At 45.4% G+C, this 937515-nt stretch overlaps 18 protein-coding genes, 2 non-coding genes and 4 pseudogenes across 57 annotated transcripts; 11 read left to right on the top strand and 13 right to left on the bottom strand.

The window, feature by feature from the left end:
* The first annotated feature begins 3169 nt into the window (after positions 1-3169).
* CLUH (clustered mitochondria homolog) lies at positions 3170-24121 on the top strand. Of its 4 annotated transcripts, none has more exons than XM_047707531.1 (26): positions 3170-3384; positions 10519-10721; positions 10875-11046; positions 12661-12804; positions 12986-13110; positions 13218-13372; positions 13453-13578; positions 13901-14048; positions 14255-14347; positions 15288-15982; positions 16746-16969; positions 17121-17222; positions 17357-17457; positions 18314-18466; positions 18559-18621; positions 18706-18950; positions 19179-19263; positions 19438-19591; positions 19672-19811; positions 20589-20669; positions 20745-20870; positions 20960-21081; positions 21384-21477; positions 21579-21713; positions 21786-21859; positions 22572-24121. In XM_047707531.1, exons 1-26 carry the CDS (start codon positions 3285-3287, stop codon positions 22756-22758), a joined length of 4047 nt encoding a protein of 1348 aa, XP_047563487.1. In that variant the 5' UTR covers positions 3170-3284; the 3' UTR covers positions 22759-24121. The 4 variants fall into 4 exon arrangements, with proteins under 4 accessions (XP_047563487.1, XP_047563486.1, XP_047563485.1 ...); XM_047707530.1 differs by having other exon boundaries at positions 17118-17222; XM_047707529.1 differs by lacking the exon at positions 3170-3384 and adding an exon at positions 6942-7563.
* A 4071-nt stretch (positions 24122-28192) lies between these two features.
* PAFAH1B1 (platelet activating factor acetylhydrolase 1b regulatory subunit 1) lies at positions 28193-126807 on the bottom strand. The gene is given in 15 exon segments (XM_047706834.1): positions 28193-32139; position 32525; positions 33004-33083; positions 33086-33158; positions 37732-37833; positions 41280-41508; positions 42497-42599; positions 44438-44467; positions 44470-44605; positions 51804-52010; positions 52797-52832; positions 52834-52872; positions 53127-53211; positions 83027-83247; positions 126679-126807. Coding segments are annotated over 14 exon segments (1227 nt in total). The 5' UTR covers positions 83059-83247; positions 126679-126807; the 3' UTR covers positions 28193-32065.
* A 32260-nt stretch (positions 126808-159067) lies between these two features.
* Positions 159068-160081, bottom strand: LOC125087342 (U6 snRNA-associated Sm-like protein LSm4). The gene has a single exon (XM_047707572.1). The coding sequence runs from the start codon at positions 160045-160047 to the stop codon at positions 159634-159636; it is 414 nt and encodes a 137-aa protein (XP_047563528.1). The 5' UTR covers positions 160048-160081; the 3' UTR covers positions 159068-159633.
* Positions 160082-204667: 44586 nt separating this feature from the next.
* LOC125087303 (ATP synthase subunit d, mitochondrial-like) lies at positions 204668-205255 on the top strand (annotated as a pseudogene).
* A 12103-nt stretch (positions 205256-217358) lies between these two features.
* METTL16 (methyltransferase 16, N6-methyladenosine) lies at positions 217359-318267 on the top strand. 5 transcript variants are annotated; one of them, XR_007123522.1, is made up of 12 exons: positions 217359-217493; positions 222749-222876; positions 249438-249637; positions 254973-255113; positions 257433-257548; positions 260877-261019; positions 285056-285125; positions 286392-286481; positions 298908-299081; positions 299215-300428; positions 305996-305999; positions 318255-318267. XR_007123522.1 is itself a non-coding variant. In XM_047708513.1 (11 exons), exons 3-11 carry the CDS (start codon positions 222749-222751, stop codon positions 299839-299841), a joined length of 1689 nt encoding a protein of 562 aa, XP_047564469.1. In that variant the 5' UTR covers positions 217359-217493; positions 218395-218484; the 3' UTR covers positions 299842-300638. The 5 variants fall into 5 exon arrangements, 4 of the variants coding, with proteins under 4 accessions (XP_047564469.1, XP_047564468.1, XP_047564471.1 ...); XM_047708513.1 differs by lacking the exons at positions 305996-305999; positions 318255-318267 and adding an exon at positions 218395-218484 and having other exon boundaries at positions 299215-300638; XM_047708512.1 differs by lacking the exons at positions 305996-305999; positions 318255-318267 and having other exon boundaries at positions 299215-300638.
* On the top strand, positions 314757-331124 carry MNT (MAX network transcriptional repressor). Of its 2 annotated transcripts, XM_047708510.1 has the most exons (7): positions 314757-315628; positions 318735-318813; positions 320876-321453; positions 322052-322093; positions 322241-322352; positions 327273-327465; positions 327604-331124. In XM_047708510.1, the coding sequence occupies exons 1-7, from the start codon at positions 315597-315599 to the stop codon at positions 328359-328361; spliced, it is 1794 nt and encodes a 597-aa protein (XP_047564466.1). In that variant the 5' UTR covers positions 314757-315596; the 3' UTR covers positions 328362-331124. The 2 variants fall into 2 exon arrangements, with proteins under 2 accessions (XP_047564466.1, XP_047564467.1); XM_047708511.1 differs by lacking the exon at positions 318735-318813 and having other exon boundaries at positions 314762-315628; positions 320874-321453.
* A 1418-nt stretch (positions 331125-332542) lies between these two features.
* SGSM2 (small G protein signaling modulator 2) lies at positions 332543-369350 on the bottom strand. Of its 7 annotated transcripts, none has more exons than XM_047708500.1 (24): positions 368541-369348; positions 364610-364685; positions 349828-350020; positions 349383-349544; positions 349027-349094; positions 348780-348925; positions 348303-348437; positions 347651-347775; positions 347218-347285; positions 346853-347013; positions 346581-346707; positions 344870-345004; positions 340948-341098; positions 340098-340162; positions 339864-340009; positions 339234-339362; positions 338828-339010; positions 336716-337102; positions 336343-336467; positions 335835-335917; positions 335512-335621; positions 334984-335080; positions 334312-334479; positions 332543-334122 (listed from the first exon to the last, which is right to left on the bottom strand). In XM_047708500.1, the coding sequence occupies exons 1-24, from the start codon at positions 368595-368597 to the stop codon at positions 334034-334036; spliced, it is 3186 nt and encodes a 1061-aa protein (XP_047564456.1). In that variant the 5' UTR covers positions 368598-369348; the 3' UTR covers positions 332543-334033. The 7 variants fall into 7 exon arrangements, with proteins under 7 accessions (XP_047564456.1, XP_047564457.1, XP_047564461.1 ...); XM_047708501.1 differs by having other exon boundaries at positions 349828-349990; positions 368541-369347; XM_047708505.1 differs by lacking the exon at positions 368541-369348 and adding an exon at positions 351670-351866 and having other exon boundaries at positions 349828-349990; positions 364610-364687.
* Positions 369351-369801: 451 nt separating this feature from the next.
* TSR1 (TSR1 ribosome maturation factor) lies at positions 369802-381683 on the top strand. Its single transcript, XM_047708507.1, has 15 exons — positions 369802-369955; positions 370139-370242; positions 370532-370751; positions 370870-371004; positions 371365-371789; positions 372532-372691; positions 373386-373540; positions 374431-374627; positions 376137-376299; positions 376647-376757; positions 377664-377796; positions 379335-379451; positions 379802-379942; positions 380047-380121; positions 380250-381683. The coding sequence occupies exons 1-15, from the start codon at positions 369859-369861 to the stop codon at positions 380426-380428; spliced, it is 2412 nt and encodes an 803-aa protein (XP_047564463.1). The 5' UTR covers positions 369802-369858; the 3' UTR covers positions 380429-381683.
* On the top strand, positions 376906-376997 carry LOC125088262 (small nucleolar RNA SNORD91 family). The gene has a single exon (XR_007123658.1). It is a non-coding gene; the product is annotated as a small nucleolar RNA SNORD91 family (small nucleolar RNA).
* On the top strand, positions 377931-378025 carry LOC125088261 (small nucleolar RNA SNORD91 family). Its single transcript, XR_007123657.1, has one exon. It is a non-coding gene; the product is annotated as a small nucleolar RNA SNORD91 family (small nucleolar RNA).
* Positions 380772-399374, bottom strand: SRR (serine racemase). Of its 8 annotated transcripts, none has more exons than XM_047708525.1 (9): positions 399258-399374; positions 392740-392853; positions 386558-386729; positions 384667-384793; positions 384369-384472; positions 382635-382754; positions 382436-382510; positions 381338-381547; positions 380772-380987 (listed from the first exon to the last, which is right to left on the bottom strand). In XM_047708525.1, exons 2-9 carry the CDS (start codon positions 392766-392768, stop codon positions 380772-380774), a joined length of 1053 nt encoding a protein of 350 aa, XP_047564481.1. In that variant the 5' UTR covers positions 392769-392853; positions 399258-399374. The 8 variants fall into 8 exon arrangements, with proteins under 8 accessions (XP_047564481.1, XP_047564480.1, XP_047564477.1 ...); XM_047708524.1 differs by having other exon boundaries at positions 392740-392967; positions 399258-399326; XM_047708521.1 differs by having other exon boundaries at positions 392740-392967; positions 398954-399295.
* Positions 399375-399414: 40 nt separating this feature from the next.
* SMG6 (SMG6 nonsense mediated mRNA decay factor) lies at positions 399415-643204 on the top strand. Of its 5 annotated transcripts, none has more exons than XM_047708496.1 (19): positions 399415-399621; positions 401795-403535; positions 404077-404269; positions 404770-404880; positions 408050-408156; positions 408412-408490; positions 415264-415374; positions 415771-415983; positions 450647-450708; positions 457756-457901; positions 507381-507497; positions 509061-509229; positions 521085-521286; positions 620312-620488; positions 624244-624390; positions 634343-634496; positions 637474-637685; positions 637975-638056; positions 641392-643204. In XM_047708496.1, exons 1-19 carry the CDS (start codon positions 399534-399536, stop codon positions 641520-641522), a joined length of 4242 nt encoding a protein of 1413 aa, XP_047564452.1. In that variant the 5' UTR covers positions 399415-399533; the 3' UTR covers positions 641523-643204. The 5 variants fall into 5 exon arrangements, with proteins under 5 accessions (XP_047564452.1, XP_047564451.1, XP_047564453.1 ...); XM_047708495.1 differs by lacking the exon at positions 399415-399621 and adding an exon at positions 399902-400505; XM_047708497.1 differs by lacking the exon at positions 399415-399621 and adding an exon at positions 401069-401157.
* LOC125087828 (ubiquitin-60S ribosomal protein L40-like) lies at positions 443379-443770 on the bottom strand (annotated as a pseudogene).
* On the bottom strand, positions 583260-583358 carry LOC125088227 (uncharacterized; annotated as a pseudogene).
* Positions 643205-643344: 140 nt separating the features above from the next.
* Positions 643345-648147, bottom strand: HIC1 (HIC ZBTB transcriptional repressor 1). 2 transcript variants are annotated; one of them, XM_047708509.1, is made up of 2 exons: positions 647821-648147; positions 643345-646363 (listed from the first exon to the last, which is right to left on the bottom strand). In XM_047708509.1, the coding sequence occupies exon 2, from the start codon at positions 646341-646343 to the stop codon at positions 644202-644204; it is 2142 nt and encodes a 713-aa protein (XP_047564465.1). In that variant the 5' UTR covers positions 646344-646363; positions 647821-648147; the 3' UTR covers positions 643345-644201. The 2 variants fall into 2 exon arrangements, with proteins under 2 accessions (XP_047564465.1, XP_047564464.1); XM_047708508.1 differs by lacking the exon at positions 647821-648147 and adding an exon at positions 646703-647255.
* An 8582-nt stretch (positions 648148-656729) lies between these two features.
* On the bottom strand, positions 656730-658236 carry OVCA2 (OVCA2 serine hydrolase domain containing). The gene is made up of 2 exons (XM_047708529.1): positions 657903-658236; positions 656730-657573 (listed from the first exon to the last, which is right to left on the bottom strand). The coding sequence occupies exons 1-2, from the start codon at positions 658084-658086 to the stop codon at positions 657074-657076; spliced, it is 684 nt and encodes a 227-aa protein (XP_047564485.1). The 5' UTR covers positions 658087-658236; the 3' UTR covers positions 656730-657073.
* DPH1 (diphthamide biosynthesis 1) lies at positions 657437-666927 on the bottom strand. Its single transcript, XM_047708520.1, has 13 exons — positions 666785-666927; positions 664697-664849; positions 664511-664574; positions 662741-662862; positions 662156-662313; positions 661906-662027; positions 660327-660395; positions 659769-659925; positions 659535-659635; positions 658938-659016; positions 658526-658667; positions 658248-658348; positions 657437-657573 (listed from the first exon to the last, which is right to left on the bottom strand). Exons 1-12 carry the CDS (start codon positions 666843-666845, stop codon positions 658266-658268), a joined length of 1311 nt encoding a protein of 436 aa, XP_047564476.1. The 5' UTR covers positions 666846-666927; the 3' UTR covers positions 657437-657573; positions 658248-658265.
* Positions 666919-740710, top strand: RTN4RL1 (reticulon 4 receptor like 1). Of its 3 annotated transcripts, none has more exons than XM_047708518.1 (2): positions 666919-666973; positions 737292-740710. In XM_047708518.1, exons 1-2 carry the CDS (start codon positions 666934-666936, stop codon positions 738614-738616), a joined length of 1365 nt encoding a protein of 454 aa, XP_047564474.1. In that variant the 5' UTR covers positions 666919-666933; the 3' UTR covers positions 738617-740710. The 3 variants fall into 3 exon arrangements, with proteins under 3 accessions (XP_047564474.1, XP_047564475.1, XP_047564473.1); XM_047708519.1 differs by lacking the exon at positions 666919-666973 and adding an exon at positions 670399-670902; XM_047708517.1 differs by lacking the exon at positions 666919-666973 and adding an exon at positions 731877-732276.
* Positions 740711-766515: 25805 nt separating this feature from the next.
* Positions 766516-843094, bottom strand: RPA1 (replication protein A1). The gene is made up of 17 exons (XM_047707842.1): positions 842944-843094; positions 827593-827643; positions 826495-826573; positions 825735-825843; positions 811699-811787; positions 790727-790819; positions 787695-787827; positions 786443-786545; positions 783800-783868; positions 783465-783657; positions 783167-783306; positions 782628-782776; positions 779927-780059; positions 776737-776913; positions 773465-773572; positions 770332-770418; positions 766516-768877 (listed from the first exon to the last, which is right to left on the bottom strand). The coding sequence occupies exons 1-17, from the start codon at positions 842974-842976 to the stop codon at positions 768773-768775; spliced, it is 1851 nt and encodes a 616-aa protein (XP_047563798.1). The 5' UTR covers positions 842977-843094; the 3' UTR covers positions 766516-768772.
* LOC125087476 (28S ribosomal protein S17, mitochondrial-like) lies at positions 801897-802745 on the top strand (annotated as a pseudogene).
* A 134-nt stretch (positions 843095-843228) lies between the features above and the next one.
* Positions 843229-892624, top strand: SMYD4 (SET and MYND domain containing 4). 4 transcript variants are annotated; one of them, XM_047707479.1, is made up of 11 exons: positions 843229-843499; positions 844427-844574; positions 862339-862483; positions 868624-868713; positions 870235-871372; positions 886880-887062; positions 887461-887624; positions 889595-889727; positions 890536-890652; positions 890863-890986; positions 892080-892624. In XM_047707479.1, the coding sequence occupies exons 2-11, from the start codon at positions 844441-844443 to the stop codon at positions 892213-892215; spliced, it is 2364 nt and encodes a 787-aa protein (XP_047563435.1). In that variant the 5' UTR covers positions 843229-843499; positions 844427-844440; the 3' UTR covers positions 892216-892624. The 4 variants fall into 4 exon arrangements, with proteins under 4 accessions (XP_047563435.1, XP_047563436.1, XP_047563433.1 ...); XM_047707477.1 differs by having other exon boundaries at positions 843230-843499; positions 886871-887062; XM_047707478.1 differs by lacking the exon at positions 843229-843499 and adding an exon at positions 843541-843560 and having other exon boundaries at positions 886871-887062.
* Positions 892625-894411: 1787 nt separating this feature from the next.
* SERPINF1 (serpin family F member 1) lies at positions 894412-906416 on the bottom strand. 4 transcript variants are annotated; one of them, XM_047707484.1, is made up of 10 exons: positions 906267-906330; positions 903660-903757; positions 903353-903432; positions 902188-902277; positions 899755-899953; positions 898984-899139; positions 898151-898354; positions 896875-897017; positions 895263-895473; positions 894412-894799 (listed from the first exon to the last, which is right to left on the bottom strand). In XM_047707484.1, exons 4-10 carry the CDS (start codon positions 902269-902271, stop codon positions 894540-894542), a joined length of 1257 nt encoding a protein of 418 aa, XP_047563440.1. In that variant the 5' UTR covers positions 902272-902277; positions 903353-903432; positions 903660-903757; positions 906267-906330; the 3' UTR covers positions 894412-894539. The 4 variants fall into 4 exon arrangements, with proteins under 4 accessions (XP_047563440.1, XP_047563437.1, XP_047563438.1 ...); XM_047707481.1 differs by lacking the exon at positions 903660-903757 and having other exon boundaries at positions 906267-906378; XM_047707482.1 differs by lacking the exons at positions 903353-903432; positions 903660-903757 and having other exon boundaries at positions 902188-902279; positions 906267-906416.
* Positions 906417-913376: 6960 nt separating this feature from the next.
* SERPINF2 (serpin family F member 2) lies at positions 913377-921086 on the bottom strand. Of its 3 annotated transcripts, XM_047707278.1 has the most exons (11): positions 920581-921086; positions 920054-920261; positions 919390-919456; positions 919207-919245; positions 919023-919085; positions 918523-918724; positions 917923-918066; positions 917572-917775; positions 916927-917069; positions 915134-915338; positions 913377-914504 (listed from the first exon to the last, which is right to left on the bottom strand). In XM_047707278.1, the coding sequence occupies exons 3-11, from the start codon at positions 919450-919452 to the stop codon at positions 914092-914094; spliced, it is 1476 nt and encodes a 491-aa protein (XP_047563234.1). In that variant the 5' UTR covers positions 919453-919456; positions 920054-920261; positions 920581-921086; the 3' UTR covers positions 913377-914091. The 3 variants fall into 3 exon arrangements, with proteins under 3 accessions (XP_047563234.1, XP_047563232.1, XP_047563233.1); XM_047707276.1 differs by lacking the exon at positions 920054-920261 and having other exon boundaries at positions 920581-921085; XM_047707277.1 differs by lacking the exon at positions 920054-920261 and having other exon boundaries at positions 920628-921085.
* Positions 921087-921501: 415 nt separating this feature from the next.
* On the bottom strand, positions 921502-936575 carry WDR81 (WD repeat domain 81). 2 transcript variants are annotated; one of them, XM_047707274.1, is made up of 10 exons: positions 932624-936575; positions 927868-927975; positions 927420-927610; positions 927111-927301; positions 926655-926820; positions 926399-926564; positions 925047-925733; positions 924266-924411; positions 923807-923986; positions 921502-922746 (listed from the first exon to the last, which is right to left on the bottom strand). In XM_047707274.1, the coding sequence occupies exons 1-10, from the start codon at positions 936300-936302 to the stop codon at positions 922426-922428; spliced, it is 5835 nt and encodes a 1944-aa protein (XP_047563230.1). In that variant the 5' UTR covers positions 936303-936575; the 3' UTR covers positions 921502-922425. The 2 variants fall into 2 exon arrangements, with proteins under 2 accessions (XP_047563230.1, XP_047563231.1); XM_047707275.1 differs by lacking the exons at positions 921502-922746; positions 923807-923986; positions 924266-924411 and having other exon boundaries at positions 925274-925733; positions 926454-926564; positions 932624-936573.
* Between the last annotated feature and the right edge of the window lie 940 nt (positions 936576-937515).

The raw sequence follows: 937515 nt of genomic DNA, 5'->3' as shown, positions 1-937515 counted from the left end.
TTTATACCAGTTATCCCAATGACATTATTAATAGTGTCCACTTTCACTCTCAAAAGTGTCCTGCTTTGGCGGACATAGTCATCTAACCATGGCACAAGGTATAGGCACTGGTGGGAAGAGTTGTGGAAATTGGTGGTTGTAGCTGCTCTTAAGACCATAATGAAGAAAAAAAAAGGCCATAATGAAGAGGGGCGCCTGGGCTCAGGTCATGATCCTGGGGTCCTGGGATAAAGCCCTGCGTCAGCCCTGCATTAGGCTCCCTGTTCAGTGGGGAGCCTGCTTCTCCCTCTCCCCTTGTCCCTCTGCTCCTCCTCCCCTACTCCTTCCCTTCCTTACTCCTCCCCCGCTCCCTCCTCCAAACAAATAGAATCTTTTTTTTTTTTAAAGACCATGATGAAGAGACATTGGCGGAGGCAGCTTGAAAGCAAAAAACTGTCTGCTTAATATGTTACTGGAGGTCAGCCATCAGACAGAGAAAGTGGCCAGAGGAGGACGCTTTTTGTGTATGTTTCCCTATTACCAGGCTTGCTGCTCCTAGTGTTAAAATTCACCTACATTTCTGGTTATGAGTAACGTTACCAACATGGATGGGCCTTCTACCTTCAGCTACATTGGACTAGGCACAATTGAGTTTCATGGATACAAAGTACCCATCAGTTGGGAGACTAGTTAAAAGAATTATGGCACCAGGGGTGCCTGGGTGGCTCAGTGGGTTAAGCCGCTGCCTTCGGCTCGGGTCATGATCTCAGTGTCCTGGGATCGAGCCCCGCATCGCATTGGGCTCTCTGCTCAGCAGGGAACCTGCTTCCTCCTCTCTCTCTGCCTGCCTCTCTGCCTGCTTGTGATCTCTGTCAAATAAATAAATAAAATCTTAAAAAAAAAAAAAAAAAGAATTATGGCACCATACTGGAATATAATCCAGCCATAAAACAGAATGAGAAAGCTCTTTGTGTACTGATACAGAACGATCTCCAGAATGTACTGTCAAGTAAAATAATCAGGGGAGTGGCCTGAGGATCCAGCCCAACATCACATCAGGCTCCTTGCTCAGCAGGGAGCCTGCTTGCTTCTCCATCTCCCTCTGCCTGCCACAGGGAAACTGCCACACCCCTTGCTTGTCCTCACTTTCAAATAAATAAATGACATCTTAAAAAAAAAAATCAGGGTAATCAAAAAAATCAGGAAACTGCCACACCCCTTGCTTGTCCTCACTTTCAAATAAATAAATAACATCTTTAAAAAAAAATCAGGGTAAAGAATAGCAGGTACAGTGTGTTAACATTTGTGTAATGAAAGGGGAAAAATATCTATACACACTCTTATATGCAAAGAATATAAAAGAACAGGTAACTCTGGTGATCTGGGGAGGGAACCTAGGTGGCAGGTGGTGGGGGCAGGTGAGAGATTTCAACGTATACCCTTTTGTACTTTTTGAAGTTTGAACCACGTGCATGTGTTACCTAAAATTCTAAGTAAAATTAAAATATTAAAAAAATAAATCACTGAGTGAATAAATTCCCAGAGTCCTTCCTTCTGTGTCTGCCTGCATAATTCCTCTGACTTGCTCGATAAAATCCTTCTTACCCTTTGAAGCTCAGTTCAGAGCTGCCTCTTTCCAGAAGCCCTCCCTGACTGCCTCCCGTGCACACTTAAAACAGCCATCCTTAAAGGCTTTTCCTCTGTAGCTCATGGACATAAGGTTGCTGTGTGCATTTCACTTCATCCACCAGATTGAAACTTCTCCTGGCAGGGACTCGGTCTGGTATCTCTGATCTTCCGGCAGCACTGAGCTTTTTGCAAGCTGTGCTGGAAAGACACAGTGAATCATCCAGAGTTTCACACTATCTAAAATACTTTGATGACCACCATCTCCTCACAACAGCTAGTGAGAGGCTAGACAGATGGGCGTATTTGATGAAGCTCCTGAGATTTGGTGGAATAGAAGTGCCTCGCTCCAAGTTACGAAGAGAGAGACAAGGTAGAGGTTGTAGGATGCAGATTTCCAATCTAATCAAGTATTAGATTTATACCCCGTCCTGCCTGCCTGCCTTATACACCCAGTAGCCAGGTCTTTCTTTTATCTCCAGGCTTCTTGTGCAATGGTCCACCCTCCTCTGCCCCTCATCTCGTTCAGCGTCCTTTTATCCCCCACACAGCTCTCAGAGCATTTCTCATCTCCCTTCCTCCGGTTTAAATGCTGCAAAGACTTTCACTAGTTCCTCTTCCCAGTACCTGTACTCCAGGACAAAGTCCGCTTTTCTTCAGAATTTTCACAAGGCTCCAGGGCCCAGCCCACCTCTGCAGTTCCAGCTTCCCAATTCCCATCAAATCCTGGCAAATGTCAGGAACAGGCCTTAAATGATTCCCAAGCCTCCCTCCTCTCTCCCTGGAGAATGTCAGCTCACTGGCAAGACCTGGCAAAAATGCTACCTGGGCAGCATTCTCTGACCTCACTTCTCAGTCCCCACCAAAACCCAGACTCCTAAAATAACGAACGACTGTTAAGTGTCCAGGTTGTGCACTTAGCTTGACTCAGCTCTTGTTCTCGCTGTCTGCGTGACCTTGGTCTCAGCTTCTTTCACTGAAAAATGGGAATAATGTGCCAACCTGGAAGTAAGGACTCATCTGGTGGGGGCTGTTGAGGCCGCTGGTAGGGAGGAGCACGTTGTAGCTCACAGCAAAGTTTGGTGGCTCCATTTCTGACACGGCATCCCCTTTAACTGCCCTGCACCCCTTCCTCAAGAAACTAGACACACCCCAGCTCCACCCTTTCAAGCCTTGTGAGGAGGGTGCCGTGGATCACACTGACACCGCAGATTAGAGACCGCGTGGTCATTTGGCAGATTTGCAATAGGAAACAGAGGGCCATTGGGGGAGGGGACGGTGAGCAACGGCTGTCCCAGATGAGTCTCCACCCAAGGTCAGGGCGCCCGCGGGACGTCTAAGAACGGCAAGGACGTCTCTCCGCAGCCCCGCCCCTCAAGGGGACCAGAAGCCTCTCTGTACTCGGAGTCACAGTGCGTTCCCTTTAAGGCGTTCGGGAACGTCACCGCCTTTGCTCGGCGGCCAACGAGCACGAGGCGTTTTGTCCCTCGCGCGCTTCCGTGGGCCGGTCCGGGCGCGAGGGCGGGGCAGGGGAGCGGCGGTGGGGTCAAAGGTTACAGCGCGCACCACGTGGGCCGGTGACTCCGTCCTTCCCGCAGCGGCCGCGGCGCGCAGGGCACTTGGGTTAGTGGCGCGGCGGGCGGCGCGGACAGCCGAGCAGGACGCCCGCTCCCGCCGCCATGGTCATCAAAACGGACGAGTTGCCGGCGGCTGCCCCGGCCGACGGCGCCCGGGAGCCCAGCTCGCAGGCCGGTGGCAAGGGGCGGCCGGGCGCGGCCGGTGAGCGGGGCTGGGGCCAGCGGTCAGCAGGGCGGGGAGGCTGGACCGGGCCGAGTGAGCGGGTGGATTCGGGGTTTGCAGGAACCGCCGTGCCGGATTGCATCTTACCGGGCCGTGCCGGATTGCATCTTACCGGGCCGCCCCCGCCCTGAAGGTCACCTTCACTGTCGCCCCCGGCTGCGGCCTGGGTTTCGCACGTGGGGTCCCAGGTAGACAGCCGTAGGGGGGACACGTGCGCGCGCACGCGGTTTCGGGGTGCGCCGCCGCCGCAGACGGATAGAATCGGAGGCCCCACCCCCTGAGCGCGCGGGCTTGGGTAACCCTCCCGGCTGGGGTCGCTGACACTTGCTCGGTGTGGCACCCTTCCCGTCAGGATCTAAAGCGTTGCGTGCCTACAGGACTGCAGCCCTGCGAGTAAAGCTCAACCTGGGACTTCCCACCATGGTCTGTGGAGAAGAGTGCGAGCTGGGGGTGGGTGTGTGTTGTGAGGGGGCTTGTCTGGTTCATTCCCAGAGGCAGTGCTTTAACCCTAGGTGTTCAGGCTCTGATCTCTTCCATGTTAGGTGTTGGCTTGATCTGCAGACTTAGAGGGTCTGCCTGCGTGTGGGGGTAGAGCCAAACTCCTTGGCAGAAGTAGGTGTTTGTGCCAGAACTTGATCATTAACCCGCCTTATTGCGAAAAGTGGATCAGCTCAGGGTTGCTGTTTTTAAGGCAAAGGTCATCCGTATGGAGTGGAGCTCCCAGCTCTCCCCCGTGGGGTCTATGTGGCATTGGCTTTGGGAGTGGCTGCAGCTTTTCTCTGGTGGGGCCTGCTTCATCTGTTTCTCCTGGACTTTCTCTGTTCCTTACATCATGTCTTAGATTCCAGCCTTGGTTGTCACCTCCAAATCATCCTTCAGGGCCCCAGTCCTGGGCTGTGGTCCCTCTCTGCTCTGGTTAGTGGTGGGATGCAGAACTACCCCTGTCTTCCACTCCCCCCCCCCCCCCCCCCCCCCCCGCTCCCCAGCGCTTCTCAGCAGGGACTTGTCATCTTCATCTCCGTTCCCAGCTTTGGTGGGTCAGGATGGGAACAATATTTAGGAGGCTTTCTGACGGTGTCACAGCAGAGTTACCTTGTGCTGGGGATAGGTACAGTGGCAGCTTTGCTGATTGCCTAGATAAGGCCAGGGTTTGGGCAGAACAACAGATGCTGATGACTCCAGCCTGCCAGGCTTTTTACCCTGATGGGGCTCTGAATCAGTGGGGCAGGCTAGATAAGAGGAGGTTGGGTCTGGCGGATTTCCCTTCTAGCAAAGAGACCTGAAGAGATAAAGTGACTTGTCCAAGGTCACACAGCATTGTAGCTGCGGGGGGCATTTGGATTTCTAGCTTGTGGCCAGCATGCCAAGGCTTCCCCTACATGTCCCAGAGGAAGCCAGGACAGGCATATTGGTTGGGTTTATGTTGAGAACATGGGGACTGAGGAGGGGAGAGTCTGTTGGAGGGTTTCCCTGCAGGCTTGAGTAAAGCCCTGTCTCTGCTGTGTGCTGAGAGGCTCTGTCTGGGGCAACCTGGGTCAGGGGAAGGGCACAGCTGTTCATTTTTGGGAAACTGGTAGTGCTTGGGGTGGGGTTGGGGGGGGGACATTGGCCCCTTATGTCTCTGGGAAGCAAGATAGATAGTTAGGCTTTGAATTACAGCTGTCCTGAATCTATTCAAAGAAGGATCATGCCCTTAATGGTGATCCCTGAGTAGGTTCTCATCTAGGCTCCTGACCCTTAGGACTCAACTCTGGAAGGTTCTCCAGTCCCTTTGAGGAGGTAATCCAGGCCTTTTGGGGTTGGGGGCAAGGGTCAGTTACCTTGTTGGGAATAAAGCTGCTTTTAGGGGTTAAGAGAACAGGCAGGTTTTTCAAGTTCACAGTGGTGTGTCAAGTTCCTCCTGCCTAGGGGAGGGCTCCTTGGAGTTGAGGCCCAGAGCGAAAAGGGGGCTGGTAGACTGGGGAGGAGCTTGAGGGCTTAAGGGAGCTCTCTAACAGAATCCTAAAGCTCTAAATGTGGGGAGGTCTGAGTAGACCAGCTTGAAGATCACAGGACTGTCTCCAGACCTTGCAGACCTGTCTCTGGCCAGAGGGGACGGGAAGGAGACAGATGCCCATATCACGGGGGTCTTCCATAGGCTGCCTGCCTGGCCCTACCCTTTTCTTTTGAAGCCCTGCCTTCCTGGGAGGGGTGATGTGTCTTTTGGGGCCTTACTTCCTGCTGGAGCCCCACCTGTTGAGGCCTTGACTGGGGCAGGGCTTGGCCCTGGCACAGTCTAGTGAGGGAGGCCATGCCAGGCTGGAGAAGACATAGGCCACTTGGGATATTCTAAGTTTCTTTTCTAACTCTCCTTTCTGCAGCCCATGGGGGCTCTGTGCTCCCAGTCCAGGTGTACGCTTTTATGTCCTCATTCGGGTCCAGCCAGTGAAGACTGGGCGGGGGGGTGTGCAGTGTGCAATTTGGGCAACCCCTTCCCATTCTGCAGAGGACCACCTTTTCCCCTTCTCTAAAGCCCAGATCCTAGGGGTGCCCCCTGGGATATGAGAAGAGGGGGTGCTGGCCCAGGGTTGTAGAGGGTTGGGAGAGTGCTATGGTTGGAGACAGATCTGCCTACTGGCCTGAAGCCTGAGTTCTGGAGGAGGAAGACATGCTGTGTACCTGGTGGGTGCTGCAGCCTGGGGAAGTGGCACTCCGAGGCATGGATTTGGACACCTGATAGACCTAGTTCTTTCTGGACGTGGCTTGGCCACCTGTCGCCTCTGGGTCCTGGGGCAGTTTGCTTACTGGCCTCTGGGGCCTCAGTTTCCTCAAGTGAGATGGGCCTATTGAGCTGATTGAGGGACTTGCTGTGGGATGGGCCAAGCATGAGCACAGGCTTTCTGGGAACCAGAATGGAGATGGTCAATGCTGCTACTCAGAGGTCATTGCCAGGGTGCCTGCCCCACCCCCTTTTCCAGAGGGTTTGGGTGTGTTTGAGAAGAGGGCAGGATAAGAGGAGCTCTGCCTGAGTCTGGCCCTTCCTACCATCTGGTCAGCATGTGTGGACGGGAGCCCCCCCTTGGTGGGGGCTGTGGAGATGCTGAGGGCCTGCCTGGGACAGGACTGGAGGGGAGCGGTCCCGGAGGGAGCCTGTTTCCCCGCCCCCACGCTGGTTTGCATGGATGCCAGAGCAGTGCTGGCTGGGCCCTGGCAACAAGTCAGAGGCCCTGGGAAGGTGCCCTGGCGAGGCTGGGCATGTTCCTTCTTCACAGCCCAGCGGCCTTCGGCCTCTTGCTGCCAGCTCTGTTTTCCCCCAGAGAGAGACTTGGTTTTCTCCTGGCAGCGCAGGGGCTGCTGGGAAGGGAAGATAGAGCCTGCCAGCTTCTTGGTGGAGCTGGAGGCCTGGGGCCCCTGGTGCAGTTGTCCTCTGGGAGACTGAGGGCCCTTCCCCCTTCCCACCAGAACCAGTGACTGTCAGGAGAAGGAGAGCTGCCAGGTCACCTGCAGGGGGCAGCAGGAGCCAGAGGACTCAGCCAGCTACTTGACCCAGGAGGCAGGCAGGGTGCACAGCGTCTGCGACTGGTGGACGGGGTAGATGGGGTAGCCGTCTCATGGCTTGGGCCCGGGTCTGCGCCAGCTGTTGCTGGCAGCTAGCTGAAGCCGTCCTGCCCACTCGCACTGGGGTTGGGGTTGAGGAGAGGACCCCCTTACTGGGCCCTGCCCCTGCCAGCCAGTCCCCAGGGCCCTCGATCCCGAGGGACCCAGGTACCCCAAATGCTGGGTTCTCCTTCCCCCCTCATGGCTTCACCAGTAGTGACCCCCCTCTTGGTGGGTACAGGGAGCTGGACCTGAGCACTGGTAGCAGCTCCCCATGGGGTCCTGGAGCCACTGGGGCCTCCTGGCCCACAGCCGTCCTTCTGGCCGACCTTGAGCAGGATGCGAGGCAGGGGGAGTGTGCCCTTCCCAGGGCTGCCCCAGCAGGCCTGGCCCCACTGAAACCCGAAGCCAGCCTGAGCTCCAGCCCTGGGCTGACCGGCTGCATGGGGGCGAGGGTAGTGGCAGAGGCCGGGACAGGGGACTCAGGCAGTGCTGAGCCCGAGCGGGAGAGCTGTCTGCTTCGCTGCGGTGGCGGTTCTGAGACTCCAGAGTCCAGGAGAGGGCAGCCTCCAACTGCACCAGGTGGGCTGTGGGGGCGGGGAGCCAGCCTCTTGTGGGGAGATCACGGCCTTAATCCAGCGGTAGGGAGATCTTCAGGGTTCCTTAGAGGAAGGAGGAGAGGCAGAGCCAGCATTCTGGGGCCTTGGAGGCCCCTGGGAACCAGTCACATTCCTTTGAAATCTGATAGGGGATTGGGTACCTCCCTGGGGCATAACATGGTGCTGAGGTACCTTCTGGGCAGGCTCCCCAGCCTGGGGAAGAGGGGTGGGAGCTGCGGCTACCCTTGTCTTGTCTTCCCTGCCCTCCTTCCTATCCTTCCTGACCCAGACTCCGGGAGCACAGGCTACCTGTCTGGGGTTTGGTTTCTGACTTCTCACTTGTGGGGGTCTTAGACCTCAGCGCTGCTATACCGTATTGGGGGGAGGGGGCTCCTTCCAACAGCAAAGCCTTTTTCAGGGACCCAGTTAGGGGAAGTGCCACCTCATATCTGCCATTCCTCTTGCTGCTTTTGGAAGCTGACCAAGCACCGCCCTTCTCCCCACCCTCCTGCCTGCTTGGTCATAGAGTCAGCCAAGTTCTCCCTTTGGGGTGGCTGCTCACTTTAGGGGCTTGGGGTCGTACTGCTGGGGCTGCGGGCTCATTAGAGAGAGGTCCTCGAGTGTCCTTGTTCTCAGGAGTTCCACCTCAGGTTTGGAGAGGTGTGCTGGGACAAGATGGGTGTAATAACAGTCCTTGGAGGTCCATAGTGGATAAGATTGAGGGCGGTGTGACGGCATGGTGGTGTGGGCTCTTGATGGGGAATCTAGGGTCTGCTCTTGACCTTGGACAAGGCTCTGAACTTTTCTGGGCCAGATGTCCTTATTTGGAGAGAGGTGGAGGGAGCTATGTCTTAGCTCCTGGTGGTCCTGTTGATCACTGAGCTGAAGGGACACAGGGAAGAGGGAGTTGCTTCTCCGCACACCCCCCTGGTGTGCTCTTCTGTGCTAGGCTTATCTCCTTTTCTGAGGCCTCTGGCTCCACGTTTCTGGTGGGTCTGGGTAAGGCTCACAAAAGTCTGGGGAAAATACCAGTAAGAAGAGGAGGTGGGGGGGCGCCTGGGTGGCTCAGTGGGTTAAAGCCTCTGCCTTCGGCTCGGGTCATGATCCCGGGGTCCTGGGATCGAGCCCCGCATCGGGCTCTCTGCTCTGTGGGGAGCCTGCTTCCTCCTCTCTCTCTCTCTGCCTGCCTGTCTGCCTACTTGTGATCTCTGTCAAATAAATAAAATCTTTAAAAAAAAAAAAAAAAGAAGAGGAGGTGGGGTATGGACCCGGGGCTGGCTGAGCTGAGCTGAGCTGTCTGGACCCCTCAGACAAGCAAGGGGCCAGTTTGGCTGCCAGGCAGACCATGGGCAGAAATCCCCGTGGGCCAAATGGGCAGGCCTGTGTCTTCCTGGCATGATTGTAAGGCAGTCCTTGCTCCCCAGGGCAAGGAGGGGGCTCTCCTTTATTCCCCTTAGTGGCTGGGTAGAAAGGGTAGGTTTTGTCACCTGCTTTCTTCTCTTTCCCCACAGCGTGTGAATTGGGTGCTGTTCCCAACTATGGGACTTTTAACTCCACGTTTGCAGTAATTAACTCATTAATTCGGTACTTTTCTGTTGAGTGCAGGAAAGACAGAAGGAAGAAGATACAGCTGCTAGTGTGCACAGCCCCCCCCCCCCCCCCGGCCCCAAATGATAGAACAGTGCTCTGGGGGGTGGTCACCATGTCTCTGGGGGCAATAAGGAGGCAGTGATTCTGTTGTCAGGGCCCATTTGGGCAGGCTTTAGAGAAGGGGATTTAGGGGAGCCTGGGTGGCTCAGGCGGTTAAGCGTCCGAGTCTTGATACCGGTTCAGGTCATGGTCTCAGGGTCATGAGATTCCAGCCCTGTGTCGGGCTCCAAGCGCTGAGCATAGAATCTGCTTGAGAGTCTCTCTTCCTCTCCCTCTCCCCCTCCCCAACTTGTGCTCTAAATAAATAGAGAAGGGGATTTATTTCACCTGGCCCTTGACAGATGAGTAGGAGTTTGCCCAGTGCAGTGGGCAGCATGAGCTGCACAAGAGCACAGAGGTGGAAGGGAAGATGTGGAGCTTGTTCTCAGGCTTCCTAGTACTTGGGTGTATCTGAGACGTTGACTGGGAGAGCTGGCTGGAGTTGAGATGTACTTTGGGCTGGTGCCTCAGAGTGTTGGCCTAAGAAACTTGGATCTTGTGAGCAGTGGATTCCAAGTGGTGCTCTTGAAATAGGGAAAATGGTCTGTCCAGGGCCGTGGCTGCAGAGGTTGGGTTCCTTGACCATTGCAGATTAGGCTGGGTGACTGGGGTTCAGGGGGCATTTACAGAGCAGAGGCCACCTTACTGAGGAAGGTGAATTCCATGTGAACAAGATGAGACTCTGATCATGCCGATGGGATGGCTACATCTTGAAAAGTTTGAGCAAGGCCTAGGTGAGCAGGTTAGCTGCATGGTGGGAGGGCATTTGAAGTCATGGAAGATCAGGAGAGGCTGGGGCCTTGGGACACCCTCAGCTTGGGCTGCTGGGGGTGGTGGAGCTAGAAAGCAAGGAACAGGGAACAAGGGATCAGTGGCTATAGGGAAGGGGAGGAGAGGGTGAGCAGTGGCGGGTGTTGCAGAAAAGTTACGCACAGAGAAGACAGTTGGGTTTGGCCCTTGGAGTGCCTCTGGGGAGAGGGATTTGGGTGGTGTGCTCGGATGGAAGCCAGACTGGAAGACTGAGGACCAGATGGGAAGGGAGGGTGCAGGATGTGGAGGGGAGAAAGCAGGGGTCTCCAGGTGGCCAGGGTTGAGGGAAGTTGTGTGCCCAGTGTAAGTGGGACTGTGGGGTCTCTGGTAGAGCCGAGTCTCAGGAGGAGATGCAGATGCCATTCTTTGGTGCCCGTGTCCACCCAGGTGGGTAGGCAGGTGGCCCCGCTTGTCTCAGCTCCTTTCTTGTTACCTGCAGAGCTGCCGTCCGTCATGCTGCTGAATGGGGACTGCCCAGAGAGCCTAAAGAAGGAAGAAAGAGCCGCTGAGCTGCCCCGGGAAAATGGTCTAGATGAGGCTGAGCCAGGAGAGGAGGCAACTGGACAGGAAGTCATTGTCATTCAGGACACAGGCTTTTCTGTGAAGATCCTGGCACCCGGGATTGAGCCCTTTTCCTTACAGGTGAGATGGAAGAAGGGTGCTGGGGACCAGAGCACAAGCCCATTAGGGAGGACAAGGCTGGAAGCCCATGCCTGGCTATCACTTGTCCTAGTTTTACACTGTAGGGAAAGTAGTATGTTCTCACCAGGGTGTTTTTGACCTTTCCCTTGGTAGGTGTCCCCCCAGGAGATGGTACAGGAGATCCACCAGGTACTCATGGACCGCGAAGACACATGCCACCGCACCTGCTTCTCACTGCACCTGGACGGCAACATGCTAGACCATTTCTCAGAGCTGCGCAGCGTCGAGGGCCTACAGGAGGGTTCGGTGCTACGTGTGGTGGAAGGTTTGTCCAGAAGTCGGGCAGCCTGCCAAGGGAGGGCACATGGAGATGGGGCCAGGTCGCACTCCACCCACCCTGGCTGGTATCTCAGTGTCACAGATGAGTGTGTGGAGGCTCAGAACAGTACTGAACTTGTGAAGGCAGGATTGGAGCCTGGATCTGCTCCCCAGGCCTTCACACGTGTACCTTCCAACATTGTAGGTTAAATATCAAAGTCATGGCTTTTTAAAAAAAGAAAAAACAGTGCCAGCTGGGTTTCCTGGGTGGCTCAGTTGGTTAAGCGTTTGTCTTTGGCTTAGGTCGGCTCAGGTCATGATCCCAGGGTCCTGGGATCAAGCGCCAAGTCAGGCTCTCTGCTCAGCAGGGCATCTGCTTCTCCCTCTGCCTGCTGCTCCGCCTGCTAGTGTATGTGCACATGCATTCTCTCTGTCAAATAAATAAAGTCTTAAAAAACAAACAGTACCAAGGGCTTGAAATTAGCCCAAATTCTATAGAGAGAAAAGTTAATGGGGCGCCTGGGTGGCTCAGTGGATTAAGCCTTTCCCTTCAGCTCAGGTCATGATCTCAGCGTCCTGGGATTGAGCCCTGCATTGGGCTCCCTGCTCAGCAGGGAGCCTGCTTCCCCCTCTCTCTCTTCCTGCCTCTTTGTCTACTTGTGATCTCGTCTGCCAAATAAATAAAAAAAATCTTAAAAAAAAAAAAAAGTTAAATCTTGGAGCACCTGGGTGGCTCAGTGCGTTAAGCATCTGCCTTCAGCTCAGGTCATGATCTCAGGATCCTGGGATCGAGTCCACATCAGGCTCCCTGCTCAGCCAGAAGCATGCTTCTCCCTCTGCCCCTCCCTCTGCTTTTTTTTCTCTCTCAAATAAATAAAATCTTTAAAAAAAATTGATTACAGTTTAGAATTTAAAAGAAGAAAGCAACATTAAATTTAAGGAAACTGAAGGTTTCACTTCTCTCATAGAGCAGTTGGGCCCCATGTACAGCAGTTGACAGATGTGGCGAGGCTGGTTTGCTTGTAAAATAAAAGTTCCTGTGACCTTGGGTCCCCAGGGGAGAGGGAACTCAGAGTTTCCAGCCAGTGTGAGCTTGTTAAAAGCAAATGTGGAAAGTGTAATGCAAGTGTGCCCAAACTTACTTGATGATGAAGTCTCCTCCCTAAGAAGAGCCCCCATTAAAATTCACAAAGCATATATTAGGGGGCAGTGTTGTAGTTACGGGGAAGTCCTCAGGTCACCCAAGCAAGGGCTGCCCTAGGAGAGTAGCACTGAGGCTGTGGTGTAGGGGCCCCACAGCTCCTTGGGCCTATCCACCTGGGACACCTGTGAAAGAGCAGGAGATTTTTATGAGCTCCCTGAGGCCTGTGTGCTTTGGAGGCATGTTTTTTGTGCCCTTTGGCAGTGGATTCTTTGCAAACAAGCATCCCTGCCTAACAGAAAGGCGGGGGGTGTTGAGTCCAGCACTCCAGCTTATGTGCTCATAGTGGAATTTATAAGTGGAGGCCAAAAATGAAAATCAAGACCATCGTGGTAGCCCCATGGCCGACATCTGTGCTGGGGATGTTGGTGCAGCAGGGGATGTGCCCTGCTTACGCACTGCCCCTCGCCTTCCCACCAGAGCCGTACACAGTCCGTGAGGCCCGCATCCATGTGCGCCACGTCCGAGACCTGCTCAAGAGCCTGGACCCATCTGATGCCTTCAACGGGGTTGACTGCAACTCCTTGTCCTTCCTGAGCGTCTTTACTGACGGCGACCTGGGAGGTGCAGGAGGCATTGGGGCTGGGGGTTGGGCAGAGGGTCCAGGGGCAAATTGGCCAGGGGTCAGTGAAGGGGCTGGGGGCCAGGCCTTGCCACCAGAAGGGGGCAGGGCTGGAGGCATCCGTGCTGTGGCCAGTTTGCCCCTGGGTGGCCCTGTGCTGACCATCAGCCTCGGGTCCCTCAGACAGCGGGAAGCGGAAGAAGGGCTTGGAGATGGACCCCATTGACTGCACGCCCCCTGAGTACATCCTTCCAGGGAGCCGGGAGCGGCCTTTGTGTCCCCTGCAGCCCCAGAACCGTGACTGGAAGGTAGTACTCCCGGAACAGAGCTGGGGAGTAGGCCCTGGGCAGGGCACTGGGGGGACAGCACTGCACCCAGAGGCCTGGCCCCCACTCATGCTTGGCCATTCTTGCAGCCCCTTCAGTGCCTGAAAGTGCTCACCATGAGTGGCTGGAATCCACCCCCTGGGAACCGCAAGATGCACGGGGACCTCATGTACCTATTTGTGATCACAGCCGAGGACCGGCAAGTCAGCATCACGGCGTCCACGCGGGGCTTTTACCTGAATCAGTGAGTCCCTGTGTGAGCCCATCTGGGGCTTCAGGCAGCTCTCTGCGGGGCCCTGTGCGGTGACCATCCTCTTCCCACAGGTCTACAGCTTATCATTTCAACCCTAAGCCTGCCAGCCCCCGCTTCCTCAGCCATTCCCTGGTGGAGCTGCTCAACCAGATCAGCCCGACTTTCAAAAAAAACTTCGCCGTGCTGCAGAAAAAGAGGTAGCGCCTTGGCCCGGTCTCTGCCCCTTGTCTCATCCCCCATGAGGGGGCGGGGCCAGCCTGCCGGCCTGAGCTTCAGCATGGCTGCCCTCAGAAGCCCTATGCCCTCAGCCCCTGGGACCCCAGAGCCTCCCTTAAGGAGCAGCGATACCCCAACACAGCAGTCCCAGAAGAGGTCCTCATTTATTTCTTCCACTAGACTGGGAGGGGGGCATTATCTCTGGGCCAGGAGGCATGAGAGCTGGGGGAGCTTCAGAAAAGGTCAGTGGACCTGGGCTCTGAGCTTGGCCGTCTTCCCCATCTTACCCCCTCGGTGCCGCAGGGTCCAGCGCCACCCCTTCGAGAGGATTGCCACCCCATTCCAGGTGTACAGTTGGACGGCCCCCCAGGCTGAGCACGCCATGGACTGTGTGCGTGCAGAGGATGCCTACACCTCCAGGCTGGGCTATGAGGAGCACATTCCTGGACAGGTGCCTGCAGCCTGGCCCCGCCCTCCCTGGGCCCCTCTCTCCCCCTCCCTGGGTGGGTGCCAGGCTGGGTTCTGTGCACCTCTGCTTGTGTCTTGTTCTCTCGGGAGCTTCTGAGACTGTCCACAGGCAGGTAGAGGGAGGGGCTGTGCCAAGCAGGTCTTGGGGCCTGGGCTGAGTCGGCATCTCCCTCCCTGGTCCCTTTGCAGACCCGGGATTGGAACGAGGAGCTGCAGACGACGAGGGAACTGCCCCGCAAGAACCTGCCTGAGCGGCTTCTTCGAGAAAGAGCTATATTCAAGGTGCCTACAGCTCCCTCTGCCTGACTGGCTGTCTCAGGCCAGCTTGTCACCTGCCAAGAGGGCTGGTAGGGTACCCTGCAGGGCACTGGCTGACTTCTCTCTGGGCAGATTGTCTCAGCTCTGTTCTGTGACCTCTTCGAGACTTGGAGTCCATGGGCTGGGCAGAGGGTAGGGGGACCTCCTCCACTGTGGGCTGTGTGACAGGTTTCTTCCGGCTTCCCACCCTCCGCTTTCTGCCACTGGGACCTTTTACTGCCTAGAGATGATGGTAATGATAATGGTAAACATGAGCTCTCACTGTGTTGAGTACAAACTTTGCCAGGGGCTGTGTCCGATGTTTTATGGGCATTGCCTCCTGTCATCTTTGGGACACTTTGTAAAGATCACTGTTTGTTTGCTTTTGTTGTTGTTGTTTTGTTTTTTTAAAGATTTTATTTATTTATTTGACAGACAGAGATCACAAGTAGGCAGAGAGGCAGGCAGAGAGAGAGGGGAAAACAGGCTCCCTGCTAAGCAGAGAGCCAGATATAGGACTGGGTCCCAGGACCCTGGGATCATGACCTGAGCCAAAGGTAGAGGCTTTAACCCACTGAGCCACCCAGGTGCCCCAAGATCACTGTTATATAGATAGGGGACACAGGTCTGAGCGTTGACCTGGCCAAGTTCACCTGACACATAATGGGTGGATCTGAGACCTGCTCCTTTCCTAACCCTCCTAGTGAATCCCTAAGCTCTGCCGTCTCTCTGAGCATAAATTACTTTTTCTCAGAAGAGGGTTTCTTCCCCTTTTACAAGTGGGAGGAAGCTGAGGTTAGACTTCCATGACCCCCAGGGCCTTCCACCTGCCCCCACTGTCTGGGCGAGCTTGACCAGGTGGGCTGAAACAGGCGGCTCTTGGGGGTGGGGCTTCTCTCACCCTCCTGGTCTTGGCCCCTCCCAGGTGCACAGCGACTTCACGGCCGCGGCCACGCGGGGCGCCATGGCGGTCATTGATGGCAACGTGATGGCCATCAACCCCAGCGAGGAGACCAAGATGCAGATGTTCATCTGGAACAACATCTTCTTTAGCCTGGGCTTTGATGTGCGTGATCACTACAAGGACTTCGGTGGGGACGTGGCGGCGTATGTGGCACCCACCAATGACCTGAACGGGGTGCGCACGTACAATGCAGTGGACGTGGAGGGGCTGTACACGCTGGGCACGGTGGTGGTGGACTACCGTGGCTACCGCGTCACGGCCCAGTCCATCATCCCGGGCATCCTGGAGCGGGACCAGGAGCAGAGTGTCATCTATGGCTCCATTGACTTTGGCAAGACAGTGATGTCGCACCCTCGATACCTGGAGCTGCTGGAACGCACCAGCCGGCCTCTCAAGATCCTGAGGCACCGGGTGCTCAACGACCGGGATGAGGAGGTGGAGCTCTGCTCCTCTGTGGAGTGCAAGGGCATCATCGGCAATGACGGTCGCCACTACATCCTCGACCTGCTGCGCACCTTCCCCCCTGACCTCAACTTCCTGCCTGTGCCCGGCGAGGCGCTGCCCGAGGAGTGCACCCGCGCCGGCTTCCCCCGCGCCCACCGGCACAAGCTATGCTGCCTGCGCCAGGAGCTCGTGGATGCCTTTGTGGAGCACAGGTGAGGGCCCAGGCTTCGGAGGACGCCCCGCCAGCAGACAGTGCCAGGGCCTTATCCTTGCTGGGAGAGGCTTTGGCCACTGTCATTACACCCGCGGTGTCCCCCAGGTGACCTCCGGCTCTGCAGCGAGGGTATTGGAGCTTTATGTTGGAGAAGCAACAGCGAGAGCAGGGGCTTCCCGTGGAGGTGGCGGTCTTCCTTCAAGGGGGCATAGGAAATCTGCTAGAGGTGTTTTGTTTTGTTTTGAAGATTTTATATTTATTCATTTGAGAGAGTGAGCGAGAGCACAGTAGTGAGGAGGAGCTGAGAGGGGGAGCCCGACGCAGGGATGCGGGGCTCAATCCCAGGACCCCGGGATCATGACCCGAGCCGAAGGCAGATGGTTAACCAACTGGGCCACCCAACCACCCCTGCTAAAGTGTTTTAAATGTTCCAGTGCCAGGAGGTGTCACCGCTGTTGGCATTCAGTGCTTAGGAGTCAGCCACATCAAATGTCCCCCATCACAAACCAGTCTTCTCAAAATGCCAGTGAGGTTGCCGTCCATCTCCCTTGAGAGCCTAGCATGCACGGAACCCCTGGCCCCTGCCCCACTCACACTCTGTCTGCCGCCTTCCGGTTGGGAAGAGCTCAGTTTTTGCAATGACCTGTGGTGGCTGGCTGGAGTTGCTGGGGTGCGGTGCGTCCCCACGCTCTTATGGGCCAGGAGTCTGGGGCATGTCGCAGGTCGCTGCAGCCAGCTTTGCCTGCCCTGCTGTGCCCTAGGTACCTCCTGTTCATGAAGCTGGCTGCCCTGCAGCTCATGCAGCAGAAGGCTGGCAGGATGGAGAGCCCCAGCACGCTGGAGAACGGGGACTCCCTGTCCTCGGAGTCAAAGCCTGAAGATCCCCCGGGACCTGAGGCCGGAAGTGAGGAGGAAGGGGGTGGCGCTAGTGGCCTGGCCAAGGTGAAGGAGCTGGCAGAGACCATCGCCTCAGACGACGGGACAGGTGGGGCCGCCGTGGATGTCGGGAGGGCCAAGCCCGCATCTGTCCTGGCAGTTGTTTCTGTGTGGATCTGGGGCAAGGCCCGGGGGCGCGTGGCACCTCCCACCGCTGGGGGAGGGGCGCTGCCTCCCAGCCGGCCATGTCTTCACAGCAGACCCTCGGAGCCGGGAGGTGATCCGCAACGCCTGCAAGGCAGTTGGCTCCATTAGCAGCACAGCCTTTGACGTTCGCTTCAACCCTGACATCTTCTCACCAGGCAAGCTCTGCATTAGGCTGGACAGAATCCTTTGGGGGTCATTATGGGGCCCTGGGTGCTGGTGGGTGCTGCTCTCTGTCTCCCCCACCTGCCTCCTCTCTGCCTGACTCAGGCCTCTGTTTTCCTTCCCCCAGGGGTGCGCTTCCCAGAGTCCTGCCAGGAGGAAGTTCGGGACCAGAAGCAGCTGCTGAAAGACGCCGCTGCCTTCCTGCTGTCCTGCCAGATCCCCGGCTTGGTGAGGGAGGTGCCACTGGTGTGAGGGGCTGCGCAGGGCCTGCTGTGAAAGGCCCTGGTGCCTCATCCATCCACTTCTGGAAACTTGTAGAACCTTTCCAGGAGTAACTTCCTTAGACCTGCTGGTCTGTGAGACAGACGGGGCAGAGTGCATTTGTCACCGTCATAGAGATGGGGCCGCTGACCCAGAGAGGCATCAGGCACAGAGTCTGCTCTGTTGTGCCTTCCAGAGCAGCTGGCAGCTGGGGGTTTGGTCCTCTGAGCCCATGTGTGACAGGACAAGCGGGCAGCTGTAAAAAAGGTGGGGAGGATCCTGTCCTCTGAGCCTCAACATGCTTTGTATGTAGGCTCTTTGGATGATGGGGCACTTGTTTCCTAGTAAGGTAGCCCTGTGGTTGGGTGGCACACTTCTCTCAGATCTTTGAGCCAAGTGTTCCGTGCCCTGGCCCCCTGCCTGATCTCTCTGAGGCTTGGCACAAACTTTCAAGACTTGGCAGTGCTGGGGACCCCAAGTGGCCACCTCTGCTCTGTCCTGTGTGCCCAGAGGGGCGCCCTCATTCTGTTGGGCTCTGTCAGTGGGGCTCTCTCATCCCTGCTTCCCTCTTGGGTAGGCTGGTTGTCACAGGGTGACTGCTGTCTCCCATTTTCCTGTTGCTTGTGCAGAAGACTGGGGGACACATTTCTCATGTCTCGACTGCTGATTTGTCTTCTTCACTCTTCCCAGCTGTGAGCCCAAGTCTCAGTCCCCTCCTTCCCTCAGGACCTCAGGATAGCATGAGCTCCCCCACCAGGAAGACCTGGGGCGGGCTTAGGTGGAGGGCCCAGGCTGGGGGAGCCTGACGTGCTGCTGCCTGCAGGTGAAGGACTGCATCGAGCACGCGGTGCTGCCCATGGACGGGGCCACGCTAGCTGAGGTGATGCGCCAGCGGGGCATTAACATGCGCTACCTGGGCAAGGTGCTCGACCTGGTCTTGCGGAGCCCGGCCCGAGAGCAGCTGGACCACATCTATGTGCGTGACGCCTGGGCTGCTGGGCTGTGCCATGGCGGGGGCTGGGTGGAGGTCTGGGCCGGACCCAGACTCCCTTCTCTGAACCCTTGCAGAAAATCGGCATCGGAGAGCTCATCACCCGCTCCGCCAAGCACATCTTCAAGACGTACTTACAGGTAATGCCAGTACCCTTACCCCCACCATGGCGGGGCAGGGCGGTGGGGGGGCCCGTATGACTCGAGTCCCAAATTCCCTTGCAGGGAGTGGAGCTCTCGGGCCTCTCGGCTGCCATCAGCCACTTTCTCAACTGCTTCCTGAGCTCCTACCCCAACCCTGTGGCCCATCTGCCTGCTGACGAGCTCATCTCCAAGAAGAGGAACAGGAGGAGGAAAAACCGGCCTCCAGGGGCGGCAGATAACACGGCCTGGGCTGTCATGACACCCCAGGAGCTCTGGAAGAATATCTGCCAGGAGGCCAAGAACTACTTTGACTTCAGCCTTGAGTGGTGAGTGAGCAGCGCGGTGGGGGCGGGGCCTCAGTCTGTGGTTGCAGGGTGTGGGCTGGGAGAGGAGGAAGGGAGCAGGGGAGGGCTGCCTGCTCAGGGAGTGGGGATGGGGCTTGTTGGTGTGGGTCCTGACTGGTGAGTACTTGATACTCAGGTGGGGAGGCAGGGGTGGAAGAGGGAGCCAAGAGGGGCTGGGCTGCTTGGGCCCACATGCCGCCTCTCCCTTAGCGAGACCGTGGACCAGGCTGTGGAGACCTATGGCCTGCAGAAGATCACGCTGCTTCGGGAAATCTCCCTGAAAACCGGAATCCAGGTGGGGTGGCTCAGGGCCCCTCCCCTCCCCTCCCTCCCTCCTGTGGCGTCTATGGGACCATCAGGGTGGTGGGGGAGTGTGGCTTTCTGACGATCTGGGACGGTAGGTTGGGAGGTGCTGGCCACGTGAGCCTGGGGTTGAGGCCACCCACGGGTGTTGGGCTGTGTTCCCCAGATCCTGCTGAAGGAGTACAGTTTTGACAGCCGCCACAAACCTGCATTCACCGAGGAGGACGTGCTCAATATCTTCCCCGTGGTCAAGCATGTCAACCCGAAGGCCTCGGACGCCTTCCACTTCTTCCAGAGTGGGCAGGCCAAAGTACAGCAGGGTGCGTGACCAGGTGTGGCCGGGGGGAGGGGGGTCCCCTGGCCCGGCCCTGACCTTGCCACCCTTGGGGGTGCCCTGCAGGCTTCCTGAAGGAGGGCTGTGAGCTCATCAATGAGGCCCTGAACCTGTTTAACAACGTGTACGGAGCCATGCACGTGGAGATCTGCGCCTGCTTGCGCCTCCTTGCTCGTCTCCACTACATTATGGGCGACTACGCCGAGGTGGGCCTGGAGCACCCTCTGGGCTGTGTCAGCGGAGGCCTTGGCGCCTAGCCTGGCACTGGGGGCTGGCGAGTGAGGGAGCCGGGGCTGTGTTCTCACCCCATTTTGCAGGAAACGGAGGTCCAGGCCTGGGGAACTGTGCCCTATCTGTGGGGCCAAGAGTGCTTCTCTCCTTGGGAGCCCCCCCGGGAGGAGCAGAGACCAGGGGACCCTGGGGAGTGGCTTGTTTGGCCTGGGCTTGCTTCCCCTGCTCTGTAGCTCCATAGTTAGGTTGTTGGGAGAGCCGCCATGCTTGTGGACGGAGTGGGTGACGACGGAGCCTCCCTTCCTAAGGAGAGTGGGAAGGATGGCTTCTTGGTCACAGGGCCTGGGACCTTGTGAGAGCTGCGTGGGGTGTCTCTAAGCGTTCCTGGGCCTGCTGGGCTTCACCTGCCTTGTTGGCCCGGGGCTTCAAGAGGCTGCTTCCTGGGGCAGGTGCCCTGTAGGCCTCCACGCCTCAACCCTAGAGTCTGTCTGTTGTTTGCGTGTGCCTCTTTTTATTACTGCTTTATCTTTAGCCTCATTTTTGATTTGTATAGATGTTTGCACAGATTTTGTTAAGGGGCAAAAGGCTTAGGACAAGCTATTTTAAAAGGTCTCAAAGTGGGGCATGACCTTCTGTGCTCAGAACTGAGTTTTGAACACCTCTCTGCTGAGGAGGCTGAGCCACCCAGGGGCCAGGCAGACTCAATGTGGGGAGCTCCCCACCCTGGGATGACAATTCCCCACCTCTCCCAGGCCCTGAGTAACCAACAGAAGGCTGTGCTGATGAGCGAGCGTGTGATGGGCATTGAGCACCCCAACACCATCCAGGAATATGTGAGCAGCTGGTGGGGGTGGTCGGGGTGGGGGGGGCATCCATGAGCCCTGGGCCTGACACGGCTGCCCCCACAGATGCACCTGGCCCTGTACTGCTTTGCCAGCAGCCAGCTGTCCACAGCCCTGAGCCTGCTGTACCGTGCCCGCTACCTCACCCTGCTCGTGTTCGGGGAGGATCACCCTGAGATGGCACTGCTGGATGTGAGTGCCGGTGGGGGTGGGAGGCCAGGTAGGCGCGAGCCTCAGTCCTGGGGCAGCGGGACTGACCTAGGCCCTCCCGCTGCCCTCAGAACAACATCGGGCTGGTGCTGCATGGAGTAATGGAGTATGACTTGTCGCTGCGCTTCCTGGAGAACGCGCTGGCTGTCAGCACCAAGTACCACGGGCCCAAGTCCCTCAAGGTGGCCCTCAGGTGAGGCCATGCTGGGTTAGGGGCGGAGGGGGAGGGTATTGGGTATGTGCCCAGGGCCACAGTGACAAGGTCCCGGTGGGGGGGCGTCACTCAGAAGGAGGGTGGACAGGGGAGCCAGCGTCCTATCTTCCGGCTGGCTCCTAAGGAAATTTTATCTCAGCCTGGTCTCTCCCCCAAGCCCTGGGCCAGCTTGCTCCCCTTGGCGGGGATTCCAGAGCGGAATCTAGCCGAGTCCGCGTGCGTGCGCCCGCCACGCCCCCACCCATTCGTGTCCCTTCTGTGCTGTGCCCGCGTCCTTGCAGCCACCACCTGGTCGCCCGGGTCTACGAGAGCAAAGCCGAGTTCCGGTCGGCCCTGCAGCACGAGAAGGAAGGCTACACCATCTATAAGACCCAGGTGGGCTATGGTGGGGACTGAGGTGGCAGTGGCAGGGCTGAGGCCGTGTGGGGTGGCTATGGGCTCGCTGATGGCCTCCTGCCTATCGGTCTGCCCCATAGCTGGGCGAGGACCACGAGAAGACCAAGGAGAGCTCCGAGTACCTCAAGTGCCTGACCCAGCAGGCCGTGGCCCTGCAGCGTACCATGAACGAGATCTACCGCAACGGCTCCAGCGCCAACATCCCGCCCCTCAAGGTGGGTGTCCCCTCACCCCCGCCCCCCGACACCCCGCGCCGCTCAGGGCTCATCTTCCCTGCTGCCCTGCAGTTCACAGCCCCCAGCATGGCCAGCGTCCTGGAACAGCTCAACGTCATCAACGGCATCCTCTTCATTCCTCTCAGGTGAGTCCTGCGTGCTCCTGCGGGGAAGCTGGTTTTCGTGTTGCGCTTTTCCAAATAAATCATTCACTGTCATGGCTCGGGTTTGAGAAGGACAGCCCGTGGTGGATTGTTCAGGGAACATTCTGCCTAGTTGAGAGAACACCTGGATTTTTTTTTTCCTGTTTTCCCATTTTTTTATTTGCACACAGTCATAGCAGAGCAGGGACAGAGCTGTATTTCCCCCCTGACTTGCTGTGTGTCAGCAATCTCCCCTTGCGCGTGCACAAAGAGCGGCCTCCCACTGCCTCCGTGGGTGCACGCCCCACAGCCAGACCCCCGGGCTCCGCTGTGCCCCGATGGCCCAGACGGCCCTGCCCACCGCTAGGGGCCGCGGTGTGGTCAGCCACGGCCTACCTGCTGTGTGCCTGCCTTCGCCCGTCTCGCGCCCTGTGTGCCAGCTGCTGTGGGAGAGGACCCGAGGGGCCACGTGTTCGAGCTGGAGGTGAAGGCTGAGCGGGAGCCAGGCCTTCACGGGAGGGGGTGGCCAGCAGCTGGAGCGCTTAATTGTTTTAGCACTTAGAAGCCTTCTGACTTTGCGGAGAGAAGCGCTTGTTCTACACGTGTCTTGCCAAAGAAAGGAGACTGACTTTGCGCCAGGCTTAGGTTTAAGCAGGGCCAGTGAGGGTCCAGGCCTGCTCTGACACCTGCCCTTTATCCCTGGCCTTTTATTCAGCCAAAAAGACTTGGAGAATCTGAAAGCTGAGGTGGCGCGGCGGCAGCAGCTCCAGGAGGCCAACAGAAACAGGGAGAAGGCTGAGGAACCCATGGTCACCGAGCCTGAGCCAGCAGGGGCCCCAGAGGATTCAGCCTCCCAGCCCCAGGCTGCCAAGGACCCTTCTTCCCCGAGCTTGCAGGGATAGAAAGGGACAGACGGACTCTCAGCCAGCTGCCCCATTACCCAGTGATCTAGACTCCAGGAGAAGGGGGCGTGCCCTACAGGTCGGGAAAGGAAACGAGTCCCTCTTCCTCCATGTTTCCAACCCCAACCCCACCCCCAAGCATCCTCCTGGGACCCTGGCCTGGCCTTCCTGCCCCCTCACCCCAGAGGTGTTTTTGCACTGGTTCAATGAATATACGATCCAGAGGCCTCATTGAAGACACGTGAATGGAGTGTGTGGGCAACAGTTCCCAGTTGGGGGGCAGGTGCCCCCTTGGGGCCCCCCATCCTTAAGCAGGTGTGTGCGAGTGTGTCCATGCCCATGAGTGTCTCGATCCGTCCTTCCTAACTTGTACATAGCCCCACGTTGGTTTCGAGTGGGTGACGTGAAGATGAGATTTCTCAGGTCATTTGTATGTTTGACATTATGGCTGCTGCTTTTGCTGCCACTGCCCCTGGGTCCGACTTGGCTTAAAGTCCAGGTTTGAAGCCAAATAGAGGGGAGCTTTCCTGTGGTCTAGGATGGGGACTCAAAGCTCTGTGGCAGGGCTGGAGGGTAGGGGTGCACTTTAGCTTCGTGGCAAGGTGAGAGCAGGGGCTTTCCTAGTTGTGACTGGGCCTGGCCTTGCTGTGCTCAGACTCAGGGGGAAGGGTGGGCAGTGGTGGTTCCCTAGACAGACACCCTGTTCCCAGCCCTGGCCTGTCCACCCTTGGGCCCCAACAGGAGGCAGTGCTTCCCCACTCCCTGTGTCCCAGCTGGGGCTAACTAACCCTAGGGGCTACAGTCTGAATGTATCCTCCCCCTTTTAACCTGAGCGGTCTGACGCGCAGTGGGGCTGGGGTAAGCGTAGGGGCCTAGGGGGGAATCAGGGCTGAGTCGTGGATCCTGACGGGGAATTGACTAGATACAGGAGTGATTGCCACTTGTTGGTAGAGCCCAGCTCCCTACCTGCTCCTTGTCACACAAGCACCTCCTACAGAGAGGAGAGGAGCTCGGGGGCGGGTTGGGGGGTGTCCCTGGAAGGTGGTGGGTCCCACGAGCCCCAGCTACTCCCTCTCCTGGCCACCTGTGCCGCTTCTCTGTGCCTGCTGTTGGAGCCCTGATGGGTCCAGGGGAGATGGCCACCCTGGGGAGCTTGAGGGAGTGGTTCCCGGGCTGGGGCCTCTGCCTGGGGGCTTTGTGGGGAGCTGCTTCTGGATATGGTCCGTCCAGATACCTTGTTTCAAAGGCAGTGGGTGTGAGCTAGCAAGCGAAGCCTCCCCACTGCTGAGCAAGAACTTTTTCTTGTTTTTAAACCATCACGTCTTCATTTCACATTGGAATAAAGTGAGTTTTTGAAACCTGCTGCCCTGGTCTCTCCTGTGTGTTCTGTACCAATCTCGTTCAACTGGGAGGGCTATTGCCAAAAATATTACTGGTGGGAGAGTTTATAAAGCAAATAAATAGTGTGTAAATTAGGTCAAATTAAAGGTTACCCCTAAAATGTATTTTAAGGGGGTAGTGTCACAGGCACCCAGCTAGGGTTTACCGGACTGCCAGTCACTAGACCCATGAGAAGAACACAACAGATAAAGGTCACCTGTTGGTCACAGAAGAGAGGCTGATACTCCTTCATAGAGCTTCGTGTGGTATAGGTTTGAGTGAAGATCAGTTGGAGTGAGGGGTTCTGAGGGGTGGGGGCCCAGGACCCGGGCTTGCTGGCCCTAAGGTTGCTGACCACCTAATTTGGGTCATCTGCCCTTGTCCCTTTGAGTCAGGAGAACTGGGCAGCAACCCCCAGAAGACCAGGAGTGCTGGAAGGCGGGCTGTCAAGTTTGCCGTTCCTAGGGTAAATTTTGGGCGACCTAGGCTCTTGTGGAGATCTAGTGAGATAGGGGAAGGGGGAACGACCTAGGTGAGCTTGAGGGGCAGGGCCTGTGAAGTGGTGGGAGGGTGCCTGTGGGGGCCTGTCTCTAAACTGGCAGCTGCTACTTGGCCATCTTGAGCAGGTAGGTCTCAGCAACATGCATACTTGAATACCTTTTTGAGTACTTGGAGAAGTTTTTTTGTGTTCTTAGCAAATTCTCTGAAAAGAAAAAAAAAAAAAAAAGCAACACTCCAACGCAGATATTTGTTACTTTTTCTGAGCCGAATGGAAAGAAGATGTTCTTCACCTTGGAAGTTTTCTTTTAAATATTTTACTCATTTGTTAGAGCACAAGCAGGGGAGGGAGAAGCAGACTCCCCATTAAGCACAGAGCCTAGTGTGGGGCTCGACCCCAGGACCCTGGGATCATGACCTGAGCCAAAGTCAGACACTTATCTGACTGATCCAGCCAGGCGTCCGTGGATTTCTTTTTAACACCCATGTTACTTTTATACTTGAGTATCTTTTTGAAAAGCTAATATAGCCAAATTAAGTTTTTAAGATTATATCATGGGGGAGTGAGGGAGATTGTATCAACTGTCTCCACTCCCTACTCTTGAAACGCCCATTGTGAAATGGGTATTGAGAGGACTGTTGGACCCCAGGAGGAACCTGTACTCTGAGGCAGAGAAGCAGGTATCCTGCTGCGGCCCAAGTACTTCCACTGCCAGAGCCCAAGCTATCAAATCCAGGGACACCTGTAGCTCAGCTGGTTGAGCCTCTGCCTTGGGCTCAGGTCATGATCCCAGTACACTGGGATTGAGTTTGCACTGGGTTCCCCAGTCAGCAGGCAGTCTGCTGCTTCTCACTCTCCCTTTGCCCCTCCCACCCGCTTGTGCTCACTCGTTCTCTCAAATAAATCTTAAAAATTTTTAAAAATCCAGCAAGGCATGCACATCAGGACACCTACAGAGGATAGGTGGCTCTCCTCCAATGCAAACTGAAATACCCCTATTAGGCAAATCCATTGATTAAAAAAAAAGACACTGGGATACAGACCACGTAGGACCCAGTATCCTGAGAACAAACATTTCAGATATAATGATTTAGGAGCTTTCCTAAATTCCAAGTGTAGGCAACATAATAATCCTTGACCCATTTGCCCTGTTCCCAGTGGTCCTCTCCCAGGGAGTTGGCAGTGGTACAATGTGATAGTGGGCCTCAGGGATGGGGGGGGGGCGGTCATTCCTACTTTGCTAAAGGTTAAAATACAAAGTGGCCAGAAGGTCCTCCTTACACTTAGCTAACAATATGCTTAACATAGGCAGAAACAGGTAAGGGGAAGAGCATGTACATTTGAGTTGGGTTCCAGCTCACCCTCTAGATTAGCTTCATACCCTTGGCACAAGACCTCACCTCGTGAGCCTGTGTTCTCGTCCATAAAAATGTACTAACATCCACCAGCAAGGACTGTTGAGGATAAATGTGTGTGGAGAATAAGGATGTGGGCACCTAAAAAGCATTCAAAGTGTTAGGTATTTTCTCTCCCCTAGTCCCTCCACCTCCATTTTTATTTTAGAAAATCTTAACTACACCCAGCATGGGGCTTGAACTCACAACCCTGAGATCAAGAACCACATTCTCCTCTGAGTCAAGCACCCTCCACTTTTACTAAGAGGGCTGGTGATCAACTGGGTATGATGACCATACAGAATATTCACACAGGTTCTATATACAAAAGTGACGGTGGTAAAGAGGACTGATCTGAGCTCAAACCCTGGCTCTGGGGCCCTGGGACCAGTGACTTCTGTCCACGTCTTCTTCAACAAGAAGCTAGTTGAATTAATTAGGATCAGTGGTTTTTAAGTTTGAGCCTACACTAGAATCATCTGGATGGCTTGTTAAAATTGATTTTTTCATAGATGTTTTAGAAACAGTAGGTCTGAGCTCAAGAGCTTGCATTTCTGAGTTCCCAAGTGCTGCTGCTGCTGGCCTGCTGGGAATAACTTTTTTTCCTTCTTTTTGGAAGATTTTATCTGACAGAGATCACAAGTAGGTAGAGAGGCAGGCAGAAAGTTAGTTGGGAAGCAGGCTCCCCGCTGAGCAGAGAGCCCAATGCGGGTCTTGATCCCAGGACCCTGAGATCATGACCCAAGCAAACCAAAGGCAGAGGCTCAACCCACTGAGCCACCCAGGCACCCCTGGGAATCACTTACTTATAGAATTCTGGTAGACCTCTCAGCATGCAAGTCAAGTTTTACCAAAGCCCAAACAGGGACAGAGCTGCCACATCTACCGTTTCCCTACCAAGTCTCCCATTTTCCTATCCCTCGTCCTATGTTAGGGACACCCAATGAACGTTGGAAAAAAGCTTGAAGGGATATACCAGGGAGTGCATTCTGAATAGCAAACTGCATTTCGGGATGGTGATGCCAAAGCTAGAACTCTCTACTGCTAAGGAAAGTGGTCAGGCTCACCAGCTGCGTCTCAAGCTAGGGGAAAAGAGGAGCCCTGCAGGGAAATGGAAAAGCTGCAAAACTCAGATGACTAGAATTTCATGCAAATTATTTTGGTGTTCTGAGGATTCCTGTTTTGGGATGGGGGAGGCAAGAAGACAACTGGGCTGTAATTAAAGTGCTGTATCATTCAGCTTTGTCTTTTATACATGAAAAAGGCTGGAGACTTGCTGGGTGCTCTGGACACTACAGGCGCTGGCTGAGCAGTAGTAGGGATGGGAGGTAGGACATAGCCAACATGTGCAAAGCAGAGGGAAAGCCATGTGGCTTCTGGGGCAAGAGTGGAAGATTTTGGTACATTTCAACCAAAATTGAAAGCAATATTAAGAATCCTCAAGAATCCGGGCCAGCTGGGTAGCTCAGTGGTTTAAGCCTCTGTCTTCGGCTCAGGTCATGGTCTCAAGAGTCCTGGGATGGGAACCCTCTTCAGGCTCTCCAGTCAGTGGGGAGCCTACTCCCCCCCCCCCGCCCCCTGGCGCGCTCTCTGCCTGCCTCTCTGCCTACTTGTGATCTCTGTCAAATAAATAAATAAATAAATCTTAAAAAAAAAAATCCTCAAGAATCCAAGACCACTGGACAGAACGAGAGTCTCATTCATTAACAGAACAAAGGGGGCATGATCCTTCTCTCTGGACCCTGACCATTACAAGAGGGAGTCTTTGTTGGGGTGTGTAGGGACACAAGAGCACTTACAATAGGTCATTCCTGGCATCAGCTCTCCGGTGCCTAGGCCAATGAGGCGGTCACTGTCGGAACAGGCTGCTGGAGGGAGGGTGGTGCTTTATAGAAGTCTGGTTTGGGCAAGCCCACCTAGCGCCCAGCACCATAGCAAGAGCCCCTGCAGCCTAGTTACTGACCTCCTAATAAGGTGAAGGACGGAAAGAGCAAAGGCAGTGCCAGCACCGCCCTGGAGAAAAGCCTTCCATTGAGGCCCTGCTACCAATCTGCAGCTTACTCTATGACTGGTGTTGAACACAGTCCCATCTCCTACTAGGAATCAATTTAAAGGCTTTAAATCTCTGCTCCAGGACACCAAAAAATAAAAATAAATCACATCTAGTTTTATAGGCATTTAATAGTTTACCAATTGGTACAATAGGATTTTTTAATATGCAGAAAACATGAATAAATTTTGTTTTACACAGTCTGAGAGCAACAAATCTTACTGTAAAACACAAGAGCAATATTATATACATTCCTTTACTGATTTTTTTAAAATTGTGTCAATATCTTCAGTTAACTCTTACAATCTGGGAACTGTTTTCTCCAATCACCACCACCTCTGCAACATTCATATGAAATCAACGCTTGCCTTCATGTCAGTGTCAGGATCAACTTCTAACCCGAAGATTTGTGTTTGTTTCTATCATCTTCAGTGAGCTTTAGGATGCCTGAAGGATAGGCAGGACAAGAAAGCAGCTACTTACATGATATAGTGGAAAGATAAAAAGGCCAGTTCAGTCCAGTTGTGACTTGTAAATCCAGCTTGCCCTCCCCCCACCCTACTGAAAAAAAAACAAAAAACAAAAAAACAAAACCCAAAACCTTTTTCACTGATTTTGTACAGGTCGCTTCTCTACTGGGAGATTCTTCTTTGCATCATCTAGATTAATTAACACATTGGACTTATATACAGCTGGACAGAAAGAGTAACCATTTTAAGTGCCTTTTCCTTCAACAATTTTAATTTCAGTTGCTTACGGATTATCAAGCCACCAATGTCAACAAAATATCCTTTAATTTTAAATAGTTTTTCTTCAAATAAATTTAAAAGAAAACTATTTAGTGAGTGATTTTACCTGGAAGTTCACAGAGAAACAGGAAGAGGCAAACAGGAGAGCAGGGCACTGACAGTAAGGAGACTGCGCTTGGTGATCTAGAGCCAAAGCTTCCAAAGACGACAGCGAGCGCTCCACAGCCTGGACGACTTGCTAACACTAGTGATTTTTAGAGCAGTGCGCGAGGGCACACCATTGGTCACACCACACATAGACAAAACAGGACGGTCTTAATCTCCTAAAGTGCAAGATGCCAAGTCAAAAAGCAACTATTCTCCGGGCAATGTCTACACCACAGCTTCCATGGCTTGCACTTTCTAGAGTGCAGCTAGGACTTCTTGGGCACATTAAGGGTGGCACTGGAATGTCCGTTTTCACACACACAAAGTCAAATAATCATCTGAGGATGCAATTCTACCAGCTTTTTATTTCTTAAATAAGTGGCCAATTTGATTGAGAAAGTGACAAAGCAGCAGTGAACCTCTAAACCAATTCATAAATTCCTCCACTTACAATCCAAACCAGTAACCTCATCATTGTACTTATCCCAGGCAAGGCACAGGGTTAGACAGCAGACAGAGAAAACGGAGGCAACAGGAAGAAAGGGCATCAACAGGGCAGTGTCAACAGTGCAGGAAACCGCGCACCTCTGATTCCAGACTGTGGATGGATCGCTCTTCCCCACCCCCTTCATTATTCAAACAGGGCTCGTTACATTTGGATCCAGTTGAGGACCATCCCTGAGATTCAGTGTTTGCTGCTTCTTAAATGGAGGATGTCTGGTAGCTCAACTAAGCAGCAGGCTGTGGCAATCTCCCAAGTAAGGATAACTTTGTTTACAGAGTAATGTTGTTTCTCCTCCTTTGTCAACGAAAGTCACTGTATGCTGCAGGGGGGGGAAACCCAGCGGACAGCAGCTTTGTTTCCTCCTAAATCGGTACCATTTTTTCCCTTTATTGTTCATATCTATGAGTGATTTCTAGATGTTGTGGCTTACCCTTAAACAATTCATGTTGCTACATGCTAAAAATGAATTAAAATACAAGACATTTATACATGTACAAACAAATGTTAAGATGCACCATTTCTATGTTTTTATATTTCTTAAAATAGGACAGGAAATAGCAGCAAACGAGAACAAAGATATTTTCCATAGCTTTTGTAGAAAACTCCAGTCAGAACAGCTAAAGGGAAACAAACAAAAAAGACTTGTGAACATGAGAAGGGTTGTGAGGCAATATTGTCCTGAAAGTTATTCTACTGTATTTAAGGAATTAGCTTAAGTTGTAATTTTTGTCTTCAAAAATAGCCGTTAGTTCTCAGAACACTTTTCCTTCCAGAGACGTCGCTCAGGAATTATTAAACACAAAGCAAACAAACAAAAAGACACAAGTTGGACATAAAGCTGCTTCTAGTAAACATAAGGCCTAGTCTCTGTGTTTGTGTACCTAGAGGACACTAACTCTAACCCTTTGTCTTTTTCAGGAACCAAATTTCCATTAAATACTAAAAGGGACATCTAAAAAAAAAAAAATCACATATTATGCAAATGAATAAAATGCAATTCAGAGTAAGTTTCTTTGTTAAACTGTCTTTGTTATTTCTTTGTTCTGTTAACTTTTCAAAAGACCTTAAAAAAAAAAAAGGCTGTTGGTTAGCTAAGCAATGGAATTATTTATTTAATAATCTGCAATGAAATATTGTTTCCAAAGTCATGGATAAAAATTCTCTTAGACTTACTTGTAGTAACTTTGGATCACAATATACAATATAGCAGGATGTAAAATGCTGAACAGCCAAACTCTGGGGTGTGTGTGCGTGTGTGATTTTCCTCTTAACTGGGAAAAATTCCCACAGAGTCAGACCTAGTTTTCAGAAGCATTAGGATCAAAAAGGGCTTGTTCTAAAGCATGGTATTCCACAGCAAAATTTATTCTACTTGTATGTTTTAGCACTTCTTCAAAAACCCAGGACCCAAAGACATGGAGGTTGTATGTGTGTGATATACATATATAGACTTATCCACTTACAGATAGGCCCATATAAACGTTTATATATAAACAAAAGGTGAAAACACAGTACATTTTTATGCATGCTCCATTAAACCCTGTCTTTTTTTTAACTTGTAAGTTAAATACAGTTCAAATCAATAACAGATTCATGTTGAAAAAACAAACTGCTGTATTTCTCCCACTTCTTTAAAATGGGCAAACATAACCTTTTCAATATTTGTCATTATGTAATGCACATTGCACATCCCTAAAAAACATCAAAACAAATAGTGATTTGTACCATGACACACTCAATGGGTAGATTAAATTCTACTTGGAAGTCACATCACTATACAGTCTAATAGTATGGAGAATACAACTAGAAGTGTGTCTAGTGTGAAAAATAGAAACTTAAGGAGTATTACAGTGTTTTGTTAACCTGTTTACAAAGCATTAAGACCCAAATGAAATAAATGATTTGCTATTAGCTGCTGAGATTTTTCTTATTGAGATTTACAGTCATTTTCTTACATAAATATACCACTAGCCTCTGCTTCATAGGCTGCCAAAACATATGTATCCTATTGATTTGGCAAATGTGTCATGACAAAAATTCCAATGTGTAATCCCCATTAATTACATAGATGGTTCAGAAAATTTTGAATTGTAGCCTTATCATCTAACATCCTTAAAGAAGATTTATTAAGCACACTTAAGTGATGTTACATAGATACACATTTCAGAAAAAGCCCTAATAATCACCACTTTTCCCCAAATGAGGCCATCAAGTCAGGCACCAACAGATAGCAGAAAGAAAAACAGGAATTAATAATCCAACATAAAATGACACTGTCACTATTCAGTTTAGTGCCCTAGTTCAATTTATTCAACTTCTGCCTTCTTAGGCCTGGTGTGACCAATGCCAGCCCAGGTTTTTAAACCCTATGGTACTTCTAGACAACGTATGTAAATTTACAGTATACAATTTGGATTCACCATGCATGAATACTTTGTGTGTAACATTTAATAAGCTCAATCTACATCCAGAATAATTTACATGAAAGGACAATATTTATTTAAACAGAGCTCAATGGGGTAACCATGGTATCATCAGAGTGCATCCAGAGGAAAATGGGAGGAGGGGCCAAATGAGACTCAATCAACGGCACTCCCACACCTTTACTGTTTGATCTACACTGCCAGTAACCACGTATGGTGCCGTCTTATGGAAATCTGAAAGAAAAAGAAAAGCTTATTTTAAATCTAGATAAAATTTTCAACAAGTCACAAAATAAGCAAGTCCAAGTGCCAGGGATACTCATTTTTTTTTTTCCTATATACACCCACACAGCCACCCCCGGTTTAGGGAAGGTGAGATGTGATGATTAAGTCCTATGTTAATACTTCGATAAAAATACCTCCCCCATTAAACCCCCCCTCCCAACTAAGCTGAAAACACTCAAATCTGACAATAATAAGGGCACCCTCAATGTATCTATTAACTATGTTCCCTATTAGTACTAAAGCTTGGTACTAATGCTTTATATTCATGCTTAATTCTTGTAACAATCCTACGAGGTGGGCATTAGCTTTATTTTTATCATTAGATCCATCAAACCCTAGGTGTATTTTATTTCACTGTATTCACTACTTTAAATTCTAGATTCAGATCCAGATAACACTGAGGATATTTATTAACATAAATACGATTCGAGTTCCCAGTACATGGTAGTATACACCGGTCAGAGGAAAAAAGGTGGAGTAAAATTTACTTTGAGAACTTACAACTATTAGGGGAGGAAAATTACCCATCAGAGTGGTTAGTAAGCATCCTCTTCACAATCCTAGTTCCAAAACCAATGTTGTGCATGGAGAAAGTAATTTTTTTTATTATAAGGCTGATGATGGAGAGAGGAGTTAAGGAAAGAGACTTTAAAACAAATGGTAGGAATCCACAAAGTTTTTAAACTGTCTTCTCTAGTCTGTCCTGAAAGCACAGTCCATTTCTTACCTGGAAAATTCACATGATTACATAAAACTGTTTACATCTGGCACTCCAAAATCTAATTGCTTAGAAACCTCATTACTCATACATACCAAGGAGGTACCAAAGTGTTCATGCGCATTGAGGGTCTTCATGCATCGCTTGTTCTTGTAATCCCACACACGTAGGGTCTGTCATCAGCACAACTCAAAATAAACTTCCCCCCAGAATGGAACAGAACTCCACGTACCCAGTTATCATGACCCACCTTAAAAACAAAAAGGTATTGATTTAATAAAGGATAAAGTATTTAAATAGCATCTAGAAAAATAGTAAGTCATACTCAAAGCACAATAAAAAGTGTCAATGCCAAAAAAGAGCACTGGGAGACTGGAGAAACTGAATGATGTCAAATCTCTGTCTCTTTTTTTTAATTTTTTTTTTTTTTTTTTTTGGACTGTAAATCCTTTATTTCCAAACTATAAATAGACCTGTACTGAGAAAAGACACACCCCAGACCTGAGGGGAGATGCCAGGCTACAGCCTTGGCATCTCCCCTTCCCAACTGCTCCGCAGTCTAAACCCGGCCCCTTAGAAACCCGCTCTGCCCCTGGAAATCACCACCTGGGCTGTCAGCGCCCAGCAGCCGCGGAGACCAGCCCACTCCCTTGGCCAGCAGGGCACTCTGGGCCCTGCTGTGGCCTGACGATCCCCCTCTGTTGCACCAGCGACCTGCGGCAGCCCCGCCGTGGGGTCACGTGCTCCCGAGGCCCAGCCTGGGAGAGTCCCAGGCCCCTGCTCCCCAGGCTGCATCTTTTTTTTAATCATTTTTTAAAGGAATCTCTACGCCCAATGTAGGGCTTGAACTCACGACCCTGAGATCAAGAATCAGATGCTCTACGGACTGAGTTAGCAGGCGCCCCAATGTAAGTTTCTTGAGTATGATCATGTTATTGTGGTTATACCGATACCTTTATTTTTAGAGATACACTGTCAAGGATCTACAAGTAACTCTCAATTGTTCAGCAAAATGTACACACACACACAAACAAAGAAAGGAAACGTTGGCACTGGTGGCTCTAGATGAAGGATACACAGGTATTTACTGCATATCCATTCATCCATTCATCTACCTACATCTCCTACCCCAGGAGTTCCAGTTCTTGCTATTTACCCCTAAGAAATAATTAAGAATGGCCCAGAGATTATTCAACAAAGAGGTTCATCAAAACACTGTATGTAATCAGTGATAAATATCTAACACATGAGCAGAGTCACATGCCTCCTAAGTTAAAGGTTTGACACAATATGTACAATATGAATTATCAATTTTACATATAAAAGCTCCACCATATTCATCTACACAAGAATTAAAGAAAACAGCTTAGAACCGCACAGTCCAACAGGGTAGCCATTTAGTCACACGTAGCTTTTCAAATATAAACTAACACCAGGGCGCCTGGGTGGCTCAGTGGGTTATCTATCTGCCCTCAGCTCAGGTCATGATCCCAAGGTCCTGGGATCGAGCCCCACATTAGGCTCTTCGCTCAGCAGCTCTGCCTACTTGTGTTCTTTTCTCTCCCTGTCAAATAAATGAAACCTTAAAAAAATAAATAAACTAATGAACATTAACACTATCAGCAATTCAGTCCTTCCATCTCACTAGCCACATTTCAAGAGCTCAATAGCTGCATGTGGCCGGTAGCCACAAATCTGGGTATTAGAGATACAGAACATCATCACAGAAAGTTTTACTGGACAGCCCTAGACTAGAAAATACACTTCATAGGTATTATAAGTGATATAAGGGAGATATTTATTTTCTTTTTTTAGCTTTTCTGTATATTTCTAATCTTTCTACAACATAAATAACCATATTGCTTTTGTAAAAGAACCAAAAAAAGGGGAGTTAACAAAATAAAAAAAAAAAAGATGAGCAAGGTGATATACCCTTTGTTCTAGGGGTGCCTGGGTGGCTCAGTTGGTTAAGCAGGTGTCTTTGGCTCAGGTCATGATCTCAGGGTCCTGGGATCAAGCCCTGACTTGGGCTCCCTGCTGAGGGGGAATCTGCTTATCCCTCCCCATTTGCCCTCCCACCCCTGGCTCATGTGTGTACTCCCTCTCTCAAATAAATAAAATCTTTAAAAAAATACCTTTTTCTATTAATGTGACCTATAAAAGTCACCAATCACTAGACATAGAAACCTCAACAAAAGTTAGAATCACATTTCCGTGGCTACACCAAAATAAACTAGTAAGAAGTACCCTCCATCAGGGACTCCTGGGTGGCTCAGTGGGTTAAGCCTCTGCCTTCAGCTCAGGTCATCTCAGGGTCCTGGGATTGAGTCCCCCATCGGGCTCTCTGCTCAGCAGGGGGCATGCTTCCCTACCCCACCCCACCCCCGTCTGCCTCTGCTTACTTGTGATCTGTGTCAAATAAATAAATAAAATCTTAAAAAAAAAAAGTATCCTCCTTCAGCTGAAAAAATAGAAGCCAGAAACCTTTGGGGAAATTAAGGTGACCTATTATTACAGGAGAGCACAGCACATGCTTTTTTTTTTTCCTTCTTAAAGATTTATTTATTTGACAGAGAGAGAGAGATAAGTAGAGATAGAGGCAGGCAGGGAGCAGGGGAAGCAGGCTCCCTGCCAAGGAGAAGGCCCGATGTAGGGCTTGATCCCAGGACCCTGGGATCATGACCTGAGCCGAAGGCAGAGGCTTAACACACGGAGCCACCCAGGAGGCCCTTTTTCTTTCTTTTTAAAAAGATTTTCTTTTCAAGCAATCTTTATATCCGATATGGGGCCCAAACTCACAACCCTGAGATCAAGAGCCTCCACATTCCACTGACTGAGCCAGTCAGGTGTCCCATACACACATTCTGATTTTAAAGCAGATGATCTTTTTATTTTTTTATTATTTTATTATTATTTATTTATTTATTGGACAGAGAGAGAGAGAGAGAGAGAGAGAGATCACAAATAGGCAGAGAGGAAGGCAGAGAGAGAGGAGGAAGCAGGCTCTCTGCTCAGCGGGAGCTGAGCAGAGAGCCCGATGTGGGGCTCGATCCCAGCACCCTGGGATCACGACCTGAGCCGAAGGCAGAGGCTTAACCCACTGAGCCACCCAGGCGCCCCGCAGATGATCTTTTTAAATAGTGATATAGCATATCTGAGCTCAGAATACTACTACAGGAGAGTTTAACTTTCTAACCTTTTTCTTTTTTTTTTTTTGGAGCCCACTGTGGGGCTTGAACTCACAACTGGGAAATCAAGACCTGAGCTGAGATCAAGAGTCAGACACTTAACCAACTAAGCCATCCAAGTGCTCCTCTGATCAATTCTTGATGATAATTCCAAAGTGTCTATTGTATCCTACAGAGAGACAATCACTTCAACATATGGTTAGCACCTAAAGAAATCTCTAAAACAAACATGGATGCCCAATTACAAAAGCTGCTACTGAATTAATGCCCATAGATTCCCTTAGAACTTCCTTAGGCAAAGAAGAATCTTCACAATGCTTACTATCATTTATATATACTTTTTTAAAAACGGATTGTATTTATTTGAGAGAGAGAGCATGAGCAAGGGGAAGGGGTAGAGTGAGAGAGAGAAGCAGACTCCCCACTAAGCAGGGAATCCACTATGGGACTCGATCCCAGGACTCTGGCATCATGACATGAGCAGGAGGTAGGCACTAAACCGACTGAGCCACCCCGGTGTCCTCATTTATGTATCCTAATACCAAATTCTAGGTGCTCCTAAAAAGCATTTCCAAGTCATAAAGCTAGGTAACAACAGTAACATCAGAATGGTAAAATAGGGGCACCTGGGTGGCTCAGTGGGTAAAAAGCCTCTGCCTTCATCTCGGGTCAAGATCCCAGGACCCGGGATCGAGCCCCGCATCGGGCTCTCTGCTCATCAGGAAGCCTGCTTCCTCCTCTCTCTCTCTCTGCCTGCCTCTCTACTTGTGATCTGTCAAACAAATAAATAAAATCTTAAAAAAAAAAAAAAAAAAGGTAAAATAAACCAAATAAATTGGACCATGTGAACAAAAAGATAATAGTTAAGTGGATTCATATTAAAATTAAATACCATGAAATATAGAAACATTAAAAAAAAATGAATGAATCTAGGGGTATCATGGTTAAGTGCCTGCCTTCAGCTCAGGTCATGATCTTGGGGTCCTAGGATCCAGCCCCATGTTAAGGCTCCCTGCTCAGCAGGAAGTCTACTTCTCCCTCCCTCTCTCCCCCTCCTCCAAATTATGCTTGCTCTCTCTCTCAAAAAAATAAGAAAAGAGTGTATTATAATCTCCTATAGGAAATACATAATTTTAAAGATTCAGTGAGCTAGGCTCTCCCTCCTGGCATTAATTGGCTTTGTAGATTCCTTAATATAAACATGACATTTTACAGGAATAATTTTCCTATCACTGTAACAACAGAATTATAAAAGTTTAAGAAAAATAGTGTTTGGGGCATCTGGGTGGGTCAGTGGGTTAAGCCTCTGCCTTTGGCTCAGGTCATGATCCCAGGGTCCTGGGATCGAGCCCCACGTCAGGCTCTCTGCTCAGCGGAGAACCTGCTTCCTCCTCCTCCTCTCTCTCTCTCTCTCTCTCTCTCTCTCTCTGCCTGCTTCTCTGCCTACTTGTGACTTCTGTCTGTCAAATAAATGAATAAAATCTTAAAAAAAAAAAAAAAAATAGTGTTTATAAGGAAGTTCTTTTAAAGCTTGTAATAATTCAGGTTATTTAATAAGATAGCACAAGGCATCTAACCGAAAATATATAAATATAGTTAAGATACAAAAGAAGCAGTAAGATTATGCAAACTTACTAGGGTCATAAGGCACATGCCAGTACTGACGTCCCACATCTTAATAGTCTTGTCTCTGGATCCAGACAGTAAGAATGGCCCAGGCTTGCCACTTTTTTTAGTCTATAGAAAACATACAAAAATAAGTTTCCCACCTAAGACGTTGAGTGAGGACTTTAAATGATCTACATTTCCAGTTTTTATAAAAATGCAATTTTGGGGGACAAGTATTGTGTATGTTTATTACACACAGTCTGATGTTCTGAGATATATATAAATTGTAAAATGACCATCATAATCAGGTTAATTAATATATCCATCACCTTGTATAAACATTCCCACCCCCTTTTAGGCAGTGAGAACACATTTTTCTTTAAGGTGAGAATACTTAAGATTTACCCTCTTAGCAAATTTCAAGTATATGCCACGGTATTATTAACTGTAGTCACCATGCTGTATTTTAGATCTCTAGGACTTATTCTTCATATTTTTCTGTATTGAAATACACAGGTCTTTTGACATACATAGGCTATTACACAGAAAAGACCCAGATAATATGAAAACAGAATATCTCTACTAAGATTACGATTCAGTTTCTATAATACTAATGGGATGATCAATTTACTGTTCAAGACTTCTGTAATCAAGAAAAAATTTAAAGCTACTTAATTCAGTCTATACAAAGTCCAGCCAGAATCAAATTTATGACATGGTAAGTAGCCACCACCAGAGGGCAGTAAAAAGAATCTGAAAATGCAACCAGTCAGCCAAAATACAATACAAAATACAAAGTTACTATAGAAAACTCATTTTGTAAAAATAATTTTTGGGGATGGGGAGGTGGGGAGATGGGGGCTGAGGAGGAAGATTCTCCTCCTTCATTTATTAGAACGTAATTTAAAAATATCCACAACAGAGGGAAACAAGCCATAAGTGACTCAGGGATAGAGAACAAATAGGGTTAATGAGAGGGAGGGAGGTGGGGGATGGGCCAGATGGGTGATGGGAATTAAGGAGAGCACTTATTGTGAGGAGCACTGGGTACTGTGCTTTTGATAACAAAAGCAAAACTCCCCAATAGGGCTGTATCTATATAAAAGACGTGGTCAATTCTGGCTCTGCAATTTATTCAAAGAAATAATATTCTATAACTTATTTTTAAGATATTAATCATAAAGACTGAAATAATGAAAAGTACTAATTAAGAACCATGAAGAAATATAATGAAACTACATACTAGAAAACCCAAAAGACTCCAAAAAATTGCTAGAATTAATAAGCAAATCAGTAAAGTCTCAGGATACAAAGCCAACATACATAAATCTGTTGCATTCAATAATGAAGCAACAGAAGGGGAAATTAAGAAAACAATCCCATTTATAAAGGCACCAAAAATAGTAAGATACCTAAAAATAAACCTATCCAAAGAAGTGGAAGATCTATACTCTGAAAACTATAAAACACTGATGAAAGAAATGTAGACAACACACAAAGAAATGGAAAGACATTCCACGCTCATAGATTGGAAGAACAAATACTGGTAAAATGCCTATACTACCCAAAGCAATCTACACATTTAATGCAATCCCTATCAAAATACCAATAGCATTTTTCACAGAACTAGAACAAACAATCCTAAAATCTGTATGGAACCACAATAGACCCCAAATAGCCAAAGCAATCTTGAAAAAGAAAAGCAAAGCTGGAAGCATCACAATTCCAGACTTCAAGTTACATTACAAAGCTGTAGTAATCAGAAACAGTACAGTACTGACACAAAGGTAGACACATAGATCAATGGAACTGAATAGAAAATCCAGAAATAAAACCACAGTTATATGGTCAACTAATCTTTGATAAAGCAGGGAAGAATATCCAATGGGAAAGACAGTCTTTTCCACAAATGGTGTTGGGCAAACTGGACAGCAACATGCAAAAGAATGAAACTGGACTACTTTCTTACACCACACACACACTTAGACTAAAGACCTAAGTGTGAGACCTGAAACCATAAAAATCTTAGAAGAGAGCACTGGCAGTAATTTCTCTGCCATTGGCTCTATCAACTTTTCTCTAGATAGGTTCCCTGAGGTAAGGAAACAAAAGCAAAAATAAACTACTGAGACTACATACATCAAAGTAAAAACCTCCTGCACAGCAAAGAAAACAATCAAAACAAAGAGGCACCCCATAGAATGGGAGAAGGTATTTGTAAATGACATATCTGATAGTATTAAAAATATATAAAGAACTTCCATAACTCAACATCCAAAAAAAAATCCAATTAAAAAATGGGCAGAAAACATGAAAAGACATTTTTCCAAAGAAGACATTCACATGGCCAAGAAACACATGATGCTCAACATTACTCATTATGAGGGAAATGCAAATCAAAACTACAATGAGATATCGCCTCACACCTGTCAGAATGGCTAAAATTAATTAATACAAGAAACAACAGGTGTTCATAAGGATGTGGAGAAAGGGGAACCCTCCTGCACTGTTGGTGGGAAGGCAAACTGGTGCAGCCACTCTGGAAAACAGTATGGAGCTTCCTCAAAAAGTTAAAAATAGAACTACCCTACGACCCAGCAATTGTACTACTGGGTATTTATTGCAAGAATTAAAAAACCCCACTAACTCAAAAGGATACATGCACCCTTTTATTTATAGTGGCATTATTTAGAACAACCAAGATATGGAAGCAATCCAAGTGTCCATCAACTGATGAATGGCTAAAGATGTAATGCTCACACACACACAATGGAATATTATTCATCCCTAAAAAATGGGGGGGGGGGATGAAATCTTGCCATTTGCAATGATATGGATGGAGCTAGAAAGAATAATGAAATAAGTCAGAATGTAAGTCAGAACACTATAAGGAAATAAGTCAGAGAAAGACAAATACCATATGATTTAAGAAACAAAACAAACAAGCAACGGTGGGGGGGAGAGAAAGCAACAAACCAAGAAACAGACTCTTAACTCTAGAGAACAAACCGATGGTTACCAGAGGGGAGGAAGGTGGGAGGACAGGTGAAATAGGTAATGGGTATTAAGGAATGCACTTGTGATGAGCACAAGGTGATTAAAAAAAAAAACTCCAGACTCAGTTAGTGCTTCTATTGATTAAGAGTATCAAGAGGCCTTCATATGAAATATTCTTTAAAATTAGTATTTAAGGACTGAACTGCATTCCACCATAAATTTATAAATAAAATAATTATGTTCATTAAAGGCTATTCTTCTAAAAGATAACTTTAACCTCTCCCGTAAGTTTTACTTTGCATTGGTATACTAACAATGGCATTTCTGATAAATTTAATGACCACTTTTACAGGAGAATCTATCATCCCCAGCACAAGTCAAGGGTCAGCTGACAACAATTAACACTGGTTAAAAATATAAGTAACTTCCACATGTCCGAAAGAGTAAAGACTTTCAAGATACAGAATTCTGGGATGCATATCTGTCAATGCATTAACTGCCCTGTATCTGAGAATCAAAAAAGTATATAAGATTCAGATATCAGCAATAAATAATGAAATGACATATAAATCACATACCTCAGATCCTGTTGCTTCAGAGATGGAAGAGTATGAGCTTTCTGGAGCCCAGGAAATACATTCTACCACATGCTCATGTTCTCGAAGCTCAGCCTTGCATTCCTTTGTTGCTACGACCCATACGCGCACTGTCTGATCATTGGAACAGCTGGCTATCAGAGTGCCGTCCTGATTTGGCCGCACCATACGTACCCATTCTCTGTGTCCCGTGAATGTCTTCACACAGTAGCTGTCAAAATAAGTAATAATTTACATCATGAATGGCAATTACTGGGACACTTTCCAGAAGCAATATAAAACTAGCCATGCACCGGAATGAAGAGGTTGGCACCAAGTTAAGGAGTAACCACAGGCAAGTCAAGAGAATAAATGTACATTCACGGTTAATAAAAGATGGGGACAGGCCAGAAAATCAAATTATCAATTAAAATGTGCTGATTGGAGTATTATCAAGGAGGTAATCAATCAACACATTATAGAAGAAGCTACAACACATTACAGAGAAAAATAAAATCTTCTAAAACGAAACACACACAAGAAACCTAACAAAAATATTTATAGCCTTGTTGGGAAAAAGACACTCTCTACTAATCTGGGTAAAACTAGTAGTACGTTAAGGTTTTATGGTAACAATCATGTGTCATTCTAAGCACAACCAAATTCAGCCTAATATGGGAATACCTGCACAAATGTTATTATGTTTTATTTCAACCCACAGAGAAATCACCTAAAAAAAGACCACAGAGAAATAAGCCACTGAGGGCACCTGGGTGGTTCAGCTGGTTAAGCGTCTGCCTTCGGCTCATGTCATGATCCCAGGGTCCTGGGATGGATCCTTGTGTCTTGTCTGGCTACCTGCTCAGTGAGGAGCCTGCTTCTCCCTCTCCTTCTATGCTCTGTCCCCCCCACCCCCATGCTTGTTTTCTCACACTCTGCACTCTCAAATAAATAAATAAAACCTTAAAAAAAAAAAGAAAGAAAGAAAGAAATAAGCCATTGCATAGAAAATGGGTCTCAAGGACATGGAAGTTTCTTTTATAATTTTCCTGTTCCTTTATCGGAAACATTTAAGAGATTAAAACCTCATATTAAAGTATATAAACACAACCAGCACCATGATCATTTGGGGTTAAAGTCAAATAATTGGTTCAGAAACACATTTTGGCTATTTGTTTTATATCTCTTCAGCTGACACCTTTTCAACCAAACCTACTCACCCAGTTTGCACTTCCCACATTTTTATAGTTTTATCTCTTGAGGCAGACACTATATGATCTCCATTGGGCATGATGGCTACTGAAGAAACATTGTGGTCATGGCCTAAAACACATAACACAGCAACGTATTAAGAATACATCACCAAGAGCAATTAAACCTCAGTTTACCGTGAGATTTCACGTGGGATTTCAAATATCGCAGCAACTTTAAATACACTGGGCTTTATATAAATTTGATAAGAAAGCTGGATTTACATACATAAGTCAAGTAATTAGCAAATTAATAAAATAATCATAATGAATTAAGTAGCTAGCTCAATTTATGATTAAATTTCAACCTGTACAACTGTTTTAACACTACAAGGAATCAGTATCATCAGCATTTGAATATACTAATATGCTATATGTTTATATAAAAACACTAGATACACACAAAAATTTCCATGGTTGATATCCTAAGATATATGTTAGAAATAAGACTTACAAAACTAAAAAGAAAAGAAGAAGAAAAATGGAGATTTGGTTCCATATTTAAAACAGTGGTTGAAATTTCCTTTTTTGTTGCTGATGTCCCTGGGGATAAAAATGCATTATCCTATATGCATTATTCACATTCCTAATCAGCTATCCTTTGTGGAAAAAATTCTAGAGAATCCTCATAAATATCATTACTTAAGGAATATACAATGATTGGAAAAAACTCCTTTATAAAAAATATTTTAAACTTAAGTATAGTTGACACACGTACATTAGTTTTCAGTTGTACAAACACAGTGATTTGACAGTTTATACACAATGCTACTATGTTCACTGCAAGTGTACCTGCCATTTGCCACCATACACCAGTATAATATCATTAACTCTATCCTTATGCTGTGCCTTTTATTCCCTTGACTTCCTCATTCCATAACTGGAAGCCTATATCCCTCCCACTCCCCTTCTTCTTTTTCATTAAAGTCACAGCAAAAAAAAAAAAAAAGTCATAGCAACACAAGATTCAGACTACTCAAAGAAACAAACACTAGATTTTTACCTAAAGGATTCCATTCTTTTATGAAAGAATTCCTTTAACTGGTAAGCTTCCCACTTAATTTGGGAGAAAAACACCCTTCAAATTATACTCTCTATGTAATCACATCACAATTATCTATTTTTTAAAAAAAACTCTTTTATTACCAACATAGCATGTGTTCTTTATGTAAAATCCAAATATTCAAATTTTATCATATTTAAAGAAACAAAAATCCTTAGTGGGCACCTTCTATGTGCCAGGTACTAAACCAAGATGATTCATATATATGATTTCATTTTATCCTCACAACAATCCTATGACAGGTATTATTATCTCTGTCTTGCAGATGAAAGAAGTTGAAATTTTCCAATGTCACAAGTAAACAAGTAGGAATTTGAACCCAGATATCTGATTCCAAAGCCCATGTTCTTTCCACAAGGCCAAACGGCCTCAGAGAATAGTCTCTAGGACAAGACTCAGGAAAACAACCTAACATTGAGACTATCGTGTATGTGGAACATTAGAGAGTGAGCAAGAAATACCAGGTTCCAGCTTTTACTATACTTATTTGCTCTGGACTTCAGTTCCTCAAGTGAGAAAAATGAAAAACAAAACAAAACAAAAAAACCCCCAATAACTTCATTCTCTTTCTTTCTTGAAGACAGAGGTCCCAGGAGTTTTTCTTATCCAAAAATATTCCTGAAAACGAATTAAGTATTTTATATAACCAGTACTAGAGATACTTAAACCTCATAACTGAAACAAACTCAACTACTGAGACTTCTCCATGGGTTATTTACATCATACACTCTTCCACTGATACCATAAGACTTAAATGTAGGGGACCTGCACGCTATTAGAAAACAAAATTCTTTTCTCTGGAATGTCACGTACAAATCAATATCAAAATACTATCCACTACCCCTTACCGTGCATGGTTCTGATGCATTCAAAGCCTGAAAATCCCATAGTTTAATGGTCATATCTGCAGAACAGGAAGCCAGAAGCTTGCCACTGTGGTCAAATGAAATATCCTGTACAGAGTCTGTATGTCCCTTAAGAGTTCGCTCAAAATCTCCAGTCTCATAATCCCACACCTGTCAAGTGACCAGAAACTTAGTTAACATCAACCCATCCCTTCTTTCTCATTTTACATTAGTCACTCAGCAGACCAGTACGAGCAAATGAGAGACTTAGAAACAGCACATCTTCAAGTACAGACTGGTCTTTTCTCTAGAGAAAACTGAAGTTATAATTATTAAAACAGACTTCTAGTACCATATTATCTACCATACACTTTATGCTAGTGAGTAGGCATATGAAGCCAAAAGACAAAGTCTCTTCCCAGTCTGACAGGAGACAACACACACGTAAACAAATAAATTTAAAGACAAAAGTTTTGGGGGTAGTTGATAGGCATCTATAGGCAGAGTATTAGGGCACGATAAAGAGTGCTCAATCCTAATAGACAAGCAGAGCTCAGACATCTAAGAGGAAGGAAAGACTTCACAAGAGGCTACTGTCCATGAGTAGATTAACAAAAGCATATATCATTCTGATGCAAAAATGGGAAGTCACTAACACATTTTTTAAAGATAATTCTCCTAAGATAACAGACATAATAATCTATTAAGAATAAATATTAGGGGTGCCTGGGTGGCTCAGCTGGTTAAGCATCCGATTCTTGATTTCGCTCAGGTCGTGATATCAGGGTCACGGAATTGAGCCCCCACTGGGGAGTCTGCTTGTCTCTCTCCTCTGCTCTTCCCTCAATCGTGCTCTCTCTCATTCTCTCTCTCTCTCTCTTTCAATAAATAAATAAATAGGCAAATAAAATCTTTATTTAAAAAGAATAAATATTAGAAACAGACCTCAAGACATACTAAACTTTCACTCTGGTGGTCAAATGCTAGTCTGAAGTTCAGTCTTTACCCGACACCAATTACATTCTCTAAAATCAGATTGATTCCATTCTTCCTATAGTAGGTTCAAATTTACTTGTAGGAGGGTATATATCAACCAATTTAAAGAAACTTAGAAAATGCATTTTGAAAACTTGGAAACAATCTAAACATCCAACATTAGGGGAATGGCTAAGTAGATATAAAACCTGGGATTATAAAGAACTTGTGAGTAATGAAATAATGTTAAGTTAAAAGAACACAAAAGTACACGTGATCACAACTACATAAAAACTTCAGCTAAGAAAATAAACTATCTTCTAAAAAACTTTTTAAAATTTTTTATTTTTTTATTTATTTGACAGGCAGAGATCACAAATAGGCAGGGAGAGAGAGAGAGATGAGAGCGAGAGAGAGAGAGAGAGAGAGAGAGAGAGGAAAGAAGCAGGCTCCCTGCTGAGCAGAGAGCCCGATGCGGGGCTTGATCCAGGCCCCCGGGATCATGACCTGAGCCGAAGGCAGAGGCTTTCACCCACTGAGCCACCCAGGCACCCCTAAAAAACTTTCTTTTTAAAGAAAACGTACATACCCTTCTCAATATGAACAAGATTTTTTTTTTTTTAAACCATATATTCAACTACTTCTACATAAAGTGATTTCTAATTTTGCACATATTCTGTTAGAGTTATCTTATCCTTAAGTATTCTGGGGTTTTTTTATGCTACTCTTTGGCATTTTAAAATCTCAATTTTCAAATTATTCATTGCTACTTTATAGAAATACAATGACCCTTTGTATAGTAACCCTGTATCCAGAGATTCTGTTAAATTCAGCCACAGTTCTAGTAGCTTTTTGTAGATTCTCTGGGTTTTCTACATAGATGACCATGTTGTCTACAAGTAAAGACAGTTTCATTTCTTCCTTTCCATCTGTATGCCTTTAACTTCTTTTTCTGCCTTACTGCACTGATAAGGCACTCTTCTGCAAACATGAAATGTAAGTAGTTGAGACTGAACACCACGTCTTTGGTTTCTGATCTCAGGAGGAAAGCATTGTTTTCCACCATTATTATGCTCAGACACCTTTTAAACTTTTATCAACTTAATGAAGCTCCCTTCCTAGCTTTTTGAGAGCTATTATCATGAATGACTGTTGGAATTTTTGTCAGATGCTTTTTTCGGAACCCATTATGTTTTTTATTGATGCGGTGTATCACACCGATTGTGGAACCAATCTTGCATTCTGGGATAAATCCCACTTGGGTCGTATTAATTAACCTTTTCATAAATTTGCTGGATTTAATTTGCTTACAATTTGTTAAGGATGTTGCATATGTGTTCATGAATAATACTGGTCAGTAGTTTTCCTTTTTGTAAGATTTTTGTCCCATTTAGTATCTTTTTTTTTTTTTTTAAAGGGTTCTTTTTTTTTTTTTAACCTTTTATTTATTTATTTTGAGAGAGAGACAGTGAGAGAGAGCATGAGCGAGGAGAAGGTCAGAGGGAGAAGCAGACTCCCCACGGAGCTGGGAGCCTGATGCGGGACTCGATCCCGGGACTCCAGGATCATGACCTGAGCCGAAGGCAGTCGCTTAACCAACTGAGCCACCCAGGCGCCCTCCCATTTAGTATCTAATGATACCAAGAGTTCAGATGAATATTTTACATATTACAATAAGGTATCATCTTGCAGTTCAGTTCCAGTTAACTTTCCATGCATTATCAAAGAACACTATAGCATTTTCTCTAAAATACACCCAGAAAATAAACTGTCTCTTCATAAATGGTGAACAAAGCATTTTAATGTCTAAGTATCAAGAACAAGAATAAATTTTATTATTCTTTTGATATTTACCTTTTGTATGATTATAAAATAAATCATTTTTCTTTGCTTTTCACCACAAGTATTTTTCCATGCCATTCGAGATTTGGCAAACTTTTTTTTTTTTTTTTTAAAGATTTTTATTTTTAAGTAATCTCTACACCCAATGGGGGGCTCAAATATTGTATGCTGCACCCACTGAGCCAACAATGTGCTGCGCACCCCACCCCCCTGCCTTTTTAGGGTAAACATCTTTTTTTTTAAGGAATTCCTACTGTTAGCTAATTTTTTGGCAGAGAGCAGAAGGGCAGAAGTGAGATGATAATCTTAAGCAGGCTCCATGCCTCGCACAGAGCCCAAGAGGGGCCTCAATCTTACAACCCTGAGATCATGATTATCTTAGCCAAAAATCAAAAGTCAGACAACTTGACGGAGCCACCCAGGTACTTCTAAAATTTTTCATTATTATAGAAACATTATATAAATGAAAATCTTTGAATATTAAAAATATCTCTTCTCATTTTGCAATATTAGGTCAGATAGTGAAAATCATTTTGGGTCAAAAATACAGACTTTAAGCCCTTTTTTTTTTTTTAAAGATTTTTTTTTTTTAAGATTTTATTTATTTATTTGACAGAGAGAAATCACAAGTAGGCAGAGGGCAGGCAGAGAGAGAGGAGGAAGCAGGCTCCCTGCCGAGCAGAAAGCCCGATGTGGGGCTTGAACCCAGGACCTGGGATCATGACCTGAGCCGAAGGCAGTGGCTTAACCCACTGAGCCACCCAGGCGCCCCGACTTTAAGCCCTTTATATATTCTGCTGAATTGTTTTCTCATAAGATTTTATGAAATGTAATGAGAATGCCTGCTTCATTAATTCTTATCACCACTGGGAATTCACATCTAAAAAGTAAAATATACTGACAGATTTGAGATATATTGTCATATTAATATGCATTTTTCTACTATTAGTAGCAATCCCAAAACTTCTGCTCCTTTGGTTAGCCATTTTTTTCTTCTCCTATGAATTGTCTGTTCATGTCCCACAGCTCAATTTTCTACTGACATGATTACAGTTTTTCATATTTGTTTTGAACTCTTATAAAAAGTTGGCAGTCCTGAGGTGCCTGGGTGGCTCAGTCAGTTAAGTGTTTGCCTTTAGCTTAAGTCACATTCTTCAAGTCATTCTCCCTGCTCAGTGAGGAGCCTGCTTCCCCCTCTCCCACTCCATTCCCCCTGCTTCTGCTCTCTTTTCTCGGTCAAATAAATAATCTTGAAAAAAATTTTTTTAAGGGCGCCTGGGTGGGCTCAGTGGGTTAAAGCCTCTGCCTTCGCTTAGGTCATGATCCCATGGTCCTGGATCGAGCCCCGCATCGGGCTCTCTGCTCAGGCAGGGGGCCTGCTTCCTCCTCTCTCTCTGCCTTGCCTCTGCCCTTGTGATCTCTGTCAAATAAATAAATCTTTAAAAAAAAATTTTTTTTTAAAAGGTTGGCACTCCTTCATCTGCTTCATTAGCTGAATTTATTTTCAGTTTTATTTCCTGTCATTTTTTAAAATACTTAAGAATAGTACTACATGACAATCAGGAATAACATTTCAAGGGATGCCTGGCTGGCTAAGTTGGTGGAATGTGTGACTCTGATCTTGGGTTATGGGTTGGAGACTACTTAAAAATAAATCTTAAATTCTTTAAGGAAAAAAAAGGGAAATTTTTCAAAAATTTAAATGATGCACAATTCAAAATACTGTTATGAACCATTTCACAGAGCTATCCTATATTTTCCCTAAATTATTAATTAAAGTTTACAGGCTGATGATATAAATGAATTACTCTATCTGTTGTATTTATCAGATGCACAAGGGAAATAATAAAAATTTCTGTTATCAATAATTGTAACATTAACTACATTTTACTGAGCCCTTACAATTTACCTAAATCTGCCAGGCACTATACTGCTATATGTTGTATATAATTTTAAGCCAAAGAACTGTCTTCCCAACAAATGAGAAAACTGAGCCTTAAACATATCAAGCACTTTGTCCAAGACAGTCAAAAAATTACAAAAAATTCTGTTTATATTAATCCTTTGAGTTTTTGGAAAAGTAGCTCTATCACAATCCTCATTTAGTCATCACCTAGGTTTTACTGAAACTGAACAATAAAAGTATGGAAGGAGAGTAGAAAACCATTCTTCTCATTCTAAAAAATATACACAGAAGTAATTTAATGAGAAACAAAGCTTTATGTGTAAGACTAAACAGAACATTATTTATGATAGTAGATGACTGGAAATGGTATAAAAAGTCCAAAGGGGGGCGCCAGGGTGGCTCAGTGGGTTAAAGCCTCTGATTTCGGCTCAGGTCATGATCTCAGGGTCCTGGGATCAAGCCCTGCATCAGGCTCTCTGCTCAGCCGGGAGCCTGCTTCCTCCTCTCTCTGTCTCTGCCTGCCTCTCTGCCTACTTGTGATCTCTGTCAAATAAATAAATAAAATCTAAAAAAAAAAAAAAGAAGTCCAAAGAAGAAAAAAATTTGTTCACCATACTGAAACACTGCTGGCACCAAGTAAGTACTCCTTTAGTATCTGGCCAGTACTGTTTTAAGTAGTTTCCTCATATTAACTCATTTAATCCTACCAAAAGCCCTAAGAGGTTAGTATTAATTATCTTCATTTTACATCTGAGGAAAGAGAAAAACAAAAAGTTAATCTGCCCATGATCACATTAATTTTGAGTGATGGGGGTCAGGACTTGAACCAAGAGCATTAACTATCCTATAAATCCTCTACATGTACACTAAACAACTGGCTTAAAATCATTAAAAATGATTAATCAGAAACAAAGGAACCTATTTCTAAAATAATTTAATTAAAAAAGAATAAAAACTAAACACAAATGTTTTTCATTAATGAAACAACCACATGAACACATATTAAATAAAGAGTAAATGGAAGGGAGAACTATTAAGTAGTTGCTGAGATATATGGCATGATCATTATACACAGAAATTTTAAAACTTCTAATTGTAACCTTTTATTTTATTTTTTTAATAATTGAAGCCCCAACATGGGGCTTGAATTCACCACCCTGAGATCAAGAGTTGCATGCTCTACCAAGTAAGCCAGCCAAGGTGCCCCGATTTGTAATATTTTAAAGTTTACTCAGTAAGTATAGTTTAAGATGGCACATTGATAGTTTTGTTTATGCTTTTATATCACTGCTGCAAAATCAATAATTAAGACCAGGTTTTTAACCTATTCATCCTTACGCCTCATGATACCAGTACAGTTTCACAGTACACAAGACTATCATAAAATCAGTAATTTATTTTTTTTTAAAGATTTTATTTATTTATTTGACAAAGAGAGATCACAAGCAGGCAGAGAGGCAGGCAGAGAGACAGAAGGAAGCAGGCTCCCCGCTGAGCAGAGAGCCCGATGCGGGACTCGATCCCAGGACTCCGAGATCACGACCCGAGCCGAAGGCAGCGGCTCAACCCACTGAGCCACCCAGGCGCCCCAAAATCAGTAATTTAAATACATGTCTCCATATTCTTGAAAAACAGCAACAGTTAATGTATTAGGTATGTAATCATTTCAGACTACATGGTACACATGATTTAAGACTCTCTTCCAATAACTCTGCTGCCCACCCCATGGATGACCAGTCCATAGTCCATGGGATATAAGGAAGCCACTGGTTTAGAAACTAAAGAAAGAAACCATGTACGGAACATATAAAACAATGTTTAATTTGAACAAATTACTTTAAGTAGAGTCACAATTAAGTCATTATGGTATTTTACACTGGACTGCTGCTAGATGATATATACAATCTTAACAATCTACTTATGTTTTCTTAATTACACCTCTATAAATGAAACTTAAAAATCTAGAACTTAATCTGGAAAAAGCCTTAGAGGAGAAAAACCTACCTAAACCTTTTAATTATATTTTACTTATCTTTCTGCAGGTAGTTTATACAACTGTTACTGTAGTATGTCTGGATCAAAGGGCATTATAAAAATAACTTTTTTTCTGGATTAAAAGATGAAACATCAAAATGTGTATACTTATTGTAAAAAATATAAAAATGAGAGAAATACATAACTTATAAAGTGAAAACCTTTTGTATCACCACAACCCCGGAGAGAACTACTGTTTGGAATCAAAGGCAGTATTTAAAATACATTAAGGAGAGTCCAATTCAAGTTAAGTCCCCTACTGAATTCTTTTGCAAAATATATTCACCCCCTGAAGTATGAATATTGTAATCTTATATTTTCATCTATCATCTCTGCTTAAAAGCAAGGTACACTCATGTTTTCATTCCAAGAACAAAATGTTATTCAAGTACTACATGACCTATGGCTCAACACTAAATCAGTGACACCCAATTTTCTCAAACTCATCAGTAAACTTATCCGGCAGCTTGCCTCTCAGGAACTCCAAGCTCCTGTCTTTCCTGTCTTACACAGGTCTTCATTTTCAGGATCTCTTTACCTCTTTTACTCAATTAACTTTAATCTGCTTTTAATAGTTACCTTATGGTACATCTTTAATTTTGAAAAAATTACCTTAATTGTAGCATCCTCTGAAGCAGAGACCATAACACTGAACACAGGATGGAAAATTACTCGAGTGACTGGACTCCTATGACCACTCAATGCGTACTTTTCTGGTGGACGGGGAATCCATTCTTTTGGGTCTCGTTTCTGACCAAGGGGTCCACCCGACGTAAATTCTTCTTTTGCTTCATTTAGTTTTGATTCTAATTCCATAACCTTGAGAAGGAACAGTTATATACAGATAGATTCCAATAAAAATGATATTATTTGATGTTTTTAAAAATTGCCTTTAGTTTGTATCTGTTAATGCAGGATACTTGAAAAAATTTCAATAATTTACAAAGCATTCATCAAATTTAATTGAAAATGATCTACATACTCCTCAAAATTTCATTACTGTGACAAAATCGAAACTTACTTAACTAAAAATAAAATTTCAATTTTTATCTACCAATTAGAGGGAAAGCAGTGAAGTAAAAGCTGACATTTATTGAGCATGTACGTGCTAGGTAACTTTTCTAAGAGCTTTTTATGGATTAACTCATGTTATGAGAACATTATTTATTTATACTAACTTTGCCTACTGAAAGTATAAATTTTAGGACCAGAGTATTATTTGCTGCCTTCACTTTACAGATAAAAGTAAAACTTCAGAGATGAAAATGACTTCTCTAAGTACACACTTTAGTGCTTCTTCCCCATCATACTGGCTACATGCTTTCTTCCAATTTAAATGCACAAATGAGTTCTTTCAGTATCAATTCTTTCAAGTCAGGGTTATGTAGATTCACTGGAGCCAACACCTGGGTTGTGTAAGTGAGCATGTATCAGCAAAGACCTATCTAGGTCAAAGTTTTTTTTAATGCATGAAAATGATTTTTACTTGCCTTTCAAGAGTAAATATAATTATTAATTAATGCAGAGTAACTGATGTTAATATTTTCAGAAAGTTTATATAAGAACACTGAATACAAGTGACTTTAAAGAAAGAGATATAGATACCTTCTTTTGTAATCTAATAACGGATGTCCATTTTTTTTTCCAAAAGACCAGCATATTTCTTATCTAATTCTTCATTCTAGAGAAAAAAATGAAAATCTTTTAAAGATTGCTCAACTACATTTTTCAAGGCATACAGACCATTCTCCTTAGCCCAAATGTTACTAAATATCTGATTATACAAAAAAAGGGGAGATGAAAATCTAGGGCCAAAGTGAACCATGTAACAAGTGGTAACATTTGTGAATAAATGACATGATTGTTCCACACTGATACTTGAGTAAAATCCATTTATTAACTATATCATGAATAATTGTAAAAAGGGAAACATACCATATCTAATTCAGCTTCCTTTTTAAAAACTGAATATGCCTCTTCGTAGCCATTTGAACGAAGATAATCTGCTATAGCTCGATTTCTGAAAGAAAACAAATTCAAATGACTTCTAACAAAACCTGATTTTTTTTTTTAAGATTTTATTTATTTATTTGACAGACAGAGATCACAAGTAGGGAGAGAGGCAGATGGAGGCGGGGGTGGGGGCGGGGAAGCAGGCTCCCTGCTGAGTGGAGGGCCAATGTGGGGCTCCATCCCAGGACCCTGGAATCATGACCTGAGCCGAAGGCAGAGGTTTTAACCCACTGAGCCACCCAGGCACCCCCAAACCTGATTTTTAAGTAAGATTTATTCATTCATTTTTTTAAAAAAGATTTTTATTTATTTATTTGACAGAGAGAGATCACAAGTAGGCAGAGAGGCAGGCAGAGAGGGGTGGGGAAGCAGGCTCCTGCTGAGCAGAAAGCCTGACATGGGGCTCGATCCCAGGACCCCCGGATCATGACCCGAGCCGAAAGCAGAGGCTTTAACCCACTGAGCCACCCACGCGCCCCTATTTATTCATTTATTTAAGAGAGAGAGCAAGCATGTGCAAGCAGGTGGAGAGGTAGAGGGGAAAGGAGAGGGACAAGCAGACTTGCGCAGAGTGGGCATGCAGCTCTACGTGGGGCTAGATTCTGCAACCCTGAGATCATGACATGAGGAAAATCAAGAGTCGGATGCTCAACCGACTGAGCTACCCAGGCGCCCCACAAAATCTGATTTCTATGTTAAATATTTTATTTAAAAATCTCATAAATCTTAAGACACTCTTAAAAGTATTCCCTTCCAAATCATACAAGTATTTCACAAAAAAGGAACAAAAGCCTCTAACACATTTCATTCTGTCACAGTACATCCAAAATATTAAAACATTATTCTTGAGCTTTTAGTTATAAGTTTCTAATGTATTGCTTGCAAGATGCAGAGACTCCTGAGTCAAGATATAGCTTATAGGGACGCCTGGTTGGCTCAGTTGGTTAAGCAGCTGTCTTCGGCTCAGGTCATGATCCCAGCATCCTGGGATCGAGTCCCACATCGGGCTCCTTGTTCTGTGGGGAGCCTGCTTCTCCCTCTGCCTCTGCCTGCCGCTCTGTCTGCCTGTGCTCGCTTGCTCTCTTTCTGACAAACAAATAAATAAAATCTTTAAAAAAAAAAAAAGATACAGCTTATAGAACAGCTATCAATATGTGACAGTAATCATCAATTTTGTTCATGTTTACATTCAGCCTTCCTTTACTAACTGTTATGCTAGCAGATGCTCAAGGATTAGCAACTGAAATTTAGTTTTGCATAGAAAATTGTTCTGATAAGTTTTAATTAATAAGTATTTAATATTAGAGAAAATTTTAACCATTAAAATGGGTGAATAAAAGGGCACAAGCTCTAAACTTAGTATATCACAGAATCACAGAATGAGACATTCATTTAGAATTAGAAAATCTGGGGCGCCTGGGTCGCTCAGTCGTTAAGCATCTGCCTTTGGCTCAGGTCATGGTCCCAGGGTCCTAGGATCGAGCCCCGCATCGGGCTCTCTGCTCGACAGGGAGTCTGTTTCCCCAGCTCTCTTTGCCTGCTTCTCTGCCTACTTGTGATCTTTGTCTAAATAAAATCTTAAAAAAAAAAAACCCACACTGTAATTTAAATAATTTTAAAGTTAACATATATGCAAGGTTAAACAAAATTTAAATATATAAATATACAATAAAATATCCTTTTTACTTCTGACCCCAATATTCTGTTCCTGGGGTAACCACTTAATGAGTGTTTTGTATATTCAGAGACAATCTATACACACACATTCCTGCATAGTCTTCTAGAGATAATCAATATTTGTTTCTTACACAGTCACATAAACTCAATCTTAGCCATCATTCTTTACCAGCAGACATAAATCTGCCTTTAAAAAAACAATTCGGGGCGCCTGGGTGGCTCAGTGGGTTAAGCCGCTGCCTTCGGCTCAGGTCATGATCTCAGGGTCCTGGGAGATCGAGCCCCGCATCGGGCTCTCTGCTCGGCAGGGAGCCTGCTTCCTCCTCTCTCTCTGCCTGCCTCTCTGCCTGCTTGTGATCTCTCTGTCAAATAAATAAATAAAATCTTTAAAAAAAAAAAAAAATAAAAAAAAATAAAAAAACAATTCTATTCCATTACAGACATATGCTTTTTACTACCACAGACAATTTTCCTATGACCACCATATCAAAGCCACTGCCCACCTAACGCTTTAGGAAATAAAAACACTCTAATTGTATTGTAGAATTGGTGGAATCAAGTTTTAATTTAATGGCATGTTAAAAGTAAAACAGTGGAGAAAGATAATAGGAAATTACAAACACTTCATATTCCAGGTAATTATTAGCAGACCAAAGATTAAAGCATAATAACTAGCAGAAGACAGGGTCAAGCACATCACATTCAAGAACATGGGGGCTGAGGAAAGATAAATTCTTACTATTATTGAGTCTGTGTGCTGCTCATATTACACAGCCTGTACCTTTTGGCCTGTTCTACTAATAACTTGCTTCATAAGAAGTATCTTCTGTACATGGAGCTGAAATCTACTTTGTCTTAATTTCCAAGTAGTTCTACTTGGGTCTTCCAAAACAATACAAAATAGGAAGGCAATGGATCTCTTAAAATAGTTGATCAAATACTGTGTTGTCAAAACCTGTGTTACACACCTTCAACAAAAGTAAATTTCCCTTGGTTAGAATATCCCAAAATAATAAGGGAAATAAAGACGTTAAAAAACATATCTATTTCTTAGCTTTATTTTGTTCTTTAAAAATGTCAAGGGTAAACAAATCATATATAGTACTTGTAAATATTTAAAGTTCCTACCTAGCTCCATTCTCACCTCAGGGTCAAGCCATAATGCCTGAAACTTTGTCTGAAGACACAGCACACAGCTTGCAACTCTGAAGCTCACATAATAAATAATACACACATATATATGTAATATGTGTGCAAGTTATAAAAATTATGATCTTAATGGACTTATTTTTTGTAGAGATTAATAAATGATGGTACTTTTCCAGGAAAGAATAGTAAAAGGGGAAAATGGAAACCAACTATTCCTTTTCCTTATTTAAAAAAAAAAAAAGTCCCAACATTTTCAGATTATCACTGCCAACCCTTCAGTCTGGTTATCTCATACCATGTTCTTTGCCAATAAATTCACATTACTGTGGATGCATTATGTATAGCTCATTAAAAAAAAAAAAAGACTTTATTTATTTATTTGAGAGACAGAGAGAGACAGAGCATAAGAAGGGGGAGGGACAGAAGGAGAGGAAGAACCGGACTTCCCGCTGGAGAGCAAGGAACCTGGGGCTCAGTCCCAGGACCACTGGGATTATGACCTGAGCCACGGACAACTGCCCAACCAACTGAGACACCCAGGAACCTTCCCGTATGGCTTTTAATCAAGTAACTTAATCTGTCAGTCTTGTTCACCATGTCATGAAACTCTTCCCTTGTCAGTAAATATTAATCTACAACATTATAGTTATTAATATTTCAAACACAATATTCTATGACATAGATGTACCAAATTTTATTTAAGCAATTACCTACTGTTGGACTTATAGGTTGTTTCTAATTTTAAATAATGTTGCAAATAAACATTCAATATGAAGTCTTTCTCACATCTTTACATTAGAGTCAAAAGGTGCTACAGATTGAATGTTTATGTGTGTCATCCTCCTCTCCCTACCAATTCTTACCCTGAAATCTAATATAATAGTATCTGGAGAAGGGGCCTTCGGAGGTGCTTATTAGGTCTTAAGGGCAGAGCCCTCACGAATGGGATTAATGCACTTAAAAAAAGAGACTGTGAACTAGGAGGTAAGCACCACCAGACACTGAATCTGTTAGTGCTTTGATCTTGGACTCCCAGCCTCTAGAACCCTAAGAAATAAATCTCTGTGGTTTATAAGCCACCCAGTTTACAGTATTTTATTATGGAAGTCTGAACAAAGGCAAAAATTATATACATTTTTAGGACATTTTGATAGCTACTGAAAAAGTGCTGCCCAGAGTTGTACCAGTTTATATTCCTATCAATAGTTATGAATGTTATCTCTTTACCATCTTTACTTTTCAAACACTGGATTAGCATTTACTGACTTAAAAAAAAAACCAACCTGTTTTTATCCTTTGATTCTGCTTATGTAACTTTTATAAAATGTGGACTAGAAGTTATTATTATTATTTTTTTAGATTTTATTTATTTGACAGAGAGAGACAGCAAGAGAGGGAACACAAGCAGGGGGAGTAGGAGGCTTCCCACTGAGCAGGGAGCCTGATGTTGGGCTTGATGCCAGTGCCTGGGATCATGACCTAAGCCAAAGGCAAATGCTTCATGACTGAGACACCCAGGCACCCCTAGATGTTAAATTTTTAAAACATCTGCAATATTTCTATATCCTATGTAACTTAACCCAACATCTGCATTTTATGTTATTTTTTTTTTTTTAAGATTTATTTACTTTTGGGGCACCTGGGTGGCTCAGTGGGTTAAAGCCTCTGCCTTCAGCTCAGGTCATAATCCCAGTGTCCTGGGATCAAGCCCCGAATCAGGCTCTCTACTCAGCGGGGAGTCTGCTTCCTCCTCTCTCTCTCTCTGCCTGCCTCTCTGCCTACTTGTGATCTCTGTCTGTCAAGTAAATAAATAAAATCTTAAAAAAAAAAAAAAGATTTATTTACTTTTTTGAGACAGAGCATACATGAGCAGAGGGAGGAGCAGAGGGCAAGAACCTCAAGCAGACTCATGCTGAGTGTGAAGCCCAACACAGGTCTCAATCTCATGACCCACAGACTCATAACCTGAGTTGAAATAAAGGGACAGATGCTCAACAGATTGAGCTACCCAGGCGCTCCTCGACATCTGCAATTTAAAAAGATGTTGTGTGGCAAAAGCAATGAATAGATGAAAGAAAGAAAGAAAGATGTAGCTGATTACAAATGTGCATAAAGCAGCACCTCATTATAGTTGTATGTCACATTTATACTTTTTATAAAATGTTAAATCCAATTTATTTTTTTTAAAAAGATTTTATTTATTTATTTGACAGAGAGAAATCACAAGTAGGCAGAGAGGCAGGCAGAGAGAGAGGAGGAAGCAGGCTCCCTGCTGAGCAGAAAGCCCAATGCGGGGCTCGAACCCAGGACCTGGGATCATGACCTGAGCCGAAGGCAGCAGCTTAACCCACTGAGCCACCCAGGCGCCCCTGTTAAATCCAATTTAAAAAAACAACATTCACTGTCTCTTTTGATCCTAAAACAATCCTGCTAAAGTAGGTAAAAAAGTATATTACCCCCACATTATATATTGGCAGACTAATTCATTGAGGCAATAAAACTAGTAAGTAGTGAAATAATCTATGGTAATAATTCCAAAAAACATTTACTGAGTGGATGGGGAAGAAACTGGCTAAAAAGGTGGAACTCTGCACCTCCATTTAATCAGAGGAGATCCATTTTTATATATTCCCATATACTGCATTTTCTTCATATATGCTTTAAAAATGGACTTATAATGGGGCGCCTGGGTGGCACTGTCAGTTAAGCGTCCAACTCTTGGTTTCAGCTCAGGTTGTGATTTCAGGGTCATGAGATCAAGCCCTGCATTAGACTCTGTGCTCAGTGTGGAGTCTGCTTAAGACTCTCTCCCTTTCCCTCTGCATCCCCAGCTCCTGTGCACACACGCTCTCTAAAATACGTAAGTAACTCTTTAAAAAAAAAAAAGAAGAAATAGAAAAAGGACTTACACTGCTCTTTAAAAAGCCCTACACCTACACCAAAATCCTTAAAGCCAAAAATGATTCACACTTTTAACCACTAGACTTTTGTTTTAGTAACTGACTAGATGTAAGAGATGGGACAACACAGTTAATTCCCAAGTTTCTAGTGAGTTTAGTACCATTCACTTGGATAGAAAACACAGGGAAAAAAGAGGAAGAAGAAAGAGAGGTAGAATACAGTAAGTTCAGTTTTAAACCTTCTGACTTTAAGTAGCTATAAGATATTTAAGTAAAGATACATGATAGGGGCGCCTGGGTGGCTCAGTGGATTAAGCCTCTGCCTTCAGCTCAGGTCATGATCCCAGAGTCCTGGGATCTAGCCCTGCATCGGGCTCTCTGCTCAGCAGGGAGCCTGCTTCCTCCTCTCTCTCTCTCTGCCTACCTCTCTGCCTACCTGTGATCTCTGTCAAATAAATAAAATCTTAAAAAAAAAAAAAGATACACGATGTAAGTGGTAATTAGATATACAGGTCATGGCTTGAGAGAGAGACTTGACGTAAGAAAAGCATTTGGGAAAATTAGCAATCAGGGAGTAGTGATTCAAACCACATAAGTGATGAAAGGCAATTCAGAAGAAGGTATATAATGAGGGCAAAAAAAAAAGGAGACCAGAACGTAACTGATGGAACCTTGACAGATACCAATATTTAAGAACTAAGTCAGGGGCGCCTGGGTGGCTCAGTCAGTTAAGTGTCCAACTCCCAGGCTTCAGCTCAGGTCATGAGCTCAGAGTCCTGAGATCAAGCCCACATCAGGCTCTCTGCCCTCAACAGGTAGTCTGCTGGAGATTCTCTCTCGTTTTCTGTCTCCCTCTACCACTCTCCGCACTCATGCACATGCAATCTCTCTAAATAAATCTTAAAAAGTAAAAATAAAAAGAATACAATCAAGAGAGAGGTCAGCAAGGCAATGGAGATGGACAGCAGTGACAACACAAAAGAGAGGTCAAAGTAAGTCTAAAAAGTGCCCAAGCAACCTGGCACTAAGAGATACCTGTCGACTTTAGCAAGCACAGTTTCAGAACCTCAAGTGGCCTCGGTATTCCATTCCACAGTAAGATTTCAAGTGAGCACTGTAAATCACTGGGGTTGGGGAACAGCAACGAGTTCTCAGAGTATCAGGGATGTATTCTCTTTTTTTAGATGAGGATATATGCTTGGTAAACACTATGATATATGACAGTTTTTTTTTTTTTAAAGATTTTTATTTTATTTATTTATTTGAGAGAGAGAGATCACAAGTAGACAGAAAGGCAGGCAGAGAGAGAGAGAGAGAGAGAGAGAGGGAAGCAGGCTCCCTGCTGAGCAGAGAGCCCGATGCGGGACTCGATCCCAGGACCCTGAGATCATGACCTGAGCCGAAGGCAGCGGCTCAACCCACTGAGCCACACAGGCGCCCGATATATGACAGTTTTAAAAGAGATACCACGGGGCGCCTGGGTGGCTCAGTGGGTTAAAGCCTCTGCCTTCGGCTCCGGTGATGATCCCACGGTCCTGGGATCGAGCCCCGCATCGGGCTCTCTGTTCAGCAGAGAGCCTGCTTCCCCCTCTCTCTCTGCCTGCCTCTCTTCCTTCTTGTGTTCTCTGTCTGCCAAACAAGTTTAAAAATAAATAAATAAATAAATAAATAAGATACCACATGGCATTAATAATATCATAACACAGAACAACCAAAGAGCAAGATACATATACAAAAATACAGAAAACAAATTAGAACTTAAGTTTTTAAATGAGTCTAATGCCATTAAGGATAACTGAGTCCAGTGATGTGGAACCTCTACCAAGGGAAGGTGTACCACTATCAAAGTAAGAATACGTTAAGACTGAAGAATCTCTTGGATCTAAGAGTCTAACAGTGCTTCTAGAGTTAGCTACTAATTTCAGTTGTTAACCTAGAGTTAATTTTCATCAGTTTTTTTTTTTAAGATTTTATTTATTTATTTGACAGACAGATAACATAAGTAGGCAGAGAGGCAGGCAGAGAGAGGTAGCAGAGGGGAAGCAGGCTCCCCACTGAGCAGAGGGCCCAATGCGGGGCTCGATCCCAGGACCATGAGATCATGACCTGAGCTGAAGGCAGAGGCTTAACCCACTGAGCCACCCAGGCACCCCAATTTTCATCAGTTTTATTAAGAATGGAAGACTTAATCTCTTCTGAAGCAAGTGGACATCTAGGCACAAGTTTATAATCATCTCTCCAAGAAACTTCACACATATGATTTAAATTAATCTATTAAGTCTCAGGAGATGAAAAAAAGCAACCAATTACTGGAATCAAAGCAAAATTCCTACATAAGTGTAACAGATCATGCTGAGTAGAACCAAACTAGTAACCCTATATACAAAGCAAAGAAAATGGTTAGAATAAAAAGAACTGAGATGAAGGACTTTTACCCATGAACAAAAAGAATTGGCTACATAGAGCTTAGGCTTACATACGGAAATACTGTTATCCTTTGAAACTATCAACAGTAAGATCTGTGTCTGCCTTCTAAACGACTCCATTTATTCAAATGCCAGGGTTAGATTTTTAAGCATTTTAGCTGACTTCCTACATTCTCTTCATTGTTCATTTATCCCTCAGGATAATTTTTGTAGCTGTAATGTCATTTCTAACACCCCACTACTACGCCAACCCTTATAAAGGAGGTAAGAGTTTTAAAAGTTACTCCAAATGTGGGGTGCCTGGGTGGCTCAGTCTGCGAGTCGGTTAAGCATCTGCCTTCAGCTCAGGTCATGATCCAGGATCAGCTCCCTGTTCAGTGGGGAGTCTGCTTCTCCCTCTTCCTCTACTCTTCCTCCCTGCTTGTGTTCTCTTTCTCTCTCTCTTTCAAATAAATAAAAATTTTAAAACAAAAAAAAAAAAAGTTACTCCAAATGCTGTGAACTGCTAAATAGTATCAATTCTAGAAAGACTGGATAGCACCAACAATAAAAGGAAAATACTTCAGGGTCCCCAGTATCTCCTAAAAATTTAAATCAGAGCAGAGGGAATTCCAGAGCATGCATTAGAAGAGACTGAGATGGAAGCTGTTTTTCACAGATAAAGAAAAAGAGGCTCAGTGAATTTAACTGGCCTTCTGGCTAGCAAGCAATGAAGCTAGGAATCAAACTTGAGTCTTATGAAGCCAATGTGACAGTAACAGTGTTTTTCAAACCCTGTACTCTAGCATTCTATGGATGAAAAAAAATGTTCCATGAATTCTATAAGTATTTTACTGTAAATTCATTGTTTCTATAAGGAGAAACAAGGGTAAATCAAAAGCTGACAAAATGAGTAAGATGTTTCTTACCAAGCCCATCAAAACAGACACACTGAAAAGGCTGAGTTCACATATTCAGGAATTAGGAAAGCAATGGAGTTAATGCTCTTTGTTCTAAAAGGTTGCAGGGGCCCAATAAATCTGGGATGTCTACAGGGTTATGAGGCACACTGTTAAGATAATAGAGACGACCAGTCAGGATCAAGAATGCCAGTTCACAGCACCACGAGGAAACTGTCACCTTTAGTGTCCTGCACCAAATGACCCTCACCATTATAGACAAATATCAAGATGAACTACAAAGTCCTAGGGGAAGATATGAATAAAGTTCATTTCAAGCAAAGACACTACTGAGGGTCTTTCCATAAGCTGCTGCCATAAGACATCAACTAAGACAGGTAACATGACTTTTTTTTTTTTTTAGGATTTTATTTATCTATTTGACAGACAGAGATCATAAGTAGGCAGAGGCAGGCAGAGAGAGAGAGGAGGGAGCAGGTTCCCTGCTGAGCAGAGAGCCCAATGCAGGGCTCAATCCCAGGACCCTGAGATCATGACCTGAGCCAAAGGCAGAGGCTTAACCCACTGAGCCACCCAGGTGCCCCATAACATGACTTCTTAAATATGCTACATTGCCCACTGGTCATAAGTCTTATACCTCTCCAACCACATGCGCACCAATAAAGAGTTACAATGATCATCCTTCACTACCACACTTGAAAAAATGTACCTACTTTGTAAAGTAGATCAGGATTCAACAACTACCAATCTTGGGACAAGTACGAGCACAGCAAGAGGTCACAATGAGACCTTATCTTGGCCGTGATGAAGTAAAAGAAAATGCAATGTGGGTGAGTCACTATGAGTGAACCCTCATTTTTACCATTAAGCAGAAGAACATTTATCTGGTATACTGGCCTTTTAGTTACCATTTCTCTTCAGTAGAGCTCTGGGTCTGAGGTAACATCCACTCCTCTTTCTCCAAACCACAGGACCAACAAAATTATCTACCAAATAAGTACACCATGTTGGATTTTTTTTTTTTTTAAGATTTTCTTTATTTATTCGACAGAGATCACAAGTAGGCAAAGAGTCAGGCAGAGAGAGAGAGGGAAGCAGGCTCCCCGCTGTGCAGAGAGCCTGATGCGGGACTCGACCCCAGGACCTGAGATCATGACCCAACCCGAAGGCAGAGGCTTAACCCAACTGAGCCACCTAGGCGCCTGGATTTTTTTTTTTAAAAAGGGAAAAAAAAAAACCCACAAAAATATACATAACTGTTCATGCTCATATTTAGATAGTAATGTTTGAGTTATGGAACCACAAAGCAGAAATCACTACTGAACAGATCAGTTTTGATCTTCTCCCTTATGTTTTCTTCTTTATACTCTTTTAACCTGTTAAGAAAAAGAACCTTACTGAAAACTAAGGTAAATGAAGGTATGATTATGATATGACTTCACACTAACTAGGCTATACTTCTGATTATGCTGTTTAATGATACATATATTACCGACTGACATTTGAAAAGCTGCTATAATCACTACTATAATCAAAAGTCAGTGATGTCAGGGCGCCTGGGTGGGTCAGTGGGTTAAGCCTCTGCCTTTGGCTCGGGTCATGGTCTCCAGGTCCTGGGATCGAGACCCTCATGGGGCTCCCTGCTCAGCGGGGAGCCTACTTCTGCCCCCTACCTGCCTGCCTCTCTGCCTACTTGTGATCTCTCTTTGTCAAATAAATAAATAAAATCTTAAAAAAAAAAAAAAAAAGTCAGTGATGTCAACAAAAGATGGAGATTTTGCCTCAATTCCTCAATACAACTTTCAAGACATTTTCTCGGGGCACCTGGGTGGCTCAGTGGGTTAATGCCTCTGCTTTCGGCTCAGGTCCTGATCTCAGGGTCCTGGGATCGAGCCCCGCATCAGGCTTTCTGCTCAGCAGGGAGCCTGCTTCCTCCCCTCTCTCTGCCTGCCTCTCTGCCTACTTGTGATCTCTGTCAAATAAATAAATAAAAGCTTAAAAAAAAAAAGACATTTTCTCCACTTTTTTCTGGCTTTAATATAAAGTTTACAGTAATTTTTAAAGATATTTATTTTACTTAACTATGAGATGCACTTAGAATGTATTTCTGTGAGAAATTACTTTGCATACTTAAGAAACCCATAAAGAAAGTCAGGTTCTGCAACAGGGACAGACAATATAGCTGTCATATATTGGGAAATTTGAAACATTTACATTTGTAAAATATAAAGCAAATTTTCACTACAGAACAAGGAAGAAAAATAAAAAAGGGAAGAGATGGGGAAAGGATGATGAGTGTCTGTTATATTCCCAGCTTCATACTACAGAATATAAAGGGAGGATTAGGTTATGGTGCCTTGTCTTCCAGGAATTTAGAAATCTAAGGAACAAAACCAAAGTTACCGAAATATGTGAAACCTAGTTAAAAAAAGAAATAAACAAGAGTAAATGAAGAATTTTTTATAAAGGTAAGATGTGAGCTGAGACTTTAAGGAAAAAGATAAAGCACCCATTATAAGGAGGAGAATCCAGGGGGAAAAGGAATGAGAATGGTTAAAAATGAAGATCTCAATGTATATTTAATCAAATCATTCAACATTCTTGATTTTTATTTATCTATTTATTTTTAAAATATTTATTTGACAGAGATCACAAGTAGGCAGAGAGGCAGGCAGAGAGAGGAAGGGAAGCAGGCTCCCTACTGAGCAGAGAGCCCGATGTGGGGCTCTATCCCAGGACCCTGGAATCATGACCTGAGCTGAAGGCAGAGGCTTTAACCCGCTGAGCCACCCAAGCGCCCCAACATTCTTGATTTTTAAGAAAAAAGACTGATTTACTTATTTGAGAGAGAGTGAGTGAGTGAGTGCAGGGGGGCCAGGCATAGGGAGAAGAGAGAAATCTTAGCAAACTCTGTGCTGAGGGGGGAGCTGGACATGGGGCTTGATCCTACAACACCAAGGTCATGGTCCCCAGCCAAAAGCAAGACTCTGGCACTTACCTTCTGTGCTACCTAGGCACCCCTCAACATTCTTGACTTTAAAACATTCCTTAACAATGGAAAGGTCTTCATAATATTGAACAAAGATATCTCATTATTATTATTTTTTAAAGATTTTATTTATTTATTTGACAGACAGAGATCACAAGTAGGCAGAGAGACCCACAGAGAGAGAGAGTAAGGGAAGCAGGATCCCTGATGCGGGGCTCGATCCCAGGACCCTGAGATCATGACCTGAGCTAAAGGTAGAGGCTTTAACCCACTGAGCCACTCAGGCGCCCCTCATTATTATTTTTTAGAAGAAATCTCTCAGGGGTGCCCGGGTGGCTCAGTCAGTTAAGCCTCTGACTCCTATTTCAGCTCAGGTCAGGATCTCAGGGATCGAGGCCTGCCTGCCATCACGCTTCACACAAGGGTGTGGAGCCTGCTTAAGACTCACTCTCTCGGGGCACCTGGGTGGCTCAGTGCATTAAAAGCCTCTGCCTTCAGCTCAGGTCATGATCCCAGGGTCCTGGGATCGAGCCCCACATCAGGCTCTCTGCTCAGCGGGAAGCCTGCTTCCTTCTTTCTCTCTGCCTACTTGTGATATCTCTCTCTGTGTCAAAAAAATAAATAAAATCTTTAAAAAAAAAAAAACCTCACTCTCTCCCTCTCCCTCCCTCCCTAAATAAAAAAATAAATGAGGGACGCCTGGGTGGCTCAGTTGGTTGGACGACTGCCTTCGGCTCAGGTCATGATCCTGGAGTCCCGGGATCGAGTCCCGCATCGGGCTCCCGGCTCCGCGGGGAGTCTGCTTCTCTCTCTGACCTTCTACTCGCTCATGCTCTCTCTCACTGTCTCTCTCTCAAATAAATAAATAAAATCTTAAAAAAAAAAAAATAAATGAATGAAAGAAATCTCAAGCCTTCAACCAGTAAATAGAATACTTAATGGCAAAACACTACAAATATTTGCACTGAAGTAAAAAACAAGGACAAGGATGCTTATAATCACTATTATTATTTTAAACAGTTCAAAAGTAATCCATCTAATAGCTATAAATACTGAAATGAGATTAAGATAATGAGAGAAATGGCTGAAAAGACAGGACAGAAGAAAATTATTAAGGACATGCAAGGCAAGAAAAGCCAGTTTAATGAAAGTGATATTTTAAAAAGACCTATTTATCAGAAGTATAGTGGAGGATTTAGATGGGAGTGCAACCAAAGGAAGATCATCATATAATAAGTCAAGCCCTAAAGAATAAGTGAAGATCCTTTAAAATCAGGTAATCATACACTGCATCATCATAAGCATCTCCAGAATTACCTTGCTAAATACAGGTTTCATTTGTTGATGGATCATAGTTTTTACCCTGCATCAAACAGGAAGACTGTCAATAATCTACAATACTGCTAATAATGGACTTAAATTTTTAGAGTCAGAATGGGTCAAGTCCTGGGGCGCCTGAGTGGCTCAGTCCTTACAAAGCGTCTGCTTTCGGCCCAGGTCATGACCCCAGAGTCCTGGGACTGAGCTCTGCATCAGCTCCCTGTTCAGCGGAAAGCTTGCTTTTCCTGCTCCCACTCCCCCTGCTTATGTTCCCTCTCTATCAAAGAAATTTTAAAAATCTTAAAAAAAAAAAAATGGATCAAGTCCTAATACATGGCTGTCATTCCACCGCTGCCTGATCATTTACTTGTCCCTTGTCCCCTTGCCTCATTTCCCAATTATCTAATTGTATTCCTTGGGTTGACCTCCAACCTCATACAAGAAATAGGAGCTACTCAGTATATAACTTCCTCAACTTACTTATTTGTGGCACTGCCTTTCTCTCCTACAATGTTTCTTTTTCTAATACACAGAATAAGACCAACAAATCTTTCAGTGAAATAAAATGTGATATATAAGCACAATAAAAGGACTTTGTATGAGTTCTAAGGAAATTCAACAATTTTAGTCTCGATGACTGTATCTTTTTTTTTTCAAGATTTTATTTATTTATTTGAGAGAGAGAAAGAGAGAAAGAGAGAGTGACCAGGAGGGAGAGGTAGAGAGAATCTGAAGCAGACTCTGTGCTGAGCAGAGAGCCCAACATGGAGCTTGATCCTACAATCATGAGACCCTGACCCGACCTGAGCCAAAACCAGAGTCAGATGCCTAACTGACTGAGCCACCCTGGTGCCCCTTGCTTATCTTTAGGGTTGCTCACACTTCATTTTTGTTAACAAATGTTGGAATATATTTTTTGAAACAATCAACAATTTCATAATTTTTGTTTAAATTCACAAATGAAGTATATGTTTTAGTTTATTGGCTTACTGTTTTGACAAATCTAACATGAACAAAAGGGAAAAAATACCAGTATTCCTACATTATAGGGTGGCAATACTTCTTATTGGAATGATCAGAATATGATGCATTCTACCAAATGAAATATTTCAATTAAAAATCAATTTTCGGGGTGCCTGGGTGGCTCAGTTGGAAAAGTGACTGCCTTCTGCTCAGGTCATGATCCTGGAGTCCAGGACCAAGTCCCGCATCAGGCTCCCTGCTCAGCAGGAAGTCTCCTTCTCCCCCTCCCCATGCTCTCTCTCTCAAATAAATAAATAAATAAATAAAATCCTTAACAAAAAATAAAATAAAAATCAATTTTCAAAAAATAAAAGGACTGGGACACTTGGGTAACTCAGTTTATTACGAGTCCAACTCCTAAGAGTCCAACTCCTAATTCTGACTCAGGTCATGGTTTCAGAGTGGTGGGATTGAACCCTGTAGGGGTAGTGTCCTTGTCCCTCTCCCTCCCCCTGCTTGTACTCTCTCTGTTTCAAATCAATCAATCAATCAATCAAATCTTTAAAAAAAAAAAAAACCTATTCAAAAAATTAGGAGATTAGGGGGTGCCTAGATGGCTCAGTTGGTTAGCGTCTACCTTTGGCTCAGGTCATGATCTCCTCCTTGGGCCTTGGGATGAAGCCCCACATGGGGCTCCAAGCTCAGCAGGGAGTCTAGTCTGCTTCTCCCTCTCCCCCTGTGTTTCCCCGTTTGTGCTCTCTCTGCTTCTTTCTAATGAATAAAATCTTTAAAAAAATAAAGTAATAAAAATACTAAACATAATACAAACAGAATACTTAAATTTCCCTTTGAAGACTCAGAAGCTTATAATATTTTACAGCAAGGCAATAATTAGAATCTTTAGTGATCATTTTATAGGATGTGATAACACAGGCAATATGGTTATAAGCTCCACGATTATCAACTTTTTGAAGTTTAAAAAGCAGCAGATTCTCAAAGCATAAGCAGGTAAAAGCAATAGTTTACTGTTAAAACTAAAGTTAAAACATTAACTAGTTTATGTTTAAATATACAGCTGACCCTCTAAACAAGGGATTTTGAATTGTGTAAATTTACATATATTGTGGGATTTTTTTCCCCCAATATATACAGTACAGTCCTGTAAATATATTTTCTCTTCCTTGTGATTTTTTTTCCTTCCCTCCCTCCCTCCCTTCCTTCCTTTTCTTTCTTTCAGAAAGAGAGAAAGAACTCACAAGCAGGGAAGGGGGAGAGAGGGAACCCAATCAGCCTTCCACCCAGCAGACTCCGACTTAGGGCTCAATTTCACAACCCTGAGATCAAGAGTCAGACACCCAAATGACTGAGCCACCCAGGTGCCCCTCCTTACGAATTTCTTAGTAACATTCTCCTCTAAGTTTACTTTATTGTAAGATACAGTATTTAATACACGCAACATACAAAGTACGTGTTAACCAACTGTTATCAGTAAGGCTGCTGTTTAACAGCAGTTAGGTTTTGGGAGGAGTCAAAGGTTACATGTTGATTTTCAACTAAGCAAAGGGTCAGAACCCCAACCGTCACATTGTTCAAGGGTCAACTGTATTTACTTTAAAGTTGATGAAAATATATAGCTATTTTTACAAATATAAAGACCTGAAATTGAGAGGATATGAATTACAGTCACAGTCTTATTTCAGTCCCAGCATTCATTATTTTGCTTTTGTTGCCTAGTATGAAGAAAATTCTAATTCACAAAGATTAAGTAGTACAAACTGGATTTAAAGAAGTTAAATGCAGTCTCAGAGTATTCTTCAATTAAACTGAACCAAAAGATTTTATTTTTTAATATTTTATTTATTTATTTGACAGAGAGAGATCACAAATAGGCAGAGAGGCAGGCAGAGAAGAGTGGGGGAAGCAGGCTCCCCACTGAGCAGAGAACCCGATGTGGGGCTCCATCCAAGGACCCTAGGATCATGACCTGAGCCAAAGGCAGAGGCTTTAATCCACTGAACCACCCAGGCACCCCTGAACCAAAAGATTTTAAAAGGAATGGGAAATAACTTTGAAAACTGAACCACTAACAAGATCTAAACATTGCTCTCATTCCTATCATAGATCCTAAAGCCAGACAAGAAGTGCTCAAAACTTTAAACCCTAAAACTACCAGTAATAGGGGGCGCCTGGGTGGCTCAGTGGGTTAAGCCGCTGCCTTCAGCTCAGGTCATGATCTCAGGGTCCTGGGATCGAGTCCCACATCGGGCTCTCTGCTCAGCGGGAAGCCTGCTTCCCTCTCTCTCTCTCTCTCTGCCTTCCTCTCCGTCTACTTGTGATCTCTCTCTGTCAAATAAATAAATAAAATCTTTAAAAAAAAAAAAAAAAACTACCAGTAATAGGATACTGCCATGATGCAAACTGTTGTGCCTACACTTGTCTTCACAACTATTTCCAACATGATGACAATGTGCACCTGTGCCAGAGCCTTGTCTGGCATCTAACTCAATTCCATGAACATGTGTAGCTGTAGTGTATTTTTTTTAAGATTTTTATTTATTTATTTATTTGACAGACATAGATCACAAGTAGGCAGAGAGGCAGGCAGAGAGAGAGAGGAGGAAGCAGGCTCTCTGCTGAGGAGAGAGCCCAATGCGGGACTCGATCCCAGGACCCTGAGATCATGACCTGAGCCGCAGGCAGCAGCTTAACCCACTGAGCGACCCAGGCACCCCGCTGTAGTGTATTCTCATGTACAATTTTATATGTACAGGTAAGGGTGTATCTTTACTTTTTTTAAGGACCAGGGCAGAACAACATTCAAATATAAATATAAATATAAATAACATTCAAATATATGCACAGGAGAAAATTGAACACCTCAATTAACAGCAGAGGTTACTTTTTAAAAGCAAAATACAGCTTAAAAATACATTATAGACATGAAAGGACAGGGAGGAACCTCAGATGCATCACCAAATCAAAGTCATTCTGAAAAGGCTATATACGGGGCGCCTGGGTGGCTCAGTGGGTGAAAAGGCTATATACGAGTCCAACTTTATGGAGATGGCAAATTATGTAGACAGTAAAAAGATTAGTTGTTGCCAAGGGATGGACAAATAGGTGAAGCATTGGGGTTTTTAGGGCTGTGAAGCTATATATAGGTAAAGTAGAACTGAAGAGAAGGGTAAAGAATTAGTTTTAATGTGTTGGCCAAAATTAACTAACAGAGATAAACACAATAAATTATCTAAAAAGGGTTTCAGGGGCACCTGGGCGGCTCAGTGGTTTAAAGCCTCTGCCTTCAGCTCAGGTCATGATCGTGGGGTCCTGGGATCTAGTCCCACATTGGGCTCTCTGCTCTGCTGGGAGCCTGCTTCCTACGCGCACGGTCTCTCTCTCTCTCTCTCTGCCTGCCTCTCTGCCACTTGTGATCGCTGTGAAATAAATAAAATCTTTTAAAAAAAATTAAAAAGGAGACTTATTTATAAATAAATAAATAAAAATAAAAAGGGTTTTCACATCACTTTAGGAAGGTTGCCAGCTCAGCTGAAGAGGATCTGGAAAGTTGAGAGGCAACATGCCCCAGGGCATGGGACTGTAATAATATGATAGAAAGGTGTTCTAAGACAACACATTTAGTTTCAAGCTATCCCAGCTCATTCTTTCCAACAAACAGAACTATCCTCAAAGATGACTAAAAAGAAGGAAGGATGCAACACAGAACTCATGAATATTTTCTTAAGAGAAGGGGGAAAAGTATGTGTGGCTGACTTGGTAGAGCACGCAACAACTGATCTCAAGGTTGTAAATTCAAGCCCCATACTGGGTGTAGAGATTACTTAAAATCTTAAAAAAAAAAAAAAAAAAAAAAAGTGAGAGAGAGAGAAGGGGAAAAGTAATAAAGCAAATAAACCAGAGGAAAGAATGCTTCAGAGAGGAAGAAAAATCCCAGGAAGAAATGGAAAATTAAATAACTCCATACTCTCAAAAAAACGAAATCTATGGTAACATAAAACTAAAAACAAAAAAGATATGATACGATATAATCAAATAGAGTAAAACATTTCTTTTTTTTTTTTTAAGATTTTATATATTTATTTGGCAGAGAGCACAAGTAGGCAGAGAGGCAGGCGGGGGGGGGGGGGGGGAGCAGGCTCCCTGCTGAGCAGAGAGCCCGATTCGGGGCTCGATCCCAGGACTCTGAGATCATGACCTGAGCCCAAAGCAGAGGCTTAACCCACTGAGCCACCCAGGTGCCCCAAGAAAACATTTCTAAAATAAAAAATAAAATTAAGCTTGGTGAATATGAAGATAGGTGGGAAAAAACCACTTTGGATACATAGGCAGAAAAGTAAAGAGGAATATCAAGCTGACCTAAAACATGACCGCAACTTGTTATCTGTACTTCCTTTGTTTAAAAGAAAATTCACTAAAATTTTACTTTTTCCTTTTTTTAAGATTTTTTTTATTTATTTGACAGAGATCACAAGTAGGCAGAGAAGCAGACAGTGGGGGAGGGGGAAGCAGGCCCCAGCCAAACGGAGAGCCTGATGTGGGGCTTGATCCCAAGACCCTGAGATCATCATGACCTGAGCCGAAGACAGAGGCTTAACCCACTGAGCCATCCAGGCACCCCTAAAATATTATTCTTATTACACAAAAAATAATAAGTATTGCCTTATAAAATATTCAAACAATACTGTCACAAATCTTTGTTCCACTCTATCCAAATCTTATTCTTCTCTTCACCGGCAACCACTGTTAACAGATATAAAGGCACAGAAGAAACATACAGTTGGGTGTGCGTATTTGAGGGGGTGTTCAATATAAATGTATCAGAGTATGTTATTTAGCAAGCTATTTCACTCGACAATAGATTTTAAAGCTCTCTGCTTATAAACATTAATATACTACATTCCTAAACTGCTATAAGGTATCCCACAGATTGGAAGTACTATACACACACCCACACACACACATTTATTTATTTTAAAATTTCATTTATTCACCTGAGAGAGAGCAAGAGTGAGAGAAATCACATAGGGAGAGGAAGTGGTAGAAGGAGACTCCCTGCTGAGTGTGGAGCTCAACACAGGGCTCAATCCCAGAACCCCAAGATCACGACCTGAGCCTAAGACAGACGTCTAACTGACTGAGCCACCCAGGCGCCTGAATGCACCGTATTTAACATACTCTGACAGATCAACATTTTAGGTTGTTAACAGTTTCTTAGGACAAACAACAATGCAACAAACCTCCTTTTACATAGCTATCGCCTAGAAAAATACTTGCACATGTGCTAAAAAAGCTCCTTATAAATAAAACCTTAAATCAAAGGACATCTTTAAAAGATATTGTTAAAATGACCTTTAAAGAAATTATAACAATGTATACATTCCCACCACCAGTGTCTGAAAGAACCCAGTTCCCCACATCCTTGCGGGCGAAAGCTGTCTATGATCAGAATTTTTTCATTTCGTTCAACTGCCTGAAGAACAAACTGTCGTTTTGTTTACACATCTTAAACATTAGTTCACATGTTTACCGGCCAATTTTAAATGTTTTGTTTGTTAATGGCCTTAGTATTATCTTTATCTCATTTTTCTACTGGCTGTGATGATTTTTTATCAATTTTTATGATTTCTTTATATATTCTAGATGCTATTTCATTGTTACATATGTTGCAACAAGTATTCTCAGCTGGATCACTTTATTATTATTATTTATTATTTTAAGTCTTTTTTCATATGAAAATTTTATATTCTGATATAGTCACACGTATCCATTTTTCTTTTAGTTTCCATATTTGGAATCTGTACAAAGTCCTTTCCTATCAAAGGCTGTATTTTTTCCTACTACTTTGACATTGTTACTTTGTATGTGCTTAACATTTGGGCTTTTACTTCATTTGAATTCAAATTTATTTTATTTAGTGCAAACTATGGTAGTGATACTATTTGCTGAACACTACATCTTTTTCTTATTGCTCTATCTTTCAGCATTTTCTTCTTCCAGAAGAATTTCAGAATTAAGCTGGTCAAATTCATGCAAAATTCTGTTTGGATTTTAATTGGGACTGTATTTAATTTTATTAATAATTTGGGAGCTCTGACAATTTTCCATTATTAACTTCCTTTTTCTACCAGAAACAGGGCAAAGAAATCTTTTTTACAACATTATCCAGTAACAAAAACAATTCACTTTTGTATGCCATCTTATTTCTGGACAATATACTAAACCCAGTAATTTTAACTATTGATTCTCTTTCTTTTCTTCTTTTAAATTTTTTAAATGATTTTATTTATTTACTTGATTGAGAGAGAGATCACCAAGTAGGCAGAGAGGCAGGCAGAAAGAGAGGGGGAAGCAAGCTCCCAGCTGAGCAGAGAGCCAGATGTGGGGTTGAGCCGAAAGCAGAGGCTTAACCTACTGAGCCACCCAGGTGCCCCTTTCTCTTCTTTTTTAAGATTTTATTTATTTAGGGGCACCTGGGTGGCTCAGTGGGTTAAGGCCTCTGCCTTCCGCTCAGGTCATGATCCCAGGGTCCTGGAATCGAGCCCCGAGTAGGGCTCTCTGCTCGGTGGGGAGCCTGCTTCCTCCTCTCTCTCTCTGCCTGCCTCTCTGCCTACTTGTGGTCTGTCAAATAAATAAATAAAAATCTTAAAAAAAAAAAAGATTTTATTTATTGATTTGAGAGAGAGAGCACCACGGCGGGGGGCAGAAGGAGAGGGAAAAGCAGACTCCCACTGAGCAGGGAGTCTGACACAGGGACTGATCCTGGGACCGGGGATCATGACCTGAGCTGAAGGGCAGACTCTTAACCAACTGAGACACTTAAGTGCCCCTCCACCGCTTTGATTTTCTATATAGATGTTAGCACCTACAAATAAGTTTGCTTTCTTCCTTTCCAATAGTTCTATCTAGTTCTTTCTATTGCCTTACTGCATTGGTTAGAATGTAAAATCTAATGGCAGCAGAAACATGGGAACTCTGAACCTGTTTTTATTCCTTGGGAATGTACTTACTACCTCCAACATTTGTTGTAAATTTCAGGCAGAGTGCCTCAATCAAATTAAGAAAATATACCCTTTCTCATTTTCCAAGAAAAAACAGTATTTTAAAAATATTTTAAGTAATCTCTATACGAAATGTGGGGCCTGAGCTTACAACCCTGAAATCAAGAGTCACTTGCTCTACTGAGCCAGTCAAGCAGCCCTTTAAGAAATTTTTAACAATCTTGGGGCACTTAGCTCAGTCTGTTAAGAGTCTCTTTTTTTTTTTTTTAAGATTTTATTTATTTATATGACAGAGAGAGAGAGATCAAAAGTAGGCAGAGAGGCAGGCAGAGAGAGGGAAGCAGGCTCCCCGTCAAGCAGAGACCCCGATGCGGGGCTCGATCCCAGGACCCTGGGATCATGACCTGAGCTGAAGGCAGAGGCCTTAACCCACGGAGCCACCCAGGCGCCCTAAGAGTCTGACTCTTGATCTCAGCTCAAGTCTTGATCTCAGGGCTGCTTCACACTCAATGTGGAGCCTACATAAACAGAACCAAAAAAAATTAACAATTAAAAGTGGGTATTAAAATTATTTCTGGGGGTTGGGTGAGCCCGGTGGTGGTTATTGAGGAGGACACGTTATTGCATGGAGCACTGGGTGTTCTATGTAAAAAATGAATTTTGGCTGGGGCGCCTGGGTGGCTCAGTGGGTTAAAGCCTCTGCCTTTGGCTTAGGTCATGATCCCAGGGTCCTGGCATGGAGCCCAGCACTGGGCTCTCTCCTCAGCGGGGAGCCTGACCCCCCCCCCACTCTCTGCCTGCCTCTCTGCCTACTTGTGATCTCTGTCCGTCAAATGAATAAATAAAATTTTTTTTAAAAGATTTTATTTATTTATTTGACAGAGAGATCACAAGCAGGCAGAGAGGCAGGCAGAGAGAGAGGAGGAAGCAGGCTCCCCGCTGAGCAGAGAGCCCGACGCGGGGCTCGATCCCAGGACTCTGAGATCATGACCTGAGCCGAAGGCAGTGGCTTAACCCACTGAGCCACCCAGGCGCCCCATAAAATCTTAAAAAAAAAAAAAAACAAAAAAAAAACCCAACAATGAATTTTGGAATACTACACCAAAAATTAATGATGTATGGTGACTAACACAACACAGTAAAATTAAAAAAAAGTTTCTGTATCTTTAGGACTGATATGAGTTTTCTATTATTAATATATTAATTACATTAATAAGTATCTTAATGTTGGAAACTTGTGTTCTTGGGATATATCATACTTGGCCATATGAACTTTTTCATATGCTACTAAATTCAATGGTCATTTAGTATCTTTTATTATCTGAGTTCATGTAAAAAATTAACCTGTAATGTTTATTTTTTTCCCCTTGCCTAGTGCTACTAAAGGGGCTATTCTAGCCTCAGAAAATGAGCTCTTAAGTTTTCCATCTTTTGGAGTACCTGGGTGGCTCAGACATTAGGCGTCTGCCTTCAGCTCAGGTCATGACCCCAGGGTCCTGCATCTGGCTCCCTGCTCAGCAGGAAGCCTGCTTCTTCCTCTCCCACTCCCCCTGCTTGTATTCCCTCTCTTACTCTGTTTCTCCCTGTCAAATAAAAAAATAAAATCTTTAAAAAAAAAAGTTTTCCCCCTTTTTCTATGTTGTGGAACGCAATATAATCTGGAAAGTTACTGGTCCTTAAAGACTCAACAGAATTAAGAGTCTAGGCTTAGAAACCATCTGGACTTGATGTCTCTAACTATATTTAAAATTTCCTCTACAGGGGCTCCTGGGTGGCTCAGTTGGTTAAGCAACTTCCTTCTGCTCAGATCATGATCCTGGAGTCTGGGATCAAGTCTCACATGAGGCTCTCTGATCAACAGAGAGTGTTTCTCCCACTGTCCTCTCTCCTCTCATACTCTCTCATTCTCTCTCTCAAATAAGTAAAATAAAATAAAAAATTTCCTCTATAGTAACCTATTCAAGTTATTTACTTTCTGAACCAATTTTATCACATATATATTCCTAGAAAATCACCTGGTTATTCAGATTTTCTAATTTAATAGGCTAGAACATTTTCATAATTTTGAAAATCACCTCTAGTTCATTTTATGTCTCCTTTCTCATTACTGTATTATTCATCTGTGTCTATTCTCTTTATTCATCAGTTTTTTTAATGGTCTTTCTTAAAAGCTAGTTTTTAATTTTGCTAATAATCAAGTTTACCAGGTTATATTTTCTATTTTATTAATTTCTGCTTTTTAAAAAATTCTTTCTCTTTGTTTTCTTTGGGCTTATTTAATTGTTCTTATTTTTTTTAAAGATTTTTTAAAATTTATTTATTTGACAGAAATCACAAGTAGGCAGAGAGGCAGACAGAGAGAGAGGAGGAAGCAGGCTCCCCGCTGAGCAGAAAGCCTGATTCGGGGCTCGAACCCAGGACCTGGGATCATGACCTGAGCTGAAGGCAGCGGCTTAACCCACTGAGCCACCCAGGCGCCCCCTGAGCCACCCAGGCGCCCCTAATTGTTCTTATTATTTTTTTAAAAAGATTTATTTGTCTTAGAGAGAGAGCAAGCACAAGTGGGGGGAGGGGCAGAAGGAGAAAGAGAATTCCCAGCAGACTGGTCACTGAAAGCAGAGCCCAAAGAAGTGGGGGTTCAATCTCACAAACCTCTGATCATGAGCCAAACTCAAAAGTTGGTCACTTAACCAACTGAGCCACCTAGGCACCCCTGTTGTTCTTATTCTTGAATTGAATGTATAGCTCATTTCTTTTTTTTTTTTTTTAAGATTTTATTTATTTATTTGACAGAGAGAAATCACAAGTAGGCAGAGAGGCAGGCAGAGAGAGAGGAGGAAGCAGGCTCCCTGCTGAGCAGAAAGCCCGATGCGGGGCTCGAACCCAGGACCTGGGATCATGACCTGAGCCGAAGGCAGCGGCTTAACCCACTGAGCCACCCAGGCGCCCCTGTATAGCTCATTTCTGACCTTTGTTTTTTTATTTATTTATTTCAGAGATTTTATTTATTTATTTGACAGACAGAGATCACAAGTAGGTAGAGAGGCAGGCAGAGAGAGGGGGGGAAACAGGCTCCCTGTGGAGCAGAGAACCTGATGGGAGGCTCGATGCCAGGACCCTGGGATCATGACCTGAGCCAAAGGCAGAGGCTTTAACCCACTGAGCCACCCAGGTACCACCTGACCTTTGGGTTTTGTTTGTTTTTTTTTTTAAGATTTTATTTATTTATTTGACAGAGAGAGATCACAAGCAGACAGAGAGGCAGGCAGAGGGAGAGGGGGAAGCAGGCTCCCTGCTGAGCAGAGAGCCGGATTCGGGGCTTGATCCCAGGACCCTGAGATCATAACCAGAGTTGAAGGCAGAGGCTCAACCCACTGAGCCACCCAGGCGCCACCCCCGACCCCAACCTTTGGTTTTTCTTTTTGTTTTAAAGATTTTATTTATTTATTTGACAGAGAGAGACACAGTGAGAGAGGGAACACAGGCAAGGGGAGTGGGAGAAGGAGAAGCAGGCTCCCCGTAGGGCAGGGAGCCCGATGTGGGGCTGGATCCCAGGACCCTGGGATTATGACCTGACCGAAGGCAGATGCTTAACGACTGAGCCACCCAGGTGCCCCCCGACCTTTGGATTTTTAAAAGACTCATTAGACAATCTAACTTTATGTACACTGGTTTTTATCCTAAGTAACCTCATTATTATTTATTTCGTTTCCTAAGTTTCATTTTGTTTTCTTAACTCCAAAACATTTAGAAGTACATTTTTATTTTTTACTGTATTTTGAAGATTTTATTTATTTGAAAGGGAGGGAGGGGGAGAGAAAGAGAACAGGCAGGGGAGGGGCAGAGGGAGAGGGAGAAGCAGATTCCCCATTGAGCAGGGAACCCAATCTGGGTCTCAATCCCAGGACCCTGAGATCATGATCTGAGGCAAAGGTCGACACTTAACTGAGTGACCCAGGCACCTCTAGAAGTACATTTTTATTTTATTTTTTTTTAAGATTTTATTTATTTGACAGACAGATCACAAGTAGGCAGAGAGGCAGGCAGAGAGAGACTGAGAAGCAGGCTCCCCGCTGAGCAGAGAGCCCGATGCGGGACTCGATCCTAGGACCCTGGGATCATGACCTGAGCCGAAGGCAGCGGCTTTCACCCACTGAGCCACCCAGGCGCCCCAGAAGTACATTTTTAAATGTTGACATGGATAGGTTTCTCTTAGCTCTCCTTTTGCCATATTAATTTTTATATTAATTTTATATTAATTTTGGTAATAGAATTGTAATAAATTTAATGAACAGTGAACTTAAAATTGGGAAACTCGTCCTGCCTCTATTACTAGTCATGAAATTGGTCATCTTAATTTTTCCCATCCTCAATTTATCTGTAAAATAAAGATATCAGTCATATTCACATAAATGAATTTGTTATTACTCAATATTTGTATGCCACAGCAAAGTAAAAACAAAGAAGGCAGGCAATATACATTTGCTGAGCTGAATCATACTTAGTAGTACTGCTCAAATGATGGGTGTCCAGTATGTCAAAATTCATTGCATTTCAACCCCAAAACACCTCAAAGTATTTTACAAGCTAAATATTTTAAGTATTTTAAAAGCTTACTTAAAGCTTACTTTTTATTTTAAAGCTTAAATATTTTAAGTATTTTAAAAACTAAATATCCAACATTCTAGAAATGCTAAAATGTTGCAAAGGCAAGATTAAGTGCCAAAATGTATCTTACTTGTAAGAGGTACATAAACATTTGTTTCTTCCTCTCAGTAAATACATATTCATATTATTTTCAAAAATGGGAGAAAAAGCAAAAAACATCATTTTATCTCCTTACTAAAAACTCCCAAGATTTTTTTTTAAAGATTTATTTATTTATTTGACAGAGAGAGAGAGAGAGAGAAAGAAAAAGAGAGAGAGATAACACAAGTAGGCAGAGAGGCAGGCGGGGGGGGGGGGCAGGGGAGCAGGCTCCCCACTGAGCAGAGAGGCCGATAAGGGGCTTGATCCCAGGACCCTGAGATCTTGACCTGAGCTGAAGGCAGAGGCTTAAGCCACTGAGCCACCCAGGTGCCCAAATATCTTTTTTTTTTTAAAGATTTTATTTATTTATTCATGAGAGAGAGAGAGAAAGGTAGAGGCAGAGAGAGAAGCAGGCTCACCAAGGAGCAGGGAACCTCTGCTCAGCGGGGAGCCTGCTTTTCCCCCCCTCCCCCCACCTGCCTCTCTGCCCACTTGTGATCTTTCTCTGTCAAATAAATAAATAAAATCTTTAAAAAAATAAAATAAAATAAGTACCTGTAAATGTGTATGTGTATTAGTGGGCCTCAACTCAGGGAGATTTTGTACATGCCCCATCCCAAGGAGAGCCAGCAATATCTGGAGACATTTTTTATTGTGGTATCTAGTGAGTAGAGGCCAGGGATGTTGCTAAACAACTGGCAGTGTATAGGACAGATCCCACAGTAAAGAATTATTTAGCCCAAGATGTCAATAATGCCAAGACTGAGATAACCTTAGTATACATATGTACCAGAGCATCTGTAATGTTTATACGTACACATTTCTTGTTTCTGTCTACTTTAAGAGCCCAGAAGCAGACACCCCACAGCAATAAATACATTTAGTACCCATATCTTGATGTCTAATGCCATTCCCCACTAAAAGGCACCACGGCTTATTGCAGCAATGACTGATTCTAGGATTAAGGCAGGATGGGTACACATAAGCATGGACCACCTTGTTATGCTAGAAAGTAAGAAAGTGTCCACAAATAAGGCCATAAGTAAGAGCCAACTGAAGAGGCTCCCATGGGCCAGTCTGGAATAGTCAAACACCAAAAGTATAAGAAAAGTAATGAATGATAAAAACTATTGAAAATATGAGAACTTAGGAGTTCATACCAATAATGGAAAAAAAACAACTAAGAAGAAATGCAGAAAAGTCCCTTGATTACAGCAAAAGGCTGAGTGATAACTAGTAATATGGATTGAGTGGTTGTGTATGAAAATCACCACTCTGCAACCACTATAGTAAAGAATGGTTCAGGCAAGAATTATCAATGGATGTTAAACTTAGTGTGAAAATTTGATGGAAATAATGTTTTGCATAGGGGCACTTGGGTGGCTCAGTCAGTTAAGCAGCTATCTCTTTTTTTTTTTTTTAAGATTTTATTTATTTATTTCAGAGAGAGAGAGAGATCACAAGTAGGCAGGCAGAGGGAGGGGGAGGAAGCAGGCTCCCTGCTGAGCAGAGAGCGCCCTGCGGGGCTCAATTCCAGGACTCTGAGATCATGACCTGAGCAGAAGGCAGAGGCCCAACCCACTGAGCCACCCAGGCACCCCAAGTGGCTATCTCCTGATTTCAGCTCCCGTCATGATCTCAGGGTTGTGGGACTAAGCCCCACAACAGGCTCTGAGCTCAGTGAAGAGTCTGCTTGAGGTATTCTCCCTCTACCCACCACACTTGCTTGATTTCTCTCAAATAAATAAATACACCTTAAAAAAAATGTTTTGCATGGTCCTAAAATGTCTTTTTATGTGTTGAAAAGAAAATTAATGTAACTAGACAGTGGAGAAATCAGGCATCTTGACTTAGGGATCAAAATTAGCATCACCACTGAGAGGTAGATAAACATTATGTGTCTCTAGACATGATATCCTGCTAAGAATACAAATTGCTTACATAGTATTCTGGTCAAGAATACATAATCTGAATCTAATCATGAAGAAACATTTGACAGCTACAAAATGAGGAAGATACTATTAAATAAAACCCAAACCAACGACTATTCCTCAAAAATATTACTGTCCTAGGCATGCCTGGGTGGTACAAGGCTGACATACAACTTTTGGTTTTGGGTCAGGTTGTGATCTCAGAGTCCTGAGATGGAGCCCCATGTCAGGCTCTGCACAGAATCTGCTTTAAATTCTTCCTCCTCCCTCTTCCCCTCTCACTTGTGCTCTCTCTGTCCAAAATAGTAAACCCCCCGGGGCACCTGGGTGGCTCAGTGGGCTAAGTCTCTGCCTTGGGCTCAGGTCATGATCCCAGGGTCATGGGATCGAGCCCCACATCAGGCTCTCTACTCAGCAGGGAGCCTCCTTCCCCCCCTCTCTCTGCCTGCCTCTCTGCCTACTTGAGATCTCTGTCAAATAAATAAATAAAATCTTAAAAAAAAAAAAAAAAGTAAAGCCCCCATCGGGCAACATGCTCAGTGGGGAGTCTGCTGGAGATTCTCTCTCTCTCTCCCTCTCTGAAATAAAGAAATAAATCTTTATTTTATATTATTTATATTATATTTTATATATATATATAATATTTATATTATTATTATTATTTATTTTATATTATTTATTATATTATTATATTATATATTATTATATTATATTATATATTATTTTATTTATAACAAAGACTAAAGAGAAATGACAACTAAATACATTACGTAATCTTGTATGGACAGTGTACTAGAAAGGAGAGAGAGAGAGGAAAAAAAACCGAACAAACCAAGAACCCTGCAATGAAGGACATTATCAGGTCAACTGAAAAAATTGGAATATGTAAAGTAGATTCAATGTTAAATTTGCTGAACTGCCAACTGTCCTATGGTTTTATAGAAGAATATCCTTAAGATCTTTTGTATATGCAACTTATTCTGAAATGGTTCAGGAAAAAATACTGCAGGTACACACACACACACACACATACAGGTACAGAGTACAAATGATAAAGAAAATGGTACAAAGTGGTATAAAAATGTTACAAAACAGGTGAAGTGCATAAAATGTATATTAAGTATTCTTTGTACCAATCTTACAACTTACCTATAAATTTGAAACTATTCCCAAATAGTTTTGTAAAAAGCCACAGAAAATTTAAAAATCTAGAACATGAAGCTAAATTATTCCTCGTATTCCTTACCTACAAAAACAGAATGCTATAATATATGGGATGCTACAAGATACTATAAAATATCAGTGGTCAAATCATTTTATGCCTCTGTCATTAATGCATTTACATTAACTATTACGTTATCCACCTCATAAATTTCAAATCCTCTATCAGCCCCTGGATGATAAAGATAAAAAAATACAATAAGGCAAAGGAAAGGAATTAACAATAACAACATAAAGGCCTTCATTTTTCTAATACACACATTTTACACAAAAAAATTTAGAAGAACTCTGAATGATCTATTTTCCTACTGAACGTAATATATTTAAGACAAGCTCAGAGTAAAACTTATCCCAACTAACTTATTTGTTCTGCTTTAAATTTGTATACAATAAAGTCACAAGGATATAACACTATTTCAAAGATCCAGTTTTAAAATCAGACTAAACTGCCCAAAACAATATCTGAACACTTACAGTAATAGTTTTAATCTAAGAACAGCTCTCCCAAAGCTGTATTTTAATTTACTACTTTGTCTTTTATGAGAAGATTTTTTAAAAACCACACAAAACGGAGAAACTTACAGTTCATCTCGTTGTCTCTGGGACAGCACCATTTTGGCTGTAATATCAAGCTTCTTTGATATAGTGGTATGTCCCTCCTTTGGGAAATCAAAAAGCTTTGTGATCCCTGGATTGATAATTAAATATGCCACTAAGTGGCGTCCACAAAGGGGAAGACGATTCTTTTACAAGTGAATCCAACCAGTAATCAGGAGATAGTCAACAAATAAGGTTCATTCCACCTAAGGGAGGAGAGAGAGAGAGAGAAGGTAATTTCTATTACTTGCAGTATACTCTTTCAAAGAGGAGGATTACTTAATGCTAACATGAATTTAATATGTTTTCTGTTATAATCAATGCAATAATATTAGTATTTTTTAAACTACCTTATAGTTTTACTGAACCAAACAAAACAGTACTATTTTTAAATTTACCCATGCCCAACCATGTCACCTGCCAGAAAATATTGGTATCAATTTTATTAAATTTCAAATACTAACATATAATTTCTCTAGATTATAACTCTCCCTCAAAGTAAAAAAAGGAGGCAGGGCACCTGGCTAGTTCAGTTGGTGGTGGGTGCAACTCTTGATCTCAGGGTTGTGGGTTCAAGCCCAATGGTGGGTATAGAGATTACTTATAACTGAAATCTTTAAAATAAAGAAACACAGAAAAACCATAAATGAAGTAATTTTTTTTTTTTAAGATTTTATACATTTACTTGACAGAGAGACAGACAGTGAGAGAGGGAACACAAGCAGGAGGAGTGGGAAAGGGAGAAGCAGGCTTCCTGCTGGACAGGGATCCCGATGTGGGGCTGGATCCCAGGACCTGGACTGGGATCATGACTGAGCCGAAGGCAGAAGCTTAATGACTGAGCCACCCCGGTGCCCATGATATAATCTTCAAGACTGAATATAAGTGAGTAACAACCTCAGAATAGTTGATATTATGCAGATAAACTATTCACCAAACACTTAACCAATACATTTAATCAAGAAACAATTTCATGTTCTTTGAATTTATTTTGTGTTCTTTAGAAGCACTTGCTACCCTAGAGTCTATGTGTTCATACAGTAATCCAATCCTCTAAACCCGTTTTGGATAATATCATCCAGTATTTCAGAGCCCTTTCTTTATATTTTAACCCTGTAAAATCAATTTCTGTATAACATCTTAAAAGTACTGTCATCAGTCAATCAGAGTAAATTTAAGTAGAAGAAAAATAAAAAACTGGGGCACCTGGGTGGCTCAGTGGGTTGGGCCGCTGCCTTCGGCTCAGGTCATGATCTCAGGGTCCTGGGATCGAGTCCCACATCGGGCTCTCTGCTCAGCAGGGAGCCTGCTTCTCTCTCTCTGCCTGCCTCTCTGTCTACTTGTGATCTCTGTCTGTCAAATAAATAAATAAATAAATCTTTTAAAAAAATAAAAATAAAAATAAAAAACTATTTCTTAAAGAATTATTCTTCAAATCTCCTATTTTACAAAAAAATAAGTTTAGTTTGTCTTACCACACTGTACAAAACTAGCTAGATAGAATTTCCACTGTGTTTAGAAAATATATCTGAGATAGTCTTGCTTAAAATACAGACTACTGGTACATACAAAATTTTGTGGGCAGGGACACTTGAAAGAAACAGGAAATCATCCTCTAAATAAAATGAAATTAACGTCTAATGAAGGGCCTGTGGGGTCACCTATTAAGAGACACATCAGGGATAGAAGAGACAAAGACTATTGAATCACTTTTTGTGCTATGCCAGTCACACTGTTGTATGCACAGGGGACACAGTGGTGAATAAGCCAGTCAAAGAGTAAAAGAAAAAAAAAAATGAGAGCAAACTCTTGATTTAAATATGATCCAGAAGTCAAAAAGTAAGTGCTCAGATGTTCCTGATGGTAGCTATCGACTCTGATGAAGATCCTTCTGTTTAGCAATTCTAGCAAATACAAATGGATTTGTTTTATGATCTTTAATGATTCTTCCAATCTAGAGACCATCTGGCTCGAAATGACAGCTGAAAAGCACCACATCTCTTTAAATTCAGAAAAATATGACTAAATGTCAGTAATAAAAAGAGGAATGAGAACCAAACATAATGGACAACCCAGAAAACCATCTCTCTTTGGTATTTAACAACTTCTATTATTTAAGATTCACTTTTCAAAGTCTTCTTTATTTTTTTAAGACTTATTCATTTGAGAGAGAGAACGCATGTGTGAATGTGGGAGGTGGGGCAGAGGGGAAGGGAGAGAGTCTCAAGCAGACTTGTACTGAGTGTGGAGCCCAACGTGGGATTTGATCTCATGGTCCAAGATCATGACCTGAGCCGCAACCAAGAGTCAGGCGCTTAACTGATTGTGCCACCCAGGCACCCCTCACTTTTCTAAGTCTTAACTGCCACCAAGCAAAAGCATCTAGGGACTCCTACACTCTGATAAAGGTCACATTAGGGTAAGGCTTATCTGATGACGGTGACTATCTGAACTGTCTTCTATTTATTATCTGGGACAATGGTAATCCACAGCGTCCAGTTTAATTATGGAGAGACTACCTCTAGCTAAAAAACTAAATCAGTGTACAAGAGTGATAGCAGTACTAGAATAGTAGGATGATTGGGGCGCCTGGGTGGCTCAGTGGGTTAGGCCGCTGCCTTCGGCTCGGGTCGTGATCTCAGAGTCCTGGGATCGAGCCCCGCGTCGGGCTCTCTGCTCGGCGGGGAGCCTGCTTCCTCCTCTCTCTCTGCCTGCCTCTCATCTCTCTGTCAAATAAATGAATAAAATCTTTAAAAAAAAAATAGTAGGATGATCTAATAACAATAAAACCAAGACATAAACAAATTACTGAATATGTAACTGTGTCCTACAGAATTTATTAATTCATCAAGCATTTACAAAACACTTATTATGTACCAGGCACCAGGTCTAATGAAGGAAAATACTTGGTCTTTATGCTTGAGAAGTTTACAGTCTACTGAAACAGTCAGTTAAAACAGTGCAAAAAGAGGCATCCGGGTGGCTCAGTTGACTAAGCATCTGACTTGATTTTGGCTTAGGTCATCTCAAGGTCATGAGATCAAGCCCCACCATCAGGCTCTGTGCTCGGTGTGGAGTCTGCTTGAGATTCTCCCCCCTCTGCCCCTCCCCCTGCTCTCTCTCAAATAAATTAAATCTAAAAAAACCCAACCAACCAAACAAAAAACAACCATCAGTGCAAAAGCAGGACAAGTATTACACAGGAGGCGATGACTCAAGAAAGAAGATCATAAAACAATCTCAGGTCTTTACATTTATCCTAGGGGCAAGGGGGATCCATTAGATAGGTTTTTCAGAAAAATCACTCTTACTCATATACCAAAAAATGGACCAGAAAGAAAAGGAAAAGACCAGACAGGAGGCTCACAATAATGAAGGTAACAGATGATGGGGATTCACACTAGCATATAGCAACAGTGAATGAAGAGAATTAGTTGAATTTAAATTATTTACCAGGTAAGTCTTACATGATTGGTGACTACATGTAGGCAGCAAGGTGAGAAAGGTCAAGCAAGAAGTCAAGGATAACTTCCAAAGATTTCTGGCTTAAAACTATGTTGAATAGGAAACTCCTATGTGTGAGGGGATGAGGAAAGTATGATTCGTTCCATTTCAGGTATGTTGATTCCAAGGCCTGTGAGATTTTTAGTACGAAATAGTACAAACAACTCAGCTCTGAAGAGAACCAACCTATCAAAAAACCCCAAAAATCAAAAAACAAAAAATGGTTTGGCACTTATCAGTTTAGAGATGGTGTTAACTGAAGCCATGAGAATGGAGGACCCATGGAGAATGAGCAGAGCTAGATAAGCAGAGGGTCTAGAGCCAGGAAGAACAAACCAACACCTTAAAAAAAAAAAAAAGTCTACAACTGAGGTTGAGAGAAAGCAGTTAAAGAAGTTGAAGTACAAACAGGAGAGAGTACATCACAGAAGCAAAGGGAATATTTCAAGAAGCAGCAGCAATCAACAGTATCCAAAATTACCCAACTACTAAGCAAAACAAGGTCTGAAATGGGTCTGCTCCATTCCATGTAGAGCGCACTGATAACCCTGATGAGAATGGCTTCAGTAAAATGATAAGGATGTGATTTAACATGCAGAAACCATATATAAATGGGCTGATAAGTGCAGAAAGATGAAGTAAAGACAGTACCATAAATAAGTATCTTAGAAATAGTTGGAAATGTTGAAATGTTTTTTTCAACCAAAGACACAGAAGAAATGAAGAAAGGAATAAAGACTTTTAATATCACCATTTTTACCCCCAATCAACCAAAGGCAACCAGACATGACAGAGTAACACTGCACCATCTATAAAATATTCTTGCCACAAAATCAAGTTTGAATCTGTTTAAGTCTCTGGCTCCAACTATCTATTTCCAAGAAGTACAAAGGGCAGAGGAGTATGTTAAAGACACCATGGGGATATACCCAGCAATATCCAGACTGTGAAAAGCCTTATAAAATAAATGACCCAGTTTCTTCAAATAAATTTCAAGGAAAAGAAGAAGAGCCAGAAAGGGAAACCTACAGATTGAAAGACACAAGTGACATTCAACAACTGCAGTTTATGGACCTTATTTAGATCTGGATTTTAAAAAATTGTTTGAAAAATAAACTGCAAAATAAATCAATGACCAAATATTTGGGGAAAATGAACACTGGATGGAGGTCTGATGATATTAAAGAATAACTGAATTTTTCAAAAATCATAATGGTATTGTGGTTATTTATTTATTTATTTTTAGAGAGCAAGCAAGCGCATGTGCGTGGGGGTGGGGGTGGGGTGGGGGACAGAGGCTCCATGCCCAGATGGACATGGGGCTGTATCTCACAACCCTGAGATCATGACCTGAGCTGAAATCAAGAGTCAGGCACTTACCCAACTGAACCACGCAGGTGCCCCAATACTGTGGTTATTTTTAAGACTTTTAGAAATTTAAAAAAAAATTTATCAGTAAAATGGTATGTCTGGGATATGTGTCAAAAATATTTGTGTAATGGGGCGCCTAGCTTGCTCAGTTGGTGGACCAATGTAGCTCTTATCTTGGGGTTGTGAGTTCAAACTCCATGTTGAGTGTAAAGTTTACTTAAAAATAAAATCTTGGGGCTAAGAAATCTAAGAATATAATGTACAGTATTTCTCAGATTTACCTTTTAGGTTGGTTAATATTTTAACATAAAACTGTAAAATATCACATGGCACAAAAATAAATGGTTCTCCAACAGAGCAAAAGAGATAGTTTAGAATATTTTGCAACGAACAATCTATATTTATAACCAACTACAAATAAACCAGGCAATGTTTTCAAACCACTTGGTGAAGGAGTTCTTAATCTTTTTTGGGGGGGTCACTGGATTCCTCTGAAAAATAATGAAAATCAAGATCTCTTCCCTCAAAGAAGCACATATAAACAAAATACTATACACATTTCGGGGGGGTTAACAAACTCTTCCAAAGTCAACATAATGAATGAGAAGACTTAATATTTCTGAAATTTATTTTGGCAGCACTGCAATAATCCCTCCTAAGCTACTTGTATATATTACAAACATATTTCAAAGAAGAGTCTCATTTATTCATTTGCATGTCAATATCCAGACGTTCTCAGAGATCAGATCTGTGTTGCCTAAGCACTAGAAACAGAAGCTTCAGTATTCTTTGGAATGCAGAATTCTTAACCATTCTACATTCTAATACTATATCTGTTTATCTGCTACAAAAATGCAGCAGCTCTCCTAAGCAGCTCTCCTAAACAACGTTTACTGCTTGGATAAGCACCTCACCACAGAAAAAGAAAGGGGAAAAGTAAAAAAGAAAATATAAATAACAAAGCATTAAAAAAATCTTACAAAACTAGATGGTGAGTGAATTATTAATTTAATTCTTTTCATTTCCAGTTTCCATGTGTTATTGTAGGTTTCACACTTACTGAACGACCTTTATAACATATTTCATTAATAATTTATTTTGTACATTGGTTCCTGCTAACCATGAGTTTATGAAATAGGAAATATACAGAAAATAAAGAACGTGTGGTAAGGGGGAAAACAAACAACTAATTTATGGTAACAGCAGATATTAACAAATATAAAATGGAAATAATCAGATTTGTTAATAGATGCAGACCTAAGAGTTTAGGAGAGACACCAAAGACCTATTCTATAGTAACTGGATATTACCAATGACTCCTGCTCTCATGAAACGGTCACTTGACAATGCTTTATTTAAATAGTCAGCAATGAACAGACATTTCTGCAAAGAAGATATCCAAATGGCCAAAAGACACATGAAAAACTACTTAACGTTACTTGGCATCAGGGAAATACAAATCAAAACCTCAATGAGATACCACCTCACACCAGTCAGAATGGCTAAAATTAACAAATCAGAAAATGACAGATGTTGATGAGGCTGCAGAGAAAGGGGAGCCCTCCTACACTGTTGGTGGGAATGTACGTTGGTGTAGCCACTCTGGAAAAGAGTAAGGAGGTTCCTCAAAAAGTTGAAAACAGGGGCGCCTGGGTGGCTCAATGGGTTAAAGCCTAAAGCCTTCGGCTCAGGTCATGATCCCAGGGTACTGGGATGGAGCCCCACATCGGGGCTCTCTGCTCAGCGGGGAGCCTGCTTCCCTTCCTCTCTCTCTCTCTCTGCCTGCCTCTCTGCCTGCTTGTGATCTCTGTCAAATAAATAAATAAAATCTTAAAAAAAAAAAGTTGAAAACAGAGCTACCCTACGACCCAGCAATTGTCCTACTGGGTATTTACCCCAAAGATAACAAATGTAGTGATCCAAAGGGGCACATGCACCTGAATGTTTATAGCAGCAATGTCCACAACAGCCAAACTATGAAAAGAGCCTAGATGTTCATCAATGAATGGATAAAGATGATGTGGTATACATACACGATGAAATATTATGTAGCCAACAAAAAAAAAGAAATCTTGCCATTTGCAATGACGTGGATGGAACTAGAGGGTATGACGCTAAGCGAAATAAGTCAATCAGAGAAAGACAATTATGAGCTCATTGATATTGAGGAATTTGCAAAACAAGACAGAGGATAATAGGGAAAGGGAGGGGAGAATGAAACAAGATGAAACCAGAGAGGGAGACAAACTATAAAAGACTCTTTTTTTTTTTAAGACTTTATTTGTCAGAGAGAGAGAGAGCGAGCACAGGCAGACAGAGTGGCAGGCAGAGGCAGAGGGAAAAGCAGGCTCCCCACAGAACAAGGAGCCTGATGTGGGACTCGATCCCAGGACGCTGGGATCATGACCTGAGCCGAAGGCAGCTGCTTAACCAACTGAGCCACCCAGGCGTCCCTAAAAGACTCTTATCTCAGGAAACAAACCGAGGGTTGCTGGAGTGGAGGGGGATGGGACGGATGGGGTAGCTGGGTGATGGACATTGGGGAGGGTATGTGCTATGGTGAGTGCTGTGAATTGTGTTAAGACTGATGATCACAGGGGCGCCTGGATGGCTCAGTGGGTTAAGGCCTCTGCCTTCGGTTCAGGTCATGGTCCCGGGGTCCTGGGATCGAGCCCCGCATCGGGCTCTCTGCTCGGCGGGGAGCCTGCTTCCTCCTCTCTCTCTGTCTGCTTGTGATCTCTGTCAAATAAATAAATAAAATCTTTAAAAAAAAAAAAAAAAGACTGATGATCACAGACCTGTACCCCTGAAATAAATAATACATTGTATGTTAATAAAAAACAATAATAATAATAATAATAATAATAATAATAATAATAATAATAATAGGGTCAGCAGAGGGATGCCTGGGTGGCTCAGTTGTTAAGCGTCTGCCTTTGGCTCCAGTCATGATCCCAGGGCTTTGGGATGGAGCTCTGCATTGGGCTCCCTGCTCAGCAGGGAGTCTGCTTCTCTCTCTGCCCCTCTTCCCCATTCTCTCTTTCACCTCCTCTCTCAAATAAATAAAATCTTACCAAAAAAAAGAGGATCAGCAGATTATCTACCTTGCTTAAAGAGCACATATATTATAGCTCACAATCCTAATCCAATATCTTCCAGATATAGCAATGAGGCAAGGCAAAAACTAAGGCTAATCAAGATTTACGGAGTACCTTTGCACACTAATTTTCAGAAGTTAAAACCTGTTGTTTCCCCATTAACTGCATGTTTCATGGTACTTTGCAAATGATAACATTTTTAGCACAGTTGCAAAAAACAGAATTTTTCTCGAAGTCACTAACAGGATGTAAGCTATTTTATTAATCTGCATGACTATTCATATTACAGATATACCCCTCCTGGTGCTTCCAACTATTTTACCTATTATCCTTACACAGATTTTATACATAATAATTCAATAAAGAAAAATAAAGCTGATCTTTTTAAAAAAGATTTTTATTTATTTATCTGAGAGAGTGAGAGAGCAAGAGCACAACTGGGGGGAGGGGCAGAGAGAAAGGTGAGAAGCAGACTCCCCACTAAGGAGTCAGGATTCTGGGATGAAGACCTGAGCCAATGGCAGACACAACTGGCTGAGCCCCTCAGGTGCCCCTAACCTTTATTCTTTTCACAAGGTGGTAAAAAAGGATGAAAAAATACTTGTGTATAATTTAATGCATTAAGATCTTAAACTGACTTAAACAACTAAAAGCTACTTTCTTAGTTATGCTGGCCATACATTTTGTTTCAAAAGAATCAGATCAAGGGGTGCCTGGGTGGCTCCCTCAGTTTATGCCTCCAACTCTTGATTTTGGCTCAGGTCATAATCTCAGGATTGTGAGACAGAACCCAAAGAGGGCTCAGGGCTCAAGGTGGGTGTGGAGTGTGAAGCCTGCTTAAGATTCTTCATCTCCCTCTGCCCTTCCCTGCTGGCTTTCTCTTAAAAAAGAATCAGACCAGGGCGCCTGGGTGGCTCAGCTCTGCCCTCAGCTCAGGTCATGGTCCCAGGGTCCTGGGATGGAGCCCCACATTGAGCTCTCTGGCTGGGCAGGGTGCCTGCTTCCCCCTCTCTCTCTGCCTGCCTCTCTGCCTACTTGTGATCTCTGTCTTGTCAAATAAATAAATAAATCTTTAAAAAAAAAAAAAAATCAGACCAAGGTTTTTTAAAGAACACAGACAACCAGCATCCAATAAAAAAAGAGACATAAGACTACCTATTCATGTTACATGTCATAATGTTCTTACTTATTAACTGTTTTTAGATAATCAAATTACCATATTTATATTATATAAATACTAATAAAGTTCTAAGCTTCTCTCAACTATGAAATGGACTTAAATGTGAAATATACCTCAGGATTTTGTGAGGATTAACCAGGATAATAATATAAACAAATTCTGTAATACCATACATGTTACCTCTGCCATCAGTTTTGAACTTTAAATGTATATATTCTTAAGATTTTATTTATTTATTTGACAGAGATCACAGGAGGCCTAAGAGGCAGGCTGTGGAGGGCCGGGTGGAAGCAGGCTCCCTGCTGAGCAGAAAGCCCAATGTGGGGCTCGATCCCATGACCCTGAGATCATGACCTGAGCCGAAGGCAGAGGCTTACCAGGCGCCCTTTAAATGTATTTTAAAAATCTCAGCTTACATACAATGAACACCTGCAGTGAACCTTGGACATGATTTCTTACCAATGCTCTTGTTCACTTAATTTTTGACATTTTTTTTTTTAATTTGACAAAGATCACAAGTGGGCAGAGAGGCAAGCAGAGAATGGGGGGAAGCAGGCTTCCCGCTGAGCAGAGAGCCTGACACGGGGCTCGATCCCAGGACCCTGAGACCATGACCCGAGCTGAAGGCAGAGGCTTAACCCACTAAGCCACCCAGGCGCCCCGATTTTTGATACTTTTTTCATAAGGCATAACAAAGAATGTGTATGAACTAGGTAGTGTCACATGACTGATATTCTATAAATTTTGAGAAATGAAAACAGAAGCAATCATCTCCCAAAACATGGTCTTACCCCCGGAAATGTTTTTTCCACTTGTGCCATCATCTTTCCCCCTTGCTTTCTTTTAATTGTCTGCACCATCCAAATCATTCTCATCTTTGTACAACTAACCTATCAGAGCATACATATGTGGGGCAACTGGGTGGCTCAATTGATTAAGCATCTGCCTTTGGCTCAGGTCATGATCTCAGGGTCCTGGAATGGAGCCCCACATCAGCAAGGAGTGTGCTTCTTCTTCCCTCTTCCCCTCCCCCCAGCTCATACGCACACTCCCCCATCAAATGAAGAAAATCTTAAAACACACACACACACACACACAATTTTTGATTTACAGAGTCCCCATCGTATGGAACATCTCTCCTTTAAATAATTAGTGGTGGGCAGGAGTGTGTGGGTGGCTCAGTCGGTTAAGCAGCTGCCTTCAGCTCAGATCATGATCCTCCTGGGATGGAGCCCTGTGTGAGGCTCCCTGATGGGTGGAGAGACTGCTTGAGACTGCTTCTCCCTCTCCCTCTACCTGCAGCTTTGCCTACTTGTTCTCTCTGTCAAATAAATAAATAAAATCTTTTAAAAAAGAAAAAGAAATTAGTGGTGGGTATTTTGAGTGTTCCTGCAAATTCTTGATCACTTTATTTAGATGATGTTCCTTAACATGACATCAGACCTAATAGCAGGCTATAGGTTTCTCTGAGCTCTCATATTTGACTCTGAGTATTAATCTAGGTAAAAATATTTAAAACTGCATCATTAATGCTATGCTGCAATGCAGTCAAATAAAAAAAAAAATACGTAAAGTTACCTATGAAGTCAATGAACTGAATATTCTGAAAAATACCCCCGTATACAGTTTAAATCCTTGAGATTACCTAGGACAACAAAGTACTACCTCACAGTAACTTCATTTCCTGAATTCAATCTTTATGATTTCCTCAATTTTCCATCTACAGATAGAAGTTTCTAGAGTTCTGAAGTCACTTTCTAATAAAAATAAAGATAGCAAATTACCCAAACTATTAATTTTCCTTTGCAGTATCTTGTGTTCTGTGTGAATGATTAAGTATGAGAAATGTTTTCTCCCATGCCCACAATTTGAAAATGTTAGATCACTTTAAGTTTTTAATCAAATACCCAGGCTTTAATGTATACTTGCTCTTACTCTCCTCCAGCTTGGAGGTCCATGACTCACTGGGACTTGCTGTTGGTAGGCAGTAACAAGACCAAAAAAGACTAGATTGATCCATCATTGAGAGACAGACTAAGCTCAGGCACAGTTCCCTGAAAAAGTAAAATTCTTCCAACAGCTACACCATTTCCTCACTTCCTATTAGTTATAGCCAACATCTCATTTTGCAAGATTTAAGTCACTCATCAAATCAATATTTGGGTACATATAAAAATATTTTTGCATTTTTCAATGAACTTTGGGCCAAGGATTAAGATATCATTTTTTCAGAGAACTATTCTTAACCAATCTCAAGTCTAATAACTCTAATATTAAAGGCAAGTGTTGTGGGGTGCCTGGGTGGCTCAGTGGGTTAAAGCCTCTGCGTTTGGCTCAGGTCATGATCCCAGGGTCATAGGATCGAGCCCTGTGTCGGGCTCTCTGCTCAGTGGGGAGTCTGCTTCCTCCTCTCTCTCTGACTCTCTGTCTGCTTGTGATCTCTGTCAAATAAATAAATAAAATATTTTAAAAATAAATAAATAAAGGCAAGTGTTGTAAATAGATGCTCCTTAGCTAGATTATGAATCTGAAGAAACAAAGCAGAAAGTTTTTGGGCTTTGAAACTGAACAGACATAAGATTCCAAGTAACACAATAGAAATATCTAGATGTCTACTTTTTCTTTTAGAATCAATCTTTTTTGCTTTGTCTTCTGCCTATCACTGGAACCATGCTATGAGATGGTTTCTATTATACCTCCAGTGATGGTTAATTCATGTGTCAACCAAGCTAGGACACAGTAGCCAGATATTTTGTCAAACACTTGTTTAGATGTTGCTATGAAGATATTTTTTAGATGAGGTTAACATTTAACTCAGTTGACAGTGAGTAAAGCAGATTACCCCCAGCCCCATACCCCAAAATGTAGATGGGTTTCAGGCAATCAACTGACGGACATGAAAGAAAAGACTTACACAAACCCTGAGGAAGAGGGAATCTTTGACAGCCGCATGCCTTTGGACTCCAACTGCAACTCAACTCTTCCCTGGATCTCCATCCAGGCAGCCTACCCTGTAAATTCTGGACTTGCCAACTTTACAATGATGTGAATCAATTACTTAAAATCTAACCCACGCACCCCTAAGTGACAGAGAGAGAGACTGTACTTTCTAAAAATATATACATTACATTCTATTGGTTCTGTTTCTCTGGAGAACCCTAATATACCCCATACCTTCAGTTCTATATAATAATATAGCAGCCTTTATTATTATAGTCTTAGCATTTCAATAAACTCTACCGGAATACTCTTCACGCCTCATAGCGCTTAAAAGGCTACTCCCTGGATAACCTCCAGGCAAATTAATGCCTTCAAGGGTTATCAAATATAAAAAAACTGCTTCCGGGGCACCTGCGTGGCTCAGTCGTTGGGCAGGGTCGTGATCTCAGGGTCCTGGGATCAAGCCCCGTGTCAGGCTCACTGCTCTGCGGGGAGCCTGCTTCTCTCTCTCCCACTCCCTCTGCTGTGTTCCCTCTCTCACTTTGTCTCTCTCTGTCAAATAAAATAAAATCTTAAAACACACACACACACACACACACACACACACACACACACACACACACACACAAAACTGCTTCCAACCTACAACAAGAAAGAGACCCTCAACAAGGGCTACTAACATGCGAAACAGGTAACAAAGAACTCACCCTACCCACTCTGTTTTCACCACTCTCTCCACGAAGTTTCTGATATTCACTACTATTACAATTTATAAGCACCATCTCATTACTACTGATCTTTCCTCTCTTTTCCTATTTTTTTCTCCTTGTTTCTTGGCCTGCCTACCTCATCATTTCTTGGCTCTCCCTTTACACAGACATTAATCAGCGTGCATCCACACAATCCCATGGCACACCCATCAAGCATGTTAGATATAACTGTCATCCCAGCAGTGTTTACTTGTTGACGGGTGCTCAAATACTGCTTCATTGATTAAAAAATAAAGTTTCCTCCTCTTCTTTGACTTAAGGCATGAGCCATTTTAGCATTTTATTTATTTTTTGAGAGAGAGACAGCGAGAGAGGAAACACAAGCAGGGGGGAGTAGGAGAGGGAGAAGCAGGCTCCCTGCTGATCAGGAACCAATGTGGGGCTTAATGCCAGGACCCTGAGATCATGACCCCAGGTGAAGGCAGATGCTTAACCGACTCAGCCACCCAGACACCCCAAACATTTCTTATGAGGGCACCTGGGTGGCTCAGTTGGTTAAGCAACTGCCTTTCGCTCAGGTAATGATCCCAGGGTCCTGGGGTCGGGCCCTGTGTCAGGCTCCTTACTCAGCGGGGAGCCTGCTTCTCCCTCTCCCTCTGCCTGCTACTCTGCCTGCTTGTGCTCTCTCTGTCAAATAAATAAATAAAATAAAATAAAAACTAGCCAGTATGATTTTAGAGATTGTGGGTCATTTCTCTTCTTGTAAATTTACTTCAGTGTCAAAACACAGTAAAATGAAAACAAAAGGCAAAGATCTATTTTATGATAATTTTACATATAACCTGATAAGAACACTGACAAAACAAAATGGTTCCAAATATAAACTATTCCTTCTAAAAACGTCATTTCCTGTAAGTTGTGTTTTACTTTATCAAATCCATTATTTCCAGATTCTCTGGGATTCCATGATGCCAAATAAATATAAAAATGAAGAATATTAGGGGCGCCTGGGTGGCTCAGTGGGTTAAGCCGCTGCCTTCGGCTCAGGTCATGATCCCAGGTCCTGGGTTCGAGCCCCGCATCGGGCTTTCTGCTCAGCAGGGAGCCTGCTTCCTCCTCTCTCTCTGCCTGCCTCTCTGCCTACTTGTGATTTCTCTCTGTCAAATAAATAAATAAAAAAATCTTTTTAAAAAAAATGAAGAATATTAAATTATACTACTTGCTCTCTAATTTAACTTTCAATTTAGACTCTATCATACTATTGACACCAAAAGAAAATGAATTCAACAATTGATGTCACTGACCTCTGCAAGTTTAAATCCATTTAGACAAGGATTCGTTAGGTTGAAAAACACCTATGAGAAACAGAACAGTGAATGCAACACATGTATTTTTGTCAAATCGGATTCATTAAAATAGCTGGAGAAAGAAGTAACCAGGTGTACCTTAGAACCACCTGAGGAACTTCTGAAGAAGGGCCTTATCCTCAGAGATTCTGAGGAGGCATCTGAATTTTAGTCTCCAAGTGATTGTGATGCACATCCTCAGGAGAAAACCATACCCTCAACAGTATAAACTACAGCCAGTCCTGAAGGGTCAAAAGCAAAATTACAACTATTTCATTAGGAAACCATGAGTGTCAGAAAATGGTATCTGGGCTTCCAGGTCAAAAAATCAAATTACAGGGGCGCCTGGGTGGCTCAGTGGGTTAAGCTGCTGCCTTCGGCTCAGGTCATGATCCCGGGTCCTGGGTTCGAGCCCCACATCGGGCTTTCTGCTCAGCAGGGAGCCTGCTTCCTCCTCTCTCTCTGCCTGCCTCTCTGCTTACTTGTGATTTCTGTCAAATTAAAAAAAAAAAATCTTTAAATAAAAAAAAATAAAATAAATCAAATTACAAGGCCAAGTTACTCAGATTTCAATGGTAATTCCAACTGCCACTCAAATTCAAAAATATACTTACAAGACTCCTCAGATATACCTTGAAGAGATACTAACAGGAAAAAAAGGCCAACCCAATATTTTGAAATACGTAGTTTTCATTACAGTTAAGCTTTTATTAAGATTTTTAAAAAAGATTTTATTCATTTTGAGAGTGTGTGTGTGCACATGTGTGCAAACACACAAGCAGAGGGAAGGGCAGAGGGAGAGAGAAAATCCCAAGCAGACTCCATGCCTAGTGCAGAGGTGGAGAGACATGGGGGTTGATCTCACAACCCTGAGATCATGACCTGAGTGGAAACAAGGAGTCAGAGGCTTAACCAGTTAAAGCAACCCTGACGGCCCCTATTAATTTTTTTTAAAAGATTTTATTTATTTATTTGACAGACAGAGATCACAAGTCAGCAGAGAGGCAGGCTGAGAGAGAGGGGGAAGCAGGCTCCCTGCTGAACAGAGAGCTCGATATGGGGCTTGATCCCAGGACCCCGAGATCATGACCTGAGCTGAAGGCAGAGGCTTAACCCACTGAGCCACCCAGGTGCCCCCCCATTAAATATTTTTTAAAAAGTACTTCAAGAAGGGGCTCCTGGGTGGCTCAGTCTGTTAAACACATGCCTTCGGGTAATGATCTCGGGGTTTGGGGATCGGGCCCCTCATCTGGCCCCTGACTCAGCGGGGGAGTCTGCTTCTTCCTCTGCCCCTCCCTTTGCTCGTTCGCTCTTTTGCTTACTCCATCTCTCAAATAAATAAATAAAATCTTTAAAAAAATACTTCAAGATGAAAATATAGCTGGCTTCTTCATTATATAACTAAGTCTTCCTGGTATATTGTAATAGACAACATTCTTTTGCATCTATATTAACTTTGTTACCTTTTATTCTGATTGTGTCTTGTCCCCTATTTATCTAGATCAGGGGTGAGCAAACTTTATGTAAAGAGCCAGAAAGTATTTTAGGTTTTGCCAACCTCACAGTTTCTATAGCAAGAAAACAATAAATAGTATGTAAAGCTATTTGCAATGATGTGAATGGAGCTAGAGATGCTATCTGTCTTTCTCTGACTTACTTTGCTTATCATAATACTCTCTAAGCGAAGTAAGTCAGAAAAAGACAAGTACCATGATTTCATGTATATGTGGAATTTAAGAAGCAAAACAAACAAGTTAAGAAGGAAAAAAACGGGGGGGGGGGGACCAAGAAGCGGACTCTTAACTACAGAGAACAGAACACTGAAGGACAGTGTGTGGGGGGATGCGTTATATAGGTGATGGGGATTAAGGAGTATACTTGTGATGAGATAGGGTGATGTATGTAAGTGATGAATCCCTATACTGTACACCTGAAACTAATATTACACTGCATATTAACCAGAATTTAAATAAAAACTTAAAAAAAGATGAGGGGCACCTGGGTGGCCTAATGAGTTAAGCATCTGACTCTTTTTTTTTTTTTTAAAGATTTTATTTATTTATTTGACAGAGAGAAATCACAAGTAGGCAGAGAGGCAGGCAGAGAGAGAGGAGGAAGCAGGCTCCCTGCTGAGCAGAAAGCCCGATGTGGGGCTCGAACCCAGGACCTGGGATCATGACCTGAGCTGAAGGCAGCGGCTTAACCCACTGAGCCACCCAGGCGCCCAGCATCTGACTCTTGATTTTGGCTCAGGTCATGATCTCAGGGAAGTGAGATTGAGCCCCACATCAGGCTCTAAGCTCAGTGTGGAAGCCTGCTTGGGAGTCTCTTTCCCTATCCCTCTGTCCCAACCCCCTCTTTTCCCTCCTCCTCTGCCCACCACCTTGTGCTCTCACTGTCTCTCAAAACAAAACAAAACAAAAACAAAACAAAACAAAAAACAGTACGTAAAGGAACAGGTGTATCTCTGTTTCAATTAAACTTTATGGACACTGAACTTTGAAATTCATGCAATCATTTTTTTAAACAAATTGGTAATTTATAAAATTAACAATTTTTTTTTATAAAATAAAAGTATATCATTTTGCTTTTTTCAACCACTAAAAATTGTAAAAATATGCTTAGCTCACAGGCTATACAAAAACAAGTAGCAGGCAAGATCTGGTTTGCCAGCCATAATTTTGAAATCCCCTTAATCAAATAAATGAAGTTAACTGATACAGGCCACTTTTACTAATAGGACTAATTTACTAATAGAACTGTCAGACAGATTAAATGAGTTGATTACATATAAAGTGCTTACAACAGTGCCCGGTACACTAGAAACGCTGTATGATTTTATATATATCTATACTTTATCTTCTCTACTTTGTTTAATATCCCCTCCCTATTAGCCTATCGCACTGAAATGTTTTGTCTAAAATCTGTTTTAAAAGGGAAAATCCTTCACTGTTGAGGGAAAGTCTTCAATGATTCACTAGTTTTTCCTTGAAACTGACTTTCTAGCTCTCCTTCCCAAAAATCTAAAGTAAATATCTACCTGCAATTTATCAATAGCAGTAGCCCCATTAAGCAAAACAAAGCCCCAAAAAGCAAAGCAAAACAAAACATCTTACCTACCTACTAAGACGTCAGAGGAGGACATAAAGATTCCTAATTTCCAACATACTAATGTAATTGTATTTAGGAAGGACTTGCCTGTCAACGCACCATTACATGATAACTAAGGCATAGCTTACAAATTAAGGTTTAGAGTACTTTTTTCCTTTAGTTAATCAATTTAATTAGCCAAAGAAAGTTAGTGATTCTTATCCTGGCCTGGTCCAGACTAATACTAAAAATGTGAGTCAAAGAATGTAAGGAAAAACTACCTAGAACACAGGAGAGGCCATTATCTCCAGAAAGGTATAATAAGGCAGCATTCCATATGTCCAAGTCTTCATTATTAAAATGTTTTATCTTGGGTATACTCCCCTTACCATGTTTTGCAATTTTCCTTTCCCCTTCAAGATTCAGCCTGAAAGCAGTCTATCACTACCTCTGTGAAGCCCACCCTGGCTAGGCTACTCCCCTTGGCAGAGGTAGGTTCCCTCTTTTTAGTCTCACTGTTATCATGTACATATAATCCTAATAACCATTTACTGCCATTACATGCTAGGCTTCTTTTTTTTTTTTTTAACACACACATTTTTAAAAGATTTTTTTTTAAAGATTTTATTTATTTATTTGACAGACAGATCACAAGTAGGCAGAGAGGCAGGCAGAGAGAGAAAGGGGAAAGCAGGCTCCCCACCGAGCAGAGAGCCCGATGCGGGGCTCGATCCCACGACCCTGGGATCATGACCTGAGCCAAAGGCACACTGAGCCATCCAGGCAGCCCTAAAAGATTTTTTTTATTCATTTTATTCATTTTTAAACACACACACATTTTTTAAAACACATTTTTGATAGAGATACAGTGAGAGAGAGAACACAAGCAGGGGAAGTGGGAGAGTGAAAACAGGCTTCCCAGGATCAGGAAGCCCGATTTGGGGCATGATCCCAGAGTCCTGGGATCTGAGCTGAAGACAGGCGCTCAACAACTGAGCACCTAAGCGCCCCTATGCTTGGCTTCTTTAATGCAATGTTTAATTCTCACAACACCCAGCAAAGAAATGAATATTCTCATTTAACAGATGAAGAGTCAAGGTCAAACAGCTGGATACTGGCAGCGCCAGGATTCAAACCAGGTTTGCTTTCAACTCCCACACCAATGGTTTCAAATAGCAGGAATATGAACAGAGAGGAGGCCAAGCAGGCAAGACTCTCTTTTTATCCACTTACATATCAAGTTTCTGTATATGAGATTTTCAGGAAAATTTTCCACTCTTAAGATAAATTTGAGGAGCACCTGAGTGGCTCAGTCTGACTCTTGATTTCAGTTCAGGTCATGACCTCGGGGTCCTGGGATTGAGCCCTGCATCCAGCTCCATGCTCAGCAGGGAGTCGGCTGTTCTCCCTTTCTCTCTGCCCCCTCCACACTGCCTTCACATGTGTCCTCTCTCTCAAATAAATAAATCTTCAAAAAAAATAGAGATAAATTTTAAAAATCACTAATACTACCTTGTGCTGCACATTCTTTGCAAGTAACTATATACATGCCATCTCTAGTACCACACTGACCTCCTTAGGGGCAAACACTGAACTGAATTTCTTTGCTTCTAGAACCAGGCATAGGGTCTTGGCACTCAACAAATGTTTGTAGGGAATCAAGCTTTCATAGCAAAACTCTCCAAATTAATTAACTATACTCCCAAAGTTACAATTATAATTTATAATTGCATGGCAATTTATACTCAATGAAATTCTTTCGTGTCTATGTGTGTGTGTGTATATAGATATATAATCTTAAAAAGAGAAACCAAACTGAACTTTTTAAAATGTTTCCCAAGAGCTCCTGGGTGGCTAAGTTGGTTAAGCAACTGCCTTTGGCTCAGGTTATGATCCCGGATTCCCAGGATCAAGTCCCCAATTGGGCTCTCAGCTCCAAGGGGAGTCTGTTTCTCCCTCTGGCCTTCTCCCCTCTCGTGCTCTCTCTCTCTCTCTTAAATAAATAAATAAAATCTTTTTTTAAAAATTTAAAAATTAAAAAAATTTTTTTTAAAAATAAAATGTTTTTAAAAATGGCACATTTATTCAATATTCAAGGCTTTATTTTAATAAAACATCAATTATCTGCCAACTGCCAAACAATATTGGCAAAAGTTACCGTATTTTATTTTCATTGCCATACCAAAATACTATTGGGGTTAAACCATATTAAACTGCCAATATTGGCAATTACACAGGTTCAACCTAATACTTTTCAATGCTATTTAAAGAGCACTAGAAAAATTCTCAGCAGCTAGCACAAACACCAGAACTTGAGGGATTTACAGTTTTAACAAAAAAATTAGGCAGAGTAACTCCCTCCTCTGTGATTTCATAGCTGTTTGTATATACGTACACAATTTAACAATTCTCACAATACGCTGTAATTATCTGCCTTGATATTTCAACAACACCCCTCCAAAGCCTCCAACCTTGACATATTCCTTCTTCTACCTCCATCAAATATCACGGTAATTCTTTTAAAAAAGAAAAAAATCATGGTAATTAACACAAAATTGGTACTTAGTTAAGTGCTTCTAAATGACCTCTACAGGCATCATAGTAAAACTGAGATAAAAATCCACTATGTCCTCAGAACTAAAGATGCACTGTATCACTTTACTCTCATCCCTTTTAAAATTCCAAAAAAATTCAAATTCTGAAATGTAGGCAAAAATCAAAGCCCAGCTCCCTGGGGCTGGTTTTGATATAATTTTTTTTTCTTTTTTTTTTTTTTTAAGATTTTATTTATTTGTCAGAGAGAGAGGAGAGCGAGCGAGCACAGGCAGACAGAATGGCAGGCAGAGGCAGAAGCAGGCTCCCCACCAAGCAAGGAGCCCGATGAGGGACTCGATCCCAGGACGCTGGGATCATGACCTGAGCCGAAGGCAGCTGCTTAACCAACTGAGCCACCCAGGCGTCCCGATATAATTTTCTTTTATTAAGATTTTTATTTGACAGACAGAGACCACAAGAAGGCAGAGAGGCAGGCAGAGAGAGGAAGGGAAGCAGGCTCCCTGCCAAGCAGAGAGCCTGATGTGGGGCTCAATCCCAGGGCCCTGGGATCATGATCCGAGCCAAAGGCAGAGAGGCTTTAACCCACTGAGCCACCCAGGCGCCTCTATAATTTTTTTATTTTTAAAGGCTGAACACTGATTATACTACAAACTTAAAATTGAAGACCTTTTTACATTCTAACATGCATATTACTTTTCTGGTTTCTGCTTACAAATATTACATTTTGGGGTGACAGTTAGACAAACATAGCTGTAACAGCCCTCTAAGCCTGATGTTTTAAGTTAAAACTAAGTCACACACACAAAAATCCAATGCCATAACCAAGAAAAAGTTTCCTAACGCTTTCCAATCACACAAATAATATAATACTATTCTTTCTTTTCTTTTTTTAAGATTTTGTTTATTTGAGAGAGAGAGCAAGAGTAGAGGAGAGGGAGAAGCAGAGAAGCCCGATGTGGGACTCCATCCATGGACCCTGGGATCATGACCCCAACCAAAGGCAGACACTTTTTTAACCAACTGAGCCACCCAAGTGCCCGGAATATACACTGTTCTATGTACCTTTTTTTTTTTTTAAGCTAAGGTTTGGTGAATACAAATGAAGATAGCCCATTATGACAATGCAGGTATCACTACAATTCTTTTTTTTTAAGATTTTATTTATTTGCCAGAGAGAGAGAGAGAGAGAGAGTACACACAAGCAGGCGGAGAGGCAGGCAAAGGCAGCGAGAGAAGCAGGCTCCCTGCTGAACAAGGAGCCCGATGCAGGACTCGATCCCAGGACTCTGGGATCATGACCCGAGCGAAGGCAGCAGCTTAACCAACTGAGCCACCCAGGCGTCCCTATCACTACAATTCTTAAGCAACGGAGTAATGTTCTAAAGTTGGTATTTCATGGTGACTGTTTTGGAGAAAATACATAGGAGATATTAAAACAAGGGAAATTTGGAAGTAGAAGATGACTGAGATGGCGCAAAGGGAATGATTTGAAAAAGGAGCTTTTATGGTCAAACTGCAATTAAGCAAAAGTGGATTTTTTTTTTTTTCCTTTGGACACAGACCACTACTGCTGTTGGTCTTGAGGATGACATTCTCTAGTCCTAAATACAGATCCCCTGTTTACATCCAAGGACAACTGCCCAGGTATTATGACAACACAACTGGAAAACCTGCAGTGTCTCTCAACTGAACTGATTTCTTCTAGTTTACTATTATCCATAGCAGTGTTTGCCTCCACTAAAACAGATAATTGAGAACTATATTCTTGGTGTTTCTTACTGAGGATCTTCCAGGTACCCAGTATTAAAACCCAAAAATACAGACCTGTGTCCCATGTAGCTCAACGCATAGGAAAGCTACCTATGACATAAAAGCAATGTTAAGAAATAGTTCCTGGGACGCCTGGGTGGCTCAGTTGGTTGAGCGGCTGCCTTCGGCTCAGGTCATGATCCCAGCGTCCTGGGATCGAGTCCCACATCGGGCTCCTTGCTCAGCGGGGAGCCTGCTTCTCCCTCTGCCTCTGCCTACCACTCTGTCTGCCTGTGCTCATGCTCGCTCCCTCTCTCTCTCTAACAAATAAATAAATAAAATCTTAAAAAAAAAAAAAAAGAAAGAAATAGTTCCTGCCCATAAAAAACTTATATATGTTGAATATAACTGGAAGATGTGAGCTATACATATCCTTTCATTCATTCATTGATTATTATGCTAGGCTCTGTGCTACAGGTTTTAAAATTAAAGATGATTAAAATGCAATCAAACCCTAAATTAAAGTACAATCTAGTTTAAAACTAAGGTGGGAAGCAGGGGACAGGAAAGAAGGTAATGGGACTATAAAGTGAGCTGAGGACTAAGCTTTACAAACTAAAAGATTAAAAAAAACTGAAGTGATTGGAAAATTTTTGAGGAAGGTTTTGGAAGAAGGGAAAATCTTATGTTGAATAAAACATGACAATAAAGTTTCCAAATTCAAAATTCTTTGAAGCAGTTGGAAAATACAATATTGCTAAGAAGTTGAGGCTGGGGCGCCTGGGTGGCTCAGTGGGTTAAAGCCTCTGCCTTCGGCTCAGGTCATGATCCCAGGCTCCTGGGATCGAGCCCCGCATCGGGCTCTCTGCTTGGCAGGGAGCCTGCTTCCTCCTCTCTCTCTCTGCCTGCCTCTCTGCTTACTTGTAATCTCTGTCTGTCAAATAAATAAATAAAATCTTTAAAAAATATATATATTTAAATCCTACATATAAATGGTCTGTATTTCATGTGCAGAACATCTGCACTTTAGATACTTGCCAAAGAAATTAGTATCAGGGGTGCCTGGTGGCTCAGTGGGTTAGGCCTCTGGCCTTCGGCTCAGGTCGTGATCTCAGGGTCCTGGGATCAAGCCCCGCATCAGGCTCTCTGCTCAGCAGGGAGCCTGCTTCCCCCCGCTCTCTTTTCACCTACCTCTCTGCCTACTTCTGATCTCTCTGCATCAAATAAATAAATAAAATCTTAAAAAAAAAAAGAGAGAGATCAATATCAATATGTATGAAAAATTGGGTTGAGAGAAATTAGATCTCTTGGTCAGACAACAAAGGACAATCTACATACTTTTTCAGACTGCCTCTCCCATGACATGGTTGATCTTTCCATATTAAGTGTTATTAAATACTAGACATCCATCTAACTTAGAGATGTTGATGAGGGTAATGACAATAGTACATAATCCCAGTTATGAAGACCTCCATGAAAAATTCTACTCTGATAGTGGTTACTTATCTTTCTGAATTAACTAGTTTACTTTTATCATAAGAACATTGTGAAAATAATGTAACAGGCTTTTTATTCTGTTAGCTCATAAAAAGCTAAGACTTAAATTTGTACTCCGCCTGTAGCAAGTACATTGTGATATACCTTTTTGGCCTAGATTCTGATTACATTTTATCCTTACCCTTTATTTGTTTCTTCTTTCTCTTCACTTTTTTTTTTTTGATTTGCCAAATTTGCTCCTTAAGGTAGCCACTCATAGATTTGAACATAAACATACAGCACTTTGCTGAAATAAGTATCCTTTTAAATTTACATTCTATTTATTCATTTGAGAGAGAGAGAGAGAGAGCATGAGCAGTGGGAGAAGGAGAAGAAGCAGACTCCCTGCTGAGCCGGGGGCCCGATGTGGGACTCAAACCTAGGACCCTGGGATCACAACCTGAGTTAAAGGCAGATGCTTAACCATCTGAGCTACCCAGGTACCTGAAATGAGTATATTCTAAGTACATTTTTTCGTAGGTTGATTTCTGGTCTGCTTGAAGCATTCCATTCCAAGACAAGAGAAATCTTTCTCTTCACTTTTTGAAGATTTTATTTATTTTTTTTTTAAAGATTTATTTATTTGACGGAGATGACAAGTAGGCAGAGAGGCAGGCAGAGAGAGAGGAGGAAGCAGGCTTCCTGCTGAGCAGAGAGCCTGATGCGGGGCTCGATCCCAGGAGCCTGGGATCATGACCTGAGCCGAAGGCAGAGGCTTTAACCCACTGAGCCACCCAGGCGCCCCTGAAGATTTTATTTATTGATTTGACAAAGAAAAAGAGAGAGCCAGAGAGCCAAGCAGGAGGAATGGCAGAGGGAGAGGGAGAAGCAGACTCGCTGCTGAGTGGGGCAGCGGGGGTATGGGGTGTGCCTTCCATCCCAGGCCACTGGGATCAGGACCTGAGCCAAAGGCAGATGCTCAACCCATTGAGCCACCAAGGCACCCGTTTCTCTTCACTTTTAATCTATAGTATTTTATAGTGTGTGCATCTTTATAAACTGCCTTAAATAAAGGGTTACAAATCAAATTTAGAGACTAGAGAGGTAAAACTGTGAATCACCAAGAAAAGAGACAACAGTGATAGAACTGGTTTTTTTTTTGTTTTTTAAGATTTTATTTATTTATTTGACAGAGATCACAAGTAGGCAGAGAGGCAGGCAGAGAGAGAGAGGGTGAAGCAGGCTGGGCAGAGAGCCTGATGTGGGGCTCAATCCCAGGACCCTGAGATCATGACCTGAGCCGAAGGCAGAGGCTTTAACCCACTGAGCCACCCAGGCGCCCTGTTTTGTTTTGTTTTTTTAATAAAAAGATTTTAGAGTCAGACACTCAGCAAGCTAAGCCAACCAGGCACCCCTAGAATGTGGTTTTTAATATAAGTTCAATTAAAAATAAAATGATCACAAAAACCACAACTGCAAGTTAAACCCTGAACTACCTGGGGCACCCGGGGGACTCCGTCAGTGGCGAATGCTGGAGTGTGCAACACAATCTCAGGGTTGTGGGTTCGATCCCTGTGCTGGGTGCAGAGATAACTTAAAAAACAGGGCGCCTGGGTGGCTCAGTGGGTTAAAGCCTCTGCCTTCAGCTCCGGTCATGGTCCCAGGATCCTGGGATCAAGCCCCGCATGGGGCTCTTTGCTCAGCGGCAGCCTGCTTCCCCCTCCTCTCTCTGCGTGCCTCTCTGCCTACTTGTGATCTCTGTCTGACAAATAAATAAATAAAATCTTAAAAAAAAAAAAAAGAAAAAGAAAACCCTGGACCATCCACCCATTTGCAGTCTCTGGATAAGGTACTTAATAGATACACAGTGCTTGCTAAAAGGTGGGATGGTTAAGGAGATTATACCAGTTTTCAACCCCTCTGCTTATAACCTTTCTAGAACAAGGGTATATGTAAAGCTTTAAAAAAAAAAAAAGGTGGGGTGCCTGGGTGGCTCAGTGGGTTGGGCCTCTGCCTTCCGGCTGGGGTCGGGTCATGATCTCAGGGTCCTGGGATGGAGCACCACATCGGGCTTTCTGCTCAGGAGGGAGCCTGCTTCCCTCCCTCTCTCTGCCTGCCTCTCTCCCTACTTGTGATGTCTGTCAAATGAATAGATAAATCTTAAAAAAAAAAAAAAAAGATGAATATCTTGCATCACAAACTTCATGAATTACAAACTGTCTTAGTATCTTTTTGATCTTCAACTGCACTGTGTCCTCACAACTACTTACACAAAAATGCAGAGATCACACACACAGAGAACAATGCAGGTAATATAAATGAGCAAAGCAGGCAAGGTTGTAATCTTTCCATACTAGACTCATTTTCTTTGTGTATTAATTATACAATATTCTTCACTTCCAGAGAAATATACTCTGTTCCACTTTTGCTAACTACTGCAGTCACCCAACTATACTTTTTTTCCATTTCTTACAGAAACATCAACAAAGAAGTATTTCTTCACTATAAAAAAACAGTGCAAGGGCAATAATAAATAGTAATGAAGTGGTAGGAACTTGTTTCACTGGTGAGCTTATCCCCATCTATAGGAGGGCAGCTGCAACTCCATTTGGGCCAACTGTTGCCATGGGAACATGTGAGCCTCACAGTTCTAAGAGCTCCTAATTTTTCAGGATAATCCAAAAATGGAGACTTTATGCAAAACAGCTAATTTTTAAATGTTGACTAAAAAGAATTCTTTTAACAATGCAATGCAAAAAGAAATGCAATTATAGATTTGGTTCTGCCTAAAGGCTGCCTACCAGTGTGTAAACCCTAGCACAGTACTGGATTAATATGGGTTTTTGTGGGGGGTTTTTTTTATTGTTTTTTAAAGATTTTTTAAATTTATTTGACAGAGAGAGAGAGATCACAAGCAAGCAGAGAGGCAGGCAGAGAGAGAGGGGGAAGCAGGCTCCCCACTGAGCAGAGAGCCTGATAGGGAGCTCAATCCCAGGACCCTGGGATCATGACCTGAGCCGAAGGCAGAAGCTTAACCCACTGAGTCACCCAGGTGCCCTTAATACGGGTTTCTGAATAGTTGAAGAGACTGAAGAAAGAAAAACAGGATTTAAGAACTTATGGTCTAAAACAGTATGATCTGATTTATTTATTCAATTAACAACATAAGAATTACTAAATAATAAATATTTAATTAACCTTAGGATAAATTCTGCAATGCAAAAGCAAAAAATAATTTTTTTAAGATTTTATTTATTTGACAGAGATCACAAGTAGGCAGAGAGAGAGCAAGGGAAGCAGGTTCCCTGCTGAGCAGAGAGCCCAATGTAGGGCTCGATCCCAGGACCCTGGGACCATGACCTGAGCTAACCACAGAGGCTTTAACCCACTAAGCCACCCAGGCGCCCCCGCAAAAAATAATTTTATCATGTTATCTACAGAAAGCTTCATGTTTACTGAAGTACTATCTGTAAGGAAAATTTAGAAACAACCTAAATGTCTACTTTTGTAGTACAGGTATAAAAAAACTACAGAAGGGGTGCCTCAGTGGCTCAGAGGGTTAAGCCTCTGCCTTCAGCTCAGGTTGTAATCTCAGGGTCCTGGGATCGAGCCCCGCATCAGGCTCTCTGCTTGGAGGGGAGCCTATTTCACCCCCAACCCTGCCTCTCTCCCTACTGTAATCTGTCAAATAAATAAATAAAATCTTTAAAAAAAAACTACAGTATAATCATATATGATAAACTATACAACAAAATAAACTAGATCTATATATATTAGCAATACATCTAGAAAACATCTTTTTAGGTTAAAAAAAACAATTGGTAGAGGGACACCTGGGTGGCTCAGTGGGTTAAAGCCTCTGCCTTCGGCTCAGGTCATGATCCTGGAGTCCTGGGATTGAGCCCTGCATCTGGGCTCTCTACTCAGCAGGGAGCCTGCTTCCTCCTCTGCCTGCCTGCCTACCTCTCTGCCTACTTGTGATCTCTGTCTGTCAAATAAATAAATAAAATCTTTAAAAAAAAAATAGAGTAACATAGAGTGTAACATTCATATAAATTGCAAGCATTATTTTTTTTTAAGTTTTTTTTTTTTTTGACACAGAGAGATCACAATTAGACAGAAAGGTGGGGAGTGGGGGTGGGGGTGGGGAAAGCAGCCTCCGTACTGAGCAGAGGACCCATAATCCCAGGATCATGACCTGAGCCGAAGGCAGAGGCTTAACCCACTGAGCCATCCAGGCGCCTTATAAGCATTTTTTTTTAAAGATTCCATTCATCTATTTGAGATAAAAAGAGAGAGAAAGACAAGCAGACTCCCCGCTGACTGGGAGCCTAACGTGGGGGCTTGATCCCAGGACACCAAGATCACAACCCCAGCCAAAGTCTGACGCTTAACTGACTGAGCCACCCAGGTGTCCTTCAAGCATTATTTTTTGTTTTCTTTTGTTTAAAGACTTTATTTACTTGAGAGAAAGAACAGAGGAGGGGGAGGGACAAAGGGAGAGGGAGAAGCAGGTTCCCTGCTGAGCAGGGAGCCCCATGAGGGGTTGGATCCCAGGAGACGCTTAACCTTAACGAAATGAGCCACCCAGGTGCCCCCACTTTAAGCATTCTTACACACAGTTTATAATTATATAAACTATGTATGTATGTATTATACATATATACTTTACTGTTGTAGTATAAAAACAACAAAAGGATATATACAAACTTTAAGAGGAATTTTACTTTCCCAGTGAGGGGAAAGGGATTAGAGGTATAAAAGGGACATCAACTATAATAACGGGTTATTTCTTGAACTAAAGCAAATATAACAAAATGTTAACACCTGTCAATTCTGGTAATAGTTTACATGGATTTTTTTTTTCATTACTCAAAGTACTTTTCCTGCATGTTTTTAAGCACGTTCCATACTTAAATAGTAAGTTAAACTGGAAATATGTAAAATTTTAAAAAAGCTTTCTTCTGAGTATAGGTCCCATCATAGGGCCTCCAACAGCAAGCTGATTATGTAAATGATATGAAAGCACTGAAGGAATAAATCCTTTACTTTTGAGGTCCTGTAGAATTTTGGAGTCAAATAGTGGAGATTCAAATACCAACCTAGCCAATTACAAACTGTGTGACCTTGGGCAAATTTTCCAATTTCCTAAGCCTATTTGCCCATTTATAAAGGGAGCTCTACCACCCACCTCAAATAGTTGTGGTGAAACTTAGTGAGATAATCAGTGTTAAGGGCCTGTCTGCCATTTTACTTCCCTTAACAGAGCTCAGGAATAATGAAGGGATAATAATTTCAATTGAAAAATGGCAATATGGCATAGTACCTTTTGCACTTTTACAATATAAGCAAAGTAAAAGAGAAGCTGTTCTCCTGGTGTCCAAAGTCAAGAACAAATCAGTTTTGCCATTCCAAGATGGCAGAAAGTAAGGTGGACTGCCCTATCACCATCATCAACTCATCTTAATCATCTCCATCATCATCATAATTACTATGACACACATTTACTGAATGTTTAGTGAGTGCCAGGTACTGTTCTAGGCTCTTCAAATGCATCAACTCATTTGATACATAACATAAAATCTGATGTAAGCTAGAACAGAGAAAAAGTAACAGATACCATAAGATTATGAACTGAAAGGAGAAGAGAATCTCTTTCAGGTGAAAAAAATTAGGAAAGTTGCCTGGAAAAGGAAAATCTGGTATGCAGATTTAAAGCCTCACAGGTCAGGGTACACACAGAGGAAAAGAGAAGGGAGTGGTACAGTGAAAACACCTTAAGGAACAGGAAGTATCTTCATAAGGCTGAATTACAGGATACATGGCAGGAAGTAAGAAAAAGGATGAAAAGATGAGCCAGGACACAAGAAAAGTCCTTGAGTGCCTAATTAGGATTAAGCTGGCATCTATTAAATAGCATGTTTCCAGCAATGTACCATTTGCATTTTCGTGTATTGCTCATTAAAGACAGTAAAAAGCTGATTTTTGACAAAGTGACTTCAGAACTGTGGTTCAGGAAAATTAATCTGGCTGCTTTATGTAATATCTGACATAATTCCTCTTATTCTCTCCTATGGCTAACACCCAGTTTCCCAATTTTACCCAGACACCTAAGCTACAAATCTTGAGATGTCTTCTAATACTTCCCTCTCCCCAACACACTACTCATTCACAAGTCTACCTCCTAAAACTTTCTCTCATCAGCAACCTTCGTTGTTATGATCTTATTTCAAGCACTAATCATTCTCTCCTGAAAAAGTCTCCAGACCTTCAAACTATATCCCTCACTGCCTCCCATTTAAACTATCTAACATACACATCTGATCATAATGCTCATCTTTGTTTGGAACTGTTTGTTGACTTCCAAATTGCCTACCATATATACATATATATATAGAGAGAGAGAGAGACCATAATTTACAAAGTCTATCAGTCTGGCTCATTTGTACCTTTACAGTCTCACAGTCATACATACCCTACAAATCCCCTCTGCTGAACTACTTTCCAGCATACACATTAATAGTTTTTCATGTTTTTGTAGCTGTGTATGTTGCTGTTCCCTCTACTTAAAATAACCTTCCCCCATGTCCACTCCAATTATTCATTTAAGAGCCTGTTTAAGTAACATCCTTCTCAACTGTCTTTAGTGGGGGAGATCTGGTGGCCCTGCAATAGCCTAGGTGACAGATATCATACACAATGTACACCACTACAATCCAGGACCCAGATTTTAAATAATACATAAGGAAGGAAGGAAAAAAAAAAAAAAAACCCACAAACTATATAAGGACACTGAATTGAATTTCCTATCCATTTAATTATATCACTAAGAATTCAGAGAAAATTCAAATCCAAAAGTTCTTTTTTCAGTCAAGTTCCCCCCGCTTTTAATAAAACCATTTGAATGGTAAAACAAGAAAAAAGAAAATTCGTAAAATCTGACAAATCCTTACACTTGAAACTAATATCACACTGCACGTTAACAATACTGGAATTAATAATAAAAATAATAATAATAATAAAATAGCCCCCGCCAATCTAACAAATCTAGAAATAGTGAGGGAAGCAGGGAACTGAGATTTACCTAAAAAATGAATAAGTGATTAAAAATTCTGGCTATTAAAGTTTATGGCCATATTTTCATAAACAATTGGACATAACAGAATTAACAAATTTTAATGTTTTTAATGACTGAATAGTCACTTCAAAATTTTTAAATATTACACCATGGTGCTAGTTATTATATTTATAATCACAAATATCAACATGAAGATATAACATAAAAAACACATAACAAAATTATTATTCAAGCTTTCTGGCTCTTTAGAATTGAACTAAATAAGAGTATTCTTTCTGCCTAACGGTATAACCTTAAAGAGAAATTTCTCTTTAACTAGAAAAAAAACAACAGCCTATTATTTTAGAGAAATTTAAAAGTATCTTAGGTCATTAGTTCTCTTTTTTTTTTTTTAAAGATTTTATTTATTTATTTGAGAGAGAATGAGTGAGAGAGAGTATGAGAGAGGAGAAGGTCAAAGGGAGAAGCAGACTCCCCAAAGAGCTGGGAGCCTGATGCGGGACTCGATCCTGGAAGTCCGGGATCATGACCTGAGCCGAAGGCAGTCGCCCAACCAACTGAGCCACCCAGGCGCCCATTAGTTCTCATTTTTATGGAAGCATCACAATATACCCCAAAACTTCAAATACCACTAGCACAGAGAGTATCTAAAATCCAAAGTACTTTAAAAAGTATTGCTTTAGAAAAAGTAGAAATAAAACTTCATGTGGGAGTCAACCTTGACTCTTTATTCCTCTATAACCAATTATTTTGATTTACAAAGTTTACCTCATTAACATTTGTTTGATTATTCTCCTTTTGTCTATCCTTACCACCATTATTTCTCACTTGGACTAATTTCAACAGGTCTGCCAAAATCCATTCTTGCCTGTTAACATTTATCCTCTACACAGCTTGCAGAGCCACCTATTTAATATACAATCTGGACCATATCACTATTCTCCTTAAAAAACAAAACCTTCGGGGCGCCTGGGTGGCTCAGTGGGTTAAGCCTCTGCCTTCCGCTCAGGTCATGATCCCAGGGTCCTGGGATCAGGCCCCGCATCGGGCTCTCTGCTCAGCAGGGAGCCTGCTTCCCCCTCTCTCTCTGCCTGCCTCTCTGCCTACTTGTGATCTCTGTCAAAAAAATAAATAAAATCTTTTAAATAAATAAATAAAAAGAAAAACCTTCATCCGCTCCCTATTTTTTATTTACTTAATATTTATATAACACTTACTATATGCTAGTCACTGCTTTAGGTGTTTTACAAGTGTTCATTTACTCCTCACAATGGCTTATGAGAACTTAAGTAACTAGTCTTTATAGTGTGCACGTGTGTGTATACACACACGTGTGTAAAATATAGATAACACAGTTATGTAAGCAGCAGAGCTAAAAGCTGAACCCAGCACCTGGGCTCCATAGTTGGGGCTCTTAATCATTCAACCATGCTGCCTCCCTACTTCCTAAAGTCTACCTGCTTTAAAATAGTTCATATGGCCCTTGATGAGTATCTGGTGGTCCCTGCCCACATTTCAAGTTTCATTTCTAATCAAGTTCCACTTTGCTCACACTCCAGTAACACTGAGCATCATGTAATGTAGTGTCAAGTCTTCCTTCTCCCCACTTTGTGACCTTTATGATTCTACTTCTGCTGTTTCCAGTTTGGAGCACCTTCTAGTACTTCAGCATGGTTCCTACAACAGACTGCACTGAATACATCCCAATGACAGAATCAATTTTTTAATGCTTCATAAGGTTAGTGAACAATAAAAAACAAAAATTTCCTATTTTAATTACACTGGCAGACATATGAAACACAAAAACACCTAATGTTTCAGGACTCAAGTCTCCAGTACACCTAACTGGTTATCCAGTTAAAACACACACAAACAGGGTGCCTGGCTGGCTCAGTTGGTTAAGCAACTGCCTGCAGCTCAGGTCGTGATCCTGGAGTCCCAGGATCGAGTCCCACATCAGGCTCCCAGCTCCACCAGGAGTCTGCTTCTCCCTCTGACCTTCTCCCCTCTCATGCACTCCTCTCAAAAAATAAAATCTTAAAAAACACGCACACACACACACAACAACAATAACCAAAAAACCTTCCCCAACCTTGGTCCTCCTTCAACTCTTTCTTAAGTCTATGACGGAGCCTGGAAATTTAAATTTTTAACAGATAAAAACCTATATCTGATGAGGATGGTCCATTAACACCCTGCTTTAAAGGCCAGATCAAGGTCATCAGACCAGATCAGCTCCTCTATACTAACTCATGACGCCAGCCATACTGAACTACTTGGAACTTTCCTCACCAAACAAGGTGTACTCATGAGACTGGGAACTAATCATTTTCTCTGCCTGGAACCCCAAACAATATTAAAGGATTTCTTTTAAAATGTTCAGCACCTTTGTGAAGACTTCTTTGAACAGTATGGGCCCTCATCACATGAAGTACATACTTTGATTACAGCAGTGTTATGCTACCTTTGCATATTATGCTACCTTTGCATATTAAGTTATCCAAAGGTAGCATACCTTCAAGGGCAGACATGACAATCATGTCTGTATACTCTGTACTTGGGATATAAATTAGTTAAAAAATGTTTGCTGGAAACTTTGATGAAAATTTATTTTTTTAAAAGATTTGTTTTTAGAGAGAAAAAGTAAGAGTGCAAGGGGAGAGGGAGAGAAAGAATCCCAAACAGACTGCCACTGAGCATGGAGCCGCAGGGCTCCATCCCACGACCCTGAGATCATGACCTGGGGCCAAAATCAAGAGTCAAAGACACTTAACTGACTGAGCCACCCAGGCACCCCTAAAAACAAAACAAAACAAAACAAAAAACTGATGAATATTTAGAAGAGAAATACATGTAATGGTGAATGTTTTTTTTAATTTTTATTTATTTTTAATTTTTTTTTTTTAAATAGGCTCCATGCCCAACATGGAGCCCAATGCGTGGCTTGAACTCATAACCCTGACATCAAGACCTGAGCTGAGATCAAGAGCCTGAGCCACCCAGGCACCCCAGGAGCTTTTTGGTGTTTTTTTTGTTTTGTTTTTTGTTTTTTAAGTAGAAACCTAATGCAAATCTCTTAAAAGTGTTGCAATGTAAGGGCAAGATATAAAAAGAACTGTAGTAAATGCAATTCTCAAAAATAATCCTACTCTCAAATTATAAATTCTCCTTAATGTAAAATAAATCTTTCAAGACATAGATCTACCAGTTCTGTTTTGAAATAAGAGTTTAATCAGTCAAAATGTTTTGTTTTCTGCTGTACTATTTAAAACTCATTATTTGGTGTATTCAAATACTAGTAAAGAATCAATGACTAAGATACCCTATTTGCTTTGCTTCTCAGATCACAGCAGTCTCCTCTAAACAAGCCCCAAAATGGGGAAATGGGAGAGCTCTTCCCTAAAATCCCAACACTGAACTTTACTCTTAGAATAATTTCTAAAGGTCCTCCTCTCTCTCTGCCTGCCTCTCTGCCTGCTTGTGATCTCTGTCTGTCAAATAAATAAATAAATAAAATCTTTAATTAAAAAAAAAAAGGGGGGGGGCGCCTGGGTGGCTCAGTGGGTTAAGCCGCTGCCTTCGGCTCAGGTCATGATCTCAGGGTCCTGGGATCGAGCCCCGCATCGGGCTCTCTGCTCAGCAGGGAGCCTGCTTCCTCCTCTCTCTCTGCCTGCTTGTGATCTCTGTCAAATAAATAAATAAATAAAATCTTAAAAAAAAAAAAAAGAATAATTTCTAAAGGGATATATAATTCACTTAAATACATTTCTTCAAAAGCTTTCCTTGATCTTAGGTTTCCAAATTATAGTCACAACATAAGGATCTTAAATATCCTAAACAAAATTTTTCTGATAGTCAAAAATGTAAATTGTTTTAATAAATGGGGAAGAGATGCATCTGTTTTACAGAAAAACTCCAATTAACATGTGTAAACACTGCCCCCCTCCCCAAACACTGAACTCGACTAGCTTCCAAAGGATAAAGTAGGGGAAAGAAAAAACAGTAACTTTAGGGTATAGAGAAAACTGGAACATACTATGTAAACTAAATGATGAAGGTTAACACCACCAATGATATTTTGTGTGTATCATATAGCCCTAGATGATAGGATGAGAAGTGCACTTCACCTCTGTGATATTTCTTCCCAAAACCCTTCACCCCAGTCTACTGAAAAAACCACCACACAAACTAGTTTGGGAGACATTTTACTGGATACCTGATGAGTACTACTCAAGACTCTCAGGGTAGGGGGTGGCTCAGTCGTTAAGCCTCTGCCTTCAGCTCAGGTCATGTTCCCAGGGTCCTGGGATGGAGCCCCACATTGGGCTCCCTGCTCAGTGGGGATACTGCTTCTCCCTCTCCCACTCCCCCTGCTTGTGTTCCTTCTCTCGCTGTGTCTCTCTCTAATAAATAAAATCTAAAAAGAACAAAAAAAAAAAAAAGACTGTCAGGGTAATGAAAAACAAGGAACCAACAAGAAACTGTCACAAACCAGAGAAGACTACAGAGGTATAACCAAATGTATTATGGTACCCTGGGATGGATCTAGAACAGAAAGAGGACATTAATGGAAAAACTAGTCAAATACAGATAATGTCTGGAGTACAGCTAACAGTAAATACCAAGACAGACAAATGTATCTCAAAAATATAAGATGTTAACAATGGGAAAAATTGGGTTCAGGGTGTATGTACTCCGAACTATATTTACAACTTGTCTGTAAATTGAAATGATTCCAAAATAAAAACTTCTTTAAAAAAAAAAAAGGAAAATGTGGAATTATTTAAATTAGTAATATTTAAAAGTATAAAAATGTTCTGATTGTTAAAATAAAGATGTAAACCATACATTACAGTTTAAATAAAATACTTATTTGCGGGGCGCCTGGGTGGCTCAGTTGGTTGGGCAACTGCCTTCAGCTCAGGTCATGATCCTGGAGTCCCAGGATCGAGTCTCACATCAGGCTCCCAGCTCCACGGGGAGTCTGCTTCTCCCTCTGACCTTCTCCCCTCTCATGCTCTCTCTCTCACTCTTTCTCTCTCAAATAAATAAAATTTTTTAAAAAATGCTTATTTGCAACATACTTTTACATTAAAACAATGAATTATTCCATTTGGCACTGATTTACATCTTTGCCTATTAAGAAAATTTGAGGGGCGCCTGGGTGGCTCAGTTGAGCGTGGGACTCTTGATTTCAGCTCAGGTCATGATCTCAGGGTAGTGAGTTCAAGCCTGCCTGCATCAGGCTCCGAACTCCGTGTGGAGTCAGCTTCAGATTCTCTCTCCCTCTCCCTCTGCACATGCCTCTCTAAATAAATAAATAAATAAAGTCTTTAACAAAACAACAACAACAACAACAAAACCTCTGAAGAGATCACTGGTTTCAGATACACATAATGGATTGGGGGGGGGCATGGGGAGGATTCCTAATTTTTTTTTTTTAAGATTTTATTTATTTGACAACGACACAGCAAGAGAGGGGACACAATAAGGGGGAGTGGGAGAGGGAAAAGCAGGTTTCCCTGCAAGCAAGTGCCCCCTTAATACTAATTCTTAAAAAATACACTTAAGGGGTACCTAGGGTGGGCTCAGTCAGTTAAGTGTCTTTTTGGCTCAGATCATGATCTCAGGGACCTGGGATCAACCCTGGCATCAGGCTCTCTGCTCAGTGGGAGTCTGCTTGGGATTCTCTCTTCTCCCTCTGTCCCTTCCCCCCGCCGCCGCCCCACTCACACCCCTCTCTCTCTAAAATAACTAAATCTTAAAAAAAAAAGAAAAGAAAAGAAATACACTTAAAAATTTAAAAAGCTACTCTATTAAGGGGCACCTGGATGGCTCAGTTGGTTAAGCATGACTTTGGCTCAGGTCATGAAATCAGGGCCCTGGGATCAACCCCGTATCCAGCTCCCTGCACAGCAGGGAGTCTGCTTGTCCCTCTGCCCCTCCCCCCACTCCATGCGGGGGGGCATGATGTACATGCAAGCTCTCTCTCTCTCAAATCAATAAAATCTTTTTTAAAAAACCACTGTTAAGGGGCGCCTGGGTGGCTCAGTGGGTTAAGCCGCTGCCTTCGGCTCAGGTCATGATCCCAGGTCCTGGGTTCGAGCCCCACATCGGGCTTTCTGCTCAGCGGGGAGCCTGCTTCCTCCTCTCTCTCTGCCTGCCTCTCTGCCTACTTGTGATTTCTGTCAAATAAATAAATAAAATCTTAAAAAAAAAACCACTGTTAATATAGTAATGATTATTTGATTAAACTGTACGTTAAATTCTCCTTTAAAAAATCTTTAACAGGGGGCGCCTGGGTGGCTCAGTGGGTTAAGCCGCTGCCTTCGGCTCGGGTCATGATCTCGGTCCTGGGATCGAGTTCCGCATCGGGCTCTCTGCTCGGCAAGAAGCCTGCTTCCCTCTCTCCCTCTCTCTGCCTGCCTCTCCGTCTACTTGTGATCTCTCTCTGTCAAATAAATAAATAAATAATCTTTTTTTTTTAAGATTTTATTTATTTATTTGTTAGAGAGAGAGAGGGAGCGAGCATGAGCACAGGCAGACAGAGTGGTAGGCAGAGGCAGAGGGAGAAGCAGGCTCCCCGCTGAGCAAGGAGCCCGATGCGGGACTCGATCCCAGGACGCTGGGATCATGACCTGAGCCGAAGGCAGCCGCTTAACCAACTGAGCCACCCAGGCGTCCCAATAAATAAAAAATCTTAAAAAAAAAAAAAAATCTTTAACAGGGCACCTGGGTGGCTCAGTGGGTTAAGCCTCTGCCTTCAGCTCAGGTCATGATCCCAGGGTCCTGGGATGGAGCCCTGAGCCCCGCATCGGGCTCTCTGCTCAGCAGGGAGCCTGCTTCCCCCCTCTCTCTCTGCCTGCCTCTCTGCCTACTTGAGATCTCTGTCTGTCAAATAAGTAAATAAAATCTTTTACAAAAAGAAATCATTTACTGAAGGATTTACAGGACATTCATCATTCAGTAGTAGCCATTATTCTCTGAATTAGATACTACCAACATTATCCATTTACAGATAAGGAAGCTGAAGCTTCTGCTCAAAGAACATAGTGGGCAAATTGTGGAATTAGGACTACTAAAGTAATCATATATGGTTTTAGTCAATAGCTTAATTTGTTTTCTGTGATAATGCTGAATGTGTAACTCCCCTGCTTAAAAAATAAAAATTAGCAACAAAAAAACCAAATAAAATAAAACTGACTCATCTTCACCTTCCTTTCTTTGGCAGTCAACATATTTTTTCTTCAAATTTTTATTTTATTTATTCATTTAAGTAATCTCTACAACCCAATGTGGGGCTCAAACTCATGACACCAAAATAAAGATTCACACACTCTTCTAACTGAGCCAGCCAGGCTCCTGCAGTCAGCATATTTTTGATAAAATAAAAACAAATCCAAAATGATGAATAAAATATGCCTTAAGCATACAGAGCACTAATATCACAAAACATATCTATCTTTGCCGAAGACATAAAGTAGATTAATCAATATGCAAAATCTTAATAAACTTGAAATTCTGTATGCCTTTAAAAAATTGAAGACCTTGAAAATTTCCCAGATTCTTAATTTCACTGTTACCAAAAGACAGTCTCTCTGAAATTTTTTAAGTTTTTAAAAAATTTTTATTTATTTAGGGGCGCCTGGGTGGCTCAGTGGGTTAAAGCCTCTGCCTTTGGCTCAGGTCATAACCGAGAGTCCTGGGATTGAGCCCCACATCGGGATATCTGCTCAGCAGGAAGCCTGCTTCTTCCTCTCTCTCTGTCTTTCTGCCTACTTGTGATCTCTTTAAGTCAAATAAATAAATAAAATCTTTTTAAAAATTTTTATTTATTTATTTGACAGGGAGAGAGAGAAATCACAAGTAGGCAAAGCAGCAGGCGGCGGGGGGGCGTGGGTGGGGGAGCAGGCTCCCTGCTGAGCAGAGAGCCCAAAGCACTCAACCTCAGACCCTGAGATCATGACCTGAGCCAAGGACAGAGGCTTAACCCACTGAGCCACCCAAAGGCCCCTCTCTGAAAATTTGTTAACAGCCTTAGTTAAATGTCAATAATTCTTGACAACACGTCAAGAGCTCAAAGAACAGATAATCACAATGAAAAATAAAACAAATAATTACAAGATGCAAATGTAATGCATCCAGGTGGATTAATTCACTTATGGATGAGAATTTAGTGAATTTAGTGGCCCTGATGCCAAGTATTTCAGCAGTGTGACCCTATTCCCTCAAACAACATAAAATCTCTCTATTTTTTTTTTTAAGATTTTGTTTATTTGACAGACAGAGATCACAAGTAGGCAGAGAGGCAGGCAAAGAGAGAGTGGGGGGTGGGGGGGAAGCAGGCTCCCTGTGGAGCAGAGAGCCCGATGCGGTGCTCGATCCCAGGATCCTGGGATCACGACCTGAGCCGAAGGCAGAGGCTTTAACCCACTGAACCACCCAGGCGCCCCCAACATAAAATCTCTTTAAAGGAAGTATGAACACTTCTTCCCCCTTCACCTCAATTCCTGAAAGATGACTGGAAGTCAGCTATTACAAAGAACTATAGCATAGCACATTTCCTTTCACATAACCCTGGATTCAATCTATTACAACAAGTATTTATTTACTTACCAATACTACTTATGCAGATTTACTTAAATATTAATATTTAATATTAATCTGTTAACACTTGCTTATTAATACTACCAGCATGTACGCAACAAGTATTTATTTACTTATTAATACTACTGTAAAGCAGTATTAGGAACTCTCTGGGAGTCCCTACTCAAATGCCTAACACCTTAATCAAGCAAAACAGCTAACAATACAGGACTGTATGTTAATAAATGCCAATTTAAATGATGTAGGCAATAAATGCTCATGGATTTTCACCATTTTAGAAAAGAAATTCACAAACACAAGAAAAGTCAAAAAAAGGGTCTGTTTTGTCAAAAGAATGAGGAATCATGCAAGGCAATACCTAAGTGGTTTAACACCTGTATTTACTTCAATCTAGCTGCTACTCCAACATATGACCTCAGGGAAAGATAATCTCTAAATTTTAGTTTTGTAACCCATAAAAATACCAATCTGCCCCAAAAAGTAGCAGAACAAATGAAAATGAATACCAAGTTCAATATATTTACAAAGTTCCAGGGAAATGTTTATGACAATGTTAAAGGACAGTAACTTTAGAGGGTATCTTTCCAGAAGTATCCTTAATGCATTACCAATCCTACCTACGAATATAACAACCAAAAGCCACCATCTTTTAAAGAGAAAACAATAAATCAAAATAATAAGCACTTATGATGTCTGCATCCACTGAGTATAAGCATTTCACAAATACCAATTAAATCTAACTGCCATGGCAAGGTTAAAAATTACACAATAGTAGTTCAGACACACACACCAAGATTCTATTTAAATAACTACCTGAAAATGTCATGCCAAACTAGCAACAAAGCTAACACAATCCAAAAAGCCTTAATTTAAGCAGTTGATTATTAGGCTCATATTAAAGCATCTTTTTTCAATAAGTACAGATTTCTCAAAACACTTGGCCTTTAGCAACTAGGATTCACTCTACAGCTAAACATCTTCAGGAGAACAGGTTTTCACCTTTTTTTTTTCCTTCATCTTTTCAGAACTCATTGCATTCCATTAGTTTTATTTTAAATAGAGCAACATTTTAAGTAAAAACAAAACAATTACAGTCCTACTGTAGAAGACTTAAGAACAGTGACAAAGAATTTCCACTTCACTTTTAACTATTTCTCTCTTTCCAACATATATGAAAACAGGTTACCTGTCACAATGAAGTATTTTCAAAACAGAGACTTCAAAGCAAATTAAAAAATCTCTTTTAGGACCACAGCAGACATGGCCAGCTCAGTTTAAAACCAACTGAGCCTTATGTCCCTTTGGCAAAAGAGTATGTGACTCACTACTGTAGTACTCAACGGAAAGAATTGGAAAATTCATTCTGGTTCCCCTAAGATTTTCCTTTGAGTTTGTTTTTTAAAGACACCTCCATACTAACATTGTCAACTTCCATAGTTTCTATGGCTTGTTTATAAAGATGATAAGTTGTGAGTAAGATGAGCCATATGAAAACAAAAAGTAAGGTCCTATTTTTTTCTTGAGTACCTAAAATACGAGCCACAAGGTGTATATATGCAAATATGTGTAATACACATTGGCATTCATATTATTTAATACATAAAAGAGAAACATTTACATTGAAAAAATAAAATAGAGACAATGAAACATGGATGTTCTAGCTAGAGAGAAAAGTTATGATACTGATTTTTTCCTTCCAGAAACATCTCCAAATTTCCAATATACTAAAATTATTTTAATTGGAAAAATGGATACCAAATAATTCTACTAAAAAGATGAAACCTATGCCAATCTCATTAAAAATTTTATAAATAGGGGTGCCTGGGTGGCTCAGTGGGTTAAAGCCTCTGCCTTCAGCTCAGGTCATGATCCCAGGGTCCTGGGATCACCCTGCATGGGGCTCTTTGCATAGAGAGTAGCCTGCTTCCCTTCCTCTCTCTCTCTGCCTGCCTCTGCCTACTTCTGATCTCTGTAAAAAAAAAAACATTTATAAATACAGGATTATGAAGAATTTTAAAAACTGATCTCCAAACTAAGCAAAAGATCCTGTCACGTGTATCAGAAACATCCACATATACATATTTGGAACTAAAGCTCTCTTAAACCAAATTGTTTTACGCTCCTGATCAATGAAGAGTCTACTGAAAAAATCACCACTCTTACTGCACTTTTATACCTTAAAATAGTAAGATGGAAATATGTGACATAACATAATGAATTACCATTCCCTAACTCACTCATTCCTCAACATATGAACCCTTCTTCCTTCTAATCACATTAAAATAACAAAAGTGTGAAAATATATCATTCATTGACAAACAGTCTTAAATCTCATCAAAATCACATTTACCACGTGAATCTGACATTCTTTTGAAGATATCTATTTATATGAATGCTTGATGCAAGACACTAAAGTGACCTACCCTCTCTATGGTAGAACCTTAGAAAAGGTCCCTTTCAAGGAACACCACAAGAAGAAAACCTTTATAAATAGCCTTTAACACAAATTATCTTATCCTTTTTACTCATCTTTGATATTATTAAAAAATAAGATTTACTGTTTCAATCCAAACTAAAGTAAAAGAAAACAACTATAGTATTCTCATTTAGATTTTTGCCATATTTTCAGTTACTATTTCTTGCCAAATATTTCTGGCATTCATTAACTTACACTTACTTGACTAAAACAATTAAAAAAACATTAACACAGGTTGTATATACATGTATGTATGTATACACAAATACAGAAAGACAATAAGTGTCTGCTTTAGGGCAGGGACATTGCTTTTTACCCCAATCATTCAATACCCACCTTGCAAAAATGGTGGAAACTAAAAACATCAGATTTTAAAATTTACTACAGAGAAATGCCTTTGTTGTAGCACCAATTAGCATCAAATAACCTTACAAAACATAAGCAGAAGAAAAATGCTATGAAAGGGCAATCTAGCATTTCACAGCTTCTGCTCTCTTACTCCACCCAGTCTCCTCAGCTCAATGGCTGTTCACAGCATCCACAAATATTAGCCCATTTTTAAAAGGGGAGGGAGTAGGTACCAAAATAGGGTTATCTCTATCAAAATCAATACATACAGAAATATCTCATAAAAAATTGGGTTTCTTTCTCGGATTTATAAAACAAATTTAAAAATAACAGCTTCAAATTTGTTTTAAGAGATCCTCCCCTTCTGAACAATCCAAACAATGATCATTTATAATAAGACATGAAAGAATAAATCACCCTAAATACAGATTACTTATGCTTTAATAAAAACTGCAATTTGCAATTGCCAGTTATTTTGCAAAACTGTGTCTTGAAAGACACCCATGAGAGATTAAAAGCTAGCTGATGTCTTAGAAGCAAATCAGAATTTTTAAGTAAAAGCTTTTTATATATTCAATATTCTGTCACTGCCGACATATCCAGGCAGGAAATTTTCCTGATTAAGAAACCTTGCAGCAATCAAGCCCTGCTGCAGAGGAAAAAAAAAAAAAAAAAAACCAACAAAAACAAACAAAAAAAAATTTTTTTTTTAAAAGCAAATACTACTGTGGTAAAAGAGGAGGGATGACATTACTGGTATGAAAGGCCCAAGCTCTCTCCTCCGCCCTAGTCTCAAGATGAAATTCACACAAAACAACCCACTTCCCAATAAAAACAGAATTACCAAAAATGGCATATATTTTTTGTTTAGCCTTTAAAACGTTATGAATCTCGAGGACTACGTGCTGAAATAGAGGTCGGGATAACAGTAATATCTTTATTCTCTCCCAATTGCCTTTAAGGAAGGGGGGTGGGGGGACCTTGGCATGACATCGCCCACTGAGAATGAAACCACAAATCTGGTTCTTCTCTTCAAAAGCACAAATTCTTAACCAAAGGGTTGATGTAATTTGGACCCAAACCCCAACCCCAAAAGAAAATTTCCTGCCTCCTCCCGGGGAGTTTCTTGCTAAGTCACTGAAGAAAGGCAGAAAAACAAATAAAGCCAAGGCACCTTGCTTGCTCTCTTATCTATAATACTGAAAACCTACTCCACTTCTCTACTGCTTAGAGAGACAGAGAATTTGCCCACCAGCTCAAAGACATTTTCTATTTTTTCACCTGGGAGACTAAAGAAGGCACTGCGTTTCCTAAAGGAGTGGGGAGATAAGATGAAGGGGAATGGCTGAGGGCCTCGAAGCTGTCTTACAACGTCAAAAGGCAACTCCCGTCTCAGGAGCCAGTGGCAGAAAAGAAAAACCTGCCAGAATCGGTGGGTGGATGCTGCGGATGGTTCGGTGGGTCGGCCGCTCCTCTGGAGAGGGTGTAGAACCTGGACCACCGCACAGAGGGACCAGGGAAGGGCTGGGCCATCCTCCTCAGGTCAAACCCATCCTAAGGACAGGTGGGGGACGGAACGCCTGAAGGCCTGTGGGTGCCGAGGCCGCGCGGAGCTGAGCGCAGTCCCCGAGCCGCCAACTCCGGGTGGGGTGGGGACTGCGGAGCTCGCCTTCCGCGGCCAGGGAGAAGAGGGCCAAACCCTTTCCCCAAGATCAGAGAGCGACCTGCTCTCCACGCCCTTCCTACCCAAGAATACTTTTCTTGCTAAGTCACTGAGGGAGGAGGGCGATCTCTTCCCGGGGAGGGCCGCGGGTGGAGTCGCGGCGGCTCCAGCACCCCCGAACCCAGGCCGGGGAGGAGGGGAGCAAGGGCAGCGCCCTCCCCGGCCTATCCCCCCTCCTCCCGTGTCTCTCACTCAACGGCCGTCGCGGCCGCCATTTTGAGAGCGAGGAGAGAAGAAGAAGGAGGAGGAGGCGGCGGCAGGGGGAGGGGAGAATGGGAGGGAGGGGACCGGCGTAGCCACCTCGTCAGGCCGCCGGGCCCGGCCCGCAGCCGCCCGAGCGCTGTGGAGAAGACAGAGAGGAGGGCGCAGACCCTCGCCGCCTTACCGGAGCGCTGCACCGCCGCCTCCGCAGGGCCTCTTCCGTCCTTCACTCCCATCCACCGGCGGGGGAGGGGGAGAGGGAGAGGGAAGGGAGGAAGGAGGGAGGGAGGGAAGGAGGGAGGGGGAGGATGGCGCGCTGGGCCCGGTCCCGGGAAGGGGGAGGGGAGGGGAGCGGGCGAGCTCCTCAGCCGTTCCGGGGCTCGAGCCCAAGCTTGGCGCTCGCGGTTTCTCTCGCTCGCGCCCGAGCTCTCCTCCTTCTCTTTCTCGCTCCTTGGGCCCCGGGATCGCTGCTCGTTCGCTCGCTCACTCGCTATCTCAGTCGCCGGACTCCGCCGCCGCCCCGCCGCTCCAGCTCCGTCTGTCACAGGAGCTGCCCCAACGCCCTGACGTCACCGCGCCGCCGCTGCTGCCGCTGCCGCCGCCGCCGCCGCCGCCGCCGCCCCAAACCCGCGGGGATGAGAGAGGGGAGGGGGGCCGGGAGCGGAGAGGGCTGCGGCGCATGCGCCGGCCTGGGCCTGGCCCTAAACCGCGCTGCTTTCCGCTTAGCGGGCGGGCTTGCGATGCGGTTTGGCGGTACCGAGTGGCGGGCGGTCGAGTTTGCGCAGGAGGTGCGCTTTCTCGCGTTCCGCTCGCCTCTGTAACCTTGGGTTCCTTTTTCCTAGACCCGCGTCTGACGGTTCAGGGACCCCATGAATTCCGGCTCTGTTCACCTCCCCGCCCTGCTTTTGCCCACAAACAGAGCTGTCCCCGTTTCTCCCGGCCAACAGCGGGGACCCGTGGGGACCCATGGATTGCGGGCCCCGATAGGCTTCAGAATAAAGTGGAGCTCGGGCCAAGCTACGTCCGGCCTTCGGCTTTATTTCCCAGTTTGGTGGGGGCGAAGAGGAGGGAAGTGTATTGGATTGATTTGGAGAGAGGAGCTGTTGAGGGTAAAAGGCTGATGGAAAGCCCAATTGTTTCATTTTTTATTACAGATTTTTAATTTGGAGGATTCGCTTTTAGACATGATTCAGCTATTCTTTTCCTTAGTCACACACACGTTTGAGACACCTGAAGTCTCAAAACTGACCCCCAAAGAAAGACCTGGAACTTTAATCTCAGAAGGTGCTCACACCTTCGTGTGTGTGTGTGTGTGTGTGTGTGTGTGTGTGGTAAATTATAGGTTTATATACTAATGACAAAGAAGTCTTGCGGATTTGCAGTCTATTTATTCCACACAGAGCTATTTGATTTAAAACAGGCCAGATTTATGTTGCACTGTATGTTAACTAAAGTTGAAAATAAAATAAAATGGGCTTAATTTGAAGTTCTGAACCTTTCAATATGAAACAGTCCCTTAATAAAAGGTATCTAGTGTGATTATCTATTAAGTTTATATTGTCCAAGGAAACTCGTTTCCTAAAACGTAGGTTTAGGCTTATGTTTATTGATTTTATTAATTCCCTTTATGTAGGTAAATGCATAAACTGACTTTGAGAAGCAGCTGGGTTAATGAAAGAGAGAACCTGGGCATGAATCCTGGATCAGCCATTTACCGGAAGTGCAACCTTGGCTAAATTACTCTCTGGCCTAGGTTTCTCTATAAAACAGACCTAATAGCTAGCTTACAAGGCTTCTGTGAGAAATGGAGAGATGATGCTGCATTTGTGATATATAGTACCTTAGGGGGGAATCCTAGGTAATCATGTAACCATTTCTGCTGCCTGATACCAAAGCAAGTTTCCTTTTCCAGAGAAAGATTGTCTCTATCCCTGAAGGTGTTCAGGAGGAGCATGAGTGAGGGATGGTTGTCTGGAGGGCTTGGGTTTTTCTTCATGAAGGCAGGGAAGGAAATCAAAAGGTCTCTGGAAGGTCTTTTTCAGGTTTATAGCTTTGGAATTCTTAAGTTAGACAAAGACAACAAGAGGAGGCGCAGAGGTTTGGTCTGTGCTATGTTTATGTCCCGTAACAGTCAGGAAACATGAAATAAATTAACCTCTCTCGTTCTAAGAATCTACCTTTGGTTCATTTTTACCTTTTAAAATATTTATTGTTGTGTGATATCACACTCCCTGGTATTTAATCAGCTGAGTAAATCAGTTATTTTTAAAACAAATGTTCCAAAAGCCAACAGAATTACCCAGAAAGAAATCAGAATCACATTGATAAACACTGATTTAAGACAAATAGGTAGTAGTGATTGCTGTAAACCTTGAGCTCATAGACTCATGTATTTAGAATCTTTAAAATCTGTTTTTATGTGATTACACACTAAATTGAGATCAGCTTTTATTTCTGTAGCACTCCTTTAAAGTACAAACCCCCTTGGGAGGAATGTATAAAAACTTTCTTTGGATTATAATTTTTCCAAATGGAAATGAAACTGTGTTATATGCCTAACTTGATGTGGAGTGATGTGTTATGGTTCTGTGCACTTCTTTTCAGTTGCTCAAATGATAGATCCATCTTAATAAACACTTGTCTTTTAAGAATAGAGAATCAGGACATCTATGCCATCCATCATAATTCATAAGGACTTACTAGAATCTACTACATCTATCCAGGAAACATTTAATAATGAATATTGTGGATGATGTTTCTTGAGAAAAGAGTAAGTATAAACATCCATTTGACTTACCACAATTTAACAATCTCCCCATTCATTTGAATTGCAGATCTTTATTTTTTCAGCAGACATTTTCAAAATGGAAACATTTGTTTCAATTGCTGCAGTAAAATTAGTGTTAGTTTAAACAATTCTGCAAATAAGCTGACTGGAAGAAACACTCCAAAAATACTATCGGGGAGAGGACAAAATGTCTTCTAAAATCTGTTTACAATGAGCACAAATTTTTTTCTTTTTTTAAATTATTACTTGTATTATTACTTTTTAATTCCACTATGGTTAACATAGAGTGTTATATTGGTTTCAGTTATAACAATGAGCACAAGTGTTAAAACTTTATTTTGAGAATTAAACTGCCCTTTGTTTATAGGCAAAGACACATTGTTGTATGTTCATATCTGACAGAAAGCAATTAGCAAATGGTGAGAAGATAGCTTTCAGGTATACAATTTATGTGAATCAAAGTCCCATCAGAAAACCATGACCCAACTAGCAAGAGACTCACTGTAGGAGATTTTAGCTAATTGATTTGTGTACCTGCATTTCTCCAAAGCATGGGCATGTCAGTGAAGGCAGGTCCAACTAAACCAGTCATTCTTCATCTCAGCATCATGACATCCTCATGTGTTACAAACATTGGGAAGCCGTAGAAACAAAGACTATAAGGTGAAACTCTCAACCCAGACATAGAAAAACTGGTTACAAGCTGCACTTTGTAATCTGAAAACTTTTAAAATATATAGAGAAAAATAATTTGTAAAATGCTAACATAAAGAAACAATACAAAAGGACATGTCAAATTCATTCTAGATGTCACCACCATAGACTGTGAGGAAAGTAAAACAAGCTTCTTCCTTTTATGTCTGTGTGTACACCTAGTAGAGTAAAAGATTCTGAGAGGACTCAAAAAGGCTTTATGAGGGAGGTGATTTAAAGCAGACCTTAAAAAAATGGCTAGAATTTTAATTCACTCATTCACCAAATATTTATTGAGTGCCTTCTATGTACCAGACACAATGAACAGAACAAATAGAATCCCTGAGGTCATGGAGTTTGTATTCTGGTAGAAGCCACAGGAAAAAAGGTGACAAAACTATGATGACAATAAACAATATTGAAGTGAAAAAATATGAAAGACTGCACTAGTGAGGGTAGTAAGAGAAAACATTTTTGAATGAAGGACATTTAAGCTAAGACTGGAGTAACCAAGGGATTGCAGTTTAAGGGACAAGTACAAAGGCCCTGAGACAGGAAATGCTTGCTGTGTCCCAGGAAATGAAAGAAGGTCTGGCAGGTAGAATGAAATGATGGTGAGGAAGGAGGCTTCTTGACTACATTGGTCCAGGGGACACCATTCACATTTTATTCTCTAATAGCCCATCAAAGGAAAGAAGTAGGAGACAAAATCAGAAAGACAAGTAGGAATCAGATCATGCAGGGCCTTGAGAACACAGTATAGAATTTGGATTTCATTTTTTAAATTATCATTTATTTATTTTTCTTTTTTGAGAGAGAGAGCATGCAAGAACATGAGTTGGGGAGGGCCAAAGGGAGAGAGAGAATCTCAAGTAGGCTCCTTACAGCACGGAGCCCAATGCAGGGCTCAGTCTCAGAACCCTGAGATGATTTTGACCTGAGTCAAAATCACTCAACAGACTGAGCCACACTGACACCCCTGGATTTCATTTTATAGCTGTGGATAAAGATAAAGACAAAAACCAAACAAACATATTTTGACCCTGCCTTTTGATCTCAAGGACTTAAAAATAATTATGTTATTGGGAAGTCTGGGAAGCTCAGTCGGTTGAGTGTCAGACTCTTAGTTTCAGCTCAGGTCGTGATCTCAGGGTTGTGAGATGGAGCCATGCATGGGGCTCCAAGCTCAACAAAGAGTCTGCTTAAAAAGGAAAAGACTCTCTCTCCCTCTCCTTCTGTCCTTCCCCTCCCCGCGCACTCTGTCAGATAAATCTTTTTAAAAATTATGTTATTATTTTACCTTTTTTTTTTTCATTCATTTATTTGACAGAGAGAGACACAGTGGGAGACAGAACACAAGCAGGAGGAGTGGGAGATGAAGAAGTAGGCTTCCCGTGGAGCTGGGAGCCCTATGTGGGCCTCGATCATAGGACTCTGGGATCATGACCTAAGCCAAAGGCAGACACCTAACGACTGAGCCACCCAGGCACCCCTATTTTACCTTTTTATATGTAAAATTTCAAATGTATACAAAAGTAGACAGAATGTTATAATGAACCCTCATATGCCCATCAGCAGATTTGACAATTATAAATTCATGGCTAACCTTATTTCATATACTCCCGTTCATTTCCCTCTCCATATTATTATTATTTTTATTAAGTAAGCTCTATGCTCAGTGTGGGGCCTGAACTCATAATCCTGAGATCAAAAGTTGCACACTCCGCGATCTGAGCCAACCAGGCTCCCACCATATTATTTTGAAGCACATTCTAGATACATTATTTCACTCATTAATAGTTTAGTATGTCTAAAAAAACCTTTTATAAAACATAATCATGATACCATTATTACACTTAAAAGAATAACAATAATTCCTTAAGGATATTCTGACCCTCTCCTTTGATCTTTGTCTCATCAAAGGCATGGAGTGATCAGAAGTTATAGAGAAATCAGACAAGGAATACAGTTAAGAGATCTTGGGCAAAAGAACTACCCTGGATTACTTAAGGTCCGCCCACAACTTTTCAGGCATAAATTTTTTTTTTTTAAAGATTTTATTTATTTATTTGTCAGAGAGAGAGAGGGAGAGAGAGCGAGCACAGGCAGACAGAATGGCAGGCAGAGGCAGAGGGAGAAGCAGGCTCCCCGCCGAGCAAGGAGCCCGATGTGGGACTCGATCCCAGGACGCTGGGATCATGACCTGAGCTGAAGGCAGCTGCTTAACCAACTGAGCCACCCAGGTGTCCCCAGGCATAAATTTTAAAATTTGATATAAACAACTGGTCTTTTACCCAATTACTGTGAATATTACTATTAGAAATGGCTAAAACAGTACATAATAGGAGCACCTGGACAACTCAGCTGTTGAGTGGCAAATTCTTGGTTTTGGCTCAGGTCATGATCTCAGGCTCATGATCTTAAGGTCATGAGATTGAACTCTGATTCAAGCTCCCTGCTCAGTGCAGAGTCTGCTGGAGATTCTCTCTCTCCCTCTCCTTCTATCCTTCCCCTGCTCATGGTAGCACTCATGTGCTCACACTCTCTCTCTCCCTCTCTCAAATAAACAAATAGATCTTTAAAAAAACAAAATGGCACACAATAAATTTTTTACCTATAACATTTGACCCAGGAAAATTGCATATGATCAAAATCATGACCACAAAGGATACTCACAGTAATAGAAGACATGAAAAAGAGAAAAAACACATTAAATAAAGAAACTATAAGAAATTCTGATAAGTCAAATTTCCTTTAAAAAATTATTAGAAGAAAGAACTGATGCCAACGAAAATAATTTCACTAAAATAAAAAGTGAAAATAGAAAAATCAGAAGTGGTTTAACTCTGCTAAACAGAGAATTGATCAAATAATTAAATCGGGGGGCGCCTGGGTGGCTCAGTGGGTTGAGCCGCTGCCTTCGGCTCAGGTCATGATCCCAGGTCCGGGGTTCGAGCCCCACATCGGGCTTTCTGCTCAGCAGGGAGCCTGCTTCCTCCTCTCTCTCTGCCTGCCTCTCTCCTTACTTGTGATTTCTCTCTGTCAAATAAATAAATAAAATCTTTAAAAAAAAATAATAATAATTAAATCGGTTAATAGAGATTGTTCTGATAAGTTCATTTTCCCTAAAAATGCACTGAAGTTGCTATAATTATGATTAAAGCACTTGGATTTGCAAATGTTGAGGTATCATGTCCTTAAGGTCAATATATAAGTGTCAAAACTTCCTGGCTCTGAGGCATATATTATAGACATATAATACAAAACATACATGTAGTGGTAAATTTTGTGGCAGTTACATTTTCAAAAGTAAAAAGAGATGGAATTAGTTTTTTTTTTCATGCTTTTTGAAATCTGGTGTTTATTTTATATCTATAGTATATCTCATTCCACACTAGCCACATTTCAAGTTCTTAATATCCCATGTGGCTAGCAGCTACCATACTGGGGAAAGGAAATCTAGGTGGAAAGAATGGCTTGAGCAAAGATATGGAGATATAAATGTGAAAGGCAAGTTCTGGAAACAAGAAATGGTACGAGGCGCCTGGGTGGCTCAGTGGGTTAAAGCCTCTGCCTTCGGTGAGGCGCCTGGGTGGCTCAGTGGGTTAAAGCCTCTGCCTTTGGCTCAGGTCACGATCCCAGAGTCCTGGGATCGAGCCCCACGTCCAGCTCTCTGCTTGGCGGGGAGCCTGCTTTCCCCTCTCTCTCTGCCTGCTTGTGATCTCTGTCTGTCAAGTAAATAAATAAATATGTTAAAAAGAAAGAAAGAAATGGCTCCAAGGTAGCTGAAAAGGAAAGTTTGTGTATATGAGAGAGGAGCAGAAGGTAGATGGAGGGCTGGAGAGGGAAGAAGAGAGAAATATTCGGGCCGTAAGACTGGAAAGATAATCTGGACTGGAAGGTTTTAATATCTTGAGAGCTAGACTGTCCTATTGGTTATGGAGTTGCTTTCATTGTCTTTGTGTAAGACCATAAACCAGGAGCCTTCATCTTCCAAAGAGAACGTTCCTGACTCCCTTAAGAGTACACTTTTTCTCTCTCAGTTGCTATTTCTACTGTTTCTCTCTCCCCTATTGACTGTACAGAGAAAGGAAGGACTGAATTTTGGGTCTCCAAATGATGGTCCAGAAAAACCACTAATGCTAAGTTACATCGAGACATACCCTAAATCATGGTTTTTGTATTTTCTTTTTCTCCAAAGTTTATTTTTTTTCGAACAAAATATTACACAGAATGTCTACATGTATATATATATATATATATATATATATATATATTTTTTTTTTTTTTTTAACCCCAGAGCTTCTCTATTCTGTTTGAAGTAAGGTCTGGGGACACAAACTGACACCCCCTCCATCATCCTACGCCAACAGAAGAAAGTTTCTATCATCTCGCTGTCCATCCTCAACAGCATTCACAACTCACACCACATTCATTTCTTCATTAAAAAAAATTAATGCACTAACTCAATCCTTTTTTAAAGGTAAGTTGATATGGCTGCATGTCCAGAATTTATGGTTTCCTTCTGTACTCCAGTATACAGTACTTACAATATTCTTTTCCTTATAATCACTTTTGACACTTCTATATTTAAAAGCATGTAGTGTTTTGAAGCACCTGGCTGGCCCAGTCAGTAGAGCATACCATTCTTGATCTCGGAATTGTAAGTTCGAGCCCCATATTGGGTACAGAGATAACTTTAAAATAAAATCTTATAATATATACAAAATAAAAGCATGGAAAATTTTGTTCCAAACTTCTTCCTTGTAAAATTGGAGGGGGTTTTTTTTGTTGTTTTTTTTTAGTGTCTCTCACAGGACCACTATTGGCGTTTTAGATGGGACAGTTCTTTATTATCTTTATATTTTTAATTAAATTTTTTATTTTAAGGGGCACCTGGGTGGCTCAGTTAAACATCTGCCTTGGCACAGGTCATGATCCCAGGGCCTTGGAATTGAGTCCCATGTCGGGCTCCCTGTTCAGTGGGGAGTCTGCTTCTCCCTCTTCCTCTGCCCTAAACCCCCACTCATGCTCTTGCTCTCTCTCTCTCTCTCTCTCTCTCATTCTCTCTCAAAGAAAAAATAAAATCTTTTTTAAAATTTTTATTTCTTGGGCCGCCTGGGTGGCTCAGTGGGTTAAAGCCTCTGCCTTCGGCTCGGGTCATGATCCCAGGTCCTGGGATCGAGCCCCACATCGGGCTCTCTGCTCTGCGGGGAGCCTGGTTCCTCCTTTCTTTCTGCCTGCCTCTCTGCCTACTTGTGATCTCTGTCTGTCAAGTAAATAAATAAAATCTTAAAAAATTTTTTTTTATTTCTTTATTTGTCAGAGAGAGAGCACAAGCAGAGGGAGCGGCAGGCAGCAGGAGAAACAGACTTCCCACTGAGCAAGCAGCCCAATATGGTACTCAATACCAGGACCCTGGGATCATGACCTGAGCTGACGCTTAACTGACTGAGACATCCAGGCATCCCAAATAAACTAAATCTTAAAAAAAAAAAAAAAAGCCAGCTTTTTATTTTAAGACAATTATGGGTGGGTACACAGCTGTAAAAAATAATACAGATCCTTTAGATACTACCCCAACAGTAACATCTTGCAAAACTATAGTACAATATCACAAGTAGTAATATTGACATTGGTACAATCAAGATACAGAACATTCCCATCTGTAGAAGGATCCCTCCTATTGCCCTTTTAGAGCCAAACCTAGTTCCCTCCCTCCTTACCCCTTTCATAACCCCTGACAACCACTAATCCATTCTTTATTTCTAGAATTTTATTAACTTAAGAATGTTTTATAAATGGAATCAAACAGTATGTAAGCCAGTTTTTTTGAGACTGGCTTTTGTTTCACTCAGCATAATTCTCTGGAGCTGGATCTCGACTGCTGTGCATGTTCACTAGTTCATGCCTTTTTATGTTGAGTATTACGCCACAGTACGGATGTAACACAGTTTAACAACTCACTTGTTAAAGAGCATCTGGTTGTTTCCAGTCTGATGCCATTATGAGTTAAAGAGCTCTGAAATTTGTGTGTTTCTGTGTGAACATTTTCATTTCTCTTAATATTCATTAAGTTTTCATTTCTTTGGGATAAACATACAGGACTGCAATTGCTGGATAACGTGATAGTTGCATGTTTAGTTTAAAAAAAAAACGGAGGGGTGCCTGGGTGGCTCAGTGGGTTAAAGGCTCTGCCTTCGGCTCAGGTCGTGATCTCAGGGTCCTGGGATCGAGCCATGTCGGTCTCTCTGCTCAGCAGGGAGCCTGCTTCCCCCCTCTCTGTCTGCCTACTTGTGATCTCTATCTGTCAGATAAATAAATAAAATCTTTAAAAAAAAGAAACAAAACCGGGGTGCCTGGGTGGCTCAGTGGGTTGAGCCTCTGCCTTTGGCTCCGGTCATGATCTCAGGGTCCTGGGATCCAGCCCCACATCGGGCTCTCTGCTCAGCGGTGAGCCTGCTTCCCCCTCTCTCTGCCTACTTGTGATCTCTCTCTCTCTCTCTGTCAAATAAATAAATAAAATCTTAAAAAAAAAAAAACCTGCCAGACTATTTTCCTACTATTTTATATTCCCACTAGTAATATATGAGTAATCCTGTTTCTCCAAATCCTTGCCAACATTTGGTGTTGTCACTAATTTTTATTTTGGCCAATTTAATAAATTTGTAGTGATATCTCACTGTGATTTTAATTTACGATTACCTGATGGCTAATGATACTGAACATCTTTTCTTGTGCTTCGTTGCCATTTGTATATTCTCTTCAGTAAATTGGTTCTTCGTGTCTTTGGGTCCCTTTCTAATTGGTTTGTCTCTTACTGTTAAATTTAAGACTTCTTTATATACTCTAGATACTAGTCCTTTGTTGGATATGTGGTTTCCAAACACTTTCTCAGAGTTGGTAAGCTTGACTTTTCATGCTCTTAACAGGGTCTTTCACAGCAAGATTTTAATTTTGATAAAGCCCAGTTTATCACTTTTCCCTTTCATAAACTGTGTCATCTGGTGTCAGTCTTAAGACCTCTGCCTAGCCCTAGATTGCAAAGATTTCTTCTTATTTTTTTCTGATATTACTATAGTTTTATATTTAAGTCTGTGATCCACTTCAGGTTATTTTTTATATAAGGTGTGAAAATTAGGGTGATGCTTTTTTTTTTTTTTTTTTTACTATGTATGTCCTCCAGCTCCATTTATTGGAAAGACTATCTTTCCTCTACTGAATTGTTTCCTACACCTTTGTCAAAAATCCGTTAGGCTTATTTGTGTAGGTCTCTATCTGAAGTTTTTATTCTGTCCCATTGATCTGTGTATCTACCTCTTCATTTGTCCGTCAATACTACACAGTCTTGGTTACTATAGCTACGTGATAAAACTTAACATTGACACAAGTGATTCCTCCTACTTTATTCTACTTTTTCAAGATTGTTTTAGCTCTTCAAGTTCCTTTGTCTCACCGTATACATTGTAGAAAAATCTTGTCTGTATCTAAAAAAAAACCTAGGTGGGATTTTAACAGTAATTTCATTAAACCTATATATAAATTGGGAGAGAATTGACATCTTTACTGTGTTGAGTCTTCCAATTCATGAATACCATATGCCTCTCTTTTTCTTTATGTCCTTTTCCCATCAGCAGTTTACATATTTCAGTATGTAAGTCCTATACACATTTTGTTAGATTTGCACCTAAGTAATTCACATTTTTTCAGTGATTATAAATGCATTGTATTTTTAATTTGGGTGGCTACTGTTCATTGCTAGTATACATAAATGCAACTGATTTTTGTATGTTTATCTTTTATCTTCAAACTTTGCTAAAGTCACTGATGAGTTTGGATGTTTTCTTTGGAGATTCCGTGGGATTTTTTTTTTTTTAAGATTTTATTTATTTATTAGACAGACAGAGATCACAAGTAGGCAGAGAGGCAGGCAGAGAGAGAGGAGGAAGCAGGCTTCTGGCTGAGCAGAGGGCCCGATGCGGGGCTCGATCCCAGGATCCTGGGATCATGACCTGAGCCGAAGGCAGAGGCCTTAACCCACTGAGCCACCCAGGCGCCCCGTCCATGGGATTTTCTATGAAAACAATTATGTTATATGAAATAGGGACATATTTTTTCTTCCTTTATAAGTATATGTCTTCTATTTCATTCTTGTGCCTATTGCATTTGAAGAATGAGGTTGATTAAGAGTGGTAAGAGCGGGTATCATTGATCTGTTCCCAATCTTTGGAAGAAAGCATTCATGATTTCTGAAGATGTTCTTTTTTTTTTTTTCTTAAGATTTTATTTATTTATTTGACAGGGAGAGACACAGTAAGAGAGGGGACACAGCAGGGGGAGTGGGAGAGGGAGAAGCAGGTTTCCCATGGAGCAGGGAGCCCAATGCGGGGCTCTATCCCAGGACCTGGGATCATGATCTGAGCCAAAGGCAGACGCTTAATGACTGAATCACCCAGGCGCCACTCTGCAGATGTTCTTTATGAAATTGAGGAAGTTCTCCTCCATTCCTATATTTGTGATTTTTTATCATGAGAGAGTATTGGATTTTTTCCAAATGATTTTTCTGCAGCTCTTGTTATGACGATGTGATTGTTTCTTCTTTAACCTGGTAATAAAGTAGATTATATTAATTTCACATATTGAGATAGCCTTGCATCCCTGGAATAAATTCCACTTGGTCATGATGCATAATTATCTTTATATGTTCCTGAAATCTATTGGGTAGTATTTTGTTCAATATTTTTGTGTATGTACTCATGAGGGATATTGGTCTATAGTTTTATTATCTTTTTTTAGGCTCTCTTTTCTGGTTCAGAGACCAGGATAATACCAGGAGGGAGGTGTTCCCTTGTCTTCTATTTCCTGGAAGAGATTATGTAAGATTGGTGTTAATTTTTTCTTTAAATGTCTGATTTCTATCTCTTGGAGGTTTTAAAATTCTAACAAAGTGAGAAGACACAATTTACCAATATCAGGAATGAAAAAGGGGATATAATTATAGACTCTGCAGACACCAAAGAGATAACAAGGGAATATTATGAAAGACTCTACACACAGAAATTTGACAGCTTGGATGAAATGGACCAATTCCTCTAAAAGCAGAACTATTCCAATTCACACAATATGAAATAAACAATTCACACAGCCCTATTAAGGATATTGAATTTATATTTTACAGACTTCCAATTCTAAGTGGCCTCTGATCTATTTTGAGTTGATTTTTGTAGATGGTGTAAGGTAAGGGTCCAATTTAATTCTTTTGCACATGGATATCCAATTTTCCCAGCACCATTTGTTGAAAAGACTGTCCTTTCCACATTGCAGGATCTTGGCACCCACACTGAAGAGCAACTGACCATACATGCAAAGGTTTATTTCTGGGTTCTTTCTTCTGTTTCACTGATCCATGTGTCTGTCCTTATGCCAGTTCTATGAGGTTTTGATTACTGTGACTTTGTATTAAGTTTTGACATTATGATGTAAGTCCTCTAACTTTGCTCTTCTTTTTTGGCTGCTTGGGATTCCTTAAGATACCACATGAATTTTAGAAAGGGTTTTTCTATTTCTGCAAAAATAGTAAAGAAGCATATGAAAAGATAGTCAACATAACTAATCATCAGAGAAATGCAAATCAAAACCCAATGAGATATCATCTCATATTTATGATGGCTGATATAAAAAAATAGGAAAAAATAAGTGTTGCCAAGAATGTAGAGAAATGGGAAACTGGAACCATATACCCTATTGGTGAGGGGTTGTAAAATGGTGCAACCACTGTAGAAAACAGTGAGGTGACTCTTTAAGAAATTAAAAATAAGAGTGCGTGGTTGGCTCAGTCCATTAAATGTCTGCCCTCAGCTGGGGTCATGACCCAGGGTCCTGGGATTGAGCCCCGCATCGGGCTCCCTGCTGAGCAGGGGAGTCTGCTTCTCCCTCTCCCTCTGTCTTTGCTCCTCCCCCAACTCGTCCTCTCTCTTCTTGAGAAAGAGAGAGAGAGAGCACAAAAGTGGGGTGAGAGACAGAGGGAGAAGCAGACTCCCTGCTGAGCAGGGAGCCTGATGCAGGGCTCAATCCCAGGACACTGGGATCACGACCTGAGCAGAAGGCAACCACTTAACTGAGACAAAACCACTCAGGTGCCTCATTAAATAAAATCTTTAAAAAAATTAAAAATAGGCCTTCTGTGTGACCCAGTAATCCTTCTTTTGGGTATCCAAAAGAATTGAAAGTATGGTCTTGAAGAGATATTTGCTATGTTCATAGCAGCACTATTCACAATAGCCAAGAGGTGGAAGCAACCCAAATGCCCATGGATGGATGGATGAATAAAGAGAATGTGATACAGACATACAATGACATATTATTCAGGCTTTAAAAAGGAAGTACATCCTGTCACATACTACAACATGGATGAAACTTAAGGCCATTGTGCTAAGTAAAATAAACCAATCCCAAGAACACAAATACTGTATGATTCCACTTATATGAGCTATCTAAAGTAGCCACATTTGTAAAAATAGAAAGTAGAATGACGGTTACCAGGGACGGGGGAGAAGGAGAAAAAGCAGAATAGTTCTTTAAAGGGTATATCAGTTTTGTAAGATGAAAAAGTTCTGGAGATCTATTTTTTTTTAAGATTTTATTTATTTATTTGAGAGAGGGGGAGAGAGCATGAGAAGGGAGAAGCAGATCCTCAAAGAGCTGGGAGCCTGATGTGGGACTCGATCCCAGAACTCCAGCATCATGACCTGAGCTGAAGGCAGTGGCTTAACCAACTGAGCCACCCAGGCATCCCCTGGAGATCTATTTTAGAACAACACTTCTGATATATACTTAACACTTCTGAATTATATACTTGAAAATGGTTATGTTATGTGTTTTTTTGCCACAATAAAAATATTAGCATATCAAATGTTTTAAGTACATTAAAATAATAACACTATGACCAAGAATGATTTATTCAAGGAACTATAGGATTGTTTGACATTTGAAAATGTATTAATATAATTCATAATACTATTTTTTTAAAGGTTTTATTTATTTATTTGACAGGGAGAGAGACAGTGAGAGAGGGAATACAAGCAGGGACAGAGGGAGAGAGAGAAGCAGACTCCCCACTGAGCAGGGAGCTTGATGTGGGGCTGGATCCCCAGACCCTGGGATCATGACCGGAGCCGAAGGCAGACGCTTAACAACTGAGCCACCCAGGCACCCCCATAATATTATTTAAACTAAGGAGAATATCTATATGATCAACCTAGTGGATGAACAAAAAAGTCTTTAATAAAATTCAACAAACTAAGCCGATAAAATCTCCTACTTAAATAAGAGTAACAGGGTACTTCTTTTTTTTTTTTTTAAGATTTTATTTATTTGACAGAGAGAGATCACAAGTAGGCAGAGAGGCAGGCAGAGAGAGAGGGGGAAGCAGGGTCCCTGCTGAGCAGAGAGCCCGACGTGGGGCTTGATCCCAGGACCCTGAGACCATGACCGGAGCTGAAGGCAGAGGCTTTAACCCACTGAGCCACCCAGGCGCCCCTATACATGCATTTTTAAAATAAAATTGGGATCATAGTATATTATTATCCCGCAACATGTTTTCTAAACTTAGCAAAATAGCATAGACTGAGTTCATGGCTGCTATTAGCCATCGACCTTATCCTTTTCAATGGCTGCACAGTATTTCATAGTATAAATGTGCCATAATTTACCTAACTATATCCTACTGATGAATTTTAAGTTGTTTTAATTTTTTTACCATTAAAAAGTGCTTCAATGAATACCTTTATATATACATCTTAGTTCACTTGTGAAAGATAGTCTTTTAGAATTGAAATTGCAGGGACGCCTGGGTGGCTCCGTGGGTTGAGGCTCTGCCTTCAGCTCAGGTCATGATCCCAGCTTCCTGGGATCAAGCCCACATTGGGCTCCCTGCTCAGTGGGGAGCCTGCTTCTCCCTCTCTCTCTGCCTGCTGCTCTGCCTACTTGTGCTCTCTCTCTTTCTGTCAAATAAAGAAATAAAATCTAAAAAAAAGGGGGGGAATTGCAATTGCTAGGTCAAAAGATAGCAATTTAAGATTTTTTCAAATACTCAAATTATTCTTCGAAAGTATGTACCAGTTTATAGAGTTTTAGAGCATCCATCTATGCATATTCTCACCAACAAATATATATTATGAAATCTTGGAACTTTTGCCCATCTGGTAGATAAAAGAAAAAAGTCATGGATGTGAAAGTGATCTGGCTGAGACATCTGTCACTCCATTGATCATCAGGGTTGGTTCAGCTGATCTGGAGGCTAGGTTCCCCTCTGCCCTCACCGTACCATGTGTGCCACTCCCGAGGCTGTGAGCTTACCTGATAGAGGAGGACCATTCTTCGGTCTGGGGTATAAGAGCAGCTGCAGTCCTCTGCTAGTACCTCTAAACAAGCTCTCAGAAGTCGATTTATGGGAGAATCTAGGGTGGTCAAAGCTTCCAAGACTCCCGACATATCCAAATGGAGCGCCGCATGTAGCAGTCAGGCTTTGTTTAAAAAAAAAAAAAAAAAAAGTCATTATTTGTAGATTATATGATCATTTACCTGGAAAAAAAATTAACTAAGTAAAACTTGGGTTTTTAAAAAAATTTTTTTAGGGGTGCCTGCCTGGGTGGCTCAGTCATTAAGCTCTTGTCTTTGGCTCAGGTCATGATCCCAGGATCCTGGGATCAAGCCCCAATTTGGGTTCCCTTCCTCAGTGGGAAGCCTGCTTCTCCCTCTCCCACTCCTCCTACTTGTGTTCCCTCTCTTGCTGTGTCTCTCTCTGTCAAATAAATAATAAAATCTTTAAAAAAAAATTTTAAGTTTTATTTATTTAAATAATCACAACAGCTAACATGGGACTGGAACTCACAACCCCTGAGGTCAAGAGTCCCATGCTCTTCCAAATGAGCCAATGAGGCGCCCCTTAATTAAGTAAAGTTTAGACTGGAGAGCTGGATGTGTGTGAAGGAAAACACTTTCATACCCAGAGGATGTATACATTGTATTCTGGAAGGAATTTTTCAGCATGAGTCAACCATAAAAATACACATCACTTCTGACCCAGCAATCAAAATCCAGGATTTCTTTCCAATGGAAATAAGGAAAGATGCAAAGTTTTAGTTATAATAATTTTTACTGAAGCATGGTTTATAGCTATGAGAAATTGAAAACAATCTAAATGTCCAAGAAGGGACTAGTTAAATAAATGATGGTTCATTCATACAGTCACACACAACATATCCATTAGTAGTTGTATTGTAGATTAAAGTTTGTTGACAATTTCATATTTTTGTATTAGACTGCTCAATGAATATCACAAAACAGCATATCAGTATAATACCAATACAGATATGTATGGATTCTTCTGAATTACCCATCAAATTAATTTTGATCAAATTTAGTCTGTGTAAAGATAAATTATTTGTGAAGTCCAAGTCAAATCCAATCAATCCAAATGTAAGCTTAACACTTGACATCTTGGTTAAGTTACCAGGAGTGGATGCAGAATACAAAACTCAGAGAAAATCCTGACATAATAATAAATACCAGTTCTGGGATCTTACGACGAGACTTCTTAATGAATTAAAGGTGATTTGAATAACTTCTGTTTGTTTACAAAGATCACCAGCTCTGTCAGGGTATCTCAGGATTGTTTTAAGTGCCCCTGGGGACCCTGGGAACCCATGGGAACCCCATATTGTGCCGGTCATTTAGATGCTTGTCCACTGGTTGGAAGAATCCAAACAAGATGCTTTCAGCCAAACATTGCAATGTCCTCAGCAAAAAGGAGGGCCACTGTTTGCTCTGTGACGATTCACTGTTTGCCCAAACCATGAATCAGCCCAATTGTCCCACCCGCTCCTTTTCATCATTCATTTTGTTCATCAAAGTTAATGGCAAAGGCAGGAACATGGCAAAACAAAACAAAACAAAACAAAACAAAACAACCCTGAAACTCTGGGAAAGGAGGAAAACACAAGGCCACAGTATTTAATTCTGCTTGTAAAAAAAGAGTCATTTCACAAAGGCTGCTTCAGAAAAATGGCTGGAAATGTGTCAGAAAGCGAATTTCACAGAGAACATCTAATTTACAAAATAATACTTGGCAACTGATTAGCATCTTTCATCCCAAGGTAAAGGGGTTTCCAAATGTAAATGAATACAGATTTCCTGGGCACTACATCATGTCACACTTTGTTTTTCCTTCCTCTGCTGGCTTCCCTCCCACCCTCCTTTTTTTTCTTGCTCCTTCTCCCTGCTCTTTCCCAGTTGGAAACAAATGATAGTTCAACCTGGATAATACTCTCCATTGTCTCATTGTACAAGCTGATGTTCACTTAGTGGCCCAAACCTTTCACGCAATTTAGTTTAGAAAAAAGGGGGAGGAAATTTTGTCTCCCAGTTACAGCACCATTGCCCCAAAAGTCAGCCCTATTTTTAAATCCCCATAAACCAGTTCAAGGTCATTGTCTTTCTACCCGATGATAACTCAATTTACCTCTATGGTACTAGTTAGGACTCTTTGGTACTAGTTAGGACTCTTTGATTATAAGTAGCTCAAGAAAAAGGGACAACTTTTAAAGGATGGAGAGGTGCTTTCACAGAGCCAAAGACAAATAGGCCATTGAAATGGTCTGAAACCAGAAACAGAAATCAATCATGATTCCCTACTTCTCTCTCCCTACTTCCTTCTTTTTCTCTCTGTGTATCTGTTTCTCTCTGCCTATCTGCTTTTATTTCTCCTCCAATTCACCTGATGGGCAGAATATGGCTGCTGTGCATCTCCCAGTTCATGGGTTAAAATTCCAGCCAACTACAGACTCAGTTCAGTCCTACATTCCCCAAAGAAACAATGTAATCATCACCCTGAGTGATGTGTCCACCTCTGGCTGGGGAGTCAGGTCAGGTGGTAGCAAAATGGCTCCAAAGAGCCATTGTCAATGATGTGACATATGACTGTGCTTCCCAAAGAAAGGGGGATATCTAATGGGCTGAAGAAATGAACAAAACCATAAACCAAATCAGTTTGTTGCTTTGATATTTGGACTATTTGGTAACTGATTTTTTTCTTGCTGAAGCTCAGTAATATTCTAAAGAAAAGATTTCTGATTACATTTTTATAGAATAAAGTTTGCATGACTATGGCCAGTTCACATAGCAGGGTTGAGATATGTGACCTCTTCTTTTTTTTTTTTTAAAGGGGAGGCGGGTAAGAGAATTTTCTATATATTGAGATTTGGGTTTTTTTTTTTTTTTTAAAGATTTTATTTATTTATTTGTCAGAGAGAGAGAGGGAGAGAGAGTGAGCACAGGCAGACAGAGTGGCAGGCAGAGGCAGAGGGAGAAGCAGGCTCCCTGCTGAGCAAGGAGCCCGATGTGGGACTCGATCCCAGGACGCCGGGATCATGACCTGAGCCGAAGGCAGCTGCTTAACCAACTGAGCCACCCAGGCGTCCCGTGACCTCTTCTTATAGGCAACCCAAATAACCATCCTTGCACCAAATCTCTTAGCCTTTCCAGTTTCCAAGGACTGATAAACTCAAAATTAAGCAGTGAGCATTGACTTTTGCTTCCAGGGCTCCTGAGTCAGGGCAGATTATGGGAATGCCTTACATCTTGGGAAAGGCAGCTCAGTGTTCATTGGTTGTTAATAATGTATTGAACATTGCACCAAAAGCTTTGTCATCTTGGCCACACACTCAGCTCCTCTGGGTCTCTTCACTGTAAATAGAAGGAACAGTATTATTATTTCTACCTCGTGGGGTTGTTTGTGGGTCAAAATGAGATTACATAAACAGAAGTACTTCATAAACTATAAAGAATAATACAACTGTGGGATGCCTGGGTGGCTCAGTCAGTTAAGCCGCTGCCTATGTCTCAGGTCATAATCCCAGAGACTTGGAATCGAGTCCCAAATCGGGCTCCTTGCTCACCAGGGAGCCTGCTTCTCTCTCTGCCTCTGCCTGCCACTCTGCCTGCTTGTGTGCGCGCTCTCTCTCTCTCTGACAAATAAATAGATAAATAAAATCTTTTTTAAAAAAGAATAATACAAGTGTATCACCTCTATATCCCCAAGCCTCACCAGACTTTAATATAAATGAGTACGAGAGCTTTTATATATAATGTAATATGAAAGTTAAGAATAGGTTGATTTCGGGGTGCCTGAGTGGCTCAGGTGGTTCAGCATCTGCCTTCGGCTCGGCCCATGATCCCAGGAATCCTGGGATCGAGCCCCGCATGGGCTCGCTGCTTGGTGGGGAGTCTGCTTCTCCCTCTGCTGCTCCCCCTGCTCCTACTCTCCCTCTCTTTCTCTTAAAAAAAAAAAAAAAAGAATAGGTTAGTTTCAACAAATGGTACTGGAACAATTGGACATCATTATGCCAAAAAAAAAAAAAGAAAGAAAGAAAGAAAGAAACTTGATACTTACATTATACCATATACAAAAATGAACTTGAAATTAATCACAGACAAGGGTGTCTGGGTGGCTCAGTTGGTTAAGCATCTGCCTTCAGCTCAGGTCATGATCCAGTTTCCTGGAATTGAGCCTACGTCTGGCTCCCTGCTCAATGAAGAGTCTGCTTCTCCCTCTGCTCCTCACCCCCCACCCCCTGCTCGTGCACTCTCTCTCAAATAAATAAAATCTTAAAAAACAAGCAAACAAACAAAAAACACAACAACAACAACAAAAAAAACCCTACATGTTAAAAAAAAAAAGAAAGAAAGAAGGAAGGAAGAAAGAAAGAAAGAAAGAAGTCATAGACCTGAATGTAAGCCTAAAACTACAAGCCTTCTGGAATAAAAGAGAGGACAAAATATTTGTGATTTAAGGTTAGGCAAAATTTTGTAGATAAAAAACAAAATGTGGAGTACCTGGGAGTCGATTAAAAACCAACTCTTGGTTTTGGCTCAGGTCATGATCTCACGGTCCTTAGGATTGAGCCCCACATTGGGCTCCGTGCTCAGTGTAGAGTCTGTTTGTCCCTCTCCCTCTGCTCCTTCCCTGTCCCCACTCTCTCTCTCTCTTTATGGAATAAATAAATAAAATCTTTTTTTTATAAAGATTTTATTTATTTATTTGAGAGAGAGACAGTGAGAGAGAGCATGAGTGAGGAGAAGGTCAGAGAGAGAAGCAGACTCCCCGTGGAGCTGGGAGCCGGATGCGGGACTCGATCCCAGGACTCCAGGATTATGACCTGAGCCGAAGGCAGTCGTCCAACCAACTGAGCCACCCAGGCGTCCCTAAATAAATAAAATCTTAAAACAAAATCTTGAACTATAAAAGAAAAAAGTTGATAAATAGATTCATTAAAATGAAAACTTCTACTCTGGAAGAGACACTTAAGAAAAATGAAAAGACAAAGGGCACCTGGGTGGCTCAGTTGGTTGAGCATCTATCTGCCTTTGGCTCAGGTCATGATCCCAGCGTCCTAGGATCAAGACCAGAGTTGGGCTCCCTCTTCAGCAGGCAGTCTGCTTCTCCTTCTGCTCTTTGCCCTCACTAGTGCTCACTCACTCTCTTACTCTCTCAAAATAATAAATAAAATCTTAAAAAAAAAAAACTGAAAAGAAAAGACACAGAATGGAAGAAAATATTTGCAAAACACACATCTGATAAAAGGTATATATCCAGGGACACCTGGGTGGCTCAATCGGTTACAAGTCTGCCTTTGGCTCAGGTCATGATCTCAGGGTCTTAGGATCGAGTCCCACATCGGGCTTCCTGCTTAGCAGGAAGTCTGCTTCTTTCTCTGCCTTCTGTTCCCCCTGCTTGTGCTCACTCCCTCTCTGTCTCTCTCAATCATTATAAAAAAATAAATAAAATCTTAAAAAAAAAAGATATGTATGCAGAGTATATAAAGAACTCCAGTACTCAATAATATGAAAACAACCCCAAAACAGACAAAAATTTGAATAGACACTTCACCAAGTAAGATGGTAAGTGAGCAAATAGAAAAAATTTCAACATCATTAGCCTTTAGGGATATGAAAAATGAAAACTATAATGAAATACTACATCACATACCTATTAAATGGCTAAAATAAAAATAAACAAATTGACAATACCAAATGTTATAAAGGGTACTGAACACGCTGGTGGGAATGCAAAACTGGTAGTTTCTTACAAAACAGATAGGCCATTTAAAGTAGTTAAGCGGGGGGCGCCTGGGTGGCTCAGTGGGTTAAAGCCTGCCTTCGGCTCGGGTCATGATCTCAGAGTCCTGGGATCGAGCCCCACATCGGGCTCTCTGCTCAGCAGGGAGCCTGCTTCCTCCTCTCTCTCTGCCTACCTCTCTGCCTGCTTGTGATCTCTGTCTGTCAAATAAATAAATAAAATCTTAAAAAAAATAAAATAAAATAAAGTAGTTAAGCGGGGCGCCTGGGTGGCTCAGTTGTTAAGCATCTGCCTTAGGCTCAGGTTATGATTCCAGGGTCCTGGGATCGATCCCCGCATCGGGCTCCCTGCTCTCTGGAAAGCCTGCTTCTCCCTCTCCCACTCCCCACCTTGTGTTCCCTTTCTCGCTGTCTCTCTCTCTCTGTCAAATAAATAAATAAATCTTTTAAAAATAAATAAATAAATAAAGTAGTTAAGCATACATTACCATCCAACCCAGAAATCCCACTGTGAAGTATTTATTTGGAGATATTAAAGCACATGTGTGCAAAGAGATCTGTATGCAAATGTCTATAGCATTCATAATTGCCAAAACCTGAAAACAAACAAAATGTTCATCTATCAATGAATGAATAAAAACATGTGGTATATCCATACAATGGAATACTATTCACCTATTAAAAAGAGCAAATTGGGGCGCCTGGGTGGCTCAGTGGGTTGGGCCGCTGCCTTCGGCTCAGGTCATGATCTCAGGGTCCTGGGATCGAGTCCCGCATCGGGCTCTCTCCTCAGCAGGGAGCCTGCTTCCCTCTTTCTCTCTCTCTGCCTGCCTCTCTACTTGTGATCTCTCTCTGTCAAATAAATAAATAAAATATTAAAAAAAAAAAAAAGAGCAAATTATTGGGCGCCTGGGTGGCTCAGTTGGTTAAGTGACTGTCTTCAGCTCAGGTCATGATCCCAGAGTCCTGGGATCAAGTCCCACATCAGGCTTCCTGCTCCATGGAGAGTCTGCTTCTCCCTCTAACTTTCTCCCCTCTCATGCTCTCTCTCACTGTCTCTCTTTCAAATAAATAAATAAAATCCTTTTTAAAAAAAAGAGCAAATTATTAATACCTTGAAATAGATGAATCACCAATAAACTGTGCTGAGTGAAAGAAGCCAGATTCCAGTGATTGCATTTGTATGACATTCTGGAATAGTCAAAAGTATAGGGATAGAAATCAGATCAGCAATTGCCAGGTGTGTGAGTTTGGGATGAACTACAAAGGATTCTTTTTGGGGTAATGGAACTGTTCTATATCTTGATTGTGGTGGTAGTTACATGATCCATGTTTTGGAAAAAACTCATAAAACTGTATGCCTAAAAAATTTTACTGAATGTAAATTGAATTTACATTCAGTAAAATTTACATTACTGAATTTTACTGAATGTAAATTACTCCTTAATAAACCTGACTTCCAGAAAAGAACAAGTATGGCAGTTTCTCAAAAAGTCAAACACAGGGTGTCCGGGTGGCTCAATTGCTCAAGCATCTGACTCTTGGTTTCAGCTGAGATCATGATCTCAGGTTCATGGGATCAAGTCCTGCATGGGGCTCTGAGCTTGGCAGGGAATCTGCTTCTCTCTCTCTGCCCCTCCCCTTGCTCATGTACTCTCTCTCTCACAGATAAAAATAAATAACTTTTTTAAAAAAGTTAAACATACAATTAGCATATGATCTAGTAGTTCCACTTGTGGGTATATGCCCCCAAAAAATCAAAGCAGGGACTCAAACAGACATAGCAGCATACTCATAGTAGCTAATAGATGGAAACAACCCAATGTCCATCAATAGATGAATGGATTAACAAAATGTGTTATATATGTACAATGGCATATCACTCAACTGTAAAAAGGAAGGAAATTCTGATATAGGCTACAACATGTTTCAGCCTTGAAAACATGCAAGCAAAGTTAGCTACACACAAAAGGACAAATACTTCAGGATTCCATTTACATGAGGTATCTAGAATAGGCAAATTGATAGAGACAGGAAGTAGAATAGAGGTCACCAGAGGCCAAGGGAGAGAGGAACGAGGAGCTATTGTTTAATGGGTACATGGTTTCTGTTTGGAATGATGAAAAAGTTCTGGAAACAGACAGTAGTGATAGTTACACAACTCTGTGAATATACGTAATGCTACTGAATTGTCCACTTAAAAAGGGTCTAAATGGTAAATTTCATGTTATCTCTATTTTACCACAACTTTTTTTTTTTCTTTTTGAGAGAGAGAGAGAGAGTGTACACAAGTAGTTGGGGGGCAGAGGGAGAGAAAGAATCTTAAGCATGCTCCATGCCCAGTGTGGAGCCCAACACATGGCTCTATCTCATGACTTAGATCATGTCTGAGGTGAAATCCAGAATCAGATGCCTAAATGACTGAGCCAGCCAGGCGTCCCTATTTTACCACAACTTCTAAAGAAGAATGCAGGTGAAGCTGGGTTTGAATTCTAGCTTTGCCATATAGCTGTGTGATTCCTTGGATAAGCTAAGCAGGCCCACTTGGATATTAGAGCAGACAGGTTGTGCTATACTTAAAACAAAGCGACGAAGCAAAAGACCAATATCTTGGTAGCACAACAAAGATTTAGTTATTTACAGTGTATATCTAATATGCAATATGGGTGGTTGGGAATATGGGGGGCTCCGCTCTCAAAGTACCAGGTTGATGGAGGTTCTTACCACCCTGTACATTAACCCCTTCTGGACACCGCCCTTCGGACACCATGCAGGGAAGAAGAGTGAGCGAGTCAGCCACAGGCTTTACTTTGCCACCACTCCTGTCTCCACTCAACTGCAAGGGGCTGGGAAATGTGGGAGAGCGGGTAGAACTTTGGATGAGCCACTCTGTCTCTGCCATACTTCTTGGTGCTTCAGTTTCTTCATCTATAAAACAAGCATAGGAATTTTTAAAATTGAGGTATAATTGGGGCGCCTGGGTGGCTCAGTGGGTTAAGCCTCTGTCTTTGGCTCAGGTCATGATCCCAGGGTCCTGGGATCGAGCCCCACATCGGGCTCTCTGCTCAGCAGGGTGCCTGCTTCCTCCTCTCTCTGCCTGCCTCTCTGCCTACTTGTGATCTCTGTGAGTCAAATAAATAAATAATTTTTTTTTAAATTGAGGTATAGGGGCACCTGGGTGGCTCAGTGGCTTAAGGCCTCTGCCTTCGGCTCGGATCATGGTCCCAGGGTCCTGGGATCGAGCCCCACATCGGGCTCTCTACTCAGCAGGATGCCTGCTTCCTCCTCTCTTTCTCTGCTTGCCTCTCTGCCTACTTGTGATCTCTATCTGTCAAGTAAGTAAATAGAATCTTTAAAAAAAAATTGAGGTATAATTGACACATAACATTATATTAGTTTCAGGTAAACAACAACACAATGATTCAATATTTGTATAACCACAGGAAACTTTCCATCTCAGGTTGTCATGAGGATAAAATGATATATTTAAAGCACTTAGAACATGGAGTGAACATTCATTAATATGTTATGTTTAAAAAAAACTAGATATAAAACTACCAGGGCTCCGGGGTGGTTCAGTCGGTCAAGCATCCGACTTTTGATCTCAGCTCAAGTCTTGATCTCAGGGTCGTGAGTTCAGGCCCCATGTTGGGCTCCACACTGGGCATGGAGCCTACTTTAAAAAAAGAAAAAAAGAAATAGAACTACCATACAACCCAGGATTCCCATTTCTGGGTATATATCTAAAGGAAATGAAAACAGGTATTCAAAACGATATCTGCACACCCATGTTCATTGCAGCATTATTCTCAATAGCCAAGATTTGCAAACAACTTGAGTATCCATCTACAGATGAATGGATAAAGATGTGGTATGTATTTATACAATGACATACCACTGAGCCATGAAAAAAAAAAAAGAAATCCTGATAAACTAGCAACGACATGGAGAAAGCTTAAGAATATTATACCGGGGACATCTGGGTGGCTCAGTCAGTTAAGTATTTGCCTTTGGCTCAGGTCATGATCCCAGGATCCTGGGATCAAGTTGGGCTCCTGGCTCAACAGGGAGCCTGCTTCTCCCTCTGCCTGCCCCTCCCCCTGCTTGCGTGCACACTCGCGCACGGCTCTCTCTCTCACTCTGACAAATAAATAAATAAATAAATAATCTTTAAAAAAAAAAAAAGAACAGGGGAACCTGATTGACTCAGTAGATTAAGCGTCTGCCTTCGGCTCAGGGCATGATCTCTGGGTGCTGGGATCAAGACCCTCAAGGGGCTTCCTGCTCAGCAGGGAGTCTGCTTCTATCTCTCTCTCCCTCAGCCCTCCCCACTGCTCATTCTGTCTCTTTCCCTCAAATAAATAAATAAAATCTTAAAAAAAAAAAGAACATTATGCCAAGTGAGATAAGACAAACAAAGACACGTACTGCATTATATCCTTTACTTGTGGAAATATAAACAACAAAAGCCCTCAAAAAAAAAAACAAAAAAAAACTCCAAAACAAAAACAAAACCCAGAGTGGAATGGTGATTACCAAAGACGGGAGTAGCAAAAAGAGAGAGATGTTGTTCGAGGGTACATACTTGCAATTAGTAGATAAATAAATCCCAGAGATCTAATATACAGTAAAATACACAAAACTGTATTATCAATGGTAAATTTGCTAAGATCCTAGATCTTAATGTCTCCACCTTTAGAGGAAACAATAATTACACACAATAGAGGTGTTAGCTGATGATGGCAATCATTGCATTATAAATATATGAAAATAAGTATGTTGTGTACCTTAAACTTACGCAATGTTATAGGTAAATTATATCTCAATTTAAAAAATGTAATGTTCCGGGGGGTCCTGGGTGGCTCAGTGTATTAAGCTGCTCCCTTAGGCTCAGGTCATGATCTCAGGGTCCCGGGATCGAGCCCCACATCTGCCTCAGCATCCCTGCTGAGCAGAGAGCCTGCTTCCCCCTCTCTCTCTGCGTGCCTCTCTGCCTACTTGTGATCTCTGTCTGTCAAATAAATAAATAAAATCTTTAAAAAAAAAATAGGGGCACCTGGGTGGCTCAGTGGGTTAAGCCTCTACCTTCGGCTCGGGTCATGATCTCAGGGTCTTGGGATCGAGCCCCACGTCGGGCTCCCTGCTTGGCGGGGAGCCCGCGTCCCTCTCTCTCTCTGCCTGCCTCTCTGCCTACTTGTGATCTTTGTCTGTCAAATAAATAAAATCTTTTTAAAAAATAAATAAAAATAAAAATAAAATAAAAAATTAAAAATGTAATGTTCCATCCAGCTTCATAGTTTTATCCTGAGGCTCAAGAGCAAGGTGTGGAATTACTGGATCTGCTTGATAAAAGTGTCTGCTATTGGCCTCCACAAGTTTGTAGGCAACCATTTCCTTCTCTCACCAGTGTTGTGCTCTAGTCAGAGCTCTTTGGGTTTTAAGAAAAAGAAACCTGATGGAAATAGATAGCTCAAGTAAAATGAAGGCTAGTATAAAGTTAAAGAAATCAGAGAAAAGCAAAAACGAACTAGAAGCCTCATGGAGGGCTGGAGCTCATCATTCTGGAACCAACCACCCTCTCAATCTCTGTGTTCTGGTTTACCTGCTTAGCTTTTCTCTAACTCCCTCCCCACTGTCATCCTCTGGGTCTTCTTTCTCCCTGACTCTAGTTTGCGCACGCTCACAAACTTGCTACCCCATCCTTGATACTTCATGGCGTTTCCGTTCATTTGGCTTCTTTGGACTGACTTCCCTCTATGTTATTTCCTGAGAGAGGAAGATGTGAGGTCAAACTCACCTTTTCCAACTTGATCATGAAAACCACAAATAGTTAACCTGATGGTGAATTGGCTCCCTTTAGATAAGGTCTCTATCTCTTGACAAATCAACTTTGGTTCTTCCCATTTCCTGGTTCTGTCAGGTGGCTTGCTGATCAAAGACTGATGATGGGGGAAGGCTATCTGTAAACAGGAGGTGAGTGGGACAGGCATCCAAAAATATGCTTAGTAAAATGTGAATATTATCAGGGCCCCCAGGTGGCTCAGCTGGTTGGGCAACCAACTCTTGATTTCAGCTGGGGTCCTGATCTCATGGTGAAGGAATGGAGCCTGGTGTAGGGCTCTGCACTCAGCAGGGAATGGGCTTGAAGTTCTTTCCCTCTGTCTCTGGGCACCGCCCCCCTGTTTGTGCCTGCACGTGCATTCTCTCTCTCTGGTGAATAAATAAATCTTTTTTTAAAAAGTGAATATTATCATAAAAATCTATCATGCTAATTTAATACATGAAAAATGGTATTCCATTTTAATTTGCATTCTTTATTAGGGAAGCTGAACATTTCCCCCTTTATTTGTAATCTCTTTTCCGTTTATTTGTCTATGTTCTTGGTGCATTTTTCTACTGCTGTTTCTACCTTTTCTTTGTTTAAAAAAAAATTTTTTTTTAAGATTTATTTATCTTAAACCAAGAGAGCATGTGTGTGGGCAAACAAGGGAAAGGGCAGAGGGAGAAGGAGACAGAAAGAATCTCAAGCAGACACACCGCTGGGTGTAGAGATTCCTGGGGCGGGGCTCGATCTCAGGACACTGAGATCATGACCTGAGCTGAAATCAAGAGCGGGATGTTTAACCAAATGAGCCACCCAGGCACCCCTCTACCTTTTCCTTGTCTATTAGTAAAAGGCTGTTAACCATTTGTCTATTGCATCTATTACAAATATTTCCCCCAGTTCGTCATTTATGTATTAACTTTGTATGTGGTAGGAGTTGGCATAAAGAAGTTTTATGTTTTGGGTTTTGGTTTTATCTTTTGTTTTTTTTGTAAAGAGCTGTTATCTTTTCCTTCATCCTTTCTACCCTTAGGGTCTTATTTAGAAAGTCTTCCTGGTGCGCCTGGATGGCGCAGTGAGTTGACCATCTGACTCTTTGCTTGGTCTCAGGTCGTGACCTCAAGGTTGGGAGATGGAGGGGCGCCTGGGTGGCTCAGTGGGTTAAGCCTCTGCCTTCAGCTCAGGTCATGATCCCAGAGTCCTAGGATCGAGCCCCGCATCGGGCTCTCTGCTCAGCAGGGAACCTGCTTCCTTTCCTCTCTCTGCCTACCTCTCTGCCTACTTGTGATCTCTGTCTGTCAAATAAATAAATAAAATCTTTAAAAAAAAAAAAAAAAGGTTGGGAGATGGAGCCCTAAGACAGGGTTCACACTTAGCTTGGAGCCTGATTAAAACTGACTCCCTCTCCCTCTGTTCCTTTCCCCGCACTCTTTCTCTCTCTTCCTCTCTCTCTAGAATAAATAAATAAGTCTTGAAAAAATAAGTCTTCCTGCTCCCTAAGATAATAATAGTACTCATTTATTTTCTTTCTGGAACGTTTATGGTTTCATTTTGTACATTACTCTACATGTAGTAAAATAATAATAGCTAACATTTATGAGGCACATTTTGTGTGATAAAAACCATTTTTTAAATTTTATTTATTTTTATTTTATTTATTTATTTATTTATTTATTTATTTATTTATTTATTTTTAGAGAGAGGGAGACAGAGCATGTGCAAACAAAGTGGGGTGGACAGAGGAAAAGGGAGAGAGAGAGACACTCGCTGTTGAGCACAGAGCCTGACATGGGGCTCAACCCCACGACCCTGAGATCATGACCTGAGCCAAAATTAAGAGCTGGATGCTGAACTGACCCCAGGTGCTCCTCTTATTTTATTATTTTATTTTTTTAGAAAGAATATTTTTTACCACCTGCAACCTATTTTTTAAAGATTTTATTTATTTATTTACTTTATTTACTTATTTATTTAGTTGAGACAGAGATCACAAGTAGGCAGAGAGGGAGGGGGAAGCAGGCTCCCCACTGAGCAGAGAGCCGGATGAGGGCCTCCATCCCAGGACCCCGGGATCATGACCTGAGCCGAAGGCAGAGGCTTTAACCCACTGAGCTACCCAGGCACCCCCCCCCCCACTACCTATTTTTTTAAAGATTTTATTTATTTATTTGAGAGAGAGAGAGAGAGTGTGTGTGAGCATGAGCAGGGGACAGGGCCAGAGGGAGAGGGAGAAGCAGTTTCCCCACTGAGCAAGGAGCCCAATGCAGGATTCAATCCCAGGACTCTGGGAACACGACCTGAGCTTAAGGCAGATGCTCAACTAACTGAGCCACCCAGGCACCCCACCCATTACCTTTTTCAGTCCTCACAATCACATGGTCATTTTTATTACCTTGTTTTTAAATATGGGAGGAATGAAGCTTAGGGAGGTTAAGTATCTTGTCTGCAATTACACAGCTAAACAGTGGCAAAACTGACATTTTTTTTTAAAGATTTATTTATTTATTTGACAGAGATCACAAGTACGCAGAGAGAGAGAGAGAGGAGGAGGAGGAAGCAGGCTCCCTGTCAAGCAGAGAGCCCAATGTGGGGCTCTATCCCAGGACCCTGGGATCATGACCCAAGCCGAAGGCAGTGGCTTAACCCACTAAGCCACCCAGGCACCCCCAAAACTGACATTTAGAAATCATAAGTCCAGCTCTTAATTATTGCTGTATGCATTTTCTAACTTCCCCCAAAAATCCTTAGTCAATTTCTCGAATATATTTTGTTGTAAAATTCAGTATTTCCCTCACTGATGGGAAGTAGTTCTTGCTCAGTTCTTGGGGCCATTTCTTCCCTTTATTTTTTGTTCTATTGATTCTTCCTTCTATCCCTGTGCCAGTAACCTACTGTTCAAGTGACTGATGCATTGTTCATACCTTCTCCTATCTGGTAGGCCAAGTCATCACTAGATGCTCTTCTTTTTCAAAGTTTTCTGATCTTTTCTTCACTATTAATCCTTCCAGAAAAATTTTAGAATTATGTGGTTAAGTCCCCAAGAAATTCCACTGAGATTTTTGCTGACAATATTGGGGGCTAGAGATGCCTGGCATGCTGAAAGTAGAGTTCATCAGACTCCTCAATTCCTGTGTAAGGGCTTCTGCATGTTTTAGCCCTCCCTTCTTCTTCTTTTTTTTTTTTTTTAAAGATCTTATTTATTTATTTGACAGACAGTGATCACAAGCAGGCAGAGAGGCAGGCAGAGAGAGAGGAAGGGAAGCAGGCTCCCTGCTGAGCAGAGAGCCCGATGCGGGGCTCGATCCCAGGACCCCGAGATCATGACCGGAGCCGAAGGCAGTGGCCTTACCCACTGAGCCACCCAGGCGCCCCCTACACTGTCATTTTTATGTGTTCTTTTTTTTTTAGATATTATCTACTGACCCCCCCCTTACTGCAGAAATAACATTTTACTCTCTTTTATAGCTGGCAGAGACATACAGAAACACACTCATATACACATCTTCCATCTTCCCAATATAGTATTATTACCATTTTTTAAAAAAGGACACTCAGGCAGCAACAGGGTGGTGTAGTTGTTTAAGCATCCAACTTTTAGTTTCAGCTCAGGTCATGACCTCAGGGTTGTGAACTGAGTCTTGTGTCCAGCTCCACACCCTGCACAGAGTCTGCTTGAGATTCTCTCCCTCCTCCTCTGCCCTCCCCCCACCATGCATATGTGCTTTCTCATAAATAAATAAAGAAATAAAGAAAATCTTTTAACAAAATTGACACTTCATGCTTTTCTTGTTATAACCATGTAAGATTATTCACAGCTGAACCATATAGTAGGCTATGTCCTTTCTTTGACAATTTTCTACTTTCCCTGGCATTAAAAATGACATTGCATTGGGGCACCTGGATGGTTCAGATGATTAAACATCTGCCTTCGGCTCAGGTCATGATCCGGGGATCCTGGGATCGAGCCCTGCATTGGGCTCCCTGCTCCATGGGAAGCCTGCTTTTCCCTTTCCCACTCCCCCAGCTTGTGTTCCCTCTTTTGCTGTGTCTCTCTTTGTCAAATAAATAAAATCTTTTAAAAAAATGACATTGGGTTGTTTTTCTATGTACCCATCTCATACTCCAAGTCTGCAGAATACCTCTAAGACTGCTCTCAATCTCGTCAAACACAGCTGTCTTCGTAACTCTGCCTCTGAAGCTTTCTATCCTCCTGCTCCAGCATAAGCCCATTACTCCTAAGACCTGCGGAAGCACTAGTATCCCAGACTTCCTCACGTGTCCACCCTTGGTCCCTAATGTAGGCTGGAGCTCCTGTTTCATTGACGTCTAATGTCTTCATTGTGGTGGAAATTGTACTGCTGGGGCTTACTGAGAAATGTATTTGCAAGGGAGATAAATTTTTGGAGACCATACGTGTTCAAATATGTATTCACTAACCTTTCAAATTTGAATTATAGTTTGACTAGATTTTTAGGTTGGAAATAAGTTTTTCCTCTGAATTTGGAGGCATTTCTCCATTGTCTACTAGCTGCCAGTATATATTTATAAGTTTTCATTTTGTGCTTATATAGATTTTATTTACTTATTTATTTAAAGTATAATTGGTATGGAACAGGTTTCAGGTGAACAGTATAATGATTTGATGTTTGTATATTAACTACCAATATTTATGATGAGAAATCCAATGTCATTCTGATTCTTGATTCTTTATATGTGACCTGTTTTTTTTAAAGATTTTATTTATTTATTTGACAGAGATCACAAGTAGACAGAGAGACAGGCAGAGAGAGTGGGGAAGCAGGCTCCCCACTGAGCAGAGAGCCCGATGTGGGGCTTGATCCCAGGACCCTGGGATCATGACCTGAGCTGAAGGCAGAGGCTTTAACCCACTGAGCCACCCAGGCACCCCTTTAGTTCTCTCTTTCTTATTCTACATCTTAGGAGATTTCTTCAACCTTATCAACCTTATCTTCCTATCTTCCAACTTTCTCTTTTTATTCTTTTATATCAAACGAGTACTTCTTCCTTGTTGAATTTTTTTTTTAAATCGACCTGTGTTATTTCATAAATATGACACCTCTCAGAGTGCTCTGGGAATTTTTATTTATTTATTTATTTGTTTGTTTTGTTTTGTTTTGTAGTTGTATGTGTTTTTATTTTTGTAACACAAACAGGGAGAGAGGAGGCAAAGGGGCAGGGCCCAGCAATGTCCCCAGAACAGCTTCTGTGGCATACGTTCATATGTGTTTGTTTTCAAAAGGCAATCCTGAGGTCCCTGTTTCAAGGAACTCCCAAGGCTGTCAATCTCAGTGCAAAGAGCTTAAAATAAAAACCTCCGGTCTGCTCACCACACAAGGATCCAACTCAAAATGCAAAACAAGCCTGCCTGGAAAGTGCCCGCCCTTAAAACAAGAGCGAGGGCTTTAAAGACACATTAAACACAGAATCTTCCAGGAATCAAGTCAGCTGCGGCTTCAGAAAAACCAAATACACCAAACATATCCAACTGCAGAACTGCTGGCTTAAAAAAAAAGGTGGGGGATACTCAAGTAAAAAGGATCACAGAATGACAGGCGGAGAGGGGGGCTCTTCCTCAACACCTGCTTCTTTTTGTTCTGAACACACTTGTGAACCAGAGAGTAGAAACACAGCCTTGGCGAGCAGTGTGGCAGCTCAGTCTCTGGAGAACGGAGGGCGGCTCACTGTTTGCCCGCCTGCCTGCCTGGCTTCTTTTCCCGCTGACCTCTACCTGGGATCCCACAGCGGCCCCGGCCACCAAACACACCTCGCCCAGCGCCCCCCATGCCTCGGCCCTTCTGCTGCTTCTGCTGCTGCAGGCCACCACGGCCGCGGCCCTTGGCCACCACCCCCTCCTTGACCATGTCAATGATCTCGTCGGGGATGCGCAGGTACTTGATGGTGCTGCCGCGGATATAGCACTCTGGCATCCGCCAAAACTTGTCCCCGTCCCTGGATGTGCAGATCACCTCTCGAAGGTTAATGTTCATCCAGTTATCACAGCTCACCAGGTGGCCGTTGTATGTCTCCCCATTTTTTAGTTCCACCAACATGGGATGATTCTGAGCCGTCTTCAGCAGCGACAAGGAAAGCATGTTGTCGGCGGGGAGCGGGCTCACCGACCGCTTCCTTGCTCTGGGAATATTAATCACAGTTGGGTTTTTTTTTTTAATATTCTCTTGTCTGCATTGTCTAAATTTCACCTGAGCACCATCAAATGTCTGTTCCTCATCTGTCCATTTATTTTTAAGAGCAAGGTACAGAAAAGATAATTGGAAACTCTGCATGGTGAGGCTCATTATCTGTAGTCTCACTGTCGGTGAGTGACTCTGTCATTTAGTTGAATGACCCACACACACTAGTATCTGTAGACCTTTTCATGAATGTGGTCAGTTTCTCCACAGAGAATCCTCTGATTCCAGACTGGAGATTAGTAAGAAGCAATAATCATCCTGGTGGTCAGTGTTCCTGAATCCAAGAGAGGGAAGGAGGTGGGTCTTGAGTGACCGGACCTCTGTGTTCTCTTCCTCCTTTTGGTCAAGTAACAAAATATAGCTATGCCTGGTTTGCCTGGTCCAGAGCCTCTTCATTCTTTCCAGGTAATGAACCTCCCATCTCCTACTTGGAGAAATTACCTGCTTTTTCAGGCTTGGAGAGAGAACTACTTCTTACACAAACTTTCAGCTAATGCTCCTGTGTTTTGCACATTAGTTTCACTCCCACCCTGAGGGGTACTCAATCTTTCAACTACTGTAGCTTTCTATAGCCATTCTTCAAAGTGAGTGTACTGTGTCTTCCTTCTTGGGGCCTTATTTCTCCAGAAGACTTAGTAGAAAAGAAACAGCTGAAACCAAAATCAGTAATCATTAATCCATCTGCTTTCCATCTTTCAAAATGGGGTTGACATCATTTATATGTTTTTCCTCCTATTGTTCCCTTTGATCTGTGGGCTTATCATATTTGTAGTCTTTGACTCTGACGCTAACAGGGTAACAGGAGAGACCAAACACACATTTAGATACAGTTGGCATGATTAATCAAATAGTTGTGACTGAGATTTTTACTCTATTTTTAAAAATGTGGTAAAATATACATAAAACTTATCATTTTTACCATTTTAACTGTGTAATTCAGTGGCATTGAGTATATTTACAATGTTGTTCAACCATCACCACTATTCACTTCCAGAACTTTTATCACTCCAAACAGAAACTTTGTACCCATTAAACAACAACTTTCCATGTCTGCTTCCACCTCCTGATCTCCATAACCTCTATTTTATCTTCTGTTTCTGTGAAATTGCCTATTCTAGGCAGTTAATATAAGTGGAATCATACAATATTTGTCTTTTTTGTGTCTGGCTTATTTCACTTTGCATTACTGTTTTCAGGGTTCATTCATGTTGTAGCATGTGTCAGAATTTCACTCTTTTTCAAGGCTAAATATTAGCCCATTCTATGTGTACAACACATTTTGTTTAACTCTACATCTCTCTATTATTACCGAGTTCCATATGTTGATCTTCTATCTGGCCCTATTGCTAAATTCTATTTATCTCTAGAAACTTGCTAAATCTGTGGGGTTTACCTGTAGATACTTATACCATCAATAAATAATGATAATTTTGTCTCTTCCCTTCTGTATTAATTTCCTATTGCTGCTGTAACAAAGTACTACAGATTAAGTGTTCAGAGCAATACAAACTTATTACCTTATTACAACTGCTCAGAAATCCATGGGGTGCCTGCATGGCTGAGTCGTTAGGCATCTGCCTTTGGCTCAGGGTCCTGGGATCGAGCCCCACACTGGGCTCCCTGTTCAGCGGGAAGCCTGCTTCTCCCTCTCCCACTCCTCCTTCTTGTGTCCCCTCTCTTATTGTCTCCCTCTGTCAAATAAATAAATAAATAATCTTTTTAAAAAAAGGGGTGCCTGGGTGGCTCAGTGGGTTAAGCCTCTGGCTTTGGCTCAGGTCATGATCTCGGGGTCCTGGGATCAAGTCCTACATTGGGCTCTCTGCTCAGCAGGGAGCCTGCTTCCCCCTCTCTCTCTGCCTGCCTCTCTGCCTACTTGTGATCTCTCTTTGTGTCAAATAAATAAGTAAAAATACTTTTTTTAAATCTTAAAAAAAAAAGAAATCCAAAATTATTCTCACTGGGCTAAAGTCAAAGTGCTGGCAAACCTACATTCTTTTCTAGGGTCTCTAAGAGAGAACCCATTTCCTTGCCTTTTAAGCTTTCTAGTGGCTGCCTGCATTCCTCAGCTGGTGGTCGCTTTCATCTCCAAAATCAACAAGCCTTTCTCACATACCATCACTCTGACCGCCCCCCTTTCTTTGACTTGTAAGTACTCTTGTAATTACAAAATAATCCAGGATAGTTTCATCTCAAAATCCTCAGGTAATCACGTCTGCGAAGTCCCCTTTGGCATGAAAGGTAACCGTCAGGAATTCTGGGGATTAGTGCATGGACATCTTTTGGGGCTATAATTCTGTCTACCACATCTTCAAATCCTTAACTACTTCTCCTTCTTCTTCTTCTTCTTCTTCTTCTTCTTCTTCTTCTTCTTCTTCTTCAGAGAGAGGGGGTGGGGAGGAGCAGAGGGAGGAGAGAAGGATTCTTAAGCAGACTTCATGCATACCCTGGAACCTGATGGGGACCTTGATCTCATGACCCTGAGATCATGACCTGAGCCAAAAATCAAGAGTTGGACACCCAGGGCACCTGGGTGACTGACTGAGTCAGGCGGGGAGCCTGCTTTTCCCTCTCTCTCTCTCTGCCTGCTGCTCTGCCTACTTGTGTTCTCTATTTCTCTGTCGAATAAATAAATAAATAAATAAATAAATAAATAAATAAATAAAATCTTAAAAAAAAGAGTTGGATGCCCAACTGACTGAGCCACCCAGGTGCCCCCTACACTTCTAATTTTTAAATTTGCCCTGTTTTGTTGGTGATGACATAAATGTTGAACAACAATAACATTAGTAGTTATCCTTGTTTTATTCCTGATCTTAAAGGGAATGTTACCTAAAGTTTCTCTGTTAAATATTATGTTTATACATAATAGATGTTTGATGGATAATCAAATTTACAGAAGTTCTGTTCTATATTCTCTGGGAATTCTTCTGATAAATAGGTACTGAAGTTTATCAAATTATTTTCTGCATTACTTAGATAATCCCATGTTTTATTTTCTTTAGTTTGTTAATGAATTACCTTGCTAGATTTTCTGATGTCAAATCATCTTTACTGACATTCCTATTTGATCATGATGTATTATTACTTTATATATAATTGGATTCAATTAGTTAATATTTTATCTAAGAGTTTCACATCTATGTTCGTAAGTGACATAAATAAGGGTTTTTTGTTTGTTTTTGCTTTTGTTTTATTGTCATCATCTGGGCTTAGTGTGGACACCTGGCTGGCTCAGTCAGTGGAACATGCAACTCTTGATCTCAGGGTCATGAGTTTGAGCCCCACATTGAGTGTAGAGTTTACTTAAAAAAACAAACAAATAAAAAACCCATACCCACATAGTGATATTTAACTCTAAAAGGAGGTAAGAAGCTTTCAGTCTGTTTTCTAATTTCTGGAACAACCTGTTTCTAGGATTTTATCCTATTTTTTTTTTGAAGATTTTATTTATTTATTTGACAGAGAAAAACACAGTGAGAGAGGGAACACAAGCAGGGGAAGTGGGAGAGGGAGAATCAGGCTTCACGCCAAGCAGGGAGCCCGATGCAAGACTCCATCCCAGGACCCTAGGATCATGACCTGAGCCAAAGGCAGAGGCTCAATGACTGTATATTTTGATGTATATTGTTTTTTTTAATTCCAGATCCAAAGATCTTTTTCATTTTAGATCATTTCATTCTAGATCCAAAGATCTATCCACTTGCATTGCATTGAAGTATTTCATAAATATGCATTATAATTTCCCTTTGACCCAAGAGGTATTTAGTAGCATAAATTTTAGTTTTCAGACATGAGCACCTTTTATGGTATCTTTTTGCTGATTTTCATTTTATTGCATTCTAGCCAGAAAGCCTAGTATATGTAATATCGAAGTTTTCTTAGAGACATGATACACGATTAATGTATTCAATGTTCCTAATGTGCTTAAAAACAATATATACTGGGTGGCTCAGTTGGTTGAGACTCCAACTCTCGATTTTTAGCTCAGATCATGATCTTGTGGGTGTGAGACTGAACCCGAAGCCGGGCTCTGCATGCAGCAGAATCTCCTTGAGATTCTCTCTCTCCCCCCCCCTCGGCCCCTCCCCACTACTCTTGAAATAAATAAATAAATAAATAAATAAAAAATATTTTAAAACAACAATGTATACTTTTGGGGGGTTATTTTGGGAAGAGGCTGTGCATTAATGCACACATTACCACACTTATTTATTCATTTAACCCATGTAGTAGTTTAAGTTGATTAATTATGTTATTCAAATCATTTGTATCTTTGCTTATTCTTGTCTTTTGAGTTAAAAGTTTCTAAGTGGTGATGTATTTATTTGTGATTGTAGTTCTGCCAGTTATTACTTTATAGAATTTGAGACTATATAATTAGGCATGTGTATGTTAGTAGTTATTGTACCTTCTGGATCCCTTCCTGTTCTTCTTTGCCTCTTATGATCATTTTTTCCCTCGAACTCTGTTTTGTCTATTCTAATGTTAAAATTGTTACCATGGCTTCCCTTTGGTTCATATTTCCATGGTTAACTTTTCCTAATCCTCTATTTTTAATTTTATTCTATCATTTTTGTTTTTTCAAAAAAAAAGTCCTTTGTAGATAACATTTGCTTGATTTGTTTTTCAATACAGCTAGAGTCTCTTTTGATAGATAAGTCCAATACATTTATATTTATTGTAATTATTCCTGCCTCTTAATTTGTGTTTTCTTCTTATCATATTTCTTTCTTTCTTCTTTTTTCATGTCTTATGTTGGATAGATTAAATTCTCTATTGTTGATTTGAAAGCTACATCTTTTTTTATTTTCCTTGTGTTACTCTTAAAGAGCACAGTGCTGGCAAATATTTTCCAGTTGGTTCTCTGGGGGAGAAAATGGCCTTTCTTGTAGTATTTTCTAATATGCATGGTGTAAATACTCCTATCAAGGCCAATTTTAGGCTTCCAACGTGACATCACTGAACATGGAGTTGGGAAGACAGGTGCAACAACACACCATTACATATTTAATCTATAATTAACAGTGTAATCATTATTACATTATATACCACAAGCTGGACAAGCCAGTTCCAGCACACCAGTGCCCCAAATTGGAAAAATCCAAGCTTACACTTATTTCCCATTTTGATAGTTTTATTGAGGTGTAAATGGCTTCATAAGATGCACATATGTAAAGTATACAGTTTTTGTAAGTTTTGACCTCTGTGTCTGAAAATATGACCACCATCAAGCCTATCAAACTTTGAGCTGGAAAGAAAATCAGAATGTCTACTACTCTTTGATTCAGAATTTTCATCTCTAAGAATTTTTCCTACTGAAAACATCCATTTGCTTATAAGAAGAAATTGAAGAGTCTGGACAGCAAAACCAAGATGTAGCCATTAAGGGTAAAGTAGGAAGAGAAACTGTATGAAGGAACCATCCTTATAAAATCACTTGCAGGGCGCCTGGGTGGCTCAGTTGGTTGGGCGACTGCCTTTGGCTCAGGTCATGATCCCGGACTTCCAGGATTGAGTCCCGCATCAGGCTCCCAGCTTTTTGGGGAGTGTGCTTCTCCCTCTGACCTTCTCCTCTCTCATGCTTTCTCTCACTAAATAAATAAATAAATAAATAAATAAATAAATAAAATCACTTGCATGTCAGTTATCTGTCGCTGCATTGTAAACCACCCCTAAACTTACCTGCTTGTTCATGATTCTGCGGGTCAGTATTTTGGGCTAGTGACATCTGGGCATTTCTTCTGCTGGTCTTATCTGGACTCATTCCTCTGTCTGTAATCATCTGGGGTCTTTTTTTTTTTAAAGATTTTATTTATTTATTTGTCATAGAGAGAGAAGCGAGAGTGAGCACAGGCAGACAGAGTGGCAGGCAGAGGCAGAGGGAGAAGCAGGCTCCCTGCCAAGCAAGGAGCCCGATGTGGGACTCGATCCCAGGACGACGGGATCATGACCTGAGCCGAAGGCAACTGCTTAACCAACTGAGCCACCCAGGCGTCCCTCATCTGGGGTCTTATATGGGGCTGGATGGTCTAAGGTGGCCTCATTCACGTGCCTGGCAGTTGGCCAGTTATATACAGGCAGGCTGCCCGCTGGGCATCCTCAGTTCCCTTGCATAGGGCCTCTCTATTGAATTAGCCCAGGTTTGTTCATATGTCAGTCTCAGGAGTACAGCCACAGCCAAAAAGGGGCCAGTCCTTTTGTGCAAGCACCTTTCAAGCCTCTGCTTGCATCCCATTTGTGAAAGTCCCACTGGCTGAGCCCAGCTTCAAGGAATGAGGGATTATTCCCCACCCCTTGATGGGAAGTGCAAAGAATGGGAAAAATTATCACAGCCATCTTCTCAAACAAAATGACCACTCCCATGACCTATTTGATATATTTTTATTTAGTAAATATCATATGCCATGAGCTAGACCCTAGGTTTAGCGAGGAAACAGCACACTTTCTGTCCTCACAGAAGTTTGAACACATAGACAGCTAAGCCAGCGGCACAGTGCAGTGCACCTCAATGTTTAGAGGATACTGTGGAAGCAGGTGGGAGGGTACGTGATTTACACTGTGTGAGGAACAGAGGAAGAGCTGCCTGGAGGAAGTGGCCTCTGAGGAGTCTGGAGACCCTCTCTATTTTGCCTTCTCAATGGGTAGGAAGGGAGGGAGAGGAAGAAGGGAATGCTGGGAAATGAAGTCAAAGATCTAACCACTTGTATCAGCCTTCAATCTCCAATCAGCTTCCTTTCACACATTAAATATGGAATCACAAAATGAAGATGGAAGCCTCAAGTCAAGCAGAACAAAAGTAATATGCCAAGACCATTTTTTCCAGAGGCTCCCCAGTCTCTCAAAATCTCATCAGATTACATTCCTCATAAAAGATCCTTTGTTGAAGTGACTTTCCTAGATGGAGATTGTGGACACACTGCCTACATGCTTTATGTTTAGACACAGTCTTTTTCACTCGTTCTCAGCAATGCCACCTGTCACATGTTTCTGGAAGAAGGCTATGATGTGCATCACAAGACAAAATGCCCTAAAAGACACCAGAGGAATGGCGTTGAAAATGTAACAGTGATTGGGGCGCCTGGGTGGCTCAGTGGGTTAAGCCGCTGCCTTCGGCTCAGGTCATGATCCCAGGTCCTGGGTTCGAGCCCCACATCGGGCTTTCTGCTCAGCAGGGAGCCTGCTTCCTCCTCTCTCTCTGCCTACCTCTCTGCCTACTTGTGATTTCTCTCTGTCAAATAAATAAATAAAATCTTAAAAAAAAAAAAAGAAAATGTAACAGTGATAACATGGTCGGTTCTCAGTGAATGATTCAAATTTATAAAAAATGTTTAGAAGAGGGACGCCTGGGTGGCTCAGTGGTTTACAGCCTCTGCCATCAGCTCAGGTCATGATCCCAGGATCCTGGGATCAAGCTCTCCATTGGGCTCTCTGCTCAGCAGGGAGCCTGCTTCTCCATCCCTCTCTGCCTGCCTCTCTGCTTACTTGTGATCTCTGTCTGTCAAATAAATAAATAAAACCTTTATTTAAAAAAATGTTTAGAAGAAAAGACATACACCTCATAGTAATTTGTGTTTATCTCTGGTCTAGTCATTGAAATTTAATTGGAGAAGGAATTCTCATTTCCTATATTTACTTCCATATTGTTTGAATGTTTTAAAATCAGCAGATAGGGGCACCTGGGTGGCTCAGTGGGTTAAGCCTCTACCTTCGGCTCAGGTCATGATCTCAGGGGCCTGGGATCGAGCCCCACGTCAGGCTCTCTGCTCAGCGGGGAGCCTGCTTCCCCCTCTCTCTCTGCCTGCTTCTCTGCCTGCTTCTGATCTCTCTCTGTCAAATTAAAAAAAAAAAAAAATCTTAAAAAAAAAAATAAAATCAGCAGATAGTACTGCTAGTACCATAAGTTTAAAAACTTTGAAAAAGGGGCGCCTGGGTGGCTCAGTGGGTTAAGACGCTGCCTTCGGCTCAGGACATGATCCCAGGTCCTGGGTTCGAGCCCCGCATCGGGCTTTCTGCTCAGCAGGGAGCCTGCTTCCTCCTCTCTCTCTGCCTGCCTCTCTGCTTACTTGTGATTTCTCTCTGTCAAATAAATAAATAAAATCTTTAAAAAAAAAAAGTTTGAAAAAAGAGCTAAAGGTCTGAAACATTTCTGTCTGATTCTACTATTATTACCAATAATAAAAACTTTCAGTGAATACTTGGTATGTGCTAAGCATTTTATAAGCATTTAACGTATAACTCTATGATTAGGTACAATCATTTTTCTTGTTTTATAGATTAGGAAACTGAAACTCAGCCAGGTTATAGAACTCACCCAAGATGACACAGCTAAGAATTGTCACAGTGAGAGTTTGACTCCAGGTTTTTTGGCTTGAGAGGTTTATGTATAATCGTTACATTATGCCAAAATACCACTATCAGAAGGGAAAGGGAAAAATATTCCTAGAAACCTGAGAGTCAGATCCAAAGCAGCAAGTATAATGTCACAAAAGCTTTATATTTTACCCTTGAACTTGGTAAGATACTCTCTGTCTCATAATACACGTACAGTTGTTTAAAAATGGAAGCAAGCAAATTATTTTCCATTGAGTCAAATGAATGCTCCAGAAGGATGCCCATGTCTGTCCTGGGGCTTTGTGTGTCCTGGCCACGTCACTACGCATGTTGAGACAACTGTTTCTCAAACAAAATCAGTTCTTCATGTTCTACCATTCTCCAGTAAATCAACTAGGTCACAATGTTTTCTTAAGTTCCTGAAAGAGACCAAACATCAGTTAACTTCAGTTTGTCCACTGGTTCCAGTTCGGAAGATAAATTCTTCCTATCAAATAAAGCATCCCAAATGATCTGTCTGGTGACAGCTGACAGATCAGCAGGCCTGCTGGCCCAGGGCGTGACATTCCTCAGGCTGGCCCCAGCTGTCTCTGACATGGTCATCTCCATACAGCCCACAGCCCACTTTCTAGGAATTCATACACAATGACTGCTCAATGATGCAGTTCAAGCCAACACACAGTTGTTCAATGATTACTAAGTGCAAAAGTTCATCCACAAAAGAAATCGGAAATAGCGGTAATGGTTGCACAACACTGTGGACATAAGTAAGCCACTGAACTGCACACTTAGAAATAGTTAAAATGAGGGGCACCTGGGTGACTCAGCTGTTTAAGCGACTGCCTTCTGCTCAGGTCATGATCCCAGAGTCCCGGGATTGAGTCCCTCATCAGGCTTCCGACTCCACGGGGAGTCTGCTTCTCCTCTGACCTCTCCCCTCTCACTCTCTCTCTCAAATAAATAAATAAAATCTTTTTAAAAAGTAGTTAAAATGGCAAATTTTATTTTCTATATTTTACTACAGCAATAAAATATTAAAAATAATATTCACAGAGAAACAATACTGGGTCCTGGTCTCAAGGATATTCTGGGATTGGGGGATGGTAACGATGTTCCTGGTGGATGAAACCATTAGCCATGAGAAGAATAAGTCTTAGTCAGCTCATGCTGCTATCACAAAATACCATAGGCTGGGAACATTAACAGACAGTTACTTCTCACAGTTCTGGAGCTGAGAAGTCCAAGATCAGGGTGCCTGCAGATTCAGCATCTGGTGAGAGCTCACTTCCTGGTTCACAGACGGCCATTTTTACACTATAACCTCATTGTGGAAGGGGCAAGGGATATTTCTTTTTTTTTTATAAGGAATCTCTCTGGAATCTTTTATAAGAGCACTAACCTCATTCATTAGGGCTAATAACCCTCAAGACCTAATCACTTCTTATGGCCCCACCTCTTAATACCCTATTGCCTTGGGGGTTAGTATTCAATAGATTTTCAGTCAATAGACTTTCAAAAGGACACAAACATTCAGACCATAGCAGGGGCCTTGGTGCCATTTGGGGAGACCTAAAAGTTACAGTACCTCCTGGATAGAGTTAACAAAAACAAATGACACTTACTGAGTACCCACTATGTTCTAGACATTGTCACCTAATCCTTAGGACTGCTCTAGAAGGGAGGTTTTGGTGTTATCCATTTGTTTAGAGGAGGAAGCCAAGGTTTAAAGAGGTTAATGTCTTGTTCAAGGTCACATTGCTGGGAAAAAGCAGAATGAGGACTTGAACCAGGCTCTGGCCCTGAAAGCTGGTGCTGTTAGCCATCACCCAAGCCTGTGTCAAGAGTAGGCTGCAAAGTGGAAAACTCTAGGTCCCCTACGCCTCCTGCATACCAGTCCCAGGCTAGCTCAGCATCCCTCAGTGCAGCCTTGACACCTCAGACGACCTCCGTCTAATTCAACCCACAGTCTTTCGTTATAACTAAATCACTCCCAGAAAAACTCGGAGAGGAAAGGGGAAATAAAATTAGTGCTCAGGGGCGCCTGGGTGGCTCAGTGGGTTAAGCCGCTGCCTTCGGCTCAGGTCATGATCCCAGGTCCTGGGTTCGAGCCCCACATCGGGCTTTCTGCTCAGCAGGGAGCCTGCTTCCTCCTCTCTCTCTGCCTGCCTCTCTGCCTGCTTGTGATCTCTCTGTCAAATAAATAAATAAAATCTAAAAAAAAAAAAAAATTAGTGCTCATACCTAGCAGGATGGCTATTTTTTTTTTAAGATTTTATTTATTTATTTGACAGAGAAATAGAGAGCACAAGTAAGCAGAACAGCAGGCAGAGGGAGAGAGAGAGAAGCAGGCTCTCCTCTGAGCAGGGAGCCCAAAGCGGGTCTCCATCGCAGGACCCTGGAATCATGACCTGAGCCGAAGGCCGGTACTTAACCAACTGAGCCACCCAGACACCCCAGGTTGGCTATTTTTACATTTATTTATTTATTTATTTATTTATTTGACAGAGATCACAAGCAGGCAGAGAGGCAGGCAGAGAGAGAGGGAGAAGCAGGCTTCCCGCCCAGCAGAGAGCCGGATGCAGGGCTTGTTCCCAGGACCCTGAGCTTGACCCTTGAGACCATGACCTGAGCCGAAGGCAGAGGCTTTAACCCACTGAGCCACCCAGGAACCCCAGGATGGCTATTTTTAAAACAAAACAAAGCAAACCCCCCAAAAAGAAACAGGTGTTGGCAAGGATGTGGAGAAATTGGGACATATGTGCATTGCTGGTGGGGACGTAAAAGGATGTACCCGCTCTGAAAGACAATATGGCATTTCTTCAAAAATTAAACACAGATTTACTATATGACCCAGCAATTCCACTTCCAGGTAAATACTCAAAAGAAGTGAAAGCAGGACTGGAACAGATACACCCACGTTTATAGCAGCATTATTCACAAGAGTATTCACAAGTAACTCAAGTATCTATTGATTGATGAAACAAGGGGCGCCTGGGTGGCTTAGTCAGTTAAGCGTCCGCCTTCGGCTCAGGTCATGATCCTGGGGTCCTGGGGTCGAGCCCCACATTGGGCTCCCTAATGGTCTGAGAATCTGCTTGTCCTTCCCCTCTTCCCTGCTCATGCTCTCTGTCTGTCTCTCTCAAATAAATACAATCTTAAAAAAAAAAAAAATGAGGGGTGCCTGGGTGGCTCAGTGGGTTAAAGCCTCTGCCTTCGGCTCAGGACATGATCCCAGGGTCCTGGGATCGAACCCCACATCAGGCTCTCTGCTCTGCAGGGAGCCTGCTTCCTCCTCTCTCTCTCTGCCTGCCTCTCTGCTTACTTGTGATCTCTGTCTGTCAAATAAATAAATAAAATCTTTTAAAAAAAATGAAGCAAAACATGGTATTGATATATAATAGGATATAATAGGATATATCTTGAAAAGGAAGGAAATTCCAACACACACTGCACCATGAACGAACTCCAAAGAGATTCTGCCAAGTGAAATACGCCAGCTACAAGACGACAAATACAGTATGACTCCACGTAGATGAGGTTCCTGGAGTAGTTAAATTCACAGAAACAGAAAGTGAAATGCTGTTTGCCAGGCGTTGGGGGAAGGGACGAATGGGGAGTTATTGTTTAATGGATACGGAGTTTCAGTTGGGGAAGATGAAAAGTTCTGGAGGTGGAAGGTGGTGATGTCGCATAACAGTGTGGATGTAATTAGTGCCACAGAACTGTACACTTAAAAATGATTAAAGTCATACATTTCATGTTATTTACATTCTGTGACAAACAAAAAATTAGTGTTTTCCAGTGGGACTCCCAGGGTGGGCTTCTAGGGGTGGACAAAGGGGAGAGAAGCAGGAAGAAGAGAATTGCTCAGGTACCTCGTCCTGTCTTCCTTGGGCGGTCTGCCTCCAATGAGGCTGGGTGGAGAGAAGGACCGAGTTCACCTAGGGAGGATTTTGTGAATTTGTTCTGGTCTCTGGACTCTTTAGCAGGGGCGGGGACAGGGGGCGTTGTGTGGGGTGCAGAGCAAACACTAGACCCTTTCTGTATCCCTGGGCCTCTCCCACCTCCAGCTGTACTTGGTGCTGTGCTGGGCCCCAGTGAGCTGTGCAGGGTCAGGATAATTAACTGACAGAACTATACCCTGGGCTCCTTCTCTCCTCTCCATTCCTGGAGCTGTCCTCTGGCCTTTGGGTTCCTCCCAAGGATGACTGTCCCGCTGCTATGGAAACCCTAGCATTTCAATTTAGAAACATCCTCGGCAATGTGGCCGCCTAAGCAAGACGATTTTGTCAGGACCCAAGGGATGTGTGCCGGGAAGTCCTTTCCCGCCCTTTTAGTCATTGAGCCTGGCCCATCCTGGGCCACCATCCCTGACAAAAATGTGGCCCAACCAGGACTAGAGCAGGAAGCAGGGATCCATTTGACATCCCCAGGAGAAGAAAAAGCCAAGGTAGTGCCAGACCGTTTTCTGGTCATTGAAGGGGATTTTGAAAAATTCCATTAATGATTTTACCTTTTTAACATAAGGGCAGAGAACTAAAAAGCTAAAAAGCAAAATAGGAGAAAAAGACTTAAAGGGGAAACAGAGATCCTCTGCTCTCCCACTCCTACCTCAAGTCTAATTCCTCAGATCCAACCACTCCTTATTGGTGGTTTCTTCTGGACTTACACACTTCTAGCAACATGCTTATATGGGTGGCATTTCTGAAAATTTCACTTGCAGGATGGGCTTCCTGTTAAAGACACTTTGTGTCCTCCTGACAATGAGGGTAAATATGCATGAGGGCAGACTCAAGTACATTTCTCTTTTGTTTTCTCTGGACTTAATGCTCTCTTTTTGTCACGTGCTCAGCTTTGTTTGAATCTGTGAGTCTTCTAAGACCCTCCAAGAACTCTGTAAACCCCTCTCAGGCCAATTTTCCACATAAACTTGTCGGATAAGCCCTCAATTTCATCCACCGTACCCCACTCCCCATGAGTCCCTCTTATAGCCCTTCCCCACCTTGCAAAACTCCCTTCCTGACACTTTCCTTTGCTGACCTCAAATTCTGCAGAGTATTGTGTTATCACAATTTTATATGATTTCCAAAGGCCTACTTGCTTATTGTAGAAAAATGTAAAAGGCACAAGAAAGAAAATAAAGGTGATATATAATTCTTCTACCCAAACATGACTGTTAACACTTTGATATCTATCTTTCCAATCTTTTTTGTGCATATCAATATATATCAAAGAGAGGAAAATACAATTCAGAAAACAAAGCCGGGACAGCCACGCTTCTGCCCTTGGGAGAGTAGCATGACTCCCATTTGAGTGGCGAATCTTTTATGGGGGAAAACAGCTTGTAGGTCCCCATGAATGGATGAATATCAAACGTCACCCTGCCCTCTACCCAGTCCCTGCAGCTGCTGGTTTAAAAGACAAGGACGGAAAATGTGCCTGAGAAAAACAGAGCAGGGACGCCTGGGTAGCTCAGTCTGTTAAATGTCAGACTCCTGATTTGGGCTCAGGTCATGTTCTCAGGGTCATGGACTCAAGCCCCATGTAAGCTCCCCACTTAGCAGGGAGTCTGCGAGAGATACTCTTTCTCTCTCCCTCCCACTTTGTCCCTCTCTGTCTCCCTCTGCCCTTCCCCCTGCTCAAGATCTCTCTCTCCCTAAAATAAATAAACAAATCTAAAAGAAAGAAAGAAAGAAAGAAAGAAAGAAAGAAAGAAAGAAAGAAAGAAAGAAAGAAAGAAAGACAATAAAATGTTCTGCCAGGTCAAAGGAATTTAAACATTGAAAAATTAAAAAAAATTTTTTTAAAGATTTTATTTATTTATTTGACAGAGAGAGATTACAAGTAGACGGAGAGGCAGGCAGAGAGAGAGAGAGAGAGGGAAGCAGGCTTCTTGCTGAGCAGAGAGCCCGATGTGGGACTCGATCCCAGGACCCCGAGATCATGACCCGAGCCGAAGGCAGCAGCTCAACCCACTGAGCCACCCAGGCGCCCGAAAAATTAAAATTTTTAAAGATTTATTTATTTGGGGCGCCTGGGTGGCTCAGTGGGTTAAAGCCTCTGCCTTCGGCTCAGGTCATGATCCCAGGGTCCTGGGATCACGCCCCGCATCGGGCTCTCTGCTCCATGGGGAGCCTGCTTCCTCCTCTCTCTCTGCCTGCCTCTCTGCCTAATTGTGATCTCTGTCTGTCAAGTAAATAAATAAAATCTTTAAAAAAAAAAGATTTATTTATTTATCTTGGAGGGAGGGACAAAGGGAGGGAAACTTAAGCTGACTCCGTGCTGAGCATGGAGTTGGATGTGGGGCTCAATCTCACGACCCTAAGATCATGACCTGAGCCAAAACCAGTCAGTTCAACTGACTAGCCACCCAGATGTCCTGAAAAATTAAATCTAAAAATTTGGGGAATGACAAAAATGACAGTTTGAGAGAGAAAGGTCTAGTGCCACACTGTCCAATATGGCAGGCAGCCCATATGAGGCCATTTATACTAACATTCAAAAATTCATTTCCTCAGTTGTACCAGCTACATTTCAAATACTCAGCAGACACATGTGGCTGGGGCTACCATACTGGACAAACAGACCAGAACATTCCATCATTGCAGAAGACTCTGTTGGATTGCACTGGCTCTAACAAAGCTCAAAAACTTGCAAAGCATGGGCCAAATTTAGGTCGTAGTGGCAAAGCATGATGATTAAGAGGTAGTCCCTACAGCCAGATGCCTAAGTTCAGACCCTGCTCTGCCACTTGTTATCCATATGACTTTGGGCAATTTAATCTCTGTGTCTCAGTTTGTTGTTTTTTTTTTTTTTTTTTTTTTTTTTAATATCTCTAATGCACAGATAATGATAGTAACAACCTTCCAGGTTGTTATAAAGACCAAATAATTAACACCTATAATGTGCTTAGGAAAGTACCTGACATATAGTAAGTACTTAATAAATACTTTGATTTGCTCATTAGTTTCATTTGTACAAATGAAGTTGAGGATTTTAAAATAAAAACCTAGGTTTCGGGGTGCCTGGGTGGCTCCGTCGGTTAAGCATATGCCTTTGGCTCAGGTCATCATTCCAGGGTCCTGGGATCGAGCCCCACATCGGACTTCCTGCTCAGCGGGGAACCTGTTTCACCCTCTCCCTCTGCCCCTCCCCTGGTTCAAGGTCTCTCTCAAATAAATAAATAAAATCTTTGGAAAAGCAAAAACAGAAACCTAGGTTTCTGGCTTTTTAAAAAATCTGCAAGGCCTGGCAACCTTAGTTTGCATTTCTACAATGCTACAGTTGGCCAGAGTGGAGTAGCAGCTACCCAGGTAAGATGGAGCCTAAACCCTCCAGTAGCCCACGTATTCTTGCCCACACAGGTTCTTTCTGGACAGGTGTTACATCAGCTCCACTCAGACTCCACCCATGTCTTTTTCTAACTGGCACAAAGGCACGACGTAGGCTAGTGGGCAGGCCTGGAGAAAGTGACAAACATACGGACATAAAGAAATAAATGCCTTCAGGAGGGAGAATGGCAGGTGGCTCTCTAGGGCGCTAATATCCAAGGCTCCATTCTGAGCTGGAACCCACACTGCAAAATGTTGTGATTCTTACCTCAAATCTTCAGGAAGTCTGTAGCACACGGAGTTTTTGGTGTGCTGTGGTTTTGGTGAAATGAAGGTGTCCAGCAAGGAACAAAAATGGTGGTAAAAACAGAGTGAAAATTGAGAATTTTGCCATGTCCAGGAGAAGAATGAGCCTCTTGGAAAAATCTTAAGAGCTTTAGTGAAGGTGGGCACCAGAGTGTGTGGGATGCATGCAGTCATTCTATCTGAATAATGAGGAAAGCATGACTCTGAGGCTGGGGACATTGGCAATGTCCTGAGGCAGACATCTGGATTATAGGCTCATGTACACTGAGAAAGGGGAGCAGAGAATCAGATTATTTGTACTTTCATGATTGCCTTCTAGCTCATCATGTCTCATGAACATCCTTCCATGTCATTATTCTTTTACATCAAATTCTCAAAGAGGGGAGAGGCCACATCAAAATCAAGCCACACAGGTGTATCAGTCAGGAATCAGGTGAGGAAATAAATCAGTTCCTATGTTTATTTATTTTTTTTAAAGATTTTATTTATTTATTTGAGAGAGAGACAGTGAGAGAGAGCATGAGCAAGGAGAAGGTCAGAGAGAGAAGCGGACTCCCCGCGGAGCCGGGAGCCCGATGCGGGACTCGATCCCGGAACTCCAGGATCACGACCTGAGCCGAAGGCAGTCGTCCAACCAACTGAGCCACCCAGGCGTCCCAGTTCCTATGTTTAAAAACAGAATGGATTCAGCACAAAGATTAGGGGATGACCAAATCCCTGGAAGGGGGAGGAGTGAGCTCAAGGCTTGCTCACCTGAATGACTCCCAGAGCACTCTTGGGGGAGGCTTCCCTTCCATCACCCTCATTTAGGTTGAGTTCTAGGACTTACTACGCAAGGTACAATCCAGGTATCAGAGAACTGGGACCAGGGGGCTATTGCCATCACCCCAACCTGGACACTGGGATGTGAAATTCTGCCCCAGCTGTCTCCACAATTTCCTCTCATCTGTGCACCTGGAGATGGGACATTGGCATCTCATAGCTTTGCTGGCTAGAAGCAAACAGCAGAAAGCAGCAAGAATGTGGCCCAATCCCACCTCACTTCTATTTTTCAAATCTCACAGAAATGGATCTAAGTGGCAGGACCTAATATGCACCCAGAATCCTAGATGTATGCAATCTGGGAAGTGTAGCTTTATCTTTTCGGCCTCTGTAGCACAGAAAGGGGCACTGGAGTAGAGCTGACAGTTCATCAACCATACCCTGCACAGAGATTCTAGTACGTCATCTCTAGGAAATCATCATTCTCTTAATTGTGGGCAGAGCTATTTTTGTTCTCCCTGCTATCCATGTCCCCTTCTTCTAATAGTGGTCCCCCAGTTTTCCTTCGGAGACCCACCTCTCCTACTTGCAATCTGTGTGGTTGGGTGAGGCTTATCCCAGATCCCAGTCCCAGGGAAAGGCACAAGTCCTAGACCAGGGCAACCAGCGCCCTCCATCTCCTATTCTTGCTCAGAATGTAATCGCTCAGAGAATATGTAAAAGGATGTGATATCATCTTTCTGGAGACATCAAGAAAAGAAGGGACAGCCATTCATCTTGGACTGTCGAGACATTTCCCAATCTAGAAGCTGGGACAGGGTATTGATTCATTGTTGCTTTCTGCCCTAAGATTTGGCAGTTGTCCGGCCTGGATGATATGGACAAACAAATCATTGACAGATATCTTCAGAATTCCAAACTATCTACAAAGAAGACAATCCTGACTTCAAATATTCTGCCCTTTAATTAAATGAAGGCTTAGGCCACAGTCTCAATAGTCAATTTGGAAAATGTGGTCCCCATAACACCTTCAAACTTTCCCCCTAACACATATGTGTGCATACACACACACACACACACACACACACACACACACACACACACACACACTTCTTTCTATCTCTCATTTTCTCTTACTCACTTGTTCCTAGGTAAGATGTCCATTTTTTTTTAAAGATTTTTTTTTTTTAAGATTTTATTTATTTATTTGACAGAGAGAAATCACAAGTAAGCAGAGAGGCAGGCAGAGAGAGAGGAGGAAGCAGGCTCCCTGCTGAGCAGAAAGCCCGATGTGGGGCTTGAACCCAGGACCCGGGATCATGACCTGAGCCAAAGGCAGCGGCTTAACCCACTGAGCCACCCAGGCGCCCCTTTTTTAAAGATTTTATTTATTTGACAGAGAGAGAGAGATCACAGGTAGGCAGAGAGGCAGGCAGAGAGAAGGGGAAGCAGGCTCACTGCTGAGCAGAGAGCCCGATGCGGGGCTCGATCACAGGACCGTGAGATCATGACCTGAGCCGAAGGCAGAGGCTTAACCCACTGAGCCACCCAGGCGCCCCAGATGTCCATTTATTTACAACAACATCCACAGATGCTGGGTCACTAATTTTTCTGGGAACTGAGCTCAAGAACACCCAGTTAAAGGAAAGATGAGGGATGCCTGTGTGGCTCAGTCGGTTAAGTGTCTGTCTTTGGCTCAGGTCATGATCCCAGGGTCCTGGAATCGAGCCCTACATCCAGCTCCCTGTTCAGCAGAGAACCTGCCTCTCCCCTCTCCCTCTGTCTACTGCTCTGCCTACTTGTACTCTTTATCTCTGTGTCAAATAAATAAAACCTTAAAAAAGAAAAGAGAAAGATAAAAGAGGGGCAGAGAAAAGTTATCTGCTACAGGAGTCCCTGGTGATTCTGTCTACCTGGAGACATGGCACTGCTGTCTACGGTGCTCAGTCTTCTTTGGCCGAGAATCTCGACAGTTGGCAATGGAAACAGCTGTGAATGAGACCAGAGAGCTGGCTCTGAACCTGGACAGCCAAGAGACCCTGGGTAATCTCTCTGGGCCTCAGTTTCTCATTTGTAAAATAGGTTAAATCCATTTGTTTTCTAGTTTTGATGGCTTACAGCCAGATACAGGGTCAGTGTTGATTTCAGAATAAAATGACACAAGGTGTAAGACAGCTGGCTTTAGAAATTCCCCATTTGTGAAGAAGACAAACGGAATTATATTAGAGCAAGAGTTCTGAGCTAGGAGTCAGGAAACAAGGACTCTGTACTTGCTGCATCATAAACTAAGTATCACTGGGCAGGTCCCCGGATTCTCTGTGCTATAAAGGGAGAGGCTTAGGGATGACGCCTGATGGGTTTTCCAGCTCTGAGGTTCTATAGGAGCACATGATCCAAAATCACCAAGAAGATGTCAGCCCTAATATTTTGCTGGGGAAGCAAATCAGAAAGAAAATTGAATGCCCTTGGTGGCCGAAGGGGTGGCATCTGAGATGTTTGATCCCCTCCAGTATTTGTAGGAGGCTTCCCTCCTGGTTGTTCCACCGTCATTCCCAGTGTCCAGGTTGAAGGGCAGGAGCCAGCACATCTGAGGCCCAAAGGCAGCTGAATAAGGAGAACCTTGAGTTCTGCTGAGTCCTCTCATGGCTAGAGTCCAAGGGTTGAAGACCAAACTTTCCTAGCAGCTTATCAGGGCCCATTATTGGCCCAGCCCAGGTGACTACTTGGCAGTGGACTTTGGTTATTTCCCCTCCTCCCAAAAAGTGCCACTTTGGCTGGTACACTGGTCCATGCCAGGCCCCACATCACAGGGGACTTGGGACCTCCAAGTCTGAATGCAGAGAAGGTCAGTAAAGGGCAAACCCCCTTGGAGATTTTCCAAGCTGAGCCACTTCAGAGAGGTGTCAGAAGGGGGCAAAGCCCACTTTTGGAAAGAATGTGCACTAGGGGGGCGCTTGGGTGGCTCAGTGGGTTAAAGCCTCTGCCTTCGGCTCAGGTCATGGTCCCAGGGTCCAGGGATCGAGCCCCGCGTGGGGCTCTCTGCTCGGCGGGGAGCCTGCTTCCTCCTCTCTCTCTGCCTGCCTCTCTGCCTACTTGATCTCTATTTGTCAAATAAATAAATAAAATCTTAAAAAAAAAAATGTGCACTACGATGGCTGGTGGGGATAGAAAAGGGACTCCTGCCTGGGAGAGCGCAGAGACAATGAAGGGCAGGGGACAAGAAGAGAGAACTCTGGAGTTACCTCAAAAGAAAAATCAGGGCTGGGGCGCCTGGGTGGCGCAGTTGATTGAGTCTGACTTTGGTTTCACCTCAGGTCATGATCTTGGGGTCATGGGATCGAGCCCCTGATAGGGCTCCCTACTCAGGGAAGTATCCGTTGAAGATTCTCTCTGTCTCTCCCACTGACCCAGCCCCCGCCCCCCAAAATGAATAAATAAATCTGGGGGAAAAAAAATGAAGAGGGACACATGGGTGGCTCAGCCGTTTAAGCAGCTACCTTCAGCTCAGTTCATGATCTCAGGGTCCTGGGATCGAGCCCCACATCAGGCTCCTTGCTCAGCGGTGAGACTGCTTCTCCCTCTCTCTGCTGCTCCCCCTGCTTGTGCTCTCTCTCTCTCTGACAAATGAATAAAATCTTTTTAAAAACTTTAAAAAAAAATAAAAAAAGAAGGAGAAGAAGAGCAGGACTTGAGCTATGTAATGTGAAAAGAGTCACAGAGTTCAAGAAATCTATTTCAGTGCTGGTAGAACTTTACATGAGTAACATATTAGAATGTATAAAATAATATATTTCAAGTAGCCTAACCACATATACTACCTTTCAGCGTCTTTCCCCACCCCAGACTTAAAAAGTAATGTGCAAAAAATATGGAAAAGAGTAACCGAGAAAAGAGAAATCAGCACTATCATACCACTTACTGATGAATCACAATATGTTGGTGTGTTTCCTTCTGGTCTTTTATTTTATGCATATGTACTGTATGTAATTTTCTAATTTTTTCTAATCTGTTCTTTTCACTGAGCATTATATCATGAGTATTTTTTTTTCTCAGCCAATATTGATTCTTGTAATCATTTTTAATGATGGCATGTTATTTGATCATATGGCTATGTAATTCATTTTTTAAAATTTTTTAAAGATTTATTTATTTATTTGACAGACAGATCACAAGTAGGCAGAGAGAGAGGGGGAAGCAGGCTCCCTGCTAAGCAGAGAGCCCAATGTGGGGCTCCATCCCAGGATCCCGGGACCATGACCTGAGCTGAAAGCAGAGGCTTTAACCTACTGAGCCACCCAGGTGCCCCTGTAATCATTTTTTTTTAGGTTTTTTTTTTTTTTTAAGATTTTATTTATTTGTCAGAGAGAGAGAGAGTACACACAAGCAGGCAGAGAGGCAGGCAGAGAGAGAGGAGGAAGCAGGCTCCCCGCTGAGCAAGGAGCCCGATGCGGGACTCGATCCCAGGACCCCAGGATCATGACCTGAGCCGAAGGCAGTGGCTTAACCCACTGAGCCACCCAGGTGTCCCCCCTGTAATCATTTTTAATGATGGCACGTTGTTTGATCATATGGCTATGCTATTTATTTATTTAATTTAAAAATATTTTTTAAGATTTATTAGTTTATTTGACAGATCACAAGTAGGCAGAGAGGCAGGCAGAGAGAGAGGAGGAAGCAGGCTCCCTGCTGAGCAGAGAGCCCAATATGGGGATCGATACTAGGACCCTGGAATCATGACCCAAGCCGAAGGTAGAGGCTTTAAACCACTGAGCCACCCAGGAGCCCCTGGCTATGCTATTTTTATGCACCATCGTTTATTACTAGATATTTAAACAATGTCTATTTTAAACTATTATAAACATGCTTCTTTGAACATCCTAGCACATATATCCTTCCTTCAGATAAATTCCCAAAAGTGGAGGTGCTAGGTCAAAGTGTGGTCAATCGGAGGAGAGACGGAGGAGAGACTCATGCTCCTAGGACAGTGCCGCAGTTGTTCAAAGGGTGGACCCCCATCCACAGTCTCAACCCTCCAGAACCTCCCCTACCTTCCTCAGAGACATGAGGTCTCCGTTCATCCACAGTTGTCTGCCCCACCCTGTCTGCCAAAGGTCACTGGTGACATATGCCTAAGTATTTTTTTTTTTTTAAAGATTTTATTTATTTGACAGAGAGAGATCACAAGTGGGCAGAGAGGCAAGCAGAGAGAGAGAGAGAGAGAGAGAGAGGAGGAAGCAGGCTCCCTGCAGAGCAGAGATCCCAGACATGGGACTCGATCCCAAGACCCTGAGATCATGACCTGAGCTGAAGGTAGAGGCTTAACCACTGAGCCACCCAGGTGCCCCCATGCCTAAGTATTTTCACAGCACTTTCATGAGACATAATAATCTGAGATGATAATTAGTGTTTTCTTTCCGTTTCCCCAAATTCTTCTTAAATCCAAGCCTACCATCCTTCCTTTTAGATTGTAAGGCTTGAAGCCATCTAAAGAATTTGCCCGTGCAGAACCCCAGAAGACATTCAAGAACAGCTCAGCCTTTAAACTCATCAGCCGAGTGTCGTAAGTGTGAGACCAAGCGCTATAGGAAGAGACCTGTCAAAACATGTCCACACCCCACCTCCACTCCAGCAAAGATAAGACTTCGTGAGAGAGGAAGACAGGGACAGGTGGAGGGTTTGAAGCAGGAATGAAACAGTAGGTGCTGTGCACCTGGCTGCTTCTGAAGTTTGAAGACCCACTTTCATCAGGGATGGAAAAGACCTTGATTCCTGGGCAAGGACTTGGCAGGCAACAAGCTTTCTCGGCAAATCTCCCAGCACTGCCGCATAAGAGTCTACGGGATGGAAATGAGAGCTTGGCATGAAGAGGCCTGAGACCAGGAATAGAATCTCCCGGATTCCACTTGTGGGCAGGAGTGGGGAAGGGGCTCCTGGATGGGTTAGGAGGATGCCACGTGGACAGGTGAGGATGTGGTTACACAGAGCGGATGGTCAGCGCAGAGGGCAACCCTTCCCACTCCCACACCACCACCATTGCAGCCTGTCTACGAGTGGGATACGGGTGGCTCGCCTGCCACGTTGAAATAGGAGGCCACCACTGGACAAAGCGGATGAAGCTCAAGAAGAGGTTGTCCCCTCCCCACTTACTTCTTGGTGACATTTCCAGATGTCTCCCAGCAACAGAGAGGTGAAGAGCTGGGAAGAGCAGAAAGATTCTGAGTATGACTGAGTTTACCTGAAAGTGATGTAATTATATTTTTTGTTTCTACAGACTTGAGGTTTAAGAAGGAAATTTAGGGGGTGCCTGGGTGGCTCAGTGGGTTAAAGCCTCTGCCTTCGGCTCAGGTCATGATCCCAGGGTCCTGGGATCCAGCCCTGCATCGGGCTCTCTGCTCAGTGGGGAGCCTGCTTCCCTCCTCTCTCTCCCCCTGCCTCTTTGCCTGCTTGTGATCTCTGTCAAATAAATAAATAAAACCTTAAAAAAAAAAAGAAGGAAATTTAGTTCACTTATAAGAAACCAAAGCTATATTTTTCCTCACCTGATTTCATGTAGCTGTGAAGTTTGAACCTCCCTTTACAATAGTGAAAAATTAGGAAAACTGGAGCATTAAGAAGAGGGGAACATAAAAGAATTACACAATCATTGACTGTTTACAAATACTAATACAGTAACATAAAAACGTTTATGATATGTTAAGTGAAAAAGCAGGATACAAAAATGTATGTCCTTTTTGCTTACAACAATGTATAAAAGAAGATACTCAAAATATACAGTGAGATAAAATTCAAAAAGTAAATATACAAAAATATTAAGTGATTGTCTTTGGGTGGGAAAACTGCAGGGAATTTTTTTCTTCTTTCCATTTTTTAAAAATTCTCCTCCATGAACACATTTTTCTTTTTTCTTTCTTTCTTTTTTAAATTTTTTTTATATATTTGAAGGGGGCTGAAGAGAGGATGAGTGGAGAGGGAAATGGGAAGCCGACTCCCCACTGAGCAAGCAGCCAGATGCAGGTCAATCCTAGCATCCTGAGGTCATGACCTGAGCCAAAATCAGGCACTCAACTGACTGAGCCACCCAAGGCACCCCAGCACATTTTTCTTTATAATGAAATTTATATATTTAAATGTGTGTGTGTGTGTGTATTAGTTTAAACATGGCTTGATCTATGGCCTAGAACTTTTTTGAAATTGAAATATAGTTGACTTATTTTTTTTACTTATTATCGTATTAGTTTGTTTATTTATTTATTTATTTATTTATTTTAGTACAATGGCCTAGAGCTTTGAAAGGGGGAAGAAGGTAAAAGGAATTTTCTGGGCCCTGTTTAACTGTCCTGCTGAGTGACTAAGTTGGTCATCAGTTGTCTCCTTTTTCTTGCCTGGTAAGTCAATGATGGGTGATGTCACAGACAGAATGAGCCAAGAAATGACGGGTTATGATGAATGGGAGCCTCTGTTCACAGGAGATGCAGGAAAGCCCATAGAGTTGAAATCTGAAGTCAGTGATTCTCAAAGTGTGATCCTTAGATCAGCAGAGTTAGCAGAGCTTCTTAGAAATGCAACATCACTGGCCCCACCCCAGAGCTAGTGAATCACTACTCAGGGAGTGGGCCTATCAAAGAGGTGCGTTTTAACAAGCACTCGAGGATTCTGATGCCTGCTAAAGTTTGAGAACCACTTTCTTTTTTCTTTCTTTTTTTAAAAATATTTTTTAGGGCACCTGGGTGGCTCAGTGGGTTAAGCCGCTGCCTTTGGCTCGGGTCATGATCTCGGGGTCCTGGGATCGAGCCCCGCATCAGGCTCTCTGCTCAGCGGGGAGCCTGATTCCCTTCCTCTCTCTCTGCCTGCCTCTCTGCCTACTTGTGATCTCTCTCTGTCAAATAAATAAATAAAATCTTAAAAAAATAAATAAATAAAAATAAAAATATTTTTTAAATATTTTAAATATTTTAATATTTTTAAATATTTTTATTTTTAAAAAATATTTTAAATAATTTTTTAAATTTTTATTCTTAATATTTTAATATTTTTTAAAAATTTGAGTAGGTTTTTTTTTTAAGATTTATTTATTTATGTATGTATTTGAGAGAGAGAGCGAGCACAGGCGAAGTGAAGGGCAGAAGTAGAAGCAGATTCCCCGCTGAGTGGGGAGCCTGACATGGGGCTTGATCCCAGGACCCTGAGATCATGACCTGAGCCCAAAGCAGAGGCTTAACCTACTGAGCCACCCAGGCACCCCAAGTAGTTTTAGTTTTAGAGAAAAATTGCAAAGATAGTACAGAGAGCTCCATAAACCGCCCCCCAGTGCCCAGTTTCCCCTAATATCAACATCTTACATTAATATGACCTATGTGGAGAACCACTTTTCTCATGAATAATCACTGAAGAGCTTTTTAGATTAGTCACTGGGGTAGGTATCGGTCCTGAGCCTGGAAGGAGCTAAGAGAGGTGCTTATCATCACCATCACCACTATTCACATTTGAGTAGTAAGACTTTAAGATGGGTCATTTCATTGGATTCTCAATAGAAGCCTTTGAAATCAGCCAAGGAAGTTATCCCCACTCTGCAGATAAAAAATCCAGGGATCAGGGGCGCCTGGGTGGCTCAGTGGGTTAAAGCCTCTGCCTTTGGCTCAGGTCATGATCCCAGGGTCCTGGGATCGAGCCCCCCATCGGGCTCTCTGCTCAGCAGGGAGCCTGCTTCCTCCTCTCTCTCTGCCTGTCTCTCTGCCTCCTTGTGATTTCTGTCTGTCAAATAAATAAATAAATCTTAAAAAAGAAAATCCAGGGATCAAAAAGATTAAATGACTTGCCCATGATCACATGACTAATAAAAATTGAAAAAAAATTGATATTTATTGAGCTTTTCCAATGGACTAAGTTTTATTGATAATATATCAATAATATAATCAACAGCTAATATATATCACCTCATTTAAACCTCACACAAATCTTCTAAGGTAAGTCCTATCTTCATTTAATAGACAAAAAAAACGGAGGTACAGGAAGACTAAGTAACTTACTCTCGGACACAAGGCTTGAGATAAAGGAGCTGTGATTCAAACCTAGAAAGTCTGATACCTTTGAAAGGTATCAGCTTGGCTAGGCTGAATTACATTTCCCAGAATTCCCTTTTCAGTATGTTTCCAATTAGCATGAGCCACAAGAGATTCTTGCTGGAGAGTCAGAGGGCAGAAGTGAAGCAGCAGCCATCTTGTAGCTGACACCTGTTGCCAGTTATCTGCTGTGTCATCTCATTAGTGTGGGGCAGTGGGCATGGGTGTAACTGCTCTGCCTTCCCCTGGATCTTCCTTCAGCTTCTCCGATCCTGGGCCAGGTGCGGGTGATTAGCTCCATGCACAGAGCCCTGGCTTTTGCAGGACACCCACCCCATCAACATTAGAGGCAACAAGAACTGACAGGGGGTTCTGTTAGTCCACGTGGGCCTCAGCTCTCGCTTGTGAGTTCCAGCTTATTCTTCCTCATATCCACTCTAAATCCATTGTCCATGCCCAAATGCCTGCCCTGTAGATTTCAAGCTCCAGCATCAGATGTGAAGAGAACAGCCTTTTGGAAGCTGCTTTACCAGCTAACAATTAGAGGTCAAATCTCTGTAATGAATATATACGGGCAGTCTTTGTTTTGCATGGTACTGTGGGACTGTAAGAAATGACGGTGTGAGCTGAAACCATTCAAAGCCATTCGAATAGTCAGTGAGAAGTATGATTGTTCCGTGATCTTTAAATATTTTGGTCAAAACATTAAAAACTCTCTAATGTTATAAGCGTATAGAGAAATGAAAAAAGAAAAGTTAATATTTATTTAATCCACTGTTATTTAAAACATTAAAACACTGAAAAATTAAAATGTTTTATTTCCTTATTAAAAAAAATCAACAATGCTTCCCTTATCACATAACTTACAGAGTAAGCATCATTTTCTTAAAAACTTTTTTTTTAAGATTTTTATTTATTTATTTGACAGAGAGAGAGAAAGCACACAAGCAGGGGGAGCTGCAGGCAGAGGGAGAGGGAGAAGCAGGCTTCCTGCTGAGCAGGGGGACCCCCCCCCCCCGCAAAGCAGGGCTTGATCCCAAGACCCCAGGATCATGACCTGAGCCGAATGCAGACACTTAACCGACTGAGTCACCCAGGTGCCCCGAAAGCATCATTTTCTACGGCTCGGTGAACTATCATATTCCTTTCTAAATTTGGGTCTGCTTCCAGCATTTTATCCTTCGAGCTTTCAATGTCATGAAATATCTGAGAGTTCCTTTAACGTTAAATCTTCTTTACCGGCATCATTTCCTCTAGGGCATCTTCATGTTTTTGCATCTGCCTTCGAATGAGGACGCAAATGTCACAGCAGTGCCCTCAGTGACTAGTAGTCCCACCAGTTTAGCTTAATATTAATAAATTCAGGGGTTCCTGGGTGGTTCAGTGGGTTAACCCTCTGCCTTCGGCTCAGGTCATGATCGCAGGGTCCTGGGATAGAGCCCTGGGTCAGGCTCTCCACTCCACAGGGAGTCTGCTTCTCTCCCTCTGGCCCTTCCTCAGCTCATGCATGCCCTCACGCACTTTCTCTCAAATAAATAAAAATTTAAAAAATATTAATTCCGGGCACCTGGGTGGCTCAGTCAGTTAAGTGTCTGCCTTCGGCTCAGGTCAGGATTCCAGGGTCTGGGGATCAAGTCCCATGTCTGGCTCCCTGCTCAGCGGGGAGGCTGCTTCTACCTCTGTTCCCCTCCCGTGCTACCCCCCACACTGTCTCTCCCTGGGTCTCTCTCTCTCAAATCAATAAACAAAATCTTTAAAAAAAAATTAATCGGGGTGCCTGGGTGGCTCAGTTGGTTAAAGCCTCTGCCTTTTTTTTTTTTTTTAAAGATTTTATTTATTGGGGCACCTGGGTGGCTCCATGGGTTAAAGCCTCTGCCTTTGGCTCAGGTCATGATCTCAGGGTCCTGGGATCGAGCCCCACGTCGGGCTCTCTGCTCAGCTGGAGCCTGCTTCCTCCTCTCTCTCTCTGCCTGCCTCTCTGCCTACTTGTGATCTCTGTCAAATAAATAAATAAAATCTTTAAAAAAAAAAAGATTTTATTTATTTATTTGACAGAGAGAGAGATCACAAGCAGGCAGAGAGTCAGGCAGAGAGAGAGGGGGAAACAGGCTCCCCGCCGAGCAGAGAGCCCGATGTGGGGCTCAATCCCAGGACCCTGAGATCATGACCTGAGCCGAAGGCAGAGGCTTAACCCACTGAGCCACCCAGGCGCCCTAAAGCCTCTGCCTTTGGCTCAGGTCATGATCCCAGGGTGGTGGGATCGAGCCCCGCATCAGGCTCTCTGCTCAGTGGGGAGCCTGCTTCCCCCACTCTCTGACTGCTTGTGATCTCTCTCTCTGTCAAATAGATAAATAAAATCTTAAAAAAGAAATTTTAAAAAAATTAATCAATTCGTGCTGATTTCTGAAATGGTAAAACCATCCATTATAGCAGCAAAAGGGTTTTCTTCTGTCTCTTTACAATGATCGTTTTCTTCCCATGTGGCTATTAAGTTCAATGCTCTGGCCTGAACGTTAGCCAAACTGATTTTTTAAAAAAAGTTATTATGTTCTTCAGTTGGAAATGCAAGTAAACACTCCACTTCATCCATAAGTGGCTTTCTGTTTCTTGTTCAATTTACATGAAAAGCTTTTGGAGTGACTTCTCCTTGTTTTTTTTCATATTCCACAAACTTTTTCTTTTCTTTTTTTTTTTAAGATTTTATTTATTTATTTGACAGACAGAGATCACAAGTAGGCAGAGCAGCAGGCAGAGAGAGAGGGGGAAGCAGGCTCCCCGCTGAGCAGAGAGCCCGACGTGGGGCTCAATCCCATGACCCTGGGATCATGACCCGAGCTGAAGGCAGAGGCTTAATCCACTGAGCCACCCAGGCGCCCCTCCACAAACTTTTTCAATATGATTCATAGGATAGCTTCACATGGGTCTCGGTCTCTTCTTATCTTTTTTTTTTTTTATTTTTATTTTTTCTTCCTAAAAATGTTAACTATGAGACAAGACAATTATTTGGAGAAACTGGAAGAAAATTCCTTCTTCCCCCTAGTTTGCTATCTACTAGCATATCTCATTTTATTTATTTATTTATTTACTTATTTATTTATTTATCTTTAAAGATTTTAAAGATCCTGGGATCGAGTCCCGCATCGGGCTCTCTGCTCGGCAGGGACCCTGCTTCCCTCCCTCTCTCTGCCTGCCTCTCTGTCTACTTGTGATCTCTCTCTGTCAAATAAATAAATAAAATCTTAAAAAAAAATTAGCATATATTAGCCAGGTGAAACACTTACCAAAATGAGTGAAGAGACAATATTTTTGAGTATGAACAAATTTTTAAGCATTTAAATCATATGGAGTGTTTTCACTGACCACAGTGTAATAAAACACAAAATGAGTAACAGAGGGGAGCCTGGGTGGCTCAGTCAGTTAGGCATCTGACTCTTCATTTCAGCTCAGGTCTAGAACTCAGGTTTGTGAGTTCAAGCCCGGCATTGGGCTCCATGCTGTTCATGGAGCCTGCTTTAAAAAAAATTAGTAACAGTAAGATCAACTAGGAAATGCATAAAAGTTTTAAAATATATTTCGAAATAATCTGTAGGTCAAAGAAGAACTCCCAGTGGAAATGGGGAAATAACTTCAATTAAATGCTAATATAACTATGACATACCCAAGCTTGTGGGATGTAACTGTGGTAACAGAAAGTTTATAGCCTTAAATACATATATTAGAGGGGGAGAGAGACTATGAATCAATGTTTGAAGCAGCCATGTCAAGAAGCATTTTTACTTTTATTTTCTTAAGATTTTATTTATTTATTTGACAGAGAGAGAGAAACACAGTGAGAGAGGGAACACAAGCAGGAGAAGTGGGGAGGGAGAAGCAGGTTCCCCGCTGAGCAGGGAGCCTGATGCAGGCCTAGATCCCAGGACTCCGGGATCATGACCTGAGCTGAAGGCCAACGCTTAACGACTGATCCATGCAGGTGCCCCAAAGGTCTTTTAAAAGACCGATTAGGGGCGCCTGGGTGGCTCAGTGGGTTAAAGCCTCTGCCTTTGGCTCAGGTCATGATCTTAGAGTCCTGGGATCGAGCCCCACATCGGGCTCTCTGCTCAGCAGGGAGCCTGCTTCCTCCTCTCTCTCTGCCTGCCTCTCTGCCTACTTGTAATCTCTGTCTGTCAAATAAATAAATAAAATCTTAAAAAAAAATAAAAGACAGATTAGACCCCCCCAAAAAAATAGCAAAAGAAATTATTAAGAGCAGAACTGAATGAAGTAGAAGGCAGACATAAAACAGAGAATATTAATAAAGACAAATATTTGTATTTTGAAAGGACTAATGGCTAAACCCTGGCAGAAATGATCAAGAACAAGAAGAGAAAATGTTTAAATAACCATTATTGGGGGACACCTCAGGGGCCCTATCAGATAAGCGATCAATTCTTGATTTCTGCTTAGGTCATGATCTCAGGGTCCTGGGATCAAGCCCCACGTTGGGCTCTGCACTCTACATGGGATTCTCTCTGACCCTCTCCTGCTGTACCTGCTCACACACTCTCTCTCTGTCTCTCAAATAAAGAATAAATCTTAAAAAGAAAAATAACCACTATTGGGAATAAAAAAACCCATGTGTCATTATAGAGTCTATAAATATTTTACATGATATTATGGACAACTTTATTCTAGTAATTCTGACTTTTATTAAAATGGGCAAATATGAGAAAAAATAAAAGTTACAAAACAGACACCAGAAGAAATGGAAAATATGTATAGTTCTATACTTATGACTGAAATGGAATCAGTACTTAAAAACATCACCACAAGTCACTCCAGGCCCAGATGGTTTTATCATTTGAATTCTACTGAAATAATTAAGAAAGAAACAATGCTAATTTTACACTAACTTCATCATTGGACCTTAGTTTCCTCGTCTGTAAAAGGCAGGTGTCTTCCAGTGTCAGCCCTTAATAACTCTCTTGGTGCCCCTTCTGGCTGGCCCTGGTCCAGAGGGAAGTTAAAAGATACTTGGATTTGGTGGGAAAAGATTTCAGAATTCTGAGGTGTAGAACCTGCTGATACCACTGGATGAATGGGAGTCATCTGAGCTCTGTTCTCCTTGCTCTGTAATTCACTGTTGGTGTTGCTACTGGAACTGAGACTGGTTTTCCTCCAGTGGTTCTATTATCTCCACATGCCCTTGGGCGCCTGGGTGGCTCAGTGGGTAAAAGCGTCTCCCTTCAGCTTGGGTCATGATCTTGGGGTCCTGGGATCGAGCCCCACATCGGGCTCTTTGCTCGGCGGGGAGCCTGCTTCCCCCTCTCTCTCTGCCTGCCTCTCTGCCTACTTGTGATCTCTCTCTCAAATAAATAAATAAATAAATAAAATTTAAAAAAAAAAAAAAAAAGAAGAAGACTCTCCACATGCCCTTTACTCCCAGGGGAGCCTGTTTTAATTATCTGCTTAGATATCATGCTAAATATTTTACGTCCTTTTTCCTTACATCCCTCTTCCTAAGTCTAGGTTAACAAGCATCCATTATTTAGTTTTTTCTGCAGAATATAAGATCATAGAGATGAATATTGGTCATTGCAATCTCAGAGAAGGAATCAAGGAAGTTAAAGTACATATAGTTACTTACTTCTATACCAACTAAGTCCAATTTTCTAGGATTTTTGAATTCTTGTCTCCCTTATTATTTTTTTTAAAGATTGTATTTATTTCTTTGACAGAGAGATAGTGAGAGAGCACAGGCAGGGGGAATGGCAGAGAGAGAGGGAGAAGCAGGCTCCCAGCTCAGCAGGAAGACCAATGTGGGGCTTGATCCCATGTCCCTGAGACCATGATCCCAGCTAAAGGCAGGCACTTAACCATCTGAGCCACCAAGGCACCCAGATAATAAGTCTTGTTCTACTAGTCTCAGGGACAGTTTGTGGCTCTTAGTGAAGAATCAGGGATTGAGAAGAGATGGGTTTCTTCTGATGATGGGAAAAAATTATATCTTTATTTTCACTAATATGTATCTGAAACATAGTATTTCTTTCAATGAAATACGTAACAACAAACCACTGTTGTACTAACAGTATCTGTGCATTTGGCATCTATAGAAATGGCGCTTTTCATATCTTATTACAGTTGCTGGAATATGTTGAAATATTGTTTACATTTATCACTATTTCAAAAGTATAAAGGTATTATATTCATCACTAGATCTTGGTATTTAATGTGCTTTTAAAAAAATCCATACGTTAGTATATCGGAGGTCTGTTTTTAAAATATTTTGGGAGGCACCTGAGTTGCTCAGTCAGTTAAGCTTCCGACTCTTGATTTCAGCTCAGGTCATGATTTCAGGGTCATGGGATCACGCCCTAGTGTCGGGCTCTGAGTTCAGCATGGAGTCTGCTTGAGATTCTTTCTCTCCCTCTCCTCTGCCCCTCCTCTGGGCTCACTCCCTCTCTCAAAATAAATAAAATCTTTTTTAAAATAATGAAATATTTTGACAATCCTATATCAATATTTCCCCTGAGGCTGATGGAAGGAAAGAAAGAGCGAGCAGAGGGTTGTGAGACTGTGAGTTCCCCGGAGGACGTGGCAGCTCACTGCATCCATGGACAGAGTCCCATGTCACCAAGTTGGGAGTGGAAACAGTTGACAGAGCCACTGTGACCTGTGGGGACCACTGCCTGATGGGGCCCCCAATAAAAAGGTCTCCCAAAACAGTACATAACTCATGGGTACTGAGGATCCCACCCCCCCAGCTCTATTTCTTGTACAACTGAGTTTGAGGCTTGAAGTTTTGGCAGTTACAAAGGCACAGAAAGGCATGGCTCTACCCTCGTCACAGAAAGGCATGGCTTCAGTTATAGGACTTCTGTCCATTGTAGACATACAGCATGGAAAAGGTTAAATACCTGTGTTTAGGGGCGCCTGGGTGGCTCAGTCGTTAAACGTCTGCCTTCGGCTCAGGTCATGATCCCGGGGTCCTGGGATAGAGCCCCAGGACGGACTCCCTGCTCAGCAGGAAGCCTGCTTCTCCCTCTCCCTCTGTCCCTGCTTTTGTTCCCTCTCTTGCTGCGTCTCTCTCTGTCAAATAAATAAATAAAATCTTAAATGCATACCTACAAACATACATACATACATACATACCTGTGTACAGATTGTAAGATCCGGCCCAGATTTGCTATACTATATTGCAATGTTAAATGAAAAAAAAAAAAAAAACTCCCCTTTGTATTATAGTCATGCAGTCTTATAAAATTAAATAATTTTTTTAGGGGCTCCTGGGTGGCTCAGTCGGTGAAGTGTCTGCCTTCAGCTCAGGTCATGATCCCGGGGTCCTGGGATTGACTCCTGCATCGGGCTCCCTGCTCGGTGGGGAGCCTGCTCCTCCCTCAGCCCCTCCACCCCCACGCACCACTTGCACTCTCTCTCTCTCTCAAATGAATAAATAAAAATCTTAAAAAATAATAATAAAAAGTCTAAGTGGGTTGCTCAGGGACCTTTGATGGAATTCCTGAATAGTGGCCATGTTTCAGATGGGGGCTGAAGGGTTGAAGTATGACAGTCTGTGTGCAGGTCAGGGTTGTGAGAGGTCATATGTAGTCCTGGCCTCTCCATTTGCTGCCTCACAGTTCAGGGGACCAAACTGGGAGCCCAGACTTCTTTGCACTGAGTGAGGCTCCACTGCCTTCATTAGGATCTCCACTGACAGCCTTACAGAACAGCTCAGCTCTCTGCCTCATTTTCTCCTATTTCTCTGTATCATATATAAACTCTCAACTCATGAGCTGAAAGAAGGGCCAACCCAAAAGCTTCTTCCTCCTCCTTTCTTCCTTGTCTATAAATTCCCTCCCACAAAGAGAAGACCTCTTTGATGATAAGCCAGAGGACTAGCCCTGCCCCCCTTCAACTCGGGTAGAGAGCTGCCACCCCGTTTCCCCTCCTCCGGCCTCTCCTCCCTTCACAGGGAGACGTAGGGGTAGTGCCCAACCTTTCTATTATTCTCTCACTCTGACCTTTCCTCTTCACAGCTAGGCCTAACGTGGGAAGAAGAGCCTAACGTGGGAAGAAGAATCTCAGGCCTCAGCTTGCCAGATTATGCAATTATGCTGATAGGTGAGGCAGGCTCCTTCCACCCCCGGATAGGGTCAGCCTCATCAGCAATTTCAAAAGAAACTTCTTCTAAGAATTGAGTGTGTTGGCCTTGGATGGAGCTGGGACAGAACTAAGTATGTCCTCCTCCCTCACCTCTATGCCTCAGCAAGCAACAGGGAGGCAAGGTAATGGAAAGACAGGAAACCTGGGTTCTACTCTAATACCTGCCATTAAATCATTCCTGGCCCATCCAGGCCTCCTGCCCATCCTAGCTTTAGTTTTTCCATCTTCAGTATAGTGAGTTGGAGGAGTATATAACTCTTAATCTCGGGATCATGAGTTCAAACCCCACATGGAATATAGGGATTACTCAAATAAAACTTTTTAAAAAGTGGGTTTAAACTGGGGGTGCCGGGGTGGCTCAGTCGTTAAGCGTCTGCCTTCAATCAGGTCGTGGTCCCAGCATCCTGGGATCGAGCCCCACATCAGGCTGCTGGCTCCGCGGGAGGCCAGTTTCTCCCTCTCTCGCTCCCCCTGCTTGTGTTCCTTCTCTCGCTGTGTCTGTCTCTCTGACAAATAAATAAATAAAATCTTTAAAAAAAAGAAAAGTGGGTTAAACTGGATGAACTTTAAGTTCTTTTCTATCTCGTAATGGTCCTTGCACATTATCACCATCCCAAAAGACAATATGTTCCATCTCTTAGGCAAACCACAGGCTCTGTGGGAATGAGGGGCCCATCCTAAGTCATACAGTCAGACAGGGGCTATAGGGGATCAGAACTCACCTATTTAGAACCCTAATCCATTCAGCTGCATTGGTCAAGCCAAAACCTCACCTCAGAAGATCTGTCCCTAATTCCAAAGGTCTTGGAATTAGGAAACATGGTAGAGGGAGAATCTTCAAGGCCCCGGACAGCCCTAGGCCTGCTGCTGAGCTCAGAGGGAGTAAGGAAGGCGCCAAAGAAGTACATCACCAGAGACGGGAAAGGAAGTGAGCCAGATGTGAGACTGGTCAATAGAAAAGATCGGGTCCTAGGGATGCGTTAGGATAAGAAAAAGCAACCACAGGGGCACCTGGGTAGCTCAGTGGGTTAAAGCCTCTGCCTTCGGCTCAGGTCACGATCTCAGGGTTCTGGGATTGAGTCCACATCAGGCTCTCTGCTCCACAAGGAGTCTGCTTCCTCCTCTCTCTGCCTACCTCTCTGCCTACTTGTGTTCTCTGTCTGTCAAATAAATAAAATCTTAAAAAAAAAAAAGAAAAAGAAAAAGCAACCACAAAGACAGCTTGCTTGTTGGGAAAACAATGTCCCTAGCACAGTGTTGTCATAGAAAAATGCCATCTTAGCTAACCATGCAATCAGAGGCCATCACTTAGTGACAGGTAGTCTATGAGACACAGACTAGGAAGCGGGCAGAATACGTGCTTGCCCCAGTCTCTGAATGGTCAGATGGAGGTGGATTTTTACAAGCTTCTGTTGGCCTGTTCAGGCTTGACAGCTTACTTCCTGGTCCATAGTGTCTATTGGAAAGATGGGGTGTGTGCAGAGAATGGTAATATTGAGACACTGCAACTGCAGCCAGGGGATTTCAATTTTCTTTCTATTTCTTTATATTTTGAAATACTTGATATACCCAAAAGAATTTGTTATGTAGGGGCGCCTGGGTGGCTCAGTGGGTTAAAGCCTCTGCCTTCGGCTTGAGTCATGATCTCAGGATCCTGGGATAGAGTCCCCGATCAGGCTCCCTGCTCAGCAGGGAGCCTGCTTCCTCCTTTCTCTCTGCCTGCCTCTCTGCCTACTTGTGATCTGTCTGTCAAATAAATAAATAAATAAACAATTTGTTATGTATATACATTCATACGCATAATAATAAAATAAATGCCCGTGAGCCCACCACCCAGTTAAGAACTGGAACACTGGGGCGCCTGGGTGGCTCAGTCGTTAAGCATCTGCCTTCAGCTCAGGTCATGATCCCAGGGTCCTGGGATGGAGCCCCACATCGGGCTCCCTGCTCTGTGGAAAGCCTGCTTCTCCCTCTCCCACTCCCCCACCTTGTGTTCCCTCTCTCACTCTTTCTGTCAAATAAATAAATAAATCTTAAAAAACAAAAGAACTGGAACATGTCTGTGTTCAAATGTTTCATCCCCTGCCTGACCCAAAGGTGACCACTATTCTGAATTTGTCCCACAATATTTTGCTTTTCTTTCTACTTTTTCATATATAAATCTCCATCCAGTATAAGGTTTAGGGTTTTTGTTTTTTTTTTATAAAAGATTTTATTTATTTATTTGAGAGAGAATGAGTGAGAGAGAGCATGAGAGAGGAGAAGGTCAGAGGGAGAAGCAGACTCCCCAAGGAGCTGGGAGCCCGATGCGGGACACGATCCTGGAAGTCCGGGATCATGACCTGAGCCGAAGGCAGTCGCTCAACCAACTGAGCCACCCAGGCGCCCATAAGGTTTAGTTTTATTTTTAAACTTAACAAGAATAAGGGCGCATGGGTGGCTCAGTAGGTTAAAACCCCTGCATTCGGCTCAGGTCATGATCCCAGGGTCTTGGGATCGAGCCCCGCATTGGGCTCTCTGCTCAGTGGGGAACCGGCTTCCTCCTCTCTCTCTCTGCCTGCCTCTCTGTGTACTTGTGATCTCTCTCTCTGTCAAATAAATAAATAAAATCTTTTAAAAAAGTAAATATTAAAAAAAATAAATTGAACAAGAATGTATTTATTTTATGAATTTTTTCGCTTATTATTGTTTCTAAGATTCTTCCATGCTGATGTGTAAATGGTTCATTCGTTTGTACTGTATATAGTTTGTCATTGTGTGAATACATTACAATGAATTTATACATGTTTTTATCTAAGGGCTTTTGGATTTCTAGTTCTTTGCTGTTTTCAACAATGCTGCTAAGAACATCCTGGATGTTTATGTTTCCTGCAACCCATGTATAAGAGTTTCTCTGGGGTATATATCCTGGAGTGGAATTATTGAATCAAATTGTTTTTCAGAGTGGTCGGACCAATCTATATTCACTTATGAGAGTCCTTGTTGCACATATCCTCTCCAAGACTTGGTATTTTTCTTTCTCTTTCTTCCTTCCTTCCTTTCAAGATTTTATTTATTTGAGAGAGAAAGACAGGGAGAGCACAAGCAGGAAAAAGAGGGAGAAGCAAGGGGCGCCTGGGTGGCTCAGTGGGTTAGGGCCTCAGCCTTCGGCTCAGGTCATGGTCCTGGGGTCCTGGGATCGAGCCCCGCGTCGGGCTCTCTGCTCGGCGGGGAGCCTGCTTCCTCCTCCCTCTCTGCCTGTCTCTCTACCTGCTTGTGATCTCTCTCTGTCAAATGAATAAATAAAAACAATCTTAAAAAAAAAAAAAAAAGAGGGAGAAGCACTCCCTGCCAAGCAGGGAGCCCAATGTGGGGCTCGATCGCAGGATCCTGGCATCATGACTTGAACCAAAGCAGACACCCAATCGACTAATCCACCCAGGCACTACTGTCCTCCCACTTTCTAGCAGCATCCCTAACTTTGGCTACCTCTGCTGATGACCTAGGATGGCTCCCACCTTTTCCAGCCAGAGCCTGGGGGGGAATGCACTGAGATGTTTCTATGTACCCCTGTATTCCTAACTGAATAACACTAACCACAGGGAAGGGAGGAAATGTAAGCTCAGGGATAGACTGGGAGACTTGAGGTCTGTCTATATGACTATCAGAATCCCTGGATCCTTTTGGAGAACAAAGGCCAGCGGGTAAGTCTGTGGGTTCTGACCTAACCCTAAGCACACTGAAGCCTGGTCTCTTGCGGGTGACCAAAGATGCTTAATTCATTTTCCTCCTTATCAGCCCCCATAGCCTCTCCTGTTTCTTCTTCTTCTTCTTCTTCTTTTTTTTTTTTTAAGATTTTATTTATTTGTTTGAGAGATATAGAGAGTGAGAGAGAGCAGAAGTGTAGAGGAGAGAGAGAAGCAGGTTCCCCACTGAGCACGAAGCCTGATGCAGGGGTCCATCCCAGGACCCTGAGATCACAACCTGAGCCAAAGGCAGTCGCCCAACCGACTGAGCCACCCAGGCGCTCCCGCCTCTCCTCTTTCTTAATGAGTACTCTCTTTTTTTTTTTAAATTATTTATTTATTTATTTGACAGAGAGAGAGAGATCACAAGTAGGCAGAGAGGCAGGCAGAGGTGGGGGGGGAGCAGGCTCCCCGCTGAGCAGAGAGCCCGACGTGGGGCTCGATCCCAGGACCCTGGGATCATGACCCGAGCCGAAGGCAGAGGCTTTAACCCACTGAGCCACCCAGGCACCCCTCTTAGATGAGTACTCTTACCCTCCCCCAACATCCTCCTTCACTCTGTGTCAGTTTTCTCCCAAGTGTGCCCCAGTAGCCATCTCCAGAATCAGCTGGGGTGCTTGTAAAAAAAACAGATTCTCAGAAACCTTTTCAGATGGAATCAGACTCTCTGAGGTGTGGCTTAGGAACCTGCTCTTTAACAGGTTCCTCAGATGATCCATGTGCACCTCGAGGTTTGAGAGCCGCTGCTCTAAGCCCTACCGTTAGGAAGGTCAGGCAAAGGGCCTCTCTGAAGGTTCAGACACTCTCCCAACAGCTCCTCCAGGAGCCAAGTTGAATCTCATCCTTCCATGACCCTTCCCCTACCTCCACTGTCCCTCAGGGCAGAAAGGATAAGGAGATGACTTTAATCGAAGCCATCAATGGAATGCTATGCGACTATTTAAGTGAATTCATGTTGCTAATATTGCCTTTGCACTTCCAGCAAATCTTTAAAAAGTGTGTTAAATTTTACAGTTTCTGGTATTTGAGTTTTCTACATAAGCATGCATTATTCTTTTATTTCTTTAAGATTTTATTTATTTGTTTGACACAGAGAAAGATCACAAGTAGGCAGAGAGGCAGGCAGAGAGAGGGGGGAAGCAGGTTCCACACGGAGCAGAGAAACTGATGTGGGGCTCGATCCCAGGACCCCAAGATCATGACCCGAACTGAAGAGAGAGGCTCAACCCACTGAGCCACCCAGGTGCCCCTGCATTATTCTTTTAATCAGAAAAACACAATAAAATACAAAACAGAGAAACATCCAGAAGCTTTTGCTGGATATTTATAAAGGAGTGGGTTTAGATTATTCTACAAGCACTGAAAACAAAAATCTCTTTGAAATGTCAAAGGAGGGGCGCCTGAGTGGCTCAGTGGGTTAAAGCCTCTGCCTTCGGCTCAGGTCATGGTCTCAGGGTCCTGGGATCGAGCCCTGAGTCAGGCTCTCTGCTCGGCAGGGAGCCTGCTTCCCCCTTTCTCTCTCTTCCTGCCTCTCTGCCTACTTGTGATCTCTGTCTGTCAAATAAATAAATAAAATCTTAAAAAAAAAAAGAAAGAAATGTCAAAGGAAGGGGTGCCTGGGTGGCTCAGTAGTTAAGCCTCCACCTTTGGCTCAGGTCATGATTACAGGGTCCTGGGATCAAGCCCCACATCAGGCTCCCTGCTCAACAGGGAGCCTGTTTCTCTCTCTCCCTCTGCCTGCCGCTCTGCTTACTTCTACTCTCTCTATCTCTCTGTCAAATAAATAAAAAATCTTTAAAAAAAAAAATCAAAGGAAATAGGAAATCTCTATCTCTCTGTCAAATAAATAAAAAAATCTTTAAAAAAAAATCAAAGGGGGGCACCTGGGTGGCTCAGTGGGTTAAGCCGCTGCCTTCGGCTCAGGTCATGATCCCAGGTCCTGGGTTCGAGCCCCACATCGGGCTTTCTGCTCAGCAGGGAGCCTGCTTCCTCCTCTCTCTCTGCCTGCCTCTCTGCTTACTTGTGATTTCTCTCTGTCAAATAAATAAATAAAATCTTTTAAAAAAAATCAAAGGAAATATCAAAAAAAATATCAAATTGAAAGAGTTCAACTAAAGGCTAGCACAACAAACTGTTGTTTAATGATTTTGTTTTTGTCTTTTAAGATTTTATTTATTTATTTGAGAAAGAGAGATAAAGAATGAGCGCGAATGGGGAGAGAGGCAGAGAAAGATAGAGAAATCTCCAGCAGTCTCTGCACTAAGCATGGAGTCCAGCTCTGGGCTTGATCATGACCTGACCCGAAATCAAGAGTCAGACACTTAACCGACTGAGTCACCCAGGTGCCCCTAATGATTTTGTTTAATGATGCAGGTATTTGTCCTCACCTCGGATGAACTTTCATTACTTAGTTTTTAGTACTTATTATTTTATTATTAAACTTTTTTTTCAGAATACCAAGAATGAAGAGATCCTAAAAGCTTCCAAAGAGAAAAAAGGAAAAACAGGTCAAAGACAAAGCATCAAGAATCAGAGTAGCATTTGGGTTCCTAACAGAGGTAATGGATATTAGAAGACCGTGAAGCTTTGCTTTCCAAAGAATGGGGCACTTGGCTCAGTCAGTAGTTCATGAGACTCTTGATCTTGTGTTGTGAGTTCAAGCCCAACCTTGAGCATAGATAGAGATTATTTAAAAGAAAGAAAGAAAGGGACGCCTGGGTGGCTCAGTGGGTTAAGCCTCTGCTTTGGCTCAGGTCATGATCTCAGGGTCCTAGAATCAAGCCCCGAATCGGGTTCTCTGCTCAGCAGGGAGCCTGCTTCCCTTCCTCTCTCTCTGCCTGCCTCTCTGCCTACTTGTGATCTCCATCTGTCAAATAAATAAATAAGATCTTTAAACATAAATAAATAAAAGAAGGGAAGGAAGGAAAGGAGGAAGGAGGGAAGGGAGGGGAAGGGAAGGGAAAGAAGGAAGGGGAAAATAATTAGGAAAAATTATTTCTATATCTATCCTAAACTGACTACCATGTGTAATGGTAGAATAAAGGTGTCCTGAGACAAATACAAGAGCTCCAATATTTAATTTCCCAAACAATCTTAGAATAGGCCTGGAGGATGCATTTTAGCAAAATGAGGATGTACAATGTGAAAGAGAAAGCTATGGACCCTGGAAACTGGAGAGCCAACCCAGGACACTGGTGAGGGTAGGGCAAGCAGGGCCCAGCTGTGTACAGGCCCTAAGAGGGTGCAGTTAGTCCAAATCGGGGCAAGAGGAAGGGGCTGTGGGATAGATGCCTCCAGATTTAAAAATGCAAATGGAACCAGCCCAGGCTTCAAAATGTGTCTGAGTGTATGGGGAAATTATTGACAGTCATGTGACAGATTTTTTGGAGTATTGGGGGAAAAGTCATGAAATAGAAATAGTCATATAGAAAACTAAGCAAATGAAAATATGAAAGCTGATAATTTCAGGAAAACCAAAAAATTGTAGAAGAAAGAAAATATAGAGTATTGTCAGTCACTACAATGCTTAAAATTGATAAACTATGAAACTATAACATGTGCATATTATTTTAAAATACAGAGAAAAACAAGGGGAGAAATAGTTAAAAGAGTTGGAAGTGTTTGCCTCTTGGGTATGAGACAGCTTGGGTAAATACTGCTGTATTTTGCCACAAATCTTGTAGCACTATTTTTTTTTTTAAACTACACTCATTCTCTCTCTCTCTTTTTAAAGATTTTATTTATTTATTTGAGATAGAAAGAGCACGAGAGAGAGAGAGAGAGAATGAGCTGGGATCAGAGGGAGAGGGAGAAGCAGGCTCCCTCGCTGAGCTAGGACCCCGACATGAGGCTTGATCCCAGGACCCTGGGATCACAACCTGAGCAGAAGGCAGACCCTTAACCAGCTGAACTACCAGGTGCCCCTACACCATTATTTTCATAATAAAAGTTGGAACATTCATACACTGCTGACTGAATACAAAATGATGCAGCCATTAACTTTAAAAAGTTAAACACAGGGACACCTGGGTGGCTCTGGTGGTTGAGCAACTGCCTTCGGCTCAGGTCATGATCCCGGAGTGTGGGGATCGAGTCCCGCATCAGGTTCCCAGCTCCACGAAGAGTCTGCTTCTCCCTCTGACCTTCTCCCCTCTCACGCTCTCTCTCACTCTCTCTCTCTCAAATAAATAAATAAATAATTTTTTAAAAAAGGTTAAACATAGAGTCACTGCATGAACCAACATTTCCACTCCTAGGAATATACTCAAGGGAATGGAAAACAGGTATTCAAACAAAAACTTGTACAGGACTAGTTCAACATCATTTATTCCAACAACCAAAAAAATGGTAAATGTCCATGAACTAATGAACAGATAAGAAAAGTGTGGCTTAAAGGGCACCTGGGTGTCTTAAACGACTGTCTTCGGCTCAGGTCGAGATCCTGGAATCCCGGGATTGAGTCCCACATCAGGCTCCCTGCTTGGCAAGGAATCTGCTTCTCCTTCTGACCCTCCCCCTTCTCATGTTCTCTCTCTCTCTTTCATTATCTCTCTCAAATTAAAAAAAAAAAAATGTGGCATATCCACATGGAATATGATTCAACCATAAAAAAAAAAATGAACTATTGATACAGGCTACCACATGGATGACCCTTGAAAACATTACCCTAAGTGAAAGAAACCAGCCACAAAATGTCACATATTACATAATTCCATTTTTATGAAATGTTCAGGATAGGTAAATCCCTAGAAACAGAAACTAGATTGGTGGTTCCTTGGGACAGGGGAGATAAGGACGGATTGCTTAATGGATATGGAGTTTCTTTTGGGGTGATGAAATGTTCTGCTGATGCTTTCACATTGTGACTACATGAAAAACCACCAAATTATACACTTTAAAAGATCAAATGGTGAATTTCATTTTAAGTAAGTTTTGTCTTAATAAGCATACTATGGGTTATAGCAGAACACCCAATTCAAGCTGCCTTAAACAATAAAAGAATGTATTTGGGAATGCCTGGGTGGCTCAGTTGGTTAACAGTTTGGATCCTGGGCTCCCTGCTGAGCGGGAAGTCTGCTTCTCCTTCTCCTCCCTGCTTCTGCTCTCTGTCTCTTTCTCTGTCTCTCTGTCAAATAAATAAAATCTTTAAAATAAAATAAAATTATAAGAGATACCCTTTGTATAAACCCCAGGCGCCTAGCCCATAGCAAACTCTCAGATCTGTTATCTGGGGATAAAGTTCTGCTCCCAGAAGGAGCAGTCACGTTAAGCATCATGGAGCAGAGCAGGTTGGAGGAGAGGATTTCAGGAAAAAGCAATACTATCCAGTATTTATTGAGTGCTACTTGGTGGCAGACCCTGTTCCTCCGCCTTTCTGCGCATCCGCTCGCCTCACTAGGGCACTAGGGAGCGGTGCCTGTGGGGCCTGGGCTTCGAGCTGCCGCTACCGCGCCCCAGCAACGCAAAGGAGGCGGGCGCCTGGGCAACAGGCCCGGCGACAGGGCCGTGCCGGCTACCCGCGCGCTCCTGCAGCCTCAGCACTGCCCACACTCGGGGGCCGGGTCCAAGCAGCCACCCTCCCCGAGCGAGGCGCCGCGGGCGGGGAAGGCCTGCGCCGACTTCGGTGCTGGCCGCCTGCGGGAGGACCCCAGGGACGGGGGGATGGAAGATCCGGGCCCGGAGTGCGGCCCCGGGCGGCACCCAGGCCGGAGAAGGCGGGAATCTGGGGATCTGAGGGCCGTGGGGCGCGGCGGCCAAAGGCTGCTGAGACCTGGTGGTGCACGGGGCGCGGGGGGCCAGTGGAAGCCCGGCCTGGAGGAACCCGGAGCGCTGCAGGCATCGCAGGAATCCAAGAGGCGTCGAAAAACCCAGGACAGCGCCGCCCCGAAGTCGCCCCTGACCGCGCCCTGCCTGCCCCCTCGGCTTAGAGGGCGCACTGTGGGTGGGTTTGGCGCTGACCCTCTTTTCCCCGGGCTCGTTTACTCACTTGACTCCGAGACTCTGAGATTGTTCGCGCAAGTGCTTTGTCTTCATTTTAAACAGAGGACAAAAGATGCAAACGGTGTCCCTCCCTTGGGCTCCGGTCGGCCTCCGGGGTCCTTGAAGGCAGAGCTGGTCCTTCACCACTATGTCCCCACAGCGTGGCCCATGATAGGCTTCCAATGGAGCGTGATGAGATACACAAGAAATGGTTGTGTGAGAGAACGGGTTCCCTTGAGACACAGATCTCGCTCTTGGAACTCGAAGCAGAGGTGGAGGGCTGTGGTCGGCAGCCTGACACGGAAGCGCTAATAGCTACTGGAAGCCCCATGTGTCTATCGGTGGACAGTGTGAAAGCACACTCACTGCTCTTCTCTTTTCTGGGCCTCACAATCCTTGGAAAGAAGTGGCTACTGGGGTTACTCTCCTTTGACAGACAGGAGACCAAGATTCAGAGAAGTAGCCCAGCTAGCTATATGTTATGCAAAATCCAGTCTTGCCTGCTTTGTGCAGCCAGGCTTCCTGGAGTTCCCGCACCAGGCTTGTAGCTCTGGATGCCCATAGAGCTGACATTTCTCCTGTATTTCCGGTGCCCACTGAAGTATTCAGGCTGTAGGGTACAAAGGGGGGGGGGGGGCTTTGTTGAAACCTATTGTGCTAATGCAAAATTGTTGATTGTGGACCAATAAGAGAAGAATACAAATAACTACAGAGAACATTGGGGTGGGCACCTTAATAAAGAGACACAGTTTTGGTGGGGGGAGGCTAGGGAGTTTCAAGTCATGTCTGGATGGAGGAATCAGGAAGTATTAGGGTGATGTGGCGTTTGTGATGGGACATAAAGTCTGTGCAGGATGTGGACCAGTAGAAATCGTGAGAAGGAGGGGGTCGGTGAAGGATCTCAAGATGGCTGGGCGAAAACTTGCTCTAAAAACCATTGATTGGGTAGCTTTTGGGGAGATCATACCCCGAAACCAGAAGGCCATTGCTAACTCCCTGAAATCTTGGAATGAGACGCTTACCTCCAAGTTGGCTACTCTCCCTGAGAAACCCCCTGCTATCGACTGGGCTTACTATAAGGCCAATGTGGCGAAGGCTGGCTTGGTAGATGACTTTGAGAAGAAGTTCAATGCCCTGAAGATTCCTGTGCCAGAGGATAAATACACTGTTTAGGTGGACGCTGAAGAAAAAGAAGATGTGAAAAGTTGTGCTGAGTTTTTGTCTCTCTCAAAGGCCAGGATTGTGGAATACGAAAAACAGCTGGAGAAGCTAAGGAACATAATTCCGTTTGATCAGATGACCATTGAGGACCTGAATGAAGCCTTCCCAGAAACCAAATTAGACAAGAAGAAGTATCCCTACTGGCCTCACAAGCCAATCGAAAACTTATAAACTTGAGGTGGGGAGAGCGCTCTGGCCCTCGTATTATAAACGCTGGACATTAAAAATAATGGATATGGAAAAAAAAAAAAAAGAAATCGTGAGAAGGAGAGGAGGACATTTCAGGATTGAAAGACCAATCAGAGAAAGGGAAGAGAGACAGAAAAGAACATGAAGGACGTTTGGACACCAGATTATTAGGGAGTTGGCCTGGAAGGAGACTGAATATGGTTGGGAAGGAAGGGTGGGACATGGCTATAAATCGTCTTGTATGCTAGGATGAGTTTAGCTATTATTAAGTACAAATGAAGAGTCAATATTGTGGAGATGCTGACCTTCTCAAACTTGGTCTGTACATTTAATGTAATAACAATGTAAAAAAATCCCCAAAGGATTTTTGTAGAATACTTCACAAAATGGTTCTAGAGTTTATTTGGAAGTGTAAATATGTAAGAGAAGAGTTAGACAAGGGGCGCCTGGGTGGCTCAGTGGGTTAAGCCGCTGCCTTCGGCTGGGGTCATGATCTCAGGGTCCTGGGATCGAGTCCCACATCGGGCTCTCTGCTCAGCAAGAAGCCTGCTTCCCTCTCTCTCTCTCTCTCTCTCTGCCTTCCTCTCCGTCTACTTGTGATCTCTCTCTGTCAAATAAATAAATAAAATCTTTAAAAAAAAAAAAGAGTTAGACAATAGAAAGCTACAATAATTAAACCACATGTGTACATGTATGGAAATAGGTAGACTGGTCAGGGAAACAAGTGTGGAAATGAACCCAAGCCTTTGTGAGAACTAATGAATTACCAAGAGAAAAGTCCAAATCAATGGGTTCAAATGGTATTCAAGGGAGAGAAGCCAGTCACAAAAAGACAAATACTGTATGGCTCCACTTGTATAAGCTATGTAAAATAGTCAAATTCACGGAAACAGAAGGTAGAATGGTTGTTCCCTGGGGGAACACCTGGGGGAAGGAGGAAATGGGGAGTTGATGTTTAATGGATATAGGGTTTTCGTTTTGTAAATTGAGAAAGCTCCAGATCTGTTTCACAATAATGTTCAAGGTTAACACTACTTAACTGAATATACTTAAAAATGGTGGGGCAACTGGGTGACTTAGTCATTAGGCAGCTGTCTTCAGCTTAAAGTCGTGATCCCAGGATTCTGGGATCAAGCCCTGCATTGGGATCCCTGCTCCTTGGGAAGCCTGCTTCGCCCTCTCTCACTCCCCTTGCTTGTGTTTCCTCTCTCTCGCTGTATCTCTCTCTGTCAAATAAATAAATAAAATCTCCCCCCCCAAAAATGGTTATTATGAGGGGCACCTAGGTGGCTCAGTTTGCCTTCAGCTCAGGTCATGATCTCTGGGTCCTGGGATGAAGCCTTGTGTTGGGCTCCCTTCTCACAGGGAGCCTGTTTCTCCCTTTCCTCCTTGCTCATGCTTTCCCTTGCTATCTCTCTCTTTCCCTCAAATAAATAAATAAAATCTTTTTTTTAAAAATGGTTATGGGGCGCCTGGGTGGCTCAGTGGCTTAAAGCCTCTGCCTTCGGCTCGGGTCGTGATCCCAGGGTCCTGGGATCGAACCCCGCATCGGGCTCTCTACTCCACGGGGAGTCTGCTTCCTCCTCTCTCTCTGCCTGCCTCTCTGCCTGCTTGTGATCTCTCTCTGTCAAATAAATAAATAAAATCTTAAAAAAAAATGGTTATAATGGCAAATTTTATGTTATGTGTATTTGACAACAATAGACACAATTTTATTATTTTTATTTTTTTTAAAGATTTTATTTATTTATTTGACAGAGAGAGATCACAAGCAGGCAGAGAGGCAGGCAGAGAGGAGGAAGCAGGCTCCCCGCTGAGCAGAGAGCCCGATGCGGGGCTCGATCCCAGGACCCTGAGATCATGACCCGAGCCGAAGGCAGTGGCTTAACCCACTGAGCCACCCAGGCGCCCCAACAATAGACACAATTTTAAAAAAGATATTCAAACATCCAGCTAGCTATTTGGGAAAGGTCCATACTTCATTGGATTTCCAGTAGTTTTAATACAATGGTGAATATTTAAAGAATTAACACTGGGCTGCCTGGCTGGCACAGTTGGAGAAACATGTGACTCTTGATCTTGGGATTGTGAGTTCAAACCCCACACTGGTTATAAAGATCACTTGAAAATAAAATCTTGGGGCACCTGGGTGGCTCAGTGGGTTGAGCCTCTGCCTTCGGCTTGGGTCATGATTTCAGGGTCCTGGGATCGAGCCCCACATCAGGCTCTCTGCTCAGCAGGGAGCCTGCTTCCCCCTCTCTCTCTGCCTGCTTCTCTGCCTACTTATGATCTCTCTCTGTGTGTCAAATAAATAAATAAAGTCTTAAAAAAAAAAGAAAATCTTTTTAAAAATTTTAAAAATTAAAAAAATAATAAGAATTAGCACAAATCTTTTTTAAGCTCTTCCAAAACATCAAAGAAGAGGAAGCACTTCCAAACTCATTTTGTGCAACCAACAATAACCTGACAGCAAAACCAGACAAAGATAGGGGCACCTGGGTGGCACAGTCATTAAGCATCTGCCTTCGACTCAGGTCAAAATCCCAGAATCCTGGGTTCGAGTCCCACATCAGGCTCCCAGCTCCACATGGAACCTGCTTCTCCCTCCCCTCCCTGTTCACTCTCTCTCTCTCACCACCTCTGTCTCTCTTTCAAATAAATAAATAAAATGATAAAAAGAAAAACAAACAAACAAACAAAAAACCCAAAGACATTACCAAAAAAGGAAACTACAGATCAATGTCTCTTATAAACACTGATGCAAAAACAACAGATACTTAACAAAACACTAGCGAGCTGAATTCAACAGCATATTAAAATGATTATACAAGTATATTATACCAAGTAGGTCTACTCTCTTGGAATGTAAGAATAGTTTACCATATGAAACTCAATTAATATATCACATCAATAGAATAAATGGAAAAAAACACATCATGTCAACTGACACAGGAAAAGTACTTAGCTAAGTTTGGCACCCTTTTAAAATTTTTTCTAATTATTTTTATTAACATATAATGTAGTATTTGCCCCAGGGTTACAGGTCTGTGAATCATCAGGCTTACACGTTTCATAGCACTCACCATAGCACATACCCTCCCCAATGTCCATCACCCAACCACCCTATCCCAACTCCCCCACCCCCACCAACCCTCAGTTTGTTTTGTGAGATTCAGAGTGTCTTACGGTTTGTCTTCCTCCAGATCCCATTTTGTTTCATTTTTTCCTTCCCTACCCCCTATAACCTCCCCACTGTCTCCCAAATTCCTCATATCAGAGAGATCATATGATAATTGTCTTTCTGATTGACTTATTTTGCTTAGCGTAATACCCTCTAGTTCCATCCATGTTGTTGCAAATGGCAAGATTTCATTTCTTTTTATGGTTGCATAGTATTCCATTGTATATATATACCACATCTTATTTATCCATTAATCTGTTGATGGACATCTAGGTTCTTTCCATAGTTTGGCTATTGTAGACATTGCTGCTATAAACATTCGGGTGCACATTCCCCTTCGGATCACTACATTTGTATTTTTGGGGTAAATACCCAGTAGTGGGATTGCTGGGTCATAGGGTAGCTCTATTTTTAACTTTTTTGAGAAACCTCCATACTGTTTTCCAGAGTGGCTGCACCAGCGTGCATTCCCACCAAGAGCTGGCACTCTTTCTGGACAAAAACACTCTACAAACCAGAAATAGAAGGAAAATATCAACTTACAAAAAGCCCATAGCTAATGTCATACTCAGTGGTGAAAGACCAAATGCTTTTCTTAAGGATTAACAAGACAAAAATGCCTGCTTTTGCCACTTCTGTTCAACGTAGTCTAGAAGTTCTAGCCAGAACAATTAAGCAAGATTAAGAAATAAAAGGCATTCAAATTGGAAAGAAAGAAGTAAAATGAGTTATATTGACCGATAACATGATATTTTATATAGAAACCCTAAAGATCCACCAAAGGACTGTTAGAATGAATTTAAAATTTGGCAAAGTTTCAGGATGCAAAATTAACATACAAAAATCAGTTGCATTTGTATACACTAAAAATGAGCAAAAGAAAACTAAGAAAACAATTACATTTACAATGGGAACAAAAAGAATAAAATACTTAATAATAAATGTAACCAAGTAGGCTGCATTCGTTTGTTAGGGCTGCTATAACAACAAAACAACAACAACAACAAAAAAAAAAACACACACTGGGTAGCTTAAACGACAAAGACTTATTTTCTCACAATATAGGAGGCTAGAAGTCCAAGATCAAAGTGCTGGGAGATTCTGTTTCTTCTGAGGCCTCTTTCTTTGGCTCATAGATGGCTCCCTTTATGTCCTCATATGGTTGTTCCTCTGTCTGCATTGTGTGTGACCTTAATCTCTTCTCCTTATAAGGATACCAGTCATACTGGACTAGACTTCACACTAATAACTTGACTTGGCACAGACCTTTTAGAATTCATTCAGTTTGGTAACTGTGAACTCTTCTAATTTCAAGACATATCATTCTCTGCTTTAGGAAATTTTCTTCCGTTATTCCTTTTTTTCCTCCATTATTCTTTTCTGTGTTTTTACCTTCCAGAACTCCTACTAAACAGAGTTGGAGCTTCTGGATATATCTTCTAAATCTCTTTTATCCCATATTACCCAACATTGTTTTCTCCTCCAAGCTGTCGTTTGGTTCTTTTTTTTTTTAAGACTTTCATTTATTGATTTGACAGGGAGAGAGAGAGCCCACAAGCAGGTAGAGCAGCAAGCAGAGGGAGAGGGAGAAGCAGGCTCCCCGCGGAGCAGAGAGCCCGATGTGGTACTTGATCCCAGGACACTGGGACCATGACTGAGCAGAAGGCAGACACTTAACAGACTGAGCCACCCACGCACCCCCACCCACGCACCCCCAAGCTGTCATTTCTTACGTGAGTTTCAAGCTGTGGGGGTTTTGTTTTTTGTTGTTGTTTTTTTTTAAGATTTTATTTTATGGGGGCACCTGCGTAGCTCAGTTGTTGAGCGTCTGCCTTCAGCTCGGGTCATGATCCCGGCTGGGGTCCTGGGATCAAGCCTGGCATCAGGCTCCCTGCTCAGCAAGAAGCCTGCTTGTCCCTCTCCTATTTTTTTTTTAAGATATATATTTATTTATTTGACATACAGAGATCACAAGTAGGCAGAGAAGCAGGCAGAGAGAGAGAAGGAAGCAGGCTCCCTGCTGAGCAGAGAGCCTGATGCAGGGCTCAATCCCAGGACCCCGGGATCACGACCCGAGCTGAAGGTAGAGGCTTTAACCCACTGAGCCACTCAGGCGCCCCTGTCCCTCTCCTATTACCCCTGCTTGTGTTCCCTCTCTCACTGTGTTTCTCTCTCTGTCAAATAAATAAATAAATCTTTTTTAAGAAAGATTTTATTTTATTTTATTTTATTTTATTTTATTTGAGAGAGAGCACAAACATGAGCAAGGAAGGGGCAAATGGAGAGGGACAAGTAGGCTCCCAAGGAGCCTGATGCAGGGCTTGATCCCAGGACATTAGGATCATGACAGGAGCCAAATGTAGAGGCTTAACCAACTGATCCACCCAGGTGCCCCAAAGTTATGGGGTCTTTCTGACAAACCTGATTTTGTCTTCTTTTCTTTTCCTTTTCATTATTTTTAGATCTACTTTTAAGTTATACAAATATATCTTGTCATTGTAAAATACTTAAATGATGCAGAAAAAACATTTAAGGGCACCTGGGTGGCTCAGTGGGTTAAGCCTCTGCGTTCCTCTCGGCTAGGGTCATGATCCCAGGGTCCTGGAATCGAGTCCTACATTGGGCTCCCTGCTCAGTGGGGAGCCTGCTTCCCCTTCTCTCCCTCTGCCTGCCTCTCTCTGCCTGCTTGTGATCTGTCAAATAAATAAACAAAATCTTAAAAAAAAAAAAAAAAAAGGAACATAAACCAAGTCTTCTTCTAGTCCTGTCTCCCAGTCATTAGTGCTTCACTCCAGAACCCATCATTGACATCAGTTTCTTCCTTTCACAGGTATCCAGGAGGATTGGATGTTTTGGAATTTAAAATGTATATTGCCAAACGAGCCTTGAAAAGGCAATTACACTAGCTATGATAAATTGCAATTGGCCATAGATTCTTTGCTATTCTTTCAGCCCAGAGGTGAATTCTGCTTCCCCACTCCTTGCATTTAGTTTGGCCTAGGCCTTAAGCACTATTTGTAACTTATTCTCTCACTCTCTTGGAATGTTGTTACCATGTAAATAAACCCAGTCCATGCTACTGGATTGGGACAAACTGTGAAGCAGAGATAAGCACTCCCAGCTTGGGTTTCCTAGACCAGGGGTTAGCGGACTTTTTCAGTAAAGGGCCACATGGTAAGTTTCAGCTTTGTGGGTTGTGTGGCCTCTGTTGCAACAACTCAACTCTGCTGTTGTGTTGTGAAAACAGCCATAAACAATTTGTAAATAAATAGGTGTGGCCAGATTTGGCCCAGTGGGAGTAGTTAGCTGACCCCGACACTAGATCAGCCAGCCTGCCAGCTGCCAAGCATATGAATAAGGTCATCCTGGACCACCCAACCCCCAGCTTAACCTCTGAAAACATGCAGAGATCAGTGAACCAGAATAACTGCCCAGCTGATGTACAGAATTGTGAGTGATAATTAATGTCATTGTTTTAAGCCACTAAGCTTTAGGGAGGCTTGTTACACAGCAAAAGCTAACCAACACATTAACCTTTGCCATGATTGGACATTATCAAGATATTTTAAAAATATTTCATTTACTTATTTGTCAGAGAGAGAGGAAAAGAGAGCACAGGTGGGAGGAGCAGCAGGTAGAGAGAGAAGCAGGCTAGCCTCTGAACAGGGAGCCAGATGCAGGCCTCATTCCCAGGACCCGGGGCTCATGACCGGAGCTGAAGGCAGACACTCAACCAACTGTGCCATTCAGGTATCCTTATCAATATTTTTTATTTTTATTAATATGATACATTACAAACAATAGTTATAGTTATTTAACTATGTCTTTCTATGATTACTTACGTACTTGAGCATTTTTCATATATATTTATTGATTTACTATATATACTCTTTTGTGAATTTCTTTTTCATATCCATTGTTCATTTTAACATTGGATTATTGCTGATTTGACACTGTTTGAGAATGTATTTTGGATATTAATTCTTTGTTACATATATTGCAAATATTTTCTTCCTGTTTCTTATCAATTATCTGTAGTATCTTTTATTATGTTGAATTTTTTTTTAAGATTTTTTTTTTATTTATCTGACAGACAAAGATTGCAAGTAGGCAGAGAGGCAGGGAGAGGGAGTGGAGGAAGCAGGCTCCCTACTGAGCAGAGAGCCCGATGCGGGACTTGATCCCAGGACCCTGGGATCATGACCTGAGCCGAAGGCAGAGGCTTAACCCACTGAGCTACCCAGGCACCCCTCCCTTATGGTTTTTGAGTTTTGTGTCTTTAGGAGACCCTCCCTATTCTTTTTGTAAAAAACTTTGTTCTACATTCTTCTAACCCTTCTATAGTTGATTATATTTTTATAATCGCTTTGTTTACTATCCATATGGGATTTATTTTATGTGTGGTATAATTTTTTTCCAACTGGAAAAATTAGCTATTCTTGCACATTTTGTTTTCCAGATATATTTGAAAATCATCTATAGTTCCCTATAAAAATCTCGTGGCATTTCAGCTTTTATTCCTATTTGTGTCCTGTTTTTTCAGAGTATCCTCAAAATTTCTGGCCTGTCAATGCTGTTATTTCTGAAATAATTTGGAATTTACTGTTTTTGAAATTACTATATTCTGGTCATGGGACTTGGAACAGGAAGGAGAGTAGTCAGATGTACATTTAGATCCAGTTCTTCCACCAGCTATTAATTTTTGAAGTTTACTTTTCAAGTCTTGAAAGCATTCAGCATTATTATTATTATTATTTAAATATTTATTTATTTACTCAAAAGAGAGACAGAACGTGTGCACAGTACAGGGTGGGAACAGAGAGAGAGAGGGAGAGAAACTTTAGCAGACTTCTGCACTGAGTGCAGAACCCAGCACGGGGCTCGATCCCAGGACCCTACTATCACAACCTGAGCTGAAAGCAAGAATTCAATGTTTAACCACTTTTACCACCCAGGCCCACCACTATTACTTTTTTAAAAGATTTATTTATTAGGGTTCCTGGGTGGCTCAGTCAGTTAAGCATCCAATTATTTCATTTACTTTAGAGAGAAAGAGTGCATGTGTGGCATAGGCGCATAGGGAGTCTAGGCAGAGAGAGGGAAAGAGAGACTCTCAAGTCTTACCTGCTGAGTGTGGAGCCCAATGCAGGTCTCAATCCCACCATCTCAGGACCATAACCCCAACCAAAATCAAGCGTCAGATACTCAACCAACTGAGGCACCCAGGCATCCTACAGCATTATTTATAAAAATGAAAAATAGGGGCGCCTTGGTGGCTCAGTGGGTTAAGGACCCGCCTTCGGCTTAGGTCATGATCTCAGGGACCTGGGATCGAGCCCCACATCGGGCTCTCTGCCCAGCCTGTTTCCCCCTCTCTCTCTCTGCCTGCCTCTCTGCCTACTTGTGACCTGTCTCTCTCTCTATCAAATAAATAAATAATAATAATAATAAAGAAAAATATAAAGCATCATGTGAATAGCTTTCTCGTTGATGTAAATGTAGGCTGAAAAACAGTCAGTGTATTGGGATTTGAGTACCTTTTGTGACTTAATTAAGATGCCCATTTGATCTCTGACATATTAATTTGGTCCCTAAGAAGGAATGGAATACATTTACATTAGTAAGTCATGATCTTCTGGGGTATAAGGAATTGGTACTCAATCATTACTCTCTAAGACAGGAAGTTAGACCTGTGGATGATGTCTGGCAGGCCATGGCCAAAGGAAGCGGCAGCATAGAGTAACAAGTTCTTTGAAATCACTAACTTCAGTGAAGTGGGAGTTCAAGATGAATGCCCTCAAGGTTGACTGCAGCCTAGGAGATGGCTGATGCTGAAAGCAGTTCTGGTAGCAACCATGCAACATTTCAGAATTAGCAGCATTACTCACCAAATGCACAGAATCAGTTTCCTACTACAAAGCAGCAGCAAAAACCAACGGATGTAATTGAACTACTATACTATTATTGATGGGGTGTTGAAGTTTGACAGAACTTTTTTTTTTTTCTTAAGATTTTATTTATTTACTTGACAGACAGAGATCACGAGTAGGCAGAGGCAGGCAGAGGGAGAGAGGGGGAAGCAGGCTCCCCGCTGACCAGAGAGGCCTATGCAGGACTCCATCCCAGGACCCTGGGATCACGACCTGAGCGGAAGGCAGAGGCTTTAATCCACTGAGCCACCCAGGCGCCCATTGACAGACTTTTCTTACAAGATTAAATTCTTTGGGATTTGAAGGTAAGTCAGAGAGATAAGCCCTAAGAGGCAGATGTTGAATATGTTATTAATATATTTTGTGGAGTCTCTAGACAATATTCATTTAATGTAAAAAATTTTTTTGAGTGAGATGTACTTATCATTGTACCATAATTTCAGGAACAAGCTAATATATGCCCACCTATAGGGAAATTAGTTTTAAAAATGTGGCACATCCAGGGGCGCCTGGGTGGCTCAGTGGGTTAAAGCCTCTGCCTTCGGCTCAGGTCATGATCTCAGGATCCTGGGATCGAGCCCCGCATCGGGCTCTCTGTTCCGCAGGGAGCCTGCTTCCTCCTCTCTCTCTCTGCCTGCCTCTCTGCCTGCTTGTGGTCTCTGTCTGTCAAGTAAATAAATAAAATCTTAAAAAAAAAAAATGTGGCACATCCATACAATGGAATACTATGCACCCATCACAAAGGATGGTATAGAAATATATTCATTGAGGTAGGACAACGTCTAAGACTTATATCTGAGAAAAAATATATAATGTTATTTCTATAAAAAAGTTCAGTTATAGATCCATACATATACCCATATATATATTTTGTTTGTTTTGTTTTGTTTTCATATAGAGGTCTGGAAGTAAGGTTAACAAATTTTGGTAATTAGCTCTAGGTAGTGAGATTTGAGATAATTTTTGCTTTCTTTCTTATAGTCTCCTGTATTATTTAAAATTTTTATAAATTTTCTATAATGAATATGTTTTATCATTATGAAATAATTGCTTATTTATTTTTATTTTTTTTAAAGATTTTGTTTATTTATTTGACAGAGAGAGAGATCACAAGTAGGCAGAGAGGCAGGCAGAGAAAGAGGAGAAAGCAGGGAGAGCCCAATGCAGGTCTCGATCCCAGGACCCTGAGATCGTGACCTAAACCGAAGGCAGCCACTTAACCCACTGAGCCACGCAGGTGCCCCATGAAATAATTTTTAAAAATGGAAACTGACCAAAGGAATTGTAAGGAATAATAATAGTAATAATACTAATTATAGCTGACTATGTGCCAGAAACTGTGCTGTTTTATACGTATTACCTGATTTACAACAACCTATGAGATTACAACAACCCTATGAGATTACTAACCTGTTTGGCAATATTGAACAAACCCAGACTTAAATAGTTTAAGTAAATTGTTCATCATCACAGGGTTAGTATTGTGGTTGGGGGCAAGACTAAAGCCAAGATTCCCTGGCTACAGAGCTAGGATCTCTTCGGTTTGACCCACATGGGAGTTGGATCTCTGTTTGGAGCTAATAAATTCACTGGCATCTAAAATATAATCCACTTACAACCCTACAGTCATACCTCCAGTGCCGTTTTCTCTTTTACATTTCCAGAAGCAAACACTAAATACTATAAAAATAACAAGTACCAAAGTCACTATCAACCAAAGACAAAAAACTTTCTGTGGTGTTCTGTTCATTGGTAGATCCAGTGAACCACGGCTTGCAGTATTGTAGTATATCATGGCATAGTGCCCTCCTCTTGAACCTGGACTGGCCCTTTGAGTTGCTTTAACAAATATAACTGAGTGAATAATGAAAGCACCAGTTCTGGGCCTAAGCCTTAAGAAAGCCTAGCAGCTTACACTTTTGCCCTTTTGGGAACCCTGAAGTAACACATAAACAGTCTGGCTACTCTGCTGGAGAAATTATATGGAAAGATCACAGGAAGAGGGAGAGAATTTAAGACTACAGGGAGAGGGGGGCCCAGCCACTCAAGCTGAACCAGCCACCAGCTGATGCTACCATCAGCAGCAAGTACAGAACAAGAATGGTTGGGCTAATTCCAACCCAGACTGCAGAACAGTGAGCAAATAAAACAGCTGTTGTTTTAAGCTATTCATTTTAGAGTGGTTTGTTACACAATAGATAATGAGAACACCTCCTTGCTTTCCTTGGGTGACTAATGGTACACTTTGTTGTACATAAAACTTAAATCTTCATTTTTTACACTTTATCTCTCAAGTTTATGGCTATGCTTTGCCAGAAGCTTTCGCATTAATTACTAGCACACAGGCAAGCTTTGATGGAGTTACTAGGTGGGGGTCCAGAGGCTGACTTTAGTTCCAGCGCCTTAGCTGTATGCCTTTTGAAAGTGACTTACCTTTTTGTCTCAATCGTGAAATGAGACTAATGCTTACTCTACTTACTAGAGAGTAAAAATTAGTATAACCGAGTTGAAAAGAAAAATGCAAAGCATTCGATAGAGATTGCAGCTCAAGAGGCAGGTGAGGAAACACAAAGAACATGGATTTGATGTCATCTGGGTATAAAATCTTGAACAAATGACTTAATATTTCTGATCCCCAGTTTTTCCCGCAGTAAATGAGATCATTCCTTCTCATATCTGTAATGATTAAATGACACAATACATGAAGCAAGAGACCTGTTGCAGAATAAACGCTAACTGCCCGCCAGTCATCAAATCCTAAAGCTCCCCGCCTCCTCCTTCCGCCATCCTCATAGTCCCGCCTAAACGCAGTGTGATTTAGTAAGTCTAAAGTGGGACCCAGAAAGCTACATTTTCTTTTTAAAAAATCTACATTACAAAACAAATTCCCAAACAGATTGTAATGCAGGTAGCCCTCACGCAAAAGACCCCACTTGCTACCACGCCCCTTCCTTGTGTAAAAAGAAGCAAACTCCAGGTCTCGCGATGGTTTTTCTTTCTTAAGATTCTGCTACAGGTCGCGCGAGAGTGGTTCGTCCAATCACGACGCTGGGTGCTTGCCCAACATGGCGGCGCGCTAGGAGCGTAACATCTGCGTTTCTAGGTGCTTCGCTCTGCGGGTGGTTTAAGACTCTGAAGTTGTAGAGGCCTACTTCAGATCGGTCTTTCGGAAGAAACTTTTGAGTTCAGATGTGAGTCATTCAGTATCTCTCGGGCGGGTTGAGAGGTCATTTAACATATATGGCCCAAGTTCCTTATTCTTGGGTTCGGGGCTGGTGAGTGGCTGATTTGGGGCCTAGGGAGGCATACCTGATGGGTGGGTGGTTTTGTTTCTGTGCATGTGCGTGCATGTTGCGCGCGCGGGTTCTGGACCGGTGAGGTGCTGATTTGGGGTCTAGGGAGAGAGACCACATGAGTGAGTGAATAAGTTGGGGTGGGTGGGTGTGTGTGCGCGATTGCGCACGTGGAGGAGGTTAATGGTGGTGGGATGGATGGGAGGAGTTGGCGCCTATAATGGAGACTAGGATTGAAGTACAAAAGACCCTAGAGGCTGAGGAGGTTTAGAGAGATGTGAAACTGAGGCAGGAAGACTGAGTCGGTAAAATGAGCGTATGAAAGGAGTGGAGGAGATGGGGAAATGGCAGTGGCTGAACTAGAGGAAAAAGTCGGATTTATGAAGGAAGGCGACGAGAAAAAACGGAGACTGGAGTTGAACTGGGAGAGATCGATACAGAAGAAAATCGAAGTTAGAATTGGAAATTAGAATTCGAAGAGGAATTTAGATTCTTTTGAGTGTTCAGGTAAATGGTAGTTGAAGAGTGGGAGAAACCAAGGAAACAGTAGCATGGAGATGGCAAAGATCAAAGAAAGCCGAGGCGTCAGCTTCAAGGGTGTACTGCTTTGGCTTTCCTAATCGACACGGGTAACCCAGAAGAAAAAGGTCTAGCTCTGAGTAGGGCTGCCTTTTTGAGTGCCAAGATGAGGACTGTTTACAAAAAAATGAGCGTGCTGTGTTTCAGTGGCTTGGGACAGTGAAAAGAGTTCCATCATGTTTTCAGTCAACAAATAACTTATGAGTGCTTACTCTCCCAGGCCCTGATTTAGGCACTGGGATATCGCAGTGAACAAGACAGACAAAATACTTTCCCTCATGAAGCTTATTGGCAGGGGAGATTTTAAAGAGTAAGTAAATGCTGTATGTGAAATGTCAGATGGGTAAGTTCTGTGTTGAAGACTGAAAGTATTAAGGGGAGAGGAGTGTGTTCACTCACTCACTGCACATTTAAGTGTTCACTCATTACACTAAGAAAAGGTATTAGGGTCACCTGACTGGCTCGGTCCATACAGCATACTATTCTTGATCTCGGGGTAGAGAGTTCAAACCCCACCTTAGATGTGGAGCCCACTTAAAAAAAAAAAAAGAAAGAAAGAGAAGGGAAAGGCAGTGAGAAGGTGAGGTTTTATCAAAGGCCTGAACAAGGCAATGGTACCTAGTATATATGTATTTCTGGGGGAAGAGCAGTCCATTCAGACCAACCCAAAAATCCAAGGAGACTAATATGGCTACATAAGAATGAGCCAGGAAGAGAAAAGTAGATTAGGCTAGAGAGAAGGGGGAGTGACAGGGTTAATGCCAGGTAAGAGTTTGGCACTCGATTAAATTCTGAGAAACAGGATAGATTTGGCTATGGTTCCATTGCCTTCATTTGGAGGTTAGCAAAAAAGTGGCTTTATTGACTCTTTATCCGTTCTGACCAGAAAGATTGATTAATGTAAGATATAAATTAAATCTGCCATATCTATAATTTAATTTGTTCCACATATGTTCAAAGTGTCATGTATGTACACTGATGTTAACTATGCAGTCTTCAGAATCTTAATGTGTTGCAGAGCCCTAACATACCAGTGTCTTTTGAAATTACTGTTGGAATACTTTTTTCTGTTGCTTGCCAGAATCACAAGAAAGGAAAACATTTTTCTTTTAAACTTTTTTTCTTTTCTTCTCTCTCTCTCTCTCTTTAAGATTCTTTAATCTCTAAGCCCCAACGTGGGGCTTAAACTTAAAACCCTGAAATCAAGAGTTGCCTGCTCCATTGACTGAGCAGCCAGGCACACCTTTTTCATCTTTTTAATGGGGACTGATTCTTGTCCTAATTTTATGCTCCCCTCTTTTTTGAGTCTGTAAAGGATATGTTAGGAAATTACAACTTGTACATAGTGAGTTTCTGTGATAACATTAAGGCAAACGGTGGTGGTTTAGTATGCTGAAAAACTTCTAGGTGACTATTATTTCCCCTAAATTCTGAATTATTCACTCAACAAATATTTCTTGTATGTCAGTTGCTGGAGGAATACAGTGAAGAATAAGATGGATGTGATTGCAGCCTGGGTGGTGGGGTGGAGGTCAGAACAGACAAATGTAAGGAGTTTTGAGGGAAAGTGTAGAATGCTTTGAAAGTATATAGAGTGGGTGTCTGATTGGATATGTGGTGTCATAGAAAGCCTACCTGAGAAAATGATGCTTAGAGTATGATTTGAAGGACTAGTGCTCCTTCACAAGGAGAAAGGATGTTAGGCGGGTGAAGGGGGGATTAGGGAAGGAGAACTTTCCTGAAGAAGAAAGGATGAGTAGGAATTCATTAGGTGAAGAGGAGGAGGAAAGAACATTAGAGACAACGGAAATAAACTGTAAGGACCTGCTTGCCAGAGTGGAGGGACAGAAAGACAACATGAGGTGTGACTTAGCCTGATGGTGAAAATATAGGTAAGGCCACATCATGCTGGGCTTTATATGTATGCTGAAGTAATGGTTTTTTTTTTTTTTTTAAATTTTTTTATTTTTTTTTATTTTTTTTAAGATTTTATTTATTTATTTGACAGAGATCACAAGTAGGCAGAGAGGCAGGCAGAGAGAGAGGAGGAAGCAGTCTCCCTGCTGAGCAGAGAGCCCAGTGCTGGGCGTGATCCCAGGATCCTGGGATCATGACCCGAGCCGAAGGCAGAGGCTTTAACCCACTGAGCCACCCAGGCGCCCCTGTTTTTTTTTTTTTTTTTTAAAGATTTTTATTTGTTTATTTGACAGAGATCACAAGTAGGCAGCAAGGCAGGCAGAGAGAGAGGCGGGGGGAGCAGGCTCCTTGCCCTGAGCACAGAGCCCAAAGCGGGGCTGGATCCCAGGACCCCGGGATCATGACTTGAGCGAAGGCAGAGGCTTAACCCACTGAGCCACCCAGCCGCCCCATGTTTTTTTTGTTGTTGTTGTTTGTACTCCATGGTTTTTGTTTTTAATCCTAAATAAAGTTTGGAGCAGGTGGGCACAGGAGAAGGAAGACATAGTGAGATTTATGTTTAGGAGATGATCTCTGCAAGGTGGAAAAAGGAAATATGAGAGAGGAAGAGTGGATTCAGGGCAACCAAGCAGGAGAGTGTTCTAAATCTAGGTGACTTTTATTGGGCTGATATTGGTGGAGATAGGGAAAAATACGTGGATTTGAGAGGTATTTAGCAGGTAAATTCCATATGACTGTTGATTTCTTGGGCTATGAAAGGGGTATAGAACTATCAGGTGATGCCTAGGATTCTGGTTTACATAACACTCTTTAGATGAATGCACCTCATGAAAAACAGTGGGAAATACAGAATGATATAACAAAGAAAATACAAATCACTTAGTACCCAGAGATATGCACTAAAATAATTTTTAAGATTACCAACTGCATAACTTACTAAGCCATGACAATCAGGGCGCCTGGGTGGCTCTGTTGGTTGGGTGTCTGCCTTCGGCTTGGGTGGTGATCTTGGGAGTCCCTGGATGGAACCCTGCATCAGGCTCACTGCTCAGCGGAGAGCCTGCTTCTCTCTCTGCCCTTCACCCAGCTCATGGTTTCTCTCACGCTCTCGCGCTTTCTATCGCAAATGGATAAATCTTAAAACACTACAATCAATGGTTTTTCTTCCATTTCATATCTTGCTATAAATGTGTTAATTTTTTTCTTTTTTAATCTGGAAGAAGACAAAATTGTTTGTTTTCATTTGGTTTTAACTACCTCGGAATGAAAGACTACCTCGGAATGAAAGACTGAAATTTATAAAATAGGAGATATATTTTGAAACATTAATGATTTAATGATGTGCTACCAAATATTCAGTCCATATGAGATCCTTGTAAAAACTAACCTCTGATTGTTCTTGGCTATAAATTATACTGCCTTCTGCCCTTCGGTACTTTCAAAAGAAAGGTTTGCAGTTTCCATGGTTTAAAAAAAAATGGTGTGTATACTTTTGAAACTGTGATAAAACATACAGAACATAAAATTTACCATTTTAAGCATTTTTTAAATTTTTTAAGATTTTATTAATTTATTTTAAAAAAGATTTTATTTATTTATTTGACAGACAGAAATCACAAGTAGGCAGAGAGGCAGGCAGAGAGAGAGGGGGAAGCAGGCTCCTTGCTGAGCAGAGAGCCTGATGCGGGGCTCGATCCCAGACCCTGAGATCATGACCTGAACCGAAGGCAGAGGCTTTAACCCACTGAGCCACCCAGGTGCCCTCATTTTAAGCATTTTTAAGTACTGTTTCCTGGCATTATATACGTTCACAAGGTTGTATAACCATCATCACTCTCCATTTCTAGAAGTTTTTCATCATCCTAAGCAGAAACCCATTAAATAATAACTCAACATTCTTACCTCTTCCCCAAACCTTGTTAACCTCTATTCTACTCTCTATGAATTTGCCTATTCTTGGTATCTCATCATGAGTGGGATAATACATTTGTCCTTTTGAATGTAGCTTATCTTTCTTAGCATAGTATTTTTAAGATTTATTCATGTTGTAGGGTGTATCAGAATTTTAATCCTTTTTATGCCTAAAGGACATTGGATTGTAAGTGTATATGTACCACATTTTCTTTATCCATTTATGGACACTTGGGGTTGTTTCTACTTTTTGGCTGTTGTGAATAATCCTGCTGTGAACATTGATGTGCAAATATCTGTTTGAATCCCTGCTTTCTGTTCTCTTGGGCATATACCTAGAAGTAAAATTGCTGGATCATATAATGGTAATTCTATGTTTAACTTTTTAAGAACTGCTGAACTGTTTCCACAGCCATTGTATATTTTCCCACATGCAATGCTCCGATTTCCTAACATCCTCACCAGCACTTCTTAACTTTTTTTTTTCCTCTTTTAATAATAACCATCCTGCTGGGTATGAAGTGATACTGTGGTTTTGATTTGCATTTCCCTAATGACTCATGGTGATGTTAAGCCTAATTTCTTGTGCTTATTTGTTGTGTACATTTAAAAAATATAACTTCTACTTTCCCAGTTGATTGGCAAAAATATGTTGGCTATAACTGTTGACTTGGCAACCACCACTTTTCCCCATTAATGTATTATTTGACTAAATACGCTTTTTTCCTTTTTTTTCTTTTTTAAAGATGGCTCTGAGTAAATCAATGCATGCAAGAAATAGATACAAGGACAAACCTCCTGACTTTGCATATCTGGCAACCAAATACCCAGATTTTAAGCAGCATGTTCAGATAAATCTGAATGGAAGAGTAAGGTAGGTAACATGAAGAATTCTTTTTTTTTTTTTAAAGATTGTATTTATTTATTTGACAGGCAGAGATCACTGGTAGGCAGAGAGGCAGGCAGAGAGAGAGAGAGAGGGAGGGAGGGAGGGAGGGAAGCAGGCTCCCTGCTGAGCAGAGAGCCTGTTGCAAGGCTTGATCCCAGGACCCTGAGGTCATGACCTGAGCTGAAGGCAGAGGCTTAACCTACTGAGCCATCCAGGCACACCAACATGAAGAATTCTTAATACTGTATTCTAGTATAATCTGAATGGACACAGGGTAGTGGAAAGCATACTGGACTGATAATACACCTGAATGCTAATCGTAGACATTTCCTGAAATTTCTCATCTGATTTTGGACAAATCACTTAACCTGTCTGGGTTTCCTTTTTGTTTGTTTTTGGGGGGGGTGTAAGGAGGGGGGAAGGAGAGGGAGAGAAAGAATTTTGAGCAGTCTCCATTGCTCTGCCAGGAACCCTACTTGGGGCTTGATCTCACAACTCTCAGATTGTGACCTGAGCCGAAATTAAGAGTTGGATAATTGACTGACTGAGCCACCCAGGCACTCCTGGGTTTCATCTTTTTAAATTATAAAATGAGAAGATTGGACCAAATACTTTTCACTTTCTTTCTGACTTTACGAAACCTTGATGTCCAAATTATTGCTTACCCAGTAGGGATCCCAGAGTTAAGTGCAGAAACCTTGGGATTGTGCTCCAAAACATGGTGCTGGGGTGCTTGGGTAGCTCAGTTGGTTAAGCATCTGCCTTTCTCTTAAGTCATGAACCCAGGGTCTAGGGATTGAGCCCCATGTTGGGCTCCCTGCTCAGTAGGAAGCCTGCTTTTCCCTCTCCCATGCCTCCTGCTTGTGTTCCCTCCCTTGCTCTCTCTCTCTCTCTCTCTTTCTCTCTCTCTTTTAAATAAATAAATCTAAAAAATCTATAAAAAAAAAAAAACATGATGCTGATATGGGCCTAGAGTTCTTATTTCATTTACTTATTTTTTAGTGAGGATTCTTTATTTTTAATTTTTTTTAAAGACTTTATTTATTTATTTGACAGACAGCGATCACAAGTAGGCAGAGAGGCAGGCAGAGAGAGAGGGGGAAGCAGGCTCCCTGCTGAGCAAAGAGCCCGATGTGGGGCTCGATCCCAGGACCCTGGGATTATGACCCGAGCCGAAGGCAGAGGCTTTAACCCACTGAGCCACCCAGGTGCCCCTTATTTTTAATTTTTATTTATTTTTTATTTAAAGTAGAGTCCTTATTTTAAGTGTGTTTTTACTTTAATGTAGGTAGGAAAATAATAACCAGACATCAAAACTGATTTCACGGATACTATTACTTTGATGTTGATAAATTTATTTAAAAAAATTTTCTTTTTTTATTGGAGAGAGAATGAGAGCACAAGCAGGGATAGAGGGGGCATGTGGGGAGGAGCAGAGGCAGAGGGAAAAGCAGACTCCCCCCACTGAGTAAGGAGTCCAGTGTGGGTTCCTTCCATCCCAGAACTCCGGGATCATGACCTGAGCCGAAGGCAGCTGGTTAAGTGTCTGACTCTTGATTTTTTCTCAAGTTACGATCTTGGTGTTTTAAAATCAAGCCCCACATCAGGCTCTGTCCTCAGTATGGAGTCAGCTTGTCTCTCTCCCTCCGCTCCTCCTGTGCTCACACACTCTTTCTGTCTCTCTCTCTTTCAAATAAATAAGTAAAACCTTTTTTTAAAAAAAGTTAAATTTAGGGGCATCTGGGTGGCTCAGTGGTTTAAGCCTCTGCCTTCGGCTCAGGTCATGATCCCGGGGTTCTGGGATCAAGCCCGGCATTGGGCTCTCTGCTCAGCAGGGAGCCTGTTTCCCTTCCTCTCTCTCTGCCTGCCTCTCTGCCTGCTTGTGATCTCTCTCTGTCAAATAAATAAATAAAAATCTTAAAAAAATAAAACAATAAAAAAAAATAAAAAGTTAAATTTAGTTAAAAAGTTGATTTTTAAAAATTAAGAAAATACTGTGTGCTGTGGGAAATGGCAAACATGATAATGGTGTGGGAATAACTGATATGTATGTTATACTGTTGAGAAGGAAATCTTTAACTGCATTCCTAAATTCTGTGGGAGTTAGAGGCTGGACATTCCAAGCCTTTCTGGGGAAAGTTGTGATTTAAGTATGAGGGGCAGGAGGAGCAGGATTGTGGAGAAAAGGGAAGGTAAGGAATAATAATAGTATCACAGGACTTGAGGCATTTTGATGACCTCTTCCTACTAGCAGTCTCCTTATGACTTTGGAAATGGAGGTCCTAGGGCAGGATTTAACCTGAGGAGCAAGATAGCCTAGAAAGAATATTAAAGTTTAAAAATGTGTATTTAGGGTACCTGGATAGCTTGGTTGGTTAAGTGTCTGCCTTCTGCTCAGGTCATGATCCTGGGGTCCTGGGATCAAGTCCCGCATTGGGCTCCCTGCTCAGTGGGGAGCCTGCTTCTCCCTCTTCTACTCCCTCGGCTTGTGCACACGTGCGCTCTCTCTCTTTGTCAAATAAATAAAATCTTTAAAAAATACGTATATTTATGCTCATATTTCTGGGAGATAATCCTTAGTTTTCATCAGATTCTGAAAGCGATTTGGGTCCCTTTCCTCCCCTAGTACATAAGGTTAAGATCAAATGCCCTAGACTATGGTTTCAAAGTTTTTTGTCTACTCAGTTACAAGTTGAGAATAGTTCATATCAATGTTTGTACAGCTGACCATATTCCTATATTAAGCACATTAGAAAACAATTCAAACTAAAAATTAAACATCTTTAAATAAGTTATAGTATTTTCTTTGCATACTCTTAAGAATTATTTTCAGCACCTCACTTTGGCGAAAACCTTAGAGAGATTGAGTTGGTATTTCTCTTTGTTTAAATCCCTACCATTGTTCTTTTTTTTTTAAAAGATTTTATTTATTTATTTGACAGACAGAGATCACAAGTAGACAGAGAGGCAGGCGGGGGGTGGGGGGAAGCAGGCTCCCTGCTGAGCAAAGAGCCCCACAAGGGGCTCGATCCCAGGACCCTGAGATCATGACCCGAGCCAAAGGCAGAGGCTGTTAACCCACTGAGCCACCCAGGCGCCACCCTACCATTGTTCTTAAATCTTTGTTCCATAATTATATATATGAATGTTTTATTTAGTCCATGTAGTGTAGGACAGGTACAGTTTTGTTATTCTTTGTTTTCTCTGTATACCTATCATTGTACTTAATTACTTAACAAATTCCTATTGATTAACCATTCTGTGCAAAGTTTTAGGAAAGCCATAATAAACAAGAAACACAGTGACTGCTGCATTTGGAGTTCACACATTAGTGGGGGAAGTGGACACATAAATAAGAAGTCAAGCTTTTGGTGTGGCAGAATCTGTGGAGTCACACAGAAGGGAGACCTCATTGTGACTTTGGAATGTAGAGAAAGATTTAAAGCAGAAGTGGTGTCTCGATTGTGCTGAAGAATTGAATAGGAGTTAGCCAGATAGAATGTTACAGACAGAGGGGGCAGTATGTGCAGAGCACTGAGTAGTAGAGGAACTGGAAAAGCTCAGTATGTCTAAGATGTTGTGGACAAATGACAGGAGATGAGGTTGGGGAGGATTATGCTTGCAGTATTATAAGGTCCACTTAGGAATTTGGAATTTTTAATTTTTATTCTTTTTTTTTTTTTAAGATTTTGTTTATTTGAGAGAGAGTAAGCGAGAAAGAGAGATGAGTTGGGGGAAGAGCAGAGAGAGAGGGAGAAGCAGACTCCCTATGTGGGGCTCGATCCTGGGACTATGGGATCATGACCTGAGCCAAAGGCAGACGTTTAACCAACCAAGCCACCCAGGTGCCCGAATTTATTCTTTTTGAGAGAGAGAGAGCTTGCTCCCACATGGGGGCAAGGGGCAGAGGGAGGGGGAGACTTAAGCAGGCTCAACACCTAGCACTGAGCAGAGCTCAATCTCATGACCTGAGCTGAAATCAAGAAAGAGTTGGATGCTTAACCAACTGAGCCACCCAGGTGCCCTAGGAGTTTGGAATTTAATTTTAAGGACATGGTATAAAGGGTTCTTGTATCTTCAGAGTTACCCATCCCTGTCCTAATCCACTAAAGTTTAAAGGCAGAGTAATAACATGTTCAGAGTTGTGTTTTAAAGAGAAGTATTTTTAGAGCGTGGACGAAGATGGGTTGCAGGGGAAATTAAGATTGGAGGTATAGGGAAATGAGTAGGAAATGGTTTCCGTGATCCAGATTAAACACTGGTGGCCTAACTAGATAGAGGCAGGAGGGATAAGAAATCACTGATGAGGGGCGCCTGGGTGGCTCAGTGGGTTAGGCCGCTGCCTTTGGCTCAGGTCATGATCTCAGAGTCCTGGGATCGAGCCCCGCGTCGGGCTCTCTGCTCAGCGGGGAGCCTGCTTCCTCCTCTCTCTCTCTGCCTGCCTCTCTACCTGCTTGTGATCTCTCTCTGTCAAATAAATAAATAAAATCTTAAAAAAAAAAAAGAAATCACTGATGAATTTGAGTGAAATTCATGAATAGAATTAGCAGGACATAGTGGAAATTAAGGAATCTGAGCCAGATAAGGTGCTTGTGATTTTAATTTAGCAAGAGGATGGGTGGTAATACCTAGTTTATTGAGTTAGGGAACAAGGAGGAATGAGCTCATTTGTGGGGAGATGAGATTTTAAGTTTGGGGCATATAGTACCTGAGAAGGTTGTGGGATATTCAAGTAGGGTTATTTTGTTGGCAATCAAAAATGAAATTTGGGAGAGCGGGACAAAGCAGTGATGTGGAGGTGGTGTTAGTGAAGGTCATGGGTCTTTGAGTTGAATCCTGAAGAATGAATAGAAGGGGGAAAGAATTCAGAGAATAGATTTTTGTGTAAGGTGTGTTTAAGTTTGGAAAGCTGTGTCTAGATGGGGCTGAACTGAATATAGGATAGCGGGCTCAAAATAACAAGATGAGACTGAAGGGAAAAGAACAGGTCACAAAGAGCCTCTCATAGCATGCAAGTTCACTTGATTGCTCAGACACTGGAGGAATCGGAGGGTTTTTAAGATGGTTTAAGATTAACATTTTTTAAAATATGGCTCAGAGAAAACCAAAGAGATCTGTTATTATAGTGTATCCAAATGGATTAAAGGTATCTGGCAAGTAATAGACATTCAGTAAATTTTTTTAAACTCTCGAGAATAGGGATGCCTGGGTGGCTCAGTTGGTTGCGCGTCTGCCTTGGGCTCTGGTCATGATCTCAGGGTCCTGGGATTGAGTTCCGCATCTGAATCCTTGCTCAGCAGGGAGCCTGCTTCTCCCTCTGCCTGCTGCTCCCCCAGCTTGTGCGCAGTCTCTCTCTCTCTGGCAAATAAATAAATAAAATCTAAAAAAAAAAAAAAACAAATAAACAGCCCTGCATCTACCACATGACCCAGCAATTATAATCTGGGACATTTACCCTAAAAAAAAAAAATATTCTCGGGGCGCCTGGGTGGCTCAGTGGGTTGAAGCCTCTGCCTTCGGCTCGGGTCGTGGTCCCAGGGTCCTGGGATCGAGCCCCACATCGGGCTCTCTGCTCAGCGGGGAACCTGCCTCCTCCTCTCTCTCTGCCTGCATCTCTGCCTACTTGTGATCTCTGTCAAATAAATAAATCTTTAAAAAAAAAATTCTGTAAAATCTAACTCTGTGCCATTTACCAGTGGCATACTTATTTTTTTTCCTCCAAGTTTTTATTTAAATTCTGTCTAATTAACATACAGTATTAGTGTAAAATTTAGTGATTCATCACTTACAGATGCCTGCTGTGTATCACAAGTGCCTGTCACTTATTTAATCCACCCCCACCCCACCCACCTCACAAATGGTTTACTTAATTACAGATAAATGAAAAATAAAGGGATGGGCAAAAATATACTGGGCAAATGAGAGTTCCCCCAAATTAGAAAAAGTAAAATAGAAGGCAAAAAATCATCAAATTAGAAAAAGAGGACATGGGGCACCTGGATGGCTCAGTGGGTTAAAGCCTCTGCTTTCGGCTCAGGTCATGATCCCAGGGTCCTGGGATCGAGCCCCACGTTGGGCTCTCTGCTGGGCAGGAGGCCTGCTTCTCTTCCTCTCTCTCTCTCTGCCTGCCTCTCTGCCTACTTGTGATCTCTGTCTGTCAAATAAATGAATAAAATCTTAAAAAAAAAAAAAAGAAAAAGAGGACTAGTTTCTTTTCTTTTCTTTTTTTTTTTAAAGATTTTATTCATTTATGGGGCGCCTGGGTGGCTCAGTGGGTTAAGCCGCTGCCTTCGGCTCGGGTCATGATCTCAGAGTCCTGGGATCGAGCCCCGCGTCGGGCTCTCTGCTCAGCGGGGAGCCTGCTTCCTCCTCTCTCTCTGCCTGCCTCTCTGCCTGCTTGTGATCTCTCTCTGTCAAATAAATAAATAAAATCTTTAAAAAAAAAAAAAGATTTTATTCATTTATTTGACAGAGAGAAATCACAAGCAGGCAGAGAGGCAGGCAGAGAGAGAGGAGGAAGCAGGCTCCCTGCTGAGCAGAAAGCCCGATATGGGGCTCGAACCCAGGACCTGGGATCATGACCCGAGCCGAAGACAGTGGCCCAACCCACTGAGCCACCCAGGCGCCCCACTAGTTTACATTAATAAAAGCAATAATTTTAGGGTACCTGGGTGGCTCAGTGGGTTAAGCAGCTGCCTTCGGCTCAGGTCATGACCCTGAGCCCTGCATTGGGCTCCCTGCTCAGTGGGAGACTGCTTCTCTCTGCCTGCCACTCCACCAGTTTGTGCGCTCTCTGTCAAATAAATAAATCTTTTTAAAACAATTTTCATTGAAAGTTTAAAAAAATTTTAGCATTTTAGAAAATATAACAAATATTTTTTATTAAGTGTTTAATATAACTTGGAGATGTTTTTCCTTATATTTCTAACTAAGTAGACATAAATAGAGCAATGGCCTTAGGGACTTTGAAAGGATTCAGGAATGCTTCAGAAACAATTAGATAAAGATACTTGTGTTGGGGCCATGTCTGATGGCTCAGTTCTAGACTCTTGATCTCAGGGTCATGAGATGAAGCCCCATGTTGAGTGTAGAGCTTACCTACAAAAAAATACTTGTGTATGTTTTTTTCTTGAGGAGATAGGGTTCAGAGCTCTAACCTATAATTTAGAACTTCACTTTTCAAAAGGGTCATTGACCCAAGAAACATTAAGTACTGCTGATAGGGGTCTAAATAATATAATCAATAAATTTGATTCAGTGATATGTTTTGAACATTTAACTTAAAAACATGAATGCACATTCTCTCTCTTTTTTTTCCTCTCTTTTTTTTTAAGATTTATTAATTTTAAAGACAGCTCGAGAACGGGGGGAGAGGGAGAGGGTAAAGTACAGAATCTCAAGCAGACTCCCTTCTAAGTGTGGAGCCGGGTGTGGGGCTTGATCTCAGGATCCTGAGATCATGACCTCGGCTGAAATCAGGAGTTCAACACTTAACTGACTGAGCTACCCAGGTGCCCCACTTTTTAAAAAAGTTTGATTTATTTAAGTAATCACCCCATGTGGGGCTCAAACTCATGACCCCAAGATGAAGAGTTGCATGCTCTACCAACTGAGCCAGCCTGGCACCCCATGAATGCACATTCTTTTAAAATAATTTCCCCTGGGGCGCCTGGGTGGCTCAGTGGGTTAAAGCCGCTGCCTTCGGCTCAGGTCATGATCCCAGGTCCTGGGTTCGAGCCCCACATCGGGCTTTCTGCTCAGCAGGGAGCCTGCTTCCTCCTCTCTCTCTGCCTGCCTCTCTGCTTACTTGTGATTTCTCTCTGTCAAATAAATAAATAAAATCTTTAAAAAAAATAAAATCATTTGCCCAGGCTTATAACAGTAAGAAAGGACTGAGCTGGGGGTGCCTGGGTAGCTCAGTTGGTTAAGTGTCTGGCTTTGGCTCAGGTCATGATCCCATAGTCCTGGGATCAACTCCCGAGTTGGGTTCCCTGCTCAGGAGGAGAGTCTGCTTCTCCCTCTGCCTGCTGCCCCTGTCCCTGCTTGTGTGCTCGCTCTCTCCAATAAATAAATAAAGTCTTAAAAAATTTGTGTGTGTATATACACATATATGTATATGCACATACATGTATATGTATACACATATATGTATATGTATACACACATATATAGTTATATATAACTACATATGTATATAGTTAAAATGTTGTTGCTTCCCCCAGTCAAAATCCCTGTTTTGCGGAGAAAGATTGGTCTGTGTCCAAAATTCAAAGAAAAGATGCTCAAAGCAATAAAAGAGTAATGGGTGGTAGCAAGGTGTGTGTGAACTTTAACTTCACAATATATTTTAATATCTATCTGGATATTTAAGATATTTAACATCTAGATCTTTAGGTTCGAGCAATTAAAATATTAGTACAGTATTGGAGCAAGAATGGGCATTCCAAAACACAGTGTGGCATTCCAGAACACACCTAAGTCTAAACAGCAGAACAGCTGCATGTGCATGTTAAGTGGTGGGATGATTCCTATCATTTGACTCAATACAGTACCTCCCAGAGGGAGTGCAAAGTGAACAGGGTGAATCTTCTTTTATTTTTAAAGATTTTATTTATTTATTTGACAGACAGAGATCACAAGTAGGCAGAGAGGCAGGCAGAGAGAGAGGAGGAAGCAGGATCCCCGCTGAGCAGAGAGCCTGATGTGGGGCTCAATCCCAGGACCCCGAGATCATGACCCAAGCTAAAGGCAGAGGCTTTAACCCACTGAGCCACCCAGGTGCCCTGAATCTTCTTTCTTTTTTTTTTTTTTTTCTTCGACAGAGACCACAAGTAGGCAGAGAGGCAGGTGGGGGGGGAAGCAGGCTCCCCGCCGAGCAGAGAGCCCGATGCGAGGCTTGATCCCAGGACTCTGGGATCATGACATGAGCCAAAGGCAGAGGCCTAACCCACTGAGCCACCCAGGCGCCCCCGAATCTTCTTTCTTAATCAGTCTTGACTCCTGTGTATTTCTCATTATGTGAATATCATACCGTGCTATAAATGGTTAAAGAGATTTTTCCAATCTAAAATTTTTGACCATACTGGATTTTTACTTTATGTGCTTACTTTAGAACCTGTCAAGTAAGTCTATAGTGTAGAATAGGGAAGCATTTCAGTTCGTATGGGGTGAGGCAGATAATAATGAATTTTTTTTAGTAATGGATTTTTTTTTTTTTTTTTTTTGGAGCCAGAGGGCTGAGCATGTATTAGTGGGTGAAGGGGCAAAGGGGGGCGAGAGAGAGAGAGAGAGAGAATCCCAGGCAGGTTCCATACCCAATGTGCAGAGCCCAATGTGCAGAGCCCAATGTGGGGCTTTTTCCCAGGACCTGAAGATCATAACTTGAGCCTAAACCAAGAGTTGGACACTCAGCTGACACCAATCTAGGCGCCCCCAGTAATGGATTTTTTAAAAAATATTTTATTTGTTTTACAGACAGAGATCACAAGTAGGCAGAGAGAGAGGAAGAAGCAGGCTCCCTGCTGAGCACAGAGCCCGATGTGGGGCTCAATCCCGGGACCCTGGGATCATGACCTGAGCTGAAGGCAGAGGCTTTAACCCACTGAGCCACCCAGGTGCCCCAGTAATGGATTTTTAATAGATGCAGTTGGGACAACTATGGGGAGGGTGCATTTAGATTTCCTTTCCTATATGTTATGCAAAATATATTCCTGATAACTGAATGATTTCAATATATTTTTTTAAGTACTAGAAAAAAATATAGGTGAATATCTTTTTTTTTTTTTTTAAGATTTTATTTATTTATTTGACAGACAGAAATCACAAGTAGGCAGAGAGGCAGGCAGAGAGAGAGAGGAGGAAGCAAGCTCCCCGCCGAGCAGAGAGCCCGATGCGGGGCTCGATCCCAGGACCCTGGGATCATGACCTGAGCCGAAGGCAGAGGCTTTAACCACTGAGCCACCCAGGCGCCCCTATAGGTGAATATCTTAACTTTGGGTATAGAAATGGGCTTTCTAAGCATACTCCAAAGGTAGAATTCATAAAAGAAAAGATGGCTGGATTCAACTACATGAGATGTAAACAATTTTACATGTCAGGGAATACTAAAAGTAAAAGATGACAGAACACTACAAATATTTACAGCATATGGCAGAGAATTAGCCTTCTCAATATAAAGAATTCTTATAAGACAATAAGAAAAAGTAAGAAACCTTTATAGACAAAGGTAAAGTTAAAAATGGGCAGTTCACAAGAGGAAAGACAGTAGACCTAATTAGCAAAGATAAAGTATTAAAATATCTGTTGGGGGGCGCCTGGGTGGCTCAGTGGGTTAAGCCGCTGCCTTCCGCTCAGGTCATGATCCCAGGTCCTGGGTTCGAGCCCCACATCGGGCTTTCTGCTCAGCAGGGAGCCTGCTTCCTCCTCTCTCTCTGCCTGGCTCTCTGCTTACTTGTGATTTCTCTCTGTCAAATAAATAAATAAAATCTTTAAAAAAAAAAAAATATCTGTTGGGACACTTGGGTGGCTCAGTCGGTTGAGCATCTGACTTGATTTCAGCTCAGGTCCTGATCTCAGGGTCATGGGATTCAGCCCTATGTTGGGCATCATGCTTAGTGTGGAGTCTGCTTGTCCCTCTCTCTCTGTTCCTCCCCCTGCTCACTCACTGACTCTGTCTCAAATAAATGAATAAGTAAAACATTTATTAAAGGAAGAAAATATCCGTTAATGGCAAAAATGTAGTCAAATGGGGCCACCTGGATGGCTCAGTGGGTTAATGCCTCTGCCTTCGGCTCAGGTCATGATGCCAGGGTCTTGGGATCAAGCCCCGAGTTGGGCTCTTTGGTTAGCGGGGAGCTTGCTTTCCCTTCTCTCTCTCTGCCTGCCTCTCTGCCTGCTTGTGATTACTGTCTGTCAAATAAATAAAATCTTAAAAAAAAAAAAAGATGTAGTCAAATGGTATAGAGAAAATGCTGGGTAAAATTGCAACTTTGAAGATAATGTTTGTTTAAGGATGTTTATCCTCAAGCTGTTTATAACAAGAAAAATTGGAAGTAATGTAAGTATCTAGTACATAGGTTCTTTTTTTTTTTTTTTTTTAAAGATTTTATTTATTTATCTGACAGAGAGAAATCACAAGTAGGCAGAGAGGCAGGCAGAGAGAGAGGAGGAAGCAGGCTCCCCGCTGAGCAGAGAGCCCGACGCGGGGCTCGATCCCAGGACCCTGAGATCATGACCTGAGCCGAAGGCAGCGGCTTAACCCACTGAGCCACCCAGGCGCCCCATCTAGTACATAGGTTCTTAACAGTGTGGTTCCATGGAATATCGTGGAACTTGTAGAATGGATGTTGCAGGTGATCAAATGTGGTAATTTTGTTTCAGGCTAAAACCATAGAAAGGGACTAAAACGTTGTGAGTTGTGATCAAACACATTGATGTTCTTTTTAGAATAGGCAAAAGTTATTTTTTTTTTAAAGATTTTATTTTTTTTTTAAGATTTTATTTATTTATTTGACAGAGATCACAAGTAGGCTGAGAGACAGGCAGAGAGAGAGGAGGAAGCAGGCTCCCCGCTGAGCAGAGAGCCCGATGCAGGGCTCCATCCCAGGACCCTGGGATCATGACCTGAGTCGAAAGCAGAGGCTTTAACCCACTGAGCCACCCAGGCGCCCCAAGATTTTATTTCTTTATTTGAGAGAGAGAAAGAGTATACAGTAGGGTGGAGGGATAGAGTGAGAAACAGACTCCCTGCTGCGTGGAGAGCCTGTTGCTGGACTCGTCCCAGGACCCCAAGATCATGACCCAAGCCGAAGTCAGACGCTCAACCAGCTGAGCCACCCAGACACCCCTAGGCAAAAGTAATTTTTAAGTTTTTTGCAGGATAGGGATGCCTGGGTGACTCAGTTGGTTACCTGTCTGCCTTCAGCTTAGGTCATGATCCCAGGGTCCTGGGATGAGTCCTGCATCAGGCTCCTTGCACAGTGGGGAGCCTGCTTCTCCCTCTGCCTCCTCCTCTCCCTGCTTTTCTCTGTGTGTGTGTGTGTGTGTGTGTGTATGCGCGCGCGTGCGCACTCTCTCTCTGACAAATAAATAAAATCTTTAAATTTTTGCAGGATAAAACAGACTAGTCTAGGGGGCCTGGGTGGCTCAGTGGGTTAAGGCCTCTGCCTTCGGCTCGGGTCATGATCCCAGGGTCCTGGGATGGAGTCCCACATCAGGCTCTGCTCAGCGGGGAGCCTGCTTCTCCATCTCTCTCTGCCTTCTTGTGATCTCTGTCTGTCAAATAAATAAATAAAATCTTAAAAAAAAAAAAAAAGGCTAGTCTGTGAAAGAATAGGAAGAGGATGAGGCAAACTTGAGGAGAGCCTCATTTGTTTCCTTTTTTAAAATAGTTTTTTCAAGATTTTATTTGAGAGAGAGTGAGCAAGAGAGCGATCATAAGTTGGGGAGGGGCAGAGGGAGGTGGACAGGGAGGCTCCCCACTGAGGGGGCTTCTTCTGTTCTTTAAAGATGGAAGCAATATGAGCTTATTAAAAGGTGGCAAGGTAGCATATTTAGGAGGACTCCCCCTTCTTGCTTACTTAGTTAAGAGTTCTTGATGATTGTCTACATTGATATTTTTATTTTATTTATTTTTAGCATGGCTTTTTATTTTTATAATGACTTTTTATTTATTTCCATGGGATGTATGAGAAAGAATGTCAAAATATAAACCCAGCTAATTATGAAAAAGGAGTATCAGACAAAAGGGTAGACTTGATCAAAGTGTCATTTATTTACTCAACTCTTAAGCAGAGTGTTTTATGGAGAGAGGGGATTCATTTCTCAGTCAGTCATCCTAAGGACCAGTCTTAAGGGTGCCACATAGCAGTTCTAGAGGTTTTGATAGAAACCAGGAGCAGGGGGAGTGGCAGGCAAAGGGGGAGGGAGAAACAGACTTCCTGCTGAGCAGGGAGCCCAGTGACCTTGATCCCAGGATCTGAGGATCATGACCCCAGCCAAAGGCAGACACTTAACCCACTGAACCACCTAGTCACCCCTTTACATAATTTTCTTAACTTTACTGATACTGAATTTCCTCATCTAAAGAAGAGGGATAAAAGGACATGCTTTGGATTTTTGTCATAAAGGTTAGTGATAATGCATGTAAGGTGACGGCATTATAGACACTTTGAAAATGATAGGTTGTTATGCCTGGTGTAATCGATAAGGTGACTGGGATTGCTAGTGTGATGTCTCTCTCTGTTTTTCTTTCCTGCACCCATCACTGCTTTGTTGTAATCATATCTGACCATTGTAACTAGATTTTAGTTCATATGTTTTTCACAGTAACCAGCCCCATGGAGATATCCTGCAGTTTGAGCCCTACCAGTTGAGTTTGGATGAAGTGTAACACTTAACTGATTTATTTGTTTTTATTTTTATTTTTATTTTTTTGAAAGATTTTATTTATTTATTTATTTTTTAAAAGATTTTATTTATTTATTTGACAGAGAGATCACAAGCAGGCAGAGAGGCAGGCAGAGAGAGAGGAGGAAGCAGGCTCCCTGCTGAGCAGAAAGCCCGATGTGGGGCTCGAACCCAGGACCTGGGATCATGACCTGAGCCGAAGGCAGCGGCTTAACCCACTGAGCCACCCAGGCGCCCTGAAAGATTTTATTTATTTATTTGACAGAGAGCTCACAAGTAGGCAGAGCAGCAGGCAGAGAGACGGGGGAGCAGGCTCCCCACTGAGCAGAGAGCCTGATGCGGGGCCAGGACCCTGAGATCATGACCTGAGCTGAAGGCAGAAGCTTAACCCACTGAGCCACCCAGGCACCCCAACTGATTTGTTTTTAAACCAAAGACCCAGCTCTTGAAGGGTTTTTTTTTCATATGTTATGCCTGTATATTTTTAACCCCTCAGTGAAGATCTAATAGAAACCAGTATTGGAAAATTTGTTGGTAGGATTTATCCCTTATTGTTGTTACATGAGGTTCAGTGGTCTCTGTAGTGTTAGAATGATTGTTATTTTAACCATGGATCACAGAATGTATCCTTCCAAACTCTATAATGGTAACACTACATTCACCAGTAGCAGAGCAGGAGTCATTCTGGGGAAATCAGACATGAGCCTGTTGACAATAGGCTATTTTGTGAAGTTGGATGTGTTAAACAATAAAGACTTGATGGAATAAATTGCTAATTTCCACGTGAGAGCTAATTTTAGTTCCGGTGATCTCAGAAATGAGAATGAGAAAAGATCTTGCCTGTATTCAAGATTTTTTAATATCCCAGGGTGCTACAGTGACCTAGATATTTAACTAGTAAAGCCGGATGACTAGACTTTGTCCTACAAAAGGATTTCCAACCCTTAGATTGGTGTCTGTGTTTTCTTAGAAGTAAGAAAATGAACGCTTGCCTTGCTAATAACAAAGTCTAAGAATCAGCTCTTCATAGATATTTTTCAGTTTCTTTATTTGACTAGCCTCTGTTTGATGTCTTGTATGTTTTGGTAATAGGATGTTCCTGTTGGGACACCAAGTGTCCAACTCTTGATCTCAGCTCAGGTCATGATCTCAGGGTTGTGAGTTCAAGCCCCATATTGAGCTCCATACTGGGCATGGAGCCTACTAAGGAAAAAAAAAAAAGATGTATTTCCTTATTAATAAATTGTATGCTGTAGTCCATCAAGGTGAACATATATATATTTTTAAATAACAAGAATTGTTTATATAAACAATAACTTTCTTTGAAGCCACTAAGAAAACATTAATTATTATGCTGTTTCTCTTGCTCCAAATGTTTCACGAGGCTGTGTAATTAATGCTTAAGCTGCAATACTCTCTTTGGTGATTGTTGTCACCATGGGAAATATCCTGGTTTGGTTTCCAACAGAAATGTCCCTCTTTCATGGAAAAGTATCCTGGAACCGTGGGCCTGTTTTCCTATTTTGGAAAGGGGATTTTTGTTATCATACAGATATTATAGAACACTTAATGGGAAAATTATAGAAATTTATCCTTCCTAACTACATTTATAATGGTAATGTTGCATACATTAAAAATTTGGGGGCGCCTGGGTGGCTCAGTGGGTTAAGCCGCTGCCTTCGGCTCAGGTTATGATCTCAGGGTCCTGGGATCGAGTTCCGCATCGGGCTCTCTGCTCATCGGGGAGCCTGCTTCCCTCTCTCTCTGCCTGCCTCTCCATCTACTTGTGATCTCTCTCTCTGTCAAATAAATAAATAAATAAAATCTTTTAAAAAAAAAGAAAGAAAGAAAGAAAGAAAGAAAGAAAAATGTCACCATTCTTCCATCCCCAGAAGATCAAATTGCTTTGTGTTCCTTTCTAAGTCTTTGTCCTTACGCATATATAGTATTTTTTGTGATTGTAATTTTTTTTTTTTAAGTTTTATTTATTTGACAGACAGAGATCACAAGTAGATGGAGAGGCAGGCAGAGAGAGAGAGAGGGAAGCAGGCTCCCTGCTGAGCAGAGAGCCCGATGCGGGACTCGATCCCAGGACCCTGAGATCACGACCCGAGCCGAAGGCAGAGGCTTAACCCACTGAGCCACCCAGGCGCCCCCCTTGTGATTGTAATTTTGGTATAGATATAATAATAGGACTTGTTTTTAACCCCCCTCGGTTGGCATTATAAACATTTTCCATATAGTTATAAAACAGTTATGAAGGTGATAACTATGTAAAATGTATTCAGGTAAAACAAAAATAGGAGGGAATGGAAGTGTCTGCCCCACTCACCCACCCAGCTGTTTGCATATCCAGAAGTGGCCCTTAACCCTTCCAGACTCTTTTTTTACCATATACACATGGGATCCTTTTTGTTTGGTTTTGGGGTTTGTTTTTTTGTACAACAGTGTGGTCACAATGTATATATGCTTTCTTTTTCTTTTTTTTTTTTTTTAAGATTTATTTATTTATTTGACAGACAGAAATCACAAGGAGGCAGAGAGGCAGGCAGAGAGAGAGGAGGAAGCATGCTCCCCACCGAGCAGAGAGCCCGATGCAGGGCTCAATCCCAGGACCCTGGGATCATGACCCGAGCCAAAGGCAGAGGCCTTAACCCACTGAGCCACCCAGGTGCCCCCGCTTTCTTTTTTTTAAGGTTTTATTTATTTATTTGTCAGAGAGAGAGACAGAGCACAAGCAGGCAGAGTGGCAGGCAGAGAGAGAGAGAAAGAGAGAGAGGGAAACAGGTTCCCCGCTGAGCAAGGAGCCTCATGTGGGACTCGATCCCAGGACTCTGGGATCATGACCTGAGCCGAAGGCAGTGGCTTAACCGACTGAGCCACCCAGGTGTCCCTATATATATGCTTTTATTCAAAGGTGATTGTGTGTGTGTGTGTGTGTATCAAGAAATATTCTTCATGCAATAATATCTGGACCAGCCCAGTCTTACTCCTATTTATTTATTTGAGAGAGAGTGAGAGAGAGAGAGAGAGAAGAGTGCACACACACAAGCAGGGGTCGAGGAGGGGGATGGGGAGAGGGAGTCTGACATGGAGCTCAATTCCAGGTTCCTGCAGTCGCATCCGGAGCCAGAGGCAGATGCTTAACCAACTGAGCCACCCAGGCAGCTCCTCAGTCTTAGTCCTTTTAATGACTGCAGACTAATCTCCTTATTGATTACTGTTAGATTGTTCCTAAAATTTCTATATATGAAACTTAAATTTTTTTTTTTAAGATTTTATTTATTTATTTGACAGTCAGAGATCACAAGTAGGCAGAGAGGCAGGCAGAGAGGGAAGCAGGCTCCCGCTGAGCACAGAGCCCGATGCGGGGCTCAATCCCAGGACCCTAAGATCATGACCTGAGCCGAAGGCAGAGGCTTTAACCCACTGAGCCACCCAGGCTCCCCTGAAACTTAAATTTTTTAAAGATTCTTTTACTACTGAACTTTTAAAAAGTTTTTTTGTTTTTTTTTTTAAAGATTTTATTTATTAGAGAGAGAGAAGGAAAGAGCACAAACGGGGAGCGGCAGGCAGAGGGAGAGTGAGAAGTGGGCTCTGAGTAGAGAGCCTGATTTGGTGCTCGAGCCCAGGTTATGACCTAAGCCAAAGGCGGATGCTTAACTGACTGAGCCACCCAGATGTCCCCCATATTTTTTTTAAAGATTATTTATTTGAGAGAGAGAGCAAGGTGGGGGTGGGCAGAAGGAGAGGGAGCATACTCCCCTCTGAGTGTGGAGCCAGATGGGGGCTCTGTGGGGTTTGATCCCAGACTCTGAGATCTTGACCTGAGCCAAAATCTAGAGTCAGCAGCTTAACTGACTAAGCTACGCAGGCACCCCAAAAGTGTGTTTTTTTCCACATAGTCACCCCAGAAGTGTGTGTTTTTTTTCTTAAGTGTTTTGTTTTTGTGTTTTTTTCTTAAGTGAATTTAGGGTAAGTCGCTGGGCTTTGCTAGAAAAGTTGTAGTACTCTTACCTATACGTGGAAGGCCAAAAGTTGTAGTACTCTTACCTGTACGTGGAAGGCCAAAGAGGTGTTTGGATGGCTAGGTTTTTATTTTGTTACCTGCTTTTTAGCTAGCACAGGGATCTGCATTTATGAGATTAGTTTGATCACAGTTTCTTGTCATTTGGCAAGTAAGATTTTGGGTTGTTTAGTCTGAGATTGTTAATAGTCACTTGCACTGTTCCAGAATCTTTTTTTTTTTTTTTTTTTTTTGCATGATATTACTATCTCATTGCTTATTTGACCCATGGGATGTAAAAGTTAAAAAAAATTTTTAGGGGGCTGCCTTGGTGGCTCAGTTGTTTAAGTATCCAGCTGTTGATTTTGGTTCAGGTTGTGAGATTGAGCCCCATGTTTGGGTCTGTCTGCTTAAGATTCTCTTTCTCTTCCCACTTTTCTCCTCTTTCTTCACCCCTCCCCCCACCAAAAGAAAAATCAGTCATGGATAAGTATGAGTTGGTGGAAGACACAACAAAAGACCATGGGTCTGCTTTTGGTTTTGTTCAACAAATTGTTATTCATAATTCTCACTATTACTATATTCTAATCAGATCTGTCATGTGGAACCCATAACTCTCCTCTCATCTCAGGAACCTTAGTCCTAATTTTCTTTCTCCTAATTTAATCTCTCTCCATCAATTGGCTTCTCTTTGACTTTTTATAAAATTGAGATAGAATTCACATACTATAAAATCATTTTATTTCACCTTTTAAAGACTTATTTATTTGAGAGCGAGAAAGAGAGAAAGCACATGTGTACCGCTGGGAGGGGCCGAGGGAGAGAAAAACTGAAGCAAACTGTGCTTGGCGCAGAGTCCTCCACGCGGCTCCATCCCACAACCCGGACATCACGACTTGAGCTGAAACCCGAGTCAGATGTTCAGCTGACTGTGCCATGCAAGTGGCTCTAAAATCATCATTTTAATATGTACAATTCAGTTCTTAATATGTCGCAGGGTTGGGGCGCCTGGGTGGCTCAGTGGGTTAAGCCTCTGCCTTCAGCTCAGGTCATGATCTCGGAGTCCTGGGATCGAGCCCCGCATCGGGCTCTCTGCTCTCTCGGGGAGCCTGCTTCCTCCTCTCTCTCTGCCTGCCTCTCTGCCTGCTTGTGATCTCTCTGTCAAATAAAAAAAAAAAAAAATGTCGCAGGGTTACACAAGCATCACCACTAATTCTAGAACATTTTCGTCACTCCCCAAAAGAAACCTATTCAGCAGTCACTCCCAACTCTGTCCTCTCTCTCTTTAGCTCCTGGCAACCACTAATCTTAATTTTGCTATATATTTGCATGTTTTGGATATTTTGTATAAATAGAATCATAATATGTGGTCTTTGTGACTTTCCATTGACTTTTTTTTTTCTTTTAAAGATTTTATTTATTTATTTGATAGAGACAGGGCAAGAGAGGGAACAAAGGGAGGGGGAGTGGGAGAGAGAGAAGCAGACTTCTGTTGAACCAGGAGCCCAATGCAGAGCTCCATACCAGGACTCTGGGATAACGACCTGAGCCGAAGGCAGATGCTTAACGACTGAGCTACCCACCCACTGACTTTAAAACATGTTTGAGTCTTCAATTAAAAAATTACTAATAAAATCTCCATCAATACCACCAATTATGCTGCCCCATCTCTCTTCTCCCTTGCACAAGAACTTCTTGAAGAATTGTTTATTTTTACTGTCTTCATTCTTCCCATACCATACTTAATCTTCAGCTCATTCCAGGGTGGTTTCTAATTCCACCTCTACCAAAGCAGCTCTTGGAAAAGGTCTCCAGTGGTCTTGTGTCACTAAATGCAATTTTGGTTTTCAGTTGACTTTTGAGAGGCAGGTTACTTTGCCAACACTGATCTTCATGGGCACCCTCTTCCCTTGGCTTCCTTGGCACCACACTTACTTTCACCCTTTCTGTCTCCTTGTGTAGCTTCCTTTGTAATGATTGTATGCACAGCCATTAAAGAAAGGAGTCTTTAAGGCTTAGTGCAGAGCTTTCTTCTTCTAATCTTGTATTTTCCCTTTAAGCATTCTCATCACTCTGGGGCCTCACTCCTTTGTTTGCAAATCGCTCCTACATTTGTTTCTTCAGACCAGTTTTCTGGGCTCTCTACCTGGAGGTCACTGCTTCCTCAGTATCCCTACTTGGATATCTCAGATTTATGATATTTATCCTAAAAAATGGTTCTCTGTTAGAGTTCCCAATTTTAGTGAATGGCACGGTTTATCCTGTTGAACAGGCTAGAACCCTAGGGAACATCTATGAATACATCCTTTCTCACCTCACATACAAGTCCACTAGCAAATTTGGTAAATTTTCCTTCCTGAATATCTCTTAATTCTTCTCACTTTCCCCTGGCTTTGCCACCACCACCTTTATCCAGCCTCTTAACTCATGTTAATGCAGTATTCCCTCCCCCCAAGTTTTTTCTTTGTTAATTTTTATTCTGCTCTCAGTAACTAGCTAAGTTACCTTTTCTGTCTTGTTCTAAGGTAATTCCACTCATTATTTAGGTTTCATAGCATCTTGTACCTATCTTTTACAGCATTCATCATAGTGACAATTTTAAATGTATTTGAGTGATTCTTGGATGAATACCTAACCTCTGTCAGACTGTCACTGTCGCGAAGGGAGAGATCGTGTCTGTATTTGCATACTGCGGCATCTCTAGCACTTTGCCCAATGTCTAGCAATAGTTGATACATGGTAAATGGGGGATGAATAAAGGCATAAATGCCCACTGTCACAACTTCTTCTTCTTTTTTTTTTATTTATTATTATTATTTTTTAAATATTTTATTTATTTATTTGACAGAGATCACAAGTAAGCAGAGAGGCAGGCAGAGAGAGAGGAGGAAGCAGACTCCCCGCAGAGCAGAGAGCCTGATGCGGGGCTCGATCCCAGACCCTGGGATCATGACCTGAGCCAAAGGCAGAGGCTTTAACTCACTGAGCCACCCAGGCGCCCCTGTCACAACTTCTTGAAAATTCTATTTTATTCTGTATAACTCAGTTGAACAAAGTGAAGTAATCTCTGCACCCAGCGTGGGGCTCAAACTCACAACCCTGAGATTAAGTCAGCCATGCACCCTGGGATAGAAACATTTTTATACTTCATCTTTGAAAGTACAGGGGAGTCAAGTACCCCAGCTTTTTTTTTTTTTTTTTTTAATCCACTGTTTGCAATACAGGTTACAGCCTGTCGGCCTGTGAATTGTTTAAGGCTTGCAGTTGTTTATTGCCCACACAGATTTTAAGAATCAGGGAAATTTCATATAAAATTATGGTTAGTTGGTTTCCTTTAGAAATTTTAAAGATCTGGCAAAATGGCTGGTAAACTCACTTGACATTAATTACCTGGAACTGGGTGGTGATCATACTCTTTGAAATGGCTATTTGTGTCATCTGGCATAATGCTACTAAAAGTGTGGCTTGTCCACAAACTGTTACTGTCTACAGAGATAAGGATCTTGTGCTACATGTTTAAGTTCAACAGACATTTCTTTGGTCAAATGACTTTCTTTAGTGTTCTAATTTACAGACCAGCACAAGCTCTCTATCTTGTTAGGGACTGGCATTTTGAATAGCACCATGTAAATATTTGAGTTTGTATTCCCTGATTTTCATAATTTTATTCAAAATGCCAGTGCAAAGTCACATTCAGAAGTTGTGGGAAAGTAATTATGTCATGTCAGGTGTCCTGCTGTTGCTGTTATACTGTTTAAGGTAATACTGTTCAAGCTTATTTTATAAGGTATCTAGGCTATTAAGTTTCTTTGATAGAAAAATTATGACTTTCAGATTTTCAGACTTTCAGATTTTAAGGCTTTGAACATAGACACTATTGGGACATAATTCATTTGTGTGTTTAGCCATGAAGCTTAATAGAGTAGGCTACTTTTACAAAATAAAGGATGTGAATTCATTCAAATGCCCTAGTGTGGTACTGAGAGTGAACTTTACATATGTAAAAATTCGATTTTTATTTCTTTGTCATTGAAGGAAATGAAGTCCCATCTTTTTCACAGATTTCACAGGAGTCAAATGCAGTATTCTTTTTTTAAGAAGATTTTATTTATTTATTTTTAAGATTTTTATTTATTTATTTGACACAGAGAAAGATCACACGTAGGCAGAGAGAGAGGGGGACGCAGGCTCCCCGCTGAGCAGAGAGCCCAATGTGGGGCTTGATCCCAGGACCCTGAGATCATGACCTGAGCCAAAGGCAGAGGCCCAACCCACTGAGCCACCCAGGTGCCCCAAGATTTTATTTATTTGACAGAGACACAGTGAGAGAGGCAACAGAAGCAGGGGGAGTGGGAGAGGGAGAAGCAGGCTTCCTGTGGAGCAGGGACCCCAGTACAGGGCTTGGACCCAGGACTCTGGGATCATGACCTGAGCTGAAGGCAGAGGCTTTAACCCGCTGAGCCATCCAGGCACCCCTAGAATGAAAAGTTTTTATAGATTTAATACCCCCCTTTTTAAGCTACATTTATCTTGTTGAACCTGAGATTGTACTGCTTTTAATTGATAAAGAAATCCAAAGGTAATAGAAGTCCTTTTTTTTTTTTTTTAATTGATTGGGGCAGTTGCTGTGCGATTGAGTGAAGCAGAAATGTGTTCGTGGTTGCTTGCTCATGGACTAATTCTCTTTTATTAGCCCCACAAATGACAAAATTAATATATATCTACTTAGATGTCTAGGAGTAGACTTAATTTTCCTTTAAATAGTCTTAATATATTTTAAAGAGAATTTTTATTGCTAGCATATATTGATACAATAAACTTCTACTTGTACTGTTTCGTAGAAACTGGTCTTTAAAAGCTCATTAGTCCCCACCTAAATGTAAGGGGGTTATCGCTTTTGAAATTACTGTCCTCCCTGGGGTGCCTGGCTGGCTTGGTCGCTAGAGCATGTGATTGTTGATCTTGGGGTCATGAGTTAAGCCCCATGTTGGGGTAAAGTTTACTTTAAAAAGTGGGGGAGAGGGGCGCCTGGGTGGCTCAGTGGGTTAAGCCGCTCGGGTCATGATCTCAGGGTCCTGGGATCGAGCCCCGCATCGGGCTCTCTGCTCGGCGGGGAGCCTGCTTCCTCCTCTCTCTCTGCCTGCCTCTCTGCCTGCTTGTGATCTCTCTCTGTCAAATAAATGAATTAAAAAAAAAAAAAAGTTAAAAAGTGGGGGAGAGTTCCTCTCTTCCAAATTTTGCTCTGGCATTTTGTATTTCTGCCTGTTCCTGCATATTTGCTTTTTCATCTCATTGAATGCTTTTTATCCCCACTCAAAAATTGATGGTTATTTGGTGAAAGGTAATGCCTGCTGGGTGTGGGGGCAGAGGGAGAAGCAGGCTCCCACTGAGCAAAGAGCCCAGTATGGAGCATGATCCGGGGACCCTGGGATCATGACCTGAGCCAAAAACAGACACTTAACTGACTGAGCCACCCAAGTGCCCTTCCCTGAAGCATTCTTTTTTTTTTTTTTTAAAGATTTTATTTATTTATTTGACGGAAAGAGATCACAAGTAGGCAGAGAGGCAGGCAGAGAGAGAGAGAGAAAAGTAGGCTATCTGCTGAGCAAAGAGCCCGATGTGGGGTTTGATCCCAGGACCCTGAGATCATGACCTGAGCCAATGGCGGAGGCGTAACCCACTGAGCCACCCAGGCGTTCCCCCTGAAGCATTCTTTTTTGTTTGTTTGTTTGTTTTTTTTTTTTTTAAAGATTTTATTTATTTATTTGTCAGGGACAGAGGGAGAGAGAGCAAGCGAGCACAGGCAGACAGAGAGGCAGGCAGAGGCAGAGGGAGAAGCAGGTTCCCTGCCCAGCAAGGAGCTCGATGTGGGACTCGATCCCAGGACCCTGGGATCATGACCTGAGCCGAAGGCAGCCGCTTAACCAACTGAGCCACCCAGGCGTCCCCCCCTGAAGCATTCTTAAAGGTCGTAAGAAACGATATATTCAAGTATACAGTGCAATTTTTGTATAGATAACAAATTTTGTGTACATTCCTGAAATCTAATCCTGTTCATCATAACTCTTCACAAATTGTTTTATTGTTAAAACTGTGTTTTTCTGAACAGTTTTTTAGAAGAGTAGATCATGTCTCTCGGGTGTGAGATTGAGCCCTGCGTTGGCTCTGCACTGGGAGTGTAGGCTGCTTAAGATCCTCTTTCTCCCGGGGCGCCTGGGTGGCTCAGTGGGTTAAGCCACTGCCTTCGGCTCAGGTCATGGTCTCGGGGTCCTGGGATAGAGCCCCGCATCAGGCTCTCTGCTCCGCAGGGAGCCTGCTTCCCCCCCTCTCTCTGCCTGCTGCTCTGCCTACTTGTGATCTCTCTCTCTCTCTGTGTCAAATAAATAAATAAAATATTTTTAAAAAAAAAGATCCTCTTTCTCCCTTCTGCAGCCCCCCCTTCAAAAAAATAAAGAATAAATCATGTCATCTACAAACATTGATTGTATATTCCTTAATATGTGTTAATAGTGTTATTAAATGCTTACTATCATAAAGCAGAAGGATAATGTTAGATATCAGACTAGGGGATAATGGAAATGTTTAATGATGTTTGGTTATTCATAACTATTCTATTCAGTAACTTTTTTTTTTTTTTTAAGATTTTATTTATTTATTTGCCAGACAGAGATCACAAGTAGGCAGAGAGGCAGGCAGAGAGAGAGAGGAAGGGAAGCAGGCTCCCTGCTGAGCAGAGAGCCCGATGCGGGGCTCGATCCCAGGACCCTGGGACCATGACCTGAGCCGAAGGCAGAGGCTCTAACCCACTGAGCCACTCAGGCGCCCCTCTATTCAGTAACTTTATTGATTGTTCCATGTCACTATAATTTGCTCTACAAATATTTAAGTGAGTACCATCTTACTAATTCATAGTATGCATCATAAACTCTTAAAATTTTACCAGGAAGGACCCTTGGATTTTTGTTTTGTTTAATCCCTTAGTTTTATAGATGGAGAAACCGAGACCTAAGAATTGAAGTGACCTTCAGTCCATGGCTAGTTGATTGCAGAATCGAGATCGGACTCCAGATTTCTGAACTCCCATACCCTAGGATGTTTTGCTGTGGGTGATGGTGGAGCTTGGGTCCCTGGTATCTACCTGAAGTTTCCATGGTAGCCAGGTGGATAAAGCACTCTTCCTTCTGTCTGGGCATTGAGTTTTTCAAATGATTGGTCACTTTATCGCTAAGATGGGAACATAAAACTTAGGCCAGAATTTAGAGCAGTTTAAAGCTCCTTTTCTTAGTTCAGTCCCATCTACTGGCTTTCTGCTCCCTTTTCATTGCCCCATTTATAAATAAGATCTTTGGTTTTGTTTAAACGTTTCAACTTTAGTAGCATTTTAACATTAAAATAATTAAATTTGGGGCGCCTGAGTGGCTCAGTGGGTTAAGCCGCTGCCTTCGGCTCAGGTCATGATCTCGGGGTCCTGGGATCGAGCCCCGCATCGGGCTCTCTGCTCAGCGGGGAGCCTGCTTCCTCCTCTCTCTCTGCCTGCCTCTCTGCCTGCTTGTGATCTCTCTCTGTCAAATAAATAAATAAAATCTTAAAAAAAATAAAATAAAATAAAATAATTAAATTGGTACAAGTTTCTTAAAAAGTTAAATAAAAGTATTGTATCGGATGAAGACTTGCATGTGGCTGTTTAAAACACCATTGTTCATGAGAGCCAAAAAGCGAAAGAATCCAAATGTTCATTAAGTGGTGAGTGGATAAACAAACCACTAATGCAGTTATTCCTGCAGTGGAATATTATTTGCTACAGTATTGGTGAACCTCACAAACGTTGTGGCAAGTGAAAGAATCCAGACATGAAGACCACATATTTTATGATTTGATTTAGATGAAATGTCCACAAGAAGGAAATCTGTGGAGACAAAAAGAATGTTAATGTTTGCCTAGAGCTGACAGTGGAAATAAGGAGTGGCTTGCAAATGGCCGTGAGGTGTCTTTTTTGGGATGATGGAAGTGTTCTAAAATTGGATTGTTGTGATGGTTGCCCAACTCTTACTATAATAAAAACTGTTGAATTGTATACTTACGAATTTTATGCAAATTATACCTCAGTAAAGCTGCTAAAAATAGTTGTATTTAAAAATTATTATTTGTGGGGCGCCTGGGTGGCTCAGTGGGTTAAGCCGCTGCCTTCGGCTCAGGTCATGATCTCAGGGTCCTGGGATCGAGTCCCGCATCGGGCTCTCTGCTCAGCAGGGAGCCTGCTTCCCTCTCTCTCTCTCTCTCTGCCTGCCTCTCTGTCAACTTGTGATCTCTCTCTGTCAAATAAATAAAATCTTTAAAAAAAAATTGTTATTTGTAATATCTAATATCTTTTTTTTTTTTTAAGATTTTATTTATTTATTTGACAGAGATCACAAGCAGGCAGAGAGGCAGGCAGAGAGAGAGGAGGAAGCAGGCTCCCTGCTGAGCAGAGAGCCCGATGCGGCTCGATCCCAGGACCCTGAGATCATGACCTGAGCCGAAGGCAGCGGCTTAACCCACTGAGCCACCCAGGCGCCCCTGTAATATCTAATATCTTAACCTATTTTCATTATTAAGCGTTTTATACTGCTTTCCACTTTTAAATGTGATTTTTAACAAGTGCTGAAGTCAAATGATGTTAATGATAATAGTAAAAATAGCCAGCGTTTGTATAATAGTTACTATGTACTAGGCATTATATATATATAATACATATATATATAACTTTTCTCAGATATTTCATAGCAATACTATGATAGAGGTATTATTATTCCCATTTTACAGCTGAGGAAACAGTCTCATGGAGGTTAAAAAACTTGTCCAAAGTCCTATAACTAAGTAAGGAGATGATTGGGCAGGAATTGGAACAGAGGCACTCCTGTCCTCCATGTTCTTATGTGAAAATGCAGTGTTGTCAGTGGAAACTTACACTGTCTTTCATACATTATGTCTGTGTAAACACCCATATGTGTTTTTCATTGTCCTGAACGTTCTATATAGCCATTTATATATGGTCTCCTAGAAAATTCACACAGGTGTTGGTATTGTCTGGCTGCCATAGTTTGTGTAGCATAGTGAATCTTACTAATCAGTGTTCTTTTTCTCCACTCCTCAGTCTTAATTTTAAAGACCCTGAAGCAGTCAGAGCTCTGACCTGTACTCTCCTAAAGGAAGATTTTGGACTTTCTATTGATATTCCACTGGAAAGACTGATTCCTACAGTTCCCTTGAGACTCAACTACATTCATTGGGTAGAAGATCTTATTGGTCACCAGGACTCTGACAAAAGTACTCTCCGAAGAGGAATTGACATAGGTATATATGGTTTTAAATTCTATATAGTTTTAATATCTTTTTTTTTTAAAGATTTTATTTATTTATTTATATGAGAGAGAGATATCACAAGTAGGCAGAGAGCAAGCAGAGGAAGAGGTGGAAGCAGGCTCCCCACTGAGCAGAGAGCCTGATGTGGGGCTTGATTGCAGGACCCTGAGATCATGACCAGAGCTGAAAGCAGAGGCTTAATCTACAGAGCCACCCAGGCGCCCCAATTCTTTTTTTTTTTTTTAAGATTTTATTTATTTATTTGTCAGAGAGAGAGCGAGCAAGAGCAGGGGGGAGGGGCAGAGGGAGGCACAGACTCCCTACTGAGCAGGCAGGGAGCCTCAATCCCAGGACCCTGAGATCATGATCTGCCCCAAAGGCACATGCTTAACCAGCTGAGCCACCCAGGCATCCTTTAAATTCTTTTTTAGCTAAACATAAGTTTCACTAATTTTGCAAAGTCAGTTTCTTTGTAAACTTCTCTTCTGGATATTTGTGTGAAAGAAGCGGACTACAGATACTACTGTTCTTATTTGCTACACTTGGGCTTTTCTGCCATTCATTTCTCTTAAGAAGGGATTTTTAGCACCAAACAGGGAGCAAGGGTGTAACGGTGCAGAACGCAAATGAGACTCTTGTTTTCTTAGCTTTTCAGATTACTGTATTGATGTCTGTATCTTTTGGACATTATTTTTACTCTGAATTATTTGGTGTTAGTATAGTAGTCCGCATATTGAGATATTATAATGATGACCATTTGATAAAAGATTATGTGGGCTGAATACTTCCAGGAATCTCTTGGATGATTATTAATCATTTAATTGGCATTTAATCTAAAATTAAAGATAGGAAAAAAGTCATTAATTTTAAGATGTTCTCTTAATTGCAAACTTTTACCAAAAAAAGGCTGTCTGGCTTATTCATTTGAGAGATTAAATGGAAATACAGAAGCAAATGAAGCTAGGGTATGTTTTGTAATTATAAATAGGTAGTGTGTTAATTTGATAGGGTTAAGAAAAATTTTTAATCCTTTGGCCTTTACTAATCCTTTATGGGAAAAAAGCTATGTGGCTCTATTTCTAATCATAATAGAGTTAATTTATAGGAAAGATACTTTCTAGATAGTAGTAAATTTTTTTTTTTAAGATTTTATTTATTTATTTGACAGACAGAGATCGCAAGTAGGCAAAGAAGCAGGCAGAGAGAGAGGAGGAAGCAGGCTCCCCGCTGAGCAGAGAGCCCAATGAGGGACTCGATCCCATGACCCTGGGAAAATGACCTGAGCTGAAGGCAGAGGCTTTAACCCACTGAGCCACCCAGGTGCCCCGATAGTAGTAAATGTTTAATTTTTGATATTTGCATGCATTTTTAGTAAGCATTTTTCAGTCCCCCTCATAAATGGCCTGTTCAGGTCATTTATTGCCTCCTCTGTGGACTTTTTCTGGTTTTCTCTTCTCTGTTCTAGTCACTCTTCTCCCCTTTGAGCTTACTTTCCTGTACATGGCCATTAGATGTTGGGAAGGCTGGCCTTTAGCCCTTTTCTTTTGTTTTCTTTTTCTTTCTTTCTTTTTATTTTTTTTTAAGATTTTATTTATTTATTTGACAAACAGAGATCACAAGTAGGCAGAGAGGCAGCCAGAGACAGAGAGAGAGGGAAGCAGGCTCCCCACAGAGCAGAGACCCTGATGTGTGGGGCTACATCCCAGGACCGTGGGATCGTGACCTGAGCTGAAGGCAGAGCTTTAACCCACTGAGCCACCCAGGTGCCCTCTTCCCCGCCCCCCAAGATTTTATTTATTTATTTGAGAGACAGAGCCAGAGAGCATTAAGTGCCCTCAGGTGCCTGTCTTTAGCCCTTTTCTTAGCATCCTAACTCTAGGCAATTTCATCCACATTTATGACTATTTTCCACCTCCATGCAAATAACCCACAAATTTATGTATTCTGCCTACTAGTCCCCAGTGTCAGAAATACCCCTATCTCAAGAACATTTCAGACTTTGCCATGTCCAAGACCAGACTCAAATTCTTTTCTTTTTGATCTTGGTCCTCTTTCTTCGTTCCTTATTTCAGTGAATCCACCACAGTTCACCTGTCATCCTTGATACACCTCCCCAGTCTCACTGAGAATGTCTGTCATCATTTCCTTTTGGTTGGTCTCTTAAATATTTCTTGGGGCACCTGGGTGGCTCAGTTGGTTAAGCATCTGCCTTTGGCTCAGATCATGATCCCAGGGTCCTGTGATCAAGTCCCGTGTCAGGCTCCTTATTCAGCAGGGAGCCTGCTTCTACCTCTGCCTGCTGCTCCCCCTGCTTGTGCCTTCTGTGTGTGTGTGTGTGTGTGTGTGTCTGTCTGACAAATCTATAAATCTTTAAAAAATATATTTTTAAAATCATACACTTCTCTCCATCTCTAGTGTCACCATCTCAGTCCTAGTCACAGTCATCTCTCATGGTCTGCAGAATTAGTTTTTTTTTTTTTTTTTAAGATTTTATTTATTTGTCAGAGAGAGTGAGGGCACAAGCAGGGGAATACAGCAGGCAGAGGTAGAAGCAGGCTCCCTGCTGAATAAGGAGCCTGACACGGGACTCGATCACAGGACCCTGGGATCATGATCTGAGCTGAAGGCAGTTTGCTTAACCAACTGAGCCACCCAGGCTCCCCCCCCCACCTCCAGCAGAGTTTCTGGCATATAGTAGGTGTTCAGTAAATAATTTGTTGAATATTCATGGATAAATACATCATTCTTTCAGCATTCAAAATTCTGAACACCCTGTATGAGCTAAGTCCTATATAAAAATGAGGGGTTTAGCAGAGGTTCTGCACTTTTATGTTCACAGCAAAGATTGGCTGATGGGTTATAGAAAGCTTAAAAAGTGTAAGAGCATACTTGTTACTAATTTATTTTAATTATGCCCCAAACTGTCTAAAATAACACTTGGGGATATAGGAGGTTAATGGATTTTAGCTCTTCACAAGGGGCACCCTTGCTGAAATCACATTCATTCTAATTAGGGTTTTATATAAATTCTTCCCCAGACTCCATCATTTTGCTCTAATTCTATGATTATACACTTTCCATTTTTATTTATCATTACAGGGATTATTATCCATTTTAAAATGTCATTCAGCTTTCTGAGGGGACTAGGATGTTAGAATTCAAGTCTTCTTGGTCTTAAGAATTGAGAAATTTGATTTTTTGTGGCGGCGGGGGTAGAGGACAGGTCATTTACCTGTATTTATTACCCTGGAGGTACCTGATCTGTGGGCAGTGGAAGGAAAGTATTTTTTCTTTTTTGCTCTTTGCTTTTAAATGAATTGAAGTATGAAAAGAAAGGCAGTTGTGTGAGAATCAAGGGCCTGGTATCTGGTCCAGATATTTTTTCCTACAGAGCTTCTTCCTTACTCTGAATGACTTTGGCTTACCAGAATGGCAAGCAGGGACTAAATAATTGTGGCCTCTGAGAGGTGCTTGAGTTCCCTTTACCACCCGTTCCTTCACTGCCTCATATATCCCCAAGGAGGTGTTTGCCCAGTAGCCTCAGAGCCAGGATGCTATAAGTAAACATGATGGGAAGTATAACAATCACAGTGACTGTCAGAGGGCTGTCACTGCCCTGTCTCTTACCAGCCTGTTCAGAATTCTTAATGAAGAAGCAGTATGATAACCCCCAGTTTCCTTTGGGTGAGGAGTATGTATCTCTAGCCCTCATCTCTTCTTGCCAAATCCTTAGGAGACTAGAGTGGCACCAAGATGTGGTATGGGAAGGCAGGCCTGGAGTGGTTGGTAGGTGCTGACTACCACAGGCCTTTAGGAGAATCACTGGCTTTTCTTCTCTCAAATATGTGCTTTGGATCTTAATTGGCCAAGATTAGTCAGTGGTCATAAAAGTAGTTATTTGTGGTTAGTATATAGTCCAGTCCATGGTTGGGGGATCTACATACAAATAGGACCAAACTCTAGTTGTCAAAGAGTGATTTTTGCCTGGAACATTTGCCTTCGAATGTCTCCCTTGAAACTATGGTGGGGCAAGCCAGTGATTGATGTTTTGGATTTGGAGCAGATGTCTTTCCATGTCATCACATCTAAGAAATGATCCTCTCTTTAGTTGTTTTTGTTGTTGTTGTTGTTTTTAGTTTAGTTTAGTTTTGTTTTGAACTTCTGATTTCCTTCAAGTAACAGCTTATAGATATGTGGGGATATGTGGGCGAGTTGGTCATTTAAATAATCCTAACAATTTTGGGGCGCCTGGGTGGCTCAGTGGGTTAAGCCGCTGCCTTCGGCTCGGGTCATGATCTCAGGGTCCTGGGATCGAGTCCCGAGTCGGGCTCTCTGCTCAGCGGGAAGCCTGCTTCCCTCTCTCTCTCTCTCTGCCTGCCTCTCCGTCTACTTGTGATCTCTCTCTGTCAAATAAATAAATAAATAATCTTAAAAAATAAATAAATAAATAATCCTAACAATTTTATACCCTCTATTTTTTTCTGCTTTTGGGGAATGGGGTATACATTGACCTATTTTAAGCTTTGATTTCAATTTAAGAAGATTGAGTTTTGGGGCGCCTGGGTGGCTCAGTGGGTTAGGCCACTGCCTTCGGCTCGGGTCATGATCTCAGGGTCCTGGGATCGAGCCCCGCATCCGGCTCTCTGCTCAGCGGGGAGCCTGCTTCCTCCTCTCTCTCTGCCTGCCTCTCTGCCTGCTTGTGATCTCTCTCTGTCAAATAAATAAATAAAAATCTTAAAAAAAAAAAAGAAGAAGATTGAGTTTTGTGTGAGATTTTAAAATGAAAATTTTTCTTTTCTTCTTTTTTTTTTTTTTTAAGATTTTATTTATTTATTTGACAGAGATCACAAGTAGGCAGAGAGGCAGGCAGGGAGAGAGGGAAGCAGGCTCCCCGCTGAGCAGAGCCTGATGTGGGGCTCGATCCCAGGACCCTGAGACCACGACACGAGCAGAAGGCGGAGGCTTAACCCACTGAGCCACCCAGGCGCCCCTAAAATGAAAAATTTTCTGAAATAAATTAACTTGTTTTGATAATTTTTGGTTAATTAGTCCTGTAGTCCTTAATCACCAGGTAGTTATGCACACTTCATTTTACATACAAAAGAAGAAGATAGCAAAGTTTTTGTCCTCTAAGAAATTTGAACCCAGTTAGGAGGTAAGACTGCCATACCTGAAATGATTAGAGAACCCAGCAGCTGTAGTATGTATGTAATCAGGTACCAGCTGAGGTTTAAAGAATTCTAAGAAGGAAGAATGGTGTTTTGGCTTGTTCTTCTCAGGTCTTCCTCTGGTGTGGGTAACATGTTTTATATTTTTGTTTTACTAGGTACTGGGGCATCCTGCATCTATCCTTTACTTGGAACAACCTTAAATGGCTGGTATTTCCTTGCAACAGAAGTAGATGACATGTGCTTCAACTATGCAAAGAAAAATGTGGAACAGAATAATTTATCTGATCTTATAAAAGGTTAGCTTTACAGAATAAATATCCCTTTCAAGCAGTGTTTATTAACCTGTCGTTATAATTGAATACATTTCCTTTTTTGCTTTAATATACAGACTTTGGTAATTTAAAAAATATGGCACATTGTGGAAGGAAAAATAAAATAATATAAAACAGGAGGAGGCAAACCATAAGAGACTCCTCTAACAATATAAAACAAACTGAGAGTTGCTGGAGGGGAGTTTGGTGGGGGATGGGCTAAATGGGTGATGGGGATTAAGGAGGGCACTGGATATTATGAGCACTGGGTGTTACATGTAAGTGTGATGAATCACTAAATTCTACTCCTGAAACTAATACTACATTTACATGTTAGTTCTAACTTGAATTTAAGTAAAATCTTGGAAGAAAGAAAATAAATCAAACAAGTAGAACAAAAAAAATAAGCTACACTCTGGGGTTTGTAGCTTAACTCAGAAGGAAATATGGTTAGTAAATACAGACACTCCTCATAATTTGTGAATTCTGTATTTGTGAATTTGCCTGCTTGGGGTTATGTTTAACCCCAAAATCAATACTTGAGGTACTTTTATGGTCATTTATAGGCATGTACAGAGTGGCAAAAAATTTGAATCCTCCAACACACATGTTCCCAGCTGTTAAATTGAACAAGGTGATGCTCCTCTGCCCTTTTGTTTTAGCTCTCTATTGTAAACAAGTGTCCTTGTCATAGTCTATTTAATGTCACTTTTTTTTTTTTTAAGATTTTATTTATTTATTCGACAGACAGAGATCACAAGTAGGCAGAGAGGCAGGAAGAGAGAGAGGAAGGGAAGGAGTCTCCCCGCTGAGCAGAGAGCCCGATGTGGGGCTTGATCCCAGAACCCTGGGATCATGACCTGAGCCGAAGGCAGAGGCTTTAACGCCACCCAGGCGCCCCAAATGTCACTTTATTTTTGCATTTTTGTGCTTTTTCTTGATGATTTTGCTGTTTAAAATGGCCCCTACACATAGTGTTTAAGTGCTATCTAGTAGGTGTTCCTTCAAAATATGAAGAATGTGACGAACCTTACAGGGAAAATACCTGTGTTAGATAAGCTTCATTCAGACATGATCTAGTGTTTGGGCCATCATTTCAGTATTAATGAATCAGCGGTGTATATTAAATGAAGTGTCATAAATAAATAAATAGAAATACACCTAAAGTAAAATTATATATTGATCAGTTGTGGAGAATGTTTGACCAGAGGCTGACAGTTACCTAACCTTACCATTTCTCTTAGGAGCCATTGGTTCCAATTCAGTGTTCATGGTGACTTTATAGAACATAACTACCACAAATCATGGAAATCAACTGTATATGAAGTAACCTAGTCACCAAGATTTTATTTTTTGTAATTTTAGAGAGAGAGAGAGAGCATGAGTGGAGGGAGGGGCAGAGGGAGAGGGAGAGAAGCTGACTCCCCGCTGAGTGGGGAACTAGTGTGGGGCTCATTCTCCCTACCCTGGAATCATGACCTGAGCTGAAACCGAGTCGGATGCCACCCAGGTGCTCTGTCACCAAGATTTTAAAAGGGAAACCCTGCTGTTGATTAAAGTATACCATCTTTTTTATTTCAGTACATGGAACTATGCCACAATCAAGTCCCCTTAGTGACTAGTTACTTTTAATTTTGTGCTTACTGTATATTTGAAGAGCTGTTCATTTTTTCTTTTTTTTAATTAAAGAGAATTGATGTCTCTTTATGGAAGAACTAGGCTTCTCTTACTAGTGTTAAGCATATCATTATAAGGGGAGATGCTAACATTGTTAATGTGTTTTTCAGTTGTCCATTTCTGTGTTAAAAATTACTCCAAAATCTAGCAACTTTAAACAAGTAATTATCTCATAGATTGTGTGGGCTGATAGATAGCCTACTTGGGTGGTTCTGGTTCAGTTTGATGATTCTGCAGTCTTCTGAGGGATTGACTGGAGATAGAGATTTGCTTCCAGAATGGTTCATATAACTTGGCCATTGGTCAGAAGCTTGAGTCATTCACATGGATCTCTCCTCTAGGCTACTTGAGCAACCTTACAGTGTGTCAGCTGGCTTCTCTTAGTGCAAGTAATTAATGAAATAGGGTAAAGAAGAAGCCACTCTTCTTTTATGACCTAGGTCAGAAGAGACATCCTTTCACTTCATATTCTGTCTGTTTAGTAAAAGTGAGTCACTGAGTACAGCCTGTATTCGAGAGGGAAATTAAACTCCAACTATTGAATAATTAGTGTCACAGAATCTGTGGTCATACTTGAAAACTACCACAGCATTAATAGTAGTTAACAGTTCCTGTTTTTTCTCCTAGTGGTAAAAGTACCACAGAAGACACTCTTGATGGATGCTCTTAAAGAAGAATCTGAGATAATCTATGATTTTTGCATGTGCAACCCTCCCTTTTTTGCCAATCAGTTGGAAGCCAAGGTAAAGTACCTTCTGCTTTAAGACAAATGACTGTTTATAGGGGCGCCTGGGGCCTAGTCCGTTAAACCTCTGTCTTCGGCTTAGGTCATGATCCCAGGGTCCTGGGATCGAGCCGCACATCAGGCTCCCTGCTCAGCGAGGAACCTGTTTCTCCTTCTCCCTCTGCTGCTCCCCCTGCATATTCTCTTTCTTAAGTAAATAAACAAAATCTTTTAAAAAAAAAAGAGAGATAATTGACTATTTAAGTTGTTGATGTTTGCAAAGATAAGAGCAAAGAATAACCTTTATTTTGGAAGCTACATCAGGATGCTTCTGGTATCAAGCACCTGAGGACTCAGTTCAGATTGACTTAATAAAGGAAGTTTATAGGCTTAAATATCTGAGAAATCCAGCAGCAGTGTAGATTATGTATATATGAAGATACATACATAAAAGTACCCGTGCCATAAGTGTAAATTGGATTTAACAAAGTGAGCCCTCCTGTGGAACCAGAATCCAGATGAAGAAATACATTCCTTTTTGTTTCAGTTTTATTGAGATATAAGTCACATGCCGTACAATTCACCCACTTAAAGGGTAGAATTTAATTATTCTTAGTATATTCACAGAGTTGTGCAACTATCATCACAGTCCATTTTAGAACATTTTCATGGCTCCCCTTCCCGACCCGCATCCCCATTAGCAGTTACTCTGTTTCCCACAGCTCCTAAAGTCCTAGGTAAGCGCCAGTCTACTTTCTGTCTTTATGGATTTGCCTGTTTGGACATTTCATGTAAATGGAATCATACAATATGTGGTCTTTTTTTACTAAGGTTCATCCATGTTGTAGCATGTATCAGTACTTAGTTTCTTTTTATTGCCAGATAATATGCCATTGTATGGAAATACCACATTTTCTTATCCATTCATTCATTGATGGATGTTTGGGTTACTTAACTTTTTGGCTATTATGAATAATGCTAATGAGAGCATTTATATATAGATGTTTGTGTAGACATGCCTCCCTGGTATATACCTAGGAGTGGAATTACTGGGTCAAATGGTCACTCTGTTTAGTTGTTTGAGGAACTCCCAGACTGTTTTCCAAAGTGGGTGCACCATTTTTCATTCCACTGGCAGCAATGTGTGAGAGTTCCAGTTTCCAGTTTCTCCACATGCTTGTCAACACTTGTTATTATATGTTGTCTTGATTATAGCCATCCTAGTGGGTCTGAAGTGGTATCTCATCTTGGTTTTTATGTTTATTTTTCTTTTTTTTTTTTTTTAATATTTTATTTATTTATTTGACAGAGAGAGATCACAAGTAGACGGAGAGGCAGGCAGAGAGAGAGAGAGGGAAGCAGGCTCCCTGCTGAGCAGAGAGCCTGATGCGGGCCTCAATCCCAGGACCCTGAGATCATGACCTGAGCCGAAGGCAGCGGCTTAACCCACTGAGCGACCCAGGCGCCCTGATGTTTATTTTTCTGATGGTTAATTATATTGGACATCTTTTTATGTGCTTACTGGCAATTTTTATATCTTCTTTCGAGAAATCCTTTACCCATTTAAAAATTGGATTATTTTTCTCTTCATTATTGTTGTAAGAATTCTTTATGTATTCTAGACACAAGTCCCTTATTAGATTTATTATTTGCAAATATTTTCTCCTGTAGGTTGTCTTTTCACCTTTTTTTTTTTTTTTTTTTTTTTTTTTTTTTTTTTGCGAGAGTGTGAGAGCGAGAGCACAAGCATGGGGGGTTCTGTGGGGGGGGCATCGGTTAGAAGGAGAGGGAGAAGAGGGAGAAGGCGGCTCCCTTCTGAATAGGAAGCCTGACTCAGGGCTCAATCCCAGGATCCTGGGATTGTGACCTTGTCTGAAGGCAGGTGCTTAACCCACTGACTCACCCAGACATCTCATCTTTTCACTTTCTTGCTGTCCTTCGCAGCCTAAAAAATTTCAAGGAGTACAATTTCTCTAAGAAACCATTGCCTAGGGCGCCCGGGTGGCTCAGTGGGTTAAGCCTCTGCCTTCGGCTCAGGTCATGATCTCAGGGTCCTGGGATCCAGGCCCGCATCGGGCTCTCTGTTCACCGGGGAGCCTGCTTTCTCCTCTCTTTCTCTATGCCTGCCTGTCTGCATACTTGTGATCTCTCTCTCTCTCTCTGTTTCAAATAAGTAAAAATAAAATCTTTAAAAAAAAAAAAAAAGAAAAAGAAACCATTGCCTAGGGGCGCCTGGGTGGCTCAGTGGGTTAAAGCCTCTGCCTTCAGCTTAGGTCATGATCCCAGAGTTCTGGGATCGAGCCCCGCATCGGTCTCTCTGCTCAATAGGGAGCCTGCTTCTGCCTCTCTGCCTACTTGTGGTCTCTCTCTCTGTCAAATAAATAAATAAAATCTTAAAAAAGAAAAAGAAGAAACCATTGCCTAATTCAAGGTCATAAAGATTTACTCCTGTGTTTTTGAAAATTTTATGATTTTAGCTTTTTTTTTTTTTAAGATTTTTTTTTTTTTTTAAGATTTTATTTATTTATTTGACAGAGAGAGATCACAAGTAGACGGAGAGGCAGGCAGAGAGAGAGAGGGAAGCAGGCCTCTTGCTGAGCAGAGAGCCCGATGTGGGACTCGATCCCAGGACCCTGAGATCATGACCTGAGCCGAAGGCAGCGGCCTAACCCACTGAGCCACCCAGGCGCCCTTTTTTTAAGATTTTTATTTATTTGACAGACAGAGATCACAAGTAGGCAGAGAGGCAGGCAGAGAGAGAGGGGGAAGCAGGCTCCCTGCTGAGCAGAGAGCCCGATGCGGGGCTCGATCCCAGGACCCTGGGGTCATGACCTCAGCTGAAGGCAGAGGCTTTAACCTACTGAGCCACCCAGGCGCCCCTGATTTTAGCTTTTTTATCTAGATCTTTGCTCTATTTTAGTTAATTTTTTAATATGATTTGAGGTAGGAGGGGATTAAGTATTTAATTTTAAAAAGTGAAACCTTAAGAGTACTAGAAGAAAACATAAGTAAATATTTATATAATCTTCGGGTACAATATTTTCTGTGCATAATACCAAGACAAAACATTAAAAAATGACATATTAGGTTACATAAAAAAGGTAAAGTTTTTATATGTTAAATCACAAAGATGGAAGGTGAAAAGGATCTTGGGGAAGAATGTTAGTAGGAATGCAGTTGCTTAAAATGTAATATTGCAATGGCTATATGATTTTTAAATCCTAGATTTAGCATAATATTTGGAAACTAAATTACATCTAAGCATTCTTACTTAGAACTAGATTACAGTCAAAGCCTTGGTCTTATAGTGTACAAATTTTTCACCAAATGTCGTTGTTTTTGTGCAGGGAGTAAACTCTCGAAATCCCCGGAGACCTCCACCTAGTTCCGTAAATACAGGAGGTATCACAGAAATCATGGCAGAAGGAGGTGAATTAGAGTTTGTTAAAAGGATCATCCATGACAGTTTACAACTTAAAAAAAGATTAAGGTAAGTTAGTTATTACAACACGGGACTGTTTTCTCCCTGTGTAATTCTAAAAGAAACCATGTCACTTAGAGGAAATGTAATCATAGTAGTCTGAAGAATAAACAGATAAAAATGGAAAAGGTTGCAGATTCCACAGGCTGTAAAGACCCTGTTTCTGAGGATGCTCTTACGCTTTTAATTGATTTGTGTTTCTTGTACTCCTGGACAGAAAGGAGGAAAATACTGTATGATTGTATTGCTCCCATTGGCATGGTACCATGGTGGAACAAAACTGATTCAAATATGGTTTTTGATTAGAAAACAGATGGCTTCAGATCTGTCCCATCGACCAGAATAAATTTGTTACCTAGTCCTTGATGCAATTTATGTTCTTGGAATTAGTTTCCCAAACAATGACAGATGTGAGGACATTGAGCTGTCAAGAACTTAATGAAGGGAAACTGAGATCACTAACCAGTTCCAGAGGAGAGTTAAGGCTGTTCCTTTTTAAAAGCTAATTATTTCGGACAACACACCTGTCATTAAGCAGCATTAGGTACTTGAAAAGTGCTATTTGTCATGCTTGACTTCTCACCCTGCCAAGTGTTGTTGAAATGATGGATAATGTGATAGTTGAAAGGTAAAAGGGTTTTTAACCCTAGGATTGTTTTGGGACATAGAGAAGATTTTTTAAAACTGTAATAAAATAACGTGAAATTTATAGTTTTCTCATAAAATTATACATTTTATTTATTTATTTTTAAAGATTTTATTTATTTATTTGACAGAGATCACAAGTAGACGGAGAGGCAGGCAGAGAGAGAGAGAGAGGGGGAAGCAGGCTCCCCCCCGCTGAGCAAAGAGCCCGGTGCGAGACTCGATCCCAGGACCCTGAGATCATGACCCGAGCCGAAGGCAGCAGCCCAACCCACTAAGCCACCCAGTCGCCCCCAAATTATACATTTTAAAGTATACAGTTTATTAGTGTTAAGTACATTAGTATTGTTAGGCACCTAATCTCCAGAACTCTTCCTTATAAAACTTAAACTCTACACATTAAACAGCAATCCCTCATTCCTCCCTTTCACCCCAACGTCTGGCAAAAACCATTCTGTGTGTCTCTGAATTTGATTATTCTAGGGATTTTTTATAGTGTTTGACCTTTGTGACTGGGTTCTTTCAGTTAGCATAGTGTCCTCGGTGTTCATCCTTGTTATAGCATGCATCACAATTTCCTTCCTTTCTAAGGTTGAATAATAATATTCCATTGTATCTGTATACCACATTGTGTTTATTCATCTATCTATTGATGGATATTTGGGTTGCCTTCCCTTTTTGTCTGTTGTGAATAATGTTGCTGTGAACCCAGGTGTGTAAATATATCAGATGAGACCCTAAATTTCTGTTCTTTCATGTATAAACCCAGTGAAATTGCCAGATAAAGAAGACTTCTTTTCTTTTGAATTTTTATGTGTTTAAAGCTGCTTATTTTACTTAAAGGCCAATTCCAAGGCAGTGAATATCCTAATTTGTTAAATGTCAGTTTGTACATTTGTGGAAAGCAGCTGGATTATTGGGTAGTCTGCCTTTCAGAAGATTTACACATTGTTGAAGCCAAAGGTTAATAAATTTCTGCTTTATATTGATTTCTTTAAAGACTTATGAGGGTATGAAGAAGAAAGTGACTTAAGTTACACTGAGCATCAAGAAGAGTTTGAATAATTAAAAAAGCTTAAAGGAGGTAACAAAGCACTGAAACTGAAAAGAGGTAACCAGGGCCGTGTGGCTACTTCAGAATCTGCTGTTGGCTTTTGAGGGTACTGGACCCGACCAGGAAAATAGGGAATGTTGCTTTCAGGAGGCTTTTAACCAGTAAATTTCTTTTCTTTTTTTTTTTTTAAGATTTTAATTATTTATTTGTCAGAGAGAGAGAGTTGCTTTCAGGAGGCTTTTAACCAGTAAATTTCTTTCCTTTTCTTTTCTTTTCTTTTTTTTTTAAGATTTTATTTATTTATTTGTCAGAGAGAGAGAGAGCGAGCACAGGTAGACAGAGTGGCAGGCTGAGGCAGAGGGAGAAGCAGGCTCCCTGCCGAGCAGAGAATCCGATGTGGGACTCAATCCCAGGATGCTGGGATCATGACTTGAGCTGAAGGCAGCCGCTTAACCAACTGAGCCACCCAGGTGACCCTTTTCTTTTTTTTTTTGAGATTTTATTTGTGTGTTTGATAGAGATTTCAAGTAGGCAGGAGAGGTAGGTGGGGTCGAAGGTGGGAAGTAGTGTCCCTGCTGACCAGAGAGCCCGATATGGGGCTAGATCCCAGGATTCTGGGATCATGTCCTGAGCCGAAGGGAGGCTTTAACACACTGAGCCACCCAGGTGCCTCTAACCAGTAAATTTCTGTTATTTCTGAAGTCCCATTCAAACTACAAACGGATGTTTTATTTTTATTTTTTTAGGGAGGGGTTGTGGGGCAGGAGAGGGAGAGAGAGAATCTTAAGCAGGCTCCACACCCAGCATGGATCCCTGATGCAGGGCTTAGTCTCACAACCCTGAGATCATGACCTGAGCAGAAATCAAGAGTCAGTCATGGGGCACCTGGGTGGCTCAGTGGGTTAGAGCCTCTGCCTTCGGCTCAGGTCATGATCTCAGGGTCCTGGGATCGAACCCCGAGTCGGGCTCTCTGCTCAGCAGGAAGCCTGCTTCCCCTTCTTTTTCCGCCTGCCTCTCTGCCTACTTGTGATCTCTCTCTCTGTCAAATAAATAAAACCTTTAAGGGGCGCCTGGGTGGCTCAGTGGGTTAAAGCCTCTGCCTTCGGCTCAGGTCATGATCCCAGGGTCCTGGGATCGAGCCCCATATCGGGCTCTCTGCTTTCCTCTCTCTCTCTGCCTTGCCTCTCTGCCTACTTGTGATCTCTGTCAAATTTAAAAAAAAAAAAACCTAAAAAAAAATTAAATCTTAAAAAAAAAGAGTCAGATGCTTAACCCACTGAGCCACCTATGCATCCCAGGAACACTATTCTGAAGGAGAGAAATTGATCTGTATGTTCCAAGTCTGCCTATACTTAGCTCAGTGGCAGCCGCCAAATTGAATGAAAGGTACATATTTGCTAGGAAGGATAAATTGCTAGGGCCCATCATATGACTGGAGAGTTGAGCATTTTGAGCTTGGTATTGTAGATGGAAAACACTGTCCATTTATGATTTATTTAAAAATAGGGTTCAGCAGTCTTGTCTGTGCTGTTAGGACTCAGGCAGATTGAGAGAGAGAAGAAGGAAGATAAGAGGAAGAGAAGAAATTAACTTACTTTTATTGAAAAGAGAATAAAGCAATGTTTTTTTGAGAGTATTTCTTACATTGTTTACAGTTTCACATTTGTTCCATGTTGATTTTCATTAGTACATAGTACCAGTTCATGTCCTCTTATATATTTTTATAGTTGATACAATGTTTATATAAACTTGCAACTCTCAAATTTTAGAATGCTGTGAAGATGCTTGCAGCGGTACTTTGGAGATAATGTGGGTTTAGTTCTAGACCACAGCAATGAAGTGAATATTGCAATATGAAGCAAATCAGATGAATTGCTTGGTTTCCCGGTGCATATATTATATGCGCATTCATTTATATCCTAGTCTAGTACTTGTGCAGTAGCATTATATCTTAAAAAATATACATACCTTTATTTAAAAACACTGTATTGCTAAAAAATGCTGACTCTCATCTGAGCTTTCAATGAGTTGTAAGCTCTCTGCTGGTGGCGGAATCTTGTCTCAGTGTTGATGGCTGCTCATTGGTGGTACCTGAAGATTGGAGTTGCTATGGCGGTTTCTTTAAGTAAGATGACAGTGAAGATTGCTGCGTTGACTTTTCACGCCATTTCTCTGTATCATGTCATGGTGTTTGATAACATTCCACTCACAGCAGAACTTCTTTCAAAATTGGAGTCAATTCTCTGAAACCCAGCTGCTCCTTCTATACGAAGTTTATGTAATATTCTAAATCCTTTCTCATTATTTCAACAGTCTTCATAGCATTTTCACCAGAAATAGATTCTAGCTCAAGAAACCACTTTCTTTGCTCATCCACAAGAGGCATCTCCTCATCCATTCAGGTTTTATCACGAGATTGTAGCAACTGAGTCACGTCTTCACGTTCTACTTCTAATTCTGGTTCTCTTGCTATTTCCACCACATCTGTGGTTTCTTCCTCCATTAACGTCTTAAATCCCCAAAAGTCATACATGCAGGATGGAATCAGCTTTATTTCTAAACTTTTGTTAATGTTGTTATTTTGACTTCTTCCTGTGAATCCCAGACGTTCTTAATGGCACTAGAATGCTGAATCCTTTCTAGAAGGTATTCAGATAGTATACTTTGTCCAAATCCATGAGAAGAATCACTGTCTGTGGCGGCTAGAGCGTTATGAAAGGTGTTTCTTTTTTTTTTTTTTTTTTAATTTATTTTTTTTTAAATTTTTTTTAAGATTTTATTTATTTATTTGACAGAGAGATCACAAGTAGGCAGAGAGGCAGACAGAGAGAGAGGAAGGGAAGCAGGCTCCCTGCCGTGCAGACAGCCCAATGTGAGCAGAGAGCCCGATGTGGGGCTCGATCCCAGGACCCTGGGATCATGACCTGAGCCGAAGGCAGCGGCTCAACCCACTGAGCCACCCAGGCGCCCCTGAAAGGTGTTTCTTAAATACAAGATTTGAAAGTCAAAATTACTGCTTGACCCATGCGTTGCAGAGTCGATGTTGTGTTAGCAGGCATGAAAACAACATTTATCTCATCGGGGTCTCCATCAGGGCTTTTGGGTGATAAGGTGCATTGTCACTGAGTAGTAATATTTTGGAAGGAATCTTTTTCTGAGCACTAGATCTCAGCTTTAGGCTTAAAATATTCAGTAAACTATGTTGTAAACATTGTGTTGTCGTCCAGGCTTTGTTCCATTTATGGAGCTCAAGCAGGGTAAATTTAGCATAATTCTTTTTTTTTTTTTTAAGATTTTATTTATTTATTTGATAGATCACAAGTAGGCAGAGAGGCAGGCAGAGAGAGAGAGAGAGAGGAGGAAGCAGGCTCCCCGTTGAGCAGAGAGCCTGACTTGGAGCTCAATCCCAGGACCCTGGGATCATGACCCGATCCGAAGGCAGTTGCTTTAACCCACTGAGCCACCCAGGTGCCCCAAATTTAGCATAATTCTTACGGGCCCTATGATTTTTCTGACTTTTCAGAACAGTGAGCACTGGCTTCCGTTTAAATCACCAGCTGCGTTGGCCCCTAACAAGAGAATCATCCTATCCTTTGAAGCTCTCTAGCTATGAAAGCCCTAGATGACAGCTTGTTTCAGTATAAGATTGTTTCATCTACATGAAAAATCTGTTGTTTAATGGAGTCACCTTCCTTAGTGATCTGAGCTAGATCTTCAGGAGAACTTGCTGCGGCTTCTGCATCAGCACTTGCTTTTTTATGTTATAAAGATAGCTTTTCTCCTTATTTTTTTTTTAAGAATTTATTTATTTGACAGACAGAGATCACAAGTAGGCAGAGAGGCAGGCAGAGAGAGGAGGAAGCAGGCTCTCTGCTCTGCGGGAAGCCTGCTTCCTCCTCTCTCTCTCTCTGCCTGCCTCTCTGCCTACTTGTAATCTTTGTCTGTCAAATAAATAAAATCTTAAAAAAAAAACAAAAAACCAAAAACCTTGTGAATGAACCTCTGCTAGCTTCAAGCTTTTCTTCTGCAGCTTCCTCACCTTTCTCAACTTTGAATAGAATTGAAGAGAAATGGGGCCTAGCTCTGGATTAGCCTTGGTTTAAGAGAATGTTGCAGCTGGTGTTACCGTCTATCCAAACCACTAAAACTTTCTCTATATCAGCAATAAAACCATTTTCCTTTCTTATAATTCCTGTGTCCACTGGGGTAGCACTTCTAATTTCCTTCACAAACTTTCTTTGTATTCATAAGTTGGCTAACAGTCACAAGAGGCCTAAGTTTTGGCCTGTCTTGGCAAGTGAGAGACGTGAACCCTCCTTTCACTTGAACACTTAGAGGCCATTGTAGGGTTGTTAATTGCCCTAATTTCAATACAGTAGTGTCTCAGGGAATAAGGAAGAGAGGGAAAGAAACGTGGGAACAGCTGGTTGGTAGGGCAGTCAGAATACACACAGCAGGGGTGCCTCGGTGGTGGTTCAGTCTGTTGGGCGTCTGCCTTCAGATTGGGCTACGATATCAGGGTCCTGGGATCAAGCCTCAAATGGGGTTCCCTGCTTAGTAAGGAGCCTGCTTCTCCTTCCCCTCCCCCTGCTTGTGCTCTCTCTTGCTCTCTCTCTCTCTCAAAAAAACAAATAAAATCTTTTTTTTTAAATTTTTTTATTTATTTGACAGACAGAGATCACAAGTAGGCAGAGAGGCAGACAGAGAGAGGGGGGGAAGCAGGCTCCCCGCTGAGCAGAGAGCCCGATGCGGGGCTGGATCCCAGGACCCTGGGATCATGACCTGAGCCGAAGGCAGAGGCTTTAACCCACTGAGCCACCCAGGTGCCCCAAACAAATAAAATCTTAAAAAACATACACACACATAACATTCATTGATCAAGTTCATCATCTTACATAGGTGTGATTCATGACACCCAAAATAATTATAATAGTACCTTTACAGGTCATCATAACAAATACTATAGTAATGAAAAAGTTTGAAATACTGGGAGAATTACCAAAATGTGACGCAGAGACACAAAGTGAGCAACGGCTATTGGAAAAATGGTGTCAGTAGAGTTGCTCGTAGCAGGATTGCCACAAATTTCAGTAAGTTAAAAAAAAAATCTGTAAAGTGCAATAAAAGAAGGCAAAATAAAATGAGGTATGCTTATATTTTGAAGCTCCGAATAAGAGACTAAAAACAAGTATTTTAACCCTACCATCTGTTGCTTATCCCTCTAGATTTTTTTTCTTATTATTACTGAAAAAGTGTAAGTACTAAGCAGAATTTGTAATATGGGGTGAAATCAGTTAAATTTGTTGGACTGATCTCAGTGATGGCACTTGGGATGCCTTATCTCCCATCTAAGTGACACTTAACAGCACCTGCAGTATTTTTTTTTTTTTAAGATTTTATTTATTTATTTATTTGTCAGAGAGAGAGAGAGAGAGAGAGAGGGCACAACAAGGCAGAGTGGCAGGCAGGGATGTTTGTCATCCTGCCATTCAAGTTTTGTGCCTGTGACTTGAGCTTACTTCATAGCGTTTTCTTATTTATTTATTTATTTCTTACTTGACAGAGAGAGATAGGGCACAAGTAGGCAGAACAGCAGGCAGAAGGAGAGGAAGAAACAGACTTCCCACTGAGCAGAGAGCCTGATGCGGGGCTCAATCCCAGGACCCCAGGACCATGACCTGAGCCGAAGGCAGATGCTCAACTGACTGAGCCACCCAGGCGCCCCAGCATTTTCTTTTTTAGAGACTCATTCACCGAAGCTTCTAAATAGATCAGCAGATGGGGCACCCTGGTGGCTCCATGGGTTAAAGCCTCTGCCTTTGGCTCGGTTCGTGATCCTGGGGTCCTGGGATTGAGCCCCGAGTCGGGCTCTCTGCTCAGTGGGGAGCCTGCTTCCTCCTCTTTCTCTCTCTCTCTCTGCCTGCCTCTCTGCCTGCTTGTGATCTCTCTCTCTGTCAAATAAATAAATAAAATATTAAAAAAAAATAGATTAGCAGTCTTGGTCATATTCCTCATGGTCTGAATTCCAGTCTTGTCATTGGTTACTAGGTCTGTAGCTGATGTCCTTTATTACAGTTATTTTATGATTTTTCCAGGAACCAGAGATCCGTATCTGGCAAAGTTCTAACTTAATACAGATTTCACCATTATTCCTCTTTTTGCTTTTTCCTTTCTGATCCCTACTCCTCTACCAGATGGTAGATATTACTTGGGTTTGTATATACTGTACATATTTGGTGATGGGCAATAAATTGAATAATCTGTGCCTTTTGAATGTGATTCTTGGACTTAAATTTTGTTTTCTTATCAGTAAAATGGGATAATAATAGCTACTTCATAATAGTTACCTCACACCTCATCGGGTGGTAGGAATTCAGTAGATTTACATGCTGTGGTCCATGTGTTGAAAGGATGTTAGAAGTACTTTGTTATTTTAATAAAGAGCTCCCTTTCTCCTCCTGTTCATTTTTTTATTTTTAAGATTTTATTTATTTATTTGAGGGAGAGGACTAGCATGGGTTGAGGGAGAGGGAGAAGCAGGCTCCCTGCTGAGCAGGGAACCCACTGCAGGGCTCAATGCCAGGATCCCAGGTTCATGACCTGAGCCAAAGGCGAACACTTAACCAACTGAGCCACCCAAGCATCCCTCCCCTTTTCTTTTTTTAAAGTAGGTGCTAGTAGAGTTATGGGGTACTATAAGTAGTACTTTCAGGGAATAATTATAGATTTTATAACTGAGCTTTTAATCATTTCTTCAGTGGAAAGGCTCCATTTTACTATAAACTTTGACTTGTCTTTATAAAAGCATAAGCCACTTGATTTTTCTTGTCTATGAGGTTGGGATAATACCTCTTACAGTTGTTCAGAAATGAAGAGAAATTACATAATTTTTCTTTCCTTCTTTTAAAAAAGATTGATTAGTCAGGTCGCATGGGTGGCTCAGTGGGTTGAGCCTCTGCCTTTGGCTTAGGTCATGATCTCAGGATCCTGGGATCGAGTTCCACATTGGGCTCTCTGCTCGGCGGGGAGACTGCTTGCCCCCTTCTCTCTCTCTGCCTTCTTCTCTGCCAACTTGTGATCTGTGTCGAATAAATTAAAAAAAAAATCTTTTAAAAAAAAAGATTGGTTGGTTGATTGATTTTAGAGAGTGTGCACGAGTAGTGGGAGGGACGAAGGGAGAGAGACAATCTCTCAAGCAGACTCTCTGCTGAATATGGAGCCTGACATGGGGCTCAGTCTCACAACCCCAAGATCATGACCTGAGCCGAAACCAAGAGTTGGACACTCAGTTGACTGAGCCACCGAGAGGCCTCTATAATTTTAATCTCTTAAAATAATCACACTTAAAGAAAATTAGAAAACGGAGAAAACATTGGTCTTAGCACATTGACACAACTGTTAGCTTATTTTGGGTGCATTTCCTGCCAGTTTCTCCTTTTTTCATTCGTACGGTTGTAATCATGAATAGCAGTAGTTTTGTGTTCTGCTTTTGTTTTTTTGTTTTTTTGTTTTTATTTTTTATTTTTTTTTTAAAGATTTTATTTATTTATTCGACAGAGAGAGAGATCACAAGTAGAGAGGCAGGCAGAGAGAGAGAGAGAGAGAGAGAGAGAGGAGGAAGCAGGCTCCCTGCTGAGCAGAGAGCCCAATGCGGGGCTCAATCCCAGGACTCTGAGATCATGACCTGAGCCGAAGGCAGCGGCTTAATCCACTGAGCCACCCAGGCGCCCCTGTTTTTTTGTTTTTAAAGATTTTATTTATTTATTTGACAGAGATCACAGGTAGGCAGAGAGCCAGGCAGAGAGAGGAAGGGAAGCAGGCTCCCCACTGAGCAGAGAGCCCGACGCGGGGCTCGATCCCAGGACCCTGGGATCACGACCCAAGCCGAAGGCAGAGGCCTTAACCCACTGAGCCACCCAGGCGCCCCTGCTTTTGTTTTTAATTTCACTTTTTTAATTCCTTTGTTTCCTTGTGGTTAATGGTATGTTTATAGCAGTAATTTTAAAGATTTTTATTTATTTATTTGACAGACAGATCACAAGTAGTCAGAGAGGCAGGCAGAGAGAGAGAGGAGGAAGCAGGCTTCCCACTGAGCAGAGAGCCCAATGTAGGGCTCGATCCCAGGACCCTGAGACCATGACCCGAGCCTAAGGCAGAGGCTTTAACCCACTGAGCCATCCAGGTGCCCCCATAGCAGTAATTTTAAACAGCTTGGCAACAGTCCATAATTAAGTAATTCCTTATTATTGGGCATTACATTCTTTTTTTTTTTTTTTCATTGTCTCGTTTGTTACTAAACTGCCACAGATAAATCTAATGAGGCTATTGTTGTGGATGGCTGTCTTTGACCTCTGCTTTCATCTTTGATTGGGACCAACCCAGGGTTGCAAATCAATAAAAGTGTTTTTTGGTTGTCATTAGAAAGAAATGCACCCCTTGCTCCAGTGAACCAGCTCACCACACAGATATAGAAGGTAGAAATGTATTGGGGAATAGATAGTATACGAGCCTCTTCTCCAGGTAGAAGAGCTTTTTTCTTTTTTTTTTTTTTTAAGATTTTATTTATTTATTTGTCAGAGAGAGAGAGGGAGAGCGAGCGAGCACAGGCAGACAGAATGGCAGGCAGAGGCAGAGGGAGAAGCAGGCTCCCTGACGAGCAAGGAGCCCGATGCGGGACTCGATCCCAGGACGCTGGGATCATGACCTGAGCCGAAGGCAGCCGCTCAACCAACTGAGCCACCCAGGCGTCCCAGAAGAGCTTTTTTCTCAATTTAAACCTAAAAGAGTATTTCTTTCTTTTTCTTTAAAAGATTTTTATTTATTTATTTATTTATTTATTTATTTGACAGAGATCATAAGTAGGCAGAGAGGCAGGCAGAGAGAGAGGAGGAAGCAGGCTCCCTGCTGAGCAGAGAGCCTGATGCGGGGCTCAATCCCAGGACCCTGGGATCATGACCTGAGCCGAAGGCAGAGGCTTTAACCCACTGAGCCACCCAAGTGCCCCTAAAAGAGTATTTTTTTTTAAAGATTTTATTTATTTATTTGACAGAGAGAGATCACAAGTAGATGGAGAGGCAGGCAGAGAGAGAGAGGGAAGCAGGCTCCCTGCTGAGCAGAGAGCCCGATGTGGGCCTCGATCCCAGGACCCTGAGATCATGACCTGAGCCGAAGGCAGCAGCTTAACCCACTGAGCCACCCAGGCGCCCCCTAAAAGAGTATTTCTTAATTGTGAGGTGCACAGGAGGCAGATGGTGGTTTTGATTGTTTTCTTCCCACTAAAGTAGGATGATGAAAATGAGTAGCTTGAAGGATGAGGGGCTACCTTAGTGGTTTTTTTTTTTTTTTTTAAGTAATTAGGTTATGTACTTTTCATCACCTTAATTTAGGTATTATAGTTTAATTCCCTTTCAAGTTTGAAGTGGCAGAGCATCATTGATTCGTGACTGCTATGAAGTCTTATGAAGAAAAGGTTGAATCTGGTTGCTTATGCCATGACAAGCTATCTGTATCAGTTTTTATGGCATATCCACCTATAGTAGGTAGTCACTGGTTATTTCTACTTTAAATGGTCAAAGAAGAGAGTTGTTACAATAAAAAGGACATGTATTTTTAGTTCATCAGGCAATTACAAAAAAGAATACCCAGGGGCGCCTGTGTGGCTCAGTTGGGTAAGTATCTACCTTTGACTCAGGTCATGGTCTCAGCATCCTGGCATCAACCCCACATTAAGCCCTGTGTTGGGCTCCATGCTCGGTGGGGAGTCTGCTTCTCCCTATCCCTCTGCCCATCCCCACGCTCATGCACTCCCTCAAATAAATAAAATGTTTAAAAATTTTTAAATAAAAAGGAATGCCAAAGAATGAAAAGTGTTGGCCCCACTGCCTTGAAGAATCTTCTTACAGTGTTTATTGTAAAAATGTGTGAATAATTAAAAGTACTTTTTAAGACAAAGATAGAGGCATACCTGGGTGGCTCAGTCATTAAGCATCTGCTTTTGGCTCAAGTCATGATCCCAGGTCCTGGTATTGAGCCCCATAGGCCCCTTGCTCAGCAGGGAGCCTGCTTCTCCCTTTGCCTGCTGCTCTCCCTGCTTGTGCTCATACTCATTCTCTCTTTCTGACAAATAAAAATCTTAAAAAAAAAAAAAAAGAAAAACATAGGATAAACTTTTTTTTTTTAGCTGCATAGATTTGTAATTTATGGTAGTTTAAATACTAAATTTTGAGATTGGGTGGACATTAGGGCTGCTCTGCTGCATGTCTAGGGGTATTTATTCTGATAAATTGGTAGAGGCAGCAAAATGTTAGGTTCTACAGGTAGAGAAGTTTTAATACTATGCTCATAGCCACTTAAATGGCAAACCTCTGCTTTTCTTTATTTTTCTATATTACACTTCAGTTTAAGGTTTGGTGTTTTAAAATAACCAATCCTGGGGTGCGTGCTTGGCTCAGTTGGTTAAACATCTGCCTTCAACTCAAGTCATGATCTCAGGGTCCTAGGATCAGCCCTGCATCAGGCTTTTTGCTCAGTGGGGAGTCTACTTCTCTCTCTGCCCCTCCCCACTGCTCATGCCCACATGCACACACATGCGCGCGCTCGCTCTCTCTCTCTCAAATAAATACATAGTCTTTTTAAAAAATAAAATAACCGGGGTGCCTGAGTGGCTGAGTGGGTTAAAGCCTCTGCCTTCGGCTCAGGTCATGATCTCAGGGTCCTGGGATTGAGCCCCGCATTGGGCTCTCTGCTCAGCAGGGAGCCTGCTCCCCGCCACCCCCCCAGCTGTCTCTCTCTCTGCCAGCCTCTTTGCCTACTTGTGATCTCTGTCTGTCAAATAAATAAGTAAAATCTTAAAAAAAAATAAAATAACCAATCCCCACTCAAAAGAACTAGGCCCCTTGGAGAAATGGGTGATTCCAGTGCTGGGTACGGATAAGCTTAAGAGCCTGGAATGTCTTACAAGACCAAAAGATAAGCAAGTGCTCAAAATATGACATCAAAAGGATATAGGAGCCAGCTCCAGCCAAATCTGGGACAATATGATTTCATAATAAATAATGGCAATAATGTTTTTTTTTTTTTTTTTAAGATTTTATTTATTTATTTGACAGAGAGAAATCACAAGTAGGCAGAGAGGCAGGCAGAGAGAGAGGAGGAAGCAGGCTCCTGCTGAGCAGAAAGCCCGATGTGGGGCTCGAACCCAGGACCTGGGATCATGACCTGAGTCGAAGGCAGCAGCTTAACCCACTGAGCCACCCAGGCGCCCCGCAATAATGGGTTTTAAGCCTTTAAGTAAAATAAGCAAAGGGGAGAGAGGAAAAGTTCTTTGTTACAATAGAATGCTAACTAATGCATGTAGAAAAACTAATAAGTTAGAAAAATCACCATTTTGTCATCATTATTATAATAACTGATTCATGAAAGATCAATAGTGGAAAATTTGAGGAGGAACAGGATGTTAATAGTTTCAGAGTATCTCCCCACGGATGACTTACAATCACAAAGAAATAGGGTAACATTACAGTAGAGAAGTCTGGAGGATCCCACCTCAAGCAGGTGATCACTTTCTGATACACAGCACCCGGAAGGACACCGTAGCCCTCTTCTTCTTCTTCTTTTTTTTTTTTTAAATATTATTTATTTATTTATTTGACAGACAGAGATCACAAGTAGGCAGAGAGGCAGGCAGAGAGAGAGAGAGGAGGAAGCAGGCTCCCTGCTGTGCAGAGAGCCCGATGCGGGGCTCGATCCCAGGACCCTGGGATCATGACCTGAGCCAAAGGCAGAGGCTTTAACCCACTGAGCCACCCAGGCGCCCAGCCCTCTCTTCTTTATGCCCAGCGTGTATAGTTTCACCGTAACTCTGAGGAAACTTAAGACAAACCAACTTGGAGGGGTTTTGTAAACTATTTCTTCAGAAATATAAAGGTCATGAAAGTTAAATAAAAAAAAAAAAAAAAGCTTAGCGAGAAACTGTTCCAGATTGAAGGAGACTAAAGAGATTTGACACATAAATGAAATGGAAGATCTTAGATTGGATCTTGCATCAGGGGAGAAAATTGCCGTGAAGGACATTATTGGAGTAATTGGTGAAATTTGAAAATGGACTGTATTCTCGATAATAAATGGTACTCTGTGAGTGTTACATTTTCTCTATTTGGTAATTGTTCTGTGGTTATGAAGGAGAATGTCCTTGTTTTTAAAATGTACATGCCAAAATATTTAGGGTGAAAGGGGCATGCATGATGTCTGTAGCTAAGTCTCACATGGTTTTAAAAAAAACTCAGTTGGGGGCGCCTGGGTGGCTCAGTGGGTTAAGCCGCTGCCTTCGGCTCGGGTCATGATCCCAGGTCCTGGGTTCCAGCCCCACATCGGGCTTTCTGCTCAGCAGGGAGCCTGCTTCCTCCTCTCTGCCTGCCTCTCTGCCTGCTTGTGATTTCTCTCTGTCAAATAAATAAATAAAATCTTAAAAAAAAAAAAAAAACTCAGTGGGCCACCTTGGTGGCTCAGTTGTTGAGCATCTGCCTTTGGCTCAGGTCATGATCCCAGAGTCCTGGGATCGAGAGCCCCATATCGGGCTCTCTGCTCCTCGGGGAGCCTGCTTCTCCCTCTCCCCCCACCTGCCACTCCCCTGCTTGTGCTCTATCAAATAAATCTTAAAAAAAAACAAAACGGGGCGCCTGGGTGGCTCAGTGGGTTAAGCCGCTGCCTTCGGCTCAGGTCATGATCTCAGGGTTCTGGGATCGAGTCCCGCATCGGGCTCTCTGCTCGGCAGGAAGCTTGCTTCCTCCTCTCTCTCTCTCTCTCTCTCTCTCTCTGCCTGCCTCTCTACTTGTGATCTCTCTCTGTCAAATAAATAAATAAAAATAAAATCTTAAAAAAAAATAAAAAACAAAACAAAACACAGAGCAAACAAATGGAGGAAACTGTTGATTGATGAATCTGGGTGAAGAGTATACTGGAATCATTTGTACTAATCTTGTAACTCTTCTGTACACTTGAAATTATTTCAAAATAATTTTTCTTGAAAGCTGCTGTCTCAGAGGAATTACTAAATGCTGTAATGAGTAGAGTGCTACTTTCATCATTAAAATAGTATAATGGGTTCAGAGTCTCCCGGGTAACTAGATCTTCCTTTTGTTCATTTTTTTTCTACTTGCATTTTTTTTTTTTTAAGATTTTATTTATTTATTTGACACAGAGAGATCACAAGTAGACAGAGAGGCAGGCAGAGAGAGAGACAGAGACAGAGAGGGAAGCAGGCTCCCCGCTGAGCAGAGAGCCCGATGCGGGACTCGATCCCAGGACCCCGAGATCATGACCTGAGCCGAAGGCAGCGGCTTAACCCACTGAGCCACCCAGGCGCCCCTCTACTTGCATTTTGATTAGTTGTCACAAGATGCCTGTTGAGAGTAGCTTGGACCTAATGGGTAGGCATTTTTTGAAGTGAAGTCAACTCAATTTTAATACACCCTGTTACTTCTGCTTTTCCTGTAAGAAATATAAATGCTGCAGAAAAGTTACTGATGAGATTAAATCTTAAAAGATTCACAATGCAGTATTCAGCTTACAACAAGGGTTAAAAGAAATGTGAACTTTCCCAAGCCATTATTAACTACCAAGCACATACTTAACTGTTAGAAAACTTACTTATATAAATACTTTCTTTCATCTCCTGAGGAAATGTATACTATCTTTCTTTTGTCTCTGTTTTGGGCTATTTCTTGGTTTCTAGTGATTCTGATCTAGTCTGTTCAGGAATGCTGACTTTATTTTTTTTAAAGATTTTTTATTTTATTTTGTCAGAGAGAGAAAGAGAGAGAGCGAGAGCACACAGTCAGAATGGCAGGCAGAGGCAGAGAGAGAGGCAGGCTTCCCGCCAAGCAAGGAGCCCGATGTGGGACTCGATCCCAGGACATTGAGATCATGACCTGAGCCGAAGGCAGCTGCTCAACCAACTGAGCCACCCAGGCGTCCCAGGAATGCTGATTTTAAAGGAGAGGTGTTAACCTGTTTTATACTGTTACTGTGTGAACACTAATTGCTCTTAATTTCTTCTTTCTTCCTTGTTCCTAATATACCAAAGGCTTTGAATTCCTGGTTAATGATTTCTCTGTTAATATACTCTCGTCTTAAAGGGAGCGTATTGTTTTTTTCCCAGGCATTTTTAAAACCACCAAGTGAAATTGATTATGCTCTAAGTAAAATTACCCAAGGTTGTTTAAAGTAGTTTAGATAAAACAGTTATTTGTGACTAAACAAAAATAGGGGCAGTCACCTGCTTGAATCCACAAACAATGAAAACAAATATTGGTTAGTGCAAACTATTTCTGTAGCAATATGCTAGTATTTCTCATACTTGTATAAACAATAAGATTTTTATTTATATTACTTAATGTGTTAAGTTGGAACCATATGAAACTGCCAGTGTATTTACAGTACAAAACCAGACACAAAAATGTTCTGTTTGAGTGCATTTATGTAAGTCTGGAACAGGCAAAACTGTTAAGACAGAATGACCAGTGGTCACTAGAGGCCGGGGTAGGGGAAGGAAAGTGCTGCAGGGCACTGGGAAAATTTTTAGGGTGTTGTAAATGTTCTCTATCTTGATTGTGGAAGTGGTAATGTACACATTTGTCAAAACTCAATGCATTATATACTTAAAATTAGAGAATTTTACTATATATGCTATATCTTGATAAAACTGGTGTAAATATAAAAATTCATGTTCCTTGTATCTTTGCTGTCATTCATTTATACATATATATTTAATATATAAGCATACATAATCAAATACATTGTTGGTATTGTTATCTTTAACAAACTGTTAACTGTTAATTAAGAATTTTTAAAGTTTTGAAAAAATATTTTTGAAAAATAATGAAAAAAAAAAAGTGTTTTGGGGCTCCTGGGTGGCCCAGCCAGTTTAGTGTCTGCCTTAGCTCAGGTCATAATCGTAAGATTCTGGGATCAAGCCCCGCTCAGCAGAGACTCTGCTTCTACCCCTGCCCCTCTCCCTCATGCTCATGTGTGCTCTCTTTCTTGCTCTCTCAAGTAAATAAATAAATTAAATACATAGTTTTTTAAAAATCTTTTTTTGAAAAAATAAAAAGTTTTTTTTTTCTTTTTACCTTCACTTATTTCTTCTCCCTTGTTCTTCATTTTTTTTTAATTAACATATAATGTATTATTTGTTTTAGGGGTACAGATCTGTGATTCATCAGTCTTACACATTTCACAGCACTCACCATAGCACATACCCTCCCTACTGTCCTTCACCCAGCCACCCCATCCCTCCACCCCCCACTCCATTCCAGCAATCCTCAGTTTGTTTCCTGAGATTGAGTCTCTTATGGTTTATCTCCCTCTATGGGTTCATCTTTTGTTTTTTTCCTCCCTTCCCCTATGATCCTTTGTCTTGTTTCTCAAATTTCCTCATATTAGTGAGATCATATAATTGTCTTTCTCTGATTGACTTATTTCGCTTAGCATAATACCCTCTCGTTCCATCCATGTTGTTGCAAATGGCAAGATTTCGTTTTTCTTTTCTTTTCTTTTCTTTCTTTCTTTCTTTTTTTTTTTTTTTTTTTTTTTTGGTAAAGGTCTAAGTTTCTGACCCGATACCACTTTCCTTCTTGTAAGGTCTTGTAAATATCAAGAGAAGTTCTCTAGAGAAGGAACTGGCAGCAAATTACTTCAGTTTCTGTTTGAGGAAGTCTTATTTTGCCTTGAAGTACAGTTTTGCAGGGTATAGAATTCTAGGTTGGTTGGTTTTTTTTCCCTCTTAACATTTTAAACATTTCACTCCACTCTATTCTTACTTGCTTTTTTTTTTTTTTTTTTTTTTTTAGATTTTATTTATTTGTCAGACAGAGAGAATGAACAAGCAGGGAGAGCAGCAGGCAGAGGAAGAAGCAGACTCCCCACTGAGCAAGGAGCTGATGTGGGACTTGATCCTGGGAGCCTGGGATCATGACCTGAGCCAAAGGCAGATGCTTAACTGATTGAGCCACCCAGGAGCCCCATGGTTTCTTTCTTTTCTTTTCTTTTCTTTTTTTTTTAAAGATTTTATTTATTTATTTGACAGAGAGAGATCACAAGTAGACAGAGAAGCAGGCAGAGAGAGAGGAGGAAGCAGGCTCCCCGCCGAGCAGAGAGCCCGATGCGGGGCTCGATCCCAGGACCCTGGGATCATGACCCGAGCCGAAGGCAGAGGCCTTAACCCACTGAGCCACCCAGGTGCCCCAAGCCCCATGGTTTCTTAAGAGAAATTTGATGTAATTCTTTCCTTTGTTCCTCTATAAATAATGTAGCTTTTCCCCTCTGACTTCTTTAGGATTGTTTATCTTTGATTTTTCCATATTTTGAAAATCGTGTGCCTTAGGTTTTTTTGTTTTTTTTTTTTTGCCTGCTCAGTGATCTCTTAGCTTCCTGAATTTGTGATTTGGTGACTGACATTAATTTGAGGGAAATTCTCAGTCATTATTGTTTCAGATATTTTTTCTTTGCCTTTCTTTTCCTTTTGGTATTCTAATCACACATATTTTACACCTTTTGTAGTTGTCCCACAGTTCCTGGATATTGTATTCCGTTTTTTTTTTTTTTTTTTTTAAAGATTTTATTTATTTATTTGACAGAGAGAGATCACAAGTAGACAGAGAGGCAGGCAGAGAGAGAGAGAGAGGGAAGCAGGCTCCCTGCTGAGCAGAGAGCCCGATGCGGAACTCGATCCCAGGACCCTGAGATCATGACCTGAGCCGAAGGCAGCGGCTTAACCCACTGAGCCACCCAGTCGCCCTATTCCGGTTTTTTTGTTGCTGTTTTTTATTTTCCTGTGCCTTTTTTCTTTGCATTTCACTTTTGGCAGTTTCTATTGATATATCCTCAGTCTCAGAGATTCTTTGTTCAGCTGTGTCCAGACTCCTGAATGAGCCCATCAAAAGCATTATTTCTTGGGGCGCCTGGGTGGCTCAGTGGGTTAAAGCCTCTGCCTTTGGCTCAGGTCATGATCCCAGGGTCCTGGGATCGAGCCCCACATCGGGTTGTCTGCTCTGCAGGGAGCCTGCTTCCTCCTCTCTCTCTCTGCCTGCCTCTCTGCCTACTTGTGATCTCTGTCTGACAAATAAATAAAAATCTTTAAAAAAAAAAAAGGCATTATTTCTTTCTGTTACAGTGTTTTTAACCTCTAGCATTTCTTCTTAGAATTTCCATCTCTCTGCTTAAATTGCCCATCTGTTTTTGCATGCTTTCTGCTTTATCCATTAGAGCCCTTTAGCATGTTTAAAAAAAAAAGATTTTATTTATTTGTCCGAGAGAGAGCTCGCACACAAGCAGGGGGATGTGGCAGGCAGAGGGAGAAGCAGGCTCCCTGCTGAGCAAGGAGCCTGATGTAGGACTTGAACCCAGGACCCTGGGACTAAGGCAGACACTTAACCAACTGAACCACTCATGTGTCCCCAGCCCTAAGCATCTTAATCATAATTGTTTTAAATTCCTAGTCTGATAACTCCAGCATTCTTGCCATGTATGGTTCTAATGCTAGCTCTGTGTCTTCAGAGTGTTTTTTTGACTTTTAGTATGTTTTGTAATTTTTTCTTAATAGAAGGACATAATATACTGGGTAAAAGAACTGCTGTAAATATAAATAGGCCTTTGTAATCTGGTGGTGACGTGTGGGGAGAGGGAAACATGTCCTATGAGTAGGTCTCGGTCTTTTAGTGAGCCTATACCTCTGGATTGTGAACTCCACACATACCTCCTCCCCCCTCCCTTGTTGGGACAGGATTGTTAGAGTGAGCTGGAGTTGAATGATGCCATTCTTCTAGGTCAGTTAGGTTCTCATAATACCCCAAGAGGCTAGAATCTGGTTAAGTAGTTTCTGTTGAGCTCAGGCCTTGTTAACAGGATGCTCTAACCTATTTCAGAATTACCTCTTTTTCCCTTTCTGTGCTGGAAGCACAGAGATGTTTTTTCTCCCATATTCATTGTGAGAACCTGGTCAAGCTCCTGGAGGTACTATTCACAGAAGTGTGGGGTCCTAATGATGGGGTCTTCCTCGGGTTTTTATTCTTCCAACTTGTCATTGCTGAGTCTCCAGCAATTTGTCAGTTAGAATTCGGGTTTCCCTAGCTTAGCACTGATTCCCATGACGGTTTTGCTCCTGGATTTCTGCTCTAGTGAGTTGTGGTTCTTTGTATTGACTTGTTGGTCTCTCTAATTTTAGAGGCAGTTCTTTCCCCTTTGAGTTGCTTCTGTTAATGATCTAGGAAGAGTTGTTAGCTTTTCAGATGGCTAGGCTTTTTACTTAAACAGTGTAGTGACTTCCAACTTCTTATATGTTGGACTAGAAACTAGAAGTCTCCCTATATATCTCTTTCTATTTGTTTATTAAGGAGTTCCTTATATATATTGGATACAAGCCCTTTATCAGATGTGTTTTGCAAGTATTTCTTCCCAGTCTGTGGTTTGCCTTTTTATTTTTATAACAGTGTCTTTTGAAAAGTAAGCTTTGGGTACCTTGGTTTAAAATCAGCTGATCATATAAGTGAGTCTATTTCTGGACTAAATTCCGTTCTCTTAATCTGTATGTCTATATTTATGCCATTACCATACTGTCTTGATATCAGAGCTTTATAGTAAGTCTTGAATTCAGTAGCGTAGTTCCTCCGATTTTATTGTTCTTTTTCAAAAAATTGTTTTGGCCCGGGTGGCTCAGTTGATTAAACAGCTGTCTTTGGCTCAGGTCGTGATCCTAGGGTACTGGGATCAAGCCCCGCATCAGGCTCCCTGCTCAGCAGAGGCTGCTTCTCCCTCACCCTCTGCCTGCTGCTCTGCCTACTTCTGCATGTGCACGCGCGTGCTCTCTCTCTCTCAAGTAAAGAAATAAAATCTTCAAAAAAAAAGAAAAAAATTGATTCGGCTATTTAAAATCTTTTATTTCTATATAACTTTTAGAATTGGTTTCTATGAAAAAGCCTACTGGGATTTTGGTTGGGACTTTATTGATTTTATAGATCAAATTGGAAAGAACTGATAGCTTAACAACGTTAAATCTTACATCCCAACATGGTGTAGCTCTTTATGTAGATCTTAGAATTCTTTCAGCAGTGTTTGATGGTTTTATTGCACATACTTTGTTAATTTTATTCCTAAGTATTTCATATATTTTAAAGCTATTGTAAATTGAATTTTTAAATTTTAATTTCTAGTTTACAGAAATACAGTTGATTTTATATTGAGCTTTTATTCTGTGACCTTTCTGAATTCATTTATTCTAGTAGTTTTTCCCTAAATTTCAAAGAATTTCTTACGTAGATGATCATGTCTTCTGTTTAAAGAGACTGTTTTCTTTCTTGTCAGTCCACATGCATTTTGTCACTTTATTGTATCGACTAGAATCTCTAGTATAATTTTGAATAGAAGTGGAGGGTGGACATCATTCCTGTTGTCATCATATTTTTAAACATTTTATGTAAGATTTAAATGTTTAAGAAAACTATGATTCTCTTGTTACTGTTTTTTAGTTAATTATTATTATATCCCTTTTCTGAAATACCACTTAATGTGTGTTGCTTTATAGTGTCCCACAGGTCACATGTGCTGTGGTTTTGTTTTGTTTTCCCCCCAATCTTTTTTTCCCCCAGTGTGCTTTATTTTAGATAGTTTCTATTGCTGTGTCTTCACAGGTCTTTTCTTTTGCAGAATCTAATATGTTGTTAATCCTATCCAGTGAATTTTTCATTTCAGGTATCATAACTTTCATGTCTAGAAGTTCCATTTGGTTGGTTTTTATATCTTCTCTCATGGTCCTCACCATGTCTTTGTTTTGTTATGGAACATATTTCTAAGAGTGGTTTTAATGTCCATCATCTGCTAATTTCATCATCTCTTATTTTTTTTATCTGTTTCTAATGATTGATTTTTTTTTATCCTGGTTGTAGGTAATTTTCCTGCCTCTTTTACAAACATCTGGTCATTTTTTATTGGATGCTAGACATTGCAAATCTTACATTTTGGGGTATTGTATTTCATTGTGTTCCTTTAAAGAATGTCACATTTTGATGCTTACTTAAGTTACTGGTGATCTTTGATCCTTTTGAGTTTTACTTTTAAGCTTCATTAGGGTAAATATAGAATAGCCTCTATACTCATTCTAGGACTCCACTAGATAGATCCCCCTTTTATTAACAAGCACTTTCTGCTCTGGCCAATAGAACTGCAAACTAGTCTGGTTATGTCTGGACTCCAGTTGTTCAGCTTATTATTTTCTGGGAATTTTTTTTAAAGATGTATTTATTTATTTTAGAGTTGGAGCAGGGAGAGGGAGAGAGAATCCTTAAGCAGACTCCCTGTTGAGTGTGGAGTCCATATTAGGGCTTGGTCCCAGGACCCTGACATGACAAGAGCAGAAATCTAGAGTTGGACACTTAACCAACTAAGACAATCAGGCGCTCCTCTGGGAATTCTTTCCCTAGTCTGAAGTTCCACCTCACAGGTGCAAATCTTTATTCTGCAGAATATCCCAAGGAGGGGCACTGGGTTGCTCTGTAGGTTAAGCGTCTGTCTTCCGCTCAAGTCATGATCCCAGGGTCCTAGGATCGAGCCCGGCATCCGGCTCCCTGCTCCTCAGAAGGCCTGCTTCTCACTCTCTCTGTCCCACTGCTTGTGTTCCCTCCCTCGCTCTGTCTCTCTCTGTCAAATAAATAAAATCTTAAAAAAATATATTCCAGGAAATTTTTCTGCAGATGCCCAGAATTCTCTCTCTGTGCAAGTCCTTCCTCTCTTATGTTTTGCTCTTCAGGTCGTTTCTGCCTGGGCCTTTGAAATCCAGTCTTTTGCTCACCAGTTCAAGATTATTGGGCTCTATTTGAGATTCCTTTCCAGGCATTGCCCCTTGGAAATTTCCTTCAGGCAGTATGCTCTGACAGTTATGGGACTCACCTGGTTTGTTTCTCTCCCAGAGGTTATAGGTCTTCCCTGCAGTTGTCCAGTGTCTGAAAAACAATTATTATATATATTTTGGTAAGTTTCCTGGTTAATTATGATAGAAAACATAGTAGTTAATCTTTCATAGACTAAATTCTATGTTTTTGTTTTTGTTTTTAAGATTTTTTATTTATTTGAAAGAGACACAGTGAGAGAGGGAACATAAGCAGGGGGAGTGGGAGAAGGAGAAGCAGGCTTCCCGCCGAGCAAGGAGCCAGATGCCCGGCTTGATCCCAGGACACTGGGATCATGACCCAAGCTGAAGGCAGCTACTCAATGCCTGAGTCACCCAGGCAGCCCTAAATTCTATGTCTTTTTGACTAGACACTCCGTTTAACTAGTTCACTCCCATCTTTTACCTTTTAACTAGTTCACTCCCATCTTCTCCCCATTCCCACTTCTAGATTTATGTTTACTAATAAAAGAAATTGATTTCATATTCTTTTGAAATAATACATATCCTTAAATCCTTTGCAGGTGAGGTCATCTCAAAACTATAGGTCCATGTCAGATTTTACATTTTTTTTTAAAGATTTTATTTATTTATTTGACAGACAGAGATCACAAGTAGGCAGAGAGGCCAGCAGAGAGAGAGGAGGAAGCAGGCTCCCTGCTGAGCAGAAAGCCTGATGCGGGGCTCGATCCCAGAACCCTGGGATCATGGCCCCGGGCTGAAAGCAGAGGCCCCAACCCACTGAGGCACCCAGGTGCCCCTAGATTTTACAATTTTTATTAAGATGGTATAGGGGATTGTTTATACTTATTTTAGTTGAGGTATAATTTGACATACAACATTGTAGTACTTTCAGGTATACATGTTTTTACTGTTATTAAATAATTTCTGTCCTAGAGCTAAATGGCCTTTATTCTGAGTGTCACGGGGGAGAGCTCTCTCTTTTTCACTCTTTTTTCCCAAACATGTACATTCCTGAATCCTTGGAGAGGCTTAGTGGGTTTTTGTTTTTTTAAGTTGCTTTGGGTTTGTTTTCCCTTTTTTAATTTTTATTTTTTTTACGATTTTATTTATTTATGTGAGAGAGAACACGAGCAGCGGGGAGGGCAGAGGGAGAAGCAAACTCCCCACTGAGCAGGGAGCCCTCCTAATACATGGGACTTGATCCCAGGACCCCAGGATCATGACATGACCTGAGCTGAAGGCAAATGCTCAACTGACTGAGCTACCCAGGTGCCTTTGTTTTCCTTTGCTAGGTTTGCTCTTTGTCTAAATATAATTTTTGTTATTGTTACTTGTAACTTAACTCAAAATTTTTTGCTGTTCTCATTTTGTTCATGTGAAAAATGCTTAATTAGAAAATGTAACCACATAAATGGTGTTTTACTTCTCTGATTTTTTTTCTTCCTAGGTGGTACAGCTGTATGCTGGGGAAAAAATGCAGCCTGGCTCCTCTGAAGGAAGAACTTCGCATACAAGGGGTCAGTCTTTGTCGTTATTATTCCGGGGTATATCTACTTTTGATGGTAATTAGAGTATGGGAATTTCCTTTATACCTTAAACCCTAAATGTGTTTTTTGTTTTCTTTTTTAATTTTGTAAAAGAGGTTTTTTGTAAATTATTTTTATTTATTTATTTATTTAAAAAAGATTTTATTTATTTGACAGACAGAGATCACAAGTAGGCAGAGAGGCAGGCAGAGAGAGAGAGAAAGGGAAGCAGGCTCCCTGCTGAGCAGAGAGCCCGATGTGGGGCTCGATCCCAGGACCCTGAGACCATAACCTGACCAGAAGGCAGAGGCTTAACCCACTGAGCCACCCAGGCGCCCCTATAAATTATTTTTAAATGGTCTACTTTGGCAATCATAACAGAGAAAAGATGGGGGAAAACAGGATGAGTACAATGTCAGAGATGTATTAGAAATCAAAAAACCTGGTTCTACCTGCCACTCATTCTACATCTGATTCCTTTATGATTGCAGAAACTGAAGGTTACATAAGTTAAAGGGGCTTGTTCTGGGTCACATACCTAGTTATCAAAGATCAGCTAGAACTAGAATGATAATCATTCAAGTGTGCTTCTCTTTATGGTGCAGTCCACATGGATTCAGCCCCTTGCTTCTCTATTGAAAAGCAGGTGGCAAATTAACACTGCCCCTGACACCTCTCCCAGTTTATATTGTTTGGGCACAGGTAAGCTTGAGCCAGGCGGCTTTTCAGAAAAGGGGGTCAAATGTGTGGTCAGTGGTAGAAACCAAGTTTCTGATTTCTGGTTTCTTTCAGACATTTTCCCTGTCACACCTTTTCTTTGTTAAAATTCTAACAGCCACAAAGTACTTTCATTTTCCCCCTAAAATCTGATAGACAAAAGATCGACTACACAGCTTTATCTAGCTCAGCTTTGGTGGCTCTTTTTCCAAAAAGAAAAGAAAAGGGGGGATAAAAGAACATTTGAACCATTTACCAGTGGTTCTTTGAAGAGCTATGTTATTTTGGGTGTTTTGAATATTTGGACCTTCAAACCAGAACTCTAAATTCTAATATTTTGGGAGAGGAAAAAAACCCACATCTTTGTTGAAAGAGAATTTATTAATTGATTATTAGACAGCTATGCATAACTGTTTTGGGATAGTAGTGTTCTGTTAACTGATAAAAAGGAAAACGAACAAATAATTAGCATGAGGCAGCAACGCAGACCATTGCTGGAATTACTTCAGTTTAATGAGATGCCATGTTTGTTGGTTTCAGGTTCCTAAAGTCACCTACACCGAATTCTGTCAAGGTCGGACAATGAGATGGGCTTTAGCTTGGAGTTTTTATGATGATGTTACAGTACCAGTAAGTAGAGACTTTGCTTTAGCTTCTCCGAATGCCAGCACATGGTGGGCTATATAGTAGGTCAGAAATAAACTAAATCTGTACTGCCTCGGTTTCCCTGAAGTTTGTCCCAAATGCTTATTTCGGAATGGGAAGTGGTTGTGAAACAAGACACAGTCCTAGAAGGCTGACTGTGGTGACCGTGGAGCCTTTCTTTGGGTTTGTGCAACACAGTGATTCTTTCTCAGCAGATATAAGTGAATTAGAAATGTGTCTTTAAGGAATTAAAAATTCTGGTAATATAATCTATAGAAACACCTTGCGGGTATAATTATTCTGTTGGATATTCCTTAAGAATTGAAATTGAAACCTGTTTATTTTCCTTTACTATTGATGCTTTCATAGAGTAGCTATCTCTAGGGTTATTGGTGAATACAGAAATTGCTATTTGGGGTTGTAGGCTTTTGATGCCTACAACCCCAGATACGGGTTGATTTAGGGATCATTCCAGTAAGAGGTTCTGTGTTAGCTTTAAAATTACCACTAGAATATTGGTGAGTTTTGAAGCTGGGTGGTAGATCATTTTTCTAGTCTCTCTATTTTGCATATGCTTAAGCTTGAACATTTTTGGGAATAGAATGTTTTTGTTTTTATTTATTTATTTATTTGACCGAGAGAGAGAGAGAGAGAGAGAGAGAGAGAAATCAAGATCACAAGTAGGCAGAGAGGCAGGCGGGGTCGGGGGAAGCAGGCTCCCTGCTGAGCAGAGAGCCCAATGTGGGGCTCAATCCCAGGACCCTGAGATCATGACCTGATCTGAAGGCAGAGGCTTAACCCACTGAGCCACCCAGGTGCTCCGGTGCCCTGAATGTTTTTGTTTTTCAAAATTTTATTTATTTTGAGAGGGAAGAAGAGAGGGAGCACAAACAGGAGGGGAGGGGCAGACAGAGAGGGAGAAGCAGATTCCCTGCTGAGCAGGGAGCTCGATGTGGGGCTCTATCCCAGGGTCCTAGAATCATGACAGGAGCCAAAGGCAGAGATGCTTAACTAGTGAGCCACCCAGGCATCCCTGGAATAGATTGTTGTAAAAAAATAATTTGTTCCACAAACTTCTCTTTGTCCTCTGTGTTATCATATGTAAAGGAAAAATACTTCTGAACTGGTTAGACCGAATAATTTTACTGGCCTGTACTAAGAGGTGGTAATAGGATAGCATCTGTTTGTTCTCATAGTTCATTCACTGGATGATGGACCTTGTTGCCTGGAGCCTCCCATCTTAAGTTTATGCAAACATTGCTCAGCACTCTCCCTCTTCCCATAGTATTTGTGGAGACCTGGTGCCTGGTACCTGGTCCCTCAGGTTTCTGATCCCCTGTACGTACAGTATGCTTGTTGTTGGGTGCTCAACTCCCAAAGGCTTCGATGCACTTGGTCTTTCAGGTCATCCTAAATGTTGCAGTGTCTGTGAGCCTCTAACCCTTCCTTCACTGCAGAGGAATAGGGACATGTGCAGAACTACAAGGAGACAATTTGCAGGTATTTCTGAATACATGGGCTCACATTTAAATTTTTTTATTTTTATTTATTTATTTTTAAAATTTATTTGACAGAGATCACAAGTAGGCAGAGAGGCAGGCAGAGAGAGAGGAAGGAAAGCAGGCTCCCTGCCGAGCAGAGAGCCCGATGTGGGGCTCTATCCCAGGACCCTGGGATCATGACCTGAGCCGAAAGTAGAGGCTTTAACCCACTGAGCCACCCAGGCGCCCCTTTGGGCTCACATTTAAAACAGCCTGTCCTTTCTGGATTCTGCTATTAGGTGTGCTGCTGGTTGAAATAAGTCTCCCAGGGCACCTGGGTGGCTCAGGTCATAATCTCAGGGTCCTGGGATCAAACTCTGCATCAGGCTCCTTGCTCATCAGGGAGTCTGCTTCTCCCTCTGTCTGCTGCTCCTCCAGCTTGTGCTCGCTCACTCGCTCTTTGACAAATAAATAAAGTTTAAAAAAGAGAGAGAGAGGGAGAGAGAGAAATCTCCCAGTCAAGTTTGAATGACGTATCATGTGGAAGTCTAGACCCACCTCTGAACAATGCAGTAGGAAACTAGAGGTTAGTGTTTTGAAATGTTTACTGTTTAAAAAGATGGTTCTAATTTTTTTTTATCTCTCTATAGGATCATCCTTTCTGTCATTTTCTAGAATATTGGGGCTTTCACACCAAATTGTTAAAATCATTAGTAATGGTTTAGGTTATCCCTGTGTAAACACTGGGTTATCCCTGTGCAGATATTAACAGCTGCAGGAAAGTGAAACTGTGCCTGTTTCCAAATGCTTTCTGTTTAACCTGCTTCCCACATTTGTTGGCACCACAGGTAGAAGAGCTTATAATGGGCTCTGGCACTTTCCATGTCATCTCAGGGTCCAGAGTCACCTTTGCCCTTTTGCATAAGTAGCTGTTTCAGATCAAAATATCAAAAGGCACTATGTTTCTGTTTTAGCAGAATCAGTTTATTTTGAAAATGAATCTTCTCCCTCCTTGTCTTTTAGGCCATCCTTGAGCCCTATTTGTAGTTTCAGCCATCAAAGAATGCCTCTTGCAAAGGGCAACAGGTTTCTGCCATGCCAGAGTACTCCCTCCCCACTGCTGCCATCAACCCAAAACTGTTAATAATGCGTTCCCAAGTGTTCCATTAGGTGCACTCAAACTGCTACAGGGAAAATGGCAATTTCTGATTTGCAGTAACCCAGCAACAGTTTCTTAGCACTGGTTCCCTTGATCAGCAGCTGCTTTCCCAAGGGTAGTCCCAGGGCGCTCCTGAGGTTTTCAGTGGGCTGTCCTCTTGGTTCTCCTTCCTTCCACCAGGACCACTCCCCACCCCTTGCTTTTTGAAATGCTCACCTGACTTCCCCCAGCCCTTGCTCCCTTTAGGGATGGGGAGATAAGAGGACGCTGCTTTCAGTGGGAGGAAGCCAAGGACTAGAGCTAGTTAAGTAGAAATATTGACCTACTTCCCCACCCCACCCCCACTCCTGCCTTTTTAGGGTAAATGTGCAAGTTACTATGGCAACTTCTGTTTTCACTTATCTCAAGCCCACTGACTCTGTTCTGTTAATGCTGAATGCTAAAAAAAATTCTGATTCAAGTGCCTACAGTAAGTCCATTGCTCATGTCTGGATTTATTTTAGCAACAAAAAGATGAGTCCTAGTGTTGGTAGAATTTTTGTACAATCAATCCTGACTAATGATGAGTATAAGGAAGTGTATTGTGAGGACTGTTCTTTACAAATTTAACATGCCACTGAGAATGCCTCTTTGTCCCAGCTTCTCCTCTGATTGCTCAGGGTGTTATTTTAGCTTTGCTTTGCTTTCAGAAGTTTAATGCTTGTCAAACTAAGAGCGAAAAATAGTGTGGCTCCAGTAAGTTGTGCACTCTTGTTTTGAGCATTGCCCTGGAACTCCTGATTTTAAAAAAAATTATCGCCCTGTGTTCAAGACATATTCTTTTAAGCCTGGAGACTTTTCTGTCTAGGGAGTAAAACAAGAGGGCTTTTGGAAATCAGGTGGAGGGAAGGGGTCATATTAATCAGGTAACCTTGTTAGTGTCAGAGCTGGGGTCTCCTGGCAATATTTTCCTTACTACTGCATAGGTGTATTCACACTGGTTCTAGATAGATTAGGGATTCTGTATTGGATGCCACAGGGGGTTGGCAGCTGGGGGCAGATGTCAGGTTGGTAATTCAGGCCTTTCCCTCCTTTTAATCAGAGCTGATCTGCTTGCATTGATATTATGTATTGAAAGGATTCTGTTGTTAAATGGTTTGAAAACCCGTACCATACCAGGCTATACCGTAGGCTGTAAAACAGAAGCAATATATCTTTTTTTTTTTTTAAGATTATTTATTTATTTGACAGAGAGAAAGATCACAAATAGAGAGGCAGGCAGAGAGAGAGAAGGGGAAGCAGGCTCCCCGCTGAGCAAAGAGCCTGACTCAGGGCTTGATTTCAGGACCCTGAGATCATGACTTGAGCCAAAGTCAGAGGCTTAACCCACTGAGCCACCCAGGCGCCCCAGGTGCAGTGTGTCTTATTAAGGATAACCTTCATTGTGATAATACCAAAGAAAGAAGACACCATTTTCTGTCCTTAACAATGACAAGTTTTATGGATGAGAAACACACACAAGCATTGCTCCGGAATTGCGTCTTAACAAATGCTGAAATGAATGGTTGGGAGTTAGGGAGTTCCCAAAACAAAAGCAGTTCTTCCTGGACTAGTTAGAGCTGACTTCATGGAGGAGGTGTCAATATCTGATGGGCGCTCAGTAAGTTTTCTTCGAATGCCAAAGGAAATGGTGTAGGATTTGTACTAAGGTGCAGCATTGTGAACAATCAAGTAAAGGTAGATGGTATTATCCCCACTTTCTAGATGAGGAAATAGGGGGCTCTAAGAAGTCAGGCTGGTCCTGCTCCATGTGTCATTATAATTTATCCTTCTGTTGTATGTGTGTGTCTTTTAACATAGGAACTATATATGTACGGTTCAGACCACCACGACTGGCTGGCTCAGTCAGAAGAGCATGCAACTCTTGATCAAGGGGTCATGAGTTTGAGCCCCGCAGTGGGTGTGGTGATTACTTTGAAAGGAAAGAGAAAGTATTTACTCATTTATGTATCTATCTATCTATCTGGGGGTGGGTGAGGAGGGTAGAGGAACAGAGGGAGAGAATCTTTTTTTTTTTTTTTAAGATTTTATTTATTTATTTGACAGATCACAAGTAGGCAGAGAGGCAGGCAGGCCAGGGGGCGGGGAAGCAGGCTCCCTGCTGAGCAGAGAGCCCGATGTGGGGCTCAATCCCAGGACCCTGGGATTATGACCTGAGCCGAAGGCAAAGGCTTTAAACCACTGAGCCACCCAGGTGCCCCTGAGAGAGAAAATCTTAAGCAGGCTCCACACCCAGTGCAGAGCCTGACCCAGGACCTGATCCCACAACTCTGAGATCATGACCTGAGCCAAAATCAAGAGTCAGTTGCTAAACCAACTAAGCCACTTAGGTGGCCCCCCCAAAAATCTTAAAAACAATAAATAAACCGCCCCTTTGTAGATAGCATTCTACATAGACTTTTCTCTCCCTTCCTTTTTTTTTTTTTTTAATTGACATATAATGTATTATTTGTTTCAGGGGTACAGGTCTATGATTCATCAGTCTTAACATTTCATAGCACTTACCACAGCACATAGCCTCCCCAGTGTCTATCAAACAGTTACCCCATCCCTCCCACCCGCCACCCCTCCAGCAACCCTCAGTTTTTTTTCTGGAGATTAAGAGTCTCTTATGGATTGGCTCCCTCCCTGGTCCCATCTTATTTCATTTTTTTCACTTCCTCCCCCCATGACCCCCCGCCCTTCTCAAATTCCTCATATCGGAGAGATCATATGATAATTGTCTTTCTCTGACTGACTTATTTCACTTAACATAATACCCTCTAGTTCCATCCATGTCATTGCAAATGGCAAGATTTTGGGTTTTTTGATGGCTGCATAGTATTCCATTTTTTGTATATAATTTATTTATATATGATTTATATTTTAATATATTAATATTATATAATATATACTATAACATATATATTATATATACATATACAATACACATATACATATATACACACATACATATATACATATATACACACACATATATATATATATATCAAGAGGCACAAGCTCTTTGGGGTGCTTAGCTGGCTCAGTAGAGCATGTGACTCTTGATCTCAGGGTTGTGAGTTCGAGCCCCACATTGGGTTTAGAGATTACTTAAAATCATTTTTTAAAAAGTCCCAGCATGCCTGAGTGGCTTAGTCGGTTAAGTAATCGGCCTTCAGCTCAGGTCACGATCCCCGGGTCCTGGGATCAAGTCCTTCTTCAGGCTCCTTGCTCAGAGGGGAGCCTGCTTCTCCCTCTGCCTCCCTCTCCCCCTGCTTGTGCTTGATCACTCCGTGACAAATAAATAAAATCTTTTTAAAAAATGATTTTAGGGGCGCCTGGGTGGCTCAGTGGGTGAAGCCGCTGCCTTCGGCTCAGGTCATGATCCCAGGTCCTGGGTTCGAGCCCCGCATCTGGCTTTCTGCTCAGCAGGGAGCCTGCTTCCTCCTCTCTCTCTGCCTGCCTCTCTGCCTACTTGTGATTTCTCTCTGTCAAATAAATAAATAAAATCTTAAAAAAAAAATGATTTTAAAAAAAGTCATGGGGTGCCTGGATGGCTCAGTCAGCCTTGGGCTCAGGTCGTGATCCCAGTGTCCTGGGATCAAGCACCAGTCAGACTCCCTGCTAGGCATTGAGCCTGCTTCCCCCTCTCCCTCTGCTCCTCCCCCTGCTCTCTCTCTCAATAAATAAAATTTTCAAAAAGTAGTATCAAAAAGGAGTCACATGCTCTATTAACTCAGCCAGCCAGCCAGGTGCTCCGATTTCAGGACATTTTAAAAAGGAACCTGTCAGATTAAGATAGCAATAGATAAACCCACTGAACTATTTGTTAATAAGGAAGTTACACCCTTAGACAACAGGATATTCAATCCACTTCATGGCAGCAAAGCTGATAACACATTCAAATAAGGCATAGTTGGTAGGGTATGCTGGCTGTCTTTCCTGGCACACTCCCCGTCTATATTCTAGTCAGGTGTCACTGTTGGCCCTTGGCTCTCTTTCTCCAAATAGTTAGAGCCTGTGCAGAATCACAGCTCCCAGGCATTGCGGCTTGTTTCCAGGGGCGGGGGAATCAGCCTTTCAGAGTACAGCAGAACGGCAGGACTCCATTCCTGTGGCCAAGAGTAAGAGCACTCCTTTCCCCTCAAGACCATCCTGGAGGTTGGTGTATCAAAATAAGGAGGCTATGGCCACATGCTCCGCAGATTCTAGTGAATGACACCCTTCCTTTCCTGCAGAGCCTAGGGAGAACTTAATGATTTCATGTATCTTGTGGATTCTTTGGGAGGTTTTGCCTTAGCTGTAGTTAACAACAGAAGCAAAACAGGCGGTACATGGATCTGTGTCAAGTAATACCTCATTTGGAAGTCTCTTGATTGATTGCACCACTGAGATCTAGAAATTAAAGTAAGAGCAGGATTTAAGAGATTTATAGACAGCCCTGCTAGGTAGAGCCTGTTTTAAAATTTAAGAACTGTTTTTGTTCACTTATGGTTTTAATCTACTGTTTTGTTTTGTTTTGTTTTGTTTTTGTTTTTAAAGATTTTATTTATTTGACAGACAGAGATCACAAGGAGGCAGAGAGGCAGGCAGAGAGAGTGGGGAAGCAGGCTCCCCACGGAGCAGAGAGCCTGATGGGGGACTTGATCCCAGGACTCTGGGATCATGACCTGAGCTGAAGGCAGAGGCTTTAACCCACTGAGCCACCCAGGTGCCCTAATCTACTGTATTTTTAACGATGCAACAAAATAACACTTGAGGCCCATCTCCATGTAATTCAAAAGTTACAAAGCCAGTATCCCCTATGGCTTTAGAGTTCCTCACCAAACTTCTTTCACATTGTCCTTTCAGCTGAGGAATACAGTAGAACATCTTCTAATCCAAAATCAGTTCTAAGTTCACCTTACAATTCTTCACATTAAACTAGACTACCCCTTGTAAATAAGTGATTTTTGTTTTACACTTTAAAATGTTGAATTATTGGGGTGCCTGGGTGGCTTAGTCATTAAACATCTGCCTTCTGCTCAGGTCATGATCCCAGGGTCCTGGGATTGAGTCCCACATCAGGTTCTTTGTTCAGTAGAAAGCCTGTTCCTCCCTGTCCCTGTATTCCTCTCTCGCTCTCTCTCGCTCTCTCTCTCTCTGTGTCAAATAAAATACTTTAAAAGAAAAAAAATAAAATGTTGAATTTTTTATCTTATCTTGCCTGCTTAAAGTACCTTATGATAGTTTGAGTATAGTATAGCACTCTTCGTTTAAAATATTTGTGGTTCTGGGCGTCTGGGTGGCTCAGTCAGTTAAGCATCTGCCTTTGCTTGGGTCTTGCTCCTAGAGTCCCAGGATCAAGTCCCATATTGGGGGGGTGGTCCCTCCTCAGCAGGGAGTCTGCTTCTCCCTCTGCCCTTCACCCTGCTCATGTTCTCTCTCTCTCTCTCTCCCTCTCTCAAATAAGTAAATAAAATATTTTTTAAAAAATACTTGTGGTTTGAGATCATAAGCATATTTGCAAAGTTCATCTCAATTTGAAGAAAACAGCTTCTGTACTAGTGTTGTGGCAGGGTATAAAATTACCTGCTTCTAGAGACCTGTGGGGTTGAATTTAAATATTAATTTCTCAAGGCCTGCTCCTGTATTTTACTCTGGCCCTGCCTACTAAGAAATTTCGGTACAAACACAAGGGGGAAAGGGATGATTGCTGTAAGCCAAGCTTATGTTAAACTTCAGTCATTTAAAAACTTTGAGAATTTGGGGACCCTCATGGGTGGCTCAGTCAGTTAAGCGTTTGACTCATGATTTCGGCTCAAGTCATGATCTCAGGGTTATGGGATCAAACCCCATGTTGGGGCTTCACACTCAGCAGGGAGTCTGCTTCTCCCTCTTCTTCCTTTCCTTCTGCCTCTCCCCCTGCTCATGGTTGCATTCTCTCTCTCAAATACATGGGTAAATCTTTTTAAAAATATTTGAAAAACTGAGAATCCCAGGACGCCTGGGAGGTTTAGTCGTTTAAGCGTCAGTCTTCAGCTCAGGTCATGATCCAGCGTCCTTGGATTGAGTCCTGCATCAGGCTCCCTGCCTCTGCCTGCTGTTCCCCCTGCTTGTGCATTCTCTCCTTTCTCACTCTCTCTGACAAATAAATAAAATCTTTTTTAAAAAACATACAGTTAAAATACAGTGAAAAATAAAAACAATTTCTAGAGTATGAATTATCTGTCTCTTAAGTGCCTAGTTTCTATAATAGAATAAAACTAAAACAGTCCTGTGACTGTGTATATGTACATGTATATTAAAGCAGTTCACTAAAGGGGCTCCTGAGTGGCTCAGTCAGTTGAATGTCCGACTCTTGATTTTGGCTCATGATCATGGGATGGAGCCTGACTGACTATGTGCTCAGCAGGGAGTCTTCTTGAGATTCTCTCCCTCTGCCCCTCTCCCTGTGTCAGCATGCATGTGCTCTCCATCTCCCTCTCAAATATATATATGTAAATTTTTAAAGCAATTCACTAGAAGTATTCGGAAGTACCAGATTTATTTGTTGGCCATTATATATGAAAAAGTGGGGCCACAATGCCAGGTAAAGGACCTGTTTTTGAGATAGAGAAGTTTTCATTTTCACCCTGGGGTCATAGGGTAATAAGTTGTCTATTTTGTTATTTCTGACTCCCTCAGAAGTTGGAAAGTGGATCCCTAATAGAGCTCTTATTAGGTTCAGTGAGGATGCATTTCTCTCCTGTAAGTTCTAGAAATGATGAGTCCTTTTTTTCTTTTGGAGAAAGACTGTTGGAGGCCACAGAGATTGAGGAACAGCAGCATCTTCACTTTGTTCATTGGAATTTAAGCACAGTGATTATCATCTCTGTCAGAAGAGATATGAGGCACTATTCTTTCAGCCTTATTTCTTGGTGACCTTTGGTGTGCCGAGTGGGCTGTCCGGGATGATGCTGGTACGGTGATCTGTCCATAGTAACATTTTTGGATATTGGAAGTGTGGTGGGGAATCTGGTTCTCATTCCCCAGCCCCTCCTACACACCACTCACTTCCTCCCCAGCTTAATAATCACATCTTAAGCTTCTTAGTGAAAAGTGTTAGACTCTAAGTAGACTGTAGAAATTATCTTACGCTAGGTGATTGAGTGATAACAGTACTTCTGTGTTAATATCAATATGAATTTGTCTCATCTTGTCTGAAACATTATTTGAACAAGTTCAGACTCGGAGCTTGGAGTCCATGATTTATTTTTCTTTTTTTTTTTTTTTTTTTAAAGATTTTATTTATTTATTTGACAGACAGAGATCACAAGCAGGCAGAGAGGCAGGCAGAGAGAGAGAGAGGAGGAAGCAGGCTCCCCGCGGAGCAGAGAGCCCGATGTGGGGCTCGATCCCAGGACCCTGGGATCATGACCTGAGCCGAAGGCAGAGGCCCTAACCCACTGAGCCACCCAGGCGCCCCCCATGATTTATTTTTCAAGAGCAGGTTCTTAGTCATATATAAACCCTTTGTTTTTGGACTGCTTGCTTGCTTGCTTGCTTGCTTTCCTTCTTTCTCTCTTTTAAAGATTCTATTTATTTCTTTGATAGGGAAGAGCTTGCGTGAAAGCACACAAGTAGAGGGGAGGGGCAGAGTCAGAGGGAGAGGAAGAAGCAGACTCACTGCTGAACAGCAATGAGGGGCTGGATCCCAGGAAGCTGGGATCATGACCTAAGCCAAAGGCAGACGCTTAACCAACTGAGCCACCCAGGCACCCTGCCTTTTCTTCTAAGCTTGTTTTCTAGTGTTCTTTAATTTCCTTTTTTAATTTTTATTTTATTTAGTTATTTTTAAGATTTCATTTATTTATTTGATAGAGTGAGAGGATAAGCAGGGGGAGTGGCAGGCAGAGAGAGAAGAAGCAGGGTACCTGCTAAGCAAGGAGCCTGATCTCAGGACCCTGGGATCATGACCTGAGCCAAAGGCAGGCGCTTAGCCAACCGAGCCACCCAGGTGTCCCTGTTTTTATTTTTTTAGTTGATAGCTGGTATAAAGGAAAAATATAGATTATTTCATAGAAATACGATCTAGAAGTTTTCTAGCATAGAAAAAACTGGCTGTTTTGTTGTGTATTTATATGATGTGGAGTTGCTGGTTAAGTCTGTACAAGGCCTCCCCCAGTAAGTGGACGTGACTCTGTGTGCCTACGCATTTATTCGGTTAGTGTTTCTAGGTGGATTTGCAGTGACATCACCACTGTGGGGCTGCTTTTTGCAGGAAAAGGTCTTTGTAGCTGACTAAGGTGTTCCCTCTTTATGAGCCTTCTCCTTATAATCCTTACCTGCTCATTTTGACCCTAACCATTAGAATTATCTTGATTTTTTTAAAGTTTTAACCTACTGAATCACCCAGGTGCCCCAATTTTTTAAAGTTTTGATAAATTTTTGCCAACAGCTACAGATCTGTCTCTTAAAGTGTTCATGATATATCTGTTCTTAGCTAAGAGTCACTAAAAATTCGATGAACTTTTACTTTAGAGAAATTATTTTTAAATACAGCAATGTCATTTAGTTTTTAAAATGGAACTTGAGTCCCTCTAGTGGGTTGAGTATAGTTCACTTCCTAAGCTTGAAATCGAAAGATGGCAGTCTTTTTTTTTTTTTTTTTCTTTTTCTTTTTTTTAATTTGACAGAGATCCCAAGTAGGCAGAGAGGCAGGCAGAGAGAGGAGGAAGCAGGCTCCCTGCCAAGCAGAGAGCCCGATGTGGGGCTCGATCCCAGGACCCTGGGATCATGACCTGAGCCGAAGGCAGAGGCTTTAACCCACTGAGCCACCCAGGTGCCCATGAAAGATGACAGTCTTGAATTATGTGGAACTAGTTTTAAAATCCACTCTTCTTTTCACTACTGGTATCTCCTCTTCCAGCAGAGAGGCAGTGCTCAGCTAGCTGTTGGTTTGGTCCTAACGTTAACCAAGGTGCAGCAGGCCTCCTGCTCTGCCCATTTGATCCTACTGGCCCTGGACTTTCCTCACATATGATCTCACAGGCTGTGGCTAACCAGCTGCTTTCCTTCAATCCTCAATAAGGATCAACTTAGACTACACATAGGCGATTTTAAACCATGCAGTTCTTTTTCTTTCTTTTCTTTTTTAAAAAGATTTTTATTTATTTGAGAGAGAGAGAGCATGACAGGAGGAGGGGCAGAGGGAGAGGGAGAAGCAGACTCCCCGCTGAGCAGGGATCCCAACTTGGGGCTCAATCCCAGGACCCCTGGGTTACGACCTAAGCAGAAGGCAGATGCTCAATGGCCTGAGCCACCCAGGTGCCTCTAAACCATGTAGTTCTTTAGAGAAGAGAACACAGTGCCCCCAGGGCCTTTGAGTTGCCATGAAATAAATAATTGTACAGGCATGTGTTGGGCACAACATGTAGATTAAAAACATTTAGTAATTGGGGGGTATTATATACAGATAGCCTATGGCAAAGAACCTGGGTTTGGGATTCAGTTCTAACTTTCCAAATTACTAGCTGTGTGACCTTGAGCTGGTTATATATCTTTGTATCTTAGTTTTCCTTTCTATAAAATGAAGAGGTGATAAATCTATTTGGCATAGTTGTTTTAGTATTGAAATTAAACATGCAAAGGCCTTTCTTTGTGTTTTTAGTGCTCTGTGTTTTGTAGTAGAAGTCATGGAAATGTTCCTAGTCGAGTTAATTATAATGCATAGGATTTGATTATTTGGATAACTTTTCCTTCTTCCCCTATCCCTTCTTTTTCTTTCAGTCTCCACCCAGTAAGCGAAGAAAATTAGAGAAGTCAAGGAAACCCATTACGTTCATAGTGTTGGAGTCTGTGATGAAAGAATTGTCCCTCAAAGCATCATCTCTGGGCTCAGAGGCAGTGGAAGGCATAGTAGTGGTGACAGCATGGATTGAAAAAATCCTCACCGACCTGAAGGTACCTGGTTAAGCACATTGAAGAATCTTACAACAATCTCTTTTTTCCTTCCTCCTCTTTTTTGTTTTTTTTTTTTTTAAAGGAGTTAAGACAAAAGTGATTTCCTCTAAAATTCTGTTTTTCCTCCAAATAGGTCCAGCATAAACGAGTTCCCTGTGGAAAGGAAGAAGTTAGCCTTTTCCTAACAGCAATAGAAAACTCCTGGATTCATTTAAGGAGAAAGAAAAGAGAACGAGTGAGACAATTGAGAGAAGTTCCCCGAGCTCCTGAAGATGTCATCCAAGCCTTGGAGGAGAAAAAGTCCACCACCCCCAAAGAGTCGGGCAGTAGCCAAGATTTGGCCCAGGGCCCCCAGGAGAGTGTCCCATGTGAGCCCACCACACAGGAAGGCGAGTCTGCCACTGTTGAGGGCCATTGCTCAAACCAGGATCCACTTCCCCAAGAAGAAAACCCAGAATACATGGAGGATGAAAGGAGTGAGGAGAAGGGAGGGATGGAGGTTTTGGAGAGTTGTAAAGGCTCTAGCAATGGAGCCCAGGACCGAGAGGCTTTTGAGCAGTTCAGCAGTCCAGTGTCTGAAAAAGGGAGCCAGCTCCAAGGAGTGGCTGGACATTACCTATTCAAGTGTTTGATAAATGTGAAGAAGGAAGTGGATGATGCTTTAGTTGAAATGCATTGGGTTGAGGGCCAGAACAGGGATTTGATGAACCAGCTTTGTACCTACATCCGTAACCAAATTTTCAGACTTGTTGCTAGCTAACTGCTTGCACAGTTGGGTAAGTTTCTATAAAGTAGCCTGCTTCGGGGTGGCAAGAGGCATTCATTCCACCATAGGCCCACTGATAACATTATGTGCAATTATCTTAAAAAAAAAAAGTAAATAAATTCATCTATTTTAAAACACTCCCACCCACCCCCCTTTTTAAAGTTATTGGGCATTAGTAGCCTAGTTCATGAGGAAAAATTGTTACCAGCATCAACAAAAAGTGATCAGTAAACTCAGGAGGGATTTAAACCTGACTTAAGCTGACCACCTTAGCTTTAGGCTGAGGCTGAAAGGACTATTTTTGGAGTCTGGTCTGGGTCCGAACTACAGAGTGTCTTGCTGTGTCAGCCCTAGTTGCTTCGTGAGGAGGGTTGGCTTTCTCTTTCTCTTAATGGAGGCAGTATACCAGACAGATGGACCCTGTGCCCTCTTCTAGAGTCACCCGCAAGACCCCTGGGTACATAAGATTGAGTACCCCTGCATCAGTCCTAAGGAAGGACCTGGCCTAATGGTAGGTGGTGGACAGTCAGGGAGAGAAAGCTTAGTAATGCCAGGAAGAAGGGCTGACCTGGAGGGCGCCTGTTTTAAGATGCTTATTTCAGAAACAGAATTAAGTGAGCAAAACTCCTGCTGTTGTGACTGAGACACAATGGAGTGAAGCCATACCCCTACCTCCAACCTGTTTGAAAGTACTGTTCTGTAGCGGTTTTACTGATGTATGATTTTTTTTCTTTTGACATTTGAAGTGGAGTTTTGTTTTATTTTTAATATAAAAGTATTCAGAATTGAAATCTGTCAGGCTCTTTGAATCCTGGGATTGAGGGGTGTATTTTCATAGCTTGAACGGATAAATGACTGATGGTAGAAATAAGAAATGGAGCAAGATAGTTATGAGCAGTAGGTTGCTTAAAAAGGTCTCATCTATTGGCAGAGAAGTTGCAGCTGATCAGCTATTGCTTTTTGTGGGTTCCCTTGTAATCTCTTCGGTGCTTACCTGTTGGTACTGGAGAATTCTGAGGCCAGGGTGACCATGTTCTTAAAACATGTTTCTCATTGGAATGTCTCAGGGCTCAGCAGGAATGCTTCTGGAAAGGGGGTCTCATTTTTTGTTCTCTTGGTGTCTCAGTTACCCTCTGCTGTGCTTAACTTTCAAACCTTGAGTGTGATTTTATACCCGTGGTCTAAGGCTCTGTCTAGACTGAACTCTCTGAGTACAGTGCCAGAGCTCCTTCCTGTCCACAGAGAGGACGGGGGCTGAGTAGTTAACCCATGCTTTTGAAAGGTGGCTGTTGGTTAGGGCAGAAAACTGATGAACTTGGCCTGTCTTGGCAGCCCCTAGACCTGGCCCTCAGCAGAGATAAAAGAACTAAAAATAGGACTGTATTATACTTCCCTCTGTCAGCAAAGACAGAGCTGCCCAATAGAACATATTAACTAGCGTTCTTCACTAGAAGTCCAAGGACCTCAAAAGAATCCATAAACCTCCTGCATTATTTCTGAGAGCTCTGTGAACACCCTCAGCCCCAGCCCTTCAGAAGAATCGCTGACAGGATGAGAAAACCAATACCCAGGGTCACAAAGAGTAGCACGTGCTCTTTAAAGATGTGGAAAATGAGAGTAGAAAACAGGGTCACTCCTCGTCACAGTCTCATGACCGTTACTGGTATTTCAGGATTTCCTTCTGGTCTCTCTTTCCATAGATAATGTGGGTGTGCAAGGATGTGCATTTGTGTACTCACATGTGTATTTGATTTTATATTACACTTCATTTAATATCTTCTATTTTTCTCTGTTAAAACAATAGCGTATTTACAGACATTCTCTGCCTGTTCAAAATGTATCTCAGACCTGGGGGTGTATAGCTCAGGGGTAGAGCATTTGACTGCAAAATGTATCTCAGGCACAGTAGTAACATTCGTTTAATGCTGGTACTGAGGGCTGCCTGGGAAGTGCTTTGTGTGACTAGAGGCACAGAAGATGGGTCTTGCATTCCTGTGTGTTTCAGTGGCCCAGGTTTAAGGCTCCTTGTCCTGGAGGAAGTTTTATAGGTGGTAAGCTCACGCTCACTGGGCAAAAACTGGGTGACAAGGCACGCTTCCAACTAGAGCTGTGAGTGCTTCTTTGCACTGGGATGTCTTCATGTTCTTCTCTAAGAAAAATAGTTTTTTCTGTTTAACAAGAAAGCATAGAAGACATTTTTAAAAGACATCCAGAAATTATTTTAATTATGCATATATTGCATAACTGTGTGATGTGTGGTGGCATATACCTCTGGTATAAGGGAAAAGGGATTTTTTTTTCTTTTTCTTTTTTTAAAATATTTTGTTTATTTGCCACAGAGAGAGCACAAGCAGTGGGAGCAGCGGTGGGGGGAAGCAGGAGCTCCTGATGAGGGGTTCAATCTCAGGACCCTGAGATCATGACCTGAGCCAAAAGCAGCCACCCAACCTCCCTGGAATTCTTTTTTCTTTAAAGAAATAGGTTATTGACCAATGTATCATAAGGTTGAATGATGCTTGTCCTAAGTTCCTAGAGGTCAAGTTCATGTTAATGGATTTTATGGACTTAAATCTTTGTGGTATTATCTTAAATTCTATTCTGGTCCTGGCATTGGCTTCTGATCTCTTGGTAACTAAAGTAGAAACAGAAGCTGAACTTGTTTTCCAAGGTGGACCAAAGCTGCTTTTGTTCTTTGGAATCTGCTTTGCTTTTGGCAATTTGGTTCCTTCACCCCACATCCTTGCCCTGCTGTTGACACACCAGAGTACTGCTGCGTGTCCTAGAAGGGTTGGTGTTGCTGTGGTGGAATTTCAGCTGATCTGAAGGGTTCATGTTGGTCACTTAAAATTTTTGTATGTATTTTTTGAAATAACGAAACCTCTCTTCTCTTGATGGAAATGATGTGAGCACACCAACGGGTAATAAAACTGCAAGATGTGAAAAGGATGCAAAAGCCTGTGGAAAATCCAAGGCCTCTTTAAAAGAAGGGAGTAATAGTAGCCCTTCATCTTACCTAAACCACAGCATTTTCCTCTCTAGCCACACGGGGGCATCTTTGGCCCTTTGATCAAGCACCTTAACTTCACTGCAGGAATGGATAAAATGTGTCCTTGGTATTTTCTTGAAATGTCCATTTGCAGATAATATTTTTTATGCAAACAAGTACATTTTCACATAAGTCAAATTTGCAAAATGAAAGTAGAAAGACTGGAAAACCCACCACCCCATGGTCTTTATCTGGGCATAATATTTCAGTCCTTTTCTGTTTCTTGGTGGTCTCAGCTGACAGTATTTTCTTTTATTTCCATATGTCCTGCTACTCTAGAAGATATCCAGGTTGGGTCAGTCTTTTGGATTAACTTTTACATAGTTAATAGGGGTACGGGAGGGTGGGCTATTTGGTTATCTTAAACAGTAGTTTTCCAGAAGTCGTAGGTTCCAGGAAGAGTTAATAGAGTTCTAAGAAACTGTTTTCGCTGTTCTGTCTTTAAATTCTTGTTTTGGTTTATCTGAGTGGTTGACTGGCATATATGTTGTTTACTTCAGAAGTTGGCACAGTTGGCTCTCTGTTGTGTACATGATGTAGGTGAGCTCGGCCTTGTTTCCCACAAGGGATGTTTCTCTGTAAAACATTGATATTACTAACTCCGTGGTCTGTGTAGGTTCAGGGAAAATGTCCATCTACCCTTATTGTTATGGCACAGAGTGAGACATGATGGGGGGCCACCCAGCAGATCTTTCTGTACATTAGGAGGGAGAAGGTCCGGTTTGGAAAACTAAGGAGGCTCTTGGAGAAGGAAGGTCTCAAAGGTGCAGCAGATTTGCAGCCACCCAAGAGGTGCCCCTAGAAGAGGGATGGGACATACCTTGTTTAGAGAAGTTGGTGCCCAGGAGACTGGGTTTGCTGAATGGGCACTAACCCCCAGTAAAATGCAGAAGAGGTTTACCCCTGAGACTGAATTGGCTTTTGCCTCCTGGAGCAGAGTGTGGATTGTCTTGAGCCTCCCTGAATGCTGCCCAGGACTGAGTGTTGGTGCCAGTGCCAGCACAGTACTTGAAAGCCCTCTGGGGGGCTCACTCCGCAGGCATCAGGGCCTCACACACGTACCCAAGAGCTCCTGCTCTGCTCTGTGAAGACATTCAGATCCTCTGCTGTGACTCACCCAAATGACTAAAACAGCAGTTTATTTTTTTAATTACTGGTTGGAACAGCTAATGCTGCCTTCTGGAGGTTGTGCTTTTACTGCAGGGGACTGTGTTGTGACTGAGTGAGGGCCTTGCATCTCTGAACGCCCTTTGAGGTGTGGCCTATCTGCCTCTCAGTCCAAGCAAAAACATAAGGGATTTTAGGCTCTCCCCCGAGAAGTGGAGGGTCACGGGTGCTTGTGGTGAGCCAAGAAACTGAGATAAGAAGGCATGGACCAGAAACTGCTGCTGGACTTGGCAGAATTGGCTTGTATGTGATGTTCCCAAGAGGGCAGAGGATATTTGATCCCAGATGCTTCTCCAGCACCCTAGGAGAATGAAAAGCAGAAAAGAGACTTTGCATCATCAGACCTGGCTTTGTGTTCCGGTTCTACTCGCAGGGTAAGTCGGTTTCACTAAGCCTTGGTTGGCTTCCTTGCACAAAAGATAAGGGATTCTTGCTTCGCAGAGGTGTAGCGGCAGTTAAGTGAGAGAAGTGCTAAGACGCCTGGAGGAGTGCATGAGCAGAGTGGTTTTCTCAACTTGCTCATCTCTTTGTACTCTTCTTTGAGTTTTTCATTTGTGGTCAGAACACCTACCAATAAACTCATGTCAGAAAGCCAAGAACTCAGTTGTGGAACTGCAGGTGTAGGGTCCCACTTCTTGGCCAAGAACAAAACCCACGCTTCCATGTACTGGAGTGACGAACAGGGAACCAAGTTGATTGCCTCCTGGAACAGAGCGTGGGATGTGGGTTTCCCACATCCCTTGTGGGAAACAAGTTGATTGGCCATCTTCTACATAAATTGTCTCATTTAGTAATCCACCACAGTAGTGGGGTGTCCCTCTGTGTGAGAGCTTTAAAAAATGGAAGCTCAGCTTAAGTGACTTGCTCTAAGGTTATCCACAGAGCTAAGTCAGAGATGGGGTTTGAACTCGGGTCCAGAAATCTGAGACGGGCCTTGTACCAAATCTCAAGATTTGTAGCTATTGCTACACTTAAATGGAAATGGACTTTCAGGCTCATTTGACCTACCTCTAGGGAGGGAGACTTCCATTATATGGCACAAGGAAGAGAGAAAAAGTGTCTCAACCAGCTTCACTTCATTTAGCACTTTAAGGTAGTATTTTCAAGCCTGTGATCAATGAGCAAGATTTGATAAATGAAATTGGTTATAATTAGTTCTTAATTTGTGCTACCAAATCTTCATAGAATTTTGTATTTGGCAGCAGTGCAGATAATTAAGTAGTTAGTGAAACCACATAATGAAATGTCTAGTGCAAGCACATGTTGGATCAGAATCAATGTAAAATAACTGATAATTAGGTAATGACTCTTTGACAATACATAATTGTATAATAATGGGAGAAGGGTTTTACTTTTTTAATATTTTAATAGGCAGCTCGAAATATTTCACTTACAGAATTGATGAGCTTTTTGATCTTGCCTAGAGAAAGTCGCAGTTGTCAGAAAAACAGCAAGTCATCTTTCGCAGGTAGGGTGAACTCCTGTAAGTCTAGAGAAAAGAAGAGGCTGCCTGCCATCTGGTGGACCCATTCAGGGAGTGTGGCCCAAGATTCTAGAAACTAGAGCCAGGAAATTCCCAGCTAGGGGACTTGGCTGGCTTCAGCAGCCAGTCAGCCCCCAGGGAAATGGCAGCTTGTGCTACTGCTGTCCAAAAGGAGAAGGCTCTGCAGAGAGCACTGTGGAGCCAGACGGCTCCTGGAACAGTGGAAGAGGCATGGGCCCACTCCCGTAGATTCTGTGATTCAAGAGATTGGATGTCTCTTGCTGGGAAAGGGGTTTCCCAGTCAGCCCTAGTATAGGATCCTTAACTCAGGTGTGTTTGTCCCAGGTTTCCTGCCTTTTGTTGGCACATGTGGGGCTTTCTGAACAAAACTCTAGCCTGTATTTCTCTGAAGTCTAGATGAGCACTAATAAGGACTTGATTCATTCACAGAGGGAAGTATTTCCTCATGCTCTGTATAGCAGGAGCCAGGCAAGAAGGGATGGAGCTCATGTTCTGACTAAAAGGGAGTAGCTTTTATTCAATTCCCGTTGGTTGTTGCCATGCAAAAATAGTGTTTCTTGGGTCTTCTGAATTTTTGCAAGAAGCAGAAATCCAGATTTATGAGAAATTTATTTAATTGTAAATCCCAACGGCTAATTCAGTAGTCTGTAAAAACCTGGTAGACCATCAGTTTTGTGACCTCTTCACCTCCAGGTGGTAGAACTGTCTAAATACTTGCTACCTCCATTTCCCTAAAACTCTCATTTACCTCTTCTACTCAAGTTGGCTTGCTCTGTGCTTGCCTGCCTGACTTTTTTATAGAGTCCTTCTCACCTCTTAGGAGAGAATCCCGAAGATTCCATCCAGGGTCCTTGTTTACTTTTTGCTCCTCACACTTCTGGCTAATCACGTCCATTCCCATGACTTCAGCTACTGTTTACCCTTAGATTCATTGTTCCCAAATATGGACCTTTCCTGAACATTCAACATCCGCATACCTAACCACCTACTGGACATCTGCCCCAGGACCATGGCAGTGTCAAACTCAACTTACTGTCTAAACCTACTTCTCTCCCATATTCTTGTTCACCATCCATCAAGCGGTCCAGATTAGGAATCTCTGTTCCTCTCTCTCCTTTACCACCAGGGACTAAAATCTGTCATGTTAGAAATATCTCCCCAGTTCAGCCCAGCATTTCCATCCAGACTGCCACTACCTTAGTGCTCTTCCTCATCTCTCACCTGGACTGGAAGGGTCACCTAAACCATTTCTAGGGGACTTCACAGCTGAGTAGCAGAAAGAGATTTAGATACGTTTGGTGGCAGGGAGGGAGATGAAGAAACCCATGTTGGGGGGTGAAGCAGGAGCACTTTCAGAAGAAGGACTGGGGTGGGAAGTAGATTCATAGCAACTTGTCACATTGGTCGGTATCAAGAGATAAAAGGCGCTTCCTGAGAAAAGCACAGAACTTTTTTTCCCCTTTAACTTGTTTCATAGTTACAAAGGTAATGCTTTCTCATTATAAGAATTTAGAAAATAATGAATAAAAATGTATAATTCCATTACGCAAATGGAGTTTTTATATTCTGTTAGTATTTTTATATGCATATATATTTTTAAATAGCAAGTATGGGATCATATTGTATATGACTTTTTATAATCTTTTTCATGTAGCAGTATGTTGTGATAACCTTCTTATTATAAAACTAATCTCTGTGTCAGAAAACCTGTAAAAATAAAAGTTACCAGTAATCACAGGGCCCAGAGACAACCACCACTAATATTTTGGTTTACTAATAACCTATTTTCTTTACATGCGGTATTGTGTTACTTCAGGAAACCACTTGTTCCTTGCTGGAAATTTTAGTTTTCTGGTTTTCACTATTATAAGTAATGCTTTAGTGAGTATCTTTGTATAAAAATCTTTATGTGTGTGGGGGGCCCCTGGCTGACTCAGTAGAGCATGTGACTCTTGATCTCCAGGTTGTGAGTTCAAGCCCCATGTTAGGGATAGAGTTTACTTAAAAGGAAAATCATACTGTTTTCTTACTGCTTTAGGATAAACTCAAAGAATTACTGAAGCTGAGGAACATTCTTAAAGGTTCTTTGTGTATATTTGCCAGTTTGGTCACTAAAAAGGTTATGCTAGTTTACATTTCCATTAAGTGCCAGTTTGTTTGTTTGTTTAAGATTTTATTTATTTATTTTTTTATTTGACAGAGATCACAAGTAGGCAGAGAGTCAGTCAGAAAGGAGGGGAAGCAGGCTCCCTGCTGAGCAGAGAGCCCGATGAGAGGCTTGATTCCCAAACCCTGTGATCGTGGCTTGAGCGGAAGGCAGAGGCTTTAACCCACTGAGCCACCCAGGCTCCACCCAGACGCCCCTAAGTGCCAGTTTTTTACCACACCTTTGTTAGCACTACAAGGCTAGTTTTGGTGTCTTTTTCTTTTTCTTTTTTTTAAAGGTTTTTGTTTGTTTGTTTATTTTAGAGAGCATGTACAAGCGAGGGGAGGGGCAAAGGGAAAGGGAGAGAGAATCTCAAGCAAGCATATGCTAAGCGCTGAGTCTGACACAGTGCTTGATCTGCGCACAACCATGATGAGATCATGGCCTGAGCCTAAATCAAGAGTCGGATGTTCAACCCTGGTGCCCCAAGGCTGATTTTTTAAAAAATCCTCTATTGGGGTGCCTGGCTGGCTGGTAGAGCATGCGACCCTTGATCTCAGCATTGTAGGTTCAAGCTCTACATTGAGTGTAGAGGTTACTTAGAAATAAAATGTTAAGGTTGCCTGGGTGGCTCAGTAGGTTTAGCGTCTGCCTTTGGCTGACGTCATGATCCCTGGTTCCTGGGATTGAGCCCCGAATCAGGCTCGTTGCTCAGCAGGGGAACCTGCTTCTCCTTCTCCTGCTCCCCCTGCTTGTGCGTTCGCTCTCTGAGACAAAGAAATAAAACCTTTAAAATAAGTCTTTTATCAATTGATAGACAAGAATATTCCCACTGTTTTAATTTTATTATGGTTTTAGCAAGGTCATTTTCATATATTTATACATAAATTTATGTTACATATGTTTCATATATTTTATAAAATTTAAATTCTATTCTGTGTTCATTTTTCTACACAGGTGTTCTTTTTGTTATTGAACTGCAAGAGCACATTTGCCAATATTACCGTCCATTCTGTCATTTACCTTCCCCTTTTATTTATGGTGATTTTGTTTTGTTTTTACAATTAGGAGCCTGTAGAGGTGTTTTGTTTTGTTTTTGTTTTTGTTTTAAGATTTTATATATTTGACAGAGAGTGAGCACAAGCAAGGGGAGCGGCAGGGAGAGGGAGGACAGGCTCCCCGCTGAGCAAGGAGCCCCATGAGGGGCTTGATCCCAAGACCCTGGGATCATGACCTGAGCTGAAGGCAGCTGCTTAACCGACTGAGCCACCCATGCGTCCCAGGAGCTTGTAGAGGGTTTATGTAATTAAATCTGTCATGTCTCTGCTTTTATAGTTTCTTTCTTTCTTTTTTTTTTTTTTTTTTTTACATTATTTATTTATTTATTTTCTTTTTTGAGAGAGAATGCATGAGGTAGGGTGGGTGGGTAATGGAAGGTGGGGGGTGCCTGGGTGGCTCAGTGGGTTAAGCTTCTGCCTTCAGCTCAGGTCATGATCTCAGGGTCCTGGGATCAAGCCCCTCATCGGGCTCTCTGCTCAGCAGGGAGCCTGCTCCTCCTCTCTCTCTGCCTGCCTCTCTGCCTTCTTGTGATCTCTGTCTGTCAAATAAATAAATAAAATCCTTAAAAAAAAAAAAAAAAAGGAAGAGGAGGGGAGAGAGAAGCCGACTGCCAGCCTGACCAAGGGCTTCATCTCAAGACCCTGAGATCATGACCTGAGCCAAAAATCAAGAGTTGGACATTTAACCGACCAAGCCACCCAGGCGCCCCATCTGCCTTTATATTTTCTTTGTTTGCCTTCATAGGCAGAACTCTTAACTGCTCTTGCAGCAGAAAAAAATGTTTCCTTATATTTTCTTATGACTCTTTTTGGCATTATTTTTTACATGTAACATTTGAATTTATGTTGGTATATGATGTGACATTTAAGAACCTGTGTTTAACAAATGGTTACTAGTCCTCACAGAGTAACTTTCAGAGAGATGACTGGTGAGCTCCAGCACTGCAATCTGAGGTATCTGTGATGGGAAAGGTACTCCCGCAGGCTGGGGCATGGGGGGTGGGGTCATGGACTATAGCAGCCCCCAGCCTAGAAGTGGCAGGAGAGGCATAGGCTGGTATGTGGCTCCTGGAGTGTCCTGGGTTGTCCGCAGCACTGTCCAGTAGACTTTCCCAATGGGCCCTGGGTCTTTAGAAAGATGTCCAGTTGTAGGTGTGGAGCTGAGCCTTGGATTTAGGCAGTCTGGTCATTGACTGGCCACTGCTCAGGGCCTTACATACTATTCTGAGAGGGCATCAGTTATGATGAACCACAGGTAGTTCATCTCTTGGGTTTTAAAGACTTGACTGTGCAGCCTGCCTTTTGGGTGAGCTTGGATTGCTGGGACAATCCAGTTCAGTCCTTTCCATGGGGTGTTACAGTCTAGCTGCTGTGCCCTGGGAGGCCTCCCCTGTCATGGAAACACCCCACCCCCTCTTGACTCACATTACAAAACCGCACCTTGCTCTGCTCATACCTTGCCCCGTCTCACTGCCAATGACCTGAATTCATTTTCTCTCATAAAGCCTCCTTTTTTTTTTTTTCCCCCCCCCAGAGGAATAACTGAAGTTCTTATCCTTTCCCTCTTGCCTTTCCGCTTTGATCAGCTTCTTCCTACCAAGTCTCTAGCTCCCCCATCTCTAGCTACAGTGTTCAGTTAGCCTCTTTGGTTTCTCAGAAAAGCTCAAAGTGCATGGCTCCTCCCTTTTTGCTTCGGAACTGCATTTCTTTCCTTATTACTCAGTGTCCACACCCAGGGCGGTTGTCTGGATAAAAATCTGCCCCTTTCCCCCAGTCACCTTTTCAGGCCAGACATAGGCACCAGTGAGGAATGGCTGTCTGCCCAGGCCCAGTTAGAAGCTCTTATTTCCTCAGTGGCCTGAGTCTCAGATTGTCTGGGCCTCTGGATCCTAAGTCTAGTTCTCTTTCCTTGCCTTGTCACTCCTCTGCTAAGTTTATTTATTGGGCACCACTAAGCAAAGTTGATGACTATTCCTGTTTTTAGCCAGAAGGGGAGAAGTTATCTCCCTATCACCCATTTCTGTGAGGTTTTCTAGGACTCTGGACCTACTTCCCAGGTTTGGCTATCCAATGCAGTCAGGGGAGAACCAGGCCATTCTTCTCATCCCAGCTGACGCTAAGCGGCTTTGTGACGTTGGATAAGACATCTTCTCTTGGGAGGATAGACTAGATTATCTCAGCTCTTCCAGTTGTGAGATCATATGAGGCAAGGGAGAGGGGAAAGTAAGTGACTTGATTGTACCTGTTTTGTAGGTTCAGGAGAAGTCCTTTACTCAGTGGGAGTGGAGGAAGGTAGCTGGGGACTTTGGTGGAAACTGCTGGCTCTGAGGGGCCCACCTCACTGATGGCTGGATGAATACCATATGGGATACACCTCTATCAGAGCCATTCACAAACCTGCTCATCATTCAGACTGGGCTTGTCAGGAATCATGTATGGGCCACTTAATTTCTTCTTATCCCTTCTTAGGAAATACGATGCTCTGGGAACCTAAACTAAATGAGTACATTAGCATGCTTATGGGTCTTTGTGTGGTTGTAGGATCTCTATGCTGTGTCCATTGTGGTGGTGGTAGAGAGCAAAGCTAACCTTTTCCAGGTATTACTGTGGAGTGGAGTCCTGCTTTGTGACCTCTTACCCCACCCTGGCTTACCAAAGGTCACCTCGCCTTGGCTACAAGGCTACCTAGCACATGTGGGGCTGGGGCACACAATAAATATTTGTTAAATGAACGTCGTGCTGTGGCCCTGGGTTTACTACTAGTTTTCTGTCCCTTCTTCGTCCTGGCTGGCTTTCTTTCTCCCTTTTTGGTCTTGTCTTAATTATGATACGTGAAAAGCTCCTTAAAACCACTTGCAGAATTTGAGAAGTTGGTCCTGAACAGTTAGGACATCTTCTGGGATCTAATGCAAATACCTGTACTTTGGCTTTACTTCCTTTCTGCCATCTCATTATGTATGCATCTTAGGGGTCAGGAAACTGAGCTTCATACGTCTTGGAGTTGCATTTGTATGTATGTATGTATGTATGTATGTATGCAATGCTTTGTTTGAGGGAGTGGGGTGGGGTGGGGAGTGGAAGACAGCCTCATTAAGAGAATATCTCTAGCTTGGCATATTAAAAAATTTGAGGGATTTGAACTGGGCATTGGAATGCACAGACTTGAGGAGGAAGACTAAAAATAGAAATCCTTTATGAGAAAGTACACAGTGATGGGTGGCCTAGGTGTCCCCCTGCCCTAAAGGTACTAAGCACCTAGAAGCCATAATAGAACTTTAGGAACAACTTTTTGGAGATGGCTGGGCTTTGGATCATTCCCCAAGTGCACCTTTATGCTGAAACATCAGAAGGCTTCTTTTCACTTTGCTTTGAATGAATACAGTTGCCAGCTTCTACCCCAGTTCCATCCCTTTGGGACAGGGAGCTGGGGCTAAAATGTTAAACGGCTCTCCTATTCATTCCCCTCTCCTTTTATACCCCCCTTGTAGGTATCTCGTACCCCAACTGTGTCCCTTCCCCAGCTGGGGAAACCCTGGCTGATATATTCTGTTTAGCCATTTTCAGGCTCCTGTAGGCAACAACGGCTTAGAAAAAAAGCCTCCTTTCTAAACCCTTGCTTTTGCCTAACATCCCCTGGCTGCTGTCCCCACATGACCCAAATAAACAGATGATCATGTGAAGCCAGTAAGGCTGTTTGTTTTAAATAGCAAGCATCTTCACTAAGCTCTGGAGCAGATGGGGTATTGGGGGCAAGGGAGAGACTGGCATTTGACTCTGTTCACCCCACCTTTATCTCATGCTTACCCACCCGTGAAGGAAAAGGTGTCTTCAGAATCCTCCTTTTCAGAGGGGTGCCTACTTAATGGAATAGAGCTGGTACCCGGCAAGAAGTCAAAAATTGGCCTTGGGACTTACAAAAGACTTCAGGACTATATGAGTGCTATGACCACTTGAGGACGGCAGAAGATAGAGCTGAATGGAGCTCTCTGAGCATCTTGGGCCACTGGACAGAATAGTACAGTGCTGACCCCAAACAAAATGAAAATTTGGTCAACGTTGTTGCAGGTCACTGTTATGTATATACAGTTTAGTGCCCCACCCCAGCATACACACCTGTGTATTGCCTTCAAACTTCTCATTTTCTTTGGTTGTGCAGTGGGCCAGGCCAGCCATGCTAGTAGCAGGTGGCAGATATCTAAAAGGAAGCAATGTAAAGACCAGCACAGATCTTGCCCTCCCAGGAGAAGGGCATTCATCCCAGGGCACCTGGGCTCCGTTGTTCCCACCCTCTCCCCCACCTTCCTTTCCAGCTCCATCATAAGCCAAGCTAGTGGCACCTGGACGTGTGTAATGGCCTCTGCTCAGTTACAGATGTTGGGGCATCAAATGTGTAAAGATCAGATCCTTCCGTAGACTCCTGCTGGCAAACAGTCCCCTTCCTTCTGTTCACTAGGTTCTTGATTTCCAAGATCCGTGCAGATTTTCTTTCCTTGGTATGCGTTATGCCCTCAAAGGAAGGGAGCAAAGCCAGCAGGCATGCATTTGTACTAGCTTTCTCTGCCTCTAAGCTAGACCCCAAAATAGGAACATAGCCCTCCAAGGGCACAGTGGGGATGGGATGGGATCGGATCGGAAGAGATGGGTTGGCAGGGTGGTCTGCCACTCAGCTGTCCTCATTAAGTTTTGCTTTGTAGCTTTGATGGTGAAGCCCAGGCTGCAGGATTCTGAACCCAGCTGGCATTGTCCCATTGTGAACTGGTAGCAAAAAAGGAATTTGAGGCTAGGACGCAGGGGCCAAAGGACTGCTGGCATTGGGCCCGCAGAGCTGTACATGTGTTAGGGTGCTACCAAAGTGCCTTCAGCCGGCCTTTGTGTCACTACCAACTCTACCAGTGGGGCTTGTGTGACCTGTGCCAAAGAAGCAGAACAGCAGAGTTTCAGGTGAAGATTTTGGAGACCCAGACTACAGTATATTAAGTGGGCAGACAACTTCCAGTGCAGGCAGTTTGATATTCCTCCATGATTTTTTTCGAATTGGGTGCCCTGCCCTGCCCTGCCCCGCCCCAGAACTGCCTTCAGAAGAATCGTCGATGGGGTCAAGGATAAATACTCCTTCCTCGAGGGCATGCAACAGTTGGAATACCGACTGACTTCAGACAAGTCCTCTCTCGTGTCTGGGCCTCAGTTTCCTTATCTGCAAAATGAGACTACTTGGGTACGCTGACAAAGGTCTAACTTTATGATCGTACCGCAGGCAGCCCCAAACACTAGCGCAAGTATCGGCGGCAGCGAGCGCCAGCCCGGGGTCCCGCCCTCTTGGCGAGCGCGGTGGAGACCAGGCAGAGCGTTCCGACCCCGCGCCCCGCCCGCGGCCTCAGTCGCCCAGCGGCTGGCGGGGCCAGGCTTCCGCCCTCCACGTTGTTGTTCCCGATTTGGGCCCCGCCCCCTTGGTCTTGGCCGCGGACGCCCTGCGTTAACTGCCCCCGTTCCGGCCCCGTAGCAAAGGGTGGCCTGTGGGGCATCCACATTAGACAGGCGTGGACAAAGACAAGAATTTGGCGGTAGAAAAGAGAGAGACTTGGTTTGGGAGGAAGGGTGTTGAAAAGTAAAGGGTAGGCCACGGCACAACTGCAGAATTTTCCTCTCGGCGTCCCACCCTCCGCTCTTAGAGTGGACCCATCCGCACCCAAGAATGTGACCGTGTTAGACACTGGCCCTTTAAACAGAAGGCTGGCGGCGCGGGGTGTCCATGTGGAGCTGCTCCATGCCGTGTTGTCCTGCCCGCCCATTGGCCCGTGGCCCGGTGACGTCGTCTAATAGGATGCGAACGCACTGCGGGGGGAGGAACGGAGGCAAAACGCGGCACCGGATTAACACTCCGCTCCCTCCGCTGGTCTCGGGCAGCCTCCTGCCGTCAGCTCCGCCCACGGGCGGATCCCAGGGGAATTGCGACAGCCGGGGTGGTTGCAGGAATTAGGTCACGTGTGGGTAGGTAGCGGAGACCCAGGGGTCAGGCCAGTCTCTACCATCCTAAGGTTTCCCTGACCTGGAATATCCTTATTTGAGTTAACTTAAGTCTTAAATTTTCCACCCCTCTTTTCCTCCAGCAGGACACACTTCGTTGTGAATGACCGCAACGCGCAGTCCTTGCTCAATTTGCGGCTTGCCATCGGGGCGGGGCGAGGCGAGAAAGCGGAAATGCAGGGCGCGAGCGGGGCGGGATATTCTCCTACCCCCACCCAGGCCACGTGTGCGCGCGCCGTCTATAGTAGGCGGGGCCAGCCCGCTCGGGACCCCGCCCCTCCCTTCCTGAGACGCCGCGGCCCTGCGGGCGGGGGCTCCGGTCCGGGCTTTGGCTGCGGCCCCGGTGTAGTAGCGGGGGCGGCGGCCGGGGGCAGCGCGGCTCCTTCCCTTGTTGTGTGTGTCGGTGCCTCCTCGCCATCTTGTTGCAAAGCCTTTTCTTGTCGGCGGGACTCCCGGGGGCCGCGGGGCGGGAGGCATCAGAGGGGGAAAAAGAGAGGGAGGGGAAGGAGGGAGGCAGTGCCGTCTTTTGTTTTTTTGCACCAAAATTTTTTAAATTTGCAAATTATATTTTGCAAATATTTTGGGAAACATTAATTTTTTCTCTCCGTGCTCTCCCGTTCTTCTTTGCGGAGTGCGCTGCGCCGCCCAGCCCTGTCGCCCCCCGGAGGTGATCCCTCCCTCCTGCCTGCCCGCCAGCCTGACCTGTGCCCGGCTCGCGGGCCGCAGTCTCGGCCCCGGCGCGCCCCCGGCAGCTCTCGGCGCGATGAGCATAGAGACGCTACTGGAGGCGGCCCGCTTCCTGGAATGGCAAGCGCAGCAACAACAGAGAGCACGTGGTGAGCGGCCGGGCTGGGCCCCTGGGGCACCGGGGAAGGGGAGACGAGCGACCCTGATCTCCGAACCCACGCGAAACCGCGCGCAGAACGCCTTCCTGGGCGGCCCACGAAGCCGGGCAGCTCAAGGTTCCGCACAAGAGCCGCCGCCTGGGGAGAAGTGTTGGGGGCAGTAAAATTAATGAATTCATTAACATGCAGTGAGGGACTCGGCTCCTGTGGGCGCCACCTCAGCTGCCTGCCACCCCGTGTGCACCTTTCGTGTGGGCCAGCGGCGCCCTCGGTAGCGCTGAGGATGTGTGAGTCGGTGGGGGGTGGGGTGCGGAATGGTGTTGCGTGGGGGTGGCAGACCCGCGTGTGCGTGCGTGTGTGCACGGGGGATGTGTGATGCGAGCCTCGAGGAAAGCGGATGAACGGACGTGTACACGGGCGAGTGTATAGTGCACACGAGTGGGCGTGTGTGTAACAGAGTGGGGGGTGGGAATTACTCTACGCGGAGCAGCTCCCCGGCTTCCCTGGCCCTGTGGGTAGGGTGAGGGGGGCGCTCCCGGCCGATCTACGCGCCGCTTGGGGCGGAGGCGGCCTTTGCAGAATGAAATGACATCGCGTGTCTTATGATCCTGGCCAGCCCCGCCTGACCCCGCCTCCCAAGGCTGGGCTGGGTCGCGCTTCAGGGGTTTGGGTGAGAGCTGGGCGGATTGGGTGTCTGCGAAACGGCCCGCAGGTCGCTGGGGGCAGTCCCCGGGCCCCCCTTGCTGCGCCCCACTTTAGCCGGTGTGGAATGTGGCGTGTCTGCGCGTTCCAAACCCGCTCTCGGCTGGAATGTTGCGTGTGCCTGCGTTCCAAGCCCGTTGGTTACACCGGGCGGTGACGTGGACTGGCTCCGCCTCCGACCACGTGCACGGGGGACACTCCCGCTGGGGACTGTGCGGCCCGGCCCCTCCCAGCTGCCTCGCGCTCGGCCGGGGGCGGGGCCAGGGCGGGGCTGGCGAGTGGCCTTGCGCGGGGTTGGGCCCTGGCTCGGGCCGCCGGGCACCTCCCGGGGAGAGCCTGTGTACTGGGAGGAGGAGCCGCCGAGCTCACCTGTCGGTTCTCGCCTCAACCTCCCTGTTTTTGATCCTGGGGCGAGGGAAGCCCTCTGAATCGCAGGGTGACAGGACATTTAGAGCTCACATACTCCCATTGACGTTTGGAGGAACATTCTCACCAGAACCTCCTGGCAGTACCCCTAGCCACATTGTGGAATGAGCCAGGAGGAGAAGGGGCAAACTTTGGCGTTCCCTCGTTAGGAAAGGAGGATTTCGGATGCTTCCAGTCCCACCCGCCCTGTCGGTGGTCCCCAGCTTAATGGTGTTGCAGGATTAGGGGTTGGAGGGAAAGACCTCCGTTTTTCGACCATTGTGAGGCCCTCGGCCCTGGATCGGTGTGTGTACGATATCCGGGGACTCCTGTCCCTTCCAGCCTCCCCTCCCCTTCTCCTGACGGGTTCGTTGTGGTGAAGAGAGTGCTTCGCCCTCCTTTCCTTTCTCTCTGCCTATTGTTGCTTCAATGATGAGTCATGCAGGAGGTAGTAGTGTGTGTTGTGTGCGCGCGCGCCCTGCAGCTTTTGCCGCGGCGGCGGAGGGGGTTGGGTGCGGGGAGCGGCAGCGGGCCAGGGGCGGGGGAGCGGCGGGTCCGCCCTGCCTAGTAGGTCGACCGGCCTCTCAAGGTCAGGAGTCACTCGAGATCTGTGAGAGTGAGATGCTTGGATTTTGCGAGATTGATGGGCCGAGAACTCGGCCCGCGTGCCCCTCCTCCTTATCTCCGGGGTCCCCAGCAGGGTCAGGCCCTGGGCAGTGCTGGTTGTGACCGAGAATGTCCCGTTTGCGGACCCAGCGAATGCGCGAGGGGAGGGGGGTGCGTGGACAAGAACTGGAGAGACTTGAGTCACCTGCTGCCACCATCAACACAGTGCATTTGAGGGGTACCTATTGTGTCCTCTCAGGCACTGTGCTAGAGGTGAACAGGATTGACCCTGCTTTTTCCCCAAGGGAGCACTCACTTCACCTTCAATTTGCCCTCAGGCTGATTGGTTTTATGGGGAAGGGGAGAAGCCCGCCCCGCCCCCACTGCCATCTCCCCCACCCTTTCCAAAATACTAAGTCCAGAGCTGGCAGTAAGAAGGACAGGGATGATGTGTGCAACACTGTGAAGGAGCCTGGGAATGGTTCCCTCCTAAGAAGTTGCAGAGCCCTGCCCCTCCCCCAGGTGGTGAGAACTGGGGGGCAGGGAGCTGAGTAGAGGCCCTGTTTAACTGACTGGTCACAGTTCCTTCTTGTTGGGGCCAGGAGTTCTTAGGGAATGGGTGGTGCAAAGCCAGGTGGAGTTCAAAAGCACACATGGCTAGACCTAGCCACAGCCCCTAAATCTCAAATTCATTTCTTACCCCTCCTTGAGATTCTGTCCTCTGACCTGGGGTGGGGATGGTGGGAGAGAAGAGGTCGTGTGTGGACCTGCTAACCTGATGAGCAGCTCTGAACTGGGATTCTCTTGTCCATGCCCCATTTCAATTTCAAGGGTGGATGTGTGGGAGGATGTGTGCACACGTGCATGTGGGAGAGGGAAGAAGTGGTCAGCAGCATTGAAGAAGAAGTCATTTCCAGCATTCATGGAGGTGGCTTAAATGGGACCGACCCTCTTCTACCTGACCTAGTCACATGGCAGGCAGCGGGTGAGGGACTGCCGTATCCACAAGTTCCCTGTTGGCCTGAAGAAGGGGAGAACTCCCCCTGAATACTGGAGGCTACCTAGTGTTGATTGTGGCCCCTGAATCACCCCAGATGTGTCATGCTGAATTCTCTGGGGCCCCCTGTGTGCATGTTTGGGAATGGGAGAGGGAGTGCACCCCTGGGTGCAGCACAGTGTTATTTCACAGAGACTGAATCTGTTTTGTTCCTGAGGGAGTCCCTGAGTGACTGCCAGTTTGCTTCCCCCCTTTTGTTTCCCCCTCCCCAGGGCATAGGAAGAGGGTCGCTGCTGGGTGGGGAGGAGGCAGGAAGCTTTGATGGGCTGAATCTGGCCCAGGACACCCCCTCTTCACCACCAGTCAAGACTTTCCATGCTGATCCAGGTGTGATACAGCTTGGCCATTCACCTGGGTCCCTCCTGGCACCCGAGAGGCATACCTGCCTGACACTGGAAGAGAGAGGGTAGGTGAGAAGGAGGTTGCCATCTCCTGGATGAACTGTGGAGTTGCTTTAAAATATGGGGAATACTTTCAGTCTAGGTTACCAGGGCACCTGTCTTTGGGGCTTGGGGCCCTCTCTGTCGCACTGCTAATGGGAGAATGGAACCCTGGTCCCAAAGCCAATGAAGGAATTTGGGTCGTGGCCCAAAGGAATGAAGGTGGGCTGTGTTGGGCCCTGGAGCTCAGAGGAAGGGGATGGGGTGGGGGGAGGTGGGGAGCAGTGTGGGGGACGGACTAGGTAGCTAGTAGGTGGAACTCTCCACAGACTTCTCTGCTAGTGTGGTCTCTGGGAAGCTGGAATGCAGAGAGCTGGTTTTCTCTGGAGCTGTAACAGAAGCCAGTGCCAGCCAGAAAGGCCTGGGAGAGCCCTCATTGGAGCAGGCCTGGCAGCTCCCCTTTCTGAAGGGCAGGGGAGCTACGGAAGAGGCCTGTGCTGCTGGGAGACGCTGAGTGCTTCCCCTCTCTCAACCCTGCTCTACTTCCTCCTCAGGCCTCTTCTCCCTTGCTGGAGGGAGGAGCTTGGAGCAGGCCTGGCTTGTGCCCACTTTGTTGGTTGGCCTGAGGGCCCTCAGCCCCAGAGACCATAGGAGGGGTTGATGCCCTCCTCTGTAGGGGGCTCTTAGCTTACCTGGTCCTCCAGCCCCACCCCTTGTGGCGTGGTATGTTTGGGGCGTGTCTTCCTGCTCCTGCTGTCAGCCCATTTAGTCTGCAGTGTGGCCAGTCCCCAACCGCAGAAGGGCTGGTTGATCAGCCTGCACCCTGGCCTGGGGGGCTACTGCTGCTCCCCAGGGACCCTGCCCAGCCCTGTAGCCAGGGAACCGGATTGGTGGGGCCTGGCCAGCCCCGGGCAGGGTGGAGGTGGGGAGGTACTTGTGGCTCAGGAAGGTCCCTCCCCTTCCCCTGGTGGCAGCCAGCCCCTTGAGCAGGCCTCACCTTGAAGCAGGGCTGGCATGGGGATGCTGAAGGGACCTGTGTGGGGCTGCTTTCTTTTCCTTTCTGCCTGCCTCTTCCCTTTCCCTTTCTTCCCTTTCTGCTGCTGGTGGTGGGAACGGCCAGGGGGAGGGATTTGGGACCCATGAGTTCTAGCACCACAAAAGGCAGAGAAGGACTGAATGGGTTTTGTGTGGTCTCTGAGGAAACCAGACACTGGGACCTGGCCTGGGACTCCTGGGCCTGATGTCCTCATATGTGAACTGAAGGTGATGTCCCTGCCCTGCCTGTGGCATGGACTTCCATGAGGATTCAGACGTGGGTGTGTGTGTGTGTGTGTGTGTGTGTGTGTGTGTGTGTGTGTGTGTGTGTGTGTGTACACAGACATCTAGTGAGCATGTGCTAACACAGCAGGGCATCCGCCAGGTGTCAGAATTCCTGGCTGGGTCTGGTTCCAGTTTACCTGTTACTTGCTCCGTGACCCTCAACAAATCACTTTTAACTTCTCTGAGCTCATTTATTTCATCTTGAAATGAAGATGCTGCCTGACTTCTGGAAGGTGCTTGGTAAATACTGTTGAAAATCTTCCCCAAAAGCTGTGCTCTTTTGGCCTCTCCTACATTCTCTTGTGGTGGCTCGTGAGGTCTTTCGCTGACTGGCCTCTCTCTGCCCACCATACCTATCACCTCAGCCTTGTTGTTCCTGAATTACCCTGCCCCACTAACTCCTTAACCTTCAGGTGGCCAGGCCTCCGGCATCCCATCTGACAGCTCCTGCTCTGTCCTTCTACCACTCTTCTCCTCTCCTAGCATGGATTATTCTGTTACTTGTCCTTCCTTTCATCCCCTAGGTCTTGGGCTCCCCAAAGGCAGAGACCAGGCCTCTTTTCACTGTTCACTGCCATGCCCCCAGCACTTAGCCCCCGTGCCTGGCTGGGTGTGGATGGGCATTTGTGGTGTCTCAGGCTGAGCATCATGTCCCTGAGCACTGACTGGGACAGGGTCAGAGGATGCTTTGTGGTTGGAAGACTTCAGAAGCCAAAGCCCAGGACTGTTGACCTACTGAGAAACCCCTTGTGTTCTCTCTGCGTAGAGGAGCAGGAGCGGCTTCGCTTGGAGCGGGAGAGGGAGCAGGAGCAGAAGAAGGCCAGCAGCCTGGCCAGGCTGGCCCATGCCCTGCCGGTGGAGGAGCCCCGCATTGAAGCACCACCCCTACCTCTGTCCCCCCCAGCACCCCCTCCAGCACCCCCACCCCCACTTGCCACCCCCACCCCACTGACTGTCATTCCTATTCCAGTAGTGACCAACTCTCCTCAGCCCCTGCCCCCACCCCCACCACTGCCACCTGCAGCCCAGCCTTTACCTCTGGCACCTCGCCAGCCAGCCCTGGTTAGCACCCCTGGACTCAGCATTAAGGAGTCTGCTCCCTTGCCCACTAGGCCACAGGTGCCCAATCCCACTCCCCTGCTGCCAGACTCCAAGACCACCCTTGCGCCCACTGGCAGCCCCAAGCCTTTGCAGCCCCTCCCCACACCCATCCTGACCATAGCACCTCACCCTGGAGTTCAGCCCCAGCTGGCCCCCCAGCAGCCACCCCCACCCACTCTTGGGACCCTGAAGTTGGCACCAGCGGAAGAAGTCAAATCCAGCGAACAGAAGAAGAGGCCTGGGGGGTGAGTGAGGTGTAGCCGAGACGGGACTGGTGGGATGGAGAATTGCCCACATTCTGGGCAGTGTGTGCAGAAGATATCCCCCCCTCCTAAACTCATCCTTCAAAGCGTTATCCTACCTCCCCAGCTGAGAAGTACCCTGCTGTATTTGGACAGTTCTCACTGTGCCTGTGTCTATCCCCACCCAGGGAGTGGGGAATGGTCATGGGCCTCTGTTTTCAGGCTTCTTTGTTCCCTGACACCCTCAAGGATGGGCCGATGGCATTGCCAGGCCTTTTGACAGAGTATTGGATTGGAGATCTCTTGGGTGAGGGCTGGGGCCTATTGGCTATTTCTGTGAGCCCCAGGAGACCCTCTTGTCTCCTCACAGGTGGACAAGAGCAGGATGGAGGGTTAAAGGGATTGTGAATTATGAGCATACATGTGCCCTCCAGGGGGTATATCCGCCTCAGTGCAGGGTGAACGTCTCCCATGGCAACTTTGTACGGAGAATCTGGGAAGAAAACCACCTGTGGCATTTGGGGAGTGGGGGCAGGGGGCAGGAAGGCCACCGAATTGGGTCCTCCTCCCTGAACCTTCTTCCTGTCTGTCTGGGTTTCAGGATCGGAACCAGAGAAGTACACAACAAATTGGAGAAGAACAGGTGTGTGTGCTTGCGTGTGTATCTCTGGGCCCGACCCGCCCCCTGTGGGGACTGCTCCCACCCTTGGTCCCCTAAGCGCTCCTGGGGCCTTCCTTTCCACCCCCATCCCCCAGGTGCTGGCTAACCAGCGCCACTCCCTCTCCCCAGGAGGGCCCATCTGAAGGAATGCTTTGAGACCCTAAAGCGCAACATCCCCAACGTGGACGACAAGAAGACGTCGAATCTGAGTGTGCTGCGGACCGCGCTGCGGTACATCCAGGTATGGGGGAGGGAAGCACCGCCGAGAGGAGGGCGGGCTGTGGCCGCGGCGCCAGCTTCCTCCCCACTCCCGCCCTCCCTCTTCCCCTAGCCCCTCCCTCTTCCCCTAGCCGCGGCCCCGCCCCGCCCTCGCTCCCTCTGCAGCTCCCCCGCCCGCCTCCACGCGGGCGCTGAGCACATGGCTCGGCTGACGTCAGCGGGGCTCCCCGCCCGCAAGGGGGCGGGGGAACCGGCGCGCGTGCGCGGGGGAGCGCGGCCGCGGCGTTCCCCTCTCCCCCTACCCCTGCGGGGCCTCCCCACGGACCCCCACCATCTGCACCACCCCCGCAGCTCAGTTTTGAGACCAGGCGCTGGGGTCCGCGTTAGCGTCCGGCGCGGTTAGTGTGCCCCGGTGAGAAGGGCGTGGAGCGGCCCCGGCGCTTCCACCCCGCCCGCAGTGCCTGGGCGGGAACCCGGTCTCGGCCCGGGAGTTTGTCGCTCGTGGAGGGGTGGAGGGTCCCCTGGGCGTGGCTGCTTGCGGACGGTGGCGCGCCGCTGAGCCCCCCCCACCCCGACTCTGACCCCAGAATGATTACGATCCTTCAGTGAGAGCGTTGAGGTGCTACGACTGGATTTGGGGGGTTAAACCTGGAGGCTGGGGAAATGTGGTGGTCTGGGTGACCAAAGCAGTCCTAGGGTCACCGAACCTTTAAAAAATTACGCTCTCCTTCTGTTTGGGTTTTTAAAAGCCTCTTTTCAGGGGGCCCTCCTGGCCGTGTGCCCCAATCCCCTTTGGGCACTGGCTTCCCTCCGCTGTACGGGGCGGGGCGGGGGGCTCCCGCCAGATAAGACCGTTGCCATGAGGGCCCGTGTTTCGGTTTCCTTGGAAACTGGCCGAGGGTTCCTCGTGCCGGGAAGGAGGCTGTGGGGGTGGGGCGGGTAGCCACGCTCGGCTGCCGCGGAGAAGGAGTCGGAGAAGGAGTCGGAACCGAGCCGTTGGGGAGTGGGAGGGACTTAGAGCTCCCTGCCTGCGCGGGGTGGGGGCAGGGGCAGGTTGGGGTCCCCCTGCCGGCGCACTCGGTCACCTGGGGGCGGGGGTGAGGGGGAGCCGGGCAGCGTCAAAGGTCCCGTAGTTAGGGGTCCGACCGAACTATGAGCCAGAGGCGTGGCCCCAACCCCCCCGCCCCCCCGCCAAGACTGCGGGGTCACAGCCCTGAGGTAACCGGAGCCTGACTCGTTCGGGGGGGGGGGGGGCGGAGGCGCTATTACGCCACTGCTCCCAGCCGGCGGCTCCCTCCCGGCCTCCCGCGAACGCACGCCCTTCCGCCCGCCCTGCAGGCGAGGGGGCGTGGCTGGCGCGCCTCCAGACCGCTTCCCGGCACCCGAGAGGGGTGGAGCCGGGCTCGGGGATTGGCAGGGCCGGGTGGGGGCGGAGCTTCCGCGCGCCGTCGGTGGGGTGCCGCGGGCCCAGAGTGACGCTGCAAAGCCGAGTCCGCGTGGGTGCGCGCGTGCTCCGAGAGGGGCGGGGCCTCGATTTCGGCAGGTCTGGCCTCGGAGGAGGAGGGGCCCGAGGATCGGGGATTGGAGGGTCCCCAGGAGGCCTGCTTCCGACATGTCTTTGTAGCATTTAGTCTTGAGAATATTATGGGTTCTTCAGTCATTCACAGTCACATGACCTAGGAGCAAATCCTTGTCCAAATGCTGTGACGTTTTCTGTGAATATCAGTTTCTTCTGTACTGCCATTTTGCTAAATAAGAAAAAAAATAGTATCTTCCTTTTGGGGATGTTAGGATTCGCGCTCTAAGTACCAACTTAATCGCAATTACTAAGACATGGGAAGGATGGAATAGCACATTCCACTTTATAGACAGGTAGCAGACATGGGCCTAGGCTGAGTAGGCAGCGAGGTGTACCCAGGCTGTTCTTAAGAGATACTTGTACCGGGGCTGGCAACGGAGGCAGAAATAGAAAACTTACAAGGCCTTCTAAATCCTTAACCTCACTCATTTGTTTATTCATTTAGGTGCTTTGGACAGCTCTGATTCTGAGAATAAAGCAGGGAGCAAAGAAAAAAGTGTGGGTCTTTGTCTTCATACGTTAGTCACATGTTTGGTGTTGGTGGCAGAATAGAAACAAAGGACTGTGCCATGAGGATGTAATAGGGACAGGGGTCACAATCTGTTCTAGGGAGTGAGGGAAGTTGTAGCTGAGGAAGGGGCATTCAAGCTGGGACCTGAAGGTTTCAGGATGACCTAGGCAAAGCAGAGGGCAGAAAGCCCAATGCCTTCTCCAAAGTTTCTCCAGCACTGGGGAGCAGAATGCAGTTTTGGAAGTTAAAGGTGGTCACCAGGGTTGCCATGGAGAGATGGGGACAGCAGGGCACTAGCTGGGAGTGAAATAGTAGAGAGACCACATTAGCTGTGTAGACTCAAGGCTCTGGGTGTGTGCTGAAGTGGGCAGGCTATCACCCCTGGCCAACTCAGGGTGGCTTGGAGGTGCTTATGGGATTTGAAGCAAGCCACTGTGAAGTAGGAGTAGGCAGGTACCAAACTATGCATCCAGGCAGTCTTAGGAAATGTGTTTAAAATGAAGCAGTGTGGACAAAGCTAGAATCTGGGGAAACTTTCCAGGGGCCTCTAGGCTTGTGGAAAACTGGGCTAGTTAAGAAAAAGAGGTCTTGATATCTGAGTTACTCCCAGAGCCAGAAATCTGCTCTCCCTTTGTAAAGTTTAGGACAGCCACTTCCAGCCCCCAGCAGCCAGGTTCAGGTGAGAGCTGACTCACCACAGGCCCCATCATTGGTATGGCCTCATCTGATGTCATGTCCAGCACAGGCCTCTCAGGGTAGGGCCAGGTGAGAAGCCAGTTGTGTGTGTTTCTGTGTGTGTGTGTGTGTGTGTGTGTGTGTGTGTGTGTGTGTGTAAGGGAGGGACTTGCCGGCAGAACTGTGGAGAGAAGCAGGTTAAATTTCAAAAGCCAGGATGCAGAGGAGGCTGTGTGTGGCCCAGGACTGCTGGCAAACTGTAAAGCTACCAGGTTTCAGGCCAGAACAGAGTAAGGTTCTGTCTGGGTCATGTGCTGCATGCAGCAGGAGTGGTTGGAGGCGTCTTTGAGTGGCGAGGTCAGAAATACAAAGAGTTTAGAGTTACTGGAGGGAGTGGGTGAAGTCGAGGATCTTGCCATACCCAGGAGGGGCAACTGAACAGCCTGGAAGGCTGCTCCGCTCGTAGTAAATGGAGTCAAGGGAAACTCGGTGTGATGGGTGACTGATTCTCCTGTGATAAAGGAGAGGGACAGGATAGAAGTGGGAATCCACAGGCTCACATCCTCACAGATCCTTTCCCTGGGGCTAAGATATGCATAGTTCTGTCCTGGCTGCTGGTAGGGTCAAGGAAGAAAAGCTAATTATGGAGTAGTCTTGGCTTTTACTCACAGTGGAGGACAGGGACAGTGTGTATTGAGGTGGAAAGACAAAACAGAAAGTTTTTAGGGATGATTTTAGTGTGTGATTAAGTACTGATCGTCTTATTAAGTGCTCAGGTGTGGGCTTGGAGTGCAAGCAGATAAGAGGCAGAGAGGTGAGAAAGGGTCTGTGTGTGTGAGAGGGTTCAGAGAGGAAAACCGAGACTAGCTGGATAGTTTGGTGTGTGCAGGGTCAGTGGGTTCGGCACCTGTGTGGCCGGCAAGCCTTGGAAGCCAGGAGCTCAGGAGCAGCGTGGGTTCCCAGATTTCGGGATGCTGTAGGGCAAGAGTGGCCGTGTTTGGTGGCCCCGGCACTCCTGGCATGCCTGGGCCAAGGAGAAGCTGGCATTGGGGAGGCCTGTGAGACTTCGAGGTGTCCGTTTAATAAAGCGTCAGAGTCAGGAGGTCACAGAGGACGGGAGCTGAGGCAGAAGACACAGGCTGGCCTTTTGGAGCTGCAGAGAAGTCTCTCATGTGAGGGGAAACTGGGGATCCTTCTGATAGGGGAGGCATGGCCTGTGTGAGGGGCCCCAGCTGCCTGTGCGCCTGGAGGGGCTGAAGCAGCTAGGGGTCCCGTGGCCAAGGGCGTTCCCTACTGATGTTCTTAGTGAGGTGGGTGCCTCCGGGTCATGGGACAGGGCCATCCCGGACCCTGTGGTGGAGGTGGTGGCAGTGCTCACTGTGAGAGGTGCTGTGGAGCCATTGTTCATTGGTCAGTGCAACTCAGCTACAGGTGTGGAAGGAGGGGGGCACATTCCAGGGTTTGGGGGTCGGTCAGCAGCCTGGAGAGGAGCCCAGAGGGTTGCGGGCTTGAAACCACGTTGTTGAGAGACAGCCCAGGGAGACACCATTGTGGGCCGGGGGAGGGGGCAGAGCCAGCAGCTGCCCGGGATGAAGGAAATGGAGGCAGGTCGGGAAGAAATGCAGGGGGTCCATTGCAGGGGGGAGGGGTCGGTGTGCCACAAAGTCTCAGGGGCATGCTCAGGGACACTGAAGTGGAGGAGACTAGGGGATGATGCTGTGAAGAGAAGGGCACGATCGTGTGGGGTTCTTTGAGGAATGAGTTCCAAGGAGGGTAGCTTGTGGCTCGGTGACCAACAGCGTGGTATGAATGGTGCCTTGAGCAGCACCGAGAAGTCTGTTTCCCCTTCTGTCCCCCACAGGCCGGAGGGAGGAGGCTGCGGGGAGGGTGGAGGGGAGGGCGTTTATCCTGGGGTGGGGGGAGCTGACCTGCATCTGTGCTTTCTGTCCATGGTGCCTGCTAGAGCGTCTGCAGTCCACAGGACATGCCCCCCACCCACCCCGGGCCTGGCCACGAAGCAGGGGCGGCTGTGGTCTCCAGCACCCCCCTCCCTGCAGGCCTTCCACTGGGGGCTGAGGGACCTTGAGAGCAGGGTGCCCCAAGGGAGTGGTCGGCAGTACTGGGGGCCTTAGAACTCCTGCTCAGGGTATGCTTCGGGCCCTTGCCTTGTTCTCCAGTCTCTGAAGAGGAAGGAAAAGGAATACGAGCATGAGATGGAGCGGCTGGCGAGGGAGAAGATTGCTACCCAGCAGCGGCTGACAGAGCTCAAGCATGAGCTGAGCCAGTGGATGGACGTGCTGGAGATCGACCGTGTGCTCCGGCAGACTGGCCAGCCCGAGGACGACCAGGCCTCCACCTCCACGGCCTCTGGTGAGCACCCTCCTGCCCCTCCCTAGCCAGGCCCTTGCCTCCCAGCTCCCTGTCCCCGGACGCTGGGGGCATTTACTACTCCAACCTCTTGTTTCCCAACTCTTTCTAACCTGTCCCTGTCCCTGTGTCCCCCCACAGAGGGTGAGGACAACATAGACGAGGATATGGAGGAGGACCAGGCTGGCCTGGGCCCACCTAAACTGAGTCATCGCCCCCACCCGGAGCTGCCGAAGCCCCCGCCCAGTGCTGCCCCCACACCTCTGCCTCCCCATCCACACCCCCACCCCCAGCCTGTGGCCCTGTCTCCCGTCCACCTGCCTGGGCAGCAGCCACCGCCACCACAGAAGACACCGCTGCCAGCCCCTCCTCCCCCAGCGGCTGCCCCTGCCCAGACGCTGGTGCCGGCTCCAGCCCATCTAGTGGCGGCAGCTGGCGGGGGCTCCACGGTCATCGCCCACACGGCCACCACCCACGCCTCAGTCATCCAGACTGTGAACCACGTTCTCCAGGGGCCAGGTGGCAAGCACATCGCCCACATCGCCCCCTCGGCCCCCAGCCCTGCTGTGCAGCTGGCCCCCGCCACACCCCCCATCGGCCACATCACCGTGCACCCTGCCACCCTCAACCACGTGGCCCACCTTGGCTCCCAGCTGCCCCTGTATCCGCAGCCTGTGGCGGTGAGCCAGCCTGTGGCGGTGAGCCACATAGCCCACACCCTCTCACACCAGCAAGTGAATGGCACAGCTGGGCTGGGGCCCCCAGCCACTGTCATGGCGAAGCCAGCTGTGGGGGCTCAGGTGGTGCACCACCCCCAGCTGGTGGGCCAGACAGTGCTCAACCCTGTGACCATGGTCACCATGCCCTCCTTCCCAGTCAGCACGCTCAAGCTGGCTTGAGGAGGAGGCCACTCAGAGGCCCCCAGTGGGGGCAGGGAGGGGGACCCGTCCCCCGCTCTCCCACCCACCAGCTCCACACATTCCAGCCAGCCCAGGCCCGACCCCCCCCCACACCCACCCCCAGGCCTCCTAGGGGAAGGGGGTGTAGAGACTGAGCCAGGGGAGGGAGGGTCACCCCAGGGAGCTGGGCACAGGGCAGGGGGTTACCCCCACTGCACTAGGACTTGATCAAGTGATGAGACACTCTGGTGAATGTGCCACTCTGTCTGGCCTGGTGCCAGCTCCAGTGCCGTTCCTGCCTCCCCACCTTGTGCCCTGCAACCCCGTGCGATGTGGCTGTTGTGTTCTCCTGACTTCCCCGCCCTGCCTGCCTTCCTGTGCTGCTGATGCTGCTACTGCTCTGGCTGATGAGGTGGCCCAGCTCTCCGCCCTCTGTCCTGAGCCTCAGCTTTCTCTTCCCAGGCCCTCAGAGGGGAAGGGGGGAGGGAGCAGGACTGAAGCAACTTGGTCCAGGGAGCTGGGGAGCTGGGTGCCTGGGGGGCTCTGCTCTGAGTACAGGTGACAGATCCTAGGACACAGCTGCTGTGTGGTCCCATACGGACAGCTGGGCACCCCAGCCTGGGGCTCTCCAACCCAGTCATAGTCACTGATCTGTTACCACAGAAACTAGTTAAGAGTAGACTCTACCAGCAACTCATCCCATGCTGTTGCTGAGCTCCCTGAGCCCCCCACCCCCAGTCCTTGCCACTGGGCTCCTGACCTCAGGAGGGTAGGCTGAGGGTGGGGGGGTGGGAAGGAAGGGCTTGGCCATCCTGCCCCCACACCCACCCCACTGCTGGCCTGGGGCTGGACTGAGGAGAGAGCTGCTCTGGATCTGTCCCCAGCCCTGGGCCTGGCTCTTGGCTTCCCAAAAGCAGAGGGGCTGGAGCGCGGTCACTGCTGCTGCTCCAGTTCCCTGGCCTCTGCTCAGAGCCGTGCGCGCCCCTGAGGGGTGGGTATGCTGGAGTGCCTCCTGCAGCCTCTGGTCTGGGTCTTAGGAAGTCCAAATCCAGGGCCTGGGCCAAATCCCCCGCATCACCCCCGCCCCCGTGCGTCCCTGATGCCCTGGGGGGACCTGTAGAGCAGGGAGGAGGACTGCTGCTTGTGCCCCAGCTAATTTGTCTTTGGCATCATCTCTTTCCCATGAACATCAGCTTTTCTCCAGTGGGCTCTTCTGAGTGTGCCACAGCCTTCCTCTGAGGAAGGTCCTTAAGTTGGATCTAGGGCAAGGCTGAGCTTGGGGTGGGTAGTAAGGGGGCCTTTGTGCAGGGCCTACTTCTTTCCCTGCCTTTGCCTCTGCCCACTGCTTTGGCTTCTCTTTTTATGTGGGTATTTATTACAAGTGGCCTTGTGTTAGACACACAGTTGTACACACGTGCACACTCGCCTCCCCACCTGGACGCACATGGTGGCCTTTCAGCATGGGGAAAGGAAGCTAGTGTCCATAGGTGTGAAGTTTGCTTTGATGAGCAGGGGGAGCAACCTACAGGATACTGAGGAGGCTGGCAGAGGTCCCTTTCAGTTCTTTGCTAGTCTTGGAGACCTCCCAGGGGCCTGTTCTCCTTTGTCTTGCCTGGAGTGGGGAAAGGGAAGGCCTCTGGTCATCCTAGAGGCCCCCAATAGGGAGCTTCACACCCCACAAGCTCCCTGCCTTCCTGCCCCTGCACCCACCTCCTGCCAACCCTGGTTCTTGGGGAACTGGTCTCCGCTTTTTCCTGAGTGATACCAACTGAAAGAGCAGAGGGAGCTGGACGGGCCTGGTGCCCAGGGAATAGTCAGAGAAGCATTGGGGAGTCTGCCCTTTCAAGCTCTGTTCACCTCCCTGCATTCTGAGGCCATTCCAGAGTTGAAAGTGTGTCAACCAGTGGCCTCTCGGGCCTGCACAGATACCTCATCCGCCCGCTCACCACCCCTGCCCCTCCCCACCCCAGCAGTGGGGGCCTTCGAATCTAGTGCCGAATGACTATGTCCAGATTGGTGACGATGGGTGTTGTTGCTATTGTTTTTGTTGTTGTTTGTGAATGCTGTGATGCTGTGTGCCCGAGAGGGCAGCTGCCGCCCAGCCCTTCCATGGGCATCTCCCTTCTGAGAGCTGTCAGGACCACATCTGTCCTCACCCTGTGGGACCGCCTGCCCCTCCCCCTCCCCAGCCCTTCCAGCCTGGGGGACGCGTGCGTACACACACACACACACACACACACACACACACACCTTACCTCTCATGCGTGTTTTACTTTTTGATGTTAAGAGTGGCTCACTGGCTGGGAGCATTTACCTCGGGGAGAGGGGGAGGTTGGTTCCTTGGGGGCCAAAGAAGGGCAGGGAGTGCCTGGAGGGGAATTGGGGGGTCACTATAACCCCTGCTCTCCAGGATCAGCTTCTCCCCCATCCCAGGGTTCCATCCCCATCCCCCAAAGAGGTGGCCCTTGTTTACAGTGAGGACTCGGTCACTGTGTCTCCGTTTCCTGAAATATAAACTGTAGCGACCCCAGACTGTAGAGATTTTTATGTGTTTGGATACATCTGCTGTGTGGGAAAAAAAAAAAAAAAAAAACCTACAAAAAAACCCTAATTTTGTACATATTGTATTTTTACTATTGAACTGTATTCTAGTGGCTGTTCATGCTCCAAGACTTTAGGTATTGAGACATGAATACTATCCATGTAATAAGCACTTGCCTGGAATAAAATATAAAACTGAAATAAACCTGCACTGAAACCAGAGACGGAGCCGCCAGGCTGCAGCATCCGGGTCACTCTGTTGCCACAGGAGGCCACGACCGCTTCGGAAGGACCTCCAGCAAGAATCATTGGGGGTCTCACCCTGTCGGCGACCCTCAAACGGGTCCTCCAGCAGCTTCCGTGCTGGTCGGGTTTCGAAGATATGGCCTTCCAGTTCTGACACCAACGTTCAGTCCTCAGCAAGCCTTGAGAACTGCAGTGCTGGTCTTCCTCATGCTTTTGTAATACTTTCTACTTCCTCAAACCATTCCTACAAACGCTATCTTGTTTCATCTCTTCACAGCACGGTGGAGTACATAAGCCAAGAACTAGCCCTGTTCTGGCAGGTAAGGAAAAAGGTTAGAGGTGGCTGGGTGACGTGTTGTGGTCACACAGCTAGCCTGGGAGCTTGGGGAGTCAGAGCTCTGGGCAGGGTTCCCCAGCGTGTGCCACTCTGCCTTGGGGCCTGCCAAACAGCTAGGGATCCCCAACTGGAGAAAGTTCCAATAGGAAAGGTGGAGGACCCCCGGGGGGTTGGGGATTGGGGATGGGTGCAAGGAAAGGGGAGAGGCTTCCTGAGAAGGGAGGTGCTTCTGAGGTGCTAAGTCAGGCCAGGTCATCTGGGGAGTCCATAAGGGAAAGGAACAAGAAGTTGGAAGTCAGAACTCAGAAAACCGTGTTCTAAGATGGGTCTGAAAGACCCTTGTCCTTAAAACTGCATCTGTCCCAAGTTAGGGGAACCCAGCCCTTTGGCAGGCTGTCTCAGGAAGCAGGGAGGTGAGGAAGCGGCTTAGCTATAGACAGGCCGCCCTGTCCAGCTCCCCAACTACAGCTTCCCCACTCCCAGTCCCAGCCAGAGGAATGAAGTTAGCTTCTCTTCCTGGGAGGGGTTATCCTTAGGGAAGGACGGGGTGGCCACAAATGTCTTGAGGTCCCCTTCTCTGAGGAAATGCTAACCTCGAGAAAGGCAGACCCGGTGCCCCTCCTTGGCCCAACACTGCCGCCAGCCCCTTAGCTTGTGAGATCCTGGCTCCCTCTGCTGGTAGCTACAGGAAGAGAGGCGTCCCTTGACTTTAGGGAAAGCCTATAGTTAGGGTTAGTGTCCCACTGTCTGGCACTGAGGACAAAGATGAAGCCTCAGCCTCTGGCAGTGCTGACCCAGTGTCATCTGAGGGCTATCTCTGGATCTTAAGGACAGGCTGAAACTCCCCCAGCTGGAGCCTGCCAGGGGCCTGAGTAGGAATCCAGGTGCCTCCATTTAGCAGCTCTGTGTGGGGAGGCCTTCCAGGGTTAGAGGGCCAGCAGACCTATGGCTGTGGATGTAGAATTCCCTCTGGTCCCAGAAGCCCAGCCCCGGGGGATAGGGAGTGCTGACACTCACGGTCTAGCGCCAGCCCCCAAGCAGCCCACAGAGGCTCAGGCATTGCCAAATGCTATGTTTATTGGTCTGTTAACACTGAAGAGTATAGTTTCCAAGGAAAAACAAAAACATAAACACTCTGCTTCTCACAAAACCACTGAGTCACTAAGGCAGGCACACAAGGGCCACCATGCTTGGTGGCAGCCAAGGACTCACAGACAACAGGGGTAGGCAGTGGGGCAGCTGATCCCCAGATGGGCTATGCAGTGCCCAGGACAGGGATGGGCTGGGGAGACTGTGCTGGAGGCAGAAGGACCACAGGGCCCTTTCCCTGTTCCTCAGATGCAGGAAGTCTCCAGACTGAAGTGACTGCAGGACAGGCCCTCACCCCTGTGACAGAGTGGCCTCCTGGCCCCAGGGCAAAGCCTTAGCCTCACATGTTTAGGGGTGGAGGAGAAGTGGGGATGGCAGAGCAAGCAGTGTGCCAAGGAGCCAGGCCCTTCCTAGCACCCCTGCGAGTGAGGCTCCTCCAAGGGGGTTCCTGGGTCTCTAGGCCTCTCTACACCCTGAGAAGCATTGGGGCAGGCAGAGCTGGCCTTGCTTCTCACCAGGGACAAACGGGAGATCCAGGCACCCTCCCCTTCCCCCAGACCCAGGGACTCATGCCTGAGATTGGCGATGGACTGCCCCGAAGCTCCAGGGCCTGTTCCTGAGAGGAGGCTATGAGAGGATTTCCTCCCTCAAGAGTTACCCTGGAATTCCTCTCGAGAGGGAAGTGCTCCCCCTGCATTCTAGATCATCCGGCTGGCAAAAGTGTCACTTACACTGTTGTCAGGGAAGGAACTAATGTATAAAGCAAGAGCCAGGGGGTGAGAGTGAAACCGTGCAGGTGCACGCAGGCACCCCGTGGGGCTGGGGCAGGACATGGGGTCACCTCGGACGGCCAGAGGTGGTGGCAGTGCAGCTGTGGAGGACTGCTCCCACCCAGGGCCCACATCTTTGGACTCCTGCACCCGGGACCCAGGCCCGAGCTGGCAGCCTGCATTGGGGCTGAGGTGGGCACATGCACATCGCCTGCCAAGGGACTCGAAGAAGAGATCCAGCACAGAATCCGTTTGCCCATACGACCCATGCAGGGCTGGGTGAGGGCGGGGAGGCAGGCAGCTACAGCCCTGTTAACTCTACAGGGCCTCAGGCTGAGCTAGGAGAGGCTGTGAGAGCAGTCCAGGCTGAGGCTGCAGGTGACGGGGGGGCTATTCCCAGGTGTCTGAGAGGAGAGCAGCGTAGATGTCTCCCAAGGCAGTCACTCCCTGAGGCCAACCGGTCCCCTTCCCTTCCAGCCCGAGGCATCCAGCCCCCTGACTCGCGACCCCGCAAGGCTAGCGCTGCCCAGAGTCGGATCCCAGGCTCACAAGCACTTTGTTAGGAAAGCGAGTGGGCAGGCGGGGCTGGCTGGGGGTCTGGCAGTCTCAGTGCCGCTGCCCCACTCCCCGCCCTGTGCTTGGGCCCGGAGCCCGGGCTCTAGTCGGCCGCCGCTTCCCGGCTGCAGCCATTACTTGTTCTCTATGAGCATCTGCACCTTGTGGACGAGCTCCCGGGCAATCTGCAGGATCTCCTGGGCGTTGTGATGCTCGGCCCGTTCTGGGGGACACACACAAAGCTGTAGGGTTGCCGGGGCAGGGACAGGCGTCTGGGAGGAGCCCTGTGGCCACCCACCCTGCTGTTCCACCTGCTTCCAGGGACAGGAGCCCTTTCAGCCCTGCCCAGGCCGGGAGTGGGGGCCCCAATGCTCCCACTGGGGGCATCCAGGATGGCTGGGGCAGCTCCTACCATTGAAGAACCTGATGACATCGGTGAAGTCCATGTTGTTGTCGCGGACGATCTCGCGGTAGGCTTCCACCAGGGCCAGGGCGATGAACAGGACAAAGTGCTCTGATGAGATGTGCCGGGCTGCCCAGATCACCTCCCACACAGCGAACACGTCCTCGTAGAGCAGCTCTAGGGATAGTCGGAGGCTAAGGCTGAGCCTGGCTCCCCAAGGGCCCAAATGGAGCCAAAGGTAAGAGACAGAGCTCCAGAGACCCAAGTCCTGGGAGTCTCCCCACTACACAGAACCTAGTCCAAGAGGAGGGTTCCAGGCCCAAGGTCATGCCCTGGCCCTTCTCCTCAGGGATGGACTTCTTGGACACTTGTCACCCAGAGCAGCTCTACTGGGACGGGCCTTGCTGCTTGAGAAGACTTGGCTGAAAACAGTGCCCAGAACCGCCGGCTGAGGGGACTGTTGGCAGCACTTTGGAATCACCGCAGGAGCTTTTAAAACTGTGGGCGTCCAAGCAGCCAGGCTTCCTCAGGCTGGGGCCAGGGGAGGCCGAGGCGCTGGCATCTCCAAACAGCTCCCCAGGTGGTTCTCAAGTGCAAGGAGGGTTAGCAGCCACTGACTCTGGGGGAGAGTGTCTCCCACCGCCCTGAGCCCAGCCCCACCATCCCACCCACACCTCTTACCTCTCTTAAAATCCAGCAAGAACCAGCGGTAACAGAAGTAAAAGTGGGTGTAGTCTCCATTCTGGTGCATCAGCTCAAATAGCTCTGAGTCCAGGATCTTGCAGAAGTAAAGAAAAGGGAGCAGGACTGAGCCCCCACCGCCTCTCTGGGGGCGGCCACCGCCCACCCACCAGACCCCTCCACCTGCCACCAGCAGCGCGCTGCCTGGGGAGAGCCCCTCCAGTCTCCTGAGGTGGAGGCTGCACTGTGCTGCCCCAGCCAGCTCTCAGGGAGGTGCTCCATGTGGAACTGTACCACTTTCTGGGTGTTCAATTCACTGTCAACCACATTGCTCACAACTTTCAGGAGCGCCATATTCACATGCTGACATTGCCCCTCAATTTGTAATGTTGAAACAATGGTTCTCGAATGAAAGATACTGAGCTTATGTGGAAAGGGCATGTTGGGAACGCTCTCTGGCCTCCCTGTGGGTGACAGATGAGCCCAGTGGTGCCTGGTACCCAGCCCAACGGCAGCTGCTGACCTCACCTGGATGAGGGAGCGCATGTTGGCAAAGTGGGTGTCCATGGCACCCCCATTGGGGAAGTTCTGGCTCATCCGCTTCATGTGGTGGCTGAAACAGCTATAGGCCAGCTGATCTGAGGGGAGATGGGAATGAGGCTGGCAAGGCAGAGGACCCCCATGCCTCACTTCACAGGGGGTGTCCTGTGGCCCAGAGGACAGGGCTGGCTTACACCCCCGCCCTTCCAGACCTAGCGGTCTTCTTTTCCTCTCTCTGGCTGGCATCAGCCCAATCCCAACCGCACTGGGAATGTGCTCTACCTGCCCCCGACCCCAGCTCGGTCCCTCACCGTTGTCCAGGACGACCAGGAGCGGTGCAAGCAGGTCACACATTCCCTGCACATAGCCCACGTCCAGGTGCTCCCACACGTAGCTGAAAAGCCGGGGGTATGGTCACCGTGGGGGTGTGCTGTCCTCTACCCTGTGGGGATCCCTGGGGAGCTGGTCCCTAGAGCAGCCTGCTACCCAGAAGTCGGTCTTTCCACGCCCCTGAAACACTGGGACGACCATGGTCAAGAGCCCACGGTTTCTGTCCTTGAGGCCCTCGGGGGCTCAGGCGAAGAGATGGTGAACTGGCTGGGGCAGTTAGGGGGCAATCAGCTTGGTTTCCTGGAGGAGTCTGGCTGAAGCTGTGAATTGACAGACCTCAGACAAAGAAAGGGGTGGAGCAGGGAGCACCGCAGGGAACGCGTTCCAGGCAGAGAGCACCAAGTATGATTCAGCGCAAGGGAGAGGAGGAGGGCACCTGCCAGACCTAGCCTTCTTCCCCTCCCCACCTTGACCTCCCCGCTGTAGCACCTGCACATGACGTCTCTGAGCCTCTCCAGGTTGGGGGGCGTGAAGTACCAGTAATTGCGGTCACAGCGCTGCACATCCTTGTCAATGCGGTGCAGATTTAAGGCCATAGTATCCAGTAATTCTATCTGAAAGAGCGGGGGCCCCTCAGGAGTGAGTGGGGGCTGGCAGGGACCCCTAGATAGCGGAATGCAGAAACCCCAGGACTCTGAGGACAGAGCCCTCCAGGGATGTCAAGGGATGGGCTTAGTGCCCCCTATGTGGCGGTCAGGGTGCCCCCACCTGCCACCCACCAGCCCCTGTCCCCAAGCCTCAGGGTCAGGGTCAGGAGGGCCTCGGGCTGGCTGCGAGCAGTGCCCGGGGAACGTCCACATACAGTGTAGGCAGTAGCACACACGGCTGCCAGCTCCTCCCCTGCCTCCGGCTCGCTAGCCCGCGAGGCCTTCTGCTGGCTGGGATCTGGGGGCTCCGAGAAAGCACCGGCTGCTGGGCCCAGCCTGCTGGAGTCTTCTTCCCCACCGCCATCCTCCTCTTCAAAGCCCACGCTCTGCGTCTCGTCTATGCTCGACTGGATGCCCGAGGCCACGGAGTAATTGCGAGAGGATGGCAGTCCTGAGTCCGGAGAGTCAAACTCCACGGACTGCTGCTGTCCCACCACGGCGGTGCCCGGGGGCCCTGCTCCTAGCTCCTGCGCGGGCTCCGGTCTGCAATCTTCAGTGCCTGGAGGCTGTGGGGGCTCCAGGTCATCCACAGAGAGAAATACCTGGTGGTGGTGAAGAGATGGTGGGGCTCATACCCCTACTCCAGCCCCTTCCCTCAGTCTCCTTCCTGAGGTCTGAACCGGGCCTCGTCCTGGCCTCCACAATGCACCTCCACCCGGCTTGCCGAGCCTCCCCTTCTGACCCAGGCAACAGCTGGAGAGCGATCAGGCTCCAGGCAAGCGGAAAGACACCATATTTACCCCTATCTAGTTCCCCTCCTGGGCCTCTCTCTGGGGCCTGAGAAAAGGCGGGAAGCATGCCAGAACTTCCTGTAGTGGCCACAGGGAAGGGGAACTGAAGGCTCAGACACTGGATGGCCAACGTGAGCCACATGTAGATCTTCAAACACCGAAGTCACAAGGCAGCCTCAGGTCAGGAGAGCTGCGCACAAATGAAGGCTGCCCCCAGCCTTGGGGTGGCTGCTGGGGCAGCCCAGAGGGCGGCAGGCTGGAGGTGTGAGGAAAACAGGTTCTTCCAATGTTCAGAATCAGACATTTAGCAGAACAAGACAGGAATCTTCTCTAGCCTAATCAGTTACAGGAGCTTCACACAGGCTTAGGAGGGGGGCTTTAAGAAGTGAAAGATAACCTATTCTAGATTTGTAACAGTCTGCCACTGTGGACAAGTCCTATGAAAAAGAAAAGAGACATATACAGACAGTATATGTATACAGATTTTCTATTTGGACTATGTAGGCAAAGGGACGCTAAAAGGAGTTTTCACTCTGGCAACAAGCATAAGGCATTGGGTTAGAATCAGGAAAGGCAGCACAGAGCCCCGCGTCAGTGCCAGCAAGGAAAGCTATTGCTGCTCGTGGGCTAAGCAGCGGGGGCACCAGTACAGACCCGGGACAGCACAGAACCCAAAGGCGGAGAGAGAGAGCGCGCTTACGAACAGGGGAATAAAAATAAGGCACATAGAAAGGAGTGCAAAGAATTCTCTTGGTGGTTATATTTCTTTAAGTCTTGTTCCAGCTTCAGTTCTCTGTTAGTGCAAGGATTTAGTAAAGTAACAAGAATAGACATTATCTAGAGAGACAATTTAAAGGGAAAAAGCATAAGTTAGTCAAAGAATAGGAACTTCTTATCGTTTCTGGTTTGGCCCAGCAGCCGTAGTGTGGAACTCGCTGTTCATCTAAAGGCCAGGGTGAGGCCAGGAGAACTACGTAAGCTCTGAACTAGTTTGCACCGTCAGTTCTATAGGGAACAGAGGACACCATGGTGGGTGGTGGGATTGGGGGGGTAGTCTTGCCATTAGATGCCGATGGGAGCCCTCTGTCCTGGTGTCTGATCGACAGCTCTTGGTGAAACCTCCACGGTCAGAGGACAGCAGAGCTAAGAGGCGGACAACAAGCCCCAGAGAAAAGGAGCTGCTCATCTCACTGGCCATGGACCTGGGTCTTCAACCTGGGCTGCCTGTTTCTAGCTTTGAAAGATCTCTCTACAAGGAAGGAGGACTTCCCTAAATCCTGACCCAAGCTTCTTTCCCCGTTTGTCCATTAAAACAGAACACAGTGCACTATCTCATTTTATTCCTGTGATACTCAGAGAAGTGGGTAGCAGGGGGACCGTCAGCTGGCTTTTCAGCAGAAGAAAATGAGACACAGACACATTAAGCCATTCTCCCAGTGACTCCTAGAGTTCAGGCTGGTGCTCAAGATTCTGCCTTAATCCTATAGAACGCCAGTGGCCCCTGCCCCCAGCTCCCCCAGGTCCCATCAGGCTCACGTCATTGCTGATGGTGGAATCTCGGTGGACGAGGCGCTGAACGTGGCTGTCAATGCTGCTGCCTGAGGAGAACTTGGTGAGCATGGCTGGCTGGGCCTCCCGCTCCCGCTGCCTCACCGCCGCCTCGCAGGCCTTCCACTCGGCTAGCACCCTCTTGTACCTTGCTGCCACAGCTGAGTCCACCTGTCCAAGAGCACACCGTGACCACAGAGGTGGGGGAGCGCCCCAGGACAGCTGGAGACCAGGATTGGGCCTAGCGGTGAAGACAGCGGGGCTGCTCTGCTAACACCTTCCTCTGCCATATTTCTTTCCAGCTGGGAAGGGGCCAAGGCTTGAGAGGCCCCTCCCTGGGGCCCCTTGGCCCAGCTCCCCATCTCTCTACCCCATGGGAGTGGGGTCCCCTTACCTGCTCCATCTCTTTCTTGCTCATGCCAAACTTGTAGTGGCCAAGCAGAAAGGGCCAGACGTCCTTACGGATTTCGTGCTCCACGCCCCCGTAGTAAACCTGCCGGAGCAGCTCCAACTCCTTGTAGTTCTGAGGGACCCGGGAAGGAAAGACCGTAGAGCCCCCGTGGTCACTACAGCCCCACGGGGTGACCCTGCCTCCATTCTTCCCATGGGGGGCTGGGGACAGTGATTCTGTCAGGCCACTGAAGCCCAGGCCAGCCCTGCTTTGGGGTGGGCATGTCCTCCCTGCCCCAGATCACAGCTGGATGAGATCCAGTTCAACCTCCTTTCCCTCCAGGACAGGCAACAGAGATTTGCCCGAGGTTTCAGAATAATGTGGAAGCAGACTAGGACCCGTCCATCCCCCTTCCCACAGAAGCCCACAGACTCAGCTGTCTGAGATTCCACCATGACCTGGGCCACCCCAAGGCTCTCAGTCCCAACCTCTATTACATTTTACTTGAATTCACATCTGGTCAATGAGAGCTACTCCCAGGGCAGCCTGCCCCATACTCGCTGCTGCTTTTGCCTGCCCCCCACCCCCCGCCCCTTGACCCAGCCTCTGGCCCTGGCTCCTCAGAGTGTGCACCTTTTCGTCCTTCTGATATTTGCTCCACACATCCTTGGTGAGGCCCCCTGAGGCCCCCTGGGGCCGGGTGGGAGGGATGATGTTGTGATGCACCAGCGCTGACAGATGGGTCCGTACCGTGGACAGGTGGCGGCAGTAGGCCAGCCCTGTGGGGGGCAGGGGTAGCCAGGACCCATGACAATGGTGCCTCCCCCAGCTCTCCCTGCTCTTGGCCCCACCTCACCCTACACTCACAGCCATAGAAGGCCCGGGACACGATCTGCCTCTTCATGCTCTCACACAGCAGCCTGAGGGGCAACCTGTGGAAATAACCTGGCTCAGAGGGGAGGGGATCAGCCCCTCTGGTGGGAGGAGGTTGAAAGAGGACATTCTGGCCTAGGGGCAGGTAAGGTCATCGGGTGGTATGAGGAGTAGGACCAGCTGCCCAGTAGCACATCTGTGGCCTCCCTGGGTCTGTCAGTCACCCTAGATGGAGCTGCTGGGGACCTAGCCTGGCCCCCAACCACCCAAGAGATTTTGGGCAACTAACTTCACTTCATGTTAGTGAATCTTGGTTTCCTCAAGTGAAAATAGAGAACCATCTCAGGGTCACAAGGAGTCACAGGCAAAAAATGAAGTTAACAGGTAGAAGAGAACAGCCTATGAAAGCATCAGGGGCTCGCATGTGGCCCTCACACAAATGCCATCCATATACCCGGCACCTGGAAGTGCCCAGATATCTGGTGTGCGCCCTCAGATGCACAGCCTGATGGCAGAGTCCCTGTCCACACTGGGAAGGAGAGTGCCTGCATGCTGAGTACCTACTATGTGTGAGGCACGGCTCTGGGCACTGAGTCACACACCTCATTTGGTCCTCACAAGTACCTTAGAAAGGAGGTCCTATTATTCCCATTTTACAGATGAGGAAACAGAGGCTCAGAGACGTAGAGGCTCACAGGGACTCAGTAACATGTCAAAGCCACATAGGTAGCAGAAGGGAAATTGAACCCAAGTCTGTCCAGCCTGAGGCCACCCTGTCAGACAAGTGACACTGCCACTAAGGGCAGAATGCACGCAGGCAGACCCAGCCACAGGGCCCACTCACCGGTCGGGGACACAGCTGCAGTGGCTGGGAGTGGCATATGGGGAGCTGCGGGTGGAGCAGAAGAGACAGGAGCCCTGGCTGCACAGGGACTCCAGGTGCCAGGCTGGCAGGCTGGGCCCGAAGCCCTGCATTTCGATCATGTCGCCAGCATCTGAGGACAGGAAGGGGGCCATTGTCAGGGCCTGGCGGGCCTCCCTCCCCACTAACACCCTATAGCATGCCCACCTCTGGGCCCAGAGCTGCAGCATGAAGTCACCCATTGGTAGAAAACCACCAAGGTGGCGCCTGCCTGGTCCAGAGCCTGGAGATGGAAATGGTGGAGAGAGAGGGCGCCTGATGCTTCCCACCCTCTGCCTAGTCTTTCTGCGTGTGATAAAATACTTGGTCTGAGTTGTGGATACTTGTGTCTGTTCTCGCCATCTTGCTATTGGCGATGGAAAAAACACTTGTTTTTCTAGAGGGAGGAGCAGAAAAAAAAAAAAAAAGGAGCAAAAGCCTAAGCTCTTTAAAACGCCGCCAGCTGGCTTTGCCCTCAACGATTCAGCCTGGTCGTCCTGGACAAACTCTGAGCTGGGCAGGAAGGTGCCAGGAACGCGGCAAGCGTTGGAACCTCTCCACATCAGGAGTCTCCACTGATCAGAGCTCCTGAGGATCCCAGAGCCACTCGTCCCGGTCCCCAGACCTTACCCCTCTGAGGGTTCTAGAACCTGTCACAGGTTAAGGAGGAGCAGTGCTCCCCCCACCCAGCTAGGTGCCCTTGCTGCCAACTCACACAGGTTCTCCCCGAGTTCTCCAGCCTCGCCCAGCCAGACTGCACTGAGCATGGCGGCCTCCTCCACGCACACAGGTGAGCTGGCAGGAAGGGCAAAAGTCCCAGCACTGTCAGGCCATTGTGGGGCGGTGGCTGGGCACCTAGTTCCACCACCTAGAAGAACGTGCCCAGTGCAGCCTCAGAAGATGGCTCCCTGGACACATCTATGCCACCAGCGGATGGAGCCTTTCAGCCAGCCCAGCTGGTCTGAGTCAGAACTCAAGACCCTTGAGGGCCCAAGTGGGGCAGAACACTGCCCACAGGGGTCTCTGTGAGTCACAAAGATGAAGCAAAGTGAGGGTAGAAAGCGTAAGGACGAGGAGATGATGCCAGGAGAGAATGGGAGAGCACAGAAGAGGGAAGAAGAAGGAAAGACAGCTGTACGTCAAAGTACAAAGAAACTTTTTTCAAGCAGCACTTTTTCATATGAATCAAAGCCTGGGCCCTGGCCTGCTAGGAGTCTAGAGCAGACCTAGGCCCGATTTTTGTCAGAGTGAGCCTCGGTGGGGAGGGCGGAGCCAAGCCCCCTCCAATCCCCTCAGGAGATGCCCTGTCTTGGCCTGAGGCTCTCTTCTCAGACCCACAGGTGGGATTTTTGTAGCTGGATTTTTGACCTGGCCCTTCAGCTCCACCAGGAGGCAAATTAAGGGAACATACTCAGTGTGGAAAGGGCTGCGGCTCTGGGAGTGAGGAGTTGCAAGCCATGCCCAGAACTGGGAAGAAGAGGGAGGGGACAAATGCAGGTTCAGTGGGGCAGGAGCCCAGCTCCTGCCCTTGCAACAGGCAAGAGAAAGGCCGGGTCATGAGAGGGAGGGTGGGAACAGGCCCAGCCAGGCAGGCAGCAGGCAACAGGCGGGCAAGCGGGGGTGGGGGGGGGCGCGACAGGTGCAGAGGATGAACGGTGGGCACATAGGGAAACAAGCTCATGCCCAAAAAGTAGGGCCCAACCAAGGCAAGACTCCTGGGTCAATGCTCTTCACCTTAATTCTCCAGGAAGGAGCTGAACCAGCCAGCATTGAACACTGCATCTCTGAATTAACCCAGTGCAGACAGCTGGAGCTCTGGAGTGACTGGGTGAGGGGCAGCAGGCTGGACACGGGGGGGGGGGGGGGGGGGGGGATTGGGGAATCTGCTGGGCCAGCTTTGACTCTGACTCTCTCCTCTGAGCATGAGGAAAGTCTGAAGCAAAAACGATCAGGATGGTTGAACCCCACAGCCCCTAAGACTCCGAGTGAAAGGTGCCTGGCCTGGAGCAGAATTAGAGTGAACAGCATCTCTGCTCTGTGGGGAGGTAGCAGGAGGAGGAGGAGAGGTAGGGGGAGGGGGAGGAGAGTCTGGACACCCGCCCCTTGATTCACATGCACAAGTCAAGCATGTGGCAGGCCTGAAAAGCAACGGCTAGTAGAACGGACTCGACAGTGTTGTCATTACGGACTGGGGCGGGGGTAGGGGCTCCCATCACAACCCCAACCACCTGCCAATTCTCCTCTCCTGCCTCCTCTCCTCTCCCCAAGTACCGGGGGCCCAGGGCCTGCATACTGGGTTGATCTGATTCCCGAGTTCCCCCAAGAGGAAGCCCAGATGAGGCCTGAGGCCTCTGGGCTCCATAGGCACGGGGGCTTCTCTGACCCTGGAAGCCTCGGCCCTAAGACTGGTCAGGGTTGGGCTTCCTAGCGCCAAGTCTGCCAAGACAGGGGCTCTGTGGGACACCCCCCCCAAGCCTCCAGCCTGATATCCGCTCACACTGTAGGAAAAGGATCCTTGTCCTTCCTGACTCAGCCTTCCTACACTGCTCCGAATACCTTAGCCTGTAAATAAGCAGCCCCGAGCCCAGGTTTGCAAGGAACCAGATGGCGAGCTGTGTGCAGACAATATCAGAAGTGAGGCTCCCTTGCACTCCTACCCAGGGGACCTGTCCAGGAGGGCTACAAGGGAGGCAAGGCACAAGGGCAGGCATGTGGCAGAGAGGGGGCAGCTGCTAGGGCTGTGCTGAGGGTGCTCTAGGTGGGTGCTAGGCCACAGACTTAGTTTCCCAGGGAGTGGAGGTGGGGGGGGCTCATTGCTGATTTGGTGTCTGGGCTAAGGAACTGGGCTGTTTGGCAGAAGTTTGTGGAAGCATAAAGGGCATGTCACATATTCTTAGATACCCTCTGTAGGGTCAGGAAAAGGGGAGAAGAAATTAATTCTATGGCACGGGAATGGGTGGGGATGGAGAAGTTCCCTTAAACTCCAAGAAAGCAGGCCCCAGCCCTTTCATAACCGGTTTTCCCTTGAGCATCCTGCCCTCGACTTCCCAGGTTACCTGGCCAAGTCACTCTGTAAAGAGTGGGTTTCTCCTTCTCTACCGACCTATCTGTGTGCTAAGAAGGATGGGTGGTGAAGAGAGGAACCAACGCCGAGGAGCTCTGGGCACTGTGCTGGGTCGTTTACAATGAAGGGACCTCCTCTGTGATCAGTGGCTCTGAGGTCTGGGAGGGTGGGAAACACCTGTCTTAGATCTCTGGTGCGTTTATTTCTAGAATGCATGCTGAGGCAGCAGGTAGTATCTGCGGAAGCCATCAGCCTTGCTGGGTAAACCCAGCCCTGGGTCCCCTTCCACTGTGGCTCCAACCCCTCGCCTGAGCCAGGGACTCATTCAGGTGAGCTGTCGAGCCCTCACCCCTGCCGGGGAGGGGCCTGTACCTCTATCCTGTTTCTGTTAAGTCACAAGTCAGAGGTACAGGGCCAGGAGGCCAGTCTTCCCAGCCAGCAAGGGAGAAAGAGAGAGACACTGCCTCAGGTTTGCCAGCATGACCCCCAGGTACAGCGCTTGGAAAGACATTCGGGGTTCCTGAGAGGCAACCAGATGGTCTGATCTTCCTACCAGAGGATCCTCCCTCTGGGGCATGAAGCCCTCTCCCTTACAGACTCGATGAGGAGCCCCAAGCCCCCTGCTCTTTGTACCATCCCCTCTTCTTGCCAGCGCCTCTTTCCACCCTCTCTGACCTGCCTCCTGATGGGGGACCACCCCAGTCCCATAACGCCAACACTGCCGGTCGAGCCCCTGCAGAGGGTGGCAGGTGGGCCAGGGGGCGGGGCAGGGTGGGGCGGGGGCGGGGCAGGGATAAAAACCTTTCATCGGATTGGGAGCTGTGAGGTTCCGCGAGCAGATCATTGAGAGCATCGCGTGCAGTTTATCCTCCTCTTCCTCATCATCGTCCACCGAGGCCGCGCGGCTGGCCGCTAGGTGGTGGTAGTTAATAGTGACTGCTCAAAGAGAACAGCGAGAGAGGCAGAGGCATGAGCACCTGGTCCTGGTGGGAGGCACCAGACTCCCTCCTTGCAGGCAGGGGGCCAGAGAGTCTGGGTCGCCTTGAACCTGCTGGCGCTGAGAACGGGCTGGGGTACCGAGAGCTCTCTGAATGATTTACTGGGGACAGTGTGGAAGAGAGTGAGGGCAAGGAGGCAGCTCCAGAGCTCCGTGGGTGGAGACCCTGTCTACGAAGAACAGAAGATGGAGAACTGACCGGGGAGCAAGGGGAGTGAAAGACAGGGACCAGTGGGGACAGGCAGGCAGCTCAGGAGTTCCCCAGCCCTGGCCAGAGCTGGCACAACTGCTGGCAGACGGATCCTGATCGTTCTCCAGCTCACGTCATGGTCAGGCTGAACCAAATCTGCAGATTACCCCAAATCCCCCTCCTGAGACTGTAAATCCAAACTTCGTCAAGGTTTGCCCAGAGCTGCATACAAGGAGCCCGAGTGACTCCATTGGGTTTCAGTTCCTGGGTGCCCTGGCTTGCCCTCTGGGGACACAGTCCTTAAAGCAAAGTGACCAGAACTAGGAGATGCCAAGGCTTAAAGAGGGGACGTGGGTCATCTCAGCTGAGCAGCAGCCCAAGATTAAATGGCAGGTTTGCAAACACGTTCTGACATAAGGCATGGCTCCTAGTTAAACACCTCTGGGAGGGGGGTCCAATGGCCCCCCGTGGCTCATGTCCATCAGGCCTGTTGGGGCTATCTGGGCTACGGCTATGTTTGCTGTCTGGGTCATCTGTCTGCTAATGCAGAAACAACTTGCTGACAGCTTATTGGCCCAAGTTAGGAAATTTAGGGACCAGGTGGCCCAGTTGGCAAAAAATGCTCTGTGCTCATAAATTTCCGGAGCTTATCCCAAGACTGGGGAGTCTGGCCCAGAGAAACCTACAGAGAGCAGCAGCACTCATACCAGAAAGGGAACGCTGATGTTGGCAGATACGTAGACAGGCCCCGTGGGCCCAGCGGTGTGTGTCCAGGTGGGGCAGGACCCACGAGTGCCAAGCCATCTCTCGGACCCCAGTCACCAAGGATCCCTGACCAGCTCCAAGTTTCACCTTCAGGTGCAACCCTACTCCAACTAAAGCTCCTCTGATCAGTAGCTGGTCCGAGGAGGGCTCTGGCTCTGGGGAATCAGAAACAACTTGCGCCATCTAAAAGGAAGCACTGATCCTACACCCAGGCTGCTTTGTGGCAGGCGGGCCTTGGGCTCTGGAGGAATGGAGTTCTCCACCTTCCCTTTCTAGTCTTACCACTTCTTTTTTTTTTCCCCCTCAGGCCAGGGCAGGAAAGGCTAAGAGAAAACTGTACAGTACTGGCTGAGGCAAATACTTGGGGTGACAAGGTGGGGGAAGACAGCCAGGTAGAAGAGAGGCAGCTTCTCAGAGGGTTGATCTGCAGGGGAAGGTCTGGCGAGAGGCCTGGTCGGTGAGTGGACTCTGCCTGCCACCCCTCCTGGGTGACACGGCACTCCCCCACCTCCCTGAGCGTCTTTCTCTCTTCCTCCACGGATGAAGGTTGAGACACTCACTGTGCTCATGCCTGTGGCCGGGGTAAATGATACGGAACACGTAGTCTGTGGCCCGCCCGGTGCCCATCTCCTCCACATCCATGGTCCGCATGCTGTTGCGTTTCCGTAGCTTGGGGAACACTTTCCCCTGTGGAGGGAAGGGTGGGGGGGTTGGCCTGTGCAGAGCAGCGTCTGATCCCTGGTCCTGCCCTAGGGAGCCGCTAAGAACTCCAGTGCGGAAAGGAAGGTAGTGAGCAGAGAGCCCCCCTCACACATCCCGAGCCCTGAGGTACCTTCCCCTGCTGGGTCCAGAGCGGGGGCTCTAGCTGTCCTCGGGGCAGCAGCCCATTCTCCAGGCAGGACAGAAAGGAAAGCAGGTGGCCTCCCTGTGGGAAGTGCAGCGGGGGCCTCTGGATGCCATCCTGGCTCACCAGCACGAGCGTGCCACCGCTCTCTGTGGGGTGTACGCGCACAGGTGAGGCTGGGCCTCTGAGACCCCATGGTCACCACCACAACCCAGTCAGCCAGGCCTCCCAACCGGACGCATGGGCATGACGGGAGGAGGCCAGGACACCCAATGGGCCCTGTAAAGCATGTGGCCGGGAAGGGGCTGTCTCTCTCTGTCCTCAACCCTGTGCCCAGGACAAGGGAGGCTCACTTTGCTGGTGGCAGTGGATGCAGACGATCTGACTGAAGGGAACAACCAGGGCATAGTCCCAGTAAACGCTGGAAAGCAACCAGATCGATGTCACTGTGTCGCGAGACCCGTCATCCCACTTTCTTCATTTCCCACCGCCAAAACCTGTGAAATGACCCTGAAGACAGGAGGACTGTGGCCGAGAAGTGACCTCGCCCAGGCGTGTCCATCTGGGCCTGTGCTGTCATGGCACAGAGCCTGGCAGTCTCAGCTGCCTCGAGCTTGGCTCAGGCCAACCTCTTCATGCCCAGGCCTGGCTTGATCTTAGAGAGCTTGGGATTCTCTCTGGGCAGCCTATTCCTGCAATTCTTGGCATCAGGATAAGGAGTGACGCCTGCCTCCTGGAGCAAGCGGAGTCTGTGCACCCCCCTGCCTGGAGTCCCAGAGCCCCCACCTTTTCTCCAGCTCGGAGTCCCCCAGAGTCCCGTTCATGAGTTGGTTGGGGGTCCACTTCAGAGTTAGGCTCTCTGCAGCCTGGTGCAGGGAGAGGTAGCCAGGGACGGCCTCCATGTCCTCCTTCTGTGGGGAGGAAACACAGCAGAAAGCAGAGGTAACAAGGTGCTAAGACTCCCAGGAGAGGCCTCTGAGCTCCAGGCGGGAGCTGGGGAGCCCGAGCTAGCACAGTCCCAGGACCCCGGAATGGAGGCCAGGAGGAGGGAGGGGAGAACATGAGCTGCATGCAGATGGGGGTCCCTCCTCTCCCTGGCTGACCTGGGGCTACTGGCTCTGTTCTCTGTTCTGTCAGCCTCCTGGATACCAGGTATGTCCTGGGCCAGCCATACCCAAGCCAGGAGTTCACCCTGCCATCCGGCTGCCATTCCCACCTTCGGACAGCCTGCTTCTCAGTTAGCAGTGCAGATTCTAACAGAGTGGGTGGCTGCCAGCTCCATGCTGGACACGGGGCATATGAGGGCGAAGTAAGGGGGAGCGGGAGGTACCGCTTGCTTCTCTATAGTCAAGCCCCTGAGGAAGGGGACACATGTGACTGGAAAGTTCCAGTCCTGGGCCTTTCTGAAGAGGGAGAAGAGGGCATTCAGTTTTCTTACCGGCTGCACCAGCACGTTGTTCTTGCCGTAGAGAAGCCGTGTCCTTGAATTCTGGTGCAGGGACTCCACGTACTCACGGGCACAGGCAGCCAGCCTGTCCTCTGCCGCGCTGCCACTCGAATGCCGCTTCCGGATCTAAACAGGAAGGCACAGCTCAGCCCGCAGCCCTAGGATATCTGCCTCAGACAACACGAGGCTTCCACACAGACCCTCTCTAGCTGACCCAGGGGTCCATTCTCTCCCAGGTCTGCTCTCGGCCACCCTCCGCCCTCCAGCCACGAGCCACTGGTGTGCTCCTGGCGTTTATGTGAGTGCCAGCAGGGATAAAAGGCTCTCCTCTCCTGCGGTAGCCATGACCTTGATGCATCTCTAAGGTCGAGCCTGTGTCTGCAAGAACACAGAGGCCAAGCCGCCCTTTCCTACAGGGCCATGGACATAGCCTGGATAAGTATAAGGGGTGGGGAGAGGGATACCTACTCCGAGGGCTGGGCGCTTTGCAGGGGAGTCCTGGCGATTAGGGGGACCCCGGATACGGTGCCTCTGGACCAGCTCATCCGCGGAGGGGTCAGTCCAGTAGTGATCAGCCGTCTTGAGCTTGGTATACTCCAAGGCACAGGGTCCCACTGTGGAGACAGGGACAGTTAGCTCTGATGGGGCCCCTTCAGCATCTGCCCCTCAGTCCCCACCGGCCGGCCCAGACAGGCTTCTCTGCTCTCAGGCTCACCTAGAAGAGAGGCCAAGATGGGGCCAAACACAGGATCTGACAGTAACGCCTCCTTCTCGTAGTACTTGCTGCCAGGGGGAGAGACAGACAGGGCGCTCATTCCAGGACAGTCAAGCCGACCAAGTATGGACATCCACACAAAGACCCTTTCATGGGAGTCACTAATAAGAAATGAATCCACAAGGACTGAGCTCTGTGGGGAGCGCAGTGTGGTCTATGCTTTCCGGATGAGAGAGGGGAAGATGGGGCATGCCTAGACACTGCTGGGGACAATCACGCATGCTGAAGGATGGGGCTGAAGGACTGCTCAGGAGGTGGGCCCCAGGGAGGGGCTGCTTGGGGGATGGGGCAGTCACCTGCAGTTCTCTACCAGGTACTGCATGACCCTGTCCAGCACTTTCTCGATGAGTGCTGTGCGCACCCATATGTGCTTTAAGGCCTGCAGGCTGAGTGCTGGGGCCTTCCCACCGGCAGAGCCCTGTCTCCGCAGGGCATCCTGGTTGCCTGCTGAGGGTTTCCTGCAAAGAGATAGTGGGCTTCAGAAATGGAGGGTCTGGGGGGGAAGCCCCAGACAGGCAGCGCTAGGAGCAGAGTTTGGTGCCACAAGGACCCAGAGGAGTGACGAAGATGAGGGGTTGACATGGGGGCTTGTGTCCAAAAGAAGCCAACCCCCACCCTGAGACTGGTCTCTCACCCCAGGGACCCTGCAAAAAATGAGCCCAGGAATCCAGCCTGGGAAGCAGCAAATGCCAAGTGCAAGGAGCAGAGGGGCATGATGGGAGGAGCCAGCCCAGGGCTCACCTGCTCTCTACTTGTTGCTGTAGCTCCTGTACCTTGTGGCAAATCTCCCCAGCCACTGGGCACGTCTTCCCCACCTTGGTGAACAGGGCGGCCATCTTGTCACTGCGCAGGAAGCCGGCAGCACGCCGTCTCAGCTGATGTAGGAGGCAAGCCTCCACTGCACCTGAGCCGCAGAGAAAACCAGCACCTGAGCCTGGGTGCAAGGGGGAAAGGGAGAGTGGAGTACGGAGTACAGGCAGGCCCTGACCCATGCTGGGATGAGGGAGAGGGGCAGGCCAGGACCATATGCCCCAACCTCCTTCCGAAATTCCCCTCCCTGTCTCTCCGACCCTGCCCAGGGTGGACCTTCAGGGGCTGACATGCCATAACATCCCTCTCCCTGTCGTTGCCTGGTGTGTACATGCCTCCTGTGTGCAGCACTCCCGCAGGACTGTGAGGACCAAAGCTGCCAGTTCCAGTGGCTCCTCCCCCGCCCACAAGGTCAAGCATGGACAGTCCCAACAGGACAGGGGCTGCAGGGAGTACACAGCCGGCAGCCCTCCCGGAAAGCATGGACGATGTGGTTGCTAAGGAACAGGGCTCTGGGAAGGAGGTGAAATATTGATGAGGCCGCGGCAGAGATCAGACCCAACAACGGCTCCTGAATTATTGATGAGCCCTGCAGCCGAGAGCGAGAGATTTCTATTTCCCATGCTGGCAGGATTTCCCTTTACTCATTCATGTTTTTAGGGGCTAGTTTATTTCCCCCATCTGGATCCTGCAGGAAGGAAAGAACGACTTGGGGGGAAAGAGTGGGAAGTTGCCCCAGGCATGTGCAGAGTCTAAAAATATTAGTATGAATGGGGGGTGCTCACCCATTATGAGGAGGGAAAGGCCCAGAAAGAGGAAGGGAGTTGATCATAGTCATGCAGTGGCAGAGCCAGAACCACGATCCAGGATCTTAAACCCTGGCCCAGGCCCTTTCACTTCTTCCAGGTGTGTTGGGGGGGCCCCATAGGTGGAAGAAAGAGGGGTCCCCTCGTGTCACACAGGTGTTCTTTCTATACGGACTGACAACAGTGCTATGACGGAGGTGGGAGTCAGAACAGGGTCTGGAGCTTAGCACATGACCAGGGAAATGTGGGGGAAAACACTGAGCCTGTTTTCACCTACGAAATGGGGCTGCTACTTAGGACTGGCATGAAACGTCACACAGGATGAACTGAGTAAAGTCCTTGCATGAGTCTGGCACGCAGGAGGTACTCCGTCCTTGTCGGGTGCCTGAGTCCTCAACCCTTTTTAGCGAGATCCTGTTCCACGGTTAACCTGCAAGGGCTGGGTTTTTGCAAGACTCTTCCGGGCAGGAAGAGGAGAGAGGGAATCACAGGCTGCCCAGAGGTAGGTGGAGATGCTGTTCTCTCAAGAAGAGGGGAATTAAGGCCCCATCAGCTTGACTGTGCCTAGGGTCATTAGAATATGAAGCCTGGCCTTGGGAAATAACCACTGATCCCAGGCTCTCATCTGGTTTTTGTTCTCATTTTCAGTACTGACAGGCAGTCACTGCTGTCCTATGAGTTGTGTCTGACCCTCTCTTGTATTGAAGTCAAGAGGTTGGAAAGAGTCCTGGGGACCAACCTGTAGGTCGGACCCAGGGGAAATAAGGCAGGACCCTCCCTCTCCTAGGAGCTTCCTACTGGGCTCTTCACTGCTCAGGTCTCAGAGGACTTTATTTTACAAGGCACAGCCTTTCCCTCCCAGCATGTGCACACACGTGTGTGCACATGTGTATACAGACGGATATACCTACACATATCATGTGTGTATGGTGCATGTGGGAGAATCTCTCCTTAAGTGTCCATATACTCTACTCCATGGCTGTCCCCTTGGTCCCTGGAGGTCCTGTGTGGCCCTGTGCAAAGGTGAGTGAGACCCGGTCTCTTGATCCTGAGGTTGCAGCACCGATAGGAAAGTGGTGACCATTCCCTGGGATTGCACTCCCCGTTTCGGGGGAAGAGAAGCAGCATTGAACGTGACCAGAGTGGCAGCAGGTGGCACCAGTCCTAGAGGGAATCATGTGCCTCAGTAATGTGACTAACTGCTGGCATAATGAGTCATTAGCCTTCCCACCTTCCCCAGGAGATTGCAAATGCAGCCAGGCTGGGGAGCCGGGACTGGCAGGTAGTAGTGTTTCTACCCGCTGGGCCGCACCCACACTCTCAGGAAACCTCTGGGCACAGGTGTTAGGGTTCTCCGGGGTGAGCAGAGGCAAATACTGCAAGTAGAGAATATCAAGAGAAACCCAGACATCATGCCCAGTACCCTCCTGCTCATGGCATAGCCCCTAAGTTCCTTCTACGGAATGCAGGCAAGGTGCCAGGAAATGTCTGGGGAAGAAGAAATCCCTCGCAACTCTCTACCTTCCAAGCAACGTAAATGACCCTCTATGCCAGGTATTCTTTTTTTTTTTTTTTAAAGATTTTATTTATTTATTTGACAGAGAGAGATCACAAGTAGGCAGAGAGGCAGGCAGAGAGAGAGGAAGGGAAGCAGGCTTCTTGCTGAGCAGAGAGCCCGATGCGGGACTCGATCCCAAGACCCTGAGGTCACGACCTGAGCCGAAGGCAGTGGCTTAACCCACTGAGCCACCCAGGTGCCCCTATGCCAGGTATTCTTAACCCAGCCATGCGCTCCTTGGCCACTGACTGTTCAAACTGCACTTGTCCTTCCCCATCCCCACAGGGCTTTCGGCCCACCCTCCACCGATGTCAGCACATGCAATGAAAATTATTGCGTGCAGCATGTAGGCACAATAGTAGTAACAATAACTCTAATGATAACTGAGAACTACTATCCTAAGAGGGTTTGTAGGTGAGCTTCTGTGCCTTCCAAAGACCCCCAAATATTGCATACAAAATCACTGGTGTGTTCCAGCATGCTTATGTGAGTATTTTTCCAGATAAATTATCCATGATTTTTAGCTTCTAAAAGGGGTACTTGACCCCCAAAAGCTTTAGAATCCCTGCTCTAATACTTTTGGGTTGAGCGGAACCACAGACAGTTCCACGGGTCGAAACTCAGAGGTACAAGTACAAAGACTCTCCCTGCCCCACAGTGTACAGTGAACACCACTCAGAACTCAGTTGCAGAACCATCAGCAATGAAGTCCAATTCTCCTGCTGCCCTTACTGCCCAGGGAGGGCCTCTCACAGACTATCAAGCACCCTTTTCCTGGGAGAAGCCATCCAGACGTCCATGCTTTGCCTTTCCTGACTGAAGGCCCAGAGCACCAAGCAGAACTCCAGCACTTGGGCGCCTGGGTGGCTCAGTGGGTTAAGCCGCTGCCTTCGGCTCAGGTCATGATCTCAGGGTCCTGGGATCGAGTCCCGCATCGGGCTCTCTGCTCAGCAGGGAGCCTGCTTCCCTCTCTCTCTCTCTCTCTCTGCCTGCCTCTCCATCTACTTGTGATCTCTCTGTCAAATAAATAAATAAAATCTTTAAAAAAAAAAAAAAAAAGAACTCCAGCACTTAATTCCACTTTCTGCCTCATGCTGCCACCATGACCCCTCCCCAGGGTGGAAGGCTGTGGCAGGAGATGCCTATCGTGGCTTAAGCACCAAGTCAGACCAACCCATTCTCCTTCTAAGTGAAGGATCGAGACCCCCAGTTCCACTGGGTCCTGGTACTACCTATAGCCACTCTGGGTCCACCAGAAGAGGGATGAGACATCCCTGACATCATCTAGCTTGTGTCATATGGGACTAATATATACTAAGTAACACAAATCAATACTATTTTTGGTCATTGGTTGGAGTGGAAAGGTTTGGGTGAATAAATCAAAACACACAAACAGATGTGGTTCCATAAGCACAACCCTCTCTCTCCTCACCTTGGTCTTCCAGTAGAACTTTGGAGCCATGGTGCCAGCTGAGCCCACGGAACCCTCTCTGCTCTATTATTCCATCCCACTGACAAGCAGCCTCGGGGAACGACAAGAACTACAAGCCTTGCTGTGGACATCTCTCCCAAAAGGTCTGGCATCATCTTCACAGGGAAAAGCTGGGAATTACAGGCCATGACTAGCCCTGGAACTTTCCCTCACCAGCCTCTGATGTTCCAATAACGTCTACTAAGTTATGGGGCTTAACCAATGCTAAATGGGCTGAAGACCAGAAGTGCTAAGAGACTCCTCTAGGACTCCCTCCCACAAATCCTTATATACTGATTTAACCATTCCAAGGAATCCAATTTAGAAGAGGAGACATTGGTATACAGAGATGGAAGGGACCCAGGAAGTTACTGAATCTTCTCAGACCTTGCTGTGTAGAGGGCTGACTTTCCCTTCTCTGCTCCTCTGCAGGCAGTGTGGCACTCTCTCTCAGTAGTGCAAATAACCTCGGACCTGGTAACCCCTCTTCTGAGAATATAGTCTACAGATATCACTGCAAGATTACTTAGTTACAACAGCAAGAGACTGGAAACTATCCTCGTGTCCATCAACGGGAACGGGTTAAGTAAATATGGTATATTCACACAACAGATTATTCTACAACTCTGAAAATGAGTGAGGGTGTTTTCTAGGAACTAACAATGAAATGTCCCCTAAAGCAAGAAGTATGACTACATACCTTTTTGTTACAAAAAGGGTGTGTGTATGGGAAACAAAGAATATAATTTCCATTACTAGGATAAAAAATTCTGGAAGGATGCATAAGAAACAAAAAGTGGTAGCGGTTACCTGTGTGCACATGGGTGAGTGGAGGGAAAGTGGGTGAACGGAGCCAAGTAAAGGAGTAAACTTTACACTGTACACTTTTTGTACACTTTTGATTTTTGAACCAGGTAACATAGTACCCCATCAGAATACTAATTATAATAATTAAACAGGTGACCATTCCAACCCAGATCCCGTGATTCTATAATGAGATGACGCGAGATACTTTCTCTAGCCTGGAAGTGAACCAAAACTCACAAAACCCAAAAAGGCTGGGTCTGTCCATGGGCACCCAGTCCTTCACCAGCTCCCTCAGTAATCCCTCCCAACTGGTTTGGTTCCCCACCCTCCCAAGAGCACATGGGCTCTACTGAGCTTAGCCACAGACCAGAGAAACCATTCAACGGGGGAGACAAGCTGAGGTAGCTCAAGGGGCCATAAGAATGGCCTAAAACTATGGCTGCCCAGGACAGGAGCAGTGGTTAAGAAGGATCCTCAATCAGCCCAGGGAACCTCAGCAACAACCCTGGCTCTCACACACATAGCTATGTTTAAAACTGTCCTCAGCAGCCAAGGGGCCTGGTAATTGGGGGATCCACTGAATGTCCTTCAGAGAACCAGGCCAGTTGGTTAAGATGTAGGGACACTGCATCCAGAGCTAGCACAGTCTGACGTGAAGGCTAAGCCCAAGGCTCTGAGCCACAAAGGGCTGGTAATGGGAAGAGCAGGTGTGGCAAGTAATTTCTGCTCCCCCACCTCTGCTGGCTGCCATCTGTGCAATGGGGGCGTTTGGTTGTAGTCTCCATAGAGAACCCAAGTGAGAATGGTACTGAGTGGAGCAGTCAGCCACAGGTTTGGATCCTGGATCCTGGAATTTTTGAGGATACTACTTAGAACAGAATTTTGTTTTTAAAATTTTATTAGTAAATTTTTTTAAATATTTTATTTATTTGAGAGAGAGAGAGCACGCACATGAGCATGAGCAGGGGTTAGGGACAGACTCCCTGATGAGTAGGGAGCTGGACACGGGACTCGATCCCAGGATCCTGGGATCATGACCCAAGCTGAAGGTAGATACTTGACCGACTGAGCCACCCAGGTGCCCCTTAAAAAATATTTTATATATTTATTTAAAGATTTTATTTAGGGGCGCCTGGGTGGCTCAGTGGGTTGAGCCACTGCCTTCGGCTCGGGTCATGATCTCAAGGGTCCTGGGATCGAGTCCTGCATCGGGCTCTCTGCTCGGCGGGGAGCCTGCTTCCCTCTCACTCTCTCTGCCTGCCTCTCTGCCTGCTTGTGATCTCTGTCAAGTAAATAAATAAAATCTTAAAAAAAAAAAAGATTTTATTTATTTTGACAGAGAGAGAGAGACCACAAGTAGGCAGAGAGGCATGCAGAGAGAGAGAGGGGGAAACAGGCTCCCTGCTGAGCAGAGAACCCAATGCGGGGCTCGATCCCAAGACCCTGAGATGGTGACCTGAGCCGAAGGCAGAGGCTTAACTCATTGAGCTACCCAGACACCTCTAAAAAATATTTTTAAAGTAAGCTCTATGCTGCACATGGGGCTCAAACTCATGACCCCGAGATCAAGAGACTCACACTCCACTGAGACAGCCAGGTGCCCCTAGAGCAGAATATTTAAAAGCTGAATGGCAAAATAAATAAGTAAATAAATAAATAAATAATAAAAGCTAAAAGGCTTGGATGGTGGAATCAAGACTGCCAGGAAAACAGCACCCTCCCTGGAGATAAAGGAACGGGCGGGATGGGCAGCCTTTTTTTAAGTAAGAACTTCCTCCAACTGCCAAGGGGAGAAATCAGCATTTTGAATGTAGCAGATGAAGTGGGAAGGGCAAAGGGGAGAGGGCAGGCATTATCTATCTCTCTCCTCCCCACTTCCCCAGCTGGCTATTTCCACCCATGGATCTGTAACAGCTACTTCCACCCGGAACGAGCATTTCTATGGTAACTAGAGTATATTTTCTCTCAGCCGGCACTAGTGACGCTGACTGCTTCAGCTTTCTGGGGCACTCGGCCCTGTTCAGTGCCCTAAGACAAGAAAGCAACGCTCCCATTCAGGCTTTCAGTGTGAGGAGAAAGCACGGCCCTGATAGTCCAGAACCTGGCAGGTGAGGAAAATGAAATTCCTATCACATATACCTATCTTATTTGCCCTGATGGAGACGTAGGGCAGAATCTGTGAGTACAGCACTCACAGTGGCTTTGCAGGGAAGCAGGCCAGAGCTGGCCTCGCTCAGCTCAGCAAGGGATCCACTGTCTCCCAGAGTATCCCTGAATACCCCGAGTCCACTGCTTGGTGACATGAACCAGCCATGTCTCCACAGGGGCCAACTGCAACTCAATGCCCCAACCTCAAGGCTCTCTCCTAGGTAGGCCACACGAGCAGACACATCCCTGGGTCGCACGGGCTTTGGAGCAAGAGGGATAGGGATTCCTACTAGCTATTTGACTTTGTGCAAACCGCTAAATCTCTCTGAGCTTCAGCTGCAATGAGGGAAGAGAACAGGTCCCATCTCAGTAGGTTTTGAGTGACTACAAGCAACAGGCTATGCAGAGGTACAAAAGTCTCCTTTATTACTTCTCAAGTACCCTGAAGGTATCATTCACATTGGTGCCTTTCTTCCCCACACCTCAGGCCCAACCCCTGCCTTCTCTCCTGTCCCTACAGATGGTCTGGCTGTGCTGTTCTCTACAGTACTCTGTCTACCAACATACTGGGTTTCAGCCCCTTTCACCTCTCAAGGACATGATTCCAGCAAACATCGCTTCCCTTCCCTGTATCTTTAATGTTTCCCTATTAGGTTCTCCCCATTTGCACATAAATATTCTGTAGCTTCTCCAACTCAAGAAACAAAAAACAACAAAAAAAAAAAAACAAAAACCACCACCCTTGGTCCTATATCCCCATTCAGGTATTGAGCCATTTAGCTGCTCCCCTTTATGAAAAATTTCTCAGGAGAGTTGTCGTTACTCACTATATCTCTTCCTCCTCCTTTTATTTATTTTAATTTTTTAAAGGATTTTATTTATTTATTTGACAGAGACACAGCGAGAGAGGGAACACAAGCAAGAGTGGGAGAGGGAGAGAAGAGGCAGGATTCCCGGCGAGCGGCAAACCCGAAGTGGGGCTGGATCCCAGGACCCTGGGATCACAACCCGAGCAGAAGGCAGACACTTAATGACTGATCCACCCAGGTGCCCCTCACTTTCTGTTTTTAATTCCAATGTAATTAATGTGCAGTGTTACATTAGTTTCAGATGTACACCCTAACAATTCAATAGTTCCATTAGTAAATGCTCATCACCACGGTTAGTGTGATTTTTTTTTTTTAAGATTTTTATTTATTTATTTCAGAGAGAGAGAGAGACACAGCGAGAGAGGGAATACAAGCAGGAGGAATGGGAGAGAGAGAAGCAGGCTTCCCGCAGAGCAGGGAGCCCGATGTGAGGCTCAATCCCAGGACTCTGGGATCATGACCTGAGCCGAAGGCAGACGCTTAACGACTGGGCCACCCAGGCACCCTGATTAGTGTGATCTTAATCCCCTTCACCTATTTCATCCATCCCCCCACCCTGTAGGATCATTTTGAGGAATAAAGTAGAAAGTTGCTGCTGGTGGTGGTGATGATGATAATAAGAGCAACATTTATTGAGCACCTAATGCATACCTGACTCCATGCTGTGTGTTTTACCTGTGTCACTCTGTTAGTGCTCCCATCAGCCTCCTGGGGTGGGTTCAGAGCTGCTGAGTAACTGGCCATGGTCACCCTTGTGTCTGGGCTACAGACCACCAGCACCACAGGCCCTCAGCCTCATCCCAAGGAAGGGGAGAGGAATCCCTTCCCAGGGGGCATTCCTTCCTACTTGATTTTTTGCAGATGGAAGGCAGAAGTCAGACACCCTGAGAGTGAGCTGTTCATTCAGTCTGGGTGGGAAGAAGAGAGAAGGAATCCCTTTCACAGACTAAAAACGGCCTGGAGTCTGAATCTCAGCGTGTGCTGAAATAGCTCTGGCTGTGGCGTCTCAGGTGAGAGGCAATCCCGCCACAGCACCTGCTTCTCTCCCAGCTCGTTAGCATCGCCATTCCCCAGAGGAGTTCACCACAGCCGGCCGACCTTCCAGGCTAATGAAAGCTGCTTAGCAACGGGGAGCGGGGAGCCGGAGCGGGTTGTTAAGAAAGCCCTGGTGCCGCTCCCGGCTCCACAGACTCCACCCCGTCTCCCATTAGGCTCATCTTCAGCCTGAAGCACCAATCCTCACACTAAGATCTGTGCCGGGAGAGCTGGGACCCTGGTCACGGAGGGGCAAAGCTGAGGTGGGCCTAGGCCCTGCCCCCAATGCCTTCTTTTTTTTTTTTTTTTTTTTTTTTAAGCATTTTACATATTTATTTATTTGACTGTGAGCCGGAGCATAAGCAGGGGGAGCAGCAGAGGGAGAAGGAGGCTCTCTGCTGAGCAGGGAGCCCCAATGTGAAGGCTTGATCCCAGGACTCTAGGATCACTTTCTGAGCTGAAGGCAGATGCCCAAAGACTGAGCCACCAGGGCACCCCCCACCCCAAATGCCTTCTGTGCTGAGGAGACATTAAGAGTCTGAGAACCTGCTGTGCCAGGCCAGCAGAAACCTGTTCTACCCAGCAAAGGTTAAAATCCAAACTCGGTGGCCAATCAGAACAGAGCACACAGAAATACTGTGGAGGCAGCCACACCCAGCCGGGAGCCTGAGGAAGGGCAGTTTCAGAGAAATGGTGGCTTCTCCCGTGCTCAAGTGTTGATGCCTAAATTCCCTCAGATCCCTGACAGGGACAGTAAACATGTCCTCTTTAAGCATGTATATTATTATTACAAATGCAGAGTTCAAAAGCAAAATCTGGGACAGTTTAGTGCTTAACCCTAACCTTGAGGTGCCCCAAAGCGAAAGCTGAAAGCACCCGGGGCACCTGGCTGGCTCAAGAGGAGACTCTTGATCTTGGGGTTGTGCATTTGAGCCCTACATGGGGTACTTATCAAATAAAAGTTAAAAGAGGTTGAAAGCCCCTTGCCCTCAGGGGCAGGCAGTGGCAGGAGACATCAGCTTACACCTGGGGATTTAAGAAACCACAGAGAAATCAAGGTGCAGGAGGACCTGGGTGGCTCAGTGGGTTAGGCCTCTGCCTTTGGTTCAGGTCATGATCTCAGGGTCCTGGGATGGAGACCCACATCAGGTTCTCTGCTCAGCAGGGAGCCTGCTTCCCCTCTCCCTCTGCCTGCATGTGATCTCTGCCTCCTTGTGATCTCTCTTTCTCTGCCAAATAAATAAATGAAATCTTTAAAAAAAGGAAAAAAAAGAAATCAAGGTGCATTAATTTGATTCAATAGTATGTCTTTATATTAAATGTTTCAAGGACCAGATTATGAAATGAAATGCAAACTTGACAAGGCTTTTTAAGATAAAAAAGTGATATCAGAGAACCCTTTCCTACCATGGTAGCTTTGGGCTTACTCCCCAAGACCCAGCCTCTGCCTGCAGGAGGGAGAAGCCCTCCCCACTGTTAGCCATAGCTTGCCAGCAAAGCTTCCTCACAAGGTTTCTACCTACAGGGCCTGACCAGCTTCTGGACAAACAGGTTTAGGAACAACCACACTTCTCCTTCTCCTGTAACAGGAACAGGGTCTGGCACAACTCCCCTAGGTTCGCCCAGGGTCAGGGCTCAACTCCGGGATTCTTCAGTTCCATTTCCAAGGCTTTCCGAGAAAAAATTCTGTTTCCAGTTCAAATATCTCTACTTTAAGGAAGCTGAGAGCAGCTCATCTTGCCCAGGCCCTGCTCTCCTCTGCCAAGAACAGGGGGCCCAGACAGAGCAGAGGGGCCCGGCCCCAGGGCTCTCCAAGGCCCTAGGGAATGTGGCCACTCCATGGTTAATACAACCTTCACAGCCTTTGCTCTGCTCGGATCTCTTAGTATCCTCTCCACACTCTGATTCCTTCCAGAACAAAGCTGAATTCTGGATGTGGTTGGGACAACAGCAGGAGCCAGTATAAGACTGGATCTACTTCAGACTAGAAATGCATTTCTGAGCATTTGTCCAGCGGTGAAGGAGACTGGCATATCAAGTCTTCAAAAAGCCAGAGGGGGTGCTTGGGTGGCTCAGTTGTTAAGTGTCTGCCTTGGGCTCAGGTCATGATCCCCAGTGTCCTGGGACTGAGCTCCACATCAGGCTCCCCGCTCAGCGGAAGCCTGCTTGTCCCTCTCCCACTCCCCGTGCTTGTGTTCGTTCCCTCTCTGGCTGGGTCTCTCTCTGTCAAATAAATAAATAAAATCTTAAAAAAAAAAAAAAAAAAAAAAAAGCCAGAGGAGTGGAGTTTTCCATTAATACATACCAATTCTTTCCTCTATCTTCTCCCAAGAATCCCTGGTTATGATTCTATTGCACGATGGGTATAAATGGTTTGCAGACAGGAAACAAGTTTGATCATCATTGCTTTAACCTTATTTTAAGCTCAAACTGGGATTTATTTCACCACTGAATACCAATTTTGACAAAGCCCAAGGATTCCTCTTTCTATGGGATTGAGTTAGCTTTATACCGTTGGCAACACCTCCTGCTAACATTCCTCTCAGTGACAGCACTGAGCCCAAGGCAGGGGCAGCAAATTGGCAGAGGCTTGGAGATGCCTTTTGTTTGGCCTACACATTTTTAAAATATGGGAATTATGGGGGCACCTGGGTGGTTCAGTCATTAAGCGTCTGCCTTCGGCTCAGGTCATGATCCCAGGGTCCTAGGATCGAGCCCTGCATCGGGCTCCCTGCTCAGTGGGAAGCCTGCTTCTCCCTCTCCCACTCCCCTTGCTTGTGTTCTCTCTCACTGTGTCTCTCTCTGCTAAATAAATAAATAAAATCTTTTTAAAAAAATATGGGAACTATGGGGTGTCTGTGTGACTCAGTCCTTTAAGCGTCCAACTCTTTTTTTTTTTTTTTAAAGATTTTATTTATTTATTTGACAGACAGATCACAAGTAGGCAGAGAGGCAGGCAGAGAGAGAGAGAGAGAAGATGAAGCAGGCTCCCTGCGGAGCAGACAGCCCGATGTGGGGCTTGATCCCAGGACGCTGGGATCATGACCTGGGCCGAAGGCAGAGGCTTTAACCCACTGAGCCACCGAGGCGCCCCAAAGCGTCCAACTCTTGATCATGAGTTCAAGCCCTGTGTTGCGCTCCACGCTGGGCATGATGCCTACTTAAAACAAATACACAGTGGGAATCAGTTATCAATCTTTAAAAATTAGGAAATTTCAGGGGCGCCTGGGTGGCTCAGTGGGTTAAAGCCTCTGCCTTCGGCTCAGGTCATGATCCCAGGGTCCTGGGATCGAGCCCCACATCGGGCTCTCTGCTCAGCGGGGAGCCTGCTTCCTCCTCTGTCTCTGCCTGCTTCTCTGCCTACTTGTGATCTCTGTCTGTCAAATAAATAAATTTTAAAAAATAAATCAATAAAACAAAGGCCATGGCAAGCCTGGGCTGGCATTCTTGCAGGAGCTGAATGAGGGCAAGCAATATTCAGTTTACCCTAGTCCCCAACACCACTGCCTGCAGTCTCACACCTGGATAGCTTCTTGTGTGGACCATTTTTTTTTTTAGATTTTATTTATTTATTTGACAGACAGAGATCACAATTAGGCAGAGAGGCAGGCAGAGAAGAGTGGGGGAAGCAGGCTCCCCACTAAGCAGAGAGCCCGATGTAGGGCTCGATCCCAGGACCCTGGGATCATGACCTGAGCCGAAGGCAGAGGCTTTAACCCACTGAGCCACCCAGGTGCCCTGGGTGGACCATTGTCTGATTTTGGATATTTAAGTTCGTACTGGCAGATCTAAGGCACCTCCTGAGATCCAGTAGAACCTTGGAGACTTGGGTCTATTTCAGAGACCCCTGTTCTGTTTCAGCATCTAAACTTGGCTGAAAGTAGAAGCATTCTTTTTGAGGGTACTATCTCTGCCTGTTAGAACCCTGGGCTTCCAGGCAGGAGACAAAAATGAAAGCTCCACTGCTTCCTAGGGGCCCTGTACTGATCAGAGGAGAGCTGACAGTTGCTGCTCATCCTAATTGGCCTGAATGTGGGATACCCACAACTCTTCTCCCTGCCTCTCTTTCCCCTAGTCCCCCTTGGCCACCCACGTGTGGCACCCATGCACAAGCTGTTTGCGCTATTTTATTCTGTTGTCTGTATTTGTTGTATGTGGTCTGGATAAGGAATCAAGTCATGCATAATTGGCCACCAGCAGAGCCCTTATGGTGAAAATGAAAGAAAGTGGCTGATGTCAGGGGCACACAACACAGGTGGAAAGGAGTAGAGTTCAAATATTCTTCAAAGCCACTTACTGCAAGACTATCATGCTTCTCCCCTAACATAGGTTTTGTCTGAGAAAAGGTGAGATTAGATTGCTCCTCATAAACCTGGGAATCATAACGTCATCTCGAAGAACTGGGAAACTTACCCAAAGGGAAGATGGTGGGAACTCAAATCCTCCAAACCCAGTTTCAGCCTCAACATCCAAAAGAGAAGGAAAGACAGACATTTCCTGAGCTCTTACCACGCTAGAAACGCTCACATGCATCGTCTCAACCCCCATAAAAATTCCTTGAGATGGGAATCATCATCCTGTTTTTAGGGGAGTCAACTAAGGGTGACAGAAGTTAAGAAACTTGTCCAAGATGACATAAGTAAGCAGAGCACCAGGATTCACGTGATTCCTCAGTCTATCACTCAGGCTCTGCTCACAGGCCATCTCTTCCCAGCTGCTCTCCCTCACCTCTCTGCTTTATTTTTCTTCATACCTTTATTACAGGATATATTTATGTGTGCATTTGGTTTTCTCTCTCCCCACAAAATGTAAGCCCTTGGGGGCAGAGACTCTGTCGACCTCGTTACTGTTGTTTCCCCATCTGGAGAACAGGATCTGGCTCCTGGCAGACCCTCAGATTTGTTGCTAGACTGATGGTGGGCAGCTCTATCTGCCTTACCACAGTACTATCAAACAGTTTTCCTTCCCTTACTTGGTCCTTCCACTCCTTTCTCTCAGAAATACACAACCTCCCTTCCACAAATCCCAAACACCAATCTCAGAGGCCAACGAAAACAACACAGAGATGGCAAGCTGTCCCCTCAGAAAGAGAGCTGAAAGGAAGCCTGAATTCCTGGAAATCCAAGAAAACTCTAGTGTATGCAGAAAGGCTTGCCCTGCAAAGGCAGGAGTCTTCACAGCAAGGGATGGTTCACTACAGACTTTTCCCCTTGTGAGGCAGGAGGGCTTTTGGCTTTCCCTCCTATCGTAGCTCATGTTGTTGTGCACCCAATCCAGTGCTTAGAGAGCTGGGATGCCAGAGCAACACAGGTGGGGTTAATTAGAATGTAGATGTGCACAGAAAGCACCCCAAAACACAAACCCTTCCTACAAAGTTAAAGTAAAAATAAACCAGAGCTGGAGCACCTGGGTGGTTCAGTGGGTTAAGCCTCTGCCTTCGGCCTCAGGTCATGATCTCAGGGTCCTGGGATCGAGCCCAACATGGGGGTGGGGGTGGGGAGGGTCTCTGCTCAGCAGGGAGCCTGCTTCCCCACCCTCTCTCTGCCTAATTGTGATCTCTCTGCCAAATAAATAAATAAAATCTTAAAAACAAACTAACAAACCAGAGCAGTGGTTCCAAACCAGAATTTTCTAGGTCAGTGGTTTTCAAGGTGTGGTCCGTGGACCAACAGCAACAGAACCCTCTGTCAGAAACGCAGATTCTCAGGCCCAGCCCAGACCTACCAGAATCAGAAATTCCAGGGTTGGGATTCAGGAATCCGTGTTTTAACAAGCTCTTTGGATGACTCTGATGCGCACAAAAAAATCAAAGGAACTAGATATATGTAGATCCTTGGGCCGTAGAGATCCTGATTCAGTAGGTCAGAGACCAGGCCCAGGGAGATCTCAAATGCTTCAGAGTTCGATTCTAATTTGCAGCCCTATCTGAAAACTACTAAACCTGAGAACTGTTCTTTCCTTGGCCTGGAACAGTGTCTGCAGTTCTCAATCCACTTCCCATCAGCCCCCAGTCACTCACCACACAGAGCAATGATGTGGCTGCTGTCCTCATGCACAAACTTCCTGGTGACAGCCTCCTCCATGATTTGCTTCACCTGTGGACAAATGGGCAGCATCTTATTTATTTTTCCAATCCAAGACCTGTGGGCAAGTAAATAGCTCGGCCCTGCTCTCTTGGTTTGGGTTCGGATACTTGCAGGGTGGAGAATAAGTAGGGATGGAAGAGGTGTGGAAGCAAAGTGTCTTCCTGGAAAGGCAACCAGGAAGAGATGTCATAAGTCCACCAAGCAATTAGTGCAGATGTGCAGTTCAGGAGGAAGTGTCCCACTGTGGAGGACAGGATGCTGTTTGCTCATCTGTACTTAGCTGGAGAAGGGCTTCTGGGCAGACACACTTTCCTTTCGGGACAAGCTAGCCCACTACAGGGTGTAGATAAGCAACCTGCCCCTCATTTACTTCCTCTGCTCCAAGGTTAGGGGGAGGTTCATCCAGGCCTCAGAGACACTCTCCACATGCTGGCAAGCCCAGCCTTCTTTCTGTCTCAATAAAACTCTGATGTTTTGGGTTCCTACCTGGATATAAAATCTTCCAGTTACCTTCTAAGATGAGCAGTCACATCTTTCTTTAAGAATGCACTTTTAAAAAAAACCATACACATACAGCCTTTTTATTGACGGATAGTAAAACTACAGAAAAAAGTATGTATCATGATTATATAGCTTGATGAATTTTCACAAGCTGAACACACCTGTCAAACCAATATACAGATGCAGAAACAGAACATGTGACCAGCACCCCCAAGCACCCACCAATTTAATACTTCCTTCCAGTCACTACTCTCAAGGATATCTACTTATCCTGACTTCTTACATCATACAACCCTTTTGTGGGTTTTTTATACTTTTTATAGATGAAATCAGTGTGTAGTGTTTTGTGACTGGGTTTCTCCTGCTCTCTGGTGTGACTGTAAGATGTGTTCATGTTGTATATATGTATGTTGTATGTATTCATTCTCTATTGTGTTAACACACTGCAATTGACTGACATGTGGGTAGTTTTAAATTTGGGGCTGCCGTGGGGCGCCTGGGTGGCTCAGTGGGTTAAGCCGCTGCCTTCGGCTCAGGTCATGATCCCAGAGTCCTTGGATCGAGCCCCGCATCGGGCTCTCTGCTCGGCGGGGAGCCTGCTTCCTCCTCTCTCTCTGCCTGCCTCTCTGGCTACTTGTGATCTCTCTGTGAAATAAATAAATAAAAAATCTTTAAAAAAAAAAAAAAATTTGGGGCTGCCATGAACAGCGCTACCATGAACATTACAGATATGTCTGTTATTGAACATAGGTGCTCATTTCTTTGGATTTATATTTCTAGACAAGGCATTTGATACCTATATTCCACTTTGCTAGATTTTGCTAAACAGTTCTCCAAAGTAGTTATACAAATTTACACTCCCATCAGCAATGTATGAGGTTTTAGTTGCTCCCAACACTTAAGCACTTTTTTTTTTAAGATTTTATTTATTTTATTTGACAGACAGAGATCACAAGTAGGCAGAGAGGCAGGCAGAGAGATAGAGAGAGGAAGAAGCAGGCTTGCCGCTGAGCAGAGAGCCCGATGTAGGGCTCGATCCCAGGACCCTGGGATCATGACCTGAGCTGAAGGCAGAGGCTTTAACCCACTGAGCCACCCAGGCACCCCTAAGTCAAGCACTTTTGATGTCCTGGCGGAACCTGCCAAGAGACAGTTACTAATACAGGAGATTAGAGGGATGAATTACCTCAATCCTAGTATAAAATCTTACAGATCAAGTAAACTCTGGGCAGTGTGTGTCTTTGCCATTCTTTGGACAAGGCATGCAGTGTTCGATGCTGCCTTCATTCCCAAGGCCCTCACCTAGGACTGTATAGTTTGGAGAATGGTAAAGCTTCTAAAGCCTGGGGAGGAGGGAGGAAGGACCTGGAGGCTTCTCTCTACTGGAAACTGCTAATGATTAGCAGTGAGGTAGAGGGAAATCAGATTGATCCTGCACTCTAAACTGCTAAAAGTTTCCTAGATTTCTTCCCAAGGAGTGTTTGTATTAAACAGAGCATAAAGTCACAGCTCAAACACCTGCAGGCATCTGAAACAGGAGGGTAGGGGAGATTTTGGGGTTTGAAGAACCTCAGATTACTCAAGAATTACACCAGAGGTTTTGTGTTGAGAGACCAGCCTTGCCTAAAATTTTCCCCACTGTTTCTACTCACAGAAGAGGAAAGGATAGGTTTTCCTCTAAATCAGGTGCTGAAGGCAGAAAGGAACTAAGAATTGAGAGAAGGTTAAACTTTGTCAGGTAATACACATAGCTGTGACATATTTTGGGTATTTCTCACATTTGTTTAAGGATCATTCTTGGAGTAGCATAAAGAGCCTTCTAAGTATTGAAAGAAGAATCACGGTCTTCTCGGAAATCTTTCCTACATCACTGATCAACTCTAAATTTGGATCACACCAACAATCCTAGCACATATGTCTGTAGTTTGGGTAAGGTTACTTTTTTGTTCTTGTTTATATTGTTCATATGAGTATCTGTCACTAGGTTGCTTGTTTCCTAAGGATAACCTGAGAATTGGGATTTCCCTTTTCCTTGGGGAGACCAGGGCTGGGGTTTAAATGCTGATCTGATAATACTCCTGGCCTAAAATACTTTCTTGGCCACTTCACAGGGAAGTCACGAGGGAGCTTCTCACACAGAGCTGGAAAAGGTGATGGCTTCAACTATTCCTCTTCAAACAAGAGAGAGGGGAACAAATAAATGTTAGGGCACAGTAGACAGGCCATAGTTAATGAAGGAGAACCATCCAGAGCCTTCCAGAAGTTTGAGAACCCAGAGTCTTCTCTAATCCTGAAACTCTAGGAAAGGGTAAAGGAGCCAATATGGTAAACTTTTAGATATGAAGTACATATCCTTCTTTCAGACATGAAGAAATTAAAACTCAAAGAGGTTAGGTAACTTATTCAATCACACAGAGCTAGGTTTGGAGTATTCCAAGGTTATGAATGCCCACCATCTTGCAGTCTCCAAGATATTTACCAAATACTCATTGAAGGCCTACTGTGTGCCAGGTCCTGGACACAGAACAGGACAAAACAGACGGGTTCCCTGCCCTCATGGAGACTGCACATCTGGTAGAAGACAGCCACAAAGGTAGGTGGGGAGTTCATGGTTCCAGAGGCCTAATCCATTCTAATTCACGCTGCAGGTTTGAGCTCTCCAGCTCTGAGACTCGGTGAGTCATTCATATGGGTACCACCCCACACACAATGAAATTGAAATGGGCTTTAGGGCAGGGCCAACGTAAAGGACAGTAGTAGAGGGGAGGACTTCCTTCTTCCTGACATTTGGTGTCGGGTGGGGGTCCTCAAGCGGGGATAAAATCTGAGCCATAAAAACCATTCACAACCCGCCTCCCCCCGTGGTCTCTGGGTAGGGAGGTGGGCGTGGAGTGAGAAGCAGTGAGGTGTGCGACGAACCCTCCCGAAGCCGCGACTCACTTCCCAGAGGGATCCCTGAATTGGGTTTGGGCAAACCGGAGCTAAGCCCCCAAATCACTGGTTTCGCGTTCTCCGGGGCCCCCGCGGGGCCCCGCCCCCTCCCCAGGCGGCACCAGCAATGAATGGTCAGTACCACCTCTCCAAGAAATCGCCGCCGCCCCTCCCCCGACCTTGGTCTCCCAGGGCTGTTGCCGTCACAGGGCGGGGAACTGCGGGATCGCCGAGCAAACAAGCGCCGGAGCGCCTCCCCGGCCCCGCGGACCGAGGCGGGAGCCGCAGCCAGTCCAGGACCCCACCCCCGCCGGGCACCAGGCCGTGAGCGCTCGCGCCCGGGAGGGGGAAGCGAGAACCTTCTCGAGGCCCCCCAGTCCCGGGCCCGCGGGCAGGGACGCGAGCCCCAAGGGGTCCTTGCCCCGACTTTACCTCCTTTTTCACGTTCCACAGCAGTTTCTCTTTGACTGCGTCCTCCGCGCTGCCCATGGTGCGGCGGGTGGCGGGGAGGCGACGCCAAGCTGCCCCCCCAAGCCCCCCGCGCGCCCTCGTCGCCTCCGCGCCTCTCCGCTCAGCGCCCCACGCGCTAGGCGGAGCCCCCGCCTGCCGCGCTCCCAGCCCGCCGCCGCCGCAGCAGCCACTGCCCGGTGCTGGGCTCCGCAGCCATCTTCCGAACCCCGCACAGACGTCAGGCGGCTGGCCCAGCCCCTTCCCACAGCCGGGGGCGGGGGGTGCGCTCTGCAACCAGGAGTGGGGGGGTCGGGGCGGGGGGGAGGCCGCGCGCGCCTGGGGGTGGCTGGGCCCCGGGCGCGCGCCTCGCGTGCCGCTGTCATGGCAACGCGCTGGCGCCAGCCCCGAAGGTGCGAACTCGCATTGTGAGCGCCTGCAGCCAGTTCCGCGCAGCGCTTCACTGAGTGGTTGGCGCGTCCCGGACCCCACCGCTGCGGGAAAGTTGCTCACATCGGAGCTGGCCTCAACCCAGCTAGAAGCGCCTGGATTTCTACTCCCTCGTCTTCCTGACGGGGAGGACCGGGGTCCCTCGCGCCTCGAGTATGGCTACGGGGAAGCCAGCGTTATTCTCCTGGCTGAAAAGCCAGAGCTCCCTCTTTCCTCTAAATCCCCCGGAGGACTCGAGTGTCAAGGCCAACTCTCCCTCTCTGTCCCGTCCTTCCTGAAGCTATGTGAAAGGTGGGGACGCAGATTGGAATAACTGAGATCAGCGGGAACTTGTATGGAGCCCGTGAAGGTGAGAGAAGTGCCTGCCACGCGATTTGCCTTATAGCCTTGAGTCCCCCAAGAGAAAGAAAGGGTGGCTCAAAATTATAACACCTGCTGCTGCTGCTGCTGCAAACTGAGGAGCTACGTGCAAAAATCTAGGTGAGAGGAGGGTCTTAGCCCTCTTTCGCACGAATGGAGAAACTTCAACAGCTTCCTAAGTGATACAACTTGATAACGCAAAAAATGAAAATACATGTAGCAAAAAAATCCCTCCAGGACCTAGAGCCCCAACCTCGAATCTACATGCGATTTTTCAAGGTCCCCAGCCGCAAACCACGGTCCGGGAAAAGTTTACTCATCGGTTTTGCACAAACGCTAGCGTCTCACACTCTGAGCCTGGTTGGGAAAACTCTCGCGAGAGGAAATGGTGAGCCCCGCCCCGCCCCGCCACGGGGAGGACGGCCCAGAAGGGGACCGGAAGCGCTTGGTCCGGCCCGGAATTAGTGCTGACTGGGTACACGTGAGTGGCGGCATGGCGGCTCACCGGTCTGGGCCGCTGAAGCAGCAGAATAAAGCTCATAAGGGGGGGCGCCATCGGGGTCGGGGATCCGCGCAGCGGGATGGCAAGGGTGAGAAGATAGGTTTGGAGGAAGAAGGGCTGTTTAGTCTATATTAACTGCTTTGCTTTATGTCCAGACTGCGCCCCTACGTGCGGCCTGAACCCCGCGCCGAGGCCCTAAAGTTGGCGGAGAGGATCCTCTTTCTTGACCCTCTGGTACCTTGCACAAGATCACTTACTGATCTTATTCTAGGTCGTCTAGCGCTGAAAACCCTAAGCAAGAAGGTGAGAAAAGAGCTCAGCAGAGTAGACCAGAGGCATCGCGCGAGCCAACTCCGAAAGCAGAAGAAGGAGGCGGTGAGAGGAGCAAGGATTGGGGAGTGGTGTGGCTTCACAAGTGTTCTAGGCGGATAATGCCTCGAACTAAAAAATGTGACCCTAGGAGGGGGCTGGGGATATCACGTGTCAGGCGTGCAGATCTATGCGCACGCTAAGGCATTTTTTGCCTTGGTCCGAGTTCCGGCCCACTCTCCAGGCATACGTGCTTTTTTACAAGGAAAATGCGGTGGGTTGGGAGTGGGGAGTCTGGGGTGAGGAAGGGGCATCCATACTGTGGGAATGGCAATACATCGATTGGTTCTATTAGGTTCTGGCTGAGAAGAGACAGCTGGGCTGCAAGGATGGTCCTCCTCATCAGGTACTGGTGGTGCCCCTGCATGACAGGATTTCCCTGCCAGAGGCCTTTCGGTTGCTTCAGGATAAAGACACCGGAACAGTACACTTGAATGAATGGGGAAGCACTCATAGCTTTATGCTGTTATGCCCCCGCTTGAAACATCGGTGGTTTTTCACATCTGCAAGGCCAGGTTAGAGCATACAAACTGTATTTTCTCTTGTTTTGTTTTGAGTAATGCTAATATTCTTAATAGTATAATGTGCTGGTGTCAAACACTGCTTCCCACCAACTTTGTTTTATATGTCTAGGAGATCTGCACACTGTTTTAGACATGGCCAAAGTCGCGGATACCATCCTTTTCCTCCTTGATCCACTAGAAGGCTGGGACAGCACTGGGGATTACTGCCTTTCCTGCCTCTTTGCTCAGGGCCTTCCCACGTATAGTAAGTGAGGTGGGAGTATTAGAGGCAAAGGAGGGAAGTGAATTGGCATTTCTTATGCACCTATAATTTGCCAGGCATTATGTCCAATACGATATAATAGTATAGCTGGTGGGTTGTATTTGGCTGATGGTGGGTTGTACACGTATGGCCTAAATTTGGTCCATCCCTTAGAAATTATCTATCAAGGTCCCTTTTTGTTTCTGGACTGCCTTTTGTTTCACTATAAAAACTTTTTAGGATAGTTGAGTGTTGGGTTTCTCAGTGATCTCTGGGCTCACAACTGAACTGTTTGTGAATTACCGGGGGGATTTACATGTAGTAAAACAACAGGTAACAAAGCCCTTTCTCTCTTGTTCACAGCACTAGCTGTCCAGGGTGTTTCTGGCCTCCCACCAAGGAAACAAATAGATGCCAGAAGGAAGCTAACCAAAACAGTAGAGAAGCGTTTTCCTGATGACAAACTTCTCCTGTTAGACACTCAACAGGAGGCAGATATGCTGCTCCGGCAGTTGGCTAACCAAAAGCAACGGCATCTTGCCTTTCGAGATAGACGGGCATACCTGTTTGCTCATGCTGCTGACTTTGTGCCGAGTGAAGAAAATAACTTGGTGGGCACTTTGAAAATCTCAGGCTATGTTCGTGGGCAGGCTCTGAATGTAAATAGCTTGTTGCATATCATTGGACAGGGTGATTTCCAGATGAAACAGATAGATGCCCCTATGGACCCTTTCCCTTTAAATCCTAGAATGATGAAATCCCAAAAGGACCCAAGCATGGCAATGGAGGTAAGACTGATGTTTTTAAAGATTTTGTATTGTAGATTCATGTGTAACCTGGTGTACGATGTGAACTAATGTCAGAGAACTGTACTGGTCTCTGGAGGTGACTGCTATTATGAAATAAGGCAGTTGTCAACTATGAACATGTTGACATAATCACGTATTCATCCAGCACTTATAGGTGCCTTGCACAGCATTTGCCTTTGAGTTTATACAAGACATACAAGATGTGGTCTTTCTCCTTGGACCACTTAATTATATAGAAAAGAAAGGCAAACAACTGTGAAATAAAGATTGAAAAAGTGTGGTTAAGCTATAAACCTGCTGTGGAAGTTGAGAAAGTAGACTAGCAAGCTTCATAGAAGAAATCAGACTTGAGCCAGGTGTTGAGAGGGATGACTGGGATTTGTGAGTTGAACAGAGATGAAACAGTATCGAAGAAGATCGAAACAACATGAACCTAGGCACAGACAGATCACAGTGAAGAATCAGCTTGAAGGGGGTAAGGTATGTAATAAATAGATAGGAGTGAGACCAAATTGTGAAAGGCCTCAAAAGCAAGCAGAATAGACCTAAAATGCTAGGAAATTGAATGTTTGAAACATTTGACAAATTTTGGCTTTCCGTTTCAGTCTGTTTCATTTTTTTACTTGAGAACTATGTTATTTTTGGGTCTTTCTGGTTACTCTGTTAGATTTGGTAGGTTTTTGGGTAATGTCTGATTGGAGTCAACTATTTTCATTTTTAGATTTGCACTCCAGATGCTATAGCTGATATGGAGGAAGACCCTAAGGTCCTAATGAAGGCAGACCCTGATAAACAAGAGTCTTTGCAAACAGAGGTTATCCTAGATCCAATGGAGGGGGAGCAGACCTGGCCCACAGAGGAGGAGCTGAGTGAGGCAAATGGTTGGTATTGGCAAACTTGTTTGTAATTCATCTTGCCTGGAATTGCGGATTTTCTCTAGCTGCTCACAGTTAGGGTAGAGTGGGATGAGGATTTATTTGGAGGTCAGTTTTTCTCTTTTTAGCTCTAAAGGCTGTATGTTTGCACCAAGCAAACATTGGACACAGCGTTGCTCTGTTTTTCAAAATTACTTGTATTACTGTTTTTCTTTTTTTTTTTTTTAAGATTTTATTCATGTATTTAACACAGAGAGAGAGAGACAGTGAGAGAGGGAACACAGGCGGGGGGGGGGGGGGAGGGAGAAGCAGGCTTCCTGCCGAACAGAGCCCAATATGGGGCTCAATCCCAGGACCCCAGGACCATGACCTGAGCTGAAGGCAGATGCTTAACGACTGAGCCACCCAGGCACCCCTTGTATTATTGTTTCTTAGCAAACAGATAAACAACTAATTTGTTGCAGTTATTTAGCTGTGTAGTATTGCTAGTTCTCTCTCTCTCTTTTTTCTTTTCTCCTTTTTTTTTCAAGTATTGCTAGTCTGAGTCAGCCAAATTAAATTTGGAACTAGTCTGTTCTATTCATAGAGTCTGTTGGAATTTCTGGTGTTGGTAGCAGTATCTAGTATCTTGCTTAGGTGAGAATACCCTAGTAGCAGAAAGAGGCGTATAATTTAGCTTAACTCATTTGGGCTTTTACAGACTTCTTGAAGAAAAGTCCCAGGTTGGTAAAGAAAGTTCCCAAAGGGACATCCAGTTACCAAGCTGAATGGATTTTGGATGAGGATGGTGAAAGTAGTGGGGAAGATGAATCTGATGATATGGAACATGAGGATTTTATTGAAGAGGAATCTCAGGTAAAGAAATGGACCCTTGGACCACTTCTGTGTAGAGCCCCATATGCAAGGCAAAGTGCAGTCCTGACCTTGGGAGGTGTGTGTGTGATTAGTTTCCTAGGAATGACTTGTAACTGCCAGAAATGAGAATTTATTTTTTAATCTCTGTTAGAATTGATGTTGGTTTGGACTGGGTGTCTAGTAAAAATTATTTTACTTTTACTTTTTCTTTTTCTTTTCTTTTTTTTTTTTTTTTTTTTTTAGATTTTTACATATTTGAGGTGCCTGGATGGCTCACTTGAGTTAAGCCTCTGCCTTCGGCTCAGGTCATGATCTCAGGGTCCTGGGATTTAGCCCCCGCATTGGGCTCTCCGCTCAGCAGGGAGCCTGCTTCCCCCTCCGCTGCCTCTCTGCCTACTTGTGATCTCTCTCTGTCAAATAAATAACTAAAATCTTTTTTTTTTTTTTTTAAGATTTTATTTATTTATTTGACAGAGAGAAATCACAAGTAGGCAGAGAGGCAGGCAGAGAGAGAGGAGGAAGCAGGCTCCCCGCTGAGCATAAAGCCCGATGCGGGGCCCGAACCCAGGACCTGGGATCATGACCTGAGCCGAAGGCAGCGGCTTAACCCACTGAGCCACCCAGGCGCCCCCTAAAATCTTTTTTAAAAAAAGAAAAGATTTTATATAATTATTAGAGCATGAGTGGGGTGAGGGGCAGAGGGAGAAGCAGACTGTCCACTGAGCAGGGAACCCAATGAGGAGCTCCATGTGGGGCCTCCAGGATCACGACCTGAGCTGAAGGCAGACACTTAACTGACTGAGCCACCCAGGTGCCCCAAAATTATTTTATTTCTAGTTCAGTGCCTATAAGGTAGAGACAGGTATGAAACTGTAATCTTTATTCTACAGGATGAGGGCAGTGAAAAGGAAGAGGAGGAGGAATATGAAACTATGACTGTGGGAGAGTCGGTGCGTGATGATCTGTATGATGAGAATGTGGATGATGAGGCTGAGGAAAAAATGTTGGAGAAGTATAAACAAGAAAGACTGCAAGAGATGTTTCCAGATGAAGTAGATACTCCCCGTGATGTGGCTGCAAGAATTCGGTTAGTCAAGAAGTCTAAAATCAGTATGTTTGAAATTTATTTGAAATTTATGTGGCTCAGAAAACTATGTCATTGTGATGCAAAAGAAAAAAAACACATTGTCCCTGCTCCTGAAGGGTGAGAGTAAGATGCACATACAAGAAACAGTAATATATAATCAAGTTCTAGATTGTGTGGTACAGACTAACAATGTTACAGTGCTTTAATGAAAGAGAAATACTAAGGTGAATCAGCAAATGCTTCCCTATAGGAGCTAAGACTAAAAGTATAAAATATCTGCAGATGTGGGGGAGTTTGGGCAGGCTTAAAAGCATTGATCATTGTCTGTTCTGGAGGTGAGTGACTAAACCCAGAGAGTTTTTAGTGGGTATTCGGGAGGTAAGACTTTTATCAAGGATCTTGTTTGCCAGATTAAAGAGCTGCTCCCTGAAAGAGCCACTGAAATGACTTTGTCAGTGAGGAACTGGGGCTTGGTTCTGATATATTTGTTAGAAGCTATTTTTTTGTTTTGTTCTCTTTAAAGATTTTATTTTTTTTATTTTTTAATTTTTAAAAAAGATTTTATTTGACAGATCACAAGTAGGCAGAGAGAGAGAGAGGAAGAAGCAGGCTTCCCACTAAGCAGAGAGCCTGATGCGTGGTTCCATCCCAGGACTCTGGGATCAGGACCTGAGCCGAAGGCAGAGACTTCAACCCACCGAGCCACCCAGGCGCCCCTCTTTTAAGATTTGATTTATTTATTTGAGAGAGAGATCATATGGATAGGAGGGCCAGAAGGAAAGAGAGAATCCCAGTCAACTCCATGCTAAACGTGCAGCCTGATATGGGGCTCGATGCCAGGATCCTGTGATTCTGACCCAAACCAAAACCAAGTGTTGGACCCTTAACTGACTGCCACCCAGGCACCCTTGTTAAGAAGCTGTTTTGAAATGTGATTTTAGGGGCGACTGGGTGGCTCAGTGGTTGAGTCTGCCTTTGGCTCAGGTCATGATCTCAGGATCCTGGGATTGAGCCCTGCATTGGGTTTCCTGCCCAGCAGGAAGCCTACTTCTCCCTCTCCCACTCCCCCTGCTTGTGTTCCCTCCCTGGCTGTGTGTCTCTCTGTCAAATAAATAAATAAAATATTTTTTAAAAATGAAATGTAGTTTTAGGTTATTAGGTTATCTTGAGAGACAGCGATAAAGGTTTTTTGTGTTTTTTTTTTTTTAAGATTTTTATTTATTTATTTGACAGAGAGCACAAGTAGGCAGAGAGAGGAGGAAGCAGGCTCCCTGCTGAGCAGAGAGCCTGGTGCAGGGCTCGATCCCAGGACCCTGGTATCATGACCTGAGCTGAAGGCAGAGGCTTAACCCACTGAGTCACCCAGGCACCCAAGGTTTTTTGTGTGGTTTTTTGTTTTGTTTTGTTTTGTTTTTTAACTAAAACCTTAGCTATTTTAGAAGTGACTTGAGTGAAAAAGTAAGTAGTACCATATAAATTTGACTATTCTTTAAAATCTCCTATATCTAGATTTCAGAAATACAGAGGCCTCAAGAGCTTCCGGACATCTCCATGGGATCCCAAGGAAAACCTTCCTCAAGATTATGCTCGGATCTTTCAGTTTCAGAATTTCACTAATACTAGGAAACGCATTTTTAAAGAAATTGAGGAAAAAGAGGTTGAAGGAGCTGAGGTATCTGCCTTCCTTTGCCCATCCCTATAATGTGCTTTTTTTTGCCGGGGTGCCCCATCCTTTATTCCTCTTGGCGTGAGTACCTTAGATTTGTGCTGCCCACAGTTGAATGAAAGGAGCCACTGAGTCACTGGTAAGAGTAACATTGAGAACAAAGAGGTTTCAGATGGTAACTGTGAAAAAGTTTATTAATCTGGGTGGTTGAGGCATCTGTGAAAGGCAATTTTGAAGGGTGAGGATAGGCTTTAAAGTAGACTAAATGACTTTTAACATATTTGGAGAAATGCTTCATCATTATTGAGACCTTAAGGGTAACTGCATGATTATTTTCTGCTTTCTTCTGGCAGGTTGGCTGGTATGTCACACTTCATGTCTCTAAAGTCCCTGTCTCAGTGTATGAGTACTTTAAGCGAGGAGCACCCTTGATTGCATTTTCTTTACTACCTCATGAACAGAAGGTGAGTTAGTGTCTTGTGGGAAATGAGGAGTTATGAAACTTTCCAACCAGCTTTGTATTGTATGACAGTCTAAAATTTTATGTGACTGACATTTTGCTCATTGGGATGTGAAAAATCTGCTTTAGGATTAGAAATCAAGAGAATATGATAGAGAAGTCAATGATGGTGTTACCCAACATGTCTGAACCTGTCTGAAGCATCTCAGTGATGCAGTCTCTGTGTTCTGAGACTTCTCTAAGTATGCTCATCAGATCAGATTTTAACCAAGGGTTGGCAGCCTTAACGGGGGTGGGGGTGATGCCACGGCGTAGATCTCTTTTATCTTGGTGGCCAGTAGCCATGTGTGTTGGCGTGGATGTGAGAGCTCTTGGCCCTTGGTCAGTCTGAGAGTTGAGGGAAGGGTCTTGAGTGAGTATGGTTTTAAGGCATGTGGTGAGTGAGTGACTTGATCTGATTTTGTGGCAGATGTTGAGCTTTTGTAGTTGGACACCGGAAGGTTAGCTCGTATGGAAGGATACGAGAAAGGCTCTAAAAACCAGCTTGTGTTTGACTTGAATACCAGTTGCTGGTAAACGTAAAAGGTGAACCACGTTTTGTCAGCTATACTTTTCCATAAATAAGTATTAAAGGGAATCTGAACCTGCTAGTTTGGTTCACCTTCTTTCAATTAAGGCTGCTCTATTTTAAAGTTTTTACTTATTTATTTGAGAGAGAGAGCATGAGAGAGGAGAAGGAGAGGGAGATGCAGACTCCCCATGGAGTTGGGAGCCCGATTCGGGACTAGATCCCGGGATTCCGGGATCATGACCTGAGCCGAAGGCAGTTGCTTAACCACCTGAGCCACCCAGCCACCCAAGACTTCTCTATTTTAGATATGAAGGTCTGTTTTTCTTATGCGGTTCCCAGATGTCAGTACTGAATATGGTGGTGAGCCGGCACTCTGGCCACACTGAACCTGTGAAAGCCAAAGAGGAGCTGATCTTCCACTGTGGGTTCAGGCGCTTCCGAGCCTCACCTTTATTCTCTCAGCACACTGCAGGTAAGGCAGTGGGGAAGCTTCTGGGTTTTTGTCCATCTTAATGTCTTCTGGGGGACTACGATTTGTAGTGGGGGCATGCAGAATGCAGTTTCAAACTCTAGGTTTCTGGGTTAGGGATATTTTCAGTACTCTGGTCTAGGAGCCAATGATGTTTTAATTCACAATGTCTGAACCTGTCTGAAGCATCCCAGTGATGCAACCTCTGTGTGGTGCTGAGGCTTCTCTGCCATGAGTATTTGTTGCACAGTGGTTTTAAATGGGAGTCAGTGGCTCTATAAAATGGTGTGTCAAAGTGTAGAACCCTTGGCATCTGATGGTCTGTGGCAGTATGGGTGAAGGCTGAAGATGGCCCACAGTTGGGTAAAAGAGGCATGTGGCTGGCATCTGAGATGTTGAGACTAGATGTTGAAGAGTGGTGACCAGGGGCATTTTTAGAGTAAAGTGATTATACTCCTACGCATTAGGAGTGGGAATATACTTTGCACTAACTTGGAGGCTTCTGAACATCACCTACACACATTCAGCTCTCAGCAATGGCTGGAGGAAGATGATGAAGGCAATATTAATGGGTGCTCTGGATAATTTTTGTTTTTCCTAGCCATGCTAACTAAATGAGGGCTAGACTTCTCTTTCCCTTAAAATATTTTATTTCCCTATAACTTCAGTACTAAGAAGCGGGGAGGGTTTCAGTGAAGGTAAAAGCAGAAACTTAGGTAGGTCTCAGAATCAGAGATTAGCAAAGTATGGCCCTTAGGCCAAATCTGCCCCACCTCTTGTTTTTGTTAAATAAAATTTTGTTGGAACATAGTTGTGGGTTTTGGGGTTTTTTTTACCCTTTTTTTTCTTAAGTATTGTCTGTGGCTATTTTTCTGCTATAGTGGCACTGTTGAACAGTAGTTGGAACAGAAACTGTATGGCCATAAGCCTGAAATATTTACTATTATCTGGCCCTTTATAGAAAATATTAGCCAATCCTTGCCCAAAACTAAAAGCTGTTGATTTAGTGGAGATATTTTCTGTAAAGCATTGTTTCTCAAATGAGGTAGGGGTGATAAATATCAATCACCTGGAGAACTTTTTCAAACCCCAAATATAGTCCAAGCTCCAAGATTCTGCATCCAGTTGAAAAATCACTCTGAACAACCGAATTGTATCTTTCAGTTGTATTGAGGTAGGAAAATATTGTGAGAACTAGCCCGGTAAAGAAACATAAGTTGCCTTAGGTTTAAGAGTTGCAGTGATACAGGGGCGCCTGGGTGGCTCAGTGGGTTAAGCCACTGCCTTCGGCTCAGGTCATGATCCCAGGTCCTGGGTTCAAGCCCCGCATCGGGCTTTCTGCTCGGCAGGGAGCCTGCTTCCTCCTCTCTCTCTGCCTGCCTCTCTGCCTACTTGTGATTTCTCTCTGTCAAATAAATAAATAAAATCTTTAAAAAAAAAAAAAAAAGAGTTGCAGTGATACAGCTTTTCACAGGTTTCTGGATTACCAATGGTTTCTCAAAATGTTTTGGGTTTTTCTTTTTTAACCCCTATGATGGTAGCGGATAAACATAAATTTCAGAGATTCCTGACTGCTGATGTGGCCTTGGTGGTGACAGTATATGGCCCAATCACGTTTCCTCCTGCATCTGTGCTGCTTTTCAAACAGAATAGCAATGGTAAGTTAAGTTCACTGAGGTGAACAGGCCTGTAGGTCCTTTGTAGGTTTAAAACTATTTTCTGTATTTAGATTTAAGAGCCATTCGGTATGAAGAAAGTAATGATAGTTTTTGAAATATCCCAATCTCACCCTCACAGTGGTCTGTGGCAAGGATGACAAATAGGGTTTTATCTTGCTAACAAAGAATAACTAATAGGTAGATGCTGCTCAGACTGTTAAATTTAGGATAGGTTCTGGGGAACCCTAGTGGAAGGTTTCTCTAAGAGTTTGTTTAGGTCTTTAAATGGACTGGAGCAGTAAATGAAGGCTTTGGCTTGTAGACTCCTGCTGTCTGCTTTTGCTCATTAGGAATGCACAGCCTCATTGCCACAGGCTATCTATTGTCAGTGGATCCGGACAGAATGGTCATCAAGAGAGTTGTTTTGAGTGGTCATCCTTTCAAAATTTTTACTAAGATGGCAGTAGTGCGTTACATGTTCTTCAACAGAGGTAGGTGTGAAGGATGGGATCAGATTGCCTTTGTGGAGTAAGGGTTGAGTTTACATTTTGTGGGTATATGTTTCATCTTGGTCTTCTGTGTGTTTCATTCTAAGAGGATGTGTTATGGTTTAAACCAGTGGAACTGAGAACAAAGTGGGGCCGCAGGGGACACATCAAGGAACCTTTGGGTAAGAAAATGTGGGATTTGGTGCCTTGCCCAGGTTTTCCCAGTGCTACTAAATGACTATTGGGTTAGAAGACTACCGCTTTAAAATTTTCTATTTTAATGTGACCAACTTGGCTGTTTCCTTTCTAGGTACTCATGGCCACATGAAGTGCAGTTTTGATGGGAAGCTAAAATCTCAAGACACAGTACTGATGAACCTCTATAAACGAGTTTTCCCCAAGTGGACTTATGATCCATATGTACCAGAACCAGTACCGTGGTTGAAAAAGGAGATTTCTTTAGCAGTGCCTGAAATGGACATGGAGTAATGGATTCATTGGGATTCTGTCTCATTGTTACTAGTGAACACTCTAGGAATGGGAACCTACAGGCTGTAATTAGGCAAAGTTTGTGTTTTCTACTTTAGCCTAGAGGTCTACTGCCTTTTTGCAAAAGGCTTTTCTTGGCCTTGACAAGGTGTCTCAGTAAACTATGGATATTTAACTCTTGCTACTTAGTTAAAAAAAAAGAAAGAAACAACTGTTACTGAAACATCCACTCTCCATTAGGAACTTGAAAGTTGTTTAAGAGAGGAATATAGGAAGATAGAGTAACCAGGAAACAAAATTTCCAAGTGACTAGAGATACTGAATCCCATCTCTTTTGCATAAACTAAACAGAAACAGATTGATAAGGAGCTGGCCTTTCAGCCTGCTTCACCCAAGTTAGGGAGGTTAGGTCTACATTTCCACCACTGAGCACAATACAAATGTTCTTTACTTCTGGGGAAACTGTTTGAAAATGCTGAGACAGGACAGCGGCCACTGCAACACCAGCTGTAGGTTCAATAAGCAGTTTCATCCTCTCCCACACCAGCTGGGTTGCATACTGTTGGTATGGAAGGGAGTAAGAATTAGTGAAATGGGAAAAGGGGAAAGAGCCTAGTTGGTTGACCTTTATAATTAAAGGTCAGATGGGGTTATATGCCCAGTCTAAATTTTCCTTCTTGACCGTATATATATATATGCTCACCAATGAAGGACAGGACTTTTTTCCCATCCTAACTCTGTTTCTACTGTTGAGCAGGTTTTCTTAATACATCTGGGGCACCCTCCCATGTCATGAAGTCATCTAGTCAAGTCCCCAGGGAGTAAGTTGCTACTCAAAACAGGAGAAGACTCTATTGCCTAAGATTTTGCTCCATTCTTTCGTATTTTCCTTTCCTATCAGAGCCTCACCTTAATTTCATCCTCTGTGACTGTGAAGACATCATCAACAAGGTCCCTTATAATAGGCCAGGTGTTTAAGCCAATGCTGGATTTGACACCATCTGCTATGGTTTCTGGAGCATAGGGATTGGGAGTCAGTTCCCCTTTCAGCTTGGACTGGTAGCAGTCATCTGCATTCAAGGGTTCAGCAGCATATACCTTCACACTAGGTCTCAGAGCCTAGGAAAAGGAATATTAGACATCTTAAAACTAGCCACAGCATTTTGCTTGCAAATCTGTAGTAAAGTAGGCAATACAGGTAACTCATTTCTGTTCAAGAGCCTTTCCTTTGATTGATGTAATAAAAATAGACCTTGAGGGGCGCCTGGGTGGCTCAGTGGGTTGAGCCGCTGCCTTCGGCTCGGGTCATGATCTCAGGGTCCTGGGATCGAGTCCCACATCGGGCTCTCTGCTCAGCAAGAAGCCTGCTTCCCTCTCTCTCTCTCTCTCTGCCTTCCTCTCCGTCTACTTGTGATCTCTCTCTGTCAAAAAAAAAAAAAAAAAAAAAAAAAGACCTTGAAGGGGCGCCTGGGTGGATCAGTGGGTTAAAGCCTCTGCCTTCAGCTCAGGTCATGATCCCAGGGTCCTGGGATCGAGCCCTGCATCGGGCTCTCTGCTCATCAGGGAGCCTGTTTCCCCCTCTCTCTCTGCCTGCCTCTCTGCCTACTTGTGATCTCTCTCTGTCAAATAAATAAAATCTTAAAAAAAAAAATACTTTCAAGCATTTTAAGTTGTATGCCTAATAGCCTTTAGTTGCTTAAATCACATCTAGTTCTCCTGGTAACTAGGGAAAAGAGTAGCCCTTGACTTGGATAGTGGGTTGTTGAAATGGAATTCAGGGAAAGGACTGTGAGGATGCCACTCATGACTGCTTTTGCCTTGTGAAGTTGTAACCAATTAAGAACAGGGTAGTGAGGCAGAGAAGAGCCTTCCATTTCAAGTGCAAGGGTTGGTGGGAAAGAACAGCAATTTGGAGGAATGTTAAGCCAAGTATCCACAGTGTACTACAATGTAAAATAAAATTATCTATGCCTGAAGCAGGGAGTCCTCCAGAAGCTATTTTCTTACCTTAACTGTAATTGCTATTCCAGCAACCATTCCTCCTCCTCCTACAGGTACCACCAGTGCATCTACCAAGGGTACCTTTAGTGAAAAGAGTATAAAGTATAAATAGGTCTATTAATAACCAGTTTTATATGTGTATAAAATAATTATACAGCCAAACATTAGCTTTATCGGTGGCTAAACAAGAATTAACAGCTCTTACCTGGTTTAGTACTTCCATGGCAATAGTCCCTTGCCCAGCTATCACTGCAGGCTCCTGGTTGGGATGTACCATGATGCCTTCTGTTTCTTCCATAATTCTTCTGGTAACATTTTCTCTGGACTGAAAGAGTACATTAAATTAATGTATTTGATTTGTATTTAAAAGTTCCCAACAAGGGTGCCTGGGTGGCTCAGTGGGTTAAAGCCTCTGCCTTCGGCTTGGGTCACGTTCCCAGGATCCTGGTTCCTCCCCTCTCTCTCTGCCTACTTGTGATCCTTCTCTCTCTCTGTCAAATAAATAAAATCTTTAAAAATAAATAAATAAAGGTTCCAAACAAGTTTGATTCAGTCATTTAACACTATTGGCCATCCTTTTTTCAGACTTACTGGGGACTGGGGATATAACTGAACAAACTAGTGGAATTATGTTCTAATATGCAGAGGGGTGGCATATAAGTAATATGTCTAAATGCTGTGGAGAATAGTCTGTTTTATAGGGGGTGCTTAGGAAGGGTCTTGAGTAATGTGATATTTTAATAGGATTGAACAAGTGCTGTAGATCTCCAGAATATTCTAGAGGGAGAATAATAGCAAATGCAAAGACCACAAAGTAGTAGTGCTTGGCTTTTCTGAGAAAAGGCTAAGTTAGTATGGTTGGTGTGAAATGTTTGGTGGGACAGTAATAGTGGGAAAGACTGAAATGGGCCAGTTCATCCAGGCCTTAAGTGATTGCAAGAATTTTGGTTACCAGTGTGTATAAGATGGGAAACGATTGGAGGGTTTTCAGATAACAAAACAAGTTTTAACATATTAAATGGATAGTGCAAGGGTGGAAGGAGGGGGCTACTGTACCTAGGTGAAAACATGTTCATTTGAATCAGGGCGTTGATGGTAAAGCCTGTTAGAAGTAGTTGGATAACAGAAATTATTTTTTTTAAAGTTTATTTAAAGTTTATCTATGTCCAATATGGGGCCTGAACTCAAAACCCTGAGATTGAGTTGCATACTCTTCCAGCTGAGCCAGCTAGGTTCCCTGGGTAATGGAAATGATTTGAAAGTAGGACCAAGATTTGGATGTAGGGTGTGGGAGAATTCTCAAAGGTGACTTCATTTATTTTGAGCAACTAGAAGGATAAAAGTTGCCATTTACCAAGATGGAGAAGACTGGAAGAGGAGCAGCAGTGGGGAGGAAGATCAGGAGTTTGGTTTTAGACATGATAAGTTTAAGTTGCCTTTTAAGACTTTCCAAGTGGGAATATCATCAGGGAATCATTGGAGATACAAGTCCGGGTTAAGGGCAAAGGTCAGGACTGGAGTTAGAATACAGACTTTTTTTTTTCCAGATATTTTTAAAAGTTTTGTTTTTGTTTTTGTGTTTTTTGAGAGATAACAAGAGCGGAGGGAGGGCCAGAGGGAGAGAGAGAGAGAAGCAGACTCCCTCCCAAGTACAGAGCCCCACACAGGGCTCAATCCCACGACCTTAAGACCATGACCTGAGCCAAAACCAAGAGTTGGTCACCCAACTGACAGAGCCACGCAGGCACCCCAGAGAATAGGTGATAGGTTAAACTATGAGATTAATGATCTCATCAGAGTGAGCATAGATAAAGGGTTGAGCATGCTAACATTGGAAGGTGAAGAGGAAACACAGAAGAAACAGCCAGTAGGCTAGAAAGAAGTTTCATTTGATGGTGAAAGTTGGTAAGCTGACACTGAACACTGCTTTCTTCCTTACCTCATCACTCTGTTCACTGTACACTATGGAGGCTCCGTAGGCTTGTATTGCCAATTTTTTACAATTGGGAGCTGTTTCGGGCACCACAATATAAGCAGGAATTCCTGGGAGAAAGAAACATGTTTAGTTAGTACAAATCAGGAGAATTTAGAATAGAAACTTATGTTTAATTTTCTTATAATGAGATAGGAACCTGGAAATAACCTTCCTACAGTAGTCACCAATCTCACTGAATAAGAATACTTTTCCACTCTTCTCGGATGATCGTACACAGTACCCTGAAAAGTTAGTCAAGTACCTTCCAATTTAGCAGCATAGGCAAGAGCCTGGCCATGGTTTCCACTGCTGTGAGTAACCACGGCTTTGGGCTTCTCTTCCGAGGTGGCAGGAGTCAAGCCTTTGACTGCATTAAGGGCACCACGAATCTGGAAAAGGGATGGTGAAACCATGTATTTGATTTGATTTTAAAAAGTTTCTTTTCAAACCACCAAAGAACTTTCCTAGATATTCTCTTCCTAACACCGCACATCCATTCGATCACAAAATCTTGTTGATTGTACCTCTGAAATATCTCCTGTGTTTTTGCCACTACCTTGGTGAAGCCTCATTTCTCAACTTGCATGTTATCAAACCTCAACTAATCCTGCCCAGGGATCATTCTCTAATATTTCCACTAGATTATGGAAGTGACCTTTTAAAAATGTTCTCTTTTTACTGACTACCTATTTTGTAAACACAAATTCCTTACAAATTGCAGTCTTTCTAAAACATACTTACTGCTTCTGTCACTGTTGTAGCCATCCTAAATTACTTCCAGTTTCCCCTCCTACAGGTTAGCTCACACCCCTGTATCTCCCAGCATGCTGGTACCCCTACATATAGTTCTTTTCCTTCACTCCCTGATCTGGCTAAAAGTACTCATCCTATAAAATTTGGATGAAACATCATTGGTTCAACTTCTTTGATCTCCCATGCAAAATTAGGCATTTCATTCCATGGTATTTTATTTGTATCTCTCAAGTTACTTGTCATTAACCTGTTTGTTGACTGGCCTGTCTTGCAAGTGTAACTAATAGTACAAGACCGTGTGTGTGTGTGTGTGTGTGTGTGTGTGTGTGTGTGTGTGTGTGTGTGTGTGTGTGTGTATGCCTAGTATAGTTAGTTAAAATAAGTATGTGATGAGTGATGAATGAAAAATAAACCATGGCAGAAGCAAAGGGCAAAAGAGAATGGAGAGTTTAATATAAAAGTTCTCATTAGGGATGCCTGGGTGGCTCAGTCAGTTAAGCGTCTGCCTTCAGCTAAGTCATGATCTCAGGGTCCTGGGATCTAGCCCTGCATTAGGCTCCTTGCTCAGTGGGGAGCCTAGCCTGCTTCTCCCTCTGCCTGCAGCTCCCCCACCTGTGCTCCCTCTCTCTCTCTCTCCCTCTGACAAATAAATAAATAAAACTTAAAAAAAAAAAAGTTCTCATTAATGGGTGAGGAAATGTAGTCCTAAAACTACCACTTAACAGGCACTAGTACCTATCAGGCATAGTTCTAAATGCAACATTCAGATTTATACCTGAAAGCATCTTAAAACTCAACTAACAGAAATTAACTCCACTGAATCAACACAGAAGTCTTTCACCTTTTAAAGTATCTATGTAAGTAATCTCTACACCCAATGTGGGGCTCAAACCTCAAAATCAAGAGTTGCATGCTTTTCTTACAGCAAGCCAGGTGCCCCTAGAAGTCTATCTTTATGCAAAGGAAAGGCTCTGACATATTTCCTAGAATAAGGGATTAGCTAGATCTAGATCTTTTACATTCATAAGGTATCAATGAATAGCAAGTTGACACAACTTGGTTGTATACAGGGTGATCACTCTTGCCCGTGTTGCCTTGCAATAATTAAGGTTAATGTCTATTGTCTGAGTTTAATCACAGGTGCCCCTTTCATTCTCAACCATGTCCTAGTTTGGACAGTAAATTACATCATCACCCCAATTATAAGAAATTCTGAGATTATGTAAAAGTGGGTTATCAACACCATAATGCTAAGTAACCAGTACTTTATCGAAGGAAAACTTCTACAACACTTTATTCAGCTATAAAAATAGTTTACCTACCTCACTGGGTGGTCAGGAGGATCAAATAAATGTGTATGGGAAAGGGATTTGAAAAGATACATGAAAAGGCATTATTACCTTAAAAGATCCAGTTTTCTGGAAGAGTTCACATTTGAAGAAAAGATTGCGCCCTGTTACTTGATTGAAAATGAAACTTGTTAGCACTGGTGTGAGGTGAATAAAATCTTGAATGTTGACATGAGCTTTTTCAACATCAGCAAAAGAGATGCAGTACTGAGCACACATGGTTCTGAAACCCAGGAATAAAAAAAGGGGGTCAAAGCAAAGCCCAAAACAATATGTTTAATGAAAAGATTTTGAAAATGGCTAACAGACCCACAGAATGTACAAGAGTGAACCATAATATAAAACATGGACTTTGCTAATGATACATAATGCAGGTTCAATTGTAACAATCCCATTCTGATAGGGAATGTTGATAATGGGGGAGGCTCTGTTTCTGGGGGGGGGTGTGTGAGATATATGGGAAGTCTCTTCAACTACCCATCAATCTTGCTGTGATTTTTTTTTCTTTTAAAGATTTTATTTATTTATTTGACAGATGAGATCACAAGTAGGCAGAGAGGCAGGCAGAGAGAGGAGGAAGCAGGCTCCCCCACTGAGCAGAGAGCCCGATGCAGGGCTTTAACCCACTGAGCCACCCAGGCGCCCCTCTTGCTGTGAATCTTAAATTGCTCTAAAAAATATTTTTTAAAGAGGGGGTGGGGGAGGGCCCCTGGGTGGCTCAGTGGGTTAAAGCCTCTACCTTTGGCTCGGGTCATGATCCCAGGGTCCTGGGATCATGCTCTCTGCTCAGTGGGGACCCTGCTTCCTCCTCTCTCTCTCTCTGCCTGCCTCTCTGCCTACTTGTGATCTCTATCAAAGAAATAAAATCTTAAAAACAAAAAGGGGGTGGGGGAGGAAAATGTACAACACAGGAAAATACACTTGGGGTCTGTGGTGGTAATGGAATGGTCTCTGGTACTGGGGATCCAGAATCTCTGAATAGAAGGGAACGTATCTTGAAGCTGCATTTCTTAGTAAATTTTTTTTTTTCAGGGCACCTGGGTGGCTCAGTGGGTTAAGCCTCTGACTTCCGCTCGGGTCATGATCTCGGGGTTCTGGAATCGAGCTCTGCATCAGGCTCTCTGCTCAGCGGGGGGCCTGCTTCCCCCTCTCTCTCTCTGCCTGCCTCTCTGCCTATTTGTGATCTCTGTCTGTCAAATAAATAAATAAAATCTTTTAAAAAAAGTTTTTTCCCGGGGCGCCTGGGTGGCTCAGTGGGTTAAGCCGCTGCCTTCGGCTCGGGTCATGATCTCAGGGTCCTGGGATCGGCCCCGCATCGGGCTCTCTGCTCAGCGGGGAGCCTGCTTCCTCCTCTCTCTCTGCCTGCCTCTCTGCCTGCTTGTGATCTCTCTGTCAAATAAATAAATAAAATCTTTAAAAAAAAAAAAAAGTTTTTTCCCCCCCTGGTGAATCTTTATAGGAAAGGCTTAAAGCTTACCCCTCATTCATACCATCCCTTACCATCCAAGCACTGTTACTGGTCTCTACTTCTTCATCATTTTTGCGAAGCTTGAATGAACTGGGTTCAAAATCTATTAAAATTTTTTTTTAAAGAGCCACCCAGGTACCCGCAAATACATAAAATCTTAAAAAAAAATTATTTAGGGGCGCCTGGGTGGCTCAGTGGGTTAAAGCCTCTGCCTTCGGCTCAGGTCATGATCTCAGGGTCCTGGGATTGAGCCCCGCATCGGGCTCTCTGCTCAGTGGGAGCCTGCTTCCCCCTCTCTCTCTGCTTGCTGCTCTGCCTACTTGTGATTTCTGTCTGTCAAATAAATAAAATAAGATCTTAAAAAAAATTATTTAGCAAGGGAGAAAATTGCTTATAACCCTGTCATCTTAATCAGTTATGTTCATTTTCGGGGCACCTGGGTGGCTCAGTGGGTTAAAGCCTCTGCCTTCAGCTCAGGTCATGATCCCAGGGTCCTGGGATCGAGCCCCGAATTGGGCTCTCTGCTCACCAGGGAGCCTGCTTCCTCCTCTCTCTCTGCCTGCTTCTCTGCCTACTTGTGATCTCTGTCAAATAAAAAAACAAAATCTTTGAAAAAAAATTATGTTCAGGGGCGCCTGGGTGGCTCAGTGGGTTAAGCCGCTGCTTTCGGCTCAGGTCGTGATCTCAGGGTCCTGGGATCGAGTCCTGCATTGGGCTCTCTGCAAAGCAGGGAGCCTGCTTCCCTCTCTCTCTCTGCCTGCCTCTCTGCCTATTTGTGATCTCTCTCTGTCAAATAAATAAATAAAATCTTAAAAAAATATATTATGTTCATTTTCTGTCTCGTTTCTTCAGTATACATACGTCACATGACAGTTAAAATCAGCACCTTCACAGGTACTTGGATGGTGAAAGTGAGGGTAAAAAAATAATCAATATACTTTCTGGAAAAACAAATCTCATTTAAAAATGGGCAAAGGGGGGTGCCTGGGTGGCTCAGTGGGTTAAAGCCTCTGCTTTCGGCTCAGGTCATGATCCCAGGGTCCTGGGATCGAGCCCCGCATCGGGCTCTCTGCTCGGCAGGGATCCTGCTTCCTCCTCTCTCTGCCTGCCTCTCTGCCTACTTGTAATCTCTGTCTGTCAAATAAAATAAATAAAATATTTTTTAAAAAATGGGCAAAGGACTTGAATGGACGTTTCTCTGAAGAAGATATACAAATGGACACAAGCACATGAAACGATGCTCAACATCACTAATCACTAGGGAAATTCAAATGAAAACCACAATGAGATACCCCCTTACACCTATTAGGATGACTACTATTAAGCAAGCAAGTGTTGGCCAGGATGTGGAGACACTGGACTTTTTGTGTGCTGTTGGTGGAAATATAAAATGGTACAGCAGCTATGAACAGTATGATAGTTCCTCAAATAATTAAACATAGAATTCCTCATGATCCAACAATTCCACTTTCAGCACCCTTAAGCCCCACATTATTCAGGGGTCAACTGTACTTTGAAGTATAGTTTCAGTGCTTCATATGGTAAGACAGACAAAATTTCTGTAGCAGCCTATACTAGGGAAGCCCCCACACAGCCTGAACTTCTTTAATTTTTTTTAATTTTAATTTTTATTTATTTATTTTTAAAGATTTTATTTATTCATTTGACAGATAGAGATCACAAGTAGGCAGAGAGGCAGGCAGAGAGAGGGGTGGAAGCAGGCTCCCCGCTGAGCAGAGAGCCTGATGCAGGGCTCGATCCCAGGACCCTGAGATCATGACCTGAGCTGAAGGCAGAGACTTAACCCACTGAGCCACCAGGCACCCCTATTTTCTTATTTTTTAAAGATTTTATTTATTTATTTGTCAGAGAGAGCGAGCACACACAGGCAGGGGGAGGGGCAGAGGGAGAAGCAGGTTACCTGCTGAGCAAGGAGCCTGATGCAGGACTGTGATGCAAGGCTGGATTCCAAGATTCTGGGATCATGACCTGAACTGAAGGCAGCCGTCCAATGGACTGAGTCACCCAGGCGTCCCAAGATAAGTTTTTTTTTTTTTTTTTTTTTTTTAAGATTTTATTTATTTGACAGACAGAGATCACAAGTAGGCAGAGAGGCAGGCAGAGAGAGGTGGGGGTAAGCAGGCTCCCTGCTTCGGGGCTTGATCCCAGGACCCTGGGATCATGACCTGAGCCGAAGGCAGAGGCTTTAACCCACTGAGCCACCCAGGTGCCCCAAGATAAGTTTTTTTTTTTTTTTTTTTAAGATTTTATTTATTTATTTATTTGAGAGAGAATGAGTGAGAGCGAGCATGAGAGAGGAGAAGGTCAGAGGAAGAAGCGGACTCCCCAAGGAGCTGGGAGCCCGATGCGGGATGAGATCCTGGAAGTCCGGGATCATGACCTGAGCCGAAGGCAGTCGCTCAACCAACTGAGCTACACAGGCGCCCAAGATAAGGTATTTTTAACTAAGTATTTAAATTGCTTACTGATGATATATATGAAAAGTAATATTTTTTGTATATTTAGCATGTAATAGGATACGTAAGTAGATTACCTTGTTAGATCTAATAGTTTTATAGTTCACTCTCCAAAGAATCACACTATCTGCAAATAAAGATGATTTGTTGGGGGCACTTGGGTGGCTCAGTTGCCAAGCATCTGTCTTTGGCTTGGGTCATGATGCCAGGGTCCTGGAATTGAGCCCCACGTTGGGCTCCCTGCTTGGCGGGAAGCTCCCTCTCCCACTCCCCCTGCTTATATTCCCTCTCTTTCTGTGTCTCTGTCAAATTAAAAAAAAAAAAAAGATGATTTGTCTTTACCTTATAAGTATACCTCTGGTAACTTTTTCAATGACTTCACAGCTAATTGGTTTATCTGGATTTGCTACTTCCTTCTGCATTAATTTTGGTAATTTATATTTAACTTTTTGGGGAAATCATCTAATTTAAAATCTCAAATGTATTAGTATTAAGTTGAACACATTAATATTTTTAAGCTTTCTTCCTATCTTCGGTATTTTTATTTATTCAATCAACAAGTTTTGAACACCTCTCTGTGTCAGATATTATTTGACCCTGGGATATAGTGTTAGAAAAATAGAGTTGTCCCTGCTCTTAAAGCTTATGATCTAGTGGAGAGATGTGTTATAAATAATCCAAAAATAATTATATATTTACAAATATTGATAGGTGATATCAGGGAAGTACGTTAGGATACTATAATGGGAGGGTATTTAGATCAAGGAAGGAGGCTAAGGAAAGCCCTCTATAGAGAAGTGAAATTTATGACCCATCAGGTGAATAGGCAGAGTAGATGGAAAAGTGTTTCAGCTGGAGGGAATATGCATGAATGCTTTACAGAGGAAAGGAACATGGCATATTCCAGAAACTAAAAGAAAGCCAAAATAGTGATCAGCGAGAAAGAGCAAAATTGGCAGGATCTACATCATAATGGACCATGAGTCATGGATTTTTTTTCTGAAGAGCAATGGAATACCATTGAACAATTCTGAGCAGGTAAGTGACATGTTAGAATTTGCATTTTAAGAAAATCACTGTGGCTACATTGTTCTGAATGAAAAGGAAAGAAATAACATTGGAATCAGGGAGTCCATTTAAGAAGTATTATCTACATGAAGACGCACAGGTGCTTGGATGGTGAAAGTGAGGGTAAAAAAAAATAATCAATATACTTTTTGGAAAAACAAATCTCATTTAAAAATGGGCAAAGGACTTGAATGGACGTTTCTCTGAAGAAGATATACAAATGGACACAAGCACATGAAACGATGCTCAACATCACTAATCACTAAGGAAATTCAAATGAAAATCACAATGAGATACCCCCTTACACCTATTAGGATGACTACTATTAAGCAAGCAAGTGTTGGCCAGGATGTGGAGACACTGGACTTTTTGTGTGCTGTTGGTGGAAATATAAAATGGTGCAGCAACTATGAACAGTATGGTAGTTCCTCAAATAATTAAACATAGAATTCCTCATGATCCAACAATTCCACTTCTGGGTATATACCCAAAAGAATTCAAAAAGTGTTTCAAAGATGTATTTGTACACCTATGTTAATAGCAGCATTATTCATAATAGCCAAAAGGTGGGAGCAACCCAAGTATCTATCAACAGATGAATGGGTAAACAAAATGTGGTATATACATACAATGGAATGTCATTCAGCTTAAAAAGGAAGGAAATTCTGACAGACCACATGGATGAATCTTGGGGATATTAGGCTAAGTGAAATAAGCCAGTCACAAAGAAACAACTACTGTATGATTACACTTATGTGAGGTACCTGGAGTAGTCAGATTCATAGACAGAAACTAAAATGGTGGTTGCCAGAAGCTGGGGGCAGGGAGGATGGGAAGTTGTATAGTTTCAGTTTCCAAGATAAAAGGAGTTCGGGAGATTGCTTGTACAACCAATGTCAATGCACTTAACACTACTGAACTGCATACTTAAAAAATGGTTACAATGGTATATTTCATGTTATATGGACTTTACCACAATTAAGAAAAAAAATCACACACACGCACACACGAGATACATTTTGGAGATTATAATTAGGCCTCTTGGTTGCAAGTCATAGAATTCCAATATGAACTGGCTTAGGCACAAAATGGAGGTAATAAGATTTACTGGTTCATGGAATCCAAGAGTTGAACCACGGGAAGGGCAGGAATATGAAATCTCAGGAACAACTGGAACCAGAGACTTGATATTTTTCCAGGACTTTCTCATTGTTTCTCACCTCTGCTGTTTTTTGCATGTTGGCTTCATTCTTTTTCATTGCAGACCAGCTGGTTCCACATGGCAGGACATTTGGCTGCTGACAGCTCCTGTTTTACATTTTATGGCTTCCACACAGGAAAGGGACTTTTTTTTTCTTAGTTTCAGTTCAAAAATTCTGGATAAGGATTCTGATTGGCACATCTTGGCCCAGGACCAGTGGCCAAGGGTGTGAGGTCATTTGACAATACTATGCAACAGTCACAAGTATTTACAGAAACATGAAAAAGAAACAGGATGATTTTTATAACACAGTATCAATTACATACATTTAAAACACATACATAAAATGATACAATATATTATTCAAAGATACATATATATCCAATGACATATATTAAACACAATTAGAATGGCTACCTAAGAAGGGAGGGAAGGAACACGAATAACTTAAAGAATAAAAGCTAAAACGAGAAAGGACTTGTTGATGAAAGGGTGAACCAGATATGATTGCCTCAAATCTCTGTACCTGAGGGAAAAATAGCAAACAAAAGTGAGAAGAAGAAAAAAATGAAAGAAAAAGAAAAGATACTTCTGAGTGAGAATGGGATGGGGTGGGGGACAGTTTTCAAGAGAAAAGATGAGAATGTTGAGATAATACCATAGCTGTCCACTACAGAGAGAGAAAGCACATATTCTGATATTGGATTAAATGTGGGGAGTGAGGGAGGTGGAGGTTAAGGGTAACTCCTGAGTTTTAAACTTAGATGATGGCATAATTAATTGAGATACGACTAGTGAAGAAACAAGTATTTCAAGGGAAAATCAGAGATTTCATGAAATAAGTTTGAATTACTTATGAGACATCTAAGAGGATTTCCTTTTTTTTTCTTTGCCAGAAATGTGTCTATTTTAACATTATATTTCTGAAAAAATGAGCTCTTTATCAATTTTTAATTAATTTTATTTATTAATTTTTTATTTTATCTTTATTCTATTTTCTCTTGTTTAATAATTCTTATTAACATTCATTTAAAAAAAAAAGATTTTAGGGCGCCTGGGTGGCTCAGTGGGTTAAGCCGCTGCCTTCGGCTCAGGTCATGATCTCAGGGTCCTGGGATCGAGTCCCACATCGGGCTCTCTGCTCGGCAAGAAGCCTGCTTCCCTCTCTCTCTCTCTCTCTGCCTTCCTCTCCGTCTACTTATGATCTCTGTCAAAATAAATAAATAAAAATCTTAAAAAAAAAAAAGATTTTATTTATTTATTTGACAGACTGAGATCACAAGTAGGCAGAGAGGCAGGCAGAGAGAGAGGAGGAAGCAGGCTCCCTGATGAGCAGAGAGCCCGACGTGGGGCTTGATCCCAGGACCCTGGGATCATGACCTGAGCCAAAGGCAGAGGCTTTAACCCACTGAGCCACCCAGGCGCTCCTAACTTTTATTTTTTAAAAAAGATTTAAGTATTTTTAAAAAAGATTTATAGAGAGAGTGTGCAGTCGGGGAAGGGGCAGAGGGAGAGGTAGAAAGAATCTGAAGCAGACCCTGCACTGATAGCAGAGAGCCTGATGTGGGGCTCAATCCCACCATAGTGAGATCATGACCCTAGCCCAAACCAAGAGTTGGATTTTTTTTTTTAAGATTTTATTTATTTATTTGACAGAGAGAGAGAGAGAGAGCGATCACAAGTAGGCAGAGAGGCAGGCAGCGGGGTGGGGGAAGCAGGCTCCCTGCTGAGCAGAGAGCCTGATGCGGAGCTTGATCCCAGGACCCCAAGATCACGAACTGAGCTGAAGGCAGAGGCCCCACCCACTGAGCCACCCAGGCGCCCTCAAGAGTTGGATGTTTAACTGACTGAGCCACCCAGATGTCCCATTATTAATTTTCATTCTTTAAAACTTTTAAGTTTTTTTTTAATTTTAAATTTTTATTTTTTAATTGTTTTTAAATTATAATTCCAGTATAGTTAACATACAGTGTTCTATTAGTTTCAAGCATACAATATAGTGACTCAACAATTCTATACATTGCTCAGTGCTCATCAGGGTAAGCGTACTCTTTAATCCCCTTCACCTATTTCACTCATCCCCCTACCAACTTCCCCTCTGGTAACCATCAGTCTCTATAGTTAAGAGTCTTTTTCTTGGTTCGTCTTTTTCCTTCATTTGTCCCGATCCCAGGACCCTGGGATCATGACCTGAGCTGAAGGCAGAGGCTTAACCCACTGAGCCACCCAGGCGCCCCTCTATCACATCTTCTGTATCCATTCATCTGTTGTAGGACACTTGGGCTGCTCCCGTAATTTGGCTATTAAAGTTATTTATTATTCGTGCAATAAACACAGAGGTACATGTACCCCTTTTGAATTACTGTTTTTGTATTTTGGGGGTAAATACCCAGAAGTGCCATTTATTACTGGATCGCTTTCTTTTACAATTAATAATAAAAGCACGCAGGCTATTAATTTTCCTCTGAGTATATCTTTAATGATATACCCACAGGATGGGTGCCTGGGTGGCTCAGTTGGTTGAGCATCTGCCTTTGGCTTGGGTCATGATCCCAGGGTGCTGGGATCGAGTCCTGCATCGGGCTCTCTGCTCGAGGAGGGGCCTGCTTCTCCCTCTCCCACTCCCCATGCTTGTGTTCCCTCTCTTGCTGTCTCTTTCTCTGTCAAAAAAAAAAAAAAAAAAGATATACTATAGGTTTTGCTATGCAGTATTTTCATTAATTTTATTATTCTTTTAAGCTTTTATTTATTTGAGAGAGAGAGAGTGAGAGAGAGACACCATGAGAGGGGGGAGGGTCAGAGAGAGAAGCAGACTCCCCACTGAGCAGGGAGCCTCATCTGGGGCTTGATCCCAGGACTCTGGGATCATGGCCCAACCCAAAGGCAGACGCCCAACTGACTGAGCCACCCATGTGCCCCAGTTTTAATTTTTAAAGAATCCAGTCTTAGCTTTGTTTACTTTTTTGACCTATGAGTTATTTATGTGTGATGAAGGAAAAAGGCACCTGGGTGGCTCAGTTGGTTGGGCGACTGCCTTCAGCTCAAGTCATGATCCTGGAGTCTTGGGATGGAGTCCGGATAGGGTTCCCTGCTCAGCAGGAAGTCCTCTTCTCCTTCTGATCCTCTCCCCTATTGTGTTCTCTCTCTCAAATAAATAAATAAAATCTTTAAAAATTTTTTTGTTTAAAAAATTTCCAAGTTGGGGAGCCTGGGTGGCTCAGTGGGTTAAACCTCTGCCTTCGGCCCAGGTTATGATCTCAGGGTCCTGGAATGGAGCCCTGCATCGGGTTCTCGGCTCAGTGGGGAGTCTGCTTCCCCCTCTCTCTCTGCCTGGCTCTGTGCCTACTTGTGATCTCTCTCTCTTTGTCAAATAAAACAACAACAAAAACAACAACAAAAAACAACAACAAAAAAACCACTTGCTTAGAAAAAAAAATTTCCAAGTAGCTACGTTTTGCTTAATTTGTGATTATTCATTTCTTTTTTTTTTTTAAAGATTTTATTTATTTATTTGACAGAGAGAGATCACAGTAGACAGAGGCAGGCAGAGAGAGAGAGAGAGAGGGAAGCAGGCTCCCTGCTGAGCAGAGAGCCCGATGCGGGACTCGATCCCAGGACCCTGGGATCATGACCTGAGCCGAAGGCAGTGGCTTAACCCACTGAGCCACCCAGGTGCCCCTGATTATTCATTTCTAATTTTACTACTCTGTGCTCAGCAAACATGACCTGTACAATTTTTGTTTTTAGAAACTGAATTCCTCCCAGGTCACCTGGGTGGCCAGCTGGTTGAGCATCTGCTTGGGCTTGGGTCATGATCCCAGGGTCCTGGGGTGGAGCCCTGCATCAGGCTTCCGGCTCAATGGAGAGTCTGCTTTTCCCTCTCCCGCCCCAATTTCCTCTTGTGTTCTCACTTTCTCCAATGAATAAACAAAATCTTTAAAAAAAATTTCAATTCCTCCCTTCTCCACTATCCAAACTTGTTATTTTTTGGATTACCCATATGTGACCAAATTCCTACTGTAAGAATTTAAAACATTACAGAAAAATAAAGAACCTTCACTCTCTAATCCTTAAATCTATTCTCTTCTACAAAGATAACCACTTTAAAATGTTTAGTATGTCTTTTTGCATACCTTTTTTGGATGTATTTATATAGAAACTTACATATACAATAAATGGTTTTTTGCTGTACTCAAATAGAACCATACTCTACATATTGTTCTGCAACTGGCTTTATTTATTTTTTTTTAAAGATTTTATTTATTTATTTGTCATAGAGAGAGAAGTGAGAGTGAGCACAGGCAGACAGAGTGGCAGGCAGAGGCAGAGGGAGAAGCAGGCTCCCTGCCAAGCAAGGAGCCCGATGTGGGACTCGATCCCAGGACGTCGGGATCATGACCCGAGCCGAAGGCAGCTGCTTAACCAACTGAGCCACCCAGGCGTCCCTGCAACTGGCTTTAAAACATTTTTTTTAAAATTATATATCTTGACTGTTTCATGTCAAACACATTTTAATTCTTTTTTTTTTTTTAAGATTTTATTTATTTGAGAGAGAGACAGTGAGAGAAAGCATGAGAGTGGAGAAGGTCAGATGGAGAACCAGACTGTCCCTGGAGCTGGGAGCCAGACGTGGGACTCGATCCCAAGACTCCAGGATCATGACCCAAGCACAACGCAGCTGCCCAACCAACTGAGGTACCCAGGCGCCCCACATTTTAATTCTTTAAACTCAGAAGCTTTCACTGTAATACAGGCTTTAATATGATTGTTCATTTATTTTTACCTTGTTATTTCATGAACCTTTAGATCTGAAGGCTAATTTAAGTCTTAAATTTAAATTTTCCCATCAACTTAGTAAATTTTCTTCTATTATTTCTTTGATTCCTGTTTCTCCTCAGTCAGTTCTCTTATCACCTTCTGGAACTTGTATTTTATTACTAGTTTTCTGGATCCATTCTCCATGTCTTCTATTCTTGTCTCTCATAGTTTTATACTTTCCCCTCTGAGTTCTGGTAAATTCTCTTGAACTGGTTAAACTTTTGACATATCTCATTGGCAGTACAGAGACTGTTGCATTAATTTGGCAATCACGTTTTTCCTAAGAATTTTGTTCAGATTATTTTTCCATCTTTTGAAAAAAAATTATCCAATGTCTTAATTTCAATGTTAAAACATGTTCGTTTTGGGGTGCCTGAGTGGGTCAGTTGGTTGACCATCTGCCTTTGGCTCAGGACATGATCCCAAGGTCCTGCCATCCAGTCACTTATCTGGCTCCCTGCTCAGGGGGGAGTCTGCTTTTCCCTCTGCCCCTCCCCCACTCCTGCTCTATCTCTCTCTCTCAAAAAACAAAAAAAGGGGCACCTGGGTGGCTCAGTGGGTTAAGCCTCTGCCTTCCGCTCAGGTCATGATCCCCAGAGTCCTGGGATCGAGCCCTGCATCAGGCTCTCTGCCCAGCGGGGAGCCTGCTTCCCCCTCTCTCTCTGTCTGCCTCTCTGCCTACTTGTGATCTCTGTCTGTCAAATAAATTAAAAAAAAAAATTAAAAAAAATTTTTTTAAACAAAAAAAAAGAATTATAGTTTTTAATATTTCTCCATATTTTGTTCATGTTTTAAATATTGCCACTTGCTCTGACTACTCAAATTAATCTCCTTCTTTGAAACACTGAATCTTTTCACATATCTATTGACTTTCTCCATCTGCTTAGCCTTCTGGTGGTGAAACCTGTGTCACATAATAGGGATTTAATGAGTTATGTCAGAGACTGATCAAATCTTTTAGACCCACTCAAAGGAAAATTACTGGTAACTATTTGATGGTGTAGGTCCAATAGACTGTATGGGATCGGTAAAGAGGAACAGGTGGAGAGAAGCAGTCTTGGGGGAGGGAGTTTCCCCACGGTTCTGAACATGGGCTCAGGAACAGGAAGTTAAAATACGAGTCTTCTGATGCGGTTACATTTCAAAGATGGAAAAAACAAAACCACCAACACAGATCCAAGGAAGTCAAGTAATTTTTCCAAGAATCCACAATGATACAGAACTTCCCAAATCAACTTACAATACCTCCTGATTTACTTCCACACAACCTTCCCTCAGCAAGAGCCAACCATACTTTTTTTTGTTGTTGTTGTTGTTTTTTGTTTTTTAAGAAAGGTCGGGGAGTGGGGAAGTCAGGCCGTTTTGGGGATGTAGTCCGCCATTAAAGAAAAAGACTGATATACTCTGATACTTACCCACTGTGTCACCCTGGGCAATTTGCTACGCTTCTCTAGGATTCAGTTTCCTCATCTAAAAAAAGGGTGGGGTGCTCGTAGAAGACCTTTAAGGTCCTCAAGTAACAGCCTGGGACGCTAGTCCGGGCCTGTGGAGGCAGACCCTGGCCTAAAGATGACGGGAGGAGGCCGGATTGTGGGGTGTCTCCGTCAGCCCGAGCCCCAGACCAGCACCAGTGTCCACGATGGCCACCACAGCAGCAACAGCAGCCAACGCCACTAACGCCCGCGAAGCCTGGCCCGGCTCCACCCGGTCTCTTCTCACCTCACAGGCGCGGCGTTCCCAACTCCAGCCTCAGCTCACCTTCCCGACCACACCTTTGCGCACGCGCAGTGCCCACCTCCCCAGCTCTCTGGAGCCGCGGAACTTGCGTTCAGAGCTTTTCCTCCCAGTGCGGCCACCGTCGTTAGGGGAGGAAGGCCGGAGGGGGCGGGGACACGGGTGGGAGGTGGGTAAGCGCGCGCGCCGGCCGTCCGTCGTGGTTTCCTGGCTGCGCGCGGCGGTGGCGGAGTGGTTGCAGCTGTAGCAGCAGCTGCGAAGATGGCGGAGGGTTTGGAGCGTGTCCGGATCTCCGCGTCGGAGCTGCGAGGGATCCTGGCAGCTCTGGCTCCGCAGGCCGGGAGCAGAGGTGAGTCGCGCCGCCCAGCTCCTGGGTTGGGCCTGCCCGCCCCGCCTCCCTCCCCTCCTCTGCCTCCTCCCCCCTCAGTCCGCGGCGCTCTTGAGCCCCCGCCCCTTCCCCCAGCATTGGGGGCGGGGGGCGAGGGCGGTCCCCTGGCCGCCCCACCAGCCCGAGGGCCAGTGTAAGATCGAGCTCTGCCAGCCCCGGCGCCCTCCGGGAGAGCCGGATCCGAGTTCCTGCCTCCGCCCCCTTTCTTACCGCGAAGGTGACTGTTCCCTATTGCCCCAACCTTCTCAGACCAGTTTGTGGATTCCCACTCATCAGGAGACGAGACAGGGAGTGGGTGCTGGGGACTGGGGGAGGCCCTGGGATGTGTCGTTCCCAGAGGAATCCTCCTCATGCCTTCCTTGTCATCTGTTTAGAGTTGGGGAGAAGGAACTGTGGAAATTGAGGAGAAAGATTGAACAGCTTGAGACTCCCTTGCCGAACTTTTCCCCCCAAGGCAGGGTTCTGAAGGCTGCGCCACCGGAGGGATCCAGGACCTCCGGTAGAGAGCTCACTCTACTCTGGTTTGCCCTCGGCATGTGTGGGAGCAGTTTTTATCAGAGAGACTGTTCATCTTGCAAATTAAAGTCTCCATCTACGCCAGGAAAGCTCCAAGGAAGATTCTAGTATATTATCTCTCCTTTGTGGGGTGGTGGAGTTGTGTAGAATGGTAGTTGTGCTTCTGCAGGCTTGTGGCCAAAGTCTGTGAAATTGACTTTCGTTGGTTGTTTGAATGGGATTATTCAGAGTGTTTTCTCCCTCTGCTCTGAATAGTAGTAGCTTTTCTCTTCCTCCTCCCCACCTCTCACCTAAGTTACAAAGGCTCCTGAGGGTCAGTTATTCTGGAGGTAAGCTGCTTTACTTTTATTCATAATTGATGAAGTAGTCTTTTAAGCTTTTGAAAACACTGAAGCAGTATCTTAAACTTCAGGGTTTTTTGTGTTTTTGCTTTCTGTTTTGTTACCCCTATGAGTTAAATGCTGGAGGATATTATTTATTTCTGTAATGGGCTTGTTTGTATTGTTGTTTATAGAACAATACTAGGATTTTATAAAGCATTCTGTTTTGAGTACTCTAATCTCACTAATTCCTGTCAGTTTCCTTTTGTCAAGTTTCATGGCTATTTGTAGTAGTCTCTTCCCTTAATAGGCAAAGGTAACAAATACAAAAAATAGATACTTGCTTATTTGTCATTCAGTAAGTTTAGGGAGCCTGGAAGAGTAGTTTCAAAAGTCCTGTACCCTTATTTTTAAATACTGCAGTCCTTGGTATTTTGGGAGCATGTCACAATTCTTCCATCATCCTCCAGAGAAAGCTCCTTTATGGAACTTTTTCCTTCTCATATTCCACATCATAGTAGCAGTTAGTCGCAGTATTCTAATGATGATAGTCTGAGCAGTATTTCCTTGGAATGACTATTGGTTGCTGTTAGAGAGTTGATGAGCATGAGTGGAGTTGAAGAATGTGAAAGGAACTGCTTCCTGTTTGCTTCAACAAGAGGTATGTGTTTGGGCAGTTGGTGTCCTAAAAGAGGAGGATTGTCCTGGCCAAGTTCAGGGACTGGAGTTGCACATTTTTTTCTCCCAGATATGTCCAGAACTATGGATTCTTGTGCATACCCCTCTTTTTATCCTTTACCCGCAACTACTACTATGTAGCCCATTTTGGCTTTGCCACCCTTCAAAAAAGTTAGAAGCACTAGAAGAAAAGACTAAAATGGATCCAAGGACTCCATAGCAGAGAGAAGTCTGATGCCCAAATAGTTAGACATCTTTTATTCTGGCGATGATAAGGTATTTGGGGTCTTGGATACCTGGATATGACTTGGGTAACACAAGAGAGTATTTAGTTGTTGTTGTTGTTGTTTTTCGTATTTCCCTAATCCAAGTGTAGATAGCGATAACATAATGAAGTCCTTAGCCTTGCTAGTTGGTAAACAAATACTGTAAACCTACTAGAATTTCTGCTTCTTCAAAAATTTCCTCCCATGTTCGCCAATATTAGCATTTCGATGTGTTATTCTTGCTTGGCTTTTCTGTTACTTAAGCAGAATGACAGGTTTTTTTTTTTTTCTTTCCCTCCCCTTTTATTCTTTTCTTCTACCTATTCCTTCCCAACACTCTCTCTAACATCATAGAAAACATGAAGGAGCCCAGGCAGCGCAGAGATAACCGGCGCCCAGATCTGGAAATCTATAAGCCTGGTCTTTCCCGACTGAGGAACAAACCTAAAATTAAGGAACCTTCTGGGAGTGATGAATTTAAGGATGAAATTGTTAATGACAGAGATTCCTCTGCTGTTGGAAATGGTACCCAGCTCATTAAAGACGTCTGCAGGGAACTGGATAACCAACATCAAAATGGTCCTGTAGACCCCGAAACTATTGGGACACAGGAGTCCTTTCCTAGAACTTCTGGACAAGAGGACCGAAGTCTAAGAATTATCAAAAGAACAAAGAAACCTGACATGCAGATCTACCAGCCTGGAAGGCGTTTGCAGGCTCTTTCCAAAGAAACGACTAACCGGGTGGGTGAGGAAGAAATCCTCAACCAGGTGGAGCAACTGAGAGTAGAAGAAGATGAGTATAGGGGAAATGTGAAAGAGGAGGTTGTGAATAAACCGGACAAAGATGAGGCAGAGAAGAGCCTAAATGGTGACAGAGTAAGGGCTGCAAAGGGAGAAAAAGGAAAGAGGATTGAGAAGGGGGAGGGGATAAAGAAAGTAACTGATGACCTGGCACAGGGGAAGCCAGGTTCTGCAAAACGCTACTCCCGCTCAGACAAACGAAGGAACCGCTACCGCACTTGTAGTACCAGCTCTGCGGGCAGCAACAACAGTGCTGAGGGGGCTGGCCCGATTGATAGTGGATGTCGTCGCCGCCGACAGGATCGGGCCAAGGAGAGGCCACGCCTGAAGAAGCAAGTATCTATGTCTTCAACTGATTCTTTAGATGAGGACAGAATTGATGAGCCTGATGGACCCAGGAGGAGCTCGGAAAGGAAGAAACATTTAGAAAGAAGCTGGTCTGGCCTTGGGGAGGGAGAGCAGAAAAGCAATGGGAAAGAAAATCGAGGCACTCTCCGTGTTACCTTTGATGCAGAAACCATAAACAAAGATTCCCCCGTGGTGAGATCATCCAGGGAGGATGTGGATAGGATAAAGCCTGACAGAGGCTTAAGCAGTGGGGGCAAAGGCTCTGAGAAGCAGGAATCCAAAAACCTAAAACAAGAACTTCGAGGCCGTGGACGTGGCATTCTGATTCTGCCCGCCCATACCACCCTATCTGTCAGTTCAGCCGGTTCTCCAGAATCTGCACCTTTGGGACCTCGGCTTTTATTTGGATCTGGTAGTAAGGGATCTCGGAGTTGGGGCCGAGGAGGCACCACTCGACGATTATGGGACCCAAACAATCCTGATCAGAAACCTGCTCTAAAGAGCCAGACACCCCAGCTACATTTCTTAGACACTGATGATGAAGTCAGCCCTACCTCTTGGGGTGATTCCCGCCAGGCCCAAGCATCTTACTATAAGTTTCAAAACTCTGACAACCCCTATTATTACCCGCGGACACAAGGCCCTGCCTCTCAGTATCCTTATACCGGCTACAGCCCTCTGCAGTACCCCGTGGGCCCTACGAATGGTGTGTACCCTGGGCCTTACTACCCAGGCTATCCAACTGCATCAGGACAGTACGTCTGTGGCCCTCTCCCTGCCAGCACCATGAGTCCCGAGGAGATGGAACAGCACATGAGGAACATGCAGCAGCAGGAGCTCCATAGGCTTCTCCGGGTGGCTGACAACCAGGAACTGCAGCTCAGCAACCTGCTCTCCAGGGACCGGATCAGTCCTGAGGGCCTGGAGAAGATGGCTCAGCTCAGGTACGCTGTGTCCCATCCTGGCTAGAGGGAAGGGGGATAAGCTGGAGGTGTGTAGGTTCCTGTGGCTGAGGAACGTAGAAACTTCTTTGGGAAGGCACTGGGTATTAAATCCCTTTCACATTGATTTTTGTAAGGAAGGGGCTTGGAAAAAGAACAGAAAATTTTATTTCTAGTCTTAGAAATGATTATGCTTCCCACTCTTTAAGAAAAAAAATTTTTAAGAGAACATGGAATCTGGAAATGGAAAAGGAATGACTTTCCAGAATGCCAAGAAGTGAACAACATATAACTTGTGGTGAAGATCTTATTTCAGCTGTTAAATTTAGGTAGAGACATATGGGGAAAAACTACTTTCCTAGACATAACCGTCTTTAGAATGACATTTCTGCTATGCAGAATGAAAAGTCACATGAGTACTATACCTGGTGACATTTTGGATTTCCTGCCAAGGAAGGTGTTTAATTTGCAAGAAGCTCAGATCTTGGGTCTAGCCTTTCTTGTGGTGTATTTGGAGCTAGAAGTTGCATGTATTTTATTCCAGAGCTGAACTGCTGCAGCTATATGAGCGCTGTATCCTATTAGATATTGAGTTCTCTGATAATCAGAATGTGGATCAGATCCTGTGGAAGAATGCTTTCTATCAGGTGATTGAGAAGTTCAGACAGCTTCTCAAGGATCCGAATGTTGAGAACCCTGAGCAGATTCGGAACAGACTTTTGGAGCTCTTGGATGAGGTAAACCATCATCTTTTTGTCCTCAGGATAAAGGCTTTAGCTATGATGGGTTTTTATCACCTGAAATAATGATGATGTATAGCAGAACATTGACAAAAAACTATGCTCTTTTCTTGGATTTGGGCCTAACCTGCCCTGTTGCTTCCTTGCGACCATAACTTATTGGCAATTGGAGTTAGTTCTGAGCTTGGAAATTTTTTGAATGTCTTGTTTAGGGGTGGGTGGCTGGGGGGAGAGAAAGTGTGTATGGTGTGTGTGGGTGTGTGTGGGTGTGTGTGCATGTACATGCACGCATGCATATTTTTAAAACCATGGAGGGGTTTATGCTATGAATTTGTTTTGTGTTTAGTTGGTGACCACTAAATACTGTGTATGCCTTTCTTTAGATGGGATGGCTGAACATTAGCAGAACTGTGGACAGGTTATTTGCTCTAGTTTCTGGTGGGTAAATTGGATCAGAACAGTCTGATTCAGCTTTTTCTTATTTTTTGTCTCTATAGGGTAGTGACTTCTTTGATAGTTTGCTTCAGAAGCTGCAGGTTACTTACAAGTTCAAACTGGAGGACTACATGGATGGTCTTGCCATTCGCAGCAAGCCATTACGCAAGACAGTAAGCCCCCTTCTTTATCTTTAATCATCCATTTTGTAAGCATTTGTCTAGTGTTATGGGCTAGGTACTACGCTAGGTGTTGAGGATACAGAACGAAAGACACAGTCCAGTGGGGGTACAGACCAGTTAAACCAGCAATTATCATGTATTAAGTACTATGGTAATGTTATATATACAGCGTGGAAGGGGCATAGAGTGAAGTGACCCTGATTCAGACTGGTGGAGTCAAGGGAGACTTCTGAGAGACTGTCGAGTCTTGAAACCTGACGAGGAGTAGAAGGGGTAGTACAGGGCACAGCAAGAGAGAATCAGGCCTTGTTGGAAAGTGTAAGAAGTTCAGTATGCTGGTTTTTGTAATGTGGAGTTGGCCTGTTGTAGGAGGTAAAGCTAATGAAGTAGAAAGGGTTAGATCTTTTGTATGCCATACTGAAGAGTTTGGACTTTATTCTGAAAGCAGTGAGGAGCCATAGCTTGATGTTCACTAAATGGATAGCATAGATTTCTTCTTAAAACCAGTCACTGGCAAATGAATGAATTTGGGCAAGAGTGGAGGTAGGAGAGTCAGGTTGCGGGCCTGAACTAGGGTAGAGGTAGTGGAGGTGGAAAAGAGACAAATTGAAAAGATATAAGGGAAATAGAATTGAGTTGCTGGCTGATTTGTGTGAATGGTGAGATAGGAGGCATAAGGAGTCTAGATCACCTCTCAGTTTGTAGCCTAAGAGAGTGGCTGGGAGGAAGAGGTTAGTTCAGTTTTGGCTCTGCGTAAATGTATGAATTTGAAAATGAATGGATGAATATCCTGGTCTTTTTGAAGCTTAGGGGAAAGAGCTAACCTGGTTCTATAGATTCAGAAGTCATCAGTGTATAAGTGATAGTTGAAGCAGAAGTTTGGATATTGGGATACTGGCCAGGCCCTATCCTGTCAGCCAGAGATTGGGGCTGGGGGAATGAAATTTCAAGGTAGTGGTGGGTAGAATTGTCAAGTGCCGTAGAATCTTTGAATGCTGAGATTACTGAAAGTGTCCATTGGATTGGATGAGTTTATCACAATTTCAGTTGGAGAGAATAGAAGACAGATTGCAGAGAATGAAATGTGGGACGGTAGATACAATGAAGGGAGTAATATAGACTATTCTTTTAAGAATCTTGGCTGTGAAGGCAAGGAGGGAAGATAGTTAAGTACATAGTGTCAAGAGGAGTTTGTGTTTAAGCTGGAAGAGGCTTAAGCATATTTATACATTAAGAGGAAAGGGTCAGGGGAAAGGGAGAGGTTAAAGATTCATAAGAGAAAGGCATGTGATTTATGAAGCAGAGACTTCCTCTTGTCTTTCTACTCCTGATGGTTGCTGTGCACAAACTCTGTTACTAATCAACAGGTATTTATTAAGACCTTCCTACGTGCCATGTGTCTTTCTAGGACACATAATTTATTGTGGAACAAGAAAGCCATGATCCCAGCTCTTGGAGTTTAGAGTTTGCTTAGGGGTGAGTACAGATGGTGGATTAGTAATTGCAGATGCAGTGACTTCTGCAAAGGATGTCATGATGGGGGTATGAGGTAAAGGGGTTTAGAGAATCATTGGAAGACTGAGGAAGTCACAGTTAAGCTGGGGCTGAAGACCTGAGCTGTTAGCCAGGTGAAGGTGTATGGGAAGATGCTAGAATATTCTATGGAGAGGAAGTAGTATATGTGCAGGTCCTGAAGTGGGAAAGAGCGTGGTGTGTTAGGGAGACCGAGAAAAGTCTAGTCTAACTGAGGTTCAGAGAAAGAGGGGGGAAGTGGTGCTGCAGAGGTGACCAGAAGCTAGATCATCTGGGACTTCATCCGAAGGATAGTGGAGAGCCTTTGATGGAATTTGGCTCCCCCACTCCCCTCCATTGAGATAGCAGAGTGCTGTAGGATGGAAACATAATCTGTTTTCTTGGTTCCTTTATCAGCTAATTGCAAGTGTTCTTGGTGTTCATTCAGAGAATGTGTGGAATAGTTGGGACTCTGAAGGTTTATGGCTTGTAGTGGTATAGAACTTTGCTGAGGCACACGTTTGTTATGTATTAGGAGGTTGATGTGCAGTGGCTATTTAGCTAGTAGATGAGCCTTCCTCAGGGACAGTATCTACTTCTCCCTGAAGCTTTGTTCTTTATTCAGTGATGTGTTAATTTCTTGTGTGGAGTGGAATTGCATGTTATGAGGTGATGTTCTCTAGGTTTTTTTTTTTTTTTTTTTTTTTGGATACATGTCTTGGGATTGTTAAGGGTCTACTCTGTTGTTTTCTCATGGAGGGACAGATGCCAAGCCCATTATTGAGAAAACAGAAGTATATAGAGAGGGAGAGAGAACTACTCAGGGACTGGCAGTCTTGTAGGTATTTGGTAAAGGGTAACTGTGTTACCGTTTTAGGTAATAGTTACTGTTTTGCAAAGTGAACGTAGGGCAGTAACACAGTGCAGGATACTAATAGTTTGAGGAGAGAGAGACTATAATGAGACGGGAAAATAACAGAATCAACAGTTGTTTTAGTATTTGTATATCACTTTATAATTTGTAAAGTATTTAGCACTTACTCTCTTCACTTACCCTATGGAGTATGCATTTTTATATTCAGATGAAGAAACTTGAGTCCCAAAAACAGTTCCAAAGACCCACAGAAGATCACACAACTTTTACATAGAGAGTTAGGTTTCCTGGTTTCCAGGTTTCAGAATGTTTTCTTCTGTTTACCTGGGACTTGAAATAAGAATGACCTCCTCTTTTCTGCCTTCTTTCTCATTAAAATTTGCATCACATCGTTGGCTGTTTTTCGCTAGGCAAGTTTAGACCGAAAACTTTTTACTTTGTTGAGGATGACTAGTGCCTTATTATTATAATTTTTTTAAAGATTTTATTTATTTATTTGACAGACCGAGATAACAAGTAGGTAGAGAGGCAGGCAGAGAGAGAGAGGGGGAAGCAGGCTCCCTGCTGAGCAGAGAGCCTGATGCAGGGCTCGATCCCAGGACCCTGAGATCATGAACTGAGCCGAAGGTAGAGGCTTAACCCACTGAGCCACCCAGGCGCCCCGTTGACTAGTGCCTTATTAATGCTGTTCTGTCACCTTGATCCTATCCTTGTCCTTTGGGGTTGACGTTAGAGTTTCTTGGGTACACTACTAACTGATCATTTTTCCTGAAGGTAAAATATGCTTTGATCAGTGCCCAGCGATGTATGATTTGCCAAGGAGATATCGCTAGGTATCGGGAACAAGCCAATGACACAGCAAACTACGGGAAAGCACGCAGGTACTTTTGCCTCTTATTCATTGCTTCTCTTTCCTTGTGGGTTAAGCTGAGCCCTATTAAGAGCTTTGGGCCACCGAGCGGCCTTTCAGGTGGAAGGTCCTACAGGTGTCCCTATTGGGCTTTGTAATCAGGCTTTACCACTCCAGCGTTACATCTAACACTTCAGCTTATGTCTTAAGCAGTTAGGGCTATGAGGTAATGAAATGGGAAAGCGTTGATGTGAAGCTAGCATTTTTTACTGTTTTTCTATTCCAGTTGGTACCTAAAGGCCCAGCATATTGCTCCTAAGAATGGGCGCCCCTATAACCAGTTGGCTCTGCTGGCAGTGTATACGGTAAGCAATCCTATGGACAGGGGAAGTATTTTGCAGGCAGTATCTTAGAAAGAATGTACTTTGATAGTGTCAGCTCCTGGAGCTCGAATTCTCTGAACAACTAAACTTAAAAAATACCCTTTCCTGCCATCCTCACATTCCTGTTACTTTCAGAAGTGAGTTGTCAGTGATTCCTTACTCTGGTTGAACCTGTGCTTCATCCCGTTTCATTGCACTGAAGTTCCTAAGAATACTCATGCTCCAGCCAAACACCACTCTTTGTTTTTGACCACGGCTTCTGCTCTGAATCTTGTCTTGCTTCCCTTCCCTATCCTGTTGAATGAGGTTACTCATTTCCAGAAGGAAAATAAGGCTCTCTTAACCACTTTTCCTTAAAGTCCTAACGGACCCTAACCAGTGAGATCCTTACTTCTTTTCCCCAGATCATCCCCTTAAGTTTTCACTTAAGGAGCCTTCTTAGCAGAAGCACTTAGTGCCAAATAATATCTTCCTAGATCTTATCAAACTCCACTAAATATGCCTGTAACAGAGAACCTTGGGAGCTGATAACAGCCCCTCATAAGGAAGCCGAATTGAAGAGGGGGAAGGTCAGTGGTAGATATTAAAGATTGATGCATAAAGCAGCTAATCTGCTCATTTAGCAGGCAGAGTTTTCATAGTGCTATAAAATTTCATTGCCCAGATAAACAATGTTTGAATTAAATTTTTTTTTTAAAGATTTTATTTAGGGACGCCTGGGTGGCTCAGTTGGTTAAGCAGCTGCCTTCGGCTCAGGTCATGATCCTAGCGTCCTGGGATCGAGTCCCACATCGGGCTCCTTGCTCGGCAGGGAGCCTGCTTCTCCCTCTGCCTCTGCCTGCCACTCTATCTGCCTGTGCTCACTCTTGTTCTCTCTCTCTGACAAATAAATAAATAAAATCTTTTATATAAAATAAATAAATAAATATTTTATTTATTTATTTGACAGAGAGAGATCACAAATAGGCAGAGAGGCAGGCAGAGAGAGGGGGAAACAGGCTCCCTGCCGAGCAGAGAGCCCAATGTGGGACTTGATTCCAGGACCCTGAGATCATGACCTGAGCTGAAGGCAGAGGCTTTATTTTAATTTAATTTAATTTTATTTTATTTTAAGATTTTAAAAATTTATTTGACAGACAGAGATCACAAGTAGGCAGAGAGGCAGACAGACAGAGAGAGAGAGAGAGGAAGAAGCAGGCTCCCCACTGAGCAGAGAGCCCGATGTGGGGCTCGATCCCAGGACCTGGAATCATGACCTGAGCCGAAGGCAGAGGCTTTAACCCACTGAGCCACCCAGGCGTCCCAATGTTGTTTGTTTTTTTATTGCTGAGTTTTAAGAGTATATTTTGAATACCAGTCCTTTATTAGATATGTAAATTTTGTGAATATTTTCTCTGTATGTGGCTTATCTTTTCATTTATTTAGCACAGAACAGAAGTTTTTAATTTTAATGAAATCCAACTTACCAACTTTTTCTTTTGTGGATTTTGCTTTTAGTGTGATATCTAAGAACTCCTCACCAAACCCACAGTTTTCTAGATTTTCTCCTGTGTTACCTTCTAGGAGTAGTATAGTTTTACATTTTACATTTAGGTATGTGATCCATTTTGAGTTAATTGTTGTGAAAGATGTGAGGTCTGTGGCATTGATTCCTTATTTTGCACGTGAATGTCCAGTTGTTTCAACACCATTTGTTGAAAAGATTATCTTTTCTCCATTGAATTGCCTTTCCTCCTTTGTCAAAGATCAGCTGGCTGTATTTGTGTGCGTCTATTTCTGGGCTCTCTATTCCATTCCACTGATCTGTTTGTCTCTTTGGCCAGTACCACATTTTCTTGTTTACAGTAGCTTTATGGTAAGTCAGGAAGTTGGGTAGTTCGGTCTTCCGACCATGTTCTTCTTTGTCAGTATTGTGTAAGCTATTCTGGATCTTTTGCCTTTCCATATAAACTTTAGAATCGGGGCGCCTGGGTGGCTCAGTGGGTTAAAGCCTCTGCCTTTGGCTCAGGTCATGATCTCAGGGTCCTGGGATCGAGCCCCACGTAGGGCTTTCTGCTCAGCAGGGAGCCTGCTTCCTCTTCTCTCTCTCTCTGCCTGCATCTCTGCCTACTTGTGATCTCTATCTGTCAAGTAAATAAATAAAATCTTAAAAAAAAAAAAACAACTTTAGGGCGCCTGGGTGGCTTAGTGGGTTAAACCGCTGCCTTTGGCTCGGGTCATGATCTTAGGGTCCTGGGATCGAGTCCCACATCGGGTTCTCTGCTCGGCAGAGATCCTGCTTCCCTCTCTCTCTCTCTGCCTGCCTCTCCATCTACTTGTGATCTCTCTCTGTCAAATAAATAAAAAAAAAACAACTTTAGAATCATTTTGTGGTTATCTATAAATCTATTGACTTTGAAGTAGTATCTCATGGTAGTTTTGATTTGCATTTCCCTAATAACTAATAATGTTGAGCTGTACTTACAGGCCATTTGGAGAAATGTCTATTTAAATCCTTTGCCCATTTTTTTCTTAAATTAAAGTAAAAAAAAATTGTAAAATATACATAAGATGAAATTTACCATCTTACCCATTTTACATTCACATTATTGTGCAACTAATCTCCAGAACTCTCTTCATCTTGCAAAACTAAAACTTTATACCCATTAATTAAGCCAACTCCTCATTTTCCCCTCCCTCCAGCCACTGACAACCACCCTTCTACTTTCTGTCTCTGAATTTGTCTACTTTAGGTACTTAATATAAGTGGAATCATACAGTATTTGTCTTTTTGTGACTGGCTTATTTCACTTAGCATTATATCCTCAAGGTCCATCCATGTTGCAGCTTGTGTCAGAATTTTCTCTTTAAGGCTGAAGAGCACTCAGTTGTATGTATATGCCATATATATATTTTTAAAGATTTAATTTATTTATTTGACAGAGATCACGAGTAGGCAGAGAGGCAGGTGGGGAGGGTGGGGAGGGGGAAGCAGGCTCCCTGCTGAGCAGAGAAATTCGGGCCTTGATCCCAGGACCCTGAGATCAGGACCAGAGCTGAAGGCAGAGGCTCAACCCACTGAGCCACCCAGGCGCCCCGTATATACCATATTTTGTTTATCACTTTGTCTCAGTGCCATTGTGAATAATGCTGCCATGAATGTGAGTGTACAAAAATCTCTAAAAAAAAAGATCCTGCTTTCAGGGGCACCTGGGTGGCTCAGTGGGTTAGAGCCTCTGCCTTCGGCTCAGGTCATGATCTCAGGGTCCTGGGATCAAGCCCTGCATCGGCTTGAGTCCCAGGGTCCTGTGATTGAGTCCCACGTTGGGCTCCTTGCTCAGCGGGGAGCCTGCTTCTCCCTCTGCCTGCAGCAGCTCCCCCTGCTTGTGCTCGCATTCTCTCTCTCTCCGTCTCTGACAAATAAATAAATAAAATATTTTTTTTTTTAAGATTTTATTTATTTATTTGTCAGAGACGGAGAGAGAGTGAGCGAGCACAGGCAGACAGAGAGGCAGGCAGAGGCAGAGGGAGAAGCAGGCTCCCTGCCGAGCAAGGAGCCCGATGTGGGACTCGATCCTAGGACGCTGGGATCATGACCCGAGCCGAAGGCAGCTGCTTAACCAACTGAGCCACCCAGGTGTCCCATAAATAAATAAAATCTTAAAAAAATATTTATTTATTTATTAGAGGGTGCATGCATGCATGTGTTGGGGGAGGGGCCAAGGGAGAGAATTTTTTTTTTTTTAAGGATTTTATTTATTTATTTGACAAAGAGATAGAGAGCACAAGTAAGCAGTGTGGCAGGCAGAGGGAGAGGGAGAAGCAGACTCTCCGCCGAGCAGAGAGCCGGATGCAGGGCTCGATCCCAGGACCCTGGGATCATCACCTGAGCCAAAGGCAGACGCCTAATTGACTGAGCCACCCAGGTGCCTTAAGAGGGAGCGAATCTTCAAGCCAACTCCCCGCTGAACGCAGAGCCTGATGCAGGGCTCGATCTCATGACCCATGAGATCATGACCTGAGCAGAAACCAAGAATTGGACATTTAAGTGACTTAGCTACCCAGGTGCCCCTCTTCTAAGAGTTTTTATAGTTTTTATATTTAGATCTTTGATTCATTTTTCATTTATTTTTGCATATGGTATAAAATAGGGGTCCAGCTTCGTTCTTTTGCATGTGGATATCCAGTTCTCCTAGTGCCGTTTGTTGCAGAGGTTGTTCTTTCCCCATTGAATAGTCTTGGGATCCTTGTTGAAAATCAGTTGGTGCCTGGGTCGGTTTCTGGACTCTCAGTTCTCTTGCATGGATCTGTATGTCTATCCTTATCCCAGCACCACATTGTTTTAATTACTGTAGCTTTGTGGTAAATTTTGAAATCAGGATATATGAGTTCTCCACCTTTGTTCTTTTTCAAGATGAGTTTGGCTCTTTGGGGTTTCTTGTAATTCTGTATGGATTTTAAGATCAGCTTTTTCATTTCTGCAAAAAGAGTCATTGGGATTTTCATAGGAATTACATTGACTGTGTAGTTGCTGTGCGGAGTATTTACACAGATGTTTTTGATTTATTTAGGTCTTCTTTAATTTCTTTCAGACGTGCTTTATAATTTTTAGTGTATAAGTTTTACACTTCCTTGGTTAAACTTATTCCTAAGTATGTTATTCTTTTTGAGGCTATTGTAAATAGAATTGTTTTCTTAATTTCTTTTAAAGATTGTTTATTACTGATATATAGAAATATAACTGATTTTTGAGCATTGATCATAATGTCTTAAAACTTCATTGATTCCTTCAGTGGCTTTTTGCGATTCTGATTAAACTGGTATATTTTTCTTTCACAGACCTCTGACCTAAATTGGTGGTCCTTTCAAGCTCTTTTCCTCTGTCCCTCTTTTTCTGTTTCCCTTTTATCCTAGTTGTCTTTTAACATCACTGTCTCGGTTTTCTGTCTCCTCTAATCAGTCATTCAGTGAATTTCAAGAATTTGGTGAGAAACTGTGCACGGTGCTTTGCTAGGTGCTATGATTGATGAATGTGTGGTATGGTTTCTGTTCTGAAAAATGTGTTGAGAACACAAGGTGTGTTGTAGACAGTGATACAAATTAGACTTCATGAAAAGTGATGTAATTGATTAGATGTGCCATTATTTTCTGGACACTAAAAAAGAATATGTGAATTATAAATAGACATAATGGTAGATATTGATTGTAAGTTCTGTTTTGATTTCAGAAATGTTAGAATATGAAAAAATCATTGTAGAATGGACAAAACACAATCTAAAATCAAGTGAGTGGTATAGGCTGAGATCGGTACAGATTGGGATAATATTAAAAATAGCCCCCATTAGGGTTGCCTGTCTGGCTCAGTTAGTAGAGCATGTTACTGTTAATCTCGGGGTTGTGAGTTTGAGCTGCACGTTGGGTGTAGTAGAGATTACTTAAAAATAAAACCTTAAAAAATAAGAAACAAAAAAATAGCCCCCATTTAACTGACTGTAACAGTATATCAGTCATACAGTAAGTATGAATCTTACTCATTTTAGGAGCCATAGGTGTGTAAATATCTTCTAATAAATATCTACCAATAAATGGCAGGACCTAATTTGAACTCAGGCAGTTGACCTTAGAATGTGTACCTTTAACCATGCTAGCTGAATAGAAGATGTGAGGGTTTTTAAAAATTTTTATTTATTTATTTTTAAAAGATTTTATTTACTTATTTGACAGACAGATCACAAGTAGGCAGAGAGGCAGGCAGAGAGAGAGAGGGGGAAGCAGGCTCCCTGTTGAGTGGAGAACCCGATGTGGGGCTCGATCCCAGGACCCTGAGATCATGACCTGAGCTGAAAGCAGAGGCTTTAACCCACTGAGCCACCCAGGCACCCTGCGAGGTTTTTTTGTTGTTGTTTTTTTTTTAAGATGCAAGTTTTGAGGAATGAGTTACTGGGGTGAGAAAGAAGTTAGTGTTCTAAATGCATTTTGAGACAGAAAAAAAGGGAAAAATGTATATGAAGTTGGAGAAAATGTCTTTTCGACATTCTTTCCCCCTTTGTTTCAGTGTTTTTTTCCTCCTTTCTGAACTTCTCCCTTTCTTTTACTTCTTTTCCTTATTAATTGGTTGTAAAACAGACTTGAAGTATTTATTTGCTGAATTCATTGGATAATAGTTTATATTTCCCTTTCTCTGCAGAGTCAGTGTGGTATAGTACAAACCTGAACTCAGGAGCCAGACAGACATAGGTTCATATACCGGCATACCAGGATTTGGCTTGGAGGCCTTGTTGGACAAGTTATGTTGTTGGACAACAATCTGCCTGGGCACCCATTTCCTCATCTTTAAAATGGGACTAATAATGCCTATAGGGCGATGTTCTTAGGTTTAGAGGTAAAATCTATGAAGTGATAGTCGCTTGTCTCACTATGCTTAAATCAGTGATGTTGCCGTTGTTATAATGTTTTTAGCTAACAACTAGTGAGTTGAACATTTTCTTTCTCTAAAAACAAAATGTAATTGGATTTTATATTTGATGAGGCTTTTTATTCTTTTTCCCTCTTGTGAGTGCTTGGCTCTTAGAGTACCTCTGCATGTAAGACAGAGTCCTGTGCCAGGAGAGATCCCTGACGTAATCGCCGTGGTTCCTCCCATGGATAGCATTCTGATGTTCTTATTGGAATTCCTTACAGCCTGGGAGAGATAGTAAGGTGTTCTAGGTCAGCTGACTCAGGCTGGAGTCAGGAAAAGGATTGGTTGACTTGATGTCTCTGGCCTCTTTTTGCAGAGGAGGAAGCTTGATGCTGTCTATTACTATATGCGCAGTTTAGCTGCCAGCAACCCTATCCTGACTGCCAAGGAGAGTCTCATGAGCTTGTTTGAGGAGACCAAACGAAAGGTGAGTGGGGATGCAGGCAGACTCATTCCTTCCTAAAAGAACATGCTTCTCTTAGTGCTTCTGTGTCCTCAGGGGAATGCCTTATAATGTCCTCAGGGGGTCCCATTGGGCTGTGCTGATGGAGTCAGTCAGCCCCTATGCAGAACCAAACTCATCTTCAGGAGAGTTCTCCAGGGCCCTTTGTTGTGTATCTAGATTATGGAATTAATAATGTCTGTGAGACAAAGCAGATAATACTTTGCTACTTAGGGACTATAGCAAAGTCTTTACTTTTTATAGCCCCTGGGCAACAACAACAAAAAAAAACAACAACTCACCAACAAAATGAGGTGAGTGCCTCTTTTTATTAGCTGAATCACAGGAGAGTCTGAGCGTATGTGTTTGTATATCGTACAGGCAGAACAGATGGAAAAAAAGCAACACGAGGAATTGGAACTGAGCCCTGACCAGTGGCGGAAAGGAAAGAAGTCTACTTTCCGGCATGTTGGAGATGACACCACTCGCTTAGAGATTTGGATCCATCCATCACATCCCCGGTCCTCCCAGGGCACTGAATCTGGGAAGGATTCTGAGCAGGAGAATGGGCTGGGGAGCCTGAGCCCAAGTGATGTAAGTTCCTGAGAGTGATATGATGAGCAAGACTAAGTAAAAGTGGATGTCCCAGTACATGCAACTGGGAGGCACTGCACAGACATTTCCCATGAATCCCAGGGACGGTAAATCACTTCAGGCTTTCCGCCATCCTCTCTCAGCTACATACACTTCATCTTTATTATGTGCTTCCCTCTCTCACCACTATGTGGCACTACCGAATTTAGTAAAACTCGTTTTTCTGAAGGAAGAGCTACTTAGTATAGGAGGAGAATTTTTTGCTGCTTTGTGTTTGGAGTCACCAGTATGATACTTAAAGATTCTGTTGGGATTCTGTGAAGCTAGTCAGAGAGAGAGCATAGTAGGAAAACTGCATTGTGCCTTGAGAGTAAAATTCTTAGTGGAGTGGATGGTGGGATGAGGTGGGACCACATCTTGAAGGGTTATGTAGTAAATAATTTGACCTTTATCCTGAAGGTAGTAGGAAACTATTGAATGCTTTAAATAAGGAAGTAACTTGTCAGATAACACATTTTAGAATATAACTCCGGCTGCTTTGTGAAAAATTTGGAGAAGGGTAAGACTAGAAATAACAAGAGAAGGAGGGGTGCTGCAATAATCCGAGTATGATGTGGAGAGGACCTGAACCAGGAAATGGGTCTGGAGATGAGGAGAAGGGAGCAAATATGAGGCATATTAATGAGGTAGAATCCAAAGGACTTGATTGGACAGGGGGAGCTGAAGGACAAGAGGAAGTCAAAAGTAACATCTACCTAGGTATTTCTGGGTTGGAAACTGGGTGAAGGCTGGTCTATTCCTTGAGATAGGGAATAGAGGTAGAATTGGTTTTAGGAGAAAATGAAGAGTTTAGTTTTAGACATTTTGAAATTTCTATAGGACATTGAAGAGAGATTTAAAGGCTATCGTATCTGAAGTTGGGGAGAGCATCCTGGGTTAGAGATGAAGGTATTTGAAGGCAGCCTCTTATAGATGGAATTGAAGTTATGAGAGTTGTTACAGTCACTTGAGAAAGAAACGATAAGTAAATTGACAATCTAAGAGAGAAAGGAGATGGATGGCAGGGAGAGGTCCTTGCAGAGGGTTGGAAGGGAGAGAAATCTGGAGCACAAGTGCAGGAATTAGCCTGAATGAGGGGGAGAGATCCCTCTTTCTTATATTTGAGGGAAAGGAGGAACAGGTAATAGGGGGTCAGGACAGTTTGTGAGTGTTGTGGGAGGAAGATGAGGGAGGGCCTTGTTGATGTTTTCTTTTTTCTATTTGAAGTTGGAGACATGATTGTCTGCAACCAAGAATGAATCAAAAGTTGGTGGATTAGGAGTACTTCTTTGGGGTTTAATTTAAAATCGCCATTTCTCTGGGGTACCTAGGTGGCTCATTCAGTTGATTGTCCAACTCTTGGTTTCGGCTCAGGTCATGATCTTGGGGTTGTGGGATCAAACCCTGCATCAGGCTCTGTGCTCACCATGGAATCTACTTGTCCCTCTTCCTGTGCTCGTCTCCTGACCCTCTCTCTAAAATAAATAAATAAAATCTTAAAAAAAAATAAAATTTCCACTTCTTTTCCTTTAGCTTTCTTAGTCTTTAGCTGTTTTCTGCATGACTTGGAAAGTAGTCATTACTTACAAATGAAACTTCCAGTTTGCCATGTGCCATGGTTTGCATGGGCTGCTTCAAAGGAGTTGCAGCTCTGGTAGACTCTCTCACTGCTGTCCTCTTCTAGTTTGGATATTGCAGCCCCAAATGGGAAGCCTGTTTGAGTAAGAGAGAAATTGTTCTATTGTGTTAGCTCCACTGTCTGTCTCTAAAATGAAAGCAACAGGGTTGCCTGGGTGTCTCAGTCCGTTGAGCGTGGATTCTTGGTTTTGGCTCAGGTCATGATCTCAGGGCCCATACCAGGCTTCATGATCAGCGGGGAGTCTGATTCTTTCCCTCTGCTCCTCCTTCTGTGCTCTCCCATCTTTCTCAGATAAATAAATCTTTTAAGTAAATAAATAAAATGCAAGTAACAACAATTTGAGAAAGCATTTTGTGGCTTTCTTTGACCTTTACCTCAAGGTTGGGGAGTATTCCTCGTAAGAGTTAAGGTTATAACTAATATCCCATAGATCTCTCTTTTCCATTAGGTATTTCACTGATTTTTAAGGAATGTGTTTATGAGTCTGTGTTTTTATTCTTTTTTTTTCTTTAAAGATTTTATTTATTAGGGAGAGAGTATGTGAGTGAGCACAAGTAGGGTAGGGGAGCAGAGGGGCAGAGGGAGAAGTAGGCTCCTCGCTGAGCAGGGTGCCCAATGCAGGGCTGGATCCCAGGACCCTGGGATCATGACCTGAGCCGAAGGCAGAGGCTTTAACCCACTGAGCCACCCAGGCGCCCCTGTAGTTTGCTTTTTTAACTTACGAATTGGATATACAGTCCTGTTATAATGTTATAACACACACAGCCCTAAAAATCACTGTGCTGTGTAAAATCGCACAGAAGAAAAGCCACAGAGCTCATGGACAAGATGTGGTTAGGGGCACGACACTGAAAAACATCCTCAGTAACTTATTAAAAAAAAAAAGAGATATGAACCTAATAAGACAGTTATGCAATTTTATACAGGTCCATTGGTTAAGAAATGTATAAATACTATTTTGGAAAAGAAAAGAACTCTAGAAGTGGACTTCAAAAGGATTGCAGCTTTAGTGTTATTGTGAAGTGGTGGAAGGAGAGTTATTTGAAATTGGATGTAAGACCAGATATGGATTGGCGTGGCCTAGAATGAGTTCACTTGGTGAACTATGGTAGCTGGTAGATATCTGGAGAGTGTGTATATTTTCTATTTCTCTGTAGTTCGGTTCAGCTGAGTGTAATTTTCTGTGCTCACACAGTGTTTCTCATGAACAAAATCACGCATAAGGAGATGCAAAATTTGTGCTATGCTCAAATTGTTCCCCAGTGTATTTATCACAGTGGAACAAATGGATATTTTCAAAACAAGGATTATAGCAGAACTGACTGTATTTCTACCTAAGAATATCTTTTTTTGGTATGTTCTTAGTATGACTGAATGATATTTCGTTATACAGGTATAGGTCATTTGTTTACCTTATCTGTGTAATTTATGTATTTTCATTTTAATAAAATGTTCATTTTAGTTGTCTTTTTTGGGTGATTAGCCTTACTAGGAATTGCTTCCTTAGCAATTCCTAGAGAGTTTCTAGCCCAAACTACTAAAATTCACATCCATGAATAAGAAGCAGAAAGTTTGGCTTCAGGTGGTTGTTATTAATGATAGTAGAGTCCCAGCTAGTTTGTTTTCTCTCTACCAGGCACAGGCTTTGGATCTCTCTCTGAATGGCTACAGGAGGTTAGCTTGTGGGTTGTTGGTTTTCAGCCTTGAGATGTGGTTTGGGTTGAACACGCTAACTGGGGAGGGACTGCCAACCTCAACTGTAAGTGGCATCCTTTTAAACTAATTGAGATTCATATTTAAACTCTACCCCTGCCAGCTAGGCTACTCAAATTCAATGTCACCAGGGTTGCAAACCTTCTTTATTTAGTGGATGTGCCTTCTGCTATACTGCAGCTCCCGTTGGAGATCAGAAAAGGGTTGCTGCTTAGTAAATGAGTTTTTGCAGGTAGTGAGTTAATTAAGGAGATTATAGCATCAGAAACAGTTTTCACACTGAGAGGCCAGGGTCTCTGATGAAACTGCTCTCTTCATATCTTGAAAGAATGTAACTTGAATCTGTCTACTGGGGAAGAATGAACAAATGAGAATAGAAGCCATTGATAGATGTTTGTCTCTGAAACCTTAGTGAGTTCTCATGTGTTGGCATGATTTCATTTATCATTTCCCAGCATTCTCCCAAACTGACTGTGGTTATTGTTTGGTGCTATGTGTGGAAAATGTCTTTAGGTAATGAAATGTCATTGTGTATTTGGCCAACCTCTTGACAAATCTTTCTTCTCCCTCACCCTTCTCAGTGTGTTTTGGCGTTCAGACTGGACCATACCTCAGTAGGCCCTAATAACCTATTGTTCAGCCTTTCCTTATTTGAATCTCTCTTATTGCACCCACCCAGTGGTTTTTAAACCGCACCAATATTTATTTTATTCCCTTTTCTTTCTTTCTCTTTTTTTTAAGATTTTACTTATTTATTTGACAGAGAGATCACAAGTAGGCAGAGCAGCAGGCGGGGGTGGGGGAGAAGGAGGCTCCCCACTGAGCAGAGAGCCCGATGTGGGGCTCAATCCCAGGACCCTGAGATCATGAGCCGAAGGCAGAGGCTCAACCCACTGAGCCACCCAGGTGCCCCTATTTTATTTCTTTCGATTGTATTTTTTTTTTTTTTTCAGGACTTGTTTACACCCAGAATTTACTGCAGTTTATCTTGAGGGTTTTTTTTTTTTAAATATTTTATTTATTTATTTGACAGGCAAAGATCACAAGTAGGCAGAGAGGCAGGCAGAGAGAGAGATTGGAGGAATCAGGCTCCCTGCTGAGCAGGGAGCCCAATGCAGGGCTCAATCCCAGGACCCCGGGATCATGACCCGAGCCGAAGGCACAGGCTTTAACCCACTGAGCCACCCAGGCGCCCCTTGAGTTTTTATTTTTATTTTTATTATTTTTTAAGGATTTATTTATTTATTTATTTATTTCACAGACAGAGATCACAAGTAGGCAGAGAGGCAGGCAGAGAGAGAGAGGAGGAAGCAGGCTCCCTGATAAGCAGAGAGCCTGACTCGGGATTCAATCTGAGGACTCTGGGATCATGACCTGAGCAGAAGGCAGAGGCTTTAACCCACTGAGCCATCCAGGCACCCTTATCTTGAGTTTTTAGAGTAGAGGGCTGCTTCTGGGTCCCGTGCTTAACCAGACTAAAGTCTAACCTGTCCTTTTGTGCCAGCTTTGTGCTAGGGTTGTAAAGATGAATAGGACATTATTATTACCTCAGAGAGCTTAGAGTCTAGTGCATGGGTCAGGAAGCTTTTTCTGAAAAAGGCCAGGTAGTCAATATCTGAGGCTTTGCAGGCCATATGGTCTCTGTTACAGCTACTTGCCCAGCTTTTGGGGTGCTAAAATAGCCGTGGACAGTGCATAAATGAATGAGCACGGCTGGGTTCCAGTAAAACTTCATTTACAAAGACTGGCGGCAGGCAGCCTGCCTCTGGCCTGTGGGCCTGGTTTGCCAGACTCTGATCTGGTGGAAGTAATGGCCGCAAAAACAGAATGTTTGGGTATACAGTTGGTTATTGTCTTTTGTGGTAGTTATATCCTAGAAAGTCACCACAGACACTGAATTAGTGAATACTGAACCACTGCTTCTTCCTTTTTTTTTTTTTTAAGATTATTTATTTATTTAATAGGGAGAGAGAGAGAGGGCATAAGTAGGCAGAGCAGCAGGCAGAGGCAGAGGGAGAAGCAGGCTTCCTGCCGAGCAAGGAGCCCAATGCGGGGCTCGATCCCAGGACCTTGGGATCATGACTTGAGTCGAAAGCAGATGTTTAACAGAACTGAGCCACCCAGGCGCCCCTGAGCCATTGCTTCTAAGGGAAATACAGGCTTAGATTTCTGTGAGCCTCTGGTTATAAGAATTTCATCAAGTAATCATTACATACCTTTTTCGTTTGTTTGGTTTTTATTTTTTTTATTTTATTTATTTATTTATTTTTTTTAAAGATTTTATTTATTTATTTGTCAGAGAGAGAGAGAGGGAGCGAGCACAGGCAGACAGAGTGGCAGGCAGAGGCAGAGGGAGAAGCAGGCTCCCTGCTGAGCAAGGAGCCCGATGTGGGACTCGATCCCAGGACGCTGGGATCATGACCTGAGCCGAAGGCAGCTGCTTAACCAACTGAGCCACCCAGGCGTCCCGTTTGTTTGGTTTTTAGAGAGAGAGAGTGGGGAGAAGAGGCAAGGGCTGAGGCACAGAGAATCCTAAGCAGGTTCTATGCTCATCGTGGAGCTCAAAGCGAGGCTTGATCTCACAACCCTGAAATCATGACCTGAGCCAAAATCAAGAATTGGATGCTCAACCGACTTAGACACCAAGGTGCCCCATAACCTTGTTTTATGTAGGTTTCTGTTTATAGTCACTTTATTTAATATATATTACTGATTCATTAACATTGAACTCATGACTGACACCACAATAACTTGTGCCTCAGCAGACACACATTTTCTCTGTAAGGCACATCACAGCCTTGGAGGCCATTTTAAACAGTGAAATCACCAACAAAAAGCATGAAAAACATGGCTCTAAATAGACCATGAAAAGGGCACTTGCTTAAAATATGAGAACTTGGACAAGAAGTCAGAGAGTCATCTTGCTGAACCTCAGCTGGGAACATGTGTATCAGGCAACTTGAATTTTCTGCCATTTTGGGTATGTCCATGAATGACTGCAAAAGCACCATGGGTATTGATTTTGGTGGTTTTTGGTTTTTTTTTTTTTTAAAGATTTTATTTATTTATTTGACAGACACAGTGAGAGAGGAGCAGGAGAGGGAAAAGCAGGCTTCCCGCCAAGCAGGGAGCCCGATGTGGGGCTTGATCCCAGGACCTTGGGATCATGACCTGAGCTGAAGGCAGACGCTTAACAACTGAGCCACCCAGGTGCCCCTGATTTTGGTGTTATTAATGAGTTTTAGCAAGTAGCTGAATTCACACATACAAAATCCACAAATAATTATGGCCAAATATATTGTGGTAAGTGGCGTGAGGGAGATATACATTGAGTACCATGGAAGCACAGAGAAGAACACTTGGTTTAGTCCTGGCGGAAGTATGGGTTGTAGTGAGGAAAAGGAGAATGACTTTGGAAGGCTTCCTGAAAGTTAACTAGGCCGAGTGAGAAGAGAGTCTTCCAAGTAGAAGGAACAGCATGGGCAAAAGACAGAGGAGGTGTGACACAGCAGAGGGGTTGCAGGGTGTCTAAATCTATGATAATTTGAGGGATCATATGAGAAAGTTGGAGTGGGAGAGAGACTAAGCCTTCTGCAGGAACACTTTCTAGTTTGGTGCTGTCGTATATATGGGTAGTGGTCAGTGGGCTGGGCCCAAATAATGTACTTCGGGATTCTGGAAGCAGTTGTTTCTGGATTTTCTCATTTTCTCATTGTTTACTTCTCGTGTCTGCATACTACAACAAAAGCAGTACTGTTTCATTCATTAAATTAGGTAGGGTGGAAATTGCTGAATTTTTTGCCCCACAATTTGTTGATTAAAATTTGAAGGCTATTCTTTTAGATGGTGCTTTAGGCATTCCAAACTTAAATATGCAGAAGATACTAGTGTTTCTTTGTGTCTTTGTTGTTGGAGGAATTTGCCAATGGGTTCAATTAAGTAGGGCAAATCTTCTTTTCATTTTGATATTTTTATTGCCTTTAAAAATTTACCAAGCTGGGGTGCCTAGGTAGGGTTAAGGTTCCGACTCTTGGTTTCAGTCCAGGTCCTGATCTTAGGGTTGTGAGATCGAGCCCCATGTGGGGCTCTGTGCTCAGCATAGGGTCTGGTCGTGATTCTCTCTCCCTCTCCCTCTGCTCCCTGACCCCACAAAAATAAATAAATCTTTTTTTTTTAGACTTTATTTATTTATTTGGCACAGAGAGATCACAAGTAGGCGGAAACGCAGGCAGAGAGAGAGGGGGAAGCAGGCTCCCTGCTGAGCAGAGACCCCCCAATGCGGGGCTTGATCTCAGGACCCTGAGATCATGACCTGAGCTGAGGGCAGAGGCTTTAACCCACTGAGCCACCCAGACGCCCCAAAGAGAAACTTCTTAAGCCACACGAACAAGGAAGAAGAATTTCAAGAAAGATTAGACATCTAATAGGACTGATTATTGTTTTGAAAGATTAGTCTGAAAGGGTCTGTTTTGTGGGGAAGCATCTAAAACTAGTGATAAATTGGGGGCATGAGGGATTAATTTGAGGCCCGCTGAGTGTGGAAGCTTCATGACTTTGTTTAAAAAACTGGGTTCTAGTTGGAAAAGTGTCTAGGCTGCAGTTTTGGGGTTGACTTCTAGGTTGATAGGAATAGAGATTGAGAGATCTAGCAGAGGAGTGATTGCCTTTTTAAATATGTTATTTAAAGAAATATTTTTGAATAGGTAAAAGATTGTGTGTGTGTGTGTGTGTGTGTGTGTGTGTGGTTTTCTCTCATCTTTTACGCTTAGTATCATACACAGTTACTCATTTTTGTTTCTTTCCCCCCTCATTTTACTGTTGGATTTGGGAGATCTTTCCATGAGTGCTTGCCTATAGGTGTGTTGTATCTCTCTTAGAGTCTGGCAGCTTGTCCAGCTTTTGCTATATCAGAGGGAGGATAGTGCAGAGTTTAACAGCTTGGCTTTGGGAAGTTCTAAGTTCAAGTTTTAGTTTTATCAGTTATCAGCAGGGAGGCTTCAAGCATGCACTTCAGTTTCTTCATCTGTCAGATGGCGATACTGATAGACTAAATGAAGTAACGCACGTGAAGAACGATGAGTGGCATATTATAATTTCTCATGTATTGGTGGTAGTAGTTATGTACATACTTACTTTTTTTTTTTTTTTTAAAGATTATTTATTTATTTGTCAGAGAGAGAGGGAGAGAGAGCAAGCACAGGCAGACAGAATGGCAGGCAGAGGCAGAGGGAGAAGCAGGCTCCCTGATGAGCAAGGAGCCCGATGTGGGACTCGATCCCAGGACGCTGGGATCATGACCTGAGCCGAAGGCAGCTGCCTAACCAACTGAGCCACCCAGGCATCCCCATACTTACGTTTTTGTTATAATCTCTTAAGGTGTTAAGTTTATTTTTTGCCTTTTTTCCTGTTTCTAACCAAAGTGAACAATGAGGCTTGATAAATTTACATACTGGGAGCCCACTGTTTAAATGCAGACCTGTTTTGTTTGACATGAAGAGTTTTATTTAATAATGACAAATTTCAAACACACATAGGAGAAAATAATAAAATTAACCTTCATATAACCTGTAACTCATATTCAATAGTTATCAATATTTTTCCATCTTTGTCTTAGCTTTCCCTCCTGTATTGTTCCCCCCCGCCCAGGTTGAAGTATTTTATTTTATTTTTATATTTATTTATTTATTTATTTATTTATTTAAAGATTTTATTTATTTATTTGACAGAGAGAGATCACAAGTAGAGAGAGAGGCAGGCGGAGGGAGAGGAGGGAGCAGGCTCCCTGCTGAGCAGAGAGCCCGATGCGGGACTCGATCCCAGGACCCTGAGATCATGACCTGAGCCGAAGGCAGCGGCTTAAACCACTGAGCCACCCAGGCGCCCATTATTTATTTATTTTAAAGTAGGCTACATGCCCAGCATGGAGCCCAGTGTGGGGCTTGAATTCACAACCATGAGATCAAGACCTTAGCTGAGATTAAGAGTCTGATGTTTAGGGGCGCCTGGGTGGCTCAGTGGGTTTAAAGCACTCTGCCTTCGGCTCAGGTCATGATCCCAGGGTCCTGGGATCAAGCCCCGCATCGGGCTCTCTGCTCAGTGGGAAGCCTGCTTCCTCCTCTCTCTGCCTGCCTCTCTGCCTACTTGTGATCTCTGTCTGTCAAATAGATAAATAAAATCTTTAAAAAAAAAAAAAAAAGAGTCTGATGTTTAACCGAATGAGCTATGCTGGTACCCCGGTTGCAGTATTTTATTTATTTTTATTTTTTTAAAGATTTATCCATTTGAGAGAGAGAGAGAATGAGCAGTGGAGGGTGGGGGGGTCAGAGGGAGACGGGGAGAGAGAATCCTTAGGCAGACTGCCTGCTGAGCACAGAGCAGCCTGGCACTGGGCTTGCTCCCATGACCCATGAGATATGACCTGAGCCGAAACCAAGAGTCGGGTGCTTGACTGACTGATCCACCCAGACGCCCTTGGTTGAAGTATTTTATTTTATTTTTAAGATTTTATTTATTTTTTTTGACAGAGATCACAAGTAATACACACACGGAGATTATTAGGAACGAGGCCATTGTTCCTGATTCAGTGTTCTCAGGCAGCACAATCTTTTTTTTTTTTTTTTTTAAAGATTTTATTTATTTATTTGACAGACAGAGATCACAAGTAGGCAGAGAGGCAGGCAGAGAGAGAGGAGGAAGCAGGCTTCCCGCTGAGCAGAGAGCCCGATGCGGGGCTCAATCCCAGGACCTTGAGACCATGACCTGAGCTGAAGACAGAGGCTTTAACCCACTGAGCCACCCAGGCGTCCCAACCCTATACATTTCACTTCTATACACACCTTTTAAAAAATAGTGGACTTTTTCTTAAATACCACAGTGCTATTGCCATGTCTGTCCGTGGCATCATTTGGTATCTGATCCATAACTTCACTTCCCACATTATTTTACAAATGAGGTCTTAGAGTTGGTCTGTTCAAATGAAGACCTACACGTTATATTGGATTGTTTTATCTTCTAAGTTTCTTTTAGTCAAGAAAATTCTGCCTTCCCATTTAAAAACGTTCTTCATGTCATAAGGTTTTTAAGCTGGTTAGTTGTCCTGTAGAATTCCCACATTCTGGATTTGTCTTTGTTTGCCTTGTGGTATCATTTAACCTTTCCTTCTGTCCCTCATATTCCTGTAAATGAGAGTTAGCTCTGGAAACTTTTTTAGATTCGGGTTCAGCCTTTTTGGCAAGAGTACTTCTCAGGTGGGGCTGTGTGCCTCATTTTGCCCTGCATTAGCAGGTGTCTGATTGTCTCACTTTTAGTGATGCTAAGACTAATCATATGGTTCAGGTGCCCCAAATAGTAGATTTTTGCTTGTTTTGTTTTTAAGGTTTAATCAGTTGCCAGCTAATTTACGAAAAAAATCAAGATCTGGCAACAGTTTGCCAGAGCCAAGTAGCAGCTACCCCCTTTTAATCAGGCTTGTGTTCTCCAGTTTACCCCTCCTCCCCCCTCCTGTACTTGCATACTGCTCACTTTCATCACCTACCTTGTTCTGTAGGCATTTGATTTTGGGATCAGTGCTTTCAAAGTGCTGTCAAAATGGGTTATTGCAATCTAGGCTTTTAAGTTGTTTCTCAGAGATCGTTTAGGATTGGCAAGTCCCTCCAATCAGTCCTCATTTTGGTCGTGGTTTGGAAATGTCTTAATCATTGGACCATAAGTGTTGTTTTGGTTTTTCTTTTTCTTTTTTTTTCTTGGGTGCGGGGGGCATAAGTGTTTTGCTTGGCTTCACGTGGTATTGTCATTGGTGCTGATCCAGAAACTAGTTAGCAGTATGTCCTGCTACCAGGCCGGTTCCCTCTTTGTCCGCAGTCTAATAGTGAGCCTAAGGAATCTGAAGGTATTGCTTCTGTTTCCTGATGAAATTAGTACCTCTGGGAATGGAGGCCTCCACACACAGCTTTGGGACAGCTTCTTTTCTCAACATCCTGTTGCAGCCGAACTTGGTGAAAAATGAGAAGTTACTCTGCCTAAGTGTGTGAACTGAAAAGCATCAGGCTGTGATCTAGAAAAGTCTGAATGCCACCCACCAAACCAGTTGACTAGAAATAAACTCTTTGCACACCTGGGTGGCTCAGTTGGTTAGGCATCTGCCTTCGGCTCAGGTCGTGATCCCGGGGTCCTGGAGTAGAGTCTCGTATTGGCTCCCTGCTCCACGGGGAGCCAGCTTCTCCCTCTGCCTTCGTGCCCCCCCGCCCCCGTGTGTCTCTCATGAATAAATAAATAAAATGTTTTTTTAAAAAAGGAAATTTTTCTTGGGCACCTGGGTGGCTCAGTCAGTTAAGCACCCGCCTTTGGCTCAGGGCATGATCCCAGAATTCTGGGATTGAGTCCTGCCTTGGGCTCCCTGCTCAGTGGGGAGCCTGCTTCTATCTCTCCCTCTGCCTCTTCCCCTGCTTGTGTGTCTGCTCACTTTCTCTCAAAGTCTTAAAAAAATGCAAATAAAAATAGTAAGAAAACATTTAAAAAAAAGAAACTTTTCTTATCTTTTGTAGTTTTCTCTAACCCCAGGCTTTTTAGTTGTTACCTGAAATCTCTGGTAGCGTGAGAACCTTGTTTCTCTAGGCTTGGAAATCATAGTTTCTGTCTGAAACTTTGCATGCTGCCCCTGCCTAAATTTCATGTGTCCCATGTTTCCATGGTGGGTTTTTTTTTTTTTTTTTCTCCTTAGAGGGCGCTATTAAAAGTTGAGAATGATGGGGTGCCTGGGTGGCTCAGTGGGTTAAAGCCTCTGCCTTCGGCTCAGGTCTTGATCCCAGGGTCCTGGGATCGAGCCCCGCATCAGGCTCTCTGCTCTGTGGGGAGCCTGCTTCCTCCTCTCTCTCTGCCTACTTGTGATCTCTGTCTGTCAAATAAATAAATAAAATCTTAAAAAAAAAAAAAGTTGAGAATGATGATTTTTCTTTTTTTTTTTTAAGATTTTTTTATTTAAAGATTTTTATTTATTTATTCGACAGACAGAGATCACAAGTAGGTAGAGAGACAGGCAGAGAGAGAGAGAGAGGAGGAAGCAGGCTCCCTGCAGCAGAGAGCCCGATGTGGGGCTCGATCCCAGGACCCTGGGATCACGACCTGAGCCGAAGGCAGAGGCCCCAACCCACTGAGCCACCTAGGCGCCCCTAAAGATTTTACTTATTTATTTGACAGACAGAGATCACAAGTAGGCAGAGAGGCAGGCAGAGAGAGAGGAGGAAGCAGGCTCCCCGCGGAGCAGAGAGCCTGACTCGGGGCTCGATCCCAGGACCCTAGGATCATGACCCGAGCCGAAGGCAGAGGCTTTAACCCACTGAGCCACCCAGGCGCCCCATGATTTTTCTTTCTGACTGAAGGCATGGCTCTGTGAGGCTGGGTAGTACACAAGTGTATTTTTTCTTGCATTTAATCAAGAGTCCAGCAAAGTAAACATTGGCCAACAAAGGAGCACAGCTTCACTGTGAGAAACCCAGGTCAGGCAGCCTGTAACACGGAGCTTTCACATACTCAACCTGTTAGATTTGTTTGCAGGCTTTTTTATTTTTCAAGTGTGTTTTGCAGGTGGCATTTTCTTCAGACTAGTTGTCTTGTTTTTCGGTGCCCCTTGCTTCGTTTGTGCACCTGAGCTGCCGCTGCTTGCCGCTGCCGCCACCACTGCCACCACCGTGCTGGAAAGAAAGCTGTGATGTGTGGGTGGTACACATCTAATACCTCCACCCTCCCCTCACCCCCACTGCCCTGGGAGCACAACTAGAGCTCAGAGCACGGTTTTAGAAGGCCTGCTTTCTTTCTTTCTTTTTTTTTTTTTTTTAAAGATTTTATTTATTTATTTGACAGAGAGAAATCACAAGTAAGCAGAGAGGCAGGCAGAGAGAGAGGAGGAAGCAGGCTCCCTGCTGAGCAGAAAGCCCGATGTGGGGCTCGAACCCAGGACCTGGGATCATGACCCGAGCCGAAGGCAGCGGCTTAACCCACTGAGCCACCCAGGCGCCCCAGAAGGCCTGCTTTCTTAAGCAAGGTGAATCTTGGAGTGAGTTTTAGGTCCCAGTGTGGTATTGTAAACCTTTAGATTGGCACTTTTCAGAGTTAGTGCCATTAGGTACAGCTCAAAACTCTTGGCCTGATTTTTTTCTGAATGACATAAGTATTGATCTTACAGCTTATATATAACTTATATATAACTCTTAGAGCGAGGGAAGAGTTGAGTCTATGTGCTAATTGATAATGTTTGTATCTGTGGTAACTTGATTATTTCATTGCCCCATCATTATCAAAGCAGAAAAAGTTAGCTTAATTTCTTGGCCTTGTAAAGATAACCTGTCTGTAGGCTGGGTACCATACAGTTTTGCAGGGTTGCTGTGTGAATTACATGAACATCATGTCATTTATAAAGCCCTTTACTTTTGTGAAGTAGTTTATAGGATGTGCCTTATGTCATACTCCTCCACCCCGAAAGCTGTTTGAAAGTATTCTGTGACCTGAGACTTGGCAACCTAGGATGACAGGAGTTCATAAAGCCTCTTTCTGTAGGAAGAGAAGGCTACAGGTTGGCTCTCTTTTTCTTAGGCCTTAAGAAACAGAACTTGGTGAGATGGCTTCAAAGGTAGAACCAGGACTGGGTTTTTCAGATATTGATAATGTGTTCTGTGAGAAAGAGCCCCTAACAGGCAAGGACTGGGGCTACTTGCCTGGATCGTTGCTGGACTCTCGGGCTGATGTCTGTCTTTGTCTCTTTGTGGTTGGCAGTGAGTGGAAGTTTCTCAAAGTACTTGGGCCCTACCTACAAACCCTTAACGCCCCATATGACCTCGGTCACCAAACCACTTCAGGGCTTTATTTTTATCCTAGCCGTTTCGTTTCAAGATGTGAGGTTGGTTTCTTTCCTCTAGCAGAGCAAAGTTCTCTGGGGGGAAGAAACAGAGTGCCAGGGTGCAGTTGAGGCTGGTTAAACACCAAAACCACACTCTTCATCTTTCTGGGCTTGAGACGTGACATAAGCCATGCTGCAAGCACCAGCTTCCACACTGTGAAGAGACCTTGTCAGATACTAACTTCATTTATTTTGTTTGTGTGTGTTGTTCACCTTTTTAGACAAGTAAAATGTGGGGGAAAAGAGGTGTATCTGCGCCTTCTGCTCTAGCCTGAAATTCTAAGAATGGACACTGTTAAAATCCAGTATTTCCGAGCTTAAGGTTTTTCATCTTCCCCAACAGTGTTGATGAGAACTCTCACAACTCACCAGGTCTCAGGAAACCGGATTACCAACATATCCTGTTCGCGTGCATGTGTGTATTCTGTGTTACCCACAGGCCACTTTCCACCCCACGTGACCTTTAGTTACCATCCGGAAAGTCAGGACCCAGATACCAGTCAGAATTTCCAGGCTTTGGTTTGGTTTAGACATTTTAGAAAATGTTAACAGTAGTAATTTTAGAGAGACTTTCTGAGTGGCATACATAGTGAATAGGAAGTAACACGTCCTGAGAAGAGGGGGAAAGGCAGTACCAGTATTCTTCGAGAAACGTGTTTAAAAAGGAACATTTGGGTGAAAACCTGAAACGAAAATGCCCAGGGGAGGAGGAGAGGACAGGAGAGAAATTATTTAATTAATTAGAAGTAAGTAATACCCCAGTTTTTAGGTTCTGAGGCTAAATTCTGAAGCTCTTATTACATTCATTAAAATTAAAACATAAAAATATTATTAAAGTTGTTTATTGCACACTTCATCACATTTTATTTTAATCAGCATCTCTCAGTGTGAACAGATTATCATGAGTCAGGTAATGGTCTAGAACAGGGGTAGATAAAAGACTGCCAAAGACCTGCAAGCTAGGAGTGGTTTGTAACATACTTACATAAGGACTTGTTTAAAGGAAGAACATATGACAGAGATGTATGTGGCCCGCAAGGCCTAAGCAATTTACTGTCCGACCCTTTACAGAAAGAGTTTGCCCACCTCTGCTCTAGAATGGGAAGGGTGAAGGCAGTTACTACAGTGGCGGTCCTTCACTTAGAACATTGTTAATAAGGCTATTACTGCCTTCTCGGGGGCACAGTTCCTCATTTTGTGGGACTGTCACTGCAGGATGTTTAGCATGCCTGCTGGATACCAGTAGTGGCCTCCACACATTTCCAAGCACTCCCTGGAAGGAGTGCTACTGTTCTGGTTGAGAATCACCGATACAGGAGCTTGATGAAAATCAAAAACACCTTGTTAAGGTTTCTTCTCTCATTTCTTCTCAGTCAGAGGAACAGATTTGGGATTTGGCTCTTCGTGGCATAAGGACCATAGTGAGAGAGAATATGAGTAACTCATGGAAAATGGAGGGTGCTCAGTAGGGTAGAAAAAAAGGTTTTAAGGAGGCCATTTAATGAGTATGTTTCATGTTCCCCCTTAAAGAATTATTGAGATTGATGTTTAATTTATGAAAACTTTGTTTTGATGTTGCATGTGCTTTGTAAAGCATATTCTTCTCTATGTGAGAAGAAGAGTGGCCATCTTTGACCTTAATGTCCAGATGATCTGAGATCTGTGGGAATCTGTATGGTATACTTGAGAGACTTCTTCATAGCTGATATAAGGACGTAGTTTTGGCATCTTGTGAACAACCTGATATCCAGACTTAAGCCAGAACTCTGGGGTTGGAGAATTTTCCAGCCTGGGAGAGTTGACTGAGAAAAGTCCTCCTTTGGCTTCTTACCAAGTTAGACAAGAGAGCAATCAGCTGCTGAGTTCTAGCCAACTGGAATGTACGTGAGGGTGTACTATAAATCGTCCCGTAGGGTCGGTCCAGCTCCTAGTCTGTGAAGAGCCTCCCAAAGAAGAATGAGACCCTTACACGGGATCCTTGTCACTCTGCAGCTGCTTTAGGAAGGAATAGAGTGGTGATTTGATGTTACTGTGGGAGCAGCTCACTTTATATAGTAACATACTGCCCGTTGTGTGGGGCAAGAGATTCCACTGACCTTTTCGTTTTCCCCCTGTTGCCTTTCTCACGAATTTCCTATATCGTTTTTTATTTCTGACCATACTCTTGGGGAGATGTATCTGCAGTCCTATCATTCTGTAATCCCTCTCTACTCGTAAAGGTTCCAGAATTTCATCTGTCTACTCTGTTTTCACTGTCTTGGATGTAATGTTTGGGCTTACATAGAGAATATGAAAAAGTTGTTTTCTTGGCTGACGATCTTCTCCCAATCGGCAGATTATTTGTTAGGCTTCGGGGGAAACTCCAGGTTTCCCCCCTTCTTGGAAGCCTTTCACTTTACTCATAAATATTTAATATTGGAGTTACTGCTCAGTTTTATTTTTCCAAGTGTTACAGTATAGACATTAGACCAGAATAACTTTAAAATACTGTGGAGACTCTTTCTGATGCTTGAGTCTTTATAAAATGTATTTACCACACATTTTTTAAAATTTAAAAAAATTTTTTAAATTTTTAAAATTTATTTATTTAACACAGAGAGAGAGAGAGAGAGAGATCACAAGAAGGCAGAGAGGCAGGCAGGGAGAGAGGAGGAGAAAGCAGGCTCCCTGCTGAGCAGAGAGCCCGATGCGGGGCTCGATCTCAGGACCCTGAGATCACTACCTGAGCCAAAGGCAGAGGGTTAACCTGCTGAGCCACCCAGGTGCCCCTTACCACACATTTTTATTTTTGAGCGCTTCAGTGGTTTTTCCAGTTGTCTGTCTTCCATCTGTCCACTGATCAAGAACTTTATTGAGCATCTGTTATGGAAATCACTAGGCATCTCCTACTGTTGTTCTTCCATGTCATTTATGCCTAGAACCGCCAGAGAACTGTATACATGGGTAACGTATTGGTCCCCAGTAGTATTGCTTTGACCGAATTGTACTTTGGTGTAAGGTCATTGGCCTGTATTCAAACAAATAATATAAAGAGGTCTAGGGAATCATTGCTATTTTGTATCACGTGGTATCTTCTTTCTGGAAACCCATGGGAGAAATTTCTGCTTTTAGTATCAGAGATAGTCGTTCCATGTGGGTTTTCTTGTTTAATTTAACTTCATGCACATTTATGAATTTGTTTTTAATAATATTTCTGTCTTGGGGCATCTGGGTGGCTCAGTGTGTTAAAGCCTCTGCCTTCGGCTCAGGTCATGATCCCAGGGTCCTGGGATCGAGCCCCGCATCGGGCTCTTTGCTCAGCGGGGAGACTGCTTCCCTTCCTCTTTCTTTGTCTGCCTCTCTGCCAACTTGTGATCTCTCTCTGTCAATCAATAAATAAAATCTTTAAAAAAAAAAAAAGAGTATTTCTGTCTTAATTGTCCCAGAGGTTAGTGTCAAACTTGTAACTTCCTTTCATAAATGTGAAGGACTTTCTGACATGTAGTTTGTGTCATGACCTTACTACTAGTGACCTCTGATTTTTTTTCTCTTTTGTTCCTCTTTCTTGTTTTCAATTTATTCTATGCTGCAGTATAGTATATACCTTCATACACTGCCTGAAATAACAGTTTTTGTTTTTTTTTTAAGATTTTATTTATTTATTTGACAGAGATCACAAGTAGGCAGAGAGGCAGGCAGAGGGAGGGATTGGGAAGCAGGCTCCCCACTGAACAGAGAGCCCCATGCGGGGCTTGATCCCAGGACCCTGGGATCATGATCTGAGCTGAAGGCAGAGGCTTTAAACCACCGAGCCACCCAGGCGTCCCCAAAATAACAGTTTTTTTATGGACATTTTACTCTTTTTCTCTTGCTTATTCAGTTGTAGAACCTCTTAGGTCAGCTGGTCCTCTCTGAGGGGATCAAGGTTTTCCCTGTCCCCGTTGAGGTCCTTTTCGTAAATATAGTGAGCACCTTTATGTGTTAATCATTGTTCTAGGCACTGCACACAAAAAAGGTGAATGATATTGATCTTTTCTCTCAAAGATACAGTCTAGTGGGAAAAGCGGATATGTAAGTAAATACTTGCAGTAAAGTGTTACAGATGCGATAGTAGAAATATGTACACTATATGTATAGGGATAATACAGAGGAGAAAGAATTAATTCATGATAAATCGGGGAAACTACCTAGAAAGGTGATCTGTCCTTACTTTTGAAGGATGGAAGAGGTTCTTTAGGTAGATGGGAGAAGCCAGCTTTTCTGGCAGAAGGAATAACATAGATAAAAATACAGTGTGGTTAGAAACTACAAGTGGTTGCTCCTAGGATTCCTACCCAAGAGTCTGTAACTAGAATATCTTAGGCCATGGTACAGATGTCCAAATTGATGCTGTTTAATCAGTCAGCTGGAGCTGAGGATTCATCACAAAGTAGATACTTTGGGCTTTTGATTTGGCCCAAGCTTAGACGTAGATCCTTCAGATAGTTCTTCTCTGCTTTATTTTATGCATTAGCAAAAGTTGAGTCATCCTAAAGTCATGCCTTCCATCATTCTGGGAAGCTTTCTGAGCCAAGGGCAGTTTGGCTTAGGAGTAAGTTATGCTTTGTGTTGTAACCATTGGCAATAAGTCCTCTTCTTGCCCTGTACTCTCACAGTAGGACTGCAGCTACTGAAGCACATGGGAAGGAGGAGCTGGGATGATACCCTCAGTGGATTTATGTTTTTCTGGGATGTTTCTTGGTGAGGATGCTAAAACTTTACTCTGTCTAATAAGATTCTGAGCTGACTTATGCCACAGATCTCTGAGATACTGGGTCCTGATTTGTAAAGCAAACTGTGTAAATCAGTTGACATTCTCACTGAGGAATTTTTTTTGGCAGATTTTCCTTTGGACTTCTGGACAGATCTGTAAAACAGTATGACTTTTTAAAATACTTCAACGTGGCACATATCAAGTGGTTGAATAAGGCACTAATAGATGCCCTTGGTGTTTCCAATAAGCTGTCCCTTGTGGCTGATGGAGAATAGGACTTACATCTTCTGGAATACATTCCTAAATTGTTTTTTTTATTTCCATGGACGCATTTCTTAATCTCTTTCCTTGTTTCTACATCTGTAAAATAGGGCTATAGTCTACCCCATCAACAGATCTGGCATTTGACATTCTGCACTAAGATGGAGTCCCAAAGATTATTGGCTATGGAATAAAGGCTTTTGGTGGAACAGCAGAAAAGATTGTGGTGATTAAAAAAAAAACCCTTTTATTAAAAAATAATATATGTACAGAAAAGCGTACATATCGGGACGCCTGGGTGGCTCAGTTGGTTAAGCAGCTGCCTTCGGCTCAGGTCATGATCCCAGTGTCCTGGGATCGAGTCCCACATCGGGCTCCTTGCTTGGCGGGGAGCCTGCTTCTCCCTCTGCCTCTGCCTGCCATTCTGTCCGCCTGTGCTTGCTCGCTCTCCTCTCTCTCTGACAAATAAATAAAAAATCTTAAAAAAAAAAAAAAAAAAAAAAGAAAAGCGTACATATCAAAGCCATACAGTTTGATAAGTTGTCACAAACTATAAGCATTCGTGTGGAACCAGCAGAGTTTAATTGGGTTTTGACTCATGTTACTCTTGTTCTTCTTTTTTAACTCTGAAGTCCAATTTTCCCTATATGTTTCATAGTTATAATGACGGGGATAGAGCATTGTAAATAAATTAGGAAGAAGTTAATGTTCATGTTTTCCCTTGTTAATACTCTTTGGTATGCCTAAGATTGATTTCTCATTGTTGAGAGAAGAAAGGAGAATTGGATCAAAGATGAGAGATTTATTTTTTTTTATTTTTATTTTTATTTTTTTAAAGATTTTATTTATTTATTTGACAGAGAGAAATCACAAGCAGGCAGAGAGGCAGGCAGAGAGAGAGGAGGAAGCAGGCTCCCCGCTGAGCAGAAAGCCTGATGCGGGGCTTGAACCCAGGACCTGGGATCATGACCTGAGCCGAAGGCAGCGGCTTAACCCACTGAGCCACCCAGGCGCCCCAAAGATGAGAGATTTAAAGGTGTTTGCCCTGTCTTTTGAACTAGATATTTTGGGTCTGGGAACAAGTACAGAAAAGACACGACTGACAAAAAACTAGATGGAAGCAGGCCTTGCCTTCAGTCACAGCAAAACTGAGTCTCTCACCAAAAGTGCTGTGGTTTTTGGCCTTAATGTTGAACTATCTGTCTATGTCTGGCTGTGGGGGACTGGGGGGTATGTGACATCATGGCCCACTAGCTTCTGGAGACACTTGGAGTCAGCTGGGATGTGGAATCCCAGAAGTTCTGCGCTGGCGTGTTTATAGTCTTGTCTTTGGTGTCCAGGTAAACGCCATGCTGTACCAGGTCATGTTGTCTGTGTGTAACCCATTTTTATTCTCACAGTTTTCTTCTCTTTTTGCTGCCAGCTGCCAGTGAGGGAGAGGTGTCTCTGTTGATAAAGAACAGATACAGAAGTTTGCATCCAAACCTGAATAACCATTTTTAACTTGAAACACTTTTCCTAGGAGTTGATGCACCAGAATCCTTCCCTTATTTGGTGCCCTGCTTAAATCTGAAGTTTGCATGAGGTTGCCAGAGCTCTCTGTATGCTGATTATTTGCTTTTTGGTACCCACAGCACAGTGGTTTGTGAAACCTTCTTTGTGACCACATCTTTCTTAAACTGAAGCTTTGTTCTCCTTTGGGTTCTTAGATTAGTTCTTGCTCCTCCCTTTCCTGAGAGATTCAGGGGTTTTCCTGTATTGTGGTAGGTGGGTAGGCAGGAGGGTATGTTTTCAAGTATTTTTTTCTGGATTATACACAGTCCTTGATGATGGTGTGAATGTACATATACTCTTTGACTCTTGAAGAACTCTTTTGCTATTAACCAGGCAGTTTGTGGATTTAGAAAAAATGTTAGTGTTTATTTTACTGGTTCTATTACTGCTATTTCACTTACGGAAAGCAAGGTTTTACTCACTTTTCTATCTTCCTATTGGCATTATCCTAGGGTACATTTGTTAAGTACTTCCACTGATTTGCAAGATATGATATGAATTAGAAGTATCTACTTCTCTTAATCTGTGAGACTTCTCAGTTGGTTTGAACTAGTGGTCTCTCAGTGAATGATAACTGGAACCATTGGCCGGTTTTTGCTTGGGGTTGCTTTAGCTTTTGGCCTTTATAAACATCCTTGGTGGCTGTCTTGGTTCTGCCAAAAAGATTCCCTTCTTTAAAGGTGAAAGATTAAGAGCTCAGACTCTGGAGCCAGGCTGCCTGGGTTAACCTTGGACAGGTCACTTAAGCTCTCTGTTGCTCCATTTTTTTCATCTGTAATATAGAAATTATAGTATTACTGAACTCACAGGATTGTTGTAAGGTTAAATGAGTTAATAGACAAGGTGCTTTGAATAGTGCCTTACACACAGGTTTCTCTAGAAGTTTGGACTTTTATTATTAAGTTGCTGGGGTGTGTCATACTTGTTTTGTTCAGGTGGAAAAACTTGAATTCTTATTATCTGAATTGTGTTTGAGTAGCCTGGGGTACTTTTAACTCCTAAAGCACAGAGCCAGTTTGGTAAATTCAGCCCGTCCTCAGTGGGGGGCTGTCCCCAAGCTTCCAAAAGGTACAACTCAGTAAGGTGTTAGGTCACGCTCCCCCACACTGTGTAGATTTTTAAGTTGGGTAGAAGAGTAGAATACTGGATAAGTTCTCCAGTTCTTTGTTCTCATCGGCTGAGCCTTGTTTGTGTTTCAGAGTATGTCCTTTGCTCCTACCGTATGTCAAGCCAGAAATTGTAAACATATGGGTATTATAATCTTCAGAGCCGACTTTCTTCCATCCATCCATCCCTCCATCTACCACTCTATCACTGTTGATGATTCCGGTGTGCTGGGTTATAGAAATGAAACATTAACTAAAGTATATCACAGTCTAGAGCTGTGGTGACTGGTGTGGTGACCATATTGGCTACATTAATTAAAATGAAATACAATTAAAAATTTAGTTTCTCAGTCACACTGGCCACCTTTCAAATACTTATTACCCACATGTGGCTGGTGGCTGCTTTATTGGTCTGTGAAGATAAGGAACATTTCTGTCACCATGGGTAAAGTTCTAGGGACAGAGCTAGTCTAAAGACAGATGTATGTAAGACGCACTATGATAACACAGTATCAGAAAGGTATATGAAGTATTCTCTAAGCCTGCTGGATACGGTATCAGGCTCAGCCTGGGGGTAGAGAGGGTTGGGAAAGCAAGGAAAAGTAGGACTTTATTAGATTTAGAAAGGCATGGCAGCAGAAGGAACATGGTGAATTTCAGGCACCACGAGTAATTCTTTGTTACTGAAGTATATAGGCCATATCAGCAAGGGTGGAGAAAGGAGGAGCAGCCGAAGGCTAGACTAGAAAGGCCATTTGCTCACCAAGTATTTATTGGTTACCTCCTATGAGCCTACTGTTGTGAACAAAATATAACAAGGTCCTTGCTGTCATGGTGTGTGTATATGTGTTTGTGTAAAAATTGGTGATAAATGCTATCAAAATAGGGTAAACTGGAGCAGTGGTTCTCAAACTTGTGTCCAGAAACCTGGGGAGCTTTTAAAAATCCCAGTGCTCAGGTCTCACCCCCAGGTGTCACACCCTGCAGATTAAATCAGTGTTTGGGGATGGAGGCCAGGCATCTGTATTTTCAAAAGATTTGTATACCATTCCATTGTGCTATAAAGTTTAGGAACCCTTGGACTGGAACATAAAACTGGGAGGATGCTTGGCACATTCAAGGGATAGGAGGCTACAGGGGTAGAGAGTGAGTATTGGATAGGCCTTTTGTAGGTTACTGTAAGGACTTTGGCTCCCCCCCCCCTTTTTTTTAAGGTTTTATTTATTTATTTTTAAAGAGTTTATTTATTTATTTGACAGAGAGATCACAAATAGGCAGAGAGGCAGGCAGAGACAGAGAGGGGGAAGCAGGCTCCCCGCTCCCCACTGACCAGAGACCCCGATGTGGGGCTCAATCCCAGGACACTGGGATCATGACCTGAGCCGAAGGCAGAGGCTTTAACCCACTGAGCCACCCAGGCACCCCTAAAGGTTTTACTTTTATGTAATTTCTATACCTATCCAACTTGGTTTTTGAACTCAGACCCCTGAGATCGAGAGTTATATGCTCCACCAATCGAGCCAGCCCGGCGCCCTGGATTTTATCTTTTGTTTTGATGTTAACTGTGGTCTCTTTTTGTCCAGTCTCTTGGGCCAGAATGTAGCAGTGGGAACTGCTATTACTCAGGATCAGAGTGCTTAATTCCTGATAGAACTCTGTCTTTCTTTGAATACCTTTGGGTTTTGTCAAATTATCCTCCAAAAAGAAATAGATTTAAATTCTCATAAATAGTGATGAGTATGTTACTTCCTACAGATTACTATTAATACTGCACTGTTTTTCTTGAGGGTTTTGTGTGTAGCACCTGGATATTCTATTTAATCACTATAAAATCTGTGTGTTCTATATGTTCTTCAGTCACTTATCATATATGTACTAAGTACCAACCATCATGTTAGGTAGGACATTTAAAATTATTGAAAGGAAATAAGAATATCCAAAGTATCTCTAAAAATGAAATCACTGTTTCATTTGGTTTGGGACTTTTTCTAAAGACTCATACTTGGTTCCGGGTCACTGCTGGTCTCTGTAGATGGAGTTATTTAGAACTAGAACCTCTGGGAATTAGGGACAGGGATCATGATTGTCTGAGTGTAGAATGACTGTATCTTCCCTCTCTTCTCTGTCTTCATTGCCTTGGGTGATTACAGTAGCTGCTGCTGCTTCTTTTTTAAGATTTTATCTATTTATTTGACATAGAGAAATCACAAGTAGGCAGAGAGGCAGGCAGAGAGAGAGGGGAACGCAGGCTTCCTCCCGAGCAGAGAGCCCCATGTGGGGCATGATCCCAGGACCCTGAGATCATGACCTGAGCCAAAGGGAGAGGCTTAACCCACTGAGCCACCCAGCAGCCCCATACAGTAGCTTCTTAATTGGTCTCTTGGCCTCCACACATTTTTTTTTTTAAGATTTTATTTATTTATTTGACAGACAGAGATCACAAGTAGGCAGAGAGGCAGGCAGAGAGAGAGGAGGAAGCAGGCTCCCGGCTGAGCAGAGAGCCTGACGCGGGGCTCGATCCCAGGACCCTGGGATCATGACCTGAGCCGAAGGCAGAGGCTTTAACCCACTGAGCCACCCAGGCGCCCCGGCCTCCACACATTTGACCCTGACCAATCCCCTCTCCCCCAAAACAACTCTTTAATTTCTAAACAGTAGCTAGAATGTCCTTTCAAAAATGGAGGTTTGGGGGCACCTGGGTGGCTCAGTGGGTTAAGCCGCTGCCTTCGGCTCAGGTCATGATCTCAGGGTCCTGGAATCGAGTCCCGCGTCGGGCTCTCTGCTCAGCAGGGAGCCTGCTTCCCCCTCTCTCTCTGCCTGCCTCTCTGCCTGCTTGTGATCTGTCCCTGTCAGGTAAATAAATAAAATCTTAAAAAAAAAAAAATGGAGGTTTGCTCATGTCACTTCCCTGTTCAGCATTTCTCAGTAGTTTGACTAAGATCAGACTTTTAAACTAAAGAGTATACCTTGACTCGCCTGTTTCTCCGGCTTCCCTCTTGGAGAATCACTCACCTGCTTGTGCCAGTCTACCACATACCACTCTTGGGACGACCACACATGCTGTTCATTTGCTTGTGACACATAGGCAATACCCTCTGCCTGATCCAAACCCAACTATTTACTCAGCCTTCAAGTTTCAACTCAAGGATCTCTTCCTCTGAGATCCTCTAATGCCTCTGCTGTGCAAATATAGAGCATCCTGTATGTCTTTAATTACGGTACTTTATTATGACGTCACCCATAGAGCAAGGATTATCTCTGCCTATGTTCTTAGTTCACTCAGTGTCCTGTACGTAGAAGGTGGACAGTTAGTTTTTGCTGAGTGAACAAATGACTTCAGCACCCTCACACTCCGTTGACCCGCTCATTTATAGGATGGGTTTGAGCTTGTGTATGTGCTTTTGGAGAACTGTTTTTCTGGTTACCCACCTGATCACCAAGTGGGAGCTTCAGCCGTTTCCTCTTCTCTCTCACTTTGTGCAGTGCAGACACAGGGTGTCCCAGCTCACCTACTTTTCAGGTGGATGGGCATGAGAGTTCCCAGGCGCTGTGAGAGATGAGTCAGAAGGAAGAGTCATTCAGAAAGTAGCCCAGTCAGAGCAACAGTGCTGCCCTTTGGCTGAACTTTCTCTCTTTCTCTGTATACCTTGAGATGTTAGGCTGGTGGCACTTTTGAGCTGGTTGTTACAGATTGTTAGACCACAGCATAGGGATTCATAAACCTTAATCTGGCACTTTTCCTCGATTACAGATGTTTTGGGAAGTGTCCAGGGGCCCTCTGGCCTAAGTAAAAACTTTATTGGTTTTGGGTATGTTCTGTTTCCACTTGGTCACTTAGCCCCATAATGGCATTGAAGGTGGAAACCTGGAGAGCCCCATTTATATTTCTTTGTAGCCTTCGGGGCTTTTGAGTTCAAAAGCTTTGAGAACAGCACTCTTTCGGCATTTGCTGGGTTTTTTTTGTTTTATTTTGTTTTGTTTTTTGGTGCTATCATAGAACAGGATGGTGCTTACTCAAAAGCTGACAAGAAAAGTTAGCTTTAGTTAGAATCACACTTTTGTAGGCTTTTTAGAATTGGAAAGAACGCTGTAGATGGGTGATTCCCCTCCTCCTCATTACCCTTTTTTTATTTTAAGATTTTATTTATTTGACAGACATCACAAGTAGGCAGAGAGGCAGGCAGAGAGAGAGGGGGAAGCAGGCTCCCTGCTGAGCAGAGAGCCCGATGTGGGGCATGATCCCAGGACCCTGAGATCATGACCTGAGCTGAAGGCAGAGGCTTAACCCACTGAGCCACCCAGGCACCCCTACCATTCTTTACCTGTCAGCTTGTGAGAGTCATTGCTGTTTCCATAGATGTGTGTGGTAGCCCCCAAATGTTGTGCAGGTAGAAAAATTTTTTAGACCCTAGTGTTATAAATCTAGCCAAGAGCTCAGCAAACTTTTTGTGTAAAGGGCCAGAGAGTAAATATTTTAGGCTTTTGGGACACACACTCTACTGAGGCTACTTACCTTGCTTTTGTAGGGGTAGCCACAAACAAGATGTAAAGAAATGAGGGTGGCTGTGTCTCAATAGAATTTTATTTGTGGATGCTGGAATTTACATTCCATATAATTTTTCTGTGTCATGAAATATTCTTTTGAGTTTTTTCCAGCCATTAAAACAATGTAAAAAAACAGGGGTGCCTGTGTGGCTCAGTGGGTTAAGTGTTTGGCCTTTGGCTCAGGTCATGATCTCAGGGTCCTGGGATCAAGTCCCGCATTGGGCTCCCTGCTCAGCGGAGAGTCTGCTTCTCCTCCTCCTTCCCACTTGTGCTCTCTCTCACTATCTCTGTCTCTCTCAAATAAATAAATAAAATATTAATAAAAACAAACATTCTTATCTCCTGGGCCATATAGGAACAGGTGGCATGCTACCTGTTGACCCTTGGGCTGTAGTTTGCTGACCCCTGATCTAGCCCAGTGGTTCCTAAATCTGATTGCCTTTCAGAATTACCTGGAGACCTTTTGAAAATGCTGATTTGCGGTCACCTTCCCCTCCCTGAAGATTCTGGTCCTGTAGGACCGGGGAACCTATTTTTTTTACAGAAGGTCTTATTGTGATGCATACACACTCAGGGTTATAGAATTACCAATATTGATCTCACTCACCCTTCTCATTTATAGTTGAAGAAATAGCTTTAGAAAGTCGATGTGACTTCTGATAGTGATATAGTAAATAAATGACCCAACCAGAATTTGAACCCAGGTCTTTAATTCTAAGACCAGTAGTCTCTGTTCATATCATTCTGTACTCATCCCTTTGCCCAGTAAACAACAAGCAATAAATGCAGAATAATCACAAACTCAGGGTTCCTTCTTTTCCTTTTTTTTTTTTTTTAAATGAAAAGGAAAGTTTATTGAGCCCCTGGGGCCTTGAGGCTCTGGCAGGAGGCCTCCGTGTGGGCAAAGGAGGGGTCTTATTTGACCTTCTTGGGGCACTGGTTGTTGGTGAGGCCACATTTCTTACTGCAGGTGACAACACGAGGGTGCAAGTGAGCAGAACACTCACAGCAGATGATCTTGTCACAGTTGAGTTTCTGGGCCAGCTGGCGGGAGGGAAGGCTGGGTGATGCCAGCTCGAAGGTGATGCACCAAGTGCAGCGTGCACAATATCTCTGGATATTGTGGTCTGAGAGTGTGGCCATTGTCCAGCTGTATGTCTGCAAAAATGAGATGCTGCTGGTCATGCGTGATGCCCTTCTCGTCTTGGATTTTGGCTTGGATTTTTGACATTTTCAGTGTTGCCACTGGGCTTGGCCTCGAGGGTGATGGTCTTTGCCACTAGGGTTTTCGCAAAGATCTGCATCTCTGAGTCTGTCACAAGACCGCTGCCACCAAACCGCTCCGCCACCTCATTGAAGAGATAGAGCAGGGTTCCTTCTTTTCCTGAGACCTAGTGCTAGTTTCCCTCCTGAGAGCCAGCTGGGTACTCTAAGTTCTGCTGTCCCTCTGCTTGTTGGCTGGGTTTTCAGGACCTGACTGCTGATTGACATTTAGCCTAATTTCCCTCCGGGCTGTTGACTTTAAAGAGAGATAAGAAAGTAATAGCATGTAAGTGGCTTTAATGTAAAACTTTGTTGAGGCAGCACTAAGCTGCAGTGTGAAGATGAGCCGTTGTTTCAAGGGGTGCATTTCTTGGAAGAGGTGGTTTTAAGAGGCACGTTTTACACTTGAGTTCACATGGCTCAGATCCAGCTCTCTAAGTAGGACATCTCTACATGGAACTTGGGCTTAATTAGAACTAATTGAGCTGTCATTTTGCCCAGAACGGCTCAGGGGTGGAGAAACTAAAGGTGAGAAGTAATCATTATCCCTACTCTACCTCAACCTTGGTTTGGTCCAAGTAAGAAATGGAAGGATTGATTTTGATTTGCTCTGTCTTCCTATGAGGCATTTGAGTCATACTACTTGGCTTGCCTATACTTTTTTCTTTCAAAGATTTTATTTATTTATTTGACAGAGATCACAAGTAGACAGAGAGGCAGACAGAGAGGAAGGGGAAACAAGCTCCCTGCTGAGCAGAGAGCCGGATGTGGGGCTCAATCCTAGGACCCTGAGATCATGACCTGAGTGAAGGCAGAGGCTTTAACCCACTGAGCCACCCAGGCGCCCGTGTACTTCTTTCTTTATGTGTATCCTGGAAGGAGGAATACTGAAAGTCTAATGAATAATTTTATTGATTGATTGATTGATTGATTGATTGATTTGAGACAGAGAGAGAGCACACACATACAAGCAGGGGTGGGGAGAGGCAGAGGGAGAGGGAGAAGCTGACTCCTTGCTGTGGCTAGAGCCTGATGCGGGGCTGGATCCCAGAACCCCAAGATCAGGACTTGAGCCAAAGACAGACTAACCGACTGAGCTACCCAGGCGCCTCCAACCATGAATAATTTTTACCTTTACTAGATGATTGTTCCATTACTAACTTACTGATGGGTTTCCACATTTGTGTACCAGGACTCCCTTCTTCACTTTCTTTATAATCTCCTTAGATCTTGCATTCTCCAAAGACTTCCCTTGTTGAGGGATAGTAACAATAAGGGAAATAGAGTGCCCCCTGACACATTCCTATGCCCCCTGACACATTCCTAGTCAACAGGCCTTGTCTTAGGATTTGGAGCATAAATGGGGAGTTGGTAAGTTGGGATATTATTTGTCTGTTGTTCTTGGAATGCAAGTTCTTTAGCAGTGGGGACCCTGTCTTGTCGGTTTGTTCTTGATTGTGCCTGGGATGGGAGGAGCACAAGGATGAAAGTGGACAGCATCACCTCTGTGCTTACATTTGCCTGCACCCTGTGAGCTCAGTGCTTTAGGGAGATGGCAAATGGGCTTTAATTGGATGCTCTAAAAGTCCTGAACATTTGCTAACAGATACCATTGGAATTTGGGTTTCCACCTATGTTGGCTCCTATATAAGAGGATAGAGCCCCCCTTTTAAAATATTACGAGGTTTTGGGGCATCTGGAAGGCTCAGTTGGTTAAGTGCCTGCCTTCGGCTCAGGTCATGATCCCAGGGTTCTGGGATTGAGCCTCGCATTGTCAGGCTCCCTGCTCAGCAGAGAACCTGCTTCTCCCTCTCCCTCTGCCTGCTGCTCTGCCTACTTGTGGTCTCTCTCCATCTCTCTAATAAATAAGTAAAATCTTAAAAAAAAATTACATAGTTTTTTTTGTTATTGTTGTTTTGTTTTGTTTTAAATACTTGGCATATCTATAGAGGTGCTCCAGATGGATAAATTAAGAGAATGATAATTTATGCTGTCCACAATACTGTAAAAATCCACACTGAAATTTCTTTTATTTATTTATTTTAAAGATTTTATTTATTTATTTGACAGAGATCACAAGCAGGGAGAGAGGCAGGCAGAGAGAGGGGGGACCCGCTGAGCAGAGAGCCCAGTAGAGGGCTCGATCCCAGGATCCTGAGATCATGACCTGAGCCGAAGGCAGAGGCTTAATCCACTGAGCCACCCAGGCGCCCCTGAAATTTCTTTTAATAATGAGTACTCTTACTGTCTTTAAAATGATTCACTTCTCAGAAATTCAGTTTTCCATACAGCTATTCAAAAGGAAGAACAACTATTTAGGAATTGAAATTGGGTATATTTTCAGAATTCTTACCTCCTGTATTGTATTGCTGCCTCTGAACAGCTTCTCTCTCCTTCCTTGCTCCATAGTTCACAAAGCATTTAGGCAGTCCTGAGTGACAGTTACCAGGGCTTCCATAAAACCTTTATTCCTCAAAATGTTCTAATTTGTATTATTTCATTTTATTCTTTCAGCTCTGAGGTAGGTGGTGTCAATGGTGGAAATTCTCTTTTATAGTTGAGGAATAGCCCAAACCATTTCATTCATAATTCTGAAGTTAATGGCAGGACAGACTTTATTGTGAGGGTCCAGAGACCTACCCACCCGGCCACTGCCATTAATGTCTCTTTGGGTCATTGCTTTTAGATGGTTTATAAAAGACTCAGGAGTCCATAGTGAATTGGTTTTGGACTTGAACTAAAGAGACAAAAGCCCCTTAATAATTCTAATGTTGCCTGTCAGGGTATACCCAAGAAGCATTTTTATTTTATTTTTTTTATTTTATTTATTTTTTTTTTAAGATTTTATTTATTTATTTGACAGAGAGAAATCACAAGTAAGCAGAGAGGCAGGCAGAGAGAGAGGAGGAAGCAGGCTCCCTGCCGAGCAGAAAGCCCGATGTGGGGCTCGAACCCAGGACCTGGGATCACGACCTGAGCCGAAGGCAGCGGCTTAACCCACTGAGCCACCCAGGCGCCCTCCAAGAAGCATTTTTAAATGTTTTTGGTGAACAGTGTGTAAATATGTGAGGAAGATCCGGAGGCAGATAGTCTCACATTCAAAGAGTAACATTTCCTTCTGTACTTGAGTGAGACCATCTGAGTGTATTGTTGTTGTTGTTTTTTTAAAGATTTTATTTATTTATTTGACAGCGAGAGAGAGATCACAAGTAGGCAGAGGCAGGCACAGAGAGAGGGGGAAGCAGGCTCCCTGTTGAGCGGAGAGCCCAACTGAGTGTATTGTTAAGAACCAAAAAATCGCCAAAACAAGGTGATGTGTTGGAGAGGGAGGAGGTTCAGACTAAGATTTTCGTACTGTGGACTTGGTATCTAAAGTTTTGTTTTCCAAAAATTAGAGTGGAGTATTACACACAGTGTTGCTTAGGCCTGTTTGATCAATGTGTAACAAATCTGTTTCCTCAATATAACATGCCTTACCTCTCTCTATAATGCATCTGCATTTTTAGCTTTTTTCTGACTTGAGTATTGACGATAAAGAGAAACTATATTTAGGGTGACAGAGACTTTCAGACTAAAAATAAAACAGTGGTTCTCATTAACCAAGGTCAGGGAGAATGTGTGTACAGTTTGAAAAAGTTCCCTAAGATTCCCTTCACTCTCACTAGTTGAAAAACAATGCACTGAAATCTACTTTCTGCTAAATACAGTTGAAGTATGATAATGACAAGTATTAACTGAGGTAGTTCCATGGGCTTCATCTACCATCCCAAGGGAAGGGTGTTTGGGAAGTATAGGTAGAACCACAGTATTTTTTTTTAAAGATTTTTAAAAAATTTATTTATTTGACAGAGATCACAAGTAGGCAGAGAGGCAGGCAGAGAGAGAGGAGGAAGCAGGCTTCCTGCTGAGCAGAGCCTGATGCAGGGCTCGATCCCAGGACCTTGGCATCATGACCCAAGCTGAAGGCAGAGGCTTTAATCCACTGAGCCACCCAGGCGCCCCACCACAGTAATTTTTAAAAAGATTTTATTTATTTATATATTTAGAGAAGAGAGAGAGAGCTTGAGTGGGGTAATGGGGTGTGGGGGGACAGAGGAAGAGGGAGAGAAAGAATCTCCAGCTGACTCCATGCTGAGCACAGAGCCTGATGCAGGACTCGATCCCACGACCCTGAGATCATGCATGACCTGAGCTGAAATCAAGAGTCTGACACCCAGCCAGCTGAGCCACCCAGGCACCTGGATAGAACCACAGTATTAAAAAAGCTTCTTGTCCCACATCGGGCTCTCTGCTCAGCAGGGAGCCTGCTTCCCTCCCTCTCTCTACCTGCCTCTCTGTCTACTTGTGATATCTCTCTGTCAAATAAATAAATAAAATCTTAAAAAAAAATAAAAAAATAAAATAAAAATAAAAAATAAAAAAGCTTCTTGGTGCTCTTAATCCAGGAGGTATTGTAGGTCATAACAGTATGAGTTTCCTACCTCATGGGAAAACTTAAAAGTAAAACTGAAGTGCTTTTTAGTTATTCTTATTTCCTCATCATCCCTTCCTTTATGAATAATCTCATCAGTTATCTCCCTGTGATACTTCCCGTACAAAGGAAGAAACACTTTTTTGCAACCTTAAGACCTGAGTTCAGGGTCTAACGCTGCCATTTGCTGATTTAAGTTGCTTAAATTTCTGAGCTGCCTTAAGGCTTGGGGAATGTTAATTGGCTTGAATGAAGTGAGTTGGTATCATTCTGTGCCTACCTGTTATATATATGTAACCAGCATTCCTCCTGGTTATGGGTGAGTTAACTAGTTCATGATTGATAGCTGTGGGAAAGGGATAATTAAGCTAAAATAGGAATAGAGAGAGAATATATATATTTTTACCTTTTTAAAAAATTTTTACTTTTTACATTTTTACCTTTTTATTTTGAAATAATTTTATATCTGTAGAAAAGTAAGAATAATCCAAGGAATTCTGTATATCCTTTACTCAGATTCTTCAGTTAACATTTTATCACTTGCTTTATCATTCATTGGGAGAGAATGTTCAGCTAACAGCCGAGTGTTTACAACATGTAAGCATGTTTTTACTTGCCTTATGCCATGCACCAGTCCATTAACATATAGGTACTGTTATCTCCATTGTGTAGAACGAAAACCTAGGAAGGTTAGATCAGTTGCCTGAGATCCCACGGTAGGTAAGTTGCAGAGGTTTGATAGGAAAGTCCATGTTTTTCACCACCTTCCTCTACTAGTGGATCTGGAGACTTGCATTCTAGCCCACGTTTTGCCACTAACAGTGATATGGTCACTGGCAGTTTATTTCACAGCAGTTCCTTTGTTTTCTAGCAGTTTCCCTTCTTTTCATGGAACCCAGTGTTCTGGCCCTGACTTGCCTCACTGTAGAGACAGGTTACCATCAATGAAGTATCTTGAGCTTTTTAGGTATATAAATCAATGCTTGATCTAGTATTGCTGATTAAATATAATTTGTTTAAGCAAAAATAAAAACTAAAGTTTGTATGCAGAGTTTGTTGTTGAAGTTATGGTGAGATGTGAGTACACTCCTTTACCCACACTTAGCTTCCATGTGAAATAGATGGAACTGCTGTGATTTGATCGGTGTTCTCTTTTGCAAGAGCATAAACCAGCAGAGTTTTTCTTACTGGGCAAAGGATCCAAAGGTGCTGGACTATTCCTTGCTCTGAGCACCCTCCTGAGATGAAGATTCTTTACCCTTCTTTCCGTTTGACTACTGGGCCCTGAGCATTTTGATTCTAGGAGACCGGGCAAGATGACAACAGGTTTGGTCTTTAGATTATCTCCACTTTCTCTGAGTTGAATCCACCCCCACCCCCAACCCTTGGTTTGATCAGTCATCTTTCCCCTCGGTGTTGATAGAAGTAGATTTTGTGGAACCTTGAACTGAAAATTGTAAATTTGGTAGCTTGTGGGCCAAATGTGGCTGGCAAATGTGTGTTTTTGGCTTGCCTAAAGTCTTAACTTTTCCCATTGGTAGCCAACATTTTAAAAAGCTAGAGGCTTTCATATAAAAACCTAGCTTTTAGCTTTTCTTTAAAAGGGGGAAAAATGAGGGGCACCTGGGTGGCTCAGTGGGTTAAAGCCTCTGCCTTCGGCTCAGGTCATGATCTCAGGGTCCTGGGACCAAGCCCTGCATCAGGCTCTCTGCTCTGCAGGGAGCCTGCTTCCTCCTCTCTCTCTGCCTGCCTCTCTGCCTGCTTGTGATCTCTGTCTGTTAAATAAATAAATAAAATCTTTAAAAAAAAAAGGGGGGGGGGTGAAAGAAAATAGATGATGATCCTGGGCCTACAAAGAACAGAACTGGAGTGGAACAGCCGTCAAGCGCTACTGTCCCCAGTAACCTATTTTGTACCTGGCCCCTGTAGACACTGAATTTTCAGCTTTAGACCTAGAACTTGAATTTTTGTTTTAAAAGCTGGAGAAGTACAATTTGATGGCTTAGTGTTGAGTTACCCTATCCATCGTTACAGAGTCCTGCTTTCTTGGGTAGGTAGAAAAATAGCTTATAAATAAGATTAGGGACTTACAGAATCAGAGTATTTTCCCTATCCTTGTCATTGTTTCATTTCCATCTTTGTGGGGCAGAATGACTCCTAGATCTGAGAGCACCAGAGATCAACACTGTATTCCCTGCACACGGGCACCACTGCCAGCAGAGGGTGCTATCCACTCACCGAGCCTGCTGTCATGTTGGCTCCGCTGATCAGCAGCTGTTGGGCATGTGCCCTGGGTCTGTGTGAGGCTTTGGGCATGTTCATTTGGTTCCCATCCCTAGTGCCCACCCCTTAGACCCTGGCCAGGTTATTGTGTCACTAGGGACTCTGTTCAGTAACAGGAAACTGGGGAAAGTTTAATTGTTTTCTCCTCTCTCTTTTTCCCATGCAGCTGAACAAAAGGTTCATCCTCAGTTTTCTCCATGCCCATGGGAAGCTGTTTACCCGGATTGGGTAAGTGTGCAGGATGTTTATTTTATTTTCCTACATTACAAGTCATTTTGGAATTTAATATTGTTAGCAACTAGACTGTGTTTGTAACTGAGGGCACAGGGTGTGAATTCTTAGAGGCCTCCACCTTCTCTTCACTCATTCTGCTCATGAAGTTTGGGAAATATTATTCTGCATCCATCTGTCTCTTCTTTCTCTATCTTCATTGAAGCCCCCTATTAAACATCAAACCCCCACCTCTAATCCCACTGATTTCTCTTTCCTCTGCCTTACAGCTCAGCCTCTAGTGAGCTCCTTAAGGAAGTCATACTCGATCCCTGGGTACAGCTACCAGGGGTCCTCCTTGGGGAGAATGCTGTCCATTAATTTTCCCTTCAAAGAGAAGAGTAACATTTTCATTCCTCTCACATTTTCTCATCCTTCTGAACCATACCCCTTTCTTCTCTGCTCAGGTTCCTGCACCATATTGCTGATCTCTGTAAATGCTAAGACTTCTCTTTGGTTTCCCCATCCACCATGGATTTACATAAAAATCTCAGGGAGGATGGTGTGTGCAAAACCCTGTTACTTCATCCATTAAATCCCTGGAAAGAGATCATGTCTTGAGTATTCCTTTCGTGGATCAGAGATTTTCCTCACTGTATAAAACCAGTGATCCTAAAGCCTGATGACTATACCGGGCTAGAGGTGTGCTGAATGTCTCCATAGTCTAGGAGATGAGTAAGTGGCAGCATGCTCTTTCATGGGTCTTCATCTGCGTCTTCATATTTTCTGAGTTGGAGGTTTTATTATGAAATACCCTTTGAGTTATATCTTTTGGATTATAGATCCCCTGTTATTGTTAGTGTTTCCTTCACTTTCTGCTATAGCCTTCTGAGTTTATCTGTAATGCTCTAGAAGTTTTCCTTAGTGTGAGAAGCAGAAAGGCTTTGTCTTGCTTCAGGAAACACTTAAAAAAAAAAATCATGGTGAACTAGAAAGTGTGCTTGTTACATACTCATTTGTCATCAGCCTGGACAAGAGTGACAGTGATGGCTGGCACAAGGATAGTCTTGATTTTGAAATCACTTGGGAAACTTGGAGTGGTGCCAACAGATGCATCTCTAAGTGTAAAGTAATTCACTTGGGAAAAGGAAATCAGGAGTGTCAGTAGTTCCTCTCCTCCCCCATCCCCTCACCCCACAGGCTCTACCCTGGCAGGAGTTTTTGCTCAACACTGTTGTATCCCCAGTGCCTAGCATATAGTAGGTACTCAGTAAATATTTGCTGTATGAATAAATAAGTCATTATAAGAAATGGACAGATTGTAAAAGACTAGAGAGAAGGATCTAGTATTGTAGTAGGTTGTAGTAGACCCAGGCCAATCACTGGTGAGTCATGTAAAGCTCTAGCTACAAGGTGGGCAAAATGTTATTATCAAGGTCATTTTATAAAATAATGCATCACAGCAGGAAATACTACTAGGCTGCACTTAAAATAGGAACTGTGGCTCATCTTCTCTTTATTATCTTTTTTCTCATTTTAAAAATCTTTCTTACTACCTTACTACCTTTCCACTCTGTATTTCTCTACTTTTTTCCCCCTTTCCTGTGTTCTTTAAATTTTCATGTACCGTGGTGTTCCGAGTCAATATTTCTCAACTTTTGTACCGTTGATATTTTGAGCCTTATAATTCTTTATTGTTGGAGGCTGTCCTGTGCATTGTAGGTTTAACAGTATCACAGGATTCTCCCCACTACGTGCCAGTGCTATCTCTGCCTCTCCCCACCAGTCATGACAATTACAGATGTCACCAGACAATGCCAAGTGTTCCCTGGGGAACGGAATTGCTCCTGGCTGGGACCACTGTTCTGTTAGAGATGTAGAGAGCTAAAGAAGTTCTAAATCTAGAATGTAGTTCTAAGTCTAGAATGTAGGAATATTTAAGATATATTTTTGTTAGGTCTAAGTGTTAGGTAGAATCTTAATTTTGTTCCCTCTAAAAAATCCTCATAGTTACAAATATTTTGGAGGAACTTTGCAAAAGAACCACAATAATGATTAAAAAGCTAGAAAATTATTTCTGAGAGAAAAATTTAATCTCAACAAAATTGAAGTTAGAGGCACCTGGCTGGCTTAGTTGGTGGAGCGTGTGACTCTTCATCTCTGGGTTGTGGGTTCTAGCCCCACGTTGGGTGTAGAGATTGCTTAAAAATAAAATCTTTAAAAAAAAAGCACACACAGAAAGTTAAGGTAAAAAAAAAAAAAGTCTGTTTAGAGATAGCTGTGGGGTAACCTGTGTTTAAATACAAAAGAGTCATAACCAGATAGTTTTGATTTCTGTGGGATGACAGTAAGAGAAAAATAGGCTTATGTTGCTGCTGAAGAGATTTGGGTTAGGTGTAAGAAAATTTCACAGAGGGAAGATGTTTGGGAATTTTCTTCTCTGGAAGTCTTTGAAAAAGAATAGATTATCTCATTTGTCAGAGGTGGTTTGCTGTGGTCCAGATTATTTTTCAGGATGTCTTCCATTCCTGCATACAACATATTCTGTTGGCAAAAAAATAAGGCTAGTCTACTTTCACCTTCATAAGAAATGAGTTACAGTTGTGTTCATATGAGGAAAATATATGTAAATTCTAGGCACTCCAGCCCCTTGATGAGTATTCTTCTTGTGCTCTCCTGGAAGTAAAAGAATTGAGCCCCATGTTTATTCTGGAAGGCAGAAACAGCAGTAACTTCTGTTGGGGGGGAAAAAAAGCATAGTAGTCTGTAAGACTAGAAAAGGAGTGAGCCCAAGCCACACACAACATGGACTGTTGCCTAATTACCAAGAAGATGTGAAATGTGGGAGGCGTTGAAAACGAATTAAGAGTGAGGAGATTGTAATGGGGAGCAGCTGAAGACACATCCACTGTCCCGCCTGCCTTTTGAGAAAAGCCCCGGGTTACTTTTACTCTCTGGGCCTGTGTCTTTTCTGTGCCAGGTGTTCCAAATCGCATCTGTATCTGCTTGAATGCCTACTGTGTGCAACACAAGTCTCCCTCCTCTGTGTGGAGGGAGAAAGATGTTCAGAGCATTAGATGGAATCAGGTGCTGAAAAGTTTTGTTTTCACCACTGACTAATTACAAGACCTCGAGAAGGAACAAGTCAAAGCCTTAGTTTCCTTATCAGCAGTTTAAGTAGATGATGTCCAAGGTCCATTCTAGTCCTTATGTTGTGTAGCACCATGGTTTTTTTTCTCTCATCTCTATCCTGTCACATGGTTTAGTTTTGTTTGTTTTTGTTTTGCTACTGGATTGCTCCTGTCTTGTTCAGTTTTCCTAAAAAATAAGAAGTTGAAAAAAGTTAGGAAGCCTGATTCTTTTCTGCAGAGAATGTCATCTAGCCCAGCTGTGTTCCTCAGCATCTGAGAGGTTGGGTGCTGTCCCTCCCGTTAGTCACTGTCTGAGTCACTCCCCGTGTAGGTCCCAGTGTTGTCTGAAAGACCGATTTCTTGAAACTGCCATTCAAATGAGACAAGGTGTCTCTAGAGATCACTTCGGAAAGTAGTCACTTAAGTCTGCAAAATGCTTATCCTGAAAATGATTGTATTTTCTGCAGTTTTTAAGGATAGGGACCGAATCCTCTCAGGTCTCAGGCTCAGGAAGAGGATTCAGGCAGGGAACCCGTATGGCTCCTGACAGACACTTTCTTTCCTGGTGAGAGGCCGATCAGACCTGCACCCAGACTCCACTGAGAGAGGTTGGGAAGTCGGCAGCCTAGAGACTTTTGATTTGTGACAAATAGCATAATTTTGCTTCCCATTATTGCCTTGGTTAAAGTTACCGCTTTAGTTTTTACTTGCTTGCTTAGTCACGCTATTTGCACAGCTTCAAGGTCTCTTGGAATTCAAAGACTGATGTATTTATCTTGGTCTTTGAATTGTGAAAAATGCAATGTTTATGTCTTGATTTATTTTTAAAATTATAAATGTTTTATATACAAAAGCCAGACATATTTGTTGTAGGGAAAAATCTATTTACTGCATATAGTGCTCATTGTAAAATATTAAGAAAACCAGTAAAGAAGAAATAAAAAACTGCCCATCTTCTCACTGTCCAGAGATAACTCTCCACCCTTAATAATTGGTGTATATTTTTATCTTTTTTATCTATACATATCACACACTAATTTTTTTACAAATATGCATAACAAGGGATATTAAACTATTTTAAAAGTGTTTTCATTCAATGTATATTGAACTTCCCCCACATGATTAAAAATCTAATACAACTTTTAAAAAATGGAATTTGAACACTGGGTGTTCTGTGTTGTGATCTAACTGATGAATCACTAAATTCTACCTCTGAATCTAATAATATGCTATATGTTAAGTTGAATTTAAATAAAAATAAAAAAGAAATAGAATTCAATTATATGGATGTGCTGTCTTAATGATCTGCTATTGTTAGGCATTTTAGGCTGTTTCCAATTTTTTGCTGTTATAAATTACCATCTTTTTATGCTTTCTCTCCTCTGCTGCTACTGCTATTGCTGTGTTGTGTTTTTTTTTTTAATAATTTTATAAAACTCTAAACATAAGCTGTGCATTGTATTTATCTCCATTTCAGTATAATTTTTATCCTGTAATATTGGGTGGAGCAGAGAGAAGGATGTAAAAATACTTACAGGTAGTTTGAGGCTCAAATCAGCATTTTAGTAACAAAACTGGGAAGCAGAAACCCCATTATTGAGCCTTGAGGAAGGATCTTTCATCTCCATGTCCCTCATTTATTGCCTAACAAAGCTACTTTAGTCTGAGTGGATTCATCTTCCCTCATATCTCAGAATTGAAGTTATTCTAACCTAAATCCTTAAGTATTTGATTTTTTCTTTTGTTATAGTCATGTTGAACTAGTTGAAAGGCAAAGGGAAGATTTTTTTTTTTTTTTCTTAACTCAAAAAAGTGTGAATATTTGACCTGGTCCTCATTTGAGACTTCAGTCTGACCTAGGGAGTTAATGGATCTGTTTCAATTCCCATCCCAGGGAAGAGGCTTCCTCAGACACAGCTTCGAAGCAGGACTGTCCCACATGACACCTCTATCATGTCGTTCTGTGCTGGCTCTCTGCTGCCTTTCAACACGGAGACACATGGCTCTGAAACTTGCCCATTGTGGCTGCTTTTCAAGCAGAGTGAACACTGCTATTCTCGTAATGAGAAGTGCTAGTCCCCCTCCCCACCTCCAACCAGAAAGAGTGCTGCACAGTGTCAAGATTTAAAATGAAACCTTTGTTATAGCCCATGGGGAAAAATGGATCCATTCCAGCCCCAAACATATCACTCTCTGCCATTCCAAACTTACCAAGAGTTTTAATGGTTCTAAAACTTTTGGAAGGAAAAATAAGGTTCTTTTTTTTTTCCCCTTGTTTTTTGGAAGGGGGGGGCACTTGAAATGGCACGCTGGGGAAAAAAGCAAATACATGGCATGTTTTATGCCAATGAAAATGAGGACAGCTCAGCAGAGGAGGGAGTTGGGAGTATAAACTGTAATTGACCCATAGCTGTGGCATGACTCCTGGGTACTAGAAGGTCAATAATAGGAGTTGCCATCCAGGGGCAAGGAATGAAGATTGCTAAGATGCCAGAAAGCTCTGGAGTTTTTTTCCTAATATGAGGATGGTACTACTCAGTGGTAAATGGGCCAAGGTTCAGGTGAAACCAGAAGCACCTTTCTCTAGGACTTGAAACTGTTTTGTATCTTTTGAGGAGGATTCCCTTCCTTGTGGCTTTCCAGAAGCTATTTATTAATCCAGCCTGGAGCTGTTCCTCACCTCACCCCCTACCCCCCAGTGTACCACAAGGAGTTTGTTTGTTTGTGGGGAGGGGGGTAGAGGATGGATAAAAGATACTTTGCTGACCACGAATTCTTCCGTGTGGCTCTAAGGCCCATGTGCCTGGTTTCTCTCTCTAGCACCAAGTTTGAATTTGCTTTTTATTTTCTGAGGACTAGAGCTGTGGTTTGTTCATGTTGCCAAAGGAGCTCCAGGCATGCACCACTGTTTGGGATTCAGTGGCCACATTTGGCAAGCAGTGGTTTGAATGACCTCTCTTTAGGAGCCCTAGGTCACTGGCTGGATTTCTACCTCCCTACATTATAGGCTCTTCCTGTATTGGGAGTGGCAGTTGGCCAGGGCGTTAGATTTCCACTGGCCTGAAAACATACAGACCCTGATGAGCAGAGGCTTGTGAGACGGAGGAGGACAGCAACACAGGAAAGACTGAAACAGATCATTTCGGGGGGGGTGGCGCTTGGTCTAGGGTTTCTTCGAGGGGAAGTCTGGGATCCCTAGGTGGAGCAATTAGTGCGATAGTAACCAAAAGACAGCAGCAGAACTAGGTCTGGTTTCCTGAAGCAAAGTCTTGAGTGAAGATTCTCTAGATTCATGAACCTCTTTTCTTTTTTTTTTTTTTTTTAAGATTTTATTTATTTGACAGACAGAGATCACAAGTAGACAAAGAGGCAGGCAGAGAGAGAGGGAAGCAGGCTTCCTGCTGAGCAGAGAGCCCAATGCGGGGCCCAGTCCCAGGACCCTGAGATTATGACCTGAGCCGAAGGCAGCGGCTTAACCCACTGAGCCACCCAGGCGCCCCTCATGAACCTCTTTTTATGGAACACAGTTTTCATACCAGAGAGTTTGGGGGATATGTAAGTTGTAGAACTTTAAGGAAATTTGTTCACTGTTCACAAAAATTGAGTGTTTCAGAGAGAAACTTTGATTTCAGCTTGAATCCAGTGGTTGCCAGAGGTTAGGAAACAGCATACCAAAGCCTCATAACTCATAACAACGTATCCAGAGGTTGAGTTGTTTCCATCTCTGATCCCTGATCAGTTGTTTCTCTTAAACATGGTCACAACCTTAGAATACCAGGAAGGTTTGTGAAAGAAAACATCCTAGACATTAGTGGTCTGCTTTCAGAGAGACACGGGGGGGGGGGCGGGGGTGAGAGTTTGTGTGCATACATGCATGTGCACCCTAACTGCTCTTGGGCACATGCCTCCCTGAATGAGCTGGCTCTATTTGCAGGATGGAGACATTCCCTGTGGTGGCTGAGAAGGTCCTCAAGGAGTTCCAGGTGCTGCTGCAGCACAGCCCCCCTCCTATTGGAAGTACCCGGATGCTGCAGCTTATGACCATCAACATGTTTGCTGTACACAACTCTCAGCTGAAAGGTAAGGAATGACTAGCGTCTTTGGCTACACAGATAAGTCTGAATCTAGCTTCTTTCATATGCTACCACACATTCCCCCTGATATGCGCGCACACACACACACTTCCCTATCATTGCCTCTCAGATTTTTAATTTACTCTCTGAAATCTGTATGACTCTCTAGTGCTTGGGTGGGATGAAAGGAGGGAATCATGGGTATAGAGCTTAATTTGCAAACCCAGAGATGCTGTTGCACATCTGGCCATGCTAAAGGCAGCAGCAAGGCCTCTTGGAGGCTACAGACCCAGAGCCTCTCCCAGGGGAGAGGCATTGCTGAAATGTTTCATTGCAGAGACCATACGCTTGGCAGGGATTGGGAATAGCTGTTTCTGGACTCATGTACCCTGTTTGTTCACTATGGAAAAGTCTAGTTCCCTATGGGCTATCCCTTGTGGGAGCCTGCCAGGGAGTATGAACAGTGAATTGATGAGCTTTGGTGACTCAAGCTGGAAGCACAAAAATCACCAGGCCTAGAATTTGGCCATTATACTGGTGTGCATTCTGAAATGCTTTTCTTAACACTGGGGTTTTTTGACGTGGGGGGTAGGGAAGGAGGGGCTGATTGGCAAGATTTTCAAATGTTCTGATGACCAGGTCACTGTTGCAGGATGTTACCAGGATCCCTTCCCTCCCCCACCACCCCACTTAGGTAAGGATGATGTGGTTTGACTTGATGGAAATATGGGGGTGACATTGTTTTCCATGTTTATTTGGTCCACGTTGCCAAAGAATCGTTTCAGAGCATTGACAGAGAGTGTTTGGTCTCAGGGCTGGAAGGTTATCATCTGAAATGCTAAGAAGTGGAAATTGTCCTGTGCAGATTCTATTGTAAAACAGACCTTGTCTTTCTGAACAGAGTGTCGCTAATTCTCTTGTTGCATCTTTTCTTAGTGCTTTCTCACTCTGAAGTTGATTTACTTCCCTTCCCATTTGTATGGGATTATGCATTATGTATTATGTATGTATGGGGGTTATGCCTCAGCTTGCTGGTGTTGGGGGTGGTGGGTTTCTCCCTTGATGAGTGTATATGCCACACTTTCCCTTGAAAACTTGCGCCTGGGGCGCTTGAGTGGCCCAGATGGTTAGGTGTCTGCCTTTGGCTCAGAGCCCCACATTGGGCTCCCTGCTCAGTGGGTAGTTTGCTTTTCCCTCTGCCTCTGTGCGCTATTTCTCTCTCTCTCTCTCTCTCTCTCTCTCTCAAATAAAATCTTTAAAAAAAAAAAAAAAAACAAGAAGAAGAAAAGAAAACTTGGCTCTGCCTGGGACTTTCTCTGCAAGTCCTCTGCTCGTCCACCTGGGTTTTCAGTCATATCTGATTTTCTTCTCTGTGCTGCCTCCTACAGCACTTAGAATTCCCAGCAGAAGTTGAGATGCGGAAGCTTAGGTGCCTTTTTGAGCTTGGCTAATTATTCCTGAGAACACCTCTGAGGAAACATGCCATCTTGAGAGGCAGTGGTGGCTTCCAGGAAGGAGGAAATAAAGTTTGTGAAGTGCTGACATGGAGGGCCATGAAGTCCTAAGGGGAGGGAGATTGATCCCTTCACCATTACCCTGCTGGTTCTCCTACCAGGTGGGAAGCTCACCCGACTCGGGAGATGGGGCCTCCTGCGCTGACCTCCTATTTATTTTCCTGCCTACCTCTAATAGCAACACGGAGTTCAGTGAGTTGCCCGTCACAGAACTGCAGCCTCTGCCGAGGTATCATTCCAGCCTCAAGTGACCTGTGGTCGCAGAAGGTGTGAATGTAGAGGACCTGTGGCTCTTGCCTGCGAAGCATCTGTAGTCAGCAGCTTCGGCTCCATGGAAAGGAATATCTGGGCCTTTTCATAGGCCACCAGTGAGTGCTTTTCTTGTAGCTGCTGTTAAGTAAAGGTTAAGAAAATATGGGTGAAAGGAAGGTGAGGTGGTGAGAGCAGAGAAAGAAGAAAATAGGTGGTTCTCCCATTTGAGGCCAAGGTTCTTTTTCTGGGAGTCTTCTCCATCATGGTTGGTTATAATGAAGACCCGCTCGCCAAGGACGACGTGTCAGAGCCTGGGCTTGAGATTGCTCATTTCTGGCCTTGTCCTGACGCTCACCTCCGGGAGGCAGCTGGGGCCAAGGGGAGTCTGAGCTGAGGTGGTCAGAAGCTCCAAGGGTGTTTCAGGGAAAAACAGCCTGGGCCACAGGATATAACACTCAAGTAGGACAGAGAGCTCTGCGGACGTGCTGCCAAGTACCCGGTGTGCAGTTGAGGCGGCCGTCCAGACCCCACTGTGTGGGCTGCCATTGGGAGAGGGGTGAGCAGAGCACTCAGCGGGGCTGGTTGGTGGGAAGATGCACTTTTCCATTTCCCAGCACATGAGTCATCTTCTCTGGGCCCCTGCGCTGTGCTTGCACGGACAGTGGCAAGAAGGGGGTGTTGTGGCTGAGTAGCAGCATCTGTGCCGGGGGTGGAGAGAGAAGGGGGTTGGGGAGAGGGTAAAGATTTAAATCCTTCACTAATCAGCAGCAGTTTGAATCACATTTTTATGAGTAAGGAAGTGATAAATCAGCCCTGAGTGTTCAGCCCCCAAGTCCTGTCAGCTGGTGCCCTTCTGAAGACTTCTCTCCAGGCCAGTCTGCTTGCTGTCAGAGTCGCCACCCAGCCACAGAACCCTGGCTGGCTGAAACCGGGAAGCGAGGGCCTGATGCTGCCTGGCCCTCCCAGGTGCTTGGGGTCTTGGTGATTTGGCAGTCACTACAAGTTACAGAACATCTGGACCATCATTTTTCTTTCCATTCTTTCTTGGACATGTCCTTCTGGGTGGGTGTTTGCATATGTCAGTTCCAGGACTCTGTGGAGAAGGAACATTCCAGCCTGAAGCAGAGGTGATCTGTGGCCCCCAAGGCAGTTGGGATCCTTTCAGTCTGTGCCTGGGCCTTCCTTGTAGACGTGGTACCTAAGGAGTATGATTTGAAGAGCAACAGGGACGTCCTTACTAAAAAGTATGTTGTTTGTTGATGCCTCTGATTCATTTTTTGTTTGTGTTCAGTGCTACCCTTGTATAACTGTCCTCTTTTCAAAATATCAGTCGTTCAGGAATAGAAATGATACTAACACTTTAGCTTGATTTTTAAATGTGCTTTCCTTATGGTAAAGAGAGATGTAGAACTGTTTAAAAGCTACATCTCACAAGTAAAAATGGAGGAAAAAACCTCAGCTAGCGGTGAGTAAAAGGCATCTTTTCCCTTTTCCCAGGTTATAGCTTTCCCTGGAGCTCAGGAAGACAGAGGATGGGGCAGATTTCCCCCTTCACACAGGGGGAAATAAATGGAGTTCTCCTACATCATTTAACCAACTAAACTTTCAGATCTCTGCAGTGATCTCAAAATCTATGAATTGAGGACTGTTCGTGGGAGAGACTTCTATCTATCTCCTCCTCTCATGGGCCCTTTGCAAAAATTCTACTTCAGTGGAACTGCAGAGCCTAGAATCCTGCACTGAAGTCGTTGGGGACGGATACATTTGAGAGATGTTTGGAGGGGTGCTTAGCAATAGGTCTGTATTGAATGCATGGATGAAGGAGGCCACAGTTCCAGGCAAGCCAGCCCTCATTGAACAGTGTGTTCCTTACCTGGCCCGTGTCCAAAATTGTCCTTTGGCGACTGATGGGTGGTGGTGAGATAGGTGGTTCCCAGAGTGATGTCATAATTGGTAATCTCTCTGCAGCATTCCTGAGCCGGAAGGGAGAAATGGGGCCTTCTCCACGTGCCTAAGCATTTAACACTTCAGTGGCCGTCTGATTGGCTGACATGATGTTGGAGGGTGAACTGTTGATCTAAACCACAAACACTCCCAAGAATTTTAATTTTTTGAAAATTCTGTAATTTAAGGAAATAGACTCTAGTTTCTTGAAGAGGAATAATTGAAGCAACATTTGTGGAAGGGCATCACTGAAACCCATTGCATCCCCCATCTGTGCCCAATTTGCTCCAATCTGGCCTCCCCTTGCCCCCCCTTCTCTCTCCCTCTTGCTCTCTCTCTTTTTAAAAAAATATGTTTTATAATTCCTGGAATCAAAACCATCTCAGGCACACACTGTTTTATTTTACTGTATTATTGGATTATACTTCCTATAAATCATTGGATGTTATTCATTGGCCACCACTGGAATAACTTCCCTTTTCTGTGCCCTGGCCCCCTCTTTTTACTCCTCCTTTTCCTCCTCTACCAGTTCATAGGCTAGGCTTCCATTTTAGCCTTGCAAGAAAAGCCCAGGTGGCAGCAAGAGGGCACCCAAGAGACACTTGTCTTGTGTGCCGTTTGTGCTCCCTGCCTTTAGGGAACATTTCAGGGCTGGGATTGAGGTCGGGCTGGACTGGCATTCCTTCCATTATCAGTTACTCTTGCTCTTAGGGTTTGTTAGTAACCCTGAATTGCAGGAGGCAGAGGGAGTGCCACATGTGTGTCTCCAGAGGGATTAGGGGATCACAGCTGTCTACATGGGACCGGTAGTGGTTAACCCAGATGCTGGGATGCTTGAGATGGAGACCTCACACCTTCACACTGCTGTTGTGTATGCTGGTTGACTCTGGTTGAGAAGTCTGATTCACAACCAGAGTTCTTTGTTTTCCATCTACAACCACCTCACAGACCTTGAGTATAGCAATCTGCTTCTCTGTGGCATTTCACTTCTGTCTAAGTCTCTTACCAAAGCAGAATGTATGGAGTGCCTAATCCTCTGCTTGTCAGAACAGTTGTACAGGAAATCCACCTTTCATAAGGGGTTAGGCTTGAGTTGAGCTGTATAAACTGTCCCTCTCATTCCTCCTTCTCTCTATCTAGTGGCAGAAGCCCTTGGGCTTTTCTCCTAAAGAATCCACGCGCGGGTAGATTTCTCCAGATAATCAGCACTTCCTGACCTTCATTTTCAGAACGACTCACTTTAGAGTAAATTAGCAAAGAAAGAGCCAGCTTGGCCAAAAAGTTTTGTGAGAAATGGATTCAAAGGTCAGAAGAGTCTAGGCTTTAGAAGGCAGGCCAGAGGAGGACGCATCCTTTAGCTATGCCCTCTATCCCTCTGGGGGAGATATAACTATCAGCAGGTTGCTTAGCACAGACTTCTTCCCTCAGAAGTCCCTGGAAAAGAAGAAAAAGTTAAAGAAGCGAGTGTGTCAGGGGGACCTCCCTATTTTTCCTGACTCTGATTTCCAGGGTTCTTGTTTTTAGAATGTATCTGTTACTTGAGGTTGGGGCAGGAGAAATGGTAAACTGAGAAGCTAACGAAATGAGAAAATTCAGTCATATCAATAAAATGAAGCCTCTTACCGTGTCAGCTGAAGGAATGGTTTCTGTGTTTGCCCCAAGGTGGCTGTGTGGTTTGGGGTCCTTGGTGCTTTGGTTTGGAGTGCTGAATGAAGAGCAGTGTCCCGTCATTGCCCAGGAGTTCATATGGGCCGGATATCTCCTCTCTCTTGCCATTCTATAGCTTCCCACTTTGGTTTTTTTTTGCTCCAGGAAGGACTTACTCTGTAAGGAAGACATTATTGGCAGGAATGTTGGCAGCAGGGCTCTCAGCTGCCTTTCCAGAGTTCTCTGTAAGCTTTTCCTGAGGAGAAAAATTCACCATGTGTAGCTTACCAGGGGCTCAGGCCAGAAATGTACTATGTGTTGAATACACAGGGGCAGGGGGTATGTTCTGGGGATGGGCTGAGAGGGCATAAGTTGTACTTTGTATCCTACCCAACTAAATGGAGGTCTGAGGAAGAACTGTAGCTTTCAGAGGTAGTGGCTGAAAATAACTATAGCAAAACAACACTGTGGTGATGCCTGATGACATTTTTATAGTTGCTGCATGTGTTTTCATTTGATTTCTCCTATCAGCTGTCAGAGACAGGTGGGACAGATATTTTGTGTCCTATTTTATAGATGACCAGGAACATACCAGAAAGGTTTAATAATTGAAGCAAGGTTGCACAGCTAGCAGATTACACCCATATCTTAAGTGTCCAGCCTTCTGTATCAGAAGACACAAAAACTTCTCTGGACTTAATCGAGACAGTTAATTATGCAAGCATCTTGCTCCCCCTTTTCCCCAAAACTGAGCAGCTGCTGTTTTTTGATGTAAAAAGTGATCCTTGATTCTGATTTGGGACTGAAGAGGAACGGTGATAGAGATGAGGGAGTTAAGCGGGGGGTCAGAATTCTCCCAGGCCGCTTGCACCTCTGGTGGAGCCAAGGTAGTAAGCTGGCAGAAGGCTGTGGTTTGAGGGAATCAAAGTTTTTGGTGTTCCATGCTTACCATCCTCATGGTTAAAGGGGACTCTCCCTCTTAGAGCAGATAACATTGTTCATGACCAGTTGGGAAAAAAAATATTCATCTTTGTCTTACTTTGGGAAATGTAGTCTCCTTTTCTCTCTCTCTCCCTTTCTTTCTTAAAGGACTTTTTAGGAACATTTTTTCTTATTTTCATGATCTTTTCTATTATCTTTCTTGCTTTTGCTTTTAAGAAAGAGGCTTTTCTCATGCCATTCTTAGAGGATACTGTGATTCTTATTTTTGGCCGGGGGAAGGTAGATACATCATTCATGCAGAAATGAGGATGAGAGTATAAAACATTTGAAAAGATGAAAAAGTGAATATATATGGAACCCCTCTCTGGGTTAGGAAATAGAGTATTGTTAGCACCTCAGAAGCTCCCTGTTGTGTTTTGTGCCCCTGGTAGTTCTCCCTCACCCTTACAGGAACTTGTCATCCTGACCTGTGCAGTTCATTCCCTTGCTGTTCTTTATAGCGTTGCTATAAGCATGTACTCTTAAACAAAACATAGTTTGGTTTTGCTTGCCTATAAATGGAATCATGCTTAATCATACTATTTACATTCTTTTCTCTCTGGCTTATTTTGTTCCATGTAATGTTTGTGAGTTCTGTCCATGTTGATGTGTGTGGTTGTAGTTTATTCATTTTCATTGCTATAGTACTACATTTTATTCATATATCACAGTTTACGTATTCTTTTTTTAAGGATATTTGAGACAGTGGAGTTGTTTTCTCTTTGGGGCTGTTATGAATATTGAATCCATTGACAGTTGTAATTATTGGAGTGTTTGGATTTATACTTATTATAGTATTTTTTAAAAATCAGTTTTATCAAGGTAAATTTATACACAGTAAAATGAACCCATTTTAAGAGTGCATCACGGGGCGCCTGGGTGGCTCAGTGGGTTGGGCCGCTGCCTTCGGCTCAGGTCATGATCTCAGGGTCCTGGGATCGAGTCCCACATCGGGCTCTCTGCTCAGCAGGAAGCCTGCTTCCCTCTCTCTCTCTGCCTGCCTTTCCGTCTACTTGTGATCTCTCTCTGTCAAATAAATAAATAAAATCTTAAAAAAAAAAAATTAAAAAAAAATTAAAAAAAAAAAAAGAGTGCATCTCAGTGAGTTTGACCAATTTATATACCAGTTTATATACCCGGATAACTAATCATCACAGTCAAGGTACAGAATGTTCCATCATCCACAAAATTTTCTTTATGCCCATTCCAGTTGACCTCCATTCCTACCCCTGGTCTCAGGTAAACCACTGATCTGACTTCTGTCACCGTACATTGGATATGTCTTTTCTAGTGTTTCATATAAATGAATCATATAGTGTGTACTCTTGTTTCTGGTTTCTTTTGCTCAGCTTAATGTGTCTAAGATTTACTCATGTTGTTTATATGGATCAGTATTTCATTCCTTTGTATTACTGAATAGTATCCTACTGTAAGGATATACTAAGTTTTGTTTGTCTAGTTACCTGTTGATGAATATTTCGGTTGTGTCTACTTTTGGGTTCTTATGAATAAAATTGCCATGAACCTCTGCATGAAAGTCTTTTGCGAACATGTATTTTAATCTCTTGGGCAAATACCCAGGAGTAGATGTCCTGGGTCATACAGTAAGTATATATTTAACTTCATAAGAAACTGCTCAGCTGTTTTCTGAAGTAGTTGAGTCATTTTACATTCCTTACAGCAAGGCGTAAGAGTTCTAGTTCCTTTGCATCCTTGCCAACATTTGGTATTGCCAGTCTTTTTTACTTTAGCAATTTTGGTGTGTATGCGGTACCATTTCCTTTTGGTTTTAATTTCATTCTGTGTTTCCCCTCAGTGACTGAGGATGAGGAGTGACTTTTCATGTGCTTATTTGCCATTTGTGTATCATCTTTGCTGTGTGTGTAAGTCTTTTGCTCATTTGAAAAATCAAGTTGTTTGCCTTTATTATGAAAAATTTTAAAGGTTTTTATTTATTTATTTATTTGACAGAGACACAGCGAGAAAGGGAACACAAGCAGGGGGAGCCGGAGTGGGAGAAGCAGGCTTCTACAATCTGGATATAAGCCCCTTGTCAAATATATGTGCTGGTTTTTGGTTTTTTTTTTTTAAGACTGTATTTATTTGAGAGAGAGGGGTGAGGAGCAGAGGGAGAAACAGACTCTGCTGAGCAGGGATCCTGACGCAGAACTCCATTCCCAAACTCCGGAATCGTGACCTGAGCTGAAGGCAGGTGCTTAACCAACTGAGCCACCCAGGCTGTATGTTTTGTAGATATTTTCTCCCAGTGTTTTCCCATTATCTGTTCTGTTTCCTTTTTTCTTCTTTCTTACTTTCTTTCAGATTTACTTTTCTACTCTTTCCCCACTTTTCCCTACTAGTCTCCTTTCTTTTATTAGTGGTTACCCCAGGAACTAAAAGCATGTGTACTTACCTTGCCAAAAGTCAAGTTATTCATTATTTTCACTCTCCTCCCGGGTAATACAGGGACTATGGAATACTTAAATGCCCACCATTTTCTTCTCACTATGTCTAATTTATATGCTGCCATTGTCATGTATTTTCATTCTTTTTTTTCCTTTCAAACCCTCCAGGACAAATTGTTGTTGTTGTTTATTTTGTTGATAAATGTTTGTTTAGACCCACCCATATATTTACTACTATCTTTTCATTCCTTTTTTGCATTTCAGACCCTCCACCTTGGGATCATTTTCCTTTTGTCTGAAGTATATTCTTTAGAACTATTTAGTGAAGTTTGTTTATTTGAAAGAGAGCGAGCCCCCACATGAGCCCATGAGGTGGGGGGGCAGGGAGGGACAGAGGGAGAGGGACAAGCAGAGTCCACGCTGGGTGCAAAGCAGGGCTCAATTCCATGACCCCAAGATCATTACCTGAGTCAGACGTCCCAACTGACAGAGCCACCCCGATGCCCCTAGTGAAGTTCTTTTGATGACATATTTTTTTCAGTTTTTATTTGTCTGAAAAGGCTTTATTTTCTTTATCCCTGAAAGACCTATGTTCACTGATAATAGAACTCTAGGTTAACAGTTATTTTTCCTTAAGCCCCCATTTCAGATAATTCATTGTCTCTGGGCTTTCACCATTGCTGATTAAAAGCCAAGCATCAGTCAAATTGTTTCTCTTTTAAAAGTAATCTCTTCTCTTTGGATGTTTTCCTAATGTACAGTTTTAATGATTGGTTTAAGCTTGGGTTTATTATTTATTTTTCTTGCTAGGGATTTGTTGGGCTTCATCTATCTGTGAGTTGGTTTCAGCAGTTTGGGAGAACTGTTAGCTTCTTTTTAAAATATTATATCTGCCATGCTTTCTCTTCTTCTGTGACTCTGCTTAGTCAAAGTTTAGACCTTACTCTGTCTTTAATGTTTCTTAAATCTGTGTTTCATTTTTAGGACTTTGTGTGTTTGTGTGCACTGTATTGCAGATGACTCTTTCAGTTCACTGAGCCTTTCCTTAGCTATATCTAATGTGATAAATATGCCCCAATGAGTTTTTTACTTCAATTACATATTTTTATTACCAGATATATTTTTTCAAATCTGCTTTTTTAAAATTTTATTTATTTATTTATTTTTAAGATTTTATTTATTTATTTGACAGAGAGAGATCACAAGTAGGCAGAGAGGCAGGCAGAGAGAGAGAGAGGGAAGCAGGCTCCCTGCTGAGCAGAGAGCCAGATGTGGGCCTTGATCCCAGGACCCTGAGATCATGACCTGAGCCAAAGGCAGAGGCTTTAACCCACTGAGCCACCCAGGCACCCGTCTTTTATTTCTTTAAAATATATTAAACATGATTATTTTAGAGACTCTCTATAGAAGGGATCCTTTTAGGTGAGTTTCTGCTAATCTCTTATTTCTGCTGTGCCTTGTTTCCTGTGTAATTAAATTTTTTTTTTCTGTAATCTTATTTTCTGTGAAATCTCATTAGTGGGAATTCTTGGAAATCTGGGATGAATATGGGAAAAGGACTTGGGTGTTCTTCTGTCCACAGCCTGGTGATGGGCGATCTAAAATAATCATTCTAGGGACACCTGGGTGGCTCACTTGGTTGGACGACTGCTTTCAGCTCAGGTCATGATTCCAGAGTGCCGGGATCGAGTTCCGCATGGGGCTCCCAGCTCCATGGGGAGTCTGCTTCTCCCTCTGACCTTCTCCTCATTCATGCTCTCTCTCACTGCCTCTCTTTCAAATAAATAAATAAAATCTTAAAAAAAAATAAAAATAAAATAATCATTCTAAATTCAGATATTTGCTTGAGGTTTTACAGACCACTCAGGTAATATGAATTCAGGCTGCACACTCCTGTGAAGGCTTGTGCATGGTCCATATTTTCAGTGCAGTATTTTTTCTCTTCTAGTCAGCCCCAGGGTTTGACATAGTCATTTTGCCAGCTGTCTTTTCAAGGGGCTTTATTGCTGTCTTTACTTCTGACTCACCTTCATACCTTGGATGTAGCTCTGTGGGATGCCAGCTTAATGACAGAGATCTTGGGCACCCTCTTAGGTTAGCTGTACCCACGAAGTCTTGGAAACCAAAGCTCAAGTTCATCAGGTGGCACGTTCTTAGGGTAAAGTCTGGCTATATCCCACTTTAAATCTCTAGTTTCCCATCTTTACTCCATCTCTGACCAGAAGATTCCTTTTTAATTTCCTTCCTCATGTATGCTTTCTGAGAAGATTTTTAAAATACTTTTTCCAGGATAAGTAGTTGTTTCCTTGGGAGAGGAGATCAAGGTACTAGTCTGTCTGACATGTTATTAGAGGAAATGCTGTGACTCCTTTTTTCTTTTTACCACCAGGCATGAGCGTTTGTGTAGCTCTGTGTGAATAATGTGACTGGGGCACCTGTATCCAGGGTGGCGAGAGCATGTGTAGGCTGCTTTTCAAAGAGTGGCTCTTTTTCCATCTCCTCCAGTCGAGTTTTATGGCACGTGGTGTTACTGGGCTCACATTTTAAAATTTTTCCGAGAAGTGTTCAAGGTATAGACTACTTAGAAGGCTCACTGGGTGGAGAAGAAAGGTAAAGGGAGGGGAGAGGGAGGCCTGCAGCTGAAATGGCAGAAACCAGTTATTACCAAGAGGGTCTGAGCTAGAGATCTGGAAAAGAGAGTGCTCTCTAGTTTCAGCCACATTATACTACATATCTGGTGAACCCTGTTGGCCCATAAAATCCTTTCCATTAGTCAGGGTACTCTGTGCTTTTGTTCTTGACTTCTGTTGTTCTTAGAGCTGTTTGGTTTGCTTGTGTGTGTCCGTTTCCTTTTTAGAAGGCAGATTGTCACGTATTTAGAAATTTATTTTACTGTAATTGCCGTTTTCTGGCTTCTTTAGACCCCTTTTCAGATATAGGACTCCCATCTTGAAGCTTATTTCAGAAAATGCCCATGTGATCCCTTGCCCCAAGTGCCAACAGCAGATGCAGCAGTTGACACGCTGTAGGGAATTTCCAACTGCTGGGCAGGTTCTGAAATCCAGACACGTGCTGTTCACACTTTGGCTTCTGAAGCAAGGATCAGCAGTTGAAGAGGGGAGGGGCTGGCAGGGGACTGGAGGGAGAAAGATCTTACAGTGCCTGCCCTAGGCTTATGGCTGTGTCAGCTTGCTTCATCCCTTCTCCAGCTGGCGTTGGCAGGGTAGAGTAAATCACTGTAGAGTGGTTATGAGCCAAACTCACTGGGGGCTTCATTGAGGCACACCTGTGACATCATCCTGTTATCACTGCTTGTTCTGCATAACCTCTTTTCACCTCTCCCCTGAGAAAGGGTGATGCCCAGAACTCATGTCAGGGCAATGAGCATAGAGAAATGTTTGGTAATCATTATTTTGAGATGCCTGCTAAGGACACAATTGCAGGCTGTTGACACATTCTTCAAGATTTCACATTGGAAGAGAAAATTGTCCTTGCAAACATGGCCTTCATACCCCATAAACTTCTTTTTAAACTCTAAGAGAAAGACAATCCAGAAAGACTTGAAACTCCTAAGTGGTCTCTCTTGATCCTCCCATCTCTCCCTCTGAACACACACACACACACACACACACACACACACACAGCTCTCTATACAGCAGTGATTCTTTTAAAAACATCAGATCATGTCACTCTGTTTAGAATCCTCCACTGGCTTCCCATTTCAGTCAGAGTAAAAGCCATAGTCTTTACAAGAGAACTCCCCCTCCTCCCCGCCCTCTTACGTCACCTCTCTCTGACCTCATTTGCTGCTACTGTTCTCCCCCTGTCTTAGTGTGCTTCAGCCACGCTGGCCTTCTTGCAGGTCCTCTGATGAGCAGGGATTCTCCCACCGTTGAACCTTTGAGTTAGCGGTTTTCTCTGCTTGGAATGCTCTGCTTCAAGCTTTTGGCATGGCAAATACCTCATCTCCTATAAGTCTACTGAAATAATACTGCCATGATGCCTACCCTGATCATCCTATTAACACTGCAGCACTCCCATCCTGAACTCCTTGATTGCCTCTATCATGCTCAGTTTTCTTTTTTTTGACAACTTGTATTCTAAATACTAATTTATTTTTTTTTTAAGATTTTTATTTATTTGACAGATTGAGAGAGCAGGAGAGCACGAGCAGTGGGAAGGGCAGAGGGAGAGGGAGAAGCAGGCCCCCCGCCAAGCGGGGAGCCTGATGCAGGACTCCATCCTAGGACCCTAGGACTCCATCCTGACCTGAGCCAAAGGCAGTCACTTAACCAACTGAGCCACCCAGGTGCCCCAGTAACTTATTTTTTGTGCATATGTTGATTACTCATTTTCTCCTACTGCTCCTCTGTTAGAATGTAAACTTCCTGCAATTAGGGATCATTGACCTGTTTTATTCATTGATGTTTTATGAGCCTCTAGAATAGTGTCCAGTGTGCTGTAAGTTCTCAATAACTGTTCAACAAGTCAGGCTGGGCAATGCAGATTGAATGATAAGGCCAGGGGTATCTGTTATCTGGGGTCATCACTCATAATCTCATGATCTTTCCCCTTTTTTTGGTATGGTGACATTTTAGAAAATATAATTTCCAAATACAAATTTTATATCCTGACATTAAAATACATTAAATGTGGGGCGCCTGGGTGGCTCAGTGGTTAAAGCCTCTGCCTTCGGCTCAGGTCGTGGTCCCAGGGTCCTGGGATCGAGCCCCGCATTGGGCTCTCTGCTCAGCGGGGAGCTTGCTTCCTCCTCTCTCTCTCTGCCTGCCTCTCCACCTACATGTGATTTCTGTCAAATAAATAAAATAAAATAAATAAAATAAAATACATTAAATGTGTTTTTGTATATACTGCTAATCCTGGAGTCAATGTCTTTGGGGCTCTGCAAAGCAAAATTTCTTGGAGAACTGCATAAGTTCTGTCCTTTTTCATCCCCTAAATCTTCCATCATTTATTCTCTGTTCTTTCTTCCTGCACATAATAGTTTTATTTCTTCTTCCTTACTCATTTACCATATTTTTACTCTCACTTTACTGGAGCAATTCTGTCCTGTTTACTTAAACTAAGTAATATTTTTAAAAGATCTAACATTTTGGGTTTTGTTGAGAGTACCAAAACAAATAGGAAAAAAAGCTGGAAACCACCTGTAAACTAACTTCCCAGCAATGACATTCATTCCTATGTGTATGTGTGAATTCAAGTTCTTTTTTTTTTTTTTTAAGATTATTTATTTATTTATTTGACAGACAGAGATCACAAGTAGGCAGAGAGGCAGGCAGAGAGAGGAGGAAGCAGGCTCCCCTGCTGAGCAGAGAGCCCGATGAGGGGCTCAATCCCAGGACCCTGGGATCATGACCTGAGCCGAAGGTAGAGGCTTAACCCACTGAACCACCCAGGTGCCCCTCAAGTTCTTTTTTAACACAGTTGAAAAAACACTGAGTATAAAATGTTTGACTCTACTGTTTTCACTTAGAGGTATTCAGTTATAAAATTCTTTATAATTGTGTTTAATAGCTAAATAACGTTCTCATATGAATATGTTAACATTCACTTAATCTTTACCCTATTTTCAGACATTTTTTCCCACTTTTCTAGTATTGTGAATTATGCTGTAATATCTTTGTACATAAAACCTTTGTCAGCATTTCATATTATTTAGAAGCTCAGTTGTTGGGTTAAAGGGTTTGAAGTCTTCTAATGCTTTTGATACGTAATGCTGGATTACTTTCTTGAGAAGTCATGCCAGCTTACACTCTTAACGGCAGTGTTTGAGAATGCCCAGCTACCACCTCTTGCTGGCATTAAAATGGTTTTAATGTTTTATAGTCCTTGGCACAATGTAGACATTAGTATATTTGTTGGATAAATGATAGAAGAAAACCCATCTTTTTTTTTTTAAATAGACTTTCTTTTTTAGAGAAGTTTTATGTTCATAGCAAAATTGATTAGAAAAAGCAGAGAGTTCCCCTATATCGCCTGCCCCCAAACATGTACGATCTCCCGCATGTCAACATTGGGAACCAGAGTGGTACGTTTGTTATAGTTGATGAACCTATATGGGCATGTCATTGTTACCTACAGTCCATAGTTTACATTAACGGTTACTGTTGGTCTTGTACATTCTGTGGGTATTGACAAATGTATAATTAGATGTATCCACCATTATAGTGTAGTATAGAAGAATTTAACTGCCCTTAAACTCCTCTGTGATCTACCTGTTCATCTCTCCCTCTCCCTAACTTCTGGTAATGACTGATTTTTGTACTGTCTCCATAGTTTTGCCTTTTCTAGAATGTCATATAGTTGGAATCATAAAGTATGTAGTCTTTTCAGATTGGCTTCTTTCATTTAGTGATAAACATTTAAGGTTCCTCCGCATCTTTTCATGGCTTGATAGCTCATTTCTTTTTAGCAGTGAATGATGTGCTGTTGTCTGAATATACCACGGTTTATTTATCATTTAACCTATTGAAGAACATCTTGGTTACTTCTGAGTTTTGGCAATTGTGAATAAAGCTGCTATAAACATCTGTATGCAGGTTTTTTTTTTTTAATATTTTATTTATTTATTTGACAGACAGAGATCACAAGTAGGCAGAGAGGCAGGCAGAGAGAGAGGAGGAAGCAGGCTCCCTGCAGAGCAGAGAGCCCGATGCGGGGCTCGATCCCAGAACCCCGGGATCACGACCTGAGCCGAAGGCAGAGGCTTTAACCCACTGAGCCACCCAGGCGCCCCATGTATGCAGGTTTTTTTTTTTTTTTAATAATTTTTTTTTTAAGATTTTTATTTAGTTATTTGACAGACAGAGATCACAAGTAGGCAGAGAGGCAGGCAGAGAGAGAGAGGAAGGGAAGCAGGCTCTCCACTGAGCAGAGAGCCCGACGTGGGGCTCGATCCTAGGACCCTGAGACCATGACCTGAGCCGAAGGCAGAGGCTTAACCCACTGTACCACCCAGGCGCCCCTGTATGCAGGTTTTTATGTGGACATAGATTTTGACTCATTTGGGTAAATCCCAAGGAATGAGATTACTAGATCGTTTGGTAAGACAATGTTTAGTTTTGTAAGAAACTGCTAAACTCTTTTCCAACTTACCTTGTTTTAAATTACACATCTTTCAGGGTGCCTGGGTAGCTCATTTGGTGTAGCTTCCAACTCTTGATTTCAGCTCAGGTCATGATCTCGGGGTTGTGAGATTGAGTGATTGAGCCCTGCATCAGGTTCTGAGCTGGGCGTGGAACTGCTTAATATTCTCTCTCCCCTGAACCATGAGAATCTGTGGACTCTGAGAAACAAACTGAGGGATTTTTTGCGGGGGGCGATGGGTGAGCCTGGTGGTGGGTATTAAGGAGGGCACGTATTGCATGGAGCACTGGGTGTTGTACATAAACAATGTATCTTGGAACACTGCATCAAACACTAATGATGTATTTTATGGTGACTAACATAACACAATTAAAAAAAAAAAAAAAAGGATTTGGGACGCCTGGGTGGCTCAGTTGGTTAAGCAGCTGCCTTCGGCTCAGGTCATGATCCCAGCGTCCTGGGATCGAGTCCCACATCGGGCTCCTTGCTCGTCAGGGAACCTGCTTCTCCCTCTGCCTCTGCCTGCCATTCTGTCTGCCTGTGCTCGCTCTTGCTCTCTGACAAATAAATAAATAAAATCTTTAAAAAAAAAAAAGGATTCTCTCTCTCCCTCTTCCTCTGTCCCACCTCCTCCCTGGTCGCTTGCTCGCTCTCTCTCTCTCTCTCTCTCTCTCTCTCAAATAAATAAATGCATTTCTTTGATTATTGGTGAGAATGGACATTTTCTTTCCTTTTCTTAAAAACTGTTTATAGTTCTGTGTAGCCTTATTCTTTGCTCATTTTCCCATTCCAACCTAGTATCTTTTGTATCAATTTATATAAGCTTTACAGATGGTAAATATAGCAAGTCCCTTCTATGTTCACTGGCAATTTTATTATTTGTGTTTGGTTTTTAAATATGTTTATTATTTTTTTACTGTATAAAAATTTTAAATATTTATTTATTTTTAAAAGATTTTATTTATTTATTTGACAGATCACAAGCAGGCAGAGAAGCAGGCAGAGAGAGAGGAAGGGAAGCAGGCTCCCTGCCGAGCAGAGAGCCCAATGACGTGGGGCTCGATCCCAGGATGCTGAGATCATGACCCTAGCCCAAGGCAGAGGCCTTAACCCACCGAGCCACCCAGGCGCCCCTTAAATTTTCATTTAGTTAGAAATGTCATTCTTTATCATTTGTAATTTATTCCATTGCTCTTAAGCTTTATAAGGTCTTTCCACTGGGGAAGTTGTTTTTTTAAATTATTTTTATTAACATATAATGTATTATTTGCCCCAGGGGTACAGGTCTGTGAATCATAGGGCTTACACATTTCACAGCACTCACCATAGCACATACTCTCCCCAACGTCCATCACTCAACCACCCTATCCCTATCCCTCCACCCCACAGGAACCCTTGTTTCCTGAGAATAAGAGTCTCTTATGATTTGTCTCCCTCCTGATCCCATCTTGTTTCATTTTTTTCCTTCCCTACTCCCCACAATCCCTGCCCTGCCTCTCAAATTCCTCATATCAGAGTTATCTTTCTCTGATTGACTTATTTCGTTCAGCATAATACCCTCTGGTTCCATCCACGTTGTTAAATGGCAAGATTTCATTTCTTTTGATGGCTGCATGATATTCCATTTTATATATACACCACATCTTCTTTATCCATCCATCTGTTGATGGACATCTAGGTTCTTTCCATATCTTGGCTATTGTGGACATTGCTGCTATAAACATTAGGGTGCATGTGCCCCTTCGTATCACTACATTTGTGTCTTCAGGATAAATATCCAGTAGTGTGATCGCTGGGTCGTAGGGTAGCTCTATTTTCAACTTTTTGAGGAACTCCACTGGAGAAGTTTTTAACTAGCTCTGCAAATACATTTTCATTTCCATCAGCTGGAGGGAATTCTAGCACTATTTGTTAGGTAATTTCATTCAGTTGGAAAGAAATGTAAGGAACCCTGTATTCTTAATAATGTGACAACAACACTGTGAGAGTGGGGGTTCGAATCCGTGACCCTGAAATCAAGAGTCAGAGGCTTAACCGATTGAGCCACTCAGGCACACCTGTGAGAGTAGATCTTTTGCATCAGATATAAAAGTTCCTAACTAGCATGGGGCGCCTGGGTGGCTCAGTGGGTTAAGCCTCTGCCTTCGGCTCAGGTCATGATCTCAGGGTCATGGGATCAAGCCCCACATGGGGCTCTCTGCTCAGCGGGGAGCCTGCTTCCCTCTCTCTCTCTGCCTGCCTCCCTGTCTACTTGTGATCTCTCTCCGTCAAATAAATAAATAAAATCTTAAAAAAAATAAATTAATTAATTAAAAATAAAAAGTTCCTAACTAGCAGATTAGCCTGGTGTATATATTACTTTGAGTGAGGTAAGGTTGGAGTCGTCATGAACTGCATTGTCAGGGTCAGACCTTGTACTTCACCTCACCTCATCTGGGTGGAAACTTGCCAGCTGGGAATAGTTTAAGCTCGGAAAGTTAGCATGGGTAAGTCAGTGAATAGTCGTTTTGTCCTGCCATTTCAGGCAGGAAAGACTACGGTTGCTTTTTGTGGCTCTCCTACTTTTCACTAACTAATGAATCATCTGTGCACTTATAGACTATTACTACTGAGGAAGTAACGTCTTCGAAGGACATCTTTCTTTTGGAGTATAAAATACTTGGGAATAAACCATCTTTTTTTTTTTAATATATTTATTAATTTAATAGAGATCACACGTAGGCAAGAGAGGCAGGCAGAGAGCAGGGGGAAGCAGGCACCCTGCTGAGCAGAGAGCCCGATGCAGGGCTCGATTCCAGGACCCTGGGATTATGACCCGAGCCGAAGGCAGAGGCTTTAACCCACTGAGCCACCCAGGTGCCCTGGGAGTAAACCATCTTTTAAGCTGAGTACCAAGGGAGTAAGGCTGTGCCAGTAGGGGCCTTTGATCCACCAGTGCATGGGGACCGTACTCAGCCGGAGACATTTACATACAGGTGTTTCCCATATCTCTGATGGCCCTTTTCGTTGGTTAGTTTTGGCTTTGGCGGTTCTATGGAAGGTGTATTGAGAGTAGCATTTCTGCTGAGTGAGTCAGTGTACCTGACTGTCCTAGGCTTAGGGATATACAGAAGAGTAGAGGATAATGAGATATTTTTAAAATTTCTTCAGTTTTAAGGAACTCAGAGAGAGGAATAGGGAGGGATAGGCATGTTGGGCTGTATGGAGTTAGGTCGTGACATTTCTCTTTCTTGGGTGATTGATCTTGGGGGTGTGGTCATCTGCTAAAAATGTGATCTCTCTTTTCTCTGAAAGTCATGTGGTATTGTGGTTATGAACTTTGTAATTAATCACATTTGTGTAACATTATACATACATTTATTTAAAAAGACTGATGGATGTACTTCACAACTTAATTATGATTCTATAGGGTGGTGGAATTTAAATTTTTCTTTTGTTTTTTCTTTTTTGTTTTTCCAAGTTTTCTGTAATTACAATATTTTTGTAAGAAATATATTTTTAGAAATTGTAATGACAAAAAAATATTTGAAGTTAGATAAAACTGGGTTCTAATTCTGATTGTGTTATTTGCTGTAACATACAGATTACTTAACCACTTCTCAGTCTGTTTCTACTTCTAGTCCCTTGTGCATAGAAGACATTTAAGGAGTAGTAAATGAGTTAAGCCTTCTTATGTGATCTGTACACACACACACACACACACAGGAATATTACTCAGCCATCAAAAAGAATGAAATCTTGCCATTTGCAGCAATGTGTTTGGAGCTAAAGTATATTATGCTAAGCAAAATAAGTTAATCAGAGAAAGATACACCATATGATTTCATTCATATGTGGAATTTAAGAAAAAAAACTAATGAACAGACAGGAGGGGGGAAAAAAAGAGAGATGGGAACAAACCATAAGAGACTTGTAATGATGGAGAACAAACAGGGTTGATGGAGGGATATGGGAGGGGCTAGATAGGGTTAGATAGAGGGGGATGGGCTAGGTGGGTGATGGGTATTAAGGAGGGCACTAGTTATGATGAGCATTGGGTTTTGGATGTAAATGATGAACGACTGAATTCTACTCCTGAAACCAATATTGCACTCTCTGCTAACTAATTAGAATTCAAGTAAAAATTTGGAAAAAAAAAAAAGAATTTAAACCTTTTTGCTATGCTATGTTTGCCACAGATTTGTCAGTATTTCTCATGTTCCCTTAAGGGAAGGTGGTTTTCTCTTTTGAAGTTTGAATTTCAAACAAAGCAACTTGGTTTTGAGGGTTTACCAACTGTCCTTTCTTTTGACATTGCTAATTCTTTGAATTTTCTTCTTTCACTCCAGAGGAACCAACAACTTGATAGGTCAAATAGAAAATATTCAGCTATTCTAGAAAATGCAATTATTTTGTCTTCATAAAATGCTAGATCTCTCAACTAGAGTATGTACTCCATGAGGTCAAAAGATTGTATGTTATTTTATCAAATCCCTAACAGTGGTAGATTTCAAAATTAGGTACTTAATAGATAATGGTTGATTGGTTAACTAACTAAGGGTCTGGGATTGTAAAAATGAGTTTAGACGTATAAGAAATTATATTTAAATTATACTTATGTGAGAAATTATATTTACATTCTTTTAAACTGCCTTATGCAAGCTCCATGATGATAAAGCCATCAGAGAACTCTCTGAGATGGTAATGCTACAGGAGACTGCTTTTCTAGCCCCAAACTATGGGGGTTCTTCCTTTGAAGACATTAGAAAGCCAAATTTATAAAGAAATTCCTCTTAATTAACTAATGTTCTTTAGCCACTGATGTTCCTTCAAAAGGGAGACTGGAACAGCTTATTCAGCCACTATGGTACCTGCTGTCGGAGTTCTGCCCTTACTTTGAGGCCCTTAAAGGCAAAGAGAGTCCTGTTAGGAAGTGGTAGAAATGCCTCCACATATGTGTGCTATTTCTTTAAAAGAAAGTCTAACGGAAGTGATGCTGTAGGGAACATCTGCACTTGGGGCTGAGTGGAGAGAGCGAGATGCGCTGCAGCTGGTGGAAGGGCCTGGCAGGCTGAGGCGCTGCTGTCTATTGGGGTTTACTTCTGTCTACATTGAAACATGGCTTGGGAGGGGGTTGGTGGCCTGCCGCCAGCCTCAGTTAGCCTGCCCTTCTCTTTCCTCTTTCCTCCTCTCTACACCCCCCGCCCCAACTCCCCTCCCTCATGCTTTAAAGTCACATTTCCAGGCCAGACGTAGAATTAATCTCTGGGCACTTCACATTGCTGGCAGCTGAAAGCAGGATGTGGGATCTTTTTTTTTTTCTCTTTCTCTCTCTCTGCGTCTTGGCTGACTTTTTTACCTCTCGAAGAATTTGGAAGGCCGTGAGATCCCCCCCCCCCAAGTACTGTGGAGTTTTTCAGCACGCTGATCACCCTGCTGCGGCTTCACCCTAATAGACTTCATATGTTGATGCAGTTGACATCAGTATCAAACTATTTTACATGTGATCTGGTGTATTTCCTGAGGAAATCTGCAAGATATTTATTAAGAACTAATAAAATAAACCTCTCCATGAGTTTTTAGGTAGTTTTCAATTTTTCATGTCTCTCTCGTTTCCTCTTATCAATGAGCTGCTATTTTCTCTAGACTCTGACCATCACAAAAGGAAACAAAAATAAATGTTTTAAACTGTTCCTGAAGGGACAGAGAGAGAATAGTTCTGCCATGATGTATCAGCCGGGGCTGTATTTTTAGTGCAGCATTGTAGAAACTAAAAATATCCTGTTAGAGTGGATCCTTTTTATAGGTCTGTATGTGTGTGTGTGTGTTTATAATGTTGTATGCACAAGTGCCTTTGTGCATCGGCAGCCGCTCTTCACATTACAGCTGGACTCCATTAGTCCTTGAAAATTAATGTAATCCCAGTTAAGAAAAAAATTAATTACTCTACCAGAGCTGTGTTTTATCCAGAGCTAGTGTTAGCTCCCTAGCTGGCAGCTTAGTTTGAGAGGCTCCAGGGGCCTATGGAGTTGTGGCTTTGGTATCACAGCATTTGCTGCTGTGTTTTTCCTTTTGAGAGCATTCCTCAGTTCTTTAGGGTGAGACATGTGGCACACAGAGAATGACTGCAGACCCCTCCACCTCAGTGAAAGACCATGTTCCATTCTGGTCATCCCTCAAAGGACTGTCTGCTACAGGTTTAACTCACCTGCCAGAGCAGGTTTTCTTATCAGGATTCTTTTAAAAAGAGATTCTTTGGCAGTGGTTGATTTTTTTTTTTTTTTTAAGTGTTCTCTGGAGGAGAAATACCATTTGTCAAAGTCCAAGAGATGCATGGGATTTGCCTAGGAGGGGTCTTCGTGGACAATTAAGAATGAAAGTTACATTTTGTCCTTACTTTTTGTCTGAAGTTGGACTAGTCTGCTTAATACACACCTCTTATTATAAATGAGGATGTCAGAGTTGACTGCTGGCTTCCAGTCAGACTTCTCAGCACCAGCCTGGATGAGGGGCTGCCTGGCTCTGTGTGTGAGTAACGTCTCCAGCTTTGTAATCAGTGTTCCGGGATGAGGTGCAGGGCATAGCCCAGAAGTTGTTGTTGTCCGCCTTGCCTTCATGGTACAGCTCATGTGCAATTAGTTGCCTGCATTTTGTTGTTGTTGTTGTTTGTTTTTCCTCCTTGGAGTCTAGACTGGTGTGGAAGGGTAGAGTGGGATAGGTAGGAAAGATGGTTGTTTGTTTCCTTACTGGTCAGACTCTCCAGGCTTTCCCCTGAGAGTCCGGCCAGGGTCCATCTGTGTTGGACTGCAGTTCTCTTTTTGTACTGAGCTGGGGCGTGGGCAGCATAGGCCTGTGTAACTTGTGACAGGCCTCCCCAAATCCCATGATGGCATGCATCCTCCCAGTGCTTTTCGGAACAGGGTTAGTGCCCTTTTGTTTCTTTTTGGACATGGGCTCTGCGGCTTGTCCGTGGACCTCATGTTCTCCTCTGCTGGTGACTCCAGGTCCTCCCCTCATCCCCTCCCCATCATCCCCTAGCTGACAACTAGTTGAGCCCTTGGCTTCCTGTACTTGATCCCCAGGCAGTGTAGTTCAGTAAAAGTAGTAATTAGGCCTTTTACAAATTTATTTTATTAGTGAAGAGAGTTGGTAGGTAATGGGCTGTAACTCTAACACAGCCAGTTTAGAGATTAATAAAAAATTTAAAAAGAGCAGTTTTTACCAGAGGCAGTGGGCCTGTTATTTTGAGTTCTCAGCTGAGCCGAAATCAGAGCGGCGTGGGACCCATGGCGGCCTGGCTGCTGGGAGATGCAGAGCCACGTTCCTTGTTGTTACAGTCTGTGCAGTGCCCGTCCTTGAGGGTGTTTTACGCTGGCATTGGAAAAAAGGAAACCTTGTTTTCCAAGAACTCTGCTCTCTCTCAGCTTGATAAGCATTTAAAAATAAAAGCTGCACAATTGAAATTGGCAGTGCATCCTCATTCTTTTGTCTCTCTGTTTATTTTTTTCCCTCATCCCTCAACATGTGTGCTACAGCCCATGGTTATTACACCCTCAAGAATGATGGCCTGGAACTCAGCAAACTTGCACCAGGGTCTGCCCGCCCTCCACTAGGCTGTTTGAAGCTGGCTGAGACACCAGGACCTAGCACTGAGAGGTCTGGTGGATCAGCCTCAACAGCTCCATCTGTGGCACATTTCCCTTTTCCCCTGAAGCTGCTGCCTGGAATTTTTAGCTTCTCCAGAATCCTGATTGTCAGCTCAATCTTTCTTGTTAGTTTTTGCAGTTAACTTAATTGATTTGTTTACCTCTCCATTGGAGGAGCTCGAAAAGAAAGTGCTTTGGCACTAACCAGGAGCAGTCCTGGCTTTTTCCAAAGATTTTTGTGAGCAAAAATTTTAGAATACCAACCCAGGGAGGAAAAAAGCTCCTATGGCTTAGGCTTAGGGTGATGGTAAGTCCCGGTTTGCCCAGAGATAGACCCTGTTTATGAATTATTAATAGCACACCTTTTCGGTCTCACAAATAGCCCAGTTTGGGAGATAAACTTTACCATCGCCCTAGCTTAGATGAATTTAGCAAAAACAAACAAAATAACTCACTCACTACAAACTGTTAATACTTTGTCCAGAAATGTAATGGCTTGTAAGCCCATGCCAAACCCTGCCCTGAGCATTGCATGCAGATTCCACTGGAGTCATGCACATGTGACCTCAGAGAGAATTGCCATATCTCTGGCTCTGTGAGTGAAGACTGGCCTTCCTGTTTGAGTAGGGCCTGGTGAAGCCAACTTTGAAACACCGTGTCACTTGTTCTAGCATTTCTGATGATCACTGCCTAGTTGGTTGAGTCAGAACCTGGAGTGAGTTTTTGGTGGGGTGTGGCTTCAGGTTTGCAGACTTCCCAGTTGATGCCTGTGAAGGGTTGGTGCCTGATGTAACTAAATAGGGTGTTACTTCAGGTTAGTAGACCTTGTTTTTGCTTGGCTGGTTGGGCTGAACCTGGTATTACTGTTTCCCAAAGAATATTTTTGGTTTGAAAACTGAAGGTCAGCAGTTCGCAAGTGCCGCACTGAAAGCCAACTCTGTGGTTTGTCTTGTGCCACTGGGCCAGCAGCACTGCAGCCCTGATCGATTGATCTGCAACAGTCTGAGACCACGAACAGCAACTGCCAGACAAAACTCTATCTCACCCCATTTCCCTATCCAACCTGTCTCCCTGCCCAGATCCCCTTTCTTTTTCCTTGTATGTCTGTCTCACTCTTGGTTATGTATTTCACTTTTTTGAGTCTATCTTTTTCCATCTCCCTGTCTCTTTCCATAACAGTTTTTAATAATGTTTTAGTTAGTTCCAGCCTTTTCCCTGAATGGATCCCATTGGAAAATGCATTTGAAAGGAAACAGTTATATACTTCCCTTCCTTTGAAAGTCTGTTGGCACCTTTTCCAGTGCAGTAAACCATACAACATGTATTTTCAAAGTTTCCAAACACAGACATGCTGGCGTTAAATTTATGAAAAAATATTTTATTCAGCTGTATGGTAACTGTGACTTTCAGAGATGCTGATCAGATTTGAAATTGGTGCTGACTTGGGACTCCAACAGGTTTATAGATCTCTGCAGGAAATACAGCCGCGACTCCCGGGGAGTCCACGATGCTTTGTGCCATGGCCTTTGACTACAGGTTGGGCAGGAGGAGTCCGGGCAAGAGACGTAGATGTGGGGATCCCCCAGCCGCACCCAGAGAAAAACAGAGAAAGTCAGTGAGTCACTGATGAATATTGCATGGCTTTGTTGTGCACTGAAGCAGAAGGTAAATTCCTTCTGTTCATAAAAGGTAAATCTTTCTTTTTATTACTTGAGCCAAGGACTGGAGGTCAAATAACACCTGTTTGTGTAGTATGTTTTTTACTTTAGAATGCCATGGCTAGGAGGACTGTGTTTATTTGTATTCAAAGTAGTGATGATGTTGCTAGTGTCTGTAAGTGATGATGACATCACTCCTCCCTTTTTACACCCATAGGCCAGTGCCCTCCCACTCCAAAAAAGTTAGAATCAGTTCTGTGTATTTAAACATCTGTGGGTTTGACTGAGGTTTGAATTTGGTCCATAAGGACAAGTTATCCTTCTCAAGGATCCTGGCTGTTTATTCAAGAGATCCCTGGGAATGTTCTTGATAGAAGCCTTTCAGAAGGGGGTTTCTTCCAAATTGCTCTAGCAGCTCAACTCTGTATTGGCTCACTTAGGATTATGTGGCTAAGGTTTATTATATACCATTTCAACTTTCCTTTGCTTGCTAGCCTAACACTGGTCTGCTGCAGGTCATTCAGACAGATTCTATGCCTACTGCCATAGGACAGAAGCTGCCCAAGACAACCCACCAAAAACCTGAGAATCCTGCGGGCTCAGTTCAGTTAACAAGGGTTTGTTGGGGGGCACCTGGGAGACTTATTGGGTTAGGTGTCTGCCTTCGGCTCAGGTCGAAGATCTGAGATCCCACATTCCTGGGATCCAGCTCCTCTTAAGTAGTAAGGCTCTCTGCTTAGAGGGGAGCCTACTTCTCCTCTCCCTCTGCCTGCACTCTGCCTAGTTCCACTCTATCAAATAAATAAAATCTTTAAAAAACAAAACCAAGGGTTTGTTAAGCATCCATTCCGTGTCTCATTCTTCTTAGGTTTTGGGGTAGCATTAGCCTTTGTTGACTGCAGACTTTCCAGTAATGCTTTCAGTGATCATAACTCTGTATTCTTTCTGTTCTCCCCTTCCTCTTCACCTGTTCCTTTGGTCTTCCCTTTCTCAGCCAATGTCCTAAATATCAGCACTGAAGAAAGATACCATCTTGGCCTTCATCTCTCCAGTCTTTTCCCTATTGCTATATTGTAAAATCTCAGGGTTTTACCTGTCACCTCTCAGTGGATTGCTCCCAAATCTCTTTCCTGCCCAGATCTTCTTCCTGAGCGTTAGCTCACATTTCTACCCTCTTGGGCATTATCACCTGGATTCTTAGGCTTATTAAAAATTTATGCATCCTGCTTGTCATGTGTTGCAAGTCAGGTTTCCCAGGAAGCAAACTCTTGAGATTTGCATCCCTGGAAGCTGGTTGGGGAATGTTCTCGAGGTCAGTACCTTGAGGGTGCATGGAAGAAGCAGGGTAGGCCACAGGGAGAAGTTGAATTGCACTGCAGCTCTAACAGAGGCTTTAGCCAGTCCTCTATGGAGTTCCTTGGAGTAGTCCCAGTTGGACCAAAGAGGCTGGATCTTTCTTTCCTTTTATACTTCTTCCATCAACCAGCAAATAGAAAGGAGTTACCCCTGGGAAGGGGGAGTGACATTGGGGAACTGCTTTTCTTCAGCTGAGAGCAAGCTGGGGAGAGGGATCAGCTGAGATCTGCTGCCAACACTCCTGGTAGTTGGGAGAATGAGTGTTTCAATCCTGGGCATTGCACCAAATCACCTCCTGCCCCACCAGAACGGTTCCTCCCATGTTACAATATTTCTCTTATCGGTAACAGATATAATACAGATATATTACATCCTCCATATATTCAGGCTCTCTCTGCCTCACTGTTTCTATTTTTAAGTTGAGGTATAATTCACATAGAAAAATAATGCACAGGGGCTCCTGGGTGGCCCAGTTGTTAAGCATCTCTACCTTCGGGCTCCCTGCTTGGCGGGAGGCCTGCTTCTCCCTCTCTCACTCCCCCTGCTTGTGTTCCCTCTCTCGCTGTGTCTCCCTCTATCAAATAAATAAATAAAATCTTTAAAAAAAAGATGCACAGATTTTAATTTCAGTTTCATGAATTTTGACAAATGCCAACCCCACTCTTTATTCTTTTTTTCTTCTTTACCCTGTATGTTAGGAGTGTTTGAAAATAACAAGAACCAGGGCACCTGGGTGGCTCAATGGGTTAAAGCCTCTGCCTTTGGCTCAGGTCATGATCCCAGGGTCCTGGGATCGTGCCCTGCCATTGGGCTCTCTGCTCAGTAGGGAGCCTGCTTCCCCCCTCCCCCTCCTGCCTTTCTGCCTACTTGTGATCTCTGTCTGTCAAATAAATAAATAAAATCTTAAAAAAAAAAAAAAGAAGAAAATAACAAGAATCCTCTTGAATAGCTTAAATAAGAAATGTATTGCAAGGAGCTTGAGGACAAGGATATAGCCAGGCCTACAGAAGGGATTGGAACCAGGAAATCCATTTTCTTCTCCTCTGCTTTCTTCTGCATATTTCTTGCTGTTCTACTTTCTCCTCTCCCTGGCAAATTAATTATTATTTAATTTTTGTGTAATACATCTTTTTAAAAAAAAATTTTTTTTTTAAAAATTTGACAGACAGAGATCACAAGTAGGCAGAGAGGCAGGCAGAGAGAGAGGAAGGAAAGCAGGCTCCCTGCTGAGCAGAGAGCCTGATGTGGGGCTCGATCCCAGGACCCTGGGATCATGACCTGAGCCGAAAGCAGAGGCTTTAACCCACTGAGCCACCCAGGCGCCCCTGTGTAATACATCTTTACTGATAGATTTATCTCACCCTTTTTAGTGGTTCTCTCTTCCATTATATGTATGTCCTATAATTTAAGAAATTCTCGGGGGCGCCTGGGTGGCTCAGTGGGTTTAGCCTCTGCCTTTGGCTTGGATCATGATCTTAGGGTCCTGGGATCAAGCCCAGCATTGGGGGGGGTAGTGTCTCTGCTCAGCAGGGAGCCTGCTTCCCCCTCTCTGTTTGCCTGCCTCTCTGCCTACTTGTGAGCTTCTGTCAAATAAATGAATAAAATCTTTAATAAAATAATAATTTAATTCTCTATTCATGGATATTTAGGTGGTTTGCAGGCTCTTCTGTCCAAATTATGTAGCGGTGAATTTCCTCATTCATATCATTTCATACATTATCTTTACGTCTTAAGATATTTTTCACTTTTCTCTTTTGATTTAGAGTTAACTACATATGTGAATCCTATTAGAATTCAGCTCTTTGGGGGTCCAGTTCACGTTTGAGTCATCTCTGAAAGCAAAATGCCTAACACAGGGCCTTGCATATTGTAGCCACTTAGTAAAGGCTGACTGTGTGAACAAGGAAATGGATTAATCCAGGACTTATTGGCATAATAAGTAGAACAGATTATCTCTGATGATTAGCCCCTGTGGTAAGTGCTTGGGAGTTACTGGAGTCCATACTGTAGATCCTGCCTTAGTGGGATTTCCAGCCTAGTGAGGATGCTTGATGGATTTTGTGCACCCTGTGGTGGGACAGCTCTGAGCCATGCGCCTGGTGTATGTTGCAGATAGAAGTAGTTTATCAGGCAGCACAGTACAGGTTTCTTTTTGGGGGGGTGGGGAGAAGGAGGACAGTTGCATCTTGCCTTTATTCTTTTGGAAAGCTTTATAAGAAACACCAGAATGCATAACTGGCTCCAGGATCCCTTTATTGGAAGCTAATTCAGAGACAGACTGCATGTTCTCTGACCCTGAGAACCAACTGAATTGTGTTTCTCTAGATTCCTGACTTGGCCTAAAGGAGGGATGAGTGGAGTGAAGAGAGAATTTGGTGACAATATGAGAGGAAACAGAGATGGCAGGGGAGATGCTGGTGGTAGGAGGGGTGACAAGGAAAGACTAGAAGGATGCTTATTGAGGGCCTGTGTCCTCTGGGTGGAAATCTTCTGGATGGTCAGGGCAGGTCAGGAATCATCTGCACACTCTGAGGACAGATGGAAATGGTTTGGGGGTTGGTTCCATGGCTCTGGCTGGTGCAGTGGTTTCCATACCTGTAAATTAGCCCTGACCTTCAGAACACCCAAGTGACAACTCGTTGAAGATGAACTGCTCTGTGCTCTCCTTCTGCTGGTTTTCGGTCTTCAGAATCTCAGCTGGGTTCTGAAGGAGACTCTCTTGTTTGCATAGTTTGATTCTTAGTTCCAGAATTTCCCTTTAATGGAATTTCCCATTTAGTTCCTAATCTTTGGGACTTGTGGGACTGAGAAGGCAGGTTGATATTTGGGACAGAACCCGTGAAGGATGCTGTCTCTTACCTTGTCCCTAGGCAGCACAAGGCTGTGAGCACAGCAAGGCTGAGCAAGGTATTGCAGGGAGAGGGAGGAGGAGTGGTAACAAAAAACATCTGGAGAGAAGATGGAGGAGGCTGGGAGGGAGAAAGAACTTGAAGAAAGGACTTAAATAACAGGGAGGAGAGAAGTGGGCTTTGGACAGTAAGGGTAGGAGAATTGGCCATTTAGGGCCACAGAAGCAGATTTGCCGTTTCATTTCTTCTTGGCTCCTTTCATTCATGGTCTTTTGGTGTATCCCTCCCTTTGTAATTTTTCCTAGTTTTATTGAGAAATAATTGACATACATCACTGCATTAGTTTAAAACATACAGCATGATGGTCTGATTTACAGGCATTGTGAAATGATCGCCACAATAAGTTCAGCAAACATCATCTCTTCTCATAAGAAAAAAAGAATAAAAGAAAAATAAATGTATCCTTGTGATGAGAACGTTAAGATTTATTCTCTTAACAACTTTCCTATAAATCATACAGCAGTGTTAGTTATAGTCACCAGGTTGTGTGTAACATCCCTAGTACTTATTTATCTTTTTTTTTTTTAAAGATTTTATTTATTTGACAGACAGAGATCACAAGTAGGCAGAGAGGCGGGCAGAGAGAGAGAGAGGGGAGGAAGCAGGCTCCCTGCTGAGCAGAGAGCCTGATGTGGGGCTCGATCCCAGGACCCTGAGATCATGACCTGAGCTGAAGGCAGAGGCTTTAACCCACTGAGCCACCCAGTCGCCCCTAGTACTTATTTATCTTACAACTGAAAGTTTTCACCTTTTGACTACCTTCTCCACCCGCCTGGCCTGCTCCCCAGCGCCTTACCTCTGGTAACTGCAAGTCTCATCTTTTTCTCTATGAGTTTGTTGTTTTTTGTTGTTGTTTCTTTTTTGTATTTTATTTATTTATTTATTTTTTTAGATTCCACATATAAGTGAAATTGTACAGTATTTGTCTTTCACTGATCCATTTATCATAATGTCTTTCTGGGTCCCTCTATGTTGCAAATGGTAGGATTTCCTATTTCCAATTTCTTATGCTGAATGATATTCCATTTTATACACATAAACACTGCAACTTTTTTTTTCATCCATTGATGGACACTTAGGTTGTTTCCATGTCTTGACTATTGTAAATAATGCTGCTATGAACATGGGGATCCAGGTTTTTTTTTTTTTAAAGATTTTATTTATTTATTTATTCGACAGAGAGAGATCACAAGTAGACGGAGAGGCAGGCAGAGAGAGAGAGAGGGAAGCAGGCTCCCTGCTGAGCAGAGAGCCCGATGTGGGGCTCGATCCCAGGACCCTGAGATCATGACCTGAGCCGAAGGCAGCGGCTTAACCCATTGAGCCACCCAGGCGCCCCATTTTTTTAAAATTTTTTAAAAATTTATTTATTTATTTGAGAGGGAGAGAGAGAGAGAGAGAACATGAGAGAGGTCAGTGGTAGAAGCAGAGTCCCTGCCAAGCAGGGAGCCTGATATGGGACTCGATCCCAGGACTCCAGGATCATGACCTGAGCCAAAGGCAGTTGCTTAACCCACTGAGCCACCCAGGCACCGTCCAGGTATCTTTTTGAGTTGGTATTTTCATTACCCATGGATATACAATATTCCCAGAAGTGGAATTGCTGGATCATATGGTAGTTCTACTTCAAATTTTTTTTAAAGATTTTATTTGTTTATTTGACAGACAGAGATCACAAATAGGCAGAGAGGAAGGCAGAGGGCAGGGCTCCCTCTCTGCCAAGCAGAGAGCCCGATGTGGGGCTCAATCCCAGGACCCTGGGATCATTTCCTGAGCTGAAGTCAGAGGCTTTAACCCACTGAGCCACCCAGGTGCCCTTCTACTTCAAATTTTTTGAGGATCTTCCAGTCTTATTTCCACAATATTTGCACCAATTTATAATCCCACCCAACAGTGCATAAGGGTTCTCTTTTCTCCACATCCACATCTGCATTTGTTACAACTGGTCTTTTTGATATTGGCCATTCTGACAAGCATTAGGTAATAACTCATTGTGGGTTTTTTTTTTTTTTAATTTTATTTATTTATTTGACAGAGATGCAGCGAGGGAAGGAACACAAGCAGGGGGAGTGGGAGAGGGAGAAGCAGCCTTCCCTTGAAGCAGGGAGCCCAATGTGGGGCTTGATCCCAGGATCCTGGGATCATGACCTGAGCTGAAGAAGGTAGACGATTAGCAACTGAACCACACAGGCGCCCCTCATTGTAGCTTTAATTTGCATTTGCCTACTGACTAGTAATATAGAGCATCTTTTCATGTGCCTATTGGCCTTTCATATATATTCTTAGGAGAAATATCTATTTAGGGCCTTTGTCCATTAATTATTATTATTTTTTTTTTGGCTGTTGGGAGGTATGAGTTTTTAATTTTTTTAAGTTTTACTCATTTATTTCTGTATGAATTTTTTCTATGTTTTGGGTATTAATCCTTTATCAGATATATGGTCTGCAAATTTAATTTTTCATTCCATGGGTTATCTTTTCACTTTGTGAATGATTTCTTTTGCAGTGCAGAAGCTTTTTAATTTTATGTAATTGTTTATTTTTGCTTTTGTTGCTGTGCTTTAGGTGTCATATCCAAAAAATTATTACCAAGCCCCACATCAAGGAGCTTTTTTCCCGTGTTTTCTTCCAGGAGTTTCATGGTATCAGGGCTTACATTTAAGTCTTTAATCCATTTTTTGGAGTCTTTAATCCATTTTGAGACACTTTTACTTTAATCCAAAGAGTGACACTTTTACTTCTTCCTTTCCAATTCTGATACTTTTAATTTCTTTTTCTTGCATAATTGTTCTAGGTGGGATTTTCAGTACTGAGTTGAGTAGGAGGGTGAGAGGGGGGCACCATTGTCTTATTCTTTTTATTTATTTATTTGTTTTTTAAGATTTTATTTATTTATTTGACACACAGAGATCACAAGTAGGCAGAGAGGCAGGCAGAGAGAGGGAAGGAAGCAGGCTCCCTGCTGAGCAGAGAGCCCACTGGATCTCCCCCAGGACCCTGGGATCATGACCTGAGCTGAAGGCAGAGGCTTTAACCCACTGAGCCACCCAGGTGCCCCTAAGAAAATCTCTAAAACTAAGTTAAAGTAATAACTAAGTTAGGAGATGATGATTCTTACTTCAAAAGGATCCATAAGGGTTTCTTTAAGCAAGAGACTCCTCATGTTCAATGCATTTGTTTGCCCAGCATTTAGTCTGTGACAGAAAGACTGTGAGAGTAAGAGAAACCTGAGTGCAAGTGCTATATGCAGTTGATGACTAAAGACTGAAGTATTCTAAATTCTTTTTTTTTTTAATTTTTTATTTATTTTATTTAACAGAGAGAGAGAGAGAGAGATCACAAGTAGGCAGAGAGGCATGCAGAGAGAGAGAAAGGGAAGCAGGCTCCTCTCTGATCAGAGAGCCCGATGTGGGGCTCAATCCCAGGACCCCGAGATCATGACCTGAGTCGAAGGCAGAGACTTTAACCCACTGAGCCACCCAGGCGCCCCTGAAGTATTCTAAATTCTTTTTTTTTTTTTTTTAAAGATTTTATTTATTTATTTGACAGAGAGAAATCACAAGTAGGCAGAGAGGCAGGCAGAGAGAGAGGAGGAAGCAGGCTGCCCGCTGAGCAGAAAGCCCGATGTGGGGCTCGAACCCAGGACCTGGGATCATGACCTGAGCCGAAGGCAGCGGCCCAACCCACTGAGCCACCCAGGCGCCCCATGAAGTATTCTAAATTCTTAAAGAAAAACCCTAGATGAGTGAGAAAGTGACATATGCTATCATATGCTATAAGAGATTCTTGTTTTAAAGGACCAAATGACAATTCAAAATATATGTATATATAAAAATAAATGTATATATAACATAAATAATATCATAATTTATAATACAGATATATAATTACATATATGTATATATTATATATGTATATACATATATACTTATGTGTATATGTGTATATACATGTATATAACATAGATGTATAGATACTAATGGGAAATTGTCTTATCTGTAAAATTTAATTTCTGTACATTATGGGGATATTTCTAAAACAAAAAGTTCAGCAACAAGCTATGAAGCAGAGATTTAAAAGCCAAATTTAATATTTGAACACTGGTACAGAGAATAAAGCTTTATAATTCTGGGATTAGCATTCCCTGCCAAACAGTTTTTAAGCACCAATTCAACTTCATTTTCTTGTGAGGTTTCCTACGTTTGGAGGACAGAATTGACCTGCTGGTTGAAAAGACCTAACAGATTTATTTATAGAGCACTGCTTTACTTCTTAAAAAGGCCCTACTAAAGATTAGAGGAGAAATAAGTGAAATAGAGAATAGAAAAACAAATGAAAGGATTGACCAAACTAAGAGTTGTTTCACTGGAAAGATAAACAAAATGGAAAAACCATTAGCAGCCTAACCCAAGAAAAAATATAAAGGACCCAAATCAAAAAAATCATAAATGAAAAAGAGACATGACATTGATACCACAGAAATTCAAAGGATTTTAAGAGGTTATCTGCTAACAAACTAGACATCCTAGAAGAAATGGAAAAATTCTTAGAAACATACAACTTACCGAGACCAAATCAGAAAGAGATAGAAAATCTGAATAGACTAATTACTAGCAAGGATACTGAATCAGTAATCAAAATCTCCCAGCAAAGATAAGTCCAGGAGCACATTACTTCACTGGTGAATTTTACCAAACGTTTTACAGAAATTAACACCAATTCTTGGAACAGTTTAAAAAAAAAACCAAAAAACAAAGAGAAGGGAACACTTCCAAACCCATTTTACAAGGCCAGCATTATCCTGACACCAAAACCAGAAAAGAAAACTACAGGCCAATATCCCTAATGAATACAAATGCAAAAATTCTCAATAAAATACTAGCGAACCGAATTCAACAGCATACTAAGAGGATTATTCACCACGGTCAAGTGGGATTTATTCTTGGGATGCAAGGATGGTTCAATATAGGCAAATCAATCAATGTGATACATCACATTATTAGAATGAAAGAAAAGAATCATACGATTATCTCAATAGATGCAGAAAAAGCATCCAAAAAATTCAATATTTAGTCATGATAAAATTCTTAATAAATTAGGTATAGAATTCTGCAACATACTTCAACATAATAAAAGCCCTATAATGACAATCCTAGCACTCAAGACTAAAAGGATGAAAGCTTTTCCTCTCAGATCAAGAACAAGACAATGAGGGGGGTGCCTGGGTGGCTCAGTGGGTTAGAGCCTCTGCCTTTATGAATATGAAATGAATATGAAGTAAATAAATATTCATTTCATCATGAAATATGAAATGAATAAAATCTTCAAAAAAATATTTTCTTAAAGCACTGTATACCTAACCTGTCAGTATATAAAATACTACTATATCTGTGTTTTTGGAAAAACATTGTTAGATTGTGATACTTACATATTTTGTCTCACCATACAAATAGCTTCCGGATAATTTTTCTTGGGTATCTTTGAATAGTAGGTAGTATAAAGCCGCATGCTGTAAAGACCTTTCAAGAGTTTTTTTTTTTTTTAAGATTTTATTTATTTATTTGACAGACAGAGATCACAAGTAGGCAGAGAGGCAGGCAGAGAGAGAGGAGGAAGCAGGCTCCCCGCTGAGCAGAGAGCTTGATGCGGGGCTTGATCCCAGGACCCTGGAATCATGACCTGAGCTGAAGGCAGGGGCTTTAACCCACTGAGCCACCTAGGCGCCCCTTTCAAGAGTATTTTTAATTTTTTTCACACAGTATCCCTTGCAAAGAGTCCATGTTAAAAAAATGATTTGAGAACTCAGTGCTGAGAAAAGATTTGCTTTTCCTGAGTAACTGATAAATATATTCTTTCCCAATAACGACAACTGTATATTTATAGTTATTTATTTATTATTTAGATATATTTATTCTAATTATTTATTCTAATTCTAGTTCTAATTCTAGATATAATTTATATATATTTATTCTAAATATTTATTCTAATTCTTATTATTTAGATATATTTATTCTTTCCCAATAATGACAACTGTTGGTGTTTCCATTTTTGCTTTGGCTGCCAGGAAATTCAGAGGTAAATTTTAAGTTTATTCATGGCACCTGATTGACTTATTTGTATTTTACTTCTTCTTTCTCCTGATTTTCTACATCTACTTTAACATTACTTAATTATAGGTGATTTTGCCCTAAGTTTTCACAAGTCTTTTGTGGGATGAGGTATAAAGGAATAAATATAAACAAAATAATTAAATTTAGTTGAAAATAATGTTTATACGTTTCAGTTTATATTGTTGACAAATTAACCAGTTAGCCAACTGATGACAAATTTGGAATGGCTGTTACTAAATGGGATGTCTTTTCTAGAGCTTCTAAGTCAGAGGACTAGCTGATGCCTCATTGGGTTTCTAGTCACCTTCATCAAGCGCTACCTTTCCTTGGCATAACTGCTTTATTTAGCTATTATTCTGCTGACCCCTTTTCTACTTTAAAACTATATGATCCAGGGGTGCCTGGGTGGCTCAGTGGGTTAAGCCGCTGCCTTCGGCTCAGGTCATGATCTCAGGGTCCTGGGATCGAGCCCCGAATCGGGCTCTCTGCTCAGCAGGGAGCCTGCTTCCTCCTCTCTCTCTCTGCCTGCGTCTCTGCCTGCTTGTGATCTCTCTCTGTCAAATAAATAAATAAAATCTTAAAAAAAAAAAAAAGAAAACCTATATGATCCATAGGGGAGGAGGTTGGACGAAGTCATTGCTTGCTCAATCTATTTTGGGCATTGATCTTGAATTATAAAGCTTTGAGGAACTTCTTAGAGTGAGCTACTAGAGTAGAGTGTGATGAATGTGCAGATTTGGATATTCACAAGTAATCCACCCAAGAATTATGTCTTCTCATTGGCCTCATTTTTTAGTACTGAGTCCTCAAGATTTGTTTGATGGCCCGAATCTTTGGGTTCTGGAAGCTTCTCAGAAGGAGTCCAAGAGATCCTTCCTATCCTGGGTACCTCTGTGCCCTACCTGTCTCAGAATTGTCTTATTTTGGCATTGTTTGCAAATTCTGTCATACTCTTTTTTTTTTTTTTAAATTTTATTTTTTTATTTGACAGGCAGAGATCACAAGTAGGCAGAGAGGGAGGCAGAGAGAGAGGAAGGAAAGCAGGCTCCCTGCTGAGCAGAGAACCTGATTCGGGGCTCGATCCCAGGACCCTGAGATCATGACCTGAGCCGAAGGCAGAGGCTTACTTAACCCACTGCGCCACCCAGGTGCCCCTGTCATACTCTTTAAAAATGCTTCAGGAAGCCATAAAACAAAAAAAAATTGAGTTAATCTGTTAAAATGGAAGCTGAGCATTTCCCCGCCTTCTGCCTGCCGTATTAAAGGAGCTTTCTCTGAATCAGGTTGTCTGCAGGCGTTATCTCTCATTAACTTTTACATTAGTCCCCAAGTGCTCCTGAAGCTTCATACCAACAAAAATGGGTTTCAAGCTGTTTTTCTAAATCAGCTGCCAAACCTGTCTACTCCGTCAGAAGGGTTGTGGAGTTATTAATTCCTTCTCACTGCTACAGCAAAAGTTTCCTTCTAGATTGGCTCATGGGTATGACATTTTAGGAAGCCTACTTCACTTCTCTTCTCCTCCAGAACCCTAAATAATTTCTGACACAAGATACCCCAGTTCTCTTAATAGAATTCCACAGGGACACTTACCTGCCTAATGTAATTAAGAAGCTGCTAATCTTTTTCACTCCTGCTTTGCTTCCCCCAAATATTCTGAGAGAAGCAAGCCTTGCAAAACCTCTGGTAAGCAGTGTAGACGCAGAAACTCTGTCCTTCAAGATTTACTTGTAAATCTTCCAGATGAGATGCTGGAATGGCAGACACTCTTCTCCCGGGCCCCATCCTTGAGGGACTTAGCTGGTGCCAGCATGCCATTCCTCTTGCAGCAGCTCTTCTTGCCCAAAAGGGGACGTGTATTTGAATAACCCTGGATCAGGCAGGAAATCCAGAGTGACAAAAATATCAATCCAGAGACACAACTAAAGTGGAAATGGCCAGAGTGTGTTTTGACTGGTTGCCTGCCCACCCTTCCTCCTCCTCCTTTCTCTCTCTTTCTTTCCACTCCCCACTACCTCTATCTCTTTCTCTCTCCCCCTCCACCCCACCGCCCTCCCTCCTTGCCTGCCTACCTGCCTGCCTTCCTTTTCCAGGAAATCTATAGAGTACCATTTATAAAATGGGTATTCTCTGGAAAAAAATGAAAGCACTCCTTTAGCACTCCTTTAGGAGTGCTTTCATTTTTCCTTGTAGAGAGCAGAAATGGTTTGTTGTCTGTCTTGCCAAGATGTTTTGATAGAGTCCCCAGGACACTTCTTGGCCATAGAGCGTCATATAAAGGAGGAGGGTAAGCCAGGCTATCGTCTGGAGAAGGCTTAGCACTTGTGGAGATCATTTTGTCACTTTCAGAAGGTAGCAGTTGTGTTGTAATGGTATAATAAGCTTTAGAATCAACCACATCACATGTTTGAATTCTTTTCCCAGCTATTTATCAGCTGTGTGACCTTGATGAAGAAAGTTAACTTACCCTCTCTGAGGCTTAGTTTCCTTGTCTGTAAACTGCAGATATCGGTGCCAGTTCGCAACGTTTTCCTGAGTGTCAAATTGTGTATTAGGCACTCAGTACATGTCCAGCTTTATCAAATCAGCCTCTAAGTTATGATTTCTTAAAATCTTAAATGATGAGTCAGACTAATGGCCTTTTAATCGCACTCTGTTATTTAAAAAAAAATCTTTTAACAGTTTTATTGAGATCTGATTGATGTACATCAGACTATACATATGTAGACTATACAGTTTGATGAATTTGACATATGTATACATTTGTGAAACCATCAACACAGTCAAGATAGTGAACATACCCTTCACTCAGAAAAGTTTACTTGTGCCTCTTGGTAATCCATTCTTCCCTAACTTTACTTCCCAATCCCCAGGCAACCACTGATCTGCTTTCTGTCACTATAAAAGAGTTTGTATTTTCTAGAATTTGACAGTATTTCCTTTCTCTCTCTCTCTCTGTCTTTTGGCCTGTCTTCTTTATTCCACAGTAATGATTTATACTTGTTGTTGAATGATTCATTTGTTCCTTTTTGTTGCTGAGTAGTCTTCCATTGTATGGATATACCACAATTTGTTTATCCATTCTCTTGTTGATGGATGTTTGAGTATTTTCAAGGTTGCGCTATTTTGGAATAAAACTGCTGCAAACATTCAAGTGTAACTCTTTTTGTGGACATATGCTTTCACTGCTTTTACGCAAATTCCTAGGAGTGGTATAGCCAGGTCACTTGGTAAATGAGTGTTTTAACTTTGGTTTTAAGAAACTTCCCACTTGCTTTTCAAAGTGGCTGTATCATTTTACATTCCCAAAGCAGTGTGTGAGAGTTCCCCATACTCCATGTGCTCAGCAACACTTGTTCTCTTTTTGAGTACAGCCATCCTAGTGGGTATGGAGTTGTATTTGTGGTTTTGATTTCCCTAAGGATTGATAATGTTGAGCATTTTATAAGAAGTGCATGTTGAGCACGCATTTATTTGCCATCCATATATCTTCTTTGCTCATTTTTTTGTTTTATTAAGTTGAAAGAGTTCTTAGAGATGAGTCCTTAGTCAGATAGGTATTTTGCAAATATTTTCTCCCAGGAAGAAAATTTTCTCTGTGGCTTCTCTTTTCATTTCTGTCTTTTGGAGACAAGTATATGTGTGTGTGTGTGTGTGTGTGTGTGTGCGCGCACGCACGCTTATTTGTTTGAGTGAAGGGTTTTTTTTTTTTGAACTTTGGTTTACAGATTTATTGACAAAGATAGTTTCACATGGTATTGAGGCTAATACTGCCAATTAAAAGAAAACTTCTTAATATCCATCTAATTAATGCTCCAAAGCATTGCACGCTGAAAATGCATAAGCAGTTTCACTTACAAAGAAAACAGCACTAAGCAACATGTTTTAAGTAACTTTTTTCCCCCAACTGTCCTTGTTGGTGGATTACACATACCACTGATTTGAGATTTATACCTTTCCTTATTTTTTGAGCAGCAAGAACATGTTTAAACAGCTCACTTAGCTTCTGCAATTTGTTCTTCTTGTCATCTTTCTTCACTTTCTCATCACCTCCAGTCTGCTGCTTGACACGGATTTTACTGATCCGATGATGAAGTTCTCTTGCTTTACTCCTTATTCTGTAGATAGAAGTTCTGTCTTCAGTGAACTTTCCCGTCTTTTTTCTTATTTTCCTTTTGGTTGCCCCTGGCAGTTTCTTGCTCAATCCAGATAAAGAGCCACAGTAGCCTCCAGCAGCTCAGGCCGGACAGCACAAGATGCAAATGAGGGGCCCTATACAGCGTCTGTGCAGAGTAATCTGCTGATTGGGAAAATGTCCCCCAAATGTCTAAGAAGCCCTGTTCTTTGTAAAAGAAAAATGTTTCTGGAATCTTAGATCTTTTGGGGGGTCTGCTTAGTGGTTTTATACTTTATATTTTGAAATAATTATAGATTCACAGGACATTGTAAAAAAAATGTAGAGAGAGGTCCTGTGTCCCCTTCATCCCTCCTTCCCTAATTGTTAGCATCTTTGACTTTAGCGCAATATCGATCCCATGAAATTGACGTTGGTACAGTCCACAGACCTTACTCATTTCACCAGTTACACATTCATACAGGTATATATTTGCCAGTTGCACATGTGTATATATAGTTCTGTACAATTTTATCACACAGGTAGCTTCCTGTAACTGCACACGGTCAAGGTGCAGAATTGTCCCAACACTGCAGCGCTCCCTATGGCTACCTCTTTAGAAATACCCCATCCCCTTCTCTCCCCAAATCTTAACCCCTGTGCTCTGTCTCTATAATCACTTTGTTTCAAGAATATTCTATAAATGGGATCATATAGTATGTAACCTCTTAAAATTGGCTTTTTTGGCTCCACTTAATTTCCTGATGGTTTATCGAGGTTATTGTACATATCACTTTTCTTTTTATGGCTGAGCAGTATTCTGTGCTGTGATGTTCACTGTCTGTTTAACTGTTCATCAGTTGAAGGACATTTGGGTTGTTTCCAGTTTAGGCTGTTATGAATAAAGCTGCCATGAACATTTGTGTACAGATTTTTGTGCAGACATAGGTTTTCATTTCATGCGATAAATGCCCAAGATAATTGCTGAATCATATCGTAAGTACATTTTTAGGTTTAGAAGATACCGCCAAACTATTTTCCAGAATGTCTGTGCCATTTTTACCTTCCAGTCAGCTCAGGTTGTGTAATCCCATTCCTCTGCATCCTCACCAGCTTGCTGGTATCATTACTATTCGATATTTTAGCCATTCTGGTAGATATGTAGTGATACCTCATTGTACTTTTAGGTGTTACTTTCCTGGTGACTAACGATATTGGACATCTTTTCATGTGCTTACATTTCATCTGTATATCCTTTTTTGGTGAAATGTTTGCTTGTGTCTTTTGTCCATTTTCTAATTAGATTGTTTTCTCACCGTTGAGTTTTGAGAGTTTTTTATATCATCTAGATGCCTGTCCTTTGTAGTTTATAGATATATTGTCCCTGTCTGTAATTTGCCTTTTCATCCTCTTACTGTTTTTTGCAGAACAAAAGTGTTCAATTTTTATGAGGTTCAGTATCTCAATTTAACTTTTTGTAGATTGTGCTTTTGGCAGTAAGTCCAAATATTCTCTTGGTCCTAGGTCCTGAGGATTTTCTTCATTTTTTTCCTAAAAATTTTATGGTCCTATGTTTTTACATCTAAGTCTTTGATCCATTGTCACTTAATTTTTGCATAAGATGTGAGACTTAGGTCAGGATTCGCTTTTTGGCCTGTGGATATCTAATTGTTCTAGCACCATTCATTGAAAAGGCTCTCCTTTCTTTGACTTAATTAACATGGGGAAGAACAATTTCCTCCTACTTTGTTCTTTTTCAGAGTGGTTTTAACCATCCTAGGCCTTTTGCCTTTCCATGTAAATTTTAGAATAAGTTTGTCTGTATCTACAAGAAACTTGGCTGAGATTTTAATGGTATTTGCATTGAATGTATAGATCTGTGTGGTTGAGAATTGACATCTCTGTAATGTTGAGTCTTCCAGCATACAAGCAGGGTAAATCTCTCCAGTTATTTAGGTCTTCTTTGATTTCCTTCATCAGTATTTTGTAATTTTCAACATAGAGATGCTGTACATATTTTGTTAGATTGAATATTAAAAATAGCTAATATTTTATATGTAAGTATTTTGTTTTCTTTGGTGTTATTATAAGTGGTATGGTGTTTTTATTATTTATTATTTTATTTATTTTATTTCTTGAGAGAGAGAGTGTGTGCTCATAAGCGGGAGGGTTGGCATGCGGGAGGGGCAGAGGGTGAAGGAGAAGCAGACTCCCAGATAAGCAGGGAGCCCGACATTGGGCTCCATCCCAGGATCCTGGGATTATGACCTGAGCCAAAGGCAGACTTTTAACCGACCAAGCCATCCAAGCACCCTAAAATGGCATATTGTTTTTATTTTAGATTCCACATAGTTGTTACCTTAGAGCTTTTTGTGCAGAACTACGGAGATTCTAAGGTTCTTATATTCACAGAAAAGAGAGGAAGATTTGGGGCTTGCAGCTTGAATCACAGGCATGTGACAATCAAGTATGGAAACAGTGTAGGTACAAGAGCAGACAGACTTGAATTCAAATCCCAGTGCTGACACTTGCTGGCGTTGTAACCTTGGGCAAGTCATTTAACTTCTCTGGCTCTGTTTCCTCAACTGTCAGAGAGGGAAAATAATACCTCTTATGCAAATCTTATGTGAAGTTTTGAGATTTTACACACAACACACACACACACTCTCTCACACACACACACACACACACACACACACACACACACACACACACACACAGTATGCCTAACACAGGTCTCAATGTATCTTAGTTATTATTTCAGGCCACAGTGGAATCATGTCATTTATGGTTAGGATTCACAAATGAGAGGCATAGTGTACCTACTATTGTGAACAGCACACATGTCCTGAACCCTGTCAAGGTGCTAATTTTCAAGGATGTGAAGTCTTGACATAGCTCTTGTCCTCAAGGGGCTTATAGTTTTGTTGGGGAAGCATGCTGTATGTATAAAAATTCCAGGACAAGCTGTCACTTGTTAAGTTCTAAATGTATGGGGCAGACAGTGGGTACACCAGAGAACTTTGTCTTCCTGGGTTTTGTTTGCTCTTTTGTACCCTGATCAGTGAGGTGGCTTTGGGATGTTGTTGATGAGAGAATATGTGGGGGTGGAAAGGAGTGTGTACAGATTTAGGGGAAGGATTCATGTGGGAATATGTAATTAATTTTTATACTTTCCCCAGTAAACCATCGACCCTTTTTATGATGTCATGAGGGATTCCTTAATTTTGCAGCTGCTTCCTGATTACGTCAGAGAGGAGCCTCTCACCCCACAGCCTGGAGCTGCACTCATACAAGAATTGGAAACAAATGAAGTGCTGAATATCTAATGGCTTCCACAGGGAGAGCCAGTTCAGACTTCCCCAGGCCTCCTTATGCAAGGTCTTCCTCAAGTATTTCTGACCCCCTGAAGTGTCTTTGTTCTGGAAAGACAGGTCTGGCTCAGAGCCAAGTGGGTGGGAGCCTGGGGACTCCTTGATGCATACCTCCCTCCCTCCAGGTGTTCTGCAATCCCAAACTTATGCCCCTTTCCTGGACCTCCTTTGGTAGGTGTTATCCTTTTTGAGGTCTTAGGATCCTCTGGAACCTGCCGAGATTATTAGTAAGAGTTCTTGGCCCCTTCCAGTGAATCCCTTCCCTCCCACACATCATTTCCATCGTTCTTGATTTTCCTTCGGCAGCATTTCTCACACCATACACTCCTGTCTGTTCCCTCTTCTAGCTCCTATAAGAAAGATGTTACATTTACTTGGCATTATAAAGTTTACAAAGTACACTACACATAATTTCTCTCAGTTCAAACAACTTTGAACTTGGCTTCCCAACAAGTCTCTGCTCCTTTTATATTATTCCAGCTACCCTAATGTATCCTTAATGTTTTGGCTAGATTAATCGTCATAAAACACTCACCTCTGCTTCATTTGGAAACCTCGAGCAGGTGCCCTCCTCACCCCGTGCCAACTTAGGTCTGCGTTCCTTGCTCTGGCCTTGCAGGCCCGGTGCTTTGTGGTCCCCGTGTGGTGGCACTCTTGAGTCCCTCGCTTGACATGTGGGAGGGTGCCTGGTGTGCCCTGACCTTCGTGCCTCCTTAGCAACACGCACTCTCCTTCGTCCTGCCTGTTCCAGTTTTGTTCTTTTTTTGCCGCCTTGCTCAGAAGTGGTTTCTTTCGTGCAACCTTCTCGGCTATCCCCTAGCTGGAGATGATTTTCTTTCCCTCTGGTGAAAGAAAGCATCTTACTTCCATCTTCCTTGAATTACAGTTATTTGAGTCTGTGTATTCTTCCTGTCTTCCTCATTAGATTATCATCTTCTTATGGATGGATCTTATTTTCCTTCATATCCTCCACCACTAGGCTGAATAAATAACTTTGTAACTAATGGGAGAGGTCATTATTTTAAAAAGTTATTTATTTATTTATTTACTTGTCAGAGAGAGAGAGAGAGAGCACAGGCAGGAAGAGGCAGAGGGAGAAGCAGGCTCCCCACTGAGCAAGGAGCCAGATGTGGGACTTGATCCCAGGACCCTGTGATCATGACCTAAGACAAAGGCAGATACTTAACTGACTGAGCCACCCAGGTGCCCAGGCAGCCACTTAACCGACTGAGCCACCCAGATGTCCCAGGAGAAGTCATTTTGTTAGGTTGCGATTTTCTTTGCCCTCACATCTGCCCACCAAAAAAAGTCAGTTTTATAATCGTACAAAAAGGAATAGCAGGCATGACAGTAGGGGCCCTTGGGGAGGAGATGCTACCTTCCGTGTTCCTTGGTTTTGTTGTGACTGTACCATTTGGGGATGCGTTGTTCATGGCCAGCCTTGGATCAACCTGTGTTCTGCCATTATGCATGAATAATTTGCTTGGTCTGTTGGTGCCTGGTTTTCCTCACTCATTCATTTTACTTCTCGGGGAATAAAACGATGCCCCAATGGCCTGGAGCTCTGCTTTTGCTCTGGGCTTTTATCTGGTTTCTGTACAATGACTGCCTCTTCCATCCCTCCTTCAGTCAGCAACTGCCACAAGGAACTCTGTAGCCCAAACAGCAGCAGTCGAAAGATGCTCTCACTGCCCACTTCCTGCAGACAAGGAGGTTTTGGTGGGCTGCTCAGGAACTGTGCCAGCCCTGTGTCTGACTGGTGACTGACTCATGAGAAAAGCAGCCCTATGTCTGAAAGATAAGAGCCAACAAATCGCCTCCAGGTGGTGTTAGTTTGGAGGTGACTGACCATTCATTTCCTGTCTTTGGGAGGAGCCGGTGGGGAGGGAGTCAGTGAATAAAGTGGTCTTGCCTGCATTTTTCTCCAGCTATTAGTGAAGCAGCTGAGCAAATAGTTGGTTCTCTCTCCTGGAATGGCTAGTGGACCCCAGTGGCTTCTGAATCCCTCTGCTCCGGTCAGGGTACCAGACCTCTGTGTCATCTGTCCTGTGTCTCCCCTTCGGCACTCTTGCCATCCCCTTGCCAGGAAGTTGGCTGTGTGCATCAGGGAAGCTCTACTTATTTCCTTGCTGCCAGATTTTTCTGTGACCAGCCAAACGTCATCCTTACGGGCACTGGTGTGCTTCGGCAGCACATATACTTAACGGGTACTGGTTGCCTCCAGTGCCCTCCCTGACCCAGGAGCTGATCAGAAGAGCTGAACTGCTGTCCCTTGGCTGGGCACAGAGGGTCCAGGCAGGTGGGCCTGCCCCCCCTCCCCTTCCCTCTCCCCTTCCTTCTGCCTCATTCCCATTTCCTGCAGGAGGATGCTTTGCCATCCTGGAGCCGTCAAGCACAGCTTTGCTTTGGCAGCACCGTCGCGCACACACGGGTGGGAGAGGGGACGTGTTTATCACTTTTCCTGGAGATTATCTGTTTAAGCACTTCTCTGACAGTTACAATAACAAGGGCAGTGTGTTGTGTTTCCCAGCAGAAGGACACTTGCTGTTGAAAGATGTATAGCACTAATTAGAAATACATAACATCCGGCCACATGGCAGCCTTCTCCCGGCCGCTCCATTTCCTGATTTCATACAACTTTGACGACAGTTGGTTTATGTTTTCCATGAGTATGTTCTCAGAAAAATGAGAGAGTCTCCCTGTTACATGGGAATGAGAAGACTATTTCTGCCTGTGCAGGTATTTGGGCACAGGAATAGTGGGAGCTCTGGTCATCTGCCCATCTGAGAACATGTGGGAAAGGACAGAATCAAGTTCAGACCTCAGGTGACTTTCTTGGTAAGAAATATTTCCGTCTGACTTGCTTAGCCAAAACCGTCCCCCTAAACCCTTGAGCGAGCCTGCTTTTGGAAAGAAGGGGAAAGGCTATTTCACAGTGTTAATGAGTTCCTCAGCTCATGTCACGCTCCTGCTACCTGACACAAAGGCAGAGGAACCCAGGCAAATACCAAGGCAAACAATGCTTTTTCCTTCCCCACCCCACATCACTTGTTGGTCTGACCCAGCCCAACTCTAGGGATATATATGGGCATTTGTCAGACTAGGGCCAGTTTCCTAGCTCTACCCCCAAAGTGGGTGGACTCTGGGAATCTGGATGCTGTTTTCCTCCTCACTTGTATGAGAATGAATACCTCCCAAGGAGTGGCATCTTATGGCTGCTAGCCTACAGAAGCCTGCTCAAGGTGAAGAGTATCTCCGAAGGTGCCATAGCACTTAAATATAGTTCTCACTGGAGGCTCTGGATCTGAGTTGCAATGGTTACTTGGGTAAATAGCAGTTTTTTTTCACCCAGTTGTTAAGGTCCTGAGGTTGCAGGGACTCTGTTTTATTTGTAGCTGTGTTCTCCATAATACCAGCACAGGGTGAAGCATACTGTAGGTGCTCAGTACGTGCTTGTGTACCACTGAACCATGGCGGGGGTGGGCAGCCCTTGCAGAAAGTATTCTCTGCGACATGGTCAGAAGGCTCACTGAGACCCAGGCACTCTGACCCCATATAGCAGTGATATCACCATCAGAGCAGAATAGCTTAGTGGTTTGTCCCTCCCGCAGACCACTTCAGGGAAGTACTGTCAGGCCCTTTATGGAGAGGCGGGAAGAGGTGAATGAAGATTTGAGGCTCTGTGGCTAACACTAGAGCATTCATGAAGCTGCCTTTTCAGCTGCTGCTCTGAGAAGTAGTTGAGCTCTTCCACACTTACAGCAAAGAGACTGTTGTTTCTACCTTCCTGATCTCCAGACCTTATTGCGGGAGGCTTAAAAAAGAAGCCACACTGCGGAGGGCCTGGATAGTGCAGTTGGTTAAGCATCTGACTCTTGGTTTGGGCTCAGGTCATGATCTCAGGGTCGTGGGATCAAACCCTGTATCAGGGTCCATGCTCAGTGTGGAGTCTGCTTGGGACTCCCTCTCCCTCTGCCCTTCCCTGCCCTCCCTCTCTTTGTCTCACTCACTCTCTAATAAATAAAATCTTAATTTTTATTTATTTTTAAAAATATTTTATTTACTTATTTGTCAGAGAGAGAGAGAGAGGTAGGCAGAGGGTAAAGCAGGCTCCCTGCTGAGCAAGAAGCCCGATGCAGGACTCGATCCCAGGACCCTGGGATCATGACTTGAGCCAAAGGCAGATGCTTAACCCACTGAGCTACCCAGTTGCCCCTAAAATTTTAATTTTTAAAAAAGATTTTATTTATTTCTTAGCGCAAGCAGGGGGAGCTTCAGTGGGGAGAAGTAGGCTCCCCACTGAGCAGGGAGCCCAACTTGGTGCCTGAGGCAGACATGAGCTGAAAAACAGACACTTACCCAATTGAGCCACCGAGATGCCCAAATAAATTCTTAGAAAGAAAGTCAACTTTGACTCCCCAGAGGCCAAATGTATCATTGTTTTTAAGCAGTTCATTCTCCCCCTTGAGCCCTAGTCACAACTTTGCCCTCCAAGAATTAGCCTGGCCTTCGATTGCCATTTGTCATAAAAATAGAAATGGGCTTGGTGAAAGTAATCTCCCTTTGTCCCATCTTATCCTTATCCAGGTTAATGAGAGTATCTTATTGTAGCCTTGGGCTTCTCAAAATGCCAGTCTCTTTGAGCTAAGACATCCCCTTCTGTGCCTTTTCGGGGCCTTCTATGTGCAGGCAACTTATGCCTAGGATGCCCAGTTGTTAAGGGGTCACTAATGTCAACTCCCAGGATGTGGCCTCTCCTTATACTACTCTAGCTTCCTCTGTTCTGGACTTACGCCCCCATTCTGGGCTGGCCTTGTTGCTAATTAGAGGCAGCCTGCTGGCAGTGTTTGGCAGGGGCCTGGGCTGAGCTGGGGCAGTACAGACCGTGATCCTGCCCAAAGTAAGAGATAGAGGGGAGAGAAGCTGCCATTTTTCTTAGGATGGCATACACATCTTTCCCTTGCCTGCTTTCTACCCTTTCCCCTCTTGATTCTTGGATGCTGGTGTCTTGGTTTCTCTAGCAGAGGTTTAGGGGGTCTTACCAGAAGAAGAATGAGAGTGGTGACCTATTCTAATCACATGGATTGTTACCACTTCCTTACTGCCTGCTGCAGTTGAGTTGGAAAGTTAGAGGATGACATTTGGGACCAGTGGGCATCTGGAAGGATGGCAGGAAAGCCACAACAGACGAATACTTTGCTACACTGATGCTATTCATATGTTCGACCTTCTGAGCAGCAGCCTGTTCCTTCTCACTCCCAGGGCTCTCTAAAGTGGTTTGGGGCTGGCTCTGAATACTCCCAGTCATGTTTGCTCCTGTGGCCAAGGCGGTTAGGAATAACTGTGGTTGTGTAGCATCTCCTGGAGTAAAGACTTCAGTTAGGCCCCATTGACGAGACTAGTGTCAATGAGGAGAGAGGCAAGAGGGCTTCCCTCTGGCTGTTGAGGTTAACATGCAGGCAGGCACAGAGATCAAACATGTGGTGGCTAATTATCCTTTTAACACTTGGGGTTGCTGAGCGTTCTCCTGTGTTACAGAGGGAATTAACAGATTAGCTGATGCCAGAGCAAGTGAGTGGGTGCCTCATTCCATCTCCTGTGCGTATTGGGTGTCTCCGCCTCTGAGGCTGCAGTTGGATGGCTGCCTTCTGTTTGTCACCCATTCCTCTCAAGTCTGGATTAAGTGGCCATCAGGGCAAGCCACTGACAAGGAGTAGGTACAGATAGCATTTTGAGAGTGTACGTAGTAGCTCCTGCCCAAGAATAGCTCTGGCCACCACCAAGGTGGCTCCTTTCGCTAACCCGCAGCCAGAAGGAAGTCAGCCAGGCTGAGAAAGTGAGGGGGAGAGGGTGCTGGTATTGGGAGCCAGATTTTTTTTTCAGCCCTGGGGGAAAGAATTTGTGAAATTAAAAAGTACCACTGGTTAAGTGCTTATCGTATGCCCATTTTCCCATGTAAAATTAACTCATTCAGCGAAAACAGGTTGTTTGTAAGTGGAGGAGTGATGGAAGGTAAGGATGGAACCAAAGGTTAGTGATTCAAGAAGATAACTTAAATTTGTATTTTTTGTGATCTTAATTGATATTTGTACTCCTAGTGCTTGTGAGAGGAACTGAGTGAATTAAATATGACTTGTTACTATAGCTTCACATTATTAGTAGCCAACTAAATACAGAGAGTCTGTAGCTCTGGCCCAAATTGTCCACCTTGGGGTACCTGGTCCTGGGGAAGCAATGCCGAATTTACACAGGGGATTCCTGTCATAATGTTATCAAGTGCTTACCCATAGACCAGCCATTGTGGTAAATGCTTCATGTGCACTATTTTACTTAGCCTATGGCGACGCTTTGAGAGAGGAAATGCTACTACCACCAGTCTTAGATGAGGAAAAGGAGCTCAGTGACAAGACCAAGGAAGTGCACCTAGTAAGCTGGAGAAGAGTAGCCCTTGACCCCCCAGGGCACTGATGAAGTTTCATTTGTCTCTCCTCAGACTGCTTCTCGGAGGAGTGTCGCTCTGTGATCCAGGAGCAAGCCGCAGCGTTGGGCTTGGCCATGTTTTCTCTCCTGGTGCGGCGCTGCACCTACTTGCTCAAGGAGTCTGCCAAAGGTAAGCAGAGGAGGGACCCCCTGACTGATGGCCTTTCTCCTGCCTGGGCCCTGTGCAGACCAGCTCAGGATGCCACCCTGCCTTCTCAGCATCTCCTCCCTCTACTTGATACTCTTGCTCAAGTAACCCCTCTTCCTTCTGCCTACCTAACTAGCCCCACCTCCTTTTGCTTTCCCTTTACCTCTGTAGCCCTCTGTCCTTGGGGGAACTATCCCCCCACTGTTCTCTAGTAGTTAAGATTTTTCACTGTACCTACGAGCTGCTGCGGGTTCCTGCAACATTAGAAAACCAGCAAAGAGCTTTTCCGTTTTTGTTCATAATTGATGTTTTGGTTTCCCTGCTCTATCTCTGTGTCCTTCTTTGTCTGGTACTGGTGGGTGTTGTAACCACTGTGGACCAGCCACCTTGGACGACTCACTGAACCAGAACACAGGCTGTTTTTAACCCTTGAGTTGATCAGTGTCCCCATATGCATGAAGGTTGCCCTTAGAAATCTAGGACTGCCTGCTGAGCCATGTAAGGTAGGGCTGAAGATTGCCCCTTTCTCTCAGCTCCTGGATCAGTATTGGTGAGTATTGAGGCCTCTCTCCTGTCCCCCTGCCACTTCAATTTTGTGAATGCCTCCAGACTCTGGAGCTGCCTTTTTTGGGAGGAGGGTCGAGGTAACTTTTTTTATTTTGAAGCAATTTCGAATTTATAGAAAAGTTGCAAGAATTATACAAAGAACTCTTACATACCCTTCACCCAGAGTCCCCATTTGTTAACATTTTACCATAGTTGCTTTAAGTTCTCTCTCTTTTTATATACACACACGGATGCTTTTGTTCTGAACTATTTGATTGTAAGGTGTAGATGTGGTAGCCCTTTACCCCCATATGGTTGACTGAGCATTTCCGAATAACAAGGACGTTCCCTTACATGACAGTGTAGTTATCAAAATCAGGAAGCCGACACTGATACAATACTGTTGTTAAATCTGCAGACCTTATTGAGTTTGTACCAGTTGTCCTGAAAAAAAGTCATTTTCTGGTCCAGGACCCACCCCAGGTTTACACATTGCAATTTAGATGCCGTGTCCCTTTAGTTTCCTGCAGTCTGGCATTGAATGGTTTTCTGAAGTCTTTCTGTGTCTTTCATGACCTTGACATTTTTGAAGCGTACAGGCCACTTATTTTGTCAAATATCCCCGAGTCTGGGTTTCTCGGATATTTTCTCATGGTCAGACTCAGGGTATGCAGTTTTGGCAGGAACTCTGGTGCCATCTCAGTGCTGTGCTGAAGGAAAGCTAAATGGGGGGCTAGAGGCCGGAGTGGCGACTTCAGCAGGCCACAGGTGGAGCAGAAACAGCTGTCTGCAGGGGCAGACTCAGTGCACTGGTTCTCTTTTTGTCCTGCTTTTCAGAATCCTCTTAGGTGATGCTGGCACTTGTCCTCCGCTTCTGGGCCCAGCTTTCCTGTGGACTTGGTCTCCCTTCCCTAAGAGCTTGCTGCCGTCCCAGCGCCCCAGGCCTCATTCGTGGGCCACAGCAGACCTAGGCCCAGTTTTCACCCTTTGCCTCTGCAGCTCAGTTGTCCTCTCCTGAGGATGAGGATGACCAAGATGACATCAAGGTGTCTTCCTTCGTCCCGGACCTGAAGGAACTGCTCCCCAGTGTGAAAGTCTGGTCAGACTGGATGCTCGGCTACCCAGACACCTGGAATCCTCCACCCACGTCCCTGGACCTTCCCTCACAGTGAGTCAGCCTGCTCATTCCTTTGGCCCTGCTGGCCTTGGCCCACGTGTGCTCCCACTGCTACCCTCCTGGTCCTCTGTTTCTTTCCACCCACCGCCTGCTTATTCTTCTCTTCCTTCCTCACTTGAACTTTGCTTTTTCACTTCCTTGAACACCTTCCTTGTCCCTGATACTTTAGGCTGTTTTTCCCTGTTATCCTGTCTGTTCCTCCTCTTCTCAGTCTGTCCTTCTCTCTCTCTAGCTTGCTTTGTTTTGATCTTTGTCCTTGCTCTTGCTCTCACTTCATGCTGTTCATGTCTACGGTCTCTGCAGCTGCCTCTATGGGTGTGTGTCGAGTGTGGGCATGTGTCCGTGTAAAGGCGAGGCCTTGTCTTTTACTCTCCCTTTTAGTTTCTTTCCACATGTCCTTCAGGCTGTGTCCTGCTGCTTCCTGTGCTGCCTTCCACACTCTGCTTGGGCCTTCCTCTCACATGTTGTAGTGGTATGAATGTGCACACCTCTGTCTTCCATTCATTTCGTTTCCCATCTCCTTGTCTCTGTGTGTCCATGTGCTATCTGTCACAGCATTTGAGGTGTGGGGTGTGTTGGTCAGGGGAGTATGTGTGTCTGCCTGGGTGTGTTTATGTAGATTTCTTTGTATGTTTGTGTGACTTTTTTCTTTTCTTTTAGTAAACTGTGGTAAAAATATATATGTAACAAAATTTGTCATCTTAACCATTTTTAAGTATACGATTTAGTGGCATATTATATTTATATAGTTGTGTAACCGTGTGGCTATTTTTTTTCTTTCTTTTTTTTTTTTAGATTTATTTATTTGACAGAGAGAGTGTGAGTGGGGGGAGGGGCAGAGAGGGAAGAGACAAGCAGACTCCCTTCTGAGTGGGGAACCCAACTCGGAGCTCAATCCTAGGACCCTGAGTCAAAACAAGGAGTCAGACGCTCAACTGCCTGAGCCACCCAAGCACCCAATATGCATAGCTGTTCCTTACATCCGTATCTGTGCGTGGGTTCTATCTCTGTGTGTGCCTCTTTGTCTCTGGTTGTCTGTGTATGTCCGGGTGTCTATCTGTGTCTGAGTGTGAATGTCTGTATGTATCTAAGGGTCTTCTGGTGTACCCGTACATGTCTGTCCATGTATATGTGTCCACATAGTTCTGTGTGCTGTGTCTCTTCTAGCCTTGGGTGTAGGGGTCTCTTTGAGGGATTCATGTATCTCCATGAAGAGTCTGTTCCAGTGTGTCTGTTTATGGCTCTCTCTGATTCTGGGTACATGTCAGTCCATGTGTGCTTTGGTCCTGTCCATGTCTCCATGTACGGGAGTGTGTGTATATGTTCCTGAGTATCTGTGTCTAAGACTGCCTATGTCCATGTCCATGTTTGTCTGTGTCTCTGTGTGTCACTTAACATCTGTGTGTTGGAAGGGGAATTTTTGTGAATGTGGGTCTCCCTGAATCTACCTGCCTCTGCCTGCCTTGTCTGGGTCTCCCTGCTGGAGTCACCTGTAGCCTGCCTGTCTCTGCCTGTCTTGGCGTGTACCTGCCTGCCTGCCTCTATTTATCTGCCTCTCGTGTGTGTCTATCTGTATTAGGGGTCAGCAAACTGTGGCCCAGGAGCTAAGAATGGTTTACATTTTTAAACAGCTGAAAAAAAAATCCAAAGAATAATATTTTATGACTTGTGAAAATTATTAGGAAAGTCAAATTTCAGCGTCCATGAAGTCATATTGGAGTATTGGAGCACAGCCATGCTTATTTGTTTACACTTTGTCTGTGGCTGCTTTTGCACTGCAGCAGTGGAGCTGAGTAGTTACAATAGAGACGTTATGGTCTGCAAAGCTTAACATGTTTACCGTCTAGCCCTTTGCAGAAAGTTGGCTGACTCCTGGTCTCTATGTGTCCTGTTCTTTTCTTGTGTTAGTGTTACTGTGTGTTCATATTTGCACAATCGTTTCTTGATGTGTGTGCGCATTGGTGCTACCCAATCTCTGGTCAACTCTGTTGATGGTCTATCTCTCTCCCTCCCTCCATCTTCTCTTTCTTCCTGGCTCTGTCTCTCTCTTTCTCCTTTTCCTTTCTCCCTGCCCCCCCCACCCCCCGCCCTGTGCTCTGTTTTGCGGTGCAGTGTACTCAGCTCCTTTAGGCTCTGTGCTGGGTGTGTGTGTGTGAGAGAGAGAGAGAAAGAGAGAGAGTGCGCGAGTATCCATGCCCAGCATTTCATTCTTCTTCTTCATTGCTCTGCTCTGGGAGGGGAACATACTGGAGGACAGAGTGAGGAGACCTAGGCTGTTATGCGATGGTACTTCTCTGGGCTGGGGGCTGCCCATGTGAGTCTCTCCACTTATGGGTGACCTACAGAGGGAAGGCTGCAGGAGAGATTTCCAGCTAGTAGTTTCTTGACCTTTCTGTGTGGACTGTGTGCTACTTTCTACCCTTTTCTTCCTCAAACTTCTTCCCTGTTCCTCATGCCAAGAAGCTCCCCTGGACTGTCCAGTTTTTTCTCTCCCCCTTCTCTCCCAGCCCTAGCTCGGTAACTGTGTGGCTAATGTTCACAGCACCCTCCCGTGAACCCTCCTAGGTTCCCAAATGTGCCCCAGGCTGAAGCCTTAGGAGCCAGGGTTGAGCCGTCTGCTAGGCGGCTGGGGTCACACAAAGGAATGGACTCAACTGCTGGCTAGGGGCAGCCATTTCCCGGCAGTGTTCTCTAAAGAGTTAACATGTACAGCCTCAAACATTTCGGGCTGTTAATCTATAATGCCGACTAGGCAATTTGCAGTTTTGGAAAGAAACTGACAAGGAAGGTCTCAGCTCTCCAAGTATCTGAAGCCACTGCTTCTGAGCCTGCACAGGGGTCACAGAGTGTTCCTCCCTTCCTCTCAAGGGGTGGGGAGGCAGACCATCTGTCCTTGGAGCTTGGGCTTTCCCTGGGTCACCTCACCTCGCAACCACAGGTCCCTTAGATATGGTCCACCCAACCCCTGTTTATCCATATCCCGGCCATCAGTCCTGTTAACTCTCTTCTGTGACCCGTCTCTCTTTATCCCTCCTCCCTCTCCCACTCCCTTTGGCTTTTGTTTGGCTGAGGAAATGGAAAGCTCACACAGGAAGTGCTGGGCCTCATTTGCTTGAGGTGCTGAGTCTGTTTTCTCTTTGGATGCTGTAGCAAATGGCCCGTTGCCGGCATATGCAAGCTGCTGCCCATCTTTGGGCAAGGGCTCAATCTGCAGCTGGGCACGTGGTCCAAGCTACAGCCGTCCCCAGCTAGGCTTCCCCTCCAAGGCTACACACAGGCCGAGGGGGTTGGAACACTTGAACAAATTTGCTTTTTCTTTTCAGACTCTTTGCAGTATATTGAATCTGATTGCCTAGTAAACAAGTTCCTGTATAGCTGTGGGCACCACTGATGAATCCAGTCTAGGCTAGAGCATTCAGCATGGTAGAGAATGGAGTCTCCTTTTGCGCTTTCTCTGCAATCGGGATCAGCAACTGGTCATTCCTGGAATGCAGGTTTAAGCATAAAGGAGGAACTTTGCTGTCCTAGGGACTGACCACAAGACATGGTGGTTTGAGGGCTGGGGCCTCTGTTGGACAGAGCAAACCTGGCCTGACCACCACTGAGGGTAGTCCCACCTCACAGATGTCAGATCCAAGTGCTGGAAAAGTGGAATGAGAATTTACCTTCCTCACTTCCACTTTCTCATATAGCTGCCTAACACTCACTGAGTAAATAACTATGGTTGAGAGATTGGCAGGGTATGGTGGTTCTGTGGATTTCAAAGTGGCCTCTTATGCTCATTGATCTTTCATACTCTGGAGCCTTTTCTTTTGAGGCCACTGGGAATAACACACTCTAGATAGTTCTGTGGATGTCAGAATAGTAATCCCTGTGACACTCCCAAGGTCCTTGTGCTGATCTCCATTTTGGAGGGTTTAGGAATGCTCTCAAGAGAATAGGAAGGAAATGGCTTCTACTTAATATCTCTCCTTTGGAGGTTTTCACTGTTTTTTGCAAGCATTTGTTCTCTGCAAAGACAGATCCATCATTGATCCGAACGTAAGGTGATCAGATAGCTTACCTTTCAGTTTGCTTCTCCTCCAGAAACCCTCATTCCCAAATTGTCTCCCTCACACACTTGGACCCTTATTCATCTATCCCCCTTCATTCCCTCCCTTTTATTTCATTACCTTCTTTCTCTGTACAGTTAGAGAATCATTCCAAAGCTTTCTTAGGGAAATTCCAGAGCTCAGCATTGTCTCCTTGGTTCTCTCCTTTTTTGCCCATATTTCTCTTCTTTCCAGTCCAATATATATTTCCTAGGCAGTAGCCACTTAGGCACGTGTGGCACACATAGGACGATGACGACAGGACATCACCAACACCGCACAGTGATAAGGGCAGGATTTCAGGGGCTCTTGTGCCTTCCACACAGGGGCACTCATAGGTATGTGTGTTGGAGTCAGCAAGTAAGTAGATGGACTTTCCCATTTGTACTTGTAATAGGATGGGTTTATATCCCCGGAGATTTTGGTACAGGGGATTACAGCAGGGTGTGGAAAGTTGCCTTGAGCTGCTGTGAAAGACAGTGTAGAGTGCTTTGGTCTGTTTAAAACAGACTTGTGGGGTTTGGGGGAGGAGAAGTGGGGAACACGGTTTCTACACTAGGTCTCTTGTTAGGAGGGAGAGGTAGCTGCTCCCCACTTAACCATGTGAGCATGAAGTAAGCTGTGAATGTCAGGTGATGGAGAGGAGCAGAGCAACAGGCTTTCACGAGCCTAAACATAATGACCCCTCACATCCTAGGACCTTTGGCAGGCTAGGGCAGTGGGACAGCCTACCTCATTTCATATTCTCTGCTGACGCCAAATCTTCCCTCATCTTGATCTCTAGTTCTCAGTAAGTGAAAGAGTCAGGGGACTTTGAGAACATCCAAACCTAGCCCAGCTGTGGCAGTTGGTTTATTGCTTTCAGCTGGTACTTGAACCCAGGTCCTGGTCTTGGAGGCTTTCCCAGGTTTAATCCCCAGAGCTTTCTCTGCAGCTGTATGACACTGCGCTGACCCCGAATGAGGATAGGAAAATAGAACCAGTGCCAAGCCAGAGTCTCTTTTTCATTTGGAGTCTGGCTGTCTGCCCATGACCAGGGTTACATAATGGGAAACATAGCTGGGGCTCTGGAGAGCCCGCGTTTCACCAGGCTGCCCAGACCTTCGCATTCTGATGCTATATATCTTCCTAATTGTAGCTCGGATGCATTTATCACACTGTTGGATTGGAGTACTGTTAAAAAAAAAAAGAAGAAGAAGAAGAAGAAGAAGAAGAAGAAGAAGAAAAAACTCCAGAAATTCCTGGACTTGCTACTTTTCCATGGCTTGTCTTGTATAGTCTACAGAGCATGCTGGAAAAGGCTTGTAGGGAGCTCTCTGAGTGCTGTCACATAGGGAGACTTAGGGATATGTAGGGAGTATGCAGTAAGCTGATTTCCTCAGGGAGCCTACATGTGTTGACCCTGTAGATGAGATAGAAATTCTTGAGTTAAAAAACAGCTAGTTCACTCACCCTCATGGGGCAGCTCTGAAAATAAGAACTAATCCCAAGTCTAATCGGCACCCCTTCAAGGACGCTTAATACATCTTCCCAAAAGGGCATTTTAGGAGGTCACTAAGTAATAGTCCATCAGCACTTCCCTGAAGGAAGTGGTGGTGACTGTGGGAAGCCCCTTTGCTACCCTGGCTCCCCACCCAGTCTCCCTGGCTCCGGGTTGGGGCGTCAGCACTACAGCCTGGCACCAGGGGGTTCCTCTTCCTCCAAGTGCTGAGTGTGAGACACACGTGATCTCTCCCACGGCAGGAGCCTCTGTCCCCTCCCAGCTCCTCTCACAGGGCTTGTGAGAGGAAGGGGTGTTGGCCTAAGGCTCCAGTCTGACCCCAACAGGGTACAGCAGCTGACCCCAGGGAGCGTACTTTCCAGCTCTGGGCTGAGGTTATTTGGGTCCAGTGTGTGCTAAACTAAGAAGACGTGTTGGAGTGGTTACAGCTAAAAATTTAGAGAGGCAGGAACCGTGAGAATCCGCACCAGGGAGGCCGCCGAGGGCTCCACTCATGCCGTGGAGATGTTGAGGTCCCCTGGGGGCTGCTCTTTCCCAAACACACAGTGTTGATGGGTTTAACACACCATAGTGATGCAACAGAGGCCATACATGTTGAGCGTAGCTTGGGAAAACTGCAGTCACGTAAGGCACTGACCTAGATGGAGGCTGAGGGAGGCACAGTAGAGGTACTTGAGACATCCTGGAATGAGGTTACCGTGACCTCTTGTTGGCCAAAGGGTTCCAGCTGCGCTCCTTAGAACATGCAGAAGTTTATGTTCCTGGAGTAGTGCAGGGTGACTGGGCTTCAGAATTCGATTTGCCCTATTGGGCAGAATTAATTTAAGTTGGACACTTTCCCAAGGGCCCCAGTTGACTTGTTTGTATAAATCAGAAAGGCAAAAGGGATTATCTTTTAACAACTCTTAGGTTCTTATATTCACCTAATAAACAGCTGTTATTCTTGGAGGATGATATATCTTGCTGCCCATGTCTTAACTCCTAAAACAGTGATCTCTGACACCCATGTCTCCTCTTTATATCATGACAGCATCTGGAAAATACACTATAGTTCCTTAATCTCTGAGGGAGCTGCAGAGATTCCTACCACCCTCATCTCTACCCCATTCCAGAGCCCGTTGAGGTACTTGGCATTGTCACCAGACCAAATCCTTAGCCCACTGAAAACAGAGTTGGCATGACATCTCAGCTTAACAAAGGAGCTTCCTAAGGGGTTCATTCAGGTCCTTTCTACCTATTAGCTGCTCACCACCTGCAGTTGAGTGTGAAGTCCTCAGGGCTGCAATGGTCTTATGTTGGCCATGGAACCCCATGTTGGGAGTTGTGGGCTGGGGTATAGTGGTCCTTAGGCAGACAAGTTTTTAAAAGAGCATACTGCATATCTTAAGAGCGTTTCTCTTGTTGTGGCCTTCTGTCTTTCCCCTTTGTGTGTATAGTCCATGGGCTTTCTCTTTTCCAGCTTCCTCATGTCTAGTTTCTGTGCCATCTTGGCTATATTTCCAGAACTCCTCATTCCAGGAACTGAAAGACCCAACTTGTTTCCCATCTGTACTACAACTCTGATCTTCCATAGCTCTGAAACACAATGCAGGGCTTCTTCTCACTCACCTCTTTCCGGGTTTGTTCTGCAGCTGTGGAGTTTGAGTGTTAGTGTTTAAACAAGCTGGTATTACACAGGAAATGGCCACCTCCACAGGCCCCTGCAGGCTTGTAACATGGGGTCATTGTACTTGATATTAATCACCAGTCAGCCTGTTCCCCCAGTAAAAATATGAAGGGGTGTGTGAGGGCTCAGTCCTCCTTAGACTTGCCAGAAGGATGGCCTGAGACCTGGTTGGACCTTAGCACTCCACTCTCTGAACTCTCTATGGGCCCTACCCCGATGGAGCCTTTAGAAAAGTTCCTACCTGACCTCTTCCCTATAAAGCTGGCAGATCTGCCTTTCATTCTGAGTTCTAGAAAGGAGATCTGTTGTAGTATAACTTGCCTCACCTGTCTCACACCTTACTTAACCTTTTGGAGCATTTTGTGGGATAACACCTTGTGTGAGAAAACTCTAGAGTGCAGGAACACAGAAGCCTGTTAGTCTACCTGACACCAGGGTTTCTCAGTTCCTTGGACTGAAGCTGCTTTTCCAGGGGTGTATGCAGAAATAACCCCAGCCTGAAGGGTTAATCTGATTCCCCAAGTCAATATCCCCCAAACAACCAGCCAAGAGTGTGTGTTGGTTCATTTCTGTGAAATGTGTTTCCCCAGTCACCTGGGCTGGCCTGGGCTGCATTGTATCGGCCAGCAGCTGCACTGCACTCAAACTGACAGCTACATTAAACCTTGGAATTCTGAGGCAATAAAAAGTAAATTAACTCTTATTTTTTTCTTTTCCTGGTGGAGTGAGTGAATGCATGTCTGTAGGGAAGTGAGTAAGCCTCGGTCCTGAGTACATACCTCTAACTAGCCACTGCTGGTCTGTCCCAAGCTAGGATCTCGTGTTCAGACTCCAGCCAGGGGTCTGCTTTCCTGGTGTGTGGTGTTTCTGTGGGGTTGGGCCACTGGGTCACCCAGCAACTGCTGATCCTTGCTTACTAATCACATTACAGCTGCTTGAGAGGTTCCCTTGCCACCATTCTGAGAGCCGTAAACGAACTCGCTGGACGCAGTTTCATATTCTCTGGCTGCTTTGTGTCTGCTTGGTAAAGAATGCATCCTAACTGTAGAGGGATTTTGTGGGTTCTGGGATCTTCCCCAAAATACGACTTGGGACCAGAATAAGCCAAAGGCACTCGCCCAGGCTCATAGCACTGTTTAGAACCAAAATTGTTTGAGATTGTCTGAAAACCTTTTGATTTTTCAAGTGTTTCTAGAAGATTGGAAAAAATCTCATAGCCTCCAGAATTTGACTTTGGGCTCCTTGGCCCAGGCTAACTTCGAACCTTCAGAACTCAAGGGCTGCTGAGGGTTGAAGTTTGGGAGGCCCTCCTACCTGGGATAAGGAGCTAGAGCAGGAAAAAGCTAAGCCTTTCCCCTTCCATGCAGATAGGAAACCCTGTGTTCACCCACAGAGCTGACCTCTCAGCCCAGAGGCCTGGTTGGGGGTAAGCTGAGGTGATGATGCCCAAGTACCAGGAATTACCTCATCCTTAGCTTTTGAGGTCAGGCATCTCACCTAGGTTTTTTGGTTTTTTGGTTTTGTGTTTTTTTGGTGTGTGTGTGTGTGTGTTTTAAGTAAATGTATTTATTTGAAATAGCATGAGTACATGCAAGGGTGGCCGGGGGGCAAAGGGAGAGAATCTCCAGCAGACTGCCCGCTGAGTGCAGAGCTGATGTGGGGCTTGATCTCATGACCCTGAGATCATGACCTGAGCCAAAATCCAAGAGTTGGATACTTAACCGACTGAGCCACCCAGGCGCCCCTCACCTAGTTTAAGTACCTCTTCCTTTTAGTACTAGTTTCCTGACACTCCTCTTCCCTTCCCTCTGTGGAGAGTCACAGTATGGTGCATGGGTGCCTAATTAGTGTGTTTGTGTCCATGGTGCTCATTGGGAGAGGAGGTAATTGATGAAGTGATCTTGGGCAGTCGCACTATGACACCAGAAGAAAGAAGCTACTTGGAATCAGAGTTCAATCACAAGACCAGTCTGAATGGATCAGGGTAGAAGTGACCTTTCACTGAAGCATTTTGTGTATTCCCTTGGTTCTGGTTAGTCTAGCATGGCCCTCAGGCCCCTTTATATTCCTCATTTGGGAACTCGGGACACTTCCTATGTCTTTTGGCACCAGCCTGCTATCTTACAAACCAACCCTGGGGTAGGAACTCTCATCCGCTTCATTTTTGCAGTGAGTCTTAAGATTTTGGCACAAGGTGGGTGGTAATGGGCAAAAGGCAGCTGTGGGCAGGGGTCCCTAGTGGTGGCCAGCAGTCTCTGGGAGGAGTCAGTTTTGGTTTATCTGAGCCTTAGGGGACAGGGGAGCATGGTAATGAGAACCACATGGTACCACATATTTCTTCGTCTTGGATCCAAGATGGTAGGGGTGGGAGGATGAGAGAGGGATGTGGGGCCTCCCACTGTGGCAGCCGTGGGTAATTTTCTGCTGCCTCTCCCTGACTGGGGATGCTGCTGCCCACATCTCCCTACCCCCCACTACGTCCTGAAGCGATCAGGTCCTTGACCTGCACAACACCAACCAAGGCCCCTAAGCCAAGAATTCAGTTGGGAGACTTTTCACCTTCTTCCTTCTCACTGTCGTCTTTCCTGTTTATTTTCCAAATTGCTGCTCTGCAGCCGAGCAGTGTCTGTTGGCCAGAGCTCACCAGCGCTGTGGGATTGGACTCAGGCAGTGGGCTCAAGTGGCCAGCAGGGCACTGGGGGAGGAAGTGGGGAGCTGGAAGAGCCTCCCTGTGCGTCTCCCATGGGCAGCGCTAACCTCGGAGGCGGCCCTGAGCAGCCCTATCACATCCGGTGCTTGTCTCTGCAGCCGGGACCGGAGGATAAACTATCAGAGCTGTGGGGCAGTGCATCATTCCTCTTATTATTTTCTTCTCTGCAGATGGGGTCGTGGAAAGTTCAGTTCCTTTTAACCCTCGAAGTTCTGTTTATTCTACAGCTGGTAGCCTGAATGCTGCGTTTCCCATTACATCACAAAGGGGCTCAGGCAGATCTCTGCACAGAAACGTGTTGCAACTGTTTATTTTTTTCCATATTTAAACATTTCTGACAGCCAAACTCAGCTGAGCCAAAAGATGGAGCTTTGTGAATGAGTCTGGTTGTTGGTGTCTGTGCAGAGAGAAGGCTATAGAAAACTCTCGTCCCTCCGGTGATTCTTCCCAAACATGTTCTTTTTCCTGGGCAAAGCCTGTGAAGCAAGTTACTTCTGCAGTACACGTGTGTTGATTATGTGCTGTTGTGTGATTAATGGGGCTGTGTTCCGCCTGGTTCCCAGGACACTCTTGAAAACAAGATGTTTCATTTCATTGCCTTTTCCTAGTGTAGTGATTACAGTAAATAAACCAGTGCAGGCTCCTTCCACCTGGAGTCAGTCAGGGAGTCCCCACACCCCTACTCCACTTTCTCTCCCAGCATCACCTTCAGTGGCATGTCCCTTGAATGCCCTTTTTTCTGCCATCTCCCAAAGGCTCCTAGACTGCGGGAGAAACAAATTGCTTAAGGCTGAAACCCCTCCCTAGCAGATTTGGCTCATGCGCAGTAACTCCTCTGGGAAGATTCCAGGATGTAGCTCATTCGTAGCTCTCTTTGCCTCTTGCCACTCCACCTCTTGACCCTAATTGTAAAGCTTTTTTTTTTTTTTTTTTTTTTTTTTTTTGGTAATTCTGTGCAACTCATTCCTTTTGAAGTACAACTTAGCATCAATAGGTACAAAAACTGGGACAGTCCCAGGCAAGGCAGAGTGGTTGGTCAACCTGTATCTAACCTTCTACAAATGAGAAAAAGGAGAGGGAGTGGGCTGGCCAAGACAGCACTGGGACTGGTTCATCTGCTGAGATGCATGGGAAGCTTTAGTGTCCTGGGATGATCTCAGCAGGCCAAGAATGAGGTTTTTTATTGGGTGGGTGGGTGGGGTAGGAGGGGATGTTTAATTCCAGTACAATTAACATACAGTATTATATTAGTTTCAGGTGTACAGTATAGTGCTTCAACAATTCTGTACCTTACTTGGTACTCATCAGAACAGATGTACTCTTAATCCCATTCTCCTATTTGTATTTGTTTGTTTTCCTGTTTATATGTAGGAGAAGATTTCTAAAGCATCATAAGGGGGAAAAAAAACCCATGTGACTCTCTTCATGGTGTGACTGGCCCCTCTGGCTGCATGGGAGGAGGGGAGATTGGCGTTCTGTTGCTATCTTGTGGCATATACTTGGCTGGAGAGGAGTGGGGGAATTCTGGGAGCTGCCTCAGGCACTGGGTGTCTAGAATGTTTAAGTAAGTGTCTCAGGCACACTGTCTGGAAAGGTGACAGGACCTGCATTAGGCAGCTGATTCTCTAAATTCCTTTTCCTCTCTGGTTAGGACTTTAAAAACTCCCCCTAATCAATTTCAATTTTGCCTAGATGGACACTCGTCCACCAGATTGCTGCCATGGATGCAATTTTGTACCCTAGCTTTTTGGGTAAGAGTTTCTGGAAGTTGCCAGCCATAGGCAACATTTGCCACCAGTACCTCCCTTCTCACAAGTGCTTAAAATACTTTAACTGGTCCCTCTTTAGAGCTGTTCTTTCTGCCCTTATTTCTCACAGGGTTGCTATGGATGTGTGGTCGATGCTGGCTGATTTCTGTAACATATTGACTGCGGTGAATCAGTCTGAGGTGCCACTGTACAAGGACCCGGACGATGACCTCACCCTTCTTATCCTGGAAGAGGATCGGCTTCTCTCCGGCTTTGTCCCCTTGCTAGCTGCCCCTCAGGACCCCTGCTACGTGGAGAAAACCTCGGATAAGGTCAGCCCCAGGCCAAACATCCCTCCCCATTCACCCCTCCTCTTAATTCTCCAGACTTTTTTATTCTTGGGAAGTTTTCTGTGCAAACGGAACATGATTAAGTCATTGAGAAGGGTGTTAAGGGAAAATATCGACCTTTTAGCCGCTGACATCCAGCTCTGTGTCCTGAAAAAAAAAAAAAAAAACCCTCTCGACTTCCTTTGGTGTGTGTGTGTGTGTGCTCGCTGGCATGTTGTATATACGATCATTTCCTCACTTGTTTAAATAGTGCAGCTTGTGTTGGCAGTGCTCTCACTCAGCTCCAAATGGTTTGCATCATGCTTAAAGCACCCTCCTTCCTCCCCCCTCTCCTCCTTCCCCCCAGCCACAAAACTCTGCACTAGGAAAACAGCCAGGGCTTTTTCTCTTCTCTAAGGAGGGGAGTGATAAATAGGTGACTAGAGAGAAGCAGACACCATGTGTTAACTTACAAAAAAAGCTTTTAGGAATATGAAGCATTCCCCGCTGCCTAGTTTCTATTTTTCTTCCTCTAAGGACTGTGTTTTAACCTGAACTTTTTTCTGGTCTGTTTATAGAAAACAAAGCTCGTTGCCTGTTGCCCCGGTGGGGACTGTGGAACTCTTAGTCTCTGCTTAACAGTTGGGTCTTTGGCCAGGTGTGGAGGGTAGGGCAAGCTGCTTTGCTTCACATTCCCATGTAGCAATTGCTTGGGTGGGGAAGGGGCACCCACACACCCCGGGAACAAAGTCTCCTATGCTGAGCTGGGGAACCCTGTGTCTGACCTCTTTGCAGAGTTGTTAACATCATATCCCCTGGGGAGGCCTTTGGGGAAGAGGCCACAAATGGCTTCTTGGGTGGAAGCCTTTTGGCCTACATGAAGTATATAGAGAGAGACATAGGTGCATGGCTTTTTTTTTTTTTTTTAAGATTTATTTATATGTTTTAGGGAGAGAGAGAGAGCATGTGCTAGCGGTGGGGAAGGGGCAGAGACAGAGGGAGAGGGAGAGAGAATTCTCAAGCAGACTCCCACTGAGCACAGAGCCCAATACAGGGTTTGATCCCAGGACTCTGAGATCATGACCAGAACAAAAATCAAGAGCCAGCTCTGTAACCGACTGCGCCATCCAGGCACCCCAGATAGATGTTTTTTAAAAAAAATACCAAATAGTAAAAACTAAATCCCAGCCATAAACTACAAATATGAAAGAGATTATATTGAATAAAAAATATTGCTATATTGAAGATTTAAAATGTTTAAACTTTTTCTTAGTAGGAAAGAGTTATATGTTCATTATAGACAAGTAAAAAAAAAGAAAGAAAAATTTATCCACAGTCCTTTTACCTAGTGGTAACATCTGTGTTATTTTTGCTAATCATAATCATATTTAACTACTAGCATACACACTTTTTTTCTTTTTTTTAAAAATTTATATAGGTATCTTTGCTTATTTGTTTTTTTGTTTTGTTTTGTTTATTTATTATTTTTTTAATAAACATATAATGTATTTTTATCCCTAGGGGTACAGATCTGTGAATCGCCAGGTTTACACACTTCACAGCACTCACCATAGCACATACCTTCCCCAATGACACTTTTTTAAATATAAAACTAAGAATTGTTATACAGACTATAATCTGATTTTTTTCACCAAATCTTTTTTTAGTGTATTCTTATATGAAATCATTTTTTAAAAAGATATTTATTTATTATTTGTTTATTTATTTTAGAGGGAGAGAGAGAGGAGAACAAGTGGGTGGGGCAGAGGGAGAGGAAGATAGAATCTCAAGGAGACTCTGTGCCAAGCGTGGAGCCCAACATGGAGCTCGATCTCAGGACCCCAAGGTCTTGACCTGAACCATAATCAAGAGTTGGATGCTTAACCAACTGAGTGCCCTATATGGAATCATTTTTGATTATCACTTTGTATTCTTCTGTATGCCAAGATTTCTTTAACTAGTCTTTGCTCTATTGAGCCAAGGGACTATTCTCAATTTTTGTACTGCTGTAAACAGTGACATGATCCTTATAGCATAATTTTTGCATATATTCCCCTTGGTTAAACCTATTGACTTAAAAAAAACCTCTTCCTCTTTGGATGTGTTTAATGACTAATATCTTGGGAATGTTAGACTCTCTCTCTCCTAAGAGGAATACTCATTTTATGCTTTTCCAATGAAAAGTTGGGAGTGAAATCCTGCTCTTCTAGTGTCAGAAGGGGATAATAATGGGGAATTGTAGTATGTGAGGCTGAGGATAACTAACACCGTGTTTATATGTTGTGGGAGAAGGTCAGTTAGAAGAGAAACTGGGTAAGCATGGCTTGGGCCAGGAGATCTTAGTACTCTTCTTCTGTGATCACACGGTGAGTTTGACTCTGGAGGGTACTTCTGGGAATCAGCTACTGGCTTAGCTGCCTTTTGGTGCAGAACAAGGAAGGAGGCCTAACCAGCTTCAGACTTGCTGACCCCTAACTCCTCATCAACTCTCCCAGCAGTAGTGTCAGTATGATACGTGTACGTGATACAGCATATGGTACAATGCAGCATATGATGAGTGTATGATGTGGCCAGAGAAGAACACAGAGCCAGCAGCCCATGCCCTCAGCCTGTAGCAGTGGTTCACAGGCTGCCCCAGGGCAGTTGCAGCTCGTGGAGGTTGAGACTAAGGTAGGTCTCCGCCTCAAGGACTGTGAAATAGGTATGTCAAACATAACATCTCCAGATCCATACTCTCCCATAAACCTGGTTGTCTGTCTTCTCCCCATCTTGGTAAATAACAGCTTTGACTTTGGGTAGATTATGTCAAAATTCTTGGGGTTATTCTTGGCTACTCTCTTTTTCTCACATCTCCATATCTAATTTATCAGCTGTTCATGTCTTCTTTACCTTCAAAATAAATGCAGATACAACTCTTTCTTACCACCCCACCCTAGATCAGCTCTTTGCAATGCCTTCTGACTGGTTTCTCTAGTTCCTCCTTCCTCCTACTTCCCAGTCTGTTTTCAGCACAAGTGGAATGATCTTTTTATTTGTTTATTTATTTTTTTTTTTAAAGATTTTATTTATTCATTTGACAGACAGAGATCACAAGTAGGCAGAGAAGCAGGCAGAGAAGCGGGCTCCCTGCTGAGCAGAGAGCCTGATGTGGGGCTCGATCCCAGGACCCTGGGATCATGACCCAAGCCGAAGGCAGAGGCTTTAACCCACTGAGCCACCCAGGTGCCCCGGAATGATCTTTTTAAAACATCAATAAGATCATGTTACTTCTTTGTTCAAAACTTTCTGATAGCTGCTTCTCTCACTTAGAGCAAAAGCCAGAGTTTTGGTGGTGGTGGTGGTGGTGTTTTTTTTTTTTTTTTTTTTTAAAGATTTTTATTTACTTGAGAGAGAGAAGGCATGAGAAGGGGGAGAGTCAGAGGGAGAAGCAGACTCCCTGTTGAATAGGGAGCCCGTTGCGGGACTCAATCCTGGGACTCCAGGATCGTGACCTGAGCCGAAGGCAGTTGCTCAATGAACTGAACCCAGGCACCCCAAAAGCCAGAGTTTTAACAGCATCCTGCAATGCTCTCAGTGATATGACACCACCTCTACCCGCCCTTAACTCTGATGTCAGCTCCTACTGCTCTCCTCCTACCCGATATGCTCTAGTCACATTGGAGTCCTTGCTGTTCTTCACACAAGCCAAGCACTCATGTCTAAGGGTCTTTGCACTTGCTTTCCTCTTAACCTAGAACACTGTGTTCCCAGAGAGCTGTGTGGCTCTCTCACTCCCTTCTAAATGTCACCTTGTTAGAACGGTCTTCCCTAGCTACTCTGTATAACATGTTTCTTTCCTTTTCTTTTTATTCTACTTTATTCTCCATTGCAGAGGAAAATAATGTCTCTATATCTAGCATGTATTGGTCCCAGGATTAGGTACTTCTATATAGTATCTCGTTAAGTTCTCCCGATAAGCCTGCCAAGTAGGTATTAGTACCTTTGTGTTGTTTGTTCTGTTGTGATGGTGGTGGTGGTGGTGGTTTTTCAAAGAGGTGACTGAGGTTCAAGAGAAGAGTGAAAAATGTTGATAAATCGTATGGGTCATCTGCATAGCTGACCTAGAATCTTTAGGTCAGCTATGGAGGGAATCTGTAGGAACCTCAGCCTTTTAGAAATCTGAAAGAGATCAATATTTTCTCCAGCTTTTAGTGTTCAGTACCAAGAAATGTAAAATATGTCAAGGACTTGTCAGTAGCAGCAACATGTGCAATTTCAGTGCTGTCCAGATAGGTCCCATGTTTGGTCCCACCTTGATGCCCATTCAACAGGTATTTACTGAACATGTCTGTATTATACTGTCTTACACCCAGAACAAGAGAGATCTAGACTTGTAAAGCAAACATCCTAGTTTGGGAAGCAGTTGGTGGCATGTACAAACGTGAGAAGCAACATAAGTTAATTTGAATCTGTAATTAAGGAGGAACTCTTGAAATTTTGTTGAGCTGGTAGTATTCCAAAGAAGGCATTGCTTAAGGAACACTGATTTGGCATTAATGTATCATTGTATTTCCTAAGCATATTCTGTGGAACTCTAGTTTTATAGGTTCTTAATTGTTAGATGAAAGTAAAAGACTTTCATGATCATACAAGTTATGGTAAAGTAATGTTAAGCAGGGATGCCTTGGTGGCTCCGTCAGCTAGGCATCCAACTCTTGATTTCGGCTCAGGTTATGATCTCAGGATTGTGAGATTGAGTCCCAAGTCGTCGAGCTCCCTGCTCAGTGGGGAGTCTGCTTCTCACTCTTCCCCTCTCCTTCCGCCCCTCTCCCCACTTATGCTGTCTCTCTCTCTCTCTCTCTCTAAAAACAATAATTTTTAAAAAGTAACAACATTAAACAGAACCCAATACTGTAAGACTTATTGGAGCTTTAACATAGTGTACTATGAGAATAGACTTTGCAACCTTTCCCAAACTTGATTTACCTGTGATCTTTTTTTTAATTTAACATCTTGCAGGTCTAGTATTTAGCTTAAAAAAAAAAAAAAAAAGTTAAAAAAAAAAAAAAACCTGGGTGTGGGATGAGCAAGAGGTAAAAAAACAGGTTGCTATTGGAATCATCCAGAAGAAAAATAAGATGAGGGTAAAAGCCGAGTGGAGCTAGTTACATTCTGAGACAAACATCACAGATGTTGAAACAGAGCCAGCTAGGGCAAAGAAAGTGACCTTAGGTTCATTGTGTGGCTGCTGGACATCTAAATTCAGAAGGGTAAGTAATTTACTTACCCAAGGTCATGTAGTTAGTAAGGAAGTATAGGCTTAGAATCCTTCCTTTTCTGTAGTACTTTAAAACTTCATGTTCTGATACTCCTGGCTGGCTCAGTCTGTATAGCATGGATTCATTCTTTCTTTCCTTCCTTCCAGAGAGGGAAGCGGGGAGTGGCAGAGGGAGAGGGAGAGAGAGAGAATATCAAGCTGACTCCCCGCTGACCATGGAGCCTGACGCAGGGATCAGCACAGGGATTGAACTCATGACCCTGAGATCATGACCTGAGCCAAAATCAAGAGTTGGACGCTTAACCAACTGAGCCACCCAGGCACTCCAGGTGTGAAACTCTTGATTTCCAGTTCATAAATTTGAGCCCAGTGTTTGGCATAGGTTTACTTAAGAAAAATTTTTAAAAAATTTTTTTTCTTAAATCCTCATGTTCTAATGATTTGGTGTCTAGGATTTGGTTCAAAATAATTTATGGATAGAAGCATGAATGAAAAAAAAGACCAAATATTGATCATTATTACATCTGAATAATGGATGGATTGATTTCATTATAGTGTTCTACTTTTGTGTATGTATGAAATTTTCTATAATAACTTGTGGATAAAAACAGTAATATATAGCCATCCTGAAAGGAGGCAAAACAAAATTCTATGTCTTTTCTGCCACATTATGTGCATAAATGATTGAAGAAGTAATCGAACTGTAATAATAATGAAGTTAAGCTCTTGCAGGCACTAATCGCCTTCCAGGCACTGCGCCAAACTCTTTTTACATGCATTTTCTCATTGAAACCCCGACAACCTTATATGCAGATAGGAGAAATGATGAAAAGGAAACTGTTCTAGGAGAAAGATGTTCAGCTCATGTTGTGCCTTAGTCAGTGTAAAAAAAAAAAAAAAGCTTAATTGTCTTCTTCAAAATCTATGTATGTGACTGGCGATACTAACCAAGGATCTATAGTCTTTCTATAGGATATATAGTCTCTTCTTAGGCTCTAAAGAACTTTCCTGAAGCTCTAGTTATTTAATGGTACTGATGCATTTATGCATGCAGAGGTGTAAGCAGTGCTTATTCTGTCATCCCTATAGTGGTTTTATCTTCCTCCCCATATTGTCTGACCAAGAACTAAGTGAAGAACTTTTCAGTAAGCTCATGCTGGGGCCACTCTTTGGGTTGATTGGGGGAATAAATTATTATAAGTCACATTATTATAAGTCGGTGTTTTGAGTCTCCTACCACATCCCATTCATTCTTATAGTCATTTTTGCTTTTTTTCTGGATGTAGGATCCTAGGAAACTTCGTCATACTTAAATATGTTGTTGAGGTTAAAGATGGGGCTTAAATTGTCCAAGTTTTGGAACTCCTGGCTTGTCTGCTTATTTATTTGTTAAATGACATTTTTGGAGTGTTGTTTGTTGTATACATAATTACCCCAAAATGTTTTAAATGGAAAATATAGAAAAGCACAAAAAATAAAAATCGCCTGCAAACTACCACCTAAAATTAATCAGTGTTAATAGCACAGTTTAAGTCCTTCCAGTCTTCCCCATGCTTAAATGTGTATACTTATTTTCTTTTCATAAAATTAGACTGTGCAGTATATGCTTTGTTCTTGTTTTATGTCCTTTATATATTTATATATACTATACATATTTTTTTAAGTTTTTTAAATTTATTTGACAGAGATCACAAGTAGGCAGAGAGGCAGGCAGAGAGAAAAGAAGGGAAGCAGGCTCCCTGCTGAGCAGAGAGCCCGATGTAGGACTGGATCCCAGGACCCTGGGTTCATGACATGAGCCGAAGGCAGAGGCTTTAACCCACTGAGCCACCCAGGTGCCCCGAGATATACTATATGTATTATATATACATATATATACATATATATACATATATATACATATATATGTATATATATGTATATATATATATATACATACTTGTACACGTGCACACATACGTGTGTGTGTATGTGTGTGTAGTTTTGGGCAATATATTGCCTTTGTTGTTTGGTGGTCTAGAAAATATTCAAGTGCTACCAGTGACTAATTTATTTAAAAACATACTTGATCCTCTATTCTCAAAGTATCAACATCAAGAATAGAAAAAAAGCCAGAACTATTGACTCATATATTTAAGATACGGAAATTAGGGCTGCTTACAAATATGTATTTTCTTTTTCACACAATTCCATGTTGTTTCTAAATTTACAGTAGTTATTTAGAATTAATTTTATATTAAGTGTTTTCAGTGCTCACCATCAGGTCTTTTACTCTATGGCTTTCCCCCTCTTTTTTTTTTTTTTAAGATTTTTATTTGTCAGAGAGAGAGAGAGAGTGCCCAAGCTGGGGAGCCACAGGCCAAGAGAGAAGCAGGCTCCCTGCTGAGCAAGGAGCCCAATGCAGGACTCAATCCCAGGACACTCTGAAACCATGGCCTGAACCAAAGGCAGATGCTTAACCGACTAAGCCACCCAGGCGTCGTGGCTTTCCCATTTTTATTATGTCCTTTGACTCATCTGCTATTCAGTAGTAATATACATACTTATGCAAAAGAATCAAATAATTCACAAAAATATATACAGTCAAAAACCACCTGCCAGGAGTAACTGCTGCTAACAATTTTGATATTTACCTTTTTAGACTACTTATATACTGACTAAAACATATTTATACATGTATATACCTAAATGATCAAAATGATAGTGTGGTGTGCATTCTTTTCCTTACTTTGCTCTTTTTATTGAGTGATCCGTCAAGGACATTCTTCATGACTACTTTTGAACACTTGCATTTTGAAATAGTTTTTATTTTGCCCTTGCACATTAATGGCAGCTTAGCTTAAGTCAGCTTTTTCCCCCCTTAAAACTATAGGTATTATCCCATTGCATTAATGGTTAGGAAAAATTGGAGAAAAGTCTGACTTTCCTTCCTTTGAAGTCAAACTCTTTCTTTGGTCCAAAGGGGGTAACTTACAGCCTTTTATAATCTTGAATTTCAAATTGTACAAGGATTTATTTAGATGTTGGGCTTTGTACTTTAATTTTTTATGGACACCTAATGAGCTTTTTAATAAGCAGATCCACTTCTATCTTTGGACCAGAAAAGTTTTCATGTCCTTGATTGCTAATGTTCTGTTTATTCTATTCTTTTCTTCACTGTCTTCTACATCTCTTTTTCTGTCATCATTTTCATCTCTTTTTGCTTTGCCTCTGCATTGTCAGAGAGCTTCGCAAGTTTATATTCTCTGGAATTGATTGAGATTTTTAGAATGCTGATTCTACTTTTTACTCCTTCTAATTCAGTTTTTAAGTCTGCTAATGTATTATATGTTTCCTCATATTACTTCCCTGTTTTATCCTGGAATCTTTATATTTTTGCCCACCTTTTATCCAAGTCTGTTTAATCTGTCTTTGTTTTGTCATTTTTCTTTTATCATACTTCACAGAGTCTATGATTTTAAAAATTCAGTTTTAAGAATATCTTCTTCATTTAACATTCCCCACACTCCCTGCAAATATGCTTTGTTTCTCTATCTTTTTGTGTGCTATGTTCTCCACTTTTAATGTTGCAGACCCTTTTCATAAGCCCCAACTTGGATTTCTATAATCTGATTCTGGCCAGTTACATTTCTTTGAACAAAGAAAGGTTTCCTCAGGTCTGATAATCTGCTTCAAAATAGGTTATGTAGATTCTCATGGGATTTCTCCTTTGTCTACAAATACTATTTAAAATATTGTCAAGTCTATAGCTGGTTGTTACAAGTTTTGTAAGTATTACCAAGTCATAACCCTGAAGGGAGTGGGGAGGAGGCCAGGTGGTATCCAATCTTATTAAATGAATTTATTTTCTACATTTGCTACTCTGTATATAGTGGAGCTGCTATACCAGAGCTAGTTTCCTGTGTCTGATCTCTATTTCACATAAATGATATGGCAATTTCCGACCACCTTACTGGAGCTGTGGCCATGTCAAGAGGAAATTCTACTCTCTGGCCACTCTATTTATTTAAAGATTTATTTATTTATTTTGGGAGAGAGAGATAGCCAGAGGAGGGCCCAAGGAAGAGGGAGAGAGAATCCCCAGCAGACTGTGCACTGAGCTCAGAACCCGAAACAGCGCTCTGTCTTACAACCCTGAGATCATGACCTGAGCTGAAACCAAGAGTTGGACACTTAACCAGATCTGCCACGTAGGCACCCCTGGCCACTTCCCATTTAGTATGGTAGTTTACCCCTGAAATGCTGATTGTGAGTGTTACTGATTTGTAGCTGTGAAAAAGCTTCCAAGTGGTGTTCTGCATCTACCCTATGCCCTCACACTTTGCAGTAGACAGAATAATGGCCCCACAGAATAATATCCCATTGAAGATGGTCCACATCTTAATTCCTGAGACCTGTTGAATGTTACCTTACAAGGCAAAGGTGCCTTTGCAGATGTGATTAAGTTAAGTAAGGATCTTGAGATGGGAAGATGATCCTAGATTGCTCACGTGTGATTAATGTAATCACAAGGGTCCTTATAAGAAGGCAGGAATGTCAAGAGTCAGAAAAAGATGTGATGATGGAACTAAAGGTCCCAGTGAGAGAGATTTGGAGATAGTATGCTGCTGGCCTTGAAGATAAGGGGAGGGACTATGAGCCAAAGAATGCAGGTGGCCTCTAGATGCTAAAAAAGACAAGGAAGCACCAAGAACTCCCAAGAACACCAAGGGTCCGAGAACACGTCAACACCTTGTTAACTGACAAAACTGACAACACCCTGTGAACACCTTGATTTTAGAATTTCTGACCTTTAGAAGTGTAAAGTAATAAATTGTATCATTTTAAGCCATTAAATTTGTAGTAATTTGTTACAGCACCAATAGGTGACTAATACACCCTTCCAAACTGGAGAATTTTGCAGGCTTTTCATTGTTTACTTCTCTTGGTGCTTTCTTTTTCTCTTTTTAAACCTTTTAAATTACAAAATGTGCATATGGAAATGCATTAAACAAAAAGACTTGGCACAAAATGAGGAACTTGACCAAGCAGGTCAAGAAATAGAACAACACAGGGATGGTAATTGCCAGTTCTATTCAGTTTATGTAGGAGGTCCTAGCCAGTACAGTAAGACAAGAAAAAGAAATAAAGTATTAAAAATATGATTGGAGGGGCACCTGGGTGGCTCATTTGGTTAGGCAACTGCCTTCATCTCAAGTCATGATCCCAGGGTTCTGCGATCGAGTTCAGCTTCGAGCTCCCTGCTCAGTGGGGAGTCTGCTTGTTCCTCTCCCTCTGCCCCTCCTCTGGCTTGTGCTCATGCATGCTCTCTCTCTCTCTCTCAAATAAACTCTTATTTTATTTTATTTTACTTTTATAAAGATTTTATTCATTTATTTGACAGGCAGAGATCACAAGTAGGCAGAGAGGCAGGCAGAGAGAGAGGTGGAAGCAGGCTCCCTGCTGAGCAGAGAGCCCGACTTGGGGCTTGATCCCAGGACCCTGGAATCATGACCTGAGCTGAAGGCAGAGGCTTTAACCCACTGAGCCACCCAGGTGCCCCTAAACTCTTATTTTAAAAAAGATGTTTTGGTAATACATTATATGTTAATAAAGATAATTGAAAAAAAAAAAAGATTTGGAAGGGGGAAAATCAAGCTAAAGGTGTCTTTGTTGGCAAATGTGATACGTAGAAAATCTCAAAAAAAAAAAAAAGGAAAATTAATAGGATAAGTCAGTTTAACAGAGTTGCTTCATATAAAGTCTTTATACAAAAATCAGTTCCTTATCCCCATACTAACATGTAACCAAATAAGATTTTTTTTAAGTTGACTTCTTAAAAAAATAAAATGTAAGTGGATTTCTTAGGAGTGCAAGCTGTTAATTGGCTCTTATTGATCTGTTCCATCTGTCCTCTATCCATCTGGTAGTAATTCTTTATGATTTATGGCGGATGGATGGCATTTTCCTGTTTAAGAGCTATTGACTGCTGTGCATCAGGTACTATTCTGATACCACAGCCATGGCAGTGAACACAGTAGACAGTGGGCAGATCCCAGGGCATGGGAATATATTCTGTGTATCCAGTTTGGTCACTTCATTTGGGATATTGGAAGTAGAATTATTTAATTCAGAGGTCTGTGCTTTTTTTTTTTTTTTAAGATTTTATTTATTTATTTGAGAGAGAGAGAGTGAGAGAGAGAGAGAGAGCATAGGAGGAGAGAGGTCAGTGAGAGAAGCAGACTCCCAGATGAGCCAGGAGCCCGACGAGGGACTCGATCCCGGGAGTCCAGGATCATGACCTGAGCCGAGGGCAGCCGCCCAACCAGCTGAGCCACCCAGGTGCCCAGGTCTGTGCTTTTTAAGGAGCTTTTTTGTTTGTTTTTTACAAAAATAACCTTTCTGGGGTGCCTGGGTGGCTCAGTTGGTTAAGTGTCTGCCTTCAGTCAGCTTAGGTCATGATCCCAGGGTCCTAGGATCCAGCCCCGTGTTGGGGCTCCTTGCTTGATGGGGAGCCTGCTCCTCCCTCTCCCTCTGCTGCTTCCCCTACTTGTGCTCCCTCACTCTTTCTCTGTCAAATGGATAAATAAAATCCTAAAAACAAACAAACAAACAAAACCTTTCTTTGTATTATGAAATAGATGCTCATTTTAGAAATACTAGGAAAATCAAGATTTATGAGTAAGGAGAAGAAAAGTTTCTGTGATCCTTCTTTCCTGGTTGGGTAGATGGATAGATAGACGTGTGAAATTTTTTTGCTTTTTGACAGAAATAGAATCAAATCATATATACTGTTTTGTAATCTACTTTGTTCACTTAACAGTAAATATATCCTGCATATATTTCCATGTTCACCTAACATGAATTTTAGTGGCTGCCTTATATTCATTTGTGTGGACGTACCATAATATTTGCAGAGTCCTCAACTATTAGGCATTTTAGGAAGTTACTTACTTTTCATTTATTTAAATGATGCCCTCTCGGGCAGAAATCTTTACATACATCTTTTGTTAGTTAATTTTTGAATTGCAATTACTAGGTCAAAGAGTATATGTATATTTTTAAGACTTTTGATAGGTAGTGCCAAATTGCCCTCCAAATAAAGGGTATAAGCCATTTAAACTACAGAGTTAAGCGTATTTGTTTTCTAGCATCCTTACCGACATGGAATGGTTTAATTTTTCCTAACTTTTCCAGAGATGGGCAAAAAGCAGTATTTCATTGTTTTGATTTTCATTTTTGATTACCAGTAGGGTTGATTTGATTACCAAAACTTCTGTGCTTATTGGCATTACATTTCTTATAAACTGCCTGTGTTCCTTGCCCATTTTACTATTAGAATGCTCATCCATTTTTTTTCTTAATGATTTGTGATGGCTGTTTTTTTAATTTTTTGAAGATTAATTTAGAGAGAGAGTGAGTGCATGAGTGGGGGAGGGGCAGAGGGAAAGGGAGAAAGAATTTCAAGCAACTCCCCACTGAGCATGGAGCCTGATGCAGAATTTGATCCAAGAACCATGAGATCATGACTTGAGCCAAAATCAGGAGTCAGATGCTTAACTCATTGAGCCACCCAGGTGCCCCTGTGATGGCTGTTTATGAATAACTTTTGAACTTTCTTTTTTTTTTAAGATTTTATTTATTTGACAGAGAGAGAGAGAGGTCACAAGTAGGCAGAGCAGCAGGCCTCTCTGCAGCCGAGCAGAAAGCCTGATATGGGGCTTGACCCCAGGACCCTGAGATCATGACCCAGCTGAAGGCAGAGGCCTAAACCCAGTGAGCCACTCACGTGCCCCACTTTTGAACTTTCTTTAGTTGCCTTTGTATTAGAAGTGTTTTATTTTTATATTAAATGAGATGAGAACTTTCGGAAACTTGGGAAGGATGCAACATTCTATGCTTTAGGTAGTAAGAACATGGATGTTCCTTTGTCACTGCGCTAGATAAGATCTTTTGTTTGTTTTCACCCTTTGAGTCTGTTTCTCCTCTTCATTCTTCCCTATCAGTCCCTAGATATCTAAAGAAAAACCATGTCCAGCCAGACATTTAGAAATGAACTATGAACTGTATCTATTTCCTTTTCTATTTTGCCTGTTTAGTGGAAGAAGTTCTTGATAAGAATATAAACTTAGTAAAAGTTATGAAGCATTTTGAGAAGGCCTCTGGTTTCTATATAGCAAGTGTTATAAAAAAATTTTCCCCTTCTCACTTGAAGTGCAGTAAATACCTTGATGGGCTGCTTTGTTTGATGATTCATTTCACCAGTGGCCCTTTGGCGCTAATCATTTGTATTGTGTGTATCTCTCTGCCTACCTCATTATGGCTCTCCCTCACCTTCTCTGTGCTCTCTCTTACCTCTTTACTAATTGTTGATCAATTTGTAGAATTACTGTTTACTACTTCTGTTTACTCCAGTACTTTCAGATTTATCAGTTATTGCCCGATTTATAAACCTAATTCCCCAAGTGGGCCCTATTGAATTCCATTATCTTTATGCTTATGCTATGGATAGGTCAATGACTAGGTATTCTTTTTGTTCTTGGATAGTAATTCTCATACTTTAGCATTCTTCAGAATCACCTGGAGGCTTTGTTAAACCACCCAATTCCTGGGCCCAGCCTCCAGTGGTTTATGATTATTTGGGAGGAAGAGACAGAAAAAATTGCATTTCTAACAAGTTCCCAGGTGATGCTGATGGTTTGAGAACAGCTGGTTTTCGGTGGCTGCCAGGGTTGTAATCATCTGGCAAAGATTTTGGCCCAGGTAAAAATAGTAAAGATTTCTGGCATAAATAGTCTTCCTCATTTTGTCTTTAACTTTGGAATGTAGGACATATTACCTAAGAGTTCATATACTTTGCCCTCACGGTTGCCAGACAGGTTTCTGAGTTCTTCAAAAAGTTATATTCAGGGGACGCCTGGGTGGCTCAGTTGGTTGGACGACTGCCTTCGGCTCAGGTCATGATCCTGGAGTCCTGGGATCGAGTCCCGCATCGGGCTCCCAGCTCCACGGGGAGTCTGCTTCTCTCTCTGACCTTCTCCTAGCTCATGCTCTCTCTCACTGTCTCTCTCTCAAATAAATAAATAAAATCTTTGAAAAAAAAAAAAGTTATATTCAGAATGCTATAAATATGTTTTTCCAGAGTATATATGAAGAGTCACATGTCTGGATCTCTTTTCCCAAGAGGACTCTGAGCAAAACATCTGACTTTTAATGAGTGTTTATCATGAGCTAGGTATTATTTTAATGCTTTACATTATCTCATTTAAATGTCACAGAAGCCCCATGGGAATTTGAACTTTATGAAAGAACTTGCCCAGGATGAACACAGGTAAGAATGAACCAAATCCAAGCAATCCAAGTTGAGAGCACGTACTCTTATTTGGATATAAATACAGTAGTAGAGTGGTTGAACAATTATTTCTTAGTATACCTCTAGTTTTCTTCTTAACTTTGACAGTTCTTTTCTTTTTTTTTTTTTAAGATTTTATTTATTTATTTGACAGAGATCACAAGTAGGCAGAGAGGCAGGCAGAGAGAGAGAGAGAGGGAAGCAGGCTCCCTGCTGAGCAGAGAGCCCAATGCGGGGCTCAATCCCAGGACCCCGAGATCATGACCTGAGCCGCAGGCAGAGGCTTTAACCCACTGAGCCACCCAGGCGCCCCTCAGTTCTTTTATTTTCACTGGGAGCTTGACTTTCCACCAGGAGCTTGGGAATTCTTTTTTTTTTTTTAAGATTTTATTTTTTTTTATTTTATCAGAGAGAGAGCACAAGCAGTGGAGGAGGGCAGGCAGAGAAAGCAGAGAGAGGAGTAGGGACACCCCCCCCCCACTTCCGGGACTTGATCCCAGGGAGTGACGCTCAACTGACTGAGCCACCCAGGTGTCCCGAGCTTGGGAATTCTTCACCTGGTTTGGGGAGATTATCTGATCTCGCATGATAGTTCTTGAGAATGAACAAAGAAATAAAAGTTCATGTGAGGGGAATGGATGCTCAGATTGAATTTATCTGCTGCTTTCTCTCTGGGTTGGATGTTCTTCACATCTTAGAATGAATGCCCTGCCGCCCAAAGACACCTGAGTGTCTAGAATATGAGTCTTTGGAGAGAGAACTTAATTTACTTTTGGGAAACCCTTGAGAGTGCTCTAAGAGGATGAATTTATGCACAGGGTGATCTACATCATTTTAGAGGTGTGCCCAAGAGCAAAAAAATCTTAAGAGTAGTGGCAGTGTAACGTATAAGAACCAAAAAAATCAGGACAATGCCTTGGGCTCCAGACTTTGCAGGCAGGATCGCTTAGAGATAAACAAGCACTCTTGGAGTTGGTTGATGGGGGTAACTGATACATAAAAACCTGAAGGTGAGTGATGGATGGAAGTTTGCCTGCCTATCCACAGATATACATACAAACCATCTTTGGTTCAAGACTAAATAAATATGAGCCATAATTAAAAAAAAAAAAGTTGAGGTGGCTCAGTCGGTTAAGTGTTTGGCTCAGGTCATGATCCTGGAGTCTGGGGATCAACCACCACATCAGGTTCCCCACTCAGCAGGGAGTCTGCTTCTCCCTCTGACCGTCTCCCCTCTTGTCCTCTCTCTCTCTCTTTTTCTTTCTGTCTCACAAATAAATAAATAAAATAAAGTTGCAGTGGGTGAGAGGATGAAGTATGTTACGTAGATTGAGGATTTAACTGTTGACACAAATGTCTGCCTCTGTACTTCCTGTCCCACTCTTTATTTTCTTTAATGTAATACTCATCTATGTAAAAGAATATTATGTTTTTACTTTATAATTTTAGATATCTGAAAATCATCTTTATTAAAGTTAATACTTTCCTTTTATTAATCAACTTGTTGGCATATAATTTACATATAATAAAATCTTACATTTGAATGTATTGATAGTGTATATATACCTATATATATACCTGAGTAATGACCGCCCCAATCAAGATAGAGAGTGTTACCTTCCCCCAAAATGTTCCTAAATGCCTCTTTGCAGTTATTCTCCCCAGTCTCACTACCCATCTTCGGTAGCCACTAATCTAATTTTTTTTTAAGACTTTATTTATTTAGGGACATCTGATTGGCTCAGTCAATTAAGTGTCTGCTTTCAGCTCAGGTCATGATCCCAGGGTCCTGGGATTGAGTCCTGCATCAGGCTCCTTGCTGAGTGGGGAACCTGATGTGGTGGTTGATCTCCCTCTGCCTGCTGTTCCCCTGTTTGTGCTCTCTCTGTCTCTCTGACAAACAAATAAAATCTTTTTTAAAAAAAGATTTTATCTATTTATTCTAAAGAGAGCATCGGCAGGGCAGGCGGGGGGTGGTTTATGCAGAGAGAGGAAGAAGCAGACTCCCTGCTGAGCAGGGAGCCCAACGTGGGGCTCATCCTCAGGATCATGACCTGAGCCAAAGACAGATGCTGAAGCAACTGAGCCACCCAAGTGCCCCTGATTATTCTTACTATAGATTAGTATTACCTATTTTGGAATTTCCTGTAAGTGGAATCCTACAGTGTATTCTTTGACTCAGCATGGTATCTGTGAGATTGATGCATGTTGTGTTTTTCTAGTGGTTTGTTCCTTTCACTAATGAGTAGTATTTGTCAGTTTATCCATTCACTTTGAGTTTGGACATTTGGGTTTTTATTCTTTGGCTGCTATGAATAAAGATGCTGTGAACATTAATGTGCAAGTCTTTTTGTGGACATATGTTTTCATTTCTCTGGGAGTAAATAGCTGGAAGTAGAATTGCTCAGTTATATGATAAGTGTATTGCTAACTTTATAGAAACTCTTTTCCAAAGTGATTGAACCATGTTATATTCCCACTAGCAACGCTTGAGAATTCTAGTTGTTTCACATCCTTGCCCAACATTTGGTATTTCCAGTCTTTAGCATTTTAGCCATTTAGTAAAGTGTGAAGTGATCTCATTTTAGTCTTAATGGCATTTGTGTAATTAATGATGAGCATTTTTTTCTTGTGTTTATTAGCAATTTATAGGTCCTCATTTGTGAAATGTCCAAATCCGCAGCCCATTTTCAAAATTTGGGATATGGATGTTTTCTTACAGAGTTGTGTAAGTTCTTTATATATTCTGGACAGAAATCCTTGTCAGATACGTGTCCTGTGAGTATTTTCTCACCCTGTATGGCTAGCTTTTTAAAATTTTTTTTAAGGGGCGCCTGGGTGGCTCAGCGGGTTAAGCCTCTGCCTTTGGCTCAGGTCATGATCCCAAGATCCTGAGATTGAGCCAAGCCCCGCATCGGGCTCTCTTCTTGGCAGGGAGCCTGCTTCCCCCTCTCTCTCTGCCTGCCTCTCTGCCTACTGTGATCTGTGTCTGTTAAATAAATAAATAAAAATCTTAAAAAAAAATTTTTTTTTAAGACAGAAACTTGAAAAGCAAATGTTTTTAATCTGATGAAATTTGGGTTTTTAAAATTTTCTTTGTGATCAGTGTGTTTTGTTTTAAGAAAATCTTTGTTTTTGCCTTCTTAATTATACCCTTAAAATTTTTTAGTTGTTCTAGGGCTAATGATTTGCATCCTTACCTTTTCAGAATATATTTTAAGGTCAGTATTGTAACTTTTTACACTTCACATCTGTGCTTCCTGCTTCATGGTTTACAAATGTAATCATTGCAAAATAGTATAATTTCATTCATCCATTCCCTCTTGTTCAGTGCATTTATTTTCCTTCTTTTTTTTTTTTTAAGATTTTATTTTTTTATTTGAGAGAGAGAGCATGAGAGAGGAGAAGCAGACTCCCCGTAGAGCTGGGAGCCCCATGCGGGACTCAATCCTGGTACTCCGGGATTATGACCTGAGCCAAAGGCAGTTGCTTACCCGACTGAGCCACCCAGCCACCCAGGCACCCAGTGCATTCATCTTCTCTTTGACTTTTCATACGGTATAAACCCTACTATATCATTATTATTTCTACTTTGTTATCTTTTAAGTAAATTACAAGCAAAAAGAAAATACAAACTTTTATATTTATCTACTTATTTACTGGTGCTTTTCATTCTTTAGAGTTAAGTTTCCAGATGATAATCATTTCTCTTGAGCCTAAAGGACACAGTGGGTGGCAGGTGACAAATTCCTGTAGCTTTTGTTTATCTAAAAATGTCTTTTTCTCCACACCCCCTTTTATCTTTGATTTTAAAGGATTTTTTTTAAAACCAGATATAGAATTCTGGATTGAAGTTTTTTTTTTTCTTTCAGCATCTTCAAAATGTGTTTCTCTTATTATCTGGCACCCATTGTTTTCTTAGGAGAAATCAGCATTCATATGCCTCTCTGTATAATGTATCTTTAGGGGGGAGTCTGCTTTGAATATTATTTTTTTATCTGTGGTTTTCAGAAGTTTGATTGGGATGTGCGTTAAGTGTAGTTCTTACATTAATTCTGCTTGATGTTCACTGACCTTTTTGGATTGGTGTTTTCATCAAATTTGGAGTATTCTTCAGAGATTATTCTTTTTTTTCTACCCTATTTAGCCTCTTTTCTCTTTCGGGGAATTTCAATTATGTATATGCTAGACATTTTTATTTTTTTTATTTTTTATTTTTATTTTTTTTAAAGATTTTATTTATTTATTTGTCAGAGAGAGAGAGGGAGAGAGAGCGAGCACAGGCAGACAGAATGGCAGGCAGAAGCAGAGGGAGAAGCAGGCTCCCTGCCGAGCAAGGAGCCCGATGTGGGACTCGATCCCAGGACGCTGGGATCATGACCTGAGCCGAAGGCAGCTGCTTAACCAACTGAGCCACCCAGGCGTCCCTATGCTAGACATTTTTAAATAATCCCACACGTATGTGAGGCTCTGTTGATCTTTAGTGTGTTTTTCTCTCTAGTCTTCAGATTACTTAGTTTCTTTTTTTTTTTTTTAAGATTTATTTATTTTAGAGAGAAGGGGAGAGAGAGAGAACACGTGAGTGGGGAGAGAATCCTAAGCAGACTCCCTGTGTGTGCATCCCCCCCCCCACCCCCGCACCACCCTGGTATGGAACTCATGCAGGGCTCCATCCTAGGACCCATGAGATCATGGTCTGAGCTAAAACCAAGAGTCAGATGCTCAACCAACTGAGCCACCCAGTGCCTCCGGATTACTTAGTTTCTATTAATCTGTCTTTATATTCATGGGCTCTTTTTTTTTTTGCCATTTTCAATATAATGTTTATCCATTGAATTTTTTTATTTCACTCTTTTGCTTTTCAGTTTAAGAATTTCTACTTGGCGGTGGTGGGGTGGGGGAGGGTTGTGGTGCGCCTGGGTGGCTTACTCACTTGAGCCCTGGACTCTTGGTTTCAGCTCCAGTTGTGATCTCAGGGTTGTGGGATTGAGCCCACGCTCAGCAGAGTCTGCTTGAGATTCTCTCCCTCTCCCTCCCCACTCTGGCCCTTCCTACACAGGCTCTCTCAATCTCTCTAAAATAAATAATATCATTAAAATAATCTCTCTAAAATAAATAAAATCTTATAAAAAAGAATTTCAACTTGATTCTTTTTTATAATTTACTTTTCTCTGCTGATATTGTTATTTGGGCTATATATTTCCCTTTAATTCTTTGAACATCTTTCTTCCTAATATTTTGGACATATTTATAATAGCTGCCTTTAAAGTCTTTGCCTGCCAGTCCCAACATGTGGGCCATCTCACATTTGATTTCTGTTGAATGTAGATTGCATTTTCCTCTTTTTTTTGTGTCTCATGATTTTTGTTTATGGTCAGTGGACACTGGATAATTTGCTAGAGATCTTGTTACCTTCCCCTGGAGAATACCTTTTTGTTTGTTTTTTTAATAGTAATTTTTTTTTAGATTGTATTCATTTGACAGACAGAGATCACAAGTAGGCAGAGAGGCAGGCAGAGAGAGGGGGGAAGCAGGCTCCGCACTGAGCAGAGAGCCCGATGCGGGGTCAATCCCAGGACCCTGGGACCATGACCTGAGCTGAAGGCAGAGGCTTTAACCCACTGAGCCACCCAGGCGCCCCTTGTTTGTTTTTTTAAATCGGCACTTAAATTTCTGCTTGATCATCTTGAACTTCTTGATCATGTTGAACTTGTTTTTATGTATTATTAGGGCAGTTACCTAGGAACCTCGGATATTTCCCAAGCCCCAGTAACATGTCAACCTCCAAGCTCTGTCTCCTCTGCAGACTTTGTTTCAGGCTGCTTTTTAGGATGTATGAATGCAGATTTAGATTAGCTCTCACTCTAGAGTGTGGCTCCTCTGGAGTCTCAGGTGGTTGCTAAGGGGTGTTAACAAGGTGTTAAAATCTTCCCTCGGGCAGTGTTGGAACTCCCAACTCCCCCATCCCAAGGCAGTGCTTTTCTTGCACCACTGCTGGATCTTTAGTATCTCTTTCTGTTCCACTGTCAGCCTCTGGTGATCTTGGCTACATATGTACAGTCCAGCCTTTATTCCCTTAGCCACTGAAGATGTACTTTATGCCCTCTGTAAACTTCTTCCTGTCCATTTCCCTGCTTGCTGATTCCATCCCCTTCAGCTACCTCAAATTCTGCCTCTGCCTCTTCAGCTCAGCAGGACCACCAGAATTTCCCTGGGACCCAGCTTTCAGTATCATGGTTGGAAAACTATCCCCAAGCAGAGGACTGAGGGATCATGGGTTCATTTTATGAATTTCTCTTCTATCAGATAGCACAGTCTTTTTTTCTCTCATGAAAGGGGAACAAACTAATCATAAAAAAATATTTCTAGTGTTTTTCCCCAGTTGTATTGAGAAATAATTGACATATATCATTGTATATGTTTGGTGTACATATATGGTGTACAAAATGATGGTTTGATTTACATGGTTTTTTTTTAAGATTTTATTTATTTATTTGACAGACAGAGATCACAAGTAGGCAGAGAGTCAGGCAGAGAAGCAGACTCCCCGCTGAGCAGAGAGCCCGATGCGGGGCTCGATCCCAGGACTCTGGGACCCTGACCTGAGCTGAAGGCAGAGGCTTCAACCCACTGAGCCACCCAGGCACCCCGACTTACATGTATTTTAAAATGATTGCCACAATGAGATTAGTTAGCATCCATCATCTCATACAGATGCAATGAAAAGCAAAGAAAAATTTCTCCTTGTGATGGATCATACAGCAGTGTTCACTGTAGTCATATCATGTTGTATATTACATCCCTAGTACTTGTCTTACAACAGGAAGTTGGCACCTTTTGACCACCTTCCTCTAGTTTGCCCTCTCCCTATGCCCACCGCTGGTAACCACAAATCTGAACTCTCTCAAGGAGTTTGGTGTTTTAGGGATCACAGTCTCACACTGCCTCCTGTCCACTGCCGATAGACAGTTGCCTCAGGTATTTTATAACTGTGTATGGTGAAAGGACTAGTCCAGTACTGCCTACTCCATCATGCTAAGAAACAGAAGGTAGGCTGTCTTTACTTGTAAATTACAGAAGTAATCCATGCTATCAGAAATACTAAAATCGGGGCACCTGGGTGGCTCAGTGGGTTAAAGCCTCTGCCTTCGACTCAGGTCATGATCCCAGGGTCCTGGGATCGAGCCCCGCATCGGGCTTTCCGCTCAGCAGGGAGCCTGCTTCCTCCTCTCTCTCTACCTGCTTCTCTGTAATCTCCGTCTGTCAAATAAATAAATAAAATCTTTAAAAAAAAAAAAGAAAAAAGTAAAATTGCATAGAACTGTAGAGTCTAAGAGTACCAGCCCCTCCTCCCAAGTTTGTGTCTACTTTCTAATAAAGTCTGCAGCTGACCTTGAAAAGCAAAACAGGCAAAAACTGCTAATTACAGTCTGATAACCATTCTTGCAGACATACATATACAGAATATTAACCTTTCTGAGGTGCCTGGGTGGCTCATTGGGGTAAAGCCTCTGCCTTGGGCTCAGGTCATGATCTCAGGGTCCTGGGATCAAGCCCTACATCGGGCTCTCTGCTCCACAGGGAGCCTGCTTCCTCCTCTCTCTCTCTCTCTGCCTGCCTCTCTGTCTACTTGTAATCTCTGTCTGTCAAATAAGTTAAAAAAAAAAAAAGAATATTTAACCTTTCTAATAAAAATGCATGTTGTATATACATTACTCTTATTTTAGCTTAGTATATATATGTTGCAACGGTTTCTGAATCAGTATGTATAAATCATAGTTACAGATGTAATTTACCCATCTTTTTTTATTGAGGTATAATTGACACATAGTGTCCTCTTAGTTTCAGGTGTACATCATAGTGATTTGGTATTTTTATGCATTATGAAATCCCCATGATAAGTGTAGTTCATCTGTCACCATACAAAGTTATTACAATATTATTGACTATATTCCCTATGCTGTACTTTTCAATCACTATGACTTACTTATTTAATCACTGGAAGTTTGTACTTCTTAATCCCCTTTACATGTTTCACCCACCTTCCCCCAATCCCCTCATCACTCTGGTAACCAACAGTTTGTTTCCTGTGAGTTTGTTTTTGTTTTGTTGTTCATTTGTTTTATTTTTTTTTAGATTCCACATATAAGTAAAATCATGCAATAATTTGTCTTTCTCTGACTCATTTCACTATGGCAAGATTTCATCATACATGGCTGGATGATAATGCATTGTATACATCTATCACATCTTCTTTATCCATCTATCTTTTTTTTTTTAAGATTTTATTTATTTATCTGATGGAGAGAGAGATCACAAGTAGACAGAGGGGCAGGCAGAGAGAGAGGGGGAAGCTGGCTTCCCGCTGAGCAGAGAGCCCGATGTGGGGCTTGATCCCAGGACCCTGGGATCATGACCTGAGCCGAAGGCAGAGGCTTTAACCCACTGAGCCTCCCAGGCGCCCCCCCAAAAATGCATCTCACTTTAACTGGAATTTGCTTAGTAGTGGAATAAAGGGTCTTTATGTATATTTACTGTTTATGTTTCTTTGATTCTGACTTGCAAATTTATGGCCCTGCTTATTTTTTAAATATTTTATTTATTTATTAGAGAGAGAGAGATCACAAGTAGTCAGAGAGGCAGGCAGAGATGGGGGGGAGCAGGCTCCCTGCCAAGCAGAGAACCCGACTTGGGGCTTAATCCCAGGACCCTGAGATCATGACCCGAGCCGAAGGCAGAGGCCCAACCCACTGAGCCACCCAGGCGCCCCGGCCCTGCTTATTTTTATATTGTTATATATTATTGATATGTAGGAGTTCGTAAACACAGTAGGTATTTTTATTTTATATGTTGCAAATATTGTCTCCTGGTTTCTAGCTAGTATTATAATCTTTATATTTTTTATTGGGTACAACTTAAAATTTTTATGAAGTCAAATCTGCCTGTCTTTTCCTGCATGACCTTTGGGTTTTCTTGTCATGCTTTCCTCATCTTTGTATACACCTATTATTGTTCTTGTTGATTCTTTAACTAGATTTCTCAAAAAGGAAAGGTTTGTGATTAATAAGACACACTGTGATTTACCCAGGCTTCCATTGGAATTTTGGCGGCAAAGCAGGGACTGCTACTTTAAGTACTCCAAATATTTCAGAATAGCAACCATTTGGAACAAAGGCTTTTGAAGGTTCAATGTTTTTGTGGACAATTTTTTGTGATATCGTTATTGTCAGTTACAGGAAAAATGAACCTTTAGCTGCCTGAGAGTAAATCCAAATGTTTCTTAACTACAAGTAAACTCAGAAATAACCAGATGAAATAATGTAAAACCTCATTTTAGTGAATGCTTATCTAGCAGTGGATTTTTTTTCCCCTCATGCACATAGCCCCCCTAAAGTGAAGAAGAGAAAAATGAGAAACTGTTCCTAATTCTAGAGTGCAGTGGAAAACGTGGTTTGCACATGTGCAGCAAGAAGCTTTGGAGGGCTGGAATTGCACAATGCCTGTAGGTTGAGCAATTGCTTAATAAGGCATCCACATTGGGGGGTGTCCTTTGCTCTTGTGCAATTAGGGAACTCCAGAGCTGCCTGAATAGGGGATTTCCTTTTATTTCTTACATGCTATTTTAAAAATTCACTTTTTCCCTTCTTTTCAATGTTCATTCTTTTTTTTTCCCCCAGTTCTTTTGAATTCTTACTTATTTGTAGTTTTCTTCATCTTCTTCCTTTTTTTTTTTTTAAAGGGAAGACATTAATTAACCACATGGTCACATGTCCCTACCTCTGTGATTAGAAATGAGCCTGGGCCGGGTCCTACCGACAGTGGGAGGATGGTTGCTGACGCTGTAAAGATTTCTGGTTCAGCTTCTTCTCACAGCTGTGATACTCGGCTGGTTCAGAGTGTTTGAAACATGGGTTACTGATCAGCCTGTATTCTGCTTTCTTAGTACTGGAATTTTGCAGGCTTTGTAATGAGTTTGCTGAGGTTTTTGCCTGTTTTGCTTTTAATGGCGACCGACACCTCCTGATGAAGATCAGCTGCAGACTTTACTAGAAAGTAAAGCCAAACTTTAAGCAGAAAGCATAGGAGCCAACCAGTGAGAGCCAGAGCTTTATAGTACTTGTTTCTCTCTTGCCAAAAGAAACATCCTCGTTTTCTCCCTTCCTCCCTTTAGCTGTCTCAGTCATACTCATGTTAGATAGGACTTAGTAAGCATGCATCTGATTCTGATTCTCTTCCCCTTACCTTTGTGCTGGGGATACTAGAATCTCTTTTCTCTCAGCTTTGCTGTGTTCCAGAGGAGCAGCAGAGGTGGTTGGGTCAGAGTGCCAGAAAAGCAGAAGTTAAGTATGTGGATTTCATAGCCGCATGTATGAGTGTTTGTGGGGCAGGGAACTTCTAATGGAAAACATTTGTGTTGCATCGAAAACAGAGCGAGGCCTGGTTAGAGTCTGTCTGCTCTGTCTGTCAGTCTGTTCCCCACCAGCACTAGTCATTGTTCTCCTGGGAGTCTCAGGCGTATTGTGGTTTCTTCTGCTCTTGCTATCCTCTAATCTTGCCAGAGTTTTTGTGTCACGGGTGGCCCGGTTCGCAGTTTGGAGTGAGGCTGCAAGAGTGGTGACTAATGGCTTTGAAGGCACTCAAGCCCACATACTGGCTTGGAGACCCTTTTTAGGGTGAACCTGAGGAGAAGGAAGGGTCTCCAGCACAGACAGTGGGAGAAGCATGCTTGGACTCATTCAGATGGTGTATCAGTCCTTGCTTTTACTGCTAGCAAAGCACAAACCAGAAGAACAGAGAGCAGAGGCAAAGGCTTGCTGTTTGGGCTTGCCATTTCATTTGTAAATGCTCATAAGGGATGCACCTGGATGCCCAAGCTTGTTTCTGATGGGCTGATATCAATCAGATTGTGTGGCTGGATCCCCGTCGGGAAATAGAGAAGAGAAAGTGCTAATTTCCCTGAGGATAGTGTCACTCCAAGATATGAGGGACCTGTAACTTGAGCTGTTTCTTTATTTTTCCCCCTCCAGACCCTCTGAAATTCACATTTATTCATCATTTTAAAAGAAAGAAAACAATAAAAAAGCGGCAGCTCAGAGTTTTCTGGGTCCCCAAGAAGGCACTTCACCAATGTGGTTTTCACATTTTCAGGTTTTTGGCTGGTGAAAAAGATTGAGCAGAAACGCTCCTTCCCCTGATAACAATACATTCAGATGCAGGATCAGGAGCGTGTGGATTAAAACCAGACGGTGGATGATTAATATTTTTGCTTATAGAGGTAGACATGGCAGCTTCCTCCATTTAAATGAAAACGCTCTTTCCCTGCATTTGTATGTGTGCAGATCCGTACATGCTTGGGCTCTTCGAAGGTGGGAGCTCAGAGTTTCTGGTTTAGTTAGAGTTTCCAAGTACCATTTCCTTCCTCTAGCTTGAGGCACCCAAGAAGTACTAGAAGGAGTGAGCTGTGAAGCAGAGGTGTGAAGATAAGCTACTAAAATGAGAGTGGGAATATGCTCTCTTTTCTAAGCTGACTGCTTTCACAGCGCACCAGGTACTGATGGAACACACACACGTCTTTAGCCACTCGACCTTCTTGCTCCCTATGGACCTGTGACCACATTATAAGAGGTATAATTTTTCTTTCAAAATATTGCCCCTTCGGAGATGCCCATCCCCATTATTTCACTATTAGATAGTGATGACATTAAAAGAAATTTCACTGTTACAAGTATATTTTGTTTTTTGACCTCACTCACTGACAGCATGGCAGATTTCTTAGAAAATCCTTTTAATTAGAGTTTGGCAGGTGTTCATTATTTTTTAAAAAAATGTTTCAGGATGTACTTTTAGTAGGTTCTCTGCACATTAACCCATTCAGACTAAGGGGTCTCCAGTTAGCCTAAGTCTTGGATTTTCCCTCATGATTTTTAAACTTGCATATACTTTGCCCACTGTAGAAACAGAGATTTCTGCCCAAATGAAACAGGAAATGAAGGGGGAGAAGGAAAACCGGGCCGAGGCTTGGTATCTTTTTATCTGCATAAAGAAGATTGCATTGTCTCTGCAACAATGAAAAGTTTGGGGGACAAAGTATAAAGTTACTCTTACTCCAACAGAAATCTGGGTCTGTTTTAATGTTGTCTCTAATTTTGGGGTGAAAACAGGCTCTGTGTCAGCCCTGTCACATTTTAGCCGTATACGTTCCCAGATAGCCCCGAACACAGAGTGCAGCGATGTTGTCTTTAGTTCGTTGCCTTCCTGAGAGACCCAGATTTGTTTTTAACACACATTAAAATCCACTCTTTGTTATACAGGTCTGCCAAACATACAGTCATATAACCATCACCACAACTAAGATACAGAGCATTTCCATCTTCAAAAAAAACTCCCTCATGCAGCCAACCCCTTCTCTCTACCCCTAGTCACCTCTGATCTTTTTTCTGTCATAAGGATGATATTGCCTTTTCCAGACTGTCGTATCAATCAAACCACATAGCAGTTAGCTTTTTGAGGCTTTGTTACAGCATAACGTGTTTGAGAGTCATCGATGTTGTTTGCCTGTATCAGTAATCCGTGCTTTTTTGTCGCACAGTAGTATTCCATTGTAGGAAAGACCACGATTTGCTTATCCATTCACCAGTTGAACATTTGCGTTGTTTGCAGTTTGGGGGATTATGGATAGAACTACTACAAACATTCATGTATAGGTTTTTATGTGAACTTAAGTTTTCATTTCTCTTGGGTAAATATCTAGGTATGACTGTATGGGTCATTTGATAACTATATGTTTAATTTTGTTAGAAACTGCCAAATATCTCCCATGTGGCTATAACCATTTTGCATTCCCACAGCAGTGTATGAGAATTACAGTTTGTCCACATCCTTGCCAGCACTTGATTCCACATTTTTTTTTAAAGATTTTATTTATTTATTTGACAGAGAGAGATCACAAGTAGACAGAGAGACGGAGGGAAGCAGGCTCCCTGCTGAGCAGAGAGCCCGATGTGGGACTCGATCCCAGGACCCTGAGATCATGACCTGAGCCGAAGGCAGCGGCTTAAACCACTGAGCCACCCAGGCACCCTTGATTCCACATTTTGGTGGTGGTGTTGTTTTAAAGTCATTCTAACAGGTACTTCGTTGCAGTTTTAATTTGCATTTCTCTAATGGCTAATGATGTTGAGCTTCTCTTCATGTGTTTGCCATTTGTATATCTTTAGTAGTGTCTTCAGATCTTTTGCCTATTTTTAAATTCTTTGTTTTCTTACTAAGTTTTGAGAAGTCTTTGTATAATCTGGACACAAGTCCTTTGTCAGCTATATATGTGTCACAAATATTTTCTCTTGATCTAGCTTGTCCTTTTACTTCAGAGACTAGGTTTTGACTGATTAAATGCTGAGAGCTAGAGGTTTCAGGCTCTCTTGGTAGAGGAAAGTAAGGAAATCAAGACCTTAGTCAGCAGAAAAATGTGAGGACCACCCCTTTTGAAGCTGTTTATTTAAAATAAAAGAAGGGGGAGAAGGGTGGGCCAAGATAGAATTGTGCAGACAGATGTCTGAGGCTTTTTTAAATTCCTTCTCTCTCTCCTGTCCCCACCTACGATGTGGATTTGGGGCTCTTACCTTCAACTGGGTTCTTCAGTTTCTGCCACCACTCCATATCCACTGAGGCCTCTCCAGCTCTGCAAACTCCAGTGGAACACCCAACAGGGCAAGCCAGCTTCTTTCCCAGAATATATTCCAGTCTGAAGGCGTTTTTGATAAGTAATCATTCCCAAGCCCTAAAGTGATAGCCTCCAAGGAGTCACCCTCTTTGAAGAGCTTCTTTCCTCTCTAGCTGGACTCTTTTCCAAACAAGCATCAGCAGAGCCTAGTCAGGCCTCTGCCACACAGGGTTCTGCCATGAGAAGCAAATTGGCAGCAACAGGCAGCCCCCTGAGGCAGTGGAATTCAGTTCTCAGAGCATGCATTAAATGTGGATGAGGTATTTATTTATCATGGGACTCTTTCATGTGGCATGGGATTTTTTTTTCCACAAGGCAGCCCATTTAGGTGCACTGCACAAAATAGATCCTGCCCCATTGGACAAAAGACAAGGAAAGGTAGTATGTGGAATCTTGTCACTTTTTAAGAAAATATACCTATATTTTTATACTGGGGAGAGGAAGTAGATAAGAAAGTCCCTATACTGGGTCTTACTCAGTGGCAGCTTCTTGTTCCATCGGGTTAAGGAAGACTTTGAGGAAATAAAGTTATTTGGAAAGATCCAGGTGTAGTTGCTTTGCATGTTGTGATGGGTGGGGGTGGAGGATGAAATGTGGAGGCTCCTCCCACCCTCCCATTATGCCTCAGACTCTGTCCTGGAACCCTGGGGCAGAGAAAAGGCCACTTTCGTTCCTATTTCTTGGGATTGTTGACAGCCACGTAGTGATCAGAGAGCAGCAAGCAGGAAGAGCAACACGCCCAGCGTGTTGGCAAAGATGGTGAGCTGCACTTCTGTGATCCTCCTAATCAGCTGGGCTTGTTTCCGGATTCTGGTCCTTTTTTTTTTTTTTTTTTTTTTTTAAAATATTTTATTTATTTATTTGACGGAGATCACAAGCAGGCAGAGAGGCAGGCAGAGAGAGGAAGGGAAGCAGGCTCCCCGCTGAGCAGAGAGCCCGACGCAGGACTCGATCCCAGGACCCCGAGATCATGACCCAAGCCGAAGGCAGCGGCTTAACCCACTGAGCCACCCAGGTGCCCCAGGATTCTGGTCCTTTTTAATTGCGGACACTCTTAAGGTATTTTTCTTAAATAATATTTGCCACTGACTAGATGCTAGCAGAGTTTCTTTGTGCACATGACCTGGATCACTAACACTGTATGTGATGGTCAGAGAAGGCCTGCTTTAGTCCCAGAGGTCTGTCCACTTCTCCAGGATAATGTAGTCTGGTCAAGGCTTTCTGGCTTTTGACCCCAGTAGGAATGATGTATACAGAGAAGAATTTCTGACCCTTCACTAATCTCAGTTATTTGAATGCCTTTTCATAAATAAAACATCTTTTAGGCAGGCTTAAAACTGTTTCTGCTCATGTAGGTACAAATTTCTCCCTTTACCCAGGACAAATAAATTCAATTAAAGATAAAATTGTAATGTGGAGTAATAGTTCAGGCTTTAACAACAAAGGGAGGGGTTAAAAACAAGTTCTGCAGTAAATCTGCAAGTGTGGAATCTAAGGGAAATGATCCCATCTGGAAAACTCTACCAGTGGTGCCGAGGCTGGTTTGTAGAGCAGTGCGGATCGCAGAGTGAAAAAAGACCCTGCAGTCTTGAAAGATGACAGGTTCCTTAATTGATGTCCATTTCAGCTGGTGCTGTGCCAGCTTATGTTGGCCCTAGTCCAGCGTTCCTGTAATTTGGGAGCCAGGTGTGAAGCATTTTTGTTCCATCTTGTTCCCTAGCATCTACAGAAGCCTCACGCATCTCACTTGCGGCAGCAGCACTCTGTAGGAAACAGATGTACAGGTAGAGGTTGAAGGAAGTGTCACAGCTGGGTTATGGATATTTAAAAAAAAAACAAAAAACAAAAAACAAAAAACCCTCCTCTACATTCAAGTGAGATCTGGGCTTGCAAGCTGGCGGAAGAGTATTTCATCCCCTTAGTATGAGGTGTAACTACCATGTACCCTAATTACTCTGATACTCATTTGTGTTTTTTTTTTAAACCTGTCTTATTACTTTCAAGTTAACATTTCATATAGGCAGAGATGTACAGTGATTTGCCCTCTGTGTATGGAAACAGCATATAAAGAATATCAGACCAAGGCATCTGGGTGACTCAGTGGGTTGAGCCTCTGCCTTCAGCTCGGGTCATGGTCTCAGGGTCCTGGGATCGAGCCCCACATTGGGCTCTCTGCTCGGCAGGGAACGTGCTTCCCCCTCTCTTTCTGCCAGCTGCTCTGCCTACTTGTGATCTCCCTCTGACAAATAAATAAATAAAATCTTTAAAAAACAAACAAAAGGGACGCCTGGGTGGCTCAGTTGGTTGAGCAGCTGCCTTCGGCTCAGGTCATGATCCCAGCCTCCTGGGATCGAGTCCCACATTGGGCTCCTTGCTCGGCAGGGAGCCTGCTTCTCCCTCTGCCTCTGCCTGCCACTCTGTCTGCCTGTGCTCACTCTCTCTGTCAAATAAATAAATAAAATCTTAAAAAATAAAAAATAAAAAAAATAAAAAAACAAACAAAAAAGAATATCAGACCTGGGTCTGATCCCTTCCATAGCATCCAGGAGTCAAGGGAGCAAAACCTGCTGGGAGATTAGCTACTCCTGATTAGGTGGGGACATAGCTGTGTTCTTTTGGGGGATCACGATGAACACAATAGAAAACAAAACATCACCTGTCCAGTGCACTGATACTAGGCCCTTGATGCTCAGGAGTATGGATGCAGTTGGCCCCCCAAGAACACCTTCTTCCCATAATTCAGTCTGCATTTCCTCTAGCCCTCAGGTTTAACTGAACATTAAAGAGCAGGCAGTTCTGCCTTTCAGGATTACAAAACATGAACGGGATCCTCCCTGTGAGAGCACTGAAGTCTTGTGGACGTGGAACTTAAATGTTAGAATTAGTGTTTTGCCACTGGCTTACATTGGATAGAAGGTAGGTTTTAGCCTAGACTAAGAGTTAACTCTGTTTCCTTGGGCGGTGGGGGGGGCAACCTATAAGCAGATGACTAAAGAGAGGCTTTGGTGTTCCTTCCTTTAACTCAGAATCTCACGCAAGGAGTCAAAGATAGTTTTTGGTCTTGAGAATCAGACCATGAAGTTAGAGAGTAACTACAGGCCTGCATAGGTTGTCTTTTGCTCCAAAACGTGCCAGAGTCAGTGGCAGCTGTTGGTTCACCGATAGCTTTAATCTGTTCTTCCTTATGTTGTCAACGTATCAGAAGGTGGAGATGGCTATGTTTCAAAGAGGGTGAGGGGCTAGGAAGGGAGGTTTTCTTCCCCTCCCTCCTTTATTTTTAAAAGATCTTATTTATTTATTTGACAGAGAGATCACAAGTAGGCAGAGCAGCAGGCGGGGGCGGGAGGGCAGATGCAGGCTCTCTGCTGAGCAGAGAGCCCGATGTGGGGCTCGATCCCAGGACCCTGAGACCATGACTTAAGCCAAAGGCAGAGGCTTAACCCCCTGAGCCACCCAAACGTCCAGAATTTTCCATTTTTAAGTGTGCAGTTCTGTGGCATTAAATACATTCACTTTGTTTTGCAACCATCACCACCATCTATCTCCAAGACTTTTTCATTTTCCCCCAACTGAAACTGTACCCATTAAACACTAAGTCCCCATTTCCTCCCTCTTCCAGCCTCTGGCAACCATCATTTCACTTTCTTTCTCTGAATTTGACAACACACCTCATATAAGTGAAATCATTCAATATCTGTCTTTTTGTGACTGGCTTATTTTACTTAGCATAACATCTTCAAGGTTCACCCTGTTGTGGTACGTGTCAAAAATTTCCTTCCTTTTTAAGGCTGAATAATACTCCATTGTCTATATATACCACATTTTGTTTGTTTATCTATTCAGCCATAGGATGGACAGTCGGGTCGCTTCCACCTTTTGGCAATTGTGAATAATACTGCTATGAACATGGGCAGTGTACAGACATCCGTTCAAGTCTGTCCAAGTGAGATGTTTAACCAGCTGAGCCACCCCAGTGCCCCTGAAGTTTTTAATTTTGATGAAATCTATATTTTTTTCTTTAGTTAGCTGTACTTTGGTGTTACAAAGTCATTTTTAAACAATATGAACTGGGAAAGTTTATCAACCAAAATACCCTTAAAAAAGGAAGTTCTTTCTATCTGAAATAGGTGCTTTAGAAAACTATCCCAGACTCAAAAAGGGATGGTTTGCATGATAGTAATTATCAAATTGGATCGAATTAATTACAAAAGAGTCATGAAATAGAAAACATCATGATCAGTCTTCTATCTAATTAAGAAGTAATCTTTCCTATCCTCATCACCTCTGCTTCAGGTACTTCCCACCGTTTAATATATCATGAGTTAGCTGCTGTTAAAAAGTTCTTTCCCCGGATGCCTAAGTGGCTCAGTTGGTTAAGCGGCTGCCTTCAGTTCGGGTGGTGATCCCAGGGTCCTGGGACTGAGCCCCGCATTGGGCTTCCTGCTCAGCGGGGAGCCTGCTTCTCCCTCAGCCTCTGCCTGCCACTCCCCTGCTTTTGTGCTCGTGCTCGCTCTCTCTGACAAATAAATAAATAAAATCTTAAAAAAAAAAGTTATTTCCCGAACTGAACATAGTCTACCTTTCTGTGATTTCCACTTACTGGTTTTAGAGAGATTCTCTTAGAGTCTGTGTTTTTATTTTTATTTTTTTTTTTTAAGATTTTATTTATTTATTTGACAGAGAGATCACAAGTAGGCAGAAAGGCAGGCAGAGAGAGAGAGGAGGAAGCAGGCTCCCTGCCGAGCAGAGAGCCCGATGCGGGGCTCGATCCCAGGACTCTGAGATCATGACCCGAGCCGAAGGCAGCGGCTTAACCCACTGAGCCACCCAGGGGCCCCAAGAGTCTGTGTTTTTAATACCTGACACATCTTAGTGTATATGAAATTCTCCTTAAGTTTTCTTTTCTCTAGGCTAAATATTCACCAGCAAAATCAAATAGATTTTTTTAAGGTTATTTTTTGTAAGTAATCTCTATGCCCAAAGTGGGGCTTGAACCCACGACTCTGAGATCAAGAGCTGCATGCTCCATCAACTGAGCCAGGCTCATGCCCCAAAATCAAATAGATTCTTTTTCTTTTTTTTTTTTTTTTAAGATTTTATTTATCCATTCGACAGACAGAGATCACAAGCAGACAGAGAGGCAGGCAGAGAGAGAGAGAGGGAAGCAGGCTCCCCGCTGAGCAGAGAGCCCGATGCGGGACTCGATCCCAGGACCCTGAGATCATGACCTGAGCTGAAGGCAGTGGCCCAACCCACTGAGCCACCCAGGCACCCCAATCAAATAGATTCTTGACAGCACTATCATATAAAACTTCCTGTGATAATGGAAATGATCTGTTTCTACATTATCCTATATGGTAACCACTAGACACATGTGATTCTTGAGATGTCACTAGTGCAGCTGAGAAACAGAAATTTTTAAAGATTTTTAAAGATTTATTTAGAAATGTTAATTAAATAGAAATATCCACATGTGGCTATTGGCTACTGAATGAGACACTCTAATTCTCAGTTATTCTCCGGGCCAGATTCCTCTATACCGCTGGTTCTCAAATTGAGGTACTAGGACCAGCAGCATGAGATTCACCTGAGAACATGTTAGGTATGTAATGTTTTAGGCCCTTTTCCAGACCCATAAATCAGAAACTCTAAGGATGTGAGCCCAGTAGTCATTTTTAACAAGCTCTTCTGGTGATTCCAGTGCACTAACATTTGAAAGCCAATTCTAGATCTTCAAGGTTCCTATTGAAAGCAGTGTTGAGACATGGTCTGATGTGCATGGATTTCATCTGAAGAATGTCTTGTGGCTTAAAAAAAAAAAACAACTTTGGGGCACCTCGGTGGCTCAGCAGGTTAAAGCCTCTGCCTGCAGCTCGGGTCATGATTCCAGGGTCCTGGGATCGAGCCCCGCATCATGCTCTCTGCTCAGCAGGGAGCCTGCTTCTCCATCCTCTCTCTCTGCCTGCCTCTCTGCCTACTTGTGTATGGCAGAGTATGATCTCTGTCAAATAAATAAATAAAATCTTAAAAAAAAAAAAACAACTTTGAATACTATTACTTAGCACATTGACTGGTATGTTGTAAAATAAACAAAACATGGTTATGAAGAAAAAAATTTTTTTTTAATATTTCATCCATTTATTTGACAGAGAGAGAGAGAGAGAGATCACAAGTAGGCAGAGAGGCAGGCAGAGAGAGAGGGGGGAAGCAGGCTCCCTGCTGAGCAGAGAGCCCCACGCAGGGCTTGATCCCAGGACCCTGAGATCATGACCTGAGCCGAAGGCAGAGGCTTAACCCACTGAGCCACCCAGGCGCCCCTGAAGAAAATTTTTAAAATAAATACCAGTTGGGGTGCCTGGGTGGCTCAGTGGGTTAAACCTCTGCCTTTGGCTCAGGTCATGATCTCGGGGTCCTGGGGTTGAGCCCCGCATCGGGCTCTCTGCTCAGCAGGGAGCCTGCTTGCCCCCGACCCGGCCCCCCGCCCCACCTGCCTCTCTGCCCTGGATGGAGCCCTACGTCGGGCTCTCTGCTCAGCAGGGAGCCTGCTTCCCCTCTCCCTCTGCCTGCCTCTCTGCCTACTTGTGATCTCTCTCTCTCTCAAATAAATAAAGTCTTTTTTAAAAAATGATAAATAAAATAAATACCAGCTGCAATTCCAAAAGAAGAGTAGTTAAGGAGAACTTTACCCCCCGTCTCATGCACAGTCTTATAAGTGCTGGTATTAGAACCCAGAGCATCTCATTCTCAGCCTAGTATGCTTTCCATTTATCAGGCTGTTTCATGAAATAGGCCCCACCTCTGGTTTGGTTTGGTGTCTCCCAGAAGAGAAAAATCTGGTTCCTCTCAGCATGTATTTCACTCTTCCCCCCTTTGGGGGGCGTTCCTGCCTGCTCTTATACCACTGCCCCTTCACTAGGGTGCCTCTGTAGTCACAACTGAGGCCTTGGGAACATCTCCCCTCTTCAGGGTTTAACATACTTCACCTATATAGTTCTCTTCTTTTAACATGATTTTTGTCCTTTTACGCTTAAAACCTAGAAGAGGAGCTGGCTTGTTCTGTTGCTGGCCGTGAGCCAGATGTCATAACTTCAGGCAGTGCCACGCTACATATCTCCAGCAGTTTGAAATGGAGAGCGGAGTTAGAGATAAGATCAGCAGCTTTAGGTAATGGCATTGTTTCAAATAAACCATGCATGACCCAAAGCTTCCACTTCAAATGGGGAATGAAATTGCTTCATCCTTTGACAGTTTGCTCCATGAAAGAAATTTATCTTCACTTAATTGCTTTAGATCCCAAGAGGCTACATACAGTAATTTCTAGGAGATAATTATATCAGATTTTTAAAATATGCGACTGTGAACGTGAATGTGCAACTGCAGTGGAAGACCAAATCCTGGTGAACTTGCTGGTGGGTTTCTGTTCTCATTCTTGGAGTTCCCTGGGGTCCTAGACCACCAACTCTCTGAATCTGCTGATTGAGATTCGGAGTCCTTGGTATAGCCCTGTGCTGCTAGGGTTAAACGGTCTTGCCTGCTACTACTACTGCTATCCTGCTGCTGGATAGCATTTTGCTCAAACTCCTCTCAAAGCTGGGAGGGGTCGGGCTGGCTGGCTGACTTCCGGCTACATGTGTTCATCTAGTCCGGCTGGGCACAGTCTGTCTGCACTGTGGGCCAGAGCCACTGGGGGTTCCGGTCAGTGGCAGCTGAAAACCAGCAAACTTGTTGATTTTAAAACATGACTATTTAGATGTTAGGGATAAACTTCCTGTAGATGGGGACAGGCTCCTTAATCTAGGCATGTTTCAATTTCCAGGCCTCCTTTCCCTGGCCTTTATGTTTGAGAGTCTAAAGCTTCCACTCTGTCATTTTCATTAATCCTAAATACTACCTGCCTTTACTCCATACTTTTTTTCTCTCATTTCTGAAATTCCAGGGTTTTTTTTCCCCCCTCCACCCCCTACTAAATAACTATATTTTCATGTTGTGGTGTAACAACTCCTAGAAAGATCAGGGTCATTTTTCTGAGTGTGGACACAGTTCTTCTGAGAGCATCTCTCACCCCTTTCTGCCTGCATCTGCCTTTAAGACTACACACTGAACTTTAAATTGTCAGCTCCTTGAAACTGCTGTCCCATAGCCATCCCAAGTGTCTAGTCTGGTGCTGCAGATTTCATGAGGGCTTGATAAATATTTTCTGTGTAAGTAAGAGCCAGTGGGGCATAGCTGGATGCCATGGTTTATAGGCACTGCTGCCCTAAAGACAAGGGAGAGCTGACTTAGAAGTCCGGGGGACTTTTGGATTCTGTACTAAGATCAGTGAATATCTGAGCCAACATAGGAGGGAAAGGGGCTGCCAAAAATCAAAGTGGTCCCACTCAAGAATCTACAGAGCCAGAGATTTCCATTTCCCATCGAGTTCTGACCCAGCCAGTCCGATGGAGCTTTCTCACAGGGTCATTCTCCAGGTGTCCTTTGTCCCTCCTTCTCACTTTGTCAGGGTCAGCCATACTCTCCAGATCAGAGCATAGCGTTGCCTTTTCTTCCCCCAAGAAACATGACAGCTATAATGAGTAAGCCAATTTGCATTTGAAAAAGGTCAGAGTGGTATGCCTCCCAGGGAAATCTGCAGCAAGTACTGTCACATCATTTCTTGGATTCACATCAAGGAGTTTTTGAAGGAATTACACTTTTGCTCACATCTAAAACATGAGCACCTGAGTAGCAGCCTGGAGGGGTCATCAGGGTCAGGGTATTTGTTCTAGTAGGTGTTTTTGAAGCTAGAAAAACAGTTGTCTGTATTTTCACCACCTCTGGGACCCTTTTCTGGAGCTTCTTTTCTGTCTTCCCTGTCAGACTAATAGTAGACACCTAAGAGAATTTTCCCAGTCAATCTGAACTGAAATATGTCAATCTTAGAAATTGTCCAGTTGTCCAGACAATTGGAGCGGGCCAGTAAATTGTTGAGTTTTACTCCACAAGACTGAGTTAGCATTGTTGAGAGGTCAGTCCTTCAAGAGAAGTTAAATTACCTGCAGTATTATTTTAACCAACCTCCCATCCCCCATCATGAAGATACTAAATCCTCAACTTGACAGATTGCTTTTTGTTTTTAAGATTTTATTTGAAAGAGCACGAGTTGGGGGGCAGGGTGCCCCAGGTAGGCAGAAGCAGAGGGAGTGGGGGAAGCAGGCTCCCCTCTGAGCAGAGCAGCGTGCCCAGCTTGGGGCTCAGTCCCAGGACCCTGAGATCATGACCTAAGCCAAGCAGATGCTTAACCCACTGAGCTACCCAGGCACCTGGACAGATTGCTTATTTTGACAGCTTTATTTACTATACCAAGCCTTTTTTGGTCAGTAACGTTGCTTCAGGCCATTTCTTTGAGTTTGATCTCCTAGGAGCTGAACTTGTCTGTTTCTCAACCTGTTTTATTTAATTAGAAGAACATAGTAGTCTTATATTGGTTATATAAGGACTTATCAAGAAGGATAATTGAGGGGGGCCTGGGTGGCTCAGTGGGTTAAAGCCTCTGCCTTCGGCTCAGGTCATGATCCCAGGGTCCTGGGATCGAGCCCCGCATCGGGCTCTCTGCTCAGCGGGAAGCCTGCTTCTCCCTCTCTCTCTCTGCCTGCCTCTCTGCCTACTTGTGATTTCTGTCTGTCAAATAAATAAATAAAATCTTTAAAAAAAAAAAAAAGGATAATTGAACTTCTGATGTCTTTTTTTTTTTTTTAAGTTTTTATTTGAGAGTAAGAAAGAGAAAGCATGAATAGGGGGAGGGAGAAACAGGCTCCCTACTGAGCAGGGAGCCTGATGTGGGGCTTGATCTAGCTGAAGGCAGATGCTTAACTGAGTGCCCAAACTTCTGATGTCTTTAGACCAAAAAGCCAAAAAAGAGTCTATCCTTTTCAGTAAAGTAATCATCTTTTGTGCACTTTTTGGTGGATTCACTGAATCCAGTCATTCTGGTGTGTTCGATAAAGCTTTGCCCGAAGGATTTTATCTCAGAATTTTGTGTGTGTGTGTGTGTGTGTGTGTGTGTGTGTGTGTGTGTTTGTTTTGCACTTGATCTTAGCCAAAAGGCTGAGAAGTGGTGTGTGTGTGTGTGTGTGTGTGTGTGTGTGTGTGTTTTAAACAAATCTACTTATTCCTTTGAAAAGAAGACAATAATTACCCAAATCCCAAGTAGGGAAATGGGTACTCTCCAAGATCAATCAAGAATAGGCTAAGAGAAAGCATTTTGATGTAGGTATTGTGAAGAAATGAGATTAAATAGGAATGAGGAAATGACAATTTCTTCCTCTTTCCTAGAGCTCACTCTATAGGCTACACTGTCCAGAAGCAGCAGCCAATAGCTAAGTGAGTCTATTTAAATATAAGTCACTTAAAATTAAATAAAGTTCAGAATTCAGTCTCAGTCACACTAGCCACATTTCAAGTGGTTAATAACGACCTGTGAGTAGTTCTACCATATTGTTAAGAATAGGTATAGGGGGCGCCTGGGTGGCTCAGTGGGTTGAAGCCTCTGCCTTCCGCTCGGGTCATGATCCCAGGGTCCTGGGATCAAGCCCTGCATCGGGCTGTCTGCTCAGCAGGGAGCCTGCTTCCTCCTCTCTCTGCCTGCTTCTCTGCCTACTTGTGAACTCTCTCTGTCAAATAAATAAATAAAATCTTAAAAAAAAAAAAGAATAGGTATAGAAAATTTCTGTCATTGCTAGAAGGTTTGTTAGACAGCTCTGCTTTGCGGTAAACTCAAGAAGTATGGCTTGATTATTAAGATTGGGGTTATTATTGATTATTAAGATTGGGGTAATGACAGGAAGAATATAGAAAGGGAGACACTGGAATTTGAAGGGCAAAATTCATCTAATTAGGCATGAATCAGGATCAGAGATAGTAGACTCCAAAGAATGGGACATAATGAGATTCCTATGGAGATAATTTAGTAATGTATTTTATAGGATTTAGGATACAGGGTATTTATTATCTCTCTTAAGTGATCAGCTCTCCTTCTGTAAGAACTTTTCACAGTCCTATAAGTACAATGTCTATTCCTAGACTTTTTCTAATCCTTCTCTAAGTCTGTATCTTTGTGTTTCCCACCTGTCATTATCACACCTGTGTTTTCTGAGTGTCTCTTGTTTCCATAACAGTTACATCATCATTTTACATACTGCTTTTATAATTATTTCACTTGATTCCCACAACTCTATGAGGTATTATTCACATTTTATAGGTAAGAAAGATTTAAAGACTAGTGTATCTGTAATTGTATAATAATAATAGGTCAGAACCCAGATACATCATTAAGTTCAAGTGAATGTGAACCCCAGCTACAGAGTCCTGCACACATAAAGCTTTATTGTCTCACATCGCAGTTGAGAAATAGTCCAATGCTCATGTGAGGGCTTTCCAAGTTGGCAGATGCTGAGGCCTCTTCTGGCTCACTGTTCCAATATCCCAGGATGTAGCCCCATTCCAGCTTGCTCTCTTGGACATCAGTGTGCAGCATCATGGAGGAGGAGGATGGAAAGGATCCCCCTCAGACTTTCAAAAAGATTTTTTTGAGGTTTTACATAAAACTACTACTGATGTCTCAGGCACATGGCTACCCTAGGTGCAGAGAAGCTAGGAAATATAGTCATCTAGTCAGACAGAAATGTGCCCAACTAAAAATCAAAGTTCTTTTACTGAAGACAAGGAAACTGGGTATTGGAAGGTAACTGGCAGTTTCTGCCCCAACAGGCATTTTGAGTTTTGGTCTGCTGCTTTCCCAGTGTTTTGTGTTGTCTCTGTTTCATTAGCTCATGATGTAGTCATCCAAGTCTCCAGAATAAGCAGAATAAGTTTTTTTCCAAAGAATTAAGCATTTATTGAAGGCTTGCTGTGTCTTAGGTATTATTCTAAGAGCTCTACATGTATGAAAACATTTAATCCTCACAAGCCTGTTCAGTAGGTACCATTATTAGCCTCCATTTTGTGTTTAAGAAACTGAGGTACCATTAATTGACTTGCCCAAGGTTACACAGGTAGTAAATGGCAGAGTCAGAATTCAAGCCCAAGAAGTCTAATCCCAGAGCCCATTTGAACCACTGTTACTCTATAGGGCCTCTTCAGGAAGTGCCGTAATTACCTAAAGGTGAATGGTAGCCTTCACCGCAGCCCAGAGGAGGAGCCTTTCCAGATACCTCCTATAGGCGTGCATTCTCCTCCTCAGGATTACTCAGAAACTGTGTGAAAAGCAATACATTTGATGTAACTTCTTGTTTTTCCATTCCCTGTTCTCTTTCTTCTTCTGTTCTTTTCCTAAATCTGAACCTGGAAAAGGGGATTAAGTGATATGCTTTTTTTTTTAAATTTTTTAAATTTATTTTCAGCATAACAGTATTCATTGTTTTTGCACCACACCCAGTGCTCCATGCAATCCGTGCCCTCTCCAATACCCACCACCTGGTTCCCCCAACCTCCCACCCCCCGCAGTGATATGCTTTATTTAGGTTTTTAGAAAGTTCACATCCCTGAACTCATGTTGGAACTCATATGAGATGATTGTGCTGAGTAATAGGTATCTGTAGATAATCCAGAGGTTTGAAATTTCTATATCTTGTTAATAGAAACTTTGTTTCCAAATATAATTTTGTATTTTTTCTTCACCCCACTCCCCCTGCTTCAGTGTTCTAGCCGTAGCTGTGGCTGGTTTCTTCCACATGGATGCCTCACAGAGATTGGTACTTGAATTTACAGCAGGAAGTAGCCTGCCTGGGCTTCTCTGTAAGAGTTAGAGATCTTCCCTTAATTTACTCTGGTAGGCTTGACTCCTAATATTCATTTATCATTAGATATATATTGACCACTCACTGTTTTCCAGGCACTATTCACGTACTAGGAATTCTGTGGTAAATGAGACAGATACTATCTCCTACCTCCTGGAACTTACACTCTAGTTAAAGGGAGATGGAGAGTAATCAAGTAAAGAAATAAGCTAAATAGGGGCTCCTGGGTGGCTCAGTTGGTTGAGTGTCTGACTCTTGGTTTCAACTGGGTCATGATCCTCGGGGTCATGAGATGAAGCCCTGAGTCCCAATCCATGTTCAGCGGGGAGTCTGCTTGGGATTCTGTCTCCCTCTCCCTCTGCCCCTTCCCCCGCTTGTGTGCTGGCTCTCTCAAATAAATAAATAAATATTTTAAAAACCCAAAAATAAGCTAAATAAATCTAGCTCGTGTCAAATACCAAGAAGGAAATAAAGTGGCGCAATTTGACTGAGCATGGAAGTGGATAGAATCCATCATATAACCTGTTCTAGCACCTTCCACTTGGAGCTTTAGTTTTACCACCCTTAAAGTAGAACTAACGGTGAATGGTGTCACAAGCAGAGGCTGATCTCCACCCTTCTGCAACACAGAACTATCTTGGTAACTTATCCTGATCTCTGCCCACTTGTTTGAGGGATTTTTTGTTTTTTAAGAAATCCTTACATAAAGAAAAATAGAATAGTCAATAAACACCTGGGTACATTCCACTTATTTTCAAAAGAAATAATACAGGGGCTCCTGGGTGGCTCAGTTGAGCACCCCACTCTTGTTTTCAACACAGGTCATGATCCTGACCTGAATGAGATTGAGCCCTGGCATGGAGTCTCCTTGTCCCTCTCCCTCTGCTCCTCCTCCTGCTCTCTTTCTCAAATGAATGAATAAATAAAAACAAAATGAATAAAAGAAATAATACATTACAGATACGGTTGAAACTCCTTCTGCATCTCTCTTGGATTCCATTTCTCTTTCTCCTTCCCTAAAGGTAACTACTATCCTGAATTCATTGTATCTGTGTATCTTTATATATAGATATATACATAGATAGATAATATACATATATATGTATATACATATATGTGCGTGTATATAAATACATACATATGCATATATAATATACATAATATACATATGTAATAGATAACTACTATCCTGAATCCTGAATATATATAGATACACAGATACAATGAATTCAGGATAGTAGTTACCTATTATATATATATATTATATATATAAATATATATACTGGCAAAATATATCCATAAACAATATTATTTTTTTAAAGATTTTATTTATTTGACAGAGATTACAAGTAGGCAGAGAGGCAGGCAGAGAGAGAGGAGGAAGCAGGCTCTCCAAGGAGCAGGGAGCCCGATGTGGGGCTCGATCCCAGGACCCTGGGATCATGACCTGAGCAGAAGGCAGAGGCTTTAACCCACTGAGCCACCCAGGCGCCCCATAAACAATATTATTTTGCAGGTTTAGATTTTATGTACATGACATAATGTGATTGTCATCTACTTTGCTTTTCTTACTATATATTATAGCTTCTAGATTTATCCATGTTAATGTGTGTAGTTCTGCTTCTTTAATTTTAATTGATGTATAATAGTCCATTATATGAATATACCACAATTTATTGATCTCTGTCTTAAAGATGCACATTTTTTACCACTACCAACAATACTGTGCTTTCTTTGTACTAATACAGGATTTTTTTTCTAAGAAAATATATCTAGGAGCAGAATTGCTGCATTGTAAGGTATGTTTACCATCACCTCTACTAGCTATTGCCAAATGGCTTTTCAAAGTGATCATACCAGTTTACACTACCTATAAAAGTATATGAGTTCCTACTTTTCTACATTCTCATCTACACCAGACGTTTCTAAACTTTGTGTTTTTGCCAATTTGATGGGTTTTAAATATTATCTTGTTTTATTTTTCATTTTTCTTAGTAAAGGGGTTAAACATTTCTTCATTTATTATTAGCCATTTGAATTTCCTCTTTGAATTCCATGTTCATATTCTCTGCCCATTTTCTCTCCTTATTTCTTCTGATTGCTTCTTATTTATTTGCAGGTTTGGATATGAATCCTTTGTCAGCTATGTGCACTGCAAATCTTCCAATCTGTAATTTATCTTCTAAATTCACTTATAGTGTTTGCATTTGAATAGAAATTCTTTTTCTGACATTTATCGATTAGTTCCTTCATGCCTTATATCTTATTTAAGAAATTCCTCCTTGGACGCCTGGGTGGCTCAGTTGGTTGGACGACTGCCTTCGGCTCAGGTCATGATCCCGGAGTCCCGGGATCGAGTCCCACATCGGGCTCCCAGCTCCATGGTGAGTCTGTTTCTCCCTCTGACCTTCTCCTCGCTCATGCTCTCTCTCACTGTCTCTCTCTCAAATAAATAAATAAAATCTTTAAAAAAAAAAAAAAAAAAAGAAATTCCTCCTAGGGTGCCTGGGTGGCTCAGTTGTTAGGCATCTGCCTTTGCCTCGGGTCATGATCCCAGGGTCCTGAGATCGAGTCCTGCGGGGGTTCCCTGCTCAGCGGGAAGCCTGCTTCTCCCTCTCCCTCTCCCACTCCCCCTGCTTATGTTTCCTCTCTTGCTGTCACTCTCTGTCAAATAAATAAAACCTTTTAAAAAAAAATTCTTCCTAGGTATGCATATAATACGGGTCATGTGTTGAAACTGGGTGGGTGGTAGTCAGATTTACTTATAATAGTCTCTACTTTTGTGTATGTTTGAAATATTCCAAAATTTAAAAATTTTAAGTAAGTCCACTGGAATACATTTAATAGCAAATGTGCTTTAAGTTTTATTATATAGAAAAGTCAATTGCCCTAATAATAGGCCAAGACTTGTAATTTGTTAGGGTAAAGGGTTACTTTCATCTCTGTATAAAATTTGTCATTTGATCTTTTTTTTTTTTTAAAACCACTTTGTTGTTAGGTTATCTGTCAACAAGAAGAATTGCAATTCTACGGGGTAGGGGGTGAAGGGGTGGGAAGAGAGCCTTATCTACCCTGAGGTCACAAGGAATATATACCTACATTTTTTTCTTCTTAAAGTTTTATTTTACTTTATACATTTACATCTTTGATCTGTCTGGAATTTATTTTTATAAATCAGGTTTCCCTATATGTGAGTCAGTTTCATGGTTCTCTGTTCTATTTCATTAATCCATTGGTCCAGTCAGTACCACCATTATGGTTTATAAATCTTTAAAACTAGGAGGGTAAATCTCGACCTTTTTCTTGTTTTATAGAAATATCTCGACTCTTCTAGTCCTTTTTCCGGGTGAGATCAGCTTTTCCAAATCCACTAGAACCACTGTAGGGATTTTATTTGTAATTGCATTGCATTCAAAGATGAATTTGGGGAGAATTGCCATATTTATTTATTTATTGCCATATTTATTTACAATATTAAGTCTTTCCATCCATGAACATGATATGCTAATTTAATTCAGGTCTTCTTTTATGCTGTTTTAGGGTATTTTATAATCTTTTCCATAAAAACACTTACACAGCTGGGGCACCTGGATGGCTCAGTCAGTGGAGCATTCAACTTGATTTTGGCTCAGGTCATAATCTCAGAGTCATGGGATCAAGCCCCATGTCCAGCTCTGTGCTGAGTGCAAAGCCTGCTTGAGATTTTTGCTCTCCAGACCCGTCCCCGTGCCACACTCATGTACTTTTTTTCTCAAATAAATAAAAAAAATTTTAAGATTTTATTTATTTATTTATTTGACAGAGAGAGACACAACGAGAGAAGGAAGACAAGCAAGGGGAGTGGGAAGGGAGAAGCAGGCTACCCACTGAGCAGGGATCCAGATGCAGGGCTCAATCCCAGGACTCTGGGATCTTGACCTGAGCTGAAGGCAGACACTAAGGACTGAGCCATCCAGGCGCCCCTAAATAAAATTAAAAAAACAAAACAAAACAAAACAAAACAAAACAAAAAACAGTTGAACAGCTTATATTTTCCAGTTGACTATTAATGGTATGACTCTGAGTGCTGTTTTTTCTGTTGATCTTCTACCAATTCTACTATTTGTTCTGATCATAGTTGCCATAATAAGAGAAAACTTTACTGTTTTTTTTTAAGATTTTATTTATTTATTTGACAGAGATCACAAGCAGGCAGAGAGGCAGGCAGAGAGAGAGGAGGAAGCAGGCTCCCCCCTAAGCAGGGAGCCCGATGTAGGGCTCGATCCCAGACCCAGTATCATGACCTGAGCTGAAGGCAGAGGCTTTAACCCACTGAGCCACCCAGGTGCCCCTTTACTCTGTTTCTGACTTTAATAGCAATGCTTCTAAAGTCGTGTCATTAAATCTGCTCTTTGCCATAGATTCTGATAATCTTTTATTAGGTTAAGGCTATTCCCTTAAAAAAAAAAAAGATTTGGGGCGCCTGGGTGGCTCAGTTGGTTAAGTGACTGCCTTTGGCTCAGGTCATGATTACAGAGTCTCAGGATCGAGTCCCACATCAGGCTCCCACCTCCACGGGGAGTCTGCTTCTCCCTCTGACCTTCTCTCTCATGCTCTTTCTTATGCTCTTACTCTCTAATGGATAAATAAAATCTTTAAAAAAATAAAACTAAATTAAAAATTTTAAGAAAGATTTTATTTATTTGAGAGGGAGAGAGAATATGAACAGGGGCAGAGGGAAAGGGAAAAGCAGACTCTGGTGAATGGGAGCTAAATTTTATTAAATATTTTTTCTTCATCTGGTGATGATCATGTGGTCTTCCTTTTTTGACCTATTAATATGGGGAGTGGAGGTGCCTGGATGAATTGGTCAGTTGAGTGTTTGACTCTTAATTTCAGCTCAGGTCATGATCTCGGGGGGTCGTGGGATCGAGCCTCACATCGGGCTCCACACTCAACACAGAGTCTGCTTGTCCCTCTCTCTCTGCTCCCCCCTCCCACTTGCTCTTTCTCTCTCTCTCTCAAATTAAAAAAACCTAAACTAAAAAATGGGGATATACATTAATAATTTTTTTTTAAATATTTATTTGACAGGGAGAGAGTCAATGAGAGAGGAAATACAAGCAGGGGGAATGGCAGAGGGAGAAGCAGTCTTCCCACTGAGTAAGGAGCCAGATGCGGGACTCAATCCCAGGACCCCGGGATCATGACCCAAGCCAAAGGCAGACTGTCAATGTCTGAGCCACCCAGGCGCCCCCATTAATAAATTTCTAATGTAGAACTATCATTTCCTTCCTAAAATAGCTGTGTGTTCTTAAACTTACTCTTACATCCCCAAAAAGAACATATTCTTGACCTTACTTACTTTTTTCATGGAAGATATATCTTGTTTTTCATTCATTATCTGAAGTGTTTTTATTCTGCCTGCATGCCATTTATTCTTTCTGTGCATATTATTTGAGTGACAGCTACATGCTTTATACCATTCATTGTGTTAAGGGAATACAAATATGAGTGTGCTGCACTAAAAGGAAAACCTTACCTTAGTGAGGATTTATTGGAAATCAGTTTTAAAAGTATTAAAAAATACTTTATACTTAAAAAATGTTTTTATATGAGAATAAAATGTTGGGGAAGGGAATAGCATAACAGAATTGGAGATACAAAGGATAATCTGGTGGCAACGTTTAGGAGGGGAGGAAAAGTACAAGCAAGAGGCCAGTTCTTAGTGTAATGTCTAAGATTATACTAAAGACAATCTAGTTCAGACTAGGATCCATAGTAACAAAAGGGAAAGGGTGGATATGAGGGCACTGTTATAGTCTGACTTGGTTGGTTGTTTAAAAATAACTGGGTTAGGGGTGCCTGGGTGGCTCAGTGGGTTAAAGCCTCTGCTTTCGGCTCGGGTCATGATCTCAGGGTCCTGGGATCAAGCCCCGCATCGGGCTCTCTGCTCAGCAGGGAGCTTGCTTCCCTTCCTCTCTCTCTGCCTGCCTCTCTGCCTATTTGTGATCTCTGTCAAATAAATAAATAAAATCTTTTTAAAAATTTTAAAAAAAACTGGGTTAAAGGAGGAGAGAATTGAATATTTTGGCAAAATTTTGAGGTTAAATAACTAAAAAATTTGAGCTACTGATGATTAAAATGGGGGAAGTTGGAAAAGGAAGCCTTTGGGGATACATGTTTGAGGTTGGACACCCCTAAGGAGTGAAGACCAGCCTCTCCGATATTATCATATGCAGCTGAGTGGATGCTTTTTGGTGATGTCTGTGTGATGAAAATGACAGATCTCTTGGAGAGGCAGTGTGATGTAGAGGTGGAAAGAAAATAATTCAGTTAAGCATCTGCATTTTGCTCAGGTCATGATCCCGGGGTCCTGGGATCGAGCTCCGAGTTAGGCTCCCTGCTTAGTGGGGAAGCCTGCTTCTCCCTCTCCCACTGGTCCTGCTTTGTTCCCTCTCTCACTGTCTGTCTTTGTCAAATAAATAAAATCTAAAAAAACAAAAAAACAAAACACAATTCAAAACCAAGAGTTTACATCCCAACCCCATTTATAAAACTACGGACCTTATGGGGCACCTGAGTTGCTCAGTCATTAAGCGTCTGCCTTCAGCTCAGGTTATGATCCCGGGGTCCCTGCTTAGTGAGGAAGCCTGCTTCTCCCTCTCCCACTCCCCCTGCTTGTGTTTCCTCTCTCGCTGTCTCTCTCTCCGTCATATAAATTTTAAAAATTAAAAAAAAAAAACACAAAAAGTATGGACCTTAGTTTTTTTTTGTTTGTTTGTTTGTTTTTTTTTTTTTTTATTTGACAGAGATCACAAGTAGGCAGAGAGGCAGGCAGAGAAAGAGAGGAAGAGAAGCAGGCCTCCTGCTGATCAGAGAGCCCGATGTGGGGCTCGATTCCAGAACCCTGGGATCATGACCTGAGCCGAAAGCAGTGGCTTTTACCCACTGAGCCACCCAGGCGCCCTGGACCTTAGTTTTTACACCTAAGAAAAAGGAATACTACCACCAGCCCCCTCAATTGTTTTGAATAGTAAAGGAAATGGCACTTGTGAAGTAATATTGTAAACTTTCAAATTGATAATATTAAGGTAGTTTACAGTGGTTAGAGAGACTATTAGGTGAGTGTATGGAAGGAGGGATAAAGCAGCTAGAGGCAGCACATAGGGCAGTGCTACTTTAAATAGGATCAGCAAGTCTTTAATGTAGTTCTAGAGCAGCACTGTCCCACAGGCCTTTCTGCAGTGATGGAAATACTCTACTCTGCATTTGTCCAGTATGGTAGCCACCAAGCACATGTAGGTATTGAACACTTGAAATGTGGCCAGTGCAATCTGAGGAGATGACTTAAAGCATTTTTTAACTGTGGTACAATATACATAACATGCAATTTAACATTTTAACCATTTTTAAAAAAAAATTTTTTTAAAGATTTTATTTATTTACTTGACAGAGACAGGGAGAGAGGGAACACAAGCAGGGGCAGTGGGAGCGGAAGAAGCAGGCTTCCCGGTGAGCAGGGGGCCTGATGCAGGGCTTGATCCCAGGACCCTGGGATCATGACCTGAGCCGAAGGCAGATGCTTAACTATTAAGCCACCCAGGCGCCCCACATTTTAACCATTTTTAAATGTAAAATTTAGTGTACCACCAAACTACTTTCCACAGCAGCTGCATCATTTTACATTTCCACTAGTAATGCACAGGGCTTCTAATTTCTCTGTATCTTCCCCAAAACAGTATTTTCTGGTTTTCTTCCTAACAGGCACCCTAATGGGTGTGAAATTATATCTCATTGTGTTTGGGTTTGCCTTTCCCTAATAACTAATGATGTTGAACATCTTTTTACATGCTTTGCCATTTGCCTGTTTGGAGAAAAGTCTTTTCTAGTCATTTGCCTATTTTTGAATCAAGTTATTTGTTGTTTTGTTGTTTAGTTGTAGGAGTTCTTTATATATTTTGGGCATCACTCCCTTAGCAGACACATGGTTTGCAAATATTTTCTCCCATTCAGTGGATTGTCTTTTCACTCTGTTGAGAGTGTCCTTTGATATGCAGATGTTTTTAATTAAAACCTTTTTCTTTTATTTTTTATTGAAGTATAGTTGACACATAATGTTACATTAGTTTCAGGTGTACAACATAGTGATTCAACAGCTCTGACAGCTCTGTATGCTGTGCTCATTACAAGTTTAGCTATCCTCTGTCACCATACAAAACTATTATAGTATCATTGACTACATTCCTCATATTGTACCTTTCATCCTCGTGACTTATTTATTCCATAACTGGAAAGAAGCCTGTACCTTCCATTCCCTTTCACCCTTTTTTGGCCCATCCTCCAGCCCCTTCCCTCTGGCAACCACCAGTTTATTTTTGTATTTATGAGTCTGTTTCTGCTTTTATAATTTATTTTTTTGTTTGCTTTGTTTTTAGATTGCACGTGTAAGTGAAATCATATGGTATTTGTCTTTGTCTTGACTTATTTCACTTGGCATAATATCCTCAGTCCATCCATGTTGTCTCATATGGCAAGATCCCATTCTTTTTAATGGCTGAGTAATATTCCATTGTGTATGTGTAGCATATCTTCTTTATCCATTCATTTGTCAGTGGATACTTACATTGCTTCCATACCTTGGCTGTTGGAAATAATGCTGAAATAAACATAGGGGTGCATATATCTTTTCAAATTAGTGTTTTGTTTTCTTTGGGTAAGTGCCCAGTAGTAGAATTACTGGATCATATGATATTTCTGTTTTTAATTTTTTGAGGAACTGCCACACTGTTTTCCACAGTGGCTGCACCAATTTACATTCCTACTAGCAGTGCATAAGGGTTCCTTTTTCTCCACATCCTCTCCAACACTTGTTATTTCTTATGTTTTTGATATTTGCCATTCTGCCAGGTGTAGCGTGATACCTCATTGTGGTTTTGATATGCATTTTCCTGATGATGAGTGATGTTGAGCATCTTTTCATCTATTTGCTATCTGTATGTCTTCTGTGGAAAATGTCTATTCAGGGCCTCTGTTCATCTTTTAATCAGATTATTTGGGTGGGGTTTTTTTTGGTGTTGTGTACATTCTTTATATATTTGGGATATTAACCCGTTTTTGGATGTATCATTTGCAAATATCTTCTGCCATTTAGTAGGTTGCCTTTTCATTTTGCTGTTGGTTTTCTTCACTGTGCAAAAACTTTTTATTTTGGTGTAGTTCCAGTAATTGATAGTTTCCAGTAATTTATTTTTGCTTTTGTTTCCCTTACCTGAAGAGGATAAGTCCATTTCATTTATTTTTTATTTTGTTGGCTATGCTTTTGGTGTCAAATCCAAGAAATCATTGCCAAATCCAGGGTCATGAAAATTTCCCCCTGTACTTTCTTTTAAGAATATTCTGGTTTGGGGCACCTGAGTGGCTCAGTGGGTTAAGCCTCTGCCTTTGGCTCAGGTCATGATCTCAGGGTCCTGGGATCAAGACCTGCATCAGGCTCTCTGCTCAGCAGGGAGCCTGCTTCCTCCCTCTCTCTCTGCCTGCCTCGCTGCCTACTTGTGATCTCTCTCTCTGTCAAATAAATAAAATCTTAAAAAAAAAAAAGAATATTTTGGTTTTAGCTGTTACATTTAGGTCTTTGATCCATTTCGAGTTCATTTTTAATATGGTATTAAGGTAGGGGTCCAACTTCATTTTTTTGCATAGGAATATCCAGCTTTACAGCACCATTTGTTGACAGCTCTCCTTTCCCCATTGAATGGTCTTGGCACCTTTGTCAAAAATCAATTGATCATGTAAGTGAAAGTTTATTTCTGGGTTCTCTATTATGTTCTACTAGTCTGTATGTCTATAAAAATACCACACTGTTTTGATTACTGTAGTTTTGTATTCTTTCTAAAACATTAAACTACAGTAATATCTACAGAAACTTTGTTGGTCTCCCGATAACTACACCATATGGAAAGCATGGTTAGAGACACTGTACATAGGATAGTTTAGGTTCCTCCAGGTGATCGTGTCTCCTTTTCTGTTTTCCTTTTGGAAATGCCCGCCTTCCCCTGGAACCAAAGAGAACCTATTGCTTTCAAAAAATTAGCAGAAAAACAAACTCTGCCTCTGGCCGAAATGGAACTTCTGCCTTTTCCTATTTCCATAATAGCAGAGATGATGGTACCCTAAATGGGGTACATATTTTAAAAGAAATTCCCTCTCTAAATGAAGATGATGATTATATTAAAGCACCTATACTTTATTCATCACTTTGTTCTTATGAGAACAACAAAAATGCCTTTAGGCATTTTCGTACATCCAATTCCATTTTCAAACAGTGAACATTTAGGTTGTCATACTAGGAAACTCCTTACCCTCTCCATTTCTTTTTCCTGACAGGTAAGAAATAATAATAAGATACAAAAGCGGTAGGGCCTTAGTATTCTTCCTAACAGTCTCCCTGACACCCCGTTCCCTATCATCTCTCTAAAGACTCCCTAGGAGTTCTGTAAATTTTCTTGGAGTAAACAGGAAAACTCAGTAAATAAAATTGGGAGTCTTAAAACCAAAAGGCTGTCAGACACAGTTTTCTAGGAAGAAGATGCCTTTGGCCTTGGACAGTCAGGAGCAGTAGGTTTGTGGTGTTTTGTATAAGCATTCTGTTATGACTCTCCTGCAGAGGAGTCCTCCAGTCAACCTTAGACCAAAAATGGAGCTTGTATATCCTGGCCTGCCCATAATCACTCTGCATCAGCTTCTCCTTAGAAGAGGCTGGAACATCCCTGTGTATTCAGAATTCGACTAGCTCAGCAGCTACCCAGTTCTCTAAAAATGATTCCTCCACCTTATTGCCCTATAGTCTACACCCCACCCTTGTTCTCACCCCTCTTCTTGTACAGAGATAAATTATTTATTACAGAATTTGGGTTTTCCCACACTGGAATTGACCTATCACCAGTCTACCAAAATGCCTGTACTAACCACTTGGGTGTTCTGGTATCAGAACTTAGAAGTGTCCCAACTGTCCCACCCATCCTCCTCAGCTCTCTTCTCCCTCCTGGATTATTATGCTGGAATGATATTCCTCTTGGATTTCAGTGTGTGCAGTCTTATTTGGGTGGAGCCTTGAGCTGCTCACAGGAGTGCTGGTAATGTCTGGCCTTCAGTGCTGCCAAAGGCAAAAAGCTGGCCTTGTCTCTGTTTAAAGCACATAGTTGAATTGCTGGGCCAGTGTTAGATGGAGGGTGGGGTGAGCAAATACCACTCTCTTCCTACTGTGTTTTCAGGAAATGATTATAAAGCAGCTATAAGTGCGAATGAAGTCAAAAGAATGGCTTGGCACCCTTCCCCCGCCCCCCAGAAAAACCAGATGAACGAAAACACACACACACACACACACACACATGCAGTCGTACCCTCTTTAAGTTCCATCCCAGATCCACACCCTTATTATTCTGCAGGATTTAGCTTTGCTACTATTTCAGAGCAAAAAGCCTTTGTTAAACTATCTCCTTTCTCTTCTCTGGAAGAGACTCAGCCATAGTCTGCTGAACGAGAGCTGAACTTCCCTTTAGGCAAACTGTGGGTTCCACTTCCCTGTCGTCTCCCCTCCCAAGAGGAGTGTGGGCAGAAGCATATAGATGGGAGGAATAACCAAGGCCAAGATTTAATCTCTTTGTTAGGCAGTGGAGTTTTCAGAACTAGTAGTAAAATTGTTTGCAGAGACCATTGCCGGTAAAAGGAATCTGTATCCCGTCAACATACTTCCATTCCTTTCTTCCAGCCACCTCTTTCCCTTTCACCTGGTACCTTTGTGGGGTTTCAGCCATATGGCTCTTAATGAATCTTGTCTGAAAGTGGCAGGTTGTGCTGTGCAGGTCTGCCTCTCCCCTCTCAGCAGCTGTTTGCCACTGACCAAGGTGGTGACTGAGCCTGTGTGTGTGGCCGGAGTCAGTGATGAGACTCCCACCCAAGCCTGGGGAAGCCCTCAGCCAGTGTGGTTCCTGTGGCAGCAGCCAAATATGCCAGAGCTCCTCATACCTTCAGGGCTATGGTGTAACAGCCAGCTTTATGTGGTGGCATCGTTTAGTGTTGGTTGACTTGACTTCTCTGTCCCCACCCTCTTTGTTTAAGGGAATCTGGCTGTGGCTCAGTAGAAAAGAAGCTGGCATTTGCAGAGTGGCTTCCTGCTGCCTCTCTTGTAGTAGGAGCCAGGACCACCTTCCATTTCTGCCTCCCTACCCGTGTGGCAATGGTAAGGGACCCCTCTGTGTTCAGCCTCCCGTTGTGGGGTTTCAAGTTGCCTAAGATCAGGACGCGGCTATCTGCCAGGTTATCTGCCCAGATAAACATTTATTGTTTACAGGGACGTGTTTCAGCTGCTCTGGCTGATCCCACTGGTGAGATCTTCTAGTTTCTTGAGGTTTTTAAGCCAGTATGTGGGGCTGACATCCAGACACAGAACTAACTGTTGGAGCTGCAAAGACTCTAAGTGACCAGCCACTTCTAGCTTAACTTAGCCATTGCCTCCCCTCCACCCAGTGCTAGAGCCAAATTTATCTCTCAATTCCCAGTCCTGCCTCTGGGTATTGAAACTGCCTTGCATTTTGAACATTTCTGGCCTTTCAAATTTGGGGGTTTATATAAGACCCAATGTTATGACAGAAGCAGCTGAAGACTTGTTTTAGGTGGCAAAACCAGCATTCTGACACTTACATGTTTTCCTTAATAGCTAGTGAGGCAACTATTTAGGGAAGGCAACAGGAATAAAGAGATTTTCTTTAATCCAAACAACCCTGTCCACTGCATCCAAAGGTACATAGTCTTTTTATTTTTTAGTGATATAACTGATTTCCAACCTTTTTTTATACTACAAATTGAAAGAATTTTACAGTGAACTCACTTATCCTAGCATCTAGATTCTGTCATTCTCCTTTTATTATACTTCCTTTATCATGTATCTGTACATCTCCCTGTACATCCATCATCAATTTGTTGCGGGTGTTTTTTTTTCAATTTTTTAAAATAATCTCTACACCCAACATGGAACTCAAACTCAGAATCCTGAGATCAAGAGTTGCATGCTCTACTGACCAAGCCAAGCTGGTGCCCTTTTCATCAATTTCTTTTTGATTTATGTCATCAATACATTTTCACTAAATCCTTCAGCAGGCTACGTGTCATTAACTAGAGTTCAGTGTTTGTTTATGGCTTTTCTTTTGAAAAGCCATGATCCTGAGATCATGACCTGAGCCGAAGGCAGATACTTAACCATCTGAACCACCCAGGTACCCCAGGTCATTTCTTTTTATTCCTGAATAATATTCCATTGTATGGATGTACCACAGTTTGTTTATCCATTCACCTCTTGAAGGACATCTTGATTGCAACCAGGTTTTGGAAGTTATGGATGAAGCCACTCCAAATTATAAATAAAGCTACTCTTATTGTGTGTGGAATTTTGTGTAAATATGTTTTCACGTCTGGGTAAATACCTAATTTTACCAAAATCTGGCAATTGCTAGATCATATGATAAAACCATGTTTAGCTTTGTAGAAACTGCTAGACTGCCTCCAGAGTAGCTATACCATTTTGCACCCTACCTGCAAGGAATGAAAGTTCCTGTTGCTCCACATCCTTTCTAGCATTTGGTGGTGTCTGAGTTTCGGATTTTAACCATTCTCATAGCCATGTAGTGGTATCTTGTTTTTGTTTCAATTTGCAGTTCCTTAATGGCTCATGATACTGAACATCTTTTCATGTGCTTATTTGCCATCTGTATATCTTGTTCAGTGAGGTGTCTTTTCAGATCTTTTGCCCATTTAATTGGGTTGATTGTTTTCCCATTAATAAGTTTTAAGAGTCACTGATGGATTTTTATTTATTTTTAATAGAAGCAGTCAACCTTATTTCTTTAAAAGATTTTATTTATTTATTTGTTAGATCACAAGCGGGGGCGGGGGGGGGAGCATCAGGCAGAGGGAGAAGCAGGCTCCCTGCTGAGCAAGGAGCCAGATATGGGACAGATATGGGACTCGGTTCCAGGATCATGACCAGGCCAAAGCCAAAGTCACTTAACCAACTGAGCCACCCAGCATCCCACTGATGGATTTTTATTTTATTTTATTTTAAGATTTTATTTATTTATTTGACAGACAGAGATCACAAATAGGCAGAAAGGCAGGCAGAGAGAGAGGGGGAAGCAGGCTCCCCACTGAGCAGAGAACCCGATGTGGGGCTCGATTCCAGGACCTGGGACCATGACCTGAGCCAAAGGCAGAGGCTTTAACCCACTGAGCCACCCAGGCGCGCCCCCTCCTCCCTCTCCACTGATAGATTTTTAAATGTTTAAACAACCTTCTCTTACTTGAATAAACCTTACTCTTGCCAGTATTTTGGTAAGGAACTTTGTGTCAGTGTTCATGAGAGATACTTATAATTATGCTGTTGTCATATCTTGTCAGGTTTTGGCATTAGAGCTATGCTGACCTCATTAAATGACTTAGAAGTATAACTTTCTACTCCTCCATTTTCTGAAAGAGTTTATGTAATATTGGTGTTAATTCTTCCTTAAATGTTTGATAGAACTTACTGGTAAAACCTCCTTGGCCTAGAGTTCCTATGGGAAGTTTTTGATAATGAATTCTGTTTATTTAATGTATATAATTATTCATATTTTCTGTTTTGTATCAGTTTGGGTAAGTTGTAGGTTTCAAGGAATTTTCCCATTTCATCTAAGTTGTCAAACTTGTTGGTATAAAATGGTTCATAATTGTTACCGATTCCTAATTTATTTTTTTTAAAGATTTTATTTATTTATTTGACAGACAGATATCACAAGTAGGCAGAGAGGCAGGCAGAGAGAGAGGGGGAAGCAGGCTCCCCACTTGAGCAGGGAGCCCAATACGGGACTCGATCCCAGGACCCCGGGATCATGACCCGAGCCGAAGGCAGAGGTTCACCCAGGGAGCCACCCAGGCACCCCTCAATTCCTAATTTAATTCCATTGTGATCATAGATCATTATTCAGCCCTTGTAAATCTATTGAGGCTTGGTTTATGGAGCAGTACATTTCTGTCTTGAAGAACATTCTGTATGTACTTGAAAAGAATGTATTACAGTTACTACATGTAGTGATTTATAAATATCAATTAGATCAAGGTGATTGATAGTGTACCGATCCTCTGTGTCTTTTTTTTTTAGATTTTATTTATTTATTTGAGAGAGAGAGCGTGCATGCACGTGAGCAGGGGGGAGGGGCAGAGGGAGAAGCAGACTCCCCACTGAGCAGGGAGCCCAATGCGGGACTCAATCCCAGGACCCCGAGATCATGGCCTGAGCCAAAGGCAGACCCCTGACTGAGCCACCCAGGCACCCCTTCCTGGATGCTCTCTGTCTTTAATAATATTTTATTTGGGTGCTCTGTTTCTGAAAGAGGAGTATTAACATCTCCAAGTATGATCGTAGATTTTTTTTCTTTAATTCTGTTAATCTGCTCCCTATATTTTGGTTCTCTATTATTAGCATGTACACAATTATGATAGTTTTATCTTCCTGATGAATTGATTGTTTTATCATTGTAAAACGTCCTTCTTATCTCTTATCCTCTATCACTTATCTTTGGTAATACTTTGCTTTGAAATCTGTTTTTTCTGATATTAATATAGCCACTCCAGCCTTCTTATGTTTATTATTTGCATGGCATATCTTTTCCCATCCATGTGCTTTTAACCAGTCAGTGTCTTTACATATAAAATGTGTCTTTTGGGGTACCTGAGTGGCTCAGTCTATTTTTGGCTCAGGTCATGATCCCAGAGTCCTGGGATCAACCCCCACATTGGGCTCCCTGCCAGGCGGGAAGCCAGCTTATCCCTCTCCCACTCCCCCTGCTTGTGTTCCCTCTCTTGCTGTGTCTGTCTCTGTCAAATGAATAAATAAAATATTTTTAAAAATGAAATAAAATGTGTCTTTTATTGACAACATATAATTAGTCTTAGTTTTTGTTGTTGTTGGTTTTGTTTTTTGTTTTTTTAAAAATATTTTATTTATGTATTTGACAGATAGAGATCACAAGTAGACAGAGAGGCAGGCAGAGAGAAAGAGAGGAGGAAGCAGGCTCCCTGCTGAGCAGAGAGCCTGATGCGGGGCTCCATCCCAGGACCCCGGGATCATGGCCTGAGCTGACACAGAGGCTTTAACCCATTGAGCCACCCAGGCACCCCTAATTGGTCTTAGTTTTTAATCCATACCAACAATCTCTTCTTTTTAATTGGGGTAATTTAGTTTATTAATATTTGATGTAATTATTCTTGTGGTTGAGCTTAGACTTATAGTTTTGTTATTTGTTTTGTTTGCCCTTTCTGACTTTGTTCCTCCTTTTTGTACCTTTTATACCTCCTTTCCTGACTTCTTTTAGATTATTTGAATTTTTTTTGGATTCCATTTTAGGGACACCTGGTGGCTCAGTTGGTTAAGCATCTGCCTTCGGCTCCAGTCATGATCCCAGAGTCCTGGGATCAAGTTCCGCATTGGGTTCCTTTCCTCAGCAGGGAGTCTGCTTCTCCAACTGCCCCTCCCCCTGCTTGTCTGGGCATGTGTTCTCTCTCTTTCTCTCAAATAAATAAAATCTTAAAAAAAAAAAAGAATTCCATTTTAACTTACTCATTAGCTTTTAGTTATATCTGTTTACATTTTTTTTAGTTTTGGCTCTGTAGATTATAGCAAACATCCTTAACTTTTCAGTCTAATTAGAGTTACTATTGTACCACTTCCCATAACACATAAAAACCTTGTAACCATACAGTTCTAGTTACCAATAGCTCTGTATTTTATTATTATGGTTGCTAGATAGTATATACCATAACATATGTATGTATGTAACATACTACATATATTATAATCCCCACATGACAATGTTATGGGGTTGTTTTGTTGGTTTTGCTGCAAAGACATGCAAACTTTATTCCTACTAATTTAATATTAGAAAAATTTTTGAATAACACTAAAGCCCATGGTGATAATGTTCTTGGTATATAGTAAAATATATATAACAAAATTTGCCATTTTATCTATTTTTTCTTTTGTTGCATGTGCTGTTGATGTCATATGCAATAAAATGATGTCAAATCTAATGTCATGAAGTTTTTTTTTCTTAAAGCTTTTATTTATTTATTTGACAGACAGAGATCACGAGTAGGCAGAGAGGCAGGCAGAGAGAGAGAGAGAGAGAGAGAGAGGCAGAAGCAGGCTCCCTGCTCCCTGCAGAGCTCAATCCCAGGGCCCTGGGATCACGACCTGAGCCAAAGGCAGACACTTTAACCCACTGAGCCACCCAGGTGCCCTCAATGTCATGAAGATTTCCCCCTATGTTTTATTCTAAGAGTTTTAGTTTTGGTTCACAAGTTTAGCTCTTTGATCCATTCTGAGTTAATTTTTGTATTTGGTGTTAGGGATCTAGCTAAATTCTTTAGCATGTGGTTATCCAGTTTTCCCAGTACCATTTGTAAAATGTTATGATTTTTGCTTTAAACAGATTTATATTTTATTTATTATTATTTTTTAAGTAAACTACCCCCAATGTGGGGCCCAGATTCAAACCCCAATATCAGTAGTCCCAAGTTCTGCTGAGTCAGCCAGGCACCCCAGATCTGTGTATCTGTTTTAACTTAGAGGGTAGAAAAATTATTTTCTTGGGCGCCTGGGTGACTCAGTTGGTTAAGCATTTGCCTTCAGCTCAGGTCATGATCCCAGGGTCCTGGGATCAAGTCCCTTGTTGAGCTCTCTACTCAGTGGGAATCCTGCTTCTCCTCTCCCACTCCCATGCTTGTGTTCTCTCTCTCACTGTGTCTCTCTCTGTCAAATAAATAAAATCTTTTTTAAAACAAAATAAAATAAAATAAATAAAAGATCTGACCCTTTTTTTTTTTATTGTTCTCTGTATCCTGTGGCTGCTTTCAACATTTTCAGTAGTTTGACTATTAAATGTCTAAGAATGATTTTCTTTGTATTTATCCTGCTTGAGGTTTGCTATATTCTTGAATCTATAAATTGTCTTTCACTAAACTGGGGAAACTTAGACATTGTAACTAAATAAAATAAGTAAATAAATTTTCTTTCCTGTTCCAAGCTCTCACTTTTGCTTCTGGGATTCAGTTTCACATACGTTAGGCCTTTTACTGTTGTCTCCCAAATCTCAAAGGCTTAATTAATTTTTTTTCTCTCTGTTCTTCAGATTGGCTTATTTCCATTATTCTGACTGAATTTACTCACGTCTTTGTCATCTCCATTTTCTTTTAAGTCCATCCAGTGACTTTCTTACTTCAGATATTGGTGGTGTTTTTCATTTCTAGACTTTCCATTTGGTTCTTTTTCATATTTTCTGTTTCTCTGCAGAGATTTCCTGTCTTTTCATTTATTTCAGTCATTTTCCTTTATTTCATTGAGCACAATTATGATAACTTCTTTGCCAGTCTTGCTGTTAATTCTAACATTCGTGTCGTTTCGAAGTTGCTCTCCATTTACTATATTTTCTCTTGAGAATAGTTCACATTTTCCTGTTTCTTTGTATATTGAGTAATTTTAGATTTTATCCTGGAGCTGTAAATGTCCCATGGATTCTGTTTTATTCCTCCAGAGAAGGTTGATGCTTTATCTTAGCTGGCAGTTCAATTGGTTGGGCTCAAACTGCAAGTCAAACATCCATCCGGTTTGTCTGGTTTTTTGGCTTACATTAATTCATTTATATTTCATTAAATCTGTGCATGCATCATTGAAAAGTAAGCCAGAAATTTAAGCATTATGTGTATGCAGAATATGGGACCTCCTGACTCCATCCTTTATAGGATTTCCTCACTTACTTTCTAGCAGCTATGATTGTCCCAAACTTTGCACTCTATTTCTTTACGCTATTAAAGACTATGGATTTTCCCACAGACTTTGTGTCGTCCTGTATGGGATGCCTTCCCTAAACCTGTAAGTTGGGAGGAGGAGGTAAAGTTAACTCTCCCAGCTCCTTTTTCTGAGTGTCAGTACCTCTTTCAAATCTTTCCTGTTTTGGTTCACTCTCTAGGGCCTTAGGTATTTGTTTTAATAATTTTGCCCTGAGTTTATAATTGTTACCTGCAGGAAATGTGATCTGAAATAGGTCTTTGACATAATGAAAATTACCGCTCTAACTAATAAGCTGACTTTGAAAATGTTTAAAAGAGGAATCCTGGGGCGCCTGGGTGGCTCAGTGGGTTAAGCCTCTGCCTTCAGCTCAGGTCATGATCCCAGGGTCCTGGGATCGAGCCCCGCATCAGGCTCTCTGCTCAGCAGGAAGCCTGCTTCCCCCTCTCTCTCTGCCTGCCTCTCTGCCTACCTGTGATCTCTGTCTGTCAAATAAATAAATAAAATATTTGAAAAAAAAAAATAAAAGAGGAATCCTCAGGTACTTTTGAACATTGACATTTGTATATCTTTGTTAGGGAGTTATCTTGTCATATTCTTTGCCCATTTATTGGAATATTTTTCACTTACTGTTTTTTTAAGGCTTTTTTAGCAAGGGTTGTAACTTTTTTCATTTATATTGAAAATACTTTCGTAAAGATTTTATTTATTTGTTTGACAGAGAGAGAGGGAACACAAGCAGGGGGAGTGGGAGAAGGAGAAGCAGGCTCCCCCTGCTCTGCTGGGACTTGATGTGGGACTTGAACCTAGGATCCCAGGATCATGACCTGAGCCGAAGGCAGTTGCTTAACCAACTGAGCCACTCAGGTGTCCTATATTGAAAATATTTTTATATAGCTTGTCACTTACCTTCCATTATCTATGGAATTTTCTCAAATGCAAATGATTTACAATTTTATGTGGTCAACTTTCCATTTTCCCTTTATGAAATTTGTTTTTATTCTTACAGAAGTCTTCCTAGCCTCCAATTAGATGACTTATTGTTCTTATTAATTTACCTTTTGAAAAATTATTATTATTAAAACTTTTATCTGAAGGGGCACCTGGGTGGCTCAGTGGTTAAGCATCTGCCTTCGGCTCGGGTCATGATTCCAGGGTCCAGGGTTCGAGCCCTACATCAGGCTCCTTGCTCAGCGGGGAGGCCTGCTTTTCCCTCTCACGCTCCCCCTTTTTGTGTTCCCTCTCTCCCTGTCTCTCTCTCTCTGTCAAATAAATAAATAAAATCTTTAAAAAAAACCTTTTATCTGGAATTTATTGTGCTGAATGATGTGAGGTAGAGATCTAACTTAAGTTTTCAAAGTAGTTTACAAATGGTCTTACTGTCATTTATCAGATAATTTATTCTGTCCTTATTTAAATAAAAGATAACCTTCATCATATACGAGCTATATATATGCTCTACTAGAATATGTGTAGGTAGACATGCATACTATTTTGTTTCTCAGCTGTTTTATGTTTGTATATTCTTGAACACAACTTTACTGTTTGAGTTACTGTAGCTTTGTGATAAGTTTTAATATTAGTGATGTGACTTTACACACACCCTTTTTTTATATTTGGTTCAATATTCCCTTGGCTTTTCCCATCTACATATACTTTATGCAAACTTCAGAATATTTTAAGTCCTATTAACTCCCCTTCCCCCAAATCCTCATGGTACTTTTTTTATTGAGATACAATTAACAGGTAACATTATAATAGTTTCAGGTATGCAACATGATTATTCAATAATATATGCAAAGTGGTCACCATGTCTACTAGCATCCATCACCATGTATAGTCACATATTTTTTTTTCTTCATGAGAACTTTTTTTAAGTAGTCTCCATAGCCAGCATAGATCCCAACTCGGGGTTTGAACACCCTGAGATCAAGATCTGAGCTGAGATCAGGAGCAAGACACTTAACCAGCTGAACCACTCAGGTGCCCCAGTAATGAGAACTTTCAAGATTATTCTCTTAGCAACTTTGAAATATACAACAAAAAACATGGAATACTTCATGAATTTGTCATCCTTGTGCAGGGACCATTAATCTCTCTTGTCATTCCAATTTTAGTATATGTGCTACTGAAATGAGTGCTTCTCATGGCATTTTAATTGGAATTGCATTCCCTTAAAATTTTCTTTGAAAAAAATTGAAATGATTATAAATTTTCTTATTAGAACAAAGTATACTCTGCATATTAGTTTCTTTAGGTCTCACATCTCACATTTTTTTTGGTAATTTTCTTACAATAATGAATGGGATTTTTTCCCTTTACATCTTCTAAATAGTACTTAGGAAAAGCTAACTTATTTATATCCAGCTATCACATCTACTCTCTTATTATTGTTGTTTTTTTTTAGCTGATCACTTTGGATTTTCTAATTATATTTACTTTAATGACAATGTTAATCTTTTTTTCAGTAGTCATATATCTTATTCTGATTTCTGCCTCATTGCCTTACCTGAAACTAGATGCATTTAAGTAATAATGCTGTGATAGTAAGAGTTTTCAAAACTTTAATAGGAATATTTTTGTATTTTGAATATTTGCATAATGCTTCTGTTATTTTAAAAGATAATTAGCATATTAAGGAAGTGTTTTTCTTTTATTTTTAAGATTTTTTTTTTAAGATTTTATTTATTTATTTGAAACAGAGAGAGAGAGATCACAAGTATGCAGAGAGGCAGGCATAGAGAGAGAGGAGAAAGCAGGCTCCCCGCTGAGCAGAGAGCCCGACTCGGGCCTCGATCCAAGGACCCTGAGATCACCACCGGAGCCGAAGGCAGAAGCCCAACCCACTGAGCCACCCAGGCGCCCTTTAAGATGTTTTTTAAGAGAGAGTGGGCATGAGTAGGGAGAGGGGCAAAGGGATGAGCAGGGGGAGGGGCAGAGGGATAGCAGACTCCCTGCTGAGTGGGAAGCCTACCCCCTATGCTGCCACCTCCTCAGTCCCAGAACCCTGAGATCATGGCCTGAGCCCAAGTCATACACTTAACTGACTGAGCAATTTAGGCACCCTGTGTTTTTCTATTTTTTACTGAGTCTCTACATACAGAAAAAAAAGGAAAGAAAAGTATGCTAAAATTTTGACAGATGCATTTTCATTAAAATGCTATTAAAATGGGGGCACCTGGGTGGCTCAGTCAGTTAGCCATCTGCCTTTGGTTCAGGTCATGATCCCAGGGTCCTGGGATTGAGCCCCACATCAAGCTCCCTGCACAGGGGAGAGCCTGCTTCTCCCTCTCCCTCTGCCTGCTGCTCTCCCTACTTGTGCTCTCTCTTTGTCAAATAAATAAGTAAAATATTTAAAAATAAATAAAATATAAAATATAAAATGTTATTAATAATCACTTCTTTCTTTGTGTGATATGTTAAATATATTTTCTAAACTTGTCCATTTCTTACTGGGATAAACTCTGTTTGGACTCAGCGAGTTGTATTTTAATGGTCTAATTTTGATTTGCTGTTATTTTACTTAGGATATTTACATCCACTTCCATAGTGGGCCTGGCCTCTCCTTTCTATCTTTGCTGTTTATTCTTCGGATATTTGAATATTAGGTTGGCTGACTTTATAAAAAGAATGGGAAGCAGCTTTGCTTTTTCTGTGACTTGGAAAGTGTACATTACTTTGAGAGCCACTCTTGACTCTTTCTCTCAGATTTTACCTTCAGACTCTTCAGCAGTCCTATCACTCTGTCTTTTAAATTCACGTAGACTCTGGGGCACCTGGGTAGTGTAGTCGGTTGAGTGTCTGACCCGTGGTTTCAGCTCAGGTCATGATCTCAGGGTCATGGGATCGGATCGAGCCCCACATCAAGCTCCGTGCTCAAGGAGGAGTCTGCTTGAGATTCTCTCTCTCTCCCTCTTTCCCTCTCCCTCTGCCCCTTCCACTCCTTCTGTCTGTCTGTCTGTCTGTCTCCCTCTCTCAAGTAAATAAATCTTTAAAAATACCATGCAGAATCCCTTTACAGTAACACGACCCTGGTCTAAAATTAAAATGTTTCTTTCTCTTCCTTAATCTGTTACAGTAGGCTTACTCTGACCTTTGCCCCTTCCATACAGTCACAAAACAGCAATCAGAATGATCTTTTAAGATGTAAATTGAATTATTTAACACTACTGATCCAAGCTCCTCCAGAGGGTTCCTCTCACTCAGAAAGAAATATCAAGCCCTGACTGGGGCCTGCTTCCTTTCTGACCTCATCCCAACCACTCTCCTCATTGCTTACTCCTCACTGGCCAAACCAGCCTACTCATTTTTGAGTCATGCCAGACAAGTCATACTCTGGGCCCTCTGCACTTCTACTGCATTCATTGCATAGTTTACTTTTTGTGTCCTTCAGATCTCTATTAAGGAGTCAGCCTTATCAGAAAGTTCTTTTCCCGTGAACTATAGAAAGGAATACTCTACCCCAGCCACACTCTGTCCCCTACTGGACTTTATTTCTTAGCACTTAACCATCACCTGACAATAGGTTTTTGCTTTGCTTATTTATTGTCTCCCACCAAAATGTATTAACTTTATTTTTATTTACTGTATTAATCCCTAGTGCTTAGAACAGTTCCTGGAGAATAGACCCCTTCCCATACCACTAATAAGTATTATTGACTGAACACATTGATGATTTTTTTTTTAAAGATTTTATTTATTTGGGGCGCCTGGGTGGCTCAGTGGGTTAAAGCCTCTGCCTTCGGCTCAGGTCTTGATCCCAGTGTCCTGGGATCGAACCCTGCATCGGGTTCTCTGCTCAGCAGGGAACCTGCTTCCTCCTCTCTCTGCCTGCCTCTCTGCCTACTTGTGATCTCTGTCTGTCAAATAAATAAATAAAATCTTTTTTATTTATTTATTTGACAGAGACACAGTGAGAGAGGAGCAGGAGAGGGGAAAGCAGGCTTCCTACCAAACAGGGAGCCCGATGTGGGGCGCTATCCCAGGACCCTGAGATCATGACCTGAGCTGAAGGCAGAGGCTTAACCCACTGAGCCACCCAGGCGCCCCATAAATAAATCTTTTTTAAAAAATTTACAAAGCCGGGCGCCTGGGTGGCTCAGTTGGTTAACTGACTGCCTTCAGCTCGGGTCATGACCCTGGAGTCCCAGGATCGAGTCCCGCATCAGGCTCCCAGCTCCACGGGGAGTCTGCTTCTCCCTCTGACCTTCTCCTCGCTCATGCTCTCTCTCACTGTCTCTCTCTCTCTCTCAAATAAATAAATAAAATATTTTTTAAAAATTTACAAAGCCAACACATCCTTAAAAAGTATGAAAATGCAGATAAACAATGTGTTTTTACCATCTATCAATAACTACCATTAACATCTTAGGGTATGTTTTTTCTGCATGTTTATATAAGTCACAGCACTTAGTATTGGAAATGTCTAATGGCCATTAACCTGGGGAATCAGAAGAAAAAAATCCATGCCTAATTATCAACTCAGAACTTGACTGGAAAGTAGTACTCTAATTTCTAAAGTCAACATAGGTACCATATCTTGCTGTTTATCCGAGTACACAGAATGATGCTGTAATGTCTTTCCTCTCCTGTGTAAAGAGAAACTTCTTTTTTTTTTTTTTAAGGTTTTATTTATTTATTTGACAGAGATCACAAGCAGGCAAAGAGGCAGGGGGAGAGAGAAGATGGGAAGCAGGCTTCCCGCTGTGCAGAGAGCCCGATGTGGGGCTCGATTCCAGGACCTGGGACCATGACCTGAGCCAAAGGCAGAGACTTTAACCCATTGAGCCACCCAGGCGCCCCCACATGGATGATTTGAAGGAACTCAGCCCCTGCATAGTAGTTTTGGAAAGAAAAACTTGGACACCTCACTCCTTTTTCTGTTCTTTGCTTATTAGTCTTTTCCGGTTTTTTAGCTCTTGTGTCAAATTTTTAGGTAGAATTATTGAGATATAACAAACACATAGAATGAGTAATTCAATAGTTTTAAATGTTCAGTTGGGTGTTTGACACGCTAGTGTAAACACCATCACATTGTGATTATGGAACATTTCCATCACTTTTGTATCAATTTTGTTAACTTAATCTTATCCAGTCATCCATTTCTCTAACATCACATTTTTAAATCTCCTTACTAACAAAAAATTAAGACTATATTGTTATATCCACCTTCCCTGCTAATTTATGTTCTCTAATTTTTTTCTTTAATTTGTTAGCAATGAGCATTTCTTAGTTTTCAAAAACTAGCTCTTATAATTTTATACTTTTTATTTTTATCTTTATTTTCTTTTACTTGTCTTAGGTGTGGTTTATTCTACTTTTGTTGAATCTTCTACTTTTATGTTTTTTATTAGTTTACTTAAAAGATCTATAGCTTTGAATATGCCATTACTAGTACTTTGGCCACATTCTAACCCCTTTATTTATTTATTTTTGAGATTTTATTTATTTACGTGAGTGAGAGAGCCTGAATGGGGAGAGGGTTAGAGGGAGAAGCGGACTCCATGGTGAGCAGGGAGCCCTATGTGAGACTCGATCCTGGGACTGCAGGATCATGACCTGAGCTGAAGGCAGTTGCTTAACCAACTGAGCCACCCAGGCGCCCTCTAATCCCTTTTGATGTGTACTAGTCTAATGATCATTTCCTAAATAGGCTTTGATTATCATTTTGATTTTCTCTCTCTCTTTTTAAAAGATTTTATTTATTGGGGCACCTGGGTGGCTCAGTGGGTTAAGCCTCTGCCTTCGGCTCAGGTCATGGGCTCAGGGTCCTGGGATAGAGCCCCACATCGGGCTCTCTGCTCAGCAGGGACCCTGCTTCCTCCTCTTTCTCTCTGCCTGCCTCTCTGCCTACTTGTGATCTGTCAAATAAATAAATAAATGAAAATCTTTTAAAAATAAAATAAATAAATAAATAAAAGATTTTATTTATTTATTTGATGGAGAGACGCAGAGAGAGAAGGAACACAAGCAGGGGAGTGGGAGAAGGAGAAGCAGGCTTCCCAGTGAGCAGGGAGCGTAACGCAGGGCTAGATCCCAGAACACTGGGAGGCAGATGCTTAACAGCTGAGCCACCCAGGTGCCCCTTGATTTTCTCTTTGATTCTAAAGTAATTTGGGAGAATTTTATGGGTTTTTTTTTTAGTTTTTTAGTTGGATTTCTTAAACCTTTGTTATTAATTTCTACTTCAGGATATCTTTTTAAAATTTCTGTGACCATACATAATACTTTTTTTCCTTTGAACTTTTATAGATTTTGAGAATAATGTATTTTTGCAACATACAAAATTCAATATAATAACTATTGAATTAACATTAGAGTATTCCAATTATATTATTTTTACCTACTTGATGTGTTAAAGAATGAATGGTGGTATTAGTGGTATTAGTCTACTGCTACAATTGGGCTTTTGTCTGTTTTTCCTTGTATTTCAAAGGGTTTTGTTTCTATATTTTCATTTCAGTTCATTCTTGCCTTGTATCCTACTTTGTGTTTTTTTTGTTTTGTTTTATTTTGGTATTTATCTTTGCCTAATAGATTTTTTTTTCTATGTTCCCCCTCACCCCACTTTTTTCCTAAATCTCATTGTCTCTTCTAAACTGTATTTATAACATTGCATTAAAAAATTATTGAGATGAAGTTCATGTAACATCTAAAATTAGCCATTTAAATAAATAATTCCCTGACATTTAGAACATTTACAGTGTTGTGCAGCACTACCTCTATATTCATTGCATTTTAATTCCAAAAGATACTTTAAATTATTTTTCTCTACGTATCAGGAAGAATTAAACAAGATATAACAGTCTCTTGGAGCGCCTGGGTGGCTCAGTGGGTTAGAGCCTCTGCCTTTGGCTTGGGTCATGAGCCCAGTGTCCTGGGATCGAGCCCTGCACAGGGCTCTCTGCTCAGCAGGGATCCTGCCTCCTCCTCTCCCTCTGCCTGCCTCTCTACCTACTTGTGATCTCTGTCTGTCAAATAAATAAATAAAATCTTTAAAAAAAAAAAAGATATAACAGTCTCTCATTTTAGGTGGGATTATATTCAGCTGCAAGAAACAGAAAATTCCAAAATACTGTAACAGTAACTTAAACAAGATAGAAGTAGATTTTTGTCTCAAGTGAATGAAGCCCAGAGGTTTTCTGGTTTAGCACTTCATGGTGTCATGGACCAAGGCTCTTTCCATTTTGTTGCTCTGCTGTACATTGTTTTCGTTTCCAAAGACCCATAAAGTGTGATGGCTAATGGAATATGATGCCTTTTCGTCTGCATGCAAGCCGGTGGGAAGTAGAAACAGTTAAAAGAAGGCAGGCAGGGCTCCCTGGGTGGCTCAGTTGGTTAAGCTTAAGCATCTGCCTTCAGCTCAGGGAGCCCCACATTGGGTTCATGCTCAGTGGGAAACCTGCTTCTCCCAGCTGCCTCCACCCCCCGCCATGTACAACTCTCTGTGCTTTTGCACACGCACACTCTTTCTCTGTCAAATAAATAAATAAAATCTTAAAAAAGAATGCAATTCTAAAAATAAAATAAAGATGCCTCTCGCTTTAAGTACCTATCCCGAGAGTTCATACACACTTCTAATTCTGTTGGCCAGAACTGAGTCACATGGCCAAACCTAGCTGCAGAGTAGACTGGGAAGTACTTTTATTCTAGGCAGTCATATGCATAGCTAAAAATCAAGAGTTCTGTTACAGAGGAAGAGTAGGAGAATGGATAATGGGAAACAACTTGCAGTCTGTCACACCTCCCCATGCATAAATGTAGGACTTCCTATATACCCCTTCTCTCACCATTCCTCCATTTCCTAGTTTTTATGGGTGTTAGTGAGATTTTTAGATAATAGCAGCTATTTATTTAGGCTTGCATTGTGCCAGTATTTAATCTTCACAGTGGTCTTCCCTGGGGTAAGCACTGCTATATCCCCATTTTGCAGATAAAAAAACTGACACTCAGATTAAGCACTTTACCTAAGGTCACACATCTGTAATTCAAACCTGTGCTGTCGTGTTCAGATTAACCACTTTACACTCTCATCCCTTTTATCATTAAATGTTTTTATACCATGAGTACATTGTGCATCATCTCTTTAAAGAATAATTTTTAACACTGGTACTATTTTTAGAATCCTGTTAACATTGCTAATATAGAATGAACTTTCTTTTACTCTTTCTGCTTTTTGCCATTTGTTTTTTAAAACACTGTATCTACTTTTGCTCTTGGGTTTTGTTTTTTATTGGTTTTTGTTGTTGACATTTTCAAACATACAAGAAAAGTAGAGAATAGTATAATGAATTGCTTGAGCAGGGGTCAACATTTTGCCTTTTTTTTTTTTCCTTTTAATCATTCTCCTTTTCCCCCCCTCCCAGAGTTTTATCCCTGGAGGCTTTAAATCAAACCCCATTCATCATAATGAAAATACTTCAGTAGACATCACTAACTTGTAAAGCTCTTTTCCCTAACATAACCTCTATAACATTATTATATATATCAAAGTGAATATTTGTAAATATCATATACTCCATTTTCGAATTCTCCAGATTATCCCCAAAATGCCATTTTACAGGCTAGAATCAAAAACACAAGAAACAGCAAGTATTGGCAAGGATGTGGGGAAAAAGGAACCCTCATGCACTGTTAGATGGAATGCAAACTGGTACAGCCACTGTGGAAAACAGTATGGAGTTTCCTCAAAAAAATTAAATGTTGAACTGCCACAGGATCCAGTAATTCTGCTCCTTGGTATTGACCCAAAGAATATGAAAACACTAATTTGAAAAGATATATGCACCCCTATGTTTATGGCAGTATTATTTACAATAACAAATTATGGAAGCAACCCAGTGTCCATTGACAGATGAATGGATAGATAAAAGGTTGTGTGTGTGTGTGTATGTACATGCACACATACACACAATGGAATATTTCTCAGCCATAAAAAAGAACGAAATTTTGCCATTTGCAGCAACATGGATGGATCTAGAGGGTAAGTGACATAAGTCTGAGAAAGACAAATACCGTATGATTTCACAAGATGTGGAATTTAAAAAACAAAACAAGCAAAGAAAATGAGACAAATCAAAAAAATAAACAAAAACAACGGACTATAAACTATAGAGAACAAACTGGCAGTTACCAGAAGGAAAATGGGTGAGGGGGATCGGTAAAATAGGTGATGGGGATTAAAAATACACTTATCACGGGGCACCTGGGTGGCTCAGTCATTTAAGCATCTGCCTTCAGTTCTGGTTAGGATCCCAGGGTCCTGGGATTGACTCCCACATCGGGCTCCCTGCTCATTGGGGAACCTGCTTCTCCCTCTGTCTACTTCTCTCCCTCCTTGTGCTCTCTCTCTCTCTGACAAATGAATAGATAAAATCTTTAAAAAAAAAAAATACCCTTACCACGATGAGCACTGAGAAATATATAGAATTGTTGAATCACTATATTGTACACCTGATATTAATATAATACTGTATGTTAACTATACCAGAATTAAAATTTTTTAAAATGCCATTTCACAATGATGCCATTAGAATTAAGATCTGAGAGGCAAGCTCCATACTTTGTTTTTGGTTGATATGATATCAAGGTCCTTTTCATGTATTAACAGTTTCCCCCGCCTCCCTTTTTGTTTTACATTTTTGTTGTTTTTATTATTCACTACATTAATACACTGCATAACCTTCTAGAAGGATTAGATGAATATAACCAAGTTATTTTTCATCAGTCAGGAAAATGCTTCCTTAATAATTTTCTCCAAACCTTTTGACATAGTAACGATTAACTTCAGAGTCCGCACCAGTCTCTTTCCATCAAATTCCACTGATATGGATAATGGGCAGCCCTTTTTTCCTTGCCCCCATTAGTGAACCTGTGGCGTGCACAGTGGCTATGCTGGGGTGACCAAGCACTTGGTCAAGATGCTGATCCAGGGCAGAATCTCAAATCCTTCCCACTTCCCTTTTTTTTTTAAGATTTTACTTATTTATTTGACAGAGAGAGCGAGCACAGGTAGGCAGAGTTAGAGGGAGAAGTAGGCTCTCTGCCGAGCAGGGAGCCTGATGCGGGGCCCGATCTCAGGACCGTGGGGTCATGACCCGAGCTAAAGGCAGCCACTTAACCGACTGAGCCACCCAGGCATCCCTCACTTCCCTTTTTAAAAAATGCCATTTAATGCTGTTTGTTGAAGATATTCTTGATTTCTTTTTAAACAACGCTCTTGAATTTTTACTAATATCTTGTTTTACTAGGATACATATTTAAGGTAATATTTTTTTCTGAAAGAAAAATGTTTATTATCTTTTTTTTTTAAAGGTTTTATTTATTTATTTGACAGAGATCACAAGCAGGCAGAGAGGCAGGCAGAGAGAGAAGGGAGGGGGCAGGCTCCCCACTGAGCAGAGAGCCCAATGCGGGGCTCAATCCCAGGACCCCGGGATCACCACCCGAGCCGAAGGCAGAGGCTTAACCAACTGAGCCACCCAGGTGCCCCTAAAATGTTTATTATCTTTATAAGTCTTAGTTTATCTGAAAATATTTTTTCTTTTGCTCTTCTCCATGCATGGCTAACTAGTGTTAGGGCAGAAAAGTCTGAGGCCAGTCAGATGTGTGTGTGTGTGTGTGTGCGCATTTTTAATTTTTTTCTCATATCCTTGGAAGTTAAAGACTAAACCAAGATGTGTCTGGCAAATGTCTGATAGGTACCCTTTCATTCTGTGCCAAAGAAAGGCATTACTAATTGATCACGGCACTCTTTCCCACTAAACACAAGTGAAGCCTATGATTCCTTAAAACAAAAACAAAACACTTTTTTGCCATCACTAGTGAAGGTGTTGGTCTCTTACTAAATTTCTTAACATGCCTTCAGAATGTTCAGCTTTAAATCTTTCAGGATTTCCTTCTCTTTTAATCCTTTCCTTTCTCATTTTTTGAAATCATTGCTCTTCTCCTATCTGTCTTGATCTCTCTGAGTAGTTTTTAAAGATTAGGGATCTGGGGCACCTGTGTGGCTCAGTTGTTTGAGCATTAGCTCTGTGATATCGGCTCAGGTCATGATCTCATGGGTCCTGATGTGGGAGCCCACACCAGGCTCCACACTCGGTGCAGAGTCTGCTTGAGATTCTCTCTCTCCCCCTGCCCCTCCCACTCATGTGCTCTCTCATCTCTCACTCACTCTTGGTCTCTAAAATAAATAAATAATTTTTTTAAAAAAATTAAAAATAAAGATTAGGGATCTGTCTCCACATTACTTGATTTCCATCTCTATTTTTAATTCTGTGTTATAGAAGAGGCTCAAGCGAGCGTTCTGTTGCACTGTTTTTGGTTTTCTGTCGTACAGAATTGCTCCTGACTGCCTTACCTGTAGTTTTTCCTGATCATTTTCTTATTTAATTGCCTAATTTGATTTGAAATACAATTTAGTATGTGTGGGGTTTTTTTACTTTTTTTATTGAGCCCTAACTTTCACAAAGTAATGTATACTACTCTTAAGATTAAGCTCAGTACAGCTTTTTATAGACTTCTATTCATGCTAACTGCCACCCAGATCAAGATACAGAATATTTCTGTGGGGCACCTGGGTGGCACACTTAGTTAAGCGTCTGACTCTTGGTTTTGGCTCAGGTCATGATCTCAGGGTCGTGGGATCAAGCCCTGCATCAGACTCCACACTCAGCATGGAGTTGGCTTGAGATTCTCTCTCTCCCTCTCCTTCTGTCCCTCCCACTAATTCTCTCTCTCTCCCTCTCAAATAAATCTTTGCGGGGGGGGGGGGGGTAGTTAGAGTATATCTGGCATCCCAGTAGGTTCTTTTATGCCCCCTCTTGTTTATAGTCTTCCTCACACAGGTAACTATTATTTTCACCTCACTCACTGTCCATTCATTTTGCCTGTGTTTGAATTGTGTATAAACAGACTCATATAGTATATACCCTTTGTGTCTGGCTCGTTTTGTTCCACACAGCCTATGAGAGATTCATCCATGTTGCTGCGTGTAAGTAGTTCATTCTTTGTGATTGCTGTGTGTTACTTTCTTGTATGAATGTACCACAATTTGTTTATTCTACTATTGGTGAAAATTTGTTTATTTTACTAGTCTTGGCTATTATGACTAAAGCTACATGAACATTTTTATGGTCTTTTGGTGGACTTAGGCTCTAATTTATTTCTCTTTGATATAAACCTAGGAATGGAATTGTTAGGTCATAAGCTAAGTGTATGTTATTTCAATAGATACTGCTAAACAGATTTCCATCATGGTTATACCAATCTGCATGACTGTCTACAGTGTATGAAGTGTATGAGAGTTTTGGCATTCTTGGCAACACTTGGTTTGGTTTGGTTATTTAAATTTAATTAGCCAACATATAATACATCATTAGTTTCAGATGTAGTGTTCGGTTGCCTTAAAACCCAGTGCTCATCACATCATGTGCCTTCCTTAATGCCCATCAGCCAGTTACCCCATCCCCTCAGCCCCACCCCTCCAGCAACCCTCAGTTTGTTTCCTGTAGTTAAGAGTCTCTCATGGTTTTTCTCCCCCTCTGACGACTTCCCATTCAGTTTTCCCTCCCTTCCCCTCTGATTCTCTATGCTGTTTCTTATATTCCACATATGAGTGAAACCATCTGATAATTGTCTTTCTCTCATTGACTTATTTCTCTCAACATAATACCCTCCAGTTCCATCCATGTCGATGTAAATGGTAAGATTTCATCCTTTCTGATGGCTGAGTGTATATGTACCACATCTTCTTTATCCAGTCCTCTGTTGATGGACATTTGATGGACATTGATGGACATTTGAGCTCTTTCCACTACTTGGCTATTGTAGACATTGCTGCTATAAACATTGGGGTGCAGGTGCCCCCTCAGGTCACTCTACTTGTATCTTTGGGGTAAATTATAGCTCTGTTTTTTAACTTCTTGAGATACCTCCATCCTGTTTTCCTAAGTGGCTGTATCAGCTTGCATTCCCACCAACAGTGTAAGAGGGTTCCCCTTTTCCCCTTTACCAACATTGATTGCTTCATGCCTTGTTAATTTTAGCCATTCTGACTGGTGTGAGGTGGTATCTCATTGTGGTTTTGATTTGTATTTCCCTGATGCTAAGTGATGAGGAACATTTTTTCATAATAGTTTATTTTTATTTTGGTTATCATTTTAGCTATTCTGGTGGGTGTGTAGAAGTATCTCATTGTAATTTTAATTTGCATTTTCCTGATGAATAATATTGTTAAGTACCTTTTCTTCTGCTGTAGGCCATTTGGGTATACTCTTCCATAGAGTGCCTGTTCCTGACTTTTTTTTCCCTTGAGTGGTTTGTCTTTTCTTACTGATTTGTAGAATTATTTTTTTAGTATTCTAAATATTAAGATCTATTTTGGATGTATATATTGAAAATACCTTCTCTCAGTCTGTGGCTCACATTTTTATTGTCATTGGTGTCTTTTGATGAACACAAGTTCTTAATTTTAATGAAATCAAATTTTTTTCTTTTATGGATAGTGCTTTTTGCATCCTATTTAAGCAATGTTTGCCTACTCAAGGGGCACCTGGGTGGCTCTGTTGGTTAAGCATCCCCTTTTGAAAGAGAGAGACACACTCTTTCTTCTTTTCTTTCTTTCTTTCTTTCTTTCTTTCTTTCTTTCTTTCTTTCTTTTTTTAAGATTTCATTTATTTATTTGATAGAGACAAAGCGAGATGGAACACAAGCAGGGGGAGTGGGAGAGGGAGAAGCAGGCTTCTGCTGAGCAGGAAGCCCAACCTGGGATCATGACCTGAGCCAAAGGCAGACGTTTAACGACTGAGCCACCCATGTGCCCCTGCATTCTCCCTTTCAAAAAAAAAAAGAGAAAGAAAGAAAGAAATATTTGCCTACTCCAAGACCATGAAGATATTCTGTATTTTCTTCTAGAAGTTATGTTACCTTTCACATTTAGTTCTGTAATCCATCTCAAATTTTTGTTTAAGGCCTGAGGTAGAGAGAGAGGCGAGGTGAATTTTTTTTCCCCATATCCAGTTGCTTCAGCACCATTTACAGAAAGTTCCATTTTCCCCACTGAACTGCAGTGTTGTCTTATCATAAGTTGGGTGTGTGTATATATTTGGATCTTTTTCTGACTTTATGTTCTGTCCCAGTGATCTGTCCCAGTTTATCTGTCCATGTGCAATTACTGTTAAATTATAATTCATATTAATTTCAAGTTTCCAAAATGTTCACAGTGACTCTCCTAGAGAGATATCTACTTATTCCCTAGATTTATATCCTTCTGTTCAATTGTAATACTTTCTTTTTTTAAGTAATCTCTACACCCAGCATGGGGCTTGAACTCACAACCCTAAGATGAAGAGTCACATGCTCCACCAATGGAGCCAGCCAGGCACCTAATATATATAATTAATATTAATTAATATTATTTATATAATATATATTAATATTATTAGTAATAATATTAATATAATATAATGATATATATTAATATAATAATATATATTAATATATATTTTTAAAAGCCTAAATATAATAGCTTTTCATATTTTTTTTTTCATCCTTATTGGAGCAGTGTCTATTTGTTCATATTGGGATCTTTGAAAGGTCTCTGTTTAAGATTTTCAGGTTCAGGGGTGGGTGCCTGGGTGGCTCAGTCACTTGAGCATCCGACTCTTGATTTGGGCTTGGGTCATGAACTCAGGATCGTGAGATTGAGCCCCTCACTGGGCTTCACACTTATCAGGGAGTCTACTCCAGATTTCTCCTTCTTCCTTTGCCCCCTCTCCCACTCGTGCCGTCTTTCTCTTTCTGTCTCTCTGTCTCTCAAATAAATAAATCAATCTTTAAGAGATTTTCAGGTGCTGAGGTGCCTGGGTAGCTCAGTTGGTTAAGTGTCTGCCTTCAGCTCAGGTCATGATCCTGGAGTGCCTCAGCAGAGAGTCTGCTCCTCTCTGTCCCTCTCCCTCTGTGTGTGCTCATACTCTCTTTCTCTAGCTCTCACTCTCTTTCAAATAAATAAATAAAATCTTTTAAAAATTAATAAATAAAGGATTTTCAGGTGCAGATAATAGGCAAAGAAAAACATTTGCTAATGTCAAACTCTGCTAGAGGAGAAAGGAAACTAGAGCTAGAGATAGTTACAGCAAAGAGCTAAACCTTTGTTTTCTGTGGTAGACCAGGTTTCTCCACTTAGGGTTCTTGTTTTGGGTTATTTGCCTCTTTTAGCAAGCCAACCTCAGCTTTGTCTTTCCTCTGCCTCATGTGGCCACCCACACCAATTATAAGCAAGCAACTGCTAAGTTTCTTCCGATACCCTGGTGGGATCTAGTAGTGCCCTTCTAAGCCTAGCATGACCCACCTTGGCTCTTGTCCTAGTCGCTCCACGATAAGGGCATTATGGGGTACAACTGCTAAGGTCTTAACTATGTACTTATCAAACAGGTAGAGGATTGAACATTAGTTATGTGTTCCTCATTCCAGTCCCATCTGCAGTTTGTCTTGCAGAAAATTCCTCATAGTTTCTGGTATGTGGTTGCCTGGGTCTGATATACACATTTCAGTGGAAAACTGGAAGGATGGACAACATAGTTAGAAACATGTACTTAAAGCCATTCTAATTACAAGCCAGTGCTAGTTTTTTGTTTTTTTATTTTTTTAATGAGCTTCTTGCCTTCCAAGTTGAATACTTTGAAAGCCATGTTCATTTTATTAAGGTGAGCATTGCTCTTAAAATATACTTGCATGGATTTATATGTATGTCTTAACGCTTCATAATGAGTAGCTGTACTCCTCTCCTGGAAGACTCAGGAAGAAGCAATCCAGGGATTCATGAAGATGTCCTATACATCTTTCTGTGTTCATCTCCGCTCTGCAGCTTGGCTTACCCCCTCCTCCACCGCCCCCACACAGCCTGAGTATGAGTGGCCCAATGGCTCAGTAGGCTGTGCTGAGAAAGATGAAGACAGTGTCAGAAATCCAGAATGGGGTAGGAATGGTTGTTTTGAAACTCAGGAGTTTTAGACAATCTGCCTGTGTGCCTTTATTTGATAAAAGTTCCTTGTGTGGAACTTTTGCCAGCTGTGTAAGAGACAGTGGCCCTGGGATTAGGGCTAACCCAGAATTTTGTGTTCTTGTGGAGCCAGAACCATTGCCCAAGCCAGCTCATGAAGACGCAGCTGGGGAGCAGGAACTATTTCCTATATTCTCTGTAACTCTAGTGCTGGTTATAATTCTTAGGAATAGGTATGTAAATAACATACTTCTAGAGGTTTGGGGCTCGTTACACCTGGGTTCTTTTGTTTATTTGTTTTGCTTTTTAATGTAGCAAAAGAACACAGATTTACTAAGTTTTATTTTTTTTATGCTCTAATAGTGAAAAAAAAGCACAGAAGTTTTTAAATTTTTACATTGTAATTCAAATACAAGAACTCAGAACTGATTGTCCAGTGATGTTTTTTGAAGAGGAAAGCGGTAATAGGAAATTTAACTAGGGAGACCCTACACTTCAATTGTAAAAATATCTCTTTCTCCAAGAATTAGGCCTGATTAGGGTTCAGGCCCACTACTATGGAGTGGGAGGGGGTAAATCACAACTAAAGACCTTGGCACTTCCAAAGAAATTTAAATAACAGGCAGCCATATGGAGATTCGTAAATACGTGCTTGGTGCCAGCTAAACCGCAGAGAAGATACTGCATTTGTGGCCCAGGGAAGTTAAATATTTGTGGTCAACTTAAAATTCAACATAAAACTCTCATCTGTGATGGAAACTATCCAGAAACTGCATGGAGGGCGTGCACATCGCATCAACTCTCCAAGGCTTCTCCTCTCACGTGGCCAGGCTAAAAGAGCCTCTTCCCCTTTCCTTACCTGTGTGGCTGGCAGGCCCTTTTCAGGCTGTTCTGGCTTTGTGGCTCACCCTTCACGTCTGCTCGACTGGCACTTTTCCTGGGAGCCTTTCCCTTGTTCATTTTCTGTAAAAGAGCAGCACCCTCCCCACCCTGTCACTCTCTGTCCCTCTTACCCTATTTGACTGTTCTCATAGGACTTCTCATTACTTGTCCTGTGTTTATTTGCTTGTTTCTGAGTCTCACAAGAACATGAAGGTCTGTGACAGCGGGAACGTTGTTTTATCCACTGCTCTATTCCTTACCCCTTAAATAAGGCCTGCCACACATTGCAGGTGCTTATTATTTATTGAATGAATTCGGTGGAATTCCTTAAAATGTTTTTAGAAGTACAGTCTAGGGAGCAAAATTATACCCTGCCCCCAGTAGAGGGTACCTTTACACAGTAGAACCTCAGACTGTGAGATCGCCCTGAAACACCTCAGGTATCTGACTTTCTGCTCAGAGGTAGCTGCATATTGTCCCCAACAGCGACACTAGTACTTGCAAGCAGTGCCTGAGCCTTCAGATTTGCAAGGGGCCTCTTTGCCTTAACATCGGGGTTACACTTAATGACGGAATTAACACGTTTTAATTTTTGCAGTAAAAAATGTTAGTGTTTGTTTCTGGCCTTCACATTTGTTGAAGACCCTCCTGATGTTGATTACTGTGATAAAAGTGAGCTAGAGAAAGTACTATTAAAATAATAAGGGGGGGCACCTGGGTGGTTCAGTGGGTTTAGCCTCTGCCTTCAGCTCAGGTCATGATCTCAGGGTGTTGGGATCGAGCCCCACATCAGGCTCTCTGCTCAGCAGGGAGCCTGCTTCCCCCCACTCTCTCTGCCTGCCTCTCTGCCTACTTGTGATCTCAATCTATCTCTGTCCGTCAAATAAATAAATAAATAGAAAATCAGGGCGCCTGGGTGGCTCAGTGGGTTAAGCCGCTGCCTTCGGCTCAGGTCATGATCTCAGGGTCCTGGGATCGAGTCCCGCATCGGGCTCTCTGTTCAGCAGGGAGCCTGCTTCCCTCTCTCACTCTCTCTCTCTCTGCCTGCCTCTCTGTCTACTTGTGATCTCTCTCTGTCGAACAAATAAATAAAAATCTTAAAAAAAAAAGGCATGTTTAAAAAAAAAAAGAAAATCAAGAGAAAATGCATCTTACAGCACTGCAGGCTATATTTATTGAAAAAAAATCTGCGTATACATGGATCTGTATAGTTCAAACCCATATTGTTCAAGGTCAACTGTAGTTTATGACTGCATGTCTTCCTGTGTGCAGGCTTCAGAAAGAGTGATCTTTCTGGGCAGCATGCAAACCAGAGCACATATATACACTTCTCATATTCTTTTGTGATATGTAAATGCAGCCTCTTTTGCCCAACCTTTGTGTCATTTGAGACCATGTCTGGTTGAGGGGTCTCTTGTTGCTGACCACTCCCAGGCCTGTTGGACTGAGATAACAAACAGGATTTTTCTCCAATCTGCTTTGTTTTGTTCCTTTTCTAAGTTTTTCAGTCCTCCGAACACAGAGAAACTCTGTTGCAATAAATTCATTAGGTTTTCTGGATGTGTTCCAGAACTTTATTGTTGATGATCTTTAGCATTTGGTATGAAATGTGGTTCACAAATGATGTTGATGATCTCTAAGATATGCTGTTAAGTCAAAAAAAAAATGGCAAAGTGTATCATCATTGATATAAATATATATATAAAAGGTATAGGGAGCGCCCACAGTTAATCATATGTCCCCTTGTATGCATAAATATCTCTGAAGCACACACCGGAAACTGGCAACAGGGCTGGGGAACAGAAGGTCTAGAAATCAGAATGAGATTTTGTTTTTAAAATTCAGCCTTTTATACTATTTGTTTGTTTATGCCATGTGCCGTGTGTTTTCTTTTTTTTTTTTTAAGATTTTTATTTTATTTATTTGACAGACAGAGATCACAAGTAGGCAGAGAGGCAGGCAGAGAGAGAGGAGGAAGCAGGCTCTCCGCTGAGCAGAGAGCCCGATGTGGGGCTCGATTCTAGGACCCTGGGATCATGACCTGAGCCGAAGGCAGAGGCTTTAACCCACTGAGCCACCCAGGCACCCTGTGCCGTGTGTTTAAAGTGCACATTACTAAGCAACTTTAGTTTGCCCTGACGCTGGAGGCCAATGTGCCACCATATATCTTCAGTGCCTTCTGGAAGGTGCTCTTATTGAACTTCTTTTCTGCTTTATCAGTAGCAAGAGTGGTTTTAGTCTAATTTAAAAGAAGTTCAGGCTGTGTGGGGGCTTCCCTAGGATAGGCTACTACAGAAATTTTGTCTGTCTTATCAGTATGAAGCACTGAAACTATACTTCAAAGAACAGTTGACCCCTGAATAACGTGGGGCTTGAGGGTGCTGTTCCCCCCTGCATAGTTGGAAATATGCATAAAATGCTTGGCTCCCCCAAAACTTAACCGCTAATAGCCACTGTTGACTGGAAGCCTTACCAATAACATAAACAGTCGATTCGTACCTATTTTGTGTATTATATGTATTACATACTGTAGTTTTTAAAATAAAGTAAGCTAGAGAAAAAATGTTAAGGAAATCATAAGGAAGAGAAAATACACTTACAGCGCTGTACTGTATTTTCGGGAAAAATCTGCATCTAAGCAGACCTGTGCAGTTCAAACCCATGCTGTTCAAGAGTCAGCTGTAGTCTGTGATTGTCTGCCTGTTTTTCTGTATGCATGCTTTAGAAGTAGCATAAGCAGCATTCATAGTTCCTGGCTTGCTATCTCCAAGCCTGCTCTTAGTCCAGTGACTTGGAAATATTTAATGAAGAATCAGAAATATATTCTAACAGCAGCTTTTTGGACTCTTTTGCAAATCCCGTGAGGATATACTACATAGGCTTGGTGATCTGAAATGGATCAGATGAGATACCATTCATTCTAATGTTGTTCTGCCAGAATGACCTGTAGAAAAATAAATCTCCCTGAATTACATGAAAGTCATAGTCTTCATTATATTCTGTTTGGGTTGTAAAGTAATCTCCATATAAGTTACTTATTTTGCCTGGCCTTGGGTTTACTCTCTGTAAAATGGGGGTGACAGTAGACTATCCCTTCATAATATCTCATTAAGTGAGATATCTCATTAAATGAGATAACATAAGTGAAAATGCCTAGATTTTTAAAAAATAGAAGCCTCCCTCAACTTATATGATCTTCAGGGTGAGTGGAGGGGCAGTTAAGGAGATTCGGTGCAGTCACAATTCAGTCCCACACCGGATTCCCATATCCCTTCCAGATCACCTTGTGGTTGCTGTTGCTCTTTTCTCTAATTCAGATTAGAGATTCGCTCAGAACCCCACCTGGCTCCATTTTCTGCCCTTCCATCTGTCACCATTATCTTGTGGCTTTGGATGCGGAAAACCTTCTCAATCCTCCTAAGCTAGGATTCAGGCCTCGTAAGAAATTAGGCAGGATTCAAGGAGTTATTTTGAAGGCAGGGCAGGTGTGGTTAACAGTTGCATTATCCCAGGATTCTCCTGTAATAGGAACCCTCAAATGAGGGTTTGTGAGCCCTTCAGAGAACAGCAAAACACTCTGGAAATAAAATCATGCTGTCTGGGCGTTCCAGCACTTCCCATGCTGGCCCCCTTCCGGCACCATTCCTTTCTGCAATCCCACCCCACTCTCAGTCCTGGCACAGAGTCTCACGAACATGCCACCTGCCTTTCTCTCTCTCTGGCCCCATCCTTTGGCTGCTCAGTTTATTTTTTCCACATCCTCACCCTCTTCCAGTTCCAAGCTAAATAACCCTCACAGATGGCTTGTTCCATCAGAGCTGTTTAAGAATATAGGACAGTGAACTGAGGTCCTGAAGGAGCTGCCAAAGCCCAGGGCTGCCCTTCCCACAGAGTTCCAAGACAACTTTGTCATCAGCTCCCTAGAAGTCCATGGACAACGAGCAGAAAGGCTGGCAGGTTGGGTGGTAGAGTATCTCTTTAACAGTGTAATCCTCTAGAAGCTTGCAACTAGTTCTCACTTAGATTTACAAGTCAGAACCTGGAGCAGGATGCATTGCGTACTCCCATTTTCCACAGAAGACCGAGCACTTCGTAGTTGGCATTTCTCCCCCCTCCCCCATTTTTTACGGCATGGAAACCCAGCAGGAAATGGCAGTCCTATTTGTGTTTTGGATCATGGTTTGAGTCCTTACTGAATCTCTTTGTGAACTCCTGGAGAGGTCTAGACCCCTGCCCTGCCTGACCTGAAGGGCAGTATTCCCAGCTGTCAGCACATCCTTGGGAAGAGGGTGAACTTCAGACACCTATTAGAAATCCTGCAGATGAGAGGAGACCCAGAATTTCACTGTTTCTTTCCTGTCAGCAGGGACATGTAAGTTTCCTGTCTGCCTTGTCATCAGCTTTGGAACACTTTGCTCCTACATCCCCCTCATGCATTTCGTGGTCTATAAGCTTCTGCCCCTATTCATTATCCCAGCACCCTCCTTCTCTCTGTCATAATCAGATGGGTCTGGTTAATTTTGCCCTCATACAAGATGGACTTTTCTTCATCCTCACAGTTATTCCGGTGGGACTTAAAACCTCTCTGATCATGGTCTCCCTCTCTTTCCCTTCCTTTTCACTCCCCTAACTGTACCCTTTACAAGTAGGTTCCTCTGAGGTCACTGAGGAAGGGCATTCTGTGCCATTTGCCACTCTTAAGAGTCTCTTTTTCCTCAGTAAGTAGAGTTCCCCTGAGAGGACCCTTCCCTTCCTCTACTAAAAGCCACATCTTTGGCTTCTCTGCCTGAACTCAGGCATAACGGGGCAGAGAACAATGGCATGTGTGGAGTGGTCTGGCTAGACAAAAGGAAATTCACTCTCAGCCAAGAGAGCAGACAGTTGAGGAAGCTTCCCCTGGAAAGAAGAGACAAGGAAAGACAAAATTCTGTGACAGGGAAATACTCCCTGAGAACTTAATCAGAAATCAGCATCTCCTCCCTAGCCTGATCTTTCTACTGAGAACTAAGCTATTGTTCTTTCCCTTCTCTGCCTTCATATCTTGCTCCAAGATCAAGAGTTGCCAGATGAACAGCACACCCTGTTGCTTGCACAGTAAAAGTTTCTCAGATTAACGGATTTGAGGAGCCTTTGGGTGCCAGGTGGAAGGAGGCAACTTTGATTTCCTTTTTCTTGTCCCCATGCTCCCTGGTGAACTTTCCTCTTTACAGTACATCCAGAGTTTGAGACCGTGTCCTGCAGAGAACTTTCTGGGGACACTCATATATAACTTGGCATCCAGCAGTGACGAGTTTCCCATATTCATTCAGTTCATGAACTGATCAGCTAATATCTTGCCCATACTGGGTCCAGAGAAATGAAATTAATCTGAATGATAGAACTCCTTTTAGGACAGATACTCTGAGAAATTTTAAATTTCAGTATCTTGGGATGCCTAGGTGGCTCACTTGGTTAAGTGTCTGCCTTCAGCTCATGACCCCAGGATCCTGAGATAGAGTCCCACATTGGGCTCTCTGCTTAGCGGGGAGCCTGCTTCTCCCTCTGCCTCTGCTGCTCCCCCTGCTCGTGTTCTCTCTCTTGCTTACTCTCTCCCTTAAATAAATAAAATAAAATCTTAACAAAAAATTCACTGTCTTTGCTCTTGCCCATAGCTTAGCCAGGCATTCATTTGGTTTGTGTTCACCTGAATGCAGACTCCTCAGAACTGTGCATTTTGTCCTGGGGTTGGGCCTTTGGGCTGCTACTCAAGTGGGGGTGGGGGTGGGGTATGAAAAGAACTTGGAGTAATTTCCCATTCTCCAAAAGTTCCATTGCCTTCCTAAGAGGCTACGAAGTATAATGAGCACAGACTTTGGAGTTAGACAAATCTGAGTTCAGATCCCAACTTCGCCACTTACTAGCTGTTTGTTTCCTCTGAGCTTCAGTTTCCTCTTCCTCTTTCTGTCTCAAAGGATTACTGTGATAGTCAAATGAAATAACATAATTCCTGGCAACCAGCAATTACCACTTCATCTCTACCACAGCTTTCCCAGTAAAATGGGATATTGCAGCCACTGAGAAGCTGTGACCAGTGAAAACTGCAGAGGAAGTAAAATGCTGACTTGTTCTACATACTGTTATCCTGAACCTCCCTAATGGGCTTCTTGCATGCTCATGAGTTTTTGTTTCTAGAATGTGCCCGCCCTGAGTTTGTATTCTAATCTCCAGAGACCACTCCTCATGTCTTTACCCCTTGGTGTTTTTTAAGGGGCCCTTCTTGTCTTTGAATCTGGCAAGAGTTTAGCCAGAAAGCTTGCCCTGAGCCTCCTATGGGGCGGACACGCAGTTTGGCTCATTCCCTCCAAGTGGCCTGGAGAGAGCTACAGGGTGTCAGAGATGACCATGGGAAAGAAATGGCTGACAAAAAGATCACGGTGTGTGAGCCAACAGCTCCCCACTGCCTGCTGGAGCAAGCTCAGTGAGACCGCTGACAAGAGTCTTCAGAACACTAAACAGGTGATTAAAACATCAGTATAAGTCTTTCCAAACTACAGAAAGCCAAAAACTTAGTTTGGACACCAACAGAAATTTTCCGTTCTGGATCTTTATAAACTGGTTTGCTGTTTCTTCCTCTGCTCTGTGGCCAGAGGGGAGCTCTGTGCTAATGATTCCATAAAACCCTCCAAGTCCTCCTGAGTGGCTTATCACATGAGAAGAACCGATACCACCTTTTTCCATCATGAATTGTCTCTGGCCTCTCCCTTGACTTCAGATTCTGAATCTTTAGCCCTTCTGAAAAGGCCAAGCCCAGCTCTTGGCACTGTCCCCTGTGACAGAGCTCAACCCCAGCATCAAGGTCAGTGGCAGAACTTGTCTTTTCTTGCCTCCCTTCCAAAATGACTGCCCAGAATCATAGAAACCTTTAAGAATGGAAAGAGACCTTCAGAATCATGTGCATTTTGCAAACAAGGTTCAGTAACTTGCTCAAGATCACATGAGTTAGGAAAGCACGCTCTCCTAGACCCTGCTCTCCTCTTGAGTTGTGGCACGTCAGCCACCTGTGGAGAGAGTACACGCCCAAAGGAGGTCAGTCTTCCAAGAAGTGAGCAACAGGAGACTGCCTGCTTTGAATTTCTGTACTAAATCAGACCTTTTCCCTTGTGGGATTACGGGAGTTTCTGCCTAAAGCACAGGTAAATGCTCTGGATGCATTGAGAACTGTGGGCAGGGGAACACTGATTAACAGCAGAGGCCCATGGATGGAGGGATGGGGATTAAAGAGTACACTTACTATGATGAATGCTGAATAATATATAGTATTGTTGGATTATTGTATTGTACACCTAAAACTAATGTAACAGTGTAGGTTAACTATAACAGAATTAAAATTAAAAACTTAATTAAAAAAAAAGAACAGAGGCACATTTCCAGCTCCTGCATTTACTAGCTATATAACCTTGAACAAGTTACTTCTCTGTGCCTTGATTTCCTCATCTGTAAAACTGAGATAATGACAGCACCTACATAGGGCTATGGGGATTAGATGAGTTGGTGCACGTAAAGTATTTGGCGCAGCGCCCGTCATGTAGCAGCCATCCACTAAGTGTTAGCTGTAGCTGTTAAGGGGGAGGGAAGCACACAGCGGGTTTTGTTGTTGTGCCTAAAGCCCTGTGCCAGAAAGCTCCCCCAGAAAGTGGCTCGGTGGCATGAGCACTGGGCTAGGAAGTCCTTGCATCTGGCTTCAGAGCTCATTGAATTTAATCAAATTTGTTTCATCTTCCCTGTTATCATTAGCTGAATGTAATAGTAACCACTTCATAGGGTGCTGAGGATGGCCAGATTCCTTAAAAGGGCCGTGAAAAATGTGACATAGGATTTTTTTGTACCTTAGCTAAAGAAGAGTTGCCTTATGAAGAATGGACTACAGTGGTGACCACCTTCACCTAGTCTTCCACCCTTTAAAACACTGGATTCTCAAACGTATTCATAGGTACCTGGGACACTTGCTTAGAGCGTACATTCCAAGCCCCTAGCCCTAGAAGCGTTCACTTATTTAGTCCAAAGTGGAATCTAGGATTCTGCATTTTCAACAAGCTCACTATGTGATTCTGGTGCAGGTGGTTTTTTTTTTTTTTTTTTTTTTTTAGTGTTGGGGTGCCTGGGTGGCTCAGTCACTTGAGTGTCTGCCTTGGGCTCAGGTCATAGTCTCAGTGTCCTGGGATCGAGCCCTACATCGGGCTCCCTGCTCAGTGGGGAGCTTGCTTCTCCTTCTCCCTCTGACCCCCATTCATGCTTGCTCTCTCTCTAGTGCTCTCTCACTCTCTCTCAAATAAATTTGTTTTAAATGCTTTTTAGTGTTTAGAGGTTTAGAAAAAGGAACTGATTATTTCTTGAAATTTCTTCTGTGTCCCAGACATTTAACTTACCTACACGTTATCTCAAATTGTGGGTGGACTTTTTAGTTAGTTAGCTTTAGTTAGCCAAGCTTGTCTTATCTCCAGCTGTGAAACACAGGCCACACGTAGGATCCAGGTCTCTAGATGCAGAACCTGAAAATATGACTTAATGTGGCCTTTCTACCTCAGCCCTAATCTCAGAAAATTTCTGTGTGCCATATTTTTAATATGCTATGGGGAGTCTGGAGATACGGCAGTTTCTTCTCAGAGCATGACATTAGTGCTTTGAAGGACATAAGTCTTACCTCTTGCTGAGGTGTGTTATGCCTTGCCCTGGGGCAGCAGCCTCCAGTTAAGACAAGGCAAAACATGCCCAGAGCTTCGCTTGTTGTGGTATTTTATTTCAAACCCAAAACTCTGTAGGCCGCCTGTCGAAAGAGAGCACCTGTCTCTCACTGAGCCCAAACCTCCACGGGAAGCACCACCCAAAGCAGAAGGTAGCATCTCTGAGTGTGTGTTGCACAACACAAGGAGCCTGATTCACATGTTGTACAGTGTGGCTGACTCCCCTCCACGGAAGAATCGTGTCTTCCATGTCGCCCGCGGAGCCAGTGTGTGTCAGATAGTGCTTTAAAGATACGCTTACTTACATGTGTGTGTGTTTATACAAATTACAGTTCCAACCCTCAAGAATCTTACTTAGGAGAGAAAACAGGACAGATGAATGGGAGAAAGTTACTGAGAAGCATAAGCAAATCAACAGATATTTATGGATGTCATGAATTTGAGAGGGAATGCATTCTCAGGTGACAAATTTAGGATCCAAATAGAACTTGATAAGCTACAATGAAAGAAGTAAATAACAAAATGAAATTAAATAGGAATAAGTGTAAATCCCGCCTTATCCAAAAAGTCAGCTGCACATAGCAAGTAGCATGCAGCACAATAATAAATAAACAGGTTTTTTCTATCGCATGGGGAGGCCTCGGTGAAGGACTGTTTAAAAGGGAATAGTGGGGGCACCTGGGTTGGCTCAGTGGGTTAAGCATCTGTCCGCGGCTCAGGTCATGGTCCCAGGGTCCTGGTATCAAGCCCCAAGTCAGGCTCCCTGCTCAGGAGGGGAGCCTGCTTCTCCTCTCTCTCTCTCTCTTCTCTCTCACTCTCAAGTAAATAAACAAAATCTTTTTTTTTTTTTTTAAAGGAAGAATAGTGGAGGGGCGGCTGGGTGGCTCAGTTGGTTGAGCATCTGACTCTTGGTTTTGGCTCAGATCATGACCTCAGGGTCATGAGATTGAGCCCTGCATCAGACTCTGGGAGCAGAGGACAGGGATCTGCTTAAGATCTCTCTCTCCCTCTGTCCCTCACCCCTCAAATAAATGAATAAATCTTTTTGGGGAAGGCGGTAAGGGCTCCTGGGTGGCTCAGTCACTTAAGTGTCTGCTTTAGGCTAAGGTCATGATCCCAGGGTACTGGGATCAAGCCCCAAGTTAGGCTCTCTGTTCAGTGGGGAGCCTGCTTCTCCCTCTACATCTACCTGCTTCTCCCCTGCTTGTGATCTATCAAATAAATAAAATCTTTTTTAAAAATTAATAAAATTGGGGTGCCTGGGTGGCTCAATGGGTTAAAGCCTCTGCCTTCGGCTCAGGTCATGATCCCAGGGTCCTGGGATTGAGCCCTACATCGGGCTCTCTGCTCAGCAGGGAGCCTGCTTCCTCCTCTCTCTCTCTCTGCCTACTTGTGATCTCTGTCTGTCAAATAAATGAATAAAATCTTTTTAAAAAATTAATAAAATTTAAAAAGGGAATAGTGGAGCACTTGCACTTAGTGCAGGGAGATACTAACCATTTATGTGGAAACAATTTGGAGATTTGTTGAATAAAAAGCTCACAGTGTGAGGCCACCAAGATGGCTCAGTTGGTTAAGTGTCCTACTCTTGATCTCGGCTCAGGTCTTTTTTTTTTTTTTTTTTTAAGATTTTATTTATTTATTTGAGAGAGTGAGAGAGAGCAAGAAGGGGAGAGGTCAGAGTGAGAAGCAGACTCCCCACCGAGCAGGGAGCCCAATATGGGACTTGATCCTGGGACTCCAGGACCATGACCTGAGCCAAAGGCAGTCGCTTAACCAATTGATCCACCCAGGCGCCCCTGAGCTCAGGTCTTAATCTCAGAGTCATAAGATCAAGCCCCACATCAGGCTCCATGCTCAGTGTGGAGTCTGGTTGAGATTCTTCATCTCCCTCTGCCCCTCTCCTGCTTGCACACTCTCTCTCTAATATAAATAAATAAATCTTTGGGGTGGAGGGGGGAAGCTCACAATGTGTCCTTATTACAAGGTGGTGGACAATAAAACCAGCACAGTTCTGGCCTCAATTCAGAGAACTGAGGTATCCAGAATGGGACAAGAAAGAGATGTCCCGGGGCGCCTGGGTGGCTCAGTGGGTTAAGCCGCTGCCTTCGGCTCAGGTCATGATCTCAGGGTCTCTGGGATCGAGCCCCGCATCGGGCTCTCTGCTCAGCAGGGAGCCTGCTTCCTCCTCTCTCTCTGCCTGCCTCTCTGCCTGCTTGTGATCTCTCTCTGTCAAATAAATAAATAAAAAATCTTAAAAAAAAAAAAAAAAAGAGAGATGTCCCATCTGTTCTTGGCTGTCGGATCACCTGTGGGCACTCATCTAAGAGACGTTATTCAGTCTTAGTGAAAGTCTCAGTGGAAGAATAAGCAGGATGTTGAGGAGACATTTTAAGTGAAGGACAGTTGAAGGAAGTGGGACTGTTTAGCCTAGGGAAGGTATAACACAGCTTCAAATAATTTGAGGCCAATCAGAGAGAAGCAGAATTTGGCCTTTTTTACATGGTCGCAGAGAACAGAATTAGAAGCACTGGAGGCAGATTTGGGGCTTAAAAGCGGTAGTCATTTCTACCAATCAGAAAAGTCCAAAACGGAACGGGTTTCCTAGTGGGAAACGAATCCCTGTAAAGTCAAGACAGTAACAGGCTTCTCCGACAGCATGACCAAGAGTGGAAGGCAGCAGGGAAAACAAAGAAACCTGTTAAGTAGGTGATAATAAAATTACTTACACATTTCTTAAACAATAAGTAATGATGGTTTTAAAATCTTCCTGAGGGACTTACATCCTCCCCACCTGAAATACTCAAAAAAGGGTTGGGTCCCTAGGAGATGATACCCAGACGGTTCTAGTGTGGCTCTCACTGACCAGTAACTCTTTGTGGCATGGAAGTAATACACATGCCGAGGGGCTGCTGCAGATATCAGAGAAGGTGAATGGAGTGTAAGCCTAGCCCGCAGGTGCCGAAGGGACACCCATGGACTTAAGAGAGTTTGTGTACGTTACTCTGGAATCCCTCTCTGGGCTCAAAGTTCTGTGAAGTCAAGAACTGTCATGCATCTGCCTTGCTCTTTCTTATCTGCCCAGGATGTCTAGCATAGTCCCTGTCGCATGGTAGAGCCCCAGGAAGAATATGTGGGCAGTGGGCTGGCGCATTAGATTTCTGTTTCTTTTCTATCTTTCTTTTTTTTTTTTTTAAGATTTTATTTACCTTGAGAGAGCATGAGCAGGGGAAAGAAGCAGATGGAGAGGGAGAAGCAGGCTCCCAACTGAGCAGGGAGCCCAATATGGGGCTCCATCTCAGGACCCTGGGGTCATGACCTGAGCCAAAGGCAGAGGCTTAACCGACTGAGCTACCCAGGTGCCCCTAGATAAGACTTCTTAAGAAGAAATACTTTTTCACCAAACTTAAAGGAAGGCGAGGGAATGAATTGATTGCATAAAGGCAAAGTCACTGTAGGTTGGGGGAATAACCTGTAAAGTCTCCGAGGTGCAAAAGGGAGCAAATGGCATGTAGGGGAATCTCAAACAGGGTTGCGTGGGCCCTGGAGTTGAGGATTATGGAATAATAGCAAGAAGTGAGAGTGGTAACATACAGTGGGGTGGGGTAGGTGGGTGATAGAGGGCTTGGACAGGTCACGGAAAGCATTAAGAGAGGTTGGGATTTCATCTTCTAGCAAGGCTGAGCCCAAGGGAATTACTTCTCCTTCCTGACTTCCTGAGGACCCGTCTGCCTAAATGGGTAAAGGAGCAGTGTGCCAGGTCTCTACAGGCAGGGAGCTCTTCTCCGTGGCCTGCCTCTTCCTCCTCCTTGAGGGAAAAAGAATGAGGATTCGCCCACCCGCCCCCCCCACCATGTGCTTTAGGTAACAAGGCCAGAGTGATGTATTTCTGTCTCGATACAGAGCATCTTCCATATACCTGATCTGAATATGACCCACTGCCCACTGGAGCCAGCCAGGACCCTGTTTTCTGCTGAATCCTCAGGGTCTGGAATAGTTCCTAATGCACACAGTAGGCACTTAGTAAATATTTGTTGAGTTGACTGTCAACTAAATGTGTTGAATGCTGCAGGTGTCACAGAGAAGGTACTCTCCCTGACATGCATAAAATCAAACTGGGAACAAATTTGGTGAAGGAGCTTGACCACACACCTAAAAGGTGGCCCCCTGATCCTGGCTGTTTAGAAGGCAAATAAGAATGTAGCTCAGAGTGACTGGAGCCCAAGATGTAGTGCTCCTGGCCCAGAACTAACTGGCAGTGTTGAAGTAGATTGCATGTGGATGTTTGCAGGCTGAGACAGACAAGAGGACTTTCATCCCCAGGGGCTGAGCTTGTAGCCTCCCCTGCTGGTTCAGTAAGTGAGGGCCCCGGCGCCTGTGTTCCAGGTTTCAGACCAGCTGAAGCCAGCCAGACCTGAAAGGCTTGTGTTGGCAGTGCCAGTATCCGCCCCTGACTCTTGCCAATGTGGGTGGCTGCTCTCAGAGCACTCTGCAGGGGAAGCAGATTGGACTGCAGCCCAAGCTGCTGCTGCCTATAGTTTGCTCTCTCCAACGGGCTCATGTCAAGAATATACCTTGCTTATTCAGCCGGAGCTCAGAACTCTAGAAGCGAATAGTTTCTTTCCATGAGGGCACTGTACAAGAAAAGCAAGCTGTACTTTGCGCAGGAGAATCCAGACTCCTATCTGGCTTTGTTCAGAATTCCAAGCTCAGGAAATTCAGGTGAGTAGAAAATGCCACTTTGGGGATTTTCTCATCATTTCCTTTGTATTGAGGAACCTGGAGCAAGGATCCAGCTGGGTTTCATTTAAGGAGGATATCATTAACAAAGGCAAAGCCACCACACAACCCCAAAATGAAGGGACCAGGTGGGCAAGCCAATCATGATATTCAGTACAGGATTTTACTTCTGTTGTGTGAATTAGTGGCAGACTTAAGTCTGGGTCCTTGGGACCTCTAGAGTCCCATAGAATTCGTGTCTCTGGTTAGGTCTAGGAATCTTTTTGGAATAGGAAGAGACACAACTAGAGTGAGGCTGGGCCTTGCCTCCACCAGGTGATCTACCCTGAAGCCTGGATCCAGTACCTTAATTCTGAATAAGATATTTTCAACAGCTTCAGCAGGCAGGTGAGCATTCCAGGGGCATGAGTGCCCGCCCCATGCTTCCTTCTGTACCTCTAAGTTTGGCTTCCACACATCTCTGGGCAGAGTGAGGCAGCCAGAAAGAAAAAGAAAATTACAGCCTTTCATATATCATTGGCCCAAGCACCTTGCTAAATACTTGATATGCATTATTAGTTTCAAACCTTAGAACAACTTGAGCAAACAGAGGCTCAGAGATGCTAAGTAACTTGTCTAAGGATACACAGCCAGGAAGTTGTAGTTAAGACTTGAGTTTGGGGGGACGCCTGGGTGGCTCAGTTGGTTAAGCAGCTGCCTTCGGCTCAGGTCCTGATCCCAGCGTCCTGGGATCGAGTCCCACATCGGGCTCCTTGCTTGGCGGGGAGCCTGCTTCTCCCTCTGCCTCTGCCTGCCATTCTGTCCGCCTGTGCTCGCTCTCTCTCCCTCTCTCTCTGACAAAAAAAAAAAAAAAAAAAAAAAATCTTAAAAAAAAAAAAAAGACTTGAGTTTGGGGAGTGCTTGGGTGGCTCAGTTGGTTAAGCATCTGCCTTTAACTCAGGTCATGATCTTAGGGTACTGGGATCAAGCCCTGCATTGGGTTCCCTGCTTAGTGGGGAGCCTGCTTCTCTCTCTATCTAGCTGCCTCAAATAAATAAATAAAATCTTTAAAAAAAAAAAAAAGACTTGAACTCGGGGCACCTGGGTGGTGCAGTTGGTTAAGGATCCTACTCTTGGTTTCCACTCAGGTCATGGTCTCAGGGTTGTGAGATAGAGCCCTGTGTGGGAGGGGTTCAGTGCTCAGTGTGGAATCTGCTTGAGATTCTCTCCCTGCCCCTCCCACTTGTGTGCACGTGCACACACTCTCTCTCAAATGAATAAGCAAATCTTTAAAAATAAATAAAGATTTTTTTAAAAGTCTATACTTTTTGTTAAAAATTTTTTTTTATAAAAAGGCTTGAATTCAAGGAGCACTTGGGTGGCTCAGTTGGTTAAGCATCTGATTCTCGATCTCTGCACAGGTCATGATCTCAGGGTTGTGAGATCAAGCCCCACATTGGAGCTCTGTACTCAGGGGAATCTGCTTGAGGATTCTCTCTCTCCCTCTCTCTCTCTGCCCCTCCCCCTGCTTGCATGCTCTCTTTTTCTCTCTCTCTCAAATTGAATAAATAAAATATTTTTAAGAATTAAAAAAAAAAAGACAAGTCTATGAAGCCCAGATTTTTTTTAAGATTTATTTATGTGAGAGAAAATGCACACGTGTGCATGGTAGGGAGGGGCAGAGGGAGAAAAGAATGTCAAGCAGTCTCCCCAATGAGCAGGGCTCTAAGCAGGGAGCCCAACCTGGGGCTCAGACCCACAACCCAGAGATCACAGCCCGACCTGAGACCAAGAGTCGGACACGCAACCAGCTGAGCCACCTACGCGCCCCCGAAGCCCAGACTCTTTATCAACCCCCTTTATTTCTTCAGCTTGCCTCTTTCCAGAATGGACCCATTGTTCCTACTGTTGTACTTCTTACTGCCAGCTCCACAATGCTGTTCTTCACTCTCCAGGATAAACATAATCTCCCTTTCAGTAGCCAAGTACCTGTACCTTTTGGACTATACAGTAAAACTATGAGGGTAGCCTTTTCCCTCTCCCCCAAGTCTTCCCACCTGCCCATTTTCCAGTTCCCACCCACCCCTCTCTGTGAGACATACGGGCCGCGCAGGGGTGCTGGTGCCTGCACGCACACACAGTGGATGTGGGTGAGGCGAGCAGGCTGTTATCCCTCTCTGAACAGGCATCTGTGCATTGCCACCTGATGGAAAATGGCCCCCGTTGCCTCCACTAGGAAAAAAAACATAGCCTTTGGGACCAGCCATGTGGGCTGGGGTGGTTGCTGTGGGTTGATTGATAACATTAGCATCTCATCTTGTGATTCACTGACCTCTCAACTAGCACAGACTCAGGGCTCAGGAGTGCTGGGTCTAGACATTGGGATCCAAAGTGACTGAGTGAGGGGCCTTCATTTAGCTGCCTTGTAGAGATATGGGGCCCTGCTGCACTAAGGATAGGGAAGGAGTGAAATGCTGATTGATTCCTTTGGATGGCACGCCCACGGGTTACCAGGTTATGCTTTCAGTGCCTGCATAGGTCTCCTTTCTTTTCCCTCTGACCTGGGACCCTCTCTTACAGTTCAGTACCAATTTCTTCTGACTCAGGTAGGCTACCAATGTCTGTCTCTCCATTGTAAGCTACTTCCTGTGTCTTCAGAGTACTTACTTGTACATCCTTATGGCCAGCTTCCTTTCTGCCTCTGGATTCTGCTCCCTGCCTGGAAGTCCCTCCCTCTAGGAATGTAAGTAAACCACTTCCTCTGTCCTCCCAGCTCCAGAGGATTCCCTGTGTCTGAACTTTCATTGGCAGACCTCTTAGGCTGACCCACCCTTGGCCACTACAGAATTGTCCTTCCCACCCTGCAGGCTCCTGTGAGGGTGAGTCGTGAATAACCAGAGGTTCCCAGTTTTTGAAAACACTTTTTAGTCTGACTTGAGCTTCTTGTAACCAATCCTGTAGGTTTGGCTTATTAAAGATGATAATTAACCCATTGCTAATTAACCTCAGAAGCCAGCCAAGCAGCCTCTATTCACCAGCCTGGGTGGTGGATTTGTAGACTATTTTAAGCTTTCTTAATAATCTCAGCAAGACTTCACTTTCCTGTCTGCATCTTATTTGCTCTAAGGACATTCTGTAAAATTAACAAGCTATAAAGTTTGATTGAAGGTTTCAACAAATGTGAGAATAATTGGCTCCATTTAGAGAAACAAGAAAAACAACCTGTAAACTTAAGTTTGTAGAGGAAAAAACCCATGTGATTTTTCTCTTTAACCAGAGGAGCAGTAGCAAGCGGGACTTTTTTAAGGCCAGAAAAAATAGAACTGGCTGATAGCATAGGTTTAAATTCTGATTCCCCCAAACCAGAAGTTCAGAAAAAGAAGTTTTGCAAAATCTAACCAGCCACCGTTGTGCTCTTGTGCCTTCCAGGAGGCCTATTTGGAGATAACAAGAACCCAGTAAAGATGGCATGAGCCCCTCATTCCCTAGGGCTTGCATCCAGAGACCTGGTTCAGCTCTGTGATGCCTCCTTCTATTCCTTTGCTACGTGGGCGCAGAGAAAGGAAGAATGTTTTCCCTTCCCCGTGGCAGCTATAAGGTGCTAAGTCTTACAACTCAGAGTACATCAGTCTGTGGTACTTGGTGCTCAGTTCCTTTTTTTTTTTTTTAAGATTTTATTTATTTATTTGACAGAGATCACAAGTAGGCAGAGAGGCAGGCAGAGAGAGAGGAGGAAGCAGGCTTCCCGCTGATCAGAGAGCCCGATGTGGGCCTTGATCCCAGGACCCTGGGATCATGACCTGAGCTGAAAGCAGAGGCTTTAACCCACTGAGCCACCCAGGTGCCCTGGTGCTCAGCTCCTTTACTCTCTGTCTCTTCCCTCCTCCCCCATCTTCCATAAGATAGCTTAGATCGCTTTTTCTGTTCCTTCCAGGCAGGGCATATCTGACCAGGCTGGGCTTGTCCCCTCCCAAGTAGCTATAGAGAGTTTCCAGAGAACTCCATTCCTTGTTTATCTACCACACCCACCCCAAGGTGCCCCAGACAGGTAGCTCAGTCTGCCTTCCCTCTTCTCTTTTAACCTAGAGGTTTCTTTCTGCTTTCCATAAGACCTAACCTTCCGTGTAGTTCCAACCTCCAGATACCCCATGCCTGCTCACATTGTATCTCTAAGGAACTGAGCCTCGGACAGGCCAGGCTCTTGTATCGCCTTGCCACATCTCACTTTCAGTTTTCCTTTCTGCCTGGTTCTTTGCGTGTGGATCTGATCCAGTGATAACTGGAGCCCTGAAGCTAGAGGTTTCAGTTCCCACTGGTGGGGCTCACTGCCTCAGATGGGCTTCAGGGGAAGGGAAAGGGGCTTTCTCTGGGTGCCTTTCTTTTAGCTCTTCCCTGACCTAAAGCCTCAGTTTTCTTCTCAGTGCTGACTAGAGTGATTTGTGTGAGACGTTTTGTCCATCAACTTGGGAGCTCTGGTAACCTCCTACACAGTGAGTCTCCCTCCAGAAAGGCCAGGACTACTACTGAGAAGGTGATGGATCCCAGGTTCCCAGGGTATTCCCTGGTCATCAACCCTTATGCCTCCATCTAGCTCTAGGCCCACCCCGCCTGTTACCAGCACGGGAAGGAGTCCTCTTCTGCCCAGCTCTTTCTCCTCTAGAGAATCTAGAGTTTGCCCAGAGCTGCAGTGTACAGATGACTTACATTCTGTGTTTTTCATTGATACTGACTGGAAAAGTGTGCTCATGAACAGAGCTATCGTGGAGATTATGTCATAGACTTTAGCTGGACTCCTTCCTCTCCAAGCTGGGAGCCCAGCTTTAACCCCTGTCCTACCAGGAAGTCCTCCTTGGCCAGCCAAAGATCATCATGGAGTTGGCCCTTTGTGGGTGGTTCAAAGGGCTGCTTCTGTCATGATGTCTCTTATTAACCATATTTACACTTTCTTCCCCACTCAGGTGCTGGAGGATTTGTCCGGGAGAATATTGTCATAAGCCTCTTGTAGACTAGAGGACCAAGGGAATTGTAGTGCTCACCCTGCTGGGCTCATTCCTCCTGTCTTAAAACAGAATGCTTTAGCAGATAGGCCATCGGGCTGCGGACAGAGTTCTCTAAGACCCTGGGCAAGCCCTGGAATTTGTGCCTCAGTTCCCCCATTTGCTAAATAACTAGAAGCACATTCTCACTCACAGTGCCCTTTGGGAACCTAAGGAGACCGCACAACTTTGGCTGTCCTCCCTATTAGTTGGATTGCAGGGGAGAGAGTTCGCAATTCCAAAAGGCTAGGTGGCTTTTCTCTCTCCAAATGCATAGAATTCTCTCCATACCTCTCAGTGCAGCTCAGAGACCCCACTGGATCAAAGCCGCTTGAGAATCCCATCAGGAGTGGCCTTGCCCTAGGGAAGAAACTAATGGCCATAGCAGACAAAATCCCCAAGGAAACCAGGGTGACAATCAAAGGTGGAGGGCACTCCTTTTTGCTTTTGTGTCCATGTGAATGACAATCCCCATGGATCCCCTAAGGATGTTCTGCAGGCAGGCTCAGGATGTCTGCATCCCTGGGTCCTGCTGTGCCCTGGAAATCCCCATCTCCAGGAGTCCCACGTCCACACATGTGCCCTTTCTCCCTCTTGGCCAGGAATCACACTCTCTTCCTGAACCTTTGAGCATGCCACCCAGTGCATGCTAGAACAGCAGGAACTCTCCTCACTGCCTATCAATGGGCACACACAGCCACGGACACACACTCCTGCTCTGGGCAAATTTCTGCCGCATGTTTGGCAGGCGTGCCTCCATACTTATCACCATCCAGGTGGTGCCAAGGACCATGGCAAGCTTTTTCTCTGTGTTCCTCTCACCCCTCTACCCCCACCTCCTCTCCATTCAGTGGTAATAGCTTCACACTGAAAAGGAAAGTCCTGGACCCATTACATAATTCTCCATAGTGCAAGCAGTAGCTGGGGCATAAGGTCAGAGGTCATAGTGGGGTCAGGTGGCTGACACACACTGTAACGACAAGGTGGTTAAAATTAGACCACAGAGAGGAAACTGGCAGTCTTGTGGAAATGCAGAAGTTTCCTCTGCAAGTGAGAGGCTGGGGATGCAGGGAGGCCGCTGTGCGTGCTGCCTGCCAGGCCATTACTCATTGCAGCTCTGTTCTTTAATGCGTTTTAGCCCCTGCTTCTGTATTTCTAGCCTTCCTCGTGACGTGTTTGAACACACGCAATGGAACTTATGGTTACCTGCCCTGGCCCAAGCCCAGGACTGGACACTCCAAACTCAAGATGGCTGTCTATTCCTAAGTCTACTCTGGGTCGCCGAGCACCTATTAGGTCAGCTTCTCAGGTGGAGGTGGTCAAGGTCCTTATCCTGAGATTCAGGCCTGTAATGTTCCCCAGGGCCATTGGTGAGGGTGCGCAGGGGCCACTCCCAGGCAGGGGAAGAGCAGGTTTGGCGCAGAGAGGCAGCAGAGGATAGAGTCACAGAGTTGCAGTCACAGTTGACTGGTGTGTGCTGCCATTGGCCCTGGCTGGCCAGCTGGCACAGTAGTGCTCATTTCCACAGTGTCCTAGAAGACTTGGCTTGTGCCTGCCTCATGCTCCCGTGGTGTCCAGAAAAGGGACAGATGCACCTGTGAAACAGTGAGCACACAATCAGAGCCAGTCTCCAAGTTAGTACTTGACTGTGTGATCCAGAGGTAGAGGTCACGTTCACATTCTGGAATGGGGGGGCTCTCTACAGGGGCTAGAGTCAGTGCTGCTGAAGGGGTGGTGGTCTTCAGCAGTTTCCAAGCTCCAGATCGAGCAGGGCTCTTCCTCTCCCTTGGAGGAAAGGACCCCGAGGGCAGGGATGAACAGCAGGTCATGACAGGGTGCCAGCAGTGCAGATGGGTTTGCAAGTAAGGACGCACCTGTGTGGTCTAGCTGGAGAAGGACCCCAGACAGAGTGACTGTGGAAACGTCATCTGAGACACTTTCGACGATTGCTCAAGATACTGAATTTCATTTCGGCTCAATCAGTCCCAGCTTCTCTGACAGCACTGGCTTACATGCTAATGTGGCCACATGGGAGCAGGATGGCACAAACCCCTGGAGGAGCAGAGCTTTGGTGAAACACCCCCCTACCTGCTTTGTCTGTCTCCCTTCTTCTGACAACAGTTTCCTGCCTGACCCCAGTCTCTTGAGCATGAGAAGCTCTTGGGTGGGGCAGGAACCTGTCAGGGGAAGCCCAAAGTGATCTAGCTGAAATGAAACAGCCAAGAAAGCCCTCATCATTCATTTTGCACTCAGGCTGGAAGTGCTCCTCTCGGGAGCCTAGAGAGGGGAGCTGGGAGGGGAATGGAGAGTGGCAGTGAGGGTACCAAGAAGCTGTGTTCTGTGAAAGCGGTGTTCTGCACTCCACCCTGCCTTCTATCAGTTAAATACTATACTCAGATGAATTTAATTTATTATTTTTTATATCAGGACCTCAGCAGAAGAAAGGCAAAAGCCCCAGAGGGCACCTATCATTGGTCATGGGGATGTCTGCTCCCCCAGGGATGACCTAAAGAGAGACAGTGACTTTCTTCCTCTAAAGGATCTTAGCCCTCAAACCCCCGCCCCCACTCCTCCTTCACAAGCTCCTACACACTCAAAGTCCCACTTGTCCACTCAACAGCCTTGTCCAATAACTTTGACACACTCCCTGTGTGCCCCTCTGCTAGCGAATAATGCCTGTCATCTTCGTCTTCCCTTTCAGAAAATGCTGTTTCTCTTCTCTCCCTCTTGCCCTATAGGTTATTGCAGCTGACTGCAAAAGGGTCACAGTGCTGAAGTATTTTCTGGAAGCCCTTTGTGGACAAGAAGAGCCTCTGCTGGCATTCAAGGGTGGAAAATATGTGTCAGTGGCACCCGTCCCAGACACCATGGGAAAGGAAATGGGAAGCCAAGAGGGAAAACAACTGGAAGATGAGGTACTGTGCGGGGAGAGCCCGCTGTGGCAGAGGGGAAGGCTCCCCTCCCCACCCCCAACCCTGCTCTGCCCATGGCTGCCACTCCTACCCGGTTATTTATAACCACTCGGAGCAGTATGGATGTGGACGTGACCAGCCAGCTTCTCAAGAGTGCACTCTGCTGGTGCCCCTTCCTGCCAGTCCCACCCCAGTGTCTCCATCTCCCTCTGCTACGAGTTCCAGATGCTTCTTTTTAATGTTGCATTGGAGGAGAAGGGAGGGAAAGAAAGAGTTTAATAATGTGCAGCTCGGGAGGCTTAGGAAAGGGAGTGGGGGGGGGGGTGTTAGGGTTCAGGCTGAGGATCAAGTTTATAGATGTGTGGAGCTCAGCGCAGCACAGGCCTGAACTCCAGCCTCCAGCACACGTACAGGAAGAGCTGACATTGCTAGCCCCGTGTGGAAAATCACCCCCTCCCCCAGTCTACTCTCCCTCCCTCCCTCCTCACTCCCTCCCTCCCTCCCTCCTGCACATCCTGATGTGATTAAGGAATTCTCCTCTTGTTTGTTTGCCCTTGGTTGTTCCTGTAGCCCTTGCTTCACTCCAGACCATGTGTATGTGTGTGCGCGTGCGCACGAGCCTGTGTACCCACCCGCACCAGACCCCACCGACAGTTACCCTCCCGTGCGTGTGTGTGTGTCTTTCTGAGGGGGATTGTCGTCGTGGGTCTGTATGTGTGGGGTTTGTGTGTGTCAGCTGAAGTTGGAGTCTGCTGCCAGCTTCCCTGCTGGCCATGGGTTCTGAGCAAATGTGAGTGTATGACAGTGTTGGCCCATGCTTGCGTGGGACAGCACTGCCGGCTGCCCTGCTGTACGTCTGAGTGACTCCGTCTGGGCGTGTATGCACGCACAAGCCTCACTTTTGCCTGTCAGTTGGCTCTCCTTTGTTACCCCACAATGTTAAAGGCAGAGGAGACTTAGGTGGGAAGGAATGTGGGACTTCAAGAAGGGACGGAAGTGATTCTAGCCAGAGGCCAGGTCAGCCGTAGGCCAACACAGTCATTTGGCCCACAGCAGTCTCAAGCGCCTGGTGGAGCAGGGTGGGGTGCAAGGATGAAATCAGCAACAGGCCGGGGAAGCCAGATGTCAGCTGGAAGCTGTCGTCTGTGATCTGAAGCAGTGATAGAGTGGCCACCTTTGGTTCGAAGTCTTCAGAGCAGCAGAGTCTTGGACTGGCTTCATTAGAATAGCTTGAGAGCCCCACCCCACCCCTGATGACACAGGGCTCAGCTTCCAGGACAGAGGTGGTTCCAGGGATGAAGCTGAGCCCATGATTCCAGACTCCAAATGAAACCTGGGCAGGGAATAATGGGAAAGAATGAGCTGTCATTACGGAAGGAGGCAGCAGGCTTGCTAAAGCCATCGGGGTGTCCAGGCTCCGGGCAGGACAGAGTAGTGCCACCCAAGCCTTGGGCACTGTGCAGGGAAGCATGGGTAGGGCGGCACCGTGGCCAGCTCATTCACCCACACTTCCAGGCTGAGGCAGACAGTAGAAAGGAAGCAAGGCCAGCTCTCCAGAATTGCTGGGACACATGTCCTCTGGCCAGCGGAGTCTATACTATCGAATTCCATTAGGCTAGTAAAGCCTACAGATAAGGGCACAATATAAAAGCTAAGGAGGGTCTGTACCACTCATGAGGAGCAGACCAGCACTTTGGGCCCAAAGTTTGGCTGTGCCACTCTCTTTCTCCTGAGGCTTATTGACCAGACAGAGGTTGTGACCCACACCGTGCTGCCCACTTCTTCCTTTTCCCACGAGCCTCCTGGGTTCCTTTATGTTAGTGGCCCCTGGGAAACCCTACTTACCCTGGTCTGTGTAATTTCATAACCCTGCACTTCCTCGTTTGCTGTGAGAGCTGAGTGAACCTCAGACAAGCCTCACTGACCCCCTTTTGACCTCAGTCAAGCTCACCCCAAGCCCCGTGATAACCCTGTGTATCCCTGATCAGAGCAGGCAGAGGCAGTGTTCCCCACAGGCTGGTCAGCACCCCACTCACTCCGGCTCAGGTTAACCCCACGAACAAGGAAGTAACGTGTAAAGGGAGTCTTCCTCGTTCTCATGTGCTGGGCCTCCTGGCAATGAATCCTGTGACCCTATAGCCTATGGGTTGTAACATAGACAGTCACTATAGACAGTGTCCCAGACCCCTGAGACTTCTAGCCTCATCCTGAGACCCCAGTCTCTCCCGAAACTGCAAGACTGAGTCACTGAAGCTAGGCAGGGGAGGAAGGAGGGGGTGGTGATTCTGTTTCTTCAGACATCATTCTTTATGAGCAGAAGAGAGCCCTTATTCCTAGGGTTGCTGCCAAAACACCTGTCTTCCTCTCCCCCTAGAGTCTGCTCCCAAGACAAAGCATCACCTACCCACCTACACACTTTACCAACCACTTTCAGCCAAAAGAATCCATCAGAATATCATCTCGAGATGGACAGTTAGAGGAGAGAGCACAGTGTACCAGACACATCCCAGCTGGGCCTACTGGAAGCCTGGCAAAGCTGAGCCACTCGGGACTGGTCTGGCCTTGCTGTCTAGATTCCAGATCCCAGCCCTGTGCTTCTTGCCCATTCTTCTTGTTAAGAGCACGTGCTTTGGAGTCAGACTCACTGGGATTTGAATCCCTGCTCTGTCACTTACTAACTTTTATCCCTGAGCAAATTGTTTTAACTCTCTAAACCTCAGTGTTTTCATTTATAAAGTAGTGATGATAGTAGTGTCTGTTTTAAAGACCACCATGAGTATTAAATGAGTTGATACGTGAAAAACACACTTAGCCCAGTTATCTGGCCAGTAGTGAGCCTTCAATAAATGGTAGCCGTTATTGTGATAATCGGTGTCATCATTGTCATCCAGGTAGAAGCATAGGAATCTTCTACTAATCACTCCATTACCCAGGCTAGTCCTGTCCCTCAGAGGACATGGTTTTGGGCAGCTGCATGTTCTCTGCTGACCAAGGTCAGAAGTGAGAGAGTGAGGAATGGAGCCTGGGACCACCCGGGGTGTGGGGGCTTCTGAGAGTGAGACTACAAGCAGGGAGGGCCATCCCTGGGGAAGGCTCCACCAGCCTGGCAGGAGGCTCCTGAAGCTAGCCAGCCGTCTCTGAGCCTGCCCAGGCCCCGAGAGGGCAGCTGAGCAAGGTCATGTCATGTGAATTCCTGTAATGGGGCTTAGCAGCCCCCACACCGCAGGCTGTGGTCTTAAAAAGAAATCAGGGCAAGGTCTGCTGAGCTACAGCATCTGCTCTCTGAAGCCATCTGGGGGGCAGGGGAACTTCTACGCCTAACTCCCAGCTCTTGGCCAGAATTGATTCCTATAAGATCATTAGCAGGAATTAGATCTAAATCGAGTGGTTTAACTTTCTCTGTTGTTTTCCCCTTTGGTGATTTCAAAATGAAATTTGGTGCAAAGCTTACTTGGTGAGTGTGTGTATAAGCATCGAAGTACTTGTGTGTGTGAGTGACTTCTGGTGTGGACCTGTGACTCTCCAAGAGGAAAGAGCCTGGAGTGCAAAACAGAGCAGTTGGTCAAGGGAGGGGAGGCGGCAGCTTCTTTCTGTTCTCTTTCTGCCTGAATTGAGAGAAGCGTACACCTTGGGGCCCTTTGCAAAGAACATCCAAAAAAGCATGGAATTGGGAGTGCTGGAAGGACAGGAGGGTGGGTCTGGTAAGTGCCATGGGCTCACAGTCTCCTCTCTCCCCTGGTGTGCTCCACCACTCAAAGGAGGAGGACGTGGTGATTGAAGACTTTGAGGAAGATTCAGAGGCCGAAGGCAGCGGGGGTGAAGATGACATCCGGGAACTTCGGGCCAAGAAGCTGGCTCTGGCCAGGAAGATAGCCGAGCAGCAGCGACGCCAAGAAAAGATCCAGGTGGGGCCTGCCTGGGGAGGGTGGTTCCCATCAGGGTGGTGGCAGTATAGGACATGAGAGGGGTGTGAGTCACGAGTAGGGATAAACAGGACCCTCTCAGGAAGAGACTCTTGCAGTATCCTTTACTGGTTCTACCCATTTTCTTTCTCCATCACCAAATTCTGGTAGCGCTTGTAGTGCCCAGAGTCTCCCTTCTCATAGGAGAAGGGAGAAGCTTCTGCTTCCAAGGCAGAAGCAGGTTGTTCTCAGAGAATCTGATGAAAGCTTCTTCCCCGGTGATGATCTGTGAATATACACCCACACATACACAGCCTGCCACACAATTTCAGGAGCTTCAGAGTTCCCCTGAACCTTATCCAGATGCTCCTGTGGAGAGGTCATGGATGCTCTGTAGAGGACACCTCTTATCAGGGAAGAGAATGTCAGAGCCACAGTCTGCTTATCTGGATTCCCAGTGTAGTGGCTGAGCCCCTCTGGACAGGAGACTCTGGACCCGCCCAGAGAGAAACTGCTTCATCTCCATACAGGGTTTTCCTATCATCAGCTCTCTGTGTGACCCACACCTGCTCTTCCAGCAAGTTTTTCTTTATGGGTCTCCCAGGTCTGTCCTTTTGCACTAGAAGCTCAGTTCCTCTTATCTAGGGCTCAGGGCAGACAGGGAAGAGCCAGTCATGCTCCTCCCTTTAAAGACTTCAAAGGCTGTGAGCATGGGGAAACATTAGGACTCTTGAGGAATGTCTTATTTTCAATCCTCTTTTCAGCCGCCCCTGCCTTTGGCACAAGACGTAGTGCATTGTGGTCGGACAGACCCGATCTAAGGCTCCACCACTTACTGGCTTTGGGACTTTGGGCACATTGTTTAACTTCTCAGAGCCTGTTTCCCCATCTGTAAAATGAAAGTGGTAATAGCGCCTACCTCCTAGACTTGCTCTGCGGCCTGCAGGAGCTTTAACACAGCGAATAGCACACACGGTGTGTACTCCTTAAATGGTCACTATGGTCTGATATGTGTCTGAACACAATCAGAACTCTGTCCTGGGAAGGGGAATGAATACCAGTCAGAATCCACTGTTCTCGAGGCATTCATGTCCCCTTGCCAATTGGAATCAAGTGTGTGCTACCACTGCCGGGTCATCGTCATGGCGGGGCTGCCTCCTCTGGGGTCTGTATGGAGCTCTCTGTTGTGGCCTACAAAGCAACTTCATCCTCATGCTGTCTTTCTTCCTGTCCTGTGGTTCTTTTCTTCCTCATCATCAGTCTCCCAAAGGTTCTATCTATACTCAGCACCTCTTTGTCTTGACCCTCAACCCAGCAGTTATGGAAACTGTTCTGTCAGAAGTCCCCAAGTACCTTTTTGAGGTCTCGATCCCCATCGTAGTTAGCTTCCCTATAGCATTGGGCCCTCCACCGGCAGTTATGCACAAGTGAGTCCTCATCCTCTCCCTCTCTGTTGGCCACACCACCCTCCTAGGCTTCTTCACCACCATTCTCTTCTTGGTCCCCTCCTGCCTCTCTGTTACGTCTTAGTCTCAGCATGCAGAGCAGAGTTGGCGCTCAGCAAATATTTGTTCAGTGACTTAATAGACAGTAGCAACTAGGGAATCCTCTTAAAATCCTTACTGGCTTTTAACCCTGTATGTTTGATTTCTTATCAAACCCTATCTATTCACATATTCCCTTCTCACTTGTCTGTTCCCATTGCCACAACTGCTGTTGTGGTCCACGTACAGACTTGGATTGTAGCGGTCAAGGCCCACGCATTGCACAACTCCGGGGGGTGCTGTTCACTTGGTAGTCTGAATGGCAGCTCCTGGAGTCACGTGCTACCCTGCTAACCCTGTCCACCTCAGCGCCTCCAGTGCACCTCACGTGCTTTCATCATGCTCTTCCCAGAAGAGCCACTCCTCTGCTTAGAAACTGTCAGGGCCTTTGCTTTGCTAATAAAATCTAATTCCTTCCTATGGCATTGGAGGTTTTTTTCATCTGTTCCCAGCCTTTTTCCAGTCTCTTCTTCTATCCCCATGGGCCTTACTAGCTGTGTGACTTTGGGCAAATTATTTAACTCCTCTAGAACTATTTCCTCATCTATAAAATGAAAGTGGTAACAGCACCTACCTCAGAAAGTATGTGTGAAGCACCTGTCTAGACACTAAGGCTCTCTACCTGGACAACAACACTAACTGTCCTCTCCTCTCACTGTCCCCTGACATGCTCAACCCTTTCCCACTCTCGGCTCTCAGTTCATACTGTTCCCTCAGACCGAGATTCCCTTTTTCTGCCCCACATTTCCTGTTAACTGTTGAAACTCTATTCTTCCTTCAATCCTCAGATGAAACTTCATCTCCCCAGTGAAGCCTTTCCTGATACCCCTCAGGAGGAATTCATCTCTCTTTGCTCAGTGTTCCTGTGGCAGTGATTTATACCTCATTTGCGATACTTATATCACGTCTCGTATTACAGTTATTTCTGGACTTGTTCCCCGCCCATACCCCACCCCCACTGCTGGTACTGTGAACTCCTTAGAAACAAGTACTGTGTCTTCAGCTCAGTTTCCTAAGTGGTGATGAGCATCTGTGAGGCTGGTGATCAGGGGACACAGGAGTGTGGAACCAAAGAGCTCTCACACCAGAAAGTACAGAGTGTACAGTGAATGGAGAAGCCAGCAGTTTGAGGTGTGAGCGTGCATGGTTGCCATAGGGGAGTACGGGATGCCGCAGGAGTGTGTGCCATGGGGGCATGGCCTCGTCGAGAGTGCCGTGCTCTGCCTGGCCTCTCCAGCATCAAGCAATACCTTACAAATGGGAGGGGAGGTCTTGTATGAGACTTGATGCCCGGTGCCTGGAGCCGCCCCCGCTTGGGAAGCTTGTTGTCCCTGTCGCCTCCAGAGCCGGCTGCTCCAGCCTGCGCACCGAAGGCCTGCTGTGGGCCAGCTGGGGCTTGAGGTTGCTATGGCCCCTTTAAGAACGGGCCCCACATGTACCACTGCTGACGGCCCTGCCTCCTGTCAGCCTTCTTCCTCCAGCCTCACAGCCACAGGAGGATTTCTCAGCAGAGGAAAAATTCCCCCCTTCCTCCCCCCCCCCTTTAATGCCCGGGGCCCTTCACTTCCATAATTCTTCATTTTCCAGCCTTGAACGTAAGCCAGACACATCTGTCTGGCCATATGCGTGAACCCCGGAGTCTGTGCCGAGGTGGCTGTAAAACAGGGCCGGTGAAGGCCCTTCTGGGAGAGCGCGCACATGTGTGTGCCCTCGGGCCATTGGCTCCCTGCCCAGAACCACGGGGCTGCAGCACTCCAAACCCATGTTAACCTCTTCTTCTTTTTCCTCTTTTTGTTTAATTTAAGGGGGGAAAATCCCAAGGAAAAGGTATAAATTGTCTTGGGAGTGGGGGAGAGGCTTCTAGCTGGAGAGGCCATTATTGTTGGCAGGTACCTGGGTCACACTAATACAATAAGGAAGAGAGGAGCATCGGGTGAATTAAGATTGTAGAGATGGGCTGTAAATTACACTGCTCTGAACTCCATCAGTCTCCAGGGGTGTTAACCAAGAGGTGTAAGGCAAGTCCCCAGCTCCCGGCGCCTTTTACAGATGCAGCAAAACAGGAACCACACATGTTTGGGGAAGGGGATATGAAGATGGAGTTGGAAAAAACCCTCCTGGCCCCCATGATGACTATAAAGTCCAACTGAGATCTGGGGCTGTGGCCACATCCCCACTTCCCTTCTCCCACCTAGACCCCTGGGCCCAAGCTCATCTGTGGGGTGGGGGAGGCGAGACCTGGCCTCCTTCTGCAGCCTGTCCCTCCCTGCTTCCGGCGTTGCACAGAGGCTGGTGAGTGGGGCCGAATGGAGGTCAGAATAGGGGTGTGGGCAGCTCTTAGAGCCTGTGCAGCTGGAGCCACGGCACCCAGGCAAGTCCCTGAATACTAGGGGGGCCAAGTCCGCCCACCTGGGGCTTTGAAGCCGCATTCTCTGGCCCAGCCCAGGCTTTGCCTGTTGCCTGAGACACCCCTTCATATTAGGTCGGTTCTGCCCACCTCAGTGCTTTCTCCCCGAGTCCTTTTCATTCCCTGTTGCCATTCTTGGGGGCTGTCCAGAGACTAGAGCGCAGGGTACGTGGTTTGTTGGGGAAATTGGTCAGAGGTATCTCAGTCCTACTCAGGTCCCTGGGGCAAAGAAGTCACTGAAAATCTGCTTCTAGGCATGAGGCGTGGCTTCTTGGCACCTCGTCCTGGCCCTGTGAATCCCCCGCCTCCTCTCTGCCTCCACGAGGCTTTGCTGTGATTTGTGCTGCTGTCGGGCGGGGTCGGGTTTCCTGAGCAGTTGCAAACATCCCACCTGAAACATAACAGGCTCTTCCTCTGGCCACAGCTATTGTTTCCCTCGGCATTATGGCCACAGTCTTGCTCTGTAGCCAGCAATGACATGTGTTCTGAAAATAGCTTGGCTCCCCTGTCCCCTTCCCGCCCACCCACCCTCCTGAAGATGCAGTCACTCCTTTGTGGTGGCCCCAGGAGTTTCACTCTAAATATAGCTGCAGCCCATTCACACTGCCACCCAGCTGGGGGAGGGTGGTGCTGTGGAACAATGGGGCACACACAGAGCCCCCCACACCTGTATGGAAGCTAGCGGAAGGCAGACACTCAGCCCTGGCTCCTAGCTGTCGGAGGCAGGGTGGGAGCCGGTGCACTACCCAGCCAGGGGCACGTTCACGCCGGGCCAGGAAGGCACATCAGCCTGCAGAGCTGGGCAGCTGCCCGCCCTGCTTGAGCAGTTCCAGAGCCCATTCCAGCTTCTCCACAGACTGTGGTGCTGGGCCTCCAGTTTGCCCCAGCAGCACCCATAAGCTCCCATCCTCCTCAGGAATGGTCAGGCGGTTGGCTGGAATACCCTTAGGCTGGCACTGCTTAGGGCGAGCTCAGAGGTGTCATGCTAGTCCTGCCATTCTCTCTCTATCAGGAGAGGGCAGTCATCTTGGGCAGTCTCACAACAAGAGTGAGCAGAGAGAATTCAGTCAGGTTATCTTTTTTTTTTTTTTTAAGATTTCATTTATTTATTTGTCATAGAACACAAGCAGGGGGAGAAGCAGACTCCCTGCTGAGCAAGGAGCCTGATGTGGGACTTGAACCTAGGACCCTGGGATCATGACCAGAGCTAAAGGCAGACACTTAACGAAGTGAGCCACCCAGGCATTCCAATCAGATGAACTTTAAAGAGAGGCAGAGGGGGAGAGGGAGAAGCAGACTTGCCCTGAGCAGGGAGCTCGACCTGGGTCTCAATCCCAGAACCCTGAGATCATGACCTGAGCTGAAGGCAGCCACTTAACCAACTGAACCACCCAGGTGCCCCAAGATATTTTTTTTTTAAAGATTTTATTTATTTATTTGACAGAGAGAAATCACAAGTAAGCAGAGAGGCAGGCAGAGAGAGAGGAGGAAGCAGGCTCCCTGCTGAGCAGAAAGCCCGATGTGGGGCTCGAACCCAGGACCTGGGATCATGACCTGAGCCGAAGGCAGTGGCTTAACCCACTGAGCCACCCAGGCGCCCCTCAATCAGATGAACTTTAAAATGCCCTCCAACTCTGAGATTCTGTGATTGAGCTCATTGAGCTCCTATAATATATCAAACCCTATGCTAGGTATTATCAAAGAAACTACAAGATAACAAGGCCACTCCTCTTCCAGTCTAGTTTGAAAATACAATCAGTCCTCATAAAATGGTAAGAAGTAGCAAGCAAGTCATCTTCATTGTAACTTTTAAAGAGAAAGCAAGTGTACTTAAAGTTCTGTGGTACTGACTGAACATCCAGGGGAGGGATCCTAAGCAGAAACTTTCCCACGAGCGCCCACCCTACTAAATGCGGAGGTCTACCACGCCGTTCCCAAAGGCGGCAGACGGCACTGCCTGCTTTCTATAGCAAATGCAGCATCTGCTCCCTTTGGTTTCTGTGGCTCAAGAAAGAACTGCCTGTCTGCACTTTTGGTTGTTATCTCACCAACTCTTCCTACTTTTCTTATTTCATTTCCATTTTTCATTTAAAAAACCTTCAAAGTCATTAAAGAAAATAGGTATCATGAGTCTTATCATAGAAATCAGTAGTCCTCTCTGTCACCCCTCCACATCTCCCACTCTGCTCCCAAGTGGTTTCCCCAGAAGTCTCCCCCCACCAGATCTATGGAAGGTGACCCAGAGAGCTGGACAGGAGGAAAGGAAAGCAACACCTATGAAGTTACTGATACGTTGGTCAGGCATTTTCCTACACACTTTCCCATACAGAGTGAACACGGAAGCTTGCTGTGGGACAGCATTTCTCATTTCTGCTGAAGACATGGCTGTGGCCAGAGAGGCCCAGGGATAAATGACTCCATCACCCAGGAGAGAGGAGGAAGTACCCCACTCACTCCCTGTGGAGCCCTAAGCAGGAGGAAGACCCAACACATCCTTCTCTTGATGTGGCTCTGATTCATGGCGTGCTTTCTTCAAGTTCCACAGCTCCTATGTGAGCTAACTGTGTCACCTTTTATTTCTAATTCTCAGTGTCTCAATTTTTAGTGGGTCAGCATCCCCAAATCATCCCCACTGTCTAGAAGGAACTAACCTGTGAAAGAGCCTGTCAGCTTCCTCATTAGATGTTACTGTGGATTATTTCTTTCCCAGTTTCCCACCGGCTTGCTCAAGGATGCTTTCGTACTTCAGAGAAAGTTGGTTACTTAGCACCTTCCCGAAACAGAACTGAGTTCTTCTTTCCTTCCACGCTTGATGACAACTTGGTCCTTATTTCCACTGATCTGATTCAAAACCCGCATGCTTTCCTTGAGCTCTCAGTTCATTCTCCAAAGACCAATGTGGCCCAGTCTTAGCTGCAACAAGGAGGGTTCCTGTGGAACTCTCCTTCCGGGTCAGCACACTTGACTCCAGGCCAGGGCCAGTCTGTCTGAATCACAGCATTCCATTGGAGCCCCCCTCACCCCCACCAGAGCTTCTGCAGCTTTTTACTCATACAAACAAAAATAAATCTCACTACCGGCCTCTGAACTCTGCAGCAGCTTGCTTCCCCTGTCTCCCCAAGCGTCCCATGGCTGTGAGTGGGGACTTGGCACTCTCCCCACCGACATCACTTTTTCACTCCCTGCGCATCCTGTGTCCTTCTCTCACCGTGCGACCCAGAGATCGGAATGGGACGTGACGGCCGGCACAGGCGCCGTGCACAGCTGCCAGGAATCTGACGGGTAAAATCTGGAAAAGTTGGGAGGGCAAATGCTAAATCCGCGCGCGCACGCACACACACACACACACACACACACACACGCACAGCGCCACTCAGAGAGGGCCGGAAACAGACACCCTCAGAAGAGGGCTGGTGGACTCCAGATCCCTCCTTGGTCTGCCATTCTTTTGAAAGGGACTGGGCCAGTCCCATGACCCAAGTATGACACCCCCCCAGGCCCACAGGTACCCCCAGGAAAAGGGGGAGCAGCTTCATGTCACCTCCTGAGATTCAGGAGGGCATGTGGGGAACAGGAAGCAGTTGTGTGGTGACTCACTAGGCAAGAGTTAGGTTAAGGGAAGTTGTCTGCGGGCGTCCCTGGGACCGGATGATGGCAGCACAGCTCCAACCACCCTCGTACAGCTTGACCCCACCCCACCCCTGGGGAACCAACGAGGCTGCCACCTCCCTAAGAGGCTGTGGCCTTTGTTCACCTTTCTGGCCCTGAGCCAGAGCTCAGAGAACTCAGAGGGTTAGAGCTTCCCTGTAGCTTGCTCCTAAGCGCTCCTTCCACCCACCCTGCCCTTAGAACACACAGGCAGGCTGTCAGCCCCCAGGGTCCCTTGGCCACCTGGCTTAAAGGCCAGCTTTCCCAAGGTGGGATGGTACAGGGTCCAAGGAGCTCATTCTCATTTGTGTAGCCAGTTCCTCTTTCGAGTCAAACCAGAGCTGGGCTATCATTTCTGGAGGCAGGAAAATGAAGATGTGAAGAGTCGCAGTGGGACGGTGGCAGAGACCTGGTGCTCCCTTAGGACTGTGAGCCCCTGCCCTCTTGCAGCCTGTGTACCTCCTGTCTATTCTGGGTGCCTTTGATACCAAGAAAAATGTTCCTGGGAGTGGAAAAGCTGGATAGAGGACAGTAAGACCTGGGGGAATGAGCAGGAGGAATGCTGCTGCTCCCATGAGGAGAAAGGCTAGGCATCCCTGTCCTTACGGAATGTCCGGGCTGCTGAAAGATGTTATGTGTCAGTTCCATCTTAAGAAAAAATAAATGTTTTTTAAAATGCCCCAAGCTGAGTTTAGCGAAATGCATGTCACCCTGTAGTTGGCAGCCGCATGTGACCTGAGTCCCCTGGGAAGGTGGCCAGCAGCAGGGGTACTTTCCCCTGATGAGGTGAGAGCAGGAGGAAGATTTCAGCAGAATGGGCCTCTCAGCCGCATTTCTCATGCCTGCCAGTGGCCTGTGGCCTGTGTCTTCCACCAGCTGTGGTGGCAGTGGCAGCAACGACTTAGTCATAGGAAGAGGTCCCCAGTAGGTCACAGAGAAGCCACCCCCAGCATTCAGAGGCATGCCCTTTCAGTTTTACTGTCGTTGCCAGTGAAACCTGAGCGCCTCCCTCACTGACTGTTAGTGGCCAGGCCCGCCACTGTGGGACCTGTCTGAGTTGGCACGCACTTCTCCTCCCCTGCCCTAAGCCTGTGTCTCTGTCCTTGCAAATTCATGTGTGGTGGAAGATCATGGTGGAGGTGGGGGTGGGGGATGAAAGGACTGGTTGCTGCCGGTTTCATGCCGGTGCCCTCCTCCTGCTCTGTACACAGGGAGCACATGGGGCAGATACCAGCAAATCATTCCGCTTCTTGGCCGTGGTCCCTGTAAGAGGAAGCAGCGCAACAGTGACCATGGTCTGTAGGGACATACCTACCCAGAGCCTATCTCAGAGGGCCCCTGGCACTCAGGGCTCTGTGAGACTTGAGAAAGTGGGGCTTTCACAGGTGAACATGGAGCTGCCCTGAAGGAGGGGAACATCCATCAGGCAGACGGGGCTGCGGCCACGTGCTTTTCAAGGCGTGGGGTGCAGACCACTCCCTGGCACTATGTGACATGGTTTTCCAGGGGTGCCCAGAAGACACATCGGCTTTTTATTATGGAAGAATGGCTTCCACTAGTAAACTTGATACCATGGTTATCATTGCTTAAGAAGTGGCTAAGCCAAAAAGAAAGTCATTTGGCTTAAAGTCCACTTAATGAAAAAGGTCAAGTAAATGATGTATAGATTGTACAGAACTGCGGCCAAGGGGCAGGAGTAGAACACCAAAGACCCATGTTTAGGAAACGCTCTGCCGGGGCGGGGTTGGGGGGGTGGGGTGGGGTGTCCTCACCAGCCTGGGTGTTGCTGTTTGCAAGCATGTGAGCTGGGTCCGAATCCATCACGCCGTCCGGACTCCTGCTGCTGTGGGTAGTAATAATTCGCTGTCGGCATCACTGTTCTCGTGTAGCCTTTGTGACCTTTTTATTTCTTCCCTAACTACACAGTGAAATAAGCTGAAATAACAAGTGATACTTGTATAAAGTGTTGGCCCTGAGCCGTATCCGCCTTCTCTGCTGTCTAGATAAAGTGTGCAAAACCACTTTCATGTCCAAGGAACCCTACTGTCCCTTCTTGACTTTTAGCCCAGGGTCTTACTTTCAGAAACCTGTTATTTTTAATACCGTCAGGGTCCTCCTGTCCTCAGCAGGGTTTTAGTCACATCCCATCCCTTGGTCCATTTAGTCCCTATGGATTTTTACTGCAGTACTTCGCCCAGCCCTTGGGTCGGTCCCTCAGGCCTGACGGGCTGGCTGTCCCTGTGGAGGGGGAAGAGTTTCGGGGGCAGGATGCTGACACACTGTGAAGTCAGGGCCCTGGCTCATCCAGCCCCTTGCCTACGCACTCTGGCTCACTCACCGTTTTGTGTCCCTGTAGGCTGTCCTGGAGGACCAGAGTCAGATGAGGCAGATGGAGCTCGAGATCAGACCCTTGTTCCTTGTACCAGACACCAACGGCTTCATTGACCACCTGGCCAGTCTGGCACAGCTGCTGGAGAGCAGGAAATACATCCTGGTGGTGCCCCTCATCGGTGAGTCAGGCCAGAGCACCCCCGCACGTGTGCTGCACACATGCCCCACGGCTCTGGGGGCCGGGCAGCCCGAGAGCCCCACTCTGTGTGTGTGACAGGATTTGCAGGGAAGTAGGGTGTGCGTGGGGCAAGGAAAATTGTTTAATAATCAAAGCAGTTCGAATTATTATGGCTGATCCATGGCTTAAACTGCTTGAGCAAATGGACTCCTGTGTCCCGGCAACCAGAGGCTGCCTGAGCCCAGCCCTTGTTTTTATCCTTATAAAGCTTGCTGTAAAACAGCAAAGCTGGTTCCCGTTATTGGTAAACACTCAGCCCTGGCAGATAACGGCAGTACTGCTGGGTGGTCTGGCAGGGAGGCTGGGAGGATTTTGAAGTGGTTAGATGCCTTTGGTCTGATTGTCTTGTAGCTTTTCATGATCATTCTGTTGGTTCGAGGTAGCATTCTTCTGGCCAGTGTCACCCTAAGGCCAGGCTGACGGAAACCCTCCAGAGCAAGCCCTTGGCTCATGCCTGTGGATTCCTGCCACTTGGGCCCTTACCACTGTCTGGTCACTGATGCTGGTGCAGGGTCAGCATCTCAGGACCCAGCTAGCTTGCTTCCACCCTCAGGCCAGAAGAGCCCAGCTGGGCTGTCTCCAAGGGACTGTCTAGGCACTGTGTTAATTCTTGGAGCTCTGTGGTGGGTCAGCCTGAGGATGGGCTTTGGGCCCTGGGCTCCCAATATAATTGATACAGTGAATATGGCTGATAGCTATCCTGTGGAGGGAGAGGGTCTAGGAGGTGATTGGCTTTTCAGTGTCCCCTTCTCAGCAGCCACTTGGAGCAAGTTTGGGATCCTTGTCCTCTGGAAAAGCTGCCAGACTGGCAGTCTGCCTGCCAAGCCACCTCTGACATCCATGCCAAGATGTTCCATTGGGCCTCCCCTCCTAGTCCCAAGTGTCTTAGTGCCAGATGAGGGTGGAAACAAAGGGCAGGAAACATCCGCCCCTGCAGAGGCTATAGAACCCTGGGGGGTTGTGGGAAACACGTTAGCACCACCTGAGAATGTTGGCACTGAAGCAGCCCTCATCCCGCCTCCACCCTCCCTGTCTTCCTTCCCCCTCCCCATGTGGCCTGGCCAGAACCTCTTAAACCCGGGCCTTTAGACCTAAGGGAAGACTTTCTGTTCTTCAGAAGCAGAGCAGCAAGACCATCAATTTGTTCCAGCTTCCCCTCTTCCCTCACTGCATCCTGGGGTGGGGTAGCTAGCAGGATAATATGTCTCCATGCTTTCCTACCCCAGGAGATTTTTAGGGGAAAGAGAGTGAGTGGTCACTTTTCCTCATGGTCAGGAAATGGTATAACTGAGCGACGTTGCTGACGTCTGAGGAGCTCCCAAAGACTTGGAAAGAGCCTCAGACACCATGCCAGGCTACTAGCAAAGGTTCTCGATCCCCAGCACTGACTCTGCCCCTCCTGTGTGCCAAGTCTCCTTATTCCTGTGGGGGTCCAGGGAAAGGCAGAGCTGGAAGCCCTTGGCCTCGAGGAGCTTGTGGTTCAGTAGGGAAAGCCAGATGTGGTGCGGAGGGAGCAAATAGATGCGCAAACCCCCAGGAAAGGGCACACGTCAGATAAATAGATGCCCCCTGCGGGTGCTGGGAAATAACAGCTCTGCCACAGAGGTACACCTGTCCATCTTCTTGCCTCTTTGTACTTTCTTCGGGGGGGAGGGGGGCAGGGCCCTCGACCCTCAGGGGCTGTACAGGTGACTCCTGTTCAGTGAGGCTCCCTCAGTTCATTCCCACTCTGGGTCCGGAGCACAAAGGGTTAAGCCAACCGCCTTCCCTGCTTATTTCTTGTGCTCTCTAACCTGCTCCTGCTCCTTAGGCCTGACCCTAGCATCGAGAAGCCCCGCCTGGTGCAGAAGCACAAACAAGCTTCCCCTTTGAAGCCTGTTTAGTTTGGAAGCAGGAAAGGAGATTTTGGGATGGAATACCAGTTTTTCATGTTTGATGTTCTGTTTGCTGTACCGTACACCATCTACCATACACCATCTACCACTACTTCCCAGCCTCAACCATACACTGTGTGGACATGCAGCAGCCTCAGGTTGTGGAAAGCATGGGCTGTGTGTGTGTGTGCGTGTGTGTGTGTATTCCCACATGGGCCCTTTCCAGAAAGTGTCTCTGAATACCCAGACAGTGAGTGCCAGTCTCACCATGGAACAGCATGCTCATGCCGACTCCCTGGGCCATGAATCATTGCACTGAGGAGAGGCCTCAGACCCCAAACTCTCCCGGAGCCCCCAAGGAGTGCATATTTCCCACTTGACCTCAGGCTTTTGGCTGGAATTTTGGAAAGAATCTTCACCAGAAAATGAAGCTGTGTCCCAGACACATAGGCAGGCAGGCAGGCAGACACACACACACACGTACACACAAACACGTGCAGTATCAGAGGAGTAGATGTGCCAAGGGCATGGTTTGAAGGATACCAGAGTCCTTGCAAGTAAGGCTGTGACTGTTGCTTCCCACTCGGTGACCTCCCTGCTCTCTGCCAGGGGATGAGGCATAGAACTTTGCCCCTGTGAACAGCTGTGGCTGGGGATCCAGACTGATGAAGGGGAGTGCCTCTGGTCCTTTAGCTGTTACCCTTGCCTCTCCTGAGAGACCCTTTCAACTTAATCCTGTAACTGAGAAATATGATAGCAGAGGGGCCAGGTTTCTTCCTCTGGATACAGCAGCTCTAGAAGGTCCTGTAGGTTCCTTGGAGGAGGGTGGGACCCAGGGGAAGAGACAGAAAAATAGAGCTCTGTGGAAAGTCTGGAACACTCCTGCCCCCCAAGTTCCCCTAGTGTCATTGGAAGACTCCCATGGAGCAAGGTGAAGTCTGTGGTCTGGGAAGGGGCTGGCAGGGAAAGTGAGCCAAGGGTGAAGGCAGACGTAAGTGCTAATCGCTGAGGCTGATGATACCTTGTGGGACTGTGTCTCGTCAGTGATCAATGAACTGGATGGCCTCGCCAAGGGGCAGGAGACAGACCACCGGGCTGGGGGCTATGCCCGTGTGGTGCAGGAGAAGGCCCGAAAGTCCATCGAGTTCCTCGAGCGGCGATTTGAGAGTCGGGACTCCTGCCTACGGGCCCTGACCAGCCGTGGCAATGAACTCGAATCCATCGCCTTCCGCAGTGAAGATATCACTGGCCAGCTGGTAAGACCTGGGGCAGAAAGGGAGAGCCCATAGCGAGCCTCAGAACAGGGTCTCCGGGTGCTCAGGGACCTCAGGCAGCTGAGGGGGGCAGCCACCATCCAGGCCCAAGAGGGCCAGTTCTCTGTCCCTTTGATCACTCTTGGACCCCACCAAGCAGGACCAGAACATGGGTGGGAGGGACTCTGGGATGTGATTCTTCCCGGGACCCCAGAGGCAAAAGTGTATCTGTGCTTTCTCCAAATGGCGCCCCCTCCTGCCCAGTGGCACTTCTCACACTTAATTCCTCCAGGGTAACAATGATGACCTGATCCTCTCCTGTTGCCTCCACTACTGCAAAGACAAGGCTAAGGACTTCATGCCCACCAACAAAGGTACAGCTTTGCCTCTGCCTCAGGATCATCCATCCTTCCCCCTCCCCCTGCCCTACCATCCTAGGGAAGGGTCCCCTCACCAGCTCTGGCCTGGGGAGTTTGATGCAAGCCTCAGGCCAGCCTTCTGGAAATCCCACCTCGCTGTCACAGCTCCCCCACTCCCAACTGGACCCTGGGCGAGCTAGGGGTGGATCTAGCCCTGGAAGCCGGACTTTAGGCAGTGAGCTTTCCCACTCGGCATGCATCCATTTCCTTTCTTGGGTCCTGAGACTTCTGACAGCAAGAATGTCTTTATGATTCAGTGTAGCTTATTCTGGCCACGGTCTCCTGAACCCAGCCCTTTGGAGCTCTGAGAGGACAGTCCCCACTGGTCCCTAGGGCTTACCTCCCTTTTCTTGGCCATGCTTACCCTCTCAGTTCATCCCTGAATGTTTACCCTCTATCGGGCCAGTAGTGGACGTACTTCCCCAGTGAGTAGTGGGCCTTTGCTTCCTGTCTCTGTGTCATGTGCTGTGGCACTTTGAGGGCATTTGACAGCTTGAGAACTGAGCCCTCAGCCCAATTTTCAAGGCCTTTTTGGCAGCCAGCAGTCCCATCTTTGAGCTGGAGGCCCATCCTGGGACTCCTCCAGGTGCTTCAGCACCTCCTCCTCAATCCAGAATGCCTTCCCGCACAGCCCCTCAAGAGTCAGCAGGGCTCGGATTTTCTGCTCCCGGCTCCCAGGAGTCTGATATTTCTTCCTAGGACGTCCCCATTCCGTGTCAGCTACAGGCTTGGGCATTCTTACCACTTGGTTTCTATCTTTGTATAGGTGACTCTGTCCTGTTATTTTCTTTTGGTGGTGGTTGCCCAGCTCTCTTCCCTGCTCAGTTTCCTAGCCCTGGCTTCCAGGCTGGTCGGGAGATTGTCTTCTCTCCTCCTGCTCCTGCCACGAGTGTCACCGCACCCCCTCACTCCTGCCTGAGTCTCTGCCCCAGGGGCTGAGAAAGAGCCGACAGGTGCTGTTCTTCAGAGGGGTCCTGCATATTCTGTGCCTCAGGGCCAGACCTAGAGTGGTGAAGTCGGGTAGGAAGGAGTCCTAGCTGAGCCAAACGGCGGAGCTTGGGCTCTACTCCCAGGCAGCTTCCTAGAGGGGCACCTCCTAAGGGAGAGGTGGGCGGCATTGCAGAAGGCCTTGTTGGGAAGTACGGTTCAGATCCTGCTATGGCCCCACCCAGCCTCAGAGCTGTTTCTTTCTCAGCAGAGACACATTTTGGCTTCAGCTTTACTAGTCTCTCCACCCCCCACTTCACCCCAAACAGCCCGCAGGAACCCATTGCCATCCTGGGGACCGCCCCTATCACAATTACATCAGCAACGGCTAGTGTAATCAAACCCCATTTGTCAGTGTGAATTCTTAGCAGATTAACTTGTCAGATTCACAGAGAAACCGTCACTAAATGTTTATATGTAAACGATGTTGAATTTTAAAATCATGTGGATTATGGCGGATGGGGCCTGACAAGATGACAGTCTCTGGTTTCTAACAAAGTGAAGTTAACAGTGTCAAAACAGAGGATGTTTATTGTTAAAAATGTCTGAAAGTATCCACAGAAACCCCTGCAGACCCCTGCCAGCAATGCTGGGCCTTAGTCGACTATCCTAAGGCCTAGGACTCTCTTGGTCTGAGCCCCAGGACAGGAGTGGTGGGGCTGCCTGGAGCAGCCAGCTGGGAACCCCAAAAAGCACAGCACGGCACCACCCATGCCTGAGGGGTCTGGCCCAGCCGTGGAGCCGAGCCGTCTGAGAGCATCCTCTCTGTTCCTGTGGCCTTCCTTACCCGGTCTGCCCATTGCAGCCCTCACCTCCCACCCATTCTCATCTCCCACCAGCGTCAGCCTCATGAGCCTCTCCCCGCTTCTTCCCCCAAACTCCTCCCAGGCTGACAGCCAGTTCTCAGCCTCCCTGCCTGGAGCTGGCAAGCCTGAAACTGCTCAGGTCCAGACCTGGACATTTGCAATTGCCCAGCCCCGCCAGCCCCCTGCAGTCAGTAAGCCCCGCAGGACATTTCCTGTGCCTCACTGCCTGCCGGACCTCCGTCAGGAAATACCCAGCCTGGGGCTGAGGAGGGGGCCTGCCACTGAGCGGCCTGACCAGGGGTGGGGATGTCATTTGTGTGGGTGCTTGGCCCTGGCTTAAATCCTCCCGAGTACATTAAAAGGTTAGGGAATTAGGAGAAGAGAGGTCATGGCAGACATCTTGCTAAGAGGTCATCTAAAAAGAACAAAGGCTGCTTGTGCTGATATAGAAAGAGCTTTAAAATACATAACATCTGGGGGCGCCTGGGTGGCTCAGTGGGTTAAAGCCTCTGCCTTCGGCTCAGGTCATGATCCCAGGGTCCTGGGATCGAGCCCCATGTTGGGCTCTCTGCTCCGCAGAGAGTCTGCTTCCTCCCCTCTCTCTCTCTCTCTGCCTGCCTTTCTGCCTACTTGTGATTTCTCTCTGTCAAATAAATAAAATCTTTAAAAAAAAAATACATAACATCTGAATAAAGTAGATAGGCTAGTATGATCATAATGTTGTTGGGAAAAAGCTTATGTAACAAGTATATATGCTTGCACATGTGCTTAAAAAAAATCCAGAAGTCTGCATAGATCTAGCCCCTGGGGAACAAGACAGAGACACACGAAGGGAGAGCACTAGGGGGATGGCTTTGAGTTTTCTTTTCCTTTGTCCTCTTCTGTATTATTAGAGGTTCTCACCATCTACATTGATTACTTTCATGTAAATAGGGGAGATCAGCTGGCTCTCCTTCAGGGCCATCTTGGCACAGTTCTGCTAGGGACCCTTGCCCTCCTCTCCTCAGAGCTCCCTTGAACTAACCCCTCTCTCACATCTGGGAGCCTGGATTCACTTTGGGCTCCACCTTGAGCTTTCTGCCTCTTAATATCTAAAGCATTGACCTCCCAGCCTTGGAGGGAGAGGATGTGCAAGAAGAGAAGAGTAATTATGAGCCCAGGCCCAGCCATATTGTCCAAAGGAGCAGAAGGAAAGGGGCTTCCTCTACTCCTCTCGGTTCCCGGGAGAGGGGCCTGGGGTGGCCAGTGGCTTGGGCAGACCTCTGGACACGAGGCAGCGTGGTCCCAGGCTGGAGGCAGGGGTCTGAAGCAGACAGCCAGCCCTGGCCCAGCATTATCCCATCTCAGCCAGGTAGGGGAGGGATACGCTGGCTGGTTGCATGAGAGAAAGACTTGTAGAAGGGCTGACCCTGACCCCTCCCAGGCTACGCCCCCCTGGGAGAGAGGAGAGGCCGCCTGTGCCCTCAGTGAAGTCCTTCTGTTCTCTCATGCCTACAGAGGAGCCAATCCGGCTGCTGCGGGAGGTGGTGTTGTTGACAGATGACCGCAACCTGCGCGTGAAGGCACTAACAAGGAATGTGCCTGTGCGGGACATCCCGGCTTTCCTCGCGTGGGCCCAGGTGGGCTGAGGGGGCCGCACCGGGGCCCCCCGCCATGAAACCATTCCTGAGAGGCCGCCAGGTGCCCAGCGTAGCACCGAAGATGCCCACGTGCCTGAGCCACCAATCCACCCAGACAATAAACCATCCTCTTCCAACCCACGCCGTGGCCGTGCTGTGGGGGAGCTGCTCCTCACAGAGCCCCTCCTGAGGGTCAGGCGGAAGCTGCTGGGACCCTCCTGGGCTGCCAAGATTTAGCAGGGAGGTAGCTGGCTGCAGTGACATCAGTGAGAGCAGGTGGGTGAGCCGGAGAGGCCGCCCACGGTCTCGGCCTTTCTCCCTCCCCCTGTCTAGTTCAAGGGCTTGCAGAAGGCCTTCTCAGGCCAGGGACTCAGCCGCTTTCTCAGCTGGAGACAGGGCAGGGGGTTGTGTTTCCATCAGGTGCAGGTGAAACGATAGGTCCCCTTAATCTTCAGAACCCCTGTACCAAATGTGTCCCAAGAGGCCTTGGTCATGCCATGAAGAGAGTGCCCAGGGTGTGTCTCTCTGAGACCTGGATTCCCAGATGGACCCAAAGTTGGATTCTGGACACCATGTCCCATAAAGCAGCCCTAGGCCCCACCTTTTCTACCCCCTACCCCAAACACACATCCATCCTGCCGCTCTTCTTCCTGTCCTTCTCATTCTGGGTCCATTAATGCTTTGTCCCTTATTCCCCCTTGGATAGTCATGGGTCTAGAGGGAAGGGACATCTGGTCTTGGGCTTATGCTTCCTGGGAGGCCTTTGCCTGCTCCTCTTACTCATTGGCCTTCCTTTTGCTCTAGTTCCCATTTCATGAAATTTCCTCAGATTCTTCTCAGTTCCCCACTCCTCTCTCCTCCCTCTCTCCCTCCTGAATCATCCCCTTGGCCTCCTTGCCTTTCTAGTTGATCCCTCTTACCTCCCTGATCCCCTCAAATTCTTCACCTCAGGTCCTTGCCATTGGGGTTCCCAGTCTGAATCTTCCTCCTCTTCCAGTACCTCTGCCTTCTCTGTGCCAGGAACCTAACAAAGCTTTCCTGCCCTGACCTCCTTTCTCAGGCCCCTGTGCTCTGAGAAACTTCCAGGCTCCTCCAGCCCAGCCTTGAGGGTAGGGTGGGCCAGTGCCTGAGAGGAGCATTTGCCTAGCCCAGCGCGTACACCCTTTCTAGCTTTGCCCTAGAAGAACTTGACACAGGGGCCTTATGGCCTTTAAGGGTTTTGTTGCCTCTCTAGCTGGCACCTGTGTCCAAAGCCTCACTTGAGGGGCTTCCTACTGGGAATGGGTTCTCCCAACCCCAGGACAGGGATGAAAGGAACTAGGAGAAAGACAGGACTTTGAGAAGGAGCCAGGAGTCAGTTTTGGTGGGACCAGAGTGGGAATCCCCCAGAGCTCCCTGTCTGGACTGTACAGCCTTCCCAGAGGATGGGCGCACAGCTGTACCCTCCCTGAGGCCCAAGATTATACCAGGAGGAGGGGGTACTGTGCAGGAGAGCCACCAGTGTTTTGGGGTTGTGAGTCCCCCAAGGGCCTCAGAAGACTGGCTCTTTGGGGTAGAGGGTCCCAGCCTCTCTTTTGAGATCCTTCCCCTGGATGAAGGCCAATGACTGGGTGGGTGGGAGACCCATCTCCTCTCTGTCCCATTTGCAGCACTGGTTTTGTTTCCTTAATAAATTTTTAGTTATGAACATGCCTGACCTCTTGCCTGTCTCTGGGACTGGGGAGGGAAGAAGGTCCAAGCGTCTCACTGCACCTGTATGAGGGTGCAGTGTCTGGCCCCTCCACCCACCCAGGTCCTTGTGCAGGGTGGAAGAGAGCATCGGGGTCCAGGGTCCTTGGTTACTGCTTTATTGCTGTTTGGTTCGAGTATAGAAAATGGAAGCGGCTCTGAAAGAGCCTGTGTACAAGGTAGGAAATATACAAACGGGGAGGAGGGAGCTAAAGAGACCACGTTCCAGCCCAGCCCAGCCTGGGCTTGGTGTGGGGGGCCACCCGGGGCGCATGCAATAAATATGGTCCGGGCCCCCAGGGAAGGGAGGGATGGGGAGGACACCGCGGGAGTGGGAGACCAGTAGGCTAGGGCTGTCTCAGCCCTCGGACTCCGGAGGGAGGGAAGGGTTGGCCCTGGGGCTAGTGCCACTTGTGCAAAATGAGGAACTTCACATTATCAGTCCCGGGGCGGGCGGGAGCGGGGGGCGGGGGGGCCCTCCGGCCGGCTCAGTCCCCTCCCCGCTCCCCAACTCTGCCCGACGCTCCGACCCCAGCGGGGAGATTCACAGTGAGAATGGGTGTGGTCGCAAGGGCCGGAGGTAGGGCTGGGAGCGCCCCAACAGTGACACCCCTCCCTCCAAGAGCAGCACGGAGCGTGGGGGAGGGGGCCAACGAACCACAGGAAGAGGCGGAGAAGGGCCGGGGGTCTCCTTTGGTCAAAGCTGATATCAAAAATATAAATCTCCCTTCCCCCATCCCACCCCCGTCCCGGGGTTTTACCCCCACCCCCACCCCCGGGCTAAGGCACAAAGCAGTGAGGCCAGGTGGGGCCGCCGCCACGGCGGCGACGCTGCCGCTGCTACTACAGTTGTCCCGGGCGCGGTGTGCCTGCTCGCTGCCGCCGCCGCCGTCCCCTGCGGGGCACGGGCCGGGGGTGGCCACGCGACGGCGACGACAAGGCGGGCTGGCAAGAGGCGCTCTAGGTTGGGGAGAAACGGTCGATGGTCCGGCCGTCGGGTCCGGCGGCCAGGTGCGCTCCCTGGCTCAGCACCTCGGCCGCCTTGTCCGGGCTGAGGCCCAGCTCCGCGGTGAACTTGGCCAGCGGGTAGAGGCTCTCTAGCGCCACCTTGGGGTCGTGCAGGAAGTGCGTGGTCTGCGCCAGCAGCTCGGCCGCGGCTGCCTTGTCCTGCTGCTTCAGGCTCAGCTGTTCCGCAGTGAGACGGGCCACGGCAAAGACGCCCTCGGGGAAATCGAGCTTGCCCTTGCCGTCGGGGCCAGGGACGCCGGGTAGCCCCCCCAGACCCGCCAGCGCCCCGGCCGCGCCCGCCGCGCCCCCCACGGCGTGCATCTTCATGTGGCTAATGAGGTTGCGTTGCTGGGCGAACTTGCCGCCGCACACCTGGCACTCGTAGGGCTTCTCGCCCGAGTGGATGCGCATGTGCTCGGTGAGGCGGTACTGGCGCGTGAAGCGCATGCCGCACGCGTCGCACGCGAAGGGCTTGAGGCCCAGGTGGCTGCGCATGTGGCGCGTCATGGTCCCGCGCTGCGTGAACTTCTTCCCGCAGATGGTGCACGGATAGGGCCGGGTCAGCCAGTGCGTCTTCTCGTGCTGTCGCAGCGTGGCCGGGTCCTTGTAGCTCTTGTCGCACGACGCGCAGCGGTACGGCCGCAGCAGCTCGCCCAGGCCGCCCGGAGCCCCAGCGACCTTGTCCCCACTGCCTCCGAAAGGGGGCCCCAAGCCGGCGGCCCCCGCAGCTACCTCAGCAGCCTCGGCCCTGCCGTAGAGCGCCTCCTCCTCCTCCACGTGAGCTTCCACGTGCGCATTCAGCTGCTCGGAGCTGGGGAAGCCCTTGCCGCACGGGATGCACACGTACAGGTTGTCCCCGAAGCTCTCCGGCTCGCCATACGCCAGGTGCGGGCACGGGTAGCCCTCCAGGTGGCCGCCGGGCGGGCTGGGGTCCTCGCTGCTGCCCGTCTCTTCGCTGCTGCTCTTGTAGTCATCGCCGTCGCCGCCCGCGCCTGGCCCGTCCAGGCTGCCCTGGTATCGAGGCGGCGCCAGGCCTAGTGGGGGCACCCCGGGCGAGGCAGCCGGGTCCCCGCCGCGTTCCTCGCAGCGCTCGCTGGGAGAGCCGCGCTCCCGGCCCAACTCGTCGCCGTAACTGCCCAGGCCTGGCTCGTGCTTCATCCAGCGGTAGAGGAGGCTGGGCCCGTCGGGGCGGCCCGGGGGCTCGGGTCCCGGGCTGCCGCCGCCGCCGCGGAACGGGTCCGGAGGCGGGCCGGCCTCCTCCAGCTTCTGGAAGGGCAGCGGCGGCAGCGGCGGCAAGGCGAGCGGGGGCTCCTTGTAGGCTGCGGGGCCGGCGCTGGGAGGGCTGTCTGGGCGCGGGGGCAGTTCGCGCTCGGCCGGCGGCCGCTCGGAAGGCGCGGAATCCGGCGGGCTCTTCTTGGACAGGTCCAGGCCGCAGAGCGGGGAGCAGCGGCGCTCCGGGGCGCAGAGGGTGGAGGCCGGGCCGGGGCCCGAGGCGTACAGCTCCGCGCAGTGCGTGTTCACTGCGGCCTCCGGGCCCGCGGACGGCTCGCCGGTGGGCGGTGGCGGAGGCCCGGCCGGGGACGAGTAGCAGGCCTGGATGACGGGCGTGGCGGCCCGAAGGCCCCTGCCCGGCCTCCCGTAAGGTGCATAGCCGCCGCCGCCGCCGCCGCCGCCCCGCAGGTGGCAGTACTTGCCGTGGCGCTTGAGGCGCTTCTTGCACAGCGCCACGAGGTCGGGGATCTGCAGGTAGCTGGCGGCGGCCAGCACGGCGCCCAGGCTCGGCTCAGCCCCCGGGGCCACAGCCGCTGCGGCTGCCGCCTCCGCGCCATCAGCCAGGCGGCCGGTGTAGATGAAGTCCAGCACCAGGCGGAACACCGCTGGGCTCACCATGTCATGGTCCAGGTTGAGCAGGTTGTCATGCACCACCAGGGACTTGAGGTAGGCGCTGCTGGCCGCCAGCACGTTCTTGTGCGCGCGGAAGAGGGCGTTCTGCACCACGATGATCACGTCGCACAAGAAGCCCTTGGTGCGCTGGTTGTTGAGCTGCAGCAGCAGCTGCCTCGAGTGGCCCGGCGCCTCCATCGTGTCCAGCATCGTCTGCCCAGCACACTCTCCTGCGGGGACACACAGCCGCGGGGTCAGAGCCTCAGCGCGCCCTTGCTGCCTGTATCCAGCCGGGCGCTGCTCCCCCCCACCAACTTCCCCTTCCCCTCAGCCGGGCAGGGGCATCGAGCCCCGCGGCCTGGGCACTGGCAGAGGACAGGCGGCCTCCTGGTGTGGGAGCCTGGACCGGTGGCCTGGACCAGAAGACAGCGTAGGAAGAGTGGATCTGGAGAGGAGGCCGGGAAGGCCTACACGCCCAGCCCCGGATGCCACCGGGCACACAGGCTGGGTTCTGGGGACTTCCGAGGAGAAAACTGTTTGGGGGAAGTGACCCCTTCGGAGACAGTTACCGGATTTGAGGAAAATGTCCGCTTCAGGAAAAGTCATTCAGGGCCGAGAAGTTTGCCCAATTGGGATATAAGGGAGCCGAGTTAAAAAGCGCCTCCCGCCTCGGGAGAAGTTGCCCCAGCTGGGGGAAGTGATCCAGTGGAGGGGAGCGCGGTGCCCGCCGTGGCGCCGCCCTGCCCGGAGGCTGTCAGGCCCTCAGTTGGGGCTGGGGCGCGGCCGCGGCGCGGGGAGCGGAGGCAGAGGCTGCCGTGGCGGGCAGAGCACGAAGGCCGGCCCCGGCGCGGGGAGGGCGTTATATCGGGGCAGGAGGCTGAGGCAGGAAGCAGGTGGGGGGGGAGGGGGGAGCCACGCAGCTCCCAGGGGAGGGAGGGGGCAGCGCCCCGGGCGGGCACGGCGCACAGCCGGCTGTGGCCCTGACCCTGGCCTGCGCCCCACCCGCATCCCGGCCGCGGCCTCGGCTCTGCATTCGCGGGCCCCGGCGCCTCCCTCCCTAGCTCCCTTCGGCCCCTTCTTCACGGGAACTCCGCCGCCCCAAACTTAGGGAAAAGTTTCCCAACTTCAGACAGGCCGGGAGAAGCGCTCCAGCCCGAGTCCCTCGACTCCCAGCTTTCCCTCTCGGCCCCCAATCTTCGGCAGCCAGGCGGCCCTGGAAGCCTGAGCCGAGCCCTGAGCTCCCCTACCCGCTCGCTCGCCCGCCCACCCTGTTCTCCGCCTGGCCCGCAGGGCCTCGCGGCCCGTTACCTGCGGCCGCAACCCGACCCGGCCTCCCTCCCCGTGGCGGTGGCAGCTCCTAGCCGGCGCCCCACCCGCCCCGCTGCCAGGCGCCGAGCTGTGCCAGGGCAGCGCCCCTGCCAGCCCCGCCCGCCGGCTCCCCTTCCCTTCCCTTCGCCTCCCCTGCCCATGTGCAGGCAGAGTCGGCCCTGGGCCACTGACCCCGCCATGAACCCGGCGCAGAGCAGCGGCCCGGCGGTCCTGAATCCTCTAGGGGCGACACCCCGAGTCCTGAACGCCAGCCGTATTGGGGCACCCGGGCCGGAGGATGCGCCCGAGGCGGCCAGAGCGTTAAGGACCGGGCTGTCCGGGTCTCCTGTCCCTCCGGGTCCCGAGCCTCAGGACCTACCTGGGGGGCATGTCGGAAGCCCCGGCCCCGGCTGCCGGCGGATCCAGGGGGGGACGTGGCTGCGCTGCGCTGCCCTCCGCCCGCCGGGCCCCCGGTCGGTCTGTCCTGCTGGTCCGTCCTCCCCGCGTCCTGGTCGCGTCTCAGCCCCGCCGCGCTTTCCGCACACTCTTATCTGGAGCGGCCCGGGCCGGCACGCGCTGCTGCAGTTATGGCGCCACCTCGTGGCCGTGCAGGGCTTTGCGCGGCACAGCCGCGACCTCCCTCTCGCGCACCTGGGTTGGGTTGAAGGCTCACAGATGCGGAGCTGGACCCGCGAGAGGGGTCTGTTTACAGGTTCACCTTCCCAGATGTGGCCACGTGAGAACCCAGGCCCCAGAACTTCGAGGCCCACAAACTCTGGGGTTTTGAGCTAAACGTTCCCTTGCACATGTTTCTAGATTCTCACATTGCCTCAGTTTGGAGAAGTCCTGCCCGCAAGGAGAGGACTCTGGGGACAACTAGATGCGGGGAGGGAGGTTAGGGAAGTCGTAAGAGAGAAGAAGGTAGACAAGATCTTGGGGGGCGACTTCTTAGACATTCCTGGATGGGACTGTCCGTTTATACCCACCCCACCCCCAACACGCCCACATTCACTCAGCCACCTGGGTTTAGGTATGCACGGAATAAACCCGTTTGCACCCAGACCCTCTCCAGGTACTGACACCTGCGGGCGCGCGTGTCGGCACAAATACACGTCTGCCCCCTTCCACAGTTCAAGTCCTGGCTCTCTGGGATAATCCCGAGGCTGTCACGTAGGGCCCTGCATGAGCCTGGGCGGGGCTGTTACCCAATCAGCCTGCCCCGAACTTAGAGGCCTCTGGAGCGACCCCAGGATATTCGACTGGGAGTGGCTGGACAGCGCCTCCTGGGGATCCCGCAGAAGCGACCCCAGCCTCCAGATTCCCCGTGTGAGCCATTTTGAGGGACCTGCTTGCTCGACCTCGTCTCTAACCCGATAACCCGGAACGTGACCGCACGGATCCCCCGGCAAGGTTCTGCACCCCACAGGAAGGCTCGGTTCTTGCAGGTGACGCCCCTTCTGGGAAGGAGGGGACCCCGCACTGGCGCTGGGGCACTCGTGCGGCTACTCCGGAAGTGTCCCCACGCGGCCCCGCCGCCGCATCGGGCCTGTAGTGAGTGCCGGGTCTCCGCGGCCCACGCTGCACCTCCTCCCGGCACCTCCTGACCCCTGCCCACAAGTCGGAGGGTGGGAGTGGGTCCCCGAGAACGCCTGCAGCTTCTGATTGGCTGCGCCTTTCTCAGCCGTGGCGCGCGAGAGGCTGGGGCGCAGAGTTACCATAGTAACCTATGAGGTTCGCGCAGATCGCGTCTCTCTAAGGCCTTGGAGAGCTTAGCAACCGCGCAGGGCTCCTGGGCGGGTGGGTGCCGCGCTCGCCGCCCGTCGCGCAGTCCTCCACCCCTACGCCCCCGCCAGAGGTAGTAGCTGAGTCACTCATTGAGGGGCCGCCAGCGCGGCCACTCGCAGTCCCTGATAGACACTAAGGTCTCGGGCGCCCCCCAGAGGCTCTCTTTCCTCTGCTGACATCTTCATGGTCTCGGAGCCCTGTGGTGGCTTTTGGTCCACGCTGGTCCTTCTGACTCCCGCCGTGTCCTGACCCTGTCCTCACCGTTTCTACTCCATGTTCCGGATCCATTTTATCCCAGTCCTCTCCTCCGTCTATCCACGGTCTCTTCACTAGGGTTGCAGTGAGAATGAAAAAATGAAAACCGTGTGTTCAGAGCCGCCAGCCTCTAGGGAAAATGGACCATGACATCTTGGCCGAGGGATGGATGCGTTGTGCGCTGAAGCGGAAAAAGGTGTATGGAGTGCTGGAGAAAGGTGGAAAGGCTCCTCGGAAGAAGTGCTCTTAGAACTGGGTTTTGATGGATGAATAGGAGTTCTTCCCCCCCACAGAAAAGCAGTCCACGAGAAAAGAACCACAGGGACAAAGGCTGGGGGCAAAAGAAAAAGAGGTGTGTGTGTGGGGGGGAGACTCCTGGAAGATAGACTCCAAAAGTTGTTCAGGACTTCTCCCCCTGCATTTCTACTGGAATCTTTTATCCTCTTGATGGGACCAGATCCTAGCCCCACAAGGAGCCCCTCAACCCAGTTCACTTTTGTACAGTGTCCACTGTACCCACTGTCTTTTTTTTTTTTTCCAACACTCTCCCCGGATCCCCACTCCCTGAATTAACTCACTGCCCCATCCCTATCCTCAGGCTGTCCTTACATCCCTATGGAAGGGTCTCACAGACTTGCAGCCAGCCTTGCTGCCTTCCTGTGGACTTCACTCTTCTTCAATCTTTTATCTTTCCCTCCCTCCCTAGTTTCTATCTACCCTACTAGCCTGGCACTGTTCTCCCTCAACACCTGCTCCTCGCCTCTACCTCCCCCCCCCAATCCATCTCCTCTCTCTGTGAACACATTCACCCTGCTCCATTTAGAACTCTCCTCAATTGATGGAACCAGGATCGTTCATTTCCCTGCTCTTGTTCAGGGGAATTCTGTCCCACATGGCTTAGGGCCTTCCTGTCAATTCATACCTCCAGAAACTCTAACTCCTCCAGGAAGTGGTCTTGCCACTCCATCCTCAGAGATCCTTCTCTGTCAAGCCGCTGAGCCCTTGGTCTCCCTCACTCATTATCACCCATAAATGGGTACTGAACGCGGTCTGCTTGGTGCCAGGCTCTGACACTGGCACTGCCGACCTGTCCTCCTCCCCGCCATTTGCTGAGGTTTTCTCCTCTCCTGCCGCCCCCCCGCCCAGCTCCTCCATAGAGGAACCCCTTGCTCATATCCGGGGAGTGCAAGCCACTCTTCTCAACTTTTCTGGGGTCTCCAGCTCCTGACTGGTTCCTAGACCTCCGGGACACGCACAGACCCCCACACACCCCCGCGCACCATTCCTCCCCGGCCCAGACTCCTACAAAGCTTCTGCCAGCCCTGGGCTTCCCCACTCTTCTTCTCCCATTTCCCCGACGCCACAGTTCTAGATGCTGCTTTAGGCCCCTCCTCAGGTCTAGCTTCCTCTCCTGTACCTCCCACCCCAGGGTGATGACACTGCAGTGGCCATAAGTGGTGTAACGCCACCGAAGGTCATCTTGTGACGTCACAGAGCCGTCGAGTCCAGGAACTGAGGAGTGGGAGAGGGGGCTGCCGGTTGAGCACCTGGGAAGGCCCGGCGGGAAGTGGGATTGCATCCCCTAGGTGTCCCAGGGCGCTTAAAGGTGTAGGACCCGTCCACCCTCCCGGCACTGTCCTCCCGCCGGCCCCAGTCCGCAGTTCCGGAAAGTTAACCCTTTGTAGACCGGTACAGGGGCCCGGGCTCCCCCTCCCTGTTCCTGCTTCCGTGCGTCCTCCTCCCCCTCCCAGCTCCCCGTCGCCTTAGTCCCCCCCAACCCCCCGCCTCGCCACTATAAATAGCCCCTCTTCCCGTTTCCTAAATTCCCTGCTGACGTCGGCAGCGCGTCAGTGTGTAGGAGCCGCGGCCGCATGAATGAGCCGCCGCACGAGTACTACGCGCGCCTATAAAAGCAGCGGCGCCAGCCGGACTGCGGGAGGCGAGCGGGAGCCGGCGCGACGCGGCCCGACAGGTAAGTGGGACTGACCGACCGACGGTCTACAGATGGACCGATGCACGGACACGGACGGAAAGGCAATGAGGAGACCGGCAGACGGCAGGTTGGCTGGCCCCTAAGGGGTGGGATTGGGAACAGGGTGGGGGATGAGGATCCCCTCGCAGCTGGTGGAGCCGGGCGGAGGCGTATCCAGAACCCCGTGCAGCACTTGCCCGCGCCCGGATGAAGACGCAGCCACTTCGGAGGAGCATCGAACAGAGGACGGACCCCAGGGTCCCTGCGACATTTCCTGGGGCTCCTGCGCCATCCTCCCAAGAAAGTGGGGCGAAGATGCTGACGCCCCAGAAGACGCGCCCCCTCCTCCCCCTCCCCGCACCGCAGTGACTCAGCCTCGCTGCCCCTGCCGGCTGAGCGGGGCTACCGGCGAAGGACAGACGCCCACCTGCCCGCCGACCTAGCCTCCGCTCTTTCGGGACCCCCACCCCGCATCCAGTCGGGCACCCCCTCCCCGTCCCATCCCGTCGGGCTCGTCCCTTTGCGCCCCCGACTTCCCGCCTCTGCGCGAGGAGCTGTCCTCTCAGGACCAGAAGGGGGCGGGGCCTCGGCCGGGCTGCCCCGCCCCCCAACTGAGCGCCCCCCCCCGCCGCCGGAAGTGCCTCTCTGCGGGGACATATTTGACGTCATAGGGCTTTGACGTCAAGGGCCGCGTGCCTGTCCGCCAGCGCTGGGGCCGAGAAAGGCGGGAGACGCGGGGGAGGAAGAGCAGCAGCGCCCCCAGCTGCGGGCAACGGAGGCACCCCCGCCCGCCCGGGCAGCGCGCCGGCACCTTGGCTCTAGACTGCTTACTGCCCGGGCCGCCCTCAGTAACAGTCTCCAGTCACGGCCACCGACGCCTGGCCCCGCCCCAGGACCGCGGACCCGGCCACCTGCCGCGCCCCCGGCCCCTCAGTTCCCCAGGGTCCCTCAGCGCGCGCTCTCAGCGCCGCCGCTGTCCGCGGTGCTGATCCAGCTCAGACGCTTCCATCCGCCCGTCCGGTCCCTGGTCACCAGAGGCTGCGAGGGGCGGCCGCTCACACGCATATCGCACGGCCCCCGAGCCCGGTCCCCATCGCGCGCTCTACCCCCGCTACCCCCTCCCCAACTCGCTGTCCTGACGTCTGCCTGACTGGAGCTGCCACGGTGCCGTCAGTAGCGCGCGCCCCGCCCCCGCGTCTCCAGGGCAACCGTGGCTTTCGATTGTTACTGTGGGAACCGGAGGTAACAGTCTACAGCCATGGTCGCCCCGCAGCACGCCCACGCACTGCGCCCGCCGCGCACTGCCAGCCCGGGATGGGGGAGACCAGGAGCAGGAGGAAGCGGGGGCGGCGAGTCAAAATCCGATGTATCTATGGGGGCGGAGGGCGGTGCGGCGCTCGGGGGAGGACTACTCTCAGGTCTGACTGCTGCGTGTCTACCAAGGCAGGGAAGGAAGCACGGTCTGGGCAGTATGACCGTCCGCCTCAGTGACCATCCTGTCCTCTTGGCCGAGGTTGCAGCCAGGGAATGGCGAAAGAAGGGGTAGTTCTGGGATTTGTGTTCTTTCTATCTCCTCGGTGGGAGGGAGGCGGCTGGGACCTGAAGGTCTCCTGCAGACTGAAGGGAGTAGATGGAGCAAAGTTTTCCTAAAATGCCACAACAGCATTCTTCCGGGAAACCCTCTGCTGAGCAGGCAGAAAGCGTGACTAATCCTTGAACCCATTTTCTGATGCAGCCTTCCCTCACTATTCTCCCCGCTCTTTCATCCTCTGATCCATGTAGGGTGATAAGAAAGGTCCCCAACCCTCAGGAAGCCAGTGTGCTTGTAAAGTTAACCCGGTCAGTAAAGCATTGTCTGAATGTATCAGCAGCCTCACTTCAATCGTGCTGGATTCTAATTTGAGATAGTGTCTCAAATTAGTTCTAAAGTGGAAAAGTGAATATGAGAGGGGCTGAAGTCCTATTGGTCCAGTGAAGTGTGAGTAACGACCTTTTCAAAAACACATATCACCTACCACCACCACCATCACCCAGTGCAGGGGCTGACTGATGGATACCGGGCGCAGGACTTCCCTAGGCACAGTCCTGGAAATGGTTAATGCAATCCAGTCCTGCCTCTCATTAATCCAATTTTCTGTTACCTCTCCATAACCCCTCCTTTGTTAAACTACTTTTAAGGCAATTGGTGCTGGTTTCACAGCTAATCAATTCCCACACGCTTCCTTCCTCCCACTCAAGGACCCCAAAGTCTTAGATTAAATGTTCTTGATTCTGGAATCCAGAGGCCATCTGTGGGCAGACTGTAGTGTGTGCAGATGGGAGTAGTGCACTGGGAAGCAGGAGGTCCAACCTGGCCTTATCACCAACTGGTTATCATTTAAGGGGCTGGGTTTCTGAGCCTTGTGTAACATGGGATAATAATCACTCCTCTCTGGCCAACTTGTAAGGATCAAATAGGATCACGTGAGTAAAAACCTTTGAAAACTGCAGAATGCTATTTCAATCTTAAGTATTCTACTAGGCTGTTATGTCTTTGTGAGGGGCTGGTAGCATTGAGGAGACCCCAGCTCTGGCCACTTAGGCAGAATGAACAGGGGAAGGGGGCACAACTTTCTGAGCAGAAGCTCTTGGACTTGGGCTGTGGAGGGGGCTTCTTTGCTCAGAGACTACTCTCAAGAGCTTTAGGTATCGAAGGTGGAGTGAGAGGTAGAGAAGAGAAATGGGAGCAATATTCTGAAGGGACCAAGTTGTCTGCAGTTTGAACCCATCGGGAGAAAATGGTCAGAGGAGGAAAACCAGAGAAGTGACTTTAGAGAATTTTTTAGTATCTTAGAACCTCATTGAGTGCACCCCAACCCCAACCTATTTTATGGATTAGGAAGGTGAGACCCAGACAGGACACCTAGCCCAAAAGTCGTGAGTGCTGGGTGTCCTCTGTGCACTTCTGAGGTTGCAGGAGAGAAAGCAATGACTAGGAATGGTTAGGAATGTGAGTTCTGGATCTGAATCCAACTTTGGGTAGGTTACTTAACTCCTCTGCGCCTGTTTTCCTCAATTGTAATATTGTTAAGAGTGGCTACTTCAGGAAATTCTGAGATTAAATTGGGCAACTCTATAAAGTTTCTGCTTTTCACAGAATCGGGTGTAGTTAGCGCTCCACCAAAGGTACTCCTCTTTCTAACCTCTGGACCTCATTTCCCTTAGATACAAATTGAAAATGTTACATGAATGGTTAATTGGAGAGTTTTCTCCCCATCCTTAGTGGAGCGCATGAGAATCCCAGGTGTGTGTTGTGTGTTTTTCAAATAGCACATGTTTACCAGAGACTTATATTCTACTCTCTAAGGCAATGGTTTTCAAATATCATGTTGTATGGGAGTGTCCAGTCCAGGGAGTTTGCCAAAATGCAGATTCCTCGGTCCAGCAACTGGCTCGGTAGGTCAAGTTTTAACATGATTCTGATGCAAGTGGTCCGTAGAATCTGTGTGTGGGGTGGGGGACAATGCCCCTAAGATTCTCTGTTGTTCCTGGAGGATGTGATGGGAGAGGACATCTCACTTGTTGGGAAGCAGTGGACCACATGATCTCTTTCCTCCTAGCTTGGATATTTTCTGATTCTTAAGGCAGGAGGTGGGTGAGGGAGGAGAATTCTCACCCAGAGCACTGAGCACTTCTGCTCCCAATACTGTTTTTTTTTTTTAAAGATTTTATTTATTTATTTGACAGACGGAGATCACAAGTAGGCAGAGAGGCAGGCAGAGAGAAAGGGGAGTGCAGGCTCCCTGCTGAGCAGAGAGCCCGATGTGGGGGCTCGATCCCAGGACCCTGGGATCATGTCCTGAGCCAAAGGCAGAGGCTTAACTCACTGAGCCACACAGATGCCCCAATACTGTTCTGCTCTACCCTCATCCTTCTAACTTTAAACCCTGGCTTAAAATTCATGCCCCACTATCTTGTTCTCTCTCTTTTCATCCTCACAGTAATTCCAAGTAGCAAGGGCTGTGGTAGCAACTGTCATCATTTTCATCTCTTGGGACCTCGCTAAAGGGGGCAGGCTATGATGGCCACGGGGGCACGTGAGCTCTGAACTGCATACTCACTGCATTCCACTCTGAACTCCTTTCCAGAGAAGCCGGGGATCTTTCTGTGTGTGAAATTCCTAAGATATTAAATACTATAAATCCAGTATTCTCTAAAATCCTACGGGCCAAATTTAACAGGTCTGTAGCAGTAATTCAGTCCATTTCTGAGTCCCCTCCTTTTGTCAAAGGGATCCCTTTAAAACACCCAAGAGCAAGCAGAGGCTGACACTAGCAAGGGGGAACTATCCTCCCATCCCCACTTTCTGCTGTAAAGGTCCTAAATTCCAGTAAACTGGGTCTGTTGGGGGAGGGCGGTGTAACTCCAGCTTTTTTTTCTTAGACAACTACTGTTGTTAGTGAAGAATTCGGGATTTGGGGTAATTTAAGGGATATTAATCTGTCTCAGGATGGGAGGGGGGTATTTGTGCTATATCCCCTAAACTGATTCCTATTCAATTCCTAAACTCCCTGGAAACAACCATGCTTGAGGGCTAGATCAGGGCCTCCTGGGATATTCCAGAAAAGCAATGAGGTCGTGATCCTGCACAGGCAGGGCTGAAATCAGAGAGCAGGATGGGCCACAGGTGGGGGCACTGGAAGCAGGGCAAGGAGCTAAAGTGGGCAGTCTTTAGAGTGTCTGGGAACGAATGATCTCTAAAACTGGAGGGGCTACTTAGGCCTGGCTGGATCGCTACAAAGCAGCATCAACCCCAGAAACTATGCAGGTGAGGGCAGGTTTGTAAAAGGTTTATTTTGTGTGGTCTTGGGCCTCTTCCCAAGGTCTAGGACAACCCATCCTCCAAGCTTATAGTTCAGAGGGGCTAAAGCAGTTCTGGAGGAAAAAGCAGAGCACCCAAGAAGCCAGAGTTTGACAGAAGGCCAGTACACAAACTTCAGGGTTCAGAGGAAGCCTAACTCAGTGGAGCCCAGAGAGCACCTTGCCCGGCGATCTCTTCCTAGAACTTCTCAAAAGTAAAATTCTTCCAACTCTGCTACCAAGGCCTCCTCTCCTTCCGCTTGGGACTTGAGATTTCTACCAAATGTGGGTACACATGAGCTTATCCTGCGGGGTTCGTAACTAGAAACACTTCCTTCCCTCTTTGGAGCTGCCCTGGAAGCTGTGTGGATGCCAGGAATCCGGACTTCTGTCACAAAATGGCTTTCCTGTGCGTAGGAGGAAAAAGAGGCTCAAAATTGCCACCAGCACTTTATTACGCAGCAGTCACAGTAGCGTCAGCCCCCACGTTCCCATGTCACCCTCCACTTATTCAGGGGTCCACTGGCCTTTTTCATGTTTGAGTGGCAGATGCCAAGCTCCGCTAAGGCCTTCTGATCCTTTTTTCTTGAGTGTAGAGCGGGGCTTATTATAAGCTGAGTCTCAGAACTGATACTTGTCTCTTAATTGGTGATGATGAGGAACACTGACAGCCCCTGAGCTCCCAGGGGAGGGGGGGGAGGATGGAAGGACTGGATTACAGAGGCTGCCCCGAGGTCATATGGGGGTGGGGGAAGTAGGGGCAGAGCCATTTGTTCATCTTTCACGCTGCAAACTGGTCCAAGAACTTGAGGTAGGCCTGACGCTGGGCCGCAGCTGCTGGAATGAAGTGGCCACCAGAGTGGGTGAGGGTGACGGCTCCGGTGAATTGGCTAGCCAGCTGCATACTTTCCTGAGAGGGGATGACGCAGTCACTGTCCCCAAAAACGTGTAGTGAAGGCAGTAACAAGGGGCACTGCAGGATGGATTCCTTGAGTCCAAGGCCCCGGGGACAGAAACCAGATACCAGGATGATAAACCTTGGCAAGGGGAAGCGGGGATCGCCAGCTTGGCCAAGGGCACACACAACGGCTGCCAGCGCGGCTCCCTGGCTGAAACCAAGGAGCCCATCAAAAGGTCCCAGTTTCTTCAGTGCCTGTGCCACGGTTCCCAAGGCTTCCTCCAGACCTCTGCATACTGTGGGCTGGCTCAGGGCGTTGAAAACGTCTGCCTCCTGTTCTGAAAACCACCAGCCTCGGGGCTGCTCCTCCGGAAGGCAGGGCTCTACAGCGATATGGGGAAAGGATGGGGTTAGGGCAAGCGGGTATCTAAGGCATGAGAAATGAAAACGGGAGGGAGGAAGGGTTGGGGCTGACAACTAGCGAAGAGGCGGCCGAAGATGAGAACCTGGGGGTAATGAGGTGGAGAGCAGAGTGGCATGGCAAGGCAGGGAAGCCTGATCATGGTGGAGGCCTGGGAGGCTGGGATGTGGAAGAAATGAAGAGTATGGGCAGGGGGAGGGAAGAGGTGAGGATGCGGCGTGGGGATATGCTGAAAGGCGTTACGGAAACGAGGCCAGATAAAAAAACTCAGAATGCATTTCCCCGTCTCACCGGAGTCCGGCCCGGCGCCCTCGGGGCCCACAGCATCCGCGACCAGGTGCGGGCCGCTGAGGCACACGAGTTCAGCGCGGCCCCGCAGCGCCTTCCTCAGCGCTCCCGTCTTCTCGCGGAAGCCCCGCTCGCTCTGCCGGAAGCCGGCCAGGGCTAACACCCTCAGCGTGGGCCGCGCCGCCATCTTGCCGAGCAACGCGCTAGGGGCCGGAAGCAGCCTTTCCCCGAGCGGAAATCGAATACACGAGGGGTGGGACCAAATGCCGGCCCCACCCCGAAGGCGGGCCTCTGCGCGAGCGGGGTGTTCCCATAACAACCAGGCGCGGCCTAAGCAGGGGCGGATACCTGAGACCAAGGAAGGGCTCATCGAGCGTTCGTTGCTCCCTTATTGTCTCCGCAGCTGCAGCTGTCGCTAGCCATGGCAGGAGAGGGCTGCGCGGACTCCTGCATCGGAGGATGGCAGACTCTGCTCAGGGTCTCCATTCTGCGACGTCCTCCACCCTACTCCCATGCATTTCCCGTAGCGGCCTCACGGCGGCGGCCTCGACTCGCGTCGCTAGGGAGGCGGCCAGGCGAGGCCGCGCCTTTGGTCTCTCTCCTCCCGGCTTGCAAGTCTGGGCCTACCTTCTCCAACACCAGTGGGCTCAGGGCCTGGAGGGGGCGGTTCCGTCCGTGGTTGACTGTCCATGGCCCCAAGGAGCTGCCGGCGTAGAAGTCCATAGGGTAGGGCTGCTGCCAGGAAATGTCCCTCAGGGCCACCACTGCCTAAGGGAGGGCACCCGGACAACAATTGCCAACTTCTTCTGGGCAGGATTAATTGATTCAATCTTCACGATGGTCTATGGAGGTCCTATTGTCCTCATACCACAGAAAGGAAATGTGAGGCTCTGACAGGTTAAGGGACTTGCCCAAGGCCACACAACTAAGAAATGAGTCAGCTGTAATAGGTGTTGCCCACCCCACTGCAGATCCCTCCCTGGACGAACCAGGTGCAAAGCCCACTCTCTCTCAGGTATTTTCAAAACGCAGGCTTACCTCATAGGGTGTCAGCAGCGGCTTGGGGAAGGCGGTGCCCCAATCAATGGAAAGGCGCGGACATGCTACCTGCACCCACCTGGGAAGGGAAGGTCAGGTCAGACCCAAGGGTGGGGGTGGGGAAGGTGGTCCTCCCCTGGGCAGCATGCTGAAAAACATGACTTTGTCCCCAACACACCTAATGAATGCTTACTATTAATTCTAGAGTAAAGACAGTCACGTACTACTGTTCAGAATAACACTATAGCTGTTGATTTTCTCGTTTTCTCTGAGAGCTCTCTGAGGGCAGGGCTCAGGCAGCTTATCTGTGATCTTATCTCCAGAATCAAATTTAGCTTAATTCTGGTACACTGCAGGTGCCAACTACCCCTCAAAAGAATGACTGTGATGTTACAGTTGCCTGTGAGCTCCCAAACTGAAATGGGCGAGACCCCTAGCCAAGAGCAGCCCCTGCTGAATGAGGGCTCGGTAAACATGAACATTCATGGAAGCAATCCCCACTGATTCCAGCCTTCAATATGTGCTGGGCAGGACACTGATCTAAGGAAGCTTCCTTAGCCAGAGTCATCGCTACAGAGGTAAGGTGAGGAAACTTACACATCCACTTCAGGAAGTAGGTTAAGCTTGCTGGGGAAGATCTCAGAGAGCAACAGCCTCAGGAAGGGAAGTCCTAAGGCTTGGAGCCGAGATTCCAGGTGCTGCTGGAAGATGGAGGCCAAGCTCAGGTTACCATGGTCAAGCAACCAAGTCAAAATCCCTTAAGTCTACTAATTTTCTCAGCTGGGTTTCTAGTCAGTCCCCTCCTCCAGAGGCCATCCCAAGCCCTCTGACCTCCAGAATTTTGGGGCTGCCCTGGCGGCCCAAAGTGCCCAGGATAAGGCCCCAGGATTTAGCTGAGCGGGCTGTGGCTATGGCTTCTTTGCGGTTGGCTTGCATGCGCTGGTGGTCATAGTGTTCTCTGGATAGGACTTTGCTGTATGGGTCATATCTGGAAAAGAAGCTATGAGGGTTACGGTGACAGCCACTCATGGTATCTGTTGTACCCATAGCTCCCTGACTCAGTCCCTTGGTCTCCTGAATCTTTAGGTTCCATGCAGGTAATGAGGAAGAGAGCAGAGATCGTCATTGGAAAGCTCAGCCCCACAGCTAGAGCAGGCAAAAGTAGGAGGGGGTTTAGAATCTCGGTATGAATCCCAGTGGGGGATGGGTGGGTACTGTGCAGCAGCAGCTCTGGGTCTGACGCCTGGATTCAGGACCCAAGTACCTCAGATACTTAGAGCCGTTGGCTGTCAAGGGGCCAGGGAATGAGGAAGTTTTCGCCAGTTGAGGGCTTCAGTGGCAGGGAAATCCCACCCTCTCCCTAGCTGGTCAGCCCAGCTCAGCCCATACCGGTAAGTGGGGACACCAGGGTTGGCAATCATGACAGACTCCAAATGGAAACGGCCGTCTCCAAGATATCTGCGGCAGAGAGACAGGGGATGATAAGTGTGGGGTACGGTGAGGCAGCAGAAAAGGTGGGCACTGGCTTGGAGGTCCAGACTGAGCTCCTGGCTAAATGTGCTGCTGCTGCAGGGAGAGAGGGGACTGGCACAAGTCAACATTCCGCCTCCTGAGGCCTTGGTTTTCTCATGTGCAAAATAAAGAGTTTGAACTGGATGAGAATAAGGCCCTTCTAGTTATGTAATGCAGAATCTGAGAACTGCTCCTCACCCCAGACTTCTGGGGGAAGGGTAAAAGGGCAGCCATGGCCATGGCTGCCCAGGGCTCTAGAGATCCTACCTTGGAGATGGCGGGACAGTTCCTTACCTAGCTCAAAACAGACACGGCAAATAGGGTTCAAAGTGTCATCGATGTTGTAAATGAAGTTTCAGGGTCTACAACGGCTCTCTCTCCCCAAACTGGCTCTCAGGTCCTCTTACTGAGTTGTAACAACTACTGTTTACTGGATTTGTGGCTTCTGTGCACCAAGGCCCGGAATAAGAACTTGCCATGTAGGACTTCACACTCAGACCCTCAAACAGTCCTCTGAGGGACCTAGAGTATCCCCATTTTACAACAGATACAGCTGCTGTTCAGGGATGTTAAGGAATTTGCCCAAAGTCACACAATTATTAAGCAGTAGATCTAGGACTTTTCTCTAGGCTTAACCACCAGACTCTATCAAGACTGTCCCTAAAAGGAGCTTCTCAGTCCATGGAGAAGGCAGAGCATAGAGGACAATCACGAATGCAGTTCCTTCTTGGAGACCACACTGATCTTTGTGATGAATGCCCCACATTCAGGGTGTCTCTCCCTCCAACACACACCTTGAAGCCCCCAGTGGTAGGCACCTACAGGCTCAGAATCATGCGGGCATAGGCAGAGGGGCAGTGCCCCTTCGGGAGCAGGGCTGTCCTACATGGGAGCAGCCGGCCCTGTGGGACTAGCATCTACAGCCCCAGAGGCGGGGCTGAGTCAGGAGAGTGCCCCTCCCGCTCTCCCTGCCATTAGCTAGGAATGGGGCTCCCCTCCCTAGTCCCAGCCGGGGGAGCTATCAGCTCTGAGGCTGGCTGCATTCACACAACATTAAGCATTTCCATTACCTAAAATAATTAGGCGGCAGGAGACATGCTGCTCCTGCTTGTTAGCTGTCCGGATGCTAAATTAACGGGGCTGCAGCCTGGGCGTGCCCATCCATCTTCTCCAATTATATTCCCACCATTTCTAGCCCACCCTCACCCCCACTCCCCACCCCATGAGGCCCTCTGATTCCTGCCCCAGCTTGGGCATAGCTCTCAGGTGGACAGAGCACCTGAGAGGGAGACAGGCCACCTGCAATCCTATTCAGTCCCCCTTTTGTAGGGTGACCTTGAGCAAACAGTTAAAAAAGAGCTTGAGACTCAGCTTCCTTTCCTATACAATGAACCTCCCGATCCCTTCTAGGTGCATTTCTTATGTCTCTCCAACTGGCCCCTCATCTTTCACTTACACAACAGCCTCCACCTCTCTGGGCAGCTGTGGAGCCGTGCAGCCCAGGATCTCCCCAGGGGACAGGGGCTTGCACTGTGGGACACTCACACGGTACTCAGCTCTCAGCTCCTGGGCAGCTGCCTGGAGGGATGAGGAGGGAAGGGAAGCAAGTGGGTGAAGAGGGAGAGCCAGGGCCAGAGGACCAGTGGGAGCACCTAACATGGGCCCCAGGAAGAGTCCAGAGGCTGGCTGCCTATCTGTTCACTTACCTGCAAGGTCGACACAAACTGAATGGTGCTGACCAGGGCAAGGGAAGTGGCTGGGGGAAAGGTGAGGCGGATAGAATCCAGGAGGTGGGTAGTATCTATCCGGATGTCCACAAAGACATACAGTACCCGGAAGTCTCGGGCCGAGGTGTCCATGGGAACTGGGAAGAGACAAGAATTCAGGACTGTTTTGGAAGGCCAGAGGCGCAGGGGGCCTGCCTGGGCCAAGGTCTCTGAGCAGCCAGGACCAGTGGCTTCAGCCTAGGGATACAAGGAGTGAGCAGGAGGCGGTGGGGTGGGGGCACAGTGATAGTTTCCCTTAGAAGCTCCTTTTCCACCCCTCGACCGGGGGCCCAGACTGCTCTACCACCAACAGCCTTTCAAACACCCACATCGGGGACAGCAACGTTGTTTCCAAGGAAACCAAACCCAAAGGAAAGATCCACCTGCAGAGCAGGAAGGCCAAAGCCATCCCAGAAACTGGGAGGGACCTCCTGCCTGCAAGCAGGACAAGAAGGCACCATGATGGGGGAATTAGCATGCAGTCCTGCCTCCCTGCCTCCCTGCCAGGATCCCCGCCCACCATACCCAGGCAGCTGTGGCCATAGTGCACCAGGAAGTCAGCTCCCAGGGCCCTGGCGGTAAAGTCATCCACACAGCAAGCCCCATATGTCACATCGCCCATCACCATCACTTCGGCCTCTGTGAACCTGTGGAGGTGAGGGAACGGGGAGGGGGACAACGAGATGGTGACACCAGGGTGAGGTGGGAGAGAGACCTACCCCTGTGGGGATATCTCAGGGCCCAGCTCCTCTCCCTATGCCCCACAATCACTGGGGATGGCAGCTGCCACTTCTGCCAACAAAGAGTAGGAAGGGCCCAGCTGTCACATCCCCCAGTCCTGGCAGCAGCTCTTGGAACTGGAGCGGTATGAGGACGGTATCTGTAGCACCCGGGTTCCTCCATCCAAGCCCAGACTTCAAGAAGGACCCCCACCCCTCAGCTGGGCAGACACAGGGTCAGATACGGGGGCTCTGATGCCCCGGCTTGTCCCATCCAGAGCAAGGAGCGTGCACACACATGCAGAGGCGCCCGCTCCCATGCTTTGACACTGCAGCATGCGTGGGTACGCATGTAGGGATACACACAGCCTCCCTGTCACCCAGACCCCCTGCTACCTCCCCACCCTTAGTTAGGGCCCTCTGCACCCAGGGTGGGGGGTACCCACGAACGGCTCCCCCACAGCACATGGCACCACCCACACATCTCATGCGTCAGAAAGAGTGGGCTCTGGCCAACACATTGCCATAGGATCTGCTGCCAGGCCTGAATCACTGGGGGACAGGGGCGGGTGGGGAAGACCCCGCACTCCCCAAATTCACCAGGGGCATGGTGCTAGAGGACCAGCTCTTCCTTGAGAGATGCACCCCTGGGCCACAGGGCCTGGCTTGGCAACTAGGGTCTCCCATCTCTCTCCTGGAGGTGTGCTGGGGAAAGCTGAGCTGCTGTCAGTCAGCAGCCCCTCCTCCTCCCCCTTCCCCAAATCAGTCTGTGCACAGAAGCAGATTATTCAACTCCTTAAAATGCAGCCCAGGCGTCTGAGTCAGCCAGAGCACTTAATTTTTTATAGATTAAAATGTATGCAAATTGGCCTGAGCCCCAGAGAGCATCCCCAAGGGGCAAGAGGGTGGGAGCTGGGAAGTGAGTCTGTGGCAGTGGATGAGAAGCAGAGTGGGGGAGGGAGGCAGCAGGGAAGTGGGAGGTTCCCATCACGAGATGACCTCCTCTTTCCCCATTCCCCCTCCCTGTTCCTGTGCTGGTTCCAGATGGCTGAGAACTCCCCACCCCCAGCCCCAGGATGGCTCATTGTAATGAAGAAACTTAGAGAGGGGAGAGGAACTGAATACCATCTCCTAGACACTTCTCCCCCACCAAGCCTCTCCTTGCCCTACTCCCCCAAATGTGTGGGAGAAAAAGGTTCCCCTTGGCTAGACCTGATGCTGACAACACAGCTCATTCCAGGTCAGCTCTGAGGATTCCTCCTCAGGCCCCAACACCTGCTCTAGGCCCAGCTTTGAAGATACTGGAAACAACTCATCTCCCCACTCCCCTGCTGCATCCCCTCCCCCACTTTAATATTTTAGGGAAAAAGAGATTTATACAGACAAGCTAAGCCAGACAGGCTGGGATCTCAGCAGGCTGGGAGTTTAGTTTTGACTTTTTCCCTTTGTGCATGTATGGTTGTGGGAGGGGGCAGGGTAAGGCCAAGGTCCAGAAGGAAAAATGTCAATAGGAAGAGATATAATGGGCATGGGGAAGGTCTTGGCTTAGCTTCTTCTCCAGTACCCCAAGCCTCACCTTTCCAAGATATCCACAATGGTGCAGGCAAAGAGGAGAAGGCCCTCAGGCATTTGCAAGGCCACTGAAAGACAGAGCGAAGACATGAGGGCAGAGGTCTAGGAAAATCCTGGGATGGGGATACTGTCCCTGACAGAGCCAGGCAACCTCTCCACCCCTACCCCATCTCAAAACTTGGGGGCTCACCCTTTTTGGCCTGGGTCTGCTGAATCCTCCAGATGGTCTTGGGAATCTCAAAGTTATAGTTGGAAGGCAGGACCTGAATGGCTGCCTGCAGCTGGGGGTTGTTCAGGATCTCAGGGGGGATTTGATTGGCCAAGCGGCCCCTAGGGACTCGACCTAGGACAAATGAAAGGACTGAGTTGGCACCTGGCCTAAAAGAGAACCAGACCCAGTTAAGTCCTTAACACCACCCAAGTTTCAGGCCCAGATCCCAGATGCCAAGGGGGTTGGCCCAGCTTTCTTCCTCACTGAGTTCATTCTGAAGCTGGAAAGACAACCCATTAAGCCTGAAAGAGATCTGCATAATTAGCTTCCATGTTGAGAGATTACTGGGAATCAAATATTTGAGCCCATGAGGGAGGTATACCCCATCCCTTACCTTTGGGAGAACAGAGATAACACCAGGAGACTGAAATGAGTCCAAACAACGGCTCCTTGGTAAAGAACAACTCTGAGGAAAACCCAAGAGCCTAGAAGTCTGGGAAAATGTCCTCTCCTGTGCCCAACCCCTCACCCAAGTCTCTGAGAACACTTTGAAGTTCTGAGGTCCTAGATATGCAGTCTATAAGCAAACTTATTAAGTACTGACTTAAAAGACTGCCCTCTTTACTCAAGTCCCACTGACTCTGTCTACAGTGGTGAATCCCTACACTCTTCCCTCTCCTTGTTTAAAAGGGAAATAAAAACCAAACATTTGGGGCGCCTGGGTGGCTCAGTGGGTTGAGGCCTCTGCCTTCCGCTCAGGTCATCTCAGGGTCCTGGGATGGAGCCCCGCATCAGGCTCTCTGCTCAGCAGGGAGCCTGCTTCCCTCTCTCTCTCTCTGCCTGCCTCTCTGTCTACTTGTGATTTCTCTCTGCGTCAAATAAATAAATTAAAACAACTACAACAACAACCAAACATTTAACTGACTTAACAGCTTCCTTAGTCTCACTGTTCCACCCCAGGAAAAATAAAAGAACACACTCTAGTTAGGACTGCAGGCAAACAGGTAAGGATAGAGAAGCGACCCCACCCTTTAGGGGCTAGTAGTCCAGCACGGGCAAATGCAGGTATACAAATTACAACCTGATTAAAGGAGAAAACACTGTAGCCATTAGCAAAGCTGCAACCCTTAATTTGCTTCCTATTCCCAATTCAGCTTAGCTCAACCCTATTATCTCTTCAGGAACCAGAGAGTTTGGGAATGTGATAAGGAAACAAGAAATTAATTTATTGAACAAATATTTATTGAACCTGCCCTTTGTGCCAGAACTTCTGCTAGGGCCCTTTACTACTATAGGAGGGACCCTCCCAGACATAACCCTTCGCTCTCTGCCTGCGGGCAGATGATGGTAGTTGATGATGAGACCATATCTGAATGTTACTACGGCCATAGTTTTGGTTCATTTGTTTCAAAGACCTTGGAACAAACAGCCCAGAACCTTGGGCCCCTCACAGAAGCTCCTCTGACAGGGCAAGTCCCCTGTGGTCTTTGGGATGTGGGAGCTGCTGGTTTTAGTAGCTCAATTTGTCCTCGGGACTAGTAGGCGCCTCCTCCTTTATCACGTGTCTGCGATCTTATGTTTACATCAGTATTCCCGGGTAGACGAGATCCCTGAGGGCAAGGCTGTTGTGTAGTCAGTCCCTGAACCCAGCAGAGGCCTGGCAGTCAGTGAGCCGGGTGAATGAAACCCTGTGCCTCTTTCCTGGAGGCATTCCCCGCGGGCCCACTTGTGGAATGGCCGCTGCAGCGCGCCTGGCTCTTTCCTTCCCCATCGGGTCCGCTTTATCCGTGAGTCCTCCCGTGCCAGCCAAGGCAAGGGCGGGGGCAGCGTTTCCGGCTTGAGGATTACAAGCTCCTAGGAAGAGCTGCTCCGGATCGCGCCCGAAGGCTGCAAAAGGAAGACTGGTCCCTCTGGGCTCCAGCGAAAGCCGCCGGAGCAAGTGACCGCGGGGCCCTCCGGGTCTGGCGTTGAAAGGCCGCCGCCGTTAGCGGAGGAAGGTGCTGTCCCTGACTTGGGAGCCCTGACTCGCGATGCGAGATCCGGAGGCCGCAGCGTAGTAGCACCCACCTCTACCAGGGCCGTTTCGGTTGCCCGGCTCCGCCGCCACGGACTCCGCCAGCGCCGCCATCACTGGCCTGTCCACGTGGAGACCAAAAAGGCAGCGCTAGAAGAACGCCGAGAACTCAGACCTTGCGATCGACCGCCGGTCGCGGGCGATGGGCGGGAATTTGCTGGGCGGGGACCAGGAAGGAGAAGGTAGGGGCGGGGCTACCGCGGTCCCCACCCCACCCCCCCAGCCCGCAGGGACCGGGCTCTCCGCCGCCCCTAGCAGTCCAGTACCAATCGCAGTTGCACTCTCTCGACGATCCAGTCTTCTCCTCCGCTCCCGGTTTTCCAGACCTGGCACTCCCGGACCAGTGCTCTCCTATTTGCCGACTCCCTGCCCGAATTCTGTGAGCCAAGTCTTGTGAATGGGACACCACCCCCGCCACCGCCCCGTATCCCTTTTGCTCCTCTCTCAGTCTCCCCTCCTGGTAAGCAGTGGAGGCTGTGTAGGTAGAGCCAAATTCCGTACCTCAGAGGACCCCACTGCCCAAACAAGACAGAACTCAGCTCCCATCAGCCCAGCTCCAAGCTGAGTCCTGGGGTTTTCGGAGCGCCAGAGTGCCCTTACCTTTAGGACCAACAGTGCAGAATGCTGGAAGGTTTCCGGTGTGAAAAACTGCTACCAAGGGAAGGCCCCAGCCTGAGGGTGCTTTCCTGGGGCAGGGCGTGGGGGTAGGGGGAACAGTCCAAGGAATCCAGTTGCCTAAACCAATCTGCCCTTTTCCCTGCCTCGGCTGCCTCTCAGGTCTAGATAGCCTTTCTCTTGATCAGGCCTGGGCTCCTGAGATCCCAAAGGGAAGGCGTAAGCAGCCAGTGAGATGGCCTTGACCTTTGGAAGATCAGAGTACCTGCAGGACTGGCCCTTAGCAAGGTCTGCCCCATATAGCAATAGTCCCCCAGGGCTGTTTGCCCATCCAGCCCTCTGGCACCACCTTCCTCTCTCAGAGGTGGTGATGTGGCCACAGCTGGCCCTTTAAGGTACCTCTGTGGCCTGGGGCTCCCCTGGAGGCCCTCCTTGCTTGGAAACTCCTAATTAAGGTACAGGGAGAAGTGACAAACAAGCAGCCAGGGACTGGCCTGCTTGGGCTGCTGCCCAGAGGGAAAGGATGTATGGGCTGGCTGAGAGTGAGCAGCCAAGGGGAGGACCAGAAGGGGTCAGTGCTCTGCCCCCAGGCCACTGACTGATACTCTTAGGACAGTCATAGCTTTGGACAGGGCTGTAGCCAATATGGGTCCCAGGAATACTCCCTCTTGCCTTGATAAGAGCTCGGCATGGACTTCCCATCTCCCCTGGGTTCTTTGGACTCCCAAGGTGCAAAATCTCAATTCCAGGGATCCCCTGAGTCCAGCCCCTCCCCCTTCAGGACACTAAGGCCCAGCCCGTGGACAGCTTTAACTCTGGCTGTAGCTGTGAGATCCACGGGGGTGGTTGTGGGGGGGAGATTGACTCCAGAGCAGCAGTGGCATCTCCCTAGCAGGTCCCGTATCCCTTGGAGCCTTTCTCTGGGCAGAATGGGGCCTGTGGATGATTGAAGGCCCTCACCCTCTTACAACATCGCCTCACAGCCTCTTATGCTGAATGAGCTGCCCTAGCACCCATTAGGAAACCAGGTGATGTCTAGGGGAACTAGACATCAAGGACATATGTGAGCACGTCCCCTAAGATAACTGCAGTGAAGGACATTGGGGGCTGTCCTTCAGCTTGGGCCGAGAACACCTCCATCTGTTGGTGGGGGGTCTCCCTGCCTGAGTTACTCAGCAGGCTGAGTAATTACTGCCTGACAAGAAGGCGGGCACAGCGCACCCCCACATTATACCACAACACCCGCCTCTAGTCACCCCCACCCCCTGGCTGGACTCCAAAGCAGCGCCCAGCCCTCCTGAGGCCCAAAATAACTGTGCTTCTCACACTCACACCCAGCCCCAGCCAACTTCGTCTGAGATGCTGGAGTTTGTGGGGCAGGGGGGTCATGGGGAGGCAGCTAAGGGGGCTGGAAGGAGGATTAGCAGACCCCGATTAAGGCCTACACTTTAGCACTGAACTGCTTTATGACATGGAGCAAGTTGTTCAACCTCACTGGGCCTCAGTTGGCTCCCGGAGAGCCCAGGGCCTTGAGACCAGCTTTAATGCCTGGCAGGGTGTGGGGCCAAATCCAGCCCTGCAGCTGGTCAAGGCTAAGAGAGAGAATACCCCACCTCCAGTTCCATCCCAAGATGGACCAATCTTCTTAATCATCAGAACAAGGTTACTTTTTCCACCTTCAAGCATTTGCACCTTTTCTCCTGCCTGGAATGCCCTTTTTCTTCTCACACTGATAACTCAGCCCTCAAGCCCCAACCTAAATGGCATCTCTTTGATGGCTTCCTTGATCACCCTTCACCTTCACCCCCCTCACAGAGCTAGCAGAGCCCCCAACAATTTCTTTCTCCTGTCACATTCTAAGATGCCTTGTGGGTCTTTCTTCCCCAGCTATGCCCTAAGCTCTTGTAGTTATATGCCTATGTAGTTAGCGGAAACCCAGAGCCTTGGTGCCATTGAATGCAGAGACCTTGTCTTTTTCACTGGCTGAATCCCTAGGAATAGTAATGTCCCACGAATTGACCCTCAGTAAATGCACGTTGAATGAGTGACTTAGCCCCCTTTTCTTCCTTTCCCAGGACCCCTCTTATTCCAGGCCAGTAGGGGGTGCCGCCTCCACCCAGGATCTCGCCTGGCCTGAACCTTTTCTGCTCAGCCCAACTGGCCCCCTGCGGGACCTGCTTTCTAGGCGGTGCCTCCTCCATTTTCCTGGAAGCCCCGGGCGGGGTCGGTATAGACTGAAGGAGATCTGGGACACCCCCCTAGGCGGGGATAGCCCACCTGAGCCCCACACTGGTCCCTTCCTCACTCTAGAATTTGGAACTGGGCCTCCCTGAATGCTTGCTGCGTGGACTAGAAGAGTCTGGGGGCGCGCCACACCTACCCCCCAAAAGAATAGTATCCTGGGACGCGGGATGAGAGGCGGCTGGGTTTCCCAGAGCTGTACTGGGCGGGGAGGAGCCGTCGAGCCTCTAAGAAGGAAGCGGAGTCGCCTAGAGAGGAGATGGGAAGGGGTGCAGACTTGTGATCGGGGTCTCTGGGTGGCAGTTCTCCCGTCCCAGCCGGTGGGCAGAGCGCACGCTTCCAGCCGCCTCTCTCAGTGACCTCCAGCCGCGAAGGGCGAGCAGACGGGGGTTGGGCTGCGGGCGCGAGCTCCGGGAAGCCCGCGGGGCCGAGAAGGGGCTTTCGAGTAGCCCGACGGCCGCCCAGGGCCTGGAGCAGGTGCTTGGACCGACGCGGGCCAAGGATAGTCCCATAGGGGCGGGCACAGCGAAAACACCTTGGGAGGCGGCGCCGCGCGGCTGAGCGCCGCTGCCCTGGGAATAGGACGGCGCTCCGCACCGCGAGCTGAGAGCACTTTCATAAATTTTGTATGGGAGGCGCTCCGTGAGCGGGGGCGGGGAGCGGAGCGAGAGGGAGGGAGCTAGCGAGCGAGGGAGGGAGGAAGGGAGGAGAAAAGGTGGGGGAAGCCGGGGGGTGGGGGGAGGAAGGGAGGCGCCCCGCTCCGCCGATCGCTGGGTCCTGCAAACGCGCGCCGGGCGCTTTCCCCGGAGCTCGGCGGTGCGTGCGAGCGCCCTTTTGCAGCAGCCGCGGCGGCGGCGGCCCGAGGGGGCGGAGAGGAGGGGGCCGCGGCCCGGCGGCCGGGCGGCCGGGGGGCGGCGTCCCCCCTCAAAACCGCCTGCAAAGAGCTCGGGGCTGCAGAAGCAGGCCACCGGCTCCGCGGAGCAAGCCGCTTGTCCTGGGGCTGAACGAGCGCTCCGGGCTGCCAGGCAGCGCCGCGGTTGCTAGTGGGCGCCGGTGCCCTCGGCGCTGGGCTCGGGCTCACCATGCCCCTGAGGGGCCGGGCTGCCGGGCACAAACGGATCCCCGGCTTGCCCCCGCCTCGACGCGCTCGGATTAGCTGTAGCCGGCACCCAAGGATTTGAATCCGGACTCCGGCAGGGAGCGCGCCTAGGCCGACCTCCGAGTGGCGGCCCCGCGGCCAACATGCTTCGAAAAGGTGAGTTGGAGCCGAAGGGGCAAGTTGGAGTTGAGTGCACACGCGGCCGAGCCTCGAGCCCGGGAGCCACCCGAGCGCTCTCCGGCGCCCGAGCTCCTGGCCTGGGAAGCAGCGGCTGGCGGGCTGGCGGGCTTTGCGGGGACGCACCTGCGGAGGGTTTGCTGCTGGAGCTCAGCCCCTGTCGGTGGCCGGTTGCGAGACACGGGATTTGCGCCATGGATCAAGCGGCCAGGCCTAGGGATCTGGCTCGGCGAGGTCATTTAGCGACCACTGTGAGCTATCCATGATGGAAGGGAAGCCGGCCTTCTGGGACCTTTGCTTTGCCATTATAAAGTTTTGCAGTCGCAGACTCCTTCGGCTGCGTGGGCACATGCTGCCAGTTCTGCCGCTTTGGCGGGGCCGGGTAAGGCCCGCGCTCCAGGGCGGCCAGCGGTCAGTCACCGCGCCGCCCGGGGCGCTCACTGCGCGCCCTCGCTTCTCAGGCGGGGCCGGGACATGGGCACCTTCCCTGCAGTCCTGCTTTGGTCCTCAGGGACGGGCTCTGGGCACCCAGCAGCCCAGGGGAGGTGGCTAGCGCCTGCCGTCCTGTTCTTCAAACTTTCCTTATGCCTGGAGCAGCGAGATGGGAAGGCGGGGGCCGTACCCGCTCCGTGCGCGGCAGATGCCAGGCTCAACTTGAGGAGAGCTGGCCCCGCGACCACCTAACCACAACCACCCTCCCCCTGCCCCCCTTTCCCCCGCAGCCCGGCTCATTGCAGAGCGCTGCAAAGTTGGCGCGGGTGCTGGGGAAGTCCCGCCGCGCCCCCACGTGGCTGCCGCGCGGGGAGCTGTCCCCGGGGCCCAGGGAGGGCAGGTGACCACGCCGGGAGCCCGCAAACCCGGTCTCCAGCTGCCCCGGCCTCTGCGTCTGCCTCCCTCCCCTTCCTGGTCTGGGCGAGCTGCGGCGCTCCGTCGGGACCCTATCGTTTCTGGGCCGGGCCGAGTGGCCCGCAAGCTGCGGCGGCTGCGTCTGGCTGCCCGGGTCCTGCGGGAGCCGGTTAAGGCGGGAGCTCAGGTAGCTAAGGGCCCTGATCCCTGCGTTCCGAGCTCCTGCCTTAATCCGCCCCTGTTTCCATGGCAACAGACCGAGGTGTCGTAAGCACAGGATTCTGACCTCACAGTAGGATGGGGAAGGAGAAAACGGGCAGGGGGAGGTGGCGAAAGAATGGGAAGTGAAGCCTCAAGATGGGTGGAGAGGAGAAGATGTGGGGGTCAGGGAAGAGACCCCACAAGCAGGTGGGACAGGTGGGGGAAAAAACCACGCCTTCTCTGGAAGCAGTAAAGGCTGTGTGGTGGTCCCTGCTGGCTCAGGCCTACCGGGGAGCCTCGGTTGCCCCATCGTGTCAATAGCCACAAACTTGTGGACGCTGCCTACCTTTTCCTGTGGTGTGGGGAAAAGTCTCTCTGGCTGGTTGGAGAAACCTCTTCACTGATAAACCCTGGTTCTTTTTTCCCTGCAGAATGGGACTTAAAGGCATTTCAGCAGCTAGTGGTGGTGGTCAGTGCCTGCACACAGAGGCTGATCTTTACAAAACTGAGCTGAGGCCCGGGTCTGAGAAGCTTGGGCCTGGAGTGTGCACACTTCCCCTGGTGCCTAAGGATTCCTAGGCAGTTTTAAGAGGCCACCATGGCTGGGTAGCTGGGTCTGGGATGGAGATAATAGAAGGGAATTGACATCCCATTTCCCTTTTGGTCTCTTGTCTTTTGGCAGTTTATAGTTAAAAATGAGCCAGAGAACAGCCCAGGTACTTTATTTACATGACTTAAGTGCCCAGGGAGACTCCAGGAGCCTTTCTCTCCCATCCTCACTAGCCAGAGACCCAACCCGGGATGAACCCAGTGCATTCTGGGGGCCTCTCCGGGTGGAGGAGACTCACTTACTCTGTTTAAGAGGTGGCTACTGGAGGCTTGGCAGTCATGGGGGTTCACCACTTGGATTGGCCAAAGGAAAACAGAGCAGAAAAACCCTTTGCTGGGCTAGGCTGAGCTCCAGTGGCCTACAGCCTGCTGCTGGGACGTTGTGTGGACAAAGAACTTTATTTTTGCTCCTTTGCTGGACAGTCTTCTCTCTCAGCCCCTGGTCCTGATCTGTAGGACTTGTTTCTTTTACACGCATATACAGGACACTCAAATACTCTGTGTGGATTCTAGGTGTGTGCTCAAAGCCAAAGGTATGTCCAAGGCTCATGCCAAGGGAGGTGGCCATTGAAGTTTCTGTTTCCCAAATTGTTCCCCAAAGCTCCGAGCAAAAAAATGTTATAGGGATGGGTTCAGATGGTCATTGCAGTTTCCCTGCCCATCAGCTGCAGAGCCCTGCATGGACTCCTGGACCTGAGGGAGTTTCATAGTCTCAATTTGGATTTGGAAAAAGAGTAGCCATCCCGAGATCCTGGGGGTAAGGGGGAAGAGAAAAAAAACCTCTAACTTTTCTGCAAAGGGCTGGGCTCATGGTCTTGACAATGGAGTGCTTTGTGGAGTGGGGATCCCGCTCAGTGGTCTGGGCAAGGTGAGTATAGGCTGTGATCATGAGGGTCATCGCTCTGATTTCTTGTTGTCCTATTACAGCAAGCTGGGTGCTGTCCCCTGGCAGGATGTTTAGGAATTGGAGGGGAGGGGTGCTGCCTTGTGTCTCTTAATGAAAGGACTCTACCGGTCACAGCCGCACCTCTGTGAACCAGAACAGCCTGAGCCCTCAGTGGATCCTGCTGCTGACGGTGCTGGGAGCTGAAGGCTTCAGCAGCTGTCTGCCCTCTTTTCTGTCTCCTGGCCTACCCTGGCAGAACTAGGGATATAAAAAGCAAGCCTCTGGTCAGAGATGAGAGGCAGGCAGGGCAAGCCAGGCCTGGAGCCCCCCAGCACCATCCAAGAAGAAAGGGCAGCCTGTTGGGGATTTTGCTTCGCCAGAAGTGGCCTGCTTAAGGTCAGGATCTATGGTTTTCATTTTTAGAGCTATAAAAACAGAATGCAAATCAACAGCCTCTGGGCTAATACTGAACCTATCCTTAAAGTTTTTGTCTTGTTAAGCAAGGAAATAGAGTGCCAAATAGGCTTTGTTAAGTGGCAGTCTAATTAATAATTTAAAATCTTGTAGCTGTCTTTCATTAGAATTTATCTGTACATCAACCACAAAATCAGTCAAACACACTCATTTATAAGTTAATGCCATCCCTGAATAATTCAGCAAGAGCTAGATTAAGGCCTGCAATCCAGTAAGAAGCATTTTTGTTCTTTTGGTTTCCATAGCCAGATGGGCTGGCCTGGTGGCTGGAGTGGGTCTCCTTTGTGTGAAGGGGAGGCAGCGGGAGGAAGGGACCGTGGGGTTGTCAGTGCTTGGTGAATTTGAATCCAGAGATTCCCTAGGTGACCTGAGAGTCTTCAGGTGGCCAGGTGACAACAGGCCCCTCCTCTTGGAGCTGTCCGTTTCATGGTCCTCTTTAGCTCCAGTGGAGAAGAGAAGGGAGGAATATTCCATGGACAGCCAAGACACTCTTCTTTCTGCTGCAGAGGATGTGTATAAAGGGGAAGTACAAGAGCCCTGCTCAGGAGGGTTGAGATGTGAGGCTTTTTTTATCCCAAATCCTAGCGCAGAAACAACATTTCAGTCTTCCCCGCCTAATTGTGTCCTACCCAGAGAATGCAGCCTGGTGGGACCAGTGTCACCAAACACAGCTTCTTTCATTGGGAGCCTCTGGACTGCTGCTTTCCTCAAAGCTCCTGGTTCTTATGACAGAAGAGAGAAGCTGAGAGGAGGAATTTTAGGGGAGCACCAGGACACACCAAGAGAAGAAGAGAAGCAGAGTTGCCCAATAAAGCCCGTACATACATTTTCTCACCAGGGGCCAGAATAAAAGCAAGGCAAGCAATGCATTGTTTCCCTTGTGAGCTCAGACCACATAGCAAATGTGTTTTGGTTCGATTCCCGTCATGCCGATATGCGGCCAAGTCCTTGCTGCACTGCTCAGGCCCATCTTCTACAGAGAAACCATTCAGGACCCAAACTCCCAGCGTGGGCACATGGGCTCCTGCGCTGCAGGAAGGTAGCCCAGATTTTCTGGTCTCTGTCTCAGGCCACCGATCCCAAGCCCTCTGCAGGGTTCAAGGGCACTATTTGTGAACACCAGGTAGGTAAGTGGAGCAGATGGTGGACTTGACACCAGGAGAAGGTTCTTGGCCAAGTCTGAAAAGAGGAAGTCTCATTAGGAAGAAGAAAAGGCAGGGGAAAGGGTAGGTGTCTGTCCCCTGAACTGTGGCCGAGTTGAAAGCAGATGGGACTGAGGAGGGAGGCTTGTGGGGGTGAATCCAGCTCTAAGCTTTGGAGTCACAGCCTGAAAAAGGACAGAGCAGAAGTTCACTTGCTGGAGAGGAGAAGGAGGGGGCAGGCATCATGAAGGATGTCAAGAACAGATCTGTTTGGTACCATCTGCAGCAAAGTAGTGGTTAAGGTGAAAGCAGAGAGGAGATGACAGGGAGGGAACAGATGGCCAAGGAAGCAAAATAGCTGGCGAAACGGGAACAGAGCCTCCAGGGACAGCAGAAGGCAGGACCTCCGTGCAGAATGCCGGAAGCAGCTCTTGGGGTGCGCTGGCCAGGCAACCCTGACTAGAAGTGAGTCAGAAAGAGGAGTGGGGCAGGGACTTCAGGGTGAAGGGACTTCCCAGGCCTGGGACAACACCTAGCAAGACATCAGTTCCAAGGTTGGGGGTCCAAGAGCAGGGACCCCCTTGGATGCCTTGAACTGAGTAGAGGAGGCACCCTGACTTGGTGTCCATCACTAGGGCAAAGCCAAGCTGTGTCGCATCTCTGAGCATGCCTGGTTAAGCCCACCAGGAGGTGGTATGGACGCTAGCTGGAGACAGGGGCAGCAAGGACCCACTCGTGCCAGTCACCGTCCGTGGACTACCAATACCTGCTTATAATTAATTACCGATAGGCCAAGCTAAGTGGACAACATACCTTATGTCATGTCATCTCTGCAGTCGCCCTTTGAGGTCAGTCTGTACTTGTCCCTGCTCTACAGATAACGGAAACTAAGGCACAGACAAATGAAGTCCCTTGCCCTGGGTCCCACGGCTGGCACACTGTTGAGTCAGAATGCAATCCCTGATCCGTCTGCTGCCACACTCTTTCGCTTGCTTGCTCTCTTAACCCCTAAGCTCCACTGTCTCACATGCCCATCTGCCTTGAATTTACATGACATTTGTTTTGCGGGGTGCTGAATCATTTATATCTTGTTACAGAGCTCTCTGGTCGTTCCCATGCGCTCCCCTTCTGCTGCACCTCCAGAAGCGTGTCTGTCTGGGACCCTAAGTCTCTGGGACCCCAGGGTCTCACCTGTCCTCTTCTTCCCTGCCCTCCCTCTGTGTCTGGGCAGACACACCCTCCCCTCCTGCCTCCTCCCCTCCTGCTCTGGTTTCTTCACTGCAGGGATGGGACAGTGGGCCAGCCCATCATCTTGCTTTCATGCCATTGAGAAAGGTTGGGACATGGCTTATTTGGGGGGCTGGTCCTTCCTCCTATGTTGCTCTTCCTGGCTAAGGGAGCCCCCGGCTCCCACACATCCCGCTCTTCACAAAGCTGCATCCCAGACTGTCAGGTGCTTGTTTGGGGAGCAACAGCCCCAGGATATGGGGTGGCTGAAGCTGGATGAAGCGGGTCCCTCCACCCTTACCTGCTCCCCACCTCTGGAGTTCTCCCTTACCCCTGGGGTGGTGCTCCCATGGCCCAGCCCTAGTCTGTTAGCGGGACTGTAATGGCAGAGCTCAGACCTGTCCTCCAGAAGGGAATTCTGCCCCCTTCCGGCCATGGTTGAATTCCAGAGGCCAGTTTTCCCTAGGGTTTGGAAAAGAAAGAAGAAAGAGTTAAGGCCGAGAGGTCTAGGTGGTCTCGGGAGGTAGAAAGGCACACTCCCACCTCTGAGCAAGGAGCTCCCCCCCCACGGTGACGCGCGGGTCTGATCTCACAGACAAGCCAGGGCTTCTGAGCCTGTGATCATTGTCTCATCAGTCAGCAAAACTGGGATCCAAAACAGCAAACAGCCTCCGTGCTGGCATGGCAAGAGGGTTGGCACAATACAGTGTGTGTGTATACGTGTGTGTGTGTGTGTGTGCATGCACGCGCGTGTGTGTGTGCATGCAGGCACACGCACGTGTTTGTAGAAATACACCTGGCAAGCATGCAACAGGCACTGGAAGTATGCGCGCCTGAAGCCCCCTGTTGTAGAGTGGGGCACCCCACGCGTGTGTGCCCCACCTCCTGGTCCTTGGGGCCAATAGCATGGCGGTGCGTTGGTGCCATCAGTGGGCTGGTGAGCTCGTCAGTGGGGGGCCTCCAGGAGTGAGTGGGCCGGCGCGCTCTGCACCGCGAGCTAGCAAAGCCGGGAGCCAAGCTCAATTAGTTGGTGTCTGGCTCTGCCCGCAGGGGTGGGCTCTAGGGAAGGGACCAGAGCAGACCCTGCAGAGGGGTCTCTTGGCAGCTTCCTGGGCTGATTCCAGCGGGCCGTGGAGGCAGCGTCAGGGTGGGGCTGCAGGAAATTGAGCAGAATTTGGGGTGCCCGGGTGGCTCAGTTGGTTGGGTGTCTGCCTTTGGCTCAGGTGATGGTTCCAGGGTCCTGGGTTCGAGTCCCACATTGGGCTCCCTGCTCTGCGGGGAGCCTGCCTCTCCCTCTGCCTCTCCTTCCGCCTCTGCCTCTCCCCTTGCTTGTGCTCTCTCTCTGTCAAATAAATAAATAAAATCTTTAAAAAAAAAAAAGGAAATTGAGCAGAAGTCTTCCCCAAGTCAGGAGAAAAGCTGGGCTCCCAACTCACAGCCCACTGAGATGGTGTGAAAGTTTGCTTCTGCCTCTAAAATTGCCCTAGCAGACTTTGCCATCCTTCTCTGGGCACCTGCGCCAACACAGAGAAGGAGGCCTTTACATATGGTTATATAGAGAGATTCATGAGGCCCTGGGGGGAAAATTGGCATTCTTCTTTCAATGATTTATTTATAGGGCGATTGGATGATGGGGCTATGGAAGCTAAGGTGCCTCCATTAGTGAGAAGCATATGAGGCAGAAAGCCTTGCTCTGTATTTGACATTTAGTGGGGCGACTCCTACCAGGGAGCTGCTTTTTCTTTTAGAAGGTTTTGCCTTTAATGTTCTATTCATGGGCTTGCCTGAGCAGGCCGGGAGAAGGAAGGAGCCTGCAGTGCAGTGGGCTAGCCGGCTAAGGCCAGGCAGCCTGGGGAGCAGGCAGGGCCTCGTGGGTGACTCTGTGGCCAGTGCGGGGGCAGCCGGGCAGGCCTGGGCTGTGGGGAAGCGGCTCCGTTCCGCACTGCGGGCTGCCTCCTTGGCACGGGCTGCAGGCAGCACGCCCTTTCGTGTTTACTCTCCTGTCTGTCTCTGTTTTCACTGGCCGCCAAGCTCTGCCTCTAACAGCAGCTCTGTGTGACCCTGGCTTTGGCTTGGACATGGCCCTTTTCTTTCTAGGGACCGTGGGGTTGTAGAAAGAATGCCAAAGTTGGAGTCCCATGGCTGCGTTAGATTCCAGCCCTGTGGCTGGGTCTCTAGGACGCTGGGTGCATCTCCTCCTCCTTGGGCCTCAGTTTCTCCATCGATAATAGGACCAGAGTGATGGTTTTTCACATGTTTCTGGGAAGGAGAACAGTGTTTTCCAATGATATCCACTGTCAGAGTCCAGAATAAAAAACAGAGAAATGAGGGCACCTGGGTAGCTCAGTTGGTTAAGTGACTACCTTCAGCTCAGGACATGATCCCAGGGTCCTGGGATCGAGCCCCACATCAGGCTTCCTGCTCAGTTACAGACTCCTGATGTGAGTCTGCTGCTCCCTTTCCTTCTACTGATGTGAATCTGCTTCTCCCTCTCCTTCTACCCCTCCCCTGCTCATGCTCTCTATCAGTCTTGCACTCTCTCAAATAAATAAATGAAACCTTTAAAAACAAACAAAAAAAACCCAGAGAAGCGTAAGTGGGCCTGGTCAGAGCTGGGAAGAGGGGCATCCAGCTCTGGCCTCACGGACACCCTGACTGACAGCCCCTCCAATTTGGAGACTGGGGAGTCTGCTGTGGCCCCTTTTGGCAGGACAGAGCCCACAGGAAGGGCATTGGGTGTGCTGGGTGTGGTGTGTTAACAAAGGGACATAGTCCCATCCTCTGAGAGGAGCTGTCTATGCTTGGAGTCTCCTTGCCCTCCTGTCCCCTCTCACACCTCAACCCAGACGTGAGGCTGTGTCCTCTTGTCACTCGGCTGTCACCGAGTCACTGATGCTGACCCTACCAAACGTTTTCCTCCTGTCTCATCTGACCTTCTGGTGGCATCTGACTGTTGGCCGTGGTTTCCCCGTGGCTCTCCTGATGGCAGCTCCCCTGGTCTTTCTCCGACTTTGCTCGCCCACAGAGCCGGCTGCTCCTTCTCAGCCTTCTCTGCCAACTCCACCACTTGGGCAGCTCCCCAAGCATCGCCCTGGGCGCCGTCTCCCTTCTCGCTCTCCTCTGGGGGGCTTCAGCACGCCCCCGGCTCCCACACATCCTGCTCGGCGGAGGCATTGCCTCTGACGTCCGGGGCCATCCGTTCTGGGCCATCCGCCCGCCGTCCCCCTCCCCGCCCCCACTGCCTCTGCTGCCATCCCCACAGGAACCCTGGACTCAGTGTGTCTCAAACTGTACTCCCTCTGCCCGAGCTGGCGGCAGACCAGCTCCTTGTCCATTTCCCCCCATCTTAGTGTCTGGCACCATCAACCTCCCAGGCCCCCTCAATTCCAGCCCTGGACCCACAGTGTGCTCCCTCACCCCAGCCTCCCCCGTAGTCCATCTCCAAGTGCCGTCCTTGCCCCTTCCGTGGCCTTCACACCTCCATTCCCCGCCGACCTGCACCCCAGCCGAGGCTGCCTTCTCCCCTCCCCCCCCTCACTGGAGCAGCTAGCTCCTAGCCACCTCTCTTGCCTTCACCCAATCCAGGTTTTACGCTGTGGTTACATTCTACAGTGCCACCTGCTCTTATCCCCTCCCTTGCTTAAAACACCTGCACTGATTTCTTTTTCTTCCCGGGATGGTCCAGACTTCCCAGCTGGACAGCCCATCATAGTCTGTGTTTTCTGGTCATTGTATCCAACCTATCTAATTGCAATTGCCTGTTTATTCTCTGCCCTCCTCACTAGAAGGTTTCATGAGACACGTTAGTCGCCCCCCCCCCCCCCGCTCCCATCCCCGCCCCTCCAGATCTGCTCTCCGTCCCAGGAGCTTGGCCTGTCCAACATCAACATTGAGCTCCCACACCCTCTTGCTTCCAGTTGGCTTCAACCATTGGTGAGTCACCATGAGTTCTCCTGCCCCTCCATCATCCCCCAAAGATTCTTCTGGAAGTGCAGCCTGAGATAAGGATTCAATTGTACGTTGTATATTTGGGAGGTGTCCTAGAAAACACCAGTAGGTGAGCCGGGAAGAGAGAGAAGGGAAGAAGCCAATAAGGGGCCCGTGGTTGAGAAAAGGAATACTGTGGGCAACCAGGACTTAAAATCCCAGCAGGGAGCTTGGGGTTACAGCTTAGAACATGCACCTCAGAGTTATCTCACGGAAGGGAGGGAGTGGGGGTATTTATACACAGCTCCTTTCCATCATTGGCTGAGTGGTGTTCCTGGTGTAGAGATTAGCTCCCCCACCCCTCACTTTTGGCCTGCTCTGTGGGTGAGCAACTGCCAGCTCCACTGCTAGAAAAAGCCCGCAGGCAAAGAGATGCAGGTTCTGCCAGTTGGAAGGCAGGCTGGTGTGTGCTAAAATGGTGAAAGCAAGGGATCGGCAGGCCTCCACAGCATCTGCCCCACGGCTCCTGCCGGAGCTCCAGGTTCAAAAGAGCTCCCTCCCCTCAGCCCCAGGGTGGGGTGGGGGTGGGGGGGCAAATGACATTCTCTCTTCCAGTTTCCTGACCCAGCTTCTCCAAGTTACCGTGTACCCATCCAGTTAACTGCTGGGCCCCAATTTAAACAGCATCCTGCACAAGAGAGAATGCAGCACATGGCGACATTGCGTAGCGTTGAATCCATGACTGATGTCTTGTCTTCATGAATTCCTAGAAATGTTGATTCAGTACATGACCACAGTCACTGGATTTGGAACCCGGAAAACATAGTGCCAAAACCTTATTTTGAAAGTGTTCCGTGGGGCACCTGGGTGGCTCAGTGAGTTAAGCATCAGGCTCTTGATTTCAACTCAGGTCATGATCTCAGGGTCTGGGGATTGAGCCCTACGTCAGGCTCTGTGCTCAGCATGGTGTCTGCTTAGGATTTTCTCCCTCTCCTCTGCCTCTCCCAACGCATTTTAAAAAATTGAATTGTTTTGTAATCATAAGATCAAACCATGATAACCCAGGGCTTTAAAAAAAAAAAAAAAGGAAAGAAAAAAGAAAGAGGAAAAGAACAGAGGCTAAGTAAAGTACAAGAGGGTTCTCTGTAGCTATCCAGCTGCTTCTACTTGGGAAGAACTCTCCAGGCCCAGGGAACAGCAAGCACAAAGGCCCTGAGGCAGGAGTATTCTTGGCTGCCTTTGGGGCTGGGGCTTTAGTACCAGGAACTAAGAGAACACTCTTCTTCTTCTTCTTCTTCTTTTTTTTTTTTTTTTAAATCTTACAGCTTTCCTGTGCAGTGCTTCATTAAAAGCAGAAAAGGCAGGTCTTACTGGCCCCAAGTTCCAGATGAGGACACTGAAGCTTAGGCTACAGGGCTCATCCAGGGCCTGGGGCTGCTGCCGCCTCAGCCCAGCGCAGCTCTGCTCCTCTGTGGACCCAGGAAGCTAGGAGGCATAGAACGACAACGCCAGCTGGACCACAGAGGACATCTGGTGGGACGGGAGCTGTGGTGGGAGAAGAAATAACACTCGTACTCTGAAAAGTTTAAGGTGTACTTGGCAGATTTTTATGGAACCAAATTTGCACTATTGATTCCGTGGCAAATAAAAACCTCTTGTGGATGCTCTGGGCTTCAGAGATCTGAAATGTTTGACTGAAACTGGCCCGAATGTGAGATCAGCCAAGCTCGGGGGGTGCCTGGGGTGAGGAGACGGCCTGTTTTGTCTTCTCTGTAAAAATGACTTGTTACTTTGAACTGCTTCCTCTCCTCCCAGGAAGGGAGGGCTCCCAGGTTGCTGCCCAGTCCCCAAGCCTGAGGCTGAAACAAAATCTCTGAGCAGAGGGAGAGAGGCCAGGGCCGTTCACAGGACCACACCCAGGAGAATGCACCAGCCAAGGGGTACATCGTGCCACCAAACTGTGGGCTGGGCGGTTGGCCCTGGGGCCCGCTGGAGGTAGGCATGGCTCTCATCTTCCTGTAATTGGCCCACCACCCCTAGCGGGCTGCTATTTCTGCTTTCAGTGGACAAATCTGATTGAGGGATTCGAGGTAGCTTGTTGGAAGTGGGGGATTATTGCGGGAAGATGAGTGACCAGGGCTCCAGAAGCCTCCAGAAAAGAGAGTAGCAGCCTTTCTGTGGTGCCTCTCTTTCCACCCAACCCAGCTGCCCCTGCTTCTGCCCCACCATCTGTACCCATGACTTGTCACCTTGTACCAGGCCCAGTGTGGTCACCCAGGGCTGCTTGCTCTTCAAGATGGCCTCACATTCTTTGTATCCCGAACTTGATTTCCAGAAGAAAGACCTCAGTTGAGCCTGCCATGTTTTTCTCTGTTACAGATCACAGTCACCTGTGAATTGTCTATCCATGGATGAGCTGGCTGCCTTTTATTCTGTCAGTCGAGAGAAGTATGGGAGATGTGTCTCCATGTGACAAACTTTTTTTTTTTAAGATTGTATTTATTTATTTGAGAGAGCGAGAAAGGATGAGAGACAGAGAACATGAGGAGGGAGGGTCAGAGGGAGAAGTAGGCTCCCTGCTGTGCAGGGAGTCTGATGTGGGGCTTGATCCTGGGACTCCAGGATCATGACCTGAGCCGAAGGCAGTTGCTTAATTAACTGAGCCACCCCGGCGCCCTCCATGTGACAACCATTTAACAGCTGTTGAGTGCCTGCCTACGCTGGCTTGGCCCTAAGGATGAAGCAAAGAGTAAAAACCAAGTCCCCTGTTATTAATGGAGCTTACATTCTAGTGGGGGGATATAGACCATGAATGACTAACTGTATTCTGTCAGGTAGGCCTAGGTGCTTAGAAGAAAAGACTGTTAGAGGGTGAGTTAAGGAACAGAGGGTGACCAGAGATGTGTTATTTTACAAAGATTGGGAAGCCTTTCTGATCAGGTGACATTTGAATAGAGGCCGAAGGAAGGGAGGGGTCTCTGCAGCCATCTGAGCTGTTTCTGTTTGGGAAGAGCTCTCCAGGCAGAGGGAATAGCAAGTACAAAGGTCCTGGGTCAGGAGTGTTCTTGATACAGTACCTGGCTGCTTCTGGGGCTGGAGCTGCAAGCAGGGTTGGCATTCTGAGGTACAGACCATGAAGTAGTGACAGGTTCCTTTGGAGAGGACTAGAGCTTGGTGTCAGTTCCAAGTTCATCAGCCTCTTGGCTAGGGGGAGGAGCCAAAGTACAAACCAAAGCAACATTATGGCGGGAGGAGAAGTGGTGGGTCTAGGGATGCTTCTTCCCATTGGGGTCAGATGCTTCTCCTCAGTTAATGTGGTCCAGTCTGCAGCCTGAATGCAAGGTCACGGATCATTTCCCACAAGCCCTTCCCTTTAACTCTGAGCATGAAACATAGAACTTAATTCTGTGGATGGTCTTGTCTTTTTCATTTATACATCAGCCTTTTCTCCCCAATTAGACCACCATCTCTGACCAGGCCTGAGCCCCTATGCTCCCTTGTAGTTGTTTCCTAAGCTCTCACTCTGGACTGGGTACCATGGGGCGTGAGTGATAGGCTGAAGATCTGTCCTCATTCAGGAAGCGTACCACCTTGTGGGAGTGAGCAGCCACACACCAGGAGCAGGGAAGCCCAGGGTAGGGTGGTAAGGAAGGCGTTTTCAAGCCAGCGGGGCTGGTGGCCAGAGGGGAGGCCCCTGCTCAAAGGCTCTATGGATGGAGGAGGGCCTGGAAAAACTGGACAGGGTGGAAAAGTTGGGAGAACAAGGGGATAACTGTACATGGGCCATGATGGCTATATGGGGCGGTGGCGGACCGGTTGTAGAACAGATTGAGGGGAATCCGGTTGTCTCAGAGCCCTAAGTACCAGGGAGGAGGAGGGGTGGCTGACTCAATAGCCACTGAGTAAAATTTTTGAACTTCCCAAATAATGCATACATGTGACAGAAAACATGGGATTGGCAAAAGGAAGAAAATCACTATAATCCCACAACCCAAAGAGGGAAGTGTGGGAAAGCTAAGCCCTCCCAGGGCGTTTGGTGCATTTGATAGCTCCTTCTGGGCTGCTTCCTGCAATGCAAATGTACCCTGTCTTGTTGAATCTACAGTTTACCTCAGACACTAAGTTGAGTAATTTCTAGGTGGGTAATTCTTCTTCTTCTTCTTCTTCTTCTTCTTCTTCTTCTTCTTCTTCTTCTTCTTCTTCTTCTTCTTCTTCTTCTCCTTCTTTTTTTTAAGTTTCATGTATTTAAGTAATCTCTACACCCAATGTGGGGCTCGAACTCCCAACCCCAAGATCAAGGGTTGCATGCTCTACCAACTGAACCAGGCCCTCTAGGTTGGTAATTATCAACAGAATGTTCCATTGCATGACTGCCCGTCCCCTCAGGCTGTGCACAGAGACCGTTTCCAGCTTTTTGCTCTTGGACATGTTAGCCAACACGTGTGCCCATGTGCCATGTGGGCTTCTGAGCAGGAGAAGGAAAGAAGTGTGAGATGTTAAGGTCTTCACAGAAAGTCAGTTGTGTGGAGGCCATCATGGGATGTCAGTGACACCCCTTAGGTGTGTGGGCTAGATACTACCCCAAGTAGCAGCCAGCCAGACCTGAAGCCTCTGGGGATTTGGAGAGGAGGCAGGTCCATGTGCGTGAGTGCATGTCTGTGTGCGTGCGCACATGCGTTGTGGCCATGAACATGGCCCAAGTTTCCAGGGAAGCGGGCGGTGGGCGAACCAAAGGGAAAGGTGTACAGAGGCATTAGTTTTCCTTGGGGTTAATTTGCAGCAGAAACTCCCCAGGATGGTGTATGAGGAAGAGCCTGCCCCTTGCTTTTGTTTTGGACCAGGGAACTTATGTGATTTTGACAGTTTTGTAGGCTCTTTTTAAAATTTTTAAAGATTTTATTTGAGAGAGAGAACGCGCGTGAGAGAGCACAGAGGGAGATGGCAAAGCAGGGAGCCGGGTGTGGGGCTTGATCACAGGACCCTGAGATCATGACATGAGCTGAAAGCAGACTTTTTTTTTTTCCTTTTTTAAGATTATATTTTGTCAGAGGGAGAGGGAAAGCACAACCAGGGAAAGCAGCAGACAGAGGGAGAAGCAGGCTCTCTGCTGAGCAAGGAGCCAGATGCGGGACTCGATCCCAGAACCCTGGGATCATGACCTGAGACGAAGGCAGACGCTTAACCGACAGAGCCACCCAGGTGCCCTGGAAACATCTTCACACAAGACAAGCATAAAGGTGCCCTGGCTCTTTCCTATTTGGAGCTAGAAGGAACCCTGTCGCTCAGCTGAGAAAACCGAAGCACAGAGAAGTGCCGTGGCTTGCCCAACATCACACAGCATTAGGAGTGGTTGGGTGGTATGTTCTCTAGAATATCCAACGCGTGCTGCATGCTGGCTGGTAACATTGGTTAGCTGCGCCTTATCTGTCCATGACCCCATCCCCAGACCCTTCCTGCGTCTCTCACCCAGCAGAGCACGCAGTGCTCGTGGCTGTCCTCGCTCAGTGGAGGCTGGTAGGGAGGGCTGATTCCAGGGGTCCGTGGACAAGCCCTTCACCTCCAAGTGGGTTGCTTAAGCACACAGGATCTGGCCAGACCCAGGTTAGTCTCCTGGAATAACCTCATTTCTCTCAACGTAAGTGTTTCCATCTTTAAAATGGGGCCACTCATGAGACTACCTGACTTGTAAGGTTGTGTATATTAAACAAGACAAGACTGATACAGTTCTTGGTGCTTGACTGTGCCAGGGGCTCCGTGGGTGCTGCCCTCAATGTTAGCAGTAACAGAGAGAACTTCCTGCGTCATCCTCCCTGCAGGCCAGGCCTGACTACCCTGTGACGTGTCGCCTCCTTGTGACCAGGGTTGAGTTTGAGTGAGGGGCTAGGCCAACATGGGCCAGCCCTGGTCAGAAGCAGGAGTCTCAGGACTGGTAAGGGTGGGTCGGGTCACCATGGGCAGCGGGGGCCACCCTGTCTGGGGAGGACTGACTCAGTCCTAAACTCCCTTCTCTCTCTGCCCAGGGTCCGGGAGATGTCCCCAGAGACAATGCAAGAGCAGTGGGAAGCATTCTCAGGTGGTTTTCTTTGGCCTGCCTGATTCCTCTCAAACTTATTTCTGGTCTTTGCAGGTTTTCTGTCTGTGTCTGCAGCAGAGCGGATGAGAGCAAGGTCTGTGGAGTCCAGGCAGGAACCAGGGCCCTGCTCCATCACTTACCAGCTGCCTGACCTTGGGCAAATGCTTTTAATTCTCTGGGGCTCAGTTTCATCATCTGAAAGAGGGGGCTAATGCCACCTGCCTCTGGAGGTTCTGAGAATTTTTTTTTTTTAAGGTTTCCGAGAAATCTTGATGCAAAGTGTCTTCCGGGCACGTAGCAAGGCTTCAGTGAGTCGCGGCTGCTGCGCTGTGTTCCTCACACAAGCCTATGACTTAAGAGCCATGTGCCAAGGCCTACTGTGTGCCAGGCTCTGCGGGGACTGAGAGAACCAAAATGAATGCCATAGTCCTCTCCTCAGTCGCCTTGCCTCCCCTGCCTTTTTCCACATGGTAGATCCCTCTCTTCTTCGTTCTAGGCCCCATCTTGCCCTCTTGACAGGTTGGGGGGGGGTTGTTGACTTCTTGGGTATCAGGCCTCAGAGGTCCTTGGTGTCTTTGCACTAGGCTGACCACTTGCCCCCTTTACCAACAGGCTGATACAATCATAGGAGGAGAAAGGTGTATCTGGGGAGCTGGCCCTTGGTGAAGCCGTCAGAAGCTCTGGGGCGAGCTGTGTCAGGCCCCTAGGGAGGAATCCAGAATGTATTTTTCTCTCTGACCACTTCCTTGAAAAGAGTAGGAACCCTGAGAGAGCCAAGGAGGGAAAGAGCTGAGGACCCGCCAGGGGCACAGCCTGTGCAGCCCCAGATGGGGCCCAAACCCCTCCTGCCCACACCTTGCCCTCCATGGAGATAAGATATGGGCTCTCCCCTGTACCTGTGGCAGGAGGGTCCTGCTCACCTGTCCAGTACCCCAGCCTTCCTCCACCCGCTGGAAACTGGCCAGGGCGGTTTTCCTAATGCGCTAGCCACATTACAATCTCAACAGAATTAACAAAAAAAAAGAGAGAGAGAGGAAAGGGAAAGAAAAGAAAACAGTCCTTGTGCAAAAGCCGCCGCAGTGTCTGCCAGGACCTAAGATCTGGTACTATCTATTTTTTAATAATTGAGGGTAATAAATATGTATTTCTTTCTCCTCACCACCCCCCTATCCTCCGCAGCTTGTCAGCTCCCTGCGTCTCTCCTCTGATCAGACCAAGTCTTCCCCAAGCAAAAAAAAATCCTTTAAGCAAAAAGGATTAAAGCCTTGAAAGTAGGTCTGCCTGAGCTCTCCCCCACCCTCCCTTCCCCTTTCCTGGGGTTGGTGGAGAAAGGCCCCTCTGGGGAGCTAAGGACAGCGGGGAGAGGAGGGAAGGGGTGGGCAGGCGGTGACAGCAAGTCTGAGTCCCTGGCGAGGGGGGTGGGGGCGTGGGGAGGATGGGAGGTGGGGGGCGGGGGGTGTATGTGTCTCTGGAACCCAGGACCGCACCATCCTCCCTCTCCACAGCCCATCCAGTTCCAGGCCCAGGCTAGCCTGGGGGAAGCAGGCCAACCAGCCCTCCTCTGGCTCCCGAGGAGGGGCTTGCCTGAGGACCAGGGTCCCCCAGTCTCCTGGAGTACATAGGAAAGTGGGTTTTGGTCTCAGACAGCCCCTACTGAGCTTTGCAAGCTGGCTTTGAGCTTTAGCGTCCTGTGTGACCTTGGAGCAGGCCACGGAACCTCAGTTGCTCAATCTATAGAATGGAAATATAAACTAGCGAGCAGGGGGTCAAATAAGTCAGCCCAGTGCCTAGAGAATGATAAATGCAAAATAAATAAATTATTATTGTTCTCTTGATCCAGTTCTTTTCAGACACAGAGAGCAGTCTGTAACCTCCCCCATGGTCTGCTGCTTCACAGTGCCCAAGGGCCTGCCAGGGCATACCTGTTTTTCACGCAGCCTTGGCAACACCACGGAGAGGGGGTTGAAGCCAAGGCTGAGTGGTGTGGTTAGGAGCCTTGCTCAAGGATCAGTAGTGACAGCACTGGAACTTCGAGTGAGACTTGTACCCCATCCTCCACTTACTGCTCTGATATGTTCTCCTCCACCCTCCGAGGCTTCCTGACCTGGCACCCAGTATCCCCAGCTCTGGGCCCAAGGACCAAACCAGGAACCAACCCAGGGAAGGTCTGGTCTGGCTGGAAAGACAGGCCCCGGAGCAGGTGTGGCTGAGGCTTGGCGGACTCACCTTCCTTTCCCTGAATCTGCTGGCCTTTGCCGTCCTGCTGAGGCAGCAGGCGTGGCCCAAGGGGGCCTCCTTGCCTCTGAGCTGGGCACATGCTCCCAGGACTGGGTGCAGATGGAGACCCCAGAGTCCCTGCACCCACCCAAGCCCAGAGCCCCTGGCCTGTTCCAGTGGTCAGTGCTTGGCCACATGGCCTCTGGGACCCCAAAGCACCCCCCCCCCCCAGGGGACAGCCCTGCCCTGGCTGCTGTGGGCCTGAGCTGGAAGAAGAGAGGCAAGGCCTTGAGGCCGGAGGGCAGGAAAAGCTGGGAGGGAGGTGGCTATTTATAGCCGGTTTTGCTTTTGTTCCTTTTCCAGCAATGCTTCTCTTTAAATAGGAGCAGGGCTGAAGGCTGCAGCTCTTCCCCAGCCGCCTGTCACGGGCGCGCATGCGTGCGGGGTGGGGGGGGGCGCCCGCGTGTGTGTAGGGGTGTCACGCGTGTATAGGGATGGAGTGGAGGGTGGACACTTTGGTGCGTTCGTGTGTGAGTGTGTGCAGGGATGGTATGAGGGGATAGCCGGTGCTCTATGCACATCAGTGTGCAAACACGTACAAAGGTAGAGATGGGTGTTCTTTGGGTATAAAATGTATGTGTGCCAGCATATACACACACATGTACAGGAATGGGACAGTTCTTAGTATGTACGTACGTGTGCATGTTTCTGTTAGTGGGTACACATGTGGTGGCGGGGCAGCCCCTCCTTGGTTGATGTGTGCATGTATGTGGGCAAATGTACACATACATGGATAGGGCGGTGTGGAGATACACGTGTATCTCCATGTGTAGAGTGTGATGCAAGCAGCTCTTTAGGGAGAGTGTACACGCATGTACCAGGATTGTTGGAGGGTGGTCATGCATATCGCACATGGGAGCAGAGGGACTGGAAGGGGATGGCAGCTCTCAGGGTGTCTACCTGGCTGCTCTCTGGGGCAGGGACTCCGTTCTCCATCCCCAGTGGGGCCTCTCCCCTGTGTGGAATAGTAAATGGGGGACTAGGAGGTGTGCGTGTGCCCATGTAGAGGGACTCCACAGTCCCACCTGGCTGCCCAGGCCCCCCCCCCCGCCCCCCGCGCCCCGCAGGCAGTTTCAGAGCACTCCCAGAGTCCCCCACCCCACCCCACCCCCCGCATCGGGTCCCTGTGAGGCGACACCGCTGGCTTTCAGGCTCTCTGCTCCGAGCGCGCCAGGCCGGGTGGGCCCAGCGAGCGGTGAGCCAGGTGAGGAAGCCACCAGGCTTTGTGGCTCCACGCCCATCCTTCTCTGCCTCGATTTCACATCTGTAAGATGGGAGAGTGGGGCCCGCTGGTGCGCCAGAAGAGATGGCACTAGTGGTGCGGTTCAGCATAGCCGGGGCGCTGGGTCGCGTGGGGCCGAGGCCGGCTTCGGGAGTCTGCGGCTAGGACTGCAGGGCGGGAAGCGGCGGGGTCCGCAGAGCGCGGGGTGTCGCTCGCAGCCCCCCTCCCGGCCTTGGGCCCGCGAGGTGGGAATGGTTTCCAGGGCTGGCGGCGGCTCCCCGCGCGCGGTAACCCAGATCTGTCAGCGCGACCCGTCGGCTCGGCAGGGAGAGATCCTCGCCCCGGGGAGAGGTCGGGGCCGGGGGACGAGCTCGGCCCGGCCCGCCCGCGGGGAGGCTGCGGGGTGGGGCGCGGGGCGCTCGGGGCCTGGGCGCCGCCCTCGCCTCCCGCTGGGCGGGTCTCGCCCGCCGCTCGGGATCGTTGAGACCGCCCTCCCCTCCCCTCCCCTCCCCCAAAGGCCAAACAAAACACAGTAAATATTTAATCCGGGCCAGGGAGCCAAGGAGGCCTCCCCACTCCCTCCGCAGCCGTCCGGCTCCTTCGCCAGCCCCGGCAGCACTCCTCGCTAATGAGCCCGGAGTGGCAGGAATCGATCGCGTCCCGGGCGGGGTGGGGGTGGCTGTGCCCTCGGGTGGCATCGCTGTCCGCTCCGGGCCCCAGACCCCGGAGCCCGAGCAAGAAGGCATTAGGAGGGCGTAGGGATCCAGCCCGGGGAAGGGAGCAGTGAAAGTTGGGGGACATCCCACTTCCTAGGCCAGACCTGGCCTCCAAGGCCTGGAAGCCCCAAAGCCTGCAGGGGCCTGGGGTAAGGCGGCAGTGGGGCACCCTGGGAGGCCGAACAGAGAGGCTGGCAAGATACTTCTATGGGGAGTGTGCTCCAGGCCTCCGGAGTATTGCCGGGGAGGATACCCAGAGAGGTCACCACATCTTTGCTGTTCATTCATGCAGCGGCTAATTATCCCAGCACCTACTACATGCCAGGCAGAAGCTTCACCCAAGGAGACGTACAAGGCTGGGTCTGCAGAGAGTTTTCATTCTGAAGGAGGAAACAGTTAATAAGTGAGCACATAAGGTGATTTCAGATAGTGGCTGAACTAAGTACAGACAGTGACCTGTAATGTGAGAATGCATTTGGCTAAGGAGAGGAGCAACTCTAGCTGGGGCGGTCAGGGAGCTGAACAGTGACTATAGGCTGAGGCCAAGCATCCCAGGCCAATTTCGGGGGTGCAAAGGCCCAGGGGCAGAAAAGAGACTGATGTTCTAGGTCTGGGCAGAAGCCTTTGGGAGGCTGGAGTGTTGTGACTGGGGAACTAGGCAGTGCCATATCCTGGAGGGTTTTGTAGGCCAGGGGAGGAGTTTGGATTTTATTCTAAAGCAGACCCTGTGAAGGCATTAGACGTTTTAAGCAAAGGAATGGCATGATCTGATTTACATTTTTAAAAGCTTCCACTGGCTGCGGTCTAAGGGTGGAGGCAGACAGGCCAGATTTGGGGTTGGTGAGGGGAGTGGTGGTGCATGAGAAGAGAGAGTGGTGCCCTGCCGGGCTTGGGCAATGACTGTTAAGTGGCCCATGTAAACTTCTACAGATGAGAGGGTCCCCAGCAGTGGGAACAGCTGGCTTCTGAGCTCCTGGGCTCCTGCCTTGGAAAGTCCCATGGGACCTGAGCGGAGACCAAGACCCAGGTCACCCCCATCCTCTCTCCCTGACCCAGGCTTCACAGTGGGCAGCCCAGGAAGTTTTTTTAGGAGCATTAGAAAATGTTGACATGTTTTTTGAAACAATTTCAGATCTGATATCTCTGCCAGATTGAGTTTGTAACCAGCTTTATTGTTTAAGCCTGCTGGGATTTCATCAAAGGCGGCTGCTGTTTACCCAGAACCATTTCATTGGAGAAAACAGCAAACAGACCCGCATTTCTATCTGATTTCACTTTTTCCCTTTTCTCATGAATTTAAGTGCTTGTGAAAAGCAGGGCTGATAAGGCAAAGCAGTGCGGATCCAACCCCAAGGAGGGGGGATTCAGAAGAACTCAGCTGAGGTTTATTAATCGAGCAGAAAGTTAGGGGTGCCTGGCTGCTCCTTGTGGGGGCTGAGAGGCACTCCTGGCCTGCAGCTGGCCCTCCACAGGACGGCACTGGGGAGCGAGGGCAAGCAGGAGAGCCACTGTCCACCCTGACCCTGGCCAAGGCTTCTAGGCCATCTCCTGGTGGCTTTTGTCTTCACCAGTTTCCAGACCATTTGAGACACCGGCCCCACAAAAGGCTGAGCATCAGCTCCCACCTGGCACGCAGCAATGACCCAGCCTCAGAGATGGGTTCTGCGAGACAGAGCTGAGCTTTCCTGGGAAAAGGCTGAGTGAGGACGCAGATCAAAAGGCAACTTAAGCCAGATCCTGAGCGTGCTGGGAACTTTGCCTCCCTGTGCTTCCCGGTGCCAGCACTTGGGACACAGTTCCTTTCCCTGCCAGGTGGCCCGAAACAAGACAGGGCAGGGCCTAGGGACTCTTGTCACAGGATGGGTGCTCCCTCCACCTCCCTGAGGAATCTACACTCCTATAATCACCACCTGCCTACTAGGATCTGATGCCTTTAAGCAGGCCTGTTGACCCAGCAAACGTTTTAGCACAATGGGGGAGACGCCGTTGCTGCAGCCTGTCAGGGGATGGTGTTCCAAGAAATTTGGGTTAATGTGCCTTGTTCAGTGGCTTGGGCGACAGCTGGGTGCACGGGCTGCTCGGCATACAGGCCACCTTTTACCAGTTGCACATTAGGCTCTCTTATAAGGTCGATCGATCTGAACCAATTAGCAAGAGGATGAGGACTTGTTTATCTTTAATGACTGTAGATTTGCAGCAACGCATCTAAGAGGGAAGATACAGATACAGAGGTGATTTCTCAGGGCTGAGCACTGGGTGAAAGTGAAAAACCAGGGCAGATGGGCTTCTGTCCAGAGCTGGAGTCAGGCCCCCTCATCTCTGGGATGAGTCTACAAGGAGGCGAGCTGGGGAAGGCCAAAAGCCAGTTCTAGGGCTCCTGCCTGTGGAGGCTCCCCTCCCCCACCTCCTTTCACAGGGCTCAGTGGGCCCGCTGGGGCCTCAGTAGCTCATTTTTGTCCCTGTCAGCTCAGGGCACGGTCATAGGCTTCCTGTGAGAGTGGAGGAGACACACGTTCCAGGTATGGGGCCTGTGCCTGGGGGCCTTACCGGCATTGGCCACCATCTATGGCGATTACCCCATTTAATCTTCATAAGGCCCCCTTCTGGATCACCCCCCCCACGCACGTGTGTATTATTCCTTTTCTGAGATGAGAAAACTGGCTTGGAGGTGGAGATGGTGGAGCCTACTGATGCGGTCTGAAGGATTTGCACTAGGACCTGTCTGCTCTGGAGTCAAGTGGCTCTTCCCTTGGCTGGTAAGGCCAGCAGCCTTCTTACAGGTTTGCCAGAGGCAGGGGCTTTTTCCACTTTGTGGGTTTGGGAGGAACGAGGCCACAACGAGCCAGCCATGAGGGGATACAGGGAGTGTTTGGGCATTTTCTGGCCTGAGACTCTCTGGGGACGAGGCTGAGGAAATTCACCCTTTTTTTTTTTTAAAGACTTTTTATTTATTTGTTTGAGAGAGAGGGAGGCAGGGAGAGAGCACCAGTGGCAAGGGGTGGGGGGAGGGACTGAGGGAGAGGGAGAAGCAGGCCCCCCACCAAGCAGGGAGCCCAATGCAGGGCTCGATCCCAGGAACCCAAGATCATGGCCTGAGCTGAAGGCAGATGCTAAACCGACTGAGTCACCCAGGCGCCCCACCTTTTATTTATATATATATATATATATATATATATATATATATATATATATATATATATATATTTGACAGACAGAGATCACAAGTAGGCAGAGAGGCAGGCAGAGAGAGAGAGGAGGAAGCAGGCTCCCCGCTGAGCAGAGAACCCGATTTGGGGCTCGATCCCAGGACCCTGGGATCCTGACCTGAGCTGAAGGCAGAGGCTTTAACCCACTGAGCCACCAGGCGCCCCTACCTTTTTTGTTTTTAAATGTATTTACTTGACAGAGAGATAGAGAGCGAGCACAAGCAGGCAGAGCAGCAGAGAGAGGGAGAGGGAGAAGCAGGCTCTCTGCCGAGCAGGGAGCCTGATGCTGGTCTCTATTCCAGGACCCTGGGATCATGACCTGAGCCAAAGGCAGCTGCTTAACCGACTGAGCCACCCAGGCACCTCGAGGCTGAGGAAATTTAGAACATAGGCAGTGTTCACCCTGCTTTTGCCCTAGGAGGGGTCAGGAGGAGAGTTGGTGGGTCCATTATAACAAAGTGGGTGTGGGCACAAGGGAGAGGCTGTTCTCTGTTCCCTGAAGCACCCCTCGCCAACCCAGAATCCCGGCTCCTTCGTCAGTATCCCCTCAAAGATGGAGGGGAGGCCACTCCATCCCCTCGAACTCTTGCCATCACTTTCCTCTCAGTGCCTTTATCCTCACACCCGGTGTCTCTGACTGCCACCCTAGTACACACTTCTCAGAGGTGGCAACATCTGCTTTTGCCCCAGAGGCAGGGACACGTGAGCCACCGAGTGGGACCAGGGAGATCAGCGAACTGCATTTTCCTCCAAAGAGGTTTCCACTGTAAGTGTCCCAAGGAATGGGCCAGTTGAGAGTAGTTGGGGGGTTGGGGGGAGTGATGGCTTGGCTCTTATTCCCGTTCTGCTATGTTAGCTAAAAAACAGTGGACGAGTCCTTCCTGGGAAATTGCTTCAGATCTCACAGCATTTTCCTCTTAATAGCCTCGGTGGTGGCAGATCCTTGACCTTTGAGGGTCGGTTTGATTTTTTGGAAAAGGCCAAAAGTAATTTGAAGCTGTGTGTTGTGAATAAAAGGAATGAGCAATTTGCAGAATGTGGTTTATTTTGTTGTTGGGTTTTTTTTCTTTTTTAAGGTTAAAACCAAGATGAGACTCAAGAATTGAGCCAGTTTTCTCACGAGGAAGTTCCAGAAGTATTTCAAGGGATGGCAGGACCCTGAAATGGATGGGGGTGGTGGGGGGCTGGATCCAAAGGTAACCACTTTGCTAGAAGCTCAGGGGAAGGGAACTGATGCCTTATTGAGCTGCTAGTATGTGCCAGACACTTCACATACATTATCTCAACTGCCTGAAATCATTTTTGGAATAAGGCCAGTCTATTAAAAATTTTTCATAAATAATCCATGACCTTGCTTACTCTTCAGAGTAATCCTATTGAAACAAGCACTGGGCCCATTTCACAGGTGAGGAAATTAAGGCTCAAGGAGGTTAAACAACTTCCCAAGGCCACAGAACTTGTAAATGTCAGGGCTGGGCTTTGAACCCAGATCTGATTGGCCCCAAAGTCAAGGCTAATTCTTATTTATTTATTTAACAAAGAGAGACACAGCCTGAGAGGGAACACAAGCAGGGGGAGAGGGAGAGAGAGAAGCAGGCTTCCCGCTGAGCTGGGAGGAGAAGCGGGATGCACACAGGGCTCTATCCCAGAACTCTGGGATCATGACCTGAGCCTAAGGCAGTCACTTAACTGTCTGAGCCACCCAGGCACCCCAGGCTTATTCTTTTTCGGGTGTGTAAGCTCTGGGGTAAAGACCCCACTCATGCTTGCCCTCAATAACACACAGATTTAGTTTCATGATGTCACAGTGTCATCATTCAGGCTGCATCCACCCCTTAAAAAAGAAAGCAGGTCGTAAAGGAGCCATGGGCCAAGGCGAAATGCTGACTGTGTGCAGCCACAGACGTCAGCGGGTGTCAGGGGATGTGTGGGTGACAATGGCAAGGCTTGAAGGATAGTGTTTATTAGGTACTGGCAAAGGCCCGGGAAATGCAGATGCCACACAGTGAAGAGTGGGAACGGCCTGTCTCCACTCTCACCCAGCCCCCAATCCTGAGCAGGTCCCAGTTTGCAGCCTTTGAATTAACTGGACTGTTGAAAGGACTGACTCTAGGAGCTTTCCTGGCCACTGACCAGAGAGAGATCCCTCTGGATAATAATAATAATAAAAGTAAAATAATGATAATGATAATAATACCAATAAGAGCTTATCTGATGGAGCATTGTATTAAATGTCTTAGCATTTTTTTAAAAGATTTTTTATTTTTTATTTCTGATAGAAAGAGATAGATAGGGGCGCCTGGGTGGCTCAGTGGGTTAAGCCACTGCTTTCGGCTCAGGTCATGATCTCAGAGTCCTGGGATCGAGCCCCACATCGGGCTCTCTGCTCAGCAGGGAGCCTGCTTCCTCCTCTCTCTGCCTGCCTCTCTGCCTGCTTATGATCTCTCTGTCAAATAAATAAATAAAATCTTAAAAAAAAAAAAAAGAAAGAGATAGATAGCGAGAGAGGGAGCATAAGCACAAGGGAGCTGGAGAGGGAGAAGCAGGCTCCCTGCTGAGCAGAGAGCCTGATGTCGGGGTTTGATCCCAGTGACCTGAGCCGAAGGCAAACGCTTAATGACTGAGCCACCCAGGCACCCCTAAAGGCCCTAGCATTAAGCTTTGATCCCTTTACACACTCTTAGTCCCAGAGGGGATCTGTACTCTCTTAGCTTCCACAGGGTCCCCGGCCACACAGGGGCTCCTTCCCTGTGCGCCGTGGCCACCTGTCACTGAGGGAACTGGGAGGCTTGTGTGGGCTAGAAGGATGGTGGTTTGAGACGCTACACACCATCTCCTCTCCTGGAGACAGAGCTCCAGCAGGACCTCTCCGCCACAATCCCAGTCCCAGCTGTCTGCACTTCGCAATTCCACTTCCAGGAATTAATTTTATTGCTACCCTTGCACCTGTGGGCATGAAATGTACATACAGGAGTATGGGTGTCAACATTGCCTGTAATAGAAACTGGCAAGAACCTAAATGTCCATCAGTGGGGGAGCAGTTGGGTGGATTATAACACCCCCGAACAACGGGGTTCCATGTTCCGAGGAATGGATGCCTTGTGTGCACTGATATGGGATGGATGCCAACTTGTATTGCTAAGTGAAAAAGCGACGGTAATATACTGCACTACCATTTGGTTTTAGAAAGAAAGATATACTCATACGTGATTGAAATTTTCTGGAAAGACACAAAAGAAACTGTTAACAGTGGGATGCCTCTGAAGAAAGATACTGGAGGATTGGAGGTCTGGGAGAGGAAAGGAGACTTCTTTTTCATTGTTATACCATTTTGTGTTCTTTGCAAAAAAAAAAATTTTTTTTTACTATGTGCATGCATTATCTTTTTGATTAAAAAGGCGATGGGGCGGGGTGCCTGGGTGGCTTAGTGGGTTAAAGCCTCTGCCTTCAGCTCAGGTCATGATCCCAGGGTCCTGGGATCAAGCCCCGCATCGGGCTCTCTGCTCAGCAGGGAGCCTGCTTCCCTTCCTCTCTCTCTGGCTGCCTCTCTACCTACCTGTGATCTCTGTCTGTCAAATAAATTAAAAAAAAAAAAAAAAAAAAAGCGATGGGGCGAGGTTTAGAAAAAACAAATCCCCAGGCTTCATCTGCCTTCCCCGTCTGCAGCCGGGTCCTACCACCCTGATTCACAGGCCATCTCTCAGCTCCTTGCTCCTGGCCCCAGCCCATGCCCCCCTCTCCCCAAGGCATCCCTTACCGCCTCTTATAGGTACTTAAAATCTACCCTTTTGCCTTGAAATACAAATAAGTCTAATCTGGAGAGAAGGCTGAGGTTCATTGCACTTATAGGACAGACAGCAATCAGCTGGTGCTGAGATGCTCTATAAATGTTTGCCAAGTTGAATTGAATCTGTGACTTGGTTGGTTACACCGAGCAAGGTGCTAATTGGCCAAGGTCAGACATCCAAGTCCCACATGACTTGGCTCTTTTTGAATCCAAACCCTTGCCCCCATGGGCACAGTCATGGGGGGCAGCGGGGGCCTCCGTATGCAAGGATGGGAGGTGAGTGTGGGACAGGGTGGGGACACCCTCTCATCTCCTGGAGACACAACTCACAGCCACTTTAGGAGGCAGTGGGACAAACACAGTGTGATAGGCAGGAAGGCCCAACTCTGGAAAGATTCTGACTCAGGAAACCATCTGTAGTGGGGTCCAGAAGCTCCATGATGTCTTTATTATTATTTTTTAATATAGCTGGTTTGATATTAGCCAGTTTATTTGAAGAACTTTTTTGTTTTTTTGAAGATTTTATTTATTTGACAGAGAGAGACACAGCAAAAGAGGGAACACAAGGAGGGGAAGCAGGAGAGGGAGAAGCAGGCCCCCCACCGAACAGGGAGCTCAATGCAGGGCTCGAACCCAGGACCCTGGGATCATGACCTAAACTGAAGGCAGACGCTTAACCGACTGAGCCACCCAGGCGCCCCTCGAAGAACTTTCTAATAGAGATATAAAAGGTGGAAGTCTCTAAGCATGGTTATTTCAGTGGACTATAACATATCTTTTTATTATTTGCTTTGTTGTATATATAACACAGAATTTACCATTTAAGCCATTTTCAAGTGTTCAGTTCTGTGGCATTAAGTACAGCCACACTGGTGTGCAACCCATGATAATGGTTTATAACGGTACCACTAGCGCAGTTGTTAAAAGATGGGGAAGGCCCGAGAGAAACACCTCTCCACAGCCTTTGATTTCTCCCTAAGGAGGGTACCCTTGCTCAGACTTGGCCCGAGTTCCACATACATCTTCCATATCCTAGCTTCACCTCGATGGATTCCTTCTCTGGTCTCTGAAATCATGCACAGCATTGGCAGTCCAGTGGAAATGGGTAGTGGTTATGGAAGCCTCTAGAAGCAGAGATCCAGGTAGCACAGTGTGGTGACATTTCTCCTCTCATTGCTTTTTTCTTGTCTCAAAAATGCACTCGCTTGGAGGAAGGAGAATGCCTCTCTTGCCTGGGACTACTTTTCATTCTCAAGATGAAATTCTCCCAGCAGTTCTCTGGCCTGAGCCAGTGTGTGATGCCCTGGCCCCTGTCTCAAGGCTGTGATCCAGCAGCTCGCCTTGGGCCCCGGGACCCATCCAGCCCACTTGCCGTAGAGACTTCTTGTCCTTGTAAGGGTTATTATGATGAGAAAGCATTCATCCGCAGGCACAGTGAGTCAGAAAGTTTGATGTGTCTTCCAAAAACAACAACAAAAAAGCCCCAAAAAAGCATCTATAATCTTTGGCCACATTAATAGAAGTGTCCAAATCCAGGATGGCGATGGACCTGCTTTGCTTTTTGCTGAGCACCCACTGAGTCATCCTCTCTCGTCATCTTCCTCCAATCCAGTCCATCACCAGCACCCTGCTTAGATTCATCCCCATCTCTCCATTGCACCTGCCTCTACCATCTTAAACCAGGCTCCCACGTCTCTTGCTTAGACTATTGCAGTAGCCTCCTGATGGTGCTCTGGCTGCTTGTCTTCAGGCTCCATGCTGCAGACAGGTGATGTTAGTTAGGGAACACAATCTGATCATATCACTTTGATTGCTTAAAATCCTTCAGGCTTGGGCGCCTGTATGGCTCAGTGGGTTAAGCCTCTGCCTTCAGCTCAGGTCATGATCTCAGGGTCCTGGGATTGAGCCCCACATCAGGCTCTCTGCTTAGCAGGGAGCCTGCTTACCCCCCTCATCTGCCTACTTGTGATCTCTGTCAAGTAAATAAATAAAATCTTTAAAAAAAAATCCTTCAGGCTTCTCATACCTCTGGGAGTGGAGACTCCCACCTCTTTCTTTCTTTCTTTCTCTCTTTCTTTCATTTTTTCTCTCTTTCTTTCATAATCTCTATACCCAATGTGGGGCTTGAACTCACAACCCTGAGATCAAGGGTCTCTTGCTTTTCTGACTGAGCTGGCCAGCGCCCCTAGTGGCCTGATTTTTAACAGAGCTTTCAAGGCCTGGTGGAAGCTGGCCTCTGCCTCCCCCTTTGTTGTCACCTCACACCACCTGTTTTCATGGAGCTCACAGTCGCAGCAGACAAGCGGTGGGGGCGTGGGGGAGCTTGTGTATAAGAAGGCCATGGCAGGGCTGATGAGGACTGGGGAGGTGAGGGTACAGAAAGTGAGGGGTGGGAGTCTGGGATAAGGTGCTCAAGGAAGCTTCTGGAGATGACATGGAGCAGGGACCTGGGAAGACGAAGGGAGGAGCCCATGGATGCCGGGCCAAGAGAGGAGCCGGGTTGAGGAATTAACCAGTGCAAAGCCTCAGAGAGTGAGGGGTCGTGTGCTCAGGGCATTCCAACAACAGCAAGGCAGCCCCTGGGGGGTGCTCAGGGACAAGAGCAAGGGAGGGGACAGTATGGGTAGTGTGGGCATACGTGTGCTCAGGGTGATAGCCATAGGAAGGGCTGGTGTACATGGTCAAGGGCTTCCCATTTTTGGAAGTCCACCCTGACCACCAAGTGGGAAAGAGACTCGGGGGAAGAAGAAGGGAAGAGAACAGAGAAGTTAGGAGACACTACAGTGCCTTAGGGGACACTACAGTGCCTCTAGGGAGAGTGGGCACTTGGACTAGTTGCCCCTTGGTGGTACGTAAGAGCTGAACAGCTGTGTCGATCACTGAGTGCTGTACTTAGTCACGCAGGCCTCTGGACTGGGAGCTGTGTGAGGAAGGGCGTTGTGCCGCTTGTTTACTCCGTGTCCCTAGCTCTCACCTGTGCCTGGCACATATTAAGTGATCAGTAAATACCTTCTGAATGAAATAGTGAAGAGGCTAAAAACTGGGTCATGTGAGGAACTCCTGAAGGAGCTATGTGAGTGCTTGCCCTGAAGAAGAGATGTGGGGGACCTCCATCTTCAGACTCAGGGGCGCCTGGCTGGGTCAGTCAGTAGAGCATGTGACTCTTGATCTCAGGGTTTTGAGTTCAAGGCCCATGTTAGGTGTAGAGCTTACTTAAAAAATAAAACAAAACGAAAAAACAAACAAACAAAAAACCCCAGCTTCAATAAACTTAAAAAAATAAAATAAAAGGAGCTAGACTTAGAGGCTCCCAGGTTGCTACCTGGAAGACTCCAGAAAAGGATTGGTGAGGCGTGGTCTGGATCCCAGTGGACCAGTGGCCTCCAAAGGGAGGCACCTAGCAGTACAGCCTTCAGGATCTCTCGTCAGAGATGTTGGGAGGATCCTGTGTGGAAAGGATGCTTGTGCATGTGTGCCCGTGAGCCCACATACATGTGCATTGCCCACATGAACTGTGGATTTTCTTGCCCTGAAATCACTCTGCTGCACAGCCAGAGGGACGCTTGGAAGTGGGCGTGACTGGTAACCTGAGGTTCGGCAGTCATTTACAAATGACACAAACCCCAAATCTTGGGACAAAAAAGGGATCTTACAAGCTCGTGAAACTAAGATTCGTCTCAGGTGCAGCTTGATCACACAGTCTCCCCAGGACTTGGGCTCTTCTTCTCAGCTTCTTGGCATGGCTTCCCTTGACTTGGCATCATACTCAGAAGGTTCCAGCAGCTTGAGGTTCCCATTTCCCCTCCTGTCAGAAAGACAGAGCTTCTCTTACCCCCACACTTCGGACAGACTGGCAGGCCCAGTGTGTGACAGAACCAGGCCCGGATCGTGCCTCACACACTGAGGCTTGGGAGCAGGTGCTGACTGGGTACGTGCCTGCCCTGATGGTGGTGGCTGGGGGTCAGCTCCTGGGTGGGGAGAGTCGAGGAGGACCAGTTCCCCCAAAGTAAAATCGGAGTGCTGTGTCCAGAAGGAGGGGAACATATTGTGGGTGACCAGAAACCCACACAAATGGTAGGCTACAGGTGGCTGGCTAAGTTTTTCTTTTCCTTTTTGTACCTGTCTTCCTCAGAACTCCATTTTTGCTGTTGCTGGGGCAGCCCCTGAGGCACCCCACTGTCTCAGGGTCACACAGCTCCATTGCACCGGATCCGGGAGTGGCACCCGGGCCTTGGGGCCTGGCCGCATCACCTGGTGGGCAGAGCCTGAGTCTAGGGTCAGCCTGCCAGATCTGAATCCTGGCTTTGCCGTTTCTTAGCTATTGGGACTACGTTCCTTTCCTAGGGCTGCCATAACAGACTGCTACAAATTTAGGGACTTACAACAGCAGAAATTTATATCCTCGCACTTCCGGAGGCCAGAAATCCGAAATCCAGATGCTGGCAAGCTCCCTTCGAAGGCTCTGCTCCTTGCTGTTCCCAGCTTCTGGTGGCAGTTGGCACTTCCTGTGGCCACATCACTCAGACCTCTGCCTCTGTCTTCTCTCTTAAAAGGACATTTGTCATTAAATTTAGGGCCTGTCTCCATAATCCAGGATGATCTCATCTCAAGATCCTTAACTTAATTCCATCTGTAAAGATCCTTTTTCCAAATAAGCTAGCATTCGTGGGTTTCAGTGGATTTTTATTTATTTATTTATTTATTTTTTGAGGCCACCAATACATTCCAGGGACCTTAGACAAGTCACTTAGCCTATTCCAACTTCAGTTTGTCACCTGTAACGTGGGGATGATAACAGTGCCTATTTCATAAACTTGTCACGTGAGCTAATCCTTGTTGAGTTCTCTGTCGAGAGCCAGGCGCTATGGAAGTGCTCAGAAAATGTTAGCTGTTAGTATTCAGACCCCACGGCCAGCCTGCCCTTCCTTCTCTGAGGCGGCTTTCTTCACAGGTAGGCTGAGCTCCCCTCAGCTAGCAGTGGTGGAGACGAGACAGGGAGTTGACATCTTGTGGAGACAGAGCTGTCAAGGTTAGGCCGGTGTCCTCCCAGCTGCTCCTCAGCTGGGGCCTATGATCTGGGCCCCAGGCCTCAGGATTGGGGCAGCCTGAGGAGGCCTCCTACTCGTCCCCCTGTCACCCTGGCTCTGGGAGGCCAGCCCTGGGGGAGAAGAGGAGGAACTCTAGGATTTAGAGTGATGAAATGTAAATGGCAGCGATCCCATGCTTCTGTGGCTTCTGGCTGTGGGGCCGAGATCCCATCAGCATCTCATTCCCCCTACCTGGGGTTCCTCCAGGCCTCATTCGGCAGATTGTGTCGGCAGATCGCCTCCTCGGCAACCACGATGGCTCGCTACCTGCATCTATCACACCTGCACTGTGACAATGTAATTTTTTTCTCTGGTTGTTTATTTCTCAGATGGAACTACTTGTAAATTCCAAGAAGAAAATATATCCCAGTGTGTGACAGAACCAGCCCAGGGCGATTAATCTGGGCTTTTAAGCTGGGGCTCCAGACCTGGTTGATGCTGCTCTGTGCCCAACCGGGTGGTAATCACCCACAGCCGTTAATTGTCCCCCAACAAAGCAGTGGCCCAGGAGGGGTCAGGCTCAGTAGACTCTGATCCAATTGGATGGGAACAGGGTCCTCGTTTCACATCTGCCAGGGAGCTAGCGGGCCCTGGGGACAGAGAGTGGGAGGCAGGTGGCTCGAGGCCAAGAAGTACAAGAGGTGCAGGGAAAGCCCCATATTTCAAGGCAGAGTTGACAGTGGCGCGAGAGGGAGGGGACCAAGGGTGTTGGCCGTGGCCATGGGGAAAGGCACAGACTTAGGCCGGACAACAGACCCAGTTGCACAAGCGAGCCCCACGGCCCGCCCACCGCTCCCACACCTCCGGGGAGTTCCTTTACCCCTCATCCTGAAGGAGGGATTTCCTGATCTGCAAAATGGAGCAAAGAATATTTGTTCCACAGGGTAACTGAGAGAATTAAATGAGCAACGCGTGAAAAATGCTTGTTGCATGTATCACAGAAATCGGAATTCTAGAATTGGAAGGAATTTAGGGAACACTTAATGCAAAGCCCTGAGGAGGGTTGGGGAAGTGAAGAGACTTAGAAACCGGGATGGCACCCAGTTCCCCAGCTGTCACCCATGGTTCATGGTCTCATCATGCTGCCTTCGTAGCAGGGACGGTCTGGGCTTCTCCGAGTCCTATGGGGCCAACCGAGCGGCCTTGGGCATCCTAACCCCCTAAAATGCTGAGTACTGCTCCTTGCATGGGCACAGTTTAGAGCTTCCATGCCTTTCATTCTCAAGAGGGTTCCCCCACTCAAAATGATTAAGAACCTTTTGGACTCTGTGATAATATGGGGTAAAAGGAGGGGTCCCACCCAGCCCTCTCACCTGTATCTGGTATATACATGGCCTCAATTGTGATCAAGATCTGATTGTCACTGGGGTTTCCTTGGCCTCAGGGCCCCCACCTACCCTTGTCATTGTGGCCTAGTTCTCCCCTTTCTTCTCTGGGAAGACCGGGAGCCAGCACCGCACAGAGTATGGCCTGTTACAGGCAGAGGAAGTTTCCAGGTTTGGGCATTCTGAGCCAGATCCAGATTTCAAGGGGCCTGAAGTGTATACAGTTTGGGGAGCCCTTCCACGAAAATGCATAACAAGTCATGAATACAGAATGAGGTACAGGGCCTTGCGGGGTTGGGGTGGGGGGTGGGCGGAGTGGATGTTTTGTTAGCATTGCTGTAAATCAGCCTCCACTGGCTCCATTTACTGGAAAAGGGTCTTCAGGAGAATGTGGGGTGTTAGCATAGCTCACCCACCCCATAGCCCCCTTGTAGCCCCCGAGAGGCAGATGCCCAGTTTTCTGGTTGCTGCCCCACTGGGTTCTTGGGATTGAATTGTGAACAGACCAGCTCCTGCCCTCTAGAAGTTCCCAGTAAAGCCTGACGCAGTTTACCAATCAACAATGACTTGTCCGCCATTGCCCCTCCCCTGCTTTCACTTCGCTGCCCGGCTGCCCGCTACCTGCTGAGCCTCCCTCTTCCTTCTTCCCCCAGCTCAACAAGTTGCCTGCCCTCCTCACGAAGCTCTCATCAGACTGGGGATATTGGGGAGCCCTGGCAATCTACTTCTGCTCAAGAAGAGGTGAGGGGCTCCTGCAGGGCATCCAAGGAAGGATCTCTGTGTTTGTGATGAGCCCCTTTCCTCTGTTTCCGTTGGAATGAGCAGAGCATGACTCTTTGTGAGAGCCCAGGGTTTTGGGCAGATCCCCTGGAAGATGGAAGGTTGGGGTCTAGAAGCTGTGGGCTACCTCCATCCCTGCATTATTCAGTCTACTAGTATTTGCTGGGTCCCTGCTGTGTGCCAGGCACGGCACCGAGGATTGATGGTGGGAAAGATGCTGTCATGAGCAAGAGGGTGACCACAGGGGACCTGGCTCTGGCTCTGCCACTTTCTACTTGTGGGTATTATGGCAGCCTCTGATTCTCCCTGAGCTTTGAGTCTGTCATCTAGAAAACAAAGAATTACTGGGGTGTTGAAGAAGATAAGGATTTCACACATGTAGGGCTGAGTGCAGTGCCCATCCTACAGTCAGTATTCTGGGAGAGCCAACCCTGCCCCCTTGGAGCTGACACCCTTTCCTGTCTAGCATCGTGGGAAGTCTCCTTTCCTACTGGGTCCAGACCCTCCTGGGAGAAGCGTGGCCAGGCTGAGAGCTCCTGGGTCAGGGCCTTGGGCAGCATTAGCTGCATCGGGCTGGAGGCAGGCTTACCTGGTCGGGAGCAGAGACATGTACGGGGTGGTGGCTTAGGACAGGGAGGTGAGGCAGCTTCAGGGAGGAGAGGGGGTTACCCCAGCTGCAGCCCATCTCCCTAACGTCCCTGGAGAGACAGAGCCCGGCAGAGGGAAATACCAGGATGGAGTCCACTTCATTTCTAGGCCTCGTAAGAGGGCAGTTTCAGGCTGATGTCCTGGGCGGGTGACTTCCAGGAAACTGCTGGCCTCTTGCTGCCCACTGTGACCGCAGCCATTCCCTATTGGAGTCAGACAGGGCTCATCTGGGGCACTTTGTCCCATTCGGGCCTCCCGGCCCTTCTTGCCCCGTGTGTCTCCAGGAAGCATCCCAGAGCCAGGAACACAGACCTGTTCTCGCCCCCTGGGAAACCTTGTTCCATTACCGATAAGGATTTGAACAGGTTGCTCAGCAGGCCCAGTAATGAATCTTTTGTTTTTGTTTATTTATTTTTACTAGAAAAGTAAAACATGCCATCTGGGGAAATTTTGAAAAGTACAGGAAACTATAAAGAGACAGGGAGGAAAAGCCCACACACCAAAGCAGAGTCAAGCACAACTGTTAACATGTTAATATGTTGGCTTTCCACTGGAAAGCAGAAGCTTTTAAAAAACCCCATGTAAGCGGCAATGTCAAAGGCTACCTGGGATTCCATGGATTGATCTTTTTAAGAAAACACATCTGAGGGGCGTGTGGGTGGCTCAGTTGGTTAAGCATCTGCCTTCTGCTCAGGTCATGATCCCAGACTTCTAGGATTGAACCCTGAGTCTCTTAGGGCTCCCTACTCGGGGGCAGGGAGCTTGCTTCTCCCTCACCCCACTCATGCTCTCTCTCTCAAATAAATAAATAATCTTAGAAAGAAAGAGCAAGGAAGGAGAAAGAAAGAAAGAAAGAAAGAGAGGGAGAGAGGGAGGGAGGGAGGGAGGAAGGAAGGAAGGAAGGAAAAGAAGAAAGAAAGAGAACACATCTAGCCAGGCAGATTTGGAGCACAAGGATTGGATGCACCCCTAGGCAGGGCAGGATGGGAAAATGTCTGGGGCTTCAGCTCCTGGAGTCCCGCAAGCTTCCCAGGAGCCTCCCAGAAGGTTGGACGAGGCTGGCCTCAGTCACTGATTTCCTTCTCCACACACTTCCAGGCTTTCACATGGCCTGCCTGCCTGTCAGCAAGTGGAAGGCTGGAAAGAGTAGAAGTGGTGGAGGTGTCCTCTGAAGAGAAGAGCCCCACCTGGCAAAGAATGGGAGAGGGTTGGCTTGTGTCCCCTTTTCTTTCCTGAAGAGGGGTGTATGTGCACACGCATGTGTGTGTTGGGGGAAGTGGCCCCTGGTGCTGACTTGCATGTGAGCAGCCTTGGCCGTGGGAAGGCAAGTCATTAGTGCAGGCTGATGAAGACCCCACAGAGAATGCCACTGGGGGGAGGGAGAAATGGCAAGGCCAGGAGAGGGTGGAGTGTCAGGCAGAAATCTTGAGAGCATTTCTTTAGGATGATTGTAAATGGGGAGCACAGTCATCCCACTGCCCTTCACTGGGCCTCACCTCTGAGAGGCCACCTGTATAGGTTACTGGAAGTGGGGGTTGAAATGCCCCCCTTTGGGTGGAAGTCTGCCCCTTCCATGACTTGTTCCTGGTGCCAGTGGCTTCTAGGCCCTAATGGAACGATTGACCTTTTTTTTTTTTTAAGATTTTATTTATTTATTTATTTATTTAAAGATTTTATTTATTTATTTGACAGAGAGAGATCACAAGTAGACGGAGAGGCAGGCAGAGAGAGAGAGAGAGGGAAGCAGGCTCCCTGCTGAGCAGAGAGCCCGATGCGGGCCTCGATCCCACGACCCTGAGATCATGACCTGAGCCGAAGGCAGCGGCTTAACCCACTGAGCCACCCAGGCGCCCCTCTCTTGGCTTTTGATACTGAAGCCAGTGACCAACACGGGCTACAGGCAGCAGCTGAGGCAGGAGAACCGGTGCGTGGGCCTGGCAGCCGCCCAAAGCTGAACCCCCAGAGGCAATGGCAGTTTCTCCCCCTCGGAGCGGGCAGGAGGGTCTCTGGTAGCAGCAGGGTAGCGGGAGGCCCAGTGCGGCTGCGGCTCCGGGCCCCGCCCCCCAGCAGCCCCCTCCTGGGCGGGCCCGGCCGGTGCTGGTTGGCTCCCGGGGAGCGCCGCTCGCCCTATCACACACCTGCGCGGTTGCCAAGCAACTGGGACCGAGTTGTAACACCTCGGTGGCGAGAGCCGGGATGTTGTTTTAATTCCTAGCTGCTCTGAGTCTCTCCTTAGAAGTTGTAGAAGGATGGCATGGGTGTTCCTCCTCAGAGGGACGACACCGCACTCACTCCCCTTGTCCCCAGTCCCCAGCCTCCAGCCCAGCGGTCTCTGCTCCTTGATTCACTCCCGGGGCCTGGGTCCTCCCGCGAGGCAGACAGACAAGCAAGGGGCCTCTGGCGGCTCTTCGCGGTGTCCTCATTTTGGGAAAGTCATCCTCAGGGAAGCTGGGGACTTCCGCCTGGACAAGATGGTGGATCCAAGGGAGGACCTTGAAGGTGAGGCTGGGCGGGCTCCAAGGTCCCTGGCCTCTGAACAACCTGGGGACGGCCATGGGGTGGGGCATGGGGCCCCGCTTGGGCCTGGCTTCTGGCTTTACACACAGGTTCTTGGTGTTTCCCAGACTTGAGTCTCTGCCTCACACCTTCCCAGTGGCTCACCCATCTGTAAACCACCTGCACTGTTTGTTCCCTGTTTTCCTTCTGTATATTGACCCAGTTTAGCTTAAATAAATGCATTTGAAAAGGAAACAATAACACTTCTGGAAATGGAAACTCAGTATCACTTGCCATAAATAGAAAGTAACTACGGAAATAAATACAGAGAAACACTGTTATTAAATTTTAGCACATGGAGTCTGATCTGGGAGGGCCATAATGATAACAAAATAACTGCTTATTAAGCATTTATGGTGAGCCAGGCACTAGCTAAGCACTTTCTATGGATTAGCTCATTTGATCGGGTATTATTATGTGTTAACACTCCCATTTCACAGATGGGGAAACTGAGTGTCAGAGAAGCTAAGAGCTTTGGTCAAGGGGCACACAGACACTAAATGATGAGCTGAGATTCAAATCTGAGTCCCATCCAAAAGCTGGGCTTTCAGCCACTGCCTGTGCTATTATTTCTCTGCATATTGGTACCTTTGGCTCTCTGTCCCGGTAATTGGGTGGTGGCCCTTTCCATGACTGGGGCAAGGATTTGAGCCCCAGCTGCAGTGGCGCTTGCCTGTCCTCAGGGAATACAACCCATTAAGTGCTCTTCCAGATAAACCACACTTTCAGCCAACAGCCGTTTCAGATGTCTCATTGTACAGCTTTGGGACCGAGGCTCAGAGAGGCCAAGCCACCTGCCCAAAATCACACTGTTGCTGAGTGGCAAGTCTGGAATATATGTCCTGTCTCCCTCTGTAGCACTGACTCTATTTTTGGACTTCTTTGTCGCTCATTCAACCTCATGGGGAAAGAGGAGTCTTTTATTCTGAGCAAATCTTATAGCAGAACGAGCCTCCTCCTCCTCCTCACAAGGGATCGGATCTCTACCCGGGAAAGGAAGATAGACACCTGCTCAGACCCAGGTCTGCTCTCTGGCACTGTGGCCTTCTATGGCTAGCTGAAGACCCCTGGGGCCAGCCCCCTGGGCCCTGGGTCTCCCCACACCCAGCAAGACTCCTGCACCAGTGGGCAGAGATGCTTGTTTGGGTCTCTTATCTGCCTTCCTAGAAACACAGTCCATCATTCCCTATCAAAATGAGCAACTGCAGTTCTCACTCCAGAGCGGGCTCGTTCTTACCTGGAAGAGAAAGAACAAGGGAGCCTTTGGAGAGGGAGGAAAATCATATGTTATTTTTAAAAGACATTTTGAGTGAGTGCTGAATAGAGTTCAAGAAAATTGCCTTAAAGACCTGCTCTCCGCAGGGATGGTATTTCTCTTGGCTTGCATGTATTTGGAAACTTAATTGCACATTTGTACGGGCTACTGTTTTTATTTCTTTCTGGTCTCAGAGGTGGGCTTTGAAGATTGTGCTCTCTCTCTGTAATGGTTTTCTTTATCTCAAATAAATGTTGCACACCTGCAAGGTAGAAGTCCTTGAAAGAAACTGTGTCAGAATTGGCTCTCGATTTAATAAATCTGCAAATGGAATGGGGTTGGGCGAGATGATGTGACATTAGCTCACCCTGAGCTTCCTGTCGTAGGGGTACAGCCTCACCCCGCCCCCAGAGGGGCTGGGCTGTGTGCTGAGTCTCTGAACTGCGGGGTGGCAGCCCACACCTTTGCCTAAGCCCTTTTCTCTACCACAAGCTGGAAGCCAGGCGGCGTGTGGGAGACCCATTTCTGTGTGGGTGTTTGGGCCCTTTTAGGCCAAGATGCTAATAAAAGGCTCTTAGGTTAATTGTAGAAGCACAGCTCCCCTCTGCTGGGGACTTCCTCAAACCTCCCACGCCATATCTTCTCAAAGAACTACAAAGTCCATTTTGGGGTCAGAACTGCAGAGTGAGCAAGATAGGGGTTAGATCATAATGCTTAGGGTTGACCAGGGTGTCAAAACCCAGCGCAGTGAGGGACCCGAGACTTGTGCGCACCCCCTTTGGGCTTCTCTGGCTTTCACAGAGGGAAGTTTCCCCAGGGAAATACGCTAGTGGAAGGGTAGGCAAGTCTGAGTGGCCCCCTCTGCCTTTCTCCAGCTGGTGAAGGTGCTAGAGGTTTCCACTGGCACCTTTTCCCTGTCTATATATTAACACCTGTGGACTCCTGCCCTCTGACTTCGGATTCAGAAGACACCTGCAGGTGATTGAAGGGAGGAAGGAGAGGGATTGCTGGCTATTTATCCCCCTTCCTACAGACCGGGCTCTGTCTTGTCCAGGGGTGCTCTCCACACAGCTTCTCTGTTCTGGTTTCTGATTTCCAGTCCCTTCCCTCCCCACTCCAGGCCAAGGGGTGGTGACACTGGTGGTTTCTTGCCTGTTATGGGCTATTGCTGTGGATTCCTAGGCCCTGCCTACACCTTTTGTCAGTGGTTTCTATTAAACTGTCCTCGAAAGACCTAATGACACCTGATGAAAGCAGTAGTCCTGGGCAAGTTATCTACTTCTTGGAGATTTGTTTCCCTCCCCTATAAAGTGAATTTTACTGTTGTGTGGTTGCAAGTACAAAGTGACTGACCCAGGGCCTGGAGGACCGTAACCTTACCCCACAGGGGGTCATGAAGGGCAGGGGCCAGCCTGCAAGGACAGAAATGTCGTGTATAAGGTGCAGAAAAGGTATGTGGGGGAGCGTCAGTCACCTCAGGCCTGGGGCCCATGGTAGTCTTCCATCCCACCCTCTGCTTTCCATCCGTGAGCTGGGCATTGCTGACCGGTGGCCCAGTTTGGGTGGAGGGCATTATAAGAACAGAATCTCATGGGATTCAGGAAGTGGGTATTTCCTTTGTCTTGTGATCTCCCATAGAAGCTGTCTGTCTAACCAATATTCATACACATTCTTGTCTGTCTTCATTCATTGTTATCGGGAAACAAAGCAGCCACAGATTTCATGCAACACGGTGTCCCCTGAGAATGCCAAAGAAAGAAACAGATGCCACCAGATAGGCCTTCGGGAGTGGCTGAGTCGGGGTGGGGCCCTAGCTTGGCTCTGAAACTGAGTTTCAGCTGTGGCTTCCCTGCATAAAGGAGTCAGGCCCAGCTCCAACCAGCCCCTCTCTGGCCTGGTCCGCTCTGGAGTCGTATTCAGTTTCTGGGTTGGAGGATCCAGGAACCAAAAAGAGCAGAGGGAAAGTCCTGGGCGGAGTCTGCGAACAGTGAGTGTCTACAGGGGTCTCTGTCTAGGAAGGCGAGAAAGACTGGAGGATGGGTCTCTGATCTCATGGGGATTGCCACTAAGTTGGGAAGTTAGCACTAACTCAGGACATCATGAGAGCCCCAAGCAGATGGGATAAGAGTAAGTCTGGGGCAGACTATCAGGGGAAGCTCCAGAAGAAGAGAGCCTTGACTTTTAGGGGAAGACCAAGGGTAGAGAGAGAATTTCAAGGGAGCGACCAGGACGGGAGAGGAGTCAGGTGGCCAGGCAAAGGCACCAATGGGTATGGTCTCAGAGTACCCAGTCCTCCAGGTGGGAGCACAGGGTGGGTTTGGCTTCTTAGGGCCTTGAGGCCAGTGAAGGTACTTCAATCAGGAAGTGAGACTTTGGGAGCCCTTTGAGAGGAATTCTGAGTTCGTAGCCAGACTTCAGAGCACCCCGATCCTCCCTCAGCTGTCTTGAGCCGTGGCTGGGAGTGCACGGGCTCTGTGTGGTCAGAGCCACCTGTTCTGAGTCCCGGCGCCAGTTGCTAGTTATTCCTTAACCTTTTTGAGCCTCAACTTTCTCATCTATAAAATGGAACTAAACGGTGGTCTCTAGGTTGTAACCATGCTTGGGGCAATAAGTGCCACTGCCGGCCTTGTCCTCCCAGGGAATACACAGGAAAGAGCTCAGGGTTGGGCAGCTGTCATTAGTGTGCCACAGAACTGTGAGCGATGACACAGAGGCACTCTTCTCTAGGGAGAGGGTCTCCTGCAGCTTTCATGAGATTCCCTAAGGGGTCCTGATTCAAAAAATGTTAAGCACCACTCACTGCTTGAGAGGTTTAAAAATAGCGGAGTGTTAAGCAGCAGAGAGCAGTGTTTATGGGAATGGAATAGGGGAGTGTGGGCCTGGGGGCAGGGAAGCTGGTGTGGAGCCTTTCTGTCCATCTGGTGGACCCACCGTCCTTCCATCCATTTCCTGGATCATGACCCCTCTCTGCTAGATGTTGAGGGCCCAGAGACCAAGAACGGTGTTAGAGGGAAGGGAGATGTGCTGCTGCCAGCCCCCCAGAAATGAACCCCAGGAAGCTTCAGTGGTTCTGGCCTTGGGAGGGTCCCTCCCCACAAGGAGCTGGCCTGGCTTGCTACTTGATTTAGCCAGTGGCAAGTGGTGGAAGGGAGGCTGTGCTACGTCCAGTCCCAAGCCTGCAGCAAGCCAGCAGCCTCAGTTTCGTGGTTTCGGGAGATCAAGCCGCCACGTAGGAGGAAGGAGGGCCCCTTGGGTAGAGAGATCACGCAAGCAGGGACTACAGTGAGAGAAGCCTCGGGGCCACACAGAGAGGGGGAGAGGCTCAAGTGTCCCAGCATCTTACTTCTTGTGACCACATGAGAAGCACCAACTAAGAACAATAGAGGGGCGCCAGGGTGGCTCAGTTGGTTAAGCGACTGCCTTCAGCTCAGGTCATGATCCCTGAGTCTCAGAATCGAGTCCCACATCAGGCCCCCAGGTCCATGGGGAGTCTGCTTCTTCCTCTGACCTTCTCCCCTCTCATGCTCTCTCTCTCAAATAAATAAATAAAATCTTAAAAAAAGAAAAAAAAGACTAATAGAAGAACCATCCCATGGAACCCACTCGGCCGGCAGAGGCATGAAGTCCTAAAGTGGTTTTGTTTGAACCCCCAAAATCTAGAATGGTTTGTTACACATACGGAAATAAGTGGACACCAACCAAATGAGAAGAGGTAAAACCTGTTTATTCAGAGCCTGCTAGTCCAAGGGAGTCAGCCACTGTCACGTGCGTTTGGGCAGAGGCTCAAGTCAGGCAGAGGAGTGGATGAGTTTTGGTAGAGAAAAAGATAAGTCTTCAGGTGTGCCCTGGTTAGAGATGGTCCCTATGGGTAAGGTGGCCCCACGCTTGTGAGGAGCGGGACCTTACACGCCTATCTTTGGGGACCAGATAGGGGAGCACGTTTGGTTTTCTCTGGTCCTGAGTTGGAAATGGGGACAAAAATTAGGGAAGCTCATCAAGTCCTGGCCATTTGGGGTTGATTGTCACTGGAGTGACTGTGGTCCAGTGAGAGATGTGGTCTGGTGGCCTATGAGTCTGACTTCCCAGAAGAAGCAGGCTGGCTTCTGGGGCTGGTTACTGTAGACTGGGGGGCCAGTGTTCTGTTTACATATGGGGTCTGGCACTGCCTGTTTGAATATTCAGTCTCTCCCACAGCAATAGATACCTGCATGCACAGTGACAATTATCTGGCCCTGGTGAATGGACACAGTGATCTGGGTAAGCACAAAGTTGGGAGAATCCCTCGTGGCCTGTGCCAAGCTTGAAGAAGAGGTGAGAATTAGCAGGCAGGTGAAGCATCCCAAGAGAGAGGCCCTAGCATGACCCAAGACCTGCAGATGGCAGAGGACACAGCATGTGCAAGAATGGGCACTGGATTTTGGCTCAGGTCATGATCTCAGGGTTGTGAAATCGAGTCCCACGTTGGGCTCCGCACTGTGCATGGAGCTTACTTAAGATTCTCTTGCTCTGCCCTTCCCCCCATTTCTCCCTCTCTTAAAAGAGAGAGAGAGAGAGATTGAGAGAGAGACTACAGCAGGCTGACATGGCCGGGCTTATGATGGGAGGGGAATGTGGGCTCAGGACCCAGAGCACAAGGCAAAGAGTTAGACATCCTCCTGAAAGAAAGGTCACAAACATTTAGAGTGATAGAGTCAGAGCCAAGTGTAAGAAAAAGTCTTCAGGAGAAGACAGACCAGGGCAAGGGTGAAGGCAGGAAATTAGCCAGAAGCAGCTGTACCACCAGGAGAGAGTTCCTGAGGCAGACGGAGGCTCTAAGATCTGGTGAGTGGGGCCCAAGGTAAAGGAGAAGGCAGAGTCCAGGTGTTTTGCAAACAGGGAAGGTAGTGATCCCCAAGAAGGTGACCCAGGAGGAGGGGAGGAGGCTTGGAAGATGGTGTTTTTTTCATGAGTGTTGAGTAGGAAGAGTCTGGAAGATCCGGGGAATGTGTCCAGGGAGGCATTGGAGACTCAGAGTTGGAGCCCAGAGAGAGCCAAGCGCAGATAAAGTGGCTGGGGTCCTGGTGGTCCCCGGGACTGTGGGTCAAATGAGAAGAGGAAGAGGTGCCCATGACAGGGACTGAGAAGGAATGTTCACAGTAGAGCCAGGTTGGGGTGCACCCACGAGAGAGACATGTTGAGGAAATCTGGCAGGAGGGGATTTGAAGGGCGGCTTTGTGCCCGGGGGTGGTGGAGGCCAGCTGGCGACAGAAACTGTTGGATTTGGGCCCAAGCTGGTAGTTTGTGTGTGAGAAGGGGTGAAATCCCAGGTGTGGGGGCTTGAAGAGAGAGACAGGAGGGGAAGGAGGCCCACCTTTCAAGGCATTTGCCTGGGATGAAGGAGGAGGTAGCTGCAGGGAGTTAGTGGTCGGGCAGTGTTTTTGTGCAGTGAGGGAGAGCTGAGCAGGTGTGTAGGCAGAGAAGGAGCAGAAGGGGTGGGGCCCAAGACTCCGGGATTGGGGGGACACCACACGCAGAGGCAGCTGTCAGAAAGCCCCGCTTAGATCAGGCTGACAGGAGTTGTATTGGCCCACACCATGTTTGCTCTTTGTTTTGTTTTGTTTTGTTTGCTGCCAATCAATGCATGCAAAAAAAAAAAAAAAAAAATCCTGATTTTCAGCCTCTGGCAAAATCGAAAGACCTGATTGATAACCCAGGGTCTTCCTTCTCTCGGGGCAACAATGGCTAGAGCCTGGGACCCTCTGGAGGGGCCTGGCTTCCAGGTTGCCACCTGGCCATCTCTGCCCTTTTCTGTTTCCTGCTTGGCCCCTGGGGACATTTGAATTGAAACCTTGACACAGGGAAAGGTGAGAGAGCTGGGCCAGAGGGGCCAGAGCCAGCCAGTCTCGGGCAGAAGGCCTGAGGCCTTTAGCTCTGAGGCTGAATGTGTGAGGATGAGGCATCAGGCCCAGAGGCCAAGGTTAGGGATTCAAGGAGAGAGGGGAAGATCACTTCAGAAGTGATCAGACCAGAAGCTGTGAAGGCCATGTGCACCAAGGATGCTAAGGAGGCTACAGAGCTGAGACCTGCTAAGATTGTGAGCCGGGGCCCTGCAGAGGCACCGACTCACATCCTGAGTGATGGAACGGGGCCTGGAGGAACAGGAGGGTGCTAAGGAGCCTGCCCAGTCCCCCAGGAGCTTCCATACCCAGCCCAGTGTCCCAGGGCTCTAGTAGTGGGTGTGGGCAGTCCCTGAGCCTCAAGGCCACGCAGGGCCCCAGAAGACAGCCTGTGCTCCCCCATCCAAGGGACTCTCCCAGGCTGGGAACACGCTGAGAGGCTCCCCTTGGCAAGGGGAAGGAATCAGTCCAAAGGGGCCCTGCATTCAGCTGGAATGCTCCTGAGACTCCTGATCAGAACCGCATCCCATCCCTAATCCCGGGCTCTCAGGAAACACAGGTCCCTCCCCCAAACTTCCCCCACCCCAAGCTGTCCTCCCTTTGAAGTCTCTTCCGCCTGACCCTCTGTGGCCTCAGGGCTCCTTTTATCAGTGGGGGGGGGGGCATGCTCTAGACCCAGAGGTGGGTGTCATTCTGGGGCCTTGGGTAAGGGCTCTAGGTGTACCCTTCAAGATTAAAACATCCTGGTCGGTTCACACCCTCCTCGGGAACTCTCCCTGCCTGGTCTTACTGGGAATTGTGTGTGTGCCTGGGACACATGTCACTGTATCACGTACAGCTGGAACATAATTAGGCGATGTTGGGGGAAAAAAAAATGCTGTCTGTCTCCTGGGAATACTGGAATAATGAGCCATCACAGAGGGCCAGGGAGGCTGGTGGGGGACTGCTGACCCGATCCGACGGCTCAGATCGTTCATTAGCTCTGGAGGTGCTCCTGATTTGTTCCTCCTCCTGGCTGTGGAGACTGAGCCGGCCCTGTTCTGGGGCAGGAAGCGGAGCTTTAGTGGAAAGCCTGAAAGGGTACTGTGGGCTTTGAAGCAGGAAAGCAAGCAAGTGGTCCCCTTCCAGGGTTGGGGGGAAGACAGAAGCCATAGTCCTCCATAGTGGCGCATGTTCATGAGGTACAGGGTGGCCAGGGGTCTTCGCCAGCCCTGCCCTGAGCCCCTGGGAGGGTTACTAGACCTCCTCCAAAGTGCTCCCATCCTGCCTCCCTCCTCCATGGTGAACGACACACTGGGTAGCCTTTCAGAGGGTCCCCAGGAGGCGTGGAGGAGAGACCACCAGGAGACCAGTTTCCCCAACCTGGCCTGCCCAGCAGTCCCATCACAGCCTCTCCTTCTCCATCAAGCTCACAGCTTGTCCCTGTGTGGTGCCACCCACTGTTCCCAGTTTTAGTGAGAATGTGTTACCCCGGGGAGGTTTCCTTCCCTCCCCCACCGCCCCCCGCCCTGTTCCCATACAGAAACCTCCAGTCCGCTTCTTCGCCCCGTTCTGGGCATCCTTTCTTCACTGGTCACACCTTCTCACGCAGCCTCATCAGTTCTGGGCCCCAGAGCTACACCCTCCACGGGCACCTGGCTGTCTGTCTTGACTCTCATTTCTTCTTTATTTTTTCTTTCTCTTCTCTCTCTCTCCCTCTCCTCTTTCCCTTCTCAGGTCTGTGGCACTCCAGCTTGGAGTTCTGTTTGCTCCCTCTGCTCAGAGCCACCTCCTGGGGCTCTGGGATTCCGGGGTTCACCCCTGCTGCCGCCCCTCCTCCTGGGGGCTACAGGGATCTGCTGTGGGCCTGCCATCCCGTGACAGCATGAGCCTCCCCAAGGTAGCCCCTGGGTCTGTCCTGCCCACAGCTGCGTTTAGCAGTGCCCAGGCCGCCAGCACCAGGTGCTAGAGCCACAATGAATGACAGGAAAGGCATCCCTGCTTTCTGCCTCAGGCCACGCCCCTCCCTGGAGCTTGCCTCTAGGACTGCTCAGGGCCCGCCCTTCCCTGGTCCTCCAGCTGTGCTCACTTAGGGGAGCCCTTTGAATGGGTGTCAGGACTGGTGTCCTCCAAACAGGATCAGCCTTTGGAGGGTCCTGCTCTGGCCCTCTTCCTGTTGTTCCCCTCCCCTGAGAGCAGGGAATCCAGGGAGCCAAGGAGATGAGCCCATGCCCAACCACTGGAGAGCAGTTCTGTCCAATAGAAATGTTGAGCGGCAGGGACTTTAAATAGTAGCTACATTAAAAAAAAAAGTAAAAAGCAACAAGTGAAATTCATTTAAAATATTTTTATTTTTATTTAAGCCCATATAGTCAAAGTATTATCATTTCAACATGTAATGAATATAGCGAGCATCCTTTTTTGTACTACGCCTCAGAGGTAGCCACATTTCAAGCATTTGGAAGCCACATGTGGGTAGCAGCTAGCGCACTGGACAGCCTAGCTCTAGGCCCCACACTAGGCATAGGTGTTTGAAACCTCAGCACTCTGCTCAGATGGCCCCAGGGGTAGGAAGGGCCAAGAGCCTGGCTTGCCTCCGAGGAGAGCGAATTCCGCATGGACTCATTTTCCTTCTCAGCTCAAAAAAGACCCTAGAGGCAGGAGTGAAGAGAACTATGGAGCACTGAAGGACAGAAGAGGCTGAGAACAGCCCGGGGGGCAGTAGTGGCCCTTGGGATGGTGGGAGGCTGGAATCTGGGAGAGGTAGCCTGAACCGGCTGGCTGGCAGAGGGGGGCGGGGGGTAGGGCTACCGAAGTACACAGACAGGTTAATGGCTTTTGCCTTGCACACAATTGAATTTGCCCTCCTGAGCCTCCTGGCTTTGGGGAAGGGCCTCTCCTCCTGGGAGCTGAGCTGTACTCCCAGAGCCACAGGGCCTGGGTAAGCCGGGCCTGATTCGATCAGGAGAAATAAAAGATACAAGGCTTACAGACAGCCTAGTACCCGGAGGAGCTGGTGGCCTAGTCCTGAAAGGTAAGGCCAGCAAAGAGGGTCCATGGCGGGTGGGGGGGGGGGCACGGGGGGGCCTGCAGGTCCATCCTAGCTCTGCCTCCCTCCTGAGAGGCCACCCAGCCTTGAAACACAGCTGACAGTCGTCTATACTCTACACCATCACCATCGTGCCCTTCCGCCTTTTCATCTCTCTTTCTCTCTCTTTTTAAAAAATACTTATTTTAGGGGCGCCTGGGTGGCTCAGTGGGTTAAGCTTCTGCCTTTGGCTCCGGTCATGGTCTCGGGGTCTCGGGGTCCTGGGATCGAGCCCCGCGTCGGGCTCTCTGCTCAATGGAGAGCCTGCTTCCTCCTCTCTCTCTGCCTGCTGCTCTGCCTACTTGTGATCTCTCTCTCTTTCTGTCAAATAAATAAATAAAATCTTTTAAAAAATAAAAAATTAGGGGGCGCCTGGGTGGCTCAGTGGGTTAAGCCGCTGCCTTCGGCTCAGGTCATGATCTCAGGGTCCTGGGATCGAGTCCCGCATGGGGTTCTCTGCTCGGCAGAGATCCTGCTTCCCCCTCTCTCTCTCTGACTGCCTCTCCATCTACTAGTGATCGCTCTCTGTTAAATAAATAAATAAAATCTTTTTAAAAAAATAAAAAATAAAAATAAATAAAAAATTAGGGGCGCCTGGGAGGCTCAGGGGGTTAAAGCCTCTGCCTTCGGCTCAGGTCATGATCCCAGGGTCCTGGGATCAACTGCATTGGGCTCTCTGCTCAGCAGGGAGCCTGCTTCCTCCTCTCTCTCTGCCTGCTTCTCTGTGATCTCTGTCTTTCAAATAAATAAATAAAATCTTTTAAAAAAATAATTAGTTAAATAATTAAAAATACTTATTTTTAAGTGATCTCTACACTCAGCGTGGGCTCAGACTCACAACCCTGAGCATCACATACTTTCCTGACTGAGCCAGCCAGGGGTCACCTTCCCTTCTCTCTTAAAGGTGGCCGCAGGCTGACCCCCAAATCAGAAAACTTGGAACAAGCCTGCTTTCCTTTGTGTCCGTGGGCATGTGCAACACATGCTGAAACCAGGGTGGGAGAAACAAAGGAAAAAGACTCTGTCCTTCCTCTCCTGCCAGCCCCTTACATCTTGTATGAAAACCAGTGGCCAGCCATACACTCTGTCCTCGCTGCGGGAGGCTGGCGAGCAATCAGGGGACACATCGCAAACTAGAGAAGACACCACACTGGACATGCTCTCTCATGCCTCCAGGCCTTTGACTGTGCAGTTCCTTCCACCAGAATGTCCTCCCCCTTCCCCCTTGAATGCCCTTGGAGGCTGCCTTCCCGCTGGGACTCCAGGTCCAGGCTGCTGCTTGCTTGCTTGCTTCCTCCTCCATGTTTCCATAGTATCGTAGACGCTCCATCCCAGCGCTGGTAGCAGGCTTGTTCATTCAATCCACAAGTGATCGCGGAGCGAGCCAGTGCCCCTTGGGTGCCGGCACCCAGCCATCCTAGGGAAGAAGCAGACAAGGGGGAAGACAATAAACATGTAAACAAACAATTAAACCTGATACTCAGAGTGAGTGTTAAGTGCTAAGAGGGACACAGAGCCGGCTACTTATGTAATCAAGAGGGACTGGGGCTGTAGGGGCGGCTGCTTTAGACAGAGAGGAGATGCCTGAGCTGAGGCCAGAATGCTAAGAAGGAGGTGGGGTCCTGCAAGGGCCCTGGGCCAGAGTGTTCAATCAGGAACAGTTGGTGGGAAAACTCCCAGACAGACACACTGTTATCGCTCCATTTGTATGAGATATCCAGCATGGGTAAATCCTCAGAGACAGAAACCAGATTAATGGTTGCCGGGGGCGTGGGGAGGAAGAATGGGGAATGACTGCTAATGGGTATGGGATTTCTCTTTGGGATGATGCAAATGTTCTAGAACTCCATAGTGGTGATGTTTGCCCAACATCGTGAATGTACTAAATACCACAGAACTGTACGTTTTAAAATGGTGAAGATGGTATATTTTCGGTTGCATGTGTTTTACTATAAAACAACAAAATGAAAGACTGAGCTAGCTGTGGGCTTAGGGACAGGAAGGCTCCTGCAGCCAGGGATGGGGGGTAATGGTGCAGGGGGTGCTGGGGAGGTGGTGGGGTGGGGTGGGGTTGGGTTAGGAGGACGCTGGGGGTTGGTAGGGAGTTTGCATTCTGTTTGGTCCAATGGAAAGCTACTGGGAGATTTCAGGCAGGGAAGTAACCCGAAAAGTAACCCGATAGCTCTTTCTGTATTCCAAGATCCTTGCCATTGTGGTGTGGACTGTGGGCGGTGATGAAGCTGAAGGAAAAGCAGGGAGACCCGTTAGGGAGACCACTGTAGCTGTCCAGGGGAGGGAGGACGGCGGCTTGGGACAGGGGTAGGAGGGGCCCGCAGTGGGGATAGAGTGATGTGGACGCATTTGGGATCGATGTAAAGGGTCGCGTCCACGGGACTTGGTGGATTGAGGGGGAAAGGGAACAAGGTTATGAGGTCTACATCTTCACCTTGAGCAACTGAAAGGATGGAGTTGTCAGTTACTAAGATGGGGAGAAAAACCTTTAGGGCACGTCAAGCGGGGCTGCTGGTCAGATATCCATGTGGCACTGTCAGGTGGGCTGGTCTGGAGTTCGGGAATGAGATGGGTATCTGGTCTTCCGCCCTGTGGAGACTGTACCGAAAACCCGAGCTCCCCGGTTGGATGTTAGGGATAGGTGTGGGTGTGGAAGAGGGAAGGTCCAAGTGCTGAGCCCTGGGGAATCGGGGTATGCAGAGATCAGGCAGAGGGGGAATGGCTAGGCTAGCCGAGCAGACCAAGAAGAGCAGCTGGCCAGGTGAGCTTTACTGTCTCTGAAGTAAAGAGAAGGAAGTGTTTCCCGAAGGGAGGGCCAGCTGTGTCCAGTTCTGCTAAGAGGTTGAGTGCACAAGGGAGTGACAACAAAGTCACTCCTGAATTCCGCGATATGAGTGCAGATCGGCTTCTCTGGTGTACCTGTGCTCCCGGCTCATAGCTGGTGCTTCTACAAGGTTGCAGGACTGGAGATGCTGCTGTGCAGCAGGCAGCAGAGACTGCCCAGAGCCTAGGGGTTTGAGCCAGAAATCAGATTTCACAGGGAAGCGGCCGAGGGGCTGGGACCACCTAGCAGCCATCGCCGAGGGGAGGGCTGGGGGAGGCTGGGGGAGCCCCAAGCCACACAGGATTGCATTTCTCCCACCGGCACATTTTCAAAGGGTCTTCCCTCTGCTGCTTTTCCCTTTTTCCTCTCAGGAGAGGTGATTCATATTTCAATACATTCCAGCTGAAAAAGGATCAGATTTTGAGCAGGTGGTAAGTCGGTACACGGAAATCTGATATATTTTGACTAATGCAGTTTGAAATTTGAAAACTGCAGACAATTTTATTCAAGATCCATTTTTATACTAACTCATTATTGGGGGGAAAAAGCAAGATTTCAGGTTTCCGGGGGAGGACATGTGAACCCAAGCCTGTTACCACCGAGCCCCGTGAAGTAGGCTTGACCTGGCCGGCTGGCCAGCATGCTGCCCGCTGCCCCTGCCGGAAATGCTTTCTTTAGCATCCTCTTTCAAGTATCCCCCTGGGGTTACCAGTCCAATTTAATCTGACCTTCAGCCCTCTGTCGTACCAACTCCAGTAAATCCCTGGGGCTGGCACTTAAGACAAGTTTTGTGATACAGACGATGGTATTACACAGAATTTCCACTTCCTTTCCAGCTGCCTTGTCCATTTCCCCAGCCTCATGAGTGTGAGGCACCAGGAGAGAAAATAAATAATGAAGACAGGGGCAGGAATGAAGTTATTGGCAAGGGAACAGGGAACACAGTTCATGCCTGTTGGGGGGCCCGAGGCGGTGAGGCTCAGCGAGGGCCTATGAGAGAGCTGTAGCCTTGAAAGAGAGGGCTGGGGCATCTGGGTGGCTCAGTGGGTTAAGCATCCAACTCTTGATTTTGGCTCAGGTCATGATCTCAGGGTGTTGGGATGGAGCCCCACATCGGGCTCTATGTCCAGTGGGGAGCCTGCTTCTCCCTCTGTCCCTCCCCCTGCTCGTGCTCTCTCTCCCTCTCTCTCCCTCTCTCTCCCCCTCTCAAATAAATAAATAAATCTTTTTAAAAAAAAAGAGGGAGAGGAGATGCAACATGGGGGGTCGAGGGGGTAGGAGAAGAGTAAATGAAACAAGATGGGATTGGGAGGGAGACAAACCATAAGTGACTCTTAATCTCACAAAACAAACTGAGGGTTGATGGGGGGAGGTTGGGAGAGGGGGTGGGGTTATGGATATCGGGGAGGGTATGTGCTATGGTGAGTGTTGTGAAGTGTGTAAACCTGGCGATTCGCAGACCTGTACCCCTGGGGATAAAAATATATGTTTATAAAGCTGTAAAAAAAAAAGAAAGAAAGAAAGAAAGAAAGGATGAATCCCCAAGTTTTGTAGCAACATGGACGGGACTGGAAGAGATTATGCTGAGTGAAATAAGTCAAGCAGAGAGAGTCAATTATCATATGGTTTCACTTATTTGTGGAGCATAACAAATAGCATGGAGGACAAGGGGAGATGGAGAGGAGAAGGGAGTTGAGGGAAATTGGAAGGGGAGGTGAACCATGAGAGACTATGGACTCTGAAAAACGATCTGAGAATTTTGAAGGGGTGGGGGGTGGGAGGTTGGGGGCACCAGGTGGTGGGTATTGTAGAGGGCACGGATTGCATGGAGCACTGGATGTGGTGCAAAAATAATGAATACTGTTATGCTGAAAAAAATAAAAAAATTAAAAAAATTAAAAAAAAAATAAAATAAAAAAAAAAAGAGAGAGAGAGAGATTTTGGTTTGAATCTCAGCTCTACCATCTTGGACGAATCCCCACCTTTTACTGAGTCTTATTTTTCTCAACCGTAAAATGAGGCTATTGATAGTTTTGTAATAATTTTTTTTGAGCATTCAATGAGTGTATGTGATACCCCGGTTATGGGTAGGTCTGTCAACACACCTTCATCTCCTTTGCTTCCCTGCCCCAGAGATCTTTCCATATGAGGTGCACAGCTCTTGTTTCTTTCGAGTGGCTCAGTCTAGTTGGGAAGGCAAACGGGGAAGAGCGGGGTCTGAAAGTTCCTGTGACTGGTGATCTTCTGGGTATAGAACTTAAGGCTCCATGAGCTGAACTCCCTGGAAGGTGATTTGTCATCTTGCATCAAGGGGACTTTGACTAAATGTATCTGATTTAGGGAAAGGCCAAGAAATTCGGACAAAGCTTTATGCACAAAGATGTTCATTCCAACATTGTTTAGTTTAGCTGACTTTTTTTTTTTTTTTGAAGATTTTATTTAACTTTATTTGAGAGAGAGACAGAGAGCATGAGCCGGGAGGAGAGGGAGAGGCAGACTCCGCATTGAGCAGGGAGCCCAACATGGGGCTCGATCCCAGGACCCCAGGATCATGACCTGAGCCCAAGATAGACTCTTAACCAGCTGAACCACCCAGGTGCCCCACTAACTCTTGAAAGAATCAGTAAGAACATTCGCATGGCAATAAACCAAACATATGATGTCAAGTATACAGTGACGTTCCCCTCTCCTTGGTCCCTGAGCTTTTAGTAGTCCTCCCAGGAGGCAACTAATATTACCAATTTTGTCATGATAATCTGTAACAGTGAGAAATGAGAAACAATGAAAATATTCCACAGATAAATAAAATTATGGTCCGTCCATACAGAACTCTGCAATCTCTACACTGTTACCACACCGTTCTTTTAGTACTCAGCTGTGTGGTTCCTCTGGCCCAGGCCCTCAGCACATGCTGTTCCCTCTGTCTGGAACCTCACCTCCCCCAACCCTCCCAGTGGAGTTCGTCTCAATCTTCAAATTCTCCCAGCCTTCCCGCTTCAACTGCCAAGGGAAGCCCCCACATTCCTCCTAGCTACTTGGATCTCTCTCTCTGGACTCCTCTTTTCAGGGTGTGATTGTGTATGGGTGTGACCATTTGAGGAGTATCTGATTCTGACTGTGGGGGGTGGGGTCACTGCCTGCCGAGCCCCCTCACTGGAGAGCCTCACAGAGGAAGGCACCTGGAGAGCTGCTGAATGGATGAATGGTCTAAGTTAAGCAGAAGTGTAAGATACAGAGCTCATATACAGCACGATCCCAATTTTATTGCTTTAAATAAAATTTTTATTTAAATTTTATATGTCCCTACATAAATGAAGGAAGTACAGAAAGAAAGCACAGCAAGGCACTGCCGGTGGTTGTCAAGGGTAATGGGATTGTGATGATTTTTCTTCCTTTTCACTTCTCTACTTTCCATGGTTTCCACAATTGGCAAGTATTACTTTAGAGTTAAAATAAATGATGAAGACTGGCTTTAAATAGAAAAACCTTATGGGGGAACATAGGGTTTGGGAACCACATGGGGAAAGCCCGTGCCACTTCTTCCTGGGTCAAAGCTCCCAGGCCTGGGGTCAGAGGCTGGAATGTGTTGCTGGCTGGTCCCTGGAGAAAGCACAGGGCTCAGGACCACAGGGAGGAGGACAGGAGGGAGGAGGAGGCAAATCAAGGCCTGGGACCTGAGATTCTTAGCTAGATCCTGCAAGATGTCTTTTTTCCCCCCTCCATAATGTATTTCCTTTATTAAATATTAAATGCATACATCAAAATATAATATGTTTAAGGGGCGCCTGGATGGCTCAGTCATTAAGCCTCTGCCTTCAGCTTGGGTCATAATCCCAGGGTCCTGGGATCAAGCCCTGAATCGGGCTCCCTGCTCAGCGGGAAGCCCACTTCTTCCTCTCCCACTCCCCCTGCTTATATTCCCTCTCTCCCTGTCTCTGTCCTTCAAATAAATAAATAAATAAAATCTAAAAAATATATATACATAGTATGTTTAAGGAATAGAGAATAATAAAACAAACATCCCCAAGTCCACTGCTCAAATTAAGACACAGAACACTACAAATACATTTAGAGCATTCCCTGCAGGGGTCTTAAGTAGCCAGTCAGGACTCTGCAGAGGGCTTAGAAGAGAGAGACCAGTGAGGCAAGGCCTGAAATGCCTTGTAAACTCATTTATCCTCTCAGGCATGAGGTACCTGGTGGCCTTTGGCTGCTAAAACTTACTGTATATCTACATCTGCCCACAATAAGGCTGCCTCCGCTAAGGAAAGCACCTGGCTTCCTTGCATTGGGCTCAGATTACATCAGCGCAATCATCCTTTCAGTCCTTCAGTTTCCAGGCATGTATAGGTGAGCTCCATGCACCATCTGGGCACCCCTGCTGTGGGAGGCAGGTGACTTTAAGAGAGTCGCGAGTGCCCAGACAGGAGGCCGCATGGAGGAGGGTGGGGGGGTTGAACCCAGAGGGAAGGGTTTGGGGAGGCTTCCTGGGACAGGTCCTGTCTGAGCCAAGTCCTCAAGTACATAAGTTAGACTTCTTTGGTTGTAAGCAAGAGAAATCTAGTGTGACTGACTAAGTGAAAGAGGAACTCTTTGGGGCTGTAATTGAAAACCCAAATCAGGGACGCTTGGGTGGCTCAGGGGGTCAAGCGTCTGCCTTCCGCTCAGGTCATGATCCCAGGGTCCTGGGATCAAGTCTCATATCAGGCTCCTTGCTTAGTGAGGAGCCTGCTTCTCTCTCTACCTGCCACTCTTTCTCCGTGTGCAGGTGTTTTTTTGTCTGACAAATAAATAAAATCTTTTAAAAAATGAAACTTTTAAAAAAATCACAATGACTATAACAAGAATTACTGTGTCCTATAAGAAGGTTGGAGATCCCAGGATTGATTGATTCCTTGGCTTAATAAGATTATTATGATCCAGGTTCTCTCCATCTTTTCGCTCTGCAGTCTTTGGTGAACTGGCTTTGGCCTTTAAGCCTTTATGTCCCTTCATGGCCTAAAGACAGTGTGTTGGCTCCAGGCATTTCATCCTTGCGGAGCCACACTCAGAGCAGGAAGTGAAAACATCCTTATGGCCATTTTCAAAAGAAGGACCCCGCCCCCAGGCCCTCGGTTGACGTTCTTTGTGTCTCATTGGTCAGAGTGGAGTCACATACTCCTATCTAGACCAATCACTGACAATGGAGTAGACTAATGGAGACTGCCTCTCTCCCACTCCTGGGGAGGAGTCTAGCTCCTCTAGAGCACGTGACTACCTGGTAATTGAATGAAATCTGGATCTTTTTTTAAATTAACATATTAACATATAATGTATTATTAGCCCCAGAGGTATAGGTCTGTGAATCATAGGCTTACACACTTCATAGCACTCACCATAGCACATACTGTCCCCAATGTCCATAACCCAACCACCCTCTCCCTAACCCCCCCCACCACAACCCTCAGTTTGTTTTGTGAGTTTTTTTTTTAAGATTTTATTTATTTATTTGACAGACAAAGATCACAAGTAGGCAGAGAAGCAGACAGAGAGAGAGGAAGGGAAGCAGGCTCCCCGCTGAGCAGAGAGCCCCATTTGGGGCTGGATCCCAGGACCCTGAGACCATGACCTGAGCCGGAGGCAGAGGCTTTAACCCCCTGAGCCACCCAGGCGCTCCCAGTCGGGGAGGGGTGGGGGTGTCTTATTTGTAACCAAAAGACACACCAGCCTTGACTAATTTAAATAAAAAGCAGATCTATTTACAGGTAACCCACAGGCTCTTTCAAACGGTTGGGAGCTCTACAGACTTGAGCGATCCCCCAAACAAAGACAAAGATACTTCCAGCTTGTACCTCCAATGTTCTGTTACAGCCACTGCCACTCTCCGTGTAAGCATTGGTCCCAGCTTAATTGCGCCATTAAGTCCTAGTTCAAAGTCTGGGGTTACGGACCTTGCCCAGTCTTCAGGGAAGGCTGGGAAAGTGCAGGCTTGACCTTTTCAGCTTCCACAAGGAGGGAAGGACTCATTTACATAAATTGGGAGATTTCCCAAATACAGGAAGAGGGTTTAGCAGCTGGGTAAGCAAGAGGAGTGACACATGTCCACAATGTACTATCCTGAAGGCATCTGGGGAAGACTGAGCTCGCAGAAGTGAGGAACTGGGTCTTTTGTCCCCAGAGCCCTCCTGGCATGGTGCCCGGCCCCAAGGAAGGGGTGGAGGGAATGTTTGCTGAGCACGTTCTGTCAGCAGGGGAGTGACGTGAGCAGACTTCATCAGAGGGGCCCGAGAGCCCCAGCCTCCAGCGGGTGGTGAGGAGGACTTGGGCAGGGGCTAGGCAGCGGGCACCAGAAACCTGGGTTTGCAAACACCTACCTTCTTGTCCCCCACAAACCTCTCATGTTATTGGGGTAGTTTGATTTAAACTCCCGCCCTCCTCCATACCTTGGCTCTCAGCTAATGACCCCTTTTTACTGAGGGAGACAAGAAGGCCGGGGAGGTAACTCCGTCATCCTGTCATTCGCACAGACCTGAGTCCCTCCCGTTGCTTCAGCGCTCAGGGGTCTCCGTTCCTTTGGCCCTACCACTTCTGCTTCAGTTTCTTCCCTCTCCCTCCTCCCAAACCATGCCCACAAGCCTGCAAACAAGCTCTAGTTTCTTCCATCTTTAAAAAGCAGACAACCTCCCAGGACTCCACCCCTCTCTGGGTGCTGCCCTGTTTCTCTGCTGCCTTCACAGCAAAGTTTCTGAATGAATGGCCTCTGGGTGCTCACAGACACTGCTCCCTGATGCCAACACCCCACCCCAGGTTTCTTCCCTGTCCCACTGAGGACAGGCTGGGCCGTGTGACTGACTCTGACCAGTGAAACATGAGCAGGAAGGCTGTGTGCTGCTTGAAACAGAAGCCCGTAGTTGCCCACAGTATCTGTCCTTTCTGTCCCCTCTGCCGTGAGACAGGTAGGGTTCTGGGTAGAAGATGTGTTCTCCACCCAGATCCCTGAGCAAGAAACCAGCCTCTGTCATGAGTCACTGAGACCCTGGGGCCACTTGTCACATATCCATGCCCTGACTTGTCCTGACTGACCCAGTGCTGTCTCCCCATTCACTCTTCCTCCCCTTCTAGCGTGCATTCTGCGCCCACCTTTCTCCCAGAAATGAACTTTCTGACATCACCAGTTATCTCCATGTTGCCAAACAGCCTTACTTCATCTCTCAGCCCCCATCCTGGAGGAGTCCGCTTTCCTTCTTGGACCACTCTTGTCTTCGGTCACACCACGTGCCGTGGCTTTCCTTTGACGTCACTGGCCACTCCTTCTCCTTTACATTCCAGAATTGTGTTGCTGGAGGCCTCAATCCTGTATCCCCTCTCTTGACAGGTGGCTTCATCCATTCCCACAGATTTAAATACCATCTCTATGCCCATGACTCCTGAGTGAGCTTCTCACCTCCGGTTTGCCGCCAGTTAAACATCTCTGTCTGGCTCCGCAGACTTTGCATGTCCTAAATGGAGCTCCCCAAAGCAGGCCCCCATGCCTGCTTTCCCAGGGTTCCTCCCATCTTACTGTACCCTTATCCTCTGGAGCCACCCCATCCCTTCCTCACCCTGGTCCACCTGTGTGTCCTGTGAATTCTACATCCTAAACATTTCTCATTCTGTCTACTGCACTCTGATTCCATGGCCCCACCCCTCTTTTTGTCCCCTCATCTATGCTCCAGTAGCAGCCCCCCAAATCCCATCATGCTGCTCCCCCTTCACGCTCTTCCGTGGCTGCTCACCACACCCAGAATTAGATCCAGACTCTTCAACCAAGGCTTTCAAGTCCCTACAAAGCCTGCCTCCTACTTTTCTGACTGCATCTCCTGCCCGTCCCTTCTTCCCTCATCTATACTAAGTTTGGTCCTTTCCCATGGCCTTTGCATCTGCTGTTCCCTCTGTTCTTTGGCTCCTTTCTTTCCTTTAGGTTTCAGCTCAGGTGTTGCTGCTCAAGGAGGCCCTGCATGAGCACACAAACTAATGTCAGTACCCTCCCCCCGCCGTTTGTCTCAGTCTTTCTTTTTTTTTAGAGACTTTTTTTAATTTATTTGAGAGAGAGAGAGACAGAGATAACGAGGGAGAGCACGAGCAGGAGGAGAGGAAGGCAGAGGCTCAAGCAACTGAGTCACCCAGGTGCCCAAATTTGTCCCCGTCTTAACCTCCTTGTGTCCCCAGTGTCTACTACCCTTTGTCAGTTGGGTCTTGTCTGGTCCCTTTGCTTAATCATCTCCCTGCCGGAGTGTGTAGGCTCCGTGAGGGAAGGAGCTGGATCTCACTGTTGCAGCACGAAGCTCAGAGCAAACTCGTGTGAATGAAGGAGTCAGGGGACAGATTCAGAACAGGGTGGTCGGGTGATCGATACCCCAGGTGTGAATTCTGAACGCCTTTCGCTGACAACAAGGAAAGGGTGGCTGTTCCAGGAACTAGGAACAAGGGCTCCTGGAAGAGAGTTCTGTACCTGCTTCTCACAGGCTGGGTCCTGTCTCCTGTTTCGTGTCAGCCAGTGCCAGGGCCTTCAGGATTTGGTAGATCACTGGCCCTACTCTCTCTCCCTCACATCCCCTCAGTGACCCCCAGTCAGGTAATAGACACTTGCCCCTGGGGACAGTCCTAGGCCCACAGAGGTTCACCTGCCCCACCAAACACAGCTGAGATACCACTCCAGTTTCAGTGAACCTGTCTGGATGCAGGTCGGTACACAGTTTGCTGTGGTTCTGAGGGAGGGACAGTGGGCTCCAGGGTTTGGAGGGAGGAGGCAGGACTCAGAGCATTCTCGAAACCTCCTGGGAAGGACTGGCTCTCAGAAGCGCACAACCCTCAGCCTTGGGCTGTCATAGCCCAGATTCTGGGGCCCCCAGACTGAGAAGCAAATTTGAATAACATGGGACACACCCGAGCTGAAGGTAGAGCCCGAATACCTGGGGCATTCTGCAGAGAGTCAGCAGCTCCAGATGGAGATGGATGGAGATGGATGGACTGCGAGGAAGGGCAAAGTAGAGAGGTCAAGACCCCATCCCCACCTGCTGTGCCCTGGGGGCAGCCAAGGCCTGGCAGGGAAGAAACTTGAACCTAAGTCTGAGCCCAGACTCCGTGTCTGATCTGTCAGGTCCCTCTGCCACGCCTCTGGGCTCTGGGAGCGGCAGGATGGGTGGGTGAAAGCCAGGGTATACTGGGGGTTGGGGAGAACCCCGAAGGGGTGAGCAGCAGCTCCCTTGATAACAGTACCAGTAATACGGTCATCACCCTTGGCAATGCCTCTCCTTCAGCTCGCCCTGGGCTACGGTTCAGGGGCACAGCCTCACTGAGCGCTTCCAACACCCAGTAAGACAGATGCTCGGCCTCCCAGTTCCTGGACTGAAAAACTGAGGCCTTGGAAGTTTAGTGACCCGCGCAGGTTGCCCAGCTGAAGGGTGCTCCCAGTGGGGCTGATCCCAAAGCCAGGCAATACTGGGGTATAGAGAGGCTCACACCAGCCTCCAGCATCGCACCTGCCCCCCAAGAAGGCACCCTGCAGCAAGGAGGTGGCAGACGCGGCTAGGCCAAGCTGGGGAGCCTGTAGGGAGGCCCCCTGAGAGCTCAGCGGCCCGGTTAGTACGGCCTCCCAGCCAGGCCTGTGCAAGGGGCTCGCCATGGCAGGAAAAAGCCAAGGACTCTTCTGGTAAGGGGCCACTGGCTTCCCACTGCTGAAAGTGACCCTGGAGTAGGTAGGGCATTGAGCCTGTAGGGAGGAGAGTGGGAGCTAAAGGCAAAGCCAGAGTGAGTGTTGAGATAAAACAGGGAGATCGCAGACCCGGGCCCCCTCTCTGGGCTGGAGTTCAGGGATGCTGCCGGACGAAAACGCCGAGGCCGCCAGCCCCCTTGGTGGCCTCCAGAGATAAGCATGAGCTTGCACACACACATGCCTGTACTCAGATACTGCATGCACGTGTATATGAGGCCGTGTGCACGCATGGCTAAACACGCACAGTAGTACACGTGTGCACAGAAATGTATTCAGATCCATGCGCGCACACACAGGTTCCATGTAGGCTGGACCTGCTTCCCAGGCTGCAGGCAGTAGACCTGAGGCGTGGGTTTCTAGAGAACACTTCTGCTTCCTGCCTGTGTGTCCCCTCCCCTTCCTGGGCCCAGAGATTTTGGTTTTCAGAAGGAGGGCTTGGTCTTGGCCTCAGATAGGGTGACTGATTTGTCCTGGTTTGTTTGGGCCTTACCGGTTTTAGCCCTGAAAGTCCCAAGTCCTAGGAGAGCCCTGAGTCCCAGGCCAAGCTGGGTTGGTCAACTGCCCCTTAGGCCTGGTGTGTATCTTCCCTTGCCGAACTCTCCCCACCCTCTGTCCCTTCTCTGATGGCCCAGGGGCCATCTAGAGAGAGCCACAGCTGAGGCTGCTCTTCCTGGCGGCCTCGGTATTAGTTAAGAACCACTCGGTTTATTGAGCACCTGCTATGTTCCAGGCACCGTTCTAGGCCCCAGGGGCTCAGCAGGGAACGCCCCAGACAAAATCACTGTCCTCAGGGAGTTGACATTCAGTGGGAGGGGACAGGAAAGGAGCAAGATAAAAAAATAAATGAGATAATTTATTAGAGGAGGATGAGTGTTAAGCAGGGAAATAAAATAGGGATGGGTTCCTTCCCTATTTTAAATAGGCTGCTCTGGAAGGCCTGACTGAGAATGTGACCCTGGGAGAGACTGGAAGGCTGGGGTCAGGGCAGGGGCCCTGCAGGTGTCCTGGGCAGCTCTCCAGGAGGAAGGAGCAGCCAAAAGTTGGAGGCAGGACACACCCAACACGTGAAAAAGAGGAGGAAGGAGGAAGAGGATGGGGAAGGAAGGGTGAGAGTTGGGGGACGGTGGTCAGGGCTCTGGTAAAGACTGAAGGGTCTTACTGAGCACAATGGGGCCAAGGAGAGTTTGAGTGGAGGGGTCACATGCTCTGACTCAGACTTGCGCTGCTGTGTTAGGAGACATGGAGGGGCAAGGCTGGGGGCCTGGGGACTGCTCAGGAGCCTATCGCACTAGGCCAGGGGAGAGATGACGGGGGCCCAGGCTGGGGTGGTGGCTGGGAGACACGGGTGGATTCTGGGTATGTTTTGAAGTTGCGCCCGCAGGACTCCTGGCAGACTGGGCATGAAGTTAGAGAGAGGAGTTGGCATGAGTCCGAGGTTCTTGCCTGAGCAGCCAGAATGAAGGCGCTGCCTTCACCAGAGACGGAGAAGATGCGAAGATGTGGGTGAAGGCGGCTTGGGGGGCGGAGGAGCCACGGCTCACCTTCGGAGGGCCTGCGTCGGACACATGGAGGTCTGGAGGAGGCAGGTGGATCACAGGTGTCTTCAGCGGTGCTCGCTTCGGCAGCACATATACTAAAATTGGAACAGGTGTCTTCAGCGGGGGCTGAGGAGGGAAGCCCAGTCTCCCTGGACTGGCTTCCTTGTCTCCAGGGCTGGGCCAGGCTGGGGTGAGGGGACGCTACAGGAAGTGGCCTGCACTGGGGTGTGGCATGGAGGGATGGTGCCAAGTGGGCTGGGGCGCCAGTAGCTCTGTCCAGCGCAGCCAGCCTGGCCCGAGGCTGTTATCTGACCAGCAGAGCCATTTGGTTAGCATCGATTGGCTCAGGGCAAAGCAGCTGGCAAGGCTGGGGCAGGAGGGTCGGGGAGAGGGGCCCTGTGGGGAGGGCGGGGGCTGTAGAGCCAGAGGGATTGGCCACAGGACTGATGAGTCTCTGAGGCTCCAGGAGCCCTGCGGACCTGCCTGGGGGCCTTCAGGGGATTCCAGTCCATGGGGCTGTCCCTGCGCTGGTGTAGGGAGAGGTGGTGGGGGTGGGGGATCTGAGACCTTGGGGTCAGGGAGGGCCTGCCCCAGGCAACTTGGAGCTTCTGGATTTGAAGGCAGGGGGTGAGGCCTGTTCCACCACCCTCTTCACCAGCTTTGTGGCCTCTGCCAGCCTCTCCGCCCCCACCTCCAACCCCCATGTGCCTCATTTCTTCTGCGATAGGTGTGGGGGTGTGAGGAGTCCATGTAAAGAACCTGATCCGTGTTTAGGACTGGGTCCTCCTTGGTTAGCTCCCTCCTGCTTCCAGGGTGGGCAAGCTGCAGGACCCTGCCACTCTGGTCATCTGGCCTGGGACTGGACCAGAGGTCCTGTCAGTGCTGGTTCCAATGGTGACCTCTCTGGCCTCCCCAGGCCTGGGTGTCCCCAGCCTCACAGAGCTGGTGTTACAGCTTCTTGGAAGCTCTGGCTACTCATAGAGGCAGAGAAAACAGAGGGTCTGGGGTAAGGGAGGGGCACACTGCTGTTTCCCCACCTGAGTGCCTTTGCATATGCTGTGCCTTCTGCCTGTTATGCCCTTCCCCCCCCATCCTGCCAGGTCCAGCTCCACAGGACCCTTCATAAGCACATCTGGGGTTGCTGAGTAGCCTGGATGAGGTGCTGCCCATGTTCCAGCCACTCATCCCCTCCCACTGCCAGGTCCCTCCCAGCAGGTGAAGGGTTTTGTGTTTTGTAGGAAGGAGGACGTGTAAACAATACAATCTCTACTGGGGGTATTCTCTATGCTATACCAGGGGAGCAGAAGGCTTCATGGAGGAGGTGGCATAGGGGTGGCAGAGACCTTCCCTGAGCTTCCCCTTATATATACACCCTTAGGTGCCTACTCTGGGCCCCAGCACCTGACCAGACTGCCTGGGATTGGGGACCCCTCTATCTGCTAATGAACACACGAGGGCTTGCCCAGTTCATCCCGGGGCTCCTCCCTGGGCTCCTCCCTGCCCTAGCACATTGGACACTGCAAGAGGGCAAGTACTGAAAGGAGGAAAGAATGAATGAGCCTGTGGAGCCTCAGGTGAGCTCAGATGTGTGGGAGGCCAGGAGGTTTGGGAGCAGCCAAGCAGTCAGTGGGGCGCGTGTCCCTGGAGGAGAGAAGGAGGAGAGCCTGAGGAAGGAGGGATGAGGCCCAGCCTGGCTTTCTTCAGCCCCTTGAGGCAGAGCAGCACCCCCTGCTCCACCAGGAGAGGGCTGAGGAGGTAGATGGGAGGGGGTGCACCTCCCCTTCACAGGCTGCTAATTTGTGATCTTAAAGTACTCAGCAAAGACACCCGCCTCATTGTTAGTACCTTAATCAGGCAATCAGCGGGGTTGGGGCTCCCACTGGCACACGGAGGGGGCACAGGAGGAGCTGCCTAGCTGGGTGACTGAAGCACCCATTGGCTTGAGCACAGGGGCTAGAGGTGGGTGAGTTTGGCTGGGAGGGCTGGTCAGGGCCTTGGAGATGGGACCAGCTTCCAGGGTGGAAAAGCAAATTCAGCAGGGACCCACCCCAGTGCCAAGTGGAAGGAGGCAGGGGTAGGGCAAGGGCAGGTTCCTTGGGCTGGCTCCCAGGCACGTGGGCGGCACAGAAGGATGGAGAGCGGCTCCAAGAAGTTGGCTGGGGGCCCTGCCTCCTCCTGGGCCCCTCTCATAGGAAGGACATGGAGGGCTCCTGCCCTGGGTCCTGCCTTCACCCCACACACCTGCCAAGGTGTGTTCACTTGCTGGCTGCTCAGCCCATACCTAGATTTGGGGGCACTTGTTTTTTTTTCATCCAAACTGGGGTCTCTGCTTGGTTTCCCTGTGCCCCGACATTCCCTGGGATCACCTAGGAATCTTCTAGACACCTTCTAAGGAAGGGTTATGGTTCTGCTTGGGTCCCCCAGCTTCTCAGGGGACACTTCAGAGAAGCCCAGCCCTGGGGCCTTATGGGGACACAGCCACAACATCAGGTAGAAGGTTTGTCAGCCCCCATCCAGGTCAGTGGGGGCCAGGGAAACCCCCCACCATGTGTAATGCTGGGGATCAGAGGAGTGCAAGCAGGAGCACTTTGTAAACTTCATAAGCTGCACAAATGTCGAGTGGTATTAGTACTAAGCCTGCCATAGCTTACCCCTGCCCCCAGGGTCTGGTGTGGCACTGTGTGTCCCACAAGCACCAGTTCATGGCCATGGCCTGGTCCCCTTTAGCACAATGAGCCCTGTGAAGGCCCTTGAGCTGGGAGGGGACCCCCAGAGCCCCCCAGAATGGCAAGGTGGGGACCGCTTCCCTGGGGTGAGGTTCCTGGGAGACAGCAGCCTGGGCAGGGGTGAGGGGTGCCTGCCGAGAGAGGGGAAAAGGGGTGTCAGATTCTGTGGAAGCTGCAGCCAGTGTGGGGTGGGCCCTCCTCCCACCCCTGGCTTTTGGAGACTCAAATCATCTCGCAGGCTCCCCAAGACTCAGTTGGGGCTTGGTGTCCACGCTCCTAGTCCCTCACACTCTTGCTTCCCCCTGCACAGCTGGGACCCTCTGCCAGACTGTGGTGGGCAATGGGGGCCTCAAAGTCAGACCTGAGTCTCCATGTGGGGCACACTGGAAAAGCTATCACCTCCTACTCATGTTACAGAGAGGGAAACTGAGGCTGAGGCCTGCAGGCCATTTAGTGGTGGTTATGACTGAAGACAGCAGGAACCACCTAGAGCGTGGCCCGGCCCAGAAAGGGTCCTTACAGCTGCACTGCCACCACCGCCGCCGCCACCGAGGTCATAATTGCTCTGAAATCACAACCGAACCCAATTATGCAAAAATGAAATTATATGCGATGATTTTTATGTTGAAAACGTTCGGTGGAAGCCGGGTGATTACAGGGGGATGGGAAGCAGCTGCCACTCTCTGGGAGCCCATAACTCCCAACAGCTGGGAACTGTCACTTATTTACGATGCTGTTTCTGCCGGGAATGAGGGGGTGGCAGTGGCGGCTGGGCCTGCCTGAGACTGGCCAGGAGGCTAAGCCAGCAGCAGGCCTGGGAGCCTGGCCTAGTGGCCCAGGTGAGGCTGGGAGCAGGCCGGTTGGAGAGTGGCCAGGAGTGTGAGTTCTTTCTACATGCTTTGGGCAGAGCTGACAGCAGGAATCAGCTGAGCTGCCCCAGGGCCTGGCCTTCTCCCCAGAGGCCCGGCTGGCCAAGCTGGAAGGGACGGGCAAGAGGCCAAAACTGGGCAGGGACGAGATGGCTGCCTGGCCCTGCAGGGTGGGGGTTACCGGCTGGAGCCTGTCCTCGCACGCTGGCGCGCCTGCCGGGCAGCCTGGGGCAGCTGCGACCCTGGAAAAAGGCAGGTAATGATGATCGTCTATAATGAGGCCTCTCGGATAATGAGCACGGGGCTATTATCCGACCACAGGCTGGACACATCCGAAAATAAATTATTTTAAGGATCCATTAACGAATGCCTAATTAATGCCAATTAGAGGGAAGCTACAGAGGAAATGCTCCGGACGGTCGAGAGGCAAAGCCTTGTTTGCAACCACCAGCGGGGAGCACACGCCTGGGAGTGAGGTGCGGAGAGGGGAGGGGCCAGAAGATGGACCAGATAAGGGAGGCCCCAAAACCAGGCAGCCCTTCACACACGTCCCCTTAGCACATCCTCACAGCGCCGCAAGGAACACTAGTACTATTTAGAAATGAGGAAACTGAGTCACAGAGCGCTTTCACGTATTTGAGGACACAGAAGGCACCCTAAATGAGACAGCTTTTGAGATGAACTTTGGTGTCTTGCATGCATGCTTTGTTATTAAGAAGACGCTAAAAGACTTGAGGCGCCTGGGTGGCTCAGTCGTTGGGCGTCTGCCTTGTTCAGTCGTTGGGCGTGTGCCTTCGGCTCAGGTCATGATCCCGGAGTCCTGGGATCGAGCCCCTGCATCGGGCTCCCTGCTTCTCCCTCTTCCACTCCCGTGCTTGTGTTCCCTCTCTCACTTTCTCTGTCAAATAAATAAAATATTAAAAAAAAAAAAGAATACATTAAAGGACTCTTCAGGCCTCCATATATTTACTTTGTTAGACCAGGAGTCTGAATCAGTACCTGTTCATGTGCATCAGTACCTGGTCATGATTCAGACCAGGAGTCTGAATCAGTACCTGTTATAGGAGTGAGTGGCAGAGCTGGGAGAGGAACGCCCACCCCCGGACGGCCCGTGGGAGTCTGGGGGAGGGGTTAGGGCTTGGGGCGGGACTTTAGGGCACGGCGCGCGCGTTCTGGGCGCGCGTCCCCGAGCTCTCCTCACAGCAGGGCCTGTCGTTGGCCCCCTCCGCGGGGGTGGAGCGCCAGAGTGTCATCTGTCGGTGCGTGAGGGCCCCGCTTGGGCCTGACCCCCGCCTTCCTCCCAGCAGGAACCTCCCACAGAGGGCTGCCACCCCAGACCGCGGAGCTGGGCACAGCCCAGGACAGAGCCCTGCCAAGGGGTGGGGGGATGGTTCGCCTGTCCGTCCCCCGCCTCCCCGAGCCACCCCTGACCTGGCTGTGCTCTCTCTCCCCTCTCCATCTCCCCCCCCCCCGCCCCAGGGTGCTGTGTGGAACTATTGCTGCTGCTGCTGGCCGGGGAGCTGCCCCTGGGCGGCGGCTGCCCGCGGGACTGCGTGTGCTACCCGGCACCCATGACCGTCAGCTGCCAGGCGCACAACTTCGCCGCCATCCCCGAGGGTATCCCAGAGGACAGCGAACGCATCTTCCTGCAGAACAACCGCATCACCGTCCTCCAGCAGGGCCATTTCAGCCCGGCTATGGTCACCCTGTGGATCTACTCCAACAACATCACCTTCATTGACCCCAACACCTTCGAGGGCTTCGTGCACCTGGAGGAGCTGGACCTTGGCGACAACCGGCAGCTGCGGACGCTGGCGCCGGAGACCTTCCAGGGCCTGGTGAAGCTGCACGCCCTCTACCTCTACAAGTGCGGGCTCAGCGCCCTGCCCGCAGGCATCTTCGGCGGGCTGCACAGCCTGCAGTACCTCTACCTGCAGGACAATCACATCGAGTACCTCCAGGATGACATCTTCGTGGACCTGGTCAACCTCAGCCACCTGTTCCTCCATGGCAACAAGCTGTGGAGCCTGGGCCAGGACACGTTCCGGGGACTGGTGAACTTGGACCGGCTGCTGCTGCACGAGAACCAGCTGCAGTGGGTCCACCACAAGGCTTTCCACGACCTCCGCCGGCTGACCACTCTCTTTCTCTTCAACAACAGCCTGTCGGAGCTGCAGGGCGACTGCCTGGCGCCCTTAGGAGCCCTGGAGTTCCTCCGCCTCAACGGGAATGCCTGGGACTGCGGCTGCCGGGCTCACTCGCTGTGGGAATGGCTGCGAAGGTTCCGCGGCTCCAGCTCTGCGGTCCCCTGCGCCTCCCCCGAGGCGCGCCAAGGCCAGGACCTGAAGCTGCTGAGGGCCGAGGACTTCCGGAACTGCACGGGTCCAGCCTCGCCGCACCAGATCAAGTCGCACACACTCACCACCACCGACAGGGCCGCTCGCAAGGAGCACTACCCGCCCCGTGGCCCCGCCAGGGACAAGGGCCACCCTCATGGCCCCCTGCCCGGCTCCCGCCCAGGCTACAGGAAGCCCGGCAAGAACTGCACCAGCCACAGGAATCGCAACCAGGTGTCCAAGGCAGGCGCCGGGAAGCAGGCCCACGAGCTGCAGGACTACGCCCCTGACTACCAGCACAAGTTCAGCTTTGACATCATGCCCACCACCAGGCCCAAGAGGAAGGGCAAATGTGCCCGCAGGACCCCCATCCGTGCCCCCAGCGGGGTGCAGCAGGCCTCTTCGGGCAGTTCCCTGGGAGCCTCCCTCCTGGCCTGGATACTGGGGCTGGTGGTCACTCTTCGCTGAAGACCTGGGCCACCAGCACCCAGCACTGCCACATGTCCACCAAGGAACAGAATCTCTTCTTTTTTTGAACAAGCGGAGGGTCTGCTGGGTTTCGGGCAAAGGCTGGTAAAGGCTTCAGCTGCTGTCTGGGCCCTGCCCCCGTGGATTATAAAACCCAAAGTGTACAGCCCCAAAGTGGGAAGGGATTTGAGCATCACACCCAGCTGTCCCGGCCAGGCCCTGGCGAGAGCCCGCAGACAGCATCCATCCAGCAAGGCAGTTAAAGCACGCAAAATGAATCCTTCATTAGCAACAATGGGACAGTGCCCCTCGCCCCCCCAGGAGCTGGGCTCTGTGGAATCCCAGTGACTGGAGAGGTCTGAAGGGCCCCGCCATTCCTGGAGGAAGCAGGACTCAGAGGAGAACAGACGAGGCTCACCCAAGCAGCTGGGTGGCCCAGCCATCTGGGAGCACAGGAGCAGGTGACATTTTGGCCCTTGCCTGAGGCCACAGAGTCAACCTGCCCTCACTCCAGCCCTTAGTCTCTCCCCCAGGGGGGAACGCCTCTCATTCCTGATGTCTCAGGCAACCCTGGCACACCCAGGCCCAGCTGCTGGGCTCCAAGAACCAATTACCAAAGGAAAGATCATCAGAGGCTGAAATTCAGAACTGCATCGAATGCAGTGAGGCTCTCACAGGAAGTGCAGTTATAACTTGACTTATAACTAAACTTGACTTATAACTTGACTTATAACTAAGTCAACTTATATATATATACATATATATATATATGTATATATATATACACACGGTCCACACACATGCACAGGGCCCCTCCCCACCCCCCTACCAAACTGTATGTCTTCTCATGTTTATAAACTATACAGAAAACTATATCTGTTGAACTAAGGGTTGTATTGGTGATTTCTAGCAAGAGAAGAGTTGTAGGGTTTTTGTCTAGAATCCCAACCTGGCAATGACAGTCCCCGTCATAACCTGGGCTTGCCAGGGCCTAGGGCAAAGTGTCAGTGGGAAGGGCCAGGGAGAAGAAGGGGAGGCAGCAAGAATCACTTCAGGGGACCAATCTTCTTCGATGTTTAGAGCATCGCCTTGTTTTTATATGCAACACAAGTCCGGCTGCCACCCCAGAGCACCCCATCACCCCCACTGTACCAGGGGTCGTTGTCAGGGGCGAGAAGTGAGAAGCAGCTCATGGGACATCAGGAGGGCTTGATGGAGAAGGGAACCAGGAGGGGCTCTGGGTCTTTTTTTTGCTGACAGGCAGGCAGCAACCACAGTGTTAGCCCAAGAGGCCGGGCAGTGTCATCGTCAGCCTAGCATTTTTGCCAGTGACGGTCTGGACAGGCTGGGGAGACTCCGGGCATGAGCCCAGGACTCCAGCACGGCTCAGCTGCTGATTTTTTCCTTGAGGCTCTTTGATGGCCAGCCCAGCAAGGGTCCTGTGCTCAGTGGCAGGAGGGAAAGCATCAGGTGGCCTTAGCAGAAGGGGAACAAAGAGGGCATTTCAAGAACCATCTCAGGCATTTCTGCGTTACGGAGGCCCCCTCCCTCCTGGCCCTTCTGAAGATGCCCAGGGACCGGCGGCGGTGGCGGAGGGGGCCAGACTCAGGGGTCAGGAGTGGGGATGTGTGCAGGGCATGGAACAGGCAAGCCCATTCAGGGGACAGTGGCTCCAGTCAAGGTTGGCCATGCTGCTGGCCAGGGCCCTGCTGGGTGCCATCTCCTCTGAGCTCTGCCCAAACCTGAATTCCCCACCAGAGAGGATGTGTGTGAGGAGCAAGAAACACCGAATCCAATGAAGAGAGAAAAACAATAATAAAAAAAATTTCTCTTGGACAAGAACCCTGTTTCTCATTTCCTAACCCTACATTCCCAAAGTGGTGGCAGATCGCAGGCTTTTGTGGGGTGGGCGAGCCTGGCCAGGCACAGCGTGTTTGCTGGCGGGAAGAGCCATATGGGGCAGGGGCACGCTGACTCACTGGGATGCATGTGTGCACACATGTGCGAACACACGCACACACACACACACACACGTTCTCCGTTCTAGGGTTCTTCCCTCACCCTCACGGAACATGACTCACTTCCCACACCCTGGCTGTGGTTCGGCCTAGTCTCTGCGGCTCTTTCTGGACCAGGCTGGTCCTGGATCCTTCCTGGCTGGTTCCCAAGAGCCGCACCCGCGGCAGCTGAGCTGTGGATTCTTCGGGGCCTCAGGAGTGGCCAGAAGGGAGCTGCCAGTTCCTGGGGCCCAAAGGGCTTCCCAGGAGGCCAGGGATCCACTGAGACAGCAGCAGAGAGGGTCTGGGGGCTCCACCTGCCTCTCTCGCTTTAGAGAAATGAGGCAGTTCTCTCCTCGGTAGAGAGGGGAGAGCTGGGTTTTCAGGTGTGACTGAACAATCTTCCTCGGTACAAGGCTTGAAACCTGCACTAACAGGAGCGCGGGGACGGCAGAGCAAAACACACGCTCTCCCGCTGCCCGCCTGCTCTTCCCAGGCCAGTGCCGGGCCCCAGCTGTCCCTCAGAACCCGAGGATGTTGTCCTGTTGCTGATTTCATTTCCAGCGTCAGACAGCAAAGCCCTCAGTGGGAAAATCAAGAGTCCAAACACTTTATTAAATTTTTGTAAACAGACTTAGTAAGTCCTGCAATATGAAAGTGAAATGTCAGTACGAGAAATGCTAATGTTTTATAAATGACCGCCTCTGTCAAGTGCAGCTCGGTCTCTGGCTGCCAACTGTTATTAGAGGCGAGGCAGAGGGGCCCAGGACGCCGGGTGTATTTTTAGCAGCTTTCTCCTCTAAGAGATAGCAGGAATGAAAGCATCTCTATCGTGAATGACATCACTTGTCACTCAGCAGTTCACAGGCCACGCAGGAACGATGGCACCATTGCCCAAAGCACCAGAGCAAGTTGACAAGCCAGGGGCTAGACCTCTCTGGTCACCAGATGCAGCATTCCTCCTGGGTGGGCCAGGGCCTGGAGATGTGACTTCCTGCCTCTGGGAATCCTGTCCTCCTCCTCTGTTCCTAACAGGGTCACCCCTCTGCCATCTTCACTCGGCTCTTTCCCTTCAACAAGTGCTGATCAAAGGCCTACATGTGCCTGCTGTTGGCGCAGGCTCTGGGAACATAAAAGTGGGAAGATGACTCTCCTATAAGGAGTGCAGGGCTAGATGTGGGAACAGGTATGTGATTGGTGCCTCTGGTAGTGGCCCTCCCCCTACCGTGAGAAAGTCAACTGAGGTGAGGACGGTCCAGGAGGACTTCCAGGTGAGGGTGACACCTGATGGCTCTAACAGGATGAGGAGGTGGACAAAGAAGAGTGCAGGGAGTATTCGCGGCAGAAGGCTGGAGGGTTACAGCAGCATCGTGCCAGTTTGGGATACCAGCAGAGAGCTATGAGTTGAGGACTAGGAACCCTGTGAGGGGTGGTGGGCATGGGAGGCGAGCCTGGGAAGGGGAAGGTTGGGGGAATCCTACTCAGGGACTTGGCCTTGACTCTGCAGTGGTGGTATGGCTCCCCTCTGCGGTCTTCTTCCCTACCCCACACCCCCAGCGTCTTTCCGAGCACGTGTCCCCACTCGTGGCGTGCTTGCCAATGTTCCTCAACAGTGGGTTTCATCATCCTAACTTGCCTCTTCTGCTCAGCCAGATCCTTCCCTCGTGCCAGCATGCTGGAGCGCTCCCTGGAAATCTGCCTGGGCCACAGTCCCATTCCCAGACACCTGCTGCTTCCAAGCCCGGAAAGTATCCCATAGCCATTTTGCCCCCCGTGCTTCCTCCGTTCCCCTCCACGCAGGGCTCAGCCCTCAGCCCCTCCCTTGCCTCCAGGCATGGCCACCTCTACCTGTGCCCCCTTTGGCTGACCACTGGCAACCCCCAGAACCCTCCAGACAGCATCTCCCCCTTATTTTCTCCTGCTAGGGGCTGTTCATTACCAGGGAGCCAAGAATCCCATTTAGCAAATGTTTACTTGTCACCTAACTAATCACCCAGCACTCTGCCACTGTGATGAACGTGATTCTAGAAGGCCTATTGGCAAGTTTGAGAGAGCCAGGGAGTGGGGGGCAAGAAAGCTTCTTGGAGGACAAGAGGCAGGGCCCAGGGGTCAGAGAGAGCATGTTTGCGGGGAGGGCTCCCTGGGACCGACAGCAAATCTCTCCGAGGCTCACCAGCTGCCCAGGTTGTCCCCACATGTCCCTGGCCAGAACTCACCTCCAGGACCCAGCTCCTCAGGGCCCTTCTCCAGCTCGACCTGGAGGATGCCAGCCTTTCCCTTCGCACATTGTTTGATTGACTGAAGTGCGTGTACATTTCGACTGGATCCTGGTCAAGCCATGCTGCTGAGCCCGCTGACCCGGCCGTGGTGACATTCTGGCTCGTCTCCTCCGAGTCTGGCTCTCCGGACTCACCTTCCTCCAGTGGGAGTTTCACACATCAGCCGTTGTTCCACCCTGTGTCACCGATCCCCCACTATCAGCTTATAATGGGCCAATTTTCTTATACCTTCTGTCTACTTGGAAACTATCTCAAGAATCCTTTGATTGTGCATTAAAATATCTTTTACAGCTCCATGCTCCATATCTCTTTCTGCTCCCCTAATTGTCCCTTTCAACTCACTGTGCTTTCAGAACAAATATCACGGTCTCCCCTTTGCAGCTGTTAATAAATACAAGCTCTAAAAAAACACACATAAACATCTATTGTTGGCCAAGTAACTCACCACACAATCAAAAAGGGAGGCTCAGCGCCAGGCATGCCCACCTGTACCTTCCCCCTCGATGTCCTCGCCTGTCTCGTTCAAGGGGGCCGCTGGACTCAGGAAGGTTTATGGCCATAAGATGTCCCCTGGGTGAGGGGACCAGGGAAGCCCCAGGGGAAAGCGAAGCGAGTAGCTAGGGGTGCTGTGTGGACAGGCCTCCCTCCCAGAGTAATGAGGGAGAGAGGAGGACAAAGGAGCCCCCTGTGTGGGTCACAGTGGCTAATTCAAGTGACATTTCAGTGGACTGGTCCGCAAGGCCCTTTACCTCCAAAAGAAGTGGGTCGGCCTCCTCCGAGATCCAGCTCCAGCCTGCACTGATGTGGCCTAGCCCCCCACCTCTCTCCTTTCAGCTCTCATTTCTCATTAGAGCCAGGAGTTTCTAAGCACCGGCGGAGTGGGGAAGGCTGGGCCTTTTGTGTCATGGATTTCTGTGTGTGCACACTAATGGCACGCCTGAATGGCAGAATTTGACACGACCGCTGCAACACCTGCTTGGGTCACCGTGCTTTCCAAATTGGCTGAGGCTCCATGCAGACCCAGGCGTCTCAGGGGGGCCCTGCTTCTGCCGCTCCCTCTCGGGGCCTCGGGAAAGAGAGAGGAAGCGAGAGAAGCATGAAACTCTTCCATCTCTGTAAGTACAATTTCCCCAGGGGGCAGGCTCTAAGGAAGGAGGAGAGGCAAGTGCTCAGGGCCTAAACAGGTGGGAGACCTCCCAGGCAACCGGCCCCTTATCACGAGCCCTCCCCTGCCCAGGTTCGGAGATAGTCACGGGCAGGACCGTGATGCCCTCTGCACGGCAGCTGACTGGAATCAAGATGTGGATCCTCCAGGTGACCTCTTACCGCTCCAGCCAGAGAGAGATGCAAGGGATCCTCTCCAAGTAAGACTTCTTTGGTGAGGCGGGGCCAGCAAGACAAACCCAATGAGGGACTCCTGGCCAGCGCTGGGGTCACAGACGGACCGGGCAAGGGAAGTTCAAGTCCCAATGAGACCCCAAAGGAAGTGCACGTACAGTGTCTCCAGGAGACAGGAAGCACAACCCTATGGGGCTGTCAGGCACCGAAGAGAGCAGGGAGAGATGCAGACAGACAGACAGGAGGGCACACTAGAGAAAGAAACATTTTGCACCTGCAGGCACGCGCACACTGCTCAGCCACCACCTCCTGTCACTGTCCCTCCTGTGACTGAGCATGAGACATGCGTGCTGTCTACAGATCTGAACCACCAAGCACGTGAGTGGCCCAGCCAGGCCCTGGAAAGCCATGGAACAAGAGTGCCCATCCGCAATGGGCTTCTCTGCCAGCTGATAGCAACCCCTTTTGATTAAAAGGGGGCTGGTTAGAAGAGGGACAGAGGGCCCATTCTCCCCACACACGGGTGACCATCCATCAGGGACACTGGCAGGGGCGTGACGAGTGGCTCATTGTCGTCTGAACACTGAGCCTCTGTGTTTCCCACTGAGCCTTGACCCTAAAGGGGCTCGTCAAGCTCCTGGCACCGTGGCGGTTCTGAAGAGGCCACTAGCCCTTAATCTACAGATTCTGGGCCTGTCCTGCGCACCCCTCAGCTCAGAGCTGCAGGCCAGCTGGGCTGCATTGACATTCTGCCCCCACGCTCAGGGTCACAGGGGTCTCCAAGGTGTTTTTGTTTTTATTCTTCATCCTGGCGTCTGAGCCTCTGAGGCTCCGGGTCCCTGACCTCTCATCTCGCCTGCCACCTGGAGAGTCTCTCACTTTTTATCTGTGGCATTTAAAGTGCCACTGAGCGTCTGGCACTTGGTGAGCCTCAGATACAGGCTTTTCTGAATTTCCACACCAGCCCTCTTTCCAGAAGCCACTGCAAGCTCGCCTCCTCACTTGTGTCTCTGCCAACTGTGACCTGAGTTTGTGGGAAAGGGGTCCACAGCCCTACCCCGGGTGGGCCCCCCTGTGCTCTCTGTGAACCACATGCCTCCCAATGGCCCCTGATCCCAGATCAGTCCCGCTGTGCTTCCTGCCCCTGCCCCAGCACCCCACAGAACGGCCCTCTTGCCTCACAGGCGAGGCACGCCAGGCACTGGACTCCTAGACTAGCTCCTCTCTCCTCTCCTGCCAGCCACACACTGGGCCCAACCCCGGCAGTGGCCTTCCTGGGGCCCCCGCTGGCCCATTCCCCCAGACCTTCTTGCTCACACGCTTCATCCGTCGATCACACGTGCCTTTCACAGCGGACTCGGCCCTGACAGATTACAGCCCTGACTTCTTGCTGAGGCTGCCTCCTCGTCCACTCCCTGTCCTAAGTCCAGGGAACAGGGTGGTATTTCTGATTCTTTTTAAGTCCCCTGGGAGACACAGCCCATAGCTAACTGGGAAATGTCAACTCTGAGGAGATTGAACTGGAATGCCCAAGTTAACAGATGCAGGAATGGGCCTAATTCCTGCTAATTTAAACCTGGCTTCTAAGTCCCAGGCAGTAGCTCTTCCCCCCTCCACCCATGCTGCCTTCTCTTGAGTGGAAGACCCCATCCCACATGACCCCTGGCGAAGAGTGGGATCAACCCTGGGGGGCCCATCACTTCCTTCCCACCCCCAGGAACTTCAAGCTCAGAGGAACTGATTTACAAAAGCCCTGGAGAGGAAGTCAGAACTTTTTCCTGGCAGTTCTCAGCTCTCCTGACTTCTTAAACTTTCCCAAACTAGGTCCCTGGGGTCACCAACCTGGTGAGTGAAGGAGCTGGCAGAACCCCTGCTCTCTGCCTTGCTTTCCACCAAGAACAAGGGTGTAGTGGCAGGAAATTCCCAAGATGGCCGGCGTGGTTTCAACAGTTTCTTTCCTTCCCCCCTCCTTCTCCCTTTCTCCCTCCCTTTCTCCCTTCCTTCCTTCTTTCCTTCCTTCCTTCTTTTCTTTCTCTCTCTCTCTTTCTTTCTTTTTATTTTTAAGTAATCTCTACACCCAAAGTCAGGCTTGAACTCACAACCCCAAGATCAAGATTCACATGCTCCACAGAGTGAGCCAGCCAGGTGCCCTCAACAGTTTGTTGACAGCTGTGCCTGGGTCTCTGTTTCTGAGAGGACCCCACATAAAGTACAGTAGACTCCAATAGTGAAGGCAGAGAAGGAAGACCCTGACCCCCAGTCCTTCCTCCTGCAGGCGTTATGAGGAGATTTCTTCCCACCATGGGAAAGGAAGACAGAGGGCCTAGGGCTACTGCAACCTGACAGTCTTCCCACCTGGGGGTACCTATGTATAAACACAAAGCAGCTGCTTCCTGGCTGTTCCCCTCAAGTGACTGCCTTTTTGACAACTCTTTGTGCTTTACGCATCTTTGATCATTGATTTTTCAGCCTTGATTCAGAGTTTTTTGTGAACCTTGAGTCTGTTCTGGGAATTGTATTTTCGTTTCATTGTTTTCGTTCATTTAGAAAATTAACTTAAAATCATCAAAATAATTTTCAGTCAAATATGTCTGCTTTGCTTGTTTGGAATATTTTCATGAATTTTTAAATTTTGTATCCAATTTTAAGTTGGCTAATAGCAAATTGGCTTAAAAAGTGAACGGGCAACCACTGGTTCATATGTTAATTTATCATAGGTAATGTAATAACTTTTTACAATTTATCTTAGTAAAACTCTTCCATTTTTTTTGTGGGCTCCACGCCCAATGTGGAATTTGAACTCATGCCCCTGAGATCAGAGTGGCATGCTCTATCCACTGAGCCAGGCAAGCACCCCAACTCTGTTCCATTTTTAATTTATTTATTTATTTATTTATTTATTTAGATTTTATTTATTTGACAGAGATCACAAGTAGGCAGAGAGGCAGACAGAGGGGGGGGGGGGAGCAGGATCCCCACCGAGCAGAGAGCCCGATGCAGGGCTTGATACCAGGACCCTGAGACCATGACCCAAGTGGAAGGCAGACGCTCAACCACCTGAGCCACCCAGGTGCCCCTCTTTTCCATTTTTAAAAAACTTACTTTTTATTTGGAAATAATTCTACATTCATAAGAAACAAACAAAAGGTACAGGGAGGGTCCATATATCTTCACCCAGCTTTCCTCAATGGTAACTTCTTGTATAACATCATGTTATTTTGCCTTTTCCAATCTAAATTTACTTTTGGCTAATCTATTTAGGTAGATTTTTCTTTTTTAAAAGACTTTATTTATTTGAGAGAGAACATCAGAGGAGAGGTGGTCAGAGGGAGAAGCAGACTTCCCATAGAGCTGGGAGCCGGATGCGGGACTCAATCCCAAGACTCCTGGATCATGACCTGAGAGGAAGGCAGTTGCTCAACCAACTGAGCCACCCAGGTGCCCTAGGTAGAGTTTTCTTATATTTAAACAACATTGATGAGGAAAAAATAAAGCTTCTGACAGAGACCAAGATAAGATATATCACATTTTTGCTTGGATATTTCTGAGTGAAATATTACAGTTTTAACTGTAAATGTATCACTGGACTGAGAAATGATAGATGAGAATTGTTTGCCCAGATTTAGGGTCCTTAACCAGAGTCCATGCGGGGGTTGGGGGGATGAGGGACGAGTGTGTCCAGAAACCTTTTGGAATTTGATGCAAGTCTTTCTGGGTATGTGTGGGTTTCTAGAGAGAGCGTTCCGTCAGACCCTGGGAAGGATTCCAGCCTTGGGGTGCAGACATAGCCTAAGCAAACCTTCAGGTAACCCTCCGCGTCGCTGCAGCTCTCCACCCTCTCCCACAGATGGCGCTCTGTCTTTGGGATGACGTCACGGGCTGCTAGGGCAACCTGGGCGGGAAAAGCCACAAAGGCTGGGGTGGAAATAGACTTTCTTGACCAGTTTGTCCTTTCAAACCCATTTGGCTTTGACCGAACTGTCTACTTCCCCACTCTCTCACACAAGGGGAAAGGGGGTGAAACAAGGACTGAGAAGAAGACGGCAGCAGCGTTTTTAAAGCCAGGCTCTCTGCCTTCCTCGCTGTTCCAGAAAGGGGCGGCCCTGGTCCGAAGCAAAGCGGCCGCGAGTGGCAATTTGCAAACGCCAGTTCGAAGACCAGGGGAGGCAGTGATTGCAAGTCTACAGATTTGCAATGAAATATTAATGTAGCGAGCTTTTCATTAAGCCAGATTTATTCAATCTAAAGATAATCCTTTATTCTGGAGCTGCGTCCGTTTTTGGTTGGGAGAGGGAGGGGGTGGCCTGAAAAGATCTTTTCCCAACTAATGGTATTGGGGTAGCCTGTCGCTTCTCAAAGTCTCCAGGTGGCCAAATAAACATTGACCACGCCAAGTAGGCCCTCCAGATTCTTTCTGCACTTTCACTGCTCCCGGAATGGCGGTCCTGGAGGATTGGGGCACTGCCCCCTCCCAGCCCCAGCCTCACTCCACTCCAACCCCAGGGCCTGCTTACCTGTGCAAGAGCCCCTTTGAACAGCCCCCCCCCCCCCCCCCGCTTTTCTCTTTATTACCTGCCTCTCCATTATTTGCAGGCAATTATCTGCCATAATTAACCAATTACCCTTAAAGACATTTATACTTTTCCATCAGCAAACACTGATGTTCTTTTCTTGGGTCTTTTAATGAAGGCAATATTAAGGAGACACTTATTTACATAAAGCAGAGTGGTCCCCTTTGAGGAGGGTTTGAGATCAACCTTAAAGTTTTTTAAAATCTTGGGGCGCCTGGGTGGTTCAGTTGGCTGAGTGTCTGACTTCCGCTCAGATCGTGATCTTGGATCTGGGATTGAGCCCCGTGTGGGGCTTCTTGCTGAGCCGGGAGTCTGCTTGTCACCCTGCCCCTTCCCTTGCTCTTTCTCTCTTTCAAATGAAACAAATACAATCTTTAAAAAAATAAAAATAAAAATTTAAAATCTTAACTGGTGACTGGGAGCTGGGGCTGATGGTCAGGAAAGGAGTTGGGAGGGCTTTTTCCCTCTTGAAACAAGAGGTCCTACTTTAAAAGGCAAGATGCCCAGGGGGCCTAGTACAGTGTGGCCAAGCTAATGAGATCTAGAAGTATCAGTGTGATGAGCTCAGCCCTGCAAGTGAAATCATTCAGAAGTGCAGTCTTCGCCCCTGTGCCTGCCTCTTACTGACCACAGCTTAGCCCCTCTCCCCTCCTCCAGCCACCTCTGGGGGCATCCAGAGCTAATCCCTTCAGGGAGCTTGATTGAAATGTGCTCCTCACCCTGGCTGCTCATAAAAGCTTTATCCTGGGCAAAGGCTGACCCAGAATGAATGGAGGCAACTCCCAAGTCCGGAGACCAGAGGTGTTCGCCGAGGTAGGATCTAGGCTTATGGAGATAACTCTTTTATGGTTGTTATATTAAAGGGTTTGGGGGCGCAATTTTATCTATTCACAAGTGCCCCTCTATGGTTCAGACCATACCTGGTGGCTATTTGCACTTGACTCGTTGGTGGGCAAAACAATAGCAAGAAGCAGTTTCTTTCCAAGCTAGGGGAAAAAAAAACCAACCTTAAAGTCTGCTCCTGCTGGGTTTATAAAGAGCTGTTTTCTTCTTGAGCTCTATGGCATGGAGGCTTTAATCTGAAATTTCTTTTTAATCATAGCAGGAGTCCCAATTAGCGTGTTGGGTAATCTTTCAAGTAGAACTGGGAGTTCCATGAGCAGAGAGAGCAGAGGAAATCTTATGTGTGAAGCCCCCGAGGAACAGGGCAGAGAAGGCAGGGCTGTTGGGCCTGTGAACCTACATGTGTGGGAATAAATGTGTGTATCTGCAGGTTGGCCCCCCAACTGACTGGACCGTGTGCGTGTACCCCAGGTCCCTTGAATGCCAACACTGAATGTGTGGAGTGTAGCCCTCAGTACCCACCCGTGAGCCAGGGTGCAAACACACAGTATGGGTGCCCATTCCTACCCTTCCACCTAAGAATACAAGGCAAACCAACTCTGTTTGCAAGTTTGGGGGCGACTCTCTGTCCATGAGACCGGCCGAACCCCTGACTCAGCTGACACCAGGGCGCAGCTCCGACCTGGAACTGCCAGTGACCTACTTTCCTTTGTTGTTGTTTTTGGAAATGCTGATGTCAATGCAGAATTCAGCAGAGAGGCTGTGTGAGAAAAAGAGAAGATGGGGAGGAGAAGGGAGAGAATGAAGGGGAGGCATGGAAAGCGGGGGAGCAGTTGCCCGTCACATAGCTCTCCTGGTGGCAAGTGTCTGCACCAGTGCGAAACACGTTTCCTTCCATCCCCACAGGGCCTGCCCGATGTAGCTGGCCTCAGTCTGGGCCCTGCTGCTTTGGGCTCAGTAAACAGGGACAGGGCTTGCTTCGGCTTCCTCTCCCCACTGTGGACGCACAAGGGGTAGAAGTGATGCCCAGGCAGGCATGCCCAGATGTGTCTTCCTTCCAGTGCCCGGAGATGCTGGTGGGCTTCCATCTGCCTGGCCAAGGTTGAGACGCAGAGCCACAACCCCCTTGACACGTGGGACTTGGTGTGAGCTCTGCAGTCTGGCTGGTGCTGGAGGAAATTGGCCTTTGGGGACATGGCAGGCAGTTCCCTCCATTCGCTGCTCCTTGGTAACGCATAGGACGGAACTCCTCCAGCAAGCAACCTTGTCTACTCTCACCTCCCGTTGTCAGCCCCAGGGAGAGCTGGTGGGACCAGAGAGTCCTGGACAGTCCAGCGCACGATACCAGCTCTGCAGAGACTTGTCCCAAGGCGCTGCCCCTCCTGTGTCTGAATCTCGTCCCTTCCTCACTTCCCAGTTTCCCCCATCCTACAGACAGGGCTGAGCACGCTGAGGGTGGGAGGGGGTGGGGGTTGCTGCAAAGACTCATGCACTCCCCCACATGTGCAAACCCCAGCTGCTGTTCCCCTGCCTCAGCATGGCTGAGGAGCAGAACCCACAGCCGAAGCATCTGGCTACTTCTCCCAGGCACAGCCCTTCCTCGGGACACTTGGTCAAACACATTCCTAATGAGAAAATAATTTCGGGTCCACATTTTCATGAAACCTAGGGCCAGAAGCCTTACGATTCCACATAGATAACCCATTTCCCCCTTCCGAGTATTCATCCATGTGCTGAAGGGAATCCGTTCAGGGGGGGCTGGGGGCTGGGCTGGGTCCCCTCCTGCTGCTCTCTCTCACCTGAACCCTCGTTCCCAAAACACGCGTGGCACCTGGTTATCATCCTCCTTTCATGCTCCATAAAACCATACATTTTTCAGGCAAAGAAATATACGGAGGAGACAAAGTCCTCATATGCTGAAATTAGCCCCCGAAAAATAGGTTACCTGACAATTATTTGCTTCTAAGTGGAGCATGATCTAGTGGCGGGGACACGCGCGCGACGTGCTGCTGGGACCGCCGTCTTCCACTCCCAGCTCATCGCCTCTTAGCCTTTCTCGGCCCCTTGCTTTAGAGGAGGGATAATAACTCTCCCACAGCCACCCTCCGTGGGTGCTGGACAGCTACATGAATCAACGTCTCGAAGAGGCCAGGCTCGGGACGCCGTGTATACACAGCATCAGCAGCCTCCTTGCGAATCTATATGGAGCTGATTTATTTACTTCCCGTGAAAGAGACAACAATCATCATATTTACGCTTCGTGCTGCAGCTTCCTGCCTCTCCCTCCAGCGCCCCTCTCTGTGCCACCACCGATGACTCCATTACAGGTGCCCTGCCTTCCAGTGGAGGATACCTGCTCTCCGCTAGCATCCCTCCCACCCCGGGGACTGCCACCCTCACCCCCAGACCACCATCTGTTGCCATACAACGTGTCACCCCACTGTCTATGTGAGGCCACGGTATGGGCACGGGACGGGGAGTAATGGGTTCTGTGGGCAAGAGAGGCTTTCTTGGAAGTCGAATGCTGCCGATGATTAAGAAGTGAAGCAGAGGGGTGTGCAAGGTGTGTGCAAGGAAGCAGTTTAAATGTTGCATCGTCTGGGGAGTACCCTGGGCCCCACGCCCCTCACCACCGCACGGGGCTGTAGACTGGCGGTCAACAGGCTGGCGCGTTCTCCATCCCACTGAGGAGTGGGGACGGGTCACGATGCGCCTTTCAGCTTTTGCCGCTGGGGGTGACTTTGATTTTCCCCTTCCATTCTGACTTTTGACAGCTCCCTTCATTTTTAGCAGCATTCAGTGCTTAGTGCTTTCACACAGACAGAAAGGAATATGAAAAGGAAGGGGACAAAAAAAAAAAAAAAGAAGAGCGAAAGGTTTAAAGGTTCATATTAGTCCCAAGAATTAGAAAAGCCGCTGCTCTTCAGACATCGGAGCCTGGCTGGGAGAATCCGCCAACGACCAGAATGTTTGACATTCTGTAGTGATAGGGTCCAGTGCCGGAGCTCCTTGGGTACCACCTGCCAGGAGACAGGATAAATGTATCCTCTCTCCTCAGAGCACAGCCCAGGGACTGATTCCCCAATCCTGATGTGTGAAGGAGATGTCAACAGAGGTCCCCTAAAGAATGATGTCTCTATTTCCATGCTAATCCTGGGCTGCACATAGAAGAAATGCATCTTCTGGAAAAGCAGGGTGGGCCACCATAGCTCAGTGAAGCACACGCAGTGCTTCTGGGGTTCTCTCTGGGAGCAGGCAGGAGCGAGGGTGGGGGCTGCTGTGGGTGGGCTGGCAGGGCCCAGCATGCCCACCCCTCCTGCGGGGCCTGCCTCCAGACCCCTTTCAGGCACATCTGCAGCTCCTGGAAAATGGCGTCGGCCCAGGCTTGTCTCCAAAGGGATGTCACCGCCAGGACCTTCCAGCCTGTCTCCCTAGTGCTTTTGAGATCAAAAACCCCAAACTCGTTAGCTAAAAACTTTGCTGAGGGAACAATGCCCACCAAGGTGCACGATGTGGTGCCAACTCTCTCATTAAAGTGTCTTTCAACATGAAAACTCACTGCCAATGACAATGGGCACTTGGCTGCTGCCAGTTCGGAATAAGATGCTGAAGAAAAGAGGGGGAAACAGCTGTGTCCAGGTCAGAACAGATTAAATTTATGGCTGGTAGGCTACGGCTGAGAGCTGTTTATGGAATGCTTGGTGCTTCGGGTTTTTTTGGTTTTTTTTTTTTAGGTGATTTTCAGAAATGTTCTTCCAGTGGGTGATGTGCCTTTTTTTGCATGGACATAGGCCTTGTGCTAATGGCCCCGTGTTCCTTCATGCTGTGGCTCAGACCTCATTAAGCAATAAAACCCTAGCCATTAAGAATACAACAGCATTTTACCTGACATGGAAGAAAGCAGATGCCAGGAGACATTTGGGGATAGAGGCAAGGGAGTATACAGAGCTGAGGAGCCTAGCAGCACAGCCCCCCGGAATGAAGGATCACGGTTGGTCCCAGAATACAATGGAAAAATGAGTGATCCCCTGGCTCGCCTCACTGACCCAGCCGAAAGAGCATGAGGGAATTCAAGATGGCAGAACAATCGCGGTTCGAGTTTCCTAGGGCTGCCGAACAACCACAAACTGGCTGACTGAAAACAACAGCAACTTATTCTGTCCAGTCTGGAGGTCAGAAGTCTGAAATCGAGGTGTCATAGGGGTCGTTCCCTTCTGGAGGCTCTGAGGGAGCGCTGGTTCCGTGCCTCAGCCATCCTGGTATCTCAGGTGCCTCAGACATCCAAGGTGTCCTTGGCTTGTAGAGGCCTGCCTAGCTCCCATCTCTGTCTTCTCTCTTCTGAGGACACTTGTTGCTGGAGTTCAAGACCACCCACATCCAGGATGATCTGACCTGGAGACCCTTTTTCCAATAAGGCCCCATTCCCAATTTCCTTTAGACATACCTTTTGGACAGCTGGCATTCGACCCACTCTGACAACCAAAGCCATCTGGAGAACTCCCAGGACAGAGCCTCCTCTCTAGGACTGGTCCTCCTCCCACTGGACCCCCTGCCTGCCCTTGGGACAGCTGCAATTGTGGCTCCCTAACAAAGCCACAGGGATACTGAGCCTTTCCTCAAACCAGGCCACCACTCTTCTCTTTTCTTTTCTTCCCTCCCTTCCTTCTTTCCTTCCTTCCTTCCTTCTTTCTTTCTACCTCTCTCCCTCCCTCACACCCCTCCCTCCCTCCCTTTCTTTCCTCCTTCCTTTCTTCCTTTCTTTCTCCTTCCCAGGCCACTCTTTTCAAAACCATTTCCTGGTCTCAGAGTGTCGCTCAGCCCCTAAAGCCTTGTCTCTGAGGTATTTTCTAAGATGGCTGACCAGGGCGGAGCATCTCGCCCACGGGGCATCCCAGGGAGCCAGAAGTCCAGTGTAGCCAGGATGTACCTGCTCACCAACTGTCCTCACTGGGAGCCCTGAGTTGCAACGGCCAAGCATAGGGCACCTCCTCTACAGGGGCTTTGCAAAATGTCTTTCTTAATTGAAAAGGGGTGGAAGTCATTATATTCTAAAGTGACCTATTATGTCATTGGTTGGTTCTAATAATTAGAAAACACTTCCTTCAGTTGAGTCAAAAGTGACCTACCTATAAGGCTATCCACACCCACTGTCCCAGATTTGCCTTTAGGAACTCTAGAGATGAAGGTCACCACCGGGCTCTTAGAACCTGTCTCATTCGAATCAGTTGAGGGGATGAAAATATCTCCCCAGGGGTCACAGGGCGCTGGCAGCTGGGCCAGACCCGCCAGAGGAGTTTCCATGATTCCACAAGCATGGGTAGCAACCAGCACCACAGGCTGGGAATTTAGACCACTATCTGCTAGGTGCTTTAAGTATATTATTTTTAATCCTCACGACTGACCTGAAAGGCTTGTATTGTTATCACCTGTGGCTTGTATGCAATGGGAGGAGTTCTGAGGTCAGCTAAGTAGTAGGAGGTGGGGGATCTGAGCCCAGATCTGCGCGACCGACCGACGGCAGAGCCCTCCCCACCTGCCTGCAGCTTGCCCTGGAGCGTGAAGGAACAGTCTGTCTCCTCCGCCTGGGGGCTGGAAGGTGGGGAAAGGCTGAAAGTCCTCCGAGGAGGGTTAAGATGAAGCAGAATCTCCAGTTCCACATCTAAACCAAGCAATAATGTTTTATTTCAATTTCCCTGAACACAGAGTTCAGTTACCCTTGGTTTAAAAAAAAAAAAAAAAAAGCACAACTGATGAATGTTTGAGAAATGTCAAGTATTACATTTCAGCGGATGTGTGCAGAACGACCCGAATGTCGAACATCCCCAAACAGATGCAAACCTTCCCCGAAGTATCTCACAGGGGCACATCACTGAGGTTTGAAAAGAGCAGCTCATGTTGCCAGCCCGGCTGGTTTTTCCAGAGTATGAGCTCCACACCTCCAAAGGCTGGATCACCCACAGGAAAAATAGAATAATAATTATTATTATTATATTCTCTTTCCCACAAACTTTTGCATTTGATTGTCCCTTCTGCCCTATGAGGTGGGGGTGGAGGTGTCAACGTTCCCCTCACTGGGAAGGTGGGGACACCAGGAGTCTGTCCGATGGGGAACCCCAGGGGAGGGCCGGCTAGCAACCGGGGTGCCTCTTTCTCTACTATCCTCTTTGCAGGAGTCCCATGGTCCCCTTGCAAGCTTCAGAGTCCCAGAAAATGTGACAATGTGAGATCCCGCCCAAGACTTGGGATGAGAGGAGATGGGAGAGAGAAAGGAAGGTCCAGGGCAAGACCCAGGAAGAGGAGCAGTGGTCACTAAAGCCAGGGTGGGGTCAAGTCAGAAACCTGATCGCAGCTTCCACCAGGGACATGAGAGATGAGCGCCAAGCTCCTTCAAGGAGACGGACCATGAGTCTTCTTGAAATTAAGTGTTCTACCCACTCGTAAGACCCTTTCCTTGGGCTCACAGGCTTGCCCTAAGCAATGACAATGCGGGCTCCAGAGAGATCTTGAAGACTGGCAGCAATTAGTCCCCTCCAGTGTGTCTGTGACCAGAAGAGATCTTAGTCGCAGGTGCTTCTCTGAGGTCATATTATCTAAGGAAGTAAGGTTAACAGCTGAACAGCGAAGGAAAGGGCACTGAACTTTATTCTGCTACCACTTTGCTTCTAAGTAAATACATTTGGGATTTCCTCACTTAGTCATCAGATGCCAATACTTAGACCGAACAAGTAGACAGCAGCCACTGAGGGCGTAGTGGACCCATTCCTTCTCCAGAGGGTCAGGCTGGTCTTTGCCTTGTGCGAAACCACCAGGACACAGAAAAGGTGAATAGTCACACTTAAAAAATTCTGTTGACTCAATAATTTCCACCAAGAAGGGCACTGGCTCCCACAGCAACAAACCCCTAGCCCTTGACCCCTTTCCCTGGTGGCCAGGGAGAGCCTTCTCCGCAGACGAATTCCCCGTAGCCCACACTTCTATTTTGGGGGGCCACTCTGCTCCGGTACATGGAAGAAGGAAGGGTTGAGGTTTACATGGTCATTTTTGTTCCAGTAATGAAAGCCTTGAAATGATCACAAAAGGAAAATGGGAAAATATGCCTCCTAAAAAGAGCTGAGGCAAATTATTATAGCAACTGAATCCTAAAAGGAATTTTCAAGTAAAAATATGGCTCATGTGAAGTTGTTATGGCAACTGACATTTAAAAGTTAACTGGATTTGGGCAAGTTTCTTCCTCCACCCTCTCTGCAAAGTCTTGCAGGAACTTCATGCTAAAATTATGCTTTAATTTTAATTAGCCAAATAGGTCATAAATATAGCTTATTCCCAAATCTTTACAATTTCCTCCCTGCAAGCAGCTGATCTACTAATGAGAAAATATTTCTACAAAATCCCACTTACCATTAAAACATCCTATCCAATATTTTTCTAATACAATTTATCAATTTAAACACGTTGCATAATGTGATATTCTGTAGCATTCCATTAAAATGATAAATAGCTGTGGGGGGGGGGGGTTGGGGGGAACCAAAAGATTAAACATATTGCAAGCGGTGTAGTAACCGTATTTAAATAACCTGGACCATACCGAGAAAAACACACTGCTCTCATCCTCAAAGGCAGTCTGAACGCAGCCACAGATTCCTGAATGTAAGGGTATTAATAGGACAGAGGAAGGGGGGCAATAAGAAATGACAGGCAACTTCAGAAGAAATAAAATTTCTATTAGGCTTTGTTATAAGACTACATCAAAGCAATTCATATGTTTTAATCTGGGGAGAGAAAAAGCAACTACTTAGGGTTTGTGCCTGGGGGCTGCCTCTGTGTGTTGAACCAGACAGTTTGCATAATGAACAATTTTCATTCAATCAGGATCTCAGCTGAGAGAGCTCCCACTCGAAGGTCCTAGGCACCGGCTCGTAGTTTCTATTCTCCCAGCCCCCCCTGCTGGAGAAACAACGCTTACCAGGGAGAAGAGGATGCAAGCCGCCGCTCTGCATTCAGGCCCACGAAGTTGGAGAGCTGACTTTAAACGTCTCCTCCCAGAGCCCAAAGGGCCTCGGAGGGGCTTCTGTAGGATTCCGGAGGGCGCCCCCTCGAACAGGTTCTTGCGGGAGGAAGGAGGCTCCAGGGCTGGGGCATGAAAACCTTTGCCTTTGCCACTGTCTACTGATACAGGGACTTTAGAAATCGCTGTTTACGTTCTGGGCCCAACATCGGGGAGACTGAAGTTGCTGGAGGGCAGTCTGCCGGTGTAAAATACCGCATGTGGTTCTTACCTGGCTAGTCATCTCTCAAGCCTCCCCGCTGCCCAGGTCTTCATAAAATAAAATGAAGAAGGGGAAAACAAAACAAACCCCTCCCCCCAAACCGAAAAAACCCCGACCCAAACGGAATTGCCTTTTCATGCACAATGGAAAACTTAAAAGCTGGACAAATCGTTTTGAAAAACTGGCACAGACCACGCTGGCTTGGAGGAAGGAGAGTCCTGGGCAAGCTGGCTGAGCCAGGACCCGCGGCTGCGGCCTAATCCCCCTTTATCCGAGGGTTTAGCGCGCCCCCCGCCACCCCCGGCCTGTGCGGAAGCCGCAGAGCCGCTGTGCTCCGCCGGGCTGCACCGAGCGCGGCCGCCCAGCGGCCTTCCCGGGGGCGGGGGGGGGCGGGGGGGGGCGGGCAAAGGAGCGGGTCGAATTCGAATTCGTGTGAAACTGTTTCCGAAAATTTGGGATGATCATTTACATGTTGAAAATATGCACATGGTAATTCAAAGCTAATTACCCCGAGCACACCGGAAACATTTATACCATCCTCTCTGGATGCTGGGTACAGATAGGGGCCCGCAGCTCACTCCGGTGTTTCCAGGTTTATGGAAACAGAATGCTCCAGCGATTTTCGCTTCCAGCCACAGGCTCGGCTGGGTGGTGAGATCCTCTTCCTGGACTTCCAGGACAGGAGGCTGAGCCCCGTTTCCCAGGAGAGCTCTTTGTCAGGGTCCTGTAATTCCGAGGCTGCTTGACTGTCATTCCCATTATTTAATTTAGGTTACAATGATGACCTCTTTCCCACCTGTGTCTTTTCTCCCAGTCCCTCCCCATTCTCCCCCGCCCCTCGGCCTCAGCCTGTGGCCTCGGCTTTCTTATTCTCACCAAAAAGTTGCCTCGACATTGACCTGGCTACTTTCCCTATGAGACCATTTCAGGAAGGCAAATGGGCTGTGAGGTGGCCACACCCACCAGCTCTCTGGAGCTCAGGACTCAAGTGGGCGTACGTGAACCAGTAGCCGCCATTGCCGAGCGGGTCTTAGTGTAGCCAAGGGCACGCGCGTTCACATGCCCCACACACGTGCACACACACACCATGCACGTGCACACACGCCTCAGACGCGGAGCAAGCCCTGCTCGCAGACTGGACTAATTAGACCTGGGCAGGTCCTGCAGCAAATTCATTTCCCCATTTTCCAGAATAAAATGAGTTCTCTTCCATTGGGGGCATTAAACCAGCGTGCCAGCAGCTAAGACACTGCCAAGCGGGATGCTGTAGCCGAAATAACTTTGACTTCCCAAGTTGATCCAAGGAGACTGACCTTGGGCTGGGGAGCTGGCAGGGGAAGAGGCACAATTCCAGAGTCAAGAAATGAGCACGCTGGCTTATACATATGCTCCACGAAATCGCGGAGTGACGGCCAGCTCCTCTTTAGCACTTTGAAGATGCCAGTGGCAGGTTTTAGATATTCAGAAATGCGAATCTGGGTTAGATTCCCACAGCAGGCTGAAGGTTGATGGAGTGATATTACCAGGTTTAACTAGAGCCATTAAGAGACTCTTCCTTATCCCCACACCACTGCCACCAAAGTTATCACATGAGCCATAATGCAAGAGAGAATTTTCATTCCATCAACAAGAGAGGGAGCCAGTCTATCTTTGTCCAGAGAAAATGAGCAACCCAGCAGGACGCTTGTGAGGAATCGAGTGCACAACACTCCAATATCATCCCTACAGGATTTCCTCCGCTCTTTAGCTGGCTAAGCAGAGTGGGCTGAGCTGGAACAATGTTCCCCCCCAGCCTCTGTGAGCCAGAAGCCCAGTTCTAGGAACCACTGAAAGGTCACTTAAAGACAAAGGACACTCGCTGAGACTTGCATTCCACAGGGCTTAAGCCTTAAGCTCCCAGAAAATCACCATCCAGGCCGCACTCCTGATGTTCGCAATCTCATTTATTATTTCTCGACAAAAGGCGATACCACTCAAACCAAACTCATTTCCTTGGTATCCCCTACACCTGGCCCACTTTGTCCTCCTCCTGTGCCTGTGCATCGGCTGGTCCTTCGCCTGGACACGTATCTCTCTGTTCGCCCTGCCAATCCATGGTCCCCAGCTTTATCATGACCACTTGCCTCTACCCGACGGTTTCCTCCTCTCTGCCGCCATGTACTCGGTCTGCTCTGGGTCGCTTGGCTTGTTTATTAAAAGTGTGTGCTTCCGTTTTGTGGATCCCCGTCATGGATTCCAAGTGAGAGAGAAGGGACCAAGTCTTCCATTCCCTTTGCGTTTCTTGTGGCATCCCCAATGTAGGGTTTTCACACTAGAGACACCCGTGCAAGATATACTGACCGACCTAGGAGTTTTATGGCTGGAGTTAGACGGCCTGTGAGATGGCCCCAGCGCACCCCCACACACCCAGCAAAAATTGTGCCCCTCATTCAGATGTTCTGGGCATCCTCTAACTTGCCCAAAGCCAGATTTATTGCTCCCGCTGTAAAGTGTATCTTCTCTAAGCCTCACTTAAAAGCTACCACTTGGCAGAAGATCAAGTTAGAAGTGCAGGATAGCAGGTGATGGCGAGGGGAGGAGGAGGTGGGGGGGAATAATTGAAGCTCTGCGAACTACCAGCTCAATATTTAACCTAGCTGGTAATTTGCCGTGACAATGATGCCACGCACGGAACACAACTCCTATGCAAGAATGTCGCTCTCTAATTAAGAGCGCTCTGCTTTTCCTAGCCACCCGCGATTTAATCACACACGCAAAATGAGACTTGGATCCGGGATCTAAAGGTGCTATTAGAAGGCATGGGCAGCACGCGGCCCAGGGACGCGTGCTCACACCTTCGATTGTGCCTCAGACCGAAGGAGGACAGCTGCTCAGGCCTCTCACCACCCAAGACTGACAGGCATCTTCCCCAAAGACCTGTGTGTGCCCCTACTGCAAATCATGGCGCTTCCCCCACAGCCCCGCGCTCTGGCTGGGAAGGCTCAGCGTGGGCTTGATCCTGGAAGAGTAACTTTAATAGGGATTTTCATAAAAAGGGACGTCCACGGAAAGGGATCTTCCTCTTAAAGAGGGAGAGCAAGACAGGAACCGGGACACACACACAACACCCCCCCCCACCCCCACCAACCGCAGGCAGAAAGACAGAGGAATATTATTAAAATCATAGCTCTAAAGAAGGATGTTGCCATCGCCTAAATTGACTGCTGGATTCATGGAACGTGGCTAAGCAAGACAAACCGTTTTCTGCTTAATTAGTGGCTCCTTTATGGAAGGTTTGCTGCCTGGAGAGAACCCATTACAGGAGGAGAGCTCATTTATAGGGATGCACCTTCTACAGCTATTCAGATTTTAAATAAATAGCGAAGAAGGGAATGGTGATGGTGGTGGTGGGAGAAGGGGGTGCTATGGAGACGGGGAAGCTTCTACAAAAGACAGGCTTTGCATTTCAAGCCTGAGTGCCAGAGAGAGCAGCTCTCCTAGGCAAACACATAAGCCTCTAAAATTTGAGGCCAACAGAAATGACCTCTGCACCGTGGCTGACTGAAGATATAAATAAACTTCAACGTGAACAGCGGTGTCAACTGGGAGAGGAGAGATGAGAGTCCGGTGGGGGCTTATTTTTTTTAAAAAGTCCTGGTTTTCTGACTCCGTTTCAGGGCAAGGCATTCAGGAGCACAATGCCACTGCCTGCCGCGAGCTCCCCTGCTTTCCCAGGCGCCAGCCCCTGGGTTACCTAACGGCCAGGAGGAAGCTGTAACACACCAGGTTATATATAGGCCGAGTTATCTGCATTTTACAAGCACCAAGCATGTTATGTGAGGAAGCTGTCATTTTTAATGACAGCACACACTTCCAATTACCAACTGGGTAATCCACTAGGGAGCAGGTGCAGTTTCATAAGAAGGGCTCACCATTATGAAAAGTTTACATGCTCACTTCTGAACTGGATATAAATATTTCTCCCCAGGCAGGCGGGATTCAGTTTTTCGCATGGTCTCTCGTCGTCAAGGCTGGAGAAGGGAAGACTGTTTTCTTGAAAATTATACATTTTTGGGACTCCTGGGTGGCTCAGCTGGTTGGATGACTGCCTTCGGCTCAGGTCATGATCCTGGATTCCCGGGATCGAGTCCCGCATCGGGATCCCATCTCCACGGGGAGTCTGCTTCTCTCTCTGACCTTCTCCTCGCTCATGCTCTCTCTGTCTCTCTCTCAAATAAATAAATAAAAAATCTTAAAAAAAAGAAAATTATACATTTTTGAGATTTAGCAATAGCTCAGAAGCAGGGGGTGCAAGGGGACGGTCATGGAGAGCCTGGCAAAGCTGAGAGGCTGGCAGAATGGTGAGTTTCAAGGTCTTGGAGCACACCCACCAGTTATTGGCAAATTGCAGACTCTTAGGACAGGATCTGGCAATAGAAGTTGTAAGCCCCCTACCCCTACTGTGGTCAGACACGCAGAAGGAACTCAGTGCCCTTTGGTGCACCTTTCATGGTGTCTACACGGTTTCATCACACGGTCATTATCAGCTGTTATTCGTGATCTTCCATATAGACCATACATACATACAGACGACCCCTGATGGAAATGAAGGCAACAATTTGTGAGTCTCCTATCACTCAATTCTTTGTGAAAGCTTTCCTGAACACTCCAGTCTCCAGGGATCTCTCCATTTACTGACATACATTTTTTCTTTTCTTTTCTTTTCTTTTTAAGTTTTATTTATTTTTTTAAAAGATTTTATGTATTTACTTATTTGAGAGAAAGAGAGAGAGTGAGAGAGAGCATGAAGAGGGGAGAAGGTCAGAGGGAGAAGCAGACTCCCTGCAGAGCTGGGAGCTGGATGTGGGACTCGATCCTTGGACTCTGGGATCATTACCGGAGCTGAAGGCAGTCACTTAACCAATTGAGTCACCCAGGCGCCCCTATTTTTTTATTTTCTTAAGGAATCTTTCTACCCAGCATGGGGCTTGAACCCACAGTCCCTGAGATGAAGAGTCACATGCTCCTCTGACTGACTGAGCCAGCTGGGTGCTGGCCCATTTACTGAGTTTTCTTTTTTTTTTTTTTTTTAAGATTTTATTTATTTGTCAGAGAGAGAGGGAGAGAGAGCGAGCACAGGCAGACAGAATGGCAGGCAGAGGCAGAGGGAGAAGCAGGCTCCCTGCTGAGCAAGGAGCCGGATGCGGGACTCGATCCCAGGACGCTGGGATCATGACCTGAGCCGAAGGCAGCTGCCCAACCAACTGAGCCACCCAGGCGTCCCTTTTTTTTTTTTTTAAAGATTTTATTTATTTGACAGAGAGAGACACAGCAAGAAAGAGAACACAAGCAGAGGGCGTGGGAGAGGGAGAAATATGTTCCCCGCTGAGCCAGGTGCCCAATGCAGGGCTCGATCCCAGGACCCTGGGATCATGACCTGAGCCAAAGGCAGACGCTAACGACTGAGCCACCCAGATGCCCCAATCTATTGAATTTTAATTTGACTTGTGATATTACTGCTTAGTCCCCAGACTTGCTCCAAATAAACCACAGTTCTTGGGTACAAGGTATCTTAATTTCAAATCACTTGTAAACAAGGAGGACAGCACAGGAAAAGGAGACAGGTGCTCCCATACTCTTCTTGACAATAAAGCCGCCATCACAAATACAATTAAAAGCTTTAATAATCGTTAACTAATAGCTTTGGATGAAGAATCATTGGCATATATTGATTGATAAAGCAAGTTAAATGTGTTCTCAAGAGGCCGCTCCTGCCACACTAGCAGAAATCTAGAGGCTCTCGGCCTTTTCAGAGCCACAGCTCCGTCCATGTGGTAGGTGGGGTGGAAACATCTATGGCTTGGGAGCCTTCCTTTTCTCTCTCCTCCCTACATTCATCTACCTGCTTTTGCTCCAGAGGATTCTAGGACCTGCTCAAATCACCTGCCAGCCTTTGATGGCACACAGAGTTAGAGCCATCATCACTGGGCTAAGGCAGGGAGAAAGCCATCAGAAAAGCTAACCCAACAAGTAGAGAAGGCAGACATTTTCACAGTGCCACAAAGGATAGATGTCCCTGCCCATTGAATACTGGGTTTATTTTTATTTTCATTGAAGATTTTATTTATTTAAAAAGATTTTATTATTTACCTGACATACAGAGATCACAAGTAGGCAGAGAGGCAGGCAGAGAGAGGGGGAAGCAGGCTCCCTGCTGAGCAGAAAGCCCGATGTGGGGCTTGATCCCAGGACCCTGAGATCATGACCCGAGCTGAAGGCAGAGCCTCAACCATTTGAGCCACCCAGGTGCCCCTTATTTTTGTTTTTGTTTTTAAAGATTATTTATTTATTTATTTGACAGAGAGAAATCACAAGTAGGCAGAGAGGCAGGCAGAGAGAGAGGAGGAAGCAGGCTTCCCGCTGAGCAGAAAGCCCGATGTGGGGCTCGAACCCAGGACCTGGGATCATGACCTGAGCCGAAGGCAGCGGCTTAACCCACTGAGCCACCCAGGCGCCCCCTTATTTTTGTTTTTTAAAAAAATTTTATTTATCTATTTGACAGAGAGATCACAGGTAGGCAGAAAGGCAGGCAGGAGAGGGAAAAACGGGCTCCCCGCCAAGCAGCCCAATGCAGGCTCGATCCCAGGACCCCGAGATTATGACCCGAGCCGAAGGCAGAGGCTTAAACCACTGAGCCACTGAGGTGCCCCTATTTATTTATTTGAGAGAGAGAGTGAGCACAAGTAGGCAGAGGGGCAGACAGAGGGAGAGGGAGAAGCAGACTCACCATTGAGCAGGGAGCCCAATGTGGGGCTCGATCCCCGGACGCTGGGATCATGACCTGAGCCAAAGGCAGATGCTTAACCAACTGAGCCACCCACGTGCCCCAAATATTGGGTTTATGATAGCAATTAGGAAGTATATGTAACTCTAAAATGAACACGTTATATGCCAATTCTATCTTAACAAAAAAATTAAAAATGATTGGGGAATATAAACATCCAGCAAATGAATTGGCTCAGTAAATATATGTATCCACACAGCCAAATACCAATTAAAATTATGCAGATCTACTTTTATTGAAACAGAAAAGATGTCCATCCTAGAGTGCTAGGAAAAAAGTGTTACAGAATAGTGTACACAGTATAATCCTATTTCAATTAAAACTACATTTATATGCATGTATGCCTGGAAAAGTCAGCTCCACAAGTGGTTATTGGTGATTTGTAGGATTATGGGTAATTTCCTTTTTCTTATCTGTCGGTTGTTTTCCTACAACAAACATGGATTACTTATGTAAGAGATATTCAATGGGCCGAAGAGACCCTATTCCTTTCCTTTTTTTTTTTTTTTTAAAGATTTTATTTATTTATTTGACAGAGAGAGATCACAAGCAGGCAGAGAGGCAGGCAGAGAGAGGAGGAAGCAGGCTCCCTGCTGAGCAGAGCCCGATGCGGGGCTCGATGCGGGGCTCGATCCCAGGACCCTGAGATCATGACCTGAGCCGAAGGCAGCGGCTTAACCCACTGAGCCACCCAGGCGCCCCTATTCCTTTCCTTTTCAACAGACATTAACCATACTTACCAGCTTAATAACAAATGTACTTAGTTGAGGTTTTTTTCAACAAATGAAAATCAAACATCTAAATTCTATCCTTTTTGAGGAAAGCTGATTATTTCCAAAAGTGTTTATAAAAGCCAGAACTCTACCAAGAGTGGATTATGAGACTAAGAGCTAACAAACCACGTTTTATGGGGGTGGGGGTGGGGATGGGGTAGAAATCCTCTGATATAAGGAAACAATGAATTTACTAGGGGAGCAGTGGCCTTCTAATGAGTGAAAAGGAAAGGAGACTTGACAACCTGTTTCACTTTTTTTTTTTTTTTTTTGAAGATTTTATTTATTTGACACAGAGAGAGAGCGAGAGAGGCAACACAAGCAGGGGGAGTGGGAGAGGGAGAAGCAGGCCTTCTGCCTAGCAGGGAGCCCGATGCGGGGCTCAATCCCAGGACCCTGGGATCATGACCTGAGCAGAAGGCAGAGGCTTTAACCCACTGAGCCACCCAGGCGCCCCCCTTTTTTTTTTTTTTTTAAAGATTTTATTTGTCGGAGAGAGAGGAGAGCGAGCGAGCACAGGCAGACAGAATGGCAGGCAGAGGCAGAGGGAGAAGCAGGCTCCCCGCCAAGCAAGGAGCCCGATGTGGGACTCGATCCCAGGACGCTGGGATCATGACCTGAGCCGAAGGCAGCTGCTTAACCAACTGAGCCACCCAGGCATCCCTCCCGTTTTACTTTTTATAAATAAAATCTCAGAAGGCATATTGCCACAGAAACACAAGTCAATATAAACCTTTATACACTGGGCTGCCAAACTTCACTTTTAGACACTATATTAATTATGTAGTCAATAGCCATGGGTTTCATTAGTGTATTAAATACCACGATCAATATTATTTATACTTTTCCAAGACAGGCCACTCAGGGAAAAAAAAAGTGGGGGAGGGGGGAATTTTTGACCCTGTAGTTCAAAAAAGAACAGCACACTAGAGATTAGCAAGGCTTTAATGGAAAGCATAAAACACTGAAAATATGGACAGAAATCAGATTATTGCCCTTTTATTTTGTCTTGCCTCTTTCACAATAAGACTGGAGGAACTCCAAGAACCATTTAAATGAAGGCAAAATGATTAGATTTTTTCCTAATTGCTTAACGCTGATGTCATGGTGTACGCAAAATAAACACTGATCTCAAAGTGAAAGATGAGAAATAGAACATGAAGAGCCTTTTGGGGTAAACCATATCCAAGAGAATTCCAAGAACTGTGGGCCAGAATCTATTTAGGCCATCCTCAGGGACCTAGATCTCTTAAAAGCCTAACTAAGTGGAGCCAATTTCTGATGCTCCTCTCCTGGTGATCTGATTTTTAGTAGGGAAATCAGCTAGATGTCCTCTCTCCGGGGAGCCGCCGTCCCCCAGAACGGCCCGTGGATTCGTCAGTCACCCAGGACACCCGGCGCCGGGTCCAGTGGTCCTGAGATGTGTCAGGGTAACTCACTCCCCACAAGGGAGAGCCGTTGTGAACGTGAACGTGAACATAGGGAATGCTGGGAGGAGTGGAATGTGAGACTGGTAACTGGGCTGAAAGCTAGATTACCACTTCCAACCCACAATTTGTCAATCCAGAATTTGTGCCGAAGACTATAATTTTCTAGTCAGTGCTTGATAAGCAAGGTCAGGCAGAAAAGAGCTTCCATAAAAATGGTTGAAGCCTCAGCCCCACAGGCAAGTGCAGCCCAATGACCACCGTCTGAGGCTGGGATGTGCCCAAACTATCGGCAGGCTTGAGAGAGACACTGTCTGTTGTGAGGAACAGAAGTCATCCAGCTTAGGGCTGGCCACTTGCCTCCGGACAGAAGACAGGTGAGGACGAAATGGCCAGGCCATCATCGCTGTCCAGCTCCACGATGGGCCGCTGTATGTCGCACCTGCCCGGCCAGGTGGACTGTGACACCGCCTGGATGCTCAGGGAGAGATGTGCAGCCAATGCCTAGTGGTGGGTCGTGGCAACCAGATAGATAATTAATACGATTAGGAACACACAGAGCAAGCATGCTCTTGCTGACTGAAAGGCCCAGTAGCATAATTACTGTTTTCTTACTAGCTCACTGTCTGTACACATTTTAGAGCCTGGTTGGTGTTAGAATGCTGTGTAAACATCAATAAGATCCCAAAATGCCCGATGATCAGCATTCTGGAGCACAATGGCTTTTTGTTTGCAGGGTTTTCATTCTTTTAAAAGATGCATTTTCGGGTCGCAAACATTAGGATGAGTGATCTCTATGCCTCAGACTGATCTTTGAGTCTGTAATGAGTTAACATCTCCCCCAAGTGAACATTTATTATGAAGGCTAATTAATTGCTTTCCAGTTACAAGAACCCTTTGCATTCAAAGAAAGTAGGATTCACATGAAGAGAATATTCTGTTTATTAAAACAAAGCAGGGGAAACAAAGGGCTTCTTCCTTCAAAATCCCTTCTATTTAACACAGCTTTAGTCAAGAAGCGAAACATACAAATGCAAGAAATATGTACAGGTAGAAAAAGTACGCATCCACCAATCAAAATGCAACATTAATTGAAGTGAAAACTAAAGCAATGCTTTGTAGTTGCCTGGATGTCCCTGGGGGACAGCAAGTCAATGCTTATCAGCTTTCCTCAGAAGAGACAATTTTGATTAATATCAGACCCATCTGACTCAGTCTATTAAACCCTGAAGGAGGGATATTCTTCAGATATAAAAGATAGGTCTTTGATTAATAATTCTACCCTATTGCCATTCCAAGCATTAACAACTATGTGGCACCTCTAGAATGAGAGAGGCTTTGAATTCCAGAAAGACACACTCACTGAAGTATGGGTTTCACATGACCCCCTCTTGGCTCCCCTTCCTGAGAGGGAACCCATGTCGTGAAGGTGTCACCGCGGGAGAGGCAGAAACCCTCATTACATCATTTATTTCACTGTCTGCAGAGTTAGGGTCAATTACTTGTGACATAATTCCTGCTTGAAGATAATGAAATCTTAATAAAACTGACAAAACCCTGAAGACAGAGGGAGTGACTGGCCCCGCGCTGTACGTGTACACCACACACGGACGCTGCCGTGTACACCACAGCTGTCGGAGTCCGTTTCCCTTTGCCTCTATCAGTGGGTACCGACGGGCTCCAAGACACGCCCAAGGGAAGAAAGTGCTTTGTCCACCTGCACCGTGCAGCTCATGTGGAAATGTCATGGGGGAAGGGACGGAAGGAAGGGGGAAGAAGGAACCAGTTTTACTTCAGCTCTTTTTCAAACTTCTGCCCAATCAGCCCTGCTCTTCTTCTCACATGAGCGCGTTTCTCCTGATGTTGATGATCAGCCTTCTGCCATATTCTTTGTAGTCCACGGGCTTCACGTCCATCACAGTGGCCTTAATTCGAGATTCATCCTTCAAGTAGAGAAAAGCAGTCTGTCAGTGGAGGAAAGCCCGTGGCACGGAGTGCTGGTGGTAACCCCCTTGGGCTTCAGGGGTTTCAATGATCCCAGCGGAAGCGAACACAAAGGCATGCGGGACTCAGTGTTCAGTCATCCTAGTACAGAAAACCGTCCCCCGTGAGAGCCCCGTTTGGAACTTCCGGAGCTGGGAGAGTGGACAGAAGCCCCTCTTCAACCTTCCTTTGTGCTCCCAAGCTCTCAGAAACCTAGAATCCAAATGGGATGGGCCTTAGCGGACTGATCTAGGTCACTTTGTTTTCTCTGCAGAGAGGGACACAGGAGCCCAGAGAAGAGAAGTGACTTGCTTGGAGCCACACAGCTAGTTCTGAGAGTGGTATGAAAGCAAAAGCATCTGCGGCAGAGGACGAAGGCCTGGTCTGCGGCCATCTCAGCTCTGCAGGAGATACAACCTCTCTGCACCTCACCTTCCTTGTCCGCACCATAAGAGCGCTGCATGAACCTTCAAGTTGTCCCCTGGTCCCGCCTCACTCTGTCATTCTATCACAGACATTTGACTCCCTCATTCCGTGCCTCCAGAAACAAACACCCCTACTAGCAGGTGCGAGGGTTAGGGCGTAGTAACACAACAGAGTGAGGACCCCCAGAACAAGCAGGGAGGTTTTCAGAACTCCTCGTGCGCTCGTCAGGACTCAACGGTGCCTTTGGAGGCAGGGTGCTGTGGTGCCCAGAAAGGGTGCACCGTCTGGCTCAGGGGCTCACATGCTTTCGTGAGCATGTGTGCCCCAGCAATGACCTCATCCTACTTATAAGAATGGTGACAAGCAAAGCTCTGTCGCTGCGGGCCAGGATCTTAAGTACGGCCATGTGCTGGCATATGACTTCTACAAACTACTTATTCTCTGCATGCCTCCATTTTTTCAGTGGTAAAATGGAGATAACGGTAGTTCCTACATGTGGGTTCCTGCCGGGATCAAGTGAGATAACAGATGTAAAGGGTGTAGAAGAGTAACCAGCAGACAGTCAATGCTCAAGTACTGTTGTTACGACTGGACTGTCCAATCATACGATATTACAGGCGACTGAAAGGAATGTTCAAGGTAATTTTAATTATGTGCAGCCTTTGTTTCCGATACCAACCTTAGGGCCTAAACCTCATGGAAGTGAGTCCACTCAGTACCTTACTGTTCTTTGTCAGTACACCAACAAAAATCCCCCAGGTTGTAACTGAAGCGAGCACACAGCATTTCCCTCTAGATGCTCGACAACAGACAAAACAATCAACCTCAGCGCTGGGAAGAGTCAATGAGTAATAAATGCAGGATGTTTAGCACTGGGTCTGGTCCACAGTATGCAATTAGCTGACAGTTGCCACCGTACTGTTGTTGTGGGTGACAGACAGCAGCTCCCCACTGCTAACTCTTCTCCACCCCAGGAGACCCCACTTACATTGTAGGTCTCTAGTTTCACTCTGATTCTGAATATGAAAGATCGGAAGTTGGCATTCTGGAAAACTTCCTCAAATGCTTGCTCATTCTGCAAAAACAAATGTAAAACTTTAGGCATGGAAGCTATCAGACCATTTGAAAATATACATTAAAATTTTTGAAGGGTGACTGGCTGGCTCAGTCAGAAAAACATGTGACTCTGAATCTTGGGGTTGTAGGTTCGAGCCCTCCATTGGGTTCAGGGATTACTTAAAAATAAAAATTTTTTAAACTTTTTATTAAGATTTTATTTATTTATTTGATAGCGAGAGAGAGAGAGAGAGAGAGAGAAAGAACAAGTAGGCAGAGTGGCAGGCAGAGGAGAGGGAGAAGTAGACTCCAATTGAGCAGGGAGCTGTACATGGGGCTCAATCCCAGGGCCCCGGGATCATGATCTGAGCCGAAGGCAGAGGTTCAATCAACTGAGCCACCCAAGCACCCCAAGAGAAAAAAAATTTTTGAAAAGACTTTTGAGAAAAACCTCTCTCAAAGTTTTTTACCCTCAGTGGTTTAAATTACTTAGGGATGACTAATCTACAGGTGTCCTTTCATTACATAAAACTGTTTGGATAGAATTTTATTAAAATACTAAAATACTCTACCTACAGTAGCCAAATTCACAGAGACAGAAAGTAGAATGATTGCCAGGGGCCAGAGGAAGGGGAAATGGAGAATTAGTATTTAATGAGTGTACTGAACTTAAAAATGGTTAAAAAGGTAAATTTTATGTTATGCATATTTCACCATAATAATAAAAAAAATTAAACCACTCTTAGAAAACACATTTCTAGGGTGCTTGGGTGGCTCAGTGGGTTAAGCCTCTGCCTTTGACTCAGGTCATGATCTCAGGGTCCTGGGATCAAGTCCTACATCGGGCTCTCTGCTCAGCGGGGAGCCTGCTCTCCTCTCTCTCTCTGCCTACTTGTGATTTCTGTCAAATAAATAAATAAATAAATAAATAAATCTAAAAAAAAGAAAAAAGAAAACAATTTCTAAACTTCAAAAGTTTTGGATGGAATCTAAGGGTTTTGAGTTCAAGCCCCACATTGGATGCAGAGATTTACTTAAAAACAAAATCTTAAAGGGGCGCCTGGGTGGCTCAGTAGGTTGAATGTCTGCCTTCAGCTCAGGTCATGATCCCAAGTTCCTGGGACTGAGCCCAGCATCAGGGTCCCTGCTCGGCAGAGAGCCCATTTCTCCCTCTGCCTGCTGCTCCCCCTGCTTGTGCTCTCTCTGTCTGACAAATAAATAAAATAGTAAAAAAAATACTTAAAAAATAAAAATAAAATCTTAAAAAAAAGAATTGAGAGAAAAAAACAGTAAAAAAACACTTTAAGTTGCCATACTGTCTTAGTCTCTGCATTTACAGTGATTTGTGAGCAAGTAAAGAAGGCAGGTAAAGTGGGTAAAGACTAGGAAAAGTTTGAAAAACACAGTTCTCTCCCTCTTTCTCTTGTCCCTCAAACACTATTTAAGCTTTATTTACCTTTTTTAAAAATAAAGTAATCTCTACACCCAATGTGGGGCTCGAATACATGACTCTGCTATCAAGAGTCACATGTCTGAGGGACGTTTCTATATGTCCTCATTCACCAGCAGTAAAAACAGTCAAAGGTAATAAGCTCATAAAAAACCCTAAAAAGCTGCCTCGAGCCTTAAAATCTGATATGAAAATAAAGAACCAGGCAAAACAGAGGAAAGATACCATCATACTTTAAAGTCAATTCTGGTTATTTCTATGAAAGGGCTTGCTGCATTATTTTCAGAGATCTCACAATTTTTAAAAGATGCATGTCAGGGAAGGGTGGGGACCGAATGGACGAAATGAAGACAGGAAACAATAAGAAAAACACACCAAACGACAAGTCTTTTTTTTCCTGGTGGTGTGTGTGTGTGTTTTTCCTTAGTGTTTTATTTATAAGTTTCCTAACCAATTTAGAGGAAAAGGGGCGGGGGGAGTACAGTTAGATGCTAATTTGTGTGGCCCAGAAAAGAGCTTTCATTGATCATCTTTACACATTTTTTTTAAATGATTTTATTTATTTGAGAGAAAGAAGATGAAGGGAGAGGGAGAAGCAGACCTCTGCTGAGCAGGGAGCCCGATGTGGGGATCGAACCCAGAACCCCTGGGATCATGACCTGAGCCAAAGGCAGATGCTTAACTGAATGGGCCACCCAGGTGTCCCCATCTTTACACATTTCCTCTGAGTATCTTTCCTACATTTAGCATAATTAGTAATCTATTCCCTACATTAAATACACCTAATATATAAAAATATAAATTTATAGAAATGAAATGGATAGTTATCTTAGGAAACAAAGTTACTTCGTAAGAACTGCCTCTGAAGACCTGGAATAGCAAGTACCTTATATGTGAGTTTAACCCAGGATTTGACTCAGCTTTTCAGGAAGGTGTTTATTATGTTAAAAGGGCACATGTGCACTTCATATTACTTCAGAAGATACCTTCCAGCTCTCAAGTGACTGTAGGCACATCAACTGTAGTGTGCTAACGGTAACAGGAGAAATAAGTGGTTTATACTTGTAAAGTATTGTTTTTAAAGCACTTTTTAAAATTTTTTTTAAAAAAGATTTTTTTTATTTATTTGACAGAGAGAGATCACAAGTAGACAGAGAGGCAGGCAGAGAGAGAGAGAGAGAGAGAGAGGGAGAGGGAAGCAGGCTCCCTGCTGAGCAGAGAGCCCAATGTGGTCCTCGATCCCAAGACCCTGAGATCATGACCTGAGCCGAAGGCAGCGACTTAACCCACTGAGCCACCCAGGCGCCCCGCACTTTCTTTTTTAAAAGTAGTCTCCACACCCAACGTGGAGCTTAAACTCACAACCCTGAGATCAGGAGTTGCACACTCTCCCGAAAGAGCCAGCCAGGTGTCCATACAGCACTTTTTTATACATTACTTGATTACTCATCGTTAGCATACCCAAGGTGGACAAAATTCGACAGAATCAGATGAGCTCTTAAACAATCATCAGACTGAGAAACTACATACAACACTCAAAAGAAATAAAAAAAAATTAAAGAGCAAAAAAAGGGTGTTATTGGCAACTGTTATAGTAATAAAAGATGAGGCCAACCTTCTCTTTTAACTCCCCAAGATGAGCAGTGCTTTGTCCAATGACGGCCTCTGCAGACTCCTGGAAACAAGTGACCCACTGATTCTCTTGAAAATCAGCAATATTTACCTAAAAGACACATTATATATTAATTTCGCCAAGAAAATAAAAGGAAGACACACTCAGGAGCCTGGAAGATTAACTTTTTCCATCCATTAAAATAATTCCCAGGGGAAAAACCAATACCACTATATATGCTATATATATTCTTTCAAAAGAATGTGGAAAATATTACAGAAAGAAGTTTAAAAGGTAAGTCTGGATCACAGCAGGAACGTAATATGCTGTGGATATGTGATTTCAGATCTCAGTGGAAATAATAATCCAACTAAACTCTCTCTCTCAGACAGACAATCCAGGTACACCATACTAGGTTCCCCTCCAGCTGCAATGCCTTTTGGACTAAAGTCTTCTTTTCCTTTTTTTTTTTTTTAAGATTTTGTTTATTTATTTGACAGAGAGAGAGATCACAAGTAGACAGGCAGGCAGAGAGAGAGGGGAAAGCAGGCTCCCTGCTGAGCAGAAAGCCGGATGTGGGGTTCAATCCCAGGACCCTGAGATCATGACCCGAGCCAAAGGCAGAGGCTTAACCCATGGAGCCACCCAGGCACCCTGGACTAAAGATTTTGAATGAGCCTCCAAAGACTGATAGCAGGTTCTCTGCATTTTAACTGTACATCCTTTGGTCACTAGTTCCATAAGACTAGTTCTAGTCACTGCTGAACATCCCAGACTATTTAAAAGCCTGAACTTAAGGGACTTCATCGAGCAGCCAAACTTACCTAGCAACAGAAATGGGCAATCAAGTGTCTTCACTTGACAGTGGTAAAATTAAACAGGGGAGAGTCAGGGAAGAAAGTGGATCACACAGAATCCAGTTGCTAAAGCAAAAGTCTTAGTACAAATAAGAAAGCACAGGGTTTTGTTTTGTTTTATTTTGAAGGTACCATTTGATGATTCTACATATTTGCTTGGCATACACATGGAGGTTTAATATCAAAAGTTATGATGAAAAAATAGGGGAGAAGGAAAGTTAAAAACACTCACATATATGAGAGGATATATCACACACTAGGATTCACACCCACAGTTTGTTTACGTCGTGCTATTCCTAGAGGCAAAAAGCACTGCTCAACAGGGCTGAGGAAGGTGACAATGAAGACACCATCTCATGAGACCAGTGTGCTGAGATTCCTATTTACGAGTGTCAAGAAAGTCTGATAAACCATCTAAAACCACTTTCTCCATCCTAGTTCAATGAACTTTATTTTCTGTAAAAACAGGAAGCTTAAACATAGAACTTTCCTGCTGAACTAACATTTTAAGGGGCAATTAGAATATACAAAGGATAAGTAAAATCCTTTATTTTTTCATCTAAAAAGTTTTTTTTTTAAATTTCCTATTACAAGAAAAAAAAAACGGAAAATGCAGAAGAAACTAGAAATCAACCAAAAACAACCTCAATCAACACTCTGGTATTTAACCTCTCACTCCGTTTTCTGTGTGCGTACATATTTCAAGACTATATCAAACATACCATTTAAAATTTGCCATTTCAATTAATAAACCTGAACATATATTTGCCATTTTCAATTTTTTTTTTTTAAAAGATTTATTTATTTATTTATTTATTTGACAGAGAGATCACAAGCAGGGAGAGAGGCAGGCAGAGAGAGAGAGGAGGAAGCAGGCTCCCTGCTGAACAGAGAGCCCGATGTGGGGCTCGATCCCAGGACTCTGAGATCATGACCTGAGCCGAAGGCAGCGGCTTAACCCACTGAGCCACCCAGGCGCCCCGCCATTTTCAAATTTAAAAAAAAAATATTTTATTTATTTATTTGACAGAGAGAGAGATCACAAGCAGGCAGAGAGGCAGGCAGAGAGGGAGGGGGAAGCAGGCTCCCCGCCAAGCCCAGAGCCCAATGTGGGGCTCTATTCCAGGACCCTGAGATCATGACCCGAGCCAAAGGCAGAGGCTTAACCCACTGAGCCACCCAGGTGCCCCCATTTTCAAATATTTTAACTCGGGTGGGGTTGGCTCAGGTCATGATCTCAGGGTCCTGGGATCGAGCCCCACATGGGGCTCCCTGCTCAGAGGGAAGCCTGTTTCTCCCTCTCCCACTCCCCCTGCTGTGTTCCCTCTCTCGCTGGTCTCTGTCAAATAAATAAATAAAATATTAAAAAAAAAAAAGAAAAAAGAAAATCAGAGATGTAACAGCTATGTAAAGTTATTTGTTACTGTTACTTTGAAAACTTCGATGCAACTTAAACTTCCTTCATATTATACTGGTTAATTCCTTTATTATATATCTGTAGTGTGGAATACCATGAAGGCATCAGAATTTGCCAGTTATTTGACTGAGCCACCCAGGCACCCCAAATATAAACATTTTAAAGGCTCCTGGTATATTATTGCCAAATCACCTTCTAGAAAAATGCAAGAATACCTATTTTCTTATACCTTTATTATCACTTATGATTTTTCTTTTTTAAAAACACCCTTTTGGGGCACCTGGGTGGCTCAGTGGGTTAAGCCTCTGCCTTCAGCTCAGTCATGATCTCCGGGTCCTATCGAGCCCCACATTGGCTCTCTGCTCAGCGGGGAGCCTGCTTCCCCCCATCTCTCTGCTTGTCTCTCCGGTTACTTGTGATCTCTCTCTGTCAAGTAAATAAATAAAATCTTTATAAATAAATAAATAAATAAATCCCCCTTCACTTTAAAGGTTTTTAAAACAGAAACAATTCTTACAATGCAAAAAAGCCACACTCCCACATCAGTATGCAGTCACATTCCTGAGAAGTCAGCTCTATGAAGGCTAAGACAAACAGATTATCTACAAGAAAAATAGCTAAATATAGGCATTGGCTGTATAAGTATAATTACTGTTCTCTAGAAATGCCATTTCAAATTAATTTATCTCCATAACAGTTAGCAGGAGAGTGTCACCAATGCTACAACTGTACTATACACACAGCAACCGAAATCAGCCGGGTATCTAAATGCAACTTTCTGGTAGGAAAAAAAGCTTTTAGTAGAATAGACTGCTATTCAGTGGAACGGAAGGCCCCTTACTTGCCGGACTTACAGAACAATAAGCAGCTCTTTAGCACTTACTCATCTGCAGGCTTCCTACCCCAAATGATCTTATTTTTGCTGTCGTCTCTCCAGGGCCTGCCACTTGGTAGGGACTCCAGAAACGGCACAGGACTCCCCATCTACCCATTCCACTTACCGCCAGGATCATGCGGTACTTGAAGCTGGGAAATTCACTGTCGCACTTCTCACAGCGGTAGAGTCCATTCTGCTGATCAATCACTTTCTTATTGCAGTCCTGAGTTGGGCAGGCCTGATACATACAGTTTTCTTTGCGAAGATACACTACCGTCGCCACAGAGCTGAAATAGTCGGCCTTCGGGAGAAAAGAGTGACATGAGACCTAGAACGCAAGGCCTACATTCGAGAGAGGACTTGGCGGCAGCCCAAAGCTTGCCCTGACATGTAAGCGCTAAGCGTTTCCAAGTTCGAATCCCTAAGATCACAATGGCCTTAGAGGGAATAATTTATGCTATAGTTTTTGAAATCACTTGTGCTGACTGCAAAACCTATGAAGATAACAAATGACGTTCTAAAGCGTATTACCCCTTAACAATAAACGCAAATTCGAAATTAGACCAAATTAGTTAATTAAAACCAGAAAAAGACAATATGAAAGACAAAGACTTCAAGAGATGAAGATTTGTTCCTCCCATTCCTCTGACTCTCCAAAGGTAACAGATGGAGGAAATACAGGGGGGAATGAGGCGAACCTAGGGAGCGATGGCCAGCCTTCCTCCCACGGGAAAAACTGCAGCAGTGATTTCCGGGATCTGCATTCCCCTTCATCTTTGTCTAGGCCATGGAGACAAACTTGGTAGAAAGCCAGACAGGAAATACTTTATGCTTTGCGAGCTATGCGGTCACCCTCTCTGTCTCAGCTCCCCACTTTGCAGCTGCGGTGCCCAGGCACCCCCACACAATGTGCAAATGCAGGCACGCAGCCATGTGCCAACCTTGCTCTAAGCCGTCAACCCGGGGAGATGGGGGAGATCTCTGAGAAGTCAACGTAGCAAGGACTAAGTCATGTGCTCCGGCTTTATGCTGTCCCTATTTGTTTTGCTTTTTAACTCTCACAGAGAGGATACAGAGTGAATAATTCTGGGGGATGAACAGCTCCCTCTGGGGCTTCCCAATGTCTCAGACCAAAAAGGCCAAACAATAATGTGAATGTTTCAGGGTGGGGCTTCACTCTAGAAGGCTCTAAGAAAGGAAGTCTCTGGGTGCCTGGCCGGCTCGACCAGGAGAGTGTGAGACTCTTGATTTCCGGATCGTGTGTCTGTGCCCCACAGTGGGTGTAGAGATTACTCCCTAGGAGAAAGTCTCCTAGGAGAATGTCTATTGAGTTTTTCTGTATTTCCAGGTAAGATCCAGATTCAATGCATGACTTTAAAGTTTGGGGACCAAATAGGTGCTCTCCAGGCCTGCTTTCTTTTCTTTTTTTAAAAAAATTGTTTATTGGGACGCCTGGGTGACTCAGTTGGTTAAGCAGCTGCCTTCAGCTCAGGTCATGATCCCAGCGTCCTGGGATCGAGTCCCACATCGGGCTCCTTGTTCTGTGGGGAGCCTGCTTCTCCCTCTGCCTCTGCCTGCCACTCTGTCTGCCTGTGCTCGCTCTCTCTCTCTCTGACAAATAAATAAATAAAATCTTTAAAAAAAAAAAATTGTTTATTTATTTTCAAGTAATCTCTACACCCAACAGGGGTCCGAGCTCACAACCCAGAGATCCAAGAGTCACACGTTCTTCCAACTGAGCCATCCAGGTGCCCCCAAGCCTGCTTTCTTTCTTTCTTTAAAAAAAGATTATTTATTTATTTATTTGACACACACACAGAGAGAGAGAGAGAGATATCACAAGTAGGCAGAGAAGCAGGCAGAGAGAGGGGGAAGGAGGCTCCCTGCTGAGCAGAGAGCCGGATACGGGGCTTAATCCCAGGACCTCAGGATCATGACCTGAGCTGAAGGCTGAAGCTTTAACCCACTGAGCTACCCAGGTGCCCCTCTTTCTTACTTTTTAAAAAAATATTTTATTTATTTATTTGAGAGAGAGAGAGAGAGAGAGTGAAAGAGAGCATGAGAGGGGAGAAGGTCAGAGGAAGAAGCAGACTCCCCAAGGAGCTGGGAGCCTGATGTGGGACTCGATCCCAGCATTTTAGCATCATGACCTGAGCCGAAGGCAGTCACCCAACCAACTGAGCCACCCAGGCACCCTCCCCTCCCCAGGCTTGACTTCTTATAACACACTTTAGATCTAAGAGGGAAACTGGGTGTTAAGAGAACCCGAAGAGTTCCTTCAGGTTCCTCTGACAGGGCAACACAGAACTGTCTAATTTTTAATTTTCAAGATGCTGTATGACAGCATCATAACGGGTTGTTGATGACAATGACAGATAAAGGAGTGCGGCAAAATGAGACAATAATGAATAAAAACTGTATTATATAATATGAAAATAATAAAAGTAGGAATTGTGGAGGGCATAAAGGAGAAATAAGTGACTTAAATATTGAACTGCTGGCAGAATACAGGTTTAGATCAAGATGGGAAGAGCATCATTACATACAAACAGCGAAAGGAAGCTACAACGAACGTCAATTATGAGAGGCACTTCCTGTCAGAGAAGAGTGGCAAACGCTCAGCCCATGAGAGGTTAGTGTCGTGCAGCCAGCAAAGGCCCATGGGAATGGCCTAATGTCTGACATGGAGGCTTGCTAATGCCCAGTGTTGGTTTTGTTTTTTTTTTTTAAAGATTTTATTTATTTATTTGACAGAGATCACAAGTAGGCAGAGAGGCAGGCAGAGAGAGAGAGAGAGGAGGAAGCAGGCTGAGCAGAGAGCCCGATGAGCAGAGAGCCCGATGCGGGGCTCAATCCCAGGACCCTGGGATCATGACCTGAGCCAAAGGCAGAGGCTTTAACCCACTGAGCCACCCAGGCGCCCCCTCAGGGTTGGTTTTAACCTTCAAACACATCTTCTTGGTATGTGAGCATTTCAATTTGCAGGAACAATCAGCAAAAATAAATATGGACCTGAAGTCATTACCACTTCATTAAGATCCCTCTAAGAATTAAACAACTCTCTAAGTCCAAGTTCTTAACATTTTTTTTTTTTTTTTTTTGCCTCAAGACATGTGAGAGCTACAACATATAGGCATGGCTTCCTCACTCTGGCACTGGTTCTCAGCCGTCATGCCATGCTCTGGTCAGAGCTCCGCTTAAGAACCATAGCTCTGGAAGAACGTCTGATAGCCAGTACCAGGAATCAGGTTTGAAAACTCATCTTTTTGCACCATTTATGTGCTTCTGTGAAGAAAGTCAGGAATGTGGGATACCTTGTCACCATGGCCCAGGTTCTCTGATTTAGCCTCATACAAAGTTTTCCAGTTGGTATTGCTCCCTCCTGTTCCTCCACTCTTTAGATCAGAGATAGAAACACCATCTAAGGCTTGTCCTTCTGAGTCGAACCTGAAAAATAAACAAAGAAACGACAGGCACTTTATATATTTTTTGAACATGCCACTTGTTTCTGAATGCCAGATACAGGCTATCCATACTCCCAACCCCCTACTTGTCCAACTTTCATGGGTCCTGGTCACATGGGCTGAAATTAGTATCTTCCTACTTGTATCTTAAGTGAACTGCAGGAAGGGAATGACCTCTTTTTATCTCAATTGCTTTGATGCCCCCCAGTGGTCAAGAAAGACAGTACCAAAATACAACAACCTTTTCTTAAATTAGCATCTGGTACATAGTTCTTTAGGTTACTGATGCTCATTCTCAGCCAATAGCTGCATTTTTATCATTACTGACATATATCAGCATAGAAAGTGACAGTCCCATATTATAACATGGTGGCATGTTCCCACGGTAAAAGATCTTATAAGCCTGGGGCATGTGGGTGGCTCAGTTGGTTAAGTGTCTGACTTCTAAGCGCCTGACTTCAGTCATAACCTCAGGGTCCTGGGACTGAGCTCTGCCTTGGAATCCACACTCAGTGGGGAGTCTGCTTATCACTCTCCCTCTGCCCCTTTCCCCAGCTTGTGCTCTGTCTCAAATAAATTAAATCTTTTTTTTTTTTTAAGATTTTATGTATTTATTTGACAGAAAGAGAGAGAGAGATCACAGGCAGGCAGAGAGAGAGAGGGAAACAGGCTCCCTGCTGAGCAGAGAGCCTGATGAGGGCTCAATCCCAGGACTCTGAGATCATGACCTGAGCCGAAGGCAGAGGCTTAACCCACTGAGCTACCTGGCACTCCTCAAATAAATAAAATCTTAAAAAAAAAAAAAGATCTTAAAAGCCTGATATAGAGTTTAAAGGATTCTATAACCCAAAGTAATTTAACAGAAGACATCTATTTTCTTGTAGATTTATCTTCTTAGTGAGATTTTACCTATGCCAATATCAAGATTGACATTAATTTATGCCACGTTATTAGTAAAAACGATTCTACTTCTTGATCACGTAACAGCTGATATGAAGGAAAGTGGCTCAAAAACATACTTGTGACAGGAAGAGTCAGTCTGAGATTAAAAACATGCGAATGTCATCTAAAAGGAGGCTGACTAAAAGCTAACCACATACAGAACAGGCTTTTTACAAAGAGACCATCTAACAGAGTGGTTGCTGCCCTAAGCCGCAGACAATTGTCTTCACATTCTGTCAGGTAAGCAGCTAAATCTGTCACAGAAGCACAGCAAGGTCCATAAATCTGTTTCACCACTACTAGCTACACCAGTGTACAGTTTCAGAAACTCCAAGGAGGCATTTGCCACCGAAGATAGCTCATCAGGAATCAACAGAGCAAGGACAGAGGCAGCCCTTCTTACAATAAAAAAAATCCCACATTTTTATAACCAAGATCTAACATCTCCAATCCTTGCCTAGGTGGGGTGTGTGCACTGAACTTCTCTTTGATCAGTGCCAGTTGTTTTATTCTGGAGACAGCCGTGTCTTTTGATGTTGACCATGATCACTGTTCTTGACAAGTAAAATACGAAGACCTTAATATGGGCATACAATTAACCTGGGGTCGAGCTCTAGGGCCCGAAAGAAAATCAAGCAAAGAGGACAAACCAAAGCTGTGGTTATTTCTGGTCCGACTACAAACAGGCCCTGCCTTCTACCATCCTGCCAGCTCCTGGGATAGTTACATACGGATACATGTGGATACTCAGGAGGCTGGCTTGAATGACACGAACGCTCTAGTAGCTGTTTCACAAAATTATTCACATTTTAGTGCTGCTAGTGGTTCACGTTACACTCAGAATAAAAGTGAGAAGTCTGTCACAGGAGCTAATTCTTTAAGTACTAAAACCCTAGGGCAGAGGTGGAAACGGACACACCGCTCCGGGACTACAGCTACACAAATTATTAAAGCTCAAGCGCTGCAGCGTTTCCCTGACCACATCGATTCTTGCATGCTGTGCTTCAGTTTGAAGTGCTCCTTAAAGCAGGGTTTTAAACCCTACAAAGCTAGATATAGTGAGGAGACTTTAATAGGCTCTCCTCATCCCCTGAGTGCTTGGGGAATAACAATATAATGCCAACAAAGGCCCATTGTTCCCACTGCACTTTATCAGAGCCCAGTGAACATACACCAGGAGATGTGATCAGCACCAACAACTGGACAGAACAAGGAAGCACATTCCTCCCCCAGCCCACAGAAGCCTGCAGCTTTAAACCTAGGAAACAAAGTGGCCTCCCGCCCACGGTCCTTCAGCACACAGCCGTGAGAGCCTGGCCTCCCCCTACTTCGGCAGGATCGAGGTCAGCAGCAGCATTTCCCTTCGGCTGGCCTCCTCCGGAATCTCTGGGTTTGTCATGGGATTACAGTTTTGTCAGTTTAAGGGCTTTAAGGCCATCCTCTCAGAAGGCATAACGCTTCCAAGAAATATAGGAACTGCTCCATTCAGTAACAAAGCCCTCTGCTCTAGAGATGGCTCACATACTGATCATGAGGGCCCAAAGAGCCAGCTCTTCTGACTCAGAGGCTGGGCTCAAATAACTCCTTTGTGTAGCCCCATAAAACCTACCATCCACGAAGCTTATAGGCCTCTGGGATGTCAGGATTCACAATGACCGTGCTTGAAGACAGTACAGAAAGGCTCCGTCCACCAAAATCAGAAACTCTAGCTCCTTTGATAGCCATCACGGGTTGTCTAGAACCATCGAATCTATCAGCCTGAGTAATGACAAAAACACCAAACAAATACAGTGAATAGGTGTCACTAGCAGGAAGAACACGTGGAACATTTTTACAGAAAATAAGGAAAACAATCAATATCAGAGTAAATGCCGTGAGTGGTACATGGAATCTATCCAAGATAACCTCGCACACAAGAATCTGTTCAAAGATACAGCAAAACTAATCTAGAGTCAGAGAAAACATCATTTCACTGTGTAAAACTGAGATCACAGCCATAAAGGGTTTCAGATACTGCCTGGCCAGCTCGATCCTTCTTTAGGAAGGCCTACACGGTGAAAGCCCCACAGCTCTAAGGCAAGACAGCTGCCTGACTCTCTCGGTCTCTGCCCTCTGCACCTGCTCTGACTGCTCAAGGCTAATACTTACATCCTCTCCCCACAGAGTAGCAGTCACCACTTTCCCTGACATGTCCATCAAGTAGATATTTCTCTTGGAAACTTCTCTGTTGTTAGACTTCACTGTGATTTTGGTGGCATCTTCGTAGCTCTTGCAGATCCCAATTATGTCTAAAATATAGGCACAATATGTCAGCAAAATAGGGTCAAGGCCCCCATTACAGCCTGATCAAAGGTTGAATGGCAAGCCCTTAAGTCTTACACTTCCTTTATAGGCTGCAAACAAAACTTGTCATCACAACGCTCTCTGCTCTCATACACAGACTTACCTATAAGTGAGTCCTTAGGCTTGTTCTCCAGGTCTCCAATCCCTGTGAAATCAAACTGAACTGTAGGTAAATGATGACCATCTTCACAGGGCGTGACGGAAGTCTCATTGTTGAAGGTCATCTCGTAGTCATTTTTAACCGCTGTGAACTGTTTGTTAGCAATCTTCAGGATGCCTTTAGAGATATAATAGACCTATACAAGAGGCAAGCCGTGGAATGTGGGTAGATTAAACAAACAACTTCTTACCACCACGCAGTTCGCCAGTGGACAAGAGTCCCCCCACTCCTGCCGGTACCACCCAACAGTTTCAGTTCTCAGGGTAACACCGCCCTACCTTGTTCATGTCGATAAGGGGAAAGAACTTGTCCACTTGCTCATTGAAAGCAGTAGCTCTGATTTCACCCTACAGAAGCATGCAAAAGCAGGTCAGAACTGTGTTTACTAAGTTTTATCCCTGAAAAAGAAGACACTTTAGTGTCAAAATGACATCTTTAAGGCAGTCAACACAAGCACAAATGGGATGTGTGAGAGAGCTACAGACACTCCAGAAGCACACACATTTTTTTTTTAAAAGAGATTTTATTTATTTACTTGACAGAGAGAGACACAGTGAGAGAGGGGACACAAGCAGGGGGAGTGGGAGAGGGAGAAGCAGGCTCCCCGCTGAACAGGGAGCCCCATATGGGACTTGATCCAAGGACCCTGGGATCATGACCCGAGCTGAAGGCAGACGCTTAACAACTGAGCCACCCAGGCACCCCCTAGAAACACACATTTTATAGTCACATATTCAAGTTATTCACCACAGTGGAACAACCTGGGTTTAACCTACTGTGGAGCTTTATTTACTTTTTTTTTTTTTTTTTTAAGATTTTATTTACTTATTTGACAAACAGAGATCACAAGTAGGCAGAGAGGCAGGCAGGGAGAGAGAGGAGGAAGCAGACTCCCTGCTGAGCAGAGAGCCCAATGTGGGGCTCGATCCCAGGACCTGAGATCATGACCTGAGCCAAAGGCAGAGGCTTTAACCCACTGAGCCACCTAGGCGCCTCTACTGTGGAGTTTTATTAACCTCAAGTTAGACACGTTAAAAAAGGCAAAACAAACAAAAAAACAAAAGAAACCTAGTGATTTTAATATTCTGACAACAAAAATAAAAATAAATTCTGAATACTGAGTGACACGAATGAATCCCACAAGGAAGTGTGATGAGCCAAATGATTCACCAGCTGGCCTCACGTTCCTACCAAGCAAGGAATTACATCATATTTGGGAGTCATTGCCAAAATGTTTTAATACATCATGTTTTCAAGTTGCCTGAGATTTGATTTTCACTTTTACTTTTCAATCAGTCAAAATACCATAGATGGGGGCACCTGGCTGGCTCAGTCACGGGAGCATGAGACTCTTGATCTCAAGGTTGTAAGTTCAAGCCCCACGCTGGGTGTAGAGATTACTTAAAACTAAGACAAACAGGGACGCCTGGGTGACTCAGTGTTAAGCCTCTGCCTTCGGCTCAGGTCATGATCTCAGGGTCCTGGAATCGAGCCCCACATTGGGCTCTCTGCTCAGTGGGAGCCTGCTTCCCCTCCTCTCTCTCTGCCTGCCTCTCTGCCTGCTTGTGATCTCTGTCAAAACAAAACAAAACAAAACAAACCCAAACTAAGACAAACTACAGATGGATAAGAAACTTAAAGAAAGGGCTGAAATTTAAGCCAATTGACAGATTAGACTGATAATCTGATAAAAAATTGGGTTCTGGGGGCGCCTGGGTGGCTCAGTGGGTTAAGCCGCTGCCTTCAGCTCAGGTCATGATCCCAGGTCCTGGGTTCGAGCCCCACATCGGGCTTTCTGCTCAGCAGGGAGCCTGCTTCCTCCTCTCTCTCTGCCTGCCTCTCTGCTTACTTGTGATTTCTCTCTGTCAAATAAATAAATAAAATCTTTAAAAAAAAAAAATTGGGTTCTGATCATTGATTTTGCCATGCTCTAGGGGTGCCTCGGTGGCTCAGTCAGTTGAGCATCTAACTCTTTTTTTTTTTTTTTAAAGATTATTTATTTATTTATTTGACAGAGATCACAAGTAGGCAGAGAGGCAGGCAGGGAGAAAGAGGAGGAAGCAGGCTCCCTGCTGAGCAGAGAGCCCAATGTGGGGCTCGATCCCAGGACCCTGAGATCATGACCTGAGCCGAAGGCAGAGGCTTTAACCCACTGAGCCACCCAGGTGCCCCAAGCTTCTAACTCTTGGTTTTGACTCAGATTATGATCTCAGTGTCATGATCTCAGGGCTGTGAGAGTGAGCCCTGGGTCACACACTGCACTCAGTGGGGAGTCTGCTTGAGATTCTCTCCATCTCCTTCTGCCCCTCCCCTACCTCATGTGCGCCTTCTCTTAAATAAACAAACAAATCTTAAAAAAAAAAAAAAAAAAAAAAAAAAAAAAGTCGAGAGTCGCATGTTCTACTTATTGGGCTAGCCAGGTGCCCAGTGTGACTATTGATCTCAGGGTCGTGAGTCCAAGCCCCACGCTGGGTACAGAGCCTACTTAAAAAGAATAAATAAATTAAAATAAAAAATTTAAAAATAAAAATAAAATAAAATAATAGGATTTTATTTAAGACCTTTAATCCTTTGGGGGCACCTGGCAAGCTCAGTTGGTTAAATGTCTGACTCTTGATTTAGGCTCAGGTCATGATCTCAGGGATGAGAGACTGGGTCCTGTGTCTGGCTCTAAGCTGGGCATGGAGCCTGCTTAAGATTCTCTCTCCTCCCCCCTGCACACAACCCCCTCTGGAAAAAAAAAAAAAAAAAAGACCTTTAACCCTTTGCCCCCAGAGAGCACCAGAAGACTATAAAAGAGGACAAACAATAGTAACAATCCTGCTTATTTTTGGTCTACTACTGGTTTTCATCACATAGGCTTGCACAGATGAGCCCCATTTCTCAAACTACTCCTATTTCCCCACTTGACAAATACTCACACTTTCATCAACTAGTTCTATGGAGAAAAGCTTCCCTTCCCCTCGGGAATTGCTCCAGGTACGGATCTGACTTTTGTTGGTAACTCGAGCACAGATAGTCCACCTAAAAACCAAATAGATTATATCAGTGCTCCGAGTTTTACCTGGGAAAGATCTAAAAGGTTCCCTATCGTCTTCCTGTAGCCTCTCTCATCTTCTGCATATTCCGTTTTTCAAAGTAAGCTGTATTTTAACCCAGCTAATTAAAACCCCAAGATGACACACAGGTTTGACGGTTTGTAGAATAAGCAAGTAGGAAAACATACAAGATGATTTAACACTAACTCATTCCCCTGTCAAATTAGTAAATTTATAAACCCTCTCCCTTTTCCAAAAAGCATCACCAAGGCAACGGTATCCCCTTAATGAAAGGTTCTAAGCTAGAAGATGCAGTAATACCAGCAATTATATTCTGCCCCTATTTTCAATTATGGGAACTGATAAAACTGGTGTCAAGCTTCTATCTCCATTCTAACCCAGCCTGAATATAAATACAAACTTATGGAACATGGTGTTGGTAAGCTACCAAAAGAAAACGACACGCTAAAGCAGTATGACTTCAGACAGAGGCCACCAAAACAAAGGAGGTATAAGACCCAATACATAGTCCAGGGGCCCATACTGAACGCAAGTGCTGGGCACATTGGTTACCTTGGCCATTTTCCCTGCACTGCAAAAAATTCGAAGGTTAGATAAAAACATATCTGAAAGAATTCTGAAAAGAGAACTCACGAATTTTCAATGGCTAAAATTAACTTTTAATGGAAAATATCTGTTCAGGGTATATTAATGTAGCTACACAAACAGTACAGATTCTCTTAGTCAACTAAATCGTAGTAACAATTTTTAGACTAAAAGTCACTTATAGCATGAGAAGATGAAACGCTTTCTAAATTACAACAAATATTTATTTTTACTCATAAGACGATAAATGGGTTCTTTAAGCCTTAAATATTTTTCAATTCAAATTCTTTCAAAACAAATGAAACTCCATAGGCTATAGCAGATTGCTTTTCTTGCCATTCTTTTACAGTAAGAGAGTTAGAGGTTGCCACAATTTGTACCCTCCTCCCCCTGTGGAAGAAAAAAAAAGATGAAACTTACTTTATGTGTGGTAACCCTGAAGTTCACGCGTAAATAACTCAAGAGCCCGTAATAACCTCTAACATTATATTGTAGGTACATTCTGAACTTACTCCATGGACTAACTCACTTGGATTGGTAAGGGGTGAGGCTGGCAATGGGTACCACTTTGACCTGTGTTCCTCCAGAACTATTCCCGAGGCTGGTACCTCCAGCTTTTCCAAATGTCTTTGAGGCCCCATAAGTCTTAGATGCAGTGGAACCTTTAAAAACAAACACAAAGGAGGACCATCATTATTCTATGTAAATTTTATATACATTTTGTATTAACTCTCAATGACTGAGGTGTCGCTGGTGAAATCACACAAAATAAGAGGTAAGTTTTACCTTTTAAGTAATCGAGAGATATGGAGATCAAATAGAGACCAGAATAGGAAGCTAGAAAAGTGACTGAGAATTGAAGGCTGGGAACACAGAAGTTTACTACTATGTATTTGCTGACTGAAGCTCTGACTGAGGTCAAGGTAATAATTGTGCTGAGTCCAGACACTGCTCTTTTGGAGACCCATCCTTCTACCCACCCCCTCACCCCCCACAAAGATTCTATTTATTTATTTATTTATTTGACACAGAGAGAAAGAGAGAGAGAGAGAGCGAGAGAGCGAGCTCACACAAGCAGGGGGAGCTACATCCCAGGACCCCAGGATCATGATCCAAGCGGAAGGCAGACATCCAACCAACTGAGCCACCCAGATGCCCTGGAGGCTCATCCTTCTTAAACTGTCCTTTGTATCAATGGGCAAGATAATGGGTCAGAGAAAGAAAATCAACCAACGCTCTTGACTGGTAAAACTGAGAGCAGGTCACTAGTTGCCTAAGGAAAAAAAACAAAAACAAAAACAAAAGTAAAGGCTAGGAGGTAAGCGACAGAGTGAATAAATCATCCGAGGTGAAGGATACCTATCACAAATATTTTACCTCAAAACATCTTCAGAGAACTCTGTGTTCAACTGGTCTAAAGGGCTGAAGAGTCTAGAATGAAATCTATGGGACTGGGTTTAGTTGGGAGCAAAGGGCAAGAATCAGTTCTTGGTTCAAGACAGCTAGGCAGCTGGGCACCAGGATCCCTTCTGCTTCTTTATCCAAGCCTGAGCAGCTCCCACGTACTTGGAAAGAGCAGGTAACTAAAGCCTATAAACACACTCGTTCCGTTATACGCACAGTTCCTATAAAGTTTCAACCTCTAAATGCAGAAAATGCAATTTAGTCCAATTACTTCATATCTTCTCTACCAAAGCATTTCTTTAGGATGGAATTTGGCTGGAAATGTAAATCTACCATTATTCAGCATTTCTTTATGGAGTTTCCGCAGCCTGTAAGACACTATTCTAGGTATTTGTAGCACTTAGTAAAAACTATACATAGACTGTCCTGGATCTTAACATTTTCTATTCTAACTGGGGAGTCAAGAGAGAACTGTACGCACAACAGTAATAACTGCCTCAAGATTATGCAAGGCAGCCCATGAACTTCGAAGAATATACGCATGTGTATACATACCTAATACTCTAAGATATAATTATATAACACACACACACATGCTTCCCCTCAACACACAGCCAGTCTTTTCTTCTTTTGCCACCCAGTTGATGTGTGTTTGGACAACATTAACTGATTAAAAAAAATGTTAACATAACCCAAAGATCGACAATTGGGAAAATAAATCTGTGGGAGAAGGGAGAATAAGAACATACTATTCGTAGTTCAGCCTAAGGAAGTGACTATTAGATTATTTACCATCTTAGATACTAAATCTATTCTAAGACCTCCTTCAACAGTACAAATTTGGGAGTTGTGTATAAACAGATCCACTTATGGGGCACCGGGGTGGCTCAGTCAGTTAAACGTCTGCCTTTGGCTCAGGTCACGATCTCAGAGTCCTGGGATGGAGTCCCACATCAGGTTCCCTGCTCAGTGGGGAGCCTGCTTCTCCCTCTGCCTCTGCCTGCTGCTCCCCCTGCTTGTGCACTCTCTGTCACATAAATAAATTAAAAAAATCTTAAAAAAAAAAAATAGATCCACTTGTAAAGGGAGAGAGATAGGAGATAGATTGACAGATACTGCAAGGTAGTTAAAAATATCAAAGACCCACTTGTGATCTCTGTCAAATAAATAAAATCTTAAAAAAAAAAAAAAATCAAAGACCAATGGGGAAAAAGTCCCATGTCCCGAAAGTTTCACAGCAACATTAGTTATGTCTTAACTTTGCTTTTCTTAAAATCTCAGCATTGAAAATTAGCAACTAATGGTTGAGGGGAGTTGAGGAGGTGATGTATAAGAAGCTGTGACAGAAAAGAGAACCTCTAAAAATAAATCCAACCTCTAAAAATAAATTCAACCCAAATCATCATTTTCAATAGCAGCTCCTAAAGCAAAGGCCAGAAAGTAAACAAAATGATTCCATTATAGCCTCTCAGGACCTACTGCAGAGAGTTAAAGGGAAAAACTATTTCTCATCCAGGAGTCTGGGAAGCAGAACCTATGACCAATATAAATGATACCATCTTCACGTTAAGATAAATATCCATGAGAACCCCACGTGGGAAACTTGGAGAGAGACAAGTGGATTCCAAATAGTTAAAAGGCGAGAATTTAAAAGGTATGTAAATCCGAAAAGTCAAGAGAGTGTAAAAGGTAAGATATGAGCAAGTACCAGATCAACTACTATTAAGAGGACAGTGCATCATCCTGACAAAAAGAAGCACATTAAGTATCAATAAAAGACTATTTTTAAAAAGATTTTATTTATTTATTTGACAGAGAGAGAGAACACAAGTAGGCAGAGGGGCAGGCAGAGAGAGGGGGAAGCAGGCTCCCTGCTGAACAGAGAGCCCGATGCGGGTCTCGATCCCAGGATCCTTAGATCATGACCTGAGCCAAAGGCAGAGGCTTTAACCCACTGAGCCACCCAGGTGCCCCTAAAAGACTATTTTTAATCATTTGTTCAATCACACACTTTGCAGTAAGAACTGGGCTTCTCCTTTGCAAGAAACAACGATCATGAATGGCATTTTGAAAATTCCCTTTAGTCCCAGGTTACATTTCAAAATATTCAGAATCCTGGTGCATATAATTAGCACATGTCCTCATGTGGCTATTTACCCATTGCTGAGCTCCCATTCTGCTGCTGGGGCTTGCTGGCTGGTGGACTGGCCGCTGAGACAGGGGGAGGAACTACCTGCTGCTGCCCGTGTCCTGAGGATCAGAAGAAAGACAATTTCAGTGCAAATAATGCAGGTTAAAAGATTTAAACTTAAGTAGAAGAAATACTCAGAGAACGTGTAAATTTTTTATTTTGTCAAAGACTTTCATGGGTCAGAATTCATGCTGGGGTATTCAACTGTGTGCTGTCAATCTGCTAGGGGTTCACTTCTGTTTTCATTATATAAAAGGTTGGCTCCATTTACCTTTCACCTGCTTATAATTGATAGCTTTCAGTTTTAATGAGGTTCTCTCCTAAAGCCTTGCCCATTTCTCCTGCATGAACCTGAAGTAAAGTCACTGGGCTGAATCTGTGACATTACCACTATTTCCATAGCAACAAATCGATGTCATCAACAGAACTGTGTTCGCGGCAGGCTCTATCAGAAGAAAAAGCTGGGTGGTAAGAAAAACCTAAAAGCAGTTCAATTGTCTCTGAAGTGCTCCTGCTTCAAAGGAAAAGGGGACATTCAGAAAGGATTCTACCCTTTCCCTCCCAAACAAAGCAACCTTATTTTGCAACTGACAGTTGGTGGAAAATAAGAATTGAAAGAGCCTTAGGTACCATGAAGTACTAGGGAACTGTCACAGCAGGGAGAGATGAGATGGAGTTCAGAAGCAGGTGTGTCAAGGCAAAGGGAAGATTAAAAGGAAAGGAGGGGAAAGGAACATGTCTCTCAAGCAGAAAATAAGAAATGCCATACCACGAGACTATTTATTTATTCCTCAACCCTTTCTACAAATATTTAGGAGTTGAAGAATGTTAAAATTGCAAAATACACCTAATTAAAAAAAGAACAGGTTTATGGGATTTGATTTTGCCTTTGTGAAGGCACTGAAAGTAGAAGTCAACCTAATCTAGGCGGCTCACCAAGAGTGCCCGCCGCTCAGAAAGATTTCCTAGAAAGTCTTACGAACAAAAATGGCGAGCCCTGCTGAAAAGGCTCCCTGCCTGCCACCTTGTCTCTGCCTTCTCCAAACACCAGGCTTATTCCTGCTGGTTTTCCCAAGGCCCTCACTCAAATGGGCCTATTATACACTAGCTTCATTTCCTTCTGCCAATAGTTCTCTTAACTAGTACAACAAAATGAGAGTTAACTATGCCATTAGAGTGAAATAAATTTAGCATAAAATTAAAAAGGTTAAAACAGAATTGCTTATTCTTCAGTTCTTCCTATGGGGAGAAAAATTAAGACCTTAATTTTATTTTCTTTAATCCCCAATTTCACCCAACCCCCCTCCCACCTCCCTTCTGATCATTGGCAATTTGCTCTCAAGTTAAGAGTCTGTTTCTTGGCTTCTCTTTTTCCTTTGTTCATTTGTTTTCTTTCTTAAATTTCACTTATGAATGAAATCATAAGATATTTGTCTTTCTTGGACTCCTTTATTTCACTTAGCATAATACTCTCTAGTTTCATCCATGTTGTTGCAAATGGCAAGATTTCAATCTTTTTTTATGCTTGAATAATACTACATTGTATATATGTACCACATCTTCTTTATCCATTTATCTATCAAAGGGCACTTGGACTGCTTCCGTAATTTGGCTTCTGTAAATAATGCTGCAATAAACATGAGCTGCATGTATTCTTTTGAATTCAAGTTTTTGTATTTTTGGGGTAAATACTAGTAATGCTATTACTGGATTCTAAGGTTGTTCTATTTTTAACTTTTTGGAGGAACCTCCATACTGTTTTCCACAGTGGCTGTACCAGTTTGCATTCCCACCAAAGGGCAACCTCACCAACACTTGTTGTTTCTTGTGTTGTTGGTTTTTAGCCATTCTGACAGGTGTTAGGTGTGAGGGGAGATCTCACTGTAGTTTTGAACTGCATCTCCCTGCTGATGAGCGATGCTGAGCACCTTTCACTGCATCTGTTGGCCATCTCAAGATCTTTGGCGACAGGTCTGTTCATATCTTCTGCCCATTTTTTAACCGGGTTCTTTATTTTTGGGATATTGAATTGTATGTAACAGTTCTTTATATATTTTGGAGGCTAAGCCTTTATCAGATCTGTCATTTGCAAATACCTTCTCTCATTCTGTAGGTTGCCTTTTAGTTTTGTTGACAGTCTCCTCTGTTGTGCAGAACCTTTTTATTTTGATGTAGTCCCAGTAGCTTATTTTTGCTTTTATTTCCCTTGCCTCAGGAGATGTATCTAGAAAGATGTTGCTATGACTGATGTCAGAAAAATTACTGTCTCTGCTGTCTCCTAGGATTTTTATGGTTTCAGGTCTCACATTTAGGTCTTTAATCAATTTTGAGTTTATTTTTGTGTATGCTGTAAGAAAGTTGTCCAGTTTCATTCTTTTGCATGGAGCTGCCCAGTTTCCCCAACACCACTTGTTGAAGAGACTGCCTTTTTCCCATTGTATATTCTTTCCTCCTTTGTTAAAGATTAATTGATCATATAATTGTGGGTTTATTCCTGGGTTTTCTATTTTCTTTCATTGATCTGTGTGTCTATTTTTGTGCCACTACCATACTGCCTTGATTACTATGATCCGTACTACAACCTGAAGTCTGGAGTTATTGGTACTTCCAGTTTTGTTTTTCTTTTTCAAGATTGCTCTAGTTATATAGGGTCTTTCGTAAATATTCCATACAAATTTTAGGATTATCTGTTCTAGCTCTAAGAAAAATGCTGTTGATATTTTAAAAAATTAATTTATTTGAGAGAAAGCAAGCAAGGATGCACACAAGTAGGAGGGGCAGAGGGAGAAGGAGAGAGGATCTCAAGCAGAGTCCACAGTAAGTGTGGAGCCCGACATGGGGCTCAATCCCAGGACCCTGGGATCAAGACCTGAGCCGAAGGCAGACGCTTAACTGACTGAGCCACCCAGGCGCCCAATATCTTGAAATTTTAAAGTAAACTTTTTTTTTTTTTAAAGTAAACCTTTTCTTAAACCAGTAGGGAAAAACTGAGTTGCTCAGTAAACAGTAATGGAGCTAAGTAACTGGAAAAAAACCACAAAACTATTCTTAACCTGCTTCATGAAATATATTCAAAAGACCCAGAAGATTTTAACATTTAAAGATGGGGCTATAAAAATACACAAACCCCACTCCACCCTACTTCCATGGTCTTCAACGTATCTGTCCCATCCTCATTACCATGCCTGCTTCATCAAGGTCTCCCTGAAGAGGACATGGTCACAGGACAGTGCTGATCTCTTAACATTTAATTTCTTTAAAAACATAACTAACCTTTATGAGGTACCTAGAGTAATCAAATTACAATGACAGAAAATAGAACAGTGGTTACTAGGAACCGGAAGGAGTAGGGAATGGAAAGTTATGGTTTAATGGATGGGGAGAGTTTGAGACAATGACTGAGAAAGTTCTGTACAAGTGCCTGGCTGGCCCTGCCAGTGGAGCACACTACTCTTGATCTCAGGGTTTTGAGTTCAGGTTGCACACTGGGTGTAGAGATTACTTATTAATAAAATCTTCAAACAAAGCTCTGGAGATGGATGGCGTTGATAGTTATACAACAACGTGAATATACTTAATGCCACCAAACTACACACTTAAAAATTATTAAGACGTAAATTCAGGGGGCGCCTGGGTGGCTCAGTGGGTTAAGCCTCTGCCTTCGGCTCAGGTCATGATCTCAGGGTCCTGGGATCGAGCCCCACATCGGGCTCTCTGCTCAGTGGGGATCCTGCTTCCCCCTCTTCCTCTGCTTGCCTCTCTGCCTACTTGTGATCTCTCTCTCTCTCTCTCTGTCAAATAAATAAATAAAATCTTAAAAAAAAAAAAAGATTCTCTTTCCGTTACCCCCTGCCCCTCCCCGCAAAATAATAATATCTTAAAAAACCCAGAGTATCAATCAGGCTTTTAGTTTGTGTTTAAAAAGCCATCGTTTAAAGGTAATCATCAGGAGGTGCGTGGGTGGGGAGCCTGCCTCTCTCTCTTTCGCCCTCCCCCACTCCTCCCCCTATTTGTGCTCTCTAAAATAAAATAAAATCTTTGAAAATTTTGGAATTTTTTTTTTAAAGATTTTATTTATTTATTTGACAGAGAGAAATCACAAGTAAGCAGAGAAGCAGGCAGAGAGAGAGGAGGAAGCAGGCTCCCTGCTGAGCAGAAAGCCCGATGTGGGGCTCGAACCCAGGACCTGGGATCATGACCTGAGCCGAAGGCAGCGGCTTAACCCACTGAGCCACCCAGGCGCCCCAAAATTTTGGAATATTTTGATTGGGGACAAGTGCAATAAACCCGCTAACTAGTTAAAGCAAAATCTCATCTGTAGTGTGGCGAAGAACTGAAGCCCAAATCCCTGTTCCATTACAGCTCTCTGGTGAGGACAAGGGAATTCAGTTGAAAGTTTATTCCTGTGTTGTTTATTTACCAGGAAAAAAAAAATAGAAAAGAAAAGAAAACAACAAAAAAAGTTGGGGCAAGAGTGATGACAAGCTTTACACAAAAGCAGTACAACGGTAACTCTCTTTGGTTAAAAAGTGTAATAAATGTCTTGTACGTCTGTTCACAGGTACTAACTCTGAGCCACACAGAACTATGGTGCACAAGAAGCTGGAGCAGTGGGGCACCTGGGTGGCTCAGTGGGTTAAAGCCTCTGCCTTCGGCTCAGGTCATGATCCCAGGGTCCTGGGATCGAGCCCCACGTCGGGCTCTCTGCTCAGCAGGGAGCCTGCTTCCCTTCCTCTCTCTCTCTGCCTGCCTCTCTGCCTACTTGTGATCTCTGTCTGTCAAAAATAAATAAATAAAATTAAAAAAAAAAAAAGAAGCTGGAGCAGTTCTGCTAGCACAACAAAGCATATTTCTTTCTTTCTTTTTCTTTTTTTAAAGTAAGCTCTAGACCCAACTTGGGGCTCAAACTCAGGACCCCAAGATCAAGAGCTGTATATTCTATCAACTGAGCCAGCCAGGGATCCCTAAAGTGTATTTCTTTCTTTTTTAGAAGATTTTATTTATTTGAGAGAGAGAGAGAGACAGAGAGAGCAGGAGCGGGAGGGAGAGGGGGAAGCAGGCTCTGCGCTGAGCAGGGAGCCTGATGTGGGGCTTGATCCCAGAATCCTGGGATCATGACCTTAGCCGAAGGCAGCCGCTTAACTGATTGAGCACCCAGGTGCCCTAACGCTTATTTCTTTTAATAAAAAATTGACAGTATGTATATTTTTTATACTAAGGTAGATTAATAAGGAAGTAAGTAGAAAACAATTTCACGGTAGCTAAAAAGAATGGCTGATTTGAACTTGCTGATAGGTTGAGAAGCAGAGGAGAGTAAAGGGTAGCCAGCAAGGGATTCATCTGGAATCACATCCACAGGTGATCAATCCCAAAGCCAACATGCATGTCCCAAAAAAATCCAACAGGTGATCTATGTGTTATAATTTCTTAGCAGTACATAATACAGTCTAATACATAGCACAGTCTATTACAATCATTGTATTCTCAGACTCGATGAAGGATATAGTATATTTAACAAGAAATCAATTAGGCCTTATAACAGATATATTAATAACAGCTACCAATCTTTGAGTGCTTACTATGCACCTGGTATGAGATTAAGTGGATTATTCCATTCACTCTTTAGGCCTATGACAAAGATGGTGTTATTATGTTCATTTCACAGATAAGAAAACTAGGTTAAAGAGGTCAAGTAACTTGCCCAAAGTCATACACAGCTAGGAGGAGGCAGAACCTAGTCTTTTTTTTTTTTTTAAACTGGTTTTTTTTTTGTGTGTTAAATATTTATTTACTTATTTGACAGACAGAGATCACAAGTAGGCAGAGAGGCTGGCAGAGAGAGAGAGGGGGGGAAGCAGGCTCCCCGCCGAGCAGAGAGCCCGATTGGGGCTCGATCCCAGGACCCTGAGATCATGACCTGAGCCAAAGGCAGGGCTTAACCCACTGTGCCATCTAGGTGTCCCCCAAACCTAGTCTTTTTTTTTTTTTTTTAAGATTTTATTTATTCATTTGACAGAGAGAGACACAGCGAGAGAGGGAACACAAGCAGGGGGAGTGGGAGAGGGAACAGGCTTCCTGCCAAGCAGGGAGCCTGATGCGGGGCTTGATCCCAGAACCCTGGGATCATGACCTGAGCTGAAGGCAGACGCTTAATGACTGAGCCACCCAGGCACCCCCCCAGAACCTAGTCTTAACCAGGTTTGTCTAACTAGATCCATCCAGTTCACCGCCATCTAGTTAATTTTTAACTGTAAGCAACTAATTCTGGCAGACAAAACTCTAGTTACACAGAACATAACTAGTAACCATGATACACAGCAGTCAGGAAAAGTTACTAAGTCATTCATTTATCAGAGCAACCCTTAACTCCTGCTATTGGATCACACCTGCAAAGCTGACACAGGAGGTAAGAGATAGCACTGAAACCAAATGGACAACGGAAGTCCTAGTGCATTCTAAATAGCGACAATTGCCTTTCAATTTAATGCGCTGCAACACAGCTGCTGATCACAAAACCTGAAATTAGTCTAAGGCGAAATGAAAATCTTTCTAAAAACTAAAATTATACCCCAAAGCAGCAATGCAGAGAATCAACTAATGCTAATCTTCTGTTTTGCGCCACCTGCAAATGAAACCATTTCAAGTACAATGAATCAAGGTGATAATTTTAACACTCTTTTGCTCTATGTCCCTGAACCAGGGGGAAATAGGACATTTAAAAGCAGACTCTAGGGGCGCCTGGGTAGCTCAGTCGGTTGAGTGTATGACTATTTCAGCTAGGGTCATGATCTCAGGTTGGTGATATGGAGCCCTGCATCAGGCTCCCCACTCAATGCGGCGTCTGCTTCCCTTCTCCTTCTGCCCCTCCCGCTGCCTCTCATTGTGCTTTTTTAAACATATAAATAAATCTTTGGGGGGAAAAAAAGCAGACTCTGGCTCCTCAAGTTATTTGCAGTCACACTTATCATTTCTACTATCAGTATAATGGTTAAGTGAGGCTGGCTCAGTCAGTGGAGCATGCCACTCTTAATCTCAGAGTTGTGAGCTCAATCCCCATATTGGGGTGTAGAGATCACTTCAAAGAAATTTCAAAATATAGGGACACCTGGGTGGCTCAGTTGGTTAAGCATCTGCCTTCAGCTTGGGTCATGATCCTAGGGTCCTGGAGTCAAGTCCCAAATCGGGCTCCCTGCTCACTGGGGAGCCTGCTTTCTCCCTCTGCCTGCCACTCTCCCTGCTTGTGCTCACACTATCTCCATCTCGCTGACAAATAAATATTCTAAAAAATAAAAAAAAAATATATATATATAGGGGCTCCTGGGTGGCTTAGTTGGTTAAGCTGGGTGCCATTGGCTTGCGTTATGATCTCAGGGTCCTGAGATCAAGCCCCACATTAAGCTCCTTGCTCAGTGGGAAGTCTGCTTCTCCCTCTCCCTCTCCTGCTCTGTTTGTGCTCTCCTGCTCGTGTGCACTCTCTCTCAAATAAATAAAATCTTAAAAAAAAATTACACACACAGGGGGGCGCCTGGGTAGCTCAGTGGGTTAAGCCACTGCCTTCCACTCCGGTCATGATCTCAGGGTCCTGTGATCGAGTCCCGCATCAGGCTCTCTGCTCAGCAGAGAACCTGCTTCCCTCTCTCTCTCTCTGCCTGCCTCTGCCTACTTGTGATCTCTCTCTGTCAAAAAATTAAATAAAATCTTTTAAAAAAAAAAAAATTACACACACACACACACACATATAAATATATATATAAAACATGATAACTGAGCCACCAGCTGAGAAAAATTAGCTAACAGATATGCGGTATAGAGAGTAACAAAAACTTAATTTCTTACAAGCAAGTACTTTCTTAACAACAACTAAAAATAAATAAATAAATGCTCAATAATTAAAAATCCCCTTTGGGGGAAAAATCATTTGATAAAATTTAAAAAAAAAATCCCCCTTGGCAGAAAGGGATCAAAATCAGGCTGAAAAAAATTCCAACTAACACCTTTCAATAATGAAAAGTACTTTAAACTAAATATTGCTTGAGAAATTTATGTCTAAGTAAAATATTGTTGGAAATAGTATAGGCACAGAGCAATGATATACATACTGACAAAAACATATAGTGGTAGATACAGAAGTTTAAAATCATCTAGTCCAATATCATATGAAACATGAAATGTGTTTTGAAGTTTTATTTCTCACATTTGGAAAATTCTGTAAGTATTTGCATTTAACCTGGTACTCTGCCAAATAATTTCAGTGCACATTTTGGAATTCCTCTGCCTATTTCTGGAGCTGGGTTTAGCCAATTTTACCACTCACCTGATACGTCACAGGTTCTGGGTTAAGTGCTGGGAGGATACAAATCTAACTTTACTTCTCTCCTCACTAATAACAGTTTCCTTGCCTTCACAATAGACAATTAGAAACCATTTCTGTGAAATACACCATAAGGTAATAGCCACTGTAACAAAGCTATTTCCATGATGACCCAAGTAACAAAGTGTTATTGATCTGGTTACAATGAAATTCAATAGCAAATAATCCAGAACAGTAAAATCTTCTCTCATCCCTCTGCACTTTAACAGACCCTGAAGAAAGGGCAGAGTGAGTGGAATGGAGTATGGAGACAAAGGAGTTTTTTTCCCTGGTTCTATGGTTCTGACCCCAAGAGATAATTACCTTTCAACCCTTTCAACCCCAACTTTATCTCAAATACTTTTGCACCTGAAACACAAAATGTCCAAAGCAACCACTCAAATACAACATAAAAAACATCAGAAATCCGGCCAAAGGTGATAAAGTTAAGCACAATCATCTCTCTCTCAACCCTACTGCATCCAAAGATTTCAGAGATGTTAACCATTGCTTTGTCCTGAAGGCTGAGAAGATAACCAATGTGCCCCCTGCACAAAAATTTATTAAGGCAAAACAAATGTAATGTTCTAACTTAAAATTTTAGAATTTTACCTAAGTAAATCCAGCTTTCCCTCTCCAATTTAAGCATCAAATTACTATGTTTTGTGTACATAAACATTAAAATCTAAAAGGTTCCATTTCTGGAGGAAGAATTAGGACTAAGTTTTCCCACTTCTAAAAATCATATAGAGCAATAAGAATGAATATTCACTCTAGACACAAATGTCCCACATAGAGCTGACATGTTCAGTGAATTGAGGGGGGCAGAGAAAACCCACAAATTCCAAATGATGTGACAAGTGAAGCGCAAAACACCACAAACCGAGAAACCAATTATAAGACAGAAGTGACACAGGAGATTTAAATATAAAAGTGAAATCATGTTAAGTACTAGAATAAAACATGGGTGAATGCCCTAACAACTTTAGAGTAAGGAAGACCTTCCTAATAATGGCTCAAAACTCCAAAGTCATTAAAAAAAAAAAATTGGAAAATCCAACTTCATAAAAACAGCAACAAAAGAACTGCTGTATCGCAAGAGGCCACCATAAGCAACGTAAAAAAGCCTTCACAACTCAGAGACAAAGGACTACTAATGTCCCTACTCTTTAGAGAACTCTCAAAGATGGAGAAGAAAAAGACAACTCAAAATAAAAATGGAGAATACAACAGTCAGTTCACAGAGAATTAAAAACTCTCAAATAACTTAAAACATTGCTCAGAAGACAAATGAAGAACTACACTGAGATCCCAGTTTTCACCTATGAGATTGGTAAAAATTCCAAAGATTAATAACATACTCTTGTTGGCACAGCTGTGAAGAAACCAGTATTTTCAGGCACTCGAGTGGGAGTGCAGAATGTCACCATGCTACAGAGGGGAATCCAACCATATCCACCTACCACTGTTGCATCTATCCGTTGATCCAACAACCTTTCTTCTGGCAGTCAAACCACCTCAGCCCACACACCTGCACACATATAAAGCTATTCACTACAGTACTGTTTTGATTGTTATAGCAAACCACCCAAGGGTCATCAACCCGAGGCTAGTTAAATTATGGACCAGTCACACAACAGAACACCCTGTAATTGTTTGTTTTTGTTTTTGTTTTGTTTTGTTTTTAAGATTTTATTTATTTGACAGAGAGAGATCACAAGTAGGCAGAGAGGGGGAAGCAGTCTCCCTGCTGAGCAGAGAGCTTGATGCAGGGCTCAATCCCAGGACCCTGGGATCATGACCTAAGCCGAAGGCAGAGGCTTTAACCCACTGAACCATCCAGGCACCCCAATAAATAACAATCTTTAAAAATAAAAATTAAAAAATAACTAATATAAGCTATTAACTTAAATGTATAAACTTAAAATTATTCAATACCTTTCCTTAAACATATGTATTTCTCAAAAATTGTGTCAGGGAGCCTGGGTGGCTCAGTGGGTCAGGTCTCTGCCTTCAGCTCATGTCATGATCTCAGGGTCCTGGGGTTGAGCCCTGCATCAGGTTCTCTGCTCAGCAGGGAGACTGCTTCCCCCTCTCTGCCTACTTGGGATCTCTCTCTCTCTCTCTCTGTCAAACAAATAAATAAAATCTTTTTTAAAATTGTGGCAGAAACTTTTTTTAAGATTTTATATATTTAATTTGATAGAGAAAGAGCGAGAACACAAGCAGGGGGAGTGGAAGAGGGAGAAGCAGGCTCCCCACTGAGCAGGGAGCCCAACGCAGGGCTCGATCCCAGGACCCTGGGATCATAACCTGAGCCGAAGGCAGAGGCTTTAACACTGAGCCATCCAGCCACCCCTGTGTCAGAAATTCTTTTCCAAATATTCATTGATTACCATCATCTCTTCAGATTTAGTTAAAAAAATTAATTAAAAAACCCACAAATAATCCAATTTAAAATGGTCAGAAGACATGAACAGACTTTTTTCAAAGAAGAGATACAGAGAGCAGAAACACATGAAAGGATATTCAACATCACTCATCATTCAGGAAATGCAAATCATAACTATGAGAACGACTTCACACCGGTCAGAATGGCTAAAATAAAAAAACACAAGAAACAACAAGTGTTGGCGAGAATGTAGAGAAAAAGGAACACTTGTGCACTGTTGGTGGGAAGGCAACTGGTGCAGCCACTCTGGACAACAGCATGGAGGTTCCTCAAAACATGAACCACCAGGACACACACAGGGAAAGGAGAGCTAGGAGGTGACCAAAGCCACATAATGTCAGTAGTTCATTTGTCTGCCCTTGCCAAATGGATCATGTGGAAGGTGACTGGAAAGGCAATGCAAAAAAACAGCTAACGTGAGAGTGACCAGGCTTATTCTGGATCCCTATTTATTAAAGTATTTTAATAAGTGAAAAGCCTACTTCGTTCATGATGCTCTTCAGCTGTGCATAGCTGGGAATGCTGTGCTTCTCAAAGCTCTACCTGTCTCATGAATAAAGCACATGAAACATGAACGGGCCAAAGTAATTTTCAAAGTTGGATAAATCATAGGTCCAGTGACTGGAAAACCCCGTGCAGGAAGCTATCTGGAAAGCCCAGTCAGCCTGGAAACCACCTGCCTAACCAAAAATCTGGAAGAACAGCTCTCAGCACAGTGAAGAAGGATTGGAAGGAGCCAAAGGGAAAGATGGATGTTTACTTTATGGAAAAAGACCTTTTTCTAAGTTTCAATACAAAAATGTTCAATTTCTCTTCTAGTATTTATGGAACAGCTAAAAGTAAGTGAAGGAAAGGTTTTGTTAAAATTTTTCATAAAAGTTTAAGGTCATGTTTTAAATTTCCTTTTCACTGGATATACTTTTCTCTTACAGTAAGTGTACCTAGTGATCTCCTGCATTGTCTTGTAAACTCACTGTTTTAGAAGGTGTCATCTTTTCTCATTCAAAGGATTCTTGAATTTATCTTAGAATCTTTATTTGGGAAGGACAAAACCTTTTGATATCATAAAATAGATAAGACCACATTAAGTGAGTATTTATTTTTGATGGTATATATTTGAAGTTAATTTAAATTTTTTTCTTTGATTTAACTAATCACAAGTAGAAATAATCAACAGTCTGATTGGGGGCAGACTTTATCAGATTAAAGTCTTCATTAATACAAATGTTCCCACATAGAAAAGGAAAAAAAAAAAAAAGAATAGAGATACCATATGATCCAGTAATTCCACTACTGGATATTTACCCCAAGAAAATACTAATTTGAAAAGATATATGCATGCCGATGCTTAGTGTAGCATTATTTACAAAAGTCAAATTATGGACTCCAAGTCTCCACTGATAGAGGAATGGATAAAGAAAATGGGGCACTGGGGCACCTGGGTGGCTTAGATGGCTAAACATCTGCCTTTGGCTTAGGTCATGATCTCCAGGTCCTGGGATCGAGCCCCACATCAGGCTCCCAGCTCAGCGAGGAGTCTGCTTCTCCCTCTCCTTCTCCCTCTGCTTGCGCTCTTTGTCTCTCTCTCTCTCAAATAAATAATCTTAAAAAAAAAAAAAAAGAAAGAAAATGTGGCATTATTCAGCCACACACAAAAATCTTGCCATTTGCAACAACATGGATTGAGTTAGAAAATCTAATGCTAAGTGAAATTAGTCAGAGAAAGGCAAGTATCATACCATAAGATGTCACTCATATGGGGAATTTAGGAAACAAAACAAATGAATAAAGAAAAAAAGGGAAAAACCAAAAACCAGACTCTTAACTATGGAGAACAAACTGATGGTTACCACAAGGGAGGGTGAGTGGGTGGATGGGGGAAATAGGGAATGGGGACAAAGAGTACACTTATCATGATAAGCACTGAAAAATGTAGAGAATTGCTGAATCACTATATTGTACACCTGAAACTAATAAAACACTGTAGGCAAACTATACTGGAATTAAAATTTTAAAAAATTAACTGAAAATTACAATGACTGAGAAAAAGAACGTACCAAATAGGATTAATAGCAGATGAAACAGGATTAGTAAAGGGATCAGTGAATCTGAATGCCCAGCAATAAAACAATGCAAAATGAAAAAGAAGAAACAAAAAAAAACCACAAAAACCCAGCACCCATGAACTATAAGACAACTTCAAGCAGCATATATATAAAAAATTGGAGACTCAAAGGATGGGGAAGATATTTAAGAAATAATGGCCAAAAATCTTCCAAATTTGATGAAAATTATACACGTAGAGATCCAAGAAGTTCCATGAACATCAAGACAAAAGACAAAGAAAATGACACCAAGGTATATCACAATCAAATTGCTCAAAACTAATGACAGAAAATTGTAAAATGGTCAGTGAAAAAGTCATGTTAAGAACAGAGACAAAGATAGAGATGATCACAGACTTCTCATGGGGTAACATGAAAGCAAGAGGACATCTTCAAAATACACAGAAAGAAAAATCTAGGGGCACCTGGGTGACTCAGTTGGTTAAGCAGCCAGTTATATGCTGCCTTTTGATTGACTCAGGTCATAATCTCAGGGTCCTGGGACTGAGCCCCTCATTGGGCTCCACAGTCAGCAGGGAATCTGCTTCAGGACTCTCTCTCCCTCTGTCCCCATCCCTCTAAAATAAATAAACCAATCTAAGAAAGAAAGAAAGCAAGGGAGGGAGGGAGGGAAGGAGGGAGGGAGGATGAATCTACCTGGAATTCTATGCCTAGCAAAAATGTCTTTCAGAGTCAAAGGTGAAATATTTTTCAGACCTAAAAAGCTGAAAGAATTCATGACTTGCAGATCTCCACTACAAGAAAGGCTAAATAACAGTGGAAGATATCAATCCAGACAACAGAAATGGCAACTACATAAATAAATATATAAGATATTAAGTAAATCTCTTTAAAAGATAACTAATTAAACTAAATAACAATGTACCAAGAGGCTTATAACATAGGTAAGATGTGTGACAAGCATAGCACAAGACCTGGGAAGGAAGAGAAAAAAGTAAGGTTCTTACACTGTATGTGAAGTGGTATAGCATCACTCAAAGACAGACCCTGATAAGTTAAAGTGCATATTATAAGCCTTGAACAAACCACTAAAAATAGTAAAATACAGACAATAGTAAATAAGTCCACAAAGGAAATAAAAGGAATCACAAAAAATATTCAACCCAAAAGAAGGCAGGAAAGGGAGGGGGGAATCCTCAGATGGGATAAATAAAAAACAAATAGCAAGATGTCAGACTTAAACAAACCATGCCAATAACTATATTAAATATAAATGGTCTAAACACCCTAGTTAAAATGTAGAAATTATCAAACTGGATAAAAGAGCAAAACCCATTTATACTCTGCTTATAAGAAATACAGTTAATATAGGTGAACAGTTAAAGGATGAAAAGAGATATACCAAGCTAAACTAATTAAAAGAAAAATTTAAAAAAGTTATATATATATATACTTTTTCAAACCTGATTCTCTAGGATTTTTATTATCAAAAACAAAGTGGTTATATTAATAGCAGACAAAGATTTCAAAGCACAGAATTTTGTTAATGATAACATCATTTCATAATGATAAAGAAGTCAGTTCATAAAAAGAACGTAATAATCCTAAATGTTTAATGCACTTACTAACACAGTTTCAGAATACATGAAGCAAAACCTAATACAACCTCAAGGAAAAAAATAGAGAAATCCACAGTTATAGTCAGAGATTCCAAATCCTTCTCAATAACTGATAGAAGAAGTCAACAGAAAATCAGTACTTGAACAACTACAATCAACCAACTTGACTTAACTGACATTTATTTATTTTATAGGACACTGTGTCCAACAACAGAAAACAAATTCTTCTCAAGTACATACAAAATTTACCACAAGAGATCACAACTTGGGACAATAAAATAACAGGATTCAGGTCACATAACATATGGTACCACCCATAGTCGAACTAAATTATATATCAATAATAGAAAGATCTCTGGAAAAATCTCTAAATACTTGAAACCAAATGTACATAAAAGTAGTATAATGTTAAAGAAGAAATTAAAAGGGAAATTAGAAAGTATTTGAACAGAATAAAACCTGTAACACCAGAACTTGCTTGACGCTGTTAAAGCAGTGCTTAAGGGTAAATTTTTAACACTAAACAACTCTAATTTTAGAAAAGAAGAAAGGTCTCAAATCAATGAGCCCAGCATTCACATATAGCAATGGAAAGAAAGAACACAGTAAAATGCAAGGTAAAGAGAGGTAAGTAAACATTACAGATCAAGGCATAAAAAAAATCAACAGTATAGATAATATAAAAAGAGGGGGAAAAAACCCCAATGAAACCAAAAGCTGGTTCTGTGAAAAGATCCGTAAGACTGATAAATCATTTAGCTAGACTGCTAAAGAAAAAAAAAAAAAAAGGAACACAAATGATCAACATCAGGTATGAGAGAAGTGACATCACCACAGATTCTACAGACACTAAAAGGCTAATAATGGACTATTTTATTCACATGATCAAATATGATAATTTCTGCCACTTAATTGGGGTTTATCAGACAATTTACTTTTATTTATTTATTTTTTAATAAAAATTTTATTTTTAAGGGGCGCCTGGGTGGCTCAGTGGGTTAAGCCTCTGCCTTTGGCTCAGGTCATGATCTCAGGGTCCTGGGATCAAGCACTGAGTTGGACTCTCTGCTCAGCAGGGAGACTGCTTCCTCCCCCATCCCCGCCTGCCTCTCTGCCTACTTGTGATCCCTCTCTGTCAAATAAATTAATACAATCTTAAAAAAAATTTATTTTTAAGTAATCTCTATGCCCAATATAGGACTTTACAACCCTGAGATCAAGAGTCACATATTCTACCAACTGAGCCAGCCAAGCACCCCTAGCCTGTTTACATTTATGCAGGCCAATAAATCCAACAGCTTATGTGACATGGTTGAATTCCTTAAAACACAATCTACTACAACTTACTCAAAAAGAAACAGATTATCTGGATAACCCTACATATATCTGCTAAAAAAAAAAACTGCATTTGTAGTGGAAAACGTTTCTAAAAAAATGTATCAGCCCCAGAGAGCTTCATTGGGAAACTCTACTAAACATTTTAAGTAAGAAGTAATAATTCTACATAAACTATTTTAGAAAATCTAAGAGGGAACACTTTTTTGGAAAGATTTTATTTATTTATTTGAGAGAGAGAGAGAGACAGAGAGAGAGCTTAAGAGGGGGGAGGGACAGAGGGAGAAGCAGACTCCCCACTGAGCAGGTATCCCGATGCAGGACTCGATGCTGGGATTCCAGGATCATGACCTGAGCTGAAGGCAGCTGCCGAACCAACTGAGCCACCCAGGTGTCCCGAGGGAATACTTTCTAACTCATTCTATGAGGCCAGGATACTATGACACCAAAATTAGACAAGGGTATTGTAAGAAAATTACAGCCCGATATCCCTCATAATACAGACATAAAAATTTCCAATCAAATCAAATCAAATTAAATGGTTAAATCAAGAAAGTTCAGCAAATGAAATCCAACAATATATAAAAAGTATAAATAGATCATGATGATAAAACTTACCCCAGAAACTACAAATTGGTTTAGCATTCAAAAATCACTGAATATAACTCACATTAACCAATAAAAAAGGAAAAACTGTATGATCATCAATAGACACAGAAAAAACATTTGACAAAATTTACCATCTATTCCTGATAAAAACCCTCAGCAAACTAGGAATTGAAAATAAACTTCTTCATACTGATAAAAAGAATCTACGAAAAACCCACAGCCAACAAAACACTTAATGGAAAAAGACCATGCTATCTCCCTAAAAACAGGTACAAGAAATAATGACTAATAAAGCTAAATATTTTGGGGGGGCACCTGGATGGCTCATTCGCCTTCAGCTCAGGTCATGATCCCAGGGTCCTGGGATCGAGTCCTGCTCAGGGCTCCCTGCTCAGCGGGAAGCCTGCTTCTTCTTCTCCCACTCCCTCTACTTGTGTTTCCTCTCTATCTGTAGAAAAAAATAAATAAAATCTTTAAAAAAAAAAAAAAAGCTAAGTATTTTTTTTGGTTATGTACTAGCCATTTGTTTTCTCCACAGAGAACACCCTCTTCTCATCAAATGCCTGATGCCTGCTTGCCTTCCTACTGGAGTATTTTTCCTTGGAAAAAATAATTTCAACACCAATACCAAAGAGTACAAAAAATAATTTCCTCTTGTAAAAAAATTCAGTAAATATTAAAGATATTAATCTTTTGTCAGTCCCATCTTTTTTTTTTAAAGATTTTATTTATTTATTTGACAGATCACAAGTAAGCAGAGAGGCAGGCAGAGAGAGTGGGGGAAGCAGGCTCCCTGCTAAGCAGAGAGCTTGATGCAGGGCTCGATCCCAGGACCCTGGGATCATGACCTGAGCCGAAGGCAGAGGCTTTAACCCACAGAGCCACCCAGGCACCTCTTTTTTTTTTTTCAAAGTAAATTCTACCCCCAGTGTGGCTCAAACTCACCACCATGGATCCAGTCACATGCTCTACTGACTGAGCCAGCCAGGAGACCGTATCAATCCTATCTTTTTTTAACATTTTAACCTATTTAAGTTCACATACCTTTCTATTTTTACCACACAAATTTTTTTTTTATTTCATTGTATTCAAATATTCATTGTGAATTATCCCAATCCATATGCAGCCCCATTGTCTTTATTATTTTCGATGGTTTCATTTTCTAACTTTTATTTATTTATTTGAGACAGAGACAGAGAAAGCACAAGAAGGTGAAGGGGGACAAGCAAAAACTCCCTGCTGAGTAGGGAGCCTGATGCAGGGCTCCACCCTAGCACCCCAAGATCATGACCGGAATTGAAATCAGATGCTTAACCAACTGAGCCACCCAGGTGCCCCTCTTTTTCTACCTTAAAAAAAAAAAAAAAACAACTCTAGTGGGCACCTGGGTGTTCAGTCGGTTAAGCATCTGTCTTTGGCTCAGGTCATGATCCCAGGGTCCGGGGATCGAACCCTACATCGGCTCCCTGCTCAGCAGAGAGCCTGCTTCTTTCTCCTCCCTCTGCTGCTTGCCCTGCTTGTGTGTCCTTTCTCTCTCTCTGTCAAATAAATAAAATCTTTTTTAAAAAATCTGGAATTTATTTTGGTGAACAGCGAGGCTCTAGTTTTTTTTTTTTTTTTTTTTTTTTAAGTGGGCTCTACACCTAACATGGGGCTCGAACTCATGACCATGAGATCAAGAGTCATATGCTCTACTGACTGAGACAGTCAGGTGCCTCTTTTTATTTTTATTTATTTATTTTTTAATTTTATTTTTATTAGGCTTGGTGGGGGGCAAATAAGCCATCTCCTTTCACAGGATTCTTTGCCTTTCTCTAGAACAATCATTGTCTCTTATTTAAAGTAATTAAATTGTTCTCATTTCATTGGGTCTTTTCGTATATTTTCACAAGAAAATAAAACTCTGGGGCACCTGGGTGGCTCAGTGGGTTAAAGTCTCTGCCTTCGGCTCAGGTCATGGTCTGAGGGTCCTGGGATCGAGCCCCGCATTGGGCTCTCTGCTCGGCAGGGAGCCTGTTTCCTCCTCTCTCTCTCTGCCTGCCTCTCCGCCTACTTGTGATCTCTCTGTCAAATAAATAAATAAATAAATAAAATCTTTAAAAAATTAAAATAAAACTCAGTCAACAGATAATCACTGCTGAGAGGATTCTGAGAAGATGGCGGGGTAAGAAGTACCAGGAATCTACCTCTCAATCTAGAGTATAATTGCACTGGCAGAACCTGTCTGATAGAACTATAGAATCTGAGAGTCTACAGAAGGCTTGCAACTCCCAGGAGAAGATCTGGATGGTAAACTGTGATCAATTCCAGCTCTTAGCGCAGTAACCACTACCCACCCCTGGAGCCGCAGCTAAGTGGCAGGCTGCAATGCACCTGTTCCTAGAGCAGCTTGCACAGTGGGGAATGAGGCAGGCAAAATGGCTCCTGCCCTCCAAATATTGGGGATCTGTGCTCTTAAAGCTGCTTTTGATCACAGAGGGGCAAACAAAGAGGTGGGTGGCCACTGTTGTTGCCCTTTATTTAATAAAAATATAAAATAAATAAAAATAAAAGTTAGGTACCAGGGACATAGGGAAGAATAAACAAATAATGGTCTCCACCTTCATGGAGTTTACTCATGGCCTGGCAATAAACACAGAAATTATTCTAACGACTACTGGTATGCCGAGTGCTATCAAAAAAATACAGATAATATGCTTTACATGTTTTTATTTTATTAGTTTTTATTTTATTTTATTTTATTTTTTTAAAGATTTTATTTATTTATTTGACAGAGAGAGATCACAAGCAGGCAGAGAGGCAGGCAAAGAGAGAGGAGGAAGCAGGCTCCCTGCCGAGCAGAGAGCCCGACGCGGGGCTCGATCCCAGGACCCTGAGATCATGACCTGAGCCGAAGGCAGCGGCTTAACCCACTGAGCCACCCAGGCGCCCCTATTTTATTAGTTTTTAAAAGATTTTATTTTTAAGTAATTTCTACACCCAATCTGGGGCTCAAACTCACAACCTCAAGATCAAGGGCTGCATATCCTACTGCCTGAGCCAGCCAGGAGCACTTGATTTGTATATTTTTTTCCCAAGTTTTTTTTTTTTCTCAATTGAGTAAACTCTACCCCCAACATGGAACTCAAACTTATGACCCTGAGACCAAGAGTCACATGTTCTGCTGACTGAGCCAGCCAGGTACCCCTTGCTTTACAATTTCAAAAAACTAAATAAATAAATACATACATACATACAAAAACGTGCATTTAAGAAAGCACATTTCTCATTAACATTCCTCTATATATTTGCTTTTTTTTCAAGTTTTATTTAAGTAATCTCTACTAGACCCAAAGTGGGCCTCAAACTCATGACCCTGAGATCAAAAGTCATGCATTCCTCCGATTAAGCCAGCCAGGTGCCCCTATTTATTTTTAATCTATTATAAATGGGATATTTTTCCATTACATTCTCTAACTTTTCCTCTTTTCCTAATGCGAGCTTGTGATATTGTGATATAACAAGTATTTTTTGGCCTTCATCCACAGTTCCTGGCAAAGAGCTCTTGAAACCCTTATAATTTCCAAAGTGATAAGAGGAATACAGGCAGCTTATTTATAGGAAACCCATTTCAATCACACCTGAGTGTCAGTGAAGTGACTTCTGGAAAGCCCCTAAGGATGGGGATGGTTGCCAGGGGAACCAACCATGTGATTAGAGTTCGAACTTTCAGCACCCACCCCCCACCTCTGAGGATAGAAGAGGGATTAGAGGTTGAACCAATTACCGATGACCAATGATTATTAAAATCATGTCTAACTAAGGAGGCCTCCTTAACAGCCAAAAGGATGGGGCTTGGAAGCTTCTGTTGGTGAAGACATGGCAGTGCTGGGAGGACAGTATACCCTGAGAGAGTACAGAAACTCTGCACCCCTTTCCACACACCTTGCTCAGTACACCCCTTCTACCCGGCTGCTCTTTGAGTTCTCTGAGCCACTCTCGCTCATTAATCTAATTGAACCTGAGGAGGGGGTTGTGGGAATTTTTCAGCCAGTTGGCCAGAAGCACAAATAACTACCTAGGACCTTTGATTGGCATCTGAACTGAGGTTTGGGGGTAACAGAGGGGTGTGGAGGCAGCCCTGTGGGCCTCAGTCTTTACCTGTGTAATCTGATGCTAAATTCAGATAGAGAGTATCATGACTAAACTGAATGGTAGGACAACCTGTGGTGTCCGTGGAAAATGAGAGAATTGCTTAATGTGGAACAAACCCCACACTTCTGGTGACAGACAAGCCAAAAGTATGAAAGAAGCTGTACACGGAGAAAAACAGAGGAGAGGATTTTCCTCCGGAGTCCTACTATCATTTCTTTAGCACTGAAAATCCTGAAAGATTAACCTGGTTCCTAAACCCCCAAATCACTAGTCTTAGTAAGACCAACAAATCAAACTGAACCCAAAAGGTAGAATTCTGGATCTATAAAGAGGTATTGAACTGAGAGCTACAACCTATAAAAAAGAATTTTACCTTCATTATAGGGCACAGGATTGCCAATCTTTAATCCAACGGCTTCAGCTGATTTCAAAATGTCTAACTCCATCAAAATAACTACTCTCCTATGAAGGCAAAGAAATAGAAACAAGTTAGAAAAAAATGAATTCAGAAGCCCTTCAAATGACAAGCTACTTAAAAAGCTTTCCCCCAATAATCATTTCGATACAACGATTTCCGTTCGTCAACGGGTTTTCATTACTGAATAACTTGAGAAAGATATGATATCAATTCCTATGTAAATATTTTCCTTAATCTTTCACTGCATCATTACCAAGGCTTTTTATGATTGCAGGGTTTTCATTTTCCATCTAGTTCTTTAATTAAAATGCAGTGTCCTTACCACAAACCATATCTTCAAGGAGCAAATGATACCATCAGAATTTAGATTAAATACAATAATATGTAGCACAACAAAAGATGATCTGTTTTCAGAAACATATACTTACCTAAACAATTACCTTTGCCCAGTGAAAAAATTATGCCTGTAACTATTTTTTAATGTAATTATAATCTAAGAACCCAAGAGTTCTTTCACCTACTGTTGACTCTGATTAAAACCTTTCAATAGAAAAAAAAATAAATAAATAAAGGCATACTTTGCCTCCACAAAAAAAAAAAAAAAACCTTTCAATAGGGGCGCCTGGGTGGCTCAGTGGGTTAAGCCTCTGCCTTTGGCTCAGGTCATGATCCCAGGGTCCTGGGATCGAGCCCCACATCGGGCTCTCTGCTCAGCAGGGAGCCTGGTTCCCCCTCTCTCTCTGCCTGCTGCTCTGCCTACTTGTGATCTCTGTCAAATAAATAAATAAAATCTTAAAAAATAAAATAAAACCTTTCAATAACTTCCCAAGAACCTTAGCCCCAAAATAAAACCTTTCCCACACAGCTTACAAGGCTCTGTGTGATCTGGCCTTGCCAGTCTCTCTCCAGCTCATCTCATCACTGAGATGCTCTGCTCTCCAGCCATTCTGCTTGATTTCGGCTCCTGGTTTGCGCCATGCTCTCTCTTGCCACAAAGCCTTTGTACATGCCGCTCACTGACTGGCATGGCCTTCTCTCACTCTGCCCTCAGCTAGAGCTCGTTTTTTGCTCTCATCTCAAACCACTTCTTCAAGAGACACTTCCTTCATCTTTAGCATAGATTGGATTTCTGTTATACTTTTCTCTACAGTAATGACTTCTTTCCTTCACATCATTTCTCTCGGGTTTAATTAATATATATTAATACAGAATTATGAACATACACTTTGTGTTGATTTAACTACATATATATATAAATATTTTATACACCCTTCATTTCATTATTATCAATCTCTCCTACCAGATGGCACTTTCAATGTAAGTAGATGGCCTCCAGGTATCCACAGCTGTTGCTCACTACGGACTTGAATGACAATGTCATGATCATGTGTGTATTTGAAAAAGAAATGAATTTGAAGGGAACACACCGGAGGCAGGGAGACCAAAAGGTGGTGGCCTCTATTAGAGTCATGGCAATGGTGACGAAAAGAAGTGGATGGTTTAAAGCAATATATACATATTTTTTTAGGATTTTATTTATTTGAGAGAGAGAGAGAGAGAGCACGTGCACAAGCAGGGGGAGGGGCCAGGAGAGGGAAAGAGAGAAACTCAAGCAGACTTGGCACCAAGCACAGAGCCTGATGTGGGGCCCAATCCCACAACCCCAAGACTATGTCCAAGCAAAACCAAGAGGCAGACACTCAACCAACTGAGCCAACCAGGTACACCTAGAGCAATATTTAAGCAATAACAAACCCAACTTCATCACGTATTCTTCAAATGGTCAAAATATAGTCTGATCGCTAGATTTTTTGATTTTTATATATAGTTGGTGAGTTTCTGTTACCTTTATCGGGCTTTCACATCAAAGTTATATTACTTCAATAAAATAAGCTTGAAACTATTCCTGATAATTAGATATAGATTTGCTATAAAAACTATCTGCTAGAAATATCTGGTAGAGGGGTGCCTGGGTGGCTCAATCGCTGAAACGTCTGCCTTCGGCTCAGGTCATGATCCCAGGGTCCTGGGATCGAGCCCCACGTTGGGTTCCCTGCTTGGTGGGAGGCCTGCTTCTCCCTCTCTCATTCCCCCTGCTTGTGTCCACTCTCTCACTGTGTCTCTGTCAAATGAATTTAAAAAATATATATATCTGGTAGATATTTACCTTCTAAAATTATCCAAATTACTCCAGGCTTATCAATAATTTAGCATTGGCTAAATACCAAAACCTAAGAAAAAATAAGCTCAAAAAATTAATTTTATCTTTACATATATATATATATCCTACTTAGCAAGATAAATCCAGCAGCATATCAAAGGAACATACCAATATCTACTTACAGAAAACACAGATGACAGGGACACATTACAACTTTACAAAGATACAACCAGCAAAATCCAGACTGTGGGAAACTGCATGAGGCTAAAAGGTAAATGACCTGGTTTCTTTTTTTAATTTTAATCTCTCTCTCTCTCTCTCTTTTTTTTTTTTTTTTTAAGATTTCATGTATTTATTTGACAGGGAGAGAGAAGCAGACTCCCTGCTGAGCAGGGAGCCTGATGTGGGCCTCGATCCCTGGGATCGTGACCTGAGCCAAAGGCAGACACTTAACTGACTGAACCACCCAGGTGCCCCAACCTGGCTTCTTTAACAAATGAACAGTAAGGTGCTAACTAACTGGAATTTAAGTAAAAACTTAAAGCTACAAAAACAAACAAACAGTAAGGGAGAAAAAAGATAGTGGAGGAACCTACAGATTAAAAAGACTTAAAAGAAGTATCAACCTACTACAATGTGAACTTTACTTTGGATCCTGATTCAGATGAAATTATTCACACAACACACACACACACACACACACACACACACACACACACACACGAAGAGCTGGAAACAATGATGACAGGATATTTAATATTCCTGGTGTAAAATGGTATTTTTTTTTTAAAAAGAGTTATCTTTTGGGTGCCTGGCTGGCTCAGTCGATAAAGCACATGACTCTTTTAATCTCAGGGCTGTGAGTCCAACCATGGAGACTACTTTAGAAAAATGATTAAATTAAATAAATAACAAGGGGCGCCTGGCTCAGTGGGTTAAGCCTCTGCCTTCAGCTCAGGTCATGATCTCAGGGTCCTGGGATTGAGCCCCACATCAGGCTCTCTGCTCAGTGGGGAGCCTGCTTCCCCTCTCTCTCTGCCTGCCTCTCTGCCTACCTGTGATCTCTGTCTGTCAAATAAAATCTTAAAAAAAAATTTTTTTATGAAAAAAAAATTAAATAAATAACAAAAAATGTTATCTTTTAAAAATATATACTAAGATATTTATGGATGAAATAATATGATGTCTGAGATTTGCTTCAAAGTTATAGAACAGGGTAGATGTGGAAGAGAGATAGTATAATAAGACTAGTATCAGGTGATAATTTGAAGCTGGATGATGGGATACATGGGGTCACATATCATATTCCTTTTTTATTTTTAAAATTTTTTATTTAAATTCAACTTAGTTACCGTATACTGTATTACTAGTTTCAGGGGAAGAATTCAGTGATTCATCAGTTGCATCTAACACCCAAGGCTCATTACATCCAGTCCCTCCTTAATGTCCATCACTCATTTAGCCCATTGCTCCACTCAGCTTCCCTCCAGCAACCCTCAGTTCCCATAACATATTTTTAAAAAAATTTTACTTATTCATTTAACAGAGAGAGAGAGCACAGGCAAGGGGAGCAACAGACGGAGGGAGAGGGAGAAGCAGGTTCCCCTCCGAGCAGGGAGCCCAATGTGAGACTTGATCGCAGAACCCTGGGATCATGACCTAAGCCAAAAGCAGACACTTAACCCACTGAGCCACCCAGGCGCCCCTCCATACCATATTGTTGAATGAAAAGACTTAGTATCAAATACTATATAAATTTAATGCAATTCCTTGCATTCCAGTGAGACTTTTGTTTTCTTCAGCTTGACTATATAACTCTGGAATTCATATGGAAGAATAAAGAGAAGAGCAGCCAAGAAAATTTTGGGGAGAAAAAGTAAAAGAAGACCTTACCTGAAGATACTATTCTTTTTTTTTTTTTTTTAAAGATTTTTATTTATTATTTGACAGAGAGAGATCACAAGTAGATGGAGAGGCAGGCAGAGAGAGAGAGGGAAGCAGGATCTCTGCCGAGCAGAGAACCCGATGCGGGACTTGATCCCAGGACCCTGAGATCATGACCTGAGCCGAAGGCAGCGGCTTAACCCACTGAGCCACCCAGGCGCCCCCTGAAGATAGTATTCTACAGATACTATTCTACTATACTAAACTATTCCACAGATGACACTTTAACTGAAAACACCATGGCAGATTTAATTACCTATGTTGGTGACAACATGAAGAAACTGGAACCCTCATACACTGCTAGTGGGAATATAAATCAGTAGCCACTTCGGAAAACAGTCTGGTACTTCTTCAAAGATTTAATCATAATGTTACCATATGACCCACAATTCCATTCCTAGATACATATATATAAAACAGAAAATGTCCACACAAAAACTTACACCCAAATGTCCATTGTGTTATTCTTTTTTTTTTAATTTTATTTATTTTTTAAAATTTTACTTCTTTTAAAGATTTTATTTATTTATTTGACAGAGACAGAGAGAGAGATCACAAGTAGGCAGAGAGGCAGGCAGAGAGAGAGGGGGAAGCAGGCTCCCCGCTGAGCAGAGAGCCCGATGCGGGGCTCGATCCCAGGACCCTGAGATCATGACCTGAGCCTGAAGGCAGAGGCTTAACCCACTGAGCCACCCAGGCGCCCTCTATCAACATATTAAAAACCATTCTAGGGGTGCCTGGGTGGCTCAGCTGGTTAAGAGACTGCCTTTAGCTCAGGTCATGATCCTGGAGTCCTGGGACTGATTCCCACATCAGGCTCTCTGCTTCTCCTGCTGACCTCTCTCCTCTCATACGCGCTCTCTCTCTCTCAAATAAATGAATAAAATCTTCAAAAAAATAAAAAATAAAATAATAAAAAAATAAAAATCATCCTATACTTTAAATGGATGAATTGTAGCTGTATGTGAATTATATCTCAATAAAGCTGTTACTAAAAAAAAGAAAAAGAAAAAGAACAAGGGATGCCTGGGTGGCTCAGTGGGTTAAAGCCTCTGCCTTTATAATCTTAAATAATCTTAAATAATCTTAAAAAAAAAAAAAAAGAATGAAATCTTGCCATTTTCAAAGATATGTATGGAGCTAGAGTGTATCATACTAAACAAAAGTAGTCAGTCAGAGAAAGAAAATACCGTATGACCTCACTGATATGTGGAATTTAAGAAACAAAACAGATGAACATATGGAAAGGCAAAAAAGAAAAAGAGAAGGAAGCAAACCATAAGAGACTCTAAAGTAGACAGAACAAACTGAGGGTAGAAAAAGGGATGTATGGGGAATGTGGGCATTAAGGAAGACACTCATTAGGATGAGCACTGGGTGTTATATGTAAGTGATGAATCACTAAATTCTACTCCTGAAACCAGTATTACACTGTATGTTAACTAATCAGAATGAATTTATTTATTTGAGAGAGAAAGAGCAATCAAGGAGGACGGACAGAAGGAGAGGGAGCAGCAGACTCCCCGTTGAACAGGGAGCCCCATGCAGGGCTTGATCCTAGGACTCTGGGATCATGACCTGAGCTTAAGGCCAGCACTTAATCGACTGAGGCACCCAGAATTTAAATAAAAATTGGAAACAAACAAAAAAAGAAATACCAAACGAATTTTGCAAGGTTGCTTCAACAACGTGAATATATATGGGACGCCTGGGTGGCTCAGCTGATCAAATGTCCACCTCTTGATTTCAGCTCAGGTCATGATCCCAGGGTCCTGGGATCGAGCCCCACAGTGGGCTCTGTGCTCAGCGGGGAGCCTGCTTCTCCCTCACTCTCCCTCTGTGCTCTCTCTCTCCTCTAAAAAAAAAAAAAAAAAAGAAAAGAACTACAGATTCCATGAACATATGAAAAGACATATCTCACTAGGGAAATATAAATTAAAATGATGATTAACGATTATTCGTAATAATAAGAGTATCCAGTATGTTGACAAGGTTAAGGAAAAATAGGTTTTTTTGTTTTGTTGTGTTTTTTAGATATCAGCTTTTTGAGATATCACTCATACCATTCCACTTACCCAACCCTGGGAAAACACTAATCTGTTTTTTTGGATTTGCTTACTCAGAAATAAGCACTCTTACACAAAGCTAATGGGTAGATCAACTGGTATATTTTCTGCAAGACATGTCCTTTGACCCCCACAATACTAATTCAAGCAATCTGAGCTTCAGAAATAGCATGAGTGCATAAAGATAAACTGAAGCCCTGTATGGCATAAGCCTAAATGACCATCAAAAAAGTAAAGGGTAAATAAACTTGTACAAACACACACAGGTTCTCAACAGAAGAAAGAACACAAGACATGCCACCATTCTGACGTGGTGGAATAAAACAAAGCCCATGGGAGTGAAATTCTACCCCTGATTGGAGAATGAAGCCCAAGTTTTTGTACTCAACCCGAGCAAAGCTCTCTACCCTTTCTCATAACCAAACCTCAGAAGACAGGAAAATGGATAGAAAGCACCCCTCAGGCACTCCATGGTGGGCTGGAGTGGCAGATAACAGGTCCCATGTGGGAAGGTTGGCAAGGAGAGGCACCTGGCCTAAACTATGTCAAAGCAAATATGAAGTTTGACAGAACTATCCACATCAAACACGAACAAGATAAAAAGAAATGACAAAGCAACAATGCAACATTTGAAAGTATATAAAAATAAAAGGAACAAAGGAGGCAGAGACAATTAAAGAATCCGATCTAGAAGAAAGCATAATCCAAGAAAGGGAATAATACTTTCCAACAATGGTTTGAAAAATAGGACTAAGAATTTAATGAAATAAAACTCAAAAGATGAGATAAAACAAGAGATTGGGAAGAAAAAGGGAGCTCAAGAAGTTAAGACAAAAGTAGAGCAAAAGTAATACCATTATACATCTAACACTTAAACATGATAAATGTCAAAAAACAGCAAGGAGAAAGGTAAGAACTGAACTACTATTATGTTGCAAAATCTTGACTTAATTCAATATATGCATTAGAAAAAAAGACTAAAGCAAACTGAAGACACAAAGGGAGGACAGTATATAAGTAAAATTTAAAGCTCAAGTGAAATAGAAAATAGCATTATAGACTCTGCAGACTGAAAGGCATACCATATAACAGAAAAAAAAACCAGTAATAACGACTGACATTAAGACATAGCCTGGTTAAGTCACTGAACTCGAAACATAACCAAAGAATTTTTCCATTTAATTCATAGAATCTATTCAAGTTTTATCAACTATTTAAATGATGTCCTTATTAGCAAAAGGATCTAGTCCAAGATCACTTGTTATATTTAATTATCAAATCTCTCAAGACTCCTTCAATCTGGAACAGTCTCTCAGTATATACAACTTTTTTACTTTCATGCTTGAAATCTGAAGAGCAGAGGTCATTGGGACGCCTGGGTGACTCAGTCAGATAAGCATCCGACTCCTGATTTCAGCTCAGGTCGTGATTTTGGGGTCCTAGGATCGAGCCCCATGTTAGGCTCCATGCTCAGCAGGGAGTCTGCTCTCTCCCTGGCTCATATTCCCTGGAAGTCTGTCCCTCCCTGGCTCATACTCTCTCTCTCAAATAAGTAAATGAAAGAAAGAAAGAAATCAGAGGTCACTTATTTTGTAGAATGTCCCTTCATTTACCTAAGGCTTCCTCATGATTAAATACAAATTGTGCATACTTGGGAAAAGTATAATATTAGTGATGCTGTGTTCTCATTGCATCCTATCAGGCAATACACATTTTCTATTTGTCCCATTGCTGGTAATGTTAACCTTAATCATTGCAGTAAAGTGCTGTCTGCCAGGTTCTTCCACTATAAAGTTGCCTCTGCTCCTTTTTTTTTTTTTAAATTTTTCTAACCCTTCTCATTTCTTTTTTTTTTTTTTTTTTAAGATTTTATTTATTTATTTGACAGAGATCACAAGTAGGCAGAGAGGCAGTCAGAGAGAGGAGGAAGCAGGCTCCCTGCTGAGCAGAGAGCCCGATGCGGGGCTCAATCCAACACCCTGGGATCATTACCTGAGCCGAAGGCAGAGGCTTTAACCCACTGAGCCACCCAGGCGCCCAGCCTCTGCTCCTTTAACAATTAGTAATTACATTGTGGGTAGGAACTTTAACCCCATAAATAACTTGTTACTCTGCAAAGTTTCACCCATTTCTGCGTCTGTGGTAGACTGAATGGCCCCCCAAAAGATATCCACCTCCTAATCCCTGAAACCTGTGAATGGGACAAGGGACTTTGCAAATGTGATTAAGGATTGAAATTTCTCAAGATTATCCTGGATCCTCTGCTGGGCCCTAAAAGCAACCACATGTATCCCTGTAAGAGGGAGGCAGAGCTGACACAGAGAGGAGGCAATGGGACCGTGGAGGCGGAGACTGGACTGAGGTACTGAAAAGCCAAGGAATGCTAACAGCTACCAGGAGCTGGAAGAGGGAAAGAACAGATCCTTCTCTAGAGCTTCCAGAGGGAGCATGCCACTGTCAACACCATGATCTCAGCCCAGTGAAACTGATTTCAACTTCTACCTCCAGGCAAATAATTTCTGTTGATATAAACTACCAAGTTTGGGACGCCTGAGTGGCTCGTGGGTTAAGCATCTGCCTTTGGCTCAGGTCATGATCCCAGGGTCCTGGGATGGAGACTCACACTGGGGCTCCTTGCTTAGGTGGAGCCTGCTTCTCCCTCTCCTCTTCCCCCTGCTTGTGTTCCTGTCAAGTACATAAAATCTTTAACAACAACAAACCACCAAGTTTGTGTTAATTTGTGAGAGCAGCCACAGCAGCTGTTTCCTGTATAAACTAACCCCGTGTTGGTTACCAAAGGGCGATTTTTCTAATCCCATCATTCCTTCTACATTTGTTAGATGGCACTCTGTTTTAAGGAAAGTCTTTCTCTTCCCCCATTTTATTCCTCTATTCAGTATGGACTTATGAACTCCTATTGTATTTAACAGGCTATAATCTGTTCCCATTTTTTTTTTGTTTTTTTATTAACATAGAATGTATTATTTGTTTCAGGGGTACAGGTCTGTGACTCATCAGTCTTACACAATTCACAGCACTCACCATAGCACATACCCTCTAAAAAGGTCCATTCCCCCTCTGTTCCCATTTTTATTGTGGTTTATAAATTGCCTTAGATTTGGCAAGTGTAAGATTCTATAAGCCAGTTTCTCTTTTTGACAGGGTCCCATCTCCCTTTGAGCACTTCCTTACCATCTGACACATTAAGATATTCCAGGCTCATCTTGTAATTTCCATGCCGGTACCAAGCCACCCTCCAAGAAGCCCTAGTTCCTTTTAGTGTGAAATGGCATTCAAAAACCAAGATCTGGTGCTAAGTGGGCTCACAGCTATTGGGGTGTTGCTGTTCCAAAGCCCTCTCAGTAGACAGATCTAGGGAATACACACATACATGCACAATATATGTATACTCATATACCCACCAAATCTGAACAGATGTCTTTCCAAAGACAATGGAACAGTTAGCTAACAGGTGCATGAAAAGATACTCTACATCATGAATCAGGGAAATGCAAATCAAAACCACAATGAGATAGCACTTCACATTTGTTAGAATGTTTATTTTATTTTTTTTTAAGATTTTATTTATTTATTTGACAGAGATCACAAGTAGACGGAGAGGCAGGCAGATAGAGAGAGAGAGGGAAGCAGGCTCACTGCTGAGCAGAGAGCCCGATGCGGGACTCGATCCCAGGACCCTGAGATCATGACCTGAGCCGAAGGCAGTGGCTCAACCCACTGAGCCACCCAGGCGCCCTGTTAGAATGTTTATTATTCAGAAGACTAGAAATAACACGTGTTGGGAAGGATATGGAGAAAAAGGAACACTTGTGCACTGTTGGTATAAATGTAAATTGGTGTAGCCACTATGGAAAACAGTATGGAGATTCCTCAAAAAGTTAAAAATCAAACTGCCGTAAGATCCAGCAATCCACTTCTGGGTATTCATCCAAAGAAAACAAAAGTACTAACTCAAAAAGATATATGCACCCCCATGTTCATTGCAGCACTATTTACAAAAGTTAACATATGGAAACAACGTAAGTGTCCACCAACAGATAAATGGACAAAGGAAGTGACACAGGGCACCTGAGTGGTTCAGTTGGTTGACTGTCTGCCTTCAGCTCAGGTCATGATGGGGAGTCTTGGGATTGAACCCCATGTGGCTGGGAGTCAGCTTCTCCCTCTGCCTCTGCCCCTCCCCCCTGCTCACGAAATGGTCTCTAATAAATAAATAAAATCTTTAAAAAAAGAAATTATCTCTCATACACACAGAAATATTATTCAGCCATAAAAAAGAACAGAGTCTTGCCATTTGTGAAAACACGGATGGACTTCCAAGGCATTATGTGAAGTCAGAGAAGGGCAATTGCCGTACGATCTCTCTTAACACGCAGAAATAAATAACAAGCTCATAGATACAGAGAACAAACACACTGGTTGTTATAGGCAAGGAGTAGGAGATGGGAGAAATTTTGTATTTAGTTTAAATAAATTGAGTTGAAATGAGATACAATAAAACAAGATTGAAAAAAAAAAGAGAGAACTATTTATTTATTTATTTAGTCTGCTCCATACCCAGCATGGAGCCCAACAAAAGGGCTGAAAGTCACAACCCTGAGATCAAGACCTGAGCTGAGATCAAGAGTCAGACACTCAACTGACTGAGCCACCCAGGCACTCCAAAAAAATGTCATTTTAAAACCCCAAATGAAATGTTCACATCTATATCTACTCATCTACCAAAACCTTGAGTTCACTCTGAAACCTTCCATTCTAATCCAGAATCACAGATTTCTCCCTTGGCTATCTCCCATAGCCTTCACTGTATTTATTAGATCAATTCCCCTCACAGGTGACCAATCTCCTGTCACCACCTGCCACTGCTACACACATGGACACTCTCCTCCGAATGCTCCTTCCTAGAGCTTCCAAACCTAGTTCTAAGACCGCCACAACACTGTTACAAACAAGCACCTCCTCTCCCCCAACCTGCTGCTGGGCCGTACCCCCACATCCCCAGATGCCTTCATCCCTTGCTCAGGGTCCAACAGCCACACAGACTCTTGCCTCACCCTACTCGGGTTCTGACAACCCATTCTGGACCACGGCCACCCTCTCCCCACATTGTGTTCTCCTTACCTCTCTCCAACCCGCTGTCTAGCCCACGAAGATACCTTCCTCACTTTGGGCTAATACCTGGCTCCATGACATCACCACCGCCACCACCATCCCTCCCTTGTAAACATCTACCTTGCCTGGCCCCACCTAATGGCTTTGGACTGATATATTCAGGAAGGAAGAGAGCAATAACAATATATATATTGTCATTCCACTATCAAAATTATTTCTATTTATCCACCAATTATTGATAAATGCACACTGTGAGATATCTGGAATGATGCTCATTAAATCATGATACAGTTATTTCTGGGTTCTATGAATTTTAGACAATTTTTTCCTTCTTCGTACCTTTTATTGCACTACTTGAATCGATGATTCTGTGTGTCATTTTTATTAAAATAATTTTATTTTCTAAAAATACGCAAAGAGCTATGAATATATTCTAAGAAGCACTGGTGAAAAATTTCAAACAGTGAAATACTATATAATATTAAATGTTAACTAAATTATGGTAATTCTATACAATGACATACTAAGTAATATATGACATAAAGGGGGGATGCCTGGGTGGCTCAGTTGGTTAAGCATTTGGCCTTTGGCTCAGGTCATGATCCCAGGGTCCTGGGACTGAGTCCCACACTGGGCTTCTTGCTCAGTGGGGAGCCTGCTGCTTCCTCTGCCTACTCTGCCTGCCGCCCCCCAACTGAATTACATATATGTATATGACATAGAGGTTTATCTAGGGACATGTAAAAATGACCACTATTAAAAATATATATAAAACATATTATGAATTTTTTTTTTAAAAAAGTACAAACTTATAAGTACTTACATTTATAGAAAAATTTTGGAAGGATAACAACAAATTTTTAAGAATAGTTATTCATAGACAGTGGAATTACAGTTATTTTTGTGTATGTAAGCTTTTTTTTTTTATTAAAGATTTTATTTATTTGACAGACAGAGATCACAAGTGGGCAGAGAGGCAGGCAGAGAAGCAGGCTCCCTGCTGAGCAGAGAGCCCGATGTGGGGCAGCCCGAAGCAGGACGCAGGGATCATGACCTGAGCCGAAGGCAGAGGCTTTAACCCACTGAGCCACCCAGGCACCCCTGTGTATGTAAGCTTTGTTGTTGTTTTTTGTTTGTTTTGTTTTGTTTTGTCTGAAGTAAGCTCCACACCCAGTGTGGGGCTAGAACTCACAGCCAGAAGTTGCATGCTCTACTGATGGAGCCAATCCCTATTCATCTGAGTTTTATAATTTACGTATATGTTACTTGTATAATAGAAGTTGTTTTACGGAACAGAATGACAAGAACACAAAATTCTATCAGGATGAGGATCCCACTACATGCTACAGAGAACTAAGTAACTGTCAACCTAGAATTCTACACCTAAACTCATTTAACTGAGAATGAAACAGACATTTTTAGATGACAGATTTTTATCATTCAAGAACCTTCCCTATAAGAGCTGCTAAAAGATATTCTTCAGGAAAATGAGAACTGAACTAAAAAGGAAGGAGTGTGATGAAGGAGACAAAGGGAAACTAACTGTGGGAAAGTTTAAGTAATGGCTGTCTATATAGACTATACTAATTCAAGGAAATAAAAAGAAAGTTGACCTAAAACACTGAATACAGACCATTTTGAGACATTTGCTTTACTTGAGAGGATGGTAAAAGTACAGACCTATTTTAGAATCTCTGTTAATTCATATGTGGATTTTTTTTTTAATGTGAGAATATCTTCAAAACAAACAAACAAAAAATGAAAAACAAAAACACAGCACAAATAAAATACATTTCAAACCAGTAGAGGAAAAAAAAAGGAAAAATTCAATCAATCCAAGGCAAGAAAAAAAATAAAGCAAAAACATGGTAAAAACACAAAAATTAGAAAAAAAATCAGTAATAAATTAAGCAGAATAAACTCACCAACTAAATCTCAAATAGATCTCTAAAATCATCTGCTGTTTATAAAAATATCCAAGGTTAAGAACGGAGAAGCTCAAAGTCAAAAGAAGGACAATGATACAGCAAACAAATACAAAGCAAAACGTACAGATAATACGGTAACATACACTGACATACTCTTATCAAGGGAATGCTTGCTACATTTGTTTCCCATGTGTTCTGTGATTGGAAATAAAAAACTTAAAAGCCTCTCCCCAACAAAAAAAACGTCCTATTTTAGCAACAGTTACCCAGGAGTGACAGTGCTGCTAACCACGGCACCTGTAGCATGTAGCATCTGTCAGTATTCAGCATACTCTACATTGGCTGAATAAAGTTCACCATGAAAGACTGAAGATTGCAAAAAAGGGGCAGCGTTACATAATTAATCACATCAGTTTTGCTCTTATAAGTAACCCTTTTTCATGAACAGATACTTCAAAAGCAAATCCTAAAAACAGTGCTTCTGAATATATTAGAAATAAAAGTTCTGCATTCTGCTTTAATCTCCTGCTTCGAAATTTCCAATTTGTTTCCATATTTCTCTTCCTTTGGTGCCATGTTTTAGTCACCCAAGTTCAAATCTCAATAGCTGTAAACTCTTAGCTGAAAGCTCATCATTGTCTTGGATTCCTAAATGAATTTAGGCATCCAATGGACTTCTCTGTTGAAAAATTAGTTCCCATTCCACAACACAATAAACCCAGAGAAAACCCCCCGAAAACAAAGAAAAACACCGCATACCTTCCATCTTTCAGGGTGTTAACAATGAATCGGTTAATCTGGCAAATACAGTTGCTAGACAATTGTTCTTTCTCAACGAGAGGGTTCAACTGTGTTGCCAACATGAAAGCTGAAAAGCATAGAGATAACTTTAGTCCCCACAGCATTTCAGGTAGGACAATCTGAAGGCTGATCACACCTGGACTAGCAAGGGAAAACAATGCCTTGACTATGTTTCTGAAAGTAAAACCACTCAGATTCTGCATAGTGAAAAAGAATATAATCTACTGCGTTAAACATCTGCTGGTACTTTGAAATTTATTTCCTAAAGTGCCCAAAATAATTTTTTCCATCATTCAGGTTTCATGACAAAGACTTAAAAGTCTCTTCCATGTTCTTCACCTTGTGACTAGAGATAGCAAGCAGTAGTCTGCAAATTCTCTTTCTCCCTTGTAAAGTTTCCAACACAGAAATAAATCCCCAAAAAGGCAAGTATGGGACAGTTAACCCATTATATTCACTAAATGTCAATACCATCCTGAGGGAAATTAATCAAAGAAAACAGAGCACCAGTTAGAGAAAATTAATTAAGCCAAGTGGCAGCTTTCCACTAGATCCAGTCTATTGTGAGAACGCTCTCTGCTATCCGTAATTCCGTCTGAATGAAGTGCATGGCCAAGCAAATGTACACTTCTGAAATGCCCCAAATTATTGCAGTCAAAGTGCTGCGTGTTCTTTCATTATTTAAATGCAAATTCCTAGGTTTATACTTCATACTTACAGGATAGAGTGTTCAAGCCATCACTCATAAGCAATCGATAACGGGGTGGACTATTCCCTGTAATAATGGGACGGATGTTCTAGGAGAGAAAACTTGATTCATTAGTCAGGTTGTCTTCCCAGTCCCCAGGGATAAGTAAACTTAAGTGGCAGGAGAGTGGGTTTGCCATTAGTTCAACAAACACTGAACTGCTTGCCCATTCTCTTGACACCTAAACCCAAGCAAAAGAAAACTGGATCTGATGATTTTCCCACCACCGCCTCTGTATTAACATTATCAAACACAACCTAGGTGAGAATAAAATGAGTTTCAATACTCTTCTGTTCACTCTCAACTCAAATTTGATTGAAAATTAATTTTAAAAAGGGTAGGACAAGGTGCTACATAGAAAACATGCTAAAAATACAAAATGGGAAAAAAAAATCTTTGCCCCAAAGGGGCTTACAAATGAGGCGGAGACAGAGGCAAAGAGACATAAGAGAGTTATGCACATGACATGGGGGCACAGCCAAGACATTTATCACAAGTTGAAGGAAATCAGGAGCAGCTCTCCAAAGGAAGTGAAATACACAAACAGAGCTTTAAGACGAGTGGCAGCGAGTTTGGGAGTAACAGGGAGATCATTAGGCCTGTGACTCAGAATCTGCTGGTATGATCCATGATGCTGCTTCTGTGCGTTTTTTAAACTCTCCCTAAAATTTAAGGACCCCTTAAATGAATGATAGGGTTAATGAAGAATTTTAAGCAGTTCCATTCATTGCAGGCAGATCTGACCAAGACAAACCTCAGGACAGGAAGAAAAGGAGGCGGGAGTAAATATGGGTAGCACTACAGTATCCATCAATTGTGGAAAGAACAGAAAGGCAAAGCCTCAAATCTGAACCCCCAAAGTTAGCTCTGGCTAGCATGATATTAAAAAAAAGAAAAGAACAAAAAAAGGCCTGCTTCCTCTCTTAGGGTTACAAGACTGACCTACTTTTTGGGATGATGGAGAGAATTTCCTAAAGTGGACAAATCTGTGTATGCTTCATCAAATGTAATTTGTAATTACATCCAAGTTTTTTAAATGTTTGACATAAAATATTCAAAGGTACTCACAATGACTTGGAGGATGGGTTTTACGGACGTATCTCCCTGTTGCATTATGGCCTGAAAGAGTAAAAACAGAATGAGATACACATTTAAATCATGACCAAAATCTGACATATTTTTACAGCTTGGTATTTGGAATAAGCTACAGAGAACATTATTCAAGAGGCTTTTTGGAGCTTATCATTTGAAAATCATTTAAGTTTTATCACTGTGGACAAATCATAAAATCACAGAAATGAGATACATGCTTACCAACAAGGATACACTTACTACATCCAAAATACAGGGGTCACATATGTACTCCTTATTCAGAACAGCACACTGATTTGACCGTAGTGCCCATTAATAGAGAATTAGGTAAGTATGGCAAATCCTTAAAAGAATATCATGCAGCCTTAAAAAGATGTTCATATAATACTGGTTACCTCTTGTGAGAGAACTGATAAGTGGGGGCCACATGTGAGAGGCAGATCTCACACAATCTTCTTTTCATACCTTTTGAATTTTAAATCTTTTAACTCTATTAGCAATCATGAAAATAATATCTTAAAAAGGGACGCCTGGGTGGCTCAGTTGGTTAAGCATCTGACTCCTGATTTCAGCTCAGGTCATGAACTCAGGGTTGTGAGATGGAGTCCTACATCAGGCTCCACACTAAGATTCTCTCTCCCTTTCCCTCTTCCTCTGCGCCCCCCAAATAAAAATCATTTAAAGTAATATCAGGGGGTGCCTGGATAATGCAGTTGGTTAAGCATCTGGATCTTGGTTTCAGTTTGGGGCTTGGGTCATGATCTCAGGGTCTTTGGATCAGACCCCGTGTTGGGCTCCTCACTCGGCACAGAGTCTTCTTAGGTTAACCTTTCCCTCTGCCCCTCCTCCCCACTGTGGTGCATGTGCACTCCCTCTCAAATAAATGCATAAATCTTTAAAAAGTAAATAAATAAAGGTAACCATTGGAAAAACTAACAGCAGTGAAGACTGGTTCTCTGGACTCTACTTTTGTTCATGCTGAAATAAATGGTACCAGACTAGCTCTTCCAACCACCAACTAAAACCTGGACAAAAATATATAAACTGTTTTCAAGGGTGCCTGGGTGGCTCCATCATTAAGCATCTGCCGTCAGCTCAAGTCATGATCCAGAGTCCTGGGACGGACCACCGCATCAAGCTCCCTACTCAGTGGGAAGCCTGCTTCTCCTTTTCACTCCCCCTGTTTGTGTTCCCTCTTTCCCTGTCTCTCTGTCAAATAAATAAATAAGTAAATAAATATAAACTGTTTTCAAATACAAGATAACAAGTAGACCAAGACTGTGATCACTGAAATGAGGGGAACCCTATGACCATCCTGGCCTTCAGCACAGAGGTACTTCTAGACTACAGCATGGACAAGGGAACCCAAGAAGGAATGGGTATCCCTACTGAGCACAGATCCCAGTTCAGGGAAGCAAGTTAGCTGGATTTCATGGATGCAGAGTACCAGAGATGAGCGAGCCACACCAAGAAAGAGCTTCAGTAACCTATACAGGGGTTCCCTTGAGTCTCTGGCTGAATTTTAAGTTGTGCATACACAGAATGAGATTCTACAAGACCAGGCAAAGAGTTATTAGAGTTATAAACTGAAAAATTAGTGGAGCTCACACAGGCTAGAATATAGATGAGTTCTAACCAGCCAGAGGACAGAAAACTCAATAAACATCTGCTGCATTCAGTAGAAACCCCAGAAAGGGCATGCTTTAGAAGCAGAACTAAACTAGACCAAAGCAAAAGCTATTCTAGACCCATTCCAATCTCTGAGGGATCAGCTGATTTGCAAGTAAATTAACAGTCTGCCAAAACAATTCAATATTCTTTTTAAGATTTATTTATTTATTTGAGATAGAGAGAGCGCATGCACACAGGCACACACGCACAAGTGGGAGGGACAAAGGGAAAGGTTCTCAAGCAGATTTCAAGCTGAGTGTGGAGCCTGACACAGGGCTTGATCCCATGACCGGAGCCGAAACCAAGAGTTAAACGCTTAACCAAGCACCACCCAGGTGCTTGGTTTATTTTAAAATTAAAGAAATTTTAAAATACTCTGTTAACAATATGGGAAGGAGGCAAAAAGTACTTCTGCGGCACACTAGAGTACTAACTGCTACCCTGAGGAAAAGCATTCGTGCAGTTGAGTTGTGAGCTGAACCAACTGCTTTTTTATAGAACACCATTTTTATTTCCAAGGCCAAAGGACAAACTGGTTATTCAAACTTCAGAATTCAGCAAATATTTTCTCAAAAATAAGGTGAACCTGTTTTTAAGGAAAATGACAGTTATTGTCAATTATACAAGGGTTTTTTAGTGAAATCAGAACTTTTGAAAACTTCTATTCACCAACAATGAGCTTTACAGCTTCTCCATGTTTACAAACTTTTCTGATTAAATTAGTAAGATTAATAAGCATAAATTTTGGTTATATAATAAAACATACCAATATTTGGAAGATCTGCATAATGCAGTGAGTCAGCATTTTCCAAATGACCAATGCATGGCATTATAAATAATGCAGAGGCAAAAGATCCATTCAAAATGCAAGACAGACCAATTCTTTTTTTTTTTTTTAATTTGAGAGAGAGAGCAAGCGAGCATCAGCCGGCGGGGGGGGGGGGGGGGGGTCAGAAAGACAGGGAAAATACAATTTCCTATTTGTTTTGAAAAATATAGCAGTTTTTCACAAAGCATGTTATTTACCTTTTTTAAAAAAAGGTTTTACTTATTCATCAGAGAGCGTGATCGAGCAAGCACAAGCAGGGGGAGTGGCACACAGAGGGATAAGCAGGCTGAGGAAGGAGTCCCTGCTGATCAGGGAGCCCAACACGGAGCTTGATTCCGGGATCATGACCTGCACTGAAGGCAGATGCTTACTCGACTGAGCCACCCAGGAGCCCCAAGATAGACCAATTTTACATTTTAAATAACCTTTAAGAAACTACCATTTGTTGAGTTTTGATTAGAATTAGAGAAAAACTTTGTCTATTCACAGCCATTTCTGACACCATATGTGTGGGTTTCCACGTGAAGCAATTCTCTGCAGACACCAAGTGGATGTCCTACAAATCAACCTTGACACTACCTAGAGTTAGTGTAGATCCCACAGGTTAGAGGCTGTCCCACAAGATCATCCCTTACTTACTTCAGATACCAACCTCAAGTAGTGGGTCCTTAGGATGCCCACACTTCTGCCTTACTTGCCTACAAATTGGGGGTTCCTATGACCCCCCTCCTCAGGCTCAAAGAACTCAGAGAAACATGTAACTGGTTTATTATAAAAGATATTATAAAGGATACAAATGAACAACCAGATGCAGAGGTAAATAGGAGCAAGGTCTGGAAGGGTACAGAGCATAGGAATTTCTGCCCGTGTGGAGTTTGGGGTGTGTGACCCTCCTGGCATGTAGATGTGTTCACCAACCTATAAGCTCTCTGATCCCTGCTGTTCAGGGTTTTCTGAAGGTCCCATTGCCTAGGCATGATTGATCAAATCACTGACTATCGGTGACTGGATCCATCTCCTGACTCTCTGGGGGACAGTGGCAGGATAGGGAATTTAGGGTTGAAAGTTCCAACGCTTTCTCCTTTTTTAAGACTTATTTATGTATTTGAGAGAGTGAGTGAGCTCACGCACCACAAGTGGAAGGGGCAGAGGGAGAGGGAGAGAGAATTGACTGAGTACAGAGCCGTACTCGGGCCTCGATCCCAGGTCTTTGAGATCATGATCTGAACTGAAACCAAGAACTGCATGTTTAACTGACTATGTCACCCAGATGCCCCAAGACCAAATACATGTTTCTTATTATATTATAATATCACAAGGATCAAAAAAGAAGCCTGAAATATTAAAATACTCCCTCTTTTTCCAACTACATACCTGAGGCCAGATTTCCTTCACAGAGATCACCCCCTCAAAAAATATCAATATACTGAATGCAGAAGCTGATATGAAAATCCAGCTGTCATATCTTCTAAAGCCTGATGTTAAAGCAATGTGCCAAAATGTAAAACAATATCAATTTTCTATTTGTTTTGAAATATATAGCTGTTTTTCACAAAACATGTTATTTACCTTTTTTTTTTTAAAGGTTTTATTTATTTATTCAGAGAGAGAGAGAGAGAGCAACCACAAGCAAGGGGAGTAGCAGGCAGAGGGAGAAGCAGGCTCCTCACCGAGCATGGAGCCCGGCGTGGGACTCAATCCCAAGACCCTGGGATCATGATCTGAGCCAAAGGTAGCTGCTTAACTGACTGAGCCACCCAGGCATCCCAATGTTATTTATGTTAGAAGTTTATTATTACCTTAAATGTATAAATATTTTTAAAATATTTGTTATAATTTCAAATTTGGTGAGGTAGATATCTTATTTAAAAAGTTCCATCTTAAAACGATGTTTTAATTTTTTTTTTAAATTTATTTGACAGAGATCACAAGTTGGCAGAGAGGCAGGCAGAGAGAGAGGGGGAAGCAGGCTCCCCGCTGAGCAGAGAGCCCGACATGGGGCTCGATCCCAGGACCCTGGGATCATGACCTGAGCTGAATGCAGAGGCCTTAACCCACTGAGCCACCCAGGCGCCCCTTAAAACGATGTTTTAATAGTACTTTAAGATCGGGGTGCCTGGGTGGCTCAAACTGTCAAGCTCTTTTTTTGGCTCAGGTCATGACCCCAGGGTTGTGAGATCAGGCCATGTCAGGGGCATGGGCACTGGGCATGGAGTCTGCTTGAGACTTTCTCCTTTTGTCCCTCAACCCGCTTGAGTGTGTGGTCACTCTCTCTTTCTGTCTCTCTCTAAAATAATTAATTAAATGAATAAAAATCTTTAAATTAAAAAAGTATTCTTTTTTTTTTTTAAGATTTTATTTATTTATTTGACAGAGAGACACAGCGACAGAGGGAACACAGGCAGGGGGAGTGAAGGAGGGAGAAGCAGGCTTCCTGCTGAGCAGGGAGCCCAGTACAATGCGGGGCTCCATTCCAGTATGACCTGAGCCAAAGGCAGACGTTTAACAGACTGAGCCACCCAGGTGCCCCCAAAAAAGAGTATTCTGAGATCAAAATGCTTGATGTTGAGTGTAGCATAAGAAACAGAGTTGTCCAATCACTGTGTTGCACACCTGAAACTAAGATAATGTTGTGCATCCACCATACTCAATAAAAAAAAAAAAGAGAGAAAGAGAGAGAGAACCACTAAATATTTATGTCTCTTCTCCTCCAATTCGTATGTTGAAACCCAACCCCAAGTGTGATGGGGGCCTTTGGAGGTACTTAGTTTTTTTTAAAGATTTTTTTTTTTTAAAGATTTTACTTATTTGTCAGAGAGAGAGAGAGAGAGAGAGAGGACAAGCAGGCAAAGTGGCAGGTAGAGGCAGAGAGAGAAGCAGGCTCCCCCCTGAGCAAGGAGCCCGATGCGGGCTCGATCCCAGGACCCTGGGATCATGACCTGAGCCGAAGGCAGCGGCTTAACCAACTGAGCCACCCAGGTGTTCCTGGAGGTATTAGTTTTAATGAGGTCATGAAGGTGAAGATCCCATATCAGAATTATTGCCCCTAGAAGAGGAAGAGGCAGCAGAGTTCTCTTTTCCCACAAAGATGAGGTCATGTGAGCACACAGCGAGATGGCAGCTGCAAGCCAGGAACACAGCCCTCATCCAGCACTGAATCTCCTGGAACCTCAATCTCAGATTTCCTACATCTATGAAACTAAATCTGCTGTTTGCACCACCCAGTCTATTTTGTAATAGTGGTCCGAATGAGGGTGAAATGCTCTAAAGCAATCCTTGAAAAAGTTAAGCAAAGAGTACAGCTAATAAATCAATAGTGGAAATAAATTCAAATCATAAAACATACTCAAATAATCCAGAAGTCAGGAAGAGCAAAACAACAACAACAACAAACAGATGGGACAAGAAGCAAAATATAAAACTTAAAGCCAAACATGTAATTATATTAAGTGTAAATGGTTCAAGTACTCCAATTAAAAGGCAGAAATTGTCAGAATGGGTAAGGTCAAACTATTTGCTATCTACAAGAAATACACTTCAGGGGTGCCTGAGGGACTCAGTGGATTAAAGCCACTGCCTTCGGCTCAAGTCATGATCCCAGGGTCCTGGGTTCGAGCCCCACATCGGGCTCTCTGCTCAGCATGGAGCCTGCTTCCCCCTCTCCCTGCCTCTCTGCCTACTTGTGAGCTCTCTCTCTGTCAAATAAATAAAATCTTTAAAAAAATAAAGAGACAGGTTAAAAATGAAACATTGGAAAAAGATGTACCATTACTGGCAGGCAAAGAAGGCTTCAGGACAAGGAATATTATCAGAGATAAAAAAGGACATTTCATAATAATGGGGTTGATTCCTGAAGAAGACACAATGATAAATGTATGCACCTAATAACAAAGTTTCAAAATACATGAAGCAAAAACCTACAGAATTAAAAGGAGAAATAGACAAGTCCACCATTATAATTGGTGGTTTCAACACTGTTCTTTCAGTAATGATAGGGCAAATAGATTTTTTTTTAAAATGTAGGGGCACCTGGGTGGCTCAGTCCCAGGGTCCTGGGATCCAGCCCCACATCCGGCTCTCTGCTCAGTGGGGAGCCTGTATCTCCCCCTCCCCGCTTCTCTGCCTACTTGTGATCTCTCGCTCTCTGTCAAATAAATAAATAAAATCTTTTTAATAAGTATGTAGAAGAATATGAAAGATTAAACTATCAACCAACTTGACCTAATTAAATCTTCTAACAATTGCAGAATACACAGTCTCTTAAGCGCACCTAGAATATTTTCATCAAGATTCCATACACTGGGAAATAAAACAAGTCTCAATAACGTTAATGTTAAAAGACTGAATTCAGAGAGTATGTTATTTGACCACACTGGAATTAAACTAAAAATCCTAACAACAGGGGCGCCTGGGTGGCTCAGAGGGTTAAAGCCTCTGCCTTCAGCTCAGGTCATGATCCCAGGGTCCTGGGATCAAGTCCTGCATCGGTCTCTCTCCTTGGCGGGGAGCCTGCTTCCTCCTCTCTCTCCTGCCTCTCTGCCTACTTGTGATCTCTGTCTGTCAAATAAATAAATAAAATCTTAAAAAAAAAATCCTAACAACAGGCTGTCTAGAAAACTTCCAAATATTTAGAAATTTAGCAGTAAACTTTTTTTTTTTTTTTTTAAGTAATCTCTATACCCAACTTGGGGCTTGAACTCACAACCTAGAGATCAAGAGTCACAGGCTCTACCTACTGAGCCAGCAAGGCACCCTGTAAAAAGTAAACTTCTAAATAACCCACCTGCGGAAAAAGATACTGCAAGAGAAGTTAGAAAGTATTATTAACAGAATGAAAATGAAAATACAATCTATCTAAATGTATTGGATTCACCAGAGCAATGCTTAGTGGGAAAACTATAGCTTTAAATGTTTAGAGAAGAAAAAAGGTCCAAAATCAATGATCTAAGCGTCCACCATAAGAAGCCAAAAAAAGAATCAACTAAACTCAAGCATGTAGAAGGAAAGAATGATTAAAAAGAGCAAAAAATCAATACAATAGAAAATGGATAAACAACAGGAAAAAACAATTAAACCAAAAGTTGGTTCTCTGAAAAGATCAATAAAATTGATAAACCTCTACCTAGTCTGATCAAAAAAAAGAAAAACAAATATTCTCAATATCAGAAAGGAAAAATGAAAAAAAAAAAAAAGAAATGAAAAATGCATCACAATAAACCACGTATATATGAGATAATAGGGATTTTAGAAATAACTTTATGAGGGGCGCCTGTGTGGCTCAGTCCTTAAGCGTCTGCCTTTGGCTCAGGTCATGATCCCAGGATCCTGGGATCGAGTCCCACATCGGGCTCCCTGCTTGGCGGGCGGGAAGCCTGCTTCTCCCTCCCCCACTTCCCTTGGTTGTGTTTCCTTTCTCTCTGTATCTCTCTCTGTCAAATAAATAAAAATCTTAAAAAAAAAATTAACTTTATGAAACAACTTAGATTAAGTGGGTAAGTCCCTTGAAAAACACAAATTATCAAACTGACGTACAAAATGTAGAGAAGCTAGATAGTATTATATTTATTTAAAGAGACTGAATTTGTAATTTAAAATATTCCAAAAGAGATAACACTAGGTCCAGGTGGCTTTACCGGTAAATTTTATCTAACATGTAAAGACCAAGAAAAAAAAAAAAAAATGAGGGGCACCTGAGTGGCCCAGTGGTTTAAGTCTCTGCCTTCCGCTCAGGTCATGATCTCAGGGTCCGGCGATCAAGCCCCGAATCGGGCTCTCTGCTCAGCAGGGAGCCTGCTTCCCCCCGACCCGGCCCCCCCGCCCCACCTGCCTCTCTGCCTACTTGTGATCTGTCAAATAAATAAATAAAATCTTAAAAAAAAAATCAATCTTCCATAAACGATGTTAGGAAATAAAAGAGAACACTTTCCAACTCATTTTATGATGTTAGGTTTACCTCAAAGAAAAACTAAAGTCATTCTAAGAAAGAAAAACTACAGAGGCGCCTGGGTGGCTCAGTGGGTTAAGCCTCTGCCTTGGGCTCAGGGCATGACCTCAGGGCCCTGGGATCATGCCCCACATCAGGCTCTCTGCTCAGCAGGGAGCCTGCTTCCCTCTCTCTCTCTGCCTGCCTCTCTGCCTACTTGTGATCTCTCTGTCTCTCTATGTCAAATAAATAAATAAAATCTTAAAAAAAAAAAGAATGAAAAAACTACAGACCTATATAACACTCATGAACGTAGATGCAAACACTACACATTCACTAGATAGTTAACTTAAAAAGATGACAAAACTAAGAGCTGACATGGATATGGAAAACAGTTTGGAAATTTCTTACAAACATTCACTTAACATACCACCCAGTGATTAATTAACACTCCTAGGCATCTACCCCAGAGGAATGAAAATATATTTCCACAAAATGTCCATAGCATCTTCATTCATAACAGCCAAAAAATGAAAATAACCCAAATGTTTAACAGCAACAGGTAAATTAAACAAATTATGTTTATTTGCACGACGGAGTACTACTCAGCAATAAAAGGTACAAACTACTGAAACAACATGGATAAATCTCAAAAAACATTTTGCTGAGACAAGAAGCCAGACACAAGTTTACATGAAGCTTTATTTTTTTTTTTAATATTTTTACTTATTTGACATAGAGAGATGGATAATGAGAGAGAGCACAAGCAGGGGGAGCAGCAGGCGGGCAGAGGGAGAGGGAGAAGGAGAAGCAGGCTCCCTGCCGAACAAAGGGCCTGATGTGGGGCTCAATCCCAGCACCCTGGGATCATGACTTGAGCCGAAGGCAGCCGCTTAACCGACTGAGCCACCCAGGTGCCCCAACATGAAGTTTTAAATAGTCAAACTAACCTTTGGAGATATAAACCAGACATCAAAACTCTAGTTTACCTAGGCTGGAAGCAAGGACTAGGCAAGGAGCAGGAGATCAGAGTGCTGTATACATCTGCCAAAGCTCATCAAACTGCACACATCTTGATGACTTTTTATTATATACATTACAGGTTTTATTAAGTGTAAATCAGTGCTGAGTTGCAATAAAGGTGATTTTTTTTTCTTAAGTTTCTAGGGAACAGAACTGGGGCAGGGTGCGGCAAAAAGTCAGTAATTTAATAAAACACCTTTCTGTTCTATTTGATTTTAAAACCACATGCATGTATTAATTTATTATTCTTTTTAATTTGTGTCATCATAAAGTGAATATAAGATTAAATCTTCTGGGACATACAACATGATATGTACACTAACACAAAATTGCCTTAAATTTTCCAAATTAACATTGCATATAAAACACAAAGTAAACCCAATTTAAACAATGGACAAGAGACTTTAGGAGACATTTTTCCAAAGACCTACAGATGGCCAACAGACACACAGGATCCTCAACACCACTATCCACCATGGAAATGCAAATCAAAACCACAATCAGACTGGCTACTATCAAAAAGACAAAAAGTACGAAGTGTTGGCAAAGATGCGGACGAACGGGAACCCTTGTACACTGTTGGCGGGCAACATAAACTGGTGCAGCCACTATGGAAAACAGTACGGAGGCTCCTCAGAAAATCAAAAACCAAACTACAATGTGATCTAGCAATTCCACTTCTGGGGATGTACCTGAAGAAAACAAAACACCAATTCAAAGAGATACATGCATGCCACGTTCACTGCAGCATTATTTATGATAGCCAAGGTAAAGAAGCAACCTAAGTGTCCATAAAGAAATGAATGGCTAAAGATACACACGTGTGTGCACACACAGAGGAATATTAACCATAAAAAAGAATGAAATCTTGCCACTTGTGACAACACACGTGGACCTACGTGGTATTACGCTAAATGAACTAAGCCTGACAGAGAAGACAAATACATATGATTTCATGTTGAATCTTTAAAACAAAACACAAACAGACTCATAGAGGAAACAAACTATTGGTTACAAGAGTAAGGAGTGACTGGGGGTGCAGGTGAAATGGTGAAGGGGATTAAGAGGGTTCAGGCTTCCAGATCTAAAATAAATGGGTTATGGAGATGTAATGCACAACACAGGGAATTTAGTCAGTAACAATGTCATAACTTTGTGTGGTAACAGAGAGTAACTAGATTATCCTGGGGATCATTACTCCTAATGTATAAAAATACCAAATCACTATGATGAACACCTGAAACAGAATACTGTATGTCAATTACACTTCAGTTAAAAAAATACAAAGCAACAAAATGTAAGAGTCAAGGGCACATGTATTCAAATCTTCACCCCACTGACAAAGTATTTAACTTCTCTGCACTTTAACTTTTTCATCTGTGAGGTGCAGGTAATTATAAAAAATCTACCTTATAGAGTTACTGTAATTACTGACTATTATAGATAAAGTATCTGGCACATTGGAAAAGGCAAAAATACTAGTTTCCTTCCCCTTTCTTTATATTACCCAATAAATTAAGATACAAATGCTATTTATTCTATTTACCATAATACTTCCATGTACAATCTCTTCTTTTATGATGTTAGCTCTTGCCCCAAATGCCTCTATTATTTATGTTAGTTGCTTACCCTTTGGGCCTGTGTCTTTTGAACGAAAATGATACTACTTGCTTTAGCTAATGATAATCACAGTTGGCAAAGGTTCCCCACACTATCACCATAAACACAAAAATTTTCTTTGTCATTTATGAATAAAACTTAAGTAATGCTTGACCTAACACTAGAAATATGTTTCCAAAGTTTTGAATACAGCAAAAACCAAGTGATCAAATTATTAACACCATAATCATTCTTTCTAAAAGTGAAGAACAATTCCTAATTTGCCTTAAAGTCACAAGGTGGGGCTCCTGGGTGGCTTAGTCATGTGCTCTCGCTTGCTCTCTCATATAAATCTTTTTTTTTTTTTTAAGATTTTATTTATTTATTTGTCAAAGAGAGAGAAGGAGAGAGAGAGCGAGCCCAAGCAGGGGAAGCAGCAGGCGGAGAGAACCAGGCTCCCTGCTGAGCAAGGAGGCCGATTTGGAACTTGATCCCTGGACCCTGGGATCATGACTGGAGCCGAAGGCAGACACTCAGACACCCTAACGTCCCAATAAATCTTTTTTTTTTTTTTTTAAGGTGCAAGGTAGCAGCTGTAAGTAAATGAGAACTACAAGTTCAATCAATTCTCAGGTTTAATTGTTCCTAATTTATTCAAGTAGTAACTCCACTCAGCTGTTTTTCCCCATTTATCTCTGTCTGTTTTTTTTTTTTTTCACTGCCTCATATGCAACTAGCAAACATTTACTGGATATCTAAAACTTGCCATCACTGCTCCAGGTCTTTAGGAGACTACTTTGAGCAAAAAATAGATGTAATTTCAGGCCTCCAAGAATTTACAGTCCAGTGGGGAAAACAAAAACTAATATTAGTCAAATAAAAAGCAAATAACTATAAAATTACACTTGTGATAATTAAGAGGTAATATATACTGAACATTTACTGTGTACCAGGCATGAACTAAATAAAGCACTTTAAATGTAATAGCTCACCTAATTCTCCCACTAACCTTAGGCAATAGGTACTAGGTATAACTACTCTCATTTTACAGAAGAGAAAAGGCAAAGTTTAGTATCTTGCCCAAAGTCACACAGGTAATACATGAACAAGCAGGAATCAGGGTCTCAAAATAAAGGGAATTAGGCTAGTAAGTTGAGGAAGGTTTCTCTGAAAAACTAACTGAGCGGAGATTGATGTTACCCAGGGAGGGGAGAGTGAAGAACCACACAGGCAGATGGAAAAGAACTGGCAAGACTACAGAATATACCAGGAATTTAAATTTAAAAAGAAAAAAGAAAGACACCAAGAAATGGAAAGACATTCCATAGTCGTAGGTTAGAGGAATAAATATTGTTGAAATGTCTATACTACCCAAAGAAATCTAAACTTTGATGCAATCCCGATCAAAATGCCAATAACATTTTTCACAGAACTAGAATAATCCTAAAATTTGTAAGGAACCACAAAAGACCTGACATAGCCAAAGCAATCTTGAAAAAGAAAAAGCCAGAGGCATCACAATTCCAGATTTCAAGTTATATTACAAACCCACAGTCATCAAAACAGTATGGTACCGGCACAAAAGCAGAGACACAGTCCAATGGAACAAAATAGAAAAACCCAGAAATAGGCCCACAATTACACGGTCAGTTAATCTTCAACAAAGGAGGAAAAGAATATGCAATGGGAAAAAGACAGTCTCTTCAACTAATGGGCCTGGGAAAACTGGACAGCAACATGCAGAAGAATGAAACTGGACTACTTTCTTACAGCATACACAAACACAAACAAAATGGATTAAAGATCTAAATGTGACACCTGAACCATAAGAATACTAGAAGACAGCAGAGGCAGTAATTTCTCTGACATCAGCAGTAGCAACATCTTTCTAGATATGTCTGCCTCCTGAGGCGAGGGAAATAAAAGCAAAAATAAACTACTGGGACTACATCAAAATAAAAAGCTCTTGCACAGCAAAGTAAACAGTCAACAAAACCAAAAGACAACCTACTGAACAAGAAAAGATATTTGACAGATCTCAGAAGGGCTTAGTATCCAAAATACATAAAAAACTGCTACTACTCAACACCCGAAACACAAATAATCCAATTAAAAAATGGGCAGAAAACCTGGCGATTCGCAGACCTGTACCCCTGGGGATAAAAATATATGTTTATAAAGCTGTAAAAAAAAAAAAAAAAAAGAAAGGATGAATCCCCAAGTTTTGTAGCAACATGGACGGGACTGGAAGAGATTATGCTGAGTGAAATAAGTCAAGCAGAGAGAGTCAATTATCATATGGTTTCACTTATTTGTGGAGCATAACAAATAGCATGGAGGACAAGGGGAGATGGAGAGGAGAAGGGAGTTGAGGGCAATTGGAAGGGGAGGTGAACCATGAGAGACTATGGACTCTGAAAAACGATCTGAGAATTTTGAAGGGGTGGGGGGTGGGAGGTTGGGGGCACCAGGTGGTGGGTATTGTAGAGGGCACGGATTGCATGGAGCACTGGGTGTGGTGCAAAAATAATGAATACTGGGACGCCTGGGTGGCTCAGTTGGTTAAGCAGCTGCCTTCGGCTCAGGTCATGATCCCAGCGTCCTGGGATCGAGTCCCGCATCGGGCTCCTTGCTCGGCAGGGAGCCTGCTTCTCCCTCTGCCTCTGCCTGCCATTCTGTCTGCCTGTGCTCGCTCTCTCTCCCTCTCTCTGACAAATAAATAAATAAAATCTTTAAAAAAAATAATAATGAATACTGTTATGCTGAAAAAAATAAAAAAAATTAAAAAAAAAAATGGGCAGAAGACACAAACAGACATTTCTCCAAAGAAGACATCCAGATGGCCAACACACACAAAAAAGTAATGATTCATTACTTTTCAACATTACATTTTAACACACATGAAAAAGATACCTCATCATGGGGGAAATGCAAATCAAAACTACAATGAGCTATCACTTTACACCTGTCAGAATGGCTAAAACTAACACCACAAGAAACAAGTGTTGGCAAGGATGATGTGGAAAAGGAACCCTCGTACACTACTGGGAATGCAAACTGGGCAAAAACAGTATGGAGGTTCTCAAAAAGTTAAAAATAGAACTACCTTAGGATCCAGTAACTGCACTATTGGGTAATTACTCCAAAAATACGAGAACACTAATTCGAAAGGATACATGCACCCCCATGTTGTGGCAGTATTATTTACAACAAACTATGTAAGCAGTCCAAGTGTCCACTGATAGATGAATGGATAGAGAACATGTTTATGTTGGGTGGAAATCAGTAGTCCGGGCAAGAAACAATGGTGCCAGAGTGGAAGAAAAATAGATGGATTTAAGAGATAAGTTGTGGAGGTAAAACACGGATTTGGGTGAGGGACTGAACATCTAAGGTGATGGAAGTTTGCAGGAAGAATGATTCCACAATTTTTGGCTAGCATATCTTGATGGATAATAGAGCTATTGATCCAGACAAGGAACACCAAGAGGCCCAAACTTAGCAAAATAACGGATTTGCTTTGGGACACGCTGAGTTTAAAATGCCTTTGAGGTATCAGGTAGGCAGACATATTACAGAGGTTTCTCTTTCAGAGTAAAGGTGGCTCCGGAAAAAGAAATGTGTGAGCAACTGACATAGTTGGTAATGGGATTGTCTTGGTAGCAGAGGGCCTAGGACAGGACATAACCCTGAGTAAACAAAAACTTACAACGAGGGACCGGCAAATAAGATGAGGAAAGACAAGCCAAGCCAAGTCAAAGAAGCCAAAACGGAGTGTTATCAGAAAGAAGTAATGCTCAAAACTGGTCAAAAGGAGTAACTCTTAAACACTGCTGAGAACTCAGGTTAAGTTAAAAACTGAAAAGTGTCTGTTAGATTTAACGACTTGGAAGCACTGCTAACTTCTGCCAGGGTTCTTTCTATAGTGATCGAGGGAACAACGGATTGGAGTCTGTTAACGGGAGGTGAGATGAAAACTGACAACTCTAGAGAAGTTCGGCCGTGGATAGGGGACAGGAAGAGGGTGATGCGGGACGATCGAGTTAATTCTGCTTTGTTTTCTTAAGTAGAAAAAACATGGACATGTTTAAAAGACGATAGTAAAAATTTTTCGAGGAGATGGGTGAGAATTCTAGGGAGTCACCCGACGGTCCCCCCCAACCCCGCCAATCTTCTCCCGCGTTTTCTCCCCATCGCCTCCAGCTCCTCTCTCCCTTCTCCACCCCCACAAGCCCAGGGCCCATAGCCACCCTAGTCCGGCTGCCCGCAGGTGTCTCCTCACCGCAATGGCCCCCTCGCTCAGGTGGCCCACCATGACTGCGCTGCGCCAACTCCCGCGCTCCGGCTCCTCCGCACCTCCGGCCCACTCCCGGGACCCCGCGCGCTCCAAAGCTATTGGGCTAAGTAGCTGCAGGCACCACCCCCGTCTTCTGACATGCGCAAAGCACAAGGGCGGGCTTAGGAGCGGAGCAGCCACCGCATTGGCCAAGGCCCTGCGAGCAGCCCACGTGACATGCCAGAGCCCGGGTTCTGGATCTCGTCACGCCACTGCTGCGCCTGGGGGCGGGGCCCGAGCCGTGGGGCGCGCCAAGGATGACGCGGGTTCTTTTTCTGGGCGTGAGGTCCAGTCCCGAGAGCTTTCCTAGACGGTTCTCGGAAAAAATCCTGGCTCGGGCCTTTGCTGGGCCGACCGACTCTTAGCCCAGAAGAGAGAGCTATTCCCTGACACCTCTGCTGCTAGCCGTAGGCAAAGCAGCAACTTGATTCCTTCGGCAATCCAGGTGCCGAGCTCCCGCCATTGCTAGACCCTGAGCTTGGCACAAGGGGAATCTGCGAAGGTAAATAGGATCCGGTCCCTGCCCTCAGAGGAGAGCATAGTCTGTCGAGGGAGCTACCGCAGTGAGTAGCCCTAACTCCAGGTAGACATGATTTGGGCCTCAGGAGAGACGCAAAGTGTGCTGCGTTCGCAGATGGAAAATCAGGGAAGGCTTCCTGGAGGAGGTGCCATTTAAACTTGGTCTTGAAGGGTGTGTGCAGATTTGCGAGGTGGACTCTGAGGGAGGGATGCTCCCGGAAGAAAGCATAACCTATGCAAAAACTAGGGAGGTGAATAGCCTGACAAGCTAAGGATAGCTTTAAGTAGCTCAGGACAGTAGGTTACAAAGGAAGAGGTGAGACTTGGGCATTAGAAAATGAGCCCAGGGGTCAGATTTGTACTGGGCTTTTCCTAAATGCTTGGAGGAGCATTCATTGATTAAGGCAGAGGACTGACATCTGTTTCAATATGGAGGATGAATTGAATTTAGGGGTAGGGTAGGGAACTGAGGCCATGGAGACTAGTTATGACACTGGAAAGAATGCCAGACCAGAGATGGTGAGGACTTGAATAAAGAAATGATCTGGGAATTGACAGAAAAATCTAAACTGTGTAAGAGATAGAAACGTTTGTTAATTTAATAGTAGCTGGGGAGAGAGAAAAATCTGGAATGTCTCAGGTTTCTCACCTGAGGAGCTTGGGAAGATGGAGGTTTAAGAGGCAAGCCTGGTGTGTGGAATAAAGTAGGCCTTCAGTAAATATTTCTAAATAAAAGGATGCTCAGTGAATACGTGTGAGAGAAAATAGATCCTCAGGATGGAAACTACAGGAAAAGACCACAAGAATGATTTTTGTTGCTTCACATTTATTTGAGTGAAATCTTGATTATTTTTTTCTAGACTTGTGCATTTGTAGAAATCTGAATTCCTTATTTTCTTATTCATTTTAGAGACCTAAGGTAGAATGGATCTGCCTGTGGATGAGTGGAAATCATACATATTTCAGAAATGGTCTTTGCTCCCAAAGTCCATTCAGGACACAATTTCTACGGCAGACAATTTAAAGGATATCTTTCTTCACTCCTCTTCGCTTCTTCAGTAAGTGTGTGAAAGCTTTAACCTGGGAAATTTTAATCGAGAAAATGTTCTCTTTTGTCATTTGCTCTCACTTTCTATCTCTTTTTCATGGAAGGATTAAGTTTAGATTTTATATTTCTTGCTATTTCCAGTTTTTCCTAACCTACAATTACAGAACAGTTGGGGATGCTAATGGCTTTTTTGGTATCAATGTTATGTTTCAATAATCAATGCCTTGCTACAGAAACTAGGCTGTGAACTTTGCTATCTCCCAAAAGATATAGTGGGCATTTACTAGCTACACATAGAAATTTATAGGTGCTCAAATTGAGAAAGGACTTTAGAAGTCATATAGTCTAACCCCAGGATTTTTCAAACTCTCTTGACTGACTAACGTCCTCAGTAAGAAATACTATTTTAGGGGCGCCTGGGTGGCTCAGTGGGTTAAGCCTCTGCCTTTGGCTCAGGTCATGGTCTCAGGGTCCTGGGATCGAGCCCCGAGTTGAGCTCTCTGCTCGGTGGGGAGCCTGCTTCCCTCTCTCTCTCTCTGCCTACTTGTGACCTCTGTCTGTCAAATAAATAAATAAAATCTTAAAAAGAAATAAATATTTTATATCACAGCCTAGTATGTACATACATAAATAGAAAATTGAAACAAGAGTTTCCCAAAACATTCAGTGCATTTTTTCAGACACCTGTTTGTGCCAGCTGTGCTAGATGCTTAGAGAACAAAAATACATAGTGAGGGGCGCCTGGCTGACTTAGTCGGTAGTGCATGTGACTGTTGTTCTTAGGGGAGTGAGTTCACGCCCCACACTAGAGTAGAGCTTACTTAGAGTAAGGCAGTAGAGCTTACTTAAAAAAAATATATATATATATACATTAGTAAATAAAAAATAGGCACAGATACTTACTCTTGAGGAGCTTAGTTCTGGCAAAGGAGGGACAGACAGTAAACATAAATAAGCGAAGTATATAGTATGTTAAAAGTGCTATGTATAATAGAAAACAAAATTAAAATAGAAGAGGGTAAGGGAAATAGGCAGTGCCAGGAGTGAGATTGGAGGTTATAGTATTAAATAGTGTGATCACTTACGGTTTTGCTGAAAAGATGGAAGTTGAGGGGCTCCTGGGTGGCTCAGTGGGTTAAAGCCTCTGCCTTCAGCTCAGGTCATGATCCCAGGGTCCTGGGATCGAGCCCCGCATTGGGCTCTCTGCTCCGCTGGGAGCCTGCTCCCTGCCCTCTGCCTGCCTCTCTGCCTACTTGTGATCTCTGTCAAATAAATAAATAAAATCTTCAAAAAATTTTTCAAAAAAAAAATATTTTATTTATTTGACAGAGAGAGAGAGATCACAAGTAGGCAGAGAGGCAAGCAGGGGGTGGGGGGAAGCGGGCTCCTTGCTGAGCAGAGAGTGGAGAGCTGGATGTGGGGCTTGATCCCAGAACCCTGAGATCATGACCTGAGCCGAAGGCAGAGGCTTAACCCACTGAGCCACCCAGGAAAAAAAAAAAAAAAAGATTTTATTTACTTAAGAGAGAGAGTGAGCGAGAAAGAGCATGAGAGGGGAGATAGTCAGAGGGAGAAGCAGACTCCCTGCCAAGCACAGAGCCTGTTGAGGGACTTGATCCTGGGACTCCAGGATCATGACCTGAGCCAAAGGCAGTCGGTCGCCTAACCAACTGAACCACCCAGGTGCCCCTAGGCTCTTTCCTTTCCACTCTGTTTTCTCAAATGATACAATCTCATTCATACCCATGATGTCAGTTACATCCTATATGCTGATTACCTTGAAAATTCTATGTCTAGCTCTCACCTCTCTTCTGAGACTCAAATCTCTAAACCCAGCGGACTACTTAAAGTCTCAAAGATACTTAAAATTCAGGGGCTCCTGGGTGGTTCAGTCTGTTAAGTGTCTGCCTTTGGCTTAGGTTGTGATCCCAGGGTCCTGAGATTGAGCCCCCATGTTAGGCTCCCTCCTCAGAGGGAAGCCTGCTTCTCCCTCTCTCTCTCTGATTGCCACTCCCCCTGCTTGTGCATGCACACGTTCTCTCTCTCTGTATATATCTATCTCTCTGTCAAATAAAAAATATAATGTTTTTAAAAATCCTTAAAATTCTGGGCGCCTGAGTGGCTCAGTGGGTTAAAGCCTCTGCCTTCGGCTCAGGTCATGATCCCAGGATCCTGGGATCGAGTCCCGAATCGGGCTCTCTGCTCCGTGGAGAGCCTGCTTCCTCCTCTCTCTCCTGCCTCTCTGCCTACTTGTGATCTCTCTCTGTCAAATAAATAAATAAAATGTTAAAAAAAAAAATCCTTAAAATTCAACATACCCAAAATCAAACTCATAGTCCTTTCCAGTGGTACCTATCTTAGTAAATTGCACTGCCTTATTTCAGTTCCTAAAGCTAGAAACCTGTGAACCATTCTGTAATTTTTTTTTAAGATTTTATTTGTTTATTTGACAGACAGAGATTACAAGTAGGCAGAGAGGCAGGCGCTGCGGGGGTGGAGGGGAAGGAGACTCCCCTCTGAGCAGAGAACCCGATGTGGGGCTCAATCCCAGGACCCTGGGATCATGACCCGAGCCAAAGGCAGAGGCTTTAACCCACTGAGCCACCCAGGCGCCCCAACCATTCTGTATTTTAAAATAACTCATGGTGGGTGGCCTGGCTGGCTTAGTCAGTGGAGCATGCAACTCTTGATCATGGGATCATGAGTTTGAGCCCCACATTGGGTGTAGAGATTCCTAAAAAAATAAATAAATGTTTTTAAAAATAGAGGAGGCCCAAATTCAAGGCCCAAACAGTAGGTTTATCTCCTGGGACATTTACTGAGTTCTTAGGAAGTGCAAGAGGCCGACCAAAAAGGCAGAATAAAATTTCTGCTGTCTCAACAATGGTGAGTAAGATACCACTAGTAGAAAGGGGCTTGGAACAAATGTTCTCCCCCTTAACACATTTGCCAGATTTTGAACATCTGTAGTATGGAAGGTTAAAAATCTAAGCTCAGAATGTCCTGAGACCAAAGATTTTAGGCACGAGGAGGCAGAAACCTTCCAGGCTTTCAACTAAAAGCTTAGGAGGGGGCACCTGGGTGGCTCAGTCATTAAGCATCTGCCTTTGGCTCAGGTCATGATCCCAGGGTCCTTGGATTGAGCCCTGAATCTGGCTCCCTGCTCGGCGGGAGGCCTGCTTCTCCCTCTCCCACTCCCCCTGCTTGTATTCTCTCTCTCTCTGTCAGGTAAATAAATAAAATCTTTAAAAAAAAAAAAAAAACCACAAACTTAGAAGGACCAAACCAAGGAACAGGGAGAAACTAGGGGTTACTGGCTCAGTCAGTAGAGTGTGCAACTCGTGATTTTGGGGTTGTGAGTTTGAGCCCCATGTTGGATGTAGAGATTACTTTAAAAAAAATCTTAAGAAAAAAAGAAACAAAAGGTAGCCCCACCCTGATCCTATTAAATTTTCAATTAGATGAAGGTTAGCTGGCCCCTAATCCTATCTGCCTAACATAGGAGAGGGGGTACTTTGACAGTGGAAAATGTCATCTAGCTTTATTGGGTCTTCTGTGCACAGTCAGGAACACAGTAAAAGATTACTAGACATGTGGGGCACCTGGCTGACTCAGGAGAGTTTGTGACTCTTAACCTCAGGGTCATGAGTTTAAGCCCTATGTTGGGAGTAGAGATTACATTAAAAAATTTTTTAAATAAAAAATTAAAAGTAAAAAGTAATAAAGTACCTTTCAAAAATGAATACAAAATAAAGGTATTTTCAAACCCCCACCCCCCGCCAAAAAAAAAAAAATTCTGAGTGACCATTCTGCAGATTAGAGCCTCAAGAAATACTGAAGAAGTTCCTAGTTAAAGAAAAATCATCCCAGGGCGCCTGGGTGTCTCAGTTGGTTGAGTGACTGCCTTCAGCTCAGGTCAAGATCCTGGAGTCCCAGGACAGAGTCCAGTGTCAGGCTCCCTGCTCAGCAGGGAGTCTGCTTCTCCTGCTGACCATCCCCATTCTTGTGCTCTCTCTCATTCTTTCTCAAATAAATAAATAAAATCTTAAAAAAAAAAAAAAATCATCCCAGATAGAACCATGCAGTTGCAGAAAGGAATGAAAGGTACCAGAAAAGATAAATATGTGATTAAATATTTTTAAAATCATTATTTATTTTTTTTTTTAATTTATTTGACAGAGAGAAATCACAAGTAGGCAGAGAGGCAGGCAGAGAGAGAGGAGGAAGCAGGCTCCCCGCTGAGCAGAAAGCCCGATGTGGGGCTTGAACCCAGGACCTGGGATCATGACCTGAGCCGAAGGCAGCGGCTTAACCCACTGAGCCACCCAGGCGCCCCTTAAAATCATTATTTAAAATAATGATAGTAATGATGTTTTTATGGGACTTAGAACATTTAGAAGTGAGGCATGGTAATAGACAAATGGGCAAATGGAGGTAAATTGTTTTAAGGTTCTTCTGTATAGTTTGGGAAATGGCAAAAGTACTAACTGAAGATGATAAATGAATCAGGGATTCATTTTGTAATCCCCAAGAGAGCCTCGAAACATATTTAAAATTTTGCAATAAAATCAAGGTGATTCTCCCCCTTTTCCTATGTGGTAGGTGTATAATCCAATGTTCTCTGCATCCAAATCCCTGGAATTTACAAATACGTTAAGTTAGGTCGGCAGAGAGAAATTAAGTTTGCAAATGGGATTAAGATTGCCAATGAGCCAAGTTTAAGATAGGCAGAGTAGCCTGGATTATTCCGGTGAGCCCAGTGTAATCACAAGAATCCTACAAAGTGGAGAAGGGAAGCAGAAGGGTCAGAGGTCAGAGGGAGATAGAACTAGTGAAAGAATTGTCAGAGAGACGCAGCACTGGGGGTTTTGAAGGTAGAGAAAGGGAGATACCAGCCAGAGAATGTAGGCAGCCTCTAGAAACTGGAAAAGGTTAAGAAAGCAGATTCTCCCCTGGAGCCTCCAGAAAGCAACACATCTTTATCAACACCTGGATTTTAGCCCATTGAGCTCCATGACAGAACTGTAAGATAACACATTTTTGTTTGTTTTAAGCCACTAATTTGGTGGGAATTTGACCAAAAAAACCAATGTGCTCCCTTGACCTCCCTGATCCAAATTATTACCAGTAGCCAGACCATGACTATCTGGTTTCCCAGATGCATACTTACCTCCCTCCTGACTATTTCCTATACCCCAACAGGAATCATTTTTCAAAACAAATCAGATTGTATTGCTCTCACTTAAAATCTTTCAGGAGTCTTTGTTCTTACAAGAAAGCCTAATTTCTCAACTTAATATAGCCAGCAAGACATTGCAGTTGGCCACTGCCTATCTACCTGCTTCCTCTTTTTTTCTTTTCTTTTTTTTTTTAAGATTTTATTTATTTATTTGACAGAGAGAGAGAGAGATTACAAGTAGGCAGAGCAGCAGGCAGAGAGAGAGGGATGGCATAAGCAAAGGATGAGCAAAGAGCCCTATGCGGGGCCCAATCCCAGGACCCTGAGACCACAACCTGAGCCGAAGGCAGAGCCTTAACCCACTGAGCCACCCAGGCGCCCCCCTTTTTTTTTCTTTTAAAGATTTTATTTATTTGAGAGAGAGAGAGCATGCGAGAGCACAGGAGGGGAGTGAGAGGGAGAAGCAGAGAGACTCCCTCCCTGCCAAGCAGGGAGGCCGATGTGGAGCTCAATCCCAGGACCCCAGGATTGTGACCTGAGTCAAAAGCTGATGCTTAACCAACTGAGCCACCCAAGTGTCCCTGCCTGGCCTCCTCTTCACCCCACTCCTATTCTCAGCATATGGGCCTTCTTTAACTTCTTGACATGCACTCTGCTGCTTCTTGCCACATGGCCTTGACTCCCTATATTTCTTCTGCCTGAAATGCTTTTCCTGGCTTCTCTCTTCTCCTCTACACCCGAATTAAGTTCTGCTCATCCTTCAGGGTCACCCAGATCTTTCCTCAGGAAAGCCTTCTCTTGTGTCCCAGCTGGCTCACTTGCACTTTTTATACATTTACAACACTACCTAACTTTCCTTTTTATATTTGTGTAGTCATTTGCTTATTGTCTATCTTCACTACTGAACTATAAACTCCATGAGGGTACATCTTGTCTGTCTCTTTCTCTGTAGACAAGAGCAGTGCTCTGTCAAAAAAATGAAACAAAAACCCAGGTATTTAATAAATACTGATCGGATGACAGTTTGGAAATATGTACAAAGCTCTTTACGAACTGGCACGTATTAATACTCAATATGACATATAAATGAGAGCTTTTAACGCATACCTTTGAAGTTCAGTGTTAACATCTTTATCTCTGTGCCAGCAACTATCAATAGTGTCTCGCACATAGAAGGCACTCAGATTTTGGTTGGAAGAAATAATGAGCACAGCATTTAGCCTTAGTAGTTTGGGTACAAACTGGGTACAATTAGGGTAATAGTTGGGTTTGGGGTTTGTTTTTTTTTTTTTGTCCGCTTGTTAGTCTTCTTTTTCACAAATGTTCACAAGTTAGAAATACATTCATCATATTTGAAATGATATTTAATGAAGTTTAACAGGAAAGTTTCTCTTTTACCCTTCTCATTCAGTTCCACAGAAATAACCACCGTTTATTGGAGTTTTTTAGTTCTTTTTATGTATTCTGCTATAACTGTAAATAAATGCATGCATATCTGTTTCTTTATTCTGTTGGATAATATTATGTGCTTTGTTCTAGGATGTTTTTCTCCATGTCACACCTTGATCTTTTGGGCAACCCCGTGATATCACGTGTATAGTTATGCCATAATGTAGTTAATTCTTTCCCTGTTGAGGGGCAATTATATATATATTATTATATATATTATATATATATATAATATATATTATATATAATATATTATATATAATATATATTGTATATAAATATATTTATTATATATATTTTAATATATATTATATATTTTATTTATATTATATATATATTTTAAACATTTTATTTATTAAATAAATAAAGATATTTATTTATTTGACAGAGATCACATGTAGGCAGAGAGGCAGACAGAGAAAGAGAGAGGGAAGCAGGCTCCCCGCTGAGCAGAGAACCCGACGTGGGGCTCGATCCCAGGACCCTGAGATCATGACCTGAGCCGAAGGCAGAGGCTTAACCCACTGAGCCATCCAGGCGCCCTTAGGGGCAATTATGTTATTTTCACTTGTATTTTTTTTTTTTAAGATTTTATTTATTTATTTGACAGAGAGAGATCACAAGCAGGCAGAGAGAGAGGAGGAAGCAGGCTCCCCGCTGAGCAGAGAGCCTGACGCGGGGCTCGATCCCAGGACCCTGAGATCATGACCCGAGCCAAAGGCAGTAGCCCAACCCACTGAGCCACCCAGGCGCCCCATTTTCACTTGTATTTTTACTGTTACAAACAATGTGACAGCGAACAACTTTTTTTTTTTTTTTTTTAAGATTTTATTTATTTATATGTCAGAGAGAGTGTGTGCACACAAGCAAGGAAAGAGGCAGGCAGAGGGAGAAGCAGGCTCCCTGGTGTTCTAGGAGCCTGATGCAGGACCTGACCCCAGGACCCTGGGATCATGACCTGAGCCAAAGGCAGATGCTTAACCAACTGAGCCACAGGGGCATCCGGACTTTTTTTTTATATGTTTTTGTATATGTATTTAAGAATTTAAGATAGATTCTTATAAGAGGTATGGTTGCAATCACTCGTTATGAGTATTTTAAAAATTTAATAAATACTGACAAATTGTCTTCCAAAAAGACTTCACCAGTTTACCATGAACAACGTATGAAAATCACTTCCCGGGGCACCTGGGTGGCTCAGTGGGTTAAAGCCTCTGCCTTCGGCTCAGGTCATGATCCTAGCGTCCTGGGATCGAGCCCCGCATCGGGCTCTCTCCTCTGCAGAGAGCCTGCTTCCTCCTCTCTCTGCCTGCCTCCCTGCCTGCTTGTGATCTCTCTCTCTGTCAAATATATAAATAAAATCTTTAAAAAAAAAAAAAAAAAAAGAAAATCACTTCCCTATAATCCTTGAAGAGACTAGAAAGCAAGTCTTTGATTTTAATTTTGCCAAACTTCAGGATAAAAGTGTCTAGTACTTGTTTTGTTTCATTTTTTTGTTTTGCATTTTTCTGATTACTAGTGAAGGAATGCATCATTTCTGACATCACAGCCCATCTATATTCCTTCTACAAACTGTTCGTTTGTGTCCTTTGCCCGTTTTTTACTGGGTTGTCTGTCTTTTATGAATTTATAGGAGATCTTTAAAATTCTGGCCATATAATTCTTTGCTATATATGTGAGTAATTTTTCTCCTAGTCTGCTATTTCTCTTTGTTTTACTTGCAGTGTTTTTGCATTGTATATAAATTGTGTGTGCTTTCATTTTTATATAGGTTTATCTGTCATTTCTTACGGCTTTTGAGTTAGGTCTCTTGCTTAGGATGGTCTACTCCAAGATTATAAAAATATTCTTAATTATTTTCTAACATCTTTTTTGTAGTTTTGTATTTTAGTTTTCAGTATCAAGTCCGTCTGGAATTTAAAGATTTTATTTATTTGTCAGAGAGAATGAGCACAAGCAGGGGGAGCGGCAGGCAGAGGGAGAAACAGGTTCTCTGCTGAGCAGAGAGCCCGACGCGGGGCTCGATCCCAGGACCTTGGGAATATGACCCGAGCCGAAGGCAGAGGCTTAACCCACTGAGCCACCCAGGCGCCCTAGACTCTATTTCTATGCCAAAACTAAAGGGTTTTTACTGTGACTTTATAGTTATCATTAGAATTCTGTCAGTTTCAAGGGACAGAAACCTAGCTCAGTTAGAAAATGTGCGCACTATGAAACTAGGATATCCAGAGGCAGATTTTAATCCGTGGCCTTGGATGGCATCAGATTTTATCTCTTCATCTCTCAGACAAACTCTACACCTGATGGGCATAGTAAACATTGGTAGGCTTGAGCACAACCTGAACCACAAGGAAAGAAGCCATCTTTCCTGAGAGTTTGGGCAGAAAAGGTCTGGATTGGACTCCAATCAACCTGATTTTGACTGCCAGTGAATCCTTTCAACCAAAGGTTTGGGGCCTTTCTGGTTGGCCAGGCCTATTAGCACATGCTCAGCCCCTTTGCCACATTAGGGTAGTCCCTACTTCAGCCACAAGAAATGGTTTTCTCCCTGAGATCTTATTATCAAAAGTAGAAGGAAGGAGCATTCAAAAGCATGGAAGTCTGGCTTCTCTTTGGCCAAGTTCCCACACATGTGTATACTCATTCTTTTTCAAGAGTATCTTGGGTATTTTCTGTACATTTCCCCCTTGTAACTTTTGTTGGCTTGTCAAGATCTGTAAAAAAAATACTGGATTTTGGGGGCATCTGGGTGGCTCAGTCAGTTAAGCGTCTGCCTTGGGCTCAGGTCATGATCCCAGGGTCCTGGGATCAAGCCCCGCATCAGGCTTCCTGCTCGGTGGAGAACCTGCTTCTGCCTCTTCCACTGCCTACTGCTCTGCCTACTTGTGCTCTCTATCTCTCAAGTAAATATGTTCTTTAAAAAAACAATACTGGGTTTTTGTTGGGGATTATGTTGGATTTATAGATACAGTTAGGAAACTTGACATCTTTACAATATTAAATTTCCTCATCCAAGTAAAGGGTATGTCTTGCCATTTGTTTAGGGCGTCTTTTATAGCCTTAAGTTTTATTGTTTTCTTTGTATGAGTCTTATACATTCCCTCTTAGATTTATTCTTACTTATTGTAAGTTTTTGTTATTATTGTGAATAAGACTTTTTCTCCCCCAATTACATTCTCTAACTGATAATTGGTGGTATAAATAAAAGCTAGGAATATTTTCTTATCTTATAACTGGCCAACTAACTGTATTTTCACATATTTTATTGTTTTTATGCCAATTCACTTGGAATTTTTAGGTAAATAGCTGTATCTACAAAGAATAATCCTCTTTTCTAATATTTTTATCCCTTATTTTATCTTTTAATTATCATAGCATTAGTTAGACCTCCAGTACAATATTGAATAGTAACAGCCAGTTAGGACATTTGCCATAGGTTTATAGTACATACCCATTTTCAGTTTAAGGGAAGTTGCCTATATTGTATCATAAATAGGTATTGAATTTTATCAAATACTATTTTTAAATATATTTTGGATGAAACGGTCATTTTCCTTTTCTCCTTTGATTTGTTACTATAGGACTTACATTTGTATATGTACTGAAGTTGAACTGTTTTGGAGATAAACTCTATTATCCATCTTTCTTTTAACGTGGCTTGATTCAGTTTTCTGATATTTTTAATTTTATATCTATGTTAATTAATTATATTAGCTTACATATTCTTGTGTGTGTGTGCATGTATGTGCATGTGCCCATGCTTTGTCAACTCTTGGTATCTGGGTTATGGTGGCTTTTTAGCATGAATTGAAGAGCTTCCCATTGTTTTCTATGCTCTGAAATAGTTCATATAATGTAGGGATCATTTGATTCTTAAAGACTAGTGGAAATATCCTGTAAAAATGTGTAGACTAGGTACCTTATTAAATGGAAATATTTTTAGGATGCCTGAGTGGCTCAGTTACTTAAGCCACTGAGCTTTCAGCTTAGGTCATGATCCTAGGGTCCTGGGATCAAGTCCAGCATCGTGCTCCCTGCTCAGTGGGGAGCCCATTTCTCCCTCTGCCTGCCACGCCCCCTGCTTGTGCTCACTCTCCTTCTTGCCCTAACAAATAAAATCTTTTTTTTTTAAATTAATTAATTAATGGAAACATTTTCCTTTATTTTTTAAAAGATTTTATTTGTGGGGCGCCTGGGTGGCTCAGTGGGTTAAGCCGCTGCCTTCGGCTCAGGTCATGATCCCAGGTCCTGGGTTCGAGCCCCACATCGGGCTTTCTGCTCAGCAGGGAGCCTGCTTCCTCCTCTCTCTCTGCCTGCCTCTCTGCCTACTTGTGATTTCTCTCTGTCAAATAAATAAATAAAATCTTTAAAAAAAAAAAAAAAAAAAGATTTTATTTGTTTATTTGGCGTAGACACAGCGAGAGAAGGAACACAAGCAGGGGGAGTGGGAAAGCAGGCTTCCTGCCCAGCAGGGAGCCCAATGTGAGGCTCTATCCCAGGACCCTAGGATCACGACCTGAGCCAAAGACAGATGCTTAATGACTGAGCCACCCAGGCACCCCATATTTTCCATTTTTAGTTGAAATTTTTATCGGAATAATACACATATAGCGCAAGAAGTCAAATAGTAATTCACAGCTTATAAAGAAAAACAGCAACACTTTGTCTCATTCTTCCCCATTCCCATTTCCCAGAGGATGCTGCTTTAATTGTTTTCTTGGGTATTTAATTTCATATTTCTAAAGAGTATGCTAATACTGCTGTTTTTTGAACTTTTAGCTATAGATGTCAAATTTTGCTCTCTCAACTCCAAATCACGTGTATATACTTTGTTTTTGCCTCATCATCGTAACTATATTATAGCTTTTAATGTAATATAATCAATAGAATATAATGTTGGTTAAACAAATGTCTGTGTAAATACTACTCATATGAACCACGAAGTAGACTTCGAATTACATTTCTCTTCTTGTACAATTCTTGTTTTCCGGGGCGCCTGGGTGGCTCAGTGGGTTAAGCCTCTGCCTTCAGCTCAGGTCATGATCTCAGGGTCCTGGGATCGAGCCCCGCATCGGGCTCTCTGCTCAGCAGGGAGCCTGCTTCCTCCTCTCTCTCTGCCTGCCTCTCTGCCTGCTTGTGATCTCTCTCTGTCAAATAAAGAAAAACTTATAAAAAAAAAAAATTCTTGTTTTCCCTGTAATTAATAATTACCTCCATTTTAATTTTTTCTGTGTATCTGTCACTGCTTCATCCCCAAACTGCTTTACTTAGAACAAAGTAGCTCTGAAGACATGTTTGTAAAACTATTCAATCATAATCTGAAGTGACCAAAACATTTAAACTTACACTCTATATGCATGCCCATTAAATAAAAGTATGAATTGGGCCTTTAAAGTTTAAACCCAGGCATATATTTTTCTTTCTTGCTGGTTTAGTCTTTGAGGAATGTTTTCCCAAGACAGGTAACTTTTATCAGTATCGTCCTTTTGAGGACAATGACCCTCCCTCACAATTAATAATATCTCACTGTCCTGGGAGATCCTAAACAGACTCATCCACACCCAGGCACCCCTAAAAATAGTTTCTAATATTGAATTATTTTAAGTCTATGGTGATACTCAAAGACATAAATAAGTAAAAGAAAGAAAGGAGGAAACATTTGTCTTACAGAAAGCCAATTAATAAATTTAGAAATAATGATAGAACTAGAAAATCACCATTTTATAACCCAGGATAATAACCGATTGTGGCAGTGGTCATCGATGGATGTTCAAACCATTAGAAGAAAGACCATTGGGGGACCTGGGTGGCTCAGTGGGTTAAAGCCTCTGCCTTTGGTTCAGGTCATGATCCCAGGGTCCTGGGATCGAGCCCCTTGTCGGGCTCTCTGCTCCGCGGGGAGCCTGCTTCCTCCTCTCTCTCTCTCTGCCTACTTGTGATCTCTGTCTGTCAAATAAATAAATAAAATCTTTATTAAAAAAAAAAAAAAGAGGGGCACCTGGGTGGCTCAGTGGGTTAAGCCGCTGCCTTCGGCTCAGGTCATGATCCCAGGTCCTGGGTTCGAGCCCCGCATCGGGCTTTCTGCTCAGCAGGGAGCCTGCTTCCTCCTCTCTCTCTGCCTGCCTCTCTGCTTACTTGTGATTTCTCTCTGTCAAATAAATAAAATCTTTAAAAAAAAAAAAAAAGAAGAAGAAAGACCATTGGAACAGGTTATTCACATGATTTCAAAGTATGACCCTTAGATTACTTACTAAGTTCAAAGGGAAAGGTATCTTTACATTGGAGAGATCCACAATCACCACTTTAACCAGGCAGCCAAATTTAGCATCACCAATGGGGACTACTTGATATTATATGTCTCCTGACTTGAAGCAATAGGAACTATACAGATTTGCCTATGTACTAATATCCTTGACAAGAATTGTTTAATCTGAACCTGATCATAAGGAAGCAATGACACAAAACCAGAGTGTGGAACATTTCTTGGCCTTGAGTCTTTGAAAAAGTCGGTCATGAAAAGCAAAAAAATTATCAGACGTACTATCCTCTCTGTACCCTGTGCTGAGGCTAGGACTTGATGCTTTGCCGGTTGACAAGAGAGGCTTTCCCTTTGTAGGTATCTAGAGAGAAAAGGCAAGACTGGAAGAAGAATCTTTTTTTTTTTTTTTTTTAAAGGTTTTATTTATTTATTAGAGAGAGAGAAGGAGAGAGAGCACAGGCAGACAGGGTGGCAGGCAGAGGCAGAGAGACAAGCAGGCTCCCTGCTGAGCAAGGAGCCCGATGTGGGACTCGATCCCAGGACGCTGGGATCATGACCTCAGGCGAAGGCAGCCGCTTAACCAACTGAGCCACCTAGGCGTCCCTGGAAGAAGAATCTTGATTCTTTCTGTCTGCTCCCTAATTAGAATCCACATGAAAAGAATGAAGTTGGACCTTTACCTTATACCAGATACAAAAGCTAACTCAAAATAGCCCAGGGACTTAAAACTTCAGCACTAAAACTATAAAACTTTTAGAAGAAAACCTAAGGCAAAAGCTTATGACCGGCCGGCAATATTTTCTTGGATATAACACCAGAGCCACTGACAACAAAAGAAAAAATAGACAACAAATGAAAATTAAAATACTTGGTGCATAAAAAGATAACAGAGTAAAAAGGCAACCCATGGAGGGACACCTGACTGGTTCAATCAGTAGAGCCTGCGACTCTTAATGTCAGGGTCATAAGTTCAAGCCCCACGTTAGGCAGAGAGATTACTAAAAATAAAAATAAAGACTTTTTTAAAAAAAGCATCCCACAGGGGTCATGATCCCAGGGTCCTGGGATCGAGCCCCCTATCGGGCTCTCTGCTCAGCAGGGAGCCTGCTTCCTCCTCTCTTTCTGCCTGCCTTTCTGCCTATTTGTGATCTCTGTCAAATAAATGAATAAAATTAAAAAAAAAAAAAGCATCCCAGAGAATGGGACATAATATTGGCAAATCACGTATCTGATAAGAATTAATATTTAGAATATATAGCGAACTCTTAGACTCAACAGCAAGAAAACAAACAACCTGATTAAAAAATGGACAAAAAGGGCACCTGGGTGGCTCAGCCAGTTAAGTGTCTGCCTCCAGCTCAGGTCATGATCCTGGGGTCCTGGGATCAAGCCTCACATCAGGCTCCCTGCTGAGCAGGGAGTCTGCTTCTCCCTCTCCCTCTGGCCCTCCCCACTGCTTATGCTCTCACTCACTCATTCTTTCTCAAATTAAAAAAATAAAAAACTTCAGGGGCGCCTGGGTGGCTCAGTGGGTTAAAGCCTCTGCCTTTGGCTCAGGTCATGATCTCAGAGTCCTGGGATTGAGCCCCACATCGGGCTCTCTGCTCAACAGGGAGCCTGCTTCCTCCTCTCTCTCTGCCTGCCTCTCTGCCTACTTGTAATCTCTGTCAAATAAATAAATAAAATCTTAAAAAAATAAATAAATTTTAAAAATAAATAAATAACTTTAAAAAGATGGACAGATTACTCAAGTAGTTCTCCCAAGAGGATATATAAATGGCCAATAAGCACATGAAAAGTCATTAGGGAAATGCAAATCAAAACTACAATGAAATAACACCTCACATTCATTAGGATGACTCCTAGGGAAAAAACCCAGAAAATAGCATGTGTCGGTGAGGATGGAGAGAAACTGGAGCCTTTGTGCATTGCTGCTGGGAATGTAAAGTGGTATAGCCACTCTGGAGAACAGTGTAATTCTTCAAAAAATTAGAACTAGACAGGCGCTGGGTGGCTCAGTGGATTAATTGTCTGCCTTCAGTTCACGTCATGATCCCAGGGTCCTGGACTAATGTCCCTTGTTGGGCTCCCTGCTCAGTAGGGAGTTTGTTTCTTCCTCTCCCTCTCCCCCAGCTGGTGCTTTCTATCAAATAAGTAAATAAAATCTTTAAAAAAATTAAAACTAGGATTACTGTATGATCCAGCAATCCCACTTTTGCATTTGTACCCCAAAGAATTGAAAACAGAACTTGCACGGATATATTTGCACACCAGTGTTTATGACAGTATTTTTCACAATAGTCCAAAAGGGAAAAAACCCAAATGTCCATCCACAGATAAATGGGTAAACAAAATTTGGTATGTACATAGAATAGAATATTCTACATCCATAAAAGATGAAATTCTGATACATGCTACAATAGGGATGAATCCTGGGAATAGTATGCTAAGTGAAATAAGCCAGGCATAAAAGGGTAAATATTGTATGATTCCACTTCCTAAAGTACCTAGAATAGACAAATTCATAGAGACAGAACATAGAATAGAGGTTATCAGAGGCTAGGGTAAAGGAGGAGTGGGGAGTTATCTTTTGATGAGTACTGAGTTTCAGTTTGCCGTGGTGACGAAGTTCTGGAAATGGATGGTGGTGATGATTGTACAATATTATGAGTGTGCCCAATGCCACTGAACTATACACTTAAAAATGGCTAAAATGTAAATTTTTTCCTGTGTATTTTACCACCATAAAAAGATTAATTGGAAAAATTGTTTTATCTCACTTCCTCGAATTCTTATTGTACTATTCCAGAAGAAAATTTGAAATATTAAAAAAAAAAAAAAAGATAGAACTTCCAGTTGCTTTTGAAAACTTTGAATCAATTACTGAGTTAACTTGGTGCCTAAAGAAAAGAAAATGATTACACCTAAGTTGTTAATTGCCCTGAAGAACAATTAGACAATATTGAATTTATCATCATTTTGGATTAGGATAAAGAATATCCATTGTTAGGCAAGAAGAGTTTTGCAGTTCACCACAGTCTTTTCATTTGAATTAGGATTTTCGGGGTTAACCTAATTTAAGACAAAAATAAAAAAGAACAGGCCTTATGGTACACCAGATATGCATGGGGTATAGTCCTCATAATGTTTTAGACTGGAATTTATTTAGAGCAGACAAGCATACTTTAAAGATTTTATTTATTTATTTTAAAAAGAGAGCCCCAGTGTGGGGAGGAGCAGAGGGAGAGGGACAAGCAGACTCTGCACCGAGCACAAAGCCGACCACGGGGCTCGATCCCAAGACTCTGAGATCATGACCTGAGCTGAAATCAAGAGTTGGGATGCTTAACCAACTGAGCCACGCAGGCTCCCCAAACACACCTTTTAAATTGAATTAAATTAAATCTTTTTAATTTTCGTTTTTGTGTTGAGATTTTTTCTATATTGTGTTTAAATACTAATAAGGTATTTGATATTAATCATGCATAGTAACGTTTTGTGAAATTTCAATATATACATACTCAGATGCATCACACTGAATCATAGTTTAAAAGCTATTCCCTACTACAGGTCTTTGTAAGCAAAAATTTGAAATACACTTTTCTAAACATTCTTAAGTTTTGATTTTGATTTCTTTGACCCAAGAGTTGCTTAAGAGAATTTTTAGTTTTCACGTTATGTGTATTTTATTTTATTGCTTTACAGTCAAAGAGAGAACCTAGGGTATTCTATAGTATTTCTCCTTGATGGAAGAAAGGTACAGTCTCCATTGCCAGTGTGTGTGTATATTTGTGTGTGTATTAGATCAAATTTGTTAATTTTACTATAAAATAGAGCATTTGTATACTTATTTTTTTTAGCTTTTCAGGTTAAAATAATTTCAGAATTACTTGAAAAAATAGTACCAAGGAATTGTGTTAGGGCCACCTGGCAGCTCAGTTGGTTAAGCATCTGACTGTTGATTTTGGCTCAGTTCATGATCCCAGGGTCGTGGGATCGGGCTCCCTGCTCACTGGGGAGCCTGCTTCTCCCTCTCCCTCGGTTGCTCCCCCTGCTTGTGCTCTCTCTCTCTCTCTCAAATAAATAAATAAATCTTTAAAAAAAGAAAAAGAATTGCTGTATGATTTCCTTTGTTAAATACAAGTCAACCGGGCGCCTGGGTGGCTCAGTGGGTTAAGCCGCTGCCTTCGGCTCAGGTCATGATCTCAGGGTCCTGGGATCGAGTCCCGCATCAGGCTCTCTGCTCAGCGGGAGGCCTGCTTCCCTCTCTCTCTCTGCCTGCCTCTCCGTCTACTTGTGATCTCTCTCTGTCAAATAAATAAATAAAATCTTAAAAAATAAATAAATAAATAAATACAAGTCAACCAAGTAAATTTTAAAAATCAAATTGGCTTTATTAATTGATTCATAAATTGAGCACCATCCTGGGGTGCCTGGGTGGCTCAGTCAGTTAAGCATCTGCCTTCAGGTCGTGATCCCAAGGTCCTGGGATTGAGCCCTATATCGGGCTCCTTGATCAGTGGGGAACCTGCTTCTCCCTTTCCCTCTACGTCTTCCCTCTGCTTATGCCCTCTCTCTCAAATAAATAAATCTTAAAAAAAAAAAAAAAAAGAAAAAGTTGAGCGGCATCCCATCTAGCAAGTAGAGGGGAGCTCCAAAGGGCTACAGGAAGGGAAGGTTTTTAAAGGTAGAAAGGGAGTAGAAAAGAAGGAAATTATTAGCAAAGAATCCATTGTTTTAGGCAAGGTCACTCTTCCCCATTCACATTACATGACACAATCTCATGTATCCCAGGGTTTTACAGGTACTCCGATTTCAAGTTCAATGGTTAGGAGCTTCTCTTGAAATAACAAATGTGTGCTCTTTTTTGTTTATTTCTTCATGAAGGCCTGAGGATGAGACGTTTTTAAAAAGTCTCGCTAGCGGTTACCTTGTGGGAAAGGACCCCAATGCTCCTCCTTTCTACAGAGAAGAAGGAAATAAAAAATTTCAGAAGAAGGATTATGTGGGAGCCACAGTACTGTACTCTAAGGTAAGGCACCCCCAGCTCAGCAGAAGGGGCTATGTTAACAATTTAGCAATGTGTATTTAAGCTTTTTGCTGAATTGTGTAGCCACTGGTTGCTTTGTTTATAATTTGTGAATTGAATTTAATAAAACCGGCAAGGGCACCTTGGTGGCTCAGTGAGTTAAAGCCTCTGCCTTCGCCTCAGGTCATGATCTCAGGGTCCTGAGAAGGAGCCCCACATCGGGCTCTCTCTGCTCATCAGGGAGCCTGCTCCCCCTGCCCCCCCATCTGCCTATTTGTGATCTCTCCATCTTGCTGTCAGATAGATAAATAAAATCTTTAAAAAAGAAAGAAAACCGGGGCGCCTGGGTGGCTCAGTGGGTTAAGCTGCTGCCTTCGGCTCAGGTCATGATCTCAGGGTCCTGGGATCGAGTCCCACATCGGGCTCTCTGCTCGGCAGGGAGCCTGCTTCCCTCTCTCTCTCTGCATGCCTGTCTACTTGTGATCTCTGTCTGTCAAATAAATAAATAAAATCTTTAAAAAAAAAAAAAAAGAAAGAAAGAAAACCGGCAGAATTCTGCTGTTGGTTATATGCCAGGACAACAGGTAGTTTGTATTGTGTGTCCTGGGTTTCATCCAGAAACTTCTATTCTCAAATTCCCACAGACACCTTGTAGCACTATAGGCTTATTGGACCCCTGGCTCTGCCTTGCCCAGTGTCTGTTAGCTGTCATTGAATTGCATGCCATTTTTATCTGATGACCAACGAGGCTGTTGGTTTGATAGTCCCAGTTTAGAGAGCACCTCAATTTTTAGCTAGCCACAGTGATAGTTTACAACCAGTATGACTTAGAACTCTGAAAGGAAAATAAGTTCAATTGCCGCAGCCTATTTGAACTCCATTTGGAAGGTTGTCAACAGATGCAGAGATACCTAGGAGATATTGTGAGTTTGGTTTCAGACTACCTCAGTAAAGCTTGTCAAGTGAATTTTTTTGTTTCCTGGTACATCTAAGGGTTGTTTACACCATACCGTTGTCCGTTAAGTGTGCAATAGCATGATATCTACAAAAAATGTATACATACCTAGGGCGCCTGGGTGGCTCAGTGGGTTAAAGCCTCTGCCTTCGGCTTTGGTCATGATCCCAGAGTCCTGGGATTGAGCCCCGCATCGGGCTCTCTGCTCGGCAGGGAGCCTGCTTCCCTTCCTCTCTCTCTTTGCCTGCTTCTCTGCCTACTTGGGATCTCTATCAGATAAAATCTTAAAAAAAAAAATGTACACATACCTTAATTTAAAAATACTTTATTGCTAAAAACAATACCACCATCTGAGCTTTCAGCAAGTGATTGTCACTCTTCCCAGCTCACTATAACAAATATAATAATGATGAACGGCTTGAAGTATTGCAGGAATTAACGAAATGTAACACACAACGTAAGCAAATGCTATTACACGGTGCCGACAGACTTGTTCGATGCAGGAGTGCCACAAACCTTTCATTTGTGGGGGGAAATAATACCATGTCCGAAAAGCACATTAAAATGAGGTATGCCAATATTTAAAATTAAGCATCACTGAGCTAGATTTCTATGAGAAAGAGTGGCTTTTACTGATCTGCTGCCCTTACTGTCCGGCTTCCATGGTAGTAACTGAAACAGGACCCCTGAGAGACTTTCTTCTATAACATTTAAGAGATAAATATGGGCCTAAAGCAAGAGTGAACTGATCCTCTGCCCCCCCATCCGTGATCTTGCATATTGAAAGAATGAGTATGAACTTGAATGGAGTCTGAATCTTTACCAGGGCCAAGTGTTAATATTTGGAGTTAGTTTTCCAGCAACTATCAGACTTAGAACAACAGCCTCTGGGACTGATGAAGGCTCTGCTTTGTAATGTTGTCACATAAAGTATTTACTGGACTCCTGTAAGCATTAGTGAATGCTGAAGAATTAAGGTTCACCAGATGTAATGATGCACTAATAAATGGCTTAATAGTTCTTTTTCAGAGTTAATCTCTTCTACTTTATGCTTGCACATCAGAAATGTGATCCCATGGGAAGTTTTTCAAGGAAAACAAGTAAAAAAGTGAAATCAGACAAAAAAATTAAGGCTTAAAAAAATTAAGGCTTGCTCTGGATATGGAGGGAGATGAGCCTTCCTATTTCATGAAGCTAGAATTTTGGTGGTTATGGCACTTTGCAGTTTTCTACAAAGCTGCTATTTTCTCTCTTTTTAAAAATAATATTTGTTGTTTTTATCTCATTATCAAAGTACTATATTTTGTAATTTACTTGGAAAATAGAAGCATGAGGAGTAAAAAAATCCCATAACCAATGATAGGCACTGTTAACATTTTTGCTTATATCCATCCAGACACTTTTTCCTCCGAAAATATGTTTTTCTTTTACAAAATTGGGATAATGCTGCACTTACTGTTTTGTAATCTGTTTTTTTCCCTCAACAATTTATTGTGACCATTTTCTCGTGTTATTAAATTTTCTGCTAGCCCATGATTTTTTACAGCTAGCTCAGTGTTCCATTACAGGGAACTGTACTTGATTTAGCGCCTCCTAATGCTGGCAGACTGCTTGGTATTGCACAGCTACAAAGAAACGTCTTTCTAGGTAAATATTTTTACACATCTGATGGTTTTCTTGGGATAAATTCTGAGAAGAGCAATTGCTGGGTCAGTTGAATGTATTTCTTTAAGGCCTTTGGTACTTGATGCTGAATTGTTCTCTAGGAAAGAACTAGTTAACAACCCTTCTAATGAAGTATGGGAACGTTCGTTTCTCTATATACTTAGCAATACTAGTTATTTTTTTTTAAAGACTTTATTTATTTATTCGACAGAAAGAGAGAGATCACAAGTAGGAAGAGAGGCAGGTAGAAAGAGAGGAGGGAAGCAGGCTCCCTGCTGAGCAGAGAGCCTGCTGCAGGGCTCAATCCCAGGACCCTGAGATCATGACCTGATCCAAAGGCAGAGGCCTAAACCACTGAGCCCCCAGGTGCCCCCCCTTTCTTTTAGGATTTTATTTATTTATTCGACAGAGAGAGAGATCACAAGTAGGCAGAGAGGCAGGTAGGAAGAGAGGAGGCAATACTAGTTATTAAGATTTTGGGGTATCTGGGTGGCTCAAATAGTTAAGCATCTGCCTTCGGCTCAGGTCATGATCCCAAGATCCTGAGATAGAGCCTCGAATTGGGCTCCCTGCTCGGCAGGAAGCCTGCTTCTCCCTCTCCTTCTACAGCTCTCCCTGCTTGCGCTCTTGCTCTCTTTGTCAAATAAATAAGTAAAATCTAAAAAACAAAAAGATTTTATTACTTTATTTTTAAAGATTTTATTTATTTATTTGAGAGAGAGCTAGAGAGAAAGAGCACAAGGAGGGGGAGAGACAGAAGGAGAGGGAGAAGCAAACTTTCAGCTGAGCAAGGAGCTCACAGAGGGGCCTTGATCCCAAGACCTTAGGATCATGACCTGAGCCCAAGGCAGACGCTTAACCATCTGAGCCACCCAAGTGCCCTTCTATGTATTTTTGAATAGGAAATGTATTTACATAGTTCAAATTCAAAAAGTAGAGAGTATATTTATAATGTAGTCTATTTATTCTGTTCCAATCGCCACCTGTTTACCCAACACCAGAAGCTAACCTGGTTAAATGTATCTTTCCAGGGGCACCTGGGTGGCTCAGTTGGTTAAACTGCTCTGACTCTTGATCTCAGCTCAGGTCATGATCTCAGAGTCCTGATTTCAGGGTCTTAGGATGAAGCCCCACCTCAGGCTCCTCACTCAATGCTCAGCAAGGAGTCTGCTGCATTCTCTCCCTTTGTACCTCCCCCAGCTCACATGTGCTCTCTCTCTCTCTCTCAAGGAAATAAATAAATCTTTTTTTTTTAATGTATCTTTCCAGAGATACTTTGGCATATAAAAATGAATACAAATACTCTTATTCCTGCGCACACACACTTTTTATATAAATAACATTCTGTATACACTATTCAGCCCCATGCTTTTTTCACTTAATAGTATCTTGAAGATCATTCTACATCAGTACATGAAGAGCGTCCTTATTCTTTTCTTGATAGCTACATGATTTTCCATAATATGGATGTATAGTTTATTTAACCAGTTTCTTGTAGATCTATACATAATTGATCTAAGTTGTTTCCTATCTTTTGCTATTCCAAACAACCTAGTGTTGAGAAACTTTGCATATGTTATTTTGTACATATCTTTAGGGTAAAGGCTTCTATCTGTAGGATAAATTCAAGAAGAATTGCTGGTGTAATGGAGATATAAATGATACGGATGGATGTGAAAGATACATACATATTGCTAACTTGCCCTTCCTAATCTTGAAACCAACTTATACTCCCACTGGCAACATAACAGAATGCCCATTTTCCCACTCCTTTGACAACTCAGTGCACTATCAGTTTTATTTATCTCTGCCAGTCTGATAGGTAAAAAATAGGGATTTTTCTCAATTTATCAGATGAAAACTTTTTTATTGTAGTAAAACACACACTACACACAATGTTCCATTTTAACCATTTTTAAGTATATATAATGCAGTGGCATTAATAAGCACATTCACAGTGTTGTGCAGCCATCATCATTATACATTTCCAGAACATTCTCACCAACCCAAACAAGCAATCACTTTCCATACCTCCCTTCCCCCTCACCTCAGGCAACCTCTGTTCTACTTTCTGTCTCTATGATACTGCCAATTTCAGGCACCTCATGCAAGTGAAATCATACAATACTGGTTCTTGTGTTTCTGGCTTATTTCCCTTAGCATAATCATTTCAAAATCCAGTAGAGTTTTAATTTGCATTTTGCTGATTAGGAATGAAGTTGAGCATTTTTTCATATGTTTACGAGCCATTTATATTTCCCATTAGAACTCTCTGTTCCTATTATTTGCATATTTTCCTATTGAATTATTGGTCATCATCTTACGGATCTGTAGGAACTAATTATAAAGTAAAGAAATGAGCCCTTTGCCTGTGATAGGAGTTGCAGATATTTTTTCCAGTTCCATGTTTGCCTTTTGAGATTGCTTTTATTGGTTTTTGCTGTAAAGAAATGTTTTATATAGTCAAATTTATTAACCTCTTATAAAACTTCTGGGTTTTGTATCATAGTTAGAAAGGGATTCCTCACTTCAGCATCGCTTTAGGTTATTCCCATAGTTTCTTCTAGTGCTCCGCGAGTTTCATTTTTTACATTAAGATTTTGATCCATTTAGAATTTATCCTAATGAAAGGTTTATCATAGAGAGCCAGCTTTGTCTTCAGTGGCTACCTTCTGGTCACAATAATTTTACTGAGTAATCTCTATCTTTTCTTCAGTGGTTTGAGATGCTGCCTTTATGATAATTATTAATCCTTGCCAGTTTGGTGGTAGAAAAAAAATGAAACATTGTGTGCTTTCGTTTTCATATATTTTGTGATCCACAAATGAATTAACTGTTTTCTAAGAAATAGGTATCATTAGTGTTTCTTCTTCTGTGAATTTCTATTTGTGCCACTCACCCTTTGTTATGTGCAGGATTGTGCTTGCAATATTTTCCTCCATTTTCATTTACCTTCAGTATTGTTTGTGGCTGAAGCTCCGTTTGATGCTGCTGTCTTCAAAGTGCTTTGAATATTTATTTCCTCATTTGATCTTCACGGCTTGGCTCTAAGGTAGTTAAAAATGAAGCCGAAGCACAAAGAGATCCACTAACTTTACCAATTTCATATCATCTTTCATAATATAGCCCTTATTATCTGAAAAAAAAAAAGTTTTTTTTTTTTTTGAAGATTTTATTTATTTGTTTGTCAGAGAGAGAGAGTGTGTGTGCAAACACAAACAGGGAAGCAGCAGAGGGAGAGGGAGAAGCAGACTCCCCACTGAGCAGGACACGGGGCTTGATCCCAGGACCCTGGGATCATGACCTGACTTGAAGACAGACACTTAACTGACTAAACCACCCAGATATCCCCCCAAGAAACACTTTAAAGATGCTAGTTTTTGGTGTGCCTGGCTGGCTCAGTAGGTGGAGCATATGACTCTTGATCTTGGGGTTATGAGTTCTGGCTCCACGTTGGGTATAGAAATTATTTTTAAAAATACTAGTTTCCTTTGATGTCTTTAACTGGTTCATTGTTTTGCAGGGAATATCCCATGCGAGGCCTCACACTGCGGACATTTCACTGTGTTATGCCAATCGCTCTGCAGCCCTCTTCTACATGGATGAGTATGAAGTGAGTATCGGGGTGCTTGGTGTGATTGGAAATGATTGGTAGGAGGTTCACTAGAAGACTAGGCCTTCAGCTCTGCTCCTACCTTAGAGCACTAAAACTGGCCCCTGCTGTGAACTGGTCAAGTTGGAAGAAAATTGGTATCCTCCCAAATTTGTTCTGATGCATTTTTTCTTTCTCCTGATTCGTTTTACCTATCACAGGTGATCATGTGGGGTGGTATTGGTTGACAGGAGTCCTGGCACATGGCACGGGGCCAGGGACTATATATATCCAGTGGGTCAGCAGTTCTCAGTGTCAAGATGAGCTGTGAGATGTGTTGCTAATAATACTTCAGGTTCCAAGGGTTTGCAAACTATTTACTTATTTGTTTCTTAATAAGTGAAGCATGTTCAGGGTTATCCCTGAGGTAATATAGTTCACCCTCCATACACATTTTGAATGGGCAGCTAGAAGTTACGCCGCAATGCCTGTGTATGCCTCTGAGGGAGTGGGCTTGATAGGAGTGGCTTTTTTCTCATTCCCCAATTGGCGGCTAAAGCCAAGCTCTCAAATGTCATTTTGGTAACATCCATTTTGGAATGCCCCGGGAATTTTAAAAATATGCCCTGGAGTTAAGAACTAGTTGAATAATCACAAGTTGACACTTATTGCCCTTTGAACTGAAAGAGACAAGCAAGTGGGGCGCCTGGGTGGCTCAGTCAGTTGAGTGTATCTTGACTCTTGATTTCGGCTCAGGTCATGATCTCAGGATCCTGAGATCGAGCTCCACATCAGGCTCCGTGCTGGGGCGTGGAGCCTGCTTAAGATTCTCTCTCTCCCTCTCCCTTTGCCCCTCTCTGCCACTCTTGCCATCTCTCTCTCTGTCTCTCTCTCCAAAAATGAAATAAAATAAAAGAGGCGAGCAAGAATTTAACTCTAGGCCCTAAGCAGGAAAGTCCTAGGCAATTGAGGACAACAATTGGAAGAACTTGTGAACTATGTAACCCTTTATAACCTCTCTACATTGGTTATTTTTATTTCCCTTCTTGTAGCAGCAGTTACCATATATTGAACACATGTGCTCTTTTCAGCACTTTAGGTATATTACCTTATTTCATCCTTAAAACAACCCTGTGAGGTATCTGTGTTTTTCAGATGAGAACACTAAGATACTGAGAAATCAAGTTGCTTGCACAAGGTCATATAGCTAGTAAGAAGCAGTCAGGAGTGGATTGCAGATCTGTCTGGCTTCTAAGCCTACTCCTTTAATCACTACAGTTCTTCTGTCTGTAAGACTTTCTTTCACTCTCAAAACAGGAATATTTAATAAGACAATTAAATTCAATATCCTTGGCAAGTATGACTTAATTTCTTAAAAGATCACACAGCAGAATATGATCTAAAGAAATAAGCAAGCATGTAGTTAGAGTTGCTCCATTTTTAATCATCTTTAACTTTCCTGTAGATTTTTGTTAAGATTTTCAGTAGACATTGAAGAGTCAGGTCCAAGGGGTTCATGGGGGATTTCCTTTCTATTTTCAGATGTGTCTTAAAGATATCACGAGGGCACAGATGCATGGGTATCCAGAAAGTTTGCAACCCAAGGTGACATTGCGAAAGGTCGAGTGTCTGGTGACCCTGGGGAGACTACAGGAGGCAGGCCAGACCATCAGGGATCTTGAAAGTAACTTTGCTGCCAAACCAACCGTAGCAGCTGCCCAGTTTCAAATTCTGCAGCGAAACCTGTGTCGTCTGAAAATGAAAGTACAAGAAAGGGAGAGGCTCACAGCAACCTTCCCAACAACTCTAACAAAAATCTTTGAGGATATGGACCTAAGGGAGGTGAATGAACAGATTCCTTGTGCCTCGTCCTCTGTCAGCCTGTGCATGGACTCTTTACGAGGCCGCTATCTGATTGCCACAGAAGATATTCTCCCTGGAGAGCTCTTGGTGAAGGAGGATGCTTTCGTGAGTGTCCTTAACCCGGGAGAAAGGCCCCCACTACATCAAGGCCTAGCAAGCAAGTGGGATACCAGAATCACCAATGGGGACCTCTACTGTCACCGATGTTTGACGCACACTCTGGCCATGGTTCCCTGTGATGGTTGCAGCTATGCCAAGTACTGCAGCCACGAGTGTATGCAGCAGGCTTGGGGTCTCTACCATAACAGAGAGTGTCCTCTCGGGGGGCTGCTGCTCACACTGGGTATCTTCTGCCATGTCTCGCTGAGGGCGACTCTTTTAGCTAGATTCGAGGGTGCCAGCAAAGTCATAAGGAAGCTTAGCGGTGAGATTAGTAACAAGGACATGTGCTCACCTGACAGTGAGACTCCAGTACACACACTCCGTTCTGACCTGGGAGGGGAGAGTGAGGAGAATGGCAACATAGTTCAGACCCCAGTTCCAGGCTGTGATGTCAACGGCAAATACGAAAATAACTACAATGCTGTCTTCCACCTCTTGCCCCATACTGAGCACCATAGCCCAGAATACAAATTCCTCTGTGCCCTCAGTGTGTCGGCGCTCTGCAGGCAGCTGGAAGCAGCCAACTCCTCAAAGCCGGACACCGCAGCGCCTCCTATCTTGTGTTCCGAGTTGAGTACCTGGGGAGTGGCCATGTTGAAGCACATGTTACAGCTACAGTGCAATGCTCAGGCCATAACTACCATTCAGCAGACAGGTAAGAGGGGAGCTTTGTTTGCCTTACTCTGTTGTTCTTGATGTTGCTCACGTCTGGGAGGAAAGAACTGTGAACGAAAACAGTAGTGGTGGTCTAATGGGAAAACACGGCTAACTGTCCTGTGTTACCATGATTGCACCATTGAGAAGCTGTGTGACCCAAACTCTTTGAGCCCACTCTGCCTCGGTTGTCTTGTCTCAGCAACAGGTAGTTTAATCCCACCTAACTTTACTGAGTTGTGATGATGAGGTGTCTGTTTACAAATATACTTGAAAATTAAAAACCCTGTTACAGAGGGATTTTTATTGTGAAGGAGAACTAAAATCATAAGACTGCAGAAAGAAGAGAGGTCCATGGGGCGCCTGAGTGACTCAGTACGTTAACCATCTGTTCAGCTCAGGTCATGATCCCAGGGTCCTGGGACTGAGCCCTACATAGGGCTCTCTGCTCAGTGGATAGTCTGCTTCTCTCACTCTCTCTCTCAAATAAATGAATAAATAAAATATTTTTTTTAATCTTAAAAAAAGAAGGGTCTGCCGTTGAGTTAAGGTATCAAAATCTTATTCATGTGACTCAGCTACTCTGTCTCTTCTCTTTCCAGCTGACGGATTTCTTCTGTCCTTCTGTTTTAAATTTCCAAGAGAGTAATCTGGCCAAGCATAGCTTTTCACACAGTATTGAACGGTTGGCCAGCCTGTTTGGGCTGTCCTTTGGCCAGGGGCCAACAATCTAGGGGCTGTCTCTAGACACAGACCAGCCTAGACATGCTTGCCTGAACCAGGTCCTACAGACAAGGCTATTTAAGCTAGATGGAGAGGTTGAATGTGGCCAGCATCATGAGTGACACTGTACCAACAACAGATACTATAGAAAAGAAACAGTGTTTCTGGTACTTCTATTGTGGGATCTCCATTTTAGCAGATAATGTCTTTCAGTTCAATTAGGTCATTATACCTTTCTCAAATTTCTAATTAACTCTACTGAGGGGAAAAACTGGATATTACCTAAACCTAAGATTTATAGACAGACTGATGTAAATGTGGCTTTAGGAAGCTATGCATGCTTAGTTCTTTTGATCTTCTCACATTAGGTAATCTAGAATTTCATCAACCTTTTATATGTATGTTTTTATCTTTAATTTTAATGCAGCTGCCAAGTTATATGGTGTGTAGGCATTTCACGAGAAGTGTTTTGGAGGAAGACTGTCTTCCCCATCCTGAAGCACATGGAACACCCCCAGAATAGCCCTGGCTTCATCCTATAATGCTAGGAAATCCCATTGCAAGCCAGTCTCCATTCTCTCCTCTGCTTCCATTGGCTTCTCTGAGCCATTGCTACCTTCTAAACTACATCTGTTGGGTGTTTTTCTGGAATTATGTTTTCCCTTGGGTACATTCACTGGCATTTAAAAAAATTTTTTTTCATATATTTTTGTTTTTGTGAATATAAAAAAAAAAAAAACAGTATATGGGGCTTCCAGATTATAGTGGCAGAAAATTACCGACTCCTGATTTTATTGTGTCTTGCCTCTAAAGTACTTAATAGAACATACAAAAAAGATACAAATGCCAGGAGCTCTGAAAACTATAGAAACTACTGTCCAGGTAAACAATAGCAGGCTAAACAATAGCAGGCTGAATCCCTGTGGCAGAAGGGCCAAGCTATGGGCACCAAAGGAGACTTCCATCTGCTTTCCTCCAGTGGCCTGTCCATAACTGTCAAAGAATCTTAGCCTAAATGTTTTTGCTCTGTGTGCATGACATATCATTATAGTCCGGTTTTTACTTGCATAGCAAGTTTCAGGTAAAATTTTTCCCAAATTGTTGAGAATAAACTTTTGGATAGTAAATGTATGTATAGGCAGGAATACCTGTATGTTCTGTGGCTAATAAGGATGAGGGAAATAGATTCATAGCATGATACTGGCTACCTGGAGTGATGGAAAGAGGATTGGAGACTTTGGCTTTACCTGTCAGGCTCTATATTTTATGTACAATTTATTCCTTATATTTTAAAAATATATATAAAGAGGGACGCCTGGGTGACTCAGTCGGTTAAGCATCTAACTCTATACCGGCTCAGGTAATGATCTCAGGGTTGTGAGATCGACCCCCAGGTTGAACTCCCTGCTCAGCACAAGTCTGATTGAAAGTCTCTCTCTCTCCCCCTACCTCTGCCCTCCCTGCCCCACTAGTGCGCATGCTCTCTCTCTAGCTCGTTCTCAAAATAAATAAGTAAGTGAAATCTTTAAAACAAATAACTGGGGGTACCTGGGTGGCTCAGTCATTGAGCATCTGCCGAGCCACACCAGGAGCCTGCTTCTCCCTCTCCCTCTGCCTGCTGCTCCCCCTACTTGTGCTCACTCTCTCTCTCTGCCAAATAAATAAAATCTTTTTTAAAAAAATAGATAAGTGTACTCTTAAAAAAAAAATTAAATGACTAAATAAAAACATATACATAGGAGGGAAAAAAAAAGGCTAAAAGCAAAAATACCAAAATCTTAACCATAATCAATTCTGAAGGTAGAAGTATGGGTTACTGCTACCTTCTTCTTTGAACTTTTACTACAGTTTTAAAATTAAAAACATTGATTCAGGGGCCCCTGGGTGGCTCAGTGGGTTAAGCCTCTGCCTTTGGCTCAGGTCATGATCTCAGGGTCCTGGGATTGAGCCCCGCATCGGACTCTCTGCTCAGCAGGGAGCCTGCTTCCCCCTCTCTCTCTCTGCCTGCCTCACTGCCTCCTTGTGATCTCTCTCTGTCAAATAAATAAAATCTTTTAATAAAATAAATTGAATTAAAAAAAAAAACATAAAAACCAGTTCACTGAGGGGCGCCTGGATCACTCCGTCAGTTAATTGTCTGCCTTCCACCCAGGTCATGATCCCAGGGTCCTGGGATCAAGCTCCATGTCGGCCTCCCTGCTCAGCAGGGAGCCTGCTTCTCCCCCTCCCTCTGCCTGCCACTCCCCCTGCCTGTGCTATCTCTCTGTCAAATAAATAAAATCTTTAAAATAAAAATTTTTTAAATAAAAACCAGTTCACTGAGCAACAAGATGATAAAGTGAAATGAATCTTTCAGAATTGGTTAAAAAAAATTTTTTTTTTAACAGTATACTCTGTTTACAGAAGCAACATAGAATGTTTGGGTAAGACATGTTGGGAATCACAAGCAAATCAGGATATTGGAATTAATATGAAATATTAAGATTAGGTACCCAAGGTACCTAATAAAAAGAAGGAATTTCATTTTTTTGTAGGACACTTTCCACACTGAAATACATCAATCTTAGCTCTCAGAAACATAGAGATTGTAACTACAAAGCAAAAATTATTAAGTATACCAGGAAAAACTAGCAAAAACACCATAGTTGTGAGAAACTTTAATATACCACTCTGATTTTGACCAAATATATCAAAAATAAGGATCTTGAAGCCAAGATAACTAATATACTATGGCATTCAGTACATACATCTATCAAAACTTGTGTGCGTTAGACCACGGTGATGTGTTGTGGGTCAGGAGCAAATGGCCAAAAAGAACTCCTGAGATATTTTCAGTGCAAAAGGTGCTTTTATTAAAGCATGGAATAGGACCCATGGGCAGAAAGAGCTGCACTGGGGTTGTGAGTAGTGATTGATTATATACTTTTAAGTTGGGTGGGTAGAGATAAGGAAGTTTCCAAAAGGATTTTCATGTGTTAAGGAAAACTAGAATAATGGGAAAGGCATACAATCCATTTTAAAGATTTTTTTTATTTACTTTTAGAGAGAGAGAGAGTATGTGTCATGAGCAGGAGAGAGAACAGCAGGAGGGGAAGAAGGAGAGGGAGAGGAGAACCTCAAGCAGACCTCTGAGCCCAACGAGGGGCTTGATCTCACAACCCCGAGATCACGACCTGAGCTGAAACCAAGAGTTGGACACTCAACTGACCGGGCCACCCGGGTGCCCCCAATCCATTTTAAAAATTTACTAGAATAATGTTACTGTGTGAATCAGTGTTTTTAATTAAAACTGTAGTGAGTTCTTCTTCAAAGAAGAAGGTAGCAGTCACCCATACTTCTACCTTCAGAATTGATTACTGTTAAGATTTTGGTATTTTTGCTTTTAGTCATCCTTTTCTCCCATGTATATATTTTTATTCAGTTATTTATTTATTTATTTTAAAGATGTCATTTAGGAGTATCTGGGTGGCTCAGCCAGTTAAGCATATACCGTAGGCTCAGGTCGTGATCCCTGAGTCCTGAGAAGGAGTTCCACATCAGGGGGAGCCTGCTTCTCCCTCTTCCTCTCCCTCTGCCCCTGCTCATGTGCTCTTTCTCACTCTCTCTTGCAAATAAATAAATAAATAATTTTTAAAAAAATTAAGATTTCAGGGATGCCTGGGTGGCTCAGTTGGTTAAGCATCTGCCTTTGGCTCAGGTCTGATCCCAGAGTCCTGGGATCAAGCCCCTTATTGGTCTCCCTGCTCAGCAGGAAGCCTGCTTCTCCCTCCGCCTGCTGCTCCCCCTGCTGTGTTCCTTCTGTGGCTGTGTCTGTCAAATAAATAAATAAAATCTTGAAATAAGTTTTCATTTATTGAGAGTGCGAGCTCATGCACACATGCATGGGATGGAGGGGTGCAGGCAGAGGCAGAGGGTGAGAGAGAATCCTGGAAGTCTGGCTGTTGTCAAGCTAAGGTTGCTTTTTGCCTCTAGGAAAGCTTTAACGTTAAGGCAGTTGGGAGCTCCTTGAGGATTGTCATACTCTGCCTGTCTCAAGTATTTGTCAATGGGCTACAAGTTGTAAGGAAATTTAATTTTACTTACTTTCCTTTTGTCTTTGTTCTCCTCATCACAGGGTTCAGTAAACTTTTTCTGTAAAGAGCCAGACAGTAAATATTTTAGGCTTTGCAGGCCATGGCGTCTCTGACTCACCTCTGCCATTGCAGCACCAAAGTCGCCATTGACAATGCAGAAAATGACTGTATGGCCAGGTTCCAGGCACACTTCATGATGGACTCTGAAATTTGATTTCTTAGAATTCACATAGTGAGCATTGTTCTTTTCATTTTTTTTTTCAACCACTTAAAAATGTAAAAGCAGTTCTTAGACTACACTCTACAAAAACAGGCAGCCCGCATGATTTGGCCAACAGGTTACAGTATGTAGACTCCTGACAGAGACAGAGATTTGGCAAATCTAATTAAGATATCTATTTAGTGAAAAGGAAAAAAGCCCACAAAATTAGGAGCAATGAAGGAGTATAGCCAATAATATAAATTAATTTTTAAATTTTAAGCAATTATTTAATATCATTTTAGACTCTTAAATTTGAAAACATTAAGTAGAAAACTTGTAGAAAACATAAATTTCCTACATTTTCTCAGGAAGAGAACACTTCAAATATCCAGTGATTGTGGGAGAAATTAAAGATTATCAAAATATCTCCAGGAGGGACGCCTGGGTGGCTCAGTTGTTAAGCAGCTGCCTTCGGCTCAGGTCAAGATCCCAGCGTCCTGGGATCGAGCCCCGCATCGGGCTCTCTGCTCAGTGGAGAGCCTGCTTCCTCCTCTCTCTCTCTCTCTCTGCCTGCCTCTCTGCCTACATGTGATCTCTGTCTGTCGAATAAATAAATAAAATCTTTAAAAAAAAAAAAAAAAGAGATCCCAGCGTCCTGGGATCGAGTCCCACATCGGGCTCCTTGCTCGTCAGGGAACCTGCTTCTCCCTCTGCCTCTGCCTGCCATTCTATCTGCCTGTGCTCCCTCTCTCTCTCTGATAAATAAATAAAAAATAAAAAATCTTTAAAAATATATATATATCTCCAGGAACGCCTGAGTGGCTCAGTCAGTTAAGTGTCTACCTTCTGCTCAGGTCATGATCTCAGGGTCCTGGGATCGAGCCTCTCATTAGGCTCCCTGCTCAGCAGGGAGTCTGCTTCTCCCTCTCCTTCTGTGGCTCCCCCTGCTTGTGCTCTCTCTGTCTCTCTCTCTGACAAATAAATAAAATCTTAGAGATATATATATATATATATATCCATAAAAAGAAGCCAGACCCACTCTTTTCCATGTAAGTTCTTTAAAACTTCTAAGGACCATATTTAGCCACATTTTTAAAAAAAGATTTTAAGTATTCATTTAGGAGAGAGAGCGAGCCCAAGCAGGAGAGGCAGAAGGAGAGGGAGAAGCAGACTCCGCGCTGAGCTGGGAGTCTGGCACGGGGCTTGATCCGAGGACCCTGAGATCACAACCGCAGCTGAAGGCAAATGCTTAACCTTCTGAGCCATCCAGGCATCCGTAGTCACATTTTTTAATAAAACAAAAAATAGCTTTCAAAGAACAGATCATTTTTATACAATATAAAGTGTTCCGGGGCATGGGGGAACCTGGAGTCCTTTCCCATTCATTTTGCAAAGCCAAAGATAAGAACTATAGATTAGTCTCACTTGTGAATATCACTGTAGGAATCCTGAGAAAATCACTGCCGTATCACATCCAGCAGTTCATTGAAGGAATGCCAAGAGATGACCAAGAAGGGTTTCATCCAGAAATGCAAACATATGTTAACTTGGAGGGATACACAGGTTCGCATAAGAGACAGACCATAATCTGAGATGGAAACACTGAAAACTAAAAATGGCAGTTCCCCTGCATTCCCCCAGCCAGTGCAATGCAGTTCCACATGAAATCACAATTGGATTTTTCATGGAATTGGACACTGATGCTAAAGTTCATCTTGAATAAGTGGTGAGAATAGCCATTTTGTAAGAGTACTGAATCCTTGGACTCGGAAGCCCACACCCTCCCTCCCCAAGCTCGTCCCGCAGGACCAGGTGGCGCTCACCAAGGCTACCATCCGTGTCCTCCTAGAGAGTCCCTGGTGTAAATGTCCAACCCTTCCCGCCCTGCTTGTTTGCAAAGGCCTTGGCTAACGTCAAGACCAAGAGTCCCATTAGCAATGAAGGCACTAGTGAGCCGTCCCAGCATCAGGGGGATCCTAGCACCACTGCTGCCCCCAGTGAGAAGGTGATGGAGGCAAAGAAAGAAGAATCAGAGGAGCCTGATGATGATGTTCGCTCCGGTCTTTTTAACTGCATCTCTTCTGTAACCTGTTCAACAAAAATAATATATATTTTTTAAAGATTTTATTTAGTGAGAGAGAGTGAGCGTTGGGGGGTGGGCAGAGAGAAAGGGAGAGAGAGCATCTCAAGCAGACTTGTGCCTAGAGCTGAAGCTGGAGGCAGGGCCCTATCTCAGGACCCTGAGATCAGGACCTGAGCCAAAACTCAAGAGCCGGTGGCTTAACCAACTGAGACTCCCAGGCGCTCCAATAATAATAATAATAATAATAATAATAATAATAAAAAACAGAAGAGTACTGAAGGGGGTTGGTACCATCAGATTTCATATCAGCATTAAGCTACAGTAATGAAAGACAGGATGGTACTGATATGATAGTCCCCTAAAAGTGTTAAATTCTCCAAATTGTTAAAAAGTTAAACAGGGAAACATTAAACCATCAAATATCTAGGAAAAGATAAGTGAACACTTACATGGTCTTAGGGTGAGAGAAGCTTTTTAAAGCATAGAATATCCAATTTAAGTAATTAAAGATAGCTAGATTTAACCTAAAGACCAAATATCAAGAGCTCTATAATCACCAAAGAAGACAGAGAATGTGGGTGGAAGAGATCCCTGAAGGAATGAAAATATGGGACTGGGAGGCAACAGGCCTCGGTTTCCACTCCACTGATTGTAACCGCTAACTCTCCATATGAACTCAGATTGCTTAACCTTTCTGTGTGCCTCACTTAGTATACTTTTTTTTTAATATCAGTGTAGTTGACAATGTTATTTTAAAGATTTTTATTTATTTATTTATTTGATAAATATTTGAGATATTTGAGAGAGAGAGAGAGTGTGCATGACAGGGAATAAGGTCAGAGGGAGAAGCGGACTCCCCACTGAGCAGGGAACCCGATGTGGGACTTGACCCCGGGACTCCAGGATCATGACCTGAGCCAAAGGCAGTCGCTTAACCAACTGAGCTATCCATCCCCACACCCACCTCCCCTCTGGTCACCATCAGTTTATTCTCCATCTTTAAGAGTCTGTTTCCTGGCTTGTCTCTCTCTTTCTCTTTTTTCCCTTGCTCATTTGTTTCTTTTTTTTTTTAATTTTTTATTCTTTATTTGAGAGAGAGCACAAGTGGAGAGAGGGGCAGAGGGAGAAGCAGGCTCCTCTCTGAGCAAGGAGCCCAGAGCAGGGTTCAATCCCAGGACACTGGGATCATGTCCTGAGCCAAAGGCAGACACTTAACCAACTGGAACACCCAGGCGCCCCTTGTTCTGTTTCTCAGTTTCCACATATGAGTGAAATCACATGGTATTTATCTATGACTGGCTTATTTTGCTTACCATTATACTCTCTAGCTCCATCTATGTTGTTAGAACAGCAAGATTTCATTCTTTTTTTTATGGCTGAGTAATACTACATTGTATATAGACCACATCTTCTTTATCCATTCATCTGTCAGTGAACACTTGGGCTGTTCCCATAGTTTAACTATTGTAAATAATGCTACAAAGAACATAAAGGTGCATATATCCCTCCCAATTTTCATATTCCTTGAGTCAATACCCAGCAGTGCGATTACTGGGTCATAGGATAGTTCTGCTTGTAACTTTTTGGGGAAACTCCCAGCTGTCTTCCACAGTGGCTGCACCAGTTTGCATTCCCACCAACAGTACACAAGGGTTTCTTTTTCTCCTCATTCTCGCCATCGTTATTGTTCCTTGAGTTTTTTATTGTAGCCACTCTGACAGGTATGAGGTTTTGATTTGCATCTCCCTGATGATGAGTGATGTTGAGCATCTTTTCATGTGTCTGTTGGCCATCTGGATGTCTTCTTTGGAGAAATGTCTGTTCTTCTCTTCTGCCCATTTTTAAATGGATTATTTGTTCTTTGGATGTTGAGTTGTATCAGTTCTCTATATAGTTTGGATACTAACCTTTATCAGATCTGTCATTTGCAGATACTTCCTCCTGTTTAGAAGGTTGCCTTGTAGTTTTGTTGGTTATTTACTTTGCTGTGCAAAAGCTGTATTTTGATGTAGTCCCAGTAGTTTACTTTTGCTTTTGTTTCCCTTGCCTCAGGAGATGTATCTAGAAAGCTGTTGCTACTGCTGATGTCAGAGAAATTTCACTCAGTATCCTCCTATGGATAATGAGAGGACTGGATGAACCTCCGGGCCTCTGGGGAAGATTGTTTGCAAAGATAACCCCAACAATTTCACCCACCCCTGTATATTTGCCCTTTTGCAACTTCATACTGCTTTTTCTCCAATCAAGAGGTAGAGTCTGTTTTCTCTGCCATTGAATCTGGGCCAGCCCTGTAACTTACTTTGACCCTTGGAATGCAGTAGAAGTGACCTTGTGTGACTTTGGAGTCTAGGCTTTAAGAGGCCTTGTAGCTTCCATGTCATTTTCTTGGAATGATGGTGTGTAGCCATATGAATAAGCCTAGGTTAGCCTTCTTTGTTTTTTTAAGTCTAGCCTTCTTGAGGATAAAAGACCATATGCTGCGGCACCTGGGTGGCTCAGTTGTTAAGCGTCTGCCTTCCGCTCAAGTCATGATCTCAGGGTCCTGGGATCAAGCCCCTCATTGGGCTCCCTGCTTACAGGGAGTCTGGGGAATCTGCTTCACCTTCTCCCCCTAAGCGCCCCCCACTTCTCCCACTCCAGCTCCCCCAGCTTGTCTTCCCTCTCTTGCAGTGTCTCTCTCTGTCAAATAAATAAATAAAATATATATTTTTTAAAGACCATATGCGGGACGCCTGGGTGGCTCAGTTGGTTAAGCGGCTGCCTTTGGCTCAGGTCATGATCCCAGTGTCTTGGGATCGAGTCCCGCATTGGGCTCCTTGCTCCACAGGGAGCCTGCTTCTCCCTCTGCCTCTACCTGCCCCTCTGCCTGCTTGTGTTCTCTCTCTCTCACTCTAACAAATACATAAATAAAATCTTAAAAAAAAAAAAAAAAGACCATATGCTAGATGAATGCAATAATATGAATAATCCCAGGAAAGACCAGCAGAAAACATGTGTAGCTAAACTCTGGGCAAAGTTGCTGGCACAGAGCACTGTAAACACATGAAATAGTTGTTTTTGTTTGTTTTTAAAGATTTGTTTATTCACCGTAGAGAGCAGGGGTGCACATGCAAGTGGGGGGAAGGGCAGAAAGAAAGAATGACAAGCCGACTCCCCAATACTGAGGGCTCAATCTCACACCAGGAGATCATGACCTGAGACAAAATCAAGAGTCGGACGCTTAACCAGCTAAGCCATGCAGGCTCCCAAAATAGTTGTTACTTTAAAAGCAAACCAACCCCAGGGGAGAAAAAGCCCATAAACTAAAATGAAAATAGCAAAATGACAGAACATTTCTAGGAACTATGCAGCTCTTAAAGTCAGTCTTTAAACATATACAATAGTGGTGAAAATCTAAAACTAGATTGTGGTAATTGTTGCACAGCTTATATGAATTTCCTGAAGAAAATCATGAATTAGTACACTTAAAATAAGTGAATTTTATGGTAGATAAATTATGTCTTTAAAAGGCTGTTAAGGGACGCCTGGGTGGCTCAGTTGGTTGGACGACTGTCTTCGGCTCAGGTCATGATCCCGGGGTTCCGGGATCGAGTCCCACATCGGGCTCCCAGCTCCATGGGGAGTCTGCTTCTCCCTCTGACCTTCTCCTCGCTCATGCTCTCTTTCACTGTCTCTCTCTCAAATAAATAAATAAAATCTTCAGAATAAAATAAAATAAAAGGCTGTTAAAAAGGTACATAAGCAAGCCTTTTATCAAAGCAGTAGTAAATACGGTCATGTTTAGCCCCTCCTGTACTTAAAACAAGATACCATTTTTCCCTATCACATTGGCAGAGTTGCTGTGTTGCCTTCTTTTTTTTTTTTTTTAACTATAATATGCATTTTAGGTTAGAATATAAAGAAATGGTCATAATGTGTTAAGTGAAAAGAAGTAATTTATAAATTGCTCTGTGTATCACATGGGAATTTCATATATAAGACTGGACAGAGGCCTAGAAAAAAATGCCCCAAACTATTGTACGTGGCTGATAGGCTCACAGAGGACTTATTTTCTTTATAATTTTTACTTTGTAATTTTTTTCTGACTACCATGTACTCCTTTTGTAATTTTAACTAGTTTTCTAAATACTAAAAGTAATTAAAACAATAGGAACTTTTTTTAATGTGAACATTTTTAATTTTTTTAAAGATTTATTTATTTGAGAGAGAAAGAGAGCATGTGTTCAGGAGTGCATGAGCTGGGAGAGGGGCAGAGGGAGAGAGAAACTCAAGCAGATTCAAGTGGGGCCGAGGTGGGGATTGATCCCATGACACCAGGATCTTGACCTGAGCTGAAATTTAGACTTGGAAGCCCAACTGACTGAGCCACCCAGGACCCCTTATAAGAACTTTTTTTTTATGATTTTATTTATTATTTGACAGAGAGAGAGGGAACACAAGCAGGGGGTGTGGGAGAGGGAGAAGCAGGCTTCCTGTTGAGCAGGGATCCTGATGTGGTGCTCGATCCCAGACTCCGGGATCATGACCTGAGCCGAAGGCAGATGCTTAACAACTGAGCTACCCAGGCGCCCCCATAAGAACTTTTTTTTTTTAAAGATTTTATTTATTTATTTGACAGATAGAGATCATAAGTAGGCAGAGAGGCCAGCAGAGAGAGAGAGGGGAGGAAGCAGGCTCCCTGTCGAACAGAGAGCCCTATGCGGGGCTTGATCCAAGGACTCTGGGATCATGACCAGAGCCAAAGGCAGAGGCTTTAACCCACTGAGCCACCCAGGTGCCCCCATAAGAACTTTTTTAAGGCACTTGATAAATACTACAAAATTGCCCTCCAGGAAGTTTACACCAGTTACACTCCTACCAGCAATGTTCACTTTCAGTTTTGAATCCTATCTAATTTTGTTTTAGTTGGCTCATATTTCTAATCTTGATATATCCCTTCTTATTATTTCTTTGGGGTTCCAACACTTCCCCGTTAGTGTTCTTATGGAATCTCATTAGCAGGTCTTTCATTAGCAGCACAGAAGGATTCAGGCATTAACTCGGATTGACTTTGACCGAAACCTATGAAAGTGTATGTTATTATCTTTGCATAAATACTATTTAATCAAAGTTCCTCAGAAACCTTTCTTTGGTATGAATCATAAGGCACAGAACTAGCCATTGATGATATTGTAGACCTTGGTCCATATGGTTCTATCTCAGAGGGAATGGCAGATTTGTGATGTATCTGGCTTCATTACAAGGCTTAATGAGGTTCCATGTAGGTTCAGATTAATTCACTAGCCTTTGCTTTCACTCTTCAGCAGCCAAGGAATCTACGTTCAGTTTGTGTGGTTGATTATTTGTGTGACATACACACAAATTTCTTGTGTTACAAAATATCTACGAGGATAGGTATATTCTGGAAGTATTGTGAATGGATCTTTTTTTCTGTACTTGAATCCCATTTTTTTAAGAGTTAATGAGCTATTTTTTTAAAGATTTTATTTATTTATTTGACAGAGAGAGAGAATGAGTAAGAGAGAGCATGAGAGGGGAGGCGGCAGAGGGAGAGCAAGGTGCCTGATGCGGGACTCGATTCTGGGACTCCAGGATCATGACCTGAGCTGAAGACAGTTGCTTAACCAACTGAGCCACCCAGATGCCCATCCATTTTTTTTTTTTTAAGATTTATGTATATATTGGAGAGAGAGGGAGAGAGGGAGCACATGAGGGGAGAGGCAGAGGGAGAGAGCGAGCAGACTCCGCTGAGAGTGGAGCCCAACACAAGGCCTGATCTCATAACCCTGAGATCATGACCTGAGCCGAAATCTAGAGTCAGACACTTAAATGACTGGGACCCCCAGGTGCCCCTTGAATCCATTTTAAATGCACTAAGGGATATTATCAAGGTACCCTTTTAGTAAAATAAAGAATCACTCCCTGTTTTTGTTTTTGTTTTATACACAAAATGTCACATATTAAATTTGGTTGATAAGGTACATATATATTCTCACTTTCCATTATCTCTAACAGATGACTAATGCAAAATATTGGATAATTTTTTAAGTCAATACTTAATTTTTAGAAATAATTAGAGACTCAACTCTGACATAAATATTCACCCCACTCAGTTCTTGGGCCTACTTATGTTAGAGAATCATCTATAAATAATTCACGAAGCTGACATTACTCACTGTATTGTGATCATTTTTTTTCTGGGAAAATTTTAGCAACTGTTCCAATACAGCTTGCCAGTTATCAGTAGTTGGGAATGCAAGTCAACTTTTAATTATGCAGAGGCTGATTATTCAGACTACAAACTGTTCGTGCCCTGTACTGCTCCTTCCTGCTGCCTACCTTTTAGCATTTTCACTGCTCATTAGCACATACACCAGAAGGTAGGCATTGGACGGGGGGGCGGCGGGGGGTAAACTAAAATCTGCCGAATACTTAAGAGCAGCTCTGATGAGAGATTTCAATACAATTTGTGGGACTGTTGACTCCAATTGAGTCATTTGGATTCCCTGTGAATTTTATTGACTTGTTCTGTTCTCGTCCTCCATAGCAACAGATAATAGAACGGTCTGCAGAGAGACAACATGATTCCTGTATTTAGTGTTTTCCTTTCTAGAACATTTCCACATGGTGGTTCATGATATTTTCTTTATTCATTGCATTTGTCCCTCGACTGCTTCAGTTCTTTGGTGATTGGTGTGTTGAAATTCCTGGCATACACAGTGATGGGACAATTAGCTGATGGCTTTTCAGTTATGCAGAAAACTGAAAGCTTCCCTCTGAAGTATGAGAATCATTCAGATTTCAACCAGTTCTGTTGAAAATACAGTTTCCTTGGGCCGCCAGGTTGGCTCAGTGTTAAAGCCTCTGCCTTCGGCTCAGGTCATGATCCCAGGGTCCTGGGATCGAGCCCTTGATGGAGCCCTGCATCAGGCTCTCTGCTCAGCAGGGAGCCTGCTTCCTCCTCTCTCTCTGCCTGCCTCTCTGCCTACTCGTGCTCTGTCAAATAAATAAAAAAATAAGTCTTTAAAAAGAAAGAAAATACAGTTTCCTTGTGCTTCCACCAAGGCTACCGAACACAACTTTAGCCTTTCTGGATGCCCAAGGTTATCTATCTTGTGCATCCGTCTCCCTGAGATGGGTAGGTATGGCTATTACAAAACCCACTCGATAGGCCATCAGTCTAGGAACCTCTGGTTAAGAAAGTGTCACAGCGTAAAGCTTGAGTGGTACTAGTGTTTTTTGTTTGCCCTGAGGCTGTTATTCTTATGTAAGTTTTCTGCCTCCCTCTCCTGTCTGTCATCCTGTCTCTTTTGCCATTGTCAGAAAATCTGCCTCTTATTAGTTCTGTTTCTCGACTGCTCTGGGCTGAGGAACTGAATAACCAAGCCATTTAAAGCTATGGCTAAAATAAGAGCAAATAGGACTGCATGAGAGGATACAGACCTCCTCATCTGTAAATCTAAGTGTGGGAGCTTTGGTACAGAAATAGCCTCTCTGCTTGAAGGCCTTTTCCATCCTTCCCAATTTTCATTCATGTCGTTAAATTGCCATTTAATTGTGTTTCTAAGAAGAGATTGTTTGGGACATGAGACTCTCTTGAGTAGGGCCCTTCCACAGAGGTTTTAGGGTTTTTTTGGTTTTTTCCCCAAAGATTTTATTTATTTATTTTTGAGAGAGAGAGAGAGACAGTATGAACACTTGGGGAGGGGCAGAGGGTGAGGGAGAAGCAAGCTCCTCGCTGAGCAGGGAGACCGATGCGGGGCTCAATCCCAGGACCCTGGGATCATGACCTGAGCCCAAGACAGACACTTAACCAACTGAGTCCCCCAGGCGACCCCAGTGAGGTTTTTTTCAGTGACAACTGCTGCTGACTGATTTCCCACAAAGTTGGGACAGACGGCTCAAGGAACCAGGTAAGCTTAAGAAATAAGAATTTTATAAATATATTATAAACCTACTTAGTTTGGGAAAACAATTAGGTTACTTATTCTATTAACTAACCAAAGACCAGTTAAACAAAAGCAGCTTCAACTACAGAAGCCTTTGGGAAATAACCTCAGCAGGTACTCTGATTTCTGTGTCCTGGTGAACATTATGAAACTGTCTATCTAGAAGGCTCCCAACTGACAGTTCCTTTTTTATTATTATTATTTAATGCATTCTAATCTTTGGACTTTTTCTGGAATTGAGACACAGTGGTTAGGTTCCAGGATTCCGGTGGACTTTTCATGTGTTCATTTGCTTTGCTTCCCGGGGACGAGGGTTTGCTGTGAGTCATGTTCCATCTGATGTCTATTGGATCCGGCTCCGGAGCTCTGACTCAGATGGGCTTCAGGCCCAGTGGCCCAGCTCATCTTCTGAGGGATGGACGGCGAGGCCAAGACTAATGTCCTAACACATTTTTCCTTTTTCCTGTAGCGCTTTCAGGATCTGAAGAGAACAGCGTCACCAACAGCAGGCAGGTCCGCCTTGCAACAGGCATCTTCCCTGTTGTCAGCCTCCTGAACCATTCCTGCAGCCCCAACACCAGCATGTCCTTCGTTAGCACCGTCGCCACCGTCCGGGCATCAGAGAAGATTGCAAAAGGGCAAGAGATCCTGCACTGCTATGGTGAGCCCTCCCTCCTCATCACGGGCCACACTTCTCTGGCAGGAAAGGACAGGGCGAATGAGAACGAGCAAACCCCCGGACAGGTGAAGGCAGTACACACTGAGGCCAAGAAAAAAGCGGGGCGGGGGGGGGGCCTTCTGGCCTCCTTCCTTGGCCCTGTTGTGTCTAAGCTATCATGTATCTCCCTGCTTAATCCCATAAACTTCCTCTTCCCAAAAACGGGCTAAGAATTTTTTCCCTTGCAACTTGGAAGCTTATTTCTCTATCTAGTGCCACGAATGTTCGAGTAAGGGTACTCATCGCAAGACGGAGGATGGCCCCTGCTGAGCTGAAGTTTTTGTAAGTAGCGCTCGACTCTCCCTTGCCTTCAACATCGGCCAAGTGTGATCTCTCCGCAGGGCCTCACCACAGCAGGATGGCCATCGCCGACAGGCAGCAGAAGCTGAGGGCTCAGTACTTCTTTGACTGCAGCTGCCCGGTGTGTCAAAAGGAGAAGCACAGAGCCACCATCGGGCCCCGGTGGGAGGCATTCTGTTGTGGCCGCTGCGGAGCGCTCCTGCAGGTGAAGTTCTCTCCTCCCTTCCCCCTCTCCATATTTGCTGGAGCTGGTCCGTCATCCAGCCCGGAGGCCGTACATCTTCAGGAGAGGCTGAGAGCCACAGTGTCTTCCCCTTCCCCATCTTGCCCGCACATTGGTTACCTTTCCCCAGAACCACAGGAGAGGCTGGATCTAGGCCCCTGTGTCTTGCAGATAACAGAAAATCCCCCCTGAGCCAGTCGGGTTGGGGAAGACCTGAGAAGTTATTTGCCCAAGTACATCACTGAAAGGTCCCAGGACGAGGATATTTCAGCTAACGACCTTTTTTTTTTTTTTTTTTTTTTTTCAGTTTCTTCTCTTATTGGGGAACACACACACGGGATAATCAGAGATCCAGGGGCTCAGATAATGCCACCAAGACCCAATTTCTCTCTGCCTCCCTCAACTCTGCTTTCTTGATTAGCCCAAACAGACTTCCTCTGGTGGTGGCAAGATATCCAGCCTCACAGCCTCTGGCTTGGAAGGCTAGATGTGTGCTCCTCTAACAGCAGTCTGGGCAAAAATTTTATGGCATTTCATTTACCTGATACCCATGGCTGGTGGCAAATCAGACTCCCATCGTTTTCCTCCAGCCGTTTGGCCCAGAGGAATGGGTCAGATGCAAGCCACATGGCCACCCTCCCCAGCCACCAGGCACTGGCTATGGGAGGGTGGGAGAGGATCCTCAGGAGAAATCACGTTGCCACTGCCAAATGAAGGTCTAGACACTGGCATTTAAAAAACAGCAAATGGGGCACCTCGGTGGTGTGGCTGGTTGAGCGTCCAACTCTTTATTTCAGCCCAGGTCGAGATCTCAGGGTCCTGTGATCGAACCCCAACGTGGGGCTCCAAGCTGGGCATGGAACCTGCTTCAGATTCTCTTTCTCCCTCTCCCTTTGCCCCTCTGCCCCCAAATTAAAAATAAATAAATGAATAAATTAAAAATAGCCAAAGTCCACCTCAAAGATTTTCTTCTCTGCCAAGGAGATGGTATTCTTTGGGGAGCCGTAAGTGTAATGTAGAGCTGGTCGTGTTGTAAAGCGGAAGTTACAAACCTAAGGTCAGATGTGGGGAGGCCTCTCCTGGCATCTCTTCCTTTTGGTTTTCCTATGACTTGCTTTTTCTTTCTTTTTTTTTTTTTTAATATATATTTTTTTAAGATTTTACTTATTTGTCAGACAGAGAGTGAGTGCACACACACAAGCAGGGTGAGTGGCAGGCAGAAGGAGAGGCAGGCAGAGGGAGAAACAGACACCCTGCTGAGCAAGAAGCTTGATGCAGGAATTGATCCCAGGACCCTGGGGTCATGACCTGATCCAAAAGCGGGCGCTTAACTGACTGAGCCACCCGGGCGCCCCTATTTATTTATTTTAGAGAGAGAGAGAGAGAGAGAGCGCACTAGTGGGAGGGGCAGAGGGAAAGGGAGGAAGAATGCCCAGCAGACTCTGCACGGAGCATGGAGCCCAATGCAGGGCACCAAAGAGTTGGATGCTTAACTGAATAAGCCACCCAGGTGCCCCTGGCTTTTGCTTTTTTTTTTTTTTTAATGGAAGTATCATTGGCACACAATGTCGCATTAATTTCAGGTGCATAACAGAGTGATTCAACGACTCTATACTCTGATGGCTTCTTCATAATCACTGGAAATCTGTCTGTCATCCAAAGTTCTGGACCCAAACAGACCCAGGAGAGGGGTATAGAGACGGAAGGAAACTCTAACCTGTGCCAGTTTAATTTTGGTTGCAAAAATTAAATCTCAGGGAGGGATCACCTGCGGCTTTCATTAGAGTTGCTGCGTCAAACCCAACTGAGTCAGGCTTTGGTCGTGGTGTATTATTAGGGCATCTCTTTGCCCCATAGGGTTGAAAGCTGCAGAGTGACCCTATAATGTAAAACACATGCAGTGTTGCTAACCGACGGGGGTACAGGAATAAAGACAAAACTGGCTTTCACAGGGAGGTGACGTTCTGAGCTGTGGCAGCACGTCCTGTATGGAATCGGTCAGCAGGGATCACCTCATCTCCCGGGTACAGGACCTTCAGCGGCAGGTTGGGGGGGCCCGGAAGCTTCTCGGAAACAGTCAACTAGGTGAGACTTGCTCCCTGCTTTGGTCCTCCAGCCCCTCCCTTTGTATTTATTCTGGGATCACTTTGGACTTGAGGATCTGCAGTGATGACTGAACAATTACATGTCATTATCCCCGTGCCAGCCACAAGATGGCTGCGCAGGCCAGTGAGACGGAGCCCGAACCGCCTGAGTTTGTGCTGTGTCCTTGAAAAGGGCCAGATGATTTAAGCTGTTGTTCTCTTGGGCAGCAGAGACCAAGTTCAAGTACCCCATGATGACTAAAGGGTTATCTCTGACATCCGTGATCTTTGTGCAGTTCCAGAAGTTCGGTGCCATTTATTTTAATTCCAGGGCCTAATGGCCTAATTTCCTAGAGAGATTGCTCTGCTCTCCTCAGAGCCTCCTCTCTTCTAGGGAGCTGTGGAGCTTGCACCCAGATAGAAGCATCCTGCTGTTTTCAGAGAGGCTTGTGGAACTCCACATTATCCTTGCAAACTCTGCCTTAGAACTTTACATCATAGAAATTTATTTACCCGACTTTGTGCAAGTTGACCTTAAACTTAGATATCTAAGTCGAGAGATATGATGATCGTAAGTGGAATCTTGCCACTTGAAGTTGGAAACCCAGGGTCCTCACACCTATTCTGCTGAAAGAGAAACTGTGAGAGAACAACAGCTTTTTGGGAACAAACACTGTGGGTCTGTCACAACAAGGGGACAAAGTGGGGTTTCCGCATTTGGCCCAGTCAGTATGGAACTTAAGAGCTGGGTTCTCGTTTCTAGGACTGGGTCTATGTAGTAACGAGGCCACCTTCCTTTGCTTTGATAGAGCAAGCCATTCAGCTGTTGTTGGGGTGCCGACACGATGCCGAGAGCTTCCTGTCACCAGAACACAGCGTGGTAGGCGAAATGGAGGATGCCCTGGCCCAGGCCTATGCTGCCTTAGGTATGGCACGTGTCTGTCTTCATTTTCTGCTGCAAAGACCATGTGTGCCTCATGTGTTTGGTCCTGAGCCCAGCCTCATCTGGTTGGTCACCTCTCAGTCTTAGAGCTGAAGCTGTCCTCCCCTTCCACTGAGCTTTCCTCACCCTGAAAATGTTCATCCACAGTTGACTGTGGTTCTCTTCTGCAACCAGATTTCTCTTTTCTCTTCAGGGGACTGGCAGAAGTCAGCTGCCCATCTGCAGAAGAGTCTCCAAGTGGTTGAGGCTCAGCATGGGCCATCCAGTATTGAAATGGGCCACGAGCTCTTCAAACTGGCCCAGCTCTTTTTCAATGGGTAAGTCTTTCTGTGGTTTCCTAATGCCCTCTGGGCCACACACTCATTAGGCTCTTCAGTGTTCCTTTTCTCCTGTGGTGCTGTTAGGCAAGTGGAAACTTCTCTATCTCCCCTTTAGGAAAACTCCTTTCCTTCAGTTTTGCTGATAAACTGGAAGCTCTAGAATTTCCTCCTGAGAGATACAGGGAAAGCTCTTAGCACTGAAGGGACATTCCTAAGAAGCAGTTGCCATATGGCCCCACCACCCGCATCCCAACGGCTCTCCTCAGCTTTCTGCTTCCTCACGCCTTCCTCACGCCCTCGTTCTCAGCACTTTGAACTCCAGGGGCCCTTCCTTCCCCCATCCTGTTCCTCTTAAAGCAGTTGTTTTCAACCAGGAGTAATTTTGCCCCCGGGGACATTTGGCAATGTCTGGAGACATTTTTGGTTGTCATATCAAGGGTGGAGGCCAGAGATGCTGTTAAACATCCTGCAATGCACAGGACAGCCCCCCACAGCTAACAGTTTTCCGGCCCAAAATATCAGTAGTGTCAAGGCAGAGAAACCCTGCTTTGAAGGTTTAAAGGAAAGAACAGTCTATGCGGATGTCATCCATTTTTGCCACTGAGATCATGGGGAGGCCCTATTCTAGATGCAGCACTTCCTTCCAGCCTTGATAAAGCTGCCGTTGGTGCACTTGAGGGTGAGGCAATGTTTGAAGCTCGATTCTAAGATCATAAATGATCTGTGGGCCTGACACCTGAGACGCAGAGGTCTCCCATTGGGTGAAGAGAACAGGGCTGCAGTCAGGTCTGGGGTGGGCTTGGTTACCTGAAGGTGAAGACTCCTGAGTAAACCCTGGGATGAATCCCTGATGGAACCCTTTGAGATTTGCCTGTTTCTCAGGACCTTCGAATCTTCATGCTTTCTCTCATCACTTTGTTTTCAAACTCTACCTTGCAGTGTGCTTGTGAAAGTCTCTCCCCTACCCTTCTAGAGTATGAGATCCTTGAAGACAAACTGATCTTCGACGACTTCACAGGGTGGGGGTAGGCCCTTGATTGTTTGCTTGACTGAATGAGTGGATTCACTCCTTTTACCTCCTTCGGTTCAGGTTTGCGATCCCAGAAGCACTGAACACAATTGAGAGGGCCGAAAAGGTTCTGCTGGTGCACTATGGCCCTTGCAGTGACGAGATCCAGGAGCTACAGAAGATGAAATCTTGCTTATTGGACTCGCCACCCATCTAACTGGGGCCTTCAGTGTAGGATCCCAAGGTTTTCTTCACATAGTTAACTACCCTCCCGTTAAAAACTCCCAGTTTCCAGAAAAGATGTAAAACTAGTGTCTGGAGAGCCTAAGCCCTTTAAAGGGATTTTAGCTGATCTGCAGCCATTTGGATGTTAGCCTGGGCTTTTGGCGAGACTCCACCTCACTAAATGATGATCAGCTGTTTCCCTGGAACATTCCTGTGGTTTCTAGTAGTAATGAAATGTTAACGTACCACTCCAGTGGGCACTTATGCTCTTAGTAGTTGTGTTGTAATTGAAAAATAATTATTAAGCAAGAAATCACTGAGGCTCCTTACTTCCAGAGACACCATTTTGTGTGTGGTAGCTAGCTTTCTCAAATCCTTTGTTAAAACTAGTACGGTGTAAATTGTGAGTAGAGAAAGAAGTATGGGGCCACTTTATTGTTAGGCAGTCTCTTCCTGGGATGGCAACTCTAAATTTGTCTCCTGCCAGTTTTCCAGTCTTTATTATCTGCCTCTCCTTCTGTACCCTTGGCCGACCTCCTGACCAAACACTAATACAATCAAGCTTATGATAATGACATGGGGGCCTCCTTTCTCCTGAAAAGAGACTCCCTTCTGCCAGACCTCCCCAGGCTGGGAAGGGAAATCCAGCTGCAGGAGTCCTGAGCCACTTGGGGGTGTCTTCAGAAGGTGCCCCAGAGCACTGGCATTGCGGCTTATGGTTTCAGACTCGAGCAACAGAAGGGAGAGGGATAGCTCTTTTCTGCCTGGATGTGTAGAGCAGTAGTCTAGACTTCCGTCCTGGCCAGAAGGCTGGGAGACACACTGTTTTGAACCCAGGTTGCCGTGTCAAGGTCTGGGACCAAGTGGGTCCAGTGAGTTAGTGGAAAGGAACATCAGGTCCACGGTGCTTTGAGAGCTTGACAACCCCCCCAGTCTGCCCAGGAAGTCCCCGCTGCTAGCCTCAGCCTTACAGTCAGGAAATGAATAGCCTCAAGATGTCTGGCAGGGGCTTTTCAGGAAACTTGAGTGTTTAGAACACAGCTTACATTCAAACATGTGAATGAAGGTCAGGCAGAAGCTCATTTAATTATTCTTTCTACTCATTCCCTGTGGCAAGGTGCAGTGGCCAGTGAGATTTTTTTTTTTTTTCGTGGAGATAAATTTTTCTTCTTGAAAATTTAGTCCTGAGGACAGTTCTATATTCTGTCCCAAACACTTGTCGTGTTTCGTGTTCCTAAAAAAAGGTCGTGTTGTAGTCTGTAAAATAGGCATGCTCCCCTAAAATGAATGTGTTTAGAATTTTCAGATGTCACATTCCCATTTTAGGTGTACTTGGGAGCTTTCCTTAAATGCTTTATGAAACATTTCCTTAAGTTACAACTTACCTCTCCTATCTGCCCATGTGTTAGCTTGTGTTGTCAGGTGACATTAGCTTGACTAGGGGATAGCTGTGCTTGCATGAAAAGCTAAAGTTTTGGGGCGCCTGGGTGACTAGCCGGTTGGGCGTCTGCCTTCGGCTCAGGTCACGATCCCGGGGTTAGGATCGAGCCCGGCGTCTGGCTTCTTGCTTGCCGGGGAGCCTGCTTCACCCTCTCCCTCTGCCTGTCGCTCCCTCTGCTTGTGCTCTTTCTGTCAAATGAATAAGTGAAAGCTTAAAATAAATAAGTAAAAATAAAAGCTAAAGTTCTGGGGGGCATTTGGGGTGGTGCAGTCGGTTTAACAGCCGACTCTTGGTTTCGGCTCAGGACGTGGTCTCTGGGTCGTGAGATCAGGCCCCGAGTCAGGCTTCACGTTCAGCCTGACGTCTGCTTGAGATTCTGTCTCTCCCTCTGCCCCTCCTGCTCGTGCTCTGTCTCTCTCTCTCTCTAAAATAAAATAAATAAATCTTAAAAAAAAAAAAATACCCTAAGGTTTGATTTATTTAAGAGCATACCCCACTGATTTTGGGGGCAGGAGATGCCCCCTCGGAGATTAGTGGCCCTACTGCATAAACACTTCCACAGCAGAGACTCCGGCCCTGCATTATACCGTGACGATAACTACAAGCTCTTTGAAGTGGTGACTTTCTGCAGAGTTTAGAGAGAGACCCAGGCTATAAGTATAGGACCGGCAAATCTCGAAAGGGCTATTTATCTTCATATTAAACTTAACAGAGCTCAAAACAGGAGGAGGAACAGGGCAACAAAGGTTAAGGATAAAGCACTTTATTGCAAAGTATACACTGAAACAACATGGGGGCAGGCTTCCTGTCATATGTAATCTGCCATCCCTTGAGGGTTTTGTTCCTCCAGGGTATTTGAACGTGAAACTGCACCGTTAAATGCCCCTGGGGTCCAGAATTTTGCCTATGAAGAGAAGGGCCCCCGTGTCTGTGTCTCTCAGTACAAAGATGAAAGGTTGGTTAAGGTGATAGTCCAGGGGAAAGGTGAGGTGGGCAGGCTGGAGTCCTGGGCTGGGTGCGGTACCTGCCCCATCCTCGTTCCACTCGAAGCCAGATCGATGTTCCACTTGGGTAAGTTTAATAGGTTTGCCTGTGATCTTGCTAAAGTCGGGGGAATCAAACAAGGATTGCAGTTCTGCAGAAATTGAGAGAGTTCCATTAAAACGCGGCCTTCACCCAGCACCCTGCGCAAGAGTAGAGTCCTGGTTCTTAAATCCTGATTCTCAAGGAGGCAGGCAAGCCAGAGTAGAACCCCACTTTGGACCTTCAGTGAGGTCTATAGACCTCTGGGCTGGGTAGGGTTCAAGTGACTTGCCCAAGAGCACTCAAAAACCAGCAAGTGAGGTTAAGACCAGAAACCAGCTCAACAGACCTGTCTTTTGAGAGGCAGTGTTCTCTTGCGAGATGTAGGCTTCTGGGACTAAGGAATGCGTCTGATAAGGGCAGTTCATGCCTCCCCTCCAGTGCTAGTAGAATTAAGGAATCGTCCATGGCCTCCCCACAAAGCCACAGAGCCCTTGAGTGCTGCTTAGCAAGGCGGAAAGCTCAAAAAGCTCAACCCCACCCACCCCAAGAGCAGAGTGGCCTGGCAGACATACTCATCTCCTGCAGGGACTTAGTGACTTCGCCTTCGTAACTCAGCTTCAGCTTGGGGATGGTCAGGACTGCCTGAATAGTCTTCAGTTCTCGGTCTATGTCATGAATGAACTCAGAGGTGAGGCTCTCTTCTATCATGGTCAAGTTCTGGGTTACTTTCAGAGGCAGGAAGAAGATGATACTCATGCTGCCAGTCAGGGGCAGCTGGGCAATCTGAAACCGCAGGGAGGGAGCACGTGGGTTAGTTCCTTGGAGCCCAAGAGCCCAGGCCTGGACACACACACTCCAAGCTGCCTTCTCTCCTGCTGTAGGGTTCCCTGGCTATGATTTCCCCAGCCCCTAATCTCTTTAACAACTGTCCCTCTTGGCCATTGCCTTCCGGCTACAAGATGTTTACTGAAGTTCCTTCAAAAAAACGTAGGAGGCTGTTGTCTTTTCTTACCTCAGCCTAATACCGACTGAAGTTATGCACTGAAAGAATTTTCTCCCAAAGATTGTCTGCCAGTAGTTACTGATCAGCTGTTATTTACAGAACCCTGGACTAGAACAGGGGGTGCTGAGCACAGGAACACAGAAGCAGTAATAAAATGGGTCTTTGGGGGCACCTGGGTGGCTCAGTCGTTTAAACGTCTGCCTTTGGCTCAGGTCACAATCCCAGGGTCCTGGGATTGAGTCCCGTGTCGGGCTCCCTGCTCAGCGGAGCGCCTGCTTCTCCTTCTCCCACTCCCCCTGCTCATAGTCTCTCTCTCTCTCTCTCTCTCAACAATAAATAAAATCTTTAAAAAAAAAAAAAAAAAAAAAACATAAAATGGGGGGACGCCTGGGTGGCTCAGTTTGTTGGACGACTGCTTTCGGCTCAGGTCATGATCCCGGAGTCCCGGGATCGAGTCCCGCATCGGGCTCCCAGCTCCACGGGGAGTCTGCTTCTCCCTCTGACCTTCTCCTCGCTCACACTCTCTCTCACTGCCTCTCTCCCAAATAAATAAATAAAATCTTAAAAAAAATAAAATAAAATGGGTCTTTGGAGCAGAGGTTCTTAACCTTAGGTCCGTGGGACAGACAACATCAGGAGTCTTAGCCCCCCTGAACCCACATACAGAAATGCATGTGTGCACACATGACATTTCTCTCAAGTGTTTTAGGCGTTTTGTCAGATTCCCAAAGAAAAAGGTTTAAGAACTACCGAGTTAGAATTAAAAGATGTCAGGTTTGTGAAAAACTTAGAATCCCAGCCATTTAGGGTGTGTGACCATTTTTTTTTTTTTAATTTGGCTTTGAATTCTAGAAATAAAAGTTCCTCCCAAAGAAAGAAAAAAAGGAGAGACAGAGAAAGAAGGGGGAAAAGACAAGAAAACACCAGCATGTGATTTGCCCAGTCTTGGCCCATTTCACATTATCTGTTAATCCTTACAGCAAACCCTAGGAGGATGAGTTTTGAGACCCATCCTTCATTTTAAGAAGAAAGGCTCAGAAAAGCTATTGACTTGCTGAAAGCTACACAGCAGGCAGAATTTAGACAGCTGTCCCATCTCAAAGGTCAGCCTGTTTCACTATATGCCATCCTGCCTGTCTCTGTCCTCCCCTCTGCCCACCACTCATCCAGCCCCTACACACCTTGCAGTTGAGATCAGAGTCCAAGCCATACCGTAAGATGGCCTTAGGGTCTGACATCATGGGGACTCTCACGGTCCTCTCCTCATCCAAGTGGAAATCCTGAAGGGAAGTCTTTCTGGAGTCAAACTTTGTTACCCACTGCCCTGAAATGAAACAAATGGGAGTGCCCTGAGCCCCAGGAGACCAGACCAGGCATTGGGACTGGGGCTGGGAGACCAAAACCTATGGTTGAAAGGCGCCTGCCTAAAGGAATCTTAGAGGCCCCGACACATCAGGGAACAGCTCTGTCTGAGAACGTGTGGGCCGGACTACGATATGTCAAGGATCTGAATAGCTTCCATATAGAGACTCAGGAGGAATTACTGATTTGACCATATGGATCATACAAGTTCTGTGATGGCCTGGGAGAAAAGTCAGCTGGTGTCTCCTTTCGCAGTGAGGTGTCTGGAGGACAGGATCAGAGGAGATCAGGCTGCAAGGGACCCCGACATCACCCCTCTGGAAAATCACTGAAGCCCAGAGGGGCAGAGGCACTGGCAGGTGCTCAGTGAGGCAGTAACCAAGCTCCCTATGGTTCAAGTTAACTTTTAATATGCTGGCCTATAATGGCTTCTCTCACTTTCTGGAGATCAGTGCTTCAAGTAGGGCCTCTCTCAAGGTCAGGGTCCCACTAGCTACTGCCTGATAGAAGTTACAGAAAAGCATTTCAAGGAGAGGTTGCCCCAAATCCCACCCACGTCTTCTCTGATTGGGGCCAGCCTCACAAGGCCTGTGGAGGAGTCTCAGGCACATCACTACGGCAGCATGCTATGAGAGAACTAACGGTTTGTTGAATACTTGTGCCCTGGGCACAGGGCTCCGGCTGGTTTGAAGACACGAGGTGATGTAGACAGCCTCTGAAGTAAGTGCGTCATCCTATGTCAGAGGTGAGGCCTGTGCAGGGCTCAATGCCGGGGAAGGCCCAGCTGGGCTTTGACCCTCATCTGACTCCAGCACGAATCTCACAGTGCCCACCCCCAAACAGGCCCCCGAGTGCTAGCACTTTCTTCTCCCTGCTAGGCTTTGTGCACGGTCTCTTAACACTTTGTAGACACACACCGCAGGTTTGCCTGGGCCCAGAAGACAAGAACAGAGCCTTCAGGCAGGTGCTTTCCCCAGGTCATCCTCTGGCTTCGCCTCTCGGTTCCTGCTGAGCTCCGTCTCTCACGTCCCCCCTTCCCCAGCCCCTCTGACACCTCCCCTCCACCCTTGGCCAAAAGAGAAGTGGAGCCCTCACCCTTGAAGTGAGCCACACCGAGGAGGAGAATGCTGACTCCACTGGGTATTTCCTGGGTGGACCTAGCGATTTTCCCTTTCATCTGGGCCTGCACCCAGTTGTTAACCTCCTGAAGGTCCAAGCGAGGGTTGCCGGTCAGGATTCTGGGCCTGGTGCCATAGGACTTCTCCAGCGGTGTGACAAAGCTGGATTTTATCCGCAGCTCTGGGAAGAGATGGAGTAGGGTTAAGTGTGCTCTGAGCTCCCAAATAGCATCTGCTCTGGGAGAGCACGCCAGGCTGAGGTTCTGGTTTACCACTCAGCAGGCCCTGACTTCCTGCCTAGTGACTTCCCGTGACTTGCCCAGACTCCCAGCCAGCTTCCCCAGGAGCTGGGCAGAGAACAACAAATTTCACTCATTGCTGTTTCTCTTCAGGTTACCACACTCCCTGGGCCCTCCCACCATCTCTCAGTCTGCTTCCTCTTTCCGATCCCTTTTGAGCTCACAGGGCCTCTTCCTGCCCACCAGCACCAGGCCCAGCCTGGGCAGATGGTGATCTAGTGTTTAGAAAGAAATGCCCTGGGTGCCTGGATGGCTCAGTTGATTAAGCAACTGCCTTTGGCTCAGGTCATGATCCTGGAGTCCCGGGATAGAGTTCTGCATCAGGCTCCCTGCTCAGCGGGAAGTCTGCTTCTTCCTCAGACCCTTCCCTCTCTCATCCTCTCTCTCTCAAATAAATAAATAAAATCTTAAAAAAAAAGAAGAAGAAGAAGAAAAGAAAGAACCCGCCCACCACCAGAGGAGCATAGAGCCCCAAATTCCTCCAGCATCCCGGGCTAGCAAGGTGACCCACTCCTTTCAAAGATGATCCGGGAAGCACTCTTGAAGTTCTTCTCGGGGGCAGTGACGGCGGCAAGGAGCTCCTTATAGGTGCCATGGATGTCCGGGTTGCTGATCAGGTCATAGTAGAGGGCCCGGTGGATGGTGGATTCTGTCCGCTGTTCCGCTCCTGCCAGAGACCGGGGTGGGAGCCTTAATACCTGGCCACCAGGGCCCAGGTCAGGCCAGCTCCTGGGGTGGGACACCACGCTCTTGGTCTTCCACTGTTCATACTGGTGGCATTCTTGCTGGGCAAGAAATTCGAAGGCAGTGGAAGAAAAGATTTTCCTCCAGCAGGTGAAGGCCATCAGGCCTAGAGAGAGCAACAAGGGCCGGAGGGAGGGTTCAAGCCCCCGAGCTTCTCTGGCCACAGCCCTTACCAGAAAGTTTGGTGGTCACCTGCTCATGACTCTCCCACCCCCCCTCCCACAGCCGGGAACTCAGCTGTGACCGAGTAAAGGCAAGGACCACCCCCGCTTGTAGGTGGTTGTATCCCCAGGACCTAGCCAAATGGCTGGCACGCAGAAGCTTGTGTTAAGGATGGAGTGTCAAAGTCATCCCGTCATCAGTAAGTGGTCGTGAGGCCATGTCTCCAAGTCAGCAGTGCTCTGCACCCTCCGCAGAGCTGGGGTGGGGGGTTGTAGGTACACGCAAAGGGACCCCAGTGGGCCGCTCTCTCACCACCTCTCTGCAGGGGCCACAGGCCGATCCAGGCACCCGAGGCTGTCCCCATCTGAGAACTCACCCAGCGAGAGTGCGGAGAGAGCGGTAGCCACACTGAGTGGGGATAGCAGCACGTTGGCAGCTGGGCTGAGGCTGGACCTCACGCGGTACAGGTCATACCCAAAGTTGGAGATGGCCGCTGCTAGCTTATTCACAGGGACCTTGAAGAAGGGGTCCTCCTCTTCCACGGGCACCCCTGTGGTGTCGGGGGCTGGGGAGTCCTGGATTTGAGTACAAGGGCCATCAGAAATGAGCTGTGTGTGATGGGAACCCTCGTTGCTTTGAGTAGGATTGTCCTTCTGGCCCCTTAGAGACGTCCTGGCTGAGTACCCTACATGTAGCCTGATGTTAGAAGGAGAGTGTGATCCTGGATCCTGCCAGAGTTCTTGGCTGGGGACAGGCAGTCCCACGTAGAAATTAGCTGACCAGGTTTAAATACTAGTGACCTGTGAGCCTCAGGCCTGGGACATACTTAAAAAGAGGGAGGGGGGATGCCTGGGTGGCTCAGTTGGTTAACTGTCTTCGGCTCAGGTCATGATCTCGGGTCCTGGGATCAAATCCTGCAGCAGGCTCTCTGCTCATCCGGGAGTCTGCTTCTCCCTCTGCCTGCTGGTCCCCCTGCTTGTGCACTCTCTCCCTCTCTCTCTGACAGATAAATAAGATCCTTCTAAAAAGAGAGAGAGAAAGAGAAGAGTGCCCTCCCTTCCAAGGAACCTTGCTCTCAGGCCAGAGCAAGCTGCCTGTCTTCCCCCTTGTTAACTGCTTCCAACTCTCTGCCTGGACCCTCCTGTGATTCCCCCCACCCCAATCCCATCTTTCATGGCCCCTGATGGCGCAGCATCTCCTCCACAACTTTTCCCTAATCACCCCAAGCTGAAGGCCCGTTTTGGTTTCCTGAACTTTTTAGGGGATCAGTTCCCACTTACATATTAACCACCTACCATGTGACAGACTGTGCTGGTTCTTTTCACTGGAGTCACTTCATTTCCTGCTTGTTGATCTATTTGATACCTCAAAAGACTGAGTTCCTTGAAGGCAAGATCTGAGTCCTTTATATTTCCGCCCCGCCCCCGCCCCTACAGAGCAGGTATTCCGTAGGTAAAAAGTAAGTGACGGGCCACAATGGCCCTGCAAGGGTACTTTTGGTTTCTCTTTAAAGATTATTTATTTGTGGGATGCCTGGGTGGCTCAGTGGGTTAAATCCTCTGCTTTTGGCCCAGGACATGATCCCAGGGTCCTGGGATCCAGCCCCACATCAGGCTCTGTGCTCAGCAGGGAGCCTGCTTCCTCCTCTCTCTCTGCCTGCCTGTCTGCCTACTTGGGATCTCTGTCTGTCAAATAAATAAATAAAATCTTTTTTTTTTTTAAGAGTATTTATTTGAGAGAAAGAAGGCGAGTGCATGTGCGCGCTCGAACAGGGGAAGAGCCAGAGGGAGAACAGGGAGCCCGATGTGGGGACTTGATCCCAGGACCCCAAGACCTAAGCCAAAGGTAGAGACTTAACCTACTGAGCCACACAGCTGCCCCTGGATAGGTATTTTTAATCCCATTTTACAGGTAAGAAAGAGACTCGGGGGGGGGGGGGGGCACCTGGGTGGCTCAGTTGTTGAGCATCTGTGCTCAGCTCTCGTCATGGTCTCAGAGTCCTGGGATGGAGCCCCACATTGGGCTCTCTGCTCAGCAGGAAGCCTGCTTCTCCCTCTCCCACTCCCCCTGCTTGTGTTCCCTCTTTTACTGTGTCTCTTCTGAAATATAAACAAATAAAATCTTTAAAAAAAGAAAGAAATTTAAAAAGAAGAAAGGAAAGGAAGGAAGGAAGGAAGGAAGGAAGGGAGGGAGGGAGGGAGGGAGAAAGGAAGAAAGAAACTGACTCAGTTCAAAGTGACTTGTCTGCAGTAACAAAGCTAAGAAGTGAGAGGTAGAGCCAGAACTCTCAACCACGTCCAGGACTCCAGCCAGTAGCCCGGGCTGCCCTGGGCCCTCACTGTCCCTTAGCGTGAGATTCTCAGCATCTGTCTCCACAGTCTGACCGTGCTTCCTCCAGACAGAAAAGGTACCTTTCTGCACGCTTACATCTCCACTGCACTCTGGTCGCTATCGAAACAAAAATCCAGGACCACCATCCTGTCAGTGAGACCCACGAGTGCCCCAAGGTAGTGAGAAAAGGTCTTCACTGAAAGGGATACCCCCGGGCTTGCACTGAAAGGGACACCCCCGGGCTTGCTAGACTGCCTTCACTTTTCACCTTCTGGGATCTTACTTTTGTCTCCACTGTGTTCTCTGAAAGGCAAGGCGAGATGTTTTCTGTCTGTTTTGCTGAAGGAGATATCCAGGCCATATCTACACAGGAAGGCCAGAGTCTGGCCTGGAACCCGGTGTCTGTCCCATCCCCCTTGCTGCCTGCTAAGGAGGGGTGGGGATTGCCCACAACCCACCTCACACCAACCCCACTGACCTCCTGGGGGCTGCCCGCGCTGTCCTGGCAGCTGCTGTGCACGAGGAGGGCTCCAGTCCAGACAAGAAGCACGAGGGCCTGCATCCTGGGGCCTGCAAGAAAACAAGAGGTAGCAGGCTATCCCCCTCACCCACCGCCTGCTCCGCCAGCCTCCCTGAGTGGGGCGCAGGAGCTTGCCAGGACGAGGCATCTTACCTCTGACCTCCCCAGGCTGGAAGCGGACCTTCAATTTGACGGTCCCTCCCTCTGAGTGCCTTGCCACCCCTCCACCTGCCTCATGGCCTACAGCCCCAGGATGAGTCTGTGCTTTTGTCCCCCTGTGTGTGTGAGATCTGGGGGCCTCAAGCCCCAGGGTCATGGACTCCAGGGCCATGGAGACCCAGCAGTGGGCTCCTCTGTGTGGCTGTGGCCTAGCAGAAATGCACAGTGCAGCTCTTCTCTGGAGACATAGGACCAGCTCATGATACAGAATTTGGGGTAATGTCAGAATGGGACAGAATCTAGTTCCCATAGGTAGAATTACAGAACACAGAGAAGGAAGGCATCTGTTCCAGCTCCTCGCCATCCCCAGGAAGTTCTCAGACCCTGTCCTTGAATTACTCTGGTCTAGAACCTGTGGCCTCATAAGGGACTCATTCCCTTCAGAGATAGTTTTCTATGGAGAGTTCTTACTCTCCTGCTAAGTAGCACTGGGTCTAGGGGCCGAGAGCCTGGGTTCAAATCTCAATTCTGTGTCTTAATAGCTCTCTTGAGAACTCACAGCATCTTCTCCTGCAAAATGGAAATCAGATAGTTCTTGATATGAGCAATAAATCAGATCACATCTCCAAAGAAATGAACAGCACAAAGGCAGGTGAGCTCTGCAGTGATCCTAGAGCTAAAAATGTGTCTCCCTATACCTGGAGCCCCAGGGCCCCCCTTCTCTCCTAGGGAGCCAGATCCTCTGCCCCCTAGTAGCTCAAAAATAGCTCTTAAACCCTCGGAGCTTTCTTTCCTTCAGGTTAAACAACCCCAGGACCCTTCACATCCCCAGCAGTGGCCTCTTCCAACCAACTCCCTCTAGCCCCTGAACCACAAGGGAAAAGGGAAATCTGGGCTCAGGGTTCAGGGCTCCATGTCTGCCACCATCCCTCAGCCTCCTGCACTTGCCATGTCCATGAACTCACCCCTTGGAGATAGGATGTGGGGTGGGAGGGGATGAAGGCAGCTGGGAGGTCCCGCAGATAGGATCTTCCAAGGGGCCTTCTGTTTAAAAAGTGGGACAAGATCTCAGTAACTAGGACCTTCGGTTGGTCCCTGTCTCACCCCCACCACCACCCATATTGCCAGGTCACCAATTTATAACATCTGTGTTCCTTGACCCTCACCTCCCCTATGCACACGCATGCACACACAGGCCAAGGCTCTCCGGCACGTTCACGGTCATCATTTCTATGCCCATCAATACCCTCCCACGCGCGCAGCACACATACTTTCCTGACTTCTCAGAGCAAATAGGAAAGATGGGAGTGGGATGTGTGATTTTTGGCCGAAGTCCTTAGAATCAAGCCAGATAATCCACTGGACAACACTGGAGAGATGAAAGGCAACGAAAGAAGGGACCACCTTTCAGAGTTTGCTCAGTCTGTGGCTGGACTACAAGTGGGAAGCAGCCCAGCTTTCTTCCCAAACCCTGATCTGGAGCTTGTGTCCCAGAGCGAACCCCACAGACCCCAAGTCCTCACCCAGCTGCTCTCCTGCCCAGCTGCCCCTGGCGCTCAGAGAGAACCTCCCCTTGAGCCAGCAGGACAAGATTTCTTTGATACCAGCTAGAGACCCGGAACACCAGACAGTCTCACAGCTGCTCTCTCCGCCCTCCCAGCCGCACCACAGAGCTAGGAGGAGCCTTCTTGCCTGAGCCCCAGCAGACTGGTGTATCAGAGACCACAAAATTCCCTGAGATTTCTAGGCGGCAAGGGTATAGGAAATGCTATTACCGCTAGCACCTCTGGCCCCGGTAGGGAGCTGAGACAGGAGGGACATGGGGCTCAGCCTGGCATAGTGTTTAAGAAAACCAAGTTCATGGGGCACCTGGGTGGCTCAGTGGGTTAAAGCCTCTGCCTTCAGCTCAGGTCCTGATCCCAGGGTCCTGAGATTAAGCCCTGCATCAGGCTCTCTGCTCAGCAGGGAGCCCGCTTCCCTTCCTCTCTCTCACTCTGCCTACCTCTCTGCCTACTTGTGATCTCTGTCTGCCAAACAAATAAATAAAATCTTAAAAAAAAAAAAAGAATGAAAACCAAGTTCACAGTTCAAATGCGCTTGAAAGTCAAACCTTCTCTGTAGGAGTCCCCACAGAGTCAGTGCGAGCCCTGGGTTGTGGGATCATGGTCCCCATGTTGGGGGACTGAGGACTGAAGATAAGGTGAGGGACCCTGGCCATGAAAAGCACATGCGTCCCCAGCTGGCCCACAGCCAGTCGCTGGGACAGGTAGTATTTTCATGGCCTCTAAATCCACCTCCCCACCCTAAGGATGGAGAAAGAGGAGAGATTATGGAGAGCCCCCTAAAAGGGCCCTGGGAGGGCAGAGAGTCAGAATCTACATGGGGTTGGGGGTCCCTCTGAGCCCACTCGATGCCCTGTCCAAGGTGATTGTTCTGTGGCCTGAGGGCAGGCAGCCGCCACCTGGCCAGGGACACAGGGACACTGATGCCATCCGTCCAAAGGGCAGTATCTAAGCCAGACTCCTGTCCCACTAGGAGTGGGAGGGCATGGGGAGGAGGTAGATATTCTCTCCGCTGGGCCAAGGTCAGGCTTTCCTTTCTGCAGCATTTACCAAAATCAGGAGACACTGGGATTTTGTGATCTTGCCTTCCAGCTGGGAGGATAAACTTGAGCCAATACATGTGTTTCAGATTAAATCCAGTTGTGAGACAAACACCATCCCTCCTCCTCCTCCTTCCTGCACCACACAGCCTAAAGCCACATGGCAGTGGACCTCCTGGGCAGTGCAGGGAAGGACACCGCCCTCCCTCCTGGCTTTGGAAGGGCGGGCCCGGGGGTGCCCTCCAGGCCCGCTCCGCCTTTGGCAACCCCGCCAGTCCCCGGGCAGCGTTCCTTGTGGAGTCTTGGAACCTGAGTGAGTGAGGCCAGGGGCACCCATGAGTTTCCGCTCTGCACACCCCAGGAGTACTGGCCCTAGAAACAGACCTCCCTAGCCCCCTTGGCCTCCCACCCTCAGCTCAGGGGCTGTACTCCTGGTGGACGGGCCTGGGCCAGACAATGATGGGGTTTCTGCAAAGCCTGTGGCTTTTCTTGGGCCCAGACCTTCCCCTTGCTGTGGCTTACCCCCAGGAGCAGAAAGAGTGCGGGCAGCCATCCTCTCCAGCATGGGCCGCAGGCCCCCAAACCCCACACACAGGCTGCACTAAATAGCAGTCATTGTTTGCCAACGGCCAAAGCCCATGGATCTCCCAGCGTTCACTGGCAACTAATTTGGCCAAAGAGAAGGGATGGGTACTGGATCGAAGGGCCCAGGTGTCCTCCCTTCCAGTCTTCTGCAGGGCTCAGCAGGCTAGTAGTGGCTTGGCTTGGAAATCAGCACCAGCTGAACTTGAAAAAGCAGCAGGGAGCTGAGCCCAAGCCAAGGCTGGACTGGGCGAGGGGAGCAGGCTGCCTCCCGACTGCCCCAGGGAAGCCCGGCTAAGGGGCAACCTCCTTCCCTGGGCGGGGGGGAGGAGCCGCGGGGGCCACAGAGCCCCTCTGAGGTGCTGCTCAGAACCTAGCCTGCAGCTGTGTCCTCTGCCCCTTCCCACCACAGCCCTCCCCATGGCTACCCACCTACTTCATTCAAAAGTCTTCCCAGACCCTCCTCCTAGTGGGGCTTGGGGAAAAGTGGGCCCTGGGCCTCTGAGCCCCAACTCCCTCTGCCCTCTCTCATCCTCTCACCCGGGGGCCTAAGCAGCAGGGGCCACTGTCTCCCCACCTCCTCTCCCTTGCACCCCTCTTTGCTGATCCCTGGAGTGCTCCTGCCTCCCCCAGCCCAGGGGACCCTCTCCAGTCTTGCCCTGATGCTCTAACACCGGAGGGGGAGCTGCTTTACCTGTGGGTGTGCCGCAGTTGCCACCGGCCTAGGTCTGTCTGCACACTGAGGGGCTCCAGCAAACACCCAGAGCTTTTGCTGCGCCTCCTAGTCCAGAGCCCAGCAAGCTTCAGATTACAGCTACTCCTTTCTTAAAGCGACCTGCACTCAATTCGGATTCTGTGATTGCATCATTGCCTGATGTTAACTTTTACCCACTGCTGCCCTTCCACCCCACACCCCCAACACACACACACACACACACACACACACACACACACACACACACACACACACGGCAGACCTTCCTCCAGGGCCCTGGCCTGCCTCCTGCCTGAGGTCCCACCCCCAGAGGGCACCCTGGCCCACTTGGGTGGGAGACAGGGCTGAGGAAGAGTCTTCTGGAGGAAGCCTGGAAAGCAGGCCAGACCAGAGCAAACCCCACTTCTGTGCTGGGACTCTAGATTTTCCTGGTCCTTGGCTCTGACACTAACTGGGAGTTGGAGAAGACAATTCTCGTGGCTTTCTTTGGCTGAAAAAGGAAGGGAAGGGATGGAATTGGGATGTCTTTTTGCTTTTTCAGCCCTGGAATTCTGTGATTTCTGAAGATCAGAAAGGGCAGTGGGAAAAACATCTGACCAGAGGAAGAACTGAGCTGTGCTTTAACCATTGGTCCTGAGTGGAGGCTGAGTGTGTGCCTGGCACGGCCTGGGCATTGTACAGGTCACCTAGTCAGGACAACACCTTGGCCCCACTCACCTGGGATGCTTAGGACCTTGCATCATGGTTGGGAATCTAAAATACTGATGTGTTGGGGCGCCTGGGTGGCTCAGTGGGTTAAAGCCTCTGCCTTCGGCTCAGGTCGTGATCCCAGGGTCCTGGGATCAAGCCCCACATCAGGCTCTCTGCTCGGTGGGGAGCCTGCTTCCCCCTCTCTCTCTGTCTCTCTGCCTGCTTGTGATCTCTGTCTGTCAAATAAATAAATAAAATCTTAAAAAATAATAAAAAATAAAAAAATAAAATAAAATAGTGATGTGGGCAGGGGGCACCAGGGGAGCTGAGTCGGTGAAGTGTTTCCCTTCAGCTCAGGTAACGATCCCCGGGTCGGAAGTCTGCTTCTCTTTCTACCTCTCCTCTCTCCCTGCTCATGTGCGCACGCTCTCGCTCTCTCTCAAATAAATACATAAATAAATCTATCTTTTTAAAAAAATGCTGACATGGGAAATAATTAGTTTAACAAAATGCCTTCTAGGCAGATATGAGTGCAGCCCAAAGTTCTGTGGTGGCTTGGAGGAGAGCTCAGAAAAGGGCTGGAGAGCGCTCTGGAGTATTTAGCTGAAGGAAGAGAAAATTTAGGGAAACATCACCCCGTGTGAGGCTTCAGGGAGCAGAGCCAGAGCCCCTGGGTAGAACTTCCCAGTGCGCAAGGTTCAGCTTTATGTAAGAAAAAGTGTATCAACAGTCAGGGTTCAAGCTTTGGGGGCGCCTGGGTGGCTCAGTGGGTTAAGGCCTCTGCCTTCGGCTCGGGTTGTGATTCCGGGGTCCTGGGATCAAGCCCCACATCAGGCTCTTTGCTTGGCGGGGAGCCTGCTTCCTCCTCTCTCTCTGCCTGCCTCTCTGCCTACTTGTGATCTGCATCTGTCAAATAAATAAATAAAATCTTTTTACTTGGGGTGCCTGGGTGGCTCAGTGGGTTAACCGTCTGCCTTCAGCTCAGGTCATGATTCCAGGGTCCTGGAATCAAGTCCTGTATCCAACTCCATGCTCAGCAAGGAGTCTGCTTCTCCCTCTCCCTCTGCCTGCTGTTCTGCCTAATGTGCTCTCTCTCTCTGTCAAATAAATAAATAAAATCTTTAAAAAAAAATAGAGTACCTCTATGCAAGGCACTAACTAGATATGTGGAGGAGGAGGAAGAGATAGATGAATAAGATTCAGTGTCACACTCCAGAAATGTACTGACCAGTAACAAAGGCTGGTATGAAAACAGATCATTCCACTATAATGTGGACACGTTCTATGCCAGCAGTCTCTACAGCCAATACAGTACAATAGCCATTAGTCATGTGGCCACAGAGCCCCCAAAATGTGGCCTGTCTGAGCTGCTCTAAGTGTAAAATACACATCAGACTTTGGATATTTAGTATGACAAAAATATTGTAAAGTATCTCAATAATTTTAATGCTGATTATATATACTGGGTTAAATAAAATATATTATTAAAATTAATTTCACCGATTTCTTTTTTAATGTGACTACTAGAAAATCTTCAATCACATATGTAGTTTGCACTGTATTTCTATTGGACAGCATTGTTCTGTAGGGAATTGTGGTAATGTGGTTGGAATATATGAACCTAAGATGAATCTTGAAGGGTGAATAAGAATGGGTTAAGCTGGGGCGCCTGGGTGGCTCAGTGGGTTAAGGCCTCTGCCTTCAGCTAAGGTCATGGTCTCAGGGTCATGGGATCGAGCCCCACATCAGGCTCTCTGCTCCGTGGGGAGCCTGCTTCCTCCTCTCTCTCTCTCTCTCTGCCTGCCTCTCTGCCTACTTGGGATCTCTCTGTCAAATAAGTAAATAAAATCTTAAAGAAAAAAAGAGAGAGAGAGAGAGAATGAGCTAAGCATAGAGAGGCAGGAAGGGCATAACTATCCACGTGGACAAGTTAAAATTGGATCCCTATCTCACACCATACACAAAAAGTAGCTCTAGCTACATTAGGGATTAAACATGAACAGCAATTTCTGCTTTTGCAGAAGCTTTCTTTCTTTTTAAAAAATATTTTATATATTTATTTGAGAGAAAGAGCACAAGAGCAGGGAAAGGGATATGCAGACACTCCGCTGAGTAGGGATCCCAACCCAAGGCTAGATTCAAGAATTCTGAGATCATGACCTGAGCCAAGGCAGACCCCCAACCAACTGAGCCACCCAAAAGATTGATAAATTTGATACTAAAGTTAAAACCTCATTTTCAGGAAGAGATACCATTAAAAAAAAAAGAAAAGAAAACAAAAGCCTTACACTAGGAGAAAACATCTGTTACACAGGTAACTGACAGAAAAAGATTTTGAATGCTAATGTAGTAAAAAACTATAAATTAATACAAAAAATAAAAACTCAGCAGAAACATAGTCCCAGGTAATTCGCAGAAGAATCCTAACAGGCCAATAGACTTCTGAAAAAGATGTTTCATCCTCACCATAATCAGGGGAATGCAAATCAAAACCATAATTTCACGAGCGCATCTCACACTCACAAGATGGGCAAAATTTAAACATCTGACAAGACCAAGTGTTGGTGAGGGTGTGGACAACCAGGATCCCTCCTGCCCTGCTGGTGAGGAAGTGGGAGTGTAAACTGACACAACCACTTTGAAGAAGAATCTGGCACCAAAGGGGAAAGCTGTGCATAACCCTATGTGATGGCCTTTGCCATTAAAGATGGGTAAACCCAAACCCACAACTCGGCACTTCCACCCCTAAGCATGTGCGCTGGAAGAACTCCACACGGGTGCACAAAGTATGCATGTACGAGAATGTTATCGTGGCCCTGTTTGTAATGCAAAAAAAAAGTAAAGGCTCCTTGCAAACCTATTAGTAGCTGAGTAGACAGAGGTGGAGAAGTCTTACAGCCCTGAGAAATCGTGCCAGGAAGCCACTTATATCAACACAGATCTGTCTGCTGAGCAATGGCGTTGTGCGGTTGACTACACCTTTTTGTGTGCTCCAATTATCTCATGGTAGCTTACAGAGAAAGAGTCATCCCTCCTCCTCCGATTGCCATCAAGGGTGTCCCGCTCCTGCCGAAGGAGGGGGTTTCCACTGTGCTCTCCATGGGCTCTGCTCCTGCAAGTGGCCGCTTTCCTGCCTAATCCCCATATCCCTCTCAAATATCCTCTGTCACTGCCCTCTTTGGGGACACTTTCTCATGCCACATCCCCTAAGGCTACTGCCTGTTTCTCCTGTCTCCTTTCTCACCGCCAGGAGGGAAAGAGCTAGTTATTCTTGTGTTTGTACTGTCTTAGCACCATTCCCTCCTCAACTGCAATCTTGCCCATCTCTCCATTGGAACCACTGTCTCCAAGTTCGTTGGTGACCTTCATGTTGACCACCAAAAGGACATCTCTTCCCTGGAGAGCAGGCAGTAGAGAGCAGACCATTCCTCCTTTTTGAAACTCTGCCTCTTCATACACTTCCATTCCCTATACTCCTGCCTCACATGCCGCGTTTTTTGGTTTTTGTTTTGTTTTGTTTTGTTTTGTTTTTGTCTCCTTTGCTCACTTGATCCTGGGATCCTTTTTCCTTTCCATCTACATCCCCTCTTAGATTATTCCACCAGGGATGCCTGGGTGGCTCAGTGGGTTAAGCGTCTGCCTTCAATTCAGGTCATGGTCCCAGGTCCAGGGATTGAGTCCCACATTAGGCTCCCTGCTCAGCTGGCAGCCTGCTTCTCCTTCTGCCTGCCACTCCCCCTGCTTGTGCTCTCTCACTCTCTCTCTGACTCAAAAAAATAAAAGTTACTTCCACCAGTTCCATCACTTTAAATGCATCTGTCTATTCCCAAATATACACTTCCAGCCCCGACCAAGATATCCACCAGCCTATCTGACAAGTCCATATGGATGTCCAGTAGGTAGGACAAACATACAATTTATCATCCAAACACTCCTCAGAGCAAAAGTAGAACTACAGACATGACTTGAACTATCCCATGTTGGTCTACATTAGTGTGGCATTTCAATCATGACATGTTCAAAATAAAAATCTCCAGTCAGTCCTCAGATCTGTCGCTCACCCTGATTCCCATCTCAGTGAAACCCATTTTCTCAAAAAAAAAAATCCAGGAATCTGAACCATAAACCCCATGAGCCTTGAGCCTTTCCTTTCCCTCATGTCCTGTACAATCGACCCACAAACTCTATAGCACCACCTGCAAAATATTTCTGCATGCTGACCCCTTTCTTCCATTTCCACAGTCGACACCCTGGGCCACACCGCCTGTCTCTTGCCTGCTAACCCACGATTGTCCCTCTACATTCTGTTCTCCACCCAGCAGCCAAGCAAGCCTTCTAGAGCTTAGATCAGACCGTGGTACCCCTCAGTTAAAAGTTTCACACAGTGAGGGGCGCCTGAGTGGCTCAGTGGGTTAAAGCCTCTACCTTCCGCTCAGGTCATGATCCCAAAGTCCTGGGATCGAGCCCCACATCTGTCTCTCTGCTCAGCAGGGAGCCTGCTTCCCCCTCTCTCTCTCTCTCTGCCTGCCTCTCTGCCTACTTGTGATCTCTCTCTCTCTCTGTCAAATAAATAAATAAAATCTTAAAAAAAAAAAAGTTTTCCACAGTGAATGGATTATTGCCATCCACAACCCAGATGAAGGTCACAAACATGAGGTTGAAAGAAAGAAGCCAGACCTAAGAGAGCAGACTGTATGATTCCTTTACATGGAGTTCAGAAACAGGAACGATCAATCTGTTGTTAGAAGTCAGGAGAGTGAGGGCGCCTGGACAGCTCAGTCAGTTAAGCCTCTGCCTTCAGCTCAAGTCATGATCCCAGGGTCTCAGGATCGAGCCCTGCGTTGGGGGTGGGGGGTGTCCCTGCTCAGCAGAGAACCTGCTGCTTCCCCTGCTTGTGCTCTCTCTCGCTCACTCTCTCTCAAATAAATAAATAAAATCTAAAAAAAAAAAAAAGTCAGGAGGAGGAGTACTATTTCCTGACGTGGGTGCTGGTTGCACAGGGATATATGATTCATGAAAAAATTCATTAATTCATATATGGTTCTGACTTATGTGCTTTGCATACTATATTTCAACAGAAGATGTTAACTTGTGTCTTGTCTAGACCCTTCTACCACTAGATTTAGGCTGTGGGGGGCGGGGAGAGGGAGAGGAGGGATCTTGTCTGCTTGCTCACAGCCACATCCCCAGAGCCTAATGCACTGCTGGGCACAGGGGCCCTGATAAGGACTTGCAGGGAGATGCAGAGAAGAGAGCCAGCCAGACCAGCAGCAGGGAGAACCTAGGAGGCAAGGGCAGTGACCCTTGGGCGTGACGACTAGATCCAGGGCTTACAGCCAGGATGAGGAGGAGAGAGCTGAGAAAGATTTTGCAGGTAAAATTAAGTTGGTGCCTTGCTAAATTCAACTTTCCAATTACTTCTTACTCCATTTTTTAAAAAAGATTTTATTTATTTATTTGGCAGAGAGAGATATAGTGAGGGAGGGAACACAAGCGGGGCGGGGGGGAGTGGGAGAGGGAGAAGCAGGCTCCCCACTGAGCAGGGAGCCTGATGTGAGGCTAGATCCCAGGGTGGGCTCTAGGCTGAGGGCAGATGCTTAACTGATTGAGCCATCCAGGTGCCTCTACTTCCTACTCCTGATTCAAGTCTTTGCTCCCACACCACCTCCTCAGGGAAGACTTCCCTGCTTTACTTCTTACCACAGTGCTTCCCACCCTCTGCCTCACCATCGATTTCACTCGTTCTGTGTATTACCTCTCCCCACATGGCTGGGCTGTAGGAAGCAAGAGTCTACCCCAGGCCCTTGCTCTTGACCATTGCCCTTCAGGGTCTTGGGTGGCTGCAGCCACAGGGACACCCCACACTCACAGATAAGGGCCCACCCACATGGACACCCATGCCGCCCCCAGCCCGGGGGCCCAGGGCGAGTCCAGCCACCTCCCCCCAAATCCTTAGGCGCTGACAGCCTCCTGCTGGAGCCGCTATTCCCAGCAGCCTGCCCCCCAGCTGGCCGGCGCCTGCGCCTGGCAAAAGGACTGGCATGTAATTAGAAACTCCACGGACTCCCTAATTGCCAGTTTTCTCCCAAAGCGGGAGGCCAGCGCTATTCTGAGCCACCCCTGTTGCTGGCGGCTTGAGGCCTCTAGAGAGGAGCCGTTGGAGAGCAGAGCCAGGCTGGCGTGGAGGTGGCCGTGGAGAGGGCTGGTGAGGTCAGAGGGGACTGTGCTGAGACAGGCTGGCGAGTGGCCGAGAAGAGAGAACAGACGTGGCAGAGAGGGCTGCCTGCTGTCCCAGCCCAGGCCCAGCGTGGTGCTCTGTGTAGCCAGTGGCTTCCTCCCCCCTTCCTCAGGGACCCCCCCTGCCCCCACGAGTGCCCAGAACAGTGACCTCAAAGCAGCCAGGGCCATTCATTCTTTATTCGGATGTCATAAAAATCACTACAAAAACTTTACAAAAGAGCCGGAAGGAACTATTGCCCTCCCCTCCCGCCTCAGCCCCTGAGACACCTGGGCAGTGGAAGAGGAGAGAGGAGGGAGAATCCTGGCAATGTCGGTATCTCCTAGGAGCAGCAGGGAGTCTGCGGTGACAGGAGCATCAGGGCAGGTGGAGGCTGGAGGGCCAGGGGCACGTTATGGCAGAAGCGCCTATATGGAAGGCTAGGCCCCCACCCACAGAGCGAGACAGGGCTCCACCGCTGGGGGCCTAACTCTCCTCTCCCCAGCCAAGGTATCCAATCCCTCCTGTCCCACCTTCTCTGGTAAACAAACGTGGAAGTGCCCCAGCCAGCTTTGGGAAAGACCTTCCTACCTTCCTGACAAGAGTGGACCTACAGCTGTCCCTTTGCCCAAGCCCCAAACAAGGACAACATTTGAGCCGCTTTGGAAGAAAGGATGTGGGATCCAGACCCCTGATTCCTGGAGCCCTGCCCTCGACCTGGCCCCACCCACCCCAAACGCCCCGAGAGAGGAGAGGAGACCGGAGAAGATGACTCCCTCTCCGCTCCCAGACTGCCCACCCAGGCCCCTGCTGTAATCCCACCAAGCCGTCTGGAAAGAGTCCCAGGAGTGGAGAGGTTGTTTCAGGCAGGGACTCAGGATGCTGGCAGCTGGCCTCTCACTTGGGGCAATTAAGTTGGGGGTAGTCCTCCTCTGATGGGGGAGCAAGTTTCAAGTCAGGGCCGAATGGCTTGTCTCCGCGGGGGAAGGCTTTCTGATTCTGGAAGTAGTCCCTGTCATCCGGCGAATCCTGCTGCTCCTTACGCTCCCACTCCGCGCTGGGGTTGGGGTTCCTCACGCTGCCCACGAAGAGGGGCAGGCTGGTTGTGTCCTCAAGGATGAAGAAGAGAAAGGGGCGGTTCACGCTGAAGGAGGAGAGAGACATGCGTGACATGGCCGTGCCGGTAGCCGCGGCCGCCTCCACGCCAGCCTCGCTGAGCTCCAGCGTGGACCGATGCTGCACGCTGGTTACCACCAGCCTCTGGTCAGAGATCCCACGCAGGTCTGGGGCCTGGAACAGTTCCTGCAGGCCTGCCCAGGACAGGAGGTGACAGGTCAGAGCTGCCTTCTACCCCACAAGCTGCCCAGACCTGCCTGGGACGGTATCTGGCATTCTGGCCAAGGGACTAGTCCAACCCACAGATCCCTGCTTAACTCTTACCTAACCTCCAAGTGTCAGCTTCAAGGTCACTTCCTCCAGGAAGCCCTTCCCAATCCCCTGCCCCAAAGTGGGTATGGGTGCCTTTTCTCCAGTGAACGGGAGAGAAGCCCTCTGTCTTATCCCTTATGCTGAACTGTAAATACCTGATTCCTTATCTGCCCACCTGCACGTGACTCAGTCTTGTCAGCTGGGGGCACCCAGTGTCTAGTGCAGCGCCCCCTGCAGGACAGCCGACAAGACCCACATGCTACCCAGGCTCTCGAGTCTGCAAAGTTCACTCTTGGATGGAACAGGTTGTCATTCCCTGGGGCACCCCAGCTCAGCCCAGGAAAGAGAGTCCTGGGAGTGGGGGGTCCTAGGAAGCCCTCTGACCTCCCAAAGCCCCAGAAAAGGCCAGGACACCAGTCTTCTCTGACTCGGATCCACAGCCAGCAAGGGGGCTCCCTGCTCACCCGCTCTAGCCTGACCCAGGGGGCGGTCCCCTGCCCAGCCTCCTTACCCAGCCGGCTGAGGGTGGCCACCAGGTCCAGCTGATAGTTGAGATGCAGCCTGGGCAGCCGGACCTTGGTGGGTTTCTCTCGCAGTAAGGGCTGGTGCAGGATGTCCCAGCTCAGGTTGGCCAGCACCTGGGACACGTTCCACTCAAAGTGGGTGGGCATAATGACCACAAAGCTCATGTTGTTCTTAAACGGAAAATGAGCCACCTACCAAGGCGGAAAGGAAACCATGTAAGAACAGGAAAGTGCCCAGACCAGCTGGGTCTGTGTCAGTGTTCGCTGACCCAGTGTCAGAGTTCACTTCAGAGACAGATGGACCAGGGCTTCCGGTCCATTCTTCTCAGGTGTGTGTCTGGGCTCCCCCAGCCTCTACTTCCTTACCCGTGAAGTCGAGTCATACTACCTGCCCAATGGCAGGCAGACATGTGACACTTCAGTGAAGTATCAACACATAGGCTCAAAAAAATGGGGACTTCCTCTCCCTTCATCTGCTACCAGCTGGCCCTGTGATTTGGGTCAAGAAATCCCCTCGGTGTCTCGGATTCAGACCACTCCAGGTTCTGCAGGGGAGCCACTGCAAAAGGTGGTTCTCTCCACACCACACCCCTCAGTAGTGACTCTGCCCCACTGTATGTAAGACTGCGCTCTGAGGTAATTTCACATGAATGGGGTTCCTGCAGCTACGTAAGTATGAGAAGCACTGTGCTCCATGATTCCTGACAGCTGCAGATTCTTTGGTCTCTAGACAGAGCAGCCAGGCAGCAGGACCCCTGGGTTGGGGGAGGGGGGAGGGGGAGCCCCACATCTGGCTGCCTGGGTCTGCCTGCAGAGAGTGTGAAGAAGAGGGCTGAGGCCAGGACCCAAGAGACAAAGGGTGAAGAAAGTATGGGCAGGACACAGTCTGGCAGGAGCTGCCTATCAGGGTGGAAGGGAGAGAAAAGGGATGCTACTCCAAGGGACTGCACTGCCCACAGCCCCTCTCAGGAGAGCTATAGAAGGCTGAGGCCTGTGGCATGCTGCCTTGGGAAACTAACCAACATGGCCGCCTCTGCCACAGCTGACTGGCCCAGAGATATACACTCAAGCTGAGAGGACCACACTGTGGCCAGAAGCAAGGGAGGCCTCCCCTTAGACAAGCCTTGCATAGCGCTCTATCCAGTCAGAATGTTCCAGAAGGATATGGACACATCCATCACAACCAGATCCTCCCTTCTAAGAAGAACTGTGACAGGTCACAGAGCCCAGGCTCAGGCATGCCTTGGCCTGAGTGGCTCTGTAGCCATTGGGTGGCTTCCTCTGCAGCCCCACCAACCCATGGACCCTGGTAACAAACCCCTATAACCAAAGATCACCTGGTTCTCCACTGGGGCCCCTCCTCAAAGAACACTCCCTGACCGCTGGATCTAAAATACCTTCCCTAGTCACTAATTGATCACTTTCTTTTTTCCCTCATAGCACATACCCTATCTGAAATGATCCTGTGATTTAGGTTCGTTTGTGTACTTTCCTTTCCTGCTGACAGCAGGGACCTGGTCTCCCACGTGCTAGTGAGTTCCCATGTCTAGGACAGTATCTGGCAGACAGCAAATGCCCAATATCGTTTTGTGAGCTTCATGAACTTCCAAGAGCCTGGAAGCTCAGTCCCACAGGTCGGGGTATAGCGAGACCTTCCAGAGCCACCTGTATCAGGAACATGACTGCAAGGAAGGCAGGGCACACCCCCCTTCACCCCTGTGCCTGCCCACAGCCCACCCCCTCCCTACACCACCTCCCAGCCTGGGCAATCAGGGCTGACCTGTATCTCGGGCTGCTCCAGCAGGAACCAACGCAGGGGGTACGTGTGGGCGTGCATCATGTCCACGGGCACGGTGAACTGCTCGTTCAGGTGGAAACTGTCTCTCTGGGTGAGACTTGGATCAAACTTGCTCCTCCAGAAACCTAGAGCCAGCAGAAGGCAGGGGCCATGTAGACCCGGGCAGAGGGAGGTTCTCTACCACCTGTCTCTTCTCTGTCCCACCCAGAACCCATTCAAGGGACAAAAGGTAGAGGTTGAAACCCCAAGGGGCACTGTGCCAGATGACACTCAGTTGATCTGAGGTTTCTTCCCTGCAGCACTTTTGAAATCTGGGCTTGCTTTTTTCCTGTGCCCTGCCATGCTCCCAGGAGCACCCCCATCTCCCCACCAACTCAGTTTCCTCCTAGGGTTCTCTCTTTACAACAGCCTCATCCAATTCCTGGGGCCCCTCCTCGGCACACTGTTACCCATTTCCTACCCTCCCCCAAGCCACAACCTGAAGAGCTCCCTGCCTCGTGGCCCATCCCTGAGGAGAAAGAGAGACTCTCAGAACAAAGGTTTCTTCACAGCCCAGCTCAGCCTATGGGGCAGGAATAGGAGCAGCCTATGGGGCAGGTGGGGAACCTGGGGAGAAGAGGAACGCACTCTGGAAGTGGATGGCATTGAGCAGAAGCAACACTGTGTCATCTGGCAGCTCAGAGAGGAAATCCTCAATCTTCCCTTCTGTAGCCTCCTTCACCCATTGGTTGATGTTCAGCAGATCATCCCCCTTCCTACCCGTCAGGCTCACGGGCTTTGCACCAAAGAGCTGTTCTGATTGTTCCAGAAAATCCTCTTTGATGGGAAATCCTATGCAGAAAGGGCCACAAACTGTTCCCAAGGGCTTGAGCTCCAGAGCCACCAATCCTCAGACTGGCGACCTGAGGCCAACCCCATCCCCATCACCCTTGTCCACCCAAGAGCACTACCTAGGGAGCTCCAAGCACCAACACCTACCTTTCTGCAGGTACATTCTGGCAGCCAATCGGAATGCCCCAGGGCCCAGGTCCTGGCAAAGGTGGCTCAGTAGGTGAGGGAGGCAGGGCCCTGAGTCCACATGCAGCACCTGCTCTAATCTCCGCAGTGTCTGGTTCTGAGCACCTGGAGGGGACCGCATTGGCTGTGGCCCAGGCCGCCGGCTCTTTCCCGGCCCTGCCGTGCACTCCAGTCCCTGTTGAATGCCCGTGGTGCACAGGCATTCACTTCTCGCATCCACTGAACCCCCCCCAAGTTCCACCTTCATCTCTGCTGCTGGCTATCTTGGGTGACCTCACCCCGTCCAAGTTGTTTTCCCTCCCTGGACCTCGGTTTCCCACAGTGAGAGCCTCCGGTCCAGCGAAGACAGTGCAGCTACATAAAAATCATCAGAAGCTTATCCTTAGGTCCCATACCCGGGGATCTGACTCAAGGAATCTGGAGGTGTGCCCAGGAATCTGCCTTTTTACCAAACAGCCAAGTGCCCCCAATGAAGGAAGCACCCGCTAGTAAACCGTGAAGTAGTTAAGTTCCTACTGGCCTCCCAGCTCTGCTGGTCTAGACAAACGGATGCCATGGTACCTAGTGCCAGATGAGACAGGGCCAGGGCCACACTCAGAGGCGACAGGATGAGGTTGGGGCTGGTGGACCTTTGGGCGACCAGGGAGAACAGGTCTGTGGTGAAGGCCATCATGGCCTGGGCCAACCTGCGGGTCTGCTCCGGAGTTGGGGCCCCCTTGCAGTCCCTTGGGGATTTCTTCAGGGCAGTATGGCCATGGGCCTCCTACAGGGACAGATCAGGGGTCGAGAGGGTTAAGGAGTCAGCTCTGTGTTGAGGATCCCTTTCGGAGTCCCTGTGCCTGAGAACAGCAGGGCCTTATCTCAGTCCTGACGAGAGAGGGACGAGAGACGGTCACACAGACAAAGGCCTGATAGGGACCGGGTTCTTCGCTCTGGTCCCTCCCACCCTCTGTCTTCTGGCCTCCGCCTCATGGCCCCGCCCCCCGGTTCCCTCGCCCCTCCTGATTGGCCCTCCTCCCTCGGACCCCGCCCACCCTTCCTCCAGCCCCACCTGGTTGTACCTGGTTGCCCAACTTGAGGAGGGTAAGCGGGGGCAGCTTTTCCTGGGTCTGCCCGCTCATTAGCTGAAGAAGGGAGGAAGCAAATGGAGCGTGACCCTTCCCACAGGTTCCCCCACCCTTGCGGGAGCCACAGGTGAGGCCCCTCGGGGCCTTCCTCCCCCTCATGCCTCTCCCTCCCCAGTACCTGCTGGTCCAAGGGCTCCATGGCGCTGGCAGGAGAGAACTGTTGAGAAAAGGATGAAGAGAGGAGAGGGAACCCCCTTAGAGCCAAACCTTCCCCTGACTCAGCCCCCTCCTTTTCCTGCCCGGACCCCTGGCGCGTCCCCACCTGCCTCCCGGCCCCACCCAGACCCAGGCCCAGGCTCACCACCAAGCTGGAACCCTGCAGGCAGGACAAGCTGAGCACCAGGAGCCCCCAGAGCAGCGCCATGTTCCTGTGCGGGACAGGAAGCCACTGTTCCCACCTGGCAGCACTTCCGCGTGGGATCGCACTCCCCACGCTGCCTGGCTTGGCAGATCCTGAGCCTCTACCGCTGAGGGCACACCCAGCTACTGCCAGCACACCCCCAAACACCAGTGGTGGTTCCCATCTCTGTGGCATGGGATGGCCCCCTGAATTGCTTTTAACCCCTCTGTATTTTCCAGTGTTTCACATTTTGGGCACTGAAAATGGTTTGGTTCATAGGGGAAATATCAAAACAAAAGAAATCCTCATGCTTCAAGGCCTGGCCTTTTGAGTCCCACCTGGATTGGAATCCAGACTCTGCCTCTTCCCGGAGGACCTTAGATATTTCCCTTAACTCCTCTGGACTCTGCCTTTTCTTGTAAAATGGTAGCAAAAGTCCCTACCTCCTCCCATGGTATGTTGTGAGGACCAGAATAAGACAGTCTTTGTGAGCCTTGATTACAATGCCTGGCACTCAGTAATAGGGCTGTTGTCCGCCTAGCCCAAGGCCCCTCCTCTGGGAACCCTCCCCCGAAGCCTCCTGTATACTGGGGCTCCTATCCAACCTGCTGTCCACAGGGCCCACCTTTTCTCGCTGGTCTGGTCTTGACCACAAGGGTGGACAGGCCTGAGTCCCTGAAGTCTCAGCAGGGTTGGTGGGGTAGGCTGGAGAGTGGCATTGTTGACCCAGCCAGAGAGCCCAATGAATGGCTCTGGACAAAGCCACCTTTGGACTTACGGGAAACACAGGCCTTGGCCCCCAACTCTGTCCAGGTCGGCTCCGGGAAGCCAGGCTGGCAGGTGGAGATGGGCAGGTCTTGGTCTGGCCTCAGAGCAGGTCCCACACACTCCAACCCCGCCTCCATCTCAGGGCCAGTCCTTCCAAGGGATCCTTCTATCACCCCTGGCCCCACCCCCATCACAGGGCCCCTGACCTCCAACCTGGGCTTTTGAATTTTTTTGTCAAGAAAAGCCCTCCAGTTTTTCAAGTCCCAGGGGGAGTCCTGCCGGAACTCCCACCTTGGCTCCTCACCCCCCCCAGGAGGCTGGGAAATGAGAGGCCTTCTGAATCAATTCACTCCAGGCCCCCTCAGCTAGGACAGCAGCTCTTACCTCCTCTCCTGCCCAAAGAGCAGGCTAAGCCACCCCTCCCCTTGTACCTCCGCGGGCTCCTTGCTGCTGCACACGATGTCCTTCTCTCTGGCCCCACTTGGGTACTCCCCACACTTTGCTCAGGTTCCAGCCAGCCTAGCTGAGCCCTCCCCTCCCACCAGGACCTTTGCTCTCAGCCAACCCCTGTTCAGATTGCTTTCTCTTCTGGTAAATATTGACCTGCACATCCGGTTAAACATTGATATTGGGGCCGGAAGCCCCATTCCCACCAAGGCATCTAATCCTGAGACAGCCACCTGGAGGCCCTGTGGATTTGGGTCCCCCTTCTTTCCCCACAAGCCTGGAGAAAGGAGGTTCAGGAAAGTTGAGGAGAATGTTCTCATCTGTAGAGCAGATCCAGGAAGGACAGGGGCCTCCCAGCAACCCCACTCTAGTTGGTCAGAGAGGCTATGTGACATGCCCAAGGACAGAGTTAGGCTTAGGGTCACATCCAGCTTCCCACTTCCAATGTCCTTTCCTCTCCCCCATCCTGAGGGGAAGGAAAGGGAGGTCGCAGGAGCCTATGTGGAGAACCCAAGATAGGATGCCCATCCCTTACAAGCCTTACAAGCCCAGGATCCTGATTGGCTGCCTTTAGACTAGATCTGGAAGGGGTGGGGAGAGGAGAGAGAGCCCCAGCCCCAGCCAGTATCCTCCCAGCAGGAGTGCTGCCTCCTTACCCTCCCCCAAGGCTGAGGGTTCAAGAAACTGGCCTGGGGCTGCATGCACCAGAAGGCCTGTCCCCTGGGGCACCCAAGGGCAATGATCAGGCTGTCTCCCACCTTCCTGCCCAGCTTCTCGCCCTCTCCTCATGGCCTGGGAAGCTGCCCACTCCTAATTCTTCCCCACCCTGATACCACCATCAAGAAAAGTGTCCCTCAGTTCCATGGCTCTTCCAAAGGATTTATTGGTCATATTTACATCTATTGCAAATAATGAGGAGGCAGTAGGGGTGCAGGCTCAGACCTCATCTCTGCTCCCGAATATGAGGGTCCCAGGATGGCTGGGTCTTCCTGTCTCCTGGGAGAGACCTGAGATGCAGAAATCATTCTTGCCCCTTCTCTCAGGGTGTTGGACCATGAGGGTTCTGGGCCCAGGGGCTGCCTCCTCAGTTTCAAGGCACAAACACTGTGGTGAGGGGTGGGCAGGCAAGGCAGGTGGTCACTCCTGGCCAGGCACCGGCTGGCCCAGTCCCTCTTCCCTCCCCTGGTCCTGCCCTCTTTCTTCCCCTACTAGTCCCACACTGGGCAGGGCCCCGCTGGGTGGACACTTAAACCCCAGCCTAAGGCCCTTAACTCCTGGACCACAACCAGCCCTCATTAGAGGCTGGAGTCCAAGCACCATCAGTGTCCTGGACTGGAGCAGCTGTCCTGTCCTTGTGAGACTGGGGTAGAGAGAGCTCAGCAAGGTGTGGGGGCATCTTCAGCTGGAGACTGGCTGGGCCGGGGCCCATCTCCGTTCCTCTTCTCAGAGCTTCCCTGTCCCCATGTAGACCCAGAGGGCAGAGCCAGGGAGAAGGGAGGGCAATGCTTTCCCATGCTCTCTCTCTCTCTCTCTCTCTCTTGCTTCCTGCTAACTAGGGGCAGCAGCTCCCCCAAGCTGTGAAGGAGATCCTTTCTGGCAGCACTGGTGGCTCTGGCAGTTTGGGACCCTGGACTCCTGCCTCCCCCTAGCTTGCAGGCCACATGGCCACTCGGAGTGTGGGGCCTGATGCTTGCACAGAGGGAGCTGCTGGGAAAACACGGGTGAGGGAGGGACTCCTGGGGGGGATGTCTGCCCACCCTCATGGGCCGGCCCTGCCTCAGCCTACGCCAGGAGGCGGATGACCCCATTGTCCGAGCCTAGCAAAAGGTGGCGTTTGGTGGGCAGCAAGGCCAGGCTGGTGAGCGTGCCTCGGAAGTTCTCAGAGCTGAGCTTGGTGGTGGCCTGGGAGGGGGGCTCGAGTAGGGAGCAGACGCCGATCTTGTTGGCCACTGTGCCGGTGACCACCTCGCTGCCATACAGGTCGAAGGTGTGGATGGGGTCAGAGGCAGACTTGTAGTGGTGCGTGGGCTTCTGTTCCAGCTCCTTCCACACGGTCAAGGAGTGGTCAGAGGAGGAGCTGACCAGGACACTGCCCTCCACCGCCTGCTTGGGGAGAAGAGAGCCTGAGCCAGCTGGACCCAGGCCCTCCCATGTGCCCAACGAGCTCCAGGGTCTTCTGTTTACTCGCAGGGGATCTCCCAGGAAAACAGAGGGGTCCTGGGCAGGAGACCAGCTGCCTCCTCCACCACATCTTATAAGGGCTGGTTGATGTCACTGTGCTCAGGTGTCTTGCACCTAGTCACCACTGTAACTTGGGCGCTCACTCTAGGCATTGTGTGCGGCGTGCCATATTACCAAATTTAATTTTCAGGACAACTCAATGACGTAAATGCTCTTGTTATTCCCATTTTACAGAGAAAGAACCCGAGGCTCAGAGAAGTTAAGTAATCCTCCCAAGGTCAGAGAGCCAGTAAGTAGCACTGCCAGGATTAACACCAAGGCTGACCCCAAAGCCCTCCGAATGCATCCCTGGAAGGTCCGAACTGAAAGCTACCTGGACCCCTGGGCCCCCTAGGGTCCTGGACACAGCTGGAGCCAGTGTGTCCTTAGCAGTGGCAATGCAGGTCCCCTGGCTGCAGTCAGCACAGGGAGGAAGTGCCAGCTGCCTGGAAATATCATCCCACAAAGAACCCTGTTCCTCCCCTGCTATCCCTCCCCGGGCAGTTCCCTGAAGTCTGTGCCTGAGAATGGGTGGGGGTAGGGGTAGGATCCCCAGGCGGGGACGTCCCTGCCCCCATGAGGGCAGCCCAGCATGGGACATGGACTCTGTTCCGTGGTCTGGGGGCAGTAAACAGCCTCCCAGCTGAGCTTTATTTAACCTGAACTGGGTCACGGACAGGGCCTGACCCCTGATCCTCCAAGCAAGGCAAATATGGACAAGGGTTACTCATTAGAACATCCCCAGGGAGCAGCAGGGTCAGCTCACCCCCTGCTTCCCACCCCCATGGCCTGCCTCTGGCTCCTAACCCTCTGTGCCCATCAGCCCTGGGGCAGGTAAAAGGGAGATTACCTTAGCTGGAGCCTGTCCTGAGTGGGCCCTAAGAGGACCTGGAGTAGGGGCAGGGCTGGGCAGTGAGGAGGGGAAAGGGACCTGGTCAGTCACCTTGATCTGCAGGATGTCCCCTTCATGGGCCGGCCAGCCACGTAGAACCAGGCCAGTTCGGGTGTCCAGGAGCACCATGAAGCCCGAGGAGAAGCCAGCCACCACGCTACGGCCACTGGGGCTGACGGCCAAGGAGCGGACGAGGCCGGGGTTCAGCCCACCACCGAGGCGGAACTCGTGCTGCAGACAGAGGGAGATGAGCTAAAGTGCCACCCCAACCCATTTCTCCCTGAGGTCCTGCTCCCTCCCAAGCCCACACAGTTGAAAGGCCTGATCCTTTATCCCCGCCCCCTCTATCAAGCAGAGGGCCCCCCCTCCATCTCAGGTCAGTCCCACCCCCCACTCAGGGTTTGCTGCTGTGGGTCATTGGTCTAAACGACACTCTGGCCTTCTCTCTTTGGGGTCTCTCCTCCCTGCCGGGCATCCAGGCCTGAGCTCAGGGAACTGGACGGCCCTGACCTGCAGGCCAGGCTTCCTGCAGTCCACGAAGCGCAGGGTGGAGTCAGAGCTGGCCATGGTGATGCTGGTATGGGGGGCAGGCATGACGGCCACAGCAGTCAGGGGCACGCGGCTGTCCCATGGCTCCATCATGCGGAGGGTCTTCCCTGGGAAGGAAAGGCACCATGGATCTGGGGTACCAGGAGCTGACAGAAGCACCTCAATTCTTCCTATCTCCCTGACCTACCCTGGATCTGCTTCTCATATTCCAGAGGACCTCAGAAAATGCTGAAGATGCTTTTTGACTCTCCCACCTTCCTGCTTCTGTGGCCAGGCCAGGCTCCAGTCCCCGGAGCAACCTCTTCTTTTCCCACGGCACCCCCTGATCAAACACTACTTCTCCTCAGTCTACCTCAACACTACCCAATCCCCTCCCCCTTCAAAAACCTTATTAACCTTACTTCTCCTCCCCCATGATGCCAAAATACAATCAAGCAACCATCTGCCAAACTTTTATGACATGCTACATGTTAAGCCAAACTCCTATGTGCATCATCTTCTAACCCCGTTCTGATTCCCATTTTACAGATCAACAAGGTGACTTGCACAAGGTCACCCAGCAAATAAAGTTGGCAAAACCAATTCAAACTCAGGTCCAACTGCTCCTCTGGGCGGCCTCACTGGGTCACCCCACCCCCTATACCATTACACCCCAACCGCCCAACCCTGGGTCCTCAAACCCAGAGGCCTGGCAGCGCCCAGTATGGCAGCAAGAGAACAGGCCTCACCTGGACCCGCTCACCTGTGAAGGGGTCCCAGACGTGCACGGCCCCGTCGCAGCTCACCACGTACTGCGGGGCCTCGAGCTGGCCCACGAAGAAGACGCTCTTGCGGTGCTGGGTGTAGATGAGGCGCGGAGCCGTCTCACTGGTGCCATCCCCTGAGTTGTAGAGCGGCCAGAGGCGCACCGTGCGGTCCTTACTGCCACTCAGGAAGAAGTCCTCACTGCTCAGGGGTGCCACACACTTGACGGCCCCAGAGTGGCCCGGGAAGCTCTGCAGGCGGATCTGGTGGAAGTGAAAGTGGGCGTCCTGCTGGCTCACGCCGATCTCGTACTGCCAGTACGCGAGCCAGTTCCCGCTCAGCCCGTGGGCGCTCCGGGGCAGCTCCCGCTTCAGCGCGTTGTCCTCCTCGCTGCTGACGCCCCCACTGCCCACCCCCGGGACGGGGCCCAGCAAGCCAGGGCTCTCAGGCTGTGGGTCATCAGGAATCTGGATGCGGTTCCCGACCAGAACGCTCCCAAAGGTCCCTGAGTGGCTGTCATCCCGTGGGCCACCCCCACTCTGGGGGTCCCACTCGGGGCCCGTGTTGGGCATGGTGGGTTCCACGCTGGCCGGGCTGTGACTGCTTGGGCTGATGCTCTCCAGATACAGCCCCGCCAGTTCCCCAACCAGCTCATGGTTGGGGACGATCTTCCTGATGATGTCACCTAGATGGGAGGGTGGGAGTAATCCTAAGATCAGGGAAGATGGCAGGCAGCTGCCACCACCCCGCCAAAGCTTGGGAACAGAAGACAGGGCAGGTGCTGGCTATGAAACTCTAGGCAAGTAACTCTTCATCCCTGAGCCTGTTTCTTCCCTAGGAAGACATGGATTCGCTCACATGCACATCCTCTGTATGTGCTGGGCACCATGTGACACATGGGAAACAGAACGGTGAGAAAGATGGCCAGCGCTCCCCCTCTCAGGACCCAGATTTCAGTGGAGGAACAATAACGTATCTGACCACAGGGCCGTTCTTCCCATTCAGGGAGACAACATACATAACCATGCAGCAGTGCCAGGCCTGCAAGGTGTAGTCTGAGGCTACACAGACGGTGGGCTACTTATTCCTCCCAGAAACTCCTAGAGATGTCCGTACATCGGCCCAAGGCCCCTGCCTTCCCCAGGGATACTCTAGATCAGCTCCCATGCCTCCCTGCTGGCTAATGCTCACTCTCTGTTTACGTGTCACCTTGGGACGGTGAGGTCTGACGCACAACACTGTGCTGAAGACCAGCTACAGGGTCTGGGGGGGCAAGGGGAGCACCAGAGCCCTCCCAGGGGAAGAGACAGAGCCACAAAGGCTTTGCAAGGGAATGTGATGGGGCAGTACCCAACAGGCAGGAGAAGGGCACGTAGATTGTGTACGCCATCTCCAAGGTGAACACCTTCTGCAGCTCGTCCAGCAGGCTGGGGTCCACTAGCCGCTGCTGCCCGTCGGAGAAGGCCACCTCCGGCAGCTGGCCCTCGCTGTGGCCCACAGCATCCAGCTTCAGATCCTGGGGGCAGGACAGCCCAGGGCAAGTCAGCTAAGTTCACGGCGCCTGCCCCGCCCAGTCCAGCCAGGTAAGGGAAGCAGGTCTGCCTACCTGGTGCTGAAGCTCATGCAGCTGAGAGAAGACTTGAAAAAAGGTGGCCACAGGCTCACTCAGGTGCTGCTGGACCATCTCCTGCCCAATGCGCAGGCATATGAGGGCGATGAGGCTGATGGTTTTCACACACAGGACAGTCCGGGCCTGGGCCCCACTCGGGAACCTGGAAAGAAAGCACATGAGCTCCAGCGCCCCCCTTACACCAACCCCCACTCTGCAGGACTTGCCCAGAATCTACCAAAAAGCTTTCAATGAACAGAGCTCCAAGACTGATTGGCCCAAATGAGATAAGGAAACTGAGGCACAGAGAGGAGTTGCGGCTTGCCCAGGGTCGCACCGCTGGATCAGAACCAGGACTCCTGACACCCAGTCTCACTCCCAAGCTTCCCAGCCCCTCCCAGGCAGCATCCTCAGCTGGGCTACTCCCTGCACAGGGGCGGTGCAGCAGCCTACCCAGTGACGAGGGAAGTGAGGAAGCTGAGCACAGGTAGTAAGACCTCGTGGCTGATTCGGGGCAGGATGTCCATGAGGGTGGTGTCCGAGAGGTACACGATGATCTTCTGGGTAAGGGTCACCGCCGCCAGCAGCCCTGCCTCCTTACGGCTGTTCAGTCGACTGGGGCCCGAGGTGCTACCTGGGGCCACCTAGGGCCACAGAGTGGATGAGGGCCAGGCCGCCCATGGACCCCTGGGACCCCCAGATTGCTCAGGTCTGCCCTCAAGCTCCTCGGCCTCCCCTGAGGCTGCCCCAGCAGTGACTGACCAGGTAGCTGATGTAAGGCAGGTACTGGTAGGTGAGGACAGGCTCCCCGTACAGATGAGCGATGTGCAGGAGGCAGCTGAGCACAGGCCCAGACACTGTATCGCCCAAGACCGGCCTCTTCTGGTAGACGTTGCCCGCGCTCAGCGGGGGGCTCCCCCCGCCGCTCACGGTGAACTGCTGCCGAGCGGGCCCTGCCAAGGAAGAGCCAGCGGCCTCGAGCGGCTCAGGGCGGGCAGCAGGGTCAGTCTTCCAGGAACTAGGGTAGCCGCTCCCATTCCCTCTAGCCTGGGGCCCACACCATGCCCTGCCCAAGGAAGGAAGTGGCTTAGAGACCGGGACCCGGGACCTGGCAGGGACATGGAAGGGGGAAGGATGCCCTACAGGGGGCTGAGGACGGACAGAAGGTCTGAGATGGAGCCCCCTCTCCAGCACCGACCGCAGGCCTTACCAACGTAGCAAGATGTCAGCAAGCGGAGCAGGTTCCGGGCCACATAGCGAGAGGCCACAGTGGGGCCAAGCCTGGCAGACAGCCAGCGGACCATCTTGCAGGCCGTATCTGCAAGACAGGAGCAGGCCCTGAGCTCATCAGATAACGGTGGCTTGCCACTCCTCTCACCCCAGCCCACAGCACCCCTCCTAGCCAATCCTGGGTGCAAACCTGCCAAGCAGCCTGCGCCCCATATCACCACTAGCTATTTCACAGTGCCAGAGGGGACCTGTGGCTTTAGGACTGCCCCAGGTGACCCTGGCTTCCAGGCTGCTCCAGAATCCTCCCCTCGGGTACAACTTACACGAAGGTCATCCTTTCAGTGAATCTTCTTAAGCTGCTAAATGAGGCCTGGCCAGGCCCTAGCTCCCTCCCACTATGGCCTGTGCTCCCTCTTCTTCCCTCCAGTCTCCCTGTCTAACCAGGCCAGCCTTTCACTGCTTCTCCTTTTTTTTTTTTTTTAAGATTTTATTTATTTATTTTATTTGCCAGAGAGAGAGAGAGAGAGAGCTAGCTCACAAGCAGGCAGAGTGGCAGGCAGAGGCAGAGAGAGAAGCAGGCTCCCTGCTGAGCAAGGACCCTGATGAGGGACTCCATCCCAGGACCCTGGGATCATGACCCGAGCCAAAGGCAGCGGCTTAATGGACTGAGCCACCCAGGCATCCCTTTTCACTGCTTCTTTAATGGAGTCACAGAATCTCACACATGCTGATCCCTCTGCCTGGTATGCTCTTCCCACCACAGACCCTACCATTTTTGCCTTGCTACCTCCTATTCACTGGACCTCAACTGTCTCTACCTCTTTTTTTCCTCCTAAAAATTTTATTTATTTATTAGAGAGAGAGCACAAGTGGAGGCGGAGGGGCAGAGGGAAAGGAAGAAGCAGGCTGCCTGCTGAGCAGGGAGCCCAACATGGGGCTCAATCCCAGGACCCTGGGATCATGACCTAAGCCAAAGGCAGACACTTAACTGACTGAGCCACCCAGGCATCCCTGACTCTACTTTCATGGAAGTCTCTCTGACCCCTGAAAACTAGATCTAAGCCCTACTTACAGTTCCTTGTAGTACCTAGCCCTGTTCTTTACAGCATTACTTTACCTAAGGTACCCTCCTCTGCTAGGAGTGAGCTCCAGGAAGGAAGGCCCACACCTGTGCCACACGTGAATCTGTTCAATCCACTTCCTTGGAGCAGACGAGGTACTTAGAAATGCTGAATGAAAACCAGAGTAAGGGATGCTTGGGTGGCTCAGTTGTTAAGTGTCTGCCTTCGGCTCAGGTCATGATTCCAGGGTCCTGGGATGGAGCCCTGCATCGAGGGCTCCCTGCTCAGCGGGAGGCCTGCTTCTCCCTCTGCCTGCTGCTTCCCCTACTTGTGTGTGTGTGCCCTCTCTCTTTCTATCAAACAAACAAAATCTTTTAAAAAGGGAAAAAAACCATATGATCATTTTAACAGATGCAGAAAAAGCATTTAACAAAGTATAACACCCATTCATGATAAAAACCCTCAACAAAGTAGGTTTAGAGGGAATATACCTCAACACAATAAAAGCCTTATGTGAAAAACCCACAGCAAATATCATCCTCAATGGGGAAAAACTAGGAGCTTTTCCTCTAAGGTCAGGAATAAGAAAATGATGTCCAGTCTCACCACTGGAAATTCAAACCACAGCAATTAGACAACAAAAAGAAATAAAAGTCATCCAAATTGGTAAGGAAGAAGTAAAAGAAGAAGTAAAACTTTCACTATTTGTAGGTAAACTGACACTATATACAGAAAACCATAAAGACTCAAAACCAAAAAACTACTGGAACAGATAAATGAATCCAGTAAAGTTACAGGATCCAAAATCAAAGTACAGAAATCGGTTGCACTTCTATACGCTAATTATAAAGCAACAGAAAATGAAATTAAGAATCACATTTAAAATTGCACCAAAAAAATATAATGCTTAGGAATAAATTTAACCAAAGAGATAAAAGACCTATACTTTGAAAAATATAAAACATTGATGAAAGAAATTGAAGACAACACAAAGAAATGGAGAAGCATTCTATGTTCATGGATTGGAAAAACGGATATTGTTAAATGTCTAAACTACCCAAAGCAGTCTACAAATTTAATGCAATCTCTATCAAAATACCAACAGCATTTTTCGCAGAACAAGTACAAACAACCCTAAAATTATTATGGAACCATAAAGGACCCTGAATAGCCAAAGCAATCTTGAAAAAGAAAAGCAAAGCTGGAGGCATCACAATTCTAGACTTCAAGTTACATTACAAAGCTGTAGCAATCATAACAGTATGATACTGGCACAAAACAGACACACAGATCAATGGAACAAAATAGAAAAGCCAGAAGTAAACCCACAATTATATGGTCAATTGATCTTCAACAAAGGAGGAAAAGACTATACAATGGGAAAAAGACAATCTCTTCAACATATGGCAAAAAACTGGACAGCTACATGCAAAAGACAAACTGGAGATGCCTGGATGGCTCAATCAGCTAACCATCCTACTCTTGATTTTAGCTCAGGTCTTGACCTCAGGGTCTTGAGTTCAAGCCCCACACTGGGCTCCACCTGGCATGGAGCCTACAAAAATAAAAATAAAAAAAGGAATCAAACTGGCCCACTTTCTTACACCATACACAAAAATAAACTCAATATGGTGAGAAAAAATTAAAAAAAAAAAAAAAACAACCTCAAAATGGATTAAAGATCTAAATATGAGACCCGAAACCATAAAAATCCTAGAAGAGAGCACAGGCAATAATTTCTCTGACATCAGCAGTAGCAACATCTTTCTAGAAATGTCTCCTGAGGCAAGGGAAATAAAAGCAAAAATTAACTACTGGGACAACATCAAAATAAAAAGCTTCAGCACTGCTAAGGAAACAATAAAACTAAAGGGCACCCTAAAGAATGGGAGAACATATCTGCAAATGAAAGATCTGATAAAGGCTTAGTATCCAAAATATATAAAGAACTGCTACAAGTCAACACCCAAAGCACAAATAATCCAACTAAAAAATGGACAGAAGACAGGAACAGACATTTCCCCAAAGATATCCAGATGGCCAACTAACACATGAAAAGATGCTCAATATCACTCATCATCAGGGAGATGCAAATTAAAACTATAATATCAGGGCGCCTGGGTGGCTCAGTTGGCTCAGCATCTGCCTTCAGCTCAGGTCATGATCCCAGGGTCCTGAGATCGAGCCTTGCATCGGGTTCCCTGCTGAGAGGGGAGTCTAATTCCCCCTCTCCCCCTTCCCTCCCCCCACTCATTCTCTCTCTCAGTAAATAAATAAAATCTTTTTTAAAAAGTTAAAAATAGTACTACAGGGTAGTGATCCAATAACTGCACTACTGGTGTTCACCCCCAAAATACAAAAACACTCAATCGGGGCGCCTGAGTGGCTCAGTGGGTTAAGCCGCTGCCTTCGGCTCAGGTCATGATCTCAGGGTCCTGGGATCGAGTCCCGCATCGGGCTCTCTGCTCAGCAGGGAGCCTGCTTCCCTCTCTCTCTCTGCCTGCCTCTCTGCCTGCTTGGGATCTCTCTGTCAAATAAATAAATAAAATCTCAAAAAAAAAAAAAAACACTCAATCAAAGGGATACATGCACCCCTGTTTTTGCAGCATTATTTACAACAGACAAACTATGGAAGCAGCCCAAGTGTCCACTGATAGATGAATGGATAAAGAAAATGTAGTATATTGTGCCTGAGTGACTCAGTCAGTTAAGTGTCTGCTTTCAGCTCAGGTCATGATCCCGGGGTCCTGGGATTGACTCCTGCATCGGGCCCCTCACTCAGCAGGGAGCCTTCTTCTCCCTCTGCCTGCTGCTCCTCTTGTCTATGCTCTCTCCCTCTCTGATCCTCACCAAAAAAGTCCTAAAAAATAAGATGTAGTATATATATATATATATATATATATATATATATATATATATATGTGGAATATTATTCACACTTAAAAAAGAATCATACCCTGCCACGCCCAACAACATGTTGGACCGAGAGTATAATGCTAAGCAAAAAAAAGTCAGAGAGAGAGACCAATCCCATATGATTTCACTCACAGGTGGAATTTAAGAAACAAACGAGAGCATGGGGTGCCTGGGTGGGGCAGTCGGTGAGGGTCCGACTCTTGGTTTTGGCTCAGATCATGATCTCAGGGTCGTGAGACTGAGCCCTGCACTGGGCTCAGTGGTCGGTGCAGTCTGCTTAGTGTGCTCTCCCTCAAATAACTAAATCTTGAAAAAAAAAAAAAAAAAAAAGGCAAAGGAAAAAGAGAGAGAAACCAAAAAAAAAAAAAAAAAAAAGACTCTTAACTCTAGAGAACAAACTCCAGAGGGGAAGAGGAGATGGGGTGGAGAAAATAGGTGATGGGGATTAAGGAGTATTTGTGTCGTGATGAGCCCAGAGTCTTGCATAGATTTGGTGAAACACTATTGTACACCTGAAAACTAAGAAAACACTCCAGGTTAAATATACTGGAATTTAAATTAAAAAAAATAAATAAAACAAAACAAAACAAAACAAAAAAACACCCACAAGGCACCCGGCTGGCTCAGTCAGAACATGGGACTCTTGATCTCAGGGTCATGCGTTCGAGTCCCATGCTGGGTGTAAAGCTTACTTCATTCAATAAATAAATAAGTGACCAGAGGACTGTTTGACCAACACCTTAAGGCCTGAGAACTCACCGAGGAGGATCTTCTGTTCTTTGCCCTCCGACTGCTCAGTCAGCGGCTCATCTTCTTCCTCCCCATCTGTCTCACCACCGCGGGCCACCACCGTATCCATGGACAGCACAGTGTCAGAGAGAGTGAGTTCAGAGGCCCTGGTGATCTCGTCTTGCTCCCCATCCCCCTCCTCCTCCTCCAACACCACCACACAGCCTTCGTCCTCCTCCTCTTCCTCCTCTGAGCCCTCGCTCTGCTTCAAGTCCTGGCTGCTGTCGCCTGACCTGAGGCTGCTCTTGTCCACGGGAGCACCCCCTTCCTCGGCAGCCCGCTCCTCGCCCAGGGAGGTCTCGCTGGTGCTGCTCTTGTCACTCAGCCGACCCAGGCTCACAGCCTCGGCTTCCTGGGGCTGTGGGGACTCTGCCACATAGAGCCCAGCCTGGAAGTCCTCGGTCTCAGGGAGATAGGCCTGGTCGTGGAAGCTGACGCCAGACGTGTAGTCTGGGAGCCCCAGGCCCGAGGAGGCTGCAGGCTCACCATCCATCGGCATCTCCTCCCTGAAAGCACAGGAGCTGGGCCTGGCCCCCGGGAGCTCACTCTCCTCATCCTCGGGGGCGCCCACCAGGCCCTTGCTTTCCTCCTGAGAGGCCTCCACACCAGCCAGCACCTGTAAGACGTGGGGCAGCAGGTGGATGAGAAAGGCCTGCAGGCCCAGCCGCACCATCAGCTGGGCCACAAAGCAGTCAGTGTACAAGTAGAAGCGGCCATGTAACCTGCAGGGGCTCTCATAGGCACCGATGAGAGGTTTCAGGAGGTACTTATTAGCATTTCTGGGGCCCAGGGCCTTAGCGACCGGTTCAAAGAGGTACCAGGCTGCGTACACGGCCGTGTGCTCCTCAGACATGAGTGACAGCACGAAGGGCAGCAGGATCTCCAGCCCCTCCGGGGTGATGTCACTCAGCACTGCCCCCAGTTGCTGCCACAGCGCGAACACCAGCTCCCGCCCCTGGGCCTCATCCTCCACGCGTCTTGTCTGATACAGGAGGATGAACTTGTGTAGCGCTGGGAAGTACGGGGGGAAGGGAACCACAGAGCTGAAGGGGCTGAGGAGCTGGGCCGGGCAGGGAGGGGGCAATCCCTGGGAGACCGGCCTGTACTCAAAGAGTGGGGCTAGTTTGCCCCTCCCTGTCACCACAGGGCCTTCGGGTCCACTCAGCTGCAGGAGTTTGTCCAGCACGGGCTGCAAAGACACGGGGACCTCCTTGGGGTGACGGAGGCAGAGCCCCCGGACGGCCTCAAAGCGTACCCACAAAGAGGCGTCAGGCGGCAGCATTCGGACCCTGGTGGCAAACACCATCTCAGCCAACAGGACCCCCAGCGCCTGCATGTCCCGATGGAGAAGTTCCCGCAGTTGCACAGGTGGCTGGATCTGGGGCTGCTCAGGCACTTCCAGCTGGCTCCCAAGGCCTTTGGTCAGAAAGTTGCCAAGTTTCTCCAGCCCTTCCAGGGCCTGCACAGGATTGAAGCCCTCGGGTAGAAGAATCTTCCCCTCATCCCCTTCCCCAGGGTCTGCACTGGCAGGTTTGTTCCTGCGGCCTGGCCGAGAAGCTGAGGCTACTGAGAAAGACAGGAGGCCTGGTGGGGCTTGACTGGAGACAAAGGAAGAGGAGCCTAGCTGGTCACCGGCTTTCCCCGCAAGGGAGATGGAATCCAGAGCTTCCGTGGCCTGTTCCAAGTCATCTTCCCCTGCCCCGGGCCTGTCTCTGGCCCAGCCAGCCTCGCAGGGAGTGCCCTCCAAAACCAGCCTGCCCGCCCCATTCGTAAGCTGTCCTGGTAAGTCCTCCCGGCCGGTGCTCTCCTGGATGGTCTGGAACAACACTCTGGGAATGAGTGGGGGCTCAGGGGCCAGGGCAGGAGCCCCGGCCAGGCGCTGGGGGTGCGGCTGATCGAAGAGCTGTACGACGCCATAGCTGGTCAGGTGGGTGTGGGCATCCACCAGGTGCAGACACACGTTCTTCTCCTTCACAGCTTCCTTGCCCTGCAGTTTGTAGCCAAAGGTGAGGTCGATCCAATGGTGCAGGTCCTGGGACACCTCTCGGCTCTCCAACAGGGCCCGGTGGGTGGACACGAACTCGCGGCTGGAGCCGCACCAGGCTGGCACATCCAGGTCAGGCATGTCCGGGTGGATGGAGGAGAAGATCGAGGGATCGGCGTAGAACTCAGGGATGCACTCATCAGGTGTCCAGCTCTGCATGCGCTCCATGCTGGCAGGATACTCGTGGGGCTCCCACTGTGCCCGCACGTGTCCACAGAGCACGGAGCGGGGCGTCCGCCGAGCCTTGTACACATAATATGTTATGTCGGAGAGCACGTCTGAGATGTGGTGAGGGACGTGAGGTGGCTCCCCGCCCCCCGCGCCACCAGCTACAAATGCCTGCCTCGTCATCTCGTATGTGAAGTCCAGCTGCTTGTCCCCCTTGTTGAGGCGGAACTTGGACTTGCGGAGGTCTCGAAAGCGCCCGTGGGGGGTGGTGAAGTCCACCACCCAGGGCAGCACAGGGTGGTAGTTGGGATCGCCCTGCCGTCGACCCGCCAACCTGTTTAGCTGCATGAGGTAGTGGAAGTTGCTGATGCGGCCATGGACCCAATCTAGCACAAGACCCCGAAGTTCCTCCCGGCAGGTGGGACACCTGGGTCCCTCTCCTCCCTTGTCTCCAGGTCTGACGCCTGGCCCGTTCTTTGCCACAGGGCTCTTTTCATTCTCATCCTCCTGAGGCCTCTCGTAAGCACTCAGGTCCAGCCGGAGCTCACTGCAAAGCTTTTCATCTACAGCGATGTGGTGCAAAGTTAGGGCCCCGCAGGCCAATCCCTGGCGGTGACAGGCATCCATGGCCCTCAGCACACGGAAAAGAATGAAAAGCACCTTGGCTTGGCTGTTGGTCAGCTTGGCAGGGCTGAAGGTGACAACATCGTGCAGGGAGAACTGCACGTATGGGTGTACCACGTACAGCATCTCTGGAGACTCAAGCAGAGCCTCAGCTGGCAGAAGACTGGGACAGGCCAGGTTGCCCCGAGGGGGACAGGCACCCTCTCTTGCAGATGACTGGCCCTGGGTAAACTCACCCACGGACAGGAAGGAACAACCATAGACCCTCTGCAGAGCCTGTCGGACTAAGTCTAACGCGCAGACAGCTGAAGGGGCAGGGCTGTGACTGTAGGGCTGCCCATAAGTGCGGTAAGCATGGCGCCACAGGTTTCGATAATTCTGGGCAGCCACATCTTGCATGAAGCGAGTGAGGGTCTCGGGACTGCTGGAGCCCTCCTCTGAGGGCAAGCCGCCGCCCAGGGGATAGGACAGCCTCCGTTTCCGCAGCCCGTGCACCTCCACGCGCGTCCAGCCGTGGGGCAGCTTCTGCACGGAGCGTTGCAGGAGAGTCCTCACTTCCGCCTCGCTCAGGCCCTCTGCCCGGGGACAGGGTCCGGGGGGCAGCCGGCGCTCACGGAGGCTGGCCAGCCAGCGCGCGGGCACTAGGGCCACCACGTGGGTGCCCCCCGGGGCCGGAGCCAGCTGCCGGGCATCGATGTTCAGGTCCCTCTCCACGCTCTGGAGCAGCTCCTCCATGTCCGGGCTTGGAGGCGGGGACCAGCCGTGCGCCCCGTGGGTAAGAGGGACTTCCCGCCCCTTGCTCCCCAGAGGCATCCCCTCCCGGCCGCCTGGGGGCAGCGCGGGGCTGAGCCCCGCCACGGCCCTGCCCGCGACGTCTTCCGGGGTGCCAGGCCGGGCGGGGAGGAATGGGCGAGGGACCGGGGCTGAGACCAAGGTGGCGGGGGGTGGGCCGGGAACAGAGGAGGGGAGGCCGGGGACGCTCTTACCCCTCTGCAAAGTCCTGCGCTCCGGGCGCAGCCGGGCAGGGGATGCGGAGCGCCTGAGTCGGGCTCTGCCGTGACCGGTCAGCTGACGGCGATCACGTGATCGCCCCCACACGGAAACAACCGCACGTGGCTCGGAGAGGCCGGCTGGACAGCGCCTCCCGCAGGCGCCACCGCCTGGCAGGCGGCGGCGCCCTCCCTCTCCGCGTTCTGCTCTGGTCAGGTGGCGGCTTCGTTTCCTGGGAGTGCAGGGGAGGGGGGTGCTGAACGGCCCACGAGATTTCCCCTCCCTTCCCTGCTTCCTCCTGCATGCACCAGAACGCGGATTTGAGGACGATTTTCCCGGAGATTCCAGCCTTTAGCGGGCTGACCCCACGCGCTCCTCTGGTTTTACAGATAAGGAACCGCTGGCTGAGCTGGGGCTTTTGGCATTAAGTCCCTTCAGCGCCTCCATGCTACCTACCAAGTGAACCAGCTTTTAGTTTTCCAACACATTTCTTCAATAACATTACATCTGGTCTTTACAACAACCCCTGAAGTAGAAAAGATAGTAATAGTGTTTATACTTTACAAGTGGTAACCAAGCGCCACCAAAGAGACTTGCCCAAGTGGCAGAATGGAAACTTGGAACCTGGTTCACAAATTTTCTGCCCTAGAGTCCTCCCTCCGCACCCCTCCCCCGTGCCCCAGCCCTCTTGGGGCTCTCTCTCTTTCTTTCAAATTCTGGGCGATCTGAGAGGGAGAGAAGTGTCCCAGGCCCAGATGCTTGTGGTTCTTGGGAGGAAATGTTCCCCCAAGACTTCCCATTGAAGATCCGCCTCTGAGGTGCCAGAGCCTGCTGCTGTGGTCAGAGCCTTACAGTTGCTACCTTGGCTGGGGGGTGGGGGATGGAAAGGGGGATGCAGCATAGGACAAGGAGCAGAAACCAGAGAACTGGCACCAAAACTAGACGACTTCTAGGGGTCTCAGTTCTGACTCATTTGCAGGACAGATAGGCCATTGCAATAAAACCACTGGCTGGTTTTGTTTGTTTGTTTGTTTGT

This window comes from Lutra lutra, chromosome 16 (genome assembly GCF_902655055.1).
Source record: "Lutra lutra chromosome 16, mLutLut1.2, whole genome shotgun sequence".
NCBI classification, from domain to species: Eukaryota; Metazoa; Chordata; class Mammalia; order Carnivora; family Mustelidae; genus Lutra; species Lutra lutra.
The sequence above is the reverse complement of the archived record's forward strand: the minus strand, read 5'-3'. Positions and strand labels throughout refer to the sequence as shown.

Coding starts and splice junctions, on each gene's coding strand:
- SERPINF2 (XM_047707278.1), bottom strand. CDS start 919,452: ATGGCGCTGCTCTGGGGGCTCCTGGTGCTCAGCTTGTCCTGCCTGCAG. Junction 918,725..919,022: donor TCCTCAAGTTGGGCAACCAG/GTACAACCAGGT, acceptor CTGTCCCTGTAG/GAGGCCCATGGCCATACTGC. Junction 917,776..917,922: donor CAGAATGTACCTGCAGAAAG/GTAGGTGTTGGT, acceptor CTTTCTGCATAG/GATTTCCCATCAAAGAGGAT.
- SMG6 (XM_047708495.1), top strand. CDS start 400,391: ATGGGATTATTCAGAGTGTTTTCTCCCTCTGCTCTGAATAGTAGTAGC. Junction 403,536..404,076: donor GAGAAGATGGCTCAGCTCAG/GTACGCTGTGTC, acceptor ATTTTATTCCAG/AGCTGAACTGCTGCAGCTAT. Junction 620,489..624,243: donor GAAAACAACTGGAAGATGAG/GTACTGTGCGGG, acceptor CACCACTCAAAG/GAGGAGGACGTGGTGATTGA.
- HIC1 (XM_047708508.1), bottom strand. CDS start 646,739: ATGACTTTTCCTGAAGCGGACATTTTCCTCAAATCCG. Junction 646,364..646,702: donor GGACATTTTCCTCAAATCCG/GTAACTGTCTCC, acceptor GTGTCCCCGCAG/GAGAGTGTGCTGGGCAGACG.
- WDR81 (XM_047707274.1), bottom strand. CDS start 936,302: ATGCCTCTGGGGAGCAAGGGGCGGGAAGTCCCTCTTACCCACGGGGCG. Junction 926,565..926,654: donor TGCATGAGCTTCAGCACCAG/GTAGGCAGACCT, acceptor TCCTGCCCCCAG/GATCTGAAGCTGGATGCTGT. Junction 925,734..926,398: donor GCCCTTCTCCTGCCTGTTGG/GTACTGCCCCAT, acceptor CCTCCCATCTAG/GTGACATCATCAGGAAGATC.
- DPH1 (XM_047708520.1), bottom strand. CDS start 666,845: ATGGCGGCGCTGGCGGAGTCCGTGGCGGCGGAGCCGGGCAACCGAAAC. Junction 664,850..666,784: donor CCGAAACGGCCCTGGTAGAG/GTGGGTGCTACT, acceptor CATTTGTCCTAG/GTCGAGTCCCTAGGGGCCGC. Junction 664,575..664,696: donor GCAGACCCAGGCCAAAAAGG/GTGAGCCCCCAA, acceptor TCTGTCTTTCAG/TGGCCTTGCAAATGCCTGAG.
- SRR (XM_047708525.1), bottom strand. CDS start 392,768: ATGAAGCCAACATGCAAAAAACAGCAGAG. Junction 386,730..392,739: donor ACATGCAAAAAACAGCAGAG/GTGAGAAACAAT, acceptor CCTGGGTTTCAG/AACCATGTGTGCTCAGTACT. Junction 382,511..382,634: donor CCATGGAAGTACTAAACCAG/GTAAGAGCTGTT, acceptor TTTTCACTAAAG/GTACCCTTGGTAGATGCACT.
- LOC125087342 (XM_047707572.1), bottom strand. CDS start 160,047: ATGCTTTCCTTGTCGCTGCTGAAGACGGCTCAGAATCATCCCATGTTG.
- METTL16 (XM_047708512.1), top strand. CDS start 222,749: ATGGCTCTGAGTAAATCAATGCATGCAAGAAATAGATACAAGGACAAA. Junction 249,638..254,972: donor CCGAAGAGGAATTGACATAG/GTATATATGGTT, acceptor TTGTTTTACTAG/GTACTGGGGCATCCTGCATC. Junction 299,082..299,214: donor AAATCCTCACCGACCTGAAG/GTACCTGGTTAA, acceptor TCCTCCAAATAG/GTCCAGCATAAACGAGTTCC.
- MNT (XM_047708510.1), top strand. CDS start 315,597: ATGGCAAGCGCAGCAACAACAGAGAGCACGTG. Junction 315,629..318,734: donor GCAACAACAGAGAGCACGTG/GTGAGCGGCCGG, acceptor ATGCTGATCCAG/GTGTGATACAGCTTGGCCAT. Junction 318,814..320,875: donor CTGACACTGGAAGAGAGAGG/GTAGGTGAGAAG, acceptor CTCTGCGTAGAG/GAGCAGGAGCGGCTTCGCTT.
- CLUH (XM_047707528.1), top strand. CDS start 6,996: ATGGCTTGGGCCCGGGTCTGCGCCAGCTGTTGCTGGCAGCTAGCTGAA. Junction 13,579..13,900: donor GCCGTGCTGCAGAAAAAGAG/GTAGCGCCTTGG, acceptor TCGGTGCCGCAG/GGTCCAGCGCCACCCCTTCG. Junction 21,082..21,383: donor TCCCTCAAGGTGGCCCTCAG/GTGAGGCCATGC, acceptor GCGTCCTTGCAG/CCACCACCTGGTCGCCCGGG.
- SERPINF1 (XM_047707482.1), bottom strand. CDS start 902,271: ATGCAGGCCCTCGTGCTTCTTGTCTGGACTGGAGCCCTCCTCGTGCAC. Junction 899,954..902,187: donor GCGCGGGCAGCCCCCAGGAG/GTCAGTGGGGTT, acceptor ACTCAAATCCAG/GACTCCCCAGCCCCCGACAC. Junction 894,800..895,262: donor TAAGTCCCTGCAGGAGATGA/GTATGTCTGCCA, acceptor CAATTTCTGCAG/AACTGCAATCCTTGTTTGAT.
- OVCA2 (XM_047708529.1), bottom strand. CDS start 658,086: ATGGCGGCGCGGCCCACGCTGAGGGTGTTAGCCCTGGCCGGCTTCCGG. Junction 657,574..657,902: donor GGGCGCCGGGCCGGACTCCG/GTGAGACGGGGA, acceptor ATATCGCTGTAG/AGCCCTGCCTTCCGGAGGAG.
- SGSM2 (XM_047708500.1), bottom strand. CDS start 368,597: ATGGGCAGCGCGGAGGACGCAGTCAAAGAGAAACTGCTGTGGAACGTG. Junction 335,081..335,511: donor ACATGCGCTCCCTCATCCAG/GTGAGGTCAGCA, acceptor TACTTCTGCAAG/ATCCTGGACTCAGAGCTATT. Junction 334,123..334,311: donor TGTCATCAGGTTCTTCAATG/GTAGGAGCTGCC, acceptor TGTGTCCCCCAG/AACGGGCCGAGCATCACAAC.
- SMYD4 (XM_047707477.1), top strand. CDS start 844,441: ATGGATCTGCCTGTGGATGAGTGGAAATCATACATATTTCAGAAATGG. Junction 862,484..868,623: donor CCACAGTACTGTACTCTAAG/GTAAGGCACCCC, acceptor ATTGTTTTGCAG/GGAATATCCCATGCGAGGCC. Junction 887,625..889,594: donor GCTGCGGAGCGCTCCTGCAG/GTGAAGTTCTCT, acceptor TGGCTTTCACAG/GGAGGTGACGTTCTGAGCTG.
- RTN4RL1 (XM_047708517.1), top strand. CDS start 732,177: ATGTGGGTGAAGGCGGCTTGGGGGGCGGAGGAGCCACGGCTCACCTTC. Junction 732,277..737,291: donor AGGAGGCAGGTGGATCACAG/GTGTCTTCAGCG, acceptor CCCCCGCCCCAG/GGTGCTGTGTGGAACTATTG.
- RPA1 (XM_047707842.1), bottom strand. CDS start 842,976: ATGGTGGGCCACCTGAGCGAGGGGGCCATTGCG. Junction 811,788..825,734: donor AACACCCTGAAAGATGGAAG/GTATGCGGTGTT, acceptor TTGCCTTCATAG/GAGAGTAGTTATTTTGATGG. Junction 783,658..783,799: donor CCCTTATCGACATGAACAAG/GTAGGGCGGTGT, acceptor CCTCTTGTATAG/GTCTATTATATCTCTAAAGG.
- TSR1 (XM_047708507.1), top strand. CDS start 369,859: ATGGCGGCTCACCGGTCTGGGCCGCTGAAGCAGCAGAATAAAGCTCAT. Junction 370,243..370,531: donor GAAAGCAGAAGAAGGAGGCG/GTGAGAGGAGCA, acceptor TGGTTCTATTAG/GTTCTGGCTGAGAAGAGACA. Junction 380,122..380,249: donor ACACATCAAGGAACCTTTGG/GTAAGAAAATGT, acceptor TTTCCTTTCTAG/GTACTCATGGCCACATGAAG.